Source organism: Eretmochelys imbricata, chromosome 2 (assembly GCF_965152235.1).
Source record: "Eretmochelys imbricata isolate rEreImb1 chromosome 2, rEreImb1.hap1, whole genome shotgun sequence".
Taxonomy (NCBI): domain Eukaryota; kingdom Metazoa; phylum Chordata; order Testudines; family Cheloniidae; genus Eretmochelys; species Eretmochelys imbricata.
Window position 1 is genome coordinate 240,902,538 of NC_135573.1, and position 1,135,775 is coordinate 242,038,312.

At 41.0% G+C, this 1,135,775-nt stretch overlaps 2 protein-coding genes and 1 long non-coding RNA gene across 17 annotated transcripts; 1 reads left to right on the forward strand and 2 right to left on the reverse strand.

Annotated features, from left to right (window-relative positions):
* Positions 1-302,195: 302,195 nt before the first annotated feature.
* PARD3 (par-3 family cell polarity regulator) lies at positions 302,196-954,711 on the reverse strand. Of its 7 annotated transcripts, none has more exons than XM_077808297.1 (25): positions 954,575-954,711; positions 880,385-880,486; positions 718,639-718,819; positions 672,748-672,926; positions 643,675-643,806; positions 584,746-584,837; positions 580,001-580,084; positions 562,757-562,882; positions 560,801-561,183; positions 543,405-543,544; positions 536,454-536,582; positions 532,104-532,142; positions 517,901-518,089; positions 517,276-517,446; positions 505,274-505,424; positions 499,024-499,213; positions 494,549-494,697; positions 493,227-493,271; positions 485,301-485,528; positions 478,214-478,430; positions 454,812-454,922; positions 432,290-432,547; positions 321,753-321,873; positions 308,438-308,565; positions 302,197-304,343 (listed from the first exon to the last, which is right to left on the reverse strand). In XM_077808297.1, exons 1-25 carry the CDS (start codon positions 954,692-954,694, stop codon positions 303,950-303,952), a joined length of 4,059 nt encoding a protein of 1,352 aa, XP_077664423.1. In that variant the 5' UTR covers positions 954,695-954,711; the 3' UTR covers positions 302,197-303,949. The 7 variants fall into 7 exon arrangements, with proteins under 7 accessions (XP_077664427.1, XP_077664423.1, XP_077664422.1 ...); XM_077808296.1 differs by having other exon boundaries at positions 494,546-494,697; XM_077808300.1 differs by lacking the exon at positions 643,675-643,806.
* Positions 313,953-336,138, forward strand: LOC144259944 (uncharacterized). Of its 4 annotated transcripts, none has more exons than XR_013344961.1 (3): positions 313,953-314,074; positions 326,028-326,177; positions 333,868-336,138. It is a non-coding gene; the product is annotated as an uncharacterized LOC144259944 (long non-coding RNA). The 4 variants fall into 4 exon arrangements; XR_013344963.1 differs by lacking the exon at positions 313,953-314,074 and adding an exon at positions 330,761-330,855 and having other exon boundaries at positions 325,939-326,177; XR_013344962.1 differs by lacking the exon at positions 313,953-314,074 and having other exon boundaries at positions 325,939-326,177; positions 333,868-333,967; positions 334,554-336,138.
* Positions 954,712-1,024,648: 69,937 nt separating the features above from the next.
* CUL2 (cullin 2) lies at positions 1,024,649-1,110,703 on the reverse strand. Of its 6 annotated transcripts, none has more exons than XM_077808304.1 (22): positions 1,110,454-1,110,703; positions 1,104,703-1,104,841; positions 1,096,043-1,096,145; positions 1,095,277-1,095,371; positions 1,077,713-1,077,818; positions 1,077,196-1,077,278; positions 1,071,153-1,071,239; positions 1,064,337-1,064,433; positions 1,064,130-1,064,240; positions 1,063,140-1,063,302; positions 1,061,388-1,061,512; positions 1,060,030-1,060,137; positions 1,057,655-1,057,714; positions 1,057,155-1,057,283; positions 1,056,924-1,057,010; positions 1,056,177-1,056,329; positions 1,055,658-1,055,735; positions 1,042,494-1,042,560; positions 1,040,638-1,040,840; positions 1,037,436-1,037,537; positions 1,032,076-1,032,192; positions 1,024,649-1,025,235 (listed from the first exon to the last, which is right to left on the reverse strand). In XM_077808304.1, exons 2-22 carry the CDS (start codon positions 1,104,819-1,104,821, stop codon positions 1,025,104-1,025,106), a joined length of 2,325 nt encoding a protein of 774 aa, XP_077664430.1. In that variant the 5' UTR covers positions 1,104,822-1,104,841; positions 1,110,454-1,110,703; the 3' UTR covers positions 1,024,649-1,025,103. The 6 variants fall into 6 exon arrangements, 5 of the variants coding, with proteins under 5 accessions (XP_077664430.1, XP_077664431.1, XP_077664432.1 ...); XM_077808305.1 differs by lacking the exon at positions 1,110,454-1,110,703 and adding an exon at positions 1,110,226-1,110,336; XM_077808306.1 differs by lacking the exon at positions 1,110,454-1,110,703 and adding an exon at positions 1,110,094-1,110,112.
* Between the last annotated feature and the right edge of the window lie 25,072 nt (positions 1,110,704-1,135,775).

Genomic DNA, 1,135,775 nt, shown 5'->3' on the forward strand with positions numbered 1-1,135,775 from the left:
TAGGAGCCTAAGCACCTTCAAGAATCTGGGCCTACATCCACAAGGGGCACGGGCTCAGCATTGCAGCACCTAACTTTATGTACCTGCTGCCCAGTGGAATCCACAGCCCTTAGTTAGGTGCCCAGGCTCTCTGTACAGTGCAGGGAGAGAGCTAGGCACCTAAAAATGGGATTCACAAAAGCCAGAAAGCTAAGCAGGGAGCTGTTTAGCTGACTCTGCTGTTATGCCAACAAAATAAAACCACCTTGACAAGAACCATAAAGCCTTTTGTGGCAAAGGTAAAGTGACAAAGCGTCAGTGTAGACGTGGCCGTTCGTTATGTCGACATAACCGGCCTCCCCCAGTATCCCACAATGCCTGCCGTGACCTCTCTTCTCACTGGTTTGAACTCAGCTGCCTTGCAGGCATGCATCCCTCCCCTGAGATCACAGAGCTGCTGAGGATGCTGCTCCCGGTAAGGAGGAGCTGAGGAGACGGTGGAAGAACATGGAGGGAATCACAGAACCATAGGCAGGCAGGCAGAGTGAGCTGCGGCTGCAGGGGGAGGGAGAGAGAGCCGGCTGCTGCTGTGCAGAGCAGGGGCTGATGTGGATCGGGGGTGGGGGTGTCCCCCTGTCCTACAGGATTGGTTGCTCAGGTTGCTGTCTGAACTTAAAGACACAGCATGCCGACACACTCACTCTCCCCCAACACACATTCTTCCCCAACACACTCACTGTTTCTGTCTCTCCTGCCCCCCCCACACACTCCCTGTCACACACTCTCCACCCCTTTTCCCCCACATGCACTTCAGTTGAAAAGTGGCTGGGAATCTAGGAGAATGCCCATGGAACAATGGGATTGAGAAACCTGTCCCATGTGATACTGTACTTGCCCTATGAGGCACTGCAAACCCTTCTCAAAGCACTCTGAGGCCAGTTGCACAGTGGGAGAGCTACCCACAGTGTACTGCTCTCTGTTTTGATGCAAAAGCTGCGAGTGTGGATGTGTTCTGCTGACACAAGGAGCATAGTATGGACATGCAACAGCGGTTTAATTAAAGCGACATAACTGTTTTCGACAAAATTCTGTAGTGTAGACAAGGGCTTAGACTAAGTCTGATATATTCTACTATCATATTTAAAATAGCTGCATGAGTGGTGTGTAATGGAGGCTGGGGTAGGCTGGGCCAGGTGGGACTCGGGGCAGCTCGGGCGGGTGGGTTGGGGCTCGGGGCTGCTCTGCTGTGCCTTCTCTGGCCGTAGTGGGGGAGTTGAGGCTCCTCTGGTCCCAGCGGGTGAGTACAGGGGAGTGAGGAATGGGGGTAGGACCTCGAGCAGAAGGGGTAGGGAGGCTAGCCTCCCCCAATGGGGGGGGGTTCATGCACCACCCATGGACACCTGATTGATGCTTCTCAGAGTGACACTACATAATAATTACCACAAGCAAGACTGTATCTCAGGTTCTCCAGTTCCTGGGGAGAAAAGACTAAAGCCTTTTAATGCTAAGTCTAAAAGGGTATGTCTACACAGCAAAGAAAAACTAGAGGCTGGCCCATGCCTCTGAGTCAGGCTTGTGGGGCTTGGGTTACAAGGCTGTGTCACTGCTGTGTAGACTTCTGGGGTCAGGCTGGAGCCTGAAGCTGGAGACCCTCAGACCCCCACATGGCTGGGGTCTACATAGCAATGCAGCCAGAACCAAACAAGCCCAAGTTGGCTGGCACAGGCCAGTGGCGGGTTTTTCTTTGCTGTGTAGACAGCCCCAAAGGGACAGGGAGTGAGTACTGGACAGTGAAAGCACCAGTACCAGACATAGAGTCACCAAGTATGTATGTGTATATGTGTCAGCAGTTCGCCAGAGGAGCAGGTCATTACAGATATAATCTGTATATGTAGCGGTCGATGTTTAGATGTCCCCTGCCTTCTGTGTTGTTACCTGATTAAAATATGACCATATAGCCCATTGTTACAACCACTGTTATATACTTGCAACAAATCTTGTACAAAATGTGGCATGTGAGATGTCTACAGAAAGGTTATGATTTTCTGAATATGATTATGCCTACTTGTATGCCTGTATCATTTTTGTATCTGAAATTATGAATATTGGCTCTACACCTGGATTTCAAATTTCTGAGGTAATGCCCACAAGGTAGATAGCCAGCACGTCTTGGAGGGACTAGTCAGATTGTGTGGCCAAGAACATTTAACTGACAATGGACCATGGGAGATGCCTATCTACAGATAATGGATTTTTCCGCTGTGACTAGGCGAAATGCATGGACATGTGACTTGCACATGTGACTTCAAACACTATTTTGTCACCTGTAATTTTCCACTAGCTGTGCTGAGGTTTTTGTTTGAAACATGGCAGACAATATAAAAGGCCCTGGAAAGCCCCTCTAGGGCTGGAGCACCCACGGGGAAAAATTAGTGGGTGCTCAGCACCCACCGGCAGCCAAGCTCCCCTCCCTGCCCCACTTTACCTCACCTCCACCTCCTCCCCTGAGCGTTCTGCGTCCTCTCTCCTCCGCCTACCTCCCAGCACTTGCTGCTGCAAAACAGCTGTTTTGTGGTGTAACAAGCTCCGGGAGAGAGCTGGGAGGAGTGGGAACGTGGCACATTCAGGGGAGGAGGTGGGAAAGAGGTGGGGCCGGACTGGGGATTTGGGGAAGGAGTCAGAATAAGGGCAGGGAGGGGGTGGAGTTGTGGTGGGGACTTTGGGGAAGGGGTTGGAATGAGCGGGGCACGGGTGGGGCGGAGATGGAGTCAGGGCAGGGTCAGAAGTTGGTGCCTATGTGAATTTATACTAATGGGAGCATTCTACCCAATGGACTGAGGACCTTCCAATGATTTGGAAGCAGCCAGAGACTTGACTTAAGTCAGCAGTTTATTCCATCACTGCTACAAGCCTGAACCAAGAACTTTGCAATTACTGTATGTATTTGATTCCTTCCAATTTTAACTCTCACCTTTCTTTCTTTCTTTCTTTCTTTCTTTCTTTCTTTCTTTCTTTCTTTCTTTCTTTCTTTCTTTCTTTCTTTGAATAAACTTTTAGATACTAAAGGATTGGTATCAGCATGATTTTTAGGTAAGATCTGAGTTATCATAGAATATCAGGGTTGGAAGGGACCCCTGAAGGGTTATATATTGACCTGGGTGTGTGGCTGGTCCTTTGGGATCAGAAAAACCTTTTAGTGATGAGACTGGTTGTAAAGAACCACTCACCTTTAAATCCAGTATTTTCAGAGGAAATGGCTTTTGTGACTTCTTGTTAGCCAGGGTGGTGAAACAGAAGTTTATTCTTGTTGCTGATTTGGTATATCCTATGGGGGATTAGACACCAGTCTTGGGGTGTATCTGCCCTATTTCTCATGAGTTCATCCTGAATTTGGCATCTTCAGTTGTGACCCACTGAGGCACAGTTACACCTTCCCTCACGGATGCTTTGTAGTCGATGTTTTAATGTCCCTTGCCTTCCCTCATAGGTGCTAATCTTCATTCGCATACAATCTATTTTAATACCTTGCATGTCATTTGCACCTTTATTGATAAATGAGCATCAGAAAACAGATTTATCACTTTCTTTTCATTGCTTTGAAAATCAAAAGTGCTCTATAATTGTCAAGTAGTATTTATTTATGATTATTGGGCCATATCCACTATCCACTTTCTTGAATAATCTTCGACTGAAATCAATTTTCTGCCTCATATTTATATTAAGAATCACACCAGAGTATCCACAAGATAAATTCAGAGTAAAGGAGACTCTCTTTTCTTGCTTTGAAAAATACAGTGAGTGCTGGATTAAATAATGGAGATGGTGTTTTAAAAAATAAATTGCAGAAATAAAATGATTGCTGAATATGAAGTCCAGTCAAAGCATATTAAGGGGGAAATTGTCAAGATACATAGGGATTTACGCCTGCATCTGTCACTAGCACTAATGGGAGTTCCACCAATACACCCATGGATGCTGTTTGCGCAGATCTTATCTTCAGCAATCATTTTATTTCCACACTTTACTGTCCCCATTCTATAATGCAACCCTCGATAATTTTTTTAAAGATCTCTATCAGTCTTGGTCAAGTGTGTTAGTTGATAAATTGTTGACAGGTACAGACTGCAAAGAAAAAATGCTATGAGTCATGCTGTCTCCTAGAAACCAGACAGCAAATGGCTTTCAACAACTATTTCAGACTTCCAAGCACCCTTCACTTCAGCACTCTTCAGATGTAATACTCTGCAACATTACCTGTGCTTTCAGCTGCCCAGAGAAACTTGTGAGGCAATCGTAAGAAAGCAAAGTTTAAATGAGGCTTCTCGATACCAACATATCAAGCAGCCAGAGATCTGCAAATGGGCAATAGGAGGATTATGAGCATGACAAAAAATTGTTCGGTTAGCTAAGATTGAGTTGTGTAATATCCACAAGTAGATTTTTGTTACACTCTAAGGACCAGGCTGGGCCTAGAGAAGGACATGAGCCAGGATGTGGGTACCGCAGGCCTGTATCATGCCAGGAGCAACTCCAGTGTGCAAGGATTGCATGTTGTGCTTAGAAAGGTGCCCATAGGACAGTGCAGTGTGTGCGCTCCACTCTGCATCCAACCAATTCCACTGGCTAGTGAAGAGGGTGGGCTATGACTAGGCTTGGAAGGATTCAATTTTTATCGTAACTGTCAATGTCAATTTCACCAGACACACAAATTGAGGAAAAAATATTTCCAAATGATAATAATAGAAGTTTTCAGATAGGCAAAGTAAGAAAAATGCAGCTTGAGAACTTCTTAGAGTTTGATTTAAGGCTAAAATTTTGATCATTAATGTTAACAGTTTGTGTTCTAACAGTTACAAAGCTTTAACTTTTTGAATCTCAGCACCGGCTGTCAATAATTATTGTCTGACTCAATAATTTCCCACATCCCATAATTTTGTGCAATTGTGAAAATTTAAATGCATAAAAATCAAAAAGTGCTTAAAAACAAACATCATAGAATCATAGAATATTAGGGTTGGAAGAGACCTCAGGAGGTCATCTAGTCCAATCCCCTGCTCAAATCAGGACCAACACCAACTAAATCATCCCAGCCAAAGCTTTCTCAAGCTGGGCCTTAAAAACCGATAAGGATGGAGATTCCACCACCTCCCGAGGTAACCCATTCCAGTGCTTCACCACCCTCCTAGTGAAATAGATTTTCCTAATATCCCCCACTGCAACTTGAGACCACTCCTTCTTGTTCTGTTGTCTACCACCACTGAGAACAGCCATGCTCTCTCCTCTTTTGAACCCCCCTTCAGGTAGTTGAAGGCTGCTATCAAATCCCACCCCCCTCACTCTTCTCTTCTGCAGACTAAACAAGCCAAGTTCCCTCAGCCTCTTCTTGTAAGTCATGTGCCCCAGCCCCCTAATAATTTTCATTGCCCTCTGCTGGACTCTCTCCAATTTGTCCACATCCCTTCTGTAGTGGGGGGACCAAAACTGGATGCAACACTGCAGGTGTGGTCTCACCAGTGCCAAATAGAGGAGAATAATCACTTCCCTTGATCTGCTGGCAATACTCCTACTAATACAACCCAATATGCCATTGGCCTTCTTGGCAAAAAGGGCACACTGCTGACTCATATCCAGCTTCTCGTCCACTGTAATCCCCAGGTTCTTTTCTGCAGAACTGCTGCTTAGCCAGTAGGTCCCCTGCCTGTAGCAGTGAATGGAATTCTTCCGTCCTAAGTGCAGAACTCTGCATTTGTCCTTGTTGAACCTCATCAGATTTCTTTGGGCCCAATCTTCCAATTTGTCTAGGTCACTCTGGACCCTATCCCTACCCTCCATTGTATCTACCTTCCCCACAGCTTAGTGTCATCAGCGAATTTGCTGAGGGTGCAATTAATCCCATCATCCAGATAATTAATAAAGATGTTGAACAAAACCAGCCCCAGGACTGAGCTCCGGGGCACTCCGCTTAATACCGGCTGCCAACTAGATATCGAGTCGTTGATCACTACCTGTTGAGCTCGACAATCTAGCCAGCTTTCTATCCACCTTATAGTCCATTCATCCAATCCATACTTTTTTAACTTGCTGGCAAGAATACTGTGGGAGACCATATCAAAAGCTTTGCTAAAGTCAAGATATATCACATCCACTGCTTTCCCCATCCACAGTGCCAGTTATCTCATCATAGAAGGTGATCAGGTTTGTCAGGCATGACTTGCCCTTGGTAAATCCATGTTGACTGTTCCTGATCACCTTCCTCTCCTCCAAGTGCTTCAAAATGGATTCCTTGAGGACCTGCTTCATGATTTTGCTGGGGACTGAATTGAGGCTGACTGATCTATAGTTCCCCGGGTTCTCTTTTTTCCCTTTTTTAAAGATGGGCACTATATTAGCCTTTTTCCAATCGTCCGGGACCTCCCGCGATCACCACAAATTTTCAAAGATAATGGCCAATGGCTCTGCAATCACATCAGCCAACTCCCTCAGCAGCCTTGGATGCATTAGATTTGGACATCAATATTGTCTGTCAAAATTATAAAAAAATAAAATTCTAATTCTGCCAAATCTAGCCATGATCCAGACTCCTCCCCCACTGTTCTCATGTCTTTAGTGTAGCTTGACCCTCAGGGGTACAATGATGAAGTAGGGAGCAGAGGGACTAATTATGCCTGGTCCTTGCATAAAGAGAGAGCATTAGCTCCACTGAACAGAAAGGAAAACTGTGGCAGGGAGGATAAGTGGCTTACCCAGAGTAACAGAACAAGGTAAAATCAGCATGAGGAATAGAACCCAGGAGACTGCAATTCCCATTCCTGTGCCCAGACCACAGACCCTGCCTCTTTGTCTCCCATAGTAATAGTTACTATGGTGATGACCTACAAGAAAAAGTAACATTTGCATATGTATTTACTGATCCTTATGGATTTCCTTTAATTTCTGTTCTAATAGATTAGAAACAAAGGACACACTTCAGGAAGCCCCTAAGTGGATGTGCTGGGTGGAAGAGAAAAAAGACAAAAAATCTTCGCTCTTTGTAGGCATGCTCCTGCTTTGACATCAGCACAATTCAGAGCCAGCACTCCCTTGAACCCTAGACTCTAGCTGGCAGTGTCCCATAGCTCCTGGGGTGTAGTCTGGAGTGTTGCAGTTGTGGTCAGAGTACCATCCCTTCTCATCAGGCAGTATGTTAACCCTCTCTGCAGGAGGTCTAAGGAGCATTGCACAGGATCCCTGTGCATCCTGTTTGCAACTGCACTGTACAGACAAAATGCATTGAACATCTCTCAGCTGCTCCAGCTATTTCCATACCCTCCTCAGTGATCCTCACAGTAGCTCCAATCTAGTACCATTTTTGTTATATTTGTATTTCAAGACAGATTGCTTTAGAATGGTAAGGGATTATGGGTTAAACTGGGTTTTCTCCATGTTATTATATAAACCCTGGCTCATATGGAGATCTAGTCATATATTTAACCTTGTTAGGAATGTGCTTGCAGTTTTCACTATCAATAAGAAAAGCTATAACCTTCTGTTTTACGTAAACGGTTTATTAAAGCCTATTTGCCTTACATCCCTTTCCAGTTCTTTTTTTTTTCCAAGTGAATATTCAGTGGGTTTGCTAGGCTGTGAATTAGGTTACTATGAGATGGCAATCTGGAATCTGATCTCGGTTTTATAAGTTGTGTGTAAGCCTGATCTTGAAAGGTTTGGAAGGATGATCTATTTATCCTCAGTAAAGACAGTTTTTATCTCACAGAACCAATCTCTTCTTTCTGTTTGCTCCTACTTTGAGGTTGTAATCCTCTGTTTGTGATACTACAAGCATTCCCACAGCAACAGATTATGATGTCACAAGCAAAGATTTATGAATCCCTTGCATGGAGAAGCTGGCAGAAGGGCTCTGTTGACGTTCCCTTCTGCAAACGCTTTCTTTAGTAATTACCCCAGTGGGGGGAAACTAGTCCTGCAGAAGTTATATTTTAACTATCCAAGTGACTTGTTACTAAAGTGTGACTAGCAAAAAGAACGAGGAGTACTTGTGGCACGTTAGAGACTAACAAATTTATCTGAGCATAAGCTTTTGTGGACTAAAACCTACTTCATCGGATGCATGCAGTGGAAAATACAGTAGGAAGATATATATGTACACAGAGAACATGAAAAAATGGGTGTTGCCATACATACTATAATGAGAGTGATCAATTAAGGTGAGCTATTATCAGCAGGAGAAAAAAAACCTTTTTGTTGCGTGACTGGACATGGCTTTTCGTCTTTAGGTTTTCTGCTCTAAAAGCCATTTGTGAATCCAGACGGAAGGATTCTGAAATCCTTTCAGATGACTTCACAAGTGCCTCTAAAGAAAGGAAGAGAATGCATCAACCTGGGCAACATCTATGTCATCCCTCTCCATAAACAAAGGTCTGAACTGTACCCTTAAATCTGTACCTGCTTTGAGGGCAATGTGGTGCCCAGGGGGCATTTCCCCAGCTCCCTGGCATGCAGGGTAACATATAAGCCCTGGACTTTAGAATGGTGCAGATTGCTTCTCTTTGTGGGCCTCGCCAGATCCATGGACTGGGGTGGAGTTTGGAGTACGGGGGGCCGGACCATGACCAGTTTGGGGCAATTGGCATGGTTAGAGCACTCTGAGGGAACAGGAATGGGATACGACTCCTTACACCCTTTTATTCAATGCATTTGTACAAGGCTCAGAGACAACAGGACCCCAAAAATATACCAAGTACTGAAATATGTAGTAAAAATATACAGTGTACAAAAGGCTACAGAGTATTTGGTCTGGCTTTCCACAGGAAAGGAACAACTATGATTTGGACCAGAACAGGGACTTTAAGTGTCCTTATTCACACACCCACAATTGAAGGGATTTATAGTCACATCCCTAGATGTCAGCCTACCTTTATGGTTTGAGTCTGGAGCACAGGACAGCAGAAATTCTGCCAGAACAACTGTGATGAGAAATTATGATTCTCTCATAAGATTAGTTGTTTGTGTGAGGTGACAGCGATTTGGGGTCAATACCTTTTTAGCACTGCTTGTGAGTTCCGTGCTGTCAAACCCAAATCCAAGCCTTAACCAAGGCTGGCCTTTCCAGACCTGGAAAGCCTTCAGACGTGGGTTGTCCCTAACTTGAAGAATCAGAAATGTAATGGACAATCTCAGTTTTCAGTCTTTCCTTTACCAAAAGGTAAGTTTCTACCCTGTTTCTTTGTGAAGATAGTCTTGAATATTGCAAATCAACCCAAACTGATCACTAGAGTTGAAAGCTGTCACTGATTTTTCCTAATGTTCACAAGCTATCTGAAGCAATGAAGGGAGGAACTACACAATCTCTCTGAAATGGTACGCATGATATCTTGATGACCATGAGAAAATCTATTTTTTTATATTATGCAGAACAGATTGCAGCAGATTTACCTACACCCCTGAAACTTGTCTTGGCAATGCCTGTTACTCTTGTCTGAAGTTTAAATTGACCTAGAATGTTCTGAATGTCAAAAAATGCTAAAGCTGGACCTAGCTTTAACTCTGGGTTCAGTCTCAAGCCTTCACTCCAAATTCTGGTCCAAAGTTAATTCAGATATGGATCCATACTTCCCTTCTTTGTCCTAATATTAATCACACATGAAAGATAAGCACCAGACCAGAGACTAGTTAGAGGGTTGGGTCACCATTTTTAGATTCTCTCAATAATTATGATATTGGATTTATGTCTTCTTGATGAAATAGTACAGGTATTTCTGATTACAAATAAGTAGCTATGACACCAAGAGAGGTTGGCTGAGGTAGCAGGGAAGTCTAGTACTTGGTTCTTGATGTTATTCCCAAAAACTGTTACCGTTCTACATGGTAGTGACAAGGTGGGTAAGGTAATACTTTTATTGGCCCAACTTCTGTTGGTTTAGAGACAAGCTTTCAAGCTACACAGAGCTCTTCTTCAGAGACCAATGCGGCGACAATAACACTGAATATGTTGCAGTGTCACTTTGTTTTAGAAGAGAGATTTTAAAAATCTATTCTAAAACAAGACCAAGAGAGAACACAGTCCAGAACAAATTTTACTGTAGCACTCATATTGATTTATTTGCATGGGGGGTAGGGGTGGGGTCATGAACTATGAACCGCTGAAAAATAAACTGACACACATTCATAGGCTTGAAGTGGTTTCCATCAGATACAGGGTTTACAGTTTGGTTCAGTGGCTTTCAGCACCCTCACTATACAAATTGTTCCAGCACCCTGCACACATTAAAGTTTACAGTCCAGCGGGAAAGGTATGCTTACAAAGCCAAACTCTTTTCAATTAATGTTAATTCATGATAAAATATTCAAGGTCCATGCTTTTTTTAAATAGCAAGTTTAGAAAAAAGGACTTGGCTAAATTTCATGAACTATTGTATCCACAATCACAGGAAAGGCACGCACCATTTAAAAAAAACATCAGTCCTTAAAAATGTTGCCTGTCAGCTGGAATACGTATAACAAAACAAATGACGTATGTTTCCTTACATGCCTTATATTAACCTTACTGCCACACTTTCCTTAAGTAACCACCCAGGTAGAATTCTAGCTGTGTACTTTGTACATCGCTCAGCCCACACTGTCATTTCTTATGTTTCTGTAGGCCTGCTGCCTGAGGATGTCAAGCACTTTACTAATATCAATGAACCACAGAAGTTAGGTAGCTGTCATTATCTCCATTTTACAATGAGGAAACTCAGGCACAGAGGGGTTAAATGACTTGCCCAAAGTCACAAAGGAAGTCAATGACAGAGCTGGGAACAGAAGCCCAGAGCCAACGACACACAAGATCATCTTTCTTCTGCACAGAGTGTAGATTTTCCAGCAGACTAAAAGGCCCTGCTCCCTTTGTACCATTCAGGCAACACAAAAGGAGCAGAGACATGCCCCAGTATGAGGAAGTTCCCAGCAGGCACAGGATGCAGCTCCATTGCCTGTAGTCCTTCATTCCTCCAGCCCATGGGATAAGGCTCATTCTGGGAGGGGAAGAGTGCGTTTAGACATGGGGAGTGGCCAGACCACGATGTATTATGGCAATCCCCAGATGGCTATGATATGCACAGGGACCAGCCCATGTAGTTTTGAGCAGCTCCCAGGCTGCTCTATCTTGTGTCTAGGGTTGGGAAGAGAATTAGCAGGCTGTAAGTAGCTCCTTGATGGAAGTAAAAAGATAGTGGTACTCTTCCCAGCACTACTCGCAAAATAAACTCTACCTCCATCAGATGGCACCTACAACAGAGAGTGAAGATGTTTCAAATGTGACCACACATGGTTCTAGGCTCATTATGTTCATCTCCCATCTCAATGGGGTCCAAATACACCCATGTGCTTTGCCAGCACATCAGTCTGGCTTCCCTTCCATGAGGCTTGTATAGCCCCATGGGCTTCTTGATCGTGGCTCTCCCTGCATTCTGCTAGGCAACTTGGCCGTGGCTCCTTCATGACTGCGGGGAAGAGGGGAGGTTGGAGCTGAATTCTCTCCCAAACGATTTCTTACATACTTTGATGAACAGTGAAATAGCCAATGATGTTAGCATTTAACGTATCTCACTGGGCATCGGAGTTAGCACCCACTGAAAGGGCTGGAGCAGGGCATACCACAGAGCTGTTGTTTCAGATTCTGCAAACACACTCAATTCACATTTTCAGGCATTCTCAGCAAGTGTCTCAGCAAGAGGCTTAGCTATCAAAGAGAGAGAGAAAACAAGGCAGCCTGGAAAAAGAGAAGCCAGCATGAAAGAAGTGCTAATGTGTACCACCCAATCTGAGCCCAAAGCTGAATGCTACAGAGACTATGGTCCACAGTCAACAGCATAAGAAATAGCAGGGACATGCTCTTTGTTTACTGTAACAGTGTTCATCTGTGTGAGATTATAGCTAGAAAGTAACCATCTACAGCTGTATAAAACACATAGCTGTTGGGACAATGTCACCCACTGGTTGAAGTTATTACTGAGGCAGTTTCTGAAATGCTCCTTTCTCCAACAGCTCTAGGGTGCAGCATGACTAAATCTTGAAACATGTCTTTAATAGGTCTATGATCACATAAAAAACAGGCATTGGTGTTGCATTTCCCCCCATGTAATATACTGTGTTCTGTGGTTAATGAAATGTCTTCCTCCCCACCTACATCACGTACCACCCTCCATTGATGCACCACAAGCATGAAGCACAACTTCCAACAGGAAAGGAGTCAGATGAGAGGAGACAGGTGCCACGCAGGCACTGATGGTGCTACGCTTCGCTGTAGAATTAGAAATAGAAACAAACATGAGTAATGGAACGTTTGGGTTCTTTTTATCTCCCCCAGCCAGTGACAAGAATAACTTATGTCTCTGGCAATTTACTATGAAGAATAGATGTATAAAACGTATAAAAATTGGCCGACAGCATATTATCCTACACTTTAGGGTTATTGTCATCAGGGCTCTAAAGTAAAAAAAATGATCATCTGAGTTAGAATAAAAACAGTAAATTGGCAACATTCAGGAGTCTCTTCTCCCATCAATACGTGATCGTAATTCTGACTGGTATTTATGGGAGTCACACACATCGAGAAGAGGCTAGAGAGCAAAAGGTTTGAGAGGTTCCTTTTTGACATGACCCCTGAAGTTGGGAGGCTTATCTGCACCTCTTTGTGGTCTCCCTTCTCTGCCTCCCATCTTCCTGGTCTTCTCTCAACACAAATAAATCCTTGGGATGGTTTCTCCTACTTTTGAATTGATGCAGTTAGGCAGGGGCAGCAGGTTCGTATAATTTTTGGTGGTGCCCAGAATGGGTCTAAGTCCCGCCCCAGCCCCACACTTGCCTTGTAAGCTGATATATATTTTATATATTTAAAATAATGTAAAAATGGACTGGAAACAGTAAGCGTTTAATAGTTTCCATATATTGCACAATGTGGGGATGGGGGTGTGATGAGGGCTCTGGCTGGGGGTGAGGCTGGGGATGAGGGGTTTGGGGTGTGGAAGGGGGCTCAGGGCTGGGGCAGAGGGTTGGATACAGGGGGGTGAGGGGTGGGGCTGGGGATGAGGGATTTGGGGTGTGGGAGAGGCTCAGGGCTAGGGCAGAGGGTTGGGGTGAGGGGTGAGGGCTGTGGGGTGGGGCCAGGATTAAGGGGTTCAGGAGGGGGCTATGGGTGGGACAGAGGGTTGGGATTGGGAGGTGTGAGGGCTCAGGTGGGACTGGAGATGAGGGGTTTGGGGTGTGGGAGGGGCTCAGGGCTAGGGCAGAGAGTTAGGTTGTGGGGGTGAGGGCTATAGGGTGGGGCCAGGGATAAGGGGTTCAGGAGGGGGCTAAGGGTGGGACAGAGGGTTGGAGTGCAGGATGGGTGAGGGCTCTGGCTGGGGGTGTGGGCTCTGGGGTGGGGCCGGGGATGAGGAGTGCCCTGGGGCTGGGGCCAGAGAGGACGACTCCCCCAACCATCTCCCTGCTGGCAGCAGCAAGCTCCGGGGGAGCCCCCCCACTGCCCGACAGCACACTCACTGCGCACCACTGTCACTTCGCGTGCTCCTAGGGCCCCTCTCAGGTCCAGGGGGGTTACATTTCCCCAAAGCAAGAAATCCTCATTCAAAAACAAGAGCAACAAGAGTTCAGAGGGAAAAACCGACAACCAACAAACTTTTCCCCAACCTCCACTCCAGAGAGAGATTAGGAAAGGGGGAGAGACTTCATACTGAACCCTGGGAGAAGCCCTGAAAGGAGCTGCTCATGCGCGGGAGGTGTAGCGAGAAGTCCTGCTGGCCATGGGGCAGCAGTAGGCTATATTGCACCCAGGGAGACAGAGGGGAAAGAAGCTGTCTCCGTGGGAGAGGGGAGGAGGAGAAGGGGTAGTTTCTCCCCACAAAGTGGAGATGGGGAGGAGGAAGCCTGGAGTTGGGGAGTGGGGTCGGAGTGCCCTGGCTACAGCCACAAAGAAGGGAAACTAGCAAAATAAAAGAAAAGTGGAGGAGAGGAAGGGAAGGGAAAGAAAAAGCCCAAGGCAGGCTGAGCAGCCACCTGGGGCTCCCTGAGCTGCTGCAGTCACTCACTGCTCTGAACTTCCACCCAAACTCCTCAGCCTGCCGCCAGCACCGCTCCCTTCTGTAGCCAACAGCAGCAGCCAGCAGTGGCCGGCGAGGGAGCACAGCGCAGAGCTGCAGGGCAATGGCCCACTGCCCAGGGTGCAGGCAGGGACACTCCAGGGGAGGCATGAAGGGGAGGCAGGTGGGGTCAGGCAGAGACCCGGCCCTGAACATTGGTAGCGCCGAGCCGCTGTGTCCCCATACTCTGAATATTGCTGGAGCATAGGCACCACGGGCCCATATACCTCGCCGCCCCTGCGGTGTTCAAAAGTGAACTTGCATGTTATCGTCTTTGTGTTTCACTGAGGAGAAACTATGGAAAAAGAGCCAGAGAGAAACAGTTCCAATTAAAAAAACAACGATGGGAGAAGGGTAGAACAATGAGCAGAATTATGAACATATGCAGAGACTACAAAAAGGGGGAGAAAGGGAGACAGAAAAATTGCAATGGAAAAATAAATATAGTAAACATATTGCATATGGCTCAGACTGGGGACAGCCTTGCTTTTGGGGCGGTCTCCTACCTGATACATAGCATGGGCTTCCTTTTTTATTTATATATTTGCTTTTTAAAACTGAATAATTGAATCATTCTTGGGGGGAAAAAGCTGGGAAGGTTGCATCTTAAAATCCTCAAAAAATGATCTGAGCTATTAACAGAAATCTCTCCCTCTCTCAGTGGTTTATCCATTCCTATTCTGGTTTCTAGCTGCCCCAAATCACTTTATTCCTTCCTTTGGCAACAGTCTATTGAGCAAAATCTCAGGTCTGGAATGCTCTCTACTGGACTCTGGCTGGCTGCTGTATTCAAATCTCATACACTTTTTGCCAGATCTGCTGAGAACTGATGATGGCATTTCTGCAAGACCAGGAAACAGGCCAGTAGGGGTTCAGGGAGTAGATGAAGTTATCTGTGGTTGTTGTCGTGCTGTGTTGTTTCTGGGGTTTGGGCTATTGTTTATTTAGATTATTTGGATTATTGTAATCTAAATAATAGTTCTGATTCAATTTGCAGTCTGGGCTGAGGTTCAGGTTGGCTGTTATGATATCTGAACCAGTTTGCCCATTCCTAGAATATGGCACATGCCCTGTCGGTGTGCATAACAGTTTCATAACAATATGCTGAGTTACGCCGCTCTCCGTGAAAATTAAAAAGTGACTGTGTATCACCTTTGTACTACTGAACACAGTAATATGAATGAACCTCCAGGCCCAATACACAGGCCCTTGAAATAGGGTTAGCCTGAGGGGTGGGTAAACTGGGTGGCTGCTCAGCATGCCTAACACTAGAGTGGACCACTGACATTCTAGGTTAATGTTTATCCCCAATTAATTACTGTTTTGGAGGGGCATGAAATTCAGGCTTGCCCAGGGCACTATTTGACTAAAGGCAAGCCATGTCTAGAAGCCCCAGAAGGCTGCAAATCTTGGCTCTGTGGGAGGGTAAGCTATTCAGCAGCAGACAAGTTTTCCTCCCATGGCCCACAATGCTCAATTCAAAAGAATTTTCCATCCTCCACCTGTGGCCATGAAAGGGAGTTGACAGCTGGGCTGTTGTAATGGGCCATTGTGAAAACAGTATACATTTAGCAGAAATGCTGAGGATGTGTGTTTACAGGAGACTTTCATGGATTTTTATTGTAGACTAGAAGGGCTCCACAGGAGCCACTGCAGGTCTGCTGGGTTAATTCTCCAGGCAGAGGAAAAGATTTTTTATTTATTAAATAAATAATAAATTTCCCCTCTTCCCCCCCCCCCCCCGCCCCAAAAATCTAGTGTCAGAACAGTGGGAAATCAGAAGCAGCTGAGCAGGGCAGGGTGGCCAGACAAACACTGATAAGATCGGGGGGGGGGGGGGGGAGGGGGAAAGGGGGGGAAGGAGACACAATGTGATCAGGGGAACCAGAGGCAAGTTGTGGAGAAGTAGTGGGAGACTGGAGGCTGGGAGGAGAGGATAAGAAATAGCAGGGAGCCAAAGACAGAGAGAGAGAGAGAGAGAGTGTAAGGAGCAGTGACAATGAGGAATTAGAGGGAAGAAAAGGTGCCATTACGACAGGACTAAGGCAGTGGGTGTAGTCAGGGAAAAGGAGACCTGGCATGAGGATATGAACAATGAGGTAGTGCCATTTTGCAACTGGGAAGCTGGAAGGGCAAGTGAAGGGCTAAAGGGATCACTAACAGGGATGGGAGAAGAGGCAGATGGGATCTGAGCAGCCTGGAGAGGCAAGGAGAGCTGATCAGCAGCTGGGCAGGTAGGTGGACGCAATTGGCAGATGGCTGGCAATGGCTGCAGTGGTGTTCCAGCTGGCGGGGCAGGAACTTTGGCAGCCTAACACTGGTCAGTAGGATGAAGCAGCATGCTGGTTTAAAATCAAAGGGCATCAGGTATCCAGGAGCCCCTCAAGCCCTGATATGCAAAACCAGTCCTGGCTCTCAGGCATTAAACCAATAAATGAGAAAAGAGGGTCTGTCCAAAAGACCACATCTGATATTCCCTTCCGAGGGTCACACCCACATAAAGCCTAGCTTGAAGCTCATGCATTGAGGTCTGTGTGATGGTTTCCCCCCTGGGGTGCCACTTGGAACTGGGATACCACTAAGCCCACCTGTCCCACCAACCTGGGTTCCCCTTACTCTGTGCTGCTGTGACAGGCTCTCAAGCCCCCTTCCAGCACACACACAGGTAGAGACACACCCAGCTGCAGCAATATTTACACAGATGCTGAGATCAGCTCTGCATGGGAGAGCTCAGCTAAGGAATTGCCCAGCACCCAAGTGCACACCCCCTCTGTAAACCCAAAATTGTATCATCTTGCGCTGCACATATACAGCATAAGCTCATAAAATTCACCCTCTCCCTCAGTGTGGAGGGAGATATGCAACAGCTTTCTGTCCCAGGTATGAGTTCCATACTGGTTTTAGAGACAAAGCAAAACAAATCTATTAACTACAAAAGCTAGATTTTAAGTGATTATAAGTGATAGCAAATGGATCAAAGAAGATTACCTTAGTAAATAAACCGCAAACTGAGTTTAACACACTAGATAGGTAGGATATGAATTAGCAAATTCTCACCCTGAGTGATAAACAGGCTGGCAAATTCCTGGCTTTCCCAGGTTTTCATACACAGGCTAAAAAACCTTCTAGCCTGGGACCATCACTTCCCACAGTTCAGTCTTTATTCCTCAGGCATTCCTCAGCTGTTGTTATAGGGAGAGTGAGGTCACCCCATGATGTCATTTTCCCCCTTTTATATCTTCTCCCCATTTGCTGGAAAGCTCTTTCGCTGTGACCTGGGTCAAATAGTTCCCATTGTGTAGTGCTATCTCTAAGAGGTTTCTATTGAACATAGTTCCTGGGGTAATCCTTGTACTTGTAAAAACAACAAGGAGTCCTTGTGGCACCTTAGAGACCAACAAATTTATCTGGGCATAAGCTTTCATGGGCTAGAACCCACTTCATTAGATGCATGGAGTGGAAAATACAGGAGCAGGTATAAACAGATGAAAAGATGTGAATTTTCTTTTCATGTATTTATACCTGCTCTTGTATTGTCCACTCCATGCATCTGATGAAGTGAGTTCTAGCCCACGAAAGCTTATGCCCAAATAAATTGTTAGCCTCTAAGGTGCCACAAGGACTCCTCATTGTTTTTGCTGATACAGACTAACACAGCTACCACTCTGGAACCTTGTACTTGTGTGCATTTCCTCAATAAGCCATTAACATTGTTTGGCCTTTTTACTGTTGTACCTGAAAGGCTGCTTATGGGTGTTTTCAACCTCACGACATGTTTCAGTAACACAGACATTGCAAACTTCATAACTTCACATACAATGATAACACATACAATCCAATGAGATATTACTGTCTAGCAGATCAAGACTTTTAGAATGACACCTCACAAGGCCTACTTTGTATGAGACATATCCTAATTACATGACAGAGGTGAATACTCGGGTGTCGAGGTGTCAGTCTGCATAAAATGGATTCTGATCTCTGATACCGGTGTCAGATAGGAATAACTCCATAGCAGTCAGTGTGGTGGCACTAGTGGTAAAAAGGCCTCTCACCTTTCTCTGAACCATGCAATAAATCTGCATCTTGACTTGTAACTCAAGAGGACAAACTCAGGCCAATGGTGCAAATAATTTATGGTCTCTGTCAGATTGTGTTTCACAATCAAATATGTATGTTTATATTAGACTACGCAAAAGTTTGACTAGAACCCAAATCAAATAAAGGTGAGTTTGGGCCCCAGCCAAATCCACCACCAACCAGCCCAGGTTTACAAACTTTTCCAGACTTTGACTGATAGTGTTTGCACAGCCTGAGGCTGTCCCCATAGCAAAAGAGTGATGCCTTCCAGTGTGTGTGTATGCCCCTTGTGCTCAGTCTACCAACACTGGCAGCAGGAACAGGACTGATTCTTGCTGCTCTATGGGCGGGGAAGCAGTGAACCTTAGCTGGCTGTCCTCTGAAGATAGAACATGGACGTTCAGCTATGCAGCTCTCCCTGCAGACTTGTAGAAGAGAACAGCCAGAAGGTATTCTTTATTCCAGCTAGCTTGAGTATCGGAGCAGTGAAGCTGTGAAAGCATGGGCTTCAGAGTAGGGTAGCCACCTGAGTCGGTAGCCAGGGTTCTGGATAGGCTTGTACAACCCACGCTAACATCCATGCTGCTTCACTTCTCTGTTATCCAGGCTAGCTAAGGTATGTCTCCATATGCAATCACACCCTGTGATTACAGTATGGACATACCCTTAGATTGGATAACTGGACAGCCAGGACACAGGCCCTTAAAGTTAGCACAGAGAAGGTTGTAATTAGGATCTCCGGGGCCTACACGAAGGGGCAGGAGCGTAGTGAGGGTCAACTTTGCATGTTGTCTCAAGATTGGACCCAAGGGCATCTTTCTGGAAGCTAGGATTCAGATGTGTGGTTCTTTCTGCACTGAGGCAGAGTGCGCCCTTTAAAAATAACTGTACTTCACTGTAATTTACTGAACAGTTTGTGCCTCCCAAACACACAAAACAAAGTGCAGTCAGTTTTCCTGGTGGTTTCTTTCCTGGATTCAGTCAATTGTTAATAATCATGTTGTCATTTTTTTAAGGAGTTGGCACCAAAACTTTATTCATTCCACTTAGAAATAACTGCCACCAACCTATTACAAAAACTGTCATTATCTCACACAGTCACAATCTTGACATCTGTAAAGTAAAGGTTTATTTTACACTTCAAGAGTCAATGTGTGCAGCTGACTAAATTCCTTTAGAACTGTACAGACTGCTCCTGTCAAATATTTAGGAAAATAAAAGTTGGTTTAAGGAAAATATTTGCTTTTGCTAGAAGATAAGTTGCCCTTTCTATATACAACGGAAAATGTGGTGCTTTCTCTTCTTAAAAACAAACAAACAAAAAACCAGCTTTTCCTATTTACTGTAGTAGTTTTTATCAGTAGCAAAAAATGAAAGCTGAATCAGTTTCCTGTACATTTCATTTCAAGCCACACAGCTCTCATCTTCTAGCTATAACAATCCTGAAGGTTGATGGGGTGACCTACACCCCTGAATAGTTTGCAAAGAAAATTCTAGAGACAGTTTGATTCACAGTGTGTGTGACTTGCACTTTGCAACCAACCCCATGCTGCCTGATTATTCTTGGCTGGCTCCCCTCCACAACCCATATTAAGCCTAATCCAGGTGTAAGGATCTAATCGGTATAATTATAGACCTAGTCAACAAGCCCAAGAAAGTGAGGAAAAAAAGCACTTGAGGTTTTCCTGCACTTAATCAGCTCCTGTCCTTCCTTCTCAGACTGCATTACTGTAGAGATGTCCAACCTTCCCAGTCGTTGTCTACACCAGACAATTTCCCACCCATTTACAAGCAATGGTATAGGTGCCGCTGTAGACCAGGCTCAGGTATTTTTACCACTGCAGGTGTCCTTGACATGGTGACAAACACATCTGAACCCAGGCTATTCTAGTTCTTCCCTGTTCATTAGCACCCATCAAACTGTACCACTGCTGGAGAGTAGGTACAAAGAGTTTCAGTGGGGAGTAAAGATGGTTGGGAATTTTCTGACAGAAGATTTTCTGAAGGAAAATTCAGGTTCCAGAAAAATCAACATTTTCCATGGAAAAATTTCAATTTTGTCAAAAAAATTTGATTTTTCCATTGTGAAAAGCAAAATGAAATAGTTTGTTTTGAATCAACTTGCCTCAAATTGGAATATTTCATTGTGTTGAACTGACCTGAAATGGTTCATTTTGAGTAATTTCAATATTAGACTGCATTTTCCTGTTCTGGTGCATTGCCTCCTGGGAGTCAGCATCTGGGCTTCCACTCTGAGGATGGAAATTCTGATTTTCACTCAGCCGTTTTGTAAAGGCGCTCCCTGTGGCCACTTGCCACAAGCTTTGGCCACACTCAGAATAGCCTCAATTCAACAACGAGTGGCCAGTAATTGGTGCTGCACCAGTACTGACTGCTAAGCAGAGACAAGGATACACAGGGGTTTTTGCAATGATTTAGCTAATTTAAGTTTACCTTTATTAGTAATTGGGGTTAACTCTGATTTGCTTAGTTGGTCCAACCTTGGTTCCACCTTGTATACACCTGGGGGTCAGCACTGGTGCCGCTACGCTGATTGGTGAACTGGGGCTATTACTAAGTGCAGCTTAGTCACAGTTCAGGTTAAATATAGGCAGGGACAGTACAACCTCACACCAAATTGTTTCACTCCTGAAGGGACCATTTCTAGAAGGCTTTGATGTTGCCAAAAAGAATACTAAACGATGGGGGCTTTCTGGGTGTATTGTAGAAACTAGGACCCAGAATTATTTCCACACACAGTCCTGGCCCTTAGATTTCTCTGTCGTGCACAGTGAAGTCCACTGAATAACTTTGAATTTAAAAAAAATACACTGTTTTTGTAAGATAGGAGGGATTTTAAAAGACAAAGATCATAGGCTAACTAACAGTCATTGACTGTTAACAACTTTCAGCCTCTACTGACCCAGATCAAATATGATCATAAGAACCTGAAGCTGAAAGGCTCCATAAATCCCCAAACCTATCCTATACGTGATCTTTTAGGCCTTCTGGTTGCATTGTATTTTATTGCATTTCTGTCCATTGCAGTTCAGCTCTGGAATATTGATTATTGTTATTGCTACTTTTATGAGGTTTGAGGGGTAAACCATTGTTAATGTAAGTGATCGGAAGTTTTTCCTCCTTCTGATATATTATTATTGTTGTAATATGGGCTTTTGAGGAATCTTTAAGTGGTTTGAGTTTAGCACATGCTTTTATTTACTGAGTTGTGTAATCAAAGTATTTAACATGCTTTTGAATAAATATACTCTTATCAAATAGGTTATAGGTAAATGATTTTTTTTCATTCCAGAAGACGGATTTCATGGAAGTTTAAATATGTTTTAATTTTAAGGTTTTAATAATTTTAAGGTTTAAATATGGATACTTGCTTAAAAGGTTTTAGTGAATAACCTTGTGTTTACATTTTATAAATGTTTTGTTTTGTTCACCTCAGCTATTAAGTTAAACCATCCAGACCTCTGTAAGTTCTGACAGGTTTCAGAGTAACAGCCGTGTTAGTCTGTATTCGCAAAAAGAAAAGGAGTACTTGTGGCACCTTAGAGACTAACCAATTTATTTGAGCATGAGCTTTCGTGAGCTACAGCTCACTTCATCGGATGCATGATGAAGTGAGCTGTAGCTCACGAAAGCTCATGCTCAAATAAATTGGTTAGTCTCTAAGGTGCCACAAGTACTCCTTTTCTTTTTGTAAGTTCTGAGAAATTTGATGGCTGACTTATAGCACATGTCTATGATCTGAGCTAGAATTAACATAAATTTAAATCAGCGTAATGCAGAGTGATCTGCAGAGATTTCCCACTGGCAGGGGGAACTTGTAATTTAAGCATCCGATGGGACACTATAACTTAAATGTCCTGCTTTGGGGCCTTTCACGTTTGAATTAACATCTTTTATTTGTGTCCTTCCCAAACTGTGCTGGTTTCAGAGTGGTGAAACAGACCAGCAGTTCTGTCTCTGGTGAGATTGTGCTTTTGTGCTGATGAGCTTTGTGGGTTATCATAAAACTTAAAATTCAAACTCTCATATAAATAGTTAAAAATAAAATACAGCATGTAGCAGAAGCAGGAGGTACACAGCTGTAGGATGTGCACCTGTCGTGTCATTTCATATCTCCAGTTACTGTTCGGATCTCGGCATATATCATTTTAACATAAATAGTTTAAAATACATGATTATACTCGGAGAGAGAAAAAGTTGCTCAGTCTAACTATACCAACTCTGACCAATGGGAATTTAATGACCTCTTTAGAACCCATCTCAGTGACACAGCTACACTGCCTTAGTCTCTGATCTTATCAGCTGTCACAAGCAGCACTGAGCTGGTCAGTATTTGGATAGCAAGATACGCAAGGAAAATATCCGATACTGTCCCACTGATGCCGATAAACAAGTAGGTGACCTTTTTTATTTGTTTTTGAGTAAGGATGGAACCAGTGCCCCAGCATAGTATTTGGAGGTGCTGTCTTTTTGGAGAGAAATAAAACCATGTGTGGTCACTAAGAAATCCAGGTCATTTTTTTAAAGATTATCCTTGGCCTCCATATTTAAGTTAGGGTAATTGCATTTTTCTTATCAAAGTTCTTCCTTCTGTTTCCATTTTTTCTTCATATTTTGTCCTAAAGAGTGTGTATGTAGGATTTACTGCTCCAGCATGATACTGAGGCAAAGAACTTAGAATAATTAAAGTATTGGAAAACATGCCTTCCAGGGACAGATTCAAGAAGTTCACTCTGCTTAGCTGAAAAAGAAAGCTAAGGGGTGACTGGATCACAGTTTATAAGAACCTACATCTGGAACAAGAATTTAATAATGGGCTCTTCAACCAGTTGACAAAGGTATAACGAGATCCAATGGCTGGAAGTTGAAGCTAGACAAATTCAGACTGGAAATAAGGCTATGAGAGTGTCTCTGGGTCAGGGCCGGCTCCAGGCACCAGCGAAGGAAGCAGGTGCCTGGGGCGGCCAATAGAAAGGGGTGGCACTTTGTCCGTTATTGGGGCGGCACGCCCAGGTCTTCGGTGCCAAATCGGTGGCGGGCCCTTCATTCCCTCCCTTCCACTTCAGCAGCACTTCGGTGGTAGCTCAATCGTGGGGGGTTTTTTTCTTTTCTTTTTTTTTCCGCTGCTTGGGGCGGCAAAAAAGCTGGAGCAGGCCCTGCTCTGGGGCATGCCTAGTTATCACCACAAGGTCAGCCCAATCTGGGCCCCTGGCCTTAGTCCTTGCAGTGCACTCTGCCCTTGCAGGCCTGCTTATTTTGGTATGCATGGGGACAAGCAGAAGTTCAAACTCCACAGAGAACAAGAATCAACAGAAAGGGAAAAGGTCAGTGGCACCACCTTATTTCAAGGCTTTACTGGAGTCCTTACAGCCAGGTATCTGAGTCAGTCTTTTCCTACCAGGCTCCTCGTGCTGCTTCACAAGTCACTCCTCCTCATGGCTTCCCCCTTGCTGACTGCAGCTTCCTCCTTTTGTAGCCCTTCTCCCTACCATACATGACTGGGAGGGCCAGAGGGGAGGAAATACCTTAGCACACAGAGTCTCTTTACTCCCTTCCCTGTCAGCGTGGGGTTTCTCTATCCCATCACAGAGGCCCATGTTTTGAACCATGAAGGTAATTAATGCTGAGCACAACTTACCAAGGGTTGTGGTGGATTCTCCATCACTAGCTATTTAAAAATCCAAATGGGATGTTTTCCTAAAAGATCTGCTCTAGTTCAAACAGGAATTAATTCAGGGAAGTCCTGTGGCCTGTGCTATGTGGGAGGTCAGACTAGATCATCACAGTGGTCCCTTCTGGCCTCATAACCTATGAATCTATGGAGAAAGGATGAGACATTTCCATGAATTATTAGAATATCCATATTCTTCTGGATATAAATCATATACCAAATATCTGGGATTAGGAAGAAATTTTCCCCACTGGCAAATTGTTGCATAATTGCCTATTAGAGAAGTATTACATCTCCCTCTGAAGCATCTAATATTGGACCTACTGCCTCATCAGGTATGGGAATTTCCATGTTCCCAGGTGGAAGGTTCCTGTGACAGTTAAACAGCTGTTGTATTCCAGCTCATATAGGGTGGCCAGATGTCCTACTGTTTTTGGATTGTCCCACTTTTTAGCATCCTAATCTACATATTTCAGAGTAACAGCCGTGTTAGTCTGTATTCGCAAAAAGAAAAGGAGTACTTGTGTCACCTTAGAGACTAACCAATTTATTTGAGCATGAGCTTTCGTCAGCTACAACTCACTTCATCGGATGCATCCGATGAAGTGAGCTGTAGCTCACGAAAGCTCATGCTCAAATAAATTGGTTAGTCTCTAAGGTGACACAAGTACTCCTTTGCTTTTTGCTAATCTACGTACTTTTTTGTTTGTCCTTAAGTGGGATGACTAAACTTGCTGTGCTGTCCAGCACATCCTAACTTGGGAAAGTAAAGCACAGTGCCAAACTCACTACACAGACAGTAATCAGTCACCATCAGACTGTGCAGAAGTCTAGTTCACATGCACACTCATGCAGAACAAGGAATGCCTCCCCCCCATCCTTCCCAACTAATGTCATGAGTATTCTTTATGTGTTTTTTACTGCAAGGACTAATATAATAGCAGCCTCAATGCCCACTATAACTTTGTATATCATTTTCCATTATAATCCTTAGGGTTTTTTGAGTGGTTAATACATTTCCAAAGCTTTCATTTTTCAAGTTGTTTTTGAGTATGGCAGAGAAATAAAAAAAAATACACTTTTCCTATTATAAAAAAGCTCCTATGACTATTTTTAAATTGTTTAAATATTTTTAAATGCTGCTCAAACAGCTGAGGGTAAACAGTTAAACTTTAGCCAATCTTGAGTGTTTTGGAGAAAGTGGGTTGGATTTCTCTAAGTTTGGAGCCTTTGAAACGCTCATGCCACAAATGCACAGTAGAGTTTGCAAGCAATTACTTGTTAAGATTGAAATATGTGCACCAAAGCTGCATTCTGCTTGTGTGCATGGCTAATTTATCTGCACTGTGATGACTGAAGCATATCTGTGACGGCTGAACTCATGAACCTCTGGAACTAAATATACGAGCCTCTACTGTCAGTTTAGAAGCACTCGTAGATTCATACACTGTTTTGTGTAATCCAGTCACTCAAGAGGTATACTTATTGCCTGTTTGCTCTAGCTTGATTCTGTGCCCTCCCTCATAGTTTCTAAATCTCAGCCTCCCTCCAACTGTCCTCCATGCATCCCTCCTTCCTTCCCTGCCCCCTTACCCTCCTCCTTTCAATGTCCTCTCCCTCCCTTTGTCTTTTTGTCTCCTCCCTCAATCACACCCAAAAGATTTAAACACCCCCCCAAACAAAAACAAATAAACAAAAACCCATGGCATGCACATAATTCTGCTTGGGTGGTAGATCCCAGGGGTAGGCAACCTATGGCACGGGAGCTGATTTTCAGTGGTACTCACGCTGCCCGGGTCCTGGCCACCGGTCTGGGGGACACTGCATTTTAATTTAATTTTAAATGAAGCTTCTTAAACATCTTAAAAATCTTATTTACTTTACACACAACAATAATTTAGTTATTATTATAGATTTATAGAAAGAGACCTTCTAAAAATGTTAAAATATATTACTGGCATGCGAAACCTTAAATTAGAGTGAATAAATGAAGACTTGGCAGACCACTTCTGAAAGGTTGCCGACCCCTGGTATATCCCTTCCCCCATCCTTTGTCTGTCTCATCTATTTAAATTATAAACAGTGACTGTCTCTTATTCTCTGTTTGTACAGCACTTAGCACAATGGAGCTCTGCCCTCCAATTGCCCCAAGGCATAATCATAACATAAATAACAATAACAATGCTTAGCTTGTGTGTTACATAGGAAAGGGCTGAGGCCAGGGAAACAACTTTTGGATTTCCTGTTTTATGGGAGTTTATATTCTCAGCCATAATGACTGATTTACACCCTTTTGTTTGTATGATAAAGCAACAAATGGGAAAAGGAAATTAACCTCACATGGAAATAAATGGACACAACTGTGAAATTCCAGATATGCACATATGCTATCATGCATGTACCTGGATTATTGCATCTGTTTGTATACTATTTGAAAGATCTCCCAAAGAAATCAACACACCAGTGCCTATGTCTGCCAAGAATGCTGCACATCTGTGAAAGGAAACACCCAAAATACTCACATAAATGCATACTGTTTGCTGAAATCTCTCTTAGCTAAAACAGGTATCATATTTCTTGACTTCTGACATTTAATCAACCTATGGTAACTATGTCAGTGGTCAGTGATGTGATTTTGTATATTAAACAGGAAAAACTTAAAAACTGAATTTACAGTTTATGTATCTGACATGTCTTTCTATTTTGGTTAAATGATTTACTATTTATCTGCCATTACAATAGCACCAGGATTCCCCAGTCGGGGATCAGGATCAAGTGCTGCACAAACATGTAACCAAGTGACAGTCCCTAACCTAAAAATCTTACAATCTTGGTTAGGGACAAAATATAACAGATGGACAAAACCAACAAGTGGCCCGGGTGGATCAGGAAGCCTAACCTAGCGCTCATACAAAGAAGTTTTCACACAATACTAGCTGTACGCACAATGTATTTGTGTGGGTCTAGGAGTGACTAGTCAATTAGACTTTGGAGTGTGTGTGATGAGGAACTATTACTTAATTCTTAAACATTTGAATAAAGCATTTAATATATTTAAAAGTTTGTAGATTAGTTTGGGCTCCTCTGAGATGAAAAGGCACTGTAAGTAACTATTATCACTTCCAGGAATGACATTACAGCATCAACTACGATCCCTCAGGTTTCAGAGTAACAGCCGTGATAGTCTGTATTCGCAAAAAGAAAAGGAGTACTTGTGGCACCTTAGAGACTAACCAATTTATTTGAGCATAAGCTTTCGTGAGCTACAGCTCACGTCATCGGATGCATCCAATGAAGTGAGCTGTAGCTCACGAAAGCTTATGCTCAAATAAATTGGTTAGTCTCTAAGGTGCCACAAGTACTCCTTTTCTTTTTACGATGCCTCAGCAATTCTTATTCTACAATATTATTCCCAGATATACTGCACTCTGGAGGAAATAAGTTGTGGAAATGATTAAAAACAATGATGGCAGACTGAAAGGTTTTTTTAATTAGATCAATGTTTATACATTTTATGTGGCGCATGTCAGTATATCCAAAACTTACAAAGGAGTTTTCGGTAAGCAGTGCAGGAAGGGGCATGTATGTTTGTATCTATATACAGCATAATTATATTTGCATGTGTGTTCACACATGCGCCTCTGTATACATATATTTATATATTATTTATACATTGAAAAAGAAAGTACATATGTGCATGCATACAGATATGCTAAGGGATCTAGCTATTTATCCTTTCATTTTCTATCTTCTTTCCTTTCTCTAACATTAAATCTATATTCTGCCTCTTTCACAATTCACATACTTTTTTAAGCAAGAGAATATTACTGTTTTAATACTGTTCCAAGCGTTATAGGATTTTTTTCCATGCCACTTACAAAAAAACCCGAACCAAATGACTCCATAAAATTAAATATATATATATATATATATATATATCTCAAAATAAAACATTAAAGTAACTGAATAGAGAAGGAAAACAGTGCTGCAAATTTTACTCTCTGATCAGCACTTTTGCTACTCAAGACTTCCTGAGTGGTAAAATAGCTCAGCCACCCATGCAGGCAAGTCAGAGGGCAGAAAATTTTTACATTACTCAGATTTCCTCCAGGGAATGACCACTGAGTGACTTCTTTGCATTTGGCAAAACACACTGACTCAGAGACATTATGATGCTTCTATTTTAAAGTGCTTCTACAGAGAACAAGAAGATACAGGCTTTCCTTCATGACACTGCACAAAGCCTTTTCCACCCAAAAAGAGTAAGCACCTTCGGTCATTCTTGGACACAAAGTATTAACATTTGATTATTTAAAATACTATCATTGTAGGGTCCAAGCCTGCAAATGCTTGCATATGTAACTTTACTCACTTGAGTAGCCCCATTGAGTTTGAACATAAACACTATTGAGTGAGTTCACTCAGTAGAGTAGTCCCATCAATTTTTAGCACCATCCTGGTGATCGTTATTTTTCATTAGTGTCGAAAAAAATTCCTGTAAGGCTTGTAGAGTAGCAATATTTTCTTGTTTTAAAAACTGCCTGTAAAGAAGGTAGAGTGTAGATATACTGAGGAAAGAAAACAAACAAAAAAATAAGTTAAGTGCATAAATGTCTGATGTTAGTTACCTGAGTACATTTATGCTTGGTTCCAGGATTGGGAAATTACAAATGTTTAGGATTAAAAATATTCTCATAAACAGATGTAAATGGGTGAAATATTGAGGTGAAATTTCATTGTGACAGAAACCAGGAACTGTAAACAGCAATGAACAATCTTTCAATACCACCCTGGTGAGCTTCATTCTGTTTCCATCTGTTTTTGTTTTGTTATTTAACAAGTGTGGTTATCCATATCTAGGCAAACATTCATAAATAGAAGATTCTTCCTTTTACTCCTATTTCTACTGGCTACATATAGTGTAAGGAATTGTTTTCAATGTTTAGGAAACAGGTCGGTTTCTAGATTGATACTATGTATAGGAGTGAAGTTGTGAGAGGTTTATATGTAAGGAGTAGTAAGTACGGTAGCTATGATACACCAATACATCAGAGCTAGATTTTGATTCATCCGGGGAGTCCGTTCACCCCTCTGCATGGCTGCTTTATGGCTGAGTATATAGTGATTTTAGTCCAAGAGGTGGGGAAAGGAGACAGCAGGGACTCTACACCAGAGGTGGGCAAACTATGGCCCGTGGGTCACATCCGGCCCACGGGACTGTCCTGCCTGGTCCTTGAGCTCCCAGCTGGGGAGACTAGCCCTCAGCCCCTCCCCTGCTGTCCTCCTTCCCCGGCAGCTATGCCGCCAATGCTCTGGGCGGCGGGGCTGCGCACTCCTTCAGGGCAGTGCAGCAGCGTGTCTGGCTCCAGCCGAGCGGCGCGGCAGCCAGACATGCTGCTCTGAGCAGCATGGTAAGGGGGCCAGGGGGGTCCCAGGGGGCAGTCAGGGGACAGGGAGCAGGGGGCGGTTGGATGGGGGGAGCGATCAGGGGACGGGGAACAGGGGGGGCATTGGATAGGCGTGGGAGTCCCAGGAGGCCTGTCAGGGGGCGAGGGTGTGGATAGGGGTCAGGGCGGACAGGGGACAGTGAGCAGGGGGGGTTAGATAGGGGGTAGGGTCCTGGGAGGGCAGTTAGGGTTGAGGGGTCACGGGAGCGGGCGGTCAGGGGACAAGGAGCAGGAGGGTTGGATGGGGGTGGGGTCCCGGGGGGACGGTTAGGGGGCGGGAAGTGGGAGAGGTCAGATAGGGGGCAGAGGCCAGGCTGTTTGGGGAGGCACAGCCTACCCTACCCGGCCCTCCATACAATTTTGTAACCCCAATGTGGCCCTCAGACCAAAAAGTTTGCCCGCCCAGTACAAAGCAAGGAGGTGAGAAGGGTGAAGAGTGAATAGGGTCATGATTGTGTCACTCACTGTGCACTAGTCGGGGTAGTGGCCAGACATGAGGAAGCTGCACACCAGTAAGGGAGACTCAGGAGAGGAGCATGGGTGGAGTTGTGACTGAATTCTTACAATTCCTTCCCAGAGCTCCTCTAGGAGCAGCAAATATTTTCCCACGGTGCCTCTGCTATTAGCCTTAGCTCCCGGACTCTGCAGACTTGGTGATGCGCATGCAGTAGAGGGGCAATACAGAGACAGGGGTCCCATTTTCAGACTAGCTTCCCCTGCAGTGTTGTCATTTTGGTAAGTAAGACAAGTTATCATTTCTCGCTAATGTAAGACCTTAAAACAAAACAAAAATACCCACCACACTGTATCTCTGAAATGGAGAGATCTTTTCATACATACCTGGGATCTCTGTGGCTACACTTTTCAGTGGCCCTGAGGATCCAGAAACTTCCTTTAGAGTAAAAAAAATAAAATAAAACAAAAAATCTTAAAAACCAAGGTAACCATAAAACACTACATCAAAATGGCATTGAACATCTGACTAGAACCCATGGAAGAAAAGAGATTCAAGTGTAAATATTAAGCACCTTGTCCCAGGAATTTGTCATGAGAGATGAGTGGCTAAATCCCCAATTATTGTGTGGGCTATTTATGCCTGACTTTAGCCACAACTCACCCTATATAGCCTGAGATGATAGCATACATTCAGGACAAGATGTGGTATAGTGATCTGAGCACAGGAAGGGAGTCAAGAATTTCTAAGTTCTAGTTGTCCCTCTGTCATAGTGGGTCTGAGCCTAAAAGCTTTGGAGTTAATGAAAGTTTAGGGTGCTCAGCACCTTATGCTGGACTCAACAATTCACAGGATCATGCCCTGACTCCTTCTTGTCTGTTGTACTGGGCAAGTCACTTAATCCAAATGTGGTTAAACTTGGCTTTCTAAATTAGGTACTGACATCTATAATCTATAAATCTATAATTCAGGAACCTAAATATTTTACATGGATTTTTCATCAGACTTAACTAACTGCTTCTCTGCCCCTGTTCCCTTGTCGTTTGGAGAGTTATTGTGAGGACTAATGTTTGGAAAGTGCTTTCAAGATTAAAGGTGCCATATTGGAGCTACATATTATTATTTTAAATATAGCATTTTTCATATAAACTGAAGTTGGAGAAAAATAACATACTTTCTTCTTGTCCAACTAGCATTTTAAAGCATAGATTAAAGCAGAGGTCTAGAAAATACTGCTATTCATTTCCCAAGAAAAGAATAATAGATTCCATGGAATTCTTTTGCACTTATGACTGATCAACTTAGCAACAAATATTATTTGCAATGGATAATTTGGTCCTCTTATTGTTCATGAATCATTCTGGAAATAATCCTGATTTCTGCAAATGCATTTGTTATTTGTAAGTATTCCCTGAATAGCTTTATGTAAACATATTTCAGCCTATTTGTTGTTCTCAGATTGTTCACTTCAACTATTTACTATGTGAAGTGTCTGACTGGTCTCCCAAATCACATCATATTGTTTCAGCTCCCAGACTGGATGACTGAAACTTATAAACCAAACTATAATGAATAACAATTGGAGAATAACAAATAGTGTATAACAAATAAGGAATTCTCTGAATTTTCATACAGAAAATACATAATTCATACAACTTTTAGCACTCAAACATTTCCACAGCCCTCAGAATACCCAAGAAAAATGATAAGTAGAAATACAAACAAACAGTCATCCCTATTTTTTGCAAAAATATTCCAGAATCACTGCTTATATCATTCAGCAAGCTCTAGATAAAGCTTGCAATTTTGCATGTGTGATGTGATTAATATTGCACCAATCTTTCAGCTGAGTTGTAAAAAGTATAAATATGTTAACTTCTCACACAGTAGTTTTCAACCAATAGCAAGCCAGAGTTTTCTTGTATAGTACCAAATAATAAAAAGAAAGTGATTAAACATTATAGCTAGGGACTGGGAACATGGTTTCAACTGAGCTTTAAAGTCAGATTGAGAGTTGACAAAATGAGCTGTGGGAAAGGTGTTCCAGATTACAGAGCTGGAGAGGAGAAGGTCCTTCTGCTAACAATCTATTTTTCCTTCTGTTCATAGTTTTATGAGTTTCTATTTCTTAGGATATTGTTTTTAATTTCAGAGTAGCAGCCGTGTTAGTCTGTATTCACAAAAAGAACGAGGAGTACTTGTGGCACCTTAGAGACTAACAAATTTATCTGAGCATAAGCTTTGGTGAGCTACAGCTCACTTCATCGGATGCATTCAGTGGAAAATACAGTGGGGAGATTTATATACATAGAGAACATGAAACAATGGGTGTTACCACACACACTGTAACTGTGTGGTTGCTGGTGAGTATTTGCTTCAGGTTGGGGGGCTGTCTGTAAGCAAGGACTGGCCTGTCTCCCAAGATCTGTGAGAGTGATGGGTCGTCCTTCAGGATAGGCTGTAGATCCTTGATGATGCGCTGGAAAGGTTTTAGTTGGGGGCTGAAGGTGATGGCTAGTGGCATTCTGTTATTTTCTTTGTTGGGCCTGTCCTGTAGTAGGTGACTTCTGGGTACTCTTCTGGCTCTGTCAATCTGTTTCTTCACTTCAGCAGATGGGTATTGTAGTTGTAAGAATGCTTGATAGAGATCTTGTAGGTGTTTGTCTCTGTCTGAGGGGTTGGAGCAAATGCGGTTGTATCATAGAGCTTGGCTGTAGACAATGGATCATGTGGTGTGGTCTGGATGAAAGCTGGAGGCATGTAGGTAGGCATAGTGGTCAGTAGTTTTCCAGTATAGGGTGGTGTTTATGTGACCATCGCTTATTAGCACCATAGTGTCAAGGAAGTGGATCTCTTGTGTGGACTGGTCCAGGCTGAGGTTGATGGTGGGATGGAAATTGTTGAAATCATGGTGGAATTCCTCAAGGGCTTCTTTTCCATGGGTCCAGATAATGAAGATGTCATCAATGTAGCACAATTAGAGTAGGGGCATTAGGGGACAAGAGCTGAGGAAGCATTGTTCTAAGTCAGCCATAAAAATGTTGGCATACTGTGGGGCCAAGCGGGTACCCATAGCAGTGCCACTGATTTGAAGGTATACATTGTCCCCAAATGTGAAATAGTTATGGGTGAGGACAAAGTCACAAAGTTCAGCCACCAGGTTTGCCGTGACATTATCGGGGATACTGTTCCTGACGGCTTGTAGTCCATCTTTGTGTGGAATGTTGGTGTAGACAGCTTCTACATCCATAGTGGCCAGGATGGTGTTATCAGGAAGATCACCGATGGATTGTAGTTTCCTCAGGAAGTCAGTGGTGTCTCGAAGATAGCTGGGAGTGCTGGTAGCGTAGGGCCTGAGGAGGGAGTCTACATAGCCAGAATATCCTGCTGTCAGTGTGCCAATGCCGGAGATGATGGGGCGTCCAGGATTTCCAGGTTTATGGATCTTGAGTAGCAGATAGAATACCCCAGGTCGGGGTTCCAAGGGTGTGTCTGTGCGGATTTGTTCTTACAGCTACAATACCTACCTGCTGAAGTGAAGAAACAGATTGACAAAGCCAGAAGAGTACCCAGAAGTCACCTACTACAGGACAGGCCCAACAAAGAAAATAACAGAACGCCACTAGCCATCACCTTCAGCCCCCAACTAAAATCTCTCCAGCACAACATCAAGGATCTACAACCTATCCTGAAGGACGACCCGTCACTCTCACAGATCTTGGGAGACAGACCAGTCCTTGCTTACAGACAGCCCCGCAACCTGAAGCAAATACTCACACACCACACAATCACACACCACACAACAGAACCACTAACCCAGGAACCTAACCTTGCAACAAAGCCCGTTGCCAACTGTGTCCACATATCTATTCAGGGGACACCATCATAGGGCCTAATCACATCAGCCACACTATCAGAGGCTCGTTCACCTTTACATCTACCAATGTGATATATGCCAGCAATGCCCCTCTGCCATGTACATTGGTCAAACTGGACAGTCTCTACGTAAAAGAATAAATGGACACAAATCAGATGTCAAGAATTATAACATTCAAAAACCAGTTGGAGAACACTTCAATCTCTTTGGTCACTTGATTACAGACCTAAAAGTTGCAATTCTTCAACAAAAAAACTTCAAAAACAGACTCTAACGAGAGACTGCTGAATTGGAATTAATTTGCAAACTGGATACAATTAACTTAGGCTTGAATAGAGACTGGGAGTGGATGGGTCATTTCACAAAGTAAAATTATTTCCCCATGTTTATTCCCCACCCCCACCGTTCCTCAGACGTTCTTATCAACTGCTGGAAATGGCCCACCTTGATTATCACTACAAAAGGTTCCCCCTGCCCACCCCGCTCTCGTGCTGGTAATAGCTCACCTTAAGTGATGACTCTCGTTACAGTGTGTATGGTAACACCCATTGTTTCATGTTCTCTATGTATATAAATCTCCCCACTGTATTTTCCACTGAATGCATCCAATGAAGTGAGCTGTAGCTCACAAAAGCTTATGCTCAAATAAATTTGTTAGTCTCTAAGGTGCCACAAGTACTCCTTTTCTTTTTGTTTTTAATTTGTTCTTTATGTTGGCAGACATTTGTTTTAGTATGAAATTGTTGTATCATAATAAATGCAGTTTGACAGTGTGGCATTTAATAAATAATATTACTGGTTGTGAAGGCACAATGAAAGCTAGAGCTAAATAAAATTAAGTAACATTTAGACAGGAGAATGTTATCTAGTGCATACAACATAGGAATGGATCCAGGGATTCTGACACTGGCTTTCTGAGGTGATCTTGGGCAAGGCCACCTTCTGTGGAAATAATGAAATTTACTTAACTACCTGATGGGGGAGATGAGACATAGTTAATTAAAGACTTTAAAGTGCTTTGTCATTCTTGTATGAAAGGTGCTACATAAGTGCATGTTACTAATATTACCATTGCTTGTAGAGTGGTTTGAGATCCTCAGCTGAAAGAATTATGGAAGTGCAAGTATTAATATTGCTGCCCCTTTGGACCAAGCATTTAGTGCGTATTTGGGGCAGTGCAGGTTTGTTTCTGCTAGAAGGAGAAATTGCTGATAGGAGTCAGGCACATTCTTTAGTGCAATCTTGTTTATTTACAAAGAATGTGCACGACGTCCTGTTTCGCTGAAGACAGTAGAAACGAACAATAGCAGGCAGTTTCTTTGTCCAAAACTTCCCAAACCTGCCTTTCCAGCCAGTTCCATACCCAAGGAGCTCTCTCTCTCTCTGCTCCCTCTCAGGGCCACATTTACAGTACTTCTTTCATTGTCTGTTAGCTTTCTCCTCCCGTTCTCTGCTCCAGAACACACCCATAGTTTGACAAACCTCTCCTAGCCCCTATGCTGGCACTCAGGGAACTTCTCAGTCCACATGAGTTAGCTTCTGATCCAGCCTTGCAGTATGGCTCACTGCCTTGGGCAGTGGCTTCTATTGTTTCCCGGTATCATACTACATAAAATGACCTGACTTGCTCCTTCCAATTAGCCTGAAGGATGGTGTGATGCTGAATAGGTGCTCAGCACGCCAATGGGCTCTAACCTGGTCTGTGATTGCCCCAGACCAAGTACCTGCTTGACAGCAGCCATTAGCACCTTCCAGCATAATAATAATATTATTTCTTGGCCTTGCCATCATAGATCCCCTCAGAATGGAGCACATATCCAATTAACTCAGACAAAGATTTAACTTAAAGCAATAGAGATAATGCAATTTAGTGCACTTTGAAGCTGTGTTTATCATTCCTGAATTATAAATTTAATAACAGTTAACACAGTGCCAATGGTGGAGCATTTAACATCTTCTGTTACATGGCACTTTTTAGCTCGAGTGGCAATTTTACCTGTAGTACGCTATCTCAGGAGACCAATACCTGAGATACTGAGAATTCTGTGACTTCTGCAATTGCTATATTACTTCAATTTTTAAAAAATGTAGTGGTTTACTATAACATGTAGACTTTTAAGAGTGTGTACTTCTGTGGGAATTTTGTTTTGTATTATAACAAAGTATTACACCTGGGAATACAGCCATGACCATGTTAAATCTGTCTCAGTTCTTTACATAATTTGTACAGTTCAAAGTGCTGGAATGATTTGAGTTTTTTCCCCATCTCTTTTGCACAAAAGGGTATTTTAAAGGGAGTGCATCTTCTAGGTCAATGAATACAGAAATAGAAGAGAGGATTCATCAGTGCCTACACTGCAGTTTCATGAATTCAGTCATATGGGACGTGCCCACATGATTCTCACAGATAACCCCTATGGAATGTGCCAGACCAAGGTGAAACTAACCTCCCCAAAATTCCTGCTAAAGTGTCACCATGCAAAAATCCTTCCCAAACTAAATCTAGCAATCAGCTGAACCCTTTCTATGCAAGCAAGAGTAACCATAGTTATTTATCTAATAATCCTATTTGTATCCTGGACACAGTTCCGGTGTTTTCAAGTATCTTCCTTGACTTGGCTTCTGCCAGTACCTTCAGGGCAAAGAATTCCAAACACTGATTAGCCTTGAGATGGGTCATTTATTTTCGATAAAGTCTTCTCAGGAACAACAACCATAGATAATTCTTTTTCTAAATCCTTGAGTACATAAACTAACACCTCCCTGTAATCAGCAGAATAGACAGAAGACCATCACTTGTTTTAGACTCCTTTGTTTCTTCATAATTTTGTTTGGTATTTAGGTACCAAAATGTTATGTGCCTCATAAACATGAAAGAAGGAAAGAAAGGTGTAAAAGAGCCAGACTCTCAAAACTGATTTCCTCCTAATTTTATGGGAGGCAGAGGAGGGGTTGGATTCAAATCCCTGGACCTGACACCATCCAAAATGCTATTGGCACTAGACTGGATCCAAATCTAGAGAGATTTCACGAACTCAATCTATTTAGCTTATCAAAAGGAAGGTTAAGAGACAACTTGATTGTGGTCTATAACTGCTCACAGGAAGAAGATATCCTATAGTAGAAAGCTCTTTCATTTACAAGATAAAGTTGCAGCTAAATCCAATGGTCAAAAGTCAGAAAAATTTAAACTGGAAACCAGATTTTTTTTTAAACACTGAACATAAATAACCATTGGAACTGCTTACCAGGGGAAGTGTTCACCATCACTGGGCATCTTTAAATCCAGATCTTTCTAAAATAATAATCCAGCAATTACAGGGTGAAAATTCTATGGCCTGCGTTATGGAGGAGTTCAGATTAGATAATGAAAATAGCCTCTTCAGGTCTTACAGTTTATTACTCTATTTACCACATTTGGTTTGGATGTGGATGTAGTCTCAGGAGAACAATTTCCACCATTTAAGATGCAAAAATCTAAAAAATATCAGATGATCTTGCAAGATTATGACCATGTGCAGTTGAGATGTTTTAAGAACAAATTCATAGAATTTTGGTGCCATTAATTTGAACTCAAACTCTATATTTCATTTGAATTCAGCTCTGAACCTTAGCCTAATCAAACTCTGTCTCCTTAGTCTATCTCCAGTATCCTCTGGGGAGGGAAAGTCCTTACAGCTGTAAAATGTCTGCTTTCAGTTCACAGAGGAATTACATGGCTAGTTCCCATGTGCACTGAAAGAATAATAGAGCTCCATGGGCCATATTTATCTATGGAGTAATTAAATCAATGGAGTTACACCAGGGATGAATTTGACCCACTATTCTTTACAGTTCATTTTAGATGATTCTTTCTACAGCATGTTGCTGATGCCAACATCTGAAAGCCAAAAATAGTGATGTTTTTGGCTGGAAAATAAAGACATGCCTTTAGGTGCCATTGAAATGCTTTGGATTCAATAAGCTTGTTGGAGGGACAGAGTAGAGAAATGGTCACATTGCTAAATAATGACCATTGGCATGCACTGTATGCTGCCATTGTTTGGTCATGAGACAGGAATTCTTGCACCATAGGTACCAAAGGGAAAGATGTATTTTAAAAACACTAATTCTTTCCCTAAATTAGTAGAAAGCATTTTTCAGTTTAGTGCCATTAAATTTGGTCTAAAACTAGCTTGGGGATAATCTGATACTGTTAAATTCACCCAACTCAGAAACCTTTGCATGTTATTTATTCATATCATCTACATGTGTTTTCCCTGATAACGCGAATGTATACAAAACAGCTGTCAACAGCTACTGAAATCTATTTGTTCATTGTCTTTTGCTGGAAGCCAAAAACAACTGCCCAGACCCCATGAATAAGTTCAGTTCACTCCTCCCAATTAGAATGTAATTGTAGGGATGTGCCACTAGCATGAACAATGCAAGATACAGCAAGAGAAATGGTACATGATGGTGCACTAAAGGAGAAGGAATACAGAATGAATATTGAGAGATTACATGACTTGAAATTGGCTTCTGTTAGCCAATTTCAAGACAATGTGGCTTTCTGTTACTGAGGTTTCTATTATTTTTGCACACACAATATGGATAGATTTTGAATTCATTTATGATGCTTATTCAAAGCTCTTTGAGTTTGCAAGAATGGAATGAAAATCTCATGTGAACAAACTTTCTTCCCGCAGAACTATCCATAAATACTGGTCTGGTCTAGGCTGGAAACTGTAAGTGATAAAACACTTGTGCAAACATTTCAGAACCTCAATAAAAGCTTGATTCCAATTCGGATCTAATAATTGGTAGAGGTTTATTATTCATTTCGTAACAGTTTGCCCATCTCTAACATGCATATAATTTCCTCTACATGCCCAAAAGTGCTAGTTTTTCCAGCCTGTGACAGGAGTTTTCTATTTATATTGATATTTCTTTTTATGGTTACAAGTGTTTTGTGCACTTGGGTGTCTTAACTCATATTATACACTTGAAAGGCCTGGCTCCTGCAAACATTCCATGTACAGAGCTGCAAAAGAAATGAAAGATTGAGATTTAACTTTAGGGAGATCTTCTACCATGTCAGTGTGAAAAACTCATGATGAGGTCAATGGGAGTTCTACATGCAGAACATTGTATTCGTGGTCTGTTCTCCCCTTGATCGGTGAAGCTGTTAATGTCCACAACTCCCACTACATCAATAATTATTTGGCCAAAAAAAGGCCATCTGTCAAAATGAGACTAGATCCCTGTGTGTTCTGATGTCAAATAATGTGTTGGAAAATATTTACCATCAGCTGATGAACAACAGGAAATTGAACTGTGGCACCTGATTTTTTAAAAGATCCTCCCCTTGGTCTCCAATTCTTGAACCAGTTTTGCTCTTCCGACTAACTGTGTGAATGTGGTAGAATGTGCACATCGAAGCTACCTGATTGTGCTTGGAATCGTATTGCCCCAATGATTAATTTGGGGAATAAAATTGTGGGGTAGAGATAGTTATATGGTAGTTATGCTGCAATTTTGGAGTCAATTTTTGGAAAAAATACCTGCAAAAGTGGATTTCATTCCTGAAAAATCAGGCCCTACATCTCTCTCTCTCTCTCTCTCTCTCTCTTTTTTTTCTTCCATTTAAGGGGCAAGTTACCTCATATGCTTTTAGGATAAGACAACTGAGAAGCTAAGCTGAACACTCTGTCACCCTGAGTGCACAAAAGTATATCCATTTTCTACAATATTCAATAAATAAGTTTGGTTATTTTAAATATACCATGTATGTATGAACCAGGTACCTCCTGCTTCAAACAAAAGCAGATCAGTTTCTCCCATTTGGATGATTTATACGATGTCTTATTTAGGTTACATAACTGTTCATATATAATAAATGAAGTATTTTTTTTAAAAAGTAATCTAGCTCACTACTTGCACTGGAATTACTAATGGCCCATGTTAAATATGCCAGTTTACTTATGCATGGCGTTTATGCTAAAAGATCTCTAACCATGTCACGATTAGATGGAATTAAAACATTTTGGGTTTATAGTAGCTTCTCCCTATGAATTCCATGTGCTGTTTACTAAAGTACATGTTCAATATATGTTTATGAACAGTATTTCTCATTATTTGCTTGGCTGATGTAAAAAGGTATTAAAAAAAGAGAGAAATAATACAGGACATGTCTGAGCTACTTCACCATTTCACTGTTAATTCAATTTATTCTCACAGGGACAGTAATTAGCATTGCCACCTATTAGCAATATTATCAGCTCTCTCCCACCCTCCCTTGAGCATTCCCTAAGCATCAAATCATAGTGTCATTACTTGCAATTTCTGAGTGGCTTTATTTTTTTTAACTGCCACTAACATAAAAATGATGCAAAATATAACATTTTTGTCTCCTTGTCATGCTTGCTGGATTTGTCTGTAAGTTTATGTTCCATGATACTAGACCAATACTTTAATTAACCACATCTTTCTTACACACCAAGATAAAATCAGAAAACCATTTACTTTATTCAAAAAAGTTGGTGTTTATGCTAAAAGATCTCTAACCAAAGTATAACACATGCAGTTCTGAGTGTTCAAAGATTATTGTCTTCTAAGTTCAATTTCAGATGCATTTCTACATGACTGAGCATAGCATTCCAAGCCTGTGCTCATGTCCTCATAAGTTTTGCACTCAGATATTTTGTTAACCCTAGGGCCATCAAACAATATTGAAGATGAAACAGTATCTGATAAGCATTGATTGTTTGCCTAGTTAGTGGATGGAAAAGAGGGGACTGTAAACGATTAACAAAAATCAGGTGAAATAATGGCCACTGCTTTCATTCCTGCACTGTGCAAGCTAGATGTCAGTTGATCAGTTTTTTTATGGTTGCATAGCCTTTGTGATTTCATTTTCAAACAGCTACCCCTCCTCCCAACAGTACCTGTTCCACAGATATAAATCAGTGCAAGTGAATCAAGTTTTACTCTGGACATTGAGTACAATTATAATATGGCAATTAATGCAGAGAAAATAAAAAAAAGGAGGAAATGTTCAAGATGGCACAGAATCTGACCTACTAACCGATAAAATACAAATGAATGTCAAAAATTAAAATCAGAACAAATACAAAAACTCAGTTGTTTGAAAAAGTATTAAAGCAGTAGTTCTGGAATATGTTTATCATTATTGTTTCATTCTGCTTTCTGCACTCCCAAAAGAGAAAATATAGCCACAGTTATATATATATATATATATATATATATGAAAAAAACCTCACTCCAGAAAAGAATTACATGAAAGTGAATTTTTATGTAGGAGAAGGTCAAGGTAAAAGGCAGTGATTAAGAGACGAACACAGATATAAACAAAGAGAAATAAGATTCCACTAAATAACGACTGTTAGAAACAAGTTGCATTAAAAGTGTTGCTGGATGTGTTGTTGTTTCTTTCTGACCTCACCTTGTCCAGTCAGGATGACTAAAAGCCTTACTTTGTTATTTACTAGCTTTTAAGTGTATGATTTTTGACAGTCTTCATTACTCTTTAATGAGTTTCTTTTGTAGTGGAACTCACCCTTCAGAAATTCAGTAAGGAAACTGAATTCAGTGTTTCATTTACAGTAGACTATTTTTAATTTATCTGACTATGTAAAGACATTCTCTTTTAAAAAGTCACTGGGCTTGAAAGCAGGGGAGAATATATATATCTCTATATATCTGTATGTATCTTCAAAAACACTCAGGTTTCACTTCTCTCTGAACTTCCCCTGTTCAAATTCAGGACCTCTCAAAGCAGGAACTCCTTAAGGTTTCAAGTTATTAGGGAGGGGTTCTTCTTGGCAGATTAATTTACCAGTGGGAAAAGCTAATTCAGTCTTATTTAATGCCAAGTTTCCAAGTTTATGGGTGTGTGATCCAAGAGGAAGTGGGGTAGCTAGCCACAGTATGGGATTGGAGCCTTGTCCTTGCGTGTATGCATGTGGGTGTGTGAGAAAAAGAGAGCTCTGGGGCCCTGTTACCCCTGTAGGATATGAGTAACTCCCATTGACTTCTCTCGAAGTAAGTGTATTCTGCAGTAAGAGAATAGGGCCACTGGAGTTTTCTATTCATTTCACCAGTGCTAGAGATCTTGAAAAAAATTTGGACAAGTTTCTAAGAATGAAATGGAAGAGGAGAGTTCTTAACTAGTCCTGGAGCCATACAATCTTAATAATCCTCCAGAGGACTTAATGAAGGATGAATTCTACAACATAACACAGCGATCCTTTAAAACAGTACCTGTTCTACAGATATAAAGCAGTGCAAATGAATCAGGTTTTACTCTGGACATTGTGTGATGGGATTTTACCACTCCAGGACTGAAGTTTGCAGAATGAATACTGTCAAAACATCAAAATCTATAAAAATCAAATAGCCCCTCAAAGGGTTAAAGTCTCAGTGATGGCTCATGTGGTGAGATTAGCATGTCGCCCTATGCAAAACCTATTTGAAAAGAAAAATTTAATTAAAAATATCACTGTTGAGCATATTGCTGGTGGTGACCTCATACTAGAAGCTGACATCATTCATGACATGAGCCACGTGGGAGCTCAGTTTAAGAGACTGTAAATTACTTCACAACCTGCTTTCACACAGGTGTAACAATCAGATAAGCCAGTTTAATGCCTGAACATTTGCAGGTCTATTCAGCCATTGACACGTGTGAGATATGTGCTCACCTATCAGTAGCTGAAAGGACTTTCACTGTGAAGTTAAGCACAACCCAAAGCAAGAGGTGGCATGTAGATTGCATCACCCCATGAAAAAAGAAAACTTTTCTTTTTGCGGATACAGACTAACACGGCTGCTACTCTAAAACCTATCACCCCATGAGTAGCCCCCCAGAGGCATCTTAGAGTCATCGTTCACACTCTACTTCCTTCTTGCTCCCAAGGGTTCATGACTTAACTCTTTGGGACTGTCATTTTGTTCTGGGTTTGTACAGTGCCTAGCACAACGGGGCCCTGATCCCTGATTGGGGCCCCCCAGGTACTACCGCAGGAGAAATCATAACTACTACTACAAATACTGTATTACTACCTCCCACCTGCATGTCAGCTCAGCTATTCTGGATAGTGAGGCGGGGTGGGCGGAGAGTAGACTTCACCCACTCCCTGCCCACATGTTCTAGAGAGAGTAAGCAGGCAGGTAGCCCCACATACTCCTATCTGCCTATCCCCATGGTCTGGGTAGTCTACTCACAGGCATAATGGTGTTCTCACTCCTTTGAATGGTTGTATGGAATCCGGCCTAATATTTTTTCTTATATAGCAACACTCTACTGTTTGTCAAAACAGTATTAAATAGAAGCATTTGACACTAAAAGGTGTCCTCCTGGCATACTTCCATACTCCTCCCACTAGCCTGCAAGAATACATACCTGAACTTTTACACTTGACTCTGTTTGGTGCTTACTCCTTGATCTTCTCGTACTTCCGTATGAACTCCTCTTTCTCTCTTACCTGACTCTATAAACCATCCATTTGCTCACATGACCATGAGACATCGCATGGAATTTTTCCTCACCTTTTCCATCCCCTTCTGTTTGGTCTATCAGCAATCGTGCACTTGCTACCGCAGGATGTAACAGTCCATGAGCCCCTCCAGCATTTTGTATTCCTATGAATAGCTTCTCCATGCCTCGGAGAAGGATCTCAGTACAACTGAGTTTCCCGTTACTCCAGGTCTGGAACTGAACAGAAGGGGCCTTTATTTACCTCGTTGGACATCTAGGGTTGATTTGCAGATGGCCTGGGGTGTCCTGCTTCCTGATGTTGATTTCTGTCTTTGATTTCATGCCTCCTGGCTGATTACAGAGAGCATGGGAGGGTCACTGCTCAATGCACAAAAGGAAAAACACTAGCGCCCTGTGAAGCATGATTCTCTTAGTTTTAGCTAACTGGGATGCTTGTATGTTAAGAGATGCTATAGAAAAACAAACCGTGTTGTGGAGGATATAAGAGTAGTTTGCAGCCTCTGACAGTACGGTTCCATATTTGCTAGTGTAACAAATGAATGCACTTGAAAGCAAGATGGCCATTAGCAGCAATAAGTTTAGAAATGCCACTGGTAATTTAAAAAATATCCAGTTCCTTTCAAATACATTCCACCGTTTAATTACATAAGTACTTTTCACCATGTGAACTTTCACGTTGCTGTGCTAAGCAACACGGGTGCGGCATTCTTTTAAGGCTTAAGAATATACATTTTAAAAGCTGATAACATTTCTTACATTAGAAGAGCTTAAGTCCTTTTATGATGCATCCAAGGATAGCATTTCACAAATTCAGTTTCCAATCCAAGCAACGCCAGACATGCTAGCACCATAAAGCTTAATGAGTGAACTTTTGCCCCAGTAAGGCATGAAAGATAAGAGTTGATGAAGACTTTTAAAAAAAGGCAACATTTGCTTGAACATATAATGTGATTGTTCAGGCTGTAAATTAAATTCAATTAAGTTAAGAGAGTAGTATCTTAAGCCTTTTGCTAATTTTCCTTGTGAGTTTCAACTCATTAAACTCAGATAATACTATCAAGAAAAGGGAATCTGGCAGTAAACTACCCATTATAAAGGCTTGTTCTCTTGTTTCCACTGTTGCATTGCTAAAACTTTGAGTGTGGAAGGACCTACCATAAAGATACTTCTTGTAGGGGGTAAAAAAAAGATTTAGTGCCCAACTGTCTGTTTTATAGGATTACCTATAAAAATGTGTGCACACCTACTGTGCCCACCAAAGGCCATATTTGCACACACAAAACAAAATTTGCATTCACAAACTGGACAACTTCATGAAGAAACAGCCATTTAGGTGTAAGGTTACTGATATGTGAATGCAAATACACCTTTGCAAATACAATCTCAGGTGAGTGAATGACAGCCACCATCTTGAGTGAGACAGGAAATTGAACCATGGACCTCTAGAGCCTGAACCATGAGGCTTTACCATTTGAACTATGTAGCCATGGTCTGTAACTGATACACACTCTTTGTGGATGAGGCACTGAAGCAGACAGGGGAGAGGAAGCACATATCAGACCCCTGAGGTCCACAGCAGTTTGGCGCACAGCAAAAAACCCCACTTATATGAAGGCCACTAGCTTAGCCAACACACCAGTGATTGAACTGGGACATAGGTACCTGAAAATTTGGCCAAATATGTGCCAGGGTTTGAATCCCACTGTGCACCCAGTCCTAGATTCTTTCCAGACACATCTCTTCATTCAAAGCAATGAGAGTTTTGTATGCAAGGATCAGGCTCAGTACAAAGACACAAAAATTCAAGCTAACTCTACAGAGTATTCACAGTGAGGCAGTAATGTCACAACTAGAACTGCTGCCGGTATAATGTGATTCTCCAGAATAGTATGCCAAGTCAAGATTTCCTGGTGCTGTGATGCCTTACCTGGAAGAAAAGCACTGCTGCCTTAGAGAAGGCATGTACTGGAAGAACATAACATCATGGTAATGGGTTAAAATCACTCCATGAAGTGAGCAGAAATTGTATCTACACAATCTTTCGGAGCCCTTAGGACTCAGTTTTGTACCAGCCCTGCACAAGGGCACAGAGTGGAGAGGATACAAGAAGCTTCCCCCTGCTTGGTCCTACATACTGTTGTGCTTCTCTGAACATAAGTGCTTTGTGACTCTCGGATGGCACTTGGAGTAGTTAAATATGAATCATAACCCTTCCCCTTTTCCATGCCAGTCAGCAGAACTGTCCCATTGCTGGGGGAAGTCATGCTGTACTCGCTCAAGGGATGGTATAGTTGCCAAACTCTCTGAGGTCTAGTGAAGCACAATGTCTCCAAAAATTCTGACTTGAGTGGTGGGCTTCCACATCATCTCTTGGTGTGGGCAGTTCCTTAAATGCACAATGAAACCCTGATCTATCTCTATGTTAAATACTTATATAGCCCCCATTACCATAGCATTGGAGCACCTCACAATGTTTTAGAACAGGGGCTGGCAACCTTTGGCACACGGCCCATCAGGGTAATCCACTGGTGGGCTGCGACACAGTTTGTTTACATTGACCGTCTGCAGGCATGGCCCTCTGCAGCTCCCAGTGGCTGCGGTTTGCCGTTCCCAGCCAACAGGCGCAGCAGCCAGCACATCCCTGTGGCCCGCACCGCTTCCCGCAGCTCCCATTGGTCGGGAATGGCGAACCGTGGCCATTGGGACCTGCAGGCGGCTGTGCCTGCGGATGGTCAATGTAAACAAAATGTCTTGCAGCCCCCAGCGGATTACCCTGATGGGTTGCTTGCCAAAGGTTGCCAACCCCTGTTTTAGAAGTATTTATCCTCACAGCACTCCAGTGAGGTACTGAAGTGCTGCTATTCTCATTTTACAGATGGGGAACTGAGGCACAGAGAGACTAAGGACTACAGTCAGAAACTTTCAGGGGCCTAGAATATTGCTGGGACCCACAGGGCCTGAGTTTGGCACCTAGGCTCCCTATACTGTGTATAGAGAGATACAAACTCCTCAGAATGAGAGATACAAAAGCCAGCATGCTAGGTGGCGCCCCACCTAAGGTAGCTAATGGGAGATGACAAGGAGAGGAATGTGTCCTACACCCTACCCCTCTCAGGGAGTTCAGCACTTAAGCCCAGGATTCAGCGAGGCACCTCCCTGAGCTTGGGATTCTCAGCTGCACACCCTCATGTGGCATTAGGTGCCTAGGCTGTTTTTTGCAAAAAGCTGGAGCAGGGAAGAGCTTTGAAAAGGGATCTGCCACCTCTCAGCTGAGAGCCGAGGCCTCTGAGCTATGGGATATTCTGAAATGGGGCTACCTCAGTCTCTCCTGTTGAAGCTGTTTCACTGTGAATAAATAGTGAAAAGCCAGTGACAGACACTGACTCTGGAGCCTGGTGGTTAGAGCACTCACATGAGAGGTGACCCAGTCCCCTTGCTCCCATGATTTTTAAAATTATTTCTCCACAGTGGAACAACTGCCTCAGAAAAGACTGAGGGAGCCCCACATCAGCTTATCCCAAGCCCAGTGGTTCAGGCCCTCAGCTGAGAGTTGGCAGAGCACTTTTAAAATCCCTTCTCCCTCTCAGGTGGAGGGGGGGGTGAGACTTGCAGCAGGGTATCCCAATTCCAGGTGAGTATCCTCCCCATTGGGCTAACTGTTATGAAGGAGATCTGTCACACTTCAATGCAACAGCACCTATGTTTCTCCCCTCCATGGTCCATCAAGGATACCCACTCCCAGGCTTCTGGCTCCACAGCTGTTGCCTCTGTTACATGGAGACACCCATCTCACTCCTTTCTGACCTGCGTATTTCCAGCCTGTACAGTTCCGTCTTCACTGTGTTATTCCCTGCAAAAGATGATCTGGCCAGCTTGCTTTTTCTTCAGAGGCTAATAGCTGTTAACTGCCCACAATTAAGCTACCATACAGTTCTTCTCAGCAAGCATAATTCATTCTTAAGGTTAATGCATTACAGAGAAAACATATTAAAACACTAAATGAACCTACACACATGCTAATAAGCTTACCAGAGATCAACCCCCCACCCCTAATATGGGCTTTGGCAGGAATAGTTCTTCAAAACCACACCCAGAGCATTCCCTTTGGTTTTCAGTTCATCACATTCCTTGCTCAGAATGAGAACTCAGTTCTATGGGGCCTCAGAAGGCCAAGTCCTTCCCTTTCCAAGGATTGGGGCCCTCTGTGAGCCAAGTGTCCTGTTCATTTGCTGGATCAGGAAGAAGGGGCCTGAGCCTGTTTAAAATCAGGATATTTATCCAAAAATCCTTTCTTTGTCTCTTGGTCCCTGGAGAATCCGGTTTGAACCAGTACATGCACACCTTACCAGGCGGTGGCTTCAAAGGGCTGATAACCAGCAAACCCCTGGCCCCAGAGATACAATGGATCCCAAAGGTTCTAAACTCAATTTTGTAAAGTTTGTTCAGGATATTGCAGGATAGTGTTATAGCTGTCACAAGCTCTTCCTCTCCTGCACACCTCTGCTCCTCAGCCAGTTTGTTTAAGCTTGCCTACAGGGGCCCAGTCCAGTTAGATGAGCTCTGAGCATGGTTATCAGATTGGGCACCACCGGCAAATTGGGTGGAGGAACAAATATCTTCCCCCCAGTTTGTGCACTGCTCTGGTGCTTAGGCCCCAGATGCCTGGCATGGAGCTCCAGTGTACATGCACACAGGCAAAACATAGGGACCTTGGGAACTTTTACTGCAAAAATGTAGCTGCCAAGTAAGCTTAAGCACCTACAGGTTTGAGCAGCGGTTTTGTGAATCCCAGCAGGGCCTGATTCTGGGGTTTAGGTGGCTAAAGAGGCAGTTAAGGTGCCTCAGTCTTTCTGTGAATCTAATCCTAAGTGACTTGCCCCAGGTCACACAGGAAGCCTCTGGCAAAGCAGGGCATTAAACCCTGATCTCCCAAGTCCCAGGCTTGTGCCTAACCACTCCTTTCTCTCCCTTACTGTTAATGGCCCTGATTCAGAAAGGTACTTAAGCACATGCCTTATATTAAGCATGTTGAGAATCCTGCTGAAGTCAAATTAAGGACTAACCGGCTTAAAATTAGCTACACACTTAAGTACCTTACTGAATCAGGGTATCTCAAGATGCAGACCTGAGTGTTGGTGGCCCATTTAATTATGTATCCAGAGTGAATGCTAGCGCTTGGGTGAGGCACCAAGTAAATAGCGAGTGCTCTATTCATATAACATTGCAGCAGCAATGCACACACACCCTGTCAGTGTCTCTCAATCCTATATCTGAAGTAGTACCTCTAGAGAGGACAAGACAGGCCAGTCCCTTCCATGCCCATTCAGGCTTGGATTACACTGGTGAGATTGCTAAAAAGCAGGCCAATTGCTTTGTGAGCATAGTGCACGAGAGACCACCAGCAAACACAGGCCACTGAATAGCCACTGTCAATGCTAATAACCGAGGCCACATTAAAACCAGGTGGCCCCTTCAGGAAAACTGATTGCTCTGTTTTAGAACAGTTATTGACATAAAAGAAAAGGTTGTCGAATTTCACACCAAGCATTCACAGCAGGGAAAAGGCTGCTCACATCCATTTTTGTTTTGTTTTTGTTCTGTTTTACGCTTTTTTGATGGTTTGAACTTCTGCCAGCATTTTAATATAGTCACTCACCTTCTTCCGGACATTCAGCAAGTGGTTTTTGCCCCCTAACAGGCTCAGGCTCCAATCCAGCAAGAATTTTACATTACAGAAGAGTGGAAATTAGGTTATAACTAGAGTTGTGAAAACTATACATCTCTTTCATTCCTCCCGCAACCCAGTCCAACATATATATGCTCAGCAGACCTGGGTAGGCGTTTTCTTGCAGTTAAATCTCACAGATGACAGAGAGAAAGCTGCTGGCTGCCCCATCTAAGGTCTTGATCAAAAGTCCATTGAAATCAATGGAATTCTTTCCACTGATTTCAGTGGACTTTGGATGAGGGCCTAAGCTTGTGGATAGACCAAGTAGTAGACAAAGTAGTAGAACAGCTATGGGTCCTGGGTATTCGATGGAATACTGTGGCAACTGCTGGTACTGTAAATTTAAAAGGTTATAAAATGTCTTACAGTTCTGAGTCTGTCATTGCCCAGTGATGGAATTCTGTTAGTTCACTACTTCAATGGAATTACTCCTGATTTACCCCACTATAAGAGAGATCAGAATGAGGCCCAGGGATGCTGCTCTGAAAAGCTTATAATCTATGGACATAGAACTCAGGCCATAATTTTGTCATGGATGTTGTGGTCACAGACACCATAAATTTGAATAAAGTCTGTGAAATGCCCCCAAACCAAGTGGTGTTGTGATCTAGTGCACAGGGTCACACCACCATCTATAGAGGGGTGGATGCGGCAAACCTGAGTGGCATTGCAACCACAGTGGCCAGGTCGCAACGGCCAGAGAAGTAGGCTGTGTAGGACAGGAGTTGCTGTGGTGGGGTTCATGTGAGGTGGTCTTGCTCTCCAGCGTCCCCCCATTCCATGGTATATACTTGTTTTCCTGCAGCTCTGCCACAAAATTTATCAAAAACTGACATGACAAAATTGTAGTCCTGCATATAACAGTAGGTCTCTGATGTGTACTACGCAAGGTTCATCAAGTACACAGATGCAGTACATTAAGTACATTTAGTCACCTGCTCCAGAGCACGGAATAAGGGAAAGCTGCGATGTAATATATGTATGTACAAATCTGATACCATACTTCTCTTACCACACTAAAGAAAATGGCAGAAGGGATATTTTCTACCTCAACAGTAGCTTTCCTATATCCGCAAATTTGTATAGTATAGCCTATATACAGGAACAGCAATCATACAATACATATTCCGCATGCAGCTCTTGTCCCTCTCATACTTTAGGCATGTTATTATTCCATCCCTACTCTTTAATCATCAGCTAGTGACAGGTTAGTGACGGATTTAGTGTCACCACTTGTTGGGGCGGCATGTTAATTTATGGGAGAAGGGTTAATTTATGTTTTTCTAAAAAATTAAAGCCACTTGTTGCTAGGTACTAGCTGACATAAAATTAATAAAAAATCAATAATAAAATAAAATAATAATTCTAATAAATGTTAGGTTCAAGAACAAATCTGTTAGATATGTGCAATAGCAATAAGCTGAGGCACAGGATCAAGGTCTCCTTGCATATTGCTCCAAATCAAAAACCACCATCAAAACTGGCACCTTGTTGGCAGCCTCAGACAGACAGGCTAAAAGACTGGAGATTGAACTACCCACTCATCTGTCAAAGTGGTGCCTCTCGACCAGTGGCATTATGGGGTAGGGAAGTTAGGTTGCTGTTTCTTGCAGTGTGCCTATTCTCTGCATAAGCCAGATGACGTTTGTATCCAGTACACTCTATCTCCCATGAGGGCTAACAATAACTTTTTTTTAAAGAAACTTTTCTGTCCTAATAGTCTGTTTCCCTTTCCTTATGGTCAATGTATGGCACCAGTAATTGCAGGCTTCACCCAAGGTCTATAGTGATAAATTCCCAGAAAGGCAGTCCATTCCATTATGAATGTGAAGATGGCTTTAATTTAAAAAATCAATATATTATTTCCAATCATTAGAATCCTGTGCCAGCTACAAAATCAATTCTTTTCTTATTAAAGTGCTTACAGTCACACCAAAATGCTATATTACAAGAAGAGCTGGGGTAGGCGCTCAGCAAGCCAAAAACTTGCATTATAACAGGAAATTTTGCATAATAAATTGCAGTCTGAGTCACAGCCTTTGGAATTCTGCTTTGTGGGGATAGCGGGCTCTTTACAGGGATCATCTTTTGGGAAACATTGGGTAGCTGGACATTTGTATACAAGGAACATGGGACTGCGGACAAGCAATTAGGATGTTTCCCATTTGTAACACAGTGTCAGTTAAAGCTGCTTAAAGAAGAAGACACAGGGATAATGAAGATAAAGAGATCCTGCAGACTTTTCCCATTTAACCTTTTCCCATCCACCTGGTCAGACATCAGGAGGGAGGATAAAGAAAAAAAAGAGATGAAAACAACATTCCAGGGTTTTGGTTTGTTCCCATCTCAGTCTGACAATGTGAAAGTATAAGTGCTATGTCTGCAGAACCTTGACATAGCGACGGAAGGGAGAAATTTTGCTCTTCTGGAAGCTGGCTGGGGTTTTTTGGGGGTTTTTTTTAATGAAGAGTCTGATGTTGCAGACTCTGTAAACATTTTAAAAAAAAACTCAGACACTACTTTAAAATATTGCTATACAAGCAAAAATTGAAATTAAGAATGAAGGATAAAATTCCATCCACTGTGAGGCTCAGATTTCCACTTATGGTGGAAGTGCCATCACTCTGGTCATTTTCAAACAAAACTGGACAAAGCATTAGAAAATACACTGGAGACAATGCAGTGCAAATCTGCATTTGTAAGGAATGCATTTAGGGGCTGATTGCTCCCAGTTCAATCCAAGGGAGTTTTTCCATTGATTTCAGTGAGCATTTGATCCAGCCCTTAATGATCAGGTTGGACGTTTCCATCTCTAATTTATACATTCCTGTCACAACAGTCCCTGAGAGGGGTTTGGGGATTGGGAGTATTCCTGGAACAGACACTTGACTTTTTGTCCTCCAATTTAAGACCCAATCCTGAAGTCTTTACTCTGGTAATGCACGCACTGAAATCACTGCCAGTTTCAAATGGGTGTTGATCCTTTGACTTCATTCAAGTGAGTCCTGACTCTCACCACTGTGAATGAGAGGATAATCAGTTTCACGGGGCATTTTACCTTCCTAAGGACCACAGGATTAAGCTCTTACTGAAAAAAACTGTGGCTATACTAGGAAAACACTGATTTAGGGGAGAATGCGGCTGTTCCAATATCTGCTCCTCAGCTATGCCCAGGCTTGAGGTACAGTTTTAGGAAAGCAGTGTTATTTTGAATTACTGTTTTGAGTATTACACTGAACACAGTGGTAAAAATTAAATCTTTTCATGAAAATTAGTCACTGAGTATCCCTAACAACAATTTACCACAGTTAAATGTTTCTTTCACTGGAAATGGGTTTTTCCAAAATACTAGGGGCCATGTTCTCCCCAGTGTATGAAAACCCCACAAAGAAAGCATGGCGTTCTGTGCAATACATCTCACAGAGATTGCTCCTCCTTATTCTATTGAGCATGAAGTTTAACCCCACGCCCAAGGAATGGACAGTAGGGTCAACATCTCCAGCAATGGGCAGGACCCCGAAACCAGCAGATTTAGATCTCAGGACACCCACAGTGCCCCTGCATGTCCACACTGCTGTCCTGATAGTCTCCCAAACTCCTGCAGAAGCTCTATCAAGACTGTCTCCCACCATAGTTCTGCAGTAGCCATTTCAGGGAACACCCAGTATGCTTGGAGCACCATTAATCCAACAGAAAATGCATGAGGTCTAAAGGGAAGAATGACAGAGAACAGCACTCATTCCTAACCCTATGCAAAGTTCTGGCCCCAGAGTTTGTCCGTGGGTGAACGTTCTGCGGGGTCAGGGTAAGAGGAAAGTGTGCAACAGAGCTGGTGCTCCCTGCACTCAGTAAGTTTTGCTTCTTTTGCCTCCTTGTTCCTCACAGAAGCAGAGAGAATATGGCCCTGTGTGATTGTGAAATAATTGTTTGCTTTCTAGTTCATTTTTCAAAATGAATGCTGGTTTTGAAGAACAAAATGAAAAGTGACCCAGTACTTAAAATATATGAACTTCTTCTCAAATATGAATAAATTAAACATAGCAGCAGCGATTAAAATAAATTAATAACAATGAAAAAAATAAAAAAACAGACAAAATTGCTCCTCCTGAGTGAGACTTGGTTTGTTAAGTTTCAGCCAGGAATGAAATTTTGCTGTTGAGCAATAAGCCCGTAAGAAAAGGGGCTTTACAATGGAAGTGCTGATAGATGGCCTAGCTACAGCAATGCCACTAGCTGTTGTTCTAATTCCTTTCATTCTCAACAGGTGCTTGTAACATCTCTAACAAGGCTATCCTTGGTAAAAGAGCCTCATAACTTAATCCAAAGTATATTATATTCATAAGCACATTTCCATTCTCTGCTATCCTCCTCGCCCTGAGACACAGACATAATGCACTATTAAACTTGCATTTCTGCTTTCTGGTGGAGAACATTAATAATGAGAAAATAACTAGCTCCCTCTGTTACAGGATTCCCAGAGGAATGAGAGGAAAGAACAAATATAAAATTGTATTTCCTGGGTGCTCTAGAGGAGTGAGTCTACCTGTGATCATAAATACAATTGTAAATCTAGGCCTTGATCTAACAAAGCACTGAAGCACATGAGTAGGCCTATTAATTTCAACTTAGAGTTAAGCATGCGGTTATGTGTTTTTCTGGGCTGCAGCCCTTGTAAAGGAACCCAAAGTTCACTCACATATTTACTTTATTGACAGGAGAGAATGAGACACTTTGCTTGATTTTAGGTTAAAAACAATAATCTGAAACTGGAGCTTCAAGTGCCTTAATTTATGAGATGCTGAGTGCCTACAAATCCATCTGAAACCAAAGGGAGATTAGGGTATACAGTCCAGTGCAGAAGTACTCCACACCTCAAGTCCTCAGATTTATATTAAAAAACCCACTACAACTGAAAATCCCTGAAATGAACAATTTTTAGGGAAAGAGAGCTCTGAGGAATCCAACAGTGGCCTTAAGACTATACTATCTAAGTGACACATGGTAGGACTCTGCTCTTCTACACCAGATGCACACACCCTATGCACCAGGCAGAGTGTCATCCCTAGTTCCCTGTCCACAGGATTACCTGAGGTTGGCTTATCAGACCATGGTTAGGATTCAGTTTTGTAATCTGGCCTATCCAGATACCCCTCCTGAATTTTGCCATTGAGCTTCAGGTTCCTGTCTGGATTTCGAATCTCCAGTGGAACCTGAGGTCAGAGGAATCTCCTGTTGTATTAGGTTTCCTGTCAGCACAGTTCTAGTTATAACTTGTGGCACCTTAGAGACTAACAAATTTATTTGAGCATAAGCTTTCGTGAGCTACAGCTCACTTCATTGGATGCATTCAGTGGAAAATACAGTGGGGAGATTTATATACACAGAGAACATGAAACAATGGGTGTTACCGTACACGCTGTAACGAGAGTTATCGGGTAAGGTGAGCTATTACCAGCAGGAGAATGGGGGGGAAAAACCTTTTGTAGCGATAATCAAGGTGGGCCGTTTCCAGCAGTTGACAAGAACGTCTGAGGAACAGTGGGGGGGAAGGAGGGGGAAATAAACATGGGGAAATAGTTTTACTTTGTGTAATGACCCATCCACTCCCAGTCTTTATTCAAGCCTAAGTTAATTGTATCCAGTTTGCAAATTAATTCCAATTCAGCAGTCTCTCATTGGAGTCTGGTTTAGCTTATGCTCAAATAAATTTGTTTGACTCTAAGGTGCCACAAGTACTCCTTTTCTTTTTGCGGATACAGACTAACACGGCTGCTACTCTAAAACTAGTTATAACTGTAACACTGACTGTCAGTTTCTCAAGCTATTAAATAACTAGATGAGGCTTAATTAATGTTTGTAAACAGAGATATCTAGCAGTTTGACGGACTATCTAGAAACAAAATGTAGGTGAAGTCAGCAATGGTTGTGAGTAACTTTAGATGCAGGCTACACCAGAACCATAAAATGTAACAAGAATATCAGCTGTAAGTGCAAGGTTATCTGAGGATATGAAATGGGAATGGTGCTGAGATCCTTCTAAGTAGCATAAGCAAAAAATCTGTGCACATTAGAACCCCTCCGTTTAGTCATCTCATGCACTCAGCATTAAAACGGAGAGACAGGAAAGGAAACCAAGTGGGGAAAATGTCAAAGACAATAAACGGCAGCTCACTTAACGGAACTCATTAATACATAGATTTTTAAGTTAAGACAATTAACTAATTTCAAATCACTACTTGCTCATTTACTAATTCATTAACTCCAAGAGGATTGCCCATACTGCACGAAACATGACATCCCTTATGACAATACTGCTGAGCTTTTGAAAGGATTTATTTTGAGCAATGCCAGAAACATAAAATGAGAGATTTTGAAGAATAATAAAAAATGGATTAAAGTGAACAGAAATAATTTACCAGCTGCAGATGGGCAGAAAGAGAAGAGGGGAGACTCTATAAAGTATCCCTACCCAAAAACGAATTAAGTGTAGCTGCTTTATGCCAACAATACATTCGTGAAAATTTTATCAGTATCTCAGATAAGCTACTGGCCTGCCTTTTGTTGTGACATGATAACACACGATATAAGTAGTATCAGGCATTGAGATTGCTTTGTTTGAAATGTGCCCACATTTTTCAAGTCAGGAATCTAATGGGGGTTGAACCTCCTTTCACTTCACTGGCAAAAAACAGGGGTAACTCAGTCCAGTTACAATGGTGCATAAGCGGGAGGCGAATCAGACTTATTATCCATTTAGGTTTCCAGCTTCAAGTTTTTGCTGAAATAAGGGCAGTGTGAATGTCAGAGTACTGACAACCCTCACTAGAAACCCTATTTCACAGTACTGGAGATGAGACACTGTGAGATAAAGATGTGTAACCAAGGCCCTATCTGGAGTCAGTGGAAGAGCAGAGACTAGAACTTAGGAGTTTTCACAGCCCCATGTTCAGTCAATTAGGCCATGTTAATTTCACTGGCATTTATCCTGAGTAAAGATTTCAGGATTGGGCCCCTCATTATTGGAGGACACTCCAATAATGCCATGCCTGGACACTGCATTCCTGTGTGACCTTGGGAAAATCACTTAAAATAAACTCTTTTCTCAGTTTCTTCACCTTGAAAACTGAGCTAGTGAGACCAATGTGAAGATAATTCATTTACGTTTGTACAGCTCTTGAAGATGTGAAGTGCTATGCAATCTAAGTGCTAAATACTTTTATTAGGATCTCCCAAACTAGAACACTAGTTCCAAATGCCCCCCAACCTTGGGGCTCTTTAGATCTGGACCTGGATCTGAACTCCATGACTCTGACAGATCTCCAGTCATCACACACTTGTAGTTACTAAATAATCCCAGGTGCATTTCATAATCTTGGCTGATTCATGTCTTTGAGTATGAAATCTGCCCTTCCACCCTGTTACATTGCAAAACCAGCTGGAATTTGGCAGAAGCCAGAAGTCACAGTGAAACTTGGGGAGCAGATGGTTAAGAGCAGTTACTGATGGAAATATTCATGTGATTGCCTATGAAACAAAACCACTGAGTTTCAAACTGCTCTAGTAATTACAGTGTGTCTATCTAACTCTCCCCTGCTGTTTTAGGTAGGGTGAGTGTTCTTTATTTCCTTTTGTGCACATTGTGTAGTTGTTGTGGGCTGTTGTACAGCTGCCAATGTTCCACTCCAGACATGGCTGCATTGCAGCGATTGTTAAAGTGTTTCTTACTGCAGTAAGAACGAGGAGTACTTGTGGCACCTTACAGACTAACACATTTTTTTGGGTATAAGCTTTCGTGGGCTAAAACCCACTTCATCAGTTGCATGGAACTTATGCCCAAATAAATTTGTTAGTCTCTAAGGTACCACAAGTACTCCTTGTTCTTTTTACTGATACAGACTAACATGGCTACCACTCTGAAACCCGTCTTACTGCAGTGGTTCTCAAACTTTTTCCCATCAGGCCCATTTTTACCAAAGCAATTGAGCTTTCCATGTGCTAGAAACAATAGCAATTATCAATGAAATACCATAACACTAAAGTATATACAGTTACTACAGTTTTTATCTTGACATTTTTCTTTTGGCTGGATGAACTTGTCGCTGTGCAGAGTTTATCCCTGTGTGGAAAGACTGATCCAACCCCAAACTGGAGAGTGAATTGAAAATTGCAGGGGGAAATGGATTCAAAGGGAGTGAGAGTATGAGGGATAAGAGGCTCAAGGGAGCCCCATCTCCACAGCCTGTTCCCTTTCTGACATGGCAGCAGATCCCTTCTGAGTCTTTGTCCCTCCCTAGTCAGCTCCTCCTGGAGCTCCCGTTCCCCCATTCCACCCCTATCCTGCTGTCAAGGTTCCTCCCCCACTCTGAACTCTAGGATACAGATGTGGGGACCTGCATGAAAAACCTCCTAAGCTTATCTTTACCAGCTTAGGTCAAAAACTTCCCCAAGGTACAAAATATTCCCCCCCGTTGTCCTTGGACTGGCCGCTACCACCACCAAACTAATACTGGTTACTGGGGAAGAGCTGTTTGGACGCGTCTTTCCCCCCAAAATACTTCCCAAAACCCTGCACCCCACTTCCTGGACAAGGTTTGGTAAAAAGCCTCACCAATTTGCCTAGGTGACTACAGACCCAGACCCTTCCATCTTAAGAACAATGAACAATCCTCCCAACACTTGTACCCCCCCCTTTCCTGGGAAATGTTGGATAAAAAGCCTCACCAATTTGCATAGGTGACCACAGACCCAAACCCTTGGATCTGAGAACAATGAAAAAGCATTCAGTTTTTTACAAGAAGACTTTTAATAGAAAATAGAAGTAAATAGAAATAAAGAAATCCCCCCTGTAAAATCAGGATGGTAGATATCTTACAGGGTAATTAGATTAAAAAACATAGAGAACCCCTCTAGGCAAAACCTTAAGTTACAAAAAAGATACACAGACAGAAATAGTTATTCTATTCAGCACAATTCTTTTCTCAGCCATTTAAAGAAATCATAATCTAACACATACCTAGCTAGATTACTTACTAAAAGTTCTAAGACTCCATTCCTGGTCTATCCCTGGCAAAGACCAGCATACAGACAGACACAGACCCTTTGTTTCTCTCCCTCCTCCCAGCTTTTGAAAGTATCTTGTCTCCTCATTGGTCATTTTGGTCAGGTGCCAGCGAGGTTACCTTTAGCTTCTTAGCCCTTTACAGGTGAGAGGAGCTTTCCCCTGGCCAGGAGGGATTTCAAAGGGGTTTACCCTTCCCTTTATATTTATGACACCTGCTTTGTCCATCCTGCTTTGAGAACATCTTTCCCCACATGTCTCCCCATTCAACCCTATTTCTTTGGGTCTCTCTTTGGTCCCCATCACTGCCAGACTGTTTCCTCTAGAACCCCTTCTTTCGTCCTTCCCCCAAACGCTGTCCCTCTTGCCTCCCTGCTGGTAAAACAGTGCTGCATCTGCCTCCTTCACCTCCCAGATGGCACTACACTGGCTTAGCATCAGCAGAGGGAACACTGGGAGCAGAGGAGAGACAGTCTCTCTGCCCTTAGTGCTGCAGTAACCCCTGGTGCCCAGGTAAAGTCACTGCAGAAGAAACTACTCCCAGTCCCTGCTGGGTGTGGGACTCTAGTTGGAGCTGGAACAAAGTACGGAATAGTATAAAGGGAAGATCCCAGGCCACCAATGAATTAGCATTTTCCTATTTTGAAGATTGTAAATGAAAACATATGGCAAGAATTTCAATCCCCGTCAGACACTGTCTAGGTCCCACCTGTAGGAATAGATTCCATAGTTTGAGAAAATACGTCTAGCTATATCTATTGGGCCAAATTATAGCTACCCCAGCATAGATAGGAGAGACTGCAGGGAGTCCCTTCTCCTCCTCTTTCTTCAATGCTCCCTGAATGTAGGGTCTGGTGACCTACCAGCGATGCTAAACACCACGAAGAGATCAACTCTGATTAGGGTGAGCGTTCCCCTAAGAGCATTATACCTACCCTGGCCTCTGGAGGGACTGATTCTCCATTTTTTCTTGGTGTGATCACTTACACATGTGTGTTTTACATCTGCTTTACACAAATTAAAAGACCACATACGATTAATAGATCCGTACATTTTTAAGGCCAGAAGGGACCCTTATGATCATCTAGTCTGATCTCCTGTGTAAGAATCTCACTTTATCAAGCCTGTCACTTATGGTTGAACTAGAACATTTTGAAGTGCAAAGCAGAAGAGAATCAGGCCCAATGCCTCCCCATACCTCTTTGTACTATGGTGTACGTCTTTATCACTCCCTCCTGGTGCACTGCTGGCTCTAGGCAGCTTTGGAATGAACGTAGACATGTAACTTTAAGTTCTTATTCTTTGGAAATAATGTATGTTCCACTTATCCATCCCAGAGACAATCTAAACAGCATGTGCAGCATGGTATTTATTCATCTCGGAGACTGTTCAGTGGGGAGTGAGGTTTTCTCAGATCTGGCAGGGGGCATAGCAGGAATGGGGAAGAACAATAGGATTGACATAAGAAAGCAAGTCACTCTATTCAGAAACCCCCAATGTAAAAGTCATTAAAAGCGGGGTAAAGTTAAAATTTCCTTTGGGCTCTTGGTATTTACAGTAGAGATATAACCCCTGCAGATACTGATCTTCACAGCACTATAAGGGAATCATGCTTAGATAATTTTTTCTTGAGCAAAATCTCTAATATATTAGTCACAAACATATTTTTATTCACTATCTCTGAGCCTGTATAGCTGTCAAATCCATCACAGTACTCCCAGATTACACACTTTTGATGTTTTTAAACAAATAGCCCTGACTTTTCATATTTCGGAGTCTTTGTGTGCCCACAGCTCAATGGGACAGTAACAGCTGAACCAATTTTAATGAGAACTTTTAGTGCTTCCAGTTTAAAACCTGGCTGCCATTGAGTTCAGGGAGCAGTAACTCAAGTAAAGACATGGCATGTGTCTTCTTGTTTCATGTCCTTTAGTCTTAAACAAGAGTACTGTGGTCAATACAAAGAAAATACCAATTGAGAAAGATGGTCTTGTGGTTACTACATTGGATTGGGATGCAGAAGATCTGGCTCTGCCACAGACTTCCTGCATGATCTTGAGCAAGCAATTTAGGCCTAGATCCACAAAGATATGTAGGAGTCTAACTCACATTGATGTCAATGGGAGTTAAGCGCCTAAATATCTTGGAAGATCTGGCTCTTACTGTCTCTGTGCCTTGTTTGTCCATCTGTGAAATGAGGAAAAATACTTCCTTTCTCCCATGCTTTGTCTGTTTGTGTATTTATAACAAATGTTCTTTGGGGTGTACATGAGACAAAGAAATTGTCTGAATCAGACACAGAGACCATCTAAACCAGTATCCTGTCTCCAACAGTGACCAACAACAGATGCTTAAGAGGAAAGGGCAGGACACCCCATAGAAGGGAGATGTGGTATAATCTGCCCCCATGAACATTTTATCCTAATCCCTACTACTTAGAGATTGGTTTAAACCCTGAAGCATGAGGTTCTATATCCCATCGCATTTAGTTTAGCAATTATAACCTGGATATTCTTGTTATCCACATAAATGTCCAATTCCACTTTGAATCTTGCTAAATTCTTGGAATCAGTGGAATTTTGTGGCAATGAGTTCCACAGAGTGCCTCTAACTAAATGTCTTGACTGTACTTACCACAATGGAGCTAGATCTTTTAGGCATTACCATAATATATGTATAATGTTAGTGCAGGGATAGTCATGTGGCACTGCTCCATATAGTCTTACAAATTCCTTTTCTTAGTGTGTGTGGAAGTTTTTAGTCTTGGAAGAAAATGCTGGGTTGTTAGTTTTGTGATGCAGCTCTTTAGGGAAGATGTGGGAAGCTGCAAGAATATTTTCTCTCTGTCTTAATCTCACTAGAGTTAATTACTGAGGCAGAGCTGTTCTCTGGGAAACAGGCATTAGTATTTAGCGATAGGGTAATTGCCTGTGTGCCATTTGCGACCACCTCTGTTCCAGCACTAGTTTATATATATGTAAATCAAATCAGAACAGTAAATGGCTCTTTGTGCTGCAGGCCTGCAGATCCCTCCAGGAGCAAAGAGGGAGACCATCTCTTTGACAGGGCAATGTGTGGTGTCCCCCATGTATGGCCAGCTATGTTGGTAAGTTCAGGAGAAGGGTGTGTTCGATCTAAACTTCACCCAGTCTGGGGAGTCTAGCAGTGGCAGCGCTGCTAGACCTAATTATTAATTATGTACCTTCTGTCAAGGGCTGTGATTCTGACTTGAGACTAGGGCAGGAATACAAAGTGGGAGGTTAAACTGTTTGCAGACTCTTCTCCCCTTGTACACTCATTAAAGGCTGGGCAAACTAAGGCCTTAATGTCATCCCAAGACTTGAGAGCCTTAGAACAACTGACTGTGTGTAGTGTCTATTTGCACTGATACTTCTGTCTTTTGGGGATGCACCAGTGTTAAGGAGCCAGGAATAGGTTTGCTTACTGGCAAACGTATATCACAGTCTGCTCATGATCAAATATTGCCACTGCTGCCCTGACAGCTGCTGTAACTTCCCCGAGCTCTCTCGGGCAATGTATCATGGGGGGCACACTGGACTGCCATGTGCCAAGATGAGGAAAAGCAATTTCAGTCTACAGCATAAGGCTTACAGAATAAATCACTATGCACTACCCCTGATAATTCACTCTGAATTAAGCGGAATCCTTTTACAAGGAAACACTCTAATTCAAGAAAATGGCAACAAAGTACAGCTGATGAATTAAGGAAATGCTCATTGTGCTCACCAGCACCTTTAAGATAAACCTGAAATGTAATCAGCAATGGAAATGAATCCTGTGCCGGGGCACAAGTGGTTAGGAGACAGCTCCTTGCTCCTTCCCCCATTGATCATTCACACAGTTTGCAGCCTGGCCCTTAATAAACAAACTGGAAAAGGTGCAGCTGCAACATTTGATGAAGCACTGCCCCAGAGCCTCTGCTGCTGTAAATTGGCTTAACTTCACTGACTTCAGCAGAGCAACACCAGTTTACACCAGCCAAGAATCAGGCTCTGAATGTCACTTACCCAGAACAACAGAACTACAAATGGCTGTTTCAAAGTTAGCTGATTCTGGCGGATTAGGTTGTTGCAGTCCTTACTTGGCTATGCAGTGAAATGGAGGAAGGGTAAGGTCTCTGCTGAGATTGTTACTCTGGTTGCCATGACGAGAGCCAGAACTGCTGGCCAGCTATTCCCTAGTGCCTGCATATGAACAGAGAGAAGTGGGAGGAATCCTGGCTCCTCCCCCTTTACCTGTTGGCCAGAGTGTCTGACTGGTTACATAGGGAGGAAAGGAGTGAAATAACTTGCTGCCCCACACAGCAAGGGAAAAACAGGGCAGGAATTGTGTTTGTCTCAGGACTTGTCTGCGCTTACAGCACTGCAGTTGCACCAATGCAACTGTGCCGCTGTAGTGCAGGCCATAGCTATGTCAGTGGGAGAAGCCCCCCACCCCCGGTCAACATAGTGCTGTCTACACAGCGAATTTCGTCAGTATAATTGCATTACTCAGGAGTGTGAATTTTCCACACCCCTGAGCAGAGGTGCTGGAACAACTCATACAGTGGGGGTGCTGAGAGCCATTGAACCAAACTGTAAACCTGGTATGTGATGGCAAGCATTTCAAGCCAGGGGGTGCGGCAGCATCCCCAGCACCCCTAGTTCCAGCACCTATGCCCCGGGGCGACATAGTTACACTGACATAAGTTTGTAATGTAAATCAGGGCTCAATGACAATGTGTTCTCTGGTCTGTTAATGGGTTCATGCAGCTGGGTACTATCCCTTACTCAGGGGAGGCTGTAAGGTGACAATTAGAGCTGTGTGGAAATTCCATTTTGAGAAGGATTTTGAATTTCAAAATGTGTTTTCATTCTGAATGAACCCCACAAAATTTCAAAATTCTTCACTAAAGAAAATTCGGGGGGAGAATCATTCTGAATTGATTGAATCGTTTTGTTTTGACACAATCAAAATGTTTCGGTTTGATTTTGACTTTTTATATTATATTGCATATTATTATACAAAATAAAAACACTTCAAAATGAAAAGGCATTTCAAACTGAAAAACTGAAACATTTCATTCCAAAAAGGTCTTAACAGGATATTTTGGAACTCTCGTCTCCCACCTTTTTCCCCCAAATTGGAATTTTGGAAAAATCAATAAGATTTTACAAAGCATCTCAATTTCAACAGAACTGAATTTTCCAACTGATATTTTCCCCACCAGTTCTAGTTACAATGCCCTGAGTGAGTAAAATCTCTCTCAGAGTACATAGCTGTAGGGAAAAAAACTTGCATTTTCATTAAAATCCTGATGTGCAATACTGCAGTCTTTGTTCAAGCAAAACTCCCATTGCTTTCATTTGGACATCTGCCTGATTGAGGGTTGCAAGATCCAACTTCTGGAATATTTAAAAGGGGGAAAAGGGAAACTTAAATACATGTGACTCTCCCATTGTATGAAGAGAAACTAGTTTGATGATTTTATTTTCCTGTTAGTTATAAGGAAGAGATACCATTTTTATGTGTGTACAAACTAAAATGAAATCAAGTTAAACAGGGCATTACTTATGCATTAAGGACCTGATCGTGGAACGCACTGGGTGTCTTCACTACATCCTGATTTCAATAATTCAGTGGGAGTTGAGAGCTCACCTTACAGAGAGCACTCAGTATCTCATAGGATCAGGCCCTTAAAAACACAATCCTCCAGTTCCAAACACAGTAGGCATAGTTCAAGACACAGTCACCCAGAATGGGTACACTGAGACCTGTGTCAGTGATTAGCAGCCCACAGCCTGGGGTGGGAGTGATTAATAAAGCTGGTGAACTAACCCTCGCTACCCCCCGCTCCCAGCCCCAGCAAAACAACACTGGGACAGCTCCAATATTAATTCATTTATTCATGACAAGAAATTTATAGAATTCCTTCCACACTGTTATTTTGCATTCTTTCTCTTGCTGCTAAAACTATACTTGAATGAGCATGTTGAGGATCCTGATCTTGTCAGTATTATATGTCAGGTGTGTAACCCTAAGAGAAATTGTACCTTTTAATTAGTTTTATTGAAAGCCTCTCTTTAAACTCTGTGCACCCTATACAAACATAAAAACACAAGAAATGGTTAAATCTCCTCAATGCAAAGGACTTTGCCATCGAAGCTTCTTCATAGCATAACCATCTTAATAGCACATAAGACCAGAGAATGGTTAGAAATCTGATTCTCAAGTGGTTTTTGCAAACTTTGACAAGTCTCAAGAGTAGGACAACATACATGAAGCTTTGGCAATGACAGGAAGCTATGAATCTGTGACATCTCTGGCATGAGAAGAAATGACCATCAGAGGGACCTGAATTAGAAGTCTTGCCACTTTTGTTAAGGTACAGAAAGGCACAGAGCTTTTCTTAGCGGGTGCCCAAAGAGTATAATCCCTTCTTCTGAAGAAGGTGAACAAGACCACAGTCCAACTTTCAAAGGAAAGTGTAAAACACACTTCTATCACTTTACTTTCCTACAGCTTCAATTAAATCAGTAAAGATGGCAAGAAAATAGATTACTGGGGAGGAGGAAAGATAATATTAATAATAAAACCTTCAGATGCCTTGGGGAAGGAGAAAGGACTACTTGAACAATGGTAATTTTGTTAAATGGTCAGATACTACTGTGATGAGCTTAGACAGACAGACAGATTGATTGATATTCAGTAACAGACATTCAGTAGCATTTTGCATTACATTGTCACTGTCATAGTGTAGTGATAAATCATCCTCAAAACTGGAGAGGGGCCAAGCCATGGAATCAGATCCAGCAGCCCAAAGTTCAGAGAAGTATCAGACCACTGGGCGTGCAGCCTCCTCCACTCATATCTTAAGGTTTGGAAGTTCTGATAAATATATATCCATCTCTTGAAAGAGCCCGATGTCCTTGCTCACAGTCCCAGATTGTAATGCTTTTTAACTGCAAAAGCCATTGGCTAAACTAAATCTTAACAAAGTAAAATAAACGTTACATTTGTAACGCAACATCAAACAGTCGATCCATTGGCACACCTTCATAATGGTTTCTTTATGCAAACTTTATAGCCTTTGTACTGTTTTCTGGTTCTTTTGTTTCCAGTACACTTATTGCAGCAAAAGCTGCTGAAAACCTTTTAAACACTTTTGAAGATTGGCCCTTTTCCTCTTGCTTCAGGATATGCAGTTATACGGAGAGCTTGCATACCAGTGACACAGCATAAGCAGGGCATTCTTTCTCTTTAAACTACACCAGTCACAAGCACTTCATAAATACATACTTTGTACAGTACATTTCAATGTTTCTTTTTTCTTTATTTCCTGCAGAGATCTTTTGTTAGATTGCTAGATCCACAGAAACACAGAGGAGCAGAAAAGTAATATCGGATAAATTGCTTTGACTAAATAAGAACTCACCAGACCCTTCACCCAGGCCTTGAACTGAACCACACCTAACTTATTCCCAACTCAAGATGCAAACAGTTCAGGTGAAAGCTTGCAAAGAATGATTATAAACCTAATGAAAATGAAATCTCAGTGTAATATCTGGCCAGCTTTCGTGCCAGTTTTAACTCTGCTTTGCCATTTCAGATGCACTTCAAGATTTACTTTTCATAGCATTTCAGGTACCAGATGAAACCAGAAAATACAGAACCACATGAAAATTAAACCAAAGTGAACGTCCTGAAGGTAAAAAGGATTCCCAATAATTACAGTTTAAGAAAGCAATTGGGGCTCTGATTGTGGCTGGTAAGCTGCAGCACTTATCATGGTGTGGTGTTTGAAGGGGCTCTGTTCCAGTAGTAGTATTTATCATTGGTATTACAGTAATGCCATAAGGCTCCTATCAAGGACCAGGCCCCCATTGTGCTAGGTGCTTTACATGCATATGTCCTGCCCTGGACAGCTCAAACCCTTGTTCCATTAGCAGTTCCTGTGGCAATTCTGGCTGAGTCATCAGGAATTCCTCTGGGGGTGGTTAGAACGGTGGCTTTGACTTTCGCTCTGTCCTTCCTTACCCACTTTTGTCAGTCTAGTGGCACTGTCAGCGTTAGACTCACCCAGGGAAAGTGTGGACAGGAATTGAGACTGGCTGCTGCACAGGAGAGTAAGGGGATAAAAAAGGCTCCTTGTGCTTGCTTCTCCCTCCCCTTGTGCAGTCAGCCACTAACTGTCCCCTAAAGGACAAGCTAGAAAAGATCAAGCTGCAACATTCAGAGAAAAACAAAAAGTGAATGTAACAACAGCAAGTTGTCTAAAAACATGCACAACAGAATTATAGCAACCTTTGATCCTCACACCACAAAGTGTGAGCCTCCTCGTTCCCCCTGGATTCCACTTCTTTTGAAATCCTTAGAGAAATAAATGGTTTCAGAGTAACAGCCGTGTTAGTCTGTATTCGCAAAAAGAAAAGGAGTACTTGTGGCACCTTAGAGACTAACCAATTTATTTGAGCATGAGCTTTCGTGAGCTTCAGCTGTAGCTCACGAAAGCTCATGCTCAAATAAATTGGTTAGTCTCTAAGGTGCCACAAGTACTCCTTTTCTTTTAGAGAAATAAATGTCATTCCTTGTGAAAAGTGCCAGGCTGACAGCCCTGGAGATGGAAATCTCAGATGCACTGAAAGGTGCTGTGACAATGCAGGCTTCCCTGCATCATCATGTCGATGTCACTAAGCCCAAGATGCCAACTTTAGGAGAATGAGGATCTCCATGGGCAGGCTTCATGCCCATTTAGACCTTGCCTTTCTGATGAGATTGCTAGCAAATGTGATCACAGTGATCACAGCAGATTTTGATGATGATCCTTGAGCCAAGCAAAGCATTTCACCTAGAACACTTAAAAAGCTGGAGGTTTCTTTTAAAAATTCTTTTAAAATGCCTCTCCTTATTTGTCAAAGCTTTTAAAAAAATCTTTAACTATCCATGAAGAATGGGCAAATGATAATACTTCACTTTTCTTTCCTGGAATTGTTAGGTGCCATCATTGATTTTGGCTCTTAAAAATGTTAAAAACAGTGAGCAGCCTATCGCAAAACTACAGAAATGAAATGAAGGCTGACATCCAAATTGTGCTCTCATGTATGCTGGTGCAGCTCGGGGAGTAAATGAGAATGCAATTTGGCCATGATTCTTGAGCATCTAAGACAGAGGGACTGTGAATTGTACAATAATCTGGCAATACAACATTGTGGAATGCACAAGTGATAAATGTGCAAGATTCATCTGTGGCAGAAGAGACTGCATTGATTGCATCAAGTTTTTAAACATCTTTAAGCACTAATTGGCCTCAGTTCCAATCAGCATTTTTCTTTCATGGTAATCTCATTTGGGGGATTCCTAAATATGCTTTGTGTGGGATTCAATACAGTCATTCCTGAGTTCCCGTGGCCTTTTAAAACCTCCCTCTTCTGGTAAAGATCATAGAGATGTTCTTGGCCAGGGTTCTCTTGCTGCAATATCACAAGCAAGAAGGGGGTCTCTTTCCAAATTCTCCATGGCGGAATTCTCAGTGAAGTCCATATGAATCCACTGACATGGCTGGGCTTTGGATCAGGTCCATGGTACAGCCACCGCCTTCACTTCACTATTAGGTTCCCTCCTAGAAAAAGGGATTCAGGAGGTTTCATTTGCTCCACTTTTTGTGACAGACTGTTTGCTTCTGACATAAATGAGTGCTGGCAAGAAAATGAAATTTTATTTCCTAGCCCAGTCAAATGGAACCAGGGTGGGTTTCCTTATTACAGAAGGAAGGTCAGAATCTGCTGACTCCAGTGGTGAGTTTACGATGCCTATCACTAGTAATCAAGTCCTGGGACTTCTCAAAGGCTCCACAAGGAAACAAACAAGTTACTGGGCCAAATACGACAACCCTTATTCAGAGAAACTCCCACTGAGCTCAATGGGAGTTTTCCCTGAGTAAAGGCTGCAGGATTTGGTTTGTAATCCTTACATTTGGAGTTAGCAAAAACAGGATCCATCTTTTCAGACTGAAAAAAAAATTGTTTATCTTGTGAGCAAAATATCCATATGGAACTTGTTAATTTACTTGGAGTTCTATACAGTTTTATCTGCTCGGCTTTCATGTTTACTTTCCCCACATTTGATGTATCATTGATCTTTAATATAGTATCAACATTAAACAAACAGAAAATAAAATAACATTGTTACCAAAATCTATGGTTTCCTCTTGCGTTACCAAAATATTCTCCTCAGAGTCTCATTCATTTCCTGTCAGAAGATCCTTGGCACTCAATCTCAAGTAAATAAACAGATCCAGGAGCTGGCCTGCTGCAGAGAGTTTGTTCAGCTAGCTGTAGAAAAGAGGAAGCTACAAGACTATTGCTGCTGTGAGGACAGAAGATATTTTAGAAAGTGGAAAAGACTATGCTCCCTAATAGGCCTGGTCTTTTTTTCATGTTACCTTCATCCCATCTTCCTGCTTTTCACCCATCTCTCCCTTTTCCTCTGAAGAAACAACCGAACCAAATCAATAAGGTATGGGGCTTTTTCAGGTGTGTTCCAACTGAAGATCTCAAAGCACTTTACAAATATCAATGCCTCACAATATCCCTGACACATCTCAATTTTACATCTGGGGAACCTGAGGCACAAAGAGATATGCAAGGTTCTTGTGGTGCCCCTTCTTGAGACAACCACGAAGCCATCCTTCCCTTCTTCCTATAAGACTTGTTGCTTTAATTGCCTTCTCTAGAACTTTATTCCATATGTCTGTTACTCTGAGTGAAATAGTTCTGCCTTACATCCCTATTTTGCACCCGGTGTCCTCAGTATTAAAGTACATCTCGTCTCCTTGGTTTCTCGAGCTGTATTTTTAACAAATTGAACTAAATGCTGATGTTGCTATGCTGATCAATCAAGCCTCTGCCAAGTGCACAAAATAAATCCTCTGGTATATTTTGATATTCCTCTGAAAGGAGGAAAATTCCTTTCACATGGCCTCTTGTCCCTAGAAATCTACAAGTTTCTTTGTCTTGGCAACTCACCAAACAGCATCGTGCTGTACCATTTTTCTTGGCTTTTTTTTTTTAAAGGTCTTTTGAAAAAAAGACCAAGTACTCACACAATATTTCTTCATCCAACAGCTGTAGGACAGTGACCACAGCTGCATATATAGTAAAATCCAACTTCCATCTATATTATGGGCTGTGTGGTTTTGTTTTGAGATGACTGGCTAAACTAATCCTGACATAAGTAACTCTGAGGTCACCTCCTATTAAGCCACTTTGTGATAACCATGGGGCACTTCAGAAAGCATAGAGCCCTTTGCAGGGTGAATGTGTGTACACATGTTAATTCTTTATGTTCATCATACAGAATTAGCTTCTCCCAAAGTGGATGCCCTATAAGTGGATTGGTGCCCCACATATGTAGCCCACCTGGTAGCAATCTTCTCAGGCCTACACCACTTGGTGTCTCCTCCCAACCTGACCTGAGTCCCCTGTGGTTCATGATTTGGCAGTCTATTTAGATGGCCAAGATCTGAGTGGTCCCTTACACCATTTCATTTCCATATGCAGTTAGCTAAACTATTTGTAAGGCCAGCCCAGGTTTGCTTGCTGACAAATGGCAATGGGACTTTAAAAAAAATCTTCCCAAGACAGTTTATGTGTAAGACAAAACTGGCCAGGAAATATTTATGGTAGGTCCTGAAAGATCAGCCATTCTGGAAGGGGATAGAAGGAACATATGCTTCCCTGTATGCTTGTTTGTGATGAAGGCACAATGAGATTTTGTGGGGCTAATGATAACTGAAACTAAGCCTGGCAGAACAGAAAGATCTTACACATGAGTCAAAAGAGAATGTATATCTGGGTGCTGAAGCATAGTGTTTTAAGCCCTGAATGGTAATATTATTAACCAGGTCCTGGTGGTCTGTAATTGAAATGAGAGCAAAGCTAACCAAGTTAAAAGCCATAATATGGACACAGCTTTATAGGATTTTATTCAGGCAAAATTCCCAGTTACTTCAATGGAAGTTTTGCTTGAGTAAAGAATGCAGGATTGGGCTAGTGATCAGTATTAGGTGGTTCATTCTAACCTTTGTAGCAATATACTCCTCTTTCAAGTATATCTAGATAAATGGGCCTGTCTTATTATCTATTAATAATTATTAATAATTATTTGACAGACCCCTGTCAGGATCCATTGTGCTAGATGCTGTATACACACCTAATGAAAAGATGGTCTCTGCCCTCAATCGCTTACAATCTGTATGATGAGACAAAACAGGTAGATATAACAAACAGACCCGGGGATGGGCGGGAGCATGGGTAACATTGAGACTAATATAATCAGTACAATAAGCACACCAGAAGCCTGGCTGTATTTATTTATAAGAGCTATTCTTGACAAGGAATGAAAAAGAGCTGGGGGAAGAGCCGCATTTTGGGAGCAGAAAGTCTCTAGTCTCCTTCTATTTAATTAATGTATGTATGTATGTATGTATTTATTTATTTATTTGATTGTTTTCTTATTGTTTTTATTGATGAGCAGCCATGTCACTCCATTTCCTGTCTCTGGAACTGGCTGCAACATGCTCAGTTAAGCTCTCAATACTATATGCTATGAAAATATTCAAGTTCATACCCTCGGCTGTAAGGTGTTTTGAGGTTGTTTAAATCTCTGCAGTTGTGGCATACATTTCAAACTCAGTTTAGTATTTAAAAACAGCCAAATGGATAAGATCGAAGGAAAATGGATCTGACTTTCTATTAAGGTTCCATTTATAAATATTTATGAAGGGTTAATGATGGATTAGGAGATGTTTTAATAAATGGGTAAACAGTTGTTATAGGGTCCAATGGATCAATACATTGCTGATAACCATGATTTATCACACTCTGCAACACCTTCTAATGATATGGTTATACCCAACTGTAACATATATTCCTTATGTCTATTACATGCTTATAGCAGCTGTTAATAATGTATTAACCCTTTATAAGCCATTTAGAAGTGAAACCTGGATACAGCATGGGAATGGTAAATGCTAATAATGAAGCCAGTCAAAGAAGTAACTAAGCAACCATTATTTAAAACAGGTTTCATGATGCTGTGCAGGGCTGGCCTTGGAATGTATTTATATCAAACTGTTTTTTATGCATGTAATTTGTCTAATTCTGCCTCTGCTAAATGGCATATCCCCCTCTTAATATAACCGGGGTCATGTATGTGCATACAGAGGTGAATGGACTTTAAGGGCTCTCTCATGTCAGGGCCCTGAGGCTGCTTTTGTTGTCTAGATAGGCCTACCGTGCAGCAGCCTATTTCCAAAGGGAACATACATCTGTGGAATTTGGACAAGTCGCTCCTGTCTGAACCTCTGTAAATGCAAACCAAGCAACTGAATCTCCATTATGGGTTTATAGATGACACAGAAGTCACAGCTGTGTCTGTTAGCGGGCACAGCTTCTGTTTGATCATCCATTCTGAGCCCAGGCAGGCTATAACTCTTCAGAAAAAGAAGTGCAAAGCTTTCCTGTACATATAAACTCACATGGAATGTACCTCTCCCAGGCAGTATACTGTAGTCTGCCAATCACCAGTGAGGGATAAGCACACATGATTTACAATAATATTTAGTGCAATTCATTTGATGGCTTAAAAGCTTTCTATAAAATATTAGGTTTCAGAGTAACAGCCGTGTTAGTCTGTATTTGCAAAAAGAAAAGGAGTACTTGTGGCACCTTAGAGACTAACCAATTTATTTACAGAATAAATGGTAATGAAAAGTCTGGTCACTGGAGCATAGGTTGCTGATTCAAAATGTCCTTTATTTTTTCAAAGGTTTGTTCACAGTCCCTTACCCATTGTACCACTATTGATGCTGACATCTTCTTGAGGTCCATCAGTGGGGTGGCCAGAGATACAAAGTGAGATATAAAGCAACAGTACTAACTCACTAAGACTAAAAACACCCACTTCTTGGTCTTGGGGAGTGGGATTTTCTTTAGGGCCTCTGTGTTGTCCCAAAGAAGCTGGATTTGGCCATTTCCCACAAGATATCTAAGATATCTAGCTTCTTGCTTGCCAAATTTGCACTTTTGGGGGTTTGCTGTGAGTCCAGCCTCTTCCAGTGGTTGTAGTTTGGATGCCACAGGGACGAAGTGTGACTTCCAGTCTGAGCTGAAGATAACCAATGTTCAGAAATGCCAATACCAACTGGTGATGGTGGGGAAGTATGTGGTCCATGAGACACTGAAAGGTCGCCTAGGCTTCATGCAAACCAAAGGTCATGGTAATAAATTGTAAATGACCCACAGGAGTGGCAAACATCATCCTTTCCTTTTGCGTCTTGCATAAAAGGTATTTGCCAATACTGTTTTGTTAAGTCTAGAATTGTGGTATGCTTGGCTTTCCCTCAATGGTCCAGGAACTTGTCTATCCAGGGTATGAAATAAGCATCAAACTGTGAGACAGCATACAGCTTCCCAAACTCCACACAGAACCAGTGCTGTCTGTCTTAGGTATGAGCACCACCAGACTTCACCATGGAATTTTGGACTCCTCAATGACCCCAAGTTGTAGTATTGCCTGAACTTCCCACTTCATGGTTCTGCAGAGTTTCTCAGGGATTTGCTAAGTCTTATGTTCAGGTTTTGTTCCTGGGCTTGTCAGAATCTGGTGTGCCAGGAAGCATGTTTGACCTGGTTGAGAGGAGAACATATTGCCATCACCCTCTAAGAGGTTCCTGGCTTCCTGCAATGAAAGCAAACCCTAGGTTGCTAGGGAAGCCCTTGTTACTAGCTTTTAGTCTCACCTCCAAGTCATGGTAGGTGTCCCCTGTCATAACACCTCAGGTTGTCTCATGGGGAGCAGAACCTGACCTTCTCCGGCTCCCGAGGTCCACTGGCATTGTCCTGAAAGGATCAGCTTGTGGTGGGGCATCTGGCTTGGATCAATTTGTTTTACTGGGCCAACCTGCAACAAGATATTCTTTGTAGATCTGTACAATAGCTGCTAGTGAGCTGGGATTATTCCTGCAAACTCAGGTTTGAATTGCCACTGGCAGAACTTCCAAGTATTGCTTTAGGACAACTGAGTCTATAATGTCCAATGAAGTATGGGTCTCTGGCTGGAACCACCAAGTAGCCCAAATCCTTTAGGCTACGATGTGGGGCCATGACCCAGGAGAAAAAGGTTCTGATCAGAATTGATGGCGATATGTCTTAGGGAACATGCCCAACAGGTCAACAGTAGTCACTTTTATGGCATCAAAATCTTTAACTGTCTTATTGTCTATGGCCTGGTAGGCAACCTCAGCTTCTTTGGACAGGAAAGGTGCAAGCTGTGCAGCTCAGGTCCCCTTAACCCACTAGGCAGTCACAGCTACTCACTTGAAAGTGACCAAGTAGGCCTCCAGATCATCATCAGGCCTCAACTTGGCAAGGAACAGGCCAGAACCGAGTATGGTTGTTCCAAACATATCTGACTTGGCCACCCACTGAAGAAGCAGTGATTCCTAAAACTGTCCCTCTTGCCGTTGGTATTTTTGCTGGAGCTAAAGCATATCCAGGAATACAGCCTGTTGCCTTTGGGCAGTCCGCTGGGCCACTTTTTGCCCCTCCATTAGCAGATGCTGGGCTTCAGCATGGGCCTGCTGTTGTGTCAAAAGTCTGAATAAGTCTTCCATTGTCCCCCTGTAATGAGGGGGGCTTGGTCAATTGCACTTCTGGTACCAGTTGTCACTGGCACACTGGAGCCAGGGGGTGTCTGATGTAGTGAGCTCATCTAGTTTCAATAGTCCAATCCCTAACACACATACATTCATGCACACACACAAAATCAAAAAGGTCTCTCTGTGACCTAATCACAAAGTGTAGTCAGCTTGGCTTGTGGTAAAAGGAAGATCCATCCATTTAGCTATATACCCTTCCTTCTTCCCTCCCCTGGCTTCAGCCAGGAACTGCCATCTGATAGATAGAAGCAACCAGCACTTTTTATTTGGCCTGCTGGGCCCTGATTGGCTGTTGCCTGCTTCCAGCCCTTATAGTTCCTGGAGGACCAATACTTGCTGGTTCCACTAGTGGCTGGCCCAAAAATGCCTTTCTAGACAACTTTGGAAGTCCAAATCATGCTGTCCTTCTCTTCTTAAAAACTTGCTTCCCTGGGCAGAGTGCACCAAGGCAGCAGGAGTTTCTGGTAGAAGGACATGAAAGCCTAATACACCTGGTCACAAGGAACATCTCCACAAAAGAAAATTGTTTAGGTACATGGATACGTAAATGGAAACAGGCCCATTTTTCAATGAAAATTTGTTGTTATAGTGCAAAATGAGTCAATTTGTGTATGACAATGAACACATTCCCTGACAAGAATGGGCCTGCTCATGAGCTAAGGCAGATTTCAGGTTGAAAACATGTGAAAATGTGAATTCTGCTATTTTCCATGTGAAAATCACAATTCTGCACACACAAAAGTCATATGCAATGACATTTGGGGGGGGGTACAACATTGTGAGAAATGTCAAATATTTCTGCACACAATTCCATAAAAAACAATGTGCATTTTTTTCACAGCTCTGCCATCATGTGCGCTGCTTTATATTCCTTGGTAACCAGCACTGATTGCCAAGATACTCATGTGTGAGCAGCAGATTTTCTATTTATAATTACTTTTCCTTTTCTTATTCATTCAACAATGCAACAGTCCATTACTTGCAACATCACAAGGTCTTCCATAATAGTCTGATCTGACAAACACTGAAGCAACTAGGCTTCAAAAAAGGAGGAGACCCAAGACTTCTGATAAAATGTCTCCTTTGTTCTAATTTGGTATTGGATTTATTCAAGAAAAAAAGGGTAGATCTCTGATTTTTGACAGTGACAACACCGTTGGCACTGACCTCTGCTCAGGACCACAGGCATGAGGTGTGTGAAAAGAGTGTAACATTTATGAAGTGTGACATACCAGGGTGCAATCTAGATAAGCGAGGGGCTGTGCTACCCCTACCCTGCAACCTGGGGTGCCTAGTTATGCCTTACTGTTGTAGCTCTCAACCTGGACCACTCACAAACAGCTTGCCAGCATACAGGTTACTCCCAGATGTGTTTCTGTAACTGCAGACTGCCAGTTATACCCTGGCTCTCACCGTCTTTGATTATGCTGCACGATGACACCATCACACGCCCAGTCTCAGATTTTCCTCCAGAAATGTATGTCTTGTACTGCCCAGCCCTGTCCTGGACAGTTCAACTCTATTAAGTCGGTTATTACTTTAAGGGAAATAATATACAACAACTTGCCACTTTAAATGGAGTTACCCACACATTTAAAGTTAAACACACTGGATTAAATAAAACAAGATTAATAATTACAAAGAGATAGATTTTAAGTGAAAATAAGCATAGGCTATACAGTCAGACATGGTTACAAGAAAAATAAAGAAAAAATACTTTCTAATGCTCAATTTCACAGATTAAACTTAATTCAAGGTAAAGCTTTTACCGATGTGTTCCCAATAGCATTACTGATCAAACACTCATGTCAGGACCGCTCCCCCAGAGTCCAACAGCGGTTTCTTTTGTCATCTGAGACGAAAAAAGTAAAACAGACAGGGAGAGAAAGAGGGGAGTCACCTGGGGTGTTTGCCCCTCCTTTTTATAGTTTCAGTCCCTCTCATGAAAAGCATTTCTAGCTCAGAACCAGGAGACAAAGAATCTGTGTGGAAGGATGTTCCCTGATGGGTTATTTTTACCTATGTATACTTGCATGCAGGTTTCCTTTTATTTCCTCCCTTCCCCCTTTCTTCTGATGACTCTGTTTACTACTTAAATGCAAATTAAGGCAAACACACACTCATTTGTTCAATACAGGCCTATTTGTCCAGTTTGGTGCTACATGAGTTTTGAACGTGCACTTCTAGCATCACATGGGAGAAAGTTTATAGTGTCACACATAATGCTGCTATACACATTTTACCATTATGTTACTGATCAGCAAGTTAGGAGTTTTCAAGTTATACCTCACAGGGCATACTTTATACAAAGATTGTTATACAAACAATAGTGTTTTAGGGTGAGAACACAGGGGTGCATTCTGTCAGACAAATACACAGCCACTGCAGTAGGAAGGGCCATTATTTCAGTCCTTTTCTGTACAGGGTTGTGTAAACATCAGGTCATGAGGATCATGGAAATACTATTTATTTATACACAGGCTCCACTTTCAATATATATCACTTGGAAATATTTCACAAAGGAGGTCTTTGGAGTGGAACCTGTGAATAAACGGGCATTCAAAGGAAACAGTATGCTAAGAAATCTGCCTGTAAGAGATTCTAGGTAATCTTCTAGGTAAGAGGTACAAACTTCTGGGTTGTTTCTTTCATGGAAGTAGTGTCCTTAAATGCAGAACTTTATAAAGGACCCAATTAGGTCAGATACATGAATCATAGAATGTAATGACTTGTTGGATCACTTTACTATCTCCCTTGCTTTCCCCCTTCCAGGCAATTTATGAATGGCAGCTGGTGAGAGCAGACCTGCTGTACATATTTTACTGCAGAATATTGAACATGGCACCATAAAGTTATTTTAATCTCAAGATAAATAATAAAAAATAGTATGGAAAAACTGTTAGTAAATACAGTAAAAGGATATGCTTAAGGGTGTTTTCTTATAGTGGCCTGAGTTATTTATAAATCTCTTTTTTCTACATGCTAAAAGAATAGCTAAGGATATAGGTTCTTGGAAAGAACCATATGATGTACTGAGAAGTATGAAGTAAATATTCAGTAGGCAATAGACAGTGCTTGCTATATGTATCTGAGAACTCAGGATGTATGTAAACCTCCCACAGTGCAAGCAATTTTATTCTATCAGAGATTTATTTTAGCACAGATAGATATAAAATGACTAATTGATTTTGTGGCAAAATTACAAAACTATTAAGAACATAAGAATGACAATACTGGGTCAGACCAATGGTCCATCTAGCCCAGTATCGTGTCTTCCAACAGTGGCCAATACCAGGTGCTTCAGAGGGAATGAACAAAATGCGTAATCATCAAGTGATCCATCCTCTGTTGCCCATTCCCAGCTTCTGGCAAACTTCAAAGCACAGTTTTGCATCCCTGTCCATCATGGCAAATTGATAGACCTATCATCCATGAACTTATCTACTCCTTTTTCAAACCCTGTTATAGTTTTGGCCTTCACAACATTCTCTGGCAAAGAGTTCCAAAGGTTGACTTTGCATTATGTGAAGAAATACTTCCTTTTCTTTGCTTTAAACCTGCTGCTTATTAATTTCATTTGGTGACCCCTAATTACTGTGTCATGAGAAGGAGTAACTAACACTTCCTTATTTACTTTCTCCACACCTGTCATGATTTTATAGACCTCTATCATATGAATTCCACTCCTAGGCTTAGCCTACACTAAAAAGTTAGGTTGACCCAGCTATGCCACTCAGAGTTGTGACAAATACATACCCCTGGGCAACATAGACTCACAGACTCAGAGAAATGTATGACTGGAAGAGATCACAATAGGCCATCTAGTCCAGTCCCACAGTTAAGCCGACCTAACCCCTGGTGTAGACAGCACGAGAGCAACAAAAGAATTCTTCTGTCAACCTAGGTACTGCCTCTAGAGGAGGTGGATTACCTACACCAATGGGGAAACCCCTTCTATCAGCATAGGTAGTGTCTACACTGCAGTGCCGTAGCATGTCAAGTGTAGACAAGCCTGTAGATAAAAGAAGTCCATGTGATGGGGAAAAGTGGCTTAGGCCTAAAAGGATTTGCAACATATTTTGTGTTTTAGAAGTAGACGTCAAAAACATCATGACTAAGAATTTGAACTTAGTATAGATGGAAACAAGGACAGAAGCGTCAACTGCAGTTCTGAAACGGTTGTGCTTCGTCTGTGAACTATAAGCTGCACTTTGCTTTGCCATTTAATACTTCTGTTCAGTAATGTGTAAATAAATTAGACTAGCATACAGTATCTGTGTCAACTAACTAGTCTCCCAACAAGGAAATCATTCTCTCCTGGAGTCTAAATTCTCTGATCACTTGGAAACCATGAAAATATAAAGGTATGCAAAACTAAGAGATTCATATAATAGCATATCAAGAAAGTATGTGTATCAAACTATTGATTAGGCAAGTGTGTATCCAATTATCCTTGAATTACCACATTTAGGAATGTCTGAACTAGACAGCAGCTTCTGGGTGTTTATTATCATCTCTTTAGGCCATACTTATTCACAATTACCCAACACACATACCATGTGATACTTTGTAGATCCCTGTGCCACCAATAGCTAAAGCAAATTAGCAAGTAACTGAACAGTTAGAGGGAGCTGTAGGGAATATGTACTGACACTGTAAACACATGTATGAAATAATGAGCAATCTCTTTTAAGTGAGTTAGTGGATAAGACAATCCATAATCCCCTTTTAAATATTTCTCTGAATTCAAGGGTAGGGATCAAAAATACCAGTGGTCACATAATGGGAATTCCCATGGTAGTATTTAACACATGGAAGGAAGGAGGGGTCGAAGTTGCAGGTGGCCTCTCAATTTTTGGGAAAGATTCAACTTCCCACATAGCTCTCCTAAACAGCTGGAGAAAGCCAACCAAAATGTCAATCAAATTCGAGTGAGCACAGGTCAGGACAAACATCTGCCTTTCTTGTCTTGTTTCTCTGTATGTTCTACTCAATTTTTTGTTGCACAAAATTACTCTTCATGAAATAGTTTGTTTATTCCACAGATTAAGGCTCAACAGGGGCTTCCTGTACTTTGTCTTAGTTTGCTTTAGCCAGTTGTTCAAGTGCATGGCAGAGAGCATTTTTCTCATTGGCACTGTGATTAACAGCTTGGGCCACTTTTCAGAGTTACGATATTTCATAAAAAGAAAAGGAGTACTTGTGGCACCTTAGAGACTAACCAGTTTATTTGAGCATGAGCTTTCGTGAGCTACAGCTCACTTCATCAGATACATACCGTGGAAACTGCAGCAGACTTTATATATACACAGAGAATATGAAACAAGAGTGAGAGAACCTGGATTTGTGCAGGAAATGGCCTAACTTCATTATCATGCACATTGTGTAAAGAGTTGTCACTTTGGATGGGCTATCACCAGCAGGAGAGTGAATTTGTGTGGGGGGGTGGAGGGTGAGAAAACCTGGATTTGTGCTGGAAATGGCCTAACCTGACGATTACTTTAGATAAGCTATTACCAGCAGGACAGTGGGGTGGGAGGAGGTATTGTTTCATATTCTCTGTGTATATATAAAGTCTGCTGCAGTTTCCATGGTATGTATCTGATGAAGTGAGCTGTAGCTCACGAAAGCTCATGCTCAAATAAACTGGTTAGTCTCTAAGGTGCCACAAGTACTCCTTTTCTTTTTGCGAATACAGACTAACACGGCTGTTACTCTGAAACCTGATATTTCATAAAGTTGCCTCTGCTTGTGAGCAAGATTAAGCAGTGCGCTTGTGCTAATTTACCTTTAAATAGTGGCAGCCTCACATCAGTTAATCTTGGCATATTATCCACTAAAGGAGAAATGAAGCCAAATATTTCCTTTTTTCAGAATCAGACCAGATTTCTCACAAGCAGGAACAAACATGGAGAATATGTTGTATCCTTCCCCAGTGGGTCACTGACAACGTCTTTATTGAAGATGTGTAAGTCTCTTTCACACAGGTACTGCAACCACACTGTATTTGGATTTACTCAGGAAAGAAGCTGTTAGGACAAACACAATATCAGAGGTCCGCTGAAGGGCCTGTAGTCAATGGGAAAACATTTCCTTGAGGACTCCACATGGTGGATAACTATGGAGTTCTCTCCCCTTTCTTTTCATAGTTCAATAAACCTTTGAAATGTATTCTTTGAAAAGTACGCCCTGACCAAGGTCTCCTGTTAGGGCGTAGACACTGCTGTCTTCGCAAAGTTCATTGACCCTGCTTCAAGAGACAGGATGGCTTCTTTCTGTTCTTCCCTTCTTGTTGACTTACCATCCCCCTACTGATTCATGTGGAAATGAGGCATCCATTGTTTTGATTCCATAATGCTTAATTTATTTTGGAGACACCTTCACTCCTGTCTGGGAGAAAACCTGGGTTTTTTCCTGTGTTTGGTCACAGATTTTAAATAAGTATTCATAATCCCTCATACTGTGTTAATGCATACATTTCACAATTATATTAATCACCAGTGTGTCAGAAAAAACCTTACTTGCCCAGGATAGGAGGAGCAATAAGATGGTTTAGAGCTGCCTTCCTCTCTCACTGCCTCTGTCCTCCGTTGTATCAGTTGTAAACTAAACACCGCTGAAGATTGAGCCCAGATACTTCCTTATCCATTTATCTCTTCTAATGTGCCCCACCCAAGTTTACTCTCTTCTTCCTATGGACCAAACTATGTACTATTATGGTCTATATATGCACACACTTAAATTTCTTTGTATTAGAGTCATTGGGGATTATGATATTAATTAATTAATACAGATACATTTATAAAGGGACAAAGGTTTTGTTTGTTATTATCATCTTGTTCCTTTCTTGAACTATATGGTGAGTGAAGCAGTTGGTACAGAGCTAGCTTGTAGCCTCTTCCTAATTTTAGTTAGGTGAAGCATAGGTGTTTTTCCCTGTTACGTTCATACCAGACTCTTGAGCTTATATTCTTATAAATATAAGAAGAAGAAATTAGTTGGGCCCTCCAGTCTGAGCCTATGTCTATCTAGAGTGTTAAAACTCAGATAAAGGGGCAGGTGGGGTACACAATCTTTGTAGTTACAAGAATATAACCTCAAGAGGCTGGAACGGGGAACCTAATTCTGACCTCCTGCTTATGAGTTATAGTGTCAACTTCCTTTGGAAGCTGGCATCTTGTGTGTTGGGTTTGGATATTGCTATTGGTGCTGGCCTTCTTGCTTCTTTAACTTCTGGAAATAGTGAATCAATGATGATAGAAAAACTTTGCATTTAGTGCTGAATTAAGGGATGGGGGCAGGGAGGAGGCTGAGGAGTCTGCAGCTCTGGGCCTCTGATTTCCTGAGGAGCCTCCAATTCTTGAAATATACACTATATACAAGGGTGATTTTGATCATATTTATGGTAATGCTAAAAAGAATAAAAAAAAAACATTTATGGCCCCTACTGACACTGATTTTGTCCCAGTTTCTTAAACTTTCAGAGGTAAAGTTTAATTTTTTCCAGACTTTCAGCTGCTAGTGACAGGCTTGTGAATCGGTGGCACTAATCACAGGATGTCAGCCGCTAATAGCAACACTGCACAGTATTTCTTTAGTATTGTTTTAACCTCACTTCAGCGAGATGTCCAGTTGACAATTTCCAAGCAGAACTTCAAAAAGGAAAGTTAAATTAGAAAGTGAGAAAACTGTAATGAAAAAAGAAAAGGAGTACTTGTGGCACCTTAGAGACTAACCAATTTATTTGAGCATAAGCTTTTGTGAGCTACAGCTCACTTCATCGGATGCATACTGTGGAAAATACAGAAGATGTTTTTATACACACAAACCATGAAAAAATGGGTGTTTATCACTACAAAAGGTTTTCTCTCCCCCCACCCCACTCTCCTGCTGGTAGTAGCTTATCTAAAGTGATCACTCTCCTTACAATGTGTATGATAATCAAGGTGGGCCATTTCCAGCACAAATCCAGGTTTTCTCCCCACGCCCCCCCACCCCCCGCCACACACACACAAACCCACTCTCCTGTTGGTAATAGCTTATCCAAAGCGATCACTCTCCTTACAATGTACACGATAACCAAGGTGGGCCACTTCCAGCACAAATCCAGGGTTTAACAAGAACGTTAAACGTGCTGGAAGTGGCCCACCTTGGTTATCGTGTACACTGTAAGGATAGTGATCACTTTGGATAAGCTATTACCAACAGGAGAGTGGGTTTGTGTGGCGGGGGGGCGGCGAGAAAACTTAGATTTGTGCTGGAAATGGCCCACCTTGATTAACATACACATTGTAAGGAGAGTGATCACTTTAGATAAGCTATTACCAGCAGGAGAGTGGGGTGGGGGGAGAGAAAACCTTTTGTAGTGATAAACACCCATTTTTTCATGGTCTGTGTGTATAAAAACATCTTCCGTATTTTCCACAGTATGCATCCAATGAAGTGAGCTGTAGCTCACGAAAGCTTATGCTCAAATAAATTGGTTAGCCTCTAAGGTGCCACAAGTACTCCTTTTCTTTTTGTGAATACAGACTAACACGGCTGTTACTCTGAAAACTGTAATGAAGTTATCTAAACTTATTATTTCTCCAGTTACTCCAGTACTCCTTCAGAATTATCTTCCAAAGATGTTGGACCGTCATTTTCAGAAATGATAATCAAAGTGAAGATGTGGATGTGAACTTATTCCCTCAGGAGAGGGCAGAAGAAACAGCAAGCATTCCTGAAATCCAGGACAAAAGTGACAATGAAAGAGACACTCTACTTTTCCCATCATCTGTCTGTCTGGAGAGAATAGTAGTGAGAACGAGGATAATTCTGCTGTTAATGCTGAACAATCTCCAGCTAAATGACCTTTTTCTGATAATGCAGAAATTTCACACCCACTGTATGAGAAAGGCCTGCACAAATGGCAAATTTATAGCTTCTGAGCAGCAACACAAAGCTCTGAAAAAGTATCTCTCACCTCTTCTTTTTGAACAAAAACTATTAAATGAAGGGCATTATCAGAGGTATTGGTTGATCTATTCTATATCCATAGAAGCAGTATTCTGTTTCACGTGCACTATCTTCATTGCCTAACAATCATAGTATCATTGTAACTCTAGATTTTTCTGACTATAGAAAAGCAGAGAAGACTTGTTCTCATGAAAGAATCATATTGACAGGGAGATGGTATAGCCGCTTCTAACACAAACAGCTTACTGGAAGGAAGTTTTAAGGCATATTGTGACAGTTGTTAAACTTCTCGCTTAATGGGGTTTGGAATTTAGAGGATGTTATCAGCTCTTCTCAGAATGGAAATTATCTAGGTGTTCTCGAAGCCATAACCATATTTGACCCATTTTTAAGGAAGCATATTAAACATTATGGAAACAAAGGAAAGGTCACCCATCCGATCTGTCAAAAATAATCTGTCATGAGTTTATTGAGCTAAGCTTTTGGAATTCATTGTAACTGAAGTCAAATAGGTGAAATACTACTCTTTCATAATAGATTCAGCTCCTGATATCACCCACATTGATCTGTCATCTTATGACACTGCTTACATATCTATCTACCATTGGATTTATACTGATTGAAAGACACATAAGCAAGTCACTCTTCCAGACTATATAGTCTTTAGTGGACCTAAACAACACTGCAGTTAAAAACTATAGAGGTCAGTCATACAGTAACACATGTAACATGTCTGGAAAGTACAAGGTCTTCAAGCCTGATCAAAGGACTAAAGGACACTAGCTATATATGTGCCAGGCTCTGTTTATTCTCTGAACTTAGTTGGAACTTGCAGGATTGATTTTTGTCTGGAAGCCATAAACTTTTTCAGTTTTGTTCAGAAACCTTTTTTTTTTGTGGCATCACCACAATAATTTCCAATATTTCCAAGAGTGGACAAGGAACTCTACTTGTCCTAAAAACCTTGTCAGGTATGCGATGGGCCTATCACCTGAAACTTGTAAAACAACTGTAGTGAACCATGAAGGCATTCAATATTGTCTGAAAGAAACAGTGGGCAATGCTGAGGAAAATGGTGAAACTTGAAGGGAAGCCAGAGTTTAATTTGTTCCAGAGCTTGCCAGGCTGAGCCCTGGCACCTCTACGTTTGGCAGTTCATAGTCCCGGCACCTCTGGGCTTGCTGTATCGGTTATGAATGTAAAAAAATTGCTTGAGCCCCACCACCTAATTGCTTGAGCCCTGGCACTTCTTTCATTACAAATTAAGCATTGAGGGAAGCACAATCATACAAAAAAAGTGTGCCAACTGGAAACTGTATTTATGAGTATTTTATGGAATGTGATACTAGACGGGTTTGACAAAACTTGTATAAAGCTTCAAAAGCCTGGTCTGGATCTTGCAGTTACTGTTAATTTGCTGACATCCTTGCAAAAGTTTGTCACACACTTACAGTCTCAGTTTGACAATTTTGAGAAACAAACAAAAAAATTTGGAACTGATGTTGCTGAGTCATTCCATGAAGAACACGAACATAGTGTAAAGCAAAAATTTCCAGATGGCAAGTGACACTTTGAGGAGGAAGGAAATTGAGTACTTTTATTGTATCCTCAACAAGCTACGTTTGAAACTAAAAAGATGAAGCAAATGTTATGCTGAACTACCCACGAGGTTTGGCTTCCTTACGTCTCTTGATCAAGTATGAAGTGAAAAGGAGATGAAAACATGCACTTGCATTGCTTTATGCTCGCCAAATGATCTAGAGCCTGAGCTTTTTGCAAAATTGTATCAATTTTCAGGCTTTATAAAGGTATTGTGACACACAGCTGCAGGATAAAAGTGCTACTGAAATCATCAAAATTTGCGTGACAAAGAGTTGAATAATATCTTCTAGAATATTTTCATTGCACTGATACTGTATTTGACTGTACCCATTGCCAACTGTAAAACAGAGCAATGGTTCTATACGCTTGCCTTAGTAAAAAATTGTCTTTGATCAACTAAGGCAGGGATCGGCAACCTTTGGCACGTGGCCCATCAGGGAAATCTGCTTGTGGGCTGGGACGGTTTGTTTACCTGCAGTGTCCGCAGGTTCGGCCTATCACAGCTCCTGCTGGCCGCGGTTCGCCGTTCCAGGCCAATGGGGGCTGCGGGAAGTGGCACGGGCCGAGGGATGTGCTGGCCACTGCTTTCCGCAGCCCTCATTGGCCTGGAACAGCGAACTGCAGCCAGTGGGAGCTGCGATCGGCCGAACCTGCAGATGCCACAGGTAAACAAACCGTTCCGGTCCGCCAGTGGATTTCCCTGATGGGCTGCATGCCAAATGTTGCCGATCCCTGAACCAAGGTTTAAACAAAGCTTAATGTTCTTGCAATCATGTCAGTTGAATGAAATTTACATCACAAGTGTCATTTGAGGCCACCATAACTGATTGCAAGATGCCAGTTTGAACACACAGCATTTCATCTGACTATTAATTTTTTATGTTTTTATGTTTAACCAGGTAGCATATAACCTATTTACTGTCTTTGATTTTCTTTCCATGTTTATTCAGTAACATACATGACTTTTTATTGTGTTCACAAAGAAGTGGTCTCTGATAAACATTATGCCAGGGTTTGCAATCTTGTTAATTTTGCCCTCTGTCTCCACACTTTTCTATTTATGTATAATGTCTTCTGCTGGAGGAAGCACACTGCATTCACTTCTGTATTATTTAGCCATTTAATGTGATAGTGATAATGTAATCCTTCTGCTAGGTGACTTTGGCAGCAACAAGGGCCAGGTTCAATATCTAAGGATTCCTCTTAGCATTAGAAAACAAATCAACTTCAGCACCCTCCCAGAAATCTGGGGAAACAAACATCACCCCTGGGAGAGGGAATCCAACATTAATATGGGAAAAAACAATGTCTAAAAAGCATGCAAACCATAAGTAAACAGCTACCACACAGTATGCTGGGCAGTGTCCTTTGCCTCAGTTTCCCACCTTGCAGTGTAAAAGTGCCCAGAAGCATGGTGAAAAACTTCATGGAGAGTTCTATGCAGGACATTATCAGGAAGTGAATCGCCAGGACCCCCTCCAGCCAAGATGTTACCACCTACCTGAGCGGTACATTGGAAGGTAAATTTGGAAGAAATGCGGGAGACTTTGCTTCGCTCTGGACTCATGCCCGCAATGCAACATGACAACTGGAGAAGCGTATCGACTGCCACTGGATGCGGTGCAAGGAATGTCAGGAACTGGGAATCCTGGTGCCACAGGTGAAGAATACAGAGCACACAGTCATCACTCAGAGCTAGAACTATGCTGGAGAGGATTCTGAAATATGCCATCCGCTGCCAGTAAATGGAAAACCTGAAACGGAAGCCGGACCAGGGCAAGGCCTTCGAGGTGATGTGCAAGTGGGACGCCAGCAACCATTTCCTCTCTGGGGGCAGCTTCACCCGATTTGCTGACTGGAAGTTGATCCACAGGGCCTGTCTCAACTGCATCTGCCACGGGAATTGGGACAAGTGATGCAGGAAGTGCAGCTACGCCAATGAGACGCTACCTCATGTCTTAAAAAGAAAAGGAGTACTTGTGGCACCTTAGAGACTAACAAATTTATTAGAGCATAAGCTTTCGTGAGCTACAGCTCACTTCATCGGATGCATACCGTGGAAAACCCCAAGTCTTGTGTAGCTGCAGGTCCCATTCCAGAGCCTGGCAGCTGCACCACAACACCATCCAAGATCACCTGGTCCGAGCCATCCTGCCACCCATGGGGAAGGTTGCTGTGAACTTCGAACAGACAGCCAACTGTGACTGAACATCATCATCGCCAATGAGGAACAGAAGAAGATCATCATGGTAGATGTCAAAGTTCCCTTTGAAAACAGGACCCCAGTCTTTCGCGATGCCTGATCTTGAAAGTTGGAGAAACGTGCCCCTCTCACTGACACCTTGAGAGCTAGGGGCTACAAGGTTCAAACTCATGCACCGATCGTCGGAACCCTGGGTGTGTGGGACCCCAGCAATTATCAAGTGTTGCAAGAATGTGGAATCGGTCAACCCCACGCTTGGCTGATGCGGCAACTCATGGTGTCGGACGCCATCAGATAGTCAAGGGACATCTACCGAGAACATCAGTGGAACAATTTTTACAGTGGGGCACTGGAACAATTTTTACAGTGGGGTGCTGAAAACCAGTGGTCCCGAAATCTTTTACCTGGCAACTCCCCTTACCCCACTCATGCCTGTTCTCCCCAGAGCTGCGACCAAGACTGGGCTGTGGCTCCAGGACGAGGTGGGGCGGGACGTGGCCAGGGGTGAGGGGTCTGAGGCTGGGACCACAGGTGGGGGTGGAAACAGAGCCCTGGGTGCGGGGCCAGCAGCCAGGATCCTGCACGCGTGGCCAGGGGTTGGAGGCCCGGGCAGGAATCCTTCGGCAGCTGGGGCCCCACATGGGGCTGGGAGCAGAGCCCTGGGTCTGGGTCTGGCAGCACAGGGACCCTGGGTGCAGGGCCAGCACCCCTAGTTCCCGCGCCCCTGTAGAACACATCCCCGGTCATCATCAATACCAGGAGAGAGGAGCTGGAGTGCTGATGAGAAGCAAAATTGGAAAGTAACTGAAATACTTCTTTGATGGATTATATCTACTAAGAGACAACCTATCCTAAATACTCAATTACTGAGGGACAATCTACACTCATTCCTATATTTGCTTTCTACAACCAACTCTCTGTATAACTTTACCTGAGTGATGTACCTAAATTGCTTCCACAGGACAGAAGCGACTTTGTCTGTACAAAGTGCAAACAGGTCTCCATACTGAAAGAGAAGATTCAAGGTCTGGAGCAACAGGTATCAACCCTGCGTTGTATAAGAGAAACTGAAGATTTCCTGGACAGATGTCAGGATATGCTTCTACAGGCACAACGTTCTGAAGATTCAGAACAGGCTGCACAGCGGGGACAGGAGGACGGTGAAGAAATTTGGCAGCATGTGACCTTCAGAAGAAGAAAGGGGAGCGTCCATGTACCAGCAACGCAGATACAGGTAAGTAACCGTTTTCATGTTCTCTCCACAGGTACTAATGCAGAGAGTGGACGAGATGATACATCTGAGGGAAGGGAACAGAAGGAGACTCCGCCGACTGGAAGTCATGAGATGCACTGTCCTAGGGTTGGGGGTTCCACGACCACTGCTCCCAAGAGAAGGAGGCAGGTGTGGTGGTCGGGGACTCTCTCCTCAGGGGGACTTAGTCATCTATCTGCCGCCCCGACTGGGAAAACCGAGAAGTCTGCTGCTTTCCAGGAGCTAGGATTCACGATGTGACGGAGAGACTGCCGAGACTCATCAAGCCCTCAGATCGCTACCCCTTCCTGATTCTCCAAGTGGGCACCAATGATACTGCCAAGGATGACTTTGAGCAGATCACTGCAGACTACATGGCTCTAGGAAGAAGGATAAAGGAGTTTGAGGCGCAAGTGGTCTTCTCGTCCATCCTCCCCGTGGAAGAAAAAGGCCTGGATAGAGACCATTGAATCGTGGAAGTCAACGAATGGCTATGCAGGTGGTGTCAGAGAGAAGGCTTTGGATTCTTTGACCATGGGATGGTCTTCCAAGAAGGAGGAGTGCTAGGCAGAGACGGGCTCCACCTAACGAAGAGAGGGAAGAGCATCTTCTCAAGCAGGCTGGCTAACCTAGTGAGGAGGGCTTTAAACTAGGTTCACCAGGGGAAGGAGACCAAAGCCCTGAGGTAAATGGAGGCATGGGATACTGGGAGGAAGCATGAGCAGGAGTGCGCGAGAGGGCAGGGCTCCTGCGTCATACTGAGAAAGAGGGACGATTAGTGAGTTATCTCAAGTACCTATACACAAATGCAAGAAGCCTGGGAAAAAAGGAGGGAGAACTGGAAGTCCTGACACAGTCAAGGAATTATGATGTGATTGGAATAACAGAGACTTGGTGGGATAACTCACATGACTGGAGTACTGTCATGGATGGATATAAACTGTTCAGGAAGGACAGGCAGGGCAGAAAAGGTGCGGGAGTTGCACTGTATGTAAGAGAGCAGTATGACTGCTCAGAGCTCAAGTATGAAACTGCAGAAAAACCTGAGAGTCTCTGGATTAAGTTTAGAAGTGTGAGCAACAAGGTGATGTCATGGTGGGAGTCTGCTGTAGACCACCGGACCAGGGGGATGAGGTGGATGAGACTTTCTTCCGGCAACTCACAGAAGTTACTAGATCACAGGCCCTGGTTCTCATGGGAGACTTCAAACACCCTGATATCTGCTGGGAGAGCAATACAGCGGTGCACAGACAATCAGGAAGTTTTTGGAAAATGTAGGGGACAATTTCCTGGTGCAAGTGCTAGAGGAACCAACCAGGGGCAGAACTCTTCTTGACCTGCTGCTCACAAACCAGGAAGAATTAGTAGGGGAAGCAAAAGTGGATGGGAACCTGGGAGGCAGTGACCATGAGATGGTCAAGTTCAGGATCCTGACATAAGGAAGAAAGGAGAGCAGCAGAATACAGACAGAACCTTCAGAAAAGCAGACTTTGACTCCCTCAGGGAACTGATGGGCAGGATCCCCTGGGAGAATAACATGAGGGGGAAAGAAGTTCAGGAGAGCTGGCTGTATTTTAAAGAACCCTTATAGAGGTTACAGGGACAAACCATCCCGATGTGTAGAAAGAATAGTAAATATGGCAGATGACCAGCTTGGCTTAACAGTGAAATCCTTGCTGATCTTAAACACAAAAAAGAAGCTTACAAGAAGTGGAAGATTGGACAAATGACCAGGGAAGAGTATAAAAATATTGCTCGGGCATGCAGGAGTGAAATCAGGAAGGCCAAATCACACCGGGAGTTGCAGCTAGCAAGAGATGTTAAGAGTAACAAGAAGGGTTTCTTCAGGTATGTTAGCAACAAGAAGAAAGTCAAGGAAGGCGTGGGCCCCTTACTGAATGAGGGAGGCAACCTAGTGACAGAGGATGTGGAAAAAGCTAATGTACTGAATGCTTTTTTTGCCTCTGTCTTCACGAACAAGGTCAAAGCTCCCAGACTACTGCACTGGGCAGCACAGCATGGGGAGGAGGTGACCAGCCCTCTGTGGAGAAAGAAGTGGTTCGGGACTATTTAGAAAAGCTGGACGAGCACAAGTCCATGGGGCCGGATGTGCTGCATCGGAGAGTGCTAAAGGAGTTGGCGAATGTGATTGCAGAGCCATTGGCCATTATCTTTGAAAATTCATGGCGATCGGGGGAAGTCCCGGATGACTGGAAAAAGGCTAATGTAGTGCCCATCTTTACCTCAGTCCCTGGAAAAATAATGGAGCAGGTCCTTAAGGAATCAATTCTGAAGCACTTAGAGGAGAGGAAAGTGATCAGGAACAGACAGCATGGGTTTACAAAGGGCAAGTCATGCCTGACTAATCTAACTGCCTTCTATGATGAGATAACTGGCTTTGTGGATGAGGGGAAAGCAGTGGACGTGTTGTTCCTTGACTTTAGCAAAGCTTTTGGCACGGTCTCGCACAGTATTCTTGCTAGCAAGTTAAAGAAGTACAGGCTGGATGAATGGACTATAAGATGGATAGAAAGCTAGCTAGATTGTCGGGCTCAAAGGGGAAGTGATCAATAGCTCCATGTCTAGTTGGCGGCCGATATCAAGAGGAGTGCCCCAAGGGTCGGTCCTGGGGCCGGTTTTGTTCAATATCTTCATAAATGATCTGGAGGATGGTGTGGATTACACCCTCAGCAAATTTGCAGATGACACTAAACTGGGAGGAGAGGTAGATACGCTGGAGGGTAGGGATAGGATACAGAGGGCCCTAGACAAGTTAGAGGATTGGGCCAAAAGAAATCTGATGAGGATCAACAAGGACATCCTGCACTTAGGATGGAAGAATCCCATGCACCGCTACAGACTAGGGACCGAATGGCTCGGCAGCAGTTCTGCAAAAAAGGACCTAGGGGTTACAGTGGACGAGAAGGTGGATATGAATCAACAATGTGCCCTTATTGCCAAGAAGGCCAATGGCATTTTGGGATGTATATGTAGGGGCATTGCCAACAGATAGAGGGACGTGATCATCCCCCTCTATTCGACATTGGTGAGGCCTCATCTGGAGTACTGTGTCCAGTTTTGGGCCCCACACTACAAGAAGGATGTAGAAAAATTGGAAAGATTCCAACGGAGGGCAACAAAAATGATTAGGTGACTGGAACACGTGACTTATGAGGAGAGGCTGACGGAACTGGGATTGTTTAGTCTGCAGAAGAGAAGAATGAGGGGGGATTTGATAGCTGCTTTCAACTACCTGAAAGGGGGTTCCAAAGAGGATGGCTCTGGACTGTTCTCAGTGGTAGCTGATGCCAGAACAAGGAGTAATGGTCTCAAGCAGTGGGGGAGGTTTAGGTTGGATATTAGGAAAAACTTTTTTAACTAGGAGGGTGGTGAACCACTGGAATGCGTTACCTAGGGAGGTGGTGGAATCTCCTTCCTTCGATATTTTTAAGGTCAGGCTTGACAAAACCCTGGCTGGGATGATTTAGTTGGGGATTGGTCCTGCTTTGAGCAGGGGGTTGGACTAGATGACCTCCTGAGGTCCCTTCCAACCCTGATATTCTATGATTCTAATACTTGGATGCTAATACCTAAATTGTATTGTTAAATTTATTCATCTTATTTGGGTTATTGCTGATTAGGTACTATATATATAGTGTATTACTTTTAAACCCACCTTTGTACTTTTGGATAATCTAAGCACTATACCCAGATGTACAGACACTCTTTTCTTAACCTGTGTATTCTATAATTTTAACATTAGCTTTAATTAAAAAAATTAATTTGAATGCAGGGATAATATAATAATATATAATATATGACTAAAGGACAACAGATATGTACCTAACATGCCCTAATTGAGGTGAGGGTCACCCTAAATGTAACCTCAAATGCTAAGCTCAGGGTAGTGATGGCCAATTCAAGTGAAAGTTGATTTGGACAGATGCATGTTCCTATCTGCCTGCTGATATATGGACTTTATTTAAAAGGTCCTGGACCCTCCTCCTCCAGTATTTAAAGACAGAGCTCATCAAACTCAATTTAGTGTCCTTGTTTCTGCTCAGTGTTCACTAGAGCTGAAATCACTGATTTCTAGGGGGTTGAACTGCAGAGCTAGCCTCAGGACAGTGTTGCAATGAAAGACGTCACAGAGGGTGCAGTAGCAGTGAGGTTCCCTACTACTAAGGATATGTCTATACTACAAAATTCAGTCAATTTTATAGAAGTCGACTTTTAGAAATCAGTTTTATACAGTCAATTGTGTATGTCCCCACTAAGTGCATTAAGTCGGCGGAGTGCGTCCTCACTACCATGGCTAGCATCGACTCACGGAGCGGTGCACTGTGGGAAGCTATCCCACAGTTTCTGCAGTCTCCACTGCCCATTGGAATTCTGGATTAAGCTCCCAATGCCTGATGGGGCAAAAACATTGTCACGGGTGGTTTTGGTTACATGTTGTCAGTCTCCCTTCCCTTCATGAAAGCAACTACAGACAATCATTTAGTGCCTTTTTTCCTGGGTTACCCATGCAGACGCCATAGCACGGCAAGCATGGAGCCTGCTCAGCTCACCGCTGCTGTTGCAAGCCTTGTAAACACCTCACGCATTATACTGCAGTATGTGCAGTACCTGAGTAAGAGATGGCATCATGAGGACGATTGTGAGGAGGACATGGACACAGATGTTCCTGAAAGCACAGGATGTGGCAATTGGGACATCATGGCAGCAGTGGGGCTGGTTGATACAGTGGAACACTGATTCTGGGCCCGGCAAACAAGCACAGACTGGTGGGCCCGCATAGCCTTGCAGGTATGGGATGATTCCCAGTGGCTGCTAAACTTTCGCATGCGTAAAGCCACTTTCCTGGAACTCTGTGAGTTGCTTTCCCCTGCCCTGAAGTGCAGGAATACCAAGATGAGAGCTGCCCTGATAGTTGAGAAGCAAGTGGCGATAGCCCTGTGGAAGCTTGCAATGCCTGACTGCTACCAGTCAGTCGGAAATCAAATTTTTGAATGGGCAAATCTACTGTGGGGACTGCTGTGATTCAAGTAGTCAAAGCAATCACTGACCTTCTGCTATCAAGTAAGTCTAGGAAATGTACAGGTCATAGTGGATGGCTTTGCTGCAATGGGTTTCCCTAACTGTGGTGGGGCGATAGACAGAACACATATCCCTGTCTTGGCACCGGACCACCTTGCCAACCAGTACATAAACCACAATGGTGCTGCAAGCACTGGTGGATCACAAGGGATGTTTCACTGACATCAACGTGGGATGGCCGGGAAAGGTGCATGATGCTCGCATCTTTAGGAACTCCAGGCTGTTTGAGCAGCTGCAAGAAGAGACTTACTTCCCAGACCAGAAAATTACTGCTGGGGATATTGAAATGCCCATAGTTATCTTTGGGGACCCAGCCTACCCCTTGCTCCCATGGCTCATGAAGCCGTACACAGGCAGCCTGGACAGCAGTAAGAAGCAGTACTACTATAGGCTGAGCAAGTGCAGAATGGTGGTAGAATGTGCCTTTGGACGTTTAAAAGCTCGCTGGCACTGTTTGCTGACTAGGTTAGACCTCAGCGCAACCAATATTCCCATTGTTATTACTGCTTGCTGTGTGATCCATAATATCTGTGAGAGTAAGGGGGAGATGTTTATGGTGTGATGGAAGGTTGAGGCAAATCGCCTGGCTGCCAGTTTTGAACAGCCAGACACCAGGGCGATTAGAAGAGCACAGCTAGGCACGCTGCACATCAGAGAGGCTTTGAAAACCAGTTTCATGACTGGACAGGCTACAGTATGACAGTTGTGTGTGTTTCTCCTTGATGCAAACCTGCCCCCTTTGTTGATTTTAATTCTCTGTAAGCCAACCATCCTCCCCCCTTCGATCACAGCTGGCAAAGGAAATAAAGTCACTATTGTTTTGAAACCATGCATTCTTTCTTTATTAATTAAAAAAAAAAGGGAGATAACTGATAAGGTAGCCCAGGTGGGGTGGAGGAGGAGGGGAGGAGGGAAGGACAAGGGCACATTGCTTATTGTAGCCACACTACAAATCAAAACTGTTTGAATGACAGCATTCTGTTGCTTGGGCCATCCTCTGGAGTGGAGTGGCTGGGTGCCTGGAGCCTTCCCCCACCACCACGTTCTTGGGCGTCGAGGATATGGAACTTGGGGAGGAGGGAAAGCGGTTGTACAGTGGATGCAGGGGTGGTCTGCACTCTTGTTGACTTTCCTAAAGCTCCACCAGATGCCTGAGCATGTCCGTTTGCTCCCCCATTAGCCTCAGCATTGCATCCTGCCTCTTCTCATCGCGCTCACTTAATGCTTTCCTGGACTCTGCCACTGAATGCCTCCATGCATTCAGCTGTGCCCTATCAGTGTGGTAGGTCTGCATGAGCTTGGAAAACATGTCATCGCAAGTGCGTTTTTTTCGCCTTCTCATCTGCGATAACCTCAGGGACGGAGATGATAGGGGGAGCATAGAAACATTTGCACCTGCAGGGGGATAAAAAGGTAGAATAAAATTTAAGATGATACATTTCTGAGAACAAAAGGGAGACTTTCACAGTGAATCAAGCAATTCACAGCAGACTGCACATGTGCTTTAGGTACAAGGTCGCATTTTGCCTTTTATATTGAGCGTCTGATGGTATGGTGACACATCACACACAGCTGGGCAACAGAATTCAGTTTCCAGGCAGCCATGGTAAGCCAAAGGTTCCCTGGGCTTGGCTTCTAATGCCTTCATAACATTTGGGAATGTTTTCAAACTGCAGCGTCCACCTTTTCCATAGCAAGCAATGCCGGTTGGGTTTGCCATTTAAAAGGAGGGGCTCCGGTTTTTGGCTGGATGTGCAGCACACACCTCCCTCCACCCCTTCGCGTGGCTGTTTGGAATGATCCCTTCACCCCTCCCCCCACCACATGGCTATGGGATGATCCCTTTTAGCCAAGCGCAAACAGCCCAGCATGAACGGGGTCCTTTTACTGTTCCCTTACAAAAATTTCTCTATTTCAACCAGGTGACCATGAATGATATCACTCTCCTGAGGCTAACACAGAAAGATAAAAACTGAATGTTGCTTGAATGTGACCAAAACCCTGGACCATTCGCTGCCATGCTTTGTGCTGCAGTGATTCCAGACTACTTGCTACTGGCTTGTCATGTTAAAGTGTCCTAGCGTGAAGGATGAAATAAGGCAGCCCTCCACAGAAACCTTCTGCAAAGGCTTTCAGAGTACCTCCAGGAGAGCTTCATGGAGATGTCTCTGGAGGATTCCTGCTCCATCCCCAGACATGTTAACAGACTTTTCCAGTGGCTGTACTGGCCGCGAATCCATCCCAAGTCTTCAGGGCAAATCAAACATTAAACACTATTTCTTTTAAACCCTGTACTGTAGTTACAAATGTGCACTCACCAGAGGTGCCTTCTCCGCCTTCAGGATCAGGAATCCCGCCTTGGGAGGGTATTGGCTCCAGGGTGATGAAAAGGTCCTGGCTGCCAGGGAGAACAGATTCATTGCTTGCCTGCTGTGCATTCTCCTCTTCCTCCTCCAGAAAATCCTCCTCCATGTTGTGTGAGACTCCCCCCTTGCAGTGTCCACGGACAGTGGTGGGGTAGTGGTAGGGTCCCCCCCTAGAATGGCATGCAGCTGATCATAGACGCGGCATGTCTGGGGCTCTGACCCAGAGCAACCGTTTGCCTCCTATGTCTTTTGGTAGGCTTGCTTGAGCATCTTGACTTTCACGTGGCACTGCTGTGTGTCCCTGTTGTAGCCTCTGTCCATCATGCCCTGTGCGATTTTGGCATATATATTAGCATTTCTTCTTTTTGGTCAGCGTTCTGCCTGCACAGATTCTTCTCCCCATGCAGCAATCAGATCCAGTGTCTCCCATTCGCTCCATGCTGGAGCTCGTTTGCGATTCTGGGGGGACTGCATGGTCACCTGTGCTGCTGAGCTCGCCACCCTGACCAAACAGGAAATGAAATTCAAAAGTTCCCGGGGCTTTTCCTGTGTACCTGGCTAGTGCATTGGAGTTGAAAGTGCTGTCCAGAGCAGTCACATCAGAGCACTTTGGGATAGCTCTCGGAGGCCAATAATGTCGATTTGCACCTGCACTATCCCAAATTCGACCCAGCAAGGTTGATTTTAGCACAACTCTCCTTGCCGGGGAGGAGTACAGAAGTTGATTTGAAGAGCCCTTTAGGTCTATGGAACGGGGTTGCTTGTGTAGACGCATTCATTATAAAATTGACCTAACGCAGCTAAATTCGACCTAACCCCATAGTGTAGAGAAGGGCTTAGAGCTGAGCTAAGTGGTCAACCTTCGTGGGATAGCTCAGGAAAAAAGCAGGGGTTGGAGGTGGACCCACATGAACCCACCTCTGAATTCTGGAACTTTGCTCTGGCTTCAGTTAATTCAGTTATTTGTTAGTTATTAACTAATAATAATGTTAATGAAATGTTATGAGATTATGTGGATCATACCAATAATTCTTGAGGTGTAAAATAAAATAAAAAAAAAGGTTTTGCCACCAAAACTGCATAAAGCAGAACAAATATAACCCATCTCAGATCACACACTACTATCATTACGTTCCTTTGAGCGTGCAATTTGTCGCACATTTTCTCTCTGTGGATTGCATTTCACTAATGCCTTATCTCTCCGGCCTGCTGCCACAAGCTGCTAGTCTGGAGCAAAGCTCTCAAACACAACTAAAAGGATAAAGACAGAGGAGGTTAATGGCTGCAACATCTAGTGTGGGTCTCGCTCCTGCAGATCTGTAACCTCATCTAGAGCTGTTTTCCTTATGTCGGAACAGTGTACTCTGGCTTCCGTTACATGGGTGCGGTTGTGTAACTGCTCTGCCTACTGTCACTAAGATACTGTCTGGAAAAAAAATCTCCTCCTGAAGAACTGCATGGAGTGAACAACGTGTACTAAACTAACAGTGATAAAAATGACTTCTAGCTGAGAGAAGCTTAGCATTGCTCCTGCTGACTTAGGCAATGGGAGAATCCCTTGTGGTTCACTTGATGGAACTGCTGCCTTTGGACCATGAAGTTCCTGATCTGAGTCTCAGCTGTTGCAATGTGCAGGATGCACAGGTGCAACTTCCATTCACCATTAATCTGTGCTAGTGTACCCTGACTTGCTGCTCTGCTAGCAATCTAACCTACACCCCTCCTTCCCCCCCCCCCCCATTGACAAACCCTGCGGCAGACAATCAAATGACCGAACTGCCCTCCAAGATACTGAACCCACCCACAACACCTCATACACGAGAAGCATCCTGACAATTCTCTAACCTCTAGCAAATGCCACAAATCATGGGAAAACTGAAAAGAGGAAAAAACTAAAAAAATGCATATCCTCGGCGTATGCTGCTCTGCAAGTCTGGAAGGACACAGGAGAGTTCTGACCCTTATTTCCTCAGCATCCAGTCTAGGATTTTCAGCTGGTTTTTGAAAAATAAGAACCTTTTCTAGCATATGCAAAAAACCCAAACAAAAACAACCAAACCAAAAAACTACTCCCTTATAATATTTCCCTGTTACAATTTCTCTGTCTTCCCTGGTTTAAAATCTTTGTTACAGTAACATTTGGTTCTCATTTACTCTGTGTTGCACCCTTGCTCTTCTTAATCGCTCCCATCTCTCTGCTGTTTGCTTAGCCTTCTTTATTGCATTTCTCTTTGCAGAATATCTCAGGCCTATGTTTTCTCCGCTTTTGTTTCCATCTCTTCTTTTTAAACAGTCCAACATTCATTCTTATTCTTCTCTTCTTTGTTTCTTCTGCTTATTACTTTGTTTCACTTTTTTGCCTCTCTGTTGTTCTGTACATAAATCTGTATCCACGTCTACTTTCTCCGTCTGTTTGTTTATTTACTTTCTTAACTAATTCTTTTATTTTTACCCTCTATCTCAGTTATTCAATATCCATTCCCTGCCTTTCTCTCCCTTCACTCTGGTTGTTTCATTCTCTCTCTCTCTTCCTTTCCCCCCATCCCCCCACCCCATCTGTTACCCGTACTTTGACCTGTAGTCAGTTAGCTACAGTTAGTACTGAAGATACTCAAAGAAAATTTCTTTAAGCAATACTTTTCTTAAAGTTTTTGCTAGTCAGTCAACAAACTGGGAGCTTGATCCAAAGTCCACTGACGTTAATGAGAATATTTCCATTGACTTTAATGGGCTTTCAATCAGGCCCCAAATAGTAATTTGCTGGATTTGTTTCTTCCAGATGGTTCAATGGGATCTTGAAGAGGAGGGGATGGAGGGGTGGGGAAAGTGATGAAAGATTTTTGACAATGAACTTTTTTTATTATGATCAGAACCATATACTCACCCATAATATTAAATATATACAAGGTCAAATTTTGTTCCCAGAAGTATTTGTGTGACCACATTATGATCACAGAATTCACATCAGAATAACTGAGAGCAAAATATGCCCAATGCTTTTTTTCTTATTGAATGTGAAATTATTTTTAGAATAAATGGGGTGTGCACAGGAGATTCCAAATAACTGTTTTAAAATCTTAGCCGTTAAAAGTTCCTTTTTGTTTTAAAGCACCATGACTTACAAAATCTAGATACATGACATACACCAGGAGTCCCTGCTTTTTGAGTCAGTAATATGTGTCAAAGTGGGAAAAGAGTTTAACATTTTCTATCTTTCTGGAAATTGCAGACCTTGTCTTTCAAGGACCTCAGGATCCACCCGGACAAAGTCGTTGAAACATTTGAACTTTATTGCATGAAAAATTAAAATTGAAACCACCTTTAATGCTCTTATTCAACTATTTTTCCATCTACAGTGATTTAAATAGGTTCTCCTTTGTTTTCTCACTTTTTTTTCCAGTGCAGAGAAAGAGGAAAAAGATAATAGACTCAAAGGAAGACAGATGGGCTAAACATGTGTGAGGCAGTGGTGGCTCCAGCATGATCACAATGTGAAAAGTCAGAAAAGTTCGTTATTAACCATATGAATTTTATGGTTTGTAAAAGTAGCCATTGAATCTAACACAAGTGCTTTCAAGAGGAAGGAGTCATGCTGTTTCATCACCTGGTGGTCACTTATTGCAGATGCAAAAATTCTCATTTACACTTAGAAAGGAGTCAGAAGTTTTCTTCAGATTTTTTTTTTTTTTAGATTATATGCCACATGCCATCATATATGAACCTACATCTTGCATAAGGTAAACATAAGAAAAGTTTGCAGTGGCTTCATGCATGGAAAAATGGAAACGTCTGCTTTGGCTGTTAGAAATTTAAAGTCAACTGAATAGTTAATTGTCAAAAAGTTTTCATCCACTTTTCTTGATACTATTTTTTCATAGCATTTTTTTACCATGATTGGCTGAATTGCTTCTCCTGGCCACATAATTGCTTCTTCCTCCCAGTCTCATCACTGATGACTCAAGAGCCTTTTCCTCTTCAGTTCCTGCCACCTGAAGCAGCCTTCTCCCTCTCAATGACTCCCCATCTTTTTTCAGACATCACCTGAGAACATGTCTCTTACTTCCTTGCGTATGCTGCTTAAACTATAATAACTGAGGGACAGAGAATTTTTTTTTAAATGTGCAGCTGCATTATTTGATTCAGTAAAGCATTTGGGGGATACAGTTTGCATGAACAACTACATTCAAAATAAGGTTGCATTGCAATGTGTTAACCAATGCCAATGAGTTCTGGGATTGTCTAGTCCACTTGTCAGCCTTCTTTTAATTATAGCTGTGCTAGTATGGGTGCACAGAAAGGTGAGGAAAGGGTGCACAGAGTCCCTTCCCCAATCCGGTGCTCTCTTGTCAGAGAAAGCCATAATGCCTGCCAGTGCTCCCCTGCTAGGGAGTGTCTGTATGGGATGGAGTAATGCCGATTGCTGCAGTGAGTGAAAATCACCCTTGTGCAGAGAGCCAGCATGAGACCTATGCACTACTTGAGTTCCACTTAACATATAGCAAAGGACATTGATGAGTGCAGTGTTCGTGATGATAATGTAGTATACGGGCCTGTATATTTGCCTGAGATAGAATTTTGGGTCTTGTTTGCCCATTTGACTTTTGATATTTTTTTATTCTTACTAATATGTGTGAACAAGAAACAAAGACACTATGTGTTTCATCTAACCACAAGCAGATGGGGTGATAAGAGATAGAGCTAAAGTGTAGCTGGGTACAGTGAGAGTTTAATACATGAGCGTAGACTTGAAGGACAGTCCTGCCTCAACTCCTTTCCCAAGATAAAGTCAAACAACCAGTTGGGAGAGGCGAGGGGAATGGGGGGAAGGTATAGGAAACACTAAAAAGGCCAAAGAAATGCCTGTCCCTGACTAAAGCACAACCCCATTCCTTACCCCTCCCATGGGATACAAAAGAGATGGTACCGAAGCCCCCAGACCCAAGACCCTTCAAAACAGAACATGACCATAAATTGTAAGGGGTATGACCAAGGGCATGCACTTCAGGTATAATTATGCCTGCTAAGGAAGGGGAAATGGGGACACTGGGAAAAATGCTCTGCTGGTATGCAGAGCTATGGATATGCTTGCTTGATTAACCCCAACAACATTGCATTGCCTGCACTTCGGACTTCTGGTCTTTTGCTTTCTGTCTGCATGATAAGAACCAGGGAAAGGGCGAAGGGAAAGCCCTTAACACACACTCCCCAAAGAATTACTTGCAGCTATTATGCCTGTTCCTGATCTCTGCTTGAATAATGGCTCCAGCCACCACCCTTCATGTACTCTGTACACTCTTGCCACACCTCTACTTCTACTTCCTCATCTGTCTCACAGCATTACTATGACTTTAAGAATCATAACTGAGCCCAAAGCGGGGGGAAAGGGTAAGAACACATCCTATGTACCCATCAGACAGTTTTGAAATTCAAATCTGGCATAGTACACAACCACTGTCTGATCTAGCTGCAAACGGTGAATAAATCCAGTTTGTAACTTAGTGATCCTTGTGTTTGCAATGAACTTTGACAACTTGCTAGAGCCAAAAGCTGAAAATATACACAGAAGATAAAATGAAATAATTGGCAACCATACATAAAAAGCACCTGGATTCTATCATTTTTGTCAGTCACAGTTTGGTTGTGCTCACGGGGGCTGGAACTAGGGGTGCTGCTGCACCCTCTGGCTTGAAGCAGTTTCCATTATATACAGGATTTACAGTTTGGTTCAATGGATCTCAGCACCCCCCATACGAATTTTTCCAGCACCCCTGGTTGTGCCTAGTGATTAGAGCAGGAGTCAGGAATTGGAGCCCAGGGTCAGAGCCAAGTCAGAAATCAGAGCCATGGGTCAGGACCAGACTATTTGGAGTGAGGCAAGACAGGAGCAGAGCTACCACACCTATAGACAAATGCTTTGAGCATCTGCTGAACTGCTGTTTGTGCTAGGCTTAACAAGCCAGTCTTTGGACTCTTCAATGGAGGGCAGGGATAGCATACAGAGGGACCTAGAAAAATTAGAGGATTGGGCCAAAAGAAATCTGATGAGCTTCAACAAGGACAAGTGCAGAGTCCTGCACTTAGGATGGAAGAATCCTATGCGCTGCTACTGACTAGGGACCAAGTGGCTAGGCAGCAGTTCTGCAGAAAAGGAACTAGGGGTTACAGTGGATGAGAAGCTGGATATGAGTCAACAGTGTGCCCTTGTTGCCAATAAGGCTAACGGCATTTCGGGTTGTATAAGTAGGAGCACTGCCAGCAGATCGAGGGACATGATCATTCCCCTATATTCGGCATTGTGAGGCCTCATCTGGAGTACTGTGTCTAGTTTTGGGCCCCACACTACAAGAAGGATGTGGAAAAATTGGAAAGAGTCCAGCGGAGGGCAACAAAAATTATTAGGGAGCTGGAGCACATGACTTATGAGGAGAGGCTGAGGGAACTGGGGTTATTTAGTCTGCAGAAGAGAAGAATGAGGGGGGATTTGATAGCTGATTTCAACTACCTGAAAGGGGGTTCCAAAGAGGATGGCTCTAGACAGTTCTCAATGGTAGCAGATGACAGAACAAAGAGTAATGGTCTCAAGTTGGATATTAGGAAAAACTTTTTCACTAGGAGGGTGGTGAAGCACTGGAATGGTTTACCTAGGGAGGTGTGGAATCTCCTTCCTTAGAGGTTTTTAAGGTCAGGCTTGACAAAGCCCTGGCTGGGATAATTTAGTTGGGGATTGGTCCTGCTTTGAGCAGGGAGTTGGACTAGATGACCTCCTGAGGTCGCTTCCAACCCTGATATTCTATGATTCTAAGCAGGTAAGCCAAACAGGCAGCCTACTCCAAGCCAGCTGCACTAACTAGGTTGCCTGGAAACTGGCTCAGATGCAGGCCCTGTTCCCTGACTGTACCCTCCAAGGAAGTTTCCTCCTAGGATCCTTAGGGCCTGGTTTTTTGGGGTACTTCTGATGGAACTCTTGCAAAAGGTCTGGGGCATGGATCTTTTTTGCTGGTTCTCAAGACCTCTCAAGGTTCTCATCCAGTCCGTAGCATTCCCAGTCCACCAGATACTGGAGCCTTTCCTTAACTCACCAGGATTTGGTGGACTAAGTACACCTCCTGTCCATGGACTGTTATGGGTGGCAGTTGCCAGACTGGAGTAGTTTGGATAGGGGTTCTCAGTGCTGGGTTGTTAAAGTGAGATGTGAAAGATGGGGTTGATCTTCAAGGGCCCAAAAGAGCAGTAACCTGAAAACCACTGGGTTCATTCATTCTATAACCTTGAAGGGGTCCAGGTATTAGTAGTCTTGTTTGAAAGATGGGCAACTTGATTTAAGGTTCTGGACAGAAAGCCACACTTTGTCCCCTATGGCCATACTGGGGGTAACCTAATAGTCTTGGTCTGCATGGTGTTTACAGGCTTCTTTGGGGGACTGCAAGCACAGCAGGGGAAGCTAGTCCTCCTGGTGGTAACTCAAAAAGAAGCAAAGCTACTGCTCCAATATTTGATTGACTTTCTCTGTTTTCCACAAGACTGCAGATGCTAGTCAGACAAGATAGGGGCTCAATGCCAAGGAGTTTGAGAAATTCCTGCCAGAATCAGGACATAAACTGAGCACCCTGATCCAATACAAAGCCTGTCTGCAACCATGGTAGCAGATTTTCCAAGCAGAGCCAGGCCATTTCCTGTGTGGTAGCAACAGTAAGGCATGGGACAAAATGTGTCATATTTGTTAGGAGGTCAATGACAATCAGGATTACTGAGTGTCCCTGGGAGCATGGCAGTTCTACAATTAAGTCAATTGATATTGTAGACCAAGGCTTCCATGGCATGGCCAGAGTCTGGAGGAGACCGAGGGATTTTGACTGTGGGTTCTCAGTTCCTTTTGTAATCCTTGATGTAAGCTCATAGGCCTAGCCACTTGAAACCCCTCAAGATCAGACTCTAGATCTTGTATTAGCCAAAATGGCCCACAAATAGTGAATCATGGCATAGTTTCAATGCCTGAAGTCAAGGTTGTTCTCCGGAACATAGAGACAGAGCATTGATGATTGTGGAGATCCTGACTTTCTGAGAAAATGAGAAGGTTGTCTAGATAAAATGATAAATTTATCCAGCATGTCCCTAAAGATGTCATTTATGAAATGCTGGAAAGTCACCAGAGCATTGCACAACCCAAATGGTATGACCAAGTATTCAAAGTTGCCATATCTCATATGGAAGGCAGTCTGCCATTCATCTTCTTCCTGGTTATAATCTCCATGGAGGTCCAACTTCGTGAAGATCTTGGCAGAGCAGAGACTTTCAAAGAGATCATTAATACAAAGTAAGAGGTAACAGTTTTGGATTGTAATCTTGTTCAGAGCTCATTAACCTGCACAGGACTGGAGGGAGCCATCTTTCTTCACCCCAAAGAAGGAGTGTAGAAGGGTGAATGAACCCCTTATCCAGCTTTTTCTTGAGATATTTCCAGAGACCCTGGAGTTTGAGGTAGGAGAGGGAGTCCATGCACCCAAAGGGAGTCTTTGCTGTGGTAGGGTGTCAGCTTTCTTTCTATTGACCAGGTTGGTATACTGTTGATATTTAACAGGAATCCCTGGAGTTATTCATGAGGTTGTGGGAGTTGCCTTTGGATCCTCCATTTGTGTCTCTGGAGGTCTCCATGCCCCAGACCTTTTGCAAGAGTTCCATCAGAAGTACCCCAAAAAACCAGGCCCTGAGGATCCTAGGAGGAAACTTCCTTGGAGGGTACAGTCAGGGAGCAGGGCCTGCATCTGAGCCAGTTTCCAGGCAACCTAGTTAGTGCAGCTAGCTTGGAGTAGGGTGCCTGATTGGCTTACCTGCTTAGAATCATAGAATATCAGGGTTGGAAGCGACCTCCAGAAATTCTTTGGAAGACTGAGCACACTGAGGAGGGTTGCTGGTCCCAGGTCATTTCTCAGGAAACTGGACTGTCAGCAAGACAGGGTGTCAAAGCGTACCATCCCTGAATTGCCAGTGGATGCATGGTCATGGGCAATGATCCAGGGGATGCCAAGGGCAACTGATTAATGCAGTACACGTATTAGTCCAAACTGGCGTATTTCTTGGTGGTCTAGAATGGTAATTACCTCTAAGGGAGCTGTGTGGTGGGTGATTGCCCTGACAAAAGGAGTGTCCCATCTATGGACTCCACTAACCCAGGGGAGTCTTTGCATAAGATGGGAATATTGTGTGTTTGGGTGAATTCCAGGTGCCGGAAATTGCCCGAGGCACCAGTCCCCCTAGGCTGATATAAGGCACCACAGGATGCTGAAGCCAGAGAGGGAGTTGGAGATGTGTTGGCTGCTGATTGACTATCACCAGGATAAAGGTGGATAACAGTTGGTGTGGGCTTCTGGGAAAAGGGGAAGGGTACCAACCCAGCCTGGGCCCCCTTATTGGGGCTGGGGCTTGACATTTCCCAACCAGGCCATGGATCGAACCCTGGCAGGGAAACTTGATGCAAACTGTCCTAGTTCCCCTCAATATAGGCATAGGCACAATGCCCAGGATCGATTCTTCTCCAGGTCAGAGAGGTGGAATCAGACCTGATTGACTTGGGAGGCCAAAGCAGGCAGAGCTGGTGAGATCCAGAACAACTATCTTTTTTGTTGGTGGCATTTGGTCAGGTGGTCATTGATCTTGATGCACAGGTTGACTAAGGCAGTCAGGTCAGATGGGAATTCCACTTGTACCAGTTCATCTTTAATATTGTTGTCAGGCCAAGGTAGAAATGATAATGCTAGGTGCCCCATTCCACTCGGTGTCTATTACTCAACACTGGAATACCACTGCATAATTAGCAACTGGCCAGCGTCCCTAACACCGAATGTTTGAAGCACAGCTTTGGCTGCATGCTCACAACTTGGGTCATGGAAGATTACCAGCATAGCTCAAATTAAGTCCTCAAATTGTCCCAGTAGTGGGCTTGATTTTTCCAGGAGTGCAGAAACCCAAGTCAGGACCTTCTCAGTAAGCAGACTGACAATCAATCCCACTCAGGCTTGATCAGTGGAAGTACAACTGTGGCATAGCAGAAAAAGGAGCCATCACTAATTTAGGAACCTACTAAATTTGTCACCATTGCCATTGAACTTTCCGGTAGTGGGAACTTAAGCTTGCAGGGACTGGGTTCAGAACTGAAGGCAGCATGACTTGAGCCTGCAAGGTCTGTAGGGCTCCCACTATCTCCATCAGGGAGCTATTGGCTTTGTAGAATCCTTGCTCGCCATATGAGGTTTAATTCCCTTATTGTTGGTGTTGGGGCTGCTCAAACTGTCAGTGACCAGGAAATGGACAGTTGTGCCTGGTGGTTGGAGCAGGAATCAAACCTAGCGGTTACAGCAGGAGTTGGTAGTCAGGAATTGGAGCCCAGGGCCAGAACCAGAGTCAGAGGCCAGATGCCAGAGCCAAGGGTCAGAGCCAAAGTCGGAAGTCAGGACTAGGTTACCTGGAGTGAGGCAAGGCAGAACTGGGGCTGAGGCAGGAGCAGAACTGGGAACAAGCAGGCACAGAAGCTATCACAGCTGTAGGTGAATGCTTTGAGCAACTGCTGAACTGCTGGGTTTAACAGCCGGTCTGCTGACTCTTCCAATCAATCAGGTGGTGTAGCCAGTTAGGTAGCCTACTACAGGCCAGCTGTGCTCATTAGGTTGCCAGGGCTGGCTCTGCTGCAGGCCCCGATTTGTGACAGTTTCAATCTGGAGGTATAGTACATGAACATTGAATCCACCTAGAAATCCCAGAGTCACAGAGTTTTGCCTGAGAAAGGACTTCAGGAACTGGGCCCATTGATAACAGATTTTTGATCTTGACTATTTAAAGTTCATATTCGACATGAGGCAAACTGCACTGTGCAGAACAGAGAGAGATTTCCAAAGCCTTTGTTATGCTGCACCCTCTCCACACATCGTCCGCCTCCTCCCCATTTACCCCCCCGCCACTGTTCCGACCAAAATTGTTTGCCTGGCTTGGAATTCATTTCAAAACAGACTCATGTGGTGCTCGCTATTCCTCAATAAACAAATAAATTAGCTGCTGTGATATGGAAATTTACATGATTCACTGTACTTAAAAACTGTTAGCCAGGAACATATTAATTGAAAACCACAGGACAATAATCAGTGTGTCCTTCAATGTAAAAGGAGTCTCTTATTATAATTAATTTGTAAAGCAGTAAAGATGCATTTTTCAAATAAGACATGACAGCCTTAGGACAGTCTGAGCTCAGTTATGCCTCCTAGAAGTCTGAGGAGCTTTAGGGGAGGGGAAGAGGCCCATTGCTTGAATGGCAGGGTGAGGAGGAAAGGTGCCATTCAAAGCAAAATGCCTCAGGGGTCCTGGGCTGAGCATGGGACAGAGGAAGACATACTACATCCTTAAAAAGAAAAGGAGTACTTGTGGCACCTTAGAGACTAACCAAATAAATTGGTTAGTCTCTAAGGTGCCACAAGTACTCCTTTTCTTTTTGTGAATACAGACTAACACGGCTGCTACTCTACATCCTTAAAATGGTGTAGCAATTGCTCCTTTCACTGCAGCCACCATTGGGAGGGGAGACATAGTCATGGCCCTGCTTATCCCTGCCCCAAAATGTCCCCTCTGCAGCTAATGCTAGTTATTTCTCCCCCTCCCTCCCCTCCTCCCCCCGCCAATCAGAAGGTTTATGCCTTTCTCCTACCTGTGTGCATTGGCATTTCTCCCTACTCCCCTCTGCCTCTAGCGTACCCAGCTATGATGACTGAGTGCTTAAGGCAGGGTGGCCAACCTGTGCCTGCGAAGGAGCCAGAATTTACCAATGTACATTGTCAAAGAGCCACAGTAATACGTCAGCAGCCCCCCTTCTGCTCCCCTGCCCCGCCTGCCGGCCGCCCCACTCATCAGGGCCTCCCCTCCCTCCCTGTGCCTCACGCAGGATGCGGGAGGCTCTGGGGAGCGAGGAGAAGAGCGAGGGTGAGGCAGGCTCGGGGAAAGGGCAGGGCCTTGAGGGAAGGGGGAAAGTGGGAGAGGCAGGGGTTGAACAGTGAGCATTGGAAAGTTGGCACCTGTAGCTCCAGCCCTGGCGTTGGTGCCTAGGCAAGGAGCTGCATATTAACCCCCGAAGAACCACATGCGGCTCTGGAGCCACAGGTTGGCCACCCCTGGCTTAAGGCATTAGACTTGAAATCTAATGGGGTTTCCCCATACAAGTTTGAATACTGTTCACAGTAAGGGGCTTGTTTGGGAGGCACTGTGACTCAGTGGCTAGATACCTGGGTTCTACTCCTGGCGCTTCTGTGGCCTGGGCAAGTCACTTGCATGTTCTGTGCCTCAGCTTCCACATCTCCAAAATGGGGAGAATTATACTGACTTCTTTCGTAAAATGCTCTGATACCTACTGATGAAAAGTACTAGATAAGAACGAGGCATTGTTATTACTACCCACACAGAGATGGTGGTGGGGAGATAACTTAGCCCTTTGTGAAATATTTTTAGCTCCATCTTTCACCTGACTTTGGTTTCCTTGCAGAATACTTTACACATTGATTTAATTTATAAAACCAATAGGATAATTTTACATACTCACATGGGTTTCCATGTGTATTGCATTCATTGCAGTGGAACATATTTTCATGATTCCTTTCTGAAAACATAAGAACGGCCATACTGGGTCAGGCCAAAAGTCCTTCCTATTTTCTGACAGTGGCTAATGCCAGGTGCCCCAGAGGGAATGAACAGAACAGGTAATCATCAAGTGATCCATCCTATGTCGCCCATTCCCAGCTTCTGGCAAACAGAAGCTAGGGACACCATCCCTGTCCATCCTGGCTAATAGCCACTGATGGACCTATCCTACATGAACTTATCTAGTTCTTTTTTGAACCCTGTCATAGTCTTGGCCTTCACAATATCCTCTGGCAAGGAGTTCCACAGGTTTATTATGCATTGTGTGAAAAAATACTTCCTTTTTTGTTTGTTTAAAATCTGCTGCCTATTAATTTCATTTGGCAACCCCTAGTTCTTGTGTTATGAGAAGGAGAAATAACACTTCCTTATTTACTTTTTCCACACCAGTCATGATTTTATAGATCTCAATCATATCCCCCCTTAGTCGTCTCTTTTCAAGCTGAAAAGTCCCAGTCCTATGAATCACTCCTCATATAGCAGCCATTCCATACCTCTAATAATTTTTGTTGCCCTTTTCTGAACTTTTTCCAATTCCAATCTATCTTTTTGAGATGGGGCGACCACATCTGCAAGCAATATTCAGGATGTGGATACCATAGATTTATATAGAGACAATATGCTATTTTCTGTCTTATTATCTATCCCTTTCTTAATGATTCCCAACATTGTGTTCGCTTTTTTTGACTGCCGCTGCACATTGAGTGGATGTTTTCAGAGAACTATCCACAGTGACTCCAAGATCTCTTTCTTGAGTGGTAACAGCTAATTTAGACCCCATCATTTTATATGTATAGTTGGGATTATGTTTTCCAATGTGCATTACTTTGCATTTATCAAATGCAAAACCCTTAAACCCTGACAACTCTGGATGTTTTAAGAAAACAAAGTAAGGGACAAGAATTATGTCTAATTTTCCTTCAGTGCAAATACTGTAGGTTGCTCCCATAGAATAAGCCTCCCAAATGCATATAATCCATAGAGTTTCAGCCAATATCTGCACTAACTCACACTGAAGACAATAATAACTATTAGGCAATACTGTTGTACTATACCGTATATTCTCACAGCCATTACAAACTCTAAACAGGAAAACAAGAACACAGCCTAATTATGTCAAAGCATAACAATATTTGGTATGATTCTGAGCAGAATCATCTGTTTTCTGCTATAAAATTTTCTTCAACTTCTCTTCTGTCTTGCTTCATTTTATCACAAAGGAAAAAGAGGCTGCCTCTAGTTTCTGAACTTTTAGTCCTCACTACACTCTGTCTCTGGGCCTGACTGGGTGTCTAAAAATGGTGTGATGAGCTATATAGAAAAGGTGTTACTGTATACTGAAGATTCTAATCCCATGATTCATTTGTACTCTGATTATCACCTCATGTATTTGATATTGAAACATATTGCACTTTAAAATATTGGCATTTAAATATAGCTTAAAAATTTATAAGACCACACACAAAAATACCAACCCTTCCCTCCCCTGCCGCCCCCCTCCCCCCAACACTGTACGAACCTGAACATACACACCAAAAAAGTAGGATTCCAGATGGGTCAGTTTTGGGTCTGGTGCTATTCAGTATTTTCATTAATGTCTTGAATAATGGAGTGGAGAGTATGCTTATAAAATTTACAGATGACACCAGACTCGGAGGGTTTGCGAGCACCTCTGAGGGACAAGATTAGAATTCAAAAAGACCTTGACAAATTGGAGAGAATTGGTCTGATTCCACAAAATAAAATTCAATGAAGATAAGTACAAAGTGCAGTACTTCACTTAGGAAGGAAATATCAAATGCACAACTACAAAATGGGGAATAATAACTAGGCATTAATACTGCTGAAAAGGAACTAGGAGTTATGGTGGATCTCAAATTGAACAGGAATCACCAGTATGATGTTATTGCAAAAAAAGGACAATATCATTCTGGAATGTATTAACAGGAGTGTTGTATGTAAGACACAAGGGTTAACGGTCCCCCTTTACTCTGCACTAGTGACACCTCAACTGGATTACTGTGTCCAATTCTGGGTACCATACTTCAGGGAAGTGTTTAGAAAACCTGATCGATAAGGGAAGTTTACAAAAACTAGACACATTTAGTCTTGAGAAAGAAGACTTGGGGAGAGGGGAACCTGACAACAGTGTTCAAATATATTAAGGGCTGTTATAAAAAGTATGGGATCTATTGTTCTCCAATTGTAAAGGGCTTAATCTTAAGGGAGATTTAGGTTAGATATTAGAAAAGGCTTTCTAACTATAACAATAGTTAAACTCGAGAATAGGCTTCCAAGGGAAGTAGTGGAATCCCTATCTGGGCAGGTTTTTAAAAATCAGTTGGAAAAACACCTGTTAGGGATGGTCTAGGTTTACTTGGTCCGGCCTCATTACAGGGAGTAGACTTGATAACTTCTCAAATTCCCTTCCAGCCCTACATTTATAGGAAAACCATACCGTTTTAACTCAAACACATATTTATGGATTTTTGTTGCTGTTGAAGAAAGTATCAAGAAAAAATACATCATGTCACAAAGCAAGGGATATGCTTTCACAGAAACACATATCATAACTGTGGTCACGTGATTCCCAAGGCAGTTCAACCATGGCAAGACTGCAATGCATCATGGGAAATTTAGTCCAGTCAAGAAGCCAAGCCCATAGAGTAGAATGGGGACATTAGTCACCCAATTACAACTCCCACGAGGCACAGTAGCAGCTCAGGAAAACAGGTGGATGTCAAACTAATCTGAACCAAAATGTTTCAATTTGATTTAAAAAACAGAAATGCTTTTATTTGGGTTATCTCAGGCTGGTCTCATCCTACATGGTGTTTGTCAAGTATGGCATATGTATCATGAAGCAGTTTGCAGTGTTATCAGGGGTGAAAGTAACTTAAAGGACTTACTGGTACTCCGGAGTCCTGTACAGGGGGGCGTGGCCTCAACTGGAAGAGGTGGGGCCTTTAAATACCCGGGCCCTTTAAATCAAGATTTAAAGGCCCCAGAGCTCTGGCTGCAGCTGGGAGCCCCCGGGCCTTTAAATCATCCCCAGAGCTACCAGCTGCAGAGGCAGCTGGGAACCCCAGGGCTCAGGGGCAATTTAAAGGGCCCCAGGCTCCAGCCGCCGCTACCACAGCGGAGCTCTGGGCCCTTTAAATCACCCCAGGGCCTCCAGCAGAGGGGTTCGGGGGGCTCTTTACAGGGCCCTGGGGGTGCTTTACAGGGCCTGGGGCTTCCTGCAGTGGCCGGAGCTCCGGGCCCTTTAAAGCACCACTGGAGCCCTGCCACCACTACCCCAGGGGCTCCGGCAGCAGGGCTCAAATGGCGCTTTACAGGACCCGGGGCTCCGGCCACTGCGGGGAGCCTGGGACCCCTTAAAGCGTCAGCCTGGGGAAGCCGGTCCGGTCTGGCACAGCATACTGGCTCTTGCCGGTACGCCGGACCGGACCGGACCCGCTTACTTTCACCTCTGAGTGTTATGATTTTTCATTGAATTTTACTTTAGACATGTTATCAAAATGGACTAGAGAGTCTTCACAAAAGTTTCTATTCCAAGCATCTCATTCACAAGAAGGAAAGAAGGTGGTGATTGATAGCTATGTTCTGAAATGTCATTGAAAGCATCTGCAAAGCAGGTCTAGATGTAAAAGTCTGTGTCCAGCTTACACCAGTGCTCACCCCAAAGTACTGGGGGAGCTGCAGTGGTGTTAGAGCAATGGCAGGAGAATCTGAGAAAATCCTCCAGGTAGACACAGCTGATAATGACGAGAGAACCAGTGCAATGATCTCATTACAAGAGTCAGGAGAGTGAAAGCTGAGCAACTGAGAAAGGAAGAGAGTTTTAGTCTGATTGTAAAATTCTGGGTGGTGGATTGTTTTGTTTGTTAGCTTTGTTGTTGTTGTTTTTGCTAATATGCAACTTCAGTGACTGCCATTTTGGACAAAAGAGGTCTTTGTTAAAGATTTATCACCCAAGCCTCCGCAGTTAAGTTATTAGAACTCACAGAATGCATACTCTGAGCAAAACAAGGGAAGATCAGACTTGACATTCCTGATACGTTTAAAGTTAACAACCAAGCAGCGCACCACAAATCAGAAGAACAAAAGGATTTTAAAAATCTGAAACAAACCCTCATATCTTTCTTATACATTGTAAGAAGCAAAGAAGAGTATGTCTACTTAGCGAGGGGCACTGAAGTCTCAGAGCTTCAGAGGCCGAGCTCCAGCCCAAGCATAGAATCTACACATCTATTTTTAGTGTGATAGCCCAAGCCCCACAAGTCCAAGTCAACACAGGTTCTGAGACTTGCTGCCATAGGCTGCCACTCACTGTGTAGACCAGTGATATTCTGACCTGAGTGGTTCAGTAGCCAAATTAGCTATTGACATTACCCAAAAGAGCCACAGTAATGTGAACTCATTGTTTCATTTACTATATATATATATAGAGAGAGAGAGAGAGAGAGAGAGAGACAGAGTAGCTAAGATAGCTAATATATAGACATATTATTCTCTCACCAAAATGACTGACCAAGTATTCTACAATTCGTTTACATAGTAAAAGCATCCTGACTGGTTAATAACTTAGATTGGTTAATCATTAAATCACGTGGTGTTTTAATATCATATGGTGCAAAAAACTGAAGGAGATACCTTAAAACAGTGGTTCTCAACCAGGGGTACATGTACTCAACAGGGGTACATGGGGGTACATCATCTAGATATTTGCCTAGATTTACAACAGGCTACATAGAAAGCACTAGTGAAGTCAGTACAAACTAAAATTTTATACACCCAATGATTTGTTTATACTAGATAAATTCACAGAGGATAGGTCCATCAATGGCTATTAGCCAGGATGGGCAGGGATGGTGTCTCTAGCCTCTGTTTGTCAGAAGCTGGGAATGGGCAACAGGGGGGTGGATCACTTGATGATTACCTGTTCTGTTCATTTCCTCTGGGGCACCTGGCATTGGCCACTGTCAGAAGACAGGATACTGGGCTAGATGGACCTTTGGTCTGACCCAGTATGGCCGTTCTTTTGTACTGCTCTCTATACTATACACTGACATGTAAGTACAATATTTATATTCCAGTTGATTTATTTTATAATTATATGGCAAAAATGAGAAAGTCAGCAATTTTTAAGTAATAGTGTGCAGTGATACTTTTGTATTTTTATGTCTGATTTTGTAAGCAAGTAGTTTTTAAGTGAGGTGAAACTTGGGGTATGCAAGACAAATCAGCATCCTGACAGGGGTACAGTAATGTGGAAAGGTTGTAAGCCACTGCCTTAAAGAGGCATTTGAGGCCCCCGAGCTTCAGTCTGAGTATCACTGGTGTAGACAGACCCTAAAAGGGCACAAACTCAATTAAAAAAGAAAAAGCCAAACAAAAACCTTTTCATATCCCTTTAATATGTTGAGAAGCTGTTGCATAACACAACCATTCTAGACATGGTTATTTGGGGCAGGTAGGCAGGGACTTAACATTTCCTGATTGTGTCAACTTTTGAACCATGGAGTGTGATCCTCAGCAGAGCCACAGGCTCCAACTTTGTTCCTCAGCAATTTTAAGGACACATCCTTTAGACCTACAATTGGGATAGCTGCAACAATGCTTTAGGGTCAATAAGTCAATAAGGAGATAGACACAAGGATCACATGATCCTCAAAACAAATACAAAAGCAAAAATGTGTTCAGTTGTCCTACTTAGGTAGAATTTCACTTGCTGACAACCTGTGACAGTGAAATTTATTTATCTCATGTTGACTGTTTGCTCCTCCGTGATTGTTGCTAACTACCATTTCCTCAGCTTGGAATTGCAAACTATTGGCTGACTCTGAAGATGACATCAGGGGTCCTCCTCACCCAGCTGTCAGATGATGGCTTTCCCCTGAGGCAGCAAGTATTATGAAAGTGACACATGTGTGCAGCTTCTAGCAGCTCAGCAACTAAAGAATGCAGATATGTGAATTTGTGGAGAGGCACCAGCTGCACACTTAACAACTTATCTCCTCATCAGCAAAGTAGAAAAAGAACATACAGAGAAACTCTTCCCACTTCGATGAAGTGAGCTGTCACTCACGAAAGCTTATGCTCAAATAAATTGGTTAGTTTCTAAGGTGCCACAAGTACTCCTTTTCTTTTTGCGAATACAGATTAACACGGCTGCTACTCTGAAACCTGTCATTATGCAAGGCACTGCATTTAGTCGTATGGAGTGGAAATCTATCAACTGCATGAAAAAACTTGTCCTCACTGCATTTTCCACTTTATGCATCCGATGAAGTGAGCTGTAGCTCACGAAAGCTTATGCTCAAATAAATTGGTTAGTCTCTAAGGTGCCACAAGTACTCCTTTTCTTCTTCCCACTTCCTATACAGCAGTTCTCAGCAGTAAGAAGCAAGCCATTCTTCGAGGTGTGGATTCCCTTCCTCGTGGGCCTAGCTGTGAAAACAAAACAAGCTTAGAATAGGATCACAGAATCGTAGAATATCAGGGTTGGAAGGGACCTCAGGAGGTCATCTAATCCAACCCCTGCTCAAAGCAGGACCAATTTCCAACTAAATCATCCCAGCCAGGGCTTTGTCAAGCCTGACCTTAAAAACTTCTAAGGAAGGAGATTCAACCACCTCCCTAGGTAACACATTCCAGTGTTTCACCACCCTCCTAGTGAAATTTTTTTTCCTATATCCAACCTGAACCTCCCCCACTGCAACTTGAGACCATTACTCCTTGTTCTGTCATCAGCTACCACTGAGAACAGTCTAGATCCATCCTCTTTGGAACCCCCTTTCAGGTAGTTGAAAGCAGCTATCAAATCCCCCCTCATTCTTCTCTTCTGCAGACTAAACTATCCCAGTTCCGTCAGCCTCTCCTCATAAGTCATGTGTTCCAGTCACCTAATCATTTTTGTTGCCCTCCGCTGGAATCTTTCCAATTTTTCCACATCCTTCTTGTAGTGTGGGGCCCAAAACTGGACACAGTACTCCAGATGAAGCCTCACCAATGTCGAATAGAGGGGAACGATCACATCCCTCGATCTGCTGGCAATGCCCCTACTTATACATCCCAAAATGCCATTGGCAACAATGTCTTGGCAACAAGGGCACACTGTTGACTCATATCCAGCTTCTCGTCCACTGTAACCCCTAGGTCCTTTTCTGCAGAACTGCTGCCTAGCCATTCGGTCCCTAGTCTGTAGCAGTGCACGGGATTCTTCTGCCCTAAGTGCAAGACTCTGCACTTGTCCTTGTTGAAGCTCATCAGATTTCTTTTGGCCCAATCCTCTAATTTGTCTAGGGCCCTCTGCATCCTATCCCTACCCTCCAGTGTATCTACCTCCCCTCCCAGTTTAGTGTCATCTGCAAATTTGCTGAGGGTGCAATCCACGCAATTCCCAGATCATTAATGAAGATATTGAACAAAACCGGCTCCAGGACCGACCCTTGGGGCACTCCACTTGATACCAGCTGCCAACTAGACATGGAGCCATTGATCACTACCTGTTGAGCCTGACAATATAGCCAACTTTCTATCCACCTTATAGTCCATTCATCCAGCCCATACTTCTTTAACTTGCTGGCAAGAATACTGTGCGAGACCGTCTCAAAAGCTTTGCTAAAGTCAAGGAACAACACATCCACCGCTTTCCCCTCATCCACAGAGCCAGTTCTCTCATCACAGAAGGCTATTAGATTAGTCAGGCATGACTTGCCCTTGGTGAATCCATGCTGACTGTTCCTGATCACTTTCCTCTCCTCTAAGTGCTTCAGAATTGATTCCTTAAGGACCTGCTCCATGATTTTTCCAGGGACTGAGGTGAGGCTGACTGGCCTGTAGTTCCCAGGATCCTCCTCCTTCCCTTTTTTAAAGATGGGCACTAAATTAGCATTTTTCCAGTGTCCAGGACCTCCCCCAGTCGCCATGAGTTTTCAAAGATAATGGCCAATGGCTTTGCAATCACATCCGCCAACCCCTTTAGCACTCTTCAATGCAGCGCATCCGGCCCCATGGACTTGTACTCGTCCAGCTTTTCTAAATAGTCCCAAACCACTTCTTTCTCCACAGAGGGCTGGTCACCTCCTCCCCATGCTGTGCTGCCCAGTGCAGTAGTCTGGGAGCTGATCTTGTTCGTGAAGACAGAGGCAAAAGAAGCATTGAGTACATTAGCTTTTTCGACATCCTCTGTCACTACGTTGCCTCCCTCATTCAGTAAGGGGCCCACACTTTCCTTGACTTTCTTCTTGTTGCTAACATTCCTGAAGAAACCCTTCTTGTTACTCTTAACAACTCTTGCTAGCTGCAACTCCAGGTGTGATTTGGCCTTCCTGATTTCACTCCTGCATGCCCGAGCAATATTTTTATACTCTTCCCTGGTCATTTGTCCAATCTTCCACTTCCTGTAAGCTACTTTTTTGTGTTTAAGATCAGCAAGGATTTCACTGTTAAGCCAAGCTGGTCACCTGCCATATTTACTATTCTTTCTATACATCGGGATGGTTTGTCCCTGTAACCTCAATAAGGATTCTTTAAAATATAGCCAGCTCTCCTGAACTCCTTTCCCCCTCATATTATTCTCCCAGGGGATCCTGCCCATCAGTTCCCTGAGGGAGTCAAAGTCTGCTTTTCTGAAGTCCAGGGTCCGTATTCTGCTGCTCTCCTTTCTTCCTTGTGTCAGGATCCTGAACTTGACCATCTCATGGTCACTGCCTCCCAGGTTCCCATCCACTTTTGCTTTCCCTACTAATTCTTCCCGGTTTTTGAGCAGCAGGTCGAGAAGAACTCTGCCCCTAGTTGGTTCCTCCAGCACTTGCACCAGGAAATTGTCCCCTACACTTTCCAAAAACTTCCTGGATTGTCTGTGCACTGCTGTATTGCTCTCCCAGCAGATATCAGGGTGATTGAATCCTTCCATGAGAACCAGGGCCTGCGATCTAGTAACTTCCATTAGTTGCCGGAAGAAAGCCTCATCCACCTCCTCCCCTTGGTCCGGTGGTCTATAGCAGACTCCCACCACGACATCACCCTTGTTGCTCACACTTCTAAATTTAATCCAGAGACTCTCAGGTTTCTCTGCAATTTCATACCGGAGCTCTGAGCAGTCATACTGCTCTCTTACATACAATGCAACTCACCCACCTTTTCTGCCCTGCCTGTCCTTCCTGAATAGTTTATATCCATCCATGACAGTACTCCAGTCACGTGTGTTATCCCACCAAGTCTCTGTTATTCCAATCACATCATAATTCCTTGACTGTGCCAGGACTTCCAGTTCTCTCTGCTTGTTTCCCAGGCTTCCTGCATTTGTGTATAGGCACTTGAGATAACTTGTTGTTTGTCCTGCTTTCTTAGTATGAGGCAGGAGCCCTCCCCTCTCGTACTCTGCTGGTCGTGCTTCCTCCCAGTATCCCACGCCCCCACTTACTTCAGGGCTTTGGTCTCCTTCCCCTGGTGAACCTAGTTTAAAGCCCTCCTCACTAAGTTAGCCAGCCTGCTTGCGAAGATGCTCTTCCCTCTCTTCGTTAGAAGGAGCCTGTCTCTGACTAGCACTCCTCCTTCTTGAAACACCATCCCATGGTCAAAGAATCCAAAGCTTTCTCTCCGACACCATCTGCATAGCCATTCGTTGACTTCCACGATTCGATGGTCTCTACCCAGGCCTTTTCCTTCCATGGGGAGGATGGACGAGAACACCACTAGTGCTTCAAACTCCTTTATCCTTCTTCCCAAAGCCACATAGTCCGCAGTGATCTGCTCAAGGTCATCCTTGGCAGTATCATTGGTGCCCACGTGGAGAAGCAGGAAGGGGTAGCGATCCAAGGGCTTGATGAGTCTCGGCAGTCTCTCCGTCACATCGTGAATCCTAGCTCCTGGCAAGCAGCAGACTTTTCAGTTTTCCCAGTCGGAGAGGCAGATAGATGACTCAGTCCCCCTGAGGAGAGAGTCCCCGACCACCACCACCACCCGCCTCCTTCTCTTGGGAGCAGTGGTCATGGGACCCCCATCCCTAGGACAGTGCATCTCATGACTTCCAATTGGCGGAGTCTCCTTCTGTTCCCTTCCCTCAGATGTATCATCTAGTCCACTCTCCGCATTAGTACCTGTGGAGAGAACATGAAAACGGTTGCTTACCTGTATCTGCATTGCTGGTACATAGGTGCTCCCCTTCCTTCTGGAGGTCACATGCTGCCAAATTTCTTCACCGTCCTTCTGTCCCTGCTGTGCAGCCTGTTCTGAATCTTCAGAACATTGTGTCTGTAGAAGCATATCCTGACGTCTGTCCAGGAAATCTTCAGTTTTTCTTATGCAATGCAGGGTCAATACTTGTTTCTCCAGATCTTGAACCTTCTCTTCCAATATGGAGACCAGCTTGCACTTGGTACAGACAAAGTCGCTTCTGTCCTGTGGAAGAAAGACAAACATGACACATCCAGTGCAGGTCACAACTGAACACTCCACATCCATATTACCTTCCTTCTACGAGCTTCCTCAGGAGTTATAGTAACTACTCAGAGAAGCCGGCAAGATGTAAGCCTCAGTGGGCTCTTCCAAGGTGAACTCCCCAGGCGAACTCCTAGCTTATTATGGGCTAGATCATGCCCCCTGCGTAATGCAGCCAGACAGTAGTGTAGGAGTGAGTAAAGATTCCCATTTCTAGTGTGGCCCATATTAAAAGCCAGAATTCCAGACCCTCTGTTTGAAAGAACACAGCAGCTACTATTGAGTTGTCCCCTTCCGATAGCAACTTTCTAAAAAGAGGACTGTAATGGAAGAGGGAGCCTGGGCTTCACACATCCCCATCTTCCCACATGCTACCCAGCCACATCAGGAGAGTACCCTTTTAAAGGAGTTTTACAAAGTATTCCTCTGTGCTCAGTGCAACTGGGAGTGCCAGGAGATATTGTTCCTCCCTGAGGTAGAATGCCTCCTGATTGTTTCTTTGGATGGGTGTGGTTCTACACCTTGCAGCAATCCAAGCACAAACTAGCCCCTGAATGTCTGAACACGCTTGGTTTCTTAATTCAGGCAATGAGTAGAGACGGGTGAACTGCATAAGGTATGCAGTTTAGCTTTGTTTGACCAAAGAAATTCAAATCCCAGATGCTTATGCAAACTTTATCTACATATTTCTACATATTTCCCCAAGTACTTGAACCTTTGGGCCTAGGAGATGCATGCAGACACCTGCCACTGAAATTAATGGGAGTTACATGCACACATTTCCCAGGATGGTAAGTCTGTGAAATTATGCTGGAAATCTCATGGGAACAATTTCTCTCTCTTCTCATATTTGCTGCTTCCCACTGGACAGGAAAAACTTGAAGAACAGGCTCACCTGTGGTATTTTGACAATTCCAGTTCTTCCATAAAAAGGGACAAGAACTCACAGGAGTACACTAAAGATGAAAAAATATATTTCTCTTTTTAAGTAACTAAAAAGGTCCAACCTCTGAAAATGTTCAATCTGTGGGAGGATGGATTTGGGGCCAGTTCTTATTTTTATCCTAACAGGTTGGACAATCTTTAATAAAAAGAAGGTTTCTGTGGGAAGTGCATGGAAAATTTATTCTTGAGGCCTCATCTTGTAATGTATAACATATGAGTGGACTGCTTTGCCAATGCAGAGTTTCATGATGTCAAGGGGGCTCTATGCAGGGGCAACAGTTGCAGTGCAAGCCAGAGATTGCAGGATCAGGGCCTTAGCTTTCACACTCGTAGGAACATAACAGTATTTTACAAACTGTAAACCAAGCAGTGCGAATTTTTCTATTTAAGCATGTTCTTCTGGAGAAATGGGCTTGAGATGGCTTCTACAGTTTGCAAAGCTCAAAATGATTCCCCAAAGAAAAAAGGATAAACTTGCAAGGAAGAGCCATTGTTCTACAGAATCGGGTGTTGCAAATATCTTTAGCTGCAGTAGCAAGTTGAACTGGCTTACCTGTAACCTTTGTATGGCTGTATGATTTTGGTTGCACTTGTTTTTAAAAAGTAAAATTGTGATTTGATTAGTTGTTTCTGAAGCCAAATCAATACTGCAAAAGAGAAAATATTAGCAACTTTCATTTGCATAAAAACCTCATAGCTAATTCACTATAATTCACATTTCTATTAATTAATTTCCCACAAACATTCAAAAACAAATCATCTTTTGTTTGCGAGGCAGTTTTTGCATTTGTACAAATATACGTTTGATGAAGGTTTGCAGTGGAAGTGTCCCGGCAGCCATCTTGAAACTGGGACACACTGATACAGAGGGAGAATATTGAAACATGCGCTGGTAGTTTAAGAGTCCATACACGGAATCTTAAACAGTCTCCAGTGCCACCGCCCATTTCATACAGTGGCTGGATTTATCCCACGTGTCTCAACTGCAACTGCATTGCAAAAACCGATGTAGAGTCCCAGTAGCTGAAAATTAAAAAAGGGATTTGTGGCAGTGAAAGTCCATCACAACCTCCTCACTGCCACAACTACCTTTGGGGTTGCCAAGATGACCAGCACAGCCAAAAAAGTAGGTAGTGGTGAATGGAAAAGGGGCATGACTAGAATGACCCGGGGGAAAGAGCTGATTCAGTGCCCCCCTGGCCTCAGCACCCCCCAACCAGGCGCCCCAACTGCAAGAGACCGTGCAAAGACAGGCAGGTGTCCCTGCCTTCTTCTAGGTGAATCCCCTGTGTGGTGCAGAGGCCATTCTGACTCTGACACGAGTAAAACCCTTGTTGCCAAGTTTCTGTGAACCTGCCTTAGAATAACCTTTAAAAACATGGAGCGACTGCTGTAAACTGAATACCAAACACTGTTTACTCGAATAATCACCAGGCTCCAGAAACTCCTAACAATGGCCCTTTCTCCTAATCTTTACCAATTTTAGTTTAAAAAGTCCTGGGAAGCAACAATACAAGCTGTGGTGGTTTCTTCATCTATGCAGTGCTGCACTGTCCCTTTCGCCTGTTTTACAGAGCTGGCATCCAGTAATTAAAACATATTCCTAACACATCACACTCTCCTTTTTGTTATTCATTTTTTATTTAGAGATGGGCTTGAAACCACACCCCAGCTCTGATCAACCCAAAGCCAAGGTTCAGGATTACATGTCTCAGGCCCATGTCTGCTTTTAGCATACTTACTGGTTTGCAGGAAGGCACGGTTGTACATAGGCAGGGCTGGCTCTACAGTTTTTGCCGCCCCAAGCAGTGGAAAAAACTGCTGCCGCGGACAGCAAAAGGGAGAAGCTGCCGTCGAATTGCCACCGCCGCCCGCAGGACAGAAGAGCTGCCGCCGAATTGCCACTGCCGAGGAAACACTGCCACCCCTTTCTAACTGCCACCCTAAGCACCTGCTTGGAACGCTGGTGCCTGGAGCCAGCCCTGTACATAGTGAGTTCTTTTATTCTTTAGAGTTTCTTCCCACACTGTCTCAAGAACATTCAGCAGTTTATTAATTAGCTAGCACTTTGCAGACCACTTTATTCACCTTGTGCACCAGAAGACTCCTGCTGAAGCCCCAGCACCTCTTGTTGAGCCAAAGGTGTATATTTCATGAGTGTGTGGCATGTAAATATGCTTCATGTTTCCTGCTCCAGTTTCCAGGTGCTAATATGGCTAGAAGGGTTTGCCAATCCCAATAATAGTGTGTGTAAATGGGGAGGGCAGAGGAGTGTGTGGGAGGGGTAAACACAAGGGCTGGGAAGAAAGACAGTTTTGCCTATGAAGCAGAGGGAAGAGCAGAGATCTGAACAGATCTTACTGCCTTTCTAACACATAAATGTAGACTACAACTACCAGGAGTTTTAAAGATGAGTTTAATATAGGGAATCTTAGAGCTAAATTAATTTGGTGCTCATCAGTAGGTATTCTTCTACCCGCAGGAAATGCCATATGATATGGAATTTGATTGAACCACCACCAGATTTTGAAAAGGCATGAATGGAATAAAAGCTGTCTTAAAAGAAGTTGATTGTATTTATGTACTGAAATTCAAATAAATCTGTCTTCACTAAAGTTGATCAAGTTTATACCACATAACAAAGCTCCAGCAATCCAGCAGCCTGGCTCGGTGTGAACATGTTCTGTTTTTGTGTCTCAGGGGTCAGTGGCTCTGCCTGTTATTCTTGGAGACTTATTTATGTAATAAGCTAACTAAGCGAGTTACCAGTTCTCAATTATGCATCAGGAGAGGAGTGTTGTTCACAAGGGTGTTGGATACAGAAGAAACTGCTTTGAGGGAAAGGAAATAAAACTCTGTTCATTTTCTTCATTTATGTTCTTGCCTAATACAGCTCAGTGCTGGCAAGTTCAACTCTAGGAGGAATACCCACCTTTTGACAGTCTAGTGATATCAGCAAAATTAAACCTCTGAGCAAAGGCTTTTTAAAATTGGCTTACTGCCTCTGCTAACAAACTGCAAACATAAAAACGCATGTACATGTAGACAAAGCCAGTACATGTAGAACCACTGTATTGTTAAAATATACACAAAACCAAATTCTAAGCATAAATTCTCCTTTAGTGTCTCTCTCTCTAAAAATAACATATTCATGTATATTCTCTTTGTTTTATTCTCAAAAAACTTGGCGTTTATTCCCACAAGCCTGTTTATAATGATGCTCCAGGTTCAGCAGCATGTCTCCTTTCGCTTTCCTCCTGAAGCACAGAAGCATTTGAACAGAGCACACCAGGTGTTACTTTCATATCCTCAGACATACTAGAATATATTAACATGAACACTAAATCAAAACACAGCAAATTAATTATCACTGCCGGGGTTTATAAACCAAAGTCTTTATTATCGAACAAGACTTTTGTGCATTGTTTCTATAATCTCAGTTTTCAGATTATAGAATCAGATTCCAATAGCTAATTATCAGTTTTAATTATTAGTTTACATTTGCATAAATTATGCTGAAATGCCTGAGTTTCTCTTGCTTTAATCAATATAAAATATGTCAGAAGGTTGCTTGGGGTTGTAAGATAATGAGATAACTGAAGCTGTATCCTGTATGCTTCATTGATGTAGGCCTCAGCCCAAAGAGACCTCAGAACTTCAGAATTATCCCCACTTTAATGCGTGTGAACCGAAGCCTACAACAACTGTTCATCATCTCTGCTCCTTTTGTTACTATTGCCTGGCAATCAGGCTATAAAAACAAATGTAGGAATAATGAAGTGAGTGGATATATCTTTTATAATGGAACCTCAATTTGCTGGAATGGTGGGATTTGCATAAATACTCTTGTGAAAATACCCACCTTGATGATTATGGGATATATATTCTTCCTCAAATGTGGGCACAAGGGCATCCTTTGAGAATGAGAATGAGAGTGGCTTGCAAGAATCTGAGGGCACAATTTTGGTCAATTGGGCAAATTCAACTCTCAAAGCAGAGCAGCCCCATCAATGTGGGGTGGTATTGGTGTAATTGACCGCAGACTCCAGCCCAATGGAACCGAGCCATTCTTGCTTGCAAAGTTAAAAATCAATGCAGTAGCTGTTCTTGGGGTTATTTCTATAATCACTGACCAATGCATGGTGTAACTGAATCAAAACCATTAATTACGTGTAAAATGGACATCCTTCTATGCCTTAGTCCACTACCTTAAAATATTTAATTATGAACAGAGTCAAATTTATCAAAAAATACAATTTTATGTAGTTATGACATAGGTGAAGGGTAAGAATAAAAAAAAAATAGTGGAATAGGTGGAAAATGAGAGTCGTGAAAGAAAAGTTATCTTCATCTATTTATCCATCTCTTTATCTCATATATTTATACAATGCCAATCATTATAGCATGAGGCAGCAACTGATTTTATTTGACCACTACTCTGTACAAATAAGACTGTTAGGGACAAAAGAAATCAAAATAAATGTGTTTAATTTGTAATTATTAACCTGCATCTTAATTAAAGCAGGTCAGCATTTTTTAATTGAAACTATTTTTTGATGAAAAATGACTTTTTTGTCTAAGAGGAATTTTCCATGGGAAAATCTGAAAACCATTTTTTTTTTTTTGGTAGTTAAGAACTGAAAAATTTCTGCCAACAGGTAAAAAAATGTCAGTAAAACCAAAAATATTTGCCGAACCAAATTGGAAATTTTGGTAGCTTATTTTATTTTAATCTGTTTTTTGGTTTCTCAACACAAACTCAAAGATTTTTGTAGAAAAACTTTGATGAAAACAGGAACAGTTTTGTTTTCAATGAGTTATTTTATGAAAAAATAAATCCTGGACAGCTCTAGTCCTAATCAAATGCTGGGATTTGAATTCTCACCCTGAGAGGGGACTTGGAATCCAAATTGAGATCCAAATCAAAATTTCATACCTGGCCCCTACCTTTTTAGGGGCACATTACTGCACATCTTCTTCATACTGAGTAGTCCTTATTCCTGTGAGTGATGCCTGTGAAATGAGAAGGAGGTGGGGAAGGGGATGGAAATCTGGATCCATACATAACCTTTGAGGCAATAGACACCCTTTTACAATAACAGAGTGTTTTCCCCTCAAAATAATTGATGGGATTCTTTCTGCCCAGAATCAATGGGAGTTGTAGGCACTTAGCACCTTGCACAAACAAGCCCAGGATGTGGGACTGTCTGACAGCGGAACTGGAAATGAGTTTATCCACTAGACAAATGCAAAGGAGACAGTTCTATCCATAATGACATTTGCTGTGACCTTGAGGGACAATCCTCTCTGGAGTCCAAAGACAGTTCCTTCTTCAAGAAAAATGTGGAGATTGTTATTGTAAAAAACTATGGAAGAGCACATGGGAGTACAGTGAAAGGCACAGTGGGTCCTCTAAGACAGAGCATGGCTCATTTCTTGAAAGAAGAGGTAGATGTTGCTGAAATAAATTAATTAATTACTGCTTTGCCTTGGAGTTCACAAAGGAGGATGGGTGACAGATGTCAGAAACACATGGAAATTTCCCAAGCGAGGAGGAAGAAATATTAAAAAAGAAAAACTCTACAGGGTCATGACCTGACAGGTAATCAAGAAATTGAAGTGTCTGAAGAATAGACCTTTGAAACCAGATGGGATCCAACATGCTGGGGAAAAAGAGGCATTTAGAGAGATGGGGGAAGTATTAATCACTTTACTACCCTACAGATTTATGATGTACATCCATAACAGTAGCACCTATGGATACTGTGTGCTGAAAGTTCTGAGCCTTATCTTCTGTTCTCCTACTTAACATTTTATAATGTATTACTATTGAGTATTGTTATATTCTCTTCACGGTAATTTTGTTCCGGCTCAGTAGCTTACATATTACATATTTTGAATCTGTTTCTTCTTTTCCTCCAGCTCTTAGTCTACGCAGTCTGAACTTTGTTGACCCCCTCCTTTGCTCTGATTGCCACTTCGTTTTGTCTCAATGGCAAATATAATCCACTTATTGTATCTTATTTCTTCATTGATAAATAAAGTGAACAAAATTGTTCCTAATACCTTATTGTTACAACTCTCCTCTGGTCACATCCCTATATGCTGAATAGTTACCATTCACGATGTCTGTCTGTCTTTGCAAAAAGAAAAGGAGTACTTGTGGCACCTTAGAGACTAACCAATTTATTTGAGCATAAGCTTTCGTGAGCTACAGCTCACTTCATCGGATGCATACTGTGGAAACTGCAGAAGACATTATATACACAGAGACCATGAAACAATACCTCCTCCCACCCCACTCTCCTGCTGGTAATAGCTTATCTAAAGTGATCACTCTCCTTACAATGTGTATGATAATCAAGTTGGGCCATTTCCAGCACAAATCCAGGTTTTCTCATCCCCCCCTCCCCAAAAACACACACACACAAACTCACTGTCCTGCTGGTTATAGCTTATCCAAAGTGACCACTCTCTGTCCTGCTGGTAATAGCTTATCCAAAGTGACCACTGTCCCGTAGGGAGAGTAGTCACTTTGGATAAGCTATTACCAGCAGGACAGTGAGTTTGTGTGTGTGGTTTTTTTTGGGGGGGGGATGAGAAAACCTGGATTTGTGCTGGAAATGGCCCACCTTGATTATCATACACATTGTAAAGAGAGTGGTCACTTTGGATGGGCTATTACCAGCAGGAGAGTGAGTTTGTTGGGGGGCGGAGGGTGAGAAAACCTGGATTTGTGCTGGAAATGGCCCAACTTGATTATCATACACATTGTAAGGAGAGTGATCACTTTAGATAAGCTATTACCAGCAGGAGAGTGGGGTGGGAGGAGGTATTGTTTCATGGTCTCTGTGTATATAATGTCTTCTGCAGTTTCCACAGTATGCATCCGATGAAGTGAGCTGTAGCTCACGAAAGCTTATGCTCAAATAAATTGGTTAGTCTCTAAGGTGCCACAAGTACTCCTTTTCTTTTTGCGAATACAGACTAACACGGCTGTTACTCTGAAACCTGTCTGTCTTTGGTATCCAAGCTAATTCTTTACTCTCTTAAGCATCTACCCTATTTCCTAAGCCTTTTGTGTTAAGGATTGGTACCTGTAGGTTCTACTGAGAAGTTTGGGGCAGATCATCCGCTGGTGTGAACTGTCACAGCTCCACTGAAGTAAAAATAGAATAAAAGTAAAGGAAATGTGCTACATACCCCATAGTCATACATTATGAAACATTAAGTAGGAGAACAGAAGACAAGGCTCAGTACTTTCACAATCCATAGGTACCCTTTATAAAATCACGGCTTTTGCCTCAGCTCAGCTTGCCTATCTGTTAAGTGGGTATAATAATACTTATCTATTATATGGGAGTTGGGGGATGATTCTTAATGCTTGTAAAGAATTCTGATGAAACGTTCTGCAGCAAATGCAAATAATGATAATTATTAACAGTGTTATGTATTGACCTACTGGTATGGTTCTCATTACCAATGCACCTCACAATCATTAATTGATGTTATCCACACAACACCCCTGGGAGGTAGGGAAGTATCATCTCCATTCACACATATGGAATTGAAACACATGGTAGATTAAGTAACTTGTCCAAACTCATACAGAAAGTATGTGTCTGAGCCAGAAAGTGAACTCAAGTCTTCTGAGTCCCAATCCACTGCTCTAGACAAGACTACCTTTCCTCCCTGCAGCATTGAAAAGATGATGGCAAAGCCTATGAAGTGAGAGCCATGTACTGCATGCCTAATTGCAGCAGTGAAGAACAGACTCAAAACACTAATCAGGGACGTACTAGCAGAAATTATTTAATTAGGAAAAGTCAGCACGGATTCACAAAAGGAGATCCTGATTAACAAAGGCTGATGGGATTTTTTTTTAAGCTGTAATAAAGAGCTAGGTTTTTACAGAGAGTTTCAAGGTCACAAGAGGCCAGTTTTTGTTAAAGTAAGGAAGGTGAAGGGAGGCACAAGGAGCCTTCTTCTTGTGCCTATGCATGATACAGTAGCAACCCTTGTGCTAGGGAAGCATACTTCCTACACTTTTCCAGCAGTGACTATCACCAGAAGGATGCCAAGGAAGTGCAGGGGAGAGGTGTGCCCGTGAACCTGCTCACACTCTGTAGCATCTCACAGACCTAGCCAGGCACACTAGATAGGGGCAAGTTCACTCCCACAAGGATCAGTACCTCCTGAGTCTGGTCCACACCTTACCAAACATGGGCCTGTAGCATCCTGCATTGAACCTGGAGGGAGGAGCGCAAGTTGCAGGAGGGAAGAGTTTGGAGGCGGTACCAGGAGTCAGCAAGTTAGCATATGTTTGGAATGTTAGCTGCAGTTGCAGCACCACTGTAAATAGTTCTCTTAATAAAGCATGTAAGAGTGTCCATGGTGGATTAGGTGGCCTAGTGGTTAGTGCACTTAGTGCCGCCTTCCAGTGGGCATGTCCTACAGTCCAGGCCCTCTTTTAATCAGAGGTGTGGAGAGGTGGGCACCCAGCTTGTGTGCCTCCTGTAGTAGGGGAAGTGGTAGTGGAGCCCAGGCCTGCCCACTACATGGGGCTCCAACCCAATGCCCTAGGAGGGTCAACAGTGTTTGGCCCCCAAAGGTGCCTTCTGAGTCACCTTCCCTGCTTCACTTCCTATCACCTGCTTTTCTCCCCCAGCTTCCAGTCCAATATAAGGTGAAAAGAAAAAGAAAAGGAAACTAAAATCATCAGCCCCAACTGGGCTCAGCATACAATCTTATTCTCTCAGGGAGGCTTCTCCAGAACCCTTGTCAGGAGCCTTCAAGATAGGTCTGTCCTCCTCCCAAGCTTTGAGTTGGGTTGCTCCCTTGTCAACCCTTTCTCCAATTGGACTATGTTCTGCAGGTCTGAATGTACAAGGCTACCTGGGCCCAGTACCATCCTTTAACGCCTTCCACGCCACTGTGCGATAGGGTGTACAAACCCCAAAGAACCGATTTAGTTTTAGAAATATGGAGTCCTCTCGTGTTATTACCCAGCACATAGTATCTGAAACCAGGCCTTTGGGTACTACGCTGGGCATCACAAAATGGGGAAGAGATGGCCAGCCCTCTGTGGAGATAGAGGTGGTTAGGGACTATTTAGAAAAGCTGGACATGCACAAGTCCATGGGGCCGGACGAGTTGCATCCGAGAGTGCTGAACGAATTGGCGGCTGTGATTGCAGAGCCATTGGCCATTATCTTTGAAAACTCGTGGCGAACCGGGGAAGTCCCGGATGACTGGAAAAAGGCTAATGTAGTGCCAATCTTTAAAAAAGGGAAGAAGGAGGATCCTGGGAACTACAGGCCAGTCAGCCTCACCTCAGTCCCTGGAAAAATCATGGAGCAGGTCCTCAAAGAATCAATCTTGAAGTACTTGCATGAGAGGAAAGTGATCAGGAACAGCCAGCATGGATTCACCAAGGGAAGGTCATGCCTGACTAATCTAATCGCCTTTTATCATGAGATTACTGGTTCTGTGGATGAAGGGAAAGCAGTGGATGTATTGTTTCTTGACTTTAGCAAAGCTTTTGACACGGTCTCCCACAGTATTCTTGTCAGCAAGTTAAGGAAGTATGGGCTGGATGAATGCACTATAGGGTGGGTAGAAAGCTGGCTAGATTGTCGGGCTCAACGGGTAGTGATCAATGGCTCCATGTCTAGTTGGCAGCCGGTGTCAATTGGAGTGCCCCAGGGGTCAGTCCTGGGGCCGGTTTTGTTCAATATCTTCATAAATGATCTGGAGGATGGTGTGGATTGCACTCTCAGCAAATTTGCGGACGATACTAAACTGGGAGGAGTGGTAGATACGCTGGAGGGGAGGGATAGGATACAGAAGGACCTAGACAAATTGGAGGATTGGGCCAAAAGAAATCTGATGAGGTTCAATAAGGATAAGTGCAGGGTCCTGCACTTAGGACGGAAGAATCCAATGCACCGCTACAGACTAGGGACCGAATGGCTAGGCAGCAGTTCTGCGGAAAAGGACCTAGGGGTGACAGTGGATGAGAAGCTGGATATGAGTCAGCAGTGTGCCCTTGTTGCCAAGAAGGCCAATGGCATTTTGGGATGTATAAGTAGGGGCATAGCGAGCAGATCGAGGGACGTGATCGTCCCCCTCTATTCGACATTGGTGAGGCCTCATCTGGAGTACTGTGTCCAGTTTTGGGCCCCACACTACAAGAAGGATGTGGATAAATTGGAGAGAGTCCAGCGAAGGGCAACAAAAATGATTAGGGGTCTAGAACACATGACTTATGAGGAGAGGCTGAGGGAGCTGGGATTGTTTAGCCTGCAGAAGAGAAGAATGAGGGGGGATTTGATAGCTGCTTTCAACTACCTGAAAGGGGGTTCCAAAGAGGATGGCTCTAGACAGTTCTCAATGGTAGCAGATGACAGAACGAGGAGTAATGGCCTCAAGTTGCAGTGGGGGAGGTTTAGATTGGATATTAGGAAAAACTTTTTCACTAAGAGGGTGGTGAAACACTGGAATGCGTTGCCTAGGGAGGTGGTGGAATCTCCTTCCTTGGAAGTTTTTAAGGTCAGGCTTGACAAAGCCCTGGATGGGATGATTTAACTGGGAATTGGTCCTGCTTCGAGCAGGGGGTTGGACTAGATGACCTTCAGGGGTCCCTTCCAACCCTGATATTCTATGATTCTATGATACTGGGCACAGTCTTTGCCCAAAACGGTTATGTTACTTCAATGAGCAAAGTAGCCTGAATATCAAAAAACAAGTGGTAACTGTGAATGGCAACAGTTCAGCATGTAAAGATATGACCAGAGGAGAGTCAAAAGGATTAGTATGAGGATCAGTTTTCCTCACTTTATATATCAATGACCTGGAAGAAAGAAAATGCAGTAAGTGGATTACACTTGCTGATGATATAAAGTGAAGGGGCAATCAAAACAAAGGAGGAGGGCAAAAAAATTCAGAATTTATAGTCTAGGAGCTGGAGGCAGATAAGTAGGGTATAAAATTCAAAGGATGCAATTAGGGCTGTCAAGCGATTAAAAAAATTAATTGTGATTAATTGCATGATTAATCGCTCTGTTAAACAAAAATAGAATACTATTTATTTAAATATTTTTGGATGTTTTCTACATTTTCAAATATATTGATTTCAATTACAGCACAGAATACAAAGTGTACAGGGCTCACTTTATATTTATTTTGATTACAAATGTTTGGACTATAAAAAACAAAGAAATAGTATTTTTCAATTCACCTAATACAAGTACTGTAGTGCAATCTCTTTATCATGAAAGTTGAACTTACAAATGTAGTATTATGTACAAAAAATAACAGCATTCAAAAGTAAAACAATGTAAAACTTACAAGTCCATTCAGTCCTACTTCTTGTTCAGCCAATCGCTCAGACAAACAATTTTTTTACATTTGCAGGAGATAATGCTGCCCACTTCTTTATAATGTCACCTGAAAGTGAGAACAGGCATTTGCATGGCATTGTTGTAGCCAGCGTCGCAAGATATTTATGTGCCAGATGCGCTGAAGATTCGTTTGTTCATTCATATTTCAACCACCATTCCAGAGCACTGTACACTTTGTATTCTGTGTTGTAATTGAAATCAATATATTAGAAAATGTAGAATCACATCAAAAATATTTAATAAATGTCACTTGGCATTCTATTGTTTAACAGTGTTATTAAAACTGCAATTAATTGTGATTAATTGTTTTAATCTTGATTAATTTTTTGAGTTAATCATGTGAGTTAACTGTGATTAATCAACAGCCCTAGATGTAATGTAAGGTAATAAGTCTGGGAACAAAGAAAACAAAGAAAAGGGAATATACACTCAACAGTCAAACATTATGAAACATTAAGCAAGAGCAGTAACTGAGGTTAGTGGCAGATAAAACTCTAACACCATTAGCAAAAGTGCTGAACAGCAATGAGAAATTGAACAAAAACTTGTGATACAGAAAAAAGGTGACAAAAATAAGTCGGGCGAAAAATTAACTGCAGACTGTTAAAGAGTGTGGCTTTAAGACCAAATATTGAATATTCCTACTCCACTATGAAAAACATATTATAGAAAAGGGGACCATGTAATAAACCCCAACCAGAATAAAATAGGAGCAGAAGCATCTTGATTATTCAGAGATCTGAGATACAGCCCAGGTTCATACTCTTTTACAAGGTGGGAGATTAAGAGGAGGGCTCACTGAGGTACAGTAAACACAATCCTAAAGGGAAATATGAGAAGAGATGCTACAAGGCAGTTTGAGCTCATGACAAATGCAAGGGCAAGGAGGCATGAACTTTAGCTAAGGGCCAGGCACCCAGGGGGTCTAAGCAGAGTTTCCTGGAACAGAGAATGAACTGAGTAACTTACGAAGGGTAAAACACACAAACTGCATGATTCCAAACTTGGTGTGACTTATAGAAGGGCACAAAGCAGTGCGCTCATTATAAGCAGTTGGTAGTGGGGACCAAGGAAAAGTAAAACCAGCTAGGGAAAAGCCACTCTTCAGATAGAGCCAGATCCAAAGCTCACTGCAGTCAGTAGAAAGACTCCTATTAACTTCATTGGCTTTGTATCAGGCCCACAGGGTTTAAGGGTAGATGGCATGGATGAGACAAAGAGGTTACGGAAAAGAAGTGTAAACGGTTTTGAACAGGAGTTTGACATGTATATAAGGGGATGGACCATGCTGTGGCCCACAATAGAGGGCATATATGTAGTGACTCACATCCTCTCTCTCTCACACACACACACACACACAGATGTGGTGCGTTTGTGTGAAGGTGGGCAGACAGCTGCTGTATTTTCAACAGTTTCGATCTGTTATCACTTAAACTGTGGAAGTGGGAACACTGCAGCATCTTTAGCTGGACCCAGAAACTTTTAACGTTAGATATCCCAGTGTATTGTGATAACAATGCCAATCTTTAGACCCATTTGAAAAAACCCAGCAGATTAAATTATTTTTTCTGGCAACCAGCAAATCCATTAAAAAAAACCCAGCCAGAATGGTCAACTACAGGACAGGTGGTAATTCTAGCAGCAGGGACAAACCCAAGTGGCACTGTAGCCCCATGCGTCAAGTCTCAATGTCTGGAGTGGTGGGGCCAGGCCCAGCCCTGCAGGACAGGAGCTGCCATTGCACGGTGAGTGCAGGGCGGGCTTGCGCTCCAACAACTCTCCTCCAGAGCCTCCTCTCTGCACCGGCTGGAGAAGTGTACGTCTGCTTACGCCAGTACCCAGTGATGGATTAATCTGGCCCTGGACACTTTCCTGTGACCTACTGTTTGGGAAACACTTGTCTATAACACACGCCTCCTGCTCTCTTGTGACAGGTTTCTGAGTGCCTGGTGATTCTGCGGTCCATACACATGCCTTTTCGCCTTTCTGCCTAAATCACCTCTGCTGCAGCTTTTCTTCTGTTCTCTGGCAGCTCCATATTAGTGATGCTCATTTTTGCTATTTCTGAAGGAGACTTCCCATCACCGCTGAACAACATCACCTCTGACTGCCTTCAACTGCCAGTTACGAGCTACTCTATCAGGCCAACACAACTGGATAAGCTGGCCGTGTGTAAGGGGTAAGATAGGGGAATGACTCTGCTCCCTCTGAAACACCATACCACAGCTACTCTTAAAGAGACAGCCTGCTAACCTGAACTCGGGATTTTTTTTTTTAAAAGGGTTGATTTTAACAGAAATTTCTGACCCCCATGGCGTTTGAGTGGGCTTGAAATTTCGGTAGTGCATTTCTCTCATCCTTGAAATAAATGTTAACTGAACTGTGAAAAACAAACCATTGACCATATTTCTGTCAGAACAGATTCATACTAACAATATTCAGCTTTGCATTATCAGCCTGCATTTCTTCTTTGCATCGAAGGCTTTGGGATTAAAAACTTTTAGCAGATAGTACTCAACCAATTTGAGTTTCCAAAATCTTGATAATTCTCATCCTAGCCTGCAGATCTGCCCTGGAATACAGACTCCAATCAGCAGTGCTCACTGGGACATGCCTAATGAGAGTCAGCCTTCCCCTGGGATTGCAGAGAGGTCTCTGAAACATAACTGTGCCCTACCTAATGAGAGAGAGATACCTGGGGAATACTAGTCCTTAGTGAACCTCAAATACAAACCAAGCTTGTTCTCTCCTATCATGTTCTAAGTCAATCTGAATGCATTATAGACCACAGAGGCATGAATTGTATTTGATTATTTATAACCATAAAATAAATGGAATAATTTGGTTCTTGTGAATTTCCCTATGACAGATAAGGCAAAGAGCAGTAAATTCCCTTGTGGATATATATGATGAATTTGTAATATTCTAGCATCTGACAACCATTCAGAAGAAGCTTGTAGCTGAAGGCCTTCTATTACCACCATTCTCTATATGAAACAATTTTTAAGTTTTCCAGCAGTGAACTTTCTGATAAGCCAGCAGAGAACAGAGAAAGAACTACATTTGAGAGGGGTGGGAGTAAGATTCCACATTATTCTTATGTCTTTGTTCTGAACAATTTTTGCTCCTTCGGATTCAGAATAGACTTTTACAATGCACCTGCTAGTGATCAGGTATAAAGACAAAAATAATATTTCCAGGCATTTACCTTTAATACATCAGACTGTAAGATGAAAGAAAGACCAGGGATTTACTGGCCATCAGAGACAATGGCTTCCCATGATTAAAGCTACCTAGGTAACCTGGACAAGACTACATCAAAGTCCTAATTCGGTGAACCTATATGTCTAACCAGACTACCTCTGAGGCTAATATTCTTTCATTTGTGTTAAAATCCTGACTGTTGCAGAGCATCAAGGTGAGCCAGAAAGATACATAATGGACTGTATTACTGCACTCTGCCAGCTTCCTCATGATGTATCCCAGGCTTGTGCAGGGATAGAGCAGTCAGCATGTAGAACATACTATATGTCCCATGCATAGTCTGTTCTCCAGAGAGTGATATGTTCTGAATAGTCAAAAACACCCTAAATTGTAATTGTGTTTGTTCTTTCGGGGGAGGTGAATAATACTGACTTATCTCCAAAAGTGACTAATAAAATAGACAATACCTCCAATAATCAAGAAATATCAAAACTGTAGGTTTGTTAGGGGTGCTGGAACAATTTGTATAGCGGGGGTGCTGAGAGTCACTGGACCAAACTGTATATAATGGAAACCACTTCAAGCCAGGGGGTGCGGCAACACCACCAGCACCGCGAGTTCCAGCACCTATGAAGTTTGTTATTAAACCTTAAAAAGCAATGTCCAGACTATTTTCCTGCTGAGTCAGAAAACAGGATAGACTTAAACATAAAGCAAACCAGACTGTCTTTGATACACTTTTACCCAAGGAATAACAACTCCATTGTTTCACAATTGGACATGGACCATTTGGAGACCATCTGTGCATCCACATTTTATTGCTCATGCAGTTGATATTTTACAGTAAGCACACTATATTTTTAATGCTTCTTCATGGGGGCTTTTGCAGAGAGATCAAATAACTTTTTTCTTTTAAGAGGAAGATAAAACAGCAGGAATAATACACCTAAGTGTTTTAAATTGACCATTGCCCACTTTTTCCTATGATACAAAGTGCAAAGTGTAGCAAAGGTATATTGCAAAGGACTGCAAAGGTGCTGATCCTCCAGAAATTCAGATTCTTTCATTTATTGCTTACTTTCAGGAGTAATTAAGACTACCATTTCTTGGTTAATGCCTCCTAATGGTCACTTTATTCTGAAAAACTGCAAAGTGGTATAATGGTGAGAAGAAATTAATTATGTAAAAGGCTTTATTGGGATTAGCCTGATAAAATCCAAGGGGAAAAACATTTTATCTAAGACCTAAGAAAAAGCAAGGTTTTGTCAGCTGAAAACAGAATAATCTGTCTGGTTTTGTACAGAGCAATATAGACAAAGGACAACAGATAATACAAAAACTTTAATACTGTAAAATATGAGGCTCTGATTCCTCTTTGGATGTTTCCATTGGAGACCCATCGTTTATTTTTCCCTTACACCATGTAGTTTTAATTTGTATCTGAGCTACCACTCTCTGGCATGCGTTTAATTTATTCAATTTACCTATTTACCTCCACCACAGAGCTGTGCATTGGACCCATATGCAAATGAATAAACAGCTCAGAGGTTTTTTTGAACACTTTTCTGGTTTAATACTGTATTTGTGCTTATACCAAACATTAAAGTTTTTGCAGTCTGGTAACAATAGTATAATCGCTTAACTGTTATAGAAGGCTAGTGTATACTTCAACTACAGTCAAGTAGGGCTTGAATAGGAGGTCTCTGACTTAGTCTGGTAGCCAAATGCAAGTTTTTGGCAATACCTTGTGTTAGTGTCCACACAATTTTTTTTGTGTGGATTCTGAATTTCAAGACTTTAAATTCAAAGAAATTGCCTAATCACCCGTTGTCACAATTGAGCATTTTAAAATATAAGCACTTATTACCAACCCCTCCTGATTGACTAGCCTAGTGACAGTGAAACCATTTTCATTGAATTTCAATGCTTTTTAAATGAAAACTTCACTTAGCTAGGAGGCACATATGCGATGCCTGTATTACTGTCTGTATTAGCAGTATGCCTACTTCTCCCCATGAATCAAGACACAAGGCATATCCTTCTTGTACTTTCAGAGCATGCTCACCTAACAAATTCTTAAATATTGACTCATGAGAATTAAATTTCAAATTAATAAACATTAACAGATTATAATCTGAACACAAAATCAACTGCTTTTTTAATTCACCTTTTGTTTACTTTTATGCTTTTAATTGTTTATTTTCTATACTAGCTACCACTACCTAGTTGCACTTTATTCTTCATTTGGCCTTAGCTCTTAGCATCCACATGTGCAGCTGGCTGGTGGAAGACATTATAAACATAAATGACACCAAGTGAGGCACAAATACAAGACAGCCACAAAGAAGAAATGAAATCAGAGATTGCTGCTGATGCAATTGACAGAGAAGCCATTAGCAAGAAGCTAGTGCTGTACATTTATCCCTTGACCCCCTCTAAGCATTACATTGTCTGTGGTAGAGTGACACCACCATCAGTCAAACGTAGATGATGCATTTACAATTGGAATTTGCCAAATGCAAGAATGTGAACATAGCTGGTCCCCAGGGTTCTATGACACAATACCAAGGACAGTAGAGACACTGGCAGTGACAGAAGAACATGTACAGGTTGGTCCAACAAAGGTCTTTTACACTAACTTTAATCTATTCAGTAGTGACAGGCTAACAAGCAAGTTCACAAGAGTTTGACATCAAGAATATATTGTCACATGAGCTGGCTTGTATACCAATGTCAATGTTTCCTGACTCTGCTGATATGAGGATTACCAAGGCTAAATCTAACCCAAAGAATCAGCTACAGACAGAGGTGTCATCTAGATATACTTCACAAGAAGTCAGCTGGATAGTCATTTATGATTCCACAGTTCTTTGGGTGGTACACTGGCCGGCAAGTGGTATCATCAAGGACTCTGTGATCAATTTCAGAGTCTACACTGAATACAAGCTAGCAGCAAGTGATGCATACTTTGTCTTTGACAGGTACAAAGACTTCAACACAAAGAGTGTAACAAGATCTAGCAGAGCTACAGAAGCATCAGTGGAGACCAAGTACAGAGCTACCTCTACAGAAAATTGGTTTAATGGTTACTGAAAATAAGCAACAGTTGATTGACATAATCTGTACAGAACTCATTTAGGATAAGAAGTTTCACCAGTGACACACATTAAAGCACAAACTAGTCATCACAGGCAGAGACAACATCCCAACTGAAATAAACCAGTGAGGTGTGGTGATCAGCTGAGAGATTATGGCCAACTCAAAAGAGAAAGCCAAAACATCTTTGTACAACAAACGTGATGGTTGTAAAAGAGAGCATAATGGGAACACCAATATTATTATAGGACTATGAAGATTTTGTCTTACTCTTGCACCATTACCTTGAACAGGGCCTAACATCTTTAGCGACTATGGAACCCCCAGTCCAAGAGAGAACTGTAACAGGCATCGGTGCCACTGCAGATCAACACCAGCACATTGTTCCAGGACTGTTAGCTGCCTATGCACTCCCAGGGTGTGACACAGTAGCTTCCTATTGTGGCTTCAGCAAAGGCACTGGGTTGAAGATTCTGTGACCTGGATACTCCCTCTCTGTCTGTTGGTGACATCAGAGCAGCGATGCCTGATGTAACTGAGCAGGCAACCAAATTCATGCTGCATGCTATGGACAATCAGGTTGTGCCACAATGTCAGAAGCACATCAGAAATCCTGGGCAGCAAAAATTTGCAAAAAGTGCACAGCAACACCAGTGCTCATCTCCTAATCACCAACAACTGAAATATTTATAGAAAATATAAAACAAGCACATCTTCAGTCGAGCATATGCAAAAGGGCTTTGGATCTGGAGGCACCACCACTTGATCCACTGAAGAATGGATGGATACGGAATGGCAGTTCCAAGTCTGTGTTTCCAAAAATGGTACCAAAATTGCATTTGCTCCTCCAGATATTATGAAGTTAATCAAGTGCTCTTTTAAGAATGATGCACCTGGTAAATTTATGAGACGTGTATGTAACCATACCAAATTCCCATTACCATATTGTGTGCATGCCAATGACCTGACAAAATATTGCAATGACCTGATAAAATCAGCGTTAGCACTTGCAGATGAAAACAGCAATGACAAGTAGTGACCTGTATTACTCATATTAGGACACTCAAAAACAGCTTGAATGAGAAAAAACAATCATCATTTATAATGATTTAAAAAATGTAGTATTTGGTTAAAATTATTATTATTGTAGTTATAATAATGATATATCTCATTATAATATGCTGACTATTTTTCACACTGAAAAAAGAGTGGGCACTGTATCAATTGAAAATTGAATTTGGTGCTGTACCCCAGCCGCATCCTCAAACACCTCCATTCTTCGAATATGTATTGTTACTGCTTGATATTGTAAATGTTAAATAGATGCATTTCATGTATTAGAAGTCTTCAGTTTTTATTCTGTATGCTCCAAATCATGCAAACTCTTGCTGACTATGGGAGGGTTAATAGCAGTGGGAGGCATCAAATGTCATTATTTCAAAATGCTCAGCAGTGATAGAGTGTCATCAGGCAGAATCTTAAAATGTGTGATCCTGAGATACAGAATCTACAAAAAAAAAAAAAAAAATCGTGTATGGACCTTAAAGCAAGATTGACCAGAGTAGCTGCTGGAGTAACTCTCCAGGGAAGCAGGGAATGGTGCCATGAAGGTGACTGAGTGTGTAAAACCCCAACCTTCACACTACTATCATGGGGGGTGCTGCTCCCTGTGTAACAACTGTGGGGACAACGTTTTTGGGCATTCATTTAGGCAGACCAAACTCCAAAAAAGTCAAAGGAGTTCTGACTGACTAAATGCTGAGTAATAGCTGAGCAAGGACTTCAAGAACTGGTCTATCATTTGTCTAGTGGAAATGTCATATTAATCAGAAAGACACAGCATCCAATCAAAAGAACTTTATCAGAAATCTTTGTTTTGGCTGCCAAGGTGCGACAGCTACCTCCTCACTGTCTTAGATCAAGGAGATGGCTGTTCTAAATCCAGAAAATCCAGACGTGGCCTCACCAATAAATGAGCTGTTAACATGGATTTCTTCTCATTGAATGGCACTTCATTCGCAAATACAGCCAGCTGCACGAAGACCATTTTACTTTTAAAAACTGGGCTGTTCTGAGCTAAAATACTCTGAATACAAATTTGCCTTTCAAAACTCTTTATTGGCTTTGTCAATGTGTAAAATCCCATTTTTCCACATTTACACAGCAATTCAGACTTCGATGTCAATCACGTTTTTCCCCCCAGAAAACAATTCGGTACATTTCATTCCTGTCACAGCACACAGTGAACTATTCAGAAAGGATAAATATCACTTAAGGAAATATTCTTTGCACTGCTTCTGCTGGACCTCTTCTAAAATATTATTTTTATTGTATTTTCTCCTACAACCTGGGATTTTGCTGCTGCTGTTTGCATGCAGAAAGCTACTATAAATGGAACGTTGCATGTCACTTGTTCTAAGCTCATGATGTGGGAACATGTGCAAAACCATTACTTTGCAAAAACAGATAAGCAAGCATCTTCCCCGTCAAATGATGTCCCCCATGCTTGGCAGACAGCACAGACTGCATAAACCCAGTGCAAGACTATGTGGTCCACAGAGCATGAAATGCCTTATGGACGAAGAGTCCATATTCTGCAATTCTTCATGTATTGGGGGCAAGGGGGAGTTCTTTACTATGATGCAGAAACTGCAGTGCATTGCAAAATATTCACAGGAAGGCCCTTTCATTATAACTGGGATGAATATCTTATGAAATATTACCTAGTTAAAGAAGCTGTCCCAAATCCCAAATTGACTGGTGATATTTAGATTGCAAAATTAAGTTCACAGAATGCTAAGGCTCAATACAAGAAGGGTCTCAGTACACAGAACTAATGAACTATTCCACTAAAAAACCCCAGACATTTTAGCTGAATTGTTCCCACAAACAGCTAGAGGTAACACAAAAGCTATCTAAGCTAGTCTTACACAACATCTGCCTGGTGCTAGTTCCATATGTTACTCAGAGTATCTGCTAGCGTTTTCACTTAAAAGGGGGTGGTTGGTGTTTGTTTTTCTTCCCAGTTCTGCCATCTGTATCTGCGTTTGTTGGAGGGAAGCATGCCTATTTTGTGATGCCTCAGACTGGAAGACAATATACTGTTTGTATACATTCAGTGTGCTACAGCTTCAATCCTCAGGTCTGCCTGAGTTGAGCTCAGGGCACCTGAGAAGGGAAAGGGCTGACACATCATTATGCCTCCTTTCTGTCCCCTGCCATCTTGTGCTAGTCAGGGGGGGCCAATGAGCTTCCTGTTGTACATTAGAACTGCCTCTGTGAAGCTGTCATTTATTCCAGCAGAAATGGCTCGTTACGTTCCACCAGCAAAAAATCAACTAGAGCATTGTGTATTCTGGCTCTGGCCGCGCCTGCCTCTGGCACTCTCCCTCTCACACTAACATGTACCCTCTGCCAAGAGATGGGGAGCAGGGAGCTTAGAGCACAATATGGGAACCCTCAGCAACCCCCTTTAAGTTAGATTTAAGTTTACCTCGTACTTCTCTGGCAGAAAGTCTCAATTATTCCCCTGCAGTCTCCTGGCTCTACTGGGGAAGTGCAGAGGGAGGAGTAAGATAACTTCACCCCTTCATATGAAGCCGCTTACTCACCTGTGTACCTTGCCACCTACTCTGGCCAGTGACTAACAGGGATGGAACCAAGCCTTCCTTCATCTGCTCTCCCTTCGAGCCCCTCCTTTCCACTTCACCACAGCAGAGCCATGTAAGGAAATCAGGGGCTCTTCCTCCCATGGTGGCCATGTAAGGCTGTAACAATCTAGCCCCAGAGTGAACAGGTGCAGGCATTGATGGCAAGGCTGAAAATCAGGCCCAATAACCCATTCAAAAATAAGGCAGAGTATTTCCATTGTATGGGAACAGGGAATGAGAACCACCTGAACACCGAGTCATTCAGAACAGTGCACCTAACCTAGGTGGACAATGATGATACGAAGCTCTGAACTTATGCATAAGTGTATATAATATTAGAGAAATTAAGCCTTATTTCACAAGAATGAGTGCATGAGTTTGGGCCACATTCACACTCAGTTGCTCCGGAGCAACAAGGTGTAAATTACAAGTCATTGCACCAGCCTGAGCTACTGTGTCAGGAGGGATTCACCTAAGTTAGGGCAGGTGGGGGACAGAGGAACACCTAGCTAGTATTGCCCACTATTAGATCAGTGCAGGGGTTACTGCTTGCATGTTCCCAAAGTATAAGGGACGTTGCAGCTGACTTGAGCTGTTATGACCTACCTTCTTTTGGAATTTCTACTCCTGTGGACCCTGCACCTGTGGTTATGGATGCAGTTGTTGCTGTATCCCTGGACTGAATTTAGCCCATGACTTTACTGACAGACTTCAGTTAGGCTTAATGGTAGGGAAACCTCTAAAGGTTTACAGGTTGAGTGTCCTTTGGACCAGTATGCAAAATTTATTCCGGTGTCTATTTATGTTTTACTGGGGGTTGGAAATCAAATGAACTTTAGTTCTAACGTTCTGAAGCTATATGAAACACAACATAGAGCTTGAAAAGAGGTGAGTTTTGCTTTGTAAACTCAAATCAGAAGAGCAGATTCCTTCTGCTTTCAAGAACACTGCATCATCACTTGTTCCCCACAGCAGGCTAAAGAAACCAGCATGAGAAAAAGGAACGAAGGTAAGGGATTGAAAATAAAATAAAAGATGGATGTTTGGATGACCTAGACTAGCACTGTGCAGGAGAGGACTTATTCTCCTGCATTTCTGAAAGGGTAGCATAATTTTTGCATGAGAAAGGGAGGATCTTTTAAAAAGGTTTTTTCCACATTGTTATTGTCCAAATTTGCCCTTTATTCACTCACCGCATACCCTGCAGCTTTCTGAACAAGCTACGAAGCATGGAACAACTAAGGTATTTTTGATACATAGAGGTACATTTGGCCAAATGTGGTATTCTGAATATCAGCATGGTCTGGTATCTTATTTTATGCAAGATATTATTTGACTGCTTTTATGTATGTCTCTACTGTTGGTAACTAGCACTGTCAAAAATGGAGCATGCCTCTTTCTTTTACTAGTTGAATTTCAATTAACTGACCTTGTGGGGAAAGAGTCGGATACAGTATCATATGCAAAGGTTTCTGGTCTCCTCTTGATATGAATGTGCAACTGTCATTCGCCCTAAGAAAGGCTATGCACACATACTGAATGGAGAAGAGATTCCTAAGTGTTCTTAAAAAGAAAGGAAGTACTTGTGGCACCTTAGAGACTAACCAATTTATTTGAGCATAAGCTTTCGTGAGCTACAGCTCACTTCATCGGATGCATACTGTGGAAACTGCAGAAGACATTATATACACATAGACCATGAAACAATACCTCCTACCACCCCACTCTCCTGCTTGTAATAGCTTATCTAAAGTGATCACTCTCCTTACAATGTGTATGATAATCAAGTTGGGCCATTTCCAGCACAAATCCAGGTTTTCTCACCCTCCGCCCCCCCCCCCCCCCCACACACACACACAAACTCACTCTCCTGCTGGTAATAGCTTATACAAAGTGACCACTCTCCCTACAATGTGCATGATAATCAAGGTGGGCCATTTCCAGCACAAATCCAGGTTTTCTCACCCCCCACCCCCATACACACACAAACTCACTCTCCTGCTGGTAATAGTTCATCCAAAGTTACCACTCTCCCTACAATTACCCTATGATCCCACTGAGAGTTACCAAAAGCAACTACAGCATTTGCTCAAGAAACTTCCTGAAAAAGCACAAGATCAAATCCTCACAAACACACCCCTGGAACCCTGACCTGGGATATTCTATCTACTATCTAAGATCCATAAACCTGGAAATCCTGGGCGCCCCATCATCTCAGGCATTGGCACCCTGACAGCAAGATTGTCTGGCTATGTAGACTCCCTCCTCGGGCCCTATGCTACCAGCACTCCCAGCTACCTTCGAGACACCACTGACTTCCTGAGGAAACTACAATCCATCGGTGATCTTCCTGATAACACCATCCTGGCCACTATGGATGTAGAAGCCCTCTACACCAAAATTCCACACAAAGATGGACTACAAGCCGTCAAGAACACTATCCCTGATAATGTCATGGCTAACCTGGTGGCTGAACTTTGTGACTTTGTCCTTACCCATAACTATTTTACATTTGGGGACAATGTATACCTTCAGATCAGCGGCACTGCTATGGGTACCCGCATGGCCCCACAGTATGCCAACATTTTTATGGCTGATTTAGAACAACGCTTCCTCAGCTCTCGTCCCCTAACGCCCCTACTCTACTTGCGCTATATTGATGACATCTTCATCATCTGGACCCATGGAAAAGAAGCCCTTGAGGAATTCCACCATGATTTCAACAATTTCCATCCCACCATCAACCTCAGCCTGGTCCAGTCCACACAAGAGATCCACTTCCTGGACACTACAGTGCTAATAAACAATGGTCACATAAACACCACCCTATACCGAAAACCTACTGACCGCTATTCCTACCTACATGCCTCCAGCTTTCACCCTGACCACACCACACGATCCATCGTCTATAGCCAAGCTCTGCGATACAACCGCATTTGCTCCAATCCCTCAGACAGAGACAAACACCTACAAGATCTCTATCAAGCATTCTTACAAATACAATACCCACCTGCGGAAGTGAAGAAACAGATTGATAGAGCCAGAAGAGTTCCCAGAAGTCACCTACTACAGGACGGCCTAACAAAGAAAATAACAGAACGCCACTAGCCGTCACCTTCAGCCCCCAACTAAAACCCCTCCAACGCATTATTAAGGATCTACAACCTATCCTGAAGGATGACCCAACACTCTCACAAATCTTGGGAGACAGGCCAGTCCTTGCCTACAGACAGCCCCCCAACCTGAAGCAAATACTCACTAACAACCACATACCACACAACAGAACCACTAACCCAGGAACCTATCCTTGCAACAAAGCCCGTTGCCAGCTGTGCCCACATATCTATTCAGGGGACACCATCACAGGGCCTAATAACATCAGCCACACTATCAGAGGCTCGTTCACCTGCACATCCACCAATGTGATATATGCCATCATGTGCCAGCAATGCCCCTCTGCCATGTACATTGGTCAAACTGGACAGTCTCTACGTAAAAGAATAAATGGACACAAATCAGATGTCAAGAATTATAACATTCATAAACCAGTCGGAGAACACTTCAATCTCTCTGGTCACGCAATCACAGACATGAAGGTCGCTATCTTAAAACAAAAAAACTTCAAATCCAGACTCCAGCGAGAAACTGCTGAATTGGAATTCATTTGCAAATTGGATACTATTAATTTAGGCTTAAATAAAGACTGGGAGTGGCTAAGTCATTATGCAAGGTAGCCTATTTCCCCTTGTTTTTTCCTACACTCCCCCCCCATGTTCTGGTTAAACTTGGGTTTATGCTGGAAATGGCCAACCTTGATTATCATACACATTGTAAGAAGAGTGGTCAGTTTGGATGAGCTATTACCAGCAGGAGAGGTGAGTTTGTGTGTGTGTGTTTTGGGGGGGGGGAGGGTGAGAAAATCTGGATTTGTGCTGGAAATGGCCCACCTTGATTATCATACACATTGTAAGGAGAGTGATCACTTTAGATAAGCTATTACCAGCAGGAGAGTGGGGTGGGAGGAGGTATTGTTTCATGATCTCTGTGTATATAATGTCTTCTGCAGTTTCCACAGTATGCATCCGATGAAGTGAGCTGTAGCTCAGGAAAGCTTATGCTCAAATAAATTGGTTAGTCTCTAAGGTGCCACAAGTACTCCTTTTCTTTTTGCGAATACAGACTAACACAGCTGTTACTCTGAAACCTAAGTTTTCTTGTCTTTGTGGGCATTACCAAAAGAGAAAGAAAACACAAATAGGGTTCTACTTTTATGCTGGTTCTTTGTGGGTATTGCTGGAAAAGACTCATTAATGAAAGCAGAGCTGGGCAATTAATTCCTAACCAATCATTTATTAAACTAGTTTAACCTATTTTTCCAGTCATGAATTGTCATCATTCAGTTAATAATTTTCTTGAATGTCTTTACTGGTCAAAACTATTCACTAAATAGCTTGTGTCAATAATTCTTCCTGGCTGGATCATGAACAGTGCATTGCTAGCATTTGATATTCAGAATTCACTTCCTGCAAGTATGCTGTGCTGTTTGCTTAAAACGGGCAGTTTCGATTAAATTGCCTTCTAGTGAACGCATTTGCTAGAATATTCCTGAAAAGTGAGTGTAATTTTGCTGTGAACACAGACGAAGCAAATCCATTTAAACCTGTGAATAAGTATTTGCAAAAAAATGTGTAGTCGTATTCAACCTATTCCAGTTGAAACCACCTGTGCTGCCGTCCCACCAATTGAAGATGTCCTCTAGACCTCTTCTTTGTCATGTCAGGCAGACGTGTCCTTCCAGCAGCAACAGTATTTTCCACCAGTGAACAAGCCTTTCAATGTAACTGGCTGAGGTCCATGGTAATTTCCCTTCATTTTATCCAATTTTCCCAACAAGTGGATGAGTGAGATAACTTGACTTAATGATGGCATTTCAGCACCAGGCTCTTTGGTGACAATACAGAGGAGAAAGAGAATGGCATCACTGCATACTTTTGTTAGTTCTGTATTATTTTCTTTTTGAAAAATTCTTCTTCCGTATGTCGTCTTGAGCAGCCTTTTTCAGGCTGAATTGCCCTGTTGCGGCTGCTGAGTGCATGTAGTTGACCACCCACACTTAGAACAACCTTTTCTCTTGCTGAGTTTTTTGGAAATGGTCGGCAGTAGGGCTCATGAAGCAATAAAACTTCAGGATCACAGAAGAAGGAAATAGTATGAGGCCAGGATTCCTCCCACTGTTTCCTTATCATGTCCTAATTTCAAAATAGTGTGAGAAATTATGGGGGATTATTATATCATATATAATAAACAATTTCCTGTTGTGCTCAGTCCCACCTGGCCTGTTGTGTGTGTGAGGAACTCTATTAAACTCTGATCCTAAAAACAACAGCTTGACAGAGTTGTGAATTGTTGTCCCAGTACACAAGTGGGTTTTAGGTGTGATGCCTCCTAATGAGAACACGTTCCATACAGCTGAAGTCACAGACCTGCATTAACTTTAAATCCTATGGATTGTCTAGGGGGCCTGTTATTTGCTATTCCTTGGTTCCCTCTCCCCTTCCCCAGACTTTCATAGTTTTTGAGCATCACAGAAGAAATGATAATGGTTAATCTCACATGTAATATTGCACTTAAATACAAACTGGCCTGACACAACAACCACCACCAAAGCCCTTATTACCTTATAGTGCCAGAGGTCTACTTTGATAGCTTATTACAAGTCTGTTTATTACCATGGGATAACACAGTAAAAGGTTACAAATATAACTAAAATAATACTTAAATATAAGGGTCACAGTCACCTGAACTTTTGAGAACTCGAGCCCCAGCCATGACTGTCCACTTCTCACTTTGTTCTGAATTTACATTTACTGGGCAGGCTAGACTACTCCACCCTGCATTTACACAGACTGAATCCCATCAAGGGACTGTTGCCCAGCAACATCAGCTAGAACAGTTTGGTTTTGGACCACTCTGAATACGACTGCATTTGCTGGGTGTCTCTCCCACCACACCCCCGGTACCTGTTCTTGACTGTTGTATATACAAAACTCAGATAAATATTTACAGTAGTTTTCCCCTTAAGATTAAAAAAAAAAAACATTATCATTGAAATGAGCTTTTAGGAGTGGTTTACTCTGGAGCATGCCTGCATTTCCTTTCATTTTGTATATACAATGTTGGATGTGAAAAGATGGGGTTTTTTGTTTTATCTATGTCAGACAAATTTCAGGTAGAGCAGGATTGGTCCCTTTGGTAACAATACTGCTTCATTACTTTGTTATAGGTACATAAAACAGGGAGGGATTGAAATAGCTGTAACCATTTGGATAAAAGGTCAGCTCAGATCCCAGGACTACCCATTTCTTTTCTAATGGTTCCCTCTCTAAATGTCTTTCAGGGTCCCGCTAAAAAAAATCTCACACTGACATCTTAAAAGGATTTGTCTAGAGCTTATAAAGGCAAAATTTAAAGATTAACTTTACATGTCCGTATGCTTTCACCTGCCAGAGTAATTCATTTTGAAGCTTCCAGATTGCTCCGTGCAATCAATACAAATGCAGCTCCCAGGATAACTTTCTTGGCCTAGTGATTTGACCTGCCACCCCTTTCTGTCAGTCCCTCCTCTCCCCTGCCCCCCTTTTACTCCATTCCACCAAATAAAATATTGTTATCCCTTGCTCTGCCTCTCCCTACTTATCAGACTTGGTCTTCTATTGCATTGACTGACTCCCATCCACTCCACTCCACCAGCAAAGCCAGCCTTGATACCACATTCACACATGTCTCTCACAACCTTGCCTGTGCCTTTTTCCATCCAGGATGAGTAAGAAGGAAAAAAAAAAGGTGGGGAAATCCAAGTAAAATTAGCTGAACATTAAAACGGCAAGAGCAGAGACCACTTCCGATTACATTTTGTTAATCTGAGCAACTATATTTGGTGTCTAGATAATACGTGATCCAATTCAGTAAGGTACTTAAGCACATGTCTAATTTAGGTTCATGGGACTATTCATATGCTTCAAGATAGACATGTGCTGAAGTATCTTGCTGAATCAGGCCTCTGATGATAGGTAGATGTGATAGGCCATGCTTTTTAGAACATATCCTTATAAATCCTTTGGACACCTTCTCTGACTTGGATTACTTACACTGTTATCATTAGTCATCTATACGCAGCTGTGCAGGGTTTGTGGGGTCACAGTTGGATTGACAGCTGTGGGCAGTCCTGACGGGTCTGTACAAGAAGTGTGAGATGTTCCCACCTTCCACTAGTCTTAGGGTTACACCCTGGGTAAGTGTGAGTAACCCCTAAACTCCCTTCCAGAGTCACAGTGAAGTCTTCATTGGCAGATGATGCAGAAGAACACCTTAGTGTCAATGGAGAGGATGGAGATGAAGCACATGCCTTGTGATGGCATAAAAGACATTATATATGTAGTCATTGGCCAGTCACTATAACCATGGGCAGATGAGGCTCTTCAGCACAAATCAGCAGCTCATCTAAGAGAAGGATGACTCTGAATACAAATCCTGCATCCATGTCAGGTGCGGTGCTTCTGGGATTTACTGCACGAGCATGGCAACAGCTGCTTGGGCAAGAAAGTAGGAAAGGCTCTGCACAAACCTTTCTTGCTTAAATCCATTCATAGTGCAGGTTGTTCAGCCCACTCTCAACTCATTTAATGTAATCAATTTACCAGAGTCCTGTGGCAATGGGGAAGTGGCAACAGGCACAGGCAAGGGATGCTGCTGGCAGTCATTAGTCACAACACAGTCTTCCAACAGGTCAATAAATATAAGTCAACATGAATCCATCCTGTGTCAAAACAGTGGCACATGCTGGACAATGTAATTGCATAGGCTAAAGACATTAAAGATGTGAATAGTACCTGATCTCTGAGAGGAGCCAAATGCTGGTCAGACCATTGGCTTGTGAGAAATATCATGTCGCTACACTTCTCAGCAAACTGCCCCAGAAGATGTCCCAGTCCACCGAAGAAGATCAATATTGCTGCCATGAAAGATTCCAGCGAACAAGCAAAGTTGGAACAGGCACTGCAAACTGCATTAGCTGAGGTCCCAGAGAACTCCGCAGACATTGAGGAAACCTGGCAGAAGCTCAGAAATGTCACATGTAATATGGCATCCAAGTTTCTTGGCTTTGTAAGGTGGAAACACCAAGACTGGTTTGAGGAGAATGACCCTGGGGATAGATCAGCTGTTGGCAATTATGCACAACACATTCAAATATTACATCTTGGACAAGAAATCAGCAATGAAAAAGGCCGGTACCATCAGGACAAACAAACACCACACACCTGATTAAGGCTAATGAAGAACTACTGATGGAAGCAGAAGGTTGCAGAACTACAGGAAGTGGCTGACAAGCATAAGATGAAGGCTTTCTATGAAGATCTCTGTGCTGTGTGTGGCCCAAAATCTAGTGGTACAGCCCCTGCCGTCACAGCAGATGGTAACCAGCTGCTCACAGTCAAAGGTAATGTTCTCTCTTGCTGGGCAGATCATTTTGATAGTTTCCTGAACTGTCAATCCACCATGTCTGATGAAGCCATCAACTCACTCCCAAAGCATTCTGTCCTGGATGAAATGTCCATGGACCCTTCTTTAGATACAGTTACTAAGGTCATCAAGCAGTTGTCCACAGGCAAGTCTCCAGGCCCCAACGGCATTCCACCTGAAGTATACAAATGTGGAGGTATCCACCTGGTCAGGAAACTCACCACCCTTTTCAAGACAATATGGGAACAGGGTATTATGCCCCAGGAATATAAAGATGCTTTCACAGTACAGCTATACAAAAAGAAGGGAAGTATATCTAGTGGGAACCATCACAGAATCTCACTGCTGTCTATAGTGGTGAAGATCCTTGCACAAGTTGTCCTTAACAGGCTCATCTATCACCTCGTGGACTTGGTGTATCCAGAGTCACAGTGTGGCTTTTGTGCTGGCTGTGGCACTATACACATGACTTTTGCAGCCTGAAAAATACAAGGGAAGGCTCATGAACAGAACAAGGACCTGTATGTGGTGCTTGTTAACCTGAGTAAGGCCTTTGCACAGTGAATCATGAGGGCCTATGGAAAGTCCTTCATAAATTTGGCCGCCCAGAGAAGATGATTACGGTCGTCTGCTCATTTCAGGATGGCATGATGGCAAAGGTGATAGAGTGTGATATCTCATCAGAAGTCTTCCTTGTCACCAATGATACCACAGAAGGATGCATAATGGCTCCAGTCCTCTTTGCTATTGTATTTTCAGACATTCTCTTGTTCGCATTCCAGGACTTTGACAGAGGTATACACAGCCAGTTTAGATTGTTTGGGGAACTAGTCAATCAACAGTGACTCAGGGACAGCGCCAAGGTAACTGAACAGCTATTAAAAGAGCTCCTGTTTGCTGATGATGGTGCCCTCATTGCACAAGCACGCACAAACATTCAGCTTATTGTGGACCACTTTGCTATGCCGCAAAAAGCTTTGGTTTTACAATCAGCCTGAAAACGATGGATGTCATGCACCAGCCATCATCAGATCCCCGGCATCATGCGCACCATGATCCCATCCTCACAATTGACAAAACACCTCTCATCTCAGTCAGGAAATTCTGCTACCTGCATAGCATACTTTCCAGCAACACCAAATGATCAGCGCCTGGCAAAGGCCACTTTGGTATTTGGCACGCTCATCCACAGGCTCTGGAGGGTGTGTAGAATCTGCCTCAGAACACAGATAAAAATCTATCATGCTATTGTACTCACCTCACTCCTGTATGGCTGTGGGGAATAGATGCTCTACTGATGCCACATCAGACAGCTGCAGAGCTTCCACCTTAGCTGCCTAAGATCTATCTGCAACATCAAGTTGCAAGACAGGATTCCCAACACTGAACTCCTTGAGAGGTGCCAAATTTCTGGTATTGAGAGTATGCTCATCAGGGCTCAACTTCACTGGGTCCAATAGAGGTCCACATGAAGGTTTCCCATATGCCAAAAGTGGTGCTCGAAAGCTCTCTGAGCATGGGAACCTGCTCTAAGGATCGACTCATCTTAAGTATAAAGACACCTTGAAGGCCAACCCCAAAGCATGCAAGACAGACATTAAAATCTGGGAACTCATTGCACTGGACAGACCTAGATGAAGAGGTCTGTGCCACAAGGACACATCCACTTCTGAGGAGGATGGTATTGATATGTACATGGGATTTGTGGGATAAGGCCAATGCCTCAAATCCTTCCCCCAGCAATGACTAAATTGCAAGACATGCAACCACATTTGCAAATTCAGGATTGGACTCGCTTCCCACGTGAGAAGCCATAAAAACAAAATAAACCCAGCACTTAAGTCAACACCAGCTGAACACTCATCTGGTCTAATAAAAGGTATTATTTCACCTACCTTGTTTCTCTAATATCCTGGGACCAACACAGCTACAACACTGCAAACAACAATCTACAATAAACAAGACATTTATATATAACGGACACATATACACAGGTATCTCATTCATTACAAAAGCATCCCATAACAAAATGAAAAACCTCTCCTTTGATCTTACAACAAAGAGTATATCAGACTGCTGCCACAAATCCAATATACTTATCAAGACTGTGCTTAACATAGTTAAGCTTCACTGAACCTGATGCCAAATTACCTTTCACAGGGCAATTACAAAATCTTATAATCATGCAAATTAGTAGTAAGCACCTTTATATATCCCAATTAAACGACCACCTGCTATTTCAAGATCCAAGTTAGTCATAGTCAACTTTTTCACTTTCCATTTTATACTTTTTTTTTTTATGTGCAGGGTAACTGACAAGTGAAATGGACTTATAAAGAATAGAAGGTTCAGCTGTGAAGGCATTCAAAAGAATGTTACTTAAAAAGATTATTCTAGGATAGAGAGAGAAGTGGATAGACCCAGTCAGACCATATGGTTTCCTTCTAGAATGAACTACCTTACTTCACATTTCAAAACGTAGGAAACGGAGGTAAGTGAGCAGAGCAAAATGGACTGGTGATTGGATACACTTTAAGGTAAGGCAGTAAGGTGCAGCCAGATAAGTATTTGCTGAAACAGAATGTGTTTTTGAGACTTAAGTTTTTGATTTTACCACAGCAAAGCTATTGTCATTTATTACTTAAATGCAGAGATTGTGCTGAGAGACAATGAGTCTTTTTCCTGTCTGCTTTCAGCAAGAATAATGAACATCTGCTATTTAGGCTCCTGAAACAACAAAAATATCATAACATCCTACGGTCTGCAGAATTAACTGCTACGACGCAAATCAAATGTCTTGAACTGAATGTCAAACATGAAATGCACCAGATAATGAGAACCAGTGTAAATTCTGGAAAATGTTATGGAATTTTTTTTCAACCAACCCCCACCTTTCCCCCCAGAAGGTTGAGCATATGATTCCAATTGCACAATAGTGACAGAATCTATGCATATAAACGGCTTTTCCTTAAATTTCCAAGGGGTCATTATTAATGGTTTGTAGCCAACAGCACCATTCTTCACAACTGGCTTAGCTGACATCCATTTCAACAAGATTCATGCAGTTTTGAGACACTGTGCATGTAAAAAAAGGTTCTCCTTAAATTTTCAGCAGGTTATTAGTGTCCTGTAGCCAACAGCAAGGGTACTTTCAGGCACAGTTCTTCAAGGCAGGCTTGGCTGATATCCCCAAGTACAATAAACTCCTAAGGCCAGATTCTGCTCTCATTTATATTGGCTTTACCAGTTTAATTCCATTAACTTTAGTGGAGTTACTCCTGATTTATGCTGCTAGATAAGAATCAGACTCCAAAGCTTTATATATAAGGGAATCCTTCATGAGGTGCAACACATCAATTTGCTTGCAACTGCAGTTTTATATAAAAAAAAACCCACCACACTTATGAAAGGACCTAAGGAACTATAAAAAGAAAAACATCTTTTTACTTCCTCTGCCTCCAACCCCAATCCTGCCATGCATGGCCATAATAATACAGCCTGAGTATTACTCAGAAATGAACTACATGCATTATGGGTAGCCAAGGTATTCAAGAACTGTCCTCATCCATAAAAAAATAATGGAGAGCAGACTGTAAGACTATCATAGTTACTCACCTTATCATGAACTGTGTTCTCTCTTCTTAGACACAATAAATGCAATAACGACACTGAATCTATGGATTAAGAATAGCATCTGTTCACTCTTTAGCTGCATCATGTCTTGAAAATATCACATTATATGATATTTTAAAAGACATCATTTCCAGTGATTCACTGCCAAAGCTGCAGAATGAAAGGGATGGTGAATCTTGGTTGAAAAGGGGAATTATAGATCTATTGTTTCATATCATAAAATCAGATCAGTAGAAACTTTCCTGTTTTACTTTATGGTTGGGCATTTCTACAGCTAAACCAATCAGTAGCAGTTAGACTGTAAGTACAAGCAGCATATCAAAGATTCTTTTCATATCAGGGAAGCTGGAAAGAAACAGTTCTTATGCCAGATAGATGGAAAAGATTATATAGCTGCAGTGTCCTGAGGTTACAAAACTGCCAGTTTAGCAAGGGAGATAAGCAGCAATGCTGATGTATTTATAAGAGGCTAGACATTTATATTGCTTTTTAAAAGAAATTTAATGATCCAATCCATAAATAGCATAAACATCATCAGTTTATTGCCTTTTTTAGTTTAATAGGGCCGCACAGTATAAATACATGTCCATAAAATACCACTGTGAAAATAAGATTGGCAATAAGCTCTCCGGGGCAGGGACTGCCCATTAACATGTGTCTGTACAGAGCCTAGCACAATGGGTCCCTGATCTAATTGAGGCCTCTAGGCATTATTATAATCTAAATATTAAGAAATGGAGAAGAGATCTGGAATCTATAGTATTGTAGCAGCAAAACAGGAAATTACAACGCTTCTCAAAAATGGGTTAAGCTAATGTTTGTTTAGCACTTGAGGCCTGATCCCAGGACTCTCACTGATTTCAGTGGACTTTGGATCAGGCCACAGCAGCACAGACACAATAATATCTGCTCCTTTGGGAAAGTAGGAAGGTACAGAACTGCACACACCTGCTATCTTTTCAGATGTACAGACTGTTTTTTTATTTGAGGTGGGGTATGTACAGCACCTAACACAATGGGGTCCTGGTCCACAATTAGAGCTCCTTGGCTCTACAGTAATACAAATAAATAGATAAATCATAATAATGCATTAAAAACTTAGTTTTTAAATATTCACATTGGGCCATATCTTAACTCTGGTTCCTTTACACCACGCTACCAATATAAAAGGGACTGTCAAGCTGTTCTAACCTGACCACTGAAAATTCCCCCAGCATGGGGAAATCACATAGAGGGAGTTTCTGTGGTACTGTTATAAGTTATTGGAAGTTAGAGAATCCCTCAGGCTTATCTAACTTATACTGGGGGCTGGACTGGCCCTGGGAGTGCCACAGTAGCATACTGTCAACACTGCCAAGCAGAGCTTGGTAATACCTAAGAGTCAGGGCCATTAACTTTCACCAGCCAAAAATTTTACCATACTGGAGAGATTTGGCCAGGGTTGGGGCTATCATTAAGGCAATACTGGCTGCACAGGTGACTAAAACATGAGGAATTAAAAATGCTTTCTCTACCTGAAGGTCTTTTAGATCTTTGGAGCAGAAACTGCCTCTGAACCTTTTGGCTGCAAGAGAAAAACAGTAAAGATTGCCAAAGATCAAAATCTGAGCTGTGTTCCTTGAAAATATCAGGCACTGATAATTCTATCCAAAGTCAATATTGGAGCAGCAGCTTGAGTGATGCAAGCATTGGACTATAACCACAGGCTGGGTCCCTGCCACGGTTAGGTGATGTTTGGTTCTGGTTTCTCAGCCAACCTCTCATGCGTAAGTATTAAAAAGTCAGTATGGAAGGGGTAGCATAAGGATGAGGGCCAAATTGGCCTGAGCAGCTCAGTTGAAGTCAAGGAGACCATCAAAGGAACGGCAATCAAAATTTGGTCCTAAATGTAGCCCAGATCCATCAAAAGTTTGATTTATCTTTCAGCACTTCAACTATCCACTGAGGAACTATTCCTCTCAGCCTCTTTTTCTTCCCTTCTCCCAAGCCACATACTTCTTTACCACAGTAGGGTGGTAAAGCAAGCATGAAAGACAGCAAGCATGAAAAATCAGGACGGGGGTGGGGGGTAATTGAACCCTATATAAGAAAAAGCCCCAAATATCAGGACTGTCCCTATAAAATCGGGACATCTGGTCACCCTATACCACAGAGAGATGTTTCCTCCCAGCTATCCAGGATGGACTCTCATCTTCTTCCCACTCCTGAGTCCTTGGGTTTTCTAACAAATGAACTAGCCTAGCTTGTCCAATAGGCTGCCGGCTGGCACCATTAAGCTGTGTGCTGATCTGGCCATCTGATGCTTTGCCTCAAACACATTGCTATGTCCTTGTTGCCTTTAAGCATACATCTAGGGTCGTGGTGATGCTGCCTATTCCAGCTCTGCTGTTATGTGTGAATGGAATTTTCAGATTGCCATACATCAATGCACATGTGTTTACGTTCAAAATCAACAACGAATGTAAAGTTAAATACCCTTGACTGTTCCATTGAGCAGACTTGTCTGCCTTGTGCTGCAAACAGGGCAAACACCTCTTGTAGCTCATTTTTGATGGAACTAATGGTGCATGCAGAATCATAATTCAGTGAAGTGAATTAAATTATCAAATAGACTTTTACTCTTGTCACTTATCAATGCCTACATAGAAAACAAAAATCTGTGTGCCTGTGAGTAACCAAATTTTTTCCATCTGTAGGTGGAGAGACAGCTGTGGGGGAAAGATAGAGAGACAGAGATTCATAGCAGAGTTGTGAGAGAGAAAAATATGCAAATTATAAATGTAAACAAATCTATAACTCTCAAAAGATGAAGCCTTCAGTGAATTGCAAAAACACTTTTTCTTCAATAAGTTCTTGTCGATAAAGCATGTTCATCCATTACTTACACAGTTTAATAGGCAACTAGAATGATTTATTTGGTATTATTTTCTTCATTTTGGGAAAAGGGCTCTCAGTTGTCCCCCTGCTTGAAATTCCCCACATCATAGAGCCTTTCTTCTACTCAATGAAAAATGCATGCGGCATCACTACAATTCTCTTCTCAACGTTGGCTGGACTGGGGAATCACTTGATGGAAAGGCCAAGTGCCTTTTCTCACTAGCAAGTAGGTGTGGTACTTGTAAAACATTCCAGACTCAGCTATCCCAGTAAGCTTGAACCCCAAACTCTGTTCTTGTTCATGGCAGTGCAACTTGATTCCACTGAAACTCATCAACTCGCTTATCTTTGACTGAGAGATGCCAAATTTGTTAACTGTCAGGGCATGCTGCAAGACCTGTTTATCCAGGTATTTTCCCAGGGGGTTGTTTCAAGGACTTTGGAAGTTACTCTGGATAATGTTTAGGGCTTGACTGCATCGCCACAGCACAAAGGGTGCCAAGTTGAACCATCCTCGATGGAACTCATGGAATCATTGCAGGCACAAATCTCTGAGGATTCTGCAGAGCACAGGACATCCTCTGGTAGAATTCAGCAAGCACTATACTTTTCATGGGCTCAGTTCTGCTGGACAGTCAGAAGGGAGCAGTATCATGGCCCTTCCCCAGCCCACTCTCTTTGGGGAGGATAGGCTCAATTAGTCCTTGAGATCTCTGAACTGAGATTGTGTCTTGATTGTGCAGAGGCACATGGGTAGGAAGTTATGGGGGTGTGTACCCTCCCCCCACATTTGTGCAAAGGGCAGATACAATCTCAGCATTGTAAAATAAATATTAATTGAACTGTGAAATGCTTTGGGCGAGATTTTCAAAGGTGCCCAAATATGCAGATAAACCTCATTGGGTTTTCAAAAAAGCCTAGGTTTTAAATAGAACTAGGTACCTATGTGCTTTTGAAAATCCTACTAGGGGCCTATTTGCATTTTCAGGCACCTAAATACTTTTGAAAAATTGGCCCTCTGTCTTCCTGAAAGCTCGTCAACTCTTATACAGGTCCTTGCCAGAGAGTGGATTTTACTGCAGTATTCCTATTCCTTTTGGAGTTGTTGGGAGCTGACATGAGTCATAACAAGAGATTCAAATTCCACTGGATAAGAGCTGCTGCTCAGGCAGATGGCTCACTCACACAGTTAACCCCTCCTTTTTTGAGCTTCCCCAGGCAGTCTGACACAACACCCAGTTGAGCTGGGGCTGATGCCTGGGCTTCGTTGAACAACGTTGCTATAAAAATCTCACTCTGCTCCTATTTTTGTCTGCTTGTGTTGTGTCCTGTGAAAATAATAAGGTGTGAAAATAATAAGGTAAAAAAATACTTGTTTCCTGCTGCTTCCTAATGGAATATGCGAAAGGGGTTCTGAAATGATCTCTTGTGTGGCCCTTTCCACACTAGCTATTGAACCATGATAGCCAAGATCAAAACTATTGCTAATGCAGTTTCCTTGACCATCTTAACAGGGCCTTGATATCATAAAAATGGTTTGCCCATGATCTAAATACTTGTGGATACTCAAATGCCTCTGGAAGATGACATTTCTGCAACTGACATTTTCAGTACCAGTAAGTGAGCCCTGGAATGGCATTTCTGTCATTTTCACATTGTGGATGGGGTTAGTTTGCAATAGATATAGAGGAGTACTGAGGCCAAGATACTATAGTGCTCAGAGGTGCCCCGTGGGTATGTTCCCTGGCTTATTTCTTACACACTCTAAAGCGCTTCCTTTTTAAAAAATAGTGTTAAGTTTGATACCAGTAATGAAACTCAGGAAGGCTGCTGACTTCTCTGGAAAATAGGGCAGCAATTTGGATGTGTTAAAGGTACTAGGATCGACAGCTAACATAATCTACTCTGAATATTTTATTTCCCCACCAACCTCTGAGTCTGCTCAGACATGCAGCAGAAGCACAGAAAAGAACTAACTGTGAAGCTAGATCTGCATAGCCCTTTGGAGCTGAAGGCATTCAGCACCTTTCAGAATCAGACAATGGCTGGCAGTGAGAGCTCTGCTTTTTTTTTTTTTTTTTTTTTTTAAGGTTAAGAGCTAAGATTCTGAAAAGAAAATGAAGTCAATCTCCCTAGCGAAGGCACTGAGCTAAGTCCAAATGTTTTGAATAAGGAGTTGAACCCAGGAACATCTCCACCAGTGGGATTCTCAGCAACTTCACAGCACCAAACAGATCATTCTTAAGATATTTTTGAGGGCCAGGAAAACGCTGTAATTTGGTCTGGCTTTTACTCCAATTTGGCAAAAGTAGACACAACTGGGCCAGCAGGTGAAAGGCTCACTCCTGCGCCCATGATAAACCACTACTCGCTCTCAGGTTGGTGCAAAAGACAAAGATTTTTGTTTGGCTGTCATCCCCATCAGGTGGGGCACCACTCAGCAGCAACAGGCGAATCACTGGCAGCCAATCAGTGTGCCCCTGCAGTAATCCACCACTGGCAAAGCAGTGGAAATTACATCCCTAGCTTGTACTACAAACATAGCCAGAGTGAGAGCAGTAGGTCTCCCTCCCAGCCAGCTACCAACTGAGCTGGGCTCACACCTTTTAACCCCTCCTGCCAAGCCTGACACCAAGTTCAGAAATAGCAGGGCAGGGCTGTTTGAACCCTTAGATGCTTGTTAATTCTTTCCTGACCAGTGTGGGGTCTGTATACCCTATCACACAGCATAACACCATTGCTGTCAGTGGAGCTACACTGATTTACATCAGTAGAGAAACTGACCCATCTATCTTTAGGCAATGAAATTTCAGCATAAAGTGTCAGCTTTCAAAACCTGAGGCCCTAACTTCCTGCCTGACCGTTCCCACTATCTCATTCTCCCATTATGCGGTCTCCAGATTGCCCTTTGCACCGCATGCTCCCCCCTCTTTGTCAGCTGAGCACTCCCATCTTTTCTCTGAAATCCTTCCTTAAAACAGCCAAATCCTAGGAGCTTTAATCCACCAAAGAAACTTTCCTCAACTTTACAAAGCAACACCCAGCTGTTCCGCTTTGGAATAAATCCATCTTCTTTTTGCCCAGCACGTTCTATGTCTGACTTGAATTTTTTTTGTCTGTTCAGATTGTAAATTTTTTGAGTCAAGGAATGTGCCCTCTCTTATGCTTTGTATAGTGCAAAACTCAGTGTTGGAACTCCACAAATAATTAACAACAGTATTAATTCAACTTTCCCTAAATTTAATTAGTAAAGTACCACGTAAATATTTAACAACATGAGTAGATTCTTTTCTGTCCATACCACTGAAATATCTGAGTGACTCAATCATTGATTAACTTTATCTTCACAATACTCTTATGCAGTATGGAGATATTATCTCCATTTTACAGATGGGGAACTGAGGCATATGGTGGATTGAGGCCCAGATTTTTAAAGTATTTAGGTGTTGGGATGCTCAGTGTCGCAATGCCTAACTAATTTAGGAGCCTAAATCTCACTTTCAAAAATTACTTAGGCACTTTTGAAAATGAGATTTAGACTTCTAAATCAGTGAAGCATTGCAATGCTGAGCTCAACAATGCTTAAATGCCTTTACAGGTCTGGGCCCAAGATCTCAGAGGAGGCCTGGAGTTGAGCCAGGAGTTGTATACAGGTTCCCTGATTCCTAGCCCAGTGTCCAAGCCATGAGACCATCCTTCCTACCCTGATGTATGAAAATAACACTGTACTCATATAATACTTTTTTCCTAAGCAGTATAAAGTGCTTTAGGTAGTTCAGCATTATTAATGGCCCAGCTCCAGCACTTCACTGTGGTCTCTTTGGGCCAGACCACTGGCAAAAGTACACATAGACCAAGCAGATCCAAGCACAGGAGGATTTGTTCCATATAAGCAGGGAAAAAAGAAAACCTTGATATAACTCCAGCAGATTTCAGTGAAAAATCCCCACAGATTTTGCCCAGTTCAGTTATTCCCCATTGTCCTTCCTACAATGGAGTCAAGATCAGAACTGAGCCTCATGTACAAGCAGATACCAAAATCACAACCACTCTCAAAAGTAATGCTTCTTGTCAGTTCCCAGTAGCAACTTTTGACTGGGTTATAATTTTGAATGAAAAACCTCAAACTCATGGCACTTACTAAATGTGAGTGGGAAGAGAGAGAAAAAAATCAGCTGTGTGTGCTGTCCAAACATTTATATTTGGGGTGAGTGATTTGCAGAGTGGATAGCCAAAAAATTTCCAACTTTCCCATAGGAGTCTGCTTCCCCTGTGTTTGCAGGTCTGCACATATTAACACAGAATGCTCATCCCATGTCTAACAGAGATATTTACAGCTACCTGCTAGATCCTGCAGTGGTCTTAAGATTGACTGCATTCAACCTAGGACTTGTCTACATTGCCCTGCATTTTGGACTACAGGAGCATGAATAGCAGTGCCCACCAAAGTGCAGCACTGTAACTTCTATGTGTGGATGCTGCAGCCACAAACGAAAATGTTCCTAGCGCACATTAACGTAGCTTTCTTCAAAACGGATGGGGAGTTACAGTGGGGCAGTGTAGACATAGCCCTACATCTAGCAGTGAAAAGGGGCCTTAAAGTAGAATTTATACCTAGTGTAATGGGGCCATATGTAAATGAGAAACATGTGCAAAATGGTTACTATAGAAAAAAATCAGAACCCTTCAGAAACTAATACTGTGTGTTGGTTTACTGACTGACTGACATTGCTCTGTGTTATAGTTACTCTGGCTTATTTACCAAACTTTGAGAAATTCATGTTTTATTTAAAAAAAACTGCTTTTAATGGAGATTTTAAAAATAAAATGTAAAAACCTCTGTTGTTATTTATATAAATACAGTATGGATATTGATGACATTTCCCCTGGGTTGGAAGTAAATATGACAGAACCCATTGCTCTGATCCATTTGAAAAATGGATATTTTAACTTTCAGATAGTAGAGATAAAGAAAAGCCGTCTGACAATACCAATAATAATGATCCATAGAGAGAACAGCGAGATAGCAGTTGTGTCCATATGTCTGCATGGTCTTCCCCCTGACAGTCTTTTGAAGGTTGAAAGGGGGCGGGTGAAATTTGACAATGGGTAGGCAGCTTGTGTGCTGAGACCTCTGCCTCTCATGACAACCAATACTGTTGCATTGTTTCCTTGTGCTCCCCTGTCGGTCTGTATCCACCTGTTTTCTCTTTTCTTATGCTTAAGACTGTAAGATCTTTGGGCAGGGACTGTCTTTTTGTTTGTACAGCACCTAGCACAATGAGGTCCATGACTGGGTCTCCGAGGTGCTATAGTAATACAAATACAGAGGAAGATTGATTTCATTTTCCTAAAGGGCTCAGTTTTCAGAAGTTTGGGAAACTGCACTAGAACATTCTTTGTTCTTCAAGCTCCTCCCTACCAAACATTACCCCCACCAAATGCTTGAATTGTATGAAACAAACATTTTCTCATTTTTATATTTACACCGCCCCAGTTCAGAACAAATATTTACGCACCCCTTTTATTTTTATTAATCTATGTATTTTTCTTGCAGCTAGAAGGGATTACTTGCAGATGCTAGCATATTTATTTAGCCCACAATCTTCAAAGAGTTGGCCTTAGGTTTGGTATTCATTCTTCAAACCAGAAGTTACATACCTAATTCCATTAACATGATTGTCGAAATATGCAGTCTGTTATTTAGCTGCCTTTTTCAACACTGTCATTAGCAAAACATCTCCATCCTACATAAATTAGACAATCTTTGACCTTTCAGAATCTTACTGTATGCTATCGAAGTATCACATCACTTCTCTTCCTTACCTTGTGCAGAAGATTTCCCATATGTCAAGCAATGGCATGAATATCAACAGAAAGGAGCTGAAAAGCAGCAACAGAATAAAAAATCACTAAGTCAACACAAAAAGGTACAGCAAATAAAAATGCATTACAAGGCAAAATAGTTACAGTTACATTAGACTTTAAAATAGGGTATCAAAGTAGGGTTTTAATTTAAGCACAATTGTCTCTGAATTTGTCAGGGAAATGATTAACCAAGCAATGTTAAATTTGCACAGATTGTTGAACAAATGAATGGAGGGGCCCTACATGCCTTACATGGCAGCTAACCAACCAACAAACACACACATTTTAAAAAAATATGCTTGCAGTTCACAAGGAATGATATTTTCCTTTCAGTTAGCAGTTTCTCTCTGTATTCATTACTTATGGGCTAATGCCCCCCATCTGTGGAATTTGAAGGTGGTCCAGTGTTGTTGCTGAAGGCTCCAGAACTAAGCTCTGCCCTTCAGCTCAGGCCCACCAGAAGAATTCTAAAACAGCTGTAGAAACATTCCAGCAGCCAATTATTAGCAATAAGAAAAACTGATATAATGTATTAAATTAACCTTAAGATAATAAATCTCCCTTTTAGAAAAAAAATCAATTTATATTCTTATTATTTACAAGACACCAGAGTGGGTTGAAGTCAGAGACAAGCTGCTAATGGAAAGAGAATGATCAGGTAAGAAATTTCTTGTCCGGTTGCACAGCTTCCTCAGTCATTACTCATGGGCAGTAGGGAGCAGTGAATCCCAGAAGCAGGCAGAGAAAGGGATAAGCAGAGTTTAATTATTATAGGAGAATAATAGAAAAGAAATTGAAGTCCCCACCATGTAAAGCAAGAGCTTTAGGAGCTAAGGAGTTATGTGGGACCCAATAGCACATTCCTACCAAAGGATGCCTTTGCAGGGGAATGGAAATTTACTTCACAAATCTTCCTCAAACGATGCTCATACATGTTTCCCCCAGTGCCTGCCTCTCAGGACTTCTATAAATAGTTTCCCAGATGCCTAGCATGTCAACTGGTACAGGATTTTTACTTTTTGCCTGATGAAACCTTGAGGCCTTAGCATTTTGTATAGAATGAAATGAACAGGGTACAGTTGGTGTACGTACTCCATAGGTTTTAGATATATCTTTACAGCTCTAGACATGCCATTTATTGCCACAACATTCCAAGGGTTAGAACACAAATGATTGGAGATGGTTCCCCAGGAATTGTAGAAAGAGGATTTACCTTGAACAGAAAGGTTTCTGGGGCTATAAGAATAACCTTTTCTGCATGACAAAGGTAGCATAGTTCTTGTACGGATATGAGAAGTAATTCCAAGACTTGCCTTTCAGGGGTAATGGTGACTATAAAGACCAGCCAGACTTGTCTAATTAGACTTGTCTAGTTTGCCAACATGGTTAAACTTGGCAACTGATACTCAGATGGAGGCTTCTATGTGCCTGGCTACAAAATGTTGCTATGACTGGTATCCATGTGTCTACAGTGCTTGGTTGTAGAACTCCGACAAATATTCTGGAGAAACTCTCATGTGGCTGAGATTCCAAGAATTTTGGGATTGTTATAATATTTGTATCACAGTGCACCTAAAGGTTAGGGCTCTGTTGTGCTGGGCACTGCTCAGAGGCAGTCCCTTCCTCACACCAGAAACATTAATTTGACCAGACCAATGAATGAAATATCCTGGTTGAGTTGTCTGGATACCAAATTCTATCAGAGGTTAATGGAGAATCCATGCCAAATTACACTTCTCTTCTGATACACAGACTGTTAACTATAGGTGTTCCTGGTCTGAAAGAAGGAGTCCCTACTTCAAGAGGTCTGGTGTTTTCTGCGGGTACAATATGGGGTCCCAGGCTAGCCTATCTAGCAAGTCCAAGTCCTTTTGGGCCAGTGGAGGACTAAGAGACAGACCACAACTCTCCATTTTACTTTTTTCTATATCCGTTATGTGAATGGTCTTGAAAACAAGCAGCATTTTCTCAGCCCAGGACATTATTTCCATTGTCACAGAGAAGATTTGACCTCTGGTTACTCCCTGGTTTCAGAAGGGATATAAACATTCTTGCCTCAGTCATAAGCCAACCCCTAACAGGAAGTAGGAGGAGATTTCCTCTGCAAGTACCATAATTGTCCTATGTGTGGTTTCTTGCAGCTTCCAATGAAGTATCTGGTACTAGTCACTGTCATAGACAGGATTCACTGGTCTGAGCTCATATGGCCACGTTTGTACCCTTTTTTAAGACACACCCTGGTAGAGGTGTTAAAATGAAATGAAAGGATGTGTACTGTAAGATTCCAGACATTTGTGTTCCAACTAGGTTTGCTTTCATAAGAAGGGCCTAGACTGGAAGTTGGGTTGGCTTTCAGCATATTGTTTGAACCCATGAAGAAGCATTGGAGGTTATCTGAGATTGACACCTAATTTTGCATTGCATCCAGTGCATGGTTCTATGTCCTCTGAGGAAATTTCAGAAGGTGCATTTTGAGAAATGCACTCAGGAGATTAAGCTAATGCATGGCACCAGCAATCCTAGCCATTGGAACTTATTGGCTACTGGTGACCTCTCAAGAAGAGACTGATGCGATGAAGTTTTGGATCTTTGCAAATCTTTACTATTGTGGTAAAATTACAGCCAGAGCTATGTCTGTTTTGATCTCTGGGTGAGCAATTCTCTGCATTGGGGTCAAAAGCACCTCTTGGCTTGGAAGAACTGATGGCTATGAATCCTTTTCAGAAGCTGTTCATTTATTAATGAGTCTGTTTCTCTGGACAGCATACTGATTGCCATGTTGTCTATTCATGGGTATAGATGCCTAACTTGCAACCTGTGCCTTGCTGTGACTATCACCAACTGCTTATGATTCTAGGTGGAGAGGGTAGATCAGAAGAAAGGGTTTGCACAGGATCTGTGAACTCTTGCTCACAGATGCTCTTTGTCTTTGTCATGCTGAGGATTTTGTTGGTTTGGAGGAAAAATTATCTGGGTTTCTATGGAATTTTCTGCTCCAGATTTTTCCCTGTCCTAGGGTAATGGTCTCTTCATGTTTATCCTTCGTGTTGGTAGCAACCAATGGATTGTTATGCTGGTTTTGACAGTGAGGACTGAGACCTCTCTCAATCTCTCTCAGCTAATAATTTCCCTAATGTTTCCCTCAATAGCTCCTCATCTGCAAGTTTGCATGATATCTGAGTAGGATGAGCAATGACTATTCATGGATATAACATGGCTTCCAAGTTGAAATCCATTGCTCATTACAAATCACGTTAAGGGTTGAGCAGGACAGAACCCAAGATGTCTTACTCCAAGCAAGGATCATAACTTTAGATTCTAAGCCACTTATTTGCCACAACATAGGCTTTCCTTACTAAATATATAAAAATATTTTGGGCTGAAAGGCTGGGGCTGAGGCTTTGAAATTTATGTGCAATGTATCTTCACTCCTATGGCCTACAGGGTCTTTTGGAAAGAAGCCCCCTTCTGAAGGTGTGACTGCATCTTTCACTGAATAGAGCTACTGCTGCACCAAGCTTAGGGTCCCAACATTGATGAAATGTCTTTGTTTCATGTACACATTTTAATTTAACATCTGATTAAATCAAATGCCCTCATTTGAATCTTATCATGCTCTCAAAGGAGGCATCAACAGGAAAATATGTATATAATCATGCTGGAAGAAGAAGCTATTTCATTAATATTAATAACTTCCTAGCCAGTCATTGACTAACATCCCTTCCTGGAAAAGTCCTGTAGGTTTTTGGTTTGTTTGTGATGCATGTGTGGGCCAAGTTCTTCCCCTGGCTGCCTACAGGGAGGAGGTAACACACTATTCATCCGTGAAAGGGGACCACACACCAGAGGAGAGGTGCTGGTACACGTACCTTGATGTTGAAGAAGGTTGCCTGAAAGACGGCCTGCCTGCTCCCCCAGGCTGGCAAGCACCCAGGTACTATAGCAGCATCCTAGTACTACTCGGGGCGTTACTCAGTAAATCAGGATCATTTTGAACATGGGAAGGAATTTCTCACTTACTCCTCTGTAATCTCCTGAAGGTGCAGCTTCATGGGGAGAAGAATCCCTATGTCCATCTGGTCACAGGCTGCCTGGAGTGTTCTTAGGGCTTTAATGTGGAGCAAGCCTATGGAGTCTAGGAGGAGTGTAAAGTGAGACCTTTTCCTGCCTTTCTGAGTCTGAACCCCTTTTCCTAGCAGAACAGGGTTTACAGCAGATGCTCAGAGGGCACAATTCCCATTCCACTGCTGCCTCACATGGGAGCCCCTTGCCCTGTCAGAGCCATGGTCCTTGGGCTGAAAGCACAATTTCCAGTAGGCTGGAGCCTGAGGCAGAGCTGCATAGGATTCACAGGCTCCTCTGCATGTTCAGACATGTCACAGAGTGGGGGAGGAGAGCCGTGAACATGGTATGGAACACTGTGAGAGAGAGACTGTGTGAAGGAGTTAAACTCCAGCAAACACTCCCTGGAGAGAAAGGAAAAGGGCTTTAACCCCTGATTTTCACCCATTTGGTCATTAACAACAACACTAATTGCTGCTTTGTGAAGGATGAACTTTTGCCTTTCAGGTAGTTTCTGGGATTTGCAAGACTTTTCCCTGATACTCAGTGGGAGGAAGGAGAGCTGTACAGGAACCCTGCTTCTTTCTCAGGATGATGACACACGTCAATGTCTGGGGGTGGGGTGGGAGAATTCTGGATCCTTTCCGGGGTTTTCCCCCTTCCACTCCAGGTATTTTGCAGGACTTACCCTCTGAGCTGGCCATATAGCTTTCTCCTTGTCCTTAGACTCACACCTCAAAAGCTCAGGCACTCCTGAGTGAGCTTTTTTGTGTTGGAGAAAACCCTGGCACGGCTAGGGCGGGGGGATCAGCGTCAGCACTTACAGGCGCTACAGGGGATCAATTATGACCTGCCTGTTAAACTAAAATGTGTATATCAGACAAAGACAGTTCATCAATGTTAGGAGCCCAAGCTTGGTGCAGCAGTAGCTCCCTCAATGAAAGACGTAGTCCCACCTTCAGACGGGGACTTCCTTCCAAAAGACCCTGTAGACCATAAGAGAGATGGCACACTGCACAGCAATTTCACAGCCACAGCCTTTCAGGACAAAGGTTTTTCATGGGCTTTTCAGAGTAGCTCAGCTCTTCAGGGTAGAGTGGGGACCTAACTCTGAGCCCCATGCCCTGGCAGTGTAAAGGTTGGCTGGCTGGCAACAGGCAGGTCATCATTCACCTTCTGTAGAGCCTGTAAGTGCTGCCTCACATAGGGAACGCCACTTTGATATTTAAGCCAGGTGTTTGCAGGACAGCTCTGCAATGCCTGGGTGGGGGCAGAAGAGTCTGGCAGGCAAGTGCTGCAGCAGCATATCTAGGTGGTTAAAATCACCATGCTGCTGTTTACCCAATCCAGGGGAGGGGGAGGTAGATTATAAATTGCAACTGCACAAAAAAAAGAAAAATAAAAGTTTTAAAGCAAAATGGTTAGGAGAAACTGAACTGCCAACTTGTTCTACTGCCAGAGGCAGAAAATCTGGTAGTCTGAGCTGCAGAGCAGTGCTTAGTCCTGGAGTCTCCAGCAGCAACACTGGACCACCTCTGAATTCCACAGGTGGGGAGCATTAGCTCATGAGCAAAGAACTAGGAGAGAAGCTGTGCAACAGAAAAAAGGAAAAGAGAATTTCTTGCAATCCACAAGGAAAAATAAATAACTTAGCCTGGTAATGGTGCATACTTCAGGAACTGCATCATTGTTTTATTGCTATTATTATTTGTGTTGCATGGACCAGGACCCCATTGTAGTTGGTGCTGCACAAACAGGACAAAAAAGATGTTCACAGCACCAAAGATCCTACAGTCTAAGGTTTCTTGCCTGTTTAAAGGAGGAGTACTTTTCAACAGCTGGCTAGTACTAATACCGTGTTGGTATCAACAGATTTTTACAGACGCACACCAAAGACAAAGAGAAAATGTTGTATAACTACTCATTTATCCAGTTATCTGTCATTTGATGAACTGCTAGTTTTCTTCTTCTTGTCGCTAAACAATAGCCAGAGAGATCCAGATATCTGGATGTATAAATATGAACAGAGTGGAAAGTTTTCTGAAAAACTGAATGCAGCTAAACAGTACTTTATAAAGCTCAGTTTATGTGGCTTCCAGGTAGAGGCTTTTCTTTTACTATACATCTGGCTCTAATTATTGCTAGACATATATATTCAGAAAAAAACATTTGAATATGCTGAACAGGATTTCTTCCTCTTAATGGTAAAATTTACCCTCCTCCAAATCCTTCAGTTTCTGGAAATTCTGGGCCAGATCCTCAGCTGGTATAAATTGGGATAGTGTCATTGATTTCAAAGGAATTCTGGTGATTTACAGCATCTGAGAATCTGGACTACCATATATAGTGAATAACAGAGAGTAAACCAGAAGAAAAAACAAGGTCAAAGATTTTATTTTAAAAAGGTAAAATGTGACACTAAAATTTAAATTGAATTAAGATCATTATTATTATTGCTATTAATATTCACTTGTTTGGCATTGTACAAAACACAAAGGCAGCCCCTCTCCCAGAGAATTTACAGTCTCAGTTTAAAGGCCATATTGTGACACACACACCTCTTCTCTTCTCACTTTGGTAAGCAATTATTTGCACAAACAGCCCTATTGAGTTCAATGGTGCTATGTGTAGAATAAAATGCTACTCAGCAGGAGGAAGGTCTTGGAATCTGGCCCTGTAGAAATAGACACACAGAAGACAAGAAGAATTGGAAAACTCAGAGATTGGGATGACAATGGTCTTTTAATTTTTTCTCTCATAATTATGGTAAACTCCCCTCTTATGGGTATGTATAGGTGTGATTTGATGGAAAAGAGGGTGGTAACTTAATGAACTGGGAGTAGAAGATCATTTCATGCAAAAAGGTTGACTTGGGAAAATGTGTGCAATTGAGACAGGGAAGATGCAACAGATGGGTTAGTTGTTGACAGAGCGGATGAGGTGGATGAGAATATGAAGGCCAGGGAAGAGCTGGAGAGATATTCAGCACAGAAATAAATCTGAAATAACAGAGTAACTCCCAAAAGTAAACTCCCCTAGATAAATAAGCACACTGGTCAATGTGAATGCTGTGATCTTATTCCCAGAAGCACAGTTCCAATTTCAAATAGCCTCATAAAGCAGTTATGTCATTGAGACACTTCCTATTTATAGCTGCAATGGACACAACGAGACCCCCTTCTACTATCATAGGCTTCTTTTATAACACTAATGAGGTGTATTGGAGGAAGGACCCTCTGCATATATTAGCAAGAGTAACTACAATACCTCTAAATCAATTAAATTAGGTTGAATTTTGCTGGGGTTATAATTTAAGTAATTGACATTTCCAGTCGAAGGACTACAAGATGGTCCAGCACGATAATGCACATTATGATCATGAGGCCAAATTATCCATGGGCTGAAGCAGCACAACTCCATGGTATTCAATGGAATTATACCAGTTTACACCAGCCATGAATTTGGCCCCAACCTGTAAAGCACAATTTGCTGAGGTGTGAATGATGTAAAGTTTTGGCTCCAGAGAAATATTAGGTAACAGAAATGATCCCAAGTTTCAATACTTCAACTATTTTTCATTTGTTTTTGGTGTTCACATGTGGACTTGGCAATAGAAATTGCCTGTTTCCATCTGTCAAACACCAGGGTGTTCTAATGAATTGAAGTTAACATGTTCTAAAGGCAAAATAGAGCAGAGGGAAATGAAATGCTAAATGGCAAAAGGGAGAATAAACAAACAAACCAAGTAAAATGCGATGGGCCAAGGTTATTGAACAATACACCATAGTATAGTAGTCTGTTTACTTCCAGTACTTGAATAGGCAGGATACATTTAAGGCACCCAAGACACACTATTCATTATCCAACAGCTGCCTTTGTGCTGAACCACATAGCAGAATCAAAAGGAACATCACGGAATACAGCTGCCACACTAGACACCTTACTGTGGCCCCTGTTAGCTGCCATCAACATGCCTTCCTTCTATTAAAATACAGCACATAGCTAATTTTTCTTTCAAATAACAATGTTACTTGTTCAGGGGAAGAAGGAAGAAATATAAAGAAAAATAACCCTGTTGTGTGAAACAATTCTTGTCAAGCAAAGTCTTGATAAAAAGAAATAACCATGTTTGTCATTAAAATATCATCACAAAAACAATGCAAGACTATCAAGTCCAAATATGAGAGAATTGCTAGGTATTTCCCTAAGAAGGTGATTTGAGCTAGCAAATTCATGAAAGCCCCTGGCCTGGAAAGCATCACTATTCAGGACAGCACTCATGAGTGCTTAAATGCCTTCCTGAATAGGAATGGACTGAAGCACATAGGGTGACCAGACAGCAAATGTGAAAAATCGGGACGGGGTGAGGGGGTAATAGGAGCGTATATAAAAAAAAGACCCAAAAACCGAAATTGTCCCTATAAAATCAGAACATCTGGTCACCCTAGAACAGGGGTGGGCAAACTTTTTGGCCCGAGGGCCACATCGGGGTTGTGAAACAGTATGGAGGGCTGGGTAGGGAAGGCTCTGCAAACAGCCTGGTCCCCATCCCCTATCCACCCCATCCTACTTCCCACCCCCTGACTGCCCCCCTCAGAACTCCCAACCCATCCAACCCCTGCTGCTCCCATCCCCTGACTGCCCCGACCCCTATCCACACCCCCACCCCCTGACAGGCCCCCCGACCCATCCAACCCCTCCACCCCACTCCTTGCCCCGACCGTCCCCTCCCGGGACCCCGTCCCTAACTGCCCCCTCAGGGACTGTCCTATCCAATCCCCCTTGCTCCCTGTCCCCCCACTCCTGGGACCCCCTGATCCCCCAGGACCCCACCCCCTATCCAACACCCCCCCTGCTCCCTGTCTCCTGACTGCCCCACCCAACAGCCCCCTGACTACTCCCCGGGACCTCCTGCCCCTTATCCAACCCTGCCCACCCTGCCCCCTTACCTTGCCTCTAGAGTGGCAGGACAGGCTTATTGGAAAGCCTGGGAGGTGGGAGGGCACAAGCCACGCTACCCGCGCAGCTGCAAAAAAAAAAAACAAAAAGGGACAGCGGGGGAGGGGCCGGGGGCTAGCCTCCCAGCTGGGAGCTCAGGGGCCAGGCAGGATGGTCCCGCGGGCCTGACGTGGCCCCCGGGCTGTAGTTTGCTCACCTCTGCCCTAGAAGCACATGCTCAAGTATTTTAAGAGAAACAGCAATTGTCATATAGGGCACAGTGAAAGTATGCAAAAGAGAGATGGTGCTGCTGCGTCTGTGGTCACTGCCACCATTTAGGCACTAGCTCTGCTCTTCGCTGTGAAAACTTTTGCTGATGGTAGAGGAAGAAATACTTTCCACTGCCTCATTTTCTTCAAGTCCTCCCACTTTGCCATTTTCCATATTGTAAGGCTAGCGTCTTTCTCATTTTATACCACGTATCTCTTTATCCTTATAGGTCAATCTGTCAGGCCCCCACTAGGCCTGGATTTAGGGGCAGGCACCCCAGGTGATCACCCGGGATGCTAGAATTGGGGGGCACCAGGATTGGGGGTGCTGGGCTCTGGGTGCTGTTTTTTGTTAGCAACGAAAGGGAAAATAGACTGTTTGAAGTAAAATGTTTCAGGTATTCTGTATGTGGATTTATTTTTCAAAAACCTCCTAGAATGGTCTGGACCTTTGTAGAATCTCATAGAACCTTCCAGACTTTGAGAACTACATTTCTGTCAAACCTCCAAGAATGTTGTCAGCCATGACCTAACGGATATATAAGGGGCAAGGCGTCACCAGTCAGTCAGTGAGATGTAAGACTGACCTGAAGTAAAGTGACAGCCCCGCTGTGATATTGTGAACCTTGTTTTATTGTGTAATTGTGAAAGTGTACTTGTGTTTTAAGACTTGAAGAGTTTAAGAGTTTAAACACTGTTACTTTCTTCTTCTTACCATGCTTAACAGGTTATTTGATGACTTTCTAAGATTGTGGAACATAGACTTTTGCTCTCCCTAATACTGTCTGTAGAAAATAAAACATGCCCCAAAAGAAGCCTTCGGGAGTTCGGTATGAAGAAGTGAAAAGTTCAATTGCAATCTAGTTTGCAGCAAGGGGAAAATTTGATGGGAAAATATCTGAAACAGAACAACATAGACTGGGCTTTAGGCAGTAGTGATCATCCCAGTGCAGAAGAAATTGAGGAGCGAAGCATAAATGATGGCAGTCCCATTACTAAGAAATTAGCAGATTTACCTGAAGATAAGGAATGAAAATGTGAGGAAAGTGATGGAGAATTTTCCAGTTTTCTTGGTGGCATAAAGGAAAGTGATGATAACGAAGAATATGGCTCACAGGAAAAGGAGAGTAATGATGAAGAAAAACCTGGTTTACATGAAAAGGAGAGAAAGGATAAAGAAGAATCAGCCCTTGCATGATGACAGAAACAGCAGTGAGAAAAATTGTACACCACAGATCAATACATCAGATCCTGCTTTATGGCCGGCAATAAACTCTGCCAATATTGGTCGTACAATTTTGAACAGCCCAGGCAAAATTGAGGCTATGACGTTTCCAGTAAATGAGCCGAAGTGACACTTCTCAAAGTCACACTGCAAAAGAGTTCTCAAGAATGGTGAGAAACTGAATCAGCGTTGGCTAGTTTACTCGAAATCAATTAACAAAAAGTGCTGTTTTCATTGCATAGTATTTGACAAGAATGCCAAATTGGCTCTTGCGCGTTGCAGGTACAATTACTGGCATAACTTAGCTGATGCTCTGAAGCAATATGAAAAGTCACCTGGCCAATTTTACGGCCTACTCCAAATGGATGGAGTTCAAGTCCAGGCGCAAGCTGAATAAATGCATAGATGCAGAAAACCAGTGCATTATTAATTTAGAAACCCAGCATTGGAGGAATGTGCTCAAGCATCTGATCTCAATGACCCTCTTCCTTGCAAAGAATAATTTGGTTTTCCAGGGCTTGTCGAATAAGTTGTTCACTGAACATAATGGTAATTTTCTTGGTTTGGTAGAGCTCTTTGAGAAATACGACAATGTCAAGCGTTAGCACCTCTGCCGAGCAGTTCGTAAAGAAGCTATGGACCATTACTGCAGCAAAACAATTCAAAACGAATTGACTGACCTTATGACAAGGAAGGTGCTTCATAACATTCATGCGGTTCCACAAAGCAAAATACTATGCTGTAATAATGGACTGCACTCTCAGTGAAAAGATGTCATTTGCAGTAAGATTTGTTGACACTGAGGATGGATGTATCCAAGTAAAGGAACACTTTATTTGTTTTTGGTCTGTGAACGACTCTATGGAAAAGGTCTAACAGAACTGTTTATGATTGTTTTGAATGAGAATAAAATGAAGTTTTAGGACTGCTGTGGCCAAGGCTACCACAACAGCACAAACATGAAGGGAAGAAACAGTGGGTCTAGGCAAGGATCCTTGTGCTGAATCCAAGAGCTTTCTTCATGCCTTGTGGCTGCATTCCCTCAGCCTGGTTGTGTCAGATATAGCATCATTTTTTTTAGATTCAGTATCTCTCTTCAGAGTATATATACTTACTGAATATACGCAAAAAGAATATACGTACTGTTTAGAGCATCAACTATCAGATGGAAGATCCTCATGGACAATGTTACAAATCTGACCATGAAGCTGCTAAGTTACAGTCACTGGGAGAGCCTCTTTGACAGCGTAAGGCCAGTGAGGTACCAAGTGACTGAGGTTTATGAAGCCTGGATGGAACTGGCACAGTTGAGTAAAGCCGAGACCGGAATCTGACGTGAGGTGCAAAGCCTGGCAAACCAGATCACTGACTTCCATTTTCTAGTCTCGGTTATAGTTTGGCAAATACATATCCTGTTCCAAGTAAATGTTGTAAGCAAGGCATTACAAACTCAGTTGATGGACACCGTCACCACTAATACTTTGATGAGAAGCTGCCTTGGTTTCATTGTGGCCAACAGAGACAATGGATTTGAAGATGCCATCACTGCTGCCAAAGAAATGGCAGAAAACTTAGGAGCTGAACATGTATTCAAGGAAACTTGTATTCATCAGAAGAAGAGACAGTCTGGTTACGAGGGTAGAGATGAGGTGATGGGAAGCTCAGAAGAAAAATTCAAGAGGGAATTTCTTTGCTCACTTGTTGACATTGTTCGAGTCTCCATCGAAGAAAGGTTTGGACAACTGAAGCATCACGAAAAGACTTGGGGGTTTTTGTATGACTTTAGAAAGCTGCCACTGGAAAGGAAAACACTCTTGAACAATTGTATGGACCTTCACCGGACGCTGACACATGGGGAATGTTCGGACGTCAATGATAAAGACCTCTATGTCGAATTGGACAATATCCGTCACATTTTGCCACACAGGTAGCACTCTCCTCTTCAAGTTCTCTAATTCATTCATGATGCAGAGCTAAAGGACACTTTTCCTCATGTGTGGATAGCTTTGAGGGTTCTACTCACGCTACTGGTCACAGTCACGAGTGGTTAGCATAGCTTTTCACAGCTCAGGCTTATTAAAACATATCTTCAATTGATGAAAGAGTGTCATTGCTTGCTATTTTATCACTTGAAAATGCCATTGGCCAGTCTTTGGATCTCTATGATGCTGTGCTTCAGTTTGTGAGGGCAAAGGCAAGACAAGCGACATTTTGAAAAGGACATTCTAAGGCTCTCACCCACTGTACTGGTCCACCCAATATTGGTGCACAGTTCAATTTCTTGATGTTAGTACATTTCAGTTATTCTTGAAATTAAAAAGTTTCTATAAGTTTAGTGGAAACCCTTTTTTTTTTTTTGCTTATATATGGCATGAACAAATACAGATTTACAGATCCTAGCATGCAAATTTATCATCTTATATGAAAGGAATAAATCATGCATGCAAATCATCCATCAAAGTCGTGAAATGGATTACAAATGCAATAAAAATTAAGCTATTCAAAAGTTTAACAAATGGAGGGGGAGTACCATTTGGTGTAGGGCTGGCCCTTGCCCCCATCAAGAAAGTTCAAATATTTGCTCATGCTTGTATATTTTTTTTAAGTTAGGAAACATGAATCAACAAACAGAATATTTGTCATGTTTTCCAGTTTACTTCCTTTAGGGTATTTTTTTTCTGCAGCCTCACTCTGTGTCCCTCTGCATTCAGTACTGCCCCAGCTTTTACAGTCGACCCAGCTGATCACATTATATTTAAACTGAGATACAGGGACCCTTTGCCAGCAACAACTGAAAGTACTATGTACGGGATCACATCAGGGAGGAGAGAGAGATCAAATCTGAAATCCAGATCACACCTTTGCCTTGGGCTTGTCTATATGGCAACACTGAGAAAATTAATCTAAATTATTTAAAGATGTGAAATTGAAGTTGATTAGTTAAACTGCATTAAATCTCTGCATGTACACTCTCATTCAGAATTAAAGGGACCTTAATTTGCTTTCTCTTACTTCACTAAGGCCACTTTAATTCTGAATGAGAATATCCACAAAGGGGTTTAATGCAGTTTAACTAATGCACTTCAAATTCACACCTCTAGTTAATTCAGAATAACATGTTCCCATGTACACAAGCCCACAGCAAAGGCGCGATTTGGATTTCAGTTTTGATCTCTCTCTCCTCCCTGATGTAACCCCGTACGTTGTACTTTCATTTGTTCCTGGCAAAGGGTCAGGAAAGATCAGATTTTTTTAAAAGCAGCTTTTGGTTTAGACCCGTTCATGGAATAGCCAAGAGGCAAATTACAACTGTGCAATATTTTCACCTGCTTCAAATGAATTCCATCTGATATCTGTTATATACCAAAGCTGAGCCACAGGAAATACAGCACATCAGAGTACAAAGAGGAGGGAAAAAACAAACTAGTTTAGATTTGTTGTAGCCCTAACTTTTATAACATACAAATGACTGACACAGTTAAAAGGACTGCAGAAGGTTAGACAGAAGGACAGATTCATCCGTGGCATAACTCATCCAAAGTCAATGGATGAGTCTGCCTCAGAGACTCCAAGTGGATTTCTACAATTTATGGTTTACAAATCTTCCCTAATCCTTGTCCTTCCTATCTGTTATGGGCTACTCACAGGCACTATCTGTCATGTTGCCAAAGAACAGTTGTTTATCTAATTTTAAGAGCGTTTGAAAGTCCATGTGTTTGTTTTTACAAGAAGTATGATAGATGGAATTATGGGGACAGTAATTTGCCTGGCTACAGTGTAACTGGACTACTTATCTGAAGACAGCAAAACCATTAGTCTTCCATCCCTGTGACTACCAGCAACTGAAAGAAATCACCTCAAAAATGTGGAGAAAGTTATCTTTTAAAAGTTGTAGGTCAAAATAGATGAAATCACGTGCCTGAGTGTCTGGAGTATTAGTGTGACAGGAATGGAGACTCAATTTCTATTTAACTATAGGATGATTTATGCCTGAGGAACTTTCTTGCCCATCGGGCAAGAACATTTGGTATTATTATCAGTACTATGTCAGTGCTAATATTCTCCTCCATGGTGAAAAGACTGAATATTTAAACAGTAAGAACTAGTCATTCTGAATCAAGTCACAAACTGCATTTAGATTCTCAATTCTATATCTGCAGATGTAAAAGTAAGGGGTATGCCCAGCAGATACTTACTCTTCTGCTATCCACTCCCCCATAGATTGCGTCCAATAGATGAATCTTGCACTGTACGAATGCAAATTCTGATTTGTCTTGTTTCCAATGACATATTCCCTCTCCTAGCATTTTTAGGGCTTGCAACCTTTCCCTCTGTCGAGCCTCTATTGTTTGATTTATTCCGCAGTTTGAGTGCACCTCTGATTTAATGGCTGTATCCACTGCATGTGCCCTTTTATTTTTTTTCTCACCTCTTTACAGCTTGACCTTCCCTAGACCTTGTTTAAAAGACGTACACTGCCATTTATACTTCCACCTTTTGCTTTCTGGCCTTCTTCCCGGCCACTCGTCATACCTCTTACTTCCCTAAAATCAGAAGGAGGGGGATTAAAAATAAAAGCACTTATATGATAGGATTGTTACTGATTTCAACAGGCCCTGGATTCAGCACACAGTGAATTAGATGTAGTAAACTCTGTTTATAGAGAAGCACAATGAAATTGCAAATTGCTGAATGCTCTCAACATCTGTTAAAACCAATGAATTACAAGGTCAGACCCTGAGTGTATTGAAATATGCAAATTGCTATTCTTGCTTACTTTCTTTTATAATGCTTGATATTATTAATATCATTTGGTAAACCTCTGAGGTCCTCACTCATTTTTACTCCAGCACAGGCAAACTGAGTTACTTTTGATTCAGGCCGGAGTTAAAAAATAAATAAGGACCACAGCCTTTGGCCAACTATTATTAGTAATGTTTTCCCGTAAAAAATTATTTTCTTCACTCTAGGAAGATTCCTCTCTATTTAGGAAAACTCTTTTGTTCTCATCTATAAAACTGTTGAGCAGCAATGGGAAATGAATTAGAACATCCTGTTACAGACAGAAACAGCATTGTATTCAGGACAGAATTAGTGAAAATATATCATGCTTTCTATAAATCACAGCCCAAAATGACAAATTTCACAGGTTGGTCAGGGTTAAATTGGTAAATTACACAGTCAGTTATGGATTAAACAATAACAGACGATACCCCGAATAAAGCACAAAGTTGATTACATTGTTACAAATTACTCCCAGATGTTAAAATGTGTTTTCTAGTATGTAGAAAATGTAGAAAGTGAAAATAAAAAAAAGTCACAATCTAGACTCTGGCTGATGTTCTTCTTTAAAGAAAAAATGTATATCTCCACATGTCCATAGAGCTGATGAAATGAAAAACTCAAAACTTAACACAAGTTGCATTAACTGTAGTCTGTTCATAGCAGACTAAAATGCAGACATTTTTGTAAGTTCTTTGACATTGTGATTCAGAAGAAGCCTCTCATTTCTATCCTGGTTACAATATATATCTTCAGAACTGAATGGCTACTCCAGATAGTGGCTTCTAACCCAATTAATTAGCCTCTACCCATTCACTTCCCTTTATACCTGCTGGTAGAAATTTAAATTGGCACAGTATTGTCAATCCCAAGTATTCAAAAATCAGAGTCAGTCCCCCAAAATCATGAGATTTTTTTTAATCTCATTTTTAAGGCAATGATAATACATTTTGGGTTCTTTTTATTTGCTTATTTTTGAGACAAAATAGGTGCACTTGCTTCAGATTTTCATGTTTTTTTCAACCATAAAGGTTAGAATTTTACTGTTTTTTAAAAATGAAAGCAGAGTCACAGGATTCCAAAGCTGGGTTTTAACAAAAAACTCCAAATACTCCAAGACATTTTAATTGTGAGAGAGAGCTGGCAACATTACACTATTTTAAAATGGAATTAAAATAGGCACATTGTTATTTAATAGTTTATAAGTCAAAGCTATGATAATTATTTGTGCATTGCTTGGGTAACTAATTAATGCATTCTTAAGTAGATATTTGCCCAAATGTTAATTACTTGATTACTTTCTTTTGATTTGCAAGAGTTATAAGCTCTCATACAGATCCTTGAGCACTTGCACAATAATGAAAATTGATGACAATTATACTTAATAATAAAACATTGCCCGTATAACTTTGAGTTAATGGCCTGACCCTGAAGTTAAGGCATTCAGAGATGTGGATGGGTGCTCATAATTGTTACAGAAAAGAAAGAAAAAAAAATTTGCACCAACATTTATTTTATGTACATTAACTGGTTAACCAGACAATGACTGGTCTCATCTACAGTACAAATTGAACCAAGTTTTAAACACTTTAAAACTGTTGTAATATGGTTCTGTGACATGGGTGAAATTGGTGTAGATGAGATTTAAGACAAATTACTGCACCTCACCTAGAATTTTGGTCTCTAGGAAGTGGCTTCCATTTTTGCTTTGCAGCACATCCTTAATAATAACACTGTAATGTCCATTTTTAGATACTAGGGGTATATTTTTCAAGAGTGCCTAAGTCTTATTTTCAAAAGTGAATTAGGCACTTAGGAGCCTACGTTCTATTGCCTTTCAATGGGACCTAGGAAATATATGCCTCACAAATGCCACAGACAAAACAGACAGGGAGGTCAGAAAACTATGGTTCCTCTCTTCATGGGTAGACCTCCATGCTTGTGTGATCCTCCATGAAGTCAGTGGGATTTCTCACAGGCACAAGAGTCCTCCCATAAGCTTGTAACGTTCTCCACACGCATAAGGTGTTTGCAAGATTGGGGGTCTAAGCAGAGATTGACGATCCCATGTAGAGGCACATATTAGTTAGAAAAACTACTGATTGCTTCTTATAACTAGGAATATAATAATAAACCTAAACTGATAAATTAAAAGGATAAGATAAATTAGTAAGAGTGCTTTTGAAGTAATATCATCTTTACATTGTAAAAATTCCATTAATTACCTGGCAGAACTGCTTATATTTTCCTTTAAAGTGTTGACAAATGTATTTTCAGATTCAAATCAAAATGATACTATTTTCTGCTGAGTGCACTAATGTTTTATTTATATATATTTATTTTTAAAAAATCTCTGTGATATTTAAGGAATTTATGAGTTTTACAATTGGTTTGTTTTTTCTTAGTAAAGGTTTCTTTTAATCAAAAGTGAGTATTAACTATTTATTAGCTATGGTAAAAAATAAATGTTCAGATCTGGAGGGCAAACACATTGTAAAGCTCTTTCAGTTTAATCCTGGATTATGCAAACATTAGAGTATAGTGAAGCTCACTTAAGTGAAAGGAACAAGTGGGTCTGGAAGGAACTGGAAATCACAACTTCTGAGTCCTAGTCCCAGCTGTGCTGCTGGGTTATTGCAAACCTGGATATATTGCATAGACATTTATTTTCACTCTATCTACTCTAGTCTCACTGCCCAAAGCAGTATTGAAATGTCTAGTCTGGTGGCTGGAAGTCAGCAGATATTCATAGGAACACAAGATGTCAGAGCCAGAGGGAATTGTAGTGACCACCAATGTCATAAAGAATGGGGAGAGAATATCATTCCGGGAACAAATCCATACAAGGGTCATGAATGGTCAAGGAACTTGGAGACGGTATTATATGGCTGAAACTTAATGGCACTAACCACAGAGTTGAACAACAGAGGTGTTCTAGTGATGTCTGGCAATACAGCTACAGTAGATTATGTCACCATGCAAGGAGGCACCAGATCAGCAGCCATGTTATGAGAATCCAACATCCTACGTTCATAGGCAGAAAACAACTTTCTGCCCATTTGAGCTCTTCATATAAAAGGGAATTAAACACCCAGATAAATTGGCTGAAGGGATGGAGAATAGAATGGGAGACTTGGAGGTAACTAGAGGTAACTAACACCATAGTCAGAGCCCTAGGACAGGTCTGATGCACCCTCAGAAAAATCAGGAGCTGCAGGAATTGGTGCATGTGAAATCTTCCTGATAGCAGGATACAGATGCAGGATACCATCATATTGAGCAATGACCTCAGAGCATTTATAAATGAAGCTGGGTGATTGCTGATGTGGTGGATAGGATCTATCACCTCGCACATCTTGTTGATAGAAAAACTTTGTGTAGCCTGGTATCTATGATAACTCCCAAATGTAACATGGACTGTGTAGGAACCATTTGGCTTAGTGTAGGTGATAACAGACCCATGCTATTCTATAACTTGGGCTGTGAAGTCAACTGCCTCTTATGCTCTTTCCATGGAGGGGGCACTGATCAGAAGATTGTCCAGGAATCCCCCTCCAGTCTGAGAAAGTCTATGATCGTAACTAGCACTTTGGGGCAGTTGCAAGACCAAAGGGTAAAGAAGTAAATTGGAACTGCTATTCATTGTAGAGGAATTTCAAGTACTTCTTGAGTGCAGGACATATGAAGATGTGCAGATAAGCATCTTTTAGATCCATCAACAAATAGAAAATCCCCTTTAGGAATGGCTGCCAAAATGGATTTCATGGTCTCCATCCTGAACCTAGGTTTTTTCAAAAACTTGAGGTCAAGTACTGCTTTGTTGTCTCTAGAGCTCTTTGGGACTCAGAATAAGATAAAGTAAGGGCCTAAATTCTCTTGTCCCTTGGGCACTCTGTATTGCAACAATCTGGAGATGATGATCCATGGCCACATTCATGCCCTGTATTTCATATGGTTGGGAGAAGTCAGGGAGTTCTTTAGCTCTAATAACCCAGCAACCTATAATCAAACATGGCTTATAAAGCCAGCTATGTCCAATACCAATGTATTTTGCATAGTGTTAATCCAACTAACTGTTCATAAATTTTTGCAGTCTGCCCCCTATCTGGGTGTCACGTAGGACTGACTGGCCACAAGTCATACTTGCTGAAAAAAGGACTGGGGCTTTCCAGAGTGGATTACTCTGCCTCTTGTGCCTCTGGACTCATTCCATCTGTACCTGGCTGTGGAAATGTAGCCAAGTATGACTGAAAGGAGTGACATGATCTGTAATAGGGCCTGAATTCCCTTTTGAAGCTCTTGGAGGTTCGGAAGGTCCTCTTTAAGTTATCAAAATATTCTGCTATGGATCTGTCAATTGGTTCACCGAAGGACCTACCACCCGGGCACTTAGCATTTACCAGAGCCTGTTAGACATGAGCATCAGGCTTCCATGGCCTTACCCATAAATGATGGTATGAGACAAGGTTGCATCCCATTGCCTTTGCAGCACATCTGAGGCTGCCAAGAAAAGTTTCTGCTATGAAAGCTGCTGCTGCTAATGCAATTTTTTTCAAAGTGACTCCCAAATGGAAAGATTTTCTGTTCTTCAAAGGCACTGAATCATTCAGGGAATCAGTCCATATCAGGATGGCTTGTGTGAAGGAGGTAGAGGTTGTGGATGTCTGAAGGCACAGGACCATGAGGAATACATGGTTCACAAGATACTAGACTCTAAACATAAAAGTGGGAGGCTCTGGTATCTTATTGACTGGGAGTGGGGTGGTCCTGAGGAGCGCCCCTGGGAGCCTGTGAAAAACATACATACTCCTGTACTTGTACAAATGTTCCATAGCAATTATGCCAAAACCCAGGTTTCACATCAACCTGAGGGTGACCCCGGGAAGAGGGGTGATGTCAGGGACCACAGATCTTGAACACTAGTCAACAGGGCCCTTTGGAGGAAAGAAGTTCCAACCGGTCACCCAGTGACCAGCTAACAGTTGTCAGAATAGAAGCTGAACTCTGACAGAAGACTTTAGTTCTGGGATCTGATTGATGGAATGTTGGGTGTCCTGACTAGTTTCCAGCTTCTATTTAAACCAAGCACAGGAACAGGAGGTTGTCCATGCAACTGGATTCCCCCCTGCATTGGCCTGCTTCGCTTGCATTACCTGCTCCTACTGTCTGACTCTGATCTCTTAGGTAACCTAACCCTTTCTGCATTCTGACACCTGACTCTCAGTTTGCCCTGTGATGTGTCTCAGGCTCTGACCTCCTGGTATCTGACCCAGCCTGGCCCCCTAACTCCTGCTCTGACCACTAGGTCAGACCACCCAAGCCCTGGTCATAACATACTGCTGCCACCACCTGCTGAGCCTGCACCATATCTGGTGTGGGGGAAGGCTCAGGCCCAGTTCCAGTGGTTGACTGACTCTGAACCCTTGACAAGCTCCTGCTGAGTCAGAGAAGCAGAAGACTGGTCCCTGAAGAACAAAAGTCCCTGTCCAAATACTCTCAGTGGAGCAGCACCCCTCAGGCACAGTTTTCATCTGCGTTTCTGCTTCTCTGCCATAAGGCAGGCACATGGCTCAGAAGGGAGCCACCAGGTGATCTGGATAGTAAGCACGGAGGAGGGCAGAGAATATTCCCTTACCAATGCGCTGCACAGGCTAGCCCAAATAGTCAGATTTTCTGTTTTGTTGCTCAGTGCAGGAGGTTCAGTGGAATGCATGGGAGACAATTTTTTATTTCAGAGGGCGGAGAAAGCAACTAGGGGAGAGGCTGTTCTAGATTTGATTTGGACAAATAGGGAGGAATTGGTTGAGAATTTGAAAGTGGAAGGCAGCTTGGGTGAAAGTGATCATGAAATGATAGAGTTCATGATTCTAAGGAATGTTAGGAAGGAAAACAGCAGAATAAAGGTAATGGATTTAATCAAGAAGGCAAATTTTAGCAAACGCAGGGAACTGGTAGGTAAGATCCAAGTCTAAGGGGAAAAACAGTTTGAGAGTTGCAACATGTAAATATTCTGCATGTGGCATATACATGAAAGTGTAGAACAGATTTCATTAGCACTTATTTGAGCAGGGCAGAGGTTACGTTAAGAAGCCAGTTATAGCTTCCTGATTCTCTGCCCCAGCCTGGCCCAAATGAGAGCAGCCTGAAGGCTACTCTAAGTTCCACCAGGTGTGTATGTTTTCCTATGGACCACAGGCCATTTGGGAATAGCTGATACATACCACTCCCCATCCCTGCAGCAGACATGCCCCGTCTGTCAGTTCTGTGCCTGCTATGGGCTCTACAACAATCCAGGTATCCTGATCAGGGGACTTCAGATTCTGCTTGCTTTGCTCTACCTGAACAGCACAAAGAAAATGGACTGGGGACAAAGAATCTGACCATTGGGTTTTTTTCCTAAGCAAAGTTTTAAGGGCAAAGAATGTAGGATTTAAAATGGAGCCCTGGTTGCATGCTTAACTGTGGAGAGACTATTGCTTATTCATAATGATTCCTCTGATTTTCTTGCTGCATGCATCCTCCAAGCAGACAATCTAATGGTGTTACGGGAGTTCAGCAGCAGTCACATTGAATACCCATTAGATTCACTTGTGAAAGATTTCCTGTCACTGCCCACTCACTCTCATGATCATATTCTTGGTGTCGTTGTACAGCATGGGATGTTGTGGTTTCTTGTCACCAACTGAGCTTCTCCTCTCTTTGTTCATTAACCTCTCAGGGAAATGAATGATGGCAAGAGAAAAGGACCTCTGTCTCCTTCATACCTTTCCCATTTCAGTTTTGCTATTCATTTCTCATACTTCCTGTCTCTTGCATTCTCCTGAGCTCCTTTCAATGATCCTCCTTTCTTACCCTAATTTTGGGCAAAGCACCTTATTTCACTGCAAGTCATAAGTTTGTGTGCTCTTGGCAAATGTCAATGAACTGTCTGGCTCATTTTAATCAGTTATCATAATCATTTTTAAAAAAGAGTAGCAATTAGATCACCAAACCAAGAAGTCTCTTGTGTTCTACTAAAAAAAAAAAAAATCCATTTGTCTCAATCTTGCTTCATAATTTAATTACTGAAGCTTGATATCATTTTGGTTTCTGTGCAGTACAACCCCAGCAAAGCAATTATATCCTTTTTAAGGCAAAGTTACTGCAGCACTCTAGAGGGGGCCTGATAGTGTCTCATATATGGTAATAATTCTACTTTCTTCTATTGATATTGCAACATTCTTCTAGCTACAAAACAGTAGCACTGTGTTGGCTTCCTTACTGCTGCTCTGAACCAGCCTAACAGAGTATGAGCAACTTGTATCAATTAGTTAATATTTTTACAGTGCTTTGAGATATAACACATTGTCTAAATGCTAAGCATTATTACTATTATCATGATAACTAATTGTTTTTCTTTTGCCTCTCATACATTTCATTTATTTTTTGCTTAAAAAACACAACTGTTATTGACTATTAACTACATTTAGCATCTCCTAGTCCTGACATTTAAATGCCTGAAATGTTTCTGCATAATTACCCTGTTCTGTATCACAACACCTAATAAGTTTCCCTGCATTTTAACATTCACATACCTATATTTTTTGTTTTCAGAATCATAACTTGGATGTTGGAACACAGTAAATATAAGGATAAAATGCTGAAGTCTTAGCACTGTTTCTTTATTCACCTGGTTGCATTATCTTTCCAGATTAAAATGTCTGGTTTCTGTTTTCAGCTAGCTGGCCAATTTTCAGTTCAAAATAAAAAAATTGTGATTATATTATAATACTAGTGTTCTGGAAATGTCACTCGAATCACATAGTTTGGATCTGATCAAATCTAGTTGGCTGTTATGGTCAATAGGAAGCCATGCATTTCAGAAAAATTAATAACAAAGCAGTATAGCTTAAAATCATTGGACACATTGGAGGAATTCTATAAGTTATTTTCAAAGAGCATGCCCTGGCAGGAGACGATGAGTGAATTTCCTCATTAGCTCTGAGTTTTTAGCCTCACATCATCTAATATTTTCAGTGGGACAGTATATTATCCAGTTCATTGTAATAAACTTTTATTAACCATTCCAAATGTTAATTACACACTTTGTCCGACATGGATATTATGCGCTCTCAGAAGCAAGGACTGTCTTTGTTATTTGTCTGTACAGTGCTTAGCACATGGGGCCCTGATCCTTGACTGAGATGACTAGGTGCTGCATTAATATAATTTATAAATAATAATTTGCATATGCTGAATTAAATTGGTTTTAAACTTGTAGTTCAAACAGCTGTAGCACCAGATTTTAGAGAATAACCTATACTTTTGCAGGCACAATAATATGTCTGAAACTATTTGAGCTTGCAAATTGCATCCCCAAAATTGGAGGCTCATTTAAGGCCAGAAATATGGTTTATAGTGTGAATTTCTCTTGAAGCTATTTTACATTTCAGTCAGTCTAAAGAAATTTAACAATGATCCGCCTGAAAAACTTTAAAGCCTTTCTAAACTGAACAGGTCAAAATTACCCTAGTGCTATAAATCATTAGATACCTTCAATACTGTCAGGAACAAACCACTTAAGTAACAACAACTCAGCTCTTTCTGGTGCAACTAATTTGATGTCCCTTTTACATAGCAGTTCTGTCCATTCTGTAGGCTATTAGAACATCTCCTGTGTATTCAGACAGTATGAGGACACTGAAGGTAGCCTCGTGGAATTCCATTAGAATGAAAGTAAAGATGTTCTTAATTTGGGACACGTCATTCAATATGGCTTGTTACAGACCGTCCTGGAGATGATACAAATATCCACTTTAATCACTCAGGACAATACAGTGCAGTGTGGAACTATTTTAGAGCTCACTTCTTTTAATGAGGATTATGCAACCATCCCCCAACCCCAACCCCACCCCCAGTACCATACCTAGGATGTATGACAGAGTTTCATGCAATATTTGTGTGAGCCAAGGGGTGGAGTGAGCATATCACACAGTCCTACCTAACAAAACTGATTCTTTATAATAATTTAGAGCTCTTTTGTGGTCCGCCTTGGATAAGTGATAATGAGGATAGACAGTGTAGGGTGACTTCTCTCCTTTTTGCACTACACACATGACATCTATTGGGAAGCATAGACACTACTCTCAGATCTAACTTCCTGAATTGGGGTAGTGTGTGACTATGGATAGGTCTGAGGCTGATGGATTGGGGAAGGATGTGGGTAGTTGTGCATGAAATTGGGGTAGTACTCCTAGTTGATAAAGAAGGGGCTGTGACCTATAGATGCACCGTCTGCATTATTGTACGAGAACTTGGCATAGGGTAGCAGTGTAGACTTGTTGATGGTTGATGTAGCATTGTAAGTATTGTTCTAGGATCTGGTTGATTCTTTCCATTTGGCCATTCGTCTGAGGATGGTAGACAGAGGATAGGTTCACTAATAATAAATGTAGGTCATTATTCCAGAAGCAGGCAGTAAACGGTGTTCCCCAATCAGAGGTAACATAATCCAGGAGGTCATGAAGACAGACTAGATTTCCCCTGCAGAGGGTAAACCCATGCAGGGCATGAAGTAAGCCATCTTAGAAAAGAGATGGTTTCATGTCAGGGTGGTCATGAAACCATTGCATTCTTTTAGTTCTGACACAAAATCCAAGGAAATGGCCTCCCACAGCTAAGGTGGGGTGTCCACAGGTTGGAGGAGATCACAGGTTTTCTTGCATGGTATCTTGGTGTGGGCACATGCTAGGCAGTAAGCTACAAAGGATCTACTGTGGGATGCACATTCAGAGCCACCAGAAGAAATGGGATGTTAATCTTTGGGTTTTATATCACACTAAGTATCTTGACAGGGTGGAGTTGTGGTTGAAGAACCACCACTCTCTCAGGTCCTGTGGGAACACAGATATCCCTTATGAACATGATCCCCTCATAGGTGTCAGGGGGTTTTGGTTGATAATGGCCAACTCATTGGGTGGTATTCCAGAGACAGAGGCAGAGCAGATGAGCCTGACAGGTCCTGGAGGCTAGTTGCATTGTGGAAACTTGAGAATGTGGACGGGTTCCAGACTGCAGCTTTGGGGGTCGGACCCATATCTTTGGGCAAGGCATGAGCCTTGCCATTTCTGGTTCCAGGATGGTAGATGAAGGTAAAGTTGAACTGGGAGAAGAGCCCACTGGAGCTGTCTTTGGTTTAGAGCTTTGGCCTTGAGCAGGTGCTCCAGGTTCTTATTATGACAAGCCCCTTCCAGGTAGGGTCACCACTCTATGCAGATGGCCTTAATTGCCAAGATCTCATAGTTTCACTCAGCAAGGAGTATATTTCCTTGAACTGTAGGCAATGGGTTGTAGTATTTGCTTAGGTCCATGCCCTTGGAAGAGGACTACCCTGATTGCCAGACTAGAGACATCAGCTTCCATAACGAAAGCTTGAGCTATGTATGGGTGAGTCAGTATTGCATTGGTGGTGAAGAAATGTTTCAACTGCTCAAATGTGTGCTGGACCTTGGGTAACCAATGGTGATTTTCTGGAGTAGAGCAGTGAGGGGCTTAGCTTAATTTGAAAAGTTCAAAATGAACCTCTGGTAAAAGTTTGTGAAGCCTAAAAAATGTTGTAGGTCACACACACTGCAGGGGGTGCCCAGTCACAGACAGCCTGGACCTTGTGTGGATCCATCTTGATAGCTTCTGGGGACAGGATGAAACCCAGGTACTCGGCTGAGATCTGATGAAATGTGCACTTCTCAAGTTTAGGACAGAGACCATGTTGTCATAGTATTTCCAGAACTGTGCAGATGTCAGTGGTGTGTTGATCCAGATTCTCTCAGAAGATCAGTTTATCATCTAAGTATACTACCACCAAACTGGTCCAGCAGGTTTGTAGTACATCATTAATGAAGTGCTGGAATGTCCCTTGGGCATTACCAAATGGCATAAGCAAATATTCAAAGTGGCCGTAACAGGTCAGAAAGGCAGTCTTCCATTCCTCCCGCTCTTGGATACACACAAGATTATAAGATCCAGTTAAGTGAATATGTGGGTGGACCACACGCAATCCAACAAATCAGGGATCGGGATAGTGGGTAACATTTCTGAGTTAATTGATTTAGGGCCTGGTAATTGACATAAAGACAGAGGCTGCTGTCCTTTTTACAAAATAGAATTGGGGCATCAGCTGGTGAAGTTAACGTGTGGACGAACCCTCCAGGCCAGGTTCTCTTGGAGATATTCTTGCAACACAAGATGTTCAGGCTCTGACATTGTGTATATGTCAAACAGTATCTTTGCCCCCAGCTGAAGTTCTTTGGAGCAGTCACAGTCCCAATGTGAGAGGTTTTCTTCATTTTTCTCCTCAAAGAATCAGTGTAGTTGTGGTACTTGGGAAATTCCATTGTTCCTTCAGCAGGTGTTTCAGTGCAGGCAGTTACACCTACTTAAGCCTTCTTGGATCTCAGTGCAACATTCACTGGTCCCTGGCCATGCTGTGGGCAAAATGCTAATAGGAAACTGACCTTCTGCTCTCACTAGTAAATGAGGGGATCATGAAGAATTAAGCGGGAGATGGCAAGGATCGGGGAAAATGCAAGGAATAGATCACATTGAATTGCATTATTTCTCTGTCCCTGAATAACAGCCTCCAGGGGGATAGTCTCCTCCACAACTGGACCTGAAGACAGTGGGGAGCCATCAATAGCTTCAATCATGTCAGGCATGACCTTGCTTAGCAGGGGACTGTGAAGGGCCCAAGTTGTAGCTGCATCCATAAAATTGTCCACTTCTCCCAAATTGATGAGAGCCTATTGGAGGGAAATCCATCAGAGGTTTCCTAGGGTGTGCAGCTAGATAGGCACCTGCAAACGATAAGCCCCTAAGGGGGTTAGGTTGTGTCTCAGTGAGGACCAGTTTATAGGGAAGTTCTCTTCTTTCAAGGCCCAGGCTGGTTCCCTCCATTCTGCCTGGACTGCCTTGTTTCCCTTAGCTCCTTGGTGTTCGTACTGTGCAGGCTAAGATGGTATGGCCAGGTTCACCACAGTAGAAGTAATAGTGGTGCTGACAGTGCCATTCTGTTTCTTCGGATGTGAGCTGCTGATGAGCATTCCAGTTAGATAGCACTGATCTATGGCCTTCCAGCAGTCTTCCAGCAGTCTGCCAGCAGGCTGATTACCAAGTTCACCTTAGACTGGTCAGTGGAGTAGATTTAGGGACACATCAGAAACAAAAGGCAGCATTGGTTCATGAAATCCCAAAACCACTGGCAGTTCCAATCAAACTGTTTGGGCCAGGGTATCAGAGGCCCCTGTTAGGGGCAGGGTGCTGCAGGCTGTGTTTGCAGCACAGTATTCTTGTCCCTGAGCTGTCTCACTATCTACTGAAGCCCCTGATGGTCCAAGATCAGTTGCACAACTTGGGCCTGCATTGCTTGATTATCCACATGGAGGGGGAGGACACATTCGGGCAAGTCTGATGCTGCTGGTGGTGCAGCTGGGTCCATCCTTCTCACACTGGGCTCAGTCACACAGGGTTATTGTGGTCCAAACAAGCTGTCATAGCCAAGTCGTGGGCGGCCAGACCTAGTAGTTGGAGCCAGAATCCACAGTCACAAGACAGGAGTCAAGAGTTGGCTGGGTCACAACACTGGGAGGTCAGAAGCAGTAGACAAACTGGAACAGAACTGCAAGGCAGGAACCAGAGTCAGGTTGGGTCAGGATACCAGGATATCAGAGGCAGAAGGCAAACTGAAGATCAGGAACCATAAGTCAGATGCCAGGAGTCAAGCTGGGTTCGGATGCCAGGATATCAAGTCGGGGAGCAGGAGTAGGAGCAGGAGGTCATAGTCCAGAGCAGAGTGGAGTCCAGTTGTTCAGACAGCTTCCTGGTTCCACTGCTGGCTTAGGTAGGGCCAGCGGGCCAATCAGCCACTCTAGGACTCCGCCAGTTGGACTACGGAGCCGAGCCTCATGCCGGAGCTGGGCTGCATGTGTCCCAGGTAAGCAGTTGTCAGCTGGCTACCAAGTGGAGCGTTGAAGTGTGGCTGCTACATTGAACCCTGCACGGTTTAAGATCCATAGCCATGCTCCCTGGGTGCATCCAGGAGGAATTTTCTGATTCAGTCAGAAACCATCACAGACCGGGTCCCCATTGTGTTACACACAACAGCATAAATGCATAACAATGAAGATAGGGTAAGAAGAGCTTCAATAGTATTTAACCTGAAGACCGACGATACAGTACTGTGGTTCTAGCATGACCTATCTTTTCTAATCTGAGTTGCTAAGGTTGTGGTATTTCATTTTAGAAGGTCAGAGGTGTCCTGGAGATACAGATCTGAGATATTCAATGGAAGTGAAGGCCCAGCAAAAGGAAAACCATTATATAGAGACACATGCGAGGTCTATAAAAAAGGTTTAAGTCTTATGAAGTGGATTTTTTTAAGAGCATAAGATTTTTATCATGACAGTGCCCCTAAAGCAGAACCAGTAGTGAGAATAACCATAGTGGCCATAACTATGTTAATAATAAAATGAGAATACTATACTGTGGTGAAGTAAAACCAAAGCAATCACTGCTCAACAAATGGGTTGACTTTTACAGCTGCTTGTTGAGGCTCTGCAGAACAGGCAATTATTAGTGTATATCAAATGCTTCTTGTCAGAATATTTGTTCAACAAAGGAAAGTTTCTATCAGGGTGGAGAATTATTTTGCAGAAAATTAAATTTCTGTAAGCTCTTCCATCTCATTACACTTAGCTCTGCCCTCCCATTCTCCTTCTCCCTCATTCTGAGTACTAGGAATTAGGGATGTGCATAGCTCTGCATATTTGCATTCAGGAGGCTACTAGTACTTAGATACATTATTGTTAGTAAACACCATGCTTTTGAAAGCAGTTTAAAAGTTAAAGAGCAAGGATAATGGTGCAGTGTGAGGCGTTTATTAATGTTAAGCTAACCCTGGGATGTTAGAGCTGTCAGTTTGAACTGGCTAACAGAGCTGGGGACAGATTTTAGGCAAAAGGCATGTGCAATCCCATGGGGGGGAGAATCCTGATGTGACCGTTACTGATGGATTGTGGGGAGGCATTCTGGAATTTTCCTGCACAGAATGCCCTTGGTCAAACTGAGTTTTCCTGTAGAAAGCTGAGAGGACTCCTGTGCAACTCATCTCTCCCCTACTATCTCATGCAGAACAAAGTCACTATCAGAAATCTGGGTGGCCCTGGGTGGCTGGGGTTAGCTTTTCCTCCATAACTATTAAGGTAGAATTTCTTTCTTTCTCTGATATGCCTGGTGAGCAGAAAACAGAAGAGAAGCACCAACCATCCCTTAGGAGTACACGGTCATTGTACCATATTTTTTGCCTTGCCGCTTCATCCTCTTTATGCCCTTGATTCAGCAATCTACCCAAGTACACAAGTAATCCTATTAACATTAGCAGGTCTAACCACATGCTTACAGTTTTGCATGTGCTTTAGTCTCTCTTGCCTTATTGGGACATATAGTCTCTTTCCTAATCCTCCAAAAGCTACCCTGTGCTGTAACCAAGGAAGAAAGAACTAAGTCTTTGGAGAGTGACACCCTCAAATTTACTCTGTAACCTGCTCATCCTCTGATACACTCTTTTTACCACATCTGGAGTCTGGCCTGCAGCCTTTCCCCATCCTGGGGGTGCGGGGGGGAGGGCAGGAGAGAGGAAGAGAGAGAGATTGGGGCAAAGAGAGAATAATGAGAGAAGAAAAGTGTGAAAGTAAAAATAAGAAGAGGGAAGAAAGGCCAAGTGGCAAGAGGGCAGTTTAAGAGAGACTAGTTTAAATGAAACATTGAAATAAAATAAATTCTAGACAAATTAGTCTAAGGTCATTACGGACCATAAAAGTGACTGAAGGGAAGTTTCATCAAAGGTTTATACAAGATGAAAAATAAAGAAACAGAAGTGAAAAAAGGAAAAAACAATGGAGAGAGTGTTATCATGTGGTAGGTTTTCTTTAAGCAACATTTTGAATCTATGTTTTAATGATGGCTTGCCTGTTTCTTGCAAAACCAATACCTGAAAATGTGCCTGGTTTCTGGATGAAACTTTGGCTGCTATATATCAAGCTTATTCACTCTTTGAAAAGTTGACATGAAGACTCTCAGGGCACCAAATATAGGAATCTATTATAGCTAAAATAGCTTCATTAGTCAGTTTTATTATTAACACACACAAATAGCATCAGACCTCCAACTTGTAAAGGTGGCAGCTCTATTTCCAATACCCCAGCACACCATGTGCTTTTAATTTAGACAACAAATTTCACCACTTCCCAACTGTAAATTGGGTGACATAAAACAAAAACAGTGTTCCAACAGCTTTAACGTTTTATAGATATTTTAACCAAGCAACAATCCTTAACCTTAAGAAAAAAGGAAGAATTACAAAGAGCTTGCTATAAAAATACCTAATCCTCAGTAATTGGCTGAAGGTGTGTGGCCCAATAGATAGAGCACAGGACTGGGACCTCCAACACTTGGGTTCTATTCCCAGCTCAGGGTGATCCCGGGCAAGTCACTTCATCCCTTTGTTTCCTCATTGGTAAAATGGGCTAGTGATACCTTGTGAGTAAAGTGCTTTGAGATCTACAGATAAGAGCTTGGTGTTATTATGTGAAGCAGGGTTCAGCACTAGAGGTCTTACTTCATATTGCCAACTGCATAACTAACAATAATGCAATAGAAAGCCTTTAAGCAAACTTGAGTGGATGGATAAAATTTAACCATGCAACCATCTGGCAAATTTCAATTTGTGTGGCGTATTTCCACTAGAGATTGTCAATCCAAATAAAGCACAAAGATAGCATGTTTCATGGTAACAATATCCCAGCACATTCAGTTTTTAATAATAGCAATATCTTTCTCAGCCAGAGTGTACTGTGCAGACTTCATTAACATTAGGCATGACATTTTGATGTACTTTTTGGAATCACATGTGGTCGATTGGCAGAATTTGAAGGATAATAGCAAAATGCTACCAATAAAATAATGCCAGAATCTGTAGAATTTTTGGAATACATAAGTAAGACCAGGCTTAAAATACTTAGTGTAATATCTTGGAAAAATCACCTCTGCATTCCAGACCAGAGGTGAAATCTTGGCCCCATTGAAATCAGGGGAAGTTTTGGCATTGACCTCAATGGATCGGGATTTCACCCCAGGATTTTAGAACAACCAGATTAGAAAAGCCTCATTTCAGATTTCACACAAGACATAGTAGAGACTGGGCCAGGACAATGTGAATATTTACGTAACTCCAGTGTATCCCGCTAGGTAGGATGTATTCAATAAACCTGCTCCTTTATGGTGAGGAATGATCTTCCAGTGAGGACTTGCAATGTCTGACACCTGTTGTTTTGTATTCATCCTCGAGAATCTGAGACACAATGCTTGCTATGTAACAACAAATCTATATATTTATACAGCACTACTGCATATAGTATTTAGGGCTTCGATCTTGCCCTTGTCACATGCATGTCATGCAGCCCCACAGATTTCAGTAGAGGTCCAGCCACACTGAGTCACATGTAAGATCAGAGCCTAGATAGAGATGGAGATGAGAGAAGGTTTCAAAGATGTGGAAATAATTTTTGCTTACAAAAATGAATCTAATTACCTATTTTTCCCATTTCTTATATTATTGTTTCCCCTTGACCCAAATATCCAGGGACTTGCCGGGATTGTTTTCATTAGGAGGAGAGATTGATGATAGTCAGATATTCCTTTGGTGCAATCCTATTCATTTATAAAGCACATACACAGAGTCCTGTTTCCCTGAACACAGTGAGAACAAACAAGGGGAAGTTTCCTTTTTTAGAATTCCAAACCTGCTTCAAGCCGCCCTGTGCTCAAAAGAAGCTCTCTCTCTGCTTCCTCCCAGGTCCTCACTACCATCAATTCACATGGCTTCACATGGTTTTCTGGCTGCTTCCAGTTCACTTTCTGCTTCTGATACCCATAGCTGGAATCCAGTCAAAAACTCAGCCTCTGTGTTTGCAACCAACTTCCGGGGAAACCCCTCATATTCTCCCTGAGTTTGTTCTTGCTCAGGCCATCCATATGGCCTGTGCTTTGGGCACTGGCTTATATTGCTTCAGCCATTTTATTTCATAAAGGAGCGTAACTGCATTTCTTATTTAACCAGAATGGAAGGCGGCTAGCATACTCATCGGCTTCAGCAAGGTCCATGATTGCCCATAGATCAAAGACACACTTGCTGGCAGCTACCCACACCCTCCAACATAATATTATTTAACCCTCTGGGCTGCAATCATTCCAACCATGCAAATCCTTATCTAGCCAATGGTTTGAATCCATGCATACCATTTACCTATTTTTTTTCATACAGTTGGACCAATTATGGGTGTGAAGAGTTATTACAAACTGGACTGATGTATCCAGTATATTGTAATGACACCCCTTCTATTTGTGATATGTATTTATATAAGAAAGGAACTGTTGATCATTTTAAGAGCATACTTATGAAAGCAGCAACAATCCTTATGAAAATTAGTTACTGTATAATCGCAGCAGCTGTCTCCTAATGTTAAATATCTTACCGCATTTCAATTTTCTTTCCAAATTGCCCAAAACTATTAGGATAATAACCCACCTGTTTGCCCAGTTTTCTTCCAGGGAAGGATTGATGAGGATAATTGATTGTGGGGCTGAGTTGGGGATGGGGAGATGAGGTCAGCTGATTGCCGCCCAGGGGAAGAGGATGTGGGAGGTCTGTTTTGTTCTGAGATCAGGATCCACTTGTCATGAATGAGATATAGCAGGGACTCTTGGAAGGCACTGTTTTAAGACCCTTCCCCTACTTGAGAATGGCAGATGTTCTGTATGATTTATGGACCTGGTTAGGAGAGCTTAATATTACGGAATATAATGGGATCCACCCAGTAAACAAATATAAATACATCATGATTTGACACATTTTGTGAACTGCATTAAAACAGGACAAATGCAAACAATACGCCAACCTAGAAAAATACTTTACTTTTCTACACTTGTACAACTGACCTGGGTCCAGACCTCACATGCTATGGGAACCATTACGTCTTGCAAGGGAATAGAACTCATCCTGAACACTACTGTCCCATTGGATCCACACCTTTACATACTAAGAGATCTCACATCGGTTCCTGAACTCGCCTGCTCTAATAAAATGTATTTGTTTTGAGCTTTGCTGGTAGCTAAAAAAACACAAGCTAATAAATTTTGAAATGGAAATCAACAACTGTTCCAGGCCTGAGTGAATGGATTTGAGGATTTAGTAACCTGGCATACCTGGAACATGTATTCTATACAATGCCAGACAGAATGAATGTATTTCGAATGAATGTGTTCTGTATGGTTAAACACACACACACTCACTCCCGCTCTCTCTGTAGAATAAGAACATTTCAAAAGCCAGAGATATAATCACATCTCCTCTATCTTCTCTTCCCATCACTCTAGCAAACATCCTTATATAGGAGCTGAAGCCGCTCTGTTGTACAGCTAATCATCTGTACCCTGTGAATTATTATTTAGAACTAGAACATGCAACTCAAAAATAGTACAATGCTGGATGGAAGGGAACAGTTCTGTATTGACAAAGGGGATGAATAAAATAACCCAATATACATCTTTTCTATCTGTAATTTGTATGATTTTTAACGTCTAAAAAAACATCCAGAGAAATTTGTTTTGACATTGGAGGCAGAGATGCTGATGTTTTTTCACTTAGATTATTTATGGTCATGATATATACACTTAGAAAATGGTGTTTGTAATGGTATGGAAGGGTAGCACTTCCAGCTCCTTGCTTAAAGTTCCCTATTGCAAGCGCTTTTATATGGCAAACTGCTCAATAGATCAAAAGCATTAAGGAACAGATTTTTAAAACCTACTCTTCCTTCTTCTGTTTGCAATTTACCAGATATAGTAGCTAGAATTGTAAATTATTTCAATTACTCCTGCCAGGTTGCAGGTGCAAAAAGCAAGGTTGGGTTCAAAATCAAGCCTTAACAGTTAAGCTTTCAAACCAGGGCACAATGGGGTCCTCCACAAATTCAAATGCACCTACTTTGCCTGCAAAAAGCTAACAGTGTAACTAGGCATTTATGCATCCAAATCACCCAGCTATACAACAAAAGTGCAATATCTGTGTGCGCATCCCTTATGCCCTTCTCTGAAATTTGGCCTGTCATGGAATAGCCCATGTAATAAAATAAAGAGGAAAATGAAACAAATTAAGCCGTGGTAAAGAGAAGCAGGTACCAGAAAACAGCCCATTAATGAAGATTTACTAAAAGAGATGGAGAAAATCTTGGGAGATTGGGGAACTGATTCTTCCCTTTCTGACTTCTTCTTCTTAGCATATGTGCAACCTGCCTCAGGTGGCACGTGACCAGGATTCATCACCGAATTTGCCCTGCTGGTTGGACCATTAGCTTCTCTGCCCCGGCCAGGTACTGATGGGGAGTGCTACTTGAATGCTGATCCATGCTTCCCCTTCCCCCCACCCCCCGACTCAGAAGCATTAATCCTATTTTTTCCTGCTCCAAGAAAAGAAAAAGATCTAGGAATAACATCCAGGTACCTGAAAGCACAAATGGAGGAGAAATGATGAATCATGCTTAGGGAAATTATGTTACCCAGTCATCTTACAAGTCACATGTAACTTGTCTTTGTCTTACACTAAAACTGAATTTTGAAATTATAAGTGAGAGATAACATTGTGTGCACAAGAGAAAATAGATTTTATCTAAATGTTGCGAATAATCATTCAGAAACCTCTCCCTCCCAGCTCATCTGTCCATGTTCAAAACTGAAATCTTGGGCAGAACTAATGGCTCTAGCTATGCAGATGGAACTTCCCAAGGGAATGAGGTGTGAACACAGGGATATTAACGTGACCTTAGCAAAGACTGATCTAATCTTGCAGCTGACATTGTTTAGAGTTGCTGGTTTATGAGGGATGGTAGTTAAAAAGATTATTGGATTGGTTAAATAGCTGGTTACAAAGGTATGCAAACAGAAAGAAATACAAAGAGCACCCTTACTGTGGCCATAAACTAAATATAAAATACTAGGACTTCAAGTAGATTTGGGTTTGTGGTCTAAAGGCTATTAGGTTTCTCTTAATGGTCATAGTTCATTAATTCAAAGTAACTTTGTTTCAGAATCAGTGGAGGCACCTTTCTAAATAGGGCTTGACAGCAAATTTTGCAGAGACAAAAGACAAATGAATATCATGTAATGAATTATCTTTATATTCAACCTTCTGAAGTCAACAGTCAAAGATTTCCACCTAAGTGTGAATGCATTCATGCTTAATGGAAGCAAGTTCTGACCTGCCCAATGCCAGGCTGTAAACAAGTTTAGGAAGGCCAGTCCCCCGAAGACCTAGCATATCCACTGCCAAAAACATGTTTAGACAACAGCAATAGCAACACCTTACGGGGTTACCTTCTGCCTTGGCTCGTACCACTGGAACTGCATGAGAGTCAAAAGAGAGGCATAAACATAAGTGAGAGCTGAATTTTTCCAAAGAATCTTAAAGCTCAGGATACGCCTTTCTCCCTAACTCACAGTGTCTGACAAAGAAAGAATTAAAGGACAGAGAATGGGTACAAGGGCTCTAAGCTTTGATTTTTCTGGATTTTGCTAGTTCATATCACAACCTTGATGGCGCTTAGACTGAATTTTCTTGTTGGTTTTAAAACAAATTTAAGTTATCTTCATACATGAGAATTCACAGTTACTGAAACCAACCATCTTCAGCCTGACAAAATTATAGAACCACTTTGTTAGTAAATAACGGTATGCATCTGATGAAGTGAGCTGTAGCTCACGAAAGCTCATGCTCAAATAAATTGGTTCGTCTCTAAGGTGCCACAAGTACTCCTTTTCTTTTTGCGAATACAGACTAACACGGCTGTTACTCTGATACATAGGAACAGTATCTTGATGTTCCATCTCTGTTTTCCTTCTGGCATTCCACACTGTGCCTGCTTGTAGTAGTGCAGCCATATTATTAATTATTATTCAATAATTATATTGCAATCTTGCATGAAGGCCATATGGTGCTTGGTTCTATGCATGCCATACAAAGACACAGTCTCTGCCTCAAAGAACTTCCAATCTAACAAATCATCTAAGATCAGCCTAAAAGTGCATGTTGTAAGCATTGTAATGAAATGGCAAGACATCATGTCACAATTATTTGGTGGCTCTCAGTGCTCGTTTGACACTCTATGTGTGCTGGGAGGGGATATGCAATGTTTGTCCTCACTGACTATATGCCTAGCAGCTTGGAGAGACTGCCGCCCACTTTGGAGGAATCCTGAATAATTTCTGGTGGCTCCTAGCCGTTTTCTCAGTTCTTTGCACTGCCTTGTGTGCATAATTTGTGCTCTGCTCTCTTTGCCTTGGATAAAACTCTCGCTCCATTAGAGCCAAAGAGCCATATGCTGAGGATTGCTGCATTAGGCCATAAATGCTCTCGAGCTGTTGGAATCTGCTTGGTAAATAAGTAATAAAAATGAAGGGGAAACTTCTGCTCTCAGTTTTACGTAGTCAAACCTCAATGCCTATAGTCTGTATGGGCTCAATCCTGCAAGGTGCCAACCAACCCCTGGAAAGAGCTGAATGCCTTCTACTCCCAAAGACTTAAGGAGTTAAAGGTGGTCAGCACCATGCAGGATCAAGCCATGTGTGCACAGGACTCCCACCGATTTCTGCCATCAGAGCAATTCATTTTGAAAATACATTAAAAAAATCTCCCACTGACACCAGTAGGAGTTCTGTGCATGTTGAGAAACCAAAATATCATAGCTGAGATCCACTGTGGATTTGAGAGCAGAATTTTACTCAGCTTATGCAAATAATTATCGAGTTGTGGTCTACTGTAAAATGCAGCTGGTTTCACTGTGACAGATTTATCCCTGATGTGTACCCATTGCAATAACAGCAGTGACACCAGGGATGAATTTGACCTGGTGCATTTAAAACTGGGGACAGAAAAAACAATTCAGGAAAATGAGAACTGGCCTGAACCATCATCCATCACCTGATTAAACCTTTTCTGGGTTCTGATTGGTTCCAGTACCCCTTCCCTTCCCATCCACACCTTGACTTCCAATAATAACTGCATTTCTCTCTCTCTCTCTTTGGTCCTCTGGTAGCCACCCTGACTCCCGCTCCTTGCCCACAGCTTTACAGTATGCCTGCAGTTCCTCCTTCCCATAACTTTCCAGATTGTGCAAGTTCCCTCACACAGACAAAGGGAAAACACATACAGAATATTTGTTCCTGAATAATTAAAGAAAATGACTAATGACTAGCTTTATCCTTGGGTTCTGGATAAAATTGATCAGTCTTGTTACATTTTGGAACAAATATTTTAAACATTTCATAACTTTGCATCAGGAGACACTCTCGGTTACAACAGTGTAAGTCCAGAGTAACTCCATTGAAGTCAGAACTGTTATTCTAGATTTACTCCTGAATAATTTGAAGCACATCTGCTTGAATTTGAAGTATCTGTATTGTGCTGAGAGAATAGATGAACCCCTCTCATCTTAGAAGTCTGAGTTTCTTTATGCTACCAAGATTTTTTGAGCGGAATACAAATTATCAGGAACTCTTGCAGATCTGATGGGTATCAGAAACTTTTTCTGCCTAAGTCACAATAGCCATTCACATATTGATTTAACTTTTAGAGTAAGTGCTAAGGATATATGAAACTCCCTCCCTCTATTTTGACAATCTGTCTATATTTTCATTCTGTCCTTTCTCAGCACCATTTTCACTAGCATTAGAATTTCTCTTCTCTACTTTCTCTCTGCTCCTTACTCACAATCTCTCTTTAAATGGAAAGTGAATGTATTAATTCTCAGGTTTAGTCAAATTTTCAAAACTGCAGTGGTCAAATAGTTCAAAATTAGGCATGAGTTTAACTATCCCTAGTAAGAAATGCACCATCACTTTGTTGCCTTTGAGAATTTGGACGTCAGAAAAATGTCTGAGAACTCTTCCTGACAAGGTTTTCCATATGAAAGACCATCTAACCTGTATGTTTATATTGGGGTGTGATGCTGTGAGTTCTCAACTGCCCACCATAGCCTGCTATTCACCGGAGCCCTGGATATGGTTTGAAAGAGTCCGTCTCTGTAGTGGGAGGGATAGGAAAATGAATGTGAGGAAATACTTGAAAGGTTCAGCTTCCACTAGAATAAATCTGAATAGCCTTGAGCTGACAGATGTAAAAGGGCAATTGTTTAACAACTTCCTTCTGCCAAGAGACAATATTACAAGCCCCTGTAAAATACAATACACTATGTAATATAAATACGGTACAAGTATGTTTAGTAAATTAAATAGCTGGGAGTAGAATATTTGGCTATTTAGCCACATTTTCTTGACTTCTAATTATCCAACAGAAAAGAAATGTTGGCTAGATATCAAGTCAGAAATTTCTTGGTTAATTGAACTTTCCATTCTGATTACCCCACACTGAACCTCCTGGTAAACTGAGTAGGTTTTCTAGTTCCAGAGAATAGTTTTGCTTAATAGGAAACTGTTTATTTTGGCCACTAAAATTTCCTCCATGTGGACTGGAACCTCTCAGGTTTAAAATACAGAATTCACCGGAAAGACTGGGAAAGTCACTATGGCAAGTATAGATGTCTTCCAATTTATCAGCTCCCTATGCCACTGATAGAAAGCAGGACACACCACCTACATTGTTTGAGGGTCAAATCCAGCCTCTTTCTCCATGGCTTGGGTGGTTCTTCCTTTAGATAAATTGGTGGAACTCTGGTGGGAGAGGGAGGTTCTGGTTGTGGGGGCACTGCTCAGCAAGGACCTGATCCAACTCCCAATGTAGTCAAGAAGAGCCTTCCTTGAGTGGCACGACACCATCTCTGTTTGAGCCCCCACAGCAATGTATGAGAGGTGGGGCATGGGTGGGATGCCCACATAAAGTACCTCCATAAGCTACTCCAGAACTACTTCACAGAAGCCTCTCTGGAGCAGATCTGCAGCCACTCCATGGCCTGGGGAAATGGATTACTCTCACTGTGTCCTTCTGTGCATCCCCCCAGCACTGAGACTCAGGCAGAGGGCTGGGGTCTAGATATGCTCCTAAATGCCAAAAAACAAAGTAAGGCAAGAGCTCACCATAGGAATCCATAATGGTTTTGGCCATATTTCTATAACAAAGGGAATCTTTTGACTGGTCAGAACACTCCCTACCACCTCACTTATATAGATGACAACTTGAAGAAGATACTTCCTGTTTTTAAGTTATAACCATATCCTGGGCTAAATAAAGTCAGAGGCCCAAGGTAATAATTAGCCTGGAATATGGTTATTTTTGAGTTAACAGAAAAAACCCAGAAGATACTGTTATATTGCAAGTAAAATAACTAAATACTGAACTTCTGAGACTTTGTGTATTTTAGAACTAGAAGAAAACCAAATTAGCTACAGTGGCATTATGGAATTGTCGGCATATGGATGGAGAGTTTTAAGGTCAGTCACAAATGAGAGTAAAGGGCTATGCAGATTGGATAGTTACTGAAAAATCAGATTATCATTGTGAGCATCTATTCGTGATCTCTGCACTCTGATTGTCCAAGACTGCTTTATTTCAATATAATCCCTAATAATAGAATTATACCGTGAACAATATACAGGATGATCAATAATAATGAATTCATTCAGTGGTATTATCACTGTATCTTCACCCTCATGGAAACATTCAACATCCGTATCATACCTTAGAAAGCAAAAGCAGACATTTAGATTTTTGAAGCTGCTTGAAGAAAAAGTGTGTTCTACATTTTTCATAAGAACGTTCAAGTATTTGAAATAAGGACACTCTATTCTAAAACAATTTCTCAAGACATATAGCATAACCAATAATGCAGGTGTCATACTGTTTTTCTTGGCAATTATCAGCCACCAATAAATAGCAATAAAAATAACGTATGCCAATAAACTGGATTACAGTGTTAAAAATATCCTGGGAGAGGCAAACCACAGTATCTTATATTCCCTATATAGCTCCATAAGTCTTCACAGTAGGTATAACTAAAATGCTTTTTCTAGTTCAGGAGATATATTCTGGCTCTAGCACTATTCCCCCTCTTGAGTATAGAGCAATCTTCTCTATCTCTAGAACCAGAAGAAACTTTTCTAAGTGAGCTCACTGTATGATAAAAAACCCAAAGCCAATCTAGAGAATTTAAGTCCTTGACTCTAAAATTAAAAAGGAAATTAAACTGAACAGAGTGAGGTATCAGAGTAGCAGCCCTGTTAGTCTGTATCCAATCTGAATACATTACCTCTAGAAAAGCACACTGAACACTGGTGTGTAACAGGCACTGCTTTTATCCAACAGGAACTTCTTTTAGTGCTTTTCACAATTCCATGCATGCAAGGAAGCAGCTTTGTCCAGGTGAAAAAGCCCAGGGCTATAAGTCAACAGACTTGGATTCTGACTTTGCTTGAGATTTGCTGTGTCACCTTGAACAAGGAACCTCTCTGGACATTAGTTTCCCCAACATTATAAAGAGGTAACAATGCTTTTCCACCTTTAAAATTAGCTTAGAGATCAACAGATGAAAAGTGCTAGATAAGTGCTTAGTGTTATCAGTAATTAGGTGTCGCTGGTAAATCAGTACATGTAATTCCTTTGGCGTGAAACTCACCCCAATACAGAGGGCCCCTCAAGCCTTTATTATGGATCATATGTGCTACAAGGGGGCTTGTTTGGTATGTTTCACATGATAGCCAACAGCAGGTTCTGATGTGAAAGCTACCTTCTTTCCAGGTAAACCATAGTCTTTTCTGCTCTTTCTACCCCTCGGAGCTCCCTGTCAACCTCTTCAATTTGGTATCACTGCCTTCATTTCCTCCACCTCATTACTGCTGTTTCTACATCACCTTATTCCTTCATGAATAGATTTTTTTTCCAGTGGTTACATTTAAAATTATTCTTTAGATGGGTCCACAAGAGGTAGGGAGAAAGATATGAGAACACTTACTTTCTAACCTAGGTCATTTCTGTTGTAGCAAAATGCACTGTTACTGTAATTCTAAACACAGTCCTATCAGATGTGTTAAATTAAGGGAATGTCTATGGTGCACTCACAGGGTGTCTCTGCAGCTCATGTAGCCATACCCGAGCTAGTTTTACTCTAGTCCCAGAGCAATGAAGCCAAAGTAGCATGAATTCAGAGTAGGCTATACAAGCCAACTTGGAACTCTGAGTAATTACTTGTAGGGCTAGCTCATGCTAAAACATTTGCTGCCTCAGCTGCACTGCTCCAGTTCCCAAAGGAGTGCAGGCATGTCTACTTGCACTTCAATCACACCTTATGATTGCAATATAGACATACACTCAGTCTTTAAAATTCAGTACTATTTTGATAACATACATTGTGATATTTTCTCTCTCAAGCATAGCTTGTTATTGGTGTCCTGCATGCTAGTACTGGGAAGTTCAAGAACAACCTGCCATCATCCTCAGTATTGTCCATTAGCTCAACGATTGTTTTCTTCATAAGCACAAGCTCATATCCTAATCTATAAGAGACTCTTTGCAGGCTTTTGAACACCTGTTATGAAAATCAAGAGATACGCTAGTGCCAGAAAGAATGGAGTTACATCACTAATTAATCTGACCCAAGGTCTTCAACCATCTTTTGCTGTGCATATATAGCAGTGATGGAATGAAATCTCAGAGGAAAACTGCAGATTGTGGCCTGTTATTTCAAGAGTGAGTAATCAAAAAACAAAAATTAAAGCAGCTGCAATCTTTATTTGGCCACTTTAATATTGCATATTTATTGCATCATGGTTCCAACAGGAGGGATCTTTTGCTATATGTCAGTCAGTACCACATCTACTGTAAAATTGTGTCATAACTTTGTTCTTTTAAAACAAAACATCAAAGAGAATTTGCAAATCTGGAAAAGATTTCTGAAAAATTTCAATGGGGTGTCTCTGTGACATTCTGAGTGGCATGAACTGTTTGATACTCAACCATTTACAGATGTACATGGAATTTTGGCTGCATTTTGCTGCCTGTATTTTCCAGAGACACTGTGCATATAAATGGAGGGTCAATTTTTGTTGTGTTACAGCAGAACTGGTTAAGAAAGTCACATTTCCGGGAGTTTTTTCTTGTGCTTGCAAGCACCGCTTAGTAATCTAAGACTGTGTGTGTGTGTGTGCACAGACACATATCCATGTGTAAAAATTAATAAAAACCTAAATGTTTTTCACATCCTCACATTAATTTTTGTTACAGTAGAAATGCTGAATCTTGAAACTGAGGGAAAGAGAAAATATTCTTTATGCTGAAATAATTAATTTTATATCACTTGAAGCTTTCTGAGCTATGATTATTCTTTTGCCTTTGTCCTACTGTGATGAAACGGGACTGTTCTTAATGTTTCCGCTGAATATTGTGGGGGTGCCTCAGTTTCCCCTAGGCAGTTCTTAAGTATCTAGGTGGTGGGATAAGGGTGTATGATTGTTGCAGAGCCCTAGAAGGCAGGTGTGTGCATGGATCTGGACACAGAGAATGGCCAACACCCTGTTTCCTGGCAACTGATGGCCTGGCCCTTCCCCCCTGCAAGGTGAGAGCTAAAGGGTTGGAGAACAAAGAAATCAGGTGCCCTCCTGGCCCGGGAAAGGGACAAATCCCAGAGGAGCTTGAGAGAGTTTCAGTTTGGGGCTGGCTGGGACATGGAGTGAAGTGCAGACGTGGTTGTCTGGCTCACTGCCCCCCAAAATGGACCCAGCTGAGGGGTCCTGTTCTCTGTACCTACAAGCTCTGTTTTAGACCATGTTCCTGTCATCTAATAAACCTTCTGTTTCACTGGCTGGCTGAGAGTCACGTCTGACTGCGGAGTTGGGGTGCAGGACCCTCTGGCTTCCCCAGGACCCAGCCTGGGTGGATTCACTGTGGGAAGCACACGGAGGGGCAGAGGATGCTGAATGCTCCGAGGTCAGACCCAGGAAGGTGGAAGTTGTGTGAGCTGTGTGTCCTGAAGACAGTCTGCTCACAGAAAGGAGACTTCCCCAGAGTCCTGACTGGCTTTGTAGGGAGCAGTTCCAGAGCATCACCGGGGACTCCGTGACACTTACCTTCAAGCCCTCTCAAACTGGGATGGAAAGAGTCAAATTATGCCAGAACTCATTTAGAGTACTTTGTCACTTGCCTCCAAATAGCTAAAGCACCCTGGCATTTGAAATATAAGGGAATCAGTGTACTCCTTCCCAAATGTCACTGTGGCGGCGGCAGATATATTTATACAGACTACAGTTAATTATTCTGAAGGATTCCACTAATGTAAATAGCATTCTTAAAATAAACAAACAGAAAAATTATAAGTGGTATTGGTAGTTCATGTAGAACAGTGGTTTTCAACCTGTGGTCTGTGGACCCCTGGGACTCAGCAGACTAAATCGAAGACTTCCAAAGCAGTCCACACCTCCATTTGAAATTTTTAGGGGTCCACAAATGAAAAAAAGGTTAAAAACCACTGATCTAGAAATTTAATAATTTAAGACAAATAAAGTGAATACCCATCTAAAGATTTGCAAGCACAAATAAGTATCAAACTAGCTTTTTTCCTGTAAGTGAGTCAAACTTTTTTATGAGATATACTGAACCACAGGACAGAATATTCTGTTCTAGCTAAGTTGTTACTAAAGTGCCCGTCTGCATGATATTTAGGCACCAGCTACAAAAGATAATGTTTTTTCTCTGTTTTGATTCTGCTATTAATGCTTAGCTGCTTTAAAGTCAATGGGAGTTAAGTGAGTGTCAAAGCTGACTGGGTAATACTATACAAAGCTGGGAGGAATCCGAAGTTTTATGCTAATTTTTGCCAGCATTCTCACAAATCTTAGTGCACTTTTCTTCCTGCAAAGCTGACTTAGTATATGAGGTCCTGTGAATTTCCCTTTAATGCCCTAAAGGGAAAAGCTATGAAGCATAAAGGTGATTCATGCCAAAGTGCTGATACTGGATGCATCCGATGAAGTGAGCTGTAGCTCACGAAAGCTTATGCTCAAATAAATTTGTTGGTCTCTAAGGTGCCATGAGTACTCCTTTTCTTTTACCTATGTATTAGATATTCAGGCAGTCCTGCAGGGCCCTTTGAAAGAGAATCTGACATGATGGGCTTGCTGGCCTACCAAGCAAATCAATTATAGGAGAAAGATCAACACTTGTGTATATAGGTTGTAAAGAAACAACCCCTATTGTCCAATGAATAGAAGTGTCTTTGACCCCTGAGTAATGTCACATTATCCAGTGTAGGTAAAAAAGGCAAAGATTCAGATATTTGTATTGTGTGAATTAGAGTCAGACTCATAGACTTTAAGGCCAGAAGGGACCATTGTGATCACCTAGTCTGACCTCCTGCACACTGCAGGCCACAGAACCTCACCTATCCACTGCTATAATGTCATGCCATAACATGAGCTATTCCCATAAAGGGTGAAAAACTTTGTGCAGTTGTTGATTAAAATGAGGACAGTCAAGTTGCTTCAAGATGACTGACTGACAAGCAACGACCTTCTGATGTTTGTCTGATTTCATATTGTTTGCTGTTATTTATTATTTAGTTCAGGGGTGGGCAAACTTTTTGGCCTCAGGGCCACATCTGGGAACAGAAATTTTATGGCGGGTCATGAATGCTCATTAAATTGGGGTTGGGATGTGGGAGGGGGTGAGGGCTCCAGTTGGGGGTGCGGGCTCCAGGGTGGTGCCAGAATTAAGTTCAGGGTATGGGAGGGGGCTCCACGCTAGGGTGCAGGATCTGGGGTGGGGCTGGGGATAAGGAGTTTGGGGTGCAGGAGGGTGCTCAGGACTGGGATCCAAGGGTTTGGAGGGCAGGAGGGGGATCGGGGCTGGGCAGGGGGTTGGGGCATGGGGAGAGTCTCAGGGGTGCAGGCTTCAAGCAGCACTTACCTCATGCAGCTGCCAGAAGTAGCAGCACATCCCTCTCCGGCTCCTATGCGGAGGCATGGCCAGATGGCTCTGCACGCTGCCCCATCCGCGGGCACGGTGCCTGCAGCTCCCATTGGAGCACCGGAGGGGGCTTTTGGAGCCCATAGCAGCCCGGGCTGGGCCATGCCACGGCTTCCGGGAGCCGCGTGGTGCAGCTCCCAACCCTGCACCCCGGCTGGAGCACCGGCGAAAGGCAAACCCCAGACCCCTGCTCCCCAGCAGGAGCTCATGAGCCGGCTTAAAATGACTCCGGCCCACGGGCCATAGTTTGCACACCCCTGATTTAGTGCTTATTGATTACAAGATGGAAAAAATGGTTAGCTGCTATTTAGAATTAACACAAAACTGTAGGCTTCAGTTGATATGAAGGTATATGGGGCCAAATCAGACATTGGTCAGTATAGTAGATTTTTATGTCAAACATTTTCTGGAAAAGAAACAGATTAAAATGGAGTAGGCATTATTCAGTTTAAAAATAAATTTCCTGTTATTAGAGCAGGTCACTATTACAGGATGTTTGCTACGTGGAATAAACCTTTGGGGATTGCGATCATACTGGACACAGAACAGACTGTGACAGTAATCATAAAGTGTGCTGAGCTCCAGTGTGGGAAAAAGCAATGGAAACAAAAGCTACAGCACTGTATATTCCTAACACAGATTCACACTGAAATATGACCTTGAATAATTACAAGAGCTGGAAGTATTTTGCTTTAATTTCCATATATTTCCCATGTCTGTCTGAATCAAAGGAAAAATGCACTTTAGTGAATTAATTGTATTTTATTTCTTTATTTATTTTCCAATATATGCAAACTCTGGGTTCATGTGCAGTCGCTGAAAACACTACACACAGCATCATAGTGCGCAATGTCAGCAGAGATGCCCTCCAAAAGACTAAAATAAACACCAAGCCCCCACTGCCAAAACTGAGAGAAGAGAAGTGCTGGGTAACAGGTCATGAAGACAGCGTATTTAGATCCTGTTGCACAAACAAGGAAGTGAATTCTAGAGCTGGGAGGCTCACCACTGCCTGCCCCCAACCACAAGATATTAGCACAGGGTTCCTCAGCTGACTTCTACTGCCAGGAGTGCTAGGAGAGAGGCAGACAAATATAGAGCCAGGTCTCAAGCAATGGAGGGCTTTATAGATCTATTTCAACAACTTGACTGGATGCAAACAGGAAGCCAGTACTGCTATCAGAAAACTGTAATGTATATATGCAGGCTTTTATACTGAACTCGTTAACAGCGTAACCAAGTACCTTTACCCCTGAGTCTAAAAACACCTCACAGAAGGGCAGCCACATTCTTCACCAAGTGGTTGTAAAGGGTACCTCAGGTAGAGCACAATATGGTAATCCATTCTGGGGCTTCCAAAGGCAGAGAGAACTGTAGCAGATATAAATATAAAAGGCCGATTAGGAATCAAAAAGCAATTGTCGGACACAAAATGAGCCCCAAATTGTGACCATCTTGGACGTGGAGTAAGAGCAGACTTGGACCCAGTAGAGGAGGCAGCCAAAATACCCTCATGATGCTAACCCTACCTACCAAGATACTTAGCCCATGAACCCTTCAGAGTTGTGACCGTGCCCATGTATTTGTATGTACTGCGCCCAATACAAGGGGACACTGATCCCGATTGAGGCCTCAGTAATATAAATTAAGTAATAATAATTACTTTAGTCTTCTCTAGGGTGAGCGTCAGCTAGCTCATCCTCCACCAAGTTCCTGTGTGAGGCAGGCAGTGGGACAGCAGAAACCCCACACCATCTATGTTCAACACAAAAGAGGTGTGGAGCTGAATGCAGTGATGGCAGGCCACCCCACATGGTGTCATCATCTCCCTCAGCAGCATTCCATACATGTCAGATCCATACAATTCTTTTTAAAAGAGCGCCCCCAAATCGCTATAATGGCCAATTTGAATTATGTTTCTAAATGAGCAGTTTGTGAGTCATCAGTACACAGGAACCAGATGTGGGAAGGGTGTGAAATCCATGGGTGATCAGAGTCTTATTCCCTTCTCATGGGCCAATGTAGCTGGCTAGCTGTGGAGGTGAGTAAATATGACTCTGTCTAGAGAGGACGTGCAGTCATTGTGTTCTCCGGGAGCTTAAGAAGACATTGTCCTGGGCAGTGCAACTGCACTGCTCCCTGCTTTGGGCTTTGCCTGGTGAAAATGTCGTCTCCATGCAAGAACCTCTACACGCACACTTGCCATTCCCACCAGTATTGGAAGCTACCTCCACAGAGCACTGTATTTATATTCAATTTTAAAATGCTGCATTATTTTTTTCCTGTATCCAAAATGCAAAAGACACACAGGCATGACAAGTAAAAGCTAGATCCACAGGTGAAGCCAGGGTGCACTTCAAGCAGGACCTGGGGTTGGTGGAAAAAAGTGGCTCTGAAACACCTTTCTACTTCCCTGGTCCTTGTACCTGACCCAGCATAACCTAAGTGTGACTGAATACACCCTTGTATTCACACCCTACATATTATTGTAATAATCTTTGTCCAAAGAATGACTTGCAAGGTATCATTTGAAAACTCATAATTTGCTGGTTAGTATTGTCCTGGTAAAATATGTGTGGCAACATTGTATGTGAAGTTATAAGATTCCCCTGTATGGTGTTAACAACACAGGTTCTAAAGCCCACAGCCCTGACCAGGGAAAGAATGTGTGCTTGCCTTAATTTGCATTTAAGCAGTAAACAGAGTCATCAAGCAGGGAGGAAAACCAAGGAAGTTCAAACAGGTGAAAAAACCAGCAGGGAATATTCTTCTAAAGAGACACTGTCTCCTGGGTCTCAGCTGGAAATGTTTTTTAAGAGGGGGACTGAAACTATAAAAAGGAGGGTCAAACATCCCAAGGCATCCATCTCTCTCTCTTTCTCTCTCTCTCTCTCCCCCCTGCCCATCACATTCTCTGCACCTAAGAACACAAAAGAAAACAGCCATTGGATTTTAGATGAGGGGTTCTGATGTAAAGAGTTTGGTCAACAAACTAGCTGGAAGCATGTGGTGTAGGAAATTTTGTTTGAATCTAATATAGTTTGTTAAATTAGGCACGAGTAAACATTTTATCTTTAATTTTCTTGTAACCATTTCTGACTTTTATGTCTCATTACTTATACTCACTTAAAATCTCGCTCTTTGTACTTAATAATTTTGTTTTACTGTTTTAGTTAATCCAGTGTGTTTAAGATGAAGTGTCTGGGTAACTATTTAAGATAATAATCTGGTATATTGTTCCCTTAAAGGAATAACTGACAATATATTTGTACTGTCTAAAAGAGGGCTGAGGAGTACAAGATATACATTTCTGGAGGAAGATCCAGGACTAGGGGTGTTTGGGGGTCACCCAGCAGTATAACCAAGGCTGGTGAGAGCCAGGGTGTAGCTGGCAGGTTGCAGTTACACACACACTCACTCAGGGTGTGGCTTGTATCGTGGAAGGCTCTTTGTGAGCATCCCAGATGGAAGCTATTACAGCAAAGCATTGTAAGGCACCCATGATTGCAGAGCCTCCCACTAGTCTGGAATGTACCCCTGGAACACCACACAAAGACAGCCTATAGAGAACACTGGATCGAGTGATCCCCAGGGACCACTCCCCCAACCTGGATCACTGGAGAATACTGTCTCCTGCTCAGAAGTGCTCCCAGTACCCATGGGGTGGGAACTGGGGTGTATATGCCAGCTATACAAGCTTTGCATTGCCCACGGATTTCCTCTACATCAGGGAAATCCCTGGTTTCCCTGTTAGGGCAGCTCTTTGTCTGCTTTCCATTGCCAGAGCCACACAGCCGGGGTGTAGTCAGTTTCAGGATCTGACCCAAGCACTTGAGTTAATGTGCCCTTTTGGCAGTGCTCAAAGCCTTAATCCTGATTTAACTGGCTTAATTCCCCTGCATAGGGCTCCCATACCAAGCCCTGGTTGCCCATACAGAGGGCATTGCCAGGAATAAGAGTCAGTGAGCCCCTGTAACCAGCTGATCCCCAGCTGCCAGGACTGGCCCTGAGGCTCTTTTGGAATCAGTGTAAAATAGTGTGAAGACTGCTTTCCTTTATGCCAGAAAATTAGCTTTGGCACTGCCTGGAATAGGAAGAGTTGCTTCCCCACTACCATAACTTGCAACTGAGCACAGTCTGGCTGGTCCAGGAATCTGGGCCAATATATGACAAAGGAGAGTGGGGAGTTAAGCATTCCCTTTCTCTCTGAAAATCATTTGGCCACCACATGGCTGGAAGCCATTGCACCTGTGAGCACATCTCGGAGGTCACTGTGGACTGTCTGCTTCAAAATGTTGAAAACAGCAGAACGTACAGGGGGAAAGTGAAACACAAAAGAATCTGAACCATTCGATTTTTGTTTTGGAGAGTAAAACACTGTTTATTTTCCTTTAATTATAGAGCAATCAGGCTCCTCTAAAAGTGGCCTACAGATTTCACTATAACTTTCCTCTTAATTGGATGTTTGTGAATTTAAAGGTTTCTACTGTGACTTGGGGAGCGAAACAGAAACATCATTTCTACATTAATTTAATTCTCTTATTTTCACCCATTTCTCACAATCAGGTCTCCTTGATATATTTAATCTTTCTCAATGGTTCCCATGGCAACTCCTCCTGGTTGTGGTGCTGCTGAAGACTACTGTAATCATGAAGCCCAGCTTTGCCAAGGGAAGTGTTTTTCCTTTCTCTCTCTCTCTGTTTGAATAGGGTAGTCCTAAGCAGCTACTTTTTGGCTTTCTCTTGCCCCTCTGACTCCTTGCAATGGCATCCCACAAGGGATAGAAAATATTGAACAGACCTGATTAAGGTTTTAGGATTATTGCTACATTCTGGGCCTCCCATTTTCAGCTATGCCGCATATCACTTGTTAGGGCAGCATTCAGAGCAAATTCCTGTCACCATAATATGAGGTGGATCTAGTTGACATTCATCCTCAGAGATCAATAGCCGCACTGCTGCATTGTTTTCAGTGTCAGAGGTACTGTAGTGTACATCTATAGAAAATAGTTCATACTATAGTATGTAGTGTTCAGCTATATCAATTAGCCCATACTAGACACACCATAGCGATAGTGTACAGCTGTATATAATATCCGATGCCAGGCTGTGCTGGCACCAGCAAAGTTTGGATTATGTAGCGCAGGATAGCTTAATGGTAGTACGTCACTCTAATTTCCTCCGTACTATTCACCTCCCCCTTCCCCCAGACAATACCAGCTCCAAAGGGTGGACTGTGTGACGAGCAAATCAGATATTATTTTAATCACTGTAATTACTTTTCTTGGCCCAATTGCAGACCCGGGGAAACTAACCACAGTCTCTGGAGTGCAACCTTAACGAAAACATGTTTCCGAGCCACCATGACCTCATTGTTAGTCATTTTAAAACAGAAAGACTCCTGAACCATTTTCTTCCCTAACATTTCCCAACCCATATATACTGCACACACATGCATATGAAAGTGTGTGTGTGCGTGTATGTTTCGATAGACAACAGACCAATGGCTCTGTCAAAAACCAAGGTATTTAATAGAACTGTCCACCTTTAGGAATTGGTGGGTAGCTAAGCTAATGGTTCTCTGCCACTAGCAAATACCCACAACAATGTAATGTGAACTCTTTAACCACAATAACAATAATAACACAGCTTCTTCCTGCAAAACAGGTAGTTTGTACAAAGAAAACCCCTACATTCAAACTACAGCTTATGATGACATTTAATGGTGGGAGAATATTTTTGTTTACCACTTCTGAGAGCTGAGAATGCCACAAATAATGACATTTAAATACCGCCTTTGAGAGGCAGCCACTACAATTTTAGCTAATCGGTGGCTGTGAATGCGCTGTATAAATTAGATGATTTTAACTAACAGTGTGCCTAAATACCTGCTGTAGCACCAGCTTCTCATGGACAATGTGAGCAGACAGTTACTCACAGACTCCAGGTTGTGGTGGGTAGAATTTTTTTAAACTTGAGGGGGCTGGGGGGAAGCAGAATAAGGACGGTCTCGTGGTCATGGCCCTGGAACAGGACAACGAAGTTCTAGGTTCAGTTCCTAGCTCTGCCACAGATTCCTGTAGAACCTCGGGCAAGTTACTTTGCTAGATGCAGTTGGGCAACTCAAAGGTGGTGTGAACCACCCAGAAGTCCCCTGGTGGGGATTCCTGCCAGCTCCTAAATCTCCCTCCATGCAACCCTCCAGTGCAGGAGAGAAGATATCAGGGCAGGGAAAGGGAGTGCCTGGAGGGTATTCTGGCTATCTCCCAGCCTGCTCTAACCTGGGCCAGGAATGACGCAGAGAATCAGAGAGCCATAACTAATTCCCTGCAGCTATCCTCCACCCCGGCACATGCACCACCCCAGTGCACCCAGCAGAAGCAATGCACAGTACAGAATATGGCTGTTAATCTCTCTGTCCCTCATCGCCACACTATAAATTCCCTGTAATTACTTTTCTTGGCCCAATTGCAGACCCGGGGAAACTAACCACAGTCTTATTACAGCACTTCCCTGCCTCCCAGGAATACTGGGAGAAAAAAATCCTCAAGGCTTGTGAGACATGCAGGAACTAGGGAGGGCATATAAGGCAACAGACAATAAATACTACTATCCAACTGTCTAATAAGTGGAAGATAAGATATAGAGTACTAACGTAATGGGTCAAACTTCTTGGTCCTAGTGAAGAGAGTGGAAGTTATGGCATTGGCTACAATGGGACTAGGAATAGTCCCGAGTGCTAGATTTTCACTCAGATCTTACTGAGACTATGTAAATCTGCAAATACAATAACTGCACCTGCATTTTTTCCTCTCTGATTCACAGGTGTAAATAGTAATATTTACTTATCTAACACCAGACTTAAGCTCCAATGAACCGCAGGTCTAAAAATGTGGTTGTAATTATTTACTGATGCAAACCTACATCTGCAAAGAGAGTCCAGCACTGAAAATCTGACCCTGTAAGAATTGCTTCTGCTACTACTCAAAGGAGTGAATGTTCCAGTTAATATCTTCAAGCCATTTTTCTGTTGCCGGGCTGAACTGGCATTTCTGTTGGAAGCACCATGGCGTTGGATGAAATACTTCCGATGCACATTCTGGCAAATGATGAAAATGTTGATTCTATAGCAGAGGTTTTTATGGACCTTAAACATGCACAATGATGTAGGCCAGAGATACAAGAGAGGTCGCGCCACAATTTGTCTTATCTGTTGTTTTCTGTCATGGATTTAACACGACCTCGCTTTTAATCTCATCTTCCAGTTCCTGTTGATCAATTAGCAGTGATATAAAGTCTTTGTCTGGGAGGTAGGGTAGGTATATTATGCACACCCTAGCCAGAGTCATGCATTCAGAAGCCTCTGAATCACTGAACTTTGTTTATACTTGCAATATTTAGTTCTTACCTTATATGCAAATCTTAATGCTTACGTAGAACTTTAAAATGCTAGGCCACCTATGTGGAGGTTGGCATTGGTAGGGGTAAATGACACTTCCCTGCAACAGTGAAAACCAGTGGAAGGGGGTCTTCCTACCTCCTCCACCCCACACACACTAAAATAGAGTTGTCATAAATATAAAGGGAAGGGTAAACCCCTTTGAAATCCCTCCTGGCCAGGGGAAAGCTCCTCTCACCTGTAAAGGGTTAAGAAGCTAAAGGTAACCTCGCTGGCACCTGACCAAAATGACCAATGAGGGGACAAGATACTTTCAAAAGCTGGGAGGAGGGAGAGAAACAAAGGGTCTGTGTCTGTCTGTATGCTGTGCTTGGCCAGGGATAGACCAGGAATGGAGTCTTAGAACTTTTAGTAAGTAATCTAGCTAGGTATGTGTTAGATTATGATTTCTTTAAATGGCTGAGAAAAGAATTGTGCTGAATAGAATAACTATTTCTGTCTGTGTATCTTTTTTGTAACTTAAGGTTTTGCCTAGAGGGGTTCTCTATGTTTTTGAATCTAATTACCCTGTAAGATATCTACCATCCTGATTTTACAGGGGGGATTTCTTCATTTCTATTTACTTCTATTTTCTATTAAAAGTCTTCTTGTAAAAAACTGAATGTTTTTTCATTGTTCTCAGATCCAAGGGTTTGGGTCTGTGGTCACCTATGCAAATTGGTGAGGCTTTTTATCCAACATTTCCCAGGAAAGGGGGGGTGCAAGTGTTGGGAGGATTGTTCATTGTTCTTAAGATCCAAGGGTCTGGGTCTGTAGTCACCTATGCAAATTGGTGAGGCTTTTTACCAAACCTTGTCCAGGAAGTGGGGTGCAGGGTTTTGGGAAGTATTTTGGGGGGAAAGACGCGTCCAAACCGCTCTTCCCCAGTAACCAGTATTAGTTTGGTGGTGGTAGCGGCCATTCCAAGGACCACAGGTGGAATACTTTGTACCTTGGGGAAGTTTTGACCTAAGCTGGTAAAGATAAGCTTAGGAGGTTTTTCATGCAGGTCCCCACATCTGTACCCTAGAGTTCAGAGTGGGGGAGGAACCTTGACATGGTGGCATAGTGGTGGGATTAACCTGAAATCATTTTGAGATCCAGTTGAGATTTTTTGAACTAGAAATACAGATTTTAAAAAGAAATTATTTTTTCCTTTGGAAAGGAAGTCCAGAAAGCAGTTGAAACTGAAAGCAGATTGTTTTTCTCTGCTTTGTGGCCAAGCAGAGACAAAAGGGGATTATCTTGTGAATTGCAGGTTTTCTTTGCCTGGAGGCAGGGTACTTAACTCCTGCAGGGAAATTCACAGTCTTCCAACCCAGAGGTTTTTTTTTTCTTTTCTTCCTAAAAGTAAATAGGGGGTGTGTGTTCTACCCATTTGCTTTTTCTTTGGGCTGGATAAGCAGGTTTCCAAGTAGTTGGAATTTTTTTGCTTTAATTTGGGCCCAGAGCAGAGACAAGGGAATTGTCTTTTTCTGTAGGCTGACAATCACTATCAGAGAATAGGTATTCTATTCCAGCACAGCAAAATTTTACAGCCAAGTTTTTTTTTGTTTATTTCTAAACCTCGGGTGTAAAGTTAGTTAAAAACAGAGAGGTTAGAATGACCAAATCCTCAGCTCGACTACAGCTGGAATTAGCCAAATTTCAGGCTGAGGAAAGACAAAGGGAACATGAAAGACAGATAGAACTCATGCGGCTGAAGAAGGAACAAGAAAGGGAGGCAGCGAGAGAAGCAGAACAACACCAAGCGGCTGCTCACAGGAGAGCTATGGAAGCGAGGGACAAAGAACTGGAGGAGAAGGAAAAAGAGAGGAAGTATGTGGAGGAGATGGAGAAGATAAAGGCTCAGCAGAATATCCCAACAAACCCTAGTAATCCTTCTCCAAGTACCACTTCCCATCCCAGAAAGTTCCCCACCTACAAGGCAGGCGATGATACTGAGGCCTTCCTAGAAAACTTCGAAAGGGCCTGCCTTGGGTACAACATCTCTACTGACCAATACATGGTAGAGCTGAGGCCGCAGCTCAGTGGACCCTTAGCTGAGGTGGCAGCTGAAATGCCTAAAGAACACATGAACAAGTATGAACTGTTTAAATCCAAGGCGAGAGTCAGAATGGGGATAACACCCGAGCAGTCTCGTCGGAGGTTCAGAGCCCTAAGGTGGAAACCAGACATGTCATTTACCCGACATGCCTACCACATTGTGAAACATTGGGAAGCCTGGATATCAGGAGCAAGTGTTGAATCTCCAGTAAATTTGCCCTTCCTAATGCAAATGGAACAATTCTTAGAGGGTGTTCCTGAGGAAATAGAAAGATACATCCTAGATGGGAAACCCAAAACTGTAATCGAGGCAGGAGAGATTGGAGCCAGATGGGTGGAGGTGGCAGAGAAGAAGAAAACTGGTCGCAGTTGGAGCGGAGACCAGAAGGGACCACCCCAGACCACACACTATTACCGGGGGCCGCCCAAGGCCCCACCTACCTCCCAAAGAACCCTCCAGACCCCTTATCGTCCTGCCACCCCGTTCTCCAGCAACCCTCCTCGCCCCAGTGACCCGTCAGCTGGACGATGTTTTAAATGTAACGAGCTGGGGCATGTAAAGGCCAACTGCCCCAAGAACCCCAACAGATTACAGTTCATTGCACCGGAATCACACCAGAGGTCCACAGGCCCAGATACCTCCCAGATACCCTTGGAGCGGAGGGAAACTGTGAGTGTGGGCGGGAAGAAGGTCACCGCGTGGAGGGACACCGGAGCACAAGTGTCAGCTATCCATGCTTCCTTAGTGGACCCCAATTTAATCAACCCAGAGATCCAAGTGACGATTCAACCCTTCAAGTCCAACTCTTTCAATTTGCCTACAGCCAAGTTGCCTGTCCAGTACAAGGGCTGGTCAGGAATGTGGACTTTTGCAGTCTATGATGATTATCCCATCCCCATGCTGTTGGGGGAAGACTTGGCCAATCATGTGAAGCAGGCCAAGAGGGTGGGAATGGTCACCCGCAGCCAGGCTAAACAAGCCGTGAGGCCTAGCTCTGTTCCGGAAACTTCTATCAGGACCCAGTCAGAGGTGATGGACCCGGACCCCAGGCCAATGTCTGCAACAGCAGTAGTGGATCCAGTCCCAGAGACCCAGACGGAACCAGTCCCAGAACCGGAACCAGCCGAACAACCAACACCAGACCCCGTGCCAGCACTGAATCCAGTACTTGCAACCTCAACACCAGAGGGCCCCACCGAACCTGAACTGGCAGCAGCCGATAACCCTACACAAGAGGCTCAGCCGGAGCCTGAATCCCAACCTAGTGCACCAGCGGAGAGCGGTTCACAGTCAACAGAAACAGCTCCATCCCCTATATCGCTTCCAGAGGGACCAAGCCTAGGTCCACAATCCAATGAGGAACTGATGTCCCCAGCATCAAGGGAACAGTTCCAGACCGAACAGGAAGCAGATGAAAGCCTCCAGAGAGCTTGGACGGCGGCACGGAGCAACCCACCGCCTCTCAGCTCTTCTAATCGATCCAGGTTTGTTGTAGAAAGAGGACTTTTATACAAGGAAACTCTTTCTGGTGGACACCAGGAAGACTGGCATCCTCAGAGACAGTTGGTAGTTCCAACTAAATACCGGGCCAAGCTCTTGAGCTTAGCCCACGATCACCCTAGTGGCCATGCTGGGGTGAACAGGACCAAAGACCGTTTGGGGGGGTCATTCCACTGGGAGGGAATGGGCAAGGATGTTTCTACCTATGTCCAGTCTTGTGAGGTGTGCCAAAGAGTGGGAAAACCCCAAGACCAGGTCAAAGCCCCTCTACAACCACTCCCCATCATTGAAGTTCCATTTCAGCGAGTAGCTGTGGATATTCTGGGTCCTTTTCCGAAAAAGACAGCCAGAGGAAAGCAGTACATACTGACTTTCATGGATTTTGCCACCCGATGGCCGGAAGCAGTAGCTCTAAGCAACACCAGGGCTAAAAGTGTATGCCAGGCACTAGCAGACATTTTTGCCAGGGTAGGTTGGCCCTCCGACATCCTCACAGATGCAGGGACTAATTTCCTGGCAGGAACTATGAAAAACCTTTGGGAAGCTCATGGGGTAAATCACTTGGTTGCCACTCCTTACCACCATCAAACAAATGGCATGGTGGAGAAGTTTAATGGAACTTTGGGGGCCATGATACGTAAATTTGTAAATGAGCACTCCAATGATTGGGACCTAGTGTTGCAGCAGTTGCTCTTTGCCTACAGAGCTGTACCACATCCCAGTTTAGGGTTTTCCCCATTTGAACTTGTATATGGCCGTGAGGTTAAGGGGCCATTGCAGTTGGTGAAGCAGCAATGGGAGGGATTTACACCTTCTCCAGGAACTAACATTCTGGACTTTGTAACCAACCTACAAAACACCCTCCGAACCTCTTTAGCCCTTGCTAAAGAAAACTTACAGGATGCTCAAAAAGAGCAAAAAGCCTGGTATGATAAACATGCCAGAGAGCGTTCCTTCAAAGTAGGAGACCAGGTCATGGTCTTAAGGGCGCTCCAGGCCCATAAAATGGAAGCATCGTGGGAAGGGCCATTCACGGTCCAGGAGCGCCTGGGAGCTGTTAATTATCTCATAGCATTCCCCACCTCCAACCGGAAGCCTAAGGTGTACCATATTAATTCTCTAAAGCCCTTTTATTCCAGAGAATTAAAGGTTTGTCAGTTTACAGACCAGGGAGGAGACGACGCTGAGTGGCCTGAAGGTGTCTACTACGAAGGGAAAAGTGCTGGTGGTGTGGAAGAGGTGAACCTCTCCATGACCCTTGGGCGTATGCAGCGACAGCAGATCCAGGAGCTGTGCACTAGCTACGCGCCAACGTTCTCAGCCACCCCAAGACTGACTGAACGGGCATACCACTCCATTGACACAGGTAATGCTCACCCAATTAGGGTCCAACCTTACCGGGTGTCTCCTCAAGCTAAAACTGCTATAGAACGGGAGATCCAGGATATGTTACAGATGGGTGTAATCCGCCCCTCTGAAAGTGCATGGGCATCTCCAGTGGTTCTAGTTCCCAAACCAGATGGGGAAATACGTTTTTTGCGTGGACTACCGTAAGCTAAATGCTGTAACTCGCCCAGACAACTATCCAATGCCACGCACAGATGAACTGTTAGAGAAACTGGGACGGGCCCAGTTCATCTCTACCTTGGACTTAACAAAGGGGTACTGGCAGGTACCGCTAGATGAATCTGCCAAGGAAAGGTCAGCCTTCATCACACATCTCGGGCTGTATGAATTTAATGTACTCCCTTTCGGGCTGCGAAATGCACCCGCCACTTTCCAAAGACTTGTAGATGGTCTCCTAGCGGGATTAGGAGAATATGCAGTCGCCTACCTTGACGATGTGGCCATATTTTCGGATTCCTGGGCAGACCACCTGGAACATCTACAAAAAGTCCTTGAGCGCATAAGGGAGGCAGGACTAACTGTTAAGGCTAAGAAGTGTCAAATAGGCCTAAACAGAGTGACTTACCTTGGACACCAAGTGGGTCAAGGAACTATCAGCCCCCTACAGGCCAAAGTGGATGCTATCCAAAAGTGGCCTGTCCCAAAGTCAAAGAAACAGGTTCAATCCTTCTTAGGCTTGGCCGGTTATTACAGACGATTTGTACCGCACTACAGCCAAATCGCTGCCCCACTGACAGACCTAACCAAAAAGAAACAGCCAAATGCTGTTCAGTGGACCGGAAAGTGTCAGAAGGCCTTTAACAAGCTTAAAGCGACACTCATGTCTGACCCTGTACTAAGGGCCCCAGACTTTGACAAACCGTTCCTAGTAACCACAGATGCATCCGAGCGTGGTGTGGGAGCAGTTTTAATGCAAAAAGGACCTGATCAAGAATTCCACCCTGTAGTGTTTCTCAGCAAAAAACTGTCTGAGAGGGAAAGCAACTGGTCAGTCACTGAAAAAGAATGTTATGCCATTGTCTACGCTCTGGAAAAGCTACGCCCATATGTTTGGGGACGGCGTTTCCACCTGCAAACCGACCATGCTGCACTGAAGTGGCTTCACACCGTCAAGGAAACTAACAAAAAACTTCTTCGGTGGAGTTTAGCTCTCCAAGATTTTGATTTCGACATCCAACACATCTCAGGAGCTTCTAACAAAGTGGCTGATGCACTCTCCCGTGAAAGTTTCCCAGAATCAACTGGTTAAAATCGTCCTTGAGATGTGGAAAATATTGTTAGTCTTTATGTACTTGGTAGTATATTTAGAGATGCATGTGTCTTATTAACTCTGTTTTTCCTAGAGCTCCAGGAAGAAATCCCAGCCAGTGTTTCACCCTAGCTGAGATTTGGGGGGCGTGTCATAAATATAAAGGGAAGGGTAAACCCCTTTGAAATCCCTCCTGGCCAGGGGAAAGCTCCTCTCACCTGTAAAGGGTTAAGAAGCTAAAGGTAACCTCGCTGGCACCTGACCAAAATGACCAATGAGGGGACAAGATACTTTCAAAAGCTGGGAGGAGGGAGAGAAACAAAGGGTCTGTGTCTGTCTGTATGCTGTGCTTGGCCAGGGATAGACCAGGAATGGAGTCTTAGAACTTTTAGTAAGTAATCTAGCTAGGTATGTGTTAGATTATGATTTCTTTAAATGGCTGAGAAAAGAATTGTGCTGAATAGAATAACTATTTCTGTCTGTGTATCTTTTTTGTAACTTAAGGTTTTGCCTAGAGGGGTTCTCTATGTTTTTGAATCTAATTACCCTGTAAGATATCTACCATCCTGATTTTACAGGGGGGATTTCTTCATTTCTATTTACTTCTATTTTCTATTAAAAGTCTTCTTGTAAAAAACTGAATGTTTTTTCATTGTTCTCAGATCCAAGGGTTTGGGTCTGTGGTCACCTATGCAAATTGGTGAGGCTTTTTATCCAACATTTCCCAGGAAAGGGGGGGTGCAAGTGTTGGGAGGATTGTTCATTGTTCTTAAGATCCAAGGGTCTGGGTCTGTAGTCACCTATGCAAATTGGTGAGGCTTTTTACCAAACCTTGTCCAGGAAGTGGGGTGCAGGGTTTTGGGAAGTATTTTGGGGGGAAAGACGCGTCCAAACCGCTCTTCCCCAGTAACCAGTATTAGTTTGGTGGTGGTAGCGGCCATTCCAAGGACCACAGGTGGAATACTTTGTACCTTGGGGAAGTTTTGACCTAAGCTGGTAAAGATAAGCTTAGGAGGTTTTTCATGCAGGTCCCCACATCTGTACCCTAGAGTTCAGAGTGGGGGAGGAACCTTGACAAGAGTGTAGCTGAATGGCACAAGCAGCAAGATGGGTTACCCATCCCAAATACATGCCTTGGTCTATATGGGGTGGCTAGGTTGTCCTATGGCTACAATCTATTTTTAGCACATTATCTTGATCAGAGCTAGCATGAGTATGTCTCCAGAAGCTGAGAATCCCACCGCCAGCTCTAAGTGTGGGAATGCCCTGAGATTCCTTCCAGAGGAAGCCATTTTAACTGCTGAGAGGTCAATAGCCATGGGAGCTCTGACAGCAGCAGAAGGGATATAGGGAATCAGACCAGTCCCCCACCACCTCAGCTACACGCTTTTTCCAGCTAGAACTGCCTGCTTTGGGGGCAATGCCCATTGCTCACCACGCCAGCCCAAGGGAAGTTGCAGTCACTTTCCATTGCAATCTCTCCCTCCCCATGCTCCCTCAGCAGACTTTCCACTTCAGCAGCCCTCTCCTGGGGGGTAAAACTAGCCCATTAACTAATTTAGGAACATTTACTTTACAAATATTAACTAATTAACAAATATCTCTTCTTCTGAGATTCACTGCACAGCATTAGCAAAACTTTATATTGGAAAACGTATCAAGGTTGCTCAGAACTCTAACTTCCCAGTCAATCATTTCACTTGGCATTATCTACTATGTTTATTTTTGTTTCCCCACTGACAACTATATAAAAAAAAACAAAGCAAGCAGCAACTCCACATGCCTCTCTGTTGACTCTTTGATCCCTGAGAGAAACGTGCAGTTATTACAACATTTATCAGACAATTATGATCTAAATGTTGGTAATTAATGCCTCTCCTTGTCCTTTCTCTCGCTTTAATTTATGTACATATTTGTTTCCTAGGATTTGGCTATGGCAGCTGCTGTAGTATAAAGTTACTTACTTGGAGCAAAATTATAAAGGTCTTTGGGGAGATGCCACTATGAAAGGAGCCAGGACTAAGGAAAGCAGAAATTCAGAAAGATGGACTGAAATGAGTCCAAACAAAACATGCTCACACCAGCTACTCAGCCTAGAAGGAGGCAGGTGGCAGCCATACATCCTCCTGTTCTCCAGCTACCCACTTCCTCTTGTGGTCATGTTGCATTTGAGTTTCTTCCTGTCCTTGCAAGCCAAAATCTGAAAATACTCCTTGCTGCCCTGTGCTTGCAGTTTCTGATCCAGCCTCCACATAGAAGAATTCAGCCACAGCTTCCTACGTTCCAAATTTATCCTGCTTCTGTAATCACTTTCCTCTCCTTCCTCTCCATGGGCAACTCAGCACCAAGAAGATGTGGGCAAACTAAAGGGGATTCAGAGAAGAACATCTCTAATGATTAAAGAGGTGAAGAGTCTGCATGAGGTAATATTAAAAATTTGGATAAATGATGACTTGGAGGTAATATGACAATTGTCTACTAGTTTTTTTGTTTATTTTTTTAATTTGGATTTCAATAACTAAAAAGATGCCTATCAAGGGATAGAGGTCCCCTGACACATCACTAACAATGCACTTAAATCTCAGAAGCATCACAATAATCAGTTCAACAGAAGCTTAGCCAGCAAGCCACCTACAAAAACTCCCTTCCACCTATTCATCATCTAACACATACACACCCCTCTCTTTCCAAACACCCAGACAAACAGATGTCTTTTGCAACATGCTCAGAAGGGCACCAAATTCAAACTATTTCGGACCTGGGAGGTCAGGTGGGGGAAATTCCAGAGAACACCCTGGAATACTGATATTTGAATGAACTAAAAACTCAGGAAGGAGAGCAATTGTTAAATGTGGTAAAGGAAAATATAACTAGGAGTAATGGGCTGGACTTAAGAAAAGGGAAATTTAGTGTGAATATATATAAAAAAACAACATTAACAAGAAATCTATCAAAATTTGATATGAGAACTAGTGGGAATATGCCTCGGACATTTAAAATTAGACAAGGAACTTGGAAATATAGGGCTGATTCTCCATTGTCCTGCACCTTATGTTGTCATTCTCACCTGCGCAAAATGAGTGCAAAAGTAGATAAAACACTATTAAACCTGAATGGTAACAATGTATACTCACTTGGAGGATTAGGCCGATAATATGTCACATGTGACCAACAAGACTTATCTCTAATCCATAGATTGTATTGGGATTCCATCACAAGGCAATAATAGCAGCAGACTGCTAGCACTCAGGGGCAAAGAATATGTCTGTGTATATGTTAGTACAGCCCCTAGCACAAGGGGCGCTGACACATGCTGCATCTCATATACATATAGAAAGAGAGAGAGTACTTGCAAAAAAGCCCTATTATTCTATCCCAACAAATGCTTCACATAAGCACTGGAGTGGACTCATATGCATTCTTGTTGCCCCTGAGCGTCAGCTCCTGCTTGATCCAGCAAGAGAAGGTGACATATTACTTTTCAATAGGCCAGATCCAATTGGAAGTCCAAAATACATGAAGAGTTGAAATTGTGAACTGCACTTAAACCACAAAAAACAGCTAGTGAAACAAGACACACAGATGCTGTGCAGACTTCTGTTCTCGTATTCCACAGTTCCCTAAATGGACATTTAAAAAAAATTTCTTCCATGCTCAGTAAGCTAAGGTATGAAAATACCCCAGTTTCACACATTTACAACTTCTGATTCAACTTGCATACATATTCATCACTCCTGACTTTGTAGTTTCCCACAGAAATATGAGAAGCCAAGCCAAAGTATATAGCAAAACTATTTGTCTGCTCAGTGAAGATTTGAAGCAATTATGTGGTTCAAGAAATTTTGCTCACAGAAAAGCAAATTTTTTTCACCAAATTAAAAAAAAAAATCTAGTCTGGCAATTTGAACTTATTACTGGATTCATTAGAGCTTCAATAGCCTATGTACTGCCGAGCTGCTTACAAAACAAGATTTAACTGAAATGAGTGGATCCAATGAGAGCCCAGAGTCCACGGGTTGATCACTTCCAGAGTATAAATTATTGGTGACATTTCTAAACACTGACTGACAGCTGAAGCCAGCACATGTTTCCTATATGACTTCAGAATGTTGTTATGGGTGGGAGTGGATTTTGTAACCTTTCAACTATATTAGGAAAAAAAGGATAATCTTTCAGATTTTTGCTGTCCTCCATTTCTTCTGTTTGGATTATCCACAGAGCCAGTGTCCACTCAGCACAGGTGTCTAGATTCTGATTTCTGTTACAATATTCCAAAGCCTAACTCTGCAAAGGGCCCTTATGTTTGTACAGTGTTCCATTTCCGTCAATATGTAAGGGGCTGCCCATATGGACTGGCCCTAAAATCTGCACTAATCCCATGGTCTTCACTGAGTTACACTCCAAATGAATACTAGAGTAACAGAGCAGAATCCTCCCCATAGTCTAAATGTTAAAGAAGAGCATTTAGGATTGTATTTATATACTGTTCTCTTTGGAATCATGCAGTGAATTGTTTAAAATTCTGATCAAATGTTTGGTATTTATTTCAGGCTGCAAACTGTGAGCTTTTCAGTTCACGAACTGTGTCTTCCTGTGTTGAAAGTGCCTAGAACATAGTCGACACTACCAGAATATAAATAACTAATAATAAGACTCCTATACCTTTCTGTAAAGCCACTATACCATAGGATGTATGTTAACAACTGATCTGCAACCTTTTGTGTCTGCAGCAGTAATTTAGCTCCAGCTTCAAGGCTCTGAGCAATTGTCCTTCCCCCATTGGCTGTTCCAAGAGAACAGAATTCAATGCACTGCAAGTTACACATCCTAAGCTGAAAGGAAGACCTGTATCAGAAGTCAAGGTCAATTATCTCAATGTGGATCAGCTCAGCTGCTATTAGAATAACAAACTGTTCAAGGTGTTGGGCCTGATCACGCAATCGTTTCATGTGCAAAACTCCCATTGACACACATGGAAGGACTACAAGATCAGGCATCTAGCAATGTTTTATAGTTTAAATGTACTATTCTTTGCAATTCTTTAATGTGAAAGTACATTAAGCAGAGTAATGCACATTTAAAACAAAGCAAAACAATCCCCTCTCCCTCCCACACCAATAGACACTAAAGATTCCAGCAGCCTCCTGCCATGAAAGAAAGCCTGTATGCATGAAATGTGACTAGTCAAATTTTGCCTATGGTGTTGTAATACACTACAAGTCCCCAAAACACATGTTAAGGAGGGTGGGGAGGGTTCACTTCTATAGTCTTGGTTCTGTGTATAGCTGGTTGAATTGTTTGTTACAAATAATGTATCCAATAAATGTATCCTAATGAAATTGGTCACTGTAGTCAGACAAGCCTCAATCTGAGCTCGGACATAACCTTTTCCGCTCTCTGGCCCTGGGTTCCCTACAAGAGCCCCAACTCCTGGACAAGCTCACTTCCAGCTTCTTTCTGGGTCTAATCACTGAGCTCACTCCCAGCATGCTTTCTGGGTCTAATTACCTCCATTTCCTGGCACGGCTCCTCAGGTCTGGCTACAGGGCACTGACAGAGAATAGATGTCCAGAGTCCATCTCAGGGCTGCAGTATCTGTCTGTCCTAAACAAGGGGGAGGGGGAAAAGGGGAGGACGGGAAGGCTAGTCACTGCCTCAGGCTGGGCTACCCTGGCTGCTGGGCTCTCCTCTTGGGCAAACTCCCTCGAGTTTGTGGCCAGCTTCACTTTCTTAAGCTTCTTCAAGTAGAGCAGGCTCTGCAGGTGCACCTAATTGGCACTGCCCTTGTTCAGTGATGCTCCTTAGGTTTGCTATCAGTGGACATGTCTCATCACAGCCACCTAGGTCATGTGGTATTGTTTTTGCTCTCTGTTGAATGACCAAAACTTTATAAACAGGCACATTTTCTTTTCCTGTCCGCAAATATCCATGAACAGTCATAATAGTTCAGTGAATGCATTGTATGCGTATTAAACAGAGCTTTTCAAAATGGCCATGAAACCAGTTTTGGTGTAAATAACTCTTGTGTTTATTCATACTAGTATTTGCAATAGTTTTTCTTGCCATGAACAAATTTGCAAATACATTCTCACTCCTACTGAGCAAGCCAAGTAAAAATTATTGTGAATACGAGCAAATGAAATCAGTGGGTTTTAGTCACAACAATATTTGTGAATACTGTTTTGCTAAGCTCTAGCTAGATATGTAATGCCATAATGAAAGCAAGAGCTGGCTGAACAATATAGGAAGTGGTCTGTGGCTATTTTAACTAATAAATGCAATCCACTGAGAGTGACAGCTCATTTTGGGAAGGGCTTTAACAGTATAGGTTAAGGGGGAATGTGAGTGGTTTCATTTTCCTAAAAAGGGACTTAACTATGAAAAATTTGAGAAATATTGACATAGTTGAGTTGAGAAGCACATTATTCATCTGCTCAAAAGGTTTTAGTTATCCAATCAGTTGGAGTGGGCATACGGCAGAAACAATGCCATGTGATGTAGATACCCAATCACACATCACAAATAACCAATAGCAAATAGACAAAGTGAAAAGTTTGCAAATAACCCACTGGCTTAGTTTTGTTAGCAAAAATTTGAATAATGAATACTTGGTAGAAATCAGGATCAGGTCTTTAAAAAATTACAAACAAGATAAAAAAAGCTACACTTGCTGAATAGTTTATTTGCAATGAATTCAACCAACTCTAATAAAAACCTCTAAATTTGAAAATGCAGAATTTGTTTTACACAAGTGAGTCACGTGTTATTTGTTCACGAAACTAATTGGGATGCCCAGCAAAATGCATTTAGTTGCAAAATCCCCTCTGTTCTCTTTATACGCAGCCATGCACACAAAGTCATGAGGGTTTCAGCATTTCTTTTCTTCAAAGCTACATCTGCGTCTGCAAGTAGGAGGGAATGTTTGAGAGGTATTACTTACAGTATTCGCTAAAATAGATCTCTACAGAATTTTTACTTAGCCATCCTAATACAGAGGTGACCAACCTGAAAGTCATAAAAACATTATAAACCAACAGGAGTTAAAAAAAATCCTCAGAGACCTACATGAAAATAATCTCTATAAAAATATCTACAAGAATGAACAAGATATCTAGATATTTACGTATTCTTTTGTAACATCCATTCTTCATTTGCTTTTTAACCGGTCAAAATTAATTATAAAAATGAAAATTTCCAAATAGTGTTTTAATGAAAAGTTAGAAATTTTAACTTGTGTGAGAGCATTGATAAGTGTATTAGTTTTGAAGGAGCTTTGAAGTTTTGCCTTACACAGTACTCAGCATTTAGAGACATTTTTGATCGAAGTGTTATTTTAGCAATTATCTTCTCTTTTCTTCTTCTGGAGGAAAAATAATTAATTCTGTTCTATAGCTCACAGCATATTCTCTTTTAAAACATATATGAAGGACAGATTCTGGAAGATTATGGTTAATATGTACAGGATTGACAACCAATAACTCATCATCTTAGTGGATGTGTTAAAGAAAATTCTGTTAGACAGAAATCAAATTCTCCTTCTTAACCTTTTGGTAGATTTTTGTTCCTGTGTCTGTGAAAATATAAAAAAATCAAAAAATGTTCAATCAAAGGAAAAATAAATATTTCAAGTGCTAATTCAAGAAGTAGAAATATTCTGTGGTTTGGATAAACCAATGAAAGACATGAAAATTGTCAACAACGTTGTTTCTATGACATTCTTCACAACTAAAATGAAGGAAAATATCATTCATCTGTTTTGTCTGTGTGCTGGATTCTTTATCACTTTATTTTAGCAAAAGCAAGAACCATCTTTTTAGTGGTCACTTGGATCTTAGAGGGAGAGAGTAGAGACCAGTTAAGAAGTAGCTGTTAACCACGCATGTCAGAGCTGGCTTGCGAGCCAAACTTTCAGGATGTTCAAATCAGGACTTGTGGTTCTTCTCACAGTAGAGAGACAGAAGCCAGACATAAATTATAGTTTAGATTTATGGCGTCTTTCTACCAGGCCTTTGGACCTCTATGTTGACCAGTAATGTCCATTTTTCATGTAAAAATCAATGTGGAGATCATTTTTAAAGCTGCTCTCTTTCCTTTGTTAGTTTAGGCCCCAGTTGAAGGCTAAAGACAGAGAGGAACTGATTAGTTTGCTAGCCTGGAAAGTGGGAAATGTGAGTTCAATTCCCCTGCCTGCCACAGATTTCCCGTATGACTTTGGGCAAGTCATGTAGACCAGGCCTACACTAGAACTTTTTGCTCATATAATGTCAGTTAGGGGTGTGATTCTTTATGACATTTTTATATCAGCAAAAAAGCCATAGTGTAGACATAGTTATACCTGCAAAAAAGTCCTTTTGCCAGAATATCTTATTTAATTCAGGAAGTGGTATAAGATATACCATCAAACCCTTTTAATATAGACCTAACATTAGTCTCTTCTATGACGGAGCTCCCCAGCTGTAAAAAGGTTATAGCACTTCCATACTACGCAGGGGTGTTGTCAGAATAAATACATTAAAGACTGAAAGACACTCAGATGCTACAGTGAAGAAGGCCATTTAAGTACTTTAAAGAGAGAGAGAGAGAGAAGGCACTTAAGCACATGCTTAATTTTTAGACTATCAAAGCTCTTCAAATTAAGCATGTACCTAGCTGTTTTGCTGAATCAGGCCTTTCTTGTCTGTAAGCTTGTCATTTTATCCAGAAAGTGCAGTGGGCTTTAAAATTAGAGGCATTCTCATTGTGTCCAGTTCTGGGTGCCACATTTCAGGAAGGATATGGACAAATTGGAGAAAGTCCAGAGAAGAGCAACCAAAATGATTAAAAGAAAAGGAGTACTTGTGGCACCTTAGAGACTAAGTACTCCTTTTCTTTCTGCGAATACAGACTAACATGGCTGTTACTCTGAAACCTGCCAAAATGATTAAAAGTCTAGAAAAATGACCTATGAGGGAAGATTGAAAAAAATTGGGTGTGTTTAGTCTGGAAAAGAGAAAACTTAGAGGGGACATGATAACAGTTTCCAAGTACATAAAAGGCTGTTACAAGGAGGAGAGAGAAAAATTGTTCTTCTTAACCTCTGAGAATAGGACAAGAAGCAATGGGCTTAAATTGCAGCAAGGGAGGTTTAGGTTGGACATTAGGAAAAGCTTCCTAACTGTCAGGGTGGTTAAGCACTGGAATAAATTGCCTAGGAAGCTGGTGGAATCTCCATCATTGGAGATTTTTAAGAGCAGGTTAGACAAACACCCTGTCAGGAATGGTCTAGATAATACTTAGTCCTGCCATGAGTGTAGGGAACTGGACTAGATGACCTCTGGAGGTCCCTTCCAGTCCTACGATTCTATGATTTACTCCATCAGAAACTAAGGGCCTTGACACCAGACACTTTATTGGTGTTGGTCTGAGGCAGTTTAAAAAAGCTTTGGGATCTAATCTGCTAATGACCCAACAATAAGGTGCTTTACAGGAAACTATTTCATTGACAAACTATTTCATCCTCAGGGCTGGAATTGACACTTCACAGTGCTGGTAATAGATCTTGACAAAATAAAAAAAATACTTACGGCAGAAAAATGAAATCACTAAAAATAAAATTAGAGGCAAAGTACATGAATGTTGTGTCTCTCAGAGCTCATTCTAAAGTCTGACTGGGAAAGTTTTCTGCAAGAAAGGGTGGCTATAGGAAGCTCCAGAGCCCACACCTGCCTTCTCCCATGCAACTCTGCCTATTAAGAAGACAAATAGCTAGGGATATTGCTTTACTCATTGTGTGGGCTGCACTTTGTGGCCAAGATAAAATGCTAAAAGTGGACAGGAAAACAGGAGCTATTTCTGACAATGGTGTCTGGGATTGTTTAGTCTGCAGAAGAGAAGAATGAGGGAGGATTTGATAGCTGCTTTCATCTCCCTAAAAGAGGGTTCCAAAGAGGATGGATCTAGACTGTTCTCAGTGGTAGCAGATGACAGAAAGAGGAGTGATGGTCTCAAGTTGCAGTGGGGGACGTTTAGGTTGGATATTAGGAAAAACTTTTTCACTAGGAGGTGATGAAGCACTGGAATGCATTATTTAGGGAGGTGGTAGAATCTCCTTCCTTTGAGGTTTTTAAGATCAGGCTTGACAAAGCCCTGGCTGGGATGATTTAGTTGAGGATTGGTCCTGCTTTGAGCAGGGGGTTGCACTAGATGACCACCTGAGGTACCTTCCAACTCTGATATTCTATGATTCTATGCCTTTGTTAGATTCTTTCCAAACTATACACGGAACTGGATAACAAAGGCACACATTTTTAAAAGGCTGGAACTGTAGTATGCCTTGATTTTTCAATGAGGCACAGAGCATCTTTCAGAGCACAGGCTTCTCTCCTCACCACCTGTGGTGGTCAGTGATCACTCAGTGCTTAAGGTGCCAGCAAGAGCTTTGCTTTATTCTTTGTCTGATTCCAACTGGCTGTGCATAACAATAAGAGCTTCACAATGCCCCACCCAAACTCTTTATCTGGGAAGCTAAGTCCTTAAAGGACACAGTCCCCAATACCACACCTTCCCTTCCATGTATAGCTGGTCAGAAATTATTCATCGGTATGACTCTTCAATGAAAAATGCTCTTTTCACAAAACCAAAATTTTCTCCAGAAACATTTGACAGAAAATTCTGATTTTCCACTTTCTGTTGCGGGTACCTAAATAACATCTCCCCAGCTTCCTTCTTGGCAGACTCTTGCCAATATCTGCCATAGGCTTTCCAGGAGGACTGCTAAGGCTGAACACCTTGACCCTCTGGCTCTCAGCCCCCTTCCCAGGTTGGAGGCTGAAGAAGCAGAGCCTGGCCACTCCACTTTCCTGTCCCCTCCACAGCTACAGGGGTAGAGAGTACAGAGAGCAGCCAGGCTCTCTGCCTCTCCAGCAGCAACACTGGAAAGCTCATCAGTTTCACATTCTAAGAAAGTAAAAATGACGAGAGTTTTCCTTGTAAGCAACTGAGAAACTGGAAAATTCCACTTAGGGTCTCCCACAACAGATGTTTTTATTGAAATCCCTTCCCACAACAAAATGTTACAATTCTGATGTTTCATCCCAGTTCAGGATGAAAATATTTTCAAAAATGTGAAATTTTTCAAGGGAAGGGCTTTCCATTTTCTGTCTACTTTCAAGGCAAAAAATTAATAACATTTTAAAACCTTAATATTAATGCACAACTGTAAATATGTATTAAAGACCTAATGACTAAACTTTCCAACAAAGTTCAGTTAGTCTTTGAGGTGCTCTGTGCTGCTCCTTGGACCTTCAGGACTCCCTGGGAACATTGACATTACTGCTGTCAGGATGAAGCAAGTCCACTTGTTCTGTTGCTACATGTGCTCTTTTGGTGGACTCTGACTTTGAGCACTGCATGCCTTTCTGCCTCAGGTCTCTTTTCTTGTAATATTTTGGATTTTCTGTCATGGCCACAGTGTCAGAGCACAGTTCACCCTGCCTAAGCTTCAGTCTGGACTGAGTGACTTCCTTTGCTTGGCAAATTCTAATTGCTTTTCCAAGGGTTAATTCTGGGTCTTCAAATAGTCTCTCTCTGATTTTGTTGTCCCAGATGCCAACAATGAGCTGGTCTATTATCAGGGACTCATTTAGCCTCCCAAAATTGGAAGATTTTGTGATTGATCTAGTGCCAATCTTCTATGGTTTCACCTTCCCTTTGCACTTCTGGTTTAAAAACATCACTCTCATATGTTTCATTGTTAAATGGAGTGCAGCACTTCTCAAATTTCTGTACTACGGTTTCCTAGGCAGCCTTCTCTCCCTGTGCTAATTGAAAATTATTAAACACATCAAGGACTTCAGAACCAGCGACTGTCTTCCTTTTTGCTGCCATCCAATGCTTGTAGATACAGAGTAAAGTGCTGATTACACCTCCCCCAGTTGTCTTCCATATTTCCAAAGAGTTTCAGCTCTACTGGGGCTTTTAACTGCTCCATTCCTCCACTAAGCATATCTTCTTCGTGTGCTGTATTCCTGGCACCATATGCTAATCAGTGATCATTCAGTGCTTAAGGTGCTGCTTGCCAAAGCTCTGTTTTTTTTCTGTGTCTGGTTCCAGCTGACTGTGCATAACAAGAGCACTCCACCCAGAATCTCTGTCTGGGAAGCTCAGTCCTTAAAGGCATGGCCTCCAACACCACAACATTACTCCACTACACCTCATTTACTCATTAGATTAGTAATCAGGAGATCACCCTCTGAAAAAAAACAAAATGCTAAACAAAAACTGAGGAGGCCTGTTGACACCAAGGGAAAATAAAAGTGACCAGAGGCACAGATTCAAATGGACTCATTTTGATTGTGGGTATTGCCAAATATTTAACATGTCAATTTTTTTAAAGGTGTCTCAGACCCAGCTTCCATTTTTATGGGGCAATGTCTGTGCTAATGAAGTATTCCAATTAAATCCATGGAACTGCAAGGCAAATCAGAACTTAGCCCAGAATATAAAGGATAATTTTATACACAGCTAAAAGCAGAACCTTCTGGAGTGAAATGTGGCCAGTCATCAGCAGTGCACCGTAACACAACTGTTTAGGGCAAGAAGTGAAGACAAACAACATATGCCATTGAAACCTCATGAGATATTCAGGTAGGCAAAATGTAGGTACCTTGGTCGAGGAAAAGAAAAATCATGTAATCAAGTGTGTGGTATAAATAAAGTGGTAAGGAGGTTGGCAACATATCTCATCCAAATATTAACAACACTGTCTAGCAAAAGCAAGGCCTCTTCTCAGCATGCTGGGAAGCCAGTTCTATACTGACTGAAAAAAAGAGCACCCCAGCACCATCTACTAAATCATCCTACATGTTTTGTGCAGTGAAGTGCAGTACCTTGTGTTTTCCCCATAATGTCTCCTATCCAAATAATGACCAAGCCTAATCTATTTAGTGTGTGATAAGATCACTGCTCAAAGCAGATAGGTCCCCCGGCTATGAGAGTATTGCTATGAGATTTCTGGTACTTCTTATTTCAGAGCAAGCTGGAAATACTGCAAGAAAACATTCTAGCAAGTTGCAGCATTCCAGCACTTGTACTCCTAGCGAGAGGCAGGAAGTATAGAAGCAATGGAAAATGAAAAATAATGAGGGGGGAAACATTTGACTTTTTCATATCTGTGCAAAGCTTTGGGTCAAGCCTGATTTCAATATGGGGTGAAGGTTTGGGCATCTAGTCTTACTGGGGGCAATTCCACCCTCCCTTATCCTAATTGCTCATGCCATATTCTTCATGTTTAATTCTCTCATCAGTGCTTCAAGGTCTTTAGGGATTTCAGCAAAGATGACTATGTTATCTGCTGATCTGATGTGTCTTAGGTGCTCTCATTTATCATGATGCCCTTTTCCTTTCTATTCAAGGTTTTTATAAACTTCTCCAAGCGGCAGGTGAGTAGTTTCAATGTGACAGTATCTTCATGTCTAATTCTGTTCTTCAACTTGATCTTTTCACTGTCCTTGTCAAGGCTTAAATGTCACCATGATGCACCATTCACATGCTCTGGGATTCTTATAAATGGTTCTTCTCCTTTAATGCTTCTAATGCTGACTGAGTCCAGGTTTTCTGTGTGTACACTGATACCATTACACACCTCATTAAGGGTATGCACCTGCTCTCATTGAAGCCAATGGCAAAACTCCCATTTACTTCAATGAAAGCAGGTTTGGGTTCCATGTGCCTAAGTATGTATGCCAGCTGATAAATTAACTTTCAGACAAAACTCAAAGAGGCAGGAAATGTTCCAGGAAAATGCCTTTCCATTTGAACTAAAGGAGGGCTTTTGATAATTGAAGTCAGCAGACACTCTTCTGTGTATAACCCACAGTTCTTTTGTTTATCTGTTTCCTAAACTTGGAAAGAGCTAAACTAAGATACCCTCTATGAAGATGTGACATACATCAGAGCTCCTGGACTTTTTCATATAGTGAAATTTATGAGCTGAGAGGCACTGTTACATTATGAGTCATAATCACTTTTGGTAAGTAGGTGGATCTCATTTGAAATGAATAGAAATACTCCCTGAATTTGTCACAGTATTGGGTACCAATCAACTAATGAAAAAAATCATAACAGGTAAATGTTTTACAGCCTTAGCTCATGACTTGCTGTGTAACATCTCAAATGCAAACTTTAACTCACCTCTGTAGTGGTCATTTACTTTGCGTGAGACTTATATAAAATGTTCTTTTTCATAAGAGGAGGTATGGGAAGTATGCAAAGGATAGTGGGGTGTACACAAGGGAACACATTTCCACCAACAGCCTCTACATTTTTGGGCCTGCAAATTCAAATCTGGGTGGAGGCCTCTAAAAATTTGGCCCATGATGATTTTCCAGTTTGGCATAGCTGAGCTGCTGCTTTTGCCCACCTTTCTGAACCCTCCCCTGAATCCTCTGGGACTTCATGTTCTGCTTTGCATTACAGGTCTTGTCCCTCCCATTGCACTCTCCAGCAAATCTCTCATGAATTTCAGTGGTCCAAGATCATTCCACTAAAAGTACAAATGAATTAGGCCATATCTAAAGCTGGGATGAAAAAAAGTCATGATTTTTTTCCTCCACATTTTAAGTGTTTCTTTTTTATATTGGAAACTTCAATTTTTTTCAAAATTTGACAACATTTTCTGAAAATAAAATATTGTTTTTGACCAGCTCTCGTCTCTTCAAGTCTGATCTGTGACCTGCTACATCTTCCCTACTCTAGTCTTAAGCAGAAATCACCACTTTTGCCATTTTACACTGTGGTATCATGGTGTATGTTAATGTCCACTGACGTCTGGTTTGAGACTACCAAACTAATTTCACTTATGCTGACCTAAATCAGATTTGAACCTTGGTCTCCAAAATTGCCCCCTTAATTTAACCCCCTGCACTATCTGATCACTGCAAATAATGTGCCCTATCTGACAGTCCTTAGTCAGTTAAACTCCTATTGAGCCCATGAAATGAATTGGAATTTTGCCTAAATTAAAAACAGCTGGATTGGGCCCATTCTTTGTATAATAGCAGGTTTTACTAATTAACTTAAAACTGTCTTCAAAGTCCTATAAAGGTGTTCCGATTTCATGTGCACAGCCACTTCATTAGGATCACATCATAATTGGGTGGGGGAAGGGAAAGCATTCATTTTCAGACAAATGACAAAACAGGTAAATACAGAAACCTGCTTTATGCTAGAAAACTAGTAGATTCTGCAGACAAGACAGCAGCATTTTACCATCAGAAAAGATTCACATTCCCTACATTTTCCTCTGTCAAGGGACTTCCTTTTTCAATCATTTTCCACTGATAGAGTCCAGTAGAACTGCAGTTATGATGCCTGCACAGTGCTTATTATGAAGTGATTCAGATCTCAGTTGCACTAGGGAAGGGAAGTCTGAATCTTAACCTTTGTGATGAGAATGATAATTACCATGGAGAGCAAGAAACAGGTCTTCATGCTCTCTTCCAGTCATACACTTTGCTAATGATTCGATCAGTGCTTTGGCAAAGCACAAACTTGCAGAAGGACGCAGCTCGGCTTTCCTATTATGTTTTTCTTAACAAAAGCTCCTAAAATATCTTCCACTTTACTAACAAATACCCCCAGAAACATTTTAAAAAACCACACATATGAAAGTACAGTGCATTGCCTCTATAATGCGCTCTGCTATAAGATTACATTTCATATAAGGTTATTGTACTTTGACTATCAGCTACACTGATCTTCCCGGGAAACGCACTCAATTTTAATGTGAACTTCACCACAATACACAGATTCTCTGGCTCCTGAGAACAGACTAATTGAGAGGGTGTGCTGTATTACAAAATGTGATTTGCCTAAAAAGGAGATTACCATCTATCTCATTAATTTTACAGTCCCATACTGGGCTCCTATTGACGTTATCGCAGTGCGTTCTGCAACTATTTACTGCAATTGCATAAGTACACACAGATCACACAGCCATTAAGGTGATGAAAAGATGAGTTATTATTTATTTATATTACAGTAGTGACTATAGACCCCAGTCAAGACAAGGACCCCTTTTCACTTGATCCTGTACAAACATATAGGAAGACATGATCCCTGCCCTAAAGAACTTACAATCTAATTAATCTAAAATGCTACAAGTGGAATGTAACAAACAATTGGAAGGAAGGGTGGGGGAAATAACAATACAGCCTTGTAGTTAAGTAGGCCGAATATGTATAGCTAGAGAGTTCTTAGAGTATTTTATTTATAGGAAATATGAAAAATATAAGTCCATCTACCTAGCCATTACTTAGCTGGCAATTCCTGTAAGCAACATGGTAGACATGAACATTGAGGAGAGATTTGAAAGACAAAGGAGTGGCAGATGAGAATGAGTGATGGTGGGAGAAGAGGACAAATGGCTGATGGAGGCTGGTTGGTGAAGCCAACGGGGCAGGTTTGACTCGATAAGATATAAAAGCATGTAACAAGGGATATACTACAGTACATTGGGAAGGCTATGATAAGTTGGAAAGGGCCTCGAGTAGAAGCCTGGGTTCACTGCAGTGGAGATGATGAAGCAAGTGGAGCCAGTGTGGGCGTGGCTGTGTCAGGGATGGAATGGACAAGCCAGGAAGATGATTTTTTCAGCAGTGTTTTGAATGGACTTCAGGGGAGCAAGGTGGATGTCAGGAAATCCAGATAGGAGGTTGCCGCAGTTAAGCTGGGAGATGGGGAGAATTTGGATTTTTTTTTTATGGGTAACTGAAAGTACACTAAACCTAAGTCCCTTTCTTTGTATGTGTAAACAGTCAACAGGAATGTAATGAGATAGATAACAGAGAGAGGAAATATACAAAACTTTACAATATTTACAATAAAAATATACAATATTACAAAACTATTTTTCACATCTATAACGGATGATTGTGTGGTACTACAAATATTACAAATAGTTTGCTGTAGAATAGTGTAGGGTATATAAACCGATGCTCTAATTTTTAAAAAGTGTATATATGTAAAAGTTCTGCAGTCAGTTTTTGTTTTCTTGCCTCCTAGACTGATTTCAGTCAGGTGAAGAAAAGAAGCAGCTGAGTCGATGATCTTAAAATGTTTTGGCCCTGAACCTCACAGACATGGTCAAGTTTAATTACTGACCCTAGCAGCTTAACATTCAGAATGGCTTTAAAGCAAATGTAACATTTGTTACAGAACGGTTTACATAATATAGGTATCTAGGAAGAGTGCATCAGAAAAAACCCCAAGTCTCGGATCCAAGAGAGTGCTTCTTCTGCCATATGAATAGTAATAGTGGGCCAAATTTGAAGTCTTTGGTTAGTTTTATTCAGTTCTTATTCCAGCAGGACCCCTCTTAATTAAAGACTTAGTCAAATTTGAATAAGGATTTTAGAAGCTGGTTAAATAACAACAATTCTCTTGTAGGCCTATGCGGGGCCTTCCAATCAGGGATCTCAGAGCGCTTTGCAAATGTTAACATGTTGGTCACACAACAGGCCACTGACATTGGTAGGGATTACTATCTCCATTTTACAGATATACTCAGTGAGGTAAAAAAGGTTAAGTGATTTGTTCTTGGTCACATAGTTAGTCTGTGACATAGTAGGGAACAGTACCAGGATTTGAGTCTGCCAGTTCTATAATTTAGCTCCTAGATCATGTCTCTTTGTCATTAGATGTATGATACAGCAGTGTCTAGAAAGCCCCACTGAAGCAGGGTTCCAATGTGCTAGGTACTGTACAAGCACATAGTAAGAAGTGGTCCCTCCCCAAAGAGCTCAGAACCTAAATGGAAAAGACAGACAAACTGTGGGAGAAAATACAGAGGCACAGAGAAGTCAAGTGACTTGCCTGCCAGTGGCAAGGAAGGAATAAACCCAAGTCTCCTGGATCCCTATGCCAGTTGCATATCCACAAGTCTGTCTAAAAATTAAGGGAAGAAAAATTATTACCTTAGATTTACTTATTGAGGGTGAGTCTCTGAATCAAACCAAAAGAGTCACAAGACTCAAAAAGGTTGTATAGATTACAGAGACATAGCAGAACTAAAGCATGCCCATACTGCTGCCTCCTCACCATTATTGAAAAGCTTTTAGGTTAGGTACCTGACTTTTCTGGAACATGAAAAATACCTGTTGGGTGTTCAGGAGCTGAAAAACATTATGCTCTATGTTGTTGTACTGGACCATCAGCAATGCTTGTGTTTTCGTCCTGATGAGTGTGTAACAAGAATTCAGTAGCCTCATTCACTCCAGGGGCTGAACCAACTGATAGGAATCCAGCCAAGACCATGGCAGAGGTTTGCTATAGATGAGACAGTGTTAATGCAAGACAATGGCAATTTCCATGCTGGGGAAAGAGGTCGGCAGACAGCCAGCACAGCCCCAAAATTGGACAATGCTGCCTGGGGAAGAGAAGTGACAAAGGCAGCCAGGAGATCACTGATTCAGTGCGCCTTTGCTGATCTATTCAGAGGCAGAAATTGAAGCTGCTTTCCTTAGGTGACAGTGTTGCCAACAATCACAATTTTATCATAAGTCTCATGAAACCTGGTGTTTTTAGCCCCAGATTCTGGAGTCAAGCAATTATGTAAGAATCTCAACTCTTTTTTCTTTTTTAAGGTAAATTTCTAGCCCTTGTGGTTTCTGAGAAAAGCTTGAAAACATGAGCCTAAAGGCTCAAAAACCACAATGGAAAGACAAAACAAAGTTCTATAATTTTTAAGCCAGCCTCAGCATTCTGGCACACTTGACACATGATTTTTGACCTCTTAGGGTTTGCGATTTAAGGTGAGAGTGTTGGTGCAAACATGGCAGCCTCTCCTCTCCATCAAAGGATAAACCCCTTTTGGCAGCCATGGCTGGCCCAGGGATGTGTAATTTTAACCTCTCTGAAGCAGCAGGAGTTAATCCAACCCTCGGTCTCTGTTGTTCAGGACTCAGCATTTCCTTAGACTGGATGGATTAAAAGGATACTTTATTCTAGCCTCTACTAGGCTGTCTCTTCTGCTCATAGAAAATAACATGCAAAAATGCATAAAATAAACTCAAATGTATTACCTGCTAACTAGGCTAGGTTCTCCGTGCCATATTAAGAATTCTGTTTCACAGGCATCAAACAAATGTTTTTAGAATTCCTTAATGTCAGTCACAGACATATAATCCAAATGACAAACAAAAGGGAAAAACAAGTAGTATCTGCTAACAGCAGCCATGTTCAGATTTCAGCCACATGGTATCTCCTGCTGCCATGTGGTAAACAGTCTTTAGCCTATTTAACCAAAACTAACAATGAAAACTTATACCCATGTAGTTTTCTTTTCCCACATTGTTAGAGTGCCTTTTAATGTGAGTGTTTTCTAACGTACTTCAGGCATTTTTCCACCTTAAATTGTATTATTATTATTATTATTTATAACACTGGGAAAGGTTAGGTCATGTTTTCACAGAGTTCTCAGAATCACAATTTATCTGCTCAAATGTTGACAACAACATGGTTTAAACTCACTGAACTGGATTAAATTAACTTTAGGAAATGGAACCACTTATTCACCGAAATAGCAATTACAAAAACCTTACTGGATGTGCAATCTTATACAGAAGGGCCAAGATCCAAACACTCCTGAACTTTGGGGCTATTCAGGATCTGAATTTTTCAAATAGGCTGACAGACAAAGGGTAGGAGGGAAAATAGAAATATAGAGAATTGAAGTGACCTGTCCAAGGTCACACAGCAGGTCAGTTGCACAGCTAAGACTAGAACCTAGCGTGTTAGAATTGCAGACCTGCACCCCAGCTACTGAACCAAACTGACTCTCTAAAAGTTTGGATACTGCACCAATATCTTTAGGGGGCAGAATCAACACAAGTGACAGGCATAAAGTATAGACTGGGCTCTGAATTTTCTGCCTACTGGATATGTATTTATGTTTGAATGAAATATAGAACATTAAAATATTCACCATTTGGAGAGCCAGGTTTAGCTACATTTACAATGAAATCCTGGCCCCAATAAAGTCAATGGAGTTTTGCCATTGTCTTCAATGGGGCCAGGATTTCACTCTTAGGGCTTTTTTGTTCCTGATAGCAGCTGACTCTTTCATTTACTTCAGGTGGTGCTAGAGAGCGTTGGCTTCAGGTACTAAGGCAATATTGGTGGGGGATGGATGAGTAATTACACTTCATACAGTAGAAGAGAGGAGGAAAGATACCTCCCATTTCTTCCCTCACTGATGGTTCTATGGAAAGAAGGAAAATAATGTTGGAGGGGCTATAATTTAGCTCAGAAAAAGCACTCAGGCCATCAGAAAAAAAGTTCTCTCCATTCTTGAGTCTGCTCCCACTGCCAGAACCAGATGGAGTTCTGAAAAAGAATTATAACCTTTACGTTGAGAATAGTCATTTTGTCCACTTAGTATGATGTTCTGACAGCACCAGCCATAGTTTTCTGCTTGGTGAGTTGACAAGAAGTCTCTCCAAAGCCAGAACAAAGAATGCTCCAGGGATCTGACAGCAGGGAGGATTTATGTAACAGCAGGCCATCATCCTATTCAAAACCATTTAGCCAGAGTAGTTTACTTTGTCTGCATGTCCAATTTCCATCAGTCAAACATGTCAACAGACCATAAAGGTTTAGGGGGTTCTCTCTTTTACTTTGGGGTTTGTTTGTTTAAAACAAAAACTCTTTTGAAACATCTCCAAAAGCAGGAAAAAAAATTACAGAAGTTGTTTTAAAATCTAACTATCAACAAGTATTAACACATTTGAAAATAATTGTGTTTGTCTTATGATCCTGAGAAATGTGGACTTTAGACTCCTTAGTTTCTCTTCCAGACCGAGTGACATCAGAACCACGCCATTCTACCCCTCTACGTTTGTTCTCCTTGATTATGGTACTTGCTATATCCCACACAAGGAGAAAAGCCATGAACCCACACTCAGACTTCTCATGATCTTAGGCAGGAAATTTTTATTTTAAAACATTTTTAAAGGAAAATCCTATAGCTATTTTTTTCTCTTACCATACACACAATTATTTAACTTTTAGCAAAATCTTCATAGTTTACTGTTAGGTAGTTTTGAACCAGTAAGACAGATTTTTCTCACATGAGTGTGTCATAAATATAAAGGGAAGGGTAAACCACTTTAAAATCCCTCCTGGCCAGAGGAAAACTCCTCTCACCTGTAAAAGGTTAAGAAGCTAAAGGTAACCTCACTGGCACCTGACCAAAATGACCAATGAGGAGACAAGATACTTTCAAAAGCTGGGAGGAGGGAGAGAGACAAAGGGTCTCTGTCTGTCTATATGCTGCTTTTGTCGGGAACAGACCAGGAATGGAGTCTTAGAACTTTTAGTAAGTAATCTAGCTAGGTATGTGTTAGATTATGATTTCTTTAAATGGCTGAGAAAAGAATTGTGCTGAATAGAATAACTATTTCTGTCTGTGTATCTTTTCTGTAACTTAAGGTTTTGCCTAGAGGGATTCTCTATGTTTTGAATCTAATTACCTTGTAAGGTATCTACCATCCTGATTTTACAGAGGGGATTTCTTTACTTCTATTTACTCCTATTTCTATTAAAAGTCTTCTTGTAAGAAAACTGAATGCTTTTTCATTGTTCTCAGATCCAAGGGTTTGGGTCTGTGGTCACCTATGCAAATTGGTGAGGTTTTTTATCCAACATTTCCCAGGAAAGGGGGGGTGCAAGTGTTGGGAGGATTGTTCATTGTTCTTAAGATCCAAGGGTCTGGGCCTGTAGTCACCTAGGCAAATTGGTGAGGCTTTTTACCAAACCTTGTCCAGGAAGGGGGGTGCAAGGTTTTGGGAAGTATTTGGGGGGAAAGACGTTTCCAAACAGCTCTTCCCCAGTAACCAATATTCGTTTGGTGGTGGTAGCGGCCAATCCAAGGACAAAGGGTGGAATATTTTGTACCTTGGGGAAGTTTTGACCTAGGCTGGTAAAGATAAGCTTAGGAGGTTTTCATGCAGGTCCCCACATCTGTACCCTAGCATTCAGAGTGGGGGAGGAAACTTGACAGAGTGTAACACAACTGAAGATAAATTAGCAAACCTGCAACTTTTGTCCCCAAAGTTTTGGGGAGTAAGAGTTTCTCTGTGGCCAATGTCTATGTGGCTCTTTCATGTGTGAGGAGGTGTATGCTGATGAGACAGGCGAAACATCAGTATTAAATCATTTATTCACTGCATTTGGCCTTTTTTTCTTTCTGCTTGTGAATTATTCACAAAAAAGAGTCCTAATTTCCATTAACATGTTTTTCATAGGAAATTATTTGATTAACATTGATTGATTATACAATCACATTGCACTCTCTGAGGGTTCATGAACTATTCAGTACAAGTATGTTTTTGCCTAGTCTGTATTTGCCATTTATGGTGTGAAATTTTTCACCTGAGCCATATGGTATTGGTTCTGCTCTCTAACTGGAAGACAAACTTTTATAAACAAGAGGAGGAAAATTAACAAGAAGGCCACACAGATATTTCCAGCAAGAACCTTCAAGTGAGCACAGACTCACTTAAGTATTTGTGAGACTTTTGTTTTCTGTAAACATTCTTGTGAATAAAAGAATCGTGCTTACAGAAGTTTTTTATGCTATCCTGCTTCTTTGTAAATCTGTTGGTTGACCAAATGGCTCATCAGCTATTCAAGATCCAAATGCTGCTTCTCTAACGCTTTGGGGGGAACCATATTTCAACATACCAGCTGGTTATATTTCCAGTATACTTCACATCCAGAATAACTTTGAGGACAGAATTTCTGTTTAAAATATTTTAAAAAGAATCAAAGGTTGCCTCATTGCATGCAGGTGAGATTATGTAAAACAGACCCACAAGCTCACCTTTGTGTTGTGAAATTTGCTGTTTCTTGGAGGTGGACAGATAACACTTTTTCCCCTTTTTACTGTGAGGACAAAAATGACAGCTGTACCTAGCACAAGGCATTGCCATCTGTATGCATTAGACTAAGCCAATTTAATTCTTAGAATAATAGGACTTTCCAAGCCATCAGACCTACAGGCAAAAAAGAATATATTCTACTTCGCTTTCTCAGATCCCAGGCATGATTTTTCTTCCCTTTAAAAATTATTGCAATCATTCTAAGAATCAATATAGATATGTTTATTTTGTGAGCACATGCCTAGAAACTGTATTTGAATACAAATTCTGTAAAGGAAATAATGATAGGCAGGTAAGTTCATCAGTCAGTGTTTGAGTCCTTAGAAAATATCTCGTTCTCAGTAAACCAGTTTCTATTTAAAATATGTGTGAGAAAGTGAACCAGAAAAGAAGAGAGAGAAATCAGGATGGGAGCTATTTTGTGTTTCATTTAGATAGGAAAATCTGTATGAACAAAATGAGGTTTTCGCTACAACATAATTCAATCAATGTAGATGAGTCACAGTGTTGACTCTTACCATGTGCATCAGAGAATCCACAAGATAGCAAGTTTCGATCCATATTTAAGACCTATACATCAGTCTGAGTTGAATAAGACATCATTCATTAAACAGAAATTAGGAGTAGCTGCCTTGGCTAAATTGCCTGTGGAATTTCAAGAGGATGGGCAAGAATTCTTATACTGCTGAAGAAGTGTGTTTTCTGGCTTGAGCAGACTTTGAAGGAATTCTCTTTGCATTCCGCTCGTAGTACAGTGTGCAGGGAATTATCCTTATCTTTAAATGAACAAATGCTGAGAATCTTCTACCCTACCAGCCTGTCTCAGCAGAGCAGGATAAATGTGTCATTTTTGTCAACTGAATGCACAGCTAACTCTCTTCACTAGCTCTTTACACGTTGACCGTATTTTCATCTTTATTTTTATTGATTTGTTCCAGTTTAAAATTCTAGTTGGCTTCATAAAGGACAAAGCAAATGTATTTTCTTGGTACTTTCACAGTGGCTTGTTTTGGAAAATGCAAGATAAATCAGTATTTTTTAAAAAAATATACTGGTAAAAAATGTTGGAAGGTGTCAGATTTAGGTCAATTTAAAATCCCAGTTTTACGCAGATGCAGTCCTAAGGCACCTTTTTTCCTCCATGAAAACATTATTTATAACATACAGCTATACATTTTAGCCAGACCGGTGTACAGTTACATTTTATAATGTTAATGGCAGCAAAAACTACAGTAAAAGTTTTAGTCACACCTGCATTGAAACACATTGATTTCACGCATTCATATCTTTCTGAAAAGTGATCCTGTGTGGCTGCAACATTTTCATGTATCCGCTCACCCCAGGGGGATAGAGGGAGTGTTAAAATAGGAAATCTCAGGAAAACCCATTTTTCCATGGTAAGTTGCATATTTTCGTCTTTCGGACAGCTTAAGGCATTTTTCAGCTCACTGATAACGCAAAAATGGCAGTCCAATGGACTCCAAACTTGGCATGTCATTGATCCTCACTGAAGAAGTGCCTCCTAGCCTGAATGATGAAGAAAAAATAAAGTTATACGCTACTGAACCCCTTCCCCCACACACACACCTCTGTAGCTATTATATTGGGCAGGGCTAGATGACATACTGGGTAAAAATAGCTCAGTCCCATCTACGCTATTGTTCCACTGTTGCCACAGTAACAACGCCTGCCACAGCTCACCAGCAGAGTTGGAACCCATGACCTTTAACACCAAAGTTCACACCTCTACCACTTAACTAAAGGTAGGCAGCTATCCCTAGTGGGTCAGGCACAGAGAAAGGAGGGGCCAGGCTCTTACACGATTGTTTCCCAATGAGAGCTGTACTTCCAGGGAATTATAAGTGCGATTTTCGCTTGTGATGGCCTTGCTAATGATGGCAGACACAGGACAGAGTTTCACTAATTTCTGCTTAACTTTTAGCAGTTGACCAACAAGTATGTGCAAAAGTTATTTTTCAATGGCTTATAATTTTATTTTTAAGGGTTTTTTCCCCTCCGTTAGCGCCCATGCATTTTCTCCCCTTGTGGCTCCTATTGTAAGTGGTTCCAGGATTGACTCACATCTACAGGGCTGCAGGCTCAGTCAGCAGCCCACCAGCCCAAAGTCCCTTCTCTGCTCCTGTCCTCTAACGGCACTCAGTTCAGGAGTGAGTAGTGGCACGGATGGATGCCTCTCACCTTCCTCTTTCCCCTCTGCATCCCAGCAGCAAGTAGCCATTTGATGAGCGGGTGAATGGGAACTGAAACTACCAAATTGGAGAGAGTCAGCAAAGAACAGAGGACAAGAATGGAAAGAGAATAGACAGGAAAGGAAATATGGACAAAAAAAATGGTGGCAAGTGTTTCAGGATATAGTGTGAGAGGACATGGAATTCCATGCCAAATGAGTGGCAGATGGGAACCCTATATTAACAAAAACAAATTTATTTGTCTAATCTGCCTTCCAGCACCATGGTATCTGAGCACCTTACACACGGAATGTGGAGCAATAGCCGAGTCCGTAGCACACTTCAGGGAGTCTCTCGCAGTACTCCCTATTTTAGGTCAAAACTCCGCTTAGGGTAGAGAGATTTTATTAATTTCCTCTTTTGGGGGGATTTACAGGCCCAAGGGAGTGTCATTGTTGCAAGTATCATTTTCATGATGGAAACACAAAACTTCTTCGGTCTCTCAGTTGCTCAGCATTCACTCTACTGTTCCTTGTTATGTCACAATTCTGCCAACAAGCTCCAGGGCAAACAAAAAATGGATTTCAGATGTTAAACCCAAGTGGGAGGAAAAGAAGGAGGCCGACACTCAATTATTTCCTTTTCTTTTGCATATCACCTTTAAACCAGTCTTGTAGAAAATTGATGTGATCACATTGAATCTCTGTATTATTTGTTATTAATATGGTGCATGCCTCTGTTTGTTTGCTTATGATGGGGAGTTAAATCAAAGGAGGCTGTAAATGGGGAAAAACCCAGGTAATGAAACACTGGCTAAGAAAAGACAACCTCAGTTACACCTTCAAGACAATTAAGATAATGACTGGGCCATCAACAGGGAAGAAACTATCCATCTTTGCTCCAGCTAGGCTAGAATGGTGTACACTTCCCAAGGCTGAGTCTGGGATTAAAGAGGATCTAAAAATCTCAAAGTTCCCAAAAGAAGGAGGAGTGTTGGGTGAGTTGACAGGCCAGCGAATTCACACAGAGACACACAGATGCTGGAAGCAGGTGCAGTCTGCCTCTCCCAGCCAGAGGTGGAGTTTGCTGGGCTCACGGGAATTTACAAAGGAGTAAGTAATATGCCTGTGTGCCAGCCTTCTATTGTTTTTACCTCCACTTTACATGCTTGGTGCCTTTGAGGAATGAATAAACACTGCTTTGTTTTGAAGATGTGTGCTGTGACAGGCTCCCAAAGGGAAACTCATACAGGTGTCAAAGCTAAGTTGGGCCTGTGTCCTTAACCCAATTGTGAGCCGGGGGCTGCAGCCCAGTGATCCAGTCAGAGAGCAGCTAATCCATGAGGTTCCATCCTTGCAAGGTGCAGGACATCTGGGCTATCACCAAAGAAGGTGGACTTGAGAAAGACTGTGGCTTTGTCTACACTGGAAAGTGAACAACAAAACTTTTCTCATTTGGTGGTATGAAAAAAAAACATTCCCCCTCATGACAAAAGTTTTGCCAACGAAAAGCGTCAGCGTGAACAGCGCTTGATCTGCAGGCGTGCTCTCCTGCCAACAAAGCTACTGCCGCTTGTTGGCATTGGAAGTTTTTTGTCGGTGGGAGAGCTCTCTCCCTTTTCGCAGCAGGGCTGTAGCAGCACAGCGATGTCACTAAAAGGTGCCAGAGTAGCAGCCGTGTTAGTCTGTATCCACAAAAAGAACAAGTGCCACAAGTGCTCCTGTTCTTTTTACTAAAAGGTGCATAGTGTAGATAAAGCCTTAAAGGGGGCCAAGGTACCTGGTAACTGTGATAAAAATGTCTCCAGGCCAACTTTAGCATCAGAAAAGGCTTTCCTTAAAACAAACCATTATGGTACATAACTTATAAGATCTATTATAAGCCAAATAGCGTGCACGTGCTATGGCAAACTATAGCTCGTACTCATGAATTTGTTGCCAGTGGAATGCTCAAGAAGTTTGGATTGGCATTTAAAGGTGAAGTTCTCACTACATATGCAAGGAGATAAGTTTTCATACTTGCCTGCTCCTTTGTTATTCCCTCCTGCCCTTTTTAAGCACGAATACATTGGTACTGAAAGGTACTAGATTCACAGTAGTGGAGACTGATCTGCTAGTAGTCAAAACTCCTTCATACTGACCCAAATGTCTACTTAGATTCTGAACTAGAGGGGGCCCCCTTAGAAGGTGAGCAATTCACTCACTTTTCCAGTTCCAGAGCTCACTGAGATGCCCATCTGTGAGACAATTCTTTTCTATTATGATGATTTTTTTTCAAAAATAAGGGAAGAACAGACAAAAAGATAAAGGAATGGGAAGGGAGGAAAGGAAGGGGGGGCTGAGAGGGGAAAGGCCAGTGACATCTCACTTTCCATCTGCTAGGGATTAACCAAAGGTTTCTAAAAAATTAAACCAAATCTTATCAAATTTGCTTGAGGTCTCCCTTCTCTGACACATTACCTGCCTTTAGTTGCCAGATCAGCCAAGCTTCTATCCCTGGAGGCAGTCTGCTCGTCCATCTAAGCAATATGAGTCATTTGGCTAGCAGTACAGTGCTAAAGAACCAAGTTTTCTGTGAGTTAAAGTTTCCCTGTGAGACCATTCTGATGGGTTAGGGTTTTGGTGTGCGCTTTTCTGTTTTTTTGTTTTGTTTTCTAAAGGTGCACAGATATCTACTAGGACTAGACAGAGTGCACCAATTTCCTTCCTGCAGGCCACTCACTGTACAGCCATCCGATGGTTGATTCTATGACAATTTCTTCACAGTCACCAAATGATGCTGGATTCAGTTGGGTGATTTAGAAGCTGAAGAAACCCAGTTCTTACACTGAATTAGACATACACACACTCCCTTCCCAGAGTACAGGTACAGTTCATGATCTGCTTATTGCAAACCTTGAACCCACTCAGAATCAGGATTTGATGGTCACTACAGAGGGGTGGAAGTTCATGAAATAGGAATTCCATGTACTTTTCCCCTCGTAGCCACCTGATCTCTTTCACAACACCATGCCCCAGGATCCACCTTCTGGGCATCCCTGGTATCTTCAGGGAGGCCTCTCACTCTTATTGCTCCCCTGAGGTTCTTTCCCCAGGTTCTTCAGAAAATGTATATTTCATTTTCATGGGTGGGCCAGTGACACCTCACAAAAATCTCTGAGGTCTTCCACAGGGGAGTGAGATTGTCTCAACCCATTCATACAGACATACACAGAGACACAGTGGGATAGAGAAACCTTCCCTCTCCGGCTCCAGATGGCTTGAAATGAACACTCAGCTCAGTTTGACTCTGCTCAGTCTTCTGGAAATGTCTGGGCGCGCTCAGAGGTTTAACACAGCTACTAGTACAGTAGTCACTAGTACTAGTACAGTCACTCCCATACTACATCTCATGTGGATTGTTACTCCCATACTAGAAACTTGACAACTATCCTATACACACCCTATCAGGCTTAGCATGACAGCTAGGGAACCTTCAGGGAAACTTAATTACCATACATTGGAGCTCACAGGCCTTTGCTTCTTATGTGATTAGATTAATTTCCTAGCCACCCCATAGTAACAACAACAACATTGCCTTTTCTTCTGACACCAGTTTCAGTTTCAAGCGGTAGCTCAGAGATTGTGCCTTGCTGGTCAGCTTCCCAGTGGAGGAGATATATGGACATATTAGAAGTGTAATCTCCTTTATTTACACGTATGCACCAGTCCTGAAGAGATATGTTCAAACAGCATGTGGGGCTCTCTCTTCTTCCAGGAATCTTAGCCCAACAGCAGACCCAGTTCCCAAGGGAGCTAGGCCTTGGCTTTGTTTCATCTCATCACTTTTAAAAAAATGTTTCTTCACCCAAAGTCCTTACCCTGCTACCACTAGTTATGATGATGTATTGGTTCTGTCTGTGCACAGCTACAAGAACTGATGTCAGCCTTATATTGTACAATGTCATGTCATGTCCTCCAATAATAAAGCATGTTAAGATATATGACAATTATTACACTGCAGCAAACCTGCCTTAACATTACCCTGCTTATTTCTCCTTAGTTTAGCTGAAGACTCCAAAATTTCATTAATTGTTGATTCTATTTACAGAATTATGTGGGGGTAAATTGTGTGTGTATGTGGGTATAGCAGGGTTGTCTTGGGCTGTGACGTACAATATCAGGTCTGATGCTCCCCAGCCTGGGAAAATCTAAATGTCAGTCTTGAGGTTAAGAAATAGAGGGTTTTTTTTTTTTCTTTTAATAGAAAGATTAACACACTGTCTAATCAATCATGCTAGTTTGAATTTCTTGTGGATAGGTCATGCACCATTACATCAGCATGTAAGGCAGTTGATACAAATCAGTAACTAGATGTCATCTCAATGGCATCCTATTGTAAGTCCCATAAGTTTAAATGGTACAGAGAGAGCATTTGTGACCAACTAACAGGTATGAGGCAAGGGAGTAAGAGTTGAACATACTTCATCAGTTAAAAAAAACTTAAGCCGGACAGGAGGCTCATCCCTTCCCTGCCAGTGGTGTTTGAGTGCTGACATGTTTGGTGGTTGCTAAATCTCTCAGAGTAGTAATTTTCAGAACAGCTCTAAACACTAGATGTCACTTTGCAAAGCTCTATAAATGAGTTAACTAGTTTTATCATTTACTAAAGAGCAGGAAGACAACACTCTATGACTCTCCTGTTCAGATATCACTTGATTGTAAGATTACACTATTCACATCTTCTCTCCTCCAGCCAATACATCACCACAACCAAATCCACTTCACTTATTCCATTGTTCAAACACAACTCTACCCAATTTAAGAAATCTCAAAAAAGTTCATTTTAATGGTGATCAAGTGATTGTGGTGAAAGACTTTCTATGCTGCTTCAGATATCATTAAGTATCTGGCTCCTGAAATGAAAGTGGACTGAATGAGATAACAGCATTTCCAGTAGCTGATAAACAGACTGATCAGCTTCAAATTGTGGATTATTCCCAGTTCTGTAGTTATTCTTCAAGAAAAGATAGTGTAGAGCTATCCTATAACGTTAACACCAGCTTTAATTTGTACAACTATTAGGAGGAAAAAGTACACTTGTCAACAGCACTATTTAGCTGGGTTCCAATGAAGTATTTCATAACATGATGCTTTTAAGGAGATGTCTTTTCCTTATTTCTCCTTGGGCACAAATCAAACAGGAAAAGCTCTAAATATGGCTAAACACCATTTTCTCAAGTATCTGAGCTTGAACTCCGATCAGAGGTTGGATCAGTTCCTCTCTTTTATATAGCATCATCTTCAGAACAACACTTTTAATAACAACAGGTGTGTCTGATTTAAATAGCGAATATTGATTGACTTGTTAGAACTTCCGTGCTTTATGAATTGTTCTCTAGAGGTGATGAAATGGGGAAATCGATGCTCCTATTTGCTTTTATATTCAAGCCTACAGAGCAAGTTGGATTGTCCAACTAAGCTGCAGAAGGAGAAGGGATATTTTAAAATACCAACAGGTATTGTGTATGCTGAGAAGATAAACATATCAACTTTATGGTTTATCAGACATTCACTGTAATCATGTCAGAAAATAAATAATATAAAATCAGCAATGTGAATTGACCCCAAACTAGATGGAAACCATTTTGTGGAGCAAGTAGATTTTCCTGAAATCCCAATGCTATCTAAAAGCATTATAACAGAGTCAAAACCAAATAGTGAAGACATATATCCTTCATTTTATTATTATGAATGGCCTAATGCATAGGTGTTTATGCACTCATGCAGAAGTTTCACTCCCTGGTTAACATTATTGCTACTGAAATAGAGGGTTATTTCCAGTACTTGTCAACATAAGTACATCAAGCAGGTAATAAAATAGGGATTCACATAGCATTTTGATAAAAAAAAAAAAACAATGGCAGATTGTGACGGGAAAACACAGAAACCGTTACTTGTTTGTCTCTCTGGGAGCCAATATCGCACTGCATACAAATTTATCCACCTTATTATGCCTGAAAACCAAGCCACACCATGAGTGAGTTGCCAGTTAGATTTGTTTTAATGGATCTTATTAATAAATTAGGCACTCACATTTTGCCCTGCTCTAGTTCTGAATGTAAATGAACAAGCTCCCCAGTTGCTGTACACTATTAATCACCTATGTGTTGTTATACTGCAGGTACAATGTATGTTTAATAATAAATGTGTGCTGCATAGATTTTATTCAGAAAATGAAAGCAATACTCTCTGTTGTCGCTATGCATTGCCAAGAATCTTCAGAACAAGTGGGACTTCATTTTTATAAAATATATTATATGCAGTTGGAGAAAGCATAACCTCCACTGGCATAAAACTAGTGGATCTCTATCCACTTCAGTAGTTCTATGAGGACTTCCTCCAGCTCAGTGTCTGGCCCATATCTTTCAAGTGTTATTTTCTTGAGATGGACAACAATAATTAAAACACATTTTCATTATTACACTGATCAAGCTGAAACTTGCCAGTTTTGTCCTAGATAAATTGGGCCTAATATCTACATATATCCTTCATTTTTAAATGTACGAGACAAGTTTTAAGGGTGCTTACCCATTAATCGAGAAAGAAATAAGTTACAAAAACAAGATTTGAAAATAAAACATAAAAAGTCTTGCTGACAAAGGGAAAGTATGAAGAACAATAAACACCAGAAAAGCAAATCAGGACCAGGCCAGGAGCACCTTGGACATGATGACGATGGTTTTCAGGCCTATTGCACCGTCTTCTGCCACAAGGCAATGGGTTGCTGCTGCTGTGTAGCAATGCAGTACCACATCTGCCAGCACCCAGGAGACATACGGTGACAGTGAGCTGAGCAGGTTCCATGCTTGCCATGGTATGGGGTCTGCAGAGGTAACTCAGGAAAAAAGGTGCAAAACGATTGTCTGCCATTGCTTTCACGGAGGGAGAGAGGGAGGGCCTGACGACATGTTCCCAGAACCACCCGCGAAAATGTTTTTTGCCCCATCAGGCATTGGTATCTCAACCCAGAATTCCAATGGGTGACGGAGCCTGCGGGAACTGTGGGATAGCTACCCACAGTGCAACACTCCGGAAGTTGACGCTAGCTTCGGTACTGTGGAAGCACTCCGCCAAGTTAATGCACTTAATGCACTCAGAGCATTTTGTGTGGGGACACACACAATCAACTATATAAAAACAATTTCTAAAAAACTGTCTTCTATAAATTCAACCTAATTTCATAGTGTAGACTTACCCTAATACTAACAATAAGTACTGGCTCTGTTGTGATACATAGTTACAAGGAAGCATACAAAGGTGAAAGGAAAGATAGGATGTATTCAGGACTAAGGTACTAGACTGGGGAGGCTCTTTTCCCCCAGTCTAGTATCAGATGTTAAGGCATCTGGGTTTAAGTGTAAAAATATAATTAGGAAGGCCAAAAAAAGAATTTGAAGAACAGCTAGCCAACGACTCAAAAAGTAATAAAAAAAATGTTAAGTTCATCAGCAGTAGGAAGCCTGCTAAACAGCCAGTGGGGCCACTGGTCGATCAGGATGCTAAAGGAGCACTCAAGGACAGTGTAGTGGGGCGGCTCCCCCACTCCAAGGTAAAAGGGATTAAGAGCAGCTGAGGGAGGCTAGCGAGGTAGTTGGCCCCAGGTGTGGCTTGCTTCATCAGGCCACAGCTGGACTGGATAAAAGGGCTGTGGGGACAGGAGACAGAGGAGTCTCACTCTAGCCCAGGAGTGGGAAGAGCTAGCTGCCTGGGAGAAGGTACCTGAAGCAGAGCAATGCTGGGGAAGGGCAAACGGAGCTGGAGAGCTTGAGCCTGGTAAAACCCCAGGCTGAAGGCCTTGTCTAAGGCCAAAAGGGGCAAACCGGGGATAGGCAAAGGCAGCAGATCCTACCCCCTTGCCAATGATGAATGGCCATTATAGACTGCAGTCTGCACCAGGGAAAGGGGGCTAGATGATGACTGGCAGTAGCCACTGAGGCACAGTGGGCTTGGAGGGTTGGGGGTTCCCCTGGGAGGGGAGACCTAGAACATGGGGACTGCTGTGGGGCAGAACCCGTTGGGTAAAGGGACACAGGGTCCAGGAGGGACACGGGGCCTACGGTAGGCAAGCCACTGGCTAGCAGAGGGCACTCCAATGATAAAAAAAGAGCTAATTCCCAGACGACTAGCGGGAGGCACCACACCGGTGAGTCTTCAACTTTCCTACAGACAGTAAGGCCATTGCAGAGAAACTAAATGAATTCTTTGTATCAGTCTTCATGGCTGAGGATATGAGGGAGATTCCCAAACCTGAGCCATACCTTTTAGGTGATAAATCTGAGGAACTGTCCCAGATTGAGGTGGCATTAGAGGAGGTTTTGGAACAAATTGATAAGTAATAAGTCACCAGGACCAGATGGTATTGTGACAAAGCTCTCTCCTTATCTCCGTGGGTCCCGCGTTTCCTGGTGGATTTTACTAGCCTCAGAGGCTCACTGTGACCCTCCACGTAACCCTTCTCTCTCTAGAGTCTACTGAGCCATTTTCATCATAAGCCAGAGAGGGAGGTGCGGAGAAGCTATTCTCCCTTGCACAGTCTCTGTTGTCTCCCTCTCAGTGATTCATCGGGGCGGGGGGGGGGGGGGGGAGAGGGGTAAAGGGTGGAGCCCAGGCCTGCCCTCTACTCCAGGCTCCAGCCCAGGGACCCTAATAGTATCAGCTATGGTAGCTGACCTTTCAGAAACATGATACGTACAATTCCCTGGGCTTCTCCACAGCAACCCCCACTTCCTCAAGCTCCACTTCACCCTTACCTCAGGGCCTCCTTCCTTGTGCCTGATATGGTGTGTACTGCTCAATCTCTCCACCAACACAACTTCCTCCCACAGTTCCTGTCAAGGTTCCTCCCCCACTCTGAACTCTAGGGTACAGATGTGGGGACCTGCATGAAAAACCTCCTAAGCTTATCTTTACCAGCTTAGGTCAAAAACTTCCCCAAGGTACAAAATATTCCCCCCCCCCCGTTGTCCTTGGACTGGCCGCTACCACCACCAAGCTAATACTGGTTACTGGGGAAGAGCTGTTTGGACGCATCTTTCCCCCCAAAATACTTCCCAAAACCCTGCACCCCACTTCCTGGACAAGGTTTGGTAAAAAGCCTCGCCAATTTGCCTAGGTGACTACAGACCCAGATCCTTGGATCTTAAGAACAATGCACAATCCTCCCAACACTTGCACCCCCCCTTTCCTGGGAAATGTTGGATAAAAAGCCTCACCAATTTGCATAGGTGACCACAGACCCAAACCCTTGGATCTGAGAACAATGAAAAAGCATTCAGTTTTTTTTACAAGAAGACTTTTAATAGAAAATAGAAGTAAATAGAAATAAAGAAATCCCCCCTGTAAAATTAGGATGGTAGATATCTTACAGGGTAATTAGATTCAAAAACATAGAGAATCCCTCTAGGCAAAAACTTAAGTGACAAAAAAGATACACAGACAGAAATAGTTATTCTATTCAGCACAATTCTTTTCTCAGCCATTTAAAGAAATCATAATCTAACACATACCTAGCTAGATTACTTACTAAAAGTTCTAAGACTCCATTCCTGGTCTATCCCTGGCAAACACCAGCATACAGACAGACACAGACCCTTTGTTTCTCTCCCTCCTCCCAGCTTTTGAAAGTCTCTTGTCTCCTCATTGGTCATTTTGGTCAGGTGCCAGCGAGGTTACCTTTAGCTTCTTAACCCTTTACAGGTGAGAGGAGCTTTCCCCTGGCCAGGAGGGATTTCAAAGGGGTTTACCCTTCCCTTTATATTTATGACAGTTCCTGACATCCGCGCCCACCTGACTGGCTGGGAGGCTTTTAACTAGTTTCAGCCAGTCCCTGACTGGCTTCAGGTGTCCCAATCAACCTAGCATTCTCCCTGCCTTCTGGAAAGTTCTTAATTGGCCTCAGGTGTCTTAATTGACCTGGAGCAGCTGTCATTTAAATTATCCAGGTACCAGGGATTTGTTTAGCCTGGAGCTAATATATCTATCTCCCACTACTTTTCTATAGCCATCTGGCCTTGCCCCGTCACAGTATTCACCCAAGAGTTCTGAAGGAACTCAAATGTGAAACTGCAGAACTACTAACCGTGGTTTGTAACCTATCATTTAAATCAGCTTCTGTACCAGATGACTGGAGGATAGCTATTGTCACACCAATTTTTAAAAATGGCTCCAGAGGTGATCCTGGCAATTACAGGCCAGTGAGCCTGACTTCAGTACTGGGCCAACTGATTGAAACTATAATAAAGAACAGAATTGTCAGATACTTAGATGAACATAATTTGTTGGGGGAAGAATCTACCTGGTTTTTGTAAAGGGAAATCTTACCTCACCCATCTATTAGAATTCTTTGAGGGGGTCAACAAGCATGTGGACAAGGAGGGATCCAGTAGATTTAGTGCACTTAGATTTTCAGAAAACCTTTGACAAGGTCCTTCACCAAAGGCTCTTAAGCAAAGGAAGCTGTCTTGAGATAAGAGAGAAGGTGGTCTCATGGAACAGTAACTGGTTAAAAGATAGGAAACAAAGGGAAGGAATAAATTATCAGTTCTCAGAATGGAGAGAGGTAAATAGTGGTGTCCCATCAGGGGTCTATACTGGGACCAGTACTATTCAACATAGTCATAAATGATCTGGAAAAAGGAATAAATAGTGAGGTGGCAAAATTTGCAGATGATATCAAACTACTCAAGATAGTTAAGTCCAAAGCAGACTGCAAAGAGCTACAAAGGGATCTCACAAAACTGGGTGACTGGGCAACAAAATGGCAGATGAAATTCAGTGTTGATAAATGCAAAGTAATGCACATTGGAAAACATAATCCCAACTATACATATAAAATGATGGGGTCAAAATTAACTAATACTACTCAAGAAAGAGATTTTGGAGTCATTGTGGATAGTTCTCCGAAAACATCCACTCAATATGCAGTGGCAGTCAAAAAAGCGAACAAAATGTTGGGAATCATTATGAAATGGATAGATAATAAGACAGAAAATATCATATTTCCTCTATATAAATCCATGGTATGCCCACATCTTGAATACTACTTGCAGATGCAATCGCCCCATCTCAAAAAAGATATATTGGAATTAGACTATCAAGCAATTAAAAAAATTAATCGTGATTAATTGCACTGTTAAACAATAAAAAATGCCATTTATTTGAATATTTTTGGATGTTTTCTACATTTTCAAATATATTGATTTCAATTACAACACAGAATATAAAGTGTACAGTGCTCACTTTATATTTATTTTTATTACAAATATGTACACTGTAAAAAACAAAATAAATAGTAAATTTCAATTCATCTAATACAAGTGCTGTAGTGCAATCTCTTTATAATGAAAGTTGAACAAATGTAGAATTATGGACAAAAAAATAACTGCATTCAAAAATAAAACAGTGTAAAACTTTAGGACCTACAAGTCCACTCAGTCCTACTTCAGCCAATTGCTCAGACAAACAAGTTTGGTTACAATTTGCAGGAGATAATGCTGCCCACATCTTGTTTACAATGTCACCTGAAAGTGAGAACAGACATTCGCATGGCACTGTTGTAGCCAGCATTGCAAGATATTTATGTGCCAGATGCGCTAAAGATTCATATGTCCTTTCATTCTTCAACCATCATTCCAGAAGACGTGTCCATGCTGAAGACGGGTTCTGCTTGATAACGATCCAAAGCACTGCGGACCAACATGTTTATTTTCATCAACTGAGTCAGATGCTACCAGCAGAAGGTTGATTTTCTTTTTTGGTGGTTCGGGTTCTGTAGTGTTGCTCTTTTAAGACATCTGAAAGCATGCTCCACACCTCATCCTTCTCAGATTTTAGACAGCACTTCAGATTCTTAAATCTTGGGTTGAGTGCTATAGCTATTTTTATAAATCTCACATCGGTACCTTTTTTGCGTTTTATCAAATCTGCTGTGAAGGTGTGCTTAAAACAAACATGTTCTGGGTCATCATCCAAGACTGCTATAACATGAAATGTATGGCAGAATGCAGGTAAAACAGAACAGGAGACATACAATTCTCCCCCAAAAAGTTCAGTCACAAATTTAACTAACGAGTATCATCAGCATGGAAGCATGTCCTCTGGAATAGTGGCCGAAGCATGAAGGGGCATATGAATGTTTAGCATATCTGGCATGTAAATCCTTGTGATGCTGGCTACAAACGTGCCATGCAAATGCCTGTTCTCACTTTCAGGTGACGTAAACAAGACATGGGCAGCATTATCTCCTGCAAATTTTAACCAAACTTATTTGTCTTAGTGATTGGCTGAACAAAACGTAAGACTAATCTTTACGGCACCCTGGTGAGGTAAGAGTTACTCTTAAAATGTTAGCGTCTTATAGCAACCAAAGCAGAGAGATTCAGGCCAAAATATATAAATTTGGCTGCCCCAGATTATCCAAATATTCATCCTTATTTATATTTAACATGGATTCTTAGGCACCTACATTTGAAAATTTTGGCATAAATGATTTGCCCATGGTCAGATGGTGGGTTGGAATGTAGGAGCATCCTGGACTCCCTTTCCACACTCTATCTATCATGTATCTTTCTGCTGCCTCACTCATGAGAGAGGAAAAGAGAAATGAAAGAAAAAAACATGGACAAAGGGACTAAAAATGAAAGAATATAAGCTCTGTGGTTCAGAGAAAATATGCTTCTTTTTTTGATGTGCTTATTACATGCCTTTTGATCCAAGTTCTGTATTATTATAACTGAGCCTGGGGAAGAGAAGGCTGTGAAAGAATGCTGTAAACTACCTACATTATAATTGAATGTGTTTCAGGGGGCTTGTTTCCATTACAAAAACACAAAGGCATGAGGAAACTTTAGCCACACCTGAGGTCCTCAAATGGCAGGCCTGCTTTGACATGCCAACTTGTATTTATAGGTCTGCTGGGCCTGATCCTCAGCTGATGTAAATGAGCTTAGCTCCTTTGAAGCCAGTTGAGCTATATCATTTACATCAGCTAAGATTCCTGCCCCAAAACTCCTTGTTCGTTTTGTTACAGTGCAAAAGTACCCAGGAAAACATGGGCTTAGTTCTGTGAATGTCCCTCAGCAATTTAAAAGTGAGAACAAGTATTAATCAGTCAATTGTTTCTTTAGTTGCGTTTTTGTAAAGGTTAAGGACAACAAAATCATTTTCAGGCTCATCATCACTCAAGTGTATTGACGGCTCCTGCCCCTGGAAAAGCTGCTCTTTGACTTCTCAATGGGGAGTCAAACTGACCATGTTTTCTATTGGCTCAGTTGTGCCTTGAAGGTACAGTCTTGTGTTGAGGTGGTGCAGAGTAACACTGCTTCTGGGGGAGCACAGGGAGGTATCCCCTTGCCTCCCAGAGTTCCCCGGGGTACTTAGGGAGCACACTCACCATTACTCCCCTTCCCTAACCACAGCACACTCTCACCCCTGGCACACAAGTCTCATTCTGCATGAGGGAGACCGAATGGTAAACCTGCCCCCCCCTCCACTTAACTTTCCACTCCTCTTGGGTGACTGTGCGCCCCTGGAGGAATAGAGTGGGAGCGGTCCCCTAAGTTCTCTTAATGCAAAGACTGTAACTGTGCCTGACTGCCACAGACTATGCATTGAGAGGGAGTCTCCTGTGCCCTCCCCCAGACTTTGTACCCATGTAAACACCAGGCACAATCACACCCTATTACAGAGGCCAACATTTCATATAACAAGGTCAGAATCAGGGGAAAGGGGGGTTATGCTCCAGTTTTATTGCCTGCTTCTTTTTTCTGTAACCATCATTACATCCAGCAATTTAGTGGAATGGTTATGTTTAGTACTGCTCTCCAACCAAGAGAGATTAATTGTCTACTCTGAAATCTGAACAGGGAGCCCCAGCCTTTGGTTCAGAAATAATATTACCCGTGTTAGTGTTTGTCTTGAAAAGCTGCCTTTCTCCCTTCCCCTTTCGCTCAATGACAGAAAGATTTCCCACTGCCTGGTAATCTCTGCAGCCACCATCGTTTCAAAGTGATGAGGGCAGTATTGCAGAATGAAGGTATGCCAGCTTTTAGCATATGACTATAGTCTGCAGGCGATAATCACTTCAAACTACTTAGGGGGGAAAAAAGTACTATAATAATGTTAGTCAGGTAGCTTTGTCTACCTTATCAGCACCTACAGATGCAAACATGCACTGGCAAACACTACACCAGAGGGTAGGATAAAAGTGGAATTAGAAAATATTACCTTCAGGAGGTATTGGCCTTCCAAATGCGATATGCAACAGTAATGTAGATAGCATGGAAAAACAGACAATAAGTACAGCTTTGAATTCAAACATGACCTTCAAAGAGCTTTTTCTTAGAAAAACAGAGTAAGAGCCCTAAACCTTTGAGAGAGTATGACCAAACAATAAAGCCCCCAACTCCATGTACACCTTTGAGGCTTCACTCTAAATAATGGCCTCTCAGAAGTCTTTTATCACATTTTAAAAGTCTTTATTTGTCACATTTGAAAGATATCTTTTCTTAACCTCGTTTTTATCACATTCTCAGGGTATCTTATCAATATTCACTTGGTGAGCATGAGCATATTTCTAAGTGACAGAACAGAACAGTGTGTGATAAACTGGAATGTTTCTGCAGCTCAGACCAATGTGCAAGATAAAAGAACTCAGACTCCTGCAAAAGCAGCAGGGCTTTGGCTGAAATATCAGGAGCAACCATTTTGTGGGGAATGATTCATTAAGCCGACACTTCAAAAACTGAATGAGCTGCTCTAGTGGCCTAAGCACTAGGTCTGAAATACCCAGACTCCCTTGAACGATAGGTTCGAACCCTGGCAAGGTATAGTAACCCCACTCTCATCCTCCCATGTGAGACAAATTGAGTTCCAGGCAACTTACAACAGGGTGCCTCATAGACAAATTCTTCAAAAGTGAAGTTCTGTTTGCTCTTCATGGACATTAAAGATATGTGGCACTTTTTAATAAAAGTAGGTGTGTGCCCTGGTGTCTGTGACCAACACTGAAACCTTAATTCTCTCTTTTTCAGTGTGCTGCCTTCCATAACAGAGGTAGTTGCATTTCAGTAGTGAGTAGTAATTCCGTACTGCACATAATTTGTAATGAATTTAAAGATCCTTTGGTCTGAGAGGTACTAACTGTATAAATACAACATGATTATTTAAGGTATCCTTTATTAAGCAAGCAGCAGAGGTAACAACTGAGTTTTTACAGTAAAATAAAATACCAATAATATTTTGCAAATATAACTTGAGACTAGAAATTGTGTGGTTTGATTCAGAAGTGTAGATATGCAGTGTTCCCTCTAATTTTTTACATCCATGTGCGGAATGAATTTTGTTATGTCCACCAATATGGAGGTGATGTATGGTGGGGGTGGGGGTGGGGATGAGGGGTTCGGAGTGTGGGAGGGCCAAGAGCTGGGGCAGAAGGTTGAGGTGTGTGGGGGGGTGAGGGCTCTGGCTGGGGGTACGGGCTCTGGGGTAGGGCTGGGGATGAGGGGTTCACGGTGTAGGAGGGGACTCAGGGCTGGGGCAGAGGGTTGGGTGTAGGGGGTGAGGGCTCCGGCTAAGGATGAAGGCTCTGGGATGGGGCCAGGGATGAGGGGTTCAGAGTGTGGGAAGGGGCTGAGGGCTGGGGCAGAGGGTTAGTGTACAGGAGGTGTGGGGTCTGGGGTGGGGCCTGAGATGAGGGGTTTGGGGTGCAGGCTACCCCAGGACTGTGGCAGGGAAAGAGGACTTCCCCCCCAGCCCTCTCTCGCCCCAGCAGCTTGGGGCCGGGTGAGAGGCACCTCTCCCCATCTGCAGCAGCTCCAGCGGGAGTCAAGTAATCACCTCCCATACCTAAGGGTACACAATGTGCAAATGTATCTAATCCATATGAAGCATTTTGTACTCTACGTAAGAGATAGATGAAAAGCATTTCGAAGTTGAGCAAAGGAAAAGGCCTGTGAATAAGAGGCCAAAAAGATTCATAGCTTCTAAACATGTATACCTTATTTCCAGTCTGAATTTGTCTAGCTTCAACTTCTAGACATTGATCATGTTATACCTTTCTCTGCCAGACTGAAGATAACATTATTAAATATTTATTCTTCATGCAGGTACTTTTCGACTGCAATGAAATCACCCCTTAACCTTCCCTTTGTTAAATCACTCGTACTCCTTGAGTCTATCACTATAAGGCATGTTTCTATGCCTTTACTCATTCTTATGGCTCTTCCTTGAACCCTCTCAACTTTATCAACCTTTTTTAATTGTGAACACCGGAACTGGACAAAGTATTCCAGCAGCGGTCACACCAGTGCCAAATAAAGAAGTAAAATAACCTCTCTACGCCTTCTCAAGATTCCCCTGTTTATCCATCCCAGAAGTTCATTAGCTTTTTTGGTCAGAGCATAACATTGGGAGCTCATGTCCAGCTGATTACCCACGCAACCCGCAAATATTTTTCAGACTCTCTGCCTACCAAGGTAGGGCCCCCCCATCCTATAAGTAAGGCCTTCGTTCTTTGTTACGAGATGTATTACATTTGGCTATATTAAAATGCATATTGTTTGCTTGCACCCAGTTTACTAAGCAATCTAGACCGTGCTAAATCAATCTTCATTATTTACCACTCCCCCAACTAGTGTGTCATCTGTAAACTTTATCAGTGATGATTTTATATTTTGTTCTTGGACACTGATAAAAATGTTAAATAGTGTAGGGACACCAATTCCTGTGGGACCCCACTGGAAACAGACCAGCTCAAGATTGATTCCCCATACACAGTTATATTTTGAGACCTATCAGTTAGCCAGTTTTTAATCCGTTGAATGGCTGCCATGTTAATGGTATAGCATTCCAGTTTTTAAATCAAAATGTCATGTGGTATCAAGTCAAACACCTTACAGAAATCTATTACATCAACACCATTACCTTTAGCAACCAAATTTATGATCTCATCAAAAATATCTAGGTTGACAAGATATATTTTCCATAAACCCATGTTGATTTGCATTAATTACATTACCTTCCTTTAGTTCTTTATTAAGTGAATCCTATACCTGCTGCTCCATAAACTTGCCTGGGATCAATGTCAGGCTGACAGGCTTATAATTACCCAGCTCATCCCATTTACCCTTTTTAAAAACTGGCTCAACATTAGCTTTCTTCCAGCCTCCTGGAACTTTCCCAGTTCACCAAGACTTATTGAAAATCAACATTAACTGTTCAGCAACCTCCTCAGCCAGCTTTTTAAACCTTTTAGATGCAAGTTATCTGGATCTGCTGATTTAAAAATTTCTGACTTAAGTAGCTTCTGTTTAACATCCTCCAGAGACACTAGTGAAATGGAAAGAGTGTTGTCATTACCATATGATGACACTGCATCATCTGTTTTTCCCCAAATGAAGAACATAAACATTTATTGAACATTTCTGCATTTTCTGCTGCCTTATGGATAATTCTACCATTTCCAATGAGTAAGGGACCAGTACCACTCTCAGGATTCTTTTAAAAAAATCCTTATTGTCCTTAGCTCTGCTTTCCATAGATTTTGCCTTGTGACCTTTTGCTTCCTTTATCAATTTTCTACAATTCCTAACTTCTGATTTATAGTCACTATTAGCTACTTCCCTTTTCTTACATTTGTTTACATATTTATACATATATTTACATCTATCTTCATTCCCCTCTAAACCAGATTGTTGTTGTTGTTTTTTAACCAGGACAGTCTTCCTTAGTTATGGGATTGTGGCTTTTCGGGCATCTAATAAGGTTTTCTTAAATGGTTCCCAGTTATCATTCACATCTTTCTGATTTAATTTTTCCTCCCAGATGATTTGGCTCATTATTGTTTTCAGCTCTGTGAAATTGACCCCATTAAAGCACCAAGTACATATATATATTCTTGGTCTGGACTTTCTTCTGCTTGAATATTATAAATGTAATGAAGTCATGATCATATAGAAAGGATGGTGTTAAGCCTATGAAGCCTTCTTAGTTACAAGTATCAGAGGTATCCATGTTAGTCTGGATCTGTAAAAGCGGCAAAGAGTCCTGTGACACCTTATAGACTAACCAATACGTCCGCTAGTCTATAAGGTGCCACAGGACTCTTTGCCGCTTTCTTAGTTACAGAATCTTAAAATCAACCTGGCAGTTAATTCAGAAACCAATAAAGTACATAAAGTCCTACACCAGCTAACTTGTTTGGTGATAATATTCTCCATTATCTAGAAAAATAGACAACAAACAAATACAGTAGTGAAGTCAGTATCTGCACAGTGCGCAATGTGTTACCTTGTACTGCAACAGAATATATTAAAACATATATTGTTTTGCTCTTAATAGTCTGTATCTTCAGGTCTTTGATAATCAAGGCAGACAGTTTTGAAATTGAACAAAGGCACATTATGATTCAATATGATGACTCTTAAAGGGCATATTTTTTGTCCCATCACATAATGAATCACTATGCGTTTATATGTGACAGAAAACACCTGTATTGTAAAAGAACCTGGATAAAAGAGAAGCTAACACCAATGGATCTTCTTTAGATGTAAAACTTACCATTGACATGCAACTACTGCATTTCATCCAGTTTCTAAGAACAGTGTGAGAGCTAGGTCTTTTGTAAATTTTTATTGTGGTGGAAACAGCAGTACTATATCTGCCCTTGCCTTCAGAAATTAAGGACAAGTCCACATCTAATCATATAGTGCTAAAGGGTTTAAGATCACCTGCTGTGGTGACATACAATCTTTTTCCTTGGTGGCCGAGTCCTTTCTAGGGATAAGGCAACACATCTGAAATCAGTGGATTACAGAATTTCTGGTGCTTTCGTCTAGTAGTTTCTTAGTTCAAACCTTGGCATTGTTTTGTAAGTAGCAGAGCTCATTTGCTCCTGTCATGCTGAATGCACAGTTTGACTCCCCATGTGTGAGAAAACAGGAGTGGGGGAGCTAGCAGTAGCATGGCTGACCAAGCTCTAAAAAAATCAATTCATGTCATCAGCTTTAGAAAGGCAATCAGGTGTTACATCTACATTCCCCTTACAAGTTCTAATCTACTGAAGGTTTAACTGTAGTTGATTTAATGAGGCTGCTCTGAGAACTGGAAGGTACAGTTTAGGGATTTCACTTAAGAAACAGCGGACGCAAGAGCAGAGGCTTGGGATTTGATAGCTGAGGATGAGAAATCCTTGTTAATCATGCCTGCCTACAAGTCAATAATTAAAATCTCAGGTTTTCCTAAAGGAATTCTTCTCTCACTGGACCTACAAATAAAGTCCCTGACAACTGTGTCAGATGACTTTCATGCTAAAGGTTTAAGTCACTGGGACAATAATTTAATAGTTTTTCTTGAGAAGCCTGCCAAATTAATTATAAGAACGACATGAAAGGGGGCATTCAGTGCAGCACAAATCTGTTAGAGACAGCTCTACCGTTTCTATTGGTTTAAAAAGTTTTGTGTTGCTTTCCTGGAGCAACAGGGAGTTATGTAAATGTGCCCAGTAGAACAGTGTTTTATAAAATGGGACTTCATTCTCCTCATATTCACTCAAGCATAAACCAAGAGTAAGACAGATGAAGTCAGTGGAATTACACCACCATGCAACTGCTGCAAAGTGAGGGGAGAGTCAGGCCTACTATGAGAGCTTCTTCCTTGAAAATACAGGCCTACTATGAGAGCTTCTTCCTTGAATCATCAGCAAAAAAAGCCAGTGGTGTCAGGGATCAGAATGGCAGGTTATCTTTGTGAAAAGCCTGAGTTGAATGAGATATGGAATTAAGAAGTTTCTTGTTTCAATATAATAAAGTACATTGAAATGCAGCATGGCCTGATTTGTTGTGGGTGTTTAGTTCTCTCAAATCCCACTGAATGCAATGGGTACAGCATCTCTGGAAAAAATCAGACCAAGGGAGAGAATCTATCTAAGTTATGCAACTTCAGCTACATGAATAATGTAGTTGAAGTTGACAAACTTAGATTGACTTATCGTGGTGTCTTCACCGTGGTGAGTCGACTGCAGTCGCTCCCCCATCGACTCTGCCTGGACCTCTAGCAGTGGTGGAGTACAGGAGAGCGCTCGGGGATTGATTTATCGTGTCTAATCTAGACACGATAAATCAACCCCCACTGGATCGATCACTGCCTGCCGATCCGGTGGGTAGCGTAGACATACCCGAAGAGGAACAGTCCCAGTCCTTTTAATCTCTCCTCATATGGAACATGTTCCACACACCTAATCATTTTTATTGCCCTTCTCTGCACCTTTTCCAATTCTAACATATCTTTTTTTTTGAGATGGGGAAAACAGAACTGCAAGCAGTATTCAGAGTGTGGGAATACCCAGGATTAATATAGTGACGTCATGATATTTTCTGCCTTAATATCAAACCCTTTCCTAATAGTTCCTAACATTCTGTTAGCTTTTATGACTGCTTCTGCATGCTGAGCAGATGTTTTCAGGCAACTATCCATGATGACGCCAAGATCTTTCTTGAGTGGTAACAACTAATTCAGACCCCATCATTTTGTATGTAGAACTGGGATCATTTTTTCCAACATGCATTACTTTATACTTCTCAACACTGAATTTCAACTGCCATTTATTGCTCAGCCACTCAGTTTAGTGAGATCATTTTATAACTCTTTGCAGTCAGCTTTGGACTTAACTATCTTGGGTAATTTTGTATTGTCACCTTATTTTTATCCCCCTTTTCCAGATCATTTATGACTATGTTGAAGAACACATGTTTCAGTAAAGATCCTTGCAGGCCCCTGCCCCCCCCGCCATTTATCTCTCTTTGTTGTGAAAACTGACTATTTATTCCTACCCATTGTTTCTTATCTGTTAACCAGTTATCTCACAATGAGGTGACCTTTCCTTTTATCCCATGACTACTTAGTTTGATTAAGAGCCTTTGGTGAGGAACCTTGTCAAAGGCTTTCTGAAACTCTAAGTGCATTATATTGACTGGTTCACCCTGGTTCACGTTTGTTGACCCCCCACCCCTCAAAGAATTCTAATAGATTGGTGATGCATGATTTCTCTTTGCAAAAGCCAGGTTGACTCTTCCCCAACATATCATATTTACTGATGTATCTTATAATTCAGTCCTTTGACTATAGTTTCAACCAATTTGCCTAGTACTGAAGTTGGGCTTACTAGCCTGCAATTGCCAGGACCACCTCTGGACCCTTTTTAAAAAATCAGCATTGCATTAGCTACCCTCCAGTCATCTGCTACAGAGGCCACTTTAAATGATAGGTTACATACCACAGTTAGTAGTTCTGCAATTTCATATTTGAGTTACTTCAGTTTTCGTGGGTGAATACCATCTGGTACTGGTGACTTCTTATTTAATTAATCAATTTGTTCCAAAACCTCCTCTACTGACACTGCATCTGGGACAGATTTGCCACCTAAAAGAATGCCTGGAATATGAGGACAGTCCCAGTAGAAAGAGGGTGGAGAACACACACTGGGGGCCCCCTCCCCTTCCAGCATCTTTAGCCAATTATTGGCCAGTCAGCAGAGAAAGTGAGCTGATTGGTCCCTTGGCCCTCTGCTTTCATTAAGTTAAAACCTTGCCTAAGTCATGCAGTCACTTTCTTTAGTACCCTCTGTCCTCCTTATGAGGGAGGGGGGTGGTATGACTCAGATGAGCTGAGTCCTAGGGGTAGGCAGAGGAGAGTCTATCCTGACTTATGGCCTATATTGTAGGAGTCCAATAACTCTCATAGTGGAATCACTTAAAATGCAAGGTAGGTGAGATTCTGGGTGACAGGGTGGGTAGCGTCCCTCCCCGTGTTAAGTTTAATAAGGTTGTGGCTGCTGCTAAAAATCCATCCCTGTGTTTGGCCTAATTTGCCGCTGTGGCCAGATCAATAAGGGCCAGATCCATTGCCTTCAATGGGCTTTGGATGAATGACCTGGGTAAAGTCACACAGTAGCACTCAACTCACAGAACTTTGAACCCATCAGTTCTCAGAACTTCCACTCGCCTGTGTCTGATCCACAATACCATATCTTCTATTGTAAATTCACAGTGTAGTATACCAGCATCTGACTGAAACATTACAGTTTGACTGCATGAAGTTTTCTTTAAACAGATGAAACCATGAAGCCAGACTGTGTGGCAGAAAATACTCCATCGGTCTTGTAAAAATTTCACATCCTAATTTTTAATGCCAGGATTGCATCGATCTTTCCTTCTAGCCATGCCTCAGATTATTCTATTGTTGTCTGTGAAAGGGAGATCAAATATCTGCATTTGAAGGAAAGACAAATACTGAATGAACCCTCCAAACAGTCCAAAACACCCAGAAGTGACAGAGTTTCAAACTATTACACCATACTTGGATGAGTCCCTCTCTCTCATTTCAAAGCTTGTCAGTGGCAGATAAGAACAATGGGAATTATTAATACAGTTACTTACCCAACTGTCCCCAGAAATGATTCCGGGCTCTTGCTGTAATAAAAGAATCTATAGCTTGCTACTCCTTTGAAAGACAGGAGCCAACGTTATTACAAAATGAATAATAAAGCCAACAACAAATAAGATTTTAAAAGCTATAATGCATAACCCCTCAGGACATTGATATGCAAATGTTTTTCCAGTGCACTATTTCAGATTCTTAATGAACATCAGCTCACAGTATTTAAGTATATTTATAAAGCATTTGGTAATAAAGGAAAAACAAGTTATTTTCTTCATAAATTGCCTTACTAAATACAGTTTTTTCTCATTATCCAAAGAGGAAATAAAAAGCAACAAAAATAAAAAGAAACATGGAGGAAGAAAATAAAAAATCAAATATTTCCTTTTTATTTTTCCCTCCTCATTCCCATTTCTTTCCCTTTATGGAAGCCACTGGGATTGTTAATGTATTAGAAGCTCAAAAACGTACTATAAGTCTTCCACTTGAGATTCAACTCTTGATTTTATTCTGCCATTAAAAATGATGCGTAGGTGTAGATTTTGGTGTTGATGAACAGAGTGAAATAAGAAAAAATTGCACTTATCCTGTAGAACGTTATGAGCAAATATATCCAGTGTCAGCAAGTTTTACTGTTTCAAGCTGGTTCAGCTACCCATGAACTGATACAGATGTGACCTCCATGTGCAATAAGACATGCAGCCTGATCCAATTCCTACTTGGAGGAACCCTTTAACTAGCCGTGCCTTTTCATAGCCACACCCCAACCTACCTCCAAAACAATTCTGTTTTTTAATTGTCATCCACCTGGAGAGAAGGCTGCTTTCTAGAGACTCAGAGCTTGGCTACACTTGTGAGTTACAGCGCAATAAAGGAGCCCCAGGCACACTAACTCACAACCCGTCCACACTGGCAAGGCACGTAAAGTGCTCTGACTCCGCGGCTACAGCGCTGCTGTTACTCCACCTCGGTGAGTGGAATAACGTTTGCTGCACCCCTGCTAGAGCACCGCGGCGCCAGTGTGGATGCCCTGGTCCTATAGTGTGCTCTGATCGGCCTCCAGAAGTGTCCCACAATGCCTGTGCTAGCCACTCTGGTCATCACTCTGAACACTACTGCCCTGCCCTCAGGTGACCAACCGTCAGAACCGCCCTTTAAATTCTCTGGGAATTTTGAAAATCCCCTTCCTGCTTGCTCAGCCAGGGGTGGAGTGCTCTCAGTGAATCTTTCCAGGTGACCATGCCTCCATACACCAGGCAATCCCCAGTATGGAGCAATGGCAAGGTGCTGGACCTCATCAGTGTTTGGGGGAGGAAGCTGTCCAGTCCCAGCTGCGCTCCAGCTGTAGGAATTACGTTACCTTCGGGCAGATATCAAGGGACATGATGGAAAGGGGCCATGACCGGGACACACTGCACTGCAGGATTAAAGTGAAGGAACTGCAGAATGCCTACCACAAAGCCTGTGAGGCAAACAGCCATTCTGGTGCTGCTCCTGCGACCTGCCGTTTCTACAAAGAGCTGGATGTGATACTTGGGGATGACCCCACCTCCACTCCGAGTACCACCATGGACACTTCAGAGCCCAGTTCAACAAGGCGGGAGGAGGAGGAGGAAGAGGAGGAACAAAGCAGGAGCAAGGGTGCTGAGGCGGAGGAAGACACCCCGGAATCCCTAGATGCATGCAGCCAGGAGCTGTTCTCAAGCCAGAAGGAAGGTAGCCAGTTGTGGTGGCCGGTGCTTGGGGAAGGACAAACACCTGAGGAGGTTCCCAGTAAGCGGCTTTTATTTTGGGAAGAAAGTTATTCGGTGCGGGCTCTTGGGGTGAGGAGTGTTAGGGCTGCATGCATGCCTAGAAGCAGAATAGGATGTGATGTGCTCTCTCACACAATGGTAAACAGCCTCAGTGGTCTCTTCAAAGGTCTCATCCAGAACTTGGGCAATGCACTTGCGCAGGTTTCTCAGGAGAGTCACTGTGGTCCTTGTCCCAGTAAGGCTAACTTGTCCATGCCACTGTGCCATGGGGGGCGGGGGGACCATTGCTGCACACAGGCAAGCTGCATATAGGCTAAGGCAGAATCCACATTGCAGTAGAAGACCCTCCCTTGCTTCCCAGGTCACCCTCAGCAGCAAAATATCTTCCAGGACGAACTCCTGTGGAAAATCTGGGCACAGTGTTCAGGATAGGGGCCCCCTGCCACTGTTGGCTCTCCCCAAGGCACAGAAACCAAGAGAACAGTACAGCTGTGAAACAATCAGTCATGCTTGACCCTGTGCTTACTCACCATTTTGGGGCTCCTGTGGGTTATGTGCACTCGCTTTGGGATGGGCAAATTATGCTATTGTGTAGATTGTGCTTGCCCTTAAGTACAGGGGAATCATTGCTCTGTCTGGTGTGAACAATGCTGCCTCTGTTAAGTGTTGCATTTTGCCTTTACAGATGCAACCTTGAGGTCTCAGCCACCCGTGTTATCACCTGCTGAAAGACTCCAAAGAATCAGAAAGAGGCCCCGTAGAAGCAAGGAAGACATGTTGCATGAAGTAATGCAGCATTCAAGTAAAGAAAATCTAAAAGTGCAGGAGTGGCGTGACAGTGAAAGGAGGATCCGCCAGGAGAATGAGGAGTGCTGGCACAAAAGCACGGTGCTCCGGCAGCAAAGCACGGATCAGCTGATAAGCATAATGGAGAGCCAAGCAGACTCAATCCGGGCACTTGTAGCCATGCAGGCGGAACACTACCATGTCTGACCCTCCCCTGCAGCCCTTGTCCCAAAACTCTTTCCCTTGTGCCCCCATCACCTCCAACCCACTTTCCCCAACATCCGGGTTCTTACCGCCACCAGCTGCCTCCAACACCTGTAGCTTCACCACCCAGCCCTGAAAACTATGACCCTTACCCTCTGCACTCAACCCCCATCACCATGCAGTACAGCCATCCTGAAGTGCAGCACTCATTGCACAGCACTCCAGACAGCAAGGCTGAGTATGATAACAGGACATACGCAAATCTGTGATTGAACCTTTTCCCATCCCACCCTCTTGCCCTTTCTGTTTCCCACGCAGCTGTGTTTCTTTTCAATAAATGGATTTTTTGGCTTTGAAAACATTCTTTATTATTGCATAAAGTGAAAGATACCTTAGCCCAGGAAAGAAACAGGCACCGCAAGTCAGCGTAGCAAACACAGATTCCTACTAACACTGGAACCACTGCACTTCACTTCCGTGCAGGGCACCAGACATTACTGGTGGCTTTCAGCCTCAAATTGCTCCCTCAAGGCACCCCTAATCCTTGCAGCCCCGCGCTGGGCCCCTCTAATAGCCCTGCTCTCTGGCTGTTCAAATTCAGCCTCCAGGTGTTCAACCTCTGAGTTCCATGCCTGAGTGAATCATTCACCTTTCCCTTCACAAATGTTATGGAGGGTACAGCACATGGATATAACTGTGGGAATGCTGTCATCGGCCAGGTCCAGCTTCCCATACAGAGAGCACCAGTGGCCCTTTAAACAGCCAAAAGCACACTCCACAGTCATTCTGCACCGGCTCAGCCTGTTGTTGAATCGCTCCTTACTGCTGTCAAGGCTCCCTGTGTAGGATTTCATGAGCCACGGCATTAAAGGGTAAGTGGGGTCTCCAAGGATCACAATGGGCATTTCGACTTCCCCATGGTGATCTTCTCTTCTGGGAAAAAGGTCCCAGCTTGCAGCTTCCTGAACAGGCCAGTGTTCGGAAAGATGCGTGCATCATGCACCTTTCCGGGCCAGCCTGCGTTAATGTCAATGAAACACCCACAGTGATCCACAAGCACCTGGAGAACCATAGAGAAACAGCCCTTCCGATTAACGTACTCGTACTCTAGGGCTGGTGCCAGAATTGGAATGTGTGTGCCATCTATCGCCCCTCCGCAGTTAGGGAAACCCATTTGTGCAAAGCCACCCACAATGTCATGCACATTACCCAGAGTCACAGTTCTTCTGAGCATGATGCTATTAATGGCCCTGCAAACTTGCATCAACACGATTCCAACGGTTGACTTCTCCACTCCAAACTGGTTAGCGACTGATCAGTAGCTGTCTGGAGTTGCCAGCTTCCAAATTGCAATAGCCACCCACTTCTCCACTGTCAGGACAGCTCTCAATCTCATGTCCTTGCGCCTCAGGGTGGGGGCGAGCTCCTCACACAGTCCCATGAAAGTTGCTTTTCTCATCCGAAAGTTCTGCAGCCACTGCTCATCATCCCAGACTTGCATGATGATGTGATCCCACCACTCAGTGCTTGTTTCCTGAGCCCAAAAGCGGCGTTCTATGGTGGTGGGCATGTCCGTGAATGCCACAAGCAAACTCGTGTCATATGTGTTACTCAAGTCAATATCGTCATTGGAGCCCTCACTGTCACTTTGGATCACAAGGAATAACTTGACTGCCAAACGTGACGTGCTGGCGAGACTCGTCAGCAGACTCCTCAGCAGTTCAGGCTCCATTCCCGCAGCCCAAAAGGGAAGACAGAGCGCACAGTAGACAACACGCTGAAAGATGGTGCCAAATGTGAACGGAAGCACAGGGATTGCCGGGATGCGAACCGATGCATCACGGGACATTGGGACAGGACCCAGAATGCCCCGCACCCCATGCCCCCTTCCCACAAGCCACAGCGCCAGAATGGGAAGAGGTGCTCTGTGGGATAGCTGCCCATAATGCACCACTCCCAATGCTGCTGCAAGTGTCACAAATATGGCCACGCCAGTGCACTTGTTCCTATCAGTGTGGACAGACTGGAGCGCTTTCCCAATGCGCTCTCAAAGGCGGGTTTAACTAAAAGCGCTCTACATCTGCAAGTGTAGCCATGCCCTTAACATCTCTTGATAATGTGATCAGCTAATTTCCCAAGAGGAGGTCTTAATGCATTTCACATGAGTATATCATATTAGGAGGTGTGGCTCTAATAGCCACAAGGAGTTAACACATGCTACCTTTCACAAACCTACAGACAGATTCTCAGGTGATATTCATTGATACGTCTCCACTGAATTCAAAGGAGCAATGCCAATTTACACCAGCAGAGAATCTAGCCCTTAATCTTCTTTCTTTCACAAAGGTATCTGTGAAACCAGAAGATAATAATCTGAAATTGGTTCTTGGAGAACTTTTCAACCTAGCGATAAGGATTTCATTGAATTTCATCCCTCATAACTGGATGTTTCATGCACCCAAACCACTGGAAGGGTGTATTTAATCTCTGTGAAATATTTTCTCATCAGTAAATACTAACGCCTGTGTGACATGACCCAGAAAAGGAAAAGAAAAAATCTGCTCTCAGGATGAAAAAGATAGATTGGAAATGGCTAAAGAAATGAATTATAGCTCTTACAAGGAAGCCTAATAGTCATTCTTTAACTATAGAGAAAGGAGTATTCCTGCCTCGGGTATTCTGGAGGGAAAGAACTTCCAGCTTCTGTATCTCAAAGCCATAGCTAGGGAAGTGATTCTCAAATTAAAACTGTAATTTGCAAAGTGTGTCAGTCCGGACATTGTATTCAGTGACCATGGACTCCCATTTTGTCTCTGAAGTATTCAGGATATTTTCTCAGCAATGGGAATTTGACCAAGGCATATCTTCCACAACATACACTCAGACAAAGGGGAATGTGGAGTCAGCCATGAAAACAGTGAAGAGACAATTTATGCATGGCAGTATCCTCTTGATGGAATCCCTATTTGGCACTCTTGCCACACAGGAATATCCATTGCAGGGGTGCCAGAGGAGTCCAACACCAGTCACAGAACCAAAACCCTGCTTCCAATGAGAAGTAGTGGGAAGTGGCAGCCAAAAGAAGTGGGAAATGGCAGAATGGAGTTGGAAAACAGGAAGTGCGTGAATTGTTACAGCCTCTCAGCTCTGAGAGAGGACATTCCAGGCTGGCTATAACCTTTAGAAAGAAACAGGAACTGGTGAATTCAATGAATTGTGAGCAGCAGGTCCCAGAAAATCCAAGGTGCCCATTCAGAAGTGTCAAGGGCTATGACAAAACTGCAGGCATTTACAAACCAATACACACAGTGGGGAAGTCACCCAATGTTAGTCTGCTGAGAAGCCAAGGGTGTCAGCAGAGTCTGCGAATAATCCTGTGGCCAACCTTTCACAGGGTTGGAAGAGATTCTGGAGAGAGACAGGTTGCCAGGTTCAGAAATATATGAAAGAGGGACATAAGTAGTGCGGTCCAGTTGCCTATGGAGGAAACCACATTATCTCAAGGACTATAAGTCTATTGTAATCACTTGATTACAGACCTAAAAGTGGCAATTCTTCAACAAAAAAACTTCAAAAACAGACTCCAATGAGAGACTGCTGAATTGGAATTAATTTGCAAACTGGATACAATTAATTTAGGCTTGAATAAAGACTGGGAGTGGGTGGGTCATTACACAAAGTAAAACTATTTCCCCATGTTTATTCCCCCCACTGTTCCTCAGACATTCTTGTCAACTGCTGGAAATGGCCCACCTTGATTATCACTACAAAAGGTTTTTTCCCCCCCGCTGTCCTGCTGGTAATAGCTCACCTTACCTGATCACTCACGTTACAGTGTGCATGGTAACACCCATTGTTTCATGTTCTCTATGTATATAAATCTCCCCACTGTATTTTCCACTGAATGCATCTGATGAAGTGAGCTGTAGCTCACAAAAGCTTATGCTCAAATAAATTTGCTAGTCTCTAAGGTGCCACAAGTACTCCTTTTCTTTTTGTGGATACAGACTAACACGGCTGCTACTCTGAAACCTGTCATTTAATCCATGGTAAACACCAACTAGGCTAAATGCTAGTAACCTCTAACAGCTAGTGTTAATTCAGTTATAAAAATGGGAAAGTTATAGGCATGATGAGTGGAAGTGGAGAAAGAGGATCAAGGTTTCAGGCACGACCTGATTTTGGGGTGACATCAAGGGGTTCAGGAAAGCAAGCAGAGGCGAAGCTGCTAAATCTCAAACTGTAGAGTGTGTTACACTGGCAACACAAACGTTCCTAATAAAGCTTTCCTTCCAACATTGTTCATCAATGTTCATCAGTCTTTTCATTCAGACAAATCTACATTTTCCCTACCAGAGAAAGTCATTCAGGAAATTGAAAATGCCCATCTAAATTAAGAACCTCAAAACATCTCAGCTGGGGACCTATAAATGCATTTTTATTATTTATTTTCATTTAATTTTTATATTGAGGTAATGCCTAGAAGCTAACCCAGTTGAGGGCCACATTGTGCAAGCCACTATACAAACACGTAGGTCCACATCCTCAAAGATATTTAGTCATCTAACTCCCATTGATTTTAAGTTAGGCGTCTAAATGCCATTGAGGTTCTGGACCATAGTAAATAACAGTCTCTGTCTCAAATAACTTATTCATCTCTGATAATTTTCCTGACTGCAAATAAGGGGTAACTATCATGTATTGGAAAGAGTTTCCTCATCTTTGAAGTTATTCTGTCCTATTGACTAATTTGACTCATCACATCAAAACAACCAATTGATTGTAATACTCAGTAAAGATATAGAGGTGATAGTTTTCATGTGTCTCAGTCAGGCAAATTAAAGTAGTAAGGACATGGAACAGAACCGAATATTTTTACTGGCATCAAGATAAAAACAAAAAACAATAAGAAAAGGAGTACTTGTGGCACCTTAGAGACTAACCAATTTATTTGAGCATGAGCTTTCGTGAGCTACAGTTCACTTCGCTGTAGCTCACGAAAGCTCATGTTCAAATAAATTGGTTAGTCTCTAAGGTGCCACAAGTACTCCTTTTCTTTTTGCGAATACAGACTAACACGGCTGTTACTCTGAAACAAAAAACAATGTTACTGTGCGTAGGAAGAGTCAGAAATGGAAAAGCCCTACATGTACTTAGTCAGCAACTCCATCATGTTGCAAGAATAATTTATAGTCTTCTAACAGAGGACATACCAGATAAACTGAATCCAGATTGCAAAAAGATCTGTATCTGATGAAGTGAGCTGTAGCTCACGAAAGCTCATGCTCAAATAAACTGGTTAGTCTCTAAGGTGCCACAAGTACTCCTTTTCTTTTTGCGAATACAGACTAACACGGCTGTTACTCTGAATCCAGATTGACAGTGGCCAAAAGACCAAGGGACTGATTATCATTTACAAGTCTGCCAGAGGAGTGTGAAGATGCTACAGTCTAAATAAGAATCAGACCCCAAGGGTCTAAGAAGTGACAAGATTACTCAGTGGCTGTGTTTGTAAATTCAGCACCTCAGGCCAAAATTGTCCCCATTTATTTTGCCATAGGGGAGAGAATAGAACCAGAGAATGGCCCTAGGAAATGTTCTTATAACAGAGAAATAGTAAATGTTTAGGCCGTACAGGGTGTGGGGACATTTTTACAGTTCTTTACATGGTTGACCAGTTCCCGCTCTTATTTTTGGATTTTCTTTAGTTGTTTATCTTATTAGCGTAGGCAGGTTTTATGTTTATTCACTATTTTTCTTGGAAGCACATGCACCCCATTGTGATTAATGTGCTGGCCTGTGATAATCTCAGTGATCCAGCAGTGAAGGCATTCTTCAGAGCTAGAGGGCTTCAGTTTGCTTTGGATTACTTGCCAGCCAAATGTTTGCATGCACAATGTGTGTGCGCTGTTGCAGGCTGTTCAAATCATCCCAAAATGCATTAAAATGAAGTTTTAAAAGTATTCTGAAAGTTTAATACAATATTAAATATGATTATTTTAAAAAAGCCCCCAGAGCATAAGAAGGTTGGTGAAGACAGGAGAAGCTTATCCTGATCAGCTTTAATAGGTCTAGTATTCATCAGTAAAGTTTGGGCTGTTGAGGATTATGATGTTAGGAAAAGTAAATCAACGTACTAACAGTTGTGCATATTAGCAGTGTTAACTGGTTTACCAGATTGAGGGGAGATTATTACTTGACACTTACGTGTCCTTGCTGAACTGCAAAGTGTGACAGCTTAAATTAAAACAAAGTTATCCCTGTCAGAAGAGGAGACACTAGAAATGACAAATACTTTATCAAGTCAAAAAATATCAGGACTTGGGATGCTTTATCTGGGCTGAAGGTGATTACAGCCATCAATGATGGAATGTCATCCACCTACATGTTGTATCAGTGAAAAATAAGAAGTTATTAGTTTGAAATTTGTGAGGTGATTCATCCAAGTGTCTTCTATTATGATGACAGAGAAGAAGAGATTTACTCTACGCACATTTCAGGCAAAAGGCTGAAATTGTCACTTTGAATTTCCAAAAGCATCATGACAAGAGATGGGAACAGTAGGTAGGTTATGGGCATGGCTGCCATTTAAACCCACATCTCAGATTTCAGAATCATGGCTGAAATGAGGCAAGGGTTCAGATTCCAAAATCTTGCAAGCTGTTCTCATGAGATTTCAGCCCACCTTGGCAAAAATCTAATAAAATGAGCTGATCTTGCGAGTTTTCTGCCATCTTGAATTGTAGAAGTCTTATGAAATCAGGTGGTCTTGTGAGATTTCCATCATCTTTGACCAAAATCTCACAAGAACAGTGTAGCACTCTATACCCCAAAGCAACACCCTGGAACCCTCATTCACCACTATCAAATAATTATGATATGTTTTGTAAAAAGTATGCCTAGTGAGTTATCATTTTAAAGGTTTTGATCTGTTGAATATTAATATCCTGTTGTATTGTATATACCATCATTGTAGGTGAAGTTATGAAGTTTTGCTGTGTGTGTGTTACCGAAATATATTGTGAGGTTGAAAACACCCACAACCAGCCTTACAGATACAACAATGGAGTAGCCAGATGTGCTGATGTCCCATTAAAGAGAATCCACTATCCCAGGAACTGTATACAATGGAGACTTCGCACCGACAGCACATAGACAACGGATACTGCTTGACCCATGTCATAGCAAAAGATCTTTCCTGCAAGCTGGAAGAAACTATAAAGAGGAGAAGTGACATCATGCCTCGGTCTCACTCCCCCACCCCCACAAGTCAACACCTGGAAGCATGTCTGGAAGACAAAGACTTTGAACTGGGGGAGGGTGGTCCTAGGCTGGAGGAGAGTCCCAGCCTGTGTATTGAGTTATACCATCTGTCAGGGTGAGACACTGATTGATTCAAATCCTGTTTAGTTTATAGAATTTAGACTGCAAATTTATTTTATTTCTCAGATAACAAACTTTAATCTCTATGCTTACTACTTATAATGACTTAAAATCTATCTTTCTGTACATAATAAATCTGTTTTATATTTTACCTAAAACAGTGTGTTTTAGTTGAAGTGTTTGGGAAATCTCAGCTGAGTTTACAAAGAGTAGACCTCTCCACATCAAGGGAGGGATGGACAGGGTAATGAACTTATATTGGTCAGGTTTCTGACCAGGGCAAGATAGTGCAGTTCTGGGGTGCAAGGCTGGGGAGACGGGGGGAATTGGCTGGAGCCTCTCTATTGTTGGTTCATGAGTGGCTAGGAGAAGCGTTCATGCAACTCAGTTGGGTGTGTCCCTGCCTCTGGATGTCTGTATAAGTGCAGTGCCTGCCAGAGGTTTGTAGCTTGCCAACAGCATCATAGTGTGAGAGGGAGCCCAGGTTGGCTCAGCAGTCCCACAGTTCAGGTTGCACCCCAGGAATACCCGTCACAAACAGCTATTCAGTTTATAGCTGAACCAGAAAATGCATTCCTTCTGGATGCAATCCCAACAGTGTATAGATTGAATATTTTGCTTTGGACCCATTTCTATTTATAATGTGCAACTAAATGTGTGACAGTTTCTATTTTTACTATGAACTGATTCCGTTGTTAATTCCATCAAAGCCAGGATCCTTATTTTCATGAAACCTTGTATGTAGGTACATTTGTTGTGTGATAAACAGCACACATAATTTCAAACAAGTAGCCAATTAATGCCTTTTGGGTCTGGAATGGCTGATCATTTACTCAAGTGACAGTCTCCACTGCCCTTCACATATGTGTACCAATAGGAACTGGGTGGCCTCTTCATATGTCATTGGAGAATTCCTACCCAGAGTCCCTTTGGCAGACACAGCTTGGACACAGATATATGGTGTTGTTGAAAAGGGTTGTTTTTTTTTTTGTTGGTTTGTTTATTTGAGAAGCTGACACAGCTAGATGGTGTATTAGCACTATTGTTTTGACTTGTTGGTCTTGCTGATTATTTCCAGAAACTCTGTTCACAATCAGAGTATGGTCAAAGTAGTATTTCCACTAAGCAATTGCATAAAAATGCATAAAAACAAACATACATTTCAAAGTTCCATATACAATTGAACTGTACGCTGGCAAATTCTGCCATGTCCGTTGTTTAGAAAATAAATCAACTTCAGTAAGGTCTGGACATTCAGAACTTTTACGCATAGGGTGTGGCTGGCTTAGCTACAGCTAAATATCTTCATCTAAATTTATCCATAATATAACTACATAGACTTCAATTTTGCATGACACCAAGCGACATTACAGTATGTATGCAATAAACTCATGAGTGAATGGTTGAGAATCAGGCATGAAGTCATTGACAGAAAAGTATTGTTTTAGATTACTCAGGTTACATTTGTAGGGAAGTGTGGCCATTTCTGGTGCTGTCAGAGTATTTTGTAATTCACTGATACTTTGTTCGATTAAGGTTTAATTGAAGAAATTTGTGAGCGAAAGCCAGCATCTAAGAGAATACTCAGATCTATTGTACTATTCTTCCCACAGCAGGATTGTGTGCATCTGTACAGGCAGAAACTTTTCAATGGTATTTTCTAGGGATGTCAGGGTAAACTCTTAGTAATAGAGATTAGATCATAAACACTAGGTCAGGGGGAGGGCTTTATTTCTTATCTCCAAGTGTAAATGGTACTTTAATAAGAAACTTTTGAAAGTAAGGCATTACAGGCCTGATACAAAGCCTATTGATGTCACGTGAAGGACTCCCATTGATGTCAATGGGCTTTGGATCAGGCCCTTACTGATTGTCTGCTACTGTTAAGGTATTCTTCTGGTGTTACACCAGGATCCAACAACTCTATAACTCTGTGGGGTTTGTGTAGCAAAAATGCCATCCTCTTTCTTCTTCATGTTGAATTAAAAGTGGAGTCAAATCACAGTGAAAATTCTTTACAGATGCCTATGGAAAAATGAAGGGTAAATGGTCAGGAAGGACACAGTGGCCGTCTTTCATTCATTTCATTTCCTAGAAATCCAGGGGGACTCAATTTTACTTACAAACGTTAAGTTTTTGATAGCAGTGAAGGGCAGATTGATATCTCTTTCTCCTAGGGGGTATGGAATTAACATGTGTAACCACTATATGGATGTTTATGTGCTTGTACAAGTAAAATAAACACTGCACAACACAGTTCTTTCTCACCTGTTTAAACTATATTCCCAGCAAATAGCAATTACCTAAGAAAGATCAGGCTAATGTTCTGTACACAATATATGCTGTGATTCTCTTGGGCACTTTTGATACACTTTGCCACCCCTACAGGACATTTCCTTCAATGGAGACAATTTGACTACTTACACAATGAGGCCAGAAGCTTTCAGGTAGTAGCATCCTTACCAAGTAGAACAATTTCACCATCAAAATCACCAATCCTACAAGCCGGGTTTATATTCACAAACTTTTCCAGATATGTCTCCACAATTTATTTTGAACTGGAGCTGAGTTTGCCAGATCAGGGCTCCTGAGGCAAGTCACACAGTGTTGGTATTTTGTCTGTGTTCCTGTTTGGTAGAGCCTCCATTAAGGAAACAGGTGGGTCCGCTCAGCAAAAGCCATTTTCTCTTGTTCACTAGAGGCAGGCTGCATTTTAGTTAAACTCACTGATGAAGTTGTAAATCAGAGGGCAAAGTGTCCCAGTTCCTGAGCATATCTGACTCTGGCAGACAGCGTCTCTGTAGCTTGCTCCCTTTCTGAAGTCCCTCCTTTTACTGGGAATGATCTTATTATGATTTACTATTTGAGGCTTAAAACACTTTCTTTTGAAAAACGGCCCTGAACACACTGGCAGAAAGGTGAACTCTGCCACCTGGGTGGCTATTTCACACGCCCTGCAGTTTAGAAACCAAACAGCTCAAAGAACCAGAGGACTATGAGCCTGATTTTCATTTACAGTAAATCTTAATGTCAATGAGAATCAGGTCAAGTTTCTTTAAAACTAACTGAGGCCTGGTCTACCCACAAAGTTGTACCAATACAGCTAAAGGTTATTTAGCTAAATTGGTACAACTGTGTGGACTCTTGCATATTGGTTTAATGTAAGAGACCATGACACTCAGCTTGCACCTGTAAATTTGTTGACAATTTTGGTATTCTGGAAAGTGGAAGGTCACATTCTGTGCCTTGACATAAGGATATTTACAAATTCTGTATCCTTTGTGCCTAATCCAGCTTTGTACAATAAATGCACTGGAAATGACCGTCTGACATACTGACTGGAGTTGTGCAATGCAGAATCAAAAAGATTTCCTAACTTTAGTGATTGCCCTAGTCCAATCTATAATTTCAAGGGGATCAATACAACTTGCCTTGAAGCTCTACTCCTGAAGAAAGATATTCTTTGCTAGACCATTTGGATCCATTATGCAACTATAAAGAATTACTTGGATTGCCAATAGAGATGAGATTTCTATTGGCAGAGTGCTTTATTAGATGCAAATTAACAGGGCAAGATGGGATGAGTTAAGGAGAGCTTTTCAGCCTCTAAATTTTCAAACTACCTTGGTTTAAGGTAGATACTTCAGGTCATTTTAATGTAACTTTTGGGAATAAAACCCTTTAATTTCCATATTAAAAAGCAGAATCCCTGATGGAACAGTGAAATTTATATAATTGAGGATGCATTGATTACTTAGATTCTTGATGACTATGGTTTCTTCACTGCTTAATAATTTAGCATCAGCCTATACAATTAGGACTAGGTGTTCAAATCTCACATTTTAAGTATTATTAATAATAAATAGTAATACTTTTACAACTAACATACCACTTTATATCTTGGAAGCACTTTACAAATATTAATTACATTTACAAAGTGCAGGTAAGTATGGACTGTGTTATCCTCTCCATTTTACAGAAGAGAATAGTGAGGCAGAAAGATTTAAGGCCTAGATCCATTGAAATCAATGGAAGTTTTGCCTTAAACTTCAGTGGGGGCAAAGATCTTACTTTAAGTTACTTCTTAAAGTCACATAACAAGCAAGCAGCAGGGTAGGAGGGTTGCAGTGCCCAGACTCCAGTCCGAGCCCAGAAGTGAACACTGCAATGAAACAGCTCCGCAGCGCAAGTTCCGCCAGCCTAGGTCAGCTGGCATGGGCCAGCAGCGGGTTTTTCTTTGCTATGTAGACATACTCAATGAGGCCTGTGATTGGTTTTGGATTCAAGCTAGCATTCTCAACTACTTTCAGCGTCACAATATTCTGATAGTACCCAAAATATGCCAACAGCTCTCAACATATACAGGAAGACACAGTCCCCTGCCTCAAAGAGTTTGCAACCTGGTCCTTTAAAAACATCTACATGCTAACTAAAGCCCTGATCCAGCAAAGTACTTATGTGCATGGACCCACTGACTTCAGTGGGACTATACATACTGCTTAAAGTTCTGCATGTGCTTTGTTGAATCAGGACATAAAGCCTTTGGACTGTGTTCTGTTCTTAGGTGAGCCTTCCCAATGGCATCTTCTACAGTCGTTCGTTCTCATTAGATACAACTCTGCCTGTATCCTAGCGCAATGCCATACCAAACCCAGACAGGACCACTGCCACAAAGAATACTCAAAACCAAACTGTAGCAAAGAGGCCATGATAGGGTTAACTGGGTTATCTTGAGTATTCTAGGATGGAGTCATGCTCTCTCCCCCTTACTGCCTCGTTGTCTGTGGTGGGGGGAACTCCCACTGACTACACACACACGGTTGTGATGCAGTTATAGAAAGCAGCAAGTTGCCTGCCGTCCCGCAAGAAACTTGTTTTTAGAGCACGGACGTGTTGCCTTTACAAAAGTGAGGCTCAACAGTGCTCTCAGGCTTTAACCATTGGCACCTTTGTTAGCACTCTCATTAGGGAAACCATGAACAATAAAACTCTCCTCTCACCCCTTTCGGGGTATATTCAGAACAAGGTGAGGCATATTGGCAGAACATAAGTAGGAAGCTGGCAATGCCACTGTTTGTGCCTGGGAAGTTATGTAGTGTGACAGAACACTCCGTTTGCTAAACCTAACAGGTCACTTTTCACCAGCACTATTTTTTGTTTGTTTGTGATACTTTCTTTTAGGCTAATTATCACATCCCTCTCCCCTTAATGTGCAGCCAAGATGTAGTCTTTTAAATAATATGGGGCTCTTCCCTTGCTAATTGGGTAACATCACTTTGGGGCAGCCAGAGGTAGAGACCCACTTTTCCCAGTCTACATTCAGGAATTCTGCAGACGTCTGTAACTCAAGCATTCCTCTCAAAAGTGCTTCCTCTCCTGGTCTCAGTTCTTCCAAATGGTCATCACCCAAGAGCAAAGCCTCTGGTGTTTGCATATCACTCTGCAAGGAGACACGATCCTAATGTCATCTTGTGACTTGAGCATCCAAAGGTCCATTTTGCCCCATCATAGTATCTGGAATCGACACTAGCTGGCAAGTATTGAACCACTGGTATAGTCTAGGTCCTTTGGCCCAACTTGCTGTCTTTAACACGATAGTAATTGTTTTGTTTTTGAAAATCTTGCTTCTTTAGTAGTTCCCTCTCCATGCTGGGATTTATTATGTCCAAATGAGTTTGTATCTTTCTGCCCATCAAAAGCTGGGCAGGCTTCATAACCATCATAGTTTGAGGAATTGTTCTATATTTCAACAGAAATTGAGCCAGCTTTGTTTCCAAGCTCACATTAATCTTCTTCATCCCATCTCTAAAAGTTCTAACGGCTCTCTCTGCTACCAGTAGTCTGTGTGTGGCAAAGAGCTCTCTGAGCTTTTCATAGGTGGTTGAAGTGGAGGTGGTTGAAGACAACACATGCACTTCTAATAATTTCAGATGCGCTTCCAATATGACTAGAAACATTTTTCCGATATAGACTTTAGGCCTTTACAGTCTGTATGTATGTGGAACAATGGATGTCCTGGCCATTCCCAGGGGTGATGGGTACTCTATGAGCAACACTCTCTCTCCTGGAAGTTCATAGATTCCAAGGCTGGAAGGGACACGTGTGATCATCTAAGTCTGACCTCCTGTATAAAATAGGCCATAGAACTTCCACAAGATAATTCCTAAGGCAAAAATCAGTCAATTATTCTGGAAACAACAATTGACTGAGATCATCTGCATTGTCATGCTGATGCGCTGCCTGACAGACTATCCCATCCTCATCACCAGTTTTGTAAAGAGACTGCTTAACACAACAAAAATAAATCCACTTACAGGATTGCATGTTGAAAACTTACCACTTTATTTAATTACATCACAATACAGTGTGTGTGTGTGTGTGTGGCGGGGGTGGAGGGGTGTAAATGGGGAGGAGAATTCCCACTGACTAAACAGGAAGTAAGGAAAGGGTCTGGCTCCATCCCATAATACTCTGGGTAACCCAGTTGGTGGCAAATTAGCCACTGTGCCAATGGGACCCGTACCCGAGGGCCCCGGAAAAATGGGCGCCCCTGCGCCCCACCCTGCTCCGCCCACCTAGCGCTCCTGCGGAGGATGGGGGCGGTGCTGGTGCTTGCCCCACTCTGCCCATCTGGCACTCCTGCCAGGGAGCAGGGTCAGGTCATGAGGCCTTCCCCCACTCCCCGGACCCTGCTCCCGGCAGGAGCGCTGGGTGGGTGGGGGTGGGTGGAGAGGGACTGCAGGGCCTCACAAAACTGTAATCCACCTCTGAACCCAGTAATCCTATCATGACCCCTACCTAAAGTCCAAACTTCAAGCAGGTCAATTCACAGAGCTCTTTGAGCGAAATAAATCAAAAACATTCATAATGACATTGATGACAATCAGTGACTTGAACCAAAAGGAGTGTGGCTTTACTCTAACCCCAAGCCTTATGACAGAATTCATCTAATTGTATTTTGAACTTGATAAAGTAAGCAGAGCTGCTTTGATTTAGGAGAGAAGAAGCAGTTTGACCTAGTGGAGAGAGCACTGACTTGGACTCTAAAGACCTGGGTTCTATTCATGTATTTGCCACTGACCTGTGGGGTGACCTTGGGTAAGTCACTTCCCTTCCCTGTTACTCAGTTTCTCCATCTGTAAAATAGGGATAAAAATACCGATCTCCTTTATAAAGCACTTTGAGGTCTATTGTTGAGAAATGCTATCTAAGAGTTCTTCTATATGATGATTGATTTAGGTTATGCATAGATAAGAGCACATAAAAGAACTAAAAAATCATTCTGTCTCTCATTAATTGACATTACCTTTATTTGCTCTGATAAAAGATCATGTTCCTCACTAGACTCATTTGAACTCAGAGTTGCCTACAGCTTCCTCACAATATTTGTGAGGACCTGTTTTGTGTTTAGATAACTAAATGGAGAGGAAAAAATGTCAGCAAAGAGAATGAAATGACAATTTTTTCAGAGGTTTTGAATTCTGGGGGTTTGGAGTTTTTTAAGTATTCTCCCTGGACTTTTAGCTAGAATCTCAACTGTCGAAGAAATAAAAAGAAAAAAAGAAATAGCTTTTAGGATTATTAACCTTTAATCTTATCTTTTCAAATTACAATAACATCCTTTCTTTGAAGAGATCTGAAATCAATTATTGCCTTTTTCTTACAAAAGGATCTGAGCATGCCTCTGTTAAGCGGGGATTATGAGATAAAGCCCATAATGGGGAGATAGCAGATTCAAGGTGACAATATTTCATTACCTAATACCAAACTAATGTAGCATTAAGAATTTTCTGTTCATTAGGTCTATAGTTCATCTTACTGACTAACAGTCTGCAAAATATCACTTTGTAAAACAAAGCTGTTTTTAGTTATAGACACATTAAGGAAAAAAAAAGCAGTGATGAATTATAACCCCCAGAAGAGATTACTGTGAAACACCAACAGATTGTGAACTATGGTGGCACATGTAGTTCTGCTAATAGACAGACTCCTAGCCAGACTGTGGCATTTACAGCCAAATTTTCAATATTGGCCTCTAATTTTGGTTGCGTCCCATTTTTGGATGCCTCGCCTAAGTGAACTTGTGGCCTGATTTTCAGAGGTGCTCCATACCTATAGCTCCCATGAATTTCCAGTGGAGCTTCTGGTGCTTAGCTTTTCCAAAAATCCAGCCCAAATTGCCTCAAGTTAGGCACTCATTATCTGAAACACCCTTACCTTATTGAAGTGAAACGGAAGAGGTGACTCTCACAATGTATAAATACCTGCAGTGGTAGAATATATATCCAAAATCAGAGGGCTCTTGAATCTAGACAAAAAAAATAGTAAGATCCTGGAAGTTGAAGTTAGAAAAATTCAAACAGGAAATAAGATGGAATTTAACAATGAAGGCAACAAAAAACTGAAATGGACGAGGTCAGAAACTGCTGGAAAAGGTGAACAGTAGTCAGCTTTGCGGTGCTGACTCGCCCCCCAGGAATGTGAGGTCTGAAGGCTATAAAGGTGCAAGCCCTGGGCATGGAAAGCCCCTTTTTCCATACAGCAGGCAAGGCAGCATCCACCCTCCCTCCCCTACGGGCTGGGAAGTAATTTTTCCCACAGCACCAGATTGGCTTCGGTGGAGGGAGGTTTTTTCACCTTCCCCACAGCAGGTGTCTGGAAGGACCTTTTCTGGTAAGAAGACAAGGTAGCAGACTATATATTGCCACTTACTTTGTAAGTGTGGGGCAGCTGTCCAGTGCAAGTACTCCAAGGATTAAGCGACCAGACAAATGGCATAGGAAAGGGCTTAAAAGGAGGTGCTAGATAAAGGAATAGAACCAGGGAGGGGACTGGGGACTCCTAGGGTTGGTACAGCAGGGAGCAACCCTCCCCCCTTCCAGTTCTTATAGTGCACCTTAACCCTCCTACGAGGGGGGTACATGGTAAGGTCCAAGCCATGGGATGGATGGAGGGACCTGGGAGGAAAATGAAGGGGGCTGGTGGAAGCCCCAGGTAATGATTTGAATAAGCATGAATTGGTCTGCACTGTACATTTTATCTGCCGGGTAGTCCAGACATCTATATGATAAAATTGTGGCAAGATTCAAATCCATATCAAGTGTCTGCTGTCCTTCTTTCGATATACCCAGATAACCTTACCTTATTGAACTGAAACCGAAGAGGAGACTTTATCACAATGTATAAATACCTGCATCGTTAGAATATATATCCACTATCAGAGGGCTCTTTAATCTATAAGACAAAAAACCATAACAAGATCCTGGAAGTTGAAGTTAGAAAAACTCAAACGGATTGCCAAGGAATATGGTCAAATTTGCATCCCTAGAGGGTGGATGTCTTTCTAGAAGATCTGCTCTACTTCAACCACAAATTGTGAGGCTTGATCCAGGAATTACTAGGTGAAATTCTATGGCCTTTTTCCTGCAGGACTTCAGTCTAGATTTTTATAACCTCTTCTGGCTTTAAAATCACTATGAATCTATAAAATTTGAGGCAATTTGTTACAAGAATGGCCTGAGCCACTGAAGGCAGTGTGGAACAGCTGGCTATGAAAAGAACTGTGAACCAAGAGGAAACAAACAATTCCTGGTGATCACAGTGGATGAAAAACATAAAATAAGGATCCTAGAGATCCCCGGGTGTCTTCCAGAAGTGCCTATTTCAGGATATTTTTCATGCTATGAAGACTACACAGCTTAAAGTTTGAAACACAAAATTAAAAATTCACTTCTTCCACTAGCTCTAATATTTTGTTTTCACAGAAAACAGACAACTTAGAAATGTGGCCATATCCAGGTAGCGTGTATTGTTGTTGAAATGCTTGGAACAGCAGAAACTGATCCTCTGAAATCAATTTGAAAGACTCTTAATAGTCTAAATAAATGTGTTTCTGGGTATGACATGGACTTTCTGCAAAAGTCTCCTGGTCCGTGACTATTGATCACATTCATATTCTAGGATATTCAAAGCACCAGCTAACTAAGAGGTTGTTAGCTTTAAAAATCAAAGTCTCATTGAATTCAGAGATGTAAAAGTGATAAATAAATAACACTAAGACTGAGTACCTGGAAATAAAATAGTCCTTTGTGTGCACTCGGGCAGATCTAAGCCTAGTGACAGCACAATACAATTTGTGGTGACAAGGAGAGTCGGTCATATGCTCACAGACTAGCACTTGGAGTCAGTATGCTTGACTTCTAGAAGAGAAAAAGGACCTTCCCCTTCTGTCAACCCTGCAGACTGAGTTCTGAAGGAAGGTGCATCCAATCCTCCATGGTCAGAAGAGGGATTGACTGAACACGGGAACTTCGGGAGAAGAGAGAAATAAAAGATATTTTAGGGGGCTTCTTGTAATCCCTTCCCTCTGCAAAACCAAAAGGCCCTTATTACAATAGTTGGGGATTTTACTACTTGTTTATTGTGGAGAGATGGAGGGCTGAGCTGGTCCTGACAGGATTTTTGTGTGTGTTTTTGTAAGGAATCTAAGCACTCCAGACCGGGACTCACTGTCCCTTCCTGCCAAATAACTATTGGAGGATCCTGGGAGAAGTCCTCACAGACTGTTCCTGGATGCTCCAAAGGGAACGTTCTGCCCCCAGGACAGGTGGATCTTAAGGATTTAAAGGACACATGACCACCTCAGTTCTAGGGCCTTTCCCCTGTCACTTGTAACATAGGTTCAATGGAAGGCATGCACTCAAAATCTTCCCTGATCTGGCTTCACCTAGTACACTTCCCGGCACATCTGGGGGTGGGTGGAGGGCTATACTGCCAGGAAATCTCATTGGTGATGGTGGGAGGATAATATTTATCTGTTCCTAGCCTGCACCCTCCCCAACTTGTGGAGTCCCAGGAAAGGGAAATGGTGCTAAAAAAGAAAGCCCTTCCCTCGCTTCTATACAAAGCTCTTCACCATATTTGGCTTTGGGTAATGAACACAGTTTGGGCCCTGAATCAGACCAAAAAGATAGCCCCTTTGGGCATCTTTTAGACCCTTCTCTGAACCTTGACGTTTGCCCAGCACTAATCTGCTCATCAAATTGTAATGACGAAGTAAAAATCAGATCTGCATTGTGGTTGCGTGGGCCTGCAATGAAAGAAAACCAAAAGGCTCTTTCCATACAGTGAACTGCATTCCAGAGCCACACGCACATTCTTTTTGACTTTAGCTATTCTGTTTTGAGAGGCACTCAGCAGGAATGTGCCAGCAAAAATCATCCGTGGAAAGATTGCTGGGCAAACTGATCAGAAATTTCCATTGTTCCATCCACTTTAACTTTTTTCCTGCTGTAGCTCTTTAATTAAAGTCTATCACTTTAGCATCCAGGTGCTCAATTTTGACCAGAAAGGGGGACTCTAAGTACACCAAGCTTATTTCAAGTATACTAGCGAAAGCATGTTAGCTCAGTGATTGTTTCCCTAAATGCCTACCAGATACAGTATGTCAGAAAAATTGGGTTAAAAGGGTTCCAGAACTGAAGCCTACTCAAAGGGAAACAGCCAGAGACCTTCCTTTTACTTCCTACACTGACAGGTCACTGGATTTTGATTACGCAGTCAGATACGGTATTCATCCCCTTGATAACGAAAGGTGGGTGGCTGGCTGAGAAAAAAAAGGCATGCAAGACAGCCTTTTGGTCATTGTGCTATTTCTAGTAATCCTCTTTGCTGTCTAACTCATATGTTCAGGAAAGATTTGGGCCTGTGGGGGTAAATGGAATTGAAATCTCTCAAGAGGAAAAAATGATAAGGGAACAAAGTAGACTTGCTAGCATTTCTAGGAGAAGATGTTTAACAAAAGACGCAGACTGTGCTCTGTATTAGATTACTGCCTGCCTGCCTGGATTGCTGTCACTGGTGCTTTAGAACCCCAGCTAAAAACAACACAAAAGCTGTGGCTGTTATACAGCTCTTTAATGACACTTTAGCAACTAGAAAAGGAGTACTTGTGGCACCTTAGAGACTAACCAATTTATTTGAGCATGAGCTTTCGTGAGCTACAGCTCACTTCATCAGATGTATACCGTGGAAACTGCAGCAGACTTTATATATACACAGAGAATATGAAACAATGCCCCTCTGCCATGTACATTGGTCAAACTGGACAGTCTCTACGTAAAAGAATAAATGGACACAAATCAGATGTCAAGAATTATAACATTCATAAACCAGTCGGAGAACACTTCAATCTCTCTGGTCACGCAATCACAGACATGAAGGTCGCTATCTTAAAACAAAAAAACTTCAAATCCAGACTCCAGCGAGAAACTGCTGAATTGGAATTCATTTGCAAATTGGATACTATTAATTTAGGCTTAAATAGAGACTGGGAGTGGCTAAGTCATTATGCAAGGTAGCCTATTTCCTCTTGTTTTTTCCTACCCCCCCCCCCCAGATGCTCTGGTTTAACTTGGATTTAAACTTGGAGAGTGGTCAGTTTGGACGAGCTATTACCAGCAGGAGAGTGAGTCTGTGTGTGTATGGGGGTTGGTTTTTTGGAGGGGGGTGAGAGAGTGAGAGAACCTGGATTTGTGCAGGAAATGGCCTAACTTCATTATCATACACATTGTGTAGAGAGTTGTCACTTTGGATGGGCTATCACCAGCAGGAGAGTGAATTTGTGTGGGGGGGTGGAGGGTGAGAAAACCTGGATTTGTGCTGGAAATGGCCTAACCTGAGGATTACTTTAGATAAGCTATTACCAGCAGGACAGTGGGGTGGGAGGAGGTATTGTTTCATATTCTCTGTGTATATATAAAGTCTGCTGCAGTTTCCACGGTATACATCTGATGAAGTGAGCTGTAGCTCACGAAAGCTCATGCTCAAATAAATTGGTTAGTCTCTAAGGTGCCACAAGTACTCCTTTTCTTTTTGCGAATACAGACTAACACGGCTGTTACTCTGAAACCTGTCACTTTAGCAACTGGATCCAAAATATCACTGATCAAATTTAATAATAATGCAGCTCACTCATAGTCTTTTAATAACTATACAGTGCATGGGGGGGAAAGACTTCTGGAATTTATGAACCCTATCCCCCTATACCTCCATTTCTTTCACAGCCCCCTTTGCTGGGCTGGGAGAGTGTAGGTCAGGGGAACTAGATGACCAGCTGCTCTGTAACATGGGTTTTTCTGACTTGGTGCAGCTCGGGTCTTGATGCCTCTCCTTGGGCTCCATCTCTGTCTGTCTCTTTCCGGATCCTGATCCTGCGTCCCTGATCTGCAGGGAAAAGCAGAGGTTAAAAGTGTCAAAAGCAATATTGTGTCTGTACAGAATCAAAAGCATGCAGTGTAATTCAGTAAAAAAGAAAAGGAGGACTTGTGGCACCTTAGAAACTAGTCTCTAAGGTGCCACAAGTCCTCCTTTTCTTTTTGCAAATACAGACTAACACGGCTGCTACTCTGAAACCTCTAATTCAGTAGAGATCTGACAGTTCAGAGTAGCAGATAAGCATTTTACTTGATTGTTTCCTCTGCAGGAATTCACTAGTGAAGCTTTCAGCGGTTGAGAAGACTTGCAGTCTATTGCAGTTTCTTGCTGGCCAGTCAAATTCCCTCCTATGCTGCTGTTAGCGGAAGGAGACATCTTGCTTTCCGTGAGATAGTGTCATTGTGAACTATTGTTAGTTAAAGTCATTGACACTATCTGAGCAGGGAAAACAGCTGATATTGACCTCCAAACAAACAAAATCCATTTTTTGGATTCTCCATTTTCTATCCATAGGCACCTACATCCACAGAACTAGATGGTGCCTGTTGCCGCTCATAGGCATAGGGCTTGGGCCAGCTAGGCTGCATGTTGCTCCCTTGTGCTCAATGTGAGCAAAACCTGCTTCAGGCTAGTGCCTCCAACAACACTAGGCTCCCCAAAGGGAGAAGGGCAAAGACAGGTTTTTAATCCGCCTCTCCATTACACCTCTGTGACAGAGTCAGCTGCCTCCTGAGCATGCCCTCATGGCCAGAGGTCACTCTGCAGTACCCTGCCTCTGTTTTCCCCCTTGGTTCCTCAGTACACTTAAAAAACACAACCCATAGTTAAAACATTCCCCTTCTGGGGGTCCAATTTATTCAGTCCTGTGGGTACACACTGGCCCTCCAGGCCCATTCTCTGTTCTCTCCTTTAGGTAGGGTGGCCACTCACGCATTGCCAGAATATTGGCCATTGCAGCACTTAAGGGAATGGTGTGGCCCTGCCCCTGCCAACATGACCTCACCCACACCAGAGTGACCTCGGATGCATGGTGCATGTGAAGATGCTGGTTTTTAAGAGGATGCTGCCCCTGCCACACCTCATTGGGGCCTCTGAGATCACACCTCACTGGGAAAGGGGGCATTATTTTTTAGAGAGCACCGCTTTGCCCCCACCAGCATGACTTTGCATGCAAGATCACACCTCATGGGAGGGGCACCATTTTTAAGAGTGCACCGCTCCATCCCCACCAGTGTGACTTTGTGTGCAATGTCATCCCTTTCCAATACCAGACAAAACCATGTCCGGTTTTGTCCGTGTACCAGCCTGGGGATATAACCTGGAAAAGCAGGACTGTTTGGTTTAATACCGGACAAGTGGCCTGCCTATTCTTAGGGAGGAGGTCCCCCAGCCCTTCTTCCCAGAGCTGGGTGCCTATGCAGCCTCTCTCAGGATTCGAGCAGAAGTTTAGCCCTTCAGGCCAAGGCCCCCCCGCCTCCCCTCAGTTTTTCTCTCCCTCTTCCCCATTTGGTAGGGAGTTCCCAGTCCTCCATCCCAGGCCTAAGTCAACAGTCACTCCCAAGCTTTACTTGACTGGAGTTTAGTCTCCTGGCTCTGACTTATCAACTACCTTAGTATCAGGATCTTTTCTTCAGGAGCCTCTCTCACTCACTGCAGAATCGTGAGCTCACCACCACCATCACCTTTACCGCAGTGCCCTGCCATCCTTTAAGGGAATCTGCTGTCCTCCATCAAGCCCCACCCAGGCTGTTAGCACTGCATCAGTGGGCTGGAGCTCTTCCTTTGCTAATCAGAACTGGCTGGCTGATTAGCCAAGCCACCCTGTTACAAACACAGAGAAGAGGGGAAAACTTACTGCAGCTTTACAAAAGGGCTCACAGAGTCTGCACTTGCTCTGTGAATCCAGAGGCACCGTGCCTAATTGAAGCATAAGACCATTAAGGCCCTACTGTGGCACACCTACCCCTGGCTGTGGCTTAAAGCCTCAGTTCAGCCCCTAATTTTAATTTTTATGAATCCTCTTGATCAGTTTTGCAATTGTTTAACTTTTAACTGCTCTAGATTGTGACTTCTAATATGAAACACCCTCCCTGCTTCATTTGCATTCAATACAACCCCCTAGTCCCCACATTAATAAAAACAGACACTGAAATATCTGTGTTGCAATGATAATTTCTGGCATCATTTAAAACCCCAGTTTATTAGGCAAGCATTAAGCTTCGTACAGCTTGATGCCATGCTGGAATACATACCACAGGAAACCAATTTACTTGAATTGTAATGTTAGGATTATCCTTTAGTCCGTCATGACTGATGCTTCATCTGGAGAATGTTTAAAGGTGTCTTGTCAATGAGTGTTAAATGAAATGAATTATTCCAATCTGGTGTTTTTGTCCCTTTCTAATAAACCCATATTCCTTAAATTATAACTAAAAAGAAAAATAAAAGAAATGCAAACAGCATTAAAAACTTAGCACCCCAACATTGTGTGGATTTTTCCTCTTCTGTATCCACATCAATAAGCAATTTAACAATAGAAGAATCTCAATGGGAATTCAACCAATGAAATTAACGTAGAGCAGAACCTTGGACTAAAATAATTCTTTGCCCATGTAATTTCTTGCAGCCACCCTTGTGTGAAAGCCCCCATCAGATTACAGGATTTGTTGTATGTAAATTGAAGACTAAATGCTTCATAGCACCTTTCAGCTCTGCAATGCTGGAAATGAGTTTTTTAATAGGAAATTAGATTAGTAATATTTTAGTCAACAAAAATGTGGGAAAAGTCTGCATAAAGATGAGAAAATTATTCATGCAAACTAACTTTTAAAAACAAGAATGAACAATTGTACAATTCTGTACACTGCCTCTCACAAAAGAAGTTCTCTGCATTTTTTTTTACCATAGAATGGAATAATCAAATATGGTTTATTTCACATCCATACCCTAGCAATCCTATTTGCCTTTTAAGTCTACAAATACTAAATGAACTCATGAATATCAACAAATTGTATAATTCAGTGGCTTATACTCAGGTTTGGGAATGACTGTATCTCTATATAGTTTTCATAATAAGTAGCAATATAGTATGTAGGATGAATAGTTACCTGGAAATTTCTTTTAATTCAATCCAAACTGTAGTTTAGTCTTTAGGCCAATCCAAGAGTTGACAGCCTCCGTCCTTTGTTCTAGAGCTGGTTAAATTCCCCTCACTGAACTTTAGAAATTAGAGATGGAAAAGACTTCTTAGATTTTAGCTCTCCCCCAGATAATGCAGAACTATTTCCTGTAGCATTCACTTGACTTCTTTTATAGCATAAATATTTCCCAGGAAAATGGTAAATCAGACCTCCCATTCTATATTAAGAAACTTATTATTGTTATTAATCACTTATGTAGCATGATTGTGTGTGGACAGATGTTTACAATAGCTTGAGGGGCCAAAGAACCCAGCCTTACCTTGAGACCAGTGCCTTGATCATACAGTGTAATAATGTGTGCTGAAAGTGTGGAAGGACATGTATGTGCATCACATAAAAAGGATGAACAGAAGGGTGTAAGAATGAAACAAAAGGAAAAGGATAATGCAGGCCCCTCTCTCTTACACTAATTTATACTTACATATACTTTCCCACCAACAAAGAATGCACACAATGCTATGGCTTCAACTTTGGTCAATGACTGTCAGGAGTCTGCACTTTAAATGAAGACGACTCTTTGTGGGTCATAAATTAGAGATGGTTTGATAGACTGCGGACGAAAATGTGCCAAGCCAGGAAGCCACAGAGCAGAGCTGGCAAACCTAGTGTGGTATGAGATGATAATTCAGCTGGAATTTAAGTGAGGCAGGATTTATGGTATGGATTAAGAGGTAGAGAGTGTGGAAAGAAGCAAAACTGGGTTTAATAGGGCATGATAGACAGCTGGATATATGGAAAGAAAAGGAAAGAACAAATCTGAGGGCAGAGACAAAAACTAGAGGGGCAGAAAGTAGTGGTGAGACCCCAGATGAATTAGAGGACCAGGCCCTTCTCTGATTGATAACTAACAACCATCACAACTTTATCTGGTTCCTTGTCAACACCCTACAAAGAACTCAGGAAAGTAACAATACAGCCAGGACCAGTCTAGACAAAGGGATCACTTTGCAGGAGTCCCTGACTCACAGAGGAACTCAGGTCCTTTCTGAGTATGATCAAGACAAAATGCCATGACTGCAGTGATGTCCTGGCAACACCAGAGTTTTTCCTGTTTGGATTTGGGAAAAGGAGAGGCAGAACCTCCCAAACTGTAGCATCCATTACGTCCTTCCACTACATGGAGAAAAGGGTATTTTCTACCTGAGAGCCAAATTGCAACTGCAGTTAAAGGAGTTGCACAAGGTGTACATCAGGCCAGAATTTGTCTCCAAGAGACTGGGAGGTTTCTCCCACTGAGGAATGGTTGTTGAGCCCCCTATGTAGAATGACACGGAATTACTGACAAGAACTGCTTTTCCTTCAGTTTGTGTTGGAAAGTGAGATTGGGCTCTGTTAAACTCAAAAGGATTGTGCAGGAACTTGGACAAACTCCAACCAAGGTAATTAAATTTTGCCTACCAAAGGTTCCCTTGACGTCTCAATTGCACACAGTATTCTTTTTCGCTTCCTGTTCTAAACTGTTGTGCAGAGCTGTGCACAGGTCCCACGTTTTACACCAGAGATGGCTGCAGGTCAATGGTGGAGAAGTGAGTATATAAACAACAGCACTGAGCAAATAATTGGTAGCATCTTCCTTTCTGTCTCACACTGGCCAAATAACTTGTCTACACTCTACTCATCTCCTGTCTGAACTACCAACCGCTTCTCCTCGTGGCTCTTTGTTATACTCATGTCACCCTCCTCTGATCTTCCAAAAATGCTGCTGTTAATTTATCCTTTTCAGCCATCACTTTGATCATATCACCCTTCCCCATCTCTTTGAGTCACTTCACAGGCTTCCAGAAGAGAAGAGGTGGAGAGGTATGGGGGAAAGAACCAGATCATTAAGATAGGCACAGGCTATGCCATGCCAATTTATAGCCCTTGCCGTTCCTCACCCTTTTTCCCTCCTGTTGTTCATTTATGAACCTCATTTGAAATGTCATGTCAAATTAAGATTGCATATTTACTCGGGCATGGACTGTGTCTTGTTGGTGAGACATCTAGCACATGTTTGGACACTAAAAATATTAACAATCCATTTTGGCAAATTTCACCTTTTATTCTGTTTGCAAATTGTCTTTAAAGAAATGGTCAAATTTCCTAATTTCTTTGTGAGTAAAAATTATTTGCTTATTTCTTCAGTGTCAAAATCATGGTTTGCTAGATTGTTGACAATTATTCACCATGTGGGTCATGTTGCTTACTTAATCATGTGATATTGTTTCTGTTTCCTGACTGGATGACTTATGTACATAACCAAAACACCGAGAACTGTGAACTTCACCACAGAATATATAACCTAAAACGTGCTTTGGGGAACACAGAAATTAATATTTTTAACAAATATTAGCAATTTCCCCCCCAATATTCTCACAACTCTATTACATATTTTTCTAAGTACATAGGGACAAAGGCAGCTATTTACACATCACTGTTAGATTCAAATGCTTTAGACAAAGATACTTCCTTTTGTAGGTAAGGGATGCTCGTACCTTTTAAAGATCTGGCTACACAGCCCTGCATCCCACTGAGTATTACATAGCCTTGTGCTTGTCCTTAAGGACATACAATCTGAATTAAATCCCAGAATAAAGTCTCAGTCTTTGGAAGAGTCCAAACGGAAATAAGAACCAAACCAATGGAGGAACAAAAGTTAACATCTTCTCCAGCTTACTAGGAGTAGGAAAAAAAGAGATAGTGGATGTCAACTGTACTCTGGCTTTGGGGAGAACACAAGCACCTTGAAAACTCATTTCCTAAAATAATTCTTCAATTTTAAAGTGCCCCTGAGAGTCCATTTCCTCTTTTTATGAGGAATAGACCTCTTCCTCTTCAGAGGAACTGGAAAAGGGAACCTCTTAATTGAAAAGACAAGGCCTGAACAAAACATTGGTGTTATGCAAGGCACCGAGGGGATACTCCAGGTCAGACTACTGAAGTTTAGCTGGAGCAGTGCGTAGGTGCTGGAACTAGGGGAGCTGGGGGTGCTGCTGCACCCTCTGGCTTGAAGTGGTTTCCGTTATATACTGGGTTTACAGTTTGGTTCATGGCTTTCAGCACCCCTGCTACAAAAGTGTTCCAGCACCCCTGGAGCAGTGGTCCCCAAACTGTGGGGTGTGCCCCATGGTGTGTGGGGGGGCTGCAGAGGAACTTTCGGGAGGCACAGCAATACCTGGGTCAAGCCCCATGGGGTGTGGGAAGGGGGCGCCACCCAGCCCCACTCTGCCCCCAGCTCCACTCTGCCCCCACCCATAGCCCCTGGTTCCTGGCGGGGGGACAGACAGATTCCACTACAGTTAAGGGGAGATGCAACAGAAAAGGTTTGGGAACTGCTGAGCTAGAGGATGTTAGACAGGAGGGTTTAGAGGTGGGATCTGGAAGTTATAAACTGTTGGACTTAGCACATTTGAGCCCCTTTGGCCATCTCTTTGCCATGCCTAGAAGCTCATCACAAAAAACGTGGGTGCATTTAAATAAGGCAGTTGGTCTCAATATGTCTCTGATTTGTTCAAAGTTCTTGTTGAAGGCTCTGAGCAGGAAAACAAACAGTTTAGATTGTTATTTATAGCAGCAAAATGTGTCATTCCCAATTTAATTAATAACCCAGCCTTATAAATATTGTTTAACTAGCTGTGTCAATTAACAAGTTCCTCTCCTTGTGCAGTATGAGCATGTTGCCAAATATAACTACATAGAGTGAGGTCATTTAAAAGGTCAATCCTCATTTTAGAGGAATTACTGGTTCTAGTGATATTCACTATACTTAAAATGGGAATACCGCTGGAACCAAGAATACATCAAAAATCAAAATGAAGGATTCAAGTGCAAAAATCTGTAAAAAGCAAGATATGCCAACTTTAAAAATACCTTTTTATATGTTAAATTGAAAATCCAAACTGTTTATTATTTATAACCCACCAACAATATGCTCAGTGCCTCATTTATGCAAAATAAATCTAGACCCTGACTCAAGGAGCTCCCAGTCTAACACGCACACACACACCCAGAGGAAATCCACAGAAGGAAATTATGGAGGGTTATTGAAGTTGTATTATTCCTTTTATTATTGATTCACTTCTTATGGCCAACACACTAGGAGTATATCTTCAGCAGGGACCTTAGTCTATATGGCCACTGCCCGCTCTTCCCTCAAATCCCAGCTCCAGACAAATTTCTCTTTGAGGCTTGCAAGAAATTAGTCAAATGCTAATGGCTGCGAACAATATTGGTTTATAAAAAAAAAGCAGTTGAAGGTTTCACGTTTTGTTCCTCTTCCCCACCCCATCCTCTTTTTAGCTTGTTTTCATTAGCCGTGTCTAGACAGGCAGCACCACATGGGGCATGTGTAGCAGTGAAAACCAGCCGTGCGTAGCTACATGTAGCAGGGAAAGACTCTGGCCGTGGGGAAAAGCTACATGCTGCCAGCGCCTTTTACTGAGGCGGGAAAAGGCTCCAGCACCAGAGGCTGTGAGACGCTACGGTGCGAAAAATAGCAGCGTAAATGTGGGAGCCACCGCTTGGGCACAGAGCGAGCCGTGCAGCGTGCATACCCTATTGCTCTGTGCTCTACTCGCCTGAGCAATGTCTTACTGCTACTTATACTTGGCTAGCTGGGCGTGCCGCGTCTGTACTCCACACACCACCCCAACTGTAGACATAGACGCCGACTGTGAGCTATTCACAGTGGAACTACTATTCCTTTGGACAGCGCCTAGCGTGCCATGGGCACGACCATAATACCAACAAGAAAAACTAATATCAATCTCGAGAGGGAAAAGGATGATGGGTTTGTAAACCAGAACGGGAGATGATTCTGTGAGAATAGGGTTTGTGTATGAGTGGGCGATGAGATTAGATTAATTTGCTCTTAATTTATGTCCAGATTGAAACCTTTTTCAAGTGTCTTGTAACATTTCTTAAGAGTCTTCTTCCATCTGTGCAGAAACCAGCTGATGAATTGCTGCAAATTATTATTGTTTCACAACCCTCATATTGATTTTTTTCTATTTTGGATCTGCATCATTTTGTATCTCTTTTGCATTGGCTTCTGAATTCTGCTGCCTTTATTTGTTTCTCTTGATGGCACAGCACCCATTAATACCCTAGGCTGCTGCTTACTTGTGATTGATATTTCCCCCCTAAGCTTTATCAAACTGATTTTAATATTTTCTGTTCTAAGGGCTCGTGTTTGGTTTTGCAATTTACACTTTATTGTAACAGAGTATTTTTCACTGGTATGCGATTTTAAAAGTGAGCCTGCAAGCCCAGGGTGGGAAGACACAAAGGTCAGATGAAGACTATATGAATTTTGTCCTGTAGTTGCATGCCGTGCATGGTTCCTGACAAGTCCTAAGAACCAGATTGAAGACAGTGTAGAATGAGATGAAGAAAAGGTCAAGCCCAGCAAATAAAATTAGGGAATGTTTGAAAATAGAATTGCAAGCCAGTACATGAAATATCCAAATTCACTTTAAGACTCAACAATATAAGTTCAAAGATTTGAATTACTCAAGTGTATGCTGTTTTCAGCTGACACTGCTCATCTGGCACATCTCTGCATTGTCTGGCCAGAGCTTCTTCCCAACATAAGCAGCAGAGATCAATGCTATGCCACTGACACTCGTAAACAGAATGAACGTGAGCCAGACATTAGTAGATTCTGGAAACCTGAACAATATATCCAAGGTCATGATTGGTTTAAAAATTTCTTTTGTTGTCCTTGCTGCTGTTTGCCAGCAATAAATGGCAGTTGTACGTCATGTCTGTGCTATGCTGGGCACCACGCCATTGTAACTGTTTTTGATGGCAGGAGTCCTCAAAGATGTACTTGAAAATATTTGGGCCAGAAAAAATAATTCACTGAGGCCACAGTCTTGTTTCCAGGGAGGCTCTCTACCAAGAAGGGAAACATACTTTTACAGAAAGGCAGGAAACTCATACGTTCATAATATAAAACTCTCCCATGGAATTACAATAGCATTAACAAATTATTTTGATAAAATACAGGAGGATTCAAGGATGATTGTAGGAGATCTAGGGAGAAAAAGAATTCTGACTGATTTTGTAAGACAACACCCACTGCTGGAGCCCTCTGACAGTTTCCTAAAATTCTGTCTCATGACCATTCTTAGATATACTAACCCACCAGAGTTAGTCTCATGTTAATTGGTCCACAAATGAACTGCTCTAGTAATGTACTTTGTTTAATGAGCTTTAGCGTTAGTCACTAGTCAGAATTAAAGGTCAGTTCCTCTTAGAGCATCTTGCTCCTTCCTCCTAATCGCCCTTCACAACTTAGGAAGTTAATAATAGAAATCCTGTCTATGCTATGTCAGGTAGAAGACAGGATGATGAAGGCAAAAAAAAAAAAAATTATTCTTAGCTAACGTAACACAGACATTTCCCAAAGAGTACATCTGTCTGTTCTTATGAACACATCTAATTATGGCAAACAGTTAACACCTTGAAGAGAGGCTTTCATGCAAGGGTAAACTTTAACATACGTCATATTTGCTCTTAAAACACCTTTCATCTGGCTTTTCATACTTTTCCATGCATGTTCCTTTTTTTTTTTTATAACAGTTTATCAAGGGCCTAATTTTGAAAAAGGACTCCAACCTTTTTTCTATTTTTATGGATACAATTTAGTGCCCACAGTTATTTGTGTGTACAAATGCTACCATAGCAACATGAAACGAGCTGACTTATGGATACAGTCTGGAGGTGAGATATCTAGATGGTAGTTGGGCTTGCAAAACTGTGAGTGCAATTATTTGGCTACTGTTAATTGAATACCACAAAAATGTAGGCTACTTTTCAAAATCAAGCCTTAGAACGTATTTATGCATCAAAACCCGCCTGTGCACCTTGAAGTCCACTCTTTCTCTTCCCCAGGAGAGCCTACAATAAAGTCACAATGCATGATTTGACATTACGACTACCCTGGCAGCAAACAGATGTCATGCATATATAGGATTATGACTGACATTACTGGAGGATCCAAGAAGAGGAGGAGCTGTGTGAAGAGGGACAAAAGCAGACTCAGTTTCAATACTAATGGAGTTTCACTGGCACAGTAACAATGCTTTATCTATAAGTCTTCTCTTTTCAAGTTTTGTCCAGCGTTGACATCTTCCTTTAAGGCCCAAAACCTTAATCCTGAGCAAAGCCTGAAGTAAACAGTCTTTGAAGAGGGGTTCTTCATGCCGGCCTGCTGGGGACAGAATCTGATGCATTTTGACTATGGAACACCAGTGGAGACACTCTGTAAACACCCCTGCACTCTCTCTGGCTTAGCAATGAGTTGCCAAGGGATCTATGTTAATTATGGATCCACTGGCTACAACTTTGCCCATCATGTCCCTACCTCCAGTGGAGATGTGTGGAGAGAACGCTCTTTGAGGACTGCCACAGAATCTGGTCTTAAGAAAATAGCATTTCAATGTCACAGGTCTGCTCTAAAAATACCACTAGAGATTTCAGCGCATTTTTTTCTGAGAGGGTCTTTAGGTGCTCAAATGGGTTATAATTCTTTTCTTTTTGTCTATATTTATAAGTACTCACAGAAAGACAGACATAAACCATTAGAAATATGATAAAATAGCATCTGTTAAATACTGTTAAAGGTAATGACTGCTGCAGTTTTCATAAGGCTCCGCAGGCAATACTAAGGAATAGAACAGGCAATGATAAGACCAGAATGGAAACAGCCTTTTATTCTAAATTTCATATGTACAGGGAAAGCCGTTTTACGCAGTTTTGTAAACTCTGCATAAAAGAGCCATTGTCATCCAATGTCACTGTGTTTACATGAGTAACAATTTTTAAACACTGGAGTACATTATTAACAACAAAAACCATTACCAAACAGGCATAAAGACAGATATATGTGCTGAAATGTCACATATATTCTAAAAACTGGTTGATGCAAAAATAAAATGTGCCAGTAAAAAAAAAAAAAAAAAAGGCATATTTTAAATCACACAATCTACGAATTTTCTTTTTTCTTTCTTTTTTCAAGCATGATATGTTGAGTCTTAATCTCAAGCCTTTTCACATAAGGATTTGCAGGCACTTCAGTAACCCAGCTATATATTTACCATACATGAAGTTCAGACCAACAAACATAAAACCAACTGCTGCAAAAGAAATTCTCATATCCCATATGCACATTAAAATATCACTGCTAGAGCAATCTTATTTCAGTTATTTTTGGACATTAACATGTTTTCAGGATGACGTGTAACAGATTTTCTCCATTTATCTCTTATTCATATGTTTTAGAGTTTTTTTTTAATGTGGTACCACAATGCAAAGGTACAACACATAGAATCACAAGGTGATCATCCATAAAACTTTACAAATGATAGAAAAAAGAGTTGGGGTCTATGTGTTTGTTTTCTGGGGTTTTTTTAAGTTGTTTTGTTTTTTTAGTTTTTTGATCCAAAAAGAAGGTCTGATTGCATTTTGTCTTGCTCTAAGCCCTCCTCCCAACCTTCCCACAATAAAGACAAGTGAATTATAATCATATATAGGATGATTGTGGGGTAATTCTTCCCTAATTCTTTTCTTAGGTACAATTTCACATGACCTCATACATTTTTAAGGAAAACAAATCACAATCCAGCCTTACGTTTTTCCACAATTCCTCATATTTCATGAAAGAACAAATATATCTGTCATAGTCTGGACTGAGATTTTATTTATAAATTTAATACCCTCTCTTTAGTTATTTCACTGGTAAAGTACTACATGTTAAGATATAAGACACTGTAAAAGGATTCCCAGGATAACTGAAAGCCGTAATGTTGTTTTGCTTATGAATCAGGATAAAGACTTTTTAAATGAGCTCAGAGAAAGAGAATGTGTGCATAACAGGAGAAAAACAGTTTTTTTAGAATATAGACAATTAAATATTGATCAACAAAGACTGTAAATGATTCCACCATAAAACATCTTAGAAGTTTGATCTTGAGTGGACTTAAGCTTTATCCACTCAAGAGTGATATGTAACCCAGCCTCCACTCCAAGAGAAATAATAAAGATGTGTCAATGCCTTCTTCAACTTCAAATTCTTTAATTTATGCCACAATGCTGTATTTTGTGCAATAACTCACTGCAAAGTAGAACACATTAGAGTAAATCCTAATAATAAGCCATTGACAACTACTGGACTGGGCTAGGACGCTTGGTAACCAACACGCTGCTTACCTATAGTATGATTGTCAAATGGTGGAAAATCCTTCCATGAATATAACACTTGAGACAGAATGGCAAAGACATAAGGCCTATCAATTCTTTGCCCATATTGCTAAAGGCACTGAAACAGACAACAGATGTATTCCTTAGTACCATCAGTTTAAACAGTTTTTGAAATACAAGTCTTTATATGAAAATGTTCTTTATTGCATGATATGTTGATCGTCTTTTTCTTCAACTCAAGAATAAAATGGCCTTCCCTTTTCTGGAGTTTGTAATCTGTTCAGCCTGGCTACCTGAGATGGTGAAGGTGGTACATCTTGCCTGAAAGGACCTTTCGGAGGGACATAATTAGGGTCCTGAATTTTCTTATATGAGTCATAGTTGTTAGGCCCTTCAGAAGATGTCTTTTTTTTCAGTTGTTGCTCTTTCCGCCTCTGTTCTTGACGGAGCAGTTCTTGTGTTTCCAGCATTACCCGCGCATTGAAGCCATGTCCTCCCATGTAGCCGTTTCTTGATCCTTGGTAGCTGGAATACCTGGGGTTTTCCTTTGCAGTCTGGAACCCTTCACCAGGAGAGTAGCTCTGTTCCCAGGAATCTTGAGATACAGAACTTGCATTTTTTCTGCTCTGCCTGAAAATAAGAACAGAAAAATGTTTTAAAGAAATCTGCAGGATGCTCTTAATGTTTAAACAATAATCATTAGAAGAATGGGAATTCAAGAGCCAAGTCAACTTTTTCATAAAGGAGATTCTTTCCCCCCCCCCCCCCCCAGATGGGACTCTCAGCTGATGTCAGCCTTGCAGCTAGGAGACTTCTTGATAAGTGTTCTTCTTTTCCCCCCAAAATGGCCACTTTGTCTCTTTTGCATTTTAGATATATTTCCAAAGCACTGCAGTAGGGGAACGGAATTTGGCAGCCAGTACAACAATCATAATTAGAAACTTTAAGATGTTATAATTCAACTGGAAACCAACAAAACAGTCTACAAAAACATTGCCACAATGCCAGAGAAACCAGATAACAGCAAGCACGTGTAATGAATGGTAAGTCAGTTATGAAAAAAATTAAAAAGGCAACAGGTTGATCCATTTAATACTTGCTTTAAAGCTTTACAAGTCTTTGACAAAGTCTTGTAAAAACTCTTCATTGATGTACAGTACCAATGAGGTTATGTTCCTCCAGAATCCCGAGTTAGGGAGTTTTGTATTATCAGAACTATTTCCCAGCATGCTATATCTTTCCTGAAAGGAATGACAGGGATAACCTATTTTGCTCATTTTCTGACTCCACAGGGTAGATAAATAAATCAAATGCATATAGGAATTACAAATTCTTATTGCTTTTTTGCAATAAATCATCACGTTATTTCAAGGAAACATTATTGTTTTGAAATATCTTTAATTTACTGTCAAGCCACTAGATGCTTTATGAATTTAAAATAAGGTTGGATATGATAAAGTAAAACAATTTTGTGCTGGAATAAGAGAGACACCCACTTTGAGATTAAAATTAGTGTAAGAGAATCATGCAGTAAAGCAAAATATATTGCTGCATTAATCAATAAGAAAGTCATTTAACTGCTGTATATATCGCTCAGGTTTTCATGTCAGCACATAGAATAAAAACAAGGCTCAGTTTTGGCTTAGTGGATTCAATAGGCGGCTGGACGTCAGGAGACATGGGCAGTCTTCCCACTACCGATTTATGGGGCAAGTCACTTAACCTCTCTGTGCTTCTCTTTCCACATGTGTAACTTGGCGACGACTATGCTTTCCCCCATTTGTAATGTACTCTGTGATCACTGGATGAAAACTTTTACTATTCCACATAAATGTAATTTATTATTATTATTGTTGATGTTCGCATACCCTTCTTTACAAAACAAGATCTCTGGGCCACAGCTCTATTGCTTGCTCGTACACGAGCAAAGTGAATGACCCTTAGGGTACAAAGCTTCCAAAGTTTCTGAAATATGGCAAGATAACTTTTCAATATGAAACATTAGCTTGGAGGTAAACATTACTTAGAACAGTTTCACCTGGGAAATGGTAATGACTAACTGAATAGACTTCATTTAATTACTGTTTTCTGGTCCTAGCTCAAAATTAGTTGGACCATTTGTGTTGTCTTTTGGGGAAGATTTAAGAAATATAATTGAAGAGGTTTTTATTTGCGTAAAGTGCTCAACATTTTAACTTAAAAGATAAACAAACTGGGCTGCTTGAAGTTACACAAGATGGAAAGTAACCAAGGTTAAGAATAAAACCAGTGCATCGTGTTAATCATAAAACTGTAATTGTATCAATGAATTTGGGATCCAAACGATATTAGTGATAATGAGATTTCTTCCTAGGTTCATGAAAAAATCTCCGATGATTGAAGAGCTCATTGATGTCCCATTTGATTGTTTTATTACTGGCAACTTTTTGAACCACAGAATTTCAGCAGCACAATTTTCTAACAATTCCCTTCACCTGGAGCTGAGAATAATCACTTGTGTTCGTAGCCATGTCAAGGGTCATATGAACCCTGCAATTAAACGCTCATCAAATGCACACTAATAAGCGTTCTTATTCATTACTTATCATTTTTCACACTAATCAATAGATTCAGTAAATTTTCTCTTACGCTCTTACGCATTAAACTTCTCTGTTTCCTATGGTTATTTTCCAAATTTGTGGTCAACGAAATTTCTCTTTAAAAATATGAATTTCTGAAGTTGGAACTTTGCATTACAGCTCTCCAGCTTTTAGATACTACAGTGACGGCTACGACAGCAAAACCCAAAACACAGGTTCAAAATGCAGGATTCATATTTTCCCAGGTGATCTATGCCTTAACGGAGCTAATGGGCCTGAAATGGACTCCAGTTTGTTCAAACAAGCCCTTAATATTATTATTTATACAGGGTTTGGTGTTTTTACCTCCATGTCATCTAACCCCTGAATCTGTCTGAGCCTTATTTATATCACGACAGTCCACTGGTGGAGCGGCACCCTTTGAGAATTACAAGGTCTGAAAAATCCTAGTATAACACGGCTCGAGAGAGAGCCTTCCTGTGCCATCTCTTCATACTCACACTGTCATGATCCTCTAATTAAGCCACTCTGTGCCAAAGTTAGTTTGGGGTATGTACATGCAGTCAGAACCTTTTTATATTTATTTACCTTTTTTAATTACCTCTTCCTCTGAAAGACATACTAAAATGCCCAAAACATACCGTAGAACCTCAGAGTTAAGAACACCAGAGTTAAAAACTGACCAGTGAACCCACACCTCATCTGGAACCGGAAGTACACAATCAGCAGCAGCAGAGACCAAAAAAAGCAAATACAGTACAGTATTGTGTTAAACGTAAACTCCTAAAAAAATAAAGGGAAAGCAGGATTTTTCTTCTGCATAGTAAAGTTTCAAAGTTGTATTAAGTCAATGTTAAGTTGTAAACTTTTGAAAGAACAATGATGTTTTGTTCAGTTACGAGCATTTCAGTGTTACGAACAACCTCCATTCCTGAGGTGTTCGTAACTCTGAGGTTCTACTGTACTTCTTCTCAGAAAAACTATTTTGAGGTGTAATCCACTCTACAGAAAGCAAGAGGTATAGGGGGAAAAAACAGTAATAGAGCTGCCATTTTGAAAAGTTTCCTTAAAAAAACCCCAAAACCCAGACCACCATAACTTTTAATCTCCTTTTTTCATTTTCTTCCAAACTTCACAGAAAAATTCTACTCTGAGATGAGTTGTGACATGTGAAAACTCAAGAGATATGGTTTCTTTTGCAGAATAGAGGAGAGGATAATGGGATTCAAAATCAGGGACTTAATTGTTAAGCTAACTTCACCTTTAACTATGAAACGGTTTATGGCTGCTGCAAAATAAAATAGTGAAATGGCCTCTTTTGCAAGGGTTCAGCAGTTCCTGGTGCTGAGATGTATATATAACCATTACCAGCTCCCCAAAATCTATATAAAGGGACCAAAGCAAGGGCAACATAGTAATATGTAAGGCACACCCAAGTCAAGGAAGTTTTCAAGCTTAAAGTACCCGTAGCGAAAGGCAGCTCCATTCTACCTCAGCTCTTGTCACAGATTTCCCCAATTAACGTCTGAGAATTCTAAAAACTCTCTACATTCACATACAGTGTTCAAGTGTAGCTGTTCTTATGTAACCTACACGACAAGCTGGGTAAAATTCTGACCATTCATTTTACTTCGTCTTTGGCTTTTTAAAAAAATTAACTCTAATCAGTTCATTGGCCTGTGAACATTTTATGACTACAGATTTGTTTAGACGAAAGGATATTAATTCTCAGCATTCCAATGTTAATGATCCAGTAAGTTTGAAGAAACCCGTATGCCAGAAACTTGGATGTGGCTCAATTTTGGATAGCATTTCATGGTTGTCTCCACGTTCTTTTGTTTGATTTCTCGTTTTTTTAACTATATGTCTGTGTATCAACATCACAAGACTGATTTTTGGTTTGGTAAGAAATTAAGCAACACAAAACTATGATATACAAAAAGGGTGCAAACACCCCTCAATTTGTTTCTCTCCTCTGATCTGTTTCATACTCAAGAGATTCTTTTCTAGAGGGGGAAAGTGATACTAGATAGTCCCACAGGATCCAGGCTTTAAGGTGCATGCATTAAGCACAGCATTTTCCTTCCACAAATGAAATTAGCTCCAGGCTCACATATACCACATAGTTTTAGACAGTTACTATACCTGGGTAATGAACTATACTGGCGCTGAGCTTGTTGGAAACTTTCTCTTTCTTCTTGTCGTTGCCGCTGCATCTGAACTTCTACAGATACGGAGTGTCTGCCACTCTGTGAGTATGTCTTGGAGTTTGGCTAGAGTATGGAAAGTTAAGCAAAATAATTAAGCAAAGCATGAAAATATCTACATAGGAGCAATTGACTCAATTACTGTTATATATCCACACACATACTTTAAAATGTTCAAATTCAAATGTTCAAATTGGTTTTCCCGTAACTGCAATAAATTCTGACCTTGAACACAATGTCATCTGCTATGGGCTATATTTTAATCTAACCGTCTATTTTGGAAACGTTATCTGATAAATACTAAGGGTTGAACTGTGATTCGCTCTTATATGAAGGAATACCTAACTCCATGTGAAATCGGTGGACCAGATACTCAGCTGGGGTAAATCAATATCATGTCTGTGACGCTATGGCTATTTATACCAGCTGAGGATCTGACCCCACGTGAGTAAGGATATCACAGTCCGGCCTTAATGTTTGCACACCATTAATTAGTTCAAATGAGAGCAAACACTGCTTCTTACTATGTAATGCAGTAATGTGCGCATGTAGGGATGGATTCTCCAGTCAGCTACAAACAGAGCAAGTTGTTTGTGCACAGGGGGAATCGCTGTCTGGTGTGAAGGAGGTGACAGTCGCCTCTTGCACCTGCTCCACTACTTGTTGCCTTCCCCACGGGGATGCATTGTCCTGCATAAGGGTGGGGGGAATTGTGTCAGGGAGGGGGAGGGCAGGTAAGGGAAAGGGAGGGAAGGGCAGGAATCGTGGCAGAGTGAGATTCTGTCACACCTAACTGTCTGCTCGCCTGCTGCAGCTTCAAATTGCTTTGGGGCCAGGCAAAGCAGAATCAGGGAGTCACAGTCACAATCCCCTTCCACTGTGCCTGTACAGAGAGAATTCAGCCTGTAGTCTTTTGAGTGCCTTCAACTGGTAGTTCTAATAACAGTAATACCAAGTATAGGAAGTTCCCTGTTGTACTACTGTAATCCACAATCCTTAACTGGAAGCTGGTGGTGTCTGCAAGTAGAGACTGTAAAATAAAGAATGATGGATTATTTATTTAAAGACAGATTTTCAGAGGCACTGAGCACTTATAAGAGCAGCAGATGCTGAGCACCACTGAAACTCTGACTCTTAAGGTACATCTACACAGGGATAAAAGCTCCGTGGCACAGCTGGGTCACCTGACTTGGGCTTGCAAGATCCCAGAGCTTAGACTCCAGTTTCAGCCTGAACATCTACACAGCAATTTTTCAGTCCCAGAGCCCAAATAATTTTTATGCCTGTGTAGATATACCCTTAGTCTTTAGCGGCTTAACTTGAAGTCTGTCTTCCTTATGAAATAAGTACATACACTGAACTTACGTACAATGTACCATTCAAAATACCACTTCTCTCTGCTTGGATATGATCCATTCAACAAGCATATATAATCCTTCCAGAGAAAATGCTAGCAAGTCTTGTGGAGAGACTAGGGCAACCCATACCTCGTGGCAAGGATTTCAAGTATCATTACAGCCGGGATGTAATTGTGGCATTGAAATTATTGAGCATTACATTGAGTTGAGGTGAAAATGGGCTATTGTTTTGATAGTACAGAGCACTACAAGACTCCAATATGAACATGTTTCAGATTGTATGGTTTCAAGCTCTTCCGTATGTTGCCGATAGAGCAAACAATGTTGTGTGTGAGAGAGATAGGTGAAAACTAGTTATTAAAAAAACCCAGATTTTTTAACTTTTCTCTAAAAAAATTATTAGCTATGTTGGTGCATGAGTCATGTTCAGCCACTTTTTGCCTTTTCCTCTATTTCTTTCACTCACAGTGAACATCTCTTTTGTTTTCTGCCATTATAATTTTTGCAGCAGACATACGCAGTAGTGGCTGACACATCTGAAAGATAAAAGGTTTTTCAAAAGCTCCTCACATTTTGAAGGCAAATGTAAAAAAAAAAAAGAGTTGTAATTCTTGACTTAAGCTGCTCCTTTGTTTTAATAAGAATTCAGGTACTTGAAAGTAGCCAGTAAAACATAAAATGTGAGACAGGTCTACAGCTGCCAGAACCTCTGTTTTGAACAATGATATGCATCAGATGGAACATCAGCAGCAGCTCAAAAATCTGACAAAATTTGGAGAGCAACTGTTTTACTTGTTAGTAGAAGATTATCGTGCACGAGAATCAGTTTGAAAGCATAAAAAGGAAAATGACTGGTACAGGGAAGCATAGGAAAGAGAGAAAAGGAGGACTTGTGGCACCTTAGAGACTAACCAATTTATTTGAGCTTATGCTTTTGCGGATACAGACTAACACGGCTGCTACTCTGAAATATGAAAAAGAGTGCATGATAAAATAATGGTGCCTACTTTAGGGATAGATTTACTCTCACAAAGCCTCAGTACAAATATTCATAACAAAAAAACCCTTAAAAGAAATGTGTGATGATGAGGCAATAAATTCAGAGTGTCATAAACAGGAAACTCACTGAGCTAAAAAACTCTACTGAATATACATATCTAGTAATTCACACAGACAAATTTCCTTACAAAACTTGACAGACATAAATGAAAAGAAGAGCATTTCACTTCTTCTACAGTACGTTTCCAATTTTCCTGACTTTATTGTCAATCTTGTGATATTCTGTATTTTACTTAATGCCCCCATATTATGGAGGCAAGTGATTATATGAGAATTTCAACTTTCATTTAATAAATAAGAGTAAGCGTCTAGCCATTCTGGTTACAGAATGATTAAAGAGAAAAGCTTGAAATTGCAATGCAGTAGTATCATAAACATTCAATAATCAGAAGGCAAATAATCTTTTCCTCACATATTTATCATTCATGTTTATTTTTTTTAAAAATGATTTTAAGCCAATCTCATGATTTCTGGGGACCCGATTCTTTATTTTTGAATGCTTGGGGTTGGAAAACCTGTTCGGTGCATACAGTTATGTGGGCACGCATGCACACACACTAATATAAACAAAGTAACCATGGAAACATTACTACAATGATAGATGCTTTAAAAATGTTCAGAGGTTATGGTACCAACTGTCAAAAGTGGGTGCTTAAAGTTAGGCACTTAAATCTGCATTAGACACCTTAATACCAGTTAAAGACTCTAAAATGTGTCTCTGTATGGGGGAAGGTATGTGGGCTATTAAATCACCAGGCCCATGAATGGTTTCTGAGCGGGGCATGGATTCGTAGTCACCCAAGTTTGAAAATTGCACTCAATGGTCAACATTTTCACGCTGAGGTGTCTTAAGGAAGGCACCTAAATCAACGTCCCTGACTTTTAGAAGTGACAAGCGCCTGCAACTCCTGTTAAAGTCATTTGGAGTCAAAGTTGCTCAACACATCTGAGAAGCAGGCCAGTTATTAATTTGCTTATGGTACGTCTACGCTGTAATTAAAGTCCCACAGTTGGCCTGACTCAGGCTCCCAGGGCTCAGGTAGCGTAGATGCTCGGCCTGGGTTCTAGGACCCTGCAAGGTGGGAGGGTCCCACAGCTTGGGTTGCAGCCCAAGCCCAAATGTTGACAATGCAATTAAACAGTCCCTTAGCTCAAGCCCCGCGAGCCCAAGTCCATTGGCACGAGCCAGCTGTGGGCATCTAATTGAAATGTAGACCTACCCTAAGTGATTGCCTTTAGATCTGTCCATTTGTAAATTTTGGTTATAGAATGGATTCAGGTCTGAATTTAGACATCCAAAGTATGGCTAATGAAAGCCTTATATATCATTGATGTGATATCACACCAAAAATCTCCCAAATTTGCTCATCTTTTACTTAACTTGATAAGAAAACTTCAATTCTACACATAAAGCTTTCTCTTTGTAAATGATTAATTGAGAAAAACATATTTAAAAGCGTTGCCACAATACTAAAATTTAGTTTACAGATAAAATGTATCTTCTAAAGGAAATTTGTATGTTAGGATTTGTCAGTTTCATTTCAGCCCCCAAAACACAACACATATGCACATAATTTATGTTACTACAAAAATACTGTCATAAATATAAAGGGAAGGGTAAACCCCTTTAAAATCCCTCCTGGCCAGAGGAAAAATCCTCTCACCTGTAAAGGGTTAAGAAGCTAAAGGTAACCTCGCCGGCATCTGACCAAAATGACCAATGAGGAGACAAGATATTTTCAAAAGCTGGGAGGAGGGAGAGAAACAAAGGGTCTCTGTCTGTCTATATGCTGCTTATGCCGGGGATAGAGCAGGAATGGAGTCTTAGAACTTTTAGTAAGTAATCTAGCTAGGTATGTGTTAGATTATGATTTCTTTAAATGGCTGAGAAAACAATTGTGCTGAATAGAATGACTATTTCTGTCTGTGTGTCTTTTTTGTAACTTAAGGTTTTGCTTAGAGGGATTCTCTATGTTTTGAATCTAATTACCCTGTAAGGTATCTACCATCCTGATTTTACAGAGAGGATTTCTTTACTTCTATTTCTATTAAAAGTCTTCTTGTAAGAAAACTGAATGCTTTTTCATTGTTCTCAGATCCAAGGGTTTGGGTCTGTGGTCACCTATGCAAATTGGTGAGGATTTTTACCAAACCTTTCCCAGGAAGTGGGGTGCAAGGGTTGGGATGATTTTGGGGGGAAAGACGTGTCCAAACTACATTTCCCAGTAAACCCAGTTAGAGTTTGGTGGTGGCAGTGGATATTCCAAGGACAAAGGATAAAATTAATTTGTACCTTGGGGAAGTTTTAACCTAAGCTGGTAAAAGTAAGCTTAGGAGGTTTTCATGCAGGTCCCCACATCTGTACCCTAGAGTTCAGAGTCGGGGAGGAACCTTGACAAATACATACCGAGAATAAAGGAAAACCTCCATGGTGAAAATATTTAATGTCTTACAACACAAACCATGCACTTGGAATACAGCACAAAAACATGTTAACACCTGTACGAACAGGGTACTGCAAAGAAAAGTATAATTATAATAATTCTTTGAAGCCATCAAACAAACCTGGCAACAGCTCTTAGTGAAAATTGCAAAGAACTCTGTCCTTGTTTGTGATGAGATGTATGACAAGTGACCTTTTAAACCAAAAAGCAGTCAAGGCTGCAACAACAACCAAGGCTGAATTATACACATAAATGTATGTTCAAGTCCTCAACAATACATTTAAGTGATGATAGTAGCTTCCCAATCAGCATCGTTCAACAGAATACAGGATACTCATCTTGTAAAATGAAAACTCAACATGAAGGTGTGACATGTATGAAATTAAACAGCTCTATTCTTAAATAGACGCTACTTTAAAATCTGGCTTGGGGAAGTTACACATTTCTATAACTTCACTTATGCTATTAAAATAGCAAAACTAAGATATTATTTTGCATGGAATGCGCTGACATCATTAATCTCTCTGGGCCACATTGTATCCTTCACTACCACCAACAGCGGGACAGAGGTTTTAGTGAACTCCAGCCTGGGGAGAGTGTAGAAGGCAGGAATTCTCAGCAGCATTCTCCCCCTTTATTGAAGAAGTCTCTCCAGGGAGTTCAGGATACTATCCATGGAACTATCCCACCACCAAACGTGTGGGTCTTTTGTGGGTAAGTTAACGCAGATGTATTCAGTTTCCCTCTCTGCAGGTTGGAATCCACACCCTTTAGGGCAGCAGTAGATTCCATGATTGTGTGGTTCCAGTAGGAGTTGCACTATCACAGAACTAGAGAGGGAGAGTTTGTGTGTGTGCACGCATGCATGAGAGAGAAAGAAAATATGAGGGGAATCCTGGATCCAAGGCCTCTGAAGATTTTGGGGAATCCACTAGCTTAAGAGATGAAACTCACAGTACCACCTACTGTCCAGGGTGAAAGAATTCAGAGAAACTTTGAGTTAAAATTTGCAGAATTTCCTTGCACCTACATAAAAACTAATAGAGCTAATAGTTCCTTATTATTTTCTCAATTAAAAAAGTCACCATTAATTATCTGAATACATTTGTTTAACTTTTCTAGAAAAGGCTTCATAGTTTAACCCAAAAATTGCAGCAAGTTCATGGCCAGTTTGTAGACTTAAGGCATTAAAAACTTTTGATGTACCTATGTTCAGTAGAATTAGAAATAGATAAGATAGCATGACCTTGCCTGCTTTATGTACAGATGTGCTTGACCCAGATGAAATGTAATCCATTATCTGTGGGTTTCAAAATGTACAATGATATAAAACATTCTATGGATCTAGAGATGTCCTTGAGGAGTATTTTTACCCCCATCTCTTTGTTTACATTGCTACAGGAAACAGAACATATCGTAATATTCCCTTTAAGTAATTGCCAGCAGGCGTTTTATTCAAACACCATGTAATAAGAAAATTCCATCTCTTTGTATACCTTCTCTACGGAGTACGTACTGAAAACTGAAAAGCATTAGAATTAAGATTCTGATTTTATGTATCACCGCAGATGGAAAAATAACAGTCTCTGTGGCAGAAACCAACCACCGTACATTCAGAATTTTGAAATTCTGTCCTTTCTATTTGTATGAATTCCATTATATAAGCTATAAATATATTGAAATACAAAATGTGATAATTGCATTTTTTAAATCTGCCACCTTCATTTCATGTGGGGTAAATTAGAATTGCCTAATTTAGCATAATTTGAACTAGAAATACATACTTTTCAAATATAAGATTTTTAAGAGGGAACCTAAATCTTCGCAAGGAAGGTATGATATTGTATTAATTCCCTTAATAGTTGACAAAGAGAAGGATAGGATTTACATACAGAATGAAGGGAAGGAGTCTTTGGGCAGGACCACCTACATGGCTATGGTTCTATCTCTGGACTTTGGGGAAAGAAAAAACATTGTTTGGCTTTTAATGTATAGTTAGTTCTTTTACATTTTGATCAGGGCTCTTATATCTTGGAATAAAAATTCTTAAGAGCTTATATCATAAGCCAATTTTAAGATCAATTTAAAAACTATGAATATTTAAATTCTCATTCTCCTTTTAGTGATGAACCTGTTTCTGCATAATTTACAGCTACCTGTCCTTTAGTACTTCCTGTTTATCTTCCAAGTCTTTGCTTCAACATTGACTGTCATGTGTTTTCCCAGTCAGAAATAGTGTTAAAATGCTGTTGCAACTGCAGATACTCATAAAAAGCTGACCTTTCTTGTTTTGCATTGTTCGGTAAGTTGTTCAAATTATTTTAGGTTTTATCTTCTAAGAATGAGCTATTAAGTCCCTATGATTTTGTATAAGGTGTAAGAATTGCTTCTAGGGATCAGAGGATAGCAAAAAGTGACAGAAAGGATAAGATTTCCATTATGTCTGTTTTAGAAACAGGAAAAAGGCCTGAGGTGGAATAAAGCAACAGAGAAGAGAGATTTTGGAGTGAGAATTTCCCAACACCTGTTATACCAATCTATTCTTCATTAGGTTGTTAAATGTTTTTTAACATTTTACCTTATGGAAACTTTACCTTATGGAAACTATTCAGTGATTTGTCTGTTGCAAAATTCAGTGTACAATTAAAATCCTATACCCAAAACAGTAGTAATATAGTCAGTTTTGACCAAATTAACTGTTGCCTTAAAAAATAAAGGATCTTTATTTGGTGCATAAGTATTTAGGAGTAAATTCTGTCTAACTGCAATCCCTCATGATATCAATATTCTGCAGATTGAATCATCCAATTAGATTATGAGTGACTGGAAGGGAATGTTTTTGTGAATGGAAACTGCAATGCTCCTTTTTTAGCATCAGTTTTCGTGTGAAAAGGAGTTTTTAATGCTTTTTGGGTGGTAGGTGTGTTTCTTGGAGCAGGGCTGGGAAGCAGTGCACTGTTTTCAATTGATTCAATTCCTTTTTTTTTCTTTTAATTGGGTGGTTCAATCCCCTGACATTTAAGGCTATAATACTTAGTTGCTGTGTTTTTGTTATTGAAGGTGGGGATCAGTTAATTAAAATGTGACTAGACAAAAATACATTTAATACAAGATATAGAAGAAATTATAGCCCGAATCCCACAACTCCAGCATTGGTTCAAAGATGAGTTTCAGCAGACTGAATACTCACAACATGGAAAAAAACAAAAAAAACCCAGTCACAAAACATTGGCACTGAACTGAAATATCAACACAAAATGTCTCCAGCTTTTGAGGGGAAATATGACATAGCACCACCAAACATCTTAAGTTTTAACTGATATAGAATGATGCCACACCAGACTCTGAATGTAGACTGGTTCCTTTGCACGTCCACTGCTATTTATTTACAAATATAAATTACACCTTTATTACACCAAATATTGGCTTGATTTCTTGCCAGCAGGATAACAATGGCTTGTTCATATCCCTGCGTTACTTTTCCATTTTAGCTGAGTAGCGTCACATATATGTTGTGCACCCAATGCAATTGTGAATTCTCTCTCTCTCTCTCTCTCAAACACGAATAAGTGGTTAGGGACAAAAAAAAACCAAGAAGGCCATGAGAAAGTTAACTTTTTTAAATCCCTTCAACAAAACTATGAGCTGACAGAAAAATTACTTTGGACTTTAGTGGACTCTGGAAGCTTAATCTTTGTTAATGAAGAGAGAATGGTTGAAAAAAATCGATACATCATTCAAATGACCTTGACCAAATTTTTATAATTGTACCTTGTTATTTTAATATATGTGCTCATCTCATCTTTCACACGCCAACATTTTCAGTATTTTAAAAAACACTTTAATGTGAATTTAGTGTCCATGAAAGGGGCTGGATTAACAGCCTTAAAGATTCAAGTCCTTTGTTATCATAGAATCATAGAATGATAGAATATCAGGGTTGGAAGGGACCCCTGAAGGTCATCTAGTCCAACCCCCTGCTCGAAGCAGGACCAATTCCCAGTTAAATCATCCCAGCCAGGGCTTTGTCAAGCCTGACCTTAAAAACCTCTAAGGAAGGAGATTCCACCACCTCCCTAGGTAACGCATTCCAGTGTTTCACCACCCTCTTAGTGAAAAAGTTTTTCCTAATATCCAACCTAAACCTCCCCCACTGCAACTTGAGACCATTACTCCTCGTTCTGTCATCTGCTACCATTGAGAACAGTCTAGAGCCATCCTCTTTGGAACCCCCTTTCAGGTAGTTGAAAGCAGCTATCAAATCCCCCCTCATTCTTCTCTTCTGCAGGCTAAACAATCCCAGCTCCCTCAGCCTCTCCTCATAAGTCATGTGTTCTAGACCCCTAATCATTTTTGTTGCCCTTCGCTGGACTCTCTCCAATTCATCCACATCCTTCTTGTAGTGTGGGGCCCAAAACTGGACACAGTACTCCAGATGAGGCCTCACCAATGTCAAATAGAGGGGAACGATCACGTCCCTCGATCTGCTCGCTATGCCCCTACTTATACATCCCAAAATGCCATTGGCCTTCTTGGCAACAAGGGCACACTGCTGACTCATATCCAGCTTCTCGCCACTGTCACCCCTAGGTCCTTTTCCGCAGAACTGCTGCCTAGCCATTCGGTCCCTAGTCTGTAGCGGTGCATTGGATTCTTCCATCTTAAGTGCAGGACCCTGCACTTATCCTTATTGAACCTCATCAGATTTCTTTTGGCCCAATCCTCCAATTTGTCTAGGTCCTTCTGTATCCTATCCCTCCCCTCCAGCGTATCTACCACTCCTCCCAGTTTAGTATCATTGTATAAACATAGTATAAACATAACAGGTCCAGGTTGGGCACTCCCCAGCTACAGAGCAGTAAATACAACCTGATGGGAACTTTCAATGAAAGGGATAGTTCAGACTCCATGCCCAGGCAGTCACCAGACTCTTTGTCAAGGGTATAATTCTGTGCCAATTTGATGCAGCTTTTTGTAATAGGGACACTTTCCCACTAAACTCTGGCTGAGATTAAACTCATTTGACATACATAACTGAATTGTAGTACCTTTGGTCACTATCAACCCAGGGCGGATTGGAATTGATGACACAGAGATGATAGTCTCTCTAAGGGCTTGTCTACACTTATTGGAGGATCGATGCTGCGGCGATCACTCTCCCGTCAACTCCTATACTCCACCTGATCGAGAAGAGTAAGGGGAGTCAACGGGAGAGCATCTCCGGCGGTAAGTAGATCTCAGCTATGTGGATTTGAGTTATGCTATTCACGTAACTCAAACTGCGTAGTTTAGATTGACTTTTTCCTTTAGTGGAGACAAGGCCTGTCATACTAGCCATCAAGGCATTTGAATATCCTAACAGCCACAGGAGTTCTATCAGTACACATAGCACACACTCCAAAACACATTTTCATTTACTGTTTTAAAGTAACCAGCAGTCCCATATCGTATCATCACTTTGCTCCCTATCCTCCAGTCTCCCATCATCATGTTAATGAAAAATGCAAACTACTTATCACTTTATAGTGCACATGACTCCGCAGATGATAAGATTGTTTTTTTTCCTCTTTCTATCCAAATCAGGGCAAAGTTAACTTCAATCACATGGCTAAGGCACTTCTCCGGATTTAAAGCCTTTTGTCCTTGGAAGCCCCATTTGTGTGACAAACCACAGGCAAAAACATCTTTTTTTAAAACAATAGTCCTCGCATATATGCACTTTTCACTGCTATAGTTTATAGTCAACCTCTTACAGACAAGAAGACTGAAAAGGAGTTTGTCAAATGCATCTAAGTTTCCTCCTCTATATGTATAGTCAACTAGACTTGCACATTTTTGAAGTCATTGGTATTTAATAACACATCTGGATGCATTTTGAGAGGGTGCCCTTACAAACTCCATAATCTTAGACTAATATATTGAAGATATACACACTGCTTAAGAGAGGAGTTTATGGTTCCTGAACACTAAAATGATTGTAAACTATAGAAATGGATGAGATCACTGTTTTATCCTTTCCAAGAACTGTGATCTTAGAAGGCTAGAGTACATGAAAGGAAAAAATAATTCTGAGTTATTCTAGACCAATTTTTTAAAAAGTACAGATATAATAAAAATAATGCAGCTAGTTACAGCTTTAACAACAGAGCAGCTCCTACAAAAGTAACAATAAGCTTCAGAATTAAAATTAATACATTAAGTAGAATTACAGTCACTTTGAGCTCATTTGCATAATCAGTAGAATGGGGAGTAAATGGAGAGATCCCAATTGTTTGAAAGAGAAAAAAAGGAAAGGTCAATGTTCTGACCCACAATTTAGGAAATTATTCCATTCCTAAGGTAATCAGCCTGTCATCCAAATAATTCCCTACTCACTCATTAATGGAAACTATAATACAAGCCAAGATGTCTGTCTAAAGTTGCTATGGCATTTAGATATACAACAATTTGGCCCAATGACCTTCAGTAGTTAAGTTCCCAAGTCTTCAAGAGTGCAAGTTTTTCTCATAAAACACTTTTCCCAAGAACTCTGCTCGATCTCTCATTCCGAGACTAAGAAACAGTGGATATTCAGTATGGACAAATACTCCCAATTCCCAACCTTCTATCTCCCCAAAATCTTAGTACAACAGAAATGGGGTATCAGATTATCTTCACCGCTTCATATGAAAAACATCTGGTAATGAAAAAAATAAAATGTGCATTTTATTTATTCTGTTTCAGAGAAGGTTAAGGTTTTCCATCGTGGCAAAGAGAAGCCTATCCAGTATTCTCAGCAGTTTTAGGTCATTTAAGGACACTTTTACCTTTGTTCCTTTCCATGCTGCATGTTAAAAACACCACAATTTCAAATGGATGCACTGAAGAAGGACGAGGGCACAAAGGTTAAACTGCATGTAAACATGTCAGTTCTATATTCACCATCACAGACAAATAGAGATAATGTGCACATCTATGTTTTTACCTATGTTATCACAAATAACTATCATACTCAGTGAAATTTATCTCTGGGTATTTCCACATCAGCCCAGTGTACATTATAGTACTACAAAGTAGGTTTGGCAGAATTCAATTTTCATTTTTTTACAATTTCAACAAATAATATTGATGTTTATTTTTATCTACTTAAATATAGATAATTGAGCAAAGGTATGGGTTTTAAGTATTTTTTTCTATTCTCTCTCTTTTCTTCTATTTTTTCCCCTATTTTTATCTATTTAAATGTTCACAGTTGCAGGAAATTATGGGAGGGGGCAGTCAGACAATAATGATTTAATGACAGTAGATGTTCAGATTCAAAAAGTTAAAGTTTTATAACCATTAAAACACAAACTGTCAACAGCAAATGTCAAAATGTACAAAGTAAACAGCCTTAGAATCAAACTCTAATAAGTTCTCAAGCAACACTTTTCTTACTTTGCCTATCTGTAAATTTCTATTATCATCAATGGAATTTTTTATCAATTTGTGTGTGTATGGTGAAATTGATGTTTATCATCGTTTACCAGTAAAATTCTAATCCTTCCAAGCCTAACAACAAGAATACCACCCAACGTACAAGAATTTTGGAATTGTGATGTATTGTATTGGCTTCAAGATACAGCTGTTCTTTTCTGGAACAGGTTGACACCAAGCTCATTTTCTTTACTGTGACATTTTAATAAAAAATAATCTAGATAAAAATATTTGCCACAGATATTTAAAAAATCCTAATTTAAGAACCATAACCGATTCAAAAACAAATTGACTGATTCAGTTATGGTAAACAAGGAAAGCATATAGATTTACATAATTGTATCCCCTTGCTACATCAGCATGAACAGGATTTAAAAGATCAATTGGGATATGTACCTCTTCATTTTAGTGAGAAAATACATGTAATTTTTTTCATAAGGAAAAAATTAATCTCAACCCGTGATAATGCCTCACAAGGACCTCAATATTTTCAGGCATTCATTTGGTATATACACAGTCTTTCCATCCAGTCCAGCTTGTATTTCATGAATATATCCATATTGCAATGGAATCTCTCCAGTTTGAGAAGTGAAAAATTACCTATTTATGGAAAATGTCCAGACAACTCCCCCTCCTTTAGATACCAACTGAACTATAAATTAGTTCACAGTGATGAGAAACTGAGCTGTATTTTGTCACAGAGCAAATGATACCATTTACACAATGGACAGATGGCTGAGCATGATATAAAATGAAATTAGCAACAATGGACCGCAGATGGAGATAAGAGAAAGGTCAGGAGTTAAAAGGTCAGAGGAGCTTGGATCTACATGCTTTGTTGCATGCAGGATTAAAGACCACAGCTGAAATGGCTGTACTTAATGTACATGGGGGGGGGGGGAGCTTTGTCCAGTATATGGAGAATCTAAACACTCACCCACGGTTGTTCAAAACTATAGGTACGTCTGCGGTCTTCCACATCTTCATCTTGCTTTGCTTGCTGAAATTCTTGCCTCAGACGCTGTATCCGGTCATGATTACTAGGAGTTGATCTGTTGCTAAAAGGAGGAGGAGGTAAAGGATGAACACACTTTAGAACCATATGTGAAATTTGGTTAATAGGAAAATGGCAGCTTCTTGTGAAATGACACTACTTTAGAAGTAATGAAAGAATTTTAAAACAAGTTGCAGGCATTAAATAAAATGTTCTTCCATTTGTTCTTATTATTAATACTGTTTGCAGCTTTAAAAGAAATTTTCAAACAGAATGAGAATAAGACTAGTGAGGCAATTTTAAAATGCAATTTCTAAACTCATCAAAGCAAATTGGCACTTCTACAGTTAATGTTACCACAGAGATTAGAAAGTACAAAGAATAATATTCATTCACATCAGACAAACTCGTAGATTAAAAATGAGGAACATATAGAAAAATTGCCATAATGACCGCTAATATTTAATAAACATGGGAGATACTCATTCACCATTCAATCTATAGTACTGATGTCAGATCTTTAGTTTCATCAAATTAATTTATGATATTTGGAAATTCTGTCTACACACGATTTGATTATTTTCTTCCAATCAATAAGAACCTGTCAGCCCTTAGTTCTGTTTCTAACAAGTCTTTTAAACTGATATTTTGATATCATTAAAAGCCTAATGGAAAAGTAAAATTAAAAATATTTGACAGTACAATATTCAAGAACATAGCTGGGCCATAGGCTCACAAAAACACTTTCAGGTTACAGGCTTATTGACATCCTGTGACATTCCAGTATTCTGTGGAAGACTGAATAACATTATAGTTTTTTTTATGTACAGTCATACGCAGACTTGAACTATTTAAAACCATAAATTTTCCATAATGGCAGTAACAGGTAATCCCCTCTCCAAAGTACATTTTAAGCTTGATTTATGTGAAACCATCATGAAATATGCACAGGAACGGCTAGTTTAATAAAGCAGATAGAAAAGTGGATATTCATTAATCTCATTGCCATTTTTCCAGCTTCTCTGGTCTTCCCTCACTTCTCTTCCCCCCCCCCCCCCCCCCGCCCCCTTCTAGCCTACTTCAGAGTTTTTGATGTGGGAATTGTAGGATGCCTGACAAACAAATCTTTTATATTAAGGCTAACCAGAAGCAATTCTTTCTCCATTTTAATCTCTTATTCTGGGGCTCTTAAACTCTGCATTTATTGCCTTCTGTTAAAAGTGCTGATGAAAAAATGTTATATTATTACATTGTTTCAAATGAGAAAGCTAAAGAGAAACAGTGAAGAATAATTCCATAGATATGTAGACTTAGACACTGTACATAGAAAGAGCACAATGCACACAAATCCCAGATCATCCCCTTCCTTAGGGAAAAAAATCAGAGGGGGAAGATATTCTGAAGTCTCATTTCCGGAGTTTTCCCCGCTCTATCCCCTCTGGTGGGAGGGACTTGAAGACTATAGATTTCTCAGGTCATGTCACCTCCCCCAGTCCTGTTGGAGCTGTACAGCTCTTGTCTGTGTTAATCTGCAGTGATACCATGCACTTTGACTTTTGTAATTGGCACAGTTCAATACAAGTACAAAATATTTTTTGGTATAGTTTGCTGATTTTCAAAACTAGAGATTCTTACCATAACAAACAAGCAATATAGTAGCAGAGTATGTATAAGATGCAATGCAAAATACATGCAGACTTGCTGACATGTTTTTAATTGTTAGGCTTTAAGAGGTAAGAATATTTTGTGTGTGCAACACCATTTAGTTGTGGTAAAAAGAGATTAGCAAGTAGCTCCAGTTAGGCCACTTGATGTACTTTAAATGATCAATGAATATGAGGGAGCTCATCAGTCAGGGGATGTGGTTCATTTCAAACGCAGAACAGACAACAGCATAAGAGAGCCACTGAATGAACTGAGGGGATTAGCCTCTTGGGGGCACAGCAGGAAAGAAGGCATGACAATAAAGAGCTGACTCTGTTTATTGGTAAGAAAAAGTACTGCAGTAAGGCAGCTTGTGCTAAAGTGTTGGGACAATAAGCCAAAATAGAGTCCACAGATTAAATGGAATTAAGGCATTCTATTAACCACAAAATGGGTGAAGGGGTTATTGTAGAAAACATACTGTAAAAAACTTTGGCTCATTCTATGGATGCTGTTAAAAATAATTCCATCAACAGTTGAATATTACACAAAATAATCAATAAAGGTATTGTAAACGATAATGGTTAAGCCTCCTCTGGAATTGTATGCTCAGCGGGTTGGTCGTCTTTTCACTGGAATGAGATGGAGCAATGGAGGGTAAGGAGGACCGCAGGATTTATGAATAACTTCTCCAAAAACTCTAAAAGGATACATTGTACATAATTGCATAAAGAAAATGTCAAGCTGACTTAAGAGAAGCATTCAAGTTACTAATGGCTTTGCTACAGATAGACAAGAAAAACCTTCCACACGTTTTCTATTCTACTCCTGACTGAAAAAGTGAGGGACAAAATCTAAAATTAGAAAATGGAGAGAGGTGGGGGATGGAGCTCTAGGACTATTTCACTGAAAAAATAGATCATTAAAGAACAAAATCACTTCAGTCTCCCAGCACAATTGCCACCCAAAATTCCTTGTGCACAAAAAGTCACAAAGATACAGAATAAATGAGATCAAGTGACCATATATTATTTAAAAAACTTTAAAAAAAATAAGAGAGAAGATGGGGAATTGGAGGAATGTTAGGATAAAATAGGGAGGTGGATTTAAGAAACCTTTAAGGGAAGGACAGATTTTTTTTGGTGGGGGGGAGGGTTGAGGAGGAGCACATGTTGCCTCTCTTTTATTTTATTGTTTTCATTCTCAGCCCTGCACTATGCCCCTTTCTTGAATCACTCCAGTGATCTCCTTGCCCATTATATCAAGTTTAAACTTTTCATTCTTGTCTTCAAGGCCCTGCACAACTCCACCATGGCCTGCCACGCAAGCTCGTTTCTTTCCACCTTTCTCCTCTCCTTTTTAATTCCACCATCAGCTCCTTTGTTTCCTTCACCCGCTCCCATCTTTGCATGCTTCTATGCATAAAATGACCAGTAAGCCACGAGAAAACCCTATCCTCAGCAAAAGCCTTCTTGAACATTCAAGCATTTCTTCCATGAGGAAGTGAAAAAACAAGAAAGAAATTAGATAAATGAAACAGAAACATAAAACCACACACACAAAACAACTGTTCTAAAATTACTTCTCTCCTGTGTCTTCCAGTGTGTGTGTTGTCTAATCTATGGCTGCCTTATAGACCTCAAGCTCCTTGGGGCAAGGACTGTCTTTATGTTAGTCTTGTATAGCACTTAATGAATAATAAATAACCTAGCAAGTTCTAGAAAGTACTCTAGGAGAGAGAAGCTTTGTCCCAGGCTGCTTAAAATTCTCCTTTGCTGGAGGGAACTTGTACAGAACCAGTACTGGTTGAGGATGGGTAATAGCCAGAGTGGCTTACTTATAAGCACTATCTTACATTTTCGTTTGTGTTTTGCATTCACATGAACCCAAAATTTAAAAGCCAATTCAATCCAAACTGTCCAGAATTATCTATGGGGAGGAAGGAGTTTAACTAGAAACTTAGCCTTGGTTTATTTGAAAGTTGGCATATGTGAAGCTGGACTGAGTTTCAGCTTTGTATAATAAACCAGCTATTGCCTAGTTTGTGCTGTTGTTACAAACCTTTCACTCAGCTGCAATTTACTTCAAGAGAGGGTGCCCACAACTTCGCAGAAGACAATCAGCACCTCACAGGATCAGGTACTTGTGAGAACCCAGTTTTTCTGAAGACCAATTAAATTTCCCCTTGCTCCAATTACTAACAGTTCTTGAACAAAATCAAGAGGAAAGTTTTCAGGGCCAAACTCAGCCCTGGTGTAAGCCAGCACAATTCCATTTGCTGCAACGGAGTTGGGCCTGTTTATACCAGTTCTGCATGTGGCCTTTAGTTATCTTTCGACTACAGATGGTACATTTAACAGTCGGCTCTTTCATGTATGCTACTTAAAACACAGTCACCTGCATGGGCTAAAAAAAAAAAAAGCAACTGTAAGCAAAGCTCATATAGACCACACCTGTCACATATTTTCAGTAACAGTCAGCCACAGCAATGACCATAAGAGTCTCAAATCATTAAGCAATGTCTCACTGTGATGTCATGCATTGATGTACAGAGCTGTAATCCTTTCAAAACAGACATTGTCAGTGTGATAAAGTGGATACAAACAAGCTTCTGAACAGGGATGACTAAAGCTTTGGAAAAATTCATTGGCCTGAAAAAGGAGGAAAAAGGGTCCTAACACTACCACCGCCAGGCTGTAACAACCCAGCTAGAATAACCAAAAGGTTAGTAAATTAACAATGTTTCTTACACCTTGAAATTTTTCAACATGGATTGGAGCTGCCTGGTGTTCCATGATCTAGCTAGCTGCTTAGATCTCCCGATTGCAGTTATAAAACACAAATGTAATAACTGGGTTCCTAATCATGGCAAGCTAGCGAGCAAACATAACTACTTGTACTAATCACATTTCTTTAAGTTTAGACAGAATACTCATCTGACTTAAACTTTCTTATGTTACTTTAAAAATCAAGAGTTTGATATCTCTCTAGCCACAGGTAGAAGCAAGTAGAAAATGTGTTCCCAGGAATTTTAAAAGGTTGTCTCATTGGTTATTAATGGCGTTATCACTCTTGGGGCAATGCATTAGCCTGCCCAATATATGCTTGCCAAAGTTCAGAACTAGCTGAGCGTGTATTAAATTGGACCTGTCTTCATTGCTAGGGCAGGATAAAATAGAGGAACAGTGCTAGGGCAGTGTTAATCCACTGTAAAAGCTTCCACTAAATTTAATGGAATTAGAATACCTTTCCCACAACAGCACTCATTCAAAGCAGATGGGCTTGTCTCAAATCACTCAAACAGGTGACTAAACAGCAACTGTCATGTTGTTGCAAAAAAGATGAGGACATATGGTAAAATGGCATGAAAAACATCCCTGGATTTAACTTTAAAGTTAATGCTATACTAGACCATGCAGCCCACTATTCTACAAGTTCTAAGTGAGTTTATAAACAGCGAGTGACATGGATGGATGTATCCAGACCCAATATGGTTAATACTTGGTTGGTAAGCTAGGTAGTTAATAGTCCTTGTGTCTTCCATCAATCTAGCTGGAACTCCCTAAGCATGTCTGTGTTACTAGTTTGGTCAGTCATTCTTCTGTCTAGCAGTCTGTGCTGCAGGTATCCAGAATGCATAGTCCCACACGCCACTGGTGCCATTTTGTGTGCGTGTCCTCCTCACCCTCACTTTCAGAGGCATTATGGAATATAGGCACAGATTTTCCCAGAGTGCACTTACATGGCTAGGCAGCATAGTACTGGATGTGCAAACGGGGCTAACATAGGGTTGCATCGTGTAAAGGAGTAACACTGATCAAATAAATTGGTTAGTCTCCAACGTGCCACTAGTACTCCTTTTCTTAATGTGATCACAACTCAACAGTGTGTGTTATAATAGGGTCAGATGAGTGTGTCACAAACGGATTTAAATACCAACAGTTGTAAAGGTACTATGGAACGGGACTTAGGAAGGTGGGTCTTTTATTGCTCCTGTTTTCTGCAAGTTCCAAAGAATTTATGAGACATGGGGCAAGGGGGAAGGTGTTTAAAGAAGAAAATGTATCAATTACTAAAATTCAAATAAAAATAGCTTCTCTGCACAAGCTTCATTAAGTTTTATCAGCTAGTATCTTGGGGTTTTACACTCAAACCACAGGTCATAAATTCACAGTAAATCCCCCATATGTTCAGCAAACACCTGAATTCAATTTCTCTTGTAGCTGTAGAGACTGAATGTGTTGCTCAAATTAATTATGTATGCAAAGTTAGTTTCTAACAGGGACAGCTTCTTGCATGTTGAAGGGTATACCTCCCATTTGAATTTTCTTTCACAGATCTTTTTCAATCTTAGTTTATTTCTACCATATACAGAGTTACAAAAGCCCCTCTCTGCCATTTCATATTTGCAAAGTGAATATGGAGAATAATATCTCCTTTCATGTTTGTACTTTTTAAAATGTAGCTAAACTCAGGGATCAGCTTAATATGACAAGCAAGATCTCTTCACATTTTACCCCAGTCATATATATATACACACACACAATGGTATATTAATTCCCATCAAAACAAGGCTATAAATACTAGGATATATGTCAGTGTGTATGTGTGAAATCAGCTACTTAGGAAGTTTGATGACTTTTCCAGTTTACTTTCACAGTTTTAAGCATCATCTCTAAAATGAAAAGTATTATGAGAAAGTTATGCAAATCCCAGAAGGCACTCAACTTCCTTCAGCTGATAAAAGTCATTTCCAGATTTTGACACTGTGATTTGTTGTCCATTTCACACCAATTTCAATGTAGTAAATCATCACAAATTAAAAATACACAGCTCTATTCTCTGGGTTAAAATGGTGGTCTCCAAAGCTGTTAATATGGCATTTGCTTTTGATGTGATAACTCTAGTCCTCTGGATATTTTATAGCTGATAGGGAGGTCGCTTCAGTACAGCAGACTCTTCAAACTCTCAAGACTAGTTTTCACTTCCAACCCCTATGTGGTCATTTTGTAGCAGGGCCATCATTTTACAACCAGTGAAATCTGAGGAATGCACCCAAGACCCCTTTTATTGCGACCATCTTTCTTCCTTATTAGCCTGTCAGAGCTCACATGTGGGAGACAGAAATTCTGTTTTGCATTTCAGGGGAATTCTTTGACTAAAAAGAAAAGCAAATATTTTAGAAGCCTGCAATAAACATGTGAATTCAGATATTAAGCAACTGGGCTATTTCGAAGTCTAATCCTTACTTTAGAGCTGTGAGGTTGTACAGAAACAATCCAAGCCAATTTCAAATCGTAAACAACTGTAAAGTCTGCTGCAGTCATGGCCATAGATGATTTTGTTTAAAATGCCAGAGTAAAAAAAACACTTCCTTATTTTTAATTTTTTAACATACTATTATGATTTACTATTTTAAAAAAAATTATAGAAAAGAGAATGTAAATCATTTGACTCAAGGGAAGACCTTTTCAGAATATTAAGGGGGAGGCAGATGAACCCATGAGAAGAATCAACAAATCCCTCAATGGTGTAAAATACAGGTGATCAGTATGAGAGAGATCAGCATAGGAGAGATTAGTCTTCTTGACCACAGATGAAGCATAAAAAATATGCTAGAGAAGGGGTGAGTCTGTGAACTTCAAAATATTTTCCTACACCAATATTGAAAGCAATATCTTTTTGATGATGGATCCAGTCCTGCAAAGTCCGATGCAGGTAACTGTACATATGATTAATCTCCATAGGATGCTGTGTGGAAGGCCTTGTCTCCTCTAGGAGGGCTTTGCTGCTATAGTTACACCGGTGTATTTAACTGATGAAACGCTCTTAGCTGGACATGGTAATTCCAGTATAACTGTGCTTATACCACTATAGTTTATGCCGGTTGGCCCACTAGTCTAACTGCGTCCACAGTAGGTCTTATACCGGCATAGCTATGTAGAGTAAAAAAATTGCACCATTAACTGACATAGCAATAGTAGCACAATTATTAATGTAGACCAGGCCTAAGTCTCTGCAGGATGGGGGCCTAAATACTTACAAATAAATTATGTTCACAGAAAAGGAGGACTTACGGCACCTTAGAGACTAACCAATTTATTTGAGCATAAGCTTTCGTGAGCTACAGCTCACTTCATCGGATGCATTCAGTGTTCACAGAGCAAGTGATTCTAATTATACAATTGATTTTAAAGTCATCAGCAAATTTCAACATGAAATTTTAGTGCATACTTTTATTTACATATCTGAACTGTACCCTTTAGTTCTCTTTCAACGTCAACAAGCTTATTTTCTTTATATGGTCAGCGGGGTTCTATGTCATGCTTAGCGAACTGCTAGAAAGTATATTAGAGAATGGAAAAGCATTTTTAGATTGATTGTTTTTTCTCTTAACCACTGAAATGATCCATAAAAGATTCTATATCGTGGTGTTGTGTATATGAAAAACAAACAGTATTTTCTCTAGACTGAAATGCACATTTGCTTTCAGTAAAAATGAAATCCTTGTTTAAAAAAATAAAAGTAATAAAACCACAATGTCAAGGACCATATCACTGGCTGGAAGTTGAAGCTAGACAAATTCATACTGGAAATAAGGCATACATTTTTAACAGTGAGAGTAATTGACCACTGGAACAATTTGCCAAAGGTCATTGTGGATTCTCCATCACTGGCAATTTTAAAAATCAAGATTGGATGTTTCTCTAAAAGATATGCTCCAGGAATTATTTTCAGGAAGTCCTACGACCTGTGTTATACAGGAGGTCAGATTAGATGATCATAGTGGTCCCTTCTTACCTTGGAATCTGTTAATTAGTAAAGTAATATAGCAATACAAATTTAATTGAAGGACCTGAACAGTTTTGATGATACAACATTGCACAGTATTCACGTGGTCATATTAGAGATAGTCCCCCATTCCCTTACCACTCCATAATCAAATTCCAGTACAATTATTTTAATTCTTTAACTGTGGGATATTTACATATAAATCTCAAACTAATATTTTCATTGTTTGTACCTTCTCCCTTTCTCACTAATGACAGATTAATTTCCATATACCAGATGGGAAACAGTCTATTTTAAAACATTGACATGGGCCCAAGCATTTCAGAGGCTGATCCAAACTTCAGAAGTGTTCAGATCCAGTTGCCATTATGGGTATTGATCCCACTCCCACTAAAATCCAGGGCAGTGTTGGGATAAACTTCAGAAGGTGCAATATCAGAAGGGGGCTAGCTGCTGAGTTAAGATTCATGATCACACCTAAAATTTTCTAAAGTCTGGGGACATTTGCGATCAAGGCTTTGGGTTGGACCATCTTGAAAATTTTCACCAGCTCTCATGAAACCAGCAATACTCCACTTGAATCAACCAGCAAAAAAAATGGAAATCAAAGGTAAGTCTGATTACTTGAATTCATGCCTACATGCATTTCCTATAGATACTTCTTTCTTATGAAATTAACCTCCTAGTTTTATATACTGATTAGAAGAAAAACTAATTAAGATTAAAATATATAAATATTTGCATATGAAGACTTCTTAAAAAAATCTTTAAAAACTTGGTTGATCAAAACACCTTTATTTCTGCGTAAAATCACATTGGGCCTGAAACGTATTTACTAAAATACTTTTTGTGACTGGTATAGTAATTTCCTGCAATATCTTTGGGAGAACTTACTGTATTAAGTTTCAGAGTAACAGCCGTGTTAGTCTGTATTCGCAAAAAGAAAAGGAGTACTTGTGGCACCTTAGAGACTAACCAATTTATTTTAGCATGAGCTTTCGTGAGCTACAGCTCACTTCATCAGATACAGCTGTATCTGATGAAGTGAGCTGTAGCTCACGAAAGCTCATGCTAAAATAAATTGGTTAGTCTCTAAGGTGCCACAAGTACTCCTTTTCTTTTTGTATTAAGTTTATTCATCATTGTTGGCCTGGGATTGTATGACTTCCATGGGGAACGGTAACCCCTACTCCTCCAGGAATTAAGAACAGTGGGGGACGATTAGGCAAATTCACTCAGGTTGCAACACCTCCAGAGAATTAACATCAGAGGCTTGCATATATGAGTTCAAATTGAATTCTCCAGAGGCCAATAGACAAAGAAAGGAATTTTGATTAATAGTATGGCTAGCAAGCGATTAAAAATATTAATGTCAATTAATCACGATTATGATTAATCACACTGTTAAACAATAATAGAATACCTTTTACTGAAATTTTTGGATGTTTTCTACATTTTCAAATATATTGATTTCAATTACAATAGAGTATAGGGCTCACTTTATATTTATTTTTTATTACAAATATTTGTGTTGAAAAAAACAAAAGAAGTAATATTTTTCAATTCACCTCATATAAGTACTGTAATGCAATGTCTTTATCATGAAAGTTGAACTTACAAATGTAGAATTATGTACAAAAAATAATTGCATTCAAAAATTAAACAATGTAAAACTTTAGAGCTTACAAGTCCATTCAGTCCTACTTCTAGTTCAGCCTGTCACTCAGACGAAAGTTTGTTTACATTTGCGGGAGATAATGCTGCCCGCTTCTAGTTTACAATGTCACCTGAAAGCGAGAACAGGCATTCACACGGCATTGTTGTAGCTGGTGTAGCAAGATATTTTGGTGCCAGATGCACTGAAGATTCCTATGTCCCTTCACACTTCAACTATCATTCCAGAGGACATGTGTCCATCCTGATGACGGGTCCTGCTCGATAACCATCCAAAGAAGTGCAGACTGACTCATGTTCACTTTCATCATCTGAGTCAGATGTCACCAGCAGAAGGTTGATTTTCTTTTCTGGTGGTTTGGGTTCTGTAGTTTCTGCATCACAGTGTTGCTCTTTTAAGACTTCTGAAAGCATGCTCCACACCTCGTCCCTCTCAGATTTTGGAAGGCACTTCAGATTCTTAAACCTTTGGTTCAGTGCTGCACCTATCTTCAGAAATCTCACATTGATACCTTGTTTGCTTTGTCAAATCTGCAGTGAAAGTGTTCTTAAAATGAACAACAGGTGCTGGGTCATCATCCAAGAAAGATATAACATGAAATATACGGCAGAATGTGGGTAAAACAGAGTAGGAGACATACTATTTTCCCCCAAGGAGTTCAGTCAAAATTTAATTAACGCATTTTTTAATTAGTGTCATCAGCATGGAAGCATATCTTCTGGAATGGTGGCTGAAGCATGAAGGGGCATACAAATATTTAGCATATCTGGCATGTAAAAACCTTATAATGCCGACTACAAAAGTGCCATGTGAACGCCTGTTCTCACTTTCAGGTGACATTGAAACTAAGAAAACAGGTAGCAGTATCTCCTGTAAATTTAAACAATCTTGTTTGCCTTAGCAATTGACTGAACAAGAAGTATGACTGAGTAGACTTTTAGACTCTAAAGCAGGGGTGGGCAAACTTGTTGGTCCGAGGGCCACATCTGGGAATAGAAATTGTATGGCAGACCATGAATGCTCATAAAGTTGGGGTTGTGGTGCGGGAGAGGGTGAGGATGAGGGCTCTGGTTGGGGCTGCGCACTCTGAGGTGGGGCTGGGGTTGGGGAGTTTGGGGTGCATGAGGGCTGGGATTGAGGGGTTTGGAGGGCAGGAGGGGGATCAGGGCTGGGGCAGGGGGAGAGGCTATGGGGTGCAGGCTCTGGGTGTCGCTTACCTCAAGCACCTCCTGAAAGCAGCGGCATGTCCCTTCTCCGTCTCCTATGCGGAGGCGCAGCCAGTTGGCTCTGCACACTGCCCCCTCCACAGGCACCGCCCTTGCCACTCCCACTGGAGCGCTGGAGGGGGCCATTGGACTGGGGCCACTGGAGAGCATAGGAGCCAGAAGGGGGCCATGCCGCAGCTTCCAGGAGTGGCCCCTGATTCTGCACCCCCAGCTGGAGCGGGACAAGTCCCAGACCCCGCTCACCAGCGGGAGCTCGAGGACCTGCTAAAAATGGCTGGCGGGCTGCAGTTTGCTCACCCCTGCTCCAAAGTTTACATTGTTTTTTTGAGTGCAGTAATGTAACAAAAAAAAAAACCCTACATTTGTAAGTTGCACTTTCCTACTAAAGAGAGTGCATTACGGTACTTGTATGAGGTGAATTGAAAAATACTGTTTCTTTTGTTTATCATTTTTACAGTGCAAGTATCTGTAATAAAAATAATAATATAAAGTGAGCACTGTACACGTATTCTGTGTTGTAATTGAAATAGATATATTTGAAAATGTAGAAAAACATCCAAAAATATTTAATAAATTTCAATTGGTATTCTATTGTTTAACAGTGCGATTAAAACGGCGATTAACTTTTTTGAGTTAAATCGTGTGAGTTAACTGCGTTTAATCGACAGCCCTTATGAATAGCCTGAGTTTAAACTGACTCAGGGCCTTCTTTCTGATCCAGCAAACAGATAGGATTTCCAGTCCAATGAGGGCCCCAACTCATAGGGAAGGGTCGGAAAGACTTTGGCTTACTGAGCCCCTACAACTGATGAGTGACCCTGGTAAGCTATTAGCATGCATATAGAAATGTTATTGTTTTTATTATTTTCTCTGTTATGCTTTTACCTTAAGAATAAATAGAAAGAGCTATGTGGTAACTTACAACTGTGGGTAATACACTGGTCATTCTTCTAGAGAGAGAGCTAACCACAGAGCCTCCATTTTAGGCTCTCTGTCTTGCTGGGAATATCACAATGTAGGCAGGGAACTGTGCAGCCTTAAAGAAGCCCCCATCAGGAGAGAGTGAAATGTGCCCAAGGGACTTGATGGCTGGGAGCTTGAAGGCTAGAGGGGTACCCTTGAGGGACCATAAAGGGGGAATACAGGTGCAGTTTCCCTGAAACCGTGACACTTTTCCTTTACTGTTTTTATCCTTTATTATAACCACTTTTGTCTCGTATAATTTAAAACTACAAATTGTCATAAATGTTACAGTCAAAAGAGTTACCTTCAATAGAATTAATTCATCTAGTTTTCTTTTTTGAGCTGAAAAGCAGGTTTTGCCAGTTAAGATGACTGCAAATTATTTCTTTGTTTGGATACCTTAAATGTTACTTTTCTTTTTAAATTCCTATTTGGCATGTACAGCGAAGGACCCAGTCCTGAAGGAGAAATGTTGATTTTGCCATGTTTAAGAAAACTGGATTAGAAACTGTTATAAGTCTACTTTACTTCTGCGTTGTGTTACTTTTCTTTATGTTTCCAACAAGAAACAGACTTAAGATACTTCAACGTACACATATTCCTCTTATCACGGCAGACCGCAGCAGGAATGAGATTTATCCAGGACAACCAGAGTTACTAAAACATGAGGTAAAGCTGGCACCAAGATGACTAGCCTGGAGGAAATTATGAAAAAGCGAAGGGGTTTTCCTTTTTCAACAGGAAACAAAGCCTGAGGTTTTGTAATTGTGCTTCGTGAAGGTAGCAACCTGAAGAGAGTGGCAGTATTGTCTAATACTTGAGCAATACAGTAGGAGGCAGATTTATGAGTCAAGATTTGTCCCTACCACTGACACTCTCTGGGCTTCAGGCTACTGCAAAAGAAGTAATGCCCACCTTTATAAGTTTCAGAGTAACAGCCGTGTTAGTCTGTATTCGCAAAAAGAAAAGGAGTACTTGTGGCACCTTAGAGACTAACGAATTTACTTTATAAGGTGCTTTGCGAGTCAAAGTAAGTGCTATATTCAAAGTACAAATTTATTTTAATTATTACATCGTGAGTGGTTTTTTACAGAATACAATGCCTTATAACATAGGATTCTCACTTACAGAAAAACCATATATTATAGTACAACTACATCTACTATATGTGAAACTTAGCAAGTCAACTGTTCTGTGGTTAAAACCTCTTTAGCTTTGCTCATTTGTTTTTTAACTTGAATGGTATCTCAACAAATGCTATTAAATTGCAGGATTTTTGCTATGAACAGAAATGAAAAATGTATAATAAATAATACCACTTAATCTGTCAAATGCCCTTAACATGATGTTGAAATTATAATCTTATAGACTTGCACTAATATCATTTCATTTTGCCTTTCTTATAGTCTTCATCAACTTGTGTTGATAATGTTTCATTTTGACATCATAATAGTATCTCCATGGATTCAGGATGACATTGTGTTTTGACATCATGTTAAAAAAAATATACGCAATTGATATCACGTCATTGTCACCCTAATATTGTCTCTTTTGGATTTCAATTATATTATTTTATTTTGATAGCCTTTCCATTAAAATGGGTGGTAAAATATGACAGTTGCTAAAATAAAGTTATGAAAGTGTTCTGCATAGTTGTTGTTGGGTTTTTGCTGCTGCTGTTGAAACTTGCATATTCAAAATACAGTAAGGAATTGGTTCTGTATGGGGGTGATCGTCAGCTGGTATAAAGTGCCATAGCTCTGTCAATGGGTCTATGTCAATTCACTCCAGATGATGATCTGCTCCTAAGAGAATGTAAAATGTCTTTTGTTCTAGAGTTTGGTAAAAATGTGTCCGGATTTATTCTCCCATTTCAGAAATTCACGCACGAGCTCCAACAGCAAAAATATCCTTGCAAATCAGTTGTCGTTTTCAGAATGTCTAAACTGCATGTTTCATTCTTCTATGTGTACTCACCAGAAAGTCTCTTCTGAATACCATTAAAAAGATGAGTTTTTGTTTCCATGTATACTGAGCAGAAATTATTCTCTGAATATTTTAAAAATGTTATATCTATTGATGATTCATCATCTTCCCTAAAATGGAAACTATTATACACGTTATTGTGAATGAAACATAGTATCCACAGTACAAGTGCAGTTCTATAAAATGCAATACTTGGCCAGATCCTCAGTTGGTGTAAATCAGGGTATATCCACTAAAGAAGCCAGTGTTAACAAAGTATAAATTGTGAGCTTATGTTCTCCTCTGATAAACACAAAATTAAAGAGATTGATTCTGGAATGGGTGCACTACAGCTAACAGCTTTACCTGGACTATTAGGAAATTACATATCATACCATGTTTAACCATTTAGAGCTATATCACTCAACAACTTAGTTTAGTTATTTTCTAGTTCTTTAATTTTCTTATAGAAAATCAAACAGCATCTTTTCATTTAATACATTTAATGTATTAAAAAGTGTATTTACTCCGTACTATAGTCCACATCCTATTTACAGATGCTCACTGATAAATTCTCTAATTTTTAACATTACTGCATAAGACTCTTCTTGTGCTTAAATCTGATCAAACAGATTATAGGATTTTCCTCCTTTCCCCCATCCTCCTGAAGTCATCATGTTTAGCAGAAATTTCCTGTTTTATCTTATTTTAGAGAGTCCAGAAAGGTTTATTTGAGACAATCCTCTGATCCCATTTCATGAATAAAGATCAATGTTACTTAATGTATTGGCCTTGGGAAAAGGATATTCTACACATTCGATCTATCCAGTAAAGTTGTTTCTATGAAAAGAAAAAACACCAAAATATCATATTTTTGCTACCATCAATATTCATATGTTTAAAAGACTTTTACTGCCTCTCTCGTTCTGGAATTATGAAGTGTTTTCAGGAGCTCTGTGGCTGACAGTCCACAGATGAGAAGAACTTGGAATTATTCAAACAGTTCTTGAAAGCATTTTATAATTCCTAAAAGACAGTTAAGTCAGTCTTTATAAATATATTATAAAGCTAACTGTGGGAGGAAAAAATGTACACCACAAGAGGCAGTATAGTTATTAAATAAATAACAGAGGGCCAGATTGTACCCTGACATGCCAATACATATACAGGAGCCAGTATACTCTTTTGGAGTTTCCTCTGGTTTCTTCTGTCAAGAAGGGGCTGTCCCTAGTGGAAATGTGCAGACTATTAACCCAACAGATCTCAGGGATCTGACACAAATTACTTTGTCTTGATGCACAAGGCCAAGATGAAGGATTTCATCCTAGAGCCTGTAGTTATTTGTAAGGCCATGCTGTGGAACTGGGACCATTTTATGAAAAATTGTGCTCTTGATCCTGATTGGCACTGAGCGCCCCTCTCCCCACAGACTAGAAAGCATACAGACTAAGAAATTATTTGAACTGAACTGCTTATATAGTAAAGGTATATCTTCTGTTTAACAAAATGCTGACATTTATTAAAAATTAAGTATGTATCAATTCCTTTACGGTACGTGAAAAATTCCTCAGAGGAAGCTCCTCCAAATTATCTGAAAAATTATATGAATTCCAGTTTGCTTTTTATCTTTCTCAACACAATTAGCATCATGATTTATATAATGAGTTCTTCAATGACATAGACTAAAGAAACATTCACAAAATGCTGAAGTAGTGTTAATGGTTACTCTCTGGTAACTTGATGAGTTTGTTAAATTATAGTCAATAATAACTTCACAGTAACTTCACGGAAAATAGGTTTATGGCACAATGGTAACACACTAAGTCAAAGTTGTATCAAGACAGGTCACACGTTAACTTTGTCATGAGAGACTGTTATGACCTAGTAAAGAGAGTTACCATGTAATGTATTACAAGATTTCATGTGCTATCATTGTTAAACTCAGGGTAATATCATCACCTGCAGTGGCTACTTCCCTGAAAAAGGAAAGGAAACTCCCATAGTATCTACTAGAATTTGCCCACTGAAACAAAAATAAAAGCATGGGTCCCAGAAATGAACTTGGACCATTATATTTCTATCTTGTTATAGGGCTTCATTCTTATGATTGAGATGAACCTACTAAGAGGATAGGAAATTCATGGAATTTAAACTCAATTTCCTTTGAATTTTTCCATGAGGACTGTATGATGCTTTGCTTCTCAGGGAAAAAGCCCGGGATTATGGTCACTTAACCCAGAAATGCTGGGGATCCATAAACTGCCCTTTACCTCCCCCTTTATGACCTGGCCCCTTCAAATTCCCTGGTCCCCTGGAGAACATGGCCTTTGCAGGACCCCTGTTCCCAGGGGCTCCAGTGTCTGCAGTTACCCATAGGTGGTTCCACAGTATGGAAGGAGAGACAGCATGAGTCTATATAGTCTTGGATTAAACAGCTCTTGTACAGAGCCTAACTGGAGGTGCTCCCACAGTCTGGGGAGAAAAGAACAGAACGTGTGACAGCAGGAGACCTTCCTACTTCTGTAGGCACTGGGGACTCCGCACATGGATGCAAAGGGAAGGAGAACAGGTCCTTAACTTTTAAGATAGAGAATTAAATAATCATAAAATTCTCATTTTAAGCAATAACCACAAATAAAAGTAACCTTAATCCATACTCCTTATATAGTATACCCTTCCCAATTCTATGTCATCAGCAATCTATCCAACTAAGCATTAAGACATGTCTATTTAACTGATTACAAATATAGGAATATATTCTATTCTACTTGACGCATACAGGTAGTTCCTTTCCTTGTTGTTATGAGTTAAAGGTGTACTGAGAGAACAATACAACTCACTAGGCTATCCTATTTATTTTAAATAAACCAAATGGCATGTCTTATATTACAGCTATGGCTTGATTACAACTGCCAAATTCAGGCGACATTTTTCCCAACTCTGTCATCCCTAGCAAATTACTTGCACTTGATGCACAGCACGTATAAAATAAACAGAAAACAAAACTCAGGCCAGTTTAATTTAAATTCTCATAATGGCAGGTCAAATTTATGTGATCTCTTTGGTGAATTGGTTCTTTTATTAGTACCCAGTTTAATTTCAAATCAGAGGCTTCTACCAAGAATTAATGAAATATTAATCAAAGTCCAGAGCAATCTCAGCTTCTGTTCCATTAACCTAAATGTGACTCCATACAGAACTACCAATTCAATAATATATATATATATATATATTTAAAAGAAGGCTTTTAGTCTTTTCCCTTATGGTGCAGCTCATAGCAAATGTAGACCTGCTATTTGCAGTATGTGTTTTAAAGGTCATAATTTCTTTCCCTGTTCCAATTAAAGCTGCTCTTAATCACAGTTAAGCTTTCAAGAAACAATTAACAGAAGTCAAAACTTTTCTTCCTTGATACATTTAAGGGATGTACAGTGTGCGATGTGTCCCCTCTATTACCACTAGTGGCATTGAACTAATTGTATGATGTTAAGGGTTCACCTACTTGAGTGTAAATTTTAGTTTGAGTTGACACTAAAAAGAAACATCCATTTATTAGAAGATAAAACTTGTTCTGCAGTAATGGAACAGCTGTGTATATAAATTTATTGCAGCTTAATGTTCTCACACATAAAGCAATAAGGGCCTTCTGACAAACAGACTTGCTAAGTGTAAGGGGTAGCATATAGCAGTATGCAGCTCCAGCAGCAGCATATGTAAAATTGATTGCATTTATTTTGTACTATAATATCCTCTTCTCAAAACCAAAATTACAACATGACATATGATCTTATTTATTTATATACACACACACACACACACGTGAAATTTCCCCCTTCTGCAGTTTAGAAATCTTTACGCACTGAGTCTTTGTACTCTTAGAGACTTCTGTTTTAAAAGTGTTTATCCACAATTAAAATGAAACGCTGAACTTTAGTTTCCCTAGCCACAATATATATAGGTATCAGTTCAATACAATGTTTTATTGATATGTTTACAATTTTTTTTTTATTATCTAATCTGGCCCTGGGCCCAATTAGATCAGATCATTGGGGTGCCAACTGTATATGTTTTAATTTTTTCACAAAATGTAAAAACTAAAGATTCTCTACAAAAATGCAAATTCTGCATTTTTCCATGGCAAATGGATTGCTAGGATCTCTGGTCATCAGACTGTTTAAAAAAAATCTAAGGAGGTAATGATACGTGCTTATTTTTTTGCACACACCCACCCACCTATCCACTGTGGTCATGATAAATTTCTTTATTTCTGTAATTGTAAACTACAAACTCGTAAAATGAACTGCATTTATTTTGCACCTTTTTCCCTCACCACCTACTCTCTGTCAAGTTGAGTACCTTCCAAACAGCTGACATTTTTAACAAAATAGGCCTTGGATTAAATGTTTTTTTCTTTCCTTCCTCTTCAGAAAAAAACTACACTTATACTAGGTAAAGGGTTGACACATTCTACTTGTTGATTAAGGAGCATTTTAAATGTCAGATGCTTCTTGAACCATGCAGATTAGAAAGCGATACTGTATCCCACTGGAGAGCTGGAAATCTGGGCTAATGTACAAAGCATTTCTTCTAGCCCTAGGAGTCGGTGAGATATTAGACCTTGAAATGAAAACACATTGGTAACTGAGGCTACTTTGTTTTCCAGTTGGAAGGCTAAATAATTAGTATCAATAAAAACAAATGTAAGATTCTAAAGCAGAGTTCCTCATCCCACAGATCACAACCCAAAACCGGGTAACCAGAATGCATCAAAGTATCGCAGGAATGGCTCCCCACTCTGGGCATTGCAACCTGGTGCACGAGGTCACAGTGCAGCTCTGGTTTGGTCCAGCCGCCCCATGTCATGTTGATGGGGGGAAGGAGGAAGCGCAGCTGGGCCAAATCTGAGTGGCATTGTGGCCCCATGCACCAGATCACCACCACCACGCTCACAAATTTGTCCCAGCCAGCCCTGCATCAGGGGGTCCAGGCGAAATCTGAGGAGCACTGCAGCCCCGGAGATAGCAATTCTTGGAGTGGGAGCTGAGCCCAGCCCACCCTATGGGACAGGAGTGGGGAGGGAGCATCTGGAGCCTGTTTGTGCTGAACACGAGGTCACTCTGGGATATGGCGTGGGGAGGGTTAGTTGGGAATGTAGGAATTTTGGAGGTCCTGGTTGCTCCCTCTAATCTACTCCTTCTTCTCATGGGTTGGAGAAGAGCAGCCTTCCGCTATGGTTCACTGATAATATGTGCTCCAGTAAGTATCGGCCCCCCAAAATGTACCTCCCACCCTCCAGCAGGGCAACACCTCATCTTCCATATCCCCTGTTCTGCCCCTCAGAATAACTCCCACATACCACAGCCAGGTGGTTCCCCCTCTCATACCACCCATCCTGCCCCCCACACCAGATCTTTTCCCTCTACATGCCCGACTCTCCTGCCCTCCAACTCCTTCCCCCAGTCCTCCCACTTTACCCCCCAGGACCCTAAACCCACCCCACCCCTTTACCCTCTGCTCCCCATGTCTGGAAGTAGGGACTGCATGTATCAGCTCCCCGCCCCTCCCCCAAACCACTCTGCCTCCATTTCCTTCTCCCAGCCATTCATTGCTTTCTCATTATACACACAGGCCCCCCACCCCCAACTCTCCCACTTCACCCCCAGGTCACCAAATCCCCCCTTGCCCTCTCCCTCCCATGGTCAATGGGATGTGCTGTGTTTTTTGGGGGGTTGTCTCAGCTCAGTGCCCCTGACCCCCGTTGCCAGTGCAGCAGGGGGGATTCCCTAACTGTTCACCTATGGTCAGACCATCCGGAATTTTAGCTCCAAGACTTTCTACCCCCAATGGACTCCTGTGGGGAGGCACTGAGTCTGGGTGTATCTTCTGGGTCTCTGGGTTATAACAGACCATCAAGATTTTCAAATGAGTCTTGAGCTCAAAAAGGTCAAGAATCCTGCTCTAAAGAACATTTTAAAATAATTTCAGAGTACCTGATGTGTGGATGTACAAAAGGTTTTATTGGAATATATATATGTAATAAGACAGAAAACTCACTAGAGGCTTCCCTACTTGTGAATAACACAAGCTGTCCCATACTCATCAATAAATACTTTATATCTCCATGCCCCTATGTGAATGTAAGCCGATAAATACCTACATAACATATATTGATCGATACCTCTATACTCCGTCTCTGTCAATATGTGGGTATCTTTTTAACTGGGAGTTTCACTTAATTGGAATTGCACTGTATATGATACAAATAACACCAGCAAGGAATCAGTTCTCACACGAGTGGTATAATAAGAGGATATCTCATGACTGGTAGATTATTGCTGTGAAATACTGGCATTACTTTTTGGGCTGGGATTTTCAAGAAAGTGTAAGAGAGTTAGGTGTTCAACTCTCATTGAATTTCAATAAGAGTTGGAGGACTAACTCTCGTAGGCTATGTCTACACTACAGCCGGGATCGACGCAGATCGCTCTCCAGACGCCCTTGTACTCTATCCCCGACAAGAAGAGTAAGGTAAGTCCCGACACAGTGCAGACCCCACAGTAATTCAACCTAAGGCATGTCAACTCCAGCTACGTGAATAGAGGCGTAACATAGGTTGACTTACTGCGGTAGTGTAGACATAGCCTTAGGCACCTTTGAAAAACCAGCCATAAAGTGCAAGCACTTTAGTAAATAGGAAATTGTGGAACCAAAGTTAATGGCATGATGATGACAAATCAATAATGAGCTGCTCACAACTATTTTGAAATCCAATAGTTTAAAAAAAAAAAACATTTCTCTCTCTTTACCCAAGAAAACTTAACCCAACAGGAAGTCAGACACACATTTTATATTATTTACTCACATATATTATTTATATATCATGTCTTTCTTTGTTGAACCAACACAATGAAACTCCAGATAAGGATATAGAGATACAGCAAACCATGTGAGCTTTGATCTTGTAGGTCATCAGAACTCCATGACAGCCTTATACCAAGACAGTGAGCTTTTTCACATCACTCCCTTATCCTTTTCTGTTTTTGAGATGTACCACAAGTTGGTGGATCTGAGCACCGTAGGGGGAACCAAGAACTCTTAAGAGCTAATCCCAGCTTTGACAATCACTCCCTTTGTGAACATGGGCAAGCCACTTAACCTTTCTGTGTCTCAGCTTTTCCAACTATAAAACGGAGATATCATCACCACTTATCTACCTCACAGGGTGCTATAAAGATTAATGTTTGTAAAAGAACGCTGAGGATAGAAATTGTTGTATACGTTAAATACTATCATTTGTAACTATTGTATTTGCAGCACAGTAAATGGAAATAATTGGTGCATGAATTATGTTATTTTCAGTATTGTTGCTAGAAACAAATTTAACCTAACACTTACACTTAAATCACCTATAAACACCCCCCAACCCGATAATTTAAACCATTTCCTCCTCTTCAGCTAACTCACCTCAGTGTACAATTCATTTCCAAAAAATCTTTAAACGAAGTGCAGCCTGCCTAATGTTTCTTTCATGATGCAAATAAAAAAGCTAAACTATCAAGGAATTTTCTTTCCTTCTTTGTGTGTGTGTGTGTATAATGTGAATCCACATGCATACATCTATAGCAAAAAATACATTCTTCCCACAAAGCTGACATTACAACCAAATTCTATTCTGCAGCTGTTTCCTAGGTAACCAACATAGTGAGAAGTCAACGTTAGGTAGCATAATGAAATCAACATTCACACCCTGGCATTTGCATTTTTAGAGGAGTGCCTTTTAAGGGGCGCTAAGTATCCTCCTCAATACCCCCTGCAGTCAGTGGGACTTAGGAGTGCTCAGCAAGTAGCAGGTTAAGGCCCACAGACAGCCAAAAAGCTGCAAAAAATACCAGCAAAAGACAGTCGTATAAAGAAGTATTTAGCTTGGACGCTCTAGTTTCCTTCTTCAGACCTGAAGAAGAACTGTGAGCACTTGAAAGCTTGTCCCTTCTACTAACAGAAGAGGGTCCAATAAAATTTTTTACCTCACCCACCTTGTCTGTCTCGTATCCTGGGACCAAGACAGCAAACAAAACATTGTTGGCAGTTGGAGACTAACATTCATAGAATCATAGAATATCAGGGTTGGAAGGGACCTCAGGAGGTCATCTAGTCCAACCCCCTGCTCAAAGCAGGACCAATCCCCAACTAAATCATCCCAGCCAGGGCTTTATCAAGCCTGACCTTAAAAACTTCAAAGGAAGGAGATTCCACCACCTCCCTAGGTAACACATTCTAGTGCTTCACAACCCTCCCAGTGAAAGTTTTTCCTAATATCCAACCTAAACCTCCTCCACTGCAACTTGAGACCATTACTCCTAATTCTGTCATCTGCTACCACTGAGAACAGTCTAGATCTATCCTCTTTGGAACCCCCTTTCAGGTAGTTGAAAGCAGCTATCAAATCTCCCCCCCCCATTCTTCTCTTCTGCAGACTAAACAATCCCAGTTCCCTGAGCCTCTCTTCCAGTCCCCTAATCATTTTTGTTGCCCTCTGCTGGATGCTTTCCAATTTTTTTTACATCCTTCTTGTAGTGTGGGGCCCAAAACTGGACACAGTACTCCAGATGAGGCCTCACCAATGTCGAATAGAGGGGAATGACCATGTCCCTTGATCTGCTGGCAATGCCCCTACTTATACATCCCAAAATGCCATTGGCCTTCTTGGCAACAAGGGCACACTGGTGACTCATATCCAGCTTCTCGTCCACTGTAACCCCTAGGTCCTTTTCTGCAGAACAGCTGCCTAGCCATTCGGTCCCTAGTCTGTAGCAGTGCATGGGATTCTTCCGTCCTAAGTGCAAGACTCTGCACTTGTCCTTGTTGAACCCTCATCAGATTTCTTTTGGCCTAATCCTCTAATGTGTCTAGGTCCCTCTGTATCCTATCCCTACCCTCCAGCATATCTACCTCTCCTAATCTCACTGGTTCATAAGAAGGATAGTAATTCACGAGGTTTCACCTTTCATGGGTTATAATAGTTGCATTCCACCTTCACCTATCCTTAGAAGCACACGTAGCTATTTTATTATGTGCACATTTCCCCTTCCAGACTGCTGTAGCTCAGGAGGGAACTTCTCATTGTTCCCCTAATTGGTTGAAGCATCTGTCAAATATACCCTGCTTCGATCAATTAGCTGGCATCTTTAAGTTGTCAACCGAAAATTGGACACCAATCTCTTGAATTTCATAGTCACTGGAGTATACAGACCTCTGTAATGATCAATCCCTACTTGCTCTCCCATCCTCTGCTTCTCTGTTTTAACTGGCCGAGAAGCTGAATTATTCTGTGCAGCACTGGATATTAATTTAGTTTTTTTAGTTATATCCTAGGCGAGATGTATTTTTTAAAATTCCATGTCAGCTCCAGCTTTTAGTATTAGGACAGCAGAGAAAGTCATTCCGTGGAATAGAGTACTAATGGAGTAAGATTTACCCCTTGGACACGTCACATATTCCCAGGGTGATGGAAAAGATGTTTCTACCAGGAAATTCAATGGCAGGGTGTAGGTAGGAAGCACTGAAGATCAGTCAGTTCCAAATAATGATTGCTATGTGAGCTGTAGCTCACGAAAGCTTATGCTCAAATAAATTTGTTAGTCTCTAAGGTGCCACAAGTACTCCTTTTCTTTTTGCGGATACAGACTAACATGGCTGCTACTCTGAAACTTATGGAAAACATGTAGGCTGAGATCGGGTTGGATCACAGAAATCCCCTGGGAGCTACCACCTGATATGCCAAGACTACTTCTGCCCCTGCTTTCCTGCCCAGTCAGCTTAGGACTTCAGTGCCCTGCCTGGTTTGAGCCAAACCCGCTAGCCTGCTGCAAACCCAGACCCAGGTCTGAACCATGTTCCCTAACAGCTGTAGGCTTAACGGAAAGCAATTTAAGAAGTATTCCTGCCTTTAACACTCAAATGCCCAACTCCCAATGGGTTCCAAACCCTAAATAAATCTGTTTTACCCTGTATAAATTTTATACAGGGTAAACTCACAAATTGATCGCCCTCTATAACACTGATAGACAGGTATGCACAGCTATTTGCCCCCCCCCCCCCAAGTATTAATACATACTCTGGGTTAATAAATAAGTAAAAAGTGATTTTATTAAATACAGAAAGTAGGATTTAAGTGGTTCCAAGTAGTAACAGACAGAACAAAGTGAATTACCAAGCAAAATAAAATAAAACACGCAAGTCTATGTCTAATCAAACTAAATACAGATAAAAACCTCGCCAGTTCCAGTAAGCTCTCTTTTACAGGCTAGTCTCCTTCTAGTCTGGGTCCAGCAATCACTCACACCCTCTGTAGTTACTATCCTTTGTTCCAGTTTCTTTCAGGTATCATTGGGGGTGGAGAGGCTATCTCCTTAGCCAGCTGAAGACAAAATGGAGGGGTCTCCCACAGGCTTAAATAGACTTTCTCTTGTGGGTGGAGACCCCCTCCTCTCTCCTATGCAAAGTCCAGCTCCAAGATGGAGGTCTGGAGTCACCTGGGCAAGTCACATGTCCATGCATGACTCACAGTTTTTACAGGCAGAAGCCATTGCCCACATGGCATCTTGAATGTCTCCAGGAGGACTTCTTATGTGGATTGGAGCATTCCAAGATGCATTGTTCCTTAAGTGCTTCTTGATTGGGCACTTAACTTTGCGAATTCCTTTCTCCAGGAACTGACCAAATGCTCTACTAAGGTTATTTAGAAATCAAGCCAGTACACGGCCAATATTTATAATTTTGAATACAAAAATGATACATGCATGCAAATAGGATTAATAGATTCAGTAGATCATAACCTTTACATAGATATGTTACATGGCTATGTAGCATGGAAGATATTCCAGTTATGTCATGTATATTCATAAGCCTATTTCCATAAAGCCTTATGGTGGGCACCATCACAGTAGGTTTATCTTTTTGCCTTGAAAAGCGAATTTCTCTTGCTTACATTTCCCCTCAGGACTCACATTACCACTCCCCTTCATTGTGCTGGAGTCTGCCCATTTGGTTTACAGGTTAAGCAGATGTGATGACTTCAAGTACCGAATATATTTAATGACAGACCTCCTTTAATAATTAGCGTTAGAATTTGCAAAAAGTGAACATAAAATAAAGATTATCCTCAACTCTAAAATAAAATTAAACTGTGGGTTGTGTAATTATAGAATAGGTCTGGTGGTAATATGCTATACTTTTCACTTATTCAATCATAATGTATTTTCTTATTCCAGATCAATTTTCAGACTCGGTTTTCAGTATTAAGATTTCAGATGAACAACCTAGCTCCTTAGGATTGGTTACAATTTAATTTTCTGGAACATTAGGGTAACAGAAACGAGATCCAATTGTGCTACATTCTCTTTTCAGTCCCGATACACAAGCTTACAGAAGTGGTGACATAGTCTCATATGTATTATTGGTGTAAACCGTTTTTGGAAAACAGACAATCTTGATGATGCAAGTTTCAAACATAAAATAAAAGTTTGTTATTTCATGGTGGTAATGATTCAATTTCAATTCAGATTGAAAATAGATTCAATTAGATTGTTGAAATAATGTATTTTATTTATACATACCAAATCACTTACTGTGGGCTCAGACATCACTTTGCCATGAGCCCTGCGAATAAGATAGTGCTGCACCAGAAACAGGCCAGGAAACTCTTTGCTCCCCTGCCTGGGCACATAGGACAGGAGTGTACTGTTTATTTAAGGTAAACTCAGTCTTTTCACTCTAGCCAGACTTCTATTGTTTGTAATTATTTAAAATAAGTTGTTTGTTGTTAATTTGATTAGTTAAAAAAATACCTTTGTATTTAATTATATATACACACACACACAAATTCACACACGTGCACGCACTTTCTTCAACCCATTAGTTTGATTCCTGCTACTGCTGAAGAGGGATTGATTTTTGGAGCTGGCTGAAAATTGGAATTTCTGTCTTGTGGGAAATTCCAATATTTTGACATTTGTTTTTGTCCCAAATTGAATTGAAAAGTCAAAATATTGAAATCTTTCAGAGAACAGAGGATTCCAACAAAGTATGATTTGGAAATATGGAAACATTTCATTTTGACATTTTCACTCAAAATGAAATGTTTTGACATTCTCCAGAACTAAAGCGTTTAGTTCAGTTTGTCAAACGGAATCAAGAGCTTTCACTTTGGGTCAGTCTGACGTTAATCTCTGTCCTCTGAACTGCTACAGTAACTTGTGGGAGTTGTAACTCAGGTGCCTCATACCTCCCTTCTGCTCTGCTTTTACAATGATGCATCAGAGTAGTTCAATCACAGTGGAGATGTAGTCCATGGGAGATATAGTCCAGCCAGAATGCCCAGCTCATAGAAGAGAATGGGAGCATGAGGCACTGGACCAGCTAAGGGAGAGAGAGAGAAATACTGAACTGGCTTGAAACAAAATGTTTCAATTCAGCTTGACAAATCAAAATATTTCACTCTGAGCTGACCAACCTGAAGCAGAATATTTTGTTTAGATATTCCCAATGAAAAAATAAATTTTAAAATGACAGCAAAACTCCTGACCAGCACGACTGATTTTATTACGTTTAGCTTAATGGTAAAAGCTTTAACCACATAATCTAAATGAAACTTTCAAACAATAATGAAAATCTAACAAAAATAGGAGAGGAATAGGGGGGAAATGTACTATCCTCCCTTTATACTGAATGTGCACAACCTGTATAAAAATCTGTAAAAAAGCAGCTATTTTCCTCATTGTTATTGGGCTTATAAAAAGACTGAAGAAATAATGGGCAATTTATGCTTTCTGAAATTAGCTACAACAAGGTAAGTAATTGCTGTGCAAGTCATACTGCGTTTTACAAACTATGTTCTTCCACTGAACAAGGTTCTCAGATTGCCTTTAAAAGGTATTATCTTCTGTAATCATTTTTGGTGTTGAAAGGAATTACTTTTCAACGGGAAAAGCAAGTGCGAGAACAAGGGCATCCAGGACCAGAGTTCCCAGCAGTTTGTAAACCCTGACCTTTCATATTCAGTTGCTGACCTAGTTGGTAAAAGGACAGTGCAGTGATTAACTTACTATTCCCCTCATCTTAAACTGCATGAAAGGCCATTGAGACCTGTGTCTGGTAAGCAGCTTTGAAGAAGAAACCTGTATAAGGTTTGATCATCTAACAAGGAATTTTCACCCCTCTGCCCCAGTAAGGCATGAGTTTAGTGTAAGTAAAATGCATGTAAGGGAGATGAGAAACAAGAAAGAAACCCCCCAGCAATAAGTTAAGGGCAGTCAGATATAGAGAGAGCTTGGGACAGTGGATTGGTCCTGCTTCAAGCAGGGGGTTGGACTAGATGACCTCCTGAGGTCCCTTCCAACCCTAACCTTCTATGATTTCCAGCTTCTATGATTTCCAGAACTGATTAAGGGTTCTCCTGGGAGGCCACACAATAGGCAGGTAGTGCTGTTGCTACTACAGCAGCGCTCAAAGTCAGCAAAGAAGAGAAGAACAAACAGTTCTTGAGTAGAGCAGAGTAAGAACAAACAGTAACGGACCAAATTCACAGAGCTGAATGAATACTTCTGCCCTGCTCACTCTCTCTATCACATAAATAGCTTGGTTTTCAGTGTCAGAGGATTTACACAACAATAGGCAAGTGTGGGAAGAAAATGTTAGCGGCAGTAGTATGAAGTAACAATTGGTGAGAAGAGGGAAAAGATTACAAAGCTTTTATTAGGCTGCCAGTGCAGGCCCATCAGCACACTTGCACTTTGTGGGTTAGACCCACATCTTACCCTTCTCACCTTCCACGGCCATTTGATCACCTGCATTTTGGAGGGAAAGAGATGCAATGGGGCCAGTCATTTCCCTTCAGCACTGCCTGCTGCTGGGGAGAGATGCGGTGGGGGAGGGGGAAGAGAAATTACAGCAATGAATCCAGGTAGAGCCTTTCTGCACCTACGCCATAGGTGGTGCAGTGGGAGGGAGGGAGGGAGATTACTTATTATAACTCCGCTCCCTTGTCTTCCTCTCCCCCATTCTTCCCTACAGCCAGGAGAGGAGCCGTGAGAAGGAGTTTAAAGATGTGGAGAGCTCAAGGGGGAGTCAGGGTTCTTTTGAAGGAATGGGGCCAAGGTGGACAGATGAGTCAGGGGATGGTTTTTTTCTGAGGAGGTATGAATAAGGTTAACAGAGGATTCAGAAGATTTGAGAGGTAAGGGATATGTTTGCAGGGGTAATAGAGATTAGAGCAATAAGGGATCTGATTGATGTAATGAAGAAATCCTGCAAATGGGGTGAGGCAACAAGAGGATGAGGGGTTTAGGCAATCTGTGAGTGAACAATGTGCATCCAAGGAAGCAAGCAAGAGTCTTGGGAAATAAGATACTAAAAAGAGAATAGGAGGACTAGGACAAGCGGAGTATGGGAAATGGATGAGGATAGGAATTCAGCAGGTAGGGTGGAGGAAGGAAATGGAGTGGAAAGAAGACAAAGTGAGAGAGAAAGATGTTTGGAAGAGAAAAGTCTTGAAGAAAGAAAAGTTGCATGAAGGAATTTAACAAAATTGGAGGAGAACAGAGGAAGGTGGGTAAACAGACAGGCAGCAATTGTTGTTTCATTCAACTTTTGAATACACAGTAAAATAACAAAACCCTGAAGATGTTTCTGATTATTAGATAGGTGATACCTTAACCCTGGGCCCAGCCGATTTTCATTTGGAAAAGGTAGTTGTGGCACTGTGCAATGAAGCGAGCGTCTGACTAGACGACTGCATGGAAACTGGGCAGCCACAGGAAAAGTAAGCTAGCTAAGATTAAAGAAATGTTACAACCTTTGTGAGACTTTGAGGACTGCTGGGCGGTCTGTGAGAGTTAATGCAATCTATGAGAGTGATTGGTGTTTGTTTACCGAACGTCTGAAGGGAGAAACAGATACTGCAGAGCAAGAAGGTAACAGAGAGCAAAGCTGCTGAACTGAAACACCCCCTGTGGTCTGTTTACTGTTTTCCATAAAGAGGAGACACAATGTAGCCAAACCCTATACCCTCGAGTCAGTTCTTCAGGTGTACAACACACATTTTTAATTTATTAACAAGTTAAAAATCATAATGGTGGGTCTCTGATTCCTGAGAGCCTAGAATTACCCTGAAAGCTAAGACTTGGTGTTAAGATTCAATAACTAGTAGCTTTATTGAACACATCCATTCTGGCAGGAGGTTTACCTGCAGCACAACTGTGGAAAACTCCCAAATTCTTGATTCCGAATTGCACTAGGTCTCATGCAAAACCTGGAACAGGGTTATTTGGGGGATGCTACAGCTTTAGATATTATACTGTTTTACTCAGGAACAGTAAATGGCTCTGAGCCAAAATGGATGGAACTTCTGGTACCGTTCTTGTTCGATTCACCTTTGCAGTCTAAAATAAAGGTTTTGTGAGCTTTAACAACAAGAATACTCAACACTTTCCAGAAGCTATCCACACATTATCCAATTAAGCCTCACAACACCCTGGAGGTAGGTAATAAGCCAGTGAACCTGAGGCAGAAAGGTTAAATGATTTGCTCAAGGCCACATGGTAGAGTCAAGATCAGAACTCAGGTTTCAGAGTAGCAGCAGTGTTCCTGGCTCCCAGCCCCATACATAAGGCTTCAACTCTATTGTGAGCTCCACAGGGGTGAATTCCTGAGCATACTCACAACTGTCTTGGGCTAGTGGAGCTTGAGCTAAGGGGCTGATTACCTGAGGTGTAGATGTTTGGGCTTGGGCTGGAGCCCAGGTCTAAGACCCCATGATGGGGGGAGGGTCCCAGAGCTCTGGCTCCAGCCTGAATCCAAATGTCTACACCTCAGTTAATCAGCCCCGACCCCAAACCCCACAAGCCTGGATCAGCTGACATGGGCCAGCCACTGCAGTGAGACATACCTATAGGGGCCCCATAGAGGCTCACAAGTCCTCCTAAACCCAGAGCACATTGCAGTATCCTCTGGACCACATTGTCTTTGATTTAAATAATACAATACATCAAAAGTAGAATTGTAAAAGTTATACTGCTATATTTCCTATTGCCTCCTAGTATTGTGCTGTTCAACACAATACAGAACACAGATATTACAGCAATATGCCCGAGAAATACTTTAAAAGATTTATCAATTTACTCTGTGTTGCAATACTGTAAATTAGCTGGGTGATTTTTTTTCCAGTTTCATAAGCAGCAAAACTGGGCAAATATTCTCCTACCCCCCAAACAATTGCTTTATTAAATTATGAAAATGACAGCTTTGGAAGAGATTTTTTTAAAGTGAGTTAATTTTCAGTTCTGTATGGTAGTTTCTGACAGCACTTTTATTTAGAATGATTATTAATCAACTTTAGTTCAGAGAGTTTTCTAATTTAGGGGAAAACTCTACATTTTGTCTCTTTCATCTGCATCAGGTACTAAAATATGAATGTCTGCACTCATTAACAAAGTATAAATGGAGAACATTGTCTGATGCAGAGAGACTGAACTAGTGCTAATCTAATGGCACAGCATCCTGAATTTCAGAAAAGAAAAGATTTAAATCTGAACTTTACATATTTTTCATGCACTCCTGCACTGGAACAGCATATTCCATATATATGAATTGGCTAAAGTATACTGACATACTAGGACATAGTTACTTATTTTGGATGCTCTTTCTGGTTAATTCCACACAGTCTAGGAAACTCATGTCCCCATTTAAAAGCTCTATGGGACAATGAATACATATAAGGACAAGAAGTTACAAGAGACGTACATGTGATGGTGGCAAAAGCATCAGCCTTGGCAAAGAAGACTTAAAAACAAATTTTTAAAATGTATTTTGACAAACTGACTAGTCGAGTTATGTATTTCTTTAACATTAGCTAGTTTATCAAATCTGCTGACCCGGTATGATTATTATACTGTGAATATTTATCCTCAGAACCAGGGGTGAAAGTAAGGTGGTACGGGCTGGTACAGCGTTCCAGTAAAAAGTGGCAGCAGGTACTGGTCCATACAGCTGACGTTAAAGCACTGCAACAGCAGCGCTTTAAAGTCATTGCCTCTTTTGCACCCCCGCGCCACCAACGGGGGGGGGTGGGGGGCATAAGGAGCAGCTGCCCTGGGGCTGGCGATTTAAAAGCAGTGGCCGGAGCCCCGGGCCCTTTAAATCGACACTGGAGCCCAGGGCAGATGCTGACCCCCCCAGCCCCACCCATTCCACCTGTCGCCCTGGCCCTTCCATTGGGGGCAGGGGCGGAGCCAGCCCCCATACCAGTAAGAGTTCAATTTTACTTTCTCCCCTGATCAGAACATTTTGACATAATTTGCAGGGTTAAAATAGTTTTACAGTATTATAATACATACACTTCAGCTTTCTGTAAAACAAACATTTAGGCATTTCTGGGTGCACCCTGGAACACAGTTTTTTAAAAACAATTAAGTTCATTATGACACATTTTATGTGCGAATAATTCGTGAAGAAAAGCATGCAAACTCAATACTTACACTAAATATGTGACAAGGGAGCCATTTACTAGGCTTTCATACAAAATACAAATGTATTACTAAATGTCTATGTCTAAAACTCTGTATGTAATACATCATATTTTAAATTATTAACATCTCTGCTGGAGAAGCTTCCTTCATAAAATATTTACACAGCACATATCAGGACTCTATATTTTGCCAACAGTTACAGAAGGTGTATGATAAACAGAGTTAACAGGTCACACTTTTTCTCAATATCCTATCCTTTTAAAATTAAAACCAACCAACCAAACCTCAAGTTATTCTTACACTGTGAACTTTGTTATTAAATACTACATTCCAATATAACACTATATTCTGATTCCTAGCAGCAGTTAGGGTCAAAGGGCAGCCCTTATGTTAATGATAGCACATGGCTATACAATACAAGGGGCAAGCATGTAACTATTACTTTTTCAATTAGTAGCAACAATGAATACATGTAGTAAAAAGCCTTAAGGAAACTTGCAAAATGTTGCCAAGTACACATACAGTTCTTTTTACAAAAGTAACAAATACAGGAACTATAATAATGTTTGGTACTGCCAACCCTACGTTTCAAACCAGGCAACATGGAAGAGGTATATTCTTTAAATTAGATAAGTTTTTAAAGAAAATAAGCATTGGGTAATTTACTCTTTTCTAATGTAGGTAATAAAACTAAAAGTATTTCCATACTGATTCATAACACTGTATTATTTGACCAGAGAGAGAGGAAAATGAAATTCATGATGCAAACTTTTAAAGCTTGTTAGAATATTATTTAAAAATAAGCAAGAAAAATGTTCTGATTTTTGCAAGTAGCGTTCCTATGGGATAGTAGAAAAGAGAGCCAGCGGCAATTCAAGCTCTTAGGGTCTTAGAAAGCTTCTCAGCACAATATGGGAATTCTGTTGGCATTTGTGTATTCAGTTTGCCAATGTCAAAATAAAATTTTAAAGACCAATATAAAGGAACATAAGAAAATAATTAATATACAGAAATACTGTCAAAGTTAAAAACAGTTAAATATTTATGTGCTCAGAAATAAACAAGATACCATTACTACCACAACTTCAGTTTTATAACTTGGTTTGAAACATTATCCTAATAAGTGTATATGCTTCTTCAAGGTGGCAAACACTAACGTTTTGAATAAGGTTGGTAGTAATACTATTTTAAGTTGCGTACACTAAATACATGTGTTGCGATAAAGGGCTAGCATTAGCTTATATCCCTGGAAAAAAACCCACTAAAAAGGGTTTCTTTACTGTTAAAGTAGGCCTAAAGTAAGGAAAAGTCTATCACAGTCCAAGAACTGAGGATTCTATGGTCTTCACATTGTGGATTTTTAAAAGTTTTGTTTTAAAGAAGATGTGACAAACAAAATTAACCCAACAAAAATAATTTTTAAAACACATCAGGAACAAAAGAAATCCTAGCAATGGAATAGGTCCTTTACTAGATATAGATGGTAAAATCATCAGTAATGACACAGAAAAGGCAGAATTAGTCAATAAAATTTTTGGTCTTTTGTTTGGAAAGAAACAATACAATGTAGACACATCTTATAGTGACAATAAAATATTTTCTATCCCAAAAGTAACTACTAAACAGCAACTACTAAAGTTAAACATTTTAAATTCTGCATGATGAAGGTAACATGCATCAAAGAATTTTAAAAGTACTGGCAGGGATTTTCGGAGCCCATGATGTTGAAATTTACATTATCGTGGAACACTGGGGGAAATCTAGATTGCTGGAAAACAAGAAAACGTTGCGCCAATATTTAAAAAGGGTAAATGGGATGACCCAGGTAGCTATTGACTAGTTAGTCTGACATTAAAATCCGGGAAAAATCATGGAAAGGAGTATAAGGGATGTAATCAATAAAGCATTATAGAATGGTAGCATAATTAATGCCAATCAACATGCCTTTATGGAAAACAGGTCTTGCCAAACAAACGTGATCACATTTTATGATAAGATTACAAATTTGGATGACAACAAAAATCTTGACATAATACTCTTAGTCTTCTACATAAAGAGCTAGGAAACATTAGTAGTATCACCACCTCATGATATTCTGAACCAAAATTAGCACTCTACAAAAATCAATGCAGCTCATATTAAATGGATTAAAATCTGGCTAAATGACAGATGTCAAAAGGGAATGGTGTTGTTTCTAGTGATGATATATTAATGATAGGTCAGTTCTGCAGACCTACCTGAATTGCTTGGTAAACTGGACTCATTTGAACCACATAGATTTCAGTATAGCCAAATGCAAGGTCAGGTACTTAGAAGCAAAAAGTGTAGATCACACTTACAGGAAGAGGGACTGTGTCCTGGAAAGCAGTGACCTTGAAAGGGCCTTGGGGATCACACGGGATTACCAACTGAAAATGAGTTTCCAGCCCAATGGAGATTCAGAGCTCTTAGCAGTCCTTGAATGTATAAGCAGGGGAATATCAAGTACAGAGTAGTTCTTCTGCATATGGCATTAGTATGAGCATTACTAGAATGCTGTGTCCATTTCTCGTCTCTACACTTCAAAGTGGATCCTGCCAAACCGTAAAGGGCTTAAAAAAAGATTGATTTGAGGACTGCAAAAGCTGTCTTACTAAAGAAAATCCATCTATTTAGTTCATCCAAAGAAGGTTAAGCATAGACTTGATCACGGTTTATAAGTACCTAAATAAAGGTCAAGATTTCGGATACCACAGATCTCTTTTAATCAAGCAGACAAGGGCATAACAAGATCCAATGGCTGGAAGACGAAGCTTAGACAAATTCAAAGTAGAAATAAGGCACACATTTTTAAATAAGGATAATTAACCATTGAAACAACTTACATAGGGACAGGATGAATTCATTGTCATTTATTTTAAAATAATGACAAAATGAATGTGTTGAGTGCCACAGAGCCAGATTTTCAGAAGTTAGGCAATAGGTAATAATTTCTACATTTATAACTTGTATAGGCAAATACTGTGTTTACATACCAACCAGCTATTTGCACAAGCAAACAGTTAAGAATTTAACTAGCCATGCATTTGTACAAACAGCTATTGTAGATTCTGGGTAGAGGCCAGTAGGATTTACTTTTATACAGAGATTCCCTTTATATGTATACATATATACAGCCTCCCATCTGAAAATGGAAATACTACTACTTACCTACTTGACAAGGGTGTTTTGAAGCTGAAATTCATTTTTTGTGAGGCACTCAGATACTATGGTGATGAGTGCCACAGAAAAGGATATAAATGAATGAACATATGTAAATCCTCAATCTTATTTGTTTCCCTTATTACCCCTTCAATCCCAATCAATGTATTGTGTCTTGTTTTAGATTAGATTGTGTTTGTAGAGTATCTATCACAGTGTGGCCCAGACCAGAGTGGGGTCTCATTGTGATACTGCAATACAAATAAATAAATACAAATGATGTTTGTGACGTAAGTTAGATATGCACAAGTATTTGAGCATATTTAACTTGGAAAATTTGACCCTTACCATCTGGTGACTGGAATGTTTTGTAAAAACATAGCTGACTTCAGTTAGCAACTGTGAATGTGATTGGACTAAAATATTTCTGGAGTTATTGTCCACTAAACTTGTGTGATCTATTTTTGTTTAGTGATATTATCTATGGACCAACCAAAAGTTGTAGTAAACTTAAATAAGAGTTACATTTTCCTGCTGGCTGAACAATTTGCTAATTGCTGTGATATCTGCATAATAATATACACTGATTACTAGAAGAAATATATTATTTATTGTATACGAATAAATGAATCATATAGGTGAAGAAATAAATTATTCACCAATATCAGCTATTTAAAAACTGTTAATATTGTTCCTTATGTTAATTTTATTTAAAATATTATTTATAACATGGTATGTACAAATTTATATTACAATATAACCTCAGAGTTATGAACACCTGAGTTATAAACTGACTGGTCAACCACACACCTCATTTAGAACTGGAACTATGCAATCAGGCAGCAGAGACAAAAAAAAAAAAAAAAAAAAAAAGCAAATACTATAAAGTAAAGGGAAAGTTTCTTCTACATAGTAAAGTTTCAGAGCTGTATAAGTCAATGTTCAGCTGTAAACTTTTGAAAGAATCACCATATTGTTTGGTTCAGAGTTTCAAACATTCAGAGTTACGAACAACCTCCATTCCCCAGGCGTTCATAACTCTGAGATTCTATTGTATTGCACAAGTACAATACATTTAAGTTATGTTTTAAAATCTCATTTACAGTTAACAGCTCTGGTTCCCTCATTTGCTCTAGATCCTCCAAACTGGGGATTTTTCCCAGCATGGGAGAGTCCTCAGCAGGCACATAGTGGGTGTATCTGGCTCCTAGGGCACTATCCCTGAAAGGGAGGAAAGGGGGATGGTGGTGTTCAATGTGATGTAAGGTAATTCAGAATAGAGCATGCTGTGCTGTTGGCTATTTCAATAGGGGGACTGCACCTTGGGGACTGTTTCCAGCTGGCACAGTTTGGAGAAGCTCCCTACGGTGACCAGATGTTTTTATTTTATAGGGACAGTTTTGATATTTGGGGCTTTTTCTTATATAGGTGCCTATTACCCCCCACCCCCTGTTCTGGTTTTTCACACTTGCTGTCTGGTCGCCCTACAGCTCCCTGACAATCCCGCTTTCTGCTCTGCTTAGTGTACACATAGTAAAGTGAGAATCTGGCCCACAATTATTTATCTTTATGGATATTTGTCTCAAACATTTGTGCCATAATAATGAGGTTAACTGCTTAGCAGAAGACTGAAAAATATATGATTAAGTTATATTACAGACTAGTTTGAATGCAGTTTAGCTTTAGCACTCGTATGGTATTATGTTTATAACATACAACACAGATTACAGTTTATTGAAAAAGCAGTAACCGTATAAAAATTGTTGCTTCTTTCCAGATTAATGCTTCCTGCTATCATTTCTCATAGACCAAGAAGAAACTATATCAGCCACAAGGATGAAAAGTAAACGGAAATATGCTTCCATCTGGAAAGACAGAGATCTCTGAGGCATTATCACAGATTCACACTTTCAAAGGGGCCTAGAAGATTTTTTCTTCCCTTTGGAGGGTGCAGTGAGCAATCATAACAACAAATTATATTTTCAGCGGGGGAACAACAGTATTCATACAATGAAATATTTCATTACATATGCAGTCCAAGATTATTTACAATAAATGGGTGTGAATGTTCCAGAATTTTAAAAAGGCCAATAAAAACTAGCAATTTCTCAGTAGAAAAAGGAAAAGTTAGAGTAAAACAAGAAGGTTTTAAACAATCAGCTTTATGGGATGATTGAGAATTCTAAAGTAGAATTATATTTGTAACACAAGTGTTAAGTCTGCCCTGTGCTGATTCTTTCAAAATCCTTTAAATCATTTAACAGAAAACAGGTGTTTAAGCTCTTATAGTACATCTGTCATACTCATACTTCTTTTTTTGTTCTGTTGAATTTAAACACTAATACAAATGTGACCTTAGTTAGCTCAGCAATGAAGAATACCCTTCATAAAAAAACTTTTATAGATGTATGAAAATGGACTAATAAGTCAGTGTTTCTGGCAAACACTCAGTAAATCATATATAATTCAATACTGTAACTAATCACTTTCTTTGCACCTTTATTTAATAACAGCTCTCTCCTGAAAATTAAATCTTCCAGCCTGACATGATTTAAAACAAATGTTATTATAAATAAGGAGACTCATACACAATCATTTCATCTACTTCAGGAACAGTGAATAATGAATGATGCTGTCAGATTAGGTCTTGGTTTGACTTGGGGAAGCTACAGTAGCTGCCACTTTTTTGTTACGGCTATGAACATTTTATAAAAAGTTGATCTAGCTCTATCTTTCTTTTTATGGGCAAAAAGCAATATTAAGTCTTTATACAAAATAGCATGACTCTGGCTTGACAATAAACAAGAATCAGCAACATGGGCAAGGTATTGCTAAAAAGTTACCACATGAAGGAACCATAAACTACAATAAACTCATAATTAAAGTACCCATGGACCTTGCGATTAAAAAAAAAAAAGATGAATTACAGGCTTGTTAGAAGAAAATCCTCCTGTTTATCCATGAACAGGAACAATTAGCATTTAGAATTGCTGACGCTGGACATGATGTAATTTGTTTATTGCTGCCACTTCTGTTACGTATTTCCAACCAAAATAATAGGCACAGAGGTGATGTGCTTCGTCTCTGGGGCAAAGCTTGCCACCTGCACAACTTTTCAGCACCCCAGGCTTGCCAATCAGCACAGCAGCTTTGACAGCGATCTCAGAGGAGGCTTTGAATGTTAACCTCACCAAGAGGATAGAGACGTTGCACACACAGTCAAGTGGAAGGAGATTAACAAAAAAGTAAAATAAACACACCAGCAAGGGCTTACTCAGACCAAAAAGAGAGGTACACCTCTGCAGTTTGGGTTGCCTGGTGTCCCTTAGCATGAACATCAGGCACTGGAAAAGAATCAGAGTCCAGCAATTAAAGTCACAGAGCTTTCTGTGGTTATAAAATAGTCAACAGGCAGTGATTAGCAATGCTGGCAGTGAACAGAGGTGGTTATTCTCTTAATGAAACCCTAGATCTGAGATTTCTACCTCAGCTTCCACTTATTTGCCATAATTATAGGATGCCTATGTAATAGTCACATTTACTTCCTCCTGTTATTTGTTTCAGTAAATTCGAGCGTTTTTAAGATAATGTACCCCACTCAACCGCTACTGTTTTGAACCAATTGCTCATTTTTAAGACATTGGTATATAACAGCAATGTTGCTAACTCTTGTGATTTCATCACCAGTCTCAACTTTAATTTTTTTTAAAAGTAGGTTGGTAGCCCTCATGGCTGCACAAAGAGGACTGAAAACATAAACCAAGTGGACCCAAAAGGTTTCAAAAATAACAAATAAAAAGAATGCATGATTTCTGGATGCTTGAGGTTGACATTATTGTAACAGGTTAGATTAAGACGACATCAGAGCCACATTCTGTTCTGAGCTAGGGATACACTGAAAAAAAAACCTAGGAAAAGAACTCCCATCCACACCTGCCAGTCCACCGCAGCTGGAGCAGCAAGGAGCACGGTATATGGTTTGAGGGGAAGGCCTGAACATTTTAGTGTGTACGTGCCCTAGTCTGGCCTATCATATCTCTGTCCAGTGCAAATGACAGGAGATAACTTGGTGAGAAAGCTGTGCATGAGGCAGATAAGACATGGGCTCTGGTTAATGCTGCTTTTGCAGTGTTTACATGCAACTGTATGACAGGGCGATTTTGCTGTTTTCATGAATTTGACCCTGAGGAAGTAACTTGGAAGGCAAATGTCATTGCAACAGGCACAGTCAAATATTTTTACAAATATATCAACATGGAATGCTTGAAAACTACTGAGAGTTAACAGAGTTGAGAGAATAAAACACTACTTAATAATGATTCATTCCACCTCATTTTTTAAGTTCCCATATTGTTTGAATATTTCCGTTAGCATACTTGATCTGAACCTCTATAGCTACTGATACATCATGATAAATAATTGAACACAAGCCTATGGGTCATTGCATTGGAAAATGCATTCTTGAAAGTAGAAACGGATTCTTTTCATCTCATGCAGCTCATAAAATTTAAAATAATTGAATTTAATTTTGGTAAAGTGATTTGAAGCTACAACAGTCTCTCTTTCCTTCCTTACCGCTGACCTCTTTCTCTACTGCCCACTTACTGTTTCCAAGCCCTAGTCCAGTGGGCAATTAAACTGACCCCAAGCATAGCACTCCAACTATCTTCCTGAATAGAATGACACGATCGAGGTGATCTCTTTAAACCTTTTCACATCTGAACATCATAGCTGCTTTAATAATCTACCTCAGAACACCCTTATATTTATTATAGCAATAGCACTGAAGAGTTTGTTCTTATTTCCCTTACTAGCTTGCTTAGGGCTAGGTTAGCAATGTGCACAGGGGAAGAGTGCAGCACTAACACTTTTTGCGGCTCAGTGCACTGGAGTTGAGAGAGAGGGTGTGAAGCCAAGGCTAGACCCATTAATTATATGCCCACCTATACAGGAAGGGGACTAGTGGCCAGAAGCTATTGCTTTCCACCTGCATTATGAACAGAGATGCACTTGCCTTACATTCCCTTACTCTGCAGCACAGACATAGGCCAGCTCATGGTTGAGCTCTTACTAATTTTACCTTTACACAAAGTTGTCTCCTTATCCAGTAGGCTAGATTTAGAATTTTTTCTAGAAATTTAGAAACTAATTTTAAGAACATAAGAATGGCCCTACTGGGCCCCACAGGTCCATCTAGCCCAGTATCCTGTCTTCCGACAGTGGCCAGTGCCAGGTGCCCCAGAGGGAATGAACCGAACGGGTAATCATCAAGTGATCCATCCCGTGTCGCTCATTCCCAGCTTCTGGCAAACAGAGGCTAGGGATACCATTCCTGCCTATCTTGGCTAATAGCCATTGATGGACCTATCCTCCATGAACTTATCTAGTTCTTTTTTGAACCCTGTTATGGTCTTGACCTTCACAACATCCCCTGGCAAGGAGTTCCACAGGTTGACTGTGCGTTGTGTGAAGAAATACTTCCTTTTATTTGTTTTAAACCTGCTGCCTATTAATTTCATTTGGTGACCCCTAGTTCTTGTGTTATGAACAGTAGCAAACAACATTTCCTTATCTACTTTCTCTACACCAATCATGATTTTATAGACCTCAATCATATCTTCCCTTAGATGCCTCTTTTCCAAGCTGAAAAGTTCTAGTTTTATTAATCTCTCCTCAAAAGGAAGCCGTTCCATACCCCTAATAATTTTTGTTGCCCTTTTCTGCACCTTTTCCAATTCCAATATATTTTTTTTGAGATGGGGTGACCACATCTGCACGCAGTATTCAATATGTGGGCGTACCATGGGTTTATATAGAGGCAATATGATATTTTCTGTCTTACCGTCTATCCGTTTCCTAATGATTCCCAACCTTCTGTTTGCTTTTTTGACTGCTGCTGCACATTGAGTGGATGTTTTCAGAGAACTATCCACAATGACGCCAAGATCTCTTTCTTGAGTGGTAACAGCTAGACCCCATCATTTTATATGTATAGTTGGGATTATGCTTTCCAATGTGCATTACATTGCATTTATCAACATTAAATTTCATCTGCCATTTTGTTGCCCAGTCACCCAGTTTTGAGAGATCCTTTTGTAGCTCTTCACAGTCTGCCTGGGTCTTAACTATGTTTTGTAATTTTGTATCATTTGCAAATTTTGCCATCTCACTGTTTACCCCTTTTTCCAGATCATTTATGAATATGTTGAATAGGACTGGTCCCAGAACAGACTCCTGGGGGACATCACTATTTACCTCTCTCCATTCTGAAAACTGACCATTTATACCTACCCATTGTTCCCTGTCTTTTAACCAGCTACCAATCCATGAGAGCACCTTCCCTCTTATCCCATGGCAGCTTACGTTGCGTAAGAGCCTTTGGTGAGGGACCTTGTCAAAGGCTTCCTGAATATCTAAGTACACTATATCCCCTTGGTCCACATGCTTGTTGACCCCCTCAAAGAATTCTAGTAGATTGGTGAGGCCTGATTTCCCTTTACTAAAACCATGTTGACTCTTCCTCAACAAATTATGTTCATCTAAGTATCTGACAATTCTGTTCTTTATTATAGTTTCAATCAGTTGGCTCAGTACTGAGGTCAGGTTTACAGGCCTGTAATTGCCAGGGTCACCTCTGGAGCCCTTTTCAAAAATTGGCCGCACATTAGCTATCCTCCAGTCATCTGGTACAGAAGCTGATTTAAATGATAGGTTACAGACTACAATTAGTGGAAGTGAAATGTGAATGGGAACAAAAGATCTGACTGCAGAAGGGTGAGAAAAACAGTATGAAAGATCACTGAGCATAAGGCAGTTTTGGTCAGCCAAGGGATCAGAGATGGCATCTTTTGTCTATGCTGCAGGTACTAGGCCAGATTCTCTGGTCGATTAGGGCAATGCCGCACAGAGGAATTCTCAGGTGGTGTAGAGCTACTCCGACCCCACCTCCCTTCCTTTAGTAGTGGGGGAACACCCAGGATCTCCCTGTACCTCAAGGATTCCCACCTGCTGGAACAGCCCCTGGCAACCAATAGCAGCCAGCACAGTTTAGAGGAGCTGTTGGAGGTGTCACCTACCGCTGAACCAACTGAAACCAGTGGCTGCAAAGTTGGGCTGAGACCTTCCCCCACCTCCAGCTTTGTACAAGCAGTTTGTCCAACCTGGAGCACTAGCCCACTATCCGTACTTAACAAGACTTCTCAGTGACATTAGACTGAGGTGTTTTAATGTGTATTTGACCCTCGATTGTATTATATAAGCCTGCGTTAGTTAAAAACAAACTGAACAGGAATGAGATTACTTAAAGTGGGGTTACTCCCTGTTCCCAAGAGAAGGAAACCAAGAGACAGAACTTAGATGAGGCAGTAATTACAATTCGAGCACCTTCTCAAAGGCATGGGTCCATGGTGTGTTGGGGAGCCATTCTCAAAAATACAGTACTCCCAATGGCTTTGGTCAACTGGAACAAAGGGAAAGCCTAAATACCAGGAGTTCAGGCTTGTTTACTGTGAAGTTTTAGGGGCCTTTGTGCTGCTGCTCCACTCAGTATAGACAATGAAACACCTCACTTCACCAGCCACTGCCTCAGCTCCAAGTGAGCTATACATCAGATAAGCACTGGAAATACTGGAATGGAAAACAGATAAAGACAATTGTTTTCAAGTCCTTATTTTCCAGAGTAGGAACCTTACCACATAAGCCTTTTATAGCAGCCACTAAATTGGAAGATCTGAAGGTTCATATGAAACATGTCGAAAAGGCAAGGGAAAAAACAGCAAGAGACTGCTGGGATTAAAAAGATCCTGGTAAAATAAGGTCTGTGCAGCAAATAGAAAGCTTGCTGCTAGAAGTACTGCAGTTGCTATTCTCAGTGTTAAGCAAGGTAAGGAGGGAATTCTTATGACAGCTTGAAAAAAGTAGAAATTAAAATAGGGAAGAATAATTTTTTTTTCTGAAGAGTCCTGCCACCCATCAAAAGAGTGCTGAATGTAATTTCAAAACCTGAGTTCATTGCTGAAACGGTCTCTGAATCCATTCTCTGGGATAATGCATGAAAATGAATTAAAAAAATCTTTGTTGATCTCTGATCTTGGAAAAGATCAGAAAAGAAAGACCCATTAGAATCATAGAATCATAGAATATCAGGGTTGGAAGGGACCTCAGGAGGTCATCTAGTCCAACCCCCTGCTCAAAGCAGGACCAATCCCCAATTAAATCACCCCAACCAGGGCTTTGTCAAGCCTGACCTTAAAAACTTCTAAGGAAGGAGATTCTACCACCTCCCTAGGTAACGCATCCCAGTGTTTCACCACCCTCCTATTGAAAAAGTTTTTCCTAATATCCAACCTAAACCTCCTCCACTGCAACTTGAGACCATTACTCCTTGTCCTGTCCTCTTCTACCACTGAGAATAGTCTAGAACCATCCTCTCTGGAACCGCCTCTCAGGTAGTTGAAAGCAGCTATCAAATCCCCCTCATTCTTCTCTTCTGCAGACTAAACAATCCCAGTTCCCTCAGCCTCTCCTCATAAGTCATGTGTTCTAGACCCCTAATCATTTTTGTTGCCCTTCGCTGGACTCTCTCCAATTTATCCAGATCCTTCTTGTAGTGTGGGGCCCAAAACTGGACACAGTACTCCAGATGAGGCCTCACCAATGTCGAATAGAGGGGGACGATCACGTCCCTCGATCTGCTTGCTATGCCCCTACTTATACATCCCAAAATGCCATTGGCCTTCTTGGCAACAAGGGCACACTGCTGACTCATATCCAGCTTCTTGTCCACTGTCACCCCTAGGTCCTTTTCTGCAGAACTGCTGCCTAGCCATTCGGTCCCTAGTCTGTAGCTATGCATTGGGTTCTTCCGTCCTAAGTGCAGGACCCTGCACTTATCCTTATTGAACCTCATCAGATTTCTTTTGGCCCAATTCTCCAATTTGTCTAGGTCCCTCTGTATCCTATCCCTGCCCTCCAGCGTATCTACCACTCCTCCCAGTTTAGTATCATCCGCAAATTTGCTGAGAGTGCAAACCACACCATCCTCCAGATCATTTATGAAGATATTGAACGAAACCGGCCCCAGGACCGACCCCTGGGGCACTCCACTTGACACCGGCTGCCAACTAGACATGGAGCCATTGATCACTACCCGTTGAGCCCGACAATCTAGCCAACTTTCTACCCACCTTATAGTGCATTCATCCAGCCCCATACTTCTTTAACTTGCTGACAAGAATACTGTGGGAGACCGTGTCAAAAGCTTTGCTAAAGTCAAGAAACAATACATCCACTGCTTTCCCTTCATCCACAGAACCAGTAATCTCATCATAGAAGGCGATTAGATTAGTCAGGCATGACCTTCCCTTGGTGAATCCATGCTGACTGTTCCTGATCACTTTCCTCTCATGTAAGTGCTTCAGGATTGATTCTTTGAGGACCTGCTCCATGATTTTTCCGGGGACTGAGGTGAGGCTGACTGGCCTGTAGTTCCCAGGATCCTCCTCCTTCCCTTTTTTAAAGATTGGCACTACATTAGCCTTTTTCCAGTCATCCGGGACTTCCCCCGTTCGCCACGAGTTTTCAAAGATAATGGCCAATGGCTCTGCAATCACAGCCGTCAATTCCTTTAGCACTCTCGGATGCAACTCGTCCGGCCCCATGGACTTGTGCTCGTCCAGCTTTTCTAAATAGTGCCTAACCACCTCTTTCTCCACAGAGGGCTGGCCATCTATTCCCCATGTTGTGATGCCCAGCACAACAGTCTGGGAGCTGACCTTGTTCGTGAAGACAGAGGCAAAAAAAGCATTGAGTACATTAGCTTTTTCCACATCCTCTGTCACTAGGTTGCCTCCCTCATTCATTAAGGGGCCCACACTTTCCTTGGCTTTCTTCTTGTTGCCAACATACCTGAAGAAACCCTTCTTGTTACTCTTAACATCTCTTGCTAGCTGCAGCTCCAGGTGCGATTTGGCCCTCCTGATTTCATTCCTACATGCCCGAGCAATATTTTTATACTCTTCCCTGGTCATATGTCCAACCTTCCACTTCTTGTAAGCTTCTTTTTTATGTTTAAGATCCGCTAGGATTTCACCGTTAAGCCAAGCTGGTCGCCTGCCATATTTACTATTCTTTCGACACATCGGGATGGTTTGTCCCTGTAACCTCAACAGGGATTCCTTGAAATACAGCCAGCTCTCCAGGACTCCTTTCCCCTTCATGTTAGTCCCCCAGGGGATCCTACCCATCAGTTCCCTGAGGGAGTCGAAGTCTGCTTTCCTGAAGTCCAGGGTCTGTATCCTGCTGCTTACCTTTCTTCCCTGTGTCAGGATCCTGAACTCAACCAACTCATGGTCACTGCCTCCCAGATTCCCATCCACTTTTGCTTCCTCTACTAATTCTTCCTGGTTTGAGTATCCTGGTAGAGTATCCAGTTCATCACTCTTTCAGTGAAGGATTGTTCCCTGCAGAACATTATCTAGTGTTTTGTTTTAGTTGAGTTTTATCATGACCAGTTATCAGCCGCATTTTTCGTAGCATTACTGTAATGCTTAGGGTCTCTTGTCATAGACCATGACCCCATCGTGGTAGGTGCTGTACAAACGCAGCTTGTAAGTCCCCTGGGGCAGGTTCTAAGTATAAAACAAGAGACAATAGATAGATACAGGCAGATGTGGGAGTACAAGGAAACAATGAGACAATATCGTTCAGCATGATAGGCAGTGGATCTCACCACACCAACTGTTGTAAAGTTTTTTGTAGGCATCACATCATGGAAGAAAGCACAGAGTTTTTTCAGAGGAGGCTGGCATCATGGGCTAATCGGAGATAAGCATCGATAGCTTGATAGTGAATGAGATATTTGAGTATGGAGGGGATTGACTAGGCTTTGAAAGTGAATATAAGAAGCCTCGATGTGATAGAGAAGGGGGAGCTAGTGGAGGGCAGCAAAGTGGTAGGTGACATGGTCAAAGCGATGGGCTGGGCAAATGAGCTGAGCAGCAGCATTCCGAATGGATAAGAGTGGGGCAAGACTGCATTTGTCGAGACCAGAGAGATGCATGTTGCAGTAAACAAACCACAAGATGATATGCTTGGATGAGAATTTTTGCTGTGTGGATAGATAGGAAAGACTTTATCTTAGAGAGGTTCTGCAGAAAGAATCTACAATCTAGCCTGCGTGTGATGACCTAGAGAGAGAAGTTGACGATGACGCCCGGGTTACAGGCCTGAATGACAGGCAGGATGGTGGTGAAATCCACAGTGATGGAGGAGCTTTCAGCTTTCCCCATGAAAGGTTATTCCACAGCCTAATATTTGATGTCTAACATACAGCTAATATTTTATTTTTTAAATTTCAGCCAGTTACTCCTAGTTATTCCCTATTCATCCCACTAAATAATTCCTCACCACACTTACACCCTTCAAATATCTGTACATTGTTAAATCCTCACTTAGTCATCAGTTAGCCAGACTATACATGCTCTTTTCATCTTTCCTAAATCTACCCTTCCAGACTCTTATCTTTTTTATTTTTTTGCTTTTCTCAGAACTCCTTCCAGTTTGTCAGTTGTTTTCAAATAACCCTATATCCACATCTGAGAGCAATATGCAATTTGCCATTGCATCACTGACAGAGTCATTGTTATCTTTCTGCTCTGCGAAATGATGTATTTCTATGTGTAAGCTCACTTGCATTAGCATTTTTGTCAGCTTATTGCATTGCAAACTCATGTCTGATTTGCTGTCCTCAATCACCCCATCATTTTATGGACCATGTTAAATAAGACGGGATGCCAATCACTACCATACTTCAGCAAATACCTCCCCCAACTCATACTCATGATTCTGTACTCTAGATGGCTAACAATTTTTCTTCTTCTTCTTCATCTCACCCTTTTTTTCCTTTTCTTTTCTAGGGATCAAAGTTAGATTAATGGGAAAGTAACTGCCAGGATCAATCTTCCTTCCTTTCAAAACAATAAAATGGATACCTTTAATTTTTCCTTCAGCATTCTGGTTATACTTCTAGTCACCAATGAATAGTAAAAACATTCTTTGTAATGGAAGCTAATTGGATTACCAACTATACAGTAGCTACTGCCTCTCAATAATAACAGGCTGAACAAAAAGCTGAATTTGAACATCAAATTTTGGATGGGAAGGAGGGTTGAAATCTGAATCTGAATTATGTGATCAGGCCCATTTCTAGTGCGAAAGCTGACAGACCCAAATAGGATCACAACCCTCTGAAATGGCAAACTGACCTTTAAAATAGTTCCAAAGATCAAGACCTTCCCACAACCAAGGCCATTTTAGGAGATGTATCCTTTGGAAAACCCACATGGGATTTTTTAATCCACATGACATTCCTCAATATATGCATGTTCTATTGCACACATTTCTGCCCCTCTGTCTCCATGCCCCTTCCCAATTTATCCAATGGCCTTGAGGGACATCAAAACCTTCAGATGAAATCCCATTTATTGTCTCTGAAAGGAAAAGACATTTAGCCCTTCCAAAGCCCGTTGGCCTTCTCTCCCTTTGAACAGGCTGCATTCCATGTCCCCAGTCCCAGGGTACAGTGACAGAGATGCCAGCTGGCTTTCAAAAAGCGAGCTTTAAAGAGTCTATGCTGAGCAAAGCTGACTGATATCCTTATCCAGTACAACCCTAGGGGACATAAGAAAACTTTGGTTAACCAAGAATTTTGGTTAAGTAGAGCTCTGTAAACTAGGGGTGTGCTGTGTATTGCATTTCTTGATCAAACAGACGTTGTCTAAGCTGTTTAGATCCTGACATTTCAGCTGACCATTGTTTATTATTCATATCATGCTAGTCACAGTTATGAAGCTGGTTTATGGTACATCTAGTAAATAACTAGGAAGTCTTCTCTGAATTGGAAAGCAAAAACAAGTCACAGAGCAGCCACAACCTTTCTGTCCTTCCACTCCCAAAATAAAATTTAGAGAAGCCATCCATAACTGACTATTTACAGCATAGGAGTTAATAAGAGTGATCATGTGTCCTAGAAATGGGGATCTTGAAACAGCTCCCACAATTCTGTACAGTCAGACACATGAAAATCAAAGGGCAGTGTACATGCTATTGCACAGAGATCTGAGATCTGCCAGGATGTTCCAGTTTATACATCTGTTCAGAAGGGCAGAATCTGTCTCATAATGCACATGTGTAAAGTAAAAGTTGCTTCTATTGCCTTATAGGCACTAGAAAAAGCCAATATTCATCACAACAAGCCAATTTTGCTGTAAATCAAACCAAAATGTATAAAATTCCCCTCAAATACTGAAGATACAAAATATGAAAATATTCCTGAGAATATATGCTATGATCCAAGATTAATACGCATCCATACACCTAAAGTCGTCACATAAAGCTTCACTTTTTTCTCATAACCAAACTACACTTTCTATATAAATTATACTGATCATCAACTCAGACAGATTTGTACTAAGTACAGATCAGATTTGTACTAAGTACAGATTTATCTTGTAGCTAGTTATCCAATACAAACATGACAGCTCATAAATTAAGACAGTTTTATGTGACTTCAAACCTGAAAACTGATGTCCACGACAAGTATTAATAAAGGCATTAAAATTATGTTTGCCCTGAATAACCTAAAAACATAAACTTTATCATTTCTTTATAAGATCTGGTTTTAATACATAGCTTCTTCATATGACTGTAAGCATAAAACAATTTTCAGCTCTTCCACAATTGTCATCTCTTCATGGAGCCAAACAAACCAAATCTCCTCCCTTGCAGAAGTGTCATTTATATATAAAAGTATGTTTCCAAATTCTTCTTAATAAAATACATTAGTCTAGCTCCTTCACCTTCATATTTCAATTTTAATATCAAGAGGTAACAAACTAAGATCTCTTCCTATGTAACAGTGTGTTTGAAGTTACAAGTCTGCCACTACTTTCATAAATTACAAGAAAGCAATTGCTGGAGGAAATATTAAATTTGATCTAGTCCCTATATCATTTTGGTCCCTAATCTAAATCAGGCTTCACCACCACCCAGGAACGGAATTTTACTGCAACAGCAATGAAATTTCTGTTAAAAGAAAAAAAGATTAATATTGGGTGGCCAAATTGTAAAAAACAGACACACCTGCTCAGCCTTTAGCTTTGCTGATGATATCAACTCTAAATAATGTCAACAAAATACACAAGATAAGAATTTTGTGACCCTGTTAACTCTTCAGGGCTATCTTTTCTGAAGCACACAATAGATAGAAAGCCAGATGTTTTTCATCTGGAAAGCTGCAATGCTACTGCATTGTGAAGCCAGAAGGCAACAGACTGGAAGGAAGAGAATAATTTGATAGGCAAAATCCCAGAAGTTAACCTTTTTGATCTTTCACACATACCAAACAGATTTTCTTGTGCTTCGAAAGCTTTTCCACACTGTCAGAGGTACCTGCTTTCAGACTGCATGGAAGTTCCCTTGGAACTCCATAATCTCCTTTGTTCTAAAGTTAGAACACTTAAAAGAAGCAATGTTGTCTTTTAAAAATGGGACCTTCCTGCACAGATCATTTCAGTTGGAAGCAACATGAAACAAACCTATAGAAGAGCTAACCTTTTGTCTTTTGCACTATGAAGTTTTATCTTGAGATGGGGATAATTGTTTCTAAAAAAGACACAGTCACACCAGCAAAGTAGTAAGTAATGACTAGTTATACCAGTGTTTCTCAAACTGAGGCTCGCGAGCAGCAATTGGCTCTTTAATGTGTCTCCTGCAACTCTTAGCAGCACATGATATTAGAACACTGTGTGATTTAATTATTAACCAATCTAAGTTATTAACCAATTGGGATTCTTTACTATGTTATTAACCAATTGCAATTGATAAAATAATAATACTTTTGGTCAGTCATTTGGCCATGAGAATAACATAATATAATAATAATATGAAATGAATAAAATGAAACAATGAATTCACACTACTATGGTTCTTTTGGGTAATGTTGATCGATAATTTGGCTCCTGAACTACTGAGGTTTGGGTTATACAAACACTATATTCTCTCTCTCACACATACACACACACAAACACACACACACTCCTTCCATACCCCACTCATTACACACAAATACTACTCGGGGCCAAATACACATATGCTGTGAGTGCTGCTGCATTGATATTGCACCTGCTTATAACAGGTCTAAATTTTAACCCCATGTGCTTAAATGCTGCCAGATCATGTCAAGGTCATAGGCCTCAGTGAACAAATACATAGCTGAAACCAGTCTGGCTCACCTGTGTGTTAGTATTGTTAAACGAGGTATTAGATTTACCAAAATATGTTTAGACTTTGTGAAATGCTTGTAAGTTGCTGCATGCATAAATCTCTTATAATATCTGTATCTCATGTTATAAGGTAATATTTTAAGTGTTTGTTCTGTAACTGTAAACCAAGAGTCATGAGAGAAACATTACTATGTGTGATTTACTAGTTTACCACAGAACGTGTTTTCTCCTGCCCAACAAAAGAAGGCCCATAAACACCAGACAAAACACTATGGAACATCACAGGACAAAAGACTTTGCTGAATGCTCCCCTCCCCACCACCCATGAAGAGGAGAATGTGCACATGAACTTATCCCATCAGCTTGAACTCTGGGAGAAAGGAAATAAAAATCCACGACAAGAAGAAACCGGGTCTCTATGCTGCTTGGACTCGGAGGGCGGGGGCAAGGATTACTAAGCATAAGCAAAAGGTCCCCAGTGTTTGGCCTGAGATACACCGACATATAGTGCTTGCTTATTATGGAAGCTTCTATTATCTTTTGGAACCTAAGACTGTAACTCATTTGTGTGCATATGTTTACCTGCTTTAACCGTGTAAATATCTCTCTTATTTCTTTCTCTTAGTTAATATATCTTTAGATAGCTTATTATAGGACTGGCTACAAGCATTGTCTTTGATGTAAGATCTAAGGTTTGACTGACCTGGGGTAAGTGACTGGTTCTTTGGGACTGGGAGTAACCAGAATACTGTCAGTGTAAGGGACCACTGATGACAGAGGCAAGTTGACCTGGATTGCAAGATAGATCAGAGTACCCAAGGGGACTGTCTGTGACTCCATGTTAAGGCTGTTATAGTGTCTGAGGAATCACACTTGATACTTGGTTGGTGAAATCTAAGTATAGAACTCAAAACCAATTTAGGGTTTGAGCCCTGCTTCTTAACAGTCTGCCCTGAGATTGGTACTCACACTCTGGAGCCACTTCAGACAGCTCAACTCAGCAATTATTTTATTCTATAAAACGAAGTTGCTACATTTTTTTGCAAACTCCACTCACATCATTGGAGGGAATAACATAACCTGTGATAGTCACTTAACCATATAATGCGTGAAATTCTGGTCCGACTGAACTCATCAGCAAAATTCCATTGATTTCAATGTGGCCAGAATTTAACAAAATAATTTTAGTTACATATATATCATCAGGAAAGCAGTAGATTAAGAGAAGGGCAAAATTCTATGCAGTGAAAATCACAGATCTGGATAAGAAAGTAAACATATCTAAAGACTAATCCACACTTCCAAAGAGCTCCTGCAGAAATCTTGATCCCAACTGAAGTCACTGATAAAACTCAAAATGATTTCAGTGGGACCAGGCTCAATATTCAGATGCTTGCTTAATTCTATCTTATCCCAAAAATATTAAGCATGATCACTGGTCAGAGATAACATCTGCATTTGGCAGGAAAACATATGCAGCCATAACACACCCTTCCAGGAAATCCTCTCTCATGTCTTTCAAGTCTCTTCTTCCAGTCAGCTGTAGGAACTAAGATTATACATATATTTGTTCCTTACAACAAAAGCTCTCCTAGTCTAAGTCAGATCCTGCAAGTATGATGTAAAATGGCATAACCGCTGACGTTATTTTCTTAAAGGAACACTGTCAGGACAATTGTTTCCTAAAATTTAGAGTGTGAGTGTGTGTGTGTAACAAAAAAAAATATAAACGTGCAAGTTCTGCAACTCACCTACTGCAGAACTGTGGTAATGCATAAGAACCTAAACCTGAAACAGAGTAGAAACTGAGTGGATACAAAACTGGAAACTTATAGTTTGCATTCATTGATCAAGTTGAGAGAAATGCAAAAAAATAGAGCAGCATTAGAAATGAAAACTAAACTAGATATTTAAAATGTATCCACTTTAATAATGTATTGTGTTATTACTGATGAAGGTCAGATTCTGATACCCTTACTCTCATTGAATAGTATCTTACTCCATGAATTCAATGGGACTGTTTGTAAACAAAGTGTTATTCAAGTGCCAGTGCATTGGATTCTGGATGATAAAGCAGGGAAATGATCTTTAAATGTCATTGTTGGAGGTACCTTTGTATAGCTGACAGTAGTGTATGCGACGCTATAGTTAAAATAATAACACAGACAAACAGTTGCATCAGTACCCCTTTCACTCAAATAATTGTGTATGATGGTAGATGGTTCCATAACCTTGTACCTTAATGCCAGTGGAAATCACATGAAAATGAGGTATTACTAATATGTTCATGGAAACTGCCAAAGTATTGCTTAAAAGATACAAAATACAAACAACTTTAACACACATTGCAAGTGATTTCACCTCTGTACTATAATGCTTCCCACCTAAGTCTCAGTTCTGGCACGAGAGTGTCCCTTCACATTAACTGCAATTGTCCACTGCTGCACTTGCGATACATGAGCAAATGGTTAGGAAAAAATTACAAGTCTATGGGCATATTCATGAAAAAACTAGGTGTCTTTATGTTTGGAAGAAGTGCTATTTTTTCTCCATTTTTATAATATTAATTAGTTTCCAAAGTCAGTGCTTAAGATAGCTTTCTTAGGGTCTTAAACCAAACATCTTTAAAACAAAACTAATCAATAGAAAAAGCATTAATTTTACTTCTCTAATATAGCAATGAAAAACTTCCTGTCATCAGTAAGGAGTAAAGGGCTTTATTCACTATGGGACACAATAAGTTACCATGGCAAAAAATGCCTAGAAAAAGAACACAGCTCTTCAGATAATTAAAGTGCTTTAGCCCACTAGCCAATTGATTTTCTCCTTGTAAAGGTAGCTCAATTGAAATGTTCAGAATAAATCATGTGTTAAAATTATCTTCTAAAGTAAGAGCTGAGTGCATATTGATTAATAATTATTTGCACTAACAGACTCAACTAAGACAATACCATCAATTATCTCAAAAATCTGTGAGATCAATCACAATGGAATCAACAGAGTTAAAAGATGCTCTATATTTCTCCCAATGTTTTAGAAGTGCCCGTCAAAGTGGCAGCCCATAGGAACTCCAATGGCACCTGGGCTTCCTGATTCTGAAGTGACAGGAGATCTATTTTACATACCAATTACCACCTAGATATTTTAACGATGCAATATGACTCCCCTACCTTGAATTACATGGATGCTTTCCATGGAAAGCAAATGTTTTCCATATACACTATGATGTGTGATAGTATACCTGCGCCAAGAAAATTCACTTTGTACTTCATGCTCATGCTAACGCAGCAAGGGAGTGCAGACTGAGCGTAAACTAATGACCAAAATAGATGATATACATGGAGATAGTCATTCAAAGAATGGGTATATTCAGAGTAAATTAGCTATGTCTTAGAAACTAATGAGTCCTATTAATTGGATTTATCCTAGAAACATAATAAAATCCTAGCAAATCTTTTAAAAAATGTACATTCATTTGCCTGGTTAATACTGGTATGGAGATCATTAATCCCTTGTGACATCAAAGTCACAAGTCTAGCACAAGAATGTATTGAAAATCAAAGGGGATTTTTCTTTCTAATAATATATTGTACAATTAGAACTGTGGGAAACTTGCTAGTTTTGGCTCACACAGGTTTTAACCAACCAGATTATTTCAGTAGCTATTGTTTTCATGGTTTCATACCCCTTGAGCTTCACGTTTACTCAACGCAAAATATTTCAAATTGGCAAGCGTCATTCCATTCTACACATTACATGCTAGCATGCTCACTTCTGACTGACACTAGTAGTGAGCGAAGGCATTTTTTGGAGAAAAGAAAGTCATAACTTTTAAAACTTAAAAGTGAACTGCAAAGAGAAAACGAAGAATGTATCCCTAATTTTGTAAGTGTTTTATAAGTGTGTCTGTATTTTTCTTTACTTTTTTTTTTTCCACATTAGAAATAATAGGTACTTATTTTCCTTCCTTTGCTGTAGGATCCCAGCAGTCTCTTTGGAGGATCTGAACAGTGATGTTCCAGAAGGATGAAGACTGAGCTGCAGTTCTCCCTTCCCACAACAGAAGAATAACATGTCAAATCAAAGACTGTTAAGATGTATTTTCAGGCTGATTTGAAAACTTGGTCCAACAAAACGCTTATAACAACCCTTATGAATGTATTTCTTCACCTATGCACCTAAATACATGTTAGAAATTATTACATTAAGCTAACATACCAGGGAGCTACTCTCTCCCTTGCCCCTGTCCTGCTGACACAAGAAGAGAAACACTATCTATAACAGAAGTATAAGTAGGTATTCTATACCAGTGTTTCCCAACATCTGGTCCGTGGACCGGCGCTTTGTCCCTCAGATCTCACTGACACAGTTTAGAAGGCAGAAAGCAAGTCTCAGGTATTAAAAAGATTGAAAAACAATGTTCGATATAATAACCACCAACTGATATCTGGGACTGCGGTTCAAGTAAACACTGTAGACAAACACAAACTGTAAGAATATGCCTTCTACTCAATTACCCAGTCCTTGTCAATAAAGTAGACTTGCCTACCTGTGGGGTAGTCATTAAGGAGATTATAACCCTCCTGCCACCCTCTCTGTAGTATGGCTCTTTAAAAATGTTGCCTCTCTGAGGAACACATTGTGTATACCTACAGGAGGAAGTGCCTTTTTCATTGTTTAATAAAGGTAAATTTTGTGGTTTGCGTTATTATGAAGAGAATACGTTTTTTAAAATATTCAGACTGAAGTGTACAGGACTTGCCAGTAGTCATGATTTTCTGGGTCTGTCAATGGATTTTTAAATTTGTCCTGGGATGGAACAGTCCAGGGTCTCTCCCTGCTACATATAATGCTCTGCCTCAGACAGACAGAAACAGACAGGAAGCACTCATAAGAGGCAGGAGGAATCAGATTTAATACATTTACATTTTGAGGAGGCCTTTGAAGACCAGAATTACAGTTTAGACTAAGCACAGCCTCTCCTTGGGTGGAATTCACCAAGGGGTAGCGGGGCCCATGCCTGACTCTCCACACCATCAATCACAATTGGAGCTGTGTGGTTGGGAGGGATTTCTGTGCCCCACACCTACTCTAATATGTGGAGATAAGGCAAGAGGTGTAACTTGCTATTCTAGCCATGAAAAGACAAACAAAAGTAGACAGTGGTGATGGATTTAGGAGGGACTATGGGATCTGGACATCTGTGGGCCCACAGGCTAATATCCTCCAGAAGGAGTACCAGAGGGCAGTTGTCACTGTTTCAGCCAACAGGAACAGTGGCCACGAGTGCTGCTCAGTGAGAATGCTCTGTCTCTAGCTTCCACACTGGATGTTGTTCGTACTTCAGCTGACTTCAACTGCCTAGTTGGGACACAAATACACAGTTTGCTAAGGAAGCCAGGAGCTAAGCCACACAGGAATTTATAGAGTAAAACTAACAATATGAACTGAATTCGGAAATGAGCTGGATGTCAGTACAGATTATGGAGCACATGTGTAATAAAAATAATGTGCACTAGCTGAAGGTTCAGTATGTATATGGACATTCAGTATTTGTCCACAATTGCAGTGCTAGTTTTTTTAGTTACTAGGTAGATTCTCTTTTAAATTTTAACTGGGATGAGGTCAGACCTAAAGGGTCTTCAGTGAATAATGGAAACACCACTCAAGAAATAAACCTTCTATGAAATATACAAAAACACTTTATGAACTGAGTCAGTAATTCTTTCAACAGAAGTACCTAATCTGAATTCACACATTTCTTTACATTACCTTAATTAGATGCACACTGTCCTCTGAGCATCTTAATTCTACACATTTTTATACTTCTAAGCACCTTGGTAGTGAGGCCTACTTATTTACATTCATTTGTGTATAATTTTGAACGAAATGTTGAAAAAACAAAGTAAAAAATCCATCTCTTTTTTCCTAAATAAAACGATAATCTCTGTGAGAAACATCATCTTTCTTTGATTACCTACTATACTTACAGGATCACTTTTAATATTTGCATAAATACAGAACAGCACTTATTGAAAACTACATATATTTTTCTCCATTCAGTAATTTCTTTAATAAAAATATGCTCTTCACATACACAGATACAAAACACAACTTGCTAGCCCTTTTCTACACAGAAACATATGCCACATCAAGTTGGAAGATGTCTGCTGTAGAAAAATTAAGTCCATCATCCTGCAACTCATTGGCCCTGCTTAATTTCTTACATTCATTAGCCCCAATCCTGCAAAAAAATTGAGTATGTGCATGTTTACAGACTCAGTGTCAATGAATACGAAAAGAGTTCCCATTACTAATGAGTAATTGAATTCATGTCAATGGGATTACTCAGAGGTACAAATTAAATATGTACCTCAATGTTTTCAGAATCATGGCCACTGTTTCCTTTACAGACTTTTGTAGGATTATTCCATACATGAAAATAAGTATACTCAAATAAATTGTATCAAATATCTTTAGCGTCTAGATCCCTCTCTTTAGTTAAGAATTTTATCCTCTTGACAGAATGTCTTATGATAGAACTGACCAAATAACAGATATTTTAATTTGGAGGCTGAACCGGGTAGTGAGGGTGGTTGTGAAAGCTCATTTTAAATGAAATTGATGTTTTCCCCTTGATGAAATGGAAAAAAAAATACATAAAACAATTTATTTCAGATCTAAAAACACATGAAATGAAAAAAATAAAAAGTAACAAGTTTGTTAATTTGTTTAGTTTTTGGATGTTCTTCAACTTTTTAAATAAATATAGTTAAATTTTAAATTAAACATTGTTTCAAAATGAAAATTCAAAATGTTTCATTATGAAATGGTCAAAATGAACTATCTTGACTTTTTCAGGGAAAAAAATCCATTTTTTTTCATCCAAAAGTATGTGTCAAATTTCACCTGAATTGTGAATAGTTATGGTGCCTTGAAAAATATTTGTCCAGTTCTAATTATGATCTCAAGCACAGTAATATTTAGGACTATATATCTCGCCACTAGCTTTACCTTTAATTAGCTGTTTTCATAATGTGCCCAACCACCAGTCCTCCAAATTGAGACTGCTTTCACTTTCTGCTTTTTAAGAGCCCATGTGTTTTTTATTTAATCCTCCACATTTACTTCTTTGCACCACCTCAAAATTCCCTCCAAAATTACTTGCCCTAGATTATCCTTTTAGATTATTTTGTTTCATTTCATTGTAATAAAGTTGTAGATTATTTTCAATTTACAGTAGAACCTCAAAGTTCCGACCACCAGAGTTACGAATTGACCAGTCAACCACACACCTCATTTGGAACCAGAAGTACACAATCAGGCAGCAGCAGAGACCCCCTCTCCCCCCAAAGAGCAAATACAATACAGTACTGTGTTAAACATGAACTACTAAAAAAATAAAGGGAAAACAGCATTTTTCTTCTTCATAGTAAAGTTTCAAAGCTGTATTAAATCAATGTTCAGTTGTAAACTTTTGAAAGAACTATCATGACGTTTTGTTCATAGTCACAAACATTTCAGAGTTACAAACCCCTCCATTCCCGAGGTGTTCATAACGCTGAAGTTCTACTGTAAAAGTAGCAAACTACAAACCCAGGAGAGTTTCACTGTCAGGACTTTAATGATTTGGGCCAATTTTGGGGGTATAATTAGTGATGAGTACTTTGAGTTAGTCAAATCTGGGGTATAACGAATTCATGAGTAGTTTGAGCAAACTAGTAAAGCAGGAGAACCCTGGATTCAATTATGAATTAAATCTGGCAATGGATTCAAATTCAAAGTTGCCATTATATGCAAAAGTGTTTTTTGAGTATGGACTGATTACAGAAATTGACTTTCAGAATGTTTTCTATTACTTCCCATGCCTCAATAATCCAGATGTCAAACCAGGAACTCATTAGAAACACCAGAACAGATGCTATGCTAGAGTTGAGCTTTCTAAGCAAATAAATTAAAAAATTGTGAACTGCAAAAGTGGTCTCCAGGAAATAGCTGTAGGTGTATTTTGCTAAAATAAGCACTAACATTTCCTATAATCTGCCACAATGATGATTTACAAAAAAAAAAACAACCAAACCATGGAAGATAATTTGTCTCAATTTCACTATATCTTTGCTGTTTATTACTCAATAGTTGTTGTCTGGGATGCCTTTGTGACTAAGGAAATTCAGCAGAACTACATACATTAATAAAAACAGCAGAATCTCGTCTTAAATGCAGCCCATGGTCACCCTTTCCCCTTGCAACTGCTATGTGAAGATACAGCTAATCAGGTGTAATTTTTTATTGCTGGGGAACACATAGTGTAAGTGGTATTCGGCTATAAAGATAATGGTTGAAACAGTTGTGTGGATTTACTTTGTGATTTAAACACTATGCAAACTCGTATGCAAAGTAGGTGGATGCTTGGCAGGTAAATTGTTGGTAAGGCTGTTGGTGTCCCACAGCTGAGGTCCCCTAACCTAGGCTTTAAATTTTAAACACACTGGCAGGTTCTGTTTTGTCTAAGCCAAAAGAACTTTTTCATCTGCTTAGGTACTAGATACTTGTTTCCAGCATACCCCCCCTGATCATAATCATATCATGTCAAGGAGTTAGGAACTAAAGCGTGCATTTCCTGGGTTTTGCCCATGGTATATTTCTTTCCCATCCCAGCAACAGCACAAATAAAGCCTCAGTTGTCAGCACCCCTGATCCTGGAATGACTTATGCATGTATTTATCTTTCTGAAATGTGAGTAGTCCCTCTGAAATAATGGTGCTTCACTTTATGCATTGCGAACAGTCCCACTGACTTCAATGGGACTGCTCACAGAGCACAAAGATGAACACACACGTGGGTCTTTATTTACCGTATCAAGGCCTGAGTTTTCTGGCTTTTTATATATGTATAATTAATTCAGAGCCTACGCATTAGAGAAATATACTTTGGTCTTATTTAATTCAGATTTGTAATAGCTTGATGCCTCCATGGCATGTGACTTGCCAAGAACATCAAGACTTTTGGGACTTCAAATTCTCAACCTTCCCCACTATATATTTTTAACTTGGTTGAAATGGAATAATATGGGGAATATACATTTTTCTCACTTACTCTTGTAAATTCAACAATAGTGCAAGACATTAATTTTCATAATTGTATTAGAGCTGCAGTAAAACTTTCAATGACTCAAGGGAAAGATTGTTCGAGACAGCAAGCAATAATTAAGCAGAACTACTCTTCCTGCATCATTAGAGAAAATGTTAAGAGTAACTTGAATCTAGAGACAAGCAGTTCAGGAGGAAAAAAACAGAACTCCCTCCCCCCCAACAACCACTCACAATGTACCTTTGCATCCTAAGCATGCTTCGTCAACAGCAGCCTAAGGGCCTAGTGAAATCAATTAACTGTGCTGTTTACTCACAATGGAAACAAACCTGACTGATACACAATTTGTATTTCAGATTTGAGTGTATTTGTTACTAAAGGCATTGGTACCTGGAGTTGGAAACCAAGTGAGTTCTGCAACATTTGCCTGGCCAGTCTTATAATGCCAGTTTCAGATTCAAATATTAGCATTAGTTTGTGTATTTGTATTAGTATTGGTTTTTGGGTTTAACAATAAATCCACAAGACTACTGAACCCTATTATGACAAGGGAAAAACTTTCCAATGCACCAAAGCAAATTCCTCACCCATAAAGTTCCATTACTCTTCTCTGCACAGTGTTAAAGGAAGCAAAATCACATGAATCACACGTTATAGGGGCCTGCAGGGAAGAAAAATGTTGCTCAGAGTACATTTCAACCACCACTACACAGCAGCTGTCGGCTACTCCCTGCCAACAACAGGCAAGTGAAGCTCCATGAGAACTTGGAGTATAATCTGGCACAGAAAGAGAGGAGCTAGGAAGAAGTTACTCTGTGCAGCAGGCTCCCATGGCTTCCGCACACAGCTGAAGGAGCACATGGGTTTCACCACTGTGCGGGAGCCAATGGCAACACAGATATTGCCAGCACCGGAGCTTGGCTTGAGGGCTGTTCCTTAAGGGCAGATGCTATGTAGCATTATCCAGAGATTTGTTTGTCCAGTTTATCCTTCAAGCTCCACACGTTCAGCAGGCAACATCTGGTTTTAGCTCCTCACACAGAGGCCGAATGCCAGCCTTGGCCATCACAAAGTCTCAATAAATCCTTATTTTGAGAACTCACATGCGAATTACATATGGAACCTCACGTGAGAATTACAACTGCTGAAAGCCCTCTACACAGGAGTGAATTTCACCCAGGCTACCAGTTCCACACCCCCTCTCAGTCCGCTCTTGCAAGTACAGACAATGTGGGGGATTTCTTCACACACCAAACTATTAAGGTATTTCAAGGAGAACACAGAGACCTAAAATACCAGAAAGCAATTTGATTAGCTCAACTCTCGTTTCATGGCAGTAATTTCATTTGTTGCATTTGGTTTATCTGTAGTCCATCTACAAATCTGTACAAAACCAAACAAATGAACACAACTGTAATGTTTAAAAAAAACGCTTTAACCTTAAGTGACTGAAAAAAACAAAATGAAAAAATTACAACTCAGTGATTCAGTTTGTACACATCTGTAAACAGTTTGCATTTTTGACTGTGGCCAATTATATACTTCTCATGGATTTCATTTATTTTTTCACTGGTACAGAATTATAATGTAATCTTAAATCCCCTCATCACTTATTATTGCTTGTCATTTGCTGAGTAGCAACAGTGTGCTTGGCACTGTATGTACCATGGAGAACAACTATAATATTTAAATACATACATGTAGCATTTAGATATGTTACTCTTGAGAAATATGATTATTACTAATACATTGAATCTTAGTACCTGAGTAAAATATTGTCTAGACTCTATTATCCTATCCTTTTGGAATACTGCCATAGGATCTTTAGCTTCCATTTGAACAGACATTAGCAAAAGCAGAAGGTGTTTCAGATTAATATTTTACATCCAGCAGTCGAGCAAATACTTCAAATGTCACGCCAGCAATTGGAATATGTCTAGGTTCCTCAGCTACTGCAGTATTTGAACTTAGGACTGCCTTAGTGAGTCACTACGATCACACCATTACTGAGATATTATGTTCTACAACTATAAGAGTAGGAAGAATTTTGGATTAGTAAAGATTCTGCCTGTCAGGGTTTATTTTTATTTTAACTATGTAAACATTTGTGCCTAAGATACAATAAGTATCGTAGCTAGCATTTGCAACAGCACGCCTTGCACTAACTGCCAGAGAGATGTAGCAGACCTCCTGTGGTCTAATTTAACATAAACAAGGCAAGACATAGAAAAAGTGAAAACAGTGCCCTGCAGTAATTGGCTAATAGCCATTCCAATTCTGCATGGAGAAACCTGACACATTGGGAACAACTGTCTACCCAATATCTGATGGTGCGTTACAGGGCATAGCGTAGTGCATAATCATGGATACTACTTCAATAATATTTAAAATATAACCAATTCTTGTAAGGGAAGAGTTAAGTTCAAACTCAGCTTTGTATAAAGGTGTGAAATACTTCCTTTTATTTCTCATTATCCTAAAATAAAAAAAAAAAGAAAATAAAGAAATAAATGCATTTGTTCATCTTTTGAGCCAAAAACTAGCCATAACAACTGGTTATATTTAAAAGACTTATACTTATCAAAAATTTCAAATGTTAGCCTACCAAAGTAACAAAAACAAATTAAAAATATAAGACACTGTGCATCAGTTAATAAGTAGAGCCCATTTATTTTATTGGTAAGTCCGTACTTTAAAATCAATGGCACATATAGCACATAGACTTTTGTACGTATTTTACAGTAGTGGATCTTTCTTATAAAACTGTGGAGAACTAGAAATTTAACTTTAAAAAAAAGCCTGCTTCATTTTCTCTGAATAAATTTGCTCAGCTTCTGAAAACAACAAGTATTACTTTGAAAAGGACAATAAAGTTTGTTAATATTCTGGAAGAGAGATGAATGTAAACAGCTCACTAGAATCATTCTCACTAGATCTAATGTTCTCCGACCTACCATAAAGATACACACCATGCCAAATCTGCAAAGATTGCTTTTCTTTTCCTTTGTTAATACTAATGACTTCTGCTCTTTACTGATGAGTTTGTGCACTCTCAGGCACTCATTTATTTGTAAATAGAACAGGATTAATCAAATAATACAAATACACATACACTAGATTTTCACTTTTTTCCTGGTTAGATTATGCTTTTTGAACTTCACTCTTTATACTATAATAAGCAAGTAATAAACAAGCCACTCTCTAAAGTGAAAGTGCTAAATCAATTATATTTAAAAGGAAATAAAGTCAAACAATAAGGTGATGCATAAATTAAGATTACCTGAAAACGGTAGGGATAAAATTACAGAGATTTAATGCAACTCTTTAACCAGTGGTTCAGCAAAACAGCAACCAAAATCTGCAACTGGGACTTGTGATGCACTCAGCTGTCTCAGAAAATTTAAGACAAAGGAATTGTACCTTTTACGAATTGGGATTTGAAAAACGACAACTTTAAAATAAAATATTGGTCAGTTAACTGGTAAATATGAACCCCTTTTTTCCCCTTCCTCTCCATCTTATTATGTTACAAAGGTCACATTGTGTAAAGGAAAGGAACTGTGGAAACAAAGGACAGCAGCTAGAATATGTATGGTGTTCTTTAGTGCTACTATTCTGTGGCAACTGTGCAGTAAAACAGTGGCTATAAATACTGTGAGTACGAATTCCATCTGTGATCACGTAATCAATCATTTATTGACAACAAAGTGAATTTCTCAATGTCTAAATTATCAAGAGTTTCATGTGCAAACCTAGTATCAATGGAAGTCTTGCCTTTGGTGTTCTTCCAGATATGCCATTATATTCCTAACATAGTTAAAACCTTCCCTGGAAAAATAATTCACTATGGAATGGAAAAATAATCAAACATACAGAGTTAAATAGCTGCAGAATACTTTGAGAATGTTCATGGTAGTCTAGAAGACTGCAGAAATACGTAATGAAGTTATTCATATCTCATGTAAAACAGAAAAACTCTATACAGTAACATAAAAGGGATATTTAAGAGGAAAAACTAAATTTTTATTTCAGTTCTCAGGTCAGCTATGATCAAATATCACCAATATGGCAGAAATGTAAACAACCCATGGGAGTATGGGAAACGTCCACATAAACTGTAGCTGCATTTTAGAATGAGGCATTTGATGAGATCCAGAAGTTTCCTTGCTACATTGTGCGGCTATGCTGGAAAAAGGACAGGAGACACTGGATGGGGTTTAATTAGGCCACAACTTTATTCTTAAATGTCAAGAAATACCTGGCAGCGTAGGTAATTCCATAAGCATTTCAATATATACCCAGGGGCTTCTGTGAGTCCTCCCCCTTACTCATCCTGGTCCCCAGTCAACCTGCTGCTGAGACCTCACCCCACCCCTTGAATGAGGGCTAAGGGGGAGCTATAAAGAGGGGCTGGCTCCCTGCCATACCAGTCACAGCAGCTTCCAAACCCCCGTTTCTACTCCTTTAAAAAATACCTCCTTTAAATCCTTTACGTATCCATTTTACCTGATCACTCTATCCCTTCCACTGGACATCTGCTCCATGTTTACATAATGAGTTACAACATCATAGCCTAATTGCCATTTCATGTTTGCCGAAGTAAGCTCTTCCTAACCCGCTGTAGGGAGGGTGCAAAAACCCCACTTTACCTTGGCCAAGCTGGCAGTAAGGGAAAAAATTCCTTCCCACCCCCCTGAAAAGGAGCAACTAGTGCAATGGCCCAGTGGATCCTGACAAAACCTGATATTTCACCACTTCCATGAGAGGGAGGGTAACTGCTGCTCTGCCTGGTCCAGGTAAAAGAGGACTTTTTCTGCACCGGCATGGACCTGTATAGTTCCCCCACTTCCAGTTGCAGCAGAAAGTCACCTCCCCCATGCAGTTCTGTAGCCCTTAATGAGGCATACACAGTTTCCAACAAGCCAGACAACAGCCCTCCCCACACACACACACTTAATGTGCAGTGAGGTCATTCCTTTTACTGTTGGGATATATGAAGACTTTTGTTAATTTCTCATCTGGAAGAGCTTAAGCAATTTCATCCCTTTGCAATGAGTAAGGAAAAAAACGTTATAAAACTGGAAATAATGTCTCAGTGCCTTGAATTAGTCAATGGGTATTTACTACCCAGAGAATGGAGAAGCCTCATGTATGAAAAGGAAAAGTCCATCAGTCCTGGGACATATCACATCATTACCATTCCAGGTATGCAGAGAATGTATTTAACTGGAAGTGGTGTGATCTGATATGATCTCGTATTGTTACAGCTATGTTTGAATTAAATATGAGAGGAGCGTGGAATGGCCTTCGGGGATACTAATGGTTTCCTAATATCATACAAATAGTCATCAGTGCACATTTGGAGTGTTTGCAGGATCAAGCCCTCACTTTGCTAATACATTACTTGACCACTGTATTTAACCCATTTGTTGCTGGTTGTGACAGGGCAGGGTGACAGGGTTATGCCATGTTTTCATACAGACATGGCTGGAAAATAGAGCAGAGCTAAATGTGTATTTGGCACTGGCAAATGGCTAAGCATATAAACATCAATTTTTTGAGCAATGTAGCAGTGTTTACATTCCCTTAATTTAGATTTACTTTTTATTTGTCCTCAACAAACAAACCAAACCAAACCACAAAAGCAGTGTCACTATATCATAATTAAAGTTGTATTGATAATAATCTGATTTGTATTCTGTGGCTTCAAACATTGCTCTAAGTAGAGCCAAGCCACTTTCCTATTAGTGCCTTCTTAAAGTATACATATGTGAGAGGGTATGTATTTGCAATCATATGCATATGATCTAATCATGCCCTATTTAATACATTTTTATCAGTCCAAAAATACTACCTGCTTTCTGGGTGACATTCATCTGCCATAAATTGTCCTTTTCATGTTGGGAGATTATCTGTTTAAAAACTATTATTTTTATGTATTTTTAAGATTAAAATTATTAGAACTATTTCCTAGTTACTGTAAGTGACTCCAGGGTACACATTATTGCGTATCAAATTACTAGCTGAGCCTTGCAAGTAATCTGGAACACAGCGCTTCTGCACTATGTGCTTATTTCCCTCATAACAATAGACACAATTAACTGCAGAACAGACAAGATTAACTCTGCTCTATGCTAATCCCTGTATTCTGATTGGTCCCATTGATTAACTGCACACTGAAGGAAGGACAGTAAAGGTGTCAGGAAAGCCCCTAAGAATTGGCAAGCCTGAAGGATTCTCTGCCAGGAAAGAAAGGAAGAGCAGAAGGTGGTAGTTTGAAACACTTAACAGAATAAAAGGATGTGATTTAAAGCACTAAATGCCACAATCCTGTCATGTCCAAGTACTGAAGTCTAAGCAACTGCTTATTCTCCATAAACATCACACACACTGTTCTCAATACCTGGACAGTAGACTAGGACAAGGATGGAATGAGGAATCTTAACTGACAATGGACTTTGTGGGTTAAGCCTTCTAATAATATTCTAACATAGCTTTTGCATTTCTGTACTTGTATTTATTATTAGTAATAGAGTTTATTAGGTACCCATCTGCCACTGGCATTCTAGCCCCCTTACATAAAAACCAGCAGTAAAATCAATTAACATCTCATTAAAAGATAAAACTCAAAACCATGCCAATAAAATTCTAGAACATATATTAAAACATGTTCAATCAGCATGATGGCATGCTAACACTCAGTCTCAAGGTATGCAAAGTTCAGATGTTGTGTAGTTTTAGTTCTAATTACAGGAAGATAAACTATAAAATAAAATAAATTAATACACTGTGCTTTAATTTCAATTTTAAAGCATATCCGATAGACCCCTGGTTCTGTTGCTCAGCCAAATGCTGCATCATTTTGGACTTTTATGGTGTTGTATTTTGTGTGAAGAGGGTCCCCCCCCTTAACAGTAATAGACTGCTGCGAGATTGTTCAAAGATAAAAACATGCACTGTGAAGCCCCTAAAATGTCATGATAAACAAACTCAGATGTCATTATTAAAATATCTCCTTTCATCAGTTTCACAGCACAGATCTCTCCTTGGAATGCCAGAAGAACTGACTCCACTTTGTAATACTTCTTTGGGAACAGGGAATTTCATTCTGAAGGCTGAATTTAAGACAATGGCAACTTGGCTGCAATGTGCGTGGCATGGTACTGAGATAGCCACCTGCGAAGTAGTTTAAAAGATACTCCCCCTGGAGAAAAAAATTCTTCTGTGTGAATCTCTTTTGAAAAATACTATGGGGTTGAGTTTCTGGCTCAACACAAGGCTGCTGCAACAATGCTCCCCAGGCGCCTCTAAAATGTGAAATAAAGCCGTTTTCTTTCAAGTAACTCTGTTAACGTTCTTTGTGAAATGATAAAAAGGAAGTATCATGGCGTAAAAGAACTGATTATGAAGAAAACAATTTCAAGGGTACCACTTTCCTTTCCTCTTGGAACTATTATACAGTAAGTGACCCATTCCCCCAAACAGCATTATTTGAACACAGGACCAAAGAAAAAAAGTGGATCTTTGTTTTGTGCTGTTCTTGGGACCAGTTATCTATTTGTAATGATAACCTTGTTGGCTTGATTACCATAGGTAGTTCCTACAATATTTCATGCTTTGTCCCTCAAGTTTAATACATTTCTATATAAAATGTTCAAGTGAATTTCAGGTACTTTTAACAAAAGTGAGGGGAGGGAGGGAGGAGGAAGACTACCTTCAATGAGTGTTTATAATGTGCATTGAGTTGCTACCTGCAAAGAATAATACAAGATGATCTCTTTGGGAAGAAAAAACCTCACGTATAAATGGAACACTGTCAAATTTATAAGCAGCCATTTAGACAGCAAATATGTTGCTTGGGTTTCAGCAGTCTTAAACACTGCGAGCAGCTTAACCTTATCTCCCAGTGCCACTGCCTTCCTGGAGTAATTGATGCTTGGAGTCCCCAATTTCACATAAACCAGGCCACTATGTTATTGTATACAGCAATCTGACTGCTAGCAGAGACAGGAAACTGCACTGAACCCAGATCAATAGACATGTCAACAGTAAGCTGCTTAATCTAATTCTGCCTATCTCATCTTGGAGCACAGAGTTTGCAATTTTACTGCTAGGTCCCTGTGGCAGGAAATGGTTTGGAAAGTTTAGTCTTAAGAAGTTTAAGCGATATGCTTATCCTTCAGGCCCTTGAATGTTTATTCAGCAGAATAGCTGCTTTAAATGTTTTATAAATGGCAGCAATGTAAACAAGGCACTTCTGAGTTCCTTCACAGATGAAAGCTATAACAGTGATTTCCTTGGCAGTGGACAGGGAGTTTAACACTACAGCCAATTACACTTAAAAGTAACTTGAATTTGTACAGATGTACCGAACTAAAATAAACTTTGAAGATCAAAATATTTTTCCCCTCCTACCCTCCTCATTTCCGCTCTAATGATATTATTCCAACATAGAAACACTTTTGCGTTGGCAATTATATTTGTCTTATCTCTAACTTTAATGCAAGTGACAGGAATGCCTTCCTTTGTAAATATCTTTAGCATCAAGCCTATTATGATATAGTCTATGACAAATAAGAAGTCAGATCAGGTGACTGGAAACTCAGATATAAGGTCCTCTTTTGGCAAGCACAAGAGGTGGAAATTAAACCAATGACATTTTCCTCACTCATTTTCATACCCTACTGACAGTACAACTAGCTTTTCCTTAGCAAAAAATAATTAAAATAAAATAAAATAAAAAACTTTGCCCAAAATTTCAGAGTGCTAGGCTTAAGGAGAATTTTTTTTCATTTGCTCCCCCATGAAAATGACTCAGCTGAGTGTCTGGTCATACTGGAACAACACTCTCACACACATGGGTTTTATTTCATATCATCCCTTGCACCCCTTGAGCCATGGCCATGTCACAATGTAAGCATTTGTCAATGATACAGAAAAAAAAAAATTGTTCACAGTTCACTGCCAACTGTTCCAGGTCTCAAAGTGCCTGGGGTTTTCAATTTCATCTGGAGTAAGACCAAATCATGTTGGGTCCCTCAGGGTTTCATGGTACCAAACAATTCAAAAGGCAATGGCCATTGCCAACAGAGAGAGAACATTTTAGCTCATGGTTTACTTTGGAATCACAATTGATAGCTTCGAACCATGACAGACCTTTAAAATGCTTTGACAGTCAGTTTATCACTGGGAAACAAGTATAAACTTGTTTAGAGAAGAAAGACAGTCTTATGCTTAAGGCACCTGACTAGGAATTAGGAGACCTATGTTCTTTCCTCAGCTCTGCCACAAACTTTCTATATGACTTTGGACCATGTAAAATAAAACTTCCCTATCTCACAAGAGTGCTGAAATGCTACATGCATTAGTACTTGTGAGGTACTCAGACACTACAGTGATGAGCGTTACAGAAAAGTTAATAAACAAATTCAATAAATAAAATAAGTGTTATGGAAGCCCATTTGAACCCGAAACCTGAGCTCATGGAGATCAGACCCATGAAAACTAATTCAGCAAAGAAAGAGTGCAGTGAATAATGAAAGTGAAGGTAGAAATATAAAATGGAAATAAAAAATAAGATACTGAACTTGAGTGTTCCCACGCACAAAATGATAGTTATGGGGAATTTCTGTAAAAGGTATTCACAAACATTCACTGGAGTAAAAACTGCAAATTAATTTTGAAAGTATCTGTGATCTTGTTTATTCATGTATTGTGAACAAACTCTTGTGGATGTCCATGCTTGACCAAGTTTCATACTGGAAGTGTCTGCATAGCTATCCTGAAATCTCTGATCTTCTCTCTTATCTATAAAAGTTTCAGTCCTTCAATCAAGAAACTGAAACTATACTGTGTGACTCTGATTACCAATCGCACACCATGAATAAGCAACAATCCAAGCGACACTGGAGGTAACTCATTTGTGACCAATCCATGGACTGAAGTATAATTACATAAAATGGCTGTACAGTTTCAAATAAATTAGTAAAAAGAGTAAAAATCAAAGTCTGTTCAAAGATAGCAATTTTAGATGAACTTGCATTTTCATATAACTAAGGCTCCGTGTCTGTCATGGAGGTGGCGGAAGTCATGGATTCCATGACTGTCTGCAACCTCTGTGACTTCCGCAGCAGTCAGTGTGGCTGATCCCAGGGCTGCCCAAGCAGCTGGCTCTGGGGCCAGCTGCTCAGGCGGCCCCAGGGACAGCTACACCAGCAGCTGCTGGAGCGGCTCCGCAGCCAGCCACTTGGGTGAGCAGCGGTCCCAGGGGTGGCGAGAACAGCTGCAGCTTGGCAACTCCCAGCAGAGGTCTGGCGACTGCCTGGGCAGCGGCTGGGGCGGCCTGTCCCAGGGACCACCTGAGCAGTGGTCCTGGGTGTGGCCAGAGCAGCTGCTGCTTGGTGGCCTCTGGCAGCTGGTGCTGCTGGTGAGGTCTTCCCCCACAGCAGCAGCCCCCTGGCCTCCCCCACAGCAGCAACCCCTCCTCCCCACAGCAGCTCCCCCCGGGACCTCCCAGCTAAGATTTAGTCAGGGGTACTTATAGGTCACGGGGCCGTGAATATTTGTTTATTGCCCACGACTTTTATTAGAAACGCCCATGACTAAATCTTAGCCTTAATCATAACACAAAAATCAGAAGGACTCTTCCTCAAGCCCTCACAAAACAATACCAGAACAAGTAAACTTCTATATCTCATCAAAATGGCTCTACTAAAGTGCAGCTACAGTAATATAAAAACATTCATCATCACAATGAAATCTATGGTGATGTGCACACAGCCCCTCATTTAAGGATCTCAGTGGACAATCTTTTACTCCAGATGTTCTAAAACAATTAGGCCCAATGCAGATCATTAAGATGGGGTTCCTCAGAACTTCACGGCTTACATTGGTATGCTATTCAGCTTTAATGTCTTTTTAATGCCAAATTCACCATTTCTGAATTCAGCTGTGAAACCACTATTCTCACCTTTTATCAAATCCCTCCTCAGGACACATTTCTGTCTGGTGTCACCAAATAATCAGCCAACCACTGATAGTTAGTTAGATTGTGAGGCAGAATGAGAATAGCTGATTTTATTTGTTTATAAACAATAAAAAAAATTCAGATGCTTTGGAATTATCAGGTTGTGCAAGAGCTATTCAATAGAACTCTGTGATATTATCAGTACCCGCACCCTCTTCATTGACTGTCTCGCTTGCTGCATCTTGAGTTAAATTTGATTGTAATCTTTTCAGGGCAGGGACTGAGTATTCCTCCTATGTGTTTGTATTGTGATTAGAACAATGGGCGCCTGATCCTGACTGGAATCTTTGGTCACTTCCACAGTACAAATAATAATAATAATAGCTACACTTCTGATCTGGGGTACAGAAAGTAAATGCGGATTTATGAAAGTGCAACAGGAACTTACTAGTATAAACTAAAAAAAGAGTAGAAAGCATTTTGTTGCCTAGGAAGAAAACTTCTACATAAATATGAGAGCATGTGATGCATTTTTGAATGAGGTAACTAATTCTGCAAGGATTATAAATTTGGTCCATAAAAAGCATATATATTTGGTTCTCAAGCTTTCCAGACTACTGTACCCCTTTCAGGAGTCTGATTTTGTCTTGCATACCCCAAGTTTCACCACACTTAAAAACTACTTGCTTACAAAATCAGACATAAAACCACAAAAGTGTCACATCACACTATCACTGAAAAATTGCTTACTTTCTCATTTTTACCATATAATTGTAAAATAAATCAATTGGAATATAAATATTGTACTTACATTTCAGTGTGATACTTGATCCTGGTTTTTTACTTATGAGCCTTGTCTGAAGCCCGAGCCTGCTGTTCGGGCTGAAGCAGGTAACTTAGCTTTGCAGGGCCCTCTGTAACGTGGGGTCCCAGGGAACTGCCTGCTTGCCACCCACTAATGCCAATCCTGCACTTGTGACCTCCCTAAACCCATCCCGCAACTCCTAGGTTGAGAAACAATGATTTAGATGAGTTGAGTATCCACTGGAAGACCTTGGCATACTCCCAAAAGTACATGTACCCCTGGTTGAGAACCACTGGTTTAAAGGATTGAAATAAACCTGTAAACAGAATATGAAATATACACATGCACTACTAAACACTGTGTACTTCAAGCTTTTATGTAGTATAGGAGCACTCTACAACTGGAAAAGTACACTTTCTTTTGTAGTTCATGCCATAAACATGCACCAAACAAAAACAACAAAAAAATAAAATAAAAGCCTGCTGGCCCATAATAGATATACCAGGTGCTATAGGTGTTTACAATTGAAGCATTAAATCATTATTATGACACTGGATCTTAGCAACTGAATCCAAAGCTCTAGTTTCCTGTCTCAAATCTGATTCATTTTATCACTTTATTTAGGATTTCCAGGTTATGCACTTTTATCTTCATTGGCCAGTGCTGAATGAACTGCCTAAGCCATGATGACAGAAAATTATGGTGATGGATTTAAAGTAAATCACAATATTCACAATCAAAAATATAGAGCTCCCTTGTTGAATAGTTATGTTACCACAAAAACATTGCCTGATTATTATTTTGTTTATACATTTCCTGATCTTGTCTATTTTCCAAATGTTAAACATTTTGCATAAAATAAATGAACTGAAACAGAGCTTGTGTCTAGGAGCCAAGATTCCTGGGTTCACGTCTACATTCTGTCACTCATGTGATTTTGGATCCATCACCATGATTTTTAGAGGGACTAAGCACTCGCAAGTCCAGTGGGAACTCTGCGTGCACATTTCCTATGAAAATCAGGCCCTTCATCTCTCTGGGACAGATTTCCAAAGGTATTTAGGAATCGAAATATGCAGATAGGCACATAGTGGAATATTCAAGCATACCTAAAAAGTTTAGGTGCCTAAATACCTTTGGAAATCTGGCCCTCTGTGCTCATTTTACCTCCCTATAAAATGGATACAAGCCAATTTACCTATCTAAATGGGTGTTGTGAGGTGTAATTAACAAGTTAAAACAGTTCTTTGCCATCCTCAGATGAAAGACACTCTAATAGATATGCGTTAACAGTGATGGTGTGCATATTAGGCATGTGCATGTGCATCCATACTGTGCAATGTTTTGTTAAATGTTTTGGTAACAGTTTGTATTACTACTATTTATACATTTGAAAAAAATACCAATTCCTATTACATTTTTAATGATTTCTAATACCATGGCTTTCTGTACGAGCAAATATTGAACTTCCAGTTATCTGTAAAGGTATAGCCATAGCACAAGGACTTAATCCACCAACGGCTACACAGAACTTCCCATCTGGCACGTTATGGACAACATACCCCAAGAATGCCTGAAATTGTGAAAACCACTATGGACCACATTTGACCACCTCATGTCTCTGGATCTGGCCAGGGAAGGGCAAAGTGTCTGGACTTCGTCACCATTCCAAACAAGCACATTATGACTGACCCAACAAGCCACCCTCCCGGTTTTGACCTGCCACACAGACTTTGGACCACACTGAATTGCATTCGAACAAACCATGTAAGATGCAGCTACTTGATGCACAAATGGAATATCAAATGCTCCCCTTTGTGCGACTGCGGTGGGGAGCTGGCACAATTTGTATAGTGGAACTGCAGAAAGCCACTGAACCAAACTGTAAACCCTATATATGATCGAAACCACTTCAAGCCAGGTGGGGGGGGAGGGGAAAGGGGGAGTGCTACCACACCCCCAGCACCCCTAGTTCCAGCACCTATGGACTGCGGTGAGACTATCCTAACCATCGAACTCATCATAATACACTGCCCCAAATATGGATTCAAAGAGTTACAGAGAAAGCCGTGAAATGGCTTATGAACCTACAACTGCGTCTACCGAATGTTTTTCTGAAGCCACCATACGCGAGAAAGAGTGAGATCCTTTGTAACCGGACTTAGATAAATGACTTGCAAATTAAAAGAATCGTTTTTATGATTCACTGCAGTAGCTGACTTTTTTCTGGATACAAGGTTAAAAGTGACTAGTAAACCTTTTAAGGTTATTGAAACTAAATTATTAACGCTACGTTTAACCTTCCTTTTGTCCTCCTCGTGGCATTCTCCCTGATTACTTACTGCAGCTCCACTCCTACAAGTTGTAAATCAAATGAAAATCTTTGAAGTACAAAAACATCTGATTAAAATTTTCATCCAGAGGGAAACTGCAGATATGACGGGAAACGACATAATGCAGTATTTACATTTGAAACATCTGACACCCTCTTATTTTTGTGTTGTGAAAATTGAGCATGTTCCCCTTCATGAGTAACAAAAAGGAGGATTCTCACCTTTAAAACTCCTTTGCAACCTTTAAAACAACTCTAATATTTTTCTGCTGCGTGACTGCATTTGGTGTGTCATACTTCACATATGTTATGACACAGAGCGATTTGGGACAAAATACATTAGATAAAATGCCCCCCGCCCCCTTAGCTCAAATATGAACAATCCACAGGTTTGATGAGATCATTGAATAACCTATGGGCTGTTACAATGTAAACTTGAAATAAGATCTGTGGTGAGCCATTATCAAGAGCTGTAAGGAAACTCCACACATGCCCAAACCTGAGCGCTTCCTGGAACTAAACAAAACTAACAAGCTGTGATGAACACTATCTAGAGGGTAAACATACATTAATCTGCATTTTTTAAAATGTAGTGCCTGTCCCAGCTGAGATATGCGTTTGTTTTAAATATTTTTTTCTGAAGAAGAGGGCAGATAACCTTTCTTAATACTACTTTTTCAGCTCTAGATCATGGGGGTGGTGGTGTCAATCATCAAATTACTGAGATATTTCAATGAATGGGCAAGCCCTGAGCAACACTCCAGAAAAAGAGAAAACAAAGAGGTAGCTGAGTTTGCAGTTTCAGCTTCCACTAAGTTCCATGGATACAGCTTACTTACAGTCTACTTAGGTTAGCACAAAAGGTTAGCTCTATACAGATCAAATCGCATTCTAGGAGGGATAAGTGACTTTTGCCCCATGGGGAGTTTTTGGGGTTCAGCCAGAACTCAGGCTTAAAAGATGAGCAAACTCTCTAGAGGAACTCTCCTACTGCTTCAATACTCTTTACTGTCTCTCAGCACTTTCAAATTTCACCCTGAAAACAGGAGGCACAGAAGAAGTGTTGGGTTCCTTTTTAAAGGGGCAGCGCTGTCTGTCTGTCTAGGTTTTGAGATTGCTCATCACCCTTAGTATTTGAACACCATAGTATCAGTGTGTTGTACAATGGGATTATGACAGTTTGGAACAGATTTTTTCAGTGTTCTTCACTGATTGGTCAAAATGAAGAATAAGGTCCTTCTTAATAACATTGTACACAATGCATGCAATGACTCCACCAAGAATATGTTCAGTCACATAGTATCTAGAATTCTATCTGGTTGAAAAGCCTTTTGAAGAGGAAAGTGCCAAGAACATATTTCCTGTGGGAGGGCGTGCGTCTCTGTGATGGATAGAAGTGATGTCAACCCATAGCAGCGTGATTGAAGAAAAAAAGATTGAAATGATCAAAGTTCCTAGTGTAAAGACTCCAAAAGACCTGTTTGCATTTGGGCCATTCTGGATCAAGTCTTTGGTTTTCCCATTTTTTTCCCCAATACAAACAACAGAATATTCCATATACTGAACCAGTCACTCAGTGTTGATGGATTTGTACTAAAATGAGCATTGCTGTTTTCTACAGAAAGCAACAAGGCATGTTTTTCTTGTGCAAATTAGAACAAGTAGTGTCAGAGTGAAGCAGCACCGGCAGCTTTTACTTTTTGTATAAGTTGTATTCTTGGATCACAATATCTCCCTCCTCTCCCTTTTTCATCTTTGTTTTGCTCTTTGCTATGCTGCTCTTACTATCAATCAAAGAACGATATCTCTTACAAACTTGCTCCCACTCCAGCCTGCTCAAGAAAAAGCACCTTCCCTTCAATATCCTAGTCCACTTCATGGAAAGACTCTATTACTCTCCAAACTGCATCTCAAAGGCAGCATGACCAGAAGAAATGAGCATGAGGCTGGGAGTCAGGAGTTATAATCTTAAACTCTCTGTAGCTCAGTTTACCTGTCTATATAGTGGGGATAATGCCCCCCCACCCTCCATCAAGGATGCTGTGAGGCTTAAAGTTTGCACAGCACTTTGCATGCATAGCTAACATACACTGTTATTTGTTCCAGCCCATTCGAGGAAAGGAATCTCCTCTCTCCTTCCCCAGGGCACAAGGCACAGCCCCTCTTCCTCTGATTTGATTCAACAATTAGATTTTTTGTTTCTCAGCTGGATTTAACAGAACCAGTAAAGGTTTTGATTGGAATCTGAGAGCTTAATCTGAGAGAATGATATGTATGGGGATTTGAATGAAAGCTTAACTTCAGCACCAATAAACAAATGTTTTAGATGTACATCTGTTCTCTGATGCTTTGGGAGGGTGTTTTCCTTCAACTGGTTTAACTCCCTCATTCTCTTTGGTCTGATGAATAACATTCAGGTGAAAGTATATTAATTCCTGTTCCAAATCCAAATGCCTTCCACATACAGGTACTTAACCAGGAGCTTGGCTCCCTACATACTTGGTCAACTTTTCCAAACCCAAATGAGGTGATCTATAGACTAGTGTCCCAAGGTGTTGGGGCTGGAGAGTGCATCCAAAGTTGGCAGCATTTCTAACTCCTATATATTTTGTGGACTAAAAGCAGCCAAACCACTATTAAATCATAGAATGAAGAAGTTTTATAAAGCCAACTTTCTAAAAATGTGTAATAAAACCTGTCTCCTTTGTAATTTTCATCCTCCTAACCTTTTCTCCACTTGCACCTTTACGGCATACCTTAACGTATGCATCTTTCACATTTCCACCATGTTTTCTGCAACTTTTAAAATCCTATTTAAAATGTTTCATTTTAATTCCTACCTCCCCCACATCCTCTGCTTATCCATCTTTTTTCTTTTCTAATGTGGGCTTTCATCCACTATTTTCTGCCAGTGCTTTCTCTCTCAGTCTATCCTCCATTCTTTACCATTGCCTCTGACCCCTCTGATTTTACTTCCCTTGGATTTTTTCTCCCATACCCCATTTCTACTCCTTTCCCCTCCACCCTTTTGGTCCTCTTCCCTACTGGCACTCCTAACCCCTCTGACAAAATATCTCTTCGCCATTTCTCAACCCCTCGGGTCTCTTGGGATCAGGGTTAGGGAACAGGTCATGCTGACTCTCCCAGTGTGGATGATATGTGTATTGAGGAGTGGGTAAGAGAGTGAATTTGGAGATATCACCTTCCAAATGCAGATAAATTGCACATTCTTCCCATTACACCTGACATATATTTTGGCTGACACACAGAACAGCAACAAAATGAATGAAAGCCCTAACACTGTTTTGTTTTGCTTTTGCTGATTTAGTTTCCAAAAATTCTTCTGCAAATGGTGCATTTCTAGCTGATTATGAGGGTCACCATTTCAATAACATTATGGAATGGCAGTGCTACTGGGGACATATTTAAAAGGTTTGACAATTAAAAATGGCAGAGGCCACAATTTTGATGTGACACCTTAATATTCTTATCATGGCTTAGCTGAAGATTTAAGAATGGATCCACATTCTGTATTATTGTTTACTTATATAACTTTTATAAGGATGGGACATGCAGGAAACTTTTATGTCAGGGGGGTGGGGGAATGACTGCTTAGAGGTTCTCCACCATACTCCCTAAACAGCAGTTCATTGTTCCCTTTGACTTGGTCAGACTTAGCTTTAAGTCTTTATTTTACTCAAAGATCTCTTACTTGCTAATGCCCTGACCTTGGCATCTGTGCTACTCCTCCTAAAGCTAATGTGATATACTCAAACAATGCAGACCATTGCTTAGGAATATAAGCATCCTTAGTGATGTCACTGAACTCATTAAAGATATAGCTGACTTTTGGCCCTAGAAAACCTAATTAACAAATGTAATAGTAATAGAAAACAGTAGTGCTCGTTGAGAAGCAGAGTAAAACAATACATGTTTTGTTCAAATATAAAAATAGCCCTTGACCAAAAAATACGATTTTTGTCTTAATAATTGTGGCAAACTATGGCTAAGTATGCAATTCCTGAGATAACTGATCTGAAAAGAACGGGGCAACTCAAAATACAATCACACACATATTTTGAAACTCTAATTCTTAATGCAATTCACATAGTTGACAGCAGGGCTACAAATGTCAATGATTCATTTTAGAAAACAGCAAATATTGTGCATTCTCACTCTAAGGCTGTGTTACAAGGCTAACCCTAACAGAAGACTGGTAAAATCTAACCACTGAGAATTACTATAAATTCAATATTTACAGTGATTGCAGCAACACAATAACAGTGCTGTACAATGTGACTGTGGTATTTATTTGTTATAGCTCTGGACTGCACATTTACAAAGCAAAAGAATATTTTATGCTTCATATATCACTGCTAGTATTAAGAGTTTTATTCTTCCACACACTATTAAACATGCCAATATCTCCCACTGGTGATATATTCTCCATAAAATTTGTACTATTCATTAGACTTCTCCCTTTTAATACGTGCTTTTAGAAATTTCTTTAAAAGTTTGCAAGGAATTAAATGTATTTATTTTATCAAATGACTGTATATAAAAAGTCCATCTGTGGACTTCTGGGTCACTGTACAATCTTGCAAGAGAATTTATACAAGAGCCTGATCTATTCCCAGAGGAAAAAAATAATTCTTTTAAAGAAAAACAGTTCCAAGAAAATAGTTCAAAGAAGTGGAGATTCCAAATATAAGTTCTTCAGGGCCAAGATCATATTGTCAAATTGTCTGGAATATGCCTTGCATATGTATTGCACTAGTTATATGAAATAGCTGTTGTCAAACACTGTAGCCAAAATGGTCAGAGATGTACTGAACTGAATCAAAAGACAAAACTATTTAATGTTGAAAATAACCACATAGGGTCTTGGTGAAGATTCTCATATCCTCAATATGAGCAATTTTTCTCAGCATATAGAAGAAGCCAGAAAATGGGCGAAGTCAGACTGTATATTAGAAGGGAACTGCCTACGAGTAAGATTCATTTCACTACGGAAAACAGTTCCAAGGGAAGGAGAAGTTCCATTGTTTGAGACCGCTAACGTTAGACTGGATATAATATTCATTACATTACAGGGAACAATGCTTCACTGGCAGGAACATGAACTCTGTGACATAAGAGGTCTTTTTAATTCTGAATTCTATACCTCTGTGAAAAATTCTGTCTTCTGCAGAAGCAAATATAAACCTTTGACAATGTTTTAAAGGTTTTGTGCAATCTAGTGCTGGACATAGATTTTCCTTAACCTGCTGCTTTGTTTGCTTAAGGTTTTCATTACAAATGGCTCTGTCAAATCAGCTTCACCCCAAATCTTGGTATCCAATTAATAATTTTTAAAAAAATACTGACTCATTTTTGACATTAATGTGAGATGGGTGGCAAAATCCCAAGTTATCAGATCAAAGTAACTCAACATTATGTTAAAACACACTAGGGAACATTTAGTGAGCACCAATAGGGTCTACACAGACCAATTAATGTGCAACACATTAGTGTGCTTTAAAATTTCACCCCCGTAAGTACATATTAGTTCAATGTATAGACAAGCCCTCAGACAGAAAACAGTATGCACAAATATTTTACAAATATGTCGTGTGTTGGGTTTATCATGAAAGAAAATGAGATTTAAAACTATATGTATTTGGGAGATATAATCAGAAAACAACTTCACAATGAAAACTACATTATGCATAATACACCAAAAAGTTAGTTTAAAGTAAAATGAAATCACACACACACACACACTTCAAAGAACAGAAACCCACTTTTTTGTGAAGAATAGAGCAGGCATATCTGACAGATGTTGAGGTCAAATCACCCAACCTTTACAGCTAATACAAACCCATTACAGCACTTCGTACACATATCTGTGTTGTGAAAATATGCATGTGTTTTTAACTCTTAACCATAGCTTAAAGTCTTGCTTCCTGTGTGGTTATTTAGGTGTTGTTGGTTTTTTTAAACAGATGGTCAGAAGTGAGGATGAAGGAAAGCATTGTGTATGATCCATTGTTCATTCAGAGAATGTTATCTTTGTTTTGTTTAAATTTCACAGCTCACTGCAGTAATGAGTAGAGGAGACTATCTGAAGTTTTAAATTTTTAAATGAGGAGCTACAAAAAAGAAAACAATAGCTTTTTATGCTTAAGGTAAGCGTATATTATGTATACAGTAAGCTCTTACTCAGCCCATATTTTTAAAACCACAAGAATCAACCATAACAACAGCTTTAATGACAGGTTTCAGAGTAGCAGCCGTGTTAGTCTGTATTCGCAAAAAGAAAAGGAGTACTTGTGGCACCTTAGAGACTAACAAATTTATTTGAGCATAAGCTTTCATGAGCTACAGCTCACTTCATCAGATGCATTCAGTGGAAAATACAGTGGGGAGATGTAATATTTTGGACCATTACTGGGAAATAATTTAATGCTTCATATATCTGTGTATAGGAGACTCACACATTTAACATGTATACAGTAGATTTTATATATGCCCCTCACTTATCTCTATACGAGAGATTTTATAAAGGACTGTACCATTATAACATTGAGATTATTGCACCTGATTGGCTAAGAATTACACACATTAGTATCTTTGTTACTCTCCCAGCTTGCTGCCCCAGGCCCATTTGTGTGTCTCATCCACCTATTACAGCTTGTCTTTTAGATTGTATAGGAGATTAATAGAACCCAACGAATTGGTGCCAATTAGATAAATCCCATTCCTGTTAGTGTGAAATGGAATGTGAGGGACTGCAGTTCCATTGTTTAAAAGGACATATCTGGTTATATTTGGTTCAAACAGAAGAATGAGTATATCAAGCTATTGTGCCAAAAACCTCATGACCCTATTAAGTATTTTTACTTCCTTTCATATTCCTCATTCTTAACTTAAAGGCTCTGCCTATATTTCATTTCACCACTAGTTGTTCCTTGATTCCCCCCCGCACTCTGCATGCTCTGCCATTTCAGCTCACCACAACGCTTTCTATCATCAACCACATATGGTCCTACAACTTTTTCCGCATAGTGCTGATTTTGCCAGGACTGCCCTCTTTAATCCTGTGCACCAAGTACCCTTTCCCCCATCATTTAAACCCTTCTTTTGGTTCTTCTTCCAATGCTGACTCTCAAACTAGCCTTCATTTCACTATAGTAAAGAGTTAATGAGTAATGAGTTAAAGATGTATTTGTAACCATAAGCATTTTCGTGACTGATCACTGTCATATATCTCATCTTTCTGTGCCTCCTTCACCTTCCCTTTGTTTGCCATCATCCTTTAGAGTGGTACAATATATCTAATTTAGTTCCTCAGTGTATGTAAAGCAACATAATTCATACTTGTGGTGCTATATAAATAATAGCCTCAATTAATATTTGCACTGATGTATCTGCAGAGTATGGGCAACATTTTCCAGTTTGGTCCCCTAAAGGTAGGCACCTAAAGCAAAGTGGACTGATTTTCAGAGATGCAGAGCACCCACAATTCCCACTGTGTGAGAGCTGTAAGTGCTCAGTACATGTGAAAATCAGAACACTTATTTAGGTGCCTGAATATGGATGTTGGAGACTAACTTCAGTTGGAAAACATTGGCCTCAATATTGACTTATTAAAAGTAAATACTGAAATGATATTTTAATTTAGAATCTACTCATTTTATAGAGTGGCTGCTTTGTGAACTACAGTAATGGTATAAAATTAATATCCTAAAGGGCATAAAGTTCCAAGTATATAATTTTGCAGGATTTGAAATATTAGTGCTCTGCATCTCGAATAATGACAACGGGTGTTTATACATATGAAATGAATAGGCCCTTCAGGAATCAGGAGAGAAACAAACACAAAGGATCTGCATCTCATTTACACTAAGATCTCTTAAAATCACTTCAGCTGCGTCAAAGGCAAAGGCACAGCATCATGTAAGGTGCCTTAGGACAAATGAAAATCAGCTCCATATTCTAGAACAGGGGTGGACAAACTACGGCCCGCGGGTCAGATCCGGCCCATCAGGGCTTTGGATCTGACCCACGGGACTGCCACCCCTGTGGCGCCATGGGCCCTGCACTGCTGGAAGCGGCCAGCACCAAGTCCCTGCGTCCCCTGGGGGAGGAGGGAGCAGAGAGCAATGTGCGCTGCCCTCATCTCCAGGCACTGCCCCCTGCAGCTTCCACTGGCCGGGAATGGGGAACCGCGGCCAATGGGCGCTTCGGGGGAGGTACCCGCAGGCAAGGGAAGCGTGCAGCAGAGCCCTCTGTCCCTGTCCCCCAGGGGCCACAGAGATGTGGTGCTGGCTGCTTCTGGGAGTGGCGCGGCACGGGGCCAGGGAGGCCACCTGAGTCCCGCTGCGCGTCGCTGCCACCCCGGAGCCGCTCCAGGTAAGTGGCACCAGGCTGGAGCCCACCACCTGAACTCTGCTAGTAAGGCCCTGTTACAAAAAGGGACTAGCCACCAGACAAACAGGAATGGGAAGCAGAACAATGCTTTTGAAGTTTAGCACCGGAATGTACTATTTTAGAAGAGAGGTGGGGTTGTACGTTCTCAAGGCTTCCTTCTGTTGGGATAGATTCAAACTAGCAAAAGTATGGGTTCACTTGGTCGGGAAAAAAGGTTCATTCATGGATTTGTTTTATGAACACAGGAAATGCTTCAACCTACTTGTATGGCTGAAACACTGTGCATTGAAATTAAGTTAAAATTAAAATGACTGCACGACACAGAGAAATTTTGCAAAGACAGTTAATGTAATAACGAAAAACATTTGAAACCAGAACATAAGTTATTGTACCCCTAGCCATCTCCATATTAAAATAAATTCATATTCAAATGTTCCCCAGTGATACCCTTCTGCTCTTTCAAATTCAAAGGAACTCCTTTCTAATCCAATACAATCTCTTTCACTCCACATTTCAGCAGCTGTCTTGCATGATTTCTAATCAAAGCTGATGATAACTGGTTTTGGCAACAGATTGTAGTATCCCAATGAGTAATTAAACAAAGAAAATTTGTTCACTTCTTTCTCAGAAGCCTGGGTACATTTCATATTCCTGATATTTTCAAACCTAACTAAAAGGAATTGATGGGTTTTGTAATCTGGTCAACCCTTCTAATATATTTAATGATGGAATGTCAGAAGTCTACGGTATTTGTATACTTCAAAATGTAGACAGCTACATGACAAAGATAAATGTCAGCCTAGAAAAACCATTTGACCATGACAATTTATAAGAACAGAAAATGAGAAACCTTTGGACAACAATTGATTTAGATTTGACTGAGAAACAAGCACATGGAGAAAAAGTAAACTGACATATTATCAAAAATCTCCACTTGGGCTTATTCTAAAATACATGTGAAAGGGGGCAAGGGACTACATCACAACATAAAACAACACTCATTGAAAAACTATATTGATTTGGAAGGCAGAGCCTCAGGGATGTCAACCCAGAAAATCACTATACTCAACTACAAAGGAAATTCCTCATGGCAAAAAGGAAGTAGGTGGACTCAACAAAGCTCATGAGGGGAACAGAAAAAACTCGACAGTGCTTGATGTTATAGATTATTTTAAAAACGCTAGAATGATCCCTGAGCAATAAATAAAAACATGAGAAATGTAATGGATAGAGATAGTGAAAAACTAATTAGGATGTGTATATTTCATTGAGAGAACAATGGGATTTCTTTAAAATACACTATGTAACAGTGTGCTCTAAACATGAGTTTTAAGTTAAAAGCGGTAGAAATCAGCACACTTAAAAACATAGTATGTAACCACTAAGGAGATTTTACACTCGCACACAGAGCATATGCTAAAATCACAATTATAAATTTCTTTCCTAAAAAGAAACAGAACAGCTTGGAATAAAGCCTGAGAGAACTCACTGAGTTGAAAATTGAATAATTTCAAATAGCCCATGATACTAAAGGCAAAGTTAAATATTTCTCAAATTTGTAAGGCTTAAAATAATTTTCTTCAGTGTTTGTTCCTGATCTGGAGTAGTAAGAGGAGGAGGAGGAGAGAAGATTAAATGGCATCTGAGCAGGACACATCTTTGGTTGTAATAAAATGCAGAGCAGTAGTGGGATCCAGTTGACTCAATATGACACTAAGCACTGCAGGTTAAGAACAGGATAGACAAACACCTGTCAGGGATGGTCCAGGTATACTTGGTCCTACCTCAGCACAGAAGAATAGACTAGAAGATGACCTCTTGAGGTCTCTACCAATATTTAGGGCTGGAAGGGAGATGCAGAACATGGACTCAATCCTGTACCACTGAAGTCAACCGGAATCTTGCCATTGATTTCAAAAGCAGGAGCATTAAGCTGTTGTACAACATATAATAAATATGTAGAAATTGACGCACAGATATGTATCCCAGTTTGCAGATGAAGAAACTGAGCCACAGAGGGTGTGTCTATTTTGCAATATAAACCTATGCTTCAGCCCTGGCTCAAGCCTAACCCCCTTTGTGTCTACACTACAATTGCTCTAACCCAGGGCTTGGACCAAGGTCCCAGGACTCTGCAAGGCTGAAGGATCTGAGCTCATAGTAAGCTGGGACCCAGGTCTACTTGCTTTGCAGTGTAGACACCGCCACCCTTGACTCAGGTCCCAGGAGTCAGCTGGAGGTATCCCACAATTCCGTGGGACAACTTCCTTAGTACACTATCCCAACAATCTGCAATCCACTCTATTGAAAATGGAAGCCAGCCCCGCGTTAACCCATTCTCTTCTCATCACCATCTGCAAGCACAGTATCACAGAGCCTCCTGGGTTTGCACTGGAGAGTGAGCCAATCAAGCCTTTTGGAAAGCGAGCTGCTTCTTGGTAACATGCAGGGCGGGCAGTAAAGTTTTCTCACAGTGTACCATGGTCCTAAGGCTAGAGCAGCCACATTTTGGAATGGGTGGGGGGAGCGGGGGAGAACACAAGGAAGTCTGGGATATGGTTACTTTGACTCGGGTCTGTACACTGCAGTGTGCATGCCAGAGCCTTAGGTTCGAGAACGGGTTAGAAAAATCTTAACCTAGAGTTCAAAAACAATGCGGCACTGCTATGGGTACCCGCATGGCCCCACAGTATGCCAACATTTTTATGGCTGATTTAGAACAACGCTTCCTCAGCTCTCGTCCCCTAAAGCCCCTACTCTACTTGCGCTATATTGATGACATCTTCATCATCTGGACCCATGGAAAAGAAGCCCTTGAGGAATTCCACCATGATTTCAACAATTTCCATCCCACCACCAACCTCAGCCTGGTCCAGTCCACACAAGAGATCCACTTCCTGGACACTACAGTGCTAATGAACACCACCCTATACCGGAAACCTACTGACCGCTATTCCTACCTGCATGCCTCCAGCTTTCACCCTGACCACACCACACGATCCATCGTCTACAGCCAAGCTCTGCGATACAACCGCATTTGCTCCAACCCCTCAGACAGAGACAAACACCTACAAGATCTCTATCAAGCTTTCTTACAACTACAATACCCACCTGCGGAAGTAAAGAAACAGATTGATAGAGCCAGAAGAGTTCCCAGAAGTTACCTACTACAGGACAGGCCTAACAAAGAAAATAACAGAACGCCACTAGCCGTCACCTTCAGCCCCCAACTAAAACCCCTCCAACGCGTTATTAAGGATCTACAACCTATCCTAAAGGATGACCCAACACTCTCACAAATCTTGGGAGACAGGCCAGTCCTTGCCTACAGACAGCCCCGCAACCTGAAGCAAATACTCACCAACAACCACATACCACACAACAGAACCACTAACCCAGGAACTTATCCTTGCAACAAAGCCCGTTGCCAACTGTGCCCACATATCTATTCAGGGGACACCATCACAGGGCCTAATAACATCAGCCACACTATCAGAGGCTCGTTCACCTGCACATCCACCAATGTGATTTATGCCATCATGTGCCAGCAATGCCCCTCTGCCATGTACATTGGTCAAACTGGACAGTCTCTACGTAAAAGAATAAATGGACACAAATCAGATGTCAAGAATTATAACATTCATAAACCAGTTGGAGAACACTTCAATCTCTCTGGTCACGCAATCACAGACATGAAGGTCGCTATCTTAAAACAAAAAAACTTCAAATCCAGACTCCAGCGAGAAACTGCTGAATTGGAATTCATTTGCAAATTGGATACTATTAATTTAGGCTTAAATAGAGACTGGGAGTGGCTAAGTCATTATGCAAGGTAGCCTATTTCCTCTTGTTTTTTCCTACCCCCCCCCCGCCCCCAGATGTTCTGGTTTAACTTGGATTTAAACTTGGAGAGTGGTCAGTTTGGATGAGCTATTACCAGCAGGAGAGTGAGTTTGTGTGTGTATGGGGGTGGGTTTTTGGAGGGGGGTGAGGGAGTGAGAGAACCTGGATTTGTGCAGGAAATGGCCTAACTTGATTATCATGCACATTGTGTAAAGAGTTGTCACTTTGGATGGGCTATCACCAGCAGGAGAGTGAATTTGTGTGGGGGGGTGGAGGGTGAGAAAACCTGGATTTGTGCTGGAAATGGCCTAACCTGATGATTACTTTAGATAAGCTATTACCAGCAGGACAGTGGGGTGGGAGGAGGTATTGTTTCATATTCTCTGTGTATATATAAAGTCTGCTGCAGTTTCCACGGTATGCATCTGATGAAGTGAGCTGTAGCTCACGAAAGCTCATGCTCAAATAAATTGGTTAGTCTCTAAGGTGCCACAAGTACTCCTTTTCTTTTTGCGAATACAGACTAACACGGCTGTTACTCAAAAACAATGTAGTCACTCAAGCCCAGGGTTCCCTAACATGGGTCAGCTGACTCGAGCCCCACTAACCTCGGGCTTACATTGCAGTGTAGATACACCCAGAGATGCATCTCCTACCTTCAGCTAAACCCATGAAACCCGGCAGGCTTCACACTGTTGAACTGAGGTTTCTTTGCCTCCATTTCCCCTCTCTAAGGAAAGGGATAAAGACTTATCTAGCTCCCCAGGGTTGCAGTAACTATTATTTGTACAAAGAACAGGAGTACTTGTGGCATCAGGGGCTCGTTCACCTGCACATCTACCAATGTGATATATGCCATCATGTGCCAGCAATGCCCCTCTGCCATGTACATTGGCCAAACCGTACAGTCTCTATGCAAAAGAATAAACAGACACAAATCTGACATCAGGAATCATAACATTCAAAAACCAGAGGGGGAACACTTCAACCTCTCTAATCACTCAGTGACAGACTTAAAGGTGGCAATTTTGCAACAGAAAAGCTTCAAAAACAGACTCCAAGGAGAAGCTGCTGAACATGAATTAAATATGCAAACTAGATACCATTAACATAGGTTTGAACAGAGACTGGGAATGGCTCCGTCATTACACTAATTGAATCTATTTCCCCATGTTAAGTATCCTCACACCTTCGTGTCAACTGTCCGAAATGGGCCATCTTGATTATCACTTTAAAAGTTTTTTTTCCCCCTGCTGATAATAGCGCCTCTTAATTAATTAGCCTCTTACAGTTGGTATGGGTACTTCCACCTTTTCATGTTCTCTGTATGTATAAATATCTTCTGATTATATGTTCCATTCTATGCATCCGATGTAGTGGGCTGTTGCCCACAAAAGCTTATGCTCAAATAAATTTGTTAGTCTCTAAGGTGTCACAAGTACTCCGGTTATTTTTGCTGATACAGACTAACACAGCTGCTACTCTGCAACCTGTCAATTATTTGTACAACGCTGTAGAAATGTAAAACACTTTATAAGCGCTAAGTATTATTATTTTACTTCATCTCACTTGTATTAGAGATTTGATGATGAAATACTCAGATTTAATATACCTATTACTTGTGTAAGTAGACCATAATTCATCTGAAGTTTGTAGCCTAGTAGCTGCCAAGTCGTCTAACTATTTACATGATTTTCAGATGAAAAACACTCTGAATACTATTGTTGTAGTAATGAGGTGTTTCTCAAAGAACCCCAAGCAATACATTTTCTTTTTAAAAAAATTATCATAATTAGCTTAATACAATAGGTACAGCATTTACTTCTCAGAGATACAAAACCTAAGGCCCCAATGCTGTGAACCCTGAAGCATGTGTGTTACTTTACTTATGCAGCAAGTAGTTCCTTGGAAATAATTGGGCTACTCATATGAGTCAAGTTACACATGTAAATTTAGGAAAAAATATGGATTACAATTCATTTTAAATTTGCATTTCAGCAGAAAAATAGCTCTTTAGTGAAAATAAAAAAACTACAACTTCCATCTTTATAAAAATTAACATATTTCTAATAATTTCATTCTTGTACAAGATCACAAAGAGACATTTTTTCAGAGACTAGCTTTGGCTACATTTAGTCTCTGGATTTAGGCACTTTGTAAAAAAATAATCATAAAAACCCCTCAAAACCCAGATTTATTATTCTGAGTTGCTAAGTTCATCGTACACATGGAAATAACGTTCAAGGGAAAGAATCTCTTACAACAGATAAAGAAATAAACAGAGAAAATAAAGGCCAGAGAGAGAGACTTATAGACCCACAAAATGACTAGGTTTTATTTACAAGATAGCTGCAGAACCACTGTAACAAAACAAAAACACACACAAACACCGTTCTGAAAAAGAAGTAGCTAAATGTATTAGCACAACATGATCAAAAATCCAAAAAACAATCACCAAAACCTAAAGGGTTGGTGAAGAAAAAACAAAAAGAGCCAACGTTATGTAAAAGAAAAAGGTAACAATCCAGGTTATGTAAAGGTAAAAATGGCCCAATCCAGAACTTGTAGATGTCAATGAAAAGAATCCTATTGACCTCACCGGTCTCTGGATCAAGCCCAGAGTGGAGTGGTCTTCACTGACAGAAGAGCAGGACATCAACTTCATGGATCTCATAGTCAGACACTACAAATTATTAGCATTTAAAAGGAGATGTGTATAATGAAAATCATTATGAACCAATTCTCCAGTAGCAATTATGGTTGAAGTAGTCAGGCAAAAATCCTTTTGCATTTCTGTCATGTTAATTCTTGTGTCACACTGATGTTACTAACAATATAAAATATTTAAAATGTGTTACTTCCAGATCCAATTATATTTTTCTAGGGAGAAAATTACATTACAAATCCAAAATAGTCTCTTATTTCTTTTTAAGGGATCAAATGTATTATGCAATTAATTCTATAGCAATATTATAATTGCTCAGATATCGGAACTCGTGCTGGTTCAAAAGGTTCTTTGAAAAATGTCTCCCCCAGTCTACCACATACTATATTGTCCAGATAAAATAAGAATTTCTATTTATATAGCATCTTACATGGTCTCAAAATAGATTATAAAATTAGGCCCTGGTCCAGCAAGGGGTTCAGAATCTTGCAAGAGTGGGGAATTCTATACACTGATGATACCTGCCCATCACTGACAGGCAGGTATTTAATGGTACACAGCAATTCACACATTCACATAATTTTTTATTTGGTACAGGATTCGATGGTGTGAGGTAAATAAGACCTGGAGCCTCATTGAATGATGAGGATAAAAAGGAAATATTGAACATTGTCCAAACTGCGTACAGAGTGACAAAGAGATCCTAAGAAAAAATAGTATGTGACCATGCAAAGTACTCTGAAAAATCAGGTGCTAGGTGTCAAATTGAGCCCCCAGATTTAATGGACAATTTTTATGTTAATTTCTTTATGCCTCAGTTCCCCATCTGTGAAATGGGGATAATACCACCCCTCACCTCACAGGCGTGTTGTGAACATAAATTCATTAATGTTCACGAAGCACTTGGATACTATAGGGATGAGCACCATAGAAAAAAAGCCCAGGAGGAAATTAATAATTCTTTCTTCATACCAGGGTTTGAATTGTGTGTAATAAAAAAAAAAAGGCAGGTGGCCACTCATCGAACAGAGAGAAAAAAATAAAATATTAAGTGAGCACTGTCCATCCTGGACACTGAATGAGGCACGAGCTCTGTGGAAAAATTAATATGCGATCATGTAGCTAAAGATCATAATACATATGCACAAGGGGTTGAATGAAGGTTGCACAGGCCACCCTAATTCTGGCATTCCCTAAATTTGTAGTGCTTGACTTTGCAACCTTAATAATGTTCTTTTAAAGAGGGTAGTGTGTATATGTGTAATTTTATATTATACACACACACACACACACTTTATTTACTACACACGAGTTCTTATGAATGCATGCGATAGAACACTAGTCATCATGTGTCTAGGCATCATCGTATTATGTGTCCACTGAGAGACAGAGACACATACACCCTTGCCCTCCCCCTTCAAACAATGGGAAAGATTGCCTAGTGGCTATGGTGCTAACCTGGGATTCAGGAGACCCTGGGTTCACTTCCCAGCTCCACCACACACTTACTGTGTGACCTTGGGCAAATCACTTAGTCTCTCTGTGACTCAGTTCTCTGTCTGTAAAATGGGGATAGCAGCAACCTTACATTGTGCTGTGAGAAACAATACATTAAAGACTGTGTGGCATTCAGATATTACAGCAATGGGGAGCTATAAATATATATAAGAGAAAAACAGATAAATAACTTGGATTGTCCCCCTGAAATCCACACATGGCAAGAATTCTACATGAACAGACTTCCCTCCAGCCCCTCCACAGAAAAGAGGTCCAGCCACCTCCATGACTCCAATCTCCACTCTAGAGCCCCGGGTCAATGACTAAGTAAGCTGTGAAAGGAGGCACAAGTGGGCTAGATATGGGGTCTGAGGTAACATATCATCCCCTTGGCATCTAAGTGCTTGTGTTATTCTTGCTTAGAGCCAATGGGTACATGTCTACACTGCAATAAAAAACCTGCGACACTGACTCAGAGACAGGGCCAATTGACTTGTGCTTGTAGGGCTTGGGCTGAAGAGCTATAGATTGCAATGTAGACATTCAGGCTTGAGCTGGAGCCCAGGCTCTGAGACCTATGCACCATGTCAGCTTTCAAAGCCCGGGCTCCAGCCTGAGCCTGAACAATGTACGCTCTGATTTTTAAACCCGCAAGCCTGAGTCAACTGAGTCAGTCCACCTGTGGCCATGCCACAGTGTTTTAGTACAGTGTAGATGTACTCTCAGGGGCCTGGAGGCAGGCGTGGCAGTATAGCTCCAATGGCATCATGCTGCCAATGAGCCGGGGGTCAAAAATAAGAGTATATTAATCCATCCTTCAGGAATATGGTTTAGAATTTAGCAGGGTAAATTTTGGGGCCTAAACAAGTTGATAGTGTCCATTTACATTCTCACCATTGTAATTAGCTATCTATCTCTCTGCAGTGCACTGAAATTTATACTTTCACATGCAGATCTATAAACCATCACTATACTCTGTTAAACATTATCAACGGACTAAATTGAGTACCAAAGTTCAGCTCACTGAACCATCAGGCAATATCCACCTGGGGCATTTTCTCCCCTTGATGAGCACACGTAACTCCTAGTTACATTAATCACACGCATATAGTGAGGCAAATATACCCAATTGTATGTTCAGCTTGTCAAAATGTATCAGTTATTCAGTTAGAAAGGTCTGGCTGCATGAATCATTTCAGTATTCATTCAGCACTGAGCAGGTTTGGAAAAAGTTTTTGATGGAAACATCTTAAATGAATAGGAGTTCTTTAAAATCTTAGATGAAATGTAGGTATAATGATGTAGCATAAGTAAGAATTAGGATTACTAAAGAAAGCACTTTTTCTTCTGATTCTGTCTCTCTGAAACTCTTTTTTTGACTCCAGATAATACTTGCATTGTTGTAGGTGGTACATGATCCCTTAGGAAACTAGCTAATTCCCAGGTGGATGTCACCAAAGCATCCACATGATGTCATGCAGAGCAACCACATGAGGATCTCTTTGTTGTGACCTTTGTCCTCCCCCTTTCTCTTCCACTCTCCTTACGTTGTCTTCCATCTAAACTTTGACTCTATGACCTTTGAGGCAGGGACTGTATCTTATTAATCTATAAAAAGTGCCTACCATACTCTTATGGTGTTATATAAGTAAAAAAATATATCACTACCCAAGGACTTGCAAATTTCCCAAGAAACTGAAAGTCTCCATGGGGCAATGTGCTAGGGGAAAAACCTCAGGGCTTGCCTCGACAAATACTTGGTGTGCAGGAAGCTGGGGTGTAAATCTACAGGTCACAAGTGTGCCACACACTACCTGTCCATGCGGGCCCTGTTACTGTGCACTAAAAGTTCCCTATTGCACTTTGATTTACTTTGCTAAACAGGAGCAGGTCAGTGCACACTAGGGACCTTTTAGTACTCTGTAGCAGGATACACATGGACAAGTAGTGTGCAGCACAGTTGTGCCCTGTAGATCTACACCCCAGTGGGCTGCACACCAACTATTTGTCTCGGCAAACCCTAGGATTCTGGCCACTGGAAGGGAGTACTGGTTAGGACTCTTGCCTAGAATGAAATAGACTTTCTCTGCCTTGCTCCTTAATGGGAACTCCCGTCTTCTCTCCCTGACTATGCTCCCAGCATCATCTGCCTCCTCACCCTACCTGTTCCTGACACCTTCATACAGCTGGGAAAGAAAGAGGGCTGAGCTGGTTTCAGTGTGGAAATAAGGAAGGGACAAAGAAGAACTTGGTAGGGAGTCAACAGAGCTAATGAACTGATAATCTGGGGTGGTTGCATTTGGGTGAGAGGGAAGTACATGGTTCTCAGTCCACAGGTGGTTGGATGCCTTGGGTGTCCTGGGACTTGTTTAAAATGGGACGATAGAACAGGACTAGAGGAGGGTTTTTTTGGTCAGGGGAAGTGATGGAAGAGGGTTCTCTCTTCTCAAGGGAATGTGGAGGGAGTGGTACCAAAGATAAGTTTATTCTTGCTTAGTGCTTTAAAGTTGAAAGTTAAGCATCATAATGTTCCTCCAATCATAGTATTTTGTTGGCATAAACAGCTGCAATGGCTCCCAGTTCTTATTCTGGTTAAAGCTCTTTCATTTCTACTCCAGCTCAGTTCTGATGTTCTTCAGTGTCCAATGACTTTGCAGTGAGATATTTTTATGCCGTTTTTCTTTTCCTTCAGATTTCTAGACAAATTTAATATAGTGTAAACTGACAGATTTACAGCCCTGGAGATGGAAACTAGCCACAGAAAGAGTACAGCACACAAAGGATCAGGTCAAGTTTCCTCAAACTGTACCACCAGTGCCTCAACCTTGACCAGAAAGGACTATTGGCTAGCATTTAGTCTTTTTATTTGCCAGTCTTTGCATCTCTGCTACTAACAGGGGCACGAGACAAATATGAACAGATGGAATCTCTGCTTCACTGTTCATGCATATATGTGCAATCCTGTTCACAACCTGCCTCCCGTAGTTCCCTTACCACAACACTGCCATTTCACTTAAGCAGTTCAGTCCTGAAGGACCAACTTAGACAATTAGACAAGAGATCTGGGCTCTGAGGGATAACTGAATGACTTTTATGCAGTAAACTTCCTCCATGTTCCCTTTACTTTTTTCCTTTGTTCTCCTCTCTCTCATTTTTGTTTCTCATCATTAATTTTTTTAATCAAGTCTGCAGCACCCTTGCAGACACAATGAGATGGTAATGTGACTGAGCTGCAAGAACCTGAACACATACATTGCCTCTCCTGCTGTTTCATGCCCATTCAAGTTGTTCTGATCTGATACAGACAGGGAGAAAGGCTGAATTTAGATAATGGGATCCTGCAGCCAGGCCTTATTTCTGTTCCTGCAGTGTTGCAGGGAGGGAATGAACACCGTTTGGGTGTCCTGGACCAGGTAAATCTTAGGTGAATTCTGGAGAAAAGGCTCATAGGAGAAAAAATATTTTAACAGCAACGTTTAATTGTTTTATTCTGTGAATAATGTGTGAATTAGTATAGTCATTTAGCTTAAGGACACAGATTAGGGGCTGTTTCCTTTCCCCTGCACTCTCCAGCTCCACTGTTCATCCTTCTCAGGCTCTAGGCTCCCAGTTGCCTTTTCCCTTGGACACACAGCTGCCTTTTCCCTTGGACACACAGCTTCTCTCTCTTTCTCTCTTCATTCACCACCACTCTTCTTCCAAATCTCATTTTCTCCCCACCATCTCTGTCTCTTCTCTTAACAACGTATCCTCTGAGTTCACCTTTCCTAATTCCTGCCCCATATCTTGTCACCATTTAAAATGATCCCCTCACCTCTACTTCCACTTTATTCAAAATTCTGTGATTTTCATCTTCTCTTTGCTCCTCTTCATTCTTGTTCTCTGGCTGCTAGCACATTTTTAAATCGGGGTGTAGGAGTGGGTGATGAACTCTGGAATGGTATGTGAATTTCAAAACCTCTGCCTTATGAAAGTATCTTTTTAAATCATTTTAAAACAAGCCACTCCAATACTGAACATGGCAATGACATATTATGTTGGACATGTTATGAACAGGAAAGAAAAACTTCACAACAGAAAACAAACCACCACATTCGATAACTGTTGTAAGGGCAGCTGTGTGACCCACTGGTGAGCATCTTCTCTGTGTCTGATCTGCAGAGGATCTGAGTTTATTACAACCTCAATTAAACAGCCCCAGCTAATGCAGCTCATACTTTTAGCTTTGGAGGTCCCCGATTCAATCCCCAGTGCATCAGCTAAGATGGCAATCATCACAGCTGCACTTCAGAGGTGCTCAGCTACCAGCAACAGGCACAATATGAAATCAAAGTAGAATAAAACTGAATATTTGTTACTTCTGTGAAGCAGTTTTCATACGAGTTCCATAGAGATGAAAGGTGTTCTACAAAAACAAGATTGGGAAGTTTTTTTTTCTGCTGATACTGAGATAGATATGAAATCAAGGGTTACCCTTCTTCAGATATAGTTATTGTGTGACTTCAGACTACAGAAATGTCATGCGGAAGAAGAACTGAAAAACTAGCTTTCAGAATTCTTATATAACTGGGCAGTTCCAAAATGGGAGGTACCTGAAGTCCCAGTCTTCAACCATCCTCCCCAGTAAAGAGGGGACTTGAACAGTTACAGATAGCACAAAAGAGATGATGTAACTGCTCAATTACCTTCAACTGTATTCCTGCTGTATTCTACATGAATAGGATACAGACTGATTAAGGGTCTAATGGGACTGACATGAACTAAGTTTATGAGAGAGAGACCTGGTACTTACCTACAAATATACAAAGAGTATAGATGCTAAGAAGAAAAAGATTCAGGATTTGATCCTGAGAGATACCCTTCATGGATTGCTGGGAATTCCCGGTGCTCAGCATCTCTCAGAACCTGAGCATAGTACATTTAGGAATAAGTGGATGTTAACAAAAGGAAAATTTAGGTTACGTTTCAAGAAATAATCTTCCTAGCTGTGATGCATAAAGATGAAGAATAGTGTCCCAACATAAAGTGGTGAAAAAAACCCACCCCAAAAGACATTTGAAACTAGACTTTACATGGTGGTAGAAAATATACTGTAAGATTCAATTCTGTGTAAGCAGGAGGCTGGACCAGATGACCAACAGGGTCTTTTCTATCTCTAATTAATGTGCTTTTCTATCATTCAACACAATAATATCACCTGGCACTTTTCGTACGTGTAGTGGTGTTAACCTTGGGTGCCATGGCCAAATTCCAGCTCATGTAATTATCTTTGCCTACCTAATTCCCCTTGAAGATTCAATTGACTTCAATAGTCTTCACTTCCTGTCACAGCTGTTATATTTCACTCCAGAGGTAGTTGCATTCCAGAAGAGGGATCTTTACACATTGGATGAAGGGTTCAGTAGTGGGGTGAATGGATCTTTATCCTGAATATGTGCGTTAGTTAAACTTTATAAAGTTCTTTGGGATCATTGATGGGTGTTCCAATACATTGTGTAGATGAAAGACAACGCTCTCAAAAATCACAGATCAACTTGTGGCTCAATACACAGAACGTGTAACCTTCTCACCACCAGCGCATGGGATGGATGCATAGCAGAGCTCAGCAGTAAGCTTTCTCTCCCAGATCACTGTCCTGTAGAGCTCCTGATCGCTACAGAAGAGATGCTCCATTTCCTCCCCATCACCTTCTCCTGTGGAGCCCTTACCCTCTTCTGCAACAAAGCCACAGCACTCACTATCTGTGATTTTTAGCTCACAAAACAAGAGTAGGTGAGCAGTTGTCGAGGACTGGATGGAAGCATTCGTTATACAGTCCCTCGATAATGCAATATCAAATCTCTGTGGGCCATGATTTATTTATGCTAAATTTCAGCTAAGGACTGCGTACAGATGAGCTACAGAATCCTAAAATGTGAAAATAAGAATGCTAAATGCCCTCTGCAAGCGTAACAGAAACAGTGCTATAGTAAAAGCAGGGCCACAGTAACAGCAACGGTGCCAGCATAGTATGACTTCTGTGGAAGAATTTGCAGTAAACTAAAAGGCATGAACTGTAAACACATATAGGAACGGATGCTCAGCTGGTGTACATTTTCATAGCTCCAACAGCACAGAAATTGTACAGCTGTATTCTTAAAGTTCTCCTATTAATACCCTAAAGGTTACTTTTATGAGTATGTGTCCGCGTATGTTCTGAAAGAATAAAAGCAACTTCATATACTTTGTGAATGACAAAGAAAAATTAAGGGTGGATGGTTTGCCCTTTCATACTGTATGAAAGAGACACTGGGTTTATTAACATAATTCAGGCAAAACAAGCCACATGGCTAAGTGTAACTATGAAATATGTATGAACAAAATATTTATTTTATAGAAATGTAATACGAGTAAGAACTACAAACATCAGAAAATATGTCAAGAAATGTTGCATGTAAATAGTGAATTATAATTTTGCAAGGTGGCCCTTATCCTGTGTTATTTAAACAATCATTCAAATTCTGTATAATCTTGATTCTTAAAGTTCATGTTTCTGATGTTACAGAGTGATATATATTAAACAGACGTACACATTTATGTCTCCGTCTCCATCTCCACTCACACACACTTTATATACATTTGTATACATTACCTACACACACAATATAGTACCTACAGGATGGAGGCAGCAGTGAGTATGGTAAAAAATGTAAAGATCAGACTCAATGAAGCACGATTATTCCTAATGTTGAACGTTGCCTAGGTTCTACCTATTGTCCTATTCGATTCTGATGTCCTAAGCTGCAGCAGTTTTACCCACCATTAGAAATGGTACAACTAATGAAAGCTAATGAAATTCAGTCTACTCAAATTATTCAATGTGGCTTTAGAAGACATACTACAATTTAGTTCTGACCATCTAAGCAAGACTTAGAGAACATTTTTTGAAATTCAGTTTAGACTGGATTGAGTTAAATCATCACACATATTAAAAGAAAAACATGATCCTGCTCTAAATCATGTGCATGCCTAGTACGGACATCAACTGCATTCACTAAGTGTAGTCTTTTTATGAGTGAGAGATGAGCAAAGTAAAATGTCAAAATACGAGGATTCTGGCTCCTCCAGATCCACCACCACCAAAACCAGTAAGAGTACCAGTCTGCCTCGTAGTTTTATCTTTCCTGTCCCACTGAATTCTGTTGTTGACACATAACCAGTGATTGGTAGGGTTAAAACCTGCAGTTAAGGCTCCCTTGTACTCTGACCTGTAGTAAGATTTTCCATCAGGAAGCAAGCAGTGTAACTCCATTGAAAACAGCAGCACAAATGCATTTTCTAAGCTACAAGTTACCTGAGTTCAGTGCATGGTCATGTAGGTTCCAATCCCACAACCTTACTCACGTGAACAGTCCTGCTGGAGTCTATTCTATACTGCATAGATTTTTATATTCTGCTCCTCACGATAGTATCTGAGCGCCTTTTAGTAGAGCATTAAGCAACGTGACTACAGATCTATCATGTGTTGTTTGTTCTCTTAACCCCTCCCCGGAAGGAGAAGCACGCAGAATGGAGTGTCTTGTTTTGGTAGGGTGCTGGGATTGTGGGGTTTTTGTTTTGTTTTGTTTAATATACTTATTGCTATCTATGTCTTTATGCTAGAGAAAGCAGGTCAAATAAACACCCCGTTCACTTGGAGTGGAAAGTGGTGAGTTTTGGGATAGTCCTTTGTTCATGGGGGAGTTCATTCCAGAGTCTCCTCACCCCCGGAGAAGGTTCTGTCTCCTGCAGAGATGAGCTAGATTCTTATTTTTGAGAGTTCCATTGTGCCAGAATGTGTGTGACTAAGGCTTCTTCCACTGAAATGCCCTTTCAGTTCTGGTGCTCCAAGCTACTACCCCTCTCTTCATTCAAATTCCTTGAGACTCACTTCTGATGTGGGGCATATGCAAAGTGACTAAATAGTAATTTTTTGAAAATTTGAAATTAGTTCCAATTGAATCATAAATAACTGCAGATGCCTAACTCAGTAACTGTGTGATCTTATTGCTTTAAAGACTCTCACCCCCACCACCTCCCTAAAGTTTGTAACCCTCACCCATTGCATCACACCCAAACTGAAACTGTAAATTCATCAGGGCTGAAGTAATTTCTTTCCATTGGTACTGTGAAGCACCTAGCACACATCTGAGTGCTGTAGTAGTGATAGTAATAAATGATTGTAGAACAAATCAGTTTTTGAGTCAATGTTCTGGCATCTTCTTCAGTCTATACCGCAAGAATGTTTTCAAATTATAGAGAAATGTGATTCACTATTACTAGGGCATAAAAAAATGAAATGTCCTTAATTTTCAGTACATATGTAAGAAAATTTACACGTTATCAGATGCACAAAATGAAAGAAAACTTATTAAAAGCAAATGCATGAAAAACTGCTTTTACAGCAGAGAGATCTTAGCTTTAAGTACAGTTTAAAAAAAGTTAGATCAATTAGCAATCTGTGAATGTTAGAAACATCTTAACAGTGTCTTGGAGATGAAAGAGTATACCACAGAAAGAGAAAAAGGGGGGAAATTAAATTATGTCTGCAGTCATAATGAATCAAAGCCCAGAAGGAGGTCTCCGAATCAGCAGGTTTTGATGAAATATTAAGGAAAATGATTATTGAGGGAAAATGAATAAGACTTTTTGATTTCTGCAACCTTTAAATCACACCTAGCTAATTAAATCAGCCCAGATGCATTCCTTCCTTCCTTAAGGGGTGGGTTCATGTGACTACATTTTAGGAACTATGCACATAGTTGATCTCAGGCAAGTGGACAAAGTGCAACTTAAGAGGATACATAAAACAACACAGAGGAAACCCTTTTACTACTTTCATACTAGATTTATTATGCCAGTGATAAAGAAAATCAGACAGTTTTGTAGCGTTTTCTTTATGGCACATAATACCCAATGCCATATACTACAACTATTAGGTTACATGGGAGGCATGAGCTGGAAGTAATAATAAACCATGTCTCAGTGCTATAGGCCAGAAATTGAGACTGTTATCTTCCATCTCCTCTGTTTATTAAGTGAGGGTGCTGATACGAGGATTAGTCTTAGGTGCCCAATAGTAGGACTCTTTCTATAGGCACCATATTCTTCTGCACTAATGGTTTACTGTTTGGATGCAGGGGACATTTTTATTAAATAATGTATTGTATTATACAAGTGCTATATATTATTACAAAATCTATTAATATTAATTTACTGGATGGCTTATAAAAATTAAAATGAAGCAAAACTTGTTCTTTTCATGTGTCTTTCAAATTAATTAATGTAAATCACATAAAACTGCATAAAATTATCACATACTGTACTAAATTGCTTATCAGTTACAAATATCTATTCTATTAATTGTCAAAATGTTTCATACGTCCATAATCTAAGAAAGATCTGCATGCATGAGTCAAATACATCAGACTGAAAACCTATTTAAATGTCATTGGTATTTTAAGGGATGGAAAATAATTCTGTAGAGAGTAAATACAACTGATGTTACAGGAACATTTTTCAGAAAATCATAATCATATAAAATAGATCATGTGAAAAACCTTTTAACTTCTAAATATCTCAATATCTGAGCCATAAGAAACAAGTTTCAGAGTAACAGCCGTGTTAGTTTGTATTCGCAAAAAGAAAAGAAGTACTTGTGGCACCTTAGAGACTAACCAATTTATTTGAGCATGAGCTTTCGTGAGCTACAGCTCACTTCATCTGATGCATACCGTGGAAACTGCAGTAGACTTTATATACACACAGAGATCATGAAACAATACCTCCTCCCACCCCACTGTCCTGCTGGTAATAGAAACAAGACTTCAGTGTTCTTACATATAAACTTTTAGTTCTTAGAAAATGATGCCATCATTCACACTGTACCAATAGGTTTCAGAGTAACAGCTGTGTTAGTCTGTATTTGCAAAAAGAAAAGGAGGACTTGTGGCACCTTAGAGACTAACCAATTTATTTGAGCATAAGCTTTTGTGAGCTACAGCTCCACAAGTACTGTACCAATGCAATATACTACTGGTTATACAGTTTGAGGAGGGGAAGAATGGGAAGCATTATATCTTTCCAGCCAAAAAAAAGTTAAACTTTAAGAAACTACTCAACTTCCAGGGCTGTCAATCTGGAACCTTTCACAAGCATTAAATCAGTTTACAAGATGTTAAAAGGCATTAAAAAAAACCCCCACACATACACACAGTGATGTCATTTCCTTCCTAAAAGTTCCTGTACAGGATTCTTTTCCCCCGACAAGGCTGCACCACTTCCGGCAATCATGAAATACTTGGATCGGAAGCAGGATATGTTTTAGGTCACATAAACAAACAAGGCAGGCTAACAGAATAAACAGTGTGGTTAAATATAGTTTGTTTTACACGTAAAGAAGACTAATCATAAAACAACAGTGGGTCAAATTGAGTTTGCTAATTATAGGAACGTTATAGAAGTTAACTATTATACTACCTTTCACCTATCATCATCATCATGTTATCTGTTAAAAAGTACCAGTGTACTGTACAAGATACACAAGGAGACATGCTGTAACTTAGTTTAAGGCCTCTGGATCCTGCAAATATTTACTACTGAGGGTAGATTATACTTTCCTGAGTGGTCCCAGTGAAGTAAATTGGGCTACTTACAGGGCCCTAAATGGTGGGAACAGAGGGAATGCCTGGCATGTCTTTTATAAGAGATATCCATGTACTAAATCAGAGTGGGTAAGTATGAAGCAGTCACACACGGTTCCTCCTCCAAGGTAATTCATTTCATTTCTTTTTTTAAAATAGGAAAGAGATGAGGTGAGAGTACTAGGAGCCTCACGGATGGGTACGAATTAAACAGTATTTCCACCCTTCTTCACAAGGCAATTCTTGTACTTCCTCAAACACTGTTCTAAAACTACTTCTTGTTTATTGCAGTAATTGTGCTCAGAAGGGGTACACCACATGGGACAAAAGTGTACAGTATTGTGTACATAGAGCAGGATGGTGAGAGAAAAAACATAGTTGGATTTAGAGATTATCCAAGGTCCTGATTATCTTTGCTTCCTATGCATATCTAAAAGGGATATTTGTAAAAGTTGATGAATCCAAAATTTGACCTGTTTTATAAATTATGTGTAAAACTCAAATCAGCCTTCTCTACAGAGCTACAAGTGGCATCTCTAAAATACCCATTTTGCAAATTGTCATCTTTAGCCAGGACACTATAAACGTTCTGATATACATGACTGCTGCAACAGTAATAAAATTCTGTTTTTCCCAGTGAGCAGATAACTACTTTTCTTCATATGCACAGTGTGTTCTCCCCTAGCTCTGCCCATCTATTTCCTTCTTATGATCAGGCAGCACACTGAAATATACAAAAACCCTACTTTCTAATGTGCTCAGAGTGTCAGGGTCTTGAGTACTTCACAAGAACAGAGTACACAGACAGACTGGAGGGACAGCCAAAGGTATAACAGGGAACAAATTTGCTTTCTATTTGCTGAGGCTCATACTCAGCAGAAAGATAGGCATGTGTTAGTATTTTGTAAGTTTTTGGTTTTGTCTGAAGGTTTATATGGCTTGTGAAACGTTAAGGTGTAGGAAATTGTATTCTTCAAGCACTTCCATTTCAAGTACTTGATAACTTTCCCCTACCACCTTTGGAGCACTAATAATGCCCAGGAAACATCCATTATGCCCTTTAGAGATTTTTTAAATCTGTGTATGTCCACTGTGAGTGCCTAGTACAAATGGAGTGCCCTCTGCTATAACTATGTTGCACAACATCAGACCCCAACTGCACATTTAGGTCAACAGGACTAGAAGGGAATGGATGTTAACGGCACCTAATGGGAAGAACATAACACTTCCTTTGAGAACTGAAAGAGCTATTGCTTTTCAAAAGCATTTTAAGGCTTTCAAAAATAATTTACTATATTTTTTTTCAACAAGAAAACCACAAACAACAACTACAGCACAGGTATGCTGAGTAGTAGAGAACTTTGTGTGCTCGCTTTGTTGCTAGATAGTTCATTGGGTGGAATATATTTTATGATAATCACTAGACACCTGACACAGCAGCTTTTTTCTCCTTTATATCAAGCATTGCTTCACACTAAAGAAAAACACTGTGCAAGTTTATTTTTATTAAACTTTGTCTTCCACAGCATGAAAAAACAAAAACTGCTTTCTTCTTTCACATCTTGGCAACAGGATGTCTTATTATTCCACTTTTGCATCTAGATTGTACAGTTATACTGATGAAGAGTGACAAGTTTTGAATCTCTGCTGTGGTAAATTCCACTTTTTATAACTATCTTGACTCATCACAGAAAATAGCTGCACTTAAATAAATCATTTACAGAACTGACCAGAGTTATTGCTTACTTCTAGAAAATTATAACAACCTTTAGGTATAGTAGTAACAAGGTGTACTTTTGGGTGGAACCCACTTCACTTCCTGCTTTGTAACCTTCCATAGGAAGTTCATTTCCTTCTTATCTTGCCATACATTTTCCCACTGAAAACATTTCTAGAAGTACTAACTCATTTTGTTTTTGGAAAAACAACAAATAGCTGTCACCCTTTAGACTACAAATCAAGCCTGTTTGGAGAGGGAAGAAGCAAACATTCCAGGGTTTCAGTGATGCTGTGGTAAATGTATAATTAAGTGGTTCTCACAACAGTGTCAGCACTTGGGATCTAGTCAGAGAGTATATAGAACATCTGAGTAATTAAAATGAATGTTTTGAATAGAGCTCACTGTAAATCTTCATTCCGCCCCCCCCAATAACCCAAACACTGGATAGTGTCACAGCAAATACTGCTCACAATAGGGGCTCTACATAAATCCTCATGAATTTATATTAAAAATTGTTTTATAGTCCCTCAAGATTCAAGAAGGAAAAAGGAAAGCAACCTAAGTCCCAGGAATACTGGTGCTATTAGTTTCTAATGGTTCCTAGATCCACAGGCCTATAAGACAGAAAACTATTTTTAGGCAGTCTAGGGGGTCAGAGTTGTTGGTTTATGGTGTGGGCCGTGGAAGAACAGGAATGCACTGAACTGCATTAAAGTATGAGTGTAAGTGCTAAAGTCAAATGGAATAGTAGTAGGCACAAAGGATCCCACTGAGTCTCAAACACCATTTACTAGCCTGTCCTCAGTTCACCACAGTCACAGGAAGAATATGCCAGAAGGAAGAGAAAGACGAGCCAAACATGCATGCCCCTCTTTTTTCAGGTATTATTTTCAGCTTGGTGCATTGGACAGGTATGACTGTTAGCTGTTCCCCACAATGTTGTCATTGAATTACCCAGGACAGGATGCATGCCATTCTTTAAAGCCCCTCTTAATAGGAAGTCAGGTTCTCATTTATATTAAGCCTATTTTCTCCATTCTGCCAGTGTAAAGGGGCCTTATAATGGGCATAAATTAAGGCTCCTTTACACTGCCAGAGTGGTGAAAAGAGGCTTGCTGTAAATGAGACTAGGGCCCTGTGTTTTTGAGGTAACACTAATGAAAATATATGGATTTTTTAAAAAATTATTTATACAGCACCACACATGAATTATGGAGACTTATGTATAAATAAAACTGACTGGTCCCTGCTCTGAGAAGCTTACAATATAAAGGCCTGATTCTGTTACCTTTGCTCACATGAAGGGGTACCTTTATTCTGCAAGTAGCCCCATTAAAACTAATCTCAGTGCAGCTACTTGCAGAGTAAGGCAGTACTGAACAAGAATAAGGCTGGAGAATCAAGCTCTAAGACAGATCATCCATAGGAACGATGGCAATAAACAAAGGTTGGGTGAGGTAGGCGCTACTCATAGCCTTATTCAGACCAGGCAGTTAACAGTCTAAAATGTCATTGGTTAGGTGGTTTATATTACCTTGGTCTTTCATTAAATTGCAATGCTCCTATACCAGCACCTCAGAGCAAATGAAAGAATTGTCATAACTCTTTTTGTGTAAGAGAAAATCTTGGCACTTACAGGATGTGTCACCCTGAGTAATAACTCATATCTTCATCTATTATGGGTATGGCAGTAAGCTTAGATTTATATGTGTGAATGATACCTCAGACTTTAAAGAAAATTCCTATGACTGACATTACTAATAAAGGAGAAGTTTAATATAACAGTATGGGTGTCTTAGTTTTTTTAACAAATATTTATCCTGGCATTACTATATAATATTTCATAGCTTTTGTGACCTACTGGGCTATTACAGAGAATTATTTCACATAGGCCAGAAAGAATGAGTCTGTTTATTCTACTCTTTTAAAATGTATTTTGAAATTATATGAGGATGTGTCTTGCTACTCTGAAGAATTCATTATTCCCACCTCAAGTTAAGCAGAGATGAACACTACTGAACAAATAATAGTTAACATCTAAATAAAACGCTCCCTCTCATTTGTAAGAGCAGCAAATAAAAATCTGTGGTGTGACCTTAAATTTTTGAAACAGCAGTTGCCTTTTAGCACTATACAGATGATAGCTGAGGGAACCGATGTTTTTTTAGGGTTTTGGGTTTTTTCCAGTCCCCAAATATTTCTTTGACATAACTTGACTCCAGTTTTGATGGAAACGAAACCAGTTCATAGAGGTCTCTTCTTCTAAAATGGGCATTTTTCTTTTTAATGGTCAAATGCATGCAAAAAGCATATGATTATGGTATTTATGTTTCCATTAAAGTGTCCTCAGTGAGTTGGGGGAGTCTAGCCTACTATTTTCAAGCTATTTAGATTTGCAGCAGCACAGTGCCTATTTTATTTCAATTATATTTGAGGACAATGCACTCTTGGTGGGAAATGATTACATGGCGACAGCCAGTGAATGCCCATTAGGAGCTGTGTTTCTATGGACCATCCAACTATGGATGTTAGGTGATAGCTATAAAAACTCGATTGTATGGCATCATTGTCATCTACATGAAAAATATTATTGATCAGCAATCCATATTTTCTTCTGCATGATGTAAAATATACTAACACACACATTTCTAGCTAAACTAAAAGCCATATCTACAGGAATGCAATTCCCAAGACACCCTTTTGGTCCAGTCATGTAAAATAAACATGCCTCATGAACTCCACCACATTTCTTTCTTTTTAATGTCTAAAGTGAAGAGATGATACGTTTAAACAAAGTCTTAGCAGCACAAACTGTGCAAATTATTAGAACACAGAATGGAACTAATATAGCAAAGACAACTAATACAATTACAGATGAACTGATAACCAACCCCTCAAAGTGCCTGAAGAATATTGAAACTGGAACAAAAACCATTCTCGGAACATATAAGTTCCCCCTCTGTTAAGAAAAGCCACCTATTGTACTACCTAGAGATTGATTTGGAAAACTTGTTTAGTGCCACAGAAGACAATTTGATATGACTAGAATTATTAAGATTTAAAATGGGTTTTGAAAATCACTGAGGCTTGTTATCTACCTACATTACTGTAGGCTTGAAATCTGCAAGGATTTCATAAAAGCTCAAAATGAAGAACTTCACAATGTCAAACTATATATATGACTTGATTGATGGTACCCTTCTTTATAAAAGAACCATCTTACAGTACCCATCACTGATTTATTTTCCTCTAACCTCAGTTAAATTCTGCATACAGAAGTATTTTGAAGCAATCTGAAATCCCATTGGGGTGCTGGAACAATTTGTATAGTGGGGGTGCTGAGAGCCATTGAACCAAACTGTAAACCCTGTATATGATGGAAACCACTTCAAGCCAGGGGCTGTGGCAGCATCCAAAGCACCCCTAATTCCAGCCCCTATGAATCCCATATGGAAATTTACTAAGAAAAAGGTCCTAGAGAAGGTGCTCATAAATTCTATTACACAGAATTCTTGTAGTCAAAACTGGTGTGATTGAAGTTGCAGTTAGGCAATGGATGACGGGATGGATCACTTGATGATTACCTGTTCTGTTCATTCCCTCTGGGGCACCTGGCATTGGTCACTGTTGGAAGACAGGATACTGGGCTAAATGGACCTGTGATCTGACCCACTATGGCCGTTCTTATGTTCTAATGAAGCACCTTAACTTTTGCATGAGAATTGACCACAATATTATCTATACCCTCAGTTTCTCTTTTGATTTACTTTGGCATTATATGCATCATTTTCATTCACAATTTGGGAAAGGTGTGGATAGATGCTTTCAGGAACAAACATTTCTTTGTCTTTTCAATGTATTGCAGAAATTTGTCAAACATTGTAACAGTTCTCATGACATTAAAAAAATCTGAGCACCCCCCACTCAGCAGGGAAAAAATGAATTTTTAGTAGCGTGCTGATTGGAAACATTAGGATGCAAAAGAAATTTTGGGACAGTTTTTGTTTGACAGTTTACAAGGACAACACCAGAGTCATATCCCATAGATGCTATCGCTATAGCATTCTTACACTTAACACAGAAACCAGCTTTCACAAGATCGTAATGAGCAGCCGTATGTTTATATGCTTTATCTACTGCTTGTTATCATTCATATAGCATGACAGTTAAGGTTACGCAACTTGACGGCTAGTCTTGATGAAAATAAAAGTCATCTCAGGATATTACAGAAAAACAAACCCTGACCATAGCTCACAATTAGACATAATAGTTCTATTGTAAGTTAAGGAAAAATTTGATATAAGTTCTGAACAACAGTATGCAAGCTATTCTGGAGATATTTTGTTTACAGGTTTCATCACATGAAAATTCAAATAACCTTTCAAACATATTTAAATGTCAAATTTTGTTTGGCACTAAACATAAACCTGTATAGAAATAAAAATGTTCCAACTAAACCACCCCACTTTTAATATAAGCTGAACATTTCAGATAGGGATGCTGTTAGAACTGTCAAATGGCAATCCACCAGATGATCTACTGAGGAAATACTATTTTTATTCATTTCTGTTAACATCTACAATGGCTGCTAGCCGCTTTCCAAAGAGAAAGTAAAAGATGGTCTCTACTTAGGAGAGCTTACATATTTAAAGACAGATAGGGTAGGACACTGGAATGCGTTACCTAGGGAGATAGTGGAATCTCCTTCCTTAGATGTTTTTAAGGTCAGGCTTGACAAAACCCTGGCTGGGATGATTTAGTTGGGGATTGGTCCTGCTTTGAGCAGGGGGGGTTGGACTAGATGACCTCCTGAGGTCCCTTCCAACCCTGATATTCTATGTTTCTATGATTCTATGACAAATGGGTAAAACTTATAATCAGAATGGTGATTAGTCACATTGTTGTGATAAAAGTTTATGTCAACATTAATATAAACAACATGTTTGGGATGTAAATACTATTCCCAATTACTTCTCAAATTAGCCACTATGAGTCATCAAATTCCCAACATGAGAGGTGGGTCATCAGAATAAAGTTGATTGCTGAGAGGTTAGATGCCTTGTAAACAAGCTTAGGAAGGGGCAGTCAATACATGGGAGATGGCACAGAAAAAGGCATGGAGATATTTGTGTGGGGAAATGACAAAAAGCAGATGAGACTGGCATCACTGGTGAAGAGGAGGCAGTGGGGGCAATCAGAAACAAGATGAGGGCTCATGAGTAGAAGGGGCAAAGTTATTCAGGGCTTGGAAGATGGTGACAAGAAGCTAGCAGGTTGATACAGTGCTGAGGCACATGTCAAGGTAACGCATACCAGAGGGTAAAAGAATGTCTCTTATAAATGGCTGGCCAGGAGACACTGCCCTTTTTTGGATAACGATCTAAGGGTGAATTAGAATTTCAATATTTCCAGGCCAGACTACTGTAACATGATCTGCCTGGAGATACCATAAAGGCCATCAAGAAGATAAAGATGGTGAAGCAGGCAGCGAAGCATACTAAAGAAGACATGCACACATGATGCTCGATTATGAACATACCACACCCATCTCCAGACTCACCTACTGAATATTAAATCAATTCAAGATCCTGACCTTCATTCACAAAATCCTAAACAGACTGGGACCCATCCCAGTAATCTCAAAGACTGGTACTCACCACTATGACCAAGAGTGGCAGCTGCATTCAAACATGGTTTTCATCTGTCAGAGACGAAGCTCTTGCAAAGATCAGATGCCAAGCTCTCTCAACTAGGACCCATAACCACAGATTAAGCTTTTGATAGGAGTTTAAACTGAGCATAAGCCTCTCGGACTTGCTGCAATACCCATATTTTAATGGGGGTACTTTCCAACTCCATTTGGAGTTTGACTTCTATTAAGAAGTGGGAGGAGAGAGCGGAGACGTAGGGTCCTGTTGGAGAGTATTCCATGTACTAGACAAGATAGTGTCATAGAGCCAGATACGATCAACTGTGATGGGCACTTTACAAATATGATTCCCTTTTCATTTCAACAGTTCAGTTTTTCCCAAGTTTCATTCTTGTTAGGTTTCCTGTCTTCCTTCTCTTTAGTCAACCCTGCTTCCTCACTACCCTGTTTTCACGAAGTCATTTGTCCAGATGGCTGTTTCTGCTCCAACTCTAGCTTTTGAATCGCTTTTTCTCAATTTTGATGGGTGTGCTGGGTCTTTTCTTTTCTCCTGGCATGATCCAATAGTCCTTAGTGAAGTCCTCTGTACTTCCTGGACTTCAATAACTAATCACTTGAAGGTGCGAACAAGAGACTAGTGTGCTCTTCAATTCTTCCTTCTCACCACAGTCCAACAATATCCCAGCCATAACTTCACTTTTGCTCTCTCTCACTGTCCTTGATCTTTCATCAGCGATCCCACACAGTTAGTTAGGTCAGACAGGTCTTACTTTTCTCCCTGCCAGGTTTTCATCAAAGATAACTCTTTTTCTTCATATGACATTGATACTATTCAACTCAGGCATGAAACAGTGCCTTTGGTCTAACAAAAACAGTTGTAAAAGTCAGTGTTGCAACCATACTATCCAACCAGACTGTCTTGATTTTCAAGGTCACTAAAAGTGATGTGATTTCTGGCACCTAATTATTTTTCCATTGGTCAATACAGGGTTAAGTAAAAAGGAAGAAGGTATGTAAAACTTCCAAGTCTAAAGGTGAAACAGTCTTTGTTTAGACCCATAAGGTTTCCCACTTTAAAAAAAATAAGCTGTATATTCAGACTGTATTTATTATAAACAATTTTATATTATGCACAAAATAGGCCCTACACCATGCATATTTGCTAAGCAATTTAGAAAAGCAGAGTGATTGAAAAAGGAAAGGCAGCCATATGTTACTGAATGTTAGTAAAAATGTTTGGAAAAGTCCACCTGAAATTTCATTAGTTCTCAATATCTGATGGCATATTTTTCTGTTATAATGTACATATTTCTGCCATGCTGTAGGACCCTTTTAAAAAATATTTCCCCACTCGGTCCAGCTGAGGGTTACCCATAACAATTTCCATCCGTCTATTAAAAACAGCTCTAAACAATCAGCTAAATTATAGGTGACGGCTACATCCCCTTGAGGTCAAATGCTACATCATCACTGGCACCATGGGAATTTAACGTCTGTTGGTTTTAATTTAAATATTCAAATTTAAAGTTCTATTCCGATGTAGGTTACAGACCTCAGGTATTGCAACCAGGAGAAATGGTTTCATTGGGTTATTGTAAGTGCAGCTGCATTGATCTTTTGAGAGGAAAAGGGGGCCTCTATGAGCTAAAATGTATCTGCGATGAATGTATATATTCTATTGAATTACCTATGTCTTCTGTAGTAGGAATTTAGAATTATTTTTTTCAAAGTTTAGACAATGCAAAGCTACCACACCAGGAATATGAACTAACAAGACAGGCATTTCTTAGTTATTTAATAATCAGAGCTGTGTGACCTTTGCCACATTTGGTCTACAGAAACGTAGACAATTTTTGCCATTTCTAAATTGTGGAGTTTGGCATCCCAATTTTTGCTATGAATATTCAGGTGAATTCAAGTCTCAGCTAAAACAGAGTAGAGTTGTACATGATTTTGGAATGAAGCAATGCAAAACTGACATATTTAGCATAGTTTGGCCACCAAAACAAAGAAACAGCTCCCCACATGACCACCAAACAGCCACACACAAACTTCTCCCCACCAGAGTCCATGGTAAGGAAGTTGGCCCAAAGCCAGCCCTAGTTCACTTATTTGGCCTAGGTTTTCTCAAAAAGATTCACAGAGCTGAGCTGAGGTTCAGATTTGCAATAAAATCAGAATCCAGGTAAGCTTTGCCTGGCTTTTGGTTTCATTACAAGAGTTCTGTACAGCTCAAATAATTACTCCAAACAGAATTCAGAACCGTCATTGTCCTCCAATCATATTAGCAAGACCTCTGATAATTAAACTGTTACAAGTTTGACTGTAATTTGAATTATACTAAATAGTGAATCTTGGGTCCAAAACCATTTAAAAAAGGAGATGAAATGTTAGAATCATTACAAAAGCTTGTGCTTCTCATTCCATTATGACTTGATTTGTGTTAATTCAATATTTTTCTACATAAAGGCTTTTTAACTCCATTAATAAAATGCAGCTCTGGCTTTACAACTGATGAACAGTACTCCTATGGCAAAAACATTATGAAGCTGAATTTTGAAACACAGTATTGATTGATGTCTGGTGCCTACCTGTCTACAGGTGAAGACTTTGAATTTCTTGGTTTCTTCACTTGGGCATACAGTGCTTCAACTGTCTGTCCTTCTTTGGGGCTCTGTGGCCTGGTGTTCAAAGTCATTGCGCCACTGTTTGTGGAAGAGTCGTATGAATCCATTCCAGCATACACTGGGTCAGCCTCACATCCAAATGTCCGGTTAAAATCTTGGATCTCGGCGTAGTCACGTTCGCGAGCTTGTCTCTCTCGAAATTCCCGAGTTTTAGCTTGAATTCTGCAAAATAAAAACAAGGCTGAAACTGAATTTTTAAAAAATAACTCATCTGAAAATACTTTTATTCACAATAATATACTTCTTTCAATGCAAGGTTTTTTCCTCGCTAACTAGCAGGCACTTTAGGGCAATATTGCAGGCATATCCTGTACATTCAAGTGTTTTCAGTTTCAGTCTATGGGCTGGTCTACATGGGGACAACTCAGGCTATGTCTATATGGCCCCGCAGTTCGGACTACATGGGTGTGAACTGCAGTGTGGGCCAATGTGCTGTGCTGTAACTCCTCTGTGTGGATGCTGTGGGTGTGAACTAAAAGATATCTAAGTTCGTGTTAATGTAGCTCTGTTTAAACAGGATTACATTAACCCAAACTAAGTACCTTCTAGTTTGCATTTGTAGCGTCCACATGGGGGTGTTACAGCATAGTGCATGCTGCAGTTCACATCCCCTTAGTCCGAACTGTGGGGTCATGTAGACAAGCCCTCAGAAAAGTTCATCTGAATTAACTTAAGGTGGGAATTATATATGCCAAGGGTTGGTAGGGGCAGGTTTCATTCCTGTTGAACTCCATAGATATTTGGTGAAAGCACCGATACCTCACACAAAATAACTGCCTGGCCATTCCTCTCTTCCCAGCCACTGTTATCCACTTTTTTAGGTAATAGTCACCTGCTTACAATCCACTCACCTATCCTAACGTTGTCATGGAAAGTTTGTGCAGGCTCAGTCTGTTCTTTCTAGTGATCTTTCCAGCACTAGATATTGCGACAAGACTCTATACTCAAATTCACTTTGAATGAAGTGAAGTGGACTCCAAGAGACTTTATGGCATACAAATAAAAAGCAATAGGTTGTGATTTTCAGTTAAGAAAAAACAGAAAATACACATAGGTGCAATATGATCAAGTGAACATTACCAGAGCAAGTTAACTTTTGTCATTCATTCATTTATGAAAGTTTTATTTTGAAAATCTAATGTTTGTATTAACAGTAGGGTTTTTTTTCCATTTGATTTTTAGGAAAACAGAAAATCTAGAGGCAATCAGTTTGTTATACATCTCTCGAAGGACACCTGGAGCGTTAAGGGCACTTTTTACTGAAATGATTCAATTTCCTCTTTTCAAATGCTCCTGATTTTTCTCAGATTAAATATTTTTTTTCAAATAGGCAAAGGAACTAGTTCTCCATGAGAATTATGCCCAAAACAAGTTTCAAACTTACACTGTTTTTGCTGTATGCCTGTTAAAAAATAGTGTGATTACAACTTGTTACACAGTGGGGAAAAGGCATATTTTTCACTGTCCCATAATTCAAAGAACAGGTGGTTCTGATTCAAATTGTTTGCAACCTTAACTATACTGGGTTCTATCTATAATACACAATGTATAAACAAAAGGGACCAAAGCCTAAAAATGACCAGCTTTAGCTGAAGATTTCATTTCTATTTTGAAGTTCTATGTTAATTGTATTTTGGGGGCTTGTTGTAATATCAACCATCTGTTGATATTACTGCTATCTGAAAAGAAAAATAAATAAGGGAGGTCAGGCACTGGTAGGTTCTGGCATTTTATCTGCAGTTTCAAGAGCCATCATTTCATCACATCCTGGAAGCTTTAGTTGATATTGCCTTGACTGAACAAATATTTCGAATATTGCAGGCAGCCAACCTTTTAGTGCATGAAAATTGACAATTTAACTATAAATGGTATGAACTAAAATGTGTATTGGTCAGTCCAAACTATGCCTGATATGATTTTTACATGTGATGATTATGAATTGTTCATACCCAACTGGTGAGATCATCCTTAATGTTACAATGAATATCACATTGCCATTCTGATGAATTTAGCCATGGTTTTCCCATGAATATCACATAGCCATCACCTCCTGGCAAGATGTACTTTGTAAAGTTTCATCTATTCTTAATGACAGTCTGCCATTCATATATTCATGGGCCACTAATGTTTTTGCAGCAATGCGGTATCATAGCTCACGTGACCGCATATGATTCAACACACAGTGTTTCTCTCTTCTCCTATGGCTGAGGATTGATAAAGTAAGGTGTTATGCCAATAATTATGGTAGTTCCCAGACTAGTTTGTAGAATATTACCTATAATTAATTAGTAACGCATATCCTATTATACATATACAGAATTATAGAATCATAGGGTTAGAAGGGTCCGCAAAGTCCGAAATGTAATCTATATCTGCTATGCTGTAGCTTGAACCCATTGCCTCTTGTCCTGCCCTCTTATCCATATTATAATACACAGAGTTAAAAATTAGATTCAAGCCTGAATACCATATAAATAGACAGGTTTCAGAGTAGCAGCCGTGTTAGTCTGTATTTACAAAAAGAAAAGGAGTACTTGTGGCACCTTAACAACTGGGGGCGGGGGGAGAGGAGGAAAGAAAACCTTTTGTAGTGATAATCAAGGTGAGCCATTTCCAGCAGTTAACAAGAACCTCTGAGGAACAAAGGAGCAGTTTTTCTGTGAATTATACCCCAAGTATTCAATTGCCACTTACAATCAGTAATGTTTTACACACAGCATAATTCTAAGGTTAAAGTTTTGGGAGGCTCCTTTCTACTGACCCATAAAATGTTTTTAAAATTACTTTTCTGTGCTTTAAGATTGAACAAAAAGAAAAACAGGCCTACTACACACACTGCTATCACTTTCAGATGTTAAAAATGCATCCAGTCTTGTTTAAATAACACATTTTTTAAATAATGTTTAAAATACTGTTTTGGCTTACAGTCTTCTTTGGGACACAATATTTTTTAACATTATTTTGTGTCTGCAAATCTAAAGGAATCCTATGACAAGAACAAAATATTTAAACACATTTTCACAAAGAATGCTGGCTATTGCTCCAAAGGATGCTTTGTGCTGTAATGTCTATGATTTAAACCACTCTGAACTCTGAAATGTCTTTATGCATGTGGGGCTACATAACCAGCACTAGAAGTGAATGCTTCAACAGGCTTTTTAAATTTTTTAAAACCGTTTTGGTTTCTCGCTTGGTATATGATCTCCACTCACCTGATTTCTATGCATTTCATTAAATAAATATACGTATGGCAAATTTGGAGTTTACAACATTTTGGAAGGGATTAAATTCTTTATGTGCATGTATACATTAATGGAAACATACAGTGCAGCAGTGGCTAGAGCTGAGCAGTTGCTGACATTGTTTCATCCCCACCAGTGTTTCTCACTCCTGCTATTTAAATCCTGCCTTAGGAGAAGAGACTGACCATCACACAGCAGCTGTGTGATGTGGATATACATCCAAAAGATAGTAGACTGACAACTGCTGAATGTAATTTACTTATGACATGGGATAATAAAAATGCCTGTGTCTGGCATTTTAAATCAGCTAATTCTGAGGATTTAGGGCCTGCCTACAGATTGCTAATGGATTTAACAATAATAATAATAATGCTTAGCATTTATATAATCCTTTTAATCTTCAAGGCATTTTGCAAACATTGACTAATTTTTCTGCGTTAAAAAGAATCTGAACTTTTAGATTAAAAACACAAGAAGTTTCTAAGCCCATCTGGTTGTAAAGATAGCCTTGAAAATGTCAACTGATGCACTGCTGTATTTCTGAGGCGGCAGACAGTCTGAAACCATGGCATGGGGCAAGGTGTGAACTTTCTTAATGTACATCTGTGGGGCATTAACTTCAAAGGCTAATGATGACCACTTAAATGACAACACTATTAGCCACAGAACTTCATATAACTGTACCAAGAACTTTCCACTAACAAGCTGATCCATTGACACTAGACTACCTATCACCTCTTGATTTTATGTTCATTTGAAATGATGTTTCACAGAAATAAAGGCCCCTAATCCAGTTACCAAGCCACTACAACATGTGGTTAATATGTGGATAACCAGGAGTGAACCCTAGGTTTGCACTGCTCTTGCTAGAGGCCTACTCTGGCACACTCATGGCTTCCTACAAGTCATTGGGCACATGGTTATTTTGCTGTGTAGACGTGCTCCTCTCACTATACCACTGTAACTGGTAAATCTAGTTCTTCTCCTCTCCATAACTAGTATGGATACATATTCTGTAGGTACCACTGTGTATGACTCCTGGGACTCTTTTCCCTATACTTAAGTCAGAAATCTTACCTGACTATGCCACCTGGAAGCTGAAATTAGGTTTATAATTACACTATTGTCCAGATAGCTTTGACCTGGTCATCAGCCTCCGTCTCTATTATGGAGAAACAGAGAATACACTTTGCCGAAAAGGAATTCTCAAGTTCTTGCTTTCTAGAGTGAGGAGACCATTCCAGCCAATTTGAAATCTGCCAAATGAAGCCAAAGGGAGTATCAGCAAGTCTCTGATCACATTGCTGAGAATGAGATCCAGCAGACTAGATGACCCTTGCAGTCTCTTTTAACCCTATGGTTCTATGATCGTTCGGCAGCTCTGAAGAAAAACTGCATGAAGGTGTAGTACAACTAAGAGAAGGATCTGAACAACATCTCCAGCAACCACAGGCAATCTGTTCCCCTTTCAAGAGACTGGACTGAGTGCTAACAAGTAGACCCATGTCAGGCAATTAAATTTGTGGACAGTGGAAAACTCAAACCTGAGATACCAGCAGATGAGAGTCAAGGTCGATAAGCTGGTCTGGCCATTGGAGAAGGAAAAGCCTAACTCAAGTATTCGCTTAGAGTAAATTTCTCAAGAGTACCTAAAGCAGCCTAAATCCCACAAATGGGACTTTTTAAATTAGCGATTTAGGCATTTTGGAAACTCTACCCTATGTCTTTATTAATGTGCACAGTGTGGGAGTGCAGTTTGTAGCAAGCACACAGCAGGCTGGGAGGGAGACTGTAATGAACCACAGCACCCAGTGCATAAGCACTAGATCTGTTGTGAAGGCACAACTGTCCTCCCATAAAAGCAGAAATGGGGTTGGCTGCTGCTTCAGGTCTGGAACATGCCTCGCCAATTTAATTTGTTGCTCCTGCTGCTGCCAAGATTCAACCATTGCCCAAGTGATAATAATGAAAAAAAGGAGTACTTGTGGCACCTTGGAGACTAACCAATTTATCTGAGAATAAGCTGTCGTGAGCTACAGCTCACTTCATCGGATGCATACTGTGGAAAGTACAGAAGACGTTTTTATACACACAAACCATGAAAAAATGGGTGATTATCACCCCATTTTTTCATGGTTTGTGTGTATAAAAACATCTTCTGTACTTTCCACAGTATGCATCCGATGAAGTGAGCTGTAGCTCACGAAAGCTCATGCTCAAATAAATTGGTTAGTCTCTAAGGTGCCACAAGTACTCCTTTTCCTTTTGCAAATACAGACTAACATGGCCTTTACTCTGAAACAAGTGATAATCAGTATCTTAGCCTCTTCCACCAAGGCTCAGTGCATTACAAAAATCTGCATTGAACAGTCACAATTCCACACCAGTGATGACTGAAGCAGTATTTATTAAGGATAGAAGTAGCATTATGTAAGGGCAGAAGCTAAATGACAAGCTGCTCGATAGTGCCAGTTCACTGGACCAGCTTCCCCATAATAGTTAATTTCTCTTTGCTTCAGCCACCTGATTGGCCTGCTTCTGTGTAATGGATTCAAAACAGGAAAAAACGATGGCAGTGACAGAAAGTCTGCCAACATGTGTGCACCATTCAAATGGGATGCCAGCATTCAGGCCAATATTTGCCAGAGTGTCCATCCAATAAAGAGGTTATTAGGTGGGTTGGTCTGTAACTGTTTCTTGCCAAAGCTCCCCCTTTGCTGGTGGAAGATGCCTTATGGGCTTGGCATATCAACAAGTAAGCTCCCCTCTCAACTGCTTTCAGGGTGATGGCAGCCTTTTTCCAAGTTTTCAGCAATCTAGCGTGTGTGTGAAATTACCCTCTTCTGTATCTTTCTCTGATCTTTATCTTAGTCTCATAACCACTTTTCTACTTATGATGAGTCCCACCCATACATCCAAAGATCTCAGACCTGCTTCCAATGGTACCTTGAGAGCACAGGTGAAAATTATTACCAGTTGTGATCAATGGCTGAAAAGCAGAATCTCAGTTACACTCCCATACATTACTCTGACAATTTTGCACAGTTTGCAGAACTTGCAGAATTTTGGGGGATTGCATTCATTTTTTTAAGCCAACATTCACCTTTGCGGAATCTACGGAAGGAACATTTTAATCAAAATCAGTTTATTATAGACAGCACTGATGGACAGACACATTAGTATATTAAATACAAGCAAAAAGAAAAAAGGTCAAGTAGGAAAACCCTGTAGAAGCAGGAACATGGAGCGCTCATTCCTTTTCAGCCTCCACTTGCTTCAAGCATCAAAGTGAAAGGATTAATGGCACAGAGCATTCCTTTTCCTGCTCACCTGCACAGTACAGCCAGGAATAGCCAGCACAGAGTTCATAGGCCAGCTTTAACATCCCATAGTATGCTCTTCTTTGCGTTCACAGATGTTCTGAAGCACACATCAAGTAGTCATGATGGCATATATGTCATTTCTCTTCAGCGTTGGCCCTCCAGTCTCCCAAAATACACGAAGCACCACTCTGACACAACTGAGCCAACATGTCCTCATCTTTATAATCTGGGCATGGAGTCAAAAGCCAAGAAGTGCAGTTGGCACAGAAACCCAGCTGGTAACCCTGCTGAGGGGAAGGGATAGTAATGTTGCAGTCTGTCTCTTAGGAAGTCTTTTATGTTCTGGCATCTTGAAACTTGCCACACCAAATGATATCTACCTCCCTGGAAGTGGCTCCTGTGATCCATCACAGAGTAGCAAAACTTTCAGCTGAATATTCAATGCTTTGGTCTGATTGAAAGAACAAAGAAGTGCAAAATGAGATCCATCAGTAATCCAAGCATGACTTGGGAAGCTCCAGCAGTGTTGTTCAAACCCTCCCTTGCTTACATCAGGAGCACCATTTTTATCAGTCAGACAAGTCAGTAGCACTTGCTTTGTTGGACCACTTCTTCGACTGTGATCTTCCCCGAGACACAGAGCTCTGCCAGGGAACAGCATTTGGTGTTTGTGGCCAGTCTCCAGAGGGCCATGACAACTCTATCATGCAGAGGGACAGCAGCTCGCATACTCACACATTTCTGTTGGTAGGCCATTCGCCAGCCATACACACTGAATGTCAGAAATGTGTGCTTGGTCATTCGCAGCTGTCTCATCTAGTAACTGCTGGTTCAGGCACTTAGACCATCATCCCGCCAACAGGCTGAGCTCAGCCGAGCCCACAGTCTCCTCCTCAGTCTTCAGTTTGGTAACATAAGTGGACAGCAAATTCTGCATGCACCTCTGCCTCCTTTTCAGACACCTATGCAGAGCATGCTGGCTGCTGTTATCTCTTCTATGCGGTTGTGCTTCCACAGCATTGGGTGACAAGCAGCATAATCCTGAAGCTGGAAGATGAAGCAATCTGCAGTGACAAAAAAGTCTCCATGATGGAAAAAGCCAGCGTGACCTGTGAGGCGGGGATTATGGATTTTACATAAGAAATCCCATAAATCCTAGGGAGAAAAAACAAAAATATCCACAGTTTTGGTGTGTGCAACTGTTGCTGGGGCTCCAGGGGATAGCAAAATTTCTCAGAATGCTTCCCTAAGTTGCTCCCCTGGTTGGCAACACTTAATTGTGAACATGAAAACACAGTTGTGAGAGCAGAAAAGCTTAGGCATTGTTAACCTGAACTGTATCACTTGTAACCTGTTAAAATGATTGTGCCCTTAACTTGTTACAAAATGAAGATTCCAGCTGCACTGGATGGATGGAGCCTATGGATGCATGTTGTGAATATGCTATCAGGTATCCTTTTGATTATTCAGATAATTGCTACTGTCCTTAAGAATTAGAATAAACGCACTGCTTAAGTGCTGCTAGCTACAAAGTGTTAGACTCCTGTAGTGCAGCCTAGAGGATTTCATGGGTTTTCAGTGCTGTTCCGTTCAACAGCAATAAACACAGTTTATTTGTGTTATTAGTTTAACAAGTTAATAAACATAGTGGAATGACTCTTGCTTTTTTTTTTTAATGGGTATGTGGTATTAAAATGTAAGTATATGGCCATGTTGGATTAAAAAATAAAAGCAAATCCATTGTCCCTGCGATAATTTGTGAGATTTGGGGAGAAACATTTTCCCCTAAAATTCCTTGCAGATTTCTGTTTCTCTTTAGAATGCATTCTTGATTTGAACCTAAGTTTCCAACAGAGATGGGTGAGTGCACTAAGCCATTGTACTGCCTAGATACATAGATAGAGAAGTTTCAGAGTAACAGCCGTGTTAGTCTGTATTCGCAAAAAGAAAAGGAGTACTTGAGGCACCTTAGAGACTAACCAATTTATTTGAGCATAAGCTTTCATGAGCTACAGCTCACTTCATCGGATGCATACTGTGGAGACCTTTAATATACGATCTAGTACTCTATGTGCACTATGAAAGGTGCTTATAGAAAATAAAAGGTGTTCTATTAAAAAACCGACCATTTTTAGCAATTGTCATTCCACCAATGGCCCAATTTAAGCATTGACTGAAGTCAATGACAATAGTTTCATAGACTTCAGTGGGAGCAGGACTGGGCCCAAAGAATTAGCCAAAGCTCAGTCTTCTTATGCTCCACTTCTGTGTTCTCTTTTGCAAAAACTATGGCCACTGAATTACTTGGTACACTGCACTCATCTTAAAACATTAGGCTCATGAGCGTTACGTAAAAATACAATCAACAATACTAAATGCTCTCCACTAAACCTATGGTGAAAAGAACAAACACCACTCACATCTATACTCCTTCCCAAAGATCACAAAAGAGAAATTCATATTTTGATTTTTTTTCTTATACTCACTAATGAATTTTATGCAAAATGTTGTCCAGGATGCCAGAAAAGGTTTGCTGTGGCTCACACTTCTATGGAAAACAATGGAACAATGAATATCTATTGTATATATGGATGTAGAGGGATGATCACTGCTGAGAAGTGTTAAGCAGTATAGGGATAAACCAAATCAAAAGCAGACTTTACATTTACTTTAGAATGTGGTATGGTTCTATTTTAAAGATATATGTGAACACTTAGTAGGTTATGTAACAAAACCAAGCAGAAATTCTCTCTATATTACAGTATATAGAATTACTTTTTTTCTTTATGTCGGATAAAACAGTTTTATGAAAATATTTGGCGAGGGGTGGGTGGGGGTGGGTGTTTTCCAATAAAAATATTATGGTCTCTCTGGGAAATTTGGAAGGACACCAGGAGAGTGTCCTGCTGTTCAACCCTTACTCCATCTGATACTTTAATAGTTCCAGATGGCCTTTACTGGAAGATAACGCTGCCTTTATTCTTTTATTATGACCTTTCAGGTCACAAATTATCTGTAGGATGCTGTTGCCATCCTTTCTTCTCAAGAGTAAGGTAGATGCTTAACATTAAATGTCAACTCTTATTAGTCCAAATTTCCAATGATGCAAAGAGAGTCAGTTATTCCAATCACCATCACGGAGGAAATGTGTTTAGTTTTTGCTATGCTGATATTTTTCCTCTATTCTATAGAAAAGTAATAATTTGTTAGATGCACTTTTTCTATCAGATACCTCTTGTTAACACATGTGGCCAACTAAAAACAGACCATATGGTAGATGACGATCATTTAGAATATGTAAGAAGCTATTGCGAAGTGCATGCCTTTTGATTTTTTGTTTTTGTTTTTAGTTTTCAAAGGGTTTATTGTGTAAGTTTCATTGTTAGACAATAATGAACATTCACATAGTTTTTATCATTTGTCCTTTTCCATAATCATAAAGTGCATTGACCTTGCATAGGAAAAAATATTAAATAATCTAATATACTAAATAAAGTAATAGGTTAATTTCTTTCCTGCTGTCACTAAATTCATGTTAGCAGTCTCTCTTCAACTTGACATCAATTAATGATTTTAATTCCAGACTCTTGTCACAGTGCTCACCACCCTTTTGTCTAATTAAAATGGATGATGCATGTTGAAGGGAAAACACAAGACTTCAGTTCTTGTTGTAACATTTCTATTCATTAGTATACTTTTTACAACAAAAGGCTTGTAGCTTTAATAGCACTAGAGAAAGATGAAGAGAAGTTTATTACATGTAGGCTCTCATACCCTCAGGAAATATACAATACAGGCCTTTATGGAATGACCAAATAGTCTGGGACAAAATATCAATGGGCTATTTTAATTACTGATATACATATGAAGTGTTGCATTCAAAATCCGGGAAACAAAATGAGACACTAAAAATACAGCCTTGTTTATGTTCAATATTTTTTAAAAAATCTGAATTCATATAAAATATTTACATAGGGATACTGAGTAACCTAACAAAAGAAATTAAAAATCTGCTCCAGAATGGCTCTCTTAAAATATATGGCATAACGCTCTTCCTGTGTCTCTATAAGACAAAAGTTCACTAGGTATTCTTCCATTATTTGTAGTTTTTTATCCAAGTAGATAAAGCAGTGACAATGGTTGTCGCAGGAGGTTATTCAATCTGCTATAGTTTTTCATGTGTTTATAATATGGCATTAAAATTTACTCTGGGATGAAGCTAAATATAATAAGATCATAAGCAGCCATTTATAACATCAATTTTCACTCACTGTCAGGTAGCTCTGGTGCACTACAGTACATAGAATTTCTGAAATGAACATTCCCTTTCTCTTAGTTATTCTCTGAATCCTTGTTTGGATGTAAGTATATTGAATACTAACACTGTCTTCATTTTGGAAAGTTGGGCAAGTACCCAATAAACTTACAAAGTAAGACTGCGATTTCATAGATTCGAAGATGGAAAGGGTCTAGTTCAACCTCCTGCATAGCACAGGATTTGTTACCACATCACTTACAGCAGCAATACAGAAAATCTTATGAGCTGGCAGAGCATACTCTCTGTACCCAAATATCTACCCTCCATTTTTGTTTGGCTATTATATTAAAAACATGCACTATTCTCTCTTTAGTCAAGACACACAAAAAACAATGTTGGGAGCTCCCCCTTCTGACTTTACAGCTGCAGTTGACAGACACTATTCCCAGAGCAGTACTACTGATGCCATTGGTGGTGACATTTGCACAGAAAAGTATACAGACAGAAGAATTATGTAAATTTAATCTCCTTTACAAACTAACGGACGAAAATGTCAATGCTTCCAAAAACAAAAACAGATAAAATTATACTATATTTATATAGAGAGCGAGCACACATCACTCCTAATCCATACAAGTACAAAAATAATTACAGTAAAATTGAATAACATCTTTAGAACGCAGAGGAAGATACGACCCAGCCAGCATGGTCCCCAGCCTCAATAAAGCACTTATTCCCACTACTCTCTCATCTGCTAAACACTCTCCCCTAATGTTTCATAATAAGTATCCAACCCTGTTTTACAGCCCTTTATCCCTCTCCAAGTGAGTTTCTCATCCCACCTTAAACACTTACTTCATATACTTCTCTTACAGGTTCAGAACATCCTTCCTCCTCCCAATGCCTGCCCCAATCCCAGACAAATGCTCAGAATGCATCATCTTCCCAAACAGTAGTGTTCAAAGAGTTATAATTGTTTTTGCAATTATATAACTTTACAACTTCTGTTTTAAAATTGAATTTGGCAAGTGAATTGCATGTAAAGATTGTCTAGACAGTTTGGGGTTTATGAATGGGGAAGGAATAAAATATTAAAAGTTACTAATGGTTAAAAATATAGTAACCTAGAGATATTTAGCAACTGAACTTAATATCGAAGTGCAATAGACAGAATGATAAAACGTTCCATTAGATCAATGATCTTTCAAGATGAGATAGATAATGGACCCAAGGCTGGATTAAGACACAAGCACTATAGGCCACGCTTAGAGGGCCATTCATATTCTGAATCATAAGATTATATCAGAATTTCAGCTTTTATTAAAAACAAGAATCTAGCCGTGAAGAACATGGAAAATAACTCTGTATCATACAACTATTATAGATACCTCAGTCTCTATTTCTCTCGAGTCTGCTATATGGGTAAAAAGAGTTAATTTAGTCCTACGGATGGAAGTAGCTACTCCTCTGCAAGAAGGCAAGCTATGGGTGTATTTAACCAAACAATACAGACATCAAGAAGGAGCGGTTACCTACCTTGTACAGGAATGAGTTTTTTGAGTTGTGTCCCCCTGTGGCTGCTCCACATCAGGATAAACGTGCACGGCCATGTTCTCTTAATTGGAGGGGTTTTTTTTTTTTGACAGTGTCTGTGGGTCCACACCTGGGCCCCAGTTACCCTCATGTCCCAACAGGAAGGTATATAGGGAGGGGTGAACCTGCTGCCACTCCAATTCCTTCTCATCCACAAAAGTCCAAAGAGAGAGACTCCAAGGCAGAGCAGAAAGAGGGTGGTTGGTGGGACATACATAGGTGCACGCATCTCAAAGAACTCCAGTTACTGTACAAGATAAATAATCTCTCCTCCTTCGAGTGCTCCACCTGAGGAGACTCCTGAGCAGTCCCCCCATCATGGAGAAGGTTGCTGAGGAGGAGGATTCAGTGCAGACTATGGAATAGCTTCACTGAAAGCTGTGTCAGCTCTGAGAGCAGTCACAAGAGCAGAGTGCTGGGAAAATGTGGGTACTGAGGATCAGGTGGCTGCTCTGCAGATGTCTGGAATAGGTATGTTTTTCTGAAGGGCTAATGAGGTAGACTGAGCCCTAGTGGAATGAGCAATGACTCTTGGAGGAGGGCCAACCCCTGAGGCTTTGTAACAGTTTAAAATGCAGCCGGTAACCGATTTGGATAGTGTTTGGGTGGAAATTGACTCTCTTTTCATACATTTTGCAATTGAGATAAAAGCCTGGGTGAAATCCTGACAGGCCTGGTCACATTTATGTAAAAAGGTGGGAGCTCTTCTTATGTCCAGTGTATGAAAGCCCATTTCTTCTATGGAAGAGTGAGGCATGGGATAGAAAACAGGCACGTGAATCTCTTGGTTGATGTGAAATTCTAAGGAAACCATGGGAAAGAAGAGATAGTGAAAATGAAGCATCACCTTGTCACAGTGAAACACTGTATATACTGGGTACAGCCATCAAGGCTCCAAGCTCTCCTATCCTCCTAGCCAAGGTGATGGCTATGAAGAATGTCGTGTTAAGGGACAAATGAAGGAGGGAACAGTTCGTCATAGGTTCCATGATCATGGAGGTTTCCTCAGTGCACGGGGGACAAAGTTGAGGCCCCATGGTGGAAAGAGGCCTTTCATAAACCTTGTTGTGGCTGGATGGGTGAAAACTGAAAACCTCTCAATAGGGGCTGTGTATGAAAGGCTGTGATAGTGGCGAGGTTAACTTTAATGGAACTCAATGATAATCCTGAGATTTTTAAGTTGAACAGGTAATCGAGAATGTGTGTAAGGCAAGACTAAAGATGAGGCATAGATTGGCAGCTGCACCAAGTCTGGAAGAGTTTCCACTTCTACAATTAAGTTTTCCTTGTTGAAAGTCTGCTATGAAGCAGAACTGAGAACTGTTAATACACCTGGGGAGTAGTCTTGTTCTATACCAGAGAGCTATCTAGTAGCCAGACCTTGAGGTGAAGTGCCGGAAGATTCGGGTGGATGGAGGAGATGGATCTTGACTGTTGGGTGAGGAGATTCACTGACAGGGAAAGATGGAGAGGTGGTTGCAGAGATATGTGAACCAGCTTTGTGAACCACAACTGTTTGAGTCAAAACTGATGATGATGGCTAGTAATCTTTCTTGTTTCAAATAGTTCAGGAACATAAGCAGTAGGGGAGTAGGGGGGACAAGCATAAAGCAGTACACCAGGCTAAGGAATAACTAGGGTATCCACCATTGAGTTGCAGCCATTCTCTCCTCTCAAGCAAAATCGTCTACACTTCTCATTGGATGGAGTTGTGAAGAAATGTATCCACTGATTGCTCCAGGTGAGACATATCTTTTGGAAAACCTTGTTTTTCAAAGCTCCTACTCACGGTTGATGTTGAAAGGTCTGCTGAGAGAATCCGCAACTCTGTTCTGTAGTCCTGGTAGATTAACCATTGAAATCTGTATGCACTGTATATTTACCAGTTTTATGGCTTCTGCACATAATGAGTGGGATCTTTCTCCGCCTTGACAGTTGATATATAATAAACTGCTGCTCTGTTGTTCAGCATTATTCTGGTCAGGTGGCCCCTGATGTGGAGGAGGAAGTGCTAACGAGTATGATGAACTGCTCTGAGCTCTAATATGTTGATAATGAGGATAGACTTCAGAGGGGTCCATCTTCTCTGAGCTATGAGGTTTTCGGAGTATGTGCCCCAACCTAGTAGAGAAGTGTCTATGGTAATGACTCTCGGGGAAGGGAGCTGCAGGAATGGAACTCCCACATTTAGGGGGTCTTTCCACCAAATTAGAGAGATGAGGCCCCTCCAAGGTATGGACACCCATTTGCAGAGAATGTGCTGTGGCTTGTCGTCTTTGTTTTATCTTTGAAACAAGGCTGGACATCGTGGCAAATCTGTTTTTCGGCAAGTAGGGTCTAACAGTGGTGGAGATGAAGTGGCCCCAATGAAGTCTATGTATTGAAAGGGTGAGATCATAGATTTTTTTTGTGTTGAGGTAAAGGCCTACCGAGTGGAACAGAGATCAGGTTTTGTGGTTGCTGTCTATATCTCTAGAAGCAAGTGATCTTTTAGGAGCTAATCATCCAGGTAGGGAAAGACAATTATTCACATCTAGGGACGGTGGGAAGCAGCGACTGATAGGGTTTCCATTCTGAGCCGTTGAGAGCATGGATGCACATGTTCAAAGTTCTGAGGTCCAGAATTGGTTTCCTTCTCCAATTTCTCTTTGGGACCAAGAAGTATTGAGAATAGAACACTTTCCTAACAAAAGTCCAGGAGAACAGGGTTGATCGCCAACCCTGCTACCCACTCCCTAGTGTTAGCAGGGATTGTACTTCCTACATGAGAAAGACCTCGTGAGAAGCGTCCCTGAAAAGAGATAGAGAGTTGGTTGGGGGTGGCGGAGTAGAGAGCTGAACTGGATGGATTAACCTGTAGAAATTATTCCAAGATCCACATGTCAAAGGTGATAAGCTCCAAGGAAGAGAGAAAATGGGAGAGACAATCCCTATAATGGTGGTCCAGTGCAGGATATAGAGTGGGAGATGGTTCGTGACTCTTGACAAATGGGTCAAAGTGGACGTTTTGAAGATGTCACTGATTGGGAGAATACTCTTTTTTTAGATCTGGGCTCTTCCTGGGGGGGTTCAGTTGGCCTCATGGGCTGGGGGTAAACTGAACAAGATTATGGAGCCGTCTGTGACCTGCTGTATTTCTTATTTGTCACAGGTGTGTAATTGCCCAGAGATCATAGCATCACCCATGAGTTCTTGAGAGAGCAAAGGGACCCATCTGTGGTGTTGATAAACAATTCAGTCCCCTCAACAGTATTTTGTACCTTCCAGAGAAGGCCAGAGTACTGCAGCCAGGAAGCTTGGTGCATACAGCACATAAAAAATGGTTACTCACCTTTTTGTAACTGTTGTTCTTAGAGATGCGTTGCTCATGTTCATTCCATTGTAGGTGTGCACACATCCATATGCATGGTCATCAGAGACTTTTACCTTAGTGGTACCTGGAGAGCTGGGTGTGGCGCCCTCTGGAGTGCTGTGCTCATGGCACGGTATATCAGGCTCAGCCAGCCTGTGCCCTCTCAGTTCCTTCTTGCCCACAACTCCGACAGAGGGATTGGAGGGTGGGTAATGGAATGGACATGAGCAATACATCTCAAAGAACAGTTTACAAAAAGGTGATTAACCGTTTTTTCTTCTTCGAGTGTTTGCTCATGTTGATTCCTTTGTAGGTGACTCACAAGCAGAATCCCAGGAGGTAGGCTTGGAGTTCACAGTCTTGGAACCGAGAGGGCATAGGGCTGGTGGTGCTGATATATCGCGCCATGAGCACGGCGCTTCAGAGGGTGCCACAGCCGGCCCTATTGGTACTGCTAAGCCAAAAGCCTTCAAGAGCCGCACATGTTGGTACGCACACACCTACAATGGAAATCAACATGAGCAAGAACTCGAAGAACTACTGCCATAGCTATGGGGCCTTTAGCTGTGTTGACTGCATCAAATGAGGCTTGGAGAGATGCTTTGGCAACTACCTAGCCTTACATAATGAGGGCCTGAAATTGTTCCCTGTGATCCTGAGGCCGGCGTACAATAAAAGATACAAATTTGGAATAATATGTGAAGTTGTACTTTGCCACCAGGACTTGTAATAGGCTTTTCTGAACTGTAGAGAAGCCAAGCAGTAGCTCTTACGAACCAGATGTTTTAGCTTTATTTGATGGGGTTGAACAGAACCAGTGTTGCATGTTCGATTCGTTAACTGCCTCAACTACCAGCGTGTTACTTGTAGGGTGAAGGAAAAAATACTCCAAGCCTATGGGCCGGATACAGTACTTCTTGTCAACCCGCTTGCATCTAAGTGGTACAGCTGCTGGAATTTGCCACACCATTGAGGCTGGGGATAGGTAGTGCAATCTTGCCCTGAGGAGATGTATGATGGATGTTCAACAGGGAACACTGGAATCTGTAAATGTGTCTGCCACACATTACATAAGGTCCTGGAAGGCCTTGAAATAATCAGGGTAAGATGATGGAAGAGGCATGACTGCCTCATCTGGAGAGGAAGAGGACTTGTGTGAATGTGGTGTTTCTTCCTCCTCAGCTGGTTCATGTTCCGCTTTGCATGTTCCTGTTGAGCAACATTAAAGGGTGTTGGTTGTTGCTCCTGACACATCCTCTTATGAGGTGGAACCCTGTAGAACTGGTCACCATAGGAGGCCCAGGGGTTCCGGTATGCCCACTGAGGTGGAGCAAAAGAGATGGAGTGAGGCCCCATGGATGTCCTTGCCAGGGTCTCTGACGTGTTTCCTGCTACGAGTTTCCTCCTCATAGTGAACCTCAAGAGAGGGAGGCTTGTAGGCAGAGAAGCCACGTATAGATATCTCCAAGTCCTATGTGGTGTCTATCAAAGGTGTGCAAGTGGTGCAGTGGAGACTGTAATGGTACTGGAGGACAAGCCACAGTTGACAATGGTATGGATGGATGGTAAGTAGGCCCCAAGAAATGCATCAGTAACAGTGGTGAATCCTTTTAGTATCTGTCAACAATGGTGTTTTAAGTTTTCCATGAGTTGAAGATCTTCCTGAGAAAGTAGCCTAGATTGTACTGGAGACTCTGGTATGGACCATCAGGAGTCATTATATATCACAGTACTGGGGATTGTACTGAGGTTAGGTCAGTATATGACAGCAGCCTTTGCTGGGTTCTAGAGCTTCTGTCTGCAGGGGTGAATTTTCCCTTCTCTTGTCCTGTTCTCAGGAGTGGGGTCTTTTCTTCTTTGGTGGTCCCCTAGGGCCCCTGGAGTGTTTGCTACCAAAGAAATGGAGGCAGGTGGCTGCTCCAATGTACAGGGGATGACTCAGACCCTGTGGGTCTCTGAGAATAGGAGTTTAAGTTTGACCTCTCTGAATTTCTTGCATTATTAGTTCCTGAATTTAAGTAGATCTTGCATATGGAGGGAATGTGTTTTTTTCCCAAAGCAACTGAAGCAGCTTGAATGCCTGTTGCTCCAGGGAAAAGACTTGTAGCAGGTCTGACAGGGTTTGAAGCCTGGTGCCTTGGGCATAATCCATACACAATGCTGCATCTTGAGGTCCAAGAAAACAATGGCCCTGAACAGGCAAAGGACAAAAAAAAGAAACAAAAAAACAAAAACGGGAAGGAGAATCCTCCCCATTTCCAAAAGGCACAAACTGCTAAATAAGGGAAAAAGAAAAAAAGAAAAGAAATACCTGTAAAATTAGAAAAAATAATAAAAAAATAAGCAAGAGGCATAACAAGTCACATGGCTTAGCTAATGGACACTGCAATACTCTGTCCAAAGCTGAAGGCAGTTGAGAAGGAACTGGAGTGGCGGTGGATCCACTTATATGCCCTCGTATTGTGGCATGAGGATGTCTAGGGTGCAGGTGCAGACCGCAGACACATATATAGCCTGATGTGGAGCCCCAAGAGGGACACTATTTGAAGAAGAACTGTCTAAATCCAAGCAGTGAACAACCTAGCCAAAGACTTTGGACTTGCTGGAGAATGGAAAAACCCTGGGGAAGGACAGGAAAAACAAAGGTGTTAGAATAAGCTGTAAAAAGAAAGTCTCCCTCCAGCCAGGGGAACAGACCAGAACGAGAAGACAAAACTGGACAGGAGAAGAGGAGGGTGCAGAAGAAGTCTGGACTCCCTGGAAGGCACTAAGACCCAAAAGACACTCAGGAGTGAAGTTATTTTTCCATAGATTTGTGTATCTCAAGTGCTTCATCTATGAGTTAAAGTGCATGTATAATTTAGAAGTGCCTTTGCAAAGCCTATGTGTTACTTGCTGTAATTGTCATGAAGTCCACAAAAGGGTGACACAGTAATCCACAGTACACATGTGAGTGGAACTCTGGGGAGGGAGAAGGAAGGCTCTGAAAAGACTTGGAGGAGCAGTTGGGCTATGGGATCCAACTTCCCCGTGGGGCACCAGACTTGGAGTCTATACACCAGGAGTGTGCCTGAAAGGCCAGATATAGAGACTTTATCATAACCTTAAAAGCCTGTGGCAGCCAAAGGTTTGCGTACAACAGTCAGATGAGCATCCACAAAGGGGAGTGCAGCCAGGGCAGTAACGCTAGCTCTTTTAGTTGCCCAGAAAAGTTTGAAAACGTGACCTGAGTGTAACGAATACAGCAATGTTTGCCTGAGTCTGTAGACAACCTGAAACCCCTGAAGTGTCTACTACCCCATATGTCTCTAAGGAATGTTAAATAGAAGATCAGCTACTCTGAAGGGACTGCACCAGCATAACTCCACCAGGGGATTCTATGCAGGGCAGGAGCAGAAGAATCTAGCAGATGCATCTCACCAATCCAAGCAGATACGCTTGGGGGCCACCCTTCCTCTTGAGGAAGGAAAGGACAGCTCCTACTACTCCTGAGGGAAAAGAGGGCCCATGCTACTGCCCCTGCCTCTCTGGGAGGAGAGGGGACCCACTGACACCACCACTCCAAGTATTGCACATGGAGGGGCAGGATCAGAGCATGGGTATCATGCACAGAGGGTCCCCCATGATGTGGTATGCCCAGAACCCAATATTGCCTTCATCTGGCCCTGAATGGACCCAATTCTGATCTCTGTTCCAGCGGTGTAAATGCAAGGTAACTCCTTTGCGCTCAGGCTTCAACAACAATGCTACCTGGAGCTATAAGCTTGTCAGAGCTCATAACCTAAGCAGTTTGGGTCAGATGGTCAGTGCTTGGAGATATTCAAAGATAACTCACTAGCCTCCCTTCTCGGAGTAAACCAGTGCCCCCAGAATGCAGATACGCAGTACTGTGCTGTCAGGTGAAACGTCAACCTGAGATCTTGGCAATTTACCATTAATAAGTATCCTCTGACAATTTTTATAAGAATGGTGGGTGCTTACTCCAGGTTCCTGACACAGTTCCAATGGAGGTATTTGCTAAACATATCTGGTCTATACCCCTGTATTTTCAACTGGATAATTTACATCCTGGGCTAAACTGCTTTGTTACTGTTGCTGGAACACATGCACCAAAGCTGGTTAAAATGACATTCTCTTTTAAAAAGGAATTATTGTTAGTATTAGTATTGTATTCATAAAAGGCAGTTTTTATCCATTTCAATCAGTGATCAATTGAAGTGTATTAATTTGCTTATTTGTCTTCTAATCAATATGAACAAAATACTTTCAAGAGTTTAAGCAAAATACTATTGTAAGCACATTACTATTAAAATTGCAAAGTCAGAGTATAATAATTTTATAAAATTGTGGGCATGATTGATTTTTTAATGGACCATTCACTTGTTCTCTGACCCCTAAGGATTTTTTGTTCCAAGCCTCTTACACATAGTAAATTCATTAAATTCAGCCTAGTTCCCAAAAGTATTGCATCATTAAAGGTATAGAGCTTCAAACACCAAACAAAACAGAGTAAGTGAACTGTGCAAGTAAAACACAATGAAAGTGAAAAAAGGAGCCATTATGAGCCAGCATCATTTTACTGTCTCCCCCAATAATTATTTCTAGAGTTTTAGTTAATTTGCATGGGCAATAATTTATTATGTATCTAATATAGTTACATGACAAAATAGAAAGGAAGAACTGCAATCTGACTGCGACAATTCAACACCACCATGGACTGACTCATAATCTGGTACTTTTGGAAATTTAAGGAAGCACCAAGCACATTTTTGTTGCTATGTTATCATCATTTATTAGTAGTACAGGCCCCTGCCACAAAGAAATTACATTATAATTGTACACTTGACACAACAAGAATGAAACCAACAACTGGGGTGGGGATCTGAGGGAAGAGGAAGAATCTGGGTCACAATAATAAAATCATGCTGTAACCAAGTTCTGGCATGTGCATATATTGATGATTCGAGTGGATATATAAATTATTTTGTGACACAGCAGGAGCGAGGTTTTAAGGAGAGATTTCAAGGAGGCCAGAGTAGTTTGGTGAATGGGGATTGGGAGGTTGTTCCATACATAGGAGGCTATATAATTATATACTCAGAGTGACTATTACAATCTGTTTTATGACATGCACATTCTATACTCTCTCCAATATTACTGAGTGCGCGCATAACAGAAAATTTCCCTACCATGAAAAATAATTTTGTATGTCATGCAGAGATTCCAACATTCAGCTTTGATTATATAAACACACACACACACACACACACACACTTTGTTACATATTTCCTCCAGCTTCAAAACATTCCTTTACAGTTTTATTTGAGAGAGCAATTACTTCAAAAGAATGTCTCAACAAAACAGGGAAAACATTTAGTGCTCCTATTTTTGGTTTTATCAATAGAAGGAAAATTAAGCCATAAGTAAAGATCAAAAGCTATGGTTTGGCCTCTATACTAGCAGAAGAGAAACTCAGATATTTACAGTTAAACTCTATTAACAGATTAATCCCACATATCTTTTGGGGAGCAAAACATCAAATATAGAGTATGCAGATTTATGTATATTAAGGACAGAAGGGATCATCATGATCAACTAGTTCAACCTCCTGCATTACACAAGTCATAAAATTTCACCCAGTGATTTCTGCACCAAGCCCACAACTTCTGGCTGAGCTAGGGCATATCTTTTAGAAAAACATACAGTCTTCCACCCCATCCCTGGGTAAGTTGTTCCAATGGTTAATAACCCTCACTGTTATAAATGTGTACCTTATTTCTAGACTGAATTTGTCTAACTTAAGCTTCCAGGGCTTATAGCTTGTTATGCCTTTGTTTCCTACAGTAACCTGCCACCTACTCTCAGAAATCTCCACATGTAGGTAATTTTAGACTGTGATCAAGTCACTTCCTAATCTTCTCTTGGATTTAGCCCTAAATGAAGTAATAAGACATAACAGAGCCTCGGCCCAGAATCCCTGGGGTCTGTAAGACACAGGGTGAAATTCAGATTGGAAATATTAGCTTGTTTAAAATAATGAGGAGCATATGACACAAACAATATAGAGGCTTCAAATGTTAAGGGAAGGAGAACAAGGCAAAAATAGAGGTACTCACCACTCGGTTTTACAATTAACAGTTTAATGTACACATTACTCCATGACAAAAAACAGAACTGCAGTGACAAATTTATTTGCAATGATCAAATTTTAAATTCTATTCTGAACAGCATAAAAACAATTAGTAATAAACTAGGTATGAAAAACTTTAAGGGAAACATACAAAATGTATTTCAATTTTATATAAATATTTGTTTTCTGAGAAGTCTGTAAAATAGATTATAGAATCAGTCTTGAGAAAAAATTAAAGTAACTCTTTCACGTGTCCTAATTAAGAAATAATTATACAGCTGCTACTGGTCGCATAAAAGATACTGAATGACAGTTTCTTTTGACTGCACTGTTTAGGTCCCAAACAAGTCCAGTTTCTCTCTGTTTCTTTCTGTTATATTAACTATATAAACACATCATCATTGGGTAATTTTATCAGTGAAAACCAAACTTCAGTGCATGTAAATTCTTGAGTTTAGAAACACCACAAAAACAAACAAACAAACAAAAACTCTCTCTGCTAATGTTTAAGCAAATACTGAAGTCTACCTCTCCTGTTCTTGCTTCATTCGTATTCTCTCCTCTTCTGAAGTAAGGGCTTCCTGAACTTTAATTTTACCAGTTTTCTCAATCTTGTCATCTTTGCGATGTTTGCCAAACCTGTTAATAACAAAACATTCTAACTTGTCAAATGAACACAAATGTATTTCTCTTTTCCTAAGACAATGTTGTGCTTATTATCGGAGCAGCTGCTTGAAAACCAGGAGGGGAGACTTCCAAGATTTCTGAACCTCCATTTTTAACATTTTTCTCATTTTTTCTTGAGAATTTATAAAGGTGAGGGTTTTTTGTTTGGTTTTTATTATAGCATTGTAAGCTTTTTTATGACATTTCCAGATCACTATTTTTAAATCCAAAGGCAACCGATGTCTTAAAAATTACTCAACACTGCAACTTCCAGAGAATGTAAATCAGAGTTTACATTATTTTAGGCCCTTCTTTTATGAACTGCAGGAGACAATCCAGAATCATCTATATAATAATTGCTTGATAAGCAATATCAGTTCACTTCACCCTATAGCAGCAGTTGCATTGGCTATAGTGGATAGAATTCAAATTGGTGGTTTTCGCCTTTAAAGCCCCAAATGGTTTGAGACCTGGTTACCTGTAGGATTGTCTCTCTCCTTGTGATATGCTGTCGCGATTAAGATCAGCGGAGGTGCTTGAGCTGGACCTCCTCCTCTACATACAGGAAGAAGTTGCTGGCAGAGTGCTCTCCATGAGGGTCCCTCACCTCTGGAACGCCTTTCCCACATTTGCTTAGCCAGACCTCAGAACTGTTTAACTTCCAGGAATGCTGCACATCCCACTGTTTTCTGCCAAGCATTTGGGGAGGGGAATGTCTGAGTCTGGAAGTTTATTTATTGTTAGGAGCAGAGTGTGTGTATTAATTTTTACCTATCATAGATGGAATTACATATTTTATACATTTAAATAAATAAATAAATAAAATATTCCTCAATTTTAGGGAGTAAGAAAACGACAACTTTTTGGCATATTTAAAGCACAAGGGATAACAGGTACCTATCTATTAAGCCCATTGTGTTGATCAATTCAAAAACATGAAGAGTATTTTTTGCATCAAATGCTCTGCTGAAACTGATGAAAGTAGATAGCCACTTGTGGCACTCTTCACTCAGAAGTTTACATCAAAAGTAAAATGAAAGCACTAACCATGTGCAAAGTGCAGACAGGTCATTCAAATAGCCATCCAGGCAAAACGTTTACAAACAGAAGAATACAAACTTCTCTTAAACACTTTAAAAAATTAGTATTCAGAGGAAAACTTTGAAACTAGCAGGAATTTATAACATTTTTTTCCCCTTTTCCCTCCTTCTTTCTAAAACAAAGCCACTGTGTGGGCCAAATACATACCATACAGTGACCCTACAGAAAGATTAATCTTAGGCCACACCATCTAAAGATAAAATTACACAAGGCAGCCAAGTTTATGGATCTTAGGTGTAGCTATAAAAAATGAAGAAAACGAGGACTACACAAACTTTGGAGTACATGGATGTTCTCTGTTTTCCCCAGGATGCTCATTTCTAAAGTAATCCAGGCCAATGAGGCTAAATTGATCATTAAAAATTATTTGGAAAGGGAGAGGACATGACAGAGCTGGAGACATGAAACACTAAAAGGAGGTATAATATTCTGTTAGCAATTAAAATATCTGGTTATACATTGGGACAGTTGCTTTATGTATCACTTTTATAATTAAAATTCAATCAGAGATTAGCAGTACCTGGATAAGTTCAATATGGCTGCACTAGGAGCTTTTTAACTACCTGAAAATCAAAAAGGAATCCTACAAAAAATGAAAAAATTGACAAATTGCTAAGGATGAATGCAAAAGAGTAGCACCAAGCATATAGGGACAAAATCAGAAAGGCAAAGGCACAAAAGGAGTTATATTTAGCAAGGGATACAAAAACCAGAAAGAAGAGGTTCTATGAATACAACAAGAACAAAAGACAAAGCATTGGTCCACCATTCAGTAGGGAACAGTTAGTAATGGATGGCATCAAGAAGATGGACGTATTTAATGCCTATTTTACTTAAGCTTTTACTAAAATTGTTAATTATGACCAAATGTTTAAACACAATTAATATTAACAAGGGGGAAGGAACACAAGCCAGAACAGGGAAAGAACAGAATAAAGAATGTTTAGATAAGTTAGATGTAATCAATTTGGCAAGGCCTGATGAAATTCACCCTAGGGTACTTGAGGAACTAGCTGAAGCATTAGTGATTATCTTCTTCAAGAACTCCTGGTGGACAGGGGAGGTCTCGGGAGGACCGGAGATGGAAAAACATGGAACCTATCTTTAAGAAGAGTAACAAAGAAGAGCTGGGGGAATTATAGACCAGACAACCTATCTTTGATGTTTGGAAAGATACAAATTGATTTTTTATCAATTTGTTCCAGTAAGCACCTGAAGGAAAATAGGGTGATAAATTACAAACCACACAAATTTGTGATGCTACACAAATCTAATTTCCTTCTTTGACATGGTTACCGGCTTACTGTGGTCTAGATGAAATTGCTGGGGGTTGGGGGAGAGAGACCAACTGGCTGAAAAGTGAACTCAAAGAGTAGTTATCAATGGTTCACTGTCAAACTGGAAGGACATATCTAGTGGGATCTCTCTGTGTCCAGTACCATTCATATTTTCATTTATGACTTGAATAGTGGAGTGGAGAGTATGCTTATAAAATGTGCAGATGACACCAAGCTGGGAGGGGTTGCCAGCACTTTGGAGGACAGAATTCAAATTCAAAATGACCTTGACAAATTGGAGAACCAGTCTGAAACCAACTAGATGAAATTCAGTAAAGACAAGTGCAAAGTACTACACTTTGCATGGGAAAATCAAATGCCACACCCACAAAATGGGGAATAACCGGCTAGACAGTAGTTCTGCTGAAAAAGATCTGGGGGTTATAATGGATCACAAATGGAATATAAGCCAACAATGTGATGCAGATTGAAAAAGGCTAATATTATTCTGAGGTGTATTAACAGGATCATTGTATGTAAATCATGGGAGATAACTGTCCCACTTTATTTGGCACTGGTGAGGCCTCAGCTGGAGTTCTGGGTCCAGTTTTGCATGCTGCACTGTAAGGAAGATGTGGACAAGCTGGAGAGAGTCCTGAGAAAAGCAACAAAAATGATAAATCGGATTAGAAAACCTGACCTCTGAGGAAAGGTTAAAAAAACCTGTGTATGTCTAGTCTTGAGAAAAATCGACTGAGGGGGGACCTGATAGTCTTCAAATAGGTTAAGCTCTGTTCTAAAGAAGATGGTGACCAACTGTTCTCCATGTTCACTGAAGGTAGGACAAGAAGTAATGGGCTTAATCTGCGGTAAGGGAGATTTACGTTAGATATTGGCAAAAAACTCCAGCAACTTTCTAACTATAAGGATAGTTAAGAACTGTAATTGGCTTCCAAGCAAGGTTGTGGAATCCCGATCACTGGTGGCTTTTAAATTAGACAACACCTATCAGGGATGGTCTAGAATCTAGACCCTGTCTCAGCACAGTGGACTGGACTATATGACCTTTCAAGGTCCTTTTCATTTCTATGTAATCTTCTAAAAAAATCCACCTATTTATCAAATAATAGTTGCTCCCCTTAATAAGACAAGAAAAATGATATATCTCAGGTAAGATTTTCATCCACGTTTTGGATCCTATATGCTGGATGAAAGGGCCCAAGTTTAAAGGAGCGCTAAACCTCAGGATTTGGCCAGAGGATTCCCTCAGGGCCAGAACCGTGGAAGACAGCTGCAAACCCTGGTATATGTGTGCTGGTGTGGTGGGAGGGGAAAGAGGCTGGTGGTGAGAGAAGCACCTCAGGGGTCGGGCTACAGCACATACTTCTGTGGAGATTCCAGGCAGCATTACGCTCCATAGGCAACCAGGGCCAGGCTGTTGTTACTCTGACAGGACCCCAGTGCTGTCTATGTTATGCCAGGAGCAGCCCAGCATTGGGAAGATACAAAGGTGACTTGAAACCACCATGCCCCCTTTCCCACTGCTCCTTTTGGAGGTACACCCTTAATGTACAATGAGAAATATAGACCAAACAAAAATGTAATACTTCCTCTCCACCCTAGATAACACTAAAATAATTCTAAATGTAACTTTTTTCTATTTACAAACATAGTTTAATATTCTTCTAAGAATGGATATAGCATGCATCATATTATTAAACAATATCCTCTTAATAATAACATAAGCAAGCAAGAGCATCTCTCACACATTAATCAGTTTATTTAGTGTTTCCTTAATCCAAGTTCTGCTTCTTAAAGCGTAGTTTTTAAAAATGGTTTAATGCTACTCTAATTGGAACATATACAAATATTTCAAGAATTTTTTTTTGTGACAGATTGAAATAAGGGGTGCAAATTAAAAATACCCTATCTATCCAACGGTGTGAGAAACTGATGATGGAGAGCAACTGAAACCTTGTTCACTCTAATTGCCAACGTACTCCAGGGTTCTATTAATTTTTAGCTTCTTCATTTTTCTTTTGCAGCAAGGGTCAGAGAACATTTCAATACACATGTGAACTCCCAATGTCAGATTCAGAGTTTTAAACCTCAACTCAGCCTATGACAACAATATTTAATATCAAGACAGTTAAAGATATAAAAGGATCAATTATTTTTGTTTTATTACCTTCTAGAACAGGGTGTCTATTTCAGACAGGCCACCTTTCAAGTTACAGTATAGCAGAAGAAAGTGCTATCCTTAAAGGCATGGTGGTAGTTTGTTGCATTATTAACAAAGGGAAGAGGGTCTGAGAACAGAATCCTGTACTTCTGAACCTTTACCTCAAACTAGGATAATCTGTGTGTAACCATCCACGCAGAGTAAAGTATATAGCAAAAATCCTTTTGTTGGTCACACAGCTGTACTAAACTGGCGTCTGCTTGCTTGAGTGAATTTTCCATCAGCCAATTTGGGGACTGATCCAACACCTATTAACCTCAAGAGGAAGACTCCCAGTGACTTCAGTGGACTTAGAATCAGGCCCTCAGAGTTGCTCAACAATATAAGGAAAGAGTGAAAAGAGGAGAGAAAAATTCCTTGGAATGTAATGATAAATACACAGGAAAGTTCATTTCATATTAAAAAAAACAAATCAGATCAGTTTTCAGATTGAGGAAAAATGGTTATATGTGAGCAATATGAATTCTGAAATGTTATCTATTGAGAATAGCGTCAGTTAGAAAGAACATATCAATATCTCCGATACAACAAAAATAATCTCCATGTAATCTGCTAAATGGATTTTACTCTGATGCGTTACTGATGAGATCATTGCCATCTGCCAAATCGTCCACATATTTCATTAGAATAAAGAGCTATGGAAGAAATATGCATTAGCTGATTAATGAAAAAAACACAAAAATTGATTGAGACAGAAAAAGTTCAGTAGCATTATGTTCTTTAATAGACAAACGACCGTCATTAAAAATTAACAAATGGTAAGTGTCTCAAGCTATTCTATCGATGCTTTCTGACGTAAAGTAAGGCATGCTCTTTTCCCAGTAGTAGTGACAATATTTTTCTTTCACACACACACACACCCCACTACTCAAAAAGGGTATTACCAATAACCTATGTAATGTTTTAACCCTGTTGTGTCAGCAAAATTATAAGATTTATATTTTTTAAAATTCTTCTAAACAACACACAGTACCTCTTTTCATAGATAAAATAAAAAGTATTTTAAATTAGTGTCCAACACAATACTTAAAACAAAAAGTTCTTGATTTATGGCAAACAGATGCTTAAAATAGCATCAGCTGCTTAACTTAAAAATGGTAGAATATTAATCCTGAAATATTAATGATCTTGAGAGTTTTCCAGACTTTGGCAAAATTTTAAAATTAATATTTAATAAAACTCCTATTTAATGCAATATGTGTATTATAAAATCCCAACATATATACAGAACATCTGGTGGTCCTAAATGCTCATGTTCTGCACAACCATCTTTACTAACCATGAAGTCTCAGAAAACCTAGGTAGAACAGACTCTGCATGATGTGCCTCCGCAGCATCATTCTCCTCCATGTGCCATGGAAGCCCTGCTTGAACCGGGTGATATGGTTGACATGCACATTCTCTCATCCCCCTTTCAAACCAATAAGGATTCCCTACTTATGTTAAAAAAATGACAGACACATTCTTTCCTCTTATGAAGAGCCCACCCTGGCTGGGTTTTTTGATGTAGCATCCAACAGGGGAGGCCCTGGTAACACGGTTTATTGAGATCTCTCATGCTGCAGAAGCATGTAAAGGGGACCTGCATACTCTGTAGTGGCATAGATCTTCCATGGAAATGGAGAATACTTCCAGAGCAAACCCTGGGATTCACAGTTTATTGCACAAGAAGATCACTTGAAAAGTCTTTACTGAAAAGGAATACCATCAACACAGACCACTATTACCCAAGCTACCAACAGAGATAACTAGTATGGGCTTTGCATCTATCAATCATCACCCTTAGAAGGCCCTCCATGCCACAAAGAATGCGAGAATGTCAAGACAATCACAAGGTGCTCCTTTCCCTGTATGTATCCCAGCCAGCATATGCTCTCACCAAACCAAAATCTAGATCCACTACATTGGGGAGGAAAGACTGTCTTGTGAAATCAGGATGACCCAACTCCAAATCCCAGCTCTGTTGCAGGCTTCCTCTGTGATTTTGGCAAATTACTTAATTTCTGTGTGACTCAGTTTGCCCATTCATAAAATGATTAGCAAACCAAGGCATGCTACAAGGCTTAATTCAATAGCTTTAATAAAGTGCTTCAATTCCTTGGAATGGAAGACACTATATATGGTTAAATGATTATTATTCCATACCAAGCCACTTGCTCCTTACAGTGTGCATATTTGCATATCAGGTATGTAGCACTTTAGTAAATCTCTCTGTTAAGAGAGTCCACCTTTCTGTAAATTGTTAAACATATGGTTAAACTTCTTGCATTGTTTCCTACAATTATGACCGTTTCTACTTGCTGCTGTCATTAAGAGTTGTGATAAACAAATAAAAAGACACCCTGTGGCAAATCAGAAATATGCGAGAAATTAACATCCAATCCACAATACTGCACTTTCAAACCAAATCATGTGCAGGCTGGGAAGGGCACAGTAGGCAGGGGTAATTTTCTAAGTGACAATATACAGGACATATCAGCCAGTCAGCAAACAGAGACCTAGAAATATTACCCTTATTCAGCCTGCCCTTCCTGCCCAACTCACTCAGTGATGCCACAATCTACTGTGAGAGACACCATAAATTACTTACTTCATGGTGGTGAATTGTTCTCTGTTAAACAATGAGTTGTGGCATCCCTGAATGATGCAAGAAGGAACGTAACTGATTACGAAGAAAAAAACCTTCCGTTTACACATGACTATTTTGGTAATCAGCAATGATGAGAGTAACCAAAGAAAAAATACATGACAGTTCAAAGGAGATTTTGTAAAATGCAATGCATTTGGAAGTTTGCTCAAATGTAGCAAGAGCTCTTACAAGGCACACACCCATGAACATGAGAAACATTAGCTTCAATGGTCCTAGAAAGATCAGATCTGATAAACTCAGTGCATGTTGTTTGGCACGGAAAAACAGAAATTTGTTTTTAAAAAATAACTCTTACGAGAGATCTGGCCAAATTAAAAGTAGGCTTTTAATCGGTCATGTGCTCTTAATGGACAACATATCCTTTCATTACTGTCATTTAATGCATTTACAAATGCTTTTTGTCCCTCTCTCTCATAATCAGTATTCACCAGTCGAGGCTGCAATGCTTTATCAGGTAACTCAACACTCTTGAGTTCTATAAAGACGTGAACAGTAGGATGTAAAAACAACTATTGGGAAATTTGAAATAGAAGATGGGGGGGGGGGGGAAGAGAACTACTGAGAGTCAGTTTCCACTTACAAAGCGAAGGGGAGTGTGATTCTCATTCTGAAGGAGTCACTGATTAAAAGTCTCAGTGCCACACTACTAGGGATTTTATTGTATAGACATATAAAGGCCTCTACATGGTAATATATAAACAACATATATGGGAACAAAATTTTCAAGTCTATACTTATCAGATTAATCATAAACAATAGCATATTAACATTTGCCAGTTGCTGTCATATCCAAAGTATGGGACTGTGACTTGTTCTACAGACTGTAATTTTTTCTTTTGTGAATTTTCTGTTTGTGAAAAATATTACTCTAGAAGATTTCATGTCAATGCGTTTCAACATTATTTCATTCAAATTTCACTACACAGCTAAAAGGGATCTTATTACCCACATCATGGCTCCTAATGAAAGGCCTAGCATGTCAAAAACACAGGCCAAGATGGCCATTTTCTATTGTTGGATTTGTTCAATTATACATACGATGACTTTAAAAATTGTGGATGAATGTGGGCGCTAATAAAGCTACATTATGTGACTTTAAATCACCAGTGTCCACTTAAAGTACTTGAGGAGTGTATTTACGCTGTAGATACTCTTTAGCGTGTCCTCTTGACTACTATACTTCTAATTCCCTGTTCTGTTCCTTTCAATGCATTATTGTTTCAAAATACAATGCTCCAAATTGCAAATTACATCTGGCTCAAGGGCTGATCATGAGAAATACTAGCACTGCTGCCTCTGCCTGAATAACTCTGATAATAATGAGAGATTGATTGTGCTCCAAGGGTCAATCTGAATATTTCTATTAGCTTCTTTTGTTAAACCTAACACTTTGCCAGGTCAAAGGCAAATAATCACACCACATCTGGTTACCATGATTTTATTTTTCCTAAAGAAGCAGTACAATTTAGAAAATTGGTACTGGTCCAAAGGCAGACCCTATAAGAAGTGGTAATGAGATATGCATCATAAAACCCCATCCATTCATATGGGCACTTAAGAGAAGGCAAAAACAAGAGTTGGAAGGGCAATTTTATCTCACACTTTTTTAATATTAAAAACAAAGGAAGTAGACCTTAGTATTATGAATAGTCTTTATAAATTCACTTTATAATTGAAACGCTTGCATTTGAGTTTTATGTACCCTCAGTGTAAATGTTTGATACAAAAACCCCAGTCAACATGTGCTTAGTTGGCATCTTAGTAAGAAAGAGAAAGTTTTTCAGATAAAGTGAATTCTTAACATCAACACAGTTAGCATCAAAATACAAATGGTATACACTGATTTGATGGAATATTAAGACATGCATTTGTTAATTAGACCATGAGGACTCCTCAGTAACATGCCTCCTAAAAATAAGCCTTACAGCCATATAACAAACTGTAGAAAATCAGAAAATGTATATGGCCACATAAAAGGTTAATCAAACTACTGATAGTTCACATGGAACTTTCCGAAGATTAAAACTTCCCTACAGATCTCATTATCTGAAAAAACTGAATTGTCAGTCAGCATTTTTTTCTGTCAATTACTGGAAAATCTTTGTTGTTACATGTTTCCCAGAGAATATTCTCTGTAGGGCAAATTAAGCACACATGTTATCACTTTAGATCTTCACTCTGATTCACAAAAACACACTTAATATGGCGGGGAGGAGGGGAACAAATGCTTCCCAACAGAGGGTGACAGAGACCATAGACAACTTGGCAGGAACTTGTGGAGCATGTTAATTTTAATAAAGATGAGTAGCCACCTTCATCTCCACCATGGAGGTACAGACTCATGGAGACTGCAGGTCTCAGCATGTCATTGTGCATCTTGAGCTGCATGACCTGAATGAAGGTGGGTCACACTTTAGAATGCCCCAGGGTACCTTTTCGGCACCTCCAATTTGACCGGTAAAACTGAACATGACTTGAACATGGCAGATACTTTTTAATCATAAAGACCACACTTTAAAATACTTCTTTTAAAAAAAATCAAGGAATAAGCCCAGTGGGCAGGACATCTTTACAAGGTGCCCTAAGACAGACGTTCTCAAACTTTTTCTTTCTGAGCCCCCCCTCCAACACACTATAACAACTCCATGGCCCACCTGTGCCACAACAACTGGTTTTCTGCATATAAAAGCCAGGGCCGATGTTAGGGGGTAGCAAGCAGGGCAATTGCCTGGGGCACCATGCCACAGGAGCCCCCATGGAGCTACACTGCCCAGGCTTCATCCCTGGGTGGCAGGGCTCAGGGACCTGGGCTTCAGCCCCATGCAGTGGGGTTTCAGCTTTCTGCCCCAGGCCACAGCAAGTCTAATGTTGGCCTGCTTGGCAGCCCCCCTGAAACCTGCTCAAGGCCCCTTAGGAGGTCCCGGACTCCTGGTTGAGAACCCCTGCCCTAAGACACAAGGAATTAATTTATTACATACAAATGAAGTCCATGCTCCTGTGCAAATCTAAAGTGGAGGTCAAAGAATAGCAGTTAAATTGTGTGTTTAAAAAGTCTATAAATAAAACATTTCAGACACACTTTTTCGGCTTGGAAATACAAGGCCAGATCCTCCACTGGCATAAACTGGCATATCTCTGTTGCCTTCAGGGCAGCTACATAAATTTACATTGGCTGAGGATCTAGAACGCAGTGTTGAATGTTACCTCATATGGAAAATATCTTCTGTGTGAAAGATTAAGAGCTGGATTCTGTATTACGGGAATGTTTGTGCAGCACCACTGGTGCAAAGCATCTCAAAAGCTGACATAGCCAGAGATGGGAGGATCATTCTGTGGTAGGAGGAATCACCGGTGGGACAGAGCTGGCAGACAGGATCCTGTGCCAACCCCGCTACAGCTGCTGGAGTTGGCCAGGGAGAAGGGGGAACTGGCTAGAGATGTTCTGAGCCCTAGAAATACCTGGCTGCCCGAACAGCCCCTTAGGCTATTGGTAGTAAGAGCTAGGATTTGACTTCATGGTAACTGGAAGTGCAATAACCGAATCAGTTGTAAATCATGCCTTACGTTATTTGTGTGTGCATAGTTATTTCAGATGAGGAATGTCCTATTTTGATATAATTTAACTGAGAAATAAGATATTAAAATAAAACACTCAATTCAAAATAAGAGTGTCCACACAAAGCCTTCACCAAAATAACTAGAGGTGTGAATTACAAGCAATTTAGTTATTTCAGTGCCAGTTACCATGGAGATGAGTACCTGGTTAAAACAGCCAATTGGCTGCTCTAATTTATACATTCACCTTTTAACTCCTGTTCTCATGTGATCCACAGCCACAGCAGAGGAGGTAGGCTTGCTGCTTTTTCTTAGAAAATAGTCTAACAGTTCCAGGATCAACAATTTATTATTTAAATCAAAACAACTCCCTTCCTGGCCCAAGGGTTCTTCAGGTACTGACACCTTATTCTTATGATTTGTATTCCACTGGTACCAGGAGGCCTAGCAAGAGTGGGCTGCTATAATGCTTGTTACAGTTCATATTAACAGAGCTAGGACATCATGAAGGGTTTTAAAAATCTCTATTTCAACTTCAAAACATACTTTCCACAGAAACTTTTGCAGCCTAAAAATAAATCTTAAGAATACAAATGCAGATGAAATTGGCACTAAGACTTGCAAAACTCTTTATAGTACCAAAGCACTTTTCATACTTTTGTAGCCAAGAAAGAGAAATGAACTAGTAAAGATTTCTTTGTACTGCTGATATCATCAGGATCTATTATCCAGATATCCTGCTTTGGAGACTCCTGCATTTTTCTGAAGATAATGCAGTGGGTATCATTAGTTACACAGTATCATCAGAGAAAATAAATGTTTTAACTCATTAATTGCTTCTTTGTCTGGACCTCCCGCAGCTAAGCATTAATGTCTTTTTAGTACCAAGTTGTATTCTGAATGTAAGACTTTCAGCACTAGAAGTTAAAAAGAAAGAAGCATTAACAATAGTTGGAAATATTTTAGATTATTTATTAGTAAGGCTACAATTTAGTCACGGAATCCATGACTTCCAGCGACCTCTGTGACTTCAGACTGTGGTAGTCGGGAGCTGCAGGGTACCCCTGGTGCCTCTGGTGGCCCCCGGAGCTCCTGGCTGCTGTGGGCGGTGGGGAACCCCAGCTCCCATGGGTGGCAGGGAAACCCCCAAACCCTCACTGGCAAAGGAACTCCCAAGCCCCCACTGGGAGGGCCCCCAAGCTCCCGGCTGCCGGTGGTGGAATCTCCGAGCCACTGCGCCAGCAGAAGACCCCTGAGCCCTGGAACCCTCAAGTCCCAGGCCGCCGGTGGTGGAAACCCGAGTCCCCATTGGCAGAGGACCCCCTGAGCCCTGGGCTGCTGGTGGCAGGAACCCCTGAGCCCCTGGCTGCCAGCAGGGGAATTCCCGAGCCCCTGCTGGCAGAGGACCTCTGAGCCCCGGAATCCGCAAGCCCCCAGCCACTGTTAGCAGCTGGGGAGTCCCCGAGTCCCCAGCCACCGGCGGTGGCAAAGGAATCCCCAAGCTCCCAGTCCCCGTGGGCGGCAGAGGAACCCCCAAGCTCCTGGACACCGTGAGTGGTGGGGAGCCCTGCAGCTCCCAGCCATGGCGAGGGAATCCCACAGCTCCCAGCTACCGCCGACGGGGGTACTCCGCAGCTCCCAGAGACATGGGAAGCGGGGGGCACCCCATAGCTCCCTGGCCACCACGGGCAGCAGGTGGCAGGGATACCCCGCAGCCCCCCAGCTGCTGCAGGTGGCTACTAGCTCCTGCTCAGCTGCCCCGCTTCAGGTGGTGGGGGGATCCACAGAACCCCATTTTGTCAGGTATATTTTTAGTAAAAGTCAGGGACAGGTCACGGCTTCCTATGACTTTTACTTTTTTGCCTGTGACCTGTCCCTGACTTTTACTAAAAATATCCATGAGAAAATCTTAGCCTTATTTATTAGATGTTCTTGTTCAAATGTTTAATAGCAATTCAACTTGCATTCTAAATACTGTTAGTACAGCTCCTGTCTAATTTGCTAGAGGCCCTTGATATTGGTCTAAGGTGTACTATATTCATGTTCTTTATTGCAGTGTTCATTAATACTGATCCAACTTAGGGCTTACTAGCTTTTATACTAACCCTTGTACATGGAATGTATATAGCCGATCCATAAACTCTGGTTCCGATTTGAAGTTTTCTTACTCGGTGCTAGCTACCTAGCATAATTTTAAAAAAAGCAAATATACAAATATTTCCAGCCATTTAGAAACGAGGCAATCCACAAAACAAACAAAACCTAACCCAAGTATTCAGCAGTTGTTAATGCTGTATGTTATTAGCCTAATAATAATTTTGAGCACTGCAAAAGTGTCATCCATCACAGGATCTGAAGGAACTATAAAAGACAGTAACGGGTAGGTATTATCTCCATTTTACAGTTTGGGAAACGGAGGTACAGAAAGACCAAGGCCCAAATTTTTAAAAGTATTAGGCATTGTGACATTTAAATTTCATTTTCAAAAATGATTTAGCACTTAGGACCTTAAATCCTATAATCAGTGGTATTTTGGTTCCACAATGCCTAAGTCTAACAAGGAATATCCCTATGAATTTAGCATTGTGGAAATATAATGTATATAAATATTAACCATAAAGATGTATTCACAAAACAGCATGCAAAGACTCCATAGAAGCCATTATAATAGTATGCCATAATTATATGTTAAAAAAGCACAAATCCCAGTAGATCTATGGATAGGGTCTCTGGGCCAAGTAGCACTGTGCTCCACTTCATGACTTAAAGGTGTATTTAACTTCCTAACATGAATTTATTAAAAATATATATATCTGACTAGGTCTGTAAGTTAGGAGGCAACGAAGTCGTTGAGGGAGGTGCTGGAAATATGGAATCTATAAGGATATTTTCTGAGGAAGTGATCTTTCAAGAATCATTTCTAGTCACCCCATATCAGAAGCTAGCCCAAATATGCTCTGCAGAAACTGCTGATCAGGTGAACACGTTGCAGCAGGGTCTACTTTACAAACAACATAACATTTGTTTGCACTCCCATCTTTCGAAAATTTGCAAAGAAGCAGCAAAAGTTAATGTGCAACAGAACACTACATTAGCTGCTGAAACATTATTCCACATTAAAAAGGTTTACTGCAACTTTGCAAACATGCTTACCTGAAAGCCATAAAAAGAGCGATACTAACATATAATGTCAGGTCTGTTGCAGTGCATTCCAATCAGTTCTTCACACTGGTGATGAGGGGCCAGCTCCTTGATGCAGGAGCCACTCTAAATTATCCTTGAAAGAAATTTTAACATATGATATTCTATATAATCCATTACCATTTTGGAATGAAGCCATATTTAACAAGTTGTCCGTTCTGAGCTGTAAGATGAATTAGCCGAGCTCCAGTGTCTACATGCTGTAGAACCACTTCTCACAATTATACAAAATGTGAAGAGGGTATTTAAAACAACTTCTTATTTTTACAAATGAATATAAAATCTCTCCTTTAGTGACTGACTGACCTCATTATGTTAAAGTTCCTATTTAATTCCTATGCTTTGAGATCAAAATGAGGAATTTCAGAGTTAACACTGAAACATCATTTTTACCTTACTAATCACTAGCCAAATAACATTTTCGAGGTTAGAGGCGCCTCACTGAAACTTGTGTGGTGAAATAAGAATTTCCTTTTATCAGTTTTAAATTTGTTATCTTTCAATTTCATTAGACATCCCCAAGCTCTGTATTATGAGAAAGGATTAAAAAAAAGGAAGTGTACTTTCTTTATGCTAATCATTATTTTGTATACCTTTATCATTCTCCTCTTATTTGCTTGTTTTCCAAAAAGTCACAATCATTTAAATATCTCTTCTGACGGAAGTCTTTCTATGTCTCTAGACATTGTCTGCCATATATTTTTTCAGGACGACCAGAATTGTACACAGTATTCAAAGTGAGGGCATGCATATATGATGGCATTAGAATATTTTCAGTATTATTGTCTGCTCCATTGTTTCTACATCCAAACATTTTGTTTCCTCTTTTAAGCGCCACTGTGCAATTCGTAGAGGTTTGCAACATCTAGGCCTTTTCCCTGAGTGGTTGTTGTTGTTCAGCAATGTGTATAAGCATTTCAATCAGTGTTCTGGTACGGCTCTTTGGGACACTCTATAGTAACAACCTTTTCCCATTTTGAAAATAGATCATTTACTCCTATTCTTTGTTTGTGTCTTTTAGTTAGTTTCTAATCTAAGACAGTACTTTACCTTTCTTCCTTTACTTTTCTTCTTGTGACTATTTATGATTATTTGGTTTCCTTAATAGTATCTTGGAGGGCCTTTATCTAAGGGTTTTTGAAAGGCCAAATAAATTATATCAATAAGTTCTTTTTTATCCACTATTTTTGTGATCACACTCAAAATTTGGGTTGGCTGGAGAAGAATAATTTTTCTTTACAGAAATCCTTCCGGTTTGTCCCTATCGTATCATGTTCATGGATGTGTTTAATAACTCTATCTTTAATTATTTCAACCAATTAACCTGGTACTAAAGTATGGCTCATTGGTTTGTAACTCCCAGGTTCATCACTCTCACCTATTTTTTGAAAGACTGGTTCAACATTTGTTACCCTCCAGTACAGCAGCTGATTTCTCTCTACTTTCATCCATGTAGATTTCACCTAGGCTCTAGGGCTTCACAGATTGTGCTCAGTATTTATAGACACAGTCATTTTAATTGTGACTGCTGATCTACAGGAATCATTTTGTTCATGACCCCAAGCTAATCCACATAGGTATTTCCTGGGCAAACTAGTGTTTGCTACAAATGTAATGATTCTATTCGCTAACAAAACACAAGGAAGTCCTAACAGGAGCATTCCAACACACTATGAATACAGATCAATGCTCATAACAAGTGAAATGCAATGTTAAGTTAAAACTCTATTCCCTAGAAATTGATCACTCAAGCAAATGTCAGCCTAAGTAGTTCAACAGTCATCTGATTCAGTCTATTCCATTTCTTAAATATAATTTTACATTCATTTTCTTTTAACAAATACAAAACATTCTTAAAACTATTTTCAACCAGGATTTTCAAGAAAGACTACAGCTTTAAAAACAAGGTATAGAATCAAAGCATCTCTGAACTATTATGCCAATATTACAGATATCCAGACACGATCAGTTGCAAATTAACTCTCAAAAGAAATGTTTCCAACACACATTGCAATGAATGTCATTAACAGATCCTTTCATCTAACAGATCCTTCACTACTGAAGACAGTATTTATTTACCATACTTCGTTAGGGACTGAATAGTCAGTAACCTTCAATTTTCACATCAATTGCAGAAAAAAATTCCCATTTTCTATATAGACTAGAATTGAAATTGACTTAGAATATCTAAACTGTCAACAAATTCTTTTACGAAAAGGTTTGCTTTACAGGGATTATAAAGTAGGTGTCATCCTTGACACTTGCATTCTATATTCACTCTGCAGAACTGGAAAAGAAACGTTAAGGAACGTCAGAAAGGGTCTTAGAAGACTCAGCTGTCATGCTATGCACCTCCTTTTGCTTGCTTTGCAGTCAGATACTGTGTTGTAGATGTCAGAGGTTCTCTATTTAAACTCACTGACAAGCAAAGGAAGAATACTGGGAGAATATGTTATCAGCTACTATGGACTTGTCTTTGGTAACAGGTCAGACACTTATTTCTGTGTGTGTTAGAAACAGAAACCCTGATTCTCCTCAAATTAAAAAACATACACTATACCCACATCAGATTTACAAATTCAAAATTTACTTTGGAAAAATCAAGTGGTAAGAATACATAGAGCAAAACCACTGTTTCCTGTCAGAATGACAAACTAGAATGCCACATAAGATTATGTTAATCTCTCATTTTATATCCATCTTTCACAAATACACACCAGTACTTTTTGTATGTCATTTAAAAAGGCATAGAGTTTACAACTCACTTACTGTAACTGCATTCCTTAAATCACTGCTGGATTATGTGAGGTTGTTTAGTTAGCAATGAGAAATTTGCTTCATCAAACCACACACATATGCACCAATTAGATCTCAGTCATAAATAACTATAACGCCTGATGTTTTCAGACGCAAGAAATGAAACACCATTATGTTAAGGTCTATTTTCCACAAAACAACTGATTATAATTGCCAAGAGGGAATGGAGAGAAGGAAAAGAGATCAGACTATGAAAAGTAAGGGAAGAGGAGAGTTGGAGGAGGCATTGTTTTCTTCATCTAATAAGAACATAACTATTTTCATGCCAGGCTTTTTGTTAGCTTTATTAAACCTTCTGTCTTTCCGGTCCATATTTACTTTTAATTAGAAAGTAGGAATTGAAAAATAAGAAAATTCTTTGAATGAGAGTTATAAAAACAAAAGTAATTATCTATATCAGGGTAATATTTGCTCTACGGCTGATTTCTTTTGAAGACTGATGCTTCTGTGAATTCTCAGTAACTAACAAAAATCTGAACCAGGATCAGAGCAATCTGGCCAAGACAGAACCTAGACAAGCTGGTGGGTCATGAATAGGATTCCCCCAGCATAACAGAAGAGGACTGTGCCTCCTCTATCACAAATAGGAGAAGTACAGTGTTACCCTTGCCCTGTATAATTCAGTTAGGGTCCTATTACATCCCTGACTGTTTTTGGACATGCTGAAAGCAGCAATGCCCCACAATACATTGTTCTATCTGTGGCTGACTAGATGTGGACCTTGCTACAGTTATGCACAGTTTGCTTCAACCAAGATGGATGACGGTAATGTACTAGATATAGAGCAGCCTTTGTCAAGCTCCTGAAACTTCCAAATAGTTCAGAACACACCAGCCAACCGTTTTGGTGGGGTAGGTGACTGGTGGCACAAAGCCTGTGCACCACGCTCCCAACTGGGCACTAATACTGCTTCAGGTGCAGTTCAAGGTGCCAGTGACAATCTTCAAAGCCTGAAGTGTCCTGCTGTGAGACATGAGCTCTCTGCTGCTTGTCCTGGGAACACAGGCTTTATAGAGCAGGGATAGAGAGGGTTCTTGGCTGACAAATTCCAACCATTGGAACTTGCTCCCCCTTAATTGTCTACCAGAGCCCTGGTTTGGCAAGCTTTACCTCTTGCTATAAGGCATTATTATTCAGTGAGCCTTATTGCCTCTTTTTTAAGTTGTTTTAGATCACTTTTTTTTTTTAAACTCTACAAAGGTTGGGGTGCTTTCCAGTTATTTTGATTTGTGCGTGTTTCAACACTATTGTAGAGCATTAGGCACTTCTGCCATATATGTTCAACTTTAAAGGTCTGGAGATGATTGGTGAAGATTGAAAAAAGAAAGAAAATATTAAGTTTGCAAATATGGAGGTTAATTATTACATCTTTGAAATGACTGAAATTTCAACATTTATATAAGGACTTATTTAACCCTACACATTCAAAAAATGCTCATTTCAAACTGGTCTGCAAATCTTTAGCAAGAAAAAATACTTATTTGCTTTTTCTCCTTTCTCAGATATCATGACAAGGAAAACTAAATGAAAAACATGATGTAGGCAGCTCAATCAGGAAGCTATGTAACAGACAATAGTTATCTGTATACGTTATTCTCCCAAATGCCCAGTCAGAGGTCTCAGATGGCTAATGTGGTTGAAATGTGTAATTCAAAGCTACAAATAATATATTTATGAATCTGGACATGTTCAGTGCACTCTGGAAACGGCTGTGTAAAAAAGACAACACTATATCTGATTTCAGCTAAACAAGGTTTCAAACTAAATTATCTATTTCCTCTTGCAGAACTGGATGAAACAACACTGTAAGGCTCCCAGTAATCATTTTAAATGTAATTGTAGGATTAGATTCTAATGGTAATATGGGAATATTGCATTTGCATTGGCTTTCCAATGTGACAGTTTACCCATCTGTGCTCTACAATAGTCGAGAGATGAGATGAAGGCCTGGCATTGTACGATCAGAGCTTTACGTTTTCGTAAACACCATAGGCCAAATCTTGAAATTGTGTCCCCAATCCTGCTAACACTTATGCCCTTTAAACAGATGGTGCTCTCTCATTGACTTACTTCAATGGACTAATCCACATGCTTAAAGTTGTACAGCTGTGTGCTCACTTGATTGGGGCCTTAGTTCGAACGCAGGCAAGTATAAATTAATTTATATCATAATATTCTTATCTCATAGTTTCATAGTTAAATAATATTCATTTCATGAACAGCCTCCACAAAGGAAATACATTTCTGCATCACACACACAGAGGCGTGCCCACCTACCTTTTTTGGCCAGCTCCAAACCTGTTTTCATAGCTATAAATGCTGATGCCTAATTACATTCAGACCATTTCTCTTATCATGCATTTGATTCAGGCTCCCCCTCCCCTTAATTTATATTTCCAACCAGATGTGATTGGAAACCGCAGCTTCACTGCTTCAAGAACCGTGAAGGCTGGAAAAATCAACTTCTGTGTCCTAATGTGGAATGCATTTATTTCATTTTTGCTAAATTGGCCTAGGTATAAGAACATTTTATCTGATCTCTTTACCAGCATCATGAAACCTGAAGATCTCGTCTCCTTTCCTGAGACTGAACAGTTGTCCCTGTCCACTTGCTAGGCCCAATCCTGCTACCAGGAAAACCAATGGAAGCTTGGCCATCAACTCCCTTGGGAACAAGATGAGGCCAATAAATCATATTAAAGAACTCACCATGGCTTAAAAGGGTGTCACTCAGTTTGAGTTTGTACTATGCCACCTTTTAAACTGTGATGCCATTGTATTACAGAACCATGCTCAAGACCCTGCCCAGGGAATCACGTTGAGCTGGGTGTTAGTGTACCTGATCCTGACTAACACAGCTCACCACCCTTATGGAAACTACATTCAATTTGATGCCCAGGGGAGAAGCATCAGTGCAATAAATGGGTCTTCTAAGTGGCTACATTTACTATGGTAAAACTGCATGGGTGATACTATGGCCATAACTTGTAACACAGGAGCTAAGAACAATCTCAATACTCACCGCTTTAAACTCCAAGGGCAAGGCAAACATAGCCTTCCTCACTTTCACAAATAAAAGCACACTGGACACTAAGGAAAAAAATCCATATGCAATTTTCCTTTTTCAGTCCTCTCCCCAGAAAGAATTGCACAGAGCAGAAGCTAGTCACATTGCTAAATGTATACTGCAGGTACTTAGATACCTCGGTGATGAACTTGTGCAGAATAGAATAGCGTACAGTCTTCTGGGCATTCCTAATCGTGAAACATAAAAGCCAGCAAAACAATATCTGAATTTAGCAAAAATTGTACTTCCAGCTTGTATACCAGGCCCCAAAAGCTGATTCTTCAATATTTTGCGTAAGTTACCGTGGCAACAAAGGCCAACTTTCTGCTGAACTCAGTTCCAAGTGTATATTAGTATCCTGTATTTAAATATGAGCTTTGGTGTAAAGGAATAATTTTGAACTGAATCACCTTTTCAGTTGAACAATTTACTTATACTCTTCTCTTCCCCACCCCAAAATATGCATAACACAGAAATGCACACGTTAGAATGAGTGATCATTAGAATATCCAGGCCTGATCCTTCAAGCCCTCTGTGAACAGAACTCCTTTGAAATCAATGGGAACTCTACATCTGAAGGGGTTGTAGAATTGGACGCTTCATTTTTAATCCTGATAGAGTCACTCTGAGTTGTACCAAATTTCTTTCTTCTATTCCATAGAAGTGGCAAAATAATGTAAGTGTTTAAAAGGTTTATTTATTACTTCAAACTTGCGGTAAGGATCTTAAGGGGAATTTTTGGAAATAATGATTCTGTGCTGAAGAGGGAGAAAGGTAACCTCTAGTGGGAGTTTGCATCTTTCACTACAATTTTATGAAGATCCCAGTACCAAATCCTGAGATTTTAATTGAGGGGAAGCAGACTTATTTTTGTGCATTATGTAGGCGCCAGTTTATGAGCTGTCAGTTTGCATATAGGCAATAAAAAGCCCCTTGGCTAAATACAGACACTGAAATAAAGTGTCAGTTACAGTAACTCCATCCCGTAAGTGTTCTTGCCCATGCAACGTAATGAAGAAAGATTATCTTAAGATAAGTTAAGTGCATTGAAAGCAGCAAAAGAGGAAGGGAAGGAAAGAGATGGAGAAATGCTAAGAAAATAATAATAATGCTGTCAGGCACCAAAATGTCTAACTATATTTTAATTATGGCTTAAATATTAAGTGTTATTGGTATCATGGTTTTCTATTTACCATATGTATGCTCTTTCACCAGTTACCAAACTATGAACTGCATCAGATGTGTAAAAATACAAGGCATGTGGCAGGCAGAAGTGGCAAATGTTACCTTACAAAATGCAACATATTCCATCACTCAGAAAATTATGGAGAATGTATTAACAAAGCAAATCTAAGCACTGCATGAGTATTAGAGATAATTACTTAAATGAACACTAAAAGACAAGAGGATCATGATCCTTTTTGAAGAACCAAATTGCTGCTGTTTTCCAAATTAAAGACGTCCTTGTGAGGTGCTTAATGTATATGACACAATCAAATTGATTTTATATTTAGTTGTTGATGTCATATAAAAATTTCTATCAGTAATACTTCCCTCTTCTACAGCAATTTCCATTTGGAGACCTCCAAGTGATGCAGAAACATAAAATCTTTATGAATCTCGATAAATTCTGCAAGTTACAACATGTGAAAGGACCCCTGAGCTCACATGGAACCCTACTACCTCAACGGTGCATGCAAGTGGTCTACCCTTATGTTTTGCCTTGCAAGATTGAGCCACTAGCCTTGCAGAATCCTAGTGAAGTGGGTACTTGTACCATCATTTTACAGAGGAGGCAACTCAAGAACAAAGCAAGAATGTAACTTTTTAGAAGTTGACCCATACCTTATAAAAATCCCTCATTTCAAGGGACATCACTCATTTTACTCCCTAAGTTATCTACATTCCACACAAGTCTGTTACTGAAAGTGATTTAACATCAGAAATAAAGAATCACAGAGCTGAGGCTGTAGAAAGAGTTACTGACACCAAAGAAACAAATCCTGCAGCATTTTAAGTTTCCTGCATGGACAATTTGTGTGTCCCCCTCATTCTGAGCCTTTATTATACACTGTATACCAAACTTGGGCATTGGCAGATTGAGAGGTATGTGTTGTAGCACCGATTGATCTCAGCAGGAGTTGTGGATGCTTGGCACCTCTGAAAATCTGGCCCAAGGTCATAGATGAAGCCTGTGGCAAAGTTGAGGACAGAACTCAGATTGCTTGATTTCCCATTTCTCTTGCCTTGACTACAAAGCCTTACTTCCTCCTAAGATAAATACATGCAACTTCAAAACAACATGATCTTCTTATTTAGCTTTCATTAAAAAGACAAGCTAACTAATACTGCAGTATAATTCAGAAACATAACAACTGTCAAGCTATACAGAGAACCTACCTTTAATGAATTCTTTACAGAATCAGAAATGTAACAGGTACTAAATTTTGACTGAGCTTAATCGAAGCTCTGGACCTTTTCATGGTGAATTATTATTAATGAACCATTAAAATGATACCAGTAACTCTACTTCTAATTAAATTTAAGTAATGAACTTTTGCACACATAAAAACAGACACTACCTTTGTCAAGGAACTTTATTTACCCTTGCTAGCTAGAAGAAAGATTTTGCTTACTTTCTCCCCTACCACTTATGGGAAAGACGTAGTTACTAAAACCAAACTTAAATCTGTCTCTCAGAATGTGATGAAATCTTTGGACAACTGTCATATCTAGATGGAGACAGCAGGTGGGATCCTCACCTCTGCTCTGGCACCTTTACAACAAGTAGAAGGACCAGAGTGGCATAAAGCAGCTCTTGAAGCTCGAATTCCAGTTGGGAGAGAATTCTCTCAGCATACAAACTAAAGTGGACCACCACCCTTGCTGTTTTCCAAGGATCCGCTTGCACGCCCTGGCATAGGCAGCATGCCTTCATGCTAGAGGCAGGGTGGGTGTGAAGCACACAGCACTGTGGCCATAGAGCAGCCTTAAACAGGCCCACAAGTTTCTCTTAAGTTATGATTGGGACCACTCCAGCTCCCGGAGCAGCACATGATAAGGAGGTCACAAAAGATGGCTTAATGCTGCCTTAGCTGTCCTTCCCTCAGACTGCAAATTCTTCACTGCCCCCTGGGGAACCTTAGTACAGAATCACAGGAGTTCACAATATGGTGCTTTAAAGGTATGTTCAAATTCTTGGTATTTTGGAGCTTGTAGTGAAATATATATTTGCAGAGGGGCTAGCACAAAGGGGCCTTGTTCCCAACTGGGGCCTTTGAGCATTAGTAGAATACAAAAAATGAAGCTCCATTTTGTTATACATTCTCATAATCTTGTGTGCATAGCACCTACCTGAACATGTCTCCTAAGCCTTTGAGCATTCCCTTCTTGGCCTTAATTTTATCCTTTTCTTTATCGCGGTCTTTCTTCTTGTCCTTTCCAGCCTTTTTTCTGTCACCTTTATCTTGGCTTCCATTCATCTGTCTCTCCAGTGAGTGGGATGGCTGGTCACTTGCTGTGGACACAGATTCTCTCCCTGATCTTGAACTCTCCTCTGTGTCTTCCTCCACTGAAAGAATAAGAAAAAAATATTGGCGGGAGAGGAACAAACAAATTGTCATAAACATACAGCTAAGGGTAGCATAAAATTCCCCTTTTACCTGTAAAGGGTTAATCAGTTCCATTAACCTAGTTGGCAGCTGACCAGAAGGACCAATGGGGAAAGAATATACTTTCAAATCTGGTGGGGGGAGGTTTTTGTTTGGGTTTTTGTTGTTCTCTCCAGAGACAAAGAGAGAGACCAAGCAAGTAATTTAGCTCCTACTGAATGACACATCTAAAATTACAGAAATAGTAAGTAATAGCAAGGAAATGCGTTAGAGTATCTTTTGTTTTAGCTTGTGAATTTTCCCTATGCTAAGAGGAAGGTTTATTCCTGTTTTTTTGTAACTTTAAAGTTTTGCCTAGAGGGGAATCCTTTGTGTTTTAAATCTTATTACCCTGTAAAATTATCTTCATCCTGATTTTACAGAGGTGTTTCTTTTACTTTTTTTTCTTTATAATAAAAGTTCTGTTTTTAAGAATCTGACTGGCGTTTTTAGTATCCTAAAAACCCAAGGGTCTGGTCTGTGCTCACCTTGTTTACTCTTAAGCCTCCCCAGGAAAGGGGGTGAAGGGGCTTGGGGAGATATTTTGGGGAAACAGGAACTCCAAATGGTCCTTTTCCTAAATCTTTGTCTAACTCACTTGGTGGTGGCAATGATACTGTTTCAGGGACAAGGAAGAATTTGTGCCTTTGGGAAGTTTTTAAGCTAAGCCGGTAGAAATAAGCTTAGGGGGTCTTTCATGCGGGTCCCCACATCTGTGCCCTAGAGTTCAGAGTGGGGAGGGAACCCTGAGACAAACAAAAGAGGTTTTTCAGCATATTGTGGAATATGTTTTGGAGCAAGACGTGCATAACAATTAAGTAACCATATGACATTATGTTGTTAACCCTTGATTGCTCATTCTGTGAGTTCCACATCTATGCTCCTCATGTCTATTTTTACCCTGTAACTTCTACAGGGAAGGGAATGAGTGTGTATATTCTGTGAGGCACACAGAACATTGTGGAATAACAGTAGTGACCAATAAACAGGGTTAGCCAATAGTGCTGCTAACTGGCTACTTGTGTTGGTGCTTAGATTCTATAGTAAGGAGAGCTTTAGATATGCTTAAGATAAAGAGTGAGATCAGTAAAAAGAAAAGGAGTACTTGTGGCACCTTAGAGACTAACCAATTTATTTGAGCATGAGCTTTCGTGAGCTACAGCTCACTTCATCGGATGCATACCGTGGAAACTGCAGCAGACTTTATATACACACAGAGATCATAAAACAATACCTCCTCCCACCCCACTGTCCTGCTGGTAATAGCTTATCTAAAGTGATCATCAAGTTGGACCATTTCCAGCACAAATCCAGGTTTTCTCACCCTCCACTCCCCCACACACAAACTCACTCTCCTGCTGGTAATAGCCCATCCAAAGTGACAACATAGTTAATAAATTTTAAATAAAACTCCTAAAAATATACAAGTTGTTTATATTACATTAATTTGTAATACACCACATGGCCTGCTACCCTTAATTGCTCACTTCAAACCCTTTATGCGTAACAATCTAACTCCCAAATGCCTACCATCTGAAGTGGCAGTCTCCAACATTTCTTCTGTTTCCCAGTTTGTCCCACTGCTTCCTTTCCCTGACCTGAAGAGCTCTGTGTAGCTCAAAAGCTTGTACCTTCCACCAACAGAAGTTGGCTCAAGAAAAGATATTATTTTATCTACCTTGTCTCTCTCATATCCTGGAACTGACATGACTACAACACTGCAAAAAAACATCATTTAGGAGAATTGACCTTTAATACAAGCCTTTAACCATTTTTCTTCAGCAACAAAATACCACCATGAATTTGATGAAATAACTCATCTCCTTTAGCAGTTTATTTTTAAAAAGTTACAGTTTTACTGCTCAAAGAAGTTCCATTGGTTGAGGCGAAGACTCTAGAGGTGCAGGTTACGTAATCTGGAACAAACAAGACCTTCTAAGTGTATATTATGAACTGTTTCAAGCCTGGACCCACAGAGAGACTATATATAATTTGGAACACATATTCCAGAAAGCCTGAAGAGAATAGTGACAAAAAATATATAGTAGTAGCCATATTTTTAAATGATTCTCCACTCTAAAACTGGAAAAGCTTCCAGTGGGTCAGTGAAAATGTAACTCACAAAGTCACAGAGACATTTTTTGGCTCACCATCATCAGCTGCTGAACTGTCTGGGACTTGCCTGAGCAGTTTGTTGTTCTTCTGTAGGACCACAATTGATGGATTTAGCCAGCTGACTCAGGCAATACTTGTTCACTACGCATTCTAGATCTCCGAGAATACCCCATCAACCCACCAGCCTTTGACAAATATATTCTGAAAGCAGTATTTCAGGCCAGGCAAACGTGGGTAGAGACATTTATTTCTAAGCCACAATGGTTATAATTTTGAATCCCAAACAACTGAACACAGGTGAAAGATCTACCTGCCTCATGCCATTAGCTCGTCTGTTGGGGACGCCTGGAGTAAAACAGCTAATCTACACTACAGCAGCTACAGCTACGGCGCTGCAGCTGTGCCTCTACAGTCCTGTAGCATAGATGCATGTTAAATGGACAGAAGGGGGTTTTTCCATTGATGTAGGTAATCTACCTCTCTGAGAGGCAGTATCTAGGTCAATGAAAGAATTCTTCCCTCAACCTAGCCGCATCTACAGGTTGAGTTCACTACATTGCACGTGGTATGAAATTTTTCACTGCCCTGAGTAACGTAACTAGGTTGACTTAAGTTTTAGGGTTTGGCCAGGCCTGACAAATCTTCCATTGCAGGTGCACTTCCAATATTCTGGCAATTGTAACTGAGAAGATAAGACTGAAACCTTCTGAAATATGTCCACATAGTATTAGTGCTTTTGAGGTCACTGTGCTTACTACCAGAACTGGAACATAGGGATGTATTTAATGATTATTAAAAGTTTAAATCTGGACACAGAAGACCACATTTAAAAACAGTCTCTAATTTTGTGCAATCCAGTTAGCACCTAGAATCCGTTGCTGGTGCAAACAACATTTAGACATTTAACTATCTGATAGTGCCTGTAAATGAACACAAGCAGTACAAAATAAATGAAAAATCTGGTACACACTTAAGTCATACATTTATTTGCTTTACTTCACTAGGATTTTAAAGATGAATGGATTCTGACCTATGGATGTTCATATTCAAAATAATCACACACTAAATTAATCCTAAAAATGTATCAAGGGTACTGTATTATGCTGAGTTGCTAAACAACTTGTCATAACAATGAATCCCCCTTTACTATTTATTTTGCGTATTCTATACAGATAATATTGCTTCCTTTCCATTGCTGTTTTGCAATAAATATTTTTCTATCAAGCTTCCACAGTAGTTTGTCTGCAATTAACTTCTTAGTCTGCACCATAGCCTCTTCTACATAATGAACTAGGATGCATTTTCCCCCATGACACACTAGAATAAGCAGATTTCCAGGCTTTTAAAAAGACATGACATGAAGAAAGTTGTTTCCCTTTTGTGCAGCACAGTGATTCTACAATTAAGATATACCTAATTACTAGTGTTTAGAACAGATGCAAATGTTGTCCAATTAAAATTCAAGTCCATGCTACAAATGAAACATCTGATTTTTGTTATGTTGCAGTAATGATGTTAGGTGGCTGGAAAATATACAAGAGATTTTTTTCCCCATTTAGGCCACTGAAGGCAAAAATTAACTTGGGATATGCTTCAAGTATCAATTCAAGCTGAAGACCAAAGTCATCCTTCACAAACCACACTTGTATTAAAGAGAACTACAAAAGGTATTGTGAAGCTATTCCCCTATTTAGGCCATAAAATTGAAAAGATGCACATGAGAAATTGAAGCTATTTAATCTGAAACTGTTTCATAACTGAACTCCTAGACTGCTTATTGTGATATTTAATATGACTGTAGGTTCTAGCAATTAAGACTCACAAAGATTAGAAAGCTTTGCCAATTTCTCCAGATTCAAATGGCTTGTTCTCAGACAACACACCAGAGATAGAAATTTTGCTTCTAGTCAGCTATTCCAAGTATTAAAAAACAAGCACAATGATTCTTATAATCTAAACACTCACAACATTCCATTATTATTATCTGATTATAGCCATTACAATCCATAAGTATCCTCCTTAAAAAACTCTTAAAATGTTTTCACAGAATCGGACATTTCCAGATGGTATTCATACTATTTTTAACAGTTTGAATAACATATTGTTTCAGGGAGAGCAATTATATTTAGAAGGCGGTTCAGTCCTTTATCACATACAGTATCTCCATATTTTTACAGCTCTTTCATGAGATGATCAAATGTTAAAGAGTCCTTCATAAATGCAATTCAGAGCTATTGTTTTGCCAACACAAAGGACTGGAAGGAAGAAACATTCCTACTTCCAAAACATTTGGAAAAGAAAGGAAAAATTTCAAGCAAGACAAATTAATACAACCTCAGGGGCAACAGCAATTGACCACCAATATCTTGAATGGATTTTAGGAGACAAAGCAGCATTTTTAATTCTAAGCAATTATAAAATACTTAAATATGATTAAAAAACTAGTTATTTGAGTACCTGATTGCTAAATGGACCTATATCTATTCAGGACTGTCCAAACTTTGCCCAACTGAAGAGATCGTTTGGCAACATCCATGGAACCTGAGGCCATAGACAATTTGCATGAAATGGAGCAGATTGCTGATACTCTCTGCTTTAACACGTATGCACAGCCCTCGAGACAAAGGTCCCAGTCAATGACATTGCTTCCACTCTGTTCTAAGTGTAGTATGGCTTTCTAGGATTTGTAGATTTCACTGGCCACACCACTACTGTGAATATAAGGGAAGCCAAAGGCTGCACAGTACAACTCCATGGTTTGAACTCACTATCCTGCCATGGTACTACCAGTTTCTGTATCACTTATGAATACACAATATTTGTAACACAGGTGAAGCTCTACCAATCTGGTTTGTTTTACACGGCACTAAGAACCAAAAGGATAAGAGTATGTCCAGTCCTGTATAGGTACCCAAGGGGTAGAGGTGGCTTAAGGTGCCTCTCCTTATTGAGTCATTTTGTATGGATTGGGCCCAATGCTACATGGACATGAGAACACCCCAGATCTGTCAGTGCAAATCTCCTCAGATTGGGCAGGAAGAGGTTGGGGACATAGCCTTGCCTCTTCTCCACATCAGCCAGCAGCCCTGACCTTGAACAGGGTGAGTTTGTGGGAGGGAAGCATCCACTGCACCCTTCCAAAAGGTATACCAGTGGCCATGCATCTTCATACCGCCCCTAATGAAGGCAAGGGAACTGGCTCAAAATGTCTTCCAATAAATTGGCATGTTTATAGTCACTTAGAAAGTGTTCAGTGATAACCCGTTTGTTATGCCCTTTTTTAGATTCCCTTTTCGGTCAAATGAGGTTAAACCATTTGAAACTAATTCCCACTGAGCATGGGGTATCTGATGTCTGACAACAGGAAATCACTGTCAGTTGGCTCGCAGAAAACAAAGCCATTTAGAAAAACATGGTCTCATGTCCCAAAAGACCTTAGGCATGTACTTTGGAAGAATGATCAAGATCGTTTTACACATTCTCTCATTCTTACTCAACCATTGGTTAACAGTAGATTGATAGCTACAGCACAAGACTGGCACTTAGCCTCATTGCTGCATGCAATTGCTAGACAGGGTGGGGAGGGGATGTAGAATTAATTCTATCTGTAACTATTCTGAGGAATATGGACTCTGGCAAAATGACCTCAGTTTAAGTCATAGAATATTGTTAGGAACAGAGTAAGGAAAATGAGTGATCTTGTACAGAGTATAACTGCAGGACCAAATTATTTAATTAAGCATAGACTTTCTCAAACTGAAAACAAATAAAAAAAAAATAAGGGCAGAGGGTGAAAGTTCACTTTCCAAATCCTTTTCATTAGTATTTGGCCTAACGATTACATTGTTTCATTCTTCTCTAAACCTTCTTCATTCATAAACTTCTTCTAAACAGAATCAGGGTGATTTAAAAAAATCTTCTGAAGGGTGACAAGTGAAAATAATACAACAAGAAGATTAAAATTTCAATAATTTGAATACAACCCCCATTAGGATAATTTACCATTCATACTACTGTATTTGCATTCAGCATGGACTGTCATTTTACCAGCCCATTCTTACATAGTTCAATAATGATAAGGTTAGCTTTGAAGAGGTTCTTTTATGTTAATGACACATTCTCCACATGTTGGGTCACACTTGGGGTTAAAGAACTGGAAATGTAAATTAATGCCCATTAGGGTGGGTAATAGCTGATCATTAACTTCAGAATTTTATTATATCTGCCAGCCTTACTCATTCTAATTAAAGAACTGTGGTAATTTTTTTCCCCAACACATCATTAATGTACTCTTCCATACTGACATTTTTCAACTTGAATTCAACTTTTTTCTTTTTGGTTAAACTTTTTAATTAAACAAGTTCAAATATAGTCTTATCGAAACTTTTCATACTAAATAATTAAAACAAACATGCTCATTTTAATCTCATTTTCTTGCTCTAGAAAGAAAAGTAATTTCAGAATGTTACAATCTGTGAATACATATGCAGGACACAAGCACTTATAAAGCCTAATCTAACAATCCAGAGACATCTAAATGATACTTTATTTTAAAAGACTTAAAATTACATTTTGTTTTTTTATTTGACACCTTTTATAGTTATGAATCTGTTTTTAATCCTTCAAAGAAAATTAAACAACAATAATGTTAACATATAGCAAAACAAGATACTTACAGGTTTCCATGCCTTCATCGTCATCATCTGCAACAGGTTTATCGTATGATTTGTCAATTGCAGCTCTGAAGCTCTCATTGCAACCTCGTCCTCGTATTATCCGTGGGCGTGGACGATGGAAGGGAATGTCACCATTCAAAGTCACCTCAGCAACAGCTGTCTGTAGACTTTCTAATGAGCTGGATTTCTTCAGACCTAATGAAGGACCCACATCTCTTGTTGGGGAACCTTAGTGGTTAAAAAATATATTAATTAGGGGATATTAGGGAATTCGTCTGTGTGGAATATACTTAACATTATTCACATCATCTCTGTAATCTGTAGGGATTTCTGTGCAGACTTGTTGGTTTGAACAATGAATGAGTATGTCATGTCTCAGTCAATGACATCTTACGTTTTCAGTGTAACATCGAGAGAAAATATCTTGCCTGTTAATTTCAAGTGACTTTTTCAACTGAATTTTAAAGACTTGCATCAAAACATTACAGTAGACTAATTTTATAATGAAATGCATCTGAATAATCTAAGCGGACCTGATGGGACAAGTTCACATATTCGTTGAAAAGATCTGAAGTAGGGATCCAATTACTCGGGGAATACTTGACATCACCTGAAAAAGAACTGCAATTCTGGGACATACAAGTTTGAGGGTAGTGGTGGGACTCAGAACCACCTGAGACCATGTCCTATGAGTTAAACTTGAATCTTTTTAAAGGTGCAGATAAGAAATGAATTATAGGATAAAGGACTTTCTTTCCCACCTCTCTTCCCAGATTTCCTCCCTATGCTTGTGGACCAGACGCCTGACCTTTTATAATGAGGCAACTACACCTGTGATCCAAATCATCTCACTTCTCACAAGGTGGCACCATAATGTTCAAAATAGTAGTCAGGCTGGAAGAGCTGGCACTGAGACTTTTACCAAAAGAAACAGGGATAGGAAGAGGGACAGGAACAAATTTTGCCAGAAGTTCAGAAGCTCCATCAGGAATATGTGGTAGTTTGGTCTACATGGACAGAAGTGCAGGGGAAGAGGGGAGAAATAATGAAACAGAATGGAAGGCCATCTGTGGTTAGTAGGGTTTGCTGTTATGGGTAGATTAATAGATGTCTTGGGTCAGTCTCTAGTTTTATTATTTGAAGGTGGTGATGAAATAACAGTAAAAACCTCAAACGGCTTGACTGATAGCTCATGCATGGGGGTTCACAGAATCATCGTATCTACATATGGAAGGCCTACTGTACATTTATTGGTGTTCTGGCCAGCATACCTTTAAAGGTGCCACGTGATCACACTTCCAGTGCTTTGTTTGGGAGACCACTACACAGGTTAATAGCTCTTATTATCAGAAGATTTTCCTTAACTTTTCTTAGGTCCTCATACGAACTGCGAGGAAGTCCTCATTTTATGACATTAAATAATTCCACTTCCTCACTGGTGTTCACACTCTTCACATTTTTTCAACTATTATCATATCCTGACTTAGTGGTCGCTTTGCCAGGCTATATGTACATAACTCTTTTCAACTTCATAAATAAAACAATGTAGTCCTCCACCTACCAACCCATTTCACTGGTTTTCCCTGATCTTTCTCTCATTTTTTATTATCTTTCTGGTAATAAGATGTGTGTAACTGAATACACTATTCTAATAATAATAATAATATAATACCTAGCTTTTATACAGAGCTTTTTCTTAGCTGATCTCAAAGTGCTTTAACAAAGGAGATCAGTAACTCCATTTTACAGAATGAGATAATGAGACACAGAGGGACAAAGTGACTTGCCCTCTGTCATTCAGCTGGTCAGTGAAGAGCCAGGAATAGAACAGAGCTCTCCCGAGTCCCCATCCAGTGCTCTATCCACTTTTCCTCCCACAAGCATGTATTATTCATACCAGAGCCATGAAGAATGATATTGTTATAACGTGTTTTTATTAGAAAGGTGCCCAGTAGGCCCCAATCTGGATTTGGGCCCCATTGTGCTAGGTATCATTCAAAGAAAAGTAGACAACAGTCCAACCCATCTTCCTAGGACTATTATATGAACGTAAATGTCTTAAATTTGAACTAAATATATTTAAATCTAAACCAGAAATTGTAAAACCCCTGACCCCAAGCATACACTTACGCAGCATTTCCCAACCAGACTACTCTGGGGGTGTGCAAATGACTGGGGGTGCAGAACAGTGGCAATGCAAAATTGCCCCATACTACTCACTAGCATGGCAGAGTTGAAGAGGGGTGGCAGTTGGCTTCATTTTCCTAATGGGAGACTCAGCTCTCAAAAGTCTGAGAAATACTGAGCTAACCTGAACAGCCTGAAACCAAGTGAACTCAAACAGCAGCTGCCAAAGTGTTTTTTCCACAGCTGCATTCTTGACTGCATGAACTTGCTGAGAAATCACTTCTTCCCCATGGCTGTGCAAACCCTGCAGAGTTTGAGTCACATACGGGTCCACAAAAAAACACTGCAGTTTGGACCTCAGGTGTTGGGAACAAACAAGCCCCTATAGATTCACCTAGAAGTTTAAATTTGTTGAACTCCCACCTCCAAGAACCACCTTTCCTTTCACAGACAACTGATATTTTCGGAGGGTTAGGGTTATGGGGATAGTTGGGGGCATGGAACAGCTGTTGGGGTGAGCAAGGAAGGCCAGGTGGGAACAGGGAGTTCCATGTCTTCCCAGCTGTGCAAACAAACCTCACACCATGTTCGCCAAACTTTTGTGAACATGGGCTGAAGTTTGATGTTAATATTCACACAGCTCTCACCTCTTTTCATCAGATAAATATTTCTGATCTAGTCATTAGCCTAAAAACTTTTACACAGATTACTTTCTTGCATTATGGGTATGTGCACATGTACACACCCACACACACTTCTGCTGGTGCTTGCAGTATAATAAACGTGATGAGCTGTTTACTGTTCAAGATTAAATTTTGTTAAAACCCATCCATGAGACAGAAAAAAAAATGCCTACCAAAATTCTGAAAGACAAGACAGCTATGAATAAACCTGTTGTCTGACAGATTCACTTTCATATACAAAGGGAGAAGGTTATCCTATTACCTAGCAACTTACTGGAAGCTTCCTTACTGCAAAATGAAATCTGAAAGACCTTTCTAAATGAAATGTTCTTATATCTTTTCCTAATTACTGAATGGCTATATACTCTTTTTGTAAACAGTAATTATAAAGCAAGCATTATGTGCCCATTTACGCTCATAAAGGACATTTTAAAAAATCCCATTTCCTGCTGCCCAATAAAGATCATTGTGAGAACAATATTTATGTAAGTCATGCTTTCCCAAAGGGAAAGCTAGATGGGATATGACCTAATGTTCCCAGAGTACTGTAAAACTAATAATGGATTGCAGAAATGGTAGGAATATTTATTGAAGTTGGGTGGCCATCAACATAAATGTGGACAGGTTACAGAAACTGAAAAAGTGAAGTATCACCACAGAAGTAATGTAAGTACTGTGATCATAAAGCTATTTATATTTTAATACAACACTATCATCTGTGGCCATTTCACAGCAAGGCAACTGTTTTGAAAACATATGGTTAAGTCTTCCTTTAAACTGAGTGGAGAAGCTCAAGATCTGTGTGATCAGGAGAATCATAGAGTCAGTGGTTAGTCACAAATTCTTGAGAAACTTTGTGAACTTTTTTTTAACAAGTTAATTTCAAAATCTAGGAGACATCATAAATTTGCCTTTTTCTACTATAGGGCTAATAGGAAAATATCAACTTTTTTCCATAGTTACAGTTTTGACAGTAATCACTAGAAATATTATACACTCAGAATCAATGTGTACTTCTTTTAGATTTAGTTTGAAGTCTTAATTTAAAGAAATACAAGATTTTCTCCCCCTGCCCCACATCATGTGTGTGTGTGTGTGGGGGGGTGTTTTATTATTATTTTAAAGTTTGAAGTTATCAGCATTTTCCTCCCCAATATTTTTTCCTGACAAATGACTGTTGATGTAGCCAGCCATCTGTAACGAAGCAACACTCCCAATGAAAACCATGCTGGGTGCACCCAGTCCCTTTGCACTGTATATAAACGTTCATTCTTTCATCCAAACATTCATCATTCACCCCAAAACACCCCCCGCACACTTTCTCTGGCACGTCCATCATTGCTTCTTATAAGGCACATACTTGCACTCTTATGGCACCCAGGTGCCCACCCTCAGGACTGGAGCATGCTCCTTCAGACTGCTAACACCCCTTTCTCAGAGGGCACTGCTAGGCACCCTCGTCCCTGTGTGAACATACACATGCCTTGTATAACCCCTTATGTACACATGCCTGCAACCCATCTGCTCTTCATCCCCCACTCTGACCACATATATACACCACTCCTTCTCAGAGTGCACCAAAGTAACCTTATGTGAGAGACCCACACACATATCCCCACAGAGCATTCTATCTAGCATACATCCTCACTTGGGACGTGCACCTTTACACAGCCCTCTACCCAGCATAAACATACATCTCAGACCACACATACTCCTGACAGTGCACTTCACATGCCCTCCGCCCTTTGCTGATCCTTCTATTGTCCCCACATCATAGTAGCTAAGCATTATCTCACAGAACACATCCCACCTCCTTCCCACGCACACACGTATTCAGTCATACACAATGTCCCTTACAGTGCACACAACAACCTTCCCCACATAGCACATGTGTACTCATGGAGACGTAGGATACACATGGCTCATATATACATGCTGCCCCCTCCAAATGCCTTAGTTCTCCTATTCTACTGTTCTGAACTCTCCTGCTCTAACTACATCATACTTTCTCCACTTTTGATATTATATTAAGTATTTATATACTGTCGTAACTTTGCCTGATGATTTCCAAAGATAAAAATCATATGCAGTCTCTGATTCAAAGGATGTATGATGGTTCCTTTATCACTGATTATTTTAAAAAGACTGTAAAATTAATTTTTAATTGAATTTTCTCTAAATAATTTATTTTCTTTCTTTTAGAAAGCTGTTCTTGATCCTGCGATGTTTAAATCAAAACTGGAATCATTGCTTAAAAAAAAAAGACAATTGACTTCAGTTTCTATCCTCAATAAAACTATAAATTAAAGAGATTTAAAGTCATCCTGCTCTCTAATTAAAGCAGTCTCAAATAGGAGTGTCGTATTTTATGCTAAATGGGGGGAAAAAAAAAACAGTACGCTACACAGTGGCAGATATTATTGATGATATAAAAACCTGCCCTGCTTCTTAACTGTAAACTTGTGCAAGTCCACAAAGTCTATTTTATTTTATTTTTTGATTGGTCATACAAGAGCAGCGAGTCAGTGAATTTATTTCCTAACAACCACTCTATTACGTTCGGATAAACTAAAAATATATATTTTTTTCTATTTGTTTTTCCAAACTAAAGGAGCAACATTTTGGTTTAAAGAAAGAAATAACAAGCAATTATATCCACTACTGAAAATAGGGGGAAGTTTTATGAAAGCTGATGATATTCACCATGAAAAAAACAACAAATGATTTAGATAAGCTCTGAAAGACATCTTTAGCATTACAACAAGGTGTATATAGAAATAAGAACCAACTACAGTTACTGTATGCTTAAAGCTGGATAAATGAGCCATGCTCAATTGGCACTGAATATACTTCTAACCTTTGGAATGAACTGTAAACACTGCAAGGATTAGACAGTTCAAGTGAACTGAAGAAAGAAAAATAATTAAAAATCTATTATAGTACCTAGTGCTGATGAGAAATTTGCTTTCCATTTCGGTCAACACAATTAAACCCAATTTCACTTTTAACGGAGTTTGAGTTTATTTTTCTAAAGTAAATATGCTGAAATTTTCCATTTTATATAGTTCATCAGAATGTAGCTCATCACCGATATTAAACATTTGTCTTTTAAAACCTCATATAAAATTTTTCAGCCAAACTACTGTAAGTGGTTCATTTAATTACTGTATCTATCTTCAGCAAAGGCAGAACTCCACTGGTTATATAAAGAATATATATATATTGGTTATATAAAGAATCTGGTTAACATCATGGAAAAAGAAAGGAATAAAATCAAAGCACAATAAATTGTGTTCTTCCTTTTTCGAGCCACTGAGGCTGTAAATAAAATATTTATCTTGCTTAGCCCAGGTGCCTTCGTGGTTAAGGTCATGCCGTTTAACCCAAGTCATACAACTTGGGTCTCCCTGGAACTTAACATAGGCTTTCTATGTGGAATGACTTGCATCTTACAAATAAAACCTAAAACAGTGCGCACCCTTAAAAACAAGAATTATATTTTTCTTATTGCACATGTGGTCTTTAGGCAGTATAGTCACTGCTCTATCCTAAAAACAAGCTAAAAAGGAAACTAATATTTATTTAGAAGCTGATCCTGTAGCTTTTAGTAGTGCCTAGTAATGCAAGTAGCAAGGCAAAGCTTTGCGAATAATAGGTTTTACAGTTTGCTGGACAAACAAGGAAAAAAAATCCAATAAACAAGTGACAAAGTAAAATAATAATAATAATAAATTTTGGATTAAACAAGATACTTCATTCATTAAGCAAAAAGTTTAATTTTTGAAATTTTTAAAAATAAAAAGGTAAAATTCAAAACAAAAAGACAATAAAAATTGAAACATTTCATTTTGAAAATGCTGAAACAAAAAGTTTCAGTGTTGTGTTTCTTTTTCCTGAGTGAAACAATTTTGCAAATTCAACATGAATTTGTTAAATATTTCAGTCAACCTGAACCTGTATTTTTCAGCAAAAAAAGTTTTGGAAGAAAACTGTCACCCAGGTCTACCCAGGAGTAGGGTTTACTCCCATCAATAAAAGTTGCAGAATTGGTTCCTGTGTTCCAGTCCTACAAAAATGTACACACATTTAACTTTATGTACCAAGCAGTCCCATTAAAGTTAACAGGATTACTCTCAATTTGTAAAGTTGAAAAAATACCTAACTATTAGCCTTAGTCAGCAAGATTTTAAGAGTTATTCCTGTTGTCTTATAAAGGTTATTAGTTTTTGAGATACAGTTTTCTGTCTATTGTTCACTCTCTAAAATGTGGTTTAAACAGAGAAGCAACTGTAAAATACTACTAATAAATGTGGGTGGGACATCCTATTCCCTGAGTTATGCTAAAAATAAGTAATACTTTCAGGTTTAAAAGGTGAATTATTCCTAATTAGAGCTAAGTAATGTTACTATGTCTTCTGGATATAGCCTAATTAAAATAGAATTCCAAAGGTCAAAAGCTAACTTGCATTAATAAATCATAAAAGCTCATGATTACAGCTGGCACATTATTTTAATTACTAATAAAAATTATGCTTTGAATGCTATTTTTCATAATCATCACATAAAATCTATTAGGATGCTTAGTATATGAAAGATGACACTTTGTTTTGAATTCTAAAGGGAATTCAACATGAGCTAAGAATGTACAACTCAGACCTATGGTATGTGTCTGTTGGCCATCTTAATGAAAAGATGGAAACTTTAGAATTAAACTAACTATTTGCAAGCACAATGTTAACACTGCAACAGCTAAACAATCAGCTTTCTCTGATCATCCCATTTTAAGTTAGAATTCAAGGCCTGAAGAACAGATTTCAGGATTTTTGAAAAAGAAAAAGAAAATCAAAAGGAAAGTGAATATTTATGAATTTCAGGAATATAGGAACTGGTATACAGTTATCCTGTATGCCCTGCGTTGAATATACTACTCAGATATATTTAGCTCTATGAAGAATTTTCTCTGTTCTGTGCTACTTGATTATTCACAATAATAGAAAACAGCCATGCAAGTATTGGAATATTTATGTTTTCATGCAATGTGATTGGCAGTTCTGTAATTGTGGTTAGCTGCTTTGACCAAGGTTTCTATAGCAACAGCCTCACTGTCAATTCTTACCTGTTTTCTGGTCATCCTCTGTACTGAGCTTAGTCTCGTCAGCTACTGTTAAAAGGTAAATGTATAAGGTTAGCCCAGTTAGTGCCCACACCCCACATGCATACAACATTCCAATTTTCTAAGTTAGGAGGCATTGGTAACGTCACACTCCATGCAAATAATATGCAACACTGAGCAAATATTCTTGATAAAAACGGCAGCCAACTATTAACCATCATGCAATGTCAGTCATTTTCATATCACAGGCAGGTACAATATGTTATTTACATGTTAGAGCTTCACAACTAACCAAGGCAAGTCAACACCACCAATCTTACTTTAGAGAAGGTGGTGAAGTAAGGATTTTAGTGAAGATATCCACAAATATTATAAAGCAAAAAGTACTCCTTGCATTTTATTAATTAGCATTTTTATTGTATAAACACTCAAAAACTGCTTATTCAGGTTACTAGATTCTGCACTTCAAAACCTGAATCCAATGACACATCTATGGATAGCTTAGTTAGAAATGTTTTATACCTGATTGTCTCATCACGTAAGAGATTATGTTCTTAAATGGAACATTTAATTCCCTGTTTTGGTTGCTACTACAGTATATAGTTTCCACCACACATATTACTGTATGGCCTAAACCAGAAGTGGGACCTGGACACATTCTCTAATATGCTGCTTCATTTGTATCCCGATTATTTTCAGTAAGATTTATTGTAGACTACTAGGATAGCAAATACTCAAGGATACTTATGGTTATTTAAGGTATAGCCATAAATTGAGAATATGGATCTCTTTCCAATGTCAACAGAAATAGTTACTTTTTTAAAAATAGTTTTCAGTGGTTTATTTTTAAGTATATATTTTCACCTGCTATGAAATATCTGACAGAGACAAGGTGGGTGCAGTAATATCTTTTATTGGACCAACTTCTGTTGACGAGAGAGAGACATGTTTCAAGTCTGGAAGGAGAGCTCTGTGTACCTCAAAAGCTTGTCTCTCTCACCAACAGCAGTTGGTACAAACCTCTCCCACCTTGTCTCTCTAATATCAGGGGACCACTATGGCTACAACAACACCCCATACAACAATGAAGTATCTTAGCATATAAGTATATACCCATGTATATTCATATACGTTTGCATGTTTACAACAAGCAAATTTATAGATATTTACAAACTGTACACAGGCCACTCATGTTTTTATACCACTCCATCACACATACATGTTTAGCTCTGTGTGTCAATCATATATTTGAAATGACAAAAATCTATATTCACAACATCAAAAATACGTTCAGATAAAACATTCAAAGAAATATCACTCACTACCTAAATCCATGCTTTTGGATTTTCGCGTTTTAACAAACTCCAACTGACTGGCATCTGAAAATTGCTTTGTGCGTTTTTCTGACATGCTCTGGCGTCCGAAACCCTCTCGCTGGAAGGCAAGCACCGGATCAACATCTGGACTAAGAGTGCTGTGGGAAGGAAAAAAATCATGCAGACATTTATTCAGATCATGCAACCCCGTCATCTGCAAAGAAAAGTCTTTATTTGGTACATGATTTCTACCTTCTTTATCTGTTGATAAAGCAGCCAATTTTAAATAAACCACTAATGTAAATGGAGTTGCATCAAGAATGAATCTGGCCTATTGTGTCCACAACAACAGTGATTTAACAAGCATCAATAATTAAAAGCCTACTAAACCTTTATGGAAAAATGTGTATATAATGCTTATGCACATGAAAACACATGCAGTAAAAACACAGAGAGCTATTAGCATGATACTGCAGCTTAGTTTGGTGTGGCACTAAGCGGCTCAGGAATGCCAGCTAAACCTTGACTGATAGCTCTTATACTAAAGCATCAGTGTGTAAATCTCAGCCTAAACATCCATATACTGTAGCTATGCATTGATTTATTTTGTAGAATGTGAATGAGTTTTGGGATAGGAGCATGAGATAAGGATAGGTGCATGACTGACAATGGATATATGCTCACAAGTGACAGCCATGCAATACCTTTCACTTATAAAGGCCCTGATCCTGTCCTACTGAAGGCAATGTCCAATGTCTTTTGACATTAGTGGTGTTGGCTCAGACCCATAGTACTTTACATCTAACTGTTGAAGCCATTTCTAAGGTGCCTGTCTCTGTGGTACCCAATGCCATGATTTAGCAAAGCATTTAAGCACATACTTAACTTCTTTGTTGAATTGGGGGCTAAGCGCTCTACAAATATTAACAATTTAATTGTCACAATATTCCTGTGAGGTAGGTGTTATCCCCACATTACAGATGGAGAAAACAGAATTTAAAAAAAATTTATAGCAGTGCAACTGTGAGCTGAATATGGCTCAAATGGGTTTGGGAATACGTTCTCAATTACTTCAATTAAACTTATGGGTGTTCAGCACCTCTCATAATCAGATCATGAACATCTTTCCAAAGGCCACACAGGAACTCACAACTAGTATTGGTATGAGTTGGTATAATATTAAAGTGAGGAATTCCTTTAGCAACATGTGTTAATGTGGCTTATGTAAGTTAGAAGTGCTCAGTTTCATCTTGCTGAAGAGAATACATTGCGTGCTTCTTTCTTTGCAAGGGCTAAATTTCTAACCCTGTTTGTTTTGGCAGCTTACTCTTTTTCTGGTTTGATCTTCACATAACTGCTTATTTAGCCAAGATATATCATAATTCTTTTAAAGATGAACATGATGTTCATGTAATTTTAGGTTTGTGTGTTTATTCATTTAAAGTCATATCCAAAATACTAAAACTTGATGATTAAATAAAAATTTCAAAAGTAGATCAAGGAGGGTGGAGAGAGTGGTATGTTCTGAACACAGGATGAGGAGCCAGGAATTCCTGAGTTCTGATCCCAGCTCTTAAACTGACTGACTCTGCTTCTGAGTCCTTGAGAAAATCATTTAACCTCTTAGTTTCTCTTCAGCTTCCCCATCTGTACCTAACATACTTATCTCCCCCTCTGAGCCATTATGAGGACCAATTACTTAATATTTGCAAAACATGCTAAAAATTATAGGTGCTACGTAAGTACAAAGAATTTTTCTCTCATCTAGATGCCAAGTTCTACAAGTCTCAATTTCATTGAAATCTAGTTTGCTAGAAATATCAGAATGCCACATTATGCTACCCATTTTAATGTCCACAATAATAAAGAATTTAAAATATTATTAATGAAGCAATACCTATTTCAATAATTAACAAAGACCAACATCATAGCCATTTGAACATATACACTTTCCAAATGGTAAATATCCATATGTTAAAAAGTCAACAAGCATAGTTGAGTAACTAGTAACCCAAAATAGCTAATTTTAATATTTTTCAGCTGTTAAAGTCACCTTCTGTCTCACATTACTGCAACTCAGTTAATACCAATCACAATTTACTATGTTCTAGCGTACTTAACAAATAAGATTTCTGGAACGACAGCTGATTCTTAAAAGAATGTAACCGTCTACTGACCCTCAGTGTTATTAAAATTCCACTTATTAATCCTGTCTTATTGCCCCTTTGTTTTCATAACATTTTCATCAAGGATTAGGGAGATATTGTCAGGCTGGAAAAAGCTTACATTTTCTGTGGTGATTCAGAACAGCTGCCATTCTTGTTTGGATAACCCTTCATCCATATTCTTAGCTTTACCCTTTGAGCCTTCCAGCAGTATCATACAATGCACCTTCATTTTATAAGTCTTCCTTCATCCATTAGCAGCAGGAAATTAATGCAACAATCTACTTCTGCTGCTATTTATTTTTTACAAATAAAAAGCATTATATATGAGTAAGGCCCTAAACTGATCTGCTCTTTTATTGTATTTATTGTACAAGCTGCAATTGTATTTAAAGACCTCAACAATTTCTCATAAAGGTAGAGATTTAAAGGTTTTTGTACAAAATGAATTCCACAATATCTAATCTATTTTCTTTGCTGTTATTTTCATTTAATCTCAGAAAGGTATATGAATAGTAAGTTACACTGCAGCAGTAAATGTAAAAAGCATCTGCAGTTTTCAAATGGGCTTTTACTTTATGGTGTAGGTTCTCCCCCACCCCACCGCCATTCAGCTGAAAAAATCACTCAGAGATAAGTATTACATGACATCTTAAGTGCTGTTCAATTTAAAAATCTCAGATTTTCAGCTCTCAAACCTTTTACAAAAGACACAGATGGACATTTCAAGGGCCCAAATTACAGGGGAGACTTTTCTACACAAAAAGTTGCAATATTAAGAGAAAAGCAAAATGAAGATGAAAAAAAGTTATTTTCACTACAGGCATTAAAACACTGTTTAGAATCAGCAAGATCAATCCCTAAACATCAACTCAACTAAACATAATATCAAAACGGAAGTAGCTGACTGGTGCAAATCAGAACGAAAGGCCATTGCAAATGCTATTTTATTAAGATATTGCTGACACATTCATAATAGACACAGTAGATGGGGCTAGTAAGAAAATTCTAATTCTTCACTCTGCTTGTGTTAATTATCACTACACCCTTAGGAGGTGGTTCCATAGAGACCATCTTTTATTTTGCTCATTGCAGTACATAATTACTAGACTTGCAAATTAAAGCACAGTTCTCTTAGATCTGTACTAACAGTATGCAATATTTCTTTTATTAAGAACAATAAACAAGTTAATAATACTAATACATTAGCCATTGGGGGTCATATGTAAAAATCTACACACAAGATCACAGATTCAATCCAATTGGAAGGTATAACGAGGTAATTTGGTTTCAGTGTTTTAAATTATGGGAAATGTTACTATACTAACATTGGGGTGGAGGGATAGCTCAGTAGTTTGAGCACTGGCCTGCTAAACCCAGGGTTGTGAATTCTATCCTTGAGGTGGCCATTTAGGAATCTAGGGCAAAAATTGGGGATTGGTCCTGCTTTGAGCGGGGGGGTTGGACTAGATCACCTCCTGAGGTCCCTTCCAACCCTGATATTCTTTGATTTTATGATACTACTTATAAATCACAATGCTGAACATCATATTCATCCTAAATATTCAGGAAATCTTAACTTGTTAAATGTTATGTGAGCATTAACATATAACTAGCAGGCCTAAATTAAGAGCACTCTTAATTTCTAAATAGATTACCTAAAAATTATTCATTACCTTAAATACAATAAAAGCTGATGCATGTGTGATAAAAGTCTCCTAAATATATACAAAATAAAATCTTATTTATAGAGAGACTTATAAACTAACATTTCCCATTGGAATTGATCTTTCATGTTTTATAACCTTAAGCTTTTAACAAGGCAGTCCTACAAATGCTGAGATTTTCTGATTAAACACAAGGCTAGTTCATCTTATAATTTGAATACATAATATTAATTCTGTTAACACAGCTATATACCAATTGGGTCCTAATAAGTTCGTAACACTTGTCTAAATGTGTTTTGACACTGCATAAAACTATGCAGCTAGAAAGTAAAAGTCCATCAAAATTATCTGAATGGACTTCCTTACTGAAACCGTGGCAATTAAAAGTTTGAAAATGTTGTGGTCTGAATATTGGGTGACCATATGTCCCAGTTTTATACGGACAGTCCTGATATTCGGGGCTTTTTCTTACATTGGCACCTATTGCTCCCTCCCCCTCTTCCAATTTTTCACACTTGCTATCTAGTCACCCTACCTGAATGTTTAAAAAAAAAAAAAGAAGATTAATATTCAGTGTAGCTAACCATTAAACTAAAGAAAAATAAATTATTACAATTGACTATCATTTTCATGCTCTGGACTATTGTCTTACCAGTCTGTAGATTCATTAATTGTGGCTTTAGCCCATGCGCCAACATCTGTGGTTCCAAATCCTACATCATCATGGGAGCTGGAAGATGACTGGTCAGAAAGATGTGGTGGAAGTACTGGCAGTCTATCGTCTTCAATAATAACAGTGTCATCTTGTGGCATGTTCACTGTTGGAGACAGCTGGTATTTACCTGTTTAATATGGGGAAGAGAATGGGGGAAGAAACTGTAGATAAAGCCCTGAATATTACATATCATATATTCTCCAAATGATAAAATGTCATGTCAAATCTGTCACATCACTGATAAGATTGATGTAACACAATTAGTAAAATTACATGCAACTTACTACTTAGAAGTCTGAAAATATACATATCAAGTACTTACATCCCACTGAAGGAGAACATTAACTGGCTTAGGCTGTGATCCTCAGAAGGAATAGAGTCAATGGGAACGGAAGGGATTCATCACCTCTCATGATCCAGCCCTGGGTCATCAAAGCCAACATTTTCCAACTTGGTTTACTAACATTAAGAACTTAAATTCATATTTAGATGCCCGAACAAATGGCTTAATTTTCAGAAGTGTTCAGTACTCGTAGCTAGAGCTGGTTGAAAAATTTCAAATTTGGAATTTTTTTTATAATAGTTAAATGAATGAATGAATAAATAAAGTCACCTATGTAGGTGCCAAGATATAGATTTTAAAACATGATTTTACGCACCAAACTTGGAAAATGTGGCCCAAGACCTTAATTCTGTTCCCACTGAAGCCCAAGTGAATTTTGACATTGATATTAAAGGGATCAAGACAGCACCCTCATGAATCAAAGAGATGACATAGGGGCTTGACACTGCACCTCATATGTGAACCAGCTTCAGTGGGACAACTCCCACAGGCAAGAGTTGTAGCATTGGACCCTAAGGAGTTTTACTAATTAGTGAAACATTGTTTCTTCCCAGCTAAAAGCCAATTTGTATCTTTTTGAAGTTACCACCACTATCTAAATATACATGGAATTATATTTTCCAGTCATATTTTCTATGGCATTTTGTGTAACACACTTTTCAACCTGTTTAACAAAAAGCAGATGTAACTTTTAAATGTATATAAAAGTCCTACATCACCAGAATAGACTAAACAGATACAAATGTGTCACAAAGGGGCTTTTTTATGACGATGTTCAGTAATATCACTATAACTTTAGCCTGAGTCACCATTTCCTGTTTTGCAGTGCAAACATGCTCAGGGTTAAAGAACAAGTGAAGATATTTAGTAGAACAGTAAAACTGATGCCACAGAAAATGATCAGCCTTGAAACGTTGTCAGTTTAGTCTTAAAAATATAAGATTACCTCAATATTTGTAACATCACTGAGCTAAACTTAGTTATACTTGCTATAAGGAATACCAATCATACTGCAAATATGGAAATAAAGTTATTCAGTTATCTCAGGCAACTGGCAAGTTATTAAGAGTAACTCCAGTATATTTATTATTCAAATTCTTCCATGTGATATAAGCTTCTCTGTAACTCAACACTATCCCTCTAGACATTGTTGCCTGCTAAAAAATTGCCTTCTAAAAAGTTTGGTTGTTTCCTAGGCATAGGCTTAAATATTTCCAATAAATCACCATGAAACAAAATGGTAAATGTTGCATGAAACTTTGTTTTAATATAAAATGTAATTAACAAAACTGTCACACTTATGAACAATGAAGAATAAGTTTTATGAGATCAGCTGACTTACCATATGGTATAATATATTATATATGGATATGTAATAGAGAGACAGAACCCCATGGTGCTGTAGAATTGGAAATGTTTTGTTAAAATGAGCCACACATGTGGCCAGATATTAATATTTTGCTCATCACTTATAATACACATAGTACAAGTGGAAAAACCTGTATGGAGTTATGGGATCTATAGCAATTCTAATTTTTTTCCCTTTTATATAATCATGTTGCTGTACTGTTTCTTTAATTATGCCAATAAACTGATACAAAAGAACATTAGCTAACCCAACAGGATATTAGCTAATTGAATGTATTTTATAAGGTTATTTAATGAAAATTTTGTGGCTGAATGAGATATTTTCTAAAATAGATGAAAATGACTGAAATACATCAGTACTAAATGGTAAACAACCCATCACTGTCAAACTGAAATGAATGTGTTCAGTTTGCATAATAGCTAATTCTTTGCCCAGCAATCACTTCTTTGATGGATAGGTTAATGGTTAGCCTGGTAATGTACTCCTTTTCAAACATATTGCCTACAAGATTGTTAACTCTATAGTTAATAATGTCTCCAAAGAGTTGATTATGAAAAAGTAGAACCTTATTGCATTTTAGAAATTGAACTTCCAGTTTGAGAGGCTAAAGTAATTCAGTAACATTTTTAACTTTTCCTCTACCACTTTTAATATTTGTCAAGCGTGAAGAATTTTATTTTATTTTTTATTGTATTTTATTGATGCTTTGAAATTAAGAAGTAGATAAACTTGAAGCACCCAGGATTTTCATTGCAGATGAAACCAAGTGGGAGAAGGGTTTCACTTTCAGGACACAGTTGGACACACCTCACTGAGGGAGAAAGTTAACCATGTCTTCTGTGGGGAGTTTACAGCCAGCTGTAAACAGAACCAACCTTTGGAAAGGATGAATCCACTGCCTTGCAAGAAAGTCTCAAAAAAAGGATGATACCTCACACCTAGAACTCTTTGATAGAACTAGATTGGACTACTGGTTCAAGAATTTGCTCTTGAGATTGCGTGTTGGAATTCTACACAACCTCTCTAAGGTATAGACTCTGAGTTTAGAGAAACTCTATACATTTTAGAAGCTGAGCAGCTTCTGAAGACCTCTATTCTAAATCTTTTTGTAGTGCTGCTACTGTATTGCAACACAAAGAAAGCTGTGCTTTTAGAGTGAGCAAAGCAATTACTGTTGTGCATATGTATGGTAGTTTATGAGGTACATTGGGACATTTAGACTGACATTGCCTCTCATCCCAGTCATTAGAGAGGCAAGGTGGGTGAGGGAATATCATTTATTGGACCAACTGCTGCTGGTGAGAGAGCTTCACCCACCTCACCTCTCTAATATCCTGTGACCAACACAGTTAAAACTTCACTGCATACAATCTAAGTCATTTTATTCTAAACAAAACCTTGATAAATAACTTCTGATTAGTCACCTTTAGCATCAAACCTTGCTATGGTCATAAGAAATCAGCAAGCATTCAGGCTGCAACTAAAGCTAAGAGATGCAAGATGACTTTGTACTCAAACATTGCCTCAATAAGAATAATTTACGTTGAAAGCAGCTCTATAATTGTGTATGACAGAAATCAGTTGCATCATGGACGAAAAATAGCTACAGTACTTCAGAAAAAAAGGTCTTCAATTTTTAAGCCTGGGCACAAGCAAGTTAGTACATGACCACATGATTTTACTTTAAATTTCACTTTGGAGGAATTGCAAACATGTTGCCTTGAAACACTTTTGAATCTAGACCAAAAAAGACCAAAACTAGAAACCCAGTAAAGAGGACGGGCATAAATCCTTATTTTTAGGCCCAGATGAGAGGCAACCATGCAGGTGAATCCAAGTTTTCACAGAGGAAGTATGGTAATAGTATGGACAATATACCTCAGTTATCACGGAAGTAAAAAAGTCTAGGAAATCTCAAATTATAAATGCTATTAGAACTGCTAGGTCCAATGGATGATGTGTGTGCTTGTCATGTGGTTTATATTAACAACACTAGTCTTTTTGCATATGCCAAAACAAGCAGGTTTGTGGTTACTAACCACTTCTGTGACCACAGGTAATGCAAACACATTTACGTTGTGCTATTTAATACACACTGACTCATACATACACTCAAACAACATGAGGCAGAAGATTGCAATAACTAGGATTTTATTTGACCAAAGAAGAAAAACTTATTAGAGAGGACTTGACTGAGGCATTCCAAACTTTTAAGATTTTAGTCAATCCACACCAGCCTGCAAACTGGTTTTAAATGTGACGGGATAACAGAGCTATGCTAGCCAGTTTCTAACCAGGGTGGGCTAGATCACATGTATATACATTATTCAAACTTGGTTTGACCTCCTCTGTGGTGTCCAGCTGCGTAACCGTGGAGTCCCATTAAGGATGAGGGCTGAGAGAGACAGAATCAGTACCTATGCTTCAGAATGTACGGATAGGTTTACACTGGAAACACGATAGTGGCACTGGAGCTGTGCCACTGTAGCATTTTTAGTGTAGACACTACAGTGACAGAAGGGGTTCTTCTGTCATCACAGTAACGCCATCTCTCCTAGAGGAAATAGGTTGGTCGATGGAAAAATCCCATCTACACTGGGACTTAGGTTGGCTTAGTTACGTTGCACAGGGCAGAACATTTTTCACAGCCTTGAGCATTGTAGTTAAGCCAACCTAATTTCATAGTACTAATCATCCCTAAAATGAATATTTGCAAGAGTCTGGATGGACTTTTATCCCCTATATGCACAGCACACACTGCAGAACTGGCCAGGGGAATAGTAGGTTTTAAGGGGTTTTGGAAGGGGTAAGGTTTTGTTTGTTTTTGCCTGCTGAGACTTCAGCTATTGGTCGCTGTTGAAAGAAAGAAACTGGACTTGATGGACAACTAGTTTTATTCAGCAGGGCAAATCCTATATTCCTTTGATGTCAAATTATAGTGTATCCCTTGACATGCATACCAAATACCCTCTCTCAGGGCCTATTCACCTGTTGCTGCACAAGATGTTTACATGGTAACTCATTAATGCATATATGAATTTTACACATAAATCCCCTGCACACTGATAGAAAAAAATACAGTAGCTAAGTGCTGTACAAATATTTTATCTGGAAAACTGAAATAGCAAAATTAGACTAGTGTCACTTTTAAAACTACAGTGCTAACAATTTCAGACAGATTTTCACTCCTTGAACTTTTAATCAGATCTCAAAATAAAACTTGTCACTTTCTTTAGACAGACGTGAATTTTTTGAGACAAAGTTTCGTGGATTTGTGATACTTGGTCACATTATTTTTCTTTTGGCTAGTACAAAATGCAATGCAATGCAATAGAGCTTAAGATAACTTTTCAGTTTTAGTTTTGGCTTTGCTGCATGCATTCAGATTACAATATGACTGAACGGATACAAAATCTCACAAACCAAAACTGTGGTGTTTCACAGAGGTCTAAGAAAGGATGATTTTTCTACTTCAAAAAGTACAAGGAGAAATATTTACAAAGCAATAACTAGCAAAATGCCATAAATGGAGATTTTCACTTTCTGAAGCTGAATAGCTATCCTAGGGAACTGAAAACTAAATTCACTCTTCCTCATGTCAATTCTATAACAGGATCTCCAATTTTAATGTTGTACATATATGTCAAACGTACAAAAAGGCAGTGGATGTAATGGCTATGTTGGAGTTCAGGACTTGCAACTCAAGCTAGCAATAAAAGTATTTTATGTCAGGTGCTATTTTAATCAAACATCTTCTTGTGTTTTAAATTTGAAAATCCTTACAAGTTAATCCCATGATTGAGCTACTCAGTAAGTCCAACCACTCCTGTGGCAAGACAAGTCTTTATGAACTAAATCTGTTAGTAGAAAGCTGAACTGCTGCAGAGCAAGTGCTAATAACCTCATTACCCACTGGGGGCTATGCAGACAGTACGGCACAGAATCCAAACAAAGGATGCATAAAAATCACTTACAAGGTTTTAAAACTGGTGCCCTGCAAAGCAGAAATTCAACTGAAATAAGGAAAGATGTTATTACACATATTGGCTTCAGTTTACGTTATTTTCTTTTTGAGCATGATTAAAATGAAGGTGAATCAGTGCTGAAACATAACCATACATTCTTTATAGTAATATTCACTGACATTTTATTTGTATGAAACTTCACCACTCAGACCAAAAAGACTAACATGAAGTGTAGCTTCTCACTTCAGACACTGAAAAACATTTTAAATGTTCTGCCACCTGTTATGGGATCTGAAACTTACTATATCAATCAATTGATTGACTTCCCCTCTCACATTAAGCTAGCTAGAAGGCTTGTGATGAACAATTCTTTTAAAAAGGCATGCTTTAAATTGGTCATTGCCACTTTCATGTTCCATGCTTCGCACATAAATAATACATTAATCACCCTTCAATGAGCCACAGAAAGGACAAAAACAAGATCTGATTAGCAGAGTCTACTTGACTCACCCATTATCCTACTTAGTGCTGCAGTTCTTGTGGGCGATTCGCTGAGACCCTCAATCCCACTGTACAGCGAATGAGAAATTCTACGTTCCCTGTCATCCAGTATAGTGTCTATAGGCAGCTCTGGCCCAGGAGGGCTTCCAGGTGACTCCAACTGCATAGAGAGAGGAAAATCAGCACTGAAGTCCATTTAACAGCATGGGGGGACGATAACAACTTGCCTAAGGCCTGGACCCGGCTGGGCACCAAATGCGCTAGAACTTTTCATCCCGGACCCAAAATAATTTGCAGTGACAGCTCTGCTTAATGACCAACTTCCCATGACACTTTACACTGCACCTCCCATGGTGCCTTGTCAGATTTCAATCGTTTCAGCAGAAAATATGTAGACAAAAAACATCACATTTTGGTCTACCTTTGCAGCATAATTCCTGAAATGTACAGTTTGCATGTTTCAATATTATCTGACAAACAACTTGGCCTCTTTCACACATTGATAGGTTGTCAGGACAAGACTCCTTCAAGCAGAGGAGAACAGGGAACTCCATTTGGAATTGGGCCTCTGACCCTTTTTGAAATGGTGAAATTTGCTTTTGTACATAATTATCATGGGATCCCACATGAAGATCCCTGTTGTACACATTAGTATTGACATACATGAAAACCTGCTGTTTATGATAAAGTCTTTGCTCAGACTTTTCCCCTTAGGGTAAAGAGATTTCACATGCCCATCAAATCTGTGAATGTCCCATGTTTTCAGGGCCTTTTGTGGCATCCCTGTCAGTTTCACAACAATCAGCATTTCCAAAACCCGACAGGTCCCTTACACAGCCAAGAGTCCTCTGTCCAGCATGAGTCCTCAAGACAGAACTCCACTCATGTATGAAAAACCAGATCCCCTATGTGGTGCAGAAGGATGTTGATTGGTCGTGCAAATAGGGGGAGAAAGAACAAACACCATTTCTCTCCCCCTCTCCCAGCTGTCCTTCATCAGAACTGTCTAGTGTGTGTCTGGAGGGTGCCCCTGTGTTTTCTCTGGGAGAATCTAGTCACCTCTCTTCCTATATGCACAGAATAGATTTTCAGAAAGAAGAAAAAATAGGTTTTCCTCAATGTACTATAGAGAATCAGACTTCAGGGGAAAGCAAAGCTCTTATAGGGTGAAATAAATACAATTTTGACATCATCTAAGGCCGCGATACTCGGACTGAGGCTCCCAAGCTGCAAGTGGCTCTTCAATGTGTCTCTGGCAGCTCTCAGCAGCACATGATATTAAAGCACTGTGTGATTTAATTATTAACCACTCTAAGTTATTAACCAATCAGGACGCTTTTGCTGTGTTATTAATCAACTGTAACTGATAAAATAATACGTGGTCAGTCATTTTGCTGTGAGAATAATATGACTAGATAGTATGATAGTAAATGAAACAATGAATTCACACTAATGTGGCTCTTTCGGGTAATGTTGATCACTGATTTCACTCCTGAACCACTGAGGTCTGAGTACCACTGATCTAGGTGCAACAGCATCTCTGTTAGCCTCTCTGCTGAGACTTCCAATAAGGGTCTCAGGAGTGATATGAACACATGTCCACAAGGGAACCAATTGAGACTTCCAACTTGTTTCACTTAGGCCAATAACCACAGACATGAAAGACTTCATCTCCCATTATCCAATTCCTGAACTGTCCAATCACTCTGCTTACTGAGCTTTGTTGAGGTGCCTGAACCAGTCATTTGGATCCTTGTAGTTACTGATAACTGAGTGATGATGGGTATTTTGGACAAAATGTCAACCCTCAGCTTAGCTATTAAATTAATTTCCAGATCGCCTGAGGAGAAATTCTGATGAACTAATACAGCAAAAATAATTGCGTTGTTTTGTAATCATTTAGGGCATCAAAGGTCAGTATGTTTTGGCCATTTTATCTAAAGCTATGTTTAGAAGTCAATGCACAATATTGTTATATGAATCCTTTAGCATATAAATATCTCATGATCTATCAAAATACACTAGTGCCCAGATTCTGCAAGGTACTGAATTAGGGCTGTCAAGCAATTAAAAAATTAATCTCGATTAATTGTTCTGTTAAACAATAAGAGAATACCATTTATTTAAATATTTTGGATCTTTTCTACATTTTCAAATATATTGTTTTCAATTATAATACAGAATACGAAATGCATAGTGCTCACTCTATATTTATTTTTTATTACAAATATTTGCACCGTAAAAAGCAAAAGAAATAGTATTTTTTCAATTCACCTAATACAAGTACTGTAGTGCAATTTCTTTATCATGAAAGTTGAACTTACAAATGTAGAAATATGTACAAAAAAACTGCATTAAAACAAAAACAATGTAAATCTTTAGCATGTACAAGTTCACTTAGTCCTACTACTTGTTCAGCCAAACAAGTTTGTTTACATTTTCAAAAGATAATACTGCCTTCTTCTTGTTTACAATGTCACCTGAAAGTGAGAACAGACATTCGCATGGCACTGCTGTAACCGGCGTCGCAAGATAATTACATACCAGATGCGCTAAAGATTCCTATGCCCCTTCACGCTTCAACCACCATTCCAGAGGACAAGCATCCATGCTGATGACAGATTCTGCTTGATAATGATCCAAAGCAATGTGGACTGACACATGTTCATTTTCATCATCATGAGTCAGATGCCACCTACAGAAGGTTGATTTTCCTTTTTTGTGGTTTGGGTTCTGTAGTTTCTGCATCAGAGTGTTGCTCGTTTAAGACTTTTGAAAGTATGCTCCACGCCTCATCCCTCTCAGATTTTGGAAGGCACTTCAGATTCTTAAACCTTGATTTGAGTGCTGTAGCTATATTTAGAAATCTCACATCGGTACCTTACTTCCGTTTTGACAAATCTGCAGTGAAAGTGTTCTTAAACTAACATGTGCTGGGTCATCATCCAAGACTGCTATAACATGAAATACATGGCAGAATACGGGTGAAACAGAGCAAGAGACATACAATTCTCCCCCAAGAAGTTTAGTAATGATTGCATTTTTTTTTTAACGAGCATCATCAGCATGGAAGCATGTCCTCTGGAATAGTGGCTGAAGCATGAAGGGGCATACGACCGTTTAGCATATCTGGCATGTAAATACCTTGAAATGCCGGCTACAAAAATTGCCATGCGAATGCCTGTTCTCACTTTCAGGTGACATCGTAAATAAGAAATGGGCAGCACTGTCTCCTGTAAAGGTAAACAAACTCATTTGTCTTAGCGATTGGCTATACAAGAAGTAGGACTGAGTGAACTTGTAGGCTCTAAAGTTTTACACTGTTTTGTTTTTGAGTGCAGTTATGTAACAAAAAAAGGTCTACATTTGTAAATTGCACTTTCACTATAAAGAGATCGCACTACAGTACTTTTTATTTTTATAGTTCAAATACTTATAATCAAAAATAATAATAGTGAGCACTGTACACTTTGTATTCTGTGTTGTAATTGAAATCAATATATTTAATAATGTAGAAAAACATCCAAAAATATTTAATAAATTTCCATTGGCATTCTACTGTTTAACAGCGTGATTTAAACCACGATTAATGTTTTAATCATGAGAATTAACTGCTATTAATGCTTTCTATACTGCCCTATACTGAATGCTTCCCAGAAGATTTGGGGCATACTGCAATGCCTTGGAAGTCACCAAGCACTGAGAGTACTCAGCACTTCTCAGGAATAGTCTCTAAAGGAAGAAGAACAGTTTGTACTTTCACAACTTAAAATAATAAGCAACATTTTTAAATAGCTCCCCATTATGATTCATACTATTCAAATTTCTAGCATGACAAAGCAATTTATGCTATTAAAGTTTTAAATAAAATCTGCTTCAAGAGCTACAAAGCATTCAACTACAATATTCACAAGAGAGGCTTTGAAGTCAACCCAATGGGCTAACATCATATGACATTTGGTGACTGGCTCCATGCCAGGAACACAGAGTGGGTGGGCATTTGAGAAATTCATTGCATTCCGAAGATGATGACCACAAAGACCAGAGTCAGAGGTCATACGTCTGTAAAATTATTATTGCTGTTCTAAGCTATCATCTGTTTAATATAAATGAGATATTTAATGAAGTTCCAAATTGTGGACTTATCTTTCCCAGTTTGATAAGCACTGGGGAGATCCTGCATTGAAGGGTCAACACAATTTCAATTGGAGGCACGTCAAGCTGCAGGAGAATAATAAACTTGCAGTGCAAGTGAATTAGACTCACTAAGGTTTAAATTGTGAAATGAGGATTTGTTTTATTAGGTTTTTTTAAATTGCAGATTACAAGTGGCAGCTTTACTAAAAAGTAAATTAAACAATATTCTAAGCCTCTGATGCAAAGAAATCAAAGGCAAATTTGGAAAGAATAAAAATGTTAAAATTTGAAATGCTGTAAAAAAATACATAGAGTGTTCAGGAATTTAACTTCCATGCCAATTATATTCAAAGATGAACTAATCTTTATTTCACTTTGTTTAAAGAAAGTGTGAAAATGAGTCTAAATAGATTAGTAAACTTATGCAATCAAATGATTTATTTTCCCAGAAAGATAGCCCTGTATCCCTGAGTTCAAGTAACAAATGTCTAGCTTTTTACTCAATTGTATAATGTAACCATTTTCCATGTGACAACGAAGCTCTAAAGACAACTATCAAACTCCCCTGAGAGACAATCCCAACAGATTTTTAGAAAGATACACGAAGAAAGTTTAGAACCATAGAGAAATTCATAGAAATTCACACCAGGTAGGCTGATAAGCTGCAGTGTGTATAAAGAATAAACAACAAGATCATTGTGTTTAGATGGTTGTGCTTTGTAACAGGAACCATGTATTTTACTATTTTCATGGGAAAGAGTTTTTTCAGTTTCTAATTAGAATCTCAAATGAGAGATCTAAATAAAGACATCAACAGTCAGCTACACAAATATTTAACAAAAGATACAATGCCTTTTCTACAGTAACAAAAACTGGATGGGAGGTACACAAAGGGCTTTTCAATACATCTTTTGTCTACCCTTGTTTCAGGAAAGTTTGTGTAAAAAAAATATGTCAAAGTTGGAGTAAATGCTGCTCTCAAGACAAAGCAATGGACAGTAAAAGCAACAGTACAGTAAAAATGAAGAGCTGTTTTTCCTGATAGGTGGCTTCATTCCCTCCTAAACCAGTTTCGTTGCTATCTTGGCATTATTTAACTTGATTAACAGATAAAGGGCAGCTAATGTAAACAAAATCTTACAAGCTTCCCATTTTCAATAAAGGCATGACTATGAAGGCTAGCGTCTCACAAAAATGCTACTGGCTCCCATCATTTTGCCTCAATGATTACTGGTAGCAGCAGCATCGCTCGATGGTTCCACCGTTGTGCACTAGTACTAAACTATAATGGGCTGCATTAACCAAACCATCTCAGAATCACAAGCAAAATGTTCCACGCTGCAGGTTGTCTTCATCTTAAAGGAGTCAGGTTTTGGTTGTTTTTTTTAAACTAAGAATGAGGATCTCCATCATGGCCCTTTATCACTCAGATGAGAACCAGCTGGTTGCTAAAAACTATGTGCACTATCTGCTCCTTATCTGGACGATAAAAGGACAACTAACTTGGTCCCTGTCAATATCTTCCCATGTGAAGTTATGACCGTAAGTATGTGAAAGGTTATCTGCTGCCAAAATATTAATCTGTATAAGGGATGAAATCAAATTTCAGATCATGCATCTTTATAAATGGAACAATCATCCAGCTCTCTCATTCCCATTCAGAACGTAATTTATCAAAACTCTGATTGACATGAAAGCATTTGTGGTTTTAGAGAAGAGGCTATAGAAATTTGTTAAATAGAGCACTGCATTCTAACTTCACGAGACTTAAATTCCTTTCTGCTGCACAAAATTATTCTCCAAGCTTTCTTCTTCCCTTCTCTTCTGCTTTTTGTAGGCTAATGTGTCCAAACTACTCAGACCTCCTTTCCCAACACAGTTCCTTTCAGAATACTACTGCCAAAATTAAATAGGTTTTTGATTGTTAACATCTAATTTAGCCTCCCAAACCAGGTACAAACTTGTAAAATGGGAAAACTTAAGCAATGGCCGGTGAGGAGGTTAATTCTGGTTTGTGTGCTATTAATTATTTTATATAGAAAGTGCTGTTGGTGTCCACAGCACTGTGCCACTGATTCAGTGTACCAAAGAAATAACACATCTCTTCCCCGACCAACTTACTTAATAAAGCCATGGCCAGTATAACATAAAACCACACACAGAATGGCGCAAGTGCATCCAGCTGGAATGTTTTGCAGAAAAAGTTGCACCATAGGTTTAGGAGGTTTCTTTGGAAGTTTCTTGGGTTTTGTTTTTTAAAAATCAGCGATGGGTTGGAGCTTGGCAGGCATGTAGTGATATTCTGTTTCAGGCATAAGAAAAATGTGGGTGAAAGAGATAAAGGGAGTAGACAGAAGAAAAGGACTGGGCAGAAAGAAGGAAATAGAAGGAGGTGTGGGATGGAATTATGAAGAGATGTGAAGATGAGGATTTGGAGTACACCATGCCCATAATTTACTTTTCAATATTTCCAGATATGTTTGGAGCTTGGATACTTGGGCAGATTTTTTACTGGCTTAACTATTTTTAAGAAATTGGCTGTTCTATTTGAGATATCTTTTCTGACACAGAATCAATAATTAGTGGCACTATCCACTCCAAGAGAGACTGGAGGTTGGAAAATGGATGTACTACATGTCTCAGTATGGCAACTAAAGTTAAATGCATTCACACATATACAAGTAGGAGGGCTAATTTGTTTGCCCTGTTTCCTCCCTCTATAATGCACCCAAATTATGTCAAAGTGATGAAGGAAAGTGAGTGGGACAGATGATCCAGTTCCCATCACTTTAGTGTTAAAATAGATGAAGACAGGGGCTTGCTATTGCTCTCTAGCTCTGAGCTGTGCTTTGTTCTGCATTCAGAAGCAGGAGGAAGAGAGATGAGCAGAGACACACAAAGGATTTAGGAGCATGGAAATCTACCAAACGTGTTTTCTTTTGGCATGTTTGGAGCTGAGTCTCAAAAATTTCTCAAAAATACTTAATTGAACAAGTTAATTAGACTATGGAAACCTGTGTCTTATTGCAACGTGAGTGACCATGTACTGGTCTCCCTCCTGATAGCAGATATTCACCTAGCCCATACAATGAGTAATTCAGTGCCAGTGTGGGTATCTCTCATTGCAAGCTGTCCAGGATGGAGGGAGAGGAGGGAAATAGAGCTGGGTAAGTAATAATTCTTATTTTCTGGGCTCAATACATATGCCTGACAGCTGTGCTGATTTGGCGGGTGCTGGTGCTTGAGGGTTGTGCACGCATTATGGTGATACAGAAGCCAGCTGTCTGCCCATCCAGCACAATAATAATAATAATAAAAACCCTAATGTAAGGAGTCTGGCATTTCTTTGTACATCTTAGGCATCTCAATGATTTAACAAGAAATGACATGACAGAAGGCATCAATGTGCTAAGTGGGCAGAAAGCTGGCTGATAGATCATTAGAAACCTGCCAGCAGCTCCAGAAACCTTTATTAAATATAGCCAATACTAATTTTAAGACCAGCCTACTGCAAACTCTACCCATCTCTGCTACTGATGTTTGACACTGAGTACATCACCTAACCTTTCTGTGCCTCAGTTTTCCAGTATATGTGGGGGTCAATATAGAATACTAGTTATACCCAGGAGGGCTATTAGGCAGGTTGGGGAAGGATGCAAAACCATGCTCTGAAGTGTCCCTAGCCTCTGTTGCCAGAAGCTGGGAATGAGTGACAGGCGATGGATCACTTGATGTTTACCTGTTCTGTTCATTCCCTCTGAAGCACCTGTATTGGCCACTGCTGGAAGACAGCATTCTGTGCTAGATGGACCATTGGTCTACCCAGTATGGCTGTTCTTATGTTATCTGTCACAGAATACCCAAAAATTGTCAATTTGATAACATAGATTTTAGCAAAAGATGTAACTTTATTAAATGTATTTAAAATACCAACAACCATAAAAACCCAGAATGTTTGAAATATATACTCCTCATCTCTGGGCTAGCAACATACATGTAATATCAACGGCGTGATTTCACTGAAATGGCTGAGATAGTAAACATGGGTTTGTAATGGTTTTGCAAGGTTTATAATGGAGATCTTGACAGACATTTAGCTACATGATTGTGCCCTGCCCCGTTGTAGAGCAGAGAAATTCAAACACCTGGCTTGGTTTGAAGTTTATTTAGAACAACAATCCTCTCTATGCTTATTTCAATATTTACTATATCAAAATTTACTTGAAAGCCTGGCTGGATTATACTCTATCTTCTGGTGAGTCAATGAAAACTGCTTCTAGAGATAATGCTTATTGCTTATTACTAAAGCAATAACAATATAGTAATGTTTTTTACCTTCTGGGAAGTTTTTTACCTTCTGGTCTCTTTTGATTCTACTGTGTTATATTTGACCTGTCAGTACAAATGATCCCCTCATTAGCACGTTGATGAATACAAAATGCGATGTTTATCTAGTTTTTACAGCAGTTATTGTAGCTTCATTTGCTTTATAAGCTTAGTGTGGCCCATGAACCGCTGGAGTTGTATAAAAATAATATGAATATGACAAAAGAAATATTTGAGAAAGCTTTCCAAACCTTTCAAACTGCTCTAATTAAGTAAGCTCAGAAATTAGAAATGTAAAGATGCTATTTAACTTAAATATCTAACTATCTGTCCCTTGTAGAACCATGGGACATTGGTCTATCAATCTTACTTCCATCCAATTCAATGGCCAAAATGTTATTTCATTCAGAGGAAACAGGATTAGGCCTTAGACTGAAATTCTGCTCTGAAAAGGGACTCTAAAATGTGCTATTCTACACTTCCACTTTATTCTCTCTATCCTTCTCTCTCCCCAGGCCCCCAACTCCAGATCAAATAGACTAATTTTACAAGTAAAAATTTAACCATTAAAAACAATATTTACAAGAAATTAAAAATGGTTCAAAAAATGCAATAAGTAAGCTTCATGTACCCCAGTTGCTTAATATCAAACTGATTCTATCTTATTGCTAACAGCAGGCAGGGTTACAAGACAGAATCATGTAAGAATCCACCTTGATTTTCAACTTGCAAAATTGTTTACTGGGCTGTATTTGATGATACACAAGATGAAACATACATAATCTAGCTCCCTCCATCTTGTGTTGGCTCTGCAAGATTAACAGGAACATAAACTATTTTTTGTCACCAAAGTTGGCAGATACCACTCTAACAAACACAGGGAATACAACCAGTCAAATAGGAAAGTGCAATTTTTACAGACACTCTTGAGAATACAAGCACACTTTCATTTTTGACCAGATTCTCCAAAAAGAAAGACAGACTGTCTTTTCTCTAATATTTTACTATGAGAAGAGGTAGGATTTTCTTTATGACCACCTGGAAATGCAGAAGTCGACTCCTGAGGAAAATACTTTTTGAAGCACACCCTCCTTTGTATGAGTTGCATCATTCTAGGCCTTCACCATGCCATCTCTTCTGTTGTGTAGACTTGCTGGCATGTGGATGGTTTGTTTGGGACACAGCTCAGAACACTTTTCAAATAAAACTTTATCAAGGCTGCATAATGGTTAGGTGGCAGCTGGAGAGAGATTTCAGGAGGACACACTAGCCCACCAGAGAGTAATGTTCACCACTGTTGCTGACATAAGGTTTGCCACACTATAGTTCATAAGTCTGGCAGCCAGAATCTTGCACAGTCCAAGAAATGGCCAATATCTGATGCTTCTCAGGTAGGAACATACTACCATAATTGCCAATTACTTAATGCTGTACATAAAGATGGGAGGAGGGATAGCTCAGTGGTTTGAGCATTGGCCTGCTAAAATTGAGAGTTCAATCCTTGAGGGGGCCATTTCGTGAAAAAATTGGGGATTGGTCCTGCTTTGAGCAGGGGGTTGGACTAGATGACCTCCTGAGGTCCCTTCCAACCCTGATATTCTATTCTATGATTCTATGATTCCCAGTCACTGTGGCCATCAGCTTGGGGTTTAAAGATTGGAGTGTTCCTAAATAAATAACAAAGGCAGTTTAGGGAGAGGATTGTGGGACCCACCTGAGAAGAGTTTTTGCTTTTCTTATTATGTTCTATTCAAGCGTGGGCACAATGACTTTAAGCAACTGGGCCTGTATCTTTCCTACTGGGCAGGAAGGTCATTTTTTGGCCTGTGAAAGCTACGTTCCATCATATAAATACCACAGCCACCATGTTTTGCTTTTGGCAAGTGTGGTGAAAGTAAGCATTCCAGGAGAAAACAGAAGCAGTCTCAAAAATCTTGCTTAAATACAGTTTACCAAGGTGCAAGCAGTGCCAATAACTGCACAACATCGAGCCAGGTAGGTCACCATGGTTCATCTCACTAGCCCACCAAGGAGTTGGGAAAGCTAAAAAACTGGTAAATGAGAGCCAAGTGGACACAACCCTCTCTCCCTCACAAGTACATTTTATTATATTTGTGTCCGGCATTAAGACGGGATTTCCAGGCTGGAAGCAGGAGAGACTCAGACTGAGTTTTGCTGTTGTTGCCATGTGACTTTTGGGTAGCAACCATGATGAATATCATATAGACCTAATCTTTTCTTAATCAGACCTCGTTCTAATGTAAGTGGGGAGACAAATCCGGCTGACTTAGACCAGGGCTGGATTTGCCTCATTATATTTCTAAAATTATCATCCAGACACATTTGCTAAGTCTCCATTAAGAATTGGCAGATTTCCTTCATATAGACCTTTTTATAAGGCCTGGGCCCTGTGTTACCCAAATTTAAAACATTTCATCCTCAGTATGTAAAAGCAGATAAAAAAATTTGACAGCAGACAGAAATGGAAGATTTCCTGAAAAATCGCCGAGTGGGATTTCCCCCATCCCCAACAATTCTTCTGATTAGATAGGATAAGACCAATATACAAAGTCAGAATTCCTTCAGTGCTAATGAGATGAGAAAATTTGGATCCCTAAATATAAGAAATAATATGAACCTGTGGTGGTTTTCTCTCTAATAATCTATACTTCAGATGGCAAGAAGGCAGTTAACACTAAAATCATGCACTAATGAATGAGCCACTGGATCCAAATGCACTTAGTGTAATCAGTGTTATGTTCAAACATGGCTTTAAAATTTTAGATAGGTAGATAGATATTCTGCTACATAATATTATTTAATTTAGTGTCAAAGGTAAACTATTAGGCACCATGAAAAAGAAATTAAAAATTTAAAATCAACATGTTTGATAAAACTTAAAAATATTTGAAAGTGATTTCCATCTTTATTTATAGTTCTGGGTAAATCCTGAATTCAAGATTCTTGTTTCCCCTGCAAAGACTGGGTATATGCTTAACTGGGGAGGTGGCACAATAATTCTGTTCTGATTGGGAATTTCAAATATGTGCTATTTTCAGTTTTATAGAAGCTTGCAGTAGAACTTTAAATTATTCTGTTTCCAATAGTGCACTAAAAAATTCACTCCATCCTAAAAGCTTCACACTTCACAAATTAAAAACAGTTTTGAGAATGAAAACAGAAAGACCATTAAATCTAAAGTATAAAAACAAATTGCATTTGAGAAAAAATATTGCATAAACCCCCCTATACTCATATTGATAGTGTAATCCAATTACAAAATCAATGTACCTCTATGTAGTGTTTACTATTATTTATTGATAAATATGCTCAAAAAGAAATAATATACTCAAAAGAAATCAACTTCATTGTTCTGGTAATAAGTTTAATAGGTATAAAACTGAAATTGAAATAATTCCACACTACATTGTTATTGATTTTTAAGTACTATTTTCCTGGCCCCTAAGGAAGCATGAAATCTTCTATCAACAAGAATATCCAAAAGTATTTAAAGCTTTCAGACACTAAATAAAGAGTGTATTCTTTACCTCATTGCATTTACTTATTCGTCTAGCTACAATAAGCTGAATCATTCCTCGTTTGTTTCCTTCTGTAGACATGGATCTTCTTAGGGTTTCCATAGCATCTTGGTTTGTCTTGCCTAATAATGATTCTCCATTTACAGCTATTAGCTGATCATTCACTCGAAGCCTGCCATCCTGGCAAGAGAAAAGGTAGCAATCAGTCACATAAAATAATGTGTTATAAAGGAACTTTATGTCTTTAGAAAAAAAAAAAACCCAAACTTTTGCTTAATCCTAATAGTTTATGGCCAAATGAACACTGGTATAATAGCTTTTAAGCAGCCATTGTAGGAAGTGTATGTTCCAATCATTTATACATTTGCACTTCAAGCCATTATCATAATCTGTTTACCCAAATAGCATACTAATAGAAATGTGCCAGTGATTGCTTTCTTCCTTCCAGAGAGCCTTTAAAGGTTGTTTAAATCCTGAGACACACAAATATGTGAATCTGAATAGCAATCTAAAAGCTACATTTGAGAGAGAAATTAGAAAATACAAGTTCAAATGAACACAGAAATCCCATTCTCCTCCTGAAAGCTGTGACCTAAATAGTGGGAAAACAAAGACAGATGGATATTCCTCTTACCTTAGACGCTGCTCCTCCATTAATAATGGACTTGACAAAGATTCCCAAATCCGCATGGTTTTCTTTTGACCGGTTACCTTTGACACTGACACCAAGACCAGCTGATCCAGAATCATTAAGTGGAACTTCAAATGTCAGGAATTCCCTGGTGCCATCAGGTGTAAGAACAAGATCTTCCTCCTCTGATTTCTGTCAGGAAAGGATTAGCATGGCATTATTTTAAAATGTTTTTTGCTCGCAATTGTCTTCTGGCTAACAGTTAACGTTAAAGAAACGTTCTTTAACTGCAATATCACAATATTTCCCATTGAAGTTCCATGGAGAAATCCAAATAAATTGGCTAGTCTCTAAGGTGCCACAAATACTTCTTTTCTTCATGTTAATAGAGCATCTGGTATCACCTCCAGATGATTCCTAGAACCAGAGAGTGGAGAAAGAGTGCAGCCGCGTGCACATATGCTTAACCCATCGTTGGCTAGTAAAAAGTTTAAGGGCCATATATATGGAGCACTTTCAATACTGACACAAACCATTTTACTAGCCAGAGGAAAACTGTATTAGAAGTATTTAAATTATTATACTTTCTTACTTGCAAATACATATGGTATGTACAATAATTTAATCATCTGTGGTATTTATGTATTTTAAACCACAGGAGGAAACAAACAGCAGGAAGATAGATAAATATTACTCACTTGCCCCAATTTCTACATTTGGAATTATCAGTATTAAAATAAATGTCTTGAAAAATGTTACAGCTGAAATCAGCAACAGGAAACCTTTTTGCTCTTGGGTGCCAAAAAAACTGCACAGTCAAGGCTGGGCCCAATCACTATTTCCTTTCTTTTCTTGCTCAGCCCCGCACCACTGTTCTTACTCGCCACCCCTCTGGTCCCAGATTCCTTTGAATACATCCCATGCCTTCCTTTCTCCATTCATGAGCACAATTTTAGAAAATCCATCCCAAGGAACGACTATCCCAGCCAATGTCTCTAGACTGTGTGACAGGCAGCTGCTCAGTGACACCCATCCACACTTCCTCTTAACTGTTCAACTGCAGGCAGCTGGCTTCCAACTTCACCGCCTGCTGAGATGAGGATAGCCCAAGCAACTACTCCAGTGGAGAGTTGGCTGCCTGCTGTTATGAGGGGCAGGGCCCCACTGAGCAGCCAGAACTGGAGCAGCATTCACATATCCGCGCAGGCAGAGAGAGGTCAAGCTGGGGAGGGGATGTTAGATCAACAAGTTTGTTTTCCCTTCTGTATACCATAATTTCCATGCAAAAATCTTCTAAAGACATCTGAGTGAAAAGAGATGCTTGAAATAACAGTAAGCACTACACATGGAAACTGGTGAGTATTGAAAAACACCCAGTCTCTGCTGTGCCACGTCACTATACAAAAGGAGATATTAATATGTGCATCACTGATGACACAACCTCCTGTTTCAGAAAATATGTGATGTGTGTGTGGCTAGGAGCCTCTAGGTGGATCATCTAGTTCATGCACCTTCTTTGTAGTGGGATCATTTTTGTTACCCGTAATCCTCTCTGAGAGGTTGGGTATCAAGACTGCAGCCCGGTACACTGAGGCAAAGTCATAACAACATATGATTTTAACATTGACAATGCCTCTTTAATTGGTAAACACACAGATAGTACTAAAATGTTCCCTAGCCAACAATAATATACCAACAATTCTAAGAAAATAAAATTTGCATTGAAGTCATATTGAACATTAAGAATCTCAATTTAAAAACTATAAAAATTGCACCAAGAACATCACTCAACAGCATTAAAATGCACAAAAATGTAAAATGTGGCATTTAAAAATTTAAAATGAAAAGAAAACACAATCACTGCCTAATTGCAATAACTTCCATTTGATCTTGATACACTCCAAATTAGCAGCTTCAGTATGTCAATCAAACACCTCAACATTATTTTCATGATTAGTTGATCTGCAGGAAAAACGTATTGCTTCATATACTTTGACATGCCTGAAATAAACACACAAGAGAATCTATGTACTGTGATCTCTGAACAACATTCACCTCCCTTAAGATTTTTCACACACCATGTCCAAAACAATTAGCAACCATACAACATTCTGTTCAGACTTAGTCTGCTGAAGGAAAGGTCATCTGAAATGACTTCAACCGAATGAATGAAGCTGCTCAAGTATGTAATTTGTAATAAAAATTCGATGGGTGATAAAATATGTAGGTGAATTTTTGGCTTCAAATTCACACCTTGCATCCATTCGTAGTAAGTGATATTTGAGATAAATTTTCTACTTTTTAAATATAATTTGCATATAGTATACATTTAAATTATAACCTTTCTCGACTACAGCAAACTTGTGGCAGTGTTTAGATACACTGAATGTGGAGATAAAAGGTAATAAGATAAAGAACAGATGATGTTTCTGTCCTAAACTGCCATTAATAACTCAGCCCTGATCTTCGAATGATCATAAAACTTGTAATTTTCCACAAAGGTAAAAATGGAACCACTGACACTGACAATCTGCTAAGTCCATTTTGTCATTTTAGTAACAGCATCTCCTTCTTATCACTTCCTGCTGCTATCCCTGTAGAGAAATTTCCTGCTTGGAAGTCTTCTCTTTGCAAGACCTCATCTGGGATAAGCTAAAGAATAACCAGCATGGGATGGAGAAATCAACAAACTACTCCCACCTAATGGGGGAAGCAATTTTCAATCAAGCTGGGATGAGTTTTCAAAGGGGCTTGCTGTGGTTACAAAGCAGGCGGTGTTCTCTACAGACAAGGTTCATTCTCTGAGGAAGCAAAGACATTTTTTCTCAGCCTAACCAAGTCACTGAAACTTGTCTGTTGTTACTTTGCGATAATATATAAAGAAATGAACAGAAATTAAATTTATCATGAGGCTCTCAGGCAAACTCCAGTTTGTTCTTGATTTCTTTCAAAGCATTGAATTAAAAAGCTTTGTACACCCACACAGATTGAAAGAACATACTTATATCTCTAAATTATTTATAGAATAAAAAGCAGACCATTTAAGGATTAAACTCATTTCTCATTAGTATATATACAATCCTACATACCTGGTGATGATACCCGTGTGATAAATTGTAAAACTATGTTATAAACTACATTTACCTGAAGCCCCTAAACACTTAACCTAACTTTGACCACTCTACCCACACTCTGCCCCCATTAATCCATCTGTACTTCAACTTGAAACATTCTAAACCTTAGGGCAATGCCATCAGCCTCATTTAGTATTATTAACAGTTTGTAAATCAATCACCAAAATAGCAGTTTTCTTCTTTCCTACCAAATGTGGAATTTTGGCTTCAAAATTACACTGACCCAAAGCTAAGAACAGACATATTTAGTACGGGACAAGTGATAGATTTAAGGTGACACTAGGGCTAGAAATGGTTGCCTCACATCACTGGAAAGGGAAGAGTCCCAGCTTCTGTCTTTTGCTTGTAGCCTTGGAAAGTCCCAGTATAACCGGACTCTAAAATCATAGCATTTTTATGTATTGAAAGAAATTTTACTGCATTTTAACAAGATTTTTAGAATGCATTCATTTTCTTCTTCTCTCCCTCAGAGGCCTGTACAGTTGGATTCATGTACTAAGAGATCGTGGCTTTACAGACAGACAGATTAAAATAAGTCTCAATAAAATTCATAAAAATTGTCTGAAATATTTCTAAAATACTTATTCAGTTATGTGTGACATATACAGGACACATGGTAGTTTGTTTTGATGTGACATGAAGGCTTTATTGACACTTGTTTGGAATGACCTGCAAAAATCATTTATGGCTTCCAATCATTTATGGTTTCAAATTATATTCCAATTTCATATTAAGCAAGCCCTTAAACCAAACCCCATCAAAATGTACCAACACTCACTCTCTCCTTCTCTGTGTCTTTGTATATATCTATATCCGTGTGTACATACATCTCCAAACACATAAGAGTTAACAGGAGTCAACAGTAGCTCATTTTGTCTATAGAGAACCGTTTTCCCAGAGACAAAATTTAGTATTTATGTAAGTACTGGCTAGATGTATGACAGCTAGATGTACTAGAAACCGAGCATGTAGGTGGTCTGCAGCACACCTCTGCAATTTCAGTTTTTGGCCTGTCTCAGAGAAGGAACACTGAAAGCTTCTGAGTCCTGTGGTGGATATGCATTAAAGACAAATACAAAAAGAGGAGCTCATTTAGACATGAAATTGGGCCTCCAGTGGAGAAAACATTGTCCATCGATTTAAAAGTGACACACAGAGATTCCATCTACGTTTCCCTCTGTTAAAAAATACTTTTTAAAAGAGAAAGAAAATGATTTGTAGTATGTTACGATCTTTTTTTGCATTATAGGTTTTACTGGCTTAAAGTGTCTATTTGTCTAGTTATAAATTGATGTAGAACTTATCTTGAATTTCCTCAAACCTGACTAATATAAAAAATCTTGTGCTCTCTTTCCCTCCCTAACTCTTCCTAGGTTAAGTATTTTAATTTCCCCCATATGTTAAACAAACAATAATGAATCTTATTAGCACGTATATACCAAGAGTCATCATTCATATTAGCTAAGTTAATATGTCACATCTGGCAGAGACTGCAGTCTGTACAAATCAAATAGCAGCTGCTAAATATCAAAAACTGTATTTGAAATGAGTGGTTTTGGTGTTTTGTTTTGTTTTTTTTTTTTTAACATTTTATGGGAAATGTAGTCTGCTTAAATTTTAATCCCAGCAAAGAGAAATTATTTGCATGTTGTATGCAGATTAAGTTAGGAATTTGTTTATATACTAGTACAGTGTTTTACTGAACTAGCATTGACATAATCCTGCTGTCTTACTAGTTGTGATTCATTTTAAAGCAAAGGATTTGGGTTCATAGCCATGCAAAAGAAATTTCAGTTTGATAGCAAAAACACATAGCCCATCTTCAAAGATGCTTTCAATTTAATGCTTAAAATGGATAATAAAAGTGCAAGTGAAAGAATATTTTGCAGGCATTTTTCAAAGGAACAAAAATGTTAACATGTGATTTTCATTTAGTATGAAATCAAAGCATTGTGAAAGCAGAAGTCTAAGTATTTCCACGTGTTTTCTTATTTACCTGGGTATAAGAATACCACTGCTTGTCTATACTAATATTTTTCTTTTTATGATCACACGACTATTGTTCTGACCTGTGGATTTATTCACTTACAATGACTATTATAACTAGTTTAAAATCAATATTTAAATCAATTGATCAGAACTCTATAAACCAGTGGTTCTCAACCGTTCCAGACTACTGTACTCCTTTCAGGAGTCTGATTTGTCTTGCATACCCCAAGTTTCACCTCACTTGAAGACTACTTGCTTACAAAATCAGATATAAAAATACAGAACTGTCACAGCACACAATTACTGAATAATTGCTTACTTTCTCATTTTTACAATATAATTATAAAAATAAATAGACTGGAATATAAATATTGTACTTACATTGCAGTGTATAGTAGTATAAATAAGTCATTGTATGAAATTTTAGTTTGTATGGAATTCACTAGTGCTTTTTAGGTAGCCTTTTGTAAACCTAGACAAATATCTAGATGAGTTGATGTACCCCCTGGAAGCCTTCTGGGTATCTGTGATTGAGAATCACTGCTATATACATCCTGCTTATCAAACATTTCTAAACTCTGTGAAACAGGTGAAATCAGTGTAATAATCATCATCAACTACTCTGGATCACACAGGTAATGGTCAGTGGTAGCTACTACAATGAGTACAATTAAAGCTAACATGCTCTATCTCAGATTTTGCTCTTACTCAAACTTTTCGCACACTGTGTACTACAACCCATAAGTAGTGGTAAAAATAACCCTGATACTTCACAGACTTCTACACTGTAGAACTGAAAATCTGGGCATTAATCCAATGGCATGTGGCTCAACCCAGAAAGCCCACAAAATAGCTCTCTTTTCCAAGCTATCTCCAGTTCATGAAAGAACTTCAGTGCCCAGCACACTGATCACATAGGATCCTAATCCGGAACATGTCTCCCATAGTATGACCTGGAAGACAGCAAAAGGTGACATATCTGAGAGAAAACCTGTGAATCAAAGGAAAAAATCCTGGTTTTGCAGCAGTTTGTGGTGGGAGCACACTACAACTTCCAATGGAGGCAACATCAGTATATAAGGGCACTGAGTATGGGAGTAAGGGGACCTAGGTTCTATTCCTAGCTCTGCCATTGACCTGCCAGGTAACTTTGGCAAATCACTTCAATCTCTCAGTGCCTCTGTTGCCCTTTCTGCCCTTTGTCTGTCTCATCTGTTCAGGCTGTAAGCTCTCCAGGGCACAGACTGTACCCTACCACGTGTGTGTAATGGTGACAAACGCAAATGAACCTAAGCTTGGTTGGAAGCCTCCAGCTATTACTGTAAAACAAATAATAAATAGTAATAGACTCCTGCCCCCTCACCTACCACACACAAACTGATTTTTAAACCCCCATCCTCCTCCTCCTGCACCTTCACCCCCTACTCTGTCCCGGTCTGCCCACAAGAGAGAGAAATGCAGGACCCAGACATCTTCAAATTTTAGCAAACACAAACATTTAACATTTAGACAAGCAGACCCCACGACCACTAGACAGGGTCTGTTGAGACCAGCTGGAGATTCTAGGGGACCACAGCTATCATGATAGAAATGTCATGGAGGGGAGAAACGGCTTTTGGCTTAGCAGGCCCCGACCCTTTGTTCTCTTTGGCTGACCAGGGAAAAGTTTCTTACAAACTACCTACTATTCCTTCCCTTGTTGACTTTCATGCTAGAATCCATTAAGCAATCCATGACTTGGCTATGGCCACATACCACAAACACTCTATTAAAACTACCCAAAAATGATCTTTCAGGGTGGGTTAGCTTCATCGCATCGCCGTGTTGTGTAAAGCAACTTCAGAACATTTTTGATGTTGCATCATGAGGTGAGGATAGAAAATCATGAATGGTGTGGAGAAAGTAAATAAGGAAATGTTATTTTAACACAAGGGTCACCCAATAAAATTAGACAACAGGTTTAAAACAAACATAAGGTAGTACCTCTTCACACAATACACAGTTAACCTGTGGAATTCATTGCCAGGGAATGTTGTGAAGGCCAAAAGTATAAATAAGTTAAAAATGGAATTAAATAAGTTCATGGAGGATAGGTCCATCAATGGCTATTAGCCAAAATGGTCAGGGGTGCAAACCCATGCTCTGGGTGTCCCTAAACCTCTGACTGCTGGAAGCTGGTACTGGACAACAGGAGATGGATCACTAGATAATTGCCCTGTTACGTTCATCTCCTCTGATGCATTAGTATTGGCCATTGTTGGAAAACAGGATATTGGGCTAGATGGACCATTGGTCTGACCCAGCATGGCGATTCTAATGTCCTTATGTTGAATATCTGCCTCGTGATATTGGAACAGACTTGCTTTTTCCAGAGGTCAAAGTTGTAAAGATGGTGACCTTAATTTAAATCGGAGGTGGGCAAAATATGGCCCACGGGACCATCCTGCTTGGCCCTTGATCTCCCAGCCAGGGAGGCTAGCCCCTGGGCCCGTCCCTGCTGTTCCCATCTCCCCCGCAGCCACACTGCCGCGTGGGCAACGTGGCTGGCTCTGGCCAGGCTGAGTGGCTGCGAGTTCCTGCTGCTCTGAGCAGCATGGTAAGGGGGCGGCGGATAACGGGTAGGCAGTCCTGGGGGGCAGTCAGGGGGTTGTTGGAGGGGGCAGAGGTTCTGGGGGGTGGCGGTCAGGGGATGGGGAACAGGAGGGTTGGATAGGACGTGGGAGTCCTGGGGGGCCTGTCAGGGGATGGGCTGTGAATAGGGGTCGGGGGCATTCAGGGGATGGGGAGCAGGGGGGGGTTGGGGTCCGGGGGGGGGGAGTTTGGGGTGGGGGGTCCTGGGAGGCGGCAGTCAGGGGACAAGGAGCGGGGGGTGTTGGATGGGTGGGGAGTTCTGAGGGGAGCAGTCAGAGGGCGGGAAGTGGGAGGGGGCAGATAGGGGGTGGGGGCCAGGCTGTTTGGGAGGCACAGCCTTCCCTACCCGGCCCTCCATACAGTTTCACTCCCCGATGTGGCCCTCAGTCCAAAAAGCTTGCCCACCCCTGATTTAAATCCATATTGAGCCACCGGCTTGCTGTACAAAATAATGTTAATAAAGCTGAGGCAATATAAAAAAAATTTTCCATGACTATTCTCTTGAATAATTAAAAAAAAAAAAGTTTAATATCCTGTGGCCTGTGTTTATGCCCCTGTAGGCTTGCTTTCCGCCAATATTCCACCAAACAACTTCACTGGCAGGAATGGCCATGGAAACAAAGTATTTAAATTGTCTTTCTGGGTGATGTTGGCAAGCCCCTTCACCTCTCAGTGACTTTTCTGGATTGGGTGCCAAGGAAGAACTCATACTTGAAGACTTCAGAGCCCACAGTGCAGTAAGAAAATTTTACATTTTTAACATGAGTGTTCAAATTAGAAAACTAATCCTAAAATTTGCACATCCAACCAGGGAACAAAATACCATGTGACCTTCATGCCAAATCAAATCTAACCAACAGATTGAATTTCAAATTTCAAGTATCTTATAATTTCAGCAAGCTGCTTATGATTGACTACTGGATAGGAATTATCCACGGAAATTATTAACTGATTCATTTCAAGAAAATTCACAAACAGGAAATGTTAAATTTGTTATATACATCATTCACTTTGGACTGCTATCTTCTTTAGTCCTCCATGTAAGTCATTCAGTAATATTCTATGTCCAATGGTAAGAGAGTCTACACACAGCAGTATCCTGCAGAAGATTACAGATTCTCTTTTTTTAAAAAAAGCTGTCAATTCCTTAGATTGCATCTTTATTAAAAATGTAATCTAAAGCCATTCAAAACTACCCTAAAAAAAGCTTTGAAGCCAGTGCAATCACCCTCACATCCCTTGCTATCAGTACCAAATTATTAGAAGACAAAAGCTGCATCTCTTCCTGTATATAACAAAAAGTTATAAAAAATAATCGGCATCATTCATTCATGATACAGACAATCAACATAAGAGAAAATAACACTGCCAACCTCATCAGCAGGCAAACCTCTCCCCGTCTGGTAATACATCCCACATGAAATGTCAGTGCTGTCCTCAGTATATGCATATAGGTTAAAACTATTCAGTATATGCATATAGGTTAAAACTATACTGCATGGGCTCAATTTTCAAACATGCCGAGCATCTATGGCTCCAGTTGAACTCAATGAGGAATATAGGTGCTCAGCACCTGTAAGAAATTCATGCTCCTTGTGAAAGGACAGCTCTATTTCTTCCATAGGGCAAAGCTTCCATGTAAACTAAAGATCTGTATGAATTACCTCTAAAAGAAGTGATGAGAACTGATACTTCTCCCCTTGGGCAAAATATCAGTGTTACTCCAGGGGGGATTCTGCGCCCCTCCAGGGGTGCAGAATTTATAACTTCTGCAGAATTCATGGCTCCTCCGCAGAAAAATGGGGGAGCAAAGAAATCTGTGGGGAACACATGCCACTTCTGCATCAGCCTGGGTGTGTCTGTTGGGAGCAGCCAGCCGCAGAGAAGATCACGACAAGGGGGAGGAGGGAGGCTGAGCGTGCATGTGTCTGTGGAGAGATGTTAAGAGGGTGGGGCTGGGCATGTGCCTGTGTGTGAACAAGTGAGAGACACTCACTCTGTCCCTCCCGCTTGCTGTTGTTGCGTCCTGGACTTGGAGGCATAGGTCTGTGTGAAGCAGGCTCTGTTCCTGAGGCAGAGCAGAAATGCAACAACTAAGCAAGCAGGCTGCTAAGGTTCCCTTTGTTAGTTAACTAAGCCTCCTTTACCTTGCCAGAGTGGTGTAAAGGAACCTTATTGTAAATGACAGTAACAGAATCCTCACCTAGGAAGGTCTATGTGCTTTCTCCCTTTTTTCCCCTGTGTCAGACAGGCACAATGGGGTTAGATTACAGCTAGTGATCTATTTTACTTATCCATTTAAAAAAAATGCAGGACAATGATTAGCAAAACTGTACGACTTTCATGTGTGAAAGTCTGAGCAATTTAAAGCGAAATCTACTTTACAGAACACCAAACACCAAAATAAAAGTAATGTAATTTAAATGAAAATCCAGGATTATTACTGGAATGCAGAGTATTGGTTTTTATGATTTTTTTCTGTACAGCAGTTTAAGTAAATTATCAAAATAAGTGAAACTGGTGTGATTATATTGCATTATTTTGACAAATAAAATATGCGGATTTTGGATTTTTTTTGGCGCAGAATTTTGGATTTTTTGGCGCAGAATTCCCCCAGGAGTAATATCATGTAAAAGTATTCAGCTATTCCATGTTCCAGGTTTATGCAAAAGATTAAGCAGTCAAATTTAAACATACTCTGACAAATGGCCAGAGACGAACAGAAGGTCAGTGCCATGTTAAAGACATAGCAAGAGGATATCAAGGAAAGAACCATGACTGATATTTTAATGAAAATGCTTACCACTTGCAGTGCCTTTCAGAGGACGGCTCTCCAATAAATTTTCAACTATCAATCATTTCATTCCTGAACTCTTCACAACTAAAAGCAAATCATGTCTTTCTAGGTAATTGCTGGTATATTTTCCCCCATCGTTTTAGTACTTGAGTGCTTCACAAACATCTATGAATTTCTCCTTACAACACCGATCTGAGGCAAGGAATATTATCCCCTTTTTACAGATAGGAAACTGCACACAAAAAACTCATGGAGGAAGTCTTTGTCAGAGCCAGGATACAAACCCAGATCTGACGACCAAACCAGTGCCTTAACCCCAAGACCATCCTTCTATTTTAGCTGGCCTGAGGAAACAAGGTATTAATCAAACCTCACAAGCACCCAATTTTGGAGGTAAGGTTCATTTATGTCAATTTTACAAATGTGGAATACAGAAAGACATATAAAAGCGTACAGAGAGACTGTGATTTTCCCATTGTTGCTAAGTAAACCAGTGGAAGAGTCAAGAAATGGAATCCAGGAGTTCCAATTTTCATTCTCTGACTCTGACCACTAGACCAGGGTCTTTTTCTTTCTGAGCCCCTCCTCCCCCAACATGCGATAAAAATTCCAGAGCCCATCTGTGCCACAACAACTGTTCTTCTGCATATCCAGTAGATTAAAAGCCAGGGACGGCATTAGGGGGTAACAAGCAGGACTACTGCCCAAGGGACCCATGCCGCAGGCAGCCCTGCGAAGCTAAGTTGCTCAGGCTTCGGCTTCAGCCCAGGTGATGCGGCTCAGGCTTTGTCTTTCTGCCCTGGCCCCTCTCTTGCTTATTTTGGCAGACCCGCTGAAACCTGCTCGTGACCCCCAAGGGGTTCTGGAACTCTGGTTGAGAACTGCTTCATGAGACCATGACTCTCTTTAATGTAAAATTCTCAGGTAGCTGGAAATTATTGTTTTCCTAGCAGTACACTGACATGCAGGTAACTTGCAGGTTTGAATTTGGAAAATAAACAGAGGAAAACAATTGTAAATGCAAAATAATACCCAAACACAATTAACTTTCAAAGAGAAGGGGGACGGGGAATTAATTGGCAGATGTTTTACACAGTATAATTAACAGTTTATTTCAATGCTCTATAACAAGATTAATTATGCTTCAAAACAGATATGTAATGACAAATTACTAGGTTTTTTTTACCAAGGTCAATCTCCTACATTCAAAACAATCCTGTGGAGCAACAGTTGCAGCTCTTCCATTTTGTTTCATTATTGGCCATCAAAGTGGTGCAGCTAGTAGAACATGAAACCAAGGTTTCAAAATGTCATATAGGCAAGACCTATGGTTCGGAAGTAATTTGGCTTCTTTCTTGTTTATCAGTGAAGCAGAAGGTAAGACCTTATGCTTAGCTGGGGCTTGGTTGCAGATAGAAATGAAGGTGTACTTCTTGGTGGGTGACTGATGAGCAAATTTAGATGCTGCAGGGTTAATGCCTTGGGGAAGTTCTTGATTGTTGTTATTATGGGAATAATCAGAGCCTATAATCTTGTGAAAGTGAGGGAAATCTAAAGTCATGTACTCTTCTGGACTGGCTGGCAAGGAAGGACTCATACTTAAAGAAAAATGAAGTAAAAACTCATTTTCAAGTATTTGGGAGGGTCTGATTGTCTACTGCACTTCTCTACATGTACACTGGTATAACTCCAATGAAATTGAAGCCAATGAAATTTCATCAGTGTAAATCTGGAGTAATGCAGAATTGAACAATGCCCTTAGGTTTTTGCAATATTAATATCTACATATAGGTTCTATTCCTGGCTTGTGATTTCAACAGGTTTCTTAAAATTATATACATAATACAAAACTATCATGAATAACTGTGGCAGTTTTGTTTTTAAATCTAAAAGAGCAGATTTTTTGTATTTCACCTCTCTCTCCTGATCTACACAGATCCAGCATCTTCACTGCTCTTACTGTTACTATTTTCGCTCTGCCTTCTACTGTGAATTCCATGACACAAAACTTACAACTAGCATCATAAGAACCAGAAGTGGGTGCAAAAACAGAAACTGCAAGAGTACAAATCTGAAAGGCCAGACAGCTAATGACAGGAGAACTAAACACGGAATAAGGCAGAACGAAGGAGAGTGGGGAGAAGCAGTCAAAACAAACAAGATTTAAAAAACAAATAAACCAGTGACTGTGTTATTGATTTGCAGCTGGGGAAAATTGCTTTTGTAGAAATCTCTAAATTATACTGTATGTGATGGTTATAAAATATTGTTGGGTCACAATCACTCCAGCAGAAAGACCATTTGCAAAATGAAGGATCATTGTCCATTACAAATTCTCACTTCTAAATTCCCAAATTGAGTCCAGTTTTTATTCCCACCCAGGAATACATCTTCAACCATCTCTCCCTTTGACTACCACAACTACCTTTTCCATGGCATCCTCAAGTTTCAGGTTGCCAAACATATGGAGGAAGCTGCTGCCCAATTCTCAAGTGTCCAATAAATGCAAAAATAAGCCCATCTTTATAGAATTTTATTGCCCCATTATGTATTTCAGATCCAATTAAAAATTGCCCGCCTTGACTTGATTACTTTTAAAAGACTTGTTCCAATCTACCTCATGGACTTGCACTCTCTACTCCTCTTCTTGTTCCTTCTGCTCACCTAGACGCAACTTTCTTTCTGCACCTAAACTCAACCCTGTTGGGAAGGCGCCCCTGTCACATTAAATAACTTTTCTATATCTCACCAACTCCCCATCTTACTTCACATCCTGCCAAATCTCTCTTCTCCCTTGCCTCTAACTCTTAATATCTCCCTGCTCTCATTTATTATTTAACTTAGCAACTGTGTTACCTATATGAAAGTTTTTGAGGTATCACTTGTAGGAAAGACACTATAGACATGAAAAGCATATATTGTATTATTTTATAATAATACTCCATAAGATGATGCATTTCTTGAAATAAATGACTAAGTATATTTTAGTATTCTTAATATTAAGAGACTGATATTTCTGCCTGGAGAGTATCAATGGATCTATGGAAATCCCTGTACACAACTTTGCCAAGGGATCTCAATCCAAACCTCCTAAAACTTACTACTTCCTTAACTTACATCACAATTCCTTAAAAATCACTTGCAACAACAAACAATGGCTTGAGATAAGGATACATGTCAGCCTTAACTTCAACTTAAATCACATAATGATTCTTTAAAATATCCTGACTAAATCCTCAGTTTATTGAATTGTTAGCTTCTGTCTTCTGACCAGGAAGCTTTCAAATAATATTGCAAATTACATAATAAAAATAAGTTTAAAATGTAAGGCTAGAGAGAGCCATCTACAGTATACAGAGTAACAGCCGTGTTAGTCTGTATTCGCAAAAAGAAAAGGAGTACTTGTGGCACCTTTGAGACTAACCAATTTATTTGAGCATAAGCTTTTGTGAGCTACAGCTCACTTTACCTGTAGCTCACGAAAGCTTATGCTCAAATAAATTGGTTAGTCTCTAAGGTGCCACAAGTACTCCTTTTCTATCTACAGTATAGAATGTGAAAGGAGGGTCTGTAAAACTTTAATTGATGGAAAAGTGCCATATAAATTTTAAAATATTTTGCGAGTCTTCTGAGATGTAAAAGACAAAGCTCTTACCGTTTCCTTTGCAATTTGTGACTGGCTTTGTTCTGCACTCTAAAGGAAGTAAAAAAAGAAAATAAATAAGAACATGGCTACATAAGACATTCACTGTCTATTAGCAGAGGGAAAGGGTCTCAATTCTGGCATGTCGCGGAGATGGGGGAGTGTAGGGAGCTGGTTGGATTCTGTGATCCACAGCCACCCGACCCTGGCACACTGTAAGAGTTGCACAGGCACAAATCTTATACCAGACCTAGGAACATAGCCACATTCACATCCCCTATCAAGCCCCGTGCCCTCCATTTCTGCCAGGAGTGATGAGGGTGTGGTTGGCACAGGACAAAGCCCAGCTGTCCACACTACCTGTATGCCAAAGGAGATTTCTCCTACTCAGGGGGAGTTCTCAGCTGACCACCCCTTGCTGAATTAAGGCCACTTTACATGGTACAAACCTGGACAATCTTGTGCAAACATTTTAAAGAAATATCTGCTGTCAAAATGGCCCACGCCTCTCTCAGCAGAAGCATGGCTTTGAGTTTGGCAATGGAATGGCCACACCCTGTGGTCGTGAGGGGAGAGGGAGTACTCACGCTCAGCCACACCGGACCCCTTCCACTGCCATCAGCCTCTCCTTAAGCCTAAGTGTGCACGTGGGTACAGGCCTCAGGGGAAAAACATTCTTCCCCATAGGCCAGTTTGGAAGTGTGTTTGGGGAACCGACTGGTTCTTACAGGCCCAGGCCCACCCAGGCACCCAGGCCATCTTGCCACTACTGCTGCTCAGCCCTCCCTGTCCAGCTGAGGTATCGCTGAGCTGTGTTTCCAGGATGTTCTGGGTCTAGCCAAATGCCTTATTTGGTAGGATTTTTTCTCTCTAGTCCAAAACGGCAAGCTGGCTAGGGGTAGTTTATTTGGGGTTTTCTGGCTTCCTTGCAGCATCCTGGATACTCAGTTTTTTGGCCAAAAGGACTGGGAATAAGAATAGAAATTTAATGTTAGGAAGTTTTATGTGAACATCTAGTGAGCTACAACTTGCAGCCAGTGTCCAATGATGATAAAAGAATGAAAGGGTGAGCTCTCAGAGATAAACATAAGTAAGGGATTCAGGATATGCAGGTGGAACTACTACCTCACAAGGCAGAGGAGAGACCTTAAATCTGTATCTGCCTCCATCTTGGCTGAAACTGGGGACTGAACCTGAGGCCTCCAGAGCTTGCACTAAAGAGCTACTTTCTCAGAACTGTAACATAATTTGCATCCTCTGTGGACTGGGCACAAAGGAGGCATCCTCATTCTCCTCTTGGGGAAGGGCAAGAGAATTCAGAGGAAGTCTGTGTCCTATTGGTTAAGCTGAAGAGGACTAACCCATATTAACTGGCTATGTGGCATGACGCCATTTATCAACACAGTGGATCCAAGAAAATGCCTGGCATTTTGGGGAAGGGTGTGATAGTTCTATCACCACCGTCAGTTAGAATTAATAAAGTTGCAGCCTGGCACTTGGAATTCCTTCCCTGCATTTGTGTTTTATTTGCCTGAGCATCCTGACCAACGTAAGTGCAGGTTTCAATGCTGCTGGTGCTGAATAATTATTCTCTCTCATGTGCACATATGACAACACAAGTCATATGTGCACACGATTTTACAGTAAACAAAGACAGTCTTTGCTTAAACATTCCCTTAATTACCTATATATAAATAATACTGTGCACTTCCATAGCTCCTCCCAGCCAACAATCTCAACATGCTCTAAAGACATTAAACTTCACAACTCTCCTGTGATGTAGTCAAGTTTTGTACTAAGGCAAATTTAGAACATAAGAATGGCTATACTGGGTCACACCAAAGGTCCATCCAGCCCAGTATTCTGTCTACCGACAGTGGCCAATGCCAGGTGCCCCAGAGGGAGTGAACTTAACAGAAAATGATCTAGTGATCTCTCTCCTGCCATCCAACTCCACCCTCTTACAAACAGAGGCTAGGGACACCATTCCTTACCCATTCTAGCTAATAGGTATTAATGGACTTAACGTCCATGAATTTATCCAGGCTAAGTTGTCAAAAGTCATACAGAAAGCAGAATCCACAACCCCTGATTCCCCAAATCAAATCTAAAGAACTTTTTATTGCCATGACTAGCCATACAAGTGTAGCCAAAGTGTAAATGGCTGTAATATTGAGCTCCTGTCAGCAGACAACTCCCAGGCCGGTGCTTTATGCACAAGATCGTATCAAGTAAATGTTTACAGAGTATTTATATCATGAAAACTCTGTTTATATATTGCTCATTAAATGTACTTACAATATTTATTTGTAAGAAATAATAAAGCAATATGGAAAAGATGGAGGGAAAGTGGGGAGGACACAAAGGACGAAGTATTGCATTGGACCATGTGTAAAAAATTCATTTATCATTAAGGCAAACAGACACAGTTTAGATTTTTTTTTCCATATAAAACTTCTATATGTGAAATTTTGATAAAAGTCAAGATGATGAATAGTTTTCAAACAAATTGTCTTTATTATTTCTTACTAGCAGACGGAAAAGCACCACTTCAGAACAAGTGTCAGTTCAGCAGCTCCCCACCACTTCTCTACTCATGCTCTTCATTATGCCCCATGACAGCTGCCAGCCGAGCAGAGTTGGAACTTGGTCATGTCAAGGTGTGAATGAACAAATCTTTATGCAATCAGGATTCATCAGACATTCCGGGTTAGAATCTCAGATAGTGTATTTTGCTGTAGCTCCATTGGAGTTAGAGCAATTTACACCAGCTTATGATCTGGACCTCTGATTATGTAGGTAAGTAAAGACTTCTCCATCTACCACCTGCCATGACTATGCTGCTATACTGACCTCTGTCAAAATACCACAGAGAGTGGCATCAGCACAGCACCAGCAGCGAGGCTGCTGAGGCTCAGCTCTTTTAAAGGAGCTGATTCACTTTGTGATGTCAAAAGATACGCAATAAAACTAAAATTAAACTGATTAAATATTACGGTTAACATGTACTTCTAGGTTATTCTAGATATAAGGAAGTTAAATCTTTACAGGATTTTATATGCATTACTATTCATTATGTATTATAACAGGAAGATTAATATAGAAATAATATATACAAAATTAAGATATATTCTTGCTACTAAGAGTTTATTTACAACACACAAAAATATTTCCATTCACCTTTACTGTAAGTTATCAATATTGTGAAAATTACATCACAGAAGCTTGTAAACCAATTGCTTTCACCTTTCCAGCCATTCAGAAGCATGTATGCGATTTCCATACCATTCAATTTGATTCAGTCTTTAAAGGAAAGCTTTCAGAAACCATGACATATCAGTACATGAAGTCACATTCCAAAAGAATTAGGCTAACAAATTTAGCTCATTTGCAGCCTTCTCAACCACTACAGTTTTTTAGGGTTAAATGCTGTTTTCAAAGATAAAAGACAGAGCAAGGACTGATATTAAATGCTTTAAAATGCCAAATAAAAATGCATTCTTTCTGCATTCAAGATATTAAAAATCCTGTAGACATGAAACAATTTGTTCATCCCACCAAAAAAGACAGCAGTTGCTCTTATTCTGCCTGTTTATGAGAATGCATCCAAACAATTTATTTTAATAGCTATATATTTATAACCATAGCACTTTAATTGAATATAAAACATAATACTGTTTATATTCATAGTCTACCTTTTTATAACAAAAGTTATCATGGGTAATAATCAAGGAAATATGTGTATACACTTTGCAAGTTGAACCAGTGTTGTAATAAACAATAATTGTTTCATTTCACTCAAAGTATTCAGAATACATTCTGTGAATTACCCTGCTAAATTAATAACAATGGGGGTCCAATACCACATAGGGGATGCTTTATACTAAAATAATAACCTTTTTTTCTTGCAAATTCCTCTTTTGGTACCATAGCATTCATACAGTCCATTCTGGCTTACTTTTAAGTGCTCGGAAATTTTTTTGATCAAGTGGCAGGACAAACAGTAAGTTTTCAAACACAGACTTGTGAATGTGAAAGGTATGAAATAATCCACTTGTCTCATGTATTCAAGTAAAGTCCATGCAATAGTTTTGTTTGTAATAAGCATTTCCTGTCCCCCAAAACACCACCATAATCTGATTTTAAAACTCCCAGTCACATATTCTAGTGAACATACAATTCCAAGACCAGAGCTAAAAAAAAAATAAAAAACGTTCATGTAAAGTTAACATGACCAGAGAATAACAAAAACTGATTTTCTTGTCTTCATTTCTGGTCACACACATTTACCAGCAGGTATCAGGACCAGACCATTTGCTTAAATTAATCTAAAATCTCCTAGATGCTCTCTGTTTTACGCACCAGTTCCCTTGGATGGAATGTTTCTTCCTGACGGAAAATCAAAAGGCTCACAGTCCCTCCCATCTTAGTGCTTCTCAGCAGGGAGACAGCTTCCTCCTGGGTTTTGCCGGTTAAATCAACTCCATTTACCTGTGACAAATAAAACATATAAAACTGCTAAGACTCCAGCATTAGAAAATATTACTCTACCCATCACACAGCACAATTCACTTGGAGGCCAAACTCTGTTACAAATCTAGAAGGAACTAACATAATGACTCTGCATCTGCTCCTATTCAAGTCAATGGGAATTTTGCTAATGGGATCAGTAGGAGCAAGGAATCTATAGGAAAATGCATAATATTCGTGGTTCTGGTCTTACATTTCTATTGATGATTTCTAGCATTCAAGAGAAAGAGATGACCAGGAAAGGTGTCACACTGACAGCTCTGGAGATCTCAGGCACCTTTATGCTCAAGAACAGAGCGTGTGTGGCAGAAGTGGAACTGTCCCCTGTGATGGTTCTCGAGGTGCCCAGGATTGTGAGTCACTAAGTTACCTCCAGCAAGAGGGAGACTTGCTTGTGCTTAACTGTGGGTCAGCTCCCTCACACCTGCAGACATTTATCCACCCAAATGAGCTCCTCTGGGCTCTGCCAGCCCTTATTTCGTCTTACAGGTTAACAATACGTGCACCCCAATCCCAGAGCCCGGCTGAAGCGTTCCCCTGTAGTGTTCAACCCCTTGTCCACAAAACACTCAGATATACCGTCTTCAGGGGAATAGTATACACAATAGCTTAAATGATTCAATTCAGAATCAGCTCCTTGTACAGTACCATAGCAGTGAGATACATATATAGTGAAACCAAACATAAGTTTATGATCAAAGATCAAGAGATCATGAGTAAGGATAATGGAAACAGAAGGGTTACATATAAAACAAAATCATAACACGGTCCCTAGAGACTAAACTTAACAGGCTAACAGTCTCACCCCAAATATCCTTTGCAACAATTCAGCCAAGGCTGGTTGTGATCCTGTTTTCATGGATGTAATTGCACTGCTCAATTACTTCCTAGGTGCAGGATAAAGAGGTGTCCCTTCCTTCCTTGCATTCCCCTTATATTCCTAATGTTGCCAACTCTCATGATTTTGTTTTGAGTCTCATGATAATTGTTTCCTTAAAGGCCCAAGTCCTAGAGTCAAGTGGATATGTGATCATTTTAGCCTTCATTCTTTTTTTTTTTAAAAAAAAAAAGTTTCTAGCCCTCATGGCCGTGGAGAAAGCTTCAAAATGTGACCCCAGTGCACCTTCAAGTCTCAAAAAGCAGAAGGCAAATAAAAAGAACACCAAATCTAATATTTGTACATAATCTCATGATTGTTAGTGAGCCTGACTCATGCTTTTTGAACATTTGGGGTTGGCAATACTGTTTCACCATTTGCCCCTCAGACTCAGGACAACTCCCCTCCCTACCCCTGTAATTAATTCTCCAGCCTGCTGCCTTCACATCCTCCTGCTGACTTTGCATGTAAATGACTCCCTATTGTGTTAACTTACAATGCTTAATTTACATGTAGACCAACAGAGACAAGTGAATAAACATCCTTTGCTGGGCAGAAACCTGTTTGTCCACTCTGCTTTAATTTGGATTTCAGAAACATATTTTTAGCACTGATACATAACTTCTTACATATAGCATTGGTACACACATTTCACGAGGATATGAACTAGTGTGACCATGGCTTTTATTTACGACCTCACAGTATATTCTTTAAAAAAGGAGTACTTGTGGCACCTTAGAGACTAACCAATTTATTTGAGCATAAGCTTTCGTGAGCTACAGCTCACTTCATCGGATGCATACTGTGGAAAATACAGAAGATGTTCTTATATATATATATATATATATATATACACACACACACACACACACACATATACATATATACACACACATGTATAAGAACATCTTCTGTATTTTCCACAGTATGCATCCGATGAAGTGAGCTGTAGCTCACGAAAGCTTATGCTCAAATAAATTGGTTAGTCTCTAAGGTGCCACAAGTACTCCTTTTCTTTTTGAGAATACAGACTAACACGGCTGTTACTCTGAAACCTGTCAGTATATTCTTTGGTAAACCAGAATGCACATTCCAGGATTAGGATATTCTTGTAACCCTCCCTGCCAGCTGACACGAAGGGCTTTATGGTCACACCCCACAAACATGTTTTTCAGGGAGATTTTCAAAGGCACAAGTGGAGGTTAGTAGCTTAATTCCCATCAACTTTAAATGGGAGTTGAACCTACCTGTTCCTTGTACTTGTGAAAACCTTCTCTCTCTCTTTTTTTTTTTTTTTAAAAACCTACTGCATAGCCAAATAGAAACCCAAGTAAAATGTTGGCATGTTAACCTGTGTTTTTCACCCAAATTATGAAGAATGAAAAGGAGTACTTGTGGCACCTTAGAGACTAACTTTCTTTTTGCGAATACAGACTAACACGGCTGTTACTCTGAAACCTGTCATTATGAAGAATGTTATGATTATTATTTAAAGAACACTGAATTTTTTAAAACTGCATCAAAGATGTGTTGCAAACATGGATTTATGTGACATTTTGTTTAAACAGATAGATATTTGATAGTGACAACTTCTATACATCAAAACAATCTTTTACTGGACAATGTATTGATGCAACATCACACGGAAACCTGGAGACCCAAGTTTTATCTTGTAATTAGCATTCCCTCCACATACACGTTACAGACTGCACAACAGATATATATAAAACATGTTTTGAGAGTAGACTCTGTCCCTGTATAACAGAGGGAAGAAACCACATACAAACATGCTATAGGGTGGAATGCAAAACCCTGTTGCTTTGGCATGCTGACAGCCTTTGCCTCTTGCCTCCTCCCCTGATACTCTGCTCAACACCTGAGCAAGCTACCAAGTGAAATTGACAAGAGATATTGCTGGCTTCACTTTGCTCTGCTGCTCACAAAGATTAGAAAAGAGAAATTTGTAAAATCTGGTCAGTTTCACTTTCTTAGGCTTTTCCATAGGTTGGTGCAGCAGCAAACTAAACTCAATAAGAGGCCTTGTGAATTTTTATTTCACTGCTGTGTTGGTATAAGGAGGTGAGTCACAGATTGAGAAAAGACCAAAGCAACAAGAGGGTGAAACATTGACTTTGGGGAGAGCCCGGGAAAGGATGAAAGAAATGGGTAGAGAGGGAAAAAGTAGAAATGAAGGGAAGGTAGGAATGCTGTGAATCAGAAAAAGGTCTTTGGTTGACCAGTGTCTTGAAAAAATATATTATGCATATATGGCACTGTAACGGAGCTCCCTTCTCCACCCCTTTGACCCTCACAAACAGGCGAGATACTGTCCAGGTTTATAAGCGCCAGTGTGTTAGTTATTAGGTCCCCTCCATCATCAGTTCATCAGTACAGCTTTGTGCAACAAAATACAAGTGGATATAAACCACCCCCTTAACCCACTCTCCAGGGGCAGAGAGGGAAAGATACCCTTATCCTGACATCCTGCATCCCCCATAGCCCAGTGGTCCCTGAACTGTGGGGCATGTCCCCCTAGGGGGTGGTGGAGAAACGTTCGGGGGGGGCACAGCAGGGCCTGGGCAGACAGCACCACCCAGCCCCGCTCTGCCCCAACTCTGCTCCAGCCCAGGCTTTCATCCCCAGCTGTGGCTCCACTCCCAGCCCCAGCCTCGCCCCCTGCCCCAACAATGGTCTCTCTCCTGGCCTAGGGTCTGAACCGTGGCTGGGGGGGAAGGGGAAGGATGGACAGGGGTAAGTGGGGCGCGAGGTAAAAAGTTTGGGCACCACTGCCCTAGCCCTTGCCAGCCTCCTCTACTTTAAGTGTTCCCATCTGATGGGTTGATTGTTCTCACTGGCTTGTCAGCCTCCTGCCTAATTAAGCCACTGCACACCCATCTCTCAATTAAATCCACTCTAAGGGGGAATAGCTAGTGCCTTAGTGCCAGAATACAGGTCAGCACTAGGCTCCTAGCACCCTGTCACATGCACTCAGCTGGAAAGAAGACAAATGGTAAATGTAGCGATACCAAGTGCAGAAGTGACAAAAGAAATCTTAGCGGACAGACATGAAAGAGAATAAATAACACATTTTGGAAGTGACAATTAATCTAAATAAAAGATATTAGGTCAAAATCCATCCCCCATTGTAAGTAATAGTTAATGAAATGGAGTTACATCAGGGACAAGTTTGGACCAATATTTAAAAGAAAATTTTGGCTCAAGCTGACTGTTTGACACCAGAACATCTTATTTAAGCTCAATATTGTAAGTGACAGAATGTGAATCTCCACCTTGAAGCAATATGACACTACAACGATCTCATCTGCAGGAGCAGAGGGGATGGAGAGCTGGGAATTTTGCAAGTAAACCTGAAAGGGTAAGAGGTATTTGTTTTTAACTGACTTTTCTATCAAACAACAAGTATATGCTTTGATTTGCTCTCTCAATCTACTCTGTTTTCCTTATCTCCAATATCTGTGGTGCTCTACTTTACGATTTTTTTCTTACAATCTTCTCTCTGGCCCCCACTGTTCCCTCAATTGTGTTTTTTCCTCTAATTTATTTGCATTTAAGGAACCATAAAATAACACCAATACCAGGCTTTAGAAGCCAGTGTCGTAAATTACAGATGCAATCCTTACACCCTGAAGGCCATATAAAACAAAAACAAAAAAGCAACAAACAGACCATAAGTCTTCAAGACCATATTACAAAGCAAAAGCACTCCACTTCCCAACACTGAACAAGATATTCAGCCTCAAAGCCTCCCAACCCTCCCAAATGCCCATTAAAATAAAAGAGAGCATTTCTCATTGTTTTCCCTTTGTTTGCTTTGTTTCAGCACTTTTCCAGTGTTGCAACACCTTCCCCAGCATTCAAAGACTAGCCGCACCTTTTAGTTGGAAAGAAGAGGAGAGATCTTATGATTCCAAAGCAGCAGGAGACATATGCCCTTGGTTTCATCTACATCCTTAAAGGGACACTTATTTTGTACCTTGTCATAAATATAAAGGGAAGAGTAAACACCTTTAAATCCCTCCTGGCCAGAGGAAAAACCCTTTCACCTGTAAAGGGTTAAGAAGCTAGGATAACCTCGCTGGCAGCTGACCAAAATGACCCATGAGGAGACAAGATACTTTCAAAGCTGGAGGGAGGGAAAAACAAAGGGTCTCTCTGTCTGTGTGATGCTTTTGCCAGGAACAGAAAAGGAATGGAGTCTTAGAACTTAGTAAGTAATCTAGCTAGATATGCGTTATATTCTGTTTTATTTAAATGGCTGAGAAAATAAGCTATGCTGAATGGAATGTATATTCCTGGTTTTGTGTCTTTTTGTAACTTAAGGTTTTGCCTAGAGGGATTCTCTACGTTTCGAATCTGATTACCCTGTAAGGTATTTACCATCTTGATTTTACAGAGGTGATTCTTTTACTTTTTTTCTTCAATTAAAATTCTTCTTTTAAGAACCTGATTGCTTTTTCATTGTTCTTGAGATCCAAGGGTTTGGGTCTGTGTTCACCTACGCAAATTGGTGAGGATTTTTATCAAGCCTTCCCCAGGAAAGGGGGTGTAGCTTTTGGGGGGATTTTGCGGGAAAAGACGTTTCCAAGCGGGCTTTTTCCCAGTTATATATTTGTGAGACGCTTGGTGGTGGCAGCAATAAAGTCCAAGGGCAAAAGGTAAAATAGTTTGTACCTTGGGGAAGTTTTAATCTATGCTGGTAAAAATAAGCTTAGAGGGTTTTCATGCAGGTCCCCACATCTGTACCCTACAGTTCAGAGTGGGGAAGGAACATTGACATACCAAAATTTGTGTCTTACAAAAAAATCAAGCTTTTATAAAAAACTCTAATGATCAAAATGTTCCCAATTTTATCCCCCTTCCAATAATTCTGTGAAAAAAATGCTTTGCCCTACACAGGAAAGTAGGGATTGCCCCACAGTCCTCTGAATCCATAGGGCATGCACCTAGCAGATCCAAGTGTGGGCACAGGCAGGGAATGGGTGGAGGCAAGGGGCTGCCATTGACCAAGCTAGCAATGTATCTGGAGAAAGTGGGAAGCCAATGAGAGAACTGGGACTCAGACTCAATTCCTCCCCTGGTCTGCAGTTTACTCAAGGCAGATTGCACAATGACAATTTACTCTTTATTAATGAATTAATACTACTGTACCTCCATCCACATAATTTCAGAAAAATTCTAATGGAAGTAGGGTTTCTTCCCTTGAACCTATAAACAACCCCCTATGATGTTTGCAATCCAACACTGTGGCATTTTGCTGGTACAAAAAATAAACAGCATGAAAGGTGAAAAGTGCACTAGATTTTAAAAGTCAATTCATTTTTAATTATGGAAAGTGATAGAACTGGTGTAAATACATAAAAGGCTGTTACAAGAAAGAGGGGAAAAATTTTTTTCTCCTTAACCTCTGTGGATGGGACAAGAAGCAATGGGATTAAATTGCAAAAAAGGAACGTTTAGGTTGGACATTAGGAAAAACTTCCTAACTCTCAGGATGGTTAAGCACTGGATAGCTTGCTTCGGAAGGTTGTGGAATCTCCATCATTGGAGATTTTTAAGATCAGGTTACACAAACACCTGTCAGGGATGGTCTACTCTAAAATAATACTTAGTCTTACTATGAGTGCAGGAGACTAGACTAGATGACCTCTCAAGTCTCATCCCGTCCTACGATTCTATTTAAAGAAATTTGTTTTGTAAAATCATTACTCTTAACCTGGCTGGGGACCCTCCTTTTAAGTATGTGCCATGTTGCAAATATACAGCCCTTAATTTGTTACATTTCCTGGGATAATATATTTTAAATGAACTAATCCAGTAACTCATGCCAAAATACAGAAAGCACCTTTTGAACTAGACTAGAGGAATAGTATACAATATTTCATCACCTCAGTAAGTCGGTCTCCAGCCTTCAGTCTCCCATCTTGAATAGCTGCACCTCTTGGAAGGATGTTTTTCACATAAATTGGAGCTGAGCCACCAATTGGTACATCTCTTGAAGTGATGCTAAATCCCAAGCCTTCTGTACCTGCATAAACAATATAAAGCATTATCATTTGTCTAAGAAGTGCATATTCATTTAATTATACTGCATATTAATTCTAATTCATTTGTTGCCAATATTTTCTGTTGTGACAATCACATACAGAAGCCTTATAAAAATACTGCCTAACAATGCTTCACAGAAAAATGTGAAAACATAATACCTGGAAATAACAATTTTTAATCTTAGGGCCCCCGTCTTACAACACAAATGACTGTTGGGCCCTTTCTCATGAAACCTCTGTACTGGGAATTTCCTGCTCATTGCCATATCTCCAAACTTCCACTTTTGATTAAGATGAATGAGATGGAAGTAGCGCAAAGCAGATCTGGCTTTCCTTAACTTCCTCTTCCTTGTCAGTCTGGATTTTGTCCTTGATTTAGTACAGAGTTCACTGATTTCATTGATCAATAATCTACTCTCCTTCTACAATGACTCTTTTAGCAATGTCAGCAGTTTGATACTGTTGACCATGAGGTTTTGCCAACTCATCCATGGACTCTGGCAGTGATGGATGGAAACAGTTCAGTTGTTCCATTCTTTCCACTCAGATAGGCCTCAGAATGTGTTATCAATTGCTCATCCACCCTGAATACTCTCTGATGTGGGCTACTACAGGGTTCCATGCTTCCTTACACTGTGTTCAACATTATATTATATAATGCCTCTAAGGAAGATAGTGAGACTGTCTAGCCTTCAGTGCTATTGAGATTGCACTCAAGTTTATGTCTCTTTTGCTGGACACAGATTATTACAGTTTCTCTGCTTGGCTAAAGCTCAATTTAGAGAAGTTGGAAGTGATCCTGGGAGGTATGAAGAAATAACATGAGGGTACCACAGGTGAAGTTGCCCGTTAATAAAGTGGTATACCCACAATTGGTCAATGTTGTGTACAGCCCAGGGTTGCTTTTGCAGCAGACTAACTCCTGGATTCACAAGTAGCCATGGTGGCTAGAAAGGGTTTTTTCCACTAGGCTATGAAAAATTTTTACTTTATCTTTTTGGTTTCAACTGTCTCACAGTTATCGGTGGGTTTGTGACCTCCACATTAGATAACCTCAACATTCCACCATGGGGTTATCATTGAGGACCATTTGGAATTTTTCATCTAGTACAGAATGTATATAGCCACTTACGGAGCACATAGCTGTTGGAGAAAGATGACATCTTCACCTTAGATTTATAATGTCCCCTATAGTTTGGTTCCCATTCACCTTAGAAACAACCTCTACCTCAGTAACTGAGATCAGCTGGGAGCTCCTGTTAACAGTCCCTAGAGCTGAACTTTGAGGAAGATGAATGTAGTATTCTCTGTGGAGGGTATGCAACCTGGAATTTGTTTAATGCAAAGCCTGAGTTTGTAGACTTTCAGGATACAGTGTCATGAGCATCTCTTTACTCTTTTTTTTGAGTGAGTAGGGTCATATTTACATATACCAAAGAGGTTGGAATCCAGTTTAGTTGACACTGATGCATATGTTGATGTCCTTGTTTGTACATGAACCCAGAGACATACATAATTGTATACACTCACAGATTTATTAACAACACATTTTAGAAATTGTAAAATAAAATATGTATCAATTAATTTAGGATACAAAAGTGGATTTCATTTATTTTCTTACATAAAATTCACAAGCATCACCTTCAGCAGAAAAGATGAACATATTGCAATGGCCAAGATTTCAGGAGTAATGAGTGATTTTGAGATAGAGAGAGACTCCTTGAGACACCTTACTGAGTACGTCTACTCAGTAATTAAACACCCATGGCTGGCCCAGGTCAGCTTACTTAAACTCATGGAGCTGTAAAACTGCGGTGTAGATGTTCAGGCTTGGCTGAAGCCCATACTCTGGGACCCCATGAGGTGGGAGGGCTCAGACCTGGGTGCCTGAGTCAGCTGACCAGGGCCAACTGTAGGTCTTTTATTTCAGTCTAGAGGTACCCACAGAGCCAGATTTTCAGGAGCTGGATGAACAGCACTTGTAGAAAATCAGGTCCTTCTAAAGTATTTCAAATGAGGTGCCCACTAATTACCAGTCACAATTTTGTAAATCTGAGCTACAAAGAATTTTCTTAAGTAAATATCATGGTCTAAAGGGTTTAAAAGAATAAAACTCTTATAAACTGAAATTGGAATCTTACTTTATGACAACCACCACTGAAAATATGCTATTAAAAAGCCATCTAAAAAAAAAAAACTCCAACCCTCTGCCAGCCAGAAAAAGCAGTGTCTTTTCCAAGTCACGACCCCAAAAAAATCTCATGTTGACCAGGCACTCCAATAATCTGGGGAAAGATTTTGGAATATTAAATCAAGATGGTCTTTGTAGAAAGAGTTTAAGACAGGAGATGAAAAAAATTACAATTCTTTAATAAAGCTTAAGTTTCCTGCACAAAATGAAGAAAAATACTTTGATGTCTATCATCCATAAGTAAGGGTATGTGATTGATATTGTTCAGTAAGTTTGGGGCAGAGCAATTGTTATGTGCTAACCTAACATGAAATAAATTGGTCTCCCTCAGCTCTATAGGACTCAAGATATTTATGCAAATAGTTTGAAAACCTTCATCCACTTTCTAGACACTACAGAATTTATCAATGTTACTATTTGGAAAGATGGAAAAAGATATAAATTCTGCAGCCACCATATTTTGTTTAGGAGATCCTGGTATTTTAATGATCTGGCAAAATTTTCATATAATTCTTCACTTCCTTCCAAGAGTGTGAAGATGACATGCAGAAGCCTATGGTTATGGATTGATTTCTTAATAATTTTCCTTTGCAGTGTTTATCCCTTTCTTAATTTAAAGAATCTCGGTTGTGGGTTGTTCTGCTTTAAAAACACTTTTTTGGGCTATGTATTGATATTGTTTTCAAGATATTCAAGTTTCTAAATAATGTTAAGGCTTTGAGTGCATGTCCAAGACAATGTCTCTTCATGGTTAATCTTAATTCCCTCTGACTCATTATTATGTCATTGCAGATCCACAGTTCACATACCATTGTGGGGGGAAAAAATTGGACCTCACATTTTCATATTACAAGTGTGCTTAGCACAGCTATTGTTAAAGCCTTACAAAATTCTACATGTTCACTCGCATAAGGTTAATGATTTTATTTTTTAAACACTAAGTAAAATCTTAAGTCTACTCATCTCTATAAAGAGTTGATCTGTAGGTTTTTAATGCCTAGGCAGATACATTTTCAGGATAAATTTTGCTGGGCTGATTTATAAAAGCTTTATGTTCCCCCTATAGTCAAGATGATTATTGGGTGTCCTCCTGCCCCCCTCCTTTTTTTAAAACAATTGTATTTTAATGCTATTACACATCTACAAATTTTGGTTAAATTTCATTTTAGATTTTTTGTTCTATCTTGGGATAAAAGTAAATTTTCTCCCATATGCATCATCCCAGATGCTCATTTCTACAGATGAAATAACATTCCAGTTGTATTTGTCTACTATTAAATCTCTGTACTCTCTGAGTGTAAAAAATGGCTGGACCTCTTCTTCAAGATGCTTTACTTTTGCATTTATAAGTATGAAACCTAAAACGTGGGTTTTTAAATACAACTTAGTTGTCTTGGATAGTTGTAATTTTATAGATTGTAATCAATTTATATTGGACTTTCCTAATGGCCTAAGAAACCCAGTTTAAAAAAAGAAAAAGAAAAAAAAGTCACAAATTTGGGAGATATTTTAGTGTGAAGATGACATTTTTACCAGCATGCTAGTGTACAAAGTAATATTTTTTCCAACACTAATTTCTGAAGGGACAGCAAGAAATGTGGCCAACTCATTTTGCCAGAGTTGTTCTTGCTTTTGCTAGATTATTTATATTTGCAACTGATAACATTTTGGTGAACATTTGCGCTGTCCATTCTAGCCATATTTTTTGTATTTTTCATCACCGTTGTGTATTGCGTATTTAATGTTGTTTAATCAGAACCTGTGTGCTCCATATGTAGTTTGAGGGTTTGATGAACTTTGGAAATTACTATAATACATTCAACTCGGGGCAACACACATGTGGCTGGATGGATTTTATGCCTATTATTTCCTCTGTGCCCATATAATTGATTCAATTATCCATGCTACATATGTCTCAGCCAACTTGGCAGTAGAAATGTGCATTACTTAGGTGACCTGGGAGAATCAATACCCCCCTGCTGCTGATATTGAACCTATTTAGTTCTTAGGGAATAAAATTGATCATCATGCTATTATTTATGAAGGAACTGTGCAAACATATGGCAGGCTCCACTGGTACCCTTGAAAGGTCCAAAGAAAAGATACTTTCAAAATTTTAAAGGAGAAAAGAAACTGGACACACATAGTCAGAACACAGAGTGAGAATGGCAAGGGAGCTGCAGGAGGAGATGAGATTTTTCCCACCTTCACAAATCCACAACAGGCTTTACTGACTTGACAGTCCCTTATAATCATCAGCACAAGACAATTTGATTCTCACCCTCAACTTAATTTTTAAGGGGTTGGAACAAGGACAGCATGCACTGACCCTTAGAATCCTTACCTGATTATCTTCCATCTGAGCTAAGCTTTGAAAGCTTCAAGTTAATCTTTTATAAGATTCCAAAGAAAGCCAGGAAATGGCTAAGTTACTGAATAAGGGCAAAGTCCATGTCTCCCTCTACAGCTGCTGTCTCCAAATATGATCAAATTACACTTAATGATACTGAAATTAATGAGGCATTTAGAAATTACCCTACTGATTTGTGTAATTCAAATTCTCAAGCTTCTCTTGATAACATCAGCAGCTTTCTTGACAAGTTGGAGCTTCCTTTCTATCTCCTGTGCAATGTTGAATAAGCGTTCTAGAATCAAGTTACCCAGGGGCTGACAAGTGGCAAGCTCAGTGATAAATTCAAAAAGGGCAATTAATTGGGCAAGTACTCTTTCAAGGATAATTGCTCAGAGCAGCATTCTCAACTGAAACAGGGAACTGCAGCTTCAAAGTTTTGGTTGTTTTGGGATTTGTTTTTTGGGAGGTGGGTAGCTGGTAAAATTAAAAGGGAAAATAAAAATACAATACAATGATACAATACAATACAATGATGAATACAGTATATATTGTACAATATATATATTGTACAATATATATATAAATATATACATATATTATACATGTATATACGTATACAATAAAAAATACAAATACAATAAAAATAAAAATTTTGCTCGTCATTACATTATACTGTAAAAGTGAATATATACAGTAATGAAAATCCCTTCCTAAATACAGATCAGCCTTACTATGACCTGGGAAGTTGGTACAGGAATGGCAGGAACCTGCTTGTGTGCCACAAAGTTTCTGTTGCTTCCCTATGAAATAGGGGTTAGCCTTCCGTTTTTCCTAGGATCAGCCCCTTGCTGGTAAGCAGTGTCCTTAGTATTATGTGCCAGTCTCTTTAAGGTTCTCTGCCATGAAAAAAGTGTGATCTCCTCACCCATCAGTAGTTGATGGCCTATGTCAGGTACAGGTGTGCCATTGTACGGGAAAGCATTGCCCGGACAAAAGACACTAAGGAGACCTTGTACTTCTCAATAGGCATCTGCCCTTCCCCACTTCCTACTGCAAATTGGATGGAGATCAGTGTTAAATGAAGTGGGGAGGGTCCTGCTGCATTTACAGCCACAGTCCAGAAGTCTCAGAAGAAACAGAAGGAGCTAGGATTTAAAATGAGTGTATTTGAGACCCCTACATAATCCGTAAGAGGGCAGTATCTGGAGCAGCTAAAAAGGCCACTTGGTGGTTGGCAAACCCAGCTTCCCCTGCATCGGAGCAAGTTGTACAAACCTGAGCATATACAGCCAACAGGCTACAAGGCCTCATGCTCTCCCCCACACTTCAGACCAACACAACAGCAGCATTCTCTCCAGCAGTGTCAATCTCTGCACTTCAGATATTTTACTGCATGCCTGAGAGCCAGCCAGTTACAGGAGCAGGCGGAGTGGAGTACTCACCAATGTTCCCTCTAATTTTTGACAGGCCGTGCGCGCAAAACATTTCTTCTGTGCAAATTTTTGACGGGCCAAATGCGCAAAAAATTTCTTCTGTACAAATTGTTGTGCTTCTGTGCAAATTTTTGTGCACGTGGTGTTTCGCCGTGTGCGCGGGGTTTAGGATCCGTGTGCGCACACACGCACAGCTTAGAGTGAACAGTGCTCCTCACTCCTTGTGCTTAAGCTGCCAGGTTCCTTTGGGAACACAGATCCAAAATCCAGAGTCTGGCTCTGATGGTTCCACACAGCGGCTAAAAATAATAGTCAGTTAATGGCCAAATGCAGTATGCAAATGGAAGCTAGTCAGGTCAGGAAGCAGCTTTCCAGTAAGGGCCAGAAGGTCCTTTTCTTGACTTAAAAAGAACAACATACCTGTGTGTTACTGCTAGGCAGGAACTTTGCATACTGTTAATCCATTAACTATTATCTCCCACTGTATGTTCATGGGCTAAGCTGGAGCCCATCCAAGTTCCCATCTTCTTTTGGCTGAAAGTGCTTCAGAACAATAAAAAATGATACATTGTTGCAATGAATGTTCTTTGCAGCTTTATATCTAATTGATTTGATTCCAGTTTTGTCTGCTGGAAGCTAAAGATGTACAGGCTATTCAGATGACGAGACTGCAATATTGATTGCTAAACTCCTTGGATTCTTTTCTCGTATTTAAATACAAGTTAGCCATTTGTTGAGGATGGGGGTTGGGTTGAGCTGAAACTCAATGGTATGATGAATTGGCACTTTCTCTGGTCTCCATATCAGTTTCTGCAGATTAAAGCTTTAATTAAAAATACATACTTGTGTATATAGCCCTTCAGATTGTGCAAACTCTCCAAATAAGACCCAACTGAGTGCTTCCTTCCAGAGTCTGTAGACAAAGGAATATAGTAACTCCTTGCTTAACGTTGTAGGTATGTTCCTGAAAAATGCGACTTTAAGCAAAATGATGTTAAGCGAATCCAATTTCCCCATAAGAATTAATGTAAAAGGGGGGGGGGCGGTTTAGGTTCTAGGGAAATTTTTATATACACACACACACAGTGTAAGTTTTAAACAAACAATTTAATACTGGTACACAGCAAAGATAATTGTGAAGCTTGGTTGAGGTGGCGAAGTCAAAGGGTGGGATATTTCCCAGGGAATGCCTTACTGCTAAATGATGAACTAGCAATCAGCTCAGCCCTCAAGCATTAACCCATTGTTATTAATGTAGCCTCACACTCTACAAGGCAGCAGGAATGGAGGGAGGGGAGACAACATGGCAGACAGAGACCGTGTGTGAGACAGAGAGAGATGTGCATTGCCCTTTAAGTACGTTGACACCACTCAACATACACTGCCTTTTTACATAGATCAGCAAGTTGAGACAGAGCTGCTGCCAGGAAGCTCCCTCCGTCCTGAGCCCTGTCGTGTGTCTCCCGTGCTCTACGGAAATGGGGTAAGCGGGGTGCAGGAGGACACCCTGACATTAGTCCCCTTCTTCCCCCTACGCCCTCCCCCGCCACGCCCAGCGAGCAGGAGGCTCCCGGGAGAGTGCAGGAGGGCAGGAGCAGCACATGGCAGTGGGGGGAGGAACAGCTGAACTGCAAGCAACTGATAGTCTCCTGGGTGGCTGCTGCACATGGAACTTAGGGGAACGGGGAGCTGATAGGGGGGCTGCCGATCCACCCTGGTTCCAAGCCCCCACCAGCTAGCTCCAATGGGCTGCTCTTCCTGAAAGCAGTGGACAAAGCAGGCGGCTGCCAAACAATGTTATAAGGGATCATTGTGCAACTTTCAATGAGCATGTTCTCTAATTGATCAGCAATGTAACAATGAAACAAGGTTAACCGGGACGACTTTAAGTAAGGAGTTACTGTAATGGTTTAACACATTTGAACATCCATTCTAATCTCAAAAGGGTATTCATCCTGAAGTCTAATTATGAACATTTTGAACATCCACATTAACTGTTTCACTGCCAATGGTGATGTTTTCAATATATATTAGTGTTTTAAATATGAAACACCGGGAACAGTTTCATCATTACCCAAATACAGAGAGCCCATGCCATATATAGAGGAGAACAGACTTCCCTTGGGATAGTGGGCTGTACAGGTAGAGTCTGGATTATTAGACCTGACTTGAAGGACCCAGAACATAATCTGCCACTCCCTAAATATTAAGGCTCATGGGTCAAGGAGGCAAATAGCTGGGGAAAATCTATCGGCAGCACAGAGATGAAGGTAGCTCAAAGGTAAATTTTAAACAGAAGCATTTTCATTTAATGGCAGTTTTGCAAGTATTGTTCGTAAAATACATAAAACGTGGGGACATTTAAAAAAAATCCATGCACGAGTGCCACACGTAAAGCAATAATTATAGCAGGCAAGTAGAGAAATGGGCTCTTTCAGGTCCAGGGTATCTCTCCTCTTTGGAACCATTCTCTGGATAGACAGGTTAATTATTTCATCAACCATGCGCTCTATATGGCCAAGTGCGCTTCGTTAGAGTCTACAACACACCTGCAGAACCAGGCAGAGAGAACACATGTTGTGATACCACAAAAGGGGGCTACATTAAGATGATCAAAACCATTTTAGATGTTCTCTGAGAAGTGGTTTTTGGAGTCCATATTTTCAGGACTGTGTATGCACAATGAGAATAACTGTATGTGCAAATGGTCAGTTAGAAACCTGTGAAATTACGGCAGTTGCATGTGCAAACAAGGTAGCTGCAAAAATTAATTGCGTGCCCGTTTAGCTGTGCGGGTCTGAGAATCTAGAACATCATTTTCCCCTCTAACCGAAGAGCCCACTCCTAAATAAGCATTATGATCATTCCAGTATTTAAGTCCAGCCATTTTCACTGCATCCCTGCTAAAACTAATGGTTAGAGAGGTTTTTTTCATCACAGGAAAATGGTGTTTGTAACACCTCTCTCCAGTAACTCAAAAATGGCTGAAGTGATTTCCTTTCACTTTCACCGCAGATTTGAGGTAAAATTTTGAAACTCACCTAAGTAGTTTAGAAACCTAAGTCCCATTTTCAAAAGTGACTTAGACCTTTGGCTTTTACATCTCAATAGGACTGAGTATCCTAAGATACTTTTGAAAATTTTACCCCACGCACGGACAACTTCAGCCCAAAAGGTGACTATCTCAGAAAAGTACATGCAAAAACAGGAAGCTATCATGAAAAATAGTTAGCAGTATTTGCATAGCGGGTGCAAACTCCATTTATAACTAATTCAGGGTCTCAGCCTGAAATTTTTACTTTGTCCTTATCTAGGATGCAGTGGAGTTTTGTATGAGTAAGGATTGACTAAAAACTAGGCTCTTATTCTTCAAGCAGCTCTGCACATGGGCCACTATGCCTTCTTGGAGCCCCACATCTTCACTGGATAGCTAAACAGGTGCAAAAGTCCGTCCACAAATTGCTATTTGCAAGCTCAGGGCTCAAGAATGGACTTCAGGATATGGCTCCAAACCAGAAAAATGTAAACTCTTGCAATTCAGATTAGAAAATCTAATAACCAAATTACCTAGGCCAATTACCAAATTATCAGATAAAATAGATGGGTTGAATCATCTAAGTTGGATTTCAGTTTTTGCTATAATGTCAAAATAAAATCGTAGAATCTCTGACCTTTGGCTGACTGTTTTGGTTTTCTGAAAGTGTCTCTCTTCATGCTTGATTTATAGACAGCTTGGGAAACTAGAACTAAAGAGTTTGTTGTTGTCTCCATGGCCACTTACCATATAGGGTTTTCTGCTTAATATTTTATTAAGTATTATTAGTATTGTATTTACTAAATCTAGACAAAAAGCTATTTCAAGCCTAAATGAATTGATGCACTAAATGTTAATATATTGAAGGAGCAATGGTATTTTCCTTCAGGTGATGTGAAGCTATTCTAGTCCACAGCAGTCTTGAAATACTCCATGTTGTTTCCAGACTAGTGTGTTTGAACTCCGAGTGATGTGATGCCTGACTGAAAGCAGTCCTTTGAATGCTTTAGGGACTATTGAGCTAAATGTTACAAGCTAATGAACATATGAGACTCCTAGAATCATCTTTTTTTTTTGGGGGGGGGGGGGGGGGGTTTGTTTGTAGTACATTATTTATAAAGGTTGGGCCAGATTTTTCTCAGTTACACTGACTTAAATCCAGAGTAGTTTTGTCAAAAGGAGTTTATTTGGGTCTCTGCTAGTGTAACTGAGATCAAAGTTTGGCCTGATTGTGAGTGTTGTATAAGTGGCCTTATTCTCTCTACTTGTCAGCTGGGAGGAATTTTCTCTATTTCATTTCTTGTTTAGGTTTATTATAAAATATGATACACAGTAAAACGTAAATAAAAAATACAAGCCAGTTGTCATTCCTTAAGCTGTCTTAACTTGTATGAACTATGAAGAGTGACTGCAGTTCAAGCCTCAATAGTATTAGAATATCAGCAATAACCCCTACATCTGTATGCTAAAAGTTCAGGGCCTGACCTTTAAGGAAAGATAAATAGATATCCATTTTCATTTAGAAAAGCCAACAAACATTCTGCATTGACTGAAACATATTACTGACCTTCTCTTCTGACTTTATTAAGCAGCTAATGCCTATGAAAGATCAGGTTATTTGAAAATGCCAAAATGGCAATAAATATTAAGAAATCATAATTATGGAGGCAAGTACTACAGGGCTGTCCTAGTATGTCATTTTACTTGACATAGCTCACACAATATGTAAAAACACAGCTATAATAAAGGTCTCTCTCTTTATGTTGAGGAGGCAATTCACCCATACTACATCATCTAGACTACAATGATTAAATCAGAAGTGAATTTCAAGTTGAAGCCATAAATATGTGTATGCTTTAATGCACTCCACAAGGAATTTTTAATCAAACTACGTTATTTGGTGAAATAACTGCTATCTGTTAGCCTCAAAGAACATGTATTTGTTATATTTCTATAAAACCTCTTACTACAATGTCTTTCGTTAGAAATAATCAAAGAAAATCAATGTCCCTATTTCACTCATTTATAATAAACTACTTGGGGGTATACTTAAGCACTTTGCTTCATTTGTTGCTCCACATTTACGTTCTCAGACTAATCAAATGAAAATCAAGATGGGAAGACATCTTTCTACAGAGGAGATTGATAAATGAATAACGAGGAATCCTTTCTGTATGCATGCATTCTATCCTAGGTTAGCATGCATAAAATAAAATATGCTAAATTATTGTGTGTGTCTGTTTATAATTTGACTCATGCTGTCTTTACATAGCAATTCTTCTTATAAAAGCAATCTATTAGAAATAAAACTGAACACCTCTGATATATGTTTTAGGTTGTGTTTTTAAAGTCTGAACTTAGAGGCATTTTTTGTCAAATCAAGTTAAATTGATTAAGTACGGGTACTCGTATTTTTTCTTTTATCTGAAAATTCATTAAAACAGGATTCACTAGTACATGGGGTGTCAAACATTTTTATAGCATGGACCACGTTCCTAGCCAGACTGCCTTGAGGATCTCCACCCTTTCCCATCTCGTGGTTCACGTCTCCCCTCCCATTCATTAGTTCAGCATTTACAGCAACTGCTTACATGTCTAAATTATACTCGGAAAATGTTTACAGTAATTATTGCTGTCTCTAATGTAGTATTTATAGGTGGAAAGCCAGGGGAAAAGTTGGCATCATGTGACCAACCAGCTCTCTGCAGGACACCAGGAAGTGAGCTACATCCCACAGTTTGAGAATCTCTGCTCTAGCAAATTAAAAACTGATGTTCCTGTTTTCTTTTTTTCCCCAACATCTTCGGCATCAAGATTGCTTTGTGACAAAATAATTATTTCCTCCAGCCAACATTTATGTTATCATAATTATTGTTGATGTTCTACAAGCTATGTGAAACATACATATTTTCACCCCGGCTGAGAAAATTAGATGTTTGCATATTATGTCCCAGTGATATTTTCATTGGCTTCCTATTTATCCATTCCATTAAAGAACAGAAAATCAGTGTAGTGACTGGGGGCATTTTTGTAAGTACAGCAATTCCTTACTTGGCCAATAACAACATTTTTCCAACCAAGTTGTCTTAAGCTGATGGCCTTAAGTATTTCTGAAGGAGCATCAGCAACAGAAGCAAACTGTCAATTCAGCCTTATGTCATCCAAGTTTGTAGAGCTTAAAATTCAGTAACCAGAAACAAGCAATCTGGTAGTTCATCAGAAGTTCACAGAAAAGGGGGCGTAATTTTAGAAAGAAAACTGCTATCCTGGTTATTATGAAGCCACAGTAAATCTCTGCCATTCAAGATACTCTGTCATCAGCTCCTTTTAAGAAAATCATGTTTATTAATTAACAAAAATCTAATGTGAAACAAATAAACTTTGCCTTCATGTGAAAGGTTAACAGAATCGGTAGATATAGCATATTCTGTCACAGTGGTAGGCTGTTTGCTATATAATTTCCAATGTCATTTCTTCATACTGAATGCAGTGCATCTTGCCTTGACTCACTCAAAGACTGTAGCATGCATTGTCATTTAAAAACTCATCATTTGCCAACAGTTACAACACAGTGGCATCTGAGACACATCAGTTCCTATTTTAAGTATAATGAAATAACTAATATTTCAAAAATGACTGGGTGGTAACTATTTGCAAATACAGACTTTTAATGGTGACTGCAGTACACAAGCTATATAATTTATATAGCTCTAAACTTGCAGACTGGGCATCTCGAAATGACTTCACCCGTATCCATGATACTAAGCAGCAAGGCACATTTCATTCTTCTAGATGGGATTGTGACTACTCTCTTGACTTGTGATGGGTCAGTTCAGTTCATGGCCATCCTCTGCCAGCAACATGCCAAGTCTTGGATAACTTTCCACGCAGCCAACAGACCATTGCTGATCCATATTGGGCTACCACTCCCAGTTGTCAAGAGTTCCAAAAAGAAGCGGTGAAACTTCCGAAAGGCTGACTGGGAAAAATACAGGGAAGTGCTCGAGAAGAGTGTGGTGACAATACCAGCCCAGCATATCTCAGTAAATGAGACTTACCATCACTTCTGTGGTGTTACTACAAAGCAGCCTGCAGAGCCATCCCACACAGTTCACAGAATCATAAAATATCAGGGTTGGAAGGGACCTCAGGAGGTCATCTAGTCCAACCCCCAGCTCAAAGCAGGACCAATCCCCAATTTTTGCCCCAGATCCCTAAATGGTCCCCTCAAGGATTGAACTCACAACCCTGGGTTTAGCAGGCCAATGCTCAAACCACTGAGCTACCTCTCCCCTCCTGCCCCTTCCCCCCGCACTGAGCTATCCCTCCCAACTGGTCTACATCCCCTGTCTCAACGTGGAGAGTGCAGCCTTGCTCAAGAATTATGAGGCATCTGGTGACCCAGATGTCACTGACCACCTGACCGAATCATTGGACATTGCTCGCCGAGCCAGATGGGAGGAGATGACCGAGAGGATGAGGTTTACCCACTCCAGCCGCAAGTGTTGGAGTCTGCTCCAACACCATGGAGCAGCGCAACAGCCAGCTGCACTCTGCCAACCCTCAGTGACACCCAACCAGGTAGCCAGACACCTACTTAAAGTGGCCAGAGCACCTTTGGAGAAACAGGTGCGAAGACAATTGAGGAACGAATGGTGCATGTTTAAACGTGTACATCAGAAGCTACCCAGAACCACTAGCTGGAACAGAGCTGGAACAGAAACTGGGTAGCATCAAGTGTGGAACAGCTGTGGGCTATGGCAACATATCTCCACAATTCCTGAAAAACCTTGGCCCCTGTGCTCGGCTTTGACTTGTGAAATTCTTCCCCAAGATCATCAGTGAAGATATATCACTGAAGATATGGTGCACCGCAAAAGTCATTGGCCTCCTAAAGCCTGGAAAGGACCCAAGTCAAACATCAAGCTGTCATCCCATATCATTATTGTTGGTGTGCTTCAAGGCACTGAAGCACTTGGTCCTTCAGTGTGTATTACCCGACAGGGAGAAAATTTTGCACCCTGACCAAGCCAGCTTTCGCCAAGACCGTAGCACTTGCAACCAAGTACTCATGCTGACCACATCTGATTAAATGTCTTCCAAAGAAACTTGAAAACAGGTGCTGTTTTCATTGACCTAACAGCGATGTACGATACGGTATGGCACACTGGCCTGCTCATCAAGGTATCACGGGTCCTGCTACCTTGGGTCATAGGCGTTGTTGAATTGTTCCTCCACGATAGGCAGTTCAGAGTCCATATGCAGGAGAAGACGAGTGCTTAGAGATGACAGAGCAATGGGTTACCCCAGGGCTCTGTGCTTTCTCCAACCCTGTTCAATCTTTACATTAATGACATGTCAACAACAGAGTCACAAAAGTTCATTTACGCAGACAACATCTGCTGCGGTTCCCAGGCCCAGGTGTTTCACAAGCTTGATGCCACCTTAAACCGGGACATGACCATAGTTAGCTGACTACTGTAAGAGTTGGCGCCTCCACCCAAGCATCATAAAAACAGTCTGCAGCTTTTTCCATCTTCATCACGCCAGGGCAACTCGAGAACTGAATATCTATCTGAATGGTCAGAAGGTGACCTTAGAGTTACCACGCCCACCTGAAGAAAACAGCAGCTAAAGTTAAGGCGCGCAATAATCTTCTTAGCAAACAGGCAGATTCGTCATGGAGTGCTTGTGCTCCAACTTTGTGGATGTCAGCTATTGCTACCTCGTACTCAGTGGTGGAATACTGCACACCAGTATGGAGCTGATTGTCACACACAAAACTGGCGGATATGCAGTTACATGCCACCATCCATATCATCTCCTGCACTAAGCGTCCAACTCCACACCCATGGCTTCCAATTCTGAGCAATACTGCCCCATCTCGTATCAGATGAGAGGTTGCCACTGGAAAGTTACTGGAGAAAGTTTGCGCCAACTCAAGCTTGCCGCTGCACAATAACCTTTTTAACCACCAGCTGCACGTCTGCCATCATGTCGCCCATTGTGGTCTCATCCGCCATGCCAGGATGTTAGGGCAGAAACACTCTGGCGAGAGGAATGGATATGTGTTATAATCCCCAGCCAGTCCCTCATCGCCGACCCCACAATCTGCCCACCTGGGTTTGACCTGCCCCATCGCCAATGGTCCCTGCTGAACAGATTCCAGACCAGGCAAGGTCTCTGTGCAGCCAACCAGTATCGCTGGGGCCTTCGTGACAGCCCTTTGTGCAGCTGCAGCACCACACAGATGACACACATGGTCGAGAAATGCCTGCTGACTAGGTTCAGCGGTGGCCTAGAAGAACTGCATCACGCAACTGAAAGTGCCAATGCTTGGCTAGGCGACTGTGTACAAGCTAAATAAATAAATATAGCTCTAAGAATGTAGTGTTGCTGTAGCTGTGTCAGTTCCAGGTTATGTGAGAGACAAGGTGGGGTAGGGGGGTGTGGCTTAAAGCTCAAAAGCTTGTCTCTCTCACCTACAGAAGTTGGTCTAATGAAAGATTTTGTCTCACCCACCTTGTCGCTCTCTATGCGCATACATATATAGAGATATGCAAATATCAAACACATTACAATACAAGCATGAGCATGCGCACACACAAGTAGAATAGTTTCGCTCCCCTAAAACTTGATTACCGTCAAACTCAAATTACAGTATCCTAAGGCTCAGCATGAGAAATATCAGCAGTTATATCAGGCAGTGATCTCGACTGAATATCTCACAACCCTGCAGAGTAAGAAACAACAGCTTTATATAATTCCAAAGAGGAAATTCCAAGATTTTCAACTGGATGTGCAAAACTGATTTCTAGTGAAGGTAGAGCTGAGATATTAGACTTAAGTCATGAAGATTTTAGTTTTTAGATACAGAATATAGTAATTTTGGGAGGTTTTAAAAAATATTTACCAGTTACATTTTTCCTCTCCCACTGGGCCCATTTCAATAGGACTTAAAGTAACTAAGGCACCTGGCCTTTACAGGTTGGGAGGTACAAAAAGATCTTCCAATAAAATGTTTTAGTCCTCTTCAAAATGTTTCAAAAATAACTTTCCGTAAAATATGCTGTCTATACAGAATGCATGATGGGTTGCTGTGGCATTTTATTTGGGGTAATTTACATAATTTGCACATGGCTTCATCACTCATGAGTAATATGGTGTCATAAATATAAAGGGAAGGGTAAACCCCTTTGAAATCCCTCCTGGCAAGGGGAAAGCTCCTCTCACCTGTAAAGGGTTAAGAAGCTAAAGATAACCTCGCTGGCACCTGACCAAAATGACCAATGAGGAGACAAGATACTTTCAAAAGCTGGGAGGAGGGAGAGAAACAAAGGGTCTGTGTGTCTGTCTTATGCTGGTTTCTGCTGGGGATAGACCAGGAATGGAGTCTTAGAACTTTTAGTAAGTAATCTAGCTAGGTATGTGTTAGATTATGATTTCTTTAAATGGCTGAGAAAACAATTGTGCTGAATAGAATGACTATTTCTGTCTGTGTGTCTTTTTTGTAACTTAAGGTTTTGCTTAGAGGGATTCTCTATGTTTTGAATCTAATTACCCTGTAAGGTATCTACCATCCTGATTTTACAGAGGGGATTTCTTTACTTCTATTTCTATTAAAAGTCTTCTTGTAAGAAAACTGAATGCTTTTTCATTGTTCTCAGATCCAAGGGTTTGGGTCTGTGGTCACCTATGCAAATTGGTGAGGCTTTTTATCCAACATTTCCCAGGAAAGGGGGGGTGCAAGTGTTGGGAGGATTGTTCATTGTTCTTAAGATCCAAGGGTCTGGGTCTGTAGTTACCTAGGCAAATTGGTGAGGCTTTTTAGCAAACCTTGTCCAGGAAGTGGGGTGCAAGGTTTTGGGAAGTATTTTGGGGGGAAAGACGCGTCCAAACAGCTCTTCCCCAGTAACCAGTATTAGTCTGGTGGTGGTAGCGGCCAATCCAAGGACAAAGGGTGGAATATTTTGTACCTTGGGGAAGTTTTGACCTAAGCTGGTAAAGATAAGCTTAGGAGGTTTTTCATGCAGGTCCCCACATCTGTACCCTACAGTTCAGAGTGGGGGAGGAACCTTGACATTGGCCATACCAAACTCAGGCCAATAGACTCCATTAGGCTTTCATGGAGAGAGAGAGAGAGAGAGAGAGAGAGAAAGTCCACACATATTACACTATATATACACACATCCTCAATATAAATTACTTCAGAAACATGCTCCTTACCTTTTCTCAGTTGTATATTAAGTCTCTTCCCTATCTTTTTGGTGTTATAACCACTGTTTGTAGTGGAGGTAAGAACTTTTTGAGGTGATGGAGCCAGGCCCGATGGTGGTTTCCCTGATGAATTCACACTATGAGGTAGCTGTGAGTAAGAGTCTGTTTGATCTGTCTGGTTACTCATTCTAGATATTCTTTGTAATGTGTGAAGTCCAGCATTGTTAATACTCTTGTTGTCGATATACTGGGAATCAGGGCTAAACCGGCTGGAGTAGTACATGTTCTTCTCACTTTGGGATAACTGTTCATACTGCTCTTTATTTGCTGCAGGAACCACATGGAACCAAATGATGGGCGTACGCATGGCTTGACGAAACATATGCTGTGCTCTAGGTTTCAGAATCAATACAAAATTAACAAATTAAGACTGGCAGACGACAAGACATTACAAGCATAATTACTGGCGTTAATTAAGCAACATGAGCTGACAGACATACTGCTGAAACAAATGAAAAAAAACCTGAATTTGTTCATTAGTCTACACGGCTGCTTTTTGCTAAGGTTTATTTCCATAGGGCCACGTAGTACAGCTGAAAAATTCTTAAAAACTAAATATACGTTAAATATACATTAAAGTTCTGTACACGCTAAATATCACAGCAGCAACTTAAACCATAATTATTCTGTGTCAATTTATCATTTTTCTATGAAGCTTATTAAATAATTAACAGCATCTGTAAATACAATAATTGCAATGGTGACAGAAACTAAATATGGTTTTCATTGCAATTTCTTACAACACAAAATGGAGTGTTTTTTCCCCACATTGTCCCATTCATATGTCCCTGAAGTAGTCCACAGGGTGCTGCCCAGTCCCTCCTTCAAAACCTTCCTCAGGACCTTCTTTTTCTGAAATGGCTACAATAAATTGCTCAGCTGATAATAGTCAGTCAACATTTAATTGGAATATAAATATATTCATGCACCACTTTATGTGTTTGTCTGTTTTCTTAGGTCCCAGTCTTGCAAAAACTTAAACTCATACTTAATTTCCTGCCCATTAGTAGCCGCACTGAGTTCAATGAGAGTCTTGTCTTTTCATTGACACCAATGGGTTTTTGATCATGGTCTTAGAACACGAGCTCTACAGGACAGGGATTTTTTTTTTAACTGTACTTCTGCACAATGGTGTCCCAATCCTGTTAGGACTAATAGAAACTAATGCATTACAAATAACAATGAATGCACAACTGTCAGTTTAAAACATCATTTTTTTAGTTGACAATATATTATATACTGAAAGGAAATTTACTTCTTACAAAAATCTAATGATATATTCCTCAAAAATATATATATTCTGCCCTCTGCCCCCTGCGATATGAATATTTACTTTCTTTTCTAGATTTTTGGACCTGTTTTCATTTTTAAAAAAATTTCTTGATTTAACATTCCGGCCTTCCGTCAAAGTCCAGCCTCCTACAAAGTGAATTTCTACAGGGAACCTTCAGCTACTTTGTTTACAGTGTCTTTTATTTTCACACACACAAAATCACAAATGTTTTAAAATGTTAAACATACAGGACTCCATGTTGCCCTCATATACGCAGCTTGCATACTGTAAATATACAAAAACAAGAACCATGACTGATTTTTCAAAACAAAACCAGGCTCAGTTTATCATCTGTTGAAGAAGAAAAAATGGGCTCATAATGTTTAAGAAACAAGGCATAATTTATCAGACAACTGAAAAGTCACATATATTCTGATGGCAGTAATTATCCTGTAGTTTTGTAGCTTGACTAATTAAAAGAAAAATGCTCTAAAACTGTAGACTATTTCTTTCCTCTATAAAAAAGAGGTTAGACAATTTGTTTTTAAATGCTTTATTTCCTCAAATTACTGCAATAAGCAATGGTTAAAGATTAAAGAAAAAGCAGCAAGTTGTACAGTAAATGCACTTACTGTTCAAATCTCCTATTGCGAAGGTCTCCATCATTAATCCTGACAATACAATCATTCTCATGAAAAAGGTTTTCTTGTTCAGCTTTTCCACCTTTCTCCAGTCGTTTTACTAATAACCCCAGGGTTCTGGAACATTAAGATTACAAATGATTACACATCTAATATTTCCTCAGTACATAATGTCCCCGATTTAATATGCTTTCATGATAATCACTAAGCCTACCCTCTGCTTAAAGCAGTACTACTTAACTAAAGAAACAGCTGTTCAGGAGCAGGATATCAAAGTTCCAAATCACTTATAAACATTACCTGAATTAGGATCCACCCTTACATAAAAACAAGACTATCAGGGCATTACTTTTTTGATATAAGAATATACAATACTGTCTACATTTAAAATTCAAGCAGGAGCAGCCAGTACATCTCAGTTGACATCACAGTGCAGGTTGATGCAAGAAGCCTGGATTTCTGACTCTTACATGTTTGGCTCCAGGCAGCAACACGAAGATGATAGTCTGCATGTTCTCAGTAAGGCAACTGAAGGAGGGCACAGCACGTTTAATTCACACCTCAACGCTGCCAGTTAACAGAGAAATCCTCAGCCATTACTATTACTACTGCATGGGTGACAACTGATGATATACCAGATAAAAGACAAGCATAGAATGAAGGGATAAGTAGAAGATTTAGGAACCCCACTTGGGGTTTACATCCTGAGTAAACCAATTGAAAAAACAGAAAATAAAACAACATTCTCTGATTTCTCTGAGTTACAGAAATCCATTATTGTTACTTGTAAAACAGTAAGGGGGAAAACTGCAACAGAAGTGTGATCTTTAAGTAGACAAAAAGAACGACGAGTACTTGTGGCACCTTAGAGACTAACAAATTTATTTGAGCATAAGCTTTCGTGGGCTAAAACCCACGGATGCATGCAGTGGAAAATACAATAGGAAGATATATAGATATAGATATATACGTATGCAGAGGACATAAAAAATGGGTGTTGCCATACACACAATAATGAGAGTGATCAATTAAGGTGAGCTATCATCAGCAGGAGAAAAAAACCTTTTGTAGTGATAATCAGGACGGCCCATTTCCAACCATTGACAAGAAGGTGAGAGTAACAGTGTGTGTGTGGGGGGGGGAGGAATAAGTATTGGGAAATAGTTTTACTTTGTGTAATGACCCATCCACTCCCAGTCTTTACTCAAGCCTAATTTAATGGGGTCCAGTTTGCAAATTAATTCCAATTCAGCAATCTCTTTTTGGACTCTGTTTTTGAAGTTTTTTTGTTGTAATATTGAGACTTTTAGGTCTGTAATAGAGTGACCAGGGAGGTTGAAGTGTTCTCCGACTGGTTTTTGAATGTTATAATTCTTGACATCTGATTTGTGTCCATTTATTCTTTTACGTAGAGACTGTCCAGTTTGACCAATGTACATGGCAGAGGGGCATTGCTTGCACATGATGGCATATATCACATTGGTAGATGTGCAGGTGAACAAGCCTCTGATAGTGTGGCTGATGTGATTAGGCCCTATGATGGTGTCCCCTGAATAGATATGTGGACACAGTTGGCAACGGGCTTTGTTGCAAGCATAGGTTCCTGGATTAGTGTTTTTGTTGTGTGGTGTGCGGTTGCTGGTGAGTATTTGCTTCAGGTTGGGGGGCTGTCTGTTTCCCAAGATCTGCGAGAGTGAGGTATCATCTGTCAGGATGGGTTGTAGATCCTTGATGATGAGCTGGAGAGGTTTTAGTTGGGGGTTGAAGGTGACGGCTAGTGGCGTTCTGTTATTTTCTTTGTTGGGCCTGTCCTGTACTATGTGACTTCTGGGTACTCTTCTGGCTCCGTCAATCTGTTTCTTCACTTCAGCAGGTGGGTACTGTAGTTGTAAAAATGCTTGATAGAGATCTTGTAGGTGTTTGTCTCTGTCTGAGGGGTTGGAGCAAAAGTGGTTGTATCTTAGAGCTTGGCTGTAGACAGTGGATTGTGTGGTGTGGTCTGGATGAAAGCTGGAGGCATGTAGGTAAGTATTGCGGTCAGTAGGTTTCCGGTGTTTATGTGACCATTGTTTATTAGCACAGTAGTGTCCAGCAAGTGGATCTCTTGTGTGGACTGGTCCAGGCTGAGGTTGATGGTGGGATGGAAATTGTTGAAATCATGATGGAATTCCTCAAGGGCTTCTTTTCCATGGGTCCAGATGATGAAGATGTCATCAATGTAGCACAAATAGAGTAGGGAGTTAGAAGACGAGAGCTGAGGAAGCGTTGTTCTAAGTCAGCCATAAAAATGTTGGCATACTGTGGGGCCATGCGGGTGCCCATAGCAGTGCCGCTGACTTGAAGGTATACATTGTCCCCAAATGTGAAATAGTTATGGATGAGGACAAAGTCACAAAGTTCAGCTACCAGGTTTGCCATGATGTTATTGGGGATACTGTGCCTGACGGCTTGTAGTCCATCTTTGTGGACTATCTTCCTACTGTATGTTCCACTGCATGCATCCGATGAAGTGGGTTTTAGCCCACGAAAGCTTATGCTCAAATAAATTTGTTAGTCTCTAAGGTGCCACAAGTACTCCTCGTTCTTTTTGCCGATACAGACTAACAGGGCTACCACTCTGAAACCTGTCACCATTTAAGTAGACAGTTTACCCTGAAGTAACCAGGTCAAATTTAGTCTAGGTCACTAGAGATGAAAAATAATTACCCTCTGTTGGCCTGTGTGCAATGAATTGTTACCTCTGTCTAGTCTGTATTGCACAAGGGGCCCAAGCCACCCTTACTGGCATTCTCAAAGAGGCAGAGGTGAACTAATATCCAGCCTGAAACTATCCTCTCATAATTAAAGATGCCCCTTCAGGTCAGGGTTGTGATATTTTGACAGGGCAATGAGTAAGCAGACTGAGTCAGTGATTAGGACTGACAATCCACACATTACATTTACTTTTTTTAAGAATCACCACCTTAACTTCAGCATGATAAAGACAGGACCATATATGCCAGTGGTTCTCAACCCACGTCCTGCAGGCCACTTGAGGCCCAGTCAGCACACAGCTGCGGCCCATGTGAAATCCTCAGGGCCATACAGGTAGTATACATATTGTATGAATGTGGCCTACATAACATATAGAGAGCTGCATATGCAGTGGGCATGATGGTTAATTTGGTTGAGACCCCGCTGATATATACACTGTTCAAGCAGAATGCATACCTAGAAGCGAATGAGGCGGCACATTGATATTTAATGGGACTCCTCTCATGTTTAAAGTTATGTACACACTGGAGTACCTTGCTGAATCAGGCACAAATGCAAAAGTAATGTCTTTAACTTAGCTTTCCCTGTATAAGTTCTTCACAGACACATACCCCACACAAACAAAACTAATCATACTATGTCTCCTAAAAGCTGAACAGAGAGAGAGAAAGAGTATTATTTATATTTCTATTTTTAAATACTCTGGAGGTGTTAAGATGCTACTGGGGGTGGGGGGGACACACAGATAATGGGGATAGTATGTATTTATCATCAGAAAACAGGTGACATGAAAACAGCAAACTATCAAACAAGTGATTAAAATGTAATTCATGCTATTCTGCCAAGAAGCCATGTAGAATAACCCCCAAATTCTTAGCATAATTTAGATGCATCAGTGTCTCAGTTCCCAGGAGAACTGCACCTCTAGTCATCACATGGCTTCAGGTGGAATCATGTGGTTCTCCATTCTCAAGCTAGGACCCTGGCTGCAGTTCCCTAGTACTAACCCTGGTTGTCTCAGCAGGTCAGACTTTGGCTTAAACCCTGCAGTTCTGTTCCCTCCAAGAGCAATGACAGTGGTCAATACAGTGATCAAACTCCTTAAAGAAACTATTTACTTAGAACAAAATCATTTCAGTGAAAACATACCTTAAAAACAAACAAAAAAACCAGACTGTACACATGTTTAGCTTTTCCCTTAGGCTTACCATTGCCTAGTCTGGGAAGGCCCACTTTTCTTTTGACTCCTTCTACATAGTATCTGTCTGTCTTGCTCGCTCTCTCTCTCCCAGTCTACCTGTCTCCTCAGACAACTTCCAACAAGTGAACAACACCTTGTGTTCTTTTCATCTCCAGGCTCCCAGCTTTGGAAAAACAAGGCTTGAAAATTGGTGGGTAAGAGAGAGAGACTGGATCCTTGAAACTAAAAGACTGCCCCATTGTCTTTCAAGTGTGTTCTGGGGCATCCATATCTAGTTCTACTGAGTTTCTTTCCTCATTGGTCTTCCTACAGCCCCCTATCAAATTAGATCAGTACAGTTATATAGGCATTTCTAATATACTACCATAGTTATACAGTAACTTCATCTCACCTCCTAGGTCACACACAATGTTCATAAAATTATTAGAGCTCAGTATTTGTAATGATTACACAGCAATTCCTGTCTGTCACAATCAGTAAAACAGAAAACTCTTTAATAATAGCTCCTGATTACATCTATTTTTCTTTGGCTTCATTGCAAAATGTCTTGATCACATCATTGGGATTTTAAAATTATAGTGTGTAATTACAAAATAAAATTTTACCACGATGTTCTGTCTCTTAGTTGGGGAAAAGCACTAAAAATAACATTCATAACTGTTGATTACACAAAATACTTTTATTCCTCTAAGTAAAATATAAAGTAATGCTAAAACAGTTTGCATGCATTTATTACAACATTTTGTACGATAATTACAGTTTCCATGCAGCCTAAGCTATAGTTAAGGCTGTTAAAAAACCAATCCATTTTCACTCATTAAGCTTTCTGAAATTATCTCAGGGAGATTAAATTTTCCACCATTCTGTCAGCCCAAAAGTGGGGTTCTGGGAAAGGGCATTATTTTTGTTGTTACTCCCTTGGGTTGTTTTTTTACTGAAATCTGACAAACATTCAACTTGTTCAAATAGGATAAAAAAAATTACATTTTTGATGAAATTCACCCTGTGTAGAGGTGCACCATGAAGTCCTAATATAGGACTGAAGTGGGATGTAAGTGGTGCTTAGGGCCTTATGCTAGTCCCTACAATGGATGTCCATACAATTTATCATTGCATTTTGCTGGGACAATACTGCTGAAAATCCCACCCTAAATTCTGTGCCCTGATGCATCCCCAATTCAGATTGTAACACAGTTGCGTGGCCCAGCCGCACCTGTTGAAGCCAAAAATCAATCCTTGTCCCTTTTCACACAGCACAGATTGGTGGACGACAGTAGGGAAATACTGACCATACACAGTGCCTCCCTTACTTTATAAAAGGAGTTGGCTCTCCTCCCCATACCGGACAGTTGAGAAGACTATGCAGCCCTCAAGGGACGTCTCCACTCACAACTTCAAAAAGGAGCCATCAAGAGTGGGTCTAAAGAACACGATACTCTACACCCCACATAGTGATCGGGGATGAGGAAGAAACAGATCCCAGCAAGTCACATTCCTTCATGCCCAAAAGAGAAAACAACTTCTCCTTTTCTTATAAAATAAGAAACTCTTATTAATAAACTCTTTGGGAACCTCTTTCTTCCACCCCAACCCCAGCAACACTTTTGCATGGGCTCAACTTGTACATTTGCCTGGGCTCAAGGTCCATGTATAAATCAGGATGTGGGCAAACATATACCTATATACAATCAAAAGGCACACAAGATGTGCTTTGCTAAGGGAGAAGATCCTCTATTTCTATTTTAATTAAAAAATAAAGCCCTACAGTATATAATGGCATAAATAATACTTCACTTTAGTGTAATGGTGACACTACAACCTATTCAAACTCTCATAGCTATTGGTGTCACCAGAACACTTGAGGTATTTATAGATTTCTTTTTATTTTGATATTAGTTACCTATTAATATCACCTTACTTTTTTTTTTTTGGTATAATGATTGCTATTGTTATCCTTTCTAGTGAAGTTGTATTAACCTACTGATAATATAGGACACATCTTATTTTCTGCATGATTCATTGTTTCTGAAACCTATCCACATAAGCGCTCAAATCTAATAAAAACCTTATTAATCCTAACCACTGGTAAAATAATGTAATACAGAAACAAACTACATGTCAAAATTGCAATTACTCTCATTAAACAAAGCTTACAAGTTCTATTAATGTAGGAATGCTCAGCTCAGTTGCAGCATCTGGCATCCATGGAGATCTTGCTTTTTACCCAATATTAGAGCTGGATGGACTAAAGAACATACAGCTGAAGTGGCATAACTAGCAATTAGAGCTGTGTGGAGAACAGAAATTCCATTCTGTGAAGGATTTTCAGATTTCAAAATGTGTTTTCAACTTTTGTTCCTAACTGAAATGAAAATCTCTAAATAATCCACAAAAGAAAATGTTTTTAAAAATGTTTGGGGCCCAATCAAAATGTTTACATTCAATTTTGTCTTTTTAAAAATTTTAGCGTATATAATACAAAATTTTAAAAAATCAAAACAAAAGTTCATTTCAAAAGGAAAAACTGGGATGTTTCAGCACTGTCAGAACCCCTCCCTTTTTTTTTTCCCCTCAGAAACAAAAGGTTGGTGAATGGTGATGAGATTTTGCAAAGGATTTCATTTATATAGAATGGTATATTCCAATGGAATATAGTTCCATCAATTTTTTTCCAAGCAGCTCTACTAGTGATCAAAAAGGGGGTGACTAGCCTTAGTCAAATTTAAACCCAGCATCCTCCTGGTTTTTAATCAACTGCTGTAAGCACTAGAGATCACATCCCTTTTTTACATACACAGACAGTTTGCATGTTGGGAAAAGGCATAATACTGTATCACAGTTTAAACACACACTCAGGAATGTTTTCCAATACAACTCTTTCAGAGATGGAATAAATTGCCCCAAGATTTGGCAAGAACCTAGTTTCCCCACACAATTTTAATAGCAATTTCCACTCATATTGCTGCATCATAACAGTAGTTTAACGTAGAGGTATACTTAGAAATGTTACTCTGAAAATGGTGTTGTTTGGATTCATGTTCATTGTTGCAATGACTCCACATTTCATTCGCTCATTTTAGAAGTAAAAGGATTTTTTGCAGACTTACTGTGGAATCTACAAAATAAATTGGATTCTTTCCTTGTCAAGGACAACCACCAGTCTTCCCAGTCAATGGAGCTCTGCAGCATACATGTAGTTCACATGTAAGTATAGTAAACACATACATATTCTGCAGCTTGGCCAGGGATATTAGTGATGATGTGTAACAAGGAAGAACGCTGCCTGACCTTCTGATTCCAGGACTCTTTTGCAGACTTGACTGTTCAGTTTTTTGTGTGTTTTTTTTTAAACCTGAAAACCAAGCACAACTGGGCTGGCATCTAGAGGAAAAATAAACATGAAATACCAGTGCCGTTTTAGGGAGTTCTTTTTAAGAATATATACATGAATGGTATATTCCTACCTAGGAAAATGTATCATGTTAGAAAACATCTTAATTAACCGGTTTTAACTAACATGATTTTAAGCAAAAGGGCAAATTATTTTTAAAAATATATTTTTAAACCCTACGGGGTTAACTGTAACCAGATAACATGTTTTTAAACATTACTAGTCCTTGTCTATGCTACATGTTACCTCAGACTAGAAAACAGGCTAATTCTCACATTTTAAAGAACATTGTACATTTTCTCAGTGTAGACAAGACCTTAGCCTAGGAAATCTCCAAGACGGGGACTGAATTTCTTATAAGCTCTGCAAAGAACTCTGCAAACTTATGACCCAGTAGAAATTACAATGATGTATGAAAATTGCTCTCCAGGCTGTGCTTTACACCAGCTTAATTTTAACTGGGAGGGAGAGCAGAAATGGCAAACCACTGAGATCTTCTGTCTTTACACTTGTTTAGATATATAATTAGGAATTTAACTGCTTTGATTATATTAACACTTGCACCACTATATTTCCACAAGGTTCATTAGCCTAATTATACAATTAAAACAAATTCAACCACACATGTTAACATTTCACTTCTAAGTATAAATTACAACGAATGATAAAACTGGAAATAAGCACAAATGTTTTACTGACATCTAAATTGCCTGAGTTCTTCTTTGAAAATGTGAACTCCCCACAATTGCCACCCAGCTGTATGGGAATTATCATAATTTATCTTAATAAAAGCTGACAGTGTAAACACCATGAGCGTAATAAGAACATTACACTGAATATGCCAGAATATGGTTCAGCTATCACTGCCCATTGCACACACGCATTGAAGTTATTCACCTGTTAACTTTGATCCAGTTTCAATTGAATCAACTGAGACACAAATGAAAATAGTCAACTAAAACTGTTCAAAGAAAATAACTAACACACAAGGCAATGACTAGAGTAAAAGTATTTCTATAAAACAACTACTGATTCTGAAACAAAAAAATAACAGGGTCATTGGCACAGACAAAGCTGTGCAGTGATGAAAATTGCCACAGAACATTGCCACTAGAACATAAAAGCAATACCATCATACTAGAAAGTGAGGCCTTGTCTAGTCAATTAAATGGTTATAGCTGACAGGCCCAAAGGAGGACACCAACCCAAACCTTTCCTACAATATTCAAATATTTCATTACCCCACCCTAGTGGTGTTATAATAGTGCTCAACATTTTCATTCCAGAGGCTCAAGCTTGTTTTCCATTCTTGAACTCTCAGTTCTCAGATTGACTAGGATGATGAGGTTCCATACAACCTTCCGGAGAAGGTGGTGAGACCAAGAATGCCTTGGGTTACTCAACAGCAGCCCATCTGGATGATGATGAAATGGGACTGACTGGCAGCAAAGAGACGCTCTTCCAGTCATCTGTGTCTTTGAGAATTAAGGCTACAATGCAGGGCCTTGAGGATGGGGAATCAATTAGAAGAATAAATGGGGAGGATTTTCAATGCTCCAGTGGGGAGACAAAACACACCCATGTGGCTGCAAAAATAAAGTCTGGCATAAAGGAATTTCAGTATAAACAATGGCTACCAGATATTGCTTCAGTTTTCTTTGTATCTTAAGCAACTAAAGTAGCAAAACAAAGGAGTAAACTTTACTGAAAAAATGGCAACAAATTTTGAAGTGATTTGTTAACTTTGGAACATAAAAGGGACTTAACACACACATTGGAAATGAAAAAAATATGATAGAAAAGAGCACCATGGAACAGAAAAATCAATCACAATTCTTCAGTAGGGGAACTTTATGTACATCAGTGTCTACCTTCATATAAATGCAGAGATTATTTACACACCAAAATCTGTCAAAGTAATATTAAGGTTGTAATTTACAATGACAAAAAATAAGGAAATTCATAGTTCAGTCTGTGCTATTCGATCCCTTCTTCAGGGGTTCCCAAAATACCATGAAGGGCCAGATAGATAAAGATTACAGTAAATCCAGACCAAGTTATACTACCTTATAAGACACAGACTTTGATTTATATGGTCTGAATTTATGGATGATAAATGGGATGTGGTGGAGAACCTGATGTTCGGATCTGACTTGCACTAAACAATCACCAAGGAAAGGAAGACATGAATTTCCTTCCTCCACCTTGGTGAAAACATAGCAACAATCACAGGTGTCGACTTTCTGATTTCCCTGGGGGATGCTTTACCCCCACCTCGCCTCCAAGTGTGCCCCACCTTTGCTCCATCTTTTCCTGCCCCTGCTTCTCCCTCTCCCTGCCCCAGCACGTCTTGCCCACTGCTGAACAGCTGATCAGCGGTGAGCCGGAGGCACTGGGCGGGGGAGGACCTGATCGGCAGGGCCTGCCAGTGAGTGCTGAGCATGCACTATTCTTTTTCCATGGGTGCTCCAGCCCTGGAGCATCCACAGAGTTGGTGCCTATGATGCCAATGACAGGCCAAAGTGAAGTACTGTTCATTGTCGTTGGCCCACTACAATGAATCTCACTAACTTCTTGTGACTTGGCAGTATTGCCACATGGAAGTAGGCATCCTGGAGACTGAGCATGGCAAACCAGTCATTGCAATCTAAGGAAGGAAGGAAGGGCCGACATTAGGGAAATCATGCAAAATCTTATGTATTTGATTAACATGTTAAGATTCTGAAAGTCCAATATGGGTCTTTGACCCCCTTGGACTTGGGTCAGAAATTATCATGATTGAAGTCCCTTTCCTCAATGGTGACCGTGAACTTGTACGGCCATTACCGTAACTAGAGTCTGAACTTCTTGAAGGAGCACTGACTTATGAGATGGTCTCTATAAAGGTACAAGGTAGGTGAGTGAGAAAAGTGATGTGGAAAGAAATTGGATAGAATATTCCAGGTTCACAGTGCATAGGACCCATTTGTCTGTTGTTATGGCTTCCCAAGCAATCAACGAAGTGGGACAATCTGTCCCCAAGTTGGGGGAAAGATCACCAACTTCTGTATTGTTGTCCCTGAAGGGGAAGTCAAATGGGCTGATTCCCGAGAGCTGACTGAGGACGCGTATGCTGATTCAAACTGGAGTTGGAGAACCCCCTTCTCTGTGATGTCTGCTTCCCCCTCAAAAAATCATGCTGGCTTTGGCAGATAGAAAAACTGCCTATAATACTGTTGTTTCAAGGGTCTATAGTGATGTCTGTTGGAGGCAGGGGTACAGACCACTAACGAGTGAAAGTAGCAGGAGAGTCTTTGAATGAATGCAAAGTTTCAACAAAACCAAACATCAAAGGGGAAGTCGGTGGCAAGGGTTGGTACCCAAGCCAGTGATTGTCCAGCACCAAAGCTGACAGTGCCAAGAGAGTCTGAGACTGAAACTGAAACTGAGGCCAATGACTGTAGCGGTGGTGACACCGTGTGTGCCAGAACCAAAGAAAGTACTGGAGGACAAGCCACTCAGAGTCTCTGCACCACAGCTGAGGAGACAGACAGACCCAGTACTGGAAGAGGTGCTGACAACACAATGGACTCCTCCCCCAAAGGAGAGTCTGGTACAGAAAAGTAAAGCAAATCCTTTGCTGCCTCATAAGTCTGCAGGGTTGTTGCTACCAACAATGCTTGCACTGAAATGGCATTCACTGGTACCAGAATCAACAGTCTCCCTACAGACAGTCGACAGCATAGTACCAATATCTTCCCACCATGGTACCAGGTCCATAGCTCAGCTCTGCTCTCGGCACCTGAATCTTTGTCTACACTGGCAAGTTTCTGCTCCATAATTTATACCACTTTTATTAAAACGCTAGAATTAAACCATTGTTGCGTGTCCACACTGTGCTCCTTGTGACACTGGAACGCATCCGCATTAGCAGCTCTTGCAGCAGCAAAGACAGCAGTGCATCGTGGTAGCTATCCCACTGTGCAACTGGCCACAGGGTGCTTTGGGAAAGGCTTGCAATGCCTCATGGGGCAGGCACAACGTCACATGATGCAGGTTTCCCAATCCCATTGTTCCATGGGCATCCTACTACATTGCCAGCTGCTTTTCAACTGAAGTGGCGGGGGGGAGTGTGTGACAGGGAGTGTGTGTGTATGGAGGTGGGGAGAGACAGTGTTTCGGGGAACAGAGAGTGTGTCAGCATGCTGTCTTGTAAGTTCAGACAGTGGCAGGAAGCAACAAGTCCTGGGGAAGGAGTGGGAAACCCCAACATCAGCTCCCACCTCCCTCCCTGGGTTCTCTGCACAGCACTCTCTAACACACATGCACACACCTGCCTTTGTGTTCAACAGCATGAGCATTCCACATTCATGATTTGCTCTGTGTCCCGGGGCAGATCAGCACAGCACACAAGGGCTGTCAGAAACGGTGCTTTGAAAGGGGAGGGGCACATGTCTCCAGTGGAGCCAAGTTCAAAACAGAGCGGGCACGTGAGTCGTTATGGGGACAGCTCCAGAGGCCAATTACAACGCAGAAAGCAATCAAGTGTCTACACCCGCAAGAGAGCGCCGGAGCCTCGGTGCAAATAGCCTTACGACTCTCGTCAAGCTGGGTTTTTTGCAGCGCTGCAGCTGAGGAATTTCTGCACACTAAGTGGCTTGGCAGTGTGTACACATCTGCAGTTTGAGTGCAAAAAGCTGCTTTACTGCACAGAAACTTGCCAGTGTAAACAAGTCCTTTGGGAAGGAGAAGAAGACTGATTCCTCTTTCTCTGCTAAGAAGAGTCCGAGTCCAAGGGTCTGTCAGAGACAACCACACCCGCACTTGCAGACTGCATGTGGGTAACTAGGGCACTCACTTGAGGGCCCCAGGGCTGAGGCATGCTCCACGAGATAGTGTTTGAGGCACTGGTCTCTGGAAATCGCCTATCTTTTCTAGAAAGAGGAGCAGATACTGCACCTCTCTTTAATTGGCCCCTGACTGAGGCAAATGTATGGGGGTCACTGTTTGGGGTAGACACGCCACATGACAGGCAGTGCTTAAAGCCTGGCGAATGCTGTATGCAGAGCACTGAAACTAACTATTAAAAATGAACTTTAAAGTAAAAATAAAATAAAATAAAATTTAATGGATAATAACTTCTATTTCCAGATAAGGCGGGAAGCTAAACTGGCTAACTAAGAAGAAAAAAAATCTCCATGAGGTAAATTGCATGGCAAGCTCTGACTAAGGCCACAGACGGTGAAAAGGAACTGAGGGGGCTCAAGGTGGCACTGCCCTTAGGTAGCCTCAAGAGGGGCCACAAGGAGGTGCAGGGCACACATGCCGCCCCAAAGTGTACTGCTGCAGAAAACTCTCTGGCTCTAACACTCGGATGGCACACATACCTGAGTAAAATACACACAGGCAACCACTCAAAGAATGGCAGTGCTCTGCTGCTCCAGGCCTTATACCCCTACTAATAAACAAACCCACCAGACAGGCAGACACTACAACCCCAAATCTATATTTTTTAAATGTCCATTTGCCCAACCTGGACACACACACCAAAAGTTCTCTCTGGCCTGATCTACACTAGGAAATAAGGTTGATATAACTTGCAATTCAGAGGTGTGAAAAATCCACACCTCCGAGCAATGCAGTAAAACCTACCTAATACCCGCTGTAGACAGCATGTGTCGATGGGAGAATTCTCCCATTGATCTAGCTACCACCTCTCAGGGAGGTGGATTACCTACCCCAATGAGAGGAACTCTCCTGTTGGCATTGGTAGTGCCTTCACTGAAGTGCTACAGTGGCGCAGCTATGTCACTATAGCATTTTAGGAATAGACAAGCCCTCAGTAAGCAGAACTGCACTTTAAAGATTTGCAATATTTCCTTGAGTAGCACAAGAATGTTCAAATTGACCCCTGCTTGTTATAAGGCTCTTGGCTATTGCAGGCAGCACGTCACTTAAGATCATGCATTCCTATCAGATATAACACACAGGCATAAGTGATAGATGGAGCACATTGTCCTTCACTCTGCAAACCTTGACTATGTCAGTGACAAACGGAATGTTTAACTGGTTTTTGGGTGGTCATCAGCTTTGTTTGTTTTACTGAGTAGTGCAGTAATACCAAGCACAGCCTCCTTTGAAAATTAATGAATTGACTATTCCTGCCCTCCCCGCCATTCATCTTTGCCACTTCTGTTTAAAAAAAAAACCACATGCATACAAATAAGTCTTTGAAGATGCAACAGTTCAGCTCTCAATTGAGACATAGGCAAGTGTCATTGAAAGTGCATCTAGTCCAGTTTGAGTGGATGTTTCTGAAAGAGATTATGTCCCCTTCAGAGCTAAAACTATTAATTTTTCTCAGTATAGTGGCCTGCCCTGATTTATGCAGACTTTATAGCACTATTATGAACAACACAAAAGCTGACAATCACAACGTGGTAAAGTAAATGCTATATTGGTTATTCCATAAAACAGGGTGAGCTTTTCCAAAGACTTCCAAACCACATCTTAGCTCTACTGTATGACAGAAGTACAACGTAATTTGAAGGGGACAGCAATGAAGACTATACTCACTATGTTACAAGTAACTTCTCAATTATTCTAAAGGCGTGTTTTTAAAAAAGAACTTCTCCAAAATTCCCCACTGAACAAGCATGTCTGTGTGAGTTGTGGTTCTACTGGTGTTATGGATAAAGCCTTATTCTGGCATTCAAAGGATTTTGGCCCAGTGACTTATGTGACTTTCTTCGAGTCAATTAATCATTCGGTGCCTCAATTTTTCACTTTTACAATAGAGGTGGTAATATTTAGCTACCTCACAGGAGTGTTCTGGGGATAAATTCATTCATGTTTGTGCTCACATACTAAGGAAATGGTAAGATACATAATAGGTAACTAAATGTCACTGCATAGTAGTTTTGCTTTGGATAAATCAAAATGTAATCTTTTGCAACGTTAAGTTTATATATTTATTATGAGTTTTATATGGTTTTTGTTAACTAAGAAATATTTGGATTTTAGTACATTCTCTTTTCAGCAGTTTAAATAGTGGGGTTTTAATAGCTGAAGCATAAATAGACTGAGAAAGAAGACAAGACAGAGGTCAGCAACCTGTGAAAATCACCACTAGAGTATTCTAACATTTGCATTTAGAGATTATAAAGACTTTGGGGCCAAGAGGGACTGCAGCATTAAGGAGCTGGAAAATTTAAAGTGCAGACAGACTGTAAAGAGAAATAAGGCAACTCATAAGAAGCTGGGGATTGGGAAAACTTTGACTACCATGTTCTAATTTAGATGCAAGGAATTATGGGTTGAGACTTTCCTGAAACACAAACCAGAATTATTGGTACTATGTGTCATCCAGGGGGGATTATTAAACACAACCTGGTCAGTTTCAATGTGTCAATTAGTTTGATCCATAACTTTATCTCCAACTCTTTTCCAATTATTAAAGTTCAAGTTCAAAAAGTGTGGCACACTTTGTGGACATTTGCTTTTATTAACACAACAAAAATTCCTGGAGGAGAAATAGCTAAAGAGTACACTGTATGCAGGGCCTTTGATGCTTCACAACATACCCGGCATTATTAAAAAATAAATCTACTTTATACAGTCATTATGTACAGCATAAACAGTTTAAACTTTACTTTTTATTCTTGACACCCATATTACGAGCTTGCAACCCCCGATCGAGTCTCTACTCACTGAAGTAATTCCACTGATGGTAAAGAACTACTATGAGTAAGTGCTTGCAGAAGTGGCTGAATTATTTTACATGAAAAAGAAATTATATTATTTCAATATGAAGCGACAAAAATTACAATACAAAACTCATTTTTACAGGTGAAATATCGCCTGTACACTTCAGTGTAAAAGCCAGTGTTTCGGGGCTCCCCTAGTATAGTATTAATGATTAAAGATGATCAAAAAAATTAGTTGGTTGAATAACCAAAACTAAAAATATTATTTTTCATTAGCAATACCCTTAGAGAGCACCCATTCAATAGCTTATCCAAGTTAATAACTATGGTCACCTATCTTTCAGCAGGCACAAAATCAAGAAGTAAACTCAGGGCCTTTTCAACTGATATTTTTATTATAATTCCACTGACTTCCTGAGTGGAAAATTCCTATAGAATTTAACAGAAAAATCTCTACATTTTTTAATCATCTTACAAAACTTATCACTGAATTACATCCTTTTTACTGACTCATTATTAGATGTGGTAGGTTTTTAAAGAGTAATTTTTATAAAAACCTCATTATTCCTATAAGGATTGTTGATCTAATCCCTACTTTTTCCATGAGGGTTGGTTACATGAAAAGAACTGATTGACAGATGTCAGAAGACCTAGAGTACGTGTGTTTTGAGAGATTTTTTTTTTTAAAACCACACAGCTTTATTAAACTAAATATCACCCTGATTAAGAGGTAACCAACAATTCTCATCTGACCCTCCCATCTCTTCCAGCGCTGTCCATGGCCTAGATAACGATGCAAAATCACAGCCTGCTATTACCTCCTGTCTTTATTTATGAGGTTGTGATTAAAACATTACCACTCTCATATCTGCTGACTGAACTTACTGAAGATAGGGTCAGGTCACTCATGGGAAGAGAGAGTCACCATATTATGACAGTTTGCTCTTACCTCCTGAAATCCTCAGGGAAAGTTGCCTTCAGTTCAACAAAATTATTAGTTTTGTCACAGTACTACATGTCAGTATAGCTACTGAAGCATAAAGGTTAAAATAATAATCAGAAAAAAAGTTTTTAAAACCATATTCCTCCTCCTACTGTAGAAGAAAAAATGTATATCGTGTGAAGAGCACTTGATATAAATATCTGATACACAGTAAATTACACTTGCTTCTAATCAATTTAAACTAAAATTGCTGATGGATAGGCAGACCTGTAAGAACATAATATCCTTTTCATCCTAAGATTACACTTTTTTAAATGTATGGTTTGGTCCTTTTTCATCAAAAAAGCAGAAATTAGTGAATGTAATTACACTTAAAGATAAAGGTAATCTCTTCCACCCCAAAATAAAATCCTACTTATATTCTTGACAGATTGACTCCTTTTCAGTATGCCCACAAGCTTTAAATCTCCCACAGTGAATAATGATTGGTAAAAAAGTAATAAAATTTTCCTGAAAATACATTAATGTTTCGATTAAGGATCCTAAATACTAAAATTCTACTTCAGCAAAGCAAATGCTATAAATGGAGTGTTCTGTTTACTAATGTAATCCTGAAAGTTATTATAATGTAAATCACCTGCACTGCATTCATTTTTCTGCAACTTAAGAAATTCTTGCCTTTTGTCACGTAATGAAATTTAAGACTGTTGTGGAGAATACATGCCTTTCTCCAGCACCTCAAAACCCCATACTGTATGCCTTTCTTGTTTTCCTTTCAACACAGTGAATGCTATTTAATATTACAAGGACTGAAATTCTTTTTCTTTCAGTCTTGCTTATCAAATGCACGTAGATGTAGAATTCTCTGGTTTAGAATGCTGCTACTTTGGTAAATAGGAGGGAAATGATGCACAAATACTCTCCTGAATTAAAGGGGAAAAATAACTTTATGAGAGTTTGAAGGAAATAATTCATATCTTTGCAATTCAAGTTTCCATCAAGTCACAATACAATTTCCATTATAAGTTAAGGGACAGATTCTGCCATCTTTCTTCCCCTTATGTACTGCCTTCGTACAACAGTGTACAGAGTGAGTAAGAGTGGCAGAATGTTTCAATTATTTTAAGTCAGTAAAACTTCCTCTTGGAAAAAAAAATGTGGTATTTCAAATGGAACCTACAGGCACCTATACAAGAGTAAGCACAGCCAAGGTAAAACACAACAAGTTATGATTCGATTAAAATCTTACACAATACATTACCTTCCGCCTCTGGCACTGAAAGGCACTACATGGATTCCCAAAGGCCCGCCGTCATTGGAGACTTCTACGAGCTTTACCATATCACTGTGAGACAATGATGAATGAGGGAACATGAACATGTGCCGTAAATGAACGAAAAAAACCCATACATACGCACACACACAAAACAGATATTCCAGAACTTAAGCAATGGTGATGAAAGCAATGTTGAAATACTACATACCTGAATATTAGTCTGATGGCATGAAAGGAGATCAATCATCAAAAACAATTCCATTAATAACTCAAATGAAAAGTGAACTAGCCCTTTTGGTAACCTTAATCAGCTACATGAATTACAAACTACACAATGGCACAGTTTTATATTTATATTGTTGGGTTTGGGGCTTTTTGTTAAATTTAAGCTGTCTTGTCGTCAGGCAAGTGGAGGATTTTTTATTTCTTTTTCAATTAATGTGTCAAATATGGAACAATCAGTTTTTCTCAAAAACTATAAAGGCTGTTACTGACCCTATCATACTTCCTTCAGCTATCCCCGTGAAAGCCTGCTCTAGCCTTTAATGTTAGTTTAGGCATTATCTTAAACTATTCAAAGGGGACAGTTTAAGTTTTAAATGGTAAACCTCCTTCAGTTTTGCAAAATACTAACATCATTTGATGCCTTGTGTTCCCACAATTTACCTACAGTAGAACCTCAGCGTTATGAACACCAGAGTTACAAAGTGACCAGGCAGCTACACCTCACTTGAAACTGGAAGTACACAATCAGCAGCAGAGATAAGAACAAAAAAGCAAATACATTTACATTACTGTGTGAAACGTAAACTACTAAAAAATAAAGGGAAAGATTAAAAAAAGATTAAACAAGGTAAGGAAACTGTTTCTGTGATTGTTTCATTAAATTAAGATGGTTAAAAGCAGCATTTTTCTTCTGCATAGTAAAGTTTCAAAGCTGTATTAAGTCAATGTTCAGTTGTAAACTTTTGAAAGAACAACCAAAATGTTTTGTTCAGTTACAAACAACCTACATTCCCGAGGTGTTCGTAACTTGGAGGTTCTACTGTAGTGAGCTTACTACAATTATTTCTGTTTGCTATGTGTATTTATAGATCTATATTTCTGTCTTCTCAAAGAAAATGTTTAATATGCCATGTAGTCAAGCAGAACTAGTTCTGTGTTTTACTTTTTGCTTTGGAAAGAGAAAATCAAATAAGCCAAAGGTCCAAAAAGCTCAAGAAAAGATCTCTGAAGGTATCAGAAGTAAGCCTGAAGCAAATGTCCTGAGTTCAGAACATCCACACATTTTGGGGATGTTTGGTCTGGGAGCCAAAAGCCATAAAACATTACAAGCTGTAGACAGACTAATCATCAGTCAAGACCCCAAATCTAAACACTCCAAAACTCTGGGAACAAAAGCTCTGAACCCAAATCTGAACTTCTGATTTTTGCTGGCCTCTAGTACTGTACATTTTTCATATTCTCTGGTACTATATACAGTACATTTGACAGTTGGCTTGCCTCTTGAATAAGGACAAACAAGATTTTACCTACAGTCAGTACAGATACACATGGCCAGATGCAATGGCCTATGGATGTCATGAGGGGACAGACCCATCACTGCCACACCAAATGACACCATTTTATCCAAAACACTGTGCCTGATACTGGACAGCACGACATCATTCAGAGGAAGGTTCAAGAAACCCCAAAACGGACATGATGGAGTAACCTGACCTTAAGGGATTTTTCTCCTCCTACATCTGTCAGCTAGAGACTGCTTTATGTCTCTTCCACATTTTTTAAAAATCCTACATAAATTATATGTAAGTGGCCTCATAATCTATATAAATGTCCAATCTATTTTTAAAATCCTACTAAAGTCATCTCTCTGTGGTATCATGTGACAATGAATTCTACAGGTTAATTGTCTATTGCATAAAAAATATTTTCCTTTAGGTGATTTGAATTTACTGCCTTTGGCTTTAATTGAATCTACCTTTTTAATTATATAACAAAAAAAGATAAATGTAACCACCTTTCTATCATATTTGTTTGGTATAGCTTTATCTCATGTCCCCTTCTCTAAACCACACTGTTCCCATCTTTCCAATTTACTCCATGGAAATGTTTCCATGCCTATGTTCATTTTCACTGCCCCTCTGTTAGCACTATGACTTCTTTGAGATAGGATGACCAAGAACTGATCAATTCTCCAGATGATGGTAAACCACTGATTTACTTGAGAGCATTATAATATTCAGTATTTTTTGCTGTCCCAATCTTCATGCATCATAACAGTGTTTGATTCCCACTGCACATGAGCTGTGCACAAGGCCTTCCAAGAATCAACTAAATCCAGAAAGTGTTGCAAGAAGTGTCTTTTGCTCATTACAGATTGTTGTATATCCTTCTTTTCCAAGGAACACATTTTGCTTTGTTCTCAATTCTGAGGGCAGAGAGGAATATAAGAGGGCAATCCATGTGATGTAACTAGAACTTTTGTAAGGGACATGCAATACTCCATAATCCAATAAAACTGGACACCGAGGACAAGACAGTTTCCATAACCAGGCCCCAGATTCTGAATTGCTTAAACCATAGAGGACATCCTTTTTCCCATGATCTATTCAAGTTTATTCATAGCTTCTGCTTCCACAACTGCCTTTCTTCTGCAAACAGCCAAAACTCCCAGATCCTGAGCCCCATAAAATGGACATGGAAAAGTAAAGGAAAATTTGTCCTTGCCTAATCAATTTAGGTTTAGGGTTTCTTGAACCTTCCTCTGAATGATGTCGTGCTGTCCAGTATCAGGCACAATATTTTGGATAAAATGGTGTCATTTGGTATGGCAGTGATGGGTCTGTCCTCTCATGACATCCATAGGCCATTGCATCTGGCCATGTGTATCTGTACTGACTGCAGGTAAAATCCTGTTTGTCCTTATTCAAGAGGCAAGCCAACTGTCAAATGTACTGTATATAGTACCAGAGAATATGAAAAATGTACAGTACTAGAGGCCAGCAAAAACCAGAAGTTCAGTAACAGTACATCTACACAGCAAAGAAAAACCCAAGGCACTGAGTCTCAGAGCCTGGGTCAATTGACTCAGGCTTGTGGGGCGTGGGCTGAAGGGCTAAAAACAGCAGGGTAGATATTCCTAAACTCCAGGACCCTCCCCCATCACCAGGTTTCAGAGTCCAGGCTCCAGCTTGAGCAGGAATGTCTACTCTCCTATTTTTTGCTCTGCAGCCCAAGTCCCACAAGCCTGAGCCAATTGACTCGGGCTCTGAGACTCGGTGCCATGCGTTTTTTTGTAGTGTAGACATACCTACAGTGGCATTCACGGCACCTGAGCCATATCACACAGTTCGTTTTGCTCCTAACCCTGAGATTCCCACATGAAAATGCAAAGCACTCACATGGTATTAAGTGCTTGTCTACACCGTGTGGCAAGGCACACTATATGGGGGTTGATTTGTAAAGTGCACCGATGTGTTGCGCACTAACTGACCTGTGTAGACTCTGCTGGTGTGCACTAAATGCACACGTTTCCTAACATGCTCTAACGTAGCACTGTTTGAAACAATCCTATATTGAAGTCCACTGGAGAACTTTTAGCAAATACCAACAGGATCTACATGGGCCAGTTAGTGCCCAACACGTTGGTGCACTTTAGAAATCACACCCCCGTCGTATGCACTGCTATACCATGTGCACAAGCACTAAGAAAGCTCCCACTACATTTTTAATTGATGTGTTTTTCTGAGCTCATCTCTAAGCATACAGGAGAGGTGATGTTTAAAAAAAGAAAGAAAAAAAGAAGATAAGATAAGATGTTGGTACAAAAATCAGTTTAAAGATAGAAACAAGCAGCATTATATTTGATACAAAATTTTTATATACTCTAATTAGCAAATAGTATTTTGAATTCATAATACTTCATAAAGTATTTTGCAACTAGGATATGAAACGCGCTATTGTTTAATGCAAATTAATGCACTTATTATAATACTTAACTCACTCTTTTTAATCCCTATAACAATCAGCAGCTCTACAAACAAAAGGAAGAATTTTAAAATATTCAGAACATAATGGACCATTTCCCAACCAACATCACAGCCAGGTCTGGGTCAGGTCTTTGTAATGAAACTCAAAGGGCAAAACTCCCTGGATTTCAGGTTTCATCATAAAACCATCAGTCACTGAATCTTTTCTAGTGTGAAGGGGAATTTCAGGTTAGGCTCATCACCAGTGTGGAGTTCTGTTTTGTCTGGGTAGTTCTCCCCTGCAAAACTCCTCCTTTCCTGTGACTTGTTTACTGCATTTATGAAAGGTATAAAGGCCTTTAATACCCAAAGTCTCACCTGCCAATATTTTGGGACAGCCAGTTGGGCCCATTCCTTCCCCCATCATTAGCACCAAACCCTAAAATGCCCTAGGGTTAAGCATCTTCTGCGGAGATAGACCAATCTACCCACCCAACCATAGTATAGCAATGGCTCTGAAAATGCTCTATATCTCTGCTGCTGAATCACTAGTCTGGACCCTTTAACACTGGGTCTAAAAGATGCCCAAGATGCAAGGGGCAAAAGGAAGGACCTGTTTTATGCAGAGTTGCAGTTAAAATAAAATGCATGTTACATGCTTTGTTTTGTTTATTGACATTATCAATCTTGTGATAGTAAGAATTCTTTACTACTCTAAATCTTACTGTTAAAAATGATAGAACTGCAGCAGTAACTTACTCTAAGGAAAAGTTGGTGGTGCTCTCCAAACCACTGTCTGCATGTCCAACTGGTTCAACTCTGCTGTTGTCCTCCTCTGTCCCATCTTCATCCTAGAAGTAAAGAAGATGTTCTCCTTTAATATTCCAATTTTTAAATTGCAATTATTATATCCAAAATGGAAATATATACTTCAAAGATCAAAAGTCTTGTTTAACATTACAAGCACAGTTACTTCATCGCTGTGGCTTTTCTGTAACATTTATCTAGAGAATTGTTATCAAAATGCACTGCTAGAGTTTAACAGTAAGTATGAAATGACATGGAAGAAAATCCATATTAAGGTAAATAAGGTTTTAAAATGTTACACAACATAAATGCATAAAATAAAGAGGTAACGCACAATTTGTTGACTAATGAATCTAGTCCGGTCATTAGGCAGCTTACTAAAGGACTTAAATAAAGAGATACATTCAACTTCAATGCTAGTTAATTTAAAAAGAATAAGTTAAAAGTTGTAACAGGTACTGCATCTGCTTCTGAATTTCTTTCCCATTTATTCTCTCCAAGGTTGTTTTCTGAAAAGCTCCCATAAATATAAGGGGAAACTAACTAATTATACAGAGGAAACAGTGAAAAATGATTATCCTAAAAGTGCTGTCAAATGCACTAAGTGATCAAACCGAAAAGAACTGGGGAAATACACCTATATATAAAATCTCTTTCAGATTTGAGGCAATCTAAGCTGTAACATGTAATAACAGTAGGTAAAATAATATCACAGAAATATGATGTTTTAATTTGACAGAGTCCCTTTAAAATATTTAGGGCCAAATGTTGGACGAATTTATGTCTCATGTGATTTCACTAAATTAAATGAGGTTTAAATTGGTGCAGTGTTTGCATCCCAGTCTTGCAAACCCTTCTACACATACATAATCCCATTGAAGTCAGTATGGATTCTTTTCCTGAATAAGATTCTGCAGGATCTGGCTCTTCGCCATTAAATTATAGATAGATTTTTTTTGCAAGTGTATTTCAGTTACTGAAATAATGGAATTACTAATGCCAACAATGCCAACTAATCTCACATAACAATGCATTACTCCTGAACAAAGTACAGAGAGTTTTATATATTGTTTACCACAGAACTCCATTAACAGAATTGAGAGGTATTTATGGCTTCAAAGAATGAAAAAAAGCTCTGTTAATTGATTGATTTTACTTTCCGGAAGTGCAAATTAAAAATACATATATTATTCACTGTGCCTATAATTTTTAATGTCAGAATTGGGAATAGAGTACTTCCAAATTTAAACCAACGTAATTAAAGGACTTCCATCAGGAAAAGAGAATCAAAAGCATTTTTATAACTATGTGATTCAATAGAAATTTATGATTTTAATTACCCATGTGACCAAACAGAAGTATTATATTGTAATCAGCACAATTCAAAGCACGGATTTAAATTCTATTGGCAGAGGCATCAATCAGCAAAATGATAAGTGATGGGTTATGGTTCAGCACACAGAGTCAGACAATATATTAAATTATTGAAGAGATATTAAAGCAAGGCAGAGGCATTCAGTAATGTCCAATTGACATTTTGTCTGAGAGTCTGCAAAAATCAGAGGCTGGATGCACTGAGCTTCTCTGAGTCGTAGGTATGCTTTGTGCATCCTGGATAGCAGGGCACTGCTTGAAGCCAAGCTACTTGAAGATTGATGATCCTATGTTTTGAGAGGCTATAATATGCACTTCTTAGTCATCTATCTCTCAAGCACCAGGCAAGTAACACATTTCAAAGGTTAACCAGCATCTTGAACCTGCCTAGAACTGCTTTATGAATGTAAACAAGAACTCCAAACCAGATATTTTCTGTACAGAAAAAGCTGTTTATAAATCAATTGTAAAGGATAACTACAATGTAAGTCACAAATACGCAGTAACAAGTTTTACCTTTTTTCAGATTTATTGGTCTTAATGAAAACTGCAACTATATATCAGAATATGGTAAATTTTGTACAACTGAAAATAATACTAAGGATCATAGACATTATTTACAATTACAGGTGGTGTACAACAATGTATACTTTGTGGAATGCAGAGTTGCTTTAAACATGCAAAAAACAGGACATTTAGATTTGTTCCTCACATAAATAGTATCTCCTCCCCAGATTTGATATATAGTGTCATAGCACATGGTGTTAAAATTAATGTCTTATGTATGTCTGCAATGTAGCAGAGTCAGTTACTGTAGGAATCATCTCTCTGAATTTCAGGCATGCACAGACATGCGCTCTACACAGGTATGTCGAGTCACACACACCAACAGTCAGCTGCTTTTATTTCACTTTGTGTGGCTCTTGGTGATGCTTATATATATCTGGAGCTGTGTAAGGTGATAAATTTAAATGTGATATAATTATCAACCCATAGTCTAAATAAACCCAGTAAGTAAGGGAACATTTAAGATGCAAGCATCACTCATCAAAATAGAGATAACCACATGTGATCTTAGTATTATTATCTACCGTGTCCTTCTCTCTCAGCCCCTCCTTTTAGTTTGCCAGATCGTTTGTTGTTTGTTCATTTAGATCTAAATCCACCAAACTGAAGCGCACACAACTTTACTCACATGAGGAGTCCCGTTACAGTCCCTGGTACTTTTCACAAGGATAAAGCTATACACATGCTTCAGTGTTTGTAGAATTGAGGACCTTATATTGAAAGTTTTCTAGACAAACACTCTACCTTTATCTGGTTTATAAACAGCCATGAATGTTTATGGTTCTCTGTAACCTTCATCATCATCAGTGAAAGACAATATGCTCAACATACGCAATACATGTCTTTGAAACACACCTTCATTCTTTCTCTCATTTCTACTCCACACATGGAAACGGGACATTCCTTAGTGAACACGATAAGTTTGTACATTTGAAACAAAAGAGCTTTTCAGTTAGCCAAGCACAAGAAAAAATATCAAGAAACCGAACTTGGATAACTCATGGAGAATAGAATGCTTGTTTGTTTGTTTTTTTTAATCAAAAAGTTACCATCTGATATAGGTGCTTAGACAGAAAGTGTATTCTCAATGCTAGCTACAGCACTACTACCACAATGCCATAATCAACAGATGCATCCTTTAAAAAAAATTTATTTAATACTGTAGTAATCAGGAACGCTTTTTCTTCCAATATAACACAGATTTTGATATACATGGAACCAAATGTACAGTAATTTGGACACCTGCAGAAGCATGTAACTTGAAATTCTGATGTACTAAGCAAACTAAATAGCTGTGAAAATCTCTGCATCAAGCAATTATTTCTTTATTTGGAAAGTAGTTTTCTTCCTGAAAGGCAAAATCCACCTGTATGTGCTATTACTGAGGTTAACTAAGGAGAAGGCACATTACATTTAGTGGGTCAAGAAAGTTACAGAAATACATTTAATGGGTCAAGAAAGTTACAGAAACCCAGCTTCTGATATTCTCTTTGAAGCATGTTTCCCATGAAAACATATTTGTACGAAGTGCAAGGCAAACCTTCTATTTAGTACCACTAGTAAAATATTATACATATAACACCAATATGCTACATCAAAAGAATAAGCATTTCAGTGTAATTAAGAAACAATATGGTAAAAACTTTGTGGAGTGACAGTAATAATTTTTTTGTGACCCAGTTAAAAAATTTTAAAACTTGTGACCCAGAGTTAACTGGATAGCCTCGATTGCTTTCAGATACATTATGTGCAATTGCTCTTAATCGTGTGAAATCAATTAATACGCTTGTGCATATGTAGGCAATAGCAGATTCTTTCAAAGCATGTGGTTATAGATCTGCACTCATGAATCAAGCCCCTAAATATGGAAACATAGCACTTTTTCAGAAAAGTAATTATTTTTCTATCATTATTGTACTAAATTTTATAATAAAACTAACTACTCAAACACTGAAAATCAGCTAAGTTGACCAAACTGGGCATTTTAAATTCTGGGGAATCTTAATGGATGAATATAAGAGGGGATCCAGTCACTGAAACTGCATGGTAAAATATTTCAATAATTCTATTTACACAGCTTAAGTAATTATTACACACACAAAAACTACATTAAAAGAACAATGAAGTTACAAAGTCAAGCACTCAAAAGTCAGGAAATACCAGAATTAAGGTTGCCTGTGCAACCTTAATTCAGACCGTTTGTGCTTATACTTTATGATACAGTCTTTAATTACATGATCACATTCTCTTGTTTTCATGGGACCCTTGCCTCATTCAATGCACAGCATAGACCTGTCCTGGGGATGCATCAGGGTTGTGTACTGAAAGAGGCAGTGATCTATAGGACCTCTGCTTCATTTGTTGAAGAAGTTGATAAGAGTGTAATGAACAAGACAGGCGACTTCAGGATGAAAAAGGATGGCCTTGTGATTAAGGTAGTAGAATGCTGTCCTGAAGAAGTATATTCTATCCCTGCCTCTGCCATCTGATGTTACTCAAGTCACTTAAATCTGGGGTCTAAGATGCAGAAATGCTGAGCCCTCACAGCTGCAACAGAAGTCAATGGGAGCTGTACTTCAAACATATAAAGTGTGGTATAATGCTCACCCTGAAAAATCAGGTCCTAGGCATCTCTGAGCACCCAAATTGGTGGGTACTTTTTATCTTAATATTTCTGTGACTCAGCTACCAGTGTGTGAAATGGAGATACTACCACCTCCCTCCTCTCACTGGGATGGGGTGTTGCAAACTTTGTATTATTTAAAATCTCCAGCAGGAGTGCCAGAACATCCTCCACCTCGCCTCTTCCACTCGAGGCCCCACCTTTGCCCCTCAAGCCCTGCCCCCATCGCTCACTGCTCTTCCCTTCTCCCCACCCTCATCCAGGCTGGGCGGGAGCTGCAGCTGACACAAGTAGGAGGCTGTCCTGGCTGAGTAGGGGCTGGCACAGGTGACGATCCGGTGCCTCCCCACCTCCCCGACCTGTGGTGACCAGACACTGTCAGGTCCCCTTTTCTACCAGACTTTACGGCTGAACACTGGGCACCCTGGCTACCCTGTATTGTGAAAACAAATTAATTAAAGTTTGTGAAGCACTCAGACACGATAGGGATGAGTGTCACAGAAAAGCCCATGAGAAAATTAATAATTCTGTCTTCGGAGCAGGATTTGAATAGCATGCAGTAAATAAGGCATGAGACCACAGATTGAACAAGGGGAAAAAATATTGAATAGCTACTCAGTAAGGGAGCACCACCCATGCAGTGCACTGAATGAGGCAGAGGTCCTATGAAAAAATTGTACGTGATGATTAGGGCTGTCAAGTGATTAAAAAAATTAATCGTGATTAATTGCGCTGTTAAACACTAATTGAATACCATTTATTTAAATATTTTGGATGTTCTCTACATTTTCAAATATATTATTTCAATTACAACAGAATACAAAGTATACAGTGCTCACTTAATATTTATTTTTATTACAAATATTTGCACTGTAAAAAACAAAAGAAATAGTATTTTTCAATTCAGCTAATACAAGTACTGTTGTGCAATTACTTTATCATGAAAGTTGAACTTACAAATGTAGAAATATATACAAAAAAACCCTGCATTCAAAAACAAAACAATGTAAAACTTTAGAGCCTCCATTCAGTCCTCCTTCTTGTTCAGCCAATCGTTCAAACAAGTTTGTTTATATTTGCAGGAGATAATGCTGCCCACTTCTTGTTTACAATGTCACCTGAAAGTAAGAACAGGCATACACATGGCACTGTAGTAGCTGGCGTCATGAGATATTTATGTGCCAGATGTAGTAAAGATTCATATGTCCCTTCATGCTTCAACCACCATTCCAGAGGACAGGCATCCATGCTGATGACAGGTTCCGCTCGATAACAATCTAAAGCAGTGCAGACTAATGCATTTTCATTTTCATCATCATTAGTCAGATGCCACCAGCAGAAGGTTGGTTTTCTTTTTTGATGGTTCAGGTTCTGTAGTTTCCACATCGGAGTGTTACTCTTAAGACTTCTGAAAACATGTTCCACATCTCATCCCTCTCAGATTTTGGAAGGCACCTCAGATTCTTAAACCTTGGATTGAGTGCTGTAGCTATCTTTAGAAATCACACATTGGTACCTTCTTTGTGTTTTGTCAAATCTGCAGTGAAAGCGGATTTCTTTCTTAAAACGAACGTGCTGGGTCATCATGAGACTGCTATAACATGAAATATATGGCAGAATGCAGGTAAAACAGAACAGGAGTCATACAGTTCTCCCCCAAGGTGTTCAGTCACAAATTTAATTAACACATTGATTTTTAACAACCGTAATCAGCACAAACGCATGTCCTCTGGAATGGTGGCTGAAGCATGAAGGGGGATAGGAATGTTTAGCATATCTGGCACGTAAATACCTTGCACTGCCGGCTTCAAAAAAGCCACGTGAATGCCTGGTGACATTGTAAATAAGAAGCAGGCAGCATGATCTTCAATAAATATAAACAAACTTGTTTGTCTGAGCAATTGGCTGCACAAAATGTAGGACTGAGTGGACTTGTAGGCTCAAAAGTTTTACATTGTTTTGTTTTTGAGTGCCGTTAGGTAACAAAAAAAAATCTTCATTTGTAAGTTGCACTTTCAGGATAAAGTAATTGAACTACAATACTTGTATGAGGTGAATTGAAAAATATTATTTCTTTTATCATTTTTACAGTGCAAATATTTGTAATAAAAAAATAAAGTGAGCACTGTACACTTTGTATTCTGTGTTGTAATTGAAATCAATATATTTGAACATGTAGAAAAAGTCCAAAAATATTTAATAAATTTCATTTGATAGTCTATTGTTTAACAGATTAATTTTTTTAATCACGATTAATTTTTTGAGTTAATCATCTGAGTTAACTGCGATTATTGACAGACCTAGGGATGATGTAATTAAAGACGATCATAATGCATATGTTCAAGGATGCTGAATTAAGGATGCACAGGCCAACTTAATTCAGGCATTTCCTAACTTTTGAGCACGTGACTTTGAACTTGATGTTCTTTAATTTTTTTCCATGTAGTAAATATTGAGCACACAGGAGAGAGAGACTCCTTGCTCACAGTTCCAGTGTTTAGCCCAGGGGCATCAGGGAGCAGTTATTACAGACAAAGTCCGGCTTCTGCCCTGTAGTCCTGGGATGGAGGGTGTAGTCCCATCTATAATACAGTACCAATAAGCATAATATTAATGCATGATGGCTCCATCCACCATACGCATGTCTAAAAATAACCTTTTTGATATACTGATTTCAACATATTGGAAAGATTAATCAAACTTATTTTTATGGCATTCGTTCTTGTAATATAATGAAATGAAGTAGTATAAATGATCTAAAACAAGAACCATGACGTGGAATACTCATAACAGAAGGTGAAGTGTTCTACTAACAGATTTCACTGCAGAGGAGAACAGACTGTCATTAAAAATAATTCTTAAAATATTGCACAGAAGCAAATTTTATTTCAGCTGGTAAACACAAAGTAAACATTTTGTTTCCATTACTAAAATAACCCTACTACTCTAATCCTTATTCCCCAATTTTGTGCTGTTGTGCTTAAGTGTAATGATTATTTTGCTTATAACAGGTGAGAGATGCTGTATTGGCTATTAAATTCTGAGCAGTGTTTTATAAATGTTTGTTTGGACCCCTACGACATGAAGTAGCTCCTTTCTCTTTATGATCAGGTTTGGTGGGAAACAGCTCTTTACAGACCTTTTTCCAGTATCTTAACTTGCACAAGTACACTAGCCTCAAGCTTTCGTGCTAATGTTCTCACTTCCTGATTAACTGCTGAATCTCCAGAGAAGAACAATTTTCAAATCTGAATGGTTACAAAGATAACATGAAAAATGGAAGCTCTTGAATAAACACAGAAACAAAACAAAAAAAACAAATTCTCTTTCACAATTAGAAAGGTGCTTTTTTGCAATCCATATCAGGCACACAGATGTCATTGGTGATGGGCAGAAAATAAGAAACCAAAGAGACCCTAAATTAAAACCTCACACGCTCCCACCACCAACCCGCCCCCCCCCCCACCCAAACCAGTCAATAGTTATTTTTGTTAGTTTATATCCTTCATTAATCTCAGATTACTTTTTATTTGTCAGCTTTCACAGGGGAAATAAGTTGCACCACAGAAAGGACTGTTGCAGCAGGTATGAAGTCTCTGCATGCCTGAAAGCTCCAGGAGGAAGACCAAACTGTGACTGAATGGCACAATCTAGACCTATATTTGTCCTCTGATCATATATACTAGAACCCCAGTATCCTGAAGGTCACAATTTATGACATTTCACCGGTAATCGCTGTGGACCTATTCTCTAATGTGTATGTTGTATAGCACCTCATCACACATTTAGCCATACTGACTTCAATGGCACCCATCGTAAGTATTGCTCAGGCACATTATCAGCTACCCCTCTTGAGGCAGCAGTCACGGAGAAAGAGGGTTTGAATATACAGTACTGGATTGTACTGTGGTTGTCACTAAATTCCAGTAGAACCTCAGCGTAGAAATAAACAAACATAGTAGAACCTCAGAGTTATAAACACCTTGGGAATGAAGGTTGTTTATAACTCTGAACAAAGTGTTATGGTTGTTCTTTCAAAAGTTTACAACTGCACATTGACTTAATACAGCTTTGAAACTATGCAGAAGCAAAATGCTGCTTTCCTTTTATATGTTACATTTAGCCACAGTATTGTACTTTTTTCTTCTTTTTTTTTTTTTTTTTTTTTGGTATTCTCTGCTTCTGCCTGATTGTGTACTTCTGGCTCCAAATGAGGTATACAGTTGAGTGAGTTTGTAACTCTGAGGTCTACTGTACCAAAGATTTAAGTTTGGCAGGTTACACCAGATATTTTCGTATTTGAGAATTTGATTTGTGGCTGTGTTGCCAGTTCTGCTACTTAAGACAAAAGATTGCCTCGGAGAAAAAACAGGATGTTAATTTGGTTTTGTTTGTTTGTTTCATTAAGAAATGTTATAAAAGAGCTTTATAATGAAAAAGTAGGTGTTCACTAAAAACATGTGGCAAGGATCTTTATTTTTTTATGGTGAACTATTAAAAATGTAATTGCTGGAGAGTTTTGTTGGCTCTGAGGTTTTTCCTCTCACCTCAGGACAAGCGAGAGTTTGTAAAGGAAAGAGTAGTAGCTAGGTGTCTTGGGACTTATTCAGTGTGATCCTTTCAAAGGACAAATGTATAGGTAATTTCTCATTGTCTTAGTTGTGAGTGTTTCCCACATACCTCTGTATATGTGAGGAAGACAATACTGAAGTGAGATCTTCTTCACATCACATTCAGAAACTTAATGATAACCAGAAAATGCAGCACAGCCTTAATAAGACGAAAATCAACTCATAAAAACCTGCTCCAAAAGAACAAGCTATAGCACCAGGAAAAAAAAAAAAAAACCTTTGTTTTAACTACATATAACACAAAAGAAACCTACATATACACAACCTGGAATGCATGACAAGAGACTTGGAGATGTCCCAAGTAACTAGAAACAGCTGGACTTCTCAGCTCGTTAATAGACCTTGCAGAATAGACACATTGAATGTGATCTGCCTGTACTTTTATCAAATGCTATTGCATAGTAAAGTCATGTAATCAGCTTCATGGGGTTGCCTTGCGGATCTCATGTGGCAGAACCAATTTCAGGTTAGCTATTGTTGCTGACATATCTCTAATAGATGGGGCTTTAACACTGACCTTAACATGACAGCTTGCCAAAGAGCTACAACAAAAACGCAGTAAGACTCAGATGCACACTGGCCTAAAGTGTTTGTGTCAATAGAAATACACACTTAATAGACTTTCTAATAGTCTTTGCTCACCAGTGAAGAGAGAACACTGCAAAATAAGAGACTCCATAAAGCTCTAATATTCTCAGCAAATCTGCAATGGAGTGAGCTAAGGGTAGAAATAATAGAAAGATTAATATGCAGCTCCTTCACTGCTTTCCAAAGCAATGCTAGTTATAAAGTGTAAGTAAATTTGAATTGTCATGGTAATATATTGTAAAATATATTAGTCACTAAGGGCCAAATTGTGATACCCTTTCACACACTGAATAGCACTTTATGGCATTAGAAGTCCCATTGACTTCAATGTGACTACTCATAGTGAAAAGTGCTATTCACCCTGAGTAAGTGTATTGCAATCTGATCCTTAGTGATTGTATGATCCAGGATAATCGAAAAAGAAGACAAGAACTAAATGGATAAAAAGAGTGAAATACAATCTCACCCCTGCAGATGCTTCTGCCAGTTCAGGTGTGAGGCATATTTGAAAGGATCATTCTAGCGTCACACCCCCACTGTTCATAAAACAGGAACACCAGAGCTCTCAATATTCAGCAGCATTTTGTTTACTAATAATTGTAATGCAAATAGTGTTAGAAATTACATGCCTGATACCTCACTGCCCTGTACCTTCAATACTCATTTATTCTTATGTGGCATCTCCATTATTGGAGGTTTGCAACTATGGTATTCCATTCTGTATAATCCTCTGCTAATCTCTTTGTGGATTAATAGTCTTTTTGATACATCCAAGATACCGCATCATGCATCCAAGATCTTCTTTTTCTACTTCCTGTTCCACTGCCATAAACTTGTGTCACCCGCTGATCCTCTTAAAATGCATCCTCAAATCGTAACATTCTTTTCATAAGCTCTCTGAACTAGTATTTGCATAGTTTCAATCATCTCCAGCGCTTTTTCATTGGTTACAAGGTCTATTTATGATATTTTCAGAATTCTTGTTACACCATAATTTGCTGTTTCTTTATTATTAATTATCTGAATGTACACATGCCTTAGCCGTAATTTAACACAAACCAAATGTAAGTTTTCAAGAACTTAGTCTCCAGATTTATATCCCTTCTCATCAGACGTTATTCGTCTAGAATGTCTTTCACTCTTCCTATTGTGGTGCTGACTTCAGTATCCAATTCTGCATCTGCTGTAATGATGTTTCCTGAATAGCAATAATTTCTCACTTGCGATATAGCCATGTAAGTCACTGGTATCTTGCAAGTTTTCAGGATCCCACCATACAACCACAGATTTGGTCTTGTCCACACTGAACTGTATACCATATGCTTTGTCATATTCATATATAATCTCCTCTATCATCATCAGACCTTCATAGAATCATAGAATATCAGGGTTGGAAGGGACCCCAGAAGGTCATCTAGTCCAACCCCCTGCTCGAAGCAGGACCAATTCCCAGTTAAATCATCCCAGCCAGGGCTTTGTCAAGCCTGACCTTAAAAACCTCTAAGGAAGGAGATTCCACCACCTCCCTAGGTAACGCATTCCAGTGTTTCACCACCCTCATAGTGAAAAAGTTTTTCCTAATATCCAATCTAAACCTCCCCCACTGCAACTTGAGACCATTACTCCTCGTTCTGTCATCTGCTACCATTGAGAACAGTCTAGAGCCATCCTCTTTGGAACCCCCTTTCAGGTAGTTGAAAGCAGCTATCAAATCCCCCTCATTCTTCTCTTCTGCAGACTAAACAATCCCAGCTCCCTCAGCCTCTCCTCATAAGTCATGTGTTCTAGACCCCTAATCATTTTTGTTGCCCTTCGCTGGACTCTCTCCAATTTATCCACATCCTTCTTGTACTGTGGGGCCCAAAACTGGACACAGTACTCCAGATGAGGCCTCACCAATGTCGAATAGAGGGGAACGATCACGTCCCTCGATCTGCTCGCTATGCCCCTACTTATACAGCCCAAAATGCCATTGGCCTTCTTGGCAACAAGGGCACACTGCTGACTCATATCCAGCTTCTCATCCACTGTCACCCCTAGGTCCTTTTCCACAGAACTTCTGCCTAGCCATTCGGCCCCTAGTCTGTAGCGGTGCATTGGATTCTTCCGTCCTAAGTGCAGGACCCTGCACTTATCCTTATTGAACCTCATCAGATTTCTTTTGGCCCAATCCTCCAATTTGTCTAGGTCCTTCTGTATCCTATCCCTGCCCTCCAGCGTATCTACCACTCCTCCCAGTTTAGTATCATCCGCAAATTTGCTGAGAGTGCAATCCACACCATCCTCCAGATCATTTATGAAGAGATTGAACAAAACCGGCCCCAGGACCGACCCCTGGGGCACTCCACTTGACACCGGCTGCCAACTAGACATGGAGCCATTGATCACTACCCGTTGAGCCTGACAATCTAGCCAGCTTTCTACCCACCTTATAGTGCATTCATCCAGCCCATACTTCCTTAACTTGCTGACAAGAATACTGTGGGAGACCGTGTCAAAAGCTTTGCTAAAGTCAAGATACAATACATCCACTGCTTTCCCTTCATCCACAGAACCAGTAATCTCATCATAGAAGGCGATTAGATTAGTCAGGCATGACCTTCCCTTGGTGAATCCATGCTGGCTGTTCCTGATCACTTTCCTCTCATGCAAGTGATTCAGGATTGATTCTTTGAGGACCTGCTCCATGATTTTTCCGGGGACTGAGGTGAGGCTGACTGGCCTGTAGTTCCCAGGATCCTCCTTCTTCCCTTTTTTAAAGATTGGCACTACATTAGCCTTTTTCCAGTCATCCGGGACTTCCCCCATTCGCCACGAGTTTTCAAAGATAATGGCCAATGGCTCTGCAATCACAGCGCCAATTCCTTCAGCACTCTCGGATGCAACTCGTCCGGCCCCATGGACTTGTGCACGTCCAGCTTTTCTAAATAGTCCCTAACCACCTCTATCTCCACAGAGGGCTGGCCATCTATTCCCCATGTTGTGATGCCCAGCGCAGCAGTCTGGAAGCTGACCTTGTTAGTGAAGACAGAGGCAAAAAAAGCATTGAGTACATTAGCTTTTTCCACATCCTCTGTCACTAGGTTGCCTCCCTCATTCATTAAGGGGCCCACACTTTCCTTGGCTTTCTTCTTGTTGCCAACATACCTGAAGAAACCCTTCTTGTTACTCTTGACATCTCTTGCTAGCAGCAGCTCCAGGTGCGATTTGGCCCTCCTGATATCATTCCTACATGCCCGAGCAATATTTTTATACTCTTCCCTGGTCATATGTCCAACCTTCCACCTTCTTTGGAATCAGCCAACCAACTGTGTCATCTCCATAGCAAATGTTATTCACCCATTTTCCATTAATCTTAACACCTTGTATATTCATTAATACGTTCTTGTGTCCTCATTCACAAACTGCAAAGTAAGTGTAAAATGTGCCCAAATCAGGCCAATTCTGGGATCAATAATACTGACAAAATGCTGTTTATTAAAGCCTTAAGAAAATAGGTCTTTTGGCCAGAACATGTTGCCACAAAATGCTTTAGCCTGACTAAGTCTGTATCAGATGTGTTTCTTCTTCAGCCATCTGATAACATTTGGGATTCGTGACCTACTTTTTAGCTCTTTTACTGGAAATAATGCAAAATCATTTTTGACACAAAACATCAAGAAAATTAGCTATTATAATTATTTTATGTCAATAACTCACTTGCAGAATAATCCATAACCATAAACAAGTTAAATGGTAAAAAATCTTTTCTTAGGGTTTACATTTATTAGTATAAGCACATTTCAGTGTTGGTAGTGACACCTATTGGTGAGCCCACTACAGTATGTTTTTGAAAAATGATAAGATGACACATAAGGAATAAGAAAGATGGCATGTAATAGGAAAGTACTGATCTTTATTGTGCTAAATATTTCAAATATATAAAATGCAGCATAAAAAACACTCTCAGCAATTTCCAGTGTATCTAAAGCGCTTTCTAGGAGATCTGATTAATATAAAATTACAGGCAATTCTTTTTCATTATTTCACAACACAAGTATTTATTTTGTGGTATATGTATTAGACCTATGTATAAATATTAATATTCCATCAAATTGATTGGTCACTTGAAAATAAAATGGGCTCATTTCATATAATTACATTGTTGCAGATTTTTATACACTTTCTATTTTTATATAAAGTTCCACAAAACAGTGGATTGTGCTACTTAAATAAATTAAAAACAAAACAAAAAAAACTTTAGCCTTGACCTCAGGATCAAACCTGATCAAACCTCTGGCATTGCACATTCTTGATGTCCAATTTGTAGACTAACATATGGAATCTATCAAGATCTGTCTGTGTTAACTAAATAGTGGGGTCAACATTTAAGACAGACCAATAAAGTTATGTTTTGCTGTTATGAAAACATGGGACAGATTTTTAGATGGATTTAGTTGTGAACATTACACAGGGCTACAGTTACAGTATGGTCTATAATACATTTACCTAGGAAGGTTTAGTTCAAATATCAAGCCTGATATAAATATATATAATGCTTTTACTTTTTGTCCAATAGGGCAATGGAGACACAAGGTTATTTAACTTACCTCAAGGTCACTCAATTATTGCATGTCTCAGAATGAATCAGAACTCAAGCTCCTCGAGTCTAATAATCAGATGACAACTTCCCCAATGACTCATTTGAAAGTTTAAACCAAAATGTTCACATTAGATTAAAAATATCTTAACTGAAATATTCTGCAAACTATTGTATTAAGACATATTGCTAAACAATTTAACTGCATTCATTTTAGACTTCCAGATCTGCACCTTATTTCAAATCAAAGCATGTATCTAAAAATAAAATAACCCAAACAGTTTCTGTCAGTTGTTGCTGAAAGGTGTTAAAAGCAAGTACAGTTCCTATCAAATATAATGCATTTTATCAGTGCAACAAGTAGGCACCACAGCTACTTAAACCCGTCAAACAGTAATATTGGAGAACTTTTGGGGGGAAACACATTTTTGATTTTGATGACAGAACTTTGCAAAATGAGGTTCCTAAATTTGTTAGCTAACATTTTCCCTGCTTGATGTTAAACTAAGCTGGAACTTTGTTACAGGGAACACAGCAAAATCCATGTTTATTTTGTATTAAAATAAATAGTTACAAACTTTTTGTCACATTAATACTTATGAAGAAGAAAGATCTCATTACAATCTCTATAAAAAGGGTTAGTGTGTTCAAGAAGCAAAAAGAAAAACATTCAAAAGGGCTTGATGGTAGCTTTGGCAACATTTTTTTTTTTTAAAGGAAGAAAAACTGTGTTCAAAGCCAGTATTCACACAAGCATAGCACATCTGTTTTCTCTGTGAAGTACAGTACTCGGAAAAAGTAGGTCAAGTTAGGCATGTCCATTAGTTCTCCTATAAATAGACTACTTTGAGTTCATCTTCTCGTAACTAATGCAGAACAACAGAATTTTTAATATTTTTTGCTTCAATCTGACAAAGTTTGTTACTACTATAGTTTAAAAAAAAAAAAGGGAGAGGGGGGGCATCTAGTTCCATACATTCAATTGGGACACATTTTCTCTGCAGAAAAACAAATGTATAAGCCTTCACCTATAAGTTTAGAGATCTGAAAGATTTCTGTAGAGATGCATTATATATGAGTTGCGGTGTCTTCTCTTGATACAGAGACCAAGAAAGGGGAAAACAATTGGCATAAATCACTTCACACTTTTGCTGTAACCGTTGCTGCATTATTATTCACCTCAACTTTTAAGGACCATGGCTACATTTTTCCTCATTCTTGAACTAATTTTTTTGAATACAAAATAGCATTTCTTATTTGGGAACCTGAATTTGTCATTATATAAATTTCAAATAGGTCTCATGACTCTTTTATCCTTTTTATTTTAATCTGAAATAGTCCCTAGTTGCCTGATTTGCAGATCTGTATCACTATGCAAGGTTTTCACTGGCTTCAGTTCAGTTTGATCCCCTGGAGTAGTGAATGTAAGAATCAACCCAGAAGTGAGCTAAAAGTGTTGTGTTCTGTTCTCTGTCACTTTGAAAATCACCTTACTCACTCAGGCATTTTAATATCAAAATTCAGGGCTGGATATTTTTTTCCATCCCCGCACAGTACTGTTTAGTGATGTCATCAGAAAGCTAATAAAAGTTTGTGCTTTTTAAAATTATATTTAAACCACAAAATATATGTTCCAATAATGCAAAGGGGTACCTAATATTTATGGGTAAGTTGGTGTGGATGTTTTAACTGAGTTTCACCTCTTAAAGGGGAGAACGTTGAGATAAAAACAACAGACAGGATTCTAAAAACATTTTTCTTTTTGTGCTACTAACCCCAACCCCAATATAATAAAACTGAAGAATTTTTAAAATCCAGTATATTCAGAGATTCATAGCCACTCATATTATGATTTTATTACACTTCATTTTGCTTTGAGTCAAAAAACAGGTCAGTTTTACTCTCTGTTTATAGCCTATTTAACCTGCAGTTCTCGTGCATTACATGACTGTTTGGTTTGAGTTTCTGTCAAGACAGATTGAAATTTTCATTACTGGTATTAAAAATATCTCATGAGAATTTTGTTTATCTATGTTAGGTACTGTAAATACAAGCACACAAATATACAAGTCCTAAATAATTCAGTGTCCTTTTGAGTTAAATGTATTTCATTCAATTTTAAAATTTTTATAGTTTTTCCTCTTAAGATTCACATTCTAGTCTGCCATCCACTGCACTTTTAACCCTCCCTGTATCCAAAGTCTGTTCCAATTAAGACTCCATGTCAAGACAGTCTCTTGCAAGACACAGACTTTACCTAAGAGGACCAAAAAAGAAATTCTTACTAATTAAAAGAGTATAGCATTTTTCATTGTTTTTTTGGTCAATTTGTTTTGCTGAATTTAATGTGGCGAAAAAATTCAAACTTCTCAGTGAATGCTCCATTTGTGAATGCTCCATTTCAACTGCCTACCGGGTTATAACCTGGTCTTTGACAATTTCATTGATTTTTTTAATCAAAAACATTAAATCAAATATTAAAATACAGTAAAACCTGCCTTAGCAACCCCCTCTAAAGAGACACCAACTGTCATGACTTGCAGAGGTCATGGAACTTTTTCCTCTTTCATTTAACTGTGAAGAAACTGTGAAGAGTGATCACCTGTCATCTGCAACCAGCAACCACATTTTCTTACTCCTTTCCACGCCGGGTGCCACCAGCAGTTGCTGCTCGCCACTCTGTCTTCCGAGCTAGGTGGTCGGAGAGCAGTGGCTGCTGGCCAGGTGCCCAACTCTAAAGGCAACACCGCCAGCAGCAGCAGAGAAGTAAGGGTGGCATGGTATAGTATTGCCAGGCTTACTTCTCTGCTACTGCTGGAACCAGTGCTGCCTTCAGAGTTGAGCACCTGGCCAGCAGCCACCACTCTCCAGGTGCCCAGCTCTGAATGTAGCGCAGCAGCGGAGAAGTAAGGGTGGTAACACCATACCATGCCTTTGAAGAGACCATCTCCTACAAATGACCACTTTTGCTAAATCCCATGAGTGGTAGCTCTTGGCGGGTTTTACTGTAAATAATGCCTAGCACTTCTATAGTTCCTTCCAGCAGATTGTGGCAAAGTGCTCCACAAACTTCAATGAATTTAGCTTCACAGCACCACTGGGAAGTAGACATATTTTATTATTCATATTCTTCATTTCAGGAAACTGAAGCACTAGGACATGATGATCTATGTTTAAAGAATGATCTCGAACTTTAGGTGCCTTCATTTTGGGGTAGCTAAACCGATAATTCATAGCCTGATTTTAAGAAGAGTGCTGAGCACCCACAAATCCTGTTGAGGTCATTGGGAGCTATGGATACTCAGCACCTGTGAAAAGCTGAAGCTGAACACAGAAGTTAAGGAAACAAAACGAGAGGCCACTTTTGAAAAACCTGTCTAAGCAATTTGTCAAGGGTCACACAAAAAGTGCCAGACTCACCCCTACAGAAACAGTAGCACCAGAGAAGCCCTTCACCATGCCACTGGCTTCCTCAATAGGAGCCTCATATGAGAAATGAAAACAGCCTGGGAGACGCACTGAATCAAGACATCTCTGACCAACCTGCCTTTGACCCCCTCGCTGGCCTGCCCCCTCATGTTTTCTGTGCTGTGTGCCAGCATCCTTAGTGGTGTGCAGGTTGCAAGCAGTTTGCACCAATGTGTCCCCATTAATGAACATTTCTCTGCCAGAAGATCCTCTGAGTCCAATGAATTCTGGTCGAAATGTGCATGAGAACCAGGAAGAAAAACCAGCTCTCTGGACTCCCAGACCTATATATTCAGCACAAGGGTTTGTGGTAACGAGTTCCACAAGTTAACTATAAGTTGTGTAAAAAAAGTATGTCAAATATTAATTTTATTTCCTTTATAGTTTAGTGTCCCCTTATTCTTTTATTAAGAGTAAATAACATGATTAACCTTGTCAGTACCATCATTATTTTATGTACCTCTTCTTTGTCTCCTCTCACAACAGAAGCCCCAAATCTTTTTCATTTATTCTCATATGGAAATCTTCCCATGTCACTAATATTTTTCACTCCCTCTTTTCTCCTTTGTCTGACTGAGTGACAATATCCACTTAATATCCAGTGTAGGCACTGTTATTTCAGTTTAAGAGTGACTTATTGCAATTTAGCTTACGTTGATAAGAAACTGAGTCGGGGTTTGTCTTGACTAGGAATTAATGGTGCATTGGACATAGTAACCAACACATTCTAACTAAAGTATTTTATTATTCTGGTTTAGACAAGGTGGTGTGCAACACTTCAACGCAACCAGCTACAGTGCGTTAAAATGTACACTGCAGTGTCAGGAATGGGTGAACAAGATCAAGAACAAGATTAGCTAACACATTGTAACAACACATCCTTAAATCCTAGTCAAGACAAACTGTTAGATACTCCAAAATAGGACACACAAACCAAAATAAATACACAAGGTTTTACACAATTTTCAAGAAAAAGCACAAGTTTGAGATTCATGCAGACTTTTGAGATTCAGGCTGAACTGGGCCACTCTTCTTCATTTACACTATATGCCTTGCCAACAGACCTATCTCCTGCCATTTACTTTCTGGGGAGAGGCTGGGTAGGAAGGCTGTAGCTTCTACTCTCATGTGTATACAGGATTAGACCAATGGCTCATCTAGTCCAGTATCCTGTCTCTGACAGCGGTCAGCAACAGCTGCTTTGGAGGAAGGTGCAAGAATCCTAACCTGCCCGCAGACGAAGTTCCTTCCTAGCACCATCAGTCCATGAGTGGACTGTGTCCTGAAGGTTTACAACCATGGTGGCTAGACATATACTTCAAGCCCATAAAAATGTTACAGGTTTCATGAGAGAACAGGACTTCCTCGGTGACCCTTCTGAACAGCAAGCCTGTTTGTCACCACCTTAACAACCCAGGAAGGGCCAGCCACCTAACCTTTGAAGATGCTGGGATATTAAAGAAAACAAAAGCTACTGTGCCTCACAGTTAGAAGATGGTTTGATACAAAGGTCAGACAGTTAAGATTTGTTGGTGAAAGATGTAGCCTGCAAAGAGAACTCTCATTTCACAATGAACCTAATGAGGTTCACTAGATGCACATGGAATTTTAGATGAATTAAAAAACCCAAGCAAACTGGAAGATACAAACATACTTCAAGTGAATCCAGTGCTCTTGGTTTACTGAAACCAGTGCTCACAGCTCTACTGATGCCTGCTACACATGAATATAAGAATGGCCATACTGAGTCAGACCAAAAGTCCATCCAAACCAGTATCCTGTCTACCGACAGTGGCCATTTCCAGGTGCCCCAGAGGGAGTGAACCTAACAGGTAATGATCAAGTGATCTCTCTCCCGCCATCCATCTCCACCCTCTGACAAACAGAGGCTAGGGACACCATTCCTTCCCCATCCTGGCTAATAGCCATTCATGGACTTAACCTCCATGAATTTATCCAGTTCTCTTTTAAACCCTGTTATAGTCCTAGCCTTCACAACCTCCTCAGGCAAGGAGTTCCACAGGTTGACTGTGCGCTGAGTGAAGAAGAACTTCCTTTTCTTTGTTTTAAACCTGCTGCCCATTAATTTCATTTGGTGGCCTCTAGTTCTTATATTATGGGAACAAGTAAATAACTTATCCTTATTCACTTTCTCCACACCACTCATGATTTTATATACCTCTAGCACATCCCCCCTTAGTCTCCTCTTTTCCAAGATGAAAAGTCCTAGCCTCTTTAATCTCTCCTCATATGGGACCCCTTCCAAACCCCTAATCACTTTAGTTGCCCTTTTCTGAACCTTTTCTAATGCCAGTATACCTTTTTTCAGATGAGGGGACCACATCTCTACACAGAATTCAAGATGTGGGCATACCATGGATTTATATAAGGGCAATAAGATATTCTCCTTCTTATTCTCTAACTCTTTTTTAATGATTCCTAACATCCCATTTGCTTTTTTGACTGCTGCTGCACACTGCGTGCACATCTTTAGAGAACTATCCATGATCACTCCAAGATCTTTCTCCTGATTCGTTGTAGCTAAATTAGCCCCCATCATACTGTATGTACAGTTGGGGTTATTTTTTCCAATGTGCATTACTTCACATTTATCCACATTAAATTTCATTTGCAATTTTATTGCCCAATCACTTAGTTTTGTGAGATCTTTTTGAAGTTCTTCACAGTCTGCTTTGGTCTTAACTATCTTGAGCAGTTTAGTATCATCTGCAAACTTTGCCTCCTCACTGTTTACCCCTTTCTTCAGATCATTTATGGATAAGTTGAATAGGACTGGTCCTAGGACTGACCCTTGGGGAACACCACTAGCTACCCCTCTCCATTCTGAATATTTACCATTTATTCCTACCCTTTGTTCCCTGTCTTTTAACCAGTTCTCGATCCATGAAAGGATCTTCCCTCTTATCCCATGACAACTTAATTTACATAAGAGCCTTTGGAGAGGGACCTTGCCAAAGGCTTTCTGGAAATCTAAGTACACTACATACACTGGATCCTCCTTGTCCACATGTTTGTTGACCCCCTCAAATAGATTAGTAAGATATGATCTTGTGCCTTGGGGGTGATGGATGGAGGCCAGGGAAGAATGCTCAGTGGTTTGAGCATTGGCCTGCTAAACCCAGGGTTGTGAGTTCAATCCTTGAGGGGGCCATTTAGGGATCTGGGGCAAAAATTGGGGATTGGTCCTGCTTTGAACAGGGGGTTGGACTAGATGACCTCCTGAGGTCCCTTCCAACTCTGATATTCTATGATCTCCCTTTACAGAAACCATGTTGACTTTTGCACAACAATTTATGTTCTTCTATGTGTCTGACAATCTTACTTTTTACTACTGTTTCAACTAATTTAGCCAGTACTGACGTTAGACTTACTGGTCTGTAATTGCCAGGATCACCTCTAGAGCCCATCTTAAATATTGGCGTTACATTAGCTATCTTCCAGTCATTGGGTACAGTAGCTGATTTAAAGGACAGGTTACAAGCTGTCATAAATATAAAGGGAAGGGTAAACCACTTTAAAATCCCTCCTGGCCAGAGGAAAAATCCTCTCACCTGTAAAGGGTTAAGAAGCTAAAGGTAACCTCGCTGGCACCTGACCAAAATGACCAATGAGGAGACAAGGTACTTTCAAAAGCTGGGAAGAGGGAGAGAAACAAAGGGTCTGTGTCTGTTGGTATGCTGCTTTTGCTGGGGATAGACCAGGAATGGAGTCTTAGAACTTTTAGTAAGTAATCTAGCTAGGTATGTGTTAGATTATGATTTCTTTAAATGGCTGAGAAAACAATTGTGCTGAATAGAATGACTATTTCTGTCTGTGTGTCTTTTTTGTAACTTAAGGTTTTGCCTAGAGGGATTCTCTATGTTTTGAATCTAATTACTCTGTAAGGTATCTACCATCCTGATTTTACAGAGGGGATTTCTTTACTTCTATTTCTATTAAAAGTCTTCTTGTAAGAAAACTGAATGCTTTTTCATTGTTTTCAGATCCAAGGGTTTGGGTCTGTGGTCACCTATGCAAATTGGTGAGGATTTTTACCAAACCTTTCCCAGGAAGTGGGGTGCAAGGGTTGGGAGGATTTTGGGGGGAAAGACGTGTCCAAACTACGTTTCCCAGTAAACCCAGTTAGAGTTTGGTGGTGGCAGTGGATATTCCAAGGACAAGGGATAAAATTAATTTGTACCTTGGGGAAGTTTTAACCTAAGCTGGTAAAAGTAAGCTTAGGAGGTTTTCATGCAGGTCCCCACATCTGTACCCTAGAGTTCAGAGTGGGGGAGGAACCTTGACACAAGCCATAGTTAATAGTTCTGCAATTTCACATTTGAGTTCTTTCAGAACTCTTGGGTGAATGCCATCTGGTCCCAATGACTTGTTACTGTTAAGTTTCTCAATTAATTCCAAAACCTCCTCTAGTGATACTTCAATCTGTGACAAACTCCTTAGATTTGTCACCTACAAAAGATGGCTCAGGTTTGGGAATCTCCCAAACATCCTCAGCCGTGAAGACTGAAGCAAAGAACTCATTTAGTTTCTCTGTGACCACTTTATCGTCTTTAAGTGCTCCTTTTGTATCTCGATCGTCCAGGGAACCCACTGGTTGTTTAGCAGACTTCCTGCTTCTGATGTACTTAAACATTTTGTTATTACCTTTTGAGTTTTTGGCCAGCTGTTTTTCAAGCTCCTTTTTGGCTTTTCTTATTACATTTTCACACTTAATTTGGCAGTGTTTATGCTCCTTTCTTTTTACCTCCCTAGGATTTGACTTCCACTTTTTAAAAGATGCCTTTTTATCTCTCCCTGCTTCTTTTACATGGTTGTTAAGCAACAGTGGCTCTTTTTTAGTTCTTTGACTGTTTTTTAATTTGGGGTATACATTTAAGTTGAGCCTCAATTGTGGTGTCTTTGAAAAGTGTCCATGCAGCTTGCAGGGATTTCACTGTAGTCACCGTACCTTTTAATTTCTGTTTAACTAATCTCCTCATTTTTGCATAGTTCCCCTTTCTGAAATTAAATGCCATAGTGTTGGGCTGTTGAGATGTTCTTCCCACCACAGGAATGTTAAATGTTTTTATATTATGGTTACTATTTCCAAGCGGTCCTGTTTTAGCTACCTCTTGGACCAGATCCTGCGCTCCACTCAGGACTAGATTGAAAATTGGCTCTCCCTTTGTGAGTTCCTGTACCAGCTGCTCCAAGAAGCAGCCATTTAAAGTATTGAGAAATTTTGTCTCTGCATTTCATCCTGAGGGCGACATGTACCCAGTCAATATGGGGATAACTGAAATCCCCCACTATTATTGAGTTTTTTTATTGTGATAGCTTCTCTAATCTCCCTTAGCATTTCATCATCACTATCACTGTCCTGGTCAGGTGGTCGATAATAGATCCCTACTGTTATATTCTTATTAGAGCATGGAATTACTATCCATAGAGATTCATAACATGTGGATTCATTTAAGATTTTTATTTCATTTGATTCTACATTTTCTTTCACATATAGTGCCACTCCCCCGCTGCACGACCTGTTCTGTCCTTCCGATATATTTTGTACCCCGGAATGATTGTGTCCCATTGATTGTCCTCACTCCACCAGGTTTCTGTGATGCCTATTATATCAATATCCTCCTTTAACATGAGGCACTCTAGTTCACCCATCTTATTGTTTAGACGTCTAGCATTTGTGTATAAGCACTTCAAAAACTTGTTACTGCTTATTTGTCTGCCCTTTTCTGATGTGTCAGATTCTTTATGCGAATGTTTCTCATCTGATCTGGACAGTACTTTATCCTCTTCCATCCTCTCCTCCTGACTAAAATCTAGAGAATCTCTATCAATAGAATCTCCTCTAAGAGAAGTCTCCGTCCAATCCACATGTGCCTCTGCAGCAATCGGCTTTCCCCCCATCTCTTAGTTTAAAAACTGCTCTGCAACCTTTTTAATGTTAACTGCCAGCAGTCTGGATCCACTTTGGTTTAGGTGGAGCCCATCCTTCCTGTATAGGCTCCCCCTATCCCAAAAGTTACCCCAGTTCCTAATAAATCTAAATCCCTCCTCTCTACACCATTGTCTCATCCATGCATTAAGACTCTGAAGCTCTGTCTGCCTACCTGGCCCTGCACGTGAAACTGGAAGCATTTCTGAGAATGTCACCACGGAGATCCTGGATTTCAGTCTCTTTCCTAACAGCCTAAATTTGGCCTCCAGGGCGTCTCTCCTACCCTTCCCTATGTCACTGGTACCTACGTGCTCCAATATGTAAGCAGAGTTTAACCCTGAATTGCCTTGCCATTATGGGTTCATGACAGTTCCTTAACATTATTGGATTGAAGCTTTTCTGAGGTTTGAGTTACTCCAAGAAAATCCTACAAAAATCACATACTGTATAATAGTGCAACAGCATAATAGGCACAGAAAGCAAGAGAAATCTATAAAATTGACAAAAAGCAGTTGTCTCTCTCCTTACATATAGCCATGCCGAAGGCAGTAATGAACAGAGAGAGAGAGAGAGAGAAATCTCTTCAGAGTAGAGCATAGAGAAGCTCAATGGTTTCCTCAGGGATTGGTACTGGTACCAGTAAGGGCTGAATGTACTTATTAATGATATGCAAAAGGAAGGGAAAGTAAAGTGATGAAATTTGCTGGTGACAGAATTAAGATGAGATTAGAAATAAAATAAAATAATCAATCACCACACCAAAACAATCGAAGAGCTCTGTTAGAAACTTCAGATGGATCATATCAAGACTGGGGATTGAGAAACGACAGTTACCTTCTCCGTAACTGGTGTTCTTCGAGATGTTGCTCATGTCTGTTCCACAATAGGTGTGCGAGCTTGCCACGTGCACTGGTGCCAGAAGTTTTTCCCATAGCAGTACCCAAGTCAGGTATGGTGAGGACTTTGTCCATCCTGTCCCTGGCCTGGGGGAACGCCGAGGCCAACCAGAGCTGGAGAGGCCTCATCCCGAGTCTGGCGTGACGGACCACGTACGTGCACGCCGACATGTGACCGAAGATCTCGGAGGCATGCTCTGGTTGTTGTCACTGGGAACCTTGTGACCATGTCAATGAGCCCCTTCAGGATCTCAAACCTGTCCAATGGGAGGAAGGCTCTGGCCAACGAGGCGTTTAGGAGCGCCCCAATAAACTCTGTGTGTTAAACCGGGACGAACATGAACTTGGTGTTTACCAACAGGCCCAAAGCGGTACTTGTGGACAGGAGAAACATCATGCGATCCCTGACCTGCGACCAGGAGCTGCCCTTGACAAGCTAATTGTCCAGACAGGGAAAGATCTGGACCCGGCCCCGGTGCCTCAGGTCGGTCACTACCACTGACATACATTTTGCAAATACCCTGGGGGCAGTGGACAGGCCAAAAGGGAGGACCGTACATTGGTAGTGATTCTGCCCCACCACAAAACGGAGAAAGTGTCTGCGCCCCTCGAATATTTGAATGTGGAAGTACGCATCCTGCAGATCGAGGGCAGCATACCAGTCCCCAGGATGCAGGGAGGGGATGATGGAGGCAAGGGAGACCATGTGGAACTTGAGTTTCACCACGTACTGGTTCAACTTCACAGGTCCAGGATGGGCCCGAGTCCCCTTTTGGCCTTCGGGATAAGGAAATAGCGGGAGTAGTACCCCTTGCCTTTGAACTCCCTGGTCACCACTTCCACTGCGCCCAGGAGCCACCCCACCTCCTGCTCGAGCATAATGTTGTGCGAGCGGTCTCCCAGGAGGGACGAGGGCGGGGGATGGTTGGGCGGGGAGGAAGTAAACTGGAGGGTGTAGCCCCGGGAGACGGTGTTGAGGACCTATCAGTCTGAGGTCAGCCGTGACCACTCCGGGAGGAAAGCACACAACCGATTGAAGAAGGGAAGCTTTACTGAGGGTGGATCCCTGATGAATACTGGCAGGGCACCCCCGAGCAGCCAGTCAAAACTGCCTTTTCCCCGCCTGCTTGCCCTTGGAGGACCCAGATTTGGTGGGTGGGCTGAGACTGCCTCTGAGAGCGCCTCTTATAGTCCTGCAACTTCTTGTAGATGGCCTCATATTTGGGTGGGTGGCCTGAGCGGGAGTCTGCTGCGACTTGAACTTAGATTTAGCTGGAGCCAAAACATAGAGACTCAGAGTCTTGTAGGGTCGTGCGGGAGTCTTTCATGCCATGCAGCCTTGTATCCGTTTGTTCTGCAAACAGAGCTTTGCCGTGAAACGGGAAATCTTGCATGGAAGTCTGTGCCTCGCTGGACAGCCCAGAGAGCAGGAGCTATGACGCCCTTCTCATGGACACCGCGGAGGCCATGGACTGAGTGGCCGTGTCCGCCGCATCCAAAGCTGCCTGTGGGGTTGCCCTGGCAGCTGCTGTACCCTCCTCCACCCGCACTTTGAACTCCTTCCTATTGCGCTCCTGGAGAGAGTCCTTGAACTTGGAGATTGAACTCAGACAGAGATTGAACTCAGACAGGCCCAGGAGAGCCTGGTGGTTTGCCACTCGTAACTGAAAGCTCGATGACGAATAAATTTTTCTTCCAAAAGAATCCAGCCTCCGTGAGTCTTTATTTTTCGGGGTAGGGGGGCTGGATGACCCTGCCGTTCCCTATGGTTGACCGACTTGACCACAAGGGAGTTGGGCGCCAGGTGGGTGTATCCCTTGGTGGATACTCGTGTCCCTTGGCGGGTACAAAGTACTTGCGTTCCACCCTCATAGAGATGGGGCCAACGAGGCTAGTGTTTGCCACAGGGCATTTGAAATTTTTGCCACCCTTTCATGGAAAGGCAAGGCTACCCTGCCCGGTGCTGAAGAGGACAGCACATTAAACAGGGAGTCCAAGGGCTCCTCCATCCTTTGATGCCACCCTTTTTAAGAGTTCTTCGTGGGCCCTAAAGTCCTTCTGTGGGGCGGGGCGGGGCCGTAATCGCCTCATCTGGGGAGGGCGAGGAGGTCGGTGCGGTACTCTGGGTGTTTGCTGGCACCGGAGGGTCCACCTTCTGATCAGTCTCCAGGCACAGTGCCGAAGATGTACGTCCCACTGACCCCTTCCTTGGAGGTCTGGAGAGGGAAGCCGATGGTCCTTCTGAGGCTGCGGCCACCGAGTGAGCCCCACTGGGGGCTGCGTTGGTGGGCCACAGTGCCCACTGGTATCATTGGGCCGACCACGAGGCCCAGTGCCACTGCACCTGCTGCGGCACCAGCAGAGCTGGTTGTTCAGCCTGGCCCATTGATGGACGACTACGAATGGAGGCCGGGCTGATGTACAACCTGCGGCTGTCCCCGGACCGGGAAGAGCGGTGGTGCCGGGAGCAACACCAACCACAGGACCACGATCCCGACATGGAGGACCGGTACCGTCAGTAACAGCTACTCTGTGATTGGCACCGATAGGCGGAGCTGCGACGACGAGACAACTGCGATCGATGCCCGGGGCTGCGGAGGCAATGTCTTGGCGGGGTCTTGGAGCAGGATTCCAAGCAGGAATGGCATCGACGTCTGTGCTGTGACCGGCTGTGGTAACCCTCCGAGACAAGGACCTTTGGCGACGTCTGCCTCGGTCCCGTCAGTATTCGCTCCTCGAGGTGAAGTGGTGCAGAGAGTCTCAGTTGGACAGAACCCAACTAGACAGTCTGGTGGGAATTGAGGGTGATCCGCGTGGACGGCGAACAGTGCTTGATCAAGACTGGTACTGAGCAGGGGGCGACTCCAGAGATCCCAGCGGTGGCTTGCCTCTGGACCGTGGAGCCGACATCGGCGGTGTTCCTAGTACCAGCATGGACATAACATCCTGGGCCATCTACAAGGCCTCTGGTGTGTACAGCATCCGGACAGCCAGGGAGGCCCGCTCCGAATGGGCCGATCTGCTCCGCCTGACTTGAGTCAGAGGCCTAGAGGCCAGTGGGGATCGAGCACTGCCCGACATGGGTCTAGCCTCTCTCCCGGGTTTACTTGGGTGCTGCTGCGAAGAAGGCATCTTTCTAGCCTTCTTGGTGTGCTCCATGGATGGGGAGCTGTGCCGACTGGCCGATGGCGCCAGAGGGTCGCCGCACACCAACACCGCGGTGCCCAGTGCCGACTCGGAGCAGCGCGCTGGAGTCAGGGTCAGTACCAACTCCGTCAGAATGGCCCGGAGCCTAATGTCCCTTTCTCTCTTGGTCTGAGGCTTAAATGACTTGCAAATCTTGCAACAATCGCTGATATGGGCTTCTCCCAAATAGCGCAGACAGTCTGTGTGCAGGTCACTCCTTGGCATAGATAGCCTACAAGTGTCGCACGACTTAAAACCCACGGAGCGGGGCATGCCCCGGCCCCGTCCCAGGCACACTAACTAACTGAACTAACTAAACAGTTAACTAACTGCAGGAACTAACACTGATTGTACAAGCAGTTCTGGGGATGAGCTTCAGTCACAGGCGCCAACTTCCTCCTGTGCCAGTGGGTGTCTGTGCCCCCCCGCCCCTAGCCCCGCCCTGACTCCACCCTTTCTCCGCCCCCGGGCCCCACCCCCATTCCAACCCCTTCCCCAAAGTCTCCCTGCCCCTATTGGATTCCTTCCCCAAATCCCTGCCCTGGCCCCGCTGCTTCCCCCTCCTTCCCTGACCCGCAAAACAGCTGATTCACAGTGCAAGCGCTGGGAGGGGGGGAGAAGCAGGACACAGTGGCACACTCTTGAAGGAGGCGAAGGTGACCTGGGGAAGGCCGGAGAGCTGACAGTGGGTGCTGAGCAGCCACTAATTTTTTTCCATGGGTGCTCGCCCCGGAGCACCCGCGGAGTCTGTACCTATGGCTACAGCAAAGCTGGAGCAGAGTAGTTCCAACCCACCTTCACTGACAGCAAGAAGGAACTGAGGGTGGGGGGAGCGCGCAGCTCCCCTTATACCGCGCCATGGAGGCGCCACTCCAGAGGTCGCTGGCGCACTCCCCCCCTACGGGTACTGCTAGGGGAAAAACTTCTGGCACCGGTGCACGTGGCAAGCATGCACACCTATTGTGGAATAGACATGAGCAATCACCCGAAGAAGTTTGGTGACTGAGGTAATTTAACTTGGATAAATGTCAGGTAACATACTGGGAAATGCCAGATCAACTAGCAGGATCCATTAAGGGGATTAAAGAAACAGGGTTCTTGGGAAAAGTCATTGAAGCCAATGAAGAGCAGCAGTCAAAAAACAGAAATTCCAAAATTAGAGCATGATGGGAATGCAACAGATTTAATATATCAGGATTTTACTAACACGCTGACAGTGTCTCACAAAATCAATTTTCAAGTCAGATTTAAAGCTAACAATTCCCCTTCCTGCTGCCTTTAGAGGGGAGGAGTGGCAGAGTGATCCATCCATTGGCGTTTGTATTTATTAATATTATACATATTTGAATATTTAAGAAAATAAACACATTGTATGAGACAGATAATAGGTCATGTTATGGAAAAATTATGACAAAGAGAAAACTCGCCAAGGAACCATAAGCAAGCGGGGGCAGGGAGCATGTAGTAGCGAACAATATGAAGTCTTGAGTCTCACCTCCAGCCAATGTGTTCAGCCCAGGACCTGAGAGGTTGTGGGGAACAAAGATGATTGTATTTGAATTTTACACCCCACCCCCCAACCATGCGAGTCAGGGGAAGGGAAAAAACTTCATTATATATATGGACATGCACTGGGGTGGTGGGCACATTTGACTCTAAGGTTATGTTTATTCAATACCTGGGAGGTGTAATTCCCAGCTCAGGTAGACATGCACACCCCAGTTCTGCTTGGAGCGTGCTGAAAATAGCAGTATGGCCACAGCCGCACAGGCAGCAGCCCGGGGGTTGGGTGGGACTGTACACGGGCAGGTAGCCCAAGCTGCTGTCTTTACCATCATGGCCACACTGCTATTTTTGGCACACTATCTCATGCAGAACTAGCACAGGTAAGCCCACCCAAGCTAGGAATTACACCAGCAGGCGTGTACATATATCCTAAGGCTACCGCAGCCCATGGATGGCAATAGTGGCCATGACGTAGCTTTGCAAAGGAGATTTCAGATTGACAGGTTCTCTTCTCCTATTCACCCAAGAGCATCCTTGAGAAGTACAGTCTTATTTGGGCCAAATACATCAGCACATGCACTCGCACCCCAATGTATTTTGGGGGCTGCATATGCCGAAGCATCTTGTCCAGCAGCAAGGAGGTGATAGCACCTCTATGTGCAGCTCAGTGAGACCACACACAAATGCTGTGGTCAGTACCAGTCACCCTGCTACCAGAAAGGTGTACACAAAGACAAAAGCAGAAAAAATTAAGGAGTTTAAGGGGCTTATTTAGAAGGAAAAGGGTGGGGGGAGGGGAGTATAGCTTCCTTTCTGACAAAGGTTTGGGATGAGGAGAATCAGTAATATAGTCTACAATTATTCTATAGGTGTAAATACCAAGATCAGACTGGAACTGTCACATGGTGCAAGGCTATATGACTAGGAGAAAAGGGGTGACATTAAGGGAATTTTTAACTAAATATCAGAAAAGTTCCCTGTTAGCATGATGTATCAGATTGCGGAACCATCTCCCAAGAGAACAGGCATAATCCCCCACTGCTTAAGATATGTAAAATTAGCCTGGATGAAGAACTACAAGATACATTGTAGGGAATAACCTAGCACCCTAATGAGAGAATGGACTAGATGACCTAATAGTATAACAGGATTTAAAATGACTAGAGAATTCTATAACCATTAACCACCTTTACAATTATACAAGTTAAAACACTGTTACTATGGTAATCAATCCTTATGCTTCGTTACATAAAATGACTGCATGCAAGTACTGGGAAGGAATTGAGTGTAACTCATATCCCTGATCAAAGCTACTTCCGCCAGGGGCTGCAGCAGGGGCCCTGAGTCCCAGCCCCATGGCTTCCACCAGAGGGATGCAGTTGGGGCCATATGTCCCTGCCCTGCTGCAGTGGGGGTTGTGTGTCCCCCTCACAGCTTCCCAGGGCCATGCACCCGCCCACCCGCCCCCTACAGCTGCTGGTGGGGGCTACAGCTGGAGCTGCACACCCCTGCCCCACAGTTGCAGCCAGCTCCAGAGTGAGGGCTGTGCCCCCCACTGCGGCTGCTGAAGCCAGGGCTGTGCCCCCAACATGGAAGCGGGCTTGGCCTGTCAGTCCCCCACCCAAATGGGATTCCATTCATCCCCCCTACTTAGCCCTGCCCCCAGTTATTTTTAGTAAATAAAAAGACAGATCACGGGCTCCATGAATTTTTGTTTATTGCCTGCGAGCTGTCCATGACTTTTACTAAAAATAACCTGTCCATGACTTTTACAAAAATCTTAGCCTTACTTAATATTACTGAATACAAGTAGTTAGGTCTGCAATGTACAAGACAGAAACAAAACAGTGCATGTCTATACAGCAAAGAAAAACCCACAGCTGGCCCATGCTAGCCAACTCAGGCTCACGGGGCTCAGGCTGCAACCCACCCCGCAGGTTCTTTAGCCTGAGCCTGGAAGTCTACATAGCAGTGAAACAGCTCTGCAACCCAAACCCCACGAGCCCCTGCTGGCTGGCATGGGCCATCCTCAGGTTTTTCTTTGCTGTGTAGATGTACCCACAGTCCCTACCCTGAGGAGCTTATGTTATAGCCAGACCGACACCACCAATTGGACAGGCTGGAATACCCAGAGGAATGGTCTGTCTCCAGACATTTTTATTTTGAGCTGAGACTGAATCTTTAGAGACCTAGTTTAGCATTTCTGGGATTTGAATAAGTTGTAAGAACTGTAAGAATAGATGTCCCACTAGATAGGTACAGCACTTGTCCACGGGATAGGTACAGCATTGCAGGTGTGGAAGGGCAGCACAGAAAAAAGCACACATGCAAGTGGGAGAAGGATGTGACGTAAGAGGTGCGACAGGATTCATGCAGAAGGCTGAGAAGGTGAGAAATAAAATAAGAAAGAAAAGAGTTAAGTGGAGGCAAAGTTGAACAGGTCCTTGAAGAATAGTGCAACAGCTTGAACTTGAGGTGTAAGGCAGAAGGAAACCAGTGTAGAAAATGGATGATGTGAATTACTTGGCCCATGTACATGGAAGGTTAGTTTAGCCATTCCCTTCTGAACAGACTCGAGGGCAACAAATTGCAGTCCAGAGAGGAGAAGTGCAGGCATCCAGGTGGGACTCTAAAGCCTACATTCTGAACTGAAACGCAGGTCTTCCTAAAACTTCAAACCTTAAACGAATGAATGACAACAAAAATTTAGATCACAGATTATTGTCATTTCTCAATTAATCACATCTGTGCATGGACATTAATACAATGGAGAACACATACTGATTGGTTTGTCTAGTTTCCATCACTTAAAGGATCAGTAAAAGCATTAGTGTTTCTTAGGGGACTCAGGAAGTTAAATCCAAAAAGGAAAAAAAAACCCTCAAGGTAAGGTCAAGTAAAATTTTGGTGCTCATAAACCCTGAGAATGGCCTTTTAACAAGATTGATTAGGACACTAAAATAGTGTTTGAATGTACATTTATTAGAAACTCTGAAAGGCTTTGCTAAAACTTTATATAACTGAAAACGTCAAACAAAGCACTTATTACTGCCCTTCCTCTCCTCTCCAAAACAAAAACAGATTTTTCTCTCTCTGTCTCTCGGACTCAAAGTTCAAAATAATTCAATGAAATAGTAACAGGATATGTCTGTACTGGTTCTTCCCCAGCTGTACCTCTTTACAAAAAGGGTAACAGCATGCATTTGAAAGAGAAACAGTGGTTATTAAAAACTACAAGCATATCAAAACTACATAGAACAAGGAATAGCTACAACACAGAATTTCACAGCAATGTTTCCCTTAAAAAAAAAAAAAGGGATACCAGCTTGAGTAAACAGAACACTCCTTTGATATTCTACATTGCTGATATGAAAAATAATTCCCAGTAGACCACACAGAGTGGAAAGCATAATAAGATCATTAGGCTCATGTTTTCAAAACATCTTTTCACCTATTTATTCTGGTATTTTAATAAGATTCACAAACTTGCTGTGTTTTCTTTTGACAGCAGTACACAAATAATATTTAATTAGAAACCAGAAAAGAAGCTCAGAAGGGAAAAGATACTCTTGTTTTTTGGTCTGTTTCCAAAAATCAGCTATAAGTAAATGTGTACAATAGGGTGAAAATAACCTTTAACAGCTAGTGACAAAAAGATGTTAAGGGGCTAAAAATAAACCTGCTCCTATGAAAAATTAATTAAATTTGACCATAAGGAATGTACTGTATTTCCAGGCTAAAAGCAAATATGTATGTCAAAAGATCATGACAGCATCACTGTCGTTAGTTTAAAAAAATTCTTACATATACTAACAAAAGACTTGATAGAATGTGCTACACAGTCACACTTATACTTTAAAATAAAGCTATTTACATAATGCAATTTCATTGTAAAATATTGTCAAAGAACAACTGAAAAAAATGACTTGAGCTCCATTATTGAAATGTTAGAATATGCCTGAAGTCACGTAACTTTTACCAACTGATGGTTCTACATCCTCTTTATTGAAAATAAGTCTGTAAAATACTGAACAACAACTTATTTTTATTTGACTTCAAGAACTATTTTTCTTGGACTTTAAACAAAAATGTGTTCCTGTTTGTGAGAGTTTCAGGTCATTAGTGCCAAAACTTCAGCCAATGTTTCATGAGAAAATTACTAAATTATGTCTGTTTATGGTTACCACACAAATTTCTCAAGAAAATTATTCCCTCTGGGGTATTAAAAGCTAAATGAGTATGAAAAACTAGAATGTGCTTAATGTGATCAAACTAGCATTTCCCTCCAAAATACTTCAATTTCATCCAAAGCAATTAAAAAAAAATTAAATGTAAAGTCTAATAAAAGTATTGTACCTCCAAAAGTGGGCTGCTTATACCAGAAATGACTTGATAAAAAATTAAACAGGATAGATTTAAAGCTTCAAATTGTGAAGGCCAAGATTTTATTTTTTTTACTGTGTAACTGATGTAAATGATTTTTTTAAATGTCTAAGTTCACAGATGAGTCAGAAAGACAGAGAAATCCCAGTGAAACTGAGAAATTAAACTGAAAATTTAAATCAAGGAGCCAAAAAAACCAGACACACAGATGGGAAAAGCTGGCAAAAATAAAAAGTACAAAAATCATATTCCTAAGTACCAACACATACAGTGACTTTAAAATATTACTCCCTGAGGAACACAAAGACACTCATCCCAGATTGTGATTTTGGGGCCAGTCTACTAGCTATTAATGTATGAGAAACAAAGAGCCCTGGAACACATACTCTTGTACAAAGGAAAATGGTGTGACAGACATGGTGGTATCTGCACTGCCAGTCTTCTAAAATATAGGAAAAAATTAAGCCATGCAACACTGTGAAATTAATGTCTTAGAGCAAAAACTTTTTTTTTAACTGTGTAAATGAGGTAAGAAAGGTGACTCTCAAAATCCATTTGCAGATTTATAATATTACAGGACTGAGCATTATTTGGCTATTTGAGCTTTTCTTTCTTGGAAGTATGTTCAAGTTTAATGCTCCAGATGGAAGCAAGGCCATGTTTCCAAGGTTCTGTATTGTTAAATTTTGCTACTTTAATAACTTTGCTGGTCTTTAATCTTATTTAGAGTCTGTTATGTCAATCACCACAATTACCTTAAAAGCTAATGCATTTCAGAGCATTAGCGTAATCACAGAAAGAGAGAAATAGGCTACCTAAGACATAAAAATTAAGAAATTGCATGTACTACTATGTTATATGTTTTAAGTTCACAAATGTTTTTATTTTTGTTTAAAAAATTTAAAAATTAAACTGAGGTAAATACTGTAAGTACAATTACTTTTTTAAAAACACATTACTGTAAATAAACATTCCAGTGTGTTCAATTAATTCTATTGTACTGCTGGTTGGCATTCCAAAACCCCAGGATTGTACCATATCTCCATCATCTCAACATGGTGGTGTTTCCATTTGGGAATGAGCAGTGAAACACAATGGCTGTTGGCATCAAAAGCAAAAAACACACTACCACGTAAATAGAAAATATTAGGTTGTTAGCAGCATTTGGCAGCAAGGAAGATTACAATAGGCCATCTTCCTGCTGAGCAACTGATGGAAATAATTACTAGTTTTCAAAGAAAACAGGGTAAATGAGAGCAGGAAAATGCCCCCAAATTGTAAAATACAAATGCATTTACTAGCTCTGAAAAACTATAGTAAAGAAAAAAGATTTGTGGATAAAAATATACAAGTACCAATGACAGATTTTTAACCACAGTTCTTATTGAGAAAAGTCAATTAATGATATAGCCACAACTATTCACTATAGAAGAGAGGTAGTTATCAATATGTTAAATATGTTCAGCATAACCTCTATATACTGCGAGCTGACCTGAACAGTACTTAAGACAAATTTATGTATGAAACTGACGGCAAAACAAGACAAAAAACAGAACTATAAAAAGAAAACAATAAAATATACACCAAAAGTTGAGTGTTGTTGTAGCAGTGTTGATCCCAGGATATTAAAGAGACAAGGTGGGCGAAGTAATATCCTTTCTTGGACCATCTGCTATTGGTGAGAGAGACGAGCTTTCAAGTCACACAGAGCTCTTCTTCAGGTCAGGAAAACTGATTCAAGACAGGTCTACACTACACAGTAAGGTTGAATTAACGCAGCTTACATTGACCTAACTCTGTAAGCGTCTAAGCTACAATGTTGTTCTTACCGATGTAAGTGGGCCACTATACCAACTTCATTCCACCTCCATGAGAGGAGTAATACTTTGGTGAGGGGTCCAGCCCGTCTAACGTTTCTGTCCTGCCCACCAGGCTCTTTGGCTGCCCCCTCGCAATCTCCGGGCCGCTAAAAGTCCCACAGCGTAGCGGGGCGTTCAGGCAGCCTGCCTGCCTGCCCACTTGCGGAAGCACCCGGCTGCTGCTGGAATGTCTCTGCGCGTCCTTGGCAGGGAGAGGTGGCTTTGCAAGCTACCCCCACCCCCAGCACTGTCCTCACAGCTCCCACTGGCCGGTTAGCTGCGGGTGCAGTGCTTGCAGGCGCAGGCAATGCACAGAGACCCAGTGCCCCCCTTCTCCCAAGGGGCACGCAGAGACTTGCCAGCAGCAGCTGGGAGCAGCATGGGCCACGGCATGCAAGAAGCCTGCCTGAGCCCTGCTGTGCTGCTGGCCAGGAGCCACCTGTGGTAAACTCCTCCCGGCCAGAGCCTGCACCTTGCGCCCCCTCGTGTACCCCAACTGCCTGCCCCAGGTCAGAACTCCCTCCTGCACCAAACTCCCTCCCAGACCCTGCACCCCCTACTTCACCCCAATCCCCTGCCCCAGCCCGGATCCCCCTGCTGCACCAAACTCCCTCCCCTTACGTTGATGTAGTTAGCTTAACGCAGTGCCAGTGTAGACACTGCTTTGCTTGCACCAGACTGTTCTGGCTGTCAGCCCCGTGCAGCGCGGCTCCAGCTGTCAGTGCCCCATGACACCTGGTGGAAGCACCCTGGTGAGGATGCGTACCAACTACAGGAGGAGCTGTATGTGGACATACAAAACTCATTTCATTACTGCAGTGACTGTACGTTGACGTAACTTAAGAGTATCTCTACACGTACAGTGTTGCAGCAGTGCAGCTACACCGATACACCTGTGCTGCTGCAGCAAGTGTGGTGAAGGTGCTCTATGATGATGGGAGAGAGGTGTCCCGTCAGCATAGAAAAACCCACCTCCGCGAGCGGCACATGCTACGTCAGCGGGAGAAGCTCACTAACGTTGGAGTAACTTATGTCACCCGGGGGGTGGGGGTGGAATATTCACACTCCTGAGTGATATAAGTTTTGCTAACATAGGATATGTCTACACTACAGCCTAAGTCAACTTAATTTTGTAGCGTAGACTTGCCCTCAGAGTATCACAACTAAGTACAAGGTGGAACAGATTGTTTAGCACAAGTAGCAGCTAGCATTAACATATTTCAAGGGACCATTCAAGGCGAAGTGTCCTGTTAACACCCCTCCAGTCACAGGGAGGAAAGGAAGGGGAAGCAGATGGCGGGGGCAGTTTGTTAAATCTATAACCCACTAACAACCTCCCCAGCTGCCTTTTTTTTTTTTTTAAACTTATGCTAAACAATCTGTTCCACCTTGTATTTAACTGTGACACTCTGAGTAAGTTCCCCAGACCTGAAGAAGAGCTTTGCGTAAGCTTGACAGCTCGTCTCTCTCATCAACAGAAGAAGGTCCAACGAAAGATATTACCTCACCCGCTTTTTATTTTAACCAGATAAATGGTTTCATAGAATCAGCTAAAGCTCGTCTATGGCATGTGTTCCAAATTCAGAAGAACTAGAATGTGTCTTTTTAGATAAGGTAAGACAGACAATGTCATAATAGTGTAGTAAATTATAGAATTTCAACCATTCTTGTTTTCCATGCACAACTTAATTCAGACAATGCTTTCGTGCATGCAGCAATTGCTAGTACCACTTTCTAAGGAAGCAAACTCCTAATGCTGCTCTGAACTCCCACACTATAAACTCTAAGCAGTATGCCTTTTCTGGGATTTGGCTTTATTGGTAGGTCAATTACTAGTAGCCAAATATAAATGTCAAACTCAGATTTCCCTCCAAACAGGGTTTCATTAAAAAACTTACTTGAATCTGACCCTTTTTCCTCCTGCGTAAGAAACACATTTTTATTCTCCTAGACTGCAGCTAACTGGATGAACCTGAATTTACTTCAAAGGCTATGTCTACACAGCGAAGAAAAACCTGCAGTTGGCCCGTGCCAGCCAATTCGGCGTCGCAGCGGGGCTCAGGCAGCAGGGTTCTCTCATTGCTGCTTGGACTTCTGGGCTCAAGCTGCAGCCCAAGCTCTGGGATACTCCCACCTTGCAGGATTCTAGAGCTCAAGCTTCAGCCTGATCCCCATGAGCCCAAGTCAGCTGGCACAGGCCAGCTGCAGCTGTCTAGCTGCTGTGTAGACATACCCAAGGCGACTCAGCCATAAGTACATAGCACCTTCCTGATGGAGTCAAGCATTTGATTTTCAAGATGGCCCAACAGAGCGCTGCTCCCCACACAGGATCCTGAAGTGTCTGCCACCCTATTTACACACTGTATTTAAAATGTATTCTTTCTACTGCAATCTCTCTCCACTGACCCTCAGGTCACCAAGCTACCAACAGGGCTCATGGGTTAGACTGGGCAAGACAGTTTCACTATCCCTTGGTTTATTTTATAAAATGTATTCTAGAAGCAAATACAGTACAAACTAGAGCAAACCAAGATAAATAAAATGGCTATCCCAAATAAGGGTATGAGGAAAGCTAATAATTAACACTAATGTTTGTTTTATTCATTTCAAACAGAGATGCTTGCATATATTTTATTTTTCAACATTTAATTTATTTGCTTTGGATAAATGGATTGAAATTATCAGCAATCACCATAAAAGACAAAGCAGTGGGAAAACATAAGGTTCTGAAATAAACAAAAAATATGGGTTTGAATGAAAATGCAAATTAAGCTCTAATACAGTGGTTGAATATTGGCTCCACTGTGAAGAAACATTTAGAAGGAATCTGAAGCTCACTACATTTAGGATATATCACTTTATGGGTTTGTTTGTTTGCTCCATGGTGTGTAATTATTATTCAAAAAACAATAAAACTTAAAGGAATCTCACTCATATCCTCTACATGCAGACTGATGCAAATAATCCATTTAGCTTTTCCGCAATGGACTTATGTCCCTTGAGCTCTCCTTTAGCAACTCAACTATCCAGTGGTTCCACTGATTGTTTGGCAGGCTTTCCACTTCTGACATACTCAAAAAATTTTACTGTTAATTTTTGAGTCTTTGGCCGGTTGCTCTTCAAATTCTTTTTTGGCCTCATTATACTTTTATATTTGACTTGCCAGAGTTTATGCTCCTTTCTCTTTTCCTCTGTAGGATTTAATTTCCAATTTTTAATGAATGCCTTTTTGCCTCTAACCTCTTCTTTTACTTTGTTGTTTAGCCATGGTGGCTCTTTTTTGGCCCTCTTACTATGTTTTTAATTTGGGCATATGCATTTAATTTGAGCCTCTATTATGCTGTTTTTAAAAGCTTCCATGCAGATTGTAGGCATTTCACTTTTGTGACTGTACCTTTTAATCTTCCTTTAACTAGCTTCCTCATTTTTGTGTAGTTCCCTTTTCTGAAGTTAAATGCTACTGTGGTGGGCTTCTTTGGTTCGTCCCCTTCCCATCCCCCACAAGGATGTGAAATTATATGATATTATGGTCATTACCACCAAGCAGTTCAGCTATATTCATGTTTTGAACCAGATCCTGTTCTCTACTTAGGACTACATGAAGAAGTGCTTCTCTTCTTGTGGGTTCCAGAACTAGCTGCTCCAAGAAACACCATCTCATTTATGGTGTTAAGGAACTTTATCTCTGCGTGCCGTCCTGAAGTGACATGTACCCAATCAATATGTGGATAGTTGAAATCGCCAATTATAACTGAGTTTTCTATTTTTATATCATCTTTAATCTGCTTCAGCATTTTGCAGTCATAACCACCATCCTGCTCAGATTGTCACTAGTATATTCCTATGGCTACATTCTTATTATTCAAGCGTGGAATTTCTATCCATAGAGATTCCATGGTACAGTGTGAGTCACTTCAGATTTTTAGTATATTTGACTCTGTGCTTTCTTTCACATACAGTGCCACTCCCCCCACTAGCACGACCTACTCTATCATTCCTATATATTCTTTTACCCTGGTATTACCATATCTCCTTGATTATCAACATTCCACCAAGTTTCTGTGATGCCTATTATATCAATCTCCTCATTTAATACCAGGCACACAAGTTCACCCATATCAGTGTTCAGACTTCTAGCATTTGTCGACAAGCAACTATAACATTTGTCACTTTTTAGCAGTCTGCCATTATGCGATGTAACTGAATACAAGTCTTTCAACGATTTCTCTTTCGTTCCTACTTGTACTTTAGCAACTTCCGTCCTCTCCTCCTTAGTAGTACATAGAGGCTCCCCCTTAATAGATCTTATCCTAAGAGATATCTCTGTCCAAACCATATTCTCCTTCACACCTGTTGGCTTTCTCCCAGCCCTCAGTTTAAAAACTTCTTTTTAAATTTTACACACTAGCAGTCTGGTTCCGTTCTGGTTTCTCCCTACACCATTGTCTCATCCATGGATTGAGACTCTGCAGTTCTGCTTAACTAGCCCTACATGTGGAACTGGAAGCATTTCAGAGAATGCTACCATGGAGGTCCTGGACTTGAATCTCTTAGCAGCCTAAATTTGGGCTTCAGGACATCTCTCCTACCTTTCCCTATATCACTGGTACCTATATGTACCTACCTATAAGATGTTACTATAAGATGTTTCTTCTTTTCATATAAAAAATACACTGAATTTGCTGATAAACAAAACATTTAAATATTAAGTAATTTCATATGCCAAGCCAAACAGTCTTAAGGTAATTTTAAAATGACTACTTCAATGAATTAAATAATGTGTGGTCAGGCTAGTCTGCTCCTTTTTTCCTTTCTATTATAGGGGTGAAATGAATAGAGATCTTGGGATATATCACATAAGCTAGGTCATATCATAATTCTGTGTACTCAGTGTGCTATATTCAGTAAGTCTTACTGTGTCGCTTCACTGGCATCTTGTGACATTTCTCAAAGGAACCCATAAATTACAGGAACTCCTTTCACCACTGAATATAACTAAAGATATCTAATAATGAAACTACTGTCCTTAAGCAATAAAATCAAGATGAAGTGGGGGGGAAAAACAGACATATCACTTACCTGTAAATTATTAATTCTTTAAACTAATGTTACATTATACAATACCATTCCCTATTACCACAAAGTGGAATCAGGTAATTAAAATTACTCGTCCAGACAAGGATTATGCAAGGCAAGCCCTTTTATTTATTTACAATTATGAGTAGGCTGATTCACTAGTACTTCCTCAACAGAGTATACAGACCTGAGTTACTGTCCAACCTCACTCCCTTCCTGGGAATGCTCCTTATTGGTAATTCACATACAGTAACGAACTTCAGTACAGGATTACTCCCTAAGCTTAGCTGTCCATAGGTTTTCCCTCCAGAATCTACTTTGTCATAATATTCAGATCCCCTTTATTATCCTGGTTGGAACTACCAGGATCCATCTGCTAGCATGACTCAGCGGCAATTCTCAGGAACCCACCTGAAGCTAGAGTGACAACAGATGAGCCATGACATCCATGTTAAAGCAGTCTATTTCGGTAGAACAAAGAATATTGAAATGATAGCACCAATGTATATACCTCTCCATATACATCCTGTTTCCAAAATAACATTAACCATGTAACCATTAACCACCTCAGTGAAAAAATGCGGGAGTACGCTAGGGTGAAAATTTGGGAGGTTCCGTTTGAAAGGACTTCAGTTTCTACACACACGATTTCTTATCCCTTGAATTTTACTTTGATTTCCAGGCTCAAATAAGGCCAAAATCTTGAAGTGACGTTCTACTGAAAGCACCAACTTCCACTTGCTTTCAGTGCAAAACTGCGAACTTCACTTAAAAGGTTCACAGACCCCAGCAAACCTGACCTGTGATTTGATTTTGCAACAAAACTAGGGAAGTTTCCCATGGTCTTGGGTTGTTCTGCCCATATCTAAACATTGCTTTTTCTTGTAAGGGATTTTAAGAAGGAAAGAAAAGGAGCATGGCAGATAGGAAGTGGGAAGATTCACCACAGGCAACGGCACAATAGCAGGCATGAGCCAGAAATGTGACAGACGGGCAAAGAGACAGCAAACAAGAGAAGTGAGAGGAATGTAAAGTGCAAGTAGAGGAGTAGGAGAAAATGAGCAACATCAAGCATTAAAAATGTTATATTTTGAAACAAAAATGTGGGATTTAAAAAACAATAACTACAGTGTAAATAATTGTTATTAAAAATCTTTGGTTTAAATTGCTGGAAAAGAAGGTGCCTGGTGAGTACATTGTGAATTTTAAACGAAAAAAAAAAAAAACCTGTACTACAGATGTAATTAAGAAAATTGGTTTAATACACTTAAAACTTTTAACCTTCCTGGTCTTTGAAGCAGATACAAGAACTGCATCTGTTTAAGGTTTGTATAAGAGAGTTACAATACACTGAAAAGTTTTACAGCGACGCCAGCCAATGAAATAAATTATCTTAATTTGGTTAGATCTATATTCATTAACTGTATTACCCACCAAGGGAATGAAGACAAATTTTAATTTTACTAATGTATTTCACTTAAGTATTGCTTTGGCACTATAGTAATTAAGGGCCCTGTTCAGCACTGCTCACTCTCTCTTCACTAAGGCCATATTCTCACTGAAGTCCCAATGGGAGTTTAGCCTAAGTAAGGAGTTCTGAATTGAGCCTCTAATAATTTTAGTGAAGTATGGAACTGGCGTTCCATGGGACCTAATGTAGAAAATCTGAGAGACCACAGACTTTTAACCATTAGTGTCGCTAATAGTGTTGAATAGTAATAATTTATAAAGCACTCCCACCAAGACACTTGGGGATGCTGTGCAGTAGCACAAATATATTATAAAAATAATTAGAACAATTGTATAATAAACCATCCTTAGAAAACTTGGAATGAAAGTGAACGGAGGACAAGGGACACAAAACAAAAAAGTAGTAAGGATATTACAGTATTTGTGCATCCAAAAGCGATCATGCTAAAAAATAACCCTGCTACATGGAGGGAGGAGATAACAAACTGTTGGTTTTTAAAAGAAGGGAAGGAAGAACTCGAACAGAGATCATCCTTGCAATGGCACAAGAACCTCAGACTCAAGCACCTAAAACTCAGAGGGGGTTTCTTTAAAGACAGGAGGTGTATGAAGACTGATACCCATCAGATTAAGTTCAGGAAGGCAGACTTGAATACAATCAGAGCTGATATTGCAATGGGATATATTTAAAAAAACAACAAAAACTGACTAGCTGCAACAATGATTTTTCTTGCAATTATATTACACCATCATCATGTGTGGTTAAAAAGTGAGTGCTATAGAATCTACGTCCATTGTATGGTACACACACAAAATAAATAAATATCTGATATGTCTCCTTTTTTTGCCCCCTGTATCAGCAAAAAGCTGAAATCCCCAATCCCAACCATTTTTGGTAAAAGAAAAAAAAATTAAATTGTTGAATATGAACAACTCTTCATACAAAGATCTAAATTCTACCCCTGGATTCACATGTGCAATTCTCTCTGTTTTCCAAGGCCAGTGTATGTGCCGCTACATGCAAGTGTAGGCTGTGGCCCAAAGATTGTCTCTCCTATTTAAAGCACAATATGAAATGATAGATGAGATACTGTTTATAAAAGCTGAACTATTCTTGTTGTCCGTAATCAGTTTATTCCATTTGACTGTCTAATAGAAACTAAAGCCCCACTCAACCACACTGAAAAAACTAACCAATATACATGATTGTCATTCAAATGAGATAATGGATAAACTTTTAGGTAGACCTGATTAACCACTTTACCACATATTTCAAGAATTTCATTGTTTTTCACACAGGACATATGTGCACAGAGCTCTAAATTCTTGTTAAATAGGCTTTTTTAAAAATATCTCACAACAATTTAGAATGTAATTATTCCTTTTCAGATATTAATACACTCAGCCCTAATATGAACCTTTCAATTTTGAACTTTAAAGCATTTGTATACATATAGATATACAGAAATACACACACACATCTATATATATGTGAGAGTAGATATAGATGGGGCAGAGAGTTATATATATACACACACACACACACATATACAGGTATGTAAACACACACACAAACATTTTAATATAAAGCTATGAAATAATGAGTGGTATTCCACTACTTCACATGTAAACTTAAGAAAGGGTAATGCAAGACCATATTTTAAGACCCACAGAAAATACATGCTGTGCAATGCTTATCTTATATTTCAAATCTCTGGATCTGATTCACTATCAATATGATTTGGATATTTTTCTGGTTCTGATGGAAAACAGAAGTTACTGGCAGATTTCTCTCTGATCTCATGACATGTCCACCACTCAAGTTTTTTTAAACAAATGATTTTCATTCTTTGAGCATCCAGCTTTGCTATCCCTATACATCCCCCACCGTTGGCCACATAAGAAGTACAGCCATACCAGTTAACAGCATAAATTTTTTTTCCTCGCCTGCAGTTTGGTTCCGATTAGTAAGGAATAGGAGGGCAGTAAACTACATTTGGTTTTATGAACACTATTTGGATTTCCTTGCCAGCTACCAAATGAATCCAATTCACAATGATTGTTACAAGCCCAAATAGTGTTCATAAAACCAAATGGAATCCTAACTGGACACAGACATATTCCCTAAACTGTTACAAAGTGTGGACATCAAAACTGGACAACGGATTCCAGTAACAGCCTCACTAATACCAGAGACAGAGGCTGTATCACCTCCCAGATCTGCTTGACATTTCTCTACTTACACATCCAAGGATCACGTTCACCCTCATAGCTGCAGCATCACATTGGGAGCTCACGTTCAACATGGCCCTTAAGTCCTTTTCTGAGTCACTGCTTTTCAGGATACAGTCCCACATATTCTCTTTTACCTACAACCTTTAGTAATAAACAATCCCTATCAGTTATTTTAGATGAAGAGTCAGAACTATCTATGCAAATAACCATCACTGTACAAACCACATGTTCACATACAGGAGGATTTAACCAAAACTAGCCCACACTAAATGATTAATTAACTATTCAAAGTACATGAACTACTCTAAAAAGATTTAGCAATGTCTGTCTTGACCAGCAATGTTTATAAAAAGTACTGGCCAAGTACTTCTTGCTTCATTTTTCCTAAATAAACTTTGCTTCAATACAAATTTTTATTTTGTTTTGATATGAAAAGCTTCAGCTTTCATGAAGTCCTCCTTAATGGATTTTCTCCTTTGTCCTTCCTGGAATGAATGCAAAAGTCATTCCCACTTATGATTCTGCTACAGACACCCGGAATACCAATGCTCATCTACTTTAAATTTAAATATCCCAAATTTTGCCACAAATGATTCTTATATTTAAAAAAATCCCTTAAGACCCTGCTTAAAAAAAAAACATTTATTTACTCTCAAATGTGACTGAAATCTGACCTGTTCATTTATTTGTAGTTTATCTGAATACTTCGTCTTTCACTTATTTCAAGTTAAGGTTGTATGGATTCTACTATAAAGCACAAAAAAGTCCTACTACAAAATGGATGTTACATAACATTTTTCATACATCTATAGGTAATATGGCCCTTTTTCAGATTCATGGTGACGTTACAACAAAATGTTAGGATTACTTTTCCCTGGAAGAAGGTTAAGAGACTAATTCTTTTCTCAAGTTACAAGGCGCAATCCAATCGACTTAAATGGAATTGCACTGGTGTAATAAATGTTAGAATAATGTAGCACACAGTACGTAATATCTTTCGTCACATAAATAAAACTAAAAAGGTTTAAAATGTTGATTTAGGATCAAGACTTTAAAACACTAAGTAGAGCACTTATGGCCTTGTCCATAGTCCACTGAAGGTAATGTGAGTCTTTCTAGTGACTTCAGTGGACCCTTAACTCTTGTATTTCATCTCTCTTGGTGATTTTATATTCAATGTGCCAAACAACACACAAATGCCCATAAATTATGAAGGGCAGTTCATGTACATCTGACGCCATCTTGAAGTATGTGGGTTCAGGCGGAAGGAGGACAATGGGTCAGATGACATTTGTAGGGATCAACTAGGTCTGGTTTCTGCTGTAGTCTGGTACCTGCAATTTCAAATGTGGGCGGTGGGGTTGGGGTGCAGTGACAATGAGCACATTACATCAGAAATTGGAGGCACAGGATCCTGCACAGCAAAAAGGTCACAAGACATCCAGGGCCCATTGTGACACCATCTTTAAAACAGATCAGAGAAAAAACATACATGGTAAAACAGGCACGAGACAATTGACGAGGCAGGGAGGGGGTCAGAACAACAAAGGTCTGTGTGTAGTCATTCAGACATACTTGAGGCTAAACTCTTGGATCTGGCTGAGCTCTACTTGATATAGGATTGAGGGTAGTGAAAGGGAAAGGTGCCCCAAGCCACCTTTACACTTCCTCATTTTGGCACCATTCATGAACTTGCACCTAGCTACAATGGCCCCCACTGAACCATTCTAGCAGCCAGGAATCTCCACAGTGCGGGGAAATTCGGTCTATACCCCCTTTCCTCTGACAACATCCCAGCATGCCTGAGCTGGCCACTGAAGCCATATTTACAGCTCCTTTGCATTACCACACCAGTACAAAGTGGCCTATCAGGGAGAAGGAAGTGCATATCCCAGGACAGTGTTTTCATTAGTGCCTATCTCCTTCATTTCTCAGTTGTGTTCATACTTAAAGCAGACATTCCTCATGGACAATGAGGCGTGACAGATTGACAGTATCCTGCACAACCTTATGGAATTAAGATAAACTTCACAGAATTAAGTTAAACCTTATTGAACTAGGTTTAATTCCTTTGGGGTCCCTTGTATTAAAAATGAAATTGTGAATGTGTAATTGTTGAAAAAACGATTCCTTACCTGCTTGTAACTGTTGTTCTTCAAGATGTGTTGTTCATGTCCATTCCACATTAGGTGTGCGCGCATCACGTAGGAAACTTTTTCCCTTAGCGGCTCCCGTGGGGCCTGCGGGGCCCTTGAGTGGCACCACTGCGCCATGCGTATATACTCCTGCCACCCGACCCCCTCCGGTTCCTTCTTGCCGGCGACTCCGACAGATGGGTAGGAGGGTGGGTGGTGGAATGGACATGAACAACACATCTCAAGAACAACAATTACGAGAAGGTAAGTAACCATTTTTTTCTTCTTCAAGTGCTTGTTCATGTCCATTCCACATTAGGGGAATCACAAGCTTACCTCTGGAGGAGGGTAGGAGTCACAGAACAACTGATTGGAGGACTGCTCTGCCAACTGCCACGTCCTCTCTGGCCTGCTGGTTGACCACGTAATGTGTCGTGAAGGTGTGCACCGAGGACCAGGGGGCTGCTCTGCAGATCTCCTGGACCGGGACCTGTGCCAGGAAAGCCAAGGAAGTCGCTTGCGCCCTAGTCGAGTGGGCCACGACCGCAGGGGCTGGAACATCTGCGAGCTCATAGCACGCCTGGATGCATCTTGTAATCCAAGACGAGATCTGCTGCACCGACACCAGGAGGTCTTTCATCCTCTCGGCTATGGCCACGAACAGCTGCGCAGATTTACAAAAGGTGAGCTCCAAATAGAACGCCTGCGCTCGACAGACATCCAGGGTGTGTAGGCTGCGGTGACTCGGGTCCATATGGGGTTTTGGAAAAAACACCAGCAGACAAATATCCTGGCCCAAATGGAATTGCGAGACCACCTTAGGGAGGAACTTGGGGTGCGGTCGGAACTGCACCTTATCCTTGTGAAACACTGTATACAGTGGCTCAGAGGTGAGAGCCCTCCGCTCAGACACCCTTCTGGCCGAGGTAATGTCCACCAAAAATGCCACCTTCCAGGAAAGTGGAGGATGGAGCAGTTAGTGAGGGGCTCAAATGGGGGTCCCATGAGCTTAGAGAGGACCAAATTAAGGTTCCAAGGAGGGACTGGAGGGTGTGAGTGCGGAAACATCCTTTCCAATGCTTTAAGGAACCATCCCACCACTGGGTGGGAAAACACCAAGCCCCCTGAAAACCCCGGATGGAAGGCAGAGATGGCCGCCAGCTGCACTCTGAGTGAGGACGGGGCCAGCCCCTGTGGCTTGAGGTGCAGGAGGTACTCGAGGATGGCTTGCACTGGGGGCTGGCACGGCCGCACCTGTTGGGGCTCACACCAACACAAGAACCTTTTCCACTTGGCCACATAGGTAGCCCTCGTAGAGGGCTTCCTACTGCAAAGCAGAATCTGCTGCACAGGAAGGAAGCACTGGCTCTCCAAGGCGTTTAGCCAGAGAGCTTCCATGCCATCAGGTGTAGTGATTGCAGGTTGGGGTGGAGAAGCCGCCCACCATCCTGCGTGATGAGGTCCCGGTGTAGGGGCAGGACTACTGGAGCCTCCACCAACAGCTCTAGGAGTGTTGTGTACCAGTGTTGGCGGGGCCACGCCGGGGCGATGAGGACCACCACTGCCCTGCCCCTGTGTACCTTCAGCAGGATCTTGTGTACCAAAGGGAGCAGGGGAAAAGCATACATCAAGCCCCCTCCCCACGGGATAGCAAACGCATCTGCGACTGAGTCTGGGCTGTGGCCCTGGAACAAGCACAATCGCGGGCACTGGGCGTTGGCCCTGGTGGCAAACAGGTCTGCCCAGAGAAACCCCCAACTGCAGAAGAGCGAAAGCACGACATCCCCTCCGAGCAGCCACTCGTGCATGTGATACGAGCTGCTGAGGTAGTCCCCCGGGAGATACGACACCTCGAGGTGAATGGCATGAGCTATACAAAAGTCCCAGAGGAGGAGAGCCTGGCGACACAGCAGCGAGGAATGGGCCCCACCCTGCTTGTTTATAGAGAACATGGCAGTAGTGTTGTCTGTCAGAACTGTCATGCTGTGACCACTCAGAGTGGCGTGAAAGGTCTGGCAGGCTAGATGAACCACCCTGAGCTCCTTCACATTGACATGGAGCAACCACTCTGCTCCGGACCACAAGCCCTGAGGTCCCCCAGGTGAGCCCCCCATCCGTGGTCTGACGTGTCCGTCACCAGCGTCAGGTCCGGTTGTGGGGCGGCAAAGGGGATGCCTTCGCAAACCACAGGCTGGGACTGCCACCACAGCAGGGACTCCAGCACATCCTTTGGGGCCATCACTACCAAGTCCAGGGGGTCCCTCCCTGGGCGGTACACCTGAGCGAGCCACACCTGCAGAGTCCTGAGTCTCAGTCTGGCATACCTGACCACATGCGTGCATGCTCCCATGTGGCCCAGCAGCTGCAGGCAGCACCTTGCTGTTGTCATTGGAAACTGGTGCAGGGAGGCCACCGCTTGCTGGTTAGCCCGGAATTGGGATACTGGAAGGCTTGCCCTGGCCTGCACCGCATCCAGGACCGCCCCTACGAATTCCACTTTCTGTGTGGGCATGAGAGTGGACTTGTGGACGTTGACCAGGAGCCCCAGCTCACGGAACCATCTCAGGGCCACCTCCATGTGGCCCCGCACTTCCACTTCAGATCGACCCACCAAAAGCCAATTGTCAAGGTACGGGTAAACCCAGACCCTCTGCCTCCGTAAGAAGGCCACCACCACCGCCATTGCATTTCGTGAATACCCGTGGGGCTGCAGCTAGACCGAACGGGAGAACCGCAAACTGGTAACGTTCTTGGCCCACGGTGAAGCACAGGAACAGCTGATGTGCTCGGTGGATGGCGATATGAAAGTACACGTCCTCATGTCGAGGGCAGCATACCAGCTTCCCGGATCCAGGGAAGGAATGATGGTGCCCAGAGAGACCATGCGGAACCGGGCCTTGACCAGGAACTTGCTGAGCCCACGCAGGTCTAAAATGGGATGAAGGCCCACTTTGGCCTTGGGAATGAGGAAGTACTGGGAGTAAAACCCTTTCCCCCTTAGGCCATGCAGCACCGCCTCTACCACCCCTGCCTCCAGCAGCAAGTGAACCTCCTTCTCTAGGAGATGGTCGTGAGAGGCGTCCCTGAAGAGGGACAGGGAAGAGGGATGGGAGAGAGGGAGGGAAGAGAATTGCAGCGAGTACCCATTCCATACCGTGTGTAAGACCCAACGGTCCGACGTAATGCGGGACCATGCACAGGAGAAACGGGCCATGCGGTTCAGGAAACAAGGGGATGGATCTGGTGACTGGTCTGGTACGCTGTCCTCGAGCACACCCTCAAAAGCCAGGCTTAGTGCTCGGCTGGGATTTGTGCTGACCATGGTTCTGACCCGGCACATTATTGTTATTATTGCACCATCGTCTGCCTCACCTACAGTAAGGTTCACGCCGATGACGAGGCTGGTACTGGCGCTGAGGGGGAGGCTGCAGCTTAAAGGGCTTCCTCTGTGTCACTGGGGTGAGCATACCCAGCGACTTAAGTGAAGCCCTCGAGTCCTTGAGGCTATGCAGCCTCACGTCTGTTTGGTCCGAAAAGAGCCCGAACCCTTCAAAAGGGAGACTCTGGACCTCAGGGGCAGGCCTGACTCCTGCAGCCATGCCGAGCGCCTCAAGACCACCCCCGATGCGATTGTTCTGGCCACCACGTCTGCTGAATCCAGGGAGGCCTGGAGAGAGGTCTTAGCTACTGCCTTGCCCTCAGCCACCAGGGCCGTAAACTCCTGTTGGGAACCTTGCGGGAGGTTACCCTTAAACTTCCCCACCGCTGCCCAGGAGTTAAAATTATGCCTGTTGAGGAGGGCCTGCTGGTTAGCGATCCTCAACTGAAGGCTCCCTGATGAGTACACCTTTCTGCCAAAAAGGTCCAGGAGTTTTGCCTCCTTGGCCTTAGGTGCCGGGGCCTGTTGTCCATGGTGCTTCCTTTTGCTCACCGCTGAGACCACCAGGGAGCACGGACTTGGGTGGCAGAACAAGAATTCATAGCCCTTTGACGGGGCAAAGTACTTGCGCTCCACACCTTTGGCCGTTGGAGCGCTGGAGGCCGGGGTCTGCCATATAGTCTTATAATTCGATTGGACGGTCTTAATGAGCGGGAGCGCTATTTGAGATGGATCTTCGGGGCTCAAAATGTCCATCATGGGGTCCTCCTACTCAACTGTCTCCTCGGCCTGCAACCCCAAGTTCTGGGCAACCCTGTGCAGTAGCTCCCGGTGGCCTCTGTGATCTACGGGTGGAGGGCCGGACACTGCTGTTCGTGCCACTGCCTCATCCGAGGATGACGAGGAGGTTAGCAGCTGCTCAACCCCCTCTGGCTGGTCCTCTTGCTCCCCTTCTCCCATGGGAGGGGCCTCTGGCTCGGGCCAGGGCGGGAGACCTCGGTGCAGCACCGGACTCAGTGCTGGTCTCTCCGGTTTATCCTGGGGGGATGCAGGAGGCCTGGATACTGTAGCTTCCAGCACCGTCGGGCATTAGTGCAGGGACCGGGAGCGCTGCACCGAGTAGCTCGCCCTGGACTGGGCCTCTTGGCACTGTTGATAGGCCCAAGGAGTCCAGAAGGGCCAATGACCTGGCAGCCCTCATTGGGGGTGCCACCCCGTCTGAGGGTCCTTGCTGTCCAGAGCATGGAGCGAGTAACTGGAGTCGGCGCTGACCGTGAAGGCCACGGCAGTGCCAACGATCTATGCCGGCGGGAGGTCGACAAGCAGCTCCTAACGGAACAGGAGCAAGACCGGTACCGATATCCCCGGGAACAGAATCTGGACCGGGACAGGCACCAGCATTCTCGGGACCGGGATCGGTGTCTGCGGGAGTTCTCCGGTGAGGGCCGTCTCGACTCCTCCCGGCGCCAGTCTCTAATCGGTGCTGGAGAGCGTCGTGCCTCTTCCATTATTTCCTCGCTCCGACTCACTCCCGGTACCGCGACTTCCTTCTGAGCTGTGGGTAACTGGGAGTCTGCAGATGTGAAGCTCAACTGGGACCAACTCCGGGAGCGATGCCAGGACGGTGTCCTTGAACAGCACACCATTGCTGGCTTACCCCTCAACGGCACCCGTGGCATGGGTGCCGGAGGATTCTCCCTGTACGGGAGGGGGCTCGTCACAGACAGCTCAATGAGGTCCTTTGCTGCCTCAGAGGTGCCAGGCGTGGAGGGCTGATCCGTTAAGTCCTCGAGCCCATCGTCCGCACTGAGCTCGCTTAGACCTGGGCTCGGTGGGACTCGTGGTGCTGAAGCCACCGGTGCCAGTGCCGGTACCGCGGCCTTCCCACTCTTCTTGGTGCTCGGGACCTTGGAAGACGCCAGCCTCCTGGGCGGGGAACGTCCGCGCCTTCCCTTTGGCTGCGCCGTGGGCCGCGCCGTGGAGGACGAGTGGTGCTGGGGCCTAGTCTGGCGCTCTGGGGCCGACAGCTTTCTGTGTTTAGCCGGTGCCGAGTCTCCTGACAGCTCTGGGGCACTACGCACCGAGGAAGCTGGAGCCGGTGTCAGGCGCTCTGAGTCCAGTGGCTACAATGCGGCTTCCATCAACAACTGCTTCAAACGAAAGTCTCTTTCTTGGCTTGAAGGCCTTGCAAATCTTACACCGCTCAGTTTGATGTTCTTCCCCCAGGCAACATAGACACGAGCCGTGGGGGTTACTAACTGGCACAGGCTTGCGGCATGTGGCACAAGCCTTTAAACCTGCGGGCCTGCGGCATGCCCCACAGCCCGGGGCAAGTGCCAGATGCCTCCAAGCACCTAATCACTTAAGTGTCCACAACAAAGGAATGCTAACTAACTGATAACAGCTATCTATGAGAAGGATGAGAGCAGTCCCTTAGCCTAAGAGAGAGAGGTTGTTCCAACGCCACCACGGATGGTAAGAAGGAACTGCAGGGGGTCAGGCAGCAGGGGTATATATGCACCGCGCAGTGGTACCACTCAGGGGCTCCACCGGCCCGACGGAAGCTGCTAAGGGAAAAAGTTTCCAACACTCATGCACGCAACGCACGCACACCTAATGTGGAATGGACGTGAACAAGAAGTTGAAGAAGAATAGTATATGTCTTTTCTAGTAGGGAGGGGGATGCTGATGTATTTCCTTCATTATCAGCCCTTGGAAGCCACCTCTGGAGAGGTGCACACACACTACGCTTAAATTGGATTCTCTAGGGACTAACAGACAAAGAAAGGATTGTCTGATAAATAGCCTGGTTTTAAACCAGCTCATGGCCCTCTTCCTCAGCAGCAAACAGACAAGATCCTGGTCCACAGAGGAACTGAGTGAAGGATTGGAAGGACTTGGCCTACTGAGGCCCCATAAGACTATTTTGAGATAAAGCAGTGATAAACTTGGGACCACAAAGTAAACCCCTTTGGGTGGGGAGGAAGTTGAAGGACTGCCTCTGTCAGAGCCCATGCTAGAGTTGGGGTGATCTCTGGTAAACTTATTGGCATGCATGTAGGTTCTTTTATTGTTTTCAATATGTTTTCTCTGTAGAGCTTTTACTTTAAGAATAAAATAGGCTTGCACTAAAGGAGGTATGTGGTAACAAAAATCTTGGGCAGTCACACTGTTAACCATCTCTGAAGAAAAAGCAAACAGGCGTGCTTGGGCAGCCTCTCTCTGCTGTGAACAACACAGTGAAGGAAGGGAAATGTGCAGCCTGGACATACTCAGGCGAGAAGGGAGTGAGACACAGGTTTCCACCCACAAAGGCAACAGCTGGGAAGCTGAGAATGACTGCCCTTGCTGGACCACTGACAAGAAGTACAGGTGCAGCTGCCCTGAACTGTGACAGCAAGCTTTAAAGTTTTAAATCTGAACAGCACTAGTTCAGAGCCCAAAAGAGGGGGAAAAACTACTCACTAATTCCTGTAAGCATAAAACTCACCGACTTTTAACACTATATAAACACAAAAATGATGAAACTATAAAAAACAAAATAAAACCACACCTTGGAGCCAAGAACAAGCCTGTGAGATGCAAGCCAATGACAAGAACTTGAAAAAGGGAACTAAGAAAAGATGAAAGAAACTCAGCCTTACCTACAGTGCTAAGGCAAATGTACAGTAAAAGATCTGGTGGCTGCTTATATCCCCTGATAGATGAATACCATCTCAAGTAGATGGCATCATACAATCTTCCTACCGTTGCTTCAGGCTCAGACTCTTTGCAGTATTACAACCCACAGTTCCATTCTATCTCGTAATGTCTGAAAAATTTTAAATGGTAGATTTATTCATATTAAAAATAAGCATTCAGTTGCTCAAAACAAAGCTGAAGGAAGGCACTCTGTGCTTGGAGATCAAACACTAACAATATATGCATGTCAGATATCATTGCTAGGAAGAGAACCAGAAAGACCACACAGAGATTACCTTTGTATTTCAGTGCTGACAGCTGTCACAAGCAAGAAGCTAACTGTAAGAGGAAGGAGGCAGCTAGCGATATGTTTAAAATGAAAAGAGCTCTGCCCAGCTTGATCTACTATTCTATAAGTTTCCACCACATGAGGAAAGCAGAAGTAATTACCTAACTTCTTCTTCCCCATCCCCCATTTTCGAATAGGGAAAAATCCATTTTCGTTTTCCATATTTAAAGAATACTGCAGAGCTTCAGGGATTTTGCTATTCAGCGATGACCATGAATGTGCATTTCATCTTCTAAATTTGATGCTTTCTTAATTTTTTTTTTAAATGCTTGTTGGAAAACTGAATTTATGTTGAGCTGTGCTGAACAAGCCACTGTGTATTTTGAACAGTGCTCGATAAAGTATCTTGCTTTTATTCATTAATGAACACAAATCAATTTATATAATTCCTATGCAGTTTAATTTAATTGAATGCTGTCCTTTAGATTTGCAAATGGCTTTTCTGATCAGCTGCCTTAGAAATTAAACAATCAAAAATACAACTCCCTTTCCCTCCCCTTCTTCTGCTCGACCACCACATAAAACAGCACAGAGTTTTTAATCCTTTTAAAACGTAGGGCCTCTCCAGTAAAGCAAAGAATATACTATTTTAGTGTGATATTTCTTATGTAAACTTGATCTTTGCCAATTTCAATATTTGGTTATAGAAACTGAAATGACCACGCCATAGAATCTGTATATATTTAAACTTTCCACCAAATGTTAACTTTAACTCTCGCCTTCTCCACCCCAACCTCCCCACTCTTATGACTTCTACAGTTAGATGGCATTCCCCCATCTTTGAATCCAATCCTGCAAACCGCTTCAGGTGGGCTGAGCTTTTTAGTTAGTTATTTTATGATTTCTCAATTGAACAGTGGTAATACTATACATGTGAACACATTTTGGGAAAATTGCCAACTATCTTCAACTGATTCTTTGGAACAAGTCTGCTACTGGGAATTCTTAAGAAAAGTTTAGAAGCACTACTTTCATTTAATTTGATTCCATAAGAAAATTATACATTTCTAATTATTATTTAAAGGGATAAATAGTAGAGAGTAACGAACAATTTATGTTAACACTACTTTGAAATCTATCAGAGTGAGCTTGTCTGCCCAGTGAAACAATAGAGGCCCATATCTTCTAGAATGGCTTGTTAGTTTACAGCAATCTCTGAAAAATTTGAAAGCTGAAACTGTCTGAATTTAAAATTCCTGCTAGCAAAGGAATTTTTCAAGGTGCAACCAGTTCTGGCATGTCTTATTTTATGGGTTGGAATAACAAACCTTTCTGTAAGTTAAATTTGTTGATTCTTTCAGTGAATAGTTTGAATCTTTTGTAAATGAATTGGGAATGATCTCTAAATTGAAGTACAGATTCCTACCCATCATATAGACCCATGATTCCCTAAGACAATTCAGAAGGCAGACACAAATCTTTCATCTTCTTGGATGTCCTACTTCAAAATGTAGTAGAGGCCTGGTAATGTATCACAGATGAAGCTAATTGCTATTTGTACTATATATTTTCAAGTGTCTCTCCGTACTGAGGCCCAACATCCATCGTAGTATACAGAAGCAGAGCTATTTCTTTAACAAGTGCCAGTATTGACACCAACAGAAGCCGGGTATATTACTCCTTATATCATCCTATAACAATCTCACTGCAAGATCACAGTATAGGGGCCTGTATGAGAAATGAGATATGTTTTCTCTCTTGTAAAAATACCTTTATCTCTCTGGCACCTAGTGGCTCGGGGCGGGGGCTGGGGGGGGGGGCAGGCGGCTCCCTTTTATGGACACCCAGCCAACCAGTTACTATAAAGTCCCTCTTGGAGGCTGCTTCCTTTACCTGTACTTGGGGGACATTTTAACCCTTTAAAGAAAAGGGAGTGGGCACCTGACCAAAAGAGCCAACGGGAAGGCTAGAACTTTTTAAAAGGGGAAAAAAGCTTTCCCTTTATCTCTTGGTTGTTCTCTCTGAGCTGAAGAGACAGGGACAGCCGGAATGCTGTGCAAAGTTTGGACCAGGTATGAAAATTCATCATCCATACCCAGGAGGATTCATTGCGACAGGAAATGTTTATATAGATGCGATTAGGTTTATTTCTTTTATTTTCTGTAAGGCTTGTGGACTCCTCTGTGTGAACCCCAGATGTTTTTGTGTGCTTGTAACCTTTAAGCTGAACCCCCAAGAAAGCTATTTTGGGTGCTTAAGTTTTGGAACTCTTCTTTTAAAATCTAGCAAAAGCCAAAGTACCAGATGTATTTTCTTTCTTTTTGTTTTTAATAAAATTTACCTTTTTTAAGAACTGGATTGGATTTTTGGTGTCCTAAGAGGTTTGTGCATATTTTGCTATATTAGCTGGTGGCAAGAGCTAATTTCCTTTCTCAGCTCTTCCCTGGGGTGGGAGGGGGGAGGGGTTGTGAAAGGTCTGAAGGGTACCCCACAGGAAGGAATTCCCAAGTGCTCCTTCATGGGATCTGAAAAGGAGTTTGCATTTAGGTGGTGGCAGCATTTACCAAGCCAAGGTTAGAGAAAAACTGTAACCTTGGGAGTTTAATACAAGCCTGGAGTGGCAAGTATTAATTTTTAAAATCCTTGCGGACCCCCACCTTCTGCACTCAGAGTGCCAGTGTGAGGAATCAGTCTTGACAGGGGGTCTTTAACATTAGTAATCCTGGTGAGTTGCCTAATGAATTAATTGTGCTCCTCAAAGCAGAATCTCACAACATTTAGCTATCTCTGAAGGTTACCAGGACCCTCTGGGAAATTTCCTTTCTTCCATACGCTCAAGAGGAAAAGGTGAGACACAGGATTTACACGTATACAAAATAAGCCTTGCCTTAAGTAACACAGTTCCAAAGAAAATTCCTCCAGTGAGCAATGTCTCTGGGACCAGCATAGGTGAACCTGGTACTCGCTTCAGTTCTATGAAACCAAACAGCTATATTAGAGCACAGCTATATTCTGGCGGCTTCTTAGCTTTGTCATTGCACTTGGTTTGTCACCAGATTTGGTAGCTGTACTACCATAAGTGAGGATACCAGCTCCACCGCCACACCTCTGTAGAGTATAGGGATTAAAGACACCAAATGACTTGGCTATGCAGGTTGGTAGGCCACACCATAGGCTAGATACTTAAATTCTTCCTATTTGCCTTTTTTTTCTTGTTGCTTATTTCCATTTGCAGAGCTTCTACTGCCTTGAGTGTCTCCCAAAAGAAAGGCAAGTGAAAAGCAGAGGCCCGGCAAGGAAGAGCCAATTCAGAGTGCTGTGGGAAACTATTTACTCACCTTATGTTCTGAACTAAAGAATTCAGAGCATTTTAAAATCCAAAAGATTCTCTTATGATTCCATACTACGAGCGGGACAGGACAGAAGAGTCCCTTGGACAACCCCATTATCTACTTGAAACTTCTTGAACACTGCTTCACAAACAGAGGGGACTTGTTGCTTAGTTATTATTCACTGTGCAACATGTGCTTATATTCAGTAAGTTCCAGTTTGCTTATTACCAAGCATTCCAAATTTAATTTATTAAATGAAAAAGCATTATGTTTATACAATGAAACATAAAGGGCTCAGAGGGACATTCAAAAGGATGTTAAGTTTGAGAAAAGAAGTAAACAGGATTTCCACCTGCATCCACTCTTTCATGTGTAAGGCTCTTCCCCTCCCTCCCCAGTGCTGTGCTTCATTCCATTCTCATTATGGGTTTCCTTCCGCTGTTCATGCCCTGTTAAACAGTTTTCAGTCTAATTACTTATCCTGCTGATATGAAATCACCAAAGGATCCCGCTCTTCCAGGTACATGTGACTTATTAACATCCAGAATGTAATGAATGGATCATCTCTCTCATTTTAAAAAAAATTGATCACAAGAAATAAAAATTTTGCAGCTACAGAAATCAAATCAGTTGACTACAGTTGTTTAAGCAGGCTTTCATAGCATTATTTATTTACCACAAAGTTGGGTAAAGTGGGTCTAGTTACTGGACTGTGAGCAAAACTTCACAAAATACAACATTTATTGGAAAATAGATGTTTAAATATGCACGTCACTGACATTTTCTAGGAAGGGTAATTTTAAGATTTCTAATCCAACTCCTTTTGCTGAGACAACAGCTTATTTAAGTACGTCAATGAGATTCTAATGACTCAGGAAGGCATGCATCAAAAATCAAACAAAAAACACTGCAACAGGAGATTGCTTACAATCTATGGCACCAAATCTACAACACATAATTCAATCAGCAAATGGTTCCAAATAACAAGTTTGCAATATGGATATTTACTGAACATCAAACTGATCAAGCAACAGTGATATCAAGCAAACTTGATCTTCATTTTAAGTCTTTCAATATTCATAACCATGAGATTCTTAATAAAGGAGGAAAACATTAGGCATAATTATTTATTGTGTGAAAAGAAAAATTTAAAACTGGTAATTTCAATATAGTGGCAATAAAGGCAAATAACCGTTATGACTTTAAAGCCAGAATCGAATGACATGTCACTGGTTCAGAAGAATAAAGAGCATTTAAAAAAAGATATGCAAAAATAGATCCTTATTTAGTTAAATAGCTTTGTGAGTAACATTACTGGCTTTTCAGCAATAAAATTTACTTCAAAACAACAATCTCTAAATAAAACAAGCCTGCTGATACCAGCTGTGAAGAAGAGTAGCAAAGAATAGCAGTGCTCATCAGAACACTCTCCACATACTGTATAAATGAGTGATGGCTCAAAAATGGGTGATATTTCCTGATTTCTACTTTTAGTCCTAATGAAGTTTTTGGAAGCAGAGGAATCCCAATACATATTTACACTCTACATATCTGATGCGAATACCCATGCTTCCAGAACCATTATCAATTAGGAATTTGTTTCTTTGTAATACTTGTGGACTAACATAAAGGTTAAATTATTAAAGTAATATATATATTAATATATATTACCTGTTCTTGCCTCTCCAGCCACTTGTCCACCATGGGATGACTGGCACTTAACGATGAGCGAGCATTGTCTCTCTGAAACTGGTTAGACCAGTTACTAGTATCCCGAGGTAAGCTTCTGTAGTTTTCATCTTTCTATTTCAAAAGAAACAAAGAAAGTGTCTTATAAAAAAACACAACCAGTCCTTGCACATTGACAATGCAGCTGGTTTTTAAGATAATATGAAAGAAACACTGAAAAAGGAGAAAGTGAATTTGGACAATTACACTGGAAAGATGTACTACTTGGGCCAAGCACAAGCAATAGGGTGCTACCCTAGGCAAGTTAAGCATTATAACATACCTCCTGTGCCAACACACACACACTTACAGGGAAAGAAAATTGTAAAGGACATATTGTAGGGCATAATATGAAATGCTACAAAATGAAACCTTCAATACATAAATGGGATATATAATAAAGTTTTCCAGGCAAGATTTCTGGTATAAAACAACTTTTTTCTTAAATATATTGCATTGGAGTGTTAATGCCTCGTGATTGACAAGTTGTTTACTAAAAATGGACTCAGTCAGAAAATTAACTTAAGCATCAAGAAATTAAAGCATGAATTGTACCAGACCCAGATATCCTTGTAACAAAATTCCTGTCTGAATTCAAATAAAATTTTCTACTACACTAATTTCCCCAGGCATAGATCAGTCAAAAGTGGCAAAAAAATGACTCAGGTTTTTCAAAGTGGCATATTGAGGACTATGCTGGCAAAAATAGATGGTTAGGATTCTCTCTCTCTTTTTTAAATCAGAAAGTCTGTTAGTTTACTTGTAGAACTCTGCTGAAGACAAGTTTATTTAGCAGTGCTATAGAAGGCAGCAAGGAGTGTGTAATGAATGGAATTCTTTCTGTGGATTTTCTCATTTTATTTCCCTCTTTCAGTGAAATGGTCAGTGCAATTACTGTGAGCCAAGAAAATCAACTGTAATCATTTTAGGTGGTGGAAAAGTACAACAAAATCACAATCTGGATGAGGAAATAAAAGAAATATGATTTGACATGAAGAAAAACCACAATTGGTCCATGTGTCATTGATTAGTCCTTGTCATATAACAGACCTTCAGCTAGTCTGAATAAACAGACATCCCTGCCTCTTATGTAAGCGACGCATTTTGTTTTTATTCTTCATATATAATTCTATTATGATTGATCTATATTTACACGGTTTTCAACACAGCCTTTTAAAAAAGAGTTTTATCTATTCTACACAAAACTCCTTCCCCATTTAGTCTCCATTAATCATGTACAAAAAGTAAAAGCTCTTTGTGAGAACAAAAGAAAAAAAACCCAACAGCACTATCATGGCCTGTATTCCAACTTCAGCTGAGCACCAAAGCCTAGACTCTGAATTTAACTAGATGTTATTCAAGACCATCGCTTTTGCTTACAATTAAATTTTCATAGTAATGTCTCAATCCACTAAATCAGGAACGCTATGTGACAGCACCAGATATAACCTAACATCTGTGGGTTTGCATGGAGTATGCGCCAAGATATTTGTGTTTTGACACTGCACTAGCAAATAGCTGAGTGTTCTGTCAAAATTTGGGCATTAATGTTTGCCTTGTAGAAAAAGGTGTGATCATTCCCCTCTATTCAGCACTGGTGAGGCCTCATCTGGAGTACTGTGTCCAGTTTTGGGCCCCACTCTACAAGAAGGATGTGGAAAAATTGGAAAGAGTCCAGCGGAAAGCAACAAAAATGATTAGGGGGCTGGCGCACATGACTTATGAGGAGAGACTGAGGGAACTGGGATTATTTAGTCTGCAGAAGAGAAGAATGGGGTGGGGATTTGATAGCTGCTTTCAACTACCTGAAAAGGGGTCCAAAGAGGATGGATTTAGACTGTTTTCCGTGGTACCAGATGACAGAACAAGGAGTAATGGTCTCAAGTTGCAGTGGGGGATGTTTAGGTTGGATATTAGGAAAAACTTTTTCACTGGGAGGGTGGTGAAGCACTGGAATGGGTTACCAAGTGGAATGGGTTACCTAGGGAGGTGGTGGAATCTCCTTCCTTAGAGGTTTTTAAGGCCCAGCTTGACAAAGCCATGGCTGAGATGATTTAGTTGGGGTTTGGTCCTGCTTTGAGCAGGGGGTTGGACTAGATGACCTCCTGAGGTCCCTTCCAACCCTGATATTCTATGAGAGACATAGGCATATGTTCATATGGGGTATGTGTGTTCATCCTTTTCTGCAAAAAGTAAGCATCAAACACTAATACTCCGGACCATTTGAAAGTAAGCTGCTTCTCCCACAAGAAGTTAAGTTCCTCTATACAAGGTTATTTTTCCCAACACAGTCCCACAGCTGATACCAGCATTTAGCTGCACTGGTGGAAGCAAAAATAGAATGCTAAGGAAGACCAGGTTCCTGTAGCTGCTGGTGCTTTTAGAATGTTGTTAACCTACTCAGAGCAAGTGAAAAATGGAACTGTGGTGTACCTAGTCCACATGGCTGCAATTACCAATAGAGCTGAGAATGCGATACCAACAATGGAACATTTTAAGAAAACAACTTAGTATAGACAAACCATAGACATTTTTTCTAAAATATCCCACTATCCATTGCTACCACTGGCTGTTCTTCATTGGTGGTTGCAACAGTGAACACTAGTGTAGACAAGGCTGGCCATTGGCATTTTTACTAAAGTCTGACGTAGTCCTGCTCTGAGCAAGGTTATAGAAGAGTACTTATGCTGCTGGTGGCCAACGGGTGTCCTATCTACAGCAATATTTCCACCACTACTCCCACTATCAGAGCCAAAGAAATAGCAGGAAATATTAGGGAGAGGAGCAGAACTACGGTAGATACAGTTTGCACATTCGGAGCCACTGAAAAAATAAATTAAAATAATTGTTCTAAACTAAGATAAAATATGCAAACACATAATCAGGGAACCTTTTTAAAAATTATCACCCATTCATTTTAAAACAAAACAAAAAAGCATTAGCACGCCAGTTTCCTCAGACATGTAAAAATGGTGCATGTCACTTTAACTGCAATATCACATAAAAACAAGATTTTTAACAAGGTAGCCACCAGGGTCATACAGAAAACTCATTTCTTCTGGAGCTGCAGCTAAGAGTCCTCACGAGACTGCTATTGACATGGATCATCGGTTATAATTAAATGTTCTAATTTTTAAGAAGAATTTCCCCAAACAGCTTTAAGGGACTGCCGACATGTACGGTTCTATAATATTTGTAATGGGAACTGATCAGTATAATGCTAGAGTTGTTAGGTCACAGCATTACAGCAACACTTAACAGTAGCATTTTACTGCATTTCAAATTAAAATGCATATGCCAGCAACTTAAGGGGTTTACTTTACTATGGATTCCCTGCTGAATTTTTTCTGAGCTGGAAAAAAAACTGTACAGTGATTTTGCTGTATTTTCAATTTCAGACTATTTACAACTGACAATGAGCTTGTCATTAGAGAGACGCTCTAGAAATTGTTGATAAGATGATGCATTAGCGTGACCTCTGTATAGCAATGCTTTAATTACTAGCTGTCAGTGCATCAACCAGTTGGTGGTTTAAACCTATACTTGTAAAATTGTTCAACTTACTAAGTCACCCTATCCCAACAACAGAAATCCTGAACCCTGCAATATGAAATTTCCATGCCTGTTACTTCAGTTGCTACTGGGCCACTCTCAAAATATGAACTGCCAAGTGTTTCTTGCTTCCCATATGTCTGATGTAAAATTGATATGACAGGAGCATGCTTTCAATTTTTACTGTTACTGTTGGATAGGAATATAACAACAATGAAATGGATCAAAATAATCTCAGATGAAATTCTCTCTAAAGATTCCTTGTCCCCAAGTTGCACACACTTACTGATGTTCCCACCATAACCATTTCTGCAACAAGCCATCCACTCTCATCTACTGACCCTCCCGCAAGGGACTTTGTTTCAGTCAATGACTTATTTTGCTTAAACTTCTGTTATGCACTCTTGTTACTGCATTGTTGGACATTTCTGGAACGGTAACTTTTATTCCTCTACCCTGGTTGCTCAGAAAATAGTTACAGCAACATCATATGGCTTGTTGCACATGCAGGAGCTTTGAATTTAAAGAAGAGCAATGCTTCTCATTTGGAGCTAAGCAATACTGCAATAAAGCGTACACAGATACTCAAAGCGGAACTTTGAAAAATGTACTTCATATTGCTCATCTGCAGCACTACAGGCATCCATCTGTAAAACTGACAGTTTATAAAAAGAAAATTATGTCTGCCATTTTAGATCAGGGATACAAGGGTGGAACGCGTTGAGAGGAGGAAATACTAAATTCAAACTAGGAAAACTTATACTTTTGCCAACTAGATTGCTGGCACAAAACACCACAATTTGAATTCCAAGTAACAGCAGCAAAATGTGATCTGTGGCATAGGTGAAGATGAGGTAACAGGAAGCTGGCATGCTATTCACTGATGATATGGTGTAATCTGAGCACAATCCACGAAAAACCACACACATATATCTAGTTACAAAATTATGTTCTGCAATTTTATACTCCCTTTGCCATGAGTGAATCTTAAAGTGCATCATACACATTCAAGAACTGTGCTTCACAATGCCCCTGTGACAATGGGAAAGCTAGGCATAGAGGTATTAATTTATTTGCCCAAGATCATAGAGTGTAAGACTGAAGACTGGAGCCCAGATATCGATTCCCAGTCTTCTGCTCAAATCGTATCATCTTCCCGCTACTATGAGCATTATGCATTTTAAAATACTAACTACTGTACATTTAATTTTATCATAGATAAAAATAGAGTCTGCCACCCACAAGTGCAATGAGTACCACCTAACTCCCCAAACAGATTCATTGATTTCAATGGGATTACTTGCAGAGTATGACACTACTCAACATAGGGATATAAATACCATTTAAAAAGTTAATCATTTCAATAAAATATTTTTTAATCATTTAAACAGTTAACTGGTTAAAGGGCTGGTCGGCTGGTGCGGCTGGGGCCGCTCCAACTGGGCGGTGCAGGGCCACTGGAGTCGGCCAGCTGGCCCGGGGATTAACGGTTAAGGCAGGTCAACCGGTAAGACTAATGCTCACCGGTTAATTGGTTAACATTTTACATCCCTAACTCAACATAAGAGCAGCAGAATCAGCCCCATACTGTTGAATTTATCCATGGACAATATACAGAAAATGTATAAACTTCTAGTCCCATGTAATTTACGTTGTCTTCACTCTCTTATATAACAACTTAAATAACAATTATATAGATAGACATAGATATATAGATATAAAATAAATGGGTTAATAGAATAATAATCTATAATTTATATATGTTTGTGACTGGCCACTAACAAATGCCATTATAACACTGATCTGGAATCTTGTAATTTGTTACACCCATTCATTATGAACCACTGGAATACAGAAACATCCCAGATTTGATCTTTCCATCAGAAGTCATCAATTTTCAGCTATGAATAATTCAAGTGTCCTCAAACCACATTAGAGGTAAAAATGGTTTAAAAAACACATATTTATTTATTCTATGAAGTGGTCATGTTGAGCATGAGGCCTCCTATTTGGTCAAGTGAAGGTCATCTGAGGCCACCAATCTTACTTACCAGATTTTAAACAGAAAGGTTTCCACGAATACGTTTAATGCAGAGGTTCCCAAACTTGCTCCGTCGCTAGCGCAGGGAAAGCCCCTGGCGGGCCGGGCCGGTTTGTTTACCTGCCGCGTCCGCAGGTTAGGCCGATCGCGGCTCTCAGTGGCCACGGTTCGCTGCTCCAGGCCAATGGGAGCTGCTGGAAGTGGCGTGGGCCGAGAGACATACTGGCCGCCGCTTCCAGCAGCTCCCACTGGCCTGGAGCAGCGAACCGCGGCCACTGAGAGCCGCGATCGGCCGAACCTGCAGACGTGGCACATAAACAAACCGGCCCGGCCCGCCAGGGGCTTTCCCTGCACTAGTGGCGGAACAAGTGTGGGAACCACTGGTGTAACAGATAGATGATTATAAAAATTATATTAATTCCACATTACACTAGGCCATCTAAGAGAGAGCATAGTAACTCCTGGGCCGTTTTATGTTTACTCCTAGGGAAATTCTGCACATGCGCAGAATTTATGCCCCCCTCCCCGATTTTTCTTCTGCAGAATATAGATTCTGCTGGAAAGGGGCTGCAGTTACACCTTTCACGCACCAGGAACTGCTGTGGTGCCAAAAGAGATGGCAGCCAGTCGGCAGACAGTGAGGCAGAAGAGGCTGTGTTCCTCACAGTGGGGCCAGGTGAGGAGGCATGGCACGGACAGAGCAGGGTACACAGGGTTCGGGGCGGGGGGGGACAGGGTCACAGACTGAGGCTCAAAAGAGTTAGTAGAGGGGACAGACTGAAGCATGGGCTCAGGAGCTAGTGGGGTAACAGCACTGAACATGGGGCTGAATAGGAAGGGGGATGCACGGTAGGGTGACCAGACATCCCATTTTTAAAGGGACAGTCCCGTATTTAAGCCCTCCTGCAGGTGTCGCAAATTTTCTGTCTCTGCCACCCCCCAGTCAGTACTGGGGTAACCCACACACCTCCTGGGTGTGTCCCATGTAGTGGCACTGAGACCACTTACAGAAAGAGAGAGATTAATGAGTTTGCTCTACAGCCTTAGCTAAGAGCCATATGGCTTTTAGCTCATGCAGTAGACACTTACGCACTAAGCTTCAGAGGCCCCAGGTTTGATCATGACGACCAGGGTCTGTTGGTGTTACACTGGTGGGACCTGCTGGCCGGATCCCTGCTAGCCAGCCACCCAACGCACCAGAAGTGAGGGGGGGGGTCCAGTGGCCGACAATGGAGGTGGGTGTGCAAGGCTAGGGGCAGGTGAAGAAGCCCCGCGCGCAGCCAGCCGCTCCCCCCATGAACCATCAGTGCAGCCCCCACCGTGTGCCAGCTATCTGCAAGCAGGTCCCTGCCTCTCCCCCCCCCGGGTCCCATTTCCCGCTCCGCACTGTGAGCTGACATGGCTGGTGAATGCAGGCTGAATGCATATCACCTCTGCTGCCCACCCAGCGACTCTTTACATGCTCCCCCTCTCGCTGTCCTCTCTCTGCTTTGCCCCTTCTTCAACCCCCAACCCCACTACTCCTCCATATTCCCCCACCCTCCCGGTGGGGTGCCAACACTGTGCCGAAAACCAGCCTCTAGTCAGAGCACTCAGCTCACAAACAGCCTGGCCGGCTGGCTCCTTTCTTCCTCCACTGCCTCTGGCTGGGCCGGTGCCATAGGAAAGCCCCAAACCCTCCAGCCTGGGGCACTGGTCAGGAGTAGCTGAGCCCTGCATGTACCAAAGCCCCACACAGCGCTGACATGGGGAAGCCTCTCCCGCCTCAGCTAAGCTCTAAAGTGGGCGGGGGAAGCGATTTCCAGCCTGTTCATGCCCTGAACCTTCTGGCTCCACAGCAGGGATCAGCTAGCGTGTGCTTGGGGGAGGCTCCCCAACCCCCTAACAATCCCCTCTCCACCCCCCCAACCTATCCCATACTTCTCCCACCCAAATCCAACAGCCCTACTGCTTCTCTCCCAGGCTCCTTCCCTCTCCCTCAGTTCTTCTGTTGTCCCTGAATCCACTAAGCCTGTGCACTGCTTCTGAGGAATGCTGGAAATAAGTTTCTTATTGCAGTTTAAATGAATTACTCAAAGTTCTGTATCAATATGCCTAGTACGGAATTTATTTGTCAAAAAAAAATAAAATTCCAGAACCTGTACTGTTACTGACATACTTGCTGACTGGTATTTTGAAATAAATTACCAAAATAATTGAAACTAGAGTGATCATATTGTATTTCTTTGACAAATAAATTTGCTGAATTTTAAAATATTGCACACAGATTTTTTTCATTTTTTGGCACAGAATTCCCCCAGGAGTATGTGTTGTACTGAGACATGTTTGGTCTTGTATGATTCTAAATCATGTTCACAATAACATTTCTGTATACGGAATGCAACCTCATCTTTCCCAAGGACAAGCAGTAGTATGTTCTTATGATATTAGTATAACCTATTTACTAGTTTTCACAATGTTTGAGGTTTGGTACAATATCTTCATTCCATTTTCACTTGACATCAACCATTCATGAGCAGGTATGAAAACAACTGTTGATCTGAAGTGACCTTCACTTCTCCAGAACAAAGCCACTGTACAAAACAAGGCTACTCCACGGGGAATTTTTTTTTTTTTTAAATAAATGGATACTCCCTGATAGGTATCTAGTGGCGTAGTGAGACCATTAAGCAATGGATGACCTTTTGGGTGATCTCTGACAGAGAAGTCAAATTTGAGATGTTTTCTTTAGTCAGCAGTTTTCTGTGAGTTAGTGCGCCAAATTTCAAGATTTTAGTTCAGTTGAAATATGGAAATTAATTGGGTCAGTCAGTGAGTGAGTGACTTGTTACAAGAATCTGTGCATATCAAACGAGACAGACACCATTGCTTAGCGGTCTCCCTTCCCCTCTGGGTAGGTTCAGTTTATTGTATTATTGTACGATGCAGTTTAACAGTCTGTCTAGTTTAAAATTATTTTAGAACATGACCTTGGAAGGTAAAAAAGACCAGACAGATGATGGCCATAAGACATGCTTACCAAGGCAGCAGTTCTAATCACACAATATTTGTGCTGATCTTTGTTTTAGAAGGAAACCGTGTTAAAGAATTTCCATAGCCTAGTGTCTTCTCCCAGAGCATGTGAAGCTGCTAACCTAAAACATGGGTAATTTCCAGTTATTGATAAAGGCTATCTTGGGACAGGTCTTTTGCATTCCCTATGAAAGAGACGAGACGAGACGGATGACCCACTCACTACTCATTTTGGTTACTGAAGTCTTTAGAAAATGACTGCCTCTACATTTCCATGAATGGGACTAATCTATTATGCATAAAGAGCAGATCATTAGTTACTAATGCAATGAGAAGACAGCCACATTTAAAAGTCATTCCTATATTTAACTTCAATCGCCTTATGGTCATGAATTTCCAAAGTTGTGCAATTCCAATTTTGTATATTCCACGATACCTCTGAGTGACAAGCAAGGCCTGATACCCACACCCACCCCAATTATTTAGGACAGATGCAATGAATGAATGGTTTTGCTGTGCAGCTGGTGTTATATGTAGATATTCAGTGTTGAAGGATATGGATTAAATTCAGAGTAAACTGAAATCTGTTAGGCTGTCAATCAAACTTATGCTGATCTCTCTTGTTTACAAAGGAATATCAAAAATGTCATGATCTTTGCATGTGCACATGCAAAACCAAAAATTATCAAGCATGCTACAGATTGTATTTCTCAGACTCTCAGAGCTGTGAAGAAATTCTCTTTCCCAATTCTCTCTTTACTCATTAATTTCACAGTAAAATCTCAGTAAAGATAGTGCAAAACAAACAAAAGAGCATATGGTGATTGATGTACTGCAATTACAATTCAGAAGTTGGGGCTTATTCCTGCCTGCATATTTCATAAATCAAAAAGCAAGTTAAAACTGTTCTCTCCCAAAGAGATGCATCAAATATTTAAGCAACCTTTCATAAGCAATGGATCTGCATCTGATGCACACATTTAAAAAGCAGTACCTATGTACTCCATCACTAAGCAGTTTCGTATTCATTTAGCCACAAAACTCCTTACAAGTTTGTTTTCATTTTCTACATCCATGCAGTCCCTTTCTCTGAAATGATCCGAAGCCTCTAACTTCTTTTAAACTGAGTAGGATAATGTCAAAATAAGCAAATTTAAGATATTTTGGGGTTCAGTCCTACATTCTTCTCTCACATGACAGTTCCAGAAGAACTTCAGTGGGAATACTTATGTGAGGCGGAGTTGCAGGATCAGATCCTAGGCTTTTATATTTTCAACACTTCCCCCCATTGCATGGCTCACTCTGACACCATGAGATGGCCATTGCTCATCCTTCCTGCAAGCCCTCTGTAAACAGTTTCTAAAAGTATGTAGCTATGCATACAAAAAAAACAGGTTTTCACCAAACAGATTAAGGAAAAAATAGTTGTGCACAACTCTACAGTTTTCACCAGGAATTTGATTTTGTACCTATATTTATCCAGAGGTTTGTGGCTGTTGGGCTCAGACTATATATTACAAAGTGCATTTTATTTTTATTTTAAATCCCTCTTTTCTTCCAAGCATAAAACCGTCTATTTCCTTACCATTTTTCCCTCTTCCAGATTAATTTCTTTTTGTACAGTTGCTCATGAGTGGTGGACTGCTGGCATTTATTTATTTAGGTGTATTGATGAATCATCTTTTTGGGCAGAAAGAGGAATAACAAATAAACAGAATGGGAATAACAAATCATTATAGGAAATCACAGGAGGAAACTTTATGGGTGCCAACATGATTCAAGACTGCGGTGCTGTAGAGGTCTAACTTGAAGATTGTGGGACAGACCCATCAAAATTAGTACTACTGTTTGAAGAGTAGGGCAGTCTCTTTCAGGTAGATGTTCGGCCAAACTTTACAAAACACAGAACAGAACTCTGATTTTTGTACGGGAACAGGTCTATAGCATGGCCCTCAAAACAGAGAGAAACTCAATGTTGAGGAGACACATTCATCTTACCTTATCTACAAATGTGTACAGAAAAAAGAAAGACCACTTTTCATGTACCTTAGCATCAGCCTTTCCTAAACCATGAAGGAGAAGACACAAATACATTCTTCGAAAATACACTCATCGTAGGCTCATGATTATTATCCCCAGTTTACTGATTGGGAACTGAGGTAGAGAGGGATTACGTGACTTGCCCAACCTCACAGGGGAAGTATGGGAACTAAAGGCAGATTTCAGCCAATGAGTCCAGTACCTTATCCACATCATCTTCATCCTTTTTCCCCACATCTGACTATTAATGTTCCTCTAACTTCTTGGGGATGGAGGGATGAGTGGATGGATTCTCTTTAACAAATATGAAGGGGGATTCCCCCCAGATGAGATTAGGTAAAGGGGGGGAAATAATAAAAACCTTAAAAGCAAACATTTTATTGAAGCGGGGGGGGGGGGGGGGTTGACACTTCTGGTCTTGGTTGGCTTTTGACTTCATCTCAGCAGAATATTGTCTGTCTGTGTGCACAGCACTCAGCAAACAGGATGGCTGAGGAGTAAATGTATAGCACCATCTATTATCTATCTGAGCACTAGGCAGGGATTTTTCATTTCACGTCTCTCATTCCCAACTTGCTGCAGCGATTTCATAAAGGGTTTTACAGGCCCTCACCACAGCAAGAAGTTAAAAACAGGTGAGAAATATGTACTTAGTTTTGTTTTGAAAGCAGGAATGCTGAGGTCACCCACGGAGATTGGGATTTTAATTTTTATTGCTCTAAAACTGCAGCAGCAGCTTTGACAGAAAACTCATGAATCTTACACAGTACATGAGAGAAAAACCACACAACTTTACCTTATGATTTTAAGTTCTGTTTGGGTACATTTGATCTAAGCTATTTCACCACCACCTGACAAGGTGACAGCAAAGTGCCCCATCACAAAGCAAAGAAAGAATATATATATTTGATTCTTTAAATTTTTAACCAGCTACTGTAGGCCCATATGTATTTCATTTTCCAGCAAATCAACAATAACTTATTTCAGCAGCTTTATTAATTTAGCATTTGTAGACATGTTCTTTCTCCGCATCTCAAATGACAAAAGCCCACGGTCTTTAAGAAAAAAAAAAAAAAAGCTTAATAAAACTGGATGAACGTATCACAAAAACAGTTTTGTTTGTTGAAATTATCCTGTTCTCAAGTGTACCAAGCTTCTTTCAAATTGGAGCAATTTTCCAAAATTTAAAATATTTCCAAAGAAATTTCACACAAACAATATTCTTCATAATTTGAACATTTTAACGGTCACTTTTGCTCAAAAATTCACAGTTTACATTTTGAAGGAAGGGGGTTCTATGTGTAGTCTAATGGTTTAAACACACAGCTAAGACTGACAACGACCTGAACTCTATTACCACCCGAGCCACTGACTGGCCTTTTGTACTTATATAGCACATTACAAACTTTATTCAGCTTCTAAACGTTACCTCCATTTTACAGGTGGGAATGTGAGGCTCAGAGGTCCAAGAATCAGGATTAGTATTCAGGTCACAAACTCCCAGTCTGCGGCCTGATCATTCTAACTACAGTGCCTCCTAGACAATCCACTCACACATTGCAATTCAGTTACCCTAGACGTAAAATGGGGCTAATATCTGCCCTACCTATCTATGGCTATTAATATCTTCAGTCCAATACATTATTTTTAACTCCTTTATAGTAAAAATCTATTTTACAGATGGAAAAATTGAGACTTAAAGAGGTTACATGGCTCAAACTGTAGTGCTGTGGTCTCGCAGATTAAGCACAGGACTGAGTCAACAGACATGGCTTTGAACCTGGGTGTCCTACCACTGACTACTATGTCACTTAAGGCTTTTTATTTAACTTTCATACCAAGCAGCACTTCTCACATATGGAAATGTTCCATTTGAAAAAACAGAAAAGGAAACTTGAATAGAAAATTTAAGCATTTGCTACACACATACAAAGGAGGGTGTCAACAAGGGCTAGATCTTTCACTGTTTCCCAAAACAGAAAGTTACCATCCCTGAGCTCATTTCTTTGGCTTGCTCCTTTTGGCAAATTCTGTTATGCTGGCCAGCCCCATCAAGAAAAGACAGTTACCTTTTCTGCAACTGGTATTCTTCAAGATGTGTTGCTCATGTCCATTCAATGTAGGTGTGTGTGCTCGCCACATGCACCAGTGCCAGAAGTTTTTCCCTCAGCAGTACCGGTAGGGGGACCGGCTCCGGCGCCCCCCGTGTGGCACGCACGTGCTGCGGTACATAGTGTGCCGCCGTTTTCCCCCACCCTCAGTTCCTTCTTGCTGGTAACTCCAACAGCGGGGAAGGAGTGCACGTTGTGTAATGGACATGAGCAACACATCTTGAAGAACACCAGGTATGGAAAAGGTAACTGTCTTTTCTTCTTTAAATGATTGCTCATGTCCATTCAACTTAGGTGACTCCCAAACAGTACCCCTCGGAGGTGGGTAGGAGTTCACGGACGTGAAGATTGCAACACAGCTCTGCCGAAACAAGCATCATCCCTGGCCTACTGAGTGATGATGTAGTGGGCCATGAACATGCGCACTGAGAACCATGTTGTGGTTCGACAGATGTCCTGGATCCGGAAGTGTCCCAGGAAGGCCACCGAAGATGCCTGGTCCAGTGGGCTCTGACGATCGGTGGCAGAGAGACAACCGCCAAATTGTAGCAGGTCCGAATGCAAGAGGTGATTCAGTTAGAAATCCTCTGTGTGAACACTGGGAGGCCCTTCATCCTATCAGCTGTAGAGATGAAAATCTGAGTCGACTTCTGGAAAGGTTTTGGCTGATCTTGGTAGAAAGCCAGAGCCCTTCTTACATACAAAGCGTGAAGGGACTTCTCTTCACTAGTCTCATGGGACTTAGGGCAGAAGACCGGAAGGAAGATGTTCTGGCTCATGTGGAACGTGGACACCACCTTGGGAAGGAAGGCCAGATGGGGCCGGAGCTGGACCTTGTCCTTATAGAAGACCGTGTACGGTGGTTCTGAGGTCAGGGCTCGCAGCTCAGAGACTCACCTCGCCGATGTAACTGCCAGTAGGAAAGCTACCTTCCATGATAGATGAGATAGGGAGCATGAGGCCAAAGGCTCAAAGGGCGGGCCTGTGAGTCTGGACAGAGCCAAGTTGAGATCCCATTGAGGGGCCGGAGATCAGACTTGAGGAAAGTCTCTCTCAAGGCTTCTAAGGAACCTGACCGTCCCGTCCTGCAAGAACACTGTCGCCCCTGGATTGGCAGATGAAAGGCTGAAATGGCTGCAAGATGCACCCTGACAGAGGAGTGCGCCAGGCCCTGGTTCCTTAAATGAAGCAGGTAGTCCAAGATCAACTGCACCAAAGAATGTGAAGGGGAGATGCCCCGTTTGGTTGGTCAGTGGTAGAACCTCGTCCACTTTGCCAGGTAGGTCTGCCTAGTTGAGGGCTTTCTACTCTCGAGAAGGACCTTATGGACCCCTTCCGAACAGGCCCATTCATCCAGGTTCAGCCACACAACATCCACGCCGTGAGGTGGAAGAACGTCAGGTTGGGGTGCAAGAATCAGCTATGATCCTGTGACAGCAAGTCCCGTCAGTTCGGCAGGGGCCAGGGAGGGATAGCTGACAAGCTTGATAGCATCCCGAACCAGTGCTTGCGAGGCCACGCCGGGGTGATCATAATAACCTGTGTCTTGTCCCTCTTGATTTTCGCAAGGACCTTGCTGATGAGTGGAATTGGAGGGAATGCATACATCAGGCTTCCTACCCACGGCAGGATGAAGGTGTCGGAGAGGGAGCCCTTGTCCAGACCCCATCTGGAGCAAAATCTGTGGCACCTCCTGTTCTGCCTGGTGGTGAACAAATCCACTTGGAGAGTTTCCCACCTCCAGAAGATCATGCTGGCTACCTCCGGGTGGAGCACACACTTGTAGCGAGAGGAGAAGTCCCTGCATAGGTGATCTGTTGGCATATTCCTGGCACCCGGAAGGTGACATGCTTCTAGATGGATTCCATGGTCAATGCAGAAGTCCCAGAGATGGAGTGCCTCTTGGCAAAGGGCCAAGGATCCTGCTCTGCCTTGCCTGTTGACATAGAACATCGAGGCTTTGTTGTCCGTGACGACTCTGACCACTCTGCCTGACAGGTGAGGTAGGAAGACCGCGCATGCTCTGCGTACCGCCCTGAGCTCTTTGACATTTATATGTAGTGTCAATTCCTCTGGGGACCACATACCTTGGGTCTGGAGGGTCCAGAGGTGCACCCCCCAGCCAAGGTCCGAGGCGTCTGAAACCAACTTGACTGAGTGAGGAGTGCTGACGAAGGGAACTCCTTCCAGGACTTTCCTGAGGTCAGTCCACCATTGCAGTGAGGTAAGTGCCATTGTGGGGATGGTGATGACCTTCTCCTAGTGCTCCCTGGACTGGGAGTAGACCTACACCAGCTATTGCTGCAGGGTTTCCATCCGGAGCCTGGCCTGGAGCACCACATACATACATGCGACCATGTGACCTAGTAGGCAAAGGCAAACCCTGACCATGGTTCAGGGGAAACACGGAGACTTCTGCGATGAGGTCCGTCAGTGACCTGAATCTCTCCAGTAACAGGAAAACCCTGGCGCAGCCTCGTCTTGAGCACTGCTCCAATGAACTCTATCCTCTATACCGGAACTAATGTGGATTTTTTGTCGTTCACCAACAGACCCAGGCGACAGAAGGTGGGTAACAGCATCGTGACATCCTTTGGACCTGGCTCTGCCCTTGACTAGCCAGTCGTCAAGCTACGGGTAGATCTGGACACCCCGATGTCTGAGGAAGGCAGCCACCACCGACATGCACTTGGTAAATTCCTGTGGTGCTGTCACTAGGCTAAACAGGAGGACCGCAATCTGACAGTGCTTGGGACTTACTATAAACCGGAGGATGCGTCTGTGTCCCTCGAAGATGGCAATGTGAAAGTACGCATCTTTCAGATCAAGGGCAGCATACCAGTCCACCAGATCCAGGGAGGGGATGATAGAGGCCAGGGAGATCATGCAAAACTTCAGCTTTGCTAGGAAGCAGTGTCCGCCGCATCCTGGAGTATCACACTGGCCATAGTTGTGGCCTCCTCCATAATAGCCCAGAAATCCTCCTAGAAGCCTCAGGAAGGGAGCCCTTGAACTTGGACATGGCTTGCCACATATTAAAATCATAGCGTCCCCAGAAGGCCTGATGGTTGCACACCCTCAACTAGAGGCTAGAGGACCAATAAACCTTATGCCCAAACAAATATAGTCTCTTGGAAGCTTTGTTCTTAGGGGTAGCTCCAGGTTGACCTTGTCATGCCCTGTGGTTAACCGATTCTACCTGTAGGGAGTTGGGAGCAGGTTGGGTGTATAGGTACTCGTAGCCTTTGGATGGCACAAAGTACTTGCGCTCAGCCCTCTTGGAGATGGGTGGCAGGGAGGAGAGAGTTTGCCACAGGGCATTAGTGATCTTAGAGACCCCATCATGAAGGGACGGAGCCACCCTAGCTGGTGCCATGGAGCAGAGGTTATCGAAGAGAGTCCGAGGGCTCCTCCAGCTCCTCCACCTGAAGACCCAGGTTGGCAGTGACCCTCTTCAGTAGTTCCTGGTGCGCTTTAGCATCATTAGGAGGAACTGGGGGAGGGAGCCCTGTTACAGCCTCGTCTGGCAATGATGAGGAAGATGCCAGTGCCGTAAGGTCCTCCACAACTATTGGTGGCCCAGAGGCTTGATCCTCTGCTCCCTCTTGGACTTGCGGGGTCCTTGCACCCAAGGTTTTGTGTGCTGGAGGAGGGCAGGAGAAAGAGGCAGTCTGGGAGGGCTGGCTTAACCCCCATGGGTTCCATGAGTACCACAGCACTGGCCACTGTGCCTGAGGCCACGGGTCCAGTTTCGGTGCCAACAATGTAGCCGGTACCACCAATATCAGAACTTGTCCTGCCATCAAGGAACCTTGCTCCGAACCAGGGCTGGATCTTGAGCGTTCGCTTCCAGGTGACTAGGACGGAGCAGAACAGTGGCTCTGTCCTGACCGGTGCCAGTCACTCCGCCTGGAGTCCGATCTGGAGCAGAGTCTTAGGGACCGGCGGCGCTCGACGGATCCACAATTGCTTGGAGCTGTCAATCCACATCTCGCACTTGATGAGCAGGATCAGGAGTCTGAGCGGGACCGCTGCCAGGAAGTGCCCGCACATGGTGACGCCCTCCTAGGGAATCAGCGACGGTCCAAGGAATGGTACCATCAATCCCTTGACAGGTTCCTTGAGTGGTATCACAGACTCAGAGATACCGGGTGCTGGGACCAGTACTCCTGTTGGGGGGCACGTGCCTCCAAAGGTCTGCACCCGGTGGCCAGTGAGCTGCACCTCGAGCCTCTCTGCCTGTGTCCAAGGACCGAATACAGCTGTGCTTTGTCTGCCTATTGCGGTCAGATGCGTAGTGGCTACAGGAGGGCGAGCGCTGGCAGGATGGTGAGTGGAGACCGAAGGGGTCCGAACGCGGGTTTACCCCGTGACCGGCCTGCAAGGCCTCCAGCATGGACAGCATGCGGCACTTATGGAGGCCTCTGCCACTATCCGGGGTAGCTGGCAAGGACTGGGTTGGGCTACATCGCTCCCCCGAAGCTTGGGCCTGAGATACTGACGTGGGTGAAGAGTTTCCCAGTGTGGGACCTTGCTCACTCCCAGACTTATCCATTCCGTTGTGGGAGGTTGGAGACCTGCCTCGTCCTGCCTTCTTAGTCGGAGCCACGGATGGGGACCGGTGCCGGCTAATGGATGGTCCCACCCACCGGGGCGCTGCGCACAGAGGTCACGATACTTGGTGCCGAGTCAGAGCGCTGTTCTGGTGCCGGGGTGAAGGCCGACTCCATAAGGAGCACTCTTAAATGAGTATCATGCTCCTTCTCAGTTCTTGGCTTGAAGGGCTTGCAAATTTTGCACTTCTCACTAATATGTCCTTTCCCCAAGCAACGCAGACAACTGTTATGTGACTCACTAACGGGCACGGGCCTCCTGCAGCGATCACAGGCCTTCAAGCCTGGGGATCGGGGCGTGCCCCTTCCTGAGGCAAAGTCTCATTCGGGACCTACAAAGTCTCTAACTAAAGCTAAGGGATTTATAAACACGAATAGAAAACTATATACAGTCCAATACAGAAGATAACTAGTTCATACGAATGAGCACTAACTGAAGAAGCAACAGTTCCAGCACCGTCACTGGCAGCATGGAACTGAGGGTGGGGGGAACTGGTGGCGCCCTATATACCGCAGCATGTGCACACCACTCCTGGGGCGCCGGAGCCGATCCCCTATGGATACTGCTGAGGGAAAAACGCCTGGCACTGGTGCATGTGGCAAGCACACACACCTAAGTTGAATGGACATGAAGGAGAAGGAGAAGAAGTTATTCACCTTGTGCAGTAACAATGGTTCTTCAAGATGTGTCCCCCTGTGGGTGCTCCACTGTAGGTGTGTCTGCGTCCCTGCGCTGCTCATTGGAGAGTTTTGGTCGTGGTCCGTCCGGCCCGCGCATGCGCTGCTCCTCGCCTACCACAAGGCTAACCAACATGTGCGAACATTGCTTCCTCAGTTCCTTCTCCAATGCAAGACAATTACTAGAACTCTGAAGCAAAGCAGAGGAGGGTGGGTCATGGAGCACCATCGGGACACACATCTCAAAGAACCATCATTACTGCACGAGGTGAATAACTACTATTTTTTCTTCAAGTAGTGTTCCGATGTGTGCTCCACTGCAGGTGACTCCCGAGTAGGGTGACCAGATAACAAATGTGAAAAATCGGGATAGGTGAGGAGGGTAATAGGAGCCTACATAAGAAAAAGACCCAAAAATCGGGATATCTGGTCACCCTACTCCCGAGCAGTGCCCACTACTAGAGGCTGGGGTTTCAGAGGCGAGTCTGTTATGGATGACAGCACAGTGGCACCAAATTTGGCATCTGCAGCTAAATCTCCCAGGATGGCATAGTGTTCTGCAAAGGTGTGTGCAGATGCCCAGGTAGCTGCTCTACAGATTTCCGATATAGGGATACCCTTGGAAAAGGTGAGGGAAGAGGAGGAAGTTCAATAACCTGGTTTATATGTAAAGCAGAAATCACCTTAGGAGTGAACTTCAGATGTTGCCAAAAAGTGACCCTGTCACGGAAGAACAAAGGAAGGGGGAATACACCATCAGGGCCGCTATCTCCCCTATCCCTCTTACTGATGTAAGGGAAATAAGGAACTAGGGATGTAAACATCGATTTTAAAAGTTAACCACTTAAATGATTAAAATATCGTTTAACCAGTTAACCATTAACCAAGGTCCCTCTGGCGGGCCGGTGTGGAGCGGCAGAACCTGGGTTCTGCTCGGGCTGGGGTCCTGCCAGAAGTAGAAGTAATGGGGGAAAGCTGGCTGTATTTCAAGGAATCCCTGTTGAGGTTACAGGGACAAACCATCCCGATGAGTCGAAAGAATAGTAAATATGGCAGGCGACCAGCTTGGCTTAACGGTGAAAGCCTAGCAGATCTTAAACATAAAAAAGAAGCTTACAAGAAGTGGAAGGTTGGACATATGACCAGGGAAGAGTATAAAAATATTGCTCAGGCATGTAGGAATGAAATCAGGAGGGCCAAATCGCACCTGGAGCTGCTGCTAGCAAGAGACGTCAAGAGTAACAAGAAGGGTTTCTTCAGGTATGTTGGCAACAAGAAGAAAGCCAAGGAAAGTATGGGCCCCTTACTGAATGAGGGAGGCAACCTAGTGACAGAGGATGTGGAAAAAGCTAATGTACTCAATGCTTTTTTTGCCTCTGTCTTCACTAACAAGGTCAGCTCCCAGACTGCTGCGCTAGGCATCACAGCATGGGGAGTAGATGGCCAGCCCCCTGTGGAGAAAGAGGTGGTTAGGGACTATTTAGAAAAGCTGGATGTGCACAAGTCCATGGGGCCGGACGAATTGCATCCGAGAGTGCTAAAGGAATTGGCGGCTGTGATTGCAGAGCCATTGGCCATTATCTTTGAAAACTCGTGGCGAACGGGGGAAGTCCCGGATGACTGGAAAAAGGCTAATGTAGTGCCAATCTTTAAAAAAGGGAAGAAGGAGGATCCTGGGAACTACAGGCCAGTCAGCCTCACCTCAGTCCCTGGAAAAATCATGGAGCAGGTCCTCAAAGAATCAATCCTGAAGCACTTACATGAGAGGAAAGTGATCAGGAACAGTCAGCATGGATTCACCAAGGGAAGGTCATGCCTGACTAATCTAATCGCCTTCTATGATGAGATTACTGGTTCTGTGGATGAAGGGAAAGCAGTGGATGTATTGTATCTTGACTTTAGCAAAGCTTTTGACACGGTCTCCCACAGTATTCTTGTCAGCAAGTTAAAGAAGTATGGGGCTGGATGAATGCACTATAAGGTGGGTAGAAAGTTGGCTAGATTGTCGGGCTCAACGGGTAGTGATCAATGGCTCCATGTCTAGTTGGCAGCCGGTGTCAAGTGGAGTGCCCCAGGGGTCGGTCCTGGGGCCGGTTTTATTCAATATCTTCATAAATGATCTGGAGGATGGTGTGGATTGCACTCTCAGCAAATTTGCGGATGATACTAAACTGGGAGGAGTGGTAGATACGCTGGGGCAAGGATAGGATACAGAGGGACCTAGACAAATTGGAGGATTGGGCCAAAAGAAATCTGATGAGGTTCAATAACGACAAGTGCAGGGTCCTGCACTTCGGATGGAAGAACCCAATGCACCGCTACAGACTAGGGACCGAATGGCTAGGCAGCAGTTCTGCGGAAAAGGACCTAGGGGTGACAGTGGAAGAGAAGCTGGATATGAGTCAGCAGTGTGCCCTTGTTGCCAAGAAGGCCAATGGCATTTTGGGACGTATAAGTAGGGGCATAGCAAGCAGATCGAGGGACGTGATCGTTCCCCTCTATTCGACATTGGTGAGGCCTCATCTGGAGTACTGTGTCCAGTTTTGGGCCCCACACTACAAGAAGGATGTGGATAAATTGGAGAGAGTCCAGCGAAGGGCAACAAAAATGATTAGGGGTCTGGAACACATGACTTATGAGGAGAGGCTGAGGGAACTGGGATTGTTTAGCCTGCAGAAGAGAAGAATGAGGGGGGATTTGATAGCTGCTTTCAACTACCTGAGGGGTGGTTGCAGAGAGGATGGTTCTAGACTATTCTCAGTGGTAGAAGAGGACAGGACAAGGAGTAATGGTCTCAAGTTGCAGTGGGGGGGGGTTAGGTTGGATATTAGGAAAAACTTTTTCACTAGGAGGGTGGTGAAACACTGGAATGCGTTACCTAGGGAGGTGGTAGAATCTCCTTCCTTAGAAGTTTTTAAGGTCAGGCTTGACAAAGCCCTAGCTGGGATGATTTAATTGGGGATTGGTCCTGCTTTGAGCAGGGGGTTGGACTAGATGACCTCCTGAGGTCCCTTCCAAACCTGATATTCTATGATTCTATGAAAGGCATAGAAAACCCTTGTCCCTTGAGAGTAAGAAAGCATACCCCAGGGAGGGTTGGCAGATGCCAGCTCTAACGCAGTACACAGGCCATTTCTTGTTCTGGTAAGTAGCAAACAGATCTGTCTGTCTGTCTCCCCCATTACTGGAATACATTGTTTAGGACCATCAAACCTACTTCCCATTCGGGGCTGAATGAGAACACGTGACTGAGATAATCTGCTGTCATGTTGTGTATTCCTGGCAGACAGGCTGCAGATATTAAAGCCTTGTGGGAAATGCACTAGGTTCCATAACTTCAATGCTTCCATGCACAAGGAACGGGATCTGGCACCTCCCTGATGGTTTACATAATACATGCAGGCCACATTGTCTCTCATGACCACTGTGTGTGGATCTGATCAGTGGGGGGGGGAAGTGAACACAAGCGTTTCTGACTGCTCTGAGTTCGACCGGGTTGATGTGGAGGTGTATCTCAGATGACAACCATTTGCCCTGCACCGTGAGACCACTGAGATGTGCACCCCATCCTATGAGGGATGCATCGGTAATCAGGAGCAACACTGGGGGAAGCTGAACAAATGGGACTCCCACACATGCATTTACTGAGTCTTTCCACTAGCTCAAGGATTGCTTGACCCCAATTGGTGGGCATCAATAATAATTCATCTATCCTGTTTCTGTGTGTATATTGCAATGATCGGGGCTTGAACTTTCTTCTGTAGGCTGGTTTATAGATCCCTAGGGATTGAAGAGTGGCCTGAGAATCCTTCAACATGTGAAGAGATGTGTCTGTCTTCTCAGCAAATAACTTTGTCCCTTCAAAAGGAAGGTCCTTCACCATGCTTTGAACTTCTTTACGGAAGCCAGACAAATGCAGCCAAGAAGCCCATCTAATAACAATGGCCGTTGAAATCGAGCATGCCATCATCTCAGCAGCATCTACTGCAGACTGGAGCAATGTTTTAGCCACCAATGACTATGGCCTTCGATTGCTCCTTATGAGAATCAGGAAGTTGTTCAATAAAGTTTCTTGTAGTACAATGAGAAAGGCAGTGCACAGCTGGAGACACTGGCGAGTCCAGTGCTCTGGCTGAACTCAGTACCAGGGAACCCAGTAAATACTGAACTCAGTACCAGGGAACCTCAACACCAGGGGGTGAATCCGGTGTATTGGATACCAAAAGATCCATCATGCACCTTCAATCCAATGGTGCAGATGGTGTTGGTTCTGGCAGTGGTTATTGGTGCCAAGAGGAATGCACAATGTAGTCAGAGATGCGGACTTGGCCATACGGTATGTCAGTGTCACGTACACCAGGATCAGTGCAGATGCCAATGTCCATACTGACAGAGCCTTCCCCTGGGTTGATCTTCTATGCCTTTCATGCCCCCTTGGTACTGGTACTACTTTGCCCACGCCTAACAGGTGTTTGGGAAGGCCAACATGCTCTGTCGGTTCAGTACCATGCATGCTCTGGGTCCCAGTTTTAGGCAGCTATGGTGCCAACAGTACTGATGATACTGACAGAGCCAGAGAAAGTTTTCAGCTCCATCAGGACATGCTATGGGGGCTCACAGACCATTTCTTAGAGATCTTGTGCGAGTGGCTCGTCACCCTGGGCTCACCTTCCTTTGAAGCAGAAGGTTGCAGGGAGAGTTCCTGCCAGGACTCCTGGGGTTGGAGGCTGACTCCATGAGCAGGAGTTTGAGTTTTAACGCTGTGTCTTACCTGGACCTGGGTTTCAGTTGCTGGCACCAACCACACTTTTGTGGATTGTACTTTTCTCCCTGGCAGCGAATGCACTGTGAGTGTCCATCAGTCACTGGGACAGATTCCCTGCAACTGAGGAACTTTATGAAGCCTGGGAAGCTGGGCATATCCCTGCCCAGGGGGGTCCCCCTGCATAGGGCAAAAAGCAAAAAAAAAAAGCAAAAGTTTGGCAAAAAGAAAACCCTATTATTTATTTTTTTGGCATAGCCATCAAAAAACAAACAAGGTAACAAAGAAAAATGCTTCAAGAGAAGCTAAAATTGACAAATCTAAAGGGAGTTAACAATCCGTGAACAGACAGCTCTAGCTCCATCGCTAAGCAGGAGCGGCTCAGAGGAACTGAGGAGGGATTGGCCGCACCAGCTGGCTAGCCTCCTGGCAAGCAAGGAACAATGCATGTGTGGGCAGAACAGACTGCTACTAAAATTCTCCAATCAGGAGCGCAGGGACACAGACACACCTACAGTGGAGCACCCATAGGGTAGGGTGACCAGGTGTTCAGTTTTTGACCGGAACACCCGGTCAAAAAGAGACCCTGATGGCTCCGGTCAACACCACCAACCGGGCCACTAAAAGTCCACCCAGCAGTGCTGCAGAGCTAAGGAAGGCTACTCCCTACCTGTTCTGGCACCATGCTGCGACCTGGAAGCAGCCAGCAGGTCCGGCTTCTAGATGGGGGGAGGAGGCCACAGGGCTCCGCATACTGCCCCCACCCTGAAAACAGGCTCTGCACTCCCACTGGCCATGAACAGCAGCCAATGGAAACTGCAAGGGCCTGCGGGTGAGAGCAGCACACAAAGTCACCTGACGCACCTTCGCCTAGGAGACGGACCTGTTTGCTGCTTCCAGGGCGCAGCGCAGTCCGTGGTGCCCGGAAAGACAGGAAGTCTGCCTTAGCCCCCCGCTACACCATTGACTGGGAGCCACCGGAGGTAAGCCCACGCCCCAACCCCTGCCCAGCCCTAAGCCCCCCACAACCCAGAATCCCCTCCTGCACCCCAAACCCCTCATCCCCAGCCCCACCCCAGAGCCTGCACTCCCAGACTGAGTCCTAACCCCCCTGCACCCCAACCCCCTGACAACCCAGAGCCCCCTCCCATACCCCAAACCCCTCATCCCCAGCCCCAGCCCAGAACCCACACCCCCAGCCAGAGCTCGAACCCCTCCCGTACCCAAACTGCTTCCCACATTAACTACCTCCCTTCCCAGTTTACAAATGAGATTCCTAACCAAAAAGACAGCAAAGATTGCTTAATTTATTCATATAGATAGACCATTCTTTCCTTCGGTGAGGCACATGAAGGTGACCACACTAAAAAAAACTGGCTGCTGACTAAATGGCAAATACAAATAGAAAAAAACTTGCACACCAAGTAAACTCAGCTGTGTGTTTGCTGTTACTGATCCACCCCTGCAGAGCATGCTACATGCAGGTTGCTTTGCTTTGGGTAGACGAATGTGAGAAAGAGAAAATGCAAGCAAGTCAATGCATTTTCATTTTTCCCTTTCACTGCTCCCTCTTGATCTCTATTTCTTCTAAGCATACATTTTCACTTTTTCGGGTTATGGCAGCAGTGTTGATCCTTAATGCAACGATATATAATTCTACTCCAGAAAATCACATTAGAGTAATGTCTTTAGAAACCAAATGTCCATGCCATACTTTTGTGTGAAGCAGATGAGGTTACCAGACAAACCTTGAGCATTTAAGTGACAAAGAATCAAAGCAGGTTTGATATTTAGTAATGCCACCCCATTCCTCACTGTCATAGAGGCACAAACAAAAATGTACCTGCTGAGCACACTAAGAAGAAAAGGGCTGAATTACCTTGTAATCAGCATTAGACATAAGATACTACACTCAGTGTTCACATAGTATGGTAATGTGTTTGGCACAGGCAGCCAAGATACAGCATCTGAGGGGGGAAAAAAACCTCTTGATAGTGTTTTGCATGATCTCAGCTCACATATTACTAAAGCTACACAACTCGTGGCTTGTGCCATGGGGCTAGGATAGTGGTTTATTATTTTTTAAGTTTGTGATTCAATGTGTAACAATTATTCACAAATCAAACTTTCATACGGTATTTTACTGTGGCAGAAAATGCACGTAAGATTATTATTTTATTTTTGTCAAGAGGACTAAAGAAACAAGTCAAAATTACAGTTTTCAAACCAATGACATGGGAAAATCTGGGAAGTATTTTTATTAACAACTTTCTTTTAATTTAATAACTTGAGGGAGTAAGACCTAAAGAACTAACTTGAGCCTTTAATTACTGGGAATGTAGATGTACCAAATATAAGAAAAAATATTCCAAAATTAATCAAAATAAGTTGGTGAAAGGAATACAGAGAAAGTTAGTGTGTGCAGGTATTGACAAATATGGACCCTATCCTGTAAACACTTATTCAGAAGAGTCGCTCTAATTACTTCAATAAGATTACTCACGGAGGTGGGGATTACTCATCTGAGTGTAGTTGCCAGCATTACAATCTATCTCCAGAAATAAATCTTCAAATAAATAGAAGCCCTGGGGTTCACCAGGCACTGTATCTAAAGAGCCTCTCAACTGGGAACACTTTAAAACTAATATAGATTTCAGGCGGCTTTCCCCTATTGCCAAGACAAAGAACAGAAATCCACCAAAACTCTCCTTTTCCACCCCACTACAGTTTATTGTGACATCGCAATATTACATGGTGATGTTTCTTCATGTCAATGGAACATCGCTATAGCACACAGAATACAGAGAGGGAAGAATCCAAAAGGTTCAGTCTAGGTTTGCTTCCAAAGCATCCTAAAGTTCAAAGCTCATTCAAACCTATAAAGGTCTCCTGTCAGGGACCTGGATACCACCCCACCCCACCCCCACCCCCCATGACTCACTGCCTATAATTGTTTCCCGGGTAAAAGAAAGAGCCTGGCTACCTGCTACCTCCAAGCCAGGCCTTTGGGGGTGCCTAAAAGCAGCTGTAAACCTGCTTTTTCCCCACAGTCCTTGAGGAACATCTCATTCTTTTCCCCTTTCCCTCTTCCCAAGAAACCTACCACTCTTTACTTCCTACTGCCTGAAGGCTGTCTTCCCACATCCTGACTCCCTGTAGTCTTGTTGGGACAGTGGCAACCCCACTGCCTTCTCCCCTCTTCCATTCACCTTGGGAGCCTTACTGCTGTCTTGGTGTTCCAAATCCTGCCTATCCAGGAGGATGCAAACCCTACCCTGGAGTCCTCCCTATGCCCATGAGAAATAAACCTTTCCACCTGATATATGATGTTCCCTGCTGCCCTGGAAGTAGTCTTTCCTCCCAACTCTATGGAGTCTCCGCCTATCAGACATTTCACCTCTTACCCACTCATATACTTAGAAGTATAACCTAAGTAGCTAACACCACTGTTTAGGATCAGTGGATGGGAGCTGTCATCTTCTCCTTGCTTTCCTCGCAACTCTAGAGCAGAAGCACAGACACTGTAGGGAGCAGAGCAGCAAGCTGCAGCACAGGAATAGTAAGAAAGTATGTCACAGCAGTTGTAAGACAGCCAGAAGGTGGAACTGCAATGAAAACACTATCCAGTGCCAGTTGCCCATACAGGATAGATGGGTGTTACCTCTAATCCCATACACAAAGCAGAAAACTAAGAGCGTTCTGACTACTTTTCTTGAATTGTACTTGCCGTACATATGCAATGAAACAGTTTGGAACAAGACAGTTCCATCTCCAGTCATTATCTGAATGGATAGAGAAGAAACCTTAATATTAAAAAGTGGCAGGTTCCTGTTGGCCAGACAGTCTAAGTATGTATGAAAATCTCTTAGGCAAGAAGTTTTACATGTTGCAAGAGCTCAGTATCAGTCCTCCAGAGCTATCTGATGACAAGGACGTCAAAACTGATACATTTGTACATTTTATATTGACACAAATGAAATAAACGTTTGTAGCGACAATTTTATAAAATTGGTAATGGACAGGAGATTCAGAAAAATACTTATCAGAAATTCTTAAGAGCCATAACTGGGATTCTCTGCAAAACGTGGACTAACATTTTTGGACTGGCAATAAGAGATATTTATGAATACACTAAAATAAAAATCTATTTACATAAGAACAGCCATACTGGGTCAGACCAAAGGTCCATCTAGCCCAGGTCCATCTAGCCCAGTATCCTGTGTTCTGACAGTGGCTAATGCCAGGTGCCCCAGAGGGAATGAACAGAACAGCTTTAATGTAATTGCACTCAGAATGAGGTTAATGCACAAAATGTTTACATGAGCAGCTGACTGTATTGTTTACTTTCAATTGTTTGCAACATCTTACTGCCAGAAACTAATACTCCGAGTGATCTGCTTCACTCGGAAGATTAATGCAGATGCTATGTAAGAAAAAGCATTTTAAAAGATACATTATCAATATCTGCTGTACTAACCTACACTAATTCTCTCCCATCTTCTTGATTTAATGCTCTTGTGTGTCCAGCTTCCCATCACTACATTAGATCAACAGAATTCCTTTCCACCTTGGTCACCATGTTTATTTCCAGTGATGCCACGCTTCAGTGCACTTCAAATATTTTCATGAAAATCAAGAGTAAGTACATGCTGAACAGCTAATGATGCACAGAGCCTGAAGTAGAAGCTTGGTTGCTCTTTAAATCCCTCCAAATGCTAGCTTGAGACACTCAGGGAGGCTCCTCTTCATGCTATATATGGCCCTCTTTTCAATATCCATGTTTCTTGAGTAATGAAGTATAATCTCATCATCATTTCAGATAAATCAATGGAAAATGTTAGCATTTTGCACAGATAATTCTCTAACCCATTTTGTTCTTTTTATTAAAACATCAAAAACCAAATTTTTCAAAATGGCTTCTAATGTTGTGTTCACAATCAAGCACAGGTGCAAGTGACAAAAATTAGACATTTAACTATCAGATTTGACTTGCAGATCAAGTAGACATCTACATGCTATAATTTGCACACACAGTCAATTGCAGAACCAGACTGAGGCGCCTTTAAAAATTTGGCTCTAGACATTTATACACACTGCATGATACTTCACTGTAGAACCTTTTTATAGACAGGATTTTTATTTTTAAATAGATGGAAGAATACCACAAGAGAAAGGAAAGTTCTTTTGCAAAAAACATATGTCTTTGTCAGAGGACATAGCCCCGACTTTGCTGCATTTCTGCTGTTTTATATAAGATTTAATCTAGTAATGTAGCATTTGAAATCTAGTGCTGTGATTAACCAAACCACCTATTTGAGAAAGAAAAAACATTTAAAATATCAGATTTCAGATGTTCTATCCTTTTCAATTTGTGCAGTATAGTCACAATAGTAACCAAAAATGTAACTTCTTATCTGGGTAATTAATTTCTATTAGAAATTTAAAGTTAGACAACATGAACATCTTCTTCACTGTCACAGTTAGGGGAGAGAAAAGATAACAGACGACTGTACAAAACAAAAAATAACTAATCTTTTTGGCTTAAAAAAAATAACTTGCGTGCAGAAACAAGATTCATGGTGGTTTCTTTAGTTACCAGTATAGCTCACGTAGAGACAGTGAATTCTAAATGAAGGAGAAAAAAAAATACTGTGAACCTGACTGTTTCCACTTTAATTAAGTTATCCAGTGAATACAACAGTTGCAATTTCTTCTTTGTATTACTCGAGTAGTCATTCTGAAATTGAACACTCGAAATGTTTATTTGCTACAATAGAAAGATAAAATGAAACAGCTGGTTGGCATGCCTATCGTGCTCTGTGTTATCCTACAGAGATTCCGGAGGGCAACATCAGGATATAAGAGGAGATTGGTGAAAATCAGGCACATTGCAGAGGTGGCTCATTCAGAATCAAGGAAAACTGCTTGATAGCATTTAGGCCCTGCTTTACAGAAGCGCTGAGCACTCAAAGCTCCAAAGAAAATTATAGCAAACATCAAGCCATTAGTGAATATAAGTGACAATATCCTTAAGAACACAGCACATCCTACCATGAAAAGGGTTATTCTGGTGGCATTTCACGTCCACTGGATGAAGAGGATATAAAGGTTGAAACTAAGGGAAAGTAATAAAATTGTGTCCCTGGAACGAAGACATACTGCTCATATATCAGACACAACCTTACACACAGATAAACAAAAACGTACCTTTCTGTCATGACTACTGGGCATCCCAGGGGTGTTCTGCTTAAGGAAGCCTGCTGTTGTGGACCATCTTGTGGGGTTTTTTCGGGAAGGTTCTTCTGAAGAAAAATTAGTATCGCTTACAGAGGTCGAAAGGCCAATCAATGCGGGGTCACTGCTACGCCGTACATGAAGAGGCATATCTGAAGGAATAAAATAAACTAAATAAACAACAAGTAAACTGAATATTCTTCTACATACAAAAAAATATATTTTAAAACTCAGATAACCGGTTGTGACCAAAAGAAGTTTGCACAGACTGGCTAGTTTCTGACCTCAGGCAACTGCCTAGCGGACATGGGTCTATTTCTTGAAAACCACCACCAATTACTCCCTGCTTAGCAGTCTCTGAAGAGAAGACAAGGACTGAGTGGGTCCAAAGAGTGAAATATTTGAAGCTACTTTTTGGTTTTATAAGCACGATCGCAATATCTTAAGCACCTTTTACTTCAGAAGGTTTTTTTTAATCAATTGACCAACCTGAGGCCTCAAAGAAACTACCTGCAGCTATTTAAAAAATGTAATAGAAACCAACTACCCAGGAGATGAAGCCAATTAGCCAGAAGCCACTACAAAATGCGGGAAGGGCTGTCTTGTCTGAGAGAAAAGCCCTGTTGAGAAGCCAGTCCCCTCCTCTTATCTGCTAGGAAAAGGGATGGGAGCTGGGGTTTCTACAAGGTGCTGACTCTTGGGAGCGCCACCTTTCAAATCAGTCACCAGCTAATAAATACCCAATACGTTTGAAGCCCCGCAGCCCCCCTCTCTCCACTGAAAAGGAGCACACGCACGCACGTACGCACACACTTCTCCTCTCCCTTCAAAGCCTCTTGGGTTAAGTGTCCTCGTTACTCTATCCCGCGCCCAATCTCCTGGCTGCTGCAACAGGGATATGTCTGTTACCGTACCCTACTCCCCAGCCTTCCAGCTGCAGCGGTTGGCAGGCGGGATGAGGGAACTATTTCATTAGCAATAATTGAATGCAGCAGGTAGGAAGAACTGTAGGAAAGAAATCTTTATTATATATGCTAGGCAGTTGGCTTGCATTCCTGAACCCTTGGTGATCTCTCATACTAGGTCCCTCCTGAAAAATGATTTAATTTTTTCCAGGTCCACTTATTATACTACAAGGAGTCTTCAGTATATGATCAGGTAACCCTATCTACCAACCCTCCTTTTTTCCCTCCCCCCCAAACAGCCCCCATTGCCTGCCTCTGGTGCCATTCAATGCTTTCCCATTTAACAATGGAGTGAGACGGACATGATTTTTGTCATCTGTAGTGTTGTTGTGGACCTGCCCTCAAAGAGACAAGTTTTTGAGCTACACAGAGCTCCTCCTCAGGTCTGGGAAAGGTACTCAGGCTATAACTACATTTACAAGCTCACAGCGGCACAACTGTATTGATACAGCTGTGCCATTGTAAAAGCGCCCGTGTAGCTGCGTTATGCTGATGGGAGAGAGCTCTCCCGTCAACATTATAAAACCACCTTCCACGAGTGGCAGTAACCACGTTGGCAGAAGAGCGTCTCCCTCCGACATAGCACTGTGCACACGAGAGCTTATGCCAACAAAACGTATGTTGGTCGGGGTGTTTTTTTCACATGGTCTCCGAGTGTCACAGCGAAATACAAGGTGGAATACACAGTTTAACATAAGTAGTTAGCACACAGTCTAAGGGATCATTCAAGGTGCAGTGGACCATTAACACCCTGTGGGTGAAACACTTTTCACCAAAAAAAGGAGTACTTGTGGCACCTTAGAGACTAACAAATTTATTTGAGCATAACCTTCGTGAGCTTCATTGGATGAAGTGAGCTGTAGCTCACGAAAGCTTATGCTCAAATAAATTTGTTAGTCTCTGAGGTGCCACAAGTACTCCTTTTCTTTTTGTGGATACAGACTAACACGGCTGCTATTCTGAAACTTTTCACCAAAAGCTCACTCTATATCTGACCTCTCAGTCCTCATCCTTAAAAGAAACCTGTACAACACTTTCATAAGACAAGTCTGAGAGCTTAAATTTATAACTTTGCTAGACACTAAAAATCAAAGACGCTACATTTATGGCTTATCTATAACACCAACTAACAATCTATAACCTATTAACCCCCCTTTTTGTCCTATGACTACAGGGGTGTTAATGGGCCACTTCACCTTGAATGTTCATCCTTGTATTTTGCTGTGACACTCTTGAGTTCCCAGACCTGAGGAAGAGCTCCACGTAGCTCAAAACCTTGTCTCTCTCACCAACAGACGTTGGTCCAGTAATAGATACTACTGCACCCACCTTGTCTCGCTAATGATTTTTGCCAGTATCTTTCTGTTTGCAGGGTTCTGAGTAAGAGAAATAATAACTGGCAAAAAAAAAAAAAAAAAAACATGAGAACACTGAGCACTCACAGCAGCAGAATCAGTGGAGCAGCCTGAAGCACTACACTGACTTACATCTGGTCCGTATTCAGAAAGTGATCTTCAGAACTGTAGGGCTAGAACCATAAGCAGCTTTTCCTTTGACAGGAAAGATTAGATTCTACAGAGGTTGACGGCATGTGTCCCACACACATTCAGCAGAAAAAAATCCAATAGCAGGAATTCAACAAGTGGATTTTCCAGGCTCTGCAATGTCATTTTATACGCTAGCACACAGAGGCCCTGATCAGCACTGAAATTCTGTTTTGGGTGGTGTTATAGTGTCACACAGACAGAGACAATTCCTGCCCTCCAGAATTTATAGTGCACGAATATTTGTTTAGCAACATGATTTCCTGTCTTTAAAAAGCATTCACTGTGAGTTGTACCCAACAGCAATTATCATATTTTGTAATGAGCACTACTGTGGAACATAGCAAAAAAGAAAAATCAATAAATATTTTTTCACTACCCTTAGATTGGTTTGTTTCCTCTTTCAAAACCTTACACTTTTCTTACACTCCAAGATTTTCACAATAGTTTTACTTCAGCACAGATATAAATGTTTTCTGCTAATGATGTACAGTATTCAATAAAATCAAAACAGAAGTGAAGTAATTAGAGGCTTATTTCAAGAAGGATCAATTAAATCCTACAGAACAGCATATACACACTGAAGTTACCTTACTTGTTTTAACTGATTTCTGAATATTAAATATGCATCTACTCCTTCAGCACACCATCTCAAATACAGTGTGTTTTTGTTTTCAACTTGCAATGGCTTTAAAAACTTTACTTCCAGCGGCTTACCAATGACTTAAGCATCAGATTTCCTCTAGATGGTAAGCATAATAAAAGAAACACTGTGGAATCCCAAGAGATCTGTATAACAAAGATGACACAGCTGTAGTCACAGGAACCACCACCACAAAGTGTAATGAAGTGACCACATTAACAAAGGTATCTGAGCTCTTGTCTTAGCTCTGAACATCATCTCTCATTTATTAGATTAGCCTGGTCAGGCAAGTGGTTCTGTGGTAAGAGTTGTGCCACTTAAGAAAAATGCCAATCTATATTTCAGTTCCAAACAGCAGTCACCAGAATATATTTCTCCAGGGTTAATCCTACTACATGCACCGATAACTTACAGCCATGTAACCACTTTGTTCACTTGCTATAAGAAATATTTGAGATTAGAAATCCAATAGATACTTGCTGGCATGCCGTCCCTCTTTTTTCATTTTCTCCCTACAAATTACTTTATATGATGATTTTTCAATGAACTGTTATAAGCAGAGTAAATTAAGCTGAATTTAAGCATGGAATTCATGAACATGAAATTCTACTCAAGACTACTTTTCTGAAAGAGATGGCAATTAACACTTTATTGCCTCTCTGCAGCAAAACATAATCACTTACACCTTGCTAAAGAGTGGTAGCTTTTCCACAAACAAGGAATCCCAAATATTAATGTGCATCAGAAAAAAATTAATGTAACGAGGACAGTATATAATACACTTAGTGACAAGCTTGCTGAAGGAGGCATTTTCAGTCATTTCTTAGACACTTTCCTAAAGGGCTGGGGAGAGGGGAGGAGAGAGGAAAGAGTCTTGTTTGCTAACGAGAAGATATTACTTGCTAAGTAACTACCGCTGACATGTACACAGCCAGCATGAGGTCTTTCCCAGATTGATTCCATGTTTAAACATAAAAGTGATAGGTGTTAATATCCAGACTCTGCCAAACAATGAATTATGAAACATAATTGCTTAAGCACATATTACAGGTATTTCTAGGTTACACATATGTAAGTTTTAACATTACACTTTTTGCATTCTTGGAACACAGGTGGCAAGCCAGTGTAGCTCTATCGCACACCCCTTGCTAAAGCACAACTTTTCACCACAGCTATTCCAACAGATTAATCTCCACCACCCCATAATTACTGCAAGTTATAAGTATCATCTCCATCTACACTTTGCTGATATTGCAATTTCAAAAACTCCTCCTACCCAATTGTGATGGTCATAAAAAAAGAATATATTGACTGGATTTTCTATTAAAGTAGTGTTGGTTATAATTTTCTGGTTTACCTATTTTATAGATTTCAAAAGGATATACTCTGAAATATTAAAAGAAAAAAATTTAAAAAATGAGCTTCAATAATTAAACCACCAGATGAAGTGTGCATGGGACCAATGCAATGTCACTGATTCCAGGATGACAGCTGATAGCATTTGATGTCTGTGGTTTCTTTGAAGATTGGATAAAACAGCAATGAACTCTAATCACAAGGCTTCAAATTCTCTGTGGCACTAATGCACTGTAAATATTGATTCGCTTCTGTAGCTAAGGTGCCTTTTAAATAACCACTAGAAACGGTACGTCTAATAATGAATTACAGAAAGTTTTAAAAGTCAAAGAACTGGGTGGGGAGGGCGGGGAAATCAAATATAAAAAAAATCATGGAAAGGTGTCACTGAATCAGTGCTTCTGTCACATTTAAGGAGCTTATGTACTTAGACTACATTTTCAATGCCATCACTTTATGGTTAAGTTAGAAAACTATTATCTGGTAAGCTGGAACCACCCTGAGGGAGAGAAGGCCTCAATTCAGAGGCTAGGAATTATTGCTGACTGGGAAGTCGTTTAAAAAAAAAAAAAAGCTATAAATTAGAAACCTTCGCCCTATACATTCTACTCTTTCTATATTAGGGGATACAGAAGTACAACCCCTCCTTCCTGCCAGCAATTCCATTTTTATTATAAAAAGATTTCCATCTTTCCTGATCCTGAGCTGTAAGGAGTATGTTATTGAGGTGTGGCAGCTGGGTGCTAATGTGTTTAAGGATCTGGCAGATTTTGTCTGTGAGCCCAGAGTATCTAGTCCTGGGAGAATTATGTTAGTGCAAAAGAAGGATCTTCCGGTGCTGTAGAGCTGATGAACAGAGTTCCATACCGCTTCATCCCTGCTGACAGCATAGATGGGACAGCTGGGGGGTGGAGGAAAGCACAGAAGTTAGGAGACCTCTGTCTTGTGAGGTTTTGGTCCGATGTTTCAGCCCTACAGAGTCATTCACAGCTGATGAGGCCCTGCATACAGTGAGCTTGAGACAGGGTAGTTCAGAATGAGAACATCTGGCTATTTTTACACCATTTCCCTGGCCCCAACTTGTGCTTTGTGCTCTTCACCCACAGCCAAGTATCTAGGACATGACAGATGAGATTCAAAGGAAACTACTGAACAACAGGTAAATGATCATGTGGACAAATATTGCAGTAACTTGATCAACAGTTGGAGACTATATTTGGTTAAGTATGACCATGTCTTAGTCAAATGGACTGTGTTTTGCCACCATAACTGGTGGGTGCACATAAGCAGATATCTAAACTAATCAAGAGTTAAAAGCAGAGCTATTCATAATAACGGGTAGAGCCACAAGTAAAGACAGTTTCAACTCCCACAAGTAAACACTTCAGACAATTAACCTTAACCGAAATCTATTTTATTTTTTAAAAGGTTTACATTAGTCTCAAGTTTTAAGTGTCGAAACTTCCTGGAACTGAAATTTCAAATCCCAGCATGGACAATTCAGCTCTCTATTCTTCCAAGTTAGATGCACTGAGTTTCATGCACTTCCTTAATCTCTACAGCGTTAGAAGTTTTTCAGCAGAGAAAACTAGGCTATTATTTATTTTTCAATCCTATGGAAATAGGAAGATGTTAATTTTTGAAGAATTTAAAGCCAGTTATAAACTGGACCTCAAGATAAGTTTTTTAAGGTCTTTACTCTCAGAAGAAGAAAAAACAGTGTGAAAATCAACTCATTGAGAACTGATCTACAAACTATTGGAACCTAATAAGGGCTAATGCTTGTGAACACTCTTCTGGCGGATTAACAGAGAAGTACAATCAGAAGCTAGGTATCTAATTAAAGAAGAAAAATTATTAAAAATATCACTATGTTCCAGGAGCAAGAATAGCAACTCCACTGGACAAATTAATTTTAAAGGAAACTCAGTCCCCATTATCCGGCTGATTGCTGGAGAGGGAGTAGACAGGTCGAATTGTATAACCACACCAGCTGTAGGCTTTCTGGAAACTGAAAATAGCAGTGATTAACAAAATAATACAAGATGCACAAAGTTTGACCAAATATTTTGTAATTGGACTGACAATCAGAAGATAATTCTTTAGAACAGAACAAAATCTTCATGACCAAGTTGTTGCATGCAGTTAGACACATATCACCTGGTTCTTAAAAATTACACCAGACATTAAACAGTGGGTACTAACAGCTAACAGTTGTGACCATTTTAGTGAATGGAATTTAGGACCCATGGAAAAGAAAAGCAGAGACCAGATCTGGTCACTATTCTGAGCATTCTGTTGAAACTGAAGTGTAATCCACTTGCATTATACTGCAACATTTAACTTTGTTTGACCTAAAGAAAGGGCAAGAAGCAGTGGGCAGGAGACGTTTGCTGATGCTTTGAGCTCCTCAATCTCCAGACCTAAGTTCACCACAACCCACTTCAGAAGGTCCTGATGGGCCCTGAAGTCATCCTGCACAAGACGACTACTAGGTCCCATGACAGCCTTGTCCAAGGAGGAGGAGACACAACACCAGGTGAAACTCCCAGGAATTCCAGTATGGCCACTGCATTGCCCACTGGCCAGGTGTTGGCAGGGGGGCTGGTACCAACGTCTGCTGGCACACAGGCTGAGTACTAGTGATGTGCTCTGGGCAGAGCCAAAGATTTTACTTTGGACTCTGAGGAGTCTTCTCTCAGGGACCACAGCCGGAGAGGCTCCAGCCTCAGCCACGCTGGCGGGCTGGATCAGCCCCAGCCACGCCGGGGGGGGGGGGTGTTGGGGGGCGCGTCCCTTTAATCAGTTAACAGTTTAAATGAAATATTTTAAATTGTTTAAAGGGTTAACTTTTTAAACAGTATTTAAATCCCTAGTGATGATTAGCACGTTCTTGCCCGACTCAACTGGGTTTGGGAGGGGGGGGAGATAATGCCCTACAGAGTAAGAACCATACAGAGATCCAGAATATGGGTATTTTATATGCTGAGCTCAAACCCTGTACCACTTTGAATCCAGGCTACAGATTTCTGTTTCACCCAGGGATTTCCCTACACCCCCCCCCAAATTTCCCCAACACCCTCACCCCCAGTTTTGTGAACTAGTTACATGCAGTGTTGCCAATTTAGTGATAGTTTGGAAATTTGAATTGAAATTAAAACATAAATAAACACTTTAAACTCATATAAAGTGTATGATAAAATACGTGTATCTGAAAAAGCATAATAGAGCTGAAAAGTATGAACATAGACTAGCTTCTTTATACAGCTGTTGTTTTTATGATCACGTCAGTGCATTCATTTCGGTGATGCTGGCCAACCTAATAATTTCAAATTATGATTTGTAAGCAAAATCTAAATGAGCTCTCCCTGACAGCTAGTGATGAGCTGGGGGGAAAGGCTTCAGGACCAGATTGTATTTACCTTCACACCTAATTTACCTAGGTATCCAGCAAACAGAGCTGTGTTGCCCAAGTGATAGATTTTGGCTGGGGTACAAATCACTTGAATGCGGGGGGCGGGGGCAGGATGAAATGTTGTTATTCATATTTTCTGAGTAAAGGGCAGTAGAACTGTACTTAGCCTGTGCTGATTGAGGGCATCAAGAAAGAGGGTAGGGACAGGTGTTTTGCTTGATGGTCTGCCTGAGTCACAAGTATTATTTGACCTGCCCCTCTCCACTGTTTAAAGTCAGAGCTGATTAGGCTCCACAGATAGTCTTTTGTTCTGTTAAGTGACCACTACAGCTGAAATCACTGATAATCAGGTCTAAGTGCTTAGGCCTACTGTGGACAGCGTTTCTGTGGAAGAGACGGCCCAGTCTGCATTAGCAGTGAGATTCCCCCACTGAGAGCTGAAATCACTGAGAGCTGGGTGAAACCTCAAGAGACCAACTCGCAGAGGACACAGTGGCAGGTGGCAGCAGAAGGTGGCAGCGCAGGACCATTGGCAACAGAGCGATGGAGTGAACGTGGCACAATGAACAACAGTGGTCAGAGCGCACAGTGAGCAGCTGGAGGAACGAGCAAGGTGCCTTCTTGCCCCCCACCTGGGAGGTGAACTCATGTGAAAGCACCTCTGAGCTCTGAGTCTCCACTGAGCAAGGACACCACCAGTGAGTGTTAATGAGGCTGTTTAGAATGCTGGAGACACAACACAGTTCATGCGAATAAACATGGCTGTGGCATCATACTTTCTATTTAAGAAAGAGATACCACACACTACAAACTGGAGGCCAATGTTAAGTGCATTGTCACTTGTTCATCCTGAAGTTGAACACTGGTTCCGAACAAGACCAGCAAATGCTCACTATCTTTCTGCAAGAAACTCAACTGACTGGCTAGAAGCATGTGGTGGCAACAGTGAAAGACTCAACAGTTGAAAAAGTGAAGAACTCTCTCACCACATTCAAAAAATTAGCACACATGGCTGATGAATGCACCGATGCAAATGGACATCAAGTATTAAGTCATTGTGAACGTTATCTTGATGTCAGTGGTAGGCCAGTAGATGCGTTTCTAGATGTTCAAGTTATAGAAGACACATCAGCTGCATCTGTAACAACCCATATTTTAGAAGAGTTAAATGCTTGTCAATTGGACCCCAAACAGATGGCTGCTTGTGCATCTGATGGAGCTGCAGACTTCTTTGGAAGACATGGTGGAGTACAAGCTTTGCTCAGAGAAAAGTGTAGCCCTAATCTCTTCTATACGCACTGCAGAGGCCATCTACTCCAACTAGAGCTAGTATGAGCTGCAGACTCTTCAAAAGACATTTAAAAAGCTATAAATTTAATGTCTTCATTATATTCTTTTTTCAGCAAGAGACCAAAAAGACTGAATATCTTGGAAAATACAGAAGATACATCGGGACTGAAGTTCAAATTAGTCCAACCTGGGAAAACCCTCTGGCTTTCTCATGAGCGATCCTTGGCTGTTGTCTTAAAATTACTCCAGCCGTTATTACTGGCTTTGGAAAGTATCCACCAAGATGGGATGGATCTAAGTAATGAGGCTGGTGGATTACTTTTGCTACTACGTTCAGAGAAGACTATTGCCATTTTCTCTCTTGTAAGTCTACTGTTGAAACCATTTGGGTCATTAAACAATGCCATCCAGGCATCTGCTACAATAGTAATAGATTTTTGTCCAGCAATAGAAGCTGCATTTGGATCAGAGACCTATCCATTGAAAAAGTACTGGAAGAAGCAAAGACTTCAGTCCAGAAGTTGACTAATGAGGGCTTATATTGAATCCTTTAGTGAAGAGGACAAGAAGTGTTTGTTAAGACAACTGAAAAAGTACACAGACTTGATTATTAAAAATCTACAACAGCGACTTCTAGATTCTACTCAACCTCTTCATAGCTTTTACAGATCCCTGTCCTATAAAACACTGACAGTTGAGTGGAGTGAGGCACTACCAGCAATGGGCTGCCATGTGCTCAGGACAGAACAGAGAATTTGAACACAGAGTGGAATATCATACAATGAATGAATAAAGATTTGATTTCAACTTCTTTTTCATCATCACTAGTGGCTCGGCCCAATCTTTATCCTGTTCCTGGGATGAAAGAAGTTGGAATTCGTCTCTTGCTACTCCCACTCACAACAGCTACAGTTGAGCGTTCTTTTTCATCATTGAATAGAATTTTGTGTTCTGAAAGAAGTTGCCTTCTGCCTGATCATGTGAATGAACTAATGAGCGTCTTTTCAGTTCACCTGTTTGAGCATGACATAACTGGTTTGCGATGTCCTTAGCATCATTTGAAACATACTACTAGCCTGTTGATCAGGAGTATTAAACACACAATTTAAGGAGGTTATGTAATTGACCAAAGATATTTCCTTATTTTTTCATATTCTTTTTTCATGTAAAGTAGAAACATACATTCCATCTATTGAAAAGTATCACCAACTAGACTTGCAGTCATAAAAAATACTTACACTTAACCCATAGCACTTAGAAATAATTTCTCTGTAAAATTCAGTTCTTTCCAAAATTAGGACAAAATTTCCAGCAACACAACACAATAGAGATAGAAACAGTTTACAAGGTCAACTATTCTAGTTCATCTCCTACAGGCCCAGTGGAGGATTTTTCTTTACGTGTTTTCCAATTCTTTTATGTCTATCTAGTTTTTAAAATTACGTAATGGGATGTCTAGCACTTCCACTGGGCGACTGTTCCACAGTCTATTAGGCTGATCTGTTAGAAAATTAATTCTCCTATTCAGCCTGTTTTTCTCCTTTATACAATTTCATCCCACTACTATCTCCCCTTGGACAACTAAACAATATTTTTCCCTCCTCTGTGTCGCAGGTATCATAAATTTCTCACACTGGTTGTAACTTAGCCAAGTTACATAGTCCCTCCTCTCTTCCTTGAATCATTAATAAGATGTTAAATAAAACCAGTCCTAACAGCAGTTCTTATGGTATCCTATTGGACAACAATCTCCCAGACTGATACACCAGCATTTGTCATTATTCTTTAAGAGCCTTGCTTTGGTTTTCTATCTATATGAAAACTATCTAACCTATCCTGAAATTTCTATCAAATGCTCTAAATGCCTTACTGAGCTCTAAATATTACACTAACTGCATTTTTTTCATCCACAAATTTTATAGTTTTTAAAGAAGATGATTAATTTGGTGTGGAATCATTTGTTCTTCATATTTCCACGCTATTTAATTATCATGGCTTTATCTTCTAGGAACTAGGAGAGACCATGAGAAGCTATACTTGAGTGTTCACTCAAATATATATCCTACTATATTTTCACTCAAATATATATCCTACTATTTTACTAGGGTCTACATTCATATTACTTAATTTATTGCCAACACTGTCTTCCTTTCTTTATATAAAGGATAGTGCCACCATTACCTTTTCCTGCTATGTTCTGATATTTGCAGCACCACATACTTCATGCCTTTTCAAAAGAGGATGCGAGTGGTTTAAGTAATTTCATTAGCTAAATGTCTTCAGATCTCAGTATGCACCTTACCTGAACTTTCTTATTAAAAACATTATATATATTTTCACTTTCTCAAATATTCCCTTTTTTAACCTTCATAATAATTAGGTTTTAATATTACACATTCACAAGCATTTCCAAATGCTAACATAAAAAAACAAATGACAATTAAGTAGATTACAGACAACTTGAACTACTTCTATATGCATGATCATAAAATAAACATTATGCAAAAGTGTTATTAGAACCAAAAATGCACATTCACATTTATATCCCTATTTGCCTAGTGAATGGGAATTGGGGAGTATTAAGTATTAAAAACGATGTATGTCTCTACCTATCCTGAATGAAACTTTAAGAGTACCTTTTACTTAGCAAAAATTTCAATATATTTGTCTGCTTGCACATTTGCTACAAACACAGGACATGCATCCTCATAATTAACAGTGTGAAAATAAAATTTTAAAGAACCATTGGACATGCCAGGAGAATAGAGCAAGGTGACAACCACGCAGCAACCAACATCACCTAATAAGCTTAGCTTTTAAAGAGAAAGAAACAGAACAAACCTTTAGTAATTGTGTCATTTTTCAAATTACTTCCTCTGCCAGAGCCTGTTTTGAATTTAAATTTCAAAAGGTATTCATTCCAACAATCTCTTCACAGATTTAATGATCAGAAAAATAATATCTATTGCCATGGTCCTATTTGAACCGTAAGGACACATTAAACTGTTCATCTTGAAAGTCCTCTTCAGTACACACTAATTCCCTCCTCCTATTTTAAGTATGTGTATTGAGAGCTAGGAAGATAAAGATCTTTGCACCTTCAAACTGTCTCTGTCTCCTGACCCTGGCTTTCTTTCAAAATTCTCTCTCCTAATCAGCAAGTTTTGCCATTATAGTGCTATTACCGTCCTCCCTCTCTCATAATTCAGGGAAATCAGTTAACTTTTTAAAACTAACAAATAGAAACATCTTTGCCTGGCAAAAAGAAAAGATTTTGCACAAATCAACCACATCCAGCACACCCAAAATTCTTATGTTTCTTGCCTTTATTTGAAGTTTTTAGTAATCCTATGCAATGCCCCTCTGCCATGCACATTGGCCAAATCGAACAGTCTCTATATAAAAGAATAAATGGACACAAATCAGACATCAAGAATTATAATATTCAAAAACCAGTCGGACAACACTTCAACCTCCCTCGACACTCAATTTCAGACCTAAAAGTTGCAATTCTTCAACAAAAAAACTTCAAAAACAGACTCCAACGAGAAACTGCAGAACTGGAATTAATTTGCAAACTGGACACCATTAAATTAGGCCTGAATAAAGAGTGGGAGTGGATGAGTCATTACACAATCTAAAAACTATTTCCCCATGCTAATTTTTCCCCTACTGTTACTCACACCTTTTTGTCAACTGTCTGAAATGGGACACCCTGATTATCACTACAAAAGTTTTTTTCCCTCCTGCTGATAATAGCCCACCTTAATTTATTAGTCTCGTTAGAGTTAGTAAGGCAACACCCATTTTTTATGTTCTCTGTATATATTTATATCTCTCTCTCTATATAGATATATTCCTACTGTATTTTCCACTGCATACAGCTGATGAAGTGGGTTTTAGCCCATGAAAGCTTATGCCCAAATAAATTTGTTTGTCTCTAAGGTGCCACAAGTACTCCTCATTCTTTTTAGTAATTCTAGTCATTTGTCTGAGTATTACATTTCACTAGTATCTTTGTGAGAGTTTCAGTAGTTTTTGCATGCACCTCCTGGGAAGTTTCTTCTAATACATAAGTGACTCTGCTTCACCAACTCTACTGCTATAAAACTGTAAGAAAGTTCTTCTCACTTCTCCAAAGCAATGATGGATTTTTGCAAAATATCATTCCTCTACATTGATTCTTCAAACATTTGCTTGTAATATGGTTTGCATTGCCATCCTTGCAGCTGGTAGAGTCTCACGGACCAAAGATCAGGCAAGGTAAATAAAAGTCTGATTTATCTGATTTACATTTATTTTTAAGTATTTAAGTTATCCCCAAAAATTTAAAAAAATGTCTTGCATCATCTTCACTTAAAATCCATTGGCCGGTTCATACAAGGTGTTCGGAGACCAGAACCAATTTACTATATGTCCTCCATCTTGGATTCCATTTCATGGAGGGTAAGTGCGAAGTCTGTAAATGCCTATGAGACATAATGATGATGTTTGCTTCTAACATAACTTTGGGTTTTATTTAGTGAACTGTCAGTAAGCAAGAGAGAAATTACCATCTGCAACAGTACTGGATGGGCCACTACTCCTACCAGTAACCACGGCAGGAGCAAAGTGACAGTTGCACGTTTGAGATTGTGTCTGAGCATTTCTGGTAGACCCAGGGATTCACATTTACAGGAAGAAGCCTGTAAACATTTGGTACAGAGACAGAAATACAATTAAATTAGTTACACACACACCCCAACCCTCCCTCAGACAGCCTCATGCATGTGCATAAAGCAGCAATTTAAAAACCATTAGGAAAGATTGTAATGGTAAAAAATATTTTCTAGAAATATCTACCATTTTACTATGCAAAGTGCTCAACCTTCATCTCCCCTACCCTCCAATAAACCTGATTTTGTACATATTCCCTGGTTACAGCTATAGAAAACTGTTTGTATCTGCTAATTCACCCTTGAGCAGAAAGAAATTAACTCCCATTCTACACAAGCAATTCCCATAGAGCAGTAACCAAACAATAAGTTTATACTTCGAACATGTGTGAGTACCCTAGGGTTACATATGTTAACTCTGTCTATTACCCAGAAACTATATGAGTAATTAATGTCCCTGTGCTATACAAATCCTTCATTTAGCTGGTGCAGGAATTTCCCTCTCCCCTTCAGAAATCCAATGCAAGTGCTTATTATTTATTTCTTAACAAAATTTTCTGAAGTATAAGCTACCAAAAATCCAAATAATGATATTGCTATGAATTTACATTTTCTGAGCCTACATGCACCATTCTACTCCCTGAAACTTTAAACATAACTCTGAAAACCAAGCAAATCAAATTCCACCCAATAGCTGTTTCCTAGGTAACCAGCACAGTCGCAGACAGGGCAGAGGAACAAAAAACCTGCAGCAGTTCTACTGGGGTTTAAAACAAAATATGTCTGAATTGTTAAAAGTGTCACAGAGGGACCAACACTGAAAATTCCATAGTGTAAACAGTATATGGTAAATAATATGGCAGCAACGGGATAGCTATTTTTATCTTCACTAGTTCATTTGTGAGAAGATGGACTATATAAATAGGGGTCCTTGTCTCCTTCAGTTGTAGTTGAACCAATGAGGATGGAAGTAGCTCGCTGCCAACTGTTAAATAAATTATTCATCTCTAAAGTGCATGTGTGTGAACTGAGGACTGATGAAAGTGTCCAACTGACATTCCTGTAGAATGAAATCCTCTCTCCACATGGTAACATGCAAGCTCCTCCTCCCCAGCCACACCAATCTGCCTCAAACTTCAACATGAAGGAACATGACCAGGGACCCCAGGTTAGTTCAATCTTCACATTCATTCCAGCCTTTCTTCTGAAACCACCACCAATGATGTCCCTTTACCACCATTCATGATGGTGGAGGTTTTTTTCTGATGTTAACAGCAGCAAGCCCTTCCACTGCCTACCAAGTCACTTCACCCAGTATACAGAACAGCCACTAGAGGGCAACAACTTCTGCTCTTTATTGACTTGGACTGGATTTGGATCTGTGACCTATAAACGCATTATAAATAATCTACATATTGACAATAGACCACATAGCTTAGAAGCGTTTGGAAATTGAGCATACGGCTTATGACAACTATGTAATGAAACTTGATGTTAGCCATTTAAAAGATTTTTTTCTCCTGGTAACAGACCTACACCTCTCTCTGCACGAAACTGTGTGTGTGTGTTTGTGGAAGGAGGCTGGGGGAAGCGGTTCCACTTTTCCGTTTGAATTTTCTCTATTACAGAACTTTGACAGCTAACCTTAGGAACAAGATATATTGGAAAGGTACTGCTGAATGGATATTAAAAATGTCCAACTTTTACCCCACTTCTATAAATGTAATGGCATTTGCTCTTATTTCCATGGCAGAAATATCTACTAGAATTATTAGAAACAAGTTGCCTACATTTATGAAGCACATTCTCATTTCACATGTCACCAGTAAACCAAGCTAGGGTTTCGCAGCCTCATATCTGCCACTGACAACCAGGACGTGTGGAGTTAGAGGAGGCAAAATGGCATTAGAAAAAACAAAGATGTCATGCCAAACACTGACACATCCAGTTAAACATCATTTTTAGCAGAAGGTACTTACATACATACGTTCTGCACTCCAAAAGGAAGAGAGGGCATTTAAAAAAAAAAAAAGTGAGCAGAACTAGAGGTGAGGCCATACATTTCCATCACTGAAGTACAAATAGCAAACTGAGTCTCCTCCATACGCAGACAATGTATTTTCATGTTTAAGCAATTAGGATGAAATGCTGCCACTCCTCATCGCCTGGGGAAGCCTGCAATGCAATAAAACTGCTGTGCTCCGCAGGAGGGGAAGACAGGTTGTGAGGCACTACGCAGAGGAACTCTGCATTTCCTATCCGAGCCTTTCTTGGGAGGCAGGTCAGATAGTAGTTTTAGAGGCAGAGAGTGGCCAGCAGGTCACAGTCTATGCCGATTCACTAGCATCAGAACCACCTCTCATGATCATGTGGGTAGGGAGCTAGAAACTCCACCCACTCCTACAGCCCCTTGACTTCTTCCCAACAACCCCTTAAGGTTACAAGTTAAATTCTGCAAAAACACATGGGATCCCCAAGGACCATGTCTAGAAATCTCATTATTTTAAAATTGTTTATAGCATGTGACCAGTTCTAAGCTGGAGATGAAGATCCTGTTTGTTTCTTGAGCTGCTAGAATTTGTCAGGGCTCAATAAGTGTTCTCCAGGCCTTCTCCAGTGCCCCCAACCCTTTGTGTTATGCTTTAGTGCATTCTCACTGTTAAATATTTGCTTGGAGGAAGAGGAGAAGGATACCCCCTTGTCCATTTTGTAATGTCACTCAAAGGAAGCCACCACGTTCTTTAAAGAGTATTGGGAGATTGTGTTTAGCAGCCTGCCCCGGTTTCTTGACAAATTTTAAGGGAGAAAAATGGCCTTTGCATATTTTTTGCTCCTCTTCCATTCAGAGATTCCAAGAGCACGTTTTAAAACTGTGTAAAGAGAGGAAGCTAAAGTGACTCAAAGTGCAAGTGCATAACACCCAGGGACAATTGGAGTTGTTGCATTTCAATATTTGTAAGGAGAAAAACAGTGTAGGGGAGTGAGCCAACAGCAGCCTCTATCCATCCAACCAGTCCATAGCTGGAGCCAGAGGAGGAACACAAGAATTGCCATATTGGATGAGATCCTAGTTTGGAATCCTGTTTCAGAATGTCTAGTACCAGGTGCTCCAGAGAATGGTATAAGAACCCCACAGCAGGCAGCCATGGAATAATACTGAGACACACCAGCAACATCCCTCCCAAAGTCTCTGCTACAGCCCAGCTTGGCGGCATACAATACTGCATGTGGACCTTTTTATTATTTACTTAATGCTGCTGCTACTACTACAAAAATAAAAGAATCATCCTGTGACAGCAATTTTCTTAACATCTCCACGGTATCTAATCTATGGGCTTTGTGAAATGATGCTGAAATATTTTGATTGCTGAAAAGAAGAATGAAGCCTTACGTAGCCACTGAAGAGGCAGAACTGCATAAGAAGACAGACATCTCCTGTGCTGGAGGAGTTTTTACTTTAACCCACCTGGGAGTGCAATGGGTTTACGAGCACACCATCATTCTTATCTTACATTAGAATGTAGAAAGCTATCTGTTGTTATCGCTTTCCATGCATATTGATTTTTCAATCTATGTATCCATATGAGGTTTGTATATTGTATGTGGACATTCCCAGAGCAAACATGGGTGAATCTGGGGGATCATTTAAGGATGACTGCGTGGGTGAGAGAAAATATACAGAGAGCAGTCGCAGCAGAATGTCTATTGTGCCACACTGATCATCAAGACAAAAATAACTTCTAATTATATCTACCGGGAAACACTCTAAGTTTCTGAAGAATTTCGTTAAAAACTATTCACATAATAAAGAAACTATGAATCTGTCTATTTTCAAATGAACTTTGTGCAGTTCTGAAAAAGAATATTTCAGCCACATAACCAAACATAATGAGGAATGGCTCCCATTATCAGAACTAAGATATTTAAATTCCATTTAGCTCTTGCTTACCATGTGCTAGGTCCCTTTTAAAGTTTATGCTAAATAACCACAAATGGACTTGCATATAAAAATGGGAGCTTACACAATATACAAATAGCATTTCATCTTGTTTGGTAAGACACAATATGACCTCTACGTAAGGTTTAGGAAAGCATTATATTATCAATTAGATTAGTGGGTACATTCAAAAAGTCGCACCAGGAGAAATAGATGTTACTGATCCATGGAAGCATTCCCTATACTTTAAAATAGGAAATACCTAGAAGAAGAGATAAAAAGAGAAAAGATTTAAAAAGAAAAAGTGAAAGAAAACCAGAGAACCCTTCAACTCTTATGAAAAATGACTATGAAGTTTTACCCTGTACTGTTCAACAGCTGCTTCATTTCACCCAAGAAATGACCAAATTTTACTGGTAGGTGAAGTAAGCCCTTTTGTATAGACTGATTTTCATTTTGTTAAATTCACATAGGTGTGCTTTGGGATCCTATACAATTAGCAACAAGATATACTACTGTAATTTCTTATGGCAGTTTCTTCAATCTTTGCCACAAATATTAATTTATGTGGAAGTCTGGATTTTCAGTCCACATACAAATCAACATCATTATTGAAATAAACTCTGAAAAGCATTCATTAAAACTAATTTGAAGTTGAATAACTTTAACAAGAATCAAAGTGTGCTTCTCTCAGAAATTTGTAAAGTTATTTAGAAAGAAATTAAGCCATAATGTAGACCAAACGCTTTTAAAGATAATATATAGTGTGCAAAAAAAAAAATTTTTTTTTAAAGGGTTTGAAGAATTTTCAAACATGATTAATACCTACTTTTTTCTGAGACCCACAGTTCAAATTTGGGGGCAGGGAAAAGTTATCTGTTAGTCACACACCACACATGCAAAATATGAACCATTTTAAGAATTTTAGAAAGGGAGCCAAGCTTAAGCTTATAGTGGAAAGTGAATCTAAACGTTAACTCTGGAGTGTAGCCACTGTCAGTCCATAATTACACTTTTTTTTTTAACTCTGTCGCTACATAACCGTAAGAAAACCAGTAACAGGAATATGTATTCACATAACAGAGATTCTCCACCTAAGTTGAGAAAAATATGCTATAATTACCATCGACAACAATCTCAGACGCTACAAACCCTAAGCATTGTATGTCAAAGTCCAGCCTGACTTGTTACCTTCTCTGTAAACTACTGATTTCCTAGTTCTTGTGACTATAAGACACATTACTTACATGTCCTATTTCCAGTTTATGGTGATTAGTAATAACTGATGTCATAACTCTAGCTTGGGACAGATTTAAAATATGACCAACATATTTAAGTGACCTAGATGTTCCCTCCATGACTAAAATGATTCTCTGCCTAAAATGACGTTGCTTGCACCTTCCTCAAGCATCTGATACTGATCACTGTCACACAGGATATTGGACTAGATTGACAACAGGTCTGATCCAGAATGGCAATTTCCTATGTTTTGAAGAGAAAAAACCTTAAGATCTATCTGGGCTTGTCTAATCTGCTGTTCCTCAATCTTTTCTCTGTAGAAAGGGAACCAGCAACTCAAAAAGATTTCACCCATGACTAGCAACACCTGTGTTAATATCCACAACAAACGTAAGTCACTCTGTGGATCTGTGCTATGGCACAGAAATCCCCTCCACTTCCGCAGTCCCCACAGGATCCCCATTCCCTTGCACTGTCACTGGATAGACTTCCCCAACAGACTACTCCTGCAACCAGACTGTAAAAGACATGTGAGGGACTTGCTGTTGCTCCATATAGCAATAAGAGGAGGCTACTTACTGTAACTGTAGGTTCTTCAAGATGTGTGTTCCCCATCTGTATTCCACTTCCTGGTATTTGCAGAGAAGGAACTAAAGATGCTGTTGGTCTTTATTGCCTCAGACGGAAGCACGAGGTGAGCTAGGGCATATCCACGGACTAATGGACACTACTTTCCAGTTCTCTAACTCCGAATGCATGGCGCGCATGTGTAAGCCTCAATGAAAGATAGATAGGGACCACACATCTCAAAGAACCTCCAGTTACAGGTAAGTAACCTCCTCTTCTTCAAGTGATGGCCCGCATTTTATTCCACTGAGGGTGACTGACAAGCAGTACCTAAGCTGGGGGAGGGTGGGAGGATGAGGATGGAATGGTTGAGCAGAGAACTGCCATGCCGAAGGAGGCATCCACCATCAAGTGTGCTGCAAAGGTGGGCGCCAAACTCCATGGGACCTCTCTACATATATCTACAAGCAGAACGTCCTGAAGGGAGCTTGTGGTCAAAGCCAGAGCTTTCATGGAGTGAGCCCACACCCCTGAAGGGGGAGGTAAGCCTGATAGTTGGTGTCAAAGTTTAACGTAACCATAAATCCACTGGGAAATTCTCTAGAGGGAAATGACTTGTCCCTTGAGTCACTCTGCTATTGCAATAAATCAACCATCCCCAAACTTTTTAGGATTACCCCCCGTTACCCCACAGAGAGAGGCACAGAGTTTGGAGCCCGGAGCTGTGGGCATAATCCAGTACCCACACTTAGGTACAGGGGGGGAGGGGAAGAAGGGTAAACCCCCAAGTCTATCTAAAATAACTGAAACTAGTAACTAATAAAAACTGGTAAAAACTAGAAAAGAAATAAATCTTGTAAACTGCTGCAAAAACTGTTTAAAAACTATGTATAACTATCTTTTCTACAAGTGCATCAGAGGTCAGACCGAGACCATGCAGTGGTAAGAAGGAGCTGAAGATGCAGTTGGTCCACCCGGCCTTTTATCGCCTCACATGGAAACACGAGAAGAGCCAGGGGCACATGAGCAGACCAATGGACACTACTTTCAAATTCTTCAACTCCGGATGCATGGCTCGTATGCATAACCCTCAGTGGAATACAATAGGGACCATCACTCAAAAAAGAGCTTCTGATAAGCAGTTGCTCAAGTCTTCCTCCTCCTGTGAGGGTACCCTTTCTGATGTGCAGCAGCACACTCCTGAGTTGTGGCAAGAGAAGGGATGTAGGGTGTACTGTGGGCACAGAATGCTACCAAGCAGCTGCCTTTTCTATGTGTATGGCTTCCTCTCACCACAATCCTGTGAGCTCTTGCATTTTGCCCCCTCTCCTCACTCTGCAGCAGAGGGGAGATTTGAGATTTATTCATTAGAGATTTAGAACTGGAAGCTCTCATGGGACTCATCTACAGACTAAGCATGCACTTCCCTAGTAAACTACAGCATTAAGCATCTTTAAAAGAAGACCATCTTTTGCAATCATGCTAGCACAAAAAAAAAAAAAAAAGATTGAAAGAAAATTCACCCTGCGGTACAAAAGGAATTTGCACAAACGAAAGAGATGAAGAGGCTCTTGGATCAAAATAAACTCAGCAGCATACAGCTGGAAAGAAAATTTCCACTGATTTACTACATGGCAGTTTCCTTGTCTAGACTTTCCAAACTGCAATACCGCATTTGTGAGAGGAGAGTGAGAGGGAAAATTACTGTCTAAGTAGCAGGTTTGTTATTGTTCGACAATTCCAAAGAGTTCACTAGAAACTTTCACAGGGAGTATCTCTAATTCCCTGAAATTACTGATAATGGGCCAACTGAATGAAGAACAATTATGCAGAAAATTGAATGCTTCCAAACGCCAATTCGTTACACATTCTGAATTAATATTACATAAGCACTCTCGGTCTCTTGCTGTAAAAGCTAAAGGATAAAAATGTAGGCCCACCAGCCTCCTTAAGCAATTTTTCTCATAGTAAATACGATTATCATTTTTTAAAATTATTATTAGTAACAATACTTAAATGGTGCTGTAGCATATTCTTTGAAATTGTAAACAATGATTGTATGCATTCCTCTCTATACCTCGGAAAAGTAGGTAAGTAGGCCTTGCCTACGTTGGAGATCTTAGCCAAAAGGCAGCTACCAGTGCAAACCCCTAGTGAGGCAAAACTGATATAAACTGGTATTTGTACATGTGCGGTTTAACCCAGCATGAAAACACTTGTGCAAATCCCAGTTTACGTAGGCCTTTCCACAGAAGGGGTTGGCACTGGTGCAGCTATGCCAATGACTGGTCACCAACAGCTATAATCAGCACAAATCCTCAGCGAAGAAAAGGGCTTATTTTCCCCATTTTCCATGAGACAGCTGAGGCAGATGCTTGTGTTCCTTGCCCAAGAGAAAACAGCCATTCAGTAGCAGAGCTGGTATTAGAACTGAGTTTGCTGCTAGCAGCCCCAAATTCATTCAACTACCTAGTCCTGTCAGTGGGTCAAGAAGGAAAGCAGGATTACCAAGAGAAATAAAGATAGCGCCAGATTGCCAGCTGCAGGACAGAAGGAGGAACGGACATACTGAACCCAAATTAAGATAACTTCATGTATGTGGTATTGGGTGCAAGAGACACTAATTAGGGCATTTTCTCCTTTTCTGGTTACCACTTTGCTTCCCCTCCCTCCTCATTGAAGAGACAAAGGAAACGGGGTGGGGGAGAGGGGTACTGGCAAAGAGAGAGAACTGCGGGGACAAAAACAGTGGTTTGGGGAGAGAGTGAGAAGAGCACTTGTGGGAGAGAAGAGTATGAAGATGACACTGGGGGAGAGACAGAGAGTACATAAAGATCAAGAGACTGCGGGAGATGGGAAAGAAGGGGACCACACAACTGGTGGAAAGGGAGGAAAGAGGGATGTGGGAGAGATCGGGACAGAGAAAGAAAACACTGAAGAAAAATAAATCGCAAGAGACAAGCTAAAACAGAGCAACACAACACCATATATACTCTGACATATGTTGTGTGGGGCTCACTAAATAACGCAGGACTCCAAAAAAGCCCAATTGATTTTTAAGGACCGAAGAGACCATTATAATCATCTTGTCTGACTTCCTGCATAACAAATAATTTCTGCGTCAAATTCTTAACATCTGGTTGAGTTATAGCATGTCTTTTAGAAACACATCCACTCTTGATTTAAAGACTTCAAGTGATGGAGAATATACCACATCCCCAAGTCAGTTGTTTCCATGGTTAATTATCCACTCTGCTAAAAACGTATGCCGTATTTCTAGTCTGAATTTCTCTGGCTTCAGCTTCCAAGCACTGGAGCTCATTATACCTTTTTCTGCTAAGTTAGAGACCCCTCTACTACCAGAAATCTCTTTGCCATGTAGATGCTTGTAGACTGTCATCAAGATACTGCTTAAACTTCTCATTTATAAACTAAACTGAGCTTCTTTTGCCTCTCCCTATAAAGCAGGCTTTCCAGACTGAATCATTTCAATTCATGTGCATCTTCTAAACCAATGACTTTCATTGACTGGGTTTCTGGCACACACACCGAATAGCACGCAGAGTACTACAAAATGCTGCACTTACGAATCTAAGGCTGCAGAAAATACTGTATAGCATTATTCTGTTATTGATAAATAGCATGTGATCATGTAATGTATAATTTAAAAATTACATCATTAAGCAGGAGTTATCAAGCTTTTCGTAGCATAGAATACAACTTAATAACAGAGAGATTGTCCTGCAGCTTGCTTCCCACTCATTATTGTACAGTCCACCTCTCTCCCTGGTGATCGCATAACATCTGACTACTACAGTGATTGCTTACAAGGAAAAGTAATGTTAGAAAAATAGTTATGTATTATTACTTGCCAGTTTTGTGGTAAATATTTTCTGCCACTTGGTACCCATCTTCTCCTCTCCCCCTATTTGTGCTAACCTGATCTTGAGTTCCCTTCTTTCCCGCACATTCCTCTTTGTCTCTCAGGTGGCAACTCTCTCACTCTTGGAGAGTGAGAGGTGTTGTCTCAAAGTCTTTATGGGACACCAGCCCCATTAGAGGTAGTTAGGCTGACCTGGGTCTGGAGATGGAGAGAAGGAGAAGGAGACAGAACCATGTGACCAACCAGCCCTCTCTAGGCCACCAGTGATCCATGGAAGACACGCTTATCACCGAGTGCTCTATGGCCCACAGTCTGAGAATCACTGTCATAACGCACACATGCAAGGGCAGAATTAAGATTGCACGGGTTTCATCCAGAACACCAAGTTCATAACTCTCTAACAGTTATGCAGTGAAAAAATAAAGACTTGTGTCCCGAACTTATGGCACATCTTAAAGTAAGGAGATGAGTTAAAAGTTTTGACATTCTGAAAAAACCATTACGAGTCTCCTACAAAATTAACCCCCATCTTGATAGCAGTCATCAGAAATAAAATTGTGTGTTAAATTTAAGAACAATGATAATATTTATACAATATACTCTTTCAAAACTATTAAAAACATTTCATCAACCTGATAAAGCAAGTAGTTTGGAATAAAATGTCCATCAAAATACACCATTTCATTCTATACCTGACCATGAAAGTCAAACAGGTGCATGAAATAAAATTCCATACAAGAATGGGAAAAAAAAGTTTCATTCATTCATTAAAGACATGTATTTCCTTCAAGATGTCTAAGTATTTTATACGCCTGTAAAAGAATCTCATATTATCTTTAGTAGAAGATTGAAGGAATACTATAACTTCCACCTGATCTTCTAGAATGACAGGACAGAAATATATAATCCTAAATCAGCACTAAGATCACAACAATGTTAGCAAGGCTGTATAATTTTCAGCGGATGGGGGGAAATGTTATTTTGGACATCTGGAAAAGGCAGTATAGCCTGGGAGACCGAACATATCTATTCCTATGCCAGACTTGTTTTGTGACCTGGGGGTAAGTGAGACTCTCTCTGTGCCTAATACTTCCCCACATCACAAGGGTTGGTGAGGCTTTATCAATTAATGCTTGAGCAACATTTTGAGATCCTCCAGTGGAAGTGCAAAGTGACAGTATTACTTGGATACCAGCAATATTTACAACCTGATTTTTTTAAACTGGAGAAAAGTGAAAATTATGTTATTGCAGTCTATCATTGTTTAAATGAAGTAATAAAGAACTGTTTAGTAGTGCCCTATGGGAGATCAGGGTTGAGGAGAGAATTTGGCTGCTTCCGTTTCATTACTGAAGTCTTGGATTTTAGACACTTAAATCAGAATTAGGCATTCCCTCTGCCTCTATAGAGCTCAAAATACACCATCAGCTATATCAAACTTCAGCAATGTCTGTGCGCAGCTACACAATGGACATCTTTTGTCCAGAAGTGTCAGCAGCCTATGTTAGAGATAGTGTACATGGACTGCTTTCTTCACTGCAGCACTCAAAACAAGTCGCACACCATATTTTCTTATTTCTTTTCCCACCAGCTGAAAAGACCAGACTAAAGTTTTAAATAAATTTAAAGAAAAGATGGAAAAATATCAGAAGGTGAGACCTTCTCTAAATGCTATCCAACATCAGGATAGGTCAATTTCCTGGCTTAAAATCCATAGATTGTGTCTCACAGACTCATAGATATTAAGGTCGGAAGGGACCATTATGATCATCTAGTCTGACCTCCTGAACAATACAGGCCACAGAATCTCACCCACCCACTCCTGCAATAAATCTCTCACCTATGTCTGAGCTAATGAAGTCCTCAAATCATGGTTTAAAGACTTGAAGGTGCAGAGAATCCTCCATCAAGTGACTCATGCCCCATGCTACAGAGGAAGGCGAAAAACCCAGAGGGCCTCTTCCATCTGCCCTGAAGGAAAACTCCTTCCCTACCCCAAATATGGCGATCAGCTGTCAGTTGAAGGTCCTGAAACACCTGGCTTAAAATGGATTGAAATAGAGAAGCTAATGTAACTTTTATATTTGGTGGAAGCACTTTTCACAAACACACATTTCTGAGCCTGCCCTGAGGCACATGTCTGAGGCATGTGCTTACAAACATAAAACAAATGAGGATAGCGACAGTGTATCAAAATCTGTTATAGGCAGAAGATGGATTCGCATGGGGTTTATGGCTACTTAATAAAAGGAGGCATCTGTACCCTCTTGTTCCTATCAGAAACTGAACCATCAACGGCATTTTTTATTTCGGTTTGAAAGAATTTTAGCTTCTATTGAATAGCTGCCAACTGTAAAGAAAACTAGGCACTAGTATTGCTGTGAATGTGTCTTCATTTGGAAACAACTCCAGGGCTGTTGCTTGCTGTTCGTGTGTGTCTCTCTCTCCAGACCCTTGCAATGCATTCACCTTAACAGCTGATACCCCCAAATCACTTGCACATTGCTGCTTGTATTGGTGTAATGCCACAGCCAAATATGACTGCCCTATATAAACACTGTTTAGCTTTGTAGCTCTAAGTTTCAACCTCCCTGGGTTTCCTTTGAGAGAAAGCTGCTGCCTAAAGACCACAAAAAGGGCCTCAATTAGAATGTTACCAGCAAATAATGTGTACACATAGGCATACATAAAGTCCAAGCACTAGGTGCAGGCAGGGGTAACTCCAGTGACTGCTCAAAGTTTGCTCTAAGAAGCCTAGTCTACAGCTTGAATACACAATAGCCAAAAACTAATAAAATAATTTAAAATTATCCCCTTTCAGATCTCTTTTCCTGAACTTGTGGAAGTATAGCACTTGGGTCCACACATGGCCTTGCTTTTGACCTTCTTGATCCTTAGCATATTGGTGTGGTCGCTTTTGTGGTCACCTTTTCTCCCCCTTGTGCTGTTAGTTGAAAGAGGTGCTGAGTTATTCTCTCTCATTATTCAAATGGCCCTCCATAACTTCCGTTGGGGGAAAAGGAACATGAACATAGTGGATCATTCCCTATTCTTACAGGGAGAGAAAATGAGGCACGACATTTGGTTCTCTCATAGGCCAGGAAAGGGGGTTGAGGAGTTCTTTTCACCATCATATATATATAGGAAGCGACTGTAGAGTTCTTTTCTCTTCTTCCTCAACAGAGATCTAAGGAGAGGCAACCAGAGGATTTCTCTCCCCTAACAACCATCCCCATGGACCACAAGGAGAGTGAGGTTCAAGGTACTGCTAAGTGTTTTGAATGAGACTGTGTGCGCAGATTAGAAATTACTCTGCTTAACAGCACCAGTCAGGGTATACAAGCACATTACACAGCATCAGGCACCGCATTCCCATCCCAAACTCTTTCTTGTCCCCAAATAGCAATACTATAATACTTCAAGTTATTTATCCAAATCTGAATATCACTCTTTGTTCAAAATACCCCAAAAGGACACGGAGTTTCATTTTTCTATCAGGGAGTCCTGTACAGAGTATATGATTTTCTGACGATAAGGCTTCCTTGAATTTCACAAACACCGGGGTGTAGCTAACTGGTTTCCAATAACAAAAACATAATACAAAGGCTTTCTTACATATAAACCGAATTCCTATCTGCAGTATTTAAACTGCCCCTAAAATGAACCCACATGAGTATTTTTGAAGCTGGATTTCATCTTATTTACACAAATCATTTCAGATTTACAGCCGGGGCAAGGAGGGAGGAGGAACAACTCTGATCTTTTGACAACTCTGAAATAAAGTGAGAAATTAATAGAGAGTTAGTTGTTCCTCATCCACTCCTTGCTTTATTCCCACTTCATCTTTCAGTCTTTTCTCAGAGAGAAATAACAAAACCTGGAGAACTAACAAACAAGTCTGTTTAACAAGCAGCCATCTGTCAGCCTCCCTCCTCCTTCAAAAGCACACACACAATGACACAAAAATCAACTGTAGCTTATCCCAACACTCAGCACAAATGACAGTCTGCTTCCCAGCCTGGCCCTCTAAGACAAGAGTGTATAAGTTCACTGGTGGTAAATGGAGTGGAGGGGGGAAACAAGTAAGACCCTGGAGGTTAAAAAACCACAAATCAGGAGCCAATGCCTATCTAACTTTTGTTGTGGAAGTTTAAGATTGGTCTAATTTGGAATATGCCTTAAACATAATGTCTTACAGCCTTGGGCTCACTAGTCAAAAATGTAAGCCACATGTTTGGGGGTTTTTTTAGCAGTTGCACTGAGAAATGTTGTCCTCACCAGGGCTGACAACACTACACAGTCAGCAAAGCACTGCACTGAAACACTGCTGTCGCCTCATAATGACAATTTAAAGAGAAATGATTTTCCGACCTGAGGAGGATAAGCAGAGAGCATTATTTGTTAAGCAATGATAATATGCTTGTAAACAAGCATGCAATCCCCTCTGTCCATTTCATTTGTTTTAGTCTCCTAGCTGTCAATCTTTTTTGTATCAAATAGAAGACGCCCCAATTTTAGAGCGGAGAGAATAATTCATAACCAATACATTTAACAAATTTTGCATCTTATGATGTTTGAAAATTGTCTGTGAGTAGATCACATCCTATCCCCATCTTAGGTCAATGCTTAACTCATCAGAGGAAGGCAAAAACCTAATGCAACTTGTCAATTGACCACAATTGTAGATTGGTGGGAAATTCTATCCTCATACCTATGTATATTACAGGATAATTTGAAGCATGGCATTTAATTATCCCATTTCACGTATGTAACTGCAAATGTTACTATTGGTCATAAATTGTATCCAACTCCTTTTAACACCTACCTGCGGTATTTGACTCTGTGACCTCCTACGCAGTAAATTTCACAGGATGGTTTAATGCATTTCCTATTTGTTTTAAAGTTAATTATCTTTAACTTCGCTGTGCAACCCGGTTCTCTTACAGTGGAAAAGTATAAAATGGAGGAACCGATCAGGAAATTCTCTGAGAAAGTTATTATGCTTCCTTTTTCTAGCATGATGACAGCATCTTTCAACAAGCATATAGGTTCCTCATAATAGTGTTACACTTATCTGAATGGTACTGTATTTGCATAGCTACTCTGCAGTGGAAATCCAGTACATCCCTCCTTCAAGTCTGACTAGATAAAGGATATCAAAAATATAATCCCTCCAGTAAAAGCCGATTTCTCAGCTAAAGACAGGTGGATACCAATGCATACAAGTATAGAAGTACTTTGTTGATGCTCATGAAATATAGCTATCATAAATTTCAGTATTAGATTTAAAAAAAAAAAAAACAGTCAAGCTGGTGGTTAAATCTATTTCACATGTCCAGTTCAGCCACCAAACCTCCTTTAATATTAACCTTGGCCTGCATAAACAATTGAAATTCTGTACTTATGCATCTAAATCATCTTTGTGGTTCTCCATGGCCCACTCTATTCCATACCAATTGTCTGTATTACTACCATGTTCACTCCCTTATTGTAATTTTTTGTTTATTGAATTGTTGGTATTTCTGAAAATATAAACAAAAGGCATCTTTTGAACTGAGATCCAAAAGCTGAGAGATTCTTTCAAAAAGTTATAAGATGTTTCTAATAACCTGTTTTAGAAAGCCTTTCCCCATAGATTCATAGATATTTAGGTCAGAAGGGACCATTATGATCATCTAGTCTGACCTCCTGCACAATGCAGGCCACAGAATTTCACCCACCACTCCTGCAAAAAACCTCACACCTATATCTGTGCTATTGAAGTCCTCAAATCGTAGTTTAAAGACTTCAAGCAGCAGAGAATCCTCCAGCAAGTGACCCGTGCCCCATGCTACAGAGGAAGGCAAAAAACCTCCAGGGCCTCTTCCAATCTGCCCTGGACGAAAATTCCTTCCCGACCCCAAATGATGATGATCAGCTAAACCCTGAGCATATGGGCAAGATTAATCAGCCAGATACTACAGAAAATTCTTTCCTGGGTAACTCAGATCCCACCCCATCTAATATCCCATCACAGGCCATTGGGCCTATTTACCATGAATATTTAATTACCAAAACCATGTTATCCCATCATACCTTCTCCTCCATAAACTTATCGAGTTTAATCTTAAAGCCAGATAGATCTTTTGTCCCCACTGCTTCCCTTGGAAGGCTATTCCAAAACTTCACTCCTCTGATGGTTAGAAACCTTCGTCTAATTTCTAGTCTAAATTTCCTGGTGGCCAGTTTATATCCATTTGTTCTTGTGTCCACACTGGTACTGAACTTAAATAATTCCTCTCCCTCTCCGGCATTTATCCCTCGGATATACTTATAGAGAGCAATCATATCTCCCCTCAACCTTCTTTTAGTTAGGCTAAACAAGCCAAGCTCCTTGAGTCTCCTTTCACAAGATACGTTTTCCATTCCTCGGATCATCCTAGTAGCCCTTCTCTGTACTTGTTCCAATTTGAATTCATCCTTCTTAAACATGGGAGACCAGAACTGCAAACAGTATTCTAGGTGAGGTCTCACCAGTGCCTTGTATAACAGTACTAAAACCTCCTTATCCTACTGGAAATACCTCTCCTGATGCATCCCAAGACCACATTAGCTTTTTTCACAGCGATATCACATTGGCAGCTCATAGTCATCCTATGATCAACCAATACTCCAAGGTCCTTTTCCTCCTCCGTTACTTCTAATTGATGCGTCCCTAGCTTGTAACTAAAATTCTTGCTATTAATCCCTAAATGCATGACCTTACACTTGTCACTATTAAATTTCATCCTATTACTATTACTCCAGTTTACAAGGTCATCCAGATCCTCCTGTATGATATCCCTGTCCTTCTCTAAATTGGCAATACCTCCCAGCTTTGTATCATCTGCAAACTTTATTAGCACACTCCCACTTTTTGTGCCGAGGTCAGTAATAAAAAGATTAAATAAGATTGGTCCCAAAACCGATCCTTGAGGAACTCTACTGGTAACCTCCCTCCAGCCTGACAGTTCACCTTTCAGTAGGACCCGTTGTAGTCTCCCCTTTAACCAATTCCTTATCCACCTTTCAATTTTTCTATTGATCCCCATCTTATCCAATTTAACTAATAATTCCCCATGTGGCACGGTATCAAACGCCTTACTGAAATCTAGGTAAATTAGATCCACTTCATTTCCTTTGTCTAAAAAAATCTGTTACTTTCTCAAAGAAGGAGATCAGGTTGGTTTGGCATGATCTACCTTTTGTAAAACCATGTTGTATTTTGTCCCATTTACCCATACTCAAGGGGAAAAAATTTCATCCTCTCCCCTATGGAATAAAACCTTGAAAATCCCATAATTACAAAAGGTTTCCTTTCTAGAATTCAATAAATTCTAAAATACTTAAGTTTATTGCTTCCAGGTTTTCTTACCATGTTGAAAGCTGCAGTATTTTCCTTGATGATAAACTGAGAAGGTGCAAGATATTAAAGGTTAATTTAGGATCATAAGCAGTTTAAAACCCATTTGTTTTTATAAAAGTGTCCTGAGATTAATAGCAAAATTAATAGCAGAAAAAAGTTACTAACCTTTCATAACTGTTGCTTTTCGAGATGTGTTGTTTATGTCCATTCCAATGTAGGAATGTGCTCCCCCCGAGCACCACTGCCAGAAAGTTTTTCCCTCAGTGATATCCAGTGGGTCAGCTTTGGTGCCCCCTGGAGTCGCGCTCTCATAGCACCGGTATGAAGACCCCTGCTGACCCAACGCCCCCTACATTCCTTCTTGCGAGCTAACTCTGACATAGGGGTGCAGTGGGGGTTGGAATGGACATGAGCAACACATCTCTAAGAACAGTTAATGGAATACTGGTAACTGTTATTTCTTCTTCAAGTGCTTGCTCATGTCCATTCCAATATAATTGACTTCCAAGCAGATGTAGGGGGAGGATTTGGAGTTCATTGACAAGCAGACTGTAGCACCGCTCTGACAAATCCAGCATCATCTCTAGCCTGCTGAGCAATAGCATAGTGAGCCAAACATCACACTGCTGCTCTCCAGATGTCCTGGACAGAGGGACCTGTGCCATGAATGCAGCTGTAGATGCTTGTGCCCTTGTAGAATGTGCCATCAGGACCAGAGCAGGGACCTTCACAGATTGTAGCATGTGCAGATACAGGAAGTTATCCATGATGAAATTCTTTGGGCTGAGACCAGAAGACCCTTCATCCTGTCTGTTGAGTAGTTTTTCAAAATGATTTAGTCCTTTCTATGTAGAAGGCAAGTGCATGCCTGACATCTAGCAAGTGAAGTCTCTGCTCCTGTTTGTTGGCATGAGGTTTCACATAGAATACCAAAAGGAATATGTCCTGGTTACTATGGAATTATGAAACCATCTTCAGGAGGAAGGCTGAGTGAGGACGCAGCTTGATCTTATCTTTGAAAAATACCGTGTATGGGGGTTTTGAAGCAAAGAACCATAATCTCCAAGACCCTTCTGCCAAAGTAATGGCCACCAGAAAGATCAACTCTCAGGACAAGAGAGCAGAGAACATGTTGCCAAGGGCTCGAATATGGGACTTATGAGCCTCAACAATACCAGGTTGAGATCCCAGTTTGGGTTGTCATACCTGGGGGCACAGTGTGTCTAGTCCCTTGAAAAAAACAACTACATATCGAGTTTGCAAAGATGGACTGGCTGTTTACCCACAGGTGAAATGCCAAGACTGCTGCCAGGTGGACTAATTGATGACACTGATAGTCCTTGCTGGTTCAGCTGTAGTAAGTAGTTGAGAATGAATGACACTGACGACCGCGTGGGCAGGACACCTTTCTGTGCCGACCAAATTGAGAACCTTTTCCACTTTGCCAGGTACGTAGCTCTAGTGGACGGCTTTCTGCTCCCTAACAGAACTTCTTGAACCGGTCTGGAGCATGTTAGCTCCGAGGGATTCTGCCATGGAGCTTCCAGGCCATGAGATGAAGGAACTCGAGGTTTGGGTGACACAAGCAACCGTGGTCCTGGGATATCATGTCTGGAACCTGAGGTAACTGGATTGGTGTTTCCACTGACAGGTTCATGAGGTAGTGAACCAGTGCTGTGTTGGCCAGGTCGGGGCTATTACGATGACTTGCAGTCTGTCCTGTCTGATCTTGAGCAAGACCTTGTGTATGAGAGGAATGGGTAGAAATGCATAGAAAAGATGACACGTCCAGGGCAAAAGGCAAGTATCTGTCAGAGGTCCTGGGCTGTCGCCCAGGAAAAAGCAGAATTTGAGATGCTTTCTGATGTGCTTCATTGCAAACAGATCTATTTGGGGAGTTCCCCACTTCTGGAAGATGACTTGTAGGACCTCTAGGCGAATGGACCACTCACGGTTGTTGGAGAAGACCCTGCTGAGCTGATTTGCTAGTTTGTTCTGAAAACCCAGCAGATAGAAGGCTTTGAGGTGAATTGAGTGGACTATGCAAAATTCCCATAAGCCAAGTCCCTCCTGGCACAGGTCTAACACTCCTATCCGCTACATGTGGTTGGAACGCCTGGCAAGCCAGATGAACGACCCTGAGCTCTCTGACACTGATGTGACGAGAGCTCTTCTGGAGACCAGAGGCCCTGATTTCTGAGGGACCCTAAGTGAGGTCCCCATCCCATCGCCGATGCATCTGTAACGAGAGACACTGATGGTTGGAACCTTGAGAAAGGTACTCCCGGGCACACCACTGATGGGTTTAGCCACCATTCGAGGGAAGTAATCACCAACAAGGGAACTGTAATGACCGAGGCTAGATTATGTTGGCATGGTGAATATACCGATGCCAGCCATGCCTGGAGGGGTCTGAGATGAAGTGTCACATGCTGAACCACAAAGGAACAAGATGCCATGTAGCCCAGGAGCAGTAAGCAATTTCTTCCTGTGGTGACAGGGTGATTCCTGGGTCTTTCTATAAGCTTTTTTATTGCTTGGAAACATGCTTCTGGGAGAACTCTGGCCTGTACTGAGGCCAGAATTGCTCCAATGAATTCTATCCTCTACTGGGAAGAAGGTGGATATCTGCACATTTATGAGCAGACCTAAGTCCTGGAAGGTCGACTGTATTAGTCCCACATCTGCCTCTACTTGAAGTCTGGACTGACCTCTGACCAGCCAGTCGTCAAGGTACTGCTAAACCAGAACCCCTTGTCTCCTCAGGAAGCATGCAATGACTGCCATGCACTTCATGAACTTCCAAGGGTCCACCAAGAAACCAAACGGGAGCACCATAAATTGGTAGTGCACATGGTTCACGACAAATTTGAGGAAACTTTTGTGCCCCTGGAAGATAGCAATAAGCATCCTTTAAGTTGAAGGCAGCGTACTAGTCCCTTGGAGGCCAAGGAGACCATGCAGAACGTCAGCTTTTTCATGAATCTATTGAGGTTTCGCAGGTCCAGAATGGGTCTGAGACCACCACTGGCTTTCAGGATTAAGAAGTAGCGGCAGTATAAACTCTGGCCCCTTATCTCTGTTGGAACCTCCTCCACTGCTCCCACACCTTTAGGAGTAACTACACCTCTTGGGCTAGAACCTGCTCATGAGAAGAGTCCCTAAACTACAAAAATGAAGGATATATCCTAGCGCTATCATGCATAGCGCCCGTTGGTCTGAGGTGATATGGACCCATGCCCGATAGAAATGGGATAACAGGTCCACAAAACCTGGGGAATTTGGATCCACAAACTGTCCAGGCACATTGTCCCCTAGCATCCCACCTCAAAGCCTGCTTTGACCCTGCCGAGTTTCTGGGGGGTGTAGACGCAGGTGACAACTGTGGCCCCTGCTCCTCCTTCTGCTATAGCCCTGTCGAGCAGGTGGGGGGAAGAAGTGAGCCATTGACTGTGGCCTATAATGCTTCCTCACAGGGGCCAGATTCACCAAGGGAAGGTCATGCCTGACTAATCTAATCGCCTTCTATGATGAGATTACTGGTTCTGTGGACGAAGGGAAAGCAGTGGATCTATTGTTTCTTGACTTTAGCAAAGCTTTTGACACGGTCTCCCACAGTATTCTTGTCAGCAAGTTAAAGAAGTACGGGCTGGATGAATGCACTATAAAGTGGGTAGAAAGTTGGCTAGATTGTCGGGCTCAACGGGTAGTGATCAATGGCTCCATGTCTAGTTGGCAGCCGGTGTCAAGTGGAGTGGCCCAGGGGTCGGTCCTGGGGCCGGTTTTGTTCAACATCTTCATAAATGATCTGGAGGATGGTGTGGATTGCACTCTCAGCAAATTTGCAGATGATACTAAACTGGGAGGAGTGGTAGATACGCTGGAGGGCAGGGATAGGATACAGAGGGACCTAGACAAATTGGAGGATTGGGCCAAAAGAAATCTGATGAGGTTCAATAAGGATAAGTGCAGGGTCCTGCACTTAGGACGGAAGAACCCAATGCACAGCTACAGACTAGGGACCGAATGGCTAGGCAGCAGTTCTGCGGAAAAGGACCTAGGGGTGACAGTGGAAGAGAAGCTGGATATGAGTCAGCAGTGTGCCCTTGTTGCCAAGAAGGCCAATGGCATTTTGGGATGTATAAGTAGGGGCATAGCGAGCAGATCGAGGGACGTGATCGTCCCCCTCTATTCGACACTGGTGAGGCCTCATCTGGAGTACTGTGTCCAGTTTTGGGCCCCACACTACAAGAAGGATGTGGATAAATTGGAAAGAGTCCAGCGAAGGGCAACAAAAATGATTAGGGGTCTGGAACACACGACTTATGAGGAGAGGCTGAGGGAACTGGGATTGTTTAGTCTGCAGAAGAGAAGAATGAGGGGGGATCTGATAGCTGCTTTCAACTACCTGAGAGGTGGTTCCAGAGAGGATGGTTCTAGACTATTCTCAGTGGTAGAAGAGGACAGGACAAGGAGTAATGGTCTCAAAGTTGCAGTGGGGGAGGTTTAGGTTGGATATTAGGAAAAACTTTTTCACTAGGAGGGTAGTGAAACACTGGAATGCGTTGCCTAGGGAGGTGTTGGACTCTCCTTCCTTAGAAGTTTTTAAGATCAGGCTTGACAAAGCCCTGGCTGGGATGATTTAATTGGGGATTGGTCCTGCTTTTGAGCAGGGGGTTGGACTAGATGACCTCCTGAGGTCCCTTCCAACCCTGATATTCTATGATTCTATGAAGGCCCAAGGACTTAAATGTGGCAGAGAGTCCCAGGAGTTGAAATCGTACCTGATCAGGAGCGCCTGCTCATTGGTGAGCATGAGCTGGAGACCTCCTGTCGAACAGACCTTCCTCCCAAAAAGGTCTAACTTTTTGGTGTTAGTCCCTGTTAGCCCTGCCTTTTTCGCTCGTAGGCTGCCAACACAACCAATGAGCCTGGCGGTGGGTGAGTGTACAGGAACTTTAACCCCTTTGTCAGGACAAAGTATTTTCTTTCAGTCTTTTTTGCTGTCAGCTGAAAGGATGCCGGGGTCTGCCACAATGCCCTGATGGGGTCCATAATGGCATCATTCAGGGTCAAAGCCACTCTTGCAGGGCCTGTTACTTCCAAGATGTTCACAACAGAGTGGGAGGACTCTCTAATTTCCTCCACCTGGATACCCAGGTTCTGAGCTACCCTCCTTAAGAGCTCTTGATGTGCCTTACAATCCTCCTGCAGAGGTGTACTATCAGTTCCCGCAACCGCCTCATCTAGGGAAGAGGAGGATGACGTCTGGACCACCATCAGGCCCTACTCTTCACCTTTGGTACTGGCTGGGTCCCGTGATGCCAACTCCTGGTACACAGCACTGGCCTCAGTATGGAGGCTGAATCATGTTCTGGTGATGGATGCGGTGTGGGGTTTGAAGCTACTGAATATGACCTCCTAGAATGGGAACCTGTCTGTGCTGGAAATACCCAGGTGTTTCAGAAAAGCATTTGCACAGGGAACTGCCACTGCCTTGGTGGTCATGCTGCAGGTGGGATCTCTTGGCTTGGATCCATAGGGGGATAGTGCCTGCTGGAATGGCAAGGCCAGCTCCTCCACAAGATGCAAGACTACGCCTCTGAGGATCCTGCTGGAGACCAGGGCGAACCAGTGTCAACCGATGCCAGTGAGCAGTGCTGGGAGGAAGGGGACCGGGCATGATGGTACGGAGGGAGGGGACCGGGCCTGTACCATCATGGCTGGTTTCTCCTTCAAAACTATCAGAGGCCTCGAGCCTGCAGAAGACTTCCTCGTCAGTGCTGCAACTGACAGCTCCTGTATGGCTGGGGATGTGGGTACCGGTAGCATGAGTAAGTCCCTCGCTGCCACGAATGACTCTAGCATTGACAGTACCAGTAGAGTCGTGGGGCTACAATGCCTCTCTTGAGGCAGCAAGTCTATCGGCATTGGACTCAACAGCTCTGGTTATCAGTGCCACACGGTAGACTGACGTGGGTCGCACCCTGGCAGTGTCCCTCTATCCTGCTGACCTCGGTGTTGGCGATCGCCCTGTGTCGGTCTTCCTTTATTATTTCCTAGGCACCGGCAATGGTGAATGGTGCCCACAATCTCCCACCAATGCATCTTTCTTCGGCACCAGGAATGTTTGACAGAGCCAAGGTTCCTTAGACGCCGTCAAAGTGTCTCGCCTCGATGCCGGAGATGAGGCACAGCACAAGTGTCCTGAAGCAAAGCTGGGGCACTCCTTATCAAGGAGGTTAGCAGGGTTCTCTAACTAATAACTGAAACTTAACTATTAAGTTCAATCAATTTAAGGAAGCAACCAATCAGGAAGAGGGTGTTGAGAAGGATGGATTTGGAAAAGGAAGGTGCCAGCACTGTCATAGCCTCTCTGCAGCTTTGATCAGGTACACACCCAATTTAAACTTTAAGATTAAAGTTAAATCAAGACAGAGAGAGAGAGGGAGAGAGACAGAGAGAGAGAGAGAGACAGAGAGAGAGAGAGAAGTCCACTGAGGAGTACTTGCAGAAGCAAGAACAAGTCGTGGTTCCAACAACCACCACAGGTAGTAAGAAGGAACTGAGGGGGCCATAGGGCGGCAGGGGCCTTTATACCAGCACTATGAGAGTGTGACTCCAGACGGCACCAGACTGATCCGGCAGATACCACTAAGGAAAAAATTTTACACTGGCAGAGCTCGGGGCAAGTACACACCCTACATTGGAATGAGCATGAACAATCACTCGAAAAATTTAATTTTAATCTTAAAGTTCAAATTGGGTGTGTACATGGGAGTTCTGGCAATCTGAAACAGAGACCAACTTAACATTAGGCCAGCACTGCGTTAAATTGCAACACAAGGAATGTACATTATGGTCCTGAACTTCCTAAGTTGATAAAGACTGGGAGGAGTGCCGTGCAAGAAAGAAACACCTTGTAGTGATTTTAAATGATTTTACAGAGCTAGTCAGAATCGCTCTTGTTGAGTCTCACATCCAGAGTCAGCTGGAGCGACAGCTGTGATGAGCAGGCCTGAAGGCTGGGGCACTCAAAGCTGACAATGGAGAATCCCAGGGGCTCTGCTGACCCTTCCCCCCGGAAAAGTAAAATCTGAGCAACAGCTCCTACTTAGCTGCCAAGAGCTACAGGTGTTTACAACAACATCCAGTGTGGTAAAAGAAAATCTCATCTTGGATCCTGGCAGGTACAGAAGGCTGAGAGCGATGCTCAGGTAACACTTGGGGGATTTTTAGTTCTTGCAGCAGAATGAAGGACATCTGAGCGCCCCCTCCACATCACTCTTTACAAGCTCACTTTCACTGCCCTCACACTCACTGCAATGACTGTTTCTGAGCACGGAGGGCTAAATATAAATATATTTGAAATATTTAGGTCTACACATATAGGACCTGATCCAAATCTCATTGAAGTCAATAGAAGAATACCCTATTGACTTCAATGGTATGGATCTGGTCCATCGTTGTATTTCATTATTAATATAGAAGGAACTGTCATCTTGATTTAATTTTAATCTTAAAGTTCAAATTGGGTGTGTACCTGACCAAAGCTGCAGAAAGGCTATAACAGTGCTGGGACCTTTCTTTTCCAAACCCATCCATCCCCCGCACCCATTTCCTTGTGGGTTGCTTCCTTAATCCTTCACTATTTGGAACTGATGTGATTTCTAGATACAAAGCCAATCTCCAACAGTGTAGGGGATTCAGAGAAAAGAAAACAAAAATGGAAGTGCAAAGCAATTTCTGATACTGAAAAGGAAATGAAAAAATAAATACACTCCAGAGAAGTAAATAAGAGATTTGTATCTAGTGCAGCAAAAAGAGAAGGAAGAATTTTATCTACCAGGCTCTCTTGTTGACAAAACAATCCACAATATAGGTGTTTCCATGACATGTATTAATGAATTAAGCATCCAGACAGCTTGAATGGAAGAGGAAAGTGGAAGGGAATACTTATTTCCCATTTAAAGAAAAACTGTTTTTTTTCAGCAGAGCATGTGTACGGTTTGTTGAACCAAGTGACCTATTTCTATGATTATTTATTGCTTTTAATACACAGCTTAATGATATTCTCCCACTCTTATTCTTTGGAAAGATACATGAAAATAGTGTAAGTTATCCAACTGCATCATAGGGGGTCAACTCCACACCTCAGGGAAAGCCCAGCAGTTTTTGAGACCCAATTTGATAGCTGCCTTGGACTATCCCTTGTTGAGATAGCAAGGATGGCTGCCATGAACAACAACTCCCATCCCACATTTCTCCACTTTGCCGGCCTCTAGGGGAATGACATCTACAGCACTGCTCAAAAGCACCCTGATGAAGAGTTCAATTGATTTTAGACATCTCTGGTATGGAGAAAAGAGGAAACAGTCAAAATGGGCAAAAAATGGAAGTGAGGAATTTTTTAAAATTTCAAAATGGCAGCATAGATTAACATGTGGGAAAGAGTGCCAGAATCACAATCCCATCTGAAGCAGCGACAAAAAGGTAAGACTTGATAGAATACGACTAGAACTAATATGCTGCAGTGCCTTCAATCCCTAAACACAGTAACTGATGCCAGGAAGGTGACAAGCTTTCAGGTGGATCTCGTGGCTGATGAAGAAGTCCCATAGATGGAGTGCCTCTTGGCAGAGAGCCAACAAGTGCACTCCCCCTTGCTTGCTGATGTAGAACACCACAGCTGATGTGGTCCATCAGGACTCATACAACCTTGCCCGACAGGTGGGGCAGGAAGACTCCACACGCCAGCTGGACTGCTCGGAGCTCTTTGACATTTATGTACAACTTTACCTCCTCCAGGGACCACATCCCCATGTGTCTGGAGGTTGCTGAGATGCGCACACCAGCCAAGCTCCTAGGTGTCCGACATCAGCTCCAATGGAGTGATGGAGGTTGTCAAAAGGAACCCCTTCCAGGACTGTCCTGCGGTTGGTCCACCATTGCAGCAAGGTAAGTATTGCCTGGAGAATGGTAACCATCTTTTCCAAGGGGTCTTGGGACTGGGAATAGACCATCCACAGTCATTGTTGCAGGGACTGCATCCAGAGCCTCACATGGCAAGTGCATGCTGCCATGTGATCCAGCAGATGCAGTCTGCCCTTGATGAGCCAGTAATCGAGGTACGGGTAGATCTGGATACCCGGGCACCTGAGGTAAGCCACATCCACCGATATGCACTCAGTAAATACTCTCGGTACTGGGTGGTAGTATAAGTACTCATGCCCCTTGTTGGCACAAAGTACTTGCATTCGGCACTCTTAGAGATAAGGGTCAAGGAAGAGGGGGTCTGCCACAGGGCATTAGTGATTTTGGAAACCCCTTCATGAAGGGGTAGGGCCACCCTGGGGAGACCGAAAGGGGCTCCAATGAGCCTGTCTCTCTAGTCCCGAGGCATGACAGCTTCGCGTGGGCAAGCGATGGCGAGACGTCTCTCTCGATGGGGAATGGTACCACTGAGGCGGGGACAGACGCATAGGTCCCAGAGAAGGTTTTCCCCCCCAAGACTGAGATACCGCTGGAGCCGGTGTGGGCGGCACTGGGAGCACCAGGATCTCCTGAGCTGCTTGAATGGCTGCGGGCATCAACGGCACCTGAAGCTGGCTGGGGCCTGCACCGCTATCTGGAGTTGCAGGCAAGTACAAGATGGGCTGCACCGCTAGACTTGAGCTGGGGCCTGACTTCCTGAAGGGGGAGTTGAGCTGCCCAACACAGGTCGTGGGCTTGCCCCCAGCCCTCTCCTTTCCCTTACGGGAGGTAGGAGATCATCCCTTAACATTCTTATTCAGCTTCATGACTGGGGTCGTGGCGGGAGACCAGTGCCGGCTCGTTGATGACGCCAGGGGAGCACTGAGCGTGGAGGCCACGGTGCTTGGTGCGGAATCAGACTGCTGCTCCAGGGCCTGAGTGAGTGCCGACTCCATTAGTAGCACTCTCAGATGGATATCGCGCTCCTTCTTCGTCCTATGTTTAAAGGACTTGCAGATACAGCACTTGTCACTTATGTGCCCCGCACCTAAGCACCTTAGGCAGCTGGCATGCGGCTCGCTGATGGCCATAGGTAGTCTGCAGTGATCGCAGGGCTTAAAGCCTGGGGACTGGGGCATGCCCCGTCCCCCAGCTGAGTCCCGTTCGGGACTAACAAAGAGTTGAGAACTACTACTAAGGGTTTAAGTGAGAAACTACTAACTATCTATAACTATTTTACACATTTTCAAAGTTTGCCAGAACAGAGAACGAAACAACACTAGCTGAAGCAGCAGATGTTCCAGCACCGTCACTGGCGGCAAGAAGGAACTGAGGGTCGGGGGGAGCCGGCAGCGCCCCTTACACTGCACCATGCGGGCGCCACTCCGGAGGGCACCAAAGTCGGTCCCTTATGGATACTGCTAAGGGGACAACGTCCGGCACCAATGCATGTGGCGAGCGTGCACACCTACTATAGACTGGACATGAGCAAGCATTCGAAGAAGAAAGAAGTCGTATGAGTTGTTCCTTCAAGGTGGCATGGACCTGCACGGTATACAAGGTAGCTTGGCTGACATTGCATAGGGAAAAAGAACACACTCGGATGGGTAAAAGCAGCCACCTTAAAGAGCAGAAAGTTCAAATAAGTATGTACAAAATATCTGAGGGTAAGACGATTGTTTCAATGATGTGTGGGGATGAGAGGGCCTGGGAAGGCAGAGTCCTCTCTAGGCATGTCTACACTGCAGTTAAACACTCATGGCTGATCCACGTCAGCTGACTTGGGCTCGCGGGGCTCCCCCATCACAGGATCTCAAGACCCCTGGTTCCAGATTGAGCCCGAACGTCTACACTGCAATTTTACAGCCCAAGCCTACTGACACAGACCAGCTGCTGGTGTTTAATTCCACTGTAGACATACCCACTGAGGCTCTTGTGGAGCGGAAACAATGGCAACAGGGAATGGCCCTGGAAGTGCATGCTCTTTAAAATTTCACTGGCTCACCAGGTCAATGTTCCATGCAGGTGGCCAGTATGTAATGGTTAAGAAACCATCAATATGAATACACAAAAACTCCTGAAAACTGAAAAAAGGGGGAGTTTTCTGACACACACAGTCATCTTAATGAATGCCACCGTGTCTTATGGACTAGTACGAAGAATAGCCAAGCATCAGGTGAGAAATTTTAGGTACAGAGTGAAAAAGAATTCTTCTTTAGAATATAGGAGGATTTAAGGCACAACGTGCTGAAAAGGGTGCAATGTACTGCTAAACGTTTCACTGTAAAGAGGATAGCACACAAAATGTAGTGTCATGAACCAAGTGATTACTTTCATTTTACTACTGTATTTTAATACTTCCTTCACTATATTGATTTTCAAATACAGCTAATATGGTGCGGGGGGGATTATTCCCTCTACTGTAGCTACTGAAATATTCAAAATGAAGTTTGGAACACATTTTCACACCTGTTGGTTATTTAAGTAAATATAATTATACATTAAAAATATAAATACAATATTTTAAAGGAGAACAATACAAAGTAAAGGACTAACAACATTGGAAGTAGCTTAAAAGGGAATTTATTTATGGTATTTAAATGCAGTACTGTGAAGCAAACAACTTGGTTCACAGACAGCGCACCCGCTGCTGAACTGTCACTGCCTGACATCCTGTCTTATCTGCCAAATTGCTCATTAGGTTTGGCAATTTTCACCTGCGCCTCCAGTTTATATTTCAGCAGGGAATAAACATCAGTCTGTTTTAACAGTCTTCTGCAGTGAGCTTCCAACCTCCTCTCAGAAGCAAACAGGCACACGCAGATACAAAACACGTTGTGTTGTGTATGGTTATAAAAAAATCCAGCTCAACAACTGATGAAACAGCGCAACAGGAAGTTTAGCTTACTATAAATAATAATAATACAAGGAGAATGGGCTAGAATAAGAAATGTAACTGTAGTAAGCACTTATATGGATGGCTGATGCTTTCACAGTATTGCCCAGCATTATTCTCATTTTCACATTTAGGTGGAAAGATCCAATTTGAGCCACCCCCATATGTGCACAGTATATGGTTATGTGTTTGTGCCTGGGGAAGATGACAGTCCAGCTGGACCTTATCCATCTCACCTTTTTTCCTTTCTGAGGGAGGATTGGTGGTGTGACTTATAAACAAAATGGGTAACATGGCAACCAGAACAAAGAGATGAAAATCTCAGCAGGCCCTTAATCCCCAGCGTAGACACTGCCTCAGAACAGAGACCACTATATACCACTTGCATCCAGGTGAACGGTAGAAGATGGGGACAGCAACACTTTGCAACTGAACCCCTGAGAAACACAGCCCAGCTTGTGGGCAAAAAAGCCCCAGAGATGTAAAACAAAATGTCGAAAATGCTATAAAACAATTGCAGCCAGAACACTGTTTTTCATCTGTTAGAAGTAAAATATTCACTGCCAACCCTGCAATTAACTAGAAAATTACAATAATTATAGCAATTTTGTATCCCATCTCCAATCCAATTAATAGATATATGACCTTGTCAACATGTAATAATCAGGATCTGCATCTACCACAAAACTAGAAGGGTTTTATATACTGAATAGAAGTTACACAGTAAGAACATGATTATGTTAAATCCTGTAAATACTATTTGTATTCTATGCTTCCCTTCACAAGTTAAGAAGAAAATACAAGAGGCATATTATTTCTATTTTCAACATGTATTCAAATAAAATACTTGAAATAGGTATGTGTAATATCGGATAATGTTATTGGATTGGTTTCTATGCCATGGCCTGGAACTCTTTATAACACAAAATGCATCTCATTGTCAACATACAAAGAAATACATTCTAAAGAGTAAATGGAACATCTCTGATTGGTATTAACATATTTATGCCAAAATATTTCACCCATTTTATTTTTGCATGCGTTCACAAAAGCACTTCAAGATGCTACATTTCATAAGTGTTATAATAATACTTTGCCCTTGTCTAGCACCTTTTTATCATGGGATCTCAAAGCACTTTACAGTCACTGCGTATCCTTCAACGTGTTTGTGAGCTACTTGTGTATCATCATATACATTTTATAGAATAATCAACTGAAGTGGAGTGCCTTGTCCAATGTGTCACAGTAGCCTTGATACAATAATCACTGTGTAGATGCCCTGGAATACTAACAACACTCAGCAGAGTGCACAATGGGGGGACATGAACGTCGTCGTCAGAGGCACAGAACCTCTCTGACCCAGGACCACCAAAGCAGGAAAGGCTGAGTTCCTGCCGGGTCAGGGTGAAAGGAGGGAAGATCGAGCTTGGGCCCAGGGCCCGATTGAGAGAGGAAAGATCGAGCTCCTGCTGGGGCTGGGTCCAGGTAGAGGGAGTGAAGATTGAGCTCCTCCTGAGACCAGGTGGGGAGCAGGGGCAGTGAGCTCCTCCCAAGCTGGTTGTAGAGGGGGGGCAGTGAGTTCCTGGGGGGCATGTGCCCCCCAAAATAGGACAAATTTAAATTCCTGAGCACACCCCTGAAAACACACCATACACCCACCCTAAGGGGGCATCAACACAGAAAACATTCATTAATGTTTGCCTACAGTTGGGAACTCCAGAGGACACTGCTACTTGCAGGGCTCAGGCCAACAACTGGGGTGTGCATTTGGCAATGCTATATTTCCATTGAATAGATGCAAAGTCAGTCAGTAGTACAGCTGGGAGTAAAACACAAGTACACATATTTCTCCTTTAGCCACTTGACCATACTCCTTCCCTAAGCTATTCTGGGTTATTTACAGAAGCTTAAGGTGTATTTTAAAAGAGCTGCACCACAATTCCAACTAGTGAGACTGCAGCTTACTTTAAAATGTTATTCCCACATACTTGATACAGACAACTCTTACAGATAAATCCTTTAGAAAAAAATCCTAATAGAAAAAACCAAACTTTTCTAGAGGCTTTTTTAAAATCAATTTTATGAAAAAAATTATATTTTGCTTAAAATTTTACATGATAGTTCAAAAAATCAATGGAAAAATATTCTCTGTTGATTTACACAAAGTTTTTAAAAGGTATTTCTTCTTTTAAAAAAAGCCATTCCATTTTTACAGAAATCTATGTGCTTTATTAATATTGAATTCTACATGAGTTTTCCACAAGGGAATCTCTATATTATATATCAGATGTCTAAGTAAGATGAAGTATAACCCTTGTGCAAACTATTTTGAGTTAAGTAATATTCCCAATATCTTCCCTGCACACAGATTAGGAGGACGAATGTAAATTAAATAAATAAATGGGGGTGGGGGGAGAATGCTGGTGGCTCCTGGGGAGGGTACATTAATTACCATCTTTCTCCCCCAAATTTTTACTATTTATAATATAATAGTGCACAGAGACCCCAGTAGGATCATGGCCACATTGTGCTAATTGCTGTACAAACACAAAGATAAATGTAGTTCCTGACTCACTGAGTTTACAGTCTTGAACACATAACACTCCCAGTTTTGAAATAAACAAAATAAAAGACTTTTCCTGACGGTTTATAAAAAGAGGATTTTACTATATGCATCACCAGGTGTTTCAGCTGAAGGGTGGTAAGAGTAACACACCTGCATTCCCAGATTTGGGGGAGAGTGCACCTACTGCTGTTTATAGTTCCTTTTTACCCCTTTCATCTTCATTATATAAATCAAAACTGGCCAACTGGAAACTACACACACAGCAACTTCACTTGGAGATTTTGCTGTAATTTTCTGTGTTTATGCAATTTAAAACTGGAGAGAGACAAAAAGAGCTTATTGCTGTTTAAAGGCGCCTATATCCAATTTATTAAAATGGAGAGGTTTATTTGCTTGCATGCACCAAACATTTACCCAGATTCTGAACTTTAATCAGCTTTTGATCAGGACAGATAATGAATCATATTCCCAACAGCAGTAACGGATAACAGAAGCTGGCATCCTCGTAAATTAAGATGAAATGTGCAGAGGCAATGAGAGTTTTTACTTACTTGCACGAAGAACTGAAGGTGTGACCTCAATTTCACTTGTTGCTTGATAAGGCTGAAAGGCTGACACAGAGTTGGAGCCAAGTTCACTGCCAAAAATCTCTGGACTTTGCGTGCCCGTCGAGCTAGCGCTGGTGCCATCACCACCATGATGTGGATCTTGTTCATCAAATATGGCTACGAGCTGTGAAAGCCAATGTAATCTATTGTTAAAAAGACAGCAACATAAATGTGCCATTGTAAATCAGCACTACATTATCCCTTCTTTAACCACCTAAATAGGTGAGGGCCAAGTCACTCCATGGGTTGTCCTCGTACCTACCAATGGCAAGTCCACCAGGAATGTGGTACGGTCATACAGGCTCAGTGCCAAATAACACACCCCATAAAATGAGCAGGACTGGGCTGAGAAAGGACAGGCTGACCAGGATGGAGTCACATCTGTAAAAAAAAAGGTTCCTTTCTCTGGCAACCCCCTGGGAGATGCCTTTGCCCCTATCTTGCAGTGAATAAATCAGCATCACCTCTTGTAGATGCAAAGGGGCACAATTTGTACTCTCCTGTACCCAGAGGGTGGAATGTGCCCTGAAAGTATAATGGTAAGTAACAACAGACAGCATTATTAAATAAATGTGTCTGACGAGAAAGTATACACATCAAGAAATGCTAGTGTATGTAATGAAGGATATGGAATGTATGGAGCCATCCTAAAATGTTTTAATTGTTATTAAATACTGCACATTATGTATTTTAATACAATATGAGTTGTGTGCATCTCCAGCAGAATTTCATTAACCAACTCCCCAGAGTTGCTTCTGTCTTTGCACGAAGGAGGATTTCCAAAGGTTGGCATAAAAAATAAAAACAGTTGCATTTAGAGCTTGATAAAGATTTATACAAGTCACTTTAATTAAAGGGAGACAAATTCCCTAAATCTATTCTCACTGCAACACAGAGAAAAAAATTATATATTTAAATGAGCGTTAGATATTTTTCCATAAGAAATACATGCCAACATTTATTTGGAATGAAAATTATCTATCCAGTTTTGTCAGCTTCAGTGAACCATTTTAAAAACAAAAGGCAGGTTCCATATGAACTCAAGTTTAAAGCTGAGAACTTCAAGGAGGAAGATTATGTTGTTTACCAGTACTCTCGTGCAACTCTAAACTGCTTTGTAATGCAACATCTAACAAGCACTTCCAAGAAAGTATTGCCTCCGACTGTCCAAGCTAGAGGTTAAAGGGACACAGACAACATAAAATCAGATTTCTCTTTGAAAATTGTTTACCTACTATTATTCTAAGACCTAAAATTACCACAATCAAAAAGAGATTATAAAAAATATATATTTTCTTTAGTTTTTCCGGTTTGTTTTACTTGTGAATGGACATCATTTGCACAGTTAGTTTCATTGTTGTTTGTGTGGTACCTTGATAAAACAGGGGCAAGAAAAATACTTACAGACATTAGAATATGTGATTTTGAAACCAGAAAACTTGGGATCTCAAGATATCTGAAACAACTTTTAACACTTTTTTTTTAAATGACTAGATTTAAAGGTTGTCAATGTCCCTTTAACTGTTGCAGAGGAAGAAAATCTCTCAGGCACATCCAATGTGCCCCTCACTATAGTATCTAGCGTCATGGGCAAAAGAGTAAGAATGACGTGGTGGGTAGAAGCTCAGTACTTTTTCCAGGTGAATTTGAAAGGCAGGGACCAAAATAAGAACAGAACTGTGATAGCAGACAACTAATATATTTCTCTTTCTCAATTCATGAAATCACACACAAAATATGTCTTCCCTTCACACCAAAGGTATATGAAGGCTGCAGAGAGGTTTCCTCTTCAAATTATTAGGACTGTCAATTAATCACAGTTAACTCACATGATTAACACAAAAAAAGTAATCCTGATTAAGCACAGTTTTAATCGCACTGTTAAACAGTAGAATACCAATTGAAATTTATTAAATATTTTTGGATGTTTTTCTGTATTTTTAAATATATCGGTTTCAATTACAACACAGAATACAAGGTGTACAGTGCTCACTTTATATTTTTATTACAAATATTTGCACTGTAAAAATAATAAAAGAAATAGTATTTTTCAATTCACCTCCCACAAGTACTGTAGTGCGATCTACCGTGAAAGTGCAACTTCAAAAAGAAATTTTTTTTTACATAACTTTGTTTTTGAGTTCAGTTATGTATATCTTTACAGCCTACAAGTCCATCCAGTCCTACTTCTTGTTCAGCCAATCACTAAGAGAAACAAGTCTGTTTACATTTACAGGAAATAATGCTGGCCCCTTCTTATTTACAATATCACCTGAAAGTGGGAACAGGTATTTGCATGGTACTTTTGTAGCTGGCATTGCAAGGTATTTATGTGCCAGATATGCTAAACATTCATATGCCCCTTCATGCTTTGGCCACCATTCCAGAGGACATGCTTCCATGCTGATGATGCTCATTAAAAAAATAATGCTATAATTACTTAGTGACTGAACTCCTTGGGGGAGAATTGTATGTCTCCTGCTCTGTTTTACCCACATTCTGCCATACATTTCATGTTATAGCAGTCTCGGATGATGACCCAGCATATGTTGTTCGTTTTAAGAACACTTTCACAGCAGATTCGATAAAACGCAAAGAAGATACCAGTGTGAAATTTCTAAAGATAACTACAGCACTTGACCCAAGGTTTAAGAATCTGAAGTGCCTTCTAAAATCTGAGCGGGATGAGGTGTGGAGCATGCTTTCAGAAGTCTTAAAAGAGCAACAATCTGATGTGGAAACTACAGAACCTGAACCAACAAAAAGGAAAATCAACCTTCTGCAGGTGGCACCTGACTCAGATGATGAAAATGAACATGCATCAGTCTGCAGTGCTTTAGATCGTTATCAAGCAGAACCCATCATCAGCATGTATACATGTCCTCTGGAATGGTGGTTGAAGCATGAACGGACATATGAATCTTTAGCGTTTCTGGCACGCAAATATCTGTTGCATAAATTCTTGCGATGCCAGCTACAACAGTGCCATGTGAACCACTGTTCTCACTTTCAGGTGACATTGTAAACAATTAGCGAGCAGTATTATGTCCTGCAAATGTAAACAAACTTGTTGAGCGATTGGCTGAACAAGTAGGAGGACTGATTGGACTTGTAGTCTCTAAAGATTTACATTGTTTTGTTTTTGAACGCTGTTTTTTTTGTACATAATGCTACATTTGGAAGTTCAACTTTCCTGATAAAGAGATTGCACTGCAGTACTTTTATTAATGAACTGAAAAATACTATTTCTTTTGGTTTTTATAGTGCAAATATTTGTAATTAGAAATAAATAGAAAGTGAGCACTGTACACTTTGTATGCTCTGTTGTAACTGAAATCAATATATTTGAAAATGTAGAAAACATCCAAAAATATTTAAATAAGTGGTATTCTATTATTGTTTACCAGTGTAATTAATCTGTGATTAATGTTTTAACTCATGCAAATAATCACAATTAATTTTTTAATCGCTTCACAGCCCTAATTATTACTAAGACTTCAGTGTCTTCATAAATATACCAAAAGCACATTTTTGGTACTCTGTGAAGCATCATAACTAATAGAAACTGATACTTGTAAGCACGTTTTGTGATTTTTATCCTCAATGTTATTTACTTATTTTTAGCTGATACACGAATTTACAAAATTCAGTAATTCACAATGGCTCAACCTGGGAGTGTAAATTTGCAGGCTTCTATTGACTATGACACTGAGGAGTGGGAAGAATAGTCTTACAGCATCAGGACATGGAAAATACATTTAAAAATTTCTCGAAGGGACACAAACTGATTTTTCCCCTACAGAATGTGTATAAAACTGTGTCCCAAAATTACATTTTGTTCCTTTGAAGCTAGCTGACAAATGTTCTTCGATTTCTGGCATGATAATACCTTTTACTGTAAGTTGCCTCCAGGTATCTCTGTATTCCAACTAGTCAGTCTGTAACCTAAAGACTATACTAACTGTACAAGCCCTGAAAATTAGCATTTCCCATTTCAAGTTTCCCCTTTGGTCCCTGCACATCTCAGCAGTTATTCACCAGTTCTGACAGCACCAAACTTCCTTCATAAGTTTTCAATTCCATTGAAAAACACATCGAGTTATAACATTTCTACACACTACTGGGAAAAAAATATAAGCCATATTCCAGTTCTGAGATCCTGATAACTTCATTTTCTTATTCTACAGTAATGGTTTGTGGTTCAACACATCAGGCTTACCCTGCTGCAGCATTTTGTACATTTACTGTAGAACACATTAGTAATTTTATAAGATTATCATCAATATCATGCTCTCTAATGATAGTCTAGAAAGTCTTCAGCTCCGGGGGACTTGCAATGAGTGGATTCAGACCTTCCAAAACTGGTGTTAGGGCAATGGTGAGGTTGTAGGAGCACAGAGTAGAAGAGATGTGCTCCGTTAAACCAATGAGCTCCTCCTACATTTGTCCACTCCTGAGCCACTGTTTTTGCATGAAAAACACTCTTGACAAACAACCAGCTCAATGTTATCTTCGAGAAAGCTGTACCATTCATCAGACTTCACACACCTAGGGCTTCAGGACCTATTCATTAAGGATGGAGAAACCATTTTTGTGCCCATGAATCCCCGGTATGCACAACAATAATTTAACCTGTGTTCTCTGGGAACCCATGCTTTCATTACATGTTTATATATATATATATGATGTACAGATGTCCTGCAAGAAGCAGCCTGGGATGCCAGCTACACTTTGAGGCCAAACATGCATTATTCATCTGACACAGCATCTGGGAAAGATTACAAGACCAGCTTTTATCAGCCTTATCTACAATGCTAAAAGTGTAGAATCATGACAGGCTTTTACTGTCCAGCAGAAAAAAGAAGATGGAAAATGAAGAGGAGCTTCTTTTCTTAGACATCACCACCTAGGAACATGCTTCAAAATTCTGTTGAATAAATTCTGAGAAGACATCATCATTAACTTTTCTAAGAAAGAATTTAACAGAATTGGCTAATAATTTTGGAGGGCGTAGGCTGTTAACAAAACACTGTGCAATAACTTTCTGGAGCTTTTTGGGGCCAATGGCAACTTCTGATAGTTCAACATCAGGGCGACCATCTCTCTGTTGGACTTCCAGTTCTGGACCATATTGCTCCTCATTAACTCTGAGAAAAAGATCATGCAAGCAGCTTCTGTCCTTATGGCTGGAGCCCCACGAGCCTGAGTCAGCTTGCATGGGTCAACTACAGGTTTTTCTTTGCAGTGTAGACATACCCTTAGGCTCCTTTGTAAACCCCAGCCCACAAGTGGGACATTACAACCAGGCAGAGAGCTCAAGTTCTTCCCCAGGTCTTCCTGATTCCCTCAGAGGTGAAGAGCGAAGTTCCTGATTAGTGGCATGAATTAGATCTAATCACCCAGGGTTTACAGGGCACAGTGACTGAACTCTTGGACCACTCTATCAATGAACTGATAAACTGACAGACAGGAATGTAATCTGGCATCAAGAAACCACTGGGTTATCACCATCTCTAATTTAGCTAAGTGACAGTCTTAACTAAGGTTGACGTGTGTATTGCAAATTACACTATGGAAACAGCAATAGGTAAATTTTAAATATTAAGCCAGATCCTCAGCTGGTGTAAACTAGCATTGCTCCATTAAAGTCAAAGGCACATCTCCAACTTACAGCAGCTAAGAATCTGGCTCACAGTTTGTGCATATGTCGGTGTGCATATATATTTGTTTCAACTGTTGTCTTATTAACAGCACGTTTAAATCTAGATCCAAATATTCTAAAATCAGATTGTATCATGAACAAATCTTTCAATTCCAGTAACAGAAATATTCTGCTGGTCAAATAACTATAGATTTTTTTAAATTAAAACCTAAAAGCAAAATACAGAAATCCAAGTAATTTAATGTTGAATTACAGACAATGTAATATTTTAGAAAAGCAAGGTGTTGGCACATATATAATTGGATTCCATGTAATGTGCAAAAAGCATTTAAATAAAGATCATCACATTTTAAAAATAGCTATCAGAGTTCAGTACACAGTGAAGGCCTAATTGGTGAGCAAAATAATGAGGATGGGCTATTCTGCCCATCGTTCCCTTTTAAGGTCCTCAAAAGAAAAGACTTCTGGGAGAAAAAAGCCAGAAAAAAGAAGATGTCTGCCAACAACCACTGCAGTGAGCTTCACCATCCTGGCTGCCATCCCCACCATCTTCTGGGACACAGAATCTACTGTGATTCCATCAGGCCTTTATCACCCTAATCCTCAGAGATGCCAGACTGGCACAAAGAGAGAGATCCAGATGACATTGCCACCTTCACCTGCTTTTGTTAAATCCTGACCATCACCTTATTTTTCCCTCTATCTTATCCCTCTCCTTTTTTCTTATGTCGACTAAGAGTCTGGCTTAGCCAGCCATGAGGATATATTTTGCAATACTTCTGTAAACCTATGACCAGAAAGGCAGAAAAAAAAATGCCCTAAATAGCCCGATATTAATACAAGTTTGCCAGGTCCCAAAGAGGCTAATAAAACTATGTGCTGGTCCTGTTTTTCCACAACAGTGAGATTGCAAGTGAAAGTCAACACAGAAACAGAAGCTGCATTTTCTGCCTTTGTTGTTCTTTTCTTTCCCTTTGTGAGTGTGCGTGTCATTACAAAACAGGACTGGACGGTAACAACCACCACAGCTTCAGCCTATTTCAACTAACCTCTTCTTCTCTCCAAAAGGGTAATTATTACCATCTAAGAGACTGTCAAACAACGAGAGAGAAGGTGGGTGAGGCAATCTTTTAATGGACCAACTTCTGCTGGAGAGATAGATGTACTTTCAAGTTTACACAGCGATAATATGTCACATTTCAAATGCTTTGCTTCCCTATTTTCTGTATCTTTAATAAAAATATTTTTAATGATGTGTTTTCCATGAAATTAACCAAGCTAAGGTCTCTGTCTACCAAACCATGAACCTTATTTAACACTGTTTAATGTTGGACACGGGCATGGTCACGTTAACACCATTGGGACTCTTTCAGAGCATATATTCTATTGAAATTTATATAACAGAACTCATGTTAGTTGCTTATCTACTATGACCAGTAAGTCCCCTTCAGAATCACTGCTTTCCAGGATAAAGTCCCCCATTCTTCATTCATTGTTTCCAGATGTATAACTTGTCATTTGGCTGTATTAAAATGCATTTCGTTTGAATTGGCCAAGCATACCAAGCAATCCAAATCTCTGTATGACAACCCATTCTCTTCATTATTTACTATCCTGTCAATCTTTGCGTCATCCACAAGTTTTATCAGCAATTATTTTATTGTTACTTCCAGATCATTGATAAAAATTGTTGAATTGTGTCGGACCTAATACCAATCCCTATGGAACCCCAATAGAAACACCCCATTCAATGATTATTCCCCTCACATAACTACTTTTTGAGATAAGCAACTTTTAATCCATTTAACATGTGCTTTATTAATACAGTGTAGTGGTAATATTTTAATTACAACGTTGGAAGAACTAAGTCAAATGCCATGTTACCTTTAAACAACCAAATTTCTCACCAAAGAATGCAATCAGGTTTCTCTGACAAGACCTATATTCCTTACGACCATGTTGACTGATATTATTAATATTCCTGTTTTTTAATTCTTATCAATTAAGTCCCATATCAGCTTTTCCATTATTTTGCCCAGGACTAAAGTCAAGCTAACTATAGTTGCCTGGATCATCTCACTTGCCCCCCACCACCACCCCCCCCTTTTTTTTTTTAATATTGGCACATTAGCCCTCTGTCTTCTGGAAAATTCCTGGTATTAAATTTCAAAATGTATTAAAAATGATCATCAGCAGGACAGAGATCTCCTCTTCCTTTAGCACTGCTAGGCAAAGTTACCTAAGTCTTCTGATTTTAAAATGTTTGTCCCTAGAAGATATAGTTTAATGTCTTCCTCAGTTGCTAATGGACTGAAAAGTACTTCAACATCCTCAAGTGATACAAGCATATCATTCTTTCTTACCACATAAGGAAGTACTTAACTTCTGAACCAAGATGGGCTTTTTGCTAAAGCTGTCCTCTTAACTGTGTTTTTTGGTCCATCTTACAATTTTTTTTAAAGAGTTTCCAATTGCCATTCCCAAGTTTCTGTCTACATTTTTCCACCCAGTCAATTTTTCTCATCATAGATTATCAGGGTTGGAAGGGACCTCAGGAGGTCATCTAGTCCAACTCCCTGCTCAAAGCAGGACGAATCCCCAATTTTTGCTCCAGATCCCTAAATGGCCCCCTCAAGGATTGAACTCACAACCCTGGGTTTAGCAGGCCAATGCTCAAACCACTGGGCTATCCCTCCAGTTTCCTCAGCTTTTGGAAATTAGCCCTTTTGAAGCACCAAGCACCAGATATTTCTGATTGGATTGTCCTCTGTTTGTCTGTATTAAACGTAATCAAGTCATGATCGCTAATCCCTAGGCAACCATCAACTTTCAGTCCAGTGATTAATTCATCTTTATTCATCACAATGAGGTCTAAAATAGAGCTCTCATGTTGGGTACAATACCTTTTGTGTTAGAAAATTACCATCTATAGTTCGGGGGGTGGGGAGGTGTGTACGCGCACATGTGCCTTTTTTTAAGAAACACTAATGATTTACTTCTGCTGCATGAGATCTCCAGCATGTCTCTCCCAAACTGAAGTCCTCCACACCACCACCCATTCTTCCCACACTTTACAGATAGGTGCTTAAAGAGTAACTCATGCTGTTCTCTGATCTGATTCGGTGGCCTATAACCAATCCACCACCATCAGTAACCCCCTCCCAACCAGGCTATTTAGTTATCATATTAATCCATAGGTATGCAAGATCCTGTGGTTCTGAATTAGCAATAACTCTAAAACAAGTAATGTTGTCTCTAATGTATAGTGCCACCCCCCAACTCTTTTACTCACTCTGCCTTTCCTAGATAGGTTATAACCAGTGACTTTAACATTCCAATCATGCAAATCTCCCACCAGATTTCAGTAATGCCATTTATATCATACTACTTCTTGTTGATGAAAATTTCCAATTTCTCTTGATTGTTACCCAGACTCCTAGCATTGGTATATAAACAACTTCAAAACTTCTCTTCACATATTTTGCCACATTGGCTCAATTTGTTCACATTTGACTTCTTAGCACCATCTCCTGGCACTGCTAGTTTAACGCTATCTCGCTGATCCAGCTAGTCTCCAACCAAGAAGATTAGCCACCTACAAGTGCGATGCAAGCCATCCTGTTTGTACAGCCCCTCTTCCACTGGAATGTGGCCCAGTGTTCCATGAAAGCAAAACCTGCAGCTTTACAACAGATGCACAGCCAATGGCTCCCCTCCAGTATTTCTACCATGTACCTTCTGTCGCTCATGGACCAGAAGGATTTCTGTGAAGATAACTTGGGCTTGCCTCTTCTTCAGTTCTCTTTCTAAAGACTTCTATAAACTGTGTGGTTTCACATGATGCCATGTCATTGGTTTCAGTATGTATTATCACTTCACAGGCAACTTCATAATCCCATCCAACCTTTCAGTAATATCCTGCATTTTTGTTGGGTTGAATGCCTCCTCATTCTCTTTGGCCTCTTGCTCCCAATCGCCAGTTGCTCTTTTAGTTTCTACTCTCTCTCTCTCTCATTGTTTCTCTCTCCCCTTGTGAGGTCTGCAGTAACAATCTCCAAATCTGTTTGCCCAAGAAGTCTTCATCTTCTCAGATGCTATACAGCATTGAAACTTGCACTTATAAACCATATATCTTCTCCAGTATAGCCACCAGCTTGCATTTCATTTACCAGAAATATCTTCCGTCTTCCTGCAGAAAGGTAAACAGCACATCTAAGGCAGGTCACAGCAGTTGTTCCCTCATCATCCATATCCGCTGTCCAGTATAGAGCCATACCTAAATGGAACTCCCTCAAAAATTCCTGTTTACCCGCTCAAGAGTTCACCTAGCATCTACGTCTTGCTGGTTAGCTCTATCCCCTCAATAACAGGGAGGAATTACTCACTCAGATATTAATCAAACATACGTGTATTAATACAGTACTGTTTTCAATATCTTGATAATGTCAGCATTCTTTAAAGACAGAGGAAACCAACAGGGAAAGCTAGAACCTCTGAAAGATACACTGACAAGCACAAAGATACCATGAGTCCAAGAACACAAGTTTCTGAGACCGCTTGAGAGTTATGCAGTGTCCTCAACTCCCAGTGGAGTCAGTGGAAAGTGGCAGTGCCCAACACCTTTCAGCTTGTGTTCATCACCTGCTGGGATTTATGCTTATTTATGCTTAGATCCAGGGGAAACTTTGGACCTTGGAGAGAGAGATTTTGATCCTGTCCCATATCAGATTATGAAATCTAAAGGATCCTGTGAAAAGTATTCATCCAAACCAGGAACGTTTTAATGAGTAATTTCCTTAAAAATCAATGACAAAGAGCTGCTGCAAGGACTATCTAATAAGCAATAAGCAAACCTCTCTTTCTGCATGTGCCTCCTAGCTACTTGCCTGATCTACTAATGTGGGAGAGTTCAATGACTGAGAGCCTTGATATATACCCGTTGTAGTACATGTGCAGAAAGCCTGAGGGGAAAAAAGCTGTAGACGTATGACAGCAGATCCACATAAGAGGATCACTGGCATTCTTTCCTAATGAGACACCTTTTTCAGACAGTTATGCAGTTGTAAGCAAGCCTCTACTATGAGTCGGAAAAGCAATCCCTTCACTGCGTGTATGAATTACCTAGTCAGACTGGAATAGGAGAGAAACAGATTTTTGTAATTATTTAAATGAGAATAGGGCAGAATTGGTGATACTGTGTAAGCAAAGCATTCTTCATACCATGAAAAAGTTTCTAAGATACTGGTCTAAAAAGTACCTATTTAATAGGATAAAATATTAATTACAACTATTGGTACTTCAAATATCAAAAATCAAATTAAAATTTGAGGATAATCAAGTTTTGCATTATCTGTGAATGACAAATGTACAATGAACATAGGAGCAATATGAAATTTAGGTGTGTGTTTAATGAGATAGTAACCAATTATTATTTAGACACTAAGAAAAGTAACTATAAAATCAATTTGTAAGCTTTCTGATGACTGAACTGACTTTAATGGTACAGTGACAGTCCTAAATACTTAATCATTCTTTGAGTCTCCTCTGTGCTTCATTAAAAACCCATTCAAATATAACTACTGTTTCAATGGACTGGTAAGAGTAAAAATAGAGCAAAAAAAAAAAAGTGACATTTTAGCCAATGATGCTTTATTGCCCATAAACCTACAAAAATTAATCAAATGGCAAAAAGCAGAAGCATCTAAGAGACATTCTAGGTAATATTTATACTACATACATACACACAACTAAAGAGAAGCTTAATACTTTGAAAGGAAAGGCTCAATTTAAATTTCAAACAAATTACTATACACACAAAAAAAAAAAAAAGCACTTAGTAACTTCAACAAAGAATCAGCTTTTACCTATTCTATTTCCTCAATGTCAAGTTTCCATGAAGTCACAAAGACCATGCTGGATAACACTGAAAATGCCATTGTAATGCAATGCTAATCCCAACACTATTTCACATACTTTAATTTAATTCTTAGAGTTCAAATGAAAGTTTGGACAATGCAAAATATAGAGTATGAGAATCATATTTTAAAGTCCAACTTCTCCCATTAGATGGTCACTTCATATTAGTATTTTTGTGCATTACATATAAGAAATTTAAATAAAGTGGTACTCAAAAACTATGATGCACATTAATTCTCCAAAAGGAAAACCCTTTGGAGTCTAACTATAAGTCATTCCTACTCCTACTGGCTAGATACACAAATGCACTCTGAAGATACAAATAACTTTGTCTACTAGCCTTTGTGATTCACTTGCAAATCTGTATCTCATCTTATTCTCAGGGGCCTCACTACTTTGCAGATTGTCAGAGTAAGACCCTTAGGCCCTTTGTATTATTTTAAATCTCAGAACATGAGTTTAAAGTAAAATATGTTTAATATTAGATTTAGCATTGCTTTTGATATTTATGTGGATATTAATTTCTTCTAGTGTATTTCATTAGGACAAATTAGAAGAGCACTATCAAAACACAATCTACTCTGCTTCCAAAATCAGAGTTAAAAGTAGTTTCAGGTACCATACTTGCCTCTAAATCCTCCAGCCAGTTTTGTGGATTTAAAACCATATTTTCTGGATTTTTACAATGTTTTCCCTTCCCAGGTCCTCTGTGAAGGACTAAAACCAACAGATAAAAAAGATGCAGAAGTAAAACTTCAAAAACAGAGAAAAGTTTTTTTTTTTAAATCACTCCTCTCTTTCCATTTTAGTTTGCCTTAGATGTTACTTGTAACAATAAATTTGGAGAGAAGTTTGCTCTTTAATTAATGATGTCCCTTTAAATGGAATCAAAAGGTTAAATTCCATAGCACTTGATGCATGGTGCTCCCACTGAAAAGAGTGGGAATTCATTGCACCAAATGGCTAGAGTTCTGCGTTCAAAGCTCCAATGCTAATGTTATGATTTTAATTGGTGGGAGTTCTTGTTGGATCTCACTTTGGAAACAAACAGAGTATAATGCTATACTTGTTATTTTCCTCATCTTCATCAAATACAAACGAGTCTGTGACTAAAGCTACTCATTTTGTAAAAGCAGCCCCCTTTGTTTGAGACTCAGGACATACTTTGAAGAATAACCATATTATGCAACACACAACAGTGTGTGACCAATTAATTTTTAAAAAGAGAAAGAGAACAAACATCTTGGTTCTAGAGAGGCACTGGGAGAGAGGTACAATATATGATGAGGGAGCTTTGCTTGGAAAGACAAACAGGTACACTTCCAAACTGTGTGAATAACCAGATTTCATCTCTCTCACACTTGCTCCCTTAGCACAAACGAAAGTATGTAATCCACACTGGGGGCAAAGCTGTTAATATCACTTTGCAAGCAATGTACATCTTTTGAGTGCTCCATAAAATGCTGTCTCCTTTTAAGAGGGCAGGCTTCTAAAAGGGCCCTGATAGCTGAATAGAGGAGAGTGGAGAACAGCGAATGTGGGTGTGAGGTGACTTTCTACAGGTCAGCAGCTTTTCAAGTAAAAAATGTGGGTCACACAGGAGCTCTGTATTTTACCTTTGACATGGGTCGCCAGTTAAGCAGTGACGCTATGCAGTAAGTAATTCAGACAGTGGGGTTATTAGAGGGGCTGGTGTCATACTGCAAGATATATTGTTCAAATAAAGATATATTAAATCTAACAGTTGTCTCATCTGTCATTTTGAGCTGCAGCCCTTAAACACAAAGAGAAAATGGCTATTGCAGCCTCCCAAGTACAAAGGCTATCAATTCTTCTATATTACTGGATTAAAACAACATTAAAAATCTAAGATTTTAATTTGAGCCAAAGTACAAAAAGTATCCAGCTAACTAAAAGCACAAGCCAACATTTGCAACATATTGAAGTTCAAGGAAATAGATTTTGTAAAATATAACTACTAATTTTATAGAGAGTATGCTGTTCAGTTTAATTTGCATGCAAAAGCCAGGAGAATGTGATTAAAAATACCCATCTAGAGACAGAGATGAAAAACTTCAAACATTTTCTGATTCCTTTCTGTTCCACTCATTAATTTCAATACCTCACTACAACAAAGGAATAGATAACACTTGTCCTTGACATTAGCTTAAATTATCTTTGGTGTGCAATACAATACCTCTTAAATTAAACTTATTTTAAATCAACTGCCAAGGTTGATTCACAAGGTAAAACACGATCATAAAATTCTGTCTAACTACCCTTTGCCTTTATTATAACCTACTTAGCATCTTTTCTCTATTAAAAAAAAGTTCTGAAAGTAAAGGCTGCCATATTTTTAAGCCAAATAATTCAGTGTTTGACATCGCAAGGTGCTCATAAACTATAAAGATGTTTATTTTCTGCCTTTTCAAACAAAAAAACCCATCAAGTCAACAACTAAATTCAAGATTCTATGCATAATGTCACAGAAATAATTAAGACACAAAACAATAGGCAGAGGTCCATGCCATCCTTTTTGTTTAAATGGTACTTTAACAAAGCTTAAATGTAAACATCTGTGATTAAATAATCACAAGCAGACATTTTATAACTGTTCATTCACCTTTGTTTTAAGAGATATTAAGAGTGAAAGCACATGCAACCTAATTTTGAATATTCATTAGCTATATACTTGTACAATAAATCACAAAATATAATTCCATTTGGACACATGATCACATTTCAGTTCACACCCCAGCTATACACCACTGGTACGCTGCAGAGGAGGGATACAGAGGTATACTATTCGGGGCAGTTCCGAGAGCCATCTTAGCTGACTCAGCCGCAATTCTTCCAGGAACACATGCCTAATGAGGGACTGTGACACCCTTTAACAAGGTACACCCATCATCACACCTCCCATATATGGAAAGGGATATGTCCACTGCTACAGCCTCACCCCCTCGCCCTCCTTACCCGCTCCGAGATTTCAAGGACTGACACTGCACTCTACATTCCTTGTGCTCTGAATGGTTGGTGCACGGCTATGCAAGGACATAAGGGAAAGGCTCCTTCTTGTACACCCACTCAGTCTGAGTGCATACGGTATATAATGATAAGGAAGAGGACTTATTTCCATAAAAAGGCATTAAATACAAATTTTCAAAAATGCTGAAGTGACCCAGAAGCTGCAATCCCACTGACTTTCAATGCAAGTTGGGACTTGTCTACACTACTATGTGGGGTCGATTTAAGATACACAACTTCAGCTACATGAACAGCTGAAGTCGACGTACTTAGATCTATTTACCGTGGTGTCTTCACTGCGCTAAGTCAACAACTGACGCTCCCCCGTCAACGCCACTTGTGCTTCTCATTCTGGTGGAGTACCGGAGCCAATGGGAGAGTGCTCAGCGGTTGATTTATCGTGTCTATATCGACCCCCGCTGGATTGATCGCTGCCCACCGATCTGGCGGGTAGTGTAGACAAGCCCTCAGGCTTCTAAGCGTAAAAAAAAAAACCACTTTTCGAAATGGGACTTAGGAACCTAAGTTGTTCAGGTATTTAGGCACCTAAAGATGAAGATAGGCTTCTAGTGGGATTTTCAGCACCTAGGCACCCAAATCCCATTGCAAACAACAAGAAATAGGTGTCTAGGTGCTTCTGAAAATCCCACCAGGTGCCTATCCTTTTGGTGCCTACACATCTTTAAAAATCTGGCCCTTACACGCCATGGAAGTAAGTAACATTGTCAGGAATGTACCAACAGGAAGGATTGGGGAGGACAACTGAAGAACACAGGACACAGCTGATTATAAATAGGCGTATAGCACACTAAATGGTCACTTGAAGTTAAGTTAGCAAAAGATTTTCCCCCTTATACACAGAACTGAACTGAAAATGGAATCTACACTATTTTCCAGATAATACTAAGCATTAGAACTTTATTCTCAGTTGTTTTGTACTGAGCCAATCACTCCATTGCTACATACAAAACATCAGAAATTTATTAGAACACTTTATGCATAATTTTATAGACAATGGGTAACATTTTCAAAAGCTCCTGACAGCAGCACAAATCCCACTGACTCTCATTCTGAACCTAAGCTCCATTTTCAAAGCTGTCTGCTTCAGCTCTTAAGTACCTAAATCACTTTTAAAAAACATTTTGTCATAAATATAAAGGGAAGGGTAAACCCCTTCAAAATCCCTCCTGGCCAGAGGAAAAATCCTCTCACTTGTAAAAGGTTAAGAAGCTAAAAGTAACGTCGCTGGCACCTGACCAAAATGACCAATGAGGAGACAAGATACTTTCAAAAGCTGGGAGGAGGGAGAGAAACAAAGGGTCTGTGTCTGTTGGTATGCTGCTTTGCTGGGGACAGACCAGGAATGGAGTCTTAGAACTTTAGTAAGTAATCTAGCTAGGTATGCGTTAGATTATGATTTCTTTAAATGGCTGAGAAAAGAATTGTGCTGAATAGAATGACTATTTCTGTCTGTGTGTCTTTTTTGTAACTTAAGGTTTTGCCTAGAGGGATTCTCTGTGTTTTGAATCTAATTACCCTGTAAGGTATCTACCATCCTGATTTTACAGGGGTGATACCTTTACTCCTATTTACTTCTATTTCTATTAAAAATCTTCTTGTAAGAAAACTGAATGCTTTTTCATTGTTCTCAGATCCAAGGGTTTGGGACTGTGGTCACCTATGCAAATTGGTGAGGATTTTTACCAAACCTTTCCCAGGAAGTGGGGTGCAAGGGTTGGGAGGATTTTGGGGGGAAAGACGTGTCCAAACTATGTTTCCCAGTAAACCCAGTTAGAGTTTGGTGGTGGCAGTGGTTATTCCAAGGACAAAGGATAAAATTAATTTGTACCTTGGGGAAGTTTTAACCTAAGCTGGTAAAAGTAAGCTTAGGAGGTTTTCATGCAGGTCCCCACATCTGCACCCTAGAGTTCAGAGTGGGGGAGGAACCTTGACAAGGGGCTTTTGAAAGTATTACCCAAAAAGCAGATTTCTTTTTATGAAAAAAGCTAAAACCAAAAGAAAAATACATTTTACATGAAAAATAATTTGATAGTTAATTTGGGAACATTCTAGCCCTTATAGTCTTTGAGCTCCATTCACCTTCAATGAAGCAGAGCTATTCAAGCCACCAGTAAGCCTCTTTGGGTGGGAAGCAGGGTGGTGACAGTGCCAAACACAGCTAAACTGGAAATGGTTTTCCACAAGGGAGTTTTCAAGATTTTGAAAAATTTTGCTGGCCTGACATGGAACAAAAAGTCAGAAAACTTGAAAATGTTCATGAATCAATAAGCCAAAAGAGCTTTAAGGTGGGGTCAAATGAAATATTTTGTTTTGGTAATTTTGATATATTTCAATTCCAACTTTGGAAATTTTAGTCAGTTTGCTTTTTTTTTTTTAAACATAAAGCCATTTGAGTAAAAAAAAAAACAAAGCTTTTCATTTCAAAAACGTTGAAATGGGATATTTCAGCAATTTTGAAGCTTTTTTTTCAAAAAGTCTCTGAATCAGGAAATTCACTGAAACCAACCCTCTTTCATGAATAGATTTGGTTTCATTGAATTGACATTTCCAACAAAAAATGTTTTGACAGAAAATTCCCAATCAGCTCTACCACCAAGACAGGGCACGCTTAATCTCTGGCCAGGGAATTCACTGTCGACTTGCCAGCAGAAGCTTTCCTGGAGATGCTTTCAATCCGTTTGATCCTTTGGATACCCTGGTACCGCCATCTCGCTGAATAAATTACTTTGGGGGCTACTGTGGCCCACTTGGGGCTCCCGCAGCCCTCCAAGAAGAGTAGGGGCTGCAAAAAGCTTGGGCTCCTGGGAAACAATTCCAGGACAACGGCTTACACAGACTTTCGTTAAAGTGTCTATTTCATACTGAATTCAAATCTTGTTGCGGGGTTTGTTGTTTTTTTTTTTTATTAAAAATCATTCATGATTTTTATCTCTCAGTGCCAAATGGATCATTACACTGTCAACACTTATCTTTATTATGCAAAAATATTCTAAATTGAACTCCTTTTGTTGAATAGGCAAAACAATATATTCAATAGTAAGTCTGTTTTTCATTAAATTTTGCATAAACGTAGTGTGTGCGTTGAAGCTTATTACCAATGGTTCCAGGCTCCCACATCACACAGATATGAGCAGTTTGAACTCTGTACCAAATTTAAATATTTCTCTATTTCCATCAATATAAATTCTTCCCTGGTACTCATGAAACTACATGGGCTTTGGCTGGTGGCTGATTTTAACTTTATAATTTCCTGTAATTTTTGTTGGCATTATATATTCATTAATGCTTCTATTAATTTTCTAGCTTGTGTGATTACAGAGTAATTATCATCTATGGATATAGAAGTGTACAGATGTATAGCTATTATATAGCAACTCTGTATACAAATGTACATTTAGCTATCGTACAGATGTAGCTTTAGTAAAGAGATAAAAAGATTGTGTGCAGTCACACATTTAAAAGCCAAGTTTGAGAAAGAACAGTTCAGCCATACAAATGGGAGAGGGAGGAAATCTTTTTTCAAAAAGGACCGGTCCTATTGTCAAAGTTCAATTACTGCAGTCGCAGGTCTAACTTGGTCCCTCTCAGACTCTTGATTCCAATCAGAGCACCCATGTTACACAGGATTAAGTTAACCCTAATTGTCTGGCTGGACATGACCACTGAGAACACAGCTAACTTTTCCCATGTGGCTGTTTTTCCGGAAATCACTCTAACCTTTGTTTTTAAGTCTACACATGGTAAATGGTTTGGGATCACCCATATGTAAGTTACTTTTCCTTTCTCTCACCCATTCTTTTGGGGAGGCAGCTCTATGGATATGTTTGTCTCTCTCTGAAAAATTAATACTGCCCTCTGGGATTTTTGTTTCATTGTGAAACACAGACATATTTAAGCACAGCAGACTAGAGGAGCACTCATCCTGGTTCCTCTTCTCAATCAATAATCTCCTCTATTCTCTTATCTCTAAATCCCTGCATCTCATTCTCTCCCAATATCTTACTCATTCATCCCCTTTCCCCTGCTCTGTAACACTTCCCACCCCCACACACTAGTGTCTCTCCCTAAGACTGCTCCCCCATTATATTCTGTGTGGGTTATAACTGGAAAGTGACATTTATCAATGACCGTAATATTTTTCACTTGGCAGTTAAGACAAACAGAGATGACAGTGGAGTGACTTGTCCAAAATCATACCCACGCAAGCCAGGGCACCAAAATTCACATTCAGATTTTCAGCTGGGAATGGGGTTAGAGATATGACAGTCCAGGGCTCTACGTTGGCATACAAGGTGTAATGCTGAATTACCCCGTAGCCTTGGATTGTTATAAAAAGTCAATCATGTGTTTAAACAATTACGGCCTGATTTTCAAAGATGCCAAGTACCTATAACCCCCATTGACATCAACCAGAGCTCAGTGCCTCTGAAAATCAAGCCCCTAAAGGCTTTTTTTTTCCGGAGGGGGCTTGAAAATTCCATTTAGACTCAATTCTGTTCTGCGTCTGTCATAGCTTCTGTATTTCTCATTGCATTGCTCCTATTAACATTAGTATGAAAGCAGGATGTCAGTTTTTAAGAATGTATCTGTTATAGCTTATTTTCCATTTATAATCATGTTTTATGTTTTTTAAAACTTTTCAGAGAGTTGCTCCAAGGCTACCTCAAGGACCTTGCATTTCTTTCTTTCTACTCTTCTCCAACTGTCTCATTTAAAAAAAAAAAAAAAAAAGCACTGTCCTCCTTCTGTACCTTCACTTAATCTCATTACCATTGGTGCAAGAATCGTCTTGTCTGCTGCTTCAGCCATCAACAGCCTTCCTGTCTCTTCGCCTCATCAATTCTTCTTTTTTTTAATCTCATCTGAAAGCATATATCTGTTCTTCTTTGCATATACCTCCTAATTTCTATTGCCAAACTTTTTTTCTTTTCATTTTGATCTTTAAACTGTACCTATTATTCAACTTCTAAAAAAAACTTTGAGATGCAGTTTGTAAGGAAGTCACTGAACAAAATAAAGATGTAGTGTATGAAACTGCTACAGGTTGCTGTGGAAATTATTATGCTGTCACAAGAGATTAGAATTTAAGATGGGAAATAAACAGCAGGAGCAGATAATACCTTAAAGATCCTGTTTTAATGAAAACATCCCCAGTAATTAAAAAGAGAGAGACTGGAAATGAGAGAGGCAGAGTCTTTTCTAAAGAAGATATGTTTCAAAGTTTTCATGAAGGATCACCTTCTTTGAAGTTCACCACTTCTAAGTTACCTGCATCACTGGAGATCATTTGTTTATTAAAGTAGTTCTGGCCATCTAAAAACAAATGGAGCCACATCATGCATATAATGAGAAACATATTATGCATTCAATATTTGTTCAAACCCCTTGCTTACTATAACACTGCACCTCAGTGAAGAATATGTGTCCAATAATTCTTTTCTCCCAAATTATTTCTCTGCTTAGTGCAATTATCAAATATCACCTGTGCTAATATATTAGAAGTCCTTAACAGTCAACCCTTTAAGAGCCGTGGATATATAGTGTATGTCCAGCAAAGCAGTATGTAACCCTTTGCTGTACTTGCTGGTTCTATCAATCCATGGGGAAACAAACCTGGCCCCACCCCAAGAAGAATGTGTCAGGGAGGAAATGAGGAAAACTGAACTCAGCAAGAAAAACCTTCCTGGTCAAAAGAACCATTTCCAATAGGCTGACAATCTACATTACTATTATTTGATTACTATATTAACAGCTTCCTAAACATGGTGTCTGAGGTTTTAATTGAGCGTAGGAGCAGAGGAATCACGTTTTCCTGTGGCCCCAAGGTTTATAGTATTACTCCACTTGGAGATTATCCGGGACCACTATTTGGCAGGAACTTGGGAGATGGAAACTTCCCCTACACAGGGGTAGCTAAAACATCTTTTGGCTTCAGTGGATGCTGAGCATCTCCGAAAACCAGGGTGTTTTTATTTGGGTACATAAATGCAGATTTTCATACTTAAGACATACCATTTCGAAAGTGTTGGCCTATTCTTATTTGTATTGTGCCAACAGTGTACTAGACGTTTTTCCATATTGTCAGATTATGTAATTCCTTAAGGCAAGTGACAAATTGCTGAAAAGGAAATTTTTCAGTAATTTGGGTTATAAATAATACACATTATAGATCACTGAAAACCATTTTGTTCTTAAATCAGACTGACAATTAAAATTTCAAATACTGCCCATTTACTTAGTGTATCTGTGATATAAATTCTATACTGAAGTTCTTTAAAAACCCAAACCATAAAGCCTTGATTTTCAAATATGGCACAGCTTCTGTTTTATTGGTCTTTCTAAAATGCATAGGACAAAGAGATTAGTCCTTATGGATGAATTAGTCCTTACTTGTGGCAGTATAAAAACGCAAACGAAAGAGATCCTGGATTACCCTCTCTGTCATTCTTATTTTAATACATTGTGCACAGATGGTTAGCACAGAGCTGAAGGCACCACATGGCTACAGGTAGCACAGCACTTTCCGAAGAGGTATCTTGCTAAGCTCTCTCAGAATCTCACAAAAATCGCACTTTTCAGCAGCTGCCAGAGCAAATGCTCCATCAGCCTAGCAAGGAACAGTAGCAGAAAAAACACAACCTAAAAGAACAGTCACTATCTCCTCACTCTCTGTCATGGATATCCGTGGCAGACTTGCAGAAAACATCTTTAAAAATTAACCTAAATATCAAAAGTAAAAACTCCCTCATCAGAGAGATAGAAACATCGTTTCCATGAACATGAAGCTAATATTTATACCACAAAGCAGAACACACCATTAAGTGCTCAAAAATAAATCATAGCTGATTTTATTCTCCATGTTCAAAGAGAACTGGAATGGTATAATAACTATGTCTGAGAGATAAGGTGGGTGAGGTTATATCTTTTATTGGACTAACTTCTGTTAGTCCAATAAAAGATGTAACCTCACCTATCTCACCCACCTTGTCTCTCTAATATCGGCTATGACATTCCATATAATAACTTCAACTGTCAGAAAGGCCACCCGCCCTGCACTGTGCTGGCCTCAGACTCTGCTAACCATTCTATTTTAGATTTAGTTTAGTGCTTTCGTAGACAGTATGATGGAAGGACAAATACGAAGAAGAGGATGAAGAATCTAAAGTTGCTGGGGAATAAGTGAAGGCTCATGCTGTAACTTCAATAATTGTTTTGAAAAGACAGAAAATCTTTATATTGAACTGATAATAGAATCCCAAGTTTTCACCTCTAATTCACTAGTCAAAACCTGGCATTGTTTAGCAGTAATTAAGGTTTGTTACAATCAAAAGCCTTTTCGAAGAGTTGCATGAAATTAGTTGGTGGGCTCAGTCCAGTTTGCAGAGGACAGACAAACACATTAAAAAAAAAAAAGTCATCATCACAATCCTACATCCTGATTAGCAGAGATGCAGTAAAGAGTGGGCTATTCTGTGATGCTGGGAATTTACCCCCCTGGGTCAGGATTGAGGTATACTGGTGAGATAGTGAAGAATCAGAGGCTGCTGGATGGAATGGGTGGTTGGGGAGGGGGATTAGTATGGACAATATGGAAAGAAAGGCAGACTGGATATCTTGAGCAGAATGGAAACAGAAGCAAAGTGGTGAGACTAGAAACAGTGGGGATTCAGGCATTACGCAGGATCAGAGAGGGATGTGGGGGACGGAAATGAGGAAAAGAAACAGGAGCAGCATGGGAACTGAGCAGGCAGAGGGAGTCTAAGTACCCTGCACATAGTTATTTGCAGCTGTGCTGACCAACAGAGAAGAGGAACTCCAGATATTCAGTAGCTGCTGCCGGGATGGGGAGAAGAGATGAAAATCCAGCTAGGAAGGATTGGCTTGTGTAAATGAACAAACAAAACATTTCAGTGTTTTGGGATTCCTGTAGTCCTTTGATCAGGCAGGTATTACGGGACTTGGACTTAAGGGTTAAGCATCATTTACAGTTATGTTACAAGCAGTAAGGAGATACCATGATATACTGTAGTTATATAAATGCATGTGTAGTACGACCTTTGGAAGAGTGCCGGGGAGAGGGTACAACTGTGAGTCTTACATTTTTCTTTGATATCTCATGAGGGTAGAATTAAAATTCTCTTGGTGCAAGGAAGCTGCCTCGGAAAAGTCAGCTGACACTGAACAGAACTCTTCATAATGGTTTCTACAAGTCATTAACGTACAAAAGAGGCTCAGAGAATGGCTTGCATCGAGGCTTTCAGAATGGAAGCTATTATATTAAAGATATACATACAGTTAAACTTGCCTCCTAACAAAGCTAGCAAACTCCATTTTAAAAAATTATTGTGAATTTATTCATTCAGTGTGCATCCTGTGGCAATGAAGGATGCTTGAATGTATGAGTTTCTCAGGTCTATTTTGGGTCCTTGACTGCTATATTTCTTCAAAAACAGTAAAGCGCATCTGTATGCAAATGGAAAGTATTTACATGGGTTCAACCAATACCGTTAATTTTGTGTTGCTTTATTATCTTGTATAATAAAATCTTGCTATTCAAGGTATACACTGAAAACAGCAAAGTACAATTCATCTTCATTGTGCCATCCAGTGCAGTATATCCCTGTGACACCAAGTAATTCCTCCTCCCTCCCCATCTTTGTACTTTTTGCATCTCCCCAAAATATGTCACGTCAGTTGAGGTTCACTCCCATGTAGGAAGACAGAAGTACATAAACTGTCCAAAACTAAAGCCTACATTTCTCAAAGAAGTTGACAGAATCTGCAATACAAGGAAGAGCCATAATAGAATGGGGGAGACCTGATACTCAAGGGGGCTCAAATAATTATCACCCGAAGCTCTGTCAGCATTTCACATTGCTTCTCTGAGCAAGAATGTTGTGCACATCCATCTGCCAGCCAGCACTTGGTGCTGACCACAGCACACACAGTAGCCAGACTGAGGTGTAGGACACACCCCAAAACAGCTGTTGAGGCAGTGGTGTGTGCATTAGCCTAGACTATTTCCTAGTGCATTTCCAAGATCAGAGGGAAGATGCCCCACTGCTGGCACAAGATGGACCAGGAGAAGAAGCTCCCTCCTTCATCCCACTGCACCGAAGCAGAACAAGGCACAGAAACATTTTGGGGGAAGAGAATGAAACTCAGTGCAAAATAGGTTTGTTTCTTTAAAACACAACAAAAACGATGTACATCCATCCCTAAGACTCTCTAAAGCAGAGATCAAAAATACCAAAAATACTGTGGAAAAAAGTAACCATCATTTGAATATAGGCTGCTGCAAAGTTTACATTAGAAGTACATTGGTATCTCACTAATTCACACTTTGTCAACTTTAGAATTCACACTAAAAATGGTCCCACCACCTCTCAGCAAACATTCAGTAGCAAGGACAGTGCTATGATAAGCTCTCGAGTTAAGATTGTTACTATGCTTCCAAAATGTTCTTCAGCATATTTACTAATCACACGTGCCAAAATAAATGAATTAAGTACATTTAGCGCTGCATTATGCTTGCCTTTTCATTGTGTTTGTTCACTTGCATGCTCATTCACAGAACTTAGTAACCAACAATGGCTGTTCCTGTCATTAAGTTGAATTAATGTGACCAGATTGATCCAGAATGCTGTAAGCATCAGGCCTGAAATAAATACAAGAGAAACTGAGCAGTTTGGTGTAGGAGTCAGATGTGCTGTAGAATCCAAGAAGTGGAGAGGGAAAGAGAGTTTTCTTAACTCAGACAGCAAAGATGCAATTAGTCCATGACAATGAAGCACCAAAATCAATCACATACACAGCCTGAGCTGTTTACAGGAAGCAGCTATTATCACAGAGAAGGGTTTTTTAATTGTTATTATTGGTTTTTTAAAACATCTCCTGTGTTTCCCATACAGTACCATCCCAGATAACGCTAGCATTCTAAACCTAGCATGTCAGGGCCACAGGATTTACAACTCCCACTTGCAGGGTATGCCTGCCAAAAGCCAAGTCAGATGAAAGTAACATCTGCAAACTGCAGCGCTGACAAAGTACTGTATACTATAGGCATGGCCAAACCGAAGCACACGAGCCGCACGCGGCTCTTTTACAGTTAAAGTGCGGCTCATGGAGCCCCCCGTTCTCCACCCACCAGAGTAGGGGAGGGGGCTTGGGGCTTCTGCCCTGCAGCAGGTGGTAGAGGAAGTCCTGCTCTGCAGGAAGGCGGGGGGGGGGGGGGTCTTGGGGCTTCAGCTAGGTGCCACCCCACAGAAATGAAGCTCTGAGCCCCAGCAGGTGCCACCCCATGAGGCAGGTTGTGAGCGTCTTGCAGCTCTCCAACTTCTGAAGATTATTATACACCTCGGAGGGTTAGTAAGTTTGGCCACTCTTGGTATACTATGAAGCTCAGACCAATTTTCTGACAGCGGTGCTGTGAGAGTCTCCTCAGGGCAGCCCAGGACCCTAAGCCACTGTGTTAAACTCTCAGCAAGAGGGAGTTTTACTGGAGATTAGCCTGTGGCAGCTCCCTAACACACCAGCCTGTCTACTTCACCAGTAAACTCCTCAAGACTACCAGTGGTATCTACAAGGCAAGATTAAGAATCAGTGAATCCCAGTTCCCCAGAGACATCTCTCTGCAGTGACCAGTCTCTCTCACTGGACACTCAGAGAAATTAAGTTTTGCATCCTCCAAAGAAAAAGTGTACACACCAGCCTATTAAAGTAAAGCATAAGTCCTCAGCTAATCTAACGTAACAGAACGGAGACGGTTTTGCTGTAAAAGGAGAATAAATTAATAAAGAACACAGGCAAGAATTAAAACAAAACAAAAAAAAGACAGGGGTTACAAACAAAACAAAACCAACACACTTTCTAGGGCCTTAAACTTAATTCTAGCAAGCTATATCATAGCCTAAAACAGTTTCTCACTTACAAACTATAATAAGCGCCTGCCCTTCTAACCAAGAGGATCCACCATTCACAGGGAACCGCACGCTCTGAGCCTATGTCCCCTAAGTGATGGATACCTACAGGGTTCTCTTCCTTTCTTTTTATAGTCCACTGAACCTGTTAAGAGTATCCTCAGATAAAGGTTTTCTCTTCCCTACTGTTGTGCAAACCCCATGCTGTCTCCCTCTTCCTCTGGTCAATTTACTTCCCCAGTTGGTTTTATCACTTTGTTGAGCTTAGATGTAAAGGTACTTCCACTGTCTCTGGCCTCATCTTGCTCAATTTGCACTGGAGACACTGGCAAAAGGCAAAACAACATTCCTTTGTCTAGGGCAAACTTGTGTATCCACTACCTCCAAAACTTGTTTTAACAATATATTTCCATATACATAACTCTTTATACACAAACCATACATACACCACATGGTGATATTCATGATCAAAGTGTCACCAGTTTTTATATGATAGCCAAACAATGTATTGTAAGGTAACTATTTTGACAATGGTCTGTTGAATGTGTCCTTTGCCAGTTGGAACAAAGAAGCTCAGTGCCACATATTTTTGCTTTCTTTTTTCAGGATTCCCAGATCAATCAGTTCTGAATGCTTGGAGCGTCTCTAACTTCTGGTCAAAGTAAACCTTTTCTGGAGAAAATAAAAACACTGACTCAGGGATTTGATATTAACTTCTCTACTTTCTGGCCTTGCCTTTCAAACAACAGTAAGAGGTAATTAGAACCCTAAACCCTCTAACTCTTTCCTCCCAGACTACAGAAAGCTAAGCAATGCACAATTGTTTAGGGTGATTGCCAGAAGCAGAAAATGGGACCTACGGTAGTAAAACTACATACTTAATAAAATAAAATACTTTTAAATGAAACAAAAAAACAGCATCTATTTATACTAGGCATTAAAACTACTACTAATTGCTGGTTACAACATAGGTGCAGGGGGAAAGGCATCATGAGTAAAAAGCATTTCCTGAAGAAGTTATGACTATATTCACAGGACACTGCTTTGCTAAAAAGGGGCAAATATCACTGCCAGATCTTGGCAATAAGCAGCCACCAAATCAAAAGTGGTTTTCAGGAACATAAGATAAACATTCTTGTTGGTGCCACAAAGCGCTTAATCCCAAGAGAAAGATCCCAGAGCATCTAAACCATAAAGAGTGCTTTAGTACTAAATACTATGTCTCACATATAGATTACATATGTGATAGGGTGTATTCAGTCTTTGTGGCTCCCTGCTGTCCTACTACACCCTGCCTCAAGAAGCAGTGAGCTGATAGGAAAAGAGCTGTGAAGTTGGAACCTTCAAGCTTGCCTAGAGAAGAGTCTCCAGGGTGCCCATTTTGGAAACTACAGAGACCAGTTCTCCAGGGGCTAGCAAGAGCCAAGCAGAGCCCTGCTGACCCAGATAAAAGGAATTGAAGGGGCTTAGCAGTCAGTCTGGCTGGGACCAGAGGAGCAGGCAAGTGTGCTCCTCTCTGGCCAGGAGCTCAAGTGCTAGCCGGAGATTGTTTCTGGCTGCATTTTGCACAGCTGGGTTTTCTCCATGCAGAGGACCTAACAACCCTAACCCTGAGGTAAGGGTGAAGCTGAAGCTAAAGGGGCCAGGTGGGAAGAGGCCCAGGGAAGAAGCAGCAAAGAAGTGAAGGAAAGCAGTGCAGAGTAGTGGGTGGGTCTGGATTCCCCTACCAGCCATTATGGCATAAACCCCAAAAAAGGGACAGAGTTTACTTGAGAGCCTGAACACAGGCCTGAATTTAAAGGGCACAGAGCCAGGACCAAAGACCCTAACAAGAGCAACAGGATTGTTCATTTACTGGAGTCTACTACCCTGGAAAAGTTCATTTGGACTTTGTGACCTGGCTGGAGGGCCAAGCCACAGAAGAACCACCAAGGTCAGACAATGCCTGCAGGGGATGCCAGAGGCAAGAAAAGGACTGCAGTAACACACCTAATCACTTACGCAAGGGGTGACTGCCCCCCCCCATTACAACATCCAATACCTCTGAATATCTCTGAACCCTACATTAAAATGCCAAATCCTGTCCCCTGATATTTATCCAGTTCCCATTTACATCATTATGGAATTATGAGATATATATTAAGCGTATAATTTGGAATCTGCGTCAGCATTCATTAATGCAGCTCTTCATGTTATTCAAATGCAGAGCTGATTGGAAATGGAGGAAGGAGAAACGTTACCAAAAAACCTTAATTTTATTTTTCTTGACAGTGAAATTTCACAATGGTCTAACCTGTTCTACTTCCAATTATTCAATGACTGCACACTGGTAAAGGTGACAGCTACCGGCACGTAGTGTTTCCACACATCAGAAATATCAAATCTACCAGAGCATCAGTTCAAAGAATAAATATTGTCTCAGCAACAGTAACATCACACGCCATGGGTGTTTTCACTCAAATGTTGCTGGTCTAAATCAGTCATTTAAAAGGCAGAAGTTTCAAACCAAAGGATGATATTCATATTGCTGTCAGTTGCGGGGTGTTCAGGCTTTCCTCCAAACTAGGTCATAATTAAATTCAAACAAGCATTTGAAAATAAAGGCCAAGGACTAAATGGAAGATTCTCAGAAAACCATGCATCCCATTGTCATACAGATTTTTATTGATCCAATACCTCATCTTACATAGCAAGTTATTTTCCCATCTCTCTGATTCATCATACTGACTGAGCTGAAGTAACAAACAAATATATTAAGGATTAAAATTACGACACATCAGATCTTTAAAATCTGTAATAGTTGAGTGATTTATTCACCTTAGATTATCCTGATGACTATCCAGCCACATTAAGCAAGAATTCAATAAGTCAAATATTTGTTTATACAATACAGAAAATTGTGTGTCCTTTGCCAGTTGGAACAAAGGGGCTCAGTGTCACATGCTTCCGCTTTCTCCTGTAAGGATTGTTTGATTTAAACATTAAAAGCGGGCTAGGAAAACATCTACTGTCAAAACAGGCCAGGACAGCCAAAATCCTAGATCAGACAAGTGGAATTTAATTTACTTAATTTACTGCACTTATAAAGTTTGCAGATGATACCAAGCTGGGAAGGGTTGCAAGTGCTTTGGAGGATAGGATTAAAATTCAAAATAATTTGGACAAACTGGAGAAATGGTCTGAAGTAAATAGGATGAAATTCAATAAGGAAAAATGCAAAGTACTCCACTTAGGAAGGAACAATCAGTTGCACACACATAAAATGGGAAATGACTGCTTAGGAAGAAGTACTGAGGAAAGGGATCTGGGAGTCATAGGAGACCACAAGCTAAATATGAGTCAACAGTGTAACGCTGTTTCAGAAAAAAGAGAACAGTCTTATGGGATGTATTAGCAGGAGTGTTGTAAGCAAGACAGGAGAAGTAATTCTTCCACTCTACTCCACGCTGCTTAGGCCTCAACTGGACTATTGTGTTCAGTTCTGGGTGCCACATTTCAGGAAGGATGTGGACAAATTGGAGAGAGTCCAGTGAAGAGCGACAAAAATGATGAAAGGTCTAGAAAACGTGAGCTACGAGGGAAGATTGAAAAAATTGGGTTTGTTTAGTCTAGAAAAAAGAAGAACTAGAGGGCACATGCTAACAGTTTTCAAGTATGTAAAAGGTTGTTCGGAGGAGGAGGAGGAAAAATTGTTTTCCTTAACCTCTGAGGATAGGACAAGAAGCAATGGGCTTAAATTGCAGCAAGGGAGGTTTAGGTTGTACATTGGGAAAAACTTCCTAACTGTCAGGGTAGTTAAGACTGGAATAAATTGCCTAGGGAGGTTGTGGAATCTCCATCATTGGAGATTTTTAAGAGCAGGTTAGACAAACACCAGTCAGGAATGGTCTAGATAATGCTTAGTACTGCCACAAGTCCAAGGGACTGGACTAGATGACCGCTCGAGGTCCCTTCCACTTCTATGATTCTATTTATTGCCTACAGGTCATGTTGCCGACCTGCAGATAAAAATATTGGGTGTGCTGACTGATGGGTGCATCCAGCCCACTGCTGAAAATAGAAACTGGCCTCCTGCCTCAGTTTCCTTATAAATGTCACCCAAATGAAGAAGAAATTGATGACTGACCCACTGACTACTTTATTAATTCCTTTCTCCTCCTACTTTATTAATTCCTTTCTACTCAGCCACATGCTGCACTTGACTGATTAATAGTGCATATGGCTGACTGTGTATATGCTCTCCCTAAAGTGCAGTTGGGTGCAATTGCCACTCAATGGCATTTTTGCAGGGACACTCAGGCAGGCATGCAATTTTCAGTTTCAGCTTCAGATCAGACACTGCCCAGGTAACGCAACTGGAGAAAACTATATTTTTGTGATGGATAACCACATTTAGGATCCCAGTAGTCCTCTGATAAAAAGAATTTACTAACATGATTAGGACAATGACTTCTTCACAAAAAGTGAGGGACTACAAGATCGTGGCTTGTTTGGATTTCAGATTCCAGCTCTGTCCCCTCATTATTAACGATCTCTTTATATTCTTGAGATATGTATTTTAACAGTGGCTTTGACACCCCATTTATTGGCCATTCTCTATTAATGAATTACAGTCAAAACATTAGACTAGTTAATTAGACAACTGAAGTAAGGAGCAGTTCAGACAGCTGACAGATCAGAGATGGCCATTTTTGGCCATCTGGCAAGAAATGTTTCATTAAAACTTTAAAAACAAAAAAACTTTCAGACCTTTTGCCATCGATCAAATAAAAAACTAATGAGAAGATTAATCAAATAGAACTCCTTTGCTACATGCCACAACCCTCAGACAGCGAGGTTGGAATACCTGATACAGATAATCTGCCATGTCACTCCTGTCCTTTGCACATGGCGGATAGTTGTCCACAGCACTAGTAACATAACTGGCTGCTTTATTGGTAGTCTCAGCAAGATATATGGACATAAGATGAACACATATGCTCATTATGCTATACCTCTCCCAGGAATGTTAATAAAGCACATGAAAGGGACTGGAGATTGCACTATTCTCCAAACCCAAGACTGATCCCTCCAGCCAGAACTTCAAGCACATCAAGAACTTGATTTGGGGAACCTCGCATTGCTGCTACCTGTTCCATAACCACCTCGGGTTCGATTCAACCACCTTTACTCACATTGGGTAGTAGCCCTACTGCACAAGTAGTGTCAGTGGCTGGAGTAAGTAGAAGATTCCACATTGTAGGGCAGTCAACCCAGAACCTGACTTTTCATAAGCACCACATTAATTTAAAAATAAAATCTCCCATAACCTTCACAGGCATAGAAAAAGAGCTCAAGCTCTCCAGACTGCAGACAACAATGAAGCGAGTGGTGTCACCTCAAAATACACAAACATACGTCTACGCAAAAAGCAAATGCTTTATCTCCAGCAATTCCCAAGGTCCATCTAACCAGGAACTTTCCACATTCCACTGGAAATATATTGCTTTTATTTTCACTGGAATTGTGAGCTGGCTTTCATCCTTTTCACACTGTTTCAGACGTTTGATGTATTCTCTCCTCACTGGACAGAGAATGAACACATTACAGTAGTCCATCTTAGAAGGACCCGTGGCAGCCAGATAAAAAATGGTTATTACTGTCAGAACTCAAATGAAATATTCTGAAAATGGCAAGACGTTATTAGCCTGATGTTCAGAAGAAAAGCTGGAAATAGAAGAATGGGGGAGCGAGGAGAGGATGTCTCTCTACTTTTTCAGGTTTATCTTAAAAACGAGGTTATTCAACACTTTGTGCTTTAAAAAAAAACTTTGATTACACCATCAAGAAAATGCAGGATTTTTTTATGCAAACTACTGACAGAAATATGTGAACAGTTACTTTTTACCTAAACGAACTTCATACAATCATAAAATTTACTTGCAAAAAGGCCACTTTGGTGCACATCAGCAATTAGGAAACAAGATTTCTGATATGTTCTGGTTCTCTATTTCAATATTACCACTTCAAGAAGGAAAACCAAGGGACGATAACCGCAAAAAAACTGAACATGGGTTTAAGCTTATAAATCTCTTTTCTGTTCAAGTTCTCGGTAGCATTTTTTAATACACACTCAGCATTGACAAACTGGTTGCTATTATCAACTACCATGTTTACTTGTTTTCTGCTAGGGTCAGAAACGAATGGCCTGATATAAGCAGCAATGCCTAGAATTTTATACATCATATTTTAGTGTGTATTTATTACAAAAAAAACCCCAGTTGTAGCCCTTCAAGGCCCTGGACTCTGGGGAGGGTGAGGAACAGAGAAAAGGGGCTCTCACATGAAATCCAGCAGCGTTACAAGGAGTCAGCAGTACTAGTCAGCCCTCACAACACCTTGCATTCCCTTAGTGCACCCAACCACCTTATAGTTGCCTGCTGTACGGGTATACCATGGATGTAGGGTTTCCCTTGAGCAGCCTCGCCTCTCTAAATTCACCGACATGGACCAATCAAATGTTTGACGATGAAATCAAGCGCACAGAAAAGTGGCATAAAAACAAATTAAGTACAACACTCAGAAAAGCAATATTATGGCATGAGATGGATACATACACTGATTATGCTACACTTCTCCCATGAATATTAATAAAGCACAGTCTTCAGAACCCTATGGAACAAAGACTCTTATAGGCTTTTACAAAATCGAATCCTTGTATCCAAATTGTTTGAAGACAGCCCCAATAAGAGAGATCGAGCTAATATGCCTGGTCCTGACCTTATTTTTACCAGTGTAAATCCACAGTAACCTCACTCAAGTCAGCAGTGTTACACCAGCATAAAATGGGCTCATGCTTGATCAGAATCTGACCCAATATCTTTTGAAACACATTGGCATTTCAGAACATTTCCAACTCACCAGCCCAAAACTAGATGATTTTTGGTATTGCTAAGAAATCTTATGTATCCTACTTGTGTAAACTTTAAAAATTCGTTCCCTCTCAGGTTGTATTCCTAAATTTTAAAAAAACCTCTAAAATTTTTGGTCCCAGTAGGTTTTTAACGCATGCAATGTATTCATTTTCAGTTTAAATAAAATCAGGACTAAGGTGGAAATACAAATTTGCCTATTTTTCTGCCCTTTACTGGGTTTACGGGAGTGCTGAAGGAATCACAGCTAACAAGTTCTTGCAAGACAGAGACATAACGACTCATAAGCCAATCGGAAAGCAGTCTTACAAAAATAATTCAAGTTCAGGATACACGCATTTTAATACAGCTACTTCAGATGCCATAACAATCTAGTAGAGATCACGTCTGATACAATTTCCGAGTATCATATATTAATTAAGCAGCATTATTTCAGAACTCTGGGTACCATAAGAATGCAGACCACTTTTTAAGAAGCACTGAGCTCACGCTTTCTTCATGAAGAGTCTATTTTATTCTCTGAAGAATCTTCCAGCATGATAGGCAAAATGTTAAGAATGATAAAAATGGTGCTCTGTACATTAAGATTTCTTTTTATTTGGAAAGGGAAAAAAATCCACTCTTGGAACCAAAAAATCTAGGAAAGGGCATGAAAGATTCGTAGCTGTTCTGTACTAGAGGATCATTAGGCACTTTCTACTGCTCTGCAAAGTGGTAAATAGGCTTTCAGCTCTTTAACTATTTGGGGTTAAAAATAAAACAGCAGGAGTGAAACACTGTAGTGCTCTGGTTTGCAAGAGATTCTGTTTTTCATTATGGTAAGTAACACTCGTATCCCATTTATCCATTATTCTTTTTGAAGAAAGGGCTAAATAAGATGCACACAAAACCTTTTTAAAATATCAAAGTATTTACCAATGTCAATACACACACACACACACACACACATTTCTTGTTATAACATTTAGGGTCTAGTCCTCAAAAAACAGGAATTTAGTTAGTTTCTCATTACATCTTTAACGCATGTTCCCCAGCCCAAATATTGCACCACAAATATTACATATGCCATTCTTACAGGTCCGTAATAGATGGCCATAAAAATAGGGTAAAATAAAGATTGCATTTCCTGTCTTCTAGAAAGTTATATTAAGAAAAAAGATTTCAAAAGTACAAGCAGGTAACATGTTTTAAAGTAACTGGCATTTGTAAATAGGCTAATCAATAACATTAGAATAAATCCAGAATTCAATCCCTGTCTGAACTATTTTTTGAGGTTACATCTAATCCACTGTTACAAATAGATAAAGTTTATTATAGCCAACCAAGTTCCCTTGGATTTAAAGTGCTGCTGGAAAAGGAAATCTCACCAAAATTATTCAGAGAATATTTATGTCTCTCTCTCCTCTTTTTAAAAGATATTCTTTTAAATAAAAGCTTTCCAGGATCAATAGTTTACTAAGAACGTAAGTTAAGGCCTCAATTCAATAAAATCCTATAGCACATATGTATCTCTATCCATATTCAGCACAGTACTTCATCATATTTTTAAAGGACACTGGTAAACAAACACCTGAATGAATAATTATAATATATGTATTCAAACAGGCTGCAGTATCAATATTTTCCTGTAAAGAATCTGGATTTTATTTAACAAAGGACTTTGTCATGGAATCCTGTTAATATGGTGGGATGTAACGGTCATCTTATATATAATAGGAATCTTTCTGTGATGATTTCCTTTTTAATAGTAGTAATGGAAAAAGGTTTATCAATAATATTAATTCTAAAATTTGCTGCACAAAAACACTATTTTATATAGCTATATCTACACACACACTTAACATTCCGAACACAATATGTACAACTGTAATTCTCAACTTCATCTATAGCATCCATCATGTCTGAGGAACCCCTTTTTGTTAAGAATCTGCTGGTCTGATACAAATAGCTCTTCTATATAGTAATCATGTGTTCCACACAAACACTACAATCTAATTCTAAACTGAGTTTTCAGTTACTCAAGCGCCTCAACTATCTATATGATTAATTTTGATGTAAATGTGTCTCTCTGGGAGTTTAATCAGCCAAGTCAGGAATATCTAAATTAAATCAAAGAAATGTAAACTAGATCCCTGAAGCCCAGAAGCAAAAATAATGTTAACAAATTTTCCAACATTAACTTGAAATTATACATTTTATAATCATTAACAAATATAGCTAATTGCATAAGAAATGAAGCACTGACTCGGATTCATAGAAATATTTTTAAATGATGTCTCTCAGGGATTGGTTCAAGGGGACTGGTAAAAGGATAAGAGGCTTTTGCTTCTGGATCAGTGCCTTGAGATCTGCCCCAACAACTGTTCAGAGGGCTTCAGTGTAATAAGTAGTGGGGTGGTCAAAAGTTCCCACTGGAAAGGGATGGAGAAAATCCATCTCCACAACCAGTTATAAAGGACATCTTTATTAACAGTCTACGCAGAGAAATCAAGGACAGAAAGGCAAGAAGAATAAGCTACTCCCAATCAGAGGTAGCCTCTTCTAGGTAAGAGTTTAGGCACATCACTGGAATAGTGCAGGGAAGCTTGCACCGCCTCTTGTCCATGATGAACCCACTCTTAAAAAAATGGACTTGCATCTCCAATCCATCTTTCAAGACACTAAATTCACTCTTACCTATAAAGAACTTCAGTTCCCTAACTGAGGCACAGAAATTCAATCTGAATACATGCAAAACCCATACAACCACATCAAGTTACAGAAGACAGGCAAGACTTCAGGAACTGTTCGATCATTCTACCTTGGTAGAATAACATGATAGATAGCACATTCAACTGATAAACTAATTAGACTTCACACACACAAAAATGCTTAAAAGTAAGTCTAATTAGGAATACAACATTCTTTATGCCCTGAATGTTTTCAGCTGCATCCTCAGGCTGGAAATAATCGCTAACTTTCTGTTAAAAACTCAACAGACTCTGTAATAACTCTGAACAATAATAGGCACCAAAGCTAGATCTAAATTCAAAAGTAAGGTCCCTGGATTTGGCCTCACTCTAGTGTGGTATACTGAAAGTTCTGTGGCAACTTAGTCTGAATTTAAAAAAATATTTTTGTAATGATTAAATATGAAAATGAATCAATCAGTACAGCAGCTTCTGTCCTAGTTATTTTAGTATTAATTTTCCCAACTGGAGCAGTATTAGAGCAAGTTTGGCTTGACCTGTCACCTTTAGGTTTCCAAGTTAATCCATGAGATGAATGGTACAGTTAACATCTCTCAGAGCAATGGTTTTAGATGATCTGAAGATACAGAAAGACCACACTGTATCTGTTTAATCTCCATTCAAATTTTCAACGCTATCTTCATAAACATGAGGGCTTGAAGAATCATTTGAAATGGAAGCGGAGAGTCTCGAGAACAATTCCACTGGAATGGTGGGCATTGTGGTAAATGCCACTGAGTACATGGGAGTCTGCCTGTGTGTTCTCCAGGAAGGCATGGAGCAGGAAACCCACAGAAAAGCGACAGGGGGCAGCACTGAGAACACAGGCAGGTACACTGAACCATCCCCTGCACCACTGATTTCTTGCTATTTATTCTAAGTCCATGACAGGTGTTCATTTAAAAAAAAAAGTGTGCACCATGGTAGGAAGTACTGAAATCAGGGAACAAATTTTTTGTTGCTTCTTCCTCCTCCTCTCTTCCTGCAACACCAAAGAGGGGACCAGAACGTACGTAACACTGGGGCATCCAATGGCAGCCAGCTGTGCTAACAGGGCCAGGGGTCTTTTAGGAGTGCACAGATGTAAGGAAGGCTTATGCTGAGACAGAGGTTCCCAGAGTCTATAGTTTAACTGTCATCCCAACACAGATGGGACTATGATGTGGGCAAAAGACACATTCTCCAAACTCCTTCCTTTCTGAGAAGTACAGTTATCATAGTTGAAGAAAAGACCACAGATTTGAAAATAAGTTTTCCCTTCACGCTCACCTTGTTTCCTGGGATAGGCTAATACGCGTGCATAAGAGCACTTTCTAAGTCATTTTTCTCACACACACACTCTCTCTCTCCCCCTCCTGCCTTATGGATATATTTAAGATATTGTTTGCCAGGGGAACAGTTTTGGTTCCTCTTATGAGACAGTGAACATTCCTCCTCCATCCATTCTTTACTATACCCTCCTCCACTGTGCAATATAACAAGTAATGAAATTTCCATTTTAAGAAAGGAAACATAATTCCCATTAAAAATGGTGTTATCCATGTGGAGAAAAGCACAGCATTTTAGTTCTTTCAGAAATATGTGAAATATAGATCGGAAGGTAAAGTAACACTTTACAGCAATATAAAGAAAACAAACTAGAGGGAGTCACTGGGTATAAATCTGGAAACTACTAGAGGAATTTTGGTGATGCTGTAGTAAACCTAAATATTGAACTAAAGATATGTGCAAGACAAAAAACCTCTTCTTTCAAATGTATCTGTATAACACATTTCATTTGAACAAAGGTGCAAAATTTCTTACAGGAACATTAGGGGAAAGTTGCAAATTATATTTAATAAAATATAGAAAATGCTGACTCTCAACTTACTAAAACAAAATTAGGGCTGATGATATAAACTCACAGGATGCCTTTCATTTCTGCATGTTTGTCTGTTTTTTATAACTCAACAGTGACAAAGGCAAGAAAGCCCAGCACGGGATATAAGAATTTATTGTGGATGTGCTTTAAGTTAATTTCAGCTACAACAGTTTGCTATTCATCAGATCTTCCAGTGCCAATTAGCACCATTAGGATTGTGTGTAAATATTTCGAAAACATGTTAGCAATTACCTTAAGGAAATATTCCACATAAAAAACAGGAAGAGATTTTAGGTGAAATGCCAAAAGATAACATTACCAACACATGAAGAGAGTTTTTACAAGAGACCACAAATTTATATATCAGGATTTACTGTGCACAAAAATACAAAATGCAAACATGATATGTATACCTTGTTTCCACTAAGCACACTACAATTATTGTTTATTATCCTAAAAGTTGAAATGCCTTCAAATTGAAAATAAGAGCTTTCAAAACTCTTCAGTTTGCCTCTACTCTGCAGTGTTAATGAAGTGATGACAAATATCTAGTCAGCGAGCTAAATTGTAAACACTTTAAAATGCAGCGGCTCTGGGCCTCTATCCCCCTTGTCAATTTCTAATTTGACTGCATTGTTAAATAGAAGAGTAAAATTAGACTAAGAAACTATGAGGGTTAAGCAGCTTTCTACTTTTGTACTTGAAGAGCTGAAAAGGACTCTTGAATTTCCTGGATTCTGCAAAAACTTAATCAGTAGAAAAATAATCCTGTTAGCTATGATGACAGAAGTGTAAAATAGTCTATCCAGCATGCCCCTCACCCCCACACACAGCTCTGTTAAAACTACAGTGTAGCAAATAGAAATACTTTATCATGACTGTTTAAAATTGAATACAGTGCCGTAAGTGTGCACAGTATTTCACAAGGCTTGAAAAAATTGACCTAAAGATCTGAGAGCGTCCCAGAACAAAATGTCACTGTCTGAGGCTACGTCTACAACTAAAGACCTTAAGCGGCAGAGCTGTACCAGTACAGCTGCGCCACTGTAAAAATCTCTTGTGCAGCCATCTTAAGCCAAAGAGCAGCAGCAGGCATAGTGCTGTGCACACTACCACTTATGCCAGCGTACCTTATGTCGCTTGGGGGGGGGGGGGTTTCACACTCCTAAGCAACATAAATGGCAGTGTAGACATGGCCTGAGATAGATATTACAGATTGGGTGAGGTTTAGGGGCAACATCCTTGTGAGAGGTCCCAGGTGCTGTTCATGTACCCCAATCAAAGTACTCAATCAGTCCCTATTTACTTTTAGAATGAACCTTTCTATTTACTCCTCTCTTCTCTCCCTACAAGCCTGCTGGATATTGAGTGATGGGTCTTCACTACTCTAATCCCAGTCCTTCTAATCTCACATACAACCTCCCAACCACTGGGGATATAGAGGGGCTTTCTATCACACTACTGCAACCAAAAGCCTCCTTGCTATCACAGAAACGGATGTCCTGTACTTTACTCCACCCTGAGCTTTTCATTTGCGTGCTCTCTCTCCATGTTAATATATGTAACTCCAGAGCCTGACCCTGCTGCCACCCAGAGATTCTGGGCAGCTTTGCTGCTGCACAATAGCAACAAAGCAACCAGTCGCTGCTGCAGCTCAACAAAGCTAGGAGCAGAGGCAATGGCACTAGACTGATCTGCAAACGGACTCAAAGATGACATCTGCGTCCATTTATAGCTAATTCACAGTGGTACATTATCTTTGAAAACATCATAGCTAGAATATATATATATTTTTAATGAATACAAATTCTTGCCAAAATTGATGGGGCAGGTCCCCTCAGTCTTCAGAGCAACCACCAAGTTTTTCCTGAGGAGAATGGAAAAGTGGATTTATAAGCATGACATTTAAGGCAAGGAATGCCTAGGTACATTTTATGTATGTAAAGATGCCACATTAACTCAGCAGTCTTTATGATACACACACTATTTTGGATCCACGCTATGGAACACAGGTCCCCAAACTGTGGGGCATACCCCCCTACAGGGGCAGAGAGGAACATTCAGGGGGACGTAGCTGAGACCCAGGCTAGCCCCCATGGAGGGGGGCACCACCTAGCTCTGCCCCTGCCCCCAGCGGCCAAGGCTCTGCCCCTGCCCCCAGCTGCGGCCCCAGCCTTAGCCCCCTTACTCTATGGGATGGGGCGAGGGAGGGGGGGACATGAGGTAAAAAGTTTGGGGACCACTGCTTTAGAAATTACTTTGAAAAGACAGAAAAGGCATGGGGGGGAATGATAAAAAGAGGCTTTAATTCATATGGAAAGGCTGGGAAACACACAAAGAAGATTACAAAGACAGACAAAAACTGAAGTTCCCAAGGGAGATCCTGAAAAGGAGTTAGCTGGGGAGTTGGTAACAAAAATCTCTCTGAACTGAGAATATTTTCAAATGCTGTCCTGTAAGACATGGAGCAATTGTCTACTCCCATCCCAAAATGATCAATGTAGTCTTATAACAATATTCCGCAGATTTATATACACAGCAACATGAAACAATGGGTGTTACCAGCAGCTATTACACCCCCGCTCTCCTGCTAGTAACAGCTCACCTTACCTGATCACTCTCCTTACATTGTATATGGTAACACCCATTGTTTCATTTTCTCTGTGTATATAAATCTCCCCACTGTATTTTCCACTGAATGCATCCAATGAAGTGAGCTGTAGCTCACGAAAGCTTATGCTCAAATAAATTTGTTAGTCTCTAAGGTGCCACAAGTCCTCCTTTTCTTTTTGCTGATACAGACTAACACAGCTGCTACTCTGATAAACTGATGAATTTCTCTTTGTTTTATGAACAGCGTTTATGTTTGGAACCTTCAGTGTGGATTAGAACTTCCATTTTGTAGCAGAAAGCAGGCTATGTCTGGGGGAACTGCATCAGGGCCTTCAAGGAGTCATCAGCATTAGGTAGCTCTACCCTGATAGAACAAAGGGGAGTTAATTACTCTGTCAGCAACCCTGGAAAATCCCATGGAAAATCCCAGCAGAAGGACAGGAACAAAGAAAAAGTGTCAAAGACAGCTCTTAACATTGCATGTTTTCTAGCATGGTGAACCAGATGACTCAGCAGGAGGAGTGGAGGGCAGGAGGGACCCGGCCTTCCTCACAGACTTGGACCAAACTCTGAGACACACATAAGAGACCAGATGAAGGACTCTTGCATTCTGCTGTTTGTTGTTTTGCCTACATCTGTAATGCTCTTGTGTTATCTGAGTATGTGCATTAAAAATAAGGAACACAGGCTTTGCAAAAAGCTTCTTAAACTGTCACATGGTCCTGGGAGAACTAAACTATAATCCTAGAGTGCCCATGGAGACAGACTTTGGTGGGGAGCATACATATGCAACCGGGGGGGCTTGGAAGAGCTGAGGCACTGGGGGGTCTCCCTGCCAAGAGGGGTGTCAGAAATGAGGTCTCCATCAGCAGTGATAAGTCACTACTCAGACTCAGAGAAATTAGTAGCATGTAAGATTCTACGGCTGGGTCCAATACAGCACACTGGTGATCAACCACAAAAGGTGGCTCAGCCAGGACTGCAACAAAAGGGCCATTCACTGAGAATGTATCAAACTCACTGACGTTTAAATCTGGGGACTACTAAGTCAAGTGCCTCAACTGATTCCAGCTGCTGAAGCAGAACATGAACCCAATCCATACACACACCTGTATGCAAAATCGTTTTAAAAGGCAGGTATAGACCTACATGGAATGGCAGGTGGGTTAACACATGAAGACAATTAATATTCCTGAGAACTACAGAGTCTCAATCTACCACAAACAAAATTAGCTATAGGGTAATTAGCTATACCAGTAATGGATGTTAATGAAACCAATTACGTCTTGGTGGTAGTAGGGCGGGGGTGGTAGGGGGGAATTCCTGCACAAACACCACGGTAGCACATTTTTAAATAAAAATTAATTCTTAAAACCCACAGAAACATATAAAACACAATTACAGTCAATTTCAAAATGAGAAGAAGTAGGGCAGCATTTATACTTTGGCAGAGAATGGTATGGAGTGTCCAATAGGTGTCTTGACACTCAATCCAACTTGCCAATGCTGCATTCAAAAGAACTTGCAAGGTAGGAGAGTTCCACCAACCTCATGGTAAGGAGCTAACATTAAAGAAAGAGAATCCTGCATGAATAGCTGATTAAAAGTTCACATTGATTAGTAATCCACCTGATTCTGATATTTGTCCATAACGTAGCCTTTGCTTCAATGGTAGCTACTGCAGGCAAAAGTCTATAGTAAGAACCCTTAACCACCTCTGTCTACATGTCATGTCACTAAAGGGTATGTTACTCAGTTTCCTTGTGTATCAAACTAAATTTTCTTTGTATTTTGTTACTTCATGCGTATATTCCTCTTCTTAGTATAAATGGAAGAAACACAGGATTACTGTCCATTATTACACAGCACTAATACTGTGCTATTATAAAAGAAAATGGCAAGTCAAAAGAAACAATTACTACCACTCAAAAAAATCTACCAAGTGCCGCTTACAAAAAGGATGCACTTCACATAGCTTATATGCCCACTAGCAGACAAACTGCAATCTTTACTGTAAATTGTTATTCTATAGTTTAATAGAGTTACTCATCCAACAAAAAAATGTACAGACAAACAATGAAAAGAATGAATCCCATGATGGCAATATAATTTGACCTTGCTCACTTACTGAGACTAAACGTGTACATAACACTTCAGAGGCAAACATTGCTTCCGTTTCTCAAAGCAGAAAAATACAAAGGATGTGGATGGCATTTAAAAGTGATCCTAAGATCCACAATGTACTGTAATTTTGCATGTTCTACAAAAGGGGGATTTTATACTGATTCAACCGAGAAGTGTTTTATAATAAAAAAAGGTCATTTCTCAGTTCATGCATTTTTCAAGATGTCTGCAAATAAATGCATTTTGCTATTTCATCTTTTTCTTTGATGTAGATTGACAACTTTACTAGGGGTTAGGTTATGCACAGCTAATAAAGTAATGTGATTACTCCATTAGTGTACATAATTACTGCAGAATATCTTATTAAACCAGTGATTTCTTGGCTTCTCTGAAGAGAAAAGGAAAAAATAATTTACAGAGCTTTAAAATAAACAAAACCTGAAACCTACGACTGTTAAGCACCAAAAATATAATGGGCGGCAAGCTCCCAATTATCTTTTGTACCCAGAAGAGCAGCAGTGTCCAGCAAGCTTCCATGGTGACAGGGGAGGAGCAACAATTATACACAATGTGCAGAAGTCCACATCAGGGAGGCATATATTATGTCTGGTAATACATCATTTAGGGCAGTGGTTTTCAACCTGGGGTCCGTGGACTGTGTCTAAAATTTCCAAACAAGTCCGCGACCCCATTTGAAATTGTTTAGGGGTCTGCAAATGAAAAAAAGGTTGAAAACCACTGATTTAGGGGATAGGCAGTATTCAGAGAAGTAAACTGTGTATGATTTGGAATTCATCATATACAATGAATTCAGTGTGGTACCATCACTTGGTTACTCCACCACCATTCTCCCTACTGTTGTCTTCATCCTTTGGCTACCTATAGCCTGTGAAGCATTTTTCGCGTAAAAATCTCAACTTGTGGGGGGTCGGGTGGTGAGTTCTACCACCCCCTTAGTTCTGGTACCAGTTCTATTCATATGTTAAACAAATTCAGCAAGAAGTCGTCGAATCTGGGCCTGGTCTACACCTAAAACTTAGGCTGGCCTAACGACATCACTCAGGAATGTGAAAAATTCACACCCCTGAGAGATGTAGCTAAGCTGATCTAAGTCCCAGTATAGATAGTGCTTGGCTGATGGAAGAATTTTTCTGTCCATTTAGCTACCTCTCAGAGAGGTGGATTTACTACAGCCACAGAAAAACCTGGTCCGTTGCTTGTGCAAATCAGTGCCTATGCTACAGCACAGCTGCAGCTGTGTCGCTGTAATGTTTCTACCCTTGGACAACACCTAGTCCACCCCATGCTCAGCACATTTGACCTCTCTCTTCAGTCTTAATGCCAGATTTACATTTTTACCGGAAATTAGAGGAGAAAAAAAATGTGACAGCCACAAACTCTCAAATCCATAAAGAAAATCAGCTATAGCAAAGATATAAAAGAATCCGTTAGTTCCTCGTCTATGAATTCCATTCTATTCTTTGCTTCCCTGCCAAAATGGATTACAATAACACCAGTCCAAATAATATAGCATAAAGTTCAAAGTCCTTCTCTCCAGCGTGTGTGTGTCAAGGAGAGATTACCTTTCTTCAGCAGTTCCAGCGGAACTCAGGTATTTGACTTCTTCCCGTAAGGCATCTCTCAGAGTTCACTCCAAGTCCACTATTTTCTAACATTAACCCTACTGCTTTGAAATCTGTAACAATACATTATGGCAAAAGAAATGATTTTGTACCTGTTTACACAATGCTATATTATGACCTTTTCACTGACATAATTATCAAACAAGTTTTTTAAATCCCTGGGCTCGCCTAATGCAGACAAGCAGGAGTATGCTGACTTGCCACTGCAAGAGAAAGCTAGCCGATTTCCCCCTTGCACCATCCCCTCCCCGACAACCAACTTTTAGTAATCTAACAAGGTGGTCTTGGCAACAACTGGGGGATTACTGCCTCCTCTCTTCGAAAAGCTCATGGTCTGACAGAATACTGCAAACATGCCTTTGCAAAGGTCACTGCAACTCATGTTCCTTTTTCATTCACCCTTCTTACAGACTTCAACCAGCTTTTCCCTGATCACATGACACAAAGAATCCAGACAGTCATAATTTACATTCATATTGCAACTGAAGATGTCCTAAATCATATTTCCTCCTCCCCACTAATTCTCTCTCCATGCTGGGACCATCCTGGGGTCATCCTGCCATTTAACTCCTTTCCTTCAGTCATTAATCCAGGGGTGGGCAAACTTTTTGGTCCGAGGGCCACATCTGGGTATGGAAATTATATGGCGGGCCATGAATGCTCATGAAATTGTGGGGTGGGCTGCAGGTGCGGGTGAGGGCTCTGGCTGGGGGTGTGGGCTCTGGGGTGGGGACAGAAATGAGCAGTTCAGGGTGCGGGAGGGGGCTCTGGCTTGGCAAGGAGTGAGGACTCCAGCTGGGGGTGGGATGGGGCTGGGGAGGAGGGGTTGGGGGTGCAAGAGGTTGCTCCAGCCTGGGATGGAGGGGTTCAGAAGGCAGGAGGGGAATCAGGGCTGGGGCAAGGCGTTGGGGCACGGGAGGGGGTCAGGAGTACAAACTCCAGGCAGCGCTTACCTCAAGCAGCTCCCAGAAGCAGCAGCAGCATGTCCTCCCTCTGGCTCCTACGTGGAGGCGGAGCCAGGCAGCTCTGCACGCTGCCCTGTCCACAGGTGCCCCCCCTGCAGCTTCCATTGGCCACGGTTCCCGGCCAATGGGAGCTGCATGGGCAGCGCTTGGGGCGGGGGAAGTGTGCAGAGCCCCCTGGCTGCCTCTGTGTGTAGGAGCCAGAAGGGGGACATGCTGCTGCTTCCAGGAGCTGCGCAGAGTAGGGCAAGCCCCCAACCTTGCTCCCCAGCTGGAGCAGGGAAAGCCCCAGACCCCGCTCCCCAGCAGGAGCTCGAGGCCAGATTAAAATGTCTGGAGGGCCAGATGCAGCCCCCGGGGCGTAGTTTGCCCACGCCTGCATTAATCGCACACCCCATGTGCAGTGTCTTTGTAAAAGAGGAGTTAAGCGTCTGTTTCAATCTCATTGTATTAACTGCATTAGAACTCACGTGCTGAATGGGGGATTCATAGGAGTTCACACAAGCTCCTTGTCGACATGCCAAGCAACAGGTAGACAATCTCAGATTTGTTTATTTCAGTAACTCAATCTCAAGCACTCTTCCTTGTGGAGTTAGCCTTGAAAATTTAAACGAACGTAAACCAATTACTAAGATTGAAAAGGAAACCAGTTGCTATAGTAGAAATGGAGATAGCAGCTGTGCTCCACTTATACCTTTTTCACTCTGTCACACAGACAGATTTAATAATGTAAAATGAGCCAGTTATGATTTGGTATGTTCCAAACAATTCTCTCACTAGACCCCTCTAACATCTCTTGGCCATCCACGTGCTTAAAGGATCACAGTGGCCAGAAATCTATTACTTGTGTGTGGGAAGCAATCAGAGATCCACCCAAATTACTCTGCTTCTTCATTCATAAAATCTGAATGAATTAAACCTCTGTGAATTTGGGAAATGTTACCATTTTACAGATAGCAGCAGAGAGAAGCTACATGAGTTGTCAGTGGTCACACTGGAAGTCAGTAGGAGAGCTTGGACTAGAAACCAGATCTCTTCACTCCAAGTCCTGTGTTTTAATCACAGAACCATCATCCTTCTCAGTCATAAAATCAGAATTAGAAATACATAAACTGTATATGGCATTATCTAATTTTCTAAAGTTGTTTTGAGACACACTGTATATTCAGTTTTACAAAAAAATACAATCATTGCATTGGGAAACAGCTGGCATGACAAAGAAAAAGCAAATTTGGTATAATGCTCTAATGTGAAATTTAAAACCACACATGTATTAAAAACTTTGGGGAGCTGTGAAAATAAACTAGAGTAAGCACTTTTCAATTCTTTATCAGATAATGCAAATCGAACAGAGTGGTGGAATTACTGTACTATATTATGTAATTATAGTAACAGAGAAAGGTATGTAATTATCTCTGAAATGCAACTTTGCCAGAATTCCCAAAGAGCTTCAAAGAGAAAATATTGCTTATACTAATTGCTATTTAAAAAAAAAAAACAACTAAAGATAGGACGCTGATAGTCTCTAAAAAAGGAAAGACACTTTAAAACTACAGTGTTCAATAAATATTGAGAATAAATTTAAACTGACATTGGCATATCAATGGATGGAGAGTCACTGGAAGCGATTAAACTTTTAAGAGAATCCTTCATGCAGCATCTAGAGTCACTGTGTGTGTATCAAGTACACCACTGTACTATAGCTTTGACCAGAACACTAATGGGTCCTGCATAGACATCTTTCCCAGATGAGCCAAATGGGAGCTTTCTTCTGACTAAGCCATTAGGAGTGAAACTAAAGTTGTCTCAGCAGGAAGCTGTTCTCTGTATATCTTATGATGTGCAAAAGATTCAGTCTTCAACCATTCTTGATGCCTAAGCAATGCAAATCTCACAGGATACAACAAAGTATATGCACCAAAAAAAGGAAAAATTTGCATCATCATCTACGTAAGTCAGTCAATACCCATTATTGACTATTTGGTTGAAATGCATCTTTTATTAAGCTTCTTGAAAGACACCTTGTAAATCCTCTCAGAGATGTGAGAAAAAGGAAATAAGTTACTTAGATCACATTAACTAAGAGCCAACTTTCAAAGGAAGCACTATTAGTTTCCAATCTTAAGGGTTCCTTGACCAGTAGAGCTATGAAAATAGATGAAAAACCTGCCTGACAAGCAGACTTGGCATCAGCATTAAAATGTAAACATGATACATCCTATGAATAGCAAAAATAATGAACTTTGCAGAGGTCATATTAACATAGTTTAACAAGTCTCCACAAAGACTTATTCCCTGCTAGGTCTGATATTTGTCAAATAATGTATTTTAAACAGATGTGAGCGATATTTTCATAAATTTGAAGAATTTAATAAATAAATACTACAGAACAGTATTTTTTATTAAAAGAATTAAACGAAATTGAGCAAAAAAATGTTTCTTTGTAAGATTTTCCTGCCTTTTTAAATTGAATCATTATCAAACAGTACAAGTATTCCGAGTTCAGTTCAGTAATTTGGAGGTTTCCATTGCATTTTGTCTAAAAAATATTTTGCACACAGTGTCTTTATCGTACACTTAGAATCATAGAATATCAGGGTTGGAGGGGACCTCAGGAGGTCATCTAGTCCAACCCTCTGCTCAAAGCAGGGCCAATCCCCAATTTTTGCCCCACATCCCTAAACGGCCCCCTCAAGGATTGAATTCACAACCCTGGGTTTAGCAGGCCAAAGCGCAAACCACTGAGCTATCCCTCCCCCCCCGCAAACTTCTGGAATTTGACAATAAAATGAACAAACTGTGGACATGAGTTGAATTTCCTACATTTTTTCTCCAAACCATATAAATCGAATAGCCCAATCCTGTACTTTGCTGAGTACTCCCAACTGCAGCTACCGATCATTGCGGGCACTTAGGACAGGTCTACACTATTGCTTAAGTCAATCTAACTTACGTCGCTCAGGGCGGTGAAAGACACTAGCTGAACGACACAAGTTACAGCGACCTAAGCGCTGTCCACACCAGTGCTATGTTGGTGGCAGACACTCTCCCATCAGCATAGTCTTCACCGGATGCGCTACAGCGGTGTAGCTGCACCAGTGTAGCACTTCTAGTGTAGACCTGCTCACAGAAATTTGCGGATCAAGCCCCAAAACATAATTATTTTTTGACAATATACTGAAAACTGGGGGTTGAAAAATACTCCAAAAATGTAAAGCCAAAATGTGATTGATTTTATTTGCTTAGTATATGGGCTTGAATTTCAATGATATTTTTAAATCCTCTCCAGATAATAGTGGATAAAAAAAATGGTTGCAAATTTACTGATATCAACCTTTTTGCTAAGGTTATTAACATAAAGTCCAAGTGTTATCCAACCCACCCCTTTTAAACTAAACATATCCAATTGTCTGCATTTACAAGGCTATCCTAAGATAAGACCACACTTCTGTGCCTCATGCTTCTGTCACGTTTTCCATCGGTGGGCCTCAAAAAAAATTTACAAATGAATAAATGTAGCTTCATGATACTCTTGTGAGGTAGAAAATATTATTCCATTTTTACAGATGAAGAAATCAAGGTATGAAGGAGTACGGCATCTGTTCAAAGTCCCACAGGAACTTTGGAGCAGAGATGGGAATAGAACGCAGGTGTCTCAAACTCCAATCCTGTGCCTTAACAATGAAGGTATGATTTGTCCTTAATGAGACTGCATCTCTAGTTCCATCTATGTCCACATGATCTCTTTTAATGGTAGTCATGGAAGGTGCAAGGCTCATGGCTATAGAAATATACACACACAAAACAAACAGAATAGGAAATATCAGTTAATATCTGGCCTATCATTTATTAGAGGTATTATCTAGCGCCGAGGAGCCTAGTCAAGCACATTGTGCTAGGTGCTGTACAAACACAACAGAAAAGATGATCCCTGCTCTAAGGGGCTTACAATTTAAATAGACAAGACAGACAGGGTGGGGGAAGGGATGCAACACACAAGCAGAGTGAACAATGTGATAGCAGCAAACATTTTAGTTCCATCGTGATTTATTTAGGGACTATAATTAAGAGGGGCACGGGGCAGGGAGAAGAGAGTAAGAGGGGCAGGTATGGAGTTAAGCTGAGGCAGAGAGTCTGAGGGTGGGAGTAAATAGCCAGTGGCCACAGGGCAGAGAAAGTCCAATTAAAACACAAAGTTCTCCAAGGACCAAAGGCCCTGCTTTGGCTGCTTATGCACCTACTGCCTGGAGACTGTGGCTGGCTCTTCTTTAGAGCTTACTCCCAAATGGTGTGGGAGGAGAGGCCACTACCAGGGTCCTAATGCCCAGTAGTGGGGAAGGTCTCTGCTGAGCCTATTAACAAAGGTGCCAATTGTGACAATGGCTTTTGTGATGTGAGCCATGATAATAGGGATGGTGTAAAAACTCAGGTATATAAGATACAACCACAAATTCATTTCAGAGAGACCAATAAATACTCAGTGAATTGATACTGACTCTTAGCTACTAGAGGAAGGTTCATATGCTTCTTCATCCCTGTATATAACCCCTCAACCACACAGAAACCTTCATCTCTAAAACACTGGTTTGAATCCAGCCCTGATTCACAGTGATTGAAATCCATTATCCACTGGCTATTCAATGGTGTACGTGACGTGAGTTACTGGTCATCTAGATCTTGGCAGACACATGACAAAAATCATAAAAGCCTCTATCACAATTGGCACAATTTGCAAATGTAATTCACACTGGCATCTCTAACTGACTAAATACATCCAGATTCAGTGCTTTAAAATCCAAGGTAAAGCACAGCAAAATGCGATATCTGCCAGTTTGTAATTTTGGCTTTTTAGATACTCAAAGTAACTAAAATGAGCAATACCTAAATTTACTTTCTGCGATGGAAGATTTTGAAAGCCACTTTTCAAATGAGAAATAAAACCAAGATGGCTTAACTAAGATCATTGCAATGCCAGCAAAAAAAAAAAAAAGAAAAGCCACACTGCGGGAGAACACAGCTCTGCGGATTGCTATCTTTCAAATCCCACGCACCAGTCTTTGGTTTTGTTAGTTCTAATGATGACTATCCTTTATATAGGATTTCATTTAATTTAGCTAGGTGAGTTGAGAAACTCATATTGAAATTTCATTTTCTACATCTCTGGGTGAAAGACAAAATTGAAGCTTTCCTTTAATCAATGAAACTTACGCAGAACACTTGATTAAAGTCTACTGCTTTTTCTAATACCATATGCACCTACATCTTTGTACTAACCTTAATAATGATTGCTGAAGCACCTGATTCACATGCAAGCCTTATGGCACTCTTCACTTAGAATTGCACTCTCACATGTCTTCTTTCTGCTGTAGTACAATGTTGGCTGAATTGAACAGAACTCAGTCATTCAAGCTTACTTTTTTCTAGGCAAGTCAAGACTCTTACCAGATGTTAGCATCCTTTAGTGGGAGGGGAAGTTCCAACTCCATTAATTTGATAAGGAAGAGCTTTTAAACTATTCTGTAATACATACGTTTTTCTTATTGGAGGTGTACCAAGATTCCTACACCATTCTCTATTAGCCACTAAAATACAGTGCACATCACAAGAAAAAGTACTACAGTCAATAGTTAAACCCAAAGAAAATGCACATTAAACACTAAATTTCCTTCTTTGATGATGTGGTTATGTCCAGGGGCTGGTGGTACATACTATACTCAAACTGCTTAAATTAGATGTTGCTATCAATTATTTTTATGAACTCATAGAACAGATTTGGGGTAAGTACAGAGTTGTCACTTAGGTCTGAATTTCCTTGATTAGTTGGGTTTAAATTACACCCTTCAAATTATTTTAATAGATTTTTATGACACCATTTTAATCCCCATATATCAACAGGTAGTATGAGATTTAGCTGTTCTCACAACCAGACAGAAAACTCCATTAAGATTAAAATACATATCAGCAACTTAAGGGCCCAATAAAGACCCCAAAACTTGCAGGAGCTAGAGCTCCAGTGATCCTCCTAAGGAACAAGGGTAGGTGGTATACAACACAAATTAAGTTCTTCCTAACAAATAAAGTATCTTTCATTCTGCTGCTCCTCCAAAGTTCACATTCTGCTATCCCCTTGACATGGACTTTTTCTCCACACTTCCTTTTCTGTTGGCTTCCCTACTACACCTGCTTTTTACACACACACACACCAGAGCCTCCCATGCCCTCCACAACAGACCCCCTTCAAAAAAAGAAATCAAGCCTGTAGCACACATTAAGCACATTAGGAGATCTGCAAGAAGGGGCAAGGTAGGGCTGCCAATGGCACCACAGCAGGAAGTCATTTCTCCTGTTCAATAAATTGACCAAATAAACAGTTAAAATTAAGTTATCTCCCACTTTCACAGGGTAGTATCTGGCCTAAAGGTGTGACAGGAGTTTTCTCAATGTGGTCACCACTCTCACTGCCACCACTCCTTTGTGCGTGTGTTAATCTGTGAAGAGCTTGCCTGATTAACTTCAATTTTGGTGGAAAAATTCTCCTCTTGCCAGTGACAAGTCTCTAGCAACTGATTTACATGTTGACTTCAATCTCCACAAAGAAAAGAGCAAGATACTTTGGACTCAAAATATGCTGCCAAATGAACGTTAATGACAAGTACCGTTCTCACATCATCATTTAAAATCTGAACGAGTTTTAAAACGGACTTCAGTCAACTCATCTTTTTTCTGGGAACTAGATGGTGACTAGATTAGTCTTCTTTTCTATGACAAAAGAGGTGATTAGCAGCATTCAAATAGCCAAATGCAGATTAGCAAGCCAATGGGTAGCTTCAGAAGGGGCTTGATACAAGTCTGAGATGCCACCAGCAAACAATCAAAGTGGGCACTGATTTACAATGCAGTCCATAGTGTGCGGCTCATGTATACAGGCACATTGCATATTGTCTTATCCTCCAGAGGTGTAAGAGAAACCGCATCTGCCATGCGATGTTCTGATATGATTCAACATCAACCACTGTGTCCAGAGTTGATTGAAGCCTAGAAGTTCTTTTGTGCAATCTGCAATCATATGTTTGTTTAGGACATCAGCATTATCCCAGAATTCTTTCCAGTGTGATGCAGGATTGAATGAGGACACTAAGAGCTTTAGCCCCATCCCAGAAAGGTTTGCAAGGTTTCAGGCCTGTCTTTGGAAGGTTCCGGAGACCCTCACGAATTGGCAAGTTCAGGCTGACCATGGCTTTCTTGTACTCATGAGCTGTATGCGTTTATCTCCATATCCTGGGTGGGGATATATGCACCAACCAACCAGCACACGGATGTTGATTTTAATGTTTTGATTATAATTCTCTTTGCAGCATTAAGCTGCGGATCCAGAGATTTCGTATGTGAGCTGTCTGCTCAGACTGGTGCACAACACTAAGCAATTGATTTTACTTAGTTCTAGAGTGGCTGTTCAAAGTGTGCGCATCAGTATCCCATGTTGTGCCCACAAGGTTTGAGACAACTTTCACATGGTGCTCCTGTACTATGTTATTAACACAATGAGTATTATCAAAAAGCTACCAGACATGTTAACATGAAGAAATTAATAACATCTCCTCAGAAATCTTGTTTCTTTATGCACTCAGAATATAACTTAATGATAACTACAGTATATTCAATTGGTAACAAGACACCAAAATAAAAAGCTAATTTCAAACTGAAGCATTGAAGACCATTAGCTATTATGTTCCATCTCTAACAGCTCACAGAACTACGTATCAGAGAGTTGTTTATACAAGATCAGTATTGATGGCTATCTGGCACAAACATGTCCTGACTGTGTGTCAGATTAACTATAATTTTCTCCATTTCATAGAATCAGAAGTGTAGGGCTGGAAGAAACCTCAATAGGTCACCTAGTCCAGTCCCCCATATGCATGAATTATTTTAACCTTTTTAAACTATATTTTTATGCATGGAAGGATTCTAATGCCTAGTATATTACATAACAGGCAAATAGTTAAAAGCAGATCTTACTCAAATTATGATAATGGTTTCCTTTGAGTCATGTTCGGTTTCCAAACCTTGACAAAGCCAGAAATATCCCCCAAATTATTCAGTGGTTCTCAACTAGACTACATCTTCTGCAGCACATACTCAAATTACTACATTTCAGTTCTTTATATCTGGCATGTCAGAAAATTAATCATAATCTAGAGATTACCATTTTAAAACACAGGGAAAGAGAAAAGTTCAAGGTGAGACATAGGGATATAATCAGGAGAAAAGGCACTAAACTGTGAAAGGCTAAACAACAGAAGTTTCCATACAGTGTGATGCATTAAGCTGAGGAATCACACACCTTCTCCCCGCTCCCCTTCCCCAAGACAACAGTGGACATCTCATGATTTGAGACATTCAAAACTGGACTAAACAAACAACTCGAAATATACTCTTAGGAACAATTCTACACTGACAAGGAAGTAGCTGAAAGGCAGCAAATGAACCTTTGGTTAAGGCACTGGACTGGCGCCCAAGGGACCGGAGTTCAATTCTCAGCGCTTCTGTAGACTTCCTCTGTGTTCTCAGACAGGCCACTTAAGACATGATTTTTTTCAAATGTGCCTCCCACTGTCTTTAGACCTTCAATCTCTATCTCAGTTCCCTATCACTAAATATTTCAGAGTACTGTAAGAATAATTCATATTTGTGAGGTTCTCAGATGGAGCCACGTGAGTATCTAGATAAAAGAGAGCAGGATGGTCTTTTCCATCTCTGCATCTATGATTCTGTAGTTAAGCCACCACACCAGTGAAGCAGTAAATATCATGTCTACACAGGGAAACTAAATGACACAGCAATGGCATAAGAGCTGTTCTGCTATAACTCCCCATGTGGGCACACTATTCTGGAATAAAAGTGACTTAATTCCAAAATAATCAATCCATTTCGTAATAAATTCATTTTTATTCCAGTGTCCCCCCACAACGGAGTTGTAGTGGAACAGTTACTGCACAACAGCTATGATGGTCAACTTCCAAGTGCAAACAAGCCATGCGTCTTGCATAGCGTGAAATCCACTTCTCCACACAGAACCTGAGGCTTCATGCAGGTGAAGTGGAGCTGGGTTGCGGTCCTAAGATCCCAGAGAAAGGAAATAATAATGCACCTATAATTTCATTAAAGTCACCTAACACGGGTTTTGGGATAAACTGAGTAGCAAAATTGTATACACTGCTAAAAATTCTTCAGTAGACAGGGACAGGTAGATGTGAATTCCAGACTTATATACAGCATTTCTCCTTGTAACACAACCAATCCTTCATATTACTCAATGTAATCCATCCCCTAAAATAATATAATAAACTAGATATATGCATCTTAGATCTTTGACCTTTCTGGCACCCTTGCAGCAATTCCATACAGACATTTCCCTCATATCTGACCAATTCTTCCTACACAAAAGAAAGTATCTTACTTGGGAAGGGGCTTCATTTTTTTTTGGTCTGTTGAACAAGTAAGAACATCTCCTCTCTGAGATATTTTATTCTCCTAGTCTCATTGGTAACTTGTGATACTGCGTTTAAAAATAGATCATTGTTCCTTGTTGCTCTAAAAACAATACAAAAATAGGAATATTTTTTCTAGTAGCATGATCCTAAAACTATAACTTCCACATCTACATTGCTTTATGCTTTAATTGTTAACTTGGACCCTAGACTTCACAGAAGCAGCAAGAGTTGAAACCCTGAGAGCAGAGAAGTACCAAAGTTCAAATTTTTAAATGAAGCTCTCAACAATTTGGCAATCCTGTACAGTCTTTTCTAACAAAATTTCCACTATTTCTAAAGTAGGCTTCAGCCAAACCAGAAATACCACGAGAACAGAACTTCTCACAGGATCTCAAATCTCTTCATGAAATGACATAGAGGGAAGTTTTATTTTTATTTTAAAGGTGAACAAACCTCTTCCAAATTGTAAAGAGCATTTTGTCACCAAACTGCTTCTCAACCCTGACCTATGTAATTTTCCAAATTAACAATATTCAACACTAACACATAGGCATTTTTTCTGTTCTAATAGTCTAGAAGTACATCAGATCACTACAGGAACCATCAGAAGCATGAGAATTTGACAATAGACATATAAACATGTGCACTATCAATCTTAAAGAAGAAGATGAACATGAAGGTAAATACCCAAAAAAGATTTAGAAGATGAAGTTGTTTTTTCCTACTCTACGTGCATTATTTTTCCTAGTCTACATGCAGAGAAATCTGCTGCAGATATACTTTACATGCATTTGTAAGAGAAAGGTCATATCCTGCAAAACAGCACAGAAGTTCTGTGATAAGAGGATGGTAATTTACTTATCCCCTAAAAAAAGGATTCCATATTTCTATCTTTCATTATTGATTACAGAGATGTTTCACCCACATACATAGATGGAAGATATTTAAGTTATCGCTTTATAAAATTTAGAGATCATCCTAATAAACTAAATAAAGGCACAAAAAGCAATGCACTGAATATGAAAATGCACCAATTGCATAAATTGCAGACTATAAAACAGTTGGTTTTTTTAATCAAACCTGGCACATACCTGGAAATTTTTAAAACACTTTAAAAGTTGATTGACCAGTTAAGAAATATTCAGTATGAAGCACTGTCTCAATACATTTTAGAATAAAACTCATAACTGTTTACAATACGTAATAGAAATAAAGACGTGCAAAATACAAAGAGCATTTAAAAAATACACTTCCCAAGCTATTAAGAGATTTCCTGGTATAGAGACAATGTCTGCATTTCATGCTGAAGGCTGATTGTAATAGCTATCCTGCTATTTATGTCCACTTTCCCTATAAACATCTGGAAATGGGTAGCAGCGATGGCTGCTTAGGAAGGGGTGGGGGGGGGCATACAAGAAACAAACAGCAGGAAGTGCAAACCTCAAAATGTACATTACAGCTGTTAGCAGTTATGAATCACACACAGAAACAAAAGGTTAATGAAATCCTATTGGCAACAATTCTATTTTTTAATGTATTTTTACAGTAACTCTGGTGACAGTTTCACACAGAAATAGAAACCTCTACCAAAGGTGAATTTGTAGAACGTCTACCAGAATATACAAGATACCGCTATGTGTTGCTAGGTATTTCCAGGGCCCATGTGTATCTGTGTGCAAGGACACACACACACACACACACACACACACAGTCTCTCTGCAAGATCAGAGACTTGCATAATCAAACGTTGGGTATTTACAATTCTCAGAACTGAAGAGCACTGTCTCTTCTGGTGAGATTTTTGTCCCATTTAATACATGCATTTTTCTTACAATAAATAGTAGCTCCTGTCACACTTTCTCTAAACAGGCCTCAAGGCTGACCTCCTGTGGAGCACTTACTCATTAATTAGTTTAAGTCAAGATTTAAATACCACATTCATACACTCACTTATAATTTAATCTAATTTGGAGTGTTCCAGGAGTTATCAAAGAGACAGTACCATGATTCAATTATACAATCACATAGAAAAAAGGCTATGCTACACCAACAGTTACATCTGGACTGCAACCTAACAATATTTTATAGATTATTGTAGCAAGACTTAACCTGACATTTATATTTTCAAATTTATGTTCTAGCAAACTGTCCTTACAATGTTTTATTGGTTTAATTAGGATACAGGAAACCAGCAACCACAATCACTTCACTAAAAGGCATATGTTAAATAGTCATATAGGCAGTATAACATAATTGAGGTCTGTCACTTGGAAAACTGCTGCTTAAATAGGTAAAGAAAAAATCAATATTCCCTTTTTTTACCATGTGTTTATATTCCACACTCTACAAACAAAGCAGCCTTTAGCTGTACAGGATAGATATCCACAAGCATAGTTTCAACAAATTTTGGCATGATTCCACAGAGAGGTTTATTTTGAAGATTTCCACCGTTTATTTTGTTGTTTTGTCTTAAACCCACCAAAATTGTGATGGAGTGCCACTAAATCAAGAGTTTGAGGCATTTAACCACCTTAACAACAAGGGACAGTAATTACCGCACATTGCTCAGCAACATGGATGAAAAGTAATAGTGATGAACTGTAAATATAAAACAAAGAAACTGAATCTTGATAAAATTCAAGTGAGACCTAAGTTCAGGCCCAATGGACACAAATCAAAGGCAACAAATTCATCAAAAATACTTTCATTGGTTTAGAATATTTCAGGTACAGCTGAAAGTATGTTCAAGAGCAAGTTGCAGAACTCACTTTATGGGACTTACAGCACTGATGATAAATCACCACATAAAACAAGCAAAAAATCCTGGAAAAAATTTTTTTTAATCTCATTGGAAATGTTAGCAATATTACACCACTATTTTTAGTAAATGCATAAAATGAATAAATAAATTCTCTTTGTAGTTAAAAACAAAAACAAAAAAGAACCACAAAACTCTGTTTAGCACAAAATGATTTCAGTTTAGCCCACTCAGTAACCAAAACTAGCCTCAAAGTTCAAAATGAGAGAAATCAACTCTTTCTGGTAGTAAGACTTACACATGCACTAGAAAAAGGCAAAGACAAGCATTTATTAGAGCAGGGATTAGCAACCTTTGGCATTCTGCCAGGGATCGGCAACCCTTGGCCCACATCGCTTCCCACAGCCCCCATTGGCCTGGAACAGCGAACCGCGGACAGTGGGAGCTGCAATAGGCTGAACCTGCAGACGCGGCAGGTAAACAAACCGGCCCGGCCCATCGGGGCCTTACCCTGGTGGGCTGCATACCAAAAGTTGTTAATCCCTGTATTAGAGGAAAATAGTGAGGAGGAAAGAACAGGAAATCATATGGGCACAAGCTCTTTTGCAGCTCATAAGGGAGAATAAGGATGTGGTAGATACTCTAGCTCAACCACATGTTATTAACTTTGGTGCAGGAAATGCAGGATAAAAACTCCCTGGCCTATCTTATGCAGAAGGTCAGACCACTAGAGGATCATAATGGTCTCTTCTAGCCTCAAATTCTATGGGTGGGAATTGCATATTATATACATTATTATGTTCAAAATGCTGATCAAAAAAGTGAGGGAGATCTCAATTCTATACTGATACTGTCCATGAATAGAGAGCAGGAATCTTCCCAGGGAAGTACTGGGCTCACTCTTCCCTCGGCAAGTTTTTTTCCTGAGGTCTCACTAATGGAGCTTCCTCTTCATCCTTCCAGTGGGCAGGAAGTGAATTTACTCTCCCTCACTGCCATCCCCATGGAAGGGGCAGAAAGGCATGGCTCCAAAATTCTGTGTATGCAGAAATCAGTGTGATGTCCTCAGTGTTGTGTTTACCCCTCACTCCTGAGCAGCACAACTCTGTCACACAGAGATATTGACCTGCTGGTCTTCATCCTTAGGGTATGTCTACACTACGAAATTAGGTCGAATTTATAGAATTCGGTTTTTTAGAAATCGGTTTTATATATTCAAGTGTGTGTGTCCCCACAGAAAATGCTCTAAGTGCATTAACTCGGCGGAGTGCTTCCACAGTACTGAGGCTAGAGTCGACTTCCAGAGCGTTGCACTGTGGGTAGCTATCCCACAGTTCCCGCAGTCTCCGCTGCCCATTGGAATTCTGGGTTGAGATCCCAATGCCTCATGGGGCTAAAACATTGTCGCGGGTGGTTCTGGGTACATGTAGTCAGGCCCCCATTCCCTCCCTCCCTCCCTCCATGAAAGCAAGGGCAGACAATTGTTTCGCGCCTTTTTTCCTGAGTTACCTGTGCAGATGCCATACCACAGCAAGCACAGAGCCCGCTCAGCTCACTGTCACTGTATGTCTCCTGGGTGCTGGCAGACGCGGTACTGCATTGCTACACAGCAGCAGCAACCCTTTCCCTTGTGGCAGCAGACGGTGCAAGAGGACTGGTAGCCGTCATCCTCATGTCCGAGGTGCTCCTGGTCGCCTGTGTGAGGTTGATCAGGAGCGCCTGGGCAGACATGGGCACAGGGACTGAAGTTGGAGTGACTTGATCAAGTCATTCTCTTTAGTCCTGCAGTCAGTCCTATTGAACCATCTTATGGTGAGCAGGCAGGCGATACGGATTGCTAGCAGTCCTATTGCATCATCTTCTGCCGGGCAGTCATGAGATGTGGATGGCATGCAGTCCTTCTGCACCGTCTGCTGCCAGTCAAAGATGTAAAAGATAGATGGAGTGGATCAAAACAAGAAATAGACCAGATTTGTTTTGTACTCATTTGCAAACCCATCCCCCGTCTAGGGGACTCATTCCTCTAGGTCACACTGCAGTCACTCATAGAAAAGGGGCAGTGAGGTAAATCTAGCCATGTATCAATCAGAGGCCAGACTATCCTCCTTGTTCCAATAAGAACAATTACTTAGGTGCACCAGTTCTTATTGGAACCCTCCGTGAAGTCCTGCCTGAAATACTCATTGATGTAAAGCCACCGCCTTTGTTGATTTTAATTCCCTGTAAGCCAACCCTGTAAGCCATGTCGTCAGTCGCCCCTCCCTCCGTCAGAGCAACGGCAGACAGTCGTTCCGCGCCTTTTTTTTTTTTTGTGTGTGGACGCCATACCAAGGCAAGCATGGAGGCTGCTCAGCTCACTTTGGCAATTAGGTTTCAGAGTAACAGCCATGTTAGTCTGTATTGGCAAAAAGAAAAGGAGTACTTGTGGCACCTTAGAGACTAACCAATTTATTTGAGCATAAGCTTTCGTGAGCTACAGCTCACTTCATCAGATCCAAAGAAGTGAGCTGTAGCTCACGAAAGCTTATGCTCAAATAAATTGGTTGGTCTCTAAGGTGCCACAAGTATTCCTTTTCTTTTTGGTAATTAGGAGCACATTAAACACCACACACATTATCCAGCAGTATATGCAGCACCAGAACCTGGCAGAGCGATACCGGGCGAGTAGGCGACATCAGCGCGGTCGTGTAAGTGATCAGGACATGGACACAGATTTCTCTGAAAGCATGGGCCCTGCCAATGCATGCATCATGGTGCTAATGGGGCAGGTTCATGCTGTGGAACGCCAATTCTGGGCTCGGGAAACAAGCACAGACTGGTGGGACCACATAGTGTTGCAGGTCTGGGACGATTCCCAGTGGCTGCGAAACTTTCGCATGCGTAAGGGCACTTTCATGGAACTTTGTGACTTGCTTTCCCCTGCCCTGAAGCGCATGAATACCAAGATGAGAGCAGCCCTCACAGTTGAGAAGCGAGTGGCGATAGCCCTGTGGAAGCTTGCAACGCCAGACAGCTACCCGTCAGTTGGGAATCAATTTGGAGTGGGCAAATCTACTGTGGGGGCTACTGTGATGCAAGTAGCCCACGCAAGCAAAGATCTGCTGATATCAAGGGTAGTGACCCTGGGAAATGTGCAGGTCATAGTGGATGGCTTTGCTGCAATGGGATTCCCTAACTGTGGTGGGGCCATAGATGGAACCCATATACCTATCTTGGCACCGGAGTACCAAGCCTGCGAGTACATAAACCGCAAGGGGTACTTTCAATAGTGCTGCAAGCTCTGGTGGATCACAAGGGACATTTCACCAGCATCAACGTGGGATGGCCGGGAAAGGTACATGACGCTCGCATCCTCAGGAACTCTCGTCTGTTTCAAAAGCTGCAGGAAGGGACTTTATTCCCAGACCAGAAAATAACTGTTGGGGATGTTGAAATGCCTGTAGTTATCCTTGGGGACCCAGCCTACCCCTTAATGCCATGGCTCATGAAGCCGTACACAGGCAGCCTGGACAGTAGTCAAGAGCTGTTCAACTACAGGATGAGCAAGTGCAGAATGGTGGTAGAATGTACATTCGGATGTTTAAAGGCACGCTGGCGTAGTTTACTGACTTGCTTAGACCTCAGCGAAACCAGTATTCCCACTGTTATTACTGCTTGCTGTGTGCTCTACAATATCTGTGAGAGTAAGAGGAAGACGTTTATGGCGGGGTGGGAGGTTGAGGCAAATCGCCTGGCTGCTGGTTACGCGCAGCCAGACACCAGGGCGGTTAGAAGAGCACAGGAGGGCGCGGCACGCATCAGAGAAGCTTTGAAAACCAGTTTCATGACTGGCCAGGCTACGGTGTGAAAGTTCTCTTTGTTTCTCCTTGATGAAACCCCCTGCCCCTTGGTTCACTCTACTTCCCTGTAAGCTACCACCCTCCCCTCCTCCCTTCGATCACTGCTTGCAGAGGCAATAAAGTCATTGTTGCTTCACATTCATGCATTCTTTATTCATTCATCACACAAATAGGGGGATGACTACCAAGGTAGCCCAGGAGGGTGGTGGAGGAGGGAAGGAAAATGCCACACAGCACTTTAAAAGTTTACAACTTTAAAATTTAATGAATTTATTGGGCAATCCTCTGTGGCGGAGTGGCTGTTGGCAGGTGCCCCCCCACACACTGAGTTCTTGGGCGTCTGGGTGTGGAGGCTATGGAACCTGGGGAGGAGGGCAGTTGGTTACACAGGGGCTCTAGTGGCAGTCTGTGCTCCAGCTGCCTTTGCTGCAGCTCAACCATACACTGGAGCATACTGGTTTGATCCTCCAGCAGCCTCAGCATTGAATCCTGCCTCCTCTCATCATGCGGCCGCCACATTTGAGCTTCAGCCTGCCACTTACTCTCTTCAGCCCGCCACCTCTCCTCCCGGTCATTTTGTGCTTTCCTGCACTCTGACATTATTTGCCTCCACGCATTCGTCTGTGCTCTGTCAGTGTGGGAGGACAGCATGAGCTCAGAGAACATTTCATCACGAGTGCATTTTTTTTTTCTTTCTAATCTTCACTAGCCTCTGGGAAGGAGAAGATCCTGTGATCCTTGAAACACATGCAGCTGGTAGAGAAAAAAAACGGACAGTGGTATTTAAAAAGACACATTTTATAGAACAGTGGGTACACTCTTTCACGGTAAACCTTGCTGTTAACATTACATACATAGCACATGTGCTTTCATTACAAGGTCGCATTTTGCCTCCCCTCACCACGTGGCTACCCCCTCAACCCTCCCCCCCCCCCGTGGCTAACAGCGGGGAACATTTCTGTTCAACCACAGGCAAACAGCCCAGCAGGAACGGGCTACTCTGAGTGTCCCCTGAAGAAAAGCACCCTATTTCAACCAGGTGACCATGAATGATATCTCACTCTCCTGAGGATAACACAGAGAGATAAAGAACGGATTTTGTTTGAACGCCAGCAAACATACACTGCAATGCTTTGTTGTACAATGATTCCCGAGTACATGTTACTGGCCTGGAGTGGTAAAGTGTCCTACAATGGAGGACGCAATAAGGCTGCCCTCCGCAGAAACCTTTTGCAAAGGCTTTGGGAGTACATCCAGGAGAGCCGCGAATGCCAGGGCAAATTAATCCTTTCACATGCTTGCTTTTAAACCATGTATAGTATTTTAAAAGGTACACTCATCGGAGGTCCCGTCTCCGCCTGCCGAGTCCAGGAGGCAGTCTTGGATGGGTTCAGGGGGTACTGGCTCCAGGTCCAGGGTGAGAAACAGTTCCTGGCTGTCGGGAAAACCGGTTTCTCCGCTTGCTTGCTGTGAGCTATCTACAACCTCATCATCATCATCATAATCATCTTCTTCATCCCCAAAACCTGCTTCCGTGTTGCCTCCATCTCCATTGAAGGAGTCAAACAACACGGCTGGGGTAGTGGTGGCTGAACCCCCTAAAATGGCATGCAGCTCATCATAGCCGCATGTTTGGGGCTCTGACCCGGAGCGGCCGGTCGCCCCTCTGGTTTTCTCGTAGGCTTGCCTCAGCTCCTTAAGTTTCACGCAGCACTGCTTCGGGTCCCTGTTATGGCCTCTGTCCTTCATGCCCTGGGAGGTTTTAACAAAGGTTTTGGCATTTCGAAAACTGGAACGGAGTTCTGATAGCACGGATTCCTCTCCCCATACAGCGATCAGATCCCATACCTCCCGTTCAGTCCATGCTGGAGCTCTTTTGCGATTCTGGGACTCCATCATGGTCACCTCTGCTGATGAGCTCTGCATGGTCACCTGCGGCTTGCCACACTGGCCAAACAAGAAATGAGATTCAAAAGTTCGCGGTTCTTTTCCTGTCTACCTGGCCAGTGATCTGAGTTGAGAGTGCTGTCCAGAGCGATCACAATGGAGCACTCTGGGATAGCTCCTGGAGGCCAATACCATCGAACTGTGTCCACAGTACCCCAAATTCGACCCGGCAAGGCCGATTTAAGCACTAATCCACTTGTCAAGGGTGGAGTAAGGAAATCGATTTTAAGAGCCCTTTAAGTCGAAATAAAGGGCTTCATCGTGTGGACGGGTGCAGGTTTACATCGATTTAACGCTGCTAAATTCGACCTAAAGTCCTAGTGTAGACCAGGGCTCAGACTTCTCTCAAGGGCCGGCCTCTAGGTTTTAGGAAACCATGCATTAGAGTGACATTACCCCAGCCCTATCCCTTCCCACCACCACCTTGCTCCAGAGTGGACTTCCACAGGGCAAGGAAGAGCATGTTGCGGAGCCAATACTCCTTCTCAATGTGGCACCCCAATGCAGGGCAGGGCAGTGCAGCTGGGTATCTAGGTTTTGCCACCCTCCACCCATGGATACAGGGATACAGCATGAGGCACTTCATTAAGGTATAAGAAAAAAGTTCGCAAAAGCTACCCTTACACAAATAATCAGAAAATTATGGTTAGGATTGAATTTTCCTTTAGATGTGGTAACACAGATGCCACAATGTCAAAAGAAGCTGCACGTATACATCCAAAGGCAGTTGTTAGCTTTAGAAGAGGAAGAAAAACCAAGGCCAGCACTGTTTCTCAAATGGCACGGTTGCCAACCCTACAGGATTGCCTGGAGTCTTCAGGAATTAAAGATTAATCTTGAATTAAAGACTGTCATGTGACGAAACCTCCAGGAATACATCCAACCAAAATTGGCAACTCTACTCATGTATGTTAGAGAAGAAATATCACCCAGCGAGTATTAAAAAAATAAATCTGATCTTCAGACCATTACATAGTCCTTCAGAGTCTGTTTAGTTTCCACAGTAGGGGCCAAGACCTTAACCCCTGTACAAATCCTGAGTAAACACAGGGGTTTCTCCACAGAGACTGGGAAGAAACAGAATCCTCCCACCAGGCTGGAAAACACTCACACAGCCGCTCTGCAATTCTTACTGTAGCCATAGGTCTCCACGGGTAACCGCAGCCCCTGGTACACATCCCTCTGTGGTGGGCTTTGGTCACCGAGCATAGCTATAGGTCCATCTGCCAGTTCATGTCAACTCCAGCCTACCTCACCAGAAACCTACATAAGTCTCAATTTACCATACAGCCCATCGTCATCAAGCATTGTTCTAAGTATGCAGTGTCCATGGGTAGCTTCTCCACAGAGTATAACGTTATTTTTAGGTATATCTGCGCCTCTAATCAGATGAATTTTAAACGTCAACAATTCCAACATTTGAGAAAGTTTTTATATCTGGTCCACTTAGTCCTGATGGTGTCCTTTCATAAGCTCCCTCACACACACTAAAACTATTTGCTTTTGAACTAAGGTTTACGGTTACACTTAAATAGTCACTTGCTCATTTAATATAACCAACAAAGTCTAAGCAGTGATAACCACTATGTTATTCACACTCTCCACTACACACACAGTATAAAAATAACATACAATAAAGTTCACAGTAATATTTTCTATTTTTAGGACATATTTAAAATCAAAAATCCTTAATGAGGCAGTGATTATGCCTACACTCAAGATAAACTTTAAATAACAGACAACAACAATATGCTCAGAATGAGTAATATTAAATGGCTAGTAGTAAAAATTCATTTAATCAAAATTCAGATGCTGGAATTACTTTGTTATTTTATTATTTCAGCCACCCAGTTTTTAAAAATCAAAGTAATATATTCCAACTCCCATATTTCTATCTTATAATGTTCTGTGCTTTGATTTGTTTTTAAATGCCAGCTCTCAGGACTCTGAGATTTCATTTAATAAAGAATACCAAGGTTCTAGCCCTCATGGTTGTCGAGAAAAAGCTTAACACCGCAAAGTGAGTATTACCCTAAAGTTCCAGAAAACAGAAATCAAATATTTATTAAATCATGATTTTTAAGCCAATCTCATGATTTTTGAATACTTGGGGTTGGAAGTACTAAAATGTAATACCTCGATACTGCACATGTGTATCTTGGCATAAGTCACTATCAAAATCATCTTGACAAAATACAATGCTTCTATTTAAACCACATTTAACTGGAAATTTTTCTTACCCAAATCATAGAACAAACTACTTCAGCTACTCCATAGTGGGAGGACGTATAATCAGGGAAGGGATTGGGAACCTGATAAAGGCCATGGTACATATGGTGCAATTATTTAGACTACTAAAAATATTTTGAAGAATGATCTTTGTATACAGGCAGTCAGTCTGTTTCCCATTCTCTTCCCTAAATAGCCCAAGGTGCAGCCCATCTCTACTGTGGGTTAAAAAACGTGAGCTGAACCAGTTTTAAAGACAGTCAAGGATAGCAGAATTAAGATAGTTTGCCTAGAGTTGGTAGAGACCTACTTTTTAAACCTTTCCAGAAAGGTATGTTCTAGTCTAGGTCCCTACCATTATTTTTCAAAACAGTGCATCCTGGTGTCCATTAGCCAGACAAGTCTCGCCTACAAGATGGTACCCTCAACTATTTAAAAGTTGTATTAAAAATACTGAGACAGCTAGCACCCTGAGCCTGTGAAATGCTGAGCAACCTTAAATCAGATCTATTTGTGTGAGGGAGCACAGCCTGGTACAGGATTTAATCTTTAAATGTCCAGTGTAGACGTGCTTCAAATCCATGTAACATCTCCTGGGGAATAAATAAGGTCTGAAATGAATGGAAGTACATATAGCACTTACATTCTACAGTAACTGCCACAGAATAAAAACTGAGAGATTAAGTAGATCTACTGTTTAAATAAAACACCTACTAGGGATGCTTTGCAAAACCAAAAACACATATTACTGTTTTCTGCCTTGACAGTACAACTGCCCATTATAATTAGTCTTTAGAGGTAGAGAACAATTTGCAGTAATGTACTCTTACTGGTGGAGTGAAAATAAATTGATCTAGATTTAATGCAACGTCTGGTGTACTTTTTTTATATATGTTAAAGTATGTTGATGCTCATTAGCACAGGTCTAATTACAATCACAGATTCCATAAATCATATAATATTTTTTAAAACCTGTTTGTAACAAGTAAAATTACACTAGTCATAATAGCCCACTAAACTTAATGGATGCTTTAAATGTCAAAAAAGTAATTTTTCATTGTTTAGTTTCATTCAGCATTTAGGAAACCTGAACATTTAGTTAAAAACTATGTTGCTTTTTAAAAAATGTGTTTATGTATTTACAGCTATGCTTCTCTAAATCATCTCCTTAATGCTCATGTCTGTACAACAGCTTAGCTAGAACCATACAATTTACATGTAAATTAAAATCAAAGACAACACATGCCCTTACATCAGTAGCTTGAAATTTTCATGTCAATTATATGTACATAATAAATGGAAAAAGTTCTAACAAACTTAAGAAAACAACAATTCATGTACACAGCAATGTATTATTACACACTACTTTATCAGCAGACCTCAGGAAAGACCTCTGAAGGTGTGATCCCTAGTAAGGAACAGAGGCTTTGCAGAAGCACTACGTGTATGGTGATAACTATTCCATGCTTCCTTTTCAGACTTGCTTGCACATAGCACAATTGTACATTACTTAGAATGCCTGGGTCATGTGATTAACACTCTAGCACACACACTAGGCTCTTGAACCCGGTTTCAGGTCTTGAAACACTGCTGTCAATACCCAAATGTCCTGGTATAGTGTCGCCTTCAGTCTTAATAAGACTAGTGTAGGAAAGGGTGTCCTCAGAGACTGCACCCCTTATGGCATGGCACACCACTGCAGTCTCCTGCCTCATTTTTCCTTAGAGTTCTTGGAAATAATCCACTCACCCATAAAGTCTTTAAAAGCAATATTTTCCCATTCTTGGGGCCTCATTTGTTAAAAACAGTCCAGCTCCCAAAAGAGCCCATTTGCCCATCCAGAGGTTGAGGGCCCACAGTCCTCCTTCCTGGGACTAGGTGGTTCTACTCCTGGCCTCCCCAGCCTCAAACTCTTGAACTAAAAGGGAAGTTTCCACAGCCCTCTTTCTGTGACTGTGTCCCGATAGAGGCCTCCTCTCAACAAGCTCTCTCTAACTGCATTAGGAGCCTCCTTTTTGAGTCATCTGCTTTCATCATCTGACCATGCCCTCTACCATTCCCAGGTAGGTCAAATTACCCGATATCAGTCTGGGCTGGCTAGGAGAAAGCCACGCCTTGCCTCACTTACTCTACAAGGCTCCTGATTCTGGGCCCTTCAGCTAACAATGGCCTGCATTTTCCTAGACCTTCCCTTCTCCCAGACAATAGCTATTCCTCGGGATCATCTTCCTCTCATCCGGTGTCTGCTTTGCTTTTTCCTTTAGCAGCCTCCTCCAGACACTTGGAATAGGGTAACTGCCCTTTCAAACTTCCTCCTCTGGCCTTAAAGGGCCAGCACCCATTACAACAGGCACAAACTTAGTTGGGCAGACATTACACAGATGTACACTGTTCTTCTTGCCTCAGGATTAATGGCACACTGCTCTATCACCTCCACTCTGCTTCCCTTAGTCCAGATAAGGAAAAAAAAACAAAATGCATCATAGATAATATTTATTTATGTATTTAATAAATAGCCCAGGAGGATGCAGACTTCCAAAGTTTCCACAACGCAAAAGGCAGAGATAATTCTGGGTGGCTACAGCTCAAAGAGATTATTAGAAAAACTTGTCATCCCTCTTGTACAATCCTTAAGTTCCCACCACAGGGAAGAAAGAAGCAGCTTGGCAAACATCTGTGTGAGCAAAAGGAACGCACACTTCAATGGGGGGAGGGATAGCTCAGTGGTTTGAGCATTGGCCTCCTAACCCAAGGTTGTGAGTTCAATCCTTGAGGGGGCCTTAGGGATCTGGGGCAAAAATTGGGGCTTGGTCCTGCTTTGAGCAGGGGGTTGGACTAAATGTCCTCCTGAGGACCACCCTTCCAACCCTGATATTCTATGATTCTATGAATGTCCTAGGCCAGAGGTGGACAAACTACGGCCTCCGGACCACATCTGGCCCGTGGGACCGTCCCGCCCGGCCCCTGAGCTCCCGGCCGGGGAGGCTAGTCCCCAGCCCTTCCTCTGCTCACCCCCCTCCCCCACAGCCATGCCACCACGCAGGCAGCGCGCTCATGCAGGACAGCGCGTCTGGTGCCGGCCGAGCAGCATGGCTCCAGACATGCTGCTCTGAGCGGCACGGTAAGGGGGCCGGGGGGTTGGATATGGGGCGGGGGACCCCAGGGGGCAGTCAGGGGACAGGGAGCGGTTGGATAGGGTAGAAGTTCAGGGGAACGGGAGGATTGGATGGGGGGGCTGTCAGGGGGTGGGGGTGTGGATAGGGGTCAGGGCAGTCAGGGGACAGGGAACAGAGGGGGTGGGGTCCCGGGAGGGGGGGTTCAATGGGTTGGAAGTTCTGAGAGGGGCAGTCAGGGGGTGGGAAGTGGGAGGGGTCAGATGGGGGAAGGGGCCAGGCTGTTTGGGGGGGCACAGCCTTCTCTACTCAGCCCTCCATACAGTCTTGCACCCCAATGTGGCCTAGGATTAGGCCAATCCTAGGCCCTTTCTGCCTTCCTCCCTTCTCCCCCTCCAAAAAAAAAAAAATAAACTTGAACAAACAGCCTCAAGAGAGATAGTACTAGATTTTTAAATACTTTCCATTTAATAGTCTCATAGGAGCCTAAAAAGAATTTGATGACACCTAAGCTTTTTCAGAATTGACAACAACATCGGGGCAGGAGGGAAATTTCCTCCATATTATGAACAAAGCAACTGTGGACCTGGTTTACTGACAGCCTCAATCTACAGGGACTTTTTCATTCCTGTGTATATTCACCCTGGAGCGAAGGGCCAGCACAAGGCCCTGCATATCACTGACACCCCTGAGTGGGGTTGCACCTCTGTAACATCTGCACAAGGGGAGGGGTTTCTGCATTGGCCTCAATGTGGAGGGTTGACTGGAGACAATATGGGGAAGAGACCAGAGGCTCTAACACTATGTGGATTCAATGGCCCAAACACATGGAGCATGTACTCTACAAAGGCGGCACTGCATTTACTTAGAGGCAACACAGGCCTAAGCAGTTTTGTAGGTTGCATTTGCTTGCCCCCATCCCACACTTCACTTTCATAAAGCTCAATTACTCTTGCTTCACGTGGGTGGGGACATGATATGGATTTCACCCACGGAAGGCCTTGCTTTTCAGAGTTAGTGAGAAGGAAGGCCAGAAGAGGCATCCTTCAACTTCCTTTCCTCTCGGCGTATTTTTATTTCTGCTTCTGCGACACTCTGGGTATGCAGACTCACTGAAGAATTCCTCTTATCATCTTGGGAATGCAGTGTGTTTGAATTTCCTACCGAAGCCCCATTCAGACTACAACTTATAACTGGGTTTGTATTACAATTCGTGACATAGCTGACTCTGATGATAATGTGTTTCTACACACATTCTGATTAATACTAAGGCTATGTTTACACTGGAGGGTGGGGAAAAGATGAGTTTTTACACTGACCTGGTTAGCTACCTTGATGTAAAAAATACCCTTTTTTGCCGTGAAGACAAAACTCTAATTAATGAATTAATTAATCTAATTAATAGAGCTGGGTGGACAAAACTAATCCTACTTCATGGAAGATTTTGATATTTCAAAATTTGGTTTCATTGCAATTCAGAAAAAGAAACAAAAATTTCCAAAGGAAATGGAGGCCCAGGTCTGAGGCAATCCAACTGGAGGGATGCCCGGAGCCATGGGCTTCGGAAGCCCCGAAGTCCCTGGGTCTGAAGCAGTCTTGCCTGAGTTCCATCAGTGCTTGTAAAAAAATAAAACTGTCTCTGCAGAACTTTTTGATTTTGACCAATCAGCAAACTCCAAAGAAAAAAATTTTCATTGCAATTCTTCCAACCAGCTCTACTAATGACCATGATAGCTAAAAGGGCAGCTTCTTTGGCAGCAGTTGCTTTCCTATAATCAATTCTGCACACTGTTTTTCAGGGTAGATAAAACCACTAACCATACCTTTTGGACATGTTTGGCTGTCCCCCTTTCTTCACATCCCTCTATGCTGCTCTGTGTGCATGTCCTCCAAGCACTCTCTCTTGAGGAGGAACTGTGGGATGGATAGTTGCCTAGATTTTCCAAGACGACACTGATATCCACATGGTATGACCAGCCTGGTAAGTGCAGACATACAAGAATAGCTGACAATGGTCGTGTTTTGACTACAGACCTGCCTGCTGGAACCCAGAATGGACTAACACAGAGTTGTAAAGGAACTTGGAAATAAGAGTCAATTGCATCAAGAAGTATGTTAAACACAGAGAGTAACAAGAATCCAATTTTACAGATTCCAATTCCCAAGCTGGGCCAATCAAAAATATCACCCCAAAAACTAGATTTATTTGGGACAGATGCTATCTCCAAGAAGAGAAATGTACAGATAAAATGGAACAAGCTTCTCAATGTCAAGAACCAGTGCATCCTATAGTTTCTCAATGTCACATCAAGCTAATGGTGAGTACAAAAACACCTAAATAAAGATGCTACCCCTCCCTCTTGGGCAAATGGAGGTGTATCACTATGAAAGGCAACTTCACCCTCCATTTGTATTGTATACATACTGATTAAATGAAGAGCCTTGCTAAGTGGGTTCCATTATAAGCCTAATATTTAATACACAAGTTCTAGTTTTTTTAAGAGTGGTTTTAATTTCTAAATTATATCTCCATAAGTTAACAATCCAGATTCAACAACTCTGAACATGCAGTAAATAGCAAGTCACATATTGTATAGACTTAATATATTTAAGCAAAGTGGAATTATTCCTTCATTACCAATATGTGGTATACTTTCATAAATTATATTATTGGATTGCAAGATTCATCGAAAGCACAGCAAAATTTAATAAAGTGATGATTAACTAATCTTCTGCTTCTTAGCAATAAATGCTTTATCAGTCAGTCACTTGCAGGAAAACTACTACAGTGCACAAATTATATTCTATTGTTTTAAGAGCTAACTTCTGTAAAGTAACCGTAAGCTCTTCATAAGCCTGTGATAGCACTCTTGTCCGCCAAGCATGTGGACCACACTTTGATTTTTATTCTGGTCTTTTGCTCATTAGGGTGTGGAGACAGGTGTTCAGCCCAAGAAGGAGGTGAGAAATAGTACAAGCTGTAAGGACGTATTAAAGCAGCCACCTCCAAGCAAAAAAGCATGTACCTAGCATGCAGTGGAGGGCTCCTTTAAGGTAATGGAGAGCCCTGCACAAACCCAGTGAAAAAAGAATGTGTTTAACTTTAGTGCTTAGACACTAATGTGATAGATGCCTTGGGATAAATTTAGCATTCCCAATCATTAATAGTTACAGCTGATATAAAATTAGGCCAATCCACCCATGATTTTGAAATCCTTGATCTTTTCTAAGACAGCAAATACTCTTTGTTTAATAAGATTTGCTAACTGATAGTCAAACCAGCGAATACATATTTTTTCTAGACTCAAAGCATGTTTATTAATAAAATAAAGTTAATGGATCTTGAAATAATCGTAAATTTATCCAGCTTGCTGATCAGACACACTTTCTATGATTAACAACACAGACCAGAATAAAGATTTGTACAGTAAAAACAGATAAAAGCCAAAATTAAAAATGATTATAATCGAACATCAATATTTTACTCTATCTTCTTCCTATATCTTGTGAAAGAAATGAAAGGAACACTGAGTTTAGACATCATATTCCTGCTAAAACAACTAGCAATCAATTAACACTGTCAGCAATGAAACTCAATTTTCTCCCCTGCATGTGGAGGTGAATACACAGAACAGATTGGTAATTCCTGTTGTGAGTGCAGCTAAGTGTTTCTAAGCAACCTTGCTCCATCATCTTCTGTGACAAAAACAAGTGAAAGTTTGAACTGCAGTCTGATAGAGCTGTGAATGCTAATGACTAACCAAAGAAGAGTGCTTCATTAATGACTTCTGAATGAAAGGTAAAGGAACAACGTCTTTTTTTAAAAATTCAAATTAAAATGAAACATGTATTTTATTAAATTGAAAATTCAAGCAAATAAATTTAAGTGTACCTTCAGTAATTACAACATGAGAAAGAAATAAGCTTTAACTATCTTTCCGCCTTAGATCTCAAATAACCATATTATATTACTAGTTTTTCCATAGATTTCTCCCACAGTCCCACAATACATCTACCAATACATCCATTTCATAAATCCATGTCCACATAATTTGCAATGGAATCATTTATCAGCCTTGGAATTTGCTTAATCCTTTTAGCAGTTCTGGGTGGACAACATACATCACCGGAAAATGTGCTGGTTTGACCTGAACAGTCAGATGCACCATACATCATTACAAGGCAGTACTAGAAATGGAGATGTTGAAAGCAGAACACTGCACTATTATTTGCAACTGAGCCATAAAAATGAGCTCTAAATTAGGCAATGCAGAAACTACTTTTCAGAAACTATTTTTATATGCATTTTGGCAGACTGGTTAGAATTGTAAGATGTTGAGCCACAGGTCTGAAATTAGCCTGTGGTGCACTGCCTGTCCACTATGAAATTCACCTGATGCATAAACAAGTATTATCTCACTATGCTTCTTTCACAGATACATTTTAATACTCTGCATTATGATGCTTATACAAAAGGTCTCTTGCTCTCTATGCGTGGTAATGGAATACCAAAGTGTTTACAGTCAGACTTACAAAAAAAGATTAATTAACATGCATCCATGAATTTTGCACACTCCACAGTCTGGGAGAGACTGCCCAATTAGCAATTTGACAAGGGCCTATCTCCTTGAAATGAAAAAGCATTAATGCCAGTAGATCGGCATTTAAATAAGTCTCAAATGTATTCATATTTGGGGCTAGGAACCGGACATGAGTATTTTTAGAAAGTTATTTGAGCATTAGAGAAAGCAAAAAGATTTTGTGTTTCCTACAAGTGAAGGGGGTTTGCTAACAGACCAGTGCCACCCCTCTGTGCGAAACAGAGACAGAGCATGCTCCTGGTCAGAATTTTTTTCCTGACATGCCACGGGTAAGAGCTCAATATTTTGCATTATGGGGGCAATATCTGTGTTCAACTACCTTTTATTTTATGATTTTCTCTCTAGTTCAGTAATTTGCCAAAAAGATAACCTGAAGAGAGTCTTGGACCCTGGTAGGTTTGTCACTTCCTCAAAGAGAGAAACTGAACTTTGACCACAGAAACACAAAGCCAGAAGTATGAAATAACAAAAATAAAGAAATCCAAGACATGCAATCTCTTCTTTGAAATAAGACAACCACCACCATGGGCATAGGCAAAGCTAAACAAGCTTGAGATGGAAATTGCTTATATCCAACAGAATTATTAATGATAGGAGACTGTAAACTCTCTAGGATACGGAAACACTCTTCATCTGCATTTTTATGACATACAGTTCAATCCTGGTTAGGACATTTGCTTGTTACCATAATATAAATGATTTGCAGTGGTAGTACCACCACCCACCAGGAACAGTAGGGATTATACATTTCGGTTGAGATATATGACCCTTTTAATTTATATGATTGGCAACAATGAAGTGAATTTTGCATTGGCTTTGACAGATGCCTTTTTAAAATACAGAATTGTGTTTTCTCTTATTTGCTGTTCTTAAAAGATGTTATTGTGCACAGAAGGTTATTAAATATAAATCCATGAGGATTTCTTAAACTGTGCCTTAGAACAATACTGCATAGTAATTTTCTAAAATTATTAAAATATGTGGAAAAAGCAGTTTATTTGCTTTTGTCATGCAATACCCTGATGGCTATCTTGTATATCTTGCCAGCCTGGACTACAATACTGAGCCTAGCTATTTTAATTCAGATCCTTCTGCAGCGAAGGAAAAATGAGTCAATCCCATTGCTTCTTAAGACAGTGGTTCTACTCTGCACGGACCTTTGAAGTTACATTTTTTTTTTTTTACCATAATTCATTAGTTAGTACATTAAGCTTTTGCTGGATCAGTGATTCCACAGCCACATGGAAATGGAATCTTAGAAGCTTTGCCTACATGTTTCTGAAGAGCTGTCAGAACAGCCAACACCATTGTCAGCAAAGCTCAGACCTTGCAGAACAAATGCGTAGAATGAGGGAGATATCTGTAGCATTTTGCGTAAATATGTGCCTCAATTTACCAGCTTGATATTATTCTGGCTGACCGCATAAAGCCAGAGACTAAGATCAAATGAACACTAAGTGTTTTCCCCCCAGCCTAGAGGAAAAATAGAGGGAGTGAGCCGCAGCTTCTTGGGGAGAGATATTGAATTAAGCAATGCGTGCAGCAGGGCTGTGGAACTAAGGCAGAGGCTTTGCAGGATGTGCCTGGGACAGCTGGGCTCCACTAAACTGTGGGGGAGGTGATGAGCTGCAGGCAAGCCCCAGGCAATTGAGGCCTATTGTGGGTTTAACCCTTTCTGCCAGCTTCCTGTGTATTTTGAGTGAATGGAAAATACATCTGCTTGGAAGACACTTTAATCAGCCACTGATCATAGGCACCCAAAGAGGAGCGACTTGCAGGTATCAATTGCGGGTCAGAGAGGGGGTGGCTGCCACCATGGGATCCAATCTAAACACTGGTTTCAGAGTAACAGCCGTGTTAGTCTGTATTCGCAAAAAGAAAAGGAGTACTTGTGGCACCTTAGAGACTAACCAATTTATTTGAGCATGAGCTTTCGTGAGCTACAGCTCACTTCATCGGATGCATACCGTGGAAACTGCAGAAGACATTATATACACACAGAGACCATGAAACAATACCTCCTCCCACCCCACTGTCCTGCTGGTAATAGCTTATCTAAAGTGATCATCAAGTTGGGCCATTTCCAGCACAAATCCAGGTTTTCTCACCCTCCGCCCCCCCACACACAAACACTGTAATACAAGGTTCCAGAGTAACAGCCGTGTTAGTCTGTATTTGCAAAAAGAAAAGGAGTCCTTGTGGCACCTTAGAGACTAACCAATTTATTTGAGCATGAGCTTTCGTGAGCTACAGCTCACTTCATCAGATGCATACCGTGGAAACTGCAGCAGACTTTATATATACACAGAGAATATGAAACAATACCTCCTCCCACCCCACTGTCCTGCTGGTAATAGCTTATCTAAAGTGAGCATCAGGTTAGGCCATTTCCAGCACAAATCCAGGTTTTCTCACCCTCCACCCCCCCACACAAATTCACTCTCCTGCTGGTGATAGCCCATCCAAAGTGACAACTCTTTACACAATGTGCATGATAATGAAGTTAGGCCATTTCCTGCACAAATCCAGGTTCTCTCACTCCCTCACCCCCCTCCAAAAACCCACCCCCATACACCCACAGACTCACTCTGTGGGTGTATGGGGGTGGGTTTTTGGAGGGGGGTGAGGGAGTGAGAGAACCTGGATTTGTGCAGGAAATGGCCTAACTTCATTATCATGCACATTGTGTAAAGAGTTGTCACTTTGGATGGGCTATCACCAGCAGGAGAGTGAATTTGTGTGGGGGGGTGGAGGGTGAGAAAACCTGGATTTGTGCTGGAAATGGCCTAACCTGATGCTCACTTTAGATAAGCTATTACCAGCAGGACAGTGGGGTGGGAGGAGGTATTGTTTCATATTCTCTGTGTATATATAAAGTCTGCTGCAGTTTCCACGGTATGCATCTGATGAAGTGAGCTGTAGCTCACGAAAGCTCATGCTCAAATAAATTGGTTAGTCTCTAAGGTGCCACAAGGACTCCTTTTCTTCTTACTGTAATACAAGGGAGTTGGAGGGTGTCATTCAGACAGAGATAAAGATAGTCAAACTTGTCACCTGAAGAGGTGTACCTGTGAGGGACTCCCAAGGGGTCTGAGGCACTGCCTGCATTGTAACCATGGCAAGATGGTGTGAGTAAGGCATGCTGTAGGCCTGCTGATCAAGTCTAATGTGGGGCAAACCACTGATCTCCACCCTGGTGAAAGTGCAGGTCAAGGTTTGTCACATTCCAGGAGTGCTCCTGGGAGAGCTCACAGGTGCAACTTGCCCTGGAGTCATTACAATGCTTTTACAGTAAAGCTCAACAACACTAGAGTTTCCATGCACCTCTTTTTACTGTAAATTAGTGCTTTTGTAAAAAAATCATTTTCCATTTAGTTTTGTGGTGTGACACACATAAATCTGAGTTGTTCCCTGAGTAACACTGGAGCAGAGGAACTGCCAGGAAAACTGTAACCCAGCATCTTTTTCATAGTACTCTCATTAGTTCTGTTTTGTCTGTAAGCTGAAGACACCTTTTTAACTAACTTATACTGAATATATTAACCACAAATGCAAATCATGTAATCTTGCAAAAGGTCCCCATGTCATTTAATTTTGTCTTTTTAAAATCAACATGGAGAATAAAGCATTCAATTTTCATTATTTATAATTATTATTATACTAGTGCACAGAGGCCACAACCAGATTGGGACTACATTGTGCTAAGTACAGTCATATAGCTAACGATTATCCTTGCCACACAAGAGATGGAAGGAAGAGAAGGTGGAGCAATTTAAATGATACAGCTTTAAAAGAATAATCACCACATGATATACCTGCATTTAGAGAATTAATAAAATCATTAGCAAACTCACCACAGAGAGTTTCTCTTTAATGTGTTAATACCATTCAGTCATTAATCAATGGAAGACTATGGTTTTGTATTAAACGTTTTTAAATGAAAACTTTTTCATTCTGCAGTGTATTTTCTCTGTAAACACTAAATTTCACAGCACAAGAACAATAAGAATGAGCTAGAGTCTGAAAGATAGCTTTGTATCACACTAAAGGGGCAGTGTCCAGGTTACAGGGCCAATGTTTAATATTTCCTATGTCAGCCTTGCAGAACTACGACTGAGAATCTCGTAAAGTTCTAGATGCTCAGTTAGGCAACACACCAGTCAACCTAAGGTACTTGATTTGTTATAATCCTAAAAAGCAAATGGCTTACTCCAACTCTATGTTCTATCTGTGTTCAAATGAAGAGCTAAGAGATGTGGATTCAGTAGAGTCCCCTGCTAGCTCCAAAGAGTGGAAGCAATGTGTAGGGTCCATAAGTATTCAGTGATAAACTCGGTTCTGTATGGTTCCTTGCTGGGCCACCTACGTGTAATTGAAAGGATGTAGTTTTAACAGCTATATGTCCCATATATGAAAGAGCTGACTGATTTTGCCTCAGAGAGACATTTTTAATACAATTTTTTACATGAGTAAGTTGTATTAATTTGGATCAGGTGAACATCATGGTATCACATAGGGTACACATACATTGCATAGTAGACTGATTTAATTGCAGAAAGAATAGCTCTAAAATACTTGTCCATGCAAAATGACATTCCCCAAAATATTAGACCTTCCCCAAAACTGACAGGTCACCCATTACAGAGTCAAAAAGAAATTCTGTACATGTAGATAAAGCACTCAACCTATAATTCATGCCATACATTATTTATATCATACCACTCTGTAACACAACAGTGGACAAGTATTGTGGATGATTGCCAGTAATCTGAAGGAGAGTGTCTTAATAGTTTTATGCAACATTAGCTTCAGATTGATAATCAGGTTGATCTATGTTCCAATGCACAAAGCATTAAAAACTAGAAAGAGCGTGCTGAACAAATGAACAAATTGAGAAATTACAAACTTATTCCATTTTCCTACCCGCTTTCCAAATTTCATTGATAACAATGGGATTGCTGCACAAAGATCAATGATAGAGTATAGTTTTACTATTGTCATGGGAAAGTTTCCTTACTTATGTCAGGGTAAAAGGACCAGGTGGCAAATGGGTGGGATATGCAAACATTTTCCCTTCCATAAACCAGGTTCATCAAGCACCTAACAAATCTGTCTCAAACAAAAGCCTTTGCTAATCAAGCTACAAGTCAACCCTCTGGCTCAAACAGCAAAGGCCACCTGTAAGTAGTACTGAGATTCATGGAAAGGAGCCTTATATTTAAGGAAACTGAAGTGGTGAAAAGAAAAGGAGTACTTGTGGCACCTTAGAGACTAACCAATTTATTTGAGCATGAGCTTTCGTGAGCTACAGCTCACTTCATCAGATGCATACCGTGGAAACTGCAGCAAACTTTATATATACACAGAGAATATGAAACAATACCTCCTCCCACCCCACTGTCCTGCTGGTAATAGCTTATCTAGAGTAATCTTCAGGTTAGGCCATTTCCAGCACAAATCCAGGTTTTCTCACCCTCCACCCCCCCCCACAAATTCACTCTCCTGCTGGTGATAGCCCATCCAAAGTGACAACTCTTTACACAATGTGCATGATAATGAAATTAGGCCATTTCCTGCACAAATCCAGGTTCTCTCACTCCCTCACCCCCCTCCAAAAACCCACCCCCATACACACACAAACTCACTCTCCTGCTGGTAATAGCTCATCCAAACTGACCACTCTCCAAGTTTAAATCCAAGTTAAACCAGAACATCTGGGGGGGGGGGGGGGGTAGGAAAAAACAAGAGGAAATAGGCTACCTTGCATAATGACTTAGCCACTCCCAGTCTCTATTTAAGCCTAAATTAATAGTATCCAATTTGCAAATGAATTCCAATTCAGCAGTTTCTCGCTGGAGTCTGGATTTGAAGTTTCTTTGTTTTAAGATAGCGACCTTCATGTCTGTGATTGCGTGACCAGAGAGATTGAAGTGTTCTCCGACTGGTTTATGAATGTTATAATTCTTGACATCTGATTTGTGTCCATTTATTCTTTTACGTAGAGACTGTCCAGTTTGACCAATGTACATGGCAGAGGGGCATTGCTGGCACATGATGGCATAAATCACATTGGTGGATGTGCAGGTGAACGAGCCTCTGATAGTGTGGCTGATGTTATTAGGCCCTGTGATGGTGTCCCCTGAATAGATATGTGGGCACAATTGGCAACGGGCTTTGTTGCAAGGATAAGTTCCTGGGTTAGTGGTTCTGTTGTGTGGTATGTGGTTGTTGGTGAGTATTTGCTTCAGGTTGCGGGGCTGTCTGTAGACAAGGACTGGCCTGTCTCCCAAGATTTGTGAGAGTGTTGGGTCATCCTTTAGGATAGGTTGTAGATCCTTAATAATGCGTTGGAGGGGTTTTAGTTGGGGGCTGAAGGTGACGGCTAGTGGCGTTCTGTTATTTTCTTTGTTAGGCCTGTCCTGTAGTAGGTAACTTCTGGGAACTCTTCTGGCTCTATCAATCTGTTTCTTTACTTCCGCAGGTGGGTATTGTAGTTGTAAGAAAGCTTGACAGAGATCTTGTAGGTGTTTGTCTCTGTCTGAGGGGTTGGAGCAAATGCGGTTGTATCGCAGAGCTTGGCTGTAGACGATGGATCGTGTGGTGTGGTCAGGGTGAAAGCTGGAGGCATGCAGGTAGGAATAGCGGTCAGTAGGTTTCTGGTATAGGGTGGTGTTTATGTGACCATTGTTTATTAGCACTGTAGTGTCCAGGAAGTGGATCTCTTGTGTGGACTGGACCAGGCTGAGGTTGGTGGTGGGATGGAAATTGTTGAAATCATGGTGGAATTCCTCAAGGGCTTCTTTTCCATGGGTCCAGATGATGAAGATGTCATCAATATAGTGCAAGTAGAGTAGGGGCTTTAGGGGACGAGAGCTGAGGAAGCGTTGTTCTAAATCAGCCATAAAAATGTTGGCATACTGTGGGGCCATGCGGGTACCCATAGCAGTGCCGCTGATCTGAAGGTATACATTGTCCCCAAATGTGAAATAGTTATGGGTAAGGACAAAGTCACAAAGTTCAGCCACCAGGTTAGCCGTGACATTATCGGGGATAGTGTTCCTGACGGCTTGTAGTCCATCTTTGTGTGGAATGTTGGTGTAGAGGGCTTCTACATCCATAGTGGCCAGGATGGTGTTATCAGGAAGATCACCGATGGACTGAAGTTTCCTCAGGAAGTCAGTGGTGTCTCGAAGGTAGCTGGGAGTGCTGGTAGCGTAGGGCCTGAGGAGGGAGTCTACATAGCCAGACAATCCTGCTGTCAGGGTGCCAATGCCTGAAATGATGGGGCGCCCAGGAGTTCCAGGTTTATGGATCTTGGGTAGTAGATAGAATATCCCAGGTCGGGGTTCCAGGGGTGTGTCTGTGCGGATTTGATCTTGTGCTTTTTCAGGAAGTTTCTTGAGCAAATGCTGTAGTTGCTTTTGGTAACTCTCAGTGGGATCATAGGGTAATGGCTTGTAGAAACTCGTGTTGGAGAGCTGCCGAGCAGCCTCTTGTTCATATTCCGACCTATTCATGATGACAACAGCACCTCCTTTGTCAGCCTTTTTGATTATGATGTCAGAGTTGTTTCTGAGGCTGTGGATGGCATTGCGTTCCGCATGGCTGAGGTTATGGGGCAAGTGATGCTGCTTTTCCACAATTTCAGCCCGTGCACGTCGGCGGAAGCACTCTATGTAGAAGTCCAGTCTGCTGTTTCGACCTTCAGGAGGAGTCCACCTAGAATCCTTCTTTCTGTAGTGTTGGTAGGGAGACCTCTGTGGATTAGTATGTTGTTCAGAGGTATTTTGGAAATATTCCTTGAGTCGGAGACGTCGAAAATAGGATTCTAGGTCACCACAGAACTGTATCATGTTCGTGGGGGTGGAGGGGCAGAAGGAGAGGCCCCGGGATAGAACAGCTGCTTCTGCTGGGCTGAGAGTATAGTTGGATAGGTTAACAATATTGCTAGGTGGGTTGAGGGAACCATTGCTGTGGCCCCTTGTAGCATGTAGTAGTTTAGAAAGTTTAGTGTCCTTTTTCTTTTGTAGAGAAGCAAAGTGTGCGTTGTAAATGGCTTGTCTAGTTTTAGTAAAATCCAGCCACGAGGAAGTTTGTGTGGAAGGTTGGTTTTTTATGAGAGTATCCATTTTTGAGAGCTCATTCTTAATCTTTCCCTGTTTGCTGTAGAGGATGTTGATCAGGTGATTGAGATTCCTGAAAGTTTGGCTAAATAAAAAACAAGGCTTTTCAGCCAACTTCTAATTAAAATAACCTATGAATCAGTGAGAAAAGGAGGTTTCAGAAAGAAAGCAAGTAAGCGTATGGGTTGGTTTAGATGAAAGCAGGATTCAACCTTTGGTAGAAACTTAGGGTGCAAGGGCAGGGAAAGTTTGTCCTTACGGAACATGGTAAAGGGGGAGTCCACCATCATGGGCCCCCCCCCCCCCCAGTTCACCAACCCTTCTCATGGAAATAATAGCTACCAGGAAGGCAACCTTCATGGAGAGGAGAGACAAAGAGCAGGAAGCCAGAGATTCAAAGGGCAATTTAGTCAACGCCATGAGGACACAACTGAGGTCCCATTCAGGAGTGATGGATTGAATGGGAGGATAAGTCCATAGGACACTCTAAAGACAGAGTGCCCTTCCACAGGGGGATGGAAGGCACTGATAACGGCTATGTACACCTTGACAGAGTTGAGAGTGAGGCCTGACATCTTCAAGGAGAGGAGATAGTCGAAAGAGGAGGGACGCCCTATTTTCAGGGACAAGACCCCTCTGTTGGGCCCATGCATGAGGTGAAACACTTCCACTTAGCCCTAGAGGACCACCTTATGGACTCTTTTTTGCTACTTGAGAGGCTATCTTGTACTGCTGACGAACATTCCCACTCCAGCGAAGATGCCCATCTAAAAACCAAGCTCTAAGGTAAAGAGTTTGTGGCTCAGGATGCCAAATCCTATCACCAAGTTCCGTGAGGAGTTCCAGGAACGCTGGCAGCAGGAGCAGGGGACATGCTGATATGCAGAGAAGAAGGGGAAACCAGAACTGGTGAGGCCAGAATGCGGTGATCAGAATGACCGTCACTCTCTCCCATCTGATCTTGTGTAGGATGGGCAGCAGAAGGAAAGGCATAATTGATCTTGTCCAACCAGACGATGACTAGGATCGCCTTGGACAAAACGCATGAGGCAAAACAAGGGCGCATGCATGGACCGCCAGAAACTACTACTATAAAAATTGCTGGCTCCAGACACATGGCTCATGCATATAACCCTCAGTCGAATACAATAGGGGCCATCACTCGAAGAACAGTCCAATTTGTGTTTTGAATTTCTATAAAAAAAATTATATCAGGATTTTAAAGGATTACATTTCATTTTTATAGCTTTTCCTTATTTTGAAACAGGAAAACATGTTACCTGAGTATCTGAAAAACAGCACAAAGAAAAAGAAAAGTAGTTACATGCCCCCTAAATATCCATTTCTAAACACATCTCCAGTTTAACAAAAGCTGAAAAGAAAATAGTGGAAGTCATCTTTCATTGTCATAAGGTTAGCCAAAGAATAACTTCAATTACTTTGTTTATGCAAAGACGGGAAATAGCCCTCCAAAAAAAAAAAAAAAAATCATTTCACATGCCCCTTTCACTGAAAGCCAATTGCCATGTTCTCTCTCCATTTTGCAAAGCGCTTGGACATGATTACACCTCCTATAAAAAATGATCGCAGAGAAGTCACGTTTTCAAATCGTCTCTTACTCTCTTTTCTCCCAGCCACTGTAGATGGCAAGCAGGATAAGATTAACCAAAGAGGCTCATCTGTACTTTGCAATTAGGAGCTAATCACCTACTACTGCTTCAGACAAATCTGATTTAGATTTACTGCAAAAGAGGAGGAAAAAAGGACGGTATGGTTAGCAAAAAGATTTTGGTAAGTCAAAAGTGATTTTCCTTGTAGAAAAAAAAATCTAATCTTGTCATTCAAGCAAGTCCCCTCTTATGAATGCTAGAACATTATCTAAAAATCAAGTTATCCATATGATCTTGATTCAATTCATTGCTGGCACCCATTTCTATTTTTCCATCTGGACATTTATACCATAAATTATAACAAATGTTCATCACCATGAAAACTGAGCATTTTAGAAATATGCTAAACCTATTAAAGGACCTCTGTATTCTTCTTTAAAAGCTCTCTTTGAAGCTGGTTTGCTTTTAATTAGAGATAAACAAAAATAAAAAAATAGAGGTACACATTGCTGCGAATGTGATACACATTGGTGAAGATCTGGCTCACAGTACAATTCATTTCTAATCACATTTCCTACATCATTAATCCTATATATATGGTGTATTTAATGAGATTTACATTACTGTGTGTACACAAGTTATGAAGAAGAAAAAGTAAGCCACGCAACATTCTGGGTAATTGTGGGTCCTCTGTTTCCACTGTCTCCAAGCTAGGAAGTTAAAATGTGCATGCAAAACTTCCAGATCTGTGAATAGGAACGGGTAACAAATGGGATGCAATATCACTTTCCACACTAGTCGTTTGGTTTTGCTGGGACAGGGTTTTAAATTTCTGTCACTGCAACAGCCTCATGAAACCTTCTCCATTGACAATGGTCAAGACAGCCCGTTATTCCAGCTGTCATAAAACAAATACATGAAAAGCAATTCAGCTTTGTATATTTACATTTTAGGAAGGACATTTTGGGATATGCAGGATGGGATACAAAATAATGCTTCAGACTAGAACATGATTTAAATAGTCATTTCTATCATGTGAAAAGCTGTTTGCCTCATGTCCCCCAAGTTTTAACTATGTTTTCTAAGAGCGGGGATCTGACTACACTGGAGTCTTATGGAGTCAGGCACTTTTTTCCCCTTAAAAGGTATTAATCTGATATCATTTTATTAGGCCACAAAACTCCTTTATAATCCTGGATCAGTCAATGAAAAAGATAACATTAGCTACCACTGCAAAACAAAAACTAGAACAGAAAAACAGATAACATATTTATCAAGTATGTAGAACTAGATACTGATATTCCACAGGCATATTCTTATTTTATTCCATTTGACAGCACTGCAGTATCAAGAAATGCAATATTTAAACATCTGTATATCCACTGAATTAGAGTGATAGCAGTAAATTTTACAAACTGCATGAGCTAAGAACAATACGTGGGTAAAATTAACTTCAGGTTCCCAAAATAGTCCTTAATAAGCTATTGAATCTATGAATATACATACTAGTTTAAAAAAACCTATTATGATCTTCACCAGACACAATTCCTATTTGTGATATACAATGTTGTGTATCATTTATAATCACCAATTTAAATTATAAAAACCCTCAAGCAGCAAAACCAATAAATCATAGAATAGCTCAGAGCTATTAGAAAACATTAATTCTATTCCAAAAGCTAAATTACATTTCACAATTTCTGTCAATGGGTTTGAATGGAACCTTCAGATGATTAATGTTTTATCAGAGATTGCACAGACAGTGAACACTGAGCCTGCCATTTAGGATTTGATGCTGGAACCATGTTAGTGACCAAGTAAAAAGCTGATAAGAGTTATCACGGCTACCAGCACTATTACTACATTGAACATAACAGATTGAGAAAGTCAAACATGCTGTGACACTGGCAGATGCCAGCTTTTGTCCAGGCTGCAGGCATTAGCTAACTAACAAACTCACAGCTGGAGACCAGGTCAATTCACCTGTATGTTAGTTTTGCTCAAAGTAGGCACTAATCTTATAAGAATGTGTTTAGTCTCTATGAAACGCTTGTAGATTTCTGCATGCATTAATTTGACTTCTAATGTCATTATTCCATGCTGTAAGAAAATATGTAAGTTTTGCTTTGAAAATGTTTGCTCTTAACTTGTGAACTCAGGCATGGGAGTTGTCATCCCCCTCACCACTAACAAATGAGCCATCAAGGAACATCAGTAATCACAGTGCTAATGGTTGGTTAATGGCCCTAATCACACCTGGTAAATGCTACCTACAAGGAAGTTCATCCTGTGGGCTTGGAAGCTGAATGAAGGAAATAAAACAAAGTCACAGGAAAGTTTTCCATCTTTTTGGTTGTTTGAACTCTGAAGGGCCAAAGACTCTTAACTGAAGCCAGAGATCCGCATGAGCTGCCTCCTGGGCCCGTTGTGAAATACACTTTGAATTGACCAATCACAATAACTCTGTCACTCTTAGGCGTTGTCTACACTGTCACTTTACAGCGCTGAAACTTTCTCACTCAGGGGTGTGAAAAAACACCCCGCTTAGCCATGCAGGTTTTAGCGCTGTAAAGTGGCAATGTAGACAGTGCACCAGCAAGGGGAGCCGCACTCCCAGCACTGGTAGCTACTCCCCTGGTGAGGGTGGTTTTTTTTACAGTGCTGCGAGAGCTCTCTCCCAGCACTGGTGATGCGACTACATAGACACGCCAACGCGCTGCTGCGGCTGCACTTTAAGGTTGGTAGTGAAGACATGCCCTTAGGATTTAGATGGTAACTTATTTGTGTGTATATGTTTGCTTGCTTTAACCTATAAATAACTCTCTCCTTCCTTTTTCCTAGTTAATAAACCTTTAGACATTATTACAGGACTGGCTACAAGTAACGTCTTTGGTGTAAGATCTACAGTACCAATTGATCTGGGATAAATGACTGGTCTCTTGGTACTGGAAGCAACTTGAATGTGGTGTGATTTTTGGTATAAGTGACCATTTATCACTAAGTCCAGTTTACCTGGATGGCTAGATAGACTGGAGAGTCTAAGGGGACAGTCTTATCATGGAGTCACAGACAGTTATAGTGACCCAGGAGTTCATATTTGTTCCTGGCATGGTGAAATCTAATTACAGAACACAGCACCAGTTTGGGGTGTCTGCCCTGTTTCTGACAGTCTGCACTGAGGCAGACATTCATGGTCGTGAGCTATTCTACACAGCACGACACACGTATCTGTAATTAACTCAGCTAGTCAGCTCATGCTTAGTAGTTACCGTAAGGTATTGCTGCCACCGCCCCAGGGACCCTGCTCTAGAGCAGCCTCAAGACTCTCACGGTTGGGCAAGACGACACACACTTAGGGCTGGTCTTCACGCTACTACAATCAATGCAGCAGGGGCTAATTTAGCGGGTCTAGTGAAGACCCGCTAAATTGACCGCAGAGCACTCTCCCCTCGACCCTGGTACTCCAGCTCCTTAAAGTAAGTCGATGGGAGAGCGTCTCCTGTCAGCGCAGCGCAGTGAAAACACAGGGGTAAATTGACCTAAGTTATATCAACTCCAGCTACATTATTCACATAGCTGGAGTAGCGTAACTTAGGTCAACTTACCCTGGTAGTGAAGACAAGCCCTTAGTGTCTAACAGGGGAGGCATTTGCTCTCCAGAAAATGACAGCCATGGCTTCCCAAGCATATGGTCCATTTACACTGCAGCATTATTTATTTATTTCTGAGAAGAAACTGATTAACTGTACCCCAGGTGGGGAATAATTACAGGGATGGAAACCATTTGAGGGAAACAGTTAAGTATAAAGGTAGGAATGGTGGCTCCACAACAAATGGCTACAGAACTCTAATCTCCACATCATTTGGACTTGCCGAAAGATCACATTCTGGCACAGCCAGCCAAAGTTTTCCTGCCTGAATTGTGGCCCACAACTAATTGAGAAAAATAAATATCCTGATGTTTGTAATCAGAATAGGGCCATCCTTGGGGAAAAATAAAAAATTTAACAAAAAACAAGGAAATGCAAAAAGCACCGAAATCAAGATACAAATCCTACTCAACTCCAAAATAATAAGCAAACGCAGTGGGGGGGAAACAGGGCATTCCTAACTATTGACAACCAAAGAGACTGAAAAACAGCAGAAAACAAGTCTTCAAAACAGCAGATTTTATTTTCGATTTCTGACTTTTTTTGTTTGATAAATTATTGTGCATCACAGTTCACAGTAAATATTTGAAAAAAATTAAAGCAGAACACTTGTTAATCACTGTGGGAAACTTGATGAGGAATCTGGATATTGCCTGGACAAAACCATTAAGCACTGGAACGTGGCATTTTAAAAAATGCTGTATTCGTATTTCTTAAACAAGATCTTCAATAGCTGTCCTGTTCTATGGGGAAAAAAATTCTCCTTCCTTTTTTCTATTGAAAATCAAAAACAAAATAATTGAAACCATTTTAATGTTTTTAAAGTTATTCTGTGTATATACAGAACAGGGATCGGCAACCTTTCAGAAGTGGTGTGCCGAGTCTTCATTTATTCACTTTAATTTAAGGTTTCGCATGCCAGTAAAACATTTTAACGTTTTTTAGAAGGTTTCTATAAGTCTATATATTATATAACTAAACTACTGCCGTATGTAAAGTAAAGAAGGTTTTCAAAATGTTTAAGAAGCTTCATTTAAAATTAAATTAAAATGCTGATCTTACACCGCCGGCCCGCTCAGCCCGCTGCCAGCCTGGGGTTCCATTCAGGCCAGCAGCAGCAGCAAAAGGGCCGGCAGCCAGAACCCCAGACTGGCAGCAGGCTGAGGGGGCCGGCAGGACCCTGGCTGGCAGGAGCCAGCGGATGGAACCCCAGACCACCAGCGGGCTGAGCCGCTCAGCCCACTGCCAGTCTGGGGTTCTGGCTGCCAGCTCCTGCCAGCCAGGGTCCCAGCTGCCGGTCCCTCTCAGCCTGCTGCCGGTCTGGGATCCCAGCCCTGCCCACATAGGGTGGGTACCTACCTTCTCCCTGGTTCTAGCCCATTCTCTTCCTCTCTCTCTGCACTGAGCTGAAGGTGGGAGTGCACTGAGCACAGGGCTGGGGGTGAAGGAGCAGCGTGGGGGTTAGGGTGCAGGGTCTGGCCAGGAACTAGAATGAGGGAGGGGGCTCAGGGTTGGGGCAGGAGGTTTGGGTGTGGAGTGCTTACCTGGGCAGCTCCCATTTGGTGCAAGGGGTGCAGATGGGAATGGGGGGGGGGGTGCAGGAGCTCCCGTTTGGTGCTCAGGGTGGGGGTGGGAATGTGGGGGGTGCAAGAGCCAGGGCATGGGATGTGGGGGGTGCAGGAGTCAGGACAGGTGTGTAAGGAGGGTGCAGGAGTCAGGGCAGAGAGCTGGGGGCATGAGAGGGGGGTGCAGAAGTCAGGGAATGGGGTGGGGGGGCTGGGTATGTGTGGAGGGTGCTGGAGTCAGGGCTGGGGTGTGTGTGGGGGGGTGTAGGGGTCAGGGCAGGGGACTGGGGGTGTGGGCTAGGGTTGTGGAGGTGCTCCCAGCCCCCTGCCCAGAGCGGCTCATGGCAGGGGGCTGGAGGGGATATGCCCTGATTCCACCCCCCTTCCCCAAGACCCAGTCCCCACCTCTTCTCCACCCCCTCCCCGGAACAGCAAGCACGCTGCAGCTCCGCTTCTCCCCCTCCCTCGCAAGGGCCATCAGCTGATGGGCAGCAGGGAGGGAGAGGAGGAGGGGCAGAAACCTAGCACGCTGAGGGAAGGGGGTGGGGGGGGGGAAGCTCACCTGCCCTGCAGCAGCAGCTGGCAGGACCAAGCTTCTCCACCCTGCCCCTGCTGCGGGGCAGAGAAGAGCGGGCCAGGATCCCGGCCTGGGTTCGGCAGTGGCCTGAGCAGGGCCGGCAGCTGGGACCCAGCAGGCAGCAGCATACCATTAAAAATCGGCTTGTGTGCCGTCTTTGGCACACGTGCCATAGGTTGCCGACCCCTGATATAGAAAAGCAGAAAATCTGGTAGTTTCAGAGGACAGGATCCCCACTCAGAAGTAAGGTATCTCATGTGTACTGTATTCAAATGACAATGTAAAGGGTGGGCACCAGTGACGTACTAAGGTGTTTGACCGTTCAACTAAAGAAAAATCCCAAAAAATAATTTACTGTTTTCTAAGATACAAATATCCATGTGTGTTTACCAGACAATAATATATAGCTTGGTGCAACACATGCCTGGCTGGTATTACAAAAATACTTGGGCTGTCAATTAATCACAGTTAATTCACGAGATTAACTCAAAAAAATAAATCTTGATTAAAAAAATTAATCACAGTTTTAATGGCACTGGTAAAAATATTAATTGAAATTTATTAAATATTTTTCAACGTTTTTCTACATTTTTCAATATATTGATTTCAATTACAACACAGAATACAAATTGTATAGTGCTCACTTTATATTACATTTGATTACAAATATTTGCCCTGTAAAAATGATAAAAGAAATAGTATTTTTCAATTCACCTCATACTAGTAACTGTAGTGTAATCTCTTTATCATGAAATGCATCCGATGAAGTGAGCTGTAGCTCACAAAAGCTTATGCTCAAATAAATTGGTTAGTCTCTAAGGTGCCACGAGTACTCCTTTTCTTTTTGCGGACATAGACTAACACAGCTGCTACTCTGAAACTTATCATGAAAGTGCAACTTACAAATGTAGGGGTTTTTCTGCTATATAACTGCATTCCATAACAAAAAAAATGTAAAACTTTAGAGCCTACTTCTTGTTCAGCCAATCGCTAAGAGAAACAAATTTTGTTTACATTTACAGGCGATAATGCTGCCCACTTCTTATTTACAAAGTTACCTGAAAGTGAGAACAGGCATTTGCATGGCACTTCTGTAGCCCATTTATGTGCCTGATATGCTAAACATTTGTATGCCTCTTCATGCTTCTACCACCATTCCAGGGGACAAGCTTCCCTGCTGATGATTTTTTTTTTTTTTTTTTTAAAAAAAACAAGCGTGTTAATTAAATTTGTGACTGAACTCCTTGGAGGAGAATTGTATGTCTCCTGCTCCATGGTTTTACCCACATTCTGCCACATATGTTGTGTTATGGTAGTTTCAGATGACAACCCAGCATATGCTGTTTGATTTAAGAACACTTTCACTGCAGAACTGACAAAACACAAAGAACGTTTCAATATCCGATTTCTAAAGATAGCTACAGCACTCGACCCAAGATTTACGAATCTGATGTGCCTTCCATAATCTGAGAGGGATAAGGTGTGAAGCATGCTTCTGGAAGTCTTAAAAGAGCAACACTCTCTGCAGAACCTACAGAACCAGAACCACCAAAAAAGAAAATCAACCCTATGTTGGTGGCCTCTGACTCACCAATGAAAATGAACATGCATCAGTTCATACTGCTTTGGATCGTTATCGAGCAGAATCCGTCATCAGGATGGACATGTCCTCTGGAATGGTGGTTGAAACATGAAGGGACATGTGAATCTTAGTGCATCAGGCACGTAAAGATCTTGTAACACTGGCTACAACAGTGCCATGCAAACACCTGTTCTCACTTTCAAGTGACATCGTAAACAAGAAGCAGGCAGCACTATCTCCAGCAAATGTAAACAAACTTGTTTGTCTGAACCATTGGCTGAACAAGAAGTAGGACTTGTAGGCACTAAAGTTTTACATTGTTCTATTTTTGAATGCAGGGGTTTTTTGTCCCTAATTCTACATTTGTAAGTTCAGCTTTCAAGATAAAGAGATTGTGCTACAGTATTTGTACTAAGGGAATTGAAAAATACTATTTATTTTGTTTTACCGTGTAAATATTTGTAATAAAAATACAGAGTGAGCACTTTACACTTTGTATTCTGTGTTGTAATTGAAATAAATATATTTGAAAATGTAGAAAACATTCAAAAATATTTAAATAAACAGTATTCTATTATTGTTTAACAGTGCGATTAATCACACGATCAATCACAATTATTTTTTAAATCGCTTGACAGCCCTAAAAAATACATATAGTAGTGCTGAACAAATATTGTTGGTGCTTGGTTTTTATTAAAAATGCTTCCTTGTTGCCTTACCTCCTCAAATGGGAAACTGCATTCTCCATAGTAAATTATCTTTAGAGTCCCAAAACACGCTGTTAACAAGAATATGAAAAAAGTTTCTTGGGGAAATATGTAATATAGGATATTGAATCTTTTCATGAAATTTTGGGTAAGGGCAGTTTGTGTTTATCCTCTGCCTCCACACCACACAGATATTAAGTGTGTTTGAAATCTGTAGCAAAATTAAATGTTTATTTCCCCTCAAAATAAAGGCTTCCCATGTACTAGGACTGAATGGGGCCTCTCTAGTTATTGATTTAACTTCACAATTTCCCATTATTTTGGCAATTCCTATTAATTTTTTTCCATCAGTAGAATTACTGATTAAATCTTCCCTCTTTTCTAAAGCAAAATAATGATTTGTCCTCAACCAATAGATTAAACATGTACAGTACAAAAAAAGCTAGCTAGAAAAAGAAAAACTTTGCTAGCAAGACATAACTTTAACAAAAAGAAACAGTCTCAGCCCTTAACAAAACATTGCTAGAGCTGACTTGGTTTCCCCTCTTCTTCAGTTCAGTGCTCTAAACTATTAGTTTGCAAAGTTTAAGAGCGGGTGAAACTACAGTAGAACCTCAGAGTTATGAACCCCTCGGGAATGGAGGTTGTTTGTAACTCTGAAAATAACATTATGGTTGTTCTTTCAAAAGTTTACAACTGAACATTGACTTAAAACAGTTTTGAACTTTACTATGCAGAAGAATAATGCTGCTTTTAACCATCTTTGTTTCTGTGCTTGTTTCATTTAAATTGTTTCCTTACCTTGTCAGATCTTTTTTTAAACTTGCCCTTTATTTTTTCAGTAGTCTACATTTAACACAGTACTGTACTGTATTGGGGTGGAGGGGTCATCTGTCTGTCTACTGATTGCATACTTCTGGTTCCAAATGAGGTGTGTGGTTGACTGGTCAATTCGTAACTCTGGTGTTTATAACTCTACTGTAATTCCAGTGAGGTCTAGTTTAACTTCTTCCTCACTGTTAAACAGTCGTTAACCATTCAAACAAACTACCGAGGGACGTGGTGGATTCTCCATCACTCCATGACTAGATGCCTTTCTTGAGGATATGCTTTAGCCAAACACAAATTATGCTATAGTCATGCCAGTTATTGGGCTCAATATAGAGGTAATTGGATGAAAATTAATGGCTTCTGTTATATCAGGTGTCAGATTGGATGATCTAATGGTCCCTTCTGGCCTTAAACTTGACAAATCTATGCAATACAAGATTATTTTCTAACAGCTGTTTTTCTAGATTTCAAGGCCAACATTTTCAAACTTTGGTGACTAAACTTAGGTTTCAAAATAAAAATAGCTAGACCTGCAGTACACATTGACATTAATAAAACCAATAGATGCTTAACACCTTTGAAAATTAGGCATTTTATTTAGCCTACTAAGACAAGCATCCAAATTGGGACTTTCAAAGGAGCTTAAGGGAATTAGGCATCCAAATGCCATTGAAATTCATTGGGTGACGACCAGGCAACTTCCCTTATGCTTCTTTGTAAACCTCACCCTCAAATTTTGACCTAAATCATTATGCAGTGTCTGGAGGATATTTTCAGACTGCACAGTTAGGCATCTAACGCCTATCAACTTTCAATGGCAGGTGGGCATCTACCATCTGTAGCTTCGAAAGTCTCCCCTCCTCCCATAAAACTCACTTTTTCCACAAAGCAAACAAACCAATTCACATCATTAACATGTATGCCAACCATCAAACTGCTCTGCACATAATGTGATTCAACAGTAAGATTAAAACGTTCACAGGTCTCCTCCAGGTACATTTGTGTCTGGTACTTGTGTTATCTGCACATTTACACTGCAAGCTCCTCAGGCAGGAACCATATCTTCTTTTGCTCACATACAGTTCTGCGCTGTCAGGATGCAACAAATAAAATAAAAATTATAATTTACATCTGAGCTATTATTTTGCTAACTTGGCTTTTCTGTACATCTATTTATAGCCACTGCTATAACATCCATATCCAAGGTATCGACATCTGAAATGCTTTTGATCTGAATATAAACTCTAGATCTTTGCACAGTTTACACCGTGCCATCATTAATAAAAATTCCTTTATAGCTCATATTCCTTTCCACTGACTTCTGGGCTATCACACACCATCTTCTGTCAAACACAGAAGAGGACTATAAATTTCTGAGTGTCTATAAGGATTTTTAAAAGTTCACAAAAGTAGATCCTTAGCTTACATTACTGGATTACTCAGTTTGCACATATTTGTTTCTAACCCATCATTTTGATACACACAGAGAGAGATCTGAAAAAGACTGCTGTTGAAGTTAATGACACCCTCAATTTTCTACAAGAATAGGAGGATAAAGGATATGTCGAACTACAACACCATGAGCTTTTCTTGGCATTACCATGAATCCATATGATTCACACAGAAAATGCAGTTCCTCTTTCCTATGATTATCATTTTCTTCCACTTCTCACTTCCTTCATGTCTTCTCTTCCTTGCAGTTTCCTTTCACACCCAAGTTCACTTTCAAGCTGGCAGCATATTACCCATCCTGTCAGGAGCTCTATTGTTTTATGTTAGCACTGTAGGAAAGACAGGGCTGAGTCACCACTCTTCAGCCCTGAACCAGCACTTACAGTACCCATGTCCACACCAAGCGTCCTGTGCTACTGTAAGTCGCCAGCTGCCTTCATTCTAAGTAAATATTTGAACAATGGGGTTGCTAATAAAACTCGACCTTCTCTGACCTCATTTGTCACATCATTCCATTAACTCAAGCTCAAATTCTTTAAGAATGCTGCCACTAAGACAACGTCCACAAAAGACTTATTATGACAAACATCATTTTGTTCTCCTGTTCTGTAAAATATTGTGGGTCTGATCTCTTTACACCACCACGTTTAAGGACTTATTTTAGTTTACATGCTTTTGAACTTCTTCCCTTATTTATGGGTTCCTTAAACTACTTTCTATGTAACAGGATTGGTTGCACAGACTTTAATCAATATTGGATCATTTTTCAAGGCCTCAGAACTGGAAAGTTGCCTGGAGAAGAAAGGTGTAGGATTTTGATGAAAAGTCTGGAACATCTCCCACCCACCTCACTTCTCAGAAACTTTAATGAAGGCCTATTAAGGGTGTTACCAACATTCACTCTATTTGGAGGACTGTTCAGGGGTTTGTGCTATACAGAAGTTGACTTCTTTGTGACCTTACTTTGTTCCTCCCACTATGTCAGGACTCTGGCTGCTGCATCTATGGGCTAGACTGGAAGCATGTCACACTGAGTTATGCTTTAATAAATATGGTATGCTTTTATTATTACCCTGGTCTGCTATGTATATGGCACCTGCTAACACAACAGAAATCAGTAATTTTTTCATCAGCCACACTGAAGTATAATATCCTCTACCTTGGTCTCATATTCATTCAAAAGGCATTTGAAAATCTAGTATCTTATGCAGTATATTTTGTAATTTACAAGTGCATTATACATTGGTAAATGTGAGTTGTAAAATTCTAATCAAGTTGCAGATAATCTCTTAAGTGGCTATCGATGGTTTATAACAGGAATCAAGTTGCTTTGGAAGCAGAGACCACTCTCCAATTACATAGGAGATTTCTAAAGAAGTTACAAGTATCTCTGATGGCCAGAAATCTATTCATGCCACAAAGAGCAAAAAAGACAATCAAGAAGCACAATGATGATTTGGTTGCAACATGATGGTTAATTTTGTTTAAAAAAAAAAATCTTATTCCCATTGTTACCAATACATCTTACATGACCATCATTTTGAGGGACTGCACTGCATTTGGTACTCTAGCCTACCTAACCCATCTATTAATTCTGTAATAGTAAAACCCAGCAATATCAAAAGGAAACATTGAGGTTTCGGCCACCTCTGGAAATAAATCGAAATGTTTAAACGGTCTTTCCCATACTCATTAATGGCAGATCTACCTAGCATATCTAGTGGAATCAAACTGTATAGGAAATCATCTTAGTAACTGGGTATCAGGATTCTGATTTTACTATACCTTCTTAAAAGGTATCTAGCTATGGGAGGAAATGAGCCCTTTGGGAGCAAATGGAATTGCTAGCTGAGTACAGGGATTTAAGAAGCAGAAGCTCAAGCTCATAAAGAAATACTTATTAATATTATGCACACATATAAAGTCTCTTCTAGATTTTAAATTTTTAAAACACAGGAAGAGGCAGAATTCAATACACTTGCCTCTGAAGAGACAGCAGGAGAATCTTTGGTCTGTCTCTATTAAAATAAATAACAAATAATACTGCAATGTTAGTACCTATTAAAAGAAAATAAGAACATGACCTATGTAGCAATGTAATATTAATTCAAAAATACAGCAAGAAATATAAATTCAAAAACATTGCTTAGGGAGGAAGTTGGTGGACATAGCTACATCAATGATAATGTAACAGATTCGTACAGTCTAAAGTAGAGTAAAACCATTGGATTTCATGCATAACTAAGGTATGCAAATGATCACTAGTTTCTCATAGGACAAGACACATAACCAAAAAAACTATATTAAACATCTAAATATGAAGTGACCATTACTGTTCAATGAAAAATTTCAACATCTACTTTTGTATTCATTTAATAACAAAACTATAGATTTTCAGCATTGTAATATTAAACTGGGAAGAGTATATAGAGTGATTTTTTTTCATGTCAAAAAAGTTAAATCCTTCTGACGGTATTATAGTCTCAGAATTAAAGTAGTTCCACAGCAGAAGCCAGGAAAACAGAGTTTCATAGAAGATCTTTAGGTAAATAATATTACAATTCAGTAGTAATGTGCAATGAAATTTGGGACAAAGTACTTTTATCAATGTTGTTTGGATACTGATGCCATAAACACATTACCGGTTCTAAATTAATTTTGAATAAAAGATACACAAATCTGTTTGGGAACAGAACTACTGTACATGGACAGATGCTTAACCGATATTAGGTCTTCTTGAGTGAGGGGGAAGTTGGTATTGCCCGTTAGAGGACAACCAGGTGACTCACTCCTCCACTGTCTTCAGGGATCCAGCAAAGCATTTGATCTTTTGCTGAATCTTAAACATAAGTCATCTCAGTGAAATCAATGATACTACTCAGAAAGTTGAAGTTAAGCCATCTCAAGTGTAGTGCTGATTGGGGTCTAAGATAAGGCAGCAGTCGGTCTGGTTGCTCTGAACACAAGAGAGAGTGGATTGCCCACTGAAAGCCCAGTGACTAGAAGGGAAAGCAGGATTCACAGTTACACAATGAAAGCAGGCAGCAGGAATACCCTCCCTCTAATGTCTCCTACCGTGTAAGAAGTGAAAGTTTTATGTAGAATGAAGTTCTGGATAATCACACTACATTGTGGGTGTTTACCAGAGTCCAACCACTTCAGGTTTTCCCATCGCTAATTTTAACGATTAGGTACACTGTGTGTACCTATGAATGACAGGGCCTGAATAAGTAAAATCTAAAGATACATATTTTAGATATTCTTGGTTGAAAAAATGGCTGCAGCCCGCATATTATGGTTGGGCAAATGCGACTCCGAGGTTTACTGGCTTAACTCATCACAAACTGCTGCTACTGTGTGGTTTTGTTTACTAAAATTGTTGCTTAGTTTTCCACAAAAATGCACTTCTATCCCTAAGTGCATCCTGCCCTCAGCAAGCAGCAGCTGGAACCATTCCAGCAACCCCAGAGGGTAAATATCCTCAAGCCTAATGACAGCACTCTGCTTGATTGATTACTTTCTGCCAAGACTGTCCCATTCCTTAAAAAACAGAGTGGCTTGGGGAAGCAGAACCAAGGTGCTAGTAGGTTAATGCACGACTACCCACACTGCAACACTTCGGCGACAGAGAGAGAGAGAGAGAACAGGTGCGCTTCAAAGTCAATCACAAAGTAAATTTTTTTGGCCATTCTGACAACTAATCTAAGCTTCTACAACATCTCTAGAGTGAGAAAACATTTCTGCATCTCTGGCAGGCACTGCACTTTCTAGAGCATAATCTGGATTTTTTTTTTGTTTCTTTTGTTTGCATAGATAGGAAAAGTGCCAACAATGCTGTTGGTAGCTTAAAAAAGATGCTGTTAGTAGCTTAAAAATCTGATATTTTATTTTGTACTTTTTAACAAAAATATTTTTTGTAATTAAAGTTTGATCCTGCCCAGAAAATATTGTACTCATATATTTTAATTACATTGTCTACTCTTTAATAATGGGGCAAGAGAGGGTTTTAGAAGCTATTCTTCATGTCCCATAAAACACAAATAAACTTTACTGGCCTGGTTTTCAGTGGGGGCTGAGCATCCACAGCTCTCAATGACTTCAACTGGTGCTGATCACTAGTGAGACGAAGACCCTACATTTCCAAAGAAATGCCTGATTACAGCTATGATAAAATTCAAGTATCCCTGCCACATTCAGTCTTTCTGCAAGATGGCCTCACATATCACCCAGCAAACATGATGCTCATCATCCCTTCCACGTGATGTTTCAATATCTGGTAATATCATCTGTGTTGGGTTTTTTTTCCAAAGAAAGCACTGGATTTAAAAAAAAACGTTAATTTTTAATTTATTCCATTAATGATTAAGAAAATCACTGAAATATGGTTTATTTAATATCAATCAATAACAAAATCTGCACAAACACTTAATGTTAAGGCCCATCTGCTGTTAATTCACTCTGTTGTGCATATCAATATTTCATTTCTTTTGAGTTTAACCATTACATATTTTAAAAGCAAGTCATATTTTTTAAAAAAACTACATTGTCTGCTCATACAGGAGAAGTAGAGCGCTGATACAATCTCAACCAAGTGCATGAGATAGCTCTATTCCTGATATGATAGCTTTTTCAATACCGATACAATCTCGCTACAAGTGTTTGATACACTTCCGACATCAACATGGCTCCCTCCAACATGCTGCAAGGCCTACACTGACCTCTCTAATAATACAGTTCTAATACCTTGTAAGCCTAGACAGCTCTAGAGTCGGAGCGCTCCTGTTAGTGGACTATAGAAATAAAACAAACCTTGCACAGTTATTCAGAAATCTTCTGAGACACTGCATGGAACACTCTCCTGATAATATCAAGGTCAATGACATTTACACACAAGTCGAGACACCCAAGATAGTGACCAACTAACAACTGGAATGGTTGCTGGCCCAACACAACATCGGTGCCAGCAAAAAAAAAAAAAATCACTAAGACTCCATTGGGCAGAAATGGTGAAAACTATTGATTTTAAAGCTTTTATATTTTTCTGCTTGCACACAGCTAATATATTATGAATGCTTGTCATGCATTTGTTACATAATTTACATTCAGAAAGTATGTAGGCTAGAAATGGGGTATGCCTACCTAACAATTCCTTCCTTAAAATACCCACATAAAACCCATACACAAAGAAGCTCAGTACTCCCACTAAAAAATACCCACACAGACCTTTCAGGTTTCCTGAGTTTGGGAATGACCTGAAACGTTCAGGCTTCTTCACAGCCACACAAATATATCTTCTATATAAAGATGAGAAGTGGTGTGTGTGTGTGTGTTTTATTTAACAAGTGTTGAAGAACTAGCCATGAACTGCCAATGCATTTTTAGAGATACCTGAAATGATACCCCATACTTAACATTCTCCTTCTCTGTGCTGGAAAAAACCGCCAAAGCAGAATGAGGCGACAAAAATCAATAGGTGTTGGGGTTTTTGTTTTGTTTTTTTTTAACAATAGTATAAACAATGTTTTGCTGTAGACCACTGCTCTCCCGTATTAGGTTTTCAGAAATCTACCCTCCTTAAGTTGCCAGATTTTTTTTAAAAAAAAACTGCTTTAGCACCTCACAAAATAGACAGATGTACAAAGCTTATTTATACTACAATCCAAAAATAAAATAAGTTTTTATGGCCTGAAATATGAGCTTTTAACAACATCTGTGCAGTTAACATGTATAAGTGAACTTCCTAATGACTGTAGGGAATCAAACTCTTTTCAGAAGTACTATCTATCGTAAATATATATTAGTGGCACAATTGTTAAAATGATTATATTTTTATTTAATTACAATCCACTCTACATGGCAGTTCATGTAGCCTGGCTCACAATTAATCATCATTAGTGAAACCTGCAGCATAGTACTGTTCAGAGTAATCAGCATGATTATACAATATATGATCTTTATGTTTCTGTTTTGTCTCCACTGTGGTTATTAGACCCCTATCAATTTTGTAGCCAGGAGGAAAGTTTAGACAATATGGCAACATGGGAAAAAGCTGACCTGAACAAGTCTGTCTTTAGCTGAAAAAAACATTGAGATTAATTAGTTGTATCTTTCAGGTCTCATAATTTTTATTTTATTTTTTTCAGAAAATGAATTCAAAGACACATTGGGGTATTTTGGGATTTAAAAAAATCCTAATTTAAATGAGCAAAAATATAGACATTATTTCTAGTTAACTGTTGTAAGTGGGCTAAACACCACACAAAAGAACTCACAGAATTTGACATGGATCCTACGTAGAGGAGCACAATTTTAAAATAGAAAACAATTCAGACACAAAATGAACAGAATGGTTCTCTTTGGAGCATAACAAGTTCTATTTAGTCTAACAATGGATTTTATTTCAATGATAAATATTCCTAACATAATTCCTAATATTAAATCATAGCAGCAGGGACTTCATTTTATTTGCATCTTATGCAACACACAGCAGGCTGTCAGCATTTTAATAATATTGGGCCCAACTGACCCCTACCATAGGAGGGAACTACAGAGAAGGAAATCTGTGCAAGGTTGTTTAAGGGACAGAAAGGAAGGGTCTAATTGTTAAGACAGTGGAGAAGAAACCAGCAACATCCTGGACAACCAGGAAGGAAAATGAGATTAATCAAATATGATTGCTCTTAACTGATATGTGCCATTACAGATTTATTACAGGTGTTGGTGTAAGTATCATTAAGGGGGCACACCACCTCCCATTTTAAGACCCTTTTTTCAGTTGCTTATAACCTGGCCAAGTTTCAACTATTATGGCTGAAATTTTCCAAGCCAGGTGTCAGACTGTTTTTTTTTTGTTTGTGTGTTTGTTTGTTTGTTTGGAAAAGCAGCCAAAACAACTCAGCTGTTTATGAAAACAGGGCTAAGGAAAAAACACAGTGTTTTGACCATGTTAAATTCCTGAAGCCCTTTCTTTTAAATGCTCCCATGTGTCTATACTATGGAGCAGGGACTTCAAATTTAGCAGGTGTGTGTCACGGTCTAATTTTTGCCATCCCCAAATTTGGCCAAGTTATAAGTCTCTGAAAATTCAGTTTGCCCATGCTCCGTAGAGACCTGCTAGAGTTTAACAGCTGAACTCCGGAAACATTTTGTCCTCACTGAGCATGATCCACCTCTGAAGCTCCCAGTGATGAACAGACTGTGTGAATGGAAAGACTGAGCATGCTCTACTCTAGGACTACAGAAGCTCAGAAGAGCTGCTATAGGCCAGGCATCAGAATTGAAAACAGCGATCCTGTTTCTCCTGTGCTCTGCAATTCCTTGCCTTGTTCATTTTGAGCATATCTTCCAACTTCTGAAACAAATGAGGCAAGAATCCTAGAGACAGCAGCCTCCTTCACTGCACAGTCCTGATTCATCCCCAGAGCAGATCCACCCTGTGCAATAACTGAGGCAGACGTCTTGTGGAAAAAATAATGTGTAATCATCTAATTAAAAACTCTATTATCATAACGCTTACTCATAAAAGGGGATCAATTAAGACTGCACAGGCAACCATACTTCTGCCATTTCCTATCTTTTGAGCACTTGACCATGCAACCTTAAAGTTCTTTTAACATAGTATTTTTTATTGTTATTGTATTTATACACACACAACCCAGAGGATTACAGCACATGCCTGGTTTCCACCAAGTTTGTATGAAAGGGGCACCTCAATATTGGTCTCACAGCTAGAGATTGATGTGGGAGAAGTCTGAAGATTTAAAAAACAAAAACAAAAAACTATTCTGGCATTACATTAAGTTTAAGATGGCCAGAACGGCTGCTGACCCCAAATGGCTTTAGAGAAAAAACTCAATGTGCGTGAGTTCCACATTGTACATGTTGAGATGCTTTAGATTACTTTTAGAAAATTACAAAATAATCTATTTATACTTCAGATTATATTTCTATCCATATTTTTCCATGCATGTTTTGTATCATTAAAAAGGTAAAATAAAACAATTAAACCCTCTATTCTTTCTTAACCTATACTAAACATAAAGGAATATGAACACATCTGATTTCCTGCCCTTCTATGGACTTTGCATACTGCCGCAGTAGCCAATGGGGAATTTTTATATTTATGATATAGACAGTAGGGTCAACAAGAACAATTACCCACGTAATAGAAACAAGCATTTAAGTGGTTATACAATGAAGGCTTATGCAGTTTCTGGTTAATCAATGGCAGTGCCATTAGCAAAGCCCTGAAGAAAAAAAATCTTCAGTGACATTACAATTAGGCAGCTACCAGCAACTGCCATTGTGTGAATAAATGCCATAAGGAAGAAGGGAAATAAAACAGGAATTTAAAAAAAAAACTCACAAGAAAACAATTACCCCACAGATGTTCTGTAAAGATAGAATTAAGTTCCCAGTAGTGGGATTACTGAAGGCTTCAGTGTATAACTTTGTTGGCAATTTAAGACTCTTTGAGAAAGTAGTCTAGTGGTGTCACTGCTAGTGATATAAAACAGATGCTACATGCTCCTATGTAAACTTTTTCCAATATTTTATCTGATTTTTGTATACATTCCCTGAACCTCATTTTCATGAACTCGTCTGGTCATGAGGGTCATTAGTTTTGCTTCACCATCAAGCTCTTTTGATTAGCATTCCACCACTAATGATAGGTTTCTCAGCATATGAGAGTGTAGGGGTATACAGACACATGCAATGTGACAGCGAACCATAGTCCCTTCATACAACAACACACACACAACAACAAAGCAAATGACACATGCGCGTGCACACACAGTCTTCAAAGAGCTTTTCTCCTCCTTTTATCAGCCCACTAATCCCTCCCTCACCCATGTGTTTATTAATGTTAATTGCATAAAATCAGAGCAGGAGTTTTGCCTTATTTCACACTTATTGTGCTATATAAATAATAACAATGACAGAAGCTTCAGTAAGAGAGGGAAATTAGGATGAAAAAATATATTATTTTGTTTAAGAACCTTGGAAACTCCAACTACCACACCTACAAACATACTGCAACAATACACCATATCACGCAATACGGCCCTTAGACATGCCTCGCAAACTTCAGTGACCTCGATAACAAAACTAAAATATATTTATCACACAAGCTACATTTTCTCAACTCTTGCAGCACTCATTGCTCTAGTGGATAGAGTCTATCCCATCAGTGCAGCCTGCACGTGAGATCTGATCAATAAACCAGAAACCAGTGTAGAAATTACTGTTGTAGTATGTGACATTGCCAGACAGCAGTTCTCTTCACTGTCTGATTAAGTAGCTATAAAAAAACCTGACAAGGAAAAAAATTGGAGTTCAGCTTCTGTGTGTGCACAGAATGCACATAGCTGATATAGTAATGCTAACATTGATTTGAAAGAAACTTTATTAAGTTGAAGAATCAGGTGAAGGATATTTTCTAAGGAAAACAGAAGTTTTTCTCTCTTTAAACTGTTTCTTTCATTCAGACCCATAAATACATACAGATAAGCTATCCCTGCCTTCTGACATCCATCAGGCAGTTCAACCAAATGGAAATTCTGCAACAAAAGCACTATCTTCAATTTTATCTGGTCTGCTTTGCTTAAAAAAATACTTGGTCTAGAACACAACATACAAGACTTCTCTGCTATATTTGTGAAGGTGGGTGACCTTAATTCAATCAAGGCTGAGAAAAAAGGAAATGCCAGAGTGATGAGCAAGGATCTAGAGTAACTGCAAAAAAGACATTTCTGCAGAAGGTTGTACTTAAGTAGGCAATTACATCTTCTCTAATTCTGGCAGACAAACAAACCTGCAGGACTCTGGAACATAGCTTTAACATCACCCAACTAGACAAATTCCAGAAGTAACTAAAGAACCCTTTAGTAAAAAATACACCACCCACTAAAGATCCCGTAACTCTGTACCAAAGTGGTTCCGCTATTCTGGTAGATCAAGCTTGCTGAAAACAAAACAAGTACCCCTTATGAAACGTTTTTGGGGAGGAAGGAGGGGTTGGGTGAGCTCACCTCCAACATGAAATCTGCTGCAAAGAAGGTTCTGAGGTTGCCTTTAGGATGCTGCTCTTGCAGTCTTCCTGAGATAGTTAATCTAGGACATTTTGTTGAGGAAACTACACTCTAAATCCCACTAGCATTAATGGAGTCCTTGTCTAAGGTATAAGGACAGACCAAGGTGGATGGAGTCAAAAGTAGCCTCTGAACTTAAAAACAACAAGGAAGTGGTCCCATAAGAGCATATTAAAGATGCTTCAAATACGACTTGGTCTAATAACAAAAGAAGGGCTAAACTGTTACGAAGAACTTGGAACTGAAGAAATGCCCAACTATCACTTGGTTTGAGTCATAAAGTCCACTGTATATAGGCCACATTCCAAAAACTGTATCAGTTTGAGGATGTTAAGCCTGATCAAAACCAAAGGCTTTCCCAGGTTTAGGATTGTTCAGTTGTAAACAGGCCGAACAGCAAGAGGGATAACACCACAAGAGACAAATGCTATATTGTTGTACAACTGCGAGAGTTTTGATCTTTTGCTTAATCTTGGTAATGATTGATTTGGGGAGGAAAAAGGTGCCCAAGTTAAACATGAAAGTCAATATCTGAAGCACATGAAGCAGCCCATATTGGATGGAGTCACAAAATTAAAATCTATATCTGACATGCAGACAAATCCAGTTGTTTAAATTCTGTCGAACATGTTACAGACATTCAAAGGCATTCAAAAATGCAGATTAATACCAACTTGAATAAAGCAGGTTTCTAACCAATTCTCACTGAGCTGCTAAATCTGTAACCTCTTTTTGAACAGATTTTTTTTCTTAGCAGAAAAACTACAGGGTTTTGTGGGGTGGGGTGGGTAAGGCAGTTGTTTTGTTCGGTTTACATTGTTCCATGTTTTAACACAATTGAACATCTTTGAGCAAAATTTTCAGAAAACATTTGCTCCGTGACCTACAACAAGCTTACCGACTTTCAACAAAAAAGGGTAAAAAACTTTAGAAGTTAACAGAATCTGAAACTGACCCTTTAGAATGGCAGTGGTGAACTTTTACAATAGGTGGCTCTATGTGTGCTACCCACATATCACAAAAACTATATTATAATTCCTCTCAAATTCTTCTAGTAATACACATTTTCCCCAAAGTACAATACACATAATGGAGATTGTGTGTCTACAAATACATTTATTTTAGCTTACACATAGATATATCATGTGTATGAACACATTAATACCACATATGGATGAGAAAATGAAAATACCAAATAGTTTAGATGTATTGTATATCCATCCATCAGAAATCTTCCCTGCATGGCATTCTTTTGTATCCTTACGAATGTTATTGCAAAGTACTTTGGGCCAGATCATCACCTAGTGTAAGTAGGCATAGCTCTACTGATTTTGCTGGAGTCTGGCAATTTATACCAGCTGAGGATCAGGCCCTTATCCTGAACTTTTAAAATGACCAGTGTTACAAGCTCTTGCAGTTTTATAATGCGTCTCGCAATATCTGGGGAATTTTTCTTAGAGGCTTAGCTGTGAGTCTTGAGAACCTCACTTTAAAAAAAAAAATGGATATACGTTGACAACTGCTGAATATAGATGCTTGCAAATCTAAACTCAAATGTCTCCTGAGTTCAAGGTGTTTGTATTTGACCTATTATATGAATAGCAACAGACTGTAAACTCTCATCTGAATAGTGATGGAGGATTTTGACTTGAGGCCAACTAACAAAGAAGGACAAACAGAAAGAACATGCCCTGGTCTACACTACAGAATTTCTTCAGTATAGCTACGGTGCTCAAAAGTCTGAATAATCCATACCCCTGAGTGACATGGTTATGTTGACCGTTGCGCTGCTGTAGTTTCTCCCGCCAACATAGCTACCGCCTCTCATGGAGTGGAGCTTTTAAACCAATGGGAGAGCTCTCTCCTGTTGACTTAAAGCATCTTCACCAGAAGCGCTACAGTGGTGCAGCTGCATCGACGTAGCTGCGCCGCTGCAAACTTGTAGTGTAGACCTGCCCTGTGCTACTTACACACACACACACAGTGCTACACTCATAACTGGTGTACTCCACTGACATCAACAGTGCTATATCAGAGATGAATATGACCCACTGTCTGCAGATCAGTGACTAGTACCAGCCCAAACCTTGGAGTAAGCCAAAGCATCTGCTTCCTTTTGACTAGAAAATCTTCAGTTTTTAATTGAATTTCCTTTATGGCATGGAAAGAATGTTTCAGTTACAGGACAATCACCATAAATCCATGACATACTGGAGTATTAATAGTGTTTTCAAACTTGAATATTGTAATGTGGATATTTTGAAAACATTTTGGATTTTTAAAGAGGAAAAAACTGATTCAAACCCCTTCATGCTTCAGGGCTTAAGCCAAAGCCTAGCAGCTTGGGGTTAGGAAAGAAATTCCTTTAGGGTTAAGATTATTTCATTATAGTCCATTATGGGGCTTTCTGCACCTCCCTACGTAACATCTGGCACTGGCCATTGTCAGAGATGGGATAATGGACTGGATGGGTCACTGGTCTGATCAATATGACAATTCCTCTGTTTTTAAGATACTTCATGACTATTTATCCCAATATCTTCCTCAAATAATGATAATTTCCTGAAATATGAGAACAGAAAGCTGTTCCAACATGCACATTTTATGCAGTTTTAAATCATATTTTGTTTAAATTGTAGTAGATTGAAATTATGTCCCTAGTAAAGTGATGCAATTAAACACATTTATAAGAGAAAAATTATTCTGAATTTGTTTTCAGAGAAACAGGAATATTTGATTTCAACTGTATCGTGCTATATAAAATTATCATTAATAGCCAGAAAGAAATGCATCTGAAACCCTTCACTAGAAAAGTAAAAAAAAAAAAAACCAGTGTGCCGTGTAAATAGACTATTTAGTTTCAACAGAGTAAACCATTTTCCTGTACACGTAGAAAGGGTTCAACCTTTCTGAGTGTTCTTTCTGTGTGTTTTCATGTGTTAATGAAAGAGCCTGTGTAAAAGATATTGATTTTCACCTTGATATCATCAAGGCTAAATCTGATGTCTCTCTCAGATATTCTTAAGAGAATTTCTAAAATTTTCCCAAAGGTGAAAAATTTTGCTATTTCATTTCTTCCGCCAGTTTCAACACGCCTGTTGCTGGGGGTAAAATGCCAAGTCGAATGAAAATACAGTCTGCTCTCTCCATCCCAAAAACAAACCGTACTGCAGTAAAAAATAAAGATACAATTTTATTCATGATAGTACTCAGATAATAGTATCTTATTAGATACTTATTAGATAGTGCTCAGATACTACTGTAATAGGGGCTATATAAATCTAAATATAGAAAGAGCAAATCACTTAAGCACTCATCTTAAACATAAACATGTGAGCAGTCCCACTGAAGCTAAAAATTAAGTACTTGTTCAAGTGCTTTGCTGGACTGAGGCTTTGATCCACTCTCCGCGGAGTGCGTCATGTCATTATATTTTGTGACAAAAGGAAGTTTTTATAACTAGAAAATAAGATTAAGAAGATGTGTGCCTCCATTTCTAGAAGAAGCAACACATGCACAAAACCACCATGTAGCGGAAGCAAAGGAAGGACATTGGGCCTCCACTCTGGGCTGACAATACCCCAGGTAATTCCCAGCAAGGTGAGGATACGTGTCCTGTTGGGTTAGTTGAGTGAATTGACGACACTACATAGTCAGTTCACCTGTTGCCATTGTAATGCCGGTGATGCTAGTCAGTCAGAATTACCACCTCTTCATTGCAGGAACAAGCAGGAGGCCAAAAAAAAAATTAAATTAAATTAAAAAAAAAATAAAATCAGGCTGTAAAGCAGCAACCTCACTGGCAAACAAACCTATTCACTAATTTCAGACATATCTAGAAATTTCTACAGAGCAGATTCCAGATCAGCAGAGGTACTGAAAACCCATCACAAAATAAAGTTTTCCCACAGTGACAGTGTGTCTTAAAATTGCCCACACCTGGTCTTCTGAACAAGAAAATGTTCTTATTCCACCAAAGTGAGCGGATTCTTCACTACAAAGGCAGTTGGGTTTAGTTTCCATTTTTGAACAGTGTGTACAATGTACACTGACAGGGACCAAGCCCTGGTTAATGGTATGCTGCTCTATTTACTGTCATCTTAATTTTAACACACTGAAGTAGTGATATCAATAAAGTTAGTAAGATCATCATCTGAAACACAGTTTATAGCGAAATTCCTGCTCCGTTCTGCTAAAACATTTTTGAAAGCTTCAACATGTCTGAAGTGATGTGACAAGTCTCGGAACAGAGCTGGGGGGAAAGCTGTTGTGACAAAGAAAAGCTGTTGGCTTTTTCAGTGGGAAAATTCATTTCAACTGAGAAACGCTTTGCACAAGCACTTGGCATCAGAGAGACATTCTCCCTTTTCCCAACTTGACTCCAAGCTCTGTCAGTCACTTAATCAAACTAATGTTGTACAGGGGCTGTCATGCACTTTAATCAACAACTTGGAGTATTAGCTCAGTTTGAGTTGGGTTTTTCCTGTACTGCTTCAGTGAGGACAAACAGTTCCTTCCCCCAGTTTACTACGCATGTGTCAGTTTTCTCTCTTTCCAAACCCTGCAGGTCAAGGACCATCTGGCTCCTACCTAACTGCTATGATTCCATGTCATAAATTTGATAATGATCCCAGCTTCTAGAGGCAAAACACAAGGTCTTAAACAACTAAAGAGAAAGAATCTATAAGGACCTACATAGCATAGAAAATAATCCAGGTTCAGACCAGAAAAAATTCAGGGCCAGATCTTCAGTTGATGTAAACAGGGGCAATTCCAGTGGAGTCACTGAAGCTGCTGCCATTTACACCAGATCTGGCCCATACAATTGCTCAGTGGAGGTGCTCGTTGTCCCATGGGGTGGGTGGAAGCAGCTGGGGTGTGGATTGCAGGTTTACACTGTTCTCTTGCCTATCCCTCAACTATAGAGAACATAGCTTTCAGTCAAAATCCTGGTGACTGATCAAAGATGCACAGTAAAATGTTTATATCAATAGTTTGTGCATCACTGGCCATTTAATATGTGGTGTGTGAATGACGATTTAGAACAATATCAGTAGAATTGTATGATTTCTTAGCCAAAATCATAAATTTAACAAACTAGGATGCAAATTAAATTTGTGCAGCTGACTCAGGAGGGATCACAGACATCTTCTGACCCATTACCACCACCTCATCTTTTTCTTCTGCTTTCTCTCTCTCTCCCCCCACCTCTCCTTAAATGGCATCTTCTTACTGCTGCTTGGATTACAATGAGATTTGTGGGAGGAAACCAGGATTTTTGAAGTTTTGTTTGGGGATGAGGTCTCTCTCTCCACCCTCAGCCCCTGAATATAAGAAGAACCTACATTTAATGGAGATTTCCTCACACAAACACCATGTTCTTAAAACCCCACCTACCTCCTTCGATGCCATCATTGCCCCAGGTTTCCCTACCTCTTTATTCCGGTTCTTGAATGCTGTGGAGAACAATCCTTATCTGCAAGGCTACTCTCTGTTTTTCCTGCCCAGTGACAGTAAAGATGGCTCTCCCATCTCTTCTTAATGCGGATGCCTTTTTAATTGCCACAGAACTCCTACAGGGAGCCATTAGTACCAACCTGGTAGGGAAGACAGAAAATGGACTTGCAAGGAGGGGAGAAATTTTGCTCCATAACAAGGAGGACCGTCACACAGAGCCAGACTAAAGAGTGAAATCTGATGAGCTGCTGGAGAGGAAGGAGTCATGATCTCAAGCTGCTCTCCTGTGCCTACAATTCCAGCAGACCCAGGAGCAAAGTGGGAACTGAGCAAAAGTCATCCTGACTCAGCCTGAGGGACAGCTGTTTCAGATCAGGAGTCATCTACTTTGAGAATCAAATATGCAGGGTTGGTCTTAAAAGTGCATGATCGTGCCCTGAATTTCAAGCCCCGTACTGCATTTGTATTTCTTGTTTGCATCTTTTGTTTTATAACTGGAAAATCTTCAGTTAAGAGATTGTAGAATAATATTGCGAAATTAATAAGTATAAATAATATAGTTGATTAGAGCAGTAATTAACAGCTATTTATACAAATAGATATATGCATAGATATTCATACTCTGTATGTAGCCAGTACACACAGTGTGGATATTATTTTTTATAAAGCAGAATATGATTTACTGCCAATATCTCACGTATTAAGCATTTTCAATCTATTTTCTCAACAGTTTGACTGAACATGTTAAAATTATATTCCTGCCACAACTCTCTCATCTACACCTCAGCATGTAAAGGTTAAACTAATATGATCTCTCAGCAACTCTAGCTGGGGGAAGAACAAGTCAGTCAGTCTGAATAAATACAATGCAACTGGAAGTTACTTAGTTTATTTACCCAAATCAAGAGTCAAAAAGGAATAATCACTGGACTAAAATGCACAAGTTTCATCACTGATTTCAAAGTGAGCTATCAGTTTTTGTTTTACTGATATACATAGTCCCGGCCTAAGTTTAAAAGTGCTGGAAAAAACCATTGGCTGGAACATTCTGCACTTGCAATGATTTTACAGTGCCCTGTGCGTATAACCCACTGATGAGGGTGTGTACAGGTCCTCTGTAACAAATCTGCAGGGGTCAGGACTCCATTACAGCCCAAACTAAAAAGTTGGTCTCTCTAGCTCAAGCTGCAGCAGCTGATGTTTTAGCTCTGGAGGTCCCCATCTCAATCCCCAGTGCATCAGCCAAGACGACAGCTGGCACATGTGCTCTCTTTCAAACACACCACTACACACACAGCACCATGGGTATTGTACACATATTGGTTGGAACACCTGGGATCACTGACTTCAAGGTCTGATTGGGACCAACAGAGTCAGACAATGATTAGCCTCCTGGGTCAAAAGGAAGCCACAGGCATTACAGCTTTACTAGTTCATTGTGAGAAACATCAGCTGCAGTGCCTATTGTTTGAAAATTACCCAAAAGCCTTTGCTCTCAGCAGCAGCATCCTGCACTAGGAGTGCATGCTTCAGAAATCCCAGAATGTATTGGTACAGATCTGTCACAAACAGCATCACTGCATGGACATGCTAACCTGTTTGTAAACAATGCATGCAGTCAATGTCCCTAGGAAACGTCTTCCTAATCAGGGTGGACATACCCATAAATGTGGGACACATTTTGTACAATCCCTACGCAAATATGAGTTTTTTAAAGACACAACAGAGAAGAGATGCTTTTATATTAAATTTAAATCTTCCTATTAAATGGAAGCTTTGTGCTAATACACATTCTGGTAGTGAAAATATTTTCTTACTGAACTGTGGATAACCAATATTAACCTAATTAGTGCAATTCATCTCTTGAAAACAAAACTGGAATAAGCACACACTATTAATATATGAACAAAGTAGTTTGCAGAAACTACAATGAGTTTGTAGGGAGGTAACATCTGAAAAAAATCTAGTCTGCTGCATATTTCCAAAATCCTGACTGTATGAATTTTACAAGCACAATTTACCCAATCCTCCTCATTGCACTTGGACTTAGCCTTCTCATCCTGCAGAGAAGGTGCTAGTACTCGGGAAACCCTTTTAAACTGATGGCATTTCCACCTTATTTATAACACACACACACACTCCCCCTTCCCTTTTCCGGCGGTTTTCCTTGAAAAGAAGCCAGCATGACAAAAAATAATAGAATATAGCACAGAAAATTCACATGACAATCTAAAGTGGAGTGACTAACAACCTCAGTCATGCGCCCATTCTTCCACATCTTCACTACAAAATCTTTTGGCCACGCATTCATTGTGCACCATCTGGTGTACTGTAAGCTCTTCCTCTCACCTCTTGGACTACCACCTTGCCTCTCTTCATTGTCTCCAAAATAAAACCATAAAAATCACCTGCATTGTTCACTGCTCTGATCGGAATGAACCTATCTGCAAGATCTTTTCCTGGCTTCCCTTAACCTTTTGAATCAAAATTTCAAGCTCCTTGTCATTTTTTTTCAAGACCCTTCAACAACCTGCTCCCATCTGCCCCTCTCATCCAGTTGACTTGTCCCAGCTCCTTATGTTTAATTGTCAATGTCCATTTGGAGCCCAATACAAAACTATGAACGTTTGCTACCACTAATTCCATATTAAAATGAGACCCAAGATAATCAATGTCAGGCTAAGAATCCCAAATTCTGGACATTTATTTAAACTCTCCTGTTTTTCAAAACTAGACTAGAAACCTTAAGAAAACAAGATTCCTCATGAGATCTTACTACTACTTTTTCTAGATGTGGCCAGAAATCATGCAAAAACAGGCATCTCCTGCAGTATTTTGGAACTTGTGGTTCCAGGCTTGACCAAAGATCTGAAATGCAAAAATACCCATCTAATCATTTCAGAACTTCTAAGGTTTGGTTTGAGTTCGTTTCTAAAAATGGATTAAGATTCTCAAGTAGGGTGAGGGACAGTTAGTCGGACCAGTTAGTGGGACTATTCTTATCAGAGCGACAGTAACTGGAAGCACATCACGAGGGAGAAAGAGTCTCACCTAGAGAATGATTGTGTCTTGCTGTATGTATAGTTTAGCAGTTTACCATACCAGCTAAAGGGGATAAATCAAGATTAGGGCCCTACCAAATTCACGGCCATGAAAAACACGTCACGGACTGTGAAATCTGGCCTCCCCCGTGAAATCTGTACAGTATAGGATAAAAGTACACACAAGACCAGATTTCATGGGAGGGGACCTGAAATTGGGAGCCCTGACCCAAAAGGGAGTTGCAGGGGTGGGTTGCACGGTTATTTTATGGGGGTCGCGGTATTCCCACCCTTACTTCTGTGCTGCCTTCAGAGCTGGGTGGCCAGAAAGTGGCGGCTGTTGGCTGGGCGCCCAGCTCTGAAGGCGGTGCCCTGCCAGCAGCAGCGCAGAAGAAAGGGTGGCAATACCGTACCATGCCACCCTTACTACTATTCTACTGCCTTCAGAGCTGGGAGGCTGGAGAGTAGCGGCTGCTGACCGAGGGCCCAGCTCTGCAGGCAGCAGTGCAGAAGTAAGGGTGGCAGTACCACACCACGCCATCCTTACTTCTGCACTGCTGCTGGCGGTGGCTCTGCCTTCAGAGCTGGGTTCCCAGCCAGCAGCCGCCGCTCTCCAGCTGCCCAGCTCTGAAGGCAGCACTAACACCAGCAGCAGCGCAGAAGTAAGGGTAGCAGTACTGCAAACCCCCCTACAATAACCTTGCAATCCTCCCCCCACCCCCACAACTCCCTTTTGGGTCAGGACCCCTACAATTACAACACTGAGAAATTTCTGATTTAAATAGGTGAAATAATGAAATTTACAATTTTTAAATGACTGTGAAATTCACCAAAATGGTAGGGCCCTAGTCAACATCTATAGAGCTTGGGAAACAGAGCTCCCAGCTGCCTAGATTGTCAGGAGCTGGCTGGTGGTGCATGTGAGAAGCAGAGCTGGGGATTCAGGCAGCTGTCCAGGTGGGCTAAAATGACAATGTCAGAGAACAGAAGTGCATGGCAGATTCATAAATATCTGTTGGCTTTTCTTGGCAGAAATGAAAACAGTTATGATAAACAAGGGGATTAAATGTTTTTCTATTTAATTCCTTTTTTTTTATTTTTAATTGGCTTTATTCAAGATACTATAGCAATGCATGTGTGTTGGGATGAAGTCTGAGTATGCAGTATCTGTGGTTCATCCCCCCAAATGAGATTCTTAGGATAAAGTTTCAAAACATTGATTTTTAATTATCTTCTCTGGAAAAGCTAGTGACTGTTTTATCCAAAAACAAGTCACAGAAGATTCAATTGCTTATTGAACAGTAATTATGTTATATTGGGAAATTAAATTCAATAACTGAACTGTGAAAGACGGATTTTAATCTTGCTTTTAACAAAAAGCAACTACTCTATATAACCTTAATTATTGAGTCCCTATTAATACCATTATAACACAAACTACCTGATACAGAAAAGTAAGAGGTGCATGCATCATAACTAGAAACAGAAGTACATACATGAAAGAGTTTTTGATAGAAGCTTTTCTTCTCACTCTCTTTTAAATTTCCCTTGAAGTAATGATCTGGATAAATTCTTCTAAGTAACACTACAGGGTAAATGCTACGTATAATCCACACTTATCTGGGTGCTAACATTCTAGCTTCATTAAAAGCCTCACTATACATAATCACCTAAATTTTCTATTTCCACAACAAATGTCTGTGAAAAATAAGCTTTTTTGTGTGTGTTTGCTTTCAACTTGATGCAGCCCTGAGAATTTCCTTACAGGTTTACTGCTGTTAATAACATCTTGACGAGCACGATTAAAATACCTCAATCACAAACTTAGAGTGACCTCTGCTGAACAGTTAGTATATCTTACTTTTCTTCAAGTGTGGATCACTTATTTACTTACACAATTTTATTAACCTCTTTCAAATTAGTTATGCACACAATTCTGAAAAACATTTCCTTCTCTTTATTTTAAGTTATAAGACAAATCAGTGCAAGACAGCTAGTTATGGGGTTTGAGGGGATGCGGGTTGGGTGTTGACTTATTTATTCAATGGGACTCGTTTGGGCTGGTCACCCAGAAACATATTCTGCACGTCATGATAAACCACAATGAAAACCTTTGTCCATGTATTTGTGTATTATAGGGCACATCTCACTCTAATTTAACCAAACTGCTTAAAAAAAAATTCTACTCCTTTCACTGAACACAACTATAACAGGCCCATCTTGCTCCCAATGCAGTGAGGTGAGTTTAAATCATGATTTTAAAAATCCAAGTCCTATATAATGTGGCCACTGATCTTTCAATAGGGGAGTGGGAGAGCCAAGAGCACCTAGGACCATTATGCTAACTTTCCCTTTCTCTCTCTGCATGCTACTCCTGTTCTCCACTGGCTGGTTCCATCCTCCTTCCTACCCGGGACTGTGGATGAATTCTACCGGGGTGAAGACCTCCCTCCAATTCTCCCCATATTCTCCTTGGCTGCTCCATGCTCCTGCTGTAAGGGGTAAGGCATGGGAAGGGGAGAAATGATAGTTTACCAGCCTGGCTGCGCCTGTTCCCTGTCTCCAGGGTGGGAGATCCCTGCTGCTCCCTGTCTGGTTGCTCAGTCCCTGTATCCCCCTGGAAGGGGCAGACTAGGATTGATGCTCTCCATTCCCCTTCACTCTCTAAGCTGCTTCCCCTAATTTTGGCTCCCATGGAGAGAGAAGCCCCATTGCCTCCAAATCCCAACCCTTTTGGAGGGTGAAAGGTTGGAAAAGAGGATGAGTTGAACCCCTTCTAGACTCCCCTTTCTGGGCTTGGGTAGGGCTGATATCACTCCAGCCCCTAGCTTCTGCTTGCTCCCTACCATCTCCACTCTTCCCCTTGTCCCTGGGAAAGGGCAACTGTCTCCTCCACCTGGCCTTGCTCCTTCCCAGAAGGGTGCCCCTGTCTTCCTTCCAAACCCCAGCTTTCCCTCCTGGTATCTCCTGGCTTCTTCCCTTACCGCAGAGTCTCATTCAGTAGCACCTACTTCTTAAATTGTCACAGTACTCTCTCCCTCAAGCCAGGGCCTGCAGCAGGACATGGTGTGGGTCACCTTGGGCTGACCAGCCCCATACAGGTATAAGAATAAAAAGGGAGCTCCCTGATCTTAGCCAGGGGTCCAGGGCATGAGAAGGATGCTCCCCGCAGCATTCTCTATCGAAGTGATAGCAATCCTGGGTCCCATGCAATGGTCTCGTTAGTGAGGGGAGCAAACTACCTCCAACCCCCAGCCTCAACCCAGTTGGGGTCCAGAGAAAAAGAGACAACCCTTCCTGGCCCCAGCCAAACAGCAGCAGCTCTGCTGCCACTGTCCCTGCTGCCCTCTCTCTCTCTCGCAAAGCCTAGGGAAGAATATTTATACTGACTCCGACCAAGAGCAGAGCACGAAAGTGATGTTATTTTGCAAACACATGAGACAAAGTCCTACTGACCACCAACACAGCAGTGAAACTGACTCTGTACAAAGTGCACATAGAAAACAGACTAAACAATGAATGTTATTTTCCTCTAGTCTGTGTCAGTTTTAGTAATTTTCAGGGTTACACAATAGCAAGACATCTGACAGAAACGTGATTTTAAAATTGACAGCAGCCCTTTCAGAAATCTACCTCTCTCAATCACTAGATGGATACAGTTACAACATCTGGTAAGAGTGACTTAAAGGTATGACAGAATAAGGGAACTTAAGGTTACAAAAGTCATTGTGCATACACAAATAATAGAAAATGTGACTACAGCTATATATTCGCACACTACAAAAGGAGGCAACTGTTTTACTTGAAGTAATGAGTCCTCTCATTGTACTACTAAAAGATAATTGAGCCTCTTATTTGGCAAATCATTATAAATTGATGACTCCAACTGGATAAAGTCTGACAAGTCATTCACTGAGGAATACATAGCTCACAAATTATTTTGTCACTGACTTTCGGTTTACAAAATGGATAGGCCTCTGAGACTTTGAAGACTATTTTCACCAAGCTTTTAAGCATCATGGTTTCATGGTTCAGAATCCTATTTGCTCCAATAAAGATCATCAAGAAACCCTAAAAACTACACAGCTTGGGAAATTGTACAGTGTGTTGCAATGGACATCAGACGGTGATAAGAAAAAGCCTCAAACTCCTTGCAGACAACATTACACAGGACAAAAAAAAGTGAGAACTATGCACAGTCCTCCTCACCAAGCTACAAAGACCTTGGAACATATTGCACCTAAACACTAACCTTTTCCCCATCACACCTGTGGATCACTTAAAAATATTCCTGCTAGCCCCATCACCACCCGGAGGCCCAATTTTTTCAGCAATTGGGGCCTGATCCTGATGTCACTGAAGCCAATAGGAGAAGGCCTGCCGTACTAACTCTTACTATTTTATCCAAAGTCTCATGATTTGTTGTTTTTTGTAAAATCCCAAGTGCTAGAATCGAGAATGCATGAGAATCTCAACTTGCATTTTAAAAAAGTTTCTAGCTCTTATCTTTGATGCAGAACTGGCAAGCATTGTTTAAGTGGTGCACCTGGCAGATTTTATTTTAAATTTATCTTTAAAGGGGAGTGAACAATAAGATATCAAGGATAAAATAGACCCATTAGTGCTTGGCTCTGATCTCAGATATGCAAGCAGGTGTTATCATAGGCCTTGTAATATCAGATACATAGGAGTTAAAATTAAAAAAACAAATCCTGAGTTGTAGCTACAAAACCATCCTGAGGACATCCCATTGAGGGCACACTTATGTAATGCACAATTACCCAATATCAGGGTCTCAACAACACAGTGATTTATGGACTGTTCGTGGAAATGTATAGATACTGAAAGCCAAAAATCCGAATTTTAGTAGATCTAAATCAGGTGAAATTTATGTTGAATATTATGTTTATACAGAAAAAGCAATCCTTCATTTTTAGAACATCCTGTAATAAAAATAATTAAAGATACTCCATGCATTATTTTTTTTGTGAAAGATATTTTGACATAATACAACGCCCCAGTGTTTGGCAGCTCTGGATGACTGGAATTAACTTATTTATTTGGGATCAACATAACTAACAGATGGCATGAGAGTTACAGTTCATTAGATCAATGACAACAGTGTCAGCAAGTCTGAGCATCTGACCTTGGCAAAATGTAAGTATTGTAATATTTACTGTAGGAAACAAAAAAAACCCTCTAAAGGATGGCTGTTTGTTACCCGTCAGTTTTACACTGGGCTTTTCATTAAAAGAATATATTACTAGGGAAACCGAGTACTGCATTATAAAGTACTCTATAAAGCGGCTTTAATTTTGAAAAATATTTTTAATATGTTAACTCCCTACCGTGCTTTCATTTACATAGATATGTTAATTAGCATTAATTCTTTTATTGGTTCATTTCTATATTTCATTAACATTTACATGATTGAAATTTAATACACTGCACTAAATAAAACACAGGCTATGAACTGATTTTTTTAATGTTTTTAATAAACCACAATTACATCCAAGTAATCTACATGCATATTTGGATTTATCAGGAATGGTTTAAAAAAACCACTCTATTAATGAATCTTCACCCTGAAGCTTTTTTGAATGTCCAAATAAATTTCCCAGTTGCATTTTAAAATTAAACTCTTTAGTTTTCATCTCTATACCCTAGGGCATTACTGCGCATTGTAACATATTCCAATATGTTTAAATGATACTGATGCTGCAGAATGTTATTTCTTATTGAAAATGGTCATTAATATCACTTCATACCTCAGAGAGTATGATAGTAATTTGGTAATAAAACACAGTATTATCATCATCTTCTAATAACCTGAAAGTGTTGTAATCCTAAGGCCTTGAACGTGTAATGGAATATCATTCCAACAAGCACATTCTGGTCATTATTTAGATGGGAACATTTCCCATGTCTCTCATACCTCATTCAGTAATTGTGCTTCCTGCTATAATTAAATTTGCCCACTTTAAATTGTCCACAACGTTTGGAGGTTCTTTTTTTTTTGGTCCCAGGGGACATATTATTGGCTCTGTTTTCGGCACAATATATTTTTAATGACATACTTTAAATTGTTTATTTTAATTTAAATGACTGTCTAGAATGATAACAAACATCCTGAATTAGATAAAATAGTATAGTAAAGACATAATAAATAATAATGAAACGCTTCCCTCACAAAAGGTTCCACCGACTTGGAGACATGATCACTGTCTACATAAGTAATGTTCTCAGTAGATCAATAAGGTTTACAGGAACCTTGCATGGGTTCTCCTGGAGCATAAATCTGGTTGCAGATGTTAGAACGACAGGTGCAGGTTTTAGCCTTTGTACTGAGATACTCAGAGTTAAACACATACAGCTCCCAGTGATTTCAACTGGCATTTTGGGTGCTCAGTACCTCAAAGTCTGACCCTACTGTGATTGAAGTTGAGCGCTCGAAAATGGAGCCACTCAGAATTAGAGACCACCATTGAAAATGCGTATCTATGGGCCCAGCTACACTAGGGAGTTGACAGCAGCGCAGCTGCACCACTGTAAGCTCTCTACGCCAAGGGCAGCGGCTTAACAAATGTAGCCACTCTAAGTCATCAGCCTACCTACTCCCACCCCCATGCATAGCAGAAGCTATGTCAGTGGGAGAAGCTCTCCCACCAACATAGTGCTGTCCACACCAGTGCTTATGTCAGTATAAACTTATGTCACTCGGGGAGGGGGGGATGATTTATTCATACAACTGAGTGACATAAGCTGTAGACATATCCTAAGTGACTTGATTAAGACTGCACAATGACTCAGTGGCAGAATTTAGTTTCCCAATCTCTTTTCCCCAGGCTCTACCCCCAATACAAAATAAGGGCCGAGCTGGCACACATTTTAAAAAAAACAAAAAAAAAACCACCTTCCTTTTTGCTTCCAGACCTAATTGAAACAGAAAGTGACAAAATACCATAAAGAAGATTAGTCAAGGCATTTTCAGGCAGGGCCAGCAGAAGTAGCATCAGAAATCTGCAAGAAAAAGTATTCTTAGGAGATTTCCTGCTCAAACTTGATGACGGGGATGGAGCGGGTGTGGGGATGTGTGTCACAGATTATAGTTGAGATAAAACATCAGCATCTGAGGGCTCCACAAACACAACCCTCAAGTCACTAAACTTAACTTTTTGCTATTCAGAGGTGAAAGTGGGCCGGTACAGCATACCAGTAAGAAGTGGTCGCCAGTACGGGCCCGTATACAGCCGACAAAGCCAGGCCCCTATACCAGTAAGACTTTTAAATTACTTTCACCCCGGCTATACTCTAAAAGGCAACACACCTCAACAAGTATGATGAAGCTGCTCCCCACGGTGGCTGGGTCCTTAACTGAAGCAGCCTTCCTGAAGACTAAAAAGGTGTATCCAGTTGGAACATGAGGAGGAGGCAGGGTGATACGTGATTGGGAGTATAATTAAGAAGGGGAAGGTAGGACAGAGAGCTTGGAGAGGTCTGGAAAGAGGTGCCTTGGAGAATGTCTCTCTCTCTGAGCAGAGCCTGTCTGCAAGACAAATCCCTTCAGGAAGAAGGAAGGTCTAGGGAGTACAAGAGTTTTACCTAGCACGGCTAGAAGCAGGCACTTTCTTTCACAAAGAAAGGCAGGCCCAGGGAGGGCAGGAACAAATTGTGCCTAGCTGTTAGGAGCAACAAACCATTCCGAAAGAAGATTAACTCGTGGAGCGCAGAGACACACTTAAGTTAACTATGAGGTTTGAGATGGAGCATGTAAAACATGTATTCCAGAAAAGTAAATAAAATCCCAGGAAAAGGTGTTTGAACCATAAAAGAATCGGTGTGGTAATTATTAAGGGACAGCAGTGGGTTCCTGAGGAGCACTGTGCATCCATACCTCGGCCACCAGAGGGTATGCCAGGACGACCACACGCACACGAGCAGTTTTCAAAGAATGGTTCACAAAGCACTTGCTGGTGGACCATGGAGAAATGGCTGCTGCTTACACAGTGCTGACTCCTCCTGATTTCTAGCTGTGCTAATTGAAAATGTGACTTTGGGTGCCCAGAAAAGCAGTTGGAAACTAGGACAATGATCAGCAAACCTAGTCTCCTACATAAGGTGCTGCTGCTATAGAAGGAAAGGAGAGGTGCCGGGAGCTGTCAGCTGCTATATGAGAGGAACAAGGGAAGAAAAAACAACCAAGGAAAGAAAAGGATCAGAAAAAGCATGTGCAGAAAGAAAGGGAACAGAAGGTGAGAGGAATAAAAATGACAAAGGTCAAAACATCAAATAGGAAAGGAAGAGCAAATGTAGATGGTGTGAGTAATTTCCCCGTCCTAGCAAAATAAAAAAAAGCTTAAAAACTTACCATAGTAAAGACAGCTAACATTATATTAGTCACCTTCCTGATACCAACTTCTATATAAGCAAGTGCTGTAGACGCCACAGGATTCTACATGATTGTACAAAGATTGGGGAGGCAGGGTATGCATCATGAAGGGGAACAGAAGTGCCCAGAAGACCAGCCTTCTATTAAAAAATGGTCCATACCACAAAAATGTTTGAGAAGTCTTGGGATTACTATTGTATGTTACTAGTAAAGAAACCCTTGGCCTAAAAATTCTTTACTAAGGTATTAAATGTTTTAAAAGAAAACCTGAAGGAATTTACAAAGAAAAAAATAAAAACAAATCAGTGATGTACTTAAGCACATGCCTAACTTTAAATAGGTGAGTAGTCTCATTGCAACTAAAAGTTATATATATACTTAAGTTTCTTGCTGAACAGGGCCCAAATTTGGGACCAACTATTTCACTGGTTTTGGTCAAACTGAGGTTCTGTTTTTGTTTTTATAAGAAGGTTCTCTTACCAGTTCCTATGATAAAGTAAGTTAGCAGTAATGCACTGATGAGTTTTCAAAAAAAATTTTAGCATAGATGCACTTCTTGGAGTGAATGTGCTACTTAAATTCCAACATTGTTAACACACGTTCAAAAGGCCTAGCTATGGAAGATAACTAAATACAGAATTTAAGACCATATTCTGAAACCTAATGGATTTGGAAGATTTAATATGATATGGTAGTGCTTCTGTGTTTTAATTTACTACTGCTTTTTCAGTCGCAACATAAGCACTTTTACCAAGTTGTTCAAAGCTTTCTAACCATCTTCTCTTTCAAAAGAAATTAATACTAATTTTACAAATGAAAAAAGAATTCTGTTCATAAGTAATCTTTGCCTGTTTTGCTGACACTAAATTGCCAACCTGTTTGCAATATATTTATTCAACATCAAATTAGAGATATAGATATATACAGTTGAAGAAATATATTGCAAAAATTTTCTGTTTGGAAGAAAGCATCAATTTTTAATTCAGCAAAATAGATACACACACTATATACACATTACATATAACATTTGCAATGCAGAATGCCTACATGCCATTTTTTTGTTTAAAATAATGTGGAAAATGGTAAATGTTTATAAATCTAAATTCCTTAATACACTGTGATATTATAATAATTGATGCATTAACTGAATATGGAATTCAAATTATGAACTGATATTTTAAGATTTAGAACAAACTAGTGTTAGGGCACACGGTTAGGAGCCAGAAAAATTTGAGTTCTAATTCAATGTCTGACATTTGCCCTGTTGTGTAGCCTCATGCTAATTTCTTAACCTCTCTGTCTCCAAGTTTCCCTTTCTGTAAAACTGAGATAATAGTAGGTTTTAGAGTAGCAGCAGTGTTAGTCTGTATTCACAAAAAGAAAAGGAGTACTTGTGGCACCTTAGAGACTAACAAATTTATTTGAGCATAAGCTTTCGTGAGCTACAGCTCACTTCATCGGATGCATTCAGTGGAAAATACAGATTGAATGCATCCGATGAAGTGAGCTGTAGCTCACAAAAGCTTATGCTCGAATAAATTTGTTAGTCTCTGAGGTGCCACAAGTACTCCTTTTCTTTTTGAGATAATAGTAATCTATCTGAGAGGGCTGCTGGGAAGACTAATTGGCCAATGTTTGTACAGTGCTTTGAAACTATGAATTGCAATGCTGTTTAAGTGTGTCTTGTATTGTATAATTCTTTTTGTTTGTTTTGGTTGAATACCTACTGTACATGAAAATATCTTGGCATAAGGTACCTCTATATGCCTGAAGAGTTTATTTGCATTTTATAAATAACAGATTGAGATTTCATTTAAAGGGATAATTTCTTAAAGTACAGTAACACTCTGAAAAGTGTCTATGTAAAAATGGTAATTACCTACTCAAGAAATTGAACTGTTTGCATTCAGAGTCGTATCTGATTACTCTCTGCCTGCAGAAAGTTTTATGGGAGAGTTAGGAGCAGTGGTGTTGGGTTGAGAAAGGAATCCTAGCAGCCCAGTTCAGCTCATGGAGTTTATGATGGGAGGTTGGTGGGAGATCGTATCTGACAGCAACTGAAAACGTTCCTCCATTGAGACTAAGATACCAACTTTTTTAAAATGTTTTTCCTTTCCCATCTAGAGTGTCTTTCAGTACACAAAATGTCACCTACTTTCTAGAAGTGTCAAAGTTCTGCCAACCAAGTGACCTGACTGGACTTCAGGTGTGTAAAGAACAGTACAAAATACTCAGACTCTCAATGTATGGTTTCTGTTTTTGCTTGCTTCCACAGGCATTTCAAAAAGGACATGTAACAAGATCTTGGCTGCTTTTAAATTCTTACAGAAAATATGTGAAGCCATCCTTCCCTCTTGTAAATAAAAGCCTGCCCATGTGAGAGATTTGCACTGACATTTTTCACAAATAAACTGTAAAATCTTTATACATCAGAAAAATCAAAGACAAGTCATGAACAAACTGTATCCAGAGAAACCTAACAACTGAGACAACGCAACCATTTGGCACCCTCAGCGTAACAACTGTCTGAAGTGTGCGCCAAGGATACATGCTGCTGGAAAACATCACCCTCCAAAGAATAGCATCTGGGCTCAGTAGTTGCCATACTAGCAGAAGGGAGAAAAGCTGACAAAAAAGGCATTTGTCCTTGGATAAAGCATAATGCGGAAAGTGTATTACATAACTTAAGAGAACAATCCTTTCAAATATACAATGCAGTAAAAAAAGAAAAACACTTCAAAAAAGAAACTACTTAGTTGAAGTTCTCTTTTTATATAGGATTGCCCTGTTCAACCATCATGCAGATTTCTCTGAGGAGAGTAGGGGGGTTGAAAGCACACTTTAAGGCAAGATCTCGCAAGAATATTTGGCACTAACCTTCTACTATAGGTCAGAAAAGGGAAGGGATTGGTCAAAGGAAAACCTAATGCTGCTTTTTGGTGATACCATGTGCTCTTAACAAATATCTAGCCAGAAATAAAAATGTTTAAAAAAAATTTAAAAAGAGCAAGTGATTACATTGGTTGATGAGCATAACTTACTTGAATTCTCTCGGACATTACTATACTTTCTATAAACAAAACTCAATATACCTACGTATTGCATACAAAAAATTAAGTTAAATTTTTTATTTAGGTGGCAAAGTCAAGCATTCAAAAGTTAGGAAACGCTCGATTAATAATTTCCTGTGCAAAGCTTTATTCAGCCTCCTTCTCCATCCATCCTGGACACTAAATGAGGTAGACGTTCCTGTGAAAAAATAGCACGTGATCTTGAATTAAAGGCCATATCAGAACGCATACCACAAGAGGGCCAAATTCAAATCTATCTAACATTATCTCCTGCAACATTAGGAATTATTTCCCAATGTTGTGGCTTTGTTAGCGTTTAACTTTAACATGGGAAGGAACATGCTTTGATGGATTCTGCATAAATATATGAAAATATTTGAAAACTCATGCAAATCTGCACATTTGTTGTTTTCAGAAAGAAGATGTTGGCAGGTAGGCAGTAAGTACCAAGACAACAAAAGTCATGCTGTATCAGCTTAAGAGTTCTGCAGACAATGGTAAAACATAGGAATTAAACTATTTGGCATTCATACAGGTGGTATGATTAACATGGCTAACATGCTGTAAAACGCCAAAGTAAATCACTTAAAGAAACAATAGTCAGTATTGCCGACACCAAGAATTTAAAAAACATGAGTCAGACCCAAAGAATCATGAGATTGGTTTAACAATGAACTTTTAAAAAACGACACGTTAGATATATTGTTTTAATTTGCCTCCTGGTGTTGGATCATTTAGGGAACAGGTTTTCAAACTGCTCTCTTCAACCGTGAGGGCTAGGAACTTCATCGGGGATGGAAAAAAGCAAGCAGAGATAGTCAGGCAACAATCTTATTTCAGTAATTGGGGCTTTGAGAAAAATACCAAAGATTGTGAGTGGGCAACACTATTGTGTAGAATATGCAACTGCCTCCCAGAACAGGAGTGATTCATATTTGTAGCCTCTTTTAAAATACAGGCTTTCCCAGCACATAGGCTATAAATAACGAAGGGAAGCGTACCTTAAATGCCCAGGCAAAAGCACCAAAGACCTAACGGTCACTTCTTGTCTTCCCAATGGTGTGTGGACGTTTTAAAGACACAAAAAAAACCAATGCAGGAAAGTGATTACTATTTAAGCCAAAAGTATTTTCCTGTTCTCAAAAATGATTTGATACTATGAAGTTATAGCATTTTAAGCTTAAATTAATAGCTCTATAGGGCAAGTACCATGTTTGGAGAACATCTGCGCAACGCAAAGCACATGCGTTCTAATGCCAATTGTAGCCTCCAGGTGCCACGGCAATACAAAACTTTATCCTTGCTATGCACAACTGTGCTCGCTTGCTCTTTTACACTCCCTCTCTCATACACTTAAAATGCCACTTCAATAATTGTAAATAAACAGTCAATATTTATAATTTAGCCACTTTTGTTGATATTATCGTGTGTCCTACCTATTCTTAAACAGAAAAATTCAAACATTTTGCTACTTTTAAATAAAGAACTAAAATCAGTAATCAGATGCTGTCTTTTTCGGCTCTGTGGCTTTTATGCATTCCAATTTTTGTACGACACAAAACATCAGGCTCTAGCATATAGCATTCTGCCGATTTTAGAAAGGCAGTTTCAACAGGAATGATGTGTACCACTGAAAATAAGGGAGTTATCATGGAAATGCTGATACCTGTTTGAGCATAACAGTAAAATACTATTACTGAAGCCTAATCCTTCAGAACAAATCATTTTTTTCTGAAACTATCATAATAAGCTACTGACTACCTAGCTGTCTTATAAAGCAAAGAGAAGTGTAGTTCAAGAGACTGGACACAAGAGGTAGCTAGTGACTCCATGTTCTGATTAGTACTTTGAAGAACATGATGACATTAAGATAAAATACGAAAGACGCACTACAGTGAGTCAGTGGAGACTACCCAGATTTAACTGAATAAAACTGAACCAGCACAGAAAGATGTAATTTTCAACAGATCTGTGATGGAAGAAAATAATAAAAAAAAGTTTTCATACTACATTCATTTCAATTGTACACTGAAACTCCACAGAGAACAGCCATATGAAAACTGACATTACCTGTGGGGGGAAAATTCCTTGTACTTTCTTTTGTCATTTCAACATCAAAACATTAGTCCTCACAAGACAAAAATTAACATATATAAAGGATTAATTACCATGTAAGATTTTCAGGGCATGTCTACACTACAAACTTAAGTCACCCTATGTTACTGTCATGGCTAATGTCCACATTACCCTCCTTCTGTCGGTGGTGCACATCCTCACCAGAAGCATTTTCCACCAACTGAAAAGAAGCAGTGTGGGGGGCTGAGAGCCAGGGCCCTTAGCTCCACACAGCTCCCTGCCAGGAGCCCAGCTGCCCAACCCTGAGCTCTCAGCTTCTTGCCTCCCCACCAGGAGTAGGGGGCAACCGCCCTGGGCTTCTCACCTCCCTAAGCAGGGAGCCTGGGCAGCAGCCCCGCTGGGAGCCCAGCAACAGCAGGGCTTCCAGTAGGAAGCACAGACAGCAGCCTGGCTGGGAGCGGGGAAGGAGGACCCAGACTCTAGCTGGAGCCCATCACTGGCCCCCAGCTTTCTTGTCAAATTCACAGCTCCATGCTGGAGCTTGTGAAATTGACAAGAATGACAGCCAACTGGCCATGTAAGAATGCAGTGTCTACACAGACGCTGCAAACCCTGACTACACCGATATAATCCCTAAGCCTCTCAGGGAGGAGGAGTTATTATGTCGGTATTGTGGGGCACTTACTTCAGCGGGAGCAAAGCTGTAGTGTATACACGGACATAATTAGGTCAACGTAAGCTGCCTTATGTCGACCTAACTCTGTAGTGTAGACCAAGCCTCAGTTAGGCTGCTTCTCTTGATGAATTATTGGCTTTCAGAGAAAGAATACTATAGCTCTCTCATTTAATTCCAATATTTATTTGATAATGAAGATAGCTGACCCTAACTCTAGGCACTTTCTAGGTGATAAACATTATCTTGAAAGGTTAACAATATTGCTACTGAAGATATAATTATAGATGCACTAGTTTTCATACTGCTCAAGCACGTTAATTAAAGCCTGGCACAGCTGCAGAAAAATCAGATAATGCATGAAAAGAAGTATAACGTGCATCACATATCAACTGCAGCATAATTATTACCTCTTCTTGATAAAGATGTTCAGAAGATTAATGCTTCAACACTGTGCACCTAATCATTTTAATCATCGTTTAATACAATGGAACCAATCCATCAAAATCCAAGGGAATTCTATTATAGTTAAGTTTTTAAAGTGCACACCAGGTAGTTCCAAATGCTTCCTAACGACAATAATTAAACATCTGGTCATGATGACCTATTTGTGGCTTAGTTCTTTCTTGGGTAGTTTCTTCCATTAATTATGTACATGCTGGGAACAGAGAGAATTTACATTATGAATAACAACGCAAGTCTGTGGGAGCTCTCATGAAACAACCTTAGCAACTCCCTATTGCACTAACTGCTATCTGTATTAAGGCCTTTTTAACATTCTCAGATTTGAAAACAGATGCTGCATTAAAACTGCAAGAGTACTAAACTAATGCATGCATGCTTGATGTAAACATTTTGCAAAGAAACAGGCTTTTATTAAACATTTCATTACTGTGCCTGGGGGGAAAAAGTTCAATTTTTAGAGTTAATTTGTGTAGAATTCGTTTATCTACCCTCTGACCTTAAAGCAACTGAAAGTAATGCCTAAGTTTTTGAAACCTTTATAAAAAGCACAACTTATGAAATACTACAAGCAGAAACTTTTATTTAACCAAAGAGTGTTCTTGTTTAGATTCTGCTGTATACTGAGACAGGGGTGTAAAGTAGGGTTGCCAATTCTCGAATCACACAAACCCAAACACCCTTACCCCACCCACCCCACCCCACTCCTTCTCCAAGGCCTCACCCCCACTCACTCCATCCCCCCTCCGTTGCTTGCTCTCCCTCACTCACTTTCACCGGGCTGGGGCAGGGGATTGTGGTGCAGGCTCTGGGCTGGGGCCAAGGGGTTCAGAGTGCGGGATGGGGCTCTGGACTGAGCCTGGGGCAGGGGGTTGGGGTGCAGGAGGGGGCTTGGGGTATGGGCTCTGGGAAGGAGTTTGGATGCAGGGGCGTCTCAGGGCTGGGGTAGGGGATTGGGGTGCGTGCAGGTGCGGGCTCCGGCCAGACGGTGTTGACCTCAGGCAGCGCCAGGGAAGCTGCCATCATGTCCAGCTCCTAGGCTCGAGGGCAGCCAGGCAGCTCCATGCACTGCCTCTGCCCACAGGCAACGCCCCTGCAGCTCCCATTGGTTGCGGTTCCCAGCCAGTGGGAGGTGCAGAGTCAGTGCTCAGAGTGGGGGCAGCGCACAGAAGCCCCCTCAGCACCCTTGTGCCTAGGAGCCAGACATGCCAGTCCCTTCCAAGAGCCGCGCAGAGTCAGGACAGGTAGGGAGCCTGCCTTAGCCCCACTGTGCTGCCAGACTGTTAGTGGCCTAAAATCTCCTGGATTGGCTTCAGTAGCCCCTGGGAGATCAAGCCCGATCCTGGGAGGGTTGGCAACCCTAGCGTAAAGTAATTGAAAAATTCTTGAGAGAAAAATTATTTTGCTTACCTCATCTAATTGATTTGTAATCCCAAACGTTATCAAAACACCTTTGTTTGTAGCACTGGAAAATTTTGCAATGTGACTTTCCACCAAGTAGACCATGAAATGGAATCTTCACCGTGAAATCTGGCGATTGTAGGGGAGACCAGATTTCACAGAGTTGGGCAGCCAGAGACCAGCAGCTGCTGGCCAGGAGCTCAGCACTGCCACTCGCAGCGGCACAGAAGTGAGGCTGGTATGGTAAGATATTGCCCAGCTCTGAGGGCAGCAGCACAGAAGTAAGGGTGGCAATACCACGACTCCCCTACAATAGCCTTGCAACCCTGCCCCCCACACCCCGGTTTTGGGTCAGGACCCCCCATGGTTACAATACTGTGAAATTTCAGATTTAAATATCTGAAACCATGAAATTTATTATTTTTAAAATCCTATGACCATGGAATTGACCAAAATGGACCATGAATTTGGTAGAGCCCGCTCCGTGAGGAATTTGGTGCTTATCATGAAATGCTCTCTCAATTGATTTTTCAGTTTTGGCCTATCTTTAGTCCTTATATTTCAATGACAATGCAACAGATATTTATTCAAAAGAAAATATTAGTGGAACACACACACTTAAGGGATTGATTTTTTTAAAGATAGGACTACTCTGTACTATTATGCAATTATTCCCATACAATGCCTAAATTAGACACACACTTGCAAATGCACTTTGCATGTGCAATTGCTATTAGAACAAAACTTTTCCTAACCAACTGACCTATGACAGTTTCGGGGGTTTTGTTTGGTTAACATTTCATATTCTTGTCACAATTTTTATGCTTAATGCTTAACTTAGTTAGATCAAGCATTGCTCTACCAGAGCAAATCTCCTTCTACAGTCAGAGGCCAGACAGCATTCATCAAAGTACCTTTTGCTTCTGTCAGATGGATGCCCTGAACTCTAAAAAGGAGAGAACACACTGTATCGCATCAGCCAATATTTTATGTACCATGAACTAATATGTAGGACTGTGTTAAGTTCCGTACTAACACTTTGCAAGACGTTCATACAAATATTTTCTTTGGTTTCAGTCTCTAAGTGTTTACATCAGAGGTTTGCTTGCAGTACTGATATTCTGATTGAGGTCTCTATGTATTAGCGTAATGCAAACAACTTAAAATAACCACCATCCACTGGACTGTGCATAAGTAATCCCGAGCTGCTTTTGGAAAGCAGTGCCTAGAATATTGTTGCTGACTAAATTATTGAAATAATAATAGTGCAATATGAAACCTAGGTACTTTTAATCAATAGATCTCCAAGTGCTTGAATATAAAATATATACTTGAACAGAAAAGAACTTATACAAAAACCCTAAGGCCCCAGACCTACAATGAGCTCCATATTAGCAAGCCTCGTCTGCTTCTGTGTGGTGCTCATGGAGGAAACAAGAGAGCATGACAGCAATGAAACTAATACAAAACATGCAAGAATGAAAAGAAGTTACAAGATGTTACATGTGCACAAACAGCAGGAAAATTATATAATATATTGTATTATCTGAGAAACATTAGGTCAAAATGCAATTAAAGAATATCATGCATAAGGGAGAAGAGGACAGTTTGACCTGCAATTTTAACTGTGATTTCCTTTGAGTGCTTATCAGTGCAACCTTACAGTTTTCTCAGTGTCATGTTTTGATGCAATTAAGAATGAAATGGACTGGGAGTCCCTATTTAATACACATCAGTTGTGTCCTATATTTGATTTCTCTTGTTTTCTTTAACACCGCCTATTTTAATTACTGTTGGAAGATAGCGTGAAATCATCAACTACTTACTTAATTGAATAATCCTGATTCATACAATTATGGATGGAGTAATTAAAATCTACAGATTATATTCTTGACATTAGTCTCAACCCATATACCTAGCCATACACCAGCCCTCAGAATGGCCTGTCCATCTATCAGGCCTGCATCCACACAATGAAGCAGCTCACCACTGTGTGCATGTTCCCCAATTAATATTAGTGGGGTCCTACTTGTCACAATTTAGGTGCTAATATTGTAAACAGCTGCATTGCTGAATGGAATACCAGGTACAGACTGAAGAAAAAATAAACGCACCACACATACATATTATTGGTGAACAATTCAATGGACCTGAGTGACAAAAGTATAAAATGGAACATCTACTTCCAATCTTTTACACAGTTTTAACAGGCATTCTGCTTCAACTAAAGTGTTCTGTGTAAGTAATAATCTGCCATGTAATCAACTTTAATGTGTAAATATATTATGATATGTTTTCTGGCCTATTTTATTTCTCAGAATTAGTATCTGATAATAGATAAAGCTCCTATAGCCACTGAAGACCTCCACCCTCAACCCCATAACCTCATATCTCCCCCTCCACTGCCTCACATGAATGATTACAGCCTCAAACACAGAACTCTCTTCATATGGATGAACCCCTACACCCATGAAGATTCATCTCCATGATCCAGCTCTGTATTCTGCCTCTCTACTGAGCCCTGATGCAAGACCTGCTTGCCTCCTCTCCCACTTAACAATGCATGCTATAACATTCAGGGAGCTGGGTTACTCCAAACTCCAGCTTTGCGCATTATAAACACCCTCTTGCAAACTTTGCTACTTCTAATAGAAGCAGACAACTGTGATTGTAATCTAAGTTATTTCTAAGAGACATCATTTCCATCACTTTTGGTCACCTTCCATCCACGATCATTGCAAGGGCTATCCCACTAATATACCTGTCAGGTCTCCTCTGGACACGTGAATACCAGCATAGCCTAGCCTCGCTCAACTTGTCTTCAATTGGGACACTAGGCCCCTCACCACCTCATTCCTATCGCAGAGCATTTCATCATCGTTCCTATCACAGACTGTTTCAACATCTTCATTTCCATAGTGGAGAGCGTACGAATTTCTTTTCTTGTGGTTATCAAGTTCTGTACATTAGGATGGGTCAAGTTGCAGTTTTATACGCTCTTTCAACTTTATTTGCATCTTTTTAATCAGCAAACTGGGCTCTGCTCCTGCTATTTTCACTAAGCAGCTTTGCTGTGATGCCAGGCATCATTCAGGAGTGCACCGTGGTCAGTAATCATTGATCCTAGATAGTTAAAATTATTTCACTCCTCTTCGTACCATGCCTGTAATATCCTTTATGGTGTGTACTCCTCCCCAATTATCAGAGCCTCAGTCTTAGCAATGTTCCCTCTAAGTCCCTCCTGCTCAAACTTGCATTACCACTCTTCAAAGTTGATTTGCACATTCTCACAACGTTCTGCACATATCACTAAGGCTTCGTCCACACTATGTCGCTTTTAGCAACAAGGCTGTGCCACCACATATCCGTGCCGCTAAAAGGTGTAGCTGCTGTTTGTCACTCCTGCCGACAACTGACTGTTCACACCAACGCTTTTCGTCAGTGTAACATTTGTCGTTCGGGGAGATTTTTTTTTAACACCCCCTGAAAGACAAAAGTTTTACAGACCATGTTCCAGTGTAGACAAAGACTAAGTCATCAGTGACCAGCACATTCCACATTGTATTCCTTCACAGCATAAATCCATACTGACCCTTCCGATCTTCAACTGTTCCTTGCAGATGCTTTTCAATAATCTTCTCCCACACTTTCATAGCCATGTAATGTCAGCACACAGTGTAATATCTCCTTGATGTTTAAAAACAGTCACCGCAAAGCTTTTCTGCATTTATCTGACATTTTCTGTCTTAATATAACATAACTGAATAGGTTTGTAAAATACTTGATGCCTTCCCTTCCCAATGGCTTCTGTACATCCACAGTATTTCATCTGGCCCAGGTGCCTTCTCCTCTCTCTTTTTCCAAAGTGGCTCTTTTAGGCTACTATTTTTATTTATATAATATATAATGGAATTACAAACAAGTTTTCTTTTCTTCTCAACATATCTGGTATGTGGATTTTTTTAAAAACTGGAATATAATTAGATACAAACTTTGTATTAAAAATGATAATGCAAGGTGTACATGAATTTGTATCTAGGGTGAAAGTTTCAAGATCACACTTCTCTTCTTTATTAATTTTTTAATTCTACTTTAACCTTCAAGCAACTAAGGCTATGAAACAGTTCATTGCTGTATTTTACTACTCTGTCAATCCCTGTTATAAATATCCTAGATCAAACAAGCGACTCCATCTAGAGGATAACAGATAAAATGCAAAATTAAACACATACATTTAGACTCAATTATAATTAGTTTGACACAGGTTAAGAATCCATTAAGAAGTAGAATATCATACTATCATTTGGCATTATCAGCAATTTTAATATAAAGAGATATTAACTAAAATAAAGCAAAACTGCTATATCAAAAGAAAATTCCCAAACCCCTTACTTAGCCTCATATGTAGTTTTTATATAAAAAACTGATAAACTATGTTCTCTATGAACACATTTAAAAATTGCTGCATTCTGTAATTCACACTCAAAGCAATATGGATTTGTTCTAGGATTATAAAGTCCTAATTGTTGACTGTTTTAAAGGCAAAATCATAGCAAACTAGAAATGCAAATGTATAATGAAATTAATTATTTTACAAGGCTCAATTCGGTCATCAGTTACCCAGGCTCTGCCCTTAGAGGTCACATCCACCTATGTGGCTGATGACAATGGGAGCTGCCTGTATGTATCTGACAACAATATTTTGCCATTAGGGAGTGAAAACTTAAAAACAAAAAAAAACTGAATGATAAATTATTCTGCTTTCTCAAAAGTTGATACTACAGCAAAACTAACAATCTAACAGTTCAACTTTGAAGGCAGAAATTGCTACAGGTGGTATCACTGAATTTGTCTACAAATCTGTTTTTTTCTGCTCCTGCTCTTCACCAATCCTTTCTCCCGAATAACGAATTTAATGACCTATCTGGCTTCAAGATTAAACTGGATACGTTTATCTGGGAGATGATATGATGGGATAACATGATTTTGGCAATTAATTGATCTTTAACTATTCATGGTAAATAGGCCCAATGGCCTGTGAAGGGATGTTAGATGGGGTGGGATCCGAGTTACTACAGAGAATTCTTTCCTGGGTGTCTGGCTGGATGAATCTTGCCCATATGCTCAGGGTTTAGCTGATCGCCATATTTGTCGTCGGGAAGGAATTTTCCTCCAGGGCAGATTGGAAGAGGCCCTGGGGTTTTTCGCCTTCCTCTGTAGCATGGGGAATGGGTCACTTGCTGGAGAATTCTCTGCACCTTGAAGTCTTTAAACCATGATTTGAGGACTTCAATAGCTCAGACATAGGTGAGAGGTTTATTGCAGGAGTAGGTGGGTGAGATTCTGTGGCTTGCATTGTGCAGGAGGTCAGACTAGATGATCATAATGGTCCCTTCTGACCTTAATATCTATGAGTCTATAATGTTGGTCAAAGTTGCCAGATTGATGACATCTCTACATAACTGCAGTACAACAATCTAAGCCATGGAATGCGTATAGCTCCTTCATAATGCCCCACTTGTGCACAGATTTCAAACTTAGAACACTGGCCTTCTTAATGCAAGACAGGATCCCAAAATAAAAAACAGTGAAAGAAGCCACTTGAGATTATGTGGGGTTCTTGTCTTTAACATATAGGAAGTTTTTTATAACCTTAACTTCAATATTTCTCTTCCCAGGTATCTTATGGAGAAGTAAAAGCAGGTTTGTGTAGGATGGAGTAAATAGGAGTCTGAAGCGAGTGGTGTGCCTTGTAATATAATTCATGAAACATGCTTCAATCCTCACCAGAAAGGACTGGTTTTTGGGGTACTTACTTTCATAGAATATCATGGTTGGAAAGGACCTCAGGAGGTCATCTAGTCCAACCCCCTGCTCAAAGCAGGACCAATCCCCAACTAAATCATCCCAGCCAGGGCTTTGTCAAGCCTGACGTTAAGAAATTCTAAGCAAGAAGATTCCACCACCTCCCTAGGTAACGCATTCCAGTGCTTCACCACCCTCCTAGTGAAAAAGTTTTTCCTAATATCCAACCTAAATCTTCTCCACTGCAACTTGAAGCTATTGCTCCTTGTTCAGTCATCTGCTACCATTGAGAACAGTCTAGATCCATCCTCTTTGGAACCCCCTTTCAGGTAGTTGAAAGCAGCTATCAAATCCCCCCTCATTCTTCTCTTCTGCAGACTAAACAATCCCAGTTCCCTCAGCCTCTCCTCATAAGTCATGTGTTCCAATCTCCTAATCATTTCTGTTGCCCTCCGCTGGACTCTTTCCAATTTTTCCACATCCTTCTTGTAGTGTGGGGCCCAAAACTGAACACAGTACTCCAGATGAGGCCTCATCAATGTCGAATAGAGGGGAACTATCACGTCCTTCGATCTGCTGGCAATACCCCTATTTATACATCCCAAAATGCCATTGGCCTTCTTGGCAACAAGGGCACACTGTTGACTCTCATCCAGCTTCTCGTCCACTGTAACTTTTTGAGGAGATTGCCTATTAAGAGATAATTAATACCATTTACAAAGTAGATATCTGCCCAAAAGGAACTAGACAGAGGATCTGCCAAGTAGCCATCCGTTAATTTTAGTCACTGCCATTAACAATCTCAATCTATCCAATCTCCCCCTTTTGGGACACAGATATTAATGTCTAGCTAAAACTGTTCTGCTGGAAATTGTAAATGAATGGAACCATTATATTTTTTTTATTATTAACTCAGCTATAATCTTTTCCTCAGATATTATCCACTCACATGTATTCAAATATCATCCAGTGACAGTCAGGACTACACCATGTATGTATTTGAGATTTGGGACTGTGAATTAATTGGAAGAGTCAAGATGAAGTAAGGATTAAGTGTCACAGAAGTGTTTTTCAAAGGTCTATAAAACTAGCCTTTAAGACACACAGGGTAGTTTAAGTAAAATGTTTTTTAACTGAAACTGTAATTACCTCTGCCTCAGTAGCCTTAGAGAAAAAAATGTACCCTCAAATCACAAAGTGAGGTCCTTTCCCCAACTACTGAATTACAGAATACACTGGCAAGGCTAGTCCTAATGGAAGCCAGTTGGTGTGAAATAAATTGAAAATAACCACAAGCTATTTAGTGTACAAAATAATTTAAACATGTACAAGATCTAAAGCACATTTTTACTTCTACTTTTCAGTTTTATTTTAGAAAAATAATGTATAAAATCCACCTTTTAGAAGTAACTTGAACAAAACAAGCCTACTTCAGAATTTGTCACAAACTGCTGATGTTGACTTTTTAGCAGCATCTAAAGGGTCTCATACTATGTTCATCAGAGTCAACAAATGCCTAGCTGAAGAAAGCCCCAACTCATCATACATACGGAAAGCCTCTAGCCACATTCCAGACTTCCAGGGCAAATTCCAGTTAACAGCTGTGACTGAAAAAGTTTTTTCTTCTCTAATCCAGAAAAGGGAGCAATAGATTATTTTAGAAAAAGAAAAAGAACCAATAGATGAGAAACTGGACATTCTAGTAGTTTCTCTCTAAACAATATTGCATTTACAATAGGCCCATTGTTTTCTCTTTTTCGGCAGCTTGGTCAAGTGGCCTGAGCATGGGACTAGGAACACTTGAATTCTAATCCCCATCAGTAATGAAGTCCCAGTGCTGTTAGTGACTTGATGTGTTGTCTTTGGCAAGTTATTTAACTTTAATCAGTTTCCCATATGTAAATAGGAACAGTCTTTTACTCCAGATCAGTGTTTTGAGGATTAATTGATCAATTTTTGTACACTGCTTTGAAATTACTTAAGGCTCATAAAAGAGATTGAACATATAGAATGTTACATAAGAATCAAGTATTATAGTATGCCACTTTGCATTTGTAACCTCAATGCAAGCCATGTGAATTCAACACCTCTTGTCACCTGGCCCTTCACCTACATTAAATTAATTGTTCAATGCAATATCCCTGAAATGCGTGTGGGTGTAAATTATTCTCTCTTTCACAAAGACAGGGATGAGAGCATCGGAAAGTGCCCATTTCCAGCTCTACAGGAATTGTGCCTTGCGGTGTTCTAACATGAATGGCATTGTTGTTATTTTCTTTTTAATCATAGAAATCATACAATATCAGGGTTGGAAGGGACTTCAGGAGGTGAGCTAGTCCCACCCCCTGTTCAAAGCAGGACCAATCCCCAATTTTTGCCCCAAATCCCTAAATGGCTACCTCAAGGATTGAACTCACAACCCTGGGTTTAGCAGGCCAATGCTCAAACTACTCCCCCCACCATCTGGAGAACTTCCAAGAACATGAAGCTGGAGGCAGGTGCAGGTGCCAATTGTGGCAAATATGTAGTGGGAATAGTTCTGGGCAGAAGGAAATAGGAGACAGCTCCTTTCCCTAAAGCTCTGGCACAAAGTCTAACTGCTTGGAGGTAATGAAAAACAATTAGAGAAAAAAGCCTCACCAGGCACAAAGGAAAGTCATTCCTGCAAATGGGCTTAGACTCCTACCTTGCGAAAAGGTCAAAATTTGTTCAGGCTGCACCCCTTTGATACTGGGACATAAAAAGGTATCCATTTGTTTTGTTGGGCTTCAGAATTGCCAATCCCAAACATCGTGAGACACGCCGCCAAACAAATACAGAGCTCTTTTTAAAAATAGATTTTGGTTCCTTTTTATTTATCTTCTAGGTTTTAAGCCTTGTAGGGTGCACTTGGGTCTTATTTTTAAACTTTTCTCTGCAATTATGAGTGCTAGAAACTTAGGGTGAAATCCCGGCTCCAAAGGAGTGTACCAGGGCACACTACTCTCCGCTGGACAGTGTCACCTCCTAGAGGTTCTGCAGAGGGGCTGCAGACTGAGCTAATCTCTTGCTCCAGGAGCTGCTGCCATCTCTTTGTGACTCAGCCCTCCGGCCAAGTCACTCAGTGGTTTCCCCTTCTGGTGTAGTCTTTTAAAGTCTCTTGCCCCAAAAAGCATCAGGTAGTCCTCACACCTGCTGCCCTGACAATGTCACTCCAACAGTGACTGGGGCTGTCTTCCTGTTCACTACCTTATGGTGCAACTCCCTCAGTGGCTAGTAGGAGAACCCAGCTCACCCTCTATTCTGGGTTCCAGTCCAGGGCCCTGCAGTGAACAATTAAGGTGTGCCTCTGCACCAACCTGCCTGCTCTCACCCCTGGACTCCTTCCCCCCTTCCTTTTCCCTTACCTCAGGAAGTGAGACTGCAGGCTTCCTCCCTGCTGCCTCCCCACACTATTGCCATCCTCCCAGCTTTACAGAAGCCCCACAGGTTCCCTTACAAGTCAGCTTCCTTCTAATTAGCTTCCATCAGCCTAAATCTCCCCCATTTGCAGCTTAACTGGCTGTCTGGGCTCACTTGGCCTAATTCAGCTCTTGCGGGGCCAGTGTGGGGAGAACACCCCATGACATGGAGTCCAAAGAAGTTTTCTTTTCTCTTCAATACACCTACAATTTCTTTTCTCTTCAATGAAAGCTGTAAGATTCATGTTATTGGGGTTGAGCTTCAAGAATATTAACAAATATTGCAGAAACTGGCAACACTGGCTCTGCTACCATACAAGACCTGGCATTCGTATATGCGTTTTTTCCAATAAAGCTGAAGCCTGTTCCTTTCTACCAAACTGAGTGTCCTCTCTTTTTCTGAATATCATGTGGTGGCACTAGCAAACAGGACTAGTAAAAACTTCTTGTTTGTCATTCACAAAGAACCAACATGTACTTTCAGCCTAGGTGATCATTTAAATGAATGAAAAACACCAAATACAGAACAAAAGTCTGAGCGTGCATGCAGTGAAAGACACTCTCTCTGTATGATCCTTCATCTTGAATCTCCTCACATGCCAGCTCAGACCTAGCAAAGCGTCAGGAAACCCTCTGTCTTATATTTAAAGTTTCAGTACACAGAATCAAAGCTAGCTACCCCACATTCCCTCTACTCATTTTCCCTCTTGTGTCACACTAACATTTCTTCCAAAACCGACTTGCCCACAGTAATACAGGATGTTTGTGGCAAGACCAAAAAAAAAAAAAATAGCCACAAGATCAGACAAGAGTGCTACTTACTTCTTCCCAAAAGTCTCCAGGCCACTCCATTCACTTGAAAACAAAGCAACTTCTGCCATTTCCTCATACGTTCTCCTGCTCGTGGAGCATAGAGTGCACACTTTGAATCACCCATTTCCAAATAGCCCCGTCTCCTCCCAATGTTCCCGCCTGCTCTATACAAAGGCTGAGGCGGACAAAGTTAGAAGCCATGATACCCCTCCAGCATGTGCGAAGCTGTCTGTAAAGTCTTCTCCATCCAGTTTTTGCTGGATCGAATGCATAAAGCTGAAGAACTGGTATGGACTCCAGGATACGAAGCAAATGACCAAGCCACTTGAGCCAGTGTTGAGTCATTTGGGAAGACATTGGAGATCGCTTGGCCCAATGCCTGACATCCTCATTTGTTATACGATGGAACCACTATATGCCTTCAATACGTCACTGCTGTTTCATGTTGAAAGCATAGAGCTAGCACCCTAGCATCTCTGTGGCGGCCAATGTTTCAGAGCCACACACAAAAGGACAGAAACCACTGCTACTTGATATATATGCATCTTAGCCCAACTTGATATGTGGTGTTGAAGTGGCTGAGCCTTACAAAGAGTTGCCTAACACCTATAGCCTTACTGATTTCATGTCAGCAAGGCAACACTTCCCTCCTTGGTGACAAGATACTCAAAGGAGTTGATGAATTCAACTTCTTGTGCATCTATTATGATGGGGAGGGACAGAAGTACATCAGTCACTTTCATCAGTTTAGTCTTCTTCCAAGTGACTAGAAGACCAAGCTCAGTTACTTCTTTCATAAATATATTCAGAGCACTGATTAAAATAGTTCATGAGGATGCAAATATATCCTGTCATCCGCATATTCTAGGTCTGCTATGGAGAAATCATGCAATACCACCCACAGCAAAGTGGCTCGTGATGGCCTCCATGATTTGGTCAAATAACAGCGTTGAACAGATCAGGGGCAGCCATGCACCCTTGACACTGCTGTTGTACTCAAACCAGTTGGACATCCTAGTATCTAAGCTGACTCAGCTCTCACTTCTGCAGTGCATTTCTACACAAAAGTTGAGGAGCTTGCAAAGCACACCAGCAGCTTGCAGGCAGAACCAAAGGGTGCAACTGTCAACAGAGTCAAAGGCAGCTTTTAAATCAATAAAGTCTATCTAAACCTCATCCTTCCTGTGCTGAAACTCTTGAACTTTTCAGTAATTTGGCTACTCATAAAAATCTGCTCCATGGGTGATCAGACACTCCAAGTGGCTGGCACGGTGGTAGCCATGTCAGCCTCAGCAGCATTGCTTTGGCCTTGTCAAGGAATGCTTATAAAGTCCTCATAAGCAGGACTCCCATCTCTGAACGTATCATGGGTGACCAGACTCTCAGACATGGCAACATCACCACTGCTTATTCACTCACTAACCTCACCAATGGGGAACAATAGACACAAGCCATGTATGATGTCATAAGTAGAGAATTATCATTGTGTTATGTGATGCCACGTCGGGAGCCAATGCATTAAGAGCATGGCCAGAAAGCTTTGGGCATTTCTATGCGGTGGCCAGTTCCTACGCTGATTTCAAAACAGAGCTTAGATATTTTCTTAGCTTCACACTCTTCAGAAGCATCTTTACTCATGTTTTATTCTTAAAAACTGGTAAAAAAAATATTTAAGAACATTCAGAAAAATACTCCAGATTTATGTTTCATATTGGATGTTAACAAAACTTATATTTTAAACACAAAAAAATTATTCTGATTATGATTTAAATGTTACAGATAGAGATAAGCCTGAACCAAAACTCAGTTCTTTGAAGACATCTGTATCTGAATCCAAACATCGTGTGGCCTCCCTTTGTGTGTGTGTGGGGGGGTTTTTTTTATTTATTTATTTATTAAAAAGGGATCAACCTAAAACTCCAATCTTTGTAAAATTACACACACAGAGACACAGGCAAACAACTATGGAAATAGATAAATCAACAACACTTCATTTATATAGCATCCTTCATGAAAATTTGAAAAACTTGCCCACAAGGTATTAACAGGCCAAAACATGTAGGAGTAATTAAGTGCAGCAAATATTTGTTTGACCTGGTTTTAACCTTATACACAATGCCAGAGTAGTCTTAGAGATTCTAGGGAGACAGGTCTATTCTGTGACATTTCTAGAGGATGGCATAAAGTAGAAAAACATTTGGGTGCTTATCCAAACAACGCCTAAAAGATTTGGATTTCATGTACTAAAGGGTTTAAGGATTTCCCCATTTTCTACTTTGGAAGGCAAACGTATGTTCATTCTACAGCAGCCATAAATCTGAATGAGGAAAAAAGGGGTAAGCCATTAAGATTCCAATCTCCTAGTTTACCAGCTATGTGAATAGCAAGGAACATGTACAATACAGAGAGACTCCCAAGAATGAATTGTAATCCAATAACAGGTTCCTGCCCCTTAGCAATACAATTTATTAAATATATCCACTGACACTATATATAGATAGGCAATTATGCAGGAAAAGAAATGCCCTCAACACACAGGATGAAACATCAAGAAGAAAAAAAGGTTTATTAACCCTGAAAAGCTACACATCTACTGCATCAACTGGAAAGACCAAATAAGCAGATGTTAGGCACTGTTTCTTTGGTACAGCACGGAGAAAGCTTTTACTTTTTTATATAAGTTAGTAACTACAAGCATACAGGAGTCCCAAATGCTTTTAGAAAACTGTCAATTCTCAAACACCTATATCCAAAAACAGTCATCTGACTCTAAAGGGCACTGCAGAAATTAGTCCAATGACATATACAATAAGGTAATTTAATTCAGCGTCTACTGATTATTTTAGATTACATGGCCTTAGTTTAATTAACTTCTTAAGGGGGTTGGGGAATTGGTTTACACACAGACAGACATCTCTACACACACACACACACACACACACACTTATATATAGCATACTAAATAGCTCCCTCTACCATTGTAGAAACAACCAGCAACTTTAACATTTTCAATGATTCAGAAAATCATTTTCATTCTAAAATGGCAATGAACCACTACAAATACCATCCTGTAACTGTTCTCACATAAAACACATCTATCAATGTCTCCAGTGTCGGTACTCTAACGCTTTCTCTCAAACAAACAGCTGCAGTGGGCTGATAGGAAGAAGACTGATGTCTTAGTCTTACATCTATATTCACTCTTATTGTACGCCAACTAATGTAATAACCTGAAGCACCGATGCTTGGGTATCATTCATCAACGCACTATGAGGGTTATAAGAAAAAGATGTTCTTTATTTGACAGCTTGCTTTAACAGAAATTTATTGTAATTTTTTTTTAAAGTATTGAAAGCTGGCTACTGTCACAAATATTTATAAAAGGCTATTATGGTGGAAAATGTCTGACACAAATTATCTGTTTAACCGTGGTCACATTGTGGGTTTCTGTCAAAACAAAACAAAAATCCTAACTTATACATGCTTTGACATTGCAAACTACTAGTGGAGGAAACGATTTGTGATTTTTATTAAAATTTAATCATATGATTGATACTATGCAGAGTAGTTTTAGCTGTATCAGTCCCAGAACGTTAGAGAGCCAAGGTGGGTGAAGTAATATTTTTTTATCTATTGGTGAGAGAAACAGCCTTCGAGCCACACAGAGCTCTTCTTCAGATCTGGTAGTACCTTTCCCAGACCTGAAGAAGAGCTCTGTGTGACTCAAAAGCTTGTCTGTCTCATCAACAGACATTGTCCAACAAAAGATATTACCTCACCCACCTTGTCACTCTAATGATTGAAACTAGTAACTGCATGTTAAGTGTTGAAGCTCAATAGTGACTTGCCAGACATCTGATATTTAAGACCTGGGACATCTTAATCAAGTCCATTTTCTTCAGTAATGCCAGACTGTGAGAAGTTTTGTTTGCATAAACATGAAACACAAACAAAACTGAAGCCACTAGATTCTGCTCTTGATTAAAACTAGCTCTTAGCTAAGGTGAAGAAATGTGAAAGGCTAGTACATTAACTTACTGCTTTCACCCAAGTTTTTTCTTTAAACAAAAGGACATAATTACAATTAAAAACAGTGCTTTTGCTGTAAATAATAAACAAATTGTATTTATATTTGTTTCTAACAGCTTAAAAATGGAATGCACAGGAGAAAAAAGGAGGCTTATGTCTTTTTTGCTGGTTATGATGTATCAAGAAAACCTGAAAGTTATTTCCTTAAAACGTGGCATAGGCACTGCTTCTTTTTTTTGTATTTTTTAAACAAGATCTTGCTCTACTCTGCAAGGATCTATGGCAGAGGTTCTGAAACTGTGATTGGTGGATCAGGAGTGGTCTACGGAGAGCTTGCAGGTCATTTGGCAATTCTTGCTTCCAGATGCTAAGTTTTATTAAAGATGACTAAAGATGCATTCAGTACTTTTCTAAACTGACTTTTCCATGTAAACAATTACTGCAGTTGCCACTGGGATGTTGTCACAAATGGGATTGTTATGGGGTTTAGTTTAGTTGGGACTGGACTAAGACCATTAATTTACCCATAGGGACCACTGTTTGGCTACCCAACACTATATCATCTAGGCTGGATTTAAAGCAGTGAACAAAAAAGTGACAGAATTTATATCCTATTACCAAACCTGAGCTAGTGTTTTCAGTCATACAACTCATTTACATTTATTTTGTGCCTGTCCACTCAATGTGCACTGTATTGTATCAAATACATGAAAAAGGATTAAAAATCTATAAGGGTATATCAAAATGCTTCATGGCATAAGCTAACCAATAAATAATAGTTGGAAAGATACTTTCCCTGTGGGCAGGTTATGACATAATTGTCCATTACAAGGTTTCTTGCACCTCTCTCTGAAGCATCTGGTACACAGTGATAACAAAAGCTACTTTTCAAGCAATGATCAGAGAATGTGAATGGAGGAAGAAATAGAAAGTTTAGCTACAGTACAAGATGGATTCAGTTTTGAAGAATGCTGGCATTTTGAATTAACAGCATTGCTTACACTACTGTAGAAAACAGAACAATTCCAAAAGGATGAAGTACACAGTACATTAGTGTTTCTTAAAGAAACACAGAAGATGAACCATAAAATTTCACTGTCCCCAAAAGTAAAAACTTCAGGAGATGTTTTAAATGCAAGAGGCTTCTTGCTCATCCTGGCAGACTCCTAATATATATTACAATATCTGTGCACGTACAGAAATTTTAATGAAATGAAAATGCTGAGATTCATAATGGCAAGAGGATAAACGAAATCAAATGTATATTAAAAATATGCTCCATGAACTCCTACAGAGAAATCACTCATTCTCCGAAAGAGAACGTCACTTAACTGAGGTTTTCTACAACACAAATTGCAATTTGCTGAATGAAAGAGAGTGAAACAATTTCAGACTTCCATTTTACTTCATTATAAAAGTGGTTTTCCTCTAGGAGCTCACAATAAGTTTCCAATCTATTACCGCATTTTGAAACATAAGAATGTGCACTGAATGCAGCTTCATTACAGTATACTTTGAGAGTGGTCATTTTCACAATCTACAGTTGCTGTTGAAACTGCCCAGAAAAGCCCAAAATCTCATACATTCTTTTTGAGAGTCTCTCCCTTAGCAAATCTCTTCATTCTGTTCACATTATTAATGCTATCCCTATTTTCATAGTAATAATAATAATAATAATAATATCAAACACAGAGTGAGAACGAGGTTTCAAAATTTATTAGAACCCCTACAAGCATCTCTAAGTATTTAACAGTTTAAATATTATGTGCTAGATAAATAAAAATAATTTAAAATGCTGTCAAACGGTATTTTTCATTTCACGCACACATTCAGTTTCCCAAAGAGCTTAGGTGGGACAAAAGATCTTAGTCACAAAAATTAACATTATATAATAGCAGCTAAGAAATTAGTACGTGCAGCAGTATAGAACGTGGCATTGCTGCTTCACCATTTCGCTGCTGACTGTTTATTTTAAATAATAGATGCACAACCATTAGGATTTATTGTACTTCAGATCAGCTGGATAATGCAATCATTAGGTTGAAGTCAGATGAGGTAGCATCTGGTTGGGAGGATGTCATTTGTCAGTGGCTGTTCTTCTAAAAGCTGCTAATACTGTCAGTGAAAATTACAATCCACAAATCAAAAGAAAATAAGTGCTTGAACTGCAGCATATATGAAATCAGACAGCTCCCACTGGATTTTCTCCATGTCTTATTACCTCTGTGATTGATTCATGGTTCAAGTGACAGAGAAATCGCTGCGAAAGCGAAAACACTGCTTCCTTTTCCCTTTGAGAAATATAGTTTGAATCAGGGGACACATTTTTATATCATTAATTTAAATTTTCTTTCCACTTTGGTCATGAAACATAAAAATAACCCTTTTGTAAAGTGTAGAATATTTTTCTCTTTCACAGGCCAACAGAAATATAAACTGTATTAAAAATGACAATTTTATTAGCTAGGCCTGTGACTGAAAGTGACAGTTTTACAACATTAACATCTACTAAACTAATTTTTTTAAAATGCAAGGGAGTCAGCAAATATGTTAAAAAATTTATTGTTGCTGAAATGTACACTATCATCAGTAAATGCTTTATGCATATTTTAAGTTGCAGCTTTTTCTGGAGGTTTAAAAATGAAGTATGATATAATAAGCTCAAAAATTACTTGACTACCTAAAATAGATAGTACTAATATATTATTTACATAGCACAAAATAGATATGAAGAGTGCTTTACAATCCAGTTAAAGGAAAGCTCCCTGTGCCTTGAAACAGCCATGGTCTCACTGATCCATGATATCCCTTCAACTGACAAAGACAGAGGTGGAGACCTAAGGTTGCACATATTAGACCCACTTCAAATTATTTACAACTGCTCTTCCTGAGGGAGTATAGGACTTGTAATGGAGTAATTTCCAAGTCAAGGTGTAAATTAAGGTAGGTTAGTGGCATCAGTGGCTATCTAAGGCATATGATGTTCTTTTTCTTTACCAGATTGGGCAAGCAGGGTGGGGCAGGAATAGAGGTCAACTGGGATCTTTTATTGTCATTACGTCAATGAGCAACACCATTTATTTTTTAAATTATACTGCTCCCAAAACACGCTTTGATTATATACACCTAAACAAATAGCAAGAGAAACAGAACATACTAGACCAAAAGACAACAGAACTCAGCAAAGGATTTTATCAAAATGTATGCAGGAGATCATCAGGAATTTTAGTTAAAATCTGTGGGATTTCTCATTTAGTTTTTGGTTCTATTTGGTCCTATTCCCATATTTCAATGGCAAATATTTTAGAAAGAGTCATTCATAAACATCAAATCAAAGATACAAAAGTAGACCACTGCTGCTGGAACAATTTTTTTTTTTTAAATATAGAAAATATGCAAAATCCCACAAAACACATTGCATCAGCCTGACATTTTAGCTGACCACACTGTACACATCACTTGTATCTTAATATTATTTTAATATGTCTTAATTAGTTGCATAATAATCAAGACACTAATGGCCCACCATTTTTTGCTTTGTGTTTAGTGCAACATTGTATTTCCAAGCCTGAGAGCTCATCTGTGACCTCAGTCCCCAGTTTCACAAGACTTGGGGGTACTGCGGGGCTGTTTCCATGAGGCCTTAATGAGGAAGGAGCAGAATGGACCCTGGAGTATCCCAGCAGCTGGGATTACTAGCAGAGCCCAGTCTATATACAAAAACAAAAAACAAGTGGGCAGGGGACAGCCTGAAGAATTTCAACAACTGGAGGATTTATGATTTGACAGTCCTTCGCTTGGACTGTGAGGGTTAGTTGAGGGGGCTGTTGCCCTAAACCCTACCCTGGGCTGAAATGACAAATTATTCAGGGTGAGTAAAAAATGGTGTATTATCATTGTAAACCTATCAATATGTAAAACCTGTTGTTGGAAGACAGCCCACAACATAGTCAAAAGCATGATCCAATGCAGTTTGTTTGTAATAAAAACTGTTGATTTGGGGATTTCAAAGCTGCTGGCGAGGTTAAAATGGTTTCAACAATGCACCAAAATATTCTTAATACGAGAAGACCTGGGCATGTGTGGATCACTGGATATTAGGCTTTTGGAGGTCAGTTAAGAGGCGACAAAGTCCCCTCTCCCCACCCCTTTTTTGAACAGTGCTTTTATTTAGAGCACTTGGAAACACTGCTAGCTATCATAGTCTAAGTGGATGGTATTTATTTAGTGCACTTAGGTAGCTTATATCACCTTTCCACGTTATTACTGATATCTAGTAAGCAACTTTTCCTCCCCCTCCCCAAAAAAATTTAAAAGGTGTTCTATATATCATTCTTCATTATCCAGAAATACAAGTGTGATGGATTTGGATTTCGTTCTGTAACCATCTATGTGAGAGTGGAAGACCGGAAGAGTGGTGACCCTGTTGCTGCGTGGGAGAAGTACAGAATTCCACCTGGACAGGCACCAGGCCTGACACCTGAGGGGGTGCAGGATGGGGCCAGGGCGCTCCAAGCTAGGCTGGGGGAATAGGGTGCGGGGGGTGGGGGGTTTGAGGGCTCCAGCTGTGGGGTGCGGGCTCTGGGGTGGAGCTGGGGATGAGTAGTTTGGGGTGTAGGAGGGTGCTCCAGGCTGGGATTGAGGGCGGGAGGGGGATGAGGGTTGTTGTATCCTGTCTTCCACTCTCACATAAATGAGGGATGATCTCAAACTACTTGGAGCAGTTCTCAATCCACAAGGAGGAGGACTGGGACAACGGGAGGATTAGGGAGGAGACTTTTTTCTTTTGTGTTTGAATTTTTAAAAGACATTAAAAACAGTAAATCATATATACACACATTTATATATAGATATAGATATATAAATAAATGAAAAGGAGTACTTGTGGCACCTTAGAGTGCCACAAGTACTCCTTTTCTTTTTACGGATACAGACCAACACAGCTGCTACTCTGAAACCTGTCATAAATAAATGACTATTTATATATAAAATAAATATACACACAGTATAAAAGTAATGGTGGGTCTCCAAAAAAGATAAAATGCAATTGGTGGGTCCCCTTGGTAAAAAGTTTGGGAACCACTTTCCAAGGATACATCTATATAAGCAAATGCAGACCAACAATTCTCCACCAATGTTTTTAATGGTTTGATGACAGAATGATCAAAATGCTAGCCCTATGTGTACAGTAGTGCTTCCAACGTAAGTTCCTCAAAACAGTACTTAAGAGTTAACATGAAACGCTAAGACTGTCAAAAGGCTTGCTGAATTCAAAACCAAAGAAGTAAAATATGGATGATTATAAGACTGAGACTGATGGTTAGTACTTAGCTTGCATCACAATATACCAAGAAAAAATGTTCATGGCAAAAACTAAACTCTTCCTTCTGACAGCAGGAATAGAAAATGTTTTAATATCTAGAACAGATCAGCACCTTTCCATCTTCTAAAACAGCAGACTGTGGCAGCTCCACCTAAGTATTTAATACTTAAAAGTATTAATTTATTTTTTTAAAAAATAAGGTTGACTCATTAAACTAAAAATATTCCTTATTGACCACTAGGGGTCATGCACTATCTATGGCAGCTAGCCAAAGGAAGAAATATACACAAACCCAGGAAAACTTTCAAAAGTAGTACTCACTAATTCTGATTTTGTTATCCCTTATAAATTGTGTCCTTCACACAAAAATTTGATGGTCTCTCCCCATTTCCCAAAGGCTCAATTAATATGATTGATTGTATAGCTTTAATATTTTACATCTTTAAATACTAAGTTTTATCACTATTACTTTACAATTATATTGTTACATCTGCTAATTTAGTATGAAATTACAGTAATTATCCTGTTTTTTCATATATTCACTGATTTACAAAATTCCGCAACCCAAAAATGTGTCTTCCAGCCTTTAATGCACGTCAGTGAGGTTCAACTGTAACTAAGATTAAATAAAAAGAAAAGGAGTACTTGTAGCACCTTAGAGACTAACAAATTTATTTGAGTATAAGCTTTCGTGAGCTACAGCTCACTTCATGGGATGAGCTGTAGCTCACGAAAGCTTATACTCAAATAAATTTGTTAGACTCTAAGGTGCCACAAGTACTCCTTTTCTTTTTGCGAGTACAGACTAACACTGCTGCTACTCTAAAACCTAAGATTAAATAGCATTTTAAGGTTAGAATGAACAGCACTGGAGAAGTACACCCTACATCTGGAGATTTTCATATTAAATATTCTGTGGTTCAAATCTCCAAGCACAACAAGAAAATATTATTAGTAATCTAAAATTATTCTGTGAGGTCAGCGAAGTCATATGCAATGTGTTTTTAAAACAAGTGCTTCATCTTATACTAGCATGATAACAATGTAATTGTTTTGCTTCAAACGGATATAATATTTGCCAAAATCTCACTTCCAGTCTTGAAAATTTCTCAACACAGATACATTCGGTGCAGCATGGAGAATACACTTGTGTGTTGAATTCATATATAAACTAATCCCCTCCCTAATGCTGCTAATGGAAAACATATTTATAGGCATTTATAGTATATATGTGCAAAATATTTTTACCTTTATTTTCCACACAGTCCATTTTACATACCAACAAAAGCCATTTAAGCCTTTTAGAAAGGCATTTCATGTGTAGATAGGAATATATATTCATTTAATCATTGAGAGGAGTATTGATTTTATATATTATAAACATATAGAAACATTCTGATAAATGTAACTGTGCACATGGACATAATCTATCAATTGTCCCACTTCAGTTTCATTTACTGAAATCCATACTGCATTTTCTCTCCTCTGAAACTATCATTTAATTACTACCTCAGTAGGCAAACAAAAGAATTTCAAACTCAGTCCTTTACAATAGTAAAGTGTAGGGCAGTTTAGAGGCTACGCTGCCCTGTAACCCATGGAACTGGTCCCTCCAGACGAGGTGCTGTTGCACATTTGCATTACCTGTTCTGCAGATAATTAAAATACCTCAATCCCTAAAGCCGTCAGTATGGTACTTTTCAACATTTGAAAAAGAAAGGAAGAGCAATGAAGCAGTTTTCATTTAAATAACCGTGCTCATTACCGAACCTTTAAAATTGTCTGAAGAACATGACAGACAAACATCTCATGAAAAAAGATCATATGATGCAAGTTATGGGCAAGAAGAAGTTCCTGAGGCTAAAATCCAATTTAGGTACCTTAAAAACAAAGTAAATAGGTTTTAATTTCTCTACATGGGGGTAAAAAAAACTACTACTGACTCTTGTGACCAAAAAAAAAAAAAAAGAATTCACAACAGCAGTTTAACAGTAACACAAACAAGTGTCACAGATAAATACATGTCATTTCCCACTTCCTGTGGACTCACAAAGCTAGGTTTACTATTTCAGAATTTAAGAAATACAGATTTTATTTTTTTGTTTAAAAGCTATTTTTAAAAAAATGATACAAACCGGCTTTTCCTGCACCTGCCTTTTCTGAGAGTCCAAAGTAGCTGACTTGAAGCTCAGAGACTTGTAGTATCTCCGAACTTTCACAGAGTCTCTCCGGGGATCATATGAAAAAGAGGAAGACTTCTTTGTAATTTTCCTTCTTGGTCTGTCTGCCATTTTAAATCCACAATAAACAGGCTACCTCCAAAGCAGGCAATGTCCCAAAAACTGAAATTCAGCAGAGATGCTACCTTCCAAGGAACACCAGGTATGCAATGGACTCTCTTCAATCATACAGGAAGAGATACAACCTAGAAAAACAAAGCCCACCTAAAGGCAATTTTAATTTTGCCAACAGGATACACACCTGGAAAAGAGTAGGTGCTTTTTTAAGGAGCACTGACATTGGAGAGCAGGTCCAAAATCCTTACTGTACAAACTGAAACAGGCTGCAGCTGTGATGCTGATTTAAAAAATGCAGTAATTATCCTGCTAACCATGCTACAGGTGAACAAAAGGAAATGCACTACAAGCCAACAGGGTGTGGAAGTACTTCTAGCACCAACAGGGTGTGGGGATGAACCAGAAGAGTTTGGGTTCAAAACATCCTCTTAACTCCTTCCTCGCTAAAAGCCACTGAGACTAGTTAGACCAGCTTGGTTATTCAGATGCATAAACTAGCAATTTTATTTTACCCAGAAGGAGGACTTTTTTTGGTCCTAAACTGAGTTTTGAAAAGGTACCTGCTAGCCTCCTGTTTGGGGGAGAGCGGGGGGAAATGGGGCCATCCCGAGTAAACAACCAATTTAAGGTCATTTAACTTTGCCTTTTTCTTTCATTTCCCCCCACAGTTATTTCCATATATTTTCCGCAAGTGGACAGAGCCAGCAGTAGCCTGAAAGCAACAATCTGCTATTGTATGAAACTGGCAGCCTGGAGATGGAGATGGTAAGAGAATTTCATCCCTGAACCCAAACCCATCACCGATGCATCTGGCAGACTGGTAGCCGAAGAAGATGCAGCAAAGTTTTGGGGAGCAGAAAGCTGTGTGTGGGTGTCCATACAGCAGCACACTGGGAGAAGAGTACTGGGAAAAAATTAAAATACAGTAGCATAACCATAAAAATTGAAGTCAAAGGATTTGATAATAAAATAACTAGGGCAAGGATTTGTTCCTTTAAACCCGCCAGCCATTTATATTTTCCTTTTTAAGCCAATCTGGAAATAAAGCCAAAACCACTGTGGACTACAACTTGTGCTGATGAGGATGTGGTTTTTGTGATCCACTGTACTGTGGTATGGATGTTTTGACTGCATAACTGTACTAGGACCATTATGATTAAAATGGTAAAAAGAAAAGGAGGACTTGTGGCACCTTAGAGACTAACCAATTTATCTGAGCATAATGTGTCCGATGAAGTGAGCTGTAGCTCACGAAAGCTTATGCTCAAATAAATTGGTTAGTCTCTAAGGTGCCACAAGTACGCCTTTTCTTTTTGCGGATACAGACTAACACGGCTGGTAATCTGAAACCTGCGATTATAATGGTGTAATCCGCAAATTTACTGCTATGCTGATTTAGACTGCACCAATCCTAGCTTTTGCCCAAAACTGCATGTACACATATTACATGATTTCTGTTGCCAGGCAGGCGAACCACAGGCTTGGTACACCTTCCATCAGACCATAGTAAGTTAAACCTGCTTTTGTTAATCAACTGTTTTTACAGTTGTTTATGCCCTAATGTGTCTTATTTGGGGGTAGTTTGCTGAAGCGCAAAGAATAGTGCTCTTCTCTCCTCATAACTGTCTATTACAAGACTATGTTTTATTAACCTTCATTTTCACCACTTATCAGAATAGAGAAAACTGCAGCAATGATTGTATCAGACGTTGAGCAGATCTTTCAAAGAGGTCAGGCAATTCTTACTGGAGATCTGTCCCGATTTAGAAAGAATGTTTGTGTGGTTGCTGCTCTTGCTAGTTAGAGATACCACCTAGGAATGCTGGAAAATGCTAGATTATGCAGGATCACCTTTCTTAAGAGGGAGTTTTTAAAGTGGCCTTCTCTATAAAACATCAAAACAGTGCAAAGGAAAGGTCCAAAAATAAAGTGCTGAAAACAGGATAGCCATAGCGTTTAATCTTGGCTCCAATAAAGTTTAAAATGGGTCTACTGCCGATCTCAGTGTATATTATAATAAATCTATCTTAATGACCCTTATTCATTGAAAGTGAACATGCTCTTTTATAGTGGCCATTTACTATCCTTTCAGATATCTTGCACTTATGGAATGTCACTGATAAAAGTTCACTTCTGCATTAGCATCACTTCCATAGAATCATAGAATATCAGGGTTGAAAGGGTCCTCAGGAAATCATCTAGCCCAAACCCCTACTCAAAGCAGGGCCAATCCCCAATTTTTGCCCCAGATCCCTAAGGCCCCCTCAAGGATTGAACTCACAACCCTGGGTTTAGGATGCCAATGCTCAAACCACTGAGCTATGTGCTTGCATATGCAGCACTATATAACTCAACGTTTTGTAATTCTCCACAGAGATCTACAGCAAATCCAGAATTTGTCAAAATTAGGCCATTGTGACAAATTACTATGTGGTTCTCACACCTTTTCATTAATTACAGCAATATTATCTTTCAACCTATGTCCTAGAAGTATTTTTTTTCCGTCGTCTTATAAAAGGAGAAATGCAATTAAAGTCGGCACTCAGAATTCATTAACATAGTTCTTTTCTCCCTTAACACAAGTATCGTCTAAAAGAGATACTGTTGTAACTCCACAGATATACCTTGCAGAGCAGGGGTGGGCAAACTTTTTGGCCCAAGGGCCTTATCTGGGAATAGAAATTGTATGGCAGGCCACGAATGCTCACAAAATTGGGGTTGGGGTGCAGGAGGGGGTGAGGGTGCGGGCTCCAGAGATGGGCCAGAAATTAGGAGTTTAGGGTGTGGGAGGGGTCTCCGGGCTGGGGGAATAGGGTGCAGCGGGGGGGAAAGGGGGGCTGGAGGGGAGCTGGGAATGAGTAGTTTTGGGTGTAGGAGGGTGCTCCAGGCTGAGATTGAGGGCAAGAGGGGGATCAGGGCTGGGGCAGGGGGTTAGGGCGCAGGGAGTGGCTCAGGGTGCAAGCTCCAGGCAGCACTTACCTTAAGCGGCTCCCGGAAGCAGCAGCCATGACCCAACACCAGCTCCTATGCACAGCTGTGGCCAGGCAGCTCTGTGCACTGCCCCATCTGCAGGCACCACCCCTTGGCCAATGGGAGCTGCGGGGCGGCACTTGGAGTGGGGGCAGCATGCAGAGCAGAGCCCCCTCGCTGCCTCCACACATAGAAGCCGGAGCAGACCCCATTCCCCAGCTGGAACTCGAGGGCCAGCTTAAAATGGCTGGCGGGTCAGATCCAGCCCATGGGCCATAGTTTGTCCACTCCTGCTGTAGAGAAAGTGAGATTTATACACAAAAGGCCTAGCCTACAGAGGTTTTCCTAAACTAACGGGTAAGTCTTACCCTATAAATTATTCACAGTTGTCTTGTACGTGAAGTGATGACATGAATATATGGAAAGCAAGTCCCTGGATATTGTGTACAGAATCAGTGACAATGCAGGCATATCATAAGGTATTTTTGTTTTGTTTTAATTTCAGAATTAGTTCCACCAGTGTTAGAAGCATGGAAAGTCCTCCAGAAATGAACTAGACATTACATGAAGAGACTCCAGCTACCTTTCACTGGATTCTCTCTCAGAAGACAAGCGGTTCTAGCAAAAGAGGAAGGCCCTTTTACTCCATGCCATGCAAGGCCTGCAGTTGTAGTAGGGTGACCTGATGTCCGGATTTTATAGGGACAGTCATGATATTCGGGGCTTTGTCTTAAATAGGCCATTATCCCCCACCCCCGTCCCATCCAGTTTTTTGTTTCCCCACATTTGCTGTCTGGTCAACCTAAGTTGTGGTCACCCTTTCTGCCTAAAAGAATGAGGTGGGGACTCCACTCATATTCCACCCAAAGCACACCTTTTTATCGGGAGGGTTTCCATTGAAGCACCCAATGCAAATCCTTCTCTGTCTGGTAGCTGGTTTTCTACAGTGGTTCCAATTCCTGCTGATTCAAGGAGCAAGAAACCAAGCCTCGAAACTGAACCCTGATCTCCCACCTTCGTGGCAATGCAGAATAATATCATCCAGACAACCAGATGGCCTTAAATGTCTAAGTTTATTTCAGAAGCAGAATTTAACCTTAAAACTGGTTTCAGAGTAACAGCCGTGTTAGTCTGTATTCGCAAAAAGAAAAGGAGTACTTGTGGCACCTTAGAGACTAACCAATTTATTTGAGCATGAGCTTTCGTGAGCTACAGCTCAGTAATTTACAAGAAGTGAAAATTGAAGGTGGCCTCAAAACCTGGGCTTTTCTAGGAAAGGGCATTATATTTACTTCAGATCAACAGAGGCCTCTTTTCACATATACAGCCAAAGTATGGTGACCACATTTTACTTAAATCATTTTCATAGGTAAGTACATCTTCAAGCCACTCTTACCTATTTGCAAACACTACCCAGCAGAAAAAACAGCGTCTTTTAAAACTGTATTCATATTACCTTAAGGAGGTCAATTAATCTGTCAGTGCATCTCTGGATGGCAAACAGACCTTTCTGAAACATCAGCAACTTGGATCAAATGATCATTCCATACCACAGTATGTTTCAACAAGGTAATGTTTCATCATCATTCTGGGCCAGATTTGTCTACCCTTTCTGGGGTTGAGTAGCATTTTAACTCTATGAATAGTCGTGGTTATTGTTTCATACATGCATGTACATAAATAAAAACAGCATAAAACACACAGACACACAACTATATGCCAGAAAACAAACAGAAAAAATCATCAGTAGATATCTTTACTTCAAGTGATCAGAAAAACCAAGTGGTGAAGAGATCAGCAACTTACAAAACAGCATTAAAAGGGAATACACACATACAAGAAAGATTCTCATCTCAAGGAAGGTTTTTTGTTTTTGTTTTTTTTAAGCTAACTAACATTTCTCAGCAGTAGAGACTTCTGCACAATTCCAGATGTTTGTTCATTCAGATAGGAAACTCAAATGTTTCCTCAATGTTATACGCTTTGCACAGCAGCCACAAATATTGTTAAGTACAAACTTTGTTATTTTAATCACAAACATGTGCAAAGATGGAGGTCACAATACATGACAGCAACAGAGGTAATAATTGGAAATTCAGTTAAATGCTATTGGAAGGGATTTGAGGAATGGGTGAAAAGAGGCATTGCATAAGTTTATAATAGTTTTACAATGTTACAATTCTAAGTTTTCAAGCTCACTAATGACTTGGTCCAGTTCCACAAATTACTGAATCTGGTCTAGATGCTGCTAAGCTTATATTTTGGTCATACACTGTTAGTGGCTGAAGAACTAATCTTTAGGCCATGGTGATAACCTTGTCCACGTTTAACTAAATTGTGTTTTTTTTGTGAGAAATGTAGGGCCCAACCCTGAAATTGTGTTGATCCCAGGTAGCAATCAACGGCTCGATGTCTAGTTGGCAGTTGATATCAAGCAGAGTGCCCCAGGGGTCGGTCCCGGGGCTGGTTTTGTTCAAAATCTTCATTAATGATCTGGATAATGGGATGGATTGCATCCTCAGCAAGAGAGGTTGATATGCCGGAGGGTAGGGATAGGGTCCAGAGTGACCTAGAAAAATTGGAGGATTTGGGTAAAAGAAATCTGATGAGGTTCAACAAGGACAAGTGCAGAGTCCTGCACTTATGACGGAAGACTTCCATGCACTGCGACAAGTTGGGGACCAACTGGCTAAGCAGCAGTTCTGCAGAAAAGGACCTGGGGATTACAGTGGACAAGAAGCTAGATATGAGTCAACAGTGTGCCCTTGTTGCCAAAAAGGTTAATGGCATATTGGGCTGCCATTAGTAGGAGCATTGCCAGCATTTTGAGGGAAGTGATTATTGGTGAGGCCACATCTGGAGTACTGCATCTAGTCGTCGTCGTCCCCCACCACCACTACAGAAAGAATGTGGACAAATTGGAGACATTCCAGTGGAAGGCAACAAAAATTATGAGGGGACTGGGACACATGACTTATGAGGAGAGGCTGAGGGAACTGGGCTTATTTAGTCTGCAGAAAAGAAGAGTGAGGGGGGATTTTATAGCAGCCTTCAACTACCCGAAGGAGGGTTTCAAAGAGGATGGAGCTAGGCTGTTCTCCGTGGTGGCAGTTGACAGGACAAGGAGCAATGATCTCAAGTTGCAGTGAGGGAGGTCTAGGTTGGATATTAGAAAAAACTGTTTCACTAGCAGGGTGGTGAAGCACTGGAACGGGTTACCTAGGGAGGTGGCGGCATCTCCATCCTTAGAGGTTTTTAAGGCCTAACTTGACAAAGCCCTCACTGGGATGATTTGGTTGGGGTTGGTCCTTCTTTGAGCAGGGGGTTGGACTAGTTGACCTCCTGAGGTCTCTTCCAACCCTAACCTTCTATGATTCTAAGTCCTTACTCAGCTAGAACTCTGATTTACACTCACTTGAAATTTTGCTGTAGAAAAGACTGCAAAATCAGACCCATAATTTGGGAGAACGCAACATAATTATCTAGCTAGAATCTTATATGGCCTCCATCAATGTAGAATCTGAGCACCTCACAAACTAATGAATTTAATGCCCCCAACATCCTGTGTGATTTCAAATATTATCATCCTCATTTCACAGAAATGGAACAGACACAGAAAGACACGGCCCCAGTCTTGCAACGTGCAATGCACTGCACTGCGCCAGTCATCCCAGAGAGAGCTCACTACAGGATCAGGGTTTACGTAACATCTAAAAATGACTCAGGAAGTCTGTGGTGGAGTTAGCAACTGAACCCAGATCTCCTGAGTCCCAGTCCAGTGCCTTCATCCGTGAGACCATTACACATGTGCACAATTCTCTGACTTATTTTTAAGGTGGTTTAAGGTAGTCTATTGCATGACAACTTTGGCTGCAAACAAATATAATCCATGTTTTCCAAAACATGGACCTTGTACATCTAGATGATATACCCTCCATTATAGCCCAACAGCAGCTTCAACAGCCCATATTCTACGGCAGCCCAAAGTTTAAACACAAACCTAAACACCCTCTTTTTAGTATACTAAAAAACAACAAGAGTTCTTATTTTGACCTAACGTCACATGGAAGCAACTGTTTAAGCCTTACATTTTCTCCTGTTAGGCAAGACATGGCCAGAAACGAATTAAAAGGATAAAGAGCCTTTATATGGATTTAAAATGGGATTTGTGTAAAATGCAATTTGTTAGCTCACTGGAAATTTCAGCAATAATTTGATCACTTAACACAGCTCTGGTTTTGAATGTTTCATGGACTCCATTTCAACAACAATCTACCTAATGAATCTCTCATTTTCACCAACTACTTTTCACACACAATACACAACAAATTTCTCTGGCTTCCTAATCGCTAATCAAAAAATAGTGCCCTATCTGGTGTCCATAATCACCAATAAAAAGATAATGTTCTGATCTGTTTCGCAACAGCTGAACCACAGATAATACAAAAAATCTGCTAAGAAACATGCAGCTACAATGACATGCAAATATGGAAATTAGTCTAGATAGTGCCACTTGGCTGCATTATATTGACTCACTTTGCATCTCTGCACATCATCGTGCATAAATAAAAGATGAAGATTTAGGCAGAAGGAAAGAGCTGATGGTATATGAGGAAATGGTAGGCCAGGCAAAGAAAGCATGTTCTTAGATTGTGAAATAATTTCAGCAAAGTTACTGTCACAAGGTTTTCTTCTTTGAGCGTAACCCAAAGACACGAAAACAGCAGTGAATTGAGTAGTAGTACACTATACTTCGGGAGAAAGCAGTACAAGAACCATGAAAGGCTGATGCTTTAATTCAGCATAAATCTTAAACAACCCAAAGCTACTTAAAATCCAATCTACCATCGGGTAAGCAGACCATCTGAACAACGGCCATACACCTCATATCCCACAGCAGGTCAACTCCAGAGATAGAGTCACTATTTCTTATTGTCACACTATCCACCATAATGAAATTGTGAGCCTAATTACTGCATTTACCCTTCCCTTGAAGTCAAACCCTGTCATGCAAATGATATGCTGGAGTTACACCAGGCAGAAACCCCAAGTCTCTAAGCAATTCATTTGGTAGCAGCACTAAAATTATTGTGTGCCTCGAATTACAAGTTATTTTTAATTTTTTCTACACAAAAAAATGTGCCTCTGTCCTAAATCCATGCCAAGAAGTAATCGTTTCACTTAGAACTTACCTAACAGACTGTTTTTTATGTTTATATACATATATACATGCTTTTTGAAACAGAAGAGTAAAAGTATGTTTTGTACTTTGTTTTTCTTATAGTGATTTAGTTTTCATAAATGGTGCCAGTCAAGATCCTGAATAAGTCCTTTTCACTCACACAAGTAAAGCTGGACAGTAGCACCACCTTCCATGTGCCTCAATCTGACTTGAAAAGACCATAATCAAAAGATGGACAGAAGGGTAGACTGTTTTTTTCATATGCACGCATATCCATTAGGAATTCAAGTGAGATCACAGAGAATTTTGCACAATATTATCTGATGGCTCTTTGGAAACCTATTAACCTGAACAGAATTTGATATGATAATTTACAGGTGAAAAAACTCTACATTCGAATAACAACCCCCTACAGCAATCAGTCCCTAAACCTATACAATTTAAATAAATTATTAATTATACAGATGATAGCACTGTAATTTTACACAAAGGAAATAAATTTAGAAACTGTTTTGTGGACTCAAATTAATCTATCTGGAGAATTCCCACTTTGTGCTGTTAATAATGCAAATACAGCCAATCAAGTTGTGTTGATTTTGTACAATCACATACCAAGCCTAAAGTTCTGCACAGTTCTCCTTATTAGGGCTGCCTAGACAGAAAAGCTGCTTAACTCAGTTGGTGACTGATAGTGTGGAAGTCTGAGTGCCCTACCTTCCAGACTGGTGTCTCTAAGGACTCAAACTATTTTGAAGGTTATTTAAAACAAAGGGGGAAAGAAAAAAAAACTTTTGAGATACTGAAAATTTAACTGCAGTCAAGATTAATTCCTCACAGACTTAACCAACAATGCACTTTATATTGAAAAACATTAACTATTTCAAACAGTTTCCTAGTACACAGAAAAATATCATCTGAATTGATCACATTTCATAATACCAAATATGCCTCTCTTTTGGGTTTGGATAGGATACCTCCAGTCATAAGTAGATTTCTGTTGTTTCTTCCAGACAAACAATTTTTCTGAACGCTAACCAAAAACTGTTCCGATTGAAAAATGTTTACATATGGATATATAAAAAAAATACATTTTTCAATAGCAATGTTTCCATTATACAATGTTTTTCTACTAACGAAACCGAATGTCTTCGCAACTTTCGAATGAGTGTCTTATTACACAGAAAGAAGCAGGTTTTTGTGCATCTATTAATGTTTTATTATCTAATGGAATACCGTATTAAATTTTAATCTCATGTAGGGATAGTTATACGATGACTAGTTTTACTAAGTAGTATTTAGGATTCATCCAGTCAGATTACTTGAACAGGTAAATATCCTAATGCCCCTTTCTCAGGAGGCTGTACCCTCATAACTGTTCAAAACTGAAGTTGTTTTAAGAAAGAAAGAAAAAAAAAAAAAAAACTAAAAACCATCCAAAGCATGATCATTTAATCTGCTTGCATCAAGGAGCAGAAGTTACATACTAGTTTTCTATTACACATCAATAAAAGATTTAAAAATATAAATCAACTTTTCATAAATGACATTAGGAATAGGCTAACAAGAGTTTATATCTTATCAGCATTTTGCGATAATCTAAAGTAACTGCAAATGAATTCAATAATTTAGAGTTGTAAAAAAAAAATGTACCCTCTTGAGAAATATAGCTCCATAAAAAGTCTCCAACATTGCTAACTTTCTCATCATCATGGTAATGCAGTTTAATGTGAATGTCAAATTGATTTGTTGTCTAAATTAGACTGAATCCTACAGTTTCTATTTTTATGTTAAAAACACTAACATAGAAGTTGTGGTTTCAAAGAGAAAGTAACCTAAGTACACAATTAACATTCTAAAGTATATTTTCCCCCGCATATATTCAGGGTCGTTTTTAACATTTCAAATCACTCCAGAGAGAGTCCACTACCACCAATCTTTTCCATTTTATTAAGGTATAAAAGAAACCAGGGGATAAGAGGGATAGTGAAAAAGATAAAATAAGACTGTCCTAACAAGCCACATTTAATGGGTAAGGAACCGTCACAAGGACATGTCTTTTTTTATTCCACTTTTAGCAGCTGTTGTCTATAAGGATCTTTATGTGCATTTATAGCATACAACAATTTTTCCATGTAGACACTGGAACTGAAGCAAATATTCTCCCCATTACTCCTGGAGTTTATGTTATTTTACTAAAGTAGCTGCCCCCTGCATAACATTTAATGTATTTACAATTAAGGTTCCAAAAGACTGTACAGTCCTTAATTGTTTTATATTCTGTACTAGAATTGTTAAATACTCTGTAGCAGAGTTTTTCAAGATAATAGACTTTACAAAAACCTGTATAATGTTTTTTATGTATGGCTGCTTAGTTAAAATTAGACCCTTAATAAACTGAAGATATGCAATTTTAGAGTAACAATTAGATACTACAGGAGCAGGGGACAATTAAGAAAAATGCAACGCTGCCATTTTAAAGATTACTTCTATGTGTAGCATTAATGCCACTGAGGATGACTGACCAACTCCGCTGTCCTTTGTGCATTTGAATATCTCCTCCTTGAAAAAGAACATACAGATGTTATGATCTCAATTCTGCAAGGTGCTCAGTATTCTGGCCCCAGTTCAATAAAATACTTCAGCACTTAGCTTTAAGCACATGAGTAATCTCAGGCTTCAATGGTAATTTAAGTGCATGCTTAACTTTAAACATGGGTTGTTTAAAAAGTCTTAAGCACATGGCGTCTAAAGTTAAATATGTACTTACGTGCTTGCCTGGCTAGAGCGCCAATAATGCTCAGCTCCTTGCAATACTGAGCTCTGTATCAGGTTTGACAAACATAAAACAATTAAAATATTTGCTATATGTGAAAGAAGTTAACAACCCAAAACTGAAACAGAATTAGAAAAGTCATTGGTGTTCAAAGGGGGTGTAAAAATATCAGAAGATACGTAATCAAAACCTAGTGACTAATGACTGCAGTTCTTGAAAACAATCAAAAGGGAAGGTCAAGCTGGAATGATTAATTCAAGGATAAACTAGTACAGTACAACCTACATACAACATACGTTTATGTTTCATCCTTCACATCAACATCTCAAGGCTCTTTAAAAAATAAAATTTAAGTGATATATGCAGTGAGTAGAAAGTGAGGACAGAAATGACACCTTTATTAAATCAGAGGAAACAAACTAGGCAAACCTACAGAAATGGTGTAAGTCAATTATCTAAAAGGGATCTTATCCACTTAAGCAGAAAGAGAATACTGTTGTAATAATGGCACTGATTATTTCAATGTCAGCGAGAGTTTTTTCCCCCATTAGTCATGCACATAAAAACACCTACGTACAGTTTCAGTATGAAGAGTCCCACACTGGAAGCCTGCAAGCCAAATTAGAGTCAAAAAAAGAAATCACTAAGTAACCAGATATTAGGTTCCTCCCTTAGGAAGGAGAGGAGTAAAGAGTACATGACTCAAGTAAGTTTAACAGAAAACCAGTGTTGACGATAATAGTCGTCCTACCTGAGGCCTTTAAGCAAAGCGGTAGTAGGAAGTGCTTTAGGATGAAATGGTAATGTTACGTGGTCTCCACTTGTCATGATCTCTTAGCTGGGCACTATTTTTATAGAGGAGATTTCTAAAAACTAGACACTGTATGTTGTTACTTTATAGAACTTGAGTAACCTTAGCATTTCAGACACTGAGGAGTCCATACCTCATGATTCCCTGATTTTTAAACTCTTAGTACAGCTGTTAAAATAACCCAGTCAATTAAACTCAGTCTCAAGCAAAATATTAAGGACAGTATCTATTTCTACATTTGAGTAATTTTCAAGAAGGTTTTCAGATTGCCTGTTGCTACTCACAAAGGCAATTCTGTGTCATGTGGTGAAAGGAGCAGGGCCCTGAGAATCATACCTCTAGACTGAAGGCTCAATCACAGTCCTCAGTTGCTCCAGTGCAGTGGAATTACATTTTCAGTAAGAATTGCTAGAAGCACAGCTTGGCAGTGAAATGCCAATATTTAGCACATTACATAAAACTTCCCCAGCTTATTAATGTCAGTGTTGCCTATTTTATCCAATCTGACTATATTACTTAAGACAGTATTAAAGTGAAACATAGCCTAGCTGACTACAAACAAAACAAATATGCGTTACATGCCTGAAATTCTCAAAAATAGGTCCCAAAAGTCTGAATGTACATAAGCAGACTAATATTTTCACAAGCGCTGAGTACCCAGCAGCTCCCAATAAAATCAATGACTTCTGAAAATGAAATCAGGGGTGCTCAGTGCCCAAAATTAGGCTACTTACTTAGGTGCCTAAACATGGAGTTAAGATACTTAATTTAAGACACATTCTGGAAAATCTTGTATATGTTTTTTAGGGATTTCCTCTCTCTTCTCATCCTCACTTTCATAATCCAATTTTATTTAAATTGCATAATGAAAGCATCTTAATTTAAATCTTATTTCATATTACATTTCCAGCTCAATTTCACTTATGTACTTAGCATGTTTGTGAAAGCGCCAATATTAGAAAACTCAGGAAAATTACTTTCACGTTGTTTGACTCTCACCTTCTCCATCCTTTCTCTTTTTTCTCCTACCTCATCTTCAGTGTTCACGCTAGAAATATGAAACATGGTGTGTTCATGGGCAATGAACCCTGAGCATGTTTAATAACAGTCTGTACTCACTCTATCTTTGTCGTCAGCTACGTCACAAAGAGTGTCATCAAGGTCTAGGATTCCTCCATCCCCATGCTCCAGACGATGTACTTGTATCCAATAGTTTGGATCCTGTATGCAAAGAAAAAAGATCCATCAGATATTTCAAGTATATATTGGTAAAAAGATATTTCCCTAACAGTCAATTTGCCCAGTTCTATACTTACTGAAGTTAATGGTGAAGTTTCCATTCAGATTCAAGTCCTGTACATAAAACCTTTCACCCTCTAACACAAGTGAATTATGTAAAGTGAAAGATTCTTCTTTCTGATAGCATCAGTATTTCTATGGTCTCAATTACTGTAGTATCTGAGCACCTTACACCACCAGTGTGGGAAGGGGCATGATAGTACTTCCCTGTCTTAGGGTGGTTTTTTTAGGTGACAGAAAATTTTCAAAAATGTCTCCTCAGACTGAAATAGTCAAAGCACTTCGGACAACAGGTCCCTATAAACAGAAACTCTCTCTATACACCAGTACAAGGTTAATCAAAAAACATTTCAGAAACATCACATCAATCTCCAACAATGCTCTTTCACATATTATTGCAATACAAGACATGTATGTCTCAGATATTGTATACATTCTGTATTTGGAAGGAAGGATACCATAATTTACCAACAAATGGGGATATAGGATTCTACAACTTCCCCCACCCTTGTACCATACAAGCACAATCAGTAGAATGGTACTGCATCAATTTCCCTACAGATATCTACTGTATTGAGCCTGGGTTACTACATTTGTTATTTCCAAGAGAGATCATTTTTATAGTGAAAAGTCCTATTATGGCCACAGAAGGCTGGACATGACATAATACATATCTCTTCTTTGCATCTTAGCTAGCCCACCCATGCCACAATGACAACACTGAGCTGTTGTTCAATGTCTAACATTAGGACAAAGTCAATAAATTTCATATGGTGGCCAGAGTTTTCAAAACTAAGTAATGAGTTTGGGTGCCACAATTTTGGGGGGCCCAATCTATTGCACCTTAAAGAGGCCTGATTTTCAGAAAGTACTGACCACCCATCTTTTAAACATGCAACACTTAAAAGGGGTCTGAAGATGGGCCACCGAAAGCTTGAAAATCGTGGCCTGCATGCCTTATAATAGGAATGGACTAAATATTTTATGAACACATCTCGAAATTCCTCTGGTTCACCCACCACTTAAATGAAGGAAACAAAGCATATGTTTTCACCAAAACCTCTCAAAAAGTTTTAATAGCTCTGGGTTTCCCAGTCATAACGTCTGCTCTGCATCTGGCTTAATCAGATTGTAAGGTCTTCGAGGTTGGGGCTGTCTCTTGGTTGTATCTTGGCCACGCCAAGGGCACTGTTGGTGCTGAACAAAGGAACAAACAACGATAACATTCCTAGGCAGTGGGTCACAAATCTGTTGTGCATGGATCTGACATCAAGAGCATGTATTACACAGTTTCTGACTGACTGAGATCAGGGATACTGTGGAATTTTTTAAACAGAGGCTGATTTTCAAGTTAATTGCTGGAGCATCTGGCGTTTCAAAAGGACTTATCCTCAGTCACATTATCTCAATTTCCCATTTGGATTTCTGAATAATTAAAATTATGAATTACCATTAACTCTCACTTTAACTTTTAATACCTTGTAGGCAACGTAAACTACTAGAGTTCAAGTTACCAGTTTTTCAAACTCAAAGCTACATGCTACCAACAGGGAGAAAGGTACAAAGCAAAAATCACTGATGTGTGGGAGGTAGAGCTCTTGGAAGAAGGGCTTTCTTCTCATTTTTGTAGGTGAAGGACTGGAGTTGGGGAGACAGGAATGCCATCCCCACCAGTATATCCCGTTTTAACATGGTGTGGTGCCAAAATATTTGAGGGGAGTTTTTTCTTACATAGTAGAAAAAAATGCTATGAAGTAAATGCTTTTACTGGAAAACAGCCCCCACCCTCCCGGTTACACCTCCACTTCTCTTTTCCTTTGCTGCTACGTATTGATTTCCATCCTTCTTTGTCCTCTAGGTCTCCATTGCCCTACCCCACTTTCCCTTTCTTTGTCTACACCTCCTGTCCCTTCCTTTGCCACCCCAAAAGCCTATAAAGAACTTTATTAGTAACACAATCTAGGCTGCCCTCATGCCTAGTAGTATTTTACACCCCATGGCAACCCTGTTTACAGCAGCACAAACACAACATGCATCGGCCTTGGTTTCATACCGCTGCTGCCACTGCCATAGGGAAAGGGGTACTTTGAACAGATATAACCTAAATTTAAAAGATCTATACTTCCTTGGCTCTCTAACTATGTTAGTTTTGCCTTCCATGCAGCATCTCTCATGTGAATGCCTAAGAATCCGATGAAGTGAGCTGTAGCTCACAAAAGCTTATGCTCAAATAAATTGGTTAGTCTCTAAGGTGCCACAAGTCCTCCTTTTCTTTTTAAGAATCTTAGGACTTAGGATGGAAAGGGAGGTCATAGCCCTCAATTCCCATAAATTCATTGCTATTGTTAAACCTTGGGAGAAACTGCATGGAAAGCAGAGCAATCATACGTAATGAAAGTCAGAGGGAAAAGTAATGTTTCTTTTTCCTCTCGATTTTTGTTTTAAGTGACTGGTTTAGTCAAATGACACCCCTATGAAACTGCCCTGTTCATTTTAGGCATCTTCTCATACACACATTGGCTTTAGTATCACTGGAAATGAATGGAAAACCAGTTCTGAGTTTATAGGCTTTAATGATTTGGGAGGGATTAAGTTGCCTAGAGATTTTTACTCTTCTCATTTATGCAAGGAGTCTCAAACAAGCGGCCCGCAGGGTTCTTCCCTGCCGCCCACCAAGCTCCCCATGCACTCAAAAAAAAAAAAAAAAAAAAACCCACTCCACAAGGGGCGTAGCTCCCAGTGCTAGTGCACTGTCTACACTGGCACTTTACAGCACTGAAACTTGCGGCACTAGGGGGTGTTTTTTCCCACCCCCTGAGCGACAAAGTTGCAGCGCTGTCAAGTGCCAGTTTAAACAAGCCCTAATTTACCTAACACACAGTTTCCCCTTATTGTAATTGCCCTAGTGACATCATCATTTATACAAGAAGTTTTCTACAAGTACTAGCTCAAGATACTACATGGCTACGGTGAGGTACAGGGCTTAAGACAATACTGGCATCATTTTTATAGCTGTTTAATCAGAAAATATCAGCAGTTTCAGATAACATCATAAACATACCAGAAACACAATTTTTACACTTGCAAAAATGAACTTAACACTTTCTGTTTAGAGAAACATTACAAAAGGCAGCGTTCTCTCCTCCCTAGCTCAACCCCCCCTTTGGCAAGGCAATACCAAGTTATGGGGCTGTTTCCATATACAACCTACATTTTAGCTACTGAGTAGACCCAAATCAGGAAAGCTTTTAATATCAGCCAAGTGCACCAAGATTTAGCTAAAATTGTGTACACGTATAAAACTTAATGGACAGATTTTAGACAAGATTTGTGTGTGTGTGTGTGAGAGTGTGAGAGAGAGAGAGAGAGAGTTTGCCTTTTGTTTGTGAAAGGAGACAAAAACACTTCATTCCTATGTAATTCGTCTATATATCGAAAATTCTACAGTAAACAGGAGAGCTCAAGTTTGTTTTAAATTCTTCTCTGAAATTACTTTACGAAAAAACATTCCAAGTTGCTATTGGACCTTCTGGGGCATATACACCCGGAAGTGATTATACCAAAGAGGGTAATCATGTATGCTTTTGTTTAATTTGAGCATTTAATGTTTCACTGTTTATAAAGAGATAAGGCAAAGCTATCAGTTTATACACATTGTCCCAACGGTCCTCATGGAAAGCTCTAGAACATAGTCCAAAGAAAACATGCCATTGTAAACTCAACTTTCAAACCAGTGAATAGTAGGGAAGACTTAGTTTTTCATCTCACACCCCATTATGTAAAGCACCTCTACCTCCGGTATCTGAAACAAACACTGTCAAATGATCAAATACATACAGCTGGGTTTTTAAGACTTGACAGAATTGACAGACTACAATAAGGTTTACACTTCAAAACAAGTCACTTATTACAGTGACTCATTACCCCAGCTCAAAGACTTAACTAGGATTTGAGATATAAGCCCAACTTTATCACCATCTGGAAATGAGAAAGAACTAGTTTACAGGGAACAAGAACCAACCTGCCTCTTCAACCCCATCATCTGAACCCTAACTGTTCTAGGCTAAATAGCTTAACCTCCCTAGCCTCTGTTTCCTGTCTGTAAAATGGGGCTATTATAGATAGGGTACAGATACAAGGGTAGCTAAATCCACAAGGACAGTCAGCATTAAGCCGAACTCTGGTATTTCTGGATCTTTATCCTGTTTTCAGACAGTGTGCACGCCAAAGTTCCACTCCATTCAATGTCAATAAAAGGGCAACGTAGCAAACACACAAAATCACAGGATCAATAATGGAAGGACAACTTCAGAAACACAACTGCTGCCCTTATGCTACATCATATGCCCAATCTACAGTAAAAACATAGTTTAGATACAAGCTGCATTCTTCCACCAATTAGCAAGTATTTCGTTTTTTAAAAGGTGCTTTTCTCTTCTGTGAGAAATGTCAAAGAAAAAACTTAATTTCATGCACCACATATATTTTACAGTTTACTCCACAAAACCTGAGCTGCATCTGTTGTGGCTCTTCCGGTTTGACAAGCCACTAACACAAAATAGTAGGTCAGCAAGACTAGACAAGAAATACCTAAAACGAGTTTGGCAAGAGCCTACACAGACAAGACCTGCTAAGTAAATATGAAACAACAATAAACCTTTTCATTTAAGTTTCCTCTATACCATGTTGAGAGTGTCATTTCTCAAGTCCCCTTTGCTCCCTGTGATTACTCCACATTTTACAGTGTTTATCTACATGCCTTTTGAGCAATGGAAAAGACTTTAGTTTCTAGAAATAGATACAGCCAAATGAAAACACAAGATTCTACCACCACTGAACTTTGTGAGTAACTGAAATCCAGACCCAGAACTGAGTCCAAACTTTGGCAATGGTTTCTAACTATACTATACAGCAGAACAAACAAACAACTTGTCCAAAAACCTCAGCTTTGAAAATATTCAAAACTAGGCTATACATTATGTGGCTTGAGCCCATCCATAGTATTTACTACCTTCAAAAGACACCAGACAAGTGGTTCTCAAACTGTGGGTCATGATCCCATTTTAATGGGGCCACCGGGGCTGGCATTAGACTTGCTGAGGTTTGGGGCGAAAGCCAAAGTCTGAGCCCCACTGCCCAGGGCTGAAGCCCTCAAGCTTTGGTGCCCCTCAGGGGAGCAGTGCTTGGGCTTGGGCTTTCCCCCCCCCGGCCAGGATGGTGCGGCTTGGGCTTTGGTCCCCCTTCCCGGGGTCGTGTAGTAATTTTGTTTGTCAGACGGGGGTCGCAGTGCAATGAAGTTTGAGAAACCCTGCACTAGACTAAACTCTAAATTCTGCAATAAAAATTCTCAGGGTGCCCTATTCTGAACTTATACAGACATCTGATGTGTGTCTATCAGGCTGTGTCACAATTTTTGCTGTGTATAAAAAAATACATCCATAAAAGATTATGATTCAAAGCTGTCCTGCTGCAAGACGAAGACCAAATACTCCCTTTTAAAAAAAATTGAAAAACAGCGAAGATGCAAATACATGGAATCTTAAGTCGAAATGCCACTTTTTAAAATGGACAAATGCCAAGAACTAAATATATTTTAAAATGGTATTGAGAAAATTGTTTAAGAAATTCTCAGGAAAATATTTTTATAGCAATATCTACTTAGAGTCCATTACAATTTTACACAGATGGCTACTCAGGACAATAACATTTTGGTGACAGTTTGAATTTCACTTTTTGAAGTAGAATTAAGCTTTTAAAATTCCTACTTAGCTACTCAGAACTAGGATTTTTAGAATTTTGGCAATTATATTCACTTACTTGTTGATGCTAACCTCAAAGTTCAACGAACTTTTTAAGTTTTCAGCACAATAGCTATCAAGTTGCATTTTACTACAGCAAGAGGTTAAATTACACTGCTCTAGAACAATTTAGTTCTTTTGGGAAGGGTAAATCAGTAAGGCACAATTATTTTGTAAAAGCTATGTGTATGGTTTTAGCATAGTTCGAACAATGTGCAGAACTGGCCAGTTCACTTCATTCAATTCAAGGGCATAGGTAATGCTAAACTTGAAATTCACTACAATAATACATTCATGTAATCATTGCATCACACTCCTCAAGTCTAAGCAAGTCAGTCCTCCTATTTCCTGGGTACACCACCCACTTACATATTCTACCTGGCTGTGCTCTGAAAATTACTTAAATTTGACATTTGTAAACACTTCACTTTCCACCCCAGAGTTTTCTGTAATTAAAGAAGATACATATTCTGTTAAGTGAACATTCACCTAGAAAGTGAACCCAAGAACAGGTTGTCCAACAAACCTAGTAAGTGGTTTACATTTTGTTTATTCCACAGCAATTACATAGAAAAATAAGACATACTCAGGATAAACTGAGAAAGCCATCACTGTAAGTAACCTTTTACTATTTTATGATTGTACTCTCCCAGATAATGGAAAGAAGAACCATATGCAGAGGATAGACTATATAGGGAAAAGCAATGGAAATTATGTCTGTTAATAGCATAGAAGGTGATTTCCTACTCCTTTAGATCTAAATATTTTATGTACTCTGTTTTCATAAGTCTATCCTTTCCAAAAGAGTACAAAGGAGATTCTAAATCATGAAGGAAAGTTACTGTAAAACTGTTTGTTTTCTGTCATATTTTAATTCAACCTATTCAAGAGGAAGCCAATTGCAGTTTCTCAGTTCACAAATTGATACCTGTGTTGGGACAACAGAAATAAGTTTCCTAAGCCCTGATCTACACTGGTGGGGAGGGGGGGTTGATCTGGTGAGTAGTGAAGACCTCCCTGTTTAGAGCATTTTATTTTGTGACATTCACAACACGCACAAGTTTTAAAAAACAATCTAATCTCAGTCTTCCCTTTATTAATCTACTTATTAGTTTTTCATATGATGCTCATTGCTGCAGTATCTGGTCATGACATCAACATACTGTTCCTTCCAATACATCCAGAGGTATATGCCATAGTATATTCGTGTAACTAAAACAAAATGCCTGGTTGTTAAAACGTCTGAAGTGGCCAGCAGAGAGCACCATTTGCATTACTGCTCACTCACTAAGAGAGATTCCAAGGAACCCATGCCTACTGACTCCTCCATCTCAGAGCTGGCAGCAGCCCTATCAGCAGCCACTACAATTGTTAGCTTATTTATCTGGAAACAAACTAAACTAGATCCTTTTAAGATGTAGGTACATTGACTCCATGCTTTCAGATCAACACCAACTGGGAACAAACTTTCAAATGTAACCTTTAATGTGGGTGACTGGTTTTCCAAGGCAAGAAGCATCTATTTATCAAACTGAAATCAATGGCAGCTACTCAAAATTTCTAAAAAGCAGATTGAAAATTTCTAAAATTGGAGGCACCCAAAATTAGATGTCATTTATTCAAATAAAGCCATTAGAGTTTGTGTGTGTTGTCAAGACCACCCTTATAGAAGTGTGACATTTTTAATATTAAATGTCCTTACATCAAGTAATTCTTGTCTGAAATTATTGGGGGGTTTCTTATATACAACTTCAAAAAGAGTTAGTATGTTTTAGAGGTTTCCAATTTCCAATTCTATTAATGATTGCTTTACCTTTACAATACTTCAAATAGTAAATGCAAGCACATTTTTCTTGTATGTGTTTAAAATTGTCTGGAACGTAAGAGTACATTACATACGGTGCTGTTATCTGCACTCTTCCTGAATATTTTCACAATAGATAAAGCTTTTATGGCAAAAGCGTACATACATTAAAAACACAAAATAATCAGCCTGGGGTGTGTACCAGAACTCTCTGTTCAACAACATAGCACAAAACAAACCACAAACATTGGAGAACGGTAACAGGCTGAAATGAAAATGGTTAATTTACAAAATGGATTACATCTGAAAATTTGCCAATACATTTATTCATTTCCATGTCTACCTCTGTTCTACAGCAGGGAACTTTCAGAAAAAACTTTCAGGTGCCAAAGAAAAGCAGCAAACAGCTTTTAATATAAGATGGATTCTAAATATGTTCCACAGCCCAATAACCTAGCAAGCACAAATATTATCGTTCAAATCACATTTAATTCACTTCATATCTCTTCTGGAATTCCAAATAAGACCCACTGTGCAACAAATATTTCAGCTGCAGGAAGAAAAAGTTTTAAAGGCAAAGAAATTGTACGGTATCCTGTGTAAGCATGCAGAAATAGCTATTTCAATATAAGCACGCTCAACTGCTCTCTGAAGACCTAAATCTACAAGATAGGGAACTTTAATGGGAGTTCAAGGTGCTCCCGCACATCAAAGAATAGCCATTCTCACATGGTGGTGTGAGGAGACCTGTTACATGAGCTGGCAGCTGTGACCTCTCTAAAATCCCTGGGCCACCAGGACCCTGTGAGTGTCCTGCTCCAGGGCAGGAAAGTCCAGCTCGCTGACTTCCCCTTTTCCTACTACTGATTCTACCCCTCCCTCTGACCTCCCAATCCTAGAACTGCTCCTTACTCCATCTCTCTCCGGTCTCATTCAGCATTTGGCTCCAAAACAAGGGAAGTGGGGAGCTTCAAGGACCTATGGAGCAAATCCTCTCAACCATTGGAGCTAAGCACTGCACAAACACAGGGGAAAGCGAAGAGGTGGGAGAGACCCTTTCACTCCAATGGCATCAGCCAAATCTCACCCCCTTCATCTTTTACAATCTGCAACCCACAAAATAGTAGAAAAATTTTCCTTTGGATTTGGGGATATGGTGGATTGTGGGATAAATTTCTGGGCATTTTTGTAGATTGTGGATGAAAAAAGTTGAGTTCCATGGCTTTAGAAGAAACTCCTAAAGAAACTCTGGCACCTTGCCAGATCAGCAACTTTTATTTTTACACTGATAGGTGTACTTTTTTTTTTTTTTTTTTTTTTTGAACACACCAGAGGCTACATAACTTTTCCCACTACCACCAGTGAATAGCAGAAATTTCTAATACTAAGCTCCGCTCAGTGGAGCATTTTCTTTTCTTTCTCGACAAAGAATCTGACCCCTTTTCCTACTTCACTGTGATGACTTCATATAATGAAAGGCCATCAAAGTTGAAATTCGGATATCTGGGCTATGTCACATTTCTAAAAACCAACACAGAAGGGGAAGAGGGTATTTATGGAACAGAAAGCAAAGGTAATTTTCCCTCCATACCCACTTTCAATAGTAACAATAAATTTCTTTTTAATTTCTCACTTTACACTGACAGTTTCAATGCTCATTACAAAATTAGTGCTTATTCATTTTCTCATGTTAAACAACATAAATTGATCATTAGCCCATTTCAGAACTAGATCTGTGCCTAAAAACCTAACATAATCCACTGAATTGAATGGGCTGTCATGGTCAATTAACTGACTATTCCTGGATCTCATTTTAATAGCAAGGAGTCCTAATTTAAAATGCTAAGTTTACTTTGGCTGGTAAAGGGCATTAAGGCATGATGTCTAACTTTTACAGACTATCAAATATATAATATTTGATATATATATATAATATAAATATATAAACCTACTCGCTCTTGTGTAGAAGACAGAGTCCACACAATGAATGATTTCTTAAACTTCTTCTCTTGTTCACTTGGGATCAACACCGGAATACATTCTTATTTCCCACCCAACAGCATTAACTAAAAGTACAGACCATCCCTCATGCAAAATTGTACAGAGTTCTCTCAGTCTGACTTGGAGCTTTGGATTTGCATCCATTCCTTTTTATGGGGTGTACAGTTGAGTGGATAAGGCAGGGCTGGGCAAACTTTTCGGCCTGAGGGCCACATCTGGATGGGGAAATTGCATGCAGGGCCATGAATATAGGGCTGAAGCAGGGGGTTGGGGTGTGGGAGGGAGTGTGGAGTGCGGGAGGGGGCGTGGGGTGTAAGAGGGGGGGCTCAGGGCAGGGGATTGTGGTGCAAGAGGAGGGTCAGGGCAGGGGGTTGGGGTACCAGAGGGGTGCAGGGTGTGGCGCGGTGCAGAATTGGTGCAGGGTGCAGCAGGGGGCTCAGGGCAGGGGTGCACCCCAAAGCACTTTGAGTTCTAAGGACAAAACATAGAAAAAACTAAGTAGTAGTATTAACAACTATTTTCACAGCATACAAATCTCAGCCACGAGGAACAATGTGATTTTTTTATACAGAACCATCTAAAACCACTAGGAAGTGCTACTGCCACATAGCGAACTAGGAATCTAAGAAAGTCTGAAACGTTACAATGTTTCTGGTCTCCTTCCACCTATACAAACATCCCAGAACATGCTATTACTATCTCTGAGAAAGCCACCAAGCCAAATAGGATTTTAAAAATTGTAACTTTCATTATTTCAGCTATTTAAAATCTAAGGGCACGTCTACACTACCAGCCGGATTGGCGGGCAGCAATCGATCCAGCAGGGATCAATTATTGCATCTAGTCTAGATGCGATATATCGATCCCCGAGCACTCTCCTGTCGACTCCTGTACTCCACTGTGGCAAGAGGCGCAGGCGGAGTCAATGGGGGAGCGGCAGCAGTCAACTCACTGTGGTGAAGACACCCTGGTAAGTCTAACTACATCGACTTCAGCTATGTTATTCACATAGCTGAAGTTGCGTAACTTAGATAGATTCCTTCCCTCCCCCCCCTCCAGGGCTAAAATTTCACTGTGTTGTAACTGTACGGGTCCTGAGCCAAAAAAGATGTTGGGGGGGGGGGGGGTCACAAGGTTATTGTAGAGGGATTGCGGTACTGCTACCAAGAGCCACCACTCTCCGGCAACCCAGCTCTGAAGGCAGTGCAGAAGTAAGAGTTGCAATACTGTAACACCCTCCCCACCCCCGAAACTCCCTTTTGGGTCAGGGCCCCCAATTTGAGAAACATTGGTTTTCCCCGTTAAATCTATATAGTACAGGATAAAAGTACACAAGACCAGATTTCATGGGTGGAGTGGGGAAAGAGACCAAATTTCACAGTCCGTAATGCGTTTTTCATGGCCACAAATTTGGTAACGAAGGGTAAAGCAGGAAGCTTTGCTGGGGGAAAAGGTTGACACATTGTACTTACCATGAATACTAATATTATCTTAATTTAAATCTTGGAAGGTTGTGTTATGTTTTGTTTAGGAAAGTGACAAACGGTTTTTTTTCAAACACTTGAGAAAAAAATTTAGTGCAGTAATTTCTGCTCTAAAAAACTAGACAGACACACACACACACACAGCCCCTTATTTTCCCATCCTTCCCAGACAGAAACAAGATGGCAGTTCTTACTAAGGATTAATTCCACTGTGGTCAGTTCCTGCTGGCTCACTGCTCATGCCAAACCTTCTTAACAACTCCAACTGGACTAAAACCCTGACTAAGGTAGGAATGATTTCCTTCCTTCCTCCCCCCACAAAAGTACTTGAAAGGAAAGTCACCTGAAAAGATTTCTCTGTCCTTCTGTAATAAACATTACAAATAATTGCACAGAAATATAGATTCCATCCCATCCATGGCACATGTCCCATTACCAAGAGTATCTGAAGTTATCGTAGTAACAAACATATACTTATAGGTGTGCATGTGCAGACTTTATAGAAGGAAACTAAGTTGGAAAAAAATAGGTTTGGCATTGAAAGTGATGAGATCCGTAGCCATCCTCTTCTCTTGTGGGAGTGAGTTCCACGTCTAGATTCAGCTCTTTTGTCTCTTGCATTTACAAGCTTCCCCATTCTTATCAGCAGTTTCATTATTCCAGTGAGAACTATCTACCATGGAAAGTCATGCGCATGGAGAGAGAGGCAATCTCTCAAGTATTCATGGCTTTATACAAGGTATCCGCAATACTAAGTATAATTCTGGTCACCCATGCTCAAGAGAGAAGAACTCAAATTGGAACAGGTGCAGAGAATAGCTAATAGGATGGTTGGGGAACAGAGAGCCTGTTTTCTAAGTGGAGAATAAAAACTTGGGCTCCATTGGCCTAGCATAACACAAGACAAAGGGGATATGATTGCTCTCTATAAAAATATCAAGGAGAAAGACGACCTATTTAAGGTAAAGGATAATGTTAACCAGAATAAATGGTTATAAAGTGGCCATGAATAAAATTAATTAGACGATTGTTCTAAGTCTTCTGTCTTAGTGCTCTTGGATTCCTCAGTGCTATTGTGGCAAAAACATACCCCATTTGTGCATAGAAACAATCTAATGCAGATGCCCTTAACTTGGGAGATCGGCAGGGCCGGAAGGTAAGAGGAGGCAAGTTCTTCAAAGTACTTTCCTCTTTCTTACCATCATCATGGTCTTGCCTGGGTTCAAGATTTCACTAGTTCTTCATCCAGGAAGATAGTGCTCTTTATATTTGGTATAAAGGAAATGTGAAGCTGGGTATCATCTGTGTACTGCTGGAAATTCAGCCCATATTGTCTCACCAGCTCTTCCAATTACATCATCTAAATGTTGAACAACACATGGGAGAACAATGAATTTGGAAGACTCAAAGTGAGGGCCCTAGAAGTGACTCTCCAGTTCAGCATGATAGGAAATAGCTGAGCCACTTCAGAATGTTTCTATTCACCCCTGAGATTTCTCAGAGGCAGGATTTGCATTTGGTGGTCAATGGTATCAGATAACACAGAAACATGCAGCAGAATGAGTATCGATCTGTTCCCCTTGGCTGGATAGGATTAGGTCATTTAATTCGATGGCATTTGACACAAAACAGTGATTACCTTCTTGAAAGACAGATACAGACTATGAACATTAAAGATGGCAAATATTACTGTAGATACTACAGAAGATACAGTGTTTCACTTCCAGCAACTACTATAAACTAAGAAACTACTAAATAATGAAATATCATTACCCATTATAATTATTCCATTGTTATTATTGCTGTATTGGAATCTTCAAATTCAACATCTGGAGGATGAAACTTACTTATGTAAAGACACATGCCTGAACCACATGGAAGGAAAGTGCATACAGTATCTGATTCATGAGGGAAAACAGAGGTTACCTACCTGTAACTAGAAGTTCTTTGAGACGTTTTGTCCCTATCCGTATTCCACACATGGGATACGCACGCACACCATGCATCTGAGTCTAGAATTTCTTGCAGGCACCATCCGCTGGCCCACACATGCGCTGTAGCACTCCTTGTGCTCCCAACCGAGGGCACAGAGGGCAGTATGAACAAATGCCTCTCCAGTTTCCCTGTAACGAATCAGCAGCAGAGGGGACAGAGGGCAGGCAGTGAAATACAGACAGAGACCACACATCTCAAAGCCTCCACATAGAAGTATGTAACCTCCACTTCTTCTTTAAGTGATGGTCTATATGTGTATTTCACATGTGGGAGATTAATAAGCATTAGTCAAAAAGTGTGCTGTCCACACTGTTCAACTGTTGCTGACTGTATAAGGGCATAATGTCTTGTAAATGTATGCAAATACCTCCAAGTAGCTGCCCTACATATCTTTAGTAAGAGTACATCTCCCAGAGATGCAGCTAAAGTAGCTTGCCCCTGGTGGAATGAACACAGAAGTGATGGTGCGCGGAGACCAGCTAGCTAGTAACAAAGGGTAATACAATCTAAAATCCATTTCGAAAGACTCTGCACCAATATAGGTTGGCCTCTTGATTGATCTACTACAGGAACAAATAGTTTGGGTATCTTTCTAACGTCCTTTGAAGATAAAAGGCCAATGCCCTGTGGATGTCCAGAGAATGCACTCTTCTCTCCATTTCCCATGCATGTGATTTGGAAGAGGGGGGAGGGAATACAGATAAGTAGATGATCTGACTTGTATGAAACTTGGAAACTACCTTGGGTCTGAATTTGGGGTGGGGGTGTAGCAAGACATTTTCTTTATAGACGGTAGTATCTGGTGGGCCCACTCCCAGTTCACTGACTCTTCTGACCAATGTTTAGCTGTCAGAAAGGCCTCCGTCATGGACAGATGTGTCATAGAGCATGTGGTTAATGGCTCAAAGGGCATCTTTGTGAGAGACGATAGAACAAAATTAAGGGATTACTGAGGTATGATCACCATCACTGATGGACAGGATCTGAGAATACCCTTCAAAATCTATTTGTGATAGTGTGCATGAAAATCATACTGTTATTCACTGGAGGATGGAAAACACTGACTGCTTCTAAATGCACCCACAGGGAACTGAATTCAAGACCCGAAGGACTTAAGTGTGAGGAGCTTCTCTAAGATATCAGGGATTCCAGTGGAATCCAAAGACAACTTGCATTGATGAGCCCACACAGAGAAACACTTCTATTTAGCTGCGTAACAGCTTCTTGTAGAACATTTTCCACTTTGGTTAAGGACAGATTGCACACTCTATGAACATGAGCATTCTATCTCTGATGCCCACCCAAATATCAGACTGAGTTGCAGACCCCAGATTGTGGTGTCTGATCTTGCCCCGGTGTTGTATTAGAAGGCCTGTGGATGTTCATGGGTGTCACACTAATAGCTTCAACAGAACTGTGATCCACAACTGTCTTGACCAGTTAGGCATGATGAGGATGACTAGAACTCTGTCTCAGCATATCTTCCACAAAACCTGTGGTATCAAAGAAATTGGAAAGAAAACATACCCCAGGTAACCCTTCCACAACATCAGCAGGGCATCTCCCAAGGAGTCTTTGACTAGGGCTGCTCTGGAGCAGTAACAAGGAACTTTGCTGTTCACCTATGAGTAAAGCTACGTTTTAGTCTCGGATATTTTTAGTAAAAGTCATGGACAGGTCAGAGGCAGTAAAAAAAAAAAAACAAAAAACAAAAAAACCAAACTGATAGCCCATGACCTGTCCATGACTTGTACTATATACCCATGACTAAACCTTGGAGGGAGAGGGCAGCGTGCGTGGGGGGGAAATGGGTGCTGGGAGGTGACGGGGGTGGGCGGCAGCACATGGCCCTGGACCATGGTGCTAGGGGGGTTGGCAGGGCTGGCAGGCTCCTATCTGGTTCTGCGCCTCCCCAGAAGTGGCAACATCCCCCTCCCTCTGCTCCTAGGCAGAGGCATGGCCAGGCAGCTATGTGTGCTGACTCCGCCCCAAGCGCCAGCTCCACAGCTCCCATTGGCCGGGAATCGCGTCCAATGGGAGCTGTGGGGGCGGCACCTGTGGGCAAGGAAAGCCTGCAGAGACCACTGGCTGTGCCGCGCCTCCGCCTAGGAACAGAGGGATCTCACCGCTTCTGCGGAGCCCCCCAAGGTAAGCACCACACAGTGCCCTCCCGCCGTCCCACGTCCCAACCCCTAGCCCTGATTCCCACAAACTCCTGCTGCTGCAGGGGAGGGGCGGTGGCCTGAGACTGCCCCAGTAGCGGCCAGTGCAGTAGGCACACGGGCTGCCTGAGCTGCTCTGGCGGCCCCCAGGCCAACCGCACCGGCCACTGCAGAAGTCATGGAGATCACGCAGTGACTTCCGTGACAAACTCACGGCCTGACCTGAAGTGAAAAGTTCCATGCCAGTATTCCCCATTGAGCAAAGACATTGTTGAGAATGGAATCATGAGTCTCCCATTCGTGATTCACAGAAAAGCGTCTGCGGAGTCAATCCGCGAGGGAATTTTTCACCCTGGTAAGAAAGCTGTTGATAAGGTTACATGATGTTTGATGCACCAGTTCCACTGCCTCATTTCCCCTTGTTGTTCATATAAAATACTGTTGTCATATTGTCCAGCATTATCTGAACAGGTCTGGACTGGATGAGTGGGAGAAAGGCACTGCAGGCTTGACAGACTGCCCCAAGGTCTAGTAAGTTGACTCCAGGGGGTCCAAATGCCGTGTGCCATATGGTCACCCATGTGTGCACCCCAACCCAAGAGGAAGCCAACAGTAATAAAGGCTGCCTTAGGTGTGGGGGAAAGGATCCCTACCTGAACCTTCTCTAGTTTTGTCCACCAGAAAAAAGAGCCTAATACCTTGGTTGGAACTGTGACTTTGTCATTTATGGTGAGTGCACCAAGACAAGCCAGGCTTGTAGGCATCATAGATGTAGCCTGGTGAATGGTGTGTGCATGAGGCCATGTGGCCAAGTAGGGAAAGGCAAGTTCTAGTGATATCCTGTGTCTGATAGTGACCCTATATACGAGAGTTCTCATGTTCTGAAACCTCCTGAGAGGCAGATATGCTCTTGCAATAGTCGAGTCTAACATCGCCCCTATGAAGTCTATGCACCTTATGAGGGTCAATGTGGATTTTTCGTGATTGACAAAGACACCTAGGAAAGTAAAGTCTGAGCAGATCACAGATTACCCTGTGGATCTCCTTGCAGTTGCTTATGAGAAGCCAGTCATCAAGGTATGAAGACTGTAAATCCTTCTCTTCTTATCCAAGCAGCCACCATGGAGGGAGAGAGGGGGACACTTTTGTCAACATCCTGGGTGCTATGATCAGACCAAAGGGGAGTGATCTGAACTGGTAACAGTCTTGACTGAAGAAGAATCTGAGGAACTTCCTGTGGGCTGCCTGCCCATCTGTATCAAAACATGCATCTTGCACGAGGAGAACTGTGAACCACGTGCCCTCCTCTAACAAATGAATTATTGGTGCCATGGATATCATGCGGAATTTTAGTTTTCGGGTAAACTTGTTTAGTTGACATCAAGAATTGGCCTCCATTCTTCTTGGGGATCAAGAAGCAAAGAGAATAGAATAAACTCCTGTGGTGTTGAGGTGAAACATTTTCTATGGCGTCCGTGAAGAGCAGGGAGTTCTCATCCTGTCATAAAATCTCCTTGTGAGAGAAGTGAGGAAGTGGCAAGGGGGCCTGTGGGAAGAAGTTTGCAGAAACTCAGTTAGAGGTTATCCATGTCCATTATCTAACACCCATTTGTCTGTAATTAGGGCCCTCCAGTTTTTGGGCAAATTGAATAAGGCAGCCTTCAAACATCTAACTAGGCATCAATAAAGGGACACAGGTCCTGACAGGACCATCAAAAGAAGTAGCGTGGATGTTGCAGGGGCTGGGTTTCTGTGTCTATAAACCCTCTGTATCTTTTGTGGTGACTCCTGAAAACATTGATGATAAAAGGGCTGAGGAGGTGGTCTTGCCCAATATTCCGATAAAACTTCCTCTTGGGGGCAGAGGTATAAATGCCCTGGGAGCAAAGCACTGGTTCTTGAGTCTTTGAGGGAATGGAAAGTATCATCCATTTTCTCATGGAATAGCTAGATGGTATCCCACGGCAGATCTTGGATGGTACTCTGCACCTCTCTAGGGAAACCTGAGGACTGCAACCACACAAGTTGCATGCACTGCAGCTTGGCCAGCAATTTGCCCTCATCCACTAAGGCCTGGAAGTGTGCTCCATTCTTCTCTAGGAGCTTGTCCTTAAACTCTAGAAATCTAGCATAACTGATATCACATTCAGACAAAAGGGCCTGATAATTAGAAATCCTGAACTAGAGGAAGGTGGAAGCGAAGACCTTTCTTCCCAGAAGGTCGAGTGTCATGTGTCCCTTAGCAGAGCAAGTAGTCTATGGGTGCTGTTGCTTAGCTGCCTGAGTCACCATGGACTTTGGCAGAGGATGAGAGAACAATAACTCCCCCCTTGGATGGGACAAAGTAGCGCTTCATGGCCCTCTTAAGGGTGGGAGCACAAGAAGCAGGGGTCCACCATAGCCTCCCTGATTGGGGGCCATTCTACTGGCACTCAGAGTAGCAGCCATGTTAGTCTGTGTCCGCAAAAAGAAAAGGAGGACTTGTGGCACCTTAGAGACCAACAAATTTATGCATTGCATCCGATGAAGTGAGCTGCAGCTCACGAAAGCTTATGCTCAAATAAATTTGTTGGTCTCTAAGGTGCCACAAGTCCTCCTTTTCTTTCTACTGGGACTGGAGGTCTGCAGAATGTCTAGTAAGCAAGACATGCTGAGGCACCTGAATTTCCTCCAGCTGGATTTGTAGCTCTGTCACTATCCTGTGCATTACTCTTAGTATTGTTTACCAGTCACAATGACAAGATGGGTCCAGAACTGTCAGATCTGGCTCACCATCCTCCTCCGAATACCCGGGACCAGTTGTGCATATGGGACTTGCGTCCTGATCCTGGGTGTCTGGATTAGGGCTCTCAGAATGCCCAACATTGCCGATAAGTTGGTTCCAATAGTAGAGTGGGACTCCATGACGCAGGGTACCACTTGTCTCCTGGCCAGTCGTGTCTGGTTGGAGGTCAGAACTCTGACCTTCCAGGGGTTCTGTTTGGGGCCTCCACTCCTCTATGCCAGAGAAACACCTGCGGAGCCACAGACTCATCAGCAGAGAAAGCTGGATCCCTGATCATCGATGGGACCGATGGCGTCTCCTTCCCTGAGGTAACAATGTCCCGGAATACAGACAGACCTAATAGGTGCGGTGAATGCGGATGGAGAGAGCAAAAGTGTCTTCCAGGGAGACGTAGGTCTCCAACTGTCCTGGAGTATGAGAAGAGTCCACTGGTGGAGCCAAAGTCTCTCTGGTGACAGTTGCTGTCGGCTCTCTGGGCCAAGTCGCCATTGGTACTACCTCCGCTCCCAAAGCAGATGGAAGTACCAGCAGCTGTCTATCCCATGTCTTCACAATGAGAGCTGGTATCAAAACCGTTGGTTCCATATGCCCCCGAAAAGGATTTAGTCAGGCTTAAGAGCTTAGCACCTTGCCGGCTGGCTCTCCCAACTTTGACAGCGTCGGGGATGGATCCCTTCTTTTATGGGACTGTCTTAGACATAGATGTTCTTATGTCTATGAGAGTGTCCCTTAATCTCCTGTGAAGCCTTCTCATAGGCTTAACAGCCAGCCTCCGTTCTCAAGCTTCTGCTCAGAGGAGCACTGCCTGCTTCTTGAGGCTGATGTTGGGATCTGAATGGGGTGCCTTTGCCTTTGCCATAAGATGTTCTCTGAGTCTCAGTTTCCAACCCTCAGGAGCTGGGGGAGAGGGGGAAGAGTGGGAAATGCTGCAATGGTATTTGTCACACTCAGAAAAGAAGCAAGGGCAGGAAACAACTTCTGAACCCCAAGACCCTGGGCATAATCCCAGGCTTCTCAGGGGGGAAATCCCCAGGCGGGAGAAAAATCCTGACTACTAAAAAAACCTAACTATACACTAATGACATAATAAAAAGGAGCGAAGGACACCGAAGATTCCAATTCAGACCATGCAGGAGTAAGAAGAAATGGGAAAGGCATCAGCCCATATCGCCCTTTATGCCCTCAGTTGGGAGCACAGGCGAGCAAGGGCGCATGTGCAAGCCAACAGACACTGCATGCAAGACATTCCAGTCTCAGATGGATGGTGTGCGTATAGATACGGACCATTCTTGAAGAAGAACTTATGTTATTTAAGGTGGTTGAGCCAGCAAGTGAGAATAAAGTTTCATGTATACACTGTGTTAAGTTTCTGACAGGAAACAGAGTTTACTTACTTGCTCAAGCAAAAAAAGTATTTCCTGAAGACAGTAGCAGCACTACAGAGTGCACATGTATTTAAATGCTTTTTATAAGATACTCCTGCAGCATTGTTTATTTAAGATTACATAACTGAACCAAGATACAAACATTTGTAGTCAACACACCAGCAAATAAGGAAGCATTAATATTTGCTTACAACTGTACATAGTTAATTAACAAGGGACAAAATTAGGAAAATGTTAAATTGACTTCTGCTGACTAATGTCTTTAAATCGCAATTTGAGGACTTCAATAGCTCAGACATAGGTGAGAGGTTTTTCGCAGGAGTGGGTAGGTGAGATTCTGTGGCCTGCGTTGTGCAGGAGGTCAGACTAGATGATCAAAATGGTCCCTTCTGACCTTAGTATCTATGAATCTATAAATGCTGGCAGGTAGACCAAAATCTATCATATAAGGACATACTTCGGGCTTGTCTACATGGTGGGGTAATGCACTCTACAAGGATGTGATTTCTAAAGTGCACTAACATGTTGCACATTAATTAATCAATGTAGACCCTGTTTATACATTTTAACATAGTGCTATTTGAAACAGTACTATATTAAAGAGTACTGGGAAAGCTTTTGTTCACACCAGCATAGTCTACACAAACCAGTTCATGTGCAACACATTAGTGCACTTTAGAAATCACACCCCATAGAGCATATTACCTCACTGTGTAGACAAGCCTTTAGTTCACAGCAAGCCAGGGTGTGAATCTACCGCACGATAACCTGACATGCGTAAGTGTCCATGTGGACCCAGCCACCATGCACTATAAATCCCTAGTGCACTTCAATCTACGCCTGTTACAAAGCAGGGTAGATCAAAGCACACTCGGGAATTTCTAGCGCACATTAACAGGGTTCACATGGATACTTAGTAAATGGCACATTAGTGGGGGGTAGATTTACATCCAGGTTTACTGTGAAATAAGTGTTTGTTTGGACAAGCTCCTTAATTCCAGCCAAGGATATACAAGCTTTCAAGTGACTCTAAGGCTACGTCTACACTGCCGCGGTAAGTCGACCTATGCTACGCAACTCCAGCTATGTGAAGAACATAGCTGGAGTCGATGTATCTTTGGTCGAGTTACCGTGGGGTCTACACCACAGGACAGGGGGTCAAAGGGAAAAACTCTCCTGTCGACTTACCTTACTCTTCTCGTCAGGGGTAGAGTACAGGGGTCGACTGGAGAACAATCTGCTGTTGATTTGGTGGGTCTTCAGTAGACCCATTAAATCGACTGCCTATGGATCAATCTCAGAGCTTCCATCCCGGCTGTAGTGTAGATGTAGCCTAAGTAATCAAAGGCAGGGACAGAAGGACCTTGCAAAGGCAACTCTAGAAACAGCCCCTCTTAAAACCAAACTAAGGCAAGAGAGGTGTGTTCACCATTACATTAATTATAAGGAAAACTTATGAAAGGGTATGACTGGACCCTAACTACTGTGTCAGGCGCAGGGTAAGAATTCCCAGAACCTTGCACAATGCAATATGCCACAAAGTGCGATGTCCCAACACAACTATATAATGTATTTTTCATACTGAATTTAGTCCTGAAGTAAGGTGATAGCTTGATAGACCTAAGAAATTGTTCTGTTTATAACCATAGACCATTTACAACAGGAACAGCAGAGGGGCAGTCTTCTCCGCACTGTCCCACAAACTGGTCCCTGTACCACAACCAGTGGAACTGGAATCACTGAAGGGACTGTTATAGAGGGAAGATCACTAAAACAGGGAACACACGGAGTTACACGGCAAGCAACTCAGCCACACAGACAGAGCAGTGCACAGGGTTTAATAAAGTTCCACTTGTTCAGCTTAACTTGCATTCAGCTTCACTCGTTGCAAATGAAACAGCCCAATCCTGAACTGGAGTGACCACCTTTATGGATAAGGGTAAAGTTTAATTCCCTTTCATTCTTTGACTTCTAAGACAGTCCAAAAAGTTACCAGTTATAATGTTCAATACGGTGTTCATACAGACTGAAGAACTACCAGATAACCACTTTACATCATTACTTAACTGGATTGAACTGGGAACAGTGACTCATACATGAAAGACTCCCCCAAGCCATTCATGTCATCTACATATAGTAGCTATGCAATTATGAAGTGAAAAAATATTTAGAGAGATTGAAGCTCTCAGTAAAATTTGCTGCTAGTCAGCAAGTTGCATAAGAATTTGTGAGCACACTTAATATTACTATATTAATTGTTTCCTTTCAAGATATTTTAAACAAAAAAGTTTTTTAAACTTGCATCTTTTTGAAAGATGTAAATTTATAGTAGAAATATTTTGCAGCTCTTTCCAAGTAACTGCCACTACTTATTTTCATCTGTAAAACACATTCCAATTACTCTTATTCAAGACTATATTTACCTAATCACGTTTCACTTATCCATTTCTGCTCATGTTTAGTGTTTGTCCAACACTTTGAAAACACAGAGCATTACACTACATAAATAAGTCTGATTGCTTAAAAGGTTAATTGAAATGTACCTGTCAAAATGTGAGTTAGGTTCTGGATGCTTTCATCATCACCAACGAAAAGAGCAGGAGCTGCAATATACTGCTCTAGGTTTTAGTGAGGAGGGAGGAAAAAAAACAAAAAACTTTCACCTCCCATCTTCGCAAGTAAAAAGGAACTGATTTTTAATTTTGTTTTACCGCTACACAGATATTCTGTTACCAAATTTGAGAGATTTCAGATTTTTTTAAACTTATTTAACAGACCCTAAATGTATCATCATCCTTATGATTTAACATTCGTAAGTAGTGCCACAGGCAGGCAAGAAATTTTAATGAGGGTTGGTCGACACTAGGAAATTGGGTCGTATAACTACGTTGCCCAGTGGTGTTAAACATACACACCCAAGCAACACAGTTAAACCAACCAACTCCTGGCGTAAACAGCACTAGGTCAATAGGAAATTCTCTTTTCAACCTAGCTACCACCTCTCCGGGAGGTGGAGTACCCATGCTGATGGAAGAACGCCTCCCATTGGCATAAGCAGCATCTTCACTGAAGCACTACAGCGGTGCAAGAGTAGATAAACCCTAAAAAAAATCAAGACAAGACCCCTACTGAGAATGCAATCTCATCAATTGAGCTTTCTTCCTACATCAGTTTAACCCTATATTTTGTAGGTATTTAGCCTTCAGCAAAAAAATATCAATTAAACTTCCTCCTCACACACGGGGATTGGCCCCAATTTAGCCATCAGAGACCAGAAATTGGTGTCCCTGTGCCCATCAGACCCCAAGTGTAGATCCTGGGTTCAAGCACAGGCAAGCTTAAGCAGTGAAAATTGCAGCTTTCCTTGCCTACACTTGGGATTTGCACAGTTGTAGATACAGCAGTTACAATCCACTGAGGGCTAAAACCTAGGTATAGATAAGGCCTAACTTTTTCCACAAGCTCTAACATTACCCTCCCCTTGAGTGTTGTTCACATGGTTATTTAAAAACATGCAAACAGAACGCCAGTGTTTGAACTCAGGCCCTTCAACACATATATCACTGTCTGCCCTGTACTGGCTGTTCCTGTGTGAGACTATAAACTCCTTGGGGCAAGAATCCCGTCTTCCTTGCTGCCTGTACAGCACTGAAAGCATCGTATGCTGTCAAGAGTGAGCAATAATAGTAATTCAGCCCCATCCCAAGAGAGTTCCCATCCTCTATTAGCTGTCTTCTTCCTCTGCACATTTAAACCCCTCTCCTTCCTCTACGTCCTTAGCTCATCGTCAACTCTGCCCTCATTTTTCCTATCATGTCCTATCCTACCCATTTTCAAGCTCCTTTTGTTCCCTTCCACCAGTCATAACTCCATACCTTTTCAGAATCCTCCCCCATGCCTGAAACAACCTACCTTCCTTTGCACATCTAGCATTCTCACTATCCTCCCCAAAATTAACTTATTTCTGCCACTCATCTACACTCAGGCACTCCACCCACCCACCATAAGATTATAGTACCAATTGAGAGAGACAACTTCCAGGAAGATATGATTGCCTTGAATATTTGCAAACTAATATACAACACATCCTCTCCCTTTATTTTATCACCCCACTAATTCCATCCAGCACCTTGTAAATCCTGTCATCTCTACTTGATATGAATTATGATTGCAAAAATCAGGCCCTTAACATGAGCAGATTACTGATAGCTGGAGACAGGGTTAATGTTTGAAGCATTATTTCACTTCCTTGTCATCTATAGTTGTATGAGGCATCTAACAATAGTACATTGAATGCCAATGGCTCATTACATCTTGCAAGATTGCTTAAAGCTCCAGTGGCATGTCTGCACTGGTCAAAATTAAAGCAGGAGACTAGATAAAGAGGGAAGCAAATCAGCTAGACTTCATGTCCAACAGAGAAAGAAACAGAAAATGTATCTGTTCAGATTGGAGGATCAGTGGATCCAAAAGTGGCTGAGTTTTACTGTGAAGGAGAGAGAAACCTTCTCTTCTGTTTGGAGCAAACAGTATACAAGAAGTTGTAAAAGCAGATTCATTTTCCTGTGGAAGGGAACAATGCTGAGTAGCTTTAAAATTTTTGCATAACATGCAACATGACATTTTGGTGCATTCAACCACTTCTTAGAAAGTGCTTTAAACTAGTGAATTCCAGTTTCTATAATAAAGCCCAACCTTGGCAAAAGATATAAAGAAATGACCGAAATCACACACAAAAAGGTCACATTAAAAATGCAATAAAATATAATTCTGCTTTCCAGTCTAGAGGCATACCTTTAAGGCTTGTAAAAGACAAGAGAACTGTCCTTTCTTTTCCCCATACACTAGAAACATATATTATAGTGTTCATTACCTGGTTAAACTTAAGTCTGTTTGGGGAGAGGGGCTAGATTAATGGTCCGCCTGTTCACAAACTGGTATTTACAAAAGATTCTTTCACTAGAACACTAGACAGATAACTGTGCGAAGTCTTCCTAGCCCATGGGGGAAAAATTATTTATGCAAAGTTGATTTTTTTTTTTTTTTAAAACAACACACCCCTAAAGGTTTCACAACCAATCTGGAGAAAAAAACCCCACAATGCTGGTTAGCATTATAATTGTAGAAGAGCATCAATTGTTTATTAAATCATCCAAAACCCCTGTTTTCCTTTCTTCAAAGCAAACACTGCCTATTGGATATGGCAAGAGCAATGGCATTAGTGATTCCTTTTCAATGAGCTCCAGGAAGAAACTATGCAAATCTCTTTCCAGTCAGCCTACTTATCTTAGTCATCCTGGACCTTCCTAATGTATCACAACACCAGGGAATAAAGCAAAATATAGAATTAAAGATTTTACTATCTGAGGTTTCTCTACAGCATCCATTAACTAGCACTAATTAACACTGAATATCCACATAACATGATTTTACAATTGTAATGCTATATGTAGAGCCCTGCAAATCCACAGAAATCCACTATATATCTGCAGATATCTGCAACTGCGGATGCAGTTCTTGGTTTCTCCTCTTTCTGGATTGAATACAGATCCAATTTTTTTTTTTTAAATCTGCCAGGGCTCTAGACTACAGCAGCGGTTCAACTGTGGGTCTGAAGCCCTGAGCCCCAGCACCCCCTAGTGGGGCTAAAGCCTCAAGACCCAGCACTTCCCCACCAGGCTCCAGCCTCGCAGGGCCATGGACTCCCTGAAACTGGCTTGCAGCCCACCCAGGGGGTCATGGAGGCCCAGTTGAGAACTGCAGCTCTAGAGGGTGCTGGTGCGGATCCATATAACAGGTGGAATGTGGATCATGAGTTGGATACAATTTCATTACCTCAGATACAGATCCAAATTTGTGTATCCACATAGGGTTCTAGCTGTATTTTTTAAGAGGACCATTTGTATCATTGTTGCTACCTACCAATATTATACAATTACATTAAATTTGATACAAAGTCGATCATGTATGTGTCAATGGGAAAGTTACAATCGGTTAAGTATGGTTATCCTGGTTAAACACATGTATCGTCACTGTATCTGAAGTTTTGAATATTGGCTATGTATTTGTACCTGAAATGTATTTGCTCTTGGGGTGACACCCACAAGGTAGTTTACATCCAGCCCACCCAGCCCATTGTAAATGGATTATTCAAGCTTGATAAGCCATGATAAGAAGAATCAACTTTCCAGATACCTATTCCTGAAAGTGCCTCAGATAGCAAGGAGCCAGTGACCACCCCTGTAATTCAGCAAAACATATTCAGGCATGTGATGTGGACACATGACCTTGGACTCCATCTTTGTCAGTAACTTTCCATACACAGGGGCTGTGGGCTTTGCTTGGGACAGTAAATTTCCATGCACGTGGCAAAGGATATAAAAGACTCCTGAGAAATATCTATTTTGTCTCATTCCTGCTCCAACTGACCGTGGATTTACAACTAAAAGGAATATTTCAAACTATGGACTAAGGACCTTCCAATCTTTTGGAAGTTACCAGAGAGACTTCTGCAAACCAAGAAGTGAGCTGTAGCTCACGAAAGCTTTATGCTCAAATAAACTGGTTAGTCTCTAAGGTGCCACAAGTACTCCTTTTCTTTTTGCGAATACAGACTAACATGGCTGCTACTCTGAAACCTATCATTTTGCAAACCAGCAGACTATTCCATCACTGTTACAAACCTGATCTCAGAACTTTGCAAACATTTGTATGTATATAATATTTTAACCATCTATAACTCTATTCTTTCTTTTATTAATCTTTTATCTTTTAGTCAGTTTACTACGGATTGGCTGACATCATGATATTTGGGTTAGTGGATGAGTAAACATCAATCTCTTTCAAGATTCATAGGAAAGTACACCTTCAAAATGGGACAGATAAAACAGCTAGTCTTATGATTATAATGTAGAGACACAGTAATGTCCCTCAGGGTCTTATAGTTTCATGTGTAGGAGAGAACATGTCACATGAACTCAGAAGGGACATTTATATACTTTATTACTTTAATTAATCCTCTGATCTTGATATTTTCTGAATAGATCACTTCTGATTTCTGTTTAACAAATGTATTGAAATAATTAAATATGTAATTTAATAGAGACAACCTCAAGCTGCAAAATTTAGATAATCGGTCTCTCTGAAACCTGGGGGTGAATGGAAGTGAGATTTTAATTCAGCCCATCCAGGGGATAGAGCTGTTTGAAAAAAATCTGGGTTAGGATTTCAAATACCAAGTCCCAATCTTAGAGGTATTTGGGTCTACAGTTTTATTTTATGCCCATAACAAGGGGTTGTTCTGTGTTTGTTTTCTGCATCCTAAATATGGATATATTGTAGTTGTTTATTGAAGAAGCCTATTGAAAGGCTGAATGAAAAAGTACCTCATTAGCACACACTGACAAGCAAAAAGGCAAAACAAGCAGACAGCCAGCATGAGGGTCATAGAACACAGAAGACTGCAATGGCACTCTCTGTGGACCAGCTTTACACTTGATGCAGGCAGTAAAACTAATGGTCACCAGTTGTGCAGAAAGCTACAACTCGTTCTTGCTGCCCTCTAGAGATGTAGTGACATTGGAGGAGGTGCCCGCAACACGTTATTCTCATCTCCCAGCTGATTGCTTATTATTTATATTACAGCAACAGCCAGAGAGATCGGTAAGGACCACAATACTCAGATGATACAGCCTCTGCCCTGAAAAAAGTCACAATCTAAGGGCTGGTCTACACAAACATACACCACCTTAACTAAATTGGTTTCCTAAAACCAACTGGATTATTTCCACACAAGTCAGAGTCTGAGCAGGTTTATTTCAAAACAGAAGTGGCAAAACTGATTCACCAAAATTAATAAATAAATCAACTCAACTTTAGCCACTTCCATTTTGAAATAAGCCTGGCTTCAGTGAGAGTCTGGGTGTGGACCAGCCCCAAGAAATGAGAAACCTTTTCTTCTCCCTGGTGTAGAGAAGCTGAAAAATGGATCCCCCTGCTGTTTACATCCCTTTCTATTGTTGGGTGAGGGGATGAAGACCCCACCCTTCTGCCTCCACTCCACTGGCTCCTCCTGAAGGCAAGAGGACAGAAAAGGGGCTTGGGACTAGAAGTAAATATAAGAAGCATGACTAAAACTAATGGAGAGTAGAGTGTTGCATTTGCTACATTTGGGGGCTATGTCGTGGATGGAGCAGCAGGAAGATGGTTTTTTTTTCGTGGGGAGATATCTTGTGGGGCATGAGACAGGGAAGTATTAGCAGCCTTCTCAGTGACTCTCAGACATCCTTTGATAACATGTAGGACCAGCTCTGAGCAGGTAACACATTAGGGAAACATTAGGGAAAACAGCCAAGGAAAAAAGCATTAAATTGTTCACTAGCTATGGTTCTACGTCCCTCAAATACATGCCTTAAGTAATCCTAATGATTCCTGCCATATTCTAGAGACTAACCAATTTATTTGAGCATAAGCTTTCGTGAGCTACAGCTCACTTCATTGCGAATACAGACTAACACGGCTGTTACTCTGAAACTTGCCATATTCTACAAGATGCACTGCTTGATTTTTGGGCTATAGCCCACAGCTGACAGAGTTTTACAAGGTAAAATCTTAGATCAGATAACAAGGTATCTGAGCTGCTTGATAAGCCTGCCTTTTATTCCAATTATCTGGTATTTTTAGCTTTGGGGTACTTCTGACCATATGTCTTCACTAGTTCAAATCTCAGAGATGGACTGGGTCACGACAGCAATATCTGGGACCTGTGCTTTAAATATTCTGGTTTGACTGAAGCCTTTTTAAATGCCAAGAAATAATTCTGCAAAGCCAAGTTAATTGTGCGATCACTTATTTAGGGCCATATTCAATTACCATTAAAGTCAGCAAAAAGAGGAGTTGGATGGGGGCCTTACTGACTCTAAATACCTAGTGTGGATCTACTGCTACATATCATACTTGGTATTTCCCTGAAAAGCTACACGTAAATTTTATGCCTCTAAGAGTCAGAGCACTTTCGGGAGGATCAGACACTGAAGGACTGGTACCCCAGCAGGCAACACTGGTTTCTACAAAGACACTCGTATAGCGTTATGTCTGTATTGTTTTTCCTATTTACCTTTCATTTATTTCTTAATCTTTTGTATAAAACATTTTAATTTGGCACTAAAGATGCTGTTTTCTCATAGTTAAGTGCTTGCATGCTGTGGTTTTAAAATGGATTCCTTGGTAAAAATACACATGAAAAGTTTTTAAAGCTATATACAGGGACAGTTTGGATACTAAAGCTCCACCAAAGATCTGATTATTAGAACTCATGGGAAGGAGGTAGGGGAAAATGGTCATTTTGTTGAAAAATAGGGATTCTGTCCCTATAAACAGGGGCTACCATGAGTAAATAATGTAAGTGTCTGCTTATATGTGACAGACAATACCCTCTGCTAGATGGAATCACATCCAAACTGTATGTCATACGACCTACACTGCTAACAACTAAACCAAAATTCTCCTTCAGTTCTACTAGTTAGGACCTGTGATTTTTGGATCAGAAGGATCCGTATTCAATTTCTGCTGACACCACAGAGTTTTGAACAGCCGTGGAAAGTAGCACAGTGTCATAATGTTTTCTCCTCCACACACAATGGCATTCTCTGTTCCTAGATGACCTTCAGTATAAAGCTCTAAGGCCTCCAATTTAATTTTGCTACATAGGTTACCATGAAATGTATTGTATATCTCGTTTACTTGTGTAAGGTTGGTACTTTTGTCTATTTTTAGTTAGTTGAATGAATACCGGGGTATATTTAATATTCCAAAAAATGAGCTGAACAATTTTACATTTCCAACAAAACACATATTAAAGTATTTTCAACAGCAATTAGAAGAACAAAGTCATAGAAAGGAACTTGGACACATTTCAGAGTCCTAGTTTTTAGAAACTTTTACTTCCTTCTGAGAATCCAAATTATAAAATACTGAAACATGAAAAGGCAGGTGTTTCAGGTTAACAACAAATTCTATAAGCCCAGATCCCTGGGATATTTTGCTATAATTACAATTCTAGGCCCACATTTTTGAGGTTACCTGGCCAGTTTAATTTGAACCGAGAACCACATGAACTCTTGGAAGAAGCTGAATAGATACGCATGAAGGAGCTACAAAGCAGAACAAAATGGGGTTTGAAGGCACTGAAAAAGGATTTAGTAGATACACTGAGCTTGACTGAAGAAGTGGCCAAAGTGGATAGCAGATTATCTCACAGCCAACAGCTCATAGCAGCACAGGACAACGAAGATCAATGAAAACAACTAGATATAAGAACTGTTATTAAATGTAGTCTGGGAGACTCACAGAAAAGGAAGGTGAAATAAGATGAGGGGTTCAAGAGGTAGAAGCATATTTTAGGTTGGCAAATGCCAAATGTTCCATCCCCATATTTTTTTCCCCTCAATAAAAAGGCCTGGAGAATTACATACTCCACATTTTCCACCATAAAGTGGGTGCATAACTGAGTGAAAAACCATTTCCAAAGAGTAGTTATCAATGATTCACAGTCAAACTGGAAGGGCATATTGAGTGGGGTCCTGCTGGGATCAGTTCTGTGTCTGGTTCTGTTCAATATCTTCATCAACGATTTAGATAATATGGAGAGTACATTTATAAAGTTTGCAGACAATACGAAGCTGGGAGGGGTTGCAAGTGGTTTGGAGGATAGAATCAAAATTCAAAATGATCTGGACAAACTGGAGAAATGGTCTAAAGTAAAGACAATGAAATTCAATAAGGACAAATCCAAAGTACTCCACTTAGAAAGGAACAATCAGTTGCACACAAACAAAATGGGAAATGACTGCCTAGGAAGGAATACTGCAGAAAGGGATCTAGTGGTTCACAAGCTAAACATGAGTCAACAGTGTAACACTGTTGCAAGAAAAAAAGCAAACATCATTCTGGGATGTATTAACAGGAGTGTTGTAAGCAAGACAAGAAGTAATTCTTCCGCTCTACTCCATTCTGATAAGATCTCAACTGGAGTATTATGTCCAGTTCTGGGCACCAGATTTCAGGAAAGATGTGGGCAAATTAGAGAGAGTCCAGCAGAGAAGAGTAACAAAAAATGATTAAAGGTCTAGAAAACATGACCTCTGAGGGAAGACGGGAAAAAATTGGGTGTCTTTAGTCTGGAGAAGAGGGCATAACAACAGTTCTCAAGTACATAAAAGGTTGTTACAAGGAGGAGAGAGAGAAACTGTTCTTGTTAACCTCTGAAGACAGGACAAGAAGCAATGGGCTTAAAAAAAACTAAAGCAAGCGTGGTTTAGGTTCGACATTAGTCAGGGTAGTTAAGCACTGGAATAAATTGCCTAGGGAGGATGTGGAATCTCCATCATTCGATGTTTTTAAAAGCTGGTCAGACACACACTTGTCAGGGATGGTTTCGATAATATTTAGCCCTCCCATGAGTGCAGGAGACTGGACTAAATGACCTCTCGAGGTCCCTTCCAAGTCCTATAATCCTATGATTTTTTTGAGGGGCAGTCCTTCCAAATCCTGTTCCAGGCATATGCATGGCTTGCAGCCGCATAGCCCTCATTACAAAAAAGGTGTGTGTATGGTTGTTGGTGGTGGTTGTTTGTTTTGCGGGGGGAGGGGCGGAGGCGAGGCTGTCAGTTTACAGATCAATGTATGTACACTCCATGTATCTAACAAGAAATGTATATGGCACCCATCATTGCAGGATCTAGAGAAAAACAGATACGTAAATCATCACACCAGCTTCCCCACTCCACCCCACCCACAAATGGCCTTTCAGACAGTGTCAATAAATAATAGAATAAATTAACTGGTTCGCACATCAGCCAACTGACTGATCAATCCGAAGTTACTGTGCTCCAGATGCTTACCTTAGACTTCCAGCAATGGTAGACAGCCAGGGTATGCAAGTGGGCCTCAGAATAGAAGTAGGCAAGGAGGCCCCATTTTTCAGGTAGGAGTCAGAAGAGTCCAAAACCTGCCTAGCAAGAGATGAGGACAGGTGAGAAGAAAGGGTGCACCAGCCTTGATGGATAAGGCAGTTTCAAGCAAGCAAGCACCTGCACCAATTATTGAAACTGACATCTTCCTCTCACACTGTCTTGATCTTCCAGTGGGCAAAATTTCCATAACTCTACCACGAGTACCCAAGCCATCCGCATGTGCTGAAATCTCTCAGCACAGAAATTTGCTTGGGGATTTATATGCCTTATTTCACAGGAGGCTACTCAGACTGGTTCTGGCCAGACCTTCCTCAGGTCTCAAATCTTTAAAAAATGTAACAAAAAATTAACAGTGCTTCAATCAGACAAAAGACAGAGTAGCTGACTGTTCCTCAGACATACTCTCCAAGGGGGAAGCACATGGCCCACTGCTTTCTCTCTTTCCCTTCCGTTTTTAGGTGTATTCTTTATCTACAAAACCTACTGGTATCAACAGAGAGGGGGACAGAACTCAGAAACAGCACTACCTTCTCTAAAATCATCGTGTTTACATTGCTGAAGGAAAACAACAGCCCTCCTGATGTGTTCTTACAATAGAAAGCAGGATCTCAATTATATATCAGTGAAGGGAAATGGCTACAAGACCTTACAAAATAGCAAAGCAGAAGTTCTTAATAAAAGCGCCGATGAAAATAGACCATCTTTTATCCATTCAAAGTGATTTCAGTTACTACTTCAAAGCAAGAGAAACAAATATTCCACAATGAAAGGAAGTTATATTTTTAAAGCTTTTTAAAGCTTTGGTTTGATTTTGTCCATACCCTATGCTCTTGCTAATATTTCCCTTACTCTAAAATAGACTTTAAAATTGGATATAATTAATATATTGTGTCTAATTATTTAACTTAATTGAGAAAGAGTAACTGCAGAAAGATATAGTTATAGCTACATATAGTACAGAAGCAGCTGAAGTTTATAGTTCCACACCCAAGAATGATGTAAAGTCTATTGAGTTGTCAAATCATTTAATATAGAAATTGATGCCAGGTTAACGTTAAGGCAAAAAACAACATTTAAAAGGATTAGTGACGAATGATTCACACACCCATGTAACTTAAGAAATCTTTCAGCCAGCTCATGGGAAGTTGTGTCCATTACATTAAAACAGAAAAGCAATCCTGTATTTTGTACAGATTCATTTTTGCCGTTAGTGGCATTTCACAGAATTCTGTACAAATTGCTGGACACTTATTTTCATACTCTCCTGATTCAGCCGATTGGAAAATAAAAACAATTCCTAAATCATTTGTCTTATTTGAGATGATTTCTTTATGTAGCTGTTTTGCTTCTATTTCAAATACTTTAGTCAAACAAATTTACCCACCCCCAATCAAAGTCATTTCTTTCATTCTGGCAGCAAAGACTTCCTTGTTAAAATGTTATGCATGTGTCAGCAAGCTTACTGAAATTCTGGGACTTAGCACATTTGTGTTATATAAATAAAACTTAACTCCTTAAGTACTATCCCCAAATTAAAGTGATAACTGTTCTTATTTGTTACAGGCACAAAAAACACGTGCACTTACTTTGAAAACACTGACATTCCGATGCAAAGGCTGGTGAGCAGGAAATGCAATAAAGTTTTGGGGCCTGCTGGACTAACTGTATTTGAGGACAGTCAGTAACACTGGCATAAGAAAAGGTGAAATGGAGACTTGCATCCACCAACTTTGAACCTGCCTTCCCCCAGTGCTTCCTCCTAGCAGCATACCCAACCCTTCTGCTTCTCTCAGTCAGTTCAGCTCTTCATTGGGCATGGAGAAGTGAGCCCCTGCATGGGTTACCTTAAGTAGGACACAGATCCTCTCTGCTCAGCTGACTTCTGGACCACCTTCTTCCTATGGGAAGGGGGCTACAAGCAAACAGATCTGAGGACAGATATAGTGGGGGGGAGCAGAGGGGAACGACACACAGAGGCCCTTACTGGGAACAGAGGACAGACAGAAACCCTGGTGAAAGATCTAGAAATCCTGGATATATGTATGAGTTTTTTGTTTGTTTGTTTGTTTTTTGGTGGGGGACACAAGATGGGAAAGGTAACAGATGCCCTATGGGGAAGATGGGGGAATGAAAGTGCAGGCAAAGATCCTGGGGAATGGGAAAAAGAAGATAGAGGGAACGTGGAAAGAAAGTGCTGAGATGGAGAGGGAAGCATGGATTGCAGGCTCTCAAGGATCGATCCATTCAGGACAAAGATGCCAGGGATGGGAGGGGATAAGGGTGGGCAGAGTTCTGATGACGAAACTAGAGAATTCTTTTCCCTCAAGCAATGACTGTGTGAGAGGAGAGTGCACCTAGCAGCTGCTCAACACACACACACACACCCGTTGGTGTGGGGAGAAGGCAGACACATTTGATTGCGCTCCCTAAGGCAGTTCACTCAAGTAGTGACACAGTGTGACAAGAATAGCCCCACAGACCCTGCAGGATAAGAGACACACTAGCCACATCTGAGTGATCCTAGGGGAGTGGCAGGACAGGATGGTGCCACTCCCGAAGGTGCACCTGCAAGCAGCCATAAGAGCTCTTCCACCTGGCACTGACAAAATGGAGCATTAATGGCACTGACAAAATGGAGGGTTAAGGAAGGATAAAATTGCTGTGGGTGAAGCAGAAAACTGCCTCTTCGTGTACAGAGACAAGGTGGGTGAGGTAATATATTTTACTGGACCAATTTCTGTTGGTGGAAAAGACAAGCTTTCCAATTACAGAGAGGTTTCAGAGTAACAGCCGTGTTAGTCTGTATTCGCAAAAAGAAAAGGAGTACTTGTGGCACCTTAGAGACTAACCAATTTATTTGAGCATGAGCTTTCGTGAGCATGAGCTTTTCGTAGCTCACGAAAGCTCATGCTCAAATAAATTGGTTAGTCTCTAAGGTGCCACAAGTACTCCTTTTCTTTTTGCAATTACAGAGAGCTCTTCTTATTCTTTATTCTGTATTTTCCACTGAATGCATCCGATGAAGTGAGCTGTAGCTCACAAAAGTTTTATGCTCAAATAAATTTGTTAGTCTCTAATGTGCCACAAGTACTCCTTTTCTTATTCTTTGTGTATGTGCAATCCTGCTCCCTTCTATGTATACATGATGGTGCAGTCTTCAGTTACATGTCCACATATTTATTCTGCAGAATCCTTGCTTCATTCAATGTACAGGATAGATAATAAACACAGGAGAGAGTTATATAAGCAGCAAGGGTGTTCATTTGTATTCAAGGCTGTGAACTAAGAGAGCTGAGTTCTATCCCTTCCTCTGCCACTCTGAGTGAAATCCTGACTCCATTGAAGTCAACAGGAGTTTTGCCATTGATTTCAATGGAGTCCCAATTCCACCCTCCCTGTCATAATGTTTATGCACAAGGAGGCAGTATTGCACTGGCAACCTAGACTCTGGCATTACCTAATTTCTGAGTGCTTGACCTGGCAACCTAAATATTCATAAGCAGTTTTATATGTTGCATGGTTACTTAAAAGGAATCTTACTTTATTAAGTAACCTGAATTTCACTGGGACTACACTCTAGAAATGGAAACAATACCAAGTCTCATTCTGATAGTAACATGTTACCTTTGTGTGTGTGTGTGTGTGTGTGTGTGTGTGTGTGTGTGTGTGTGTGTGTGTGTATAAGTGTAAACAGAAACCACACAAGTGCAGTCACTGGATGACGAAAGTGTAAATGCTTCGTGGTAAATAAGTGAAGGTTGAGGAGTTGCTGTGGAGCCTTGAGGGGGAAGATGAAAAAATGGGGACAAGGAAAGCGAAGTTGTCTTTGTTGTCCCCATTTAGGCCAAAACTACTTTACTGATGAGATGCCTTTGGGATCCATCCAGTTACACTATTATTTTTACTAGACTTCCACTGGCGCCGAATACAGTTTTGTTTTTGCTAGGTGACGATGACGGGATCGCTTAAAAAGTACTTACATTGAATCAATTCCTCTTGTGACAATCAATTACATGCATTCTGTTAAGCTGGACTAGTGCCTTCCCTTGTGCTATTTCTCGGTGGTATTTTATGCTCATCAGTACAGCATTTCCTCCAATGAAAAGGCTATTACTTTGTGCTCAAGGAAAGAGAGATGATTTTGAAACGCAGCAAGACTATTTCTGGAACTGCTGCCAAAGAAATTACATGATGAATTGCAAAGGGACTCAGAGTATGTGAGTGGTTTACTTTTTTTGCTTCCTTCAATTTGCTCATTATTTTTTCGATTTACTTCTCCAAAGTTCCTTTCTCTACATAAAAAACACAAACCTGACTTTTCTTAAAAAAGTAGTAAATGGTTATTTAGATATTCAGTATTAATGAAAGCTAGGAGGAAGTGTCTCTCTCCCAGATCAGGTGCTGATGAGACATAAATGCCAAAGGCCCCTGTTTAGGGAAGATAACCCTCCTTCACTTTTAGAGCAAGCAACCCATCCATTTTCCCTTTTGTATCCTTCAAAGTTCCCCCAGTCAAATGTATTTCCTTGGAAGAAAACAGGGACATGCCATTTAACTTCATAAATATCCCTATTTATAGATTTTAAATGCTGACAGGTATAGGAGACAAATGATATCTCTCAGCAAGAGAAGATCCTGAAGAAATTAACTTGGGAATACCAGTTTTTAATTAAATGTGTTTAACACACCATAGAGTATGTGACAACTATTGCCTCTCACCATGAACAGTTCAGAATGCTTTGCTCAGCAAAATGGGCACAAGCTTCAATGCATTTTATTCTTTCAAGGAATGGTGAGAACATTTTATGTTGGAAGAGAAAGAATATTCTCACTGTTCTAACCTCACATGGACAAAGTTTTCTGTTGTGTGTTAATCAAAATAATACAAAAAATGGTATTTTATATAATCACATCATGTTTTTCACAAATACAAAGGAGCCTCCAATAGAATACAATACATCTGAGAAAATCAGTTGTCCAAGTTAATTTTAATAAGTGCCTGAGTATTTAAACAGATTAGGTCTCAATATGAAATATACATATATCTCATAACACACTACAGGCATATTTTATACCTACTGCGGGGCAGAGCTGAAGAGAGGAAGATGCATCACCCCACCAAAAGTAGCTGGGAAGCAATATGCCATTAAAAGAAATAAAGTTCTCGACAAGGGAGCATGCTACTTCTGTACAAAAGGAACAGGCAACACTTCCCCCTCATCAGCTCAGACATCCATAAAAAGAGATGTCCTTGTAGGGCATCTAGCATTGATAACTGCCTGCCGTCACCTTATCTCCCCATTGTTAGAAGCCGGACTCTGCAAGTTCTTTGTGCCTACTTTTCCCTTTAGCATCTGCAAAGAGGAGGCAAGATTTAGCCCTAACTTACTGTCACATTAATTTCTAAAATGTATACAATCCATCATCCATTCAATATTAATGCTTTCACTTCATGCAAAAGACGACTTGAACCATTAAAAGACTTGCTAGAAATAGCATTCTCCCTTGGTCATCATCACGTTCCCATAAGCTAATATAGTATGACATGTCAAGGCCTGTTTTACTCGTCCATTAATAGAGCTCTCTGGTGTACTGGGAAGCACATAGCCACAGGCAAAGGGCTTTCAACTATCCAAGGTGTATATTAAACACTGAACATGCCCTGAGGTGTCTTAATGCTATTATCATCTGGCTCTTTAAAATTTAAATGGACTTTTTAAAAATGATTCTCTCTGTTATGCACTGTGTTCTTCCACTAAAAAAAGAAGTGCCCAGTGCACAACTAGGATTTGGGGTTAAGACACTCATTGTTTTCTATTTCCCAATAAATGCTGATTAAGTGATTTTCATAGTGTTCTCCCTCACCCTCTTTTAGTTCGCTTGGAAACTTCAAAAAATACCTACCACTTCTTTAATGTTTCACTGGTTGACTATTTTTTTTTTTTGTTATTTCTATGAGAAGCTTTTTGGATTTTCACAGTTTGCCTCTGCTCACAAGAAATGTGTAATTCACAATTTGATCTGAAAAGAAAAAAAATCCTACTTTTTTTTGCTCATTTATGATATATAACATTGGTTATGACTGTTCTTTATTTGGCTTATATTCTATATCAGAAATTCAGGTCTTGTCTACCCTGTAAGGTTCTCTGGATAACTAGAGAGATGGTAAAAAGACTTCAGAAAAATCAGACACGTGAAACTTGATTTACGGAAGTGATTTTTATTTGCACTATTTGGAACTTGACCGGGGTAGGTTGTGCCTGGGTTAAATACGAGTGTTAACATAATTATACGAAGAACAATTAGGAAGAAAGCTTTCTGCCATAGACTCAACATCTCAGCCCCTTCAGTTCAGAGCTGAGAAAACTCAACACACAAGACAGACAGTCAGTCAGTCATCCAGCACTACCAGTAAACACCCAAGTTGACGCTGAGGAATAAACAAGCAAAAAAAAAGTTATTTTTGGAAGAAGAGTATTTGTTAGCTCCTATAGAAAGGTGCCAAAAAAGACATTTATTTTTCTTTTCCGGGTTTATGTTAAAGATTCAACATCCTCACTCCAATTACAGGCTGGAAAGTGCCCAACACACACCGAGTCATCTAAATATTATGGAAGACAAACCCTAAAAATGATATTTCTAAGGAAAAGAAGAAGCAGAATTTTAAAAGAAACCACACACCTTTCTGGTGTTTTGCACACACCATACAGGAGCATAACAATGGCACACACCATTTCCCCCTCCTTCGCTCATCACCCTTGAAAGTGACTCAGATACTCACTACTGCTAGGGAACAAGAATGGCTATAGAAATGGCCTCCAGACCAAAAGAAATGAATTATGCTGATAGGATGTAACTTCTGCTGTTGAGTTTGACAGGCAGCAGCACAAACAAGAACTGGCTGCAAGAGTTTGGTGCTAAAGTCAAGTGTCTCCAGCTTTCCAAGTCCCTCTCCACAAATCAAGTTTCCAAAGCACTCAAAAAAGCATGTATCAGAAGTATGAACTGACCAGTGAACCACACACCCCATTTGGAGCTGGAAGTACAATCAGGCAGCAGCACAAGACCAAAAAAAAAAAAAAAGGCAAATACAACACAGTATTGTGTTAAACTATTTAAAAAAATAGGGAAAGCAGCATTTTTCTTCTGCATAGTGAAGTTTCAAAGCTGTATTAAGTCAATGTTCAGTTGTGAGCTTTTGAAAGAACTACCATAATGTTTTGTTCAGAGTTACGAACAACCTCCATTCCCAAGGTGTTCATAACAGAGGTTCTACTGTATATAATCCAGCCCAGCTCGCAAGCAATGCAGCAAAGATCTTTCCGTGCATTTTTCTAGCTTTTTCTCTGAATTTTATAACAAAATCAGTGGGGCTTCTCCCTCCTCACTCAACATCCTAACATAGCTCATTGTTACCAGATGTATCTAGCCTAAGTTTTCCAATTCTTCACACACCTCAGTTACACGCTCATGTTTCATATTAAAGCTGGCCTACACAAGGAAAAAGTTGTTTTTTTTTCAACATAACTAACCCTAGGGTTCACTTCAACCAGCTAAATTGAAGTAAAACCACAATATGTCCTGATACTAGGATTATGCAACATTTTAAATACCACATTCTGAAGAGACACCTTGGAGACATGTCTTAAATAATTCCTCTCCATCGCTAGAGAATGTATTTGAAGAATGTAGATTATGTTCAGCCCTATATAGTTTGAAAGGACAGCTAATATATTCAGCCCCTCCATTCTTCATAAATTGATCCTCCCAAACTCACAATTTTTTTTGTTCTTCTCTCAACTGTTCTCTTTCAGTTAACATAGTGCTCAAAACAGAAAACAATATTTCAAGTGCATTCTTATCAGAGCTACATATCGTTATCCCAGTGGATATTATAATCCATATTAGATTTAAAAACACAAAAACAGATCATGGTAAAAGCACAGTACAGCAGTTGTAAGAGACAGAAAAGAAGCAACAAGAAGGAAACACTCATCTTGGGAAAGTATTGTTTTCCACAGAGAGCAGAAAATGCACATGCTTTTGTTATGCACGTGTCTTGTTAAAAGGATTAACTAGAGAACATGCCAGTAATTTATAAGTAGTAAAAACAAATTCAAAGGGAAAAACTTGTTAAGAGCTATGCTTCATAGAGGCAGCTTGGTTTTAGTAATCAGTATGTCTTGAATTCTAATTCCAACCCTATTCTGTATGGTCTTGGGCAAATCACATGGGCCTGGTCTACACTGGGGGGGGGGATCGATCTAAGATACACAACCTCAGCTACGAGAATAGTGTAGCTGAAGTCGACGTATCTTAGATAGACTTAGAATCACTTACTTCGTGTCCTCGCGGCGCGGGATCAACAGCCACCACTCCCCCATCGACTCCGTTTCTGCCTCTTGCCATGGTGGAGTTCCGGAGTCGACGGCAGAGCGATCGGGGATCGATCTATCGCATCTAGTGTAGACACGATAGATCGATCACTACTCTCCAATCCGGCGGGTACCGTAGACTTGGCCTGAGGGTCCAATTCCACAAGCACTGAAAGCCCTTAGCACTTTCCCACTGATTTCAATGAGAGTTAAGGGTGCTCAGCAGCTTACAATATCAAGCCTTGAACTTCTCTCTCTCAGTTTCCCCACTTGTAAAATGGAGGTTGTAATATCTACCTACTTTGCAGGAATCTTTAATGATAAAGAACATGTGGTAGATGTAAAGCAGTATATGGACTAACTATTCTTAATTCCTTATCAGTTGGAATCTAACCAGAGTGAAGCAAAAAATCTAACTATAGGGAAGAACAATCTGGACTGGTTTACAAGAATTGCAACGAACAACCTAATAGAGAACTTCACTTTTTGTGCTCTGAGCGATCAATCTGAGATGACAGTGTCTGTGTGGCAGCTCCTTTAGAGAGAGAACTGGGAAGTTAAACCTCTGGGAGTGCATGGGGGCAGGAGGAAGGGAGTCAGACTACCTCATCCTAGTGTTCAGTCATCCTGGCCTCACTTTCCCCCCTGACCCCAGGTGCTGGAACTAGGGGTGCTCCTGCACCCACTGCATTGAAGTGGTTTCCATGATATACTGGGTTTACAGTTTGTTTCAATGGCTCTCAGCACCCCCACTATACAAATTGTTCCAGCACCCCTGCCCCTGACGCTCCAATCAATGCGCACACTCATATTTCAAGCAGCATTCACCCTCTGATGGGCTTGTTTATTAGAATACAAGATATAAATAGTTCCTTCACCCTCCTAGGTGCAAGTAGTTCCTTCTCTGGGCAGCAAGGTTCATCATCTCTACCCCTCCAAGCTTAGGCCTTTCCCTCATGGATTGCAGGGGCTTCTGCCCCACACACATACGTTGTTGATGAGATAAGGGAACACAGACCCTCTCCCTCTGCCCTTGGTTCCAGCCCCAGACCCAATACAGAGAACTGTCCATCCATTCTCACCTCAAATTCCTCTCCTTTCTCCATCCTGTGGTTACTCTAACCAGGTTTCTTCCCCACCACTTGGTTGTCCTCAAGCTCTTCCTAACCAAGTCCCTTCATTGGTTTTATTCCAGTAAGCCTCTTCAAGGCTCCCCTAGGGAGCTCTGCTAGTCCCACATGTACAGTAAGGACTGGGCTACACCTAAAAACTGGGTCGACCTAGCTACATTGCTCAGCAAGGTCACACCCCATAGAGACATAGTATGCCAACCTAAGCCCTAGCATGGACACCAGTAGGCTGATGAAATAATTCTTCCATCACCTTAGCTACCATTTCTGAAGGGAGTGTATTAACTACAGCAATGGAAAAAACACCTTCCATCACTGTAGCAAGTGTCGAGACTACAACAGCAGCACTTACACTATACACAGGCAGACTGCTGTGGAGAGCTTCACACCAGATCTTTCCAAAACTGTGAGAAATCCCGTCCCTCTTATAGCAGGCATAGTTTCAGGCTGCCACCCCAGGACCTTCAGTCATCTGATTGAGGCACAGGTCAAGACTGAGGTCCTTGACCGTTTAGAATACATCTACACTGCAAAGAATGACTTGTGCCTCAGAGACTGGGGCAACCTACTTGGGCCTGCACTAATGGGTTAAAAATAGCAGTGTAAATGTTCAGGCTCAGGCTGGAGCCCAGGCTCTGAGATCACCCCCTCGCTGGGTTTCAGAGGCCGGGCTCCAGACCAAGCCCAAACATCTGCACTGCTATTTTTAGCCCCATGGCAAAAGCCCCATGAGCCTAAGTCAGCTGACCCAGGCTCTGAAAGTTGCTATTATTGGTCTTTTTTCTGCATTGTCAACATGCGCTTAGAGAGCCAGCTCTCAGTCACAGTTCCTGGGAAGCAAGGCGGGAAGACAACTTGGAAATAGTGGGAGAAGTTCAACATCTGTTCTGTAGCACTAGAACTATGGATAGAATCCACCAGTTGGTGGAAATATCAGTCAATTCTTCCACAAACAGACCATGTGTCCCTGCTTTGATCTCCTGTTCAGGGCTGAAATGAGCACTGGTTTGGCTCTCTCCCTCTCTCTGAGGCAGACTATTTGGTTAACAGATTTTCTTGTCAGCAAAATTCTTATGACCAATTCTCACTGGTAATATTGCACGCAAATCGCAGTCTTGACAGTAGAGGGCAGAAATATTACTGGAAGACAGAATGCTTTCAAATTCAGATTTAGTAATCTACAGAGTCTACAGGCAGGGAAAATAGTCCGGATTTTAAATCTTATTTGCAGCCATTCAATACTCTTAAAAATTCCCTTGTTGAACGTTTGTCTGACCCTTGACCTCCTTTCTGATATGATTTCAGATCATTGATATGTGACATACCAACCCTTGTAAGGCATCTGATGTGAACTGACAGAAATTAACATTTGTTTTCTGTAAGCATTTGAAATTACAAGCTTAAACATCATTTTCACTGAGCTTTTGCATTAGTAAAACCTGACCATATGAGGTGTTTCCATTTATACCTTGAATTTGTTCCACCCAATGTTTTTCACCCCAGGCCTCTGCTTTACAGATCTAAAAGAAAGATATTATATTAGCCGATTACACCACCCAACCTCTCCTGTCATTCTGAGTTGTGTACTGTATTGTTAAATGTAGCTCTCACAACTTCTAGATTCACTGTTTAAAATTCTAATTTCCATCACAAAATACTTACCATAACCAATTACAACATTTGTTATATTCATCCATCACACACACACACACACACCAAGAGAAAAATACTGTAGATTCAGATTGGTCATAATTGCTTTAGCACTTGCATTCCATGGATCAGCATATACAAGATTTCACAGCTGTGAAACATCCTTTCTAAGCACATTAGCAGCACCAAGTTCAACAAACAATGTTGTCAGCATCCTCTGAACGGGTTGGTTACCTGCCCTTGTGGCCACATGATGAAAGTTGCCTACATACATGTCTATTCATTGGGGAATAGACACACTATGGAGCCAAAGAGAAGATGGTATAAAAGTTCAACGACCCTAGCAAAACTGAAAAATTACTGCGGGCAACTGAGCTCTCTGCCCACAACACCAAAAGCACAACACTTTCAAGCATTCCCTGTACTGCATTAGGCTCTTGCAATGTTATTTATCCATTACTCATGAGCTAAAAGCGGGACTTACAAATACACAAGCTCAAAGGAGTCCAAGGAAGTTAGACACCCAACTTCCCATTTACTTTCAAAAAGAGAGTTGGACATACTGGATATTTCAGCCCCCATCTGCAACATATTCTGTCATTGATTTGGAATGTTTGAGTCTTGAATAAAAGTGTTTATAAGGAGAAAAGGAAAGCTTTTATAACTAAAGTACTCAACACAAATTCTAACTATATTGTTAGAGTTCTATAAGTTCTATATTGCTCATGGGCATGGAGACATGACTTGACACTGTATTGCCAGAAACTTAATTTATCTGTCCCCTCATTATGTCCTTGGGAAATTCTTGGTTCATTTTAGGAGTAGTTAAATTTATTCACCTAAATTTGGGTTATTGCTGATTATGCTCTCTCTCTCTATATATATATATATCTCTCTTATGACTTTTAAAACAAACTTTGTATTTGTGGATAATCTAAGCATGACACCCAGAGGTACAGACACTCTTTTCTCAACATATTATATAACTTTTTAACATTAGCTTTAAGAAAATTTCTAAATTCACCAGGCTCATTAATGGTGCTGAACTGACAGCTTTGAAGCCTGACGTTCTCTACTCATTCATGAATGAGTAAAAGTACGGGCAATCAACACGACAGTAATAGACACTATACAAATGCACGTGTAATAATCCCTAGAAGCACCCTGCCTCAACCCTGAGCTAAGGTATTACACTTCAGAGGGTAAGTGGATAGTTTGGCTTCCAGGGCTCTGGAATCTAACATGGGTGCCAAGAGTAGTACTGTTTGTTGTCATCTGTGCCAAGTTACCGATAAAACTTTAGGAGAGCACTTAGTTACACTTCTGTACAGAATCGTGAGTAGTTTTATCAAATTTACCAGTCCCATCAAACCACCATGATCAAATTTACTTCAAAACAAGGTCAGTGAAAGCCTGTAGACGTCTAGAATACTTGCCTATAGAGATAACCAGAAAGGTTATCTATAGTTTAGGATTATTTGTTTTATGGAGCTACATTAATAATATTGAAAAGAATTGCATCAAGACAAGGCTTTATTTGTTAACATTACCGTCATAAATTGCAAAATAGTACTACTGTTATTCTTAATGGGGAAAAAAACTAATTTAAGACCATTCCATATTTGTAAGAACAGCAATTTTCTTCTATGCGCCTTTTAATTAGCATTACAAATATTTACATTAGAAGGAACAATTGCTACAATTTCTCTTCAAAGAGCTCATAGAGCTGCTCCAGCATGTCCACTTCTCAGATTGAGATCACCCTGTACGGCTTGGAACTGGTTACAAAATACTGCTGCTTCTCTCTCACACAACCTTCCCATGGGTTTTTCAAGGATCTCAATATTTTATTAAATGCAACACTTCATAAGCAGCAGTGAGCCATATGTAAAATGCATTTGTCTCTATCCAACCTCTCCTTAGCTTTCTGGCTTTTCAGTCGTGGGGACAGCAGGTATCAAAATTTTAAATCTATTTCTGGGAAGAGTATTACTTTGTTGAAATATGAGTGTTATGTTTTATCAAGCAACCAATAACATTTCCGTGCTGTGTTGAAATATGGGTGTTATGTTTTATCAAGCAACCAAGAACATTTCCGTGCTGCTGAAGAAAATAAAAGGTTAAATGTTTTCATACTCTTATTCAAATACAAACCAATACCCTGACATGTTTGGAAAGTTTACCTTAAAGTCACTTTTTTAAAAAACAAACTTTTTAAAGCTCATAAATGGCTAGCTTCAAGTGGGTTTTGTTGTCATGTTGAGAATTTAATGATACACCTAATTTCCCAACTGAGTACTTCCCTCTCTTCCTCACTTTCCCCTTCCTCCAGCCCCCCAAAAAAAGGGCAACTAGGCATTTCTCAGCTCACTTCCTTATTATCCCTCCAAGGATGAATGGTGCTCATAAGGGAGCAAAGGGGTGGAGAACAGATGTAGTCTTGGTCCTCCTCTCCCCACCATGCCTCCTCAATAAGGCTAAGATTTTATCACTGATATTTTTAATAAAGGTCACAGACAGGTCACAGGCAATAAAGAAAAATTCACAGAAGCCCATGACCTATCCGTGACTTTTAGTAAAAATATCAGTGACAAAATGGGGAGCTCTCAGGGCCTCCACTGCCTGCGACAGCCAGGAGTTGCAGGGTACCCACACTGCCCACAGTGGTTTGGCGCTCCAGGGGCCCTTGCCCCCGGCCACCATGAGTAGCTCCTGGCCGCCACAGGCTGGAGTCACGGAGGTCTCCAGAACTCATGGATTCTGTGACTTCTGTGACCTCCGTGACAAAAATCATAGCCTTACTCATCCAACACAGTTGGCCACCTGCACATAGGGAAGGAAAATTTGCTGCCCTCCATGAGAATGTGATGCAATAGGCATACTTCTTCTGCACACAAGGGAACTCTCTGAAACATGCCTCCTCATATTCCCTGTGAAGCACTGCAGCAAAACCCTGCTCAAATGACACAGTCAAGCCATTAATGCTTTACAAGTTCAAAGTCAGTCGAGGCTTTATTTAATCAACACGCTGTGAGATATTATTCCCATTTTATAGACAGAATGGAGCAGAGGAGTGAAATGACTTCCCAAAGCTCCACAGTGAGTCAGTGGCAAAGCAGCAGAAGAATGCAGAGGCTGTCAATTCGCAACCCTATGTTAATGGCTCTTTACCAAATGGATTCTTGGCAAAATCAAATCACATTATAAGAATTCGAGTTACAACTTGATAGAGCCTTGACATGACAAAATTTGCTTTTTGGGGAGGAATTGATGCTAAAATGCTAATTGTCACTCAAAACTAAAACAATCTTTACAATCAAAACTCCGCAGAGGAGCTCTGTGGAGATCAACAATGTTTAATAGAAGAAACTGGGCTATATAAATATTTCAAACTATTTTTAATAGACACTGACATTTGGAAATTTCGTTACATGGACAGTGTTGTTGGAACAGTGTTAGATATGAGACAGACAGGGTGAGTGAACCAGCTTATTCTTATTGAACCAGCTTCTGTTGGTGAAAGTGACAAGCTTTCAAACTTCACAGTGACCTGAAGAAGAGCTCTGTGGAGCTCGACAGCTTGTCTCTTTCACCAACGGAAATTGGTCCCATAAAAGATTGGACCCACCTTGTCGCTCTCATTGCATGAACGTTATCATTCCAAATTCTCTTTGTAAATTGCTTACAATCACATGGAATAAGAAATGTGCAACATAAAAACAAAAATAAGGATTTGAATATCGATAGGGCTCACCACTGACACTTTACAGCACAGCCTCAGACATTTAGAGCTAACAATGGCTTGCCAAAGTTCTAAAAAAATAAAAGCACTTATTTGAAATGTTCAATGTCTTTCTTCTCTCGATCCTGCTCAATCCAACCAGATCTCTCTTGCTTCCCCAAACCCACCCTTAAAACCTGCTTCCCTCCCTCTGTCCCCCAACTTTGGTAATATTCCATGTTGGAAGAATTCTCTCTCGTTCAACATACTCTGTCAATATATGGCTGTTACCTATATAGAAATCTCTCATGCTCCAGAGACAGGGTGGGAAAATGCACTCACAAAGAGGGCAGTCTGACTCATGTATATGGTACTGGTGTTGAACGATTTATTAATTGAATTATTACTGTCTTTCTATAGCAATGATACAACTTAAACACAGTAGTGTGTATTGTAAGCAGTGATTCCCTGGCTTGGTTTCTTTCATGATGACTCGTTTCTTATGTTCTGATATTTCACCATGTGAGATGGGGCAGACAATGGGTATCTTCTATAATTTGACTTAAAACATATAAAGATAAAATCTTAAAGAAGCTTAAAACATCAGCTTTGAAAAACAATACTAAGTTGTGTCAATATCCTAGCCTACCACTGCTCTCTTAATGCTTTATCTGTTTTTGCAACAACCACCATCGCAGTGATCCCAGACCACTGGTTGGAAGTGGAGTCCTAACCTAGGAAAACTGAAATATAACCTCAAAATTTAAAATCAAAACAAAAACCCTATTTCTGTAATGTGTACTGAAAAGGGGAAAGAGGTAAATTCCCTCACCAATACTTCAGAAGAAATAGTGGCACTCCATAAAGAAATGTATATAGGATTACCCACAGGCAAGGCTATTCAGCAACACCATATCAAAAGTCAAAATGATCAAGTCTCAATGTTGCTGTAACAGGAAACAGTCATTTAAACCCTCTGATATATACTTTACAGCAGGGTGCTAGACTGGGCAAAGTTTAAGATTCTTTCTCGGGCAGAAAGTCTGTCCAAAGTCAGAGCTCAAATTAAAGTGTAATCAGAGCTGGGTTCTGAATGGAAACTAGAAAGACAATGAAATGACATAGTTTTAGACCAAATTTGATCCAACAAAGAGTTTGTAAAAATAAGCCTTTAGAAAATCTAAGACTGAAACTTTTCTTTAAATATTCCAATAGAAGACATTTTGGTTTTGTTTATTTCAACAAATATTTTCCTGCAGTATTTGCAACTTAAGTACCACAGAACTATACTAGTGCTAGGAACCTGAAGGTAAAACCAAGAGGGAAATTGGCTAATCTGTTCTCCCTATCCAAGCTAAGAGAAGTGAGCCAAAAAAAAAGGGGCGGGGGGGTATTAAAAATTAACACAATTTTTTAAATTCTAAAATGTTTTTAACCTAGGAAGTTCATTGCTATAAATGCATTCCTCTAACAATGCCGTCTTTAATGCGAGCCAACCACATCTTTCAACACCAACAAAAATCGGAAGAAAAATTCAAACTACTACTACTAACCCTCACTGACCACTAGGAGTCACTAAAATAGAGAGCCATAGACCCAATGTACTTAGTGCTCATACAACACTTGACCAAAAGATCTCAAAGCCCTTTACATAGTATTATGATATACCATTCATAGTATATATTATTGCATTTCTATGTAGTGAACACAGCAAAGCAAGGCAGTCATCTTCTGCTTCCTTCTAGAAAGTCTCCACGAAATATAGCAGAGGAATAAGATTGTGCATTAGAGTTTGAGAAAGCTCCAAACTGAAGCCCAGTAGCCTTCCATGTACAAGCCTGTCCAAAATAACAGGAAAAATAAGATCCCCCACTTTAACACATCAGGTCTAAAACACACATATATCAGAGCACAAGCTTCAGACCAGCTTTCTTTAAAGCTTAGATAAATGCTTTAAATTACTGCTTATACCGAGTCTCATGCATGACAGAAGAAACTGAAATCAGTTCGATTTCTCTGAGCTCCCATTCCAGATTTCAAGCCTAAACAGTTCCAGATTTTCACTTTCCCGCTTGCTACTGAGACCCATTAGGGCAACAGCAAGTGTAGAGAATCTGGAAGAGCCTAAAGAAATCATTGCTTTGAAATAGTGAGAAAGTTTAATGTTTTGAATGAGAGCAGACTGAATACAGCCAGAACAACAAGCTCGATGGTTGTCGCAATGAAGATAGGAGTGATAGCCATCTAACAATGTCTGAGGGTGGGTCTACCTAGAGGCAGTAGGTTGGGAAAACACCAATCCCATGTTTCCCAAGATCCCTTTTGAAGACATCTTCCCAAACCAAAAATTGATATCCAAAGTCCATGTTTGGAAGAAAATGTCAGGATGGTTAGATAAACAAGGTGGGTGAAGTAATAACTTTTATTGGACCAACTTTTGTTGGTGGGACAGAGCAGCTTACACAGAGCTCTTTATAGGGGATCATTAAGCCAATGAGAGAACCAGAGATCATTTTATAGTCAAGAACATGAACACAGTAAGAAGTTATAGACTAAATATTTAATCACAGAAATTATTAATAAATGCTTTTGGAACTGTGCAATATGAAGAGAAAGAGAGGCCCTCAAAGGTTCATAGACTAAGGGCTACATCCTGTGAGACTTACCTTTGCATTTATATTGTGCTTAGAACCATGCCTCAATCAATTTAAATCAATTAAACACCTGGTGTGACTCAGCACTATTCATTAAAAGGGTCTGTAGGGTTATGATGTAAATGAGACAGTCACACATGCTATAAGTGGCTGATAAGCAAACCCATGGACCCAAAGATCCTATCTTGGGCACTAATTTTAAGAGCATTTTATTATAATTTGGAATGACAACCCATAACATGCTAGGTGCTTTCCACACACCTGTGACTGCAGTGCTTGCCCTCAAGACAATTGAGAGGAGTGAATAAAAGAGACGCAACTCAACCTGGCAAGATCTTGCGTAACTGAAATAGAGCTAAAATTGAGATCTCTTTCGAAACACAGGGAAGTGGAAACACTGCTGCAGGGGTTTTGCGACAAGTATTATCATGGAGAGGCCCCACAGGGTATGTCTACACTTTGAGCTGGTTCCCAGATCAAGGAACACACCGATCAAGCTCTGATTGAGCTAGTGCACTAAAATAGCGTGTAACCACCGTGGTGCCAGCAGTAGGAGGGGCTAGCCATCTGCATGCATTTCCAGTGTCTTGGCAGGTACAGAGTCAGGGCTGCTAGCCCCTCCAGCCACCACAGCTACACTATTTTTAGTGTACTAGCTTGATCAGAACTAATGCAAGTTTGCCTTCTCACCCTGGGAATTACATCCCTATCTCCAAGTGCAGACATACCAACAGTGAGCAAATTGTGACTATCACCCCACACACTGCCGTCCGCTCCTCCCCCACCCCAACTTCTATTAGCACACAAATTGCAGTGGTTTTCATTTTTACTCCAGCACACACACACACACACTTTTATATGGTACAAAAATTGAAGATGAATACTGTCACTGATGTTTTACCAACGTGCTATGTATTTAAATGCCAATTACCAACAATGTAGAAACAGGAAAATGCTGTCCCTGTCCTTAAGCTGCTCACAGTCTAATGCACAGACACTACAGTTCAGACACAAATTATGCATAACTACAAGGTATAATTTCATCGTGATGCAGAGGTTTTCTGGCTGTCTTTTTGTTCTTCCTTCTTGTTAAAGAGCTGTCTGGATTAGTGTTACCCAAATTACCACTGAAAGGGTCTGTATTAACAAAACCATTTGTTGGCACGCACAAAGTTATGTGCTTGAGCAGCCCCACTGAAGCCAATGAGGTTATTTACATATGTAACATTAAGCTACAGGCTGGATAGCACTGCCTCCCCATCGCCACACCCAGCCGAACATTACACCCCACAGTTTGGGGACCTCTGCCTTAGACTGTAAGCTCCATGGAGCAGGGACTATCTTTAAACATTGCATAGCACAATGAGGTCGTGGTCCATGACTGAGTCTCCTGGACACTGCTATTATATAAATAATAAAATGTACTGTCTTATGTCACGTTCTCTTCTAGAAGGTTTGCATTTTCAGAAAGAAAGAGTAGTGTTTTGGATTATAAGAAATAAGGGAAATCCATTTCCTAGTACACATTTTGTTTGTTTTGAAGATAAAACAAAAATGCAACTTATACCAAAAATAGACAAGTGAATAAATAAAACACAGAACAGTCCATGCAAATGAACATTCCAGGGCTTGGTCTAAAATCATAGAGCTGGATCATACATAGCAACGGGAGTAAAACCCCTTGAAAGTCCCAAACATGGCTTATTCCCTCCCCCATTAATAGTTCAAAGTCAACTTGCCTTCTTACTTACATATCCTGACCCTACAATTGAACCCAGCTGGAAAGAGGCCTGTGCCCATCTAGAACCCAAATAAAGTTGACGGGACTTCATCCATATGGACTTGACTGGAGGGTCAGGCGCTATTCTCTTGTTGCATGCACTTCCCCTGCTTCCCCACCCTGACCGCATTCAGCTCCAGCTATTTAGCTTATCCAAGAGAAGGTTAAGAGGTGACTTGATCAGTGTCTCTAAGTACCTATGAGGGATGAAGATTTCTGATCGTAGAAGGCTCTTTACTAGTGGACAAAGTCATAAAATCTAATGCCTGGAAGCTGAAGTTAGACACATAGAATTAAGGTGCAAATTTTTAAGTGAAAATAACTAGGCACTGGAACAATTTACCTGGGGATCTGCCATCAAAATTAGAGGTCTTTCTAGAAGATATGCTCTAGCTCAACCAGACTTTACGGGCTATACAGAGGAAATGCAGGGTGAAAAAAAATCTATGGCGTGCATTATACAAGAATGCAGATGAGACGATCATAGACTTGATTTCCTGTCTAAGTCAGATGACCTGAGCCTCTGGTATCCCATTAATCAACTTCTCCCACAAGTATTACTGTATAGTTTTTCATGCAAGTGAAACCAATATTTTTAAATATATATGTATACATCTTCGAAGCATGAATTGAACCACCAAGATGTGTACATTCCTATATTAACAATCATCTCATTGCAGTAACCCACATGATTCCTAGTCCTACATGCTCTGTCATTTTTGTAACCCTCTGTCATTTTGTCACATCTAAAAGGCAGGCCCCAATTATGCAAATGACTTGGGCAGACAGGCTCCCGCATCCACTTCACTGAAGTTGCACATAGATGCAGATGTCTGCCTAGACACAGCCAATTGTAGGATTGGTGCCTAAGAAAAATTAAATCAGTAAGACACATACGTGCTTAAAGTTAAGCATGTGCACAGATCTTTGAAAGAATGGTGCTTTTGTTTGGAACTGTAAAAAAAACATTAAAAATAACAGATGAGAGCATATTAGTGAGTTTAATAATAATGATTTTCATTATGCTAGATGCCGTAGAAATAAATCATAAAATACAGTCCTTATCCCAAAGAGTTTACAATCTTAGATGCTGAATCCTGCAGGCAGTTGTATATTGACAAGATCCCTGTGCCTGCACAGAACTCCACTGTCTTCAATGTGGCACCATGTAGGTGTGGGGTTCTACCCACATGTAGCCTGTTGCATGATCAGGACCTTAATAGATATCTTGTCATCAGGGTAACTTACCGCCTCCTACATGGGACTCATCTTGTAGCATCCTTATCGCAGAAGGAGCTTAGAATTTTGCAGAAGGTACTCAGCACCTAGTTGGACCCATTTTCTTTTTTATACATTCTCTCCACCAGCAATCCATACAGACAATAACAAGTACTTCCTACACCACTTCAGGCTATTGTCTAAATTCATAAGTAACAGGATGAAGACTATGATAGATGTTTATAAAAATCTCTCTACTTGCATTTCTAGGTGATGTATATAGCAAAATGTGAACCGGCATGTCTAAAAGGAAGAATAATAGTTGATCGGGTTTAGTGACAGATACAGTTGGGATGATTCCTTTTTTGCTACATAACTGAGCAGAATGCAAATAATAAAATCTGCTCTTTGTGTCACGCTGATAAAAAGGAGAGGTGTTGGAGGAAAAAACAAACAGAACAGTTTTTCCTGACTGATGAAGGACAAAGTGAATGGCAACACTCGGGGAAGCATGCTTGGTTTGTAAAAGCAGAAAGCCCATTCATATTGCCTCTACTGATACAACCAGCTTGGAGCTGTCAGTGGTTTTAAGAAACAAAAGGAACTAAGAACATTTTCTGCTCCAGCTGGATAGAGAAGCTTCAGAAAAAGAACGTCAATCACAGTTTCATGAGGAAAAGAGACAGAACAGTGGTATCATGAGGATCAGAAAGAGGTCCAACAGATTTGGATGCCAGATTACAGTCACGTATGGGCAGTCCCTGCATCAATATAAGCACATATTATATTGTGGGGTTTGTTTTTTTCCTTTAGATTTATAAGATTTTATTTAATTTTTAAATTAAACATTATTTGGACGCTATCAAGTTATTTGTTTTATTGGGATGCTATCATGTTTTTAAAATGAATTTTTTTTCCTCCTTTAGAAATGCCATCTCATATTAAATGATTTACTTTTCATTACTAATAGTGTTTATGATCTTTACATATAACTCAGCTTCGATAATAAAAGCAGACTGGTCAGTGTCACTTTCCGTCTTTTATGATGCAGTGTTCGGCTTGTGAACACTGCAGAAGTACATCTAACCCAAACAAGCATTTTATTGGCTGGGGGCGGGGGGTGGAATCATGAGACACAAGGTGAGTGAGGTAATAGCTTTTATTGGACCAACTTCTGCTGGTTAGAGAGGCAAGCTTTCACACATCTAAAATTGTGTAAGCTCAAAAACTTCTCTCTCTCTCTCTCTCTCTCATCAACAGCAGGTGGTCCAATAAAAGCTATTACCTCACCCACCTTCCCTCTCTAATGCCCCGGAACCCACACAGCTACAACAGCACTGTATACAAAAACTCAGAAGGGCATTTATGTTGAATTCAGATATTGTAAAAGTTTTTGTTTAAAGAAACACGTATATTTTGAGGCAGAACTGACCCAGCAGTGTCCCTTTAAGCAATTATTCAAACAAACTCCCTATGGAAAAGTAACTGACTTTTAAAAAACAACAGAAGTGACTCCTATTGTCCATTTCTGGAAGCACCGTCCACTTACAGTGCAGCACTTACCACCATGAATAGTCCCATTGTCTTCAGTGGACCTATACACTGTGGTAAGTCTTGTGGCCTATTAGTAAGCATTTACAAGATCAAGCTCTTCGAGAGACTAGAAAAGTCAAGCAGGGTTTCAAAATAAAGTATCAGTGTGTACACTGGCGGGAATGCAAAGTTTAAAACAGAAGAATCCATTCCATTAGCTATTTAATTCAAGAGAAAGGTAAAGCAAATTTAGCATCTTCTGACTTGGCACAAGTTACTGTTGATGTAACTGGATATACTACAGAATACAGGAAACTCAATATTTACTTTAAGCATACAGTCACTGTTTGCCAAAAATATATATATATTGTGTCACATTTGCAAATTAAAAATTATAGGGACTTTGATTTCAACAAACTGTCTGCACATACTTTGAAAACATATTGTACTGGCCTTGGATAAGATTCAAATACCATCAAGTAATATAATGCTGCTGTGATTAATATATCTTAAATGAAGACATGAGGGTATTCGTAAGACAACAGCACAACCGTTAGCTGTGCACTGCATATCGTGTACAGGCATATGCTGAAGACAGTTATGTAGACAAAATGAGCACTCAAATTGCACTAGAAGGTGTTTTGCCATACAACAATACTCTATAGTGGCTCAGTAGAGTGACCACTTTTCAAGAAATCCAACAGCAATGATTTTATTATTTGGGTTTTTTTAACCTAATGGTTTAATTATTGCTATTTCAATAAAACACAGTCTTAGAGGATGTCACAGAGACAAAAGAAATGAAGTTTGTGTGTTATTTATTTACACCTTTCTTCAGGGGGTAACGGACAATCTCTTTCCCTGTAACCAAACAACCGCCTCCTGAGCAGCCACTCTGACTCCCTCAGTTTCTCCTTCTCACAGAACTCTGCAAAAACACCACCCAGTCCATCATTTTAAAGCCTAGTTCTCTCTCCTTGACTCAGAAGTCCCCAGCCCCCTAACGCAGCTCCAGGAAGGAATCCAAACAGACCCTTTACTCCCTGCAGGATCAGCACTTGTAGCTTCAGCTACTTTCCAAACTTCTGTCTTGCATTGGCCTCTTGGCTTACCTAACTAGCTCCTCACTCACTCTCTCTCAGGACTCTTCTTTATATCCCTAGTCCTGGCCCAAGATAGTTACCTGACCTCAGTCATTACTACTCATCCTCCTCCCCTGGGGAGATGAGCTAAACTTGTTTCAGGTGGACCTCAGACCATTTCCCCCTAAGGGGCCCAGCCACCCTGTGACATTCCCTTACAATAGGAAACTGCCCACGCACCAAAGGTAACAACTGAGATTACAAAAATAAAATTAGAGCATAATGGGATGGAACCAGTGTGAAAGATGTAAAGCAAGTAAAATATATTAAAATATAACAATACCTCTAGTTATATATACATATGTGAACACACACAGTTTGTAGGGAAGGGAAGGTGGTGTTATATTTAAGATCAATTGCAAGAGCTAGAGCAAACAGCACCAGACCAGACATTAAAAAGGTGGGAAACTAACTGAACAGAATGATAAAACTGGCATTGATGGAGGTCACATGACATGTAGGAAGACAGCTTGTTCCAGATGAAGGAAGCAATGTGAAAAAAGTCACAGTCACGTGGGAGGAGATAAAAGGAACATTAATGGGAACAGGAAGAGCAGAGTACTTTATTACCTTACAATGTGGTGAAATTTGAATGCTACCAGCTTGTTCTTTTTCAGGGGTTTATAACTGAGGTGAGAGACCCTTAACAATAGTGGTATTTCAACAAGAGAGAGAAAAAGATCTTGTGTGATATCAAAGCGATATTTTATAATAGATATACTGGAGTCATGAATCAGACTATCAAGTCTTATAGCCTTGCTTACCATCGCACATCCTCACTCATATTACAATAGTGTGTCTGTCAAAGGCAAACAACAGATTCTGTAGAACATGGGCTGTATTTAGAAAGCCTTTTTAAATGACACGTTAAAAAAGAGAGAAGATGAACAATGACTACAATGTAATCTAAAATTACTGAATAAATTCTTTTGTTTGCATAGCCCACAAGCTCAATCTTTCCAAACACTGAAGTTAACATTTGTGATATATCCATCTCGTTAACAGACTCTTAATGAAGTCTTCAATGAGAAAAAACAACAGCGAGCTATAGTTTTTCTGAACATTATCATATTTTTTCTTTTTCTACAGAGAGGTACCACCTTCCAAACTCAAATGTTTGTGTTTTAAGGAGCCATTTTAGAGTGAAATTATAACCTATCAGCTGCCAATTTGTCCCTTCTTGCCATGCTTCCCATGCCATGCTCTATTGCCTCCATGGGACCCCCACAAATATGTTTGGCGCCAAGCCCACGAAAAGTTAATCCAGCCCTGCGCACTCCATGCATGGAAAGGAGATGAAGGCGAGTTGCTTGACTGAGGAGTGGGTACCACTCTCTCCTCTCACAGATTGCTACAACTCCCCCTTTCCCTACTACCACCATAACAGTCCTCAGCACATCCCCTTCTCCTTGTGACAGGTGTCCTGGTAGGCCACTTCGAAGTTCTGGTCATCCAACCTTGTATTTATGCAAAGATTTCTAGTTTTCTTCCATGCCACAAGTAGAGGGAGTTGAGAATTATTATTGGTGATAGCAGCACCACTGGTACTACCATCTGCAAGCAGCGACAAACCCCAAACAATGAGCCCCATAATTTTAAATGTAGGCAAACTTATGCAGACATAACTATTTTACTCTACTATGTATCACCTCTTGACCTCACCATCATTTCTTACAAATATCAACTGAACGTTATGGCCTTTAATAAACGCTTTTGGTTTTCAACTGAAAGCTGCCATAATTGGAATACTGTCTGTACTAAAAGCAAAATTCCAGCACTTTAACACCAAAATTAAGCCTTTTAATTCCTCTGTAACTGACTGACTAGACAAACATTCAGAAATAAGTCAGGGCAACATCTGCTACTTTGGGCCAAATTTATCATGGTCGTAACTCCACTGGCTTCAGAGACGTTACAACCAGGTAATCTGGCAGCTTGTGTTTTGCATACCATTTACTAACATCTGGCATAAGACAGCTACATCACATTAAAACTAAGCTGAAATGTTTTGCCCTAATTCTGATTTAGAAACATGTAGGCAGGTATACAATTCTGGATTCAATATTCTCACTGCCAAGTATTACACACTACATAAAATCTCTACAGTAACGTTAGTACATTTAGAACTGTGAAAGGAATTCTAACCGAAGTAAAGAGTAAGAAGGCAAAATTTAACAAAACACAGAGTCCAAATACAAGAGGGAAACTAATTTCGTCTTCAATTTGCTGATGCTACTGCAAGACACTGTCCTCTCATGGACTGGCTGAATGTGGCACAAGAGTTTTTCATATGGACTGCAAAACAATATCAGTGGTGACGCTGGAACAACTTTTTGTAGTGGGGGTACTGAAGGCAGAAACCATGTATTTGTGTTTTTATTAGTACTTCAAGCCAGGGGGTGCGGCAGCACCCCAGCATCCCTAGTTCCAGCACCTGTGAGCATCAGCATAAAATACAGCAGTGTTTTCCCACATCTTTATCAGAGGGGAAGGACAGTCATGTGACCTAATCAGTCACAGAAAAGGGAGTAAGTCTGCCTTTAATTTCTAACTTGACCATGAAATTCTCATGTAGTCTCAAGCAAGTCCCTTATCTCTGAGGGTACGTCTACACTGCAAATTAGACACCTGCAGCTGGCCTGAGAGCGCTCACTTAGGTTGGTGGGGCTCAGGCTAAGGGACTGTTTGTTTAACTGTGGTGTAGACATTCGGGTTCAGGCTGCAGCTCAAGCTCTGGGACCCTTCCATCTTGCAAGGTCCTAGAGCCTGCGCTGTAGCCCGAACCCAAACATTTGCACAGCAGTCAGTCAGTTTTAAAGGCAAAACATTTTTAATAAACTCTTTCCTTACGTATCCAGCACTTTTAAGGTAGTTTTATTTAATAAAATAAATTAAATGCTGGTTTGGGGCATTTTTAATTCAATTTGAATTTCCACCCAATAGAACTTGACAAAATAATCCCAAGAAAGAAAGAAATGCATCTTTCACCATTTTCTAACATAATAAAAATGTTAAAATTAAGCCATTATGTAACTTAACTTATACTCTATCTATATACATTTATTTATGAATCTGAGGGTGTATATCCTCCCAGTCAGCAAAAAAGCATCAAATTTAGCATAAAGGCCACATACATTTAGGCCAGGTCTATACTTAAAATTTAGGTCAACAGAGATATAGCATTCAAGGGTGTGAAAATCCATACTCCTGAGCTCTGTAGCGATGCCAACCTAACCCTCAATATAAACGCAGCTTGGTCAACGGAAGCTTAGTTAGTGTGACTCTGGGAGATGGTATTCCTTCAGCAACAGAAAAAACCCTTCCATTGCTATACTCTGAGTTAAGACAGCATAGCTGCAGACCTGTGCTGCTGAAGTGCCCATAGAGTAGACACAGCCTTAGTTAAAAATCAACACGTTTTAATGGTGATCAACGAATGAGATTCAACCTCTCTTTTGGAAAATAACTAAAAAGTACGTATACACTAGATTATTGAAATCTATTTAAATCAGCAAGCAAGAAACCTTGATTTAACCCTGACACCCACCCTCCATTCTCATCCATATCCTCTTCCACCTACCCACTTACAGTCTCTCTCTAGTTAGGAGGCATAGCTGTTGGCATTTACACACACTGTGACTCCTCTCTGTGGTTTCATCCAGAGCAGCTCCCTCTAGCATTGCAGCTTGTTCCCACAGAAGTGCTAGGGAACTGCTCAGGAATACTTTAGCAGGGAGGCAGAGAGCTTACATCCCATCAGCCCCGACCCTGGCCACGGGGGTAGGGACTTTAAGAGTGTGAAGATCCTATTTCATTCATTTTATACTTGAACTTGCCTTTGAACCAAATTGGGCAATGAGAAAGGCATCCCCCCTTTCAAATCATAGGAATGGTGAAAGAGGGCTAACTAGATATTTCCTACCTTTTGATCATGGGATTCATCTGATGCTTCAGAAAACTGGAAGACACTGTAACTTTTTTGTTAAATGGCAATTGTAGCATGTAATTTCCCCATTCATTAGCATGTAAGGAGCTGTATGCCAATACTCAGAGCTTGCAGACACTTGGACATTCACTAAAATAGCTATTCCAGAATAAGTGTCCACCGGGGGGGGGGGGGGTGGAGGGGGAGTGTTATACTAAAATAACTGTATAACTATAACTATTCCAGAATAACTATATTATAATGTAGATATGTCATAAACAGATCACACATATTTCCTGTGTAACCAAGGGTAGTTTTATACATACACATTATCCAGTGCTTGAAGATCAATACAGCATTTATATTTCCTTCAACCGTGGAACACATACTATTCAACCAACCACTATTAAAGGAACTGGCAAAGGGGACACATCTTGCAAAAGTCTATGAACATCTGCCCTGCAGAAAGCGGCACATTAGAACCACCCAAGAGGGAAAAGCCTGTATTTTACATTTTACTACAACCTGCTCCCAGTCTTAAAGATTTGAAGTGTGATAGAATTCTATCAGCTAAATTCTCATAATTGTCACAGAATGGGCCTGAGGAGCAATGAAATGCCATTTTTCCCATTCAAATACATCGCTACACTGAACTTAATTATTTGTGCATGAGGCTCTACTCTAAAAAAAAAAAAAGCCATTAAAACAACTTTTCTTACTACTTTCTACTTCTATTAGCACTTCCAAGCCAACAGTTATGGGGAAAGCCTCTACTGTTGCTGGCTCAACATCTGTTGATGTTAATGAAGCTCTTAATTACAGGGCTAAATTCTGCCCTCTGATAGCTCTGCATGATTCCAGTGAAGACAGTCTGGCAGCAAATATAATGAGGGCATAATTTGTTCTGCAGAACCTTTATTATTTGTGATGATGCAAAGACAGAAAGAACATAGCTTGTCTTTCAGATCCCAGGTTGGGTTTGTAGTACTGGCTCTTAAGGGAAGAGGGGAATTCTCTCTCTCTCTCTCACACACACACAATCCTGACGTCTTTTAAAGTCCCTGGCAAAACTCCCATTCACTTCAATGGGGCTGAATTTCACCCTCCCCATATCTTTTAACCTGTACATTGTTTAAATATGGAAATAACTGACAAAAAATATGGATCTCCACAACGGCAGTTGACAGACATTTCAGAATATAGTCACATTTTAAACACAAACATTAAGGGAAAAGACATTCACTTCAATCAGAAAACTCAGAAGCCAATTTCTGAGTGAATCTGAAATAGTTATTCGGCAATATGTCTTTGATACACACTTTATTGGACCACTCACTTCAACTTACCACAGCCCTAAGAGCAAGAAGGTGTAAAGTAGTGGACTGTTTCTCTTTGCTGGAGAGGCTAGAGGCATTATTTGTGCTTACAAAGAATGAAGACCATTACAATTACAGCGGACCCTCGCTAGAGTGCGAATCGCTATAGCACGGATTCGCATACAGCATGGTCCCGGCAATGGATCCCAAATTTAAATATTTAATTTGGGATCCATGGTAACGCGGTCCCCACGTTAATGTGGTCCCACGCATGGATCCCAAACCCCGCGTTCTAGCAAGGGTCCGGTGCATGATGTGTGCCCTTTCAAACACTACATTAAAGATCAATCAGTCAGGTGATGCAATAGGCCACTTACTGAAAGGCATGTGATTTGAAAGCTCTGCTGCATCTTTTATTCTTCAATTTAATTGCCGTATTAATTACACAGATTAATTAAAAAGTGGCTTTCACTAAAATGAAATTAGGGGTTGATAAAGTAACAAAAAATCCAAGATAATATTAACTTTTTAGAAAGCAACTAGTGGAAAAATGCTAAATAAAAAAACAATTATTCACAATATGTGCTATTTTCTCCAGACAAGATTCCCATTATTTTTAATAAAATGCAGCAACTATCATCACTATACAGTTGTTGGAGAGACTGGAGTGACAACTTTAATGTCTTTTGTAATTGCAATGGCAAGTGCCACGTCCTAAAAGTTTCAAAAGTGACTAGTAAGTTAGCCCATCTTGAGGCAGCTATAAAGAGCATCTTGTCACAATATCCTAAGCACCCACCTTCCTTCAAAGAAAAAAAATCCATCTGCTTTAAGGTGACAAAATTGGGGCACACAAAATCAGTACTCACTTCTGAAAATTTAGGGGCATGTCTCTCTATATAGTTGTCTCGAAGGCTGAAACAGCTTCTTCATATGCTACTTCAATCTAGTCTATCAGCAATACAATAAATATTATATTCAATTAAAAACACCCAGAAAATAGGTTGTTCATTTTACGAGATGGCCTTCAATGGTTTATAACCTCAGTAAATAAATTATTTTAATAAATTTTCATTCAACTACAAATTGAATAATCCTTTCCATTTTACCTTGCCCCATTATATTCAAGACTACATAGGCACTGAGTTATTAAAGGGTAATGAATTTAGAACGACCAGAAAGACCACTTTCTGCAGCAAATTTTAGTCAAATACAATAACTGGCTTAATAAATGTTTACAATATACTTGAGACAGAGGACTAGTGTCCATGCATGTGCAATTACTCATCCACCCTGAGGGCACTCTCATAGAAGTGGTTTCCACACAGTTCTATTACTTCGCCCCTGCATGATCCTCAGCAAGTGAGGCCATGGGGAAGAAAACAAATGATATGGGCTGTGGGGCCATCAATAACCTGATCGCACATAGCCCTACATCTCATTTTTATCAACCATGGACCACGAAAAAAGTGCACTATAATAACTAAGATAACTGAATTTTGATATCAGGCTGAAATATAGAGTGTTCGGAAAAATACTTGGAAGCTCCCTCTATTTGTTTAGACTTCTCCAAACGTTCAAAAAAATACAGCAGTAAATTCAAGTTAATTAGTTCGTTTTCAATAGTAAGCTTACAAGCAAAATTAATCTACGGTCAATTTAACATCCTATTAAACTGACCACAGATTAATTTTGCTTGTACGCTTACTTTCCATGTTTCAACTCTCTCTTTCACTCAAAATAGGGGTCCATTCTGGCAAAGGGAACTGCCTCAAGCACTCTTACTTCCACAGACAACAGGATCAGGTCCAAAAGCTTCATTTGGTAAAGACGGTTTATGTACTTAACCAATGATACAATACCAAGTTTACCTATTTTAGCCTGGGTCTAAGGGCTTAGTTTGTAGGGCTCCACCTGGCCACGACTGCTGCATGATAAAGCTCAATGAAAAGTTTATGAAGTATTTACTTCACGGAAACATCCCAATGGAATAGGTGATGTTTTGCAAAACACTGAGCACAATTCCATTTTAAAAGCCTATTAGTAGCTGGCTTTGGTTTAGCAAACCATTATGTTCTTAATGGAGAGAGACTATTTCAATGCCAGAAACTTAAAACATACCATGGATATCTCAACGAATTGCACTACATTGCTCGTGCATGTGGGGTAGGAAATTTTGCAATGCAGATGCTGTCTAGGTGACAAAAAAGGTACCTTTTTTCAATCCTGTTAATTCACTACACTTAATTCACAACCCTATCTGTGGCCTTTTTTCATCTAGACATTGAAAAAGATTCCTCCCCCCCCAAAGTGTGTTAGCATAATTTGAAACACCTTTGAACATTCTGTGTACACACGGTGTAACACCTTTAAAAATCACATTCCCTGGCTGTATGGTAACCTGAAGCCTAAGTTAGATAGAGTAACACACAGCTGCAGAGTTAAGGGTAACACTGAGCCCTTTGTTTTTCACTTGATATTTTACACATTTTTCCAGCAGTTACTTAATTTAAAATGGGACTTCAAACTACATTTCCTTGAGTGGTCAACCATTACAAAATTGTAATAGACAATATCCATCAATTTGTGCTATAGAATGTGTTTTGTTTTAAAATTAAACATGAAAAAACTATTCCTGTGAATTAATATATCTGTATCAAAGTGTGGTTATCAATCTGAAGAGAGGCTCTGAAAATGGCATGAAGTGAGGTTCAACATTTTCCCCTCTCTTGCTGATCTAACTTCTCGAATTTGTTCGGCTTGAAAAATCAAAGAAATTTTTCTAGCCTCCAGTGCTGAAATTTCAAATCCAAGGATGAGTTTAAGTGTTCTGTTCTCACATCATCATCAGTGGAAGAGATTCTGCATGCTCATTTTAGCTAACAATTTTGTGATGATACACAAGGCAGAATAAATTTAGCTCTTTTCTCCTCCACTTCATTAGCCTTCCAATGCCAACATGAGCAAAAACATCATCTCTTCCAGAAAAGTAAATAATATGCTTCAGGGCACACACAAGGCCAAATCTTTTACCCTCACACATTAAGTGACAGTATAGCCAAGTGATCCTTTCTGCACTTGCCATGGAGAAGCAGTTTGGAGCAGGGATGGGACATGGATAGTGAATCCACTAGCCCCAGCAAAAGTTGCCTGCATATCTTTGTGCTGAGTCATCTACAGAGCTGAGTTCTCTGGCTTGCAAGGGAATGATTCCTAAAAATCTTGCCTCCAACCAGAAGAATCACACCTGCTCCACCATGCCTGTGGCCTTTTAACAACATAGCGGAAAGTAGGGTTTTCTGCACAGAGAACAAATAAGTTAACTAACAAGACGTCAATTTGCTGACCATAACTGCACTTTACACTTCAGTGGGCTTTTCTGTGATCAATTACAGATCACAACTGCACAATATTTTCATCTTTCAACATTAGCCTCATACTCTGAGCTGAACAACAGTTTATCACCTCTCTGCTGCCAACAGGGTGATCCAAATTCAAGAGCAGGAAAAAATTCTTGTGCCTTCAGAGCCTATATGCTTTACAGAGGTTAAATACTCATTCACTAGGAAAGGCTGCGCCACCGTTGAAATTCCACCTCTGTCCGTATTTGGTAACTGGCTGCTTTCCCAATGCTTCCAGCTGCAGGCAAGCAGTCTTCACGGGGAGGCAACAGAGGAGAAACTGACAACACATGCACACACAAAAAAGTACATTTTAAAAATGCAAACACTGTTCAATGCAACAGATTCTTGAAACCAAATGAGTTCAGATCTTGTTATTCCAGTTAGCTATTTTACTAATGAAGCCAAAGCAGCTGGTACATCAAATTATTATGAAATAAAAAAAAACTGATAGCAATCTATCCACAGTGCTCAAACTTTCAGACAGGTTTTTGTTTAAATCTATCATCACTCAGGAAAAGTGCTCATTTTTTAAAGTACCATTTCATAATTAATTAAATCCTTGCCCCTCTCCATTCAGAATAAACTCTGGAAACTCGAAATAAGTTATTCCTTTATCTCATATGCGTTACATGTACACATTGGTTTGTTATTGCATATTTCTCCTAAGTAGGATATTGCCACTGATCTTTAATAGAGAAGACATAAGTTACTTGGCACTTGTTTTGGGGGAATGAAGTAGTAATCAAGGGACTTTGTAAGCCGATGCAAAAAAGTGGGGTACAGTGGAACAATTTTTAGCTTAGCAACTCTGGCTAATTTTCTTCAAAAAACGTGAAATCCTGACAATTATGGTGGACATATTTCCATAGCTAGAGACTCAGAATCTTCTTCTTACTGATTAATCAAAGCAGAAAGAAGTCCAAAAATATTTTTGAATTACTATTAGTTTCAAACTTTATAATCTTCTTCCTAATTAAAGATATATATTCAGCCAGAAAGAAGACCACCACCACCCCCTACCCTCCAAAAAAAAAAAAAAAACCATAAGAAGAGGGAAGTATTAGCCTCCAACTCCCCATGTAATGGAACCTGAACCTCTCAGCATCATCAACAGGCTGTGTGTGAAAGCATGTGGAGAGAGTGTGCACATGTAATGTAGTGATTCATTTCTTTCAGTAACATTTTACCCAAACCTCCCCTGGCCCAGTAACATTTTCTCTTTTTTAAAAAATTGTTTTGAAAGAAGTTTGTTACTAATTCCGAATCTTCTCATCCCTGTTCTATGATAGATACCGCCATGTCTCTTCGTTTTGAATTCTGGAGATTGCATTTCACACACTCCCCTCCTTACCAGTTTTGTTCTTTCCTCCTTCAAGACTTAGACTTTAGCTCTTTCACTTTGTACATTTGTTTACCCATTTCATTCTTTTATCTTGTCTTGCTTCCATATAAACAACTTCTTTGCTTCCCTTCGTCTGCATTCTTTGAAAGGGAATACTCATTAGGGGGGCCCTATTCATGTTCTTATTACCTCAGTCCCTTTCTTTTTGCCAGCCTCCAGGGATATCCCATTTGTTTTCTTCCTCTCTTGTAGAACCGCATCTCTTCCGGAATGCATCCCTTTCTCACAGTTTTCCTCTCCCTACTTCCCACAGTCATTCTCCTTCCAGTACTTCCCTAGCCCAGTAAGCATGAAAGTCTTGCAGAGCCAGAGAGACAATGAACTGAAAGGCTAGACAAGTAAATTGCACTAGCACAAAGGAGCACACACGGGGGTATGGCTTTTCAAAAGATGGCCATAATAAAGCAGCAACTACCCAGGCTCTAATCCTACAAGGTTCTGGGCACCTTTACTTCCCAGCAACATCTGGACTGGGCCCACAATCAAAGTACTACAGTTCTAAAACTGTACCGCCCTCAGGCTGAAATGAGCTATCAGTACCTGCTTTCACTTGCATTTAAGGGCCCAGTCATGCAAGGTACTGCAGGTCATTATTCCCATCTAAATCAATGGGAATGGATACCCCTTAGCACCAGGGATCAGGAGTTTTGTATTGCTGATAGAAGTACTCTGTAAAGTCCCTACGGACACAGGTCATGCTGTTAGTAATGTCAGAATGCAATTTATATTTTCTGTACTGACACTCCCTAACCTAAAACTTCAACCACTCCTCTCTCTTTAGCAGTTATAGTACAAGAACTTCAAAGGCCAAGCACTCTACATTTTACAAGATATTTGGAGAAGGGACCAAATGCTGTTCACTTTTTCAACAGGTCTACTCACAGGAGAAATGCTCATAGGTATTTAAAAGTCAACAGCTTCTAGGTGTTGGTTTCTCTTTTCTTTATGTGCTAAATGTTACCAATGTTAAAAAAAAAACACAAAGAAGAAACTGAAGTGGAAAATAAATAACCTTTTCTGTAACCAGTGCCTGTTAACATACAGTATATACAGCAACAAAGAGAGTATACAAATCTTCTTTGATCTAGCGGTAACATCTGGAAACAATTTTAGAAAACAACTAGGGCTACAGTCGAAAAATCTGCAACTGCTAAAATATTTTGATCAGTGAAAGAAACTGGATGTTCCCTGTTAGTTTGAAATTTGTCCATTTCTGGATAGCTTTGGAGTTGGACTCATTTCCCTTTTACTAGTTTGTTAACGACAAACATTACAAGGCTCAAGCCCAGCACTGCTTCTGAGCCCTTTTAAGTTAAATGCCCCTTCTCAGAGATCTGCTGGATAACGTAATTCAGCACTGAGGCAGTTTAATTTTTTATTTGTCTTCCAGCACCAGACTTGCTGAGCCATTACAGTGACTCAACCAACATTTTCTTTGTTACAACTGGGAGGGGTCATCATATACATATATACACACACACCAGATGCCCCAAAATACCTTTCAGAACTTCCTTAGACTGTACTACCTTCCCCCCCGCCCAACCCTTTTGGTTTTGTTACTGCTTGCAAAATATTTCTGAGCAAGAAGAGCTATGCAATGCTCTAGATTTATAGAAAGAAAACTCCATTTTATTTTCAGTGTATTAGGTCAGTACTGTTGCACATTTTATTCAATTTATATTTACATGAAAAAAGTTGCTTTCAGGGAAAAACTGTTTTCTTTTGAAGCAGCTGCTCACTGGCCTAAACAAAAGGAAATTTTAAGGCAACACGAACCTTATTGTCTATATCATCTTCATTTTTTCTTTTTCCTTTTAATCCAGCTCGTTTTGCCTAAAGTCAGTTTAAGTGTACTAAGATGCAAAGATGTCATAGTCTATGGCACAAATAAGAACGTGTTACTTCCAATGGCATTTTTTAAATAAACATCAGCAACTATTATTAGAAAGGTTAAAGTGTAGAGGACTATGAGATTCAAATGGTTTCCCGCTGGTTGAAGCCTATCACCTAGAACAGGGTTTCTCAACCTGGGGGTCGTAAGACGGGCCTGGGAGGGGGCAGGTGTTAGAGGGTAGGAAGCAGGGCAATTGTCTGGGGACCCACAGCACAGAGGCCCTCATGAAGCTAATTTACGTGTTTCATCACAAAGCCACAAGCGGGGGACAATTTTTCTTAAGTCCAAAGGGGGTCACCAGCACAAAAAGGTTGAGAGACACTAGCCTAGAACAAGGAAGCCTGGCAACTCCCTACAACCTAAGTACGAACTTTAAACTGATCCTCCGAAGTAGATATAGTGACTGTTCCCCTTAACATGCTAAGTTCTTTCACAGCCCCCACCTCCCGAGCACTGTTTAAAAAGCTATGAAATACCGTTAATAGATTCTCAATAGAGTTTATATATTACACACCGATGTAACTCTCAAACCATTTTTCCCACATGCTCAAATAGATTATTTCCTTCATAAAAGAATATGTATATATTAAGAAGCCCCATAATATTAAGTTAAATAATGTACACTGTATGTGTGGAGTTTTTATACTGTCCAGCTTAAGGAATATATTTATCAGATTGATAAAAAGATGGGTAGGCACCATACTTGTGAGAAACATCCTGATTTTCATGGATTTATTCTAACAATAGTCAATCAGCTATATTCGTTATGAAAAGGACAGTCAAGGGTCCATCTATGTCTGCAAACTGTACACTTATATTTTTAAAATATTTATTTTTCCTAGTCTTTAGGGTGATGAACTTCCAAACATGAACTTAATATAAACCAACATAGTGTTTCTTTCCTGAGACTGCAGAAAACGCCAACCCCTCTGCTCCTGCTTACAGCTTTTGCCAAGCAATAGAGCAAAATTAACAGTCAGTTCAGTTTCATTGCTTCTATTCAGACCCACCATCGGTAAAGTGGTCAAGAATCATTCTTACAGAACTATGAGCAGCCATGGAAGTACCCAGTCATTCAAATCAATCTTTGGCTGGGTGACGTGGTAAATTTTTCAAGCATTGCACATCAAAAGTCAAATACTGGACAGATAAATTTCAGCCTCAGGTTATCAACTGAAATGAGTAGCGGGTTCTTTTCCTATTCTGAGGCTAGCTTAGGGTACATTTATTTAGCTTTAAAGGAGGCTCAAGATTTATGCAAACACTGAATTAAGTGATGCCCAATAAAATCAGATTTTTCACTGAAGCAACTGAGCATTTGTCATGTCACTTTTTCTCCTGTGTGCTCTTACTGAGACACCAGAGAACACTTTAGGGTTAGAAGTGACTGTAGTGGTCCCAGCTAAGCTAGCCCTCATAAACCTAGGTCCCAGTTATGCAAAGTGTAGCAGCATACAGTTAATGAGTGAAGCCACACTCAAGTCAGTGGAGTTCCATGCTGCCACAGCAGTCCATCCATGCACTACACAACGCAGCACCAGGACCCTAGAAATCATGGGCTGGTCTATATCACTAGGACTGAGTTTTTCAGTAATTATTTTGGGGGTGGGGTGGAGGTGAGAAACTGTTTTATGTTGCAAATATCAAAAAAGTGATGGAAATCAGGTATTTTTTTTAAAGTCATTATCCCTGTATCATAACAGACTATCTTTGAGGGATCAGCTTTTAAACAAACAAACTTATTTTGAAGTGAATGCATGGTTTCTGGTACTTTGTTTCACTTGTGCCACATTGCTAGCACTGATGAGCACATAACAGGAAAAAGTGCAGCACATTCCCTAGGAGTACAAGTTTCCCACACTCCCTGCCAATGCACTTCAGTTCTAGGCACAAAGCTGAAACTTTCAACTTTGGGAGGCCCAGCTCTCAAGTAGCTGAGACCCCATACCCATTTGATGCTTGACCTTTTTGCTTAGACAGCCAACAATGCCAGTTGTGGCATGTACTCCGATATCCACGAACATTTAGGGTGCGAGATGACCAATGCACCTCACACAGGTGACCAAACAACTGTCAGATAGCAGATACTTTCTGTCACTACTGTCCCAGTGTAAATTTAAAACTGACAACTAAGCTTTGTTCCAGATGTTCTATATTACATCGCTATCTCCCACCAAAAAATTTGCTTTGATTTTCTGGGGGAATGAGGGAAAATAGATCTAAGGAACCATTCGAAGCAAGTCTAGAGCCTCATTTTCACTCTCAGACTCGTCACAATCTCCGAAAGTTTCTCTTAAAATCTTTAGGGTGCCAATAGGGGGATTGGAGGCCTTCTTGCTACTATCTCAAGCAGGAGATTACCAGGTGAGATTCTTTGGCTTGTGTTCCACAGCAGTTCAGATAAGATGCTCAAAATGGTCCCTTTGACCTTAATCTACCTATGAATCACTATTCCCTACCTGGCAGTTTTCAGTACTTTTGGTGGATACCGGCATTGTAGCCTCCAATGAAAGTACACCCATTTGATTCTCTCTCTCTTTGAGGTGTGCCATCAACCACTTGCTGTCTACTGGCCTCTGACGTGGCTTTGTCTCTCTCAAGACTCTCAATGAAATATATTCAACTTCTCATTTACTCTGCACATTTACACGTCCAGTTACACACATCAAACGTTAAGAAAATAATCAACACATACAATTGCTTCCATCATTTTCACCTCCAGAATAACTGTGCATTATCTTTTTTATTGTAAACTTTACATTCTTTGGAAATATATAAACACAGCGACAAAAATCAAAGACCAGGCTGGTAGAAATTCAAAAATGAGAACCAAAAAGAGACCTCATATCAAGGCCACTGTAGACTAAAAATACCAAACAGATAATCTGCTCCTCTTTAGAATACATGTCCCAGCTTCTTACAAACATATAACAACTTTTCTGACAAATTTCAGAATCTTGGGTATTTAAGTCAATCTTTTGGTGAAGTTATTCAACTTGAATTGTTCAGTTGCTTGTGCCCTTATCTGTAGCAGTCCATAATACATATTTTAATCTAGTTACTGTGTCAAACAGTTTATTGGCATCAATCCATGTATTTCCTTTGAAAATCATACACACTCCCAAGATACTCTAGCTCTCAACTCATTATTCAGTTATATAGGCCAAGTCTTCTTGTTCTTTTTTCATAATTCATACCCTCAAAGTCCCCCTACAACATTCTGATTGCCACCCTCTGTAACTTTCAAACTCAAAGTCATTACTATAATATTGTGAGCAGAACTACACAAAAACTTCTGCTTTCCCCATAAGTAGGTTTTGGAAAATGTACCCATCACCTACTAGCCAGGGTAAAATGCATTGGTGCAAGTCATAGTGGTTTAGACCAGTGAGCGTTTCTTCATTAGGGGTCTACATCAGTCAAATTACACTGATGTTGCAATACCAGTGGCTAAAATCCCAATGGAGACACGGCCTTAGAGTCTGCCAAACTTGACTGCATTCTCCAAAGAAAGATTTCTTCTTATCCTGGGCAAGTGGATTGTAAGCCCTGCTTACAATTCAAGAATGCATCATATTGAGAGCTGGGTTTGTTGGGTGGGTTTTTTTGTTTGTTTTAAACTCGTTGAGAAAAAGCAGTTTATATTTCAACTATACAACCTTTATTGGAATATTTTAAAAGATAGAAAAAAATGTTTAGACTTTTCATCACATCGGCATGGGGATGCAGTCCATCATACTAACAAGTTAACCCATATTTAAAGAGAGAGAGATTTTGCATCTATAATGGGAAATATTCACAATTAAAATATAAAGGGGACTGATTTACTCATTCCTAATCATCAAATGCAACTACAGAATGATAAAAGGCAATAACCGAAAAAAATGAAATGTGTTATTCATATGCTATTTAATTTTATTTTTTATTTTAATAGTAAGGGTTTCTTTTCTGACCCTAATTTCCTGTTTTTAAACAGGTGCTGTTTCCATTCCCACCACTTCGATTCAATTCAAATAATTCCAAGTGAGAAAAATAAAATTAAAATAAAGGTTAAAGATTAAGTTACACACTCAGTATTTTATGAACACATTTGCACACAATTCCAAACAAGGTCTTTAGTGCCAGAATAACTCCATTGGTATTTTTTGATTTGTACAGTATGCATGTAGACGGCTAGTGTTGTGTTGGCATATCAAAACCACTCTTTGTTTAGATCTACTGCTAGTCACAAACTGAAAACTGTGGAAAGAGAGCTAAGCTCAGTGTGGTTCTGATCCTGCAAAGCCTTACTCATGTGCTTTACACCCTGCAAGCAGCTCTGCTGAAATCACTCAGACTACGCACAATATGGAAAATTAAGCAGGTGCATACATTTTTGCAGGATTGGGGCCTATAGTCTCATGTAAGTGTTAAAACATTATATAAACTTCTATCAGATTTCTGCTTTCCTGCACTAGGCTATAACTGACTCTAGAGTAGTATGTTGTGGAAAAGTTAGAAAAACTTCAAATGATGTCAACATGATACCAAAAATAAATTTAAAAAAAACCATACTTGTTCCCTCAAATATATAACTCATTATATTCCTTGCCTCCTTTTCTTTTTAAAAAGTGAAGAGCTGTAAAACTGTTGAACTCCAATATAAAAAGACCATCTAATTTACACTAGAAGGGTGGGGCAGTGACCATAAAAATCTGATATTACCATACCTAACTATTTCTATATTACTCTCTCATGAACATCCGCACTGTTACTTGGGAAACATTTGGTAAAAACTATATATATTTATTTACAGAGGCACTCATGGACTCAACACTATATTATCCAAGTGTCTCAATGGAAGATCTGCAATGCATATAATGTCAAACCTCACTTTCAAATTATCAGTAGAAAACCCTAAAAGAAAGGCCTGTGGTCTCAGTTGGGGTAGATTAGCATTTTCACAACAGAATTTCCACATAATAGAAGCCATCTCTTTGTAATTAACACCATTCCAACCCCACACAACTGCAACAAAGCTTACCCCGTGCAAAATACACACAGTAAAATAAAAAGCAAACTGGTCCTTTCCAAAACCCAAGATCAAGAGCTCTGAAGGCTAGGAGCGAGCAAAGTTGTAAATTATCTTTAAATAATTGATCTGTCAATATATCACATTTCAGAGGTTCTTAATTTATTTTTTTCCCATAACGTAGCCAAACAACACAGATCTTTTGTCATTGGCCCGTCCCCTTCATTTGCAAACATACAAGCAAACATCCTTCCCACTCATTCTCACATAACTTCCCTGTGTTACATACTGCAATTTGCTCACATGGAAATATAATATTAAGAATGTATTTGTAGCTGTCTTTAACGCAATTTAACAGCTGGAAATAAGAACATGATCCAGTACAATATGACCAGCCAGATATTCATTCCCAGACCAGTTTGGAAACCACAGATTTAATATAATGGTATTAATGTAACATTAATATTGTATAAATTAGGGACCAATCCTGCAAACGTTTACTGCCAGACATAGTCCCATTTAAGTGAGTAGCATTAAGCTCATCAGTCAGGGTTTACAGTGTTGTGTCTTAATTTTAAGAGTGCTTTGGGACATTGTCTTTTATTTGCATATGAAATGCCATGCACATTAATGAAGCTGTATAAATAACTACAGTTGGTATATCGTAAAAAGTTTCACTGAAAGATGTCAAGATGCTATTTCCCTAGTCAATGCCATGTGACATTACACTTAAGAGGCATATTAAAAATACACTCAGAAGTAGTGATTGTCCCAGAAAAAAAAATCTTCAAGAAAAAGGAAACAAAACAGGGAAACTTTGGTTGCCCCTTTTCCAATACCAGTCATGGGTTTTCTTTGGAAAAAACCCATGCACATAACTTCCAATCCACCAATGCTAATGCCAACAGACTTTAAACTACAGCTTGGTGCAATTTCAAAAAATCTTGAAGTAACAATTTCTAAACTGAAACTCTGCAATCAAGTCCTGCACAGAAAAAAATTTCAGAAAGGTAAAAAATAATTCATATCCAACTACTTGAGCAAAGTTAGTGGCGGGGTGGAGGGAAGCACTAGCCGAAATTTCAAATAGGTCTGGGAATTAAGTTGATCAGAAATGAAAAATGTTTTGCAGCAAAAAAGTAAAATATTGTAAGTGTATACAGATGGGCAGATACAATTGTTTGTAAATGATTATATTTAATCATACACCAACACCATATAGAAACTGTTCCAGACAAGTTGTAATTATTATTAACATCACCAAAAAGCAAGTAGGAAGTCAATTACATTTCCAAACATAAAGGTAATGGATATATTTCCAGCACAGAGGCTCCCTACACTGTCAACTTTTTTTCACAATAACTGGAAGAGTAAACGATTCTCTGTGTTGACATGAGCATTTCTGACACAGACAAGAGGGCATCGACTTGCTGTGAAGAATGTGCTGCTTCACATTAGAGATCATCCTAGCAAATAATCCAACAAAACACTCTTTAACCCATCACTAACTTTTTTATTCTGCAGCCCATCCTCTTTCCAGCACCCTTCTGTTCTCCGGTAGTGCAATGGACATACTACTTTTTCAGATATAAACATTAGATGCCTATTGTTTTGTGAACTCCACACATTTCACTGCTCTTTTCCTCCTGGGCCTGGAGCAGCCGGGAAGCCTGGGGCTGGATTTGAACTCTTTGCAGTAACTACTGCTTAGGAAAGAGAAATCATTTTAAAGGAGACTTGCTTTGGGGATTTTAATTTTGTTCTGTTTCAAACACCAGGCTTTGAACAAATGTAACAAAACCTAAAGCATGCGGTTACACAGCCTTCTCCAGGACAATTAAACTAACAAGATGTGACCCCCGAAGTGACAGCCAATATCCCAGTTTGTATGGACCTGGTGCACTTATGGTGTATGCAACCAACAATAAGAAAAACGGGGGGGTTCAAAAGCACACCTACAAGAGGCTTACTTGCTCGTTACAAAATAGTAACGAACAAAGAGTTCAGGCCCCAAAACACACAAGTCTTTGCGACTGTATCTCGCTCCCGGATAAATCTCAGCTCCCACCGATGGGTACAAAGAAGCCATGTTCAGTTAGCAGCTCCTTTCACACAGACACACGCTCCCTGTCCCCAGGGCCGGGCCAGACAGCCCAGCAGCGCTTTCAACTTTACTGTCAGGAAAACTAGACCGCTGCCCCCAGGCGCAAGCGGCGCTTCTGGCCCAAACTCCCCGCGCTTCTTCCGTCCCTGGAGCTCTCCGCCAGGTGGGACACACAAACTCCCCTCCTAGCCCAGGACAGGGGGGCTGCGGAGGCCAGGCCCCTCCGGCCCCATGCCCACGTCTCTACCCAGCCGAGCAGCCTGCACCTTCCCCCCTTTCCAGGAAGCGCCATATTGATCCCAGGCGCCCTCTCCCTGCTCCGGCTGCTCCTTCCCCCGCTCGCTGCCCCGGGCGCGCACCCTCACCTTGGCGATCGCCTTCTTGTACCTGGTCACCGCTTGCTGGATGAGGCTGAAAACTTTCATGTTGCCGTCCCCGCAGGGCACGACCACCCGGGTCCGGCCGAAGCACACCGTGACTTTCATCCTGCCCCGCACACGCTGCCCGCCCGCCCGCGCTCGGCCCCCGGCTCCGGGCGCGCCTGGCTCTGCGCCCCCCGCGGCCAGCCGCCAGCCCCGGGCAGGAGCCCGGCCCCAGGGAGGGCGGCGGCGGCGGCGGCGGCTGCTGCTGCGGACCGGCCGAGTCCCGGGCCGGCGCTGCGGGGGCCCCGCTCACATGCTCGGCCGCCGCCGGGGCGGTGCCAGCGCTCGCTGCTGCCTCTGGCCACCTGTTCCGCGTCTCCTCCTGCGCGCAGCGAGGCGGCGGCCGCGGCGGCAGCTCACTCCCATGCGGCGGGGGAAGGGCCGCGCTGTCTCCCCGCTATGGCCGCGCAGGGCATTGCCGCTCGCCCGGCCTCCGGGCCCGGCCCTCCCCCACCGGCGGCAGAAGCGGGGCTGGGTGGGGGGCTGCGCCTCCTGACACATGCCCGGGGGAGCGGGGAGGGTCACGGGGGCGAGCCCGGGGGAGGGGAGAGCCGGGAATAGGGCCGAGGCCCATGGGGCGCTGTTTACGCGGGACTCTCCTAAGGGCTCTAGAAGAAGGAGGCGGCCCCACAGCCGTGTCCGTGCCGCAGTGGGGAGCCCTGCTCAGCCCCGGCGCGGGTGATTCGTGCCTCGTTCGCCCTACAGCGCTTTTCGGCCCCAGACCTCTCTGCCTCCCCCGGGCTATCCCTGCCAAGTCAAGCTGAAAGCAGCCATAGGGGGAGAGGAGGAGAGAGGGAGCCCAGGCTAGCAGTAAGGGGGCCTGGTGGGTGAAAGGGGCCCACCTTGACATCCCCCACCACTTCACCTGGCGGGGGCAGGTTTTAAACCTCCGCACCCCCCTCCAGGTGCCTCTCTTCACACCCTCGCTTCTGCTGCTTTTAGGTGCTTTTCCCAAATTCGTGCTTTTCCCAAAATGTCAAGGGCCTGTTTTGTCCAGGTGGGTGCAAGCTGCGCCACACTCACCTCTGCCTAGGGGCCTAGGGGCCCAGGGCCCTGGCTCCTGGAGGCACCTGAGTGTAGTGGAATCTCAGCTTTCATTTTAAACAAGCTCCCAGCCCTGGTCCTTGCAAAGAAAAGCTTGGAAACACATGATATGCGTGTAACAGACTACCCCATGCATCTCTATGGGTGGGGGTGCTAACTGCTGTGGGGGAACCTAACTACTCCCAGCAGAGGACTCCATGTATAGCAGGAGGAGACAAGGGCAGTTGGCTATTAAGCAGATGCACTCTGCTCCTTCTGAGGGAAGGGGACCGATGCTGATGTTCCTGAGTGACCCTGCCTCTTGGAAGGGGGGCACTGTCATTCCATGTGGGGAGCAGGGCCATGACACAAACGTGGGCTGTAGGGGTGGAGCCATGGTGTGCCTACCTCTTCAGGTTGCTTTCATCAGCCACCCACTCTGAAGTCAATTTCTAGCCTGATATTTTGCATGTTCCAGACATGTCAGGTGAAAGAGTCATAGCAGCCACTTTTGGCAATTTTTGCTGGCAGACAAAAGGCAGGGCGGACTGGAACAATGCACAGGAACACACACACAAACTGGATCAGTGTGGGCAGATCCCTGTTGACTTCAATGGGTGTTCACCTGTATCGATCCAAGTGAGGTGGGGATGGAAGGAGCCACGGACAGAAATTCTGTTTCCTGCCCCCAAGGATCTTTACCAGATCCTAGGTCCTCCCAATTTTCCACCTTGTGGCTTATCAGCAAGAGGAGCAGCTATACCTATCTGTTGACTCAAAGCAGTCTCCCAGCACTCTAAGGCTGCTCTCAGTCGTCAAGACTGGGAAGTAGAGAACCTTGAACCCCAAGAAGCTTGGTTAGTCAATACAGACATAGGCCAAAATTTACAGCAGTGCATGGGGAAATGAACCATCCTCCCTTTTGGTGTTTTCACAGAGTCACCATACGAGACAGATGTGGGAGTACAAGGAATGAGACCATATTGGTCAGCTTGATAGGGAGCAGCATGAGGAGAAAGCACAAAGGTGCTTGTTTGAAATGTTAACACCATGGGCCGATCACAGCAGAGTGTTAACTGCTCAATAGCAAATGAGACAATAATTTCATAGATTCCAAGGCCAGAAGGGACCATTGTGATCATGTAGTCTGACCTCCTGTCTAACACAGGGCATAAAACTTCCCAAAATAATTCCTAGAGCAGATCTTTTAGGAAAACATCCAATTTTGATTTAAAAATTCTCCATGATGGAGAATTCACCACAACCCTTGGTAAATTGGTCCAATGGTTAATTACTCTTATCACTAAAATTTACACCTAATTTCCAGTCTGAATTTATCTAGCTTCAACTTCCAGCTATTGGATCACGTTATACCTTCTCTGCTAGACCAAAGAGCCTATTATTAAATATTTTTTTCCCTCTGTAGGCACTTATAGGCTGTAATCAAGTCACCCCTTAACCTTCTCCTCATTAAGCTAAATAGATAGAGCTCCTTGAGTCTATCACTATAATGCATGTTTTTTAATCCTTTAATCTTTCTCATGGCTCTTCTCTGAACTCTCTCCAATTTATCAACTTCCTTCTTGAACTGTGGGCACCAGAACTGGACACACTATTCCAGCAGCAATCAGACTAGTGCCAAATACAGTGGGAAAATGACCTCTCTACTCCTTCTTAACATTTCCCTGTTTATGCATTCCAGGATTGTATTAGCTCTTTTGGCTGCTGCATCACACTAGGAGATCACATTCAGCTGATTATTCAACACAACCCCCAAATCCTTTTGGAGTCACTGCTTCCCAGGATAGAGTCCCCCATCCTGTAAGTGTGGCCTAGATAAGGATGACAGCTGTCCATAAAGGTCCTTAAAAGTGAATACAAGTGCCTTATGTTTGATGCAATAGAGAAGGGAGAGCCAGTGGACGGATGCAAAGAAAGAAGTGATATGGTCAAAGCAGTGGGCTGGGGAAATGACTTTCCACCAGCATTCTGCATGGAGATGAGTGTGGCAAGATTGCATTTGTCATGGCCAAAGAAAACGGATGTTGCAGTAATCAAGACGTCAGATGATCGGCTCTTCATAGCTTTTGGATAAATTATTTACAATTAAATATTCTCTACATAGGCACTACTTCTGTAGAAACTATATGTTCATAATATTATATCTTAACACTTTAAGTACTATAATATGTATCTAGTATTAGCAGATTTTACGACACTAAGTTCCTGACATGTTTCTTTTCTCAGTGAGTATAATGCTTTTGAAAAGTAATCAGATGGCAGTCCTGTAAATTGAACCCTTCAACCCACCCGACAGGTAAAGCCTGGACAAAAGCTATGTAACCTTTTCTACAGCCCCCTGCCAATATGTCCACCTCTGATATTGAGATAGCGCCTCTTGAAGGTGAATGTCCTTTCCCACACCCACTGAGTTACTGGCCTGTCTGCTGATACAGCCAGTGAGGATGCCAGGTTTGATCCCTACCCCCACCACCACCACCTACCTGGGATCCTATGCCACACCCCCTGAAGTTGATAGAAGTCTTCTCCAGTGGGCTTTGGATAGCCAATTCATTTCACACAGGCAGTTATCCTATGCTAACTTTCATCCACTACCAACCTGTATTGGATTTGAACTAGTGATGTAGTAACTGGAAACTATACCCCTCTGTATAAGAGGCAATGTGTCTAGGGACAGGTCTACACTTAAAACACTGCAGCAGTGCTCTCGTAGCATTTCGGTGAAGACGCTACCAATGCCAATGGGAGGGCTTCTCCCATCAGCATAGTTAATTCACCTCCCCAAGGGATAGTAGCTATGTCTAAAGGAGAATTATCCCATTGATTTAGCACTGTCTACATGTGGGGTTAGGTCAGTTTAACTATGTTGCTCAGGTGTGGATTTTTCACACCCTTGAGTGATGTAGTTATACTGACTTAATTTCCGAGAGCAGACGTGGCCTAGTAGTTGCAGTAGGAGACAAGCACCTGGAAGTTCTCTCTCCTAAAGGACTGCCACCAAAGTGTGGTGTACATTTAACCTCCCTGTACTTCAGTGTTCCCTTAATTAAAATAGGAATAATACATTTCTCATAGGAATATTTTGAGGCTTACTTAATTAATGTTATTCAGATAATTAAATAAAAGTTTCTCTCTCTCAGATGCATACACATACAAAATATTATATATCCCATTACTCTGATCTGTGTACTGCCATATTATATTTTTACCATTTGTTTATTGTGTATAATTTTTCACTTTTATGAAATATAAAGGTAAGATTTAAGAAATAAAACTGAAGTAAACAGTTCACTTATCCCAGACATATGAGCTGTAAATACATTCCAATTTTTTTTTATAGCCATGATTTATTCTTTAAATCTTTTGAAGTTTTCCATTAACCTGCTGCTATTGTACTTTCCAGGTGATCGCCAGAGCTGCTGGGAAACATGCGGAGAAGATGGAAGAGTGATAAATCATTGGTATAATAGACATCATCAGAGAAACTTGCAGAAGCAGCTGCAAAGAAGCAAAGTCAGTAGAGCTACCCAGAGTCTCTATACTTAATAAACAGTTTTGTAGTGGTTCAGTAAATTTTGTAATGTGCAATGTTATAGTCATTTCCATTTTCTATTGAAACTAGGGCTGTCAAACAATTAAAAAAATTAATCGCAATTAATCGTGCAACTAATCACACTTAATAATAAAATACCGTTTATTTAAATATTTTTTGATGTTTTCTACATTTTCAAATATATTGATTTAAATTACAACACAGAATACAAAGTATACAGTGCTCACTTTATATTTATTTTTATTACAAATATTTGCACTGTAAAAAGCAGTATTTTTCAATTCACGTAATACAAGTACTGTAGTGCGATCTTTTTATCATGAAAGTTGAATTTAGAAATGTAGAATTATGTACAAAAAATAATTGCATTCAAAAATAAAACAATGTAAAACTTTAGAGTCTACAAGTCCACCCAGGCCTACTTCTTGTTCAGCCAATCGCTCAGACAAACAAGTCTGTTTACATTTGCAGAAGATAATGCTGCCCACTTCTTGTTCACAATGTCACCTGAAAGTGAGAACAGATGTTCGCATGGCACTGTTGTAGCCGGTGTCGCAAGATATTTACATGCCAGATGTGCTAAAGATTCATATGTCCCTTCATGCTTCAACCACCATTCTAGAGGACATGCATCTATGCTGATGATGGGTTCTACTCGATAATAGTCCAAAGGAGCGCGGACCGACACATGTTCATTTTCATCATCTGAGTCAGAGGCCACCAGCAGAAGGTTGATTTTCTTTTTTGGTGGTTCAGGTTCTGTAGTTTCCACATTGGAGTGTTGCTCTTTTAAGACTTCTGAAAGCATGCTCCACACCTCATCCCTCTCAGATTTTGGATAGCACTTCAGATTCTTAAACCTTGGGTCGAGTGCTGTAGTTATCTTTAGAAATCTCACATTGGTACCTTCTTTGTGTTTCGTCAAATCTGCAGCAAAAGTGTTCTTAAAATTAACACCATGTGCTGAGTCATCATCCGAGACTACTATAACATGAAATATATGGCAGAATGTGGGTAAAACAAAGCCAAAGACATACAATTCTCACCCAAGGAGTTCAGTCACAAATTTAAACAACAAATTTTTTTAGGTTTCAGAGTAGCAGCCGTGTTAGTCTGTATCCACAAAAAGAAAAGGAGTACTTGTGGCACCTTCGAGACTAACAAATTTAAGGTGCCACAAGTACTCCTTCCCATTATTTTTTTAAAGAGCGTCATCAGCATGGAAGCATGTTTAGTATATCTGGCACATAAATACCTTGCAATGCTGGCAACAAAAGTCCCATGAGAATGCCTGTTCTCACTTTTTGGTGACATAAATAAGAAGTGGGCAACATTAACTCCTGTAAATGTAAACAAACTTGTTTGTCTTAGCGATTGGCTGAACAAGAAGTAGGACTGAGTAGACTTGTAGGCTCTAAAGGTTCTACATTGTATTGTTTTTGAGTGCAGTTATGTAACAAAAAAAAATTTATATTTGTAAGTTGCACTTTCATGATAAAGAGATTGCACTACAGTACTTGTATGAGGTGAACTGAAAAATACTATTTCTTTTGTTTATCATTTTATGGTGCAAATATTTGTAATCAAAAATAATAATATAGAGTGAGCACTGTACACTTTGTATTCTGTGTTGTAATAGAAATCAATATATTTGAAAATGTAGTAAAACATCCAAAATATTTAATAAATTTCAATAGGTATTCTATTGTTTAATAGTGCAATTAAAACTGCGATTAATCGAGATGAATTTTTTTTGAGTTAATCACGTGAGTTAACTGCGATTAACCGACAGCCCTAATTGAAACATAATGTTGCATATTGGAAATGTTCCTGCAGTGCTACAAGACTAATTAGCTATAGATTTGGTCATTGGTCAACATTAGTCACTTCATGCACAGCCATAGCTAGAGGTCTTTCATGTTTTTCTAAAACTATGGATCCTGCCCTTACTATATGGAACAAGCTTATTGGTGGTTTCTCCAGCCACTCTAGCAGTCTCCAGGAAAACAACATAAATGCAGGTTAAATAAAACTTTAACATTTTCAGTATTCAGTTTTTTAAATGGGAAAATAGAGCAGCAAGGTAAGAGAAGGAAGTATATCTTGAGACCTGACTTAAGGCCAAATCTTACAAATTCACATTCACGTGAATAGACAGAGTACTAAAGTGTATAATGCTTTTAAGGATCATACCATTAGAGGGGTTAAATTGCCCCTCGTGTGTGGAATTCCTATGCTCCCGGTCCCCCAAAAAAGCATCTGCAAACAGCTCTAATGCAAGATTGTTGGATTTGGGGTGTGCTTGGGTTTTTTCAAATTTTATTTTATTCAAGCAAGAATAAGTATACAACCATAAAACAGGACTATGTGGCCAAAAAACAACAACCCCCAAAACAGCAAAGTTTCTGAAACTGTCCAAGGGCTAATTATGCAATATAAATTAAGTATGAAACATTATAAAAGATTATGAGAAAAGGATTATACTAATTAGGACAAAAATTGGCAAGTCTGCTGGTTTATATAAGTTACAAGTACTTTCCATGTACTTAATGAAAGGATCCAATGTTTCAGTAGGGGTGACATATATATCTTTTTTGGATGCTGAATTTTTCAGTGGCTAGTTATGCCCCAGGATTAGACAAACCGTTTATTAACTGGTACATTGTTGGAAGATTTCCATTCTAAGGCAATTACTACTGGCAGAAAGGAGTAGGTGATGAAACAGCAGATGGAAATAATCAGAGTTTATTATTAATGATGATTTATATTACAGTAGCACCTAAATACGTCAACTAAGCTGGAGCCCCATTTACAAACGTATAGTAAATGACAGTCACTACCCCAAAGAGATTCTGTCCAAGCCCAATGCAGCTAATCTGATGTGAGGTTGATTTAAGCATCAAAAGATATTTGAGCAGTAGAATGACAATTGGTTCTAGGAATGTTTGTCAGATGGGCATTTCAAAGTAGGCAGCCAGTTTATGGGTTACAAATGACTTTTGGTCTAACAGTAATAATATTTCACACTAACTCAGTTTATACCTTGTTTCAAAGTGATGCAGTTTTAAATTATAAAGATGTAAAACTCAATCAGAATATGGTATGGATAGACCAGTATAGGCCAGGTGCTACTGAAAGGATTGAAATAAAAAGGAGGGAAGGGATTGTATACTGATGAACTGTTACTTAGATGATGCAGACAAAACAAAAAAATCATCAGAAATTTTGTAGACTTCGGGTACCATTTTCAAGAACACCTAAGTGACATAGAAACCAAAGTCCTATTTTCAAAAGTTAGGGATTCAGGAGCCTAAGTCTCACTGAATGAAGACTTAGACTTAACATAGTAACACCTAACATTTAGGCCACCAAGATTGTAAGTCCTTTGGAGCAGGGACTGCCTTTTTGCTCTGTGTATGTATAGCCCCTACCACAATGGGTTCCTGGTACAAGATTAGGGCTCCTAAGCACTATGGTAATACGTAACAGTGGAATCAATGGCCCTGAGTTAGGCACCCATGTGCCCTATACAATGCTACAATGCATAGGAAGAATTAAGCACCTGAGAATAAGCACAGAGCCACCTAAGTTAGCCAGCAGGAAATGCTGAGGAAAGGGGAAGGTCTGCCTCCCCTGCCAAAGGGTGTTAGGTGCCTAGCTCCAGGCTGGATGGAGGTGCCTCCCTCCAGTTGGGTTTCACAGCCATGAACACTGTGGAAGTAGGTGCCTACGCTAGTCATCCCTTTTTCATGAAAAACCTGTTGAAGCTGTTCTGCTTTGTATGCAATACTTAAATATTCATTGGGCCAGAGAGAGAGTGATTTTATACTCCACTGGTTTGGGCACTCACCTGGGAGACCCAGGTTGCAGTCCCTGCTTTAATGAATATTAAATATTTCATACAAAGCAGAACAGTTTCAACGGGAGAGATTGAGAGAGACCCAGGTCAAGATACCCTAGAGCCCAGTGGTTAGGGCACTCATCTGGGAGAAGAATCAAGCGTCTGTGCCAAGTCCTCTATATACCAAAAAACTACATTAAGAGAACATAATTTAGAGTGAAAAAATCAAGTACTTGAAAGTTAGGACATGTCAGATTTAAGGGTACATATGCAACCTTAATTCTGCTATCTTGTGGATGCATTCTGTGCTCTGGATGATGTAAGTGTCTTGTGGAAAAAACGGTATGTGATCCTGTAATTAAGGATGGTCTCATAATGAATATGCATAAGGATGCAGAATTAAAGTTGTACAGATAATTTTAAACCTGCCAGCTCCCCAATACTATTAATGTGAGTACATATAAAATCATTTAAGTAGCAAAATTAAGTAATCATCTTTCAAGTGATCATGTTGTTAAGAGCCTGTTGAATAATGTATTAAACACAGTTTGAGGGGCTTTCCTTCCTATTATGATCTGAACAGCACGACACATCAAGATAATGCAGTTAAATTATCAAAGGCAAAATTGTTGTGTTGGTTAAATATCTTGAAGACTCAGGATGTTCATTTTAATTTCATTTTCAAGGTTCTTAGAAATTCTCTGCTCTCATAAAACTATCATAAAATTACTTCACCAGTCTGGATCTTAATCTGCAGAAGCTACTTCAAGACATTTTGAGTCTGCTGAGAAGTTGTCCCCCTTCCACCCTTGTTCTTCTTCCACATTCTCAGTCATTCTTGGCTGGGAGTCACAGAATCATAGACTCATGGTTAGAAGGGACTGCAAGGGTCAACAGATTAAATGTCAGTCTTCAAAACTGTGAATCACAGAATCCCTAGGATTCCCTAGGAATTGCAAAGACTTAGGGAGCTTTTCCATTAACTTCAATGGGCATTGGATCAGACCCTAAATCCCCAAATAAATAATAGCAAGAAACAACTACAATACTGGGCTCTGTTTGTCAAAAGGCTTGGTCTACTCTTAAAAATTAGCTCCCCCTGGCTATGTCACAGATCTTTGAAAAATTTCTGAGCACCATAATTAGGTCAAAGTATTCCTGAGAATAGATGCTGCTAGGTTGACAGGATTCTTTGGGCGACCTTGCTACCACTTTTCAGAGAGATGAATTGACTGCGTCAATGGAAAAATCCTTCTGTCCATGTAGGAAACATCTGCACTCCAGTGCTACAACAGCACAGCTGCAATGCCTGTTCTGTAGACATACTTTCATTCAGATATTGTCAGTGCAACATATTCTCTGAACAGAGGCTATGCCAGTTCATTTGCCAGTGCTCAAGTTTTATCTGATTCCACCTTGCAAATTATGTACAGGTTTTATACATATATTAAGAAATCATTTTTCTGCTGGCACTACTCTGAACTGCTAGGGATCCCAGTTTAATTTCTGGTTCCATTCATTTCCTTCTTGGAGTAAAAGGTGAAGGGATGTATTGTGGCATTCATCAATGAACTCTCTGGCTGATTAAGGAACAGCATTGGTAAGAGCGAAGGGAATTCCATCAGGTCTTCACTGATTGAAATTTGGTGGCTGCAACATGGGGCCTCACAGGGGACTTAAAGAATGGAAAAAAGTGGGTAGAGACATTCAGGGTTTTAATGGGAATATGAAGGATTAATATACAGACATACCCTCAGAAAACCTAGATCCCTGTTAAACATTTATTTAGATGCATTACCTTGGCCACTTTCACTCCATTTACACCACCACGCCTGCATAAATATTTGCTCCAGAGCAAGATTCTGAAGTGCCTGCAAAATTAATTTTCTACAGTATAAACAAGAAACAAGTGGCCAGGTAGAAAGGATAATCGGAGCATGCATTTACTAGAACTCCTTGTCACAAGTATGACCAGGATGTACGTAGTTATCTTGAATGCTGCCGCAGAACAACCCTTGAATGGACTTCCCATATACTCCGAAAAGCTCCAGAAGCACACCATGGCCCAATTTCAGAGTTGCTGATCACCTGCAGCTCCCACTGAGCAGAAATAGTGGATGCTCAGCCCCTTTGAAAATTAGGACACTACCATCAAAATAGTTTTGGGGCTACATCAGAAGAAAAGATGGAATAAGAACAAATGAATGGGGGAAAGGAGAGGCGCACCCAACTTCATTCTTTCCTTCTTATTATTTTTCTTTACATCCTTTCTTGACATTTCTTCTCTCTTTTTTTTCTCCCCCCAATCTTTTATTCTCTTTACCACATCTTTTCCCATTTCTCTTTCCATCTTCACCTCCTTTCCCCCCTCCTCCATCTTATCTTCCTTAGCTGTATTTGCAGCTGCTGAAATGCAGTAAAGAGAAGAATGAAGTGAAATAAGAGACTCCCTGTGTTGAGCTAAAATCTGTGACAGCTTGTCGTGTATGGTAAATACGTCTTCATTTTGCAGAACACAAAGACTCTGACAATAAATAGAACAAGCTACAGTTACCAAAATGCAATTGCAGTGTTTTATGGTACAGTAGAACCTCAGAGTTATGAACACCAGAGTTACGAACTGACCAGTCAACCACACATCTCATTTGGAACCAGAAGTACACAATCAGGCAGCAGCTGAGACAAAAACCTCAAACAAATACTACAGTACTGTGTTAAATGTAAAGTACTAAAAATAAAGGGAAAGTTTAAAAAAAGATTTGACAAGGTAAGGAAACTGTTTCTGTGCTTGTTTCATTTAAATTAAGAAAAAGCAGCATTTTTCATCTGCATACTGAAGTTTCAAAGCGGCATTAAGTCAATATTCAGCTGTAAAACTTTTGAAAGAGCATAACATTTTGTTCAGAGTTACGAACATTCTCCATTCCTGAGGTGTCCATAACTCTGAGGTACTAGTGTACATTAATCTGCTCTACATCTTAAAAAATCCTGCATTGGTTTAAAATCGGGTTATACCTGGTGAAATTAAAGTGCAGTACTCTCAATACATGTAACGTATATCAGTTTCATGAAGGTGCATGTTTCAAGAGAAGCAAAAGTGGTATGAATGCAATCAACATATAAGATCTTCCCCCCTTTGTTTTTCTAATTTGCTGACTTCTGTAATGAATAAAATACAGTAAACTCCAGAAGTTGCCATGAGTAGAAAGGGAACAAACAGTACATGGAGCTAGTGCACAGTGCCAAAAGGAGAGTCTTCGCTCAGGTCTCATCTTGTTTTACGTTGAGTAAACAAGAGTCCTATACACCAGGCACTTCAGGCAGAGTTAATATTCTGGGAACAGATCAAAGAGTCGATATCCTGCTGAGTTGTGACTACTATCATCTTTAAATAGGAGAATTTATTGAAATGGTATAGGAACAAATTCTTCCCTAAGATACACACCCATACTTCCCACTGTCTTCAGCAGGGATTCTCTATGCCTATCTGAGGGCAGATTTTGGACTAAATTTCCTAATACACTTTGAGGCAGGTGAGCCTGCTTCAGAGTAACCCCTGCGGGGCCAAGTGTGGCACTGCAGGGACTCCCTGCCTCACTCCATTGGCTGTAGCTGTAAGCTTAGCATCAGTCTACACCCAGCTCAACAACAAACTTTGGCACTCTGTACCTTTAAATGCACAAACAAAACAAGACTCCAAGTCAAATGCCTAACTGCAGTGCTTGAGGGCCAGGGCCAGGGCCAGGGCGTGGGGTTCTGGGCTATCAAGGAGGAGGAGATGGTCTATCCCACTCTCACACTGCACTACCCTGAGATGAAATAGGCAACCATTTTTAACTGGCCTGCTAGCTCTTCGTTGGTCAGTATTTCTTCTTGGCCTTCTCGGCCTTTGGAGGACTGTCTTGCAGGAAACCTGGTCTGAGTGGAGGGCATCAGGGCACCAATGCCTCCAGCAAGGGGCAGAGAAGGCCTGATCAATCCCCTCACGCACCTAAAAAAAATTAGGTAGGTTGGACAGATAAGATTAGCTCTATTGATCTTCTGGCTAGTGTCCTATTGGTAGGGAATACATTACAAACAAAAATCCCATTTTTTTCTGATTTGCCACAGACTCTCACAACTGTTCAATACCAATCCAGCTGTCATTATACCAATGGTATCTGTTCTGGGTATTCAGCTGACCCATTATTTGATGATTATTCACTTATAGAAATGTAAAGGTTTAAATCATATTTTATGAAACTCATTTTTCTTGTTTAAAAACTTAGCCTTGCTACTAATAATACCATAAAAACATAAGGTATGCATAAGCTTGAGGAATTCAAGAGCAGTAAATCACCAGGACAGGATGTTATTCGTCACAGAGGGGAAAGAAATAAGGAGTGAAATGGTGGCGATATGGATCAGCATGTGCAATAAATCCTTAAAAAACATCACACTGTTCCCAAAAACAGGAAAATTGTCAAGCTACTGCCTATTTTCAGAAAAGGAGCCAAGTGACATCCCAGGAATTACAGATCTGCAAATCTCACCTCAATTTCAGGGAAACTGACTGGGAGTCTAATTGAAGATATACTAGTACAGGACTTGGATAAGTAAAATCTGATAAAGTCAAACCCATTTTCTGTAAAGAAAAATTGTGTCTCTTCAACCTGTTATTAGAAATAGCTGATAAAATAGTAGATAAAGATGATGTGGTTGACACTCTCAGGGTTTGACAAATGCAGTTGCTCACTCACCAATAGTGAGTGTGGAATTTTCCCTGGAAGTGCAGGACTTACCAATGAGCTGTTGAAGAATTTAAGCTTTCACTTCTAAAAATGGGTATTTCCAGATCCAGATAAAAAGGCAGTGTTTGAAATGAGAGTGAGTGAAGCGCTGTTTTCCTGTCAGACAGAAACAAATTTTAAAAATTCAAAGTATTGAAGAGAGTTGCGAGGTGACTCGTTTCTCAGCATCTAACTATGAAGCCTGCCTGCCACGAGGTGTGGCAGCACTGATCACCATAGTTAAGCTTGCCTCCAACTTCTCTTTAAAGATAGACATTTCTAAATCCTCTAAAAATCTATGCTTAGACAAATTCCCTTGAAATTTGGTGTGCCTCAGGAGGGTGCAGGATATGGTGAGACACCCAAATTTGGGGTCATTTGAGCTACAGGTTGCAGAGATATAAGCCTTGAAAAAAATAGCCACTTTGCGAAAAGTTCTTAGGTAGGATTTTTTGTGCAGAGCTAGAGATCAAAGTATTGATGTGATGCAGGTTAAAATGGTGTCAGTCTGCAGATGGCACCCAGTAAGTTTTTGGGGAAGCCAAACTGCGAACAGTATTTAAGTAAATGCACATTGTTTTACTATACATATGTACCAATACAGAAAAATGACTAGAGGGTTTCCATTCCTGGCATTTTATATGCTTTAAAGCTCAACTATTGTAAGTGATCCAAAATCCAAATGGTTACTCAGGATTGCTTTGAAATTTGATGGGGGCACAGGGTAGTGTTAAGTGCTCCAGATCTGATGCTATTTGACCAAAGGGTTCCTCAGGTGCACCCCCGCCCCAGTCGTTTCCTTCTGTGGCCTTGTACTCTTAAACTGAGAGGTACTAATGAGTGGATGAACCACAGACCTCATTGAGATTGATGGCTGTGACCACACTCTTCAATTAACATAATTAAGGCTAAATTAATCACAAGCCCCACCTAGGACAAAAGAGCTTTGCAGAGAGTGGCTGGAGGCTGCTATACTTGGAGAGCCTTGGGTGGTTGTAAGAGGGTGGCTCACCTCTTAAGGGCCTGGGCTAGCCAACCCTGATTACACAGTGAACCACACCTGGGAGAGAGCAGGGTGATTGCCCTATAAAGAGCACCAGGGAGCAGCAATGAAGGGAAGGTAGTACAGGAAATTGTAGAGAAACAGTGGTGTGTGAAGGGCCTCTACAGGGAAGACCTTGAGCTGAAGGAAGGTGTGATAAAGAAGAGCCAAGGCAGCACTTGAGGGGAAATCGGGATGGAGTTTGTGCCTATAGGTTAGTGCTAAAAGGTGACACTCCAGCTGGGAGGGTGATCAGAACAGAAGAAGAGCTCTGGCTGTAAGAAAAGACAGCAGAGCTAAATAGGGGCTTATGTGTGTGATGGACTTTGTTCTGGCCCTGAGGACTGCTAAGGACTATTTCTGTTGTTGAAATTGGCTTGAGGTGGGGCGTTAGTAACTGAGAAATACCTGTGTGCAATTCTTAAGGGGACCTGAAGACAGGGAAACAGCAGCAGGGTTCTGCAGAGGCGCTTTGTAAATGCTAACTCTACTACAGTGCAAAACATAGATCTCTTTGCATTGTAATCACTGTCACGCACCACAAATGAATTCCCGTGTCCTCATATCACAAACACCCCTTTACCAAGCAAGCCCAAGTACTGTACTTTAGTAGAGATTCACTGACTACCCCAAGAGTATATGCAAATAAATCCCAGAGGCTCTTACAGCTCCAGGGGAATGCAGAGAAGGGGGTGTGAGCAATTCCCTGTCTGTTTTACTGACAGAGGAGTGAATAATTCATAGAAAAAGAGAACTGATCAAATTATTTGCTATTTCCAAACTGTCTGTGAGCACCTTACAGTTAGTTTACTTAGGGCTTGTCTACACAAACATTTAGTTTGAGGCAAACCAGGATGCGAATCTACCCCACACTGACCGGCTGCACACTAAGTGTCTGTGTGGACCCTGCTGACATGCACTAACAGTAATTAATTAGTGCACTTTGAACCACTCCTGTTTCAAAGCTGGGCAGACCAAAACGCAGTAAGGAATGGTTAGTGCATGTCAGCAGGGTCCCTACTGACAGTGAGCAGTAGGCTAGCATGGGATACATTTACGTCCCAGCTTGCTGTGAACTAAATGTTAGTGGAGACAAGCCCTGAGATGTAGCTCTTGGGGGCAGAGAGAGACTCATTGTTCTGTATTTGTACAATGCTTAGTACAGTAAGGGGTCCTTATGCAGAACTGGGGTGCCTCTGAGCTACCACAATACAAATAAAAATAGATTTACAAATATGAAATTTGCCAAATTTTCCCCACACACAAAATTTGATCTGAGGATCATTCCTTAACAGGTTAATTATTTGACCTTAGCAATATAGGATGCATGGGTTAGTTTGCATTCCTGACTACACAGGTTACATGGTATTGTTTCTGCTCCCTTGTTGGATGAGTGAAAGTCTTTGAGTACTAATGCTCATACCAAATTTACTATCTGTGAATATTTTTTAATATTTGCTTAAAATTTCCTGCCTGCCCATTCACTTGTATGTTAGAATACTGATGGCAAGTCACAAGAAGGGAGGCACAAAATAGACAAGGTGAGTTCAATATCATATTTGAATATTTCTAAAAGTGTTTTTAGATAATCACCCATCTCTGCTTTTACCCTTGAACACTGCTATATTCCTGGGACTTTTGAGAGGCTTCCACTATCTGAGGGAGAGCAGAGGAAAACAGCTGTTCCTCTAACCTGAAAGCAAAGGGAGAGCTCCCCATCCTTGCCCCCTCTAGTTTTATGAGAGTCCTGTTCTGGTGTTCTCCTCCTGCTTGACTGCTAAGGTAAGAACTCCTCAGTCTGGGTGAGAATCTGAAGCGGGAGCACCTGGAATAGCTAGTGCCTGACCCAGGTGTTTGAGGCTCCCAGTCTCCTTGGCAGCAGGTGGAGCAGGCAGTACCACCTGATGGGGCAAAAGAGGTAGCCAAGAGTCCATTATTCATATCCTTTTTTCCAAACTCTGCTGGTTCCCCATTGCCTCCATGGGGAAAGGAAAAAGGGGACTCACTGCTGCCAGCTACTTCTCCTCTCTGGAGAAGGAGTGTGGGGAGAGACAAACACCACAAATAATAAATAATCCAGAGATTCGGGATAAAGACTCTCCTTTAAAATGCAGGAAATTGCCTCAAGTTTTTCATAGTTTGCAGAGGAATGAATCACCAGCCCCACAACCATCCTTTTCTTGGGAGGGGGAGGGGTTTTTTACCTCATTATAGATTCTCAATCCTGGTCAAACCTAAACAATTGCATTTATGAACAGTAGGAAGGGGTGCATGAGGAATGAACAGCTTTGCAGGGGTGTCCATGCACATGCAGGTAAGCATGCAGAGGCTTTTGATTGGCTGGCTGTGGTATGGTGATCAGACATCCTGCCTTACTGGAATTGCCCCAGTGTGGACAGGCATTTCCATTTCCAGTCCCCATGGCTAATTCCTGTATACACTTTGAGCACCAGGGGCAAGAAGGTACTCGAATACCCTGGTGATGACAATGGCATGAAAACTTACAGAACACAAATATTCTGGCAACATTTAAATGTAGAAAATGTCATACCAGTATGGCATTCTTTAGTGCATATGCAATGATCCCTGGGAGTCAAGAACCACCCACCCCCCGACCACACTCACGGAAACAGCAGTCCGCAACAGGTTAGGTGTTGTGTATGTGTTGTCCTCTGAAGCATGAAAGGATGCTGTGGTGTGTGACTCTCACAAAAAGGGTTAAAAATTGGTAAAGCCCGCTTTGAGAAGTAGTTGGACAACAAGATCTGGCCCTTATGATCGCTGCTCAGGCATTGAAAGTTTGTTCTGATGAAGTAAGACTAGTAACCTAATGTCTTCAGCGGACAGCTGTGTGGGTGGAGTGGATTTCTGTGAGAACCAGTTTGATCTGGTTCTCACCATCTGAGTTTATGCTCCAGCCCTTCTGCTCCTGTAGCTGATTAATCTCTCAAGATCAAGCAGTTGTAATCTTTATAATTTGCCTCTGGATTCTTTGCTTTCACTTCAGACAACACATACCAGATCAGATGGACTGAGAGTGTGATCTACTATAAATTCTGCCTCCTACAACAAATATATTTTCTGTTCAAACTCATATTTGTTTATGCAGTATGATAACTTGCATATGAGTGAAGAAAGTGGAAAAAGCTTATTGAAAGCTTGTCATCAAGATTCCAACTGCCTGTACAGAAAGGTGGCAGTCATACATAGGAATAAATGTTAGGGGCCCCTAATTCCATGAGCAATGTCCGCATCACTCTTCCTCCCCTCCAACCGTGTGGTATCCGATTTCTCTTTCTCTCTATCAAAGGCCATTGCTGTCTTAATGTATCTCTTCACCTTTGCCAGTCTCCTTTTCCCAGAGTTTCTCTCTTAAAAGTTCTCCCCACAACTCTCACAGGGTTTTGCCTCACCAGACCTGCCCTCCCTTCTCCTTTTCATTGCTGTGGAAAGTTCTTCAGATCATATAAATAAAAGGGGGTAAGACAAGCCAATAATATGAGCACAATCCACACAGCTTTCGACAGAGGTGGGGAGAGCAGGCTGATGGTGATTAAAGATCTCACAGAGATTTCCCAGATGGAACTGAGAACAGAGTTTGACCCTATTATTTGTAAATGTTGAAGGCCAGATTCTGCTGTCCTTACTCATGTTGAGCAGAACCTTATTGACATCACTGGGACAATTCAATGTGAGGAAGAGTGGCTGTGTTTTTAGTGCTTGTGAAAAGACTTGGAGTCTGATTTTCTGCAGTCTTGTACCTTGGGTGAAATGAGGGTGTGGAGAATTTTGATTTGATTGTCTTTTACACAAGGGGAAATGACTATACAAGGTTCAAAGCAGTGGAGTATTATGCCTCCAGAATTTGATGTGCTCTTTTTATCCACAGAACAGGTGCAGCATAGGCAGCAAATCACGCAGCAAGAATTTTCTTGCATCATTTTGCTAGTGTACCCCAGATGTGTTGGGGGGGGGCACCTCCTGTTTTATAAGGTAGTTCAATAGATCTTTAATACTTCTGAATAAAAACAAAAAACACCCACTCTCCAAAACTGGCAAGCCATTAATTCTGTTACTGGGAAGCACTGACTGAACACATTCTACAATGCACAGTTCTGTTGATACAGTTTATCAGAGACAGACACATGTTTTCAATATTTATGAACATCAGAACTATCCTGGAGAACAATGAACATTGTGCTATTTTAACTAACCAGATACATTGTGGATATTTCTATTTTCTTTATAATTGATAATAAAACTTTGTTTTCCCCTTTTTACTGAATTAAATATTTTAACACTTGTAACTAAATCAGAGAGAGAGAGAGAGACTGATTGATTCATATATATATATATATGAATAAATATATATATATAAAAGCACAAATATATATTCTATTTCTATGGAAATCTATACATTTTATTTAGTAGTGAAAGGAGAGGCACTCTTCATTCACGATGTAGCTTCTAGGCAGTACATCTACATACACTGGCCATTTCCCCCCTGCTTGTCCATCTATGCCACAACAACCAGTCCATCCTGGACAACGATCCCTCACTTTCACAGGCCTTGGGAGGCAGGCCAGTCCTCGCCCACAGACAACCCGCCAACCTGAAGAATATTCTCACCAGCAACTACACACCGCACCATAGTAACTAACTCAGGAACCAATCCATGCAACAAACCTCGATGCCAACTCTACCCACATATCTACACCAGCGACACCATCACAGGACCTAACCAGATCAGCAACATCATCACCGGTTCATTCACCTGCACGTCCACCAATGTACTATACGCCATCATGTGTCAGCAATGCCCCTCTGCTATATACATCGGCCAAACTGGACAGTCCCTACGTAAAAGGATAAATGGACCAAATCAGATATTAGGAATGGCAATATACAAAAACCTGTAGGAGAACACTTCAACCTCCCTGGATACACAATAGCAGATTTAAAGGTAGCCATCCTGCAGCAAAAAAACTTCAGGACCAGACTTCAAAGAGAAACTGCTAAGCTTCAGTTCATTTGCAAATTTGACACCATCAGCTCAGGACTAAAGACTGTGAATGGCTCGCCAACTACAAAAGCAGTTTCTCCTCCCTTGGTGTTCACACCTCAACTGCTAGAAGAGGGCCTCATCCTCCCTGATAGAACTAACCTCGTTATCCCTAGCCTGATTCTTGCTTGCATATTTATACCTGCCTCTGGAAATTTCCACTACATGCATCTGATGAAGTGGGTATTCCCCCCTCGAAAGCTTACGCTCAAATACGTCTGTTAGTCTATAAGGCGCCACAGGACTCTTTGCCGCTTTTACAGATCCAGACTAACACTGCTACCCCTCTGACACTTGGAATTTTCAGAAACCTTAACTTCATGTAGTCCTGGCAGGACACATTGCTGATCACTTTAATTAAAGGTGTGCCCAGAACAAAAAACATGGAGCTAAACACACATAAAATTTAGCAAAGCTTGAATCCAGACCTGAACTTTGTGACTGAGCCACACTCTCCATAACAGGATGAGTCAGAACTTCAGATTCACCCAAGCCCTCTCTACCTTCAAACTATGGAAAAGTTTGGCTGCTCATCCAGATCCAAACTGTGTGGCTCAAGCTCATATCAATTTTTTAATACCCTTTCTGAGGATAACACGACCTCCTAGGGTGCAACTTTAGGCCATCCTTGTCGCCCTTCCTGCCTGTGGGACCTATGTAGCTGTAGTCTCTTCTAGGCAAGGACAGTTTCCCCACACACACACAATTGAGAGAACTGCTATTAGCTGCAGCCATTGCTGGCATCTAGCCCTTGGCTAAAGAAGTTCCTTTCACCAAAATGCAGAATGACCATGGCTCTCAGCAACATGTTAAACCTCTGCCTTTGCAAAGATTTCCTCCCACAATTACAATGCTAATGACAAGTAACAGAATTAGCCATCACTAAAATATTTTAAAAGATCCATACGCATTTCATAGACTATCAGGGTTGGAAGGGACCTCAGGAGGTCATCTAGCCCAACCCCCTGCTCAAAGCAGGACCAATCCCCAACTAAATCATTCCAGCCAGGGCTTTGTCAAGCTGGGCCTGAAAAACCTCTAAGGAAGGATTCTACCACCTCCTTAGGTAACCCATTCCAGCACTTCACCACTCTCCTAGTGAAAAAGTTTTTCCTAACATCCAACCTAAACGTCCCCCACTGCAACTTGAGACCATTACTCCTTGTTCTGTCATCTGGAACAGCTGAGAACAGTCTAGAGCCATCCTCTTTGGAACCCCCTTTCAGGTAGTTGAAATCAGCTATCAAATCCCCCCTCATTCTTCTCTTCTGCAGACTAAACAATCCCAGTTCCCTCAGCCTCTCCTCATAAGTCATGTGTTCTAGTCCCCTAATCATTTTTGTTGCCCTCCGCTAGACTCTTTCCAATTTTTCCATATCCTCCTTGTAGTGTGGGGCCCAAAACTGGACACAGTACTCCAGGTGAGGCCTCACCAATGTCGAATAGAGGGGAACGATCATGTCCCTTGATTTGCTGGCAATGCCCCTACTGATACATCCCAAAATGCCATTAGCCTTCTTGCCAACAAGGGCACACTGGTGACTCACATCCAGCTTCTCGTCCACTGTAACCCCTAGGTCCTTTTCTGCAGAACTGCTGCCGAGCCATTTGGTCCCAAGTCTGTAGCAGTGCATAGGATTCTTCCATCCTAAGTGCAGGACTCTGCACTTGTCCTTGTTGAAGCTCATCAGATTTCTTTTGGCCCAATCCTCTAATTTGTCTGGGTCCCTCTGCATCCTATCTGTACCCTCCAGTGTATCTACCTCTCCTCCCAGTTTAGTGTCATCTACAAACTTGCTGAGGGTGCAATCCACACCATACTCCAGATCATTAATGAAGATATTGAACAAAACTGGCCCCAGGACCAACCCTTGGGGCACTCCGCTTGATACCGGCTGCCAACTAGACATGGAGCCATTGATCACTACCCGTTGTTCAATTCATGGAACAACACAAGGTTGGGCTAGGGAATGACTGATTGGGACTTACATAATTATTGTCAGAATCCAGACACCCTGCAGTGATGGGAGTATTAAAAAGAAAGGACTGAGAGAAAAAAATCATTTTCTCTTAATGTTTCAGGACTATAAATATATATATTTTTTAAAAAATCAAATATTAAAGCATGAGAATATGTAGGTGCTGTGTAAATAAATAAATAGCCCAGGCAGGAACCAGAATGCAACGACAGAATCAGGCAGCTTTCAAGTTTGTTTAGAAGAACAGAATAATTACTCTCAGTGCATTTTTGGATCCTGTAGAGCTGGCATAAGAGAGGAAGCACAGCTCATGCAGCCAAGGGCAAGGAAGCAATGTAGGGAACAACATGAAAGTCACCTTGTAAACTGCAAGTTTGAACTTGCTTCTAAGTAGAGTAATAAGGGGGCAGAGCAGTACATTCTGGCAGGACTCTGCAGTTAGAGGAGGGTAAAATAACACTGCAACCCAGCACAACCGCAGCATATTAGTGATCTCAGAAGTAGCTGGTCAACAGCGGGCAGAGAATAAAGAGAAGACATGAGGCAGGGCTGTGGCGATTATGAAATGTAAATTTATAAAAGCACTTTAGGAGCTAGATGGTAGCGTGCATGGGATGGGGGATTATGTCACTCCTATATAGTAATGATCGTGTAATGAGAATTTGTTCTCTAGAAGGAAAAGGTTCCACTCTCTCACTAGTGACTGGAAGAAAACACTTCTGCTCCTTTGCACTTGTATATCATCTGGTACTGGAGAATCTCTCCAAGTATTTTACAATCCCTAATGAATGTGAACTCCTGTTGTGTAAAGACTGCTGTAATGATTTTACAGATTGGTAAAAGAGGTTAAGTGAATTACCCTGTGCCATATAACAAGCTAGTGCCAAAGTCAAAATAATAGAATATAACCAACAAAAGTGTGGCCAGCTGATATCTTTCAAGTTTTGCAGAGATTCAAACAGGATTCATACCGAGACCTGTAAAACAGCTGGCTATTCATAGACAGAAATATTGAACTAAATTTTAAACATATATTTTTGCAGTAAAGACATATTGATATTTGCAGCACAAACACTAGATCTTGCTATTGTCGCTTAAATACAATTGCCAAAGCAGCTAATTAGGTGTATCTATTTTTAACTATACCAAAAAAATTTAATATGGAATCAATAAAATTTCCTCTACCAATATTTAGCCATACAGCAATGTTTGTTTCCTCCTAAATCTCTTATCAGCAAAAATGTACTTTATCCCAAGCCATTCCCTTTGTTTCTTTCTATCCTATAATTCAATGACCCACAAAATTACATGAGCTGAATTACAGGAAGATAAATTTTAGGCTACAACGTTTTCATCTGTGGCTGCAGGGGCATTTCTCTTTATGGACTCTATGTTTCATAGTGTGATACCTGCAATTACACAAGGGTCTGTTTTATAAATGGTACCACCCTGGTTACATAAATCTATTTCACCTGTTCCATTAATGACTCCAGCTATAACCTTTATAACTGTTCCAATGAACACTATTAGACGTGTTTCACTGCGGCTCAGCACAGGCTACACTATAGTCTATAAGAGAGTAAGCTCAGATTTCTATGCAAAAAATGTCATTTTGCAGGACAACATTTGTAGCAAAGAGTGAAAACAAACAGATACTGCTACAGACTGACTGCATGTAGCACTTGTTGAAACAGTCACACTCCACAGGGCAACCTGTCTACTGTTCTGTATGGCTCCGTGTAGGCGCATCCACACGGAATACATTGAAATTCTTACAATGCTATTTAAAAATACAAGCTAACAAGAAGTAATTAAAAGTCTCTTAAGTAATGGAGATATGTTTCCACAGCAATGCCAAGTTCAGTATCCAAGAGTACAGGGTTCTAGCTTCCTCCATGCAGCAGCTCCTGCAAGGCCACAGAGAAGCAGCTCTACATCTGGCCTGCTGATTCAGTAAGACACAAGCAGGCCTTGCAGCTTTTGTTCTGTGTCTGGTTGCATATGGCCCTTGAGATACAGTGGACTGCAGATTAGTGGGAGGGGAAGCTCATGCAAATGAGCTCTCCTTTTTCCATGGGCTGCTGAATCCTCAGGCCTGGAGATTCCAGTTCTCATCTGTGCCACTGAGCAACCCTGTTTCTCTTTGGAAGGGTTACTCCTGCCCAAGGTGAAAGTTGCACAAGTATGGCTACCACCATAGATATTGGCTCCGCAGCCTTAGTATAACAGTAATATTTTTAAAAACTCTTATTGCAAAGAAGCTACTGGCCTGTGTTGTGGAGGATTTTCCTTTCTTCTATTGCCACATCCCTTTAAAACTGTATAAAAAGTAACAAATCTGAAACAGCTCCCTGCTCACACAGCTGCTTCTGACATCTGCCAGAAGAGCTATATTTTCTTAGCAGGCTCCTCAAATGAGTTGTCGTGTCCCAGAAGCCAGGAGGCTAAAGTTGTAGAGCGGCTAAGGAGACAGCCATCTAAAGCACCTTCTCTAAAATGGCCCGAGAATAAAACTGGAACCAGTATGGTCAGTCAGGAACAGACAAGACCTGCACCTCCCTTCTGAAATTACTGAGTTTCTGTCCACCCATGTAGCCTTCGAAGGACTTGACCTCACTACAACTCTGCACCTATGGTCAGCCCTGATAGCAAAATGAACCAAGGAGACCCAGGAACTTCAAGTCCCCAGTTGGTTACTGAAGACAAGACCCCACCATCATAAACTGAGCAGGGAGCAAATGACAAGACATTTTCTCTCCAAAACAGCAACACTTAGTTCTCTTACATTTTCAAACACGCTACAACCATTAACTAATTCATTCTTGCACCATTCCTGTACAATAGGTACAAGTAAGTATTATTGTCCCCATCTGACAGATTTAGAAACTGAGACATAAAGAGGTGGAAACTTACTCAAGGTCACACCGAGTCAGAACCAGGATTACAGCTGGGGAGTTCCTGGTTCCCAGAACCATACTCATGCATACAATTAATGGATATGAAAATACCTGCTACTCAGTGTGATTCATCAAACAGGATGTGGAGAATATTCTGCTAACAGTCTGGGTAATGACAGTGTAACCTCTTGCAAACATGTGATACCAACCAACAAAGTATAGTCATGTGAGTAATTTGCAATGCACAGAAAAATCAGCCACTTTATTATTATTTATTTGCATTATATTAGTATCTAGGGGCACCAATCAAGCTTAAGGGCCCCACCGTGCGAGAAGCTATACAAACAGGTACTAAGAAGACAGCTCCTTCCCCAGGAAGGGTTGCAACAAGACCCAACAGGTGGATGAAAGAGATAAATGAGAGTCGTGGGAGGAGGATGAGATAGTACAGAGCTGAGCATGTCCTATCCCTGCTTTTAAAAAAAATCTAATTAATCAAACTCTCATGTCATAAGAGGATCCAGAGTCATTTTATCTACATAAAACATTATTATACAATGAAGCAGCTGTGTACATGGGAAGGCTGATGGCAATGGTATCTGAAGTGAGTGTTGCCTCAACCTGTAACAATTTGCTCTTCAGAAACAACAGAATGGGTCACATCCTCACGCGAGGCCAAAATGCGCAGTGCAAGTCAGAAGGTGAAGTGCAAAGGTGGCTTAAGGCTCACCTTTGTATTACCCACAGCTAGGTGTTGTTGCATGGCCATTTCCCCCATGGCTGGGTTAGAGTGGCCTAAGGGCTGCTTGGACTTAGGCAGGCCTTTAAATGGCCACAGGGGCCCAAAGACACAGCCCAGGATCAGCATTGCATAAGGGTGCTCTCCCCTGCATTTTTTCAACAATCCCACTCCCTTTGCCTGGGGTGCAAGCAGCAGGGAGGGTGTGTGGTGCGTGCACCGGTAGATACATCAGCTCTGCACTACCGCAGGAATACCCTTACGCTGAGGCGATCCTCCCCGGGCCAGATAAGCCAGTTTATGGACAAATAAACCATTCATCATCACTGAAGGATCTGGCCCAGTATCTGTACTGAGAGGCCTTGTTGTGGAACAGTTTCAACACCCTGTATTTCTGAAGTGATGCGAAACAGTGTACAAAGTTAGCTTTTTGAATAACCAGATTTCATGCGTACCAGCAGTAGCTAACTATATCTGCTTATTTACTTAAGTAAAGCAACATTGTGCATATTTATGAGACTATCAATATGAACTATAAACAAGTAGAATAATTTTGATAAAAAGAAAAGGAGTACTTGTGGCACCTGAAAGCTTATGCTCAAATAAATTGGTTAGTCTCTAAGGTGCCACAAGTACTCCTGTTCTTTTTGCGAATACAGACTAACACGGCTGCTACTCTGAATAATTTTGATAGTTCTTCATATCTCACTGTATAATATAAACCTTGTCACCAGAGGAAATAGCCATTTGAATTAACTTTTGGACTCTTTGAACCGTTCTGATTTGGTGTGGTCTCCTTATCAAAAATTGTGTGAGACACTAGCCCTAACCACAGGGGGCCAAAGTCTGCTTTCAGTTATGCTACAGGAAATCTGAAATATCTGGATTGCAGTCAGTTGATTTATTCCACAATTATACCTGTGTAACTGAGAGCAGAGGTTGATCCAAGCAGTACTATATAGTCCACGTATAGAAAGTGATAGTCCATCTGACACCACTTCACACATTTGCTGTTACTTGTCACTGTTTCCTTGCATCTCTTCACGACATGTCTCAAGTGCACAGCCAGTTTGAGCAAAACAGGTTAATAAAACAAATAGCAACTGGGGGTCAAGTGCAACTAACAGTAAAATAATGCAAAGGATCAAAACAGTATAATACTGTCCATTGCCATGTTGTACAGTTTCTGAAACTGTTTACAGTCAGGATGTATTTTGCAGCTAGTTATACTCCAACACAGACAACATTTGTGTATTTCCAATATACACTACCAAAGGATTTACTTACTGCTATAATTCTGTACAAGCAATAATGAACCATTACATACATATATTAAATTGTCTCTCTTTGGCTCAATGGATATTGCAATATGTTTCTGATTCTCCACTCCTAGAGCAAAAAAGAATTCCTAGAGGTCAAGACTGTTAGATGCTCTGTTACACTGCTAGATGCTCTGAATTAGTACACCACCAATCACTCTAATAACACACAATCTATTTCCCTAAATTAAGTATCCTCACACCTTCTCGTCAACTGTCTAAATGGGCCATCTTGATTATCACTACAAAAGTTTTTTTCTCCTCCTAATAATAGCTCATCTTAATTAATTAGCCTCTCACAGTTTGTATGGCAACTTCCACCTTCTCATGTATGTGTATATATGTATACATATCTTCTTACTATATGTTCCATTCTATGCATCCGATGAAGTGGCTGTAGCCCACAAAAGCTCATGCTCTAATAAATTGGTTAGTCTCTAAGGTGCCACAAGTCCTCCTGTTCTTTTTAAACACTCCTGGCTCAGCAAAAGTAATTCTTTTTTGCCCACAGGAGAAGACCTGAGTGTGAATCGGACCCAATGTTCCTCAGAAGAAAGGTGTTACAGGCGTGTGCAATGTTACTATATTATTCACATGTATAACTATCATTGGTAACATTGGACATAGATATCCCACTGACAGGATTAACTTCTGCTATATGGGGCCAAATGCTGAAATCCTTGCTTAGTTTTTACACAGTCCTTGGCAAAAGCACCCATTGTTTTCTCCTGTGTCAGAACCCTAGAGTTTGGCCTAGACATTAGGGTGCTTCTCATTCCAGAAGAGAAAGTGACATATTCATTCAGAAAAACAAACTAAGAGAATTGGTGCTATGCATAATAATGTAGTAATGTAAGATTAGCCTGCTGGAGACAATTCTAACTGAAACGCTTGTTGTAGTGGGATCTTTTTTCCATGCTTTCCAGGAAGCCGTGATTTTTCCAAAGGAATAGCTGCATAAGAGAACACCAATGCAAGATCAGATTATGTAAAACAGGAACAGAACCACTAACACCAGGTGTGACGCCAAATGTTCAGAATGACCAAAACAGCTGAATCAGTACAACCATCAGCACTTGAAAAGCACGGGGCCGGGGGTGTGAGGGAAGAATGACTAGGGGAGGATTTATGTGCTTCTGTAGTTGCAGCTGCCCCCTAGCTGCTTGTATTCCCCTCCCCCTGACAGGCCACTAGGTTGGTGGTTCTTTATTTTCAGGCCAGCTCCACCATGGCTCCTGCTCTATCATTGCTACTCATGCTCTTCTTCTTCAGACATCTTGTCACATTATGTAGCTCCATTATACCTGTGTCAGGCTCTGTCTTTGCACAATGGCATTCTTTGTTGGATGGTTTCCTAACAAAAGCCCATTCGCCTACTTAATCTTTGCTACATTGATTTGATTTGTTCAGCACCAATTTAAGAGAGCTCTTTTGTCCCTTTATCTCATTATACTGACTGAGAAATGTATGGCCAGATTCTGGAGTAACCCCAACTGAAGCCAGTGAGTTAGTTGTGATGTACGCAGGTCTTACTCAGTGCAGAATCTGGCCTCTCCTTGTCTTCCTTGGCCCATAATCAGTAGAGAGAGTTTTTAAATGGTGGGAGTTAAAGGGGCACAGTCAACTCAATCTAGTCAATTTCAAAACTTGAGTTAAAGGTAGTTTTAGTTACTACATCTGCCGCATTGTCCCTTCTCCTCCTGCCAGTTTTGGTGGCCTTACAAGCACTTTCTATTTTTTGTAATGTTTTCTCTTCTTGGAGGGAGAGGCCATCCAGTCCATGCTCTTGCACTGAGGCAGAACCAAGTAAACCTAACCCACCCTGAGATGTGTTTGTTTCCTGTTATTAAAAACTTCCAGTGATGGGTGTTTCACAACCTCCCTTGGAAGCCTACTCCAGAAATTAACTCCTCTTATAGTTACAATATCTAACTGTGACAGGGTCCCCAGAGTGCAACCAGGTCTGTGGGAACTACTGAGCCCTCCACACCCACCAGCCTGGGCTGTCCCTCACACTGTGATGATGCTGATGTCAAGCTACAAGCCTCTGACAATGCCATGGAGATCATTTTTGTAACTCAGCTGGATGTCCCCCTACCTGTGGATGGCTGTGTAAGTGCAGTACCTGCCCGAGGTTTGTAGTTTGACAGCATCACAAAATGAGAGGGAGCTCAGGCTGCTAGAACAGGGGGCTCAGCAGTCCCACAGTCCAGGTTGCACCTTGGGGACTCAGTCACACTGCTAACAACCCTAAGCAGCCAAAACCACAGCTAAGGATCAGTATCAGAGTATCCTGTCCAAACCCCCTTTCCCTGGTATGTATACACTGGGAATGAAAGCAGTGTTAGAGCCTCTCTAGCCCATAACTGCCACCAACTGATCCCTCTGGAGCTAGATATTTTAGCTTTAGGAACAGATTGTACAGGTATTGCAGCCTGATCTACATAACGCATGATATAAAAACATAATTATAGCTCTGCACATGTGCAGTGCCTGGCACTTACACAGCCATCCACAGGCAGGGACATACCCAACAGCTACATAAATGATCTCCATGGGTGGCGCATGAACAGCCCGTTCAGGGAGGCTAGCCCATAGCCCTACCCCAGGCCCTGCCCCACCCCATTTGTCCCCCTACCCCATCAGAGCCCTGAGCACCTCATCACAGCTAGAGGAGCCCCTCCCAGCCATCCCAAGTCCTGGCCTGCCAGCTGTCCCAGGTCATCCTGCCCCAGCCAGCCTGTGCTAGCCAGGCAGCCCGAGGATGGGCCCCAGCCACCTTGAGTCCCGGGCTGCCAGTCGGCCTGCCCTAGCCTCAGTCCCAGCCCCTGCTCACTTCAGGGAAGAGGAGCAGCCTGGGTTGGGGCCATGGGGGAAGAGCAGGAGGTAGGAGGAGGTCACACCTGGCTGTTTGGGGAGGCTTAACCGCCCCTGGCCTGCGATACACAGCACCCATGATGATCTCCCAGCCACTGATGAACCATCAATTGAGAGGCATCAGCCAATTCCCCCAGCTCCTCAGCGTTGCTCCCCAGAACTGTACTGACTTGCACTGGTCACAAGCCTGACCAGTTTAAGCTCATTACTTAGTTATCCGCTCCTTCAGTGCGGACTGAACATATGCTAGCATCATAATCTGAGCGGAGATTCCCCAGGCACTTCAACCAAAGACACACTGTTTTAGGTAAAATATAAAACAGACTTATTAACTACAGAAAGATAGATTTTAAGTGACTATAAGTAGCAGACACAGAGATCAAAATTGGTTACTTAAGAAACAAAAATAAATTTGCAGTCTAAATTCTAACTTAAACAGACTAAGCAGGATTTGAATCAAGCAGTGTCTCACCCTACCAGATGGAACAGTCAGCTAAGTTTACAGTTCCTCAGTACACAGACTGGATCCCCTTCCAGCCTGGGACTAATCTTCCCCAGTTCAAAGTCTTTTTCTTCCAGACAATTTCCCAGGGGTTGAGATGGGGGTGGGAAAGACCAAGTGATGATGTCACTCTCCCTCTTTTATACTTTCTTCCAGTTTCTAGAAGGATCCTTGCTGTGATGTGTGGGTTAGTCTGCCCCCAGGGTATACATGACTTTTCCAAGAAGCCTCTGGGATAGTGGATTGTTTTTGATGAGCCATTAACGCTATCTGGCTATTGATGTATTGTTGTAACTGAAAACGCTATCTGGCTATTGATGCTATTTGTTGTAACTGAAAGGCTGGCTGTGGGCATTGCCCAACTTCACAACATATTTCAGTAACACACATATAGCAATACTTCATAACTTGACGTACAATGACAGCACATACAACCCAACAGGATATTAATGTGCAACAGATCAAGACTTTTAAAATGATACCTCACATTTGTATCAGATTTGTATCAGACATATCATAATCCTTTCACAGTGGTGAATATGGGGCTCCAGGGTGCTCCTTTGAGGTACAGAGTGTCACACTAACCTATATATCCAATACTGCAGATCAAGACCATAACTTCTTGTCCTACCTTCAGTAGACATGGAGAACAACTGATCACCATTATTTTTATTGCAGCTCTTAACATATTTGAAGACTGTTATGTTCCCCATCAGGTTTTCTTTTCTCAAGACTAAATATCCAGTTTTCTTAACCTTTCCTCACAGGTCAGATTTTCTAAACTTTTCATAATTTTTGTTGTTCTCCTCTGGACTCCCTCCAATTTATCCACGTTTCCTAAAATATTGCACCCAGAACTGGACATAGTACTCCAGCTGAGGCCTCACCAGTGCCAAGCATGACAAACCAAAAGAATGCTCAAGAAATGGATCAAGAGATGCTGTACTGATTTCAGTCACACACCAACTGGCTTCTGCTGTGACATGACAGAATGTTATAGCAAAGCATTTGTGTTTAATGAGAGGCAACCTTTATTTGTTTGTTTTCCATTGGAAGATTGCTTTGAATTAAATAGGATTATGTTGTCATAACATTCCTTTCTAATCATGATCTATGGCTACTAGCATCTAGCTTACCGTGCTGTCATTTTATTATCTTATGTAATCCACCTTGAGTATCAGAATTCTGGATAGGAACAGGAATCCCAGCATTTGGCTGTATTGTGTGAATAACTGACAAATATTAGGCCTGATCCAACAAGGGGCTGTGCACAAAACACTAAGTTAAGAGAATGGTCCAGTTTACTGGACAAGGACCATTATTATCCAGAAGAGCCTAAAAAAAGGCATTCAAGGATTATTGGGAGCTAGGAGCACTGTACAACAAGAGAGCTATTCCAAACAAAGGATGGGACCCTGACAGGTAGAGCTAAGAATCTAATTTAATGAGTGAATGTAGAAGAGAACCACACACTATGACATACAGCATGGTGGTTGTGGCTGGAATTCTTTATATAATAGGTGGTTTATTAATTATTACTTATTGTTGCTGCTATTATTATTATTATTATTATATATTTTGTACGTATTTCTGAAGCGTCCATCACCATAACTTTTGGGCAAACTTTTATGGAGAGATTGACTTTACCACATAGTATCTATGATATTTGGCATATATACAGCAATGAGAGAATCTGTCCTCATGAGATTTACAACCCATGCTCAACAGGTCTGGCTAGTTTGGATAAGCATGGTGTAACTATCCAAACATGCAATGTTTATCTGAATTGCTCCTTCTAAATGTATAAGATTCACTTATCCCTCCTCACAAGGAGCAAAATCCTCCTAATATCCTCAGGTTTCACTCTGGCAAACACCCTTTGGCTTTTCTTTACATGTAAGGACCTCAGGATCGGGCAGAAGGAAAGTGAATTTAGTCCACCAGTGACACACTAAAGCTAATACAGAACATTAACAGATACCGTTCCATCATGATTTTGCAATACCCATGGAGAGCCTTTCATTTACACACTGCCATCCTAAACATAGCAGACATCTTGCTACACTACATTTCTTCTTGCAGTATGGAAATGAAAGGCTACCTGTAAAGCACCACAGGAGAGTAGCAGGATAGAACACATGAAGTATACAGTAATGCCTATTTATCCTCCAAAGAGATGGATTTTGGACCTGTACTGGGAAAAGTACTCTCTAAGACCTGGTCTACATTAGGAAATTTGTTCTGTTTAATAAAATCACTTCTCAATCAATCTACATCAACCTAATGTAGACATCCTTTAACTAGTTTAAATCCTCGCTTAAATCAGGTTAGCTTAATTGGTAATTTACAAATGCAAGCTAAGCCAACGTAAGCAAGGATTAAGCTGGTTTAAAGGCTTTACCAAATGGTTTGCACCAGTGTATCTTACATCAACTTAAGGCCTGCTGGAAATTGTGTCAGCTAGAGCAGTCAAGGACTTAGCCAGAGTGTTATGTACCATTGTGTAAAAAACACCTCATGCTATCCAAGGATTCCTTTGTGCTGGGGGACTCTTATGCAGTTATGAGCAAAGGACACTTGGTGAAAGCTGAAGATGTAACCTAATATTTTAGCTTCTCATCACAGCTCTTTTGGAGCTTACTGTTTTGTTTTTGCTCAATTTGGAGTGGGTACTTTGAGCCATCTCCTTTCTGCTTCCTACCTGTAATCACCAACAATCACTGCCAATATATTTTGGAAATGTAACTTGCTCTGAAACATCTCATTGCTACCTAAACAATATCTATTCATGTCCATTAAATCAATCTTTAAAAATAATGTTATGATGGAATTTGGTTGAAACCATGTTGAAAATACAGAGTGTGACAACTGCCCTTTATTCAGGATGAATGTAAGAAGCAGTTATGTGACTTTTTGGAGTAAGATAGGTGGTGATTCCTATTGTTTCAGCTAACATACAGGTCCTATGCGAGACTGATCAAAAAATGAGCTATATGCATGGAAGGAGCATACACAAGCAGCGTCAGAAGGCAGCAGGAAAGCCAGAAAGAAGCAATGTGGTAATGTTGCCCTAAACAAAAGTGAAGGGAGAAATTTTGGGTAAGAGTGCTGCCTGAAAGGAGGCTTCGAACTGTGACCAAGGAAACTGCCTCCTGTTTGCTTCCTACTGTATTCAGGGAAACAGGGCTTTGTATGTTCTTTGTAAATAAACAGGATTGCAACAAAGAAATATCTGACTATCATCAATTTCATCTCCTAATGCAGGCAAACACACGAGGCCCCAAATATTGCCTAATAGCTTGCATCAAAAAGGGGTAAAAAAAAAATAATAAACTCCTGATTGAGGGATGGACAGCATTACAAGAAGCCACATAAATGTCATCAATAAATATAGTCAACAAACTTAGTGCAGATTATCTGAGAAAGGTTTACAGCCTCATAGACTTTAAGGTTAGAAGGGATCATTGTGATCACCTAGTCTGACTTCTTGCACATTGCAGGCCACAAAACCTCACCCAGCCACTCCTATAATAGACCCCTAACCTTGGGCTGAGTTACTGAAGTCCTCAAATCATGATTTAAACTTTACAGACTTCATGTTACAGAGAAGTCACCATTTACACTAGTTTACACCTGAAAGTGACCCATGCCCCATGCTACAGAGGAAGGTGAAAACCTCCTAGGGTCTTCAACAACCTGACCCCTGGGGAAAATTCCTTCCTGACCCCAGATATGGCAATCAGTTAGCTCTAAGCATGTGGGCAAAACCCATCAGGCAGATATCTGGCAATGAATTCTCATAGATAGAGGGCTAGATTCTAATCGTTGCTACATTGGTGTGAATCTGGATAACACCACTGAAGTCAGAACTGGTTCCTCAGTCTGCTTAACGTCACTAAATTCAATTTGTATATAACCAAATATAATATAATATTGTAATATATGTGTTCCTTTATTTCCCTGAACTCTCTACTGCATTTCAACTTTCAGCTGAAAAATGGCCTCTTCTCGTTTGTTTTTAATTTTTCACTTCCTCCCTTTTGTTTATTAGTTAACTCTGCAGCATAGCTCAGCAACGTGGCTGAGTGAAGTGTTTGGGGACACACTGTATGAAATATGCTACTCTAAATAAAGTTGAATTGCACTGTACAGCAATTTATTTGCAGGGAGAAGCCTGGGAAATTTTCTCTGAGGTTTCTGTTGCTTGCCTCTAACTGTTCAATAATTTTGCAGCCAGGAAATATGTTTTTCCTCTCTTAGTAGTTTGTGTACTTAGAAGCTTGTAAATTCCCATAAGCCATTAGCACATATATTAATGATAATTGCACTTATTTCTTTTCCTCTAAGTACTGTGCAAATACTAATTACTTCTTTAACACTTACAGACCAGTATGAAGTCAATGGAACTAACTGTGTGAGTAAAGATTAATCACATGGGTAAGAGTTTCATGATCTGGCCCATAAGGCTATAAGTATTGACAAGGCTATTATTAGAGTGTATTAGAAACAAGTCACAGGCACAGACATATAATTTCACCTACACCCAGTTTTATAGTTCAGTAATACATTACCCAAAATCCCTTTGAAACAGTTGCTCTGAAAGGTAAATGCTGGATCATACTTAAAGGATACAAAAGAGCCAGATTTTCAAAGGCATTTAAGTGGCTAAAGATGCATGTAGGTGCCAGGTTGGATTTCCAAAAGTGCCTCATGCAAGTTAGGCATCAACTCACATTGAAATCTAATAATTATAGGGCAGATTTTCAGAGGCGCAGAGCAGCCACAACTCTAAGGCATTGTCTTCACTGCAAAAATAAGGGTTACTTTTACACCGAGATCGCTTTCAACATAAAATCATAGGGGAGATAAGGCAGTGTATGTTTACCTCGATGCAGCTAGCTGAGGTGAACCCCAGGTGGGGGGTGCAGGGTTGACCTCAAAAAGCTATATTGAGGTAAAAACTACCTGAACCTTGTCTCCACTAGGATTTACATCAAGATTGATCTCTCAGGGGTTCTCAAACTTTTGTACTGGTGACCCCTTTCACATAGCAAGCCTCTGAGTGCGACCCCCCCCTTATAAATTAAAAACACTTTTAAATATATTTAACACCATTATAAATGCAGGAGGCAGGATTTGGGGTGAAGGCTGACAGCTCATGACCCCCCCCATGTAATAACCTCATGACCCCCTGAGGGGTCCTGACCCCCCAGTTTGAGAACCCCTGCAATATCTCATGTTAGCAATCCCAAGGTAAAAACACATCTCACTTGCAATGAAGACATAGCCTAAGTGAAGCCAAGGACAGCTGTGAGTGCTCAGCACCTATGAAAATCAGGCCCTACATTTTTTATTGTTAAGTGTGAGGGTAGTCAGTAGTGGTTTCTGTATGTGTAAATACAGCTCTTTCTGTTTTATCCTGAAGAAGGTATAACAGGCTAAATACACAGCTTGGCTGAAAGAAACATTGAAAACTTTTTAAACAACTTGATATTAAGACAACTTTTTTGAACTTAAATGGATTAAAACATTTTTGTAAACAAAAGTTCAGCAGACCTGCCACATACTTTGTGAGGAGGATTTTCTTTAGTTTTCATTACCACCCACTTGTCAAGGACTTAAACAAAGAACTATACAAACACTGCCTCCTGTGGGGTGTGTTAAGAATTTACTATTGTGTTGTGGATAAGCATCTTCTTTTTCCACATTCCTAACGCCTAGAAACAGATCCTTTTGGAAAGATGCTAATGAACACTGCATCAACAGGAAAATCACTTACAGGTCCTTTCCTCCAGCCAGTCAGAGAGCTTGACTCCTCTGTGTTCTGAGAGCAGCAAAACAAGAGCCCTGAAGAATCATGTGGATTTGGGAAAGGCAGGGAGGTGAATCAAGAATGCTGATTGGTTTGTTGTGATGTAATGATGTATTGATAGCTAGATATACTTTTCTTCTGGTGTGTGATTAAAAATTAAAAGACTAGCAGACTTCATCAGACGGGCTTTCCTATCTCATATGACTATGATCCTGTGAAATATATCAAAAGGACTTTGGTTAACCACAGAATGGTCAAATGTGTGTAACCATTCAGAGATGGGTGCTGCCACTGAGTTCTTTTGACCCACCACTGCTCTTCTGGTCATTGGCTCCAGTAATCACTTTACAATGAGTTTCTGTCACCTACATACAGATGAAGTGGAGCATAACTTCACTGTGGGGGGAGGAGGGGAGGAATAAATCAATGTTCCCATCATGCAAGCCCTTATTCAGGCTAAAAACCTCACTGACTCCAATGGAATTTCATTTGAAGTCAGTGGGAGGTTTGCCTGAGTAAGGATTGCAGAATCAGACCCTTAATAATCAACAAAAGGAGAAAAATGTTGGTAATATGGTATAATTTAAAAATACTTATTTTAAACAGACACTGTCTGGCAAAAAATAATTACAAAGTTTTTTTAAAATGCCTAGTGATTTTGGCCTTTTTAAGATGTATCAAGATGGGCATCAAAATCACAAGGTAATTTTGAAAATCTTGGCCTATGTATTGTTTAAAAGCAAATGTTCCATTTGTGTTACTAATAACTTAAATTAACAGAACTGAAAGAAGTTTTTAAGCTCTAAATTACTGTTCCCCAACGTAGCTGATTTCTTTCCTTTTTGCACCTTTTTCACCTTGGCAATGAAAATAGACTAGTCGGTTTTACTTTTGTTGCCATTTGGTTTCTAGTCAATTTTACTGTCTCGTTCTTAAGCACCATGCTGCAATGTTTAGGCACCCGACACTGAAGGGAATGTGTACATCGAAGCAGATTTATTAATAGTGAGCCAAATTCCCAGTGTAAACCCAGTGAAGTTAATTGCACTACATCAGGAAGCAAATGACAATGAGTTTAAACTACCCAACAGCACCCCTTTAATGTGCACAGTTACTGTATTCGCTTATGCTCAAATAAATTGGTTAGTCTCTTAGTACTGCAAAAGTGCAGCACCCATCCCAATGTGCCCAGACCCAGGGCTCACTAAAGCTGTGCAGATCGCAGGGGCTTGTGTGTGGGTAGCGGGGAAGATTTAGACACCCACTGTCGCTTAAGCCCCTGCATAACCACACAGCTCCAGCCGTGATCAGGACCTTTGTAATTAAAAATACAATTTGGAACAACCCCCCTAAGGTGCCACAAGTACTCCTTTTCGCGAATACAGACTAACACGGCTGCTACTCTGAAACCAGTTACTGTATTGTAATTTGATTTGAGTTTATTCTGTTATTTGTAAACTGTGATAGGAAAAATATCTGGGCTAGAGAATCTGGTTTACAATCATCTGTGTGTAAGGGGTGGCATGTACATGCACCACCCCAGGAGCAGCACAGGAGAGGAATCATTTCTCTGAAAGGCTCCAACCCAAATCCTTTCATGTTCATGACTCACTACAGGTAGCAATCTGCTACTGGCCCTTAGCAGTTGCAGATTACTTAACACCCCACTCCTCCCCCCGCATATTGGCTCAGCTGTGCTGACTGGTACACAGCAGAGGGGAAAAAGCCAATGCCAGTTCTCCACTACTTCCTACCCACCTGCATCGTGTCTGATAATGGCAAAAGTGCAGCACCCATCCCAATGTGCCCAGACCCAGGGCTCACTAAAGCTGTGCAGATCGCAGGGGCTTGTGTGTGGGTAGCGGGGAAGATTTAGACACCCACTGTCGCTTAAGCCCCTGCATGACTACACAGCTCCAGCCGTGATCAGGACCTTTGTAATTAAAAATGCAATTTGGAACAACCCCCCTCATTCCTTCCCATGTGTTTATTTTCCTTTTAATCTTTTCCCCTTAAGTAATTCTCAGTGTTTTTTGCATGCCCATATTAGCTGGAAACTGAGGACTATATATATGAAGTGGGTTCTAGCTTACATACTTATGCCCAAATAAATTTGTTAGTCTCTAAGGTGCCACAAGGACTCCTCGTTATATATATTATGACATTGTTGCCCTTGTTACATAAGGAGTTGATTCCCAAGGGCCTGAGGATATAAGTCTGCATTGGGAGTGTATTTTATTGGTTTGTCTTTATATTCTTGCTCACAATAAGCCATGTAGCTATTTTATAATCATTTCACACTGCTAAGTCTTTCTTCTGTAATGCAAGACCTACTTAACTTCTACTGGCAACATGTTCCTGTATTAATAAATAATGCTTAATAAGTATAAACACTAAAAATCTTCTCTGAAAGGAAGTATGTGCTAAGTATACACTGAAATGGGTTTCTACATGCACTGATTCATAGTCCAATTATTATTATGACTTGTATTTGTTTATGTTTGGTAGCACCCAAGATGTGCTAGGTACTTTTTATTCCAAGGAGGGATGGTCCCAGCCTTGAGGAGTGCTCAGTCTCTGGCCAGAAAGAAAGGTACCTAGTGGTTAGGGAAAGAGAGACAACATAATAGGAATTTTATATACAACTCAACTAGGGGCATAGCAAGCAGCATGGCAAAAGTGGGTCTGTAAGATGTGGACAGGGAAGGGGCTTTGTGGCTGTATCATGCATGGGGTGGTGAGAAGAAGACATGGAGCTAATTGTGCAAGAAGCCCAAATGGAAGAATGAAGGTGGAAACGCTGGTGCATGGGGCAAAGGGTGATATGAAGCTCAAGCAGGGAGGATAAAGAAGGAAGGACAAAGTTACACAGATTTCCAATACAGTCTCTCTAAAAGACCATTATGACAATCTTCACTTATGTGCTGGAAATACACTTTCACAGATGCAAAAGTGAAAACAATTTTAACTACAGGTATCAGAGGGGTAGCCGTGTTATCTGTATCCACGAAAACAACGAGGAAGCTTTTTACCCACAAAAGCTTATGCCCAAATAAATCTGTTAGTCTTTAAAGTGCCACTGGCTTCCTCGTTAATTTTAACTACAATCCTTCTCATTTGAAAATAGCCCCAATCCTAAAGCGTTTTCCCTTTCTGACTCTTTTAGCAGGTTGATTGTCTTCCATTTGGACAGCTATGCAGGTCTGTAAATGGGGAGAAACATTTCAGATACTTGGCCTCTGATTACAATGCCTCTGATTACAAATTAAAATGGAGGAGGGAGGGAATCTTGCAGGAACCAAATGACTGTAAACGTGGATGTCAATGTCTACTATATGGTTATGCTGGGGTTGGGTTAAGCATGGCTGAAACTGGTTATTCAGGATAAATGTAAGTAACAATTAAATTCCTCTGTGGAATAGATGACTCCTATTGTTTCAACTACCACCCAAATACAGGCTGTGAAGGGCTCCTCAGAAACTGAGCTATATGGGTACAGGGGTTTTCTTGGGTATTGTGTCTCCATTGCAACTGCAGCAGCAACCGCAAAAACAACAAAAAAGTGTGTTCTCAACTCAGGTTAGCTAACCTATGTTAGCTAACTTGGGTTAAAATAGCAGCAAAGATAGAGCTGCTTATCTTTTAACTTCCGCTGTCCGCTTGCATTAAAGTCTAACCTAGGGTTAAATTTGAGCTGCTAACCTGAGTTAAAGGCTGAGTTGCTGTGTCTTCACGGCTATTTTAACCTCAATTAGCTAATGCATATTAGCTAGCCCAAGTTAAGAACACAGCATTTTTACAGTGTAGACACAGCAAGAAAGGGACAAGGAAGCACCAGACACAGAAGCAAAGGTAGCACGAACCTAAGAAAAAAGTCTAGAGAGAGAACTTTTGGGCTAAGTGGTGGGTGGAAAGGGGTTTGGAACTGTGAGCAAAGAAACTGTCTTCTGCAGTTTGACTCCGAGGTCAGGGAAACAGGTCTTTGTACATTCTTTGTAAATAACCAGGAGTGCATCAACAAAACAACTGACCTCGGCATCAATTTCTACTCCAAAAGGAAATAATCCACAAGACCTGAATTTTGGCTAACTGCTCAGGTCAAAAGAGGTAACTAAGTTAAATGGAGCGACAGGTGTGCATAATGCAGCAGAGAAATTAAGAAGACATGGTCCGTGCCCTGAGTAATTTACAGCATGTGAATGGTTTCAGAGTAACAGCCGTGTTAGTCTGTATTCGCAAAAAGAAAAGGAGTACTTGTGGCACCTTAGAGACTAACCAATTTATTTGAGCATACGCTTTCGTGAGCTACAGCTCACTTCATCGGATGCATACTGTGGAAACTGCAGAAGACATTATATACACAGAGACCATGAAACAATACCTCCTCCCACCCCACTCTCCTGCTGGTAATAGCTTATCTAAAGTGATCACTCTCCTTACAATGTGTATGATAATCAAGTTGGGCCATTTCCAGCACAAATCCAGGTTCTCTCACCCTCCGCCCCCCCCCCCCCCCACAGGAACTCACTCTCCTGCTGGTAATAGCCCATCCAAAGCATGGGCAGCAGGACAGTGGGGTGGGAGGAGGTATTGTTTCATGGTCTCTGTGTATATAATGTCTTCTGCAGTTTCCACAGTATGCATCCGATGAAGTGAGCATGTGAATGGAGTTTTTGCATGATACCACTATCCCTGTGCACCTGCACAAGAGCCAGGCTGAATCTGGCTCTAAATAAACACTGCTACCGCCAGTCTTTCTTGACACAACTTTGGAACTACATATCAGAACATGTATGTCATTTTATATTTCCTGACAATTATCCACACTTGTGCCTGTTATACAAATTGAGAAAATATATATGATACCATAAGCAACATAATGGAATCTTTAGTTTAAGGTTTCTTTGATTGACAACCACCACCTTCTTGGAAATGGAAACAAAGATACCCTCAAGAGGCACAGTCAGTAAAGGTTAAACAATGACAAGCACGACAGCTGGAATTCTTTTAAGAGCTCTATTTTGAAAATGCATCTGATGGCAAAGCCTCTGTTGCTGCTGACACATGCTATTGTTGAATGGATCAGACATGAAGTTAGGAAAATGAAAAAAAACTCTGCAGAAAGGTACAGCAGCATAAGCAATCTTCTCTTAACCGTTTCCTATTTCCACACGCTAAGGACTGAAGTCATTCTACTTACCTTCATGCACTTATTATTAAATAATCACATTGTGTTATGCCAGTCATGATCAGAGTCCCATTGTGCTTTGTGCTGTACAAATATAAGATAAAAGACATGAAGAGAGGGAGTGGAGGGATACAATCAAATATGGGCCCTTGCTATTTTTTCCCCTGAAAACTATAAATATTAGCTATTTTCATTTGTGTCTCAACCCATCACTCATTGTCTGGTTTTTTTTACAGACATCATGAAAGAACCGTGTGTTGAGGAGAGAGCACTGGCCTTTTTGATCAATTGAGGGAGGGTGTTTTGTGCATAAGGGTCAGCATCAAAGAAGGTTCTGAGGTTGTGTATGAACAAATGAGGAATTGCTGAAGAAGCAGAGGAGGTGGAGTGATGGAATAAGACAGAAGTGTGGGTAAGTAGAGAGGCACAGAGCTGTGAAGATCCTTCAAAATGTCCATAAAAAGCTTACGCTTGATGTGACGAAACAAGAAGGAGACATCAGAAAGGAATGTGAGGTGGTCAAAGTGACTGGTTAGGAAGACAGGTTTCAGAGTAACAGCTGTGTTAGTCTGTATTCGCAAAAGGAAAAGGAGTACTTGTGGCACCTTAGAGACTAACCAATTTATCTGAGCATGAGCTTTTGTGAGCTACAGCTCACTTCATCAGATGCATACCGTGGAAACTGTAGCAGACTTTATATATACACAGAGAATCTTAGCAGCTGTGCAGGGGACTTTCATTGGGGCTACCAAAGCCAGAAAGGAGGAGGTTACACTATTCCAGACAGGAGATGCTGAGAGCCTGGATGAGACTTTTGTCTATCTGGGCAGAAAGGAAAAGGTTGATCAAAGAAATTTTATGGTGAGCGAAGTGGAAAGATTAAGACACCACCTGCATGTGCAGGCAAGAGAGGAGGAGTCAGAGATGACTCCTAGTTTCTGGACTTAGGTGACAGACAGGAATGGTGGTGCTGTCAACAGTGACAGGTCAGTTTTGGCCATTTATATTGAAGCTGTGGTGAGACATTAAAGAAGAGATGTCAGAAAGATAAGTTTGGATGGAGGGAGCCATGTTGAGGTAGATCTGAAAGACATTGGTGTAAGCTGATGCAGTAGTTAAAGCCATGCAGGCATCTGAGATCACTCACAAAAGATGTAAAGAGAGAAGAAGGAGCCCTCTGGGATCCCTGCTGAAGAACAAGAGGAAGGAAGTGGACCAACTGAACAAGTTAGAAGAAGCAGGAAAGGACAGAGTTACGAATGCAAGGGAGGACAAAATTTGAACAAGGGGTGTGTGATCAACAGTATCAAAACTACAGCCCTTCCATTTGGGTAGGATAAGACTTAGAAATCTTGGTGAGAGCAGTTTTTCTGAAGTGGAGAGAGCCAGACTCCAGGGGACCCAAAAACGAAAGGAGCAGAGAACAAGGGATAGAGGAAGCCTGCATGGCTGCAGGGCATTTTCAGAGAGGCAGTCTGCAATATAGGAGCAGGAGACAAGAAAGAGAATGTTATGAATGAACCTAGGTTAACCCTAGGAGTTGAAGGGATGGACTTTGCAGCGGGAAAGAGAAGCAAAGGAGTCAAGAGGGGAGGAGAGAGTGAAGTGAAGAGAATTAATAAGTGAATTAGCAGATGGGACTGAGAATGGTAGCAAGGCGTTGGATAACGATAGGTGGGAGGCTATGCATGATGTTAAAGGAATCTGCAATGTCTTTGCTAATATTTTTGATTTTGTATCTTATTTGTTTCTCAGGTTTAAGGTGGAGAAGTATATTTAAATGATAATGTTCATGGAGGAGAAATATAGCAGCTGGCAAGTGGCTTTTGTGGGCAATTAATATTTTAAAAAAGCTTAGAAGTTAATAATTCTTTGAGGGAATGGTCTACATGGACAAGGAATGACATGTTGGGCTGGATTCAGTGTGCATCATGGAGATAGACAGGACTATACATAGAAGTAACTTTCATACGGTCATACACAGAAGTAAGTTTCAAAAATGCTGAGTTAGTAGCAGACAAAGTAACCAAGACAAGGATGTCAGATACTTCATGATAAATAGCAGCCCTGATGCTCTTATGCTCTCCTCTCACTCACTCTTCCTGCTATAAGCCCACCCTTTTGATCCTCAGTATACTCCCACACTTACCCTATTCATACTTACCCACGTTCCCACTCACTCCAACCTACTACTGTACAGGTGTGAAACTTACACAACCGTTTTTGCCACCCCTGAGGTTAGCCCATAAGATTAATAAGGGTTCCAATATTATTTGTGAGAACAGAATGTTTGATTCTTCTGGGGTGTGGCTGGTGGAATCTTCCTCTGGGTGTATAATCAGGGTCCATGTGTTCCATGGTATGTTTAGAATTGAATCATGTTCTGACGTCTGAGGCTTTGTAATGCTCTATAATCAGCATGGCTTTACATGATCCTGGCTAGGAGAATTCAAACAATGATTACATGTAACTAATTACTGAGCCACTAAGTCCTTAATTGTACCTTTTATTGGAACAAATGACACAAGGTCTGCTCTTTGGCGAAGATCAGAATGTTACTCTTATCCGCCAAAGGCTCTGCTGGTTTGTTTACTACGGCCTTTCATCATTACACACAGAGAAAAACTTGATTTTCCTTCCTCTTTCATCCCTCTTATATCTTCACTAATTTGATAGTCAGCCAACATTTAGCACTTTTCCAGATTTCTCACAGAACCAAATGTCAGACACTTCTAATCAAAGCTCCCTGCAAGCTGGGATGTCTGTTTCACGGGCTGGTGAACAGAATGCATCTCAAATGGAGATGTGCTCAAGATAAAAGCTATGGATCAGAACAGGGGCGCCAGAACAGGAGGGCCAAGGGGCTGTGGCCTGTCCACTTTTCACCACAGGCCCGACACCCTGCCCCTGCTCTTCCTCCCAGGGCCTTACCCCCTGACCAGGCCAGAAGCTGGAGCCTGGCCTGGGTAAGAGCCACCTGAGGAGCCCAGGCAGCTATGGGGAGCTGCGGACCCTCCATCTGCCTGGGATGGGGAGACCAAGAGCAGTCCCCAGAATGTATCTCTGCCCCCCCAGGCTCCCACCCTGGGCAGATGGAGGGTCCACGGTTTCCCACAGCTGCTCGGGCAGTTCTTATCATGGCTCTTTGGCTCCAAGTCCCTGCCCCCTGGCCAGATTGGAAGCTGGAGCCAGGTTGGGGTAAGAGCCAAGGTTGGGGTAAGGAGGAGTGGCAGAGTCACGGAGAGGTTAGGGCCTCACGTTCCCCCACTTTTAGGAAGACTCCATTGCCCCGATCAGAATATTAGAGCACCACAAGGCACTGTGGTGTTAAGCACATGATTAATTACTTGATAAATAATGGTAGCCCTGATGCTCTTACGTAGAGTGACCAGATAGCAAGTGTGAAAAATTGGGACAGGGGATGGAGGTAATAGGCACCTATATAAGAAAAAGTTCTGAATATCGGGACTGTCCCTATAAAATCGGGACATCTGGTCACCCTACTCTTATGTTCTCTCTCGCTCACTCTTTCTGCTACAACCCCACCTTTCGATCCTCCATATACTCCCATATTCACCCCACTCACACTCACCCACATTCCCACTCACCCCAACCTACTGTGCAGGTGTGAAACTTACCCCCATCATTTTTACATGATTAATTAGTTCTGACTGACATACAGTACTTCAAATTAAGCACCTGCTTAAATGCTTTGCTGGGTTGCTGCCCCGAATTCAGGCACAATTTTCAATTTGGGATCATAACTCTCAGGGCTTTTTGGATCTCAGGTTTTTGTTCAGATCCATCTCAAATCTCAGCCTACTACGGTAAAAAGAAAGGATAAAGTCACAAAAATAGTGGGAGGAGAACAGAACAAGCGCGCTTGGTATTGAAAACAATGCAGGGATTCCTATTTATGTGGCTAAAATAACTAACTCGGTTTGGAGAGTCAGTATTTCTGAGGAACACAAGGAAGTGAGATGGTAGCCGCTCTGTGCGGGATGAAGGCAGGTGCGAGTCTCTCAGGAGGGGCAGGTGCGAGATGATGTCCACATCTCAGTCTCTGAGCTGAGAGTCAGCATGTGCTGCTTCAGCAGTGCTTCCTAGCAGAGGAGAGTGTATGACGTCTGGCTTGATAATGTGCACGTCAGATGAGGATTTAAGGTCTGATCCTGCACCCACTGATGTTGATAGCTGCTGCTTCTTTTCCCGTTATGCTACTTTTCCTGGTGAGGGTCGTGGTGGCAGCCTGGAGAGTAGGGAGGACCAGACCTCCCTTTCCTCTGCACCAGGTTTTAGCTCCTTCTGAGGGATTCCCCAGCATTCCCAGGCCAGCCGGGAGATAGAATCCCCCTAGTGTGACCTGGGTCAGCCTCCGGGCTTCCTCCCAGTGGGACATACCCAATAGAGATCCAAGGGAGACCTCCCAGGGTGCATCCTTATCAAAGGCCCAAACCACCTCAGCTGGCTCCTCTCGATCTGGAGGAGTAGCGGCTCTACTCTGAGGCTCTCCCGAATAGCAGAGCTCGTCACCCCGAAGTCAATAGCAAGGGCCCGCTCACCTCAATGGCACAGGAACAGGCTTTTAAACAGGGAGTAACAGCATCCCAAGAATAATGGGGATGAAGGGAAATTTTCCATCATCTTGGTTCAAACTCCTGTGGCTGGGAGTCTGCTTGGGAAAGAACGGTCACACTGAGTTTTAGCTACAGGCTTGGGTTAGTTTTTGCTGTTCTGAGCTGATTCATCCATGCCTGTTGGACATGCAGCAAATTTTCTTTATGTTTCTCCTTCAGAATCAATCCCTTGGTTAAATTACCCACTAAAGTTAAGAGCAGCAGCTCTTAGGTATCACCGGTCTCTTTCTGTCAGAAAAACCACGAGACCACTTCCTCAAAAAATAAATATCACACTGGGCCCCGTACTTGAAACCTGCTGGGCATGTCTACAATGCCCACTGACATCACTGGGAGCTATGCACATGAAGGTATTGTGGGACTGAATCTACAAAACGTACAAATATCTCACACTCCACAGTCACAGGGTCTGTGTCCTCTATACCCTGGCCTGTGGAGACCTCTCTCTCAGGAGAGTCAGTGTCGGGAAGCAGTTGAACATTCCTGACCACAGGGTCCTGTCAATGCTATTTACTACTCCAGTGACACATACCAGCACAGCATCACAAAGGCTATTCTGAATTTGCACCTCTGCTTTCTGCTCTCAAAGACGGCACTTGCTTTGAAGATTAATCTCCTTTTCTGATACAGCTAACCCTTTACATTCGCTGCTATTTTTAGTATCTACGGCTGACCAAAGAGAAATTGCTGTCAGATGGGAAAAAGGGAGATAAATATTTCTTTTTCCAGCATAGTGGTTTCTGCAAGCAAATTTAATTTTTTTTTCCATGAGTTTTAAATTAGTAATACAACATTACGCAGTGGAGTAAAACCCCTGTAATTTGATACTATTCTGGTACGTAGTAACATAATAGAGCTTTAGCTTGCACAGTCTATTGATCCCTTAAATGGTGGTTAATTCCCAGAGCCATCAGTTATCAAAAGACACACATGCTGTTTGCACTACGAAGTGGTAGAGTGGATCTGTCATGGTTTTGCTTTGTCAGTGACTATGCATGGTCAGTGATGCAGAGTCTGAAGTCCTAGCCTTCTCAGCGTTGGGGGATAATCTCACTGCTGAATGAGTGTGCAGCCGTCTGTCTACAGCACTTTAACACAAGCTAGCCCTACAATTATAGCTTTCAACTTGTGATTGGTGGAGGAGGGTTTTTTTGTTTTGTTTTTTTAAATTTGGAACCCAATTATGCTACTCCTGCACACATACCACTCCACTGACACCAACCTCCTATATGTGGTAACATAATTAGGTCCTTACTGTTTATAAAAGTATTATTATTATTTCTGTTATAATGATGTTTAAAGTCCTCAGAGCGCCATTGTGAGAGGCCTCTCTCTCTTTCTGTCACACACACAAGACAGTTCCTCTCCCAAAGAGTTTACGGTCTACTCATATGAGCTACAGACATTCTCTAAATATTACATACAAAAAGTTACATTAAAAGAATGTTAAGGTTGCAAAGTCACGCAAAAGCTAGGAAAGGCCAGAATTAAGGTTGCCTGTGCAATTCATTAATTTATCCTGCACTTTAAATGCATAGTCCCCAAGCCTTTTTTTACCACCCAAGCCATGTATTGAAGGCAAACTTTTTAATTTCCTTATGGATATTTCTATGGTACATTCAAACTGTTAGAGTGCTCCTTAACATTTATTAATTTGTCTTCACAACATTGCCGTAAGATTAGTTGGTATTAGTGTCCCCGTTTAACAGATGGATACCAGGAGGAGAGGGAAATTCAAGCCAAAATTGTTAGGCATTCACTAATTTTGGGTGCTCAACTTGAGAAACCTAAGGTCTACTTTTTCTGAATACTTAGCATTTTTTAATAGCACTTTGTGTTAAAAGCACAGCTCCCGTTGACTTCAATTGCAGCTGTGAGCATTCAGCACGTCTGAAAATCTGGCTCTATGTGTCTCATATTGGGCACCCCAAAAATGATGAACACAGCTAGTGACCATGTGTGACAAGTTTAGTTTAAGTGACTTGACTAGCATCACATGGAAACTGTTTGCAAAGACAGGGATAGAATCCGTTCTCCAGGGCAACATTCAACTGCCTTCATCATGACACCATCTTGTCTCTTCCTGAAGACCCCCTGCCTCATTCACTAAACACCTTCCAACTTCTGCAACAAATGGGGCACGGGTCATTCACTATACAACCCAGATTCATCCTCAGTGTTGTCAACCACAAGAGATCAAAAATCCTGACTCAAACTCCCCTAAGAGATAAACACGTCAGACCCCCCCCCCCAAAATCATGAGATTTCTTTTTAAAAATATCGTATTTTGTTTTTTGTTCTGTCTTTTTATTTTTGAACACCCCTGCCCGTCCTTGTGTGTGTGTGTGTGTGTGAGAATGTGTTGTCCACTCTCCGCATTTTATTGGCAAAGACGATTTTGGCCCCCTCTGAAGGAGTTAATTCCCACATCTGCCCATCCCCTGCTCCCCCTAGCCTCCATCAGTTCACCCTCCTCCGGTTCACTCCCCAGCCCCCAATGCCTGAGTTCAGTCCTCATCAGTTCAGTTCCCCCACCTCACCTCTGCTCCTCCTAGGACTTTTCACCCCCAACTTCTAGGACTGGGGGCTTTGCAGCAGGGTCAGCTCTCCCCTTTCCAGATTTGGAGGGAGCTATAGGCAGTGGTGAGCTGGAGCCGGTTTGCACCAGTTCGCTAGAACCGGTTGTTAAATTTAACAACTGGCCAGAAGTGGTGCCTTAGGTGCTGACTCCATGGGTGCTCCGGGGCTGGAGCACCCATGGGGAAAATTTGATGGGTGCAGAGCACCCACCAGCAGCTCCCCGCCCCACGCCCTGCCCCAGCTCACCTCCGCTCCGCCTCCTCCCCGAACGCGCCACCCCCTCTGCTTCTCCGCCCCCCTCCCCCGGCTTCCTGCGAATCAGCTGTTCACGTGGGAAGCCTGGGAGGGCTGAGAAGCAAGCAGTGGCTTCACACTCAAGCCTAGGGAGATGGAGGCGGAGTGAAGGGGAGCTGGGGCGGGGGACGGGGGTGTGAGGAGGGCTGCCCGCACCACAGCAGGTAACCCTGGGGGGGGGGCGCGCACAGGGGAACCGCTCCCCACCCCAGCTCACCTCTCCCTCCCTGAGCCTGAGAAGCTGCTGCCTGCTTCTCAGCCCTCCAAGGCTTCCCGCGTGAACAGCTGATTCGCGGGAAGCCAGGGGAGGGGGGCGGAGAAGCAGAGCGCGGCAGCATGTTTAGGGGAGGAGGCGGAGTGGAGGTGAGGTGAGCTGGGGCTGGGCAAGGGGCGGGGAGCTGCCAGTGGGTGCTCTGCACACACCAAATTTTCCCTGTGGGTGCTCCAGCCCCGGAGCACCCACAGAGTCGGTGCCTAAGGCACCACTTTTGATGTGATCAGTGTGGGGAGCGGCCGCTCCCCCTGCTCCCCGTCTAGCTATGCTCCCCTACCCCTAGGAGCCAGAGGGACCTGCTGGATGCTTCCTGGGAGCTGCCCCAGGTAAGCACCGCTGGGACTCCCCACCTCGCCCCCCCAGCAGGTCCCTCTAGCTCTTAGGAGTGGGTGGGCACCCACTATGTTGGCCCACGAGACCCTCTTGCCCAGTTCTGGGGGCAGTCAGGGGACAGGGGTGGATGGGGCAGGGTTGGAGGAGTATCAAGGAACGTGGGGGGTTGGATGGGGCAGGAGTCCCCGGTGGGTGGGGATGGGCCACAACCCCCTCGTGGGGTGAGGAGGGAACCGCTTGTTAAGATTTTGGCAGCTCATCACTGGCTATAGGGGCTCTTCACTCCCCTTATAACACAAGAACCAGGTGTCACCCAAGGAAATTAATAGGCAGCAGGTTTAAAACAAATGAAAGGAAATACTTCACACAACGCACAGTCAACCTGTGGAACTTATTGCCAGGGGATGTTGTGAAGGTCAAAAGTATAATGGGGTTCAAAAAAGAATTAGATAAGTTCCTGGAGGACAGGCCCATCAGTGGCAATTAGCCAAGATGGTCAGGGAGGCAACACCATGCTCTGAGTGTCACTAAACCTCTGGCTGCCAGATGCTGGGACTGGATGACAGGGGAAGGGATCACTCGATAATTGTCCTGTTCTGTTCATTCCCACCGAAGCATCTGGCACTGGCCACTGTCAGAAAACAGGATATGGGGCTAGATGGACCATTGGTCTGACCCTGTTTGGCTGTTCTTGTGTTCTTTGCTCCAAACCATCCTGGCCCCGTTGCTCAAAAGAGGGGTGGGAGTTTTGGGAGTGGGGGGAGAAGGGAGCAGAACAGTCCTCAGCTGCCAGGCTCTTTAGCTCCCTCCGTCCCTGCTGTGAGAATGGCTTCAGACTGCGAGGTGGGAGGGAAAAGGGAGAGGAAGAGAGCACTGCCTGCAGCATTCTGCCCCAGGAGCTGGGAAAGCTCGGCAGTCAGCCAGAGAGCTCATATTTGCTCGAGGAATTTGCTGGAATTTCTTGTGTCGTCGTGAGACTTATTTCCCTCTCAGCCAAAATCCTGTCATACCCTAAAAAAACACGAGAGTTGACAATGCTGCATCCTGTGCACTGAACGAGGGAAGGTGCTGTAGAAAAAATAGTATGTTGGCATTCCGCTCTCCATCTATCTTCACCACCAGCTCTTGAGCCCTCTGCATTCCAGTCAGGCCGTTTTCTTCTCTGCCATACAGCCTGGGAACTGGCATGGCAGCACTGACAGCAAAGGACACATTGTCTCTTGAGTCTCATTTCCTGTCCTTGGCACCACAGTGGCCCCCAGAAGCCAAGAGAAGTAATTGCCAGGAAAGTCCTGCTCAACACCTGCAGACTTGGGACACAGCATGCCCTGGACAGGCTGAATCAGAAACATTTGCTGCCAAACTCTGACATATCTCTACTGAACATGTATGGACTGCAATTTCCAGAGGGTTATATCTTGGCCAAATTTTGGCTGATTTTCACAGATATGGCAAAAGGCATGCCCCTGCCTCTAGGACAACCTGCTGGTCAAACTTCAAGCTTAGAGGTACTAGAGCTTCTCAGTGAAACAGCTGTAACAATAGTTTAACCTGGGAAAACCAACATATTTCCCCCCAATGTCATTCTCGGAAATGGCTCAACCATTGTAGCTGAAACTCGCAAACAAACAAACATAGGCACCGACTTCCTCTCTCCCCGGGGGTGCTTGACCTCCCCTCTGCCCTAGGCCTGCCCCCACTCCACCCCTTCCTCTAAGCCCCCACCCCAACCCTGCCTCTTCCCACCTACTCCCCTGAGTGCACCCCATCCCTGCTTCTCCCCCTCCTTCCCAGCGCCACCTGCACACCACTGAACAGCTGGTCTGCACCCTCAGCAAATCCCAGTGTGACCTAGCATTCAATCTCCTTTCGGTTGTTTTCAAACAACATACAGTAGTTGTGCCTTCAATGAAATATCTCATTAACTGGGTGTCATCAGCTTGTACAACTGCCCCGATAATGAAAATTGCTTAGTACTTAGAGTGCTTTATGAGCATTGCTTCGTTAATCTAGGACCTGATCCTGTCATGCTGGCATGGATTTCAGTGGAGCTGAGCGTCCTCAGCCCCATTCAGGATCAGGGCCCTAATTACTATTATTATTATTATTATATAGAGGAAAGTCATGAGATCACTTTAAATAATTCAAAAGGAGACAATTGTTTGTGGAGCTCATTCTGGAAAGCAGAAACTTCACAAAACAAAACACAAAACAACCCCCCTCTAAACTAGATGACCCTTGCTTCTACTGTAGATTAAAGCCATGTAATAAAAAACTGAGCACAATGAAGCAAATAATTCAGTTCTGTCCCTTGGTACAGCCCATTTGGAGAGATGTAACTTTTTATTTTAAATACTAATCTTGTTAGTTTTTTTTTTTAATGCAATCTTAGAGTATTCAATTTTCCTAAAGGACAAAGCTCTTATTCCTCAGAGCTTTGTTGATTCTTATCCTAATTTATATTCCTCACAGCTGGAAATCCCTGATGCCCACCCCTAGTCTCAATCACAATAAAACAGAAATAGAAAATACCTCGTAGAGGTTGCTAAGTCCAGCTCCCTGTCAATGCAAAATGCTTCCCTGTGGTATATGTCCTAATGCTTTACCACTCTAGTTTTAAATACCTTAAATATTGGGGCTCTCATCGCTACCCATGGGAGGCTGTTGTACAGATCTCATGGAAAAGAAGTTTTTTCTGCTATTCAGCCTGAATTTTCCATTTCTTTCTTTCAACCACTCCTGATTTTATCCCTAGTAGTACCCTAAATAATTTCTCTTCCTCCTTGATGTTTACACTTCGAATATTTATAAACTATAGTGTGCACCTTGTAACAGGGTAACACATTCTAAAAACCTGTCTGGGAACATGGACCTCTTCTGTCAAGTCGCTTGGAACTCAGGTGCTGAAATCCTGCTTTACGAAGGTTTAGGGTCATTACTGCTGAATCATTCTGTGAGTTGGGTCCAACTTGCTCCAACTAGGATAGAAAGGAGGAAAGGGAGGGCTCTCTTCTTAACCAAGAAGGAACTATAAGAGAAAAGGAAAACTCTAGAAATAGTCTAACTTGGGGAGAAAGCTTAAGCTGGGAATTGTTGTTATGTATCAATAACCCGAACTCCAGAGAGGGGTTGAGTTTAGACACTAACTTTGAGTGTCCATATGCTGGTGAGGACATGGAGGGACAAGTTCTTGTCTTGTCAGACTGTTTAGGAAGGTGACCCACCAACTGAAAATTGTCTTTTCTGTGACTCATCCAGGTCCCAAATCCAGGGGAGGGTGTGTGTGCTAAAGTCATAGGCCAGTGACCACAGTCACCACCTCACACACCAATGGGGTACTGACCACCCACAGCAGCAGCCCCCTTCCGCCCTGGTACCACAACCCTAATCCTGGCCTGGTGCAGAGAGGAGACTTTGGGATGAGGATTTGGAGAGCAACTGTCAGCCCGTCCAGCATGCACTCTGTGGGGTAGGGCCTGGCTTCTGTCGCGACCGGAAGCACAGGGTCACAGCACCATCTAGGTTTGGCCCAGCTTCCCCTCCATCATGAGGATGACCTGTCCAAACCTGAGTGGTGCTGCGCCCCTGTGCGCTAGGTCACAATGACCAGAATGGGAAGCTGGGCCAGCCCCGTGGGATTGGACCACTGCAGGGTGAGTGAGGGGCAGGGTTGCTCTCCAGCACCACTACCTTACCACCCCTCACCCCTGGTGCCTCTCCTCTGCACTGGGACCATGACCCATCTTCCACCTTCTGGGAAACCAGTGGGAAATACTATCCTGAGATGACAGCTTTTCAGCCGTCCCTCTTGTTGTTAGCAGACTTAGTGTTACTGAGATCATTACATGTACTGAAGCAGTACATAAAAGCTCCAGTCAGGAGCACAGCCCAAGTTGGTAGATGCTGGAAAAGCACACAACAGGCACGGTCCTTGCCCTGAACCGCTTATGATCTATTATTAAATAAGATATTTGTATTATGGAAGCCCCTAAAAACACCAACTGAGATCACGGCCCCATTGTGCTAGTCACACAGTCCCTGCCCTTACCAACCTACTGTCTATCTTGTCTTGTCTATTTAGACTAACAGTTGAGAGAAAGGAAGTGTTATTCTCCCAATGTCACATATGGACAACTCAGGCAAAGAGATCAAGTAACTTGCCCAAGATCACACAAGAATGTCTGTGGCAAAGCCAATAACTGAACCTAAATCCCATCTCTAATTTGAAACAAGATACAAGTCAGCGTAACCAATAAAAATGGAGAGGAAGGATGAGGGTAACAAAGATAAAATCCTGTGGTGAAAGAGGTTAGCCCTAATGCTTCCTGACTGTTTCAAATTGTCTGAATATTTTTCAGTTATCGTTGGCTGCCTCACAGCCATTATTGGTTGGCTGGTTTCTTGTAGTTTTTGCAGCAAAACTGAGTCTTCAGGAAGGAGTAATATAGTTTTCATCAGCTGAATGGAATAGGCAGGACAGATTGTATTCAGAAGAGAGAAAGTTCAACCTGTTACAGTACAGAACACTTTGAAAAACAGATTTCATGAACCGCAGCAATGTTTCGGGAAAGGAGGTAGAGTTGAAATAGTTTTTAGCATTCTGAAAGTTGGCTCAGCGAAGCATGTTTACTTGATAATATCCACAGTGGATCAAACAAGCTGCAAGGTTTCTATTTGTGTGCAGTACAGATTGAATTAGGTGGGGTGAAGCAAAATGCCTGCCTGGTGGCATTGTGGGCTGTTTCTATGAGAAACTGAGGCCTAATAATTTATTCAGCCTTTAGGGGGAAGAACACCTATATAAGGGGAAAATATTACTTTGTGATATACCTGAATTCACAGCACACTCATCCTTCAGATCTGAAGAAGGAAGTAAGAGTTACGACTTTCAGAATTAATTAAATATGAAACCGCTTGGAAAAAAAAAAAAAGTTAGCCAAGGTGCTTACTCTGCAGATTCAGTAAAAACTGCAGCCTCTTCTGAGTTTCTCTTCAATATTCCACAGCACAGTCCAACTGGCATGGAATTCAGACACTGCTGCGAAGTCTCTGGGATGCCTGTGGGCAGTTAATTATGGGTATACCAGCGTCCACACGTAACACTGATTGCTACTCTGGAGCTGCCATTGCTCACAGCTTTCTACAATGAATGGACATTTCTTTAAAAATTCAGCACATACTGCCCCAGGCCTTGGCCTTTATGAGATGTGGTGGTTCACATATGAAACGTGGAGCCTGAAATCAATTTCTTTCCCTCTCCACTATGCTAAATGTGTAACAAAATCTGCTCCATTTACCCTCCATGTACAAACTGTTTAAATGAAAAATCTATAGTAAAGGGACCCAGTCCTATGGGGTGCCGCAAAGAACTCATAACTCCCACAGACCTCAAAGGTTTAGAAGGATTAGAAGCCAAGTGACGACTGAAACAAGAGTTGGAGGAGACAAACTTCTGGGACATCTGAACTTTCAGGCCAGGGATTCCAAATGATTTAACCCTCTGATGGAGGGTATGAACCGTATCCATTAGAACTCAATTTAGCAGTAAGATGCATTAGAAAAAATGTATGATATCCCCAGTTTATAAATCTGTGCCTAAAAGCTCTCACAGAGCGGTGCCTGCTAGAAGAGCAGAGAGAGAATTCACAAGTGGCAATAACAGCTCCATCAATTTTTTCCCCATTAACGAGCAGCACAGGCCTCAAACAAACTTTCATGGGCCCCAAATGTTGGATACCTGATGCTGACCCTGCCTTCATTTAAGCAGAATGGACAAACTATGGATCTGAGACAAAGAAAGGCTAAGTTGCAGTCAGGCGACAAAGAGGAGGAGATGGTGACAACACTAGATATAATGTTAGCGGCAGAAAAATCTGATCTCCTGCTGTCAAATAATCATCTAGAAAGCCATGGAAGTCTTAGCACTGGGGGACACAAGGGACTGATGAGAGCACAGTGGCTTTCACAGCTAGGGAACTTGGCTTGAACTAGCCATGTTGATAGGATAGTAACAAAATAAGGGTTGTAGGCCTCTTTGAATGAGTTGGTGACACTGGAGTATATATAGCCACTGAAGTTGGGAAGGAAAAATCCCCTCTCCACAGAGCATAAGGCCCCACTTACATTGAAGGGAGCCTCATGAATGTTCCCTCCATCCGCACAAACCCCAACTTTTCCCCTCTACCTCCTCACAAACACCACATTCTCCCTCCTTCTTCCCCCAATCCCACGTTTCCCCTCCATTGCTCCTCCTGCCACCCCCTTCATCCTCACCTTCCTGTGCAAAAACTCCCATCCTTCCCAGTACAAGCTCCTTCCTCAAAACGCTGCAGCAACTCCCGTGTTTCCCTGCCCGAAACCCCATATTCTCCAGCTCCACCCCCTTCTCTCCCTGTTTCAGGTCCCCGCTGTCTCTGCCAGCTCTCCCTACCAAGGCTCCACCATACCAGCACCGAGCACTCGCCAGCTCCCCCTCTTTAAGTTGCTTTCTTGCCCCACCCCACCCACGTCCATACACAAAGTCCATATTGCCAGTCCCAAAGATTCAATACCCTGTCAGGCCCCATAAAAATCACAGAACTGGTCCAACATCTTGGTTGTTTTTTTTTTTTAGATTCTATTGTGGGGGTTTTGTCCGCTTTTGATTTTTGCCCTCCTCCTGCCCACCCCCATTACATGGGATACTTACAGGGCTGCTGCTTTCCCAAATGTACCAAGTAAGGTGATTCTGGCCCCTGCTGCAGGTGCTCTCAGGCTGCCTGATGGTGCAGAGCTCCCAGCTTCTCCCCAGACCCCTCTCACCCATGAATGATTAATTCTCTGCCCTAGCCCCCCTCAGTTGCTCTCCATGCCCCTGTGGCGGGGGGGAGGAAACAGTGTTAGCTTCAGAGGCTCTGACTTCCTCCTCAGTCCTCCTGTTGTATGGCTGGAGAAGACATAGGGAGGAACAGCAGAGTGACCCACTTTTCATTGGAGAGGAGGAGGGAGTGAAGACACCCTGAGCTGCTGGGGAATGTCTGCTCCCCCCACCCATGAGAATGGTGTCAGCTGCTCCCTTTCTCACCTAAAAACTCTGCTCCCGGGGGTGTGCGGGAGAGAGAGTGTTCTGCCTGTGTCCTGCAGCCCCCACTGGGAAGACAGGCAGTCAGAGAGGGTGTTTCCCCAGACAAGGCTGGAGCTTCTCTTGTCAGTATGAGACTAGCTCTAGCAGGGCCAAAATCATGAGGCTCCCAAAGAAACCATGACAGTTGACAATGCTAAGAGGTGCCCACTCCCAAGAGACCCTGCCTTTGTTCCAGCTCTCAAACCTTCCCCTTCTCCCCAAATTTCCCTGCTCACTGTGCTGAGCCCTATCTGTCTCCCCAAGATACTCCCAAAGGTCTACTCCCCTCTTTGTACCTTTTACCGAGAGGAGAGGAGGCTGCAGCAGCGACTGCTGCTGGTGGGAAGGCCAGTATCTAGAACTCCTCCCTCACCTCTGAAGACCCTCTGAACCCAGCTGTGGGAGGGAAGAGGAAAATAGAGGAAAGGGACCCAATCAGGCCTGGGAGGGAGCTGAGCCAGCTGCATAGAGGAGTCTCAGGGCAGTCTTCTGCCTGCCCCATAGGAACACGGGAATTTTTGCTGGCTGGAGCCTGCAGGGAGGCATCTGCTGTAGTTCTGCCCACCTGCACCATTAAAAAATCATGAGCCAGGCCCCTGTATGGCAGGAGATTGTTTTAAAATTCATGAGATTTTTTAAAATAGTAATTTTTGGTTTCCTCTTATTTGCGTCTGGTGTTTGAACCCTTAAGGGGATATGCTTTCAAGTTTCTCTCTGAAGCCATGAGAGCTAAAAACTTGGGGCCAGATCCATAAATGTATTCAGGCTCCTAACTTCCAACCTAAAAACCTTTGTTGACCTGGGCCTTGGGTTTGCTCACCAAAGCAAGTCTGACTGCTGTCAGCCACCTTCCCCCACCCTTCCCAGCCAGCCAACAATGCAGAGAAGAAAAGAATTGGCCTCTGGAAGTTGAAGAATGGGGAGTAGGAGCATGTTCTGGTCCACACTACAATTTCACCTGTGTTTGGTGAGCTTAGTTCAGTTCCCATTGGACATGTATCTCTTTGGATGCAGCCTCACCAGAGAGATCCAGGACTAAGATGAAGACGAAACAACAAATTGTGCTGCTCCTCCATCTGGCCTCTCCAACATAATGTTCCAAAGTAAGGCTGAGGCACATTGAAAGGATACTATGCTGTTGTCCATATTGTACCAGTTCTGTAGCTAAATGGAGGACTTCACAAGCATTAAGATGCACTTAATAAAAATAAAGATGCACATTAGCCAAGCCATGGGATTGCTGGAGTGTAATGAAAAACCCCCAACATTACCAAATGTTATGAAAATTTTACTTTCTAACATGTGAAACATTGATTGATAGCCTGCATTATCCCTTAGGAGTGAAACCAGAGCCCCACACTGCCTGGATAAAAACTCAGGCAGGTTTTAATATGATTTTTATGGTTTTATATTAAGACACCATCTTAAAAGAAGTTAGTGATGCCAAAAGAGTGGTTTGGGAGAAGGCCCAGTTAAGTTTTTCCCAGAGGACAGTATTGAAATAAATAAATTACATTCTATAAAGTTAGAAAATTTCACTACTGACCCAAATTGTTCCTTATGCAAAGAGACAGCAAACTAGATAAGGGCTAGGGGAGAGCCAAGAGGAGTCACTTCTGAAAGGAACATGATTTTACTCTCTTTAGAATTCAGCAAAGCAAACATTATTATAGGTTTGGAATAACAGAGTAGCCATTTTAAACAATAAGGAGAAAATTTTGAAAGGGGCTGGTAGCATTTCAGTCCCATTATTTCCATTGATTTTAACAGAATGCATGTAACTAAAACCCACAAAAAGTTTTGAAACTGTATCCTTTAAGTGTCTGAATTTTATATTACTATAGCAAGACACCAGCCCTAAAAAGAAATTAATAAGTGAACTGGTAGCTATTGTACCGATGATACTGAAATAATATTTATGGCCTAGAGAAAGACCTTAGCAGTGCTGCCCCAAATAATGAACTCTGTTAAGGACTTTCTTTTTATACTGGGAACCTTTTAATGAACTGTTAGGACAGGTTCTAGCTAAATCCAATCTGCTCAGACTTGTACAGTAGAACTGCACCTCAAGGCTATGTAGAGAGACTTTTCAGATGTCACATCTGCCACATAGAGTTTCTATGTCCAGTGGAGCATGACTACACATTTTATCACCGCTGTCTCTGTTCATTTTAGAATTAAGTGCAGTGCCTGGAGCTCACAGCTTCCTTTGGCACCCCACCTGAGTGAGTGTGGAACTACATAATCCAGACGGTCTTGCTTTGTAGGATACAGACATTGATTCTCTCTGCAAAGCCATTGACAAAGCACGGCACGTTAGAACATGTAGCCCCACGCTCACAGGAGCCACACCAGAAAAGGTTGCAGATTTTCCAGCCCTGACAAGCCTGAACTCCAGAGCTCATGCCTGGGTATGGGAAAGAATAGAGTCAGCCTGTCAGCGAGGCCACAAAAGCCAGCAATCTCTTCCCCTTATTGCCAAATGTTTCAGAACAAAGACCCCCATCCCCCTTGCCTAATTCCCCTCCCTCTTCAGTGCCCAGAGTCCTATCTCTATTCCTTCCCCCACTGTCAAATCACGTGCATGCTTTTTCCCCTTTAAAACTGAAATGCCCAAACAGAGGAAGATTCATCATCATGCCTTGTGGTGCTGCTGGATGACCTCCTGTCCCTAAGTGTGCGGAGGGCACCCACAACCTGATCTGGAAGCCAAGTGCAAGGGATTCAGGCTATTAGCTGAGGATAGGTGCATGTGGGAGCGATTCAGCTAATACCTCAATGATCTTGCTCATACATGGGCAGCAGGCTGTTGTTTGTGAGGTCCACCCAGTCAACAGAACATTTCTTAAGACTATGACGTGTTTCCAGGTGGGTGGGAGGTTTCCTTCAGCAAATCTGGAGTGGCAATCTCTGTTCTCCAGGCTGTTATGTTTCCAGGCATCTTTCAACAGCTCTAAGGGACATGTCTGTGAATCACAGCAGGTGACTCAGATTTCTTCCAGCACGTCTGGAATTCATGCACTGAATTTCGTACATGGAGAGGTGTCTATTCTTTTCATTTTGTGGCTACTGCAGTGTTTAGACATATATCACCAGTATATGAAAAGGTTGGGAAAGATTCCCTTTGGACAAAAATGGACACTAATCCCTTTACCTGGCATCTTTGAGATCACTCCAGAGTACAGATGACTACATACTGTACATGACCCTGTAATTTTCAGATCTGCTGCTTCAGGAACCTCTTTTCTAATTTACATACTGCAAGCCAACAATTTACCACTCTGTGCATTTCTTGGGCACACTTGAGTCTCTTCCCCAACCTCCCTCTTTCTTCTCTGCGCTGATCACAGATTTTATTAGCAGGATTGGATAAACTTCCAGGCTGAAGAAAAGCAGGGGAGATGGACTTGAATACAGAGTTTATGGAGGAACAGTGAGGTATGTCTCTTTTGGAATAGTGCAGATATAGAGTTGAAAATTTATGTTATTTAATTAGCAAGGTGCTGGTATGTCAACCAGTTTTATCTGAGAAATAATATGAATCTATAATATATGAAGCGTATGCATTGTTACCATATGCTTCTAGTAAGTAACAGGCCATTGTGGAAGTAAAATCAAAAGATATACCAGAAACTCTCAGCCAGTTCCAAAGTTGCCTTAAAAAACACACCCAACCCCCACCCTACCCCTGCCCAGTTGCTGTAAGCTTGGGCCCTAGTTCACAGCTGCTGAGGAAAGTGGTTTTATGCATATTAGAGTAGCTAGCTTCCATCAGGAGGGGGATAATCATAGTATTTACCATTCACTGAATATGCTGAAAACAGGACCTTGTCAGCTGGAAATCCTCCTAAGCTTCTGTTTTTATGCATCCATTCCCCCTCTAAGCAATAATATATCAAGAGGCCGGGCAGGGTAAGAGTGAAAGAAATAGACACTGTGGCTATATTGAGAATAGGAGGCATTTTAGGAGGATTTGCTTTTAGTTGTCTCACCATATAGTACGTAGAATCATAGAACTGGAAGGGATCTTGAGAGGTCATCTAGTCCAGTCCCCTGCACTCATGGCAGGTCTAATTATCTAGACCATTCCTGACAGGTGTTTGTCTAACCTGCTCTTAAAAATCTCCAATGATGGAGATTCCACAATGTCCCTAAGCAATTTATTCCAGTGCTTAACTACCCTGACAGTTAGGAAGTTTTTCCTAATGTCCAACCTAAACCTCCCTTGCTGCAATTTAAGCCCATTGCTTCTTGTCCTATCCTCAGAGGTTAAGGAGAACAATTTTTCCTCCTCCTAACAACCTTTTACATACTTGAAAACTGTTATAATGCCCCCTCTCAGTCCTCTCTTTTCCAGACTAAACAAAGTTTAGTTTCCAGTTTTTTCAGTCCTCCCTCACAGGTCATGTTTTCTAGACCTTTGATCGTTTTTGTTGCTCTTCTCTGGCGTCTCTCCAATTTGTTCACATCCTTCCTGAAATGTGGCTCCCAGAACTGGACACAATATTCCAGTCGAGGCCTAATCAGAGTGGAGTAGAATGGAAGAATTACTTCTCATGTCTTGCTTACAACACTCCTCCTAATACATCCCAGAAGGATGTTCCCTTTTTTTGGTAACATTGTTACACTGTTGACTCATATTTAGTTTATGGTCCACTATGATCCCCAAATCCCTTTCTGCAGTACTCTTTCCCAGGCAGTCATTTCCCATTTTGTATGTGTGCAACTGATTGTTCCTTCCTAAGTGGAGTACTTTGCATTTTTCTTTACTGAATTTCATCCTATTTACTTCAGACCATTTCTCCAGTTTGCCCAAATCATTTTAAATTTTAATCCTATCCTCCAAAGCACTTGCAACCCCTCCCAGCTTGGTATCATCCGCAAACTTTATAAGTGTACTCTCTATGCCATTATCTAAATCATTGATGAAGATATTGAACAGAACCAGACCCAGAACTGTTCCCTATGGGATCCCACTGGTTATGCCTGACTGTGAACCACTGATGATTACTCTCTGGGAACGGTTTTCCAACCAGTTTTTCACCCACCTTATAGTAACTCCATCTAGGTTGTATTTCCCTGGTTTGTTTATGAGAAGGTCATATGGGACAGTATCAAAAGCTTTACTAACATCAAGATATACCCTGTCTACCGCTTATCCACAAGGCTTGTTACCCTGTCAAAGAAAGCTATCAGGTTATTTGACATGATTTGCTTTTGACAAATCCATGCTGACTGTTACTTATCACCTTATTATCTTCTAGATGTTTGCAAATTGATTGTTTAATTATTTGCTCCATTATCTTTCGAGGTACAGAAGTTAAGATGACTGATCTATAATTCCCTTAGTTGTCCTTATTTCCCTTTTTATAGATGGGCACTAGATTTTCCCTTTTCCAATCTTCTGGAATATCTCCCATCTTCCATGACTTCTCAAAGATAACCGCTAATGGCTCAGATATCTCCCCAGTCAGCTCGAGTATTCTAGGATGCATTTCATCAGGACATGGTGACTTGAAGACATCTAATTTGTCCAAGTAATTTTTAACTTGTTCTTTCCCTATTTTAGCCTCTTCTGATCCTACCTCATTTTCACTGGCATTCACTACGTTAGGCATCCAGTCACCACCAACCTGCTTGGTGAAAACCTAAACAAAGAAATCATTAAGCATCTCTGCCATTTCTATATTTTCTGTTGTTATTCCCCCACTCATTGAGTAATGGGCCTACTCTGTCCTTGGTCTTCCTCTTGCTTCTAATGTATTTGTAGAATGTTTTCTTGTTTACAATTTATGTCTCTGGCTAGTTTGATCTCATTTTGTGCCTTGGCCTTTCTAATTTTGTCCTTACTTGTGTTATTTGTTTATACTCATCCTTTGTAATTTGACCTTCTTTCCACTTTTTGTAGGACTCTTTTGATTTTTAGATGATTGCAGATCTCCTGGTTAAGCTACATGATTGTGGTGGTGTTACTAATTTAGCTGAAGATTGATGCTTCTGCAGATTTTCCTCTTACGTCCATTTTATTTATTGGAATGGCAAAGGAAAAAGGGGAAGGGGGTAGAAGATTAATATTCTATTTCTCACACTATAACTACATCTTTCCCATGATTTGGGATGAACTTAAGGAGCAGGTTCACATATAGACTAGCTACTAAAGCTTCAGCTTATGCTCAAGCCTCTTTACACATGCCAGTTTGTTGTAGAAAGCAAGGTAAAAATGGTGTTGCACTCTCTCCAGCTATATGCATTTTAACAAAGGAAGTCAAGCGCAACTGAGAAATAATTTGCAACACGTGTCAGGATTCCCTGATGGTATGTAAAATGTTGAGGCTTCAAGATGACACTTATGGGAAAATCTCAACATATGTACTATAGATGGCTTCTATTAACACCCAGGGCCAGAAGTACTTTACAGAGTTCTTTCACTACTCTTGAGTTCCTTTTGTTGTAAATGGGGCCAAGGCAGGTCTTGCATATTTCCTCACTAGTGTAGAAATTTCAGGGAGTATAACACACTTGAACTGCATACAGCATGCAGGGGTCTGTATTTTCACTTTGTATTCAGCTAATTATTGCATTGCACGATAGCAATAATGGATAACAGTAAATACTGTTGCCTCAGGCTTATTTAACCAACCTATACTATTGCCTTGCATCCAAGAAGGCATTTCTATGCAGTCCAAAGGCACTGTGGGGCAGTTTATCTATTGTTGAGGGAGATAAAGCATGAGATGACCATTATGGTTCTTGCTGGCACCAGTGAGGACTGGAAGTGATGATCTTGGTTGCCTTGGGGAAACTGGGCAGTTGCTGGCTGATCTGCACAAGGCTGCATCACTCTACCCAAGGAGCAGGAGCATGGAGTGAGATGTGAATGAAGAGAATACCTTGGCTGATTTAGTAAGACAAGTAGAAGGTGGTAGTGGCAGCAATCCATGGGTGCAAGTTGAATGCTATAGTATGTGTGTTTAATACATTCTTTTAATTTAAATAATTGTATGCTTGAACTTCTCACACTCAAGCTCTTCCCGGTCAGAAAGTAGGAACACACATTTATACACAGCCCAGTTTTGCTTGAAGGAAGGTAATGAGATGTTCTTGTCAACTATGTTTTCATCTGGGTACTCAGAGTCCAGAAATAGTTCATGCAGAAAAAAAAGATGCACCTGATGAATGTAGCCAGATGGCATTCTTCTTTACAGACTACATGGTACCAGTACCTCTCTCAAAAGGATGTTAGACTCTTACTTTAATGAGTTCTAGGATTCATAACTTTTCTCTTGGTGGGTGAAGAAAGCATCCCAGCTCCAGTTCAGATTATTCATGCAAGATCTGGCAGAATTTTGCACTAAAAGTTTCTGGTGCAGTTGAGAACATACAACTTTACCGACTCTCTTTATTTGCTACTGATAAATCCCCTCATGGGGAGATGCAAGTGACTGCATAGTACATTTTAGTACATTCATTATAAATTAATTGAGTACTGCACCTGCAGGCTGGTCCTGTAAATGAAATGTTGCATTTCTTGAAGCTAGTACATACAACCCACTTTATTGAAACAGACAAAGGAAATTCATCCGCTTTCTGCTCTAACACCAAGCAAAAACTTGCATACTTGTATTGGTTTTTACCTACCAGGCTGTGAATAGGAAATTTAAAGCAGAAATAAAGCTACCCAGACATCTCCAAGCCAGCATGATGACAAGGAAATGGATTCTATTGCAACAGAAAGTACAAGAAAATTGGTTTATGCAGCCACAGTGTTTGGAAAAGTAAATAGCCACACAGCTTCTCTTATTAGCTTCCTTCAAACCCATCCTTAAATGCTCCTTTGCTATGATGCCTACAAAAAACTTAACACTCCGCACACCAGTAGCCTGAGACCATTGCCTGTCATGCTGACCACGATTATCTGATAGTTTCCTGTACTCCACTCCTCCATTTATCTGTCTGGCTCCAGCGGTTGTCTCTTGTCGTATAATTTAAGTATAAGGTCTTTGGAGCAGGGACTAGCTTTTTGTTATGTTTGTATAGTGCCTAGCACAATGGGGTCCCGGGCCATGAGTGAAAAAATACTTTTGATCACTTCGACTGAGTTAACACTTCGCTTGTTTTTCTCCAACTAATAACGTACTATTAGTTGGAGAAAAACGAATCTTTCAGATGAAATTACAAGACACTTGCTGTGGCTCTTGGGCTTTTCTAAAGCAACAATCATTATAGGATGACCTTGGACTTTCAGGCTCACCAGTAAAAGGATTGGCTGTGTCTGTACTAAGAGTACAGACAAGGCACTAGTGGTTTTAAAGCACTGTGCCATGCAGCCCTGCTTGATGTTAGGTGACATCATGCTTGATGCTGGCAGTCAGTGTATGCTAGTGGTCCTGTCATTGCTAGGGTAGGAAATTTGAGCAAATAAAAGCTAGAATAAATGCAGCCCTGGAAGTTAGATGGAATCTATCCTCTGTGGTCCCTGCCATTCACAGTCCCGCCAGTGCTGGATTATTCCTGCAGTCTGTTTTTTAGTACTTTGCCAAGATTGGTCTTAAAAGCAGAGAAAAATGGGAAAGGTGTCAAGATACCTTGTGTGGGAGAGAAGTTGCAGAAACCCAGTCAAAGGCACAGGCCCACTGCTGGTGTGGGATCCTGGCCCTGCCCACATAGAGTGGGTACCTACCTTCGCCCTGGTTCTAGCCCATTCTCTTTCTCTCTCTCTGCACTGAGCTGAGGGTGGGAGTGCACTGAGCACAGGGCTGGAGGTGAAAGAGCAGGCTGGGGGTTGGAGTGTAGCACCTGGCCAAGAGCTAGAATGAGGGAGGGGGCTCAGGGTAGGGGCAGGAGGTTTGGGTGTGGAATGCTTACCAGGGCAGCTCCCATTTGGTGCAAGGGGTGCAGGTGGGAATGTGTGTACAGGAGCTCCCATTTGGTGCTCAGGGTGGGGGTGGGAATGTGGGGTGTGCAAGAATCAGGGCATGGGGGGTGCAGGAGTCAGGGTTGAGGGCTGGGGGCATGTGAGGGGGTGCAGAAGTCAGAGCATAGGGTGTGGGGGGTGCAGGGGTCAGGGAAGAGGGTTGGGAGTGTGTGTGGGGGCGTGTAGGGGTCAGGGCAGAGGGCTGCGGGTGTGGGCTAGGATCGTGGGGGTGCTCCCAGCCCCCTGCCCAGAGCGGCTGACGGCAGGGGGCTGGAGGGGATATGCCCTGATTCCACCCCCCTTCCCCAAGACCCTGTCCCCACCTCGTCTCCGCCTCCTCCCCGAAGCGGCAAGCCCGCTGTGGCTCCGCTTCTCCCCCTCCCTCGCAAGGGCCATCAGCTGATGGGCGGCAGGGAGGGAGAGGAGGAGGGGCAGGAACCCAGCACGCTGGGGGAAGAGGGGGGACCGTGCCCGCCCTGCAGCAACAGCTGCAGACCAAGCTTCTTCACCCTGCCCCTGCGGGGGGTAGGGGGGGCACGGCCGGAGAAGAGTGGGCTGGGGCGGGCAGGATTTTTAATGGCACGCTGCTGCCTGCCGGGGTCTTGGCCCCGGTCCCACTCAGCCCGCTGCTGGCCTGGGTTCGGCAGTGGGCTGAGCGGGGCTGGCAGCTGGGACGCGGCAGGCAGCAGCGTGCCATTAAAAATCGGCTTACTTGCCATCTTTGGTACGCGTGCCATAGGTTGCCGACCCTGATTTAGACAATACCGAGGTTCTGGTGCTGAAGTCTGAGGGAGCCTTGGAGGTACCATTCCAGGAGCCACAGGCTCCTCAGGAACAACTCTGAAGTGATTACCTCCTCTTCTTCTCTCAGAAGACTGAGACTTTTTATTCTTCTTATTTTTGGAGTGTTTCCGCTTCCAATAGATACTGAAGTACAGGGGGATTGGGGGAGTCAGACCCCACACAAGCCTTAGGGACTGTTGCATGAAGAGCTTCTGTCTCACTTACTTCTCTTTGCTTTTACATCCCATAAAAACTTTGCATTTGGATGGAACATGAGAGATGCAAGAATGCCTGTTGCTCCAGGGGAAAAAACCTATTGCACGTCTGACAGGCTTTGAATCCCGGGGCCTTTGGTGTACCCCAGATAAGAGGCCAAGAGAGCAAAGGATTCAGTGTGGAAGCTGGGGGAGAAGTAAAACGGGGGGGGGACCCCCCAAAGGCAACAATTTATGCCAATAAGGAAATAAGCAAAAAGAAATATCAATAATGGAAGGATAAAGTAACTTAATAGCCACTAGGAAGCAGTGGACACAGAATTGCTCCGTCTCAAACCACAGGTTTTCGAAAAGGAACTGGAACGGCAGCAATCCGCTCCTCCCTATATGACAATAATGGGTCAGATCAAAGGTCTATCTAGCCCAGTATCCTGTCTTCCAACAGTGGCCAACGCCAGGTGCTTCAAAGGGAATGAACAGGTGATCTATCCTGTCACCCATTTCCAGCTTCTGTTCTGAGGCATGAGGTCATGCAGTAAGCAGACATGGACTAAGTCAAATCCCTGGTTGATAGCGCATGGGTATCATATATGCGCATCATACCATGGAGCAGGGACATATACTTGAAGAAACTAAATTTCCCCAAAACAACAACCTCTCCCATAGCTTGTTTCCCTACCTCTAACTCCTGTGGTCTGTTGTCATTTTATTGTATTTTTTATTTGATTCACAGGGCAGGGAGCTTGTCTTTATTTCCTCACAAAGCAACACGCACATCCATGAAAGTACACAAATCCTATACATCACTTGTTTTCCTCTTTTGTATAACACAGTTTATAGTTGTCTAACTTCTGAACACCATGTAGCACAGTCTTTAGTACTTACTGCAGAATCCAAACTTGCTCTCGGTCAAGGAAAGCGAAGGTCAATCTTGCATTGTTTCAAAATTACCATGGTCGGATTGGAAATTTTTACTGATTCCTGCTCCTGCTGCGTCTTGTACAAAAACTACGTCGTCTTATCAGCTCCCCGGAGTTGTGTGAAACTTGTCTCAGCTCATGCCACTCTGGATGTCTTCAGATATATCACAGTGATCCTAAATACTAATCAGATCAGGAACAATTACTCCTGAAGGGTGCCTTCACCAGACTTAAGTACCTCCCATTAACTGGTATTAATTTGAGGTACTAAACACATTTGTGAAAATTAGTGTGGACACTCCCCCACATTCTTTCTTTAGCCCTAGTCATCAGTCTATATGTTACAGGATACATTCTGCCACTTATTGTCCTAAAGATATAATTGAAAGATAACAGTTTATAAAAAAGTATTTTCTCCTAAAATAGTTTTGTTTATTACCTAGTCAATAGAGACATTCTTCAGAATACTGGTACACTTGCTGAAAGCGGGGAGCTATGAACAGATTAAGAAAGATATGCTCTCTCAAGCGATTTTGAAAGTTTCCTCTTATACACTGCACAGCATTGCATAGATACAGCACTTTTGAGAGTTCCAAGACAAACTTCAACATTACATTACAACATTACAGACTAGGGACCGAATGGCTCAGCAGCAGTTCTACGGAAAAGGACCTAGGGGTGACAGTGGACGAGAAGCTGGATATGAGTCAGCAGTGTGCCCTTGCTACCAAGAAGGCCAATGGCATTTTGGGATGTATAAGTGGGGGCATTGCCAGCAGATCGAGGAACGTGATCGTCCCCCTCTATTCGACATTGGTGAGGCCTCATCTGGAGTACTGTGTCCAGTTTTGGGCCCCACACTACAAGAAGGATGTGGATAAATTGGAGAGAGTCCAGCGAAGGGCAACAAAAATGATTAGGGGTCTGGAACACATGACTTATGAGGAGAGGCTGCGGGAACTGGGATTGTTTAGTCTGCTGAAGAATGAGGGGGGATTTGATAGCTGCTTTCATCTACCTGAGAGGTGGTTCCAGAGAGAATGGTTCTAGACTATTCTCAGTGGTAGAAGAGGACAGGACAAGGAGTAATGGTCTCAAGTTGCAGTGGGGAAGGTTTAGGTTGGATATTAGGAAAACCTTTTTCACTAGGAGGCTGGTGAAACACTGGAATGCGTTACCTCGGGAGGTGGCAGAATCTCCTTCCTTAGAAGTTTTTAAGGTCAGGCTTGACAAAGTCCTGGCTGGGATGATTTAATTGGGGATTGGTCCTGCTTTGAGCAGGGGGTTGGACTAGATGACCTCCTGAGGTCCCTTCCAACCCTGATATTTCTATGATTCTAAATAATGCAAGTTTGATCTGGGAAAGAAAAACACAGGACCCACCTTAATTTTTAAAAATAAATTTAGATTTAGAGTTAAATTGATGTTCTCAATGGAGGAATTATCCATAATGCCGATTAAGAGCGACAGTAACATCAGGAAAAAAGTTTTGCTCTCAGATGATGGACAAAAATCACGTTTTCAGCAGTATGGCTGCAAATATACCAGCAAATCACCTATATTAACAGTCTTATTGCAGATGAAAACCTCAGATTTAATTTTGTTCCATAATGGAACACACAAAGACTGTAGCATTTTTCAAAATCTGCCTTTTCCTTCCTCTCTTTTTGTAGCTCGCACCTTCTCTTGTTGCCTATTAGCATTTGCTGGTGCTTTGAGATGACAGTTGCCAGGATGTAGCACAATGCTGTAAGCAGTATCACCCTGTGCCAAGAATGACTTCAGTGAACTAACCCAACTTGAGAAGGCTGAATCTTTCCCCTACTTTTTCCCTGGGGGGAGGGTGTGGGTAGGAATAAATTCTAAAATAAAATTCAAAGCATTGCATAGCTACAGCTACATTTCAAGGAGAAGGGCAGTAACTCAGTTTGTGTTTAATTATGAAAGATATTGTATGAGGATGCCAACTATACTGGAATATATGGATCTTTTATAATGACAAGACATGTCTTGACTAAGTAGTACACTTGTCTAAAAACCCCCCAGAGATAAGGTAACACTGAAGCCCCAAATGTTTGTTCTGGAGTGCACCCAGCAAAAATTCTGTTTAGTCTACAGCATGGTTCTGTAAAAGATGGTTTGTAAAAGTTTGTCTCTGACCACATGAAACGTTTGCATTCTACCAGCAAGACCCGTGCGTAAACACATTTATACTAAAAATTCTAGTGAGAGTACAGACATAGGATTAGAAAATTGGACAGTAAGGAGCTGTCTAGTATACAGAGAAATCACAAGAGGAAATAAAGTATAGACTTGCCTTAAGAAGCTTTAGTACCATCTTTGGAATGCATGTGTTTGAAAGCACAATAACTGAGCTCCCACTCTACAGAAGAGGGACCTACTGTATTCTATCACTCAGGTCAGTACTGCATATTATTATGGGAAGTGAGCTTGGTGTTGTGAATGTAGATCATCTTAACAATGCTACTAAAAGCATGCACCATGTACATACAGAAATGTGTAGTGCCCATTACTGTTACTTACTCAGCAAGATCCAAGTAAACAAAATGTTTTAGCACATTCTGAATGCATTCCGGTATTAAACACACAACAAACCAATCTAATGTACCTAATCAGGTAATTCACATAGTCGTCGTCTTGGAAATGAGAGGCTGAGCATCAGCCTGAGTGAACAGAGGAAGGCCACTCCTGCACTAGGGAGCTAGCAAAGGAGAGGAAGCAGTGGGAGAAAGGAGTAAATAAAAGGTGCCTTAGGAGCTCGGGAGAAAGGACAGAAATCCTCTTCAGGAACTGGAGAGTAGCAGCAGCAGCAGGTGCCTTCTGTATGTAGGGCTTGGATCCACATATATAGTGTATAAAGCGAAATAACAAGCAAATTTTGAATTACTGGTCAATTATATTCCTTCTCAGGAGCGTGATGACTACACTAACCAGTTGCAGATTTATGATACTCACTCTAACTTAATGAATTATGACACTAATTCTCTCAATTGCCCAGTTATTCTCCCGCTGTATACTGAGAGAAAGACAGAAAGACAGACGCATATATGGCCTTTAGACATTTGACAAAATATATCAAAATTAGCCTGATCCCAGATAATCAAAACATGTACTTTAACATAAGTATATTCTTTTAAAACACTATTTTACTTACCATGTTCATTTTCAGCACCTTATAAACAAGTCCCCATGAAACAGCTAAATCGGAGGGAATTCAAAAAATGAACATAATGGATACGGTTTTCAGAGCTTCTAGGGCCCCAGAATATCAACAGGCATGATTTCATAGCTACTTTTATAATCATTAACCTGGAAACACATTCCATTTCTTTATTTTTTTTATTTGACAAGCAGCAGTATCATGTTCATCTTTTTTATTTTACATTTTAATGTAGATACAATTATTAGGATATCTGTCATATTACAATATTTAGTTTAACTTTTTCTTTTAAGATACATTAAAAAACATCAACTGCAAACGTGAAGGAGGGGGAAAAAAAAAAGCATGGTACCCAACCAAATTTCCACATTTCAGCAATACTTCACTCATTCTTTTAGTAAAGTTTTAAGAAATGTCATAATGACATGAGCTTGAAATATCTATAGGCATTTTCATTGACGCTCATGACGTGGCACTGGTGATGTTGTAAACAGCAGAAAAACAGGGGCTGCCAAGTGACCAGTTATGGAGGCATAGGCCTGCTTCTTCCCACAGGAACACACCAAACAGTGACAGCAATGATCTCCTTACAACCACACCTGCTGGAGAGCAATATCATGCTACATAACTGTATTCATCTGCTGAGGCCTGGCTTCGCTCAATGTATTGTTTATCTATTAGAACTTCAATACACTTCTTAATCATGCTGATACTTGGGTTAAACCTAGCTCTCGACTGGCTAATTACCTGTGGAAAAAAAATATTTAAATGTATCACTTATTCATTAACATCGCTTCAATGCAAATGCAATATAATTTTCTCTAAAGAAAAAAAAGACCACAAAAATTATTATTATATACTATATTTCTGAGAGACAGAAAGCCTCCATCATGTACTAAGGCCAAAAAATACACATGGATTGTTTCTTTCCTGACTATATCTATTTCTTTTATTGATTAAGTTTACTTTTACCATCAATGGAAAATTGTAACTTGCAGTTGCACCCCTTGGTTAGCTTGTAACAGAACAGATAAAGGGAAACATTCAATTTAAAATTCATATAGTGTAAATTTCTTTACCTATATTAACAACTTCTTATATCAGTGGTTTTCAACCTGTGGTTCATGGACCCCAGGGGTTCCACAGACTATGTTTAAGATTTCAAAAGGGCTCTGCACCTCCATTTGAATTTTTTTAAGGGTCCACAAATGAAAAGGTTCAAAATAACTGTCTTAGATAATAAAAAAGAAAATCATTTTAAAAATACAATGTGCTTTTCGCTATTTATGTTGTTTACTTTTTGAATCTGTCAGCTTGGCAAATACAGTAGAAATCAGTTAAGTCAGTTTCACTTCCGAGTTATAAGTACTGCTGTGTTTCATTTGTGAACATTATACAGTAGTTAGTTATTTGTAAAAGAATAGATTCAATTAGAATTTAAAACTAAAACAATTATTAGTTGTAGGTTTTATAACTGTTTTTATAAAAAATGTTGAGGCAAATCTGAAGTGATTGACAGTATTCCTTTAACTTGGGTTTATAATCGGACTGCCAAATGAATTATGCTCAAGATTACAAGTAAAGCGATAACTAAGGGTATGTCTATCCGCCGGATCAGCGGGCAGCGATCGATCCAGCAGGGGTCGATTTATCGCATCTAGTCTAGACGTGATAAATCGACCCCCTGAGCGCTCTCCCGTCGACTCCTGTACTCCAGTGCCACGAGAGGCTCAAGCGGAGTTGATGGGGGAGCGGCAGCAGTCGACTCACCACGGTGAAGACACCCTGGTAAGTCGATCTAAGTACGTGGACTTCAGCTACGTTATTCACATAGCTGAAGTTGCGTAACTTAGATCGACACTCCCCCCCCCGGGTAGACCAGGGCTAAAGAGGTTAAATCTAGCATTGGATCTCAGAGCTAAGCACGGTTTTCTCCTCATGCATCATCATAATTAAGGCTGGTCGTTTGTCGTGGCAAAAAAAAAAAAAAAAAAAAAGGTAATTCTAGTTTTTTAAAAAGGAAGAATAGCAGCAAATAAGTTCTTTTCCTTTTGAAAAGCCATCACTAACAATTTAAAGACCATATATGAAGAAAGAAAAATACAAAAATACACCAAATGATAAGCATTTTATGAAACACTCAGTAGCATGTTTGTTTGGACAAAACATGTCATCCATTCATCAATTACATGGTTTTAAAACCATTAAAAAAAACCTCAGCTCACTCTCCCATACTCCACTATACAGGACAAATAAAGACAAATTAGAAAAAATGGAGCCTTTCAGTAGCAGGTTGGCTGGGGTTGATATAGCCCATATTTTGAATGAAAAAAACCCTAAAAGGCACTTTCTGTAACAGACATCATGGCCCGACAGTCTTAATTATCCTCAGTAATCATCGGATAACATTTCCCATAACTGTACTTCACTTCCTTCATTCCTGCAAAGCTAAGAGGGAACGAGCTAGATTCTGTACCTCCTTATGCATCATAACCAAAATTGTCTGCTAAATTCTAATCCATTATACCCGTGCTGCTTCTGCCACAGACTTTGAAGGAATTGAACAGATGCATTTAAATGCCTAATTTGGCCTGCAGAAACAATCTTTTTCCGAGACTAACTTCCCCCCACAGTGAGATGTTTGGGCTGTGCCTCTCTTCTTACAACTACTCCAGGCAGTTCAGACTTCTTCATAAGATTCTGGAGCTTGGCCATGCCCTTTCCATTCACACATCAGAGGTGTTGAAACACTGAATTATTAGATAAATTAAAAAAACCTATTCACCCATGATAACTAGACACACAATGATGGTGGAAGACATCATCACAGATCTCTCTCAACACTTGTAAGAGTATTGTCCATACTCTTGAGCAGCCCGAGAGAGCAGGTCTGTGAGAGGCTAGGTGAGTCTATTACTTTAGAGGAGTACACTTTTTTTTGCTGCTCAGTAGCCAAGCTGTATGACTACCATTGAAGTTCAGTGAGAGTCTAAGTGCTTAAGTCACTTCTGAAAATGGGATATATACTTCTAAGTCATTTAGGTGCTTTTGAAAATTTACGCCAGTAGGCGATTTGAGGTGATGAAAATCATTAGAAAGGAGAAAGCAACAATCTTCCTAGCAATGGAAGAAGGGGAAAAAGGAAATACAAGCAGACCTGGCTGTCTGAGAGCAACAGTATCTTTTGCCAGGAATCTCTCATTTGCTTCCCAGGTGAAAACGATTTCACATTGCAACTGGATACAGCGGGGGACATCCTACCTCAGGGGTGGGCAAACTTTCTGGCCTGAGGGCCACATCTGAGTATGGAAATTGTATGACAGGCCATGAATGCTCATTAAATTGGAGGTTGAGGTGGGGATGAGGTGAGGGGTCTGGATGGGGATGCAGGTTCTGGGGTGGGGCCAGAAATGAGGAGTTCGGCGGGGTGGGGGGGGGGGGGGGGGAGAGAAGAGAGGCTGGGCTCTGGCCTAGGGCAGGGGGTTGGGATGCCAGAGGTGACGAGGGCTCCGGCTAGAGATGTGGGCTCTGAGGTGGGACCAGGGATGAGGGGTTTGGGATGCAGGAGGGGGCTGGTAGTTGAGCAGAAGGGTTTGGAGTATGGGAGGGGACTCTGGGCTGAGGCAGGGGGTTATGGTGTGGGAGGGGCTTTGGGCTGGGGGTGCAGGTTCCAGGGTGGGGCCAGAAATGAGGGGTGCAGGAGGGGGCTCCGGACTGGGGTGTGGGGGAGGGGTGCAGGAAGGGGCTCCAGGCTGGGGCTGAAGAGTTTGGACGGGGATCAGGACTGGGGCAAGAGGTTGGGGCATGGGAGGAGGTCAGGGGTGTAGGCTCTGGACAGCGTTTACCTCAGGTAGCTCCTGGAAGCAGCAGCATGTCCCCCCTCCAGCTCCTACATGGAGGTGCAGCCAGGCAGCTTTGCATGCTGCCCCATCCACGGCGCCACCCCTGCAGCAGCAGCAGCAGCGTCCTCCCTCCAGCTCCACGTGGAGGTGTGGCACTGGCCAGGCAACTCTGTGCACTGCCCCGTCCACAGGTGCCACTCCTGCAGCTGCCATTGGCAGCGGTTCCCCGCCAATGGGAACTGCAGAGCTGGCACTTGGAGTGGGGACAGCGTGTGGAGCCCCCTGGATGCCCCTATGTGTAGGAGCTGGAGGGGGGACATGCCACTGCTTCTGGGAGTTGCAAAAAGCCACGGCAAATGCGGAGCGGGGCAAGCCCCTGACCCCGCTCCCCAGTGGGAGCTCGAGAGCCAGATGGGGCCCATATTTTGCCCATTACCGTCCTAGTTCAATGGACATCAGGTGGAGTTTGGTTCAGGGACCTCTGTTATTCACCGATAGCTAAGTTAGTTTGCTTGTATTCACAGTCCCTTTTTGGGTGGAATGCCTCTTTTGCCTAGACAAGGCTCTGCATCACTCCAGCCTTTGACTTGAACTTCCTGTATGCTCCACTGTTGATTTATTTATGATATGGTTGTCATGGTATCCCACTGAGGCATACTCCTTCCTCTGGTGATCCTAGAAATCCTACAGGCCCAACTGGCCACTCATCTTTGGAAAGTTGATGCTCTATGAAGACTTTTTCTGATTTTGCGTATTGTGGAGTCCCAGATGACTTCTTAGAGACTGGCATTCAAGGTCAGGAATCTGAGGGAGGATTTTACCACTGTAAGGGCTTCATGTTTTCTCCAACTGAGGGACCGGATCACTACTGATGGTGTTTTTACTCTTCATGTCTTTTTTTGGGAATGATTCCAGGCTCACAATAGGAATCACTGAAACTCTGCCACATGCAGTTTTGCACGTGGAGTAACCGCTAAGCATGAAATCAGAACATCCAGGAATTGCAGATGAAGATAGATGGATGACAGTTGTGTGGAGATCAGTGCCTGGATCTTACTGTATTGAGAAATCTCTGCGGACATCATAGTGGAGTACTTTTTGGTTCAGGGACTTCTGGGTCATTTGATGTTCTGTAGCTTTCTCAACTCTCTACACAAATAATCCTTTAAGAAGGGATTTAAAAAATCCTATTTATCAGTAAAATGGGGATAACGATGGTTACCTCCTTTGCAAAGCACTTCAAGATCTACTGATGAAAAGTGCTAGGTATTAAATCATCACATATCTGTATGCCAAAAGCATGGAGAGGGTCCTCCTAATCTTTCTGCAAGGCATCCTGGATTATGCTCTAAAAACATTAGTACAAAATGAAGCCCTGAACTACTCAAACTGGCTACTAACAATACCTTCATAAGCACCTTGGGGTACACAGATTAAAGAATAAGGTTTTGTATTGATAGTGATGATTCCTGTAGCCAAAGAAATTTCAGAGAACAGGTTTGGCCTGAACTATGCAAGGAAGCATCTGTTAGGTCCACGATCATTAGAAAGTCTACTGGAAAGACTGTAGTGATGGCGGAAGCTAGAGTCTCCAGGCTAAGCTTTGTTTTCTTCACTGATCTGATTGTTCAGCCTCTTGAGAGGTATGATGGTTTGAACTGGTGAAGATGTTTTGGCATGGTGAGTCCCAGGTGAAAGAGAGGACTGACTGCCCTGTGCTGAGTTGTCTCCGGAGGAGTCTTGGCTGGTGTAGGGTTGGATGCAGAGTCCCCTACAGGTTTGGACTATAAGACCCTCCTGTGGGACAGCAAGGGTGTATATACTGAGAAAAACTGGTAGAATGTTCTCTTTCTGTGTGTCCTAAGAGGGTCTCCTCATAGATGGATCTCCTCTTGGCCTTTTACTTGCTTTATTTAACTTGCTGAACAGTGGTGGGAAAGTAGGGAGAAACAGAAAGGCGCTTAACGGGTGATCACATTCAGAGCTGAGAGCTATAGAAATTTTGATTCCCTAAGTGGGGTGGGGACACTGGAGAAGTCTGTGCTTGCTGCTATGGGAAAAAAGCTTTAAAAGCACAGGGATAGCTAAAGTGGGAGTACTGAGCCACTATTCTGTTTAAGCTGCCAGCCAAAAAATCTGGTGCCTGGCGGAAGGTGTGTGGCCACATATGAACTGCCATTAGTACCTTCCTGCCTACAAGGAAGAGGTGCAAATGTCTCAGACAAAGAAGTGACAATTTTTGCTAGAAAAATGTAATGGGACTGAAGGTAATAAGAAATCTGAATGTACTGACATTGACACGAAATAAAAACGTTGCAAGAACTGGGAAAGAAGCATTTCAACTTGGACAGTTAAGAAGCTAAAGTTTTAAAATATATATCATATGGGTGTGACTTGTTCTTTGTGTAAACAAATTAGCCTAGAAAGAAGGCTGCACCAACTTAGTGTTAATTCTTAGACTTCTATAACACTACACATAATTTGCTCTGCATCTTGGAAAAAAGTTTCAGAAGCACTTAAGCGACTTTGGATCCTAAGGCCTAGTTTCAAAAGTGACTTTAGCTCCTAAGTGCCTAAATCCCTTTAGAAATTGAGGCTTATGGTCATACGTCAGTAAGGCATTTTTGAAAAGTTTACTCTAAGTTTATTTGGAAGCTATGGCTGACTACCTGATGAGTGGAGTGCCAACAAGGTATGTGACAACACTGCTGTGTGATTTTCACTGGTTGCCATTCAATTTCTGGGTGGAAACTGAAGTGTTGGTTTTGTCTATAAAGCTCTAAATGTTACAGGACTTGTCTTGATAGACTGCTTCCTTCCTTGTTCTGTATTGCCACAGTGGAGATCTGCAGAGGCATCTGAGCAGGAACGCTCTTCGGTTAAATTTGGGAAGGAGTTGCCAACTAGTTTTTTTCCTGTAAAACCTCCTTGACTTGGTAATTCATTCCTTCTCTTGATGCAAAATAGCCTAAAATACCACCACCTGGGCATGCTGCAAGGCTCACCTGTCTTTTAGGCAAGGTGGGAGTGCAGAGGGAATGAGGTAGATACCGAGATGGAATGGGTTATTTACTTACTTACTATATTACTTAGTTATGATTGGATTTTGTTATAGGATGTAGGTGGCTTATCATATAGTATAAATATGTGATTTTAAGTGATGGAAGATAACCTAAGCCAGGGTTTTCAAGAGTGGCTAGGACTGAGGGTTTCTCAGTTTTGGAGAGTTCAAACTAAGATATGTTACAGAGCTGATCTTCAGAAGGTGGGTGTTCAGATCTCAAGCTGAATATACAAGACCATAGTGACTTTTGATAGATGCACATTCTGCGGGGTTTTGGGGGGTGGGGGAGAATCAATGCAGTCTAGAGAATTTAAGACACTTTGTCTCTCCTTAAAATTGAAATGTAGTCTAAAATTTCAACATACTTTTAAAAACTGAGCTATAAAGCAAAATGAAATTCAGCCTTATCATAAGAGCTCTGGGCTTGTTGGGTACCACCATGAAAATTATACATTAACTCCTGTGACAGGGATAACTGCAGGACCAGATGACCGCAACTAAACATTCCCACTTAAGTAAAACTCCTACATTCTGAACTAAAGCAATTCTAGAAAAATTCTTGCCAGTCATTAAGTATTAGTTCTGAGGGATACACTGCCTCAGTTTTGTGATTAAACACAACACTCAGTCATCATACAGCTTTTCATTTAAATCATGACAATGGACAGCATTTCCTCTTACCTCCTGAATAAGAGCATTATGCCGCAGCACTTTACGTGCTTTCATGATACGGACTATAGCAGCTTGAAGGTACATTTTCCTGTCTTCATCTACAGCACTTCTGGTCTGCTCCATCTCCTGAAATATGGGAAAAATGGTGATGCAAACACACTATGATCAATAAACATTTAGAAAACATCTACAATGCTTCTGACTTTGCTAAAGGAAACAAAAGTCAAATTTTAACAATGAAATCTAGTTAAATCTCAATTTTAGAGCTTCTGGGCAGGATTCTTATCTATGAGGTTACAAAGGTTAGTGCACATCCATTTTCCCTTGCAGAAGTGGAAAACCAGATAAGGAACTTGCACTGTTCAGGCTTCTGACCAGTATAAGACCGTGCAGTTCTGGGGTGCAAGACTGGGGGGAACTAGCGGGAGCCTCTGTATTGTTGGTTCATGAGTGGCTGGGAAAGCATTCATGTAACTCAGCTGGGTGTGTCCCTGTGGATGTCTGTGTAAATGCAGTACCTGCCAGAGGTTTGTGGCTTTACAGCATCACAAAATGAGATGGAGCTCAGGCTGCTAGAACAGAGGGCTCACCAGTCCCACAGTCCAGGTTGCACCTCGGGGACCCCGTCACACCGCTAATAACCCTAACCAGCCAAAAGTACAGCTAAGGATCAGTATCAGAGTGTCCTGTCCAAATCCCCTTTCCCTGATATGTGTACGGGAACGAGAGCAGTGTTAGAGCCTCTGTAGCCCATAACTGCCACCAACAGATCCCTCTGGAGCTAGATATTTTAGCTTTAGGAACAGATTGCACAGGTATTGCAGCCTGATCTACATAAAGCATAATATAAAAACATAATTATAGCTCTGCACATTTACAGTGTTCACTCACTTTTTAAACTGTAAAGCTCTCCTAAAATTCTACAAATCCCTTTCTTATATGTAAATCCTTTTGAATTAACATTCTCTAATGAGAAATTGTTTAAAACTGTCCCAATCTGTACTAATAGCCCATTATTCCCCCACATACAGAGACAGAAATGCTTACTGTTTCAGTCAGATTAGAATCTATAAATTATGATTCATGTGATCAGTGTTTTATAAAACAAAGAGAGATGCTCCTGCCTGGAGAACCTTAATTAATTCAGGTAGACATTTCATGAAGTGGTGAAGATGTCTGAAGAGATCAGTGAAAAAAGACTCCATAAAAGAAGCATGTTTTCAGGAGGAAGATGTTCTTGAAAGATGAAAGGAAAGTTGCTTGGTATCTGAGATGAGTGAATTCAAAGCACAAAAGGTGCCATGGAAGAAGGTGAAAATCTAAGAATGGGATAAGAGTGCAAGGGTAGCTTCAGAAAGGCTTAAAGTGGAAGGATAAAGGAGGAGAAAAAGAGCACATATAAAGGAGCACGATAGCTGAAATGGATCTTGAAAGGGAGGCCTGGGGCCTGGACTTCATGAAAAAGGCAAGAAAGCTAGAGATGAATAAAGGTAAAGATCCTGGTAGAGGGAAAAGGAATAAGCTATTGTTTCAGGATGTTATGCTCAGTAAACGAAACAAGGAATGACATGTAATCCTATTTCCATTTTTATACAGATGTGCCTGCAGCTGGCTAAGTTTTAACAACAACAACCTTGAGATGACAAAAAAATGAAGACTCTAGCAGTCTTACTAAAGAATGGTTCTATAAAAGATTTTTCATAGAAGCTCTGAAAGGTGGCAAGTGAAGCCCAAATATGAACCACACAGAAGCCTTGGGTGGAAACTTCTACCTCAAAAAGTTGCTACTGCATTAGCTGAGTATACTTTAAACAGAAAGGGAAACAATCAATTCAGGTTTTGATGGTATTCTTTTAATTCAACATCCACCTTTCAGGAGACAGATACTGGGCTAGATGAACCATTGGTCTGACCCACTATGGATGTTCTTATGTTATATTCACCTTGATAACAAGCATATAGACACACACACACACACACACACACACGTATCAAAAATATTGCAAAAATTTAAACAAAACTAGGCATCCAAAAAAGAGTTATTTCTGAAAAGTTTAGTGGTGGTGTTGATTTTGAACGGGCTTTTCTAAAGGCTCTATATACACAGTTGCATATACTCTGAAGCAAATGGCAACTGAACAGGGCCTGTAATAAGGTCTGTGGCTTCTCTGATACTGGCAGACTGGGATTTCTATAACAGTTTCATTTCAATTTAAAAATGTATTTTAATAAATAAGAATATGAATAATATAAAAATAAATACTGGAGCACACATAGTAATTGCATGTTGTTTCTGTATTATCTATTTCCAGTGTGTCTTAGATTTCTGTATTAACAATGCAACAACACTGCGGAAGTTAGCAAGGGAAAAAGATATGCTGGAAGCTGTTAGATCTTTGGACATTTTAGGAGGTGTGGAAATCAAACTGAAATCGTGGGATAAACACATTAGTTGCATATTTCTACAAGAGTGATCAGCAGTGAAGTAGCAGACACCATAAAACACCAACATTTTTATCTTGAGAGCTGAAACATATTGAAATGAATAGAATAGTTCACACCTCTCAGAACTATTGTTCCATGCTGTTCACTCAAGACAACATCACACAGTATACTAATTCACACCTTGCTCACAATTTCAAGCTTAATCTTCAGAGCCATGAGGGTTAGAAGCAATTTTTAAAAAATTAAAGTTTACTTTCTGGAATACAATTCTGTGACTAGGAGCAGGGGAAGTAGATTCTGCATCCACAGAACAACTGAATACTTGATACTTCAATTTAAGTTAGTGAAACCCATTCTTCACAGTTCTGTAGTTTTAAATAGTTTCAAGAATGGTTTTGAAACATAAAACATTCAGTCTGATGAAAACAGGCACTTTTGAAATCTTTGCAAGTCCATATTTATCTCCTTTTTCTAGCAGTAGTAAAGGTAAGGAAAGACATTCTGATACAGGTTTCTGAGTTCTGATGTTTTAAAAAGGGTCAAACTAAGTAATCCTTTGAGGGCTGTGATTAGGTTCTAAGATACTTTTGTTTAAAAAGGACTAACAAAAAAATAGCTGCCTTAGAAGGACATGGAAGGCTAAGACATGGACATGGAAGGCTAAGATCAGAGCTAGAGTGTACCCTCATGCTCACAACTTCAAATTTGATTATATACATAACTCAAAATAGAGATTCCACAATTTCTGGGGTTTGTTCTTTCGAACAAAGCCAGATATTCTACCATTTATTATAATATAACGTATTTCAAGTAGGGGATACTACCTTTAATGAAGACAAACAAGTTAAGGGTATTAAACAATAATAAATGTGTTACAGTATTAGTCTGTATAACTATAGATTTCTTTCATTAATATAACAGATATAGATACACTTCAATAGTTGATAAATGGAAAAACATTAGCATAGAATTCATACTTTAGTTCTAAGTTTTTCAAAAAGACAAAAACCTTCTACAATTAACCAATGTCTTGAATTATGACTAGATATAAGGATAGCTTTCATTAAGTGCCTCTTGTCTATCTATGACTGATGAATTAAAATTTAGCTCTACTCAAGTTATGGATTGACTGAAGATCACAAAGACCTCCTGATATATACTAGACAAAGCTATCTCCCTTTTCCATCTGTAAATAAGGACAATAATTGTGGCAACTGATGGACTTTGGAGAATGTTAACTAGCAAGTTTTCTCAGAAGGGGCAAAGAGGTGCAGCCTTTTTGGTTTGTCAACACTATCCCGGTATATACAATATCTGAGTCTGGGGAATAAGACGGCTCTTGCAGAAGGCTAGAATATTTTTATTAGCAGTATCTGAATTAGCTAAGTCTCTGAACATTGTTATAGCAATAAAACACATCAAGGAGTGCATTGGTGGGCTAATGGTTCTTGCTTTAGATGGACTGTGAGGCATGAACGCTTTCACCCAATCACCTGAGAAGTGCACCTATAGCTTACTAACACACATCTCATGGGAGCTTATTCATATCAGAACATGGGTCATGATTCTAAATTCAACTTCTGGGGTAATTTTTTCCACCGGAAAACAGAGTCCCTGGTAAAGAAAAAACAGGGGAAAGTTTATACTGACTTCTTTTTTTTTTACACTATTTTAAAAATATTTGATTGACACTTGAATTTTTTAAAAAATTATCTCTTTCCTTCTTTGGTCTTGGGACTCAGAACCTCACCTCCCTTCTCCCATCACCCATGAACCCAGCTGCCCTTTCTGGCTGCAATTTGTGTTCCAGTAACCATGTTCGACTTTATAATAAATTGGGATTCCAAATTAGTTTTTTCCCCCCCAATAGTAAGTGGTCCTCTGGCCACAAACTGCTGATGAAAGGGCAGTCAATTTCCCAGGGGACAAGAGGAGACTCTTTCCCCCCCCTTCATCATTTTCTGTCCCAAGCTCTTCTGCCAGCCCCAGTCATCCTTCTTTCCCTCTGTAAAGCCTTATGTCCACACAAACCTTGCACTGGTTTAACTAAAATATTTTTAATGGATTTTGTTTAAACCCCTTTGTAGATACACTTGGATCTGTTTACACCAGACTTACATTAATTAAGGGCATGGCTACACTTGCAGATGTAGAGTGCTTTGAGTTAAACCAGCCTTTGGAGAGCGCAGTAGGGAAAGCGCTGCAGTCTGTCCACACTGACAGCTTCAAGCGCACTGGCGTGGCCACATTTGTGGTACTTGCAGTGGCATTGGGAGTGGTGCATTGGGAGTGGTGCAGCTATCCCAGCATGCAAGTGACTGCAACGTGCTTTTCAAATGGGGGCAAGAGGGGCATGGAGTGTGGCAGAGAGCGTTGTGTGTGTATGTGGGGGAAGAGAGTGGGTTTTTGGGGGGCTGAGAGCATGTCAGCATGCTGTCTTGTAAGTTCAGACAGCAGCAGACCCCCTCCCGCCACAGCATTCCACACTAATGGTTGCTTTGTCTCAGAGCAGATAAGCAGCCGGCTGCCAGAAACGGAGCTCTCAGAGGACATATCTGCATTCCTGCAGCGATTCCAAAGCAATGACAAGAGTGGCCACTTGACTTAAGGGGATTATGGGACATTTCTGGAGGCTGATCAGAGCGCAGTAATGCAACACCTCGTTCACACCAACGCCCAGGCGTTTCAGCCAAGGCGCACCAAGCATTAATCTTCTCGCCGAGGTGGAGTACCGGGAGCGCTCTAGCCGTGGAGTCAGAGCACTCTATGTGCCTTGCCAGTGTGGACGGGTAGTGAGCTAGGGCACTCTGGGGCCGCTTTAATGCGCTCTACCTTGCAAGTGTAGTCAAGTCCTTAGACGAAGTCAGTTTTAAATAACGCTTTTATTAAACTGTTGACTTTTATTGATGTTGAAAAATACTTGCCTGTGGTGTGTCTTTCTGCATTGATGTGGTAATTTTAAATTTTGTTCGTTTACTGCTGAAGTTCATATTTAATGAAAAAGTAGACTCTGCTTCTATATCTTCCTGCAATAAAAAAAAACACATTTATGAATGTTAAAATACACAAATGTTGCCAAAAAGCATAAACAGCATACACATTTTTTAAGGCGGCTAACAGTTTATGGGGAAAATTAACACACCTAAAGAGGACTCTCATATGCACGGTCAGAAGTCGACTGCAACTTATTAAAGTTTTGGAAATCTAAAGATCCATTTGAATGAAGTTCAACTTTTCTCATGCTACAGCTTATTTGGGATGTAAAATCAGCTTATTTTAGAACCAAAATGAACAGAAAGAACACTGCCATATATAAACAGTGTTAATCAGTTCAAACAATGAAAGCAATTTTTTTCTATTACTGAAACTAGTTGTTTTAGTATTTCTAAAATACAATTTGGAGAGACTTTTTTGAGAACACACAGTGCATTTAAGCCAAGAGAGGAGACTACGATTTCCATTTATCTATAGAAGAGTTTTGGGGAGACTGCTGCATTTTCCACAGTCAGTCATTCTATACATTGCATGGTTTGCTTGAACAATAAAGAAATTAACACCTACAAAATTTTTATAGTTGTAGTGTACATGGTGATCCAACTATGGGTCCTCCCATCATTCTAATCGTTGCTCTTTCCAAAAAACGTGTCTGTTTTTAACCCCTCCATGCCCGATAGCCATGCTAGCTGTTCACTGTGCTCTGAAGACAATGACTCTAAACTGGCCAGCAGGATGACATGTAGCTTGAGCACCTATCTTCTTTACCAGTTTCCAGTCAAGTAATCTGTACAAGTACTACCAATTCTCCAACCACAGTAAAATGGCAAGTTACTGGGCTCCTTCATAGAGTACTTTGGAATACTGCCTACATACTGGCTGGTTCACATGCCAGTATTTAGAACACAGGAAGTCAATATTTAATCGAATGACATGCTTAGGTAGCAACTTTAATTTCACATTCTACAAGAAATCTATCTTATTAAATTAATATTTTTTGCCACTGAGGCACAGTGTAGACAATACATTAAGGGTTAAGGATCAGCAGTTACAAGCAATATAGCATATCAAAAACTTAACAGTTTAAGCACAATAATGCTAAGTATAAATCAGAACAAAAATACAATCTAGGCCAAACAGCCACTAGGAAGAAAATTATTCGAATGAACCAGTGAATCTATCACCAAGGGGGAAAAAAGTTAATTTCCTGTCTTTCTGAACTTGAACAGAAAGGAAGTATGGTATGTAACATATGTTGTGCTTTGCATTTTCTTTCCTAGCTGCTGTGTGGTTCAGATATTGGTAAAGCACCTGCAAAACAGAAGTAAGTGCATTTCACTATTTTAGCACCCTGGAGTTCACCAACTTATGCAATAATAAGTACGCTGATAGAATGTGCACAGCTCAGCTTTCTCATTGTTGGGTGGCGTGAAAGGAAGACATAATTCGTATAGGTATTTTGGTACATGAACACTCTAGCTCAGGGGTGGCCAACCTGAGCCTGAGAATGAACCAGAATTTACCAATGTATATTTCCAAAGAGCCACAGTAATACATCAGCAGTCCCCCATTAGCTCCCCCCGCTCCAGCCCACCAGCAGCGCTGCCAGTCAGCACCTCCTGCCTGCTGCAATCAGCTGTTTCGCATGTGCGGGGCGGGGGGCGGGAAAGACGAGGGGGAAGCAGTGAGTGCATGGCAGGCCCGGGGGAAGGGGCAGGGACCTTGGGGGAAGGCGTGGGCAGGGCCCAGGGCAGAGCAGGGGGTTGAGCAGTGAGCACCCCTTGGCACATTGGAAAGTTAAAGTCTGTAGCTCCAGCCTCAGAGTCAGCGCCTATGCAAGGAGCTGCATATTGACCTGCATGCGGATCTGGAGCCAAAGCTCTAGCTAAAGGACAGACGCATACAAAAGTTATCATATCAAGAAGGAAAAATTACAAAGCTATTGTACTCCCCTTCCAGTCAGAAGTGATGTTAAAAAGAGATCTTTTTAGTTAGTGGGCATAAAGTATCAATTTGAGGTTCCAGAAACAGAAAATTATGAAAAGTATTATACATGAAAGTCAGAGATAGGAAAGACCCATTAGATCAGAGGTTCTCTACCTTTTTCTTTCTGAGGCTCCCCCCCAACATGCTATAAAAACTCCATGGCCCACCTGTGCCACAACAGCTAGTTTTCTGCATATAAAAGCCAGGACTGGCATTAGAGGGTAGCAAGCAGTGCAATTGCCTGGGGCTCCATGCTGCAGGGGCCCCCAGAAAGCTAGGTTACTCAGGCTTTGGCTCCAGTCCCAGGTGGAAGGGCTCAGAGCCCCATGCTTCAGCCCCATGCAATGGGACTTCAGCTTTCTGCCCTGGGCCCCAGCAAGTCTAACCGTAGCCCTGCTTGGTGAACCTCCTGAAAGCTTTTCGCAGCTTCCCCTCCCCCAGGGGTCCTCGGACCTCAGGTTGAGAACCGCTGCATTAGATGATCTCGTCCAGCCCCATAAGGATAGAACACAATCCCCTGACAGAAGACATATCAGATAGTAAATAGAGCATTTCTCTCATATATGCTACCTATTTTTTGCAAGCCTTTTGGTACCTTCAACTAAAAAAACTTTTTATTTCATGGGCCACTTTACTCTAAGACTTTAAGAGACAATACTGAACAAGTGGTTTGGTTCCAGCATCTGGTCAGTGCCTTTGCACTGCCTCCATCCCAGGCCATAACAACTCTTCTTTACTCCAAAATCAGCCCGGCTCTAGTGGAGCTATGCTTAGAGTTTTCACTGATCGTTATTGCCTCTGAAGCCCTAAAGGGAAGGTTTCGCACACAACAGGGGCTCAGCAGAAAAGAGAATACTGCCTCAGCTGTATTACCTTTTCAGCAGACCCTGCTGGTGTACAGCCACTGTGAGGAATTTGGATAGCACGTCTGTTCGTCTATCCTCCCCACTGGCTATTCCATCCAGAGGTGGGTGCTAATGCCTTTCCCACAGGGATCTGAGAACAGGCATAGGGGAAAATAACACGGACCTAAGTGAAGAGCAAACACTTTTTTTAAAAAACAAAACAAAACAAACAATCATGAGAAAACAGAAACAAACCATGACTGGAAATGTTACACATTCTCTTTGTGACATTACAACGTACCTTGTCTAAGTCATGGTTGATCATTTTGACATCAAGTAACGATTTGATGGTTTTTGTCAGTTCCTTCTCATTCATCTGTGTGCTATCCTGAAGCTCTTTATAACTGACAGTTTCACTGTTGTTGAAGGCAAGCAGTACTGCCATTTGGTATGTTGTGACCATGGCTACATAAGGTTTACACAAATAGTTCATTTTTACTTCACCTGTAGTAGTAATAATAATAATAATAGTTTCATAAACTGGTATAATAAGTTTGCAATTATGTTGTAAAGTCATATAAGACTTGAATATTAAAAGCTGCATGTGCAGTCCTGGACACACACTATTACAGATGTGCATACAGATCAGGGATTTTCACGGGTTTTAATCTAGCTGTGTGTGTAGTGTACACCCTGTTTGTGTAGTCATTTTTGTATGTGTGTATGCAAACAGATTAATGGACTTTTAAATTAAAAATTCAGTATGCTATAGGTATGCAACATGTTTGAGAGATGAAGTGAAGCCTGCTAATATTGCACTTGGACAGGGCAGAATTTCATTTATAGTAATGAAGAAAGTAAATCCCAAATAGTTTCATTGCATTACAATGTTAAAATTGCTGTTAACACTGTCTTAAGTAAGGATGCACAATGGAAAAAGAGAATTTTCTACAAAGGGAGTTTTCTGTATATTATAAGTTTCTTTACATTTCCCTTGAAAAAAATAAGCACCGGAGAGAACTTGTGGGGGTGGGGCGGGGTGGGGTAGGGTAGAACTAGACTAATGGGGATCCTCAGTTGTCATACCCGTGCATTCATTTGAATATGCAATGCACTGCTGTGTGCTACTCTGACTTTATCATTCACCTTTAAAAAATAGGCTATGGTGCTCAATTATTAAGGACCCGGTTTACTGAACTATTGGAAATATAATGCAAGTGACTGATAGTAAATCATGGCTTAATTAATGCTACGAATCAAAGTAATATAATTTATATAATTTAGAATGAGCAGGGAAAAAAGTAAAATCATCAATTTTATGGCTCACGGAACTAAAGGATAATAAGTTAAGTTCCCTTTAAGTTGCGTGGCCACGCAGCAGGCTATCAAGGGACATGCAGGAAGGGAGAGGCACCCCTTCCCTGGCCTGGCCCGGCCCTCCCCTGGAGCTGCTGTAACTGGGGAGAGGAGCCCCTACCCTGGCCCAGCCCAGCCAGAGCTGCCGCGGCTGGGGAGAGGCACCTCTCACCCGGCCCCAAGCTGCTGCGGTGAGAGAGGGCTGGGGGGAGTCCTCACTCCCCGCTGCAACCCCGGGGCAGCCTGTAGCCCAACCCCCTCATCTCCAGCTTCCTCCTAGTTGTGAATCACAGAGCGGAACCTCATGCAACAGGCCAGGGAAGCCAACTTATTATTAATTTTTTTAAAATGGTAGTTGGCAATATAACTAAACTAGTCTCACTTAAAACTTTTGTGTACTCATGTTAAGCTAAAAGGCCACCCAAGCAGTCAAGCAGTACAGAACAATTAACTGGTTGTAGGTCAGCTCATTGGATAATAACCCAGAAGTTCTGCCATGGCTTTTAAAGCCTACAATGTACATCAATGTTTTTTTTTTTAAACCAATAATTGGATGTAATTAATTATATGCATAAAATGTAGATTATAAAAGATTAATTAAGAAATGCTGCTTCAGTAAGGGCAAAACCATGTTAATATACTATGAATGTAAAAAAAAAGACACATGGCTTTATAAAAAACTGTTTCAAATTGGAAAGGAGTTTATATATATGTAGAACAGAAAATTATTTATTGCCTGTTATGTGAAGCATGTGCTATTTTGTAAGTTTTCAACACACCGGAAATATGCATTTATTTTACCTGTACAGAGATAATGTAACCAAGTAAGCTTCCTCCCACTGAAGTGCTGACTGTAAAATAATTCAAACTGTAAAACAAAAGTCATCTTCAGTTATATCACTTATAACTATTTATAGCCTTAATAATTCACTGTCACATTACTACCATAGTTAGTAGAGAAGAAATACTAATTTAATATTCAATATTTTGTACCTACACATTTAAAAATACTACACAGTATTTCTTCATATATTTACAAGGTGTAAGTTGAAAAATTTGAGCTTTTAGTTTTGACCAAAATGTCTTAGCCAAACATGTTTAAATCTATATATTATAATTTGAAACCTAAGACTTTAGAGACTGAATACGTCAGAGATGACATCAAGAAATCATCATATGAATTAACAATCAATGCTGTAGCTCAGTATTGTTCAAATACAAGTGTTGTCAATATTGATCCCAAAAGAATAAATTGATAAAATTTGTATAACAATTATTAAAATATTGTACGATTATTATAGTATTAATTAGGGTATTAAAAGTGCATTACTACTATTACGGTTGTTACATTGTTGCTTCTATCATCATATGCACAGTACAATTATATTTGTAACCTTTCCTTTGATGCAATCATAATCCTTCATACACTAATTTTGATTCACTGTTTCAATCAAATTAGAAAACCCACTTCATTTGTGTTTTGATATAATTTAGCTAGATCTAGCTGTTTTGATGGATGTTGCTATTAAAGCAAATCATATATAATTATTACATATTATGATATATACACATTATCTATGGTGCTGCAAAAATATGGAAATAATCTAGATTAACATCTCTCAGAATAACTTGCATCAATAAAGAAATGTAAAAGATAATTCAGGAAATGTACCATAACATCATGTACTAACCTGACTGCTTACTCATGATACACATGATGTAATAAACTACATTAGTGTTTTAAATTTCTCAGGTATGAAAATTTGAACAAACAACGGATTTTCAACACAAATTAAGAGGTCTGGAGAGTCAGATAATCAAGAAAGTTCCATACAATTAATTTATTTTAGATTAAATTTATTCTAATTTCAGAAATTTATTGTACACTACAAATACGTACCCATTTTTATTTTACCTATTTCCTCCATACATATTTATTTCAATAAATTAAAGGAAGTGGATGCTTAAAGAAGAGTTATTATTAGAAAGACCTCAAAAAGCAGCTTTTATTTAATTCCCCAACCACAGGGGTGACGACTTCTCAGAGCATAGCCCACTGACAGCCAGAGATTACAAAAGAATAAAAAGCTCAGAAGAAAAACAATTATTTTCTCTTAATGATTTCTTTGAAGCCGTTTTGAGCTAGATCTATAGAGATTTTGTATCTTCCTGAAGTAAGCTCAATTAGTTGTAAGACTCTACTGACTAAAAGTCAAAAGCAGAATGCACCATATTTTGATTAACACAACTCTAAATGGCACAATAAAGTCAGAAATACAAGTAAAAGCTGTAGCTAACATTTAATTCTGTACATCTACAAAGGAAAGAAAAAAAAAAAAAAAGAGGACGATATCTAGTAGCAACATGGCCATCAGATAATTCCCTCATTATTATTCACAACAGGGGTCCAGCGAGCCACAGAGATATACTACCCTTAAAAAGCAAAGAGTGTCCTTCAAAAGCATCAAAGGTGGATTGAATTCCCCTTTACGGTGGCATTGGCCAGCCTGTGTGGATCATATTAGTATTGTTTCACTTTGCAAACAGTTAAAAATTAAATTTCAACATCACAGTCACAATCCAAATAATAATTTTCAAAGCACAGGATCGCTACAATTTTCCATAAGAGGCAATAAAAAGGAAGAACAAGATATGAGCACAGTCTGTATTTCGGAATAATTCCCTAACGCAACTGAAGCCTACATCCTCTTGAAGTAGGCACTTTTAAGAGTATTTCTATGAGTGATATTTAGTCCAAATGGCCCAACATTTTAAAGTTATTTAAAGAACCCTGTCAAATGTTTTTAAACATGTTATAAAAAAGAATTGGTTCTAACTCTTTTTAAATATGTTACTTTTTAGGTTGTTTTTTTTCCTGGAAAGCAGGAAACACTTTGCAATCCAGTTTCCTCTCTCCTTCACTACTTACATTTTATATCATTACATCTGCTGCTAATGTGTTTTTCTAGACATGTGCTTAGTATTGATGAGCCAACGAAGGCACTATGTAAGCAGATTAGCTTTTATCAAACCCACAAAAGTAAGGGCCTAATTTCTTTCTAGTAGGCTAACAATTGAGCAGGACTAACCATCACCAAGTGCAGATCGTGCAACCACACCCACTCCATCCCAGTTTTCAGAGGTGTCTCTGGAAACAAAGTTAAAGTACAAACAAATTTCACTACTATTTTGATGTTTTTAGAGAGTAATATGACCTCAGATCTTCCACAACTGAGTTATCAAGATCTAATTGCCAAGATTATTAAAAATGAGTAGTGACTCCGGGTGCATCAATTTCTGGATGTCCTCCCTGAACTTTGAAGGTTTCTGATTTTCATGAAGTGCTGAATACCCACAACTTGAAAAGTAGTCTCCTTTTTAAGGCACATCAAACCAGACACCCCAAAACTGAAGCACCTAAAATCATTGGGCTCTTGAAAAACCTTAGACAACATTGTTCAACACAGTAATAATCTTGTTCATTTCTTCCTCCTTTACGTTTTTACACACGTTTTAGTGCTTCTGTAAGGTGTCACATTCATAGCGCTGGAAACTGATTTTTGGTGCGACTATTTTAAGACATTTCAATATAGATTTATCATGCTCATATTACAAAGCCACACACAGAAAATATACACAATAAGACAAGAGGTCCAAGGATACAAAGATGTTCACTTAGAAATGAACAAAATGAATGGCTCCTCTTTTCCTTTTAAAAAAAAGTCCTTAATAGTATCTTCCCAGTATTATTGGACAATTTTGTTCCTCACCTGTAAATTGGTCTTCATTTATATACACAATTTGTCAATCCTGGCATTGCTGGGAAGTCTTGAGCATGGCTCTTGTAACTGAGGTGGCTCTCTAGAAGATTCTTGGAATCCAGTTCCCAGTCTAAATAGGCAGTGGGTACTTCATATTACCAGTAGATTCTTCTAAAGCTTAAGCATCCACATCTAACAGTAATTTCCTATCAACAACAAACAGTAACTTTAAGAAGGGAATAAAGGATTGGTGGATTGTTATATATGAGAAAACCAATTTACAGGTAAGGAACAAATTGTCCCATTCTCACACCATATGCAATCCACCAATCCTGGCACTGCTGGGAATTAGTAAATTGTAAGGAAGAGAATGAGGGAGTGATCAAGGAAGGAAATGAAGTATCTTGACTGATATGAAAAACTAAATTCATGGGGACTACACATTCCAGAGTGGTTCACAGGACCCCTTTGTAAGGAATGGACTGCATGAGAGAGGTTCCTTAACAGATATATCTTCAAATTCATTTTTCCTGTGAGCTAAAAGTAATTGTAACAAGAAAAGTTAGTTTGATGCTGTGGATAAAGTTAGCAGTCCCCAAAAAGCTCAAACAGAAGTTGCAACAAGGCTTGCAAAACCAGACTGTGTATGGGACAGCATAAAGGTAGTCCAATCCTTTCGACTGCATGAAGAAATCTAGAAATACAGGGGTGAGACTGCAGTAGATTTTCCCTTACAGATCCTCCAAGCTCCTAGTGCCACCATCTAAACCTGAAATTTTGCTGGAACCTTTTCTCAAAAAACAGATAAATATAAAGGCAGTCCCTTGACTGAACCTTTGTTACAGCTGATGCCAGGCTTCAAATATGGATCATACCCATTGGTAAGTCTTAGTTCTAATATTTTATTTCTTGTCAGGATACTGCCCAGCAAAAGTCCAGAAGTCTCAGCCTCTCGTTTCCCAGCTGAAAGGGACAAGAAGCTAAGGTTCAGGAGTTTGGTTGGACCCTGTGGTCAGGATGTTCTTTGGCTATGGGAAGAACTTAAGCAGGTTTCAGGGACTTCTCCTTGAGACAGGCCAAAAAAAGACAGTTTTGCCTTGGGTCAGTTTGGCCCAATCCGACTTCTCTTGGCAATGACTTTTAATAATAACAGAGGAGGAATGTATAGAAGAGCACGCTTGAACACTTTAAAGGAGAAGATGTCTATTTTCCAGATTGCTTTCTCCCAATGCCTGAAGCAGTACACATTAAAACTGCTGTTATAAGATGCAAATAAAGTATATTTTTGAGAAGTTCCAGAGCTCTAAGATCTTGAAGAAAACCTGCCTGCCTGTTCATCAATTAGTCCAGAGACACTCCCATACACAGTTGATCTTCTATCATCTTCCTTTAGGCCTACGTCAGAACCCCCATGAAGCACCTTTCTTCAGAAGCTGAATGCCTTTGTCTGATAGTGAAGGTAATGGCTGACTAGTTACAGCATTCCACAAGGACCATTCTGATTCCCAGAAAAAAACAAATTTCTTCAGGATAAACCTAGTGGCCCAGAATTCCAGTCAGCTGCTACTGCACGGAGCCTCCCTCTTGTACATGGTACACGAGGAAGCCAGGTGACTAACCCAGCCCCTCTCAGCTTGCATTCATGAAGATCACGATCACGTCAGAAACAGGCTTCCCTTCGTGCAAGCTCTTGGGAGCTCTTCCACCATATGCGGAAATGAATTACTTGTGTTGGAATGGTGGTATGCAGGTATATGGTCTCTCCTTAGCAGTCTCATACCAAAACAAAGCCTGGAGAGAGGGAGAATTAAGGATGGGTTGATAGGATACCAGAATGCATAGAAGATACAGAATCTAACACATGGTTATGACCAGGTTGTACTGAACCGTTTAGTTTGTGGGACCTCTGACCTATGAGAACCACCTTGCTGAGGTGAATGTGAAGTTGAGTGCCTAGGAGGACCATGTCCCAGGAAAGTAAGAGCTCTTACAGTGCACCATAAACCCATGGTCTGGAAGAAGAGAGAGAGCACTTGTCCATAAGTATGCTGGAAGAAAGGAGATCTCATAAGCAGGTTGTTCAAACTATGAAAAACAAGGATTTCCCCCCACACACTGAAGCTGGTACCATTATCAACAGAATTTTTAGGAGACTTTTAGAGCTAAGAAAAGATCAAAGGACAGAACAATGTACTAATAATATAAGTCTCTCAATAGCAAAACAAATGAATGTGGAATCAGCCATATAGACTGGAATAAGGAGGTAAACTTTATTGTATCCTTTGAGAGGCTGAAATGAATCTAGTCAGAAGGAGACAAGTTCAATGATGTAGCCCTTTGACAATCACAAAGCATTGGTCCTGATTTTCATCTGGGCCAGTAAAAACCAAAAACAGTTACTGACCTTTTGTAACTGTTGTTCTTCGAGATGTGTTGCACATGTCCATTCCAATGTAGGTGTGCGCACACCCCGACACAGTTGCCAGAATTTTTTTCCTTGGTGGTATCTGTTGGGTCAGCTCTAGCGCCCCCTGGTGTGCTCTCATAGGGCTGGTATAACGGGCCCTGATGAGCCCGCGCCCTTCAGTTGCTTTTTACCAACCACTTCAAGATAGGAGATGCTGGGTGGGCCTTGGAATGAACATGTGCAACACATCTCGAAGAACAGTTACAAAAGGTCAGTAACCATTTTTTCCCCCCCAAGTGTTTTCACATGTCAATTCCAGTGTAGATGACTCACAGGTAGGTGCACTGGAGGTGGGCTTGGAGCTTAAGGACAAGCAGACTGCAACACTGTGTGACCAAAGTAGGCCTCATCTCTGGCTTCTTGAGTGATAGCATGCAATGCTGAGAACGTGTGCACCGAGGACCAGGTCCCAGCCCTGCAGATATGGTGAACAGAAACTTAATCCAGGAAAGTCGCTGAAGAGGCCTGAGATCTTGTGGAATGAGCGATCAGGTTTGGCAGAGGGAGAGCCCCCGCAAGGTCATAACATGCCTGGATACATGATGTGATCTGAGACAAAATCCTCCGAGCAGAGAGGGAAGCCCTTTCATTCTCTCTGCTACAGCTAAGGAGAGCTGCAGTTATCTGCGGAACGATTTGGTCCTCTGAATATAAAATGCCAGAGCTCGTCTGACATCCAAGGAATGAAGACATTCCTCCCTATCTGCATGCAGCTTAGGATAGAATACTGGTAGGAAAATTGGTTGGTTGCAGTGGAATTGAGAAAACACTTTTGGGAGGAACTTTTGATGCAGGTGTAGCTTCACTTTATATTTGAAGAAAACTGTATACAAGGGTCCGAGGTGAGGGCTCGGATCTCTGAAACTCTCCTGATTGATGTAATGGCCACCAAAAAGGCCACCTTCCAAGCAAGGTGCAACAGTGAGTGTGTTGCTCGGGGCTCAAAGGACAGGCTCGTCAGTTTTGATGAGACAAGGTCTATGTCCCGGGGCGGGGAAGATATGAGCTCCTTTATCTGAGGGAACACGGTCTCCATCCTTTTGAGAAAACAAATTATCATCTTGTGAGAGAAAACTGACCTACTGTCGACCTTCAGATGAAAGACTGAATTAGCTGCCATGTGGACCCTGATTGAAGAAAAAGCTACGGCTTGCTGCTGCAAAAGTAGGAGATATTCCAGAACAAGCTGCAATGAGGACTGCATAGGTAGAACACCAGGATTGGAAGACCAGATGGAGAATCATTTCCACTTCGCCAGGTATGTCGCCCTAGTGGAAGGTTTTTCTGCTGCCCAGTAGGACTTTACGAACCTGCTCTGAGCAAGCCTGCTCTTCAGAGTTCAGCCATGAAGGTTCCAGGCCATCAATGAAGAGAGCTGAGGTTCAGGTGGAGCAGCTGGCCATGGTCCTGTGTGATTAATCCAGCAGTGGAAGCTAGATTAGGACCTTCACTGAAAGGTTTAGGAGGGTGATGAACCTTAGTGCTGTCCGGGCCATGAAGATGATTCATGTTTGGTCTTGCTTGATCTTCGACAGAACCTTGTTAATTAACTGGGGAAGGAAGGGGGAAGAAGAGTGAAAGGATAAAACAGGCAAGTTATCCATGCTAACAGGAAGACATCCATAATAGACCCAGGGCTAGGTCCCCTCAAGGAGCAGAACTGCTGGCATTTCCTGTTGTCATGGGTTGCAAACAAGTGTATATGGGAACTACCCCACTTTTGGAAGATGTCCATTGTGATATCCAGGAGAAGGGACCACTCATGGTGAGAAGGACCAGCTGAGGCGATCTGAGATCTAGTTCTGTGCACCTGGTAGGTGAGATGATCGGATGTGCCAGAAGGCAGCTTATCAAAGTTGAGAAGGGGTCCTCCTGGAGCAGGGCCTTTGCCTGCAAATAGTCAAGAACTGCCCCGATGAACTCTATTCGTTTGATGGGGATAAAAATAGACTTCTGGTCATTTATTAATAGCCCCAAAGTCGGGAAGGTCGAATGTACGAGATCTATGTCGGGCTCCCCCTGAATTCTGGCCTGACCCTTGATTAGTCAATCACCGAGATACACGAAAATGTGAACTCCCCTTTTTCTGAGAAAAGTCACTACTACTACCATACACTTGGTGAAGACCCACGGGGAGCTGATAGGCCAAATGGCAGAATCATGAATTGGTAATGGGTCTGGTTTGCAACAAATCTTAGAAACCTCCTGTGTCCTTGGAAAATTGATATGTGCAAGTGTGTGTCTTTCAAGTTGAGGGTGGTATAACAGTCCCCTGGATTCAGTGAAGGGATGAAGAAGGTCAAGGAGACCATGCAGAACTTCAACTTCTTGAGACAGTAGTTGAGCTATCACAGATCTAGGATCGGTCTGAGTTCCCCCCCGCCTGCACGCGCCCCGGCTTTCGGGATCAGGAAGTAGCGGGAATAGACCCCCTTTCCTCTTAGCTGATGCAGAGCCTCTTCCATGGTCCCCATCCGAAGAAGGGACTGGACTTCTTGCTTCAATAGTTGCACATGAGAAGGGTCCCTGGAGAGGGGCAGGGAGGGTGGGTGGGAAGGTGGGGTTGACAAAAATTGGAGGGTATACCCAAATTCTTCTGTGTTTAGGACCCAGAGGTCCGAGGTAATGTGGTTCCAGGCGCTGAGGAAATGGAACAGACAGTTGGGAAAAATAGAGGTAACTGGATCCTGAAATGAAGGGTGCTTCAAAGGGACAGACTGCAACAGCATGAATGCCTTGTTCTTTCTCCTCCTCTGGAGGTGTCTGGGCAGTTGAGAGTAGAAACGCCCAGACTGCTGGGGCCTATAATGCCTTCTAGATGCTGCAGGTGAATATACAGGCCCTGAGACTTCAAAGTTGCCTCATAGTCTTTAGGGCAATAAAGCATCTACAGCTTAGCATCTGTTTGCTTCAAATGGAAGGTCCTGCTGCATTTCCTAAGGAAACCGAGAGGATTGTAATCACGAGCTCCTGCACATGGTGACAGCCGTGGCCATTGATCTGGCCGTGGAATCAGCGGCGTCTAAGACTGCCTGCAGGGAGGCCCGGGCCAGTGTCGTCTTTTCTTCTACAAGGGAAGAGAACTCCTGCCTGGCACCCTGGGGAACCTTAAATTTTTGCATTGCTTCCCACAAGGCAAAATTATATAGTGACCTAGCAAGGCTTACTAGTTTGCTATGCAGAGCTGCACTCTCCCTGTGGAGCAGGCTTTACTGCCAAACAAGTCCAGCTTTTGGGGACCCTTCGCCTTAGGTCTGTGCCCCGCTTGACCTTGATGGTCCCTATCATTAGCGGCTACCACCACTAAGGACCCAGGAGAAGGGGGAGAGAATAGGAATTTGCAGCCCTTACCAGGTACAAAATATTTTTCCTCCACCCGTTTAGCTGTAGACGGGAGAGAAGTGGGGATCTGCCAGAGAGCCTTAACGGGCTTCATGATCGCCTCATTGAGGGGAAGAACCACTCCTAAGGGGCCTGCCACTGCCAAAATGTCCAGAAGGCCAAGTGCGATCTCTTCCACCACCTCCGCCTGCATGCCCAAATTCAAGGCCACTGCTTTAATAAGTCCTGGTGGGCTTTGTGGTCATCCTGGGGTGGAGATGCACTGGTGGCTACCAGGGTATCATCTGGGGAAGAAGAGGGGGAGGCGGGTAAGGACTCTGCTCTTTCCTCTGTGTCAGCAGTGACCTGAGGGACATGCTCCAGCAGCTTGGTACCAGGCTCAGTACTGGGCTCAACAGCAGAGTCCAGGGTCTGGTGTCTTGCAGCACGGAATCAGAAGCGCCCTACCCTCTGAGGCTACCGAATAAGAATGCCTTGAGACGGTGCCCTGGCCTGGTGGAAACCCACAGAGGTTCCAAAAAGGCCACTGGATCGGTGCCTGTCCTCATGGTCCACGTGTTCGAGGCACCACTGCACTAGATATCCCAATATTTGTAGGACAGGTGCGGGGAGTAGCATGAGCGCTCCCAGTGGTGGGAAAAATAGGACCTCACCTCCAACCCTGATGAGGAAGATGAGCTAAGGTGAGGGGACCATGGAGGTGCCAATCCTCCCGGTGCCAGTTAGTGGTTCTGTGGGGACATGTGGGGTGAGGCAATTAGAGGGGGTTTACCCCTGGAGAGTGGTTTCAGTGCCATTTGGAGGCTGGGGAAGGGCTCTTTGCCACTTGACGACACCAAGTCCTGGATGTCAGAGGATCCTGGTACTTGCATGAGCAAGTCCCTAGATGCTGCATATGCCTCCAGAGTGGACAGTACAACAAACTGTCTGGTACGCTGCCTGCTGGAGGATGGTGCATCCCTCGATGGGGTATGTGGAACCAGAGTCAGTAGCGGTGCTGATGGTGGGGGCTGCATCAGTGCCAGAGAGGGAGATTGGCAAGACATGAGTCTCACACTATTCCTGTCCCCTTGCCTGCTCCCTTTTGGTATCAGGGAGCAACTTTTGTCTCAGTGCTTGTGGTGCCTCTTCTTGGGCAAGGCGGAGTGGTGCTGAGAGTCTCGATTGGCGGGAAGCGCTCTCCACATCAAAGCAGAGGTTCTCAGTGCAGAGTCTGATTGCGGCTCCGATGCTAGCCTCTGGGCTGCCTTCATCAGGAGGACCTTCAGTCTCGCTGCCTGGTCTTTCTGGGTGCGGGGCTTGAACTCCTTGCAGATCTGACAGCGATCCTTCCTGTGAGTTTCCGCTAAATATTTTGGCAACTCGACTGCAGGTCATTCAATGGCATCGACTTGCTACAGGAAGAGCACGGCTTAAAGCCTGGTGACTGAGGGAGGCATACCTTGTCACCGGGAAGCGGACAAGCCTCTTCAACAAGTGTAGAGGTGTCTGGTTTCAAAAGATTACTAAAACTACTTTCAAACTAACTAGCTACTATAACTATATATACACACACGCAACAAATGAGAGGAAACCACTGGAGAAGATTGCCGAAGCAACGAGGGAAGTTCCAGCAACCGTTATGAACCGGTTCCAGCGAGCAACGAGGGAAGTTCCAGCAACCGGTAAAAAGGAACTGAGGGGTGCGAGCTCAGCAGAGCCCCTTATACTGGCACTGTTAGCGCACAGTACCAGGGGGTGGTAGAGCCAATTTGACGGATACCACTATGGGGAAAATATTCCAGCAATTGCTCAGGGCATACACACCCCTACATTGGAATGGACACGTGCAAGCACTCGAAGAAGACAGATTTAGTCTCTCCTTGATGGGCAGAAGTGGGGTGTGAGCCAACCACTCTTCATTGTTGCTTGACAGAAGCATGGGATCTGAAAGCCTGCACTGCTGGAAAGAGCATCTAGAATAGTAACCTCTGGGTCTGCTCTGAAAAGAGAGAGAAAAGATACTTTGAGTGAAAGGCAGAGTATCAGTACTGCCTAAATCTGGTTTTTGGATGTTTTTCCTTGTTCACCCAAGGAAACTCAAGCTCATTCAGATCTGAGGATTCCTCAATGGTGATGTCTAGGATCTCCTCCAAAGGACATACCTGTGAAGTGAGCCTGAATCATGGTCAATTGAAATATTGTTTATATGTGGAGCACAGCATAGCACAGAACTCAAATAGCATATATCATCACAGGGACCTTTAACAAATGTTTTACCTTCCCAGTATGGTTTCTACATTTTACTGAAGGCTTTTAGGTAAGACAGTGAGGCTCTAGAAGTAACCAGACAGATCAAAGCCACAAGATGGACTGTAGAACAGGAATCCTAATTCCTTGAAAATGGATTCAAGATTTCTATATCAGAGGTCTTGAAGGGTGGGCAACGTGCTTCAGGTAGCCTCCCTATTGGCTTTTTTATTTTCAGGGGACTGGGGAAATAGGGAGAAAAGAAAATCTGGAGAGCTTCAATTTTCAACTAAGGTAAGGCGCTCAGTTCAGACTAACCTACTGTCCATATCTGAATCAACTCACAAAAGCTTACAACCCTCTGAGGTTTTAGTTTTTTCCCCCCCCAGACATTTTTGCCTTTGAATCTCTGGAGACGTGTGGTGCATACTAAAGGAGAAGGCCCTTGAAAACCCAGAAGAACAATGGCCAAAAATTAAAAAGGAATCCTTGCAGGACCTTACACTGGAGAGTCCTGGGAAGTAGGGAGAAACATTGCCTTTGACCAAAAACATAAGTAAGATAGCTATTAAGTCATATATCCAATTCCTGTCACTGTACTATCAGAGGAACATGGGGGATCAAGAACCTGGAGCACAATAAAAATTCTTGGGAACAGGAAAAGAAAGGCAATGCTAAAAGGGAGTAGACAGAAGCCCAAGTCAACGAAGAAGGGGTCAGACCATTATTTAAAAAGAGAATCAAAACGGAAGGAATTCCAGAAGTGGAGTAGAGGCTACTTGACTCCTTCTTAGTCTTGCCCTCGCTGGACATCTTTGGAATCATTGCTGAGTGGGGGCGTTGCGAGTTTAGCAAGCTGAGGCATAGCTGTTGACAGCACAGGAAAAAGGAGCAGAATGCGTGTACAAGTGGTGAAGGCAAAGCTGCTTTCATTGGCTAACAGTGGAGACCTTTTGTGGGTGGGTATGTCTGTTGGTGGCTCTTAAGGCCAGTGAGGGAAGAAAGACACAAAAGGAAGAGCATAAAAATGTTCCCATCTAATAACAGTAGTAAAGAGGGCCTCCTAATAGGTTTGAGGGAGAAAGCTGTTGCAGAAGCCGCATACTAGGAGCATGCTGAGGAGTCACCTTCTAACAAAGGCTGTATATTCACCTCCAGGAATCTTCTAGAGAACTGCATCAGTGATAACAGCCATGGGGTGGGACTTCCCAGCAGTGCCAGGATTGGTGGAATGAGTATAGTATGAGAATACTTTCTTGTTTGATGTACTACAAGATTTAATATTGCTTAATATACTAAAGTTGAAATTGGAATATTTCATTAAAAAACTTTAAACACTTTTATTAAGTAGCAAAAGGACACTTTACAGCAAATATAGATGTTTTCCATTAGACATTAATTTAAGATTATATCCTGAAATTATGTGTACACTTCTATAGACTTCAGTTTTTCTGATAACGTAAAAATATTTTTCATTTCTATATGCTTTCTTTCCTATGCGCTTCACAACCTACATACATGTTGACACAGGTCAACATAGATATTTTGTATATTTTAAATATATACAAGGTACATGTAACTAGAATTTAGAATACAAGAATATAATAAAAATACAGGGCCTCTGAAATGGTGCCACTTCTAGGATGGAGGACAAAAAGCAATCATACAGCATTCTGAATGCCAATAGGGGTGGATGGAGATTTTTGGACAAAGGCAAGGAGCACAGGGGGAAACATCCATACTGTTCTGAAAAGTGCAAGAAGAGCTTTCATGCAGAACAGTCAGAATCTTGGTTTTCAAGGGCTCCTCTGAATCACAGGAAAAGATACTTATATGTGTTAAGATTTGATATTACAAAAGATCATCTTTTCCCCCTGAATATTAGGAATCAACATTTGAGCTCAGAAGGTATGTTCCTATAAATTTCAATTATTTGAATAGCTAGAAGGGCACAGCTAAAATTTGAAAACCTGGAATTTCATAAGATCAGACTTTCATTTGGGGAACTCATTCAAATTTCAGATAACTGGAGCCTGAATAATTGTGGTTTACGTATACACCCAACAGACACAGTGGCCTCACGATAACAATTACCAGCTTTTTGTTTGAGATTCTAATAAAGTATTATTAAATTTGCTACAAATTTGCAAGAAACTACTAACCTACCATCTGTACACTTTTTTCCAGTTCCTGAGGAATTGCAAATGTTGATGAAGGAGCCTGAGTTAGAGGCCATGCGCCAGCCTGGGGGTGGGGGGAGAAAAAAATTAACATTCTAACATGTTAAAATGAGCTCCAAGGAGCATATACACTAAACAAAATCTTCCTCTTAAGAACTGGTCCTATAGTTCAAGTCAAGTTATAAGACATATGAGTTAGAAAAGGACTTGTAAGACTCACTAAAATGCATACTGTTGTGAGGCCTTTGCTCTAGGTAAGAAACCTGTTAAGGCCTTTGTTTCTATCTTACCATTATGCAGTGTAGAGGGTAGACTATCTTTCAAAAAAGCTAGGAATAATAGGCTGTTTTATATCATCAGGATTGTTAAATAGTGATATCAAATTTATAAGTTGTCAATTTCAGTCTGAGAAATGTTCATATTAGTTAGATTTTAGAAAATTGTTTACTTGTTATGGAAATACAAGAAACCAATAACTGAATAGCAATAAATTATTCATTAGTACCTGTAGAACATATATCTGAAAACTAATTCCCAAATCTATAATGGCATCCTGGTTTTTGATAAAGTTGTTGAATTTATTGTTGAGATCAGCGCTAACGCTCATGTCTGTATACATTCGATGGAGCTTGCTGGTAAACTCATAACCACAGGCTTGCTGTAATGAAACATTTAAATACATTTCATAGGTAAGATAATTATTTTAATATATTATACACATATTTCTTTATATATATTTCTTTAATATATTGTACACATCCACAAAACAGTATTGATACACAGACTTCTATATTGCTAATGCCTGCCATCTATAGTATAGCCAATAATGCCTTCATATGTAAAATTATATTACCCGTCTTAAGAGGGTTGCTTTTCTACACAACTTATTTCTAAAATTTGTCCTTGCCCAATACTAACTTACAAAACTGAATGTTTCTAATGGACTGCCTTAGTTTTGCTCACTGACTGATACTACTATTATGGAAATATGGATCAAGTGGCACATTTTATACAACTACCCAAAATAAGGAACTACTTATAATATTTGGGGTTTTCCAGGTAATGGATTTTGTGTGTATCAATACATGAATTCAGAACAGATGATGTTGTGATTTTTCATATCACCTACTGGCAACAGCAGCTACCAATTGCTAAATTAATTCTGGCATCCTCTGCTGACTCCTCTTAAACAAGACATGCTTCAACAGTTACTACTGCTGTTTATATTATTTTGAAAGATAGTTCATATTACCTTTAGTTTATTAATCATGGCTTCTTCAGAGTCCATAGACATAGATAAACCATGAATTAATCGTTTTGCCAACATTCTGGCATAGAACTGTATGAAACAAAACAAAGTAAGCAAAATATTTTCTCAGATGTGAGGTTTTTTTAAAAAAGAATGTGAACACAAACATCCAATGTAAAACGGTTTAGCTAAATTACATTTTTCGTTTAACATTCACTAAAAATTGGAGGTTACCTTCTGGAAAACGTCTTTGTCATCAATGTATTTGAAAACAGTAATGAAACTTGTAAGTTTATCTTCTACTTCATTCTCTGTCATTCCTTTGGCTGATTTCTTCAGCAAATTGTCACAATACTTGGCCAGCTCAAGTAAAAAAAACAAAAAGCAAAACAAAATTGACTTGTCAAGCCAGAGAACAACAGTGTTTGAAGGTATCTGCAACTACTAAATACGGGTAAAAACATGACAGAGCTCAGCTTACAAATGACACAAACAAGACACAAAGGGCCACATTTTGAAACAAAGGCACGTCATATTGTGTGCCCAGAACATGCACGTTTTGTGTGGGTTCAATAGGTTAAATGCCCATTTTTAAAAAAGGCTTTTGAAGATGATTCAGTAAGTGAAAATTATTTTAATTTGATGATCACCATGTGTTAATAATGACTGTTTTGAGGGCTTGGGTTTTTGTTTTAAACTACGATCCCTATTACAGCACAATATTTGTTACTTACCAACTCGGGAGCTTTGCAGATCGACTTGGGTTCCCTATAGTTTACTACTGATGTTAGAGCCTATGTAGAAATACACAATAAAGACAAATATTAAGAAATACTTGAACTTTTGCTTTGGTGATTTACAGAGAGGTATGAAGACACTGCAAGTTCTTCAGGACAAAGACTGTCCTAAAAAAAGACAAACAGAAAAATGGACAAAAAGAGGGAGATAATTATTGACACAAATAACGTGAAATAATATACGATGAGCAAATCGTAAGCAGTGATATTTATTAAGTGAGACTGTGGAGGACCAAAGGGGAGAAGTAAATAGCACAGGTGAGCAAGTCAGCTATGGAAAACAAAGTCACAGAACTGTTTTGATTAGGAATGCAAAGGAGGAGAGAGGATGAAAGGTGTTCAAAAAGTAGGGAGCAGGATGAACAAACACGAGAGTGGGAGAACACAAAGGAAGCAATAAGATGAGAAATCAGAACGGTATATAATTTGGGCTGGGAGTACACACTGGGGAGTGAAGAGAGAGATCAAATTAGATATAAGCAGCAGCAGCAAAGCCTTAAGTCAGGAGCATATATTTGAACTTCAGGGGGGAGACTGTAAAAGTATCTCAGCATCTAAAGGATTATGGGGAGAAGCGGAAGAGGCAGATCTTTGAAACAGTATAGTAAAGATGAGATCTGGAGAGAGTCTGAATGCAAGATAGAAGAAAAGGGAATTAAATGATAACTCAGGATCAGGGCATAAGTGATGAGAAGAGTAACAGAGTTGTCAACATTAGTATTCTGAAGAGCAGTTCATATTTAAGTCTTATTAAAATAATTGCAACACAACTTGAGTGTATGCAAAACCAAAAAATACCATACACCAGTTCCTCTGAATTATATATACATTCAAGGATTGTTGGGTCACAAGCTCTTTTCCAAAGAAAGCAAGCTGAAGGGCTTCACTGAAGCCCTCTACTCCTGTGTTTTTAGTGTTTTCCAGGAGTTTGACGTTTGTTCGTTTTTTCTTATAGGCTCCAAAGGGATGTAGTGTTGAACATCAGCACATTGCTGAATCACATGATGTCCTTGGAGGAGAGGGGTTACAGAGGCCTTCTCTGGAAGGAACCTTGTCTATACTCGGTATATGTAGGTATGGAATTTTAAGCTTCAAAATTCAATGAACACTTAATTGACATATGATATAGGCAATATTTATCACCACAGACAACCATTAACTTTCTATATTACATTATGAAGCTTAAAGCCAAAACTCATCTGTACAGATGAGGTGTCCTGCAGGAATATGGTCAAACCTATAACTCTTCTGCACAGTGCATCATGTGGTTCAGCAACATCCTGATACATGGCTACAAGCCCCTGAAAAGCCTTGTATTAAGAAAATATAGGATATGACAAAAATGGACAAAACTCATAGAAGCTCAAAATATACCCCCAAAATAGAAAAACAAAGTGATATTGCAAATATACAATATTTATCCTAATCAATATCTTTATCCCCGACAAAAATCTAAGACATAAGCTGTCCAGAGTTTGGTGATCGGGGAGAAGAAAATTTTGTTTAATAGTTAAAATATTGTACATGTGAAAATTATAATCCTGGTCCAATAAATTAACAACTGGTGGAAGGCATTAGATACCATGCACCTTTTCTTGAGGAAACCAGACACCTGATCTTCAGAGAGCCGAGTCATGCTATTATAAAATGAACTACTACTACTACAACAATCTAACCTACATTATATTTACACGGTGCCAATTGTAGTACCTAGGAACAAATGCCTTAACTGGCCACACATTTTACAAATCAGTTATATAAACCTCGGTCTTGAAAACGGTAAGTAATCAGAACAGGGCAATTACCCATGTGGAGCAATTGAACAGTTTCAACACAACTCTGTACAATCAAGTAATTTGCAACAAGATACAAAATTAATGTTTATTTAACATACCTGGCAACTTCAGTGATCAGAGTCTAATTCATCATTGCCAAGAGAAAAGGCAGTTTTGATGTTGTTTAAAAGTTGCTTAGTAGACACAGTATATTATAAATATACTATATTATTTTCACATTAGTTGGAGATAAGGGATCCATTTTCATTTCAGGATCTTAAACAGCTGTTTTGATGAGAAAGCTGTCCATCCTTTTAGGTTGAACTCAAGTACCAATGGTTGGAAGAAATGTGACTGTTTCCTTTGTACGCAGGATCTGTTTTTGAGAGTACTAAATTACTTAGTTTTTTTCTTCTTTGCTTTAAAACAAGAGACCTCCATGAGAGTTCTCTCAAGGGTATTGTTTTATTGCTCTGGTGAAAAAAAAGATTACATATTCTGGAGTGAAGTGTTGTTTACTATATTGTGAAAAATTACCTTGTCAAGGGCACTCATAAAGTGCTGGTCACCATTCAAAACGGTGTTGATAAGTTGAACAAATTTACTATGTACTTCCAAAACTGACTCCACAAACTGAGTTGGCATCTAAAAATACACAATACAGAAAACAGATTTATTGAAAAATTCAATAGCTATACAAAAATGTAAAAAATTAATATAAATAGATTGTCATGGTTATTCTGGAGGAAGATCACCACCAAAAATCAAGGTCACTAACAAGTAACTGAATCTTTAAGACAGCTTCTCCTGCATATTCACACTAGTAGGATGCAGCCATGGCACTGCTGAGTTTTGGGAATGGCCTGGAGAAGATGTGCCCTTGAGACATAAGCACCAAAACATGACATGAAATATGACACCAAACTTTCAGAATTAAGATGATAAATGGATGTCAACCCCAAGCCTCTCTTCTAAAACCACAGTTATTAAAATAAGTCAACTTTTTTCTTCAAGGTAGCCTCTGCATATTGACACTTGAGAGAGTCTAAAGAACAGTACCGCCTTCTAGAAAAGTGGGCTGAGAGTTCCAATTTAAAAAAGGACGACAGGAACTGCCCTCCTAAAACGAACATCAGATCTAGATGTCAAGTTGAGAGTAGCGCTGTATAAACGTGTGAACAGAACTGTAGGTGGAAGCCCTGCTTCTCTACAACAGCAGTGCCACAGGCACATTCCACAAGGGATATCAGAAGCGAGTACTTTAACAAAAACATTTGAGCAGAACAATTCAATAGTCAAAGTACTTTCAGAAATTCTGATGCAAGGGTGGGACTATGCAGCTGTACAACTGCTACTATACAACAACTAAGTGAAAAAGACTTTTCTGGTACTAGCACAGGACGCCCCGATTTACAAATAACATTTAATCAAACCAAGTGATATTTTTGTTTCCTAATGAACCAAAATGACCCATCGGCAACCATCTGGGAACAAAATTTAGCAGAACAAGAGCACCTTTTAACAGCAGAAGGCCATTTGCCATGATGACTTCACACAATTATTTAAAAAAAAAAAATTCATCAAGTTGATCCAGCAAGAAGAAATTAAAAAACCTGAATCAATGCATTACACAACTGAGAGCTGATCAAAAACTGCAATTTGTGCACAAAGTTCTAAATCTATTTAATATAAACAAGATTTAATGAAAAAAAAAAATAAAAAAAACAGATTGTTTAATAGGGTGTTTTATAAGCAACAACATGATACTCATGTTTCTGTTCAGTGCCACCACTCATCTGTAGGCAATAAACTAAATCAGCCTAGGGAAGAAAGCAAAAAAGATTTCATCAGGAATGTAATAAGATAGGTTAACTCAGCTGCCACATGAAACTTACATTTTCCTGAGAAAGATTGCTGGTTGCTCTAAGGCCCTCATCATGGATATGGTTTTGTAGTTCCTGAATCATATGAGGTAAACCACTTGACACAGCACGAAGCAAAGTGTACATATTTGCCATGTCTGCAATAAAAACATACTTTTTACACAATATACTTCAAAAATCCACTACTCTAAATTAACATTTACATAGCACCATAAATCTGCATGGATCTTTACCAATATTAAAATAAAACTGTCCCTTTCCTTGAAAAATCTTATGAAATAAATAATCTAAATATTGAACATAAAGCTAAAGCGAAAAGCAGAAAAAAGGAAGGATGAAGGTTGAAACACACATCAATTTTCACCTGGTAATTGGTGGAGTTAAACAACCTACACTTCACATATTGTTAAACTGAAAGAGTTCCAGATAGGAGTGGAGAGACAAGAGGCAGTGGCCCAGTATGAAAAAGGTAGAACACCATTAGGCTAATTTATTTCCTATCTGCTATCTTCCTAGACCTCCATGTCAGCAGGTAATGGGTGGCAAATCTGGAGAGCTCTGGCATCCTCTGCTAGACTTTTCCCACTTTGCTCCACATCAGCTTAGAAAACTTTTAAAATATCTAAGTGATTGTTTCCTAGGAGACAGCAAAAGGAGTCTACCATCCAATACAAAAACTTGATGAAAGAAAACGTGAAATAAAATACCGAACTTTAATCCTGAAAATGTGTAGCTAGGAATATTTGTGATAGGAACACTGCTTATCCCTCTCTCCTCTTGGTGAGTTATTACAAGCCAGTGTCAAGGAACAAATTAATAGATAGAAATTCATATTTCTGCATCCCAGACACAGACTTATAGTAGAATGAATCTGTCCAGCAATTCCTACTTTACATACACAAGCAAGGAATATAACCAACCCAAGTGCAGGATTGGTATGATAGAGGAAACCTCCTGAAGAATTATTTGTAAATATCCATCAACATCCACACAGGACGTAGTGAGGCCATCTTAAATTCCCAGCCCATCTTTACAGAATTAGATGCCTAAATTAACACCACCATCAGGTGTCAAGGATATAGATATTTCACTGGATGAACAAGAATCTGACTAGCAGTAAACACTGCTTCTACAAGATTCTAGCAACACAGATACATCTCCCAATAGTGGGAAATGTGCAGGGGTCACTCGAAGAAATAATCTGAAGAGCATATAGTAAGAGGCGAGATAAACTTTATTAAATGGGCTGCTACAAGAAAAAAAAAGCAGTTTGGATTTTTCCTGTGCCTTGGAAGGTGCTTATTACTTTGAGACACACTGGGTCGTTTCAGTAGCTATCCCCTTAGCAAGAAGACCAAGGTCGGGGTAGAAAGCACCTGTGGATTGCAGTCTAAGAAAGTCTGACATCAGGGGAATTTCCTCAAACATATGTAAAAAGGCATATGTACCAACACTTTGGAGCAGTAGGATTCTCTGACATTTGTTCTTCCTCACTTCCAAAGAAAGCTGGAATCATGAGAAACTAGCACTGTTTGGAAATGCATAAATATAAGTAATACAGGAACTAAGTCTTACAAGTTATGCTATTTTAAGCAGAGGCTGGGTAGGTAAAAAGGGAAGGAGAATACTGGAATTGTCCAGGACACTGAGGCACTAGTTCAATGTTAATGCAGAGGGAAGAGTTCTATCTGTTGAAATAATCAATTGCAAAGTAAAACATCATACACAACACCTACAGAACATTTAATATTTTGTGAGACTTACCACTTCTTTTCTCTTGTCTGATGATATTATGGCATTCTGCATGCAGAAACTGCAGGTGATCAGCTACCATTCGTTGCTGGCATTCATGAATTACTTTGCCATATGAGCTGGGGTGTAAGTATTTCCGACATCGCATTTCTTCATCTTTTAATCTACCTAAAACCTATAGGCAAATTTTCAAGCTATAGAACAGATAAATACTACAGAACAGTTTAGGAGAGGAAAGGAGAATTGCGTATGATTTGAGAATTTAAGAAGGAAGAAGGCAAATTTGAATTTGTGCATGACACTGAGGCATTAGTTCAATGCTAATTCAGAGAGAAGAGTGCTACCTACTGAATCATTAACTTTATTTCTTGCATTAATTCCTGTTTGCATTGGTGACCCACAACTACTGACTAGGCTCAAACCTCATTATATAGTTTGTAAGATCTAAAGTTGCTGACCATGCTCCTCCTCTTGCAACTTTATTCTGTCCTGGCTTCTGTGACCCTGTCCTCTCCAGGTAATAAAATGAACATGATAGAGGTAGAAGACAATTAAAATGGGGAAATAATTATGGAACAACTTTCTGCAGTGCAGACAGCAAGTAAAGACCTCATTTTTGGTCTTGCCAGCCAGTTTATGTTCTTTAAATATAATTAATTTCATAAGCTGGTTAACAAGGTTTCTGGAAAGCCTATCTCCCATCCGTATGATATCTATGTTCACTCCGTCAAAGGATACCACCATGTGTGTGTTCTCATTGGCCAAGGTAATGAGACAGAATTGTAGAAACTAACATGTCTTCAAAATAAAAACCATCTATTTTTCATTTTGAGTGCATGTAGTTGTATCACCCGGAGGAAAATTAGTACAAAAATCTTTCCCTTCTAAAATAATCAACATTTTAACATTCTATTGTATAAAAAGTAATTAACTTGTTCTGTACTCTGCCTTTAGATGTTTTATATATACACAATAGATGCAAGTCAAAGTAGGGCTTCTTACCTTTTCCATATACTGTGAGCAGTTTGACTCTTGCAATAAGTTTGAAGCTTCTTGTTTATAATACTCCCCTGTTTCATTCAGAAAAGGACACTCAAAAATTTCCTGATAAAACTAAATCAAGAAAGTCTAATCAAGGACAAATAATACAAGGTATTGAAGTATTAGCATTCACAATTAAAAATACATCAAGCAATCATGCATTTTTACCTTTAGGGGGAATTTTTTCTTATACTGTTCAACATGAACAAAGGAGTTAATAACCCCATGGATTACTTTCTGGTTTGGGTCTTCTCCACAACGATCACTGAAACAGGCAAAAACAAATATGCATCCCTAAGAAACTGTATGACTACTAAGACAGACATGAGACATTGAACCCCTTGACATTAGGTGGAAGATTTTCTAGTTATTGTTTTTGTTTAAATTAACCAAAGACAAAAGTTTATAAAGCCAAATCTTATATGATACACTAATGAACACTGATTCAATTTCTCTCCTTCTCATGCCATGAAGACTACATAAATGGTGATGCATAAATTTTTGCCAGCCTCCACAGAACAATTACCAAGTAAGTACTGAGTACATTAACAATACTATAAGTTACATCAGCATGCTACTCAAGTCAATGAACTCCAGCTTGTTAGGAAGTAGGTAAGTAAGTAAAATCCATTTATTCCTGTCTGAATACAGGTGACGTCTTGGAAACTTTTGAAGAGTTTTTGATCCATCACTCACTTGCACACTCAGCAACTGACCTCCCAATGATAGGCCACACACAATTTATTCATCTCTATGCTGGTCGTTCCTTACTACAAATGGCCCGCCACCACCTCTTCCATTAACTGTCTCCAGGTTATTCTCATTCTTATACAGGCTGTGACCCAAGTATGTAAGCTTGCACTTGCTGATTTCCGAGAGTGGTGTCTGCTTCTCTCCAATAATATTTCCAATGTAAGTGTTTGTCTTTCCCATCCAGGAGATACAAGTGTCTTCACCAGCACCACATCTCAATGGCTTCAGTTTTCTTTTTGTCACAGCATTTGTTCCCCAGGATTCCACTCATAAGTAACAATGGAGAAAACTTAAGCTTTTCACCCGTTGAACCTTTGTACATTCCAAGATGCCATGGTCTTTCCACACTTTCGTAAGGAAAACCATGACTGAGCAAGCCATCCCTGGTGATCTTCTAATTTTTTTGGTGTAGACTCCTTCGTTAGATAGGTCTGATCCCAAATGATTAGATTTATCTGCTGCCTCTATCACTTGACTGTTAAATTGTCATGTCCACTTGCATCCTGTTATTGTTTCAACATACATCCATCTAGTTTTCACCACATTCAGGAATAATCCATATTCCTCACTAACAGTTTTTACAGACTTCTACATTCATAGCATTGATGGTGGACACCTCTTAACTAAATTTAGGTATGATGCTCTTCGCTGCAACCAACAGAAATCCCAGCTCCTGCCTCTTTTCAAAAACTTCCAGGGCTTCTCACACAATAAATTCTTCGAACATGTTCCTTCTTGTCTCTCACGCTGCCCAATGAAAAAGTTTAACCACTCACTGTCGCCACTGCTGTTCACATCATGGTCTGTTACTGACATTAGATACTAATTCATTGAGATGCTCTGGAATCCCCATGTTTGGCAGTATCCTTCAGAGACGGTCATGCCAGATGACATCAAACACTTTGGAGAAACCAATGAAACAATCTATGGGTGATTATATGGTCTGCATTTTTCAATAGGACATGACATATATTCACAATTTGATCATGTGCCTCACCCCTCTCTGAAACCAGCTGGTTGTGGTGATAGCTCTGCTTCTATCATTCACTTAATGCAAACCTGAATTATGTACACCATGCATTGTTGCAAATTTTCCACAAGATCAATATAGTTGTCACCAATCATTTTTAGCAATTCTAGTTACGTTATCTACTTAGGTGCTATCACAGGCTTCATTTTCATAATAGCGCAGACCCCTTCCTCCCTCAAGACTGATCGCTCTGTCTTGGTATTCTCTTTTCTGTTGTCCTGCATTGTAAGTGGCTCTGATGAGACTGGCGCAATAATCCATCCACCTGTGTTTGATATCACCACCTTCAGTAAGAACTCTGCCATCATGATCTTCTATTACACTCTGTTGCAGGGAAAACCTTTTAGTAGGAAGGCTGACCATGGTGAATATATCTTTTATATTCTTATTCTCCTTATAATTCTCAAGTTCCTTTCATTTTGCTCAGACGTATTTTTTTTTAAATCTCATCAAGTCTGCCTTTGAATCTGTCTGCTCTGGATTTGTGCTGGAAATGGCCCAACTTGATTATCAGCTCCCAGACTGCTGTGCTGGGCATCACAACATGGGGAATAGATGGCCAGCCCTCTGTGGAGAAAGTGGTGGTTAGGGACTATTTAGAAAAGCTGGACGTGCACAAGTCCATGGGGCCGGACGAGTTGCATCCGAGAGTGCTAAAGGAATTGGCGGCTGTGATTGCAGAGCCATTGGCCATTATCTTTGAAAACTCATGGCGAACGGGGGAAGTCCCGGATGACTGGAAAAAGGCTAATGTAGTGCCAATCTTTAAAAAAGGGAAGAAGGAGGATCCTGGGAACTACAGGCCAGTCAGCCTCACCTCAGTCCCCGGAAAAATCATGGAACAGGTCCTCAAAGAATCAATCCTGAAGCACTTACATGAGAGGAAAGCGATCAGGAATAGTCAGCATGGATTCACCAAGGGAAGGTCATGCCTGACTAATCTAATCGCCTTCTATGATCAGATTACTGGTTCTGTGGATGAAGGGAAAGCAGTGGATGTATTGTTTCTTGACTTTAGCAAAGCTTTTGACACAGTCTCCCACAGTATTCTTGTCAGCAAGTTAAAGAAGTATGGGCTGGATGAATGCACTATAAGGTGGGTAGAAAGTTGGCTAGATTGTCGGACTCAACGGGTAGTGATCAATGGCTCCATGTCTAGTTGGCAGCCGGTGTCAAGTGGAGTGCCCCAGGGGTCGGTCCTGGGGCCGGTTTTGTTCAATATCTTCATAAATGATCTGGAGGATGGTGTGGATTGCACTCTCAGCAAATTTGCGGATGATACTAAACTGGGAGGAGTGGTAGATACGCTGGAGGGCAGGGATAGGATACAGAGACAATTTGGAGGATTGGGCCAAAAGAAATCTGATGAGGTTCAATAAGGATAAGTGCAGGGTCCTGCACTTAGGACGGAAGAACCCAATGCACAGCTACAGACTAGGGACCCAATGGCTAGGCAGCAGTTCTGCGGAAAAGGACCTGGGGTGACAGTGGACGAGAAGCTGGATATGAGTCAAAAGTGTGCCCTTGTTGCCAAGAAGGCCAATGGCATTTTGGGATGTATAAGTAGGGGCATAGCGAGCAGATCGAGGGACGTGATCGTCCCCCTCTATTCGACATTGGTGAGGTCTCATCTGGAGTACTGTGTCCAGTTTTGGGCCCCACACTACAAGAAGGATGTGGATAAATTGGAGAGAGTCCAGCGAAGGGCAACAAAAATGATTAGGGGTCTAGAACACATGACTTATGAGGAGAGGCTGAGGGAACTGGGATTGTTTAGTCTTCTGAAGAGAAGAATGAGGGGGGATTTGATAGCTGCTTTCAACTACCTGAGAGGTAGCTCACGAAAGCTTATGCTCAAATAAATTGGTTAGTCTTTAAGGTGCCACAAGTACTCCTTTTCTTTTTGCTCAATTTCTTGTATTCTCTACTGCGTTCTTCAGTCTCCAAGCCACTTTCTCTCATGATGTGTCATTTTCTCCCACGAACTCAAATTCCTCCTCCATTAACCATGATACAGTCTGACGCTGACTTCTCAGAATGTGTACTTTATTAGCTTCAAGCATAATAGCAAAAACAAAACTGCTACCAAAAATTGTGATAAATTCCATCTTACAAATACTTTCATCTTTAAGAACTAACAGCCATCATTAGCTCCTTTCTGAGTCAAACAATGGTCATTTTTGCCAAGCACTGACTCAGACAGCATATTGTATTCATCCCCTACCATCTGTACCTGAAAGGCTGTCATAGACGGATGCTCTTCAAACCAGAGGAGGTCCACATAGAACTGATCAAGAATTTCTCTCCCTTTTATGTGAAGAGTAACAAACAGGCACAGGATTTTCTTGTGGTCCTCTAGAACAAGTATGTTAGTGAGAAGCAAGAGGTTGCTATCAAAAAGACCACATGGTTCAACAGCAAAAATGGTCCAGAGCAGCAAAAGGCTATCATGCATAGGGACCAGGACACACACACACACACACAAGTTAATTACTCTGAGCTCCCCTCTAAACCCATCTAAAATTAGAAATAGTTCCCTGTGAAGCAGGCAGGAAGCTGGATACCAGAATGACCTGGAAGAGGCTTATTTCTGCTGTAACTGAGACTGACTCAGATACCTCTCAGGTCCTAACCAGAAGAGGAAAAGATGTTGTCAGAAGAGAAACTACTCTGTCAAGGACCAAACACTATATCATACCAAATGAAGCTCCAGCACGAACATCTGTTCTGGAATACCTCCTGGATCCACAGGCATTGGCTCATTAAGCATCATTTAAGTAATTCCAAGATTTGAAGTTTTCTGAAATCCCTTTGAACCTAAGGAGCAAGCTATATCTAGTGTTTTGCCCTGAGATCCATGGCCATTTTTCTGTCACTTTGATGAGAGTTCCTCTGGAGGGTCCAAAGAGGATTATTCAAAACTGTCACCTCCTTAATGTGAAACTCACACAGAAAGATCAAGGAAAAAGTGACCTTTGCCAAGACAAAAAGACAGCAGGTGTGTTTGTTAAAGACATTTTACAGACACATCACATCTACAATCTTGTTTGTGTTAGTAATGTTTTAGAGCAATCATACCATCAAGCTTTCTATGTACCTACAATAATGAAACTCATAAACCAAGAAACCTAGAACAGACAAGAGGAACAAAAATAGTCCAGACGCAACCATCACACAAAACAGAGAACTATATATAAAGTAAAAGAGAAGGTGAGTTCTTAAAATTAGCGACAGAATTGGCCCACTGAAGCAGCACAGGCCTGGTATGCACTAGAAACTTTTGTCAGTGTAATAACATGGGTTTGCAGGGTGATTTTTTTATTAAGTTTTTTATATTGGCAAAAGCCCTAGTGTCGAGACAGATATACCAGCAAAAAACTATTGTCAGTATAACCTATATTATTTGAGGAACTGGAATAAGCTATAAAAGCCAAAGCCCGTATTTGCTGATAGAAGCTACGTTTACAGTAGGAGAGTTTGCTGGTATAGCTATATTGCCAAACATTTCTAGTGTACTCACTCTTTCACTACAAGTATGCTATTTCAAGTATGCTATTACAAGTATGTAAGTATTTCAAACATGACCAAAAGGACTGCGTGGCAAAGAGAATATGTTTTGGCTCACAAAAACTAAGGAGGAAATAGTCTAATAGGTAAATGAACACTATTAGGGTTTCCTCATATTTCAAGCCACTTCAGAGTTTTAATTTTTTTTTAAATAAGATTATGTTAAAAACAAAAATCTTTATATATAGCTATTAAAAAATGATTCTTCAGAAATAACAATGCCCACTACAGTTCTTTAGAACAGTAATTTTTTAACAGGCACTTTATAAGTTCCTCATTTTAAGATGAGCACATATCAAACTTATTTCTGAGCAGGATAATCTTGCGATAGATTATTTTGTTAATATATTTATTGATAGAACTATGTGGTTGCATTTATCTGATACATCAGATGGCCTGTCAGTCAAATAAGCAGCCTATAGATACCACAAGACTATGCTACATTTGAACTTGCCAACACCTCCACGCTTGAATTTTTTACAATCAAATAAGAAAACTGCACAACTTTTAAAGTAGAACACAATGAAACTCATGTCAACCACACTGTTATGTCATTTTAACAACTAAATTATAGTGGTGGAATGACAAGGCAACAGTATATTGCACACTGCACAACTGTGACCAATAGGCACATTTAAGGTTCAGGATACAACAGTAAAAACACAGGCTGTCCTTGCAAGGAGAGCCTATGTTTACATGAGATGGCCTTCAAAATAAATGTATTGTAGTGTTAATTCTTTAAGTAACCAGAAAGAATGCAAGAACAAATGTCCAATTACTACTTCAGATCCAAAGTTCTGTTAATAAATGTGGTTAAAAAGCTGTTTAAAAAAAAAAAAAATGGATCCAGGATAGTTCGTACACAGTATCTTATTCTTAAGTATGTATTCCAATTCATATCTGCTCGTTTACTAGGAATTTTTATGTGCACTAATACCAATATTCAACGCTGCAAAACAAACCAACTACTAAAGAGCAAATTATGTTGCAAATTTTGTGAACAAAACTACAAAATACATTACTGGTTTGTAATGATTATGGAAGTATACCATGAGGAAGAACTCAGTTTGATTTTTGAACAAGCTGTGCTTTAAGAAAACCTTTAAGACTTGTTAACTAGTCAAATTTGATATGGAAGTCATTGAGAATATGGAAGACTAAAATGCCATTTTTACATTTATTTTTCTGAGTGCTACTGAATGTAATAGGTTTTCTTTTCACAGTGGATAATATGAACACCTCAACAACTATTAGTAATTTCATAACTAGTAAAGAAACCAGGCAAAGAGTCCTGTGGCACCTTATAGACTAACAGACGTATTGGAGCATAAGCTTTTGTGGGTGAATACCCACTTCATCAGTACCCACTTAGTCAGATATTGGAGCATAAGCTTTCTTGGGTGAATAAGTCTGTTAGTCTATAAGGTGCCACAGGACTCTCTGCTGCTTTTACACATCCAGACTAACATGGCTTCCCTTCTGATAAAGAAACCAGTTAACTATATGTGTTTAATAGAAAAAATCTGTAACCTAGTTTTAGTCAGTTTCTACTAATTACTCTAATTTGAACTAGCACGTCAATCCTTTTTAAATTATTTCTCTGTTTAGGTATTTCATACTTGAATTTTCCTCACAATTCATGATCTTGTCTGCTTCCTGCTGTATTCAAACACAAATGCAAAAGTTGACATGCAGCTTGCCTTGTAGAAGTATAGCTTGGGCTAGAGGGGGGGAACAAAGTGTGTTATATTCAGGATTATTTTTAAGTCTCCTAGTTATATTTTGCTGTCTTCTTGCTTTAAAACTAATACACATTTACAGGCTTATTTTTAACACAGAGTATAACGGTCATTTGTACTTACTTAAAAGCATAACTATAAATGTGTTTAAGCTTTTGGTCAGAAGCCTTTATTAAAAAAAATTCCAAGTAAATTGTTCAGTTTGTATTGCACTAAAAAGCTTTCGCAACATTTATAGTTATTTTTCTATAACATACTTGACAATCTAGCCATAAAAACCATTTCCAACATATCAACAGTTTCAGTGAAATATAGGCGAGAAGGTGGATGATATATTCTCTTTTATTACCAGCTTTCAAACTACAAAGAACTCTTCCTCAGGTCTAGGAAAGATACTCAGAGTGTCACAGCTAAATACAAGGTCAAACAAATAGTTTCTCGTAAGTAGATAAGCCATATTCTAAGGGACAATTCAAGCTGAAGTGGTCCATTAACAACCCTATAGTTATGAGAGGGGGAGGGGATTTAGTGGGTTACAAATTGTTATAATAAATCATAAATCCAGTGTCTTTATTAAGACCATGATTTTTAGTGTCTAGCAAAGTTATGAATTGAAACTCTTAGGCTCATCTTTTCAAGTTGTTGTGAAGGTTTCCTTTGTGGATGGGGACTGATAGGTCGGATATAGAGATCGCTTTGTGAAAAGTGTTCACCCACAGGTGATATGGTGTTTTTCTCTGTTATCACTTTCCTCTGTAAGTTCATTCGAGAGCACAGTGATTGTCTGGTTTCAAACATATAGGGCTATTGGGGCATTTAGTCCACTGGATGAGGTACTCCACATGTTGTGATAAGCATGTGTAGGACCCATGGATCTTGAAAGGCGTGATGTGGTGGAGGTGGATCATCGTAGCAGTGGAGATGTGTCTGCAGGTTTTGCATCTGTTGTTTTGGCAGGATATCGTGCCACTTTGAGTTGGTGTGTCCTGGTCTGTGGGGAGCTTGCTTCTGATTGGTTTGGAGACGTTGGCAGGTTGTTTGAAGGTCAGAAGATGGGGTTCAGGAAAGATTTTGTTCAGGATGGGGTCCCTATTGAGTATGGGCTGGAGTTGTTCGATAACACCCAGTATGGGTCCCAGTGTGGGGTGGTAGGTGACAACTACGGGTGTGCGGTTGGAGGGGGATTTATTTCTGTACTGAAGTAGGTTTTCTTGGAGTATTTGGGTGGCCCATTACACGATGTGATCTACTTCTCTGGTGGAGTGTCCTTGTTGGGTGAAGGTGATTTTGAGTATATCCCCAGCTTTCTCCTCAGAGCATATTCTGTGGTATTTGAGTGGCTGGCTGTAGTTAACAGATTTCTTGGTTTGTTAATGGACATATGAAGGTGAGTGTCGTGATCTGTGTATTTCTTGTATGTAGTTGTCTGTAGGGTTTTATAGTTGAAGCTGATCATGGTGTCCAGGAAGTTGATACTAGTGCGGAAGTGTTCCAGAGAGAGTTTGGATGGGCAGTGGTTGTTGAAGTTGTGGAGGAAATCTATGAGAGCTTAAGTCATCTGTGCAGAGGATGAAATTATCGAATTGGTTTTGTGGTGCATTTGTACAGCATTTCCTCAAGGGGGCCCATGAAGAAGTTGGCATATTTGGTAACCATCCTAGTACATATGGCAGTTTGACTCAGTGTTTGTTGTTGAATGTAAAATGGATTAAATGGATGAGTTTGGCATGTGTTTTTTTTAGGTGGGTATCTGAGGGTTGTCTATTGTCTTGTAAATATTTGAAACAGGCACCCATGCCGTCATTGTTAAGGATTCTGGTATCTAGGGAAATTATGTCCATGTTAGCAAAGATGGTATTCTGAGGGACACACTAACTCAAAGTGTCACGACACCCTGCCAGAACAACAGATGCAAAACCTGCAGACAGATCTCCACTGCTACTATGATCAACACCCCACATATCGCACCTTTCAAGACCTATGGTTCCTACAGATTCCTACCACAACATGCAGTGTACCTCATCCAGTGCACTATATGTCCCAATAACTATTGTGTGGGTAAAACCAGAAAGACAATCAGGAGAGTCTTGAATGAACGCACACAGGAAAATGATAAAAGAGAAAAATATCGTATCACCTGTGGCTGAACACTTTTCACAAAGTGATCTCTCTATATTTGACTTATCAGTCCTCATCCACAAAGGAAACCTGCACAACACTTGCAAAAGATGAGCCTGGGAGCTTAATTTCATAACTTTGCCAGACATTAACAACCACCATCTTAATAAAGTCACTGGATTTATAATGTATGACAATCTGCAACCCACTAAACCCCCTTTTTGTCTTCTGACTCCAGGGGTGTTATGACATAGTTGAGATTTTCTCTTGTTATGTTGTATGTGAGCCTATGTGACTTTTACTCTTTTGCATGAATGCTGTGTGTGCCTCAGTTTCCCTGTGTATTGCACCAATGTCTAGGTGGTGGGAATAAGGGTGAATGACTTTTGTGGAGGCTGATCTAGCTGTGTGCATGGATGCTATGGCCACCCCTTCATAACCTGAGACCAAGCAGGGGGATGCGACCAGGTGACTCTTGGCTGGGGAAGCGAGACAAAGGCCGGAGGAAGAGCAACGGGCAGGGCAGGGGCCAGGCAGCTGGAAGCGTCAGTCTCGGCTGGCTTGGGGCACAGGGGGAGGGCCAGAGCCCTGGCTTTGGGCTCCTCTTCCCCCAAGATGGACTTGGCTGAAAGTCACTGATTTTCTGTGCTAACAAGTTACGTCCTACGCTGTATTCCTGTTGACTAATAAACCTTCTGTTTTATTGGCTGGCTTAGAGACACATCTGACTGTGGAGTTGGGGTGCAGGGCTCTCTGGCTTCCTCAGGAACCCTGCCTGGATGGACTCGCTGCGGGAAGCGCATGATGTAGAAGGGGATGCTGAATGCTCCGAAGTCAGACCCCAGAAGGTCAAAGCTGTGTAAGCTTCTTGCCCTGGAGACAGTATGCTCAGAGAGAGGAGGCATGCTACCTCAGAGTCCTGACTGGCTTTGTATGGAATAGTTCCAGAGCATCACCCTGGTGACTTGACTCTGTGACAGGTGTTAACAGGCCACTTAACCTTGAAAGATCGCTTAGAATATGTGCTAACTACTTATGCTACACTATCTGTCTGACCTTGTATTTAACTGCGACACTGAATATCTTTCCTAGACCTCACGAAGTGTTCCGGATAGCTCAAAAGCCTCTCTCTCTCACCAACAGAAGTTGGTCCAATAAAAGATTATACCTCACCCACTTTGTCTCTCTAATATCCTGGGACCAACAAGGCTACAATCATTGGGATATATTTATTTACTAATTTTATATTGTGTTATGCATTAAAAGTTCCAGTTATAAGAGGTATAATTCCCCTTCTACTTACTGATATGCTTTTTAAAAAACACAAAACACGTTAGTGGACTGCGAAATAATTGCATGAAGCAGAATTTACTTTTATGTACAGTCTTGCATACTGAGTACTAGATATGAGAAGTGTGCATATAATTCAGTTTTTTATATAGTTCAGTGTTCCATCTACTTCATGTAATATTTGCTACTTCAGAAGATATTGTGCAATTCCTGCACTGCTAAACTTGATTCTAAAAGACAGCTACTGCAGTTGCCACTAAAATCTTCACAATTGTTCTTTGCCATAATATTAGTTGCTGGCAATATTGCTTGTACTAATTATGTACGACTGCATGTACTCTGTAGCATGGGGCATGGGTCACAGGACACTTGCTGGAGGATTCTCTGCTCCTTGAAGTCTTTAAACCATGATTTGAGGACTTCAATAGCTCAGACATATGTGACAGGTTTATCGCAGGAATGGGTGGGTGAGATTCTGTGGCCTGCATTGTGCAGGAGGTCAGACTTGATGATCCCTTCTGACCTTAAAATCTATGAATCATGGAAGATAGCACAAATACTACTGAAATGTTAGTTCAGAAAAGGCAAAATTGTAAAAGTTTGACAGAAAGCACTACACTGTCTGGTACTTGAAAGAAATAATTTTTTGTAACAATAATAACCAATTCTCACTTGTATACTGCATTTCATCATGCATAGATTATAAATTGCTTTAGAAAGGAAAGTCATTTGCCTTATTTTACAGATGGGGAAACTAAGGAACAGATGTGAAATTACTTGCTTCAAGTCATACAGCAGTGCCTGTGGCATAGCAGAAAAGAGAAACCAGGTCTAGCCATTAGACAATAATGCTGCTTGGAGCCCTACAGGCACACAGTTTTTACCACTTTCAAAGTTTCTTTAAAAAAAACCCAAAAACCAAAAAACCCCATCAATCAGCCCCACTCTCTTATAGGCCCTGATCAAAAGCCCACTGAAATCAATGGGAGACATTCCATTGACTGCAACAGTCTTTGGATCAGGCCCATAATCAGCTAATTCTCCACAGGGAAAGAATGTGATCATGTTCAGAGTTATTGAAAGTGTTGCTTCATGGTTGACAATAAATAGCCCTCTCTAATAAGTGTGTCAGCATCCTTTTCCTACGAAATACCCAATTTTCATTGATCAGGCCCTCTGTCTCAGTAGTGTCATTCACATTTAGGTCAGCTAATAAATAGTCAAGATGAGAATCCGTGCTGCTTGTCCTTAGTGTAATTAAACAGAAACTTCTGCATTGCCCCTTATGACCCTAATTCACCAGACTCAAGAGTTAAGATATGATTATTGTTACTTAACAGCCAATTTATCCTTGAATCAGTGTCCATGTTGGCTCCAGAAGAAGTGGTCTTAGGCAGCTCTAAACATTATTAGGTATATTACAGGCTTCAGAAATAATGTTTTCAGAAGGATGTAATATCAGTCCTTAACACATTTTCATAAAATCCAGTTCAAAGGAATAGAAATGAAATATGAATAGTTACTAGTATGCTATAAAGCAATTACAAAGTGCTTCATTTGACTATATTCAACCAGTATAGAAATATTAACCTTCACAACACACTTCCTTATGTGCAGTAGGTAAAAATTCCCATTACACAGATATATAAAGAGAGGCACAAACACTGTGTCTAGCTCAAGGTTTCTTTTCAACTCAGCATTAGAAGTAGGAAGAGAAACCAGAGTTCTAGTCTCAAGTCTTCGGTACTAAAGAACATTCCCTCTGGATTATAGTTAGGCTTGGTAGGATTTGATTTCAACTGTTAGTCCTTAGTAAACATCTATTTCACCTGACACACTGAAACAGATGAAAAATATATATATATCAACTGGTAACAGTTGGCAAGCAAAATCTCCCACTTTGCGCCTACAGGAATCCAACCCCACAGCAGCGCAGGGAACTCTCGGCAGCCTCACTGTCACGGTCCCATTCGCTCACAGACCAGCTGGGAGCATGGGGGCCATCCCCAGGCAGGAGCCATGCAGCAAGGGGGTGGCCTCCCCCAGGAGCATTTGCTCTGCACCGCCAAGATGACAGCTTTCTCCACACTTTGCAGCTGCAGGGATCCAGTGTCATCAGTCCTGTAGCCACACAGGTAGCCCCCTGTAGCCCCAGTGTGAAACTGGAAATTTATTTAAATAGAAATTTTTTTTAAAAAGCTTAAAAATAAAAATCGATATTAACTGAATTTCAAAAAAATAATCATCATTAAATTCTTCCAGGCCTAACTATTGAGAATTAAATTTTTCAACTCAGGTTCTCCTTCTGCACAAGTAAATCGCAACAAAAGCATTCATATTTTCGACAACTAAAGCTTTTGGCACATTAATGAGGTAATATCAACATGTTCAGAGTTGGCTTATAATAAAATAAGAAAGCAGCTTAGCTGAAGTCCAATCAATTCACAGGCCTCTCCAAGCAAACAATTACAAAAAAATTTTAGACCAGGTTAGAAACATTGTAACTCATAGAAAACAAGCAAGCACTCACTTTTTGATTTCTCGGAGGAGCATTCGAATGAGAATGGCCTGCAGTGGCTCAATCATTAATTTCCTCCACATATCAAGTGCTAGCTGTAAAGATACAAACATCACAGAAAACTTATTCCATAGTAAATGCAGTTTAAAAATCCACAACCTGAAGCAAGATTTGGGCAGGAATTAACATCCTTCCCAATCTCTGTTTCCATTCTCAATTCTTTTGTTTGACAAATTCCAGGTCTGCTTTATCAACAATATTTTACCCAGATCCACACCTACATAGGTTTCCTCCCACCTCCAGGTTGTACCTTATTAAATTTTTCTTTTCAGATAAGGAACTGACAAGTCCTCTATAAAACCTTTTAACCTGATTTTCCAAGGTGCTCAATACTCCCACTGAAAGTCAAGCTATATATTTTTAGATTGTACATATTTTTAATTTTAAAAATCAATATTTAAAAGAACACAGTTCAATTATAAGATGTGTTTTTATGTACAGTTTATGTTTACCTCTTACAGCTACTTACCTCTCCAATTTCCATCAGTGGTTCACTTATATCCACACCTCCATAGCCATATTGAAGATCAGCTTCAGTTAATTTGTTCTTCTTAATAAACTGTGTGTTGAGGTACCTATGGAAACAAAAGCATTTTAATCAACCCCCAGAGCACAAAACTGAGTGAGATACTAAATACTTCAATAACCTTTGTAACCACACAATGTCTTTAGCTTAGTGGAAGGAGAGAAAGCAGGTGACTTTGAAAATGACTATTACAAGACCTCTTGTATAAAAACAAAGGCTGTAGGACCTCCCTGAATTAATTCACTTCAACTACAGCATTAAAAAAAAGCTTATTTTTAAAAAAAATGGCCAGTGATAGAAAATTACCACAACCCTTGGCAAGTTGTTCCAATGTCTTAGAGTGAAAGTTTAAGGCCAGAAGGGACTATCAGATCATCTAATCTGATCTTTTGTATATTACAGGACACCAGCACCACCCAGCACCTGTATGCTAAACCCAACAACCAAAATTAGACCAAAAGTATTATAGCCCACAGGAGACTAAACTATTATGTGTCACAAGCAGAGGACAGGAGGGATCAAGATGCATCAATATCCGACATCAGTAACAGGGAATTCATTAAGAGAGATATACCCAGATAATCCCGTCAAATGACCTGTACTTCATGCCGCAGAGGAAGGGGAAAAACCGCCAGGGTCACTGCCAAACTTATCATGGGAAGCATTCCGACCCCACATTGGGTGATCAGTGAGAGCAAGAACCAGTCAGCTAAGCATACTCGGTACCCCCCCCAGAGCACTAGTCCACCCCATCCAGTGTCCCATTTCCAGCTTTTTGCTTCAGAGGAAGACCAGTAAAAACCACGCCCCAGAACACACTGGAAGGGGATAGGGGAAGGAATCCCTTCCTGATCCCTGCAGGGGACAACCTGAAACTGTGAAGCATGAGCAATTAGGAACAGTACATAAACCAGAAGTGCCCACCTGGGCTCCTGAGACCTGCTCCCCAGCATCCCAAGGAACCCCATTAAACAATTCATCCAACTCACTCTCAAAACTAATTAAGTTGTATGCCCCCACAACTCCTGTGGAGAGGCTGTTCCAGAACCTCACTCCTCTGACAGTTAGAAACCTTTTTCTAATTTCCAACCTGAATTTGTTCATGGCCAGTTTATTCTCATTTGTTCTTGTGCCAACATTTTCCTTTAGCTTAAATAGCTCTTCACCCTCCTTGGTGTTTACTGCCCTAATGTATTTATAAAAAGCTATTATAGCCTCTCTCTGCCTTCTTTCTGACAAGCTAAACCAGTGGTTCTCAACCAGGGGTGCCCGTACCCTTGGGGGTACATCAACTCATCTAGATATTTGCCTAGTTTTTATGTAGCAGGCTACATAAAAAGTATTAGCAAAGTCCATAAAAATTAAAATTCATACATACAATTACTTGTTTATACTGCTCTCTATACACACACACAGTACATGGAAATTTAAGCACAATACTTATATTCCAATTGATTTATTTTATAATTATATGGTTAAAATGTAAAAAATTAGCAGTTTTTCAGAAATAGTGTGCTGCCACATTTTTGTATTTTTAGGTTTGATTTTGTAAGCAAGTAGTTTTTAAATGAGGTGAAACTTGGGGTATGCAAGACAAGTCAGACTCCTGAAAGGGGTACAGTAGTCTGGAAAGGTTGAGAATCACTGCGCTAAATAAACCAACCTTTTCCAGTCTACTCTCAGAAAATAGGACCTACAGTCTCTTGATCATTTTCATAGCTATTCTCTGCACCTGTTTCAGTTTGAATTCAGCTTTCTTAAAGATGGGTGACCAGAATTGCACACAGTATTCCACATGAGATCTTACCAGTGCCCTGTACAATGGCATTAATACTTCTTTATCGCTACTGGAAATGCCACACCTGATACATCCTAGGACCGCATTTACGTGTTTCACAGCTCCATTACACTGGTAGCTCCTCATCATCATTCTGTGATCAACCCACACACCCTGGTTTCTCTCTTCCTCGATCATTTCCAATTGAGGAGACCCCAGCTTGTAGCAGAACTTATTATTAGACCCTAGTGCAGCGGTCCCCAACCTTTCTGTAGGAATAGCACTTTCCTATTCCCAAAAGACTGTGCCGGGCGCCAGACATCCCGCCGCCAAAATGCCGCGTAGAAGCGGCAGTGGAAAGAAGTGTCGCCTCCGAGAAACGTTGCCCGTTTCTCGACGGCATTTCGGCGGGCAGTTCGCCGGCGGCCTCGCTGAGTGGAGGCATTTCAGCGGTGCGGTATCCTGCGGGCACACACAACTTCCCCAGCTGGTGCCATTGCACCTGTGGGCACCGCACTGGGGACCCCTGCCCTAGTGCATGACTTTGTACTTTTTACCTTTGACTTTAATCCCATCATTCCAGTCTTCAAGATCTGCCAGATATTTCTGTATAATGTTTTGATTCTCCTCTGTATTGATAACTTCCAACTTTGTATCATCAGGAAATTTCATTGGCACATTCCTACTTTTAGTGCCAAGGTCAATAATAAAAATATTTGAGGAAGACTAATCCCAAGTAAGATCTTGAGGAACTCCACTAGTAACCTCCCTCAAATCTGAAACCCTCCACTAGTAACCTCCCTCCACTTTTCAGCACCACCTTTCCCTTCTCTTCATTAGCCAGTTCCCTATGTACCTACAGTTCTTGTGCTAATCCCCACCTTCTCTATTTTAACTAATAATTTGCTATTTGGTACAGTGTCAAATGCTTTATTGAAGTCTAGGTATATTATTGATTTTCCTTATATATATATATATATAAACTTTCACAAAGAAGGAAATCAGGTTATTCCGGCACAATCTACCCTTGGTAAACCCATGTTCCTATGGTGCATTACACTCCCTTTGCCATTTACCTTCATTAGTTTTTTCTTTTCCTTTCTTTCATCATGTGGTCCACAGTCTTCCATACTATTGAGGTTAGACTAACAGGTCTGTAATTGCCCAGATAACTTCCCCCTTTCTTAAAACACAGGTCTGACGTTAGCTATTCTCCAATCATAGGGCATTACTCCTGAATACTTGTATTAAAAATCCTTGATACTAACTAGCAATTTCATGTGCATATGGTTAATAACCCTCGCAGTTAAAAATGTATGCCTTATTTCTAGCCTGAATTGGCCAAACTTCCAGCCACTGGAGCTTGTTATGCTTTTGTCTGCTAGATTGAAGAGCTCATTACCAAAGTTTTGTTCATCATTTAGGTACTTATCTTGGTTAAGCTAAACAGACTGAGCTTCTGGATTCTTTCACTATAAGGCATGTTTTCCTATCTTTTATGGCTCTTCTCTGAATCCTCCTCAATTTATCAACATCTTTCTTGATTTTACAACACCAGACATGGAGACAGTATTCCAGTAGCAGTCAGACCAGTGTCACGTACAGAGATAACACAACTTCCCTACTCTTATTCCATATTCAACTCTCAACACGTATAAGGCATGCATTAGCCCTTCTGGCCACAGTATCACACTGGAATTCCATAAGGAATTCTGAAAACACAATTGAGAATGAATTTAATATTTATTTTAATATCACATGATCTTATCCCATTAGCTCTTAGATGTTAATGACTTTTATACAGCATGTGAAACAATTTGCTTGATTTATTATTTTAGTCAGTATTTATCTTGGAGTACTTGCACATAAAAATTGTCAGTAAATACAAGATGCCATTATTAATTGGATCAGACCTGTTCCAAAAGGCACTATATTTTGACATGTATGGCTATAATTCTCAGTACATACTGTATACAGTTTTATAACTTCCAAGTGATGGACAAATATTAGAGCATCAGCTTTAAAATTACAGGTTGCAAACAAAAGTCCTTACCTGTTTCTTAGACAACAGAACTTTTTTTTTTTTTAAATCTAAGTTTACTTCTCATTACTTGTGCTCTTTTGATAAATGAAAAAAGTAATCTCTGCCTGGTAACATTTACTTTGCTTGATTTCAGATTCCCCAAGTGTAGTGAAGTGTGATGATGTGCGTAACAGTCATATTTTGTCCTACATTTACCCAGAAAAATCAGCATTCATCAAAAACTCTATAAAGGAAAACACTGCACTCAAAACACATCAACTAAAAATACCCTTCCTATTTAGAAACACTTAAACCTATACTAAAGGCTTCCTGACCCAACTAATACAAGGTATTTTTTGGATATCCCAAACTTGAATGTAGGTAACACTAACACAATGGATTACTGTATCCTAGAAAGTAGTGACTGTAAAAAGCATTTGGAGGTCATGGTTAAGGCTATGTTTTTGTCACAGAATCCGTGACTTCCAGAGACTCCATGACATTCTCTGCTTCAACCACAGGGGCTGTGGGACTCTGCAGCTGGTAGCCAGCAGGGCCCTAGCAGGGTTTCAGTGACAGATGACAGCTGCAACAAGGGGCCCCCTGCAAGATTCCAGCGACAGGTGACAGACTCCTGAGGGGGCCCTCCTCAGGGTTCCAGTGACGGGAGACAGCCTCGGGCAAGTGACTGGGGATGTCCCGTTTTTCTCTTTGGGAAATATGGTCACTTTGCAGCTCCCAGCTGCCGCAGGCAGAGAGGGAACCCCCTGTCTCCCAGCCACCATGGTGCAGGGGAAACCATGGAGCCACAGCAGCAAAAGTCACACAGACAGGTCACAGCTTCTGTGAATTTTGATTTATTGCCCGTGACCTGTCCATGACTTTTATTAAAATAACCATGACAAAAATCTTAGCCTTAGTCATGGTAGATAACTAACTGCACTATGGACCTCATAGTGCAATGAAGTGGCTAAAAGGGCTAACTTGGTCATTGAATGTAGTAGATGGGGGACAGAGAGTAGGAATAGGGAGCTGACATTACCTCTATGTATAGCATTAGCGAGACTTACCGGAATACTACCCAGTTCTGGAATTCACAATTCAAAAAGGATGTCAAACTGGAAAGAGTTCTGAAAAGAGCTACAAAGATGATCCAAGGTCTGATGGATTCTCCATCACTTCAAGTCTTTAAATGAAGATTGGAGATCTTTCTAAGAGATATGCTCTACCTCAAAACCAGGAGTTATGATCTTCAAGTAGAAATTATTGAACAAAATTCTCTGGCCTTTGTTGTGCAAGAGGTCAGACCAGAAGGAACGATTATGATAGTCTTGTTTTAAAAATCTGTGACTGCCCCTTGTCCCACAAACATTTGTTTTTCCTAGTTAAATATTTTACTTAGATCAATTCTTACAAAGCAGACCTGACATTTGAGAAATTGAGATAATACAAACTTCAAAAATCAGATTTCTATGAATTATTCCAGTTATACCACTACCTTGGATCCAAACCAGATTGAGAAGAAATAAACCAGCCAACATCTTTGAATGTATGTTGATAAAAGGATTAATTGCAAAGTTGGACTGATAGGGAGATCAATAAGTTGCAACATAAGAAATAAAAAGGGGAAGTAGAGTTTCAGGGTACCACAGAAAATGATTCCTTAAAAATACCAATACAACCACTTTCTCACCACTACAAAAGTAGTCCCAGTGAAAATAATCGCACACTTCTAAGACGATCACTGACCAAAAAACCCCACCACCAAACCAAAACAAAAAAAACCACATACACACCCTACCTCAAACCAGATACAACAATGCTTTAGAGGACACGAGGCAAGTTTAACCACCACTTACAACACATACAAATACACAGTTAAAAAAAAAAAAAAAAAAGTTAAAATGGAGTCATTTCACTTACAGCTTCCCAGTGCTGCAAAGTTTGTGTTGTAAACACAGCAGGGAACTAGGAGGTGGGTGGCATGGTCAGTTAAAAAACTTGCTATTGATTTTTTAAAAATATATAAATACATCTCTTAGCCTCAAATTACGTAATATGTTTACTGAAATTTATAGGCCAAAATTGACCTGACACTATCCCTTTAAACAGAAGCAAGACCTCTGTGAGGGATTAATTATGCTTTACTGTTATAAGATTTGCTCACTATTAATGTAGATCCAAGTTGTCAGAATTTAAATCTACTACTCTTCAACTGAAAAATGTATATACATTTAGCTCCAATATGTGCAGACATAAATTAGCACCATTCTTTTTAGAAAGTAGGGAGAATCACAAAGGAGAGAAGTGGGAAGATGTTATGAAGTGGATGTCACTTTAACACCTGAGACTCATAATTTTGCTTTATGATGCTAATTGTTGCATGCTTAATGATCACTTGACAAACAATAGTACATGATCTTGCCAATTTATAATTACATGCAATTGGATCATGCAGAACTATACATACTCAAATTTTTTGCTTGTTTTAGAAGCACATTTGGATATCTACATATCTAACTGCTGTATCCATTGCTGATTAATGTGTTTTAACAGATTCTTTGTAAGTCTTGCTATCTGGGCTGACTTATCCAATTCATTAACTGAATTTTGTTTTATCTGCTCATTCTTGCCTTATTGCCTGAGAGAAGTAAAATGGTAATAAAAAAAGCTCGACATAACAGAACTGCCAGGAGAGGAACATGTTTTACTGTCTCAAACCCTAGCCCCTGCCTCTTTCTATCCATCAATGAGCCACGTCGTCACATCACCTGTTGTGTAAATTCTACAGGGCAGATGAGTCCTTACTTGTTTCTGTGATGTGCTTAGTATCTTTTTGTGTATCAGAAAATAGTAAATAAAGAATTCCACATAAGGTTACAAAAATGTTACCTACTCCTAAATTGTAGTTATACACTGAACAGCAACTCCAAAAAAAAAAAAAAAAAAAAAAAGTATTAGAGGGTCCCTGTATTCCAGTTTGCATGTTAAAAAAATCCTCACACCTCCCAAGTGCTAGCCCTGTAAATTAAGCCTAGGCTCAGAGTCAAATTAGGTTATTTCCTTCTCGCACAATGAAAGTTCTGCAAGCTACATTAGTCAAGTTACATCTGTTTAATTCCACTGTACTGAAATTGTACTCTCAGTATGCACCTAACTAGAATCTAGCAAACAATTCTGATGGCAGCTAAGGAGGATCAGAATCTGTGTAAGCTGTATTGGGTTCTTCAGAATTAACAGGAATAAAAAGCAGTACAAGCTCATTAAAGAAAGCAGAGGGTATCATTTTTAATGTAGGTTCACAATTTAATGGTTCTGTACTCATCTTTGGACTTATACACGCATTATTAGACAATATGTATAACCCATTCAGCTCATGTATGAATTTTCAGTCCAGCAGTCTTCTTTTCTGCTGGGTAAATTGTATGGGTGATTATTTACAAGTACTATAATTGTTAAAGGCATTTACTATGATTTGGTACAAACAGACGGGGGTAATAGCCAATTTTCATCTCCACAAACTAAAATGCAAATCTTGCTGTGCAACTTTTATTACTTATTCGGATTCAAATGAGCGAGCACTTCACTGAAGGCAAAACACAGCACACTTTTCAGATTTCATAAAGGTGCAGCTCCCTTCCAAGTGAAGATATCAGTGATCAACAAGAATGTGTTTCACATTTTGAAGGATCCTTAGGCTTAAAGTCAATGGTATACATCAAGGGGAATAGGTTGGCACAATACTTCTCTGGCCCTGACCTTAAGTGTGCCATTTTATACAAATGGCGCTGCACTATAATATAGTTCTGTAATACTTCAATAGGTTTTGCTCGTAATTAAATTACTGGGTAGTGCAGTACTTTAGCCAGAACTTTTTGCTATGTGAGCTTTATTAATATGTATTTTTTTAAATTTCATTTTTAGATTAAAGAGAATCTTTAGTTGTATAAGATACTTTCCCTTCTTCTGCAGGGCCAGCTGAAAACAAACACAAATTAACAATCCCAGCTCTTAGATGTGTGCTTATAACATTAGTAATGTTGTTGCTTCAGTGATGAAGTTGACAGGAGTATAAACACACTACCAACACTTTCTATTGTATCTAGTCATTTGGGATGTTCAGGTTGAGACACCCTCAAAGCATCTTTTCTTGGATGGTGGATACTGTGACAAAGTTCCTCCTCTACCATGGTGGGTCTTGTGCTTACTGGCAGATTTGCTCACCTTGGAGCTTCAGAGCAGCCCTCAGTTTGGCCATTTTCATGAACCCACAGTCCAGGACAACAACTCCTGTGTCTGACCAGGAGTTGGGAGGTTTGGGGGGAACCTGGGCCTGCCCTCTACTCCAGGTTCCAGCCCAGGGCCCTGTGGTATGTAGCTGTCTAGAGTGCCTCCTGGAGCAGCTGTGCAACAGCTACAACTCCCTGGGCTACTTCCCGATGGCCTCCTCCCAACACCTTCTTTAGCCTCACCATAGGAGGTTCTTCCTGGTGTCTGATGATGCTTGTACTCCTCAGTCCTCCAACAGTATGCGTTCTCACTCTCAGCTCCTAGTGCCTCTTGGTCCCAGCTCCTCACATGCACACCACAAACTGAAGTGAGCTCCTTTTTAAAACCCAGGTACCCTGATTAGCCTGCCTTAATTGAGTCTAGCAGCTTCTTGATTGGCTGCAGGTGTTCTAATCAGCCTGTCTCAATTGTCTCCAGAAGGTTCCTGATTGTTCTGGAACCTTCCCTGTTACCTTACTCAGGGAAAAGGGACCTACTTAGCCTGGGGCTAATATATCTGCCTTCTATTACTCTCCTATAGTCATCTGGCCTGACCCTGTCACAATACTTAACATTTTCTGAAAAGCAGGAGGTTTTAAAACATCGAAGTTGGACACCCAAAAATTACTAGTCACTCAAAAATCTTGGCCAATATTTCTATTTGTAATTAAAGTGGGGGGAATCATATTTAATAGAAAAATTGAGTAAGAGGGATAGAGGAATTGTACTCTAGAAAGCAGTGGCTTCAAAAAGGATTTAGGAATTATAGAGAACAGAATATGAGCCAGGAGGTGTAATGCTATGATAAAAGGACAACTACAAGTCTTGGTTGACTAAATGGGAATATCAAAAGTAAATACGTAATATTTACCATTGTACATGGTATTAGGGAGACCACTACTGAAACAGCATGTCCACACTCATTTCAAGAAAGTAAGTTTTCTATTTTTCTTCACATCAAAGAAATACAATATTATCATCAATAACAACACATGAACCATGTGCTCTTCAAAGTGCAGGGTAAGTAAAAAAAAAAAAAGTGGTTTATTGTGTCCATTGTGCAGTTAAGGTCCTAACAGTACTGTAGAGGGGAAAAGAGCAAGTAGTGTGTTGGACAGATCCTTTCGGAGGTAAACATTCCCTTCTGTAATAATCCACCACTCCCTGAGAGGGGAAACTGTAGTTCAAAATAGGTACACGGGTTCTGTAGGTCTTGATATCTGCCTCTTTAATTTACAGTCTTGAAATTAAGACAAGGTAAAATGCTGTATGACATTTTCTTTTATAGTTCCTGTATGCCTGTTCCAGCTCCAATTGGTAGATCTCATTCATCTAAGCAGGGTAGCAGGATCTGAGCAAGGTTTCCTATCCAGCGATACACCAACAGTCGGGTGGCAACTGTAGCTTTGACACTATAAACAGCGATACTCTCCTCCTCCTCCACTCAAAATCACAACTGTGGGTGCTCAGGCAGCAGAGGGATGGTGGTCCTGTCCAGGCAGGAACATTTTAATGGAGTCCAAGGCAAGAAGAGACCACTGTTATCTAGTCTGACCTCTTCTATTACAGGGCCACAGAACTTCCCCGAAGTCAGTCCTAGGCCATACCTTGTAGAAAAACCATACACTCTTGCTTTAAAATGGCCAGTGATGGAGAATCCATAACAACCCTTGGTAAATTGTTCCAATGTTAATTATTCTCACTAGTAAAAATGTATACCTTATTTCCAGTCTGAAATGGTCTAGCTTCAACTTCCAGCTACTGAACATAACGGGGCATACTAGGTCAGACCAAAGGTCCATCTAGCCCAGCATCTTGTCCTCTGGCAGTGGCCAATGCCAGTCACCCCAGAGGGAATGAACAGAGCAGGTATTCATCCAATGATCCATCCCTTGCCACCCCTTCCCAGCTTCTGGCAAACCAAGGCTAGGGCTAGTGGTTCTCAACTTATTTGTCACTGTGGGCCACATATGCATTACCTGGGCTGCAGGGGCAAGGCAGCCTCTTCCCCGGACCCTGCTGCGCTGGATAGCCAAGACCCCACTGAGCTGCCGGAAACCTGGACCCCGCCATGCAGGCCGGCCTTTAGCACAGCTGAGCTGGGCCACAATTGTGTGCTAACTGGGTTGCACATGGCCCAGGAGTTGAGAACCGGTAAGCTAGGAACACCATCCCTGCCAATCCTGGCTAATGGCCATTGATGGACCTACCGTCCATAAAATGTATCTAGTTCTTTTTTGAACTCTGTTATAGTCTTGGCCTTCACAACATCCTCTGGCAATATTCTTATGTTTTAGACAGACAAGGGCTCCCCGCAAACACTATTTTTAGCCTGGTGGCTTGGTCACGATTCAATTTGGGTCAACATTTCCACCCCCAAAGAAATTGGGCAAAGAAAAACAAGCTCATCTGCCTCAAGGAAACAGATCAATGTGAAAGCTATTGTAACTGTATAACACACAGATTTTTATTTTTATTCTTTTATGTCGGATTTTCATATGAGTTTAGTGTAACGTAAACTAAAATGAATCCATGACCTGAGCTTGTCTGCTCTGATAGAAGTATAATCTCATGGTAAAAAGTTTGAGAACCACTAACATGAACCCTCAAATATAAAATTCCAAGCACAATCACTTATTTCAGATAACAGCATTACCAAAAGTTAAAAGGATTCCATGCTATTTCAGTGGTTCCCAAACATTAACCACCTGCGAACCCCTTTCATTAAAATGAAGTCTCGTGAACCCCTTCCTAAAAATGAATAAAGGAAAGGAGTACTTGTGGCACCTTAGAGACTAACAAGTTTATTTGAGCATAAGCTTTCGTGAGCTCCAGCTCACTTCATCGGATCACAAAAGCTTATGCTCAAATAAACTTGTTAGTTTCTAAGGTGCCACAAGTACTCAGTTTCTTTTTGCGAATACAGACGAACACAGCTGCTATTCTAAAAAAATGAATAGTTTGATCGATATTCTCCCTTACCTCAGCATAAATTATAAAGCAGTGATCTTGGCAATACAAAGTTTGTTTTTATGACATTATACATTATCAATCATTACAGTGTTTTTATTACATTATGAAAACAGTAACACTCTTCCAAGATCTCACTTTTGTAGCTTGTATCACTTTTGATTAAGCCAGTTATAAAACAAGGCTCCTGTCAGAGGAGCCAGTAGTAAAAAGGGGCACGGGACTGAAGTCCCCATGCACTCTGCTGGAAAAGTGGGGGGGCCCATGGAGGCCACATGATCCTCATCACCCCCACATACTGGCACCTCTGGCTCCTATGTTGCATCAAGGAGTATCAGATGTGAAACAGCATGAAGTTACTTAAGAAACCATCTCAAAGAGTTCCTCCTACACAAGCATGCAAGTCTTGAGCAGTCCAGGAGAACAACGCACATAACAAAGCTTAAACTTGTTCTTCATAATAAATTTAAAAACACTAGCAGCATATTTAATTTTAAAAACAGCAAAAAAATATCCACCTCTCTTTCTATTTTGTAAGAGGAATCTTGAAGTTTAAATCTCCTCAGTCGGATAGATATGCTTGCTTTGATCTGCTTAGCTCTTGGAAGTTCCCAAGGCTCCGAACTGCTGGATTCGTACTGCCCAGGGTCCCTATGGAACCTCCTGTAACATGGGAGTTCATGAAGCCCAGTTTGGGAATCACTGTGCTATTTCTTTGCCTTCGTTAAAAAAAAAAAAATTTAAAAAAGTGCATCCATATAAGCCTTAGGGTGAAAATACCACAAATTAGAAGTCAAACCAAAAATCTCCCCACTGTCCATCCGACACCCTGATATAGGAAAACCGCAGTTGTAAAAGTCTGAGGGGACACCTAGAACTTTCCTAAAAACTGAGACTTCAAAAAAATAATGGGGAAATAACCTATTGGGCTAGAGCACACAAGACATTTTAGATTTAAAGGAAATAGTTTAACACTGAAGGTAATAAAATAGGTTTACCTATAAATACAGGAACAACCTTGTATTGGGCCCAGTAAGTCAAAGACTATGTCTACACTTCCACTTATGTTGACAAAACTTACGTCGCTCATTGGTGTGAGAAACACCCACAGTGACATAAATTTTGCCTGCGTAAGTGCTCGTGTGCATAGCACTATGTTGTGGGAATGCTCTCCCCCATCGGCAGAACATGGCTACATGAGTGATCTTACAGTGGCACAGCTGTATTGGTACAGCTGTGCTACTGTAAGCTTGACAGTGTAGACATGGCTTAAGGGAAGACTATTCTGGAGTCAAAGATCCTTCACTGAGAATGGTGTCTCCAGTCCCTGACATTCAAAACAAGGATCAGTTAACAGAAGCACACAACTCAACTGACAGTATCCGTTAATACCAAAGTTTCAAACTGGATAAAATCATACCAGATGTTAAGTGTTTTTTTTGTTTGTGGTTTTTTTTGGGGGGGGAGGGGGAGAAGAGAATCTAATGGCCAACAGTATTGGTACCATGCATGCTCAACTGGCATGAGCCACTGTAGAAAACAACGTCCTACTTTCTAATTATGCCTCTGTCACTAATTCACTCTATAGCCTTGGTCAATTCACAACTTCTGTTTAAGTTTACAGATCTGTAAGATAGGGGTAACTAGCCGTCAGAGCTTTGTGAATATTTATTAATATAATCAGAGTTCACTTATTATCAAAAGCGCTACAAGTAGCATTACAGCCAGTGATCTTGAGACTCCAACGTCAGCATACAATTAAAATGGAACAATACTAGACCCCTCTGGACTACACGCTATACACAGAAGTAGACTCTTTTGAAGAGCTTACAGCGAGAGTGCATCATGAATGTCAAGTCTTTAATGCTAGTGACATTTTTAATAAAACAAAACTCTGCTCATATTCAGTAGATACAAGTATCAATTCCCCTTGTTCACCTTTCACTCCTGATAAGTAGAAGCAATTCAGAACTCGGAGAGCCAAGTTTTCAAATCTAACTATAGCAGCAGACTGAAATAATTCATGCATAGAATTGAATTAATGCTATCAGGTGACGTATAGACATTCAAGGAATTAACTTCTGAAGTGGTGACAAGATGCCTCATGTATAGAAAGTTATTCCCTAAAGAGATTAGAGTGGAGCAAATAAGACTAGAGAAATAAAAAGGTTATGTATTAACATATTAAAACATTCACATAGACCATTTGCTGTGCCTACAATGGAGAGTCATTTTAAGAAATTCAAAGGGTAAGAGGATGTTTTTTGGCAGATGGAAAGTGGGCAGTTTTGGAACTAAAAGCACAGTACATAGCAGAAACTCACACCATTAAAGCCACTGGGGAAAGCATGTATGAGAACCACAACAGAAATAAGCTACAATGTTTAACTTTGTTCCTCATTTAGCTCTTATGTTGGCCAGCTGAATTACCAGAATTGTAATCATGGACCTCAACTAGGAGATTCTGGCACATCAGAATTCTAAAACAGAAATTTATTCAAGGTCAAATATTCCTTTGTACCATTTTTAGCAAATTAATTCTATTGCTTGGGAAAGGAAGGGTCATTTATAATGTTTGTATAGTGAAGAGCATAATGGGCCAGGCTTGTTCCTTAGGTACTACTACAACAAAGAAAGATCTATGGGAAAGATAACTATAAAGGTGGTTATGTATCAAACTTAATCTTGATAATAGAATCCTATTTTGAAATGGAGTTCGGACTTGTTTTTAACAGGGAAATCAAAACACGTTCAGCAACATTGAGATAAAAAAGTTATGAGTAACTCCTTACTCATCTACTCAGTGACAATTATGTTATCAGTTTTTTCCCCCACCAAGCATTTTGGAGAAGTGTTTTGTACAATACTTTAATGTATCAAATCTTAATGACATTTAGAAGAGAGTTCTGTGTTAATTTGAAGAGGACCAACAAATAGATAGGAGAAATTACTTTATTATTTTAGCACAGGTACCTCTAGGACCTTAAAATCTTTGCGTTACTTAGTTTTAACAGCCAAACAATTTAAGATTCACAATCTAGATTAAAGACATGTCACTACTAGACTGTATCTAACTCAAGGATGAAAAGAAACGAAAGAATGACAGTGTTCAGCTGATTTTACTTTCAGGAAGCATTATGTAAAGAACATTAATTTTCTTACCACTAATACAAAAAAACCCCCTATCTTTAGTATTTATTTTACATTATTCAGGCTTTTTAAAGTGTCTTTATCAGGAAGCTTTAGACAAGAATGTACTAAATGTAATGTGATTCATGCCCCATAGTTTCCTTATTCATACAATACTTATGTCCATAATATCGACTGATCTGCTAGTTTTCTTGTAGCTAATGGGAATTTTTTTGAATTAGCCAGTGAAGTACAAAAAAGCTGCCATGTGGCTCTCTGAATCGTTTTTACATATCTCATACTCCAAGAGCAGTAGCATCCCCAATACTACAGTGAAAGTTGCAACATTTTCTTTTCAAATGCTTAAACACATAAAATATGGACATAAAAATTCCTTCTTAGCTGAAAGTTCTTCAACTCCACAATATTATCTGCAAAGCAGGAATAAAAATTAGGGCCAGTATTGCTGGCCCTGAATTTTAAAGGATAAAATATAGCTTCATCTAATTACAAAACTGGTTCTCATTGTTGGCAGGTGGACTACTCAGATGTTGTAATTCAGATAAACCTGTACATTTTTAACCCTCTAAGTAATATGTACTACATTTACACAAAGTGTCTCTTACAAAACCCCGTGATCCAACATGTGTAAACCACAGTCATCACAAGCGACTAAATCACACATATGCCAGAAAGACAGACTACCCAAAGGGCTGGAATGGCTCTAACATCTGTAGTCCTAGTTTAACTCCACACTTGTTCAAAAATGGAACACTCCCAGAAAAATTACGCAAAACAGTGTCCGTGAAATCCAATTTATATATTACACAATACAAGTGGATTTTTATTCATATGAACTTTTGAATTAGGATTAGTGTCAATGTGTAATGGATTAGTATTTATGTGACGAACACCACATTAACATGCACCACAATGTACATAGGGAGTAATTCTGCAAATAGTTAGGACTATGCACCTAAATACTCCTGTATAGAGTTCACACAGGAGTAACTATATGCACACTTGTAACTCTTTGCAGACACAGGCCCTCGCTGCACATGTATTGCATAACACCACCTGCGGATTTGAAAATGCCTTCAATAAGAATACACCATTTAACAATCATAGAATCATAGAATATCAGGGTTGGAAGAGACCTCAATGCAGTGCAACTAATGCCCCTCATATGCTACGTTTACCCACTATTGATCATGCCCACTAAGGGCTTCTGAAACTGCTAGTATCTATCAATGTAAAATTTCAGTGGCTAGCAGCTATATCTTCTAGTCATTATAGGGGTGAATTCCAATTTTGCCAAAGCCTAAGCTTGAAAGCAATATAGGTAAGACTAAAGGTCTAGGGAATGAGACATGCTGAGTCAGTTTAAATAAATACTTAGGCTACAACAGTGAGTAGAGCAGTGATCCCCAAACTGTGGCCCCCTCATCCCCAGGGACTATTTGGGGAGGCACGCAGTGGGACCTGTGCCAGCCCACACAAGGAGCAAGCACCAAACTTCCAGCTCTACTCCACCCCCAGCATCATTCCTACCCCAACACTGTTCCCTTTATCCACCTTTTCAATCAGCTCTTCACTCTTTCATGCATGCTACCTTTAAAGCCACTGCATTGCCCTTCAAATTTCTCCTTACTATACGTCTGCCATGATGCCTATAAAACAATTGACAATTAGACAGCTGGAGTGATGTAACTGCTGCTTATCAGTTGAGGATTATGATCAGTATGTTATCGTGTGCTTAAGTCAACTATTTGTCATATCCGCCTGGTATCTTGTCTTATATTTAAATTATAAGATCTTGGGGCATGGATAATCTTTTTGCTATGTTGCACAGTGTGTACCACAATGGGTCTGATCCTCAACTGGGGCCTCTAGGCACTACCGCAAGACAGAAAAAAAACAAAGCAAAGACTGGGAATCAAACAAGTTCAAAGGAGAGAAGATTGCATCCTTTTCTTCCTCTCACAGCATAAACTAAATTTCTTTCTAGGCATGTTTGGAAAGGAGCCACTCCCTTAGCTGAATCAATTGGCACCAAGTCTATCAGTTCAAATAAACCCTTTGAGTAGAAGAACAGGAAAAGCAAATTTTATGTATATAAAACCGGAATGCTGTATTGCAAGCCTAGAATCTTCATCCAACAAGTTCTTTGGAAACTATACAGGTTTCAACCTTTATACCAGAGACTGAAGATAACATTTTTATTTTCATATGGCGTTCTCACTATACAAGTAATTTAGAAAAAACCTTGAGAAAAGCAGGATTTTTAAATAGATATTGTAAGTGAGACATGATGGTATAGTCCTCACAAACAAACTTGTGAAGCTTATACACGTCCAAAAAAAAATCAATGAAGTGTCAAATTTAAAGTTTTACATAATATAGAGTAAGAACATCAGTATTAACTTGGCTTCTCCTGTTCTTTCCACCCACTTCTCCTAGGGGGTCTCATTCACTCGTGCTGCTTTGCATGCATGGAAAGAAAACAGCTATCCATAAAGGGGTTTTATTTTGAAGGTCAGTGGGCAAAAATGAAACTTAACAAATCTAGCCCAATAACTACTCTAACCTACCTAGTACTACAGTAATAGCCTAATCCCTAGAAGCAAGGGATGTAGATGCTGCCAGTGTTCCATCTTGCAGTCACAGGCAGTAAGAAGGAACTGAGCGATGGTTGAGGCCTCACTGTCCTGTATGCCTTTCGCTACAAGAATCAAGAGGCCATTCAGCGTGCAGGTGCCAACCCAAAGGAAGGGCACTGCTATTCAAAAAGGCCTTGCCTGCAAGATCAGATTCTATTTGCACCAAGGATAGAAATTGCATCACTTGAACAATTCTTACATACAACAAGGTTACTGAACTACAGAGAGATAAGGTGGGTGAGGTAATATCTTTTATTGGACCAACTTCTGGGGGTAAGAGAGAAGCTTTGGAGCTACAAAGAACTCCCTCCTATCTTTAATGCACATAGCATGTAGAAACGGAGAACGGAGTTGGCACAACTTGGCCAGCTAACTTTTTGTGGACCACTAGCATGTGTTCCACAGATCATCACTAGATCATCCCCATAGTTTGGGAACCATTGCACTAAACATTAATTGAGATCACGATCCTATTTCATATAGACCATCAAATAATAACACTGTAGTCATTAATGATCTGGGCCATATTCTAACCATGGCTAAAGCTACCACCATATTAGGTGAGCAATCTCATCTTCTACAGCATCCTCTAGTCAACTCTGTACAAATTATTCTCAAAAACTTCCTTACTCCAGTAACCTCCAGTTACACTGCTGAAAAACTTGTTAGCAAAATTTACCTGTATAAACAGTCCATGTAGTCGGCCCCTTTACTGTATTCTTCCCAGTATCTATGATACATAACCAGTACTTGTTCTTCAGATTCCAGAACACGCTATGAAGGAAAAAACATGCCATATTGTAAACGTTCACTTCCAAATGTAATGGCAAAATATCGTGTACCTATGCATGTGCAGCATATTACAATTCTGACAGCATAACAGAGTCAATCGATTACTATGAGTTTCAGTAGTGTACTTCAAGCCATAAAGACAAACTGAGACAGTCCCTATTTCAGGGAAACTTGATTTATACTACATTCTGGAAAAAATATAGTTTGATTGAGTCAATGGGTATATGAATGACAAAAATAGAATTGCTGAAATATCCTCATTAGTACATGTTTATAATGCAAATACTCAGCTGGACAATGCTTTGGTAATCTAATTTTCTGCTTCCCCATCCTCTCCCCTCCCTCCTTTTTTCAACTTTTTTACCAGTAAACAATAAAGAAGTATAAGCGGCTTTTGGAAAACTATTTAAATAATTACAGTTGAAGTTATCCAGTCACACTAAACACATTTACAATCCCCCTCAAGCCAACAAAATGTAACAAACTGTACCACTTTTGGGTTATGAGACCATGTTTTATACTCCCTTTAAGGAGTAGTGAAAGCAGCAAGAATATGTACTCTTGTCAGCTACATCTATCCACATAGGACTTGCAGAATTTCTTTGTTAAGTACAGTGACAAAACATGCATATTTTTAGTCATATAATAGTTACCTTGTGCAAATGGCGTACATGATTTTCCAAAAAAAATTTAGTCTCGGTATAAAGTCTCTCTCCAAGAGGTTCTGGATAGGCCACACATAAAGCATAAATGTCCCTGAGTTTGAAGTCAAGGTTTAAAAGGTTCTTTAAACAGGTTTTGTAAATTTAAGATTATACTTATGTTTTTCACATTTTGGATAAATCAGAGTTATAATGTGTCACACAGGTGTATGCACAATACTTCTTTGGATACCATTTCTTCGAACAGTAAGACATTAGGCACACAGTTTTAGAACACCTTGGCCAAAGTACACATTTAGACACCTAAAAAATAGCCTGGTTTTCCAAGTGCTGGGCGCCCAACAATTCAGTGCTCAGCGCTGTTTAAAATTCGGTCCCTTATTGTCTAAGGATGAATTTAGGCGCACTTTTTAAAGTCTTGCATCATTAGCTTTACTAAAAGCATATGGTCTTAAGTTACCACTTCATTGCATTTTTAGAGATCTATGAACTTAGTGAATTACCACCACACATACTAAGAAAAATCAATTTATATAGGTTTTGGAATCCTAGTATTTAACAACTGTATTAGTAAAAGAAGTCTTTTGTAGTGGAAACTAAACAATAAAGTTGATGGATTTTTGACAAGTATTTACCTTGCTCTGTGAGAAATATAACTTCCCTAGTTTCTGAAGCTGTGACTTTTTAAAATAAAAAATTTAGGTAATTTCAAAAACTGAAGAATTATTTTTCACTCTCAACCAAAATAGATGCTTTTTATTTGCCCAAAATCATCCCCATCCTACATAGAATTATGAGTATATTAGAATTTTTATGCTTGCTATTTTTGGGGTATGGAGAGAAACTGACACTGAAGAATGGATCCACTTTTGCTCTTATGACTTGCTTAGTTAAGTGTGAAGCAAGCACAAAGCTTCTGGTTGGGAAAGTTGACTAGAAAAGGTAATTTCTCAACAATTTATCACTTGGTCAAGGAAACAATATACATTTTAGAATAAAGATGATTCCTTTACAGATACTAGGGTCACTAGGCAATTTTTTTAGTATTTATTGCTTAGTAACCTTTGAAAAGTAGAAAGGCAAAAGAAAAAACAATGAAAAACCCATTCATGCTGATCCATTTTAGTAAGTTTATGTAATCATCCCTGCTAGAAGTACAGTATCTTAGAAATAAACCTTTGCATACAAAAGATTATATCAACTGCAAGATAGCACACATGACCCATCTTCCTCTAACCATGTACTACATTAAGTTTAGGATGGCATGTTTGCATGCCTGCTAAAAGTTTAAAAGGAGATGGACAGCAGGCAAGCCATTTTCTCATTCAACGCCAATAAAAAAATATACAAAGAAGTTTCAAAGAAATTTTCCAAACCTACTGGTAATTCTTAGTTTTAAATGCAAGTACAAAAACAAACAAGTCAGAAAGGGGTTTAAGTGGTAGCTGGCATCTTAGAAGCCAAGAATTGTAATCTGTGTGTGGAGTATTATATTAATATAAAACTTTACAAGAAGGGTTCTCCCCAGCATGCAAAGAGGGAAGGAAATTATTGGGTGGAAACCCTGGTAAAACACATTTATCATTTAACAGTGTGGTTGGCACCATGCCAATGATTCATAGGGATGACATATTAGAAACAGCATGAATTTCCATGTTGATCACTTAGAGTGAGGATTAGCCAGTTTGAAAAATCTTGATACATGGGATGAATGGATACAGCAGGTCTTCTCTGGGAAATTGAGGACATTCACTATGCCGTCATGTTGAACTCATACACAAAGAAATTCCTTCCTGAAGAAAATGGATTATATGACATCTTAGCTTTCAGCAGGCTCCCTGATTTTCCAGGGAAACAGTATACAAATGTAGCTCACTTTCCACAATACTGTAGCACAGAAAACAGAATAGTGGAGACAAAGTAATCTCTATTTTTTCTTGTCAACAGACAGGCTGGGTTTGGTTGCAGGGGTGGAACCCAAACACAGAAGGTGCAGCAGTACGATGGTAGAGGTGGTCTCTGAAATTCTCCATTACAGAATACCACCACATCCTCCTGCATGGGGATCAGTGAATAGTTCTGTGCACTTGGATTCTGGGGAGATCCTTGGCTTGAGGAAGGAAAAAAGCAGGCATACAGGCGGTAGCTTAGACATGGTTAACAGGACACCAACTCTCTGGCATTCTTGTCCTTGAAAAATTACATCTTCGCATTGATCTTTGACACACAGAGATCCAAAACTTGGGAACACACCACTGGGACACTAAAGTGAAAAATTCATTGAGACACTTACTCCCAGGTGAAGCTGCAGACTGCTTAGCCACGCTATTGCGGAGCCGAGCGTGAGCCTTCTTGAATAAAAGCAAGCAACTGAATCCACTGGAGAAGGATTGTGGTGTCTCTAAAGAAAAGAGCCCCAGGATTCTGCTGTTTATTTACTATTCTATAGTCAAGATTTTGACATGGATGAAGAAGTGTGCTCAGTCCAGGCAAGACTGTAGGTCTTTTATGATCTGACAGTTCCAAACTCAGGGTAACAGGAGACAAATTTTGACTTGTGGTCCCCTTTGCACTCAAACTGAATAGACTCACATGCATCTCTCTTGGTGGAATCTTTAGCTTTTTTTCCTTCAGGGAGCTGTGTGGCCAGCTTCTGAGAATCAAACTTGAAGAGTCCTCATGGGCCGAAGGCAAGATGTTTATACAGAACACCACAGTACACAGCAACCTCATGAGGGTACCAATAATTCTGGATAGACAAAGTGACAGAAACCAGTTTCCATCCTGAGCTTGCTGATTTTCCATGAGCAAGATGTGCCCTTCAAGTGCCAGAATTGCTCACTGTGCCATTCGTCCTGGGGACCACAAAGAATACAGAGTAAAATCCCTTAAATGCTGCTCTCTCAGTGGGACAACTTAAGTGCCTCAGTTTCCAAAAATTAGAGATCGCTGTTGACACTATATGTCACTACAAGACTGGAGAAAGCTGGGGATAGTTTGTTGTGAAGAGCAGGATTAAAGGAGCTCCACAGCATATCCGAATTCATATCCTGTGTGTATTAGATAGATTGTTTATTTTTAATACATAGAAAGTCTTGCCCTTACTTTAGTGCCATAAGGTGGTGTCAAAATGGCTTTTGTTGGATCTAAAGAGGCTCAAACCCTAGTTCCCCTTCCCATCATTCCAACCCTTTCCAACATATGGAAAATTCTCTTTTCTTACAGCTCCAGGCTCAGAAAATCTTCTGAGGTGCCATAATTGCTTTGGCCAAATAACTCAACAAAAGCTTTTTTAAAATAAAACACAGATGAAGCTACTTATTCATCTGCCTTCAAGGTAAGCAAGCACACCTGCCTAGGTTAGAAGAGCTAGCAAAAGTAGAGAATTTAATAGTGTCAAATGCAACATCTACCAGAAATGCAGATGGTAGAATTCTCTCTCAGTACTAAACTTAAATTTTCTTGCCCTGACAGATTTAACTCATTACTCAAGGCTATCCTGTTAAACTAAGTTGTTTTGACAGAAGCCTGAATAATACCTGCCAAAGCATTAGACTTCTTCCCCAGAAGAATTCTTTTTCCCGGTCTTTAGGGAAGAAGTATCCCTTAGCTGGAATAAACTTTATACTTAGCTAAGAAACTACAGCTGAAGTTATAGCTACTTGAGGAATCTGTTCAACTACTACTTGACTTCTGTAAGCATGTTGAATATAAGCAACTACCTGCACTGTTTGAATTTCACAGGGGCTTCCCACTGTAAGCAAATAATTTTCTTTATCGATTTGTGCACTAGTATCACCAACTCCTGTTTGACCCTTCAGAAAAGTATTTAACTCAGGTTTGATCTGCAGCTTCTCTAGCCAATGGACTCAAACAGTAACTGAATCAGACAGGCATTCTCTAGAATACAGTATCAGGAATAAGAAGGAAAAAGTTTATTTTTGTGGTTCTTCCTTCCCCATCCTGGCACAGGAGTAAGCTCACTTTCTTTCTTGGTTGAAGTGGAAGAGCCTTCTGAGTAGCAGTGGGACATTAAAAAAATAATTCTATCGAAGGCAAAAAAATTATGTTTAATTAGAGGAAAAAAACCTGTGAAATACTCAGACTGTTGGCTCCCAAAAAAGGGTCAGTTCATATAGATAATTTAGAGATAGTGGAGGCGATTCCTCAGTCAAACTTGTCCTCACAGTTGGCTAAAAGAAATACCTCTTCCCTCACAAAGGAAGTCCCCTAAGAAAGAAAAGGGTGATTAAAAATCCCTGTTAATATGTCCCAAAAATATCCATTTCCAAACCAAGACGTGCCTAGTCATTTCTGTCCTGGGGTCTCTCCTGTCCTTTTGGGAGATGGAATGGAATCCTGCTTCTACTATGCAAGGGTTTATCTTGAACAACGGAAGCCAGCTGTCCTTTCATTTCAGCCGCTATATCTGACAGCTGGCCAAGGCCAAATAAGTTGAGGCACAACTGGCACATGTCCCTAAGTAGAGAGAAGAGGTTGCAAGAGCATGTGGAGTATGTATGTGACACTGTGAATGGCAGCTGTCACTTGCATTGTGCCTGAGCCAGCAATGCAAAACTAGGCTTGTCTCAGGATAAGGAGAGGATCTAGAAAGGGTGGATAAATATTACCAACCTAATCTCTGAGGTCCCCAAATCCTCCTGAATACTCACATCTCAAGGTTCAAAAACCCATCCAGATTAGAATCATATAGTAGCAGAAGTCTCTGAACTGATGCACATCACACAGAAGCAGAACTTCCAGAGAATTCTTATACAGGCAAGTCATCTGGAACCAGCTGACAAGGGAAGCTCACATCCCATTCTGAAGATTGGCAGCCATGTCCATGCAACAGACTCCAACGTGAAGAAAGCCTGAATTATGCTGGCATCCTATTTAAGAGTGTAATTAAGATGGGAGTGTAAAAAAAAAAAAAAAAAAACCACACAAAAGGTAAATCCAGACTCCCAGATTTCTAGTCTCTTGCAGAATCCTTTGTGAAATGTTAGGGGGAAAACAGAGCAGGAAATACTACTAGCATTTTATACCCAATTGAAATATTCTATATACAGTATCCTTTATTTCGGATGTCCCCAAGTCTATTTGGTTGGCTGAAAAAGTGACTATTCAGGTGTGAAAAGCCCAGGCACCTGGAATTCTGCAATTAAATGTGGATCTGGATATTGTGGAACAGACTGAAGGAAAAACAAAACGCCACACTATTCTGCACTGTTGAACATCATCTTTCTAAAGATTTACTTTTATTGTTAAACAGTGTGCGAAATAAAAAAAGGCAGTTAACTACCTTACCCCAATAAAATCTGACAAAAATACCAGTGTCCTGCTAGTTACTGATTAGAAGCTTTGCCACACCAAATTGTTCAATACGTTAACATTCTAAATTAAAAAGTTACTCTCAATAGTTAAGATACTTACAGTAACAAGTTTTAAACAAAAGCAAACTAGCATCTGTACTGTGATAAAGCTGCACAGTGAAATAATGCCAGAACAATTTTATTTCTGTGGAGGTACAGACAGAGGAAATCTGAAGGTCAAAAGGTAACTAAAAATGAGTCATGCTTTAAATAAAGAGACAGTCTGTGAGCTGCTCCTTATCAGAGGCAGGTAACACTATTCAGTTGGTATCCCAAACTCATTTATTCTGTTTTTGTCGTCATTTTAAAGAGACTTGTTCTAAATAAAAAGACAACCCTATAAAAAGAAGATCAATAAACCTCAGGCTCTGTTGGAATAGAGGGGAGAAGCAAATGCCAGAAATGAGGTTCATCCATTGAGAGCACCATCCCTCATTGAAATACCACTCACCCACTTTGACCACTCAACTCCATCTCAACTCCTGTAAATAGGTCTCCATTTTTGCAGTGTACACTGCTACAAAATGTGGTCTAGAATCAATTGGATTCCTTTTTCTGTAGCAATATAAATACTAAGTTATTCACAGTAAATATTAGGTTTCTAATACCATACCACAATTAAAAACTAAATACTTCCTCCTCCTCCTCCCAATTCTTCATAACCATCTTCTGGTTGTAGCAGTTTATTTTAAAAATTGATGGTATAAACAGATCAGACTGATCAATAGTGCTATAATGAGTAAGTGTGCTAAATAGTGAGAGAGTTTTAATACGACAGTTCAAAATGCCTTTGCCACATTACTTCTCTAGGTTACGAAGTCTAATAAAAGACAAGAAAAATAAAGGCAAACGGTGTAACATTTCCTTCATATACATTTAAGACAAGTTAGTATAAGGTTAAAGCCCTTGCAAATATCTAAAATCTGAACTCTCTTACGAAACAGGTTGTTCCAAAACTAAACTATGTTCATTTAAGCAAGACATCTGAAGCTGTTGTAGCTGGTGAGTGGGATGCAGCTTGTAAAAAAAGCTGGCTTTTTAAAACTAGCTTTTTATTTTTTAAAGTGTCACTGTAAGAGCATCTGAATTACTAAATGATTGTTCCAAATCTGAAATAAACTGTAACACTGACTGTACAAAAAAAAAATTGGTAATGTCGTTAAGTTTTGAATACCCACTAATGAGACTTGTGTTGATGTATATAATTTACTTAAGCTAGTAGAAGCTCCAAAAAGAGCCAATCTTTGCTTAGAAACTACAAGCTACAGAAGCTCATCCTGCTGCAGAGGATATTCCAAGATCTCTTCCTCTCCTATAGCTGCAAGATGCCAAAATAGTCACTATGCTGCCACGTTCTTAAACATGGAGTTAAGAGTTTTTGACCACCGGGGTCCTAGGAATTACATCAAGGGCCTCCACTAAGCATATTTTGGTAGTCTGCTAGTGTGTGTTCTCTAGTTGACTGATGTTCAGTCAGCTGCAGAGTAAGTTCTGAAGGGGGATCAGTACAAAATTGGTCATGCATGGTTCAGAAATAATCTCCATGTTCCTCACACAAAAGTTACAAACTGGGGTTATACAGGAAAAAGGCAGTATTTTTTAACACATAAAAATATATATATATTCAGCTCCAGATAGTGATTTATGAAGTAACAATTTCAACGTCTCCTGAAACATGAGCAATGCTGCCAGCTTGAATTTTTAAAACAATGGCTCCCATGTACAATTTAAAAATAAATAAATAATGCTGTGGTGGGTGATTTATCAGGGCAGGAACACTCATCTTATTCCTTTGCAGGCTCTTGGAGTGCATAACTGTAAATTTGCAAGTATTTTGAATTATTTTTTTAAAAAAAGAAGATTCTGGCTAACTTCTACATCTCAGAGCTACAGCCTTGCTTTATGCTTCCTTGTGAGATTGTAACATGCAGTTCTTAAACAGCTTATTTTGGTTTTCAGGAGTTGCGCTTAAAGAGTAACAGAACAATTTGACAAAATCAAGTCTTCAAAACCAAATCACTAGTGACTTTTTAAATTATAGAAGTAACAGGTCTGACTTTTTAAATCTGGCTGTCCCAAAGACAGGGTGAGAAGTCATGACTCCAGACGTGCAATTAGAAAAGGGTGTCTAATGCAAGAGCCATCAAAAAACTTCTTGTCCTCAAAAGTGAGGTGGTAAGTGGACTTGCAACAAACTCAATGTTATGTTATTATTTAGGGACACAATAGAAAGCCATCTACTCTGAAATGCAAACAGCTTGTTAAATGGGACGTAGATTCAAAAGGCTCTTCCCCTTTTGTAAACTTATGTGGTAGAAAGCTAGGTATCAAATTTGTCCTGTAGTATGTGGACTCCTAGATCTGAAAATTACTGCTTCTCAGAAGGATTCAGACTGCAGGTGAGTCTCTGAAAAGTCGCTTAGAATTCACCCATTATAACAAGGCAGCTTACTCCTATGAAGGCAAAAAAAAAAGTCAGTAGGTTATGTCTCTTCATTATGCTAGAGGCCTATTTTAGTTGCGACAACGCTTCTCTCTCAAAAAAAGAAGATCCTTCATATCGTAAGACTATACGTAAAAGAGGGAAGGGTGAGTATCACCACAAGCTATATTTCAGAAAACAAAAACCGTATTTATCCTTGGCTGTTGGAGAAGAATAAAATGGTATTAAAGCAGGATGCGAGTTGCTAATCTGCAGAAGTTTTTGCCTTGGCCACTATTAATTAAGGAAGTGATCTGAGTTATAACAATTGTGTCTTTACATGCTATCAAGAATACTTAGAACTAATAAGTGGTTTTACTTGAGTGTACAATTAAAAATAGCTTGCTTTTAGGAGGAGGAGTCTCAACCAATAGATGAACAGTTGAACGTAGTGAACGAACATTGAACGTAGAACAGTTCCAGCGTAGTGGAAGATTGATATAAAATGAGTTTAACAACAAAAACAAATACCTCTTTGGAAGGGAAAGAAAATAGTTAAAACAGCTCTCATTACACCTACTAAGATTTATCCTGCTGAAATCAATGTGAAAAACTCAGACTTGATTATTTCCACTTCTATACAAAAACAGTGAAAAACAAGTAATTTTGTACAAAACCCCATGTCTTCCTCTCAACGCCTCATCCAAAACTCATTGAAGTCCATGAAATAAGCTCATTCATTTTGATGGGCTTTGGAGCAAGCCCACATTACTGTGTTACATACTGCGATGGCCTCTGTGCTAAAATATATTCATATGTAGAAAAATGAAGTTGAAATTCTGTTTAAAGGATACGAGAAGCGGTCATTCCATGTCGCTCTTTCAACATAATCCAACATTACAACGGCTTTAATTGTTGTTAGAAGTTTGTTCCATGTTTCATCAAAATCAACTACTCGTGGTTTCAGGGACATTGTGGGGATTTAGTGTTAATCTGTAGGGGGGGGCGGAAAAAAAAAAAAAGCGTTAGTCTCAACCTCCTAAACATGAAGAAGCAGTCAAACAGAACATTTCAAGAGTTTTTAGAAAGTAACTGATAGAGCCCTGAAACTCTTCTTCCTTTAAAGCACACAGTAATTTCTTTAAAAGCATCACCTTTAAACTTTCTCTTTATATTATAACTATGTACACTGGTGTAATATTGTGAATTAAGGACCCTAAGTAAAAATTAAATGCACTTCTTATTCTAACATTAAGGTCACACAAAGTCCAAGTCTATGAAGATTGAAGTTAAGCTTTCTAAAAAGTAACATCAAATCTGCCAAACTGAATGGAACAGTGTTTTATAATGTATATTTAACAGGAACATGGAATGTTTACAACTTAACATTCTCACATAATGCTATGATTTGCTTTGGTTGCTTCTGAACAAAGTAAGATTGTCCCTGCCCTAAGGAGCTTACAGTTTCTCAGATGACATACAACATGCTGAAGTATAAACAAGTTAGTATTGTATGCCCTACATCTATCTCAGGCCACCAATACTTGTCATGAAAATTTGTCAGACCAGGCACAACTCTAGCCATCTACCTTTTACTCTGATGATTAACAATGAAAAAGTAGTTCTACATTTTTGCTTGTCAAGAAGTTGTGTATTCTTCTGGAAAACACAAGTATAAATTTGCTATACTGACCATACATATTTTCCACATGCACACACAAAATAAGCAGGAGGTTAACACTGTAACGCACTGAAGAAACGTATTTCAGAATATGCTGCTAACAGAATGAGCAAGTGTTAGTAGCTTAGGCAACACTTTCTTTCCAAATGGTTTTAATAATGTTATGTGAATACTTGGTAATCCTTAAACCAGGTAAAGTTGACTCCAGGCGTTGTGATCAAATCAGTGAGCCATAGGTTAGGCGATGAGCGTCAATTTTAAAAACACAGGAATTACCATACTAGATCAGACCAGTGGTCCAGCTAGTATAGCATCCTGTGTCTGGCAGCAGCAAGAAACAAAAATTAAGAAACCCTGTACAGACAATGGGTTTATGGGCAGGGATGGTTATTCCCGTAAGATAAAAGTTTCTTCCTTATCCCTTTCAGTTAAGGGTTAGGCTTATGCTCTTCACATGCTGTTACATAGTTCCTAACAGCGATGGTGAACTGGACAGACTCTACCCTTGAGACTTTGAGATGATCATGCTTGTGAGCTCTATATACATATCAGGTACTTATTCTATTTGAATCCCGACACTTTCAGATCTTCATGATTTAGTACAGTGGAGGGCAAACTTTTTGGGCTGAGGGCCACAGCTGGATGGGGAAATTGTATGCAGGGCCTGGGCAGGGGTGTGGGAGGGAGTGCAGTGTGCAGGAATGGGCTCAGGGCAAGGGATTGGGGCAGAGGAAGGGTTCGGAGTGCAGGAGGGGGCTCAGGGCAGGGAGTTGGGGGGCCGGATGCAGGAGGGGTTCGGGTTCCAGCCCAGCACTGCTTACCTAAAGTGGATCCAGGGTGGCTCCCTGCCTGCCCTGGCCCCATGCCACTCTGGGAAACGGCAGGAACCATGTCCCTGCGCAGCCACGGGGGGCCCACAGGGCTCCCAGCACTGTCCTTGCCACACCCCCAGGTACCTCCCCTGAAGCTCCCACTGGCCACAGTTCCCCATTCCTGGCCAATGGGAGCTGCAGGGGGTGGTGCCTGGAGGCAAGGGCAACACACAGAGCTCTCTGCCCCCCCTCCACCCCCCTGACATGGTGCCGACTGCTTCTGAGAGCGGCGCAGGGCCTGCGGCACCATGGGGGTGGCAATCCCGTGAGCCGGATCCAAAGCCCTGAGGGGCCGGATCCAGCCCGTGGTTTGCCCACCCCTGATTTAGTACCTTCAAGGACCTAAAAAAATAGTCAATGGACACCGAAGAGTACAGCGTTCTGTAGCTCAGCTACTTGCAGTGCTTGGTCCATGAGAAGCAGAAAGACCTGTAGTTGTCATTCTTAATTAGAGATGCCTCCTCACAATCCTTCATATTGCCACTGCTTGAACACACAAGGTTCTCTAGTACTTATGAACTTTTGTAGGAGAAGGAGGGACAGAAGGAGGCAGCCCATCCTTTAAGTCAGGAGTGCAGTGTAAAATGTTGGGTTGTGCACTGCAGTATTACAATGTGATCTCCTATAATACTGAAGTGACAATCCTTAGGCACTCAGTAACAGGTTTAATTCAGCCACCTTGAACAACAGTCAAAGTTCATCATCATCCAGAAAGCTCATCCTTTGTTATGTATCTTGATCTGTTGGAAAATTATTCATTTTTTTACACTGAAGCCTGGAAAGGATTATCGTTCAATGACCTTAACTGGCTTGCAGAGAGAAAAATGGTCTCCTTTCTCAAGGAGTAATGACTCTCTATTTGTAACAAAGCTGGTCAACTTGAAGGGTACCAACCTGGTAACATTTAGGAATTCACTGCATGTGTCAGCACACTCACCTACTACATAGTAACTGCTGTTGGTATTTTCTGGAGTCTTCTCTACTGGCTGAAAACTATCCTAACTAAGTAGCATTCTCTACTTTGGCAATAAATTTGCTTCCTTACTGAATGGTTCCTAGCCCAGTGGATTACATAGTTGCTGTGTATGGCTTCTATACAATGTCCAAACAGATTGAGGTCAGCAGGGATTGCTTGAAAGCAATATAAACAAGGCCACTGACAGTTGGCCTCAGAAGGAAGGTAGAATATCAGTGCTTCAAAGGGTCAAAATTCTGAGTAGTATACGAGAGGCTTTACCTTACCAAGGAAGCAAAAGATCCAGATCTCTTTAGATAAAAGCCAACTCCCCTGGGTTCCAAACTCAGGAACAGGAGTAGCTTTTTATGCTACTGGTATACTCTTATACAGGAAAGACGGAACACATGAATTCCCCCTACAGAAGTGCATGCTTGCGCATGAGACAAAAGAGCACCTAGCCACGAACAAAATAGTTGAAACTGACAAAGTGCTGTCAAATGCATAAAATTAAAAAAATAAGTCAACCTCTTGTCAATATGCAACGGCAGCGAAAAAGACAAAAAGTGTTCGACTATATAATACAAATACCATTATACAGAAGAATGGTACACTTTCATTTAGTATACCATATTCAAGTATTGGCCACTTTCTCTAAAAGAGATACAGAAGAAATAGAGGGTGTTCAGAGATCCCTGACAAAAGTGATCTGAAGCATGGAAAAACTTGCATATAAAGACTGCAAAGATTAGGTCAGTGTAGTTTGAAGAGGACACAAAGCGGGAAGATGGGAAAAGCATACAAAATAATGCATGATTTAAGAGACAGTAGATGAGGCACTTCTATTTATCTTCAACAGTAACAAAGGGAAATTTAATAAAATTTAAAGGCAGTACGTTTTGAACTGATAAAAGGAAATATTTTAAAAAATTGGCTTGTGGAACTCATCACTAGAACAACATAAAGAAAGAGAGCTTAGTAGGATTCTGAGCAGCATTGGACATTTATACAGATGAGAACACCAAGTTACATCAAGATACTGTCCTAGGTTCTAAAACAGCAGCCTTTTTCCTGCTAAAAAAAAAACTACTATTAACACACACCAAGTGATGTATTAGTATTTTCAGTTTCGTAGAAACATTCAAAACATTTGTAAAATGGACACTACTGTGTTTAAAGAAAAGATATTTTCCAGAATCCAGAGATAATATATTGCTACTCTTAACATGAATTGACAAAAATGGCAACAAGTTATAATAAATCCCAGGAAGGGAAGAGATTTGAGGGATATGTCTTCCAAAACGAAGATGAACACCTGTAAAAGAAACTAAGAAACAAACCACAACAAAGCAGGTCTTTGGCAACCAACAAAAATTAGTAACTGGTCTTTATCTAAAAGGATTAATCACACAATTATATTAAAATATGTGGGAACACTTTTTGATGAGACCTAAGCAGAAGTTATCTCTGCTCTTTAAGAGTATGAAGGATCCCATGGCACTTTTTGTATGAGCAGGGTTTAATTGCCATGTCCCCACATCCCCTCAACAACATCCCCTCAAAAGGGTTGGGTGGCATCCTGTGCACCAGTTTGTTGCTGCCCCAATTCTCTCCGAGTATCTCTACAGAAGAATGAATTTTCTTTCAGTCATGAGAAACTAACTTGATTGAAGAAAGTATCTCCCCCGCCCCGCCATGAGGCATACAGGACCAACGAAGCAGTATTTCAGTGGTGCTGCATATATGTAGTCTGTATAGCAGTTTCAGATCCTTTGTGACAAAAAACCCACAAATGTAAAATATTAACTGGCTTGAGATAGAGTGCTTATTGGAGATGGATACATTATTGCAGTTTTTCTCCAGCAAAGTATTTACATAATTTCTTTTTATAATTTCAAAACATTTTTAGATAGACAACCCGTACTGAATTTTCTGAGGATTAATTAGTTTATAAGGGGGTGTTACAAAAACACTTCTGTGTATAAGTGTAGCTACAATGCGGACACACTGCACTACTATAAAAAGTAACAAACTAGCGCATCTTGCTCTGAAGTAAGCTGCATCAGTGCAGGTCTACTCTACACCAAGGGGTTTCACTAGTGAAACAGGTAGACATACTTTAACCCCATCGTACATTAGAAGCAGCAAACAGCCTTTGGTTCCCATCCTCATATGTGCTGTTTACGAGAGTGGGGCTATTAAATGTGATAAACGCAGGTTGTGTGACCACATGCAGGTCCCAATAGTTCTCAGCTATATAAATATGTGGTGAAAACAAAAAGACACAAGGGTGGAGTGCGGGGGCCAGCCAGGGGGAGAAACATTGCCTACTGAAGTTGGAACATCTTAAAGATTTAAGTTGGCCAGTCCAGCAACCTCGAAATCGCCCAGCAGCAAAATAAGTAGGCTGAGTGGGCGGTGGGTCCCTCACCTCCCTGCCCCTCCACACCCACATTATTCACTCCCAAACCAAAAGTGAAACTGGCGGGGACGGGGGTGTAACATTCCCTCGAGGGCCGGGGGCGGATTTCGGGGCCTGCTAGGAACAACTCAGAACGGGTGCAAGGAGTCAAACATGGCCGGGACCTCAACCCGGCGGGGCTTAGCGTGGGGAGAACAAAACCCGTCACGAGGGCCAGGGGTTTTGGGGAGCAGCCAACAGACCCCGGGGGAGAGGAGAAGGAGTCCGCCCTCGCGGGAGGCGCAGGGCCAGCAAATGCGCTCGGCGGTAACATACCCCCCAGAGACGGGCCCAGCGGATCCAGGCCGTGCGCGAGGAGGTCATACCCCCTCGGAGCCGGGGCAGCCCTCACTCCGCTTCCCCACGGCGTTCGCTGGGGAGCCAGAGGCGCCTCCAGGCGGGGGTTACCTGGCAGCAGAGGCCTGAGTCAGCGGAGCCGGCCGGCCTCCCTCCTCCGTGTCCTGAGGCTGCAGTCCCTGCCCCGCTCCCCCTCCTCACAGCGCTGCCATTACCCAGCCGCGGCCCCCAGCCCCGTCTCTCCGCCGGCGCCGCCAATGCACTGCAGACCGCGGGGTGTGGGGGGGAAGCCTCCGGACACTCCGGCCCCATCGCGCTCGGGTCCTGCCGGATACTCACCCGCCTCGCTGCGTGCGCCTCAAGTCACACAGCCGGCCACTGCTTGCGTCTGCCCAAAGGCGCTGGGCGAACGGCCGGGCCTGGCCGCGATGCACCTCTCCCCCGGGCCGGCTTTGGTACAGTCCACACTACGGGAAGTGCAGAGAGTCTAAATTCATTCGACTTCTGTTACCGCAAATAACTAATTGAACTCCCCTTAGCGCAAGGCCAGGCGGGGTCCGCATGCGCATGCTTCGCGCTGCTTGTTCGGATTTATTTCCCTTCTCCTCCATGCGCATGCGTTACTCACCAGCTTCCATATGGTTTCTTCTGCGCATGCTCCAGCTCTTCTGTGCAATAAATCAGTCTCCGTGGTGCACTGCACGCACGGCTTGAAATGGAGCATCGTTGGGGCAATACAAGTTAGGCACCTGGGACTCCGCTCGCAACGGTCTCCAGCATTACAGTCGCGGCTCTGCCACTCCACCACGGCTACTGCCCTCACTTTTCCTCCCTATGCGCTTGCAGCACATCCTGCACACACACCACTGCTGCGTCCTGCCATACAACCGCACCACACGACTCGCATGCCTCCAACCTTTCACAGGATTAAAAACACAGGAATCGATACAGTACAAGAAACCCTCCAGCAGGGAGATGTGGGATCATCCGTCCGCCCAGGAAGGTCTCATCTTGCACTCTATTAGAGTCCCATTCCCTAGGGACCGAGGGAGTGCCTCTTGCGGGGAGGGGTGGGAGGCGGGGCATGCAGCCCTTCCAGAAAGCCGGTTATGCATTTTCATGTTATTTACTATTGTATTCATACCATTGCTTGACTGAAAATAAGTACTGTAAATAAAGAAAACGCTTATAATACAGGACATACACTTGGAGGCTAATCACAGGCATTTATAACGAAATACCTACATCGCCAAACATACATTCACAGCTAACTCCCCTGCTGCCTCTACTGTCAACTCCCCCATGACCTTCCTCGCCCGGCTGTGGGAAGGTGTTCTCAATCGACTTAACTCACGCAAGATAAACTCTTAATGAAGACAAGCCAGTCTGTAGTTTACACACAAACTAAGAACACTTTTTCCCTAGTGAAGGCAGTCCACATGTGATTACTTAGAGGTCTCACTCACATCTCCACATAATTTATAACAAATTTCCCACTACCCATGAGATTCTCACAGCTTGATATGCTCCTACCTGTCATGGGGGGATAGGAGGGAAGGTCCTCATGGTTTGGTAACTGTTTAAAAGATAGGAAACAATGGGTAGGAATAAATGGTCAGTTTTCAGAATAGAGAGAGGTAAATAGTGGTGTTCCCCAGGAGTCTGTACAAGGACCGGTCCCATTCAACATATTCATAAATGATCTGGAAAAAGGGGAAAACAGTGAGGTGGCAAAATTTGCAGATGATACAAAATTACTCAAAATAGTTAAGTCCCAGGCCGACTGCAAAGAGCTACAAAAGGATCTCACAAAACTGGGTGACTGGGCAACAAAATGGCAGATGAAATTCAATGTGGATAAACGCAAAGTAATGCACATTGGAAAATATAATCCCAACTATACATAAAAAATGTTGGGGTCTAAATTAGCTGTTACCAGTCAAGAAAGAGATCTTGGAGTCATTGTGGATAGTTCTCTGAAAACATCCACTCAATGTGCAGCAGCAGTCAAAAAAGCAAACAAAATGTTGGGAATCATTCAGAAAGGGATAGATAACGAGAGAAAATATCATATTGCCTCTATATAAATCCATCATACACCCACATCTTGTGCAGATGTGGTCACTCCATCTCAAAAAAAGATATATTGGAATTGGAAAAGGTTTAAAAAAGGGCAACAAAAATGATAAGGGGTATGGAACGGCTTCTATATGAGGAGCAATCAATAAGACTGGGACTTTTCAGCTTGGAAAAAAGACAATTACTAGGGGATATGATAGAGGTGTAGAAAATCATGACTGGTGTGGAGGAAGTAAATAAGGAAGTGTTATTTACTCCTTATCATAATACAAGAACTAGGGGTCACCAAATTAAATTAATAGGCAGCAGGTTTAAAACAAAAGTGTTTTTTCACACAACACACAGTCAACCTGTGGAATGCCTTGCCTGAGGATGTTGTGGAAGGCCAAGACTATAACAGGGTTCAAAAAAGAACTAGATAAATTCATGACGGATAGGTCCATCAATGACTATTAGCCAGCCTGTTGGGATCCTGGAAATGGGCAGGTATGGCGTCCCTAGCCTCTGTTTGCCAAAGAAGCTGGGAATGAGCGACAGGGAAAGGATCACTTGATGATTACCTGTTCTGTTCAGTCCCCCTGGGGCACCTGGCATTGGCCACTCTTGAAAGACAGGATACTGGGCTTGATGGACCTTTGGTCTGACCTAGTATAGCCATTCTTATGTACCTCCCACCCCCAGGGACTCCTCACAGTATTCTACATAGCTGCCTCTTCAGTTTTCACTAAGGATATGCTGTGGGAATCATCAGTTGCCAGTCACTGGGAAGAGTGAAAATTTTCTTAGCCAAGACATAACTTAGCAGGCTGCTGTTTTGCTTAATGATGCCTTTTGCAGTTTGTATAAGTTGGGCAGGATTGCTAAATTCCACTACAGACCTACCTACATTGGCCCCTGAAAAAGGTGTAAACTAACTTATGTAAAACTAACATTTTTATAAGTTGTATATATTCACAGTTGACTTTACCCATCTGTCCCTTACCTCTTAAACTTCCCCTCTGCTCTTCTCCCATCATGCTGAATCACACCTGTAAACCAGCTCCTCTCTTCAAGGATATAGCCATTTATAAATGGCCTCTCTGAACAAAGACACCCCACTACAGTACTCTCTACTTTTTTCCAACCCAAACAAACAACCCATCAAGCTTTTACCTTCACAGTCTATCAATTTCTTCCTAATCTTAATAGGGCTCAGGCATCTCCTTCCCAAACGGTGCTCATCTCTCATTCTTCCAGGAGGCTAGGCCAGTTTTCTCTTGAGAGGGGCCTGGTCATTTGCATCTCTCCTCAGAACACTGTTATTCAGTAATCAAGAAGATGTCTTCTGCTGTCACTACTTAGTATGGGAAAGAGAACAAAACCCATGACAAGGGCAAGAGGGTTTGGGTCATACAAGGGGGACTATTCCTCTACACCCCTGGTACCAGATGCAAATCATATGAGAGATAATGAGCCCCTTTCACCTCACCCAGAGCAACTGATAAAGCATCCTCAGGGTGGAGCAGCTGATTAGTACCTCAGGATTCAAATATGGCTATAGAGATAAAAGGTGATTTTCCATTTTGGAAGGTGGGGTTCTGGACTGCATAGAGCTGCAAGTTGCATTCAACACCAGACTCTGGCTGCTCTTGTGTTAGAGTTATTTAATGTTTAAATAAAAATAATGTAGTTATTAAATACAAGCCCTGCTTTTCCTAAATAAGAAGAATATAGTCCCCAGCAACTGAGAGAGGGGGGAATTTCTGGCAGCTATCCAGAAAGAAAAATATGCAAGGCCAGATTGTGGGCTATAAAACAACAATTGGGCAAGTCTGTGCAATCACCTAGAGTAAGAGTGCAGCACCTTGTAAGGGTCAGATAGTCCTAAGGCTGTTGATATTTTTAGATCAATTGCAGTTAGAGGAAGGTTGTGCTACGGTGAAACACCTACAGCTGTATCAGGTTCTGGTGAAACAAGGGGCACATTGAATGATAGACTCTTCAGCTCTACTACTATTCAAACAGCAAGTAGAATGGGTTTGAGTGATGTCATGTACTTCTTGTACACTGTAGGTTGCAGGGCTGCTACTAGCAGTCAAGTTTCTGTTGCAGATAGGGACTGACTACAGAGCTTCTCATAGAGATACACACCAGATGTGTTTCCTATAACAAGATACTTTAATGCTCTGTCAGAAGTGGCTGAGGCTAGCTTAATTAAGGTTTGTCTCACACAGCACCACCTAGTGGCTGAACAGTATCATACAGTTTAGAATGCCTGTACAGGCAAGACCTCTAACAGGTGGAGGGAATAGAACGTTGAAGTCAAAAGGTTCTTGGCAGCTGGGAATGTCAGTGTGCCAGTGGCTTCTCCATACAGAAACAGGGATGGAGAGAGGTGGAACCTGCTTTTGAAGGCCCCTAAACAGAAAAATTGCTGATATTGGGTTACATAGTAATGAGTAAAAAGAAAAGGAGTACTTGTGGCACCTTAGAGACTAACCAATTTATTTGAGCATGAGCTTTCGTGAGCTACAGCTCACTTCATCAGATGCATACCGTGGAAACTGCAGCAGACTTTATATATACACAGAGAATATGAAACTATACCTCCTCCCACCCCACTGTCCTGCTGGTAATAGCTTATCTAAAGTAATCATCAGGTTAGGCCATTTCCAGCACAAATCCAGGTTTTCTCACCCTCCACCCCCCCACACAAATTCACTCTCCTGCTGGTGATAGCCCATCCAAAGTGACAACTCTTTACACAATGTGCATGATAATGAAGTTAGGCCATTTCCTGCACAAATCCAGGTTCTCTCACTCCCTCACCCCCCTCCAAAAACCCACCCCCATACACACACAAACTCACTCTCCTGCTGGTAATAGCTCATCCAAACTGACCACTCTCCAAGTTTAAATCCAAGTTAAACCAGAACATCTGGGGGGGGGGGTAGTAGTAACTAATTCTAGTGTTTTGCAACCCAACAAAGCCATAGAAAATGTTCTTTTTTTTAAAAAGTGCATGTGTAAAATTATTGACTTCAACGTTCATGACTTTAAAAAAATGTTTTCTTCAAATTTGACTTGCTTTTAAAAGGGTAGTTATGGTCAGAAAAGTAACTAACCACTTGCACCTTCTTAACAAATCTGTTCTCTGTGCTGGGAGATTTGTTGTGTTTCTTTTCATTTTAGAAGTTTAGAGTGACAAGAAAAAAGAAGATTGTCAAACAATGACTTTCTGAACGGAGAAAAAAAATCAAAATATATTGTAGCATTTGCTAGTGCAATTGATACCTTGTTCAGAAATGCAGTTTCAGTTTTAACTCCCCTTTCAGATGCACATGGAAAGTTTCATCCCAGAAAGAATGCTGTTTGGTTTTAGCCTACTAATTAGGTTTTTAAGTTTGAGCAAAAGCAGTTTAGCTGTTAGTGTGTTATATAAGCATGACAACCCCTATACACACACTCCCCATGTGTTCTAATAATTTTTTCACTTGCTCAACGAAAAAATATGGAGAAACTAGAAGCTTCCAATGGATAATCCAGTTGTGGTTAGATTCTGAAAAAAGACTAAAAGTAGCTTCATAATTCTCTCAACAGCTTCTGCTCTGCCTCAAGCAGCGTGGGTCAAGGGATGTGTTGGCTTCCGCTTCCCGCAGCCTCCTTTGGCCTGGAACAGTGAACGGCGGTCGGTGGGAGCTGCGATCAGCTGAACCTGCGGACGCTGCAGGTAAACAATCCATCCCGGCCTGCCAGTGGCTTTCCCTGATGGACCGTGTGCCAAAGGTGGCCGATCCCTGTTCTATACCATTATCTAAATCACTGATGAAGATATTGAACAGAACCAGACCCAAACTGATCCCTGTGGGATCCCACTCGTTCTGCCCTTCCAGCATGATTGTGAACCACTGATAACTATTCTCTGGGAATGGTTTTCCAACCAGTTTTTCACCCACCTTATAGTAGTTCCATCTAGGTTGCATTTCCCTAGTTTGTTTATGAGAAGGTCATGTGAGACAGTATCAAAAGCTTTACTAAAGTCAAGATATACCACATCTACCACTTCCCCCCATCCACAAAGCTTGTTACTCTGTCAAAGAAAGCTATCAGGTTGGTTTGCCACACTTCCTATCTTTCCTATTCAGTGGGATAGTTTGCTTTTGTGCCCTTAATAATATCACTGTGGAAAAACTGCCAACTGTCTTCTATTGTTTTTTTCCCTTAGACTTGCTTCCCATGGGATCTTACCTACCAACTCCCTGAGTTTGCTAAAGTCTGCCTTCTTGAAATCCATTGTCTTTATTTTGCTCTTCTCCCTCCTACCATTCCTTAGGCCTTGGCTACACTGCCACTTTACAGTGCTGCAATTTTCTCACTCAGGGGTGTGAAAAAACACCCCCCTAAGCACTGCAAGTTTCAGTGTAATGTAATGTAATGCCGCTGTAATGTGGCAGTGTAGACAGTGCTACAGCGCTGGGAGCCACGCCCCTTGTGGAGGTGGCTTTTTTATAATGCTGGTGCCACGACTAAGCAGCCATGTTAAAGCTCTGCCGTGGCAGTGCTTTAACATTGCTAGTGAAGACATGCCCTTAGAATCATGAACTCTATCATTTTATGATCACTTTCATCCAAGCTGCCTTCCACTTTCAAATTCTCAACCAGTTCCTCCCTATTTGTCAAAATCAAATCTAGAACAGCCTCTCCCCTAGTAGCTGTCTCCACCTTCTGAGATTAAAAAATTGTTTCCAATACATTCCAAGTACTTGTTGGATAATCTGTGCCCTGCTGTGTTATTTTCCCAACAGATGTCTGAGTATTTAAAGTCCCCCATTACCACCAAGTCCTGTGCTTTGGATGATTTTGTTAGCTGTTTAAAAAAAAGCCTCATCCACCTGTTCTTCCTGATTAGGCGGTCTGTAGTAGACCCCCCACCATGACATCACCCTTGTTTTTTACCCCTTTTATCTTTACCCAGAGACTTTCAACATGTCTGTCTCCTATTTCTATCTCAATCTCAGTCCAAGTATATACATTTTTAATATATAAAGTAACACCTCCTCCCTTTTTTCCCTACCTGTCCTTCCTGACCAAGCTGTACCCTTCTATACCAATATTCCAGTCATGTGTATTATTCCACCAAGTGTCTGTGATGCCAGCTATGTCACAATGATTTTGTAACCCAACACCAGCGAAAATTGATCATTTGGGCAACACAGTTCGGTCTCCTGGATACAGTAGAGTAGGTGTCAGAGTAGCAGCCGTATTAGTCTGTATCCGCAAAAATAAAAGGCGTACTTGTGGCACCTTAGAGACTAAACAGCTGACGAAAGCTTATGCTCAAATAAATTTGTTAGTCTCTAAGGTGCCACAAGTACTCTTTTTTTCTTTCTTTCTTTCTTTTTTTAAAGTCGGTGTGTTCATGTAAATACAGGCTGGTCCAAAGCTTTTCCCCCCACCCTCCAGATCATCATTAGCTGTCAGGGGAGAGCTCATTCAGACCTTGCTTACAAATCATAATTTGAAATGATTAGGTTGGCCAACATCGCTGAAATGAATGCACTGACATTGTCAGAAAAAATAACAGTTGTGTGAGGAAGCTAGTCTTTCTTCATACTTTTGAAACCTATTATGCTTTTTCAGGTACAAGTATTTTATTATATACTGTATATGCTTTCAAAGTGCGTATTAATGTTTCAATTTCAATTCAAATTTCCAACCAATGACTAAATTGACAACATTGCATGTAACTAGTTGACCGCTGGCGGGGATGTTGGGGAAATTCAGGCAGGATGTAGGGAAATCCCTGGATAGGAAGTGTGGAAGTATAACATTGTATAAGTATAACCTTGTATAAGGGGACATGCTGGATACATTGTATATGAGAGGGCATGCTAAAACATGTTACAAAGTATCTGAGGGAGCACACGTAGGGACAGTTAGCTTTTGAATGGAGAAGCAATTAAGATAGAGCCAGCACGTCTAAGAAGCAGGCATCAGAATGGAAGGTGTGAAGGCAATTAGTTAAGTTAACTGGAAGCTGTTAAAGGAGATTGTTAAGGGTGGCAGGTAATTGAAGATACGTGACTGGTCTCAGGGATCTCGAAGGGTGGTGACTAAAATCTTTTTCTTCTTTTGTCTGTAACTTCTCTGTAACTTGTTCTCTAAAAAACTGCATAAATTAAGAGACACAAGCCCCCCTCCGGAGGCTCACTTCTAAATGTATTAGCAGAGCAGCTTTGCTAATAGAACAGAATGGTCTGATAAATTGTGAGTCTGAGTCAAACTTTGACAGAAGCACATATATTTAATAATAAGGTGCCATTTCTACAGTCACTTTTCTCACCACAGCAGTCCTTTAAAAATCAAGTCAAATTTGAAGAAAGTCAGTTCTTTATTTTTACAGTTCTAAATGTTAGAAGTCAACAGTTTTACACACACACACACACACACCAGAAAAAATTGATTTTTGTTTTTGTTTTGGATACACTTGAAGGCAGGGGTACTCAAACTTTTGTACTGGTGATCCCTTTCACATAGCAAGCCTCTGAGTGTGACCCCCCCCCATAAATTAAAAACCACTTTTTTGTACATTTAACACCATTATAAATGCTCGAGGCAAAGCAGGGTTTGGGGTAGAGGCTGACAGCTCACAACCCCTCATGTAATAGCCTCGCAACCCCCTGAGGGGTCCCAACTCCCAGTTTGAGAATCCCTGCTTTAAGGAGAGCTTCATTTAGGCATAGAATCCTAGAATATCAGGGTTGGAAGATACCTCAGGAGGTCATCTAGTCCATCCCCTTGCTCAAAGAAGGACCAATCCCAACCAAATCATCCCAGCCAGGGCTTTGTCAAGTGGGGCCTTAAAAACCTCTAAGGATGGAGATTCCACCACCTCCCTAGGTAACCCATTCCAGTACTTCACCACCCTCCTAGTGAAATAGTGCTTCCTAATATCCAACCTAGACCTCCCCTACTGCAACTTGAGACCATTGCTCCTTGTTCTGTCATCTGCCACACTCTCAACTTTGATGCACTAGCCAGGTAGGCAGTAAAAGCCCCAGGAACTTTTGAATTTCTTTTCCTGTTTGGTCACCATCAGCACAGTCCATCATCACAGGTGACCATGCAGAGTCCAGGGCCGGCTCTAGGCACCAGCAAAACAAGCAGGTGCTTGGGGCGGCAGATTTCTAAGGGGCTGCATTCCAGCGCCAGCCATGCCGCCCCTAGAAATGTGCCCCTGCCTCCCCAACTTGCCTCCGCTCTGCCTCTGCCTGCTCCCCTGAGCTCACCACCACCTCTCCGCTTCTCCCCCCTCCCTCCCAGGCTTGCAGCGCGTGAAACAGCTGTTTTGCGCTGAAAGCCTGGGAGGGAGGGAGGAGAAGCCAAGCAGCCGCACGCTTGCAGGAGGCGGCGGCGGTGGGGCGGAAGTGAGCTGGGGAGGGAGCGGTTCCTCTACCCCCACAGTTACTTCCTGAGCTCCCCCCCACCCTCGCTCACCTCCGCTCCACCTGCTCCCCTGAACGCACGGCCTCTCCCTTGCCTGAGAGGCAGGGGGGAGAAGTGGAGCAGCAGCGTGTTCAGGGGAGCAGGCAGAGCAGAGGTGAGCTAGGGTGGGAGGTTGCGGGGGGGGAGGGAAATGCAGCAAGCCCAGGGGAAGAGGAGGGGCCGGGGATTTGGGCAAGGGGTGGGAAAGGGGTTGGGAAGGGGCGGAGATGGGGCGGAGCTGGGGGGGCACGAAAAAAAAACGGGAGTAGCCAAACATTTTTTTGCTTAAGGTGGCAAAAATCCTAGAGCTGTCCCTCGCAGAGTCCACCATTACAAGAGACCACGCAGTCCTGTATTCACAGACGAGCTCCAGCATGGTCCGAATGGGAGGTACTGGATCTCATTGCGTGTTGGGGAAACGAATCTGTTATGGCAGAACTACGTTCCAAAAAGAAACGCAAATAGGTACGATAAAGTCTCCAGGGCCATGACGGAGAGAGGCTACTCCAGGGACACAGAGCAGTGTCGTACAAAAATCAAGGCGCTCAGGCAAATGTACCAAAAAGCCAGGGACATGAACGGGCACGCTGGGTCATAGCCCCATACATGCCGCTTCTACCATGAACTGCATGCAATTATGGGGGGTGACGCCACCACTACCCCACCACTGTCCATGGACACCAGCAAGAGGGGAGTTGCATGGAGCGAGGAGGATGAGTTACTGGAGGATGAAGAGGAGGAGGAAGACAGTGCAAAGGTGGCAAGTGAGGAATCCGTTTTCCCCCTAGCTAGGAACTATTAGAATCATAGAATATCAGGGTTGGAAGGGACCTCAGGAGGTCATCTAGTCCAACCCCCTGCTCAAACAAGGACCAATCCCCAACTAAATCATCCCAGCCAGGGCTCTGTCAAGCCAGACCTTAAAAATGTCTATGGAAGGAGATTCCACCACCTCCCCAGATAACGCATTCCAGTGCTTCACCACCCTCCTAGTAAAAAAGTTTTTCCTAACATCCAACCTAAACCTCCCCCACTGCAACTTGGGACCATTATTCCTTGTTCTGTCATCTGCTACCACTGAGAATAGTCTAGATCCATCCTCTTTGGAACCCCCTTTCAGGTAGTTGAAAGCAGCTATCAAATCCCCCCTCTTTCTTTTCTTCCGCAGACTAAACAATCCCAGTTCTCTCAGCCTCTCCTCATAAGTCATGTGTTCCAGTCCCCGAATCATTTTTGTTGCCCTCCGCTGGACATTTTCCAATTTTTCCACATCCTTCTTGTAGTGTGGGGCCCAAAACTGGACACGGTACTCTAGATGAGGCCTCACCAATGTCGAATAGAGGGGAAATATCACGTCCCTTGATCTGCTGGCAATGCCCCTACTGATACATCCCAAAATGCCATTGGCCTTCTTGGCAACAAGGGCACACTGGTGACTCATATGCAGCTTCACGTCCATTGTAAACCCTAGGTCCTTTTCTCCAGAACTGCTGCCTAGCCACTCGGTCCCTAGTGTGTAGCAGTGCATGGGATTCTTCTGTCCTAAGTGCAAGACTCTGCACTTGTCCTTATTGAATCTCATCAGATTTCTTTTGGCCCAATCCTCTATTTGTCTAGGTCCTTCTGTATCCTATCCCTACCCTCCAGCATATCTACCTCTCCCCCTAGTTTAGTGTAATCTGCAGACTTGCTGTAATCTGCAGACTTGCAATCCACACCATCCTCCAGATCATTAATGAAGATATTGAACAAAACCGGCCCCAGGACCCACCCTTGGAGCACTCCACTTCATACCGGCTGCCAACCACACATGGAGCCATTGATCACTACCTGTTGAGCCAGACAATATAGCCAGCTTTCTATCCACCTTATAGTCCATTCATCCAGCCCATACTTCTTTAACTTGCTGGCAAGAATACTGTGCGAGACTGTGTGAAAAGCTTTGCTAAAGTCAAGGAACAACATATCCACTGCTTTCCCCTCATCCACAGAGCCAGTTATCTCGTCATAGAAGGCAATTAGATTAGTCAGGAATGACTTGTCCTTGGTGAATCCATGCTGACTGTTCCTGATCACTTTCCTCTCCTCAAAGTGTTTCAGAATTGATTCCTTGAGGACCTGCTCCATGATTTTTCCAGGGACTGAGGTGAGGTTGGTTGGCCTGTAGTTCTCAGAATCCTGCTTCTCCCCTTTTTTAAAGATGGGCACTACATTCTCCTTTTTCCAGTCATCCGGGACCTCCCCCGATCGCCATGAGTTTTCAAAGATAATGGCCAGTGGCTCTGCAATCACATCCGCCAACTCTTCTAGCACTCTCAGATGCAGCACATCCAGCCCCATGGACTTGTGCTCATCCAGCTTTTCTAAATAGTCTCAAACCACTTCTTTCTTCACAGATGGCTGGTCACCTCCTCCCCATGTTGTGCTGCCCAGTGCAGTAGTCTGGGAGCTGACCGTGTTCGTGAAGACAGAGGCAAAAAAAGCATTGAGTACCTTAGCTTTTTCCACATCCTCTGTCACTCGGTTGCCTCCCTCATTTAGTAAGGGGCCCACACTTTCCTTGACTTTCTTCTTGTTGCTAACATACCTGAAGACACCCTTCTTGTTACTCTTAACGTCTCTTGCTAGCTGCAACTCCAAGTGTGATTTGGCCTTCCTGATTTCACTCCTATGCCCAAGCAATATTTTTATACTCCTCCCTGGTCATTTGTCCAATCTTCCACTTCTTGTAAGCTTCTTTTTTGTGTTTAAAATCAGCAAGGATTTCACTGTTAAATCAAGCTGGTCACCTGCCATATTTACTATTCTTTCTACACATCGGCATGGTTTGTTCCTGCAACCTCAATAAGGATTCTTTAAAATACAGCCAGCTCTCCTGGACTCCTTTCCCCCTCATGTTATTCTCCCAGGGGATCCTGCCCATCAGTTTCCTGAGGGAGTCAAAGTCTGCTTTTCTGAAGTCCAGGGTCTGTATTTTGCTGCTCTCCTTTCTTCCCTGTGTCAGGATCCTGAACTCGACCATCTCATGGTCACTGTCTCCCAGGTTCGTCTCCACTTTTGCTTCCCCTACTAATTCTTCCTGGTTTGTGAGCAGCAGGTCCAGAAAAGCTCTGCCCCTAGTTGGTTCCTCCAGCACTTGCACCAGGAAATTGTCCCCTACACTTTCCAAAAACTTCCTGGATTGTCTGTGCACCACTGTATTGCTCTCCCAGCAGATATCAGGGTGATTGAAGTTTCCCATAAGAACCGGGGCCTGCGATCTAGTAATTTCCATTAGTTGCTGGAAGAAAGCCTCGTCCACCTCATCACCCTGGTCCGGTGGTCTATAGCAGACTCCTACCACGACATCACCCTTGTTGCTCACACTTCTAAACTTAATCCAGAGACACTCAGGTTTTTCTGCAGTTTCATACCGGAGCTCTGAGCAGTCATACTGCTCTCTTACATACAGTACAACTCCCCCACCTTTTCTGCCCTGCCTGTCCCTCCTGAATAGCTTATATCCATCCATGACAGTACTCCAGTCACATGAGTTATCCCACCAAGTCTCTGTTATTCCATTCACATCATAATTCCTTGACTGTGCCAGGACTTCCAGTTCTCCCTGCTTGTTTCCCAGGCTTCTTGCATTTGTGTATAGGCACCTGAGATAACTTGCTGTTTGTCCTGCTTTCTTAGTATGAGTCAGGAGCCCTCCCCTTTCCCGCTCCCCTGCTCGTGCTTCCTCCCAGTATCCCACATCCCCACTTACCTCAGGGCTTTGGTCTCCTACCCCTGGTGAACCTAGTTTAAAGCCCTCCTCAATAGGTTAGCCAGCCTGCTTGCGAAGATGCTCCTCCTTCTCTTCTTTCAGTGGAGCCCGTCTCTGCCTAGCACTCCTCCTTCTTGGAACACCATCCCATGGTCAAAGAATCCAAAGCCTTCTCTCTGACACCACCTGCGTAGCCATTCGTTGACTTCCACGATTCGATGGTCTCTACCCAGGCCTTTTCCTTCCACAGGGAGGAAACCATGGACGAGAACACCATTTGCGCCTTAAACTCCTTTATCCTTCTTCCCAGAGCCATGTAGTCTGCAGTGATCCGCTCAAGGTCATTCTTGGCAGTATCATTGGTGCCCATGTGGAGAAGCAGGAAGGGGTAGCGATCCGAGGACTTGCTGAATCTCGGCAGTCTCTCCGTCATATCGTGAATCCTAGCTCCTGGCAAGCAGCAGACTTCTCGGTTTTCCCAGTTGGGGCGGCAGATAGATGACTCAGTCCCCCGAGGAGAGAGTCCCCGACCACCACCAGCCGCCTCCTTCTCTTGGGAGTGGTGGTCGTGAAACCCCCATCCCTAGGACAGTGCATCTCATGCCTTCCAATTGGCGGAGTCTCCTTCTGTTCACTTCCCTCAGATGTATCATCTAGTCCACTCTCCACATTAGTACCTGTGGAGAGAACATGAAAATGGTTGCTTACCTGTATCTGCGTTGCTGGTACATGGACGCTCCTCTTTCTTCTTCTGGAGGTCACATGCTGCCAAATTTCTTCACCGTCCTCCTGTCCCCGCTGCGCAGCCTGCTCTGAATCTTCAGAACATTGTGCCCATAGAAGCATACCCTGACGTCTGTCCAGGAAATCTTCAGTTTCTCTTATGCAACGCAGGGTCGATACTTGTTTCTCCACACCTTGAACCTTCTCTTCCAATATGTCTGTACAAAGTGCAAGCTGGTCTCCAAAGTCGCTTCTGTCCTGTGGAAGAAAGACAAACATGGCACATCCAGTGCAGGTCACAATAGCTGAACATTCCCCATCCATATTACCTTCCTTCTATGAGCTTCCTCAGGAGTTGTAGTAACTACTCAGATGTGCCGGCAAGATGTAAGCCTCAGTGGGCTCTCCCCAGGCAAACTCCCTCTGTTAGCCTCTCTGCTGTTCACCACTCAGCTGGTTCGCAACTGACTGGCTTTTTATAGGTCAGGCCCACTCAAGGCTCACCTGAACAAAGCACTCCCAATTCACACTTTTCAAACAATCAGTCAAGCACACAGTCAAACTGTCCCCCAACAGACACTCAGATACAGCCTCCCTAATGCAGCCCTTAGCATGCCTCCTCTCAGACAGATTCCAGGCGAACTCCCTCTGTTAGCCTCTCTGCTGTTCGCCGCTCAGCTGGTTTACAGCTGACTGGCTTTTTATAACAGTCGGGCCCACTCCAACTTAACGCTGGACCCAATAGCCTCCCCCGACTCCCAATGTGGGTTCCCAGACCATGACCCTAGAGAAGGCACTTCTGGTGAGTGAGAGCCTGATTGGAGCCGCGGGGTGGGGGGAAACCCAGCTGCGCTGGGCTGTTCGCGTTTAGTTTAAAGCCTCATCGGAGCCACACAGGGTGTGTGTTTGGGGCGGTGTTGTGTGATGCAATCATCCCAGAGAGCCTGTAGGCCCTCCTTTTATATGGCAAACCCACCAGGCATTGTTTGCTATGGGAAAGGGGGCCTGGCAGTTTGAAAGCATTGAAATGAATACAGAAGAAGCAGAACCCCGTGTGCCCCTCGGGCTTACCATGGCTGCCTGCAAGCTGAATTCTGTCGCCTGGCCGCGTGTGATGGCTTACTCACACCAGAGTAGCAGGCACTTCAGTATAAGAGGCAAAATGCAACCTTGCACAGAAAGAACATGTGCTGTGTACTATGCATTGCCTGTTTCACTGAGAAAGAGTGTCCCCTTTGTTCTCTAAAATGTATCTTTTAAAATAGTACCCTCCCTTTTTCTCCTCCCGCAGGTGCAAATGTTTCAACGTGGCCCCTATCTACTCTGTCCCAGAAGCTGGTCCAGATTAGAAGGCGGAAAAAACAAACTCGGGAGGACATGTTTGCCGAGCTCATGCAGTCCTCCCGCACTGATAGGGCCCAGCTGAATGCGTGGAGGCAAACAATTGCAGAGTCCCGTAAAGCATTAAATGAACATTAAGAGAGGAGGGACGCACGCAATGAGAACAGACAGGATGCTGTGCTCGAGCTAATGGGGGAGCTAACTGACATGCTCTGCTGTATGGTGGCTCTAATGCGGGAAAGGCAGCAAGACCACAGATTGCTGCTGCAGCCCCTGTATAACCGCCCTCCCTCCTCCCCAAGTTCCATAGACTCCTCACCCAGACACCCAAGGACACGTGGGGGAGGCTACGGGGACCCACACACTCAACCCCAGAGGATTGCACAAGCAGCAGAAAGCTGGCATATCTGAAATTTTGATTGGGTTTCCGAATTTGTCCTTCCCTCCTCCTCCACCTCTCTCCTCTAGTACCCCCCTGCTCCGGTCTACCTTCTGATTTCTCTCAATGTGTTTGTGCAACAAATAATAAAGAACGGTTTTTAAACAATTGTGACTTTATTTCCTTTCATATGTATAGGGGGCAGATAACTTCAATAGAAACAAAGACAACTGTTACACCGTACCTTGGCTAGTCATGAATCTGGGTTTCAAAGCTTCTCTGATGTGCAGCACTCCCTGTTGCGATCTTCTAATCCCAGTGTTGTCTGGCTGTGCAAAATTGGCCGCCAGTCGAGTTGCCTCAACCTCCCTCCCTGCCATAAATGTCTCCCCCTTACTCTCACAGATACTGTGGAGCACACAACAAGCAGCAATTACAATTGGAATATTGATTGTGCTGAGATCTAACCGAGTCAGTAAACTGTGCCAGCGAGCTTTCAAATGTCCAAAGGCACATTCTACAACCATTCTGCACTTGCTCAGCCTATAATTGAACTGCTCCTTACTACTGTCCAGGGTGCCTGTGTACAGCTTCATGAGCCATGGTATTAAGGGGTAGGCTAGGTCCCCGCAGATAACTATAGGCATTTCAACATCCCCAACAGTAATCTTCTGGTCTGGGAAGTAAGTCCCTTCTTGTAGCTGTTCAAACAGACCAGAAATCCAGAAGATGCGAGCATCATGCACCTTTCCCGGCCATCCCACGATGATGTCGGTGAAACTTCCCTTGTGATCCACCAGTGCTTGCAGCACCATGGAAAAGTACCCCTTGTGGTTTACATACTGGCCATCCTGGTGTTCTGGGGCCAAGATAGGGATATGCGTTCCGTCTATTGCCCCGTCACAGTTAGGGAACCCCAGTGCATTAAAGCCATTCACAATGGTCTGCACATTTCCCAAAGTCACTACCCTTGATAACAGTTGGTCAATGATTGCATTAGCTACTTGCAGCACAGCAGCCCCCACAGTAGATTTGCCAACTCCAAACTGATTCCTGACTGACTGGTAGCTGTCGGGCGTTGCAAGCTTCCACAGGGCTATGGCCGCTCGCTTCTCAACTGTGAGGGCTGCTCTCATTTTGGTGTCTTTGTGCTTCATGGCAGGGGACAGCAAGTCACAAAGTTCCATGAAAGTGGCTGTACGCATACAAAACTTTTGCAGCCACTAGGAATCATCCCATACCCGCAACACTGTGTGGTCCCAGCAGTCTGTGCTTGTTTCCCGAGCCCAGAATCTGTGTTCCATGGCATGAACCTGGCCCAATGCCACCATGATCTCCCAATCGCCACATGCTGTGCTTCTCGGAATGTCTGTGTCCATGTCGTCATCACTATCGTAATCGCGCTGTCTTCACTTCCTTGCCTGGTTTTGCAGGTACTGCACATACTGCTGGATAATGTGCGAGGTATTTACAGTGGTCAAAACTGCAGCGGAGATCTGAGCAGGCTCCATGCTTGCTGAGTGGCGCCTTTACAGGTAATCCTGGAAAAAGGGCGCGAAACGTAGGAGAGCAGAGTGGCAGCGGAAGAGGTGCTCTTTGATTCATGAGAGCCAAAAAAAAGGCACGAAATGGTTGTCTTCTGTAGCTTTTATGGAGGCGGGAGCCCAGGACAAAGAAAACATGGAGAAGCTCGGTAGCGCGGCAAGAGCGGGAAAGCAGAGTTGGCGCCGGAAGCTGTGCTGCTCGGTTCACGATGGCCGAGCAGAGTTGGCAGTGGAAGTGTTCGATGAGGAAGAGAAAGAGTAGATACTTATAGAGATTACACAGCAAGACGAGAGGAAATGCGAGGTGGATTCATAGTACTAGGAGAGAAGCGGTGCACCGTACTGCACCGTCTGCTGAAAGCAGTATGGTGTCTGCACACCAAAAAGGCGCGAAACGATTGTCTTCCGTAGCTTTCACCATGGGCGGAGCAACTGATGACACACACCCAGAAACACTCGTGAGAATGTTTTTGCCTCATCATGCACTGGGAGCTTAACCCAGAATTCCAATGGGTGGCGGGGAGTCCGGGACCCGTGGCATAGCTACCCACAGTGCACCTCTCTGACATTCGATGCTAGCCTTGGTACTGTGGATGCACTCCGCAAATTCACATGCTTTAGTGGGGACACACAAGACTGAATGTATAAAATCGCTTCCAAAAATTTGAATTGAATAATTTCGAAATAATTTTGTACTTTAGATGTACCCTAAACAAGCCCAGTTCCCTCAACCTCTCCTCGTAAGTCATGTGCCCCAGCCTCCTTATCATTTTTGTTGCCTTCCACGGGGCTCTCTTCTTTCTGTAGTGTGGGGCCCAAAAGTGGACGCAATACTCCAGATGTGGCGTCAGCAGTGCCGAATAGAGGGGAATCATCACTTCCATCAATCTGCTGGCAGTGCTCCTACTAATGCAACTCAATATGTTGTTAGCTTTCTTGGCAACAAGGGCACACTGCTGACTCATATCCAGCTTCTCATCCACTGTAATTCCCAGGTCTTTTTCTGCAGAACTGCTGCTTAGCCAGTCGGTCACCAGCCTGTACCGGTGCATGGGATTCTTCTGTCCTAAGTGCAGGACTCTGTACTTGTCCTTGTTGAACCTCATCAGATTTCTTTTGGCCCAATCCTCCAATTTTTCTAGGTCACTCTGGACCCTATCCCTACCCTCCAGTGTATCTACCTCTTCCCCCAACTTAGTGTCATCCGCGAACTTGCTGAGGGTGCAATCTAACCCATTGTCCAGATCATTAATAAAGATGTTGAACAAAACCGTCCCCAGGACTGACCTCCATGCAAATGGAGATGAAGTTCTGAAGTCGTATAAAGAAAAATGTGATACCTCTCCTAAATTTGTATGTACTCTGCACAGAAAATGCACAGCATACAGACAGAGTTATGGTAAATTTCAAAAAAATTAATGCATGAACATTGGATAGTAGATAAAAGGAGAGACAAGATACTCCAAAAAACTTGAACTCTGTGTAACTATATGTAAGGTAAATACATGCCTATGAGAAGTATCACAACTAGTTGACATCTTGTTTGCCTATTGACTTTATACAACCTGAAGATATGGACATCCTAATAAAGTCCACCCAAGGTTTTCCATAGCAAGGTTTGTGTAAGCAAATAGCAAGTGAAGCAGGGTTTAAGAAATCCTCAACCCACAGGAATCTGATCACTGTAGACCAGAAGTTAAGGGAGGTGCAGCAATGTAGGGTGATCAGATGAAATGGACAAAATATCGGGAAACATGGGGGAAGCAAAAAAAAAAAAAAAATACAAACCGCCGGAGCTGCCAAAGCCACAATATCGGGACAAGTGGCGTCCTGACCGTGCATCGGTCGGGACGTGGGACAAAGAACTAAAAGTCAGGACAGTCCCAATTTTCTCGGGATGTCTGGTCACCCGAGCGGCAATGTGTCAAGGGAGGCACAATCTATATGCTTTTTTTTTTTTTTTTTTTTTAAAAGAGCTCTGGCTGTCCGGGGGAGGGTGTAAGCGACTACAGACACAAAGAAGGGGGGTGCAATCAAATAAGTTTGAGAACCACTGCGTGTAAGTAAACAAAGATTAAAAATGGTGGCAAGATTTCTAATGGCTGACAAAAGGAAACTATATTGTGAAGGTGGAGGATGAATAGGTCTTCGGTCTGCATCTAGTATTAAATATGGAAGAGAACATAGATATTGCTGCTTTGTCAATGAAAGATGAATTGGACGAAAGTTTGTGATTGTGTAGGGAGCACATATATAGTAGAGTATTGCATATTTTAGAGTACCCAAAATAGTAAGGATGTGGAACAGCGTAGTGGCTCTTAGTGTCAACAATGAAGATGTATGGGATGCAGGCATAAGATTGTCTCATGCATTTGGTATAGGGCCAGATTAAAGTTGAATTACCTCTGAATTTTGTAATTTTTTAGTTTTTATTCTTTACATTTTTAACTCAATGGAAAATTGATTGGCTTTCCAATATTTTTTTTAATGTTAACACTCTTGAGGTTTTTCCGCTAAGCAATTAATACAAACTTGACTCCCTCTTAATTTTTTTCTAAATATGATTTTTTCTAAATACTTTACAATATTATAAAAATAAGGAAATAAAGAGAATCAAAAAATGAATAGTATGTGTATAGATGTGAGAACCCCCCCAAAGATATCCTTTATCACTGGATACATCCTTTTACACCCATTTAAAGTGGTTTACTTCACACTCTGTTGGACTGTGCTGCTTATGAGTCAGCTTATAAAATAATATTGAGCAATTGTTTGATAACATATATACATTTTTCTCGATTATTATGAGGTCTGTTGATAATTAGGAGCTTAATACAATATCAGGAATCTCCAAGCCATCAAAGTTCCTATCTTCAAACCACCTCAGCTTACTGCAGCACTAAGAACCATGGGATACGCCCCCCCATAGAAGTCCTAGTGCCTCACACAAGTGAGTACAGCACCCAGAGTGGATGCAGCTGAGTGGACACACTCAAATACGGGTTTGCAGTGTAGCTGCTCACACTCTGGCTAATTTAAACCAGGTGTTACTCACCCAAGTTAACTCTGCAGGGAAGACATACCCAAAAAGATTAGTTTAGAAAGTTACCATTTGACAAAACTATAAGCAACTAAAATCACTGTTAGGCAGCCATAATAGTAGGTGTTGCTACACATACTGTCCATAATAAATATCCAGTCATTTTACGAATCCCACTAAGCATATGAACTCAATGGGTACATCTACACTGCAATAAAAGACCTGTTGCACAGCTGCAGCTGGCCTGGGTCAGCTGACTTGTGCCCACGGTGCTCCTACAGCAGCTTAACAATTGCAGGGTAGACATTCAGGCTCTGGCTGGACTCTGAATCCCTGCATGTGGGGAGGGCATCATAGTCCAGAGTCCAGCCCAAACCCAAACATCTACCCTGCAATTTTAGCCCAGCAGCCCAAGCCCCATGAGCCCAAGTCAATTGACCTGGGCTCTGAGATTTGGTTCTGTGATTTTTTTTATTGCAGTGTAGATATACCCAATGATATCTTGTGTAAGCAGTAACAGCTAATGGAGTAATTGGATATTGATCCTTATCACATGCTATGGGTATAGTGTTTTGGACCCTGACCTAGGGCTTGTGAGTTGGCCCAGGAAATAGAGATCAATTTCTTATCAGCATTCCTGTGTGTTAGACCTTTCATAATTACAACAGTGAGTACCACAGGTCAGTTATGTGTCTCAGGAACCTGCAGGCACCTCAATTACTTTAAATAAATAATAGTAAATAAATAGACTGGGTCGGTGCTGAATGTGCCAAGAGCTGTCTGTGTGCCATCCATTGTTTTTGTAAACCTCCTCCTCCCTATCTGGGCTGTTTCCCTCCCACTCCACTTGTGTCTGTCTTTCCATGTTGCTTCCAGGTTGAAGGAGGGAGTATGCCATAATGACTAGATTCTGCAGCATGTTACACTCTTCTCTCCTTCCTTCCCCAGTTTCATGACATCAGTATTAGATACTGTGATAAATTGAAAATTAGGCAGCACCCCAAAATATGTGAAAAACACTCACAGAGTTTTCATTGAAATAAATATTAAAATCAGCAACATAGACAATATTGTTGAAACCTAATTTTTCTAAATATTTATCTATTTCATGTTGCCTGAGTATTTCCAGTTTTCTGCAGAAATGAGCTCCAAAAATCATGGGTCTTGCCACAAAACACAAGTAAAGCGTGTTACAGAGTATAAAGGCTAACATCATATCTGAAGGAGGATGAATCAGGTTCTTAAGAATTTTATGGATTATGGTTTCTGAAAAAATACTGCGTAAATTGCATCACTCACTAGATACGTTGTTTTTTAGTTAAATTGCTTTTCTTCGTTATTCAGAATGTAAAATATCCTATGCCTGTTGCCAGTCCATTTCTGATAGCAAGTTTCTATTTGTTTCCTACTGGGATCTGTACAATATATACCTAATATCCATGGGTCTGGTAGATATTTCTTGGAACTGTTAAGCCAAGGTTTGAGAAAAGAATCAAGAATAAAGTTTTTACAATTCAGTACTCACTTATCCATAGAGCACTTTTTAGAGAACACTGACCCAATGTAACATAAGGCAATAAGAATAAGCCAAGATTTTTCTCCATATGTTCAAAGAGAATTGTCAGGGTTCCCTCCCCACTCTGAACTTTAGGGTACAGATGTGGGGACCCGCATGAAAGACCCCCTAATCTTATTTCTACCAGCTTAGGGTAAAACTTCCCCAAGGCACAAACTCTTTGCCCTTGGAGGGTATGCTGCCACCACCAAGTGATTTAACAAAGAATCAGGGAAAGGACCACTTGGAGTTCCTATTCCCCCAAAATATCCCCCCCATGCCCTTACACCCCGTTTCCTGGGGAGGCTTGAGAATAATATCCTAACCAATTGGTTATGAAGTGATCACAGACACAAACCCCTGGGTCTTAGGACCATAGAGAAATCACTCAGGCTCTTAGAAGAAACAGAACTTTATTGGAAAGAAAAAAGGTAAAAGAAGCACCTCTGTAAAATTAGAAGGGAAGCTTAACTCACAGGGCAATCAGATTTAAAACACAGAGGATTTCCCTCTTGGCAAAACCTTTAAAGTTACAAAAAGAAAACCCGGAATACACCTTCCTCTCAGCACAGAGAAAATCACAAGCCAAAACAAAAGTAAACTAATGCATTTCCTTGCTAGTACTTACTAATTCTAATGGAGTTGGATTGCTTGCTTTCTTGATTTCTCTCCGGCAAACACACAGAACAGACAGACCAAGCCTTTCCCCCCATCTAGATTTGCAAGTATCTTTTTCCCTTATTGGTTCTTTTGGTCAGGTGCCAGCCAGGTAACCTGAGCTTCTTAACCCTTTACAGGTAAAAGGATATTGTGCCTCTGGCCAGGAGGGATTGTATAGTACTGTATACAGAAAGGTTGTTACCCTTCCCTTTATATGTATGACAAGAATAATTTTAGAAATTTCTTCCTGGGTTGTAGTTTCAAGTCCCCTCAGTGATTAGTAATGCTTTTGTGGCTTATGATTCTGAAGTTATTAGAAAATGTAAACATTTCAGCCAGTCCAAATAATAAATAAATAGTAATAATAATATCCTCACAAAGATACTGAAATCAACATGTGCCCAATCAAATCAGTCCCTTTCTGAACAGACTAGTCCTCTAATGATTGTTAACTTTTCCGCTCTGTCTTCACTTCTACGTGGTTTAGATTCATTTGAACAATTATTCACTTAAGCCTCAATCCCTCAAGCCAGTGTTTCCCAAACTTTCGAAACTTTCCCAAACTTCAGATATGAGTATCCTTTCAGAAAAATGAAACCTCTCTTCGACCATACCATGTATTGGTAAAGGCTCGCTCATTTTAACTTATATGTCTTACACACCCAAGCTAATCCCTCAAGCCTCTTCCTTCCCCCTTACTTCAAGAAATGCTTGTGTAGCATTTTATAACATGGTGTAATGAGAAGTGATGTAGTTAATGTGGATATTTAAAGTGTGATCATTGGCATCTGAATTAGCACCTATTGAACTAAATGGGGCAGATTACCCTTTGGAGCTCTTGCTTCAGTCTGTCTGCAAACTCAGGAAGACACTGCTGCCTTGGTTACACTTGGGGTCACACATTTTGAAAGTTGTCTTCATAACCATAACAGTTGGAAACTAATTTAAAAAAAGAAGCGGAGACTCTGGAAAATAATCAAGAGGTCTGTGTATGCTTTTCTTATGTCACCCGCCCCCGAGTTAGGCCTTTGGGAAGATGTGCCTCACATGTTGGGAAATGTTTCCATAAGTGACATCAGTGGAAAACACAAGAAATCAGCAGCACAGAACTTTCAAAGCCTCACAAAGAAAACATGGGTTCCTTTTAAAATCTTGTTTTTGTCAGCCTCTTTTGTCCATCATAAGATAACATTTATATAATTAGAGTATAAGTGTAGGACAGATTTTGTGGCTATCCAAGATCCTTCGGAAGAAATGTGTTGTTCTTGTAGCTTCTGCCATGGGAAGTCAATTAAGAAGTTAAATAATATGATAATTTCAGCATGCCTTTTTAATGCAAGTTTCTTTTTACTCTTTCAAGAAATGGTAAATAGCAATCCAGTTATGTCCACTAGATGGCAATACTAAGTAGTTTAGTTGGAATTCAATAAATAGATAGTAAACCAGTGATATAGATATTAAACAGGATATTTACTGTTCATGAAAGAGGTCTGACTAACAATACTGAAATCTCAATCTATTTAGCCACAAAACAGGAAAAGCAGGAGTCCAAGTTTTTCAACTGATGTGAATTAGTCACCCCCATCTTCTTTAATGGTGAGAGTGTTAGTTCACTTTCCAGGGCTTCCTCGGTCTCTCTGCTGAGATTGCCAATTAGGGTTCCAACAAACATCATTTATGATGTAAAGAAATATCTTTCCTCGTTGAATCTAAGACCACAACTTATTTTACATGGGCCATGTAGTCAGCTAAAGGTTCCATACCTCTTTAGCAACCCCCTGAACTAGTCTCTCCTTGTAATTTCCCCAAATTTTTTATATTGCCAATGAACACAGATCTGGAATATATTCTATTAATGAGTAAATTAGAATCCTTTAGTACCATTGTGTATTTAATTTGTGTACTTTTAAAATGATAAAACTTTATAATGAAATGCAGTATTGAATTTAAGTGAGCAAAAAGCAGTTTTTAGAGGACATTGAATACATAAAATGCTGTTTGTGCCAAGTTTTATCAGAACTGTAAATGATTTTAGAACTTTCAATTTTCCTATTTCAAATATTTAGATCTTTGCTGCTCTCTGGATATATTAGATATGTTCACAACTGTCTCAGCATGAATGCTCAGTTGCTGAACAAGGTACATTCTGTTCTGTTGAAGCCATTTTAATTTGGGCTTATTACAGTTAGTTGCTTGCCTAGTTCATTCAAGTTCCTGGACAAGGATTGCCGCTATAAATCTTGGAATGGTATAAATATTTACATCGAAAGATCACGGTAACCAGCTGAAAAAAATGCAACCCTCATGGTTCTTCTGAGAAACTTCAATTAGTGAACACACCTTGCTAACACATGCCTGTGGATATACCCCGTAAGCATTTCAAGGGTAAAATTATCCTTCAGCCTTGTATTTCCATGAATCATGGCCAGTATGAGATCAAAGTGCAAAAGCAATTCTGGGTGTATGCAAGACTTCAGAATATAAAGTAGAAAGAATCCACTACTTCCTATCCTGCTATCCCTATTTTAAAAATAATTGTAAATTTTGTTTTAATGATCTTTTAACTACATTTTTTAACATTATTACTTTTCATAATATATTAGAAGGGTTTTTTTCTTGTTCCACAAGGATTGTCCTTTTTTATTTGATCTGTAATCTGAATGGAACTGACATTAAGACAAAATTGTGTAGAAAAACTTGATTGTTGAAGCCCTGGTTGTAACTAGTGCTCTTAGTTAAATTTCCATAAATTGTGTGCGTGCGTGTGTCCGTCCGAACTCCAGGCCACTTCCCATCTTTTACTTCAGGGCTGGCTTTATTTCAAAACCAGAATGAATCAACTCAGACTACTGGGTAATAACCAACCCAGGCTTTTCTAGTTTCCGTCAGCTGGGAAGAGAGAAGACACACCCTGTCCTTATGTTAGTGTCCATTGCATCAGTTTCCCCTTTCCTTTTATGTCTGCCCAAATCAGCTGTGTGACAGACAGGAACCCAGTAGCTTCTTACATGTCAGAGCAAATGTATACCTTGTCAGGTGTATTTATGTAAATTAGATATGTTCAATATCTATTCAAGGGACACCATCATAGGACTTAACCACATCAGCCACACCATCAAGGGCTC

Coding starts and splice junctions, on each gene's coding strand:
- PARD3 (XM_077808296.1), bottom strand. CDS start 954,694: ATGAAAGTCACGGTGTGCTTCGGCCGGACCCGGGTGGTCGTGCCCTGC. Junction 543,545..560,800: donor TAATATACAACTGAGAAAAG/GTAAGGAGCATG, acceptor TTGTTTATGCAG/GTACAGAAGGCTTGGGATTT. Junction 532,143..536,453: donor CATTCCATCCAAGGGAACTG/GTGCGTAAAACA, acceptor TACTTCCTTTAG/AGTGCAGAACAAAGCCAGTC.
- CUL2 (XM_077808304.1), bottom strand. CDS start 1,104,821: ATGTCCCTGAAACCACGAGTAGTTGATTTTGATGAAACATGGAACAAA. Junction 1,096,146..1,104,702: donor ACATGGAATGACCGCTTCTC/GTATCCTTTAAA, acceptor CTTCAAACTCAG/GGACATTTATGCTTTATGTG. Junction 1,077,819..1,095,276: donor TACATGGACTGTTTATACAG/GTAAATTTTGCT, acceptor TTGTTTCCATAG/GTACCTCAACACACAGTTTA.